General features: G+C 39.6%; 1 protein-coding gene, 1 non-coding gene and 7 pseudogenes across 16 annotated transcripts; 6 read left to right on the top strand and 3 right to left on the bottom strand.

Annotated features, from left to right (window-relative positions):
* Positions 1-17,504: 17,504 nt before the first annotated feature.
* LOC150019150 (transmembrane channel-like protein 5) lies at positions 17,505-18,894 on the top strand (annotated as a pseudogene).
* Positions 18,895-27,929: 9,035 nt separating this feature from the next.
* Positions 27,930-29,944, top strand: LOC150019149 (putative ATP-dependent RNA helicase DDX5; annotated as a pseudogene).
* A 1,169-nt stretch (positions 29,945-31,113) lies between these two features.
* Positions 31,114-31,784, bottom strand: LOC150019148 (glutathione S-transferase Mu 1 pseudogene; annotated as a pseudogene).
* Positions 31,785-77,371: 45,587 nt separating this feature from the next.
* LOC150019147 (CDC42 small effector protein 1 pseudogene) lies at positions 77,372-77,922 on the top strand (annotated as a pseudogene).
* Positions 77,923-174,232: 96,310 nt separating this feature from the next.
* On the top strand, positions 174,233-991,893 carry PARD3 (par-3 family cell polarity regulator). 15 transcript variants are annotated; one of them, XM_090266179.1, is made up of 25 exons: positions 174,233-174,638; positions 312,975-313,076; positions 507,030-507,210; positions 560,516-560,694; positions 587,861-587,992; positions 643,672-643,760; positions 645,947-646,030; positions 665,686-665,811; positions 667,165-667,547; positions 671,772-671,911; positions 675,005-675,133; positions 677,322-677,360; positions 689,093-689,281; positions 690,577-690,747; positions 711,999-712,149; positions 724,394-724,583; positions 730,023-730,174; positions 731,202-731,246; positions 736,443-736,700; positions 749,685-749,916; positions 797,277-797,387; positions 813,166-813,408; positions 971,721-971,841; positions 982,603-982,730; positions 989,966-991,893. In XM_090266179.1, exons 1-25 carry the CDS (start codon positions 174,519-174,521, stop codon positions 990,357-990,359), a joined length of 4,089 nt encoding a protein of 1,362 aa, XP_090122305.1. In that variant the 5' UTR covers positions 174,233-174,518; the 3' UTR covers positions 990,360-991,893. The 15 variants fall into 15 exon arrangements, with proteins under 15 accessions (XP_090122305.1, XP_090122309.1, XP_090122304.1 ...); XM_090266183.1 differs by having other exon boundaries at positions 711,999-712,158; positions 730,023-730,084; XM_090266178.1 differs by having other exon boundaries at positions 711,999-712,158; positions 730,023-730,171.
* On the top strand, positions 323,152-323,258 carry LOC150019146 (U6 spliceosomal RNA). The gene has a single exon (XR_016509376.1). It is a non-coding gene; the product is annotated as a U6 spliceosomal RNA (small nuclear RNA).
* Positions 347,360-347,752, bottom strand: LOC150019145 (protein BEX2-like; annotated as a pseudogene).
* LOC150019144 (spliceosome-associated protein CWC15 homolog pseudogene) lies at positions 544,225-545,150 on the top strand (annotated as a pseudogene).
* On the bottom strand, positions 896,752-897,675 carry LOC150019143 (transgelin pseudogene; annotated as a pseudogene).
* Positions 991,894-1,098,322: the final 106,429 nt, after the last annotated feature.

Here is a 1,098,322-nt window from a genome sequence, read left to right as displayed (position 1 = left end):
TCAAAGACCTAGAAGATAGTGAAGAGTTACATGGGTAAGATCTGGGATGAGACAGGAATCCAGAGAATTAAGTCTAGTATTTGGGACTGCTTTTGCCTAGAGGACATTTGCTGGCCCAGAAGACATGGTTGAGTGGTTGAACAATACTGCGACACTTTCCAGGGCTATGCAGGCAAACATTGGACTCGAGGGTCAGCCAACAGGAAGGACCTCATGTGCTTAGCACTGGGGCCTTTAAGTGGTGCACCTTGGAAGTAAAGAAAAACCTGAAGTAACCATGGCATCAACTGCAGCCTGCTCTAAAGATCTCTGGATTGTCCAGAAATTTTCAATTGATATTATATTGAGAAAATACTGGTTAGTGTGCCTAAGACACTGGCAGAAACTTAAGTAAAACATCTCTTGATGTTTTTTAAGGAAAGTTAAATCATGCTTGACCACAAATTATTTCTATAAATAATTGTAAAACTGCAATTAATTGTCAATACAAAATCAAATATAAACCATGACATGAAGTAATGAGGCAAGTAAATGAAAATCAGCACAAAAAAGACTCTAGGAATAGACTCACAGATACTCAGAAGTTGCAATTATTAGACACAAACTGTAAAATAACTATGCCTGTTACATTCATGGAGATAAAGCCCTAACTTAATTTTTTTCAGCAGGGAATTACAGTAATAAAAAGGGATATTCTGTATTTGAAAAATATTTGCATCTGTCTGGATCCAAACAGGAGAGAGAAACCACAATATAATTTAAACAGAGGAAAGTTTAATATAAAGAATTATGTACTATAACAAGAGATTCAAGTAATGAGGGTTTGACTAGGAAGAAGTAAAAAGACTCTAAGTAATATAGAAATAGCAGATATAAAGAGTAATCACTAGCCCTAAGACTGAGACAGTGCAGCCAGTGAAGAGTCCTCTCCTACCCAGGGCTGAGATCTGACCTTGCTGAGGGGCCCGGGCCAGTGGTAGTTCATGAATGACAGAAATTGCTGTAGTGCTCACTAGTGGAATTTTATATAACTATACCTTCTGAAAATTCTTGGAAATCCACCCTTTAGGATGCTGGGAAAAGCTCTTCGCAGGGAAGGGTCTCACTAGAAATGCTCTGCTAAAAAACTGCCAGGACTGGCAATCCTGGGTGCCTTGTTGAAGCTGGGTGCTGGGGAATCTGTACTCACTGCAGAAGCCTGGCACTGGAGCTGTGTGCTCTGCAGGAGCTCACCTAGTCTAATAAACAGGGATCAGGAACCAAAACCTTTTCCTTGCAGTGTCCTGTCAGCACAGTCTACTGAAGAAAGCTTCAGTGCCAGTTGGCAGAGGAAAAAATACTTAAAGGGACAAGTTTCATTTTCACAGAGCAGTCTGAAAGAGTGACTTTGAAGTTGAGAGGCAAAAAATTAATAACCAGCACCAAAAAAAAAAAAAAAAAGAAAGAAAGAAAGGAAGAAAAGAAAAGAAAGAAAAATTTGTACTTAAAAAATAAATGCAATGGAAAATACAAAGCAGCAGCCAAAATGGGAAGACAAAGAAACAGACCCCAAATGAAGGAACCAGAGAATTCTCCAGAAGAACTAGATGAAATGGAGGCAAGAAATTATCAGATAGAGAATTCAGAGTAATGATTATAAGGATACCCAACAGCATGAGAAAGACATAGAAAACATAAAAAAAGACCAGTTAGAAATAAAGGATGCAATATCTGAAATAATTAACATAGTGGAAGGAATAAACAGTAGGTTAGATAAAGAAGAGGATCAAACAAGTGATTTGGAAGACAAGGTAGAAAAAACATCCAGGCAGAGGAGAAAAAGGAAAAAAAGAAAAGAAAACAAAAGAAAAGAAGAAAAGAAAAAAGGATTTTAAAAAATGAGGAGAGCTTAAGAAACCTTTGGGACAACATAAAGTGTAACAACAACTGCATCATTGGGATACCAGAAGGAGAAGAGAGCAAGCAAGACATCCAGATCCTATTTGAAGAAATAATAATTAAAAACTTCCCTAATCTGGTGAAGGAAAAAAACACACAAGTCCAGGAAGCTCAGAGAACCCCAAACAAGTTGGACCCAAAGAGCTCTACACTGAGACACATAATAATTAAAATGACAAGGCTTGAAGACAAGACATGAATCCTAAAAGCTCCAAGAGAAAAGCAGGTAGTTACCTACAAGGGAGCACAAATTACACTGTCATCTGATTACTAAACACAAACATTTCAGGCCAGAAGGAAGTGGTGTGAATTATTCAAGGTGATGAAAAGCAAACATCTGCAACCAAGACTACTTTTCCCAGCAAGGCAATGATTTAAAATTAAAAGAGAAATAAGGAGCTTCCCAGGCAAGCAAAAGCTAAAGCAGTTTGTTAAGAACAAAGCAGTACTGCAACAAATGTTAAAGGGAGAAGAAAGAAGAAGAAGAAGAAGAAGAAGAAGAAGAAGAAGAAGAAGAAGAAGAAGAAGAAGAAGAAGAAGAAGAAGAAGAAGAAGAAGAAGGGGAAGAAGAAGAAGAAGAAGAAGAAGAAGAAGAAGAAGAAGAAGAAGAAGAAGAAGAAGAAGAAGAAGAAGAAGAAGAAGAAGAAAAAGAAGGAGAAGAAGAAGAAGGAGGAGGAGGAGGAGGGGGGGGGAGGAGAGGGGGGAGGAGGAGGAGGAGGGGGAGAAGGAGGAGGGGGAGGAGGAGGAGGGCAGGAGGAGGAGGGGGAGGAGGAGGAGGAGGAAAAGGAGAAGGAGAAGGAGAGGAAGAAGAAGAGGAAGAAAACAAACAAGAAATAGAAAAACAGCCTAACAATAAAATGGCCCTAAATACATATCTATCAATCATCACCTTCAATGTAAATGGCTTAAATGCTCCAACCAGAAGACATAGGGTAGCTGAATGGATAAGAAAGCAAGACCTATATATATGCTGCTTCCAAGAAACCAATCTCAGGTTGAAAGATACACACGGACTTTAAGTAAAGGGATGAAAAAGATATTTCATGCAAACGGAAAATTTTTAAAAAACTGGGGAAGCAGTACTTATATCCAACAAAATAGACTTTAAAACCAAGGCTATAGCAAGAGACAACAGATACTAGATAGTGACAAAGGAACAATCCAACAAGAGGATACAACCCTAGTAAACATTTATACACCCAACACAGGAGCACCTAAATATGTGAAGCAAATCTTGATGGACATAAAGGAAGAGGTAGACAGAAACATAGTCATAGTTGGGGATTTTAACATCTCACTGACTTCAATGGATAGATCTTCTAGACAGAAAATCAACAAGGAGACAGTAGTCTTAAATGACACACTAGATCAAATGGATTTAATTGATATCTTCAGAGCATTTCACCCCAGGACAGCAGAATATACATACTTTTCAAGTGCACATGGAACGTTTCTTAGGATCGACCACATTTAGGACACAAGTCTCAATAAATTTAAGAAGATTGAAATCATATCAACCATCTTTCCCAACCATAGCGCTATGAAACTTGAAATTAATCACAAGAAGGACACTGAAAAATACACAAAGACATCGAAGCTAATAACATGCTATTAAACAATGAAGGTGTCAACAATGAAATCAAGGAAGAAATCAAAAGATACCTTGAAACAAATGAAAATTAGGGCACAACAGTCTAAAATCTGTGTGACACTGGGAAAGCAATCCTAAGAGATAAATTCATAGCATTATAGGCCTATCTCAATAAACAAGAAGAAGTTCAAATACACAATCTAACCTTACACTTAAAGTAACTTGACGGGGTGAGGGGAGGGGAGGAAGATGGTGGAGGAGTGAGGGGAGGCTGTGCTTTCTGGTTCCTGAGACTCGTCTGTAGTTTGAACTAATTGCAGACAGAACATCTCAGTGAACAGCTGGACACAGGCAGCAGTCAAGCCTTGGCACGGCTGGATTAGAGAAAACCATCTGGGAACGACCTGTTTGGTGAGGACAGCGGAGGAAAAAGGGACGAGACGGGGTTTCTGACTGGGTTGGCTCCCTGAGCTGAAGCTGGAAGTCGTCGTCGGCAGCCGTCCGTCTCGAGAGACGATGGTGTAGCTTCTTAAGAGTCTATCTGCACCGCCGAGAATGGCTGTGCAGTCCGACTCGGGAGTGACACGGTATCTGTCTCCTCCCGTGTTGAATCGACATCTTGCGATGATGCTGGAGTGTCCTCTCCAGTGAAGCTGAAGCTACAGAGCCTGGGCAGGGTAATATGGAGGGTCTGCTGTTGCCCATGCAGCAGACCCCCCCTCTCTTCGCAGCTGAAGGGTCCAAGGGAAAGACGGAGTCAATACAGCTTGGGTTCAGGTGCGCCGCAGGAGTTGCCGGTGTTGACTACAACGTCAAACCGCCTTAGGGACTCCGGCTCCGGATTTTCTGTCGGGGTTTACTCCCTTAGCCTTTCCCCTGAAGAGGTACGCCGCAAGGCAGCGGAGGTTTTTTGGAGTCAGAGTTTTCCTTCTCTGATGTACCCTGACTGGAAGATCGAACCAGCGACACTTAGCTCGCAGGCCGACGCTCAATCCACTGAGCTAAACCAGCCAGGGCAGAGAAGCTGGAAGTACACAAAGTCTTATTGGCAACCACGGGGTTCCCCAGAGAGGAATCAGGAGGAGAGCAGATCTCTGCCCACTGGCAGAGACAGGACTGGGCCAGGTGGCATCTGGTGCTGAAAGACAAGAAACAGCGTACTGCTGTGCATGTGAGAACATAATTTTCCTTTATATTTTTCTCTTGTGAACTGTGAAGAGGGGAGGAAAGGCCGGCAGTGATAGGACATTCTTGAGGAGCACAGGCGTGGAAGTGTGCTTGCCCACTCCCCAACCCTCCCCTTGGGTTGCGCTGGCACGCACAGGGAACTGCCCTCATTCATTGGCCCAGGTGTGCGGGGCCTTGTGTCGAGGTGCCCCTCGGACACACCCCAACAGACATAAGTTCAGTACCCCAACGGGCGCAGGAAGGGCCTTCTGGGCACGCAGAAGACCGTGGGCAGACACCCCTGGCCAGCTCCAGTGGGTGCCAGGCCAGAGCGCAGACCACTTGCGCTAGCTCTGCTCGTGCCCAACCAGGCAGATGCAGGAACCAAGGGCGGCTGCGGCATGGGAACAGTGGGCGGCGGTGACTCACAGACACTCACTTCCATTGTGCACGAGTGTCTAGGGCCCCAACCCAACGGGTGAGAAACCAACTCCTGGGGTGTGGCTTGGCAGGCCTGAGGCACAGGCCACTTTGTGCGTGCATGTGCACGCGTGCAAAGCACCCCGGCCGGCTCCAAACAAGCGCCAAATCTGCAAAGATCAGGAACCTCTGGTCCACCTCATTAGACCAGCTGTGGGTCCAGAAAAAGAAGACGACACACAGAGGCTGAACTGAATAAAAATTTTCCTTTTGTATATATATATATATATTTATTTAAATTTTTATTTCTATTTTAGTTTTTTTATTTATATATTTTTTATTTTAATGTTTTAAATTTCTTATTTTTTATTTTAATTTTAATTTTTACTTTGATTTAAAATAATTTTAAAAATCTCTCTTTAATTTGCTTCATACTATCTCTCCTTCTCATCCTTCCTCTTTAATTTTTGTTTATTTGTTTGTCTGTTTTGTTTAGCCTCCCTTTCACACTAAATAAATAGAATATAACTACTATATAAATCTAATACTATACAATTCCACTTTCTTACTATAGTCTGCATTCTTCCCTCTTTTTCTTTTGTTATTATTAACATACAATGTAAATATTACCTACTGTCTTGCATAGTCTCGACACTACTTGCTACTATTATTAACCTATCATCCCCTCTCTCAAAAATCATACTTTTCCTCTTTAAAAACAACTCTTATCTATTCTTCCTATAGTATAAAAACCCTAATCTCTCCACATTTATATTAATACTGGCTCATTGGCTGACGATAATGAAATAGAGGGTGGGAGATATTTTTGAGGGTGTGGGTTTCCTGCTTGGAATGTGTGTTTATGTTTTTAACAGCATCTCCACAAAAGAACTCAAGACAAAGTGGACAGAGTGACTCTCAATCAACTAGCCAGAGGGAAGATTCTACCAACGAGTATCTGAAATATAACAGACAGCATAAACAAATGGCATAAAGGGTATCCCAAGAACATCAGGCTCAGAAGATCAAAGAGACTGCACGACTGAAACCCCCAGATCTCCTATAAAAAATCTCATACGACAAAGGTGGGAAGTCAAAGGAGACAAATGCAAAAAACAAAAAACAAAAAAAAAAACAAGGAGAATCCAACATGGTAAGACACAGAAACAACCTCTCAATGAAAAGAAAAGAGAAATCCCCAGAAAGAGAGGTAAATGGAATGCACATAGCCCAAATGTCAGACATGGAAATCAAAACAATGGTGGTGAAGAAGCTCAATATACTCAACAACCTCAAAAACAACTATGACAACCTCCAAGGAAGTTAGCAACAGCTCCAAGAAAATTACAGGGAACGTACGGAGAACTACACCAGCATAAAAAAGGACATAGAAACTATTAACAAGAACCAGGAAGAAATGAAAAACACAATCTCTGAACTAAAAAACACAGTAGATTCAATCAAAAGCAGGCTAAATGAAGCAGAGGATAGGATCAGTGAGTTAGAGGACAATGTAGAAAAAAAATTTCCAGACAATACAACAAAATGAAAAAAGATTGAAAAAATATGAACAAGATGTAAGGGAATTACAGGATAGCATGATAAAAAATAATATCAGGATCATCGGAATAAGAGAGGGAGAAGAAGAGAAGCATGGAATAGAAAAGCTGATAGGAGAAGTATTGACAGAAAATGTTCCCAATCCAATGAGAGAAAAAGTTATGCAAGTTCAAGAAGCACAGAGAGTACCAATGAAGAGGAACCAAAAAAAACCCCACTCCAAGGCACATCATAATTAAAATGGCAACACTGAAAGACAAAGAGAGAATCTTAAAAGCAGCAAGAGAAAAACAGCAAATAACATACAAGGGAGCTCCAATAAGGCTATCAACGGATTTCTCAACAGAAACACTACAAGCCAGAAGGGAATGGTCAAAAATATTTCAAGCAATGAAAAACAAAGGCCTACAACCAAGAATACTCTACCCAGCAAGGCTCTCATTCAAAATGAAAGGTGAAATAAGGAGTTTCCCAGACAAAGGAAGACTAAAAGAATACGTCTCCACCAAACCAGCATTGCAAGAGATGTTAAAGGGAATGTTTTAAGAAAAAGAAGAAAAAAAGAGGAGAGTAACACAGGTACAAAGGGAAATGAATAAATACCTGTCTATAATAACCTTAAATGTAAAAAGATTAAATGCTCCAATTAAAAGACATAGGGTAACAAAATGGATAAGAAAACAGGACCCACATATTTGCTGTCTACAAGAAACACACCTCAAAACAAAAGATTTACACAGACTGAGTAAAGGAATATAAAAAAGTATTCCAAGCAAACAGACATGAAAAAAAGCTGGGGTAGCAGTACTCATATCAGACAAAACGGATTTCAAAGCAGGGGCAATAAAAAGAGACAAAAAAGGACATTTCATAATACTTAAGGGAACAATCCATCAAGAAGATATAACACTGATAAACATATATGCACCCAACATAGGAGCACCCAAATACATAAAGAAAATATTAAAAAACCACAAAAAGGATATTAACAGCAACACACTCATAGTAGGGGACTTTAACTCTCCATTATCAACAATAGAGAGATCTTTGAAGCAAAAAAAAAAAAAAAAACCACCAAGGATATATAGGCATTGAACAACACACTAAACCACATGGGCTTGACTGATATATATAGAACTTTTCACCCCAAAGAAGCAGAATATACATTCTTTTCAAATGCACATGGGATCATTTTCAAAGATAGACCACATGATAGGACACAAAACAAGCATCAACAAATTCAAGAAAATTGAAATCATATCAAGCACCTTTTCAGACCACAATGCCTTGAAACCATAAATCAACTTCAGAGAAAAAACACAAAGACACCCAAACTCATGGAGAATGAATAACATGCTATTATTTAATAAATGGGTTAACAATGACATCAAAGAAGGAATCGGGAAATTTCTGGAAACTAATAATAAGGAACACACAATAGCCCAAAACCTATGGGACACAGCAAAAGCAGTCCTAAGAGGGAAGTTCATAGCAATACAGGCATATCTGAAAATAATAGAAGAATCTCAAATAAAAATTCTAATCCTAAAGCTACAAGAACTAGAACAACAACAACAAACAAAGCCTAGGGCAAGAAGAAGGAAAGAAATCATCAAAATTAGAGCAGAATTAAATGACATAGAGACCAAACAAACAATTCAAAAGATCAACAAAACTAGGAGCTGATTCTTTGAAAAAATAAACAAAATTGACAAACATTTAGCCAGTCTCATCAAGAAAAAAAGAGAGAAGACCCAAATAAACAAAATCAGAAATGAAAGAGGAAAAATCACAACTGATGCCACAGAAATACAAAGGATTGTAAGAAATTACTACAAACAACTGTATGGCAAGAAATTTGACAACCTAAAAGAAAGGGACAAATTTCTAGAAACATATAACCTTCCAAAACTGAATCAAGAAGAAGTAGAAAGTCTCAACAGACCAATAACAAAGAAGGTAATTGAAACAGTAATCCAGAATCTCCCTGCACACAAAAGCCCTGGACCGGAGGGCTTCACAGGTGAATTTTACCAAATATTTAGAGAAGAACTAACTCCTATACTTCTCAAACTATTCCAAAAAATCCAAGAAGAGGGAAAATCCCAAACTCTTTCTATGAAGCCAGTATTACCCTAATTCCAAAACCAGGTCAAGACACAACAAAGAAAGAAAATTACAGGCCAATATCACTGATGAACATAGATGCTAAAATCCTCAACAAGATATTGGCAAACAGGATCCAGCAATACATCAAAAAGATCATACACCACGATCAAGTGGGGTTCATCCCAGGGATGCAAGGATGGTTTAATATTTGCGAATCAATAAACGTAATACATCACCTAAACAAAATGAAAGACAAAAATCACATGATCATATCGCTAGATGCAGAAAAAGCATTTGATAAAATACAACACCCATTTATGATGAAAACACTCAGCAAAATGGGAACAGAGGGAGCATACCTCAACATAATAAAGGCTATATATGAGAACCCTGCAGACAACATCATACTCAATGGGCAAAAACTGAAAACATTCCCCTTGAAGTCAGGAACAAGACAAGACTTTCTCCACTCCTACTCAACATAGTGTTGGAAGTCCTAGCCACAGCAATCAGACAAGAAAGAGAAATCAAAGGCATCCAAATAGGGAAAAAAGAAGTAAAACTATCATTATATGCAGATGACATGATAGTATACATAGAAAACCCTATAAACTCCACTAAAATACTACTCGATATAATAAGTGAATTTGGCAAAATAGCAGGGTACAAAATAAATATACAGAAATCTAAGGCATTTCTGTACACCAACAATAAAATATCAGAGACAGAGACAAAAAAGAAAATACCATTTACTATAGCAACAAGAAAAATAAAGTACCTAGAAATAAACTTAACCAAAGAGATAAAAGACCTGTACTCTGAATATTACATAACATTGAAGAAAGAAATTAAGGAAGATACAAATAAATGGAAGCAAATACCATGTTCTTGGATGGGAAGAATCAGCATCATCAAAATGGCCATACTAGCCAAAGCAATTGACAGATTCAATGCAATCCCTATTAAAATACCAACGATATATTTCACAGACCTAGAACAAATACTCCAAAAAATCATATGGAACCAAAAAAGACCCCGAATAGCAAAAGCAATCTTGAGACAGAAGAACACAGCAGGAGGAATCACAATACCAGACATCAAACAATACTACATAGCCACTGTGATCAAAACAGTCTGGTACAGACATATATATCACTGGAACAGAATAGAGAGCCCTGAAATAAATTCAGGAAAATATGGTCAACTAATATTTGATAAAGGAGGAAGGAACATAAAATGGAGTGAGAAGAGCCTCTTTAACAAATGGTGCTGGGAGAACTGGATAGGGACGTGCAAAAAAAATGAAACTAGACCACCAACTTACACCACACACCAGAATAAACTCAAGATGGATCAAAGACTTAAATGTAAGCCGTGACACCATAAAAGTCCTACAGGAAAACATAGGCAGGAAAATTTCAGATATCCCAAGTAACAATATTTGCACGAACACATCTCCCAAGGCAAGAGAAATAAAGGATAAAAACAAATGGGACTACATCAAACTAAAGAGTTTCTGCTCAGCAAAAGAAAACATCAGCAAGATGAAAAGGAAACCAACCGTATAGGAAAACATATTTGCCAATGATATCTCAAACAGGGGACTGATCTCCAAAATATATAAAGAACTTATATGACTCAACATCAAGAAAACAGACAACCCAATTTAAAAAAATGGGCAAAGGAACTGAACAAACACTTCTCGGAAGAGGACATATGCTCAACATCACTAGCCATCGGAGAGATGCAAATAAAAACCACAATGATATCTCACTTCACACCAGTCAGAATGGCCATTATCAACAAATCAACAAACAAGTGCTGGCGAGGATACGGAGAAACGGGAACCCTACTGCACTGTTGGTGGGAATGCAGACTGGAGCAGCCACTATGAAAAACAGTTTGGAATTTCCTCAAAAAGACTAAAAATGGAACTGCCTTTTGAACCAGCGACTGCACTGCCTGGATTATACCCGAAAAATCCTAAGACCCGAATTCAAAAGAACTTATGCACCCTTATGTTTATAGCAGCAGTGTTTACAATAGCTAAGTGCTGGAAACAAAGTAAGTGCCCATCTGTAGATGAGTGGATCAAAAAACTGTGGTACATTTACACAATGGAATACTATGCAGCAGGGAGAAAGAAGGAACTCCTGCCATTTGTGACAACATGGATAGAACTAGAGAGAATTATGCTTAGTGAAATAAGCCAGGCAAAGAAAGAAAAATACCATATGATATCACCTAATACAGGAAACTAAAGAACAACATAAACAAATGAACTAAATAGGACAAGGAGCAGAATAATAGTCAATAGGGGGGAGGGGGAGGAAGAGAAGGGGATAACTAAGGGAAGGGTTTAGTCAAGGAACGTGTAAAAATGACTCATGGACATGGACAGCGGGGAGGGATATGATTGCAGGAGAAGGGGTGGGATGGGTGGGGGGAGCAATGGGGGAAAAATGGGACAACTGTAACTGAAAAACCGAAAAAAGAAAAAAAAAATAATAAAGTAACTTGAGGGACTTCCAACCAAGATGGAGCCATAAATACACACACTGCATCTCCTCACAAGTAAGAAGGAATTTACAACCACTTCAAAACTTTAAGAAAACAGAAAATCAAAACTACAGAAAAATTTAGGAGAGAAAAAAAGAAAAAATAATCATCCAGAAAGGTAGGAGAGGCAAACCCAGGATGGAGAGAAAGAGGAACGGAGTAGCAGCTGTGGTGGCAGTGCTTGGTGGGCAGTGTGGCTAAAGGTGGAACAGCTAGCAGTAGTCGTGGTGAAAAACACAGTAATACAGCTTAACCCTATGAGCGTCATGCATAATTTGAAATTTGGATCAACATGAGAAAAAATTATATCAATATACAACCTGAGGTACAAAAAAGAGAACAAAACATAAAATATAAATTATTTCATTGTTATTTACATTTATAGCCATCAAGAAAAGAGTCGCTGGGAGCGACGCTGACACTTTCAGGAAAATTTGTCAACATTGCTCACAGCGACATTGGAACCCATAGGGTTAAATCTGAGAAGCGATCCCAGCCCCAAACCAGACAGATCCAAGCCCCAGACCAGACAAATACCTAAGGCTCCGCCCCCTATAATGTAACAGGTATGACAGCCCTATCCAAATCACAGAGCAAACACAGAAAACTGTCAAGATGAGGAGACAGAGAACTACGACCTAGAAGGAGGAGCAGATCAAAGTCTCGGTGACACAACTAAGCAACAAGCAGATAGTGCACCTAACAGATGAAGATATAGAGAACTTAACAGTTGCACAGTTTAAGGCATTGGTGATGGAGATGCTCACAGACTTTATAGAAAAAGTTAAACAGGATGGGGAAAGAATAAAGGCTATCATGGCTGAAATGAAGAAAATCTATATGAAACAAGTGGTGAAGAAAAGGAAACCAGGGTTCAAATCAACAAACTGGAACACAAGTAAGAAACAAACAGTCAATCAGTACAGAAGGAGGAAACAAGAATTGAAAAAAATTAGGAGAGCCTTAGAAACCTCTGGGATAGCTTTAAAGGTGCCAACACCCAAATCATAGGGTTGCAGAAGGTAAAGAGGGAGAGCAAGAAATTGAAAAATTACACACACAAAAAAATAATAATGAAGGAAAACTTCCCTAATTAGGGGGAGGAAATGGACATATGGGTCCAGGAAGCACAGAGTCCCAAACAAACTAGACCCAGGGAGGACCACACCAAGACACATCATAATCAAAATGCCAAAGATTAAGGATAACGAGAGGATTTTAAAAGCAGAAAGAGAGAAGAGGAGAATTACCTATAAAGGGGTACCTATAAGACTGTCAGCTGATTTCTCAAAAGAAACTTTGTAGGCAAGAAGGGATGGTAGGAAATATTCAAAGTGATGAAGAGCAAGGACCTACAATCAAGATTACTCTATCCAGCAAAGCTGTCATTCAGAATAGAAGGGCAGATAAAGTGCTTCCCAGACAAGGTAAAGCTGAAGGAGTTCATCAGCATCAAGCCATTATTACATGAAATGTTAAAGGGACTTATTTAAGAAAAAGAAAATCAAAGCTATGAACACTAATGTGAAAACAGTATCATAACTATCAACAACAGAAGCTAGGGAATGGAAACAAAGGCAAACTATGCAGACAACAAGAGCAGGAACAGAATTATAGGTGTAGGAAGCACATGGGGGGAGGTTAATTGGGAGGGGTAAGAGGCAGAGGAAGGAAAATGGTGCAAGTATTAAGAAGCATAGTAGGAGGATGCAGAATGGACAGGAGGATGTTGAGAAGATCTTTAAGCATGAACCATGGACATGGACTAAGTGGGTGACATGGACTGCTGGAGAGAGGTGGGCTGCTGGATGGAGGGGAGAAAAGGGAAAATAAATTGGGATAACTGTAACAGCATAATCAGTAAAACATACAAAAAAATAAACGAAGGTTGTGAAGGAATAGGCTGGTAAAAATAGCATTAGTTTTTTAATAATAGAAAACTAACATGCATATAGTTTCATGAGATTAAATTTGGAAGTAAAAATAACCCAGCTTTCTTCTATTAAACCAGTCATTGAAGAAATTTGCAAAATGAAAAAAAAAATGTAACTTGAAAAAGAAAAACAAACACAACCCAAAGTGAGTAGGAGGATGAAAATAACTTAAAAATTAGAATAGGACTTCTGGTCAAGAAGAAGGCCTAGACAGACACGCTCGGTCTCCCTCCACAACTAAGAAGGAATATAACTACCTCAAAACTAGAGACAATCAGAAGTTCCAGAAAACTGAGCTGCGTGGAAGTCCAACAAACAAAGATGTAAAGAAAAAAATACTCATCCAGACAGGTGGGAGGGGTGGAACTGGGGCAGAGAGGACCCAGTGTGGTGGCTGCAGCAATGATGACAGTGGCAGGCCAGTAGAAAACACAGTCACACATTTTGAAAAGTAGGGAGGGACACCTGGGGAGCGCTCCCAGCACCAGACAAGACTGCACAGCTCATGGTTCCAGTGCCTGGGAGAATAAAGCCTCATTGCTTCTGACTTTGAAAACCAGTGGGGATGGAGCAGAGGAAGAAACTGCCAGTCTCTCAGTAGAGTCCACTGTTTAAAGGGCCCCCATAGTCCTAGAAGTCCACAGACCCACCTACTCTGGGAACGATGGCCAGTGCAAAAGCTAGAGGGGCTCCAGGCCCATACAGAAGTGGGAGAAGTGCCTGGAAAATGGGCAAGTGCTGAACAAGCAGCATTGTTCCCTTTTAGACCCCTTCCTTACGTACAGCACCACAATATGGTGAAGTGAGTCACCCATACTGATCAATACCTAATGCTCCACCCCTTACAATGTAACAGGTGCAACAGTTCTACCTAAGACACAGAGGCAAGCAAACACAAGAGGCTGTCCAGATGAGAAGACAGAGAAGTGAGGCCAAAAAGAGGGAACAGGGTTCCAGTGGGAGAACTAAGTGACGAGGAGATAGCCAACCTAACGGACATAGAGTTCAAAACACTGGTGATAAAGATGCTCACAGGCTTGACAGATATGCTTAAGTATGGTAAATGCATAAGGGAAGAAGTGAAGGCTATGGTAGGTTAAATGAAGGAAAATCTACACAAAACCAATGGTGAAGGGAAGAAAACCGGGGTTCCAATCAATGATTTGGAACATAAGAAAGAAAAAAACAGTTAATCAGTATAGAATGAGGAAACAAGAATTGAAAAAAAAGAGGAGAGGGTTAGGAACCTCTGGGACAACTTTAAACACACCAACATCATGTGGTGCCAGAAGGAGAAGAGGAAGAGCAAGAAATTGAAAGCTTATGTGAAAAAATAATGAAGGAAAACTTCCCAAAGTTGGTGAAGGAAATAGACATGCAGGCCCAGGAAGCTCAGAGAGTCCTAAACAAGCTGGACCGAAAGAGAACCACACCAAGATCCATCATAATTAAAATGCCAAAGGTTAAAGATAAAGAGAGAATCTTAAAAGCAGCAAGAGAAAAGCAGAAAGTTACCTACAAAGGGGTGCCTAAAAGACTACCAGCTGATTTTGCAAAAGAAACTTTGTAGGTAAGAAGGGACTGGCAAGAATTATTTAATGTGATGAAAAACAAGGATCTACAACCAAGATTACTCTATGTAGCAAAGCTATCGTTTAGAATACAAGGGCAGATAATCGTGCTTTCCAGACAAGGAAAGGCTAAAGGAGTTTATTATCAACAAACTTATGTGAAAAATTAAAGAAACTTACTTAAGAAAAAGAAGATCAAAGTTATGAACATTAAAATGACAATAAACTTACCACCATCAACAACTGAATCTAAAAAATAAAAACAAAATCAAACTAAGCAAACCAGAATAGAAACAGAATCATAGGTATGGGGATCATTTGGAGGGTTCTCAGCTAGGAAGAGGAAGGGGAAGAAGTGGGGAAATGGTGCAGGGATTAAGAAGCATAATTCGTTGGTACAAAATAGACAGGGGTAAGTTAAGAATGATATAGGAAAGGGTGAAGCTAAAGAACTTATATGCACAACCCATGGACATGAACTAAGGGTGGTGGGATTGCTGGAGGGAAGAGGGGTACTGGGCAGAGGGGAGCAAAGGGAAGAAAAAATTAGGACTACTGTAACAACATAATCAATAAAATATACTTTAGAAAAAATGGGCAAAGGACCTAAATAGACACTTCTCCAAAGAGGACATATAAATGGCCAGTAGACAAATGAAAAGAAGCTCAACATCACTAATCACCAGAGAAATGCAAATTAAAACCACAATGAGATACCATCTCATACCTGTCAGAATGACTGTCATCAATAAATCAACAAACAAGTGCTGGTGAGGATGTGGAGAAAGGGGAACCCTACTGCACTGTTAGTGGGATTGAAGATTGGTGCAGCCACTGTGGAAAGCAGTATGGAGATGCCTCAAAAGATTAAAAATAGATCTGCCTTTCAACCCAGCCATCCCATTTCTGGGAATATATCTGAAGGAACCCCAAAACACTACTTCAAGCAAACATAAGCTCCCCTATGTTCATTGCAGTGTTATTTACAATTGCCAAGATATGGAAGCAGCCCAAATGTCCATCAACAGATGAGTGGATAAAATAACTATGGGACATTTACACAGCAGAATACTACTCATATGTAAAAAAGGAGGAAATTTACCCTTTGCAACAGTATGGATGGACCTGGAGAACATTATGCTAAGTGAAATAAGCCAGTCAGAGAAAGATAAATACCATATGATTTCACTCATATGTGGAATCTAATGAATAAACTGAACAATGAAGGAAAATGAGGACAGACTCAAAGATGGAGAGCAGGATGACAGCTGGGCAGGGGAAGTTAGGGGTTGGAGGGGTTGAGCAAAAGGGAAAAAAGAATTGTGGACATGGACAACAGTGTGGTGATTGTTGGGGAGGGAGGGTTTATAGAGGGACTAAATGGTAATGAAAAATAATACAATAAAGATTAAATTTTAAAATCTATGAGGAAAACACTTTCAGAACAGTTTACTTATTGACCGCAATCTGCTTTTCATTATTTGAATCCTATAGATCAGTGTTTGAACACACTTAGATCTAATTAATACCAAGTGGGAATTTCATCTTCCCTTTTTAGCAGAGGATATAATTTCTAAATACAAACTCTTCTCGTTTAATGATGATTACACGTGACTTCAGAGATAATAAAACCAGTTATTTTAAATTATATTTGCTATAATTTTCTTAAAGCATGATAAATTATTTGGTACATATGAGTTTAAGCCTTATGTTTTGGTTTATTATGAGAATACAAAACTGAAAATTAAGATAAAGTTAAAATTCAGGTTAGTTCTAAATCTGAGGCACTTAATAGACAAATATAAACAATGTTAGTTTTATGTTTGAAAAATAAAACAAAATAACCAAAATTAAGAAAGTAGATGTATTTAATAGAATATTTAAAACAACTGAAGAATTAGGAAACTGGAAGACAGATCAGAAGAATAGAATATACAGAGAGTAAGACATTTATGATAGTGTGGGTAGGTTCCAAATCTATACTGTCCAATGTGGTGTGACTTTTTATACTAAAATTTAAATGAATTACAAGTAAATGCAATTAAAAAATTTAGTGCCTCTGTCACATTAGCCACATTTAAAATACTCAGCATCCACAACATCAGTATTCAACACAAATACTCAATAGCTCCAGCATAGATATAAAGCAATTTCCATTGTTGCAGCAGATTCTATTAGTGATGGACGAAATATTGGCTTGATTGGAGTCTCATAAGGAAGGAAGGAAATGGGGCAGAAACAATATTTGAGGGAGTGTGGCAGAAATGTATCCAAAATCATCAAAAGACATGGAGCCACAGTTTTTAGAAGACCAGCAAATTCCAAACAGAGCAACCAAAAAAGAAAGCTATATCCAGAACTAAAAAATCTTCAGGAAAACCGAAGACTTAATAGTAAAATGTTGAGGGAGGAAGGGCCCACAAGATAAGAAATGCAGGCAGCATCTGGAAGGGGGAAAAGGCAAGGAAACAGATTCTTCACTACAGCCTCCAGAAGGAATACAGCCCTGCTGACACCTTGATTTTGGATCCATTTTCTGATTTCTGACTTCCAGTAAGAGAACGAAGTTGTGTTGTTTTAAACCACTAAATTTGGGGCAATTTGTTAACAGCAGCAATGGGAAACTAACACACTTCTCATAATAACTCTGTGAGCATGGCCAGATATTTCTGGAACAACTTTATTAACCCCCACATTTACTCCAGAGGGATCGTTAAACTTATTTTTTACTGGGACTTCACCATCACTCCTGAAAGAGCTGTGAAGCTGAAACAGAAGAATCTCAGCACTGAAAGAAGGGAGAATCTGTCAGAAATCTGTCAGGAGAATATCAAGTTAATGCTCAATTAGCAGCTGACCCACCTATCTGTCCATCTGGCAGCCTGGGTTGTCTCTACTGGAGTGGCCACTGCCTGCTGTGTAGCTATTTATTACTTGGTTGAGAATAACTTAGTTACTCCAGAGCCATAGGAACCCTGGGGCGGTGCTGTTACTGCCTTTTGTGGTCTCCTGCATCAACCTGGTGGTGCCTTGCTTCTACTCTTGTGTTTAGGCTGGTGGAGCGCTATGAGATAGCACGGCAGGAAGTTTACATCCTCCTAATCCAAAACATCTTTTTGAAAATAATAATCATTGGAATTCTGTGTTACTGTTGGCTCAGCATTGTGGCTCTGGCTGGTGGAAAGTGTTGGGAAACCCTCACTGGCCAGGAAATTTACCAACTTCTTCCGATGGATTTTGTGTTCTCTTTAGCTAATTCCTTCCTGGGGGAGTTCCTGAGGGGAATCAATGGGATGCAGTTTATCACAAGTCTTGGCATACAGGAGTTTGGCATTGCCAGGAATGTCCTAACACTGATCTATGCACAGATCCTGGTGTGGATTGGAACATTCTTCTGCCCTCTGCTGCCCTTTATCCAAATGTTGACTCTTTTCATCATGTTTTACATAAAAAATATCAGCCTGATTATCAATTTCCACCTTCCAAGTAAAGCCTGGCAGGCCTCACAGATGATGACCTTCTTCATCTTCTTGCTCTTCTTCCTGTCCTTCACTGGGATCCTGTGCATCCTGGCCATCACCATCTGGAGATTGAAACCTTCAGCTGATTGTGGCCCATTTTGAGGATTGCCCTTCTTCATTCACTCCATTTACAGTTGTATCGACACCCTGAGTGAAAGGCCCAGCTACCTGTGGGTGGTTTGGATCTACCAGAACCTCATCAGAAGTGTGCACTTTTTTTTTTTTTCATCCTCCACCTTATTGTATTAATCATCACCTATCTTTACCGGTAGATCACAGAGGGAAGAAAGATTATGATCAGACTGCTCCATGAACAGATCATTAATGAGAGCAAAGATAAAATGTTCCTGATAGAAAAATTGATTAAGCTGCAGGATGCAGAGAAGAGAGCAAACCCCAGCTCATCCATGCTGGAAAGGAGAGACGTGGAGAAGCCAGGCACTTTGCATGTCAGGGAACACGAAGCTGCTTGTGACCTGCAGTTTAGGTAATCAGTTCAGGAAGATAATTCAAAGGCCTCATGATTGTTGTAGTAGCTGGATACTAAATCAAATATGGAAAGAAGATGAAGATGAAACAACTTCTTCCATAACGCCTGGGCCTTTCAGAGCTTCTCAGAAGGGAATTCAAGCCATTTTCTAAGAATGGAAACTGACCACAGTGTAAATACTGAAGTAAAATTGGCCATTCCCTGTTGGTATTTACACTTGAATTACTGATTTTTAAAAAAGTAAAATATTTGGGATTTTCTTTTGTGTGTGTGTGTTCTTTTTTCTTTTTAAGTATATTTTATTGATTATATTGTTACAATAGTTCCAATTTTTTCCCCTTTGCTACCCGCCACCCAGAACCCCCCCTCCCCCAGCAATCCCTCCCCCAAATCCATGCCCATGGTTCATACATACAAACTCTCACGCTTCAACCTTTTATATATTCTTTTTTTAAATAAATAAGTGATTAATTAATTATTTTAATAATAAAAAATAACAATCCCTCCCTCTCAGATTTAAGACCCTGTATAATCTTATAAAGGACAATGGGCGAAGCTCTCGAGCTCCTCTAGCTGCTTCAAGCTGGACATGGTCGTCGTCCTACGTACCCTTGGGTCCAGAAATCTCTAATAAGAGTGGGGGTGTGGAGGGGAGGGTGGCCTTCCCACGTGGGGAAGGATCGTGCAGACTCCAGGTCAGTTGGCTGTCCCCGGACAACAGCGTGCTTGGTTTAACAGGCTGGCATCCTTGTTGTATTCTGGAGGCAACAGATTTGGCAAAAGGGTTAAAAGACATCATTCACTACATAACCACTAGATGACAAAAGGCAGGGATTAATTTTTCAATGTCCCACATTAGGGGGAAAAAAAAAGGGCTTCTTTGGAGGAAGGTGTCCCAGGCACATCTCACCTGTCCAAAACCCTTTTGCCCATTATAATTAGTTTGGGCTGATGGAAATATTTTAGGTGTCCCCCCTCTCAGACATCTGGGCCCTTTCTGTCCAACCCATTAGGATAGAAAAGAGGAACCAGTTTTAAAGTGAAGCCCACAGACCTCCCCATTCTTCACCAACCCAGCCACTTAGTTCAGCCAAACCGTTGAGTCTCAGGAGGCAGCGCTGCAGACAGGATTAAGTGAGGCCTATACATACAGACAATCACTCAGATAATGAGATCATAGGCTTATGCCCTTTGAAAACAGAAAACACATGTTAATTTATGTAACATAACCCACAAACAAGTCTCTAAATCTGTCGTCGGCAGCCGTCCGTCTCGAGAGACGATGGTGTAGCTTCTTAAGAGTCTATCTGCACCGCCGAGAATGGCTGTGCAGTCCGACTCGGGAGTGAGAGTGTCTCCTCCCGTGTTGAATCGACATCTTGCGATGACGCTGGAGTGTCCTCTCCAGTGAAGCTGAAGCTACAGAGCCTGGGCAGGGTGATATGGAGGGTCTGCTGTTGCCCATGCAGCAGACCCCCCCCTCTCTTCGCAGCTGAAGGGTCCAAGGGAAAGACGGAGTCAATACAGCTTGGCTTCAGGTGCGCCGCAGGAGTTGCCGGTGTTGACTACAACGTCAAACCGCCTTAGGGACTCCGGCTCCGGATTTTCTGTCGGGGTTTACTCCCTTAGCCTTTCCCCTGAAGAGGTACGCCGCAAGGCAGCGGAGGTTTTTGGGAGTCAGAGTTTTCCTTCTCTGATGTGCCCTGACTGGAAGATCAAACCAGCGACACTTAGCTCGCAGACCGACGCTCAATCCACTAAGCCAAACCAGCCAGGGGGTCTAAATCTGTAAGACTGTCTAATTGGAAAGACATCCAGTTGCAAGGCATTTGACATTCTTCTTGCCTGTAAATTAAATATCTTTGATGATACCACAGACATAGTTTAACTTCCAAGTAAAAACATATTTTAAATGAAAAGAAACTTTAAAGACGGTTAGCTGCACTACTGATCATTGTGATTTTCCTTGAATAATGATTTTTCTCCCTAAGATTACCCTCCTTGTCATTAAAGGGACTGCATTATGCATTAAGTCCATTTTTAATTTATCCTGTTCATTTGCATAAACACAACAAGAGCAACAAATGATCACTTATGATCTTTAGTTCTGCTTTGCTGGAACTTACCCAAGGAACATTTAGGGTGACCTTCAGTTTGCCCTTCAGGGCACAGAAGCTGAGCCACATACCTGGCATTCAGCCTTGCCTGTACACACCTGTCTTTTCCAAATCCTTCTTGTTTTCCATTGTGCCTTAAGGTCCCTTCTAGCCATCTTTCAGGGAAACAACCTTCATTTCTTCCCTGGAAAGATTGCTGTGGACCGCACAACCAACCACGGTACCAGGCCTTTTATCTCGTGGGCTTTTATTACCTTCGAAAGTCATTCCTAGTTCCTCAGCGCTTTTTGGTAACAACCAGAACCCAAGCATGTCTCCTTTAGGCATGACATTCCAGTCAAAGACTTGGTCAAAAAAAACTTCTATGAACAACTGGTCTTATTAGTTTTATGCAAGGAAACTTATGTCATTACTTACTTCTTTAGAATGCCAAACTCTGGAGGGATCAGATAGGAAGAAAAATATACACTGTGAAGGAAAACCCTTGTTCTTCTAACATTCACTGAACTGGCATTTCCATTCTTCATATTTTCATTTTTCCCCCACTAAAAATTTTTTTGTTTGTTTTTCCATTACAGCTGTCCCACTTTTTCCCCCTTCTTGCTTCCCTGCACCTTGTCCCTCCCTTCCCCCACATTCAGTCCCCACTCAGTTGTCCATGTCTGTGGGTCATTTATACATGTTCTTTGACTTGACACTTCCCCTTCTTACCCCCTTCTCTCCCTCCCACCTCCCCCTTTGTTACTGTTAGTCTACTCCTTGTTTACATACCTCTGGTTCAATTTTGCTCATTTATTTGTGTTGTTCATTAGTTTCCTGTAATAGGTGACAGCATAAGGTATTTTTCCTTCTTTGCCTGGCTTATTAGCTAAGCATAATTCTCTCTAGTTCCATCCATGTGGTTGCAAATGGTAGAAGTTCCTTCTTTCTTTCTGCTGCATAGTACTCCATTGTGTAAATGTACCACAGTTTTTTGATCCACTCATCTACAGATGGGCACTTAGGTTGTTTCCAGCACTTGGGTATTGTAAATAGTGCTGCTATGAACATTAGAGTGCACAGGTTCTTTTGAATTTGTGTTTCAGGATTTTTCGGATATAATCCTAGCAATGGAATTGCTGGTTCAAAAGGTAGTTCCATTTTTAGTTTCTTGAGGAAATTCCAAACTGCACCAGTCTGCATTCCCACCAGCAGTGTACCAGGGTTCCCATTTCTCCACATCCTCTCCAGGACAAGTTGTTCGCTGATATGTTGATGATGGCCATTCTGACTGGTGTGAGGTGGTATCTCATTGTGGTTTTTATTTGCATCTCTCTGATGGCTAGTGATGTTGAGCATTCTTTCATATGTCTATGGACCCTCTGTATGTCCTCTTTGGAGAAGTGTTTGTTCAGGTCCTTTGACCATTTTTTAAGTGGGTTGTCTGTCTTCTTGGTGTTGAGTCATATGAGTTTTTTATATATTTTGGATATCAATCCCTTGTCTGAGATGTCATTGACAAATATACTTTCCCATATGGTTGGTTTCCTTTTCATCTTGCTGATGTTTTCTTTAGCTGAGCAGAAACTTTTTAGTTTGATGTAGTCCCATTTGTTTATTCTTTCCTTTATTTCCCTTGCCTTAGGAGATATGTCAGTAAAAATGTTGCTACATGGGATATCTGAAATTTTCCTGCCTATTTTTTCCTCTAGGACTTCTATAGTGTCACAGCTTACATTTTAAGTCTTTGACCCATTTTGAGTTTATTCTGGTGTATGGTGTAAGTTGGTGGTCTAGTTTCATTTTTTTGCATGTTTCTGTCCAGTTCTCCCAATACCATTTGTTGAAGAGGCTCTTTTCACTCCATTTGATGTTCCTTCCCCCTTTGTCAAATATTAATTGACCATATAGACCTGAGTTTATTTCCGGGCTCTCTATTCTGTTCCATTGATCTATATGTCTGTTCTTATGCCAGTACCAGACTGTTTTGATTACCGTGGCCTTGTAATATAGTTTGATGTCAGGTATTGTGATTCCTCCTACTCTGTTCTTCTTCCTCAAAATTGCTGTAGCTATTGGGGCTCTTCTTTGGTTCCATTTAAATTTTTGAAGTATTTGTTCTAGGTCTGTGAAAATGTCATTGGTATTTTAATAAGGATTGCATTGAATCTATAAATTGCTTTGGGTAGTATGGACATTTTAATGATGTTGATTCTTCCCATTCATGAGCATGGTATATGCTTCCCTTTATTTGTACCTGCTTTAATTTCTTTCTTCAGTGTTATGTAGTTTTCTGAGTACAGGTCTTTTACCTTCTTGGTTAAGTTTATTCCTAGGTACTTTATTTTTCTTGTTGCTATTGTAAATGGGATTTTTCTTTCAGTTTCTAGCTCTGATTTTTTATTGTTGGTGTACAGAAATGCCTTCGATTTCTTAATATTGACTTTGTACCCTGCTGTTTTGCCAAATTTACTTATTAGGTCGAGTAGTTTTTTTGTGGAGTCTATAGGGTTTTCTTTGTACACTATCATGTCATCTGCAAATAATGACAGTTTTACTTCCTCTTTTTCAATTTGGATGCCTTTTATTTCTCTTTCTTGTCTGATTCCTGTGGCCTGAACTTCCAAGACTATGTTAATAGGAGTGGAGAGAGTGGACATCCTTGTCTTGTTCCTTACCTCAGGGGGAAAGCTCTCACTTTTTGCCCATTGAGGATGATGTTGGCTTCAGGTTTCTCGTATATGGCCTTTATTATGTTGAGGTATGCTCCCTCTATTCGCATTTTGCTGAGAGTTTTCGTCATAAATGGGTGTTGTACTTTATCAGATGCTTTTTCTGCATCTATTGATATTATCATGTGGTCTTTGTCCTTCATTTTGTTTATATGGTGTATTATGTTTATTGATTTGCAAATATTAAACCATCCTTGCATCCCTGGAATGAATCCCACTTGATCGTGGTGTATGATCTTTCTAATGTGTTGCTGGATCTGGTTTGCCAATATTTTGTTAAGGATATTAGCATCTATGTTCATCGGCGATATTGACCTGTAGTTTTCTTTCTTTGTTGTGTCTTGACCTGGTTTTGGTATTAGGGTAATACTGGCTTCATAGAATGAGTTTGGGTGTGTTCCCTCTTCTTGGATCTTTTGGAATAGTCTCAGGAAGATAGGAGTTAGTTCTTTCCTAAATGTTTTGTAGAATTCACCTGTGAAGCCATCCGGTCCAGGGCTTTTGTGTGCCGGGAGTTTTTTGATTACTGCTTCAATTTCACTAGTTGTTATTGTTCTTTTCAGGCTTTCTGCTTCTTCTTGATTCAGTTTGGGAAGACTATATGTTTCCAGGAATTTGTCCATTTCCTCTAGGTTGTCAAATTTCTTGCCGTACAGTTGTTCGTAATAATTTCTTACAATTCTTTGTATTTCCGTGGTATTGGTTGTGATTTCTCCTCTTTCGTTTCTGATTTTATTTATTTGGATCCTCTTTTTTTCTTGATGCGCCTGGTTAAAGGCTTGTCAATTTTGTTTATCTTTTCAAAGAATCAGCTCCTACTTATGTTGATCTTTTGAATTGTTAGTTTAGTCTCTATGTCATTTAATTGTGCTCTCATCTTGATGGTTTCCTTCCTTCTACTGGATCTGGGCTTTGCTTGTTGTTGTTTCTCTCGTTCTTGTAGCTGTAGGGTTAAATTTTCTATTAGAGATTCTTCTAGCTTTTTTAGGTAGGCCTGTATTGCTATGAACTTTCCTCTCAGGACTGCTTTCACTGTATCCCATAGGTTTTGGGTTGTTATGTGCTCATTATCATTAGTTTCCAGAAACTTTTTGATTTCTTCCTTGATGTCATTGTTAACCCACTCATTATTTAATAGCATGTTATTCATTCTCCATGAGTTTGAGTGTTTTTGAGTTTTTTCCTTGAGGTTGATTTCCAATTTTAAGCCATTGTGATCTGAGAAGATGCTTGATATAATTTCAATTTTCTTGAATTTGTTGAGGCTTGTTTTGTGTCCTACCATGTGGCCTATCTTTGAAACTGTTCCATGTGCACTTGAGAAGAATGTATATTTTGCTTCTTTGGAGTGAAAACTTCTATATATATCGACTAAGTCCATTTGATCTAGAGTGTTGTTCAGTGCCTCAATATCTTTGGTGTTTCTTTGCTTCGAAGATCTGTCCATTGTTGACAATGGGGTGTTAAAGTCCCCTACTATGAGTGTGTTGCTGTCTATATCTTTCTTGGAGTCTTTCAAAATTTTCCTTACATATTTGGGTGCTCCTAAGTTGGGCGCATATATATTTATAAGGGCTATATCTTCTTAATGGATTTTTCCCTTAAGTATTATGAAATGTCCTTCTTTGTCTCTTTTTGTGGCCTTTGCTGTGAAATCTGTTTTGTCTGATATAAGTATTACTACCCCAGCTTTTTTTTCATGTCCATTTGCTTGAAATACTTTTTTCCATCCCTTCACTTTCAATCTGTGTAGATCTTTTGTTCTAAGGTGGGTCTCTTGTAGACAGCATACATGTGGGTCATGCTTTCTAATCCATTCAGCTACCCTATGTCTTTTGATAGGAGCATTTAATCCATTTACATTTAAGGTTATTACTGATAAGTACTTATTCATTGTCATTTTTCCCCTTTGTACTCGTGTTCCTCTCTGTCTCTCTCTGTTTCTTCATCTTCTTAAAGCAGACCCTTTAGCATCTCTTGCAATGCTGGTTTGGTGGAGATGTATTATTTTAGCCTTCTTTTGTCTTGGAAACTCCTTATTTTACCTTCCATTTTGAATGAGAGCCTTGCTGGGTAGAGTATTCTTGGTTATAGGCCTTTGTTTTTCATTGCTTGGAATATTCTTTGCCTTTCCCTTCTGGCTTGTAGTATTTCTGCTGAGAAATCTGATGATAGCCTTATTGGAGCTTCCTTGTTATTAGTTTTTTCTCTCTTGCTGCTTTTAGGATTCTCCCTTTGTCTTTGAATGTTGCCATTTTAATTATGATGTGTCTTGAAGTGGGCCTGTTGTGGTTCATCTTCATTGGGAATGTCTGTGCTTCCTGGACTTGTGTGACTCTTTCTCTCCTTATGTTAGGGAAGTTTTCTGTCATTAGTTTTTCAAAGAGGTTTTCTGTCCCTTGCTCTTCTGCTTCTGGAATTCCTATGATACGGATATTATTACGTTTCATGTTGTCCTGCAGCTGTCTTAGAACCTCTTCAGTCCTTTTCAGTCTTTTTTCATTTTGTTGCACTGTCTGGGAGTTTTTGTCTACATTGTCCTCCAGCTCGCTGATCTGATCTTCTGCTTCCTCTAGCCTGCTTTTAATTCCCTCTACTGTGTTCTTCAATTCAGAGATCGTATTCTTCATTTCCTCCTGGCTCTTATTGATAGCTTCTATGTCCCTTTTCATGCTGGTGTAATTCTCAGTAAGTTCCTTGTAGTTTTCTTGGAGTTCCTTATAGTTTCCGCGGAGTTCTTTGTAGTTTCTGCTGAGCTCATTGAGCTTCTCCATAATCCATGTTTTGAATTCCATATCTGATTGTTTCCTCCCCTCTATTTCATTTAGCACTCTTTCTGGGGATTCTACCTTTCCTTTCGATGGGGAGTTGTTTCTCTTTCTCCCCATTTTTGTGACTCCTATTGTTTGTTCATGCTTCTTAGAATGATCTGCACTTCCTGGATCTGCCCCTGTGGCGTCAGATCCTGTACCAGTCTGGGCCTAGGCAGCCTGTTGGAGACTTCCAGGGATCTACTGCCTTTGTCTGTCTTCTGTAGTTGTTAAACTATTCAATCTGTGATTAGCTGTCAGGCTTAAGGACCGAGGGTGTGGCAGCTTAATTTCTGTAGGCACGGCTTTTGCTTTCCCTGAGGCTGATGCCACTTGGAGGGGAATAGTCTGCCTGCAGTACAGGGGATGAGTCAGCACTGGGACCTGGTCGGCTATTCCCCTAGTTCTCCCTGCAAAGCCAATGCGCCAAACTCTCCCCAAGTGTCTCCAGTCCTCTCTGCCTTCCCTCTGCTTGAGCCCAGGGTAAGTGGGGGAAAAATATTTTTGTATGTGATCCACTTAAGAGCTCTTTTTCTCCCGCTGTTTCTCTGCGCCTAGCAAGAAACCCTGTGGCTTTTCGCTTTTCACAGCTGATACTATTTTACTTTCCACTCTGTTGCTGTAGGCTGGGAAGCCCAGCTTGGGGTTTAGACCCTGCCCTTCTCAGGGGGTACCCCTGGCTGCTGAGCTGTTTCTCAGTCCCTTCAGCTGCCACCCATGGGAGCCCAGCCAGCCCTTCTGCATCTCTGCACTCCCTACCAGTCACATTGTGATGTAGCGGCCTTTTCTGTCTCTCCATGGTTACAAGACTTCTTTCCAGTTAGTGTTCGGTTGGTTATTCCAGATGATTTCTCCAAAATTAAGTTGTAAATCCAGTTTGGTCCTGGGAGGAGGTTAGTGTAGCTTCCACTTACTCCTCCGCCACTTGGATCCCCTCCAGGATTTTCTAATAAAGACTGTTTTAACATTTAAAAAAATGTTGAAAGCTTTCCCTTTGACATCAGGCACAAGACAGGATGCCTGCTCTTACCACTTCTGTGTGACATTTTTTGGCCAGTGAAGGAATAAAAATCAGAAGCATAAGAATTGGAAAGAAAGGACAAAATGTTATTATTTAAAGACAATATTATTATGTACATAGAAAACCTAACAGAAATTGCAGTTAAATTACTAAAATTAATAAATTGCTGAAAACAAAGTCAGTATACAAAAATTTAGTCACAAATGGTTGAAAAGTGAATTTTAAAAGGCTACTACTTGTGATCTCATTCATTTCCACTGGTCCTTTGGTGAGCAGCTCTGGCTCCTGGCATCATTGTCCCTATGCTGCTGCTACTCCCACAAGGCTTCTCTGTTGCTGAAGCCACCTCCCGCGACTTGTTGCCTCAATTCTCCCCACTTAGTTTCCTGCCAACCACAAGCATTGATGCCATGTCAGGTTATTCGAGTGACTCAGACCACAGCTGGGGTGGAAGGTTTGGGACACCTCAGTTTGGAAGAAGTAGGGTAGGGAAGAAGTTTGGAAATCCTGGGGAAAAAGTAATTTAAAATAACTGGAATTGTGTTGAGCTGCCCAATCTTGAGAAGAATTTTTATCAAGAATACCCTGATTTGGGTAGGCACACAGCACAAAAGATGGAGACATACAGGAGAAGCAAGGAAATTATAATTAGACGTCATAGCTATCCAAAGCCAGTTCTGAATTTGTATAAACCAAGATTCCCTGCAAATGTCATGAATGTGATTGCAAGATGGAACTTCAGTGAACCCACTGTTATTCAAGTTCAGAGATGGCCAATTGCTCTAACTGGATTGGATATGGTTGGAGTAGGAAAGACTGAATCTGGGAGAGCATTCTCTTATTTGCTGCCTCCCATTGTCCACATCAATCATTAGCTATTCTTAGAGGTGATGGGCCTATTTGCTTGGTGCTGGCACCAACTTGGGATCTAGCCCAACAGGTACAGCAAGTAGCTGCTGAATACTATAGAGAATATTGACTGAAGTCAACTTGCATTTATGATGGTCCTCCCAAAGGACCACAGAACATGATTTGGAGAGAGGTGTGGAAATCTGTTTTGCAGTTGATTGATACCTGGAAGTCATTAGATAAGACCTGACAGGCAAACCCTAATGTGGAGTGTGACTTGGCCAAAAGAAGTAAGACAACTTGCTGAAAATTTCCTGAAAGACTATATTTATATAAACATTGGTGCACTGGAACTGAGTGTGGATGTGGATGTGTGTCATGCCATAGAAAAGGATGAAAAACATAATTGACCTGATGGAAGACGTCGTGAGTGAGAGGGGGAATAAAACCATTATTTTTGTCCAAACCAAAAGAACATGTGATGAGCCTACTAGAAAAACGAGGAGAGACAGGTGGTCTGCCATGGGTGTCCATGGTGACAAGAGTCAGCAGTAGCATGACCAGATTCTAAATGAATTCAAACATGAAAAAGCTCCTACAGTATTCCCTCACTTATCGCGGGTATTACATTCTACACCCCCCGTGATAGGTGAAAATCCGCGAAATAAGAACCTTACATTTATTTTAATATTTTTTATATATTTTAAGGCTTTATAAACCCTTCCCACACACTTATAAACCATTCCCAGTCCCTTATTAACCTTTCCAACTCCTTCATTATCCTTTGTCACACTTTTACAAACACTACTTATGTTCTTAAACATATTCTACACTCTTAAACCTATGTAACTTTAACAACTTACGTATACAGTACCGCAAAATCCCACAATATAGCGAAAAAATCCGCAATAAATAATTAAATATAATATTTTTAAAAATCCCGCGATACAGTGAGGTCATGATATGTGAACTGTAATATAGAGAGGGACTACTGTATTTTGATTGGTACAGATGTGGTTTCCAGGGGGCTAAATGTGGAAGATGTGAAATTTGTCATCAATTATGACTACCCTAACTCCTCAGAGGATTATATTCATTGAATTGGAAGAACTAGTCACAGTACCAAAATAGGCAGAGCATATACTTTCTTTACACCTAATAATATAAAGCAAATGTGTGACCTTATCTTTGTGCTTTATGAAGGTCTTCAAGCAGTTAATCCCAAATTGCTTCAGTTGGTTCAGTGGATTTCATACCTGTACAGACAGGCAAAATTATGACAGAGGTTACTCCAGTCTGCTTGAGAGATTTTGGAGCAAAAACCCAGAATGGTGTTTATAGTGCTGCAAATTACACCAATAGGAGCTTTGGATGTAAATGCATGTCAGCTGGTATATAGACCAGTTCTATGCCTGGTAATCCAACAGGACTTATCAGAATGGTTTTAACAATATTCAGCAATATGGAATTAATGTTCCAAATATACAGTGGTATGAATCAACAGACATATGCATATCCTGCTAGTGTAGCTGTGCCTATGATTGATTATCCAATGCCAACAAGATATTCTCAATAAGATTTACACATATATGTAAATTTCTGTTTTCCATAATTGCTCTTTACATTGTATGTTATCAGACAAGACAGTTATTTAAGAAACTTGGGAAATGCAAAAATGACTGCAGTGCAGTAGTAATTATGGTGCACTTTTTTGCTATTTAAGTTGGATATTCCTCTACATTCTTGAAATAACTTTTGAGGGGTTTTATTGTACTACAAAATGCTGGCAATGTTTTCACAAAAGTAAATGTACAGTGATTTGAAATACAATGCATGGCTTTTTAACAAAAAATATTTGAAGACTGGATAAAAAGGATACCACTTACAATATGTAAAAATGATAAACTAGCCCAAAACAAATCTTACAAAAGATGTGTACACTTTCTATATAGAAAACTATAAAATATTCTAAGAAACCAAAAAGAACTAAATAAAGCAAGAGTTATACCATGTTTAAGAATTGGAAGACTCAGTATTTATTTATTTATTTATTTTTATACTACAATGGGGTGTTTTATTGAGATACATTGTAGGAGCGCAGAGGCAGGGTATCAACAGCAGGGAAGACTTCCAGGAGGAAGGCCACCAGGATCCCATACCAGCAGCGGACAGCTCAACCCCCTCCCCGCCCTGAGAACCCTCTGAACCCTGACACAAAGTTCCACAAGCTGACAGGGGGTGTTCCAGGTCTGCTGACATGAAAGCAGGACAGAGGCCCCTCTTCGGCAGAGACCCCACACTGAGGAACACAGTACATGCAGAAAGAAATGAGCAAGAAACCTGATAATCCTCCTATTCCTCCCCCTGCCACCACCCCACACATACCTCCCCACACGCTGTTGTGGACAACAGAGAAAAATTGAGCTCTAGGCTAGGGGTCCGGTCAGGCTCCTCAAAGCAGAGCGACCAGTGAGGGGGTGGGGAGGGGAGTCAATCTCATTGACTTTAATGCAAGAGGATTCACGTGGGAGGAGTGGAAACATTGCTGCAGAAAAGTGGGGGCTGCAGCTGTAGAGGGCCTGGATGAAAGGGGGCTTAGGAGGCAGAAAAGGGGCCAACGAGGCATCAGGGGAGGATGGGGGCGGTGAAGAAAAAAGCGTTAAGAAAAAACAAGCAGAGCAGATGGTTCTAATAATGCAGGAACCTCCAGCTGTGCTCCCCGCTCCATCTTCTGTGCTCACAGGCCTACTTGTTGCCCCCCATGGCAGCCTTGGAGTACACAGGGGAACGAGGAAGCGGCTGGACTTCATGTAGGCAGAGATCTTCTTCAGACCCTCAAAGTGGGTCATGAAGTCCTTCAGGTTTGGGAACGCATCCAGGCACTTGGGCTCACATATACGCAGCACACCTAGGACGTCATAAGCCAAGAAATCCACAGAGGTCAGCTTGTCCTCAGCAAACCAAGACCACTTTCCCAGAAACTGAGAGAAAAGCTTCAACTTTTCAGGGAGCAGCTTCAAAAACTCAGGCTTCAGTTTCTCAAAGTCAGGGTTGTAGCACGTCCTGATGTGGTACACTCAGATGTCCATATTCTCGTTCTCCAAAATGTCCATGCGAATCTCCTCCTCCTCCGTCTCCCCACACAGGCTGTGTTTGTGAGTGAGGTAGCGCAGGATGGCATTGCCCTGGGTGAGCCTGCGAGCCCTGTCCAGTAAGTAGGGCAAGTTGGGGAAGTCCAGGCCCAGCTTGAATTTTTCACTCAGCCACTGGCTTCTGTCATAGTTGGGAGCGTCCCCCATCGTGTACTTCTCCTCGTAGCTCGAGTCCGTGTACTCCAGGAGCAGGCAGATGGCGTGGACTAGCCCGCGGATGTCTCAGTAGCCCAAAGTCATGGCCATCGTGCTGGTTTTCACACTTTTCAGTGGTGGGGCTTTTTCCAGGCTGGGCTTAAAATCTGTGGTCTATCGAAAGACTCAGTATTTTAAATGTATCAGGTCTCCCTAAATTGCTGTGTAGATTCAATGTGATTCTTTCTCAACAGATTTTTGTTTGAAAATCTTATTTAAAATTTATATGGAAGTACAAAGGACCAACATTAAAAGAAGGGGAAAGGTGGGGATTGATTGTGAGGGAAGAAGAAGATGGGTGGGGCAGGAGAGTGCAATGGGAAAACTGTAATAGAACTAAAATTTAAACAAAAAAGTCTTTTCCTTGAAGAAAAAAAGGAAGGTGGAAAGTCTTGCTCTTCCAAGTACCAAGACTTAATGTCATACAACATTGTCAACACTTATTGATATAACAATCAGCAGTAGAATGGAAGCACAGAAACAGAACCTGAATATGTGGACATTGATGTTGACAGATGTATCACTGCAGAGTAGTGAGGAAAAGATACACTTTTAAATAAATGGTCTCAGAACAACCGGTCATTCATAAGAAAAAATAAAACTTGACTCTTACCTCATACTGTGCATAAAAGTCAGCGCCAGATATGTTGTGGACTAAATGTGAAAGGCAAAATGATAAAATTTGTAGAAGATAATATAAAAGAATATCTTCATGACCTTGCATTAACACTAAATATTTTTTAAAGATTGATATATTTGCCTATACTAAAATTAAGTTTATCAAAAGACACTATCAGGAGAATACAAAAGGCTAGCCAGGGATTGGGAAAAGAGCCTTGCATCCCATCAAACTGACAAGGGGGCTGTACATGGAATAGTAAAAGAAGTGCTGTGAATATCCAACAGAAAAATTGGCAAGAGATTGATTGAACTTTACAAAAGTAGAATCCCAGATGGACATTAAGCATGAAATGATGCTCACCCTCATCAGTTGTTAGGGAAATGAAAATTAAAATCACAATAACATACCATTTCCCACTAAGCAGAATGGCTAAACTTTCTGAAAACTAACTATTCCAGGATGTGAAGCTAATGAAAATTGCATGCATTACTGGTGGCCATAAATCAGAACGATCACTTTGGGAAACTGGTGCTGTCTCCCAAAACTGAAAATATGCATGCCCTGTATCCCACCAATTCTACTGCTACAGACATAGCCCCCAAATGCGCTCATAGAAATTCAAAAAGATGTATAAGAATGTATGTAGCAGCAGCAACATGTAAACAGCTTAAGGCTGGAAAGAACTCAAACGCCTAACAACAGCAGAATAGACTATGGTATATCCATGTAAAAAGTGCAATGAAAATTGTATTGCTTGGAAGCGATGACAATGGACTACAACTATGTGCAGTGACATGAAGAAATGGGCTCAAGTAACAATGAAGTGACAAGGAAGAGCCTATCCTGAGCTGGAGAAAAGTGAGCACACCACACAGAGAAGCCCTGGGATGGAGGTGCCCTTAGTTCCCAGCCCTCAAACCTGAAGTCCCTTCTGCTTCCCCACCCCCCACTACTCCTCTTCCTCACAGTAAAAACGGTGTTCTTTTCCCCATCTGTCTTGTGCTCTGGATACCTTCTCATTTCTGAATCTTCAACTCACTCTCTTGATGGGAGCCCCCTTCTCTCCCAGGATTTCTCATTTGCTTATTGTCAGCCTCCCCACTAACATGTAAGCTCCTCAGGGCAAGAACTTCATCCATCTGGACCGCCCCACATGACCAGGGCCTCAGAAGGCTCTGTTTCATAGAGGAGGTTCTGATTGAAACCTGGTCCCATCTTTGCTTTGACTGACAAAGTAACACTTAACAGTGATCTTACTCTTTTCTGGGTTCCCATTTCTTCCCCCTGTCAATGAGCTCTACTCCAGATTCTAAGATTCCCTGACCTCTGGGATGGGCCTCTGTGACCTACCACCCAGAATGCTAGGGAATGAATGAGGATGGAAATATTGTCTCTCACCCTCCTTCCTCCTCCATCCTTCCAAAGGAGGTATGGGAAAGATCTGAAGCAGGAAGGCAAAGGGGAGTAAGCTAAGTTTCCTGAGTGCCAAGTCCTATGATGGGCTCCACACGTCTTTTTCTCTTCTCTACTTAAAAAATAATTTAATTATCAAAACAAGCAACACTTCCAAGTGGTTGTCCTCACTTCTTTTTTACAGGGGAGTTAACAGGGGTTTAGAAAAGGCGAATAAAAAAAAATTTAGATAAGGTGAATAAAAAAGAATTTAGAAAAGGTGAATAATTTGCACAGAGTCTTCAACTTATGTTGCAGACATGAGAATTGACTGACTGTAGGGTTCCTGCCTTTTCACTCACCCTGCTGACTCCCAGGTCTGGTCAGAGGATGTAGGATATGTGGAAAGAGCATCAGCTGTGGTATCAGCCTCTATCTTAACTTTGGAACTGATGTCTACTTTCTATAGGCTGTGATGCCTTGAGCAGTTTACGGAACATCTCTGAGCCTCAGGTTCCTCACCAGCAAAGTGGTCACCTGCAACAAGACCTCTGTGGTCCTGGGGGTGTGTGGGAGAGCCCTGTACTCTGGGTGGGTTTCTCCAGGCCAGGAGTTCAGGTGTATTTCAGTCTCTGCTCTGTCCTGTCTGCAATTCTGAGAGGAGCCAGAACAGTGGATACTTCCAGGACAGGGCAGCTGATTTATGAAGGAAAGGCCCACCTCACCTGCAATGAAAACTCCAGGAGGGGATGAGGGAGTCTGTAGGTGAGTAGTGGGGTTTCCCAACCCTAAGTGCCACCACTTGACCTGTGTGATGTTAGTTGTAGGACATTGCTACAGTGAACTGGACACCACAAGGCCCCCCCTCTTACCCTTAGGCCCATTTGTACCATTTCCTTACGTTTTACCTTAGGTAGCACCTGTCTGTTGAATCTTGTTTGTTCAGGAGAGGTGGAAGCTTTCCAAACAAGGTCTCCATTCTTATTTCTTTAAACTGTAATCTTTCTGACAGACTTGCAATCATCTCCTCCCTTCTAACCTCTTTGTACAGTTCTCTCAGTCTCTTCAGATAAAAATCTGGCTCATCTTTCAAAATTTAAGCACTCGGCATTCTCTCTGAGCTCTTTGACCCAAGTTAAAGTCTGCAATGCCCTTTCCTGCCTTTATTATGGCATTTGTATTAGAGTTCTGTGGGTTTTTCTGCTTTTTAAATCCTATTTGGTTCTCCCTTTCTCCAATTAGAAGGTACAATCTCGGGAGAACAAAAGTATACCTGCATACATGGTGCCCAGAACATTGGGTCTCTGCTCAGACCAGGGATGTCCTCGGGACGCTCGCTTCCTCACTGCAGCTCTCTTCTTATTCCACCCCAATTCCAAAATAGAAATGCTCAGCTAGAAAGAGTTGCTTTGAGGCTGAGTTATGGGAGCCCCCTGGCTAGCCTGTGGTCACTGCAGAGTTCTAATGAGCTGTGAAAGTTGGCAGTGAGGGTCCAGGAGAGTAAGAGAAGGAAACATGGCTCTCATTCCGGGGAGAAGACGCAAGGCTATCTGATGGCTGTAGGGCATTTCATGAAACCATCTGGATTCTCTCACACATGGGGTTGAGGTTCTGACTCCAAGAACCTCCCAAAGACATCTCCCCTGGTCCTGCTCTATTTGGGGTCTACTAGTGTCTGTGAGTCTCAGCTTCTTGATGAAGCTTTCACATCCTAAAGACCTATAGCACTCAGGAAGGAGCCTAAACGCAGGGCATGAGCCCCTATGCTCTTGCTGATCCTTTCTGCCTTCAGGGCCTTCCCACAGGTTTGATTACACTTATTCCAGGGAACCACCCCTATGCCTGCCTGATTCTCTTTACTTCACAAACTGTCTTGTCTCTGAACTTGGTTTTCTCAGTGGGCATTCATTTCAAATAAACAAACATTCCTTGAGATTTTAGTTTTGGTCTCTGCCTTCAAGGAGCCTTTAACTTTGTAGCTGTTACTGAACCAGGTCCTATTACTCAGTCACAGCTAGCCAGCCCCAATACAGCTTCTAGATGATTTTATGAGAAGGAACAAACTTTATTGCCCACACACAGGGTGAGGTGGGGTTGTCACTTCCCAAAGTGTAACCGAAAGCAGGTCCAGCTGCCTGCTGCTATGAAAGCCGATACTCAAGAGGCAGGTCTGATGTAAAGGAAAGTGGTTTATTTTCAGAGGCTGGCCATCTGGAAGATGGGGGAGTCACATCTGAAAGCCCATCTTCTGGAAGATGGGGGACTCATGTCACAAAGCCCATTTCCACCTCTGAATGGAGGCAGAGGTTTTTTTATAAGGAGAGAGAGGGGAACAGAACAAAAAGACTGAGGAATGGAGTTGCAAAGTTCTCCATATACAGATAGACACAGTCCATTCCATACGGCAAGTGACAGTCTGGGTTGCATCATCCCGGTTCAGTCATCCTGGCTCCATGGTTGAAGGTGAGCAAACCTCCTGGAGCTGGGATGCTTAAAGGTTGGGGTCTGTATCTTTTGAAGCTAGTTCCCAGGATTCTTATACAAACACACAGTTCATCTACAAGCTACATACCAGTCAGAGTCAGCATTACAGAAACAATGTCAAAAGAGTGGTGGTGGTAGGGGTTTACAGTTCACCACTGTTACAAAAACACTGTGTCCCTGAACAAAGGATCAGATATGTCTTTATTCAGGGAAATCATGCATAAACATCAGGTGAGCTTCGTCATTATATGTATAGGTGGGGACATTTCTGTGCCTGCACAGTAGAAAACATGGCTATGGAACAGTGGGAATTTTAACAGTGGTGAATTGTAACCCACCCCACCATTCTTTTGTCATTTTTTCTGTAAGTGCTGATGATGACTGATATGTATCCTGTAGATAGACAGCATGTTTGTATAAGAATCCTAGGAACTAACGTTAAAAGATACAGACCCTTGACCTTCAGAATTCCAGCTCCGGAAGATTTGCTGACCTACAACTGTGGAGCCAGGATGACATGAAGCTGGGATGACTAAACCAGGATGACGCACACCGAACTGTCACTTGCCTTACAGAATGGACTGTGCTCCTCTGCATGTTGAGAACTTTTGAAGCCTCTACCTTGATCTCTTTGTTCTGTCCTCTCTCCCTCCTTATACAAACTCTGTCTTCTCTGAGATAGGAAGATGGGCTTTGAGACGAGAGTCCCCCATCTTCCAGGTTGCTGGCACCTGAAAATAAACCACTTTCCTTTACATCAGCATCTGCCTCTCAAGTATGGGTTTTCTAAGTGGCAGGCAGCTGCACCTGCATTCAGTTACAGCTATACATACATCACATGTTCAAAAATGATGGCAAATCTCCGCCCCTGGGTGATTTTAGTACTATACTGAGGGGATAATGAGCAAAGATCATGGGGAGGTCAGTTGAGGGTCCTCCAGGCCATTTTGATCAGTCCCAGATGGTTTGAGCACATCAGCCCTCTGTCCTGCAAATCACCCTGGGCTTGTCCTTGAAAAGAAGGCTCTGGCAGGCAGTTGTCAATGTCAGGGATGGTGTAGGTATAGAAAGAAGTTTAACCAATTAAATCCCAGATCATGTATTAAACCCTTGGCAAGTTAAAGGATGTGGTTACACAAATCTCATGACTAGGGTGATCTAAATGGGTTTACAGGTTAATCTAAGCAAATCTATGAATTCCGAATAAACGTTCATCTTTGCTTGGCTACCTGCAAGGCTGAATATATATATAGGTTAGGGTATAGGGTGAAAATAAGACACTTCTACAAAAAGTAAAATGAAGAATGTGGTGAGTGTTTCAGCAGTTCGAGGAGCAAGTGCTACTGGAGTCTAGAGATTATTTCCAAATGGGTAGAGGGCAAAAGGAAGGGTAAGCAGAGGTGGCATTGAGCTAGACTTGAAGGGTGGAATGTGCTTCAGGAAGTCCAGGAGGTTGGAAGAGGACAGTGCACAAAGGAAGGGCATGCTTGGGAATCACCAGCATTTTGCTGTGGCTCACATACAGTGAGAGAGAAAGCAAGATAGTAATATTGCAAAAGAAGGTTGAAATGCCACTTAGGGTCTTCATACCAAGCTCAGAGTTTAAACTTTTGTAGATAAAAGGGAGCCAGTGAAGAATTTTGAGTCAAGAAATGCTCAAGTCTCAACCTGGGAGCCATTCTTATCCCCAGTCATCACCAAATCTACATTTGTAACTTCATTAGTATCCCCCCAAGAGTCTTCTTCCTGGGGTGCCACAGCCTTTGTTCATACCACCATCTCCTCTCATCTCAATGATGCTACAGTGCCCTAATTAGTCTCCAGACTCCCTTCAAGCACAGTCACTTCTAATGCATTCTCCCCAGCAAGGGCCAGACTTGGTCTTTGTTAAAGTGCAAATCCAGTCATGTCAATGTCCTGCTTTGAGACTTTAAAGAGATTCTCTTTACCCTTAGGATAAAGTCAAAATTCCTTTCTTATGCACACCTATGTTCTGTCATTCTTGCCACCATATTAAATGATCTAATTCCACTACCCCTTTCTCGGTGGACATGCCCTCTCCTCTCATCACCTGGCTGGACCTTCCAGGTTGATGGGTCAAGGTTCAGGTCAGGTGTCACTGTCTCAGGATACCAGGTCTGACTCCCATCCCGTCCCCGGGCTTCTCCTGTTCCTCAAGCTTCCTGTTGTCTTAGCACACATCACACAGTGTCGAAATGGTCTACGATATGTTTTTCCCTGCTCTCTGCTTTATTATATAATCTGTGTTCCCACAGAGCAGGTACTTGGAGCCCAGATAAAAGGTCCTCAGAAGGATAAATAAATGCTCCATTCCTTTCTTGACTAATTGGCTCCTTTGGGCCCCCAATGGCCTCCATACCTGTTGGACAAATTTTTGTTCCTGTTTCTTCTTCTTGTCTTCTTCCCATTGTCCTTCTGTCCCTAATTTTGTCCACAGAGGTGACAATGGTATAGTGGAAGAGTATAGAAAGTTGTTTACAAACAACAGCTATAAGAAGGTAGAGTTAAATACTAAACATTTAACTGAAGTTACCTCCTGGGACAAGGACAAGAGGTGATATTTCATTCTTTTTATTTTCCTTTATTAAATTTACTATATTTTATAATGAGAAAATACTGCCACCCTCCTTTTTTAAGTATATTTTATTGATTATATTGTTACAGTAGTTTCAATTTTTCCCCTTTGCTCCCCTCTGCCCAGCACCCCACCTCCCGCAGCAATCCCACTCCCCTTAGTTCATGTCCATGGGTCATGCATGTAAGTTCCCCAGCTTCACCCTTCCTATATAAGTCTTTTTTAAATAAATAATAAGTAATTAATTTTTTATAACATTAAAAAATAACAGTTCCCCCCCTCTCAGACTTTATAATCTTATAAAGGACAATGGGCGAAGGTTTCGTGCTCCTCTAGCTGCTTCAAGCTGGACATGGTTGTCAACCTACCTATCCTTGGGTCCAGAAATTCCTAACAAGAGTGGGCCCACCCCCCTTTTTTAAAAGAAAGACTACTAGACCAAGACTGAAAGAGCTTGGTTCAGTCAAAACAGCAGAATCATGTGTCTAAATAAAGAAAAGCAGAAAAGCATATATTTACAAAATCTCTTAAGGAACATATAAGAAATGGACAATGTCAATCATGTCCTTGGAGGGGAGCTAGGAGGTTAGGGCCTGGGGAGCCAACTTTATACCATATCCTTAAGTATGTTTTGGAGCTTGAACCATGTGAATATATAACCTATGCAAAAAATAAGTAAATAACTAAAGTGTCCTTAAAAATAGCTGAGCTTGAATTCCACCCCACTGGTAACTCAGGAAGCCTCCCTTTCCCCCTCTGTAAAGTGGGGAAGACAGCCTCACCCTCACAGGGCTGCTGCAGGGAGTGGGTGGTGCAGGAGTGTGGGTGACACACGTGGTGAAGCTCCACAGCCCCACAGAGGCGGCAGGGCATCTGGCCTCCCGATGCCCCCCAGTCCTCCCTCCTTCTCAGCCCCCCTCATCCTGGCAATGAAGCCGTCAAGGCCAAAGCCCTGTGTCTGCCAACACATCCCCCCAAGAATTGCCTGGTCTGGCACCCTGCCTGCTGGAACTCAGTTAACAGCAGGAAGGGAAAGCCACACTTGGAGGATCTGAGCATTTCAAAGCAGCCAAAGAACGTTTTTTGTTTCCTCAGGCTCTCAGCTTTCCAGCTAGTTCTGCACATTAGAAATATTTTGGGTCAGCACTAGAGTTTTCAACCATAACAGATTCGTTTTGTTTCATAATGACTTCCTTATAATAGCTCTGGGAAAAACTGCACTGGGCCTGCTCCCAACACTGCTCCTGGCATTGCAAGATCCAGTCAAGATGGGCTCTTTGGGTAATAATCATAAAAGACATTGAGTTTCCCTGCAACTCATGAGGATCTGGTCTGGGAAAAGGACTGTTTGGCTTGGACTTCCTAAGGGCTGTCATCGCCACGGCCTCCCAGCCATTTGAGAGAACAGGAGGCGCTTACTTGACCACATGTCTGCCTGTTTAGCTATTCCTGCCTTTCTCTGCAGGAATAGCCTGGACTTTTTCTCCTGTACGTGGCTGTTTACTGAGTGTTGATGAGAAGTGTGTTGTTGAAGAAGGTACCATCTATGTTGCCTGGGATAGGGCTGCCAGCTTTGGCAAGTAAAAATACAGGACATTAAAACAAAAATTCCAGATGAGCAATGAACATGTTTATAGTTAATGTTCCATGAAGTATTTCCATACTGATAATAAAATTTGTTCATTGTTGATTTGAGATTCAGATTTAATGGGAGAATCTTCTTTAGCTCTACATTTCTCTTGCTCCCTGGCCTGGTCCTATTTCTTTAAACCAGTTCTCCAGCCCTGAGCCACATATTAGAACCCAGATCCAGCTCAGAGAGGAATGTGGTGAAATAGTATCAGTCTAGAGACCCTATTCTCATAAAGCCAGCTGCTTTCATGGAAAGCCTATTATCTTAACTCATGAGTGAGTTCTGAAGGCAGGAGCATGATGTTTCTGAGGTGCCCCCACAGTCCTGGCACCACCTCCACTGGGCCCTGTCTGCTTGGAGTAGATGGGGATGGGATGCATGTCCCGAAGTTTCCAGATGGCCAGTAGGTAAGTCCTCAGCAGAGTCTGGGCTAGAGTCCTAAGAGAGAGCTGTGTGATCTGAGAAAACAGAATGCAAAGTAACTGCTGGGCCATTTTGTGCTGTCGGACACCCTGCAAGCTCTCGGAGGCCTGTGCTCAGGCAGTGACTTTCTGCATAGTTGTGCTTTGTGGTGTGGCCATGCACTTCCTTTCATGAGAGACCACGTGACTAGAGCTGTCTTTCCAGCTGGTAGTCACCAATATGGTGTTCAGAGACACACTACAGTGGCTTATTGATGTCTCACATTATGCTTCGTGTCTGGTATATGCCAGAGGACATGACATACCAAAATCTGTGACATTTTGTTAAGGCTGGTGTAGCAAAGTGCCACAGATTTATCATCTCATAGTCCTGAAGTCTGGAAGTCCAAAATCCAGGTGTCAAAGGAGCCACACTACCTCTGAAAGCTATAAAAAACGCTCCTTTTTTCCTTCTTCCAGACTTCTGCTGGTTGGGTGGCTGTCTTTGGTGCCCACTGGCTTGTAGATATTATCACTCCAATCCTTCCTCTGCAGCAGTATTCTCCCTGTGTCCGGTCAGCCAAATGCTGCCCATGGACATGTACTTCAACAGAAACTGATTGATTGCTAATAAATGAAAACTGGAAAAACTTACACAAAAATATGGATACTGTAGGCCTTTGTAGTTATGACTACAGTTTAGGTTTTGTGAGAGAGCTGTGACAGTCTTGACACACACGAGTGTAAATGAGTTTGTCATATATCCTTTCCTGAGAAAAAGCACAGAAAAAGGGAGGGAGTGAGGGGGACACCATCGTACAGAGAGGGATGAGAGGTGGGCGCTGAAGGCAGTGTGCCTTGGCAGTTCGGGGCAGGGCAGCTCCACATGCAAAGTGAAACCACAGACTCTCTTCCTGGTGTGGCACTAAGCAGTGGTCCTAATGCCCAGATCACTCCTCCCCTGCCTCTATACACTTTGGTCCAACCTCTCAATGATGTTTTATTCTCTGGAAGTTTCCTTAGTCATTAGAAGAGGATTTTCAAGGAGTATTTTTGGAGACTTTATAATCCAGTCAAGCTTTAGCTAAGAAGCGTTTGTTGCAATTCCTGGCCATGCTTTCACATGATCCCTTGAAGTGTCCTTACCTTTCAAGATAATTAGAGTTCTAATTTTCAGTAATATTTCTCACTTGCACAAGTTTTGTACTACAGTATTCAGAGCTTTTGCTGAGAAGAGTTCCACAATTTGCAGTCTTTGTTTATTTTTCTGTTTCTACAGTGGAGTGTGCAGTAATTTGTCCACAAACTTGCTCCAAGGCAACACCTCAGCTAACATTCCTCTCCTTAATTTACCCAAAATTTTAACTTCCCTAGTTAACAACCATCGCTTTCTTAATTCTTTCTCACTTTCATCACTGATACATAGATTTTGGCTTTTTAAGGCCTATTTTCTACAGGGCTACTAGTTTTTTAAAAAAAATTTTAAGTATGATACACATACAAGCTAAAAGGTCATAATTCCTTCATGGGAGTTGGAATGATAAGCATTCACTGAGCTTCAGCTGCTGGTGGTCAGTGAGGTGGGATGATTGGGACCAGTATTCTCGGTTGACAACATACAAGATGCGCATTAGGTGTTTCACTAGGATGACCCTATGAGGCAGATTCTACAAGCATCCATCTGTGGGCTGAAAAGAGGATGGCCAGAGCTCAGAACCCAGGGCTCTTGCTCAAGGTCACTTAGCTACTAAATGGCAAAGTAAGAGTTCAAACTGGGGTTTCCCTCATAGCAGGGCCTAATCCTGACCCACTGCGTTCTCCTGTCTTCTTGCTGGCTCACTAGCCACCACACCCCTGGGGAAAGCCTGGGACAAAACACATCCTTTTGTGGGGAGTTTTGGGAAGGTGGTGGTGGTGGGGAGTAAACATTTGACAATAAATATTAAATAAATAGCAATAAAACATTAACATTAATAAAACAATCAATGAATAAAAATAAATATATTAAACCTAAAGGAAAATAAAAGAAATTGGGAGCTCAGAAAAATTATGATTTCATGTCATTGATTTTTATAATCTTATTTATTTTTAAAATTTAATTTAATTCTATTGTTTTTCTATTACAGTTGTCCCATTTTTCCCCCATTTTCCCCCCCACCCTTCCCACCCCTTCTCCCATAGTCATTCTCCACCCCATTGTCTATGTCCACAGGTCATTCATACTAGTTCCTTTACTAGACCCTTCCCCTTCTTACCCTTTCTCTCCCTTTCTTCCGATAACTGCTTTTCTGTTCCTTGTTCAATGTTGCTCATTTGTTTGTGTTGTTCATTAGTCTCCTGTATCAGGTGATATCATATGGTATTTTTCTTTCATTGCCTGGCTTATTTCACTAAGCATAATTCTCTCTAGTTCCATCCATGTTGTCGCAAACGATAGGAGTTCCTTCTTTCTTCCTGCTGCATAATATTCTGTTCTGTAAATGTAGCACAGATTTTTAATCCACTCATCTAAAGATGGGCACCTAGGCTGTTTCTAGCACTTGGCTATTGTAAACAGCACTGCTATGAACATAGTGGTGCATAGGTTCTTTTATAATCTTTTTAAAGTAGTTGAAACTGCCCTTGTAAATCAGTGTATATTAAGAGTCCGTGGTGGTAGCTTAGCTGCCAGCATCTTGTTTGAACAGTTTTCAGATTTTGTCTCACATGATTACTGATCACCCTATGATTTTTTTCATGGCTCATATATATTAAAAATTTGTGAAAAAATATGGGTATTCACAAAAGATGGCAAGGCCCTCAGTACACTGAAACTGTGCTCTCATTGTACCTTTTGCCATCTGGAGCAAACTATGTGAACATTCTCACCCTGGGTAGACATTGCTGACTGATACTGTTGGAAATGAAAGCTGGATCTTATATGAAAATAAGAGCAATAGATTATTTGCTTAGAAAATTAACCATTGATCTATATTAGGAGATTGAACAAGGGGAATAGGAATAGGTAGTTGTGTTAAGTTCATAAAACCTTGTCAAAACATTGGATCCAAAGTTAAAATATACCAGAAGCATCAGCTAAACTGGTTCTGAGTGTTGCCACTGGAAGTGGGGCTTAGTGTGGGGCTGCTGTTTTTCATTAAAAACTCATAATCTTTATGTTGAGATTCTTAGTTGAGCCAACAGAATCTACTCTTAGGAATAAAAGAGTTTGTTAAGGAATAGCTGTGGCTCCAAGAAAAATGAGGTCTGAAGAGGGAGACTTGAGGCTATTTCCACAGCAGCTCCTAGAGCTTGATGGCACCAGCAAAGCAATGGCCTCTTACCCTGAGCATGTGGCCACCAGATATCACTGCCCCAGCTGTCAGAGGCAGGCCGTGCCTCCCTACCACAACGTGCATGGCAAAACACACACCCACACTTGCCTCTTATCTCGTTCATTCAGTTCCAAACCACAGGTGTACGAAGGTCCAGAGGATGGCAGAACCTACCTCACAAGTCCCAGAGGGGTGTGGGACCGTGGAAGTTGAAACATTCTGTTGGAAAGGTGTGTTTACATAATATGAAACTGTTGAAATTTTATTGTTTTTGAAGCCAAGTAGACATATTGCTTTGATAAAAATAAAAAGAATAAAATAGAAAAGAAAAGGGCTTTCTGATTTTTAAATAGAGCCAACTTCTAGCCTTATCAAGCCCTTTTGATTAATTCTTAAGTTAGCATTTTCACATGGGATACGTAGAAAATTATTTGAAGGTTTGTTTTTTATTTTACTTCGTCATTTTAAGGGATGCAGAGTAGTCATTTTTCTGGCTAGAGATAAGTAAAGGGTAGGCAATGAGCTATGTCTTTAATTAGGAAAGAAAGATGTTTGGGAGGTGGGTACCTTCTTCTCCAGGGTCTCGTTCTCGGCTCATACCTCAGACTTCCTTCTTCCTCCTTTAGATCCAGATCTGTATCAACATTTGGAAATTTGAAACTTGATTATCCTAAAAGCAGTCATCTTAAATTGCACTGTGTCCTTAGATAGCCAAGTGTCTTGCCAGGGACAGGTGTCCATGAAAGAAGGAAGAGTTGCAATGCTAAGGTGCATACTTTTAGTAGTTGGAGCTAAACAAAAATACAACCAGCCTAATCCTAAAGCTCTCACCAAACACAATGGTGTAAATACCTCTGTGATGAGTAAGCCGAATGGGGTGGGAAGAAAGGCCCACTCACCGCAGAAAGTGCTAGGAGACAGCATTGTCCCGTGGTCTGTGTTACCTATGAAAACGGACGAACAGAAGGTAACTGGCTACAGGTAATCTGAGGTCTCTTCCCACATCTGGCTTCCCCTCAGTTAGTGCTGATGGTGGAGCCCAGGGGGCAGCCAGGAGGAGCTGCAGAAACTCTGAATGCATTCTGGAGGATAAGGGAGGGCTTTCCAAAGCAACTGCACATTTAATTGTTGCTCTTTAAATTGGGATCAAATTGACATCAATCATTATATTAACTTTTAGGTGTTCATATCATAGTGATTTGACATATGTGTATATTGTGAAATGATCACTGCTGTAAATTTAGTTAGCCTCCTTTATCTCACATGGTTGCTCTTTCATTCACAAGTTGAATCATTGGTAAGTTTGCCACTGGTGTACATTGTGTCTTATCTGTGGAAGTGCACCTCTGGAAACAGATGAAACATGGGGAAAACTGCTTCCATAGTGAAAACATTGTTGCAAAATATCAAAACCACTTTCTGAGGAAAGAAAAAGGCTGGGAAGAGAAGCAGGGAGAGCGCCTCTTTGCCCTGATAGCCTTGGACCCAGCACAGAGTGAGCACCCAGACGGAGCCAGGGACCTAGATTCCAGACCAAAGGGGCTCTCCGCCAGGCAGGCCTGGGCTCACTGCACATACAAAGGCAGAGAGCCTCCGGAGAGACGTCAGCTCCTGGTACTTCCCACAGTTGTCCACCACCCAGGGAGTGAGGCTGGGGGCCTGCAGTCACACCCCTCACAGAGCTGCATCAAAAAGGCAGACGGAACTGAGGAGAAGAGCTCATAGGAGTGCCCAGGGTGACCCACACTTGAAATCATAAGAGATTCTTTTTTTTTTAAGAGAGAAATCTGAACTAAAAAAAGGAAAAGCTTACTGACATGAGACCTGGACATAGCTGGACACATACCTCATTCCCCAGACATGTCCACTTTGTTGGGTTTATCACTCACAGTGGTTAGGTTGTGGATTTGTCAGCATAGGTAGGTAGCTAGACATTAATAAAGGAAGGAAGAAAAGGGAATTGGACATTGTTGAGCCTAGTGCTTCGCAGAGCTGAATCAGTCACTGAGCCTGCTTGCTTCCCTGGGAAGTTACAGCTTCACACACCGGCTGTTCCCCACAGATACCTGGGGTGAGGGATAAAGCAGTAAAGGGGGAAGTAAGCATATATGCAGAAGGGACCAAGATGACTACCGCAGAGGCCTGTCTGTCCTACCATGGGATAAGGACTGAATTGGATAAAGGGACACAGGACTCTGGAAAGTCCAGGAAACAGATTGGTTAGAGGATGGATCCATAAGAAACCTGTGAAAGCTTGTGAAGTTGAATGGTTAATTTAAAAAGCACCTAGTCTGTCTCAAGCCTGAGATAATATAACCTGAGCCTAACAAAAACAAAGCGCCCCTAACTCGCTCTTTCTCCCTCACTCGATACCACACACTCGCCTGTGTGCTTGCATGTTCTCTCTCCATACAAACTATATGAGTCAAACAGCTGCCTGGGGCCTGTGGCAGACCACACGGGTTCCAAAGGACTAAGCTTTAATATGGCACATAGTCTTTGGACACTGGCCCTATTTCTGGGCCTGATGAAGACAAAATGGACTTTTTCCATGGTGGGAGGGACAGAGCGGATGGCACATTGGAAACCCAGGGACACTCCATTGATTTTCCATCTGGTGCTACAAACATATCGTACCACACCACACCCTCCTGTACATGGGTTCCTGGAAGGCTTTGCTGGAGACTCCATGAAAGAACATGACTTCTACCAGCAAGAGGTTTAGGCTTTGCCTTGGGGAATTGAGCAGTAAAGGTTTTGGAGGTTAAAGCAAATAAAGAAGATTGCACCCATGCATGCCTCTAAGTGGCTGAAAGGAAAAGGAGAAAGCAGGGTCCCCGTTTCAAGCTGACAAATGGACTGGAAAAACCGTGTTCCCACAAATGAGAGAATTGTGTGTATCAGATTTCCTGTGCCTTTGTTCCTTTATTTCTACCTACCCCTACCTTGCCCAGGCCTCCAAAGCAAAACTAAACTAAGCCAAACCTAACTAAACCAAATGAACAAATACAAAAGTGGTGATGGTGGCTAGCTTATAAATAGAGTTGTAAAAACATTCAAACTAGATTTTCAAGTCTGCCTGGATGCCCAGTCCTGCTTATGCTACTTTCCAAGTGATTAAATCAGGGATTCCAAGCCCTGGTTTTAGGACACCCCCAAGTGTCTTTAATTATCCAAGGGCTATTCTGAAATTCTAAAAATAAAATGATTTTAAGTTCTGCACTAAAATAAGCTCACACTTTGCACTCTCTACAGTATACAATTTTAGAGGGTAATGAGATAGTGAAACAAAGCAGACTAAGCTCACTTGACATAATAATCAAAACACTACTTTACATTTGGGTAACACTCTACAGCTTTGCAAGCACTTTCTGATTGCTGGGTTAGTGTGTAAATTTTTATAAAAGATACTGTTCTAACCTGAACACTGCTAGAGGCAGAAATAGAACGATGCTCCTCCTTTGGCAGGAAGCTATTACTATGTAGTTACACCTAGGAAATTGCAGTTTGTCAACCGCATGGAAGGAGGCTGGTGGCATGACGTGGACCCCATAGCATTATTGGAGCAAGGCACACAGGGCGACGAGAGGCACTGGGTCACTGCCAAAGAGAAGGAAGGGGAGATAGCTGCAGGCTAGCTTTCCCACCAGCCAGAGCTTGTCTGGAAGTTGAAGTCCAGGGGAGCGCCATGAACAGCTGGCCAGGTCCTGAGGAGTAAGCCCTGTTCTCATACTTTCCCTGGCCAACAACACAAATTTGGATGACTATCATTCTTTGTTTTATAATAGGAGAGGGAAGTGATCAAGTCCCATGTAAATAATGTCTTTGTCAAGGACTGTGAGTGCCAATGCTATTTTCTCTGTGGCTGTTTCTCCCTTCTGTAGTTTCTGTGGGTCCTGGGGAGACCTACAGGTGAGGAGCCTTCTCTAGAGGAGACGTGGTGAAAGTTGAGCCAACGTGTGGAGCCAGAAGCCCACTCAGCGAGGTCATCTCCTGTGAGGAGCTGCTCTGGGTCTTTGATTCAAGGTGCCCAGAGGACCCTACACTCTTTGGACTCTGCCTCGTTTCCAGACCAGGGCACTGAGCCTCAGGCCATCAGATGGGAAGGCAGAGGACCCTGCTCCACACCCAACCACCTCAGACTCGGCTCCCCACCCCCAGAACTGCTCCCCTCACCGCTGACAGTGCAGGTTAACATCCTGCATTTTGGCATGATTCTTGGAAGAAATACGGCACTTGGGGATTGAGAGAACAACTTACTTTTTCTAGGTTCTTCACTGCAAGTGCTTTCTGGCAGTCCTAATAGGTTGTTAATCTAAAGTTCCTACTGGACTTTACAGTTTACAAAGTGCTTCAGCAAAGGTCATTCAGACCTCCAAATGAGCATGTGAGGTAATGGTCTACTACTGGTGGCAAATACTGCAATACCTTAGTTATTTGTCAAGCAAGGAGGGGTGAGTATTCATTTTCCTATTTTGCAGAAGAGGAACTAAGAGGTCACATTAGCAGTGACAGGCCCACACTGAGATCTGGGTCTATTTATTCCAAGCCCACATGCCTACCAACCTGACTGGCCGCCTCTCAATATAATTCCTAGAACTGAGTTGTATTCAGAGAAACAAGGGTCTGCAGCCATAGCAATACTATGTAAATCAGAAAATGGAGAGCAAATTTGGTTATAAAGAAATAAATACAAAAGAAAACAATGTTTGTAATGGAAACACAACTTGAAGGGGTTCAGGAAGGCCTTCTGCTTAACCAAATCTTCTTTTCCTCTTCTTGCTTCTGACTTTTCCCTGAGCAGTGCTAGGCCTACCCTGTCCATTCCCACCCAAGAGGCTGAAATGAGTGTTCTACTAGTGGTTTTAATGCCCTCTTAGACAAGATGGCTCAGGGGCCTCTCATGTGAGAGGAACAACTGACTGAGCAAATGGCTCAGGGTAGGGAAACCTGCTGAGAAGGCTGATAGACCAGACAGAAAAAGTTAGTGAAGGATGTAATTAATGAGGCTTGGGGTATTTTTCCCCAGAAATGTAGCCTAAAGCGTATATCGAGAATCTAAAATGAATTAAAGTTGAAAACATAAAAATGCATATTTTATCAACAGTTCATGTGACCACATGTATAACATTCACATGTACTATATACAATTGTTCTGAATACAATTTTCCAACCTATAGGTGAAAATAACTTAGCAAATTAATAATTTTGACAATCTATCAAAGGTACATAATAAGCACATAAGCCCATATATGCTCTTAGAATTTGACATAGTTTATTTGTATTTGGGGGAGTCAGAGCTAAAGCTGCATCAATATTCACTTTATTAATTCAGGGAGTACAATTGTGTTATTTTATATTTTACTTTGAAGAAAATAAAATAAATTAGGATAGAATAAGGAAAATCTTTTTTCTTTTACTTCTTTTGTAAATTAACCATTTCTAATTGTATGCTTTTAGCTTCAATATTTTTACTATGTGTATTTAGATCTGAATTTAAAAATTATCATTCCCTGGAAAATAATTACATTATAGGAAATTATGGTCATTCAGTATTTACACTGACAGACAATTGCAAAAGGGAAAGTTTGGGATCTATAGTTTCCAGTTTTTGTAGTTGTCATACAAATCAAATGTGTATTTTTGCTTGGGAAATGGGATACATTTAAAAAATCAGATTAGGCATCTGGCCAAGATGGACCTATAGGTAAATGCAGTACTCATATCCTTCCAAAACCATATAAAAATTACAACTAAACTAAAAAATAACCATCATTTCAAATTGCCTGACAGAAGGCCCTACAATTCAGAATAGAAAGAAGGCACATCAAGACTAGCAAGAGGAGGAGAGACATAGAACAGGCTGGTCCCGACCCACATGTGGCAGTTAAAAATTGGGAGGGATATCTTGGCTGTGGAGGTCTCCCCTGAGGAATGAGGAGTTTCAGCCTCATACCAGGCACCCCAGCCCAGGTTCCAATACCAGGAAGCAAAGTCCCCATAACTTCTGTCTCTAAAACCAGTGGAGATTGTGTCTGAGTGAGACAGAGGTTTCTGAAGTCCCCTGCAGATCCTCTTAAAGGGCCCATGCATGGACTTAACTCTGGGCACACTTCCTCTGAGCTTCAATGCTGGGGCAGCAGCTTAAAAGGAACAAGGGACATTTGGGGAGGAACTGAATTACCTGGTACCATGCCAAGAGCTGGGGAGGGGCAGCTTTCTTCCAGATGGAAGTGCTGGCAGAGGCCATTGTTCTTTTTCTATACAGAGCTCCCAGGTGGGCACCGTATCTGGGTCCCATTCAATCTGGCTAACAGTTTACCCCATCCTGGTGATTTCTTGAGACATTATCCTACCTGACATGTGGGCCCACCCAAGCTATTTCCAGTGTTTTTCCATGCAAATTACCTGTCTTGGCTCATGCTTCAGATTTCCCTATATATTCTCAAACAAGCAGCATCTGGTGTCAGGATGCCCTGTTCTTCTTCCTAAGTGTCCCCAGGCCTACAACTAGCAGCAGGCAGCCTTGGTTTGCAGCTTGGCCTTACCTGGGCACCTCCAAGTCCAGCACAGGTAGCAGCCATCTGCAGATTGCTTTGTAGCTCATGCCATGCAGCCTGGGGCTAGACACAGTCAGTAGTTGACCTTGACCTGCAATTTCTGAGAGGCCCCAGAACCAGCACATCTGGTACACAGCTTCAAACCACACTGAAGCACCACCCAAATACCTCCATAAGCAACACACTCAAAGGGTATACTGAGTGGGCACCGGAGTCCCACTGAACTAAGTCTTGCCCAGTGGGGTGGCCCTTACACAGCTGGTCCTCCATGGTGATCTCAGCCAGTCCTTATAGCCGATTGACCTGGAGAAAAATCCCTCCCACTCTCATGCCAATAGCAATCAAGGCTTAATTATAATAGGAGGGTGTACACAGTCCACATTAGGGTACATCTGGAGTGCATAGTTTGGGTGAATGGGGAGGTTGTGCTATTGGACCCTGCATAACACTTACTACATTAGGCCACTTTACCAAGTCTGGGTAACATAGCACAGCTTTAATTAATACATAGAAGCAAACACAAGGAGGCTGCCAAAATGATGAGACAAAGAAACATACCCCATATGAAAGAACAGAACAAAACTTCAGGTAGAGAACTAAACAAAATTGAAACAATCTACTAGAAGCAGAGTTCAAAACACTGGTTATAAGGATGCTCAATGAACTTAGGGGAAAAGTGAATGAACTTGAAGAGAACTTCAGCATAAAAAATGACATGGAAACAAAAAACAGTCAGAAATGAAGGATACACTAACTGAAGTGAAGAATAATTTACAAGGACTCAACAGTAGAGTAGATTAAGCTGCAGATCAAATCAGTGATTTGGAATATAAGGAAGCAAAAAAAAAAAAAATCAGAACATCAAAAAGAAAGAAGAATCCAAAAAAAATGAAGATAGTATAAGAAGCCTCTGGGACAACTTCAAGCATACCAACATTTGCATCATGGGGGTGCTAGACGGAGAGAGCAAGAAATTGAAAATCTATTTGAAAACTAATAAAAGAAAACTTTCCTAATTTGGTGAAGAAAATAGACACACAAGTCCAGGAAGTGCAGAGAGTCCCAAACAAGAGGATTCCCAAAGAGACCTTCACCAAGACACATCATAATTAAAATGCCAAAGGTTAAAGACAAAGAGAGTCTTAAAAGCAGCAAGAGAAAAGCAGTTAGTTACCTTCAAGGGAGCTCCCATAAGACTGTCAGCTGATTTCTCAGTAGAAACTTCACAAGCTAGTGGCAAGAAACATACCAAGTGATAAAAAGACCTACAACCAAGATTACTCTACCCAGCAAAGCCATCATTTAGAATCAAAGGACATATAAAGAGCTTCCCAGACAAGAAAAATGTAAAGGAGGTCATCACCATCAACCCAGTATTGCATGAAATGTTAAAGTGTCTTTGTTAAGAAGAAGAAATAAAAATTAAACACATGAAAAATAAAATGGCAATATATGCATATTATCAACAACTGAATTAAAAACAAAAACAAAATAAGTAAAGAAGAGAAACAGACTCATAGATACAGTGAACATTTTGATAGCTGAAAGATGGGAGGGTGGTTGGGGGCATGGGTGAAAAAGGTGAAGGGTTTAAGAAGTACAAACTGGTAGTTACAGAATAATCATGGGATGTAAAGTACAGCATGGGGACTGTCGTCAATAATATTCTAACCACTATGTTTGGTGTCTGATGGGTACAAGATATACTGGAAAATTACTTAATAAGTTATATATTACTTAATCACTGGGGTGTATATCTGAAACTAATATAATGTGGTATGTCAACTGTAATTGAAAAGAAAGTATGAAAAAAATCAGATTAAAAAATGCAGATAGTTGGGAGTGACATCAGCACCATGGTAGTGTGAAGAGGCCTCCAGGTCTATCTCCCTCAAGTTACAACATGTTGGACAGCTGTAATTCAACAGAAGATACTAGGCTCAGCACACAAGCATGTCAGAGAGACCCAAACCCTGATCCATCTGAAGGTGGGCATATTGGGTTGGCAGGGGAGGCAGGACAGGAGCAAAGACAGAAGTGGGAGTTGCAGTCCGGTGCTCAGTGTATGCAATAGCAGTCAGAGGCAGAGAAGTGGGGCAAAGGGTGGTAGTAGACAACCACAGACCACCACCAGAAAACAAGCCACATACCTGAATTCACCATCATTTACCTTCCCTCACCCTCCCGTAATCTACCTGGCATTATAACCATCACTTGGCAGATTGTAAAGGGGCAAAAGCAACATTCCAGCCTAAGTGGTCTGTACTTGTTGTGGCTGAACACACTAAAGAATAGCCACAAAGTCATGAACCTGCTTCCCCTGCTTATCCATCCCCTACCCATTGTGATGGAGGCAGTTTTGACATCCTAGATAGTGCTGCATGGCTGGTGATTTTTGGTTGCAAGATAGAAGTGCCAGGAAAACACAGGCCAGAAACCTCATTTCCCATCACATCCCACAACAGGGAAAGAGTCTAACCCCATATCCAAATTACTGAAAGAGCCCTGGTCAGGTGGCTCGGTTGGTTGGAGCGTGACCCCATAGACCAAAAGGTTGGAGGTTCAATTCCCAGGTAGGTGACTGGGTCACAAAGAGGGTGGCCACTTGCTCAGAGAATATGGGTCATTTTCCGTGGTCAAGGTGACACTGTTGCACAGAGACTCCTGAAGTCCCAGTAGTACAGGTAAGAGAAACAAAAATTCATGTTATAGCACCACCTACTGGAAAATAAAAGAAAGACCTCTACTTATCAATAAGCACAACATTCAAAAGAAACAAGTACTTAAAAAAAAAAGATTTTATTCTCTCAAATGCTCAGGCAGAGAAATAATCCATCAAGGAATTACCAAAGGAACAAGGCAGTTCATAAAGAAAATAAAAAATCTCCAGCGATAAACTTAAAGACATGGTATACTGTAATTTAAATGACAGAGAATTCAAGATTGCAATTATGGGGGAAAAAAACAAACAAACAAGATTCAGGAAAATTCAGAAAGGCAGTTCATGAGCTCAGAAATAAAATTAGAGACCAAAAGTATTATTTTACCAAAGATACTGAAATTATAACAATGAACCAAACAAAATTCTAGAACTGAAGAACTCAGTGAATGAGATAAAGAATGAATTAGAAAATAGATCAGACCAGATGGAAAGAAGAGTTAGTGATACTAAAGATAGAAATCTAGGAATGACTCAGGTGGAAGAAGAGAGAAAATTTAGAGTAAAAATAAAATAAGTCTACAGGAACTATCTGACTCCATTAAAAAGAATAATATAAGAATAATGGGTATACCAGAAGGAGAAGAGAGGAAGAAGGGAACAAAGTCTAGTCAATCAGAAATTGACAAGAACTTCCCAAACCTATGGAAAGGGCTGGAGTCTTGAATCCATGAAGCTAACAGAACACCTAATTATCTCAATGCAAAAAGACCTTTCCCACAGCACATTATATTAAAGCTGTCAAAAGTTAATCTCAAAGAAAGCATTTTCAGGCAGCCGGGGTTGAGGGGAAGAGCAGGGAGAAGGATTGAGACCTATAAAGGAAAATATTAGATTATCAGCAGATTTTTTAGCAGAAACCCTACAAGCCAGGAGAGAGTCAAATCCAATATTCAAAATATTGAAAGAGTCCTGGTCAGGAGACTAAGTTGGTTGGAGTGTCATCCCATACACCAAAACGTTGCAGGTTTGATTCCCAGTGAGGGCACATAACTTGGGTTGTGGGTTCATTTCTTGGTCAGGGTGCATATGAGAGGCAACCAATTGATGTTTCTCTCTCACATTGATCTTTCTTTCTCTCTCTCTGTCTCCCTTCATCCCGCTCCAAAATCAAAATCAGTAATAGAAAATATACTTGGGTGAGGATTAAGTGTGTGTGTATATATATATATATATATATATAGAGAGAGAGAGAGAGAGAGAGAGAGAGAGAGAGAAATTACCAAGCAAGAATAATATATTCAGCTAAGTTATCCTTTAGATATAAAGAAGAAATAAAAGTTTTTCAAAACAGAAGCTGGAGGAATTTACTACCACATGACCTGAATTACAAGAAATGTTGAAAGATGCTCTCCTACCTGAAACAAAAAGACAAAAAAAAAAAAAAAAAAGAAAAGAAAAGAAACAAATAAACAAAACAAAACTAAGACAACAAACACACAGAAGAAGGAAATTGCAATTCTTGTTCAAAATAGGATATTAAACCAATAAATAATAAAACTTAAAGGTTAAAGGGGTATAAACATTTTTTAAAGGACAATAGTTACTGCAATTTGGAATAAAACCACAGCATAAAAGAAATAATTTGTCACAAGAAAAATATAAAAGGGGAGAGGAAAAGGACTAACTTGAACAAGTGTATGGAGATAAAGTAATCAGAAGAAAAATGGTTTTTGTACATATGAAGTTGTTTTTTGCATAAACCAAATTATAACCACAAAACACAAAATCTAGAACCAAGACACATAACATAAAAATGAGGAAGCAGAGGAAATAATCATAGGATACCATCAAACTAAAATAGCAGACATAAATAAAAGGGGGGAAAAAAATGAAGACACAGAGCAACCAGAAAATAAAAGATAAAGTGGCTATAGTAAGTCCTCATATATCAATAATCACCCTAAATGTAAATGAATGGAACTAATCAATTTAAAGGCACAGAAGAGTGGGGTGAATTCTAAAACAAGACCCAAATATATTTTGCCTTTAGAAGACCCATCTCGGTTACAAAAACAAACATAGATTCAAAGAGAAGGAGTGGAAGATGATACTCCTAGCAAATGAAGTATCCAGAGAAAAGTAGATGTAGCCCTACTTGTATCAGACACAATAGATTACAAGATAAAAGAGGTAACAAGAGATAAAGATGGACATTTTGTAATGCTAGAGGGGACAATACATCAAAAAGACATAACACTTATCAATATATATGCACTCAACTTGGGAGCACCAAAATATATAAAGCAAATACTAACAGAATTAAAGGAAGAAACTGACAAAAATACAGTTACAGGACCTTAATACCCAAATGACAGCAATGGCTAGATTGTTTAAACAGAAAATTGATAAGGAAATACTGGTCTTAAGTGACTTACTAGATAAAAGGGACATAATTGGTAGTTACAGAGTTCTTCATCCCAGAACACAAGAATATCTATTTTTCTCTAATGCACATGGAACATTTTCAAAGACAGACCATATGTTGGGACACAAATGTAGTCTCAACAAATTTTAGAAGATTGAAATTGTACCCAGCATATGCTCCAACCACAATGGTTTAAAACTGGAAATCAACTGTAAAAAGAAAGCTGGAGAAACCACAAATATGTGGCAATTAAACAACAGGCTACTGAGCAACTACTAAGTAAAAAAAAAGAAACAAAAGAAGAGATAAAAGATACATAGAGACAAATAAGAATGACCTATCACAATTTTTGGAATGTGGGAAAAGCAGTATTAAGAGGAAAGTTTGTAGTATTATTACAAGCTTACCACAAGAAACAAGTCAAATGTTAAATCAACAATCTACCATTTCACCTTAAAGAAGTAGAATAAGAAACACAAACAAAGGCCAATGTCAGTAAATGGAAAGCAACAATAAAAACGAGAGCTGAATTCAATGAAATTAAAAAGAGACATTAAAAATTCATTCAACAGGGACTTCCGGCCAAGATGGAGGCATAGACCTACACGCTCTGTCTCCCTCCACAACTAAGAAGGACTACAACTACCGCAAAACCAAAAATAACCAGAAGTTCCAGAAAATAAAGCTACATGGAAGTCCAACCTATGAAGTCATAAACAAGTGGTGCTCATCTGGACAGGTAGGAGGGGTGAAACCGCGGCTGAAAGATTGAACTGTGCTGGAGGCGGCAGCTGCAGCAGCAAACAGCGGGACCTGGTAAGCAGACACCCCCTGTATTTGGGGGAAGGAGAGAAGTGCCTGGGAACTGGCCGTGGCTGCAGACTAGACCTGTCGGCTCATGATTCCAACGCCAGGGAAGGCAGACCTCATTGTCTCGGACTGTGCGGCCCGGAGGGCATGAGGACAGAGTAGACTCCCGGTTCCTCAGTGGAGAGTAACAGCAGGGATCCATCTTGGGCCCCTGCCCCCACACAAAGCACCACAGTGTGGTGAGAAATGTCGCCAGGTTGTGATGAGCACATGGGGCTCCGCCCAATATAGCATAGGAGGTGTGACAGCGCCCCGCCCAAGAAGGAAAGATAAACAAAACAGTCAGAATGGCAGAATTAATGATTGAAATACCAATCACACAGCTAATGAAAAAACAAATAAGAGACTTGACTGATGAACAAATAGCGAATCTTTCTGAGGCTCAGTTCAGAGCTATAGTCATAAGGCAGCTTACAGACATAACAGTGGGGCTGAATCAAGACAGGGAAGGAATGAAGGCTAGTCCTGCTGAAATGAACAAAAATACATACAAGTGGTGAGGAAGAGAAAGCCAGGGATCAAATCAACAAATCGGAACATAGGGAGGGAACAAACAGTCAACCAGTGCAGAAAGAGGAAACAAAAGTGAGGGATATGAGGAGAGGCTTAGAAACCTCTGGGACAGCTATAAGCAAATGAACATTCGAATAATGGGATTGCCAGAGGGTGAAGAAGAAGAACTAGAAATTGAAAATTTATGTGAAAAAATAATGAAGCAGAACTTCCCTAACTTGAGGAAAGAAATGAACTTACAGGTCCAGGAAGCACAGAGTTCCGGATAGGCTGGGCCCAGGGAAGGCCACACCAAGACACATTATCATCAAAATGTCAAAAATTAAAGATAAAGAGAGAATCTTAAAAGCAGCAAGAGAGAAGAGACGAATTATATACAAAGGGGTCCCAATGAGACTATCAGCGGATTTCTCAAAGGAGACTTTACAGGCCAGAAGGGACTGGCAAGAAATATTCAAAGTAATGAAAAGCAAAAACCTACAACCACAATTACTCTATCTAGCAAAGCTGTCATTCAGGATAGAAGGGCAGAGAAAGTGTTTCCAGGACAAAGTAAAACTGAAGGAGTTTGTTAGATCCAAACCACTGTTACATGAGATGTTAAAGGGACTTGTTTAGAAGAAGGATCAAAACTATGAACATTAAAATGAAAACTGTATCACAACCAACAGCAGAAGCTATGGAATTGAAATAAGGCAAAGTAGGCAATAAGAGGGGGAGAAGAATTATAGGTATGGGGAACATATTGGGGGGAGTCATCGGGGAGGGGGAAGGGGGAAAGGGAGGGAGATGATGCAGGAATTAAGAAGCATAGTAGGAGGGAGTGGAGTAGACAGGAAGATGTTGAGAAGAACTATATGCACAACCAGTGAGCATGGACTAAGTGGGGGGGGACAACTGGAGGAAGGGGGGTCACAGGGTGGAGGGGAGAAGAGGGAAAAGAAATTGGGACAACCGTAACAGCATAATCAATAAAATATAGAAAAAAATTTATTCAACAAAGAATTCTGTGAAAAGATTATTCAAATTCAAAAATCTCTGGCTAGACTCACTAAAAAAAGGAAAACAGAGTCAAATAAGCGAAGTTAGAAATACAAAAGGAGAAGTTAAAATGAACACCACAGAAATACAAAAGATTATATAAAAATACTATGAAAGGCTATATTTCACCAAATTTGATAACCTGAAAGAAATAGACAAGTTATTAGAACTATATAAACCCCCTAAGACTGAACCATGAAAAAACGGAAAATCTACATAGGTCAACCAACAAGGAAATTGAAACAGTCATCAAAAAGTTCTCCTTAAAATGAAAGTCTAGAGCCAGATGGCTTCACTAGAGAATTCTACCAAACAGCCAAAGATTTAATAACTGTTCTTCTCAAATTCTTTTCCAAAAAAATTAAGAAAAGGGAATACTTCTTAACTCATTTTATGAGATCAACATTACCCTCACACCAAAATTTGGCAAGGAAAACACACAAAAAAGAAACTCACAGGCCAAGATCTCTGATGAATATAAATGCAAAATTCCTAACAAAATACTAACAAATTGAATACAACAATGCACTGAAAAATACAACACGATCAAGTACGGCTCATTCCAGGGATGCAAGTATGGTTCAACATATGCAAATCAATCAATGTGGTACAGCACATTAACAAAATAAAGGATAAAAATCATATAATTATATACATAGATGCAGAATAAGCATTAGACAAGCTGCAACAGCCACTTAGATTAAAACACTCAATGTAAAGGGTATAGAAGGAAAGTGCTTCAATGTAATAAAGGCCATATGTGACAAACCCTTAACTAATATCAAACTCAGCGGTGAAAAACTGAAAGCTTTTCCTCTACGATCAGAAAGACAAGGATGCCCACTCTCACCATTGTTATTCAATATAGTACTAAAAGTCATAGCCAGAGAAACCAGGGAAGAAGAAAAAATAAAGTGCATCTAAATAGGGAAAGAAGTAAAATTGTCACTTTTTGCAAATGACATAATTCTATATATATAGAAAACCCTAAAGATTCTACAAAAAACCTATTAGAAACAATGAACAAATATAGTAAAGTTGCAAGATACAATATTAATGTACAAAAATTCATTGTGGTCCTATATACTAACAATGTATCAGAAAAAAAGAAATGAAGAAAACAATTCCATTTGTGATTGCAACAATACCTAGGGATAAACTTAACAAAGGAAGTAAAGGACCTATGCACTAAAACCGCCTAAGCATTATTGAAAATGATTGAAGAAGACATAAAGAAACGGAAAGATATTCTGTGTTCATGGATTCCAAGAATCAAACACAGTTAAAATCACACATTACCTAAAGCAACACACAGATTTAATGTAATCCCCATGAAAATGTCAAGATCCAAATTGTCGAGATTTATTTGAATGTACTTCCTTTAAACGAGATTTTAATAGCTCATCATTTCTTAGAGACAGTGCTTCCTCACTGTTGTCTGGAGCTGTGCTAGGAGGCTCCCTAGATTCCACTGAGAAACTATAACCTGAACTGTATCCAATGTCAAACAAGCCATGAGTTGCAACATGTTTAAAATGTAACTGGGCAACAAAACTGAATAACAATGGGGAAAATGTGGTCACAAAGTAACAGGAGTCAGGATACCAGTTTGTGGGGCGACTCCAGTGATGCCCAGAATGGGTGCCCTGCAGGCGGACACAAGCTCTTCAGCAGGCTGGGTGGATAGGCATCCCCACAATGGGCTGCAGTTGCATCAGGCTGTCAACCTGATAAGGTTATCCCTTCAAGCATATTGCATTTCCCTTGTTCTCTGTCTTTATATTCAATAAGAAATTTACTTCATTTGCATTTCTAAGTGAGGAGAGACTGAAGATTGATTCAGACAAGTACTGTAATTATGCATGCCTCCCATGGAAATGAATACATTTGTACTTGGCAATGCTTTGTTCAGTATTTTTTAAAGGGTATTTTATTGATTATGTTGTTACAGTAGTCCCAATTTCTTTTTTACCTTTGCTCCCCTCTGCCAGTACTCCCCTTGCCTCCAGCAATCCCACCCCCAAATAAGTTTCTTGGCTTCACCCTTTCCTATATTATTCTTAACTTTCCCCTGTCTATTTTGTACTAATCAATTATGTTTCTTAGTCCCTGCACCACTTCCCATTTCACCTCCTTCCCACTCCCAGCTGATAACCCCTCCCAAATGATCCCCATTCCTATGATTCTGTTTCTATTCTGGTTTTCTTGGTTGGATTTTGTTTGTTTGTTTTAGATTCAATTGTTGATAGCTGTAAGTTTGTTGTTATTTTAATGTTCATAGTTTTTATTTTCTTTTTCTTAGATAAGTCCCTTTAATTTTTCATATAATAATGGTTTGGTGATGATGAACTCTTTTAGCTTTATCTTCTCTGGGAAGCACTTTATCTGACCTTTCATTCTAAATGATAGCTTTGCTGGATAGAGTAATCTCGGCTTTCCATCACTTTGAATACTTCTGGCCAGTCCCTTCTTGCCTGCAAAGTTTCTTTTGCGAAATCAGTTGATAGTCTTATAGGCACCCTTTTGTAGGTAACTCTCTGCTTTGCTCTTGCTGTTTTTTTAAGATTCTCTCTTTATCTTGAACCTTTGGCATTTTAATTATAATGTGTTTTGGTGTGGTCCTCTTTGGGTCCAACTTGTTTGGGACTCTCTGTGCTTTCTAGACTTGTATGTCTATTTCCTTTGCCAAATTTGGGAAGTTTTCCTTCATCATTTACTCACATAAGCTTTCAATTTCTTGCTCTTCCTGTTATCCTTCTGGCACCCCTATGATTCGGATGTTGGTATATTTAAACTTGTCCCAGAGGCTCCTAAGCCTCTCCTCATTTTTTCAATTACTGTTTTTTCATTCTGTATTGGTTGACTGTTTTTCCTTATCTTCCAAATTATTGATTTGAACCCCAGTGTCCTTCCCTTCCTCATTGGTTTTGTGTGGATTTTCCTTCTTTTCATTTGGCATAGCCTTCACTTCTCCCCTTATGCATTTGCTGTACTCAAGCATATCTGTCAAGCCTGTGAGTATCTTTATCACCAGTGCTTTGAACTCTGCATCTGTTAGGTTGGCTATCGCCTTGTCACTTAGTTCTCCCACTGGAAACTTGATCTGTTCCTTCTTTTAGGCCATAGCTCTCTGTCTCTTCATCTTGATAGGCTCCCGTGTTTGTTTGCCTCTGTGTCTTAGGTAGAGCTGTCATACCTGTGACATTGTAAGGGGCAGAACCTTAGGTATTTGTCAGTACAGGGCAACCTGTTTCACCATGTCATGGTACTGTGTCTGGGGGAGGGTTATAAAAGGGAACAATGCCACTTGCTCACCACTCACCCCTTTTCTAGGCACTTCTCCCACTTCCGTATGGGCCTGGAGCCTCTCTAGCTCTTGCCCTGGCCCTCGTTCCCAAAGTGAGTGGATTTGTGGATGTTCTAGGACTGTGGTGGCCCTTTAAACAAGCAGACTCTGCTGAGAGACAGGCAATTTCTGCCTCCACCCCAACCCCCACTGGGTTGCACAATCAAAAGCAATGAGGCTTCATTTTCCCCAGCACTGGAAACATGAGCTGTGCGGTCTGGTCTGGTGTTGGGAATGCTCCCCAGGTGTTCCTCTCTACTTTTTAAAAGGTGTGACTGCGTTTCCTGCTGGCCTGTTGCTGCTGCCGCCACCACACCATTTTCTCTCTGCCCCGGCTCCACCCCTCCTACCTGTCTGGATGAGTATTTCTTCTTTTTATCTTTGTTTGTTGGACTTTCATGAAGCTCGATTTTCTGGACCTTCTGGTTGTCTCTAGTATTGAGGTAGTTGTATTTCTTCTTAGTTGTGGAGGGAGACACAGTGTGTCTGTCTAGACCTCCATCTTGGCTGGAAGTCTATGTTCAGTCTTGAGTGAATTTGGACTTGGGGGGGCCAGCAGCATGTATGAACTAACATAAGCTTGGAATAAGAGAAACCCAGCTTCTATTTTCAGCTTTCCTACTCATTAATGTGTAATCTTGACCTTGTTGCTTAACCTCTGAGCTTCAGGTCCCTTCTGTATAAAATAGAAATTACAAAGTTTGCAGGGCTCGGGTTAAAGTTGAGAAAATATAGGGAAAGCAGTTGAAATAATGTGAAGTGATAGACTTGATAAATGGTGCTCTTTCCATCTCTATATTTATGTCCCAATCTATATGTATATGTATACATATAAATATTATATACAAATAAAACAAATTACACATAAATAATGATAAATTTCATATGTGTCATATATATAACCACAGATATGACACATATTATGATCCTCCCACCCCCAGGAACTGGATGTGCCAGCCACCCTGGCTCTGGAGCGGCCCCAACTGTGTGCAACAACCTCTCAGCGCTGCAAGAATCAGTGCACCAGTTCACTATAGAGCAAATTTGGGTTTGGAACCTCAGATAAAGCTTTGAATACAGGAGCCTGGATCTAGGCCTGGTTCCACTACTGGCTGTTTTGGTGACTGAGCAAGTGACATAACCTATCTGGGCTTCAGAGTCCTCATCTGTTAAATGGTAGAAAATTGAGCCAGATTAAATTTCAGTGTTTACTTACACTGTACCACATTCCATGAAACACTTGAGATAATTAGTTGGGCCAGATGGTTTCTAAATTTTCTATGCTCTGAAATTAAAAATGCATTCTTTGATATCCATGACAAGAGTGTAAAAATGCACACATATATCCTTAGAGTACATGACCACAAATTTGGGAAGGGGTGGTGCATGACTCAGAAGAAGAAGAACTATCTCCTCATTTGGGTTTTCTTTTTCCCTCCTGGAATTCCCTCACTTTCCTTTCCACAGCTTGTGGAGACAAGAGAATCCTGGGAGGGCCATCCTTTCTCTTACTTCTCCTTGGGTATATGCTGGACACTGGTCCACCTTCTTCTGTGTGTATCAGAACCACTCAGGTTACTTTTCAGATCAGAGATTATGATCCGTCCCTTCCAGTGATTCTGTCAGCCTGGGGTCAGAACCAGGGATACAACAAGGTACCACCCTGGGCAGGTCAGAGGTGGATGGTCTATGGACACCTTTCTTTAGGTATTTGTTCTCCCCAAGGTCCTTCATGCTTCTCCCTCTCCAATTCCAGTTCGCAATGAGACTGAACAGCAGGCCCTTTCTGATTGTTCATGAATGAGAAACTCTGCTCACTGGAGAGGGCTGGTGGTGTCTGAATCTATACAAACATGCATTTTGAGATTTCTCAACTGGGACACTTGCAAGAGAAAGAGTACAGCATTGAAAACCACAAAGAACAAAAGGAGGGAGTAATGCAGAGAAAAAAGAATCAAGTCAAAGATAGAAAAGTGACATGTTATGCTACCAACATATCCCATCATCTCCAGGATTCCTATTTTCCTGGATTCTGACTGACGACACCTGCAAGTGTGCCCAGCCTTTGGTGGCAGTGCTGGATAAAGTGCCCTTGGTAGGGAGGGGAGGGTCCCCTGAAAAGGGCAGGCAGCCTGCCTGTGTTCAGGGCCGGGTTTGCACCTGGCCAACAGCACCTCTGAAAGGAGTCACATAAACTCCTTTCAAGCTGTCTGGTCAGGTGTTTGAAAATGTTTTTCCCTGAAGAAAAGACTAGCTTTTAACAGAAAACAGGAATTCTGGCCAAGACAAAGGCATAGGTAGACACACTTCACCTCCCTCCACACACATAAGAAGGAATACAACTACCTCAAAACTGAAAACAACCAGAACTACCAGAATGTCGAACTGCATGGAATCCAAAAAACAAAGATATAAAGAAGTAATACCCATCCAGACAGGTAGGAAGGGTGGAATTCGGGCAGAGAGGACACAGTGTGGCAGTGGCAGCAAGGCAGAAAGGCAGCAAGGCAGCAAGGCAGTGACTGTGGCCTGCTGGTGGAAAGTGCAGTCACATATTATAGAAGTCAGGAAGGACACTTGGGGAGTGATCCCAGCCTCAGACCAGACCAAGCAGCTCACGGTTCCAGTGCCAGGGAAAACAAAGCCTCATTGCTTCTGACTGTGAAAACCAGTGGGGGTTGGGGTGCCAGAAGAAACTGCTGGTCTTTGAGCTGAGTCTGTTTGTTCAGAGGCCCCCACAATTCTAGAACATCCGCAATCCCACTCACTCTGGGAACCACAACAGGGCACTAGATAGAGGGGTGGCAGTCCCAATTGGGAAGTGAGAAAAGTGCCTGGGAAAGGGGCAAGTGCTGAGCAAGTGGCATTGTTCCCTCTCATGCCCATCCCCCACCCCACATACAGTGCCACAACATGGTGAAATGGGTCGCACCACACTAACGAATACCTAAAACTCCACCCCTTATAAGGTAACAGGTGCAACAGCTCTACCTAAGACACAGAAGCAAACACAGAAGCCTGTCAAGTTGAGGAAATATAGAAGTATGGCCCAAAAGAGGGAGCAGATCAAGGTTTCAAGGGGAGAATTATGTGACGAAGACATAGCCAACCTAACGGATGCAGAGTTCAAAACACTGGTGATAATGATGCTCACAGACTTGATAGATATATTGAGCAGGGCAAATGCAGAAGGGAAGAAGTGAAGGCTATGCTAAGTGAAACAAAGAGAAAGTCACACGAAACCAATGGTGAAGGGAAGGAAACTGGGGTTAAAATCAATAATTTGGAACATAAGGAAGAAGTAAACAGTCAACCAGTACAGAATGAAGAAACAATAATTGAAAAAAGTAAGGAGAGGCTTAGGAGCCTCTGGGACAACTTTAAATATGCCAACATCCGAATCATAGGGGTGCCAGAAGGAGAACAGGAAAAGCAAGAAATTGAAAGCTTATGTGAGAAAATGATGAAGGAAAACTTCCCAAATTTGGCGAAGGAAATAGACATACAAGTCTAGAAAGCACAGAGAGTCCCAAACAAATTGGACCCAAAGAGGACCACACCAAGACACATCATAATTAAAATGTCAAAGATTCAAGATAAAGAGAGAATCTTAAAAGCAGCAAGAGAAAAGAAGAGAGTTACCTACAAAGGAGTTCCCATAAAACTCTTAGCGGATTACTCAAAAGAAACTTTGCAGGCAGGAAGGGACTGGCCAGAAGTATTCCAAGTGATGGAAAGCAATGTCCTACAACCTAGATTATTCTATCCAGCAAAGCTTTTTTTTAGAATGGAAGGGCAGATAAAGTGCTTCCAGAGAAGGTAAAGCTAAAGAAATTCATCATCACCACACCATTATGACATGAAATGTTAAAGGGACTTATTTAAGAAAAAGAAAATAAAAACTATGAACACTAAAATGATAACAAACTCAGAACTATCAACAACAGAATCTAAAAAATAAAAACAAAAACAAACTAAGGAAACAACCAGAATAGAAACAGAATCATAGGTATGGGTATCATTTGGAGGGTTATCAGCTGGAAGCGGGAAGGGGGAGATATGGGGAAATGGTGCAGGGATTAAGAAGCATAATTGGTAGGTACATACTAGATAGAGTGATGTTAAGAATAGTGTAGGAAATGATTAAGCCAAAGAACTTACATGCCCAACCCATGGACATGAATTAAGGGAGGTGGGATTGTTGAAGGGAAGGGGTGTACTGGGTGGAGGGAAACAAAAGGAAAAAAAAATGGCACAACTATAACAGCATAATTAATAAATATACTTAAAGAAAAGAAATTTTTTGTCACCTAGTGAAATACTCTGTATTAGAATTATAAGGGAAAAATGAAATTCAATTTTATTTATTCACACACCCAGTGAAGAGAGTGCAATAAAAAGGTCTCATATGGCTGTGATTCAGTCCTCTGTCCCCAAAATGCATGAGCAACAAGGACATATCTGAATGGACAACAGTCATAATGGCACATAACAATGATGTTGAGATAGTGTTGGGAGACAGAACGATACTCTGATATGGGTGGAGGGGTCTAGAGAAAAGGGGAGAGAGATGGGTCTGAAAAATAAAGGCTGTTTCTTTCCCCTGAGGCAGTAAAGATTAAGACCATGAGCTTCAGAAACCACCTTCTTGGGCTGAGCACTGGGTCTTTCTGCACAAATTTAGATGCTTACCTAAACTCTGTGCTTAGCTTTCATATCTCCAGCCAAGACCTGCCCCCCTTATTCCACACTTTGTGACCAACTGCCTAGTTGAACAGGCAACTCTTCAAGTTTCCAACTTTTGCTCATTTCCTCAAAGCTCACTACTCACATGACTTGTCATGTCAGTAAATACAAGTCCATCCTTTTAGTTACTGCTTTGGACTGAATTGTGTCCCACCCCCCTCCAAATTCATATGTTGAAGACCTAACCCACCATGCAACTACATTGGAGATGGGACCTTAAGGAGATGATTAAGGTTAAACGAGGTCATAAGGGTGGAGACACTGTTATCCATATAAAAAAGGAAGAGACACCAGAGATCTCTCTCTACCATGTGAGGACACAGGCATCTGCAAGCCATGAAGATGGCTCTCAACAGAAACCAACCCAGCTGGCAACCTGAGCTTGGAATTCCAACCTCCAGACTATGAGAAATAAGTTTCTGTTGTTTAAGTCTCCAGCGTGAGGCATTTTGTTATGGCAGCCTGAGCAGATTAATGAAGTCACTAACATACACAAACAGCGTTGTCCTTGATTTCCTTTCTCTCACACCTACCTTCAGTCTGCCAGCAAATCTTATCTAGTCTTTCTTCAAAATATATCCAGACTTTGCTACTGCTTACCACCATTGTGATTCAGCCACTGATTACTGCAATAGCTCTTAGCTGATTTCCCTGCTTTGGGTTGCACCACCCCTACTGGAGTCTGTTCTCAAAACAGCTGACAGAACAATATTTTTAATGCTAAAGTAGATTGGCACTTCTGTGTTAGACCACCTTCGAATGGCTGCTCAGAGAAAAGCATTATGTTTAAATGGCCCGCAGGCCCTGCACAATGTCTACACTCCTCTCCCCTTCCATAGCCACCCACCACCTGTCTGACTTCATCTCCCCTCACTCTGGTTACTCTGGCTTTCCTTCCACTCACATGCATGTGCACATGCCTGCATCTTTCCCACTTCCAAGTCTGGGCTCACATGCCATTCTCTCAGCCATGCCTTTTCTGACTATCCTATTTAGATTTGCAGGCCCTCCACCACATTTGTTATCCCCTCTAGGCTTAATTTTTTCCTCCACATTGTCACTATTTAACATTGTGTTTTACTTGCTTGTTTGCTTGTTATTGTCTGTATTCTGACTAGATTATGAGAACACAGGTTCCAGGAGGCTGGAATTGTTTTCTGTGCTGTTCATTACTGTGCCTCCCAGACTGAGAACAGGCCTGCCATAGGATGCCGCCTGTATGTATTCATGAAGAATGAATGAATGTTTCTTTACACTTTTCTCAGAAAGCTAATTTTTTTTTTTTTTTTAAGATTTTACTTATTTACTTTTAGAGACGGGGAAGGGAGGGAGATAGGGAGAGAGAAAAACATCAATGTGTGGTTTTATCTTGCATGCCCCCAACAGAGGATCTGGCCCGCAACCCAGGCATGTGCCCTGACTGAGAATTGAACTGGTGACCCTTTGGTTCGCAGGCTGGTGCTCAATCCACTGAGCCACACCAGCCAGGGCAGAAAGCTTAATCTTTTGAAATAAAAACAGTATTTAATATTAGTTTATGTAGTAACTTTCTTTACAAAATTATTTTTCTCTTTAAAGATTAATTAACCCCATAACTGGCTGAATCCAGGCAGTTTGAGTCACAGGGTCACCTTGCGGCAGCTTGCTCTTTACAACAGGCAAAGTCCTACAAGGGAAAGAAATGCCTTGAATGCTGTGTTTATAAACCTTAAGGAAAAATAACACTATAGCAGTATTTTTTAGAACTAAAGGTTTTAAGTATTTAAGGATGGTTTTAAAGACAAATTAGTTGGGATACTCAGTTTATTTTGAAAAAACTCAACCATTTTACCTTTCATCTACCTGGTACCTGAAAAGGCTTCCCTAGGAACACACAAACTTTCCACTCTTGTGTGTTTGTAACACCTCTTGGAGAAACGATATGTAGGTTTCTAACAGTCTCAGTGGTCTCCTTGGGACTTACCTGTAGAAAGAAAGGAAAATTACCCAGAAAGGCAGGGGTTACTATTTCTTCCTCACGCCAGCTGTGGGCCTGCTGGAAACTTTCCCAGGAGGCTTGTTGCTAGCAGTAGGGCTCAGGTCTGCTTCCTCTGTCCACCAACCCCAATCTGACCCCCAAGGAGAAAGCCTGAAAGCTTGAGGTGGCAGCCAAGAACTGGTACTGGAACACCCTGTTCTGAGAACTCCTGCAGAGACCACTGACATTTTCAGAATCACCCCCTCCAGGAAAAGCCTTCTATTGTACAAAACATTTAAAATTATAGAAAGTCACATAAACTGTTCTTTCTGGCAAAGAGGCAGGAAGAGTCAGAGGCTGCCTGAACTTTGGTGAGGGGTAACCTTGACCCGTCCAGCCTGAGCCTACCTGGACTTGCTTCATCATTGTGGGACTTGACTTTGGCAGTTTCTTTTCCTAAGGCGAGGAAGTCCAGGGCACCACGTATACGAAGCCATGCGGCCTCTCGTGTGCCCAGCTGGGGCTGGTTACGGAGAGGTCAGCAGGGTCTGTGGCCTGCACCAGCTACAAACTCTGAGCGCTGACTCCTGCTCACCCCTTCACCTCTCTCTCTCCCTTTTTAGATTTTACTTATTTATTTTTAGAGAGAGGGGAAAGGAGGGAGAAAGGGAGGGAGCGGAACATTGATGCATGAGAGAGACATCAATCGGTCAGTTGCTTCTCACATGCCCCCAACTGGGAACCAGCCTGCAGGCTGGTGCTCAATCCCCTGAGCTGCATCAGCCAAAGGGCCCTTTCACCTCTCGATGAATGTCTGTGCCAATTCCTTAAAACTTTCTGAAACAGGTTATTAAGTAACTAGGTGACTTCAACCTTAAGTGAAAAGGAACAAGAAAAAATATAACGGGTGGTTCCATACATATAGCATCTGTCTTCAAGAAACACAAAGCGCTGTGTATCCAGAGGAAGTCTTGAAACACAGTGCACGCTTATTCCAAAGGCCCTGGTTGCCTTCTGTCTCATGCTATGGGACTCTGAGTATATATAAATGATTTTTCACCTCTTTAATACATTACTTAAACTTGTCACAATAGTACATGAATCTGGTTTAAAGAATTCCAACAGAACAGAAGGGCTTCATGGAGAGCCACAGGCTCCTGTTTCACATCTCTCCACCCTTCTCTCCCCCCCATTCCCCTCTTGGCTTTTGTCAGGGTACTTTTAATTTTACATAGTCATGGGTAGCATCCATATTGTCTTTTAAAAATATAGTGGAATATGCTGTGCTCTATCTGTAGATTTACTACAAACATGTAAAACAAATAAACAGTATCTGATATGCAAATGTCAAAACCTTTTAAGATCCTTAGGGTCTAACTCTCTGAAGGTTGTGTCCATGTGCGATCATGAAACAAAACCCTGGTATGGCCCATCCAATGACCTCCCAGCCAGCCCCTCTGGGGTGGCAGGAGTTGTGCAGGCAATGGCAGATCCATCATGTAAAGCATCTTCATTCTGCATGAATTCCACATGGATCTGCATGGCTTGTGACCACATTTGTGAAGCACACACAGATGCTGTGCAATTACCTGCGAGGTAATTATCGACTACATCTTGCTTGCTGCCTTGTTGTAAAAATCAGGGAGAGGGAGTCCACAGCCCAACCTTTATCACATCACACAAAGTCCGCTATAGACTCTGAGCATGAGTTTTGGGTCAGGAGAGCTGGCAAAAAAAGAAATACAGGCTTCTGTTTAGTTGTCAGTGCCTGTTGACATCATCCTGCATTGGCAGCAAAAATAAAATGAAATGAAAATAAAAATGAAAAGATTTCCCAAAGTTCTTGATAGTAGAGTAATGTTTAAACAGACGCAGAAATCCTTCTCATCAAACACTGGTCACCAAGCACCACATGCAGGCCATTGCACTGTGAATAGCAACAAAGCAGGAATGCTCCTGCTCCCAGGTTCGGAGACTGGACTCAGACAGACCCATGTCTGATTCTGGGCTTTGCCCTTCAGGAGCAGTTGGCTTCTGTCACCTTAACCTCTGGAAGCTGGTTTCCTAAGTTGTAAAGTGTTCCTGCTATATATTTCTTGTGGGATAGTGAACCTAACATGTCCAACATAGAGGGATTAACTGAATATTTTTCCTTCTCCTTTCCTACATTTTCTTTTATTCCATGTAGAGTTTCAGGGGTTTTACTCTAGTTGATCCTATTTCAGGCAGGGTTGGCCCAACAGCTGCAGACTGACCTTGCCTTCAAATGTGTTTTTTCAACTAGAGTTTCTGGAAAGAATTCCAGCTGTCTTTTCAGCTTTGACTGACTGGAATTTTTAACTTTCAGGATAGTTTATCTCTTCCAGATGGGTTAAAGATAATATTATTCATTTAAATTTTTTGACATGCAATACTATAAGCATTTAGAGATAGATCAGTCTCAGTCAGTGTAAGCCCAGTGAGTTGGAAGAAGATTGAGATGATAAAAATTCTGGCAATTATCTAATAAGATAGAGATCCAGAATGTGTGTATAGATTCCCTGTGAGAAAAAGCATACTATCTGCATTGGCCTCATTTTCATGTCAGGATTAATTTCTAGTTCAAGTTTTTAAAAGGTGTCCATGAGTAAGAAAGCCTTTATACATGATCTTGTCCATTAAAATACAGCTACATCTCATCTATTTAAATAACAACATTTCCTTTTCAATCTGGTGACAATAATTGAAATAAAGTAACATTATTGGTAAATATGAATGTAGACAAAAAGTACCATTCAGAATTAATGAGCAATGAAATAACTCCTTTGCTTTTTAACTCACTTGATGTTTTTAAGTTTCATTTAAATTTTTCAAACTCACTGAGATATTCATGGGAAATTTTTGAGGCATCTTCAAGCTTTCTTTTGTTATAACAATTAAATGGAGAGTAAATAGCCAGTTACTCAGAGTTTGAACATCTAGGTACTGGGTTATTCTGGCATTTTTGGTTAGTTGCCTTTTATGACAATAGTGCAAATCTCTTTTATTTCCTCAACCAACTTTTTATTTAGAAAGTTTTAAATTTACAGAATTATTACAAGGATAGTACATAGAGTTTCATATACTTTATGCTTAGTTTCCTCTATTAGTATCATCTTACATTAGTACATTTTTCACAAATGATGAACCAACATTGATACATTATTATTAACCAAAATCCACACTTCATTCAGCTGTCATTATTTTTTAAACTAATGTCTTTTTTGTCTCTTCGAGGATCCCATCAGGATACCATGTGATATTAGGTGTCCTGTCTCCTTGAGCTCCTCTTGGCTATGCCATTTTCTCAGACTTGCCTTGTTTTTCATGATCTGGACAGTTTCAAGGAGGACTGATCTGGTGTTTTATAGAATGCCCCTCTATTGGGCTTGCCTGATGTTGTTCTTATGATTAAACTGGGATTTTGAGTTCAGGGGGTAGGTAAAGTGCCATTCTTATCGCATCTTTTCAAAAGTAGATACTGTTGACATGGATGATCACTGCTGATGTTTACTTTGATAATTGGGCAGGGGGCAGCCAGTCAGTGTTTACCAAGTTTTTCCACAGCAATATTATTCTTTTTTTCTCCCTGTCTATTCTCTTTTTATTTTTATCAGAAGAAAAACCTCTCTCCTCACTAAACTCATCCACAGCATTGCTTCTGGCCATAGATATTTATTATGCGAAGGTTCTCTTATGGAGTTAAGAACATTGTCTTTGAAAATCCCTGAGGACAATCTCTTTTAATACTGTCAGTGTGTCTTTTAGCATCATCTGCTTAAAATCTGGTGGGTAATAATAGTTATATTTTGGTAGGAACATAGTGAAATATTTAGCAAGCATGAAAGGTATTCCCTGTGGTTCTTTAAGATTACAATTATTGTCCTGACTGGTGTGGCTCAGTGGACTGAGCGCTGGCCTGCAAACCAAAGGACTGCAGGTTTGATTCCCAGTCAGGGCACATGCCAGGGTTGCAGGCCAGGTCCCCAGTTGGGGGCGTGTGAGAGGCAACCACACATTAATGTTTCTCTCCCTCTCTTCCCCTCTCTCTAAAAATAAATTTAAAAAAAAAATTTTTTTAAAGATTACAATTATCATTATAATTTTTTTCCTATGCTACAAATGAATTCTCCCATTGTAGAAAGGAACAGTTTTCTTCAGTAATTAAAATAAGTTATTTAAATAGCCTTCTCTGTTCTCCTCGATCACATAAATCTTCCAGCTAATAGCTGCTGAACACTTATCATATTTTCTTTCTTCTCTGTGTAACTAGACTATCTGGGGTGGCCCTGCAGTTTCTGAGAGTGGAGTCAGATCAGACGAAAAAGACAACAGAAGGTGATTGGGAGCATCCCATGACTGTACCCTGCGTCCATCAAGTTCAGTTGTAGTTGAAGCAGAAAGAGTTTTATCAGAGAGTGTTGGATGACTGAAGAGGCATTGGGAAGATGAAAGTAGCAGGCTCTGTGCTAAGCTTCCAGCTCCCATGGCCACATTCCAGCAGAGAGAGCCACTGGTCCCACCCATTAGGAAGCCACCTGCAGAACTAAGAGTTCTCCTCTGAGTGACTGGCACCAGAACCACCTGGCTGAGCAACAATGCACACCAGCATCTGAAGGCCTTGTGCCCTGCTCTCCCTCCATGTAACTCCATTCTAAATTCAAGTTCTATATGAGTGCCTCTAATTAGTAGAACCTAAATCTCAGCTAAAAGCTTAGCTGCTAGAGAGGTTGGGAAGTGTCCTCTCCTGTTCTAGCTTCCAGTAAGGGAGGCATACTAGAAGGAAGCTGGAATATATACAGAGTGAGCAAATCCCAGTATCTGCTACACCGACAGTTCTAATAGCATTGTCTTCTAATAGCATTGTTCCTCTGGTGGGTAAGGCAACAGGAGAACAAGAATTCCTAGGGCAGTGAGGGGAGGGAGCTGCAACCTTACAGAGGTCAAAACCAGGAAACTCTTCTTGAGAAATGGAAGGTTGGAGCTAGTAGGCAGAGTGAGTTACATAGTCAAGGTCGTAGGTCCATTGCAAAAGGTGAAGTACTACACTAAGGATTGAGTGTCTGGGCACCATGCTTTGGTAATCTGTATCAAGTGAACGGCAGACAGTAAATTTTCTTTTTCATGTTCTCATTAATTGGTAATGGCCTAAAAATTTGTGTCAGAACATGGGGGCAGCTGGATTGCCCTCATGACTTTTTGATGCATGCAAATGAACCGTATGCAAATGAACTGAATGCAAATAAACCTGCCAAAAGTGTTGATGGGTAAACTCACCCTAACCAAAATGTATGTTCTGAAAGGTGTGGAAATGGTGCCTGCAGGAACACAGGATTCCTTCGGGCCCTTAAGATGGACTGGGAGTCCCCAATTTCATTTTCTTTGCTTCTATGGGCCCTTGATTTGGTCTTGGAGTTTTCTCTTATCTTTAACCTCTTCTCCTCCCACTTTTCCTTCAGTAAAGGTGGTGTAAAATTCTAGACTCTTCTCTGGGTGGTTTCTCAGAGCAAGGCTACCTGACAATTTGTAGGTTCAATGGAGAAGAAAGTTGTAACCTATTAGTAATAATGGCTATAGACACAGGTAGGGGTGAAGACATGAGTGTATTTACCTCTTTTTCCATGATGGCCCAGGACATCAGCACCAAGAAACAAGCTTATGGTCCTCAAGCTCCTTACCTGTGTTTAAGAAGAGAGTGGGAGGGTGGAAGACACTTAGAGCTGGAGGTAGTCAGAGAGGACTCATCAGAGCAAGAAAGCAGGAGGGCAACACGAGGTAGTTTCTGAGGAAAGTGGTAGTGCTTGGAGGATGTCTGGACATTTTAACTTTGCAAGAAACACCATGAATGTCACACAAAAAAATATGAAACCTTTTATCTTAAAGTTAGCAATTCAAGGCATTTTCTTTTTGGCAATGGAATAACTGAACTATTTATTTATTTAAACACATTCCCCTATATCACACGATCACAATTTACAAGGGAAATATACAATATTATTTTCAAAATACCATTTTCACTACAAAATATAAAATGCCATTTTCAAATACATGCTTGGGACAAAAAATATCAAGCTATAGAAGTAAATAAAGAAATACAGAAAAAATGTATATAAAAAACAAAAAAAAACCTCTTCCCCATACTCATTTCCAGAGGTAAATACTTTAACAGAAGTACAGTTTTTTAAAAATGTCATCTGTGGTAAAGCTTTATGTTCCCTCTTTTGATACAGAATTTACATTTTTCTCTAAAAAAAATTATCTCAATCTCTTTGTTATATTAAGAACAATCCAGTAAGTGAAATAATACTTTTTAAAAATCAGATTTATTTTTGTCTAGCTTTCATCTATCTATCTTTCTATCATTTATCTATACAGAGATATGAACAATACAATCTTTAAAATTATCAAATTTAAACTTTTTATGAAGGGAGAAACAATTATTAAATTATAGCTTGTCATTATAACTAATATTACCAGTGATCCTCAGTAGTCTTCTCACACAGGATCACCATCACTCCTGTCCCTGAGTAAGCACATGTCAACTTAGGCTATGGAAGAAGCCTTTGCATATTTCTTGCTGACATTTCTATGACTATCTGGTGTAATACATACTCCTTAATAAAGTGTTGTTACTTAAACAAATAATGATTTAAATTAAATTAAAAGTTTTCTCTTGAATTACGTTTTAAAGAAGACTCCAGGGTGTGAATGGCAGTGTAATGAGTCATACTCAATGCATTGCCCAGGACCTGCGTCCCACAACAGCAAGGTCAAATGGAATGAGTGCCCTGTGCTGTTGTCACTCATAGCCTGGAGTCCTGCCTGTTTTCTGTACTATTCTGTGTTGCCAAAGCCCTGAAAATGAAAAGCAGTATACAGCTCAATCCTTGAAAGTTCTTCTAGATCACTCTAATTAGAGTCCCAGTGCTGCCCTGCCTGCCCCTGAGCACACCTTACCCATTTACAGTGATCTCCATGAGGCTGCTGCTATCTGCAGTGCCTGACCTCCCTGCACTTGTTCGCATCTAACACAGGCACGTGCAGTTCACAGTCAGCCTGCCTCTAGGTCAGAGCAAGAATGTGCTTCAATAGCAGAGCATTTTGAAAGTTTGAGGGCGAGTTTCTTGGTACTAGAAATTGGTCTGCAACCCCTAGTCAAGGTGGTAAACACTATGCTTGTCTCCTCCCATGACCACATCAAAATTACAACTAAATTGTAGAACAACCATCATTGAGAACTACTCAAAGACTAGCTGAATAGAAGTCATATAACTAATGATATAAAGAAGAAGCCACCTTAACATTAGTAGGAGGGGTGGAAATGTGAAATGGGCTAGTTCCACACCCACGGGTAGCAGTTGAAAATTGGGAGGGGTATCTCATCTGTGGAGGTCCCTCCTAAAGAGTGAAGGGTCCCAACCCCATACCAGGCTCTCTAGCCCAGTATTCTAATGCCAAGGAAAGGAGTCCTCACAACATTTGGCTGTGAAAACCAGCAGGGATTTCATCCGGATGAGACAGATGGATGCTGGAGTCCCAGGAATTCCCCTTAAAGGGCCCATGCATGGACTTAGTCACTGATGGACTCACTCACTCTGAGCTTCAGCACTGGGGCAACAGCTCAAAAATTGCAAAAAGTACCGAGATGTATAGGGAGGAACTACGCTGTCTGGTTTCAGAGTGGAGGCTGGAGAGGGAGCTCTCCATCATTTTGTTCTTTTTGGAACCTTCCCCCTACAAGCCAGCAGGCAGGCAGTATTATTCCTTTTTCTGAGCTCTCCCCCAACCCAGCCTGCTGGCTCAGGTGTACACCAAATCTGATCTCTACTCAACTCATTCCACCTGCTGAGTCCCTGAGACCTTGCCTCACCCAACTAGTGCACAGGCTGGAACCTCTTTCAGCAGCTGTTGTTAACTCACTAGCAACTGGCCTTGGCCCATGCTATGGATTTTCCCAAAATCTCTGAAAGGACCACAGACTCCAAATAAGCAACAGCTGGCCTTAGCATGCCTAGTACTAGTGGCAGCTGGCCTCAGTTTGCAGTATGGCCTCCCCATGTGCCTCCAAGCCCATCACAGAGAGCTATAAACTGCAGATCACTTTGTAGTTCCTGCCAGGTGGCACTGGGCCAGACAGGCAGTGGCTGGCTTGAGTCTGCACTAGTGTCTCTCTTAAGAAGCCTTAGAACCAACACACCGGGTGACCAGCTTCAGACGACACCAGAGCACCACCCAATTAGCTCCACAAACAACACACCCAGAAACTGGACTCAGCAGGCACCAGAGCCCCACTACAGCAAATCCCACTCCATGGGGCCAACTCCCACACAATAGCTTGACTGCTGTAGTCATGACCATTTCTCACAACCAGTGGGTCTGTTGCACCCACTGACACATCAACAGCAATCAAGACTCAGCTACAACAGGAGGGCACACACAACTCACACAAGGTACACCCCTGGAGCACCCAGCTCAGTTGACCAAGGGGACTTTGCCACTGGGCCCCATAGGACACCTACTACATAAGGCCACCTTGCCATGACTGGGAGATGTAGACTACCTCATACAACACAGGAAGACAGCCAAAATGAAGGGACAAAGAAACATGTCCTAAATGAAAACAACAAAAAAACCAACAGGACAGAACTCCAGATACACAATGAAATAAAATGGAGGCAAACGGTGTACCAGATACAGTGTTCAAAATACTAGTTATAAGGATGCTTAAGGAACTCAGGGACAACTTCAACAAAGAGATAGTAAGCATAAGAAAAGGAGATAGAAACCATAAAAAAGAACCAGTCAGAAATAAAGAACACAATAACTGAAACGAGGAATACTCTAGAAGTAATCAACAGCAAATTAATAAAGCAGAGGATCGAAATAGTGTTTTGGCAGCCGCGCGGAGGAGCGAGTCCGGTAACCCCCACACTGGCAGGCACAGAGCGGGAGCCCCCCACAAGCTTCAGCGGGGCGCCTCGATGCCGGAGCAGAGGAGGGTTCCAAGCCTGAGGAGGACATAACCTTGTGCCTGGCTGCCCGCTTCACTCTTCTGGCCCTGCTCATCTCTCAGGGTCTGAGACACAACCTTTGCTGCTCCGCTAAGAGTTCCGAGGACCCTACTTTCTCTAGACGTGTCCTGCTGAGTGAACCCCGGTTGTTGTTACACCTGAAGGGAGTGAAGAGTGGGCGGTCCAGGCACCAGAGGAAGAGCCCTGTGGGGCCCCAGGCAGAGGAGTGAAACTGGAACAATCAGGGAACATGAGTGAATTTTGGCACAAACTGGGCTGCTGTGTGGTAGAGAAACCCCAGCCGAAGAAGAAGAGGAGATGAATTGACAGGACCATGATTGGGGAACCAATGAATTTTGTCCATCTGACTCACATGGGCTCTGGGGAGCTGGGGGCCGGAGATGGACTTGCCATGACAGATGCGGTTCAGGAGCAGATGAGATCCAAAGGAAACTGAGACAGGCCATGGAGCAATTCTAGGGGCCTGTCGCTCCAGGAGGAATGGTTTTGCTGTCTGAAGTCTCCGCTCTGTATCCAGCCCACAGGAGATGCTGCCCCCACCAGATCCCGCCTTGAACCAGCGTCCCCAGGGCCCCTCCTTTCCTTATCCGCCTAATAGTGCCTCAAAAGGCTTGGGGGCTGGACTCCCTCTACTCCCTCTGGCTATAGCCCTTCCTGGAGATGGGGTGAAGGCAGCAGGACTGACCGGGTGACTACTGGTTGGCCAGAGGAGCTCAGCTGAAGCCCTGGACAATCTCAGATCTGAAATAGGAGTTTCTGGAAACCTGGAATGAGGTCCCTTCTCCTGAATGACAGTCTGGGTGCCATCTGTTTTTAAACTATTAACCTGGAACTCCTTAAACGGCAGGTGGGTGAGATTAGCAAGCTGAAGCTGGGTTTGTTGAGAAGCTCCCCACCTCCCTGCCCTTCTCCTTCCTTCTGGGATGAACTGAAGCAGAGGTCAAGCATGGTCTGGGATAGTGACCACTGCCTAGTCTACTCTTTAAATCTCAGACCTTAAGCTCACAGCTCTTCAATATCTATCTTGCTAATACCACTGTCTTTCTCTAGTTAGGCCTCTAACTCTGTTTCTGTAACATTGCTAGCTCTCCAACATCTTTCCTTTTTTTAAATTAAAAATTTAATTTAATATGAGTTCTTTTAATTACCGCCACTCTGCTACTGTCTTTGTCCTTAACTCCATCCCTGTTAGGAACCTTACTGTTTCCCACTGAAGAAGAGTTAAGGTAAGAGATGGATCTTAACCTGATGACATTCCATTTAAGTCTTGAGGACCTGGCCTGCACTCTGCCAACCTCCCCACTGGCCCACGTGAGAGGAGGAAGAGGGATCTGGAGAGATATCCAGGGTGCACTTCCTTCCTAACCATTGAGGATGGAAGGTGATTGGAAACAATCATCTGTGAGTTTAGGAATCTTAAGATCCTCACAGCCTGGGAGCAGGAAGACCCATAGAGCGAGGTTTCTCAATCTAGACACTTGACATTTTGGGCTGGGTAATTCTTAGTAGTAGGGGACTGTCCTGTGCGTCATAGGATTTTTAGCAGTGTCCCTGGCCCACCCTAGGTATGATTGTTACAGAAACAGGGGAGTCCAAAAATCCCCAGAGTTTGCTGCTGGGGGATGGGGAGAAGTAAGCAGCTTTTCAAATGCTTCCACATGCCTGAGGCTGGTGGCTACTGTCTTTCTTATGCAAAATGGCTTTAATGCATCCAAAGCCTCAGGCAGATGGGAGGAGTCTTGAACCAGGGGACGGTATGGAAAGCACACAGAGCCTACGTAAGGTTCTGTGAATGGTCAGAACTGTTTGCAACGCCCACTGCGTCAGATGACGCAGTCAGGGATATATAAGCAGCTGCAGACATTTTAGCTCAGACTCTCTCTGGCTCTCGCTTGTGCTCTCACTCTGGGACTCTCGCTCTCTGGGTCGCGCTCTCGCTCTGGCGCTCTGACTCTCTCTCTGGCATGCTCGCGCGCTGGCTCTCGCTCTCTCGCTCTCTCGTGTGCTCCCTCCACGTGGCTTGGTGAAGGGGCCTTCTCCATGCAGAATAAAGAAGCTAAGTTCTCCATGTGGTTTGGAGAAGGGGTCTCCGGGCTGCTTTAAGAGGCTCTCGCCATGCGGTTTTGAGGAGGAGAGGAGATCTGCGCGGTTTGCAGGAAGAAGGCAGTTTGCAAGGAGGCTGAGAATCCAGGCGGTCCTGCATTGAGAGCTGGAGGGCGCCACAGCACAGAAAGGACCTCCCCACTCAGATTGAATGACTGGCAGCTGCTGGTAAAGCTGAACTGTGTTTGGAAAGTAGGGAAACGGTTTCTCTGACTTTCCTAAAACTAGCCTGGTTTGGTAGTGGGAAGGCAAGGATATGTGTTTGTGGGTGTTTTAAAGAGCATAAGACTTAACAACAGAAATCTGCAAATAACTAAATCTGTATGACTGTTAAATAAACAATTCTTTTTCTTTTCACCAAACTCTGGTATTGAGAGTTATAATTTTGGCGGCGGGCAATCGGGCCCCTAACTAAAGAGCCCGTGGGTTTGTTTTCAATTGGAGCAGCCCAGGGGTTCTGTAACATGATAACCAAAAATGTCCCCAGACATTGCCAAGTGCCTCCTAAGGGGCAAAAGTACCCCGGGTTGAGAGCCAGAACTGTAGAGTCAACATACTTTTCTCTTAAGTGATTTCTGTGGCCCCACCCTACCCCCATCTCATTATTCATCCTAAGACTGAGCCTTGATGAACTAGACCGCCCTGTAAAGTAGGCTTAACAGGGCTGCGCATAATCCCCAAACAGTGCTGCTTCTTGCTCTCTGGAGAAGCGGGTCCTGCAGTGCTGGCATTGGGGAAGGGAGGGAAAGAAAAGCAGTAGAGCTGTAGACACCCCAGCACTGTTTTCCCCAAATTTTAAGCTCTATTTCTGTGCTCTAGTCCTGGAGTCAGACACAAATAAGACTCAGGGAGTTTTGTCTGAAGAACAGGTCCCACTCCCCACCTGGCTGAAGAGTCTGCTGTAGGTGGGAGTAATGGAGGAGCGGGGTCTTTAGGCACTTTCTACTTTCTCAGGGGTTTTTTAGTTCTGGCCCCTTCCTTGTCAGGAGATTAGGAAGGGAGAACAGAGCAGCTGAGCGCCTGCCTTCTGTGTGTCCAGAAGGCAGGAGTCTCAGTAGCTCAGTAACAGGAAGCATCCTGTTTGATGGTAGTGGGGGGTCAGGAATGTGGGAACGCAGGATTCACCATCCACACAGTTTGCCCCCATCTGCAGTGACTGAGGTTCTAATTTTTCCAAGTTTCAGTATATTTCCTAAAGTTTTTCAGGGTCTAAGATTGCTCATAGAGATACATTCCCAGTTTATTTTGTTCCAGTCTAGCTAGTTGCTCTTGAAAGTAGCTTATCTTTTGGCTCTTAAGTAGCTCAATAGCAGGAGGTTTTACTAGATCTAGAAGGTTAACAAGATAGGGTAGAAAGATGGGAGCTTCTAAAATCTCTCATCACCCTGATTTTTAGCCTTATTCTTATGCCGATTCTTTGGACACAGTCTTAGGTGCTCTCTCTCCTTTAGCCACCTTCTCTAATGTGTATGCTACCGTCACTTTAACAATATTTAGAGTGATGAGAATGGGTTTGAGAGTCATAATTTATATTGAAAATTTGTTGGACTTCTAAATACGTTTTTCAAATAAAAAGTTTAAGCAAAAAACAAAACAAAACAAAACAAAACAAAACAACACAGTGTTTTGGAAGATAAAGTAGCAGACAATGCCCAATCAGAACAGCAAAAGAAAAAAAAAAAAGAATCCAAAAAATTGAGGATAGTTTAAGGGACATCTGGGACAACATTAAACATAACAACATTAACATAATAGGGATACGAGAAGGAGAAGAGAGAGGGCAAGGGATTAAAAACCTATTTGAAGAAATAATGACTGAAAACTTTTCTACCCTGGCAAAGGGAATAGACATACAAAAGAAGTGCATAAAGTCCCAAACAAGATGAGCCCAAAGAGGCCCACACCAAGACAGATTATAATTAAAATGCCACAGGTTAAACACAAAGAGACTCTTAAAAGTGGCAAGAGAAAAGCAGTTATTTATCTATAAGCATGCTCCCACAAAACTGTCAGCTGATTTCTCAACAGAAACACTAGGGCCAGAAGGAATTGGAGTAAAATAATCAAAGTGATGAAAAGTAAGGACCTATAACCAAGACTACTCTATATGTGGAATCTAAAAAACAAAATAAATGAACAAACAAAACAAACAAAATTGTAGATACAGAGAACAGACTGATGGCTGTCAGGTGACTTAGTGGATTGGATGAAAAAAGGTTATAGGATTAAAAAGTACAAATTGGAATTTACAGAATAGTCATGGGGATGTAAAGTACAGCGTAAGGAATATAGTTAGTTAATAATATTGTAATAACTATGCATACTGTCAGGGATACTGGACTTATTGAGGGGTCACTTTGTAAGGTGTATAAACATGTAACCACTATGCTGTACACCTGAAACTAATATAATGTTAAATGTCAAATGTAATTGAATTTTTTTTAATTAAGAAAAAAGAAATTGGTTTGCTCAACTTAATACGTTATTAAGACATTTGATCCTTCTTAGATATTTTATGTTAAGGAAGTCGCCTCTACACCCTCAGATGTTTAATTTGTCACTAATCCAGATAGTTTAAGTAAGCTGTCAGCTCTGTCCTCAGTAGCTGCTTTGCTTCCCCACATACCCAAAGAGGTCATGAGGGACCTGGCTCCTCTCCTTGACAGCTGTTATGGTCAGCTGGTTGGGTCTAACAAGGAACAAATGGCCATCACAGCCTCCATCATGGAAACTTGTTTGTTTGCTCTGGGTCCACTTTTAATTTGGACAGTAAAGAAAAGGCAGAACAAGAAATGGATATACAGGGCAAGCAGAAAAATATGGTTGTTTTGCTTAAAGGAAAAGAAGTTGGTAAGATGGAAGTAAATTCAGATTTTCTTAGGATTTTAAGAATATACTTTAGAATCTCTCTCTCTCTCTTTTTTTCTTACAACAGATATTTCAATAGAAAGCAAGCCCAGGAATAGAGTTAGCTATAAGCATCACCAGACATTAGACTTCACTTTGCTGCTACTGCTGCTCAGAACCTGGATGACCCCTGCACGGGCAATATCTGGGCCCTTGTGGGAACATGGCCAAATCTGCTTCTGCTGCCTTATCTCTATTCAGCTGAAAAATGGCTTCTATTAGTTGAGGCCAAAGCAGCTTTGTGCCATGGATTCACTAGCAATCCATGTCTTAGAAACCTGCAGGCCAGCAAGACTAATCTTTTGTTCAGCCTATTGATCAAGAAGTTTGAAAAACAGGCTACCACATCTTTGCCTACAAAACACGCATTTAAAAGGGGGAAGTTGCAAACGTGCTAAACTTGGAAACTGCTCAGAGATTGTATTCAGGAGAAATTACAGTCCTTGAAAGCGAGACCATCTAGCTGTCTACGTCCCATACAGTCTGGCCGATCAAGTATTTAGAAGGGACTACTTCATCTCCATCTCGTCTATTCCAAGGAGCTACTGAAATAGGAAATGCTTTTTGGCTGATTACTGTTTCAAATGAATTCCAGAAGCAAATTGAAAAGCTAGTGCTCTCTTGTACTTCTCCAGCCCTCTCCGGCCCTTAGCCCAGCCTTTCAGCCTCACTCAGAGCAGGAGGAGGCAGCTGCCCAGCTTTGGGTGGAGCCCTCTCAACTGTGGGGAATTCTACCACTGAAGAGCTTTCTCTGGGGTTTCCTAGTCACTCTGGAGAATGTGCCTTAAAAGCACCGACAGAAGGGTAATATTAAACACGCAATTTTTGTTAGGCTATATTTAGAAACCACATTCACTAGCTGTCACCTGGAGAAGCAGGGAAGCGAGCAGGGAGCAGGTACCTACCTACTTCCTGGTGCTTAGATACATGTTACCACATGAAGCGCTGAAATAAGGAGACAAACAGAACATTGGAGAGAGACTCCCACAAAGATCTTATGGTATTAGAGGGTTTCCCTAAGGAAAATTTTCTTGCTTAATTTTGCCTAAGGCCTCTAAAGTCTAAAATACAAACTGTCAAATTCCTAGAAGGGCTGTAGTTACTGTGATGTAATTTGTTGTTTAAAGATTCTACCAGTTATAGTTCAGTTCGAGTAGGATTCAATTGCTCATCTGTTTGCTATTAAAAGTGTCATCATCTTAATATACTTTGGCTTGAAGGAGATAAATCCTGAGTCCTGAAGGCAGATAAACAGGACTTACGTATAATTACTTTGACTTAAATTCAAGGGCTTTATGACTTCCTAATAAAACCCATGGGATGTTTTCAGCTACTATAATAAGACGTCGATTTTCCATTTAGTCTGCTATTAAAGAAATTGAGAAATTCGACATCTTTATTTTCTTCAGAATTCTTCATATATAAAATTTATATGGTGCCCACATATTTTCAAAAACTGCTCCTGTAATTATGTCTAGTTGTTGGATTACAAGTGTAGAAATAAATAGGGTCAATATTATTTGTCATTTGCACACTAGCAGGGTGTGTGCTCAATAGCAAGGAAAACAACATGATTGCTCTTTTGACCAATGGCACTTTCCTGAGTGGCAATAATGAAATGGATCTGCTGATCTGAAACCACACACAGGAAAACAAATAGGGGAGGTCTTGGCTTTGATACAAGGTGCCCAAAGGACAATGGTTGATTTTAAAAATTCCAATAGTCCTTCTTTAAAAACCATTTTTAAAAGTTTTGCAGTCAAAGAGTTTCCTACAGTGAGGATCTTCCCGCAGAGGATGACACCTCTGAGCCTGCCCAGTTCAGTGGCTTTCCCCCTATGACCTCGACCTAGACTAGCAAAGGCTATACAGGCCTCTCTGGGGAGGTCCCAGCAGGCTGGCTCTCATTCTTGTCAGTGTATGTGCCATGTTTAGATGCAAAACAATGCAGGCATTCATGCACCATCAGCGTGTATGCCCAGTGAGGAGTGGGGACACTAGACCTCATGAATTGGAAGTTACTTTTTCATGGGATAATGATCGCTGAGTGCCTATTTACTGAATGTCTATTTGTTGAGTAGCAGGCACCTTCTAGGCACTGGGGATTGTCTGTGAACCAAAGAGAGAGAATATCCCTGCCCTTGTGGAGCCTACATTTTTAGTGAGGAGAAAACAAACAATAAAGTAAACAGAAAGTGATAAATACTAGGGAGGGGGAGAAAAGGTTTAGTGAAGGGCTCGTGTTTAGTAGTGTAGCAAACTGAGTTGTTTAAACAGACATGACCACTTGTCCAGCTTGGTTTATGATGAACAGTAGGTCTGCCAGCTCTGGGGTCATAGCACAGTCCTTCCCTGCCTCTGGCCACCACAGCAGTGTCAGGGATGTCCTCAATAGATTAGTTACATTTGAACTGTAGGGACATTAATTTGAAAGGTGTAGGAGAAGGTAACAGAGCAAGGTGATTTAGGACACAGTAGCCAGAAAGTCCTGTGTCTCTCAAAACCAGAAAACACAACCACATTTGTGGCCATAAGTACACATATTTTCTATAGGATAGTAGTCTCTGAATCTCAGAGAGAGCCCACTGAAAGGCAAATGGGTCAGTCTTAGACCTAATCCTGTTTTATACCACAGCACAGGTGTGATCAGGGAGGGCTGGTAAATGTATAATAATCAGCTTTCTTCCCCCCCACCTCAGAATACATTTGTATATGTAAAGACTTCATTATAAACTTTATTTATATAAAGGATATGTGACTTCCAGTCAAGTTCGAGGTGCAGGTAGATATGCTTTGCCTCCTCATGAAATCATAGAAAGAATTACAACCATATCTCAAAAAACAAATAACAACCAGGACTGTCAGAACATTGAGCTGTATGGAATCCCAACAACCAAGTATTTAAAGAAGCTACATTCATTCAGATGGGTAGGAGGGATAGAGTTGCAGAAATGGGGCAGAGAGGGGGTGTGGCTCAGACAAGTGGTGTTGGTGACAGAAAGGATAGCTCCATATTCACATGTGGTGAATAAAAATCAGGAGGAATACCCTGGGAATGACCAATCCCAGCCCCAGGCCAGACCTCAGAGCCCAGGGTTCCAGCACTGGGAAGATAAATCCCCATTACCCCTGGTGGTAAAAACCAGTAAGGGTTGGGGTGGTGGAAGAAATTGCCAGATTTTTACAGTTTAAAGACCCCGCATGGTCTTTAAACCCAATAAACCCAAAGGCAGCAACTGGAAGGGTACAAATAGCATATGGGAAGTGAGTGAAGTGACTGGAAAAGGAGCAAGTGCTGGGCAAATTACCAGAAGCCAGGCAGTGGCATTATCTCCTCTCTGAGCCCCCCAACACAAACAGAGCCATAAAGCAGTGAAGCAGGTGGCCCCACCCTGGCAATTACCTAAGGGTCCTCCCCACACAATTTACAGGTGCCTTTTCTACATAGGCCATGCTACTAAGACAGGTTATAAAAGCAGGCTCTACCTAATACACAGAAAGAAACACAAAGAGGTTGCCAAATTGAGGAGGCAAAGAACAGAATAAAACCCCAGAAAAAAATAGCTAAACAAAATGGAGATAGAGAACCTACCAGATTCAGAGTTCAAAATACTGGTGATAAGGATGCTCAAAGTACTCATAGAGTATGGCAAAAAATAATAATAATAAAGGAAGAAATGAAGGTTACACAAAATGAAACAAAGAAAAATATACAGGGAGCCAACAGTGAAGGGAAGGAAGCCAGGATTCCAATCAATCATTTGGAACAAAAAGAAGAAATAAACGTTCAACCAGAACAGAAAGAAGAACAAGAATGAAAAAAAAAAAAAAAAAAAAAAAAGGAGAGGCTTAGAAGCCTCTGGAACAACTTTAAATATATCAGCATCTGAATCGTAGGGGAAAAGGAGAAGAGGAAGAGCAAGAAATTGAAAACTTACTTGAAAAAATAATGAAAGAAAACTTTCCTAATTTGGCAAAAGTAATAGACATATAAGTCCAGGAAGCACAGAGAGTCCCAAACAAATTGGACCCAAAGAAGACCACACCAAGACACATCATCATTAAAATGCCAAAGGTTCAAGGTAAAGAGAGAATCTTAAAAGCAGCAAGAGAGAAAGGGCTTCCAACCAAATGGAGGCCTAGACAGACACACTGTGTCTCCCTCCACAACTAAGACAGAATACAACTGTTACAGAGTGTGTCCCCCAGAACCCTTGGTTTGGAGGATGGGGGGAGGGAAACAGCTTTCAAGATGCCTTGCATATCCATGGCTGGTAGCTAGGGTCTTAATTATGTAAATGATTTCGGTTCTTCCACATCTCCAAGGAATAATGAGCAGTGAATAAGCAAAGCCTGTGGAAGTTTCTGTGAATTGTCAGAACTAGTTACCATGCCTACTGTGTCACAGGCCACAGTCAGGGATTTAAGGAGAGGGTGGAAGACATTTGGGAAGGAAGAAAAGAGGAGAGAAAGAAAAGAAGAGAGTTCCACGTGGCTGGCAGAGGAGGAGAATTAGGCGGTTTACAAAGAGAGAGGGAGAGAAAGAGAATCACGTGGTATTGCAGAGAGGTAGAGGAGAGATCCATGCTTTCTTTGCAAGAAAGCTTGGAACTCCACAGATCTAAATCTGCATAATCTTAAAATAAACAATCCTTTTTCTTTTCACCAAACTCTAGTGTTGAGAGTTATGCTTCTGGCAGCGGGCAATTGGGCCCCTCATAACTGAACAGCCCGTGGGGTTCTGTAACACAACTACTCAAAACTAGACACAAGCAGAAGTTTCAGAAAATTGAGCTGCATGGTAGTCCAACAAACAAAGATATAAAGAAGAAATACTCATACAGACACGTGGGAGCAGTGGAACCAGAGCAGAGAGGATGCGGTGTGGTGGCGGCAGCGGCAGCGGCAGCAATGGCAGGCTGGCAGAAAGCTCAGTCACACACTTTAAAAAGTAGAGAGGGACACCTGGGGAGCACTCCCAGCCCCAGACCAGACCACACAGCTCATGTTCCAGGGCCGGTGAAAATAAAACCGCATTGCTTCTGACTGTGCAAACCAGTGGGGTTGGGGAAGAGAAAGAAACTTCTGGTCTTTCAGTAGAATCCACTTGTTTAAAGGGTTCCCACAGCCCTAGAATGTCTGCAGACCCACCTACTCTGGGAACGACGGCCAGGGCAATAACTAGAGAGGCACCAGTCTCATATGGGAAGCAGGAGAAGTGTCTGGAAAAGGGGCGAGTGTCCCCACATACAGCACCACAGTGTGGTGAAACGGGTCATCCATTTGCCCCTTACAACGTAACAGATGCAACAGCCCTACCTCAGACACAGAGGCAAACAAAGGAGCCTGTCAAGATGAGGAGACAGAGAAATATGGCCCAAAAGAGGGATGAATCAGGATTCCAGTTGGAGCACTAACGACCAGGAGATAGCCAGCCTAACAGACGAGGAGATAGCCAACCTAACAGATGGCAGAGTTCAAAACACTGATGATAAAGATGCTCACAGGCTTGACAGATAGGCTTAAGTACAGCAAACGCATAGGGGAAGAAGTGAAGGCTATGCTAAATAAAAGGAAGGAAAACCCACACAAAACCAATGGTTAAGGAAAGGAAATCAGCGTTTAAATCAATGATTTGGAACTTAAGGAAGAAAAAACAGTCATCATTTCAGAATGAGAAAACAAGATTTGAGAAAAATGAGGAGAGGCTTAGGAACCTCTGGGACAGCTTTAAACGTGCCAACATCTGAACCATAGGGGTGCCAGAAGGAGAAGAGGAAAAGCAAGAAATTGAAAGCTTATGTGAGAAAATAATGAAGGAAAACTTCCCAAATTTGGCAAAGGAAATAGACATACAAGTCCAGAAAGCACAGAGAGTCCCAAACAAGCTAGACCCAAGGAGGACCACACCAAGATACATCATAATTAAAATGCCAAAGCTTAAAGATAAAGAGAGAATCTTAAAAGCAGCAAGAGAAGAGAGTTACCTGCAAAGGAGTTCCCATAAAACTCTCAGCTGATTTATCAAAAGAAACTTTGCAGGCAAGAAGAGACTGGCAAGAAGTATTCAATGTGATGAAAGGCAAGGACCTACAACCAAGATTACTTTATCTAGCAAAGCTATCATTTAAAATGGAAGGGCAGATAAAGTGCTTTCCAGACAAGGTAAAGCTAAAAGAGTTCATCATCACCAAACCATTATGACATGCAATATTAAAGGACTTAAGAAAGAGAAGAAGATCAAAACTATGAATACTAAAATGAAAACAAACTTACAACTATCAACAACTGAATCTAAAAAACAAAACAAAACCGAACTAAGCAAACAACCAGAACATGAATAGAATCATAGGTATGAAGGTCATTTAGAGGCTTATCAGCTGGAATAAGGAAGGTGGAGAATGGAGAAAAAGTTACAAGGATTAAGAAGCATAATTGGTAGGAACTAAATAGACAGGGGGATGATAAGAATAGTATAGGAAAGGGTGAAGCCAAAGAACTTAAATACACGACCCATGGACATTAACTAAGGGGGTGGGGGGATTGCTGGAGGGAAGTAGGGTACTGGGTGGAGGGGAGAAACAGGGAAAATTTGGGACAACTAAAAACATAATCAATAAAATATACTTAAAAATAAAAGGTATGTAGCATATATTTTCAAGTAATAATAAAAGTATACAGTTTTAACAATACTTACCATTTTAATTGTAAATTGCATACAGCAAACTAATTCTCACACAATAGATTTATTGATTTTTTTAAAGGATTTTATTTATTTTTTTAGAGAGAGGTGTAGGGAGGAAGAAAGGGAGAGAAACATCAATCGGTTGCCTCTAGCATGCACCCGGACTAGGAACTGAACCTGTAGCGAGCTTTTGGCCCACAAGTCAGTCCTCAACCCAGTAAGCCACACCAGCCAGAGCTGGCTTTACTGATTTTTGTTAAACTCTTGTGTCTGTAGGTAACCTAATATTACAACTAATGAAAAAATAGAATTCCATTATGAAAATTGTATTTCCTTTCAGTTAACAGATAAGATGGAAGTGAAACAATGAAGATGTATGTTGGAACCCCACTCATCTGTTCATCAGTGACACAGTGACTTATTTGCTCAATTGATAAATACAGTAGATACCAGAAATGTAACACGCCCAGACAAAAGGCCACGTGAAGACACACAGAGAAGATGACTATCTGCAAGCCAATGAGAGAGTCCTCAGGAAGAGCCAAACTGTCAACATCTTGATCTTGTACATCTAGCCTATAGAACTGTAAGAAGAAATTTCTGTTAGTTAAGCCACCCAGTCTATATTATTTTATGATAACAACCCTAGTAGACTAATATACTCCTTGACTGGTCTCCCTGCTTCTGCCTTTGCCCCAGTAGTCTGTTTGCAACACAGAAGCAAGGTAAGCCTGTTGAAACACTATCATGGCAAGTCTCTCCTCTGCTGAAACCCTATTAGTTTCTCATTCAGCTCAAGCTGTAGCTCACATTCTCATACTGGCCGCATCTGTATTAGTTAGCTCTTGCTCTTTGACCTCATCCACTAAGCCTCCACTTTTTTTACACTGTGGCCTCTTTGCTCTTTCCCAAACATGACAAGCACACTCTTATCTTAGGACTCTGGTGGTTGCCCTTTTGTCCAGAACATCAGCCAAATATCAGCATTACTCACACATTTCTCCCTCTCCTCAGAGTGTCCCTCACTCATCCTTTCAGCTGGGCATTCTGACCAAGCAACATAAAAAAGCAAACTCTCCCCTCAACTCAACACACACCATCCTCTTATCCAAATTTATTTCTTTTCATGATTCTTACTGCCTTCTGACAACATACAGTTGGTTCTTTATTATTTATTGTCTGAATTTGTTTATTGAATAAACAAAAGAATAAAGAAAATTTATTTATGTTCTTTGTACCTGTAAGTAGTTTCCTGTGGTCTGATTTTATTCCAAAGGACTTCTGATGCAAGTCTAAGGGGGCTGTTTATGCAAAGCTTTAGGAATGAAGTCAGAAGAACAGGCTCCATGAGTTTCAATGGGGTTTTACAAGACTGTGAGGGCTCTCAGAACCTGGGAAGTAGCAAATAATAACAGATCATGGTACCACATTTCTTGTATTTCAGTCAGACAAACATAAGTCAATTGAAAACTGTGCTCCCATCTTTGAGTAAGAAATAAATATATGTGAATTACACATCCTTAACCAAAAGTTGATGACTGTGAATTGGGGTACCAGCTGCCATTGGCCATAATTAAAATGGAGTGTTATGGTATTGTAATTCTATTAAATGCAAATCCATCTTGTAGTAAGTGGGAACAAATGAAGAATGAATTTCATTATACGAACTACTTACACAAAATGTTCCATCCAATACAAAGAGGCTAAGGTCACTTACTTTGTGCCTGGGCGATGCCAGTAGAATTGCACCTCCTTGGATGTGTGTCACAGAGAGGCAGCTGAACAGAGTGAAACAAAGCTCCTACTCCATCATATTTTCAGTGATGATGGAAAATGAGGGAGGATGCATGCAAAACGCAGCTGTATTTCTGAGTAGTGGGATTTGGCAGCATTTAAGGGGAATTCTTTGCCTCTTAAACTCATTAGTGTCTTCATAAGACTGATTATGCAACGATGAGTAGGGAGAACTGGCTCTCCAGGAAAATGGAATGAGAAGAAAGGAGCTCTTCCCTAGATCAGCTGGGGTGTCCTATCGGGAAGTGGTATACGCTGGAGAAAAACCGATTACACAGAGGAGAGAAGCTGAAAGGGAGCCTCTGGGGGCCACCATCCCCGAGAGCCACCAAGCTTGCAGGCCTTGAACAGCAGGGCTCCCCAAGCTGAGCTGACAGCTGCAGCTGAGCCACAGCCTCAGCAGATCCCCAGAGTCATTTTCCTGGCCAGAAGCTGGAAAAGTGTGAATGGCGGCCCTGGTTCAGCTGTTTGGGTAATTCTGAGCACTCGGCATCACATCTGGTGTCAGCGATTTGGTTACTGCTTTATGATTTCATTTCACATTGAGTATTAAGGGATGAAGCTAGTCACCCACAGAGGCAGCGAGTATGGAGAAAGAACTCACTTCTGAGCAAGTCCTAGGGTCATGAGGTTAACATGCTTTTGTGGCTCTCATAAAAGCTCTTCTAATTAAAGCATGGCTCAAGTCCAGGAATGCGGGAATCTTCCTTCCTCTTGTCATTACTGTATCGTTATGAACACTTCATTCAGCTCCTGCTGGTGGTGAATCCCTCATCCAGACTACCTTCCCATGGATGCTACCAAATGCCAGGAAGTGGTTGTCTAATAGAATATATGTCTTTTTTCTGTCACTTGCCCATAATTTAGTTCTGGCTCTGTAAAACAGAAAATCTCTAATATTTAAGTTGCATTTGAGTAATTGACATGTGATCGTTTCACAAGAGTAGACGGATGAAAGACAGTAAACATGAGGCACTGCTGTTGTATTACTAGACTTAACATGGGAAAGGGGAACTGCATGATCTTTAAGCAGTGGGTCTCAGAGCAAAGAATGTGGGATTTGGACCTGGGTTTGCATTCAGGTTCTGCCTCTTAAAAGCTATATGACCATGGATGTGTTCCACTGCCAATGTCTTCACCTGTGGGTTGGGTAACACCGGACCTCAGATGGCTGCTGTGAGGCCCGTGAGGTGAGCTCTGTGAACTTCTCTGAGAGCTGTCCATGCAGTACAAACACAGGTGGTTTCTCATCCTAGACACTGTCAAGTCTCTCCATGACATGGGTGCCAATTACGTCTCCTTTATTCTTCCTCAAACCCTGTTCCTCCCCATAATGATTCTCTCCCACCTTGTCTTCCTTCTTCCACCTCCACACCCTTCCTCATGGGACCTTCCTTGCCGACCTTCTGGTTGCCTTCCAGATTTTCCTCTTCCTAAGCTTCACCTGCAATCCATTCCTCCAGGAGACACCTCACTGATATCCTTTAAATTACACTCAGGAGTGACAGCATAGACTTCTCTACCTACCCCTGTGCCATAGTCTGAGTCTCCCTGAGTAGATTCTAAGCACCCAAGGGCAGAATCAATGCTCAATGTACCTGTCTGGCTGCAGTAGCCAGTGGCAAGGCTCAAAAAATACCCGAGCACCTATTTTTCTGATGATGATATTGAAATGGTTTTATTGAAATTACATAATAGTTTCACAGAGTTTCCTGCTACTCTCACCCAAGCTGAAAGTAAAGTGACCACCATCAATGAGGTGGTGGGACTATCACTCCCTGGAGAGAAGAGGAGGCCCCAGGCTGGGTGCAGGAGGGGAGGCTCTTCACTGCTCTGCCAGCCCCAGCTGCTGTTTACAGAGCACCCTCGGGATAGGGAGTGGGGGTAGCATAAGCCAGAGAGCTTTTGTTTCCAGAAACAAGGGACTTATTGTGAGTTTTCTTCTAATTCTAAAATATCTATTAAGCTTTCACAATGAGCCAAGTGCTATTTATAGGATATCTAATAAGATGGTTCTTGCTCTTAGAGTCAGTTTTAAAAACACAGTAATTATGGTTTTTTAGATAGTAAAGAAATTTGTTTTTCCCGAACTGCAAATGGCTGAGCCCTGCCCATGCTGTATTTCCAGCGGGTTGGGGGTGAGGGTAGAACCAAAGGGCTGCCTTTTGTAAAGTGAGGGAAGGGAGCCATTCGGTCTTCCCACCCCAGGCCTAGCAACCAGATGTCCTTTCTGTTAGTGCCTGCTGCTGGCCAGGTAGGTGGCCCCACCCTCATCCTGCGCAAGCCTTTCTTCCCTTGAGAGCAATCTGCATCCTTCTCTCTCTGGACCGCTTTGTGGTCACATTCTAAAATATAAAGCTTTTTACTGCTAGGATGAACCAAGCAAGATGCAGGACAAAATGGTCAAATATCAGCAATGTCACACAGTTCACCCAGTACACATTGAAAGAGACAGATAAGCTTATTTTGGTTGAGGGCATAAGGGAACTTAGCCCCCAAGTTAGACAAGCCTGAGCTCAAAACCTGCTGATGCCTCCCTGGCTGTCCAGCATGGTAACTGTCCTGGGTCATTAGAAAATGGAAATAGTAATGCCTATTATCTGGTGTGATGATCAAAATTCCAACCGAGAAGAAGGTTCCCAATAACTGACAACAATATATCACCAACTCGTAAGTGTTGTTGTTATATTGTGGTAATGGAGCAGGTTGTAGGCAATGAGACTTCCTTTGTCTTTTTGGAAGTCATGCTGAATGCTGAATGCACACATATCAGCTTTGTTCTTTCTTTTATTGTATTTTATTAATTATGCTAACAGTTGTCCCAACTTTTCCCTCTTTGCCCTCCTCCACCTAGCTCCCTGCCACTCCCTCAAGCAATCCCACCCCATTGTCCATGTCCAGGGTCATGCATATATGTTCTTTGGATACTCTATTTCCTATACTGTACTTTATATTCCCATGACTATTCTGTAACTATCAATTTCTTAATCCCTTCCCCTTGTTTACCTGACCTCCCCCACACTCTTCCCATCTGGCAGATGTCAAAATGTTCTCTGTATCTATGATTCTGTTTCTGTTCTGCTTGTTTGTTTATTTTGTTTTTTAGATTCAATTGTTGTAGATATGTCTTTATTGCCATTTTATTGTTTATATTTTTCATTTCTTTGTCTTAAAGAAGACCTTTTAACATTTCATATAATGCTGGTTTAGTGGTAATGAACTTCTTTAGTTTTTTCTTGTCTGGGAGGCACTTTATCTGCCCTTCCATTCTAAATGATAGCTTTGCTGGATAAAGTAAACTAGTTTTTAGGTTCTTGCTTTACATCACTTTGAACCCTTCTTGCCAGTCGCTTCTTGCCTGCAACCTTTCTTTTGAGAAGTCAGCTGATAGTCTTATGGGAATTCCTTTGTAAATAACGCTTTCTCTTGCTGCTTTTAAGATTCTCTCTTTATCTTTAAGCTCTGGCATTTTCATTATGATGTGTCTTGGTGTGATCCTCTTTGGGTCTAGCTTGTTTGGGACTCTGTGCTTCCTGGACTTGTACACCTATTTCCTTCACCAAATTAAGAAGTTTTCCTTCATTATTTTTCAAATAGGTTTCCCATTTTTTGCAATTTCTTTTCTCCTTCTGGCATCCCCATGATGTGAATGTTGGTACACTTGAAGTTGTCCCAGAGACTCTTTACACTATCTTCATTTTTTAAAAATTCTTTTTCCTTCTTGCTGTTCTGATTGGTTGTTTTTTGATTCCTTATATTCCAAATCACTAGTTTTATTTCTGGCTTCATCCACTCTACTATTGATTCCCTGTAAATTGTTCTTCATTTCATTTAGTGTATCCTTCATTTCCTACTGGTTCTTTTTTATGGTTTACATGTCCTTTTTTATGCTGTTGAACTTCTCTCCGAGTTCATCTGCTCTTCCCCTAAGTTCACTGAGCGTCCTTATAACCAGTGTTTCAGGCTTTGCTTCTAGTAGCTTGTTTGTGTCCATTTTGTTTAGTTCTTTTTCTGGAGTTTTGTTCTGTTCTTTCATTTGGGCCATGTTTGTTTGTCTCCTCATTTTGGCAAGCTTCTTGTTTTTGTGTCTATGTCTCCCAGTCTTGGTGGAGTGACCAAAAGTAGTAAGTGTCCTGTAGGGCCCAATGGCACAGCCTCCCTATTACCCTAGCTGGGTAATCAAGGTGTACCCACTCTGTGGGCTTTGTACACCCTCCTATTGTAGTTGAGCCTTGATTACACTTAGCACATCCAAGGACAGCCACCACCTGTGTTCTGTCTGGGGTCACAGAGCATAAGTTACAAAGTGATCTGCAGATGGCTGCTACTTGTGTTGGTCTTAGAGATACCCAAGTAAGGCCAAGCTCTGAATCAAGGCTGGCTGCTGCCAGTGCCAGGCCTGGGGCCACTCAACAAGAGGTATGGGGTTCACTGAAGCCAGTTGCTGCTTGTTTGAGACAATTTAGAAAAATCTGAAGCATGGGCTGAGATAAGACATTTGCATGGAAAAGCCACTGGAAATAGCTCGGTCGGCCTGAAAGTTTGGTGGGTCAGGGCCTCAAGTAATCACCATGGTTGTAACAGAACCCCTGGGCTGCTCCGACTTGAAACAGAACTCACAGGCTGTTTAGTTAGGGGCCCAATTGCCCGCTGCCAGAATTGTAACTCTCAATACCAGAGTTTAGTGAAAAGAAAAAGAATTGTTTATTTAATAGTTATATAGATTTAGATTATTTGCAGATTTCTGCTGTTAAGTCGTATGTTCTTTAAAACACCCACAAACACATAGTTCTGCCTTCCCCTACCAAACCAGGCTAGTTTTAGAAAAGTTAGAGATACCGTTTCCCTACTTCCTAGACACAGTTCAGCTTTACCGGTAGCTGCCAATCATTCAATTCTGATTGGGGAGGTCTTTCTGTGTTGTGGTGCCCACCAGCTTTCAATCCAAAACAGTGTGGATGCTCAGCCTCCTTGTAAACTGGCTTCTCAAAGCCGCATGGTGTTTCCCTCTCAAAACAGCATGGAGAACCTTCTCAAAACTGCATGGAGAACCTCTTCACCAAGCTGCATGGAGAGAGTCCTTCTTAAAGCTGCATGGAGAGCACCGCTAAAATGTCTGCAGCTGCTTTTTAAATCCTCTACCATCTTCCTGGGCCCTGGAAGCATCAAAGCCACTTGCGCAACAAAGTTACCAACCACTAGCCCCAGGCATGCAAAGGCATCCTAAAAGCTGCTTCCTTTTCTCCATCCCCCATCCAAAAGCTCTGGGTTTTTCTTGGACACCTCCATTCTGTAACATGGTAGGGCAAACAGTGTGAGCCAGGTTCGTGGAATCTCTGATATGGAGTCTGCTTGCCAGCTCCATGGCTCTGTGGGAAGAGGGCTCAGAAAAGAATCAATGGCCTCTGCCAGCACTTCTGTCTGAGAGAAAGCTGTCCCCCAACTCTTTTCCTGATGCTGGATAATTCAGTTCCTCCCCATATGTTTCTGGTGCCTTTCTGCTGCCCCTGCACTGGATCTCAGAGTGAGTGAGTCTGAGTAAGTCTGTATGTGGACCCTTTAAGAGGAACTTCCAGTGATTCTCCCACTTCTAAAGCCCCAACCTCTGCTGGTTTTTACAGTAAGAAGTTATGGAGATTTATCTTCCTGACACTGAAACCCTGGGTTGGGGGGCCTATTGTGGGGCTGGGACCCTTCGCTCTTGAGATATCCCTGCCAATTTTTATCTGCCATACATGGATGTGGGACCGGCCCATTCTGCATCTCCACCCCTTCTACCAATCACGATGTAGTTTGTTCTTTCATTCTGTAGTTGTAGGACTTTCATTCAGCGCAATTTCTGATGGTTGTTCTATAGTTTAGTTATAATTTTGATGTGGTTGTGCAAGGAGGTAAGCTGTGTTTACCTATGCTGCCATCTTGACCATAAATCTCCTTGGCACTCTTCTGAGTAACTGACAAGTATTAATATATGTAACTTTCACAACAGTCCTCAGAGGTAGATGCTATTATGATTATTATTTCCATTTTACAGATAAGAAAATGGAGACACAGAGGCAAGCCACATAGCTGGAAAAGGGCAGGCCTGGGATTCATATCCAGACAGCCTGCCTCCAAGCTCATGCACATAGCCTCCCTTCACCTGATTCTCTCTTGTGCCTGTAATCTACTAGGATGTGAACTAGATTTCAAAAACCACTCCAAAAAAGATATACAGATGGTGAATAAGATTGAAAAGGTGCTGAGCATCATATGTCATTAGGGAATTACAAATTAAAGCAATGAGATACCACTATGTATATATAACTAAAATCCAAAACACTGACACCAGCAAACGCTGGTGAGGGTGTAGAACAGGCATTCATTCACTGCTGGTGGGAATGCAAGATGGTGCAGCCACTTTGAGAGACAGTTTGGCACTTTCTTACAAAGTTAAACAGACTCTTACCATACGATCCAGCAATTGTGCTTCCTGGTATTTATCCAAATGAATTGAAAACTTATGTCCCCCAAATCCTGAATGTGGATGTTTATTACAGCTTTATTCACAACTGCCCAAACTTGGAAGCAATCAAAATGTTCTTCAGTAGCTGAATGGATTGATAAACTGTGGTAATTTCAGATAATGAAATATTATTCAGTGTTAAAAATAAATGTACTATCAAGCCATGAAAAGACATGAAGGAGTTAAAGTGCACATTGCTAACCGAAAGAAGCCAATTTGAAAAGGTTGCATACTGTGTGATTCCAACCATATGGCATTGTAGAAAAGGCAAAACTATGGAGACAGTAAAAAGATCAGTGCTTGCTGGGGGGTTGGAAGTTGGAGGGGGGAGAATAAGATGGCACACAGAGGATTTTTAGGGCAAGGTAACTATTCTGTATGATACTGTGATGATAGATATCTATCATTGTACATTTGTCAACCCACATCATGTACATCACCAAGAGTGGACCCTGAGGTAAACTGTGGACTTCGGGTGATAATGATGTGTCACTGTAGGTTTATTGATTGTAACAAATGTGCACTCTGGTAAGAGATGTTAACAGTAGGGGAGGTTTTAAGCATGTGGAGACAGGGGTACATAGGGAATCTCTGAACTTTTTGACCAATTTTGCTGTGAACCTAAAACTCCTCTAACAAGTAGTCTATTTTTAAAAATCATGGTCTTTGGGGTGCAAAGAAAAGTTCGGATTGACTTTTTCTTTAAACCCCCTAGGATCTAACCTTAGTACTCAGAAAAGAAATCCCTAACCCTAACCTCAGAGTTCACCATACAAACACAAGGGAGAGTTCTATGTTAACATGATATTGAAACATGGAGCTGAGTAATTAAGAAGTTTATAGATAGTAGTGTGGCCAGAATAGTCTTCTGGTAATCTAGCCCAGGATTTTCAGGCCAAGGCTCCTGGTGTATTAATTAGGTCTTTGATGCACTTGTGAGCAAATGGTGGGTGGGCTTGTGTCAGGCAACCACATGTGAATGGTCAGAAAAGGTTTGTAAAAAGTCCAAGCTGCTTGTGAAATCAAGATATTAAGCACATGTAGGAACATCAGCACTGTGCCACTCAGAAGTTTAGACGTATCTGATATGGAACTAATAAACTCAGATGCTGAGTTCTGAAAAATTATTCTGTCCTTGACTTCTCTCTTATATTACAGTAACGAAACTCAGACCATGTAAGTCTGCTCAATAAATTGACTTTGCCTAACAATTTCAGTGTCTGAATGGGATTAGACCAACCTTAAAAGAACTCAGATTTGAATAAAAGTGGAAAATACCACTTGTTATGTAGGTAGGGTGGTGTCCAGGCATTACCTCTCTGCTGTCAAATGCTGCTTCTGTTGTACCTGGGCTGGACAAGGGAAGAAGAGCTGGCTATTAGAGCTGGGTTATAAGCTGAAGTTTTTAAGTTCTGTCTCTAACAATCTGAAAGCATATTACATAATAAGTCTTCTGAGGAAAAGTTCTTTCTTTGTGAGTGTTGGAATCCTGGTATTCAATCAGAGTAGAGGATAACTCACCTTATATGTTCTGGGTTTCTATTTTCTTCAGAGTACTTCTTATGGATCCTTCTCCCCTTGTGAGGTAGTCAAACATTGATGTAGAAATAAACTCACCATCCAGGACCCAGCTCTGTTTTTTGCTTAGAGCAGATAAAAAGAGTACCCCAAAATTCTGAGGGTTTTTTTCTGATTTTACAATTGCTTTAGCTGTAAATCACTTGGGATCAATGCTTGCTTCCATTTTTATCCACATTTTACTAGGTTCTTTTCCACGCTGATATCTTTAGTGTTCCTTAAGAACCAGTTATATCTTTTTTTCCATGAATAACTAGTTTTGGTAACTTATACCCTTTTGACTTCTCCAAGAAGTACTCATTATCTCTGAGAAGTTCCTTCTTCTGAGTACAGAGGGTCATTTGCATCTCAGAGTGTTCATGGCAGTAGGGCGAGAATAAGTTTATTAGGATGTAGAAGAAAACGTTCTTACTTTTCTTACATATTCTTTAATAGAAAAAGTGAGACTTCCGGCCAAGATGGAGGCTTAGACGGACACGCTAGGTCCCCCTCTACAACTATACAGGAATACAACTACTTCAAAACAAAGGATAACTAGAAATTCCAGAAAATAAAACTACATGGAAGTCCAACAAATGAAGTTATAAACCAACGGTGCCATTTGGGCAGGAAGAAGAGATAAAGTCTTTCACAAACAAAAACAGAAAATCCATCATCACTGGACCTGCCTCACAAGAAGTGCTTAAGGGAGTTCTTCAAATTGAAATTACCATGTGCTAAATATTGAAGTGAAAGCATAAGTCTCATTTGTTAAGCTTACCTCCGCAGACACTACTCCATTGGTGGAAGAGTGAATAATGCCTCCATACTTCCAGGTGAGCATGGAAGTCAAGAATCCCCACTCAGTCTCTGCTGACAGCCCATGGGTAGGGTCTTATCATTACTGCTGGATGAGGATGAGAGTTTCAGCTCCCCACTCAACCTTTTCTGACAACACCCCTCCAGGAAGGTGGAGGGGCAACTCTTTACAGCCATTTATGAGGAAAAGAATTGACCTGTCTTTCCTTGGATATGAACAAAGAAGCATGTAGCCTTATTGGTGCTGTTAGTCATCTAGTGCATATGGAAGAAGACCTACATGAGGATGAAATTGACAAATGGAGAAGACAGAGCCAAGAGAAAAACAGAAACAGAACCATAGTTCTGCTCATACCATGCCTGAAGTCTTCCCTGCTTTTCAACTTCTCAGCTAAGTAAGCCAATAAATTGTATTTATTATTTAAAAAAAAAAAAAGAAAAAAAAGAAAAAGTGAAACAAGTTTTTAGTCTGTCATAAAGAGGCAAGTAGACATCAATAAACTAACTTTCTTGAAAATGTAATTCTATTTTCTCTAGATACTACATTACTTTTTCTGTGATTCTACTTAAGAGATGCTCAAGGAAATGTTTATCTTTTAACTGCTTGATCATCTTCTTGAAATTATTTTTAAAAATCAATTTTTTGTGAGGCCAGGTGATGTTTTCTGTGTGCATTTCTTTATCCTGCTAAGTGATTTGGACATAAGGAGGCTAATTTGAAAATACATTAAGATGAAACTATGAGATGATAATTTTTAATCAACAAGGAAAATGAGTTGTTTCTTTCACTCTTTCAAATCATCCCACAAGGGAATCCCTCACTCATGAGGCAGGTGGTCAGACATGAGGATCATGGTTGCTCTAATGAGAAACTGAAAGTCCAGATCTCCAGACTGTGGCTGCTGGTGACAGTGCCTAAACACTGTCCCCATGAGTTCCATCTGAAGAGTTGAATTAATGTCAGCCAGACAGCTTTAGTCGGTAGTTGGAATCAAACTTCTCAATTCTCATCTTTCCTAGAAGCTCATAGTTGTGACACCTCTTTGTCAGCATTTAAATTGAGGTGTTATATGGACCCTACTAGTTCATGGCACAGGGAAGAGCTCCATAAGTCCCTCCTGGAGAGTGGGGCTTTGAGGTCAGAGGAGACGGGGGAGGTCACAGCTCCTAGGGCTGGCAGCCAGAAGGGCCCCTTGCTCTGCTCAGAGCAGGGGGAGAGCTCTCCACACAGATTCCCTGATTCTAAGCTGTGGCTGCCCTTGACAAGCTGTGCCTACTCATGCTCATTCTCCTCTGAACATTTACCTTTTCCAGGATGTCTTCCTCACATTGCACTGTTTCATGTTATTTTTGAATTAGGCTGTTGGTGCTGTTAGCAAGTATTGTTTTGCTTGTTTGTTTGTTTGTTTCATGGTGACACAGTAGACCCTCTTTTCTGCTGACTCATCTTGTAGCTCCAGAGATGATTTTTATAGAGCAAGTACCGGGCACTTGGCAGATGCTTAAAAAATACAGAGTACTTGATTGACTGATTGATTGACTAATTGGTTGATTAATTGTAGACTCTGCTCTTTGCTTTGGTTACTGCAACACATCTCTTTGAGAAGGAGGTTGTGTGCAACTAAGGAAGGAGCTATGCAACTCACTGAGTCTAGAAAACATCTTTGTCCAAGAGGTCTAGCTCGAGAGACCCATATTTGCATGATTAAATGCAGAGGGGACTTAACGGGCTCAAAGCCTCAGGATTAAAAAGTAAGGGGAAAAAGAGAGTTCATTCGTGGCAGGCCTGGACTGCTTGCAGTCTTCTATGGCTCAAGGCTACCTGCAACAAAATAAAAACAAGTGTCATAGGCCTGGTTTCTGGCTGAATGAGCTAGTCAGAAACATGTGGGTTTTTTGTTTTTCACTGAGTCTCCTACTAGAAGGAACTAGAAAAATGTCCATCTGAACAGCATAGAGAAAGTATAGCTCCACTGGTACTCTTGAAATTTCAATATTTATCTTTGTCTTTAGCTTTTTGAATTTATTTTTAATTTTTAATTTTTTAAGTATATTTTATTGATTATGTTGTTACAGTAGTCCCAATTTTTCCGCTTTTCTCCCCTCTGCCCAGTACCCCCTCTCCCTCTAGCAATCCCACTCCCCTTAGTTCATGTCCATGAGTCCTGCATATAAGTTCTTTGGCTTCACGCTTTCCTATATTATTCTTAACTTCCCCCTGTCTATTTCGTACCAACTGATTATGCTTATTAATCCCTGCACCATTTCCCATTTCTCCCCCTTCCTGCTTCCAGCTGATAACCCTCCAAATGATCCCCATACCTATGATTCAGTTCCTATTCTGGTTTGCTTCATTGAATTTTGTTTTTATATTTTAGATTCAATTGTTGATAGTTGTGAGTTTGTTGTCATTTTAATGTTTATAATTTTGATCTTCTTTTTCTTAAGTAACTCCCTTTATCATTTCATATAATGGCTTGGTGATGATGGACTCTTTTAGCTTTACCATGTCTGGGAAGCACTTCATCTGCCCTTCCATTCTAAATGATAACTTTGCTGGGTAGAGTAATCTTGGTTGTAGGTCCTTGCTTTTCATTACACTGAATACTTCCTGCCAGTCTCTTCTTGCCTGCAGTTTCTTTTGAGAAATCAGCTGGTAGTCTTATAGGCACCCCTTTATAGGTAACTCACTGCTTTTCTCTTGCTGCTTTTAAGATTCTCCCTTTATCTTAAAACTTTGACATTTTAATTATGATGTGTCTTGGTGTGGTCCTCCTTCAGTCTAGGTTGTTTGGGACTTTCTGTGCTTTCTGAACTTGTATGTCTATTTCCTTTGCCAAATTTGGGAAGTTTTCCTTCATTATTTTTTCACTTAAGCCTTCAATTTCTTGCTCTTACTCTTCTCCTTCTGGCATCCTTGTGATTCAAGTATTGGTATGTTTAAAGCTGTCCCGGAGGTCCCTAAGCCTCCCCTCATTTTTCTCAATTCTTGTTTCCTCATTCTGTACCTGTTGACTATTTTTTTCTTCCTTATGTTCCAAATCATTAATTTGAACCTTGGGTTTCTTCCCTTCACCATTGATTTTGTGTGGATTTTCTTTCATAGCATAGCCTTCACTTCTTCCCTTATGCGTCTGCCATACTTAAGCATATCTGTCAAGCCTGTGAGCATCTTTATCACCAGTGTTTTGAACTCTGCATCTGTTAGGTTGATTATCTCCTCATCTGTTAGGCTGGCTATCTCCTCGTCGCTTAGTTCTCCCACTGGATGGAACCTTTATCCTTTCTGTCTTTTGGGCCATACTTCTCTGTCTCCTTATCTTGACAAGATCCTTGTCTTTAGCTTTAATGTTAAACATTTTTAGCTGCCATTCCTAGATCTAAAGCTGACTCAGTGAATGCATGGTTTTGTTTTGTTTTTGTTTTTTGTTTTGTTTTTAATTTAATTTAATTTAATTTTATTTTATTTATCTGTTTTTAGAGAGATGGGAAAGGAGAAAGAGAGGGAGAGAAACATCAATGTGCGGGTGCGTCTCATGCGCCCCCAACTGAGGATCTGGAGTGCAACCTAATCATGTGCCCTGACTGGGAATCAAACCAGCAACATTTGTTTTGCAGGTCAACACTCAATCCACTGAGCCACAGCAGCCAGGTGAATGCTTGGGTTTTGATTTTTGTATTTGTAGTATGATGCTTGGCAAAAATAATCATACCGAGGAATGTCCTTTATTATAATTTTTTATATAATAAAATATATTGGTCAGGCTAAATGCTAAAGTAAGCTTTCCCCTAATCAAGCTCAGCTGACTAATTTTAAAGGTAGTTGACAATAAACATTTTTAGAAGTGTTTACTCACGCTAATGAATACTTTTAAAATAGAAATCTTATGGTAACCACGCTCGAAGCCTAATAAGTAAAAATATGCATTGTAAAGCCCCACCCCTTATCCACAAAAAGAAAATTATAGACTATATATGTGCATATGTAACTCCTCTTAGCTTAAATCTTATAACTTGTTATATAATTATAGAAAAAGAACAAATAAGGAAATGGTTTAGACTCTGATGACATTTTAGTAATAAAATATGTTACAATGACCTGCAGCTCATTTAAATAAAGTTTAAAGGAAAGCTCCCCCCACTCAGGTATGTAATTGATATAGATACACACTCTCTTATACTTTGTTTTCAAATGAATAAAATCCAGATGCGCAAGGCTTCGCCTCTAAATTAGCCAAAGCTTTCTTTAGCTATAAAACTATGGTCTTTTTGCCAGAAGATTTCAAATCCCATGTCACATATACCTGAAAAACATGAATGCTCAATTGGTTGGTTTTCCTTATTTTATAATGAAATGATTTGTTCTGTAACCTCTCATTTCTGTCGTTGGCAGGAATGTATACTTTAACCAGAAGGACATCTGTTAGTAATTTGCAGGCTCTGCGTGGGCTGGGGTTTCATAGAAGCTTCATCTAAAACTCTGATTCATTTGTTAAAGAGTTAGCTAATGTAAGTGGGGGTGGGGACAGTCATCTCTCAACTGGGGATCTGGGAAAGAGTCTGGTTAGAGTTCTAGGCTCTGCCTTACAGGCTGTGTTGAGATGAGCTCAGGGTTTAGATGTTAGGCAGTGGAACTGCCCACATTGGGCTTGAAATTTGGTACTGAGATTTGGTCTTTTGCCTTATTATCTTACTTTCTTTAATCTTCTCTTACTCCCATGGAGGGGTATACTCTACTTGACATAAGAATGTTTCTCAAGTCATAAAATTGTGAAACACACATACACACACCCACATGAGAACTAAACAGAAAAGCCCAACCCCTGGGCTCCCACAGACCTGGCCTCAAATCCAGGTTCTGTTACTCATAGCTCTGTGACCTTAGGAAAGTTAATTTATTTTATCATTTACTTCTTTATAAAATGGAGATAATAATGCCTACCTTGATGGAGATGACACATGTAATGTTCCTGGAACAGAAGAGTATTATTTTATAAGGCCTGGGTACCCCACCCCTCATTGTGTTGCTCTGTATCAGAAGATCTATTTTAGGCCTTGGTGTTTGCACAAACCCATTCAGGGAATAGACTTGGAAATTAGAGCTAAGATTTCTGGTAACTTCTCTTCCCTGATGCTAGAAGAAATGCAGATGATAAGACTGTTTTATGTTTTGTTAATCGTACAGTTGCCTTTCCACCTAAATAACTATACAGGCTTAAAGGGAAAAGAGGTACTTAGCTGAAGTCCCTATAGCCATGTGAGTTTCAGAGAGCTGCTGGATTTCTCTGAGCTTCAATCTGTTTATATGTGAACTGTAGAGATAAATGTCGAACTTGCAGAATCATTTGGATGTGATACATAATGTAACACGATGGCTGCTGCCATTGACCCCCCACCTTGCTTCATGTCTCCAAGGACAGCCAGCAGTGCCTCAGGAAGTTCTCCTGAGGAGACAGAGCAAACTGATCACGTGCAGCAGGACCACCTCTGCAATGAGAACAAATACCATGCAGCTGGACATGTGTTGGTTTTCCAGGAACAAATATTTCCAAATCATTGTATAATCTACTTTTGTTTTTGTCTTCTACACTATGAGGGAACAGGAAATTTAACTCTGAGCCATATTTCTCTGCCTCAATCACCTGCATCCTCAGGAAATACAAACACAGTTGAATAGGCAGATTATTACAGTGATACAAAATATATTTCAAGGCTAAATAATATTGTTTTAGAATTATTTGATTTTTTTAAATTTTTTTACTTATTTTTAGAGAGGGAAGGGAGGGAGAGAAACATTGATCAGTTGCTTCCCACACACTCCCAACTGGGGACCTGGTCAGCAACCTAGGCTTGTGCCCTCACCGGAAATTAAACTAGTGACCCTTCAGTTCACAGGCCAGTATTCAATCTGCTGAGCCACTCCAGCCAGAATTCGGATTATTTGATTTCTGTTGACTGTAGTTTTAAAATACTTTTCTCTCTCCTATATGACAGGTCTTATAAACTCAGGACAAATCATGAAGTTCTTCCTTAGGAGTCAGTGGTGCTCAAGTGAGAGATGTGGAGAACTGATTTTCTGAACAGTTTGTTAACTCATTGTAGGCATGTACACCTCTCCCAGCCTGAACCCACTGAGGATGAGACTGTGTGCTCCTTAGCAACCCACTGGGACTGGCCTCCTGGCCTATGTGGCTAGCTTGTGGTACCTGTTCCTCCTTGGGCCAGAGATCAGCCATACCTAGTTCCTATTTAGATATCCCACTACCAAAGTGATTGTAATAACAAAGTCTGCACCTAAAATTATTCTGATATCCAGCAGATTTTCTCCTAACACAGCAGATCCTCTGGCTTTTCCATCTGCACTTGACCCTTTTAGAAGGAATACTAGGTTAAGCTCCTATAGAGGGAGGTTTGCCAGTTCTTATCACTATAAGGAAAACAAATTCTTAAGTTTGTCTCTTGTCCTCTCAGAGTAAAGCCAATAAAACTTCAATGTCTAGTAACGTTATATTTCATTTTCATCTTTCTCTTCAGCGCTTTCCTACTCTTCTCCCTGTCCCCCATGTCTATCCTTCTCGTCCTTCATTTTAGTTTTATTTCCTCTATTCCTTTTGCCCGATTCTGTTCCCTTCAAACTCCCCCAACTCTGGGCCACGAAACTGCTTACCAACTGCAGCCACAGCCGCATGTGCCCGCTGAGCATCCTCACAGACACCACATTCCCCTCCCTCTGGCACAGCTGGCTTCCTCTTTCACGCTACCTCTGGCAAGGAGCGCCAGCTGCCCACTCCCCAGGGGTAAACATTGCAGTTTCTTCTAGCCCTTTCTTCTAGTGTTTAGCTAATATTCATAGTTCTCAACAGTGTATTTACTCTGCTGTTTTTAAAATTCGTCAACTTTAGACATTTTCTGTTGACTTCCAATTCCTACAGCTGAGCATTTCACTATAATACAAGGTCTGTCCACAAAAAGTCCAGCCATTGTTAATACAACAATAACGGTTTGCATAACATCGATGTAACCTAGCAACTAAGGAGAGTGGACTGGAATGCACATGCGTGAACAATGACCACTTCACACTGTTGAGTGAGCACGTGTACTGTGTGGCTGTTGCATTCAAAATGTCTGAGTGAGTAGAGCAATGAATGCATCAGATTTTGCATTTAGCTTGAACATTCTTCAGTGGAAACTATTCAGATGATTCAGAAAGCCACAGATATTTGCAACTGGCAATTGGCAGCTTCATCAAAACAATGCGCCTGCTCATGCATCATGTCTCGTGCAGAGATTTTTGGCAAAACATCAAATCATGCAGATGACTCAGCCCCCCTACAGCCCATATTTGGTGCCCTGCAACTTATGGATTTTCCCAAAACTAAAATCACCTTTGAAAGGGAAGAGAGTTCAGACAGTTGATGAGATTCAGGAAAATATGATGGGGCAGCTGATGACGATTAGGAGAACTGTGTGTGAGGTCCCAAGGTGCCTACTTTGAAGGGGACTGAGGTGTCATTGTCCTGTGTACAATGTTTCTTATATTTTCTTCAATAAATATCTCCATTTTTCATATTACATGGCTGGATACCTTTTGGATAGACCTCATATAGTACCCTCCCCCCATGTAGTTGCATCTTAAGAGGGTAATATTAACAGTTTGTGTTAGCATTACTAGGACCTTTTATATACTCTTCACTGCTGAGCTATACAGTATGTTGTAATTACTTTTCTCTTCTTATACAACTTTTCCACTTCTCCTGAAACAAATAATCACTTTTTTGCCCCCCCCTTTCTTTGCTTTTTAATAAACTTTACCCTAATTTGATCCACAAGCTTTGTCTAAAATATTAAAAACATTTCAGTATTATTTTCCAAATGGTCAGATAAACCAGTTAACCTACCAATCCCAATCTTCCCGCTCTTCCCACCACAACCCCCTAGAAAATCTCTCTCCCAGAGCCCTTCGCTCTGCCATTCTAGTCTATACTGACCTGGACAGAGCTGTCAACATAGAAACTACCTTGCTGCTTACTGCTCTCTTATGCTGGATCCCATTTCCTGGGTCACCTGTAGTTTTTCTTCATTTATGCTCTTGATTTGGAGGGGAATATCCTTATTCTTGAGAAAGAATGCATTAGAGGTAAATTTGAGTCCTTGCAAAACTCATGTTGGAGACTTTTTTCAGATGCTATTATGTTCCTGGTCTGCCCATTCATATTTAAAAGCAATGCACTTAAAAAGCCTGTTGGAAGTTCTCTGTGTGGTCATGGAGCTTGTCTGCTCAGGAGCTTCCCTGTTGGATGACTGGGTGGCTTTTTCATTGGAGATGCCCCAAATGTCAGCATACTCAGTGTATTAGGAGACGAATCCTGCAGTCTCTTGCTCTCCTTTCCATGGGGCCAGAGGGCATACTACTGATGTTTTGAAACAAACTAAGAAAGGAGTCAATTTACAGAATTTCACAAAATATTCCTATGTTCAAACCTGAAGGTCACTCTGCTTTTTCTCTAATTATCTCTTCCAAAGAACAGAATTCTGGTCTCTTGACATCTGGGGTGGTGAGGATGGTGGCTGTGTGGGGGTTGGGGCAGGCACCTGATTTCTGGGGGTTGGGATATATATGAATTCCACCTTTCACTTCCTTGTGTTCAGGTTCTGAGCCTTTCAGGGGTCCCATGGAAAGAAGTGGTAGTTGCTTTAGTAATCCTGCAAACCTAGCTATTAACCAAGTTTGTCTTCTTTCACTCTGCTAAATTAGCTACCACTCCTTTGTTTGCTCTCAAAAATGGGTTCAAATCTTTCATCCTTTAATGTCTCCTGTACCAAAATATATAAACCTCTGTGGTTTCAAGTGTATTTTTATTCTAAAAGGAAAAAAGTTCACATATGTGACTAATTCATTACATTGAACCAGAAGCCTTAGAGTTAGCTCTTGTCAGTCTTGCTGAAGAAACCCCTCTAGCACTGACCACAGAAGGGAAGAAACAGAGGCCTCTCCACTTTAGGGTAAGGTGTCTGCTCAGGACCCTGCTGAGCTGGAGAGGTTGCTCTCCCAACTGAAGCAGGACATAATTTGTTTCTGGGACTTCCTCTCATCTTTCAGTCAGCCACATTCATGGCTTGGGGCAGAGATGAGTCGGCAAAGAGGCAGAGGAAAGTCTTTAGCCACAGTTTCGTAACCTGGGGTCCATAGACTATGTGGGGCATCTGTGGACAGAATTCTAAGAGTCCATGAAGCTGAATGGGAGAAATATCACACCCTTTTTGTCAATAAGTAGCCTCTAATTAAATTTAACATTTCCTTCAGTTATGAATGTTGTAGCAGACCACAGAGGCAATGGCATTATCTGTGACTTTGTTAGCAATAGAAACCACAGACGTTGTCATATCACAAGACAGAACTTATGGATATCTCCCATTATTATTTATACTCATTGCAAATTGTAGTCATCAGACCTGTTGTTAGATTTTATTTTAGGTTCTTCCACGTTCTGGATATATGACCGATGACAAATCACTGGCCTACTGCTAGGAGACTGTACCCAACTAGAAAGTTTTTGCACAGCAAAGGAAACCATCAGCAGAATGAAAAGACAACCTACTGAATGGGAGAACATTTTTGCCAATGATACATGTAATAAGGGGTTAATATCCAAAATTTATAAAAAAACTTATACAACTCAACACCAAAAAAACAGTGAGGACATAGAAATGGCCAATAGACATATGAAAAGATGCTGAATGTCACTAATCATCAGAGAAATGCAAATTAAAACCACAATTAGATATCACCTCACACCTGTCAGAATGACTATCATCATTAAATCAACAAATGCCAGCAAGGATGTGGAGAAAAGAGAAGCGCCGTGCACTGTTGGTGGGAATATAGACTGGTGCAGCCACTGTGGAAAATAGTATAGAGTTACCTGTTGATAGATCTTATTTTTAAAAAACATTATGTTACAATTTAATTATTTTGCTATATTTCCATATATTTGGCTTATTTTGGAATCTTATGCATTTTGTTTTTACACTTAAAACCATATTCTTAGAAGGGGTCCATAGGCTTCATCAGACCCCCAAAGTGTTTAAGAACCCTGCTTTAGAGTTCCAATGCTTAGTATTTGGGGTTGCCAGAGTCTAGGCTCCAAAGGGACTCGAGCATAGGGAGTGCCTGATGACATAGAGGAATGGGGGGCTCCAATCAGAAATTGTTTGATTATAGAAATATAAATAGTATTACATTTCTTAAACACCTGAGTTAGCAAATGCAGTTTATATCCAATACTTTGGGATTTATGACTTAGGCTTCAAACTATACAGGTCTGAATGTGTCTAAAAAAGAGGCAGGGAGGGGAGATCCAAGATGGCGGAGGAGTAAGTGGAAGCTACACTAACCTCCTTCCAGGACCAGTCTGGATTTACAACTTAATTTTGGAGAAATCATCTGGAATAACCAACCAAACACTAGCTGGAAAGAAGTCTTATAACCACGGAGAGACAGAAAAGGCCGCTACATCACAACGTGACCGGTAGGGAGTGCGGAGACGCGGAAGGGCTGGCTGGGCTCACACGGGTGGCTGCCGAAGGGACTGAGAAACAGCTCAGCAGCCGGGGATTCCCCCTGAGAAGGGCAGAGTCTAAACCCCCAGCTGGGCTTCCCAGCCTACAGCAACAGAGTGGAAAGTAAAATAGTATTGTTACAGAAACAGGGGAGTTCAAAAATCCCCAGAGTTTGCTGCTGGGGGATGGGGAGAAGTAAGCAGCTTTTCAAATGCTTCCACATGCCTGAGGCTGGTGACTAGTGTCTTTCTTATGCAAATGGATTTAATGCATCCAAAGCCTCAGGCAGATGGGAGGAGTCTTGAACCAGGGGACGGTATGGAAAGCACACAGAGCCTACGTAAGGACCTGTGAGTGGTCAGAACTGTTTGCAACGCCCACTGCGTCAGAGGACGCAGTCAGGGATATATAAGCAGCTGCAGACATTTTAGCAGACACTCTCGTTCTCTGACTCGGGTTCTCACTGGCGCTCTGGCTCTGGCGCTCTGACTCTCTCTGGCGCGCCCGCGCGCTCACTCTCGCTCTCGCTCTCTCGCTCTCCCGTGTGCTCCCTCCACATGGCTTGGTGAAGGGGCCTTCTCCATGTGGCCTGGAGAAGGGGTCTCCAGGCTGCTTTAAGAGGCTCTCGCCATGCAGTTCTGAGAAGGAGAGGAGATCCGCGCGGTTTGCAGGAAGAAGGCAGTTTGCAAGGAGGCTGAGAATCCAGGCGGTCCTGCATTGAGAGCTGGAGGGCGTCACAGCACAGAAAGGACCTCCCCAATCAGGATTGAATGATTGGCAGCTGCTGGTAAAGCTGAACTGTGTTTGGAAAGTAGGGAAACGGTTTCTGTGACTTTCCTAAAACTAGCCTGGTTTGGAAGGGGGGGAGGCAAGGATATGTGTTTGTGGGTGTTTTAAAGAGCATAAGACTTAATAACAGAAATCCGCAAATAACTAAATCTATATAACTGTTAAATAAACAATTCTTTTTTCTTTTCACCAAACTCTGGTATTGAGAGTTACAATTTTGGCAGCGGGCAATCGGGCCCCTAACTAAAGAGCCCGTGGGTTTGTTTTCAACTGGAGCAGCCCAGGGGTTCTGTAACAGTATCAGCTGTGAAAAGCGAAAAGCAACAGGATTTCTTGCTAGCCAGAGAGAAACAGCTGGAGAAAAAGAACTGTTAAGTGGATCACATATGAAAATATTTTGGCCACCACTTACCCTGGGCTCAAGCAGAGGGAAGGCAGAGAGGACTGGAGACACTTGGGGAGAGTTTGGCACGGTGGCTTTGAGGGGAGAACTGGAGGAAGAGCCGACTGGGTCCCAGTGCTGACTCATCCCCAGTACTGCGGGTAGACCATTCCCCTCCAAGTGGCGTCAGCCTGAGGGGAAGCAAAAGCCCTGCCTACAGGAATTAAGCTGCCACACCCACTGTCCTTAAGCCTGACAGCTAATCACAGATTGAATAGATTAACAATTAAAGGAGACAGACAACAGCAGTAGATCCCTGGAAGTCTGCAACAGGCTGCGTAGGGCCAGACTGGGACATGATCTGACGCCATCAGAGGCAGATCCAGGAAGTGCAGGTCATTCTAAGAAGCACCAACAAACAATAGGAGTCACAAAAATGGGGAGACAGAGAAACAACCTCCCATCAAAAGGAAAGGTAGAATCCCCAGAAAGAGTGCTAAATGAAATAGAGGGGAGCGAACTATCAGATATGGAATTCAAAACATGGATTATGGAGAAGTTGAATGAGCTCAGCGGAAACTACAAAGAACTCCAGGGAAACTACAAGGAACTCCAGAAAAACTACAAGGAACTCACAGAGAATTACACGAGCATGAAAAAGGACATAGAAGCTATCAATAAGAGCCAGGAGGAAATGAAGAATACGATCTCTGAATTGAAGAACACAGTAGAAGGAATTAAAAGCAGGCTAGAGGAAGCAGTAGATCGGATCAGCGAGCTGGAGGACAATGTACACAAAAACTCCCAGACAATGCAACAAAATGAAAAAAGACTGAACAAGACTGAAGAGGTTCTAAGACAGCTGCAGGACAACATGAAACGTAATAATATCCATATCATAGGAATTCCAGAAGGAGAAGAAGAAGAGCAAGGGATAGAAAACCTCTTTGAAAAACTAATGACAGAAAACTTCCCTCACATGAGGAGAGAAAGAGTCACGCAAGTCCAGGAAGCACAGAGGGTCCCAATGAAGATGAACCCCAACAGGCCCACCTCAAGACACATCATAATTAAAATGGCAACATTCAAAGGCAAAGAGAGGATCCTAAAAGCAGAAAGAGAGAAACAAGTAATAACATACAAGGGAGCTCCAATAAGCCTATCATCAGATTTCTCAGTAGAAACACTACAAGCCAGAAGGGAATGGCAAAAAATATTCCAAGCAATGAAAAACAAAGGCCTACAACCTAGAATACTATACCCAGCAAAGCTCTCATTCAAAATGGAGGGTGAAATAAGGAGCTTCCAAGACAAAAGAAGGCTAAAAGAATACATTTCCACCAAACCAGCAATGCAAGAGATGCTAAAGGGTCTGCTCTAAGAAGATAAAGAAACAGAGAGAGACTGAGAAGAACACCAGTACAAAGGGGAAAAATGACAATGAATAAGTAGTTATCAGTAATTACCTTAAATGTAAATGGATTAAACGCTCCAATTAAAAGACATAGGGTAGCTGAATGGATTAGAAAGAATGACCCACATATATGCTGTCTACAAGAGACCCACCTTAGAACAAAAGATCTACACAGACTGAAAGTAAAGAGATGGAAAAAAGTATTTCAAGCAAATGGACATGAAAAAAAAGCCGGGGTAGCAATACTTATATCAGACAAAACAGATTTCACAGCAAAGTCCATAAAAAGAGACAAAGAAGGGCATTTCATAATACTTAAGGGAAAAATCCATCAAGAAGATATAACCCTTATAAATATATATGCACCCAACTTAGGAGCACCCAAATATGTAAGGAACATTTTGAAAGACTCCAAGAAAGATATAGACAGCAACACACTCATAGTAGGGGACTTTAACACCCCATTGTCAACAATGGACAGATCTTCGAAGCAAAGAAACACCAAAGATATTGAGGCACTGAACAACACTCTAGATCAAATGGACTTAGTCGATATATATAGAAGTTTTCATCCCAAAGAAGCAAAATATACATACTTCTCAAGTGCACATGGAACATTTTCAAAGATAGACCACATGGTAGGACACAAAACAAGCCTTAACAAATTCAAGAAAATTGAAATTATATCAAGCATCTTCTCAGATCACAATGGCTTAAAATTGGAAATCAACCTCAAGGAAAAAACTCAAAAACACTCAAACTCATGGAGAATGAATAACATGCTATTAAATAATGAATGGGTTAACAATGACATCAAGGAAGAAATCAAAAAGTTTCTGGAAACTAATGATAATGAACACACAACAACCCAAAACCTATGGGATACAGCGAAAGCAGTCCTAAGAGGAAAGTTCATAGCAATACAGGCCTACCTTAAAAAGCTAGAAGAATCTCTAATAGAAAATTTAACCCTACAGCTACAAGAACTAGAGGAAGAACAACAAGCAAATCCCAGATCAAGTAGAAGAAAGGAAATCATCAAGATCAGGGCAGAATTAAACGACATAGAGTCTAAACTAACAATTCAAAAGATCAACAAAAGTAGGAGCTGGTTCTTTGAAAAGATAAACAAAATTGACAAGCCTTTAACCAGGCTCATCAAGAAAAAAAGAGAGAGGACCCAAATAAATAAAATCAGAAACGAAAGAGGAGAAATCACAACTGATATCACGGAAATACAAAGAATTGTAAGAAATTATTATGAACAACTGTATGGCAAGAAATTTGACAACCTAGAGGAAATGGACAAATTCCTGGAAACCTACAGTCTTTCCAAACTGAATCAAGAAGAAGCAGAAAGTCTGAACAGACCAATAACAGCTAGTGAATTTGAAGCAGTAATCAAAAAACTCCCAGCACACAAAAGCCCTGGACCGGATGGCTTCACAAGTGAATTCTACAAAACATTCAGGAAAGAACTAACTCCTATCCTCCTCAGACTATTCCAAAAAATACAAGAAGAGGGAAGACTGCCAAAATCATTCTATGAAGCCAGTATAACCCTAATTCCAAAACCAGGTCAAGACACAACAAAGAAAGAAAACTACAGGCCAATATCGCTGATGAACATAGATGCTAAAATCCTCAACAAAATATTGGCAAACCGGATCCAGCAACACATTAGAAAGATCATACACCACGATCAAGTAGGATTCATCCCAGGGATGCAACGATGGTTTAATATTCGCAAATCAATAAACGTAATACACCACATAAACAAAATGAAATATAAAAACCACATGATAATATCAATAGATGCAGAAAAAGCATTTGATAAAGTACAACACCCATTTATGATAAAAACTCTCAGCAAAATGGGAATAGAGGGAGCATACCTCAACATAATAAAGGCCATATATGAGAAACCTGAAGCCAACATCATCCTCAATGGGCAAAAACTGAGAGCATTCCCCCTGAGATCAGGAACAAGACAAGGATGTCCTCTCTCTCCACTCCTATTCAACATAGTCTTGGAAGTTCTAGCCACCGCAATCAGACAAGAAAGAGAAATAAAAGGCATCCAGATTGGAAAAGAGGAAGTAAAACTGTCATTATTTGCAGATGACATGATAGTGTACATAGAAAACCCTATAGACTCCACAAAAAAACTACTCGACCTAATAAGTGAATTCGGCAAAATAGCAGGATACAAAGTCAATATTAAGAAATCAAAGGCATTTTTATACACCAACAATAAAAACTCAGAGATAGAAACTGAAAGAAAAATTCAATTTACCACAGCAACAAGAAAAATAAAGTACCTAGGAATAAACTTAACCAAGGAGGTAAAAGACCTGTACTCAGAAAACTACATAACACTGAAGAAAGAAATTAAAGAAGATACAAATAAATGGAAGCATACCATGCTCATGGATGGGATGAATCAACATCATTAAAATGTCCATATTACCCAAAGCAATTTATAGATTCAATGCAATCCCTATTAAAATACCAGCAACATATTTCACAGACCTAGAACAAATACTTCAAAAATGTATATGGAATCAAAAAAGAGCCCGAATAGCCACAGCAATTTTGAGGAAGAACACAGTATGAGGAATCACAATACCTGATATCAAACTATACTACAAGGCCACGGTAATCAAAACAGTCTGGTACTGGCATAAAAACAGACATATAGATCAATGGAACAGAATAGAGAGCCCAGAAATAAATCCAGAAATATACGGTCAACTAATATTTGACAAAAGGGGAAAGAACATCAAATGGAGTGAAAAGAGCCTCTTCAACAAATGGTGTTGGGAGAACTGGACAGAAACATGCAAAAAAATGAAACTAGACCACCAACTTACACCATACACCAGAATAAACTCAAAATGGATCAAAGACTTAAATGTAAGCCGTGATACCATAAAAGTCCCAGAGGAAAAAATAGCCAGGAAATTTTCAGATATCCCACGTAGCAACTTTTTCACTGATATATCTCCTAAGGCAAGGGAAATAAAGGAAAGAATAAACAAATGCTCAGCTAAAGAAAACATCAGCAAGATGAAAAGAAAACCAACCATATGGGAAAATATATCCGCCAATGACATCTCAGACAAGGGATTGATCTCCAAAATATATAAAGAACTCATACGACTCAACACCAAGAAGACAGACAACCCAATTAAAAAATGGGCAAAGGACCTGAACAAACACTTCTCCAAAGAAGACATACAGAGGGCCCATAGATATATGAAAGAATGCTCAACATCACTAGCCATCAGAGAGATGCAAATAAAAACCACAATGAGATACCACCTCACACCAGTCAGAATGGCCATAATCAACAAATCAACAAATAACTTGTGCTGGAGAGGATGTGGAGAAACGGGAACCCTGGTGCATTGCTGGTGGGAATGCAGACTGGTGCAGCCACTATGGAAAACAGTTTGGAATTTCCTCAAAAAACTAAAAATGGAACTGCCTTTTGAACCAGCAATTCCATTGCTAGGATTATATCCGAAAAATCCTGAAACACCAATTCAAAAGAACCTATGCACTCCAATGTTCATAGCAGCACTATTTACAATACCCAAGTGCTGGAAACAGCCTAAGTGCCCACCTGTAGATGAGTGGATCAAAAAACTGTGGTACATTTACACAATGGAGTTCTATGTAGCAGAAAGAAAGAAGGAACTTCTACCATTTGCAACAACATGGATGGAACTAGAGAGAATAATGCTTAGTGAAATAACCCAGGCAATGAAAGAAAAATACCTTATGCTGTCACCTATTACAGGAAACTAATGAACAGCACAAACAAATGAGCAAAATTGAACCAGAGCTATGTAAACAAGAAGTAGACTAATAGTAACAAGGGGGGAGGTGGGAGGGAGAGAAGGGGGTAAGAAGGGGAAGTGTCAAGTCAAAGAACATGTATAAATGACCCACGGACATGGGCAACTGAGTGGGGACTGAATGTGGGGGAAGGGAGGGGCAGGGTACAGGGAAGCAAGAGGGGGAAAAAAGTGAGACAACTGTAATGGAAAAACAAACAAAAAAATTTTTTTTCGTGGGGGAAAAATGAAAATATGAAGAATGGAAATGCCAGTTCAGTGAATATTAGGTCAAAGATTTTCCTTCACGTTGTATATTTTTCTCCCTATTTGATCTCTCCAGAGTTTGGCATTCTAAACAAGTAAGTAATGACTTAAGTTTCTTTGCATAGACCTAATAAGACCAGTTGTTAATAGAGGTTCTTTTTTTTTTGACCTAGTCTTTGACTGGAATGTCAAGCCTAAAGGAGACATACTTGGGCTCAAGTTGTTACCAAAAAGCCCTGAGGAACTGGGAATGACTTTCAAAGGTAATAAAAGCCCGCGAGATAAAAGGCCTGCTACCATGGTTGGTTGTGCGGTCCACAGCAATCTCTCCAGGGAAGGAACGAAGGTTGTTTTCCTGAAAGATGGCTAGAAGGGACCTTAAGGCACAATGGAAAACCAGAAAGACTTGGAAAGGACAGGTGTGTACAGGCAAGGCTGAATGCCAGGTATGTGGCCCAGCTTCTGTGCCCTGAAGAGCAGACTGAGGGTCACCCTAAATGTTCCTTGGGTAAGTTCCAGCAAAGCAGAACTAAAGTTCATAAGTGATCATTTGCTGCTCTTGTTATGTTTATGCAAATGAACAGGATAAATTAAAAATGGACTTAATGTAGTCCCTTTAAAGACAAGGAGGGTAATCTTAGGGAGAAAAATCATTATTCAAGGAAAATCACAATGATCAGTAGTAGATTGTAAAGTAGGTCAGCTAACTGTCTTAAAAGTTTCTTCTCATTTAAAATATAGTTTCACTTGAAAATTAAACCATGTTTGTGATATCACCAAAGAGATTCAAGTTGCAGACAAGTAGAATGTCAACTGCCTTACAACTGGATGTCTTCCCAATAAGACAGTCTTACAGATTTAGAGACTTGTTTGTTGGTTATGTTACATAAATTAACATGTGTTTTCTGTTTTCAAAGGGCATAAGCCTATGATGGCATTACCTGAGTAATTGTCTGTACACATAAGCCTCACTTAATCCTCTCTGCAGCGCTGCCTCCTGAGACTCAACGGTTTGGCTGAACTAAATGGCTGGGTTGGTGAAGAATGGGGTGGTCTGTGGGCTTCACTTTAAAACTGGTTTCTCTTTTCTATCCTAATGGCTTGGACAGAAAGGGCCCAGAGGTCTGAGAGGGGGGAAACATAAACTATTTCCCTCAGCCCAAACTACGTATAATGGGCAAAAGGGTTTTGGACAGGCGAGATCTGCCTAGCACACCTTCCTCCATAGAAGCCCTTTTTTTTTTTTTTCTTTTTTCTTTTTTCTTTTTTTCCTAATGTGGAACATTGAAAAATTAATCCCTGCCTTTTGTCATCTAGTAGTTATGGATTGAATGATGTCTTTTAACCCTTTTCGCCAAATCTGTTGCCCCCAGAACACAACAAGGATGCCAGCCTGTTAAACCAAGCATGCCGTTGACCGGAGACAGCCAACTGACCTGGAGTCTGCACGATCCTTCCCCATGTGGGAAGGCCACCCTCCCCTCCACACCCCCACTATTATTAGGGATTTCTGGACCCAAGGGTAGGTAGGACGACGACCATGTCCAGCTTGAAGCAGCTAGAGGAGCTTGAGACCTTCGCCCATTGTCCTTTACAAGATTACAAAGGGTCTTAATATCTGAGAGGGAGGGATAGATATTTTTTACGAACCATGGGTATGGACTTGGGGGGGGGTTACTGGGGGAGGGAGATGCTGGGTGGAGGGGAGTAAAGGGGTGAAAATTGGAACTATTGTAACAATATAATCAATAAAGAAAAGCTGGGGAAAACACACACACACACACACACACACACACACACAAGAGGCAGGGAGGCCAGGAGTGTGTCTTTTTGCTCAAGATTTGCTTTGGGTTTTTTTGTTTGTTTAATTTGCTTTTTTTGTTTGTTTGTAATGAGAAAAATAAAGAAGAGCATCTGATTGGCAGGCAGAGAGCTGGGTTCTGCTTCCAGAATAGGTGGTCTTATGGAATCATTCAACCTCAAGTGGGAAGTTGGACTGGGTGACTTTCAAAGTTCCTTCCATTTCTCTAGATCTGTGAAAGTTTTTTTAATCCTAACCAAAGGGGACATGCTTACTGATTTTAGAAAGAAGGGAGGAGAGGGAGAGAGAGACAGAGAAACAATGATGTGAGAGAGAAATATTGATCAGTTGCCTCTTCTTGCATGCACCCCTACTGAGGACGGAACTCCAGCAACCTATGTATGTCCCTTGACCAGGAATCGAACCCATGACCTGTTGATTTACAGGTTGATGCTCCAACCAATTGAGCCACACTGCCTAAGGCATGGATCTATGATATTTTAATAAGCTTTTCTATCTGGATTTCAGAATCTTCTGAGAAATAGATAGATAACATATGAATGAGTTATGAGAGTACTGTGAAGCTCAGAGTTCCTTGATTCTCACCAGGAAATGGTTTTTAGCTTTCTGACATTTTTTTCAGTGGGAATAATTCTTGATCTTCTTTGATATTGCCCCACAGACTGTGTACTATTTGGCTGATGAATAGTTATTGATTCACTGAGAAGCAAAATCTTCTGCAAGTTATTACTTTTATTTATAGTAATTTATACTAGTTCCTATAGGAGATGTAACTCTGAGAGTGGTATGAAAGCTCAGTGAAAGGGGGCACCAGGTTTCTATTTCCCATGTTACTGGACTGAAACACTTGCCTTCAATAGTCTGTACTGTTACCTATAGGTGAGACAAGCATTCCTGCTTGGGAACCCACCCTTCCTTCCTTCCTCCATCTCTCCTTTCTTCTCTTCCTCCTTCTTTTTTCCCTTCCATTCTTCTTTCATGTATTAGTTCAGAATATTTTTTGAATACAAATAAAGCCCAACTTAACTGTCCAAAACAATTAGTAAAAAATAATATTACTCAACATACAAGAGGTCTAGAGGGTGTTGTTGGCTTTGAGGTCATTAATTCATGGGTCAACACTGTCATTGTGGTCCCCAGTCTTCCCATCTTTCCACTCTCAACCAACATGTGAGCTCTTGCCACTTTGCCTTGTGTTCACAAGGTAACATGCTTGGAAGAAAAATGATTCTTCCTTCATTCGTGACTCTTTTTATAAACAAGAAAATATTTTTTAAAATTCCCTCTCCCTAACCACTATACTGTACATCTGAAACTAATACAAAATAATATTGAATGTAAACTGTAATTGAAAAAAAATCACCCCCTATGCCCAGAAAACCTCCCCTTACAGCACATGTGGCCAGAAATGGGCATAAGAATATCCCTAGATAAATCACTGCCATGGGGGTGGAACCATTAGGATTAGCTTAAAACTCAAGTCCCAGAGGAGATGTGTTATCACTGTCACAAAATTAGGGCTCTCCTGGCAAAAAAGAAATGGGGAGTGGTGGTGGCTAGCCAAGCAGCATTGTGTGTTCCACTGACTAACGCATCCTGATTTTGCTTCTGAAGCCTTTCTGCTCTTGCTGAGATGGTGTCAATGGACTCCAATAGCTCCACTTCCACAGAGAGTATGAACACCTCATTCCTGTTATCTCACAAGGACATGCTGGGGCCTCTACAATCCTAAGCAAGTGAGAGCTGCTTTGGAGGGTCCCCTCTGGTCCACTGCCTGTGCTCTGTCATCTGTCACCAGCCTCCTTCTCTTTGACATGTTTTATGCCCCCTGCCCAGGTTATGGGGTGGAACTTCCACTCTACTCCAGTGCCCAGGTCAGGCTCCCGTGCCCATGAGAGTGTGTAGCCTCAGCACTGGCTAAGGATGTCAAGATGCTTCATAAATGTGTCTCATGGGACAAGGTTTATCCGAAATCAGGTGGTTTCCTATGTTTGTGAATTATACTTGGGATGTTCCAGTGAAATAAAATCAATTTTAGTTATATTTGTTCTTATGGCTTAAACTCAGGTGAACATTTCTTTATCTTGAGTATGTAGATGAGATAAGACAGTAGGGTTTCTGACACACACCCACAAACCCTAAAGTGTCTTTGGATTTTGTTGTGAAGGTGGTATAAACCATTAAGTACTCAGATATAAAGCCACTCTCCTGTTAGAATTTGTTCCCTGCCACAGCCCTAAGTGTTCTGATGGGATTATAACACCAGTTTATGCCTTGCAAGATTTTGGAAATTGGTGTTCTAGCACAGCTATTTTCAACTTGTGTGCCACAAGAATTTTTAAAACATGAAGTACCTGAAGAGGTACATGAAGAGGTTCACTGACCTCTTTTCACTTAGATTATCAAATTTAAAAAATGACAACAGCCAACACAACAATAACCATCTGGTGTAAATGAATTAAAATTACACATACTTTTTTCTGTCAGATCAGCAAAAAATATCTTTTTTGGTGTGCTGCAGAATTTTAGTGATTAGTTTATGTGTGCCATGAGATGAAAAAGGTTGAAAATCGCTGTTCTAGAATGATCCGAGCTCCTGTTTTTGTAATTTGCATGTCTTCCTTGTTCACTCCAAGTGGCAGAGGCTGCTGTCATCTGGCCGCATCCCCTAGGGAAAGCCGGGCGGATCTGAGCTTGCCCCTGCAGGCTGGCTTTCAGCCTGCGTCTTGGCCGGCCCACTGTACAAGGGTGCGCCTTCTCGCCTCCAATCCCGGCATCACTGGATCTAAGTAAAGATTACAGCACAAAGCAGAAATTTCCCAATTCTTTGCTTTTTACTTTGTTTGTGTCTTAAACCTGAAAATCCACCCCCGTCCCCGCACCAAGAATTCCCAGTGAAGCGACATCCTCCCCTTTCTCCTCTCTGCATTAAATACAAGTAACTGCCTGTGTGCTGCACAAGAGCCCACAGCCCCAGTGAGAGGACGATGAAGGGAATAACTTTAAACCCCAACAGACAAATATAAATATCTTTTGATGGTGAGTATGAACATTTTCAGCCTTGTCCACGCCCATGCCGGAACAGGGCTGACACTCGAGTGACAGCACTTCCTGAAGTTGGAACTGACACAGAACTGCTGGGGGAGGCTTCTTCAAGAGGGCAGTGAATTCTCATTCTGTCTGCAGGGGTCCCTTCTGAGACCATGACAGGGCATGGGCTAACCAGTGACTCTTGGCCTGGAGACCTAGGCTCACAAGCATGTACTCACCCAGGTACAGCCCAAAAGGGGAGAATTTCCTGAAATACTGGACAGGCAGGTATGGACTAAGAACCTGACAGTACTGATTCAGATGAGCTGCTCCTAAACTCTGCTAATTTTACAACTACTTGCAACAAGCCTGGGGTGGAAATACCAAGCTGCACCAACCCCTGGCCGCCTGCCTGCTAACACTGTAGAAACTCTCATTCTGTATAATACAAGGGGCACCAGCTGCTTACTAGGCCCCCAGATGTCTTTCTCAAGGTCACAGTGCCTCAGATGCCTAAATCACTTATTTGGCCTACAAGTCAAGGAAATCCACAATTAAAACATAAATATGTTACCCTGAAGGGTATTATTATTGAGGGAACTGTTTTAGCAACTTTTTTTCTTGTATGAAAATCAGTTTGTTTTGATCTTCTTTCTCTTCTTGGGGTTAATTTTCTCAAATATCATTTTCTAAGAAAATTATGTTTTATTTAAGTTTTCCAATATCCTTTCATGGAGTTAAGTGAAGTAGTTTCTTTTGATTATTTTAATTTAATATGTTTTTGTGGTTATTTTGCTCTCATTGCTTCTTATTCTATAAATTGTATTTCTGGCTTTCTTTCCTTATTAGGTTAGTTAGTGCCTTAGCTATCGCTTTGTTTATCCCCCCAAAGATTAAGCTTACTTACTTATTTAACTCTTTTGTTGTTGTTTTCTAATTCAAGTGATGAAGTTTTGCATTTCCTCTTAATTTCTTTTTTTCACTTTCCTTCAGGTTATTTTGTTATTTATTTCTAAGCTGGATACTTGATTCATTTGGGTTTCTTTCTTATCCACTCAAACCTATGAATTTTCTTCTGAGTGCTGCTTTAGCGATCTCTCATAGATTTTAATATACAGGAAAAATTATTTTTTATTATTGTCATTTTCTAGGAGTTCTGCAATTTTTATCCAAAAATATAAAAAATAGCCCTGGCTGATGTGGCTCAGTGGGTTGAGCACCAGCCTGTGAACCAAAAGGTTGCAGGTTCAATTCCCGGTCAGGGCACATGCCTGTGTTTCAGGTTGCATCCCTGATCAATGTTTCTCTTCTTCTCTTTCTCCATCCCTTCCCCTCTCTCTAAAAATAAATAAATATAAAGCATATTTTTAAAATATTAAAATTCATTTAAGATAAGTTTTTAAAATTTCCAAGTGAAAGGGAATTTTTGTTATTTGGTTTTTAAAGTTAATCTATAGCTTTATTGCATAGTGATCAGAGAATATTGCCTATGTTATTTCTACTTTGGGGAATTTATTGGTTTTCTTTGTAGACTAATAATGTAGTCAATTTTCTTGAATGTTTTATTCTTGAATATTCTTAAAAATGAAAACACTATCTAAGAGATTTTGATACATGTGTTAATCAGAGTTATTGTATTTAACATGCTATATGAGAGTTCTACATTATTTATTGTATCCACTTGAATTGTCTTAAACCATAGACATGGAAATAAATTCAGCATGTTTCTATTTACCTCTCCTTTAATCTCTGACTCCAAAAAACCTCTGCTGCCTTGCGGCATACCTCTTCAGGGGAAAGGCTAAGGGAGTAAACCCCGACAGAAAATCTGGAGCCGGAGTCCCTAAGGCGGTTTGACGTTGTAGTCAACACCGGCAACTCCTGCGGCGCACCTGAACCCAAGCTGTATTGACTCCGTCTTTCCCTTGGATCCTTCAGCTGCGAAGAGAGGGGGGGTCTGCTGCATGGGCAACAGCAGACCCTCCATATCACCCTGCCCAGGCTCTGTAGCTTCAGCTTCACTGGAGAGGACACTCCAGCGTCATCGCAAGATGTCGATTCAACACGGGAGGAGACAGATACCGTGTCACTCCCGAGTCGGACTGCACAACCATTCTCAGCGGTGCAGATAGACTCTTGAGAAGCTACACCATCGTCTCTCGAGATGGACGGCTGCCGACGAATGTTGGGAAACTAAGATGTCCAGCCCAGGAAGTTCTGGGGCATCAGAGACTGAATCTCATCATTTCCATCAATGTTTCCAACTACTCTAGTCTCGCTGGAAGCTTGGGATGGCCACATGCCCAGACCTGGCCAATGGCATCTAACTGAAATTCTGCAAGGGTGGTTTACAGCAGGGTTTCTTAATCTGCGCATTTGGAACATTTTGGACCAGATAATTCTGTGTTGTAGGGGGCTGTGCTATGCATTGTAAAATGTTTAGCAGCATCCCTGGCCCACCCACTAGATGTCAATAGCAACCCCTCACCCAGGCTGGAATATAAACTTTGATATGTTTTTGTCTCTTGTGCCTGGCACATAGTTGGTGTCAGTAAGATATAATAGACGTCTCCTTGTTTTCTTCTTTGTTTCGTTTTTCCACTAGTAAACTCAGAAGGGAAAGATGGGATTGTCATTTGTCTCCTAAAACTCCAAGAGCTTTCTTCTCCTACTGTGAATAATATGAACAATACACAGTAATAAATTGCATATCGTCGTCGGCAGCCGTCCGTCTCGAGAGACGATGGTGTAGCTTCTCAAGAGTCTATCTGCACCGCCGAGAATGGTTGTGCAGTCCGACTCGGGAGTGACACGGTATCTGTCTCCTCCCGTGTTGAATCGACATCTTGCGATGACGCTGGAGTGTCCTCTCCAGTGAAGCTGAAGCTACAGAGCCTGGGCAGGGTGATATGGAGGGTCTGCTGTTGCCCATGCAGCAGACCCCCCCTCTCTTCGCAGCTGAAGGATCCAAGGGAAAGACGGAGTCAATACAGCTTGGCTTCAGGTGCGCCGCAGGAGTTGCCGGTGTTGACTACAACGTCAAACCGCCTTAGGGACTCCGGCTCCGGATTTTCTGTCGGGGTTTACTCCCTTAGCCTTTCCCCTGAAGAGGTATGCCGCAAGGCAGCGGAGGTTTTTTGGAGTCAGAGTTTTCCTTCTCTGATGTGCCCTGACTGGAAGATCAAACCAGCGACACTTAGCTCGCAGGCCGACGCTCAATCCACTGAGCCAACCCAGCCAGGGTATTAATTATGTAGAAAATACACATAGAAAGCAAAAAAATCACATTCTAAATCCATTTTTGATGTAAGCTAGTCTTGTCTCATTAAATCAGCATCTATGATTAAAACAGATCATTTTTGGTGTGTAATGCATGGCATTATTAGAGGAGTAGCTGTTTATTACACACGATAAATAATTTTCAGCTTTCTGAAACTACCGATAAAAAGAAATGATCCAGATTGACTGTAGGAGCAGGGGCAGGCGCGGTGGAGAGCAACGGGGGAAAAATTCAGTCAACCGTAATAGAATAACAATTTTTTTAAAAAATGACTATAATAAGAAAAATAAAAACCAAAAAAATGATCCAGACCTAGTAATTTCTTTAGTCTATTATTCTTTGGTTTTTTTTTTTTGAAAAAATACTTCCAAGGATATTTCAAAAAGGGTTAATAACACTAATACTCTGATATTTGGCATTCTATGAGGCAGCTTCAAGCTGTTGGGCATACAGTCAGAGAATTTTGTGAATTGACAGCTTTCTCTTCAGTGGTTTGAAAGCACATCACAATCCAGTTATTAAGTGTGTAATATATGTTTAAGCATACTTTAAATATATGACTTCTACCAATATATAAATGCATTAAAATAAAAGAAGACTGACAAATGAAAATTATAAATTTGAACCCAAAAAATGTAATTCAGATTATAAAATTTTCAAATATGCTCTACAAAATTCCAAACTATTCACAAATAAGAGTGTATCATTCTCAATATTCAATAGTTCACTGTTATTAACTGGAAGTTATATAACCACCTGGGCACATAATCATATTATCCACATTAAGCAAAAGCATGTCTTACATATGCACAGACCCTGTGCACCTGTTGCTATGGTAAGTGAAAACCCCCCATAGCACAGGTCCTATCTTTCCACAGACTAAAATAAAACAAAAATGTAAAAACTGTAAAATATAAATAACAAAAGGTATCTTTTTCAAACAAATACAAAAAAAAAAAACAACACCACATATTTTATGGAATTTTATCTTACTGGGAGGGCTGAGATGGGGAGGATAGGATGATTTTTTTTTTTAAAGAGCAGCGTAACAAAGTTGTCTGCAGGCTTCCTTGTGATGGGTTTTTAAGGACAGAGGAACTTGGCAAGAAAAGAGAAAGCAACTTACAGCTCTAGTGGCACCAATTGCCTGAGGATGCTGCCTAATGCTGAAACCTGGATACAATGCTATAAAACTTGAGGGCATCTCCACTCATGCTGCAAACACTGAGCCCAGCAGAGCCCCATGAATATCTGTGGAAGCAGTCTATGCAAACTATCCTGACCTATAAATGTCCATTCAAAGAGAAACTGATAAACACATTGTGGTAATAAATTACATATACATTGGCCAATACTTATTGGGTGTTTACTCTGTGCCAGGTTTAATATGTGTGAAAATGCTTATCAAACATTATTATCATTCAAACCTCAGAATATACCAATAAGATGGGTACTATTTTTATTTGCATTTTGGAGTTGATAAAATCAAGGTGTGGAGAAGTTAAGTAACTCACCCACAGTCACACAGTTAGTATGTGGCAGAACTGGGTTTTAACTCCAAGTAATGGGATTCCAAAATGATGACCTTATTCTTGTCTGGTTCCAGGACACTGTCCACACAATAGTTTGAACAATTGTTTTAAGGTAGATTTTATCAGGTCAGTTCTCTGCTGTAATTCCTTCAATGGATCCTCATGACCCTTAGGGAAAATTATAAACAAACAAAAACAAAACCACACAAACAAAACCTTGATATGGTTCATTGGACCCTGCATGACCTGGCCCCTGCAATCCTTCTCTGTCTCATTGGAGCCATAGTATCCTCATTTACCAATCCAGAGCCACACTCACCTTATTTTGGCTGTACCTACCACATACATCAAATGGCTTCCTGCCTCAGGATCTTTGCATATGCTATTTTCATTACATGAGAACCTCTCCCCAACCCCTTACCTTATACCATTGGCTCCTCAGGCTTTATTGAAATACCACATTTTTGGAGACACTTCTCTGACTCCCTCTCCTCCAAATCCAACCATATCTCCTAATTATTCTCTCTCATTTTAATCCATACTTTAGAGCCATAGCACTTACATAATTTGAAATTATTTTCCTACTTCTGTATATAACTGGTATGACCTGTTTCACAAGCTTAGAGTGAAAATTAAGTCACAACACTTTATTTTTCAAGTCAGAACTGGCTCTAGTTTCCGCTTGCCAGATTTCTAGGGAGCTTACTCTCTTCCTGTGATTGTGGGGAAATTCTTCTCACACCAGTCTGTCCAACAACTCAACTCTAAGGGTTTGGGGCTCACTGTGCAGGGTGGGCATGTCCAGGGTGCTCCTTGGCTTAGCCCCAGACTGGGCTGAGATTTGCTCCCAGACCTCAGCTTCTTACATACAGTCTGTGACCATAGGTCCTAGCACCACACCCTCTCACCAGCCAGCCCAGCTCCTTCGTGGTACTTAATGACAGTTTTATGCTGGGATTCGTTAGGACCCCCCTCTCACGTCAGAGTCCCCTGTGGAATCCCCAAAGTTAACCTCTGGGAACTCTGCTGGGATCCCATCAGTCCTTTCCCTGTCAGTCCTGCTCCCCCACTTCCTATGCCTCTCCCCGGGGGCAGCCTCCTCAGTAAACCACGTACTGATGAATCCTCACTCACCTCAGGGTCTGCTTCTGGAAGGGACTGAAGACACCCTTCTTTCACTGTGATCCCCTCTTCAACATCAATGTCCTCTCTGCCAGCGGATCTCTTGAAGTCATCATCAACTTAAAGAATCTAAAACTCTGCGCCCACCTCAAAGTCTCCTTCCCTTGCATTCCAGGAAGTTCCTTGGCCCCTGTCGGAACCAGCCCACCTCCCTGGAGAGTGGGGAAAAGTGCTTCTGTCAGGCACATATGCAAGTGCCCTTTTATCTCCTTGATCTGGAGTAATGGCTGCCACTCGCTCTCCCCTCACCAAGCAGGGCCACTCCAGTAATTCCCTTCAATGCAGAGACAATTTGCTCCCAAATAATTGAGGATTTTCCTAGACAGAAACTATGAGAAACTTTTATGTAGAAGCTTATTTCACATTTTAAAACATTGGAATTCCATCCAACTGCTTCCTAGCTGAATGTCTCTTTCCCTGTTTAAGCCTCAGGTTCTCTGCTTTCCTATAAGGCAAGGCTTCCACCACTCCTGGCATATGGTGGGCATTCAATCAGTGTTTGCTGAATGAATGAATGAATGAATGGATCACCAGCTTCAGAATAAAACAGTCTATCAGTAAACAAGGATGAAGGGTTTGAGAATCAAAAAATTAACAGAGAATTATCTAATTATCTTATTAAAAGCTGGCTATTAGTACATTTGTCGTCGTCGTCGTCGGCAGCCGTCCGTCTCGAGAGACGATGGTGTAGCTTCCTAAGAGTCTATCTGCACCGCCGAGAATGGCTGTGCAGTCCGACTCGGGAGTGACACGGTATCTGTCTCCTCCCGTGTTGAATCGACATCTTGCGATGACGCTGGAGTGTCCTCTCCAGTGGAGCTGAAGCTACAGAGCCTGGGCGGGGTGATATGGAGGGTCTGCTGTTGCCCATGCAGCAGACCCCCCCTCTCTTCGCAGCTGAAGGGTCCAAGGGAAAGACGGAGTCAATACAGCTTGGGTTCAGGTGCGCCGCAGGAGTTGCCGGTGTTGACTACAACGTCAAACCGCCTTAGGGACTCCGGCTCCGGATTTTCTGTCGGGGTTTACTCCCTTAGCCTTTCCCCTGAAGAGGTATGCCGCAAGGCAGCGGAGGTTTTTTTTGGAGTCAGAGTTTTCCTTCTCTGATGTGCCCTGACTGGAAGATCGAACCAGCGACACTTAGCTCGCAGGCCGACGCTCAAGTACATTTGTATATGTCTATATATATGCAATTTTATACAAGTTTTATGCTTCTTCATTAAAAGAAGAGCCCCTCCTCTTTAAACTTTCAAGATTTCAGACATTCATAAAGGTATAAAAAGTAATATAGCGAAGACCAGGAAATCCACCCTAGTTTAAAAAATAAACCAGAAATAAAGTAGTTGAAGCCATTTATGTACGTACTCCTTCCCTCTTTCCTCCCCACCAGACGTTAACATTGTCCTGAATTTAAGGAACTTCCACATTCCTAGAACAATCACTTGAGGCCTGGGCTTCCCCCTTCCCATCCAGTCACAAGTGATGAAACAAAGGTGGCCTGACACACCTTGCCAACCAGCTACTGATTCTCAGGAATTCAGAATAGAGAGCCTGAGCTAATCCGGCATGATAGGCATGACTGACAGGTCATGCCAATTTCAGGGCTTCAACTTTTGGGGGATGTGGCCGTGATCAATCCTGTGTGAGAACAGTGTGAAAAGTGTGGAGGGATGAAAAAACCGAGCAGAGGAAAAGCAAAGAGGTGAGAGGGAAAGGTTAGGGCAGGGAGAGGGGGAGAGGCTTTTGCCTTATTTCTGAATAGTTTTCCACTTCCCTTCTCCAGCTCTCTAAGGCTGCCTGCTTTTCCTAGTTTTGATATGTGAGAGTTCTTTATAATCTTCCCATGATCTCCATTTTACTTCAGTTACTTTGGATGGGTTCTATTACTTTTAACTAAATAATTCTTAAGATAAGCTTTCCCCATAAAAAAAATTTTACTTATCAAGTTCAAGCGGGCAATATTCTTAGAATCATACAGTTTGATCCATTTGACAGACCTTTCTTTCCTGAGCATCTGCTACATATATACCTGGCTTGTGCAGATAGATCTTCAGTCTAACCTTCCAGCTAGGGTGACCAGCTGGCTCAGTTTGCGGCGACTGTTCCAGTTTTAGTACTAAAAGTGCTGTGTCCTGAAAACCACCTCAGTCTGGGCGAAGTGGGACCCTGAGTTGCATGCACTTCTTGCAGCCAAAGTAGGAACCCTCCAATGTTCCTTATTGGTCTCCCATATGTTGATATTGCACAAGCATTTGGCTAGACTTTGATGGATAGAAAGTTCTTTGTGCTGAGTTTAATTCCATCTTCATACAGTTTCTATGGATGTATTCTCTGATTCTTCTCTTATATACATATATTTTTCAGCATTAAAACTTTTTCCTTTCTGACCAAGCATGTGCTATAATTTAGTCCTGGATCAGTTATCCACGGCTCACCCAGAGCAGACACAGATGGGGGGCTTCCCAGGCTCCAACAATCCTGCTGCAGTGGTGCATTCGCAAGTCTGTTCCTTAGGAAGAACTTTTGAGAACCCCTTTCTTTGGCTAAGTGATTCCAAAGGGGCTACCAATACATGCAACCAAGACTCTTTCATCTGTTCACCAAACATACCCACCAAACCTCTGGTCTATAGACAAGTTGGGGCAAGGAGTCGTGAATCCCTATAAATATAACACAGCATCATGTGGGCTAAATGCTACAAGATAGAGGGCTCCAGAGCTAATGGGACTGAGAGAAGAGAGTGACCACAGGCAGCTGTGGGAACCAGTTACCTGAGATTAACACGCTGTCTGAAAAAGCAGCGACTACACTGCAGTTTTCTAAACTCACAGACCGAGCACTATAACATCATTTTCAAATTTGACCCATTTAGCAAGTCAGACTTTTAAAGGATTTGAAGTGTATGTTTGTTTCATGTCACATCGAAGCACAGAGAGCCCTCCACCTGCACTGCCCTGCCCTGCCCTCGGGGAATTGCACCACTTACTCCCTAACTTCACGCAGATCTCTGCTGAAACAGCATCTTCCTGGAGGCCTTCTCAGACCACCCTGTCTAAAATAGCATCCTGCAGTCACCATTCTCTAGAGCCTAGACCCTCAGCACGCCTGGCTCTCATCTCAGCATTTAGCAGCTTTCCTTTGTTGAATCTCTTCCCCTGCCCTGTTAGGAAGTAAGATCCATGAGAACAGGGACATTATCTATGTGACTCTGCTGTAGCTACAGGGCCTAGAACAATAGAAGGTGTTCGATAAATCCTTGTAGAAGAATGAAGATAGGTAAGTTTTAGTGGGAGAGGAAAGGTCTGGTGTTGCCGAGGCAGAGCAAGTTCATGCAGCATCTCTGAGTTCTGCCACTTACTTGGCTGACTGACATGAACAAGTTACTAAATGTCTGTGAACCTCAGTGTCCCCATCTTAATGGTGATAATAAGAGTGGGCCTCAAAAGTTGTCAGATTACATGGGATTCTACCTAAATTGTTTAGTGAAATGTCTCAAAGTAGGAGAACATGCCCAAGGAAGAGCAGCTATAACAACTGTGCATGGTGTTAGCTAAGGAGGGGAGCCAAAGCCCAGACCCTGGATGCTCTGGGAAATGTGATCTTCCTGCAGGGAGTGGGGGAGGAAGGGGTCCTAGGAAAGCACAGATTTGGGAGGCGGGGGTCCTGGATGGGGGTGCAGGTTGATGACCCAAGGGAAGTTTTTGCTCTGAAATCTAGTTCTTCAAACTTCCAGACATCAGAGTTTCTTTGCGGATCAAAAGAAATCCTGTATACGAAGTTCCTTTTAAACCATAAATTGTTGCATGGGGGGTCTTGCTATGATCTCCTAGTCTTGCTCGAGGATGTCTATATATGAACACTTGTCCGTCCTGTCCTCAATGAGGTTGTCTATATATGAACATTTGTTTGTCCTGTCCTCAGTGAGGCTCTCCTATCTACCAGAGACTGGTGTTCTTAGGGACGGTTCAAGCAGAAACATTGCTGCTTATCTGCATCTATCTCTGCTCAAAACACTCAATTTCCCCCCAAATTTACTTTCTATTATTTTAGCCTCTTTTAATACGGGCTCCTGGCAGAACAAATGTACTATTTATTATTCTATTATTATTCTTTTAGTAAATATTATTTGCTTTTGGAAAATGCCTAGTTTTTATAATGTATACATTATCTCCATCTGTTGATGCAATTCCTTTGTTCACTTTCTTCTGTTTCTAAATATATATATAACTAATATATATATATATATATTTATATATAGTATATAACTTTGGCTCATTTTTACTCCTGAAATTCTCTCCCTATTCTAATCTCCACAGCATGATCATATGTGTTGGGGCTCTTTTTCTTTGACTCACCGTTAGTCATGCATTAATTAAATTATTTGTTTATTCAACAAATATTTATGGAATGCCCGCTATGTGCCAAGCACAAGTGTATGGAGAGTAATGCAGTAAGCTGAAAAGATTTAAAAATAAGGAGTATGGAGCAAAATAAAACAGGGAAGGAGGTTAAAGGGATTTGACTGTAGGGGATTTCAGCATTAACAAGGGATGGCCTAGAAGGGCTCACTGAGAGGGTCAGATTTTTGTAAAGACTTGAAGGAGTTAGGGGGCCAGTCCTAGTATCTTGCAGATAAACAAAATGGGAATGTTAAGTGCAAAGGCCCTGGGGAATGAGTGGGATCAGAGAATAAGTGAGGGAGCAGACTGAGGAGGGGAGTAGTAAGAAGTGGGGTCATGTGCTTTAAGGTGCTACTAGCAGCTTCTGGTAAGAGGAAAGGCATGGTCAGACATACACAGAAACAGGGTCACCACGGCGGCTTCATTGGCAATAGTCTGAAGTAGGATTGTTGTTCAGGCAGCAGGGCCTGGCAGCTAGCATGTATTCTTGCATACTTTTATGTCACCTAGTGGGAAGGAGGCGAGGGCCCCGCAGGGAGACCAGTCAGGGGGCTAAGGCAGCCATCTAGATAAGGACGCAGGTGGCTTGCATCAGGGAGGTGACAGCCGAAGGGAGAAGCGCTTGAATTCTAGATATACAGGGTGGGGCAAAAGAAGGTGTATAGTAGCTCAAGTGGAAGATAATACAACATTTAATAAATAATAATATAAAAATAAACTATGTTTATTCTGTAAACCTACTTTTGCCCCACCTTGTATGTGAAAAATAGGTCTTTGCTACTGTTTAAAAATTGTTAGTGATCTATACTGAAAATGTAGCTTCATTAGTATGACATCAATTAGTTTAAGTAATTCTTTTTCATATTAAAGAACCCAGGAGGCTAGTACTCCCTGTTGACCCTTCCCTCTGATGTTTCATCCAAATTCTTCCCGCTATTTCAACTGCTAAGTCTCTTTCTCATCTGCTCTCCTTGAGTCTATAGACCCATGTCCTCTGTGATGCTTTCCCTTTCTTGAAGGTCAAGGCAGGGATCCTACTTCCCAAACAACTTATCCCCACTCTCCCACTCAGCCTCTGCCATCCACTCCCTTACTGGTTCACACTGCTGCCTGCCCAGGGCCACATCACTCAGGGTACCACCTGGCACTCTGCTCTCATTGTTTTAAATATCTCCTAGTGCCAATCTAGCACTACTGTTGCATGAATGCTATTTTGCTGCTTTCTTTTCTAGTTCTCAGTAACAGAATTGCTTTTTAATTCTTCTTAACAACAAATGCACAATCTATCTTGTGTGGCCTTTTCCCATATTGCATGTATTATATGTTGTAGTGCATCCTGTTCTTATTTTTTTAATACTTTAAAACAGAATAAAGAGATCTACAGATTTAGATACATAGCTATAGAACCATGTATTGTGCTGAGTGTGGATAACAGTAATTCTACAAATCATTAAATTGATCACATCACTAAGTTTTGTCAGCTTCCTGATATTCCTGACATTTTACCTCAGCATGTTTCTTGAATACAATCAGGACATTTTGAGCTCTGGCTGGGTAGCTCAGTTGGTTGGAATGTGGTCCCAATGTGCCAGGGTCACAGGTTGGATCCCCAGTCAAGGTGCATGTAGGAGTGCATGGATGTGTGGAACTGCAGGTTGGTGTAAATAAATAATATGGTTAGGGAAAGTATTTAGGACAAAACATATGCTCTTACAAAAAAATGACCAACTTTAAGCATTTAACTTGAAATGAGGATTAAACAGATTTAGATAACTCTTCAATAACAGTGAAGGTTTTGTGTGTTATTTCTAAGTCCTTATTGCAAACTCAAAATCTTCCTAAGGTATACTTTTATTAATCAAGAAAACAGGACCAGATCTGAATGAAAGCTTCCCTCTCTCACAGCACACTGCCCTTTCTCTATACGAATCTCCTCAAACTTCAAAATGCTTCTGAAGCATATACCATTTATTTATTTTTATTTATATTTATTTATTTATTTAAATTGTTATTGAATTTATTGGGTTGACATTGGTTAATAAAATTATATATGTTTCAGGTGTACAATTTTATAATACATCATCTGTATATTGTATTGTGTGTTAACCACTCCAAGTCAAGTCTCCTTCCATCACCATTTATTCCCCCTTTGCTCTCTCCTACCACCCCCCACCCCCTTTCCCTCTGATATTCACCATACTGCTTTGTGTCTATGAGGGGTTTTTTTTTGGCATAATCCCTTCACCTTTCTCACCCACCCCGACAACCCTCCTCCCCTCTGACAGCTGTCACTCTGTTTTCTTGTATCTATGAGTCTGTTTCTATTTTGTTTGTTTATTTATTTTGTTCAGATTCCACATGTAAGTGAAAACATATGGTATTTGTCTTTCTCTGACTGGCTTATTTTTTTAAAGTATATTTAATGGATAATGTTGTTACAGTAGTTCCAATTTCTTTCCCCTTTGCTCCCCTCTGCCCAGTACCCTCCTTCCCTCCAGCAATCCCACCCCCCTTTGTTCATGTCCATGGGTCATGCATATAAGTTCTTTGGCTTCACCCTTTCTTATAATATTCTTAACATCCCCCTGTTTATTTTGTACCAACCAATTATGCTTCTTAGCCCATGCACCATTTCCCCACTTCTCCCTTTCCCCCCTCCCAGCTGATAACCCTCCAACTGATCCCCAAACCTATGATTCTGTTCCTATTCTGGTTTGCTTAGTTGGGTTTTGTTTTTATTTTTTAGATTCAGTTGTTGATAGTTGTGAGTTTGTTGTCATAGTTTTGATCTTCTTTCCCTTAAGTAAGTCCCTTTGGCATTTCATATAATAATGGCTTGGTGATGATGAACTCCTTTAGCTTCACCTTGTCTGGGAAGCACTTCATCTGCCCTTCCATTCCAAATGATAGCTTTGCTGGATAGAGTAATCTTGGTTGTAGGTTGCCTTTCATCACATTGAATACTGCTTGCCAGTCCCTTCCAGCCTGCAAAGTGTCCTCTGAGAAATCAGCTGATAGTCCTATAGACATCCCCCGGAAGGCAACTCTCTGCCTCTCTCTTGCTGCCACCAGGACTCTGTCTATATCTTTCACCTTTGGCACTTCAATCATAATGCATCCTGGTGTGGTCCCCTCTGGGTCCAGCTCGCCCGGGTCCCTCCGTGGTTCCTGGACCTGCATGTCCATCTCCTTCGCAAAATTTGGGAAGTTTTCCTCATTTTTTTCAATTCTTGCTTCCTCATTCTGCACTGGTTGACTGTCTTTTTCTTCCTTATGTTCCAAATCATTGATTTGAACTGTGGTTTCCTTCCCTTCACCATTGGTTTTGTATGGATTTTCCTTCCTTTCATTTAGCATAGCCTTCACTTCTTCCCTTATGCATTTGCCATACTCAAGCATATCTGTCAAGCCTGTGAGCATCTTTATCACCTGTGTTTTGAATTCTTCATCTGTTAGGTTGGCTATCTCCTCGTCGCTTAGTATTCCCACTGGAACCTCGATCCATTCCCCCTTTTGGGCCTTACTTCTCTGTCTCCTCATTCTGACAGGCTCCTGTGTTTGTTTGCCTCCATGTCCCAGGTAGAGCTGTTGCTACTGTTACATCGTAAGGGGCGGAGCCTTAGGTATTCGTCAGCACAGGGTGACCTGTTTCACCACGTTGTGGCGCTGTATGTGGGGGAGGAGTCCGAGAGGGAACAATGCTGCCTGTCCAGCACTTGCCCCTTTTCTAGGCACCTCTCCCACTTCCGTACCAGATTGGCGCCCCTCTAACTGCTGCCCTGGCTGTCATTCCCAGAGTGGATCTGTGGACATTCTAGGACCGTGGGGGCCCTTTAAACAAGCAGACTCTTCTGAGAGACTGGCTAAGAGTCCTACTGCTTAAAAATAACTTATTTTAGTGAGTGGATTAAAAAGTACAATTGGCAGTTACAAAATAGTCTTGAGGATGTATGAGGGGGAATTCTCAAATCCTGGAATTTATTTATAAAAATTGTTTAAACTTCAGTCACCTTCAAAGTACTCTCTTCTTGATGCAATACACCTATCAGCTTTTGAACTTGTCAATTTTGATGCCTTTTAGTGCTTCTGCTGTTTTTGTTTCACCTCTTTTGCATCACCAAAACATTTCCCTTTGAGGGCGTTTTTCATCCAGGGAAACAAACAAACAAAAAGTCTATTGGGGTGAGATGGGATGAATAGGGAGGGTGGGGGATGGGGGTCATGCCATTTGGGGTCAAAAACTGTTGAATACTCAGCGTGGTGTGAACAGGTGCACTGGTAAATCACTGATCATGAAATGGGCAAATGAATTAAAAGAGTCTTAAAAAAAATTGACTGAAGTGAGCACAGCCTCTCATAACAATGCCACCTGGTACACTGATATATATGGGGGAAGCCTGTACTACAAGGAGCCAGCCCTCCAGAAGATAATTCCAGGTTTTTTTTTTGGTCCTCCCTCATAAGTAAAGTACATCATAAGAAATATAGTCAATAATATTGTAATAACTATGTTGTACACCTGGAACTAATACAATATTATACATCAACTATAATTTAAACGATTAAAAATTAAATGAAAAACTTATTTTTAGCAGAAATAATTATTTATACCTTGATAAGTCTTATAGAACTTTTTGTGAATTGTAATTTCTTATTTTATTATTGGAAGCTGCAGAAGGAAGAGTATCTTCCAGTTGGAAAGAACAGACTTGTGTTAAGTTGAGGGAGTTCTTCAATTTTATTGTTACTCACTTCTGGTGTTTTGATAATTGAGCTAAAAATAAGTCTGAAAATAGTGGGGGGAAAGGAGAGCATAGTGCCAGGCAAGAATTAATACCCAGCAAATGTTTGCTGAATAAATTAATGAAAAGGAGAAAAGGAACCCTGACCATTTAAAAACAGGGTTATGATGGGCAGGATCTCAGAGCTTCTGGGATCAAATTCAATTAAAATATTCAGATCATCCCATTTTGAGAATGAGTATGATTTTGTCATGGGAAAAACGTATTTCATTTTGAAATAAAATTCTAGAGAATAAAAAGGGGAAGAAAAAGATGACTGTTGAGAGAAGATGAACAGAAGATGAAGGCAAAGAGAAAAAAAGCCAGACTACAATGTATTTTTTTTTTAAAGAAAGTTGACAGAAATTATGTAAATTTGTTCACTTTCCTGTTTTTCTCTCTTCTTATTCCTATTCCTTCTTTCTAGTATTTATACACAGAATTCCAAAGGGAGATTTAAGAGCAATTTGGAAATATGTTAAGTAAGACAACACCAGGTGGCAAATTGAAATTTAATTTTCCTTGTGAACAGAGCTAAAGACTTAGAATGCTTTTTATTAGAGCTGGGTGGGAGGAACCGAGGGAGATGGTGGGAGGAGAAAACCATTTAGTGTGTTGTGATGAAGGTGGTTGATGGGGCTCTTAGAAGAAATCTTTTAGTATGTGCATTAATTCTTCTTTTTAATCTTTCTGCCTGCTAGAAAGTTGGTTGTACAGGCACTTAAGACATTTTCTCTGGAGCAACTATTTACAGATTTGATGTGCTGACATTGCATGTCTTTGGAGTTTAGGGAGCAGACTGATGCCTCTGCGGACTTAGAAGCACGGAGGGCAGGGCCTGCCATACCCATGAGAAAGTAGCTGATTTTAGAGACAGCTCCAAGAGACTTATTTGTCCTCCAGATCAAGTCAAGTGTGCTACTTTTTGTTTTGAGAATATGATAAAGGGTCTGCTTCTGAACTCATTCATGTTTTTCTGTCCTATTTGGTTTTTATCCAATGAGAAAATTGGGTTTTCTGGAGCTCTAGACACATACTATTGAGACAGTGATAAATATATACCACTTAAGATAAACCAGATGATCTGATCTAGCAGTTGACAGTACTATTAGCTCCTCTACCCATTTAGTGTCTTCAGCTCTTGTGTTACTGCAGAGGCCACTGAAGTTTTGTCTTTCTTCTCACCCATGGCACTCTGGAGCCAAGTTCCCTTCCTTCGGGAAAACTCACGCAGCAGACAGGGAGGTGATGTGGAAAGCCCAACCTGAGTCCATGAAACTGAACCATAAGGAACTTTTCCTTTTTGGGGAAGGTCAGTAGGTATGAATTGAAGAAGCATATAGATAGCTCCACCACCACCACCAAGGGAATTCAATATAAAGAGAGAAACGTGCAGATGCAATGAAGTGAGTTCCATAAGATCTGGACAGTGGACATGTGGGTGTCTGACCAGATCCTCCCTCATGAAACAGTGGTCCTCAGAGTGGTCCTCGGAGCACCCAGAATGCTGGCTGCACTTTCCTCAGCCACTCTGCCCATGGACATGCAGCTTGTGTCGCTCTGGTTATGGGAAGACACCCTCAAGTCTTAGGATAACTGGGTCTCCACTCACACTGCCTGTCTCCCTGTGTGTTTGTGGGAGTAAGCTTTGTCAAATTTTAAGCTCCATGACTCCAAGTCTGAAGACCTCACACTATACAGACTTTTACTTTAAAAAAAAAAAAAAAAAGCAATATTATGAAGGATTTTGAATGTAGTTCTCAAAAGGCTTCCTCCCACTTTTTTTTTTTTTTTTTTTTTTTAAATAAGCCAGAGCACTAGGGATCTGACTGGGATCAAATCCCGTGCTCAGTTTGCTCATCTGTAAGTGGGGTTAATAACAGAACTTCCATCACATGTCATGATCGCAGTGAGGGCAAATGAGTTAATGCACATAAAGCACTTACAATGTTGTCTCCAAGTAAGCATTAAGTGCAAATATTTAACATTACTTTATTATTATTATCACTCATTTGCCATGAGGTTTAAAACCTTTTGCTCTGCACTGTCTTAGTACACTTTGTTGAGAAAGAGACACAGCTAGGAATTACTCTACATTTTGTCAGAGATTTGTTTTCAAGGCCTCACTTTGCTTCACTAAAACTTTAAAATACCAGGAAATTTTGCATCTTCCTGGATCAGCACAGAGCTCCAGACTCACATTACACAACAACCCGAGGCTCTAATGTAGCTGGTTCTTCTGGTTAGGCACTCAAGGGCTCAGTCTCCACACACAAAGCCAAATAGAGAATTAAGGAAACTTTCATATAGTTTGGGTTTCCAGTGTGAGACTTACCTGGGAATTATTTCAAATGTCAGGGAATTTGCCTTGGAAATTAACTATTTTCTACTTTTCCAGAATTCTAGGTCTTAAAACTGGTGATTATCCATAAAGAAAAGAAGAAGAAAAAACCCAAAACTCTAGCTTTCTCTCATTTATCCATTCATCAAATATTTATTGAGAAGTTACTATGTCATTTGCTAGGAGTTGGATGCCAAAAGATGAACAAGATGAGTTAGTTAGGGGAGAAGCTCTGTGAACATATGGTTGATGTGAGCTGTAAGCCAGAACTGAGGGGGTGAAAGGCAATATATTTCTTGAAGGATGAATAAGTGTTTGCTAAGATGAAACAGAGAGAAGGCCATTCCAAAAAGATGGCATAGCACATGGAAAGGATAAAAAAGCAGAGACCATGGGTTATTGAGCAGGTGGGTAAGAAGTTGGGGGTGACTATGGCATGGTACCCTTGCTCTCTCTGCTGGGTAGCTTCACTCCCTGAGCCACACTCCTCAAGGCTGAATAGGAAGCAAGAGCAGTGATACCCACAACTCTGATGCTCAGACCTAGAGTGGGGCACTAACTCATTTCCAAGAGGGGCCACCAAGTATCAGGCCCTAGAAGACTGTAAACGACTCATGTATATAACCAGCCATGGTATAATCTCTGCGCAGCTCACAGCAATGGTCAGCATGTTCTTTTTCTTCTGTAATTTGAAGTTTGTTTTCTCAGCTGACTGGATTTGTCTTGGGCACCCTGGAGTTGTGAAGTGACATCACGATCTGATTAGCATCTGAAAACCTGTTGGCTAATTTTTAAAAACAGAGATTTTGAACGTGCTCTCTTAATTATCGTATCGTATCGGCAGCCGTCCGTCTCGAGAGACGATGGTGTAGCTTCTTAAGAGTCTATCTGCACCGCCGAGAATGGCTGTGCAGTCCGACTCGGGAGTGACACGGTATCTGTCTCCTCCCGTGTTGAATCGACATCTTATGATGACGCTGGAGTGTCCTCTCCAGTAAAGCTGAAGCTACAGAGCCTGGGCAGGGTGATATGGAGGGTCTGCTGTTGCCCATGCAGCAGACCCCCCCTCTCTTCGCAGCTGAAGGGTCCAAGGGAAAGACGGAGTCAATACAGCTTGGCTTCAGGTGCGCCGCAGCAGTTGCTGGTGTTGACTACAACATCAAATCGCCTTAGGGACTCCGGCTCCGGATTTTCTGTCGGGGTTTACTCCCTTAGCCTTTCCCCTGAAGAGGTATGCCGCAAGGCAGCGGAGGTTTTTTGGAGTCAGAGTTTCCCTTCTCTGATGTGCCCTCTTAATTATATTTGACCTTTTGAGCATGCTGTGTGAAAACCCTGAGTAGACAGCTGGTTCTGCAATTTGTTTTTAAAACAAGCTCTTCAGTCTTGCGGGCTGAGAGAATTCTGTTTAGAGAGTGTACACTGTGAATCACAGTTTCAAAGGGAGATGACAACACAAGTCTCAGCCAAGCAATTTGTAAAACCGGACTGCTAACAGAAATCCATGAAGGAGCAGAAAACAACCAAACACAAAAAGCAGTCCAGTGCCTGGATGGAAGCTGTAGTAACCACGTGGAATAAACCCAGGATGAAACGGATGAACAGATGAACGAGGGAACAAAGATTCCAAGAGGTAGTCACATTTTGAACAGCTGACGGAGCACAGTGATTTGAGCCAGAGAACACTTGGGAGCCCTGGGTGGGGCTCCCCTGCATTTAGTGGACAAGCTGCCTTCACCTGTTCCCAATGTATGCTCAGTTCACTGTGGGAACAGGCAATGGAGTGTTCCTTTGATTAGATTATGTGCTTTATTATTTTCGTTAACTCATCAGTACAAATCTCTTCACATGATTACTTTCAGGTATTTCATGGTCTTTTTAATAACAACTAATATGTACTGAGCTTTCCACCTTCATAATGTATCAGTCTCTCTATTCCTTACTTGAATATAAGCTCCACAAAGGCAGGGAGTTTTATCTATTCTGCTCACTAATGTATTTATAGAACCTAGAATAGTGCCCAGCACATAGTAGATGTTCATTAAGTGTTTGATGAATGATTGCATGAATGAACAAACAAACACTGTTGCACTCTGGCAGGCAGTATACTAAGTGCTGTATTGATAGATTTAATCTCCATCACAATCCTATGCAGTAAGCATTTACTATTAGTCCTGTTTTACAGATGAGCCAGCTGAGTCCCAGAGACATTAAGTAGCTTGTCCAAGGTCACATGGTTGTAAGGGGCAGAGAGGCAGAATCAAACCCAGGCAGCCTGATTCCCGAATCCACTTCTCTACACTGTTGGTCTTCACGCTTTATATTTTCACTTTTAGTTTTCCCCCCATCTTCCTACATTTAGTTTCCTATAATGGTCTTCTTTTTATTTATTTATGTTTTATCATTATTTTATTTAAAAAGCTTTTATTTTTCAATTATAGTTTACATTCAACATTCCTTTTGTATTGGTTTTTGGTGTACAGCATCACGGTTAGACAATCATATAGTACTTCACAATGTGTTTCCCCTATATTTCAAGTACCCTCCTGGCACCATGCATAGTTATTACAATATTATCAACTATATTGCCAGTGCTGTACTTTACATCCCCATGATTATTTTGTAACTACCAATTCGTAGCTCTTAATCCCTTCACCTTTTTCACCCAGCCCCAAGCCCCTTCCCCTCTAGCAACCTTCTTCAGTCTGTTCTCTGTATCTGTGAGTCTCTTTCTATTTTGTTATTGTTTATTTTGCTCTTTAGATTCCACATATATGTAAAATCATATGGTATTTGTCTTTCTCTAACTGGCTTATTTCACTTAGCATAAAATTTTCCAGGTCCATCCATGTTGTCACAAATGGTAAGATTTTATTCCTTTTTTAAATGACAGAGTAATATTCCATTGTATATAGGTACCACAGCTTTTTAAATACATTTGTCTATGAAAGCACTTAGGTTGCTTCCATATCTTGGCTATTTAAAGTAACGCTGCAACGAACATATGGGTGCATATATTCTTTTCAATTAGTGTTCTGGGTTTATTAGGATGAATTTCCAGAAGTGGGATCGCTGAGTCATAAGGCTATAACTCTCTTCTAACAGATCAAACTATTTTGTACCACAGCCTTCTTTACATGCAAAAGAAAACATTTATTTTGCTCTTTTAAAAGCATACATTATTCAATGTTCTTATTGCTTATACCAAAGGGCTTCGAATTAGTTTAGATGTGGGAAAAAAATTAAGACCAGCGGTGAAAATATTACCTTAAGAACTTTATATTTTCTTTTAAGAGACAATATAAGCTATTATCAGAGAAGGAAAACTCTGACTCCAAAAAACCTCCGCTGCCTTGCGGCATACCTCTTCAGGGGAAAGGCTAAGGGAGTAAACCCCAACAGAAAATCCGGAGCCGGAGTCCCTAAGGCGGTTTGACGTTGTAGTCAACACCGGCAACTCCTGCGGCGCACCTGAAGCCAAGCTGTATTGACTCCGTCTTTCCCTTGGACCCTTCAGCTGCGAAGAGAGGGGGGGTCTGCTGCATGGGCAACAGCAGACCCTCCATATCACCCTGCCCAGGCTCTGTAGCTTCAGCTTCACTGGAGAGGACACTCCAGCGTCATCGCAAGATGTCGATTCAACACGAGAGGAGACAGATACCATGTCACTCCCGAGTCGAACTGCACAGCCATTCTCGGCAGTGCAGATAGACTCTTAAGAAGCTACACCATCGTCTCTCGAGACGGACGGCTGCCGACGGATAAGCTATTATGATTTTTTAAAAATATTTATTTATTTATTTTTAGAGAGGGAGGGAGAGAGGAAGAGAAACATCAATGTGTGGTTGCCTCTCACACACCCCGAACTGGGGACATGGTCTGCAACTCAGGCATGTGCCCTGACTGGGAATCAAACTGGAGACCCTTTGGTTTGCAGGTTGGTGCTTAGTCCACTGAGCCACACCAGCCAGCGCTAAGCTATTATGATTTTTAAAAAATAAAAATGCATTTTTACTCGTTTTCTCTGTGGCACAGTATTAAAAAATCATTTTTAGTCCTGACTGGTGTGGCTTAGTGGGTTGAGCACTGGCCTGTGAACCAAAAGTTTAGTGGTTCAATTCCTAGCCAGGGACATGCCTGGGTTGTGGGTCAGGTCCCCGGTTAGAAGCATGGAAGAGGCCACTGATCGATGTGTCTCTCGCACATTGATGTTTCTCTGCCTCTCTTAGTCCCTCCCTTCCCCTCTCTCTAAAAAGCGAATAAATAAAATATTTGGGGGAAAAAATCATTTTTAATATGAAAGTAACATGAGGCAAAATTACCCAGGCCATAAAATTATAAATCTAAGTTTTCAATTCCTAATTCTTATATAGTCTTCCCAGTTCTTCAGGGGAATTTTATCTCTTTAAAAATAATTAAAGCCCTGGCTGCTGTGACTCAGTGGATTGAGCGTCAGCCTGCGAACCAAGTGTTGCTGGTTCGATTCCCAGTCAGGGCACATGACTAGGTTGCACGTCAGGTCCCCATTTGGGGGCGCGTGAGAGGCAACCACACAGTGATGTTTCTCTCCCTCTCTTTCTCCTTTCCCCTCTCTCTAAAAATAAATAAATAGATAAATAATTAAACAAATAAAATTGTCTTTAAAAATTCTAAAGCAAACAAACAAACAAAATTAGACACATGTAAGTGATACTGTGTTTTGAGAAGTACAGGCTCACCACTACAGAAACAGATAAAAACATTAAACTAAAATTTGCAGTTCATGCTGAGCTCTCATGGTCTCATGATACTCCTTGTAAATTGGGTATGTTTAAGTTTACTAGTTCAGGCAAAGGCAAATTAAGGGCAACTTCTGTTTTACCACTATATTCTGTTGAGTTTGTTTAAGTAATTTTTTCAGTTCAGTTTTGAACACATAATTAATTTACAACATTAAAGCATCCTGTGTAAAAAAGCTCCTCTTTCTACCTTCTCCACTGATTTCCTGTCATCTCCTAACCCGGGAGCCTGCCCAGTCCGTGGAAGCCATGCTGCAGTTGTCACCACCCCCACAGGTTGGTCATTCCTTTTGTATTTTGGAAGAGAATGGAGTAAAACTTTGCTGAGTGTGTGACCATCTTTATGTTCCTTGGGTCTTCTGACCATAATCCAGTGACATTGGAAGTGAGGAAGGACCACATTTAAACCAAGCCCTTTATTAATAATAATTTTTCTAAGTTACATCAATTCCTCATTTATTTTCCAAAGCTCCTGAGAATATAAATCCACATGGTTATGTTTTATAGATATTGTACCTTGAAATCACCATCAATATCACTTATAAAGGATGGTGATGATAAAAGCTAAGGACACAATTCTATCCTATACAGCATAATAATTCTATACAGATTAAAACAAATTTAATTTATCAGCCTGTGTATATTATTTGTTTTAATTTAATTTAAGGTGTTTTTCTTTTTTTAATCTTTCAGGTAGGACACCATCTGTCACCATATGTAGAATCTGAGTGGGGAAATATCCTTGATTCTTCCCTTTGTCTCGTCCTTTTACCCCAACAAATCTCAGGGCTTTCATTTATGTCTCTAACATGTAGAAGGGAAGAAATAAACATCTTATTATTTATTGGTGATATTGTATACATAGAATTGACAGAAAAATTATGAAAGTTAATACAATAGCTTGGCTAGGTTGCTGAACACGAAATCAAAGCACAAATGCCAATTGCATTTTTATGCACCAGTGGAACTGGTTAGAAAATATAATTTTGAAAAAAGATACCACTTACAGTAGCAGCAAAAGTATAAAGGAACAAGAGAGAAATTTTCCAGAAAAGTGAGCTCCTTTTGAAAACATTGTAAGACTTTGTAGATTGACATTAAAGAAGAACTAAATAAATGGAAAGACATATTGTATTTGCAGATGGAAAGGTTTAATTTCAATTGTCTTCATGTTCATCAATTCATTTTAAAATCAAGATCACAAAGGGTTTCCCCCATCCCTCTCTGTCTGGAACTTGACAAATTGATCCTAAAATGTATGAAAATGAAGAAGAGCAAATGGTGAAGAATGGCCAAGAGACTCCTGAAGAAGTGTCTTGGTTTGTTATTTCAATACTTCTTATAAAGCCATGGTGACAAAGACCACTAGTATTAGCACAAGGTTAGACAGACCAATGGAAGAGAAGAGAAAATCCAGGGAAAAATTAATATAGATATAGAAAATTTATTTATGACTGGGCAGGCATTGAAGGTTAGTGCTATTGAATCAACTGGCTATCCATAGAGGGAAAATATCAAGTTAGATTGCTTCCTCACACATTAAAAATCTATTCTGGATGAATTAAGGACAAAACTGAAAAACAAAATTGAAAGTATTTAGAAGACAAATAGGAGAATATAATTATAAACTCGGGGAAGGTATAGATTTTTAAGTAAGATGCCAAAACTATGAACTACAAAGGAAAATGATAAATTCAATTACATTAAAAATTAAAATATTTACTCATTAAAAGACAATTTATGAGAGTAAAAAAGAAAGAACAAAACGAAACAAACTGGGAGAAGGCATTTTTAATACATGTCATTAGACAAAGGATTATTACACAAAATATATAAATTTATTGCATAAATCAATGGGAAAATACAAACAATCCAATAAAACCCAATAGAAAATAGAAAATGGGCAAAGGCATGGAAATGTTTAATACTTGACAGAAAAGGAAACACAAGTCACCCATAAATATACAAAAAGGTGCACAATCTCATTCAGTAATCAAAGCAAGGAAAATTAAAAGTAACAATGAGATACTGACCCGTCCCGCAGGTCGAGCAACGAGGACCCTAGAGGAGGAGTGAGGATGAGAAAGGGGCAAGAGGCACAAAGAATGGAGACAAGACAGTGCTCTGATCAAGTCTCGTTTATTCTTCGTCACAACAGCATTTTTGTAGCTCAGGAGAAGAGGAAGTTTTCATTAGGGAGGAGCGCAGCCGCAGCTGGGGCGTTATCTAACGGATAAGAGTTAAGATGAAGGACAGCAACTCCCAAGAAGAGAAAGAGGGAAGTTGCCCTTAATTAGGAGCAGACAACTATTATGGGATAATGAGGCCACGCCAAGCAGAACTTTAGGATGCCGGTCAGCAAGACTTTAGCCGAGGAACTTTTTAGTTCCCCACAAGATACTATTGCATGCTTTCTAAAAAATTAAGAAGTCTAACAATACTAAGGGTTGGGATTTGGAAAGATGAGAAATTCCAGTTTGGAAAGGAATTTGATTGACAGTACTAGTGAAGTCAGCATGTGAAGAACCTATGACCAAGAAACTCTACTCCTAAAAAAATCTCTCATAGAGTGTTTCTAGCACATGTACACCAGGAGACCTAGGCAAGAAATCCATAGCAGCCTTGTGCCTAACAGCAGAATACTGGAAATAACTCAAATGGTCATAACTGGTAGGGTGGAAAAATGGTAATACAATCATATAATGGTCATACATATAACACAGCATGAAAATGAACTACAGCAATGTGCATCAACATGCTTGAATCTCGATAATATATGTGCATTGAAGAAAGCATGTCATATTCTATACACTATACAATTTTATTTCTACACTTACTAATCAGGTCAAACAAAAGAGAAGTGGGGGTGAATTTGACATGCAATTCTGGAAAGAGGAGGAGTGGTAGCCATTTGGAAGGGATGGTTATTGCTATTCTTTAAACTAAATATATACACAGTTACATAAAAGAAGCAGAGAAGAAAAAATGAGAGACAGCCTTTTCATATGCTCCACAACATTCTTGTCATGTGACATTGTTACAGAAACAGGGGAGTCCAAAAATCCCCAGAGTTTGCTGCTGGGGGATGGGGAGAAGTAAGCAGCTTTTCAAATGCTTCCACATGCCTGAGGCTGGTGGCTAGTGTCTTTCTTATGCAAATGGCTTTAATGCATCCAAAGCCTCAGGCAGATGGGAGGAGTCTTGAACCAGGGAACGGTGTGGAGAAAGCACACAGAGCCTACGTAAGGTTCTGTGAATGGTCAGAACTGTTTGCAACGCCCACTGCGTCAGATGACGCAGTCAGGGATATATAAGCAGCTGCAGACATTTTAGCAGGGTCTCTCAAGCTCTCGTTCCGGCTCTGGCTCTCACTGGCACTCTGGCTCTCGCTCTGGCGCTCTGACTCGGGCTCTCACTCGCGCTCGCGCTCTCGGGCTCTCGCTCTCTCGCTCTCCCGTGTGCTCCCTCCACGTGGCTTGGTGAAGGGGCCTTCTCCATGTGGCTTGGAGAAGGGGTCTCCGGGCTGCTTTAAGAGGCTCTCGCCATGCGGTTTTGAGGAGGAGAGGAGATCTGCGCGGTTTGCAGGAAGAAGGCAGTTTGCAAGGAGGCTGAGAATCCAGGCGGTCCTGCATTGAGAGCTGGAGGGCACCACAGCACAGAAAGGACCTCCCCAATCAGGATTGAATGATTGGCAGCTGCTGGTAAAGCTGAACTGTGTTTGGAAAGTAGGGAAACGGTTTCTCTGACTTCCCTAAAACTAGCCTGGTTTGGAAGGGGGGGGAGGCAAGGATATGTGTTTGTGGGTATTTTAAAGAGCATAAGACTTAACAACAGAAATTCGCAAGTAACTAAATCTATATAACTGTTAAATAAACAATTCTTTTTCTTTTCACCAAACTCTGGTATTGAGAGTTATAATTTTGGCGGCGGGCAATCGGGCCCCTAACTAAAGAGCCCATGGGTTTGTTTTCAACTGGAGCAGCCCAGGGGTTCTGTAACAACATCCTGATATCTTTATAGTAAAATTTCCTTTTTTGTTTTCTAGTGATAGGGCTGACTTGTAAACCTTCAAACTTTATATGTTGAAGTTCTAACCCCTGGGACCTCAGAATGTGACTGTATTTGGAGATGGGATCTTTAAAGAGGTAATTAAGTTAAATAAGGTCGTAAGGGCGGGCCCTAGTCCTGTGCCTGGTGTCCATCAGAAGAGGAGATTAGGACACAGACAGGCTCAGAGAGAAGACGATGTGAAGATACAAGGAGATGGCCATCCACAAGCCAAAGAGGGAAGCGTCAGCAACCAGCCCTGGCCACACAGTCACTTCAGACTTCTGGCATTCCTGTTGTTTAAGCCGCCCTGTCTGTGCTAGTTTTTTATGGTAGCCCTAACCAACTAATACAACTCCTTGAGTTGATTCAGTTATTTGCAAAGTACTTTTGGTGCAACTGCTGTGTACTCTAATTCTCAAGTTTTTGCCATTTCTCCTATTGTTCTTCTGCCTGGCAAGCCCCTCACTCACCAGCCTCCCCCAGATCATGCCTTGTTGATTCACATCCAAGAAGCCTTTCATGAACTATATGGGCGGGTCCACGTGGCCCTGTCTGGAACTTCAAAGTATTCTGTGCTGTTTCTCATATTACAAGGGCCTATGATTGGAATGCTGTGTTTCTATGTCTCTGTTCCCTAGACCATGAGCTGTGTGAAGACAGGAAGGGAACATTCTTCTTTGCCTTCTCTGTAAGTGCCTGGCACTAAGTAGATGCTCTGCATCTGCTTGTTGGGTGCAGCAGAAGAATACAGACCATAACCAGGGTAGGCTGTTTGAGGAAACATTAACAAGATCATCCAAAGCAGTAAACTCCTATGTTATTCACTGTATTTGTTCTTATTTAATTTTGCCTTGAAATGTATAAATTATGACAGAGGGGAGAGGGACATATAATGCTAGAATTACTGCATTTTTTAAAAGCATATTTTCCCTTAAAATGAAAAGCAAATGTCACCACTAATACCTTACATTTCATTTCCCCACAATAAAATACAGGATTAAAATCCTATGACTAATAACACATGAAGAGTGTATTCTTACACAGATATTCGACAACCGGCTATTAGATGATGCTCTCATTCAACAAACACATACAAATGCCTACGCTGTGCTGGGCACTGGGGATAGTAACCCAGACATATTCCCCCTTGGCTCTCATTCTTGTGAGAGAGACAACGAAGAAGACACTATCATATAGTAATATGAATGTGCAGTGCAAATACTTAACATAGGTTATGGGGGTTCCTCAGACTGAGTAGTCAGGGAAGTCCTGTCTGAGGGGCTAACATTGAGCCTGATGACAAGAAGCAGACACGTACAAATCATTGGGAAGAGCATTCCAGACGGAGGTGATAGAAAGTGCAGAGGCCCAAGGAAAAACAGAGGGAGGCTGCTGCAGCAGGAGGTGGTAGGAGTGTGGAATACATGTGAGGGGAAGGTGGGCAGGGACTAGATCATACAGGGTCTCTTGTGTCAAGTGAGGTTATTCTAAGTGGGGTGGAAAATCATGTAAGGGTTTTTTAAAAAGGAGTGGCACAATCTGACTCATACTTTTAAAAAGATCATCTCACTCCTGTGATGGGGTGGGGTGGGGTGGGGTGAGGTGGGGAGAGTAGGTGTGAGAACAGGAGGATTTAGATGGTGATGCTCCCAAATACTCTGGAGCAGGCTGAGCAGATTCCAGGTGAGCTTCACAAGTGGAGTCTGTGCACTGTTAAGGGAAGGGGAAGGGGTCTCAGTGATTTTTAGGTTCATGGCTTGATCACTGGCATGTGCTGGTGCCTTTTACTGAGATTCAGGAGCCTGGGGAGCAATGAATCTGGAGGGAGGGTGAAATGAGTTATCTACATCCTTTTTAGATTTCGAATGCCTTTTCTGCACACAGGAAACAATGTCTTGTGATTATATAGAAATAGGAGTCTGGGAATCACAGGAAAGGTAGGGCTGGACAACTAGTCCCATCCCTTTATCTACCTGTCGATCTGTCTCTATCAGAGTCAAAGTCTCAGAGGTCATTTAAAGTCAGGGGACTCAATTGGATTATCCAGGCAGCCAACAACAAGAAGATAATGGGGTTGATCCTTGTTGTCCTCCAGAATTTAGGGATTCTTCAGTGGTGAGATATGCAGCTAAGGTGACTGAAAAGGAACAGCTGGAAGGTCGGAGAGATCAAAGTGTGTGACATAATGGAAGCCCAGAGAAGAAATGGTTCAAGGGGAAGGAATAGTGTGAAGTGCTGCGGAAAGGTCAAGTAAGACATGGAAATACGGAACATATGTGTGACCCTGACAGGAGGGTTTCAGTGGAATTGTGGAGGCAGGAATGTGATTGAGAAGGTTTATATGAAAATGGGGGGGAGAGTGAGGGTGGCAGGACCAAATGCCCTTCACAGCCTCTTGCTCTGAAGGACAGCAGAGAAGTGGGCATGCTTTCTGGAGGGAGATGTGGGGACATGGAGTGGTGTTCAGGTTTTTGTTTTTTGTTCAAGATGTGAGATTCTAGAACTTGTTTGTATGCTAATGAGAATGATTTAATAGAGAGGTAAATATTGATGATGAAAAACTTGGGGGCCAAAGATCTTGAGATAAGAGGAGATAGGGAATATAGAATTAAGACTTATCATCAACAAGAGTGTTAGTAGAAATTTGTTTTGAAAAAGATCAGTTATTCCATCACTCTGGACTATAAAATAAATGTTAATAACAATGACAATGGCAAGATAACTTTTTATTAAGCAGGTTTTGTTAAGCTTACCTAATAAGTCAGGTACTCTGCTGCTTTATTTACTTTATTACTCACACCTGAAAAATGTATTGCCTTTCTTTACAGGTTTATTTCACTGGCTCACGATGAATAGGTGAGAGATCTAGGATCCAAATCCAAATCAGTTGATGCCCAAGTGCTTCTGTTGCCCAGTGATGCTCAGATTCATGCCTGCAGAGCCAGCGTCCTGATGCGCCTCCACCCAGAGCCCCACAGGCCCTGGACTCCTGCTGCAGAAACTGTGGCTTAGTTGTGTGTGACGATTGCCAATATACTGGGAACCTGTCACACTGTTCTCTTTAGAAGTGGCTTCATAGTTTTTCCATGAAAACATGTTGTGTTTTCTTTCCCGTGACTAAAACAGTTACCATTGCTAATGCAAGTGCTATTTTCACATACCACCCATTGCCTAAAAGCAAAAAGTCCCACAGAAATAAATGTGATCTGTTTAGGACAAGTTCTATCAAACTGTGTTTAAGGTTATTTATATTTTCTAAAGTCTCTATTTATCGTCGTCGGCAGCCGTCCGTCTCGAGAGACGATGGTGTAGCTTCTTAAGAGTCCATCTGCACCGCCGAGAATGGCTGTGCAGTCCGACTCGGGAGTGACACGGTATCTGTCTCCTCCCGTGTTGAATCGACATCTTGCGATGACGCTGGAGTGTCCTCTCCAGTGAAACTGAAGCTACAGAGCCTGGGCAGGGTGATATGGAGGGTCTGCTGTTGCCCATGCAGCAGACCCCCCTCTCTTCGCAGCTGAAGGGTCCAAGGGAAAGACGGAGTCAATACAGCTTGGGTTCAGGTGCGCCGCAGGAGTTGCCGGTGTTGACTACAATGCCAAACCGCCTTAGGGACTCCGGCTCCGGATTTTCTGTCGGGGTTTACTCCCTTAGCCTTTCCCCTGAAGAGGTATGCCGCAAGGCAGCGGAGGTTTTTTGGAGTCAGAGTTTTCCTTCTCTGATGTGCCCTGACTGGAAGATCGAACCAGCGACACTTAGCTCGCAGGCCGACGCTCAATCCACTGAGCCAAACCAGCCAGGGCCTCTTTATTTATACTTCATGAATAAATATGTATGTTTGTATTGCATCTGCCTAAGAACAAGAACTGTGTTTTGTACTTTATATTTTCTTTATAATTTCCTAAGAGCTTGGTATGGAAAAGAGATGTTCAGTAGTGGAACTGCTGCCTTGTTGATGGAAAGTGTTTGTGGAAAGCTCAGACACTCACTGGGTTTCTTCCTATCTAGGTCATGAAGAACTCCAGGGAATGGGAGCTTACTGGTTTGGACCCTTGACTAAAAAGGCTTCCTTCCACTTTTAACATCAACCTGGGGAATTATCAGTTGCTCAACTTTGAAAATATGCTCTTCTTTGTGCATGTATGCCATATAAGAGACCATTATTATCTGGGCATAAAAAAATGCTTATAGTCCTGGCCAGGTACCTCAGTTGATTAGAGCACAGTCCTGATATGCCAAGGTCGTGGGTTCAATCTCTGATGAGGGTACAACTGAGGGGAGAAACCCCCCCCCCAAAATGAAATTATCTTCTGGAGGGCAGGCCACTTGTAGTACAGGCTTCCCCCTCTAGGTGAGTGTTCTAGGAACCCATCTGTATCACTGTACCAGTTGGTGTTGTGAGAGGCTGCATTCGGCTTCAGTGAATTTGTTTTTGAAGATTCTTTCAACTCATTTGTCCATTTCATGATGGGTCATTTAGGAGTGCAGCTACCCACACCGCCCTGAGCAGTTTTTGACCCAAAATCGCATGACCCCCTGTCCCATCCTCCTTATTCACCCAATCTCACCCCAATAGACTTTAAAAAAAAAAATAATTTATTTGTTTGTTTGTTTGTTTATTTTTAGAGGGAGGGGAAAAGAGAAAGAGAGGGACAGAAACATCACTGCGTGGTTGCCTCTCACTTGCGCCCCCAACTGGGGACCTGACATGCAACCTAGTCATGTGCCCTGACTGGGAATTAAACCAGCGACACTAGGCTTGCAGGCCTGTGCTCAATCCACTGAGCTACAGAAGCCAGGGCCCAATAGACTATTGTTTGTTTGTTTGTTTGTTTGTTTGTTTCTTCAGATGAGAAAAGGAAATGTTTTGTCCATGTGGAAGAGGTGAAACAAAAATGGCAGAAGCACTAAAAGGCATCAAAGTCAACGAGTTCAAAAACTGTTTTGAGCAGTGGAAAATATGTCTTGGTAGGTGTATTGCATCAATTGAAGAGTACTTGGAATGTGACTGATACTTAAACATGTAAGAATAAATACACAATTTTTTATAAATAAATTCTGTTTTTTCTGTGTATCCCCCCTCATACAAGAAGCAACCAATGAATGCATAAATAAGTGGAACAATAAGTAGATGTTTCTCTCTCTCTTTCTCCTCCCTTCCTCTCTCTAAAATCAATAAATAAAAAATTTAAAAATAAAATAAAAAAGGAGCACCTTGAAGAAAGCTTCTAAAGTGGAATCCACTTCCAACAGGGAACAAAATGTTACATTAATTAATTTTTTAGATGTTTAATTGGAATTTATTTGGGAAAATGAAACTACGTAATGTGAAAAATTTAAATTTTTAAAATTTATATTAAGAAGGTTTATGTTATATCACGTTATAATATTAACTAAGTCTTAGAATAGACTAAGAATATGTGATTTATTTATTTGGGGAGGGGGTGAACTTTCCTGACAAAACTGTGTAATACAGGATCCTTTGCTTCATGGCTGATTTTACAGTCTGATAATAAAAGGAATTAAAAAAAAATATCCTTTAGCTCTCAGTTTTTTCAAGGGCATTTCTTAATGCTTTGATGGTCAAATCATTGCTAATTGAAGCACCTACCTTGCATCACCCTTGCAGGTTCTTTCTTCAGTTTTAAGTAGCCCAACACTGGCAGGGTGTCCCTGGTCACAGCATTGCCTGTGACGAGGGCAGTTCTCCAACATTGTTTCCATGAAAACTCACTTATTTTGTGAGGTTGCAGTTCCAGTCTGTGCACATCTGCACCAATGTTTACAACCTAGACAATCAGATAGTTAATAACTATGACCTTGATGAGCCGCATGGCAAAAGAAACATGAACCTTTAATAGAAGGAGGTGTTATACTGGTTGTGCATGGTGCTGCATTATTGGCCTATTTTTCTTTGTTTTGCTTTCCTAAGCTATGTAATTTGGGAGTTAAGATAAAAATGTTTGCCCATCTCTGTTTGAGGAAGGAGAGGAGGAGAAGTAGGAAAGAATAAAAAAAACTTAACTATTTTCTTTTGCTTCCTTTCCCACTTCACCCCATTCAGGTCTCTTCACGTTCCATATTTCTCCAGAATAACATCTTTCCTCTTGCTTCAACGTTAACCACATTAGTAATATTTCCTACCAACCTTCTCTTCTCCACAACTCCAAACATTGAAAGGGAGAGGAAGAGAGACTCTAAGGGCCTGAAGGACAGAACTGCTTCTCCAAGAGGCATTTGGACCATGAAACGATGAGGAGAAGGTTCCAGTCCCTGAGAAGAGGTAGGAGGCTTACACCTTTAGTCCCCATCCCATAGTTTAAATTCTCTGTGCCCTGCGGGGGCCAGGGTGTACCTCTGTGGAGCGGCTAATCCAGTTAAGGCCCTTTAGGGAATGCCGTTCAGCTACTTCCTGCCGATCTCCCTCTCCCACGTCTACCACCTACCACTCCCTGCCCACCCATGGAACCACAGCAGCCTAGCCCAGCCCAGGTGCATAACCACTACCCCAATTGCTTGGCCAAGGCCAAAACCTAGGTTAGGTGCCCATTCTGGCTCTGAAACATTGCCTTAAGCCACAACAGAATTCTTTTACATCAGTAGGTTATATGCTATCTAGACTATAACAATGTGTTAACAACGTGTATCTATTTGTACTGACATGAAAAGGTGTCCAAGATAAAGTGAAAAAAATTGCAAAACTGTATTCACAATGTGAAAACGTTTTGTTAAGCAATTTATATTTACCTATATATTAATTTATGGAACTGGACATTAAAACAACTTTCCACTGAATTGTGTGGGTATGATAGATATCAGACACCAAATGGAGTGTGACACAGGCCATCCTGGAGGAGTCTTCAGAGTAAATGCTGCCAACTGGTTCTGGGATTCTCTTACCACTTTTGAGAGCATAAGAAGGTGGAGAATAGAGGGCTTTGAGAGGAAATTTATTTGAAGAGGTCTGCTACTGAGGGTCAGGAGTGGGAAAGTGCCAGGTCTTCATCAGAATCTTGGAGAAGATGGGATTCTATAAGCACAGAGCCTGTTTGTATTCTTTGAAGTTGGAGGCCACCACGTCTTGGTGCCTGATTCACATCTGAGAAAGCAGAAGGGGCTTGTGGCAAGGCAGAGAGAGTGGAAGCTGCGTTTGAGAAGTAACTATGCTCCCATTGATTGTGTTTATGGACAGGGAATGGATAGTAGTTTCTCACAGATCCTAGCACAAGAGGGAGGGAGAGAGAGATAGGTTGCAGCTGCTTAAAGTCTATTTTAATTCCAAAAGGAGTGCAGGGGAGGACAAGGGGCCTCCATCAGTGAGAGACCTGAGGAATTCAGTGAGTCTAGCCATTTGGAGAAGAGGCATCACCCAGGCCTGAGGGCCTGTGTAGCAGGAGTCCTCCAAGATGCCTCAGCAACACCCTGTAGAGGAATTGTTGGCTCTAAGCATTTGTCTGCCCAGAGAATGCCAGTCAGCAGCCAAGTAAGGAGGCCTCTCTGTCCCCTCACCTTTCTTCCTCAACCACTTGACTTCACCAAGTAAGCAAGTGGGGAAGAGGAGAAAAGAGAAAGAAAACCAGACCCCATTAATTTCAGAAAAGGAAGTCTTTCTTTTGAATAAAGGCTGAATCAATGAATAAAGTCTTGGACTGGAGACCACATTTTTGTGACTGTATGATAGTCTAGTACCTAAAAACTAAGCAAGAAAATTGAAGAGCCTGCCAAGTTTTCAGGCAGTGGCAGAGGAAAATTTCCATACTGAATAAACTTTAAAGATTAAAGGAAAAGAAAACAAAGTGGAGTTTCTCTTACATTACTTTGTTGTGCTTCACAGAAAGACTAGTTTCACAAACAAGGTAAGGTGTCCGGAAAGAGGATGCATCAACACAGGTCATCCCTAGAGGCTGGGGCATGGGAGGTGGTCCTCACTTTTTCTCTTGTCTATTTTCATTACGTTTGAGTTGTGGAGGCAGAGCATGGTTACTTTTGTAATAAAAAGCTATGATGATGAATGTGCCCATCTAAAATATTAAGGGACCCCACAGAGCCAGCAAGCTGGTATCATATCTAAGACTTCATCAACCTGGCTAACACTGTTTGACCCACATTGGAGATCCCAAGAGACTCCGCCTCACACAACTTATGGGCCTACCCAAGCTGCTTTTCCATATGAATGACTGGTCTTGACTCATGCTCCACAACTTCCTAAATCCTATCAAACAAGCATCATTGAGCCTCAGTGAGTCCCGTGCCGGGCTCTAGCAGCAGCCAGCCTAAATTCACAGCTTTGTTTCACCTGGGAACCTCCAAGCCCCGCACAAGTAGCAGCCATCTCAGATTGCTTTATAGCTCAGGCAGGGTGACCCTGGGCAAAACACAGGTGGGGGCTGACCCTGACCTGAAACACCCAGGGAAACACCAGGGCCAGTGCACCCTGCCCCTGCACAGCTGATCCTTCACGGAGGGTAGAGGTTGATTGTCAGTTGTCACAGCCAGTTCTTGCAGCTGACTGGCCTGGGTAAATCCCTCCCATTGACCTGTCAACAGCAACCACGGCTCAACTACAAGAGGAGGGTGTACTCAGACCACACAAAGGGCACACCTTGAGTAGCCAGCTTGGGTGATAGGAGAGGCTGTGCCACTGGACCCTACAGGACACCTACTACATTAGACCACACTACCAAGACACAGAGTCAAAGCAGCTCTACCTAATACATAGAACCAAACACAGGGAGGCTGCCAGAATGAGGAGACAAAGAAACATGGGCTAAATGAAAGAACAGATCAAAAATCTAGAAAAAGAGCTAAACAGACTGAAGATAAGCAATCTATCAGATGCAGAGTTCAAAACATTGTTTATAAGGATGCTCAAGAAACTTTGTAAGGACTTCAACAGCATAAAAAAAGATCCAGTCAGAAATGAAGGACACACTAATTTAAATAAAGAACAATTTACAGGGAATCAACAATAGAATGTATGAAGCTGAGAAGCAAATCAATGATATGGAACACAAGGAAGCAAAAAAAATAACCAATCAGAACAAGAAGAAGAAAAAATAATCCAAAAAAAGGTTAGTATAAGCAGCCTCTGGGACAACTTCAAGAGGTCCAACATTTGCATCATAGGGGTACTGGAGGAGGAGAGGAAGAACAAGAAATTGGGAATCTATTTGAAAAGATAATGAAAGAAAACTTCCCTAATTTGGTGAAGGAAATAGACATGCAAGTCCAGGAAGCATAGAGAGTCCCAAACACGATGGATGCACAGAGGCCTACTCTAAGACAAAGGTTAAAGACAAAGAGAGAATCTTAAAAGCAGCAAGAGAAAAGAAGTCAGTTACCTACAGGGGTGTTCCTATAAGAATGTCAGCTGATTTCTCAAAAGAAGCACTGCAGGCTGGAAGGGATTGGCAAGAAATATTCAGTCATGAAAATCAGGGACCTACAGCCAAGATTGCTCTACCTGGCAAAGCTATCATTTAGAATTGAAGGGCATTTATAGAGTTTCCCAAATCATGATTATATGAAATGTTAAAGGGACTTACTTAAGAAAAAGAATATCAAAACTATCAAAAAATTACAAATCCATCAATAATTGAATCTAAAAAACAAACTAAGCAAACAAGAAGAACAGAGGCAGAATCATGGATACAGAGAACGTTTTGATGGTTGCCAAGAGAGAGGGGTGTTTGAGGGAATGAGTGAAGAGGTGAGAGGATTAAGAAGTACAAATAGATAGCTGCAGAATAGCCATGGGGATATAAAGTACAGTATAGGAAATGGTGTAGTCAAAGGACTTATACACGTGACCCATGGACATGAACAATGGTGGGGGGATTGCCTGAGGAAGTGGGGGTTGCTGGGTGGAGGGGGGCAAAGAGGGAAAAGTCAGGACAACTGTAATAGCATAATCAATAAAATAAAATTAAAAAATAAAATAAAATATTAAGGGAAAGAGATCATTGCCATGAGTAAAATATTATTGGTGAGGAAGATCGCAAGCTCAAAGACAAACTAGCAATCATCATAGCTAACATTTGTAGAATGCATTCCATTTCAGAAAACATTTTAATTTTATTGATCTCATTTGATTGTTACAGCACTGTAGAGTCATGCATTTGAATTATTCACACTGTGCAGCAGTAGTAACAGTGTCACAATCATGGGTTACATCACTTGGCCAACAACACTGCTAGTGAAGAGAAGGCTCAAATTCAAGTTTTCTGGCTCTAAGTCCCATATTCTTCTCATTTCACAACATCTAGTGTTGTATTACGAAGATATTTGGTTGTCAGAAAACATGCTCTCAGTCTCCTCCCAATAAACTGCATATGGTGCCCTTGCAAACAAGACATAATAAAGCCATGATAACACAGCCCACATTGACAACACTCTTCTGAACCATGTTCCACCTTCCTCTGTAAGCACTGGACTCTTGATGCTCAACACCTCACCTTTTCCCTCACCTTCACACTGATATTCCTGCTAAGTTCCAAACCTGTCAATGATGCCACCATTTTTTTTAGTAGAGCAGGCTTAAACTTCAGTTTTCTTTCATTTCTCCTTGCTATTTTATTCCATAGTTGGTCATTTTTAAGTCTTTTTGCTTCTCTCTCATAGGAACTCACAGATTTGTCCATAGTCTATTTTCAAGGATTGGACCCCCTGCCCACCTTGATTCAGTGAATTGCTGCCAATCATTCATTTTTTAAAAAAATACTTCTTTCTAGAAGGTTTGTCTGAGCACCTCTGGCTATAGAGGTTCTTAGCTGTTGTGTTTCCATGGGATCTGCACACTATATTATGATGGCGTATTTATATGACTCTCCAGCAACCACCTCCGCCCCCACCAAGAAAGGCACATCCTTGAGGCAGAGGTTACATCTCACCTTCTTATTACCATTATTTAGCACAGTACTTGGCAAAACACTAATTTCCCAACAAAATTTGAATGAGTAAATAAATTTTTCTCAGAAACTCAGAGATCTACAAGGACATCTTGGGGATATGTAAAATAGGTTATGCAGAAGTGGGGACACAGGTGCTGTATACCAGGAGAGGAACCAGGACCCTGGGCTGTGACACAGGGGTGCCGAGGGAGAGCAGGGGCAGCCCGAGTATCACCCCTGAGCTGCTGAGGCACAGACACTGGGTAAAGCAGCTGCCTTCTGTGGTGAAGTCCACACACTCCCACTCATTTCTGACTCTGGCAACCCATGGGAGCATCACAATGGGCCTGGGAGAGAGTATGACTGCCACATCTCTACCTGTGGTAAAGGAGGTGGATGAGCAAGCTCTGGGCTCACTGTATGGGTGGAGGAGCATCAGGATGGGACAGATGAGCTGCAGCAGGGCAGTGGGGATACTGTGGTCATGTCCCACACACAGTGACCTCAAGTGATTGTATCTGGGAGGGCAGTAGAGGCCCAAGTGAGCCTGAGGCCCACGCTGGTGCTGCTCCCTGCAGAGGGGAGGTGCTGACCCTTCAGGGCAGGGTGCTCTCCCAAGTCCTAGCTGCAGTCACTTCTTGTTACCGTTCATCATGGTGGTGAGACAGGAGACAAACCCAGCTGATCTGCATCCTTTCCCCACCAAAAATGGTCACAAGCTTACTCTTGTACTACAAATCCTTCCCACTCCTCACTGATGACTGAATAAAAGGGAAAGATTAGCAAAAAAGGCCCACTGTTATCTGGTGCCCAACATACCTTCCACCCTCTACCTCCAGCCACTCAGTCCCAAGAATCCTCCACTTTCACAGGCTTGTCTGGACCTCACTGCTTCACAAAAATCCCCGGTGGCTCTGCCTCCTGCTTTTGTTCAGTGGGACCCCCACCTGAGTGACTTGGAAACCACGTCAGGATGCAGGGAAGGGAGGCTCCAGTTTTCAGAGCTGAGCAGACCCGAGCAGTGTGGGGAGGTCACACACGCATGACCCATACAGGTCCCACAGCCTGCAGTGTGTCCGAAGCGAGGAGGTCCTCACTCCCCTTTCAACAGCCACTTCTCAAGTGGTATTCAATGTTCATCTTGAAACTTTTGACACACTTTATTCTATGTCTTGACATTAATTTTAACTTTATTTTAATAGTATAGAACTGGGGGTATATGATTAATTTTGGGCTCGTCCTTCAGTTCTATGGGCCCCACACCACCCTAAGATGACCTTAAGTTCAATCATCCATTACATAATTTATTCACCACATGAATGAAGAATTTTTTCTGTGCTGTTTCTAGGGGCTAATTCTGAGTAGGATTTGTAACACCCTAGATGTCCTGGGTCTAACTGAGAGACAGACTTACCTGTTAACTAGTGCTTCTCAAACTTCCGTGTGCATCAAAATGACTAGGAGGGCTTTGTAAAATACAGATGGCTGGGTACCAACCCTAGGGTTTCTGATTTGGTAGGTCTGGGATGGGGCCTGAGAGCCTGTATTCCTAACAAGTTCCTGGGTGAGGCTGATGCTGCTGGCCCAGGGACTTCATTTTGAAAACCAATGATATAAACAAACACTCTTAAGACTTTACGTTTGTTGCTGAACAGCAACTGGGGTCCTGCTGCCCATTGACACCCTCTAGGCAAAATTCCAGAGGCAAAGGTTTGGTGACAAAGGGAAAGGAGGCTTTATTCAAAAGCAGTCACTTAAGCCTTCAACTCACAGCTTTAATTACTTAAGCCTATTGATTAAGGCTAAACTCTAACACCTGGGTTCTCCTAGCTTCCCATTAGTTTCTGTAGGGTTAGTTTACAAACTAAACCCACATAATACACAAAAGCTAAACAATGTTGGAAGAATGGCAGGCTTCTGCCTCACAGCCTGTTCCCTCTTGAACGCCCCCAAAATAAACCTGCCACCCAATGCCAGGCAAGCCTGATCCTAGCTGTGCCCAGAGTTTCTTCCCATCCCAAATACCATCTGCTGGGAAATGCAGGCAGGTGTAGCATGATCATCAAGGCAGTCTCAAGGAAAAAGAGCCTAAGAACCCAAGCCAGCCCAGGAGCCAGAAAAGCTCATGAGCCAAAGAGCCAGACCTCTTTTTATTTCCTTTGGCCATGGAGACATTCAGCTTCTCAGCCGATCCTGTCCTAGACTGCTTTCCATTGCCTCAGAAAACTCCTCCTACAGCCGCTCCTACTTCTCCCCAGTGATCTTAATCAGTCTCTGTATCACTCTGAGACACTAAAACATTAGCTGAGTAAGGGGAGGGATTTGTACTCATTTTGTTCATAGCCTGGTAGACAGATAGTAGACACTAAGTAAACATTGGTTGAATGAGTGATAGAATTGTATGCAAAATGTAATGGGAACTCAGAAGTGGGAGAAGTGTCCTTGCCTTGGGATTTTGATGATAGCTTCACAGAGGAGGTTGTATTAGAGAATGAATAGATTTTTTAAAGGTTTATTTTATTCTCATCTGAGAGAGAAAGAAAGGAGAGAGAGGGAGAGAAACATTAATGTGTGAGAGAAACATTTATTGCAAGCCCCGACTGGGGGTTGAACCCACAACCTAGGCATATGTCCTGACCAGGAATCGAACTGGTGACCTTTCAGTTACAGGATGACGCTCCAATCAAATGAGCCACACTGGCCAGGAATTTTAAATCAGGGGAGCTTGCTCTAGCCAGAGAATACGGGATGTAGATGTGGCCTGGTATGGTGGTGCAAGAACCTGGTATGTTTGACACTCATTCCCCATTCATCCATTCCCTGGCCATTTCAGTTCTTACCAATTCAGCCCATGTTGTCATTTTCTCTTTCATTTTTATGACAACAAAATTAGTGCTTTGTAAACTTAAATAGTGATGAGAATCAATCAAGATTGTGTTTAAAATACAGATTTCAGAGCCATACCCTACGACTACTGAGTCAGAATCTGCAAGGGAAGGCCATGGGAATCCCTAGGTTAAGATGTTAAGATGCATCCTACATGATTCTTAGCATTGGCTACTCTGCTTAAAAGGAACCTTAGAATTTCAAGGTATTTTAAAATACAATTGAAGGACTTTATTGTATAGAAGTATTCATTTTCTATTGTGATGCAATAAATTGCCACACAATTACTGGCTTAAAATAACATATATTCATTACTGCACAGTTTCTGTGAGTCAGGGGCCCAGGCCCAGCTGAGGGGAGCTCAGGCCTCACAAGCTGCTCTCAAGGTATTAGCAGGGCTGTGTTCTCACTGGGAGGTCCAGTTAAGGAAGGACCTGTTTCTAAGCTCATTCCTTGTTGGCAGAATTCTCTTGCTTGCTGGTGGCTCTGTGATAGAGGGCCTCAGCTTCTCCCTTGCTGTCAGCTGCAGTGATCTCAGGTGCTAAGGGCACCCACAGGTCCCTTCCACAGGGCCTCTTCGTAGGCTGTTCTACATGTGGCAGTTTGTTTCCTCAAGGCCACTGGAGAGTCTTTCTCATGTGCCAGGATGAAGATTTATATGATGGAATGTAATCGCAGGAGGAACATCCCATCATATGTGCCATACTGTATTGATTAGACACAAGTTACAGGTTCTGCCAACATACAACGAGAAGGGATGACATGAGGCAGTGACTCACTGGGGTTGCTTTAGGGTGTACCTCCCCATTAGAAAAGGAAATGGAAGCTCTGAGAGATTAGCTTGTCAAGGTCCCAGAAGAAGGAAAAGCAAACATATAAGGAGAAATCCTATTTCTTGTTTTCAGCCAAATGTTATTTCTGCTTTACACTGCCTCTCATCTTCTAATTACTGTGCATTGCTTTAATCCACAGTCAATAAACTTTTCCTGTAAGGAGCCAGATGGTAAATATTCTCAGTCATTTAAAGTGAGGTACAGCCACCTGGTTAGAGTATTGTCTCAAGCACCAAAAAAGGTTGCGGATTTGATCCCCAGTTGGGGTGTTGTACGGGAGACAACTGACGGATGTTTCTGTCTTGCATTGATGTTTTTCTCTCTCTTGCTACCTTCCTCTCTCTAAAATCAGTGAAAACATATCCTCAGTTGAGGATTAAAATGAAATGAAATGAAATAAAATAAAATAAAATAAAATCAATAAACATATACTCGTGTGAGGATTTTTAAAAAACCCCTCAGGTACAGAGGATCAGCACACTTGGCTGTGCGCTGGTACAGCACACCTGAATCATTACACAGAATGCAAGGAGCCCTGGGCGTTGGACTTCATCTGGAGGTAGCCTCACTCCCACTCACCTCCTTCTGACATTAGCGGGTCTGGCTCTGGGGGAAGAGGATTTCTGTCCTTCACCTGGATGAGGGCTCTGGGGACACTGGAGTGGTCTCAGACTGGTAACCCAGGTAGGTGCACAGCCCCAGAGGCACTCTGAGAAGGTCCTGCATGGTTTGTTTAATTTTACCACATCGACTTCAGTTGAAGTTTGTTTCTTACTCTTCCTCATTGTTTTAGGATTTGAACCATTTAGTCTTGATAGGGTCAAGAAAACCGTTCTAATTCTCAATGCATTTTTTTTTTTCATTTTTCTCTTTATGGAATGAAACTGCTTAACCACATTTGTTAAATAGTCCTTAAAAGCTGATCCATAATCCTTTTAACAGAGGTCCTTTAGAGCTCAAGTTTATCTACTACTCATTGGTGTGAGAGGTTTTATGTTAATTCATTTCATCCTTTTTTCTTTTAATTGTCAAAGGTTAAATGTCCTCTGGGTGAGAAAAATTTCACTAAAAATAATAATTAAACTCATTTCCTTGATCTGCTCCCATTCCTACCTCATTTTCTCAAAAAAAAAATTTTTTTTTTGAGTAAAAAAACAAAAATGAAAAAGACTCAGTACTTTATGTTCCTGGCAGAACTCTGCAGGAATTGTCTTTTGCCCAGCAAAGAACTCTAATTCAGACTCTGAAATTCTACAATCAGCAGCAATTTCACTAGCTACACCTCTAGTTTCTCCAGCAAATTAAAAGATCAACACTCTAGGTTTCACTAGAGAACCTGACCCTGTACTTTGCTCTCAAAGATTCAGATGAAAGAACTGGCGTTTATAAAGAATCTTGTGGAAACACCTCTCTGAACCGCTGGATGCTCTGAATCCTGCTGTAGATTTCAAGAGTAAGTGGCGTAGCTGCTTGCTTGATCTGTCTTCAATAGAGTTTTAACATCACCAGCTGTGCCAGTCTCCACCCTGAAAAAGTTGGGCTCTCTCAGCAGGGTAGTCTGCCACACCTCCCTGTCATTTCTGGGAACAGGAAAGGAGAACCAGAATGTGGGTGACTGTAGCCGATGTACCAATAAAAGCGACCCTGGAATATTTGGAGGGTGGGGACTTGGATACATATGGTTGAAACATAAAAGTAAATCCTACCCCTTCCTGTAATCACAAACTGCTGAGTTGCGAGCTAATGGATTACATTGCTTCTCTGGTGGAGACAGTGCGGGATGCAGGGGAAAGGAGATGAAGGCCTGAGGTCTGTCCTGTATGATTTACTCCTGTTCTGAACCAAGTCACTCCCTGTCTGATGACTGCTTTCAGCAGGTTGGGGGATCATTAAGGCTCCTCCTCTTATTCTTTTACTTTCTGTTTTTTTCCCCTTTAATTGGCATTACGTTCACCCACACAGTTCATGAGCTCATGCTTCATTAGAAAACCCGCTGCTTTTAGACTTATGTTTAATCTTGCACACCAGAGAAGCTCTACTGAGCTTTATTTTCCTCTGTCTTTGCATTGTATCCTAAACACAGCTATACTACTATATGATTTGTATCTATGTCAAGAGCCGTCTTGCCCCAGTTCTCCACGTTCATTCACTCAAGCATTCACTTATTCATCACTTACTGAGTAACTAGCATGTGTTGGACCTGTGAGAGCAATTCTGGGAAAGTGCTGTGAACAACAGTCTTTGACCTCAAGGAGCTCAATATACATATTTGTAAGTTTCTCTGCAGTTCATGTGGCTTCTAGCCATCAGCAATCACAGCCCCAAGAGCAGCGATTTTTAATGGGTTTGCCACAGGAATTTTAAAAAATAATTTGTTTATTTTTTATTTTTAGAGAGAGGGGAAAGGAGAAAGAGAGGGAGAGAAACATCACTGTGTGGTTGCCTCTCACTCGTGCCCCCAAATGGGGACCTGACATGCAACCTAGTCATGTGCCCTGACTGGGAATCAAACCAGCAACACTTGGCTCGCAGGCCTATGCTCAATCCACTGAGCTACAGCAGCCAGGGCTCAAGAATTTTTAAAACATGAAATAACTGACTATTTAGTCAGGGGCATTGTCCCTTTATCCCTTTGACTGCCGAATAAAAAAATGACAACAGCCAACACAACATAGCTGTTCAGTGTGAATGCCCTGTCTTGAATCATAAATATATAGGTCATATAATAAAGTTGCATTCAATTGGTCATGTTGCATAATAGAATTGCATCTGATTGATTAATTCTTGGTACCAGAAATCCTTATATGTATACAAGTATAGGTACCTGATTTTTAATTTAATTTTTCCCATTACGATTTATCCCCCTATAGCCTCTACCACTTCTACCCACTTCCCTCCCCACCACAATCACCATACTTCTGTCTGTGACTTTGTAGGCACCTGATTTTTTCAAAAATCACTTTGGAGCAAAAAAGGGTAGGTAATTACTATTATTATTATTTTTGTAAATCAATCAAAATCATACCTATTTTTTTTTCAGTTGGCAAAAAAATATATTTTTTGGTGTGCTGCAGAATTTTAGTAATTAGTTTATGTGTGCCATGAGATGAAAAGGCTGAAAATCATTGCCCTAAAGCTGTGCTGTCCAGTATGGGAGCCACTAGCCACAGGTAGCCATTGAGCTCACATGGAGTGTTTGACAAGTGAGTACAGGAGTGAGTAATATGGGGGCTGGTTCCAATTGTGATGTGCTATAAATAAAAACTCGTCGGCAGCCGTCCGTCTCGAGAGACGATGGTGTAGCTTCTTAAGAGTCTATCTGCACCGCCGAGAATGGCTGTGCAGTCCAACTCGGGAGTGACACGGTATCTGTCTCCTCCCGTGTTGAATCGACATCTTATGATGACGCTGGAGTGTCCTCTCCAGTAAAGCTGAAGCTACAGAGCCTGGGCAGGGTGATATGGAGGGTCTGCTGTTGCCCATGCAGCAGACCCCCCCTCTCTTCGCAGCTGAAGGGTCCAAGGGAAAGACGGAGTCAATACAGCTTGGCTTCAGGTGCGCCGCAGGAGTTGCCGGTGTTGACTACAACGTCAAACCGCCTTAGGGACTCCGGCTCCGGATTTTCTGTCAGGGTTTACTCCCTTAGCCTTTCCCCTGAAGAGGTATGCCGCAAGGCAGCGGAGGTTTTTTGGAGTCAGAGTTTTCCTTCTCTGATGTGCCCTGACTGGAAGATCGAACCAGCGACACTTAGCTCGCAGGCCGACGCTCAATCCACTGAGCCAAACCAGCCAGGGGAAAATAAAAACTACACACAAGATTATAATGAATTCATAGGAAAAATGTACAAAAAACATTCATTAGTATTTTTAAAAAGTTGATTACATACTGAAATGATAATATTTAATACATACAGGGCTTGGCAAAAGTAGGTTTACACTTGTTCATATGGACAACAATACAATAATAAATAATACAAGAATAAAGTCTGTTTTGCATACTCAGAACTGTAAACCTACATTTGCCCCACCCTGTATTGGGTTAAATAAAAAATATTATTAAAATAATTGCATCTGCAGTTATTAGAAGATTGGAAGTTACCAGTGTAATTCACCTAATGTTGCTTTTGGACAAATTTACTCTATATGGCCTGCTTCCAGCTCTCTCCTTCTCCAATGTTCCAGAATGAGTGAATATCTACTAAGGGGACCAGCACTATCCTTAATATAAAGCACTTATCATACTTGGTGGCTGCCTACTCACAGCTGAAACATTTGTCAAACTGGGCACCTCTGAAAGAAAAAACTTAACATATCCAGGCTGCAGTGAAGTGCTTCGTATAACATAGGCAAACAATAATTATTTGGTGAATAGTGATCCAGTTCTCCTACTACACTGAACTTGTATGAGGGTAGGCATACAAGATTGTTAACCTGATTTGAAGTATAACATTTACAACTTGACATTCAATATGTGTGTGTGTGAAATATCCTAGAGACAACTTCAATTTTCAAAGTATGACAAAAATTTTAAAACTCTTATAAGGGTAAGATGCTGGGCAATAATGCCGTTCCTCCATATGTGAGTTGTATATAGTATTTATTTCATGGAGCACATGAATGTTGCTGGATATGGTTGAAATTACAGTCCATGTGGTCACACCTGCTCATTTGCAGATAGGCACAAAGGCCAGGTGGATTCTAATTAATTCTGGAAATATCCTGGGTTTTTCACAACCAATTGAACCAATCAACTGTAGAAGAGAAATACAAGTAAGATAAAGGTGACAAGTTTTTACTTGAAAAATGCTGAATTTAAGAAAGTAAACACACAAGAAAATATTTCTGTAACATGTGCCACTTGACTGCCATGATTTTGCTTCTCATTGGGACTGCATTTGCTTTTGTGCTCATCTCAGGCCAGAGGCAACTTGGTTAGGCAGAATACATTTGCAGATGTGAAGATAGACTGGCTCTCCAGCTTTACTGTTAGATGTGGGGTGTGTATAATGAGTGAAAGTAGATTTATTATCTGTGAGAAAATTTTATGAATTTGACTCAAGACACCAGTGTCTGGTATCTAAAATTAACAAAGCATTAATTTTTAAATTATTAAATAGGGAATCACTATATCTAGATAAACTAGGTAGATTTGCATAAAGATTTAATGACTTTATCTGGTTAGTTGGATATTATAATTATTAATCCTATGGGCCATATTTTTATTTTATTTTTAAGTATACTTTATTGATTATGTTGTTACAGTAGTCCCAATTTTTTTTCCTTTGCTCCCCTCTGCTCAGTACCCTCCTTCCCTCTAGCAATCCCACCACACTTAGTTCATGTCCATGGGTTGTGCATATAAGTTCTCTGGCTTCACCCTTTCCTATATTATTCTTAACTTCCCCCTGTCTATTTTGTACCAACCAATTATGCTTCTTAATCCCTGCGCCATTTCCCCATTTCTCCCCCTTCCCGCTTCCAGCTGATAACCCTCCAAATGATCCCCATACCTATGATTCAGTTCCTATTCTGGTTTGCTTCATTGGATTTTGTTTTTATTTTTCAGATTTTATTTTTTAGTTGTTGATAGTTGTGAGTTTGTTGTCGTTTTAATGTTCATAATTTTTTTTTTCTTAAGTCCCTTTGACATTTCATATAATAATGGCTTGGTGATGATGAACTCCTTTAGCTTTACCTTGTCTGGGAAGCACTTCATCTGCCCTTCCATTCTAAATGATAGCTTTGCTGGATAGAGTAATCTTGGTTGTAGGTCCTTGCTTTTCATTACACTGCCTACTTCATGCCAGTCCCTTATTGCCTGCAAAGTTTCTTTTGAGAAATCAGTTGAGAGTCTTATAGGCACCCCTTTGCAGGTAACTCTCTGCTTTTCTTTTGCTGCTTGTAAGATTCTCTCTTTATCTTTCACCTTTTGCATTTTAATTATGATGCGTCTTAGGGTGGTCCTTTTTGGGTCTAGTTTGTTTGGAACTCTCTGCGCTTCCTGGACTTGTATGTCTATTTCCTTCGTCAAATTTGGGAAGTTTTCCTTCATTATTTTTTTCACATAAGCTTTCAATTTCTTGCTCTTCCTTTTCTCCTTCTGGCACCCCTATGGTTCGAATGTTGGCATGTTTAAAGCTGTCCCAGAGGTTCCTAAGCCTCTTCTCATTTTTTTTCAATTCTTGTTTCCTCATTCTGTACTGATTGACTGTTTTTTACTTCCTGTGTTCCAGATCATTGATGTGAACCCTGGTTTCCTTCCCTTCACCATTAATTTTGGGTGGATTTTCCTCATTTCATTTAGAATAGCCTTCACTTCTTCCCTTATGTGTCTGCCTACTTAAGCATATCTGTCAAGCCTGTGAGCATCTTTGTCACAAGTGTTTTAAACTCTATGTCTGTTAGGTTGCCTATCTCCTCATCTGTTAAGTTGCTATCTCCTCGTTGCTTAGTTCTCCCACTGGAACCTTGATCCGTTCCCTCTTTTGGGCGATACTTCTCTGTCTCTTCATCTTGGCAGGCTTCTGTGTTTGTTTGTCTCTGTGTCTTAGTAGAGCTGTTGCACCTGTGACATAGTAAGGGGCAGAGCCTTAGGTATTCGTCAGTACAGGGCGACCCATTTCACCAGGTTGTGGCGCTGTGTGTGTGGGAGGGGCCTGAAGGGGAACAATGCCACTTGCTCAGCACTCGCCCCTTTTCCAGGCACTTCTCCTGCTTCTTGTATGGGACTGGCGCCTTTCCAGCTGTTGCCCTGGCCGTTGTTCCCAGAGTGGGTGGGTCTGCGGACGTTCTAGGATCCTGGGGGCCCTTTAAACAAGCAGACTCTACTGAGAGACCAGCAGTTTCTTCTTATGCCCCACCCCCCACTGATTTGCATAGCCAGAAGCAATGAGGCTTTATTTTCCCTTGAGCTGGGACTGTGAGCTGTGCGTTCTGGTCTGGTGCTGGGAGCGTTCCCCGGGTGTCTCTCCTGACTTCTTAAAACGTGTGACTGCGATTTTCCCCGGCCTGCCGCTACCACCACTGCTGTTGCCACCACCACAGTATGTCCTCTCCGCCCCTCCTACCTGTCTGGATGAGTATTTCTTCTTTATATCTTTGTTTGTTGGACTTCCATGCAGCTCCATTTTCTGGAACTTCTGGATGTCTCTAGTTTTGAGGTAGTTTTATTTCTTCTTAGTTGTGGAGGAAGACGCAGCGTGTCTGTCTAAGTCTCCACATTGGCCAGAAGTCTCCCCAGTTTTCTATATTATTCTTAACATCCCTCTGTCAATTTTGTTCCCACCAGTTATTCTACTTAATCCCTGCACCATTTCCGCATTCTCCCCCTTTCCCCTCCCAGCTGATAACGCTCCAAATGATCTCCATATCTATGATTCTGTTCCTGTTCTGGTTGCTTGCTTAGTTTTAAAAAAATTTTTTTTATTCAGTTGTTGATAGTGTGAATTTCTTGCCTTTTTAATGTTCATGGTTTTGATCTTCTTTTTCTTAAATAAGTCCCTATAACATTTCCTGTAATAATGGCTTAGTGGTAATGAACTCCTTTAGCTTTACCTTGTCTGGGAAGCACTTTATCTGCCCTTCTGTTCTAAATGATAGCTTTGCTGGATAGAGTAATCTTGGTTGTAGGCCCTTGCTTTTCATCGTTTTGAATATTTCTTGTCAGTCCCTTCTTGCCTGTAAAGTTTCTTTTAAGAAGTTAGCTGATAGTCTTCTGGGAACTCCTTTGTAGATAACTCTCTGCTTTTCTCTTGCTGCTTTTAAGATTCTCTCTTTATCTTTAACCTTTCACATTTTAATTATGACATGTCTTAGTGAGGTCCTCTTTGGGTCCAACTTGTTTGGGACTCTCTGCGCTGCCTGAACTTGTATGTCTATTTCCTTTGCCAAATTAGGGAAGTTTCCTTTCATTATTTCAAGTAAGTTTCTAATTTCTTGCTCTTCCTCTTCTCCTTCTGGCACCCCTATGATTTGATGTTGGCATGTTTGGAGATGTGCCAGTGCTTCCTAAGCTTATCCTTGTTTTGTTGAGTTCTTATTTCTTCTTTTTGTTTTGGTTGAATGTTTATCTCTTCCTTTATTTCTTCTTTGATTTTTTTTGCCATACTCAAGTTCTCTGAGCATCCTGATAACCAGTGTTTTGAACTCTGCATCTGATAGGTTGGCTATCTCCATTTTGCTTAGTTCTTTTTCTGGGGTTTTGTCCTGTTCTTTCATTTGGGTCATATTTCTTTGCCTGCTCAATTTAGCAGTCTCCCTTCATTTGTTTCTGTGTATTAGGTAGAGCAGTTTTGACTCCTTCTCTTAGTAGTGTGGTCTACTGTAGAAAAGGGCACATGTAAGTTGTATGGGGCAGAGCCTTAGGTAATCGCCAGGGCGGGACAACCTGTGTCACCACTCTTTGGTTCAGTGTGGTGGAAGGCTCAGAGATGGGACAATGTTACCACCTGGCTTCTGGCAGTTCGCCCAGTGTTCATCCTGTTTCCAGTTCCTTCATCCCCTTCCCATGTTCAACTGGTGCCCTTCCAGCTGCCGCCCTGGTGGTGGATCCCAGAGCGAGTGGGTTTGCATATGGTCAAAGCCCATGCAGGCCCTTTAAGCAGCATAAATCTGACAGTTTTTTCTGCCGCCCCAACCCTACTGATTTTTATAGCCAGACGTAACGGGGGTCTACCTTCCTGATGCTGAAACACGGTGCTGTGTGGTCTGGCCTGCGGCTGGGAACGTTTGCTTCCAAGGTATCCCTCCCATCTGTTCTGCCATTGCTGTTCTGTGCTATGCAGCCTCTCTGCACTTCTCCGTGACTCTGCCCCTCCTACCTGTCTGGATGAAGGTGTCTTCTTTTAATCCTTGGTTGTCGGACTTCCACACAGCTTGATTTTCTGGCAGTTCTGGGTGCTATTAGTTTTGAGATCTGGTTGTAATTCTTTCTATGGTTGCACGAGGAGGTGAAGTGTCTCTAACTATGCCTCCATCTTGACTGGAAGTACATTTATACTCTTATGAAGGAGGCTTCCCTCCTCAGAAGCACCATTAACATTGTGCTGGAACTTAATATTTAATGTCTTGAGTTATAGTTATTAAAGCTTTTTTATTCTAAACTCTGTGTTGTCTTTTTCTTACTCACTTTTATAATTCTGTAATATTTAGCTAGTGCTTTTCACATGGAAGATCTAGCTGTATGTGGAAGGTCTGAATGCATGTGGAATCTAAATGAAGTGAATTTAGTACAGGCTTGAGAGTCATGAGCTCTAGTCCAGTTACTCAGCAGCTGTATCTCCAGTCCATTCATTTCTCTGAGCCTTGACTCCTGCTCCCCCTGTTCTCCCTTCCCTTCAACATCATAATTTGCTTTCCTGTCCTAACTTTGTTACCCTTCACCTACATTACGGTAACTGTACTGACTCTACTACATGTACTAAGTGTCTTAATACATTATTTTACTTAATCCTCATAATTTATGAGACAGATCATCAGCTCCACTTTTAAGCTGCTAAAACTGAGGTTGGGGTGAGACTGAGCACCATGTGTAAGGCACTTAGTAAATGGTAGAATCAGGATCTGAATCTAGATTCATGTAATGTCTGATGCACTCTGGCTATTTCTGAACTTGCCTTTTAATTAGAATTATTTTGAAAAAGCCCCACTTTAAACCAGTATACTCCTCAATCCCCAATGCATTTAAAACAGAAATATCTATAATTATCAGTAATTATTGTGAATTCAAGTGTTACTAGAAGAAGCAAGAAGACCTCAACAGGAGTCGTCATATTTGTCACAAACTTAATCATTGGGTAGAAAGGTCAAACATTGTAGCAACATAGAAGTATGCTGAGCTTTTCCCATAAATGCGTGGAAGGAAACCTGGATTCTGTTTCCGGGTCTATCTCAAGCTTTCTCTGTGGTCTTGGGCAAGTGACTCCACCATTCTGTCAATATCGTGGGGTAAGATGGCAATGATAACACACAATGTCTACTTATTGTATTGGTTTGCTAGGACAGATGATTGAGTAGATCAGAGAAGTACAATATTTCATATGATAACTTGCACTGTACCTGGGGCAGGTGGGAAGGTGCAGGGATTCTGGGGAGCAAATGGATTTCTTTGTCCCGTTTTCCTATTTTAGAATGGGAGTGGACTAGATGGATGGTCAACAGCTCTTTCTGCTCTAAAATTCTACTTGAGCTCATAGGAGTTGTTAATTGCTTTCACATATTCTAGAAATAATTGGCAAAAATGAATTTACTACCCTTTGGTACAGACATGGGCCAACAACAACTCTTTGCTGACATTTACCATTCTTTAAACACAATAACATAGTTATTAAGGAATCAGAGCTCACGACTAAAATGTCAGTCACTTTTCTTGACTTGGTCTACATTCTTTCGAAGTGTCCCAGGTCCCACAAGCAAGTACTCACTGCAGAGTTGCTTTTTGGGTGTCAGAGCGGGGTTCAATGCCTGCATAAGGGCAGGGGCATCATGGGGATCCCCTCGCACCCCCAACCCTCACCCCGTGGCGTTCTGATGTTTGGTCATGTATTTGCATTAGGGTTGCTTATGTAGTACAGTTTTAAGAAATAAAATGATCTGACTACGTACTCCCTTTCCTTCATATACTGATGGGCACTGGGAGAGCGTGGATAGTACAGGACGGAGGAGGGTACATAAAAGGGGGGAAAATTGGGACAACAGTAATAGAATAAACGAGAATAAAATATAATTAAAAAAAGAAATAAAATGATCTGAATTGCTGATGTTTAAGGTCTACCCGTGGAAGTTTGTGGGGTCACCACGAGGTCACCAGAAACTTCAAGGTAAATAGTGGCCACAAGAGAAATGTCGGGTCGAGGCAAAGCTTCACCAGCCTCTCCTTAGGGCAGACGGTTAATTTTTGCTTTTAACGTAGAATGAGGTCTGCCAGGCCTTGCAGCCAAACGAGAGAGCCTCTGTCAAACCTTGCCAGATTGCGCGCCCCGTTGGGGAGGAACCGCCTGGCCCAGCACCAGACCCAGCCCGTTCCTACCTTCCCGGGGTACGTGGTGACCGCTCCTCTCCAAAAGTATTGGCGCCTAGAGTAAACAGCTGTCTCTAGAAGCTAATTGATCCGGAACCCTCCAGTCTAAGGAAGGGGAGTAAAAGCGACAAAGGGCGGGAGGGGGGCTCTGGAGAGACTGGGGGTGCGGAGCTGGGATCTCCAAGGTGGGTGTGGGGGTGGAGCGCAGCCCGCCGCTTGCCGGGGTAGCAAGGGCCTAAGGAGAACCGCGGGGCCCGCCTGGCGGATCGGGGAGCGTAGAGGAGGCGCCAGGGAAGGGGCAGACTGGGCGGGACGGCGGGGGTCTCGGGGGCGTGCTCCGCCCCGAGCTGGGAGCCACCGCCTCCTGCCGCACGTGCGCGGTGTTGTGCGCCGCCGCTCCTCCCCTCCCTCCCTCCCTGTGTCCCTCCTTCTCTCTCTTCCCTCGCCGCCGCCCCTTCCCCCGCTTCCTGAGTGCGAGCGCCGCACCGCTGGGGCCCCAGCAGCCGCTGCCGAGCGCGCGAGACGCCGAACAGGTGGCCAGAGCCGCGGGCGCCGCGGCGGGAGAGGCGAGGCGAGCAGCAGGAGGAGAGGGGGCCGGGCCGGGAATGAGAGCCACGCGGCTCCCCGGCGTCGCTTGCCCGCGCCCCTAGCTGCCCGCGGGTCAGCGGCCCCGCCGCTCCAGCCTCCAGTACCCGGCTCGGGCAGCTTGGCTGCCGTCAGCGAGGGGCGCGAGGCGGCCCCGGCGGCGGCGGCATGAAAGTGACCGTGTGTTTTGGAAGGACCCGGGTGGTCGTGCCGTGCGGAGACGGCCACATGAAAGTTTTCAGCCTTATCCAGCAAGCAGTGACCCGCTACCGGAAGGCCATCGCCAAAGTGAGGAACCGGGGGGCGCACAGGGCGCGGGGAGGGGGTGGGGGTAGGGAAGGCGCCGGGATCAATATGGCGCTTCCTGGAAAGGGGAGGAGGGAGACAACGGAGGCGGGGAAAGGGAAAGTGCGGCGGCCTCGCTAGCCTGCCTGCGCCCCCCACCCCGGGCTGCGGGCAGCAAAGTTCTCTGCTGGGCTGGGCCCGGGAACGCAGACCTGGTGATAGATCCCGCGTCCCCGGGCCGAACGCCTCTCCCCGGAGCTTCTGCCACGGGGCCGCTGTGGTGACAGGCGCCCCTCGGACAGCCGGAGCAGCAGAGCCGAACCCTGCGCGACCGGGCGCAGCTGGCCAGGACGCCTCCCCCGGCCTCCTGCAGCAGTTGAAATCCAGCCCCAGGCCTCTCCCCACTCCTAGGCCCTGCGGGCAAAGCTGGGAGAGGGAACTTTTTTGTTGGGAGGAGAGTTTAATTATTCCACACACGCTGGAGAGTGACCGCGCGTTTGCTCCTTCCACCCAAGGGTCCCGTCGGGGTGGGACCTCAGCCACGAGCCCTTTCTCCCTGCTGGCGTGGGCGTCCTGGCGTTGTGGGCTGTGGGTGGGGGGTCGCCGGCCAGCAATCGGGAAGGCGGCCTGGAGAGGGCCGTGCCGTCCAGCAGTCGCGGGCGCGGCTGAGCGACTCAGAGGCTCTAGAGCAGGGCTCCTTTGCAAAGCGCAAGCCTGAACTCAGTCACTGAATTAAAAGTTTTCCTGCCAAGAAACTAGCTCCACATGGTTTGGAGGTTGCAGAGCCTGGGCCTGATTCCGGAGTTGAGTAGATTTCCCTTTTTCTTGGTGGAGTGATAACATTGTCTCCACTCAACTGCATTCCTGTACAATGTGTCAGAAGTGAAGAAGCATTTTGTTAAATTGTTTTATTTGCTGTGTCTGTGACAACAGCTCAGGCTCCAAAGTTTCCTCTGAAGCACCTGAGGATATTTCCTTTGCAGTATAGAACTGTTTGGTGGAAAGCATATTCACTCTTAACATTTCCCATTTGTTCCCCATAGTGAACTGGCCTGGCTCCCCTGAGCTTTGGAACAGGAGGTGAGGGGGATGGTGGCTTTGTCAGCCTGAATGTGTACAGGGTGTGCCAGGTGGCAACCCCCAGTTTTCTCTGAAATTAAGAAAAAAGCCCTTTTACATTATTTTGGTTTTTAATATATAGTGGAAAAATAGCATGTTGGGGATGTTGAGTCTGACACAGTGATGGAAGATGTTGACTTATTTACCAGCTCTCAAATGTACCTTACAGTTATCTGATTTTCAGTAACAGTTCAACCAAAACTAGCAGAAGGTAGGCACCTAATTTATCTTGCAGTGCCAGTGGTGGGGTGGGGGAAGTGGTGATGGTGGGTAACAGTACCCTCTACACCTGCATTTACTTTTTAAAAGATTGTTTATGAATGACAGTTTAAGATTTAAATATTCTAAAACAGTAATAAGGTTGTATGTGTCCCCTGGAAACCAACAAAATAAATCCTGAAAGGAAAGAGAAAGAGGAATATAATAATATATACTTTGCAGTGTGCCTAGGTTCCTGAGTAGGGAGAGGTGATCCATATTTCCTTTGCTTACATGTTTGAAATTTTCATGCTTAAATTAGTTATTTACATACTTAAACACTTATATGCTTAAAATGAGTCATGTTTCATTTTGCATACAATGTATATTGATTGAATAGTCTGGTTGGGGATAAAAATGTAGTTTGAACCATTTGTTTGTTCCACAGAAATTCTTAAGCATTTCCTTGAGAATTATGTCCAAGGCACTGTTCTGTGTGCTGGACATCTAGGGGACTCACTGGCTGCTTTGTGGAAATTGGACTGTAAGAATCTAGGACAGGAGACTCCATGGCCTTCCAAGTGAAGGAGGCCGTGGTGTGGACTAGTGTGTTGTGCCCTGGGGAGAAGAGAAGACCTTCAGATGTTGGATAGATGGTGTTGAGAAGCCCCAGTGATAGATCTGGACCTTTGAAAAAATATTAATGGTGGTTGTTTCACAGTGACCTGAGAGCATGGAAAAGGAAGTGTGTTCTTCTTAAGGAGTCTTGGAAGGCACCCCAAAGAGAAGGGGCATATGAGCTGAGTTTTGAAGGAAGGTATATCACCAGGTTGGGAAGGGCTATTCTCAGGCTGATGGTAGCATTGGAGTTGGATAAAATGAGAGGGAGGAGTCAGAAATGATTCAGGAGTTTGCAAAATTATGTAAATGCTCTTTAAGTGCAACTCATAGTTCAGTAGGTGAATTTTAAGATGAACTTTGCAGTACATATAATTCAGTCATTGCTTCCCAAGACTGTTGACTCACAAATGTTTTAAGAACCTGAGCTGCTTCTAGGTCTCTTTGTATTTTTTCATCTTAAATTATCAAGTAATGGTTACAATTAAACTAATCCTTCTTCCCTTTTCTCTCTATTTAAAATACTGTAATTATGAAGTGACACATATTAACATTGTTTCAACTTTATTTCTTCCTTACCCCTTATTGTTTAGCAGAAAAAGATAAATTTTGTATGAGGAATTGGGTATCTGGGAAGCTGCAGAGTGGTGTTTAGGTTGCTAGGTGACATGTGGCACGACAAACTCCAATCTGGTGGGGAAAAATGTGGGAAGATCATGTTTATGGCTCTATAAAAACCAGCTAAGCCAAAGGAGAGGGTTGGGGAGAGGATAAGAGAAAGAAAGATTCCAAGTCACTAAGGCTTTCTCTGCAGCAAGCATTTTGTGGTGTGGTGGGGCTAATTTTTTGGCATTATATTTGAGCTGTTCTCTCTTCAAGTTAAGCAAATCAATTTTTCTGACAGTGGAGTGGTGTGACCTAATACCAAAAATACCCTCAATAAGCGGATATTTAAAGGCTTACACTCAGTCATAGCATTTTTTTTTCCCTCTAGTGAAAAATCTTTTTCTGCTTACGATCAATCACTGAGTGGTAAAAATATTTTGGCTGTTCATCCCCGCCACCTGTCCTCATCCAGACCCTCTTTAAAGAGGGTGGACTGCTACTTGGACTTTTCTCAAGTGCTCTGTATTGGAGAACTGTGCCCTGTAGCCTGAGTCATCCATGGCTCCCGATGGACACAGGGCACAGAGCCCCAGCTGCAGTGGCTTTTTAGTGTAGTATCCGTTTCTGAGGGCTTTGCTGGGCACTCCTTAATTCTGAGTGAATCAAGGGTGGCCTTGAGTGAGGCTTCCCTTTTTTCCTGCTGTGCTTCCAGACTGAGTATGAGAAAGATGAGAAAATCTCTATGCTTGTATAAAAATGTAATGCTCTGTGAAGAAATAAACTAAATTCTTGCACTCAAGAAGCATATGATGAAGGAGACGGAGCAATTATAGAAAACTACAAATAACAATAGGTATTAGCATTAATTGACAGCAAGGTGGTAATTTCTTCTGGATTTCAGAGATGGGAGTGGTTATTATGGCACTGGGTTTGTATTAGTTTAGTGAGTGGGAAGTCTGGCTTCGATTTAGAGCAGTGCTTCCTCAGTGGGTAGTGGAGTGACCTCAGATATAGCACATGCCTGGCCAGGGTGTTTTCATTATGTAGGTGCGCAGTTGGGTCCAGGCATATGATGTGGAGACTGTTTGCTTTGATTCTAAGAGGCTGGAGGTAGGGCCTTGTAGGGTGAGAAATAGAGTGAACAGAAGTGTTTCAGGCATGTAGGGCTCTTTTGGCTCCTGTGGAACATTTGCGTCAGGAGGTGGGCAAAATCAAGCAGAGGTCGACTGAATGCCAGGGCAAGATGAGCCAGTTCGGGAAGGATGGGGTATTTGGGCAGGGCAGTAGTCTGTACAAGTGATCCTGGGGCAGAGGACTGGAGCAGTGGTATTCAAGGTGTGAGATCTGCCTGTGCTGCTTGCTGACTGCTGAGTAACATGAAGCATGAAGCAGAGGGAGGGACTGAAGGCAAGAGGGAGGCAGGGAGGAAGTTGTGGGAACCATCCCAATTCACTGCTCTCTGGATTGCGTGTAGAGACCTAGGTTTATTCACCATTTAACCTCTGGCAAACTAACCTTGGAGAGCATTATTTTCCTCATCTCTAAAATGGGACAGTTCCTTGCAGGGTCAAGGTGAGTACTGAACAGGATGATGAATGAGAAACGCAAGTCCTGTATCTGAATTACGCATATGTTTTTACTCATCAAACAGTTTTACTTCCTGGGAAACTTTCCCAAGTATCCTGTTCCTGCTTGGAGTTTTCCTTTTTGCTGTGGTGTGTATTTTAATTAAAGAATAGGTATAAAAAAGTTACTGTTCCCCTAAGCAGTACCACGGTCAGAAGTGCAAATTGAGTCTGCAGTGTGTGTATGAGTCAGGGAATGTAAAAGCTGTAGCTGTTAGCTATACTCTAGCTTGATTATCTGGGCCTCTGGTTTTTGGGCCACTGCTTCTGTCCCTCAAGCATGTAAACTTTAGAGTTATTTAATAATTTGATGTTACATTAAAAAAAAAGGATCACAGCTTGAGTTTATGGACAGTAACTTTTGAAATTGCGCCCCCGCCCCCCTTTTTTTTGGCCAGGAGAGGACTGTTAAGTACTGAAATCATGGCTTTAATGAAAATGTGTCTGGTGTGAGATTTTCCTGTGAATAACTGCACATTGTTACACACTTAAAAGTTTATTGAAACTTATAGGAAAATACTTACATTATTTCAGAGTTTAAAAACAAGAGGCAAGCATAACAATAGTGAAATGAAATAAATTTTATTAGTATTTAAAAAAAATTATTTTATTTATTTATTTATTTTTAGAGAGATGGGAAGAGAGGGAGAAAGAGAGGGAAAGAAAGATATGCATCAATAGGTTGCCTCTCACAGGTCCCCAAGGTGGCGGGAGGTGGGGGAGCAGGGAGACCTGGCCTGCAACCCAGGCTTGTGCCCTGACCAGGAATCAAAATGGAGGCCTTTCAGTTTGCAGGCTGGCTCTCAATCAACTGAGCCATACCAGCCAGGGCAATTTTATTATTTTATTAACATTATTTTTTTCTTCCCTCTCAAAAAGAAAAAAGAAAGTAAATAGGTTTAAAAGGCTAGTCATTCTAAAATGCAAATCTCATTGTACTCTTCTGCTTAAGTGCCTCTTAACCCTCTTCCCCCAGAGGCAAGTCCTGCACCTCAGCATGGCCTGTCTTTGCAGGAACCCCTCCTGCCTGCAGCCTCTCCCTCTCCAGACTCCTTCTCCCCCACACACTTGGACTTGCTTGCGTTTTCCTACCTTTGCTCTGGCATTTTCTATTTGTTCTGCCTGAAATACTTGCTTGGTCCTCCCATGACGGCTTATCTGTCAAGCCTTAGCTCAGACCAGCCACCTCTGCTCCTGAAACTGGCTGAAATTCTCCCCTCTTCTTGCTTCTCTTGGGGACTTCTCACAGTCACTACACTCACCTGGATGAATGTGCTTTACTGTGTGGTGCTATAGTGTGTTTGTCTACAGAAGAGAAGAACTGCATTCCTTCTCCCTTTAAGTGAAATGTATGAAGGCCATGGCCCTGCTTTAGTCTTACATAGCTGTTATCTGCCACATTGTTGTCTTAGAGGCTGAGTAGGTTGAGTAAATACAAAGTTGGGAATAAATCCATTGCACATACTTTTACATATAATGCACTTTTACTTGGGAGAGTATAACTAGCACTTGGCTAATTATAAGGACCTTAATGTTTGTTATATTTGGCATTTTCCCACAAAGAGTGTGTAGCTGAAGCTAAGATTTAGTGTGATTTGGAGTTCCTGGAGTTATACTTTTGTGTCAGCTATTTTGAAGGAGCTCAGTTTGTGTTTCAGACCAAGCAGAGGGTAGTCCTGGGCTTTGCATTAGGCCAGGTTCAAGGCATTCGGCTAGTGTGTTGTAGGAATCTGGCCTGAATCACACCTCTGCTCTGTCTGGTGTCTCTAATTCTGTCAGTTGGGGTCCTTAGGAAATTGCCAGGAGAAAATAGAAAAGTTCAGGATTTGAGATTCACAGGGAGAGTCTGGTTGATGTGAAGTGCTTATAGGTTCATGGTGAACAAGGATGAATTGGTCACGGAGGTAACATTTAAAGTCCCACCTGCACCACTAACCCATTGACAGATCCTCCAATCTGTCCTGGGAGCTTATACCTCCCTGTGGGGTTGAATGTAAGTTCGGGATGGTGAGCACTCAGTAGATGATTGCATTTTTGGGGGGGATGGAAAGAAATATGTAAAATTGGTCCAGGAAGGTGCTTTCCATAGGTCATTTTTCCAGGCAGGGAGGGGAGCTGGTAGGTCAGGCTTTCCTCCTGCGTGGCCACTCATAGAGCAGTCCTGGGGTGGGCCAAAGGTGAGGACAGTAGTGTCTGGGGGGTCAGTGAGTTTCTGCAGTTGTATCTACTCTTGGTATCTTTTCTGTTTTACATAGGAATTAAAAATGCAGAGTTTTGTGAACATAGTAGAAAGGTGATTATTTTTTGTCTTCAGTCATTATTTTATCCTATTTAAAATTCTTAGCATTTGGAAGTATTATATAAACATGACTTTCCTTTCATAGCTCTGTGTCTTCATTTGGCCTGCTGTCTTTATGTAGTTTATGCCATTAAATATTACTTTTGTTTATTCTTTTTACCAATACTAACTGATACTGAAACTTAGAAATAAAATTGCAAACTTCATATTCAGACTATGTGAAATGTGAATTATATATTTTTTCCCTTAAAAATAAACTAAAATATATGTATAAGAGAAATGAAAACACCTGTCTACACACAAAACAATGTACATGGATGTTCATAATAGCATTATTTATAATAGCCCAAAATGGCAGTAACTCAAGTTTTATCAACTAAACAAAATGTGGTATATCCATATGTTAGAATATTATTTAGCCATGAAAAGAAATGAAGTACTAAGATACATGCCACAATGCAAATGAGCCTTGAAAACATGAATTATGAAGGCAACCAGTCTCAGAAGTGCACATATTCTATGATTTCATATATAAAGAATGATCATTATAGGCAAATCTATAAACACAGAAAACTGAGTAGTGGTTGCCTAGGACTGGGGGTAATGGGGTTTGTTTTAGGGGGATCTAAATTTAGATAGTGGTGGTGGTCATATGATTTTGTGAATATACCAAAAATCATTGAATTGTGTATACTTTAAGTGGGGGAATTTTATGGTATGTGATATCTCAATAAAGATGTTTTAAAAAATAGACTATGTAGCCACTGTGAATAAAACTCCATTTTTAGGTATTTTATAGTTCTGAGAGTCCCATAAAACATGTATTTCTATGCCCAAGATGCTCAGAAACCTCAAATGGAACCTGGCTTTTTGGGGGGTTTTCCTTCTATACAGTGTATTAACCTGCTTTCTTTGGCCTGCCCACTCTTTTCTGTTGCTGCCTGGTAAGCTCTTGACTGCTGAGCCTCCAAGTTTCAGGTCTCCTCATTATCCCCCCACCTCTTAAAGGCTTCATCAACTGTTCACCTGTTCGCTCTTAGCCAGAGATTCCTTCCTGCCCAGTTCAACAGCTGACTTTGTTGAATGAAGATTGATTAGGATGCTCCATAATGGAAGAGCTTTTCTAGTTTTTGGGTTTGGTCTTTGGTAGTTTTGAGCTTTGGCAAATTTCACGAGCTCTGTGAGCCTCTGTTTCCCCATCTTCATCTTCCCATATTCAGAAGTCCTGGGCTGGGCTCCTGCTGTCAGTCCCCCTAGTATAGACGTTCCTAGTCTGCTTGGTTGGTTATGGTGCTCATGGGCCTGTGAGGCTTGAGTGATGTGCATGGCTTTTCGGAGGAGATGGCAGGGTACAGAATCTCTTACTTCACCCCCTCTCCTGGTGAGAATATTCTGCTTCCTTTACTTCAAAATGATGAAACTTTTCCTCCAGGTCAAGCACAAGCTAGTGAAAGTGTATATTTTGCCTGGAGGCTTCCTTCAGAATTCCTTATTGTCTCAAGATTAGTATCTTGTAAGTAAATACATACTCAGAAGTATTCCTTTTGTGAGGTATAACTAAATGTATGATATGTGTATACATATAAATACACATATGTTCATGAAGTAAATTTAAGTGGTTTTAGAGATGACATCTAGTATTATTTTTCCCACTTTTGATGTTTTTAACATTCAGACACAGTAAGACTTAATTTTTTGGAACTCAGATTTATTTATTTACTTTTGGTGTATGGTTTTTCTTAGTTGTATCGCATTCTCTTTAGCTTAGGAAACTAATCTATATTATACAGTTTATATTTCTGGAAAGACCTTTTTGAGATATTCTATAATAATAATCAATGTTTCTTCTCGAACACTTCTGAAAACAGCTCATTATATTTCAGAAGCTTAAAATTGCTAACTACTAAAAATGTGTTGTATTAACAGATTAGATTAGAAACACTAAGATGTGAGTGCCTATTTTATATAGGTGGTTGACAAGACAATGGGCTTTTTATTCTATTTTTTTTTAAAGATTTTATTTATTTTTAGAGAGAAGGGGAAAGAAGGGAGAAAGAGAGGGAGAGAAACATTAATGTGTGAGAGAAACATTGATCGGTTGCCTCTCACATGCCCCCAACCAGGGACCTGGCCCACAACCCAGGAATGTGCCCCCAGTAGGAATCGAACCGGTAACCTTTTGGTCCTCAGGCTAGGGCTCCATTCACTGAGCCACACCAGCCAGGCAATTCTAGTTTTTTTTAAGTATACAATAAAAACTGAAAAAACACTTCAAGTCTGTGTTTTAATTTTCTAAATTCAATTTTAAATCTAGTATTAAAAAGTAAACTGTTCTTGGGAATATACTTTCTTCATCCACAAAGATTTAAAATTCTGAAACCCAGTGTGCAAAGTCATGTGTGAACAATAGCCAGGTTCCTGCTCAGCATCATCATACTCTGCACTGAGATTTCTCTTACTACAGCCAGCAGCACCTGCAGAAGAGGGAGGTGAACTGTTCAGGGTATTGGTTCCTGCTGAATCAACAACAGGGCAACTAACTGCTAAATCCATTCAAGTTGAATGCAGGATTGATACCTTTACCACTTGGTTAGGGATGTGGGAAAAAAACCTCTCAGACAAATCAAGAGTTTCTGAAATTGAAATGCATCATTTAGATTGATAACTATTTAAACTACTGTACCTAAAAGATGCTGCTTTCTCAGCACTTGTACTGTCTAAGGAATATGAAATGAGTAAATTTCAGATTATGAGGGCATATACTATCAGGATTTTTTTTCTTTTTTTAAAGAAAACCCTGAATTTTCTATGGTGGGTTAGTTTATCTTTGAGATTTTATAACCTACTTCTTAAAACACAGATGCTTTCAAAAGCACAATTAACTGAAGATGGTAAGTTTGATGGTGTTTTTTTCTCCTAGGAAGCAGGGAGGTAAGATGACAAGCTGTGGACCAGGGTTCAGAAGGGCAGATTTCCATCATTCATGAGTCTTGAGAGCAAGAAGGATCCTTGGCTTCTAAATACCTCCTACTTCATGGGACTATTTTAAGGGTTCAAGCAGAGGATGTAGAATAAAAAAGGCGTTGTAGGAAGTAAAATGGAGTTGATGTTCGCTGTACTGTTCTTTTGTTTTTGCTAATAATGGTTGCCAGTGATTTAGGCTCACTTGAATAAACTCTTCTTAATTGTTTCTTCTTATCTCATTAGAACTGCTGTAGATGTGTGAAATTAAATGTGGTTAAACTGTTCTCCCTTAAAGAAATCACAGGATAAAAAACTATTTAGAAATTAAAAAATTAAAAAAATTAAAAAGTCCTTTAAAAAATCATGGAAACATTCTTCTGCAATTTAAGGGATTAAAAAAAATCCCACTGCCATTAATTTTTTATGCTCTAAAGATGTCCATAATGGAAGAGCTTTTTCAGTTTTTGGTGTTTGTATTTTATTTTATTTTATTCATTCATTCATTAGTTCATTCATTTTAATAGTTTTGAACTTTGACAAGTCCTGTAAGTTATGTGGACCTCAGCTTTCCCATCGGCAATTTGGGAAGGCTGTCTTTGTTGCCCTAAATGATTTAATGTAGAGAATGCCTCTGTCATGTAATAGACTCTTAGTCAATACTAGATCTTTTTCTTTCTCTTCAGGTTTTAAGGATCGGTTAGGCGTAACTTTTGTGACTAATTCATAAATTCAGTTTGATATTTGATTCATGCTACCAAGTGTCATTTTTCAAGATGATTTGTTAAAGGATCACCTTTATTTTCTTCTAAAAGTACTATAGAAATTCCAGTGTTAATATTTACTAACAAAGTAATTGGAAATAGAGGAAAACTAATGTTCTGATCATCCAGTCGTTAAAGCTGATTCTTTTATAGATTGAGGAGGCTTATATTTGTCCAACTGTCTTAATTGTGTGGCTTTTTTTTTTTTTTTTTTTACTGTTAGCCCTTGTTACTATATAAATAATTGCAGCTGCCATACTGCTAGATCAAAGGAAATTATGTAAATTTTTTTGCTGTATTTACAATATTTTAAAAGGCATTGGTTATACATTTTGCATTAAAATATCTTTTGAAACTTGGAAAGAATAAAACTAGAAACTGTAAATACTGTTTTTCCCTTCAGCATATATTAACTAGTAGTTGTGAGAATACCCTGGAGTTCAAAGAGATTATCTGAGTTATAAAATAAAATGGGAAAGTCAACATATTTGAGACCTCTTTAATCTTTTATTATGTAGGCCTCTCTAAGTTATGTGCCCATAACACTTTTTAGCCCTTCTCCCAATTTCAAGATTGTGATTTTGGGCAGTTACAGCAACAATCAATGAACACAGAACATATTTTGCTTAGGTAGGTGGGTTATAAGGGTTGACAGACTGATGCAACTTTTAATACCTTAGTTCAGCTAAAGGCACCCAGTGCCAGTAACCTGAAGACTTCACCCTAGTATTGACATATTTATCATACTAAATGGGGAGTGGTGTGTTGAAAGGCTTGCTTTGGTTCTGGGCATGATGGTATTCTTACGTCAGACTTAAATTATCAGCAAATCACTGGCTTTGTGTTCAAGAGGGCTACCTCCTCTCATTCATATTTTCCACACCAAAATATTGAAAGTTGTTTTTCTTTCTTTGAGGATCTTAAACATTTTATTATTAAAAATGCTTTTTTCTTCTCTCCATGTGTTTTTAGGAAAGTTGCTAAATAGTGATTAAAATAATAAAGCTTATCTAGTTGTGCAATGTTCATATTTAGACTTTGATCCCTTCCAATATTTGTTTTTAAACATTGTTCCATGTGAGTGCGTTTGAAATCCAAAAGTTTTAGGATAGGACCGGAAAAAGAGATAGAGCAGCACAGGAGTCTGGAACTTACACATAACTTTTCCCTTCACAACTTACTGTGTTTTTTGTGCTTTGCTAATGAAAGTGATGATTGGTGCTTTCAAAACTTCCCAGAGTATCCAGCATTTTATAACAAAATTGCAGAGAAGAACTCTGGGGGAGTTTTTCTTTCCAGCTTTATTGAGGTATAATTGACAAATAAAATAGTAAAATATTTGAAGTGTACAATGTGATGATTTGGTATCTATATGAGATCTGCCTGGAAATTGTCCAGCCATTGTTAATATAACGAACAGTTTGTGTGGCATCAGTGCGACCTGGCAGCCAAGGAGAGTGGATTGGAATGCATATGTGTGAATAATGACAACTCACTGAATTAGTCACTGGGGACAGTAGAAGCCATTGAGTGAGCGTGTGTACTGTGTGGCCGTCACATGCAAAATGGCTGAGCAAGAAGAGCAACAAATTTGCATCAGATTTTGTGTTAAGCTTGAACATTCTTTCGCAGAAACTATTTGGATGATTTATAAGGCTGCAGTTATGGGCAACTGGTAGCTTCATTATAACAATGTGCCTGCTCATGCATCACATCTTGTGCTGAGTTTTTTTGTGAAACATCAGATCACCTAGGTGACTCAGTCCCTATGGTCCAGATTTGGTGCCCTGCAACTTCTGGCTTTTCCAAAAACTAAAGTCACCTTTGAAAGGGAAGAGATTTCAGACCGTTTATGATATTCAGGAAAATATGACGGGGTAGCTGATGGCAATTGGGAGAACTGTGTGAGGTCCCAAGGTACCTACCTTGATGGGGACTGAGGTGTCGTCCTATGTACAATGTTTCTTGTGTCTTGTATCTTTTTCAGTAAATGTCTGTATTTTTCATAATACATGGCTGGATACTTTCTGGACAGACCTTATATATACATTGAGAAGAGCTGGCCCCATTGAGTTAATGAACACATCTTATCACCCCACATATTTCCTTTTATTTTATTTTTTTGTGAGAACATTTAAGTTCTCTTTTGTCCTGGGGAGTTTTAGACAGACCTTAGTCTGTTTTGATGTGGGGTTCCAATCTGATGCAGAGACTTCTTGGTCCTGTGGGAGTGGTACTTATGGCTCAGCCTTTGCTTTTGGTGCAGTTACAGTGTTTGGGTCAGGACAGGTGATTGAGAGCTCTTGCACAGGAGGTTCTGTATCAGGGGCATTGTTGATCTGCCTATCAGGTTGGGGGGTTATTGAGAAAGTACCTTTAACAGGATACCTATTGTGTTTTCTCAGTCCTAGTTCATTGAGGGGTTTCAGAGAGGTGGGAGGAGAGCCTAAAAACAAGGGTGTCAAGGAAGTACTAGTGGTAATCTCACTGCTATTGGTAATGGTTTACATTTAAGGGCATTTTGTGTGTCAGGTTTAAGTGCTGGACTCAGTGCTTTATGTGTATATTTAAATCCCATGGAGTGGTGGTGTTGATGTAATCCCAAGTGTCCATGGGAGATCACTTGGTCTACAGAGGATAAGAAATTTACATCTGGTGCATGCCTTGGTCTTCTTTGGCTATAGAGACTGTCCTGTGACCAGCACACCATGACACACTGGTGTGGCTTGTGTGTTGGGTGTTGCAATTCCACCAGAACAAGTGTCTGTAGAAGACAGGTTCTGTTATCACTTGGGTTTGCTTGAGTGGCTTGTGGGTTTAGAGAAGAAGTACACCTTTGGAATGACCACATGGGTAAAGGTGAATGAGGCTGGGCTAGCTGTTGAAGACCTTTGCTTCTCAGGTGTGGTTCATGGATCAGCAGCATTGATGTTGCTCGGAAGTTTATTAGAAATACAGAATCCAGGATCCCCTCCCAGATTCTGTATTAGAATTTTTGTTTTAACCAGATCCCTGGATGGTACCAGAGCAGTTGCTCTCAACCCTCACTACAAGTAGGAACACTTGGAAATGTCTTCAAAAATGGTTGCCCAGTCTCCACACAAATCAAGGAAATTAGATCTCCAAGTAGGGGTTGGACATTGGTATTTCTACACAGCTTCTCAAAGGTTCTCTATGCAGTCAGGGTGGAGAACTGTTGGTCTAGAACAATGTCCAGACCCTTTGGGGCTGTTGTGTTAAGTGATGTGGGATCCTGCTCCTTTTTTTAGCTATACATAGAAATTACCATAATACAAGTTGAGAGGATCAGCTAGGGTGCTCAGGGGTTGGTCATTTATGTGCTAATGGGCCAGTCTGTACATTTAAATTAAAACAATTTAAAAAATTTCATTGTTGTTTTTATTTGCATCTCTCTGATGGCTAATGATGTTGAACATTCTTTCATATACCTATGGACCTTCTGTATGTCCTTTTTGGAGAACTGTTTGTTCAGGTCCTTTGCCCATTTTTTAATTGGGTTGTCTGTTTTATTGATGTTGAGTCGTATAAGCTCTTTATATATTTTGGAGATCAGTCCCCTGTCTGAGATAGCATTGGCAAATATGTTTCCCATACGGTTGGTTTCCTTTTCATCTTGCTGATTTTTCTTTTGCGGAGCAGAAATTCTTTAGTTTGATGTAGTCCCACTTGTTTATTCTTTCCTTTATTTCCCTTGCCTCAGGAGATATATTGGTGAAAATATTGCTATGTAGGATATCTGAAATTTCCCTGCCTATGTTTTCCTCTAGGACTTTTATGGTGTCACAACTTACATTAAAGTTTTTGATCCATCTTGAGTTTATTCTGGTGTATGGTGTAAGTTGGTTGTCTAGTTTTATTTTTTTTGCACGTCCCTGTCCAGTTCTCCCAGCACCATTTGTTGAAGAGGCTCTTCTCACTCCATTTTGTGTTTCTTCCCCCTTTGTTGAATATTAGTTGAAAAAAATTAAAAAAATTTTTAAGTATATTTTATTGATTATGCTATTGCAGTTGTCCCAGTTCTTCCCCCTTTGCCCTCCTCTGCTCAGGACCCCTCCTTTCCTCCAGCAGTCCCCCCTTTGTTCATGTCCATGGGTCATACATGTAAACTCTTTGGCTTCTCCCCTTCCTATACTATTCTTAACATCCCCCTGTTTCGTTCCTACCAGTTACGATTCTTAATCCCTGCACATTTCCCCCATTTCTCCCCCTTCCCCTTTCCCCGTCCCAGCTGATAACCCTCTAAATGATCTCCATACCTATGATTCTATTCCTGTTCTGGCTGTTTGCTTAGTTTGTTTTTGTTTTTTAGATTCAGTTGATAGTTGTGTTATTTTAATGTTCAAAGTTTTGATCTTCTTTTTCTTAAGTCTTTTTAACATTTCATATAATAATGACTTGGTGATGATGAACTCCTTTTGCTTTACCTTGTCTGGGAAGCATTTTATCTGCCCTTCCATTCTAAATGATAGCTTTGCTGGATAAAGTAATCTTGGTTGTAGGTATTTGCTTTTCATCAGTTTGAATACTTCTTGCCAGCCCCGTCTTGCCTGCAAAGTTTCTTTTGAGAAACTATCTGATAGTCTTCTGGGAATGCCTTTGTAGGAACTCTTCTTTTGCTGCTTTTAAGATTCTTTAACTTTAGGCATTTTAATTATGATGTGTCTGGGTATGGTCCTCTTTGGGTCCAACTTGTTTAAGACTATGCTTCTTGAACTTGTATGTCTATTTCCTTTGTCATTTTAGGGAAGTTTTCTTTCATTATTTTTTCAAATAAGTTTCCAATTTCTTGCTCTTCCTCTTCTCCTTCTGGCACCCCTATGATTTGGTTGTTGGTATTTTTAAAGTTGTCCCAGAGGTTGCATTCTTGTTTCTTCTTTTTGTTCTGGTTGAATGTTTATTTCTTCCTTTTGTTCCAAATGGTTGATTTGAATCCTGGCTTCCTTCCCTTCACTGTTGGTTTCCTGTATATTTTTCTTTATTTCACTTTGTGTAACCTTCATTTCTTTATTTTTTTTGCTGTACTCAGGGAGTTCTCTGAGCATCCTGATCACCAGTTGTTTTGAACTCTGCATGTGATAGGTTGGCTATCTTCATTTCGTTTAGTTATTTTTTTGGGGTTTTGTCCTGTTCTTTTATTTGGGTCATATTTCTTTGCTCAATTTGGCAGCCTCCTTGTGTTTTTTTCTGTGTATTAGGTAGAGCCTTCTTTGACTCCTTATCTTAGTAGTGTGGCCTATGTAATAACGGCACCTGTAAATTGTGTGGGGTGGAATTTTAGGTAATTGCCAGGGTGGGGCCGCCAGCTTCACTGCTTTGTGGCTCTGTTTGTGGTGGCAGGGCTTGGAGAGGAGACCGTGCCGCTGCCTGCCTTTTGGTGATTTACCCAGCACTCACCCCTTTTTCAGTCACTTCACCCACTGCCCATATGCAGTTGGTGCCCTTCCAGTTGTCCTGGGGTTTGTGTATGTTCTAAGACCTTGTGGGTTAAGTGGCGAAATCTGGTAGTTCCTTCTACTGCCCCAACCCCCACTGGTTTTTATATCAAGAGGTAATGGTGGTTTACCTTCCTGGTGCTGGAACCTGGGCTGTGTGGTCTGGCCTGAGGCTGAGATTGCTCGCTCCCAGAATTTCCTTGCTGATTTTTATCCACCACCTGTGAATGTGGGACTGTCCATTCCGCCACTGCAGCTTGTCGAAGCCACATCACCTCTCCACTGCAACTCTGCCCCTCCTATCCATCTGGATGAACGCGTCTTCTTTAAATTATTGATTGTTGGACCTCCATTATAGCTCGATTTTCTGACAGTTCTGGTTTTCATTTGTTTTTGAGATCTGGTTGTAATACTTTCTATGGTTGCATGAGGAAATGAAGTGTGTCTACGGATGCCTCCATCTTGACTGGAAATCCAGTCTGTACATTTTTATTTCTACTTTTGAAGTCAATTCTCCTACCTGTTAACTTTGAGTTTTATTTGTGAAAACAACTGACCACAGCTGTATTAGGTATTTCTTAGGTTTTTATCTGTTAACTTTTTAAAAAGGTTTTCTCACTATCATTCAGTTTTTTATTTATGCTTTTTCTTTTTCTTTATTTTTTAAAGAGAGGGAGAGAAACATTGGTGTGTGAGAGAAACATGAGTTGGTTGCCTATCTCCACCCATCCCAACCAGGGACTGGTCTGGGATTGAAGTGGTGACCTTTTGCTTTGCATGATGATGATCAACCAACTGAGCCATGCTGGTCAGAGCTTATCTGTTAACTCTTAATGACATGTAGTGTGGGTTTAGTAACCACTGTACTAACAGAAGTGTATTCAGGGGTCCAGGAGAGGCGGTAATACAGAGTGGTGGTATAGCAATGAGGTGGGGAGGGGAAGATTAAGATGAATAAAATGCATGAGTGATGGCATAAGTCAGATGATATCCTCAGGGTGCCTGAGACATAGAGAAAAAGGACAACTAAGGTCTTTGATTTGCGGTTGAGGAGGGAAGATGGCACATGCGCAGTGGACTAAATAAATACTCTTTTTGCTAGAGTTTCTTATCAGCTTGTTTGTGGATATACACCCTTGTGTTGGGGAAGCAGTGCTGTGAGAAGGACTGTGGGTACTCACTCTTCCATAAGGTTAGAGGGATGTGCTTTTACCCATGTTTTCATTAACCTTCTCAGAACATTCCCACTGAACGATTTCCACCCCCCACACCAGACCACCAAGGGCTGCCTGCATGATGCTGGCTCAGTATGTGCTGTGGTCTGAGGCCTCCGGGACCTGAATGTGGGTGAGAGGATTTACCTGTCTGTGGATCGATTCTGTCATGTTCACCAAAGCATTGTCATGTTTGTTTCTCCTGTCACCATGGCTCCTTACACATTTTCTGTATTACTGAAAGTAGGGAAGAGGACAGGTGGCCAAGCTGCCATTCTTGCACTGTCAGCCTGGGCTCAGGTGGCCACTCCTGTTCAGGCCTTCCCAGTCCTCCTCCCTGAGGCTCCTGCAGTGCTGTGCTCACTGAGCAAGCTGAGGACCCTGTGCTGAGACTGGCAAGAGGTGATTAAAACAGGAAGTCACTGTTCTTGGTAATACTACTTAAAACATTGTCTTCAAATATACTGTAGCTATAAGAACTTAACTGATACTGAATTTTATAAACCTGATAGAAATGTCCATGTAAGAATTTTCTTATTCTGTAGTTTTAGTAGCACATAACCATAAGTTGGTTAATGAATTACTTGGAAATTAATGTATACGTAGATATTGCTGCCTAACAGACCACATGAAACTTAATGGTTTACATCAACAACTATTTAATGCGAACTCATGATTTTGTAGGTCAAGAATGTGGCCAGACTCATTTGGATGATTCTTCTGCTCTACTTGGGGTTTCTGGGGGTATTCAGCTGGCAGATGGCATGCTCTGAAAGGTCCTAGGTGGGACCACTCACATGTCTGGTGCTTAGTGGGGGTGGTTTGAAGCCTAGGCTCAGCTGGGACAGTTGACGGTAGCACCTGAGCGTGGTGTCACCAGCATGGAAACCAGCACAGCATCATTATCCCTACGTTCTGTGTGCCAAACCAGCCACTGAGTGACCCAGGTTCTGGAGGAGGGGACAGCAGCTCCACTTCTTAATGCAGGAAGTGTCAAAAATCTTGTGGCCACCTTTATTCTGACATCAGTGTGTGTGCATGCATGTGTGTTGACTGCAAGTAGCATTAAACATTTAGTCTTTTTATTGTTTTGTACCATATTTTACAATTGTCCTTTTCCTAATCTGGACATGGATAATAAAATGTATATCCTGAGCTTTTGAAGCTGTCAAACCTAAGAAGTATAATAGTTTGTATTCATAATTTGTGAGTCCAAAGATCTGACAGGGTTCCCAGGCTGTACAGTCGAAAGAGATAATGATAATAACACGTTAGATTTATGTGGCATCTGCTGAGAGGTTCAAAGTGATTGTGACACTCATGATTTCTTTATTGGAATGTCCTGGGAGGTAAATAAGCCACACCACCTCTGAGTTTATACACGGATGAGGAAGTGAGGTAGTTCTATCAGTCTGCTAATGAACAGTGTTCAGAAGACAGCTCTTTTAATGATATGTAGTGATCAGAACATGAGCTCTTAGGTGGGATTCTGGAAAATAGTGGAGGTTGACTTTTGTACATCTGGTGATATTTTTAATTATGTATCATTTTTAAATAAGTTATTTTTCTAACATGATTTCTTTTTTTTGGTAGATGCTTATTGGTATTGCATCACAGTGATGCCTTACTTTCATGGATTAAATTTTAGGTGCTCAGTAGAAACAGAGACAGTGGAAAGGGTAATGTAGTTGTGTGTGTGTGTGTGGCATGGACTGAGGGTGACATTTGAAGGAGGAAACCCTTGTCTCCTGTTTGGTATTGTTCCTCAGTCTCCCCATCAGGGAGCATCTCCTAATGCTTCTCAGTGATTACATGGCATTTTCAAGGAAAGTTTAAACATATGTTACTTTACCCCTGCTGTTTAGAGTCTAACCTTTGAGTAAGATGCTACTCCACTGTAATACTCCATTCAGTTCTGCTTAAAATGAACTACTTTACATGTCAGTGAGAGGTATCAGACTTGGGAATAAACAGCTCTTCAGCCCCCACTTGTTACGGCTGTATCCTGGTTCATGAACATCTACCTCAGGTAAAATGACCCACCCTACACATTTACGAAGGACGGTTTTCATCATAGAGTCTCCAGGACAGAGAAGTCCATGGGTCTGCATGGTTTTACAAGTGACCTTCAAATTTATGAGCCTGACAACAGACCCAGCCTACCTTTTCCTGTTGATGTCCCACTACTTCTCTGTACTCTGCTCTGCATGTGACAGTACTGATCCCAAGGTCATGCCGACTTTTCTGTCTCCCTTCACTGTGCACATGTTGTCCCCTCACCTGGAATTCTTTTCCTTGTTCTCTCTCTCTCACCCTCTCACCTTGGTTTTTCTGTTCTTTCCTCTGTCTGCTGCCAGGGCTGTTTTTTTGGCTCAGAACCCTCCTGCTGCCACCAGGACAGTTGTGTCTCCCCCACCCACCAGTGACATTCAGAACTATGCTCTGGCTGGGCTTTTTCTCCGCCTGGGCACCACATGTCATTGCCTGAGCCCACACTGGGTCATCTCTCCATAGCCCTCGACATAGCCCAAATGGTGCTTTTCCCGCCTCCCCGCCCACAATCCAGAGATTCAAAAATAGATACGCTGAGCTCAAGGGATATAAAGAATCACTATGCAGACATGTACTTTTTGAAAGGAAGTTACCCCAGTAATTTTGACTGTATTATTATAGGTTTTATTGCTTGGAAATAATTAAAAGTGGATAGACTTTTTAGGAGACAAGAAGCTGATACCATTGAGAAGGATCTTTTAAATGTTTTCCTTTAGAGTGTGATCATTCCAGCAGCCATTGCCACACGAAACCCGCAGTGTCCTCCGCCTTACATGGCTGACAGCTGTGGTTTGACATGCCTGGGTTTCCTGTACTCAGATGTCACCATAAAGATTATGGGCGGATATGCAAGTTCCAGGTGATGGGTGGCTTGTCCATAAAATGGGTAAAAGAGGGTGAAGTGTATCCTTTGTGGAGAAACACGGTTCTTGAAAATTGCAGGGCCACTATGACTAATGGTATAGTTAATGAAGAAATACTCCTCTGGCTGTGTACAGCCAAAATTTTTTAAAAACATTTTTAATAATTAAGCCTGAATGAATATTAAGGTGTTTTTTTTTTTTTTTTTTTTTTTTTGGCATTAGCTGTATTCTGAGGAGTGTGAAAGTTGATAATGGAAGAACAAGTGCTGCTATGTTTTTGAACTGAGTGAGGGAAGAGAACTGGAGGCTGGAAATATTCATCTTTCCTTACCTTCCTTTTAAGAACTCATTAGGTCCTTTGGACTCCTTTCTGTCATTACTGGTTTTCTCACTCTGTTGGCATCCTATCCTGTTGGTGTTGGGAAAAGCAGGAGATCCCTTCAGAGCAGGTGAGTGCAAACGCACCTTGCCCTGAGGCTGGTGCAGCAGGTCTGCAGGGGTCTGCAGGGTCTCGGGGCAGTTGGGTGAAGTGGAGAGAGTGGGCAACATGGGACGAAGTTCCCGTGGGGCCCAGGATGGTGCCTTACAGTGTGCAGGCCCTGGGCTTAGGCTGGGCGCTCACCGGCAGGGGGGAACTTGTGCTGTCCTGTCTCTTGCTGCCCCACCTTGTCACGTGTCCCTCATTCTTGTCTCTAGTCCAGAAGGAGAAGCAGTTCCTCTGAAGAACTTGCCCTTTCAATCAGAGCACAGCATTGGCTTAGCCCACAGCCTCCTGAGAAGGGCCAGCCCAGACCTGACATCTGCCTGTAGTGAGTGGGGCTGGCCACCCTTGGCACTGTCCCTGCTCTGAGGGCTGCATGCTGCTGCTGGCAGCAGGCCCAGTGTCTTGGGAGCTGGGCAAGTCTTGGTTTGGTGTTTGCCAGCAGCCCGGTGGGGCATTTACTCAGCTCGTGAAGTCTCAGGGAAACTGCTTTTGCCTGTGACTGTCAAGCTTGCCCAGACTTAGCTTAGGGTAGTCTGAATTGGCTGGAGGCCTTCGGTGTGGCTGCTGCTCTGTGGTGACAGGTATAGGTTTCTCTCCTTCTCTCTCAGAGTTGCCTGGAATATCATAAAATGATAATGTCCAAATTGAGGACTGCTCTTGTCGGAGTTGTATTTTGTGTGTCCTAACTGAATAGAGGAAGAAGCATCTTAAAATAGGGAGGCTCTCAACTGTCTTTGTTCCTCCAGTGCAATTCTATTTTACTGTGTGCACTGCATTTGCATGCATGTGTGCTCATGTGTGTGTGTGTATGTGAGGCCAAGCTGGAAGGTATTTGTTGTTACTGAACTGTGTGAATTTTCCAGTGAAAGACTTGGGATTTATTTTACAGTCACAGGCTGTCTTTTGCTGTCTTTCAAATAATAAGTAATTCTCTTACGTAATTCTGTGGGTTAAGGAAATTCAGTCTGTTTTTGTATGGCTTAGCAAATCTTTAAAAGCATCCATTCATATTGGGATACATTGCTGGAATATTTACAGAAAGTTTACAACAAAACTTTCTTTTTCATTTTGGGGGGATTAACTTGGCTACCACTTGATTTTTCCTGATTCATTGTAAGTGGGATACTCACTGTCTCCCCATTTCCTGGTGTGCCATCTTCTAATTTCTTTACAACCACTGCATTGCATGGGTGCTGGCTGTGCAGAAGTGAGTGTCGGAAACCAGGGCAATGAAGAGCTTGCTGGCCATATCACAGGGAGGACACAGCAACTAACTTTCAGCTAGTTGATCATGGGTGCGCTGTGCTATTGCCAGGGAAATTATTTTAGCATCCTTTCTCCCTTTTGTTGATGCGTCAGCATTATTACTGTGCATGCCTCATTGGGGATCTGACCGATTGGTAAGTTAGTGCTGGCAGAGGAAGGGGAAGGCGATGTGCAAGTGTGTTTTATTTAAACAGGTATAATCTACAATTTATTTTATTGGGTTTTTGTCCTCTGAATGAGAACGCCACAGGAAATACTATCACAGTTTAGAAACTGCTTGCTCATACCAGGTTACAGGCTTCAGAGTGTGTTACTGTTACCTTTGAAAGCATGTTTTTAATAAAAGAGATAATTTCCAGATCCATCAATGATTAATCAGGAAAATGACCAGTTTTACCCCTACCCAAAGCTGAACAGTGTTGTAGACAGTTTGCTGCTCCTGCAGGTAAAATCCCTCTGAAGTTCTGGAGTTTGAGTGAGCTTAATGAGCTTTTTCTTGAAAAAATGTTAAGCATTAATTGTTTACGATAAAATAAATACAGTTTTATTACAGGAAATTCGGAACTTACAGGTGATTTTATAGAAGATAAAAAGTCACCCATAATCTTGCCACCTGGAGTAATCTAAAATCTGAGTTTTTTTTTCAGTCTTTCTTTATATTTGTGGGTCTATAAAGTACGTTTTCAGATAGTTGATATGATGCATATGTATAATTGTTCTTAATGTACTTAATATATTTGCATTTTTTCATGTCTTTAAAAAATTATTTTAAAAAATTGTATGGATATATACACACACATATACACATACATACTTGTTTATCTATTTGCTTATTATTGGAAATTTAGTTTGTTTCCCCATTTTTCATCATTTAAAAATACTGTGATAATCTAAGCATATGAAGTTTGGTCCACAGCCTTGGCCAGGTGGCTCAGCTGGTTGGATTGTCATCCTGTATACTAAAAGGTTGCAGGTTCAGTCTCCGGTCGGGGTACATATCTAGGTTGCAGGTTCGATCCCTGGTTGGGATGCATATGGGAGGCAACCGATCGATGTTTTTCTCTCAAACCAAAAAACATATCCTTGTGTGAGGATTAAAAAGTTTTTTGGTTCACAGTTTGGGTTATTTAAATTAAGTGTATAATTATTGGGTGGGAAGTCAGTCACGAACATTTTTAAGGTTCTCAGTTTATGCATTTTGCCAGTTTGCTTTCCAAAAAATTGCACCAGTGTACACCTGGCCTGCGTGGGAGACCTCCTGGGTCAGTGGGTGGCAGTGCTGCTGCTACTTCGCAGCTGTGTGCCCCTGGGCGCAGGAATGAGGTCTTCAACCGCATTTTGATCATACTAGCTGAGCTGTAATACCTACTTCTCCTTGAGGATCAAATGAGAGATGCATATATAAACGTAGAGCTTGCCAATGTAGGCAGTTGGTGCATGGTAGTTCTGGTGACTGATCTTCTGTCCACTGCTTAGATTTCTCCATGTTAATGGTGCAGAAGGATGAATTGAGAGGTAAAAGGTGACTGCATCAACTTGTTCTACACTTTTAGGGAGACACACAAGTGCTTCTTTGAACTGGGATTCTGTGTAAAACAGTTTGAAAACCAATGTTTAATGCTCAAACTATCCCCAGCAGGAATGTTACATGGAGTGGAATTTAAAGATTTCCTTGTGTCTAGATAACTTCCCATTTGTTCCCATGGCTGTCTGTGTCTTGCATGACTCTTGGATGAGTCTAGAGGTTGGAGCTTTGACAGTGCATGTCAGCTGCCCTTTCTGCTCTGTGCTTTGGGTGTGGAATGACATTTTTCTCAACTGGATTATGAGTATGAACATTATCTCTGTTATACTTCAAGATACATTTCATTTGCCTCTGTGATCATCGAGGGTTTTTTCCCCATCTTTAATGTGATACCAAAATGCTGAGTATCTGTCACACTGTTTATCCAGCTGCTTAAATGTTCTCCAGCTTGATTTAGACCAGATACATCTACTTTTAGCAGTTTCCTTGACAGTTCTTGTTTGGCAACTCACTTTCTTACTGATGTGATAACTTCATTTGATTACCCAATCAACATTTGTCTTTTGTTAAGATTCTATCATTTTGGAATCATTATTATTTTTGTTTTTCTTTTATTTTGAGTGTCATGTTAACCCAATTATATGTGAAGAACATGGCCTTGTTATGTGATGTGCTTGGATTAATCTGTGCTTGCTAGTACTGTTCATAGAACTTGGTTTTGTCTTTGTAGTCCTAAAGCGAATGGTAGATTTTTAGTGATTTTTGTCAAGTCCTCCAGAGGTTAAGGAAGGATGTGAAAGACCTAGAACTTTTATTTGACCTTGACTGAGCTAGATGTGGTGCTAATTTTTAGACTAACCGCTTTAGAGAACTTTAAAAGAGCTTTGCAACTGTGAATATCCATTTTTGGTGTTTTTCCTACCTGAAATAATGATGTGTATTAGTTCCTTTCTCTTTGAAGTCTGCATAGCATCTTTGGACTTTTACAAACAAATGCACATGTGCATATTGGAAAATAAATATATGTAGGACCCTAAAACTAATTAAAAAAGTTAAAAATGTTTATAATAAGCGGTGATTGATAAACATAAGTGCATCTTTAGAGCTTGTTATGAAAATAGAAACATTTAATTGGATCAGTGTGTGGATCTCATACGCTAGTTCCGGGCATATGCTAGCAGGTGAGCCCCATTCCTTTCTAATTCTCAGATGTCATGAGATGCCACCGACTAATTGCCATTCATGAAATTGCTGGTCAGTTCTCTAGTGGCAGTAGTGTTTAATGCCTTTGGAATACCAGAGGACTTCTTCCATTAGCTGGTAAGCCTATTCGCTACTTCCTTTATGAGGCCCATACTGCCAGAAATACTGTTTTTTAACATCCAGTAGGGTGTTTATGTATTTGGGCTAGTCCAGCATCAAATGCTGTGCCATCACTTGGCCACTTTTAGTCTATGATTATGGGTCAGAGCTTTGGCCAGAACTAAGAGTGGTTGCCAGAAAGAGTCATTTGAGTCATCTTTAGCTTATGCGAAAGTATACATTTCAAAGTAGAAAATTAAAGAAATAAGGAGAAAACTATTAAAGTCACGGATTTTGATTTCTGGTATTTCAAAAGCATAACTGTGATACTCATGCAAGTTTTTGGAGATTGAAGTTATTTGAAATTTGAAAAACCATTTATTGCTAAATGGAAAAAGTCATTCCTTATTTTAGTGTAAAAATGAAAGCTAGTATCCCAGGAAGCTTTACTGTGTGTGCTGAAAGATGGACAGCTTTCCTGTGAAGCTCTAGCAATTCCTTTCCTCATAAATGCCCTTAGAATTCTTGTCCAGTATTGAACAGTTTAATATTTGTCCCTATGATTAATTTAAATAAATTTCAGTATTGACTTTAACCATTTCCAGCAGTTCTAAGGCAGTGAGGAAATTTAGCTGGTGGTTAGATTTCTTATACCAGCTTTTTAAAGAGGGCATCGAGAAGTGAACATTGAGAGGAATGAATACTACTAGCAAAACAAGTATTGTAATGCACTTGAGGGTTTTTTTGATTAGATAGAAATGAAGAGACAGGAAGAGAGAAGGGAAGAAAAATCTTTAAAAAGCTCTATTTGAAAATACCAGGAGAAAACTTATTTCCACTTTGACATACTCTTGTGTTATTATCCAGATCTTCTTTGGATAAGGTAAAACATCCAAAATCTGTAGAGTCATTTTACTCCTACTGTTAACTGAACAAAAGGGGGGTTCATTCACATGATGCCTTGGTATAAGACTCAACAATTAGTGTTGAGGAAAACTGATCTTTATTTACAATGTTCCAACCTGGGGGGGCTGTGACACTTCAGCTCAGAGCCCTGTTCCCCCACAAGACCCAGCACTTCCCTTGCTCCCCAAAAGGCTATAAGCCAAAAACATGCCCAGAAGTTCCCCATTTTTTATCTGTCCGCTGTCTCCTTCAGGGTCTGGGGTACGATGTCATCAGCTTCCGTATAATAGTCCAGGAAAGCATGTGCCACGTTACACCAGATCACGGTGAAGTCCAGGCAAGGCACAAGTCCTAAGAGAGGCCTCTTTGCATGTCTCAAGTTCCAAGAGTCCAGAGAGAGTCCGGGTCTGCAAGGCAGAATCCTTGGTAGCTTCCAAGTCAGCTGGAGCAGGCATGATCATAATAGCTGCAGCATGCCATCTTTCTTACTAGCTCAGGCCACATGGCTCTCTCCTGTAGCGAACCAGCTCTCCTACAGAGCTGCCTAGCTGCTACATCATGGTTCTGTTCCTACACACCAGATCTCATGGCAGGCTGGTGCGGTGCCTTTGGAGTCTTTTCAAACCACATGGCTCCGTGCGCCAAATGGCTGCCACCTTCCGTTCTGCCTGGCTTTTTTCCTTCTTTCAAACTGCATGGCTCTGCCTGCCTCCTTTCAAACCATGTGCTTCTGTCTCTTACGTGGTTGCTGCTTTATTATTTAAACCCTTGACTGACCTGTGTTACAGTCAGTGTGTTGACCAGTCCTGACCACTCGCAGAATCTCGCACATGCCCGGTAAGCTTTTTGTCACCCTTCTATGGTCAAAGCCCCTCCCATCTCCTTGGTGCATGGAGTGGCTATAGCCACTTGCATAACTAAGAAACTAGCTACCAACCATACACATGCAAAGCACCTTAAAGGCTGCATTGTCCCCTTCCCCCCACTTCAAAACCATGGGCTGTGGAGACCTTTGGGGACCCCTGTTACACTACCATCGCTTGGGGACCTAGAGCTTTCTTTAATTTTAATATATCACTATTTATATTGTATAGCTTAGATTACTATTAACTTTGTAGAATACTTCAAATACTAGAATGAAAACTTGGGCAGTTTCAAAAACACAAGATTATATATAGTATGCTTCCAATTACTTAAAAGAATGCAGTAAATGAACTAAATCAATGTTAGTATCTGTTGTAGACTGATGGGATATGATGGGTCCCTTTTTATTCTTCCTAAAGTTTTAATAATGTGATTGATTATATTTTTGTGATTAATTAAAACTGTATAATCTCTTGCTTTTACTTTAAATGTGCTGGGGAACTTACTATAGTCTTAAATAATAACATACATGCTGAGGCAGTTATTCCAAATAAAAACTGAAGTCAATCAGGAATATTTAAAAGTTCAAATAAATGTATTTTAGAGAATATTTAGAAACCAGAATTTCTGTATGAAAGTTGCATCATTTAATCTGTTATATTCCCAAATTGATGCTTTTATACCTATTATCTCTTGGATTAAAATAAATTGAACTTGATTCAACCAAATCTTAAGTTTTAATACACTGACAAAGGTGGTATTTAAAGAAAAATATTTAAAACTAAATAGAGTATAAATGCTCACTGTAAGTCCCTCTTGGAGTAAAGCTGGTACAGAGGGGGAAGAATAAATTAACTTTGTACACTGTTGGGTAAAAGTAACAGCATTTACGTGTGGGGAATAATTTCTACTACTGAGGTCTTCTGATCAGCCAGAAGTGGAGTGATCAGCACTTGTATTTGATGTTATTGTGAGAATTGTGGTTCTTTTATTTATATTTTATTTTATTTATGTATGTATGTATTTATTTAGGGGGGGAGGGAGGAAGAAAGAGAGGGAGAGAAACATTGACATGTGAGAGAAATGGTGCGTAAGAGAAACATGGAGGGATCAGTTACCTCTCTGATGCCCCCAGCAATCCAGGCATGTGCCCTGACTGGGAATAGAACAGGCGACCTTTCATATTGCAGGCCGGTGCTTAAATCACTCAGCCACATCAGCCAGGGCGAATTGTGGTTGTTTATAAAGAACAGATGTGAAGCTTATGTTAACATTATGAGATTATGAAAAATGAAGAGTTCTTCAGTGAAGATGCTTCTATGTGCCCCGGGGTTGGCTGAGCACATCTGGGTCATCCTTTGATTCTATAGGCAACCTTTCTAAAAGTTGACCCCAACACTCAGGGGAGGAGGCTGGGTGCTGCCTCTGCTCTCCTACAATGTCTCAGAACCCTTAATGAATACAAGTGTAGCTCTTCTCACACTGCTTGATCAAAATGTGTTTGGGTTACACACTGCCCCTAAGTCAGGCCTCCATAATTTGTTGATGACTTCTTTGTTATGATGCATTGGGTCCAGAAGTTTGTCAGGATGGTATTTGTAGGAAATTTACATGGTAATAGTTGAGTCAAGGTGCATTCCCTCACTCTGTTCTCATTGCAAGTTAAGAATATCTAAAAATTATAGTAGTGCATCACAATTCCTCCGTAGGTGCCAGATGTAGGTATCACCTTTTAGAGTGCTTAGGCATTGTGAGGAGAAAATTCCACTAATTATAAGTTTTGTTCTAAAAAGTTCAGAACAGCTCCACTGTAATACTGTGATGGCTGAGACCACACAGTTCAGTTCTGGATTATCTAGTGTTGCTCAGTGTTCTACCATTCGTTCAGGTGTTGACTTTTCTACCCTGCAGGCCAGGGATAATATTTTGTGTCTTTTACATTATGTATAGTATGTATAGTGCTGAGCACAGTACAATTGGAATTGTTAATTTCTGTTCTCCCCTCCCTTCCCCTCTCCCAACTTATTGTCCCAGAAACCCTTGTTCATTCAAGAACTAATAATTGCAGTTAAATATCTCATAGGGAAAGGCATGGTGTGTTTATAGAATAAGATCCAACCTTGTTTTAACATTCTATTTCAGAATCATACTAAGCTTTTCCTGAAAGCACTGTCAATCTCTTGGCTTTATAAGATTTTGCTGCTTAATTTTCCTTTTGAATTAAGTATTTGCTGTGAAATAAAGGTGAAATCTGGTGAGACTCTTTATTCTACTTTATCCCCCCAAATTTTGAAACCACAAAAACCAGTATAAAAGAATGGAAAGTGACTGAAGAGTCAACAGAAAATACCATTTTCCCTCTAGAAGTGCCATAGCTCATCCAAGGCCTGTGGTTCTGGGTGGGAGGGGCAAGTAAGATACCACGGCTGACTTCTGCACAGGATGTCTCTGCTACCTGACTAGCAACCTCTGAAGCTGTGCAGGCTTTTAGAAGTGCTCTGTGTCACCCAGATTCCTTGATTTTGTGTTCCTGTGAGCCTCTACACAGGGCACTCAGGCATGCTAGGTAGGGGAGGGATGCTCCAGTCCACAAAGGTTGGGGCTTTATTTGGATACTGAGCTAGAACTGATAAGCCTGGGATAGGAGAGTGATCTGCCCCAAGTTCAAGAAGAGTGGGTGCATAGTAACTGGAAATACATCCCTTCAAATAGAGGGAATCCCTGGTGTTTTTTATGTTTTCCTTCACAGCTGTGTGAAATATCTTACAGTTGAGTCTTAACTTTGGGTTTCCTTTTTTAAGTGTATGCATGGTGATTGTTTTCAGTATTTCCTTATTACAGTGCATTGTATCTCACATCTGCTTTGACTGTTGTTCTTTGTTAGGTTACAAGTCATGTTTAACCTAGAGAAACAGAACAGAAAAATAACAGCAATTTGGAATTATTTTAAAAAATACAGCTTCTGTGAAAAGTGTGGCAGAAGAGAGACATACTGTTGTTTCTGGGGATAGCATAGGCATGAGACCAACGAAGACTACATTTGTACTTAGCAGTGATTTTATTAATGAATCCCTGTAGAGTTTTAACAGCAGGATTTCCTCCTATTGTGATTCTCAATGACTTTCCATAAATAAGTAATTCCTTAGCATGTACTTATATAATGTCTTTTTGATTATAGGCTTGTAATAATTAGATGTCTGTCCCCAGAAAACATTGCCATAAAAGTTATTAGTGTCAAGAAAGTGCTTGTCAAGCACCTTATTGTGTAATTGTTATTTTATAATCTACATTATTCCAAATGGGCTATTGAGCTAATTCTCTTCAGAGTTCCACCATGAACCAATAGTTGGGACTTAAACAGAGAATGCTCAAAGCCCTTAACAAATTATATCTGCACTTCCGTTGTTGAAAAGCATCCAGGTCTGGTGGAAGAAATGGAAACCAGGAAAGGATTTGGTGATTGGCTTTTGAGGTCTGGTTAGGTCAAGAATAAAATAAGTATCTTATAAAATATGTAATGCAACTTTAAAACCATTCATATAAAGATACAGATATAAATAAACTTCACAGTGGTTCCATGGGGATTCTCAACAGGTGCAAGGCAGCATCTTCTGTGGAAAAACAATGATCAGAGAAGAAAGAGAAGCAGGAGAGTGTGATAGGGAATTTTGATTTTACATGTCACTCAGTGGCATTAATGTCATTGTTCGTGTCCGAGATCTAGATCCTCATCTATAACAGGTCCAAAAAAGACAGGGACCTGAGAAAACCACAGAGGGATTTTCCTGTATGTAGTAGTTTCTTTGGGATGGGCACACCTTCCTGAAAGTGCAGTGAGAGACCCGTGGAAGACTTTTCTTTTTTTTGTCCGTGGACCTTCGTCTGCATTATACGAGTATATGTAGTTTTGCATTATATGTGATTGTAATGTTACAGGAAATGAGCGTCTCCTACTGTTTGCACTGTCTATGCCTCACTTCAAGCCAGTGGGTTTCTTGTAGAAAATTCAAAAACTGCTGATACCTGCATAGTAGCTTAATGTTAATTGGGTGGTGTGACTTGACAAGTACAATATTAATGCTGATCGATTAAATATACTGTGCATGCTGTAGGATGCTAGATTTTTCTAAGTCAGAATTTGACCACTTTGTCAGTTAGCTGTGGTTTGGCTATCATTTGTGGACAAAACTGCTGATCTACCCAACTTGGTGGGTGAAATGGAGAGCCCCCTCCCACCTTTTTTTAAAAGATGCACTGAGAAGAAAATCACACTAGTTCTTTTAAACAGCAGGTTCTTCATTAAACATGTGATTTGTCATTTATGTCTTTTCAGCATACATAAAATTTCTCATAAGATTCGGAAATAGAATTCAGAGTAGATAATGCTCTGTTGGCCTGATACTTGCTTTATTTTTAACCCTTGTGAATTCATGTCATTTGTCATTTAGCCACACAGACTGAGTCTCTCTCCCTTCATTTACGAGACTCAGTCCTTGAAGGTAAGAACCCAAGATGAGATAAAGGCAGCACACTGATGTTGAGCCAGCTAATGTCTTATGACTGTCCTTGGCGTAAAGGGCTTAGAACTGAACAGATTGAGAATTAGACCTAGAGATTGCTGGTCCTCCCTCCCTAATTTCCCTATTCGTACAAGTGAACACCCATTAGTTTAAATGTATTGCCAAAACAACGCACATTGGCTTGAGTTGAGTGAGTTTTGTTTCAGGTCTGGTTCAATCATGAAAAGGTACTTAGATCTCTAGAAGTTGCTAGTTTTGAGTTTTTGAGTATGGCTTTGACCAGTTGAACACCCAAGGATGTTTATTCATTCACAGTTTCACCACCTAACAAGAAATAGCAACTTGGGCAATTGAAAAAAAAAACAACTTTGCAGACATTTGCCAACCATATTACAAGACAGAGGAGGCTAGTTTCAGGAGCCTGGCTGTAATGAGTCCAGGATAGGTAACAGTGTGTTTTGCTTTTTGCTAATGTAAGGGGCAGGGAAACTGGTGACTCCCAAACAAGTAGAAAATAATTAGCAGCAAAGGGCAAATGTAATTAGAGTATCTCTGAGCCAGAGTTAACAAGATTAGTATATTTACAAATCAGGAAGGGGTCATTCCGCAGCTCAGCACAAATGCTTCTGAGGACAAAGAATATCTGAGATCAAAGTGGGGAGATATTCCTTACCAAACTCCGGGAAATGGGAAAATGTAGCTAGACAGCCCAGCAAACAATATAGGGAAATTTCAAAGAAGAGCCGGAGACAGACCTAGAACCAGATCTCACTGGGTTAATTACCTCCCTCAGTTAATTTAGTTAATTGTGTTAGATTGTAACTCTGGAGTATCCAGCATGGAAAAATGGAGAAGGAGAAGGAGGGGGATGGGGGGCTTTACTCAGGCTAGGATAAAAACAGCCAGCTCCATCATTTCGGTGTGCACCTTGATTTGGCTTTTAGGCTCCGCCCAGAGCTGCAGATTTGTGAATAAACAACTGCTTCAGTTACTGCTCAAGTCATGAGCGCCGGTGTTTTTTATTGTGAGCATTTCTCACACTAATACTCCTGTTCCTCACTGGAATCTGCTTCTCCTCTCCTATCTCCTGAGGACCCCTTTCCCAGCTTGGTAAGCTGGAGCAGGAATAAGCTTTGGAGACATGTGAACCTGGAGTGTGGAACCATTTCCTGCCTGTGGGACTTTGGGCAAGCTATTCAACCACTTGAGTTGCAGTTTTTTTTTTCTTTAAGGGTGTGGCACTACCTACCTCTGAAGGATTTTGGAGAATGAAGCTCTAACTTCACATCCTTGGTGGAGCCAGTGTCTTAATTTTCTGATCTCCTAGTCTCACTATCATTCCTCAGGGAATCAGCCATTAGTTGACTAATTAACAAATGAGCATCGCCCACTGTGTTCTTCCTATCAGTTTGAAGATGTCCTCTCAGAGCCCCCAGGCCAGTGAGAAATAGTGGCAGCAAAGATGGAAATGGGGTAGGAGACACGTGTATGATGTGTCCTAGGGACACACGGAATGCTGTCTGAGCTTTTGCCTGGTTGATGGCAAGTAACAGCACATCCAGAAAAGTTGACATTGGAGGCGGATTTGGGTAAGTCCCCTGGGAGAAGTGGGACTGATGGTGGAGGCAGGAGCCTTGAAGGGGAGGGGCTTATTGTTCAGTAGCGAAATTTGTACTCGGTTCTGTGAGCATTGCGGAGTCTTGGAGGGTTCCACAATGGGGACATGGCACAAGACTACTAAAAATGCCTTGGGAAATTTTCTGCTTATTTACTGGAGGGAGAGAGAAGCTACTAATTTTTTGTTCACATTGTTGTTCCTTTTCTAGCTTCAAAGTTCTGTTATTAAAGACCAAGAAAAAATATAGTTACTAGTAGCCTATGATCTCCACACTGTGTGCTTATTTCTTCCTTGCTCAAATATAGTTTAGACCCTTACTTTCCTCCTCTACTTACTAAAAAAATAATTTATTCATGCATTTAAGATAATTCTGGAGTTTCTTGTCCTAAGAAAGTTCTTTGTGGTTCATACCACATTTTTGTTTCCTCTGTGGCCATGTGCCTGCCCTTGCAGTTTTTAGATACATTGTTTTTAAAAACTGAGCTACACAGTTAGATTAATTGCTTTGGATTATTCTGCCTTGTCTTTCTCAGATTGTTGTATTTTAGTGTCTCAGGTGCCACAGAAGCAGTGATCTCGTACGTGTGTAATGTATTTCTCAAACTTATCAAAATTAGTTCTCTGGCGCTTAGAGATGGTGGCATGCTGTGCTTCTTATTTCCTTGTTATTATTAGTATTAAAATTATATTGTCACACTCTTTCAAGGTTCTTGACTACCTGACTAATTAGTTCTTTTTTAGTAAGAATTATTGATGAATGTGACTTTCTTCACACTTTTTGTAAAACTCCACCATTAATTTTGTTAAAAAATGAAGTGTTATTAATTTTTAAAAATTGATTTGAGGATTAGAGTTTTCCATATGGCTTCTTCATTGACAGGTCAAGAGTTTTTTGACATAATTTTAAAATTCTAGAATGATACTTAGAGTTTTCCCTTTCTATCTTGACTCTGCAAATTTGTGGTTAAAAAATTTAAAAAGTTACATCTCTTTGGTTTCTCTGGACAGCAATTGGCAGACTCACTGCAATGCTTAGTCTACTTTGCTTTCCTCTTTATTTGCACTTAAATTTCTGCTGCCACATGTACATACAACATTGCCTCTCATAAAAATTATTTTGAACAAATGTTCCCTTTAATTTGCAGCCTTGCATTCTTTTTGCCTGTTTAGTTTTGGTTATGTAAAGAAATTTGTTCTTCTTGATAGCCAATGTTCGTCTAATGGCATATAAGTTTAGAGTACGGCTATATTTATAGCAGCCTCTCTTCTTACATAACCTTGAACTATGGATACTATGCTACTTCTAAGTTGTACAGTTCTCCAGAATAAAGGGATTTTGGAGTTTGAAAACATCTCTGATCTTTTTCCTCAAAATACCTTTCCTTTATCTGGATGGCACTTTCCTTCCAAGCCTAATGTCAATGCAAATTCCCTTTGGGTTCTTTTATTTCATACATTTTCATTAAAAAAAGTAAGCAGACTTTTAGAGAGTTAGTGAAATTTGGTATTTGTAAATGAAAAATTAGTATGAGATTTGAGTTCAGTATTCTAAAGTCTGGATGTCACATAACACTTGTCAAGGTTGCTTCTTACACCATATACAAAAATAAACTAAAAATGGATTAAAGACTTAAATGTAAGACTGGAAGCCATAAAACTCCCAGAAGAAAACATACACAGTAAAATCTCTGACATTTCTCTTAGTAATAGTTTTTTTTCTAATATATCTCCTTGGACAAGGAAAACAAAAGCAAAAAATAAACATTGCAGCATTTTCTTTCTTTCTTTCTTTAAGCATATTTTATTGATTATGTTTTTACAGTTGTTCCAATTTCTTTTTCCTTTGTTCCCCTCTTCCCAGTACCCCCTTCCCTCCAGCAATCCCACTCCCCTTAGTTCATGTCCATGGGTTGTGCACATAAGTTCTTTGGCTTCACCCTTTCCTATGTTATTCTTAACTTTCCCCTGTCTATTTTGTACCAGCCAATTATGGTTCTTAGCCCCTGCATCATTTCCCCATTTCTCCCCATCCCCCCTCCCAGCTGATAACCCTCCAAATGATTCCCATACTTGTGATTCTGTTCCTGTTCTGGTTGTTAGCTTAGTTTGTTTTTGTTTTTATTTTTTTAGATTCAGTGTTATGAGTTTGTCATTTTAATGTTCATAGTGTTGATTTTCTTTTTCTTAAATAAGTCCTTTTAATGTTTCATATAATAAGGGTTTGCTGATGATGAACTCCTTTAGCTTTACCTTTTCTGGGAAGCACTTTATCTGCCCTTCCATTCTAAATGATAGCTTTGCTGGATAGAGTAGTCTTGGTTGTAGGTCTTTGCTTTTCATCACATTGAATACTTCTTGACAGTCCCTTCTTGCCTGCAAAGTTTCTTTTGAGAAATCAGCTCATAGTCTTGTAGGCACTCCTTTGTAGGTAACTCTCTGCTTTTCTCCTGATGCTTTTAAGATTCTCTCTTTATCTTGAACCTTTGGAATTTTAATTATGATGTGTCTTGGTGTGTTCCTCTTTGGGTCTAGCTTGTTTGGAACACTCTGTGCTTCCTGGACTTGTATGCCTATTTCCTTCACCAAATTTAGGAAGTTATTCTTCATTATTTTCTCACATAAGCTTTTGATTTCTTGCTCTTCCTCTTCTCCTTCTGGCACCCCTATGATTTGGATGTTGCCATGTTTAAAGTTGTCCCAGAGGTTCCTAAGCCTCTCCTCATTTTTTTGAATTCTTGTTTCTTCATTTTGTACTGGCTGACTTTTTTTCTTCCTTATGTTCCAAATCATTGATTTGAACCCTGGTGTCTTTCCTTTCACCATTGGTTTTGTGTGGATTTTCCTTCGTTTCATTTAGCATAGCCTTCACTTTTTCCCTTATGCGTCTGCCATTGTTAAGCTTATTTGTCAAGTCTGTGGGCATCTTTATCACCAGTGTTTTGAGCTCTGGCTTTTAGGTTGGCTATCTCCTCATTTGTTAGGTTGGCGATCTCCTTGTTGCTTAGTTCTCCAACTGGGAACTATCCATTCCCCCTTTTGGGCCATACTTCTCTGTCTCCTCATTTTGACAGGCTCCTTTGTTTGTTTGCCTGTGTGTCTTAGGTAGAGCTGTCACACCTGTTATGATGTAGGGGGCGGAGCCTTCGGTATTTGTCAGTACAGGGTGATCCGTTTCACCATGTTGTGGCACTGTGTGTGGGAGAGGGGTCTGAGAGAGAACAATGATGCTTGCTTAGCACTTGCCCCTTTTCCAGGCACTTCTCCCACTTCCCATATGGCTCTGGCACCTCTCTAGCTGTTCCCTTGGCTGTTATTCCTAGAGTGGGTGGGTCTGCAGATATTCTAGGACAGTGGGGGCCCTATAAACAAGCAGACTCTGCTGTGAGACTGGCAGTTTCTTCCTCTGCCCCAACCCCCCACTGGTTTGCACAGTCAGGAGCAATGAGGCTCTATTTTCCCCGGCGTTGGAACCGTGAGCTGTGAGGTCTTGGTCTGGTACTGGGAGCACTCCCCAGGTGTCCCTCTTGACTTTTTTAAATGTTTGACTGTGCTTTCCGCCAGCCTGTCGCTTCTGCCCCCCAACCATGTTCTCTCCGCTCTGGCTCTGTTTCTCCTACCTGTCTAGATGAGTATATCTTCTTTATATCTTTGTTAGTTGGACTTCCATGCAGCTCGATTTTCTGGAACTTCTGATTGTTGCTAGTTTTAAGGTAGTTTTATATCTTCTTAGTTGTGTAGAGAGATGCAGCATGTCTGTCTAGGCCTCTATCTTGGCCAAAAGTCCTTTTTTCTCTTATAATAGCTAAGATATGGAAGCAGCCGAAGTGCCTATCAATAGACAAGTGGATAAAAAAGCGGTGTACAGGACTTCCAGTTGAGATGGAGCTATAGGTAGACACACTTCACTTCCTTGCACAACCATAGGAAAGATTAAACCTAACTTCAAAAGAAAAAACACCAGGACGTCCAGAAAATCAAACTATATGGAAGTCCAGCAGCCAAAGATAGAAAGAATAAATATTAATCCAGGTGGGTAGGAGGGACGGAGATGAGGAGCCTGCCATACAGGAAGTGGTGTGGCCAAGATCAAGTTGTGGGGCCAAAACTGTGGTGGCTGGCTGGCGGAAAGGGCAGTCCCACATTCATGTGTGGCAGATCAAAGCCAGGAGTGACACCGAGGGAGTGATCCAAGGCCCAGGCCAGACTATGCATCTCAGGGTTCCAGTGTCCGGAAGATAAAGCATCGTAGCTTCTGGCTGTGAAAATCAGTGAGGGCTGGGGTGGTGGAAGAAACTGCTTGTCTCTCAGTGGAGTCCATTTAGAGGGCCCCCACAGTCCTAGAACATATGCAAACCTACCTACTCTGGGAACCACAACCAGATGAACAGCTAGAGGGGTGCCAGTCACATACGGGAAGTGAGTGAAACAACTGGAAAACGGGTGAGTGCCGAGCCAGTGGCATTGTTCCCTCTCTGACCGCTCCACCACATACAGTGCAACAAAGCCGAGGATCAGATCATCCTGCACTGACCATACCTAAGGCTCTGCCCCTTAAAACGTAACTGGTGCACCAAGGCAGGGAGTCAAAGCAGCTCTACCTAATACACAGAAACAAACAAAGGCTGCCAAATTGAGGAGATAAAGAAATATGGGCCAAATAAAAGATCAAAAGTCCAGAAAAAGAACTAAGCAAAACAGAGATAATCAACCTATCAGATGCAGAGTTCAAAACACTGCTGATGAGGATGCTCAGGGAACTCATTGAGTATGGCAAATGCATAAGGGAAGAAATGAAGGCTACACTAAGTGAAATACAGAAAAATCCATAGGGAACCAACAGTGAAGGGAAGGAAGCTGGGGTTCAGATCAATGAATTGGAATGTAAAGAAGAAATAAACATTCAACCAGAATAGAAAGAAGAAACAAGAATTCAAAAAAATGGGGAGAGAAAAAGGTGACTCTGGGACAGCTCCAAAAGTGCCTACAGCTGAATCATAGGAGTGCCAGAAGGAGAAGAGGAAGAGCAAGAAATTGAAAACTTATTTGAAAAAATAATGAAAGAAAACTCCCTGGACTTCTGGCCAAGATGGAGGCTTAGACGGACACGCTAAGTCTCCCTCTACAACTAGAGAGGAATACAACTACTTCAAAACAAAGGATAACTAGAAATTCCAGAAAATAAAACTACACGGAAGCCCAACATATGAAGTTATAAACCAGCGGTGCCATTCGGGCAGGTAAGAGTTAAAGAGGGCAAAGCTGTTTGCGGAGCGGCGGGGCGGCGAAAAATCCCGGAGGCAGTCAAGCCCCTGGCAGTGCGCGACCCCAGCGCTGGGGAGAGCGGCCACCGCATCGCCTTGAACAGTGAGGCCCAGGGGGGCGGGAGGACGGATCCCGGTCTCCTAGCTGAATAACTGTGTGAATCCATTTTGGACCCCCGCCCCCAAAGAAAGAAAGCACCACAGGGCTGCGAAATAGGTCGCAGACAGGCGCCGGTCGCTGACTTGTGACGCCAAATGGCGCCGGTCGCTGGGTCATTACGAGTACACAGTCACTGCCCCCGACAGCCGGCCCAAGAAAACAAAAAGCATCTGTCAAAATGTGGCAGACAACTATAGAAATCCCGGTGACACAGCTCACCAGGCAGCAGATAGAGAACCTGACAGATGAACAGATAAGAAACCTGTCAGAGGCTCAGTTCTGGGCCATTGTTATCAGGTGGCTTACAGAATTCACAAAAGAGCAGGAAAAAGATAAGAAAGAAGCGAAAAACTTTCATAACGAAAGGAACAAAACCGCATACGAGACAGATGGTGAGGAACAAAAATCCAGAGTTCATTTCAACAAACTGGAATATGGAGAAGGAACAAGCAGTCAACCAATGCAGCGAGAGGAAATGGGAAGCAACAATGAGAGGATCAGAAACCTCTGGGACAGCTATAAAAGGCCCAACATAAGAATCATTGGTTTGCCAGAGAATGAGGAAGATGAACTAGAACTTGAAAAATTGAGTGAAAATATAATAAAGGAGAACTTCCCAGACTTGGGGAAGGGAATAGACTTGCAGGTCCAGGAAGCAAGGAGAGTTCCCAAGAGACTGGACCCAGGGAGAACCACTCCAAGACACATTATAATCAAAATGTCAAAAATTAAAGATAAAGAGAGAATCTTAAAAGCAGCAAGAGAGAAGAAAAGAATTATGTACAAAGGGGTCCCAATTAGACTATCAGCAGACTTTTCAAGGGAAACCCTACAGGCAAGAAGGGACTGGCAAGAAATATTCAAAGTAATGAAAATCCAAAACCTACAACCACGAATACTCTATCCAGCGAAATTGTCATTCAGAATAGAAGGACAGAGAAAGTGTTTCCAGGACAAAATAAAACTGAAAGAGTTCATTAGATCCAAACCACTGTTATATGAGATGTTAAAGGGACTGGTTTAAAAAACAGAAGCTAAGGAGATGAAACAAAGGCAAACTAAACAGGCAACAAGAGTGGAAAAGGAACTGTGGGTACGGGAAGCATATTGGGGGGAGGTCAACAGGGAGGGGGAATGGGGAAAGGGAGGGAGATGATATAGGAATTGGGGATCAAGGTAGGAGGGAATGGAATAGACGGAGAGAGGTTGGGAGGAACTGTATGCACAACTAATGGACATAATCTAAAAGGGGGGGACAACTGGAGGGAGGGGGTCCACCGGGTGGAGGGGAGCAGAGGGAAGGGAAATTGGCACAAATGTAATATTTTAATCAATAAAACACATTAAATCTGGAAAAAAAAAAGAAAAAAGAAAACTCCCTAATTTGGCAAAGGAAATAGACATACAAGTCCAGGAAGCACAGAGTCCCAAACAAGTTGGACCCAAAGAGGACCACACCAAGACACATAATAATTTTAAAATGCCAAAGGCTAAAGATAAATAGGGAATCTTAAAGGCAGCAAGAGAAGAGAGTTGCCTACAAAGGAATTTGCATAAGATGATCAGTTGATTTCTCAAAAGAAACTTTGCAGGCAAGAAGGGACTGGCAAGAAGTATTCAAAGTGATGAAAAGCAAAGACCGACAACCAAGATTACTCTATCCTGCGAAGCTATCATTTAGAATGGAAGGGCAGATAAAGTGCTTCCCAGACAAGGTAAAACTAAAGGAGTTCATTATCGCCTTATATAAAATGTTAAAGGGACTTATTTAAGAAGAAGATCAAAACTATGAACAGTAAAATGGCCAAAACTCACAACTATTGACAACTGAATCTCAAAAACAAAAACAAAAATAAACTAAACAAACAACTAGAACAGGAACAGAATCATAAATATAGAGATCTAATGAAGGGTTATCAACGGAGTTGGGGAAGGGAGAGAATGGGAGAAAAGGTACTGGGATTAAGAGACATAGTTGGTAGGGACAAAATAGACGGGGATGTTATGAATAGTAAAGGAATTGGAGAAGCTGAAAGTCTTATATGCATGACTCGTGGACATAAACTAAGGGGGTGATTGCTGGATGGAAGGGGGATATCAGGCAGAGGGGGGCAAAGTGGAAAAAACTGGGTCAACTGTAGTAGCATAATCAATAAAATATACTTAAAACAGTGTACATATGTATAATAGAATATTATTTGGCCATAAAAAAGAATGAAATCTTACTATTTGTGAAAGCATGAATGGACCAAGAGGGTATTATGCTCAGTGAAATAAGTTAGTCAGAGAAAGACAAATACCACATGATTTCACTTACATGTGGAATCCAAAGAACAAAATAAATGAACAGACAAAACTGAAATAGACTCATAGACACAGAGCAGACTGGTGGTTGTCAAGATGAGACAGGGTTTGGGGGACTGGAAGAAAGAGGTGAAAGAATTAAGAAGTATAGATTGGTAGTTATAAAATAGTCACAGGGAAGTAAAGTAAAGCATAGGAATAATAGTCAATGATATTGTGATAACTGTATGGTGCCGGATGGGTACTGGAGAATATCGGGGAGAGTGTCAAGTATATGATTGTGTACCACTATGCTGTGCACTCGAAACTAATACAAAATAATATTGAAAATAAAGTGCAATTTAAAAAGAATAAAGAAAAATATATAACATGGTAGACAATAAAACCATAAGCATGATACAAATAGTATAAGTTTGATTAAATCCACTTAATATGTGTAACGAATAGAAAAAAAGAGTGATACTAAATTTCTCATCTTAACACAGAGTGAGTCAAAAAATACTTTTTTTTATTCCTGGAAAAAAAATACTTATCAGGGTTGTAAAAATAATGCATGTAGGTAGTTTTAACTCAAGTAAAATTTGAGTATCCCCTTTTATGAGCGTAAGAACAGTGTGATCTTGAATTGGTCGTGGCTTTCAGTTGTTGCTTTTGTTTTGCCTTTAAATTATAAATTAGTTCATTTAGCTTCGTCTTTATCACTTTACAGTGGCATTGTGTTGTTTGCATTTAACATATGTTAGTTTGATTATAAGTGTTTGTTTAAAAATCATTAACAATATATATTTTTTTCATGCAACATTCCTTTAGCTCCAAGCCAGACCCATTTCTTCTGGTATTCACCCAAACAAAGAACGGTTTATTCCAACACGACAGGAGCAACTGGAAGCATTGGACTTTGTGAGAGAGAATGCAGAACTACTAAAAAAGTCTCATGTGTTGTACTGTGTGGTCTCTTTAAGTAATTTTCAAGGATAATTTTGTCTTAATCTTAGCCTTGATTTTAGAAGCCAGGCCCTTACATAAAAATTGACACTTGTGTAGTTAGTTGTGAATTCTTTTGGTCAAATCTTTTTGGTATAGTGATGCACTTTATTATCTACAGCATTTTGGGGTTATGATTTTCTAATAAAAAGAGAATTTAAGCCAGGTATACTTTGCTGTTCAAATATGAATCATCCATGACCCTATTTATAAATTGATGTATATTTTCTCTCTCAATTTGTACAGTGACAGTCCATTTTTGTCATTGAGTTTGTTTTCTGTTGGACAGTAGTAATGGTTGAGAAATGTGGGTTGTGACAAATAAATTGGAGAGCCACAGGTTTAAAGTAAAGCATGTTTTATTTCCCAGAGGTGGGAATCCAGGGAAGTAGTGATATGTTGTTTACTTCTGAACATTCATCCAACTGATCAGTGATAGAATTGAAGTTTCTATTCTTCTAATATGAAAACTTCTAATTGAAAATGTAAGATACTTATGGGACACTTCGGCTCCATCAAATTAATGAGAAGAATATTAGGAGCCCAATGGATGCTTGGCCAAAGGAGCCAAATGGGAATCGACAAAGGAGGGAATTAACTAGTAAAACACTATGGGAGAACATTGGGTAAAGATAAGTATTGGAAGACTCACAAATTAAAATATTATTCTTTATTCTATTGAATTGACAAAACAAAGAAAATGCATAACATACCTGATGCTGCAAAAGCACAGTGACCTGCTGCATTTGGACATTGTGGTGACATGGTGCAAAAGTATATACATACATCTCTTTTGAAAGCAATTTGGCAAGTGTCAAGTCTACAAAGATGTTCCTACCCTTTCATTCAGTCCTCTGGAATAGTGTCATCTGGGATATTGTTTATCCCTAGGAAGTTGAAATTATAGGTGAGAATATTCAGCCAACATTATTTAAATTGGGAAGTCATCAGAATAACTTCAAAGGTCTAACAACAGGAAAATTGTTATGTAAGCCACAGTTTATACTCTAGAAGAAATAATATGTCTTTATTAAATGGTGTAAGTAAAGACTGTATAGTAAAGCAAAAAAATAGCTGTGCCAGGTTAAGTGGGAAAAGGTACAAAATAAAATGTACACCATAATTAGAACAATGTTAAACATACTCTAAGGTAATGCACAAATGTTAATTGAGTGGTGGATATGTGTTTTCTGATTCTTTGTTTATAATTAAAATCTTCATTAAGGTAAAGAGAACATTAAAAAATTAGCTAAGGCTATGGCTGAATGCAAATTAGATTTTGGAATGACTTGACTTTGAATCCAACGGAAGGTGTCAGCTTTCTTTAGTGTGCTACCTGATTCTGTAATAGTCCATTGCTGTGTAAATTGATAGAGCTTTCATGGAATGTGAAGTGATTTTGGTAGTTAAATTGTAAAATGATTTTGTTAGTTAAATTGACATGTTAAGGCCATATTTTAAAGCTCCAATTCCCTCTGCTGAGTGTATCTGTATTTGCAAAGGTATTTATTGCAGCCTTGCTTGCTCTATGGAGAATACAAGCTATAGGACCATGTAGAAATAGATTGTTTTATTAAGTATTTGAGAGTAAGTCTTTGAATCATCCAATGTTTTGACTCTTACTATGCACTTTAAGGTTTTAGATAATTTCTTTTTACTTCCTTTGCAAAGGTACTGTTCTACCTTTGATATTATCAATTGATATCAACATGTGAAAACAGTTTTGTAATTGATTTGTTAATGGCTCATGCTTTTAGGGAGTATAAATGTGAAGTATTTAATACTTTTTCTGTAGTATGCACCTGTTAAAGATATTCAGTCCTCACGAAATAACTTAAGATCACACATTTTTGGATGAAGGTTAAATTTTGCACAAATGCTTATTCATGCAGTACAAGTAGATCTTTGCCAATATGTATCTACTCCATACGTTAGTGACCTCCAGTTATGTTTTTTATTTGCACATATTTTCCTTGTTGTCCTATAAGAAATTAAAAATTCCTTTGTAGAGAAAATATTATTTTGATTAAAATATATGGAAATTTTCAATAGTTGTTTTTTTTCCCCCTTTAGTGTGGAACCAGGCTATGAAACATTAGCAGTGCATTTACTCTGTTTTTGTTTGCTTTTGGTGTTGTGTATTTAGGGCAAGGGTTATTTGAGACAGCAGACATAGTGGTCATTTATGGTCTAGTGACAGTTTTTTCATTTAAATTTACATTTACTAAAGAACATCATTATTGAATGAAATTTGTTTTTTGGTAGATGAGGAAAAGAAACAGAGGACGAGCTGAGTTCTGCTCAGGGGAAATATTTTCCTGAGTCTCTTCAACTCTCCCTTTTTTATTTGGCTTCCATGGTTCTTATAGGAGTCTCTTTTCGTAATAAATGGCAAAAAAAGAAACCTGCATCTATTGATTCAGCAAATATTTGTTGAGCACTTAGTAGGTGCTAGGCAGATCCATGGTGTCCTAGCACTTGGGTATTTTAGAGGATATTTTAGAAAATAAGATTAGTCTCTGATTTTAGAATGTAATAATTGCCATGTTATTAGATCTAAGTTTTAAAAATTAGTGAAGGGTGTACTGTCCTTATCAATAAAACACTTGATATAAAAATATCCCAATGAGGGATCTTGTTTTCTCCCCTTCCTTCAGAAAACAGAGAATTTACCAACCTAGACTTGAGTGGGTTGGTCCCAATTCAGAAGAAATTGCTTTTGTTGCAGGCTTAAGCAGTCATTATTTACTCCCCGATGTATGTGTTTATTTATTTTTACATTTTATTTTATTGTTCAATTAGAGTTTTCTCCAATGACCCCCTACTGGGCTTGTCATTTTATTTTATTTATTTTTCAGTTTTTAAATAAACTTTTTATAATTGAAGTATATGTACAGTCAGATGCACAGGTCTTCAATGTACCGCTTGATGAAGTAACATAGAGTGAACACTTGTATAATCACCATGTAGATCAAGAAATACGGTATTATGCCAGGAATAAAGCTGTACCCAAAAAGTCCCCCACCCTTTCCCACCTGTGTTCTTTCCCCATCTTTATGCTACCATCTTCTCCCCATGGGATTGTTATTTTAAAAGCATTCAAAATATAGCCATTATCCTGATGGAACTTATGGCAGCTCACTAACTATACCAGAAGAAGACAAAGAGTATGTTAATGAACATGACTTCACGCTTGATTTTTGAGGACATGGAGGAAGTGGGACTTTGCCTTGAAGAATTAGGCATTATTTGAGTTACAAATTCTGGGTCTGCAAGTCTGAGCAAGTTGGAATCTGCCAGGTCTAGTGAACTATAGAAAGTAGACCCGTGGCACAGAAAGTAGTTGTGTTGGCAGTCATGGAAGGTGGGGCGTGTGGACCTCACATGCAAACTTGGGAAGTTCTCCGTTATTCTCAGAGAACTTGGGGTACAGTAGGGTTTTTTAAAATCCTTATCTGAGGATATGTTTTACTGATTTTGGAGAGAGAAAGAGAAAGAGAGAGAAAAACCAGTGTTAGAGAGAAACATCCATCTGTTGGCTCCCATACGCTCCCTGACCGGGACTCTTGAACTCACAACCTGGGTATATGTGCCCTGACTCGGAATCAAACCCACCACCTTTTTTTGGTGTACTGGATGACGCTCCAGCCAATTGAACCACCCGCCCAGGGCTGGTAAGGTTTTGAATAGGTGAGATTTCTGATGATATTTTGGGAAGACCTTGCTGGCAGGGACCTACCTGTAAGGTGAGTTAACTTTGGAGAGGACAGTAGGCAGCAGACCTAGGTACTTTTATGTCAGGTAATGAGTGATGTGCATCTGAACAAAGATGCTGATGGGAATAGAAGAGGCCAATATGAGAGCATGGATACTTCTTTCGATGCAACGTAAGAGGAAGGGGACAAAGAAGCTGTGAAGAGTTTAGGCTGAGAGACAGGAATAAAGAATTATTCGGTAACAACCCAATTCAAAGTCAGCAATCATTTTTTTAACCTTGCATATCAATTTCCTTGCTTGTAAACTACAGAATTAACCTGCAAGTTTCCTTAAACTTGTAAGTGTTATGATTATCCACTTTTATGTAATCATGTGTTATTTTTCTGAGGACAGTCTGACTTGAAGTCTGAGGATAATTTCTGGCCCCATAAATCCTTATTTTTGCTGTGCACATTTTGTCAATTGGATATTATAGTAAGAAAGTTGAGATTTGATCATTGTCCCATGTGGGAGGCCTGATTTTATGAGTTTTTTCCCCTGTCAATATTTTATTTACAGGGTTTTGTCTGTCTTAAATGCCATACTCTATTAGAACAATGCTTGCCAAATTTTAACATGTACATTGAGGATCTTGTGAAAATGCAGATTCTGGTCCAACAGGTCTGGGTGGGGACTGCGAGTCTCCATTTCACACAAGTTCCCAGGTCATGCTGATGCCTCTGGACCTTAATGACAAGGCTCTGCAGGAAGTATGCTTCTCCTTGAATTACATACTTTGAAAATTAATTGATTTTTGATAGTGGGAAGGAACTTCATTGATTCAGGTTTTTAGTGTTATTTTAATATTGCTGTGAAGGCAGATTTTGTTTGCATAGTGTTTTCCATGTTCCTGAAACATCAAAAAGAACCCCTTTTCCCTATCTGTAGCTTACGCTATAGAAATATTAACATTTAGAAAAGTTTTACCTGTTAAACTTGACATTTGAATTGTGACATCAACATTGCTTAATAACAGCTGCAAAATACAGTATGTTTCCAAATGAGTTTTGGCAGGCTGCAATTCAAAGTAGACCCCAAGAAAAATTAGCATGGCTTATTTTATAGTTTCAAATAATGTAGTTTAAAAATATAGTTCCTTTTAAGTCATAACAGTATAGTATAATAAAATATGTTATGAAATATATTGGAATTAGATTAGTGAAATTTTAAACCTCTGTGTATATCTTATCATATTTTGGTGCCAAATGATTTGAAGCCAAAGTGATTTTTAGCTGCTTAGGAAGGTAATCATGGGTAGTGAAGGAAAGCTCTCTTTCACTGGGAGGTTGACTCCTGATTATATCCCTTTTAGAGAAGTGTCTATAAAGGCATTTTAAATAAAGAAAGGGAAATGCAGAGAAATCAGTTTTAAAAACAAGCCAAAAAAACTTTAAATTAGTCATTTTTCCCCCATCTATTTTCTTTGAGTTGCCCATGCATTTTGAAAAAATTTACTATGTTTATTGCTGACACTTAAAGTACTTTACATATTTTTTATGTGTTCGTAATATACTTTATAAATACTGACCTTATTAAATTGGCTTCTGCCTTTATTGTATGAAGAATTTTTTTTTTTTTTGATAGCATGATGGGTTTATTTCTGAACTCATTTCTAATCTACCTTGTTTTAAACAATGTATTTGTTGATAGCATTGATTATAATGGAAATCATTGGAACCTATGCACATTTCCATGTTTTTAAGCTAGAAAGACCTGAATGTATCAGAAAAAGATGTGGCTTTTCTATGTGCAAAGAATCCTTCCAGGTACAGGTCATGCAAGAAACCTTATTTCCTTTACTCATCATAAGCACATTAATTATAAAGAAATTAATGAATAATCTATTTATATGCCAATTTCTTCAATATAATTTGAGGTGAGAAGTAATTACATATTGGTATCTTTTTTTTTTTTTTTTTCCTCTACACATCTGAATTTTCTTAAGCTTTTGGAACTTTTTTCTGTTTTATTTATTTATTTTATTTTATTTTATTTTTTTATTTTTGGTTTTTCAATTACAGTCCCATTTTCCCCCATTTCTCTCCCCACCCGACCCACCCCCTCTCCCGCAATCATATCCCTCCCTGTTGTCCATGTCCATGAGTCATTTATACAGGTTCTTTTACTAAACCCTTCCCTTACTTATCCCCCTTCTCTCCCTCTCCCCTCCCCACTATTGACTGCTATTCTGCTCTTTGTCCTATTTAGTTCCTTTGTTTGTGTTGTTCTTTAGTTTCCTGTATTAGGTGATATATGGTATTTTTCTTTCTTTGCCTGGCTTATTTCACGAAGCATAATTCTCTCTAGTTCCATCCATGTTGTTGCAAATGGCAGGAGTTCCTTCTTTCTTTCTGCTACATAGTATTCCATTGTGTACAACAGTATTTTAATCCACTCATCTACAGATGGACACTTAGGTTGTTTCCAGCACTTAGCTATTGTAAACAGTTCTGCAATGAACATAGGGGTGCATAAGTTCTTTTGAATTGGTGTTTAAAGATTCTTCGGGTATAATCCTAGTAGTGGAGTCGCTGGTTCAAAAGGCAGTTCCATTTTTAATCTTTTGAGGTAATTCCATACTGTTTTCCATAGTGGCTGCACCAGTCTGCATTCCCACCAACAGTGCAGTAGGGTTCCCGTTTCTCCACATCCTCGCCAGCACTCGTTGCTTGTTGATTTGTTGATGATGGCCATTCTGACTGGTGTAAAGTGGTATCTTATTGTGGTTTTTACTTGCATCTCTCTGGTGGCTAATAATGTTGAGCATTTTTTCATGTGCCTATGGACCTTCTGTATGTCCTCTTTGGAGAAGTGTTTGTTCAGGTCCTTTGCCCATTTTTTAATTGGGTTCTTTGTTTTCTTGATGTTGAGTCGTATAAGCTCTTTATATATTTGGAAATCAGTCCCCTGTCTGTGATGTCATTGGCAAATATGTTTTCCCATATAGTTGGTTTCCTTTTCATCTTGCTGATGTTTTCTTTTGCTGAGCAGAAACTCTTTAGTTTGATGTAATCCCATTTATTTTTTCCTTTATTTCTCTTGCTTTAGGAGATGTATCCATGAAGAAATTGTTTCCTGAGATATCTGATATTTTCTTGCCTATGTTTTCCTCTAGGACTTTTATGGTGTCATGGCTTACATTTAAGTCTTTGATCCATCTTGAGTTTATTCTCGTGTGTGGTGTAAGTTGGTGGTCTAGTTTCATTTTTCTGTAGGTCCCTATCCAGTTCTCCCAGTACCATTTGTTAAAGAGGCTCTTACTCCATTTTATGTTCCTTCCTCCTTTATCAAATATTAGTTGACCATAGAGGCCTGGGTTTATTTCTAGACTCTCTATTCTGTTCCACTGACCTATATGTCTGTTCTTATGCCAGTACCAGACTGTTTTGATCACAGTGGCTTTGTAGTATTGTTTGATATCTGGTATTGTGATTCCTCCTGCTGTGTTCTTCTGTCTCAAGATTGCTTTTGCTATTCGGGGTCTTTTTTGGTTCCATATAAATTTATGGAGTATTTGTTCTAGGTCTGTGAAATATGTCATTGGTATTTTAATAGGGATTGCATTGAATCTGTAAATTGCTTTGGGTAGTATGGCCACTTTGATGATGTTGATTCTTCCCATCCAAGAACATGTTATTTGCTTCCATTTATTTGTATCTTCCTTATTTCTTTCTTCAATGTTATGTAATTTTCAGAGTACAGGTCTTTTATCTCTTTGGTTAAGTTTATTCCTAGGTACTTTATTTTTCTTGTTGCTATAGTAAATGGTATTTTCTTTTTTGTCTCTGTCTCTGATATTTTATTGTTGGTGTACAGAAATGCCTTAGATTTCTGTATATTTATTTTGTACCCTGCTATTTTGCCAAATTCACTTATTATATCGAGTAGTCTTTTAGTGGAGTTTATAGGATTTTCTAGGTATACTATCATGTCATCTGCATATAATGATAGTTTTACTTCCTCTTTCCCAATGTATGAAGAATTCTTAAGGTGTATGCTGAGCTATCCATGTGGATCCATTTCTGAATGTGAAATTGGATATTTTGAAGTTTTGATAATGTGATCACTTGGATTATTTCCATTCACATTTTTAATATGGTTGAATCTCTCAGGGAACAACTTGATTTTTACCAACTTTAGTATGATTTACTTTGTTCAAACATCTAATGTATTTACGTTTATCTTGGCTGTTTTAAAAAGTTACTGGCTCAACTTGTGTCTACTACCCTAGTGGCCACACAAAACTGTATGTGTACATGTAAATGCCAGTTGTTTCATGTAGTGAATATATTCCTTCCGTTGCCGTTCTGTTAACTGATGGTCCAGACTGCCTGCCAGCTGCTTCAGCCACTGCTCCATAGCAAATGTATTGTTGTCCCAGAACATGGGCCGAGGATGGTGAGGTTGCTGAACCACGTGGGCTGAGCCACACTGTCCCTCTCAGTGTTGTAACTGCTGTGTTGAATGACTTTAGCACCAACAGTTTTTTGTCCACATTTTAATCAAAGGTGTGTAAATATTTAAAAAACATTATAAATTTACTTTTGTGTAGTTTCCCGATGGAAATCGTGAATGCTTGCCTGTTTTAAAATGACAGATTTTAATACTAGGCCTTCATTTCTTCCTTTCATCCCTTCCCCCTTCTCTTCCCTTGTCATCTCCCAGAGGAGCACTTCAACTTCAAACCAGCACAGTCTCATTGATTTTTGGGGCTTTGAGTTCCCAGAGGAACAGCACAAAGCCTTCCCAAATCTAACGATGTTAAACCTTAAAGAGTATAGGGTCTGGGATGGCAAATCCATGACCTCATGTTGTTACCCAGGTTTCCAGTTCTGTGGTGGATGCTGAGAACAGGCCACATTCTTCTCTGCCTGGAGTCTCCATGTAACCTCAGTCATCCAACTAACCCACGAGGGGACTGGGACTGGAACTTGGGATACAATGTAGTCACCCTATCTAATTTACTCTTGTAGGAAAAATTCTACATTAAGTTCCTGTGGTCCATAGTTGGGGTGGGGGCTGCAAGTCATCTGCCTGATATGTAGCAGGTGAGTATGGACTCCAAGTCTCTACTTTTTACTATGGTAGGCCACCTTGATCCCCTTAGAATGCAGTTCCAGTCACATGATTCATCTGCTGAAAGAAGTCCCTGTCTCCCTTTTTTCCTACAAATTGTTCTTCCTGACACTCAGGGTCCCTATAATGAGAAGTTGGGTGTTGGGATGAGTCATATTTCAAAGTTCTGTCTTCAGGCTAGCTGAGGGCCAGAGGTATTGTATAATATTAGTTCAGGAATGATTAGTGTACCAAGCAAAAAAGTGATACTTCTAATCAGAGGTAGGAAGTGGTTTTGAAGTCCAACGGCATGAGAGATGATCATTGGTGATAACCAGGAAAGACTTTGGAGGGAGAAGGTATTTGAGTGTATCTTAATAGAAGAACAGCTATGTGGGTCTGTTGGCTGGGATAGCATGGGGAACCACAGAGATGGAGAGATGGCTTATGTTTGAGGTGCAGGAGCTATTTGGCTGGATAATGTAGCTGCAGGTGGAAGATAAGGCTGGAAATGAGAACCATCATGTAATACAGGATTTTTGAGTATAGGACCATCATTTGATAATTAAATTAGGAAGTAAGTAGGAGCCATTGAAAAGTTTTGAATAGGAAAATTAAGTGATTGGGGCTATATTTTAATAAAATAAAGCTGGCTATGGTGGTAAGGGTGGAATTGAATAGCCCCCTCCCCCCCATGCTGAATTAGTGTCACTTTAAGGAAAGAGTGTTGAAGACTCAGCTGCTGTAGGTTTAGGTGATGAGGCACTTAGGGCTCACAACCAATTTCAGACACAAATGATGTGAGTCTGGTACTGCAGAAAAACTGGTGCTCTTTGAAAACATGGTAGCAATCGTGACTACTAAAGCTAGCATTTACTGCGTTAATCAGAAGTCACATTAAAGGAAATTACTCTCATAGCATGGAGTGGTTATAGGGTGTGTGTATGAATTTGATCGAAATGTGTAGCTGAAGAACACTGGATGCAGTTTCATACAAAGAATATTCACACTAAAGAATTTGGTTTAATGTAATTCCTTTCCTTTAAAATTTATTTTTTATTGTATATTATTACCATTTGGCCCCCTTATTACCCCGCCCCCTGCAAACACCACTCTTGTCCTTGTTAATGAGTCCTTGTTCTTTTTGCTCATCCCTCTACCTCCTAATCCCCCTCCCCCCCCACAGGGTCTGTCAGCCTGTTCTCTATGTGTCTGTCTCTTTTTGCTTGTTCTCAGTGTAATTCTTTAAAATTCTTAGTAATCAGTCTGTCGAGGTTAATTACAGTGCTGATGTATAACCTATTTTTTGAAATAAAAAAGACCTTTGAGCTACAGTAGTCCATCTCTATATCGCAGCTCACTTATCGCGGCCTCACTGTATTGTGGGTTTTTAAAAAATACTATATTTAATTATTTATCGTGGGTTTTTTGCTATAAGGTTAATAAGGGACTGGGAACAGTTTATAAGTGTGTGGGAAGGGTTTATAAAGCCTTAAAATGTATATAAATACTAAAATAAATGTAAGGTTCCTACTTCGGATTTTCACCTATCGCGGGGGGAAATCTAGAATGTAATATCCGTGATAAGTAAGGGAATACTTTATTTGGAGCATTTTGGTTGATTTTTCACAGTATATACAAGACTAAAAGTATTGTTCTATTATTAAAATGAGAGAACTGAGAAAAATTGAGGCCAGTTTATTTAAGTCTTTTAGAGTTGAAATAATTTAATGAAGAGTTCAATTGCACATTTGTTATTGCTGTTTTCCCCAGTTATAATCTCCATACTTGTTTGGTTAAGAAGTCTTTTTTTGACCTAACCCACCCTTCCCAAATGCCCACCTTCCTCCTTTTCTCTCTTTAGATACATACTTACTCTTTCTCACCCTCACTCCCCCAGCCCTGTTATTCTTTAGTGATCCCATAGCATTTCCAGTGTGCTTATAACGTATTGTTATATGTATTTTAACCTGTGTGTATCCCTATTGACTATAAACTCCTTGAGAGCAAAGCTCCAGCACTCTACGGTGTGTATGTGCTCAACAGATGTCAAATAGATGAACTATACATGTCTACAGTGAAGTTTAGGTGGGCTTTCAGGGGTAAAATGAAAACTATTGTAATTCCTTTAATATATGCAAGTAACCACCTTATGAGGGAGGTAGATACTGTTCTCCCATATCTCCCCCATTTTATAGATGAGAAATGGGAGGCTTAGCCCACATCACCCAGAAAGTTGCAGAGGACTATGGAAAGGGTGCTGATGACCTGTTCATTTTCATACCTTAATACTTGTGAAAAGCCTTCAGATAACATTATTTCAAAGTACTCCTTGAGTACACAGTGCTGTATGAAGCATTTGAGGGTATTATAAGGGTTAGTTATGTTCTGGACCTCAGGGGGCTTACATTGAAATGGTAACAGAATATACAAATGCAGAACCCATGATAATTACATGAGTTGTATATGGTTGAGGCAAAGTCTAATTGAAAAGCAGGTTTTGAAATTTTGGAGGGTGGGCAAAAGGTGGACCTTGTTCTCGTTCACCAGCACAAGATGGAGGCAACAAAGCTGACCGTGGTGGGAGGGGAGCAGAACGAATGTGGGGCTGACTGCATTAGGTGGTGATGTTAAATTTGGTGTTCCATTTTCAGAGACTTTCAGTTAAGCCAGTTGAAGGCAGTATTTTAAGTGAGCACTGTTTGTAGTGGTGGGTAAATACATGGCCACAGATTTCTTCAGGGCAGTGGTTTGAGAGCAGTCGCTGTGTATGTGGTGTCATTGGCCATCCGCCAGCATCGAGCATGCAGGAGCCCTGACATTCAACTGCGCCCTCAGCAGCTATCAGAGAGCTGCAAAGCATGGCTCAGAGCAGATGTGGGCCACCACAGTTATATGGAGAGTGAGGGTTTGTTAACACTGATGTCAATTTGAGGTGACATAGGATGGGGTAATGGCATTCATTCAAGCTCCAGCAGGAGGCAGAAGTCCAAGGAATTTCTTGATGGAAGCCTTTCAAAGGGGAGGTGGTGAACATGAGTGAGTATTCTCAGGTGCATTGAACAGTGAAGTACGTGCACCAGGGTTGATGGTGAACTAGAGTTCAGTGTTGGAAACAGGACATTTACCTGTTTACACCCATTAGAGGCTTATCACTTTGCCTGGGTTGGAGTCACACCCTAGTTATGCTCAGCAGATGGTGGCATGTGTGTAGCACTTCAGCCAGGACTGGCAGCAAGGGAGTACCAAGCATCTGCCTGGCTTCAGCATTCAGTGTTCAGAGGATGAAAGTTGGCCAGGGCCAAGCAGATTTCCTTCCTCTTCTTCACTGTGTTGTGTGACATTCTCAGAGTAACAGCTCTAGGCCTATATGTGGTAAATGTGGGTTTTCACAAGATCCTTAGATGGAAGTGACAACATAAGGAGACTAATGAGAAAAATTTTGCCCATGTGTTTTAAAAAGAAATTAATGCTTCTATAGAGCGACTACAATCTTATCACTTAACATGTATATTTTCATCTTCTTTTTCCTCTCATAGTCGTATTATAGCACTAAGTATGATCACTTTCTGCTTTTAAAAACATTTGTAATTGAAAAGTAAATTAAAAATTAATTTTTTTGTGTTACTATTTCAAACTTATTGGCTTACATATTTCTTTGTGTGGATATGTTTATGTAACTTCTTAGATATTTAATTTGTTTTTAGAAATAACCCTGCACTGAACATCTTTACATGTAAATAATTATTGAAATATCCACTATTATCTTTTGATTCCCAAAGAGGAATTATTGGGTAAAAGAAAATAAACTTTATGTATCTTTACATGTTACTTTTTAGAAACGCTGTAATTTTATTTTTTTTATTTTTTATTCTTTTATTTTTAGAGAGAAGGGGAGGAAGGGAGAAAGAAAAGGAGAGAAACATCAGTGTGCAAGAGATACATAGATTGGTTTCCTCTTGCACACCCCCAACTGGAGACCTGGTCTGGAACCCAGACATGTGCCCTGACTGGGAATCGAACCAGTCACCTTTGGGTTCTCACCTGGTCCACTGAGCTAGGGTGAAAGGCTGTAATTTTATAGTTCTACCAGCACATTAGCATTGTATGAAAGTACACACTTCGTTCCATATTTATCTATTTAATGATAGAATTTTAAAAGTTTGCTGAAATTGTTTAAAAACTGCAATAAAAAAGTCTGCTACGGTCCTCTGCTTTCTGGAACTTTACTGAGGGACCATGTTGCTTGCTGAACTTGTATTCATTGGTGTTTTGGATTGCAATAGTAACAGCACTGGAAGTATGTGTCAACCAGAGCCTTAAGGAGAACTCAATGCCACTTTTTAAGATACTTCTACTTGTATTAACAAGAAGTTGGTATTGAAGTCACGTTTCATTAGCTCAGTTAATGAGGCTGAATTTAAAAGACATGGAGTCACTTGAAGCTTCTCAGGCTCCACAGGTGTTCTGGAGCACCTGTGAGGGCCTGTCAGAGTTACTTATGCCTCCAGAGCTGTGTTCCTCTCTTCCCTGCTCCCTGAACACACCTTTCCAGAGGAACAAGATGTGGCAGTATTCAGCTGCTGTGGGAGCTAAGGGAGCATACCTGCCCCTCTCTATCTCGTTATCCTGTTTTATTTTTTCAGTGCACTTCTCATCAACTGCAATTAGCTTACATCTTTGATTCTGTCTTGTTACTTTAGATTCCAAAGTCTGTTTTAACAAGCACTTGGTTTTTCTAATTCATGTCTCTCCAGGATCTGGCCCATAATAGTTCCTTAATATATGTTCATCGAATGAACTCTAGAGGTTTTCTGTTGCCTGTGGAGACAAGTGCGGACTTTCACCCTATCTTCAGTTTGCCCTATACTGTTTTCTCAGACCATCTTCATGAATTAACACTGTTCTGAATCCATGACCTGCCGCCTGGTCCCAGGTGCCTTGCTGTGTGGCGTGGGGGTGGGGTGTCTTTTACTTAGAATACCTCCTTTCACATTGAGTCTCAGTCTGAAGAAATGTCGGATCTTTGGTACCCAATTCAATTTTACTTGTCTCCTCCACAAAACCTTTTCTAACATCCTAATTGGCTGTAGTGCTCACTTTCCCGAACCTATGAAAGTCATGTTAGTTATCTTAAAACCTGTGTGTAGTTCTCTCTTTGTCCTCAGCTCCTCCACAGCTATTGGTTGAATGCTTTACCCCTTAGGCAGCTGAAGGACCACTGAATCTTTCACTTAAAAGTCTTTGTTTTCCACACAACCCCCACCCCATTTTCTTTGCTGTGAAAAGATTTTTAACATCTCTCATCTTAAGTTGTATATATAATTTTGTCAATTAAATACTTAAAATTTTATAGCTGGTAGAAATCTTGGCCAGGATCTAGTCTCATTAGAATGTGTTTTCCTATTAACTTTGCGCCAGGAGTTTCAAATGGTCTTTGGAGCTAGTAACAAGTGTGGATAATTGTTTCCAGATTAGGAGTCAGATTTGACACTTCCTATTGAAGTGTTTTGCTGTTGTTCTTGGATTGAAGCAGATGGTCCCGTATGGCACAACAGATGTCTGTGTTGAATCAGAGTGTTTTAATCTGCTTTTGTACCCTGAAGTGTTTCCCTCTGCAGTTGTGGATGATTTTCCCCTACTAAAGAGCTACATAGAGCCTTACAAAGAAACCTTACAAGATAGGGTGAATAAAACATAAATAACACAGTTGAACAATTTTTAACACGATTCCTGTTGAGTTTGGTTTTTCAGCTGTTTTAGGCTTAAATAGGCATGCTGATTTCAAAACTGCAGTTAGTTTTCTTCTATCACGTCAAGTTTTTCTCTACAGCTTATCTTAATTCGACCACTAGGCTGGATCGAGCCTGGATCAAGGGAAGCGGTAGTGCTCTCCTATTGGAGGAGAGCAAACTTCCCTCGCATGGGGAAGGGTGGGGGATGACCTTGGAGACCAGTGACAGTTCATACTTGTCTAGGCTATTCAGTTACACATTGTGAGAAACGCTCACAATAAAAACTGGGACACAGGACTTGAGCAGTAAAGCGAGGCCTTTATTCACGAGTCTGCAGAGCCGGGCGCACCCTCACAGCCAGGAGAATGTGCGCCAAGTAGACAAAGGAAACTGGTTTTATAGTCTTGGCTTCCCCACCCTGAAATTGCCACCCTAAAGTGAGAGCAATTAGCTTCCCCAATCTAAGGCGTTTATCTAAATGCCCCTATTGTGATTTGTGAATATGCTAATGCTGTCAGCTCCCTTCTCAGAGATCCTTTAATTACATTTGCCCTTAAAACCCTTTAATTACATTTGCCCTTTGTTACCAATGACTTTTTACTGGTTTGGGAGTCACTATGTCCTTGTTTCCAACAACATGAGACCGTGTGGTGAGAGGTTGTGTGCCGGTCTATATAGTGAATCCGAAGTGTAGTCCAAGTTCTTGTCTGTATACAAGGAGTTAGAAAATTTATTTTTTTATTTACATACATACTTATTTCCTTTCCTTCAGATCATGTCTGCCTCTGCTGTTTCTCGTCGTAAGTGCCTAAACAACCATGGTTCATTTTGTTATATCTGTGGCAGCTTCACCATTCCCAAAGGACAAACACCAGCTCACTTGTCAGGCAAGCCTATTTTGCACACTTTAAAGTAAAACTTGGTGATCAAGATAAGTTTTGGGCCCCTCACAAGGTGTGCAAGCAGTGTGTCGAGAGTTTATGGGTGTGGACGAAGGCAACATGTCATAAATTGCCATTTGGTATTCCTATGGCTTAGTGAGAGTCCAGAGATCATTCAAGTGACTGTTACTTCTGTATAGTGAAAATGTCAGGACGTAACAAGAAAAATAAATGTAAAATAGGGTATCGTAGTTTACCACCAGCTATACACCCAGGGCCTCATTCAGCTGAAATCCCAGTGCCAGTTTTCACTGAACTACCCTCTTTCGAAAAAACAGGAGTATGGTGAAGAACTAAGTGACAGCAACGATGAAGATTTTGAAACTGAAGATGATTCAGTTCGTAAGGGATTTGATCAGATGAGTTGAATGATTTGCCATGAGATTTGGGACTATCCAAAAACGCTTCAGAACTCCTAGCATCAAGACTGCATGAGAAACACTTGCTTGAAAAAGGAGCAAAGATATTCTACTTTTGATCAAGAAAGAGTGCATTTCTGCAGTACTTTCGAAGTGACGGTGGCTTCGTGTATTGCCATAACATACATGGTTTAATGGAGGAATTGGGAATTCCAATATATAACGCCACTGAATGGCGACAGTTCATCGATAGCTCAAGGAGGAGCTTGAAGTGTGTCCTCCTCCACAATGGCAATTTATTTGGTGCAGTCGCAACTGGCCATTCAGTTTGTTTTCGTGAAGAATATGAACACAACACATAAAGAGAGTCATTGATCTGTTGCAATGTCACAAGCACAACTGGATCATCTGTGTTGACCTTCAAATGGTCTACTTCCTTCTTGGTCAGTAATGCGGATACACCAAGTATCCCTGTTTTCTGTGTATATGGGACAGCAGAGCTCGTGAGAAGCATTGGATGGAGTTGAATTGGCCTCCCAAGATCTGACCTCAAACCTGGTGATCCAAACATTCTACGTGAGCCTCTTGTTGACAGAAGGAACATTTTATTCCCACCTCTGCACATAAAACTGGGTCTCATGAAGCAATCTGTTAAAGCTTTGCCAACCGAAGGAGACTTTCAAGTATCTCATTTTGGAATTTCCTAGCCTGTCGTTTGAAAAGGTAAAATACCTTCATATGTATGTTTGGTAGCAGAACTTTACTATTTGTACACAATTTGACTTACAGTAACAATATATAGCCTTTATATGAATAAAATAACTAAATAAACAGTATATTCAGGTACTTTTCTTTTTATTTTCTTTTTTTTAAAGTATATTTTATTGATTATATTGTTACAATAGTTCCAATTTTTTCCCCTTTGCTCCCCTCCGCCCAGCACCCCCCTTCCCCAACAATCCCCTCCCCAAGTCCATGCCCATGGGTCGTACATACAAGCTCTCCTGCCTCACCCTTTCATATATTCTTCTTCTTTTTTTAAAAATAATTAGTTAAATATTTTAACAATAAAAAATAACAATCCCTCGCTCTCAGTCTTAAGACCCTTTACAATGTTATAAAGGACAATGGACGAAGGTCTCGAGCTCCTCTAGCTGCTTCAAGCTGGACATGGTTGTCATCCTATCTACCCTTGGGTCAAGAAATCCCTTGGGGGTGTGGAGGGGAGGGTGGCCTTCCCACAAGGGGAAGGATCGTGCAGACTCCAGGTTGGTTGGCTGTCTCTAGACAACGGCATGCTTGGTTTAACAGGCTGGCATCCTTGTTGTATTCTGGGGGCAACAGGGTTAAAGGACATCATTCAATCCGTAACCACTAGATGACAAAAGACAGGTATTAATTTTTCAATGTCCCACATTAGGGAAAAGAAGGGCTTCTTTGGAGGAAGGTATGCCAGGTACATCTCACCTGTCCAAAACCCTTTTGCCCATTATACTTAGTTTGAACTGAGGGAAATATTTTAGGTATCCCCCCTCTCAGGCCTCTGGGCTCTTTCTGTCCAAGCCATTAGGATAGAAAAGAGAAACCAGTTTTAAAGTGAAGCCCACAGACCACCCCGTTCTTCACCAACCCAGCCACTTAGTTCATCCAAACCATTGAGTCTCAGGAGGCAGCAATGCAGACAGGATTAAGTGAGGCCTATACGTACAGACAATCACTCATGTAATGAGATCGTAGGCTTATGCCCTTTGAAAACAGAAAACACATGTTAATTTATGTAACATAACCTACATACAAGTCTCTAAATCTGTAAGACTGTCTTATCGGAAAGACATCCAGTTGCAAGGCATTTGACATTCTTCTTGACTGTAAATTAAACATCTTTGATAATGCCACAGACATAGTTTAACTTTCAAATGAAAACAAATTTTAAATTAAAAGAAACTTTAAAGACGGTTAGCTGCACTACTTTATAGTCTACCACTGGGCATTGTGATTTTCCTTGAATCGTGATTTTTCTCCCTAAGATTACCCTCCTTGTCATTAAAGGGACTGCATTAAGTTCATTTTTAATTTATTCTGTTCATTTGCATAAACACAACAAGAGCAACAAATGATCACTTATGATCTTTAGTTCTGCTTTGCTGGAACTTACGCAAGGAACATTTAGGATGACCTTCAGTCTGCCCTTCAGGGCACAGAAGCTGAGCCACATACCTGGCATTCAGCCTTGCCTGTAAACACCTGTCTTTTCCAGGTCCTCCTGGTTTTCCATTGTGCCTTAAGGTCCCTTCTAGCCATCTTTCAGGAAAACAACCTTCATTCCTTCCCTGGAAAGATTGCTATGGAGTGCTCATCCATCCAAGGTACCAGGCCTTTTATCTCGTGGACTTTTTATTACCTTTGAAAGTCAGTCCCAGTTGCTCAGAGCTTTTTGGTAACAACCAAAGCCCAAGCATGTCTCCTTTAGGCATGACATTCCAGTCAAAGTCTTAGTTAAAAACAAAAACAAAAAACCTCTATTAACAACTGGTCTTATTAGTTTTATGCAAAGAAACTTAGGTCATTACTTACTTCTTTAGAATGCCAAATTCTGGAGGGATCAGATAGGGAGAAAATTATACAGTGTGAAGGAAAGTCCTTGTCCTTCTAATATTCACCGAACTTGCATTTCTATTCTTTATATTTTTATTTTTTCCCCCCACTAAAAATTTTTCTGTTTGTTTGTTTTTCCATTACAGTTGCCTCACTTTTTCCCCCCTGTTGCTTCCCTGCACCCTGCCCCCCCTTCTGCCACATTCAGTCCCCACCCAGTTGTCCATGTCCATGGGTCATTTATACATGTTCTTTGACTAGACCCTTCCCCTTCTTACCACTTCTCTCCCTCCCATCTCCCCCTTTGTTACTGTTAGTTTATTCCTTGTTTACATACCTCTGGTTCAATATTGCTCATTTGTTTGTGTTGTTCATTAGTTTCCTGTAACAGGTGATAGCATAAGGTAATTTTCTTTTGTTGCCTGGCTTATTTCACTAAGCATAATTATCTCTAGTTCCAATCATGTTGTTGCAAATGGTAGAAGTTCCTTCTTTCTTTCAGTACTTATTCATTGTCATTTTCCCCCTTTGTACTCGTGTTCCTCTCTGTCTCTCTCTGTTTCTTCATCTTCTTAAAGCAGACCCTTTAGCATCTCTTGCAATGCTGGTTTGGTGGAGATGTATTCTTTTAGCCTTCTTTTGTCTTGGAAATTCCTTATTTCACCTTCCATTTTGAATGAGAGCCTCGCTGGGTAGAGTATTCTTGGTTGTAGGCCTTTGTTTTTCATTACTTGGAATATATTTTGCCATTCCCTTCTGGCTTGTAGTGTTTCTGCTGAGAAATCTGATGATAGCCTTATTGGAGCTCCCTTGTATGTTATTAGTTGTTTCTCTCTTGCTGCTTTTAGGATTCTCTCTTTGTCTTTGAATGTTGGTATTTTAATTATGATGTGTCTTGAAGTGGGCCTGTTGGGGTTCATCTTCATTGGGACCCTCTGTGCTTCCTGGACTTGCATGATTCTTTCTCTCTTCATGTTAGGGAAGTTTTCTGTCATTAGTTTTTCAAAGAGGTTTTCTATTCCTTGCTCTTCTTCTTCTCTTTCTGGAATTCCTATGATTCGGATATTATTACGTTTCATGTTGTCCTGCAGCTGTCTTAGAGCACTCTTTCTGGGGACTTTACCTTTCCTTTTGATGGGGGGTTGTTTCTCTGTCTCCCCATTTTTGTGACTCCTATTGTTTGTTGGTGCTTCTTAGAATGATCTGCACTTCCTGGATTTGCCCCTGGTGGCGTCAGAGCCTGTACCAGTCTGGGCCTAGGCAGCCTGTTGGAGACTTCCAGGGATCTACTGCCTTTGTCTGACTCCTTTAGTTGTTAATCTATTCAATCTGTGATTAGCTGTCAGGCTTAAGGACCGTGGGTGTGTCAGCTTAATTCCTGTAGGCAGGGCTTTTCCTTCCCCTCCGGCTGACGCCGCTTGGCCGGGAATGGTCTGCCTGCAGTGTGGGGATGAGTCAGCACTGGGACCCGGCCGGCCGCTTCCCCAGCTCTCCCCTCAAAACCACCACACCAAACTCTCTCCAAGCATCTCCAGTCCTCTCTGTCTTCCCTCTGCTTGTGCCCAGGGTAAGTGGGGGCAGAATATTTTCATATGTGATCCGCTTAAGAGCTCTTTTTCTGCAGCTGTTTCTCTCCGGCTAGCAAGAAACCCTGTGGCTTTTCGCTTTTCTCAGCTGGATACTATTTTACTTTCCACTCTGTTGCTGTAGGCTGGGAAGCTCAGCTGGGGGTTTAGACCCTGCCCTTCTCAGGGGAAATTCCCAGCTGCTGAGCTGTTTCTCAGTCCCTTCAGCTGCTACCCGTGTGACGCCAGCCAGCCCCTTCCGCGTCTCCGCACTCCCTACCGGTCACGTTGTGATGTAGCGGCCTTTTCTGTCTCTCCGTGGTTATAAGACTTCTCTCCAGCTGGTGTTTGGTTGGTTATTCCAGATGATTTCTCCAAAATTACGTTGTAAATCTAGACTAGTTCTGGGAGGAAGTTAGTGTAGCTTCCACTTACTCCTCTGCCATCTTGTTTCTCCCTATTTTCCTTTGTATATTTTTATGATTTTGGGGACAAGGGGAGGGTATCCTGTATCTTAAAAAGTTGACGTGATAGAGAAAAACTGGGGTCACTTTTGGATTCAGATGGCAAAAGTTAGTCAAAAACAAGTGTCAGATCTAACTCAACGAAAAGCGTGTTCCCCAGTGAATTGAATACTGGTTAACCCACATGCTTATTCCAATGCAAATACAATGTTTTCATTGACTAGGTAAGCCGTGATTTACTAATAAACACACAGTTAACATGAACTATTTTTTATAACACTTAAAAAGGTAATTTCAATTAAATGCTTTGATTTTTCAGATTATTTGTTGAGTGGTGGCATCAGTGGTTGAAAAGAAGGACTGTAGGTGGGCTGCCTGGTTTTGTAACTCAGCTTTTTCAGTTAAGACCTGTGTAGCCTTTAGGCAAATGACCTAAGATTACTGTGCTTAAGTAATAATAGTGTTTACCTTTGGGATTGAGTGAGGCTACATGAGTGAACAAACGAAAAGTGCTCATAATCACTACAGAAATATTAGCTCTGTTATTAATGTCATTAATGTATCATCATTGTTGTCATCTCAGAAGTAAGAGATCTCTCACTGCTCATGTACAGAGAACAAAGACTAGAGGAAGTACCCAGTGTTATTAGGAAGAGCCTGCTGAAACCTATGCGTGGTCTACCTGACTTGGCTTTGTTTCTCTTTCTGAGGAGCCAGTTGAACCAGCTGTCCCTGTCTGTGGACTGCTTTAGTTTAAGTGTCAGTTTTGGATATCTTGTTTAGGTTTGAGCAGTCACCTTCAGATTATATGTTATTCTTTGTTTGAGAATAGAGATGTTGAATAGAGGTTTTAGAAAACCAGTGTTTTAAACTTGAACTATACTTTTTTGGGGTAGCTATCTTTTCTAAATGCTATTTAACTCCCATCGACCTGTGCAATACCAAACATGGGGGAAGATGCAAAAAACTGTACTTGGCAAATTTGGGTTTTTCATGCTGTGGTTGGTACTAAGAACAATGATGCCTAACCCCACCCTCCCAAACTTTTAAACCTGAGTGGAAGGTGAAGGGCAGTTTTGACAATTAAGGATGTTGAGGAAGGTAAATGTGGTTTTATCTGACAATGGTTTGAGCTGGTGCTGTGTGCTGGGCTAAAAAAAACCAACAACAGCAAAGTGCTCCTCCAGAAGCGTCCTGTCCGTAAGCGTGAGGTATATCCAACTGACTCAGAGAAGGAGACCCTGCCTGCAACCCCAGTGTCATTTTAATTGTCGTTTTCTTTCCAGCAGTAGTTCCCACCATTTACCACTTCACATTTCACCTGTTACCTTCCAGGTACCCTACAAAAATTTTTTGGTAACTTTTCATTATGGAAGTTTTCAAACATTTTAAGTATGGAATAGAATAATGAACCTTCAGGTACCCATCACCCAGCTTCAACAAGGATTAACACAAGGCTGATCTTGTGTTTTCTGTAGCTCCCTTCCTCACTCTCCCAGACCCTGCTGGATCATTTCAAAGTAATCCCAGAAAATGTTGTTTTTTCTATAAATTCTTCTGTATGTATCACTCAAAGATAAGGACTCTTACAAAGTTTTTATTTAAACTGTATTTTCCAGGCACCATTTTCCATTAATGGAGATTGCTGGAACATGGCAAGTGATTGTATAATTTGGGGATCTTGTGTTTAGTGAGCAGCCCAGGGTTAGATGGCTGTCTTCAGAAGTTTCAAAGGAATCCTAGGTTGTTCATTCTCCTGAACGTTTAGCAGATGTTTAACCCTATTGACAAAGACATTTCTATTACCTTCTTGAGAAATCTGAACCTGCAATGATATATGACCAATAACTGGGGTAGCTCAGAGCTTCTTAAACAGAATGCAAGCTGGTGATGCCCACCAGTGCTCAGGGAGGCAGATATGAGTAGACTCAGTGTGCTGTTCCAATACATTTTAAAAATGTGAAATGAAGTGAAAAGGGTCAGGAAGCACAACCTGTTGGTGATGGCCACATGAAACAAAGTGAAATTTCAGCAAGATTACTCTGATGTTTTTTTATCTTGTAAATATGTGGCTGGAAGGGAAGAAGTCAGTGGATTTTATTAAAATTTTGAATAGAAGGTTCTACCTGAATACTAGAATTTGGAAGTAGTTCTGTAACTGAGCAAACTTGGGCCCATCCATTTGTCACCTTGGTGCATTAGTGTTGAAGGAAATAGGTTTTTATTTACAGGATTCCAACCTCAGTGGGGCTGGGAGCACTCTTGCTCTGAACCCTGTTTTCCAACAAAACCTAGCACTTCCCTTGCTCCCCACGAGGCTATAAGCCAAAAGCATGGCCAGAAGTTCCCCATATCCTTATCTTTTCTTAAGCCAGCTATGCAAACAGTTCTCCATCCCTTCTGGAAGGAACACTCCTGGGTTTCAGAGTCGCCATCTTCTTGCAGCACTGCTCTCCTTCAATATCTGGGGTGCGTTGTTCTCAGCCTCCAAGTAGTGGTTCAGGGAATGTGTGCCATGTTACACTGGATCATGGTGGGGTCCAGGGAGGCACATGTCCCAAGAGAGTGGCTTCTCTGTATGTCCTTCAGAAAAGTAGAAGTCTACTTTCCTGATCATAACTCTGTTTCAAAGCATCTCCCACGAATCTGTGCTTGGTTGGGCAGGTTCCTGCACGATTCCATCAGCTTTGCCGGATCCCCACACAGCTCCATCAGCTCTTTGTTTACACCCTTTCCACAGCCCGCATGGCTGCCTTTCCTCACTACCCCAGGCTGCATGGTGGAATCCTGACTCCCGACTGGGCATGGCTTTTACCTTACACACAAGCCCTCGTGGTGGACTGTTTCACTGCAGACTGCATAGCTGCTTGCTTCTTTCTGCCTCAGATGTTGTAGCTGAATCTTCCTTCTCTCTCAGCCCACCCTTATTTTAAATGCTGATCTGGGACTTCCTATGTGACCTCATATCTGACCCCTCCTACAATATGCTACTTTTGCCAGTTCCCCAGTAACTTTTACTTTCTTTTGGCTGCCATCTTTAGTCAGGGCAAGAGTTCCCTGTGACACAGGGGTGGGCATTTGCCCCCTGCCTGTCAGGCAGGCACTGTATAAGCTCCTACACTGCCCTTCTCCCATGTCAAGCAAGAGTCACTATAATTCTGAAAGTCACTACTGCTTTTTCTCTAGTGGGCAGCACAGCTATTAACTTGCCTTCTGTTATGCAAAGTATCTTAAGTCTTATTATCTGCTCCCCCTTGCCCCGAGGGAGGTTTGTGGGGGTTTTCCTCCTGTATTCTGGGGGTCCCCACTTTGCACCCTGTTACACTTCTGCAGAGTAAACATGGTGGCACAGACGCAAAAGCAGTGGCTTGGGAGCCAGACAACAGAAAGCCGTGTGTGTGTGTGTGTGTGTGAGAGAGAGAGAGAGAGAGAGAGAGAGAGAGAGACAAAGAGAGACAGAGAGCACACGCGCTTGTGAGCGCAAGCCCTACATATAATTTTTATTGATTAAATTTATACAGTTTTTCTTTGAAGTTGATAGGACCATTGAAGTTCTAAGTTTAAAGATTTAAAAGTGTGGCAAGTCCTTTGCCAAGCCTATGCTGTTTCACTTTCCTATGCACGTGGTATATTCCTTTGGTTTTTTATTTAAAAAGAATAGTTTAGTCCTTAATATCCAAAGCTCATTGAGTTATTTCTATTCTCAGTGCTGAGATTGATTAATGGAAGCAGTAGTAAAAGTATTTTCTCTTTATTTTAGTTTTAATTTATCTTCAGTGCCTGTACGTTTATAGCTTTTCTTTTTTTCCCTTTCTACTCTTCCTGGGCAACAGTAAGTATCAGAAGTTATCCTTAGTTTATCCTTTGTTTGATAACTTGTTCTGTCTGATACAGTCTTCGGTCATTGCTTGGTTTAGCTGTTTCCGTCACACCCTTTACAGTTTATACAGTGGGGGCTTTCCAGTGTTGTTAAGCCTTCCTTGTCACCTGGGGTGGGGCTGGGACTCTAGTTCTTGCATTTTAGATAGGGCGTGCCCTTGGGGATTTTTCTTTTGTGAATGAATAACAGTGAAGTTAATCCAAACTCTGTGCTCCTAGGATTACAACGTATTTACCTGTTACACTGTTTTTGAGTTCAAGGTCCATAGTACTTGATTGCCTCAACTAGAAAATGATTCATCATTAGGTATAGTTCTGCAGAAAGCATGACTTGATAGAGGAGAAAGGAAATTGAAGGTGAAACAGTGACTCTTAAAATTCATTTGGCTCCCCTAATAGCCTTTATTTCAAAGCCCCCCTTATGCAGTTATGAGATACAGTGCCATGTGGTGGAGAGGCTTTGGAACAATGCTGTGTCACTTTCTAGCTGGATAATTTGGAAAAATTACTTAATTTTTCTGAACCTGGGTTTCCTGATCTTTCAAATGGGGAGATTATCTTTTTTTTTTTTTTTTAATTTGCTGAAGGTTAAGAAAAAATGAACATCTAGCACACGAGTGGTGATTGGCAGGCACTCCAAGCCAGTTAGTGTGGTTTTAAATTCTCTTTATACTACTGACATTTCCAAACCAAGCTTTTTACTTGTCAGTGCTCAGACCTGATTGTGTAAGGTTTTGTTAAAGTGATCCATGTAGATAATAGTAACATTTTCTAACATTTCATACTTTGGGTAGATATTGGGTAACAAAGAAACTGATTTCTTACAAAGGGGTCAGGAACATGTGCAATTTAGGAGTGAAGATTAAAGATGGACTCATAATTGAGTTGCCAATAAAGAAGTTGGTTTAGGAAATTAAATTTCATGCCTAAAAATTTCATGTCAGAATAGGAAGTTTTGTTTTAAAAGAGAGAATTTAGAAACAGTGTAGTGAAGCACTCACAAGGAATGTGTCCCTTACCAAGGTTACCTGGGGACCAGAATCTTGGTCATTGTACTACTTTAAGTAGAAGTTCCAGTGGTTTTCAGAGCAAATTGTTTTCTTAAGATAATTTCAGTCTCAGAGAGTGGACAAGAGATAGGGAGGATGAGCAGTTTCTACCATTACTGCATGCACTGCTACTGTTAATTTTATTAACTAGGTACTGAGTGAGATGAGAGTGCAGACTTTTAACTTTTTAGTTATAATTGGTTTCTAACATAATTCCTGTTGAGTTCGATTTTTCAGCTGTTTTAGGCTTAAATAGGCATGCTGATTTCAAAACTGCAGTTAGTTTTCTTCTATCATGTCAAGTTTTTCTCTACAGCTTACTTATCTTAATGTGACCACTCAAGCCTGGATTGAGCCTGGATTGAGGGAAGCACTAGTGCTCTCCTATTGGCTGAGAACAAACCTCCCTTAAGTGGGGAGGGGTAGGGGATGACCCTGGAGACCAGCGACAGTTCATACATGTCTAGGCTATTCAGTTACACATGAGACCGTGTAGTGAGAGGTTGTGTGCCGCTCTATATAGTGAATCATATTCTGAAGTGTAGTCCAAGTTCTTGTCTATATACAAGGAGTTAACAAAATTTATTTTTTTTTATTTACGTACTTATTTCCTTTCCTTCAGATCATGTCTGCCTCTGCTGTTTCTCGTCGTAAGTGCCTAAACAACCCTGGTTCATTTTGTTATATCTGTGGCAGCTTCACCATTCCCAAAGGACAAACACCAGCTCATTTGTCAGGCAAGCCTATTTTGCACACTTTAAAGTAAAACTTGGTGATCAAGATAAGTCTTGAGCCCCTCACAAGGTGTGCAAGCAGTGTGTAGAGAGTTTATGGGTGTGGACGAAGGCAACATGTCATAAATTGCCATTTGGAATACCTACGGTTTGGCGAGAGCCCAGAGATCATTCAAGTGACTGTTACTTTTGTATAGTGAAAACGTCAGGATATAACAAGAAAAATAAATGTAAAATAGAGTATCCTAGTCTACCATCAGCTATACACCCAGTGCCTCATTCAGCTGAAATCCCAGTGCCAGTTTTCATTGAACTACCATCTTTCGAAAAACAGGAGTATGGTGAAGAACTAAGTGACAGCAACGATGAAGATTTTGAAACTGAAGATGACTCAGTTCGTAATGGACTTGATCAGCATGAGTTGAATGATTTGGCATGAGATTTGGGACTATCCAAAAACGCTTCAGAACTCCTCGCATCAAGACTGCTCGAGAAAAACTTGCTTGAAAAAGGAGCGAAGATATTCTACTTTTGATCAAGAGAGAGTGCATTTCTGCAGTACTTTCGAAGTGACGGTGGCTTCGTGTATTACCATAACATACATGGCTTAATGGAGGAATTGGGAATTCCAATATATAACGCAACTGAATGGCGACTGTTCATCAATAGCTCGAGGAGGAGCTTGAAGTGTGTCCTCCTCCACAATGGCAATTTACTTGGTGCAGTCGCAACTGGCCATTCAGTTTGTTTTCGTGAAGAATATGAACACAACACATAAAGAGAGTCATTGATCTGTTGCAATATCACAAGCACAACTGGATCATTTGTGTTGACCTTCAAATGGTCTACTTCCTTCTTGGTCAGCAATGCAGATACACCAAGTATCCCTGTTTTCTGTGTATGTGGGACAGCAGAGCTCATGAGAAGCATTGGGAGGAGTTGAATTGGCCTCCAAGATCTGACCTCAAACCTGGTGATCCAAACATTCTACATGAGCCTCTTGTTGACAGAAGGAACATTTTATTCCCACCTCTGCACATAAAACTGGGTCTCATGAAGCAATCTGTTAAAACTTTGCCAACTGAAGGAGACTGTTTCAGGTATCTCATTTTCACATTTCCTAGCCTGTCGTTTGAAAAGATAAAATACCTTAATATGTATGTTTGGTAGCAGAACTTTACTACTTGTACATAATTTGACTTACAGTAACAATATATAGCTTTTATATGAATAAAATAACCCTAAATAAACAGTATATTCAGGTACCTTTTTCTTTATTTTCCTTTGTATGTACATTTTGAATGATTTTGGGCACAAAGGGATGGTATCCTGTACCTTAAAAAGTTGATGTGATAGAGAAAAACTGGGGTCATTTTTGGATTCAGTTGGCAAAAGTTAGTCAAAAACAAGTGTCAGAGCTAACTCAAGGAAAATTGTGTTCCCCAGTGTAATCATGTTAACTGTGTTTGAATCTATTGTGCAGATATTCTGGAAATATGTATTTTAGAAGTGAGAAAGTTTTAATGTAAATGAAGGCTCAAAGTAAAGGATTCAAAATGGCATCACAGACTTTGAAAATGACTTTGAATAAAAAACAACAATAACCTTGATTGGGTTGGCCAAAAAGTGTGTATGGTTTTTTCCATAAAATAAAAGACTCATTTTCCATTTTCACTAATATCTTTATTGATTTGGATATTTTGAATGTGTCGGGTATCTCCTGTATGGTGTAATGTTGATTGTTCACAATTAATGTCTTGATTTGATCACTGTCAACTTCAAGTGGTCTGTCTGACCATGGAGCATCTGACCATGTTCCCATCTATCTCTTCAGCTTGACGGTGCTCCAGAAACTAGGAGGTTTATGCTATAAACATTTTATTGGTTCAGAAGATCAAAAATGGTTTTTAAAAAGGTGAATTATGCAAAGGGGAGCAGGGAAGGGAAGGAGTAGGGGGAGAGAGTACTGTCTTACCTGTCCCAGGCTGCCAGTCCATGTTAGGACTCTTGTCCCTGTGCTGTTTCTTCCTAGCATGTCACTGTGAGTTAGGTGCTCCCCTTTGAGCCCATGATGAGCGACTGTGGTCATGTCCTTGGTCATAGGTAAACTCTCAATCCACAGAACTAGAACAGGGACTGGATTCTCAGTATTCCAGACAAGGGGGTTGATAGGCACATTGCAGTGGCACACTTGATGGTAGGTGTCTCCCAGGAAAGTTTCTCGAGCTAACGCCAAAAGGAGAATAGAGTTGGCTCTAGCCTCTTTATCCAGACTGAGAGACAGGGATGCCCCTAATTTGGCCAGGATGTCTCTTCCCAAGAGAGAAACTGGGCATTCAGGCATAACCAGAAAAGAATGTGTAAAGGTTAAGGGTCCTAATGTACATGTGAGAGGTTTAGTAGCTAGAGTTTTAGTATGGACCCTGTTAACTCCAATAACAGAGGTGGGGGACGAGTGTAAAACACCCACATGTTCAGTAAGGTCAGAGTAGGTCGCCCCCATGTCAGTAAGAAGAGAGACTGACTTACCTGCCACCACCATGATTACCCATTGAGATGGTCAGGGATGGGGGCTCTGGGCCTGGGCACTGTCATTCGTCAGTGGCATGCCCCAACAGATTGGGGATGCTGAAGCTTTCGTTCCTTCCCAGTTGAGCTGAACCAGACTGAGTGGCCTACTGGCCCCCTAGTTATAGCCCAGAGGGCAGTCAACCTTCCAGTGTCTCATCTGTTCGCAGGATGGACAGGGTCCCGGCGAGGACCACCACTGGTGGCATTGTCGTGCCCAATAATCTTTCTGTTTACACTTGAAGCATGGTTCCGGTGGAGGCTTAGGTGAGCCTTTTTCCCCCTGACCCTTAATGGCAGCAGCTAACTAACATAAAGTATTTCTGCTGGTACCTTTTTAATTTTCGTTGGTTTTTCTCCTCTCTGTTACTGAAGACTTGGAAGGCAGTCCGAATTAGTTCCCTTTGGGGAGTTTTGGGTCCATCCTTTGGTTTCTATAACTTTCTTCTAATATCAGGGGCACACTGTGCATTTAAATGGGTATGAAGATAGACCCTTCCTTCTTCCGAGTTGGGATCCAAATTGGTGAACCTGAGGATGGGCCCCGTAAGGCGGTTAATGAATGAAGCTGGGTTGTCAGAAGACCCCTGTGTAATTTCTTGTAATGTATCATAAGTGACAACCTTAAGGGCTGCCTTCTGCATGCTTTCAACCAGGCATGTGAGAAAGTGAGACATCCTAGCCAAATCTGGGGACCCTGACTGGTAGTCCTAGTGAGGGTTTGCCACCAGAACAGCAGTGGGTCCGGGTGGGGTTCTGTCAGGATCCTGCATATGTAGGGTGTCTGCCAAGGTAGAAGCAGCGGATAGGATCGGTCTTTTTCCTCTCAGGTGGTAGAAGAGGTTAGAATGACATAGATATCTTGATACGTTAAAGAGTATGTCTGAGTCAAATATTGGAACACCTTGCAAAAGTGAGTGGAATCTGTTGAATAAGACCCTAAGCAGTGCTCACTCTGGGCTAAATCCAAGAAGGAAAAGGGACATGGACCTGCACAATGCCCTCAGTTTCTGCCACTTCATGAAGGGGGTACAGACCCGAGGACAGCGAGGGGAATTATGGTGCGAGGAGGGGAAATGAGAGGGTTGGAGGCTGGGGGTGCTGGTTGTTTGTTCCTGGCTGATGAGTCAGGAGATGAGTGGGGAGAGAGGAAGAGGAGTGTGTCACGGAGAAGGGGCGGAGGGAGGGGGATGGGGGTAGGGACTGAAACGCCCCCATGACTCTGAGAGAGAGATGACCTGAAGGATACGACCGACAATTATGGTAAGATAATTCTTATGGATAAGGAGGATTAAGGGGCGTCCCCACTTAGTCGCTGATTCTATGAGGTGCAAGGGCCCCAAATGAACTGTCCAGGGGGTGAGTGTCCCCAGCCACCTCTGGAAGTTCAACTGAATGACAATGGCTCTGAGGCGCAAGGCCCCAAGGAAGACCAACCTAAGCCTAGGATTTTTGAGCACAGAGCCACAGCAGGCTCAGGACCAAGGTGGTCAACCTGACGAGAAACTCACCCAGTGAGATGAAAGTTGAATGGTTGATGTCTGGTGTGAATGGAGGACAGACCATAGCAAAAGGTCTGGAGGTGGAGGTCGCCAGGCAGGCAGGCCTTGTGAGCAAAGTACGAGGTGGTGGGGGTAAGAGGGTCCTGACAGATAGGGTCGGGGGGTAAGCCTGGGACCTGCTCCCGCAGCCCACTGCTCCCCTGCCTGCAAGCTGTCGTTGAACACTCTCGGAGCCCCCTCCTGGGTTTCGGCACCAAAATGGTAGGGCAGCCTTGCTCTGAGAAATTACCTGGAGACCACTGCGGGAGCAGACAGCAGGTTTATTGAGGGAAAAAGGGGGAAGAGGGTGGAGGGGAGAGGCAACTCCTAGACTGACTTGAGGGCTCATAAGAGCAAAGACATGGGGGGAGGGGGGAACTCCTGGTCCTCCTCATGGGCCCAAAGAAGTCACACCCCAGGACTTCTGCAGGTGCGCTTTTTAAATGTGCCAACCACACATTTCAGCAAGGGTGGGTTCGCCGTATTAGCATATTCGGTAGAACGTTTGTGTCTTGTTATTCTCACCAGCTTAATATATCCTGTTGTTGTTCTGATCAGGCCGATTAACTTAGCCTGTTGTTGTCCTGACCAGGTTTATATCCTGGCTACCTCTATATTCTGACACTGACCTCAGAGACCAGCTTAGTTTGTCACCGGAGATGCAGGTCCAGGCCACAGTGGCCCTGAGCCCAGAGACACTCTTCAGTTAGGACCTCACAGGCTACCATTTGAGCTTCAGGAAGGGAGGGTTCCCTGTCAGGTGTGCCATGCTCCTGGCCTCTGGTGCTGCTCCCTGCAGTTCTGTGGAAGCAGGCAGTTCCTCCTTTGCCTCTGAAAACTTGTGTCTTTCACACACTACACTTGGTTTATGGACCTTGGAAAAATGACAGTACCACCAGGATCAAAATCCTCAATTTTTTCATAAACTCAAGGGATTTCTTGCATGTGATCCTGCATCTTTGCTAATTAACTCAACCTATGTTCTCATCACCATTGACACCTGTCGCTTTAGTTAAGCGTCTCTTTCTGCTGTTAGCTACTCATAACTGCTCTTTATGAAAATAGAATTGCTTCTCACAGAAATGTTTATATGTGTGTAGTTTAAGTCTGTAACGTAACTTAGTGTGCATTGGTTTTTGGAAGTTTGCATGGTTTCAGTGTAGCCTAACGTTCAGAGAAGTCTAGAATTTATAGATATTACTACAAGATGGAAAATATGGCTGATTTTGAACTTAGTGACTTTTAACAAATGTATATATATGATATGAAAATGACAGATTCCTTGCAACAGAATATTCTTTATTGCAAATAAGGTATTTGAGTATGTCATGTGTAGCAACGTGGATGCATAGAAACTAGGTAAAATAAAATATGGTCTTTGCTTTTAAGGAACTTGGCTTATTTTGGGATATATGAAATAAGATACAAGAAGTCACCTAAGACAGGGTAGGAATAACCATTATGACTTGGCAGAGTTTTTATTGGTTTTGTGAACAAGCTTATATATTTCTCAATAAATCAAAGGTCCAGGATTATTAAAATATATATATGCTGCCTTTGACAACTAATTTTTGTTTCATTTTTCCACAATATCATAAAAACCACTTACGGTATGTTATTCAGGGGAAGCCAGCCACTTTTGAAGGTTTTGTTGTAAGCATGATCATTTTTGTTTTCTTAAATAACATGCTATAAGCCTAATAAGCACTCCTGTTTTCACATATTTTCTAATGTATATTAGATTAGAAATTTCTGCTCCATTTGTATTTTGAGTTTGTTTTTCCCTCTCCCTTGCCCACCCTTGACCCCCACTGTGCCCCCTTGTTTGGCATACTCTGAAATCACTTCTGTGCTGCCTCGCCCCACTGCTGGTTTTTCATGGCATGCTATCCTGTGATTCTCTGCTTCTATTGGATGGATTTCTTGGTCTAAAGAGAATAGAAGGGGATTTGAAGGAAATGTCTCTTGGGATTTTATTAATCAAACATCAGAACTCCGAGAGTTCACACAACTCTCTGCTGTACCCTGTAGGGCCCAGCTGGCTGCTGGGAAGATGTTCGCTCTTCTCAGGGAGTTCTCAGGAGTCTGGGACCAGGAAAACCAACAGGGACACTGAGGAGGGAGAGAAATAATCTTGTCTGCCATGACATAATTCAGCCCACAGCACATCCATTGGTAAAGGATTTTGTAGGTTGTAGGTTGGAAACTGAAAGTTCTCATTCAGGGAAGTCCACATACTCTGAAAGAATGCTTTAACCACTTTCAATAGAACTTGAATTTTCTGGTGTGAAATAACTGGTGCATATACTTCATTCAAGTGGGTTAGGATTCAAGGGAGAGGGGAGGAGAAGAAAACTTATTATCAAGTTAATGAAAATTAAAAATATCCTTTTAACCTTTTGATCTTGGTCTTAAATGTTATTTCCAGTCCTCTGTGAAAAAGCCATCATGCTCCAACTGGTATCTTGTTACAACTATCGTAAATAGCTAAATATTTACTTTTGTCTCAGTTGTTATTTTGATAGGCAGCAGTAAAATACAAAATTGTATTTGACCACAGTTGTGAGCTACTTTATGTGGTAAGGTCTTAGAAACATTTGTCTGTGCTTTTGACATTTAAAAATTACTACATTCCCAGGCTTCATTTGTGGTGACCTGGTCTTACATAGGAGCATTATAAAAGTGAAAATAATCGGTGTGTGTGCTCAGCTGTGGCCCCCAGTGAGTTCACAGTTGGCACCGTTGCGCTTCTCCTTTTCGGTTTGCCTGGAGCTTGTCTGCCGGCTTCTCCCAGCACATCCTAGGCTCTTGGTTTGTTTTTCCATTTGGCAGTCTGAGTGCCCTTGGGTTGTGTACATAGTGACATCCAGTTCTCCTCAGTTGGGCATATGTGAAGAGGAGAGGCTTCATTTGTACACACAGCTTTGAGGACCAGCGCCAAGGTGTATTCTGAGTACTAGCCCTAAGGACATGTGTTTGGGGTTGGAGAGGGCAACAGTCTGAGGCCACCCAGTGTGTCAAGGAAGGGGTTCACCTGCTATTTTTGCTATTTTCTTCTATCCTCAGACATCTCAGGACGGAACATTTGGAAAAATAGGGAGTGGCAGAAGAAGAAAGAATTCCCACTCACTCTGAGACAATTCCTGTTAATATTTTGGTGTCATAAAGATAGGTTTCCTTGAAACAAAAGCTTTTGGCTAAGATATTCTTATATAGCTCCTGGCTCTGCAGTTGGAGAGAGTACCACAAATCAAACACTGTCTTCTGCAATTACTGAATGACTGTTTCATGTGATAGGTAATATCATCCCCTTTCCATTAAGAGAGGTGTCTGTTATAAGACATCATGTGCATTACCTGACACTTGCACTTTGTTTGAATTTTTTGGAAAGAGATTCCTATTGAATTGAGAGACAGTAAGTATTTGCTATAAGTGACTATATTTGATCACATAAAACACTCTAAAATGCCAGATTGTCTTCCTATCACTTAGCTTTATTAGCTAACTTTATTAGCTTTTTCTGTGGCTTCAGGAGCATTTAGATGACTCTTCTTAAAGGATTATCACATAAGTAATAAAAGGGCTGATTTAAGTTAGTAGTACAGGGGTCTGTGCTTATTGCCAAATTGGGGATGCTTTCTAGCACAACATGCTGACTTGAGTAAGCTCTTTTCAGGTTGTCTCATTAAGGTTTGAACTTTGGATGTGTAAGAAACAAGGACCTAGTGACTCCCAAACCAGGAGAAAGTCATTAGTAACAAAGGGCAAATGTAATTAGAGGGTCTTAAGGGACATCCTGAAGGGGGAAAGATAGTCATCACCAGACAAAGGGAAATTGGGAGAAGGGAGTTGACAGTAGTAACATATTTACAAATCACAATAGGGGCATTTCGATAATAGTGTTAGATTGTAACTCCGGAGTAACCAGTAATGGAGAAACGGGGGAGAAGGAGAGGGGAGGGAGAGCTAATCACAGTACTATAAAACCAGTTTTCTTTGTCTACTTGGGACGCACATTCTCCTGGCTGAGGGTGCACCCGACTCTGCAGACTTGTGAATAATTGCCTTGTTTTGCTGCTCAGGTCCTGTGTCCTGGTTTTTATTGTGAGCGTTTCTCACAGATGGAAAGAAGATAGCCTTTATCATACACTTCTTCTGGATTTAGAGGATGAGTTGTTCTGTTCTTGTTAGCTTGTTCGTACTAGTGCATTATAGTTTATAGACACCTTATAAGCTGGTTTTCTTTTTGTTCCATAGGAAAATGCCCCACAAATATATATATATATATATTTTTTTTTTCCTGGGAAAATATGACTAAAATATAGTATTCTGGGAAAAGCATTATATTAACAAATTAGGAGAACTATATATCTCTAATGTATACCCAACTTTACCTCCCTGTCTTACAAGCAGAATACTATTAACAGATGAGAGGTGGTGTTGCTGTTTAACCATAGTCCTCTTCAGTGCAGCAACCACACCATTTATTACGGAATTATGTGCCAGGTACCAGGCTGAGCATTTTTATTACATTTAATACTTAAAACAGCTCAGTGAAGGTATTATTTTGCAGAAGATAAGCAGCTTCCTCAAGATCATGTCAACTGTGTGGCAGTGATGAGTTTTCAGCCTGGTTTGTTTGATAGCAAAGCCTGTGCTTCTCTCTGTGCCTCCCATCCCAGTGCACAGTACAAAAGAATAGAAATAAGAGAAAGATGATTCTGCTGTCACTACCAAGAATAATCCAAATTGATGTAAGAAAGTGTATAAACGTTTTGACAACTTAATCAGAACATGCAAGAAATAAAAACTCTCTGCGCCCTGCTCATCTCCTGTACATATAAACATCTTAATTGTGTCTTATGTACAACCTTCTCATTTTCTAAACTTTTGGGTGCATGTGTGTGGCGGGGTGGGGGGCGGTTGCGATAGGGAGGAAAGAAGGGGGAAGGAGGGAGACAGAGGATGTAATCCCAGTTTGGTAACACTACAAGTATGTCTATAGCTTTCTAGAAATGGGATTGCTGGGCTACTTTTCTTTAATAGCCACTCTTTTCTGCTTTTGCTTGAAGTGTTATACCTTTCGTAAATTAAGATATGTTTGCTTATTTCTGTATTCTATTTTGTTTATTTATTTTTTCTGTTTCTTTCCTCAGTCCCAAACAGGTTTTTAATTCTGATAAGGCACCTCCACATGGCTCTTTGTTTTCATAATTTTTACGAACTTTTTCTTTGTTTTTAAAGATTATCACTTTAGACTCATTTTGTTAAAGCTGACTCATTCCACAAGAATAAAATAGAGATCCTGTTAAAATTTTAATTGTAATGCATTTTAATCAAGGAAAAAATGTGTAAACTTTCCTTTTACTTATGTCTTCTTTTGTCACTGCTAGATTTTTTAAAGTTTAAACATGTAAGTTCAGTACATTTATGTTTCCCTTTTGATTGCTATTGTCAACTTTTTCTCATTCAGTTTTTAGACAGGTTATAGTTTATAGGAAAGCAATTTTATTAAGATAATTTTTGTAATCTTTATGAATGATCTTAGTTTTATTGTAATTTAACTCATCAATTTTCCAGGTGTTCGATTTTATTATATTGAAATAATGATAATTTTGCCTGTTTTCTGTATTTATAGCATATATTTACTTTCCTGTTAAGTTGACTAGCTAGAACTTCCAGAATCATGTTAAAGAATAGGGTATTAATAAACGTCTAGCTAACTATATGCTAGACTTATATAACAGAGTTTAGGTGTAAGGATCACCAGGTCTACCATAAAAACATGTGACTCTCATATTTATAATTTCTGAAGCAGATAGAGAAAATTAAGAACAAAAGTACATGGGGAGGTAAGAGAACAGGACTAGAGGTTGCAGGGAGTAAATAATGGGATGAAAGTCCTCTGATGGATGGCCTGCAATTGATGCTGTGTTGCTTCCTGTTGATTCCATTAGTGCTTCATAGTCAGGCTCAGTGTTATGTCTGGCAGGTGCTGTGAAGGTCGGGAAGGTAACATCCTTTCATGAAGTGCCTGCGCCACAGTGGGTACTCTGTAACTGTTGTGAAAGGATAAATGAAGGAGGGATTCTTCGTGACTGGCGCAGTAGAAGCCTGGATGTTGTAAGAGTGTCATAGAGGCACAGTTGTCATAGGAAATTCTGAACAAAATGGCACAGAGGAGCAGAGACAGGGCTTACTGTCTTAATTCCTGCAGCAAAGGGGTGAGGGTCAAGCAGAAGTTCGAAACCCAAAACTCCAGGTCTTCATAGCAGAAGTGAGAGTGTTCTGCCTGAACATGGCAAAGAGATGATTCTCTTTCTCTCTTGAAGAGAGGATATGGTTCCTTTTGAGGAAAAATGTTACAAATTAGTTAATGTTCCCTTAGTTAATTTCCCACTGATTCATTAATAGAAGTAAATAAATTCCTGTTTCTAAGAGGAGATTCTTGGAAACCTACAAAGTTAACAGAGAGAGGAAATTGGGGATGTATTTAGCTGTTCTGAGTTTCTTTCATAATTTTTTACCTTTTTAATAGTTAAATCAATGAAGTTGGTTAAAATTTTGGGTTACTTTGGGCATATTTGCAGAAGTACTTACAAACTGAAATTTGAGACATTTGACTTCCATAGCTTTAAAAAACAATTAGTTGCCATTATTTTGAAAATAGGATTAAATTATTTTGAATAGTGGAGTTATTCTTAGAGACTGCTGTGCATTTCCTTTATACAAACAGGGTCACCTAAGTTCATTAATAGCAGTTACATGTAAGAGCATTTCTTTCTGGGGAAAAGGAAGTCCCCCCGTCCACTTTCTAAGTTGAAAGAAACTGTTAAAGGAATTGAATGTTTTACTGTGAACTTTCGAGTGTGGGTACAGGTGTTTTTAGAACTCTTTAATCATTTAGTGCTTCTAAAATGCCCATATGCCTGTGAGTGTATCTCATTTTCATGTGAATTTTTAGCACAGAGTTGCTTATAGAAGTACCTTTAATAAACCAATTTTTTTAAAACAAAATTTTGGTAGGTTGTTATGGGACGGACCCTAGTAGTTTTTGTTCAGTTATATCACAGTCTAGGGGCTTTGTATACATTATGTTATTAAGTCCTAATACTGATTCTCTGATGTGGTTTATTAGAAGACTGACTTGAAACCTAGTGAGGTTAGGTAACTTGCATGCCCTCTCAGGGCCTGTAGGTGGCAGAGGCAGGACTGAAGCTTGGAATGTCTGACTCTGGAGTTCTGTCTGGGGCGGAGGACATCAGGTCTCTGTGCTGTGAGGAGATGTGACCACTTATTAGAGAGCACATTGTGTAAAGGGGCTGCTAGCATTGAAAGGGAGGGGGAGTTGGGATTTCTCCCTCTTTGGAATATTCAAGGTTTTATTACCTGTTCCCCCAGGATGAGATGCTGTATGCTAAAGGAAACATTTATGGGAGCTTATCAAAGGAATTATAGACCACACATGATCTATGCTATCAAAAAAACTCAAAAGTTTTGTATTGGAAATTGTAAATCTTTGTAAAATGGAAATATGGGTTGCTATTTCTAAATTGATTTAAAAATTAATGCATTTCATAGTTATTTCTTATAATGGGAAACAAAAAAGGAGAAGCATTGGTACTTGAAGAAAAACATATTGGTCACCTCATGGTCCTGCTGGGATAGAGAGAGCATTTGTGGGTTTTGGTGATAGATACCTGACATTTGCAAGCTGTTAGGAAGATTTGCTGACATTGCAAAACTGTGATCTACTTTTTACAAATATGTGAGCTTTAGTTCTCCAGTTTTTGAACTAAAAGTATAATGTGGGATGGTCATTAAGCCTGACTACCAATATGTTAAAATAATAGCTGTGTATGAAAAAATTAAATTTTTAAAAGTTGAATGTATGAATTCCTCAGGCCATTCCTCCTGGATCAGGGCAATGGCTGCTGCTAGGTTCTGTTTGCTAATTTGATCTCAGTTAGCCACCAGGAACCCTTCTTGGTAGGCATCTTCTTTCTCAGGGTCAGCAAATTGATGGGCCAGACTGTGTGTACTTATTTCTGAAATTTATCTCTCTGAGTCTGATTTTTCTTACTTGTATAAAGGTGAAGTTGATTTCTTGGTTACTGCTGTTCACTTTCTGGGATCAGGACAGAGACTGGGTGCCTGGGAGGACATCAGGGTCCTTCTTAACTTTGCTTTCTCCAGCTGACTCTCTGTCCTGTTTGGAGGTAGAGAACTGAGCAGAAGGTGGAAGTGAAAAATCAAGTGATAGGTGTGGCTGTGTCTCTAACCAGAGGCTTGGTCCTGCATTTCTGGGTGTGCACTAAGTTCCTGAAGCCCACTGACACTTTTCTGATCCCTGAGGGGAAAAGTGTGGCCTGTGATTACAATGAACACTTGGAGAGAAATTTTCTGAATTCCTGCAAATGATTCTGTTTTTATTTAAAATTTTGACTTTTATATGCCATGGATTTTTGGCATTAATTTTGATTTTTTTCAACTATTATATTAAAATATACACCATGACTACTGAGATTTTGACACTCCCTTAAATTTTGTTTCAGATTCAGGTGCCTCTCACCTCATCCCAGTCCCAGTCCTGCTCCCATCATTGCCTTGATGAGACTGTAATTCTTTGTCGTTTATTGTTAAAAGTGGTTATCAAAGCCAAGTAATTTGGAGGCTTAAACATGAGATTCCAATGATATGCTGGTGGCTGGGCAATAGCAATTGTGAAGACCTGACATTAAAACAGAGGTGTAAACACAGGCCAGGATAGAGCCTCCCCTCTCTTCCTTGGGGTGAGAGGAGCCCTTTAGTCTCCCAGTCCTGGAATTTATCTATACATAGCCTATTATTGGATTTACGTTGAACATTTTGTGTTACTTTTGAAATGGCAAATGTAATGTTCTTGCTATTCATTTCCTCTTAATGGTGAACATGTTTTAAAACCGGGGTTTCTCATGGCAAATATTTCAAGATTAACATGAAAAATGCAAATCTTACCCCAACACGGGTAATGTTAAGAGAAACAGAGCTGTCTGGCTTGTTGCCTTTTACCTATAAAATTAAGTTGCTATGCTATTGATTATTCTAAGCGACACCATGGAGAGCTGTTAGACCAGAGTAAGATGCAGGAGTGAGGCTCACACTGACTAGTCTGAGCAGCTGAGATTTCTTCTGCTCTGTTGTTTGGATGGGCTCAGGCCTGGCTGTTTATTGCTTCTTCCACAGGCTCAGAATGTGTGGTGATCTCTTCAACTAGGAAAGACATGCTTTTACTCTGAGTGATTTCACAGGCAGCCACGAGTGCTGAGGCGTCTGTGTCAGGTGCTCAGTGCTGCTGTATATGGCAGGGTGCAGTCGTCACGGCCATTCACGTGGCTTTCTGATGCTCTCAGACTGGTTTGCTCTGTTTTCCTCTTCTCTCCTGTAACCTTGACATTGATTTTTCTTTCTTTCTTTCTTTTTTTTTTTTAACAGCTGCTTCCTTCACATTAAATGGAACACATCACTTTGACTTTAGTTACTCATTTGTCAATCAGTGTTGTGTGTAAAATTTATAAAGGCTTGTTAGGGTATCTGTATGGCTCAGAGAAGGTGGATTTTAGATAGGGGAGAATTTGGCTTCTTGCCTCTGTGGTTCTGTGCTCTGCATTAATTGGCAGAAGATCTCAGGATCTGAAATTTAGTATATAGTTTAATCCATTTTGTAAGGCAAGTGTGAAGTGTGTTGATTAAGTTAGGTTCTATTAGAGTAGATTTATCCTACATTCAGTTGTATAGTTATCAGATCTCTCAAGGAAACTGATCTGAAGTTGTGCCACTTCCTTCTCCTCCAAGATGACCAAGTTGTGTTGGGTTGGTGGTTCTGAACAGCCAAGAGGACTGAAGCTATCGACAAGTTTTGTGTCTGGCTTCTTAGAAAACTGCTCCGTCAGTGAAGATAGCAGCAGACAGGCACCATGGCCAGGTGTGGTATTCGGCCACACATTGGTCTTCTCTATGCACATATGGTCATGGAACCTAGGAGTTCCCAGAGTGTTTCTGGTTAGGAGAAAGATACAGTGGAAAAATAATAGCAATAAGATGATGATGATGATAAAATCTAATTGCACATCTTCTAAGTCCAATGTATTCTCCTAGCCTTCAACATGTGAATTTATAACCCAGTGAGTTAGATATTATCTTTATTTCATTCAAGGGGAAATTTTAGCTTGGCAATATTAATAGTAGTAAATGGCTAAGAGGGACTTGGAGCCAAGACTTGTATGACTCCAAAGCTTCTGCTTTCAGCGAAGAACCTGTGGTAGGAATGTGTTATCCACAGTTTCTGGTGGTTGAAACTTGCCATTCCCTGTTGCTGGTTATAGATTCTTTACTGTGGAAGCAGGGAATCTTGTCTATATTGTTTCCCTCCTTTTTGCAAAAAATTGGTTTTTAAAAATAATACATATTTTCAAAAAATTTTAAGCAGTATGAAAACATTCCCTGTGGCCTGTCCTGTGCGCACAGTGAGAAGGTGGTGTGGAGAGATTGTTCTGCAATGATCTGGTGGCATGTGGTCCAGTAGGTCGTCTGGGAACTTCTCTGTGTTTTTTAGGTACAAGCAATGACCCTTGTGCTTCATTGACTTCTGTGAAGCTATGAGAGATTTCTCAGTGAAGTACATAGCACACTGAATTCATATGTGATCAGGGGTAACATTGTGAGAAACGCTCACAATAAAAACTGGGACACAGGACTTGAGCAGTAAAGCGAGGCCTTTATTCACGAGTCTGCAGAGCCGGGCGCACCCTCATAGCCAGGAGAATGTGCGCCCCAAGTAGACAAAGGAACCTGGTTTTATAGTCTTAGCTTCCCCACCCTAACGCAACTAGTTTCCCCTCCCCTCTCCTCCTTCCCCGTTTCTCCATGACTGGATACTCCGGAGGTACAATCTAACCCGTTCATCTAAATGCCCCTATTGTGATTTGTGAATATGCTAATGTTATCCACTCCCTTCTCAGAGATCCTTTAATTACATTTGCCCTTAAGACCCTTCAATTACATTTGCCTTTTGTTACCAATGACTTTGCTACTGGTTTGGGAGTCACTATGACCTTGTTTCTAACAATTTCCCCCTGTCTCTTTTGGAAAATTGACTACTCAAACCATTCTATTTATTCCTCCAAATTTAAGGAGGATTTCTTGACTTTCTTCCTCATGGTTAGGATTCCCTTTGGTCTCTCGGAGGAGGAGATTATGAAAAGTTGCTGCATCTGTTTAGTTAGTGCAGTCTCAATTAGTCTTTGAACTAAACCTCTGATGCATGGAATACAGCAGCCTAAAGCTGTGAGGACGCCTGTTACCACTATGAGGGATACCAGAGCTGATGAGATTATTCCTTTCCAGTTGCCAAACCAATTTTCTAACCATTCTGTTATGGGATTGTCAATACCTGAGTTTTCTGCTAGCTTATTTGCTAAGGTAGTTAGTCCCTGCAGAGCCTTAGTGATAGATTCATCAGGGGCTGTATTATTAGGGATAAAGGTGCAACACTGCCCCCCAAGCATTACACATACACCTCCCTTTTCTGCCAGCATCATATCCAGTGCCATCCTGTTCTCCCAAGCCACTCAACTGGTGGCATTTAGTAAATAAATCAACAGAAGAGCACTGACTCAAACCCTGCTGCTATTTGATTTCTAGCTTTAAACTCATTTGGAACTCCTCTGGGGACCCCAATTGCGTCAATATAGATATGAGGATCAAAGGATCCACCAGGCACCACTGACCTCTTTTCCCTAACAGGGGCAGTCTAGTCTGGACCAGTTTTGGAAATGCTAGGGTAAATGGGATAGCCAATTGAACCAGGGCACAGGTTCCACTCCACCTGTCAGGTAGGATTTTCCAGAGACTCCTTTGCCCACAATACCACCAGACATCTGCTCTGGGGACTTGGAGGGGAATATAGTCGCCGGCCCCACTGTGAAGGTGGCTCGCATTTCTGGTATGAGTGCATGTTCGGAGTTCTTCTGCAGGGGTACCTGAATTCGCTTCCCACCTAGAGAGGCAAGAAGAGTCATTCATGGGCCCCACTGAGTATGAAGGGAGGGATTGAGTCCCATTACTCCTTATAGAGGGAAGAGGAGAGACAAGCTTCTGCAAGTCCCATTTCCCCATGCATTCTCATCCTGGTAGAGAGCGAGCATACAGGTCATTCCCGAGGGGTCAGAGTCCCAGCCTAGTGGAAATGGTACGACCTGTGCCTGGGGTCTCCCTGTGGTACAAGCATAACAGTTGCTTTTATTCAGGGAATTAACAGCAAATTTGACCCATTCTACCCAAGCATTTGCGTCTCCGTACCCAGTCTCTATCTCTAAGGTTTGTCTGAGATCTAATGCCTTAAAAACTTTTACCTTGGCTGGATTATTCTGGAGTCTTTTCTGAGGTGTAGCTGAGAGAAGTTAGATTTTCTAGGGAAGGAGTAGTTGTCACTAAGTGAAGACCTAGCCACCCTACTGGATTTATGTCAGATACATTAGCTTTTAGGCCATAAACTCTGGCACCCACATGGGGTTCCTGACTTAAGGTCTGTGGCTGGTTCAGTGTCAGAAGAAGAGGGTTGCACTGGAGAGGCTGGCAGTTTCGGGAAGGAGCTCCTTGGTGAAAGTTATTTTAAGCAAAAGAGAGACCAGTTTAAAGTGAAGCCCACTGACCAACCCATACTTCGCCAACCCAACCACTTAGTTCAGTCAAACTGTTGAGTCTCAGGAGGCAGCAATGCAGATGGGCTTCTTAAGTGAGGCTTCTATGTACAGACAATCACTCAGGTAATGAGATTATAGGCTTATATCCTATGAAAACAGAAAGAACGCACACATGTTAATTCACACAACACAATTCACAAACCAATTTCTAAATTTGCAAGACTGTCTTATTGGGAAGACATCCAGTTGCAAGGCATTTGACATTCTTCTTGCCTGTAAATTAAGCATTATTGATAATGTCACAGACCTGGTTTAACTTTTGAATGAAAACAAACTTTTAATTAAAATAAACTTTATAGACACAGCTGCACTAGTTTATAGTCTACCACTGATCATTGTGATTTTCCTCAAATCACGATTTTTCTCCCTAAGATTACCCTCCTTGTTATTAAAGGGACTGCATTAAGTCCAATGTTAATTTAGCCTATTCATTTGCATAAATACAACAAGAGCAGCGATTGATATTATAAATTTTTTAAGTCTGCTTTGCTGGAACTCACACAAAGACTCTTCAGGTTGACCTTCAGTCTGCCCCCTTGTTACAGAAACAGGGGTGTTCCAAAAAACCCCAGAGTTTGCGGCTGGGGGATGGGGAGAAGTAAGCAGCTTTTCAAATGCTTCCACATGCCTGAGGCTGGTGGCTACTGTCTTTCTTATGCAAATGGCTTTAATGCATCCAAAGCCTCAGGCAGATGGGAGGAGTCTTGAACCAGGGGACGGTATGGAAAGCACACAGAGCCTACGTAAGGTTCTGTGAATGGTCAGAACTGTTTGCAACGCCCACTGCGTCAGATGACGCAGTCGGGGATATATAGGCAGCTGCAGACATTTTAGCTCAGACTCTCTCAGACTCTCTCTGACTCTTGCTCTGAGACTCTCTCTCTGGCTCTCGCTCGTGCTCTCTCTCTGAGACTCTCGCTCTGAGACTCTCTCAAGCTCTCGTTCGGGCTCTGGCTCTCACTGGCACTCTGGCTCTCGCTCTGGCGCTCTGACTCGGACTCTCACTCTAGCTCTCGGGCTCTCTCGCTCTCGCTCTCTCGTGTGCTCCCTCTGCGTGGCTTGGTGAAGGGGCCTTCTCCATGTGGCTTGGAGAAGGGGTCTCCAGGCTGCTTTAAGAGGCTCTCGCCATGCGGTTTTGAGAAGGAGAGAAGATCCACACAGTTTGCAGGAAGAAGGCAGTTTGCAAGGAGGCTGAGAATCCAGGTGGTTCTGCATTGAGAGCTGGAGGGCACCACAGCACAGAAAGGACCTCCCCAATCAGGATTGAATGATTGGCAGCTGCTGGTAAAGCTGAACTGTGTTTGGAAAGTAGGGAAACGGTTTCTCTGACTTCCCTAAAACTAGCCTGGTTTGGAAGGGGGGGAGGCAAGGATATGTGTTTGTGGGTGTTTTAAAGAGCATAAGACTTAACAACGGAAATCCGCAAATAACTAAATCTATATAACTATTAAATAAACAATTCGTTTTCTTTTCACCAAACTCTGGTATTGAGAGTTATAATTTTGGCGGTGGGCAATCGGGCCCCTAACTAAAGAGCCATGGGTTTGTTTTCAACTGGAGCAGCCCAGGGGTTCTGTAACACCCTGGGCACAGAAGCTGAGCCACATACCTGCCATCTGGCCTTGCCTGTAAAACCCATGCTTTCCCAAATCCTTTGGGTTTTCCATTGTGCCTTAAGTTTCTTCCTAGCCATTTATTAGGGAAGCAATCTTCGTTTTTTTTTCCCTAGAAAGATTGCCATGGACCACACAACCAGCCAAGGTGCCAGGCCTTTCCCTCATGGGCTTTCATTAGCCTAAGCATGCCTCCTTCAGGCATGACATTCCAGTCAAAGCCTCGGCTGACATAACCACCATTAGCAACTGTCTTTTTAGTTTTATGCAAAGAAACCTAATGTAATTACTTACTTCTTTAAATTGCCAAGTTCTGGAGGGATCAGGTAGGGAGAAAAATATACAGTGTGAAGGAAAATTCTTGTCCTTCTAATATTCCCTAAAATTGCATTTCCATGCCTTATACTTTCTTTTGTTCACTTTCCTACATGTGAAGTTTTTTAAATTTTCTCTGGGAAACCTCAATTTTCCTTTCAGATTATATGGCCAGTACCAATACAGAGAATTCCAGACCCTTCCTAGGCCTCAGAGAATTCTAGGTCTCCAACAGCTAAATGCCAAACCAATACAGGGAATTCCAAATGACCTTTCATAGGTCCCCAATGGCTTAATGCCAATACAGAGGTACAGTAACCATACAATTAGACCACAAGTAGTTGAGGTTTCCCTTTTCCCAGGTTTAAAAACTTTCACAACCTTTCTATACATTTTTATGACTTTCCACAGACTTTCTGCAACATTCACAAACTTTCCATATATTTACCCATTCAGATTTAACCATAACCCATTTCCAATTCTTTTCCACACTGTAAAGGACTCTACCCAAACTCAGTATTTAGCAGCTAAAATTTCCCTAGATTTGTAGATATTCTGCAGTTTTCTGAAGCTTAGACCTTGCAAACACCTGTCATGCAGCAATGACTTGAATGTTTAGACATATACCATTTTGCAAACAAAGCACATCACCTTAAGAGCATATCTAACCCACCATTTTGCCCACTTCAAAGATGGCTGCAGCATTACATGCAGCATCTTTTTTTTTTTTTTTTTAAAGTATATTTTATTGATTACATGCAGCATCTTTGAAGACAGTGGCACCCATAAGTACCACCCACAAGATGGTGGCAAACCCACGTGACTTATCCACCATGGTGGAGCACTCACGTGGCTTACCCTAAATGGCAGTATACCTATGAGGCTTAGTGTCCAAATCACAACCTTCATGCAGGCTCTGGAGGGAGAGACCCATTTCTCCTCCTGCAGAGGTGGAGTCATTGGCTTTGCAGTCACTTCAGAGGCCATAACCAAAAGGCGTGCTGAGAGGGAAGTCCCTTGAATCTGCAGACGGGTGGGCACTGCAGAAGCCATGCTCACCTGCAGAGGGGGCTGCACCCCAGGAGCCTCCGATGCTGTCGCGGGAACCGCCCCCACCTGGGGAGAGGGCTGTGCCGCGGGAGCGGCCCCTACCTGCGGAAGGGGTGGTGCCATGGGAGGCCCCTTTACCTGGACGCAGTTTGGCGCCAAAACAGTTCCTTTGTCTCCCGGGTTTAGAGAGTTAAAGAGGGCTACTTCCTCATTCTCCTCCTCTCTTCTAACATACACTTTCTGAGCTTCCCTGAAGAGTTTTTCAGTTGCTTTAATTGGCCCATTCACTTACTTTTTGCAATTTCTTACAAATATTTGGCCAGTTTCTGTTACAATGGTGACTTTTAAGAGTCCCTGTCCCACAGCATTCTCTGGATTTAGACCAGAATACTTCATTTTGTCCCTGAGCTTCTGCAGGGATCTGATGGAGCTGTATTTCGAATGCCTTGGAGACATTCTGTGCATGGGGAACGGACTCCTTGATTTCCCTGATGACGAAGCTCCTAAGGTCTTTCATTTGAGCCCTAGCCTCCGGCCTGTTATCCCAATCAGGGTCTATACTGGGAAACTTCTGTTAGGCCGGGACAGTTTCCTGACCGGGGGGATGTTCCCTTTCCCATATCCTCATAGCAGCCCGTCTGATCACTCCCTTCTCTTCCCCACTGAAGATGTCTAGTATAGACATTAATTCTGTCCACATGTATATGCTGGGTCCGGGGAACTGATCTAATTATTCTGCCAGTCCAAGGGGGTCCTTTACCAAGCGCTTCATATTGCGTTTGAAGTTTCTAACTTCAGTGCTTGTTGAAGGAGCATTTGACATATCTAATATGTCCTGGACCCCTGGAGACTTCCCTAAAGGGAAACCGGCTGCTCTGAGGGAATGGGGAAGTTCTTTACGTCTTGTTTACATTGTTTCAATTCCTTTCTTAATTTAGATAAGTTGCCACCTGCGCCGTAGGTGTCATGGGGACGGATACTGGTGGGGTATCTGCTAGGTGTTCCTGGCCTCTTCCGTCTGTACTGTCCGTCCACGGTGCCTCTGCCCAGTTGGCCGCTGGCTGGCCAGGGCTATAAGGCAGTGGGAGACAGGACAGAGGGTCCCAGGCCTTATCTTTTTCTTTTTTTACAGGGAAGAGACCTGCGGATCTGCTGGTAGGTGGTGATCAGCAGAGAGCATATTCCCTCTCTTCCTTAAAGGCTGATGCCTGGCCCTGGCTGTTGTGACCCAGTGGACCCAGCACCAGCCCACGAACCAAGTGTCGCCGGTTCAACTCCCAGTCAGGGCACACGACCAGGCCACACGCCAGATCCCCAACTGGGGGCACGAGCGAGAGGCAACCACACAGCGATGCCCCTCTCTTCTTTCTCCAAAAACAAACAAACAAACAATCCAAAAAAGCTGAACACACATATAAGACCAGGGCTTAACAAACCCAACATTCATCAGACCCAAATCGGGGCTAGGAGACAGATTTCCCCTAAATGGGTTCCTTTGGCCAAAGGAAACAACAATAATTTACCATTGTCTGTTCTTCCTTACTTTTGGTCCCCACCCCTAGGCCTAAAATTTCCATTTCCCATCCTCAGCTGATTCACGTGGCTGAATCCGGCTGTGTTCTCAACCTAACGGACCCAGCAGAGGGGCACTCCACACTCGCTTACTTGCACACAGACCGAGATGCTTCGTTCATCTCCGGCCGCTTCCCTCACAGGACAATGGACCCAGCGGAGGTGCACTCCGGCCGTTCCCTCACGGGAGAACGGACCCAGCGGAGGTGCACTCCGGCCATTTCCTCACAGGACAACGGACCCAGCGGAGGAGCACTCCGGCCGTTCCCTCACAGGAGAACGGACCCAGCGGAGGTGCACTCCGGCCGTTTCCTTCACGGGACAACGGACCCAGCGGAGGTGCATTCCGGCCGTTCCCTAACGGGAGAACGGACCCAGCGGAAGAGCACTCCGGCCGTTTCCCTCACGGGAGGACGGACCCAGCGGAGATGCACTCCGGCCGTTTCCCTCATGGGACAACGGACCCAGTGGAGGTGCACTCCGGCCGTCTCCCTCACGGAACAGCGGACCCAGCGGAGAGGCACTCCACACTCGTACCAGCCACACACACAACTCGTACCAGCCACACGCACAACTCGTATCAGCCACATGCACAATCAGCTTCCCGAGGATGCCCAACCACCAAGGCAGTAGTTAAGTCCAATTTTCCTACCTTGGCCCGTGCACGAGGTTGCCTGGTTGCCGCGGTGTTTGCTTTTGTTTCCCCCTGCGTCGATCCACTGCTGTCCCAACAAGAAGTCTCGGGTCGTTTCCGGACACTGAGGCGGGTGGGCCCTGGGTCAAGCGGGCCACCCAAAAGCGGGTAGGACGCGTCTCCCCACCTTGGCTCAGAGCCCTTCCCACACACAGGCGGAGGATCCCGGACGAGCCCCCAAATTGTGAGAAACGCTCACAATAAAAACTGGGACACAGGACTTGAGCAGTAAAGCGAGGCCTTTATTCACGAGTCTGCAGAGCCGGGCGCACCCTCATAGCCAGGAGAATGTGCGCCCCAAGTAGACAAAGGAACCTGGTTTTATAGTCTTAGCTTCCCCACCCTAACGCAACTAGTTTCCCCTCCCCTCTCCTCCTTCCCCGTTTCTCCATGACTGGATACTCCGGAGGTACAATCTAACCCGTTCATCTAAATGCCCCTATTGTGATTTGTGAATATGCTAATGTTATCCACTCCCTTCTCAGAGATCCTTTAATTACATTTGCCCTTAAGACCCTTCAATTACATTTGCCTTTTGTTACCAATGACTTTGCTACTGGTTTGGGAGTCACTATGACCTTGTTTCTAACAACATTACCCCAGAATCTTTTGCCTAAGAGTACAGAGCGCCACGATGGCACTGAGCAGCATGGAAGGAGTTTCTCTGTGGACAGTGTGTGTTCTGCTTGGTCTCTGGTCCAGTTGCTGTCCTCATCTGCACTGGTACTGCACGGGGGCCATTCAAAAGTATTAGAAATTTTTGTGCCCCCCAAAAGAAAGAAAAGACACAAATGGGAATTAGCCATTCTTCTTGTTCACCAAAGATTTTCTTTTAAAATAGAAATAAATATACTTGCTTTATAAAAGCATTGCAGTAGGCTTTTCCACAGGCAGTAATTTTATTTCTAGATTTGCTGTTTTGTTGTGTTTGGAGATACGGTAAGTCCATTTACAAATATACGAGTTTCATTAAGCCATGGTGTTCATTTTTGGGAAAAAAATTTTGTGTAAATTAATTTGCATTTACACGTGCATGTGTTTTGTTAAAAGTTGAATTCAAGAGTCAGTGATTTGTGATGTCTACAATATTTAGTGTCCACCAGATTGTTGGTTTGGTGATGTTTCTACATAGACTCTTAAAGTTGTTTCACATTTTAAACATTTTTAAATCACTGTTTACCAATTATACTTGATAAAATTGGCGACTTAATTTATTTTTTAAATTCTGTGAAGTCTGGATCTAAGAAGAGTCAATTTCCTTAAAAATTTTGAATAAAGATTCTGTCTTTGAGTCACTAGGAGAGGGGAGGGAACATTACAGTATAAAAGAGGCTGGTGGGGGAGACATTCTAAGCTTCAGAACAGATTGATGTGGAAATGGGGGAGACCTGGGGAGATGACAGGTGGAATGAGTGGGAGGTATGAGAATTGGGCAGGAGCTGAAAGAACAGTTCAGCTGTGAACACACTTTTTATAGTTCTGTCAGGAACTAATGATAAACCTCCATTTGTTTTAATTGACAGAGGTGATTGACAGAGGAAGTTGTTTGGTGTCACTGCCACTGATTCAAAATGTTGGTGACTTTGAGATACTTGGGTCATGAAAGAAGCTGAATCCTAATGTGAGAAACGCTCACAATAAAAACTGGGACACAGGACTTGAGCAGCAAAGCGAGGCGTTTATTCATGAGTCTGCAGAGTCGGGCGCACCCTCAGCCAGGAGAATGTGCGCGCCCAACGAGGGAGCTGGCTGCTTTTATCCCTGATGCATCTAAAGCCCCCTTCCCTCTCCCCTTCTTTCCCCATTTCTCTATGCTGGATACTCCGGAGTTACAATCTAGCACAATTATCTAAATGCCCCTTTTATGATTTGTAAATATGCTAATGATGTCAACTTCCTTCTCGGAGATCCTCTAATTACATTTGCCCTTGATACCCTCTAATTACATTTGCCTTTAAGACCCTCTAATTACATTTGCCCTGTTACTGATGACTTTCTCCTGGTTTGGGAGTCACTATTTTTTTGTTTCTTACACTAATGGTAAATTTGTTTATGTGGAGACCAGGTACCTTGATACTTAAAAAAAAAATCATATTGCATTCAGAGCATGTGTTTCCTTGAATGAACTACTATCAGACAGTGGCAATGGGAACCTTTTTCTTTTCCCTCTGCAGTGGTTTCATATTCCCTTACCTTCTCCTTACTTGAGGTGGGCTTGGGGCCTGGCTCTCAATAGCTGCTGTGAGAAACGCTCACAATAAAAACCGGGACACAGGACTTGAGCAGTAAAGCAAGGCCTTTATTCACGAGTCTGCAGAGCCAGGCGCAGCCTCACAGCCAGGAGAATGTGCGCCTCAAATAGACAAAGGAACCTGGTTTTATAGTCTTGGCTTCCCCACCCTGAAATTGCCACCCTAAAGTGAGAGCGATTAGCTTCCCCACCCTAACGCAACTAGTTTCCCCTCCCCTCTCCTCCTTCCCCGTTTCTCTATGATTGGGTACTCCAGAGTTACAATCTAACGCGTTCATCTAAATGCCCCTATTGTGATTTGTGAATATGCTAATGTTGTCTACTCCCTTCTCAGAGATCCTTTAATTACATTTGCCCTTAAGACCCTTTAATTACATTTGCCCTTTGTTGCCAATGACTTTTTACTGGTTTGGGAGTCACTATGTCTCTTGTTTCCAACAGCTGCCACCTTTGTTTTTTTCTCTTCAGCTAAAGTGATCTGATGTCTTTCCTCCCTCCCACTTGCTGCTGTGTGAGCTAGCAGGCCGTGTCAGCAGGTGGGAGTGGTGCCAGTGCCCCCTCCTTCCATGGTGGCCCCATAGGCATTCTGAGGTCTTGTTCCGCTCTTTTCCCAATTTCTCTGAAAGAAGATAGAGAATATTCCCATTAAGGGTCATGAGAATGTTTTGTATCATATGTAAAGAGATCCTCTGTGTGTCAATTCCTATTTAGTTGTCAGGGATATCTGTTAAGAGAACAGTGCATGTACTTTCTCTTTTCTGCTCTCACTTCAGCATCATAGCACTAGTGAAATCACCTGTTCAGGATGCTTCCCCAAATGCAGGAAAAGCTGTTACTCATGATGTTGGGAGCAGTAGAAGGGGGTGCTTGTAGGGTAGTCTCTAGGAAGTCTGGCACAGAGGAAGTTTGTCAATGTAATTGTGGGTCTGGACAGAGGTTCTGAGCCCTTCCCAGCTCCCTAGCACAATTCCTGTTATTCTTTTCCCATTCTCTTTCCCTGCACCTGTGGTGTTTTAGCATTTTAATTAAACATAAGGCCAGGTCCTCAGCAGTACTTAAAATTGCTTACTCTCTCTTTTCTTGAACAGCCTTGGTCTAGTATTTATTAACTGCATTTTAGAAATAAACGTCTTGCCCTGACTGGTATGGCTCAATGGGTTGGGCGTCTTCTCTCAAACCAGTCACGGGATGCAATTCCTGGTCAGGGCACATGCCTGGGTTGCAGGTCAGGTCCCTGGTTGGGGATGTGCAAGAGGCAACTGACTGATGTTTCTCTTCCGCATCAATGTTACTCTCCGTCTCTTTCTCACTTCCTCTCCTTTGTCTAAAAAATAAAATAAAATGAACTTTAAATTTTGGAATGCTTTTAGATTATAGAAAACTTGCAAAGAGAGTACAGCGAATTCATTTATACCCATCACACAGACCCCCTTGGATTACCATGGTGCGTTTGTCAAAACTAAGAAACCAGCAATGGTATGTTACTTAACTAAACTCCAGACTTTGTTTAGTTTTCATCAGTTTTTTTATTAGTGTCTTCTTTTTATTCTAGGATCCACTCCAGGGTATCACATAACATTTAGTTGACAAGTCCATTTTAATTAAAAACTTATATACATTTCAATGATTGGTAATTTTGTTTAAGGGTGTGGTGGGGAGAGTGAGATATCTTCTATCTCTAATGTCTCCTTTTATTTGTAAATATTTCATTCAGATATATCATACATGACCATTCACCGAATAGCCCCATTTGTACTTGTTCTAGTTTTATGTTTTGTAGTACTGTGTACTTTAAGCACTTTAGATTTACAAATAAAATTAGCAGTAAGTTCCATTTCACTTAATGAGGTTTTGAATAGATAGCAGTTTTGATGTGCCATGGAGCTTAATAAAAATAGTATTTTACCTGTTGGCACAGGGGGTGTCTAGTACCGGTTTTCCCTGTGGTACTTGTAAAAGTCTGATCGCTCCCTCCAGCCATCTAATAAAGTTATTTTTCTTAAAATTATAGATGCGTGTGTCACATAGGATGGTTAGTTCAAGGTGTGTGTGTAGGGGGAAGGAGAGGTTGTATTTCTTAGTTAAAACTGACATTAGAAAAAGGAGAATAAAATAGAAAATATTTGAGCACATTGCATACAGTAAGATCCATAGCTTTTAGGAATAAGTTCAGAGTCTCAGCTCATTCAACAAGAAGTCACATCTGCTCTTGCCTTCCTCCTGGGCCTTCACTAAGGTGCATCCTGTGTTCTTGATACTCTGCCTGAATCAGTATTCTGCAAACCATCTGCTGTCTGTCCCAGGCTTTCTGGCCATGACATACCTCATTCTCGGGTCCTGTTTTCTTGGATATGTGTCAGGCTGCTTTGCTGTGGTTTTACTTCCCCAAATATAAGGTTGTTGAGGAAGGGGAAATGACTTTTATCTCTTTGGCCCTGGGGTAAGTGCTACTCAACAATGTTTGTGGCAGATGTCTTCCCGGTCCATGGTGGAGCCAGGGTTCATTGCATGACTTCACCTGTCCCTGAAGGCAAAATAGAGCCAGTGCCTCCAAAAGAGCTTTTAGCTTTTGACTATTGTTAGTGCAGATATAGGAAATCCTCCTTGCCTGACCAGGTAATTGCATAATAAAACATTGGCCTCTGTTAAAGGAGCCAGGACAACACTCTGCACCCTTGTCCCTGTCCCTACCTCCTTCATGTTTCTGAATGAGATCGTGACGATCCAGTTGGGATACAGTGCTTTAACAGTAAAAGGGGAGGGAGATGTGGGACTTGGTGTCTCTAATCTTTTGAAATGTGTAAAGTAACCTATTACTATTACAGAGCGAAAGGGGGTTCTTTTACGTGGTGCCTTTGTGTAAAACCCAACAACTAGTGTTGAGCAAAACAGGTCTTTATTTACAATATTCCAACATGGGGAGGGCGGTGAGCACTTCAACTCAGAGACCTGTTCTCTCACAGGACCCAGCACTTCCCTTGCTCCCCAAAAGGCTAGAAGCCAACCCCATGCCCAGAAGTCCCCCATTTCTTATCTGTCAGATGTCTTCTTCAGGATCTGGGGTGTGATGTCATCAGCCTCCGTTTCACAGTCCAGGAAAACATGTGCCGTGTTGCACTGGATTATACATGGTTCTCTCTCTGCCCCTTCAAAGCTGCATGGATCTCTCTCTCCTTCTAAAACCAAATGTTGCTCTCTTTCTACCTCCTTGTGAACTGCATGGATCACTCTCCTCTATGTTCTTGCAAACCACGTGGAACTCTCACTCCCTCCAAAAATGGCTGCTGTCTTATTTTTAAATACCTGACTGTGGCCTGTGAAGCAGTGGGCAGAGTGACTGGTTCAGACCATTCATATAAGATTGCACAGGCCCTGTATGCCCTTTTGTCACCATTCTGCAGTCAAAATCCCTCCCATCTCCTTGAGGCCTCGGAAGAACCAAAGCTATTTGCATAACGGAGACACTAGCTACCAGCCATAGTTATGGAAAGGGATCTTGAAAGCTGTCCACTTCCCCCATCCTCCAAGCACAGGCTCTGGGGAATTCTGGGGACTGTGCTCTGTAACATTACTAAAATTGCAAAATAGTCCTTAAACTTTCTTCTCTCTAATTGTCACTTTTTAATGAATATAGACAGTAGTACAGAATTACTTGTTTAAGAAATATATTTGTCTTTTTTTAAATAACATTGTTAATAAAAAAAATCAACTCGAAATTCAGTTTAACCAAACATGTATTGTAAATGCATGGGGGTGCATGAAAGTTGGACTTAACCTATCAGGAAACCGTTAGTCTACTTATTCACTCCACAAATGTTTATTAACCATGCACTTGCGCTAAGCCCTGTTCTAAGTTGGGGATGTGGCAGTGAATGGGAAACACAGCCTCTGATTTTATGCACTTAGCTTACAGTCCAGCTATGTGGACGGTGATGTCTGTCATTGAAGCCGGGATGTCTGGGCAGGAGCAGATTTGTAGGCGCTCCGAGAGCTACATTTGGCAACATTGAGTTTCAAGTGCTAGTAATACATTTTTTATTTTTGTAAAGCTCAAAATTCTGTACTCATTTCCTCATGACCAAAGAAAATCATTACACTCTCCTAATTTTCTATTTTGTAAGTTTCAAAATTTTGTTATTTTGTTGTAATATAATGGTCATCTGAATTTCTTCCGTCATCATGTATATATTAAATAAAATGGGATATTTTGTTTTGATCATCTTCTCTTCACCCTATGGTGAGGGAGGGCTTCCTGCTCTAGGGTTATGGGCATGGCCAAACACGTGACACCTAGACACATATACTCTCAGCCCACGGGAGGAGAACACTGTTCACCAGTCAGGAATGCATAGGGGGCTCCACTCAGGATCAGAGTGAACAGCAGGGGCTGTGGAGCAGGCTTTGTAGTGTCAAGAGGGTGAGATGTTCTCTGATTCCCATAAGAGGATGTGATTGGCTTGTTTTGCGAAACTCCATGGGCTGGCAGGGAGCTGAAGCCTGTTCCTCAGGGACAAACAGGAACTGTGCCTGGTCCCTGTAATAACGGGGGTGGTTTAGCGGTAAGTTGCCTTCCCCACGTCAGAGTGGGGAAGGCAATTTACAATTGGGCCAAAGGCCCTTCTGGTTTTCCAAATGTCAAGGCAGCACATAATATCAGGCCTAATTTTAGACCTTATACCATGTATTTGAATTAAACCAATACTTTATACCTATTAAATGCTATATAGAATCATTCCTAGATTTTAGAAGGCAGTGAACTATTTGATAATTACAGTTATCACAAAATATGCATGTATCATGGGAGTGGCAAAGGCTAGTGATGAGCAGCAAGTGGCTCTTATTGTGATGTGGCCTGGTGTGGGGCCAGAGGACTGATTATTTGCCAGCAGCTCTGTAAGCTAGGTGAGAGATGAGAGCCTAGGTGGCCTCTGGGGAGCAGCCCCTCAGTGTGCATGGCTGACTCTAGGTCTCTAAGGGCTGCAGTCTGTTTTGTTTTTCCAAGCAGGACGCATCCTCCCAGAGCCAGCTCTGTAATGGGGCCAGGGGTCTTTTCTTTCTGCATAAAATTTTAGCTCCAGTTATGATTTTTGCTAAAAGGAAGAAACATGCCTGAATAAAAAACTTTGTGTTTCAGTTGTTGATCTTTAGTTAATGATTGCATACTGAAGTGATTACAGGAAAAGTACTGATATCTGCAACTTGGAAATGCATCACAAAGTAAGATGGAATAACGGGTGTATATAGATATGGCTAGAGGGATAGATTTGTGATAAAGCAAACATGGGACACTGTTAAAGTAGAATCCAAGTAGTGGGTGCACAGGTATTGATAATATAGTTTCAACTTTATGTTTGAATCATTTCTTAATACAATAGTGGGAGAAAAATGTTTAAGAGTAAGTGGGATGTGTTTCATTAGTGGGTAAAAACTAGCATTAAAACAAGTCAAATATTTGAGTGCACATCTAGTAAGGCTGTTCGGTGAGATTTTTTAAAAAATTGTGTTAGTGTGTAAGGCTGTGAAAGTATATATTTTACAATTTGAATACACTAGCCTCAGGCACTTTCAGTGTAGTGAGGAGTGCAGTAGTGGTATGAGACCCTACTGTACCTCTCAGCCTCCAGGTAGTAAGGGAGAGCCAGAATAAGTAAATGAGATTCAAAGTGTCTGACTTAATTAAGTTTTGTTCAAGGAATTAATGTTGAAGAATTTAGCATAAGAATCAGCTCATACCTGGCAGCACCAGCAATTTTTGGTTTTGTTTTGTTTTAAGTTTCAGGCAAAAGAAAAGGAAACCTTTCATTAATGGGTAAAAAGTAAACAAACCATTTAGAATGCATATATTCAGTTGCAAGTATTGGATTTCCTTTGAAAAATGTATTATTTTTAAGAGAAGAAAGGAAAAGATGAAAACAACTTTGTTTTGTATTTCAGAATATTCCTTACTTCAAAATGACCAGTTTTGGGTATCCTTTATAAAGTCTTCTAATTGCTTGTATAAATTATTTGGGAAATACACATGAAGAAGAATCTATAATTTTATCATTCCAAAAAAGTTTTTATTACATAAGTGGGGTGTATACCATATCGAAAATGTTTTATTGAAAAAAGTGGGCTCTGGTTGGTGTGGTTTAGTGGATTGTGCGCTGACCTGTGAACCGAAAGATCACTGGTTTGATTCTCCATCAGGGCACGTCTGGGTTGTGGGCCAGGTCCCTGGTTGGGGGTGTGTGAGAGGCAACCAACTGGTTTCCCGTGCCCATCGATGTTTATCTTTCTCCTTCCCTTCCCTCTCTCTGAAAATAAATAAATAAAATCTTTTTAAAGAAGTGGGATTATACTACACATATTGCATCAATAAAATGAATTTAGGCAAAGTATACTGACATCTGCCTCTTACTTAGAAATGAATAAGGTGGATTGTTTCATTTTTTTCTATTATAAAGGATGTGATGAAATTCTTTCTGAATAAATAACTATGTACATTTATTTAATTTCTTAGGCAAAATCTTTGAAGCCTCTTGGGTAAGGTTAGATATCATTTTGATAGGCTTTGCTGATGAAGTTAGGGAGATGGAATGCTTGAAGTATAAGCCAGATTTGGGAGCTGACAGGCAGATTTGGTTGAATTGGAGCAGATCCATTGAGGAGGGGAAGAGTGGAGAGTAGTGCAGAGGATTTAGATTGTGGTTAGTTACACTGGGGTTCAATCCAGATTGAGTCTGGATTTCAGGTTGCATCTAGTGAGCAGTCTTATATAATCATCAGTATGTAAGAGAACCCACGGGGCTGTTCAGTTATTAGGGACCCGATTGCCTGCCGCCAGAAGCATAACTCAAAACCAGAGTTTGGTGAAAAGAAAAAATTGTTTATTTAGTGGTTATATAGATTTAGATTACTTGCGGATTTCTGATGTTAAGTCTTTATTTTCTTTAAAACACCCACAAACACATAGTTCTGCCTCCCCCTACCAAACCAGGCTAGTTTTAGAAAAGTCAGAGACACAGTCTTCCAACTTCCCTGACATAGTTCAGCTTTACCAGCAGCTCCCATCATTGGAGCCTGACTGGGGAGGTTTTCCCTGTGTTGCGGTGCTCTCCAGCTCTCAATTCAGAACCACGTGGAGTTCCCAGCTTCCTTGTAAACCGCATGGAGTTCTCCCTTTCCTTTTAAAGCTGTATAGTGTTCTCCCCTTCAGAATGTCTGCGCCTATTTTTAAATCCCTGACTGCGTCCTGTGACGCAGTGGGTGTGGTACCCAGTTCTGACCATTCACAGAACCTTGTGCAGACTCTGTATGCTCTTTCTGCACCATTCCATGGTCAGAACCCCTCCCATCTGCTTGGGCCCTTGGAAGAACCAAAACCATTTGCATAACTGAGACACTAGCCACTAGCCTTAGTCATGCAAAGGTATCTTAAAAGCTGTTCTCTTTTCCACATCCGCAACTTGCAGACACTGGGGATTTTTGGAGACCCCCACTCGGTAACAAGTGCATATCCCATATTATCTAATAGTGTGGAGGTATTGTGAGAAACGTTCACAATAAAAACCGGGACACAGGACTTGAGCAGTAAAGCGAGGCCTTTATTCACGAGTCTACAGAGCCGGGCGCATCCTCACAGCCAGGAGAATGTGTGCGCCAAGTAGACAAAGGAAACTGGTTTTATAGTCTTGGCTTCCCCACCCTGAAATTGCCACCCTAAAGTGATTATCTTCTCCACCCTAAAATTGCCACCCTAAAGTGATTATCTTCTTTGCCCTAAAGTGAGAGCGATTAGCTTCCCCGCCCTAACGCAATTAGCTCCCCCTCCCCTCTCCTTCTTCCCGGTTTCTCCATTACTGGTTACTCCGGAGTTACAATCTAACACGGTTATCTAAATGCCCCTTCTGTGGTTTGTAGATATGCCAGTGCTGTCAGCTCCCTTCTCAGAGATCCTCTAATTACATTTGCCCTTTGTTACTAATGACTTTTTACTGGTTTGGGAGTCACTATGTCCTTGTTTCTAACAGTATCACAACTTAGATAACCACCCCTGGAATGATAAAGATTAATGTTTTTAAATATTCTGTTAAAAATAACTACTGCTGCTGAATCTTTACAGATTTCTTTGTGGGAGTTTTTCCTGTAGAATATAGTTGGGTTACTTGGAACAAAGTAAATGCAGATTTTATATGGAAGATATTGACAAATTACAGTAAAAGAGAATTTTGTACTCTCCACCTTTAGTGAATATTAAGTAATCTTTTTTGTTGATTTGGTAGTCAAAGATTGGTATATTGTTATTTATTTCCATTAGTACTTTTTAGTCTGTCTTCTTAAATGTTCATATCTTTTGTTCAGAATTTCCTACTTACCTGTTTTTCTTTTAGATTATTTTTCTGGTGAGCCCTTTATAATTGTAACTTTTTGATACATATTGAAAATATGTTTTCTGTCTTTGTTTAACGTTGTGTGTTGTGTGTGTGTGTGTGTAGGAAACAAGGAAATAGTGACTCCCAAACCAGTAGAAAATCAGTAATAACAAAGGGCAAATGTAATTAAAGGGTCTCTGAGAAGGGAGTTGACAGCATTAGCATATTCGCAAATCATAAGAGGGGTATTTAGATAATCGCATTAGATTGTAACTCTGAAGTAACCAGTAATGGAGAAATGGGGAAGAAGGAGATGGGTGGGGGAAGCTAATCGTGTTAGGGTGGGGAAGCTAATCTCTTTCACTTTAGGGTGGAGCACTTTACTATACCTGGCTGGTTTGGCTCAGTGGATTGAGCGTCGGCCTGCGAGCTAAGTGTCGCTGGTTCGATCTTCCAGTCAGGGCACATCAGAGAAGGAAAACTCTGACTCCAAAAAACCTCCGCTGCCTTGCGGCATACCTCTTCAGGGGAAAGGCTAAGGGAGTAAACCCCAACAGAAAATCCGGAGCCGGAGTCCCTAAGGCGGTTTGACGTTGTAGTCAACACCGGCAACTCCTGCGGCGCACCTGAAGCCAAGCTGTATTGACTCCGTCTTTCCCTTGGACCTTTCAGCTGCGAAGAGAGGGGGGGTCTGCTGCATGGGCAACAGCAGACCCTCCATATCACCCTGCCCAGGCTCTGTAGCTTCAGCTTCACTGGAGAGGACACTCCAGCGTCATTGCAAGATGTCGATTCAACACGGGAGGAGACAGATACCGTGTCACTCCCGAGTCGGACTGTACTGCCATTCTCGGCGGTGCATAGACTCTTAAGAAGCTACACCATCGTCTCTCGAGACGGACAGCTGCCGACGATGACGACGACTTTACTATAAAACCAGCTTTCTTTGTCCACACATTCTCCTGGCTGAGGGTGCGTCCGACTCTGCAGACTTGTGAATAAACGCCTTGCTTTGCTGCTCAAGTCCTGTGTCCCGGTTTTTATTGTGAGCCTTTCTCACGTGTGTGAGGTGTTTACCACACTGGGATATTTTAACTCTGGCTTTTGGGTTTTACACCCAGAGTCTTGCTTGAAAAGGCTTTTTATTCACCCCAAATGCAAAAATATTCTATATTTCTAAATCGAATACTTTAAAAAACCATAAAACAAAGCATTTAGAATCTAATCTTGACTTAATCTGGAATTGATTTTGTATTTGATAAGATGGTAATCTGGGATCTTCCCTGCATTAACCGTTCTCTCAGATGTGGAGCCATTTATTTTAACACAGTAACTAAAGTTTTTACTTTGTGTCTGTTTTATTTTTATTTTTAAAAAGACTTGTTTTTAGAGAGAGAGGGAGGGAAAAGAGAGGAAAGAAAAACGTCGATGTGTGAGTTAAATATCCATTGGTTGCCTCTCGCAAGCCCCCCTGAACTGGGGACTTGGCCGGCAGCCCAGATGTGTGCCCTCACCAGAAATTGAACCTGTGGCCTTTCATTTCACAGGATGAAAACCCAGCCCACTGAGCCACACTAGCCAGGGATGTGTCTTGTTTTACTTTCAAAGTGCCTATAGATTTCTTATGTACAGTCAGGGCAAATATTGACTGATGGGAATTTGATCTTTAAGTGTAGAAGCATATTATCCAAGTGCCTTTTCGAAGTATTTTGTTGATATAATATGTAACTTTTGGGGGGACGGTTGGAGAATACTCATGCATTGCATTATGATAGAACATTTCGAAAGGAATTATTTTTATTGTAATTTTGAAGATTTTATTTACTTTTAGAGAGAGGGGAAGGGAGTGAGAAAGAGAGGGAGAGAAACATCAATGCGTGGTTGCTCTCCTGTGCCCCAACCCAGGCATGTCCCCGGACTGCGAATCAAACCAGAGATCCTTTGGTTCACAGACTGGCACTCAATCCACTGAGCCACACCAGCCAGGGCTTCAAAGGGGTATTTTTAAACTCAAGAAAAAAATAGAAACTTTCTAGATCATAAATGAGGAGATTAGGAAATATTTTGCAGTTCATTCTTTCTTAGTTTTAAAACTACATGGTTGGCTTACATACTTTACACTTTTTTTCTTTCTGAATAAGTGATGGTTTTGCTGTTTATGAAGTTCATTTTTCAGTGGAGGAAATAAGTAGAGAATAACTTTGATATTAACTTTCCAGAAGCAAAGTTTACTCTTTCTTGTGAATTGATACTGTTACAGAACCCCTAGGCTGCTCCAATTGAAAACAAACCAACGGGCTCTTTAGTCAGGGGCCCGATTGCCCGCCGCCAAAATGATAACTCTCAATACCAGAGTTTAGTGATAAGAAAAAGAATTGTTTATTTAACAGTTATATAGATTTAGTTATTTGCGGATTTCTATTGTTAAGTCTTACGTTCTTTAAAACACCCATAAATACATATCCTTGCTTCCCCCCTACCAAACCAGGCTAGCTTTAGAAAAGTTAAGAGAAACCCTTTCCCTACTTTCCAAACACAGTTCAGCTTTACCAGCAGCTGCCAATTTTCCAATCCTGATTGGGGAGACCTCGTCTGTTTTATGGGGTCCACCAGCTTTTAATCCAGAACCTCGTATATTCTCAGCCTCCTTGTGAACTGTATAGTTAGTCCTTTTGTAATCCACATGGTCAGTCTGTTCCTTTTCAACGCAGCAAGGTATGTCCCTTCCTTAAAACTGCATCGTCAGTCCCAGTTAAATTCACATAGTTAGCCTCAGCCTCAGTCAAATCCGCACAGTCCGCCCCAGCCTCAGTTAAACCTGCACGGTCAGCCTGGCTAAAATGTCTGCCGCTTATTTTTAAATCCCTCACTGCGTCCTCTGATGCAGTGGGTGTGGTAACCAGTTCTGACCATTCACAGAACATAAAAAAAGACACTAGCCACCAGCCTCAGGCATGTGGAGGCATTCTAAAAGCTGCTTCCTTTTCCCCATCCCCCAGCCGCAAACTCTGGGGATTTTTGGACTCCCCTGTTTCTGTAACAATACTAGTTTGATAGTAGGGATTTTGAGAAAGAAAACTCTCATCATGCTTGACACTTGTTTTCTTAAGCTGGGTACTTTTCTTATTAGTGACACCATGGAAATATGCTTGCATTAAAATCTCAGCTTAGTAAGTAAAGAAAAGCCCCCGCCCCGCCAAGTTTCGTCTTAAAGAGAAAAGACTCCTTTGAGAAATGCTTGTAGTGGATCTTTCAGTACAGCAGTTAGAGCTGGGAAGGTTCAGCTTCCATGAGAAATCAGAAAATTTGTTAGTAATGACTTTGTTAGTCATGCTTTTGCACATGATAGGTTCTCTCTGAAGTCGGGTATAAAGCCTTAAGTGAAAGAAAGCAAATGCTGCATTGTGAGACTGTGTTTGCAGCTGATAGAAATGTATTGCTGAGCACCTGGGTTTTACTTCAGAAACTTTCTAGTTTCCTTGTCTGATCCTGGCCTACCCCTTTCTTGCAGTGTCAACCCCTTTCCTCCCGAGGGAGAGACAAAAAAGGATGGGCAGTGGGGGCAGGAACTAGACCAGGGTCTTCCTAGAGCAGTGGTTCTCAACCTTCCTAATGCCGTGACCCTTTAATACAGTTCCTCATGTTGTGGTGACCCCCAACCATAAAGTTATTTTCATTGCTACTTCATAACTGTAATTTTGCTATTGTTATGAATATAAATATCTGATATGCAGGATGTATTTTCATTGTTACAAATTGAACATAATTAAAGCATAGTGATTAATCACAAAAACAATATGTAATTATATATGTTTTTCAATGGTCTTAGGTGACCCCTGTGAAAGGGTCGTTTGATCCCCAAAGGGGTTGTGACCCACAGGTTGACAACCGCTGTCCTTAGAGGAACTCCTACTCCGGTAGGGCCTCTGGCTTGGCGCTGAGGGCGGGGCTGCAGAGCAGCCCTAGTCAGGATGCTGGGCTTGGGGTTGGGCTCTCCTGGGGCCGGAGGGCTGCTGGGGAGGGCTGGGCTGGCTGGGATGTTTGCCCATCTATCCCTAAGGCTCAGGTTTGTTACTAAAGACAGGTACCGATAATAACACTGGGGAACACAATTTTCGTTGAGTTAGATCTGACGCTTGTTTTTGACTAACTTTTGGCATCGGAATCCAAAAATGACCCCAGTTTTTCTCTATCATGTCAACTTTTTAAGGTACAGGATACCCTCCCTTTGTCCTCAAAATCATACAAAATGTACATTCAAAGGAAAATAAAGAAAAAAGTACCTGAATATACTGTTTATTTAGGGTTATTTTATTCATATAAAAGCTATATATTGTTACTGTAAGTCAAATTGTGTACAAGTAGTAAAGTTCTGCTACCAAACATACATATTAAGGTATTTTATCTTTTCAAACGACAGGCTAGGAAATGTGAAAATGAGATACCTGAAACAGTCTCCTTCAGTTGGCAAAGCTTTAACAGATTGCTTCATGAGACCCGGTTTTATGTGCAGAGGTGGGAATAAAATGTTCTTTCTGTCAACAAGTGGCTCATGTAGAATGTTTGGATCACCAGGTTTGAGGTCAGATCTTGGAGGCCAATTCAACTCCTCCCAATGCTTCTCATGAGCTCTGCTGTCCCACATACACAGAAAACAGGGATACTTGGTGTATCCGCGTTGCTGACCAAGAAGGAAGCAGACCATTTTAAGGTCAACACAAATGATCCAGTTGTGCTTGTGATATTGCAGCAGATCAATGACTCTCTTTATGTCTTCATATTCTTCACGAAAACAAACTGAATGGCCAGTTGGGACTGCACCAAGTAAATTGCCATCGTGGAGGAGGACACACTTCAAGCTCCTCCTCGAGCTATTGATGAACAGTCGCCATTCAGTTGCGTTATATATTGGAATTCCCAATTCCTCCATTAAACCATGTATGTTATGGCAATACACGAAGCCACCGTCACTTCGAAAGTACTGCAGAAATGCACTTTCTCTTGATTGAAAGTAGGATACCTTCACTCCTTTTTCAAGCAAGTTTTTCTCGTGTGCTCTTGATGCTCGGAGTTCTGAAGCGTTTTTGGATAGTCCCAAATCTCATGCCAAATCATTCAACTCATGCTGATCAAGTCCATTACGAACTGAGTCATCTTCAGTTTCAAAATCTTCATTGTTGCTGTCACTTAGTTCTTCACCATACTCCTGTTTTTTTGAAAGAGGGTAGTTCAGTGAAAACTGGCACTGGGATTTCAGCTGAATGAGGCACTGGGTGTATGGCTGATGGTAGACTAGGATACTCTATTTTACATTTATTTTTCTTGTTATATCCTGACGTTTTCGCTATACAGAAGTAACAGTCACTTGAATGATCTCTGGGCTCTTGCCAAACCATAGGAATACCAAATGGCAATTTATCACATGTTGCATTCGTCCACATCCATAAACTCTCAACACCCTGCTTGCACACCTTGTGAGGGGCCCAAGACTTATCTTGATCCCAAGTTTTACTTTAAAATATGCAAAATAGGCTTGCCTGACAAATGAGCTGGTGTTTGTCCTTTGGGAATGGTGAAGCTGCCACAGATATGACAAAACGCATCAGGGGTGTTTAGGCACTTATCACAAGAAATAGCAGAGGCAGACACCGGAAGGAAAGGAAATAAGTATGTATGTAAATAAAAAAATAAATTCTGCTAACTCCTTGTATAGAGACAAGAACTTGGACTACACTTCAGAATACGATTCAGTATACAGAGTGACACACAACCTCTCACCACACTGTCTCATGTGTAACTGAATAGCCTAAGCAAGTATGAACCTGTCACTGGTCTCCAGGGTCGTCCCCCACCCCTCCGCACTGAGGGAGGTTTGCTCTCAGCCAATAGGAGAGCACTAGTGCTTTTCTCAATCCAGGCTGGTTCCAGCCTAGAGTGTTCACATTAAGATAAGCTGTACAGAAAAAACCTGATGTGATAGAAGAAAACTAACTGCAGTTTTGAAATCAATATGCCTATTTAAGCCTAAATCAGCTGAAAAATAAAACTCAACAGGAATTATGTAAAAAGTTGGTGCCCTGTGTAATGTGAGAGTTAGACATAATTTATATACATTTCCATAATAATTTCAAGAGACTCCAAAAGAGTCTTCAAAAATATTTTGTACCCAGGAAGGGGAGAACAAGACTTTGTAGTTTACTTCAGACCTTCTACTGTAGAATGTCCTCCACCTTACAGCTCTACTGCATTTTCTTGAGAAGAAAAATGTGAGGTACGCTGCAGACTTGACTCTTAATTTTATTGATATTGTGGGTGACTATTATGTAGTGGAATAGTTTATAAGCTTGCTGTCTCAGTGGTGGTATGTTTTGTTGCTTACCTTCAGAGTTCCTTGGTGGGGACTCTCAAGTTAGAGACAGGGAAAATACCCTGCAGCCAATTTTTAAGGAAGGATTAATAGGATTACATTTTTTCTGAGATTCAATGTTGCAAAAAACCCCTCCCCCCTTTTCCTTATTTCTTAACCTATCAATTCTGAGAACCAAGAAAACTGTTTTGGGATTATTTCCCATTTTACTTGTCTCATTGAATTTAGTAGATTTGCTTCTTTGCTCCTCTCATAAATTTTTGCAAATTCAGTATATTTACTTTTCCTGTGGTTTAATTTTAAAATAAAAATTCAGGCAAAACATTTGTGGCATGCTGAAAAAAATATTGAATTAGTAGTTAGGAGATGTAAAGTTTTAGATCTTGATTTGATTTTGAGCCTTAACTTTTCTCAGTTGTTACTGACAACCTCCAAAGTCTTTGCATTTACTTAAAGTTCATTCATTTTAATGAAAAATGATTGCTTCATATTTTTTTATGGCCTAAAATTTGTTGTTTTACAAAGAACCTGAATTGTACATAACATAGAACTATAGGCTTTTGTGTTACTTTGAAAGAAACTTGTAATGGTAGTTCAAGTAGTGTGATGCCTGAGTGGCACCTACTATAGTCAGCACCAGAGCAGTAAGTGTAACTTCAACAGCTGTCAGTGTTAGCGATTAGTGTAGTGGACTAATGTGAAAGACTAAGGTAAAAGAACAGTTCTTCAAATAAGAGTTGCGGGAAATTTATAGGGCAACTGAGGAGGGTGTCATACCAGATTACATACAGCTTAAAACTCGGCCCTGATTTATAGAAGAGTTCCTAAAAGATGATGAGCAGTCATAATCAATGTTTTGATATTCTTCTGGATCAGAAGGCCATGATAAAGCAGAGAAAAAAATAGTGTTATAGAGAAATAGCTCACCGTTTGTTATTATGATATCATAATCATGTATAATTCATGGAACTATAGATATCTTTACAATATGGAGACTCTGCCTGTGGTAATTTTTAGCTGTAAAAATCTTAAGTTTGGGGAACAAGGTTGTGTAACCTATAAAACTAGAGCTGATAACCAGATCAAATTATGGTTATGTAGCTGTCTGTTCCTGCATTGCTTTTGCCATTAGGTCATTTCCTTTTAATGAGATGTTAGAATAGGCATGCCTTTGAAACTCAGTGCTGTATTTATGAAAGAATAATTTTGAGAACATGGTTTACTTTGTCTTACACAGCATTCTCTTGAGAATTCATAAGGGAAATTTCTTTCTGGTAATAGATGTAGTTGTGGTTCTCTTCTTAAGTGTATGTGCTCAAAAGGATCCTCTCCTTGCCTAGGCTGCTAGTACCTTCATAGCCAATCTGGAGACCTCATGGAGTGCCTTTTGAATATTGCCTTCGCCTTCATCTTATTTTTCTAAATTCAGTTTCTCTACTTTTGATATCCAAATTATGCTTAGAAAATAATCCTACTGCATCATGTAAATTTGTAGCTGTATAACACAGTATGTTAGGGGAAAGTTTTCAATCTGCAAACTCTTTAATTCACTTAATTTCCGGACCCAGTTAATTTTTTCTTTAGAAAATGAACAAACAGACAAAAAGAACTTAGATTTTGGGGAGGGAGAGAAAGGAGCTTTTAAGAGCTGTGGTGGACAGAATGCCTTTTAATCCCTGCCTGCTTCTTTTTATATTGCTGGATTTAATTTGCTGTTTACTTTGTTAAGGATTTTTTTTGCCTGTGTTCATGAGGGAGAATATGAATGTTATTATCCTTTTAATATCCAAATGATTTGTAGTAATGTCCCTGTTGCATTCCTGATATAATTTGTGATTTCTCTTTTTTCTTGATTAGTTTAGCTAGAGGTTAATCAATTTTATTAATTTTTATGGACCCAGCTTATGGTTTGGTCGATATTCGGTGTTTGTCCCTTTTCTATTTCATTGATTTTTCACTTAGCTTTATTTTTATTTTCTTCCTACATACTTTGGTTTACTTTGCTTGTCTTTTTTTAAAGCTTCTTAAGGTAGAAACTAAATAATTGTTTTTAATCCTTTATTTTTCCAAATTAAATATTTAGAGCTATACATTTCCCGTTAAACTATAACTGCAGTCCACACATTGTGATATGTTGAGTTTTTATTATTATTCAGTTCAAAATATTTCTCTCCCGTGAGGGCAGAACACCATTTTGTTTCCCAGGATAGTGCATGGATTGCCTGTGCCCTGCCCCAGGCTCTGACCACCCCTGAGCCTTTATGTTGCTGTCTCCTCCGCAGGAGTTAAGATGCTGGATGGGAGGGAGTTCAAAATATTTCTAATGTCCCTTGTGAAGAAGTCTGTTCCTTTATTTTCAAATGTCCAAACATTTGGAGATTTTCCAAATAACTTTATTGTTGAGGCTAAGAACATATGCTGTATTATTTCACTCCTTTGAAACTTATTGAGACCTGTTTTATGATTCAGCATGTGGTTATCTGAGTGAGTGTTCCCTTTTTGCCTTTTATTCTAGCTAGAAAAGGAAAGGCCAGTTGGGTTGAGAACAAAAAGGCATTTTTCACTGAGCTGAGGTGTGAGTGATGCTGGCCTTTGTGTTCACGGTGACTTTGCTGGTGTATTCATGTGGGAGAGGAGTCTGCGAGTCAGTTTCCATGTAAATTTGACTGCAAAGCTGTAATAATAGAACAGGAGGCATTTGTAGTCTATAGATGGAAGAGTACTAATTGGTTCCTTTCTTGAATTGCAAATTCACTCACTTCCTTTGAGCAAACCCAAAAAGTGATGGAAATATGATTTGTCTTACCGAAATTCCCCTTTTCAGCAGTAGGTCTTTATGTAATATATATGCATATTGTAAGAATGATAATTTTATAGGTGGATGAACTAATTTGGCTGTGAAATGACAATTTCTGCAATGTATATTTTCCTATTGAAATAAATTCAGAGTTTTGTTGCTTTGAGCCCTTTCTGTCTTAACATAGAATTTTATAGCTGGAGATAGGCAGGTAGAATACAACACGCTGGGATAGCAGGACAAAAATGATTGTCACATTACCTTAGAGAACTTAGACCAGCAAATGACTATCAAGTAAATACAACTATTTGGCAATATAAATTAAATTTTGTTTTCTAGAAACATTGACCCAATTGAATTTCTCTAATCCCTAAACAATGGATTTTTAAAAAGCACTTTCCTGGTACTTAATTGCCATAGATTTAAAATCATGACAAACCACAACTGCAACCAAAAATTATCAGTGACCTCAATACTAATAATATTGTGTTATTCAGCATACATTAGAGCAAATAAAAAGGAAAAGAGACACTTCTGTGAAGATTTGATTTCAGCCATTCATTGATTTATAAAGTAGTTGAAAGTTTTTCAATATTTATTAAATCTTTTGGAAATCTTGGTAACTGAAGTTTTTTATTGTCTTTTGGTGTATTTTTCATGCTCAGAAAAATCTCAGTTTCAACAGTCTGGCATTCCCACACCTGCACATTAATTTTTCAAAAAGAGCATAATTTTTAAGAGACGAACTAAAGGATTATAGGTGATACATGAATCAGAAATATTACACATATCATAAGATAAACCATGATGTTTCTGTATGTTATAAGATGCTCCATGAGTGATAATACTTACATTAGGATATAGCCCTGTGAAGTTATTTTATTGAGCATTTTGAGAAACTCTTTAACAGTCTTTACAGATTGCTCTTTAGTTCTGATTCGGGCCATAAAACCTATTTAAAAATCTCCAAAACACATACTGAAAAGCTCCTGATTTTGACAAAAGACAGGCAAGGGGGATGTTGGATGCAGTTTTCATCAGAAGGATTTTTCCTTCTTTAGTTTTTAAAAGTTTAAGCTCTTCCTGGGGATGGATCACAGCCAGAAGGGGAGCACAGCGAGCTCCTTGGGCTGCTTGCTGTCAGATTGCTTTCTGGCTCCTCTAGGAGACTGTTCATTACATAATGAAGGTAATTTGTTGTGTGCATCTTCCTTAGAGTATTTTTAATTAAGCGAGATCTTTTTTTGTGTGTGTGTACATGCAGTTGTCAGATTGACTTATTGTAGGAGATCCTTCTGTATGAAATCAAGTTAATACTATATGAGAATGTTTAGCTATACTTTTATATGTAGAAAACTTCAGATTATCAATTGATAGCATTCTGTCTTTAAAAAAGTAGGCTACTTTCAGCATTTTAAGGATTTCCATAAGAAGATTATTTGATAATTTTGTCTAATGTGAAACCTATAATATTATACCAAATATGATGAACTATTTGAAATGTTAATGAACTTAATGTCCCTGATGAGAATTTGGAATCTTTGATTGCTGCTTCTAAATAATGAGAAAGAAAAGGAAACTATAGAAATGGTTGCCCTGGTTGGGTACCTCAGTTGGTTAGAGTGGCATCCTGATACGCCAGGGTTTGTGGGTTTGATCTCCACTCAGGGCACATACAAGGAACAACCAATGAATGCATAAAGAAATGGAATAACAAATTAATGTCTGTCTGTCTGTCTCTCTCCCCACCCCCTTCCTCCCTCCCTTTCTGTACCCCTCTCTTCCTCCTTTCCTCTCTCTAAAAATCAGTTTAAAAAATATATAAAATAAATGATTGTATTCTGCTGGATAATAAAAACATTTTACTCTAGGCTTCAATGACATCATCTGATGTGGGAGCACTTAAAAATAGGCAACAGTGTGACATATTTACTGTCAGCTGGTGAGTGGCTTTAGAACAAATGAAAGTGAAATTTCTTTTATACTCATCTTTTAGGTTATGTTTAATATGGGAAACTAGCTGGCTACTAATGTGACTATTTTTCTAGTCTGTGAAAATGTTTAGAGTGACACTTATTCTGTGTTAGAATCTTTTAGAAGTTTTATTTGCTGCGTTTTAAAGTTCAGGTTTCCTGAGGGGTATTTGCTTGTATTTGAAGCACTATATAATTTTGTTACATATTTGAGAATAACGTTTGAGAGCTTTTTCTGAAACCTTTTATTAATTATATAAATTCTTAACTAGACTGAGGAAAATGGAGAAGTCTCAAAATTCCTAGAGTCTAATAAGATAGAGGCTGAATAAATTTGGTCTTTGATCCAGAATGCATTGCGAGGGCCTCAGTGTTAACATAGTTGAACATTATTTGTCAGATGTCAGGCACTCATGAACTGTGCCCAATTAAATGGTAGCGAATGAGTTTGGAGGGGTGGGGTGGTGTGGCATATGTTTGTGTGCGGGGGGTGGGTTGAACACTTCTGTCATTTGCAATAGGAGACACGTAATGCTCAAACAAGAGAGTAACAACAGGGCTGAAAGAATTTTATGCTGGCAGTAGTGTATAGGGGCAGGAATGGAGAAAGGAGAGACCAGGGAGAGACAGAAATCTGAACGGCTCCAAGTTGCCCATAAACCATCATATTTATAAACTTGGGTAGTTTTTGATAAGAAAAACCACAGCAATCTCTCTTGTAGGTAGTTCTTTTTACTTTCAGGATGCAGGCACCTGGGAGGAGGGACCTGCTTGGGGTCCTGTGGGGCTGGCTCTGCCATTGTGCTTCAGTGTTTTCTGTCATCACCAGAGTGAGCAAATGGGAAGATGCCACATAAAACGTGAGAGGCCGCAGCTTTTCCTGAGGCCGGGGTCTTCCGGGCGTGGGGGAGGCTCACAGCCCTGCGCCCTGGGACGGCTGCTCCTTAGGTGTGCTTTTTGCTCTCTGTTGTGTGGGAACCCACCCATCCTGCCCTTTTCATTTGCTCTTTAGGTTCCCACAGGCATGTATGTGAGCATGGGACTCTTGTGCCCAACTATTAAACTTGACTTCTCAGAATGATGGAGTAGTTTGCCACACTGTTTGAAATGGAATGGGTGGTCTGGGTTTTGTTGGCTCAAAGGCTGGTACAATCTTTTTTTTTTTTTTTAAGTGTATTTTATTGATTATATTGTTACAATAGTTCCAGTTTTTTCCCCTTTACTCCCCTCCACCCAACACCCCGCCCCAGCAATCACCCCCAAGTCCATGCCCATGGTTCGTACATACAAGCTTTCCCGTTTCACCCTTTCATATATTCTTCTTCTTTTTTTAATAAATAAGTGATTACTTAATTATTTTAACAATAAAAAATAACAGTCCCTCCCTCTCAGATATTAGGACCCTTTATAAATCTTATAAAGGACAATGGGCGAAGGTCTCAAGCTCCTCTAGCTGCTTCAAGCTGAACATGATTGTCATGCTGGTACAATCTTAAGGGGAGTGGAGCCCTTAGATCTTGTAGTGCCCCTTTATTACAGATGGAAAATGGGTAGAGCTTTTAATTGCCAAACTCAAACAGCTAGTTACTGGCCAAGAGTTGATTCCCAGTTTGCAGAAGCTCGTGGAAAGCTGCCCACCACCTGGAGTCTGAGGCATTGTATGGTAGAAGCCCCTTTTAGGTCTGTGCTCAGGGAGAGATAGTTCAGAGGCAGTGTTGCCCTCTAGTATGCATCTGAGAGACAGGGGCTTGTTCTAGACACCATTGCATTTCTGTGTCACCTCACGTAGAGCTGGAGGAAGTGATGCTGCATCTGCCTTAGAAAGTTAACTGTTGATGGTTCAAACACAGGCAGAAATCACGCGGTGTCAGCGGGTTACCTACCTGATCCCTATCAGCTGGAAAGAACTTTGGTCCAGTCTTAGTCTAGGGGAATTTATGCTTAGATACATTTTTAGCTGCTACATGGCATAGAACAAGGTTTTTTGTTTTTGTTTTTTAAACTAAAAGTGTACTAACCTAAGACAATCAATCCCTAACAAGCAAATGTTTAAGGTATACTATAGCGTTTGCCCATTGGTGAAGCAACTTGTCATTCAGCTCCAATCCTGGCATAGGAGGTGGAGCTCCCAGTGCTGGCTGCACATTAACCTCACATGGGTTTCTAACAAATCGGTCTGGATTGGGGTGATTATTGCTAGTTAATAAAACTCACCAGGGGTTTCTGGTGAAGTCAGAATTGAGAATCACTGGTATAGACCCTCATTCCATTCTTAGACACTAAGTAGTTGTGCCCCCAAAAGAGTGGATTTTACAGTGTAAAATACTAGTTTACACAATTAGGGAAGGGGGTGTTTTGAAAATCTTGGCTAATAATAACAGTAACTAGTACTAAAGGCCTTAAGCTATTTTAACTGCTTTAAAGGTTTTGACGCATTTCATTCTTTCAAGTCCTCTGTGACCTGAGTACTCTTGTCATTCACATTTCTCAGAGGAGGAAACTAAGGTAGAGCAAGAGAGGTTAATTTGCTCAGGTAGGGTCCAGAGCTTTCACTCTTTAACTCCTTGTGCTCAGTGAACTCATGCTTCCTTCACATTCTTGAGTGACACAGCCATACACTTGTGAAGCGGATTGTAAAGCATCTGCATTTCTGCTGTGAGGGCGGTTGCACAACAGCGTTTAGTAGACAGTGTGATGAGGGGGAGCTGCGGAAACCTCTGCTGCGTTGACAGCACAGTGAAGCTGACTTACCCTGAGCTCGTCCCTGCTCCCACTCCACCCTGTGGTGTTTTGTCTTCAGGATCAATAATACAGCACAGCAGTAAAGAGGAAAACAAAAATATCTCATGGCCTGGTCGATTTTCTGACTTGTGGGTTTAATGCAAACTGGCCAATGTAACAAATTATATATTTTCACTGTAGTATTTTCTGTGTTTTGTTTACTGTGCTGATAGTCAAATTTTAAATATTTAATTGAGACTAAGAGCAGGGCAGCTCCTTAGATATAATTTAATTTTTTATTAGTAAATTTAGAAATCTGTGAAATTAAAAAAAAAAAAGCTAACCATGTAAGAGAACTGAAGGGAAATAACTATCTCTGTCATCACAAGAGAGTGGGTGTTCATACAAGCTTTTACAGACGGGCAGGCATGATTTGGAAGGCCATTGTAATTGCACGAAAAAAGCCATAGACCTCAATGCAACTTATAACTGCATTGCATTGGGTTTATTTTTTAAGTGTTTTATATAGAAAAATATTTTAAACAATATAGACTTAATTTAACAGCATTTACAAATTGCCAGTTTCTCATGAACACATGAGTTTATTCTAATATCTGATTAAACTGTCCTCATCCTGGATATGAAGTTTTAATTAAGAATGTGTTAACCTCTCTGCTCATACAGTGCTCTCTGCTGGTGGCTCTGGGTTTTAACTGGTCACAGATCCGTCACTGTGTTAAGTGCAGAAGTAGAAACATGAACTTGAGCCAAAGGACCTCTAAAGTGTGACTCTCAGCCACAGGACGCCCTCTGTTGTGAGGCCCAGAGCATAAGAAGGCCACCCAGGACAAAGCTGGTCCCCATCCCTGGCCCTGTGGCCCTGTGGAGTCATCAAGCCTGAGCACCTCTGATCTCTCTGCTGCATCACTGTGATTAATACTTGAGCATATTTTAGAACACAATGTACTAGAATAATGCAAAATTTATGAGGTGGTTTGGTTTTTTCCCCCAAGCAGAGAACGAGCTGTGGAAAATGGGAAGTTTGAAAGTTTTCTGACATATCAAAACTGATATTAATTACTACGATATGATTGATGTCTTTACATTTTGGTTTTTAAAAGATTGAGATACAGTAATGAGCTGAAAGAAGTTAATTATCTGTGACAGGCAGGTACCATATTCCTTTAAGGGGAAATAAACCCCTCAAAAAATTGTGACAGAAACAATGACTTCTCCAGAGGGAGGAGGGAGAAAAAGAGAAAGAGAAAGGGAGAATAAATAAATATGTGTGTGTGTGCTTCAGCTGTCTTTGAGGACTTGTCCTTGAAGGTTTAATTAGATATGTGTGAATCAAGAGCATCCTCTACCACTTCAAGTCAGTGTGTGTATTTTGCAAATGGGAATATAGAATCAACATTGTGATAGCCATGCTTTAGAGAGATGATTCTGTGTTTTGGAAGGGGGTTTTAAACGTGCTTTGCGATATCCTCAATGCAAAGGCAAACAATATGAATTTAAAAGTTTTTGAAATTTGACAGCTTTTAGAGCTTGGTCAAGGAGATTTGTGTAGCAGGTTTGTACAGGAAGTTTGAGGCCCCACGTGTCCCAACATGAAGAGGGAGATGAATGACGGTGGGAGCACTGTGTTGAAGATCAAGCTTAAGTTCCTTGGCTCCCAGTTGAGATTCAGCAGCTATCCTGTTCTTCAGTCCTGACTAGTCATAGCACCTCGCTGGGTGCTTCCTAGGGCTGTAGTTTACAGTGACCTTGTACAAAAGCATTGAGTTAATCTACTGTTAAAACAGAGCAGGTAACCTGTCCTTTGTTATCTGTGTAGGTGATTTCCATTGCAAAGTATGAGGGTGAATGACAGGATGGTAGTGTGTGAAATCTTATTACTATTTAGAAAATAATAAAGGCAGTGTTTTTAGAGTTAAGAGTTTGTATATTTGCAATTTAATATATGCTTAATTGAAAGTATTGGTATAATCCAAATATATACATTGTTCTCATGTAACTCAGATTAGTAGTGGTACTCAAATGTTTAATTTATATCTTCTGTCAGGTACTAAATCAACCTACTGATTAGATCTCTGACTTTCTTCTTTAGTTTTGTCCTAATTGGCAAAAGCTTGGACTCTGACAACTTGTAAGAGATGCTGATCCAAAACTAAGTATGTCTGTGATTTGAGGTGAGGAGCAGCAATGCCTCGCTCCCCTGTGAGTAGCAGGGAGAGCCTCCTTCCTCACTGTCCTCTTAAGCCAGCCCACTGTCCCTGAGGGGATGCTCACAGCGGTGATGGGCTTGGGAAGGGCCAGTTTCTGTCACTGTCACAGCTGATCTGCTGTGCCTCTGAAGCCTTCCTGTATTTTAGCCTCTATTATTTTTCTCTTAATATGGTTTACTTTGCACTCTATTCTTTCCACAATTGTTTAATTCTTTTCAAAGACAACATGGAGATAGAGGAAAAAACTAACTTAATTTGAAGACCAGAATTCTGTTATTTTTAGAGTACAGTCTCAAATCTGGTTTGATTTCTTTAGGTAGTCACGGTCTTTGTAAAGAGGGTGATGTTGCTTAATACTGGTATGTAACCAACTCAATTTTGCTTCACTACCATATTCCCTTAGGTGAGCTTTTTCAAGAGTACTTTGAATATTTGGTGTTCATTTAGAATAAACCGATCACTTTTTAAGGATTTTGTATTGCCTTTCTAGTATTATGCAGCAAAAAGTTTTATCAAATTTTCTCTTAATTAGTCAGTAAAGTGTATATATTTTTCTTCATAATATTGTGACTTCTCATCAAACAAGAGTGACAATTCTTTTTTTTTAAACAATACATTTTATTTAATCCATCATATCCCAATCATTATTATTTCAGTGTGTAATCAATAAAAATGTATTCATGAGATATTTTGCATTCCTGTTTTTCTGGTACCACATCTTTGAAATCTGGTGTGAATTTCACATATAGCACATTTCAGGTGTTCAATAGCCACATGTGATTAGTAGCTTCCATGTTGGATGGTGAGGTTCTGAGAAAATCTTTTCTACCCTTTTTATTCCTGATGAAAAAAATGATTGTCAATCTTGAAAATTCGACAGTAACAATTTCCAGCCACCCATCAGCCTCATTTGTTTCAAAATCTTGTTCCTAGTGAAGTGAATCTGGTTGTTCTGTCACTAAAATGACATATCCTTTTCTGCTTTTACCTCTTCTCACAAACCCCTCATCTGCCAATACATGAACCTTACGTGGTGCAAGATCTCGACCCATTTCCTCCCTCAGGAAGCTGTTACCAGATCTCGCTCTCCTTTGTACCAAGGGTTACAATCTGATTGCCAGTCTATACCTACATGTGGATATAATACCTACTTCATATTGTCTCTTAAACCAGAATACTTTGATCCTTATTTTTTAACTTAAATTATATAATTTATTCAAATTTCAATAATTTATTTTTTACTAATATCCTTTTTTAAAAGTATATTTTATTGATTATGTTGTTAAGGTAGTCCCAATTTTTTTCCCCTTTGCTCCCCTCCACCCATTACCCTCCTTCCCTCCAAAAATCTCACACCCCTTAGTTCATGTCCAAGGTTGGGCATATAAGTTCTTTGGCTTCACCCTTTCCTATATTATTCTTAACTTACCCCTGTCTATTTTGTACCAACCAATTATGCTTCTTAACCCCTGCGCCATTTCCCCATTTCTTCCCCTTCCCCCTCCCAGCTGATAATCCTCTGATGATTACCCATACCTTTGATTTTGTTCCTATTCTGGTTTGCTTAGTTGGATTTTGTTTTTATTTTTCAGATTCCGTTGTTGATAGTTGTGAGTTTGTTGTCATTTTAATGTTCATAGTTTTGATCTTCTTTTTCTTAAGTAAATCCCTTGGACATTTCATATAGTAAGGGCTTGGTGATGATGAACTCTTTTAGCTTTACCTTGTCTGGGAAGCACTTTATGTGCCCTTCCATTCTAAATGATAGCTTTTCTGGATAGAGTAATCTTGGTTGTAGGTCCTTACTTTTCATCACATTGAATACTTCTTGCCAGTCCCTTCTTGCCTGTAAAGTTTCTCTTGAGAAATCAGCTGATAGTCTTACAGGCAGCCCTTTGTAGGTAACTCTGCTTTTCTCTTGCTGCTTTTAAGATTCTCTCCTTATCTTGAACCTTTGGCATTTTAATTATGTTGTGTCTTGCTGTGGTCCTCTTTGGGTCTAGCTTGTTTGGGACTCTGTGCTTCTTGGACTTGTATATCTGTTTCCTTTACCAAATTTAGGAAGTTTTTTTTCATTTTTTCCCAGAAGTTTTCAATTTCTTGCTCTTCCTCTTCTCCTTCTGGAACCCCTATGGTTTGGTAAAGTTGTCCCAGATGTTCCTAAGCCGCTTCTCATTTTTTTCAATTCTTGTTTTCTCATTTTGTACTGGTTGACTGTTTTTTTCTTCCTTATGTTCCAAATCATTGATTTGAACCCTGGTGTCTTTCCTTTCACCGTTGGTTTTTTGTGGATTTTCCTTCGTTTCATTTAGCATAGCCTTCACGTCTTCCCTTATGCACATGCTGTACTCAAGCATATCTGTCAAGCCTATGAGCACCTTTATCACCAGTGTTTTGAACTTTACATCTGTTAGGTTGGCTATCTCATCGTTGCTTAGTTCTCCCACTGGAACCTTGATCCATCTCTTCTCTTGGGCCATACTTCTCTGCCTCCTCATCTTGACAGGCTCCTGTGTTTGTTTGCCTGTGTGTCTTAGGTAGAGCTGTTGCACCTCTTATATTGTAAGGGGCGGAGCCTTAGGTATTCGTCAGTACTGGAGACCCATTTCACCACGTTGTGGTGCTGTATGTTGAGGGAGGGGTCCGAGAGGGAGCAATGCCGCTTGCTTAGCACTCATGCCTTTTGAAGGTACTTCTCTCATTTCCGTATGGGACTAGCACCTCTCTAGCTGTTACCCTGGCCTTTGTTTCCATAGTGGGTGGGTCTGTGGACGTACTATGACCGTGGGTGCCCTTTAAACAAGTGGACTCTACTGAGAGACTGGCAGTTTTTTTCGCTGCCTCAACCCCCACTGGTTTACACCGTCAGAAGCACTGAGGCTTTTTTTTCCCGGTGCTGGAACCGTGAGCTGTGAGGTCTTGTCTGGTTCGGGGAGCACTACCCAGGTGTCCCTCCCTGCTTTTTAAGACGTGTGACTGTGCTTTCCGAGGGCCTGCCAGTGCTGCCACCACCATACTGTGTCCTCTCTGGCCCCAGCTCCGCCCCTCCTTCCTGTCTGGATGAGTATTTCCTTTTTATATCTTTGTTTGTTGGACCTCATGCAGCTCAATTTTCTGGAACTTCTGGTTGTGTCTAGTTTTGAGGTAGTTGTATTCCTTCTTAGTTGTGGAGGGAGATGTAATGTGTCTGTCTAGGCCTCCATCTTGGCTGGAAGTCAAGAGTGACAATTATTAAAGTCAAGTTAGTTTAGTTATAATACAATGGATTTTGTCTTAACTAAATAATTTGGAACATTTTACCCTGGCTGGTGTGGCTCAGTGGTTTGAGCACCAGCCTGTGAACCAAAGGGTGGCTAGTTTGATTCGCAGTCAGGGCACATGCCTGGGTTGTGGGCCAGGCTCCTAGTTGGGGGCGTGTGAGGGGTAACCACACATTGATGTTTCTGTCCCTTTCTTTCTCCCTCCTTTTTCTTCTCTGTAAAAATAAATAAATAAAATATTTAATTAATAATTTAGAACATTTTAATGACTTCAGTTGAGAAGAATTCTTGACACAACGCAAAATGGCATTATTTCCAAGGTAGTTTCTTTTTCAAAGGTAAGAAAAAAGAAAAAGAAAACAAGTGTCAGTAGTCCACACTATACTTATTTACTAGAGAAAGATATTTTTTTAACACACCTTTTACTATTAACTAAAATTTTGCTGCCAATCCCCTTATTTGTTGGTCCATCCAAACTAGGGACAAGTTTGTGCAGGAAATACCAGATGACTGGGGCAGGCCTGTACCGGAATGAAACTGGAGGCTTTGCATCAAAACATATTGTTACATGTGCTTTTCCTCTCCTGTGGCATCGTGGTTTTGTTCGCAAGCATGGGCTCTGGTATCGTTTCATGTATGTGGATGTGCTAATTTTATGCTAGTTAAATTATATATTTATATCTATATCTATCCTGTTTATTACTTAGCTGTGATGTGAAAATTGAAGTCTTGAACCTGAAGTTAAATTCTTTGTCCAAATCTCAAGTTGGCTTGATCTGTCTTGGCAGTGAGGAGAAGGTGAGAGGTTTTACAGGGAGCGCCTGGCTGCTGTAGGGCATCGGGCACTTCGAAGAAGGTGGGTCGCTGTTCCTTGCACTTATGCTAACTACATTTGTGGCCTCGGCTGTCAGATGAGTTTTGTTTTCCTTGTGCAGTCCTGTTGACTTAATTTTTATTTTAGGCTTTTGATAAACAGGAAGAGCTGCTGTAATAATCTGAGGGAATGTTTGAAAAAACTGCTAAACAAAGTTGAGGGTTGAGAGTTTTATCCAGAAAGGATTTAACTTTAAAACTGAGGGGGATTGGGGGAGAATCAAGATAATCATATAATTGTTAAAATTTAGAATTGAAAAATTGTTTTGAGGGTGTTTTGAAATGCTTTTTTGTCTTCAAACCTCAAATTGTGGGTTTACATTTGCTGCTTCTGTTGCTGTTTAGAACAAATGTAACACTTGAGGTGATGTTAGGTTAGGTAGGGCTGGAATGCCATCATTTGTCACACAGGCCCTAAAGGTCTCTGCCATAGTCCTGCCCCAGCACAGTTCGGGGGTCCTGCTATCCTGCTCTGGCCAGCTCAGCTCAGCCCAGCCCAGCCTTACCAAGGTGCTGCGGAGAGAGTGCAGTGAAAGCGTGTGTCATGTCCCTGCTTTGCTCCCCATTGTTCAGACTTGCCGCGCATGTTTTGGCCTCCTCACCTTGTGCTAAGAGTTACCCTGATTGAAATGAGATAATTCTTTCACGAAGTGTTCTTTGTCTTTGGTGTTTTCTGAATTTTTGTAATTTCTGTACTAGGTGGTTGGCATTTAGTTTTTGTAGTTGATACTGCTAGTGAACTTTCCATATACCTAAGGGTTACCTCCCAAAGTTGATTTTCAAGTCTGGAGAACCGTTGTTATCACAGACTTGGCTGTACCCACATTATTCCCAAACAGTTACTTGCAGACTGGGTGTTCTTAGGTGGCTAGTTGTATGCACTGTGCCAGCTTGTAATCTCCGGTTGTCATAGTGTGCAGGAAGCCTGAAGACTGTTTTGCAGTCATTAGGAACCTCCATGTAGGTGGTCTTCCCCCATCCTTGGCTGTCCTGCCAACAGGATCCTCCAGTAACCCACATGAGGCCATAGCCTTGCCTCCTGTGAGCCTGTGCTTCTCCACTGAAGGTGATGTCATGGTTCTGACACTATCACCAGACTCTGGTTTGGAAAGCTATGCTGCATGGAGCTCTGCTACTGCAGGGACACATGTTTACAAACATGTTTTTTTTTTTTTTTAATTGTTTTATTTTTTTATTTTATTTTTAGAGAGAGAGGGGAAAGGAGAAAGAGGGAGAGAAACATCACTGTGTGGTTGCCTCTTACTTGCGTCCCCAACTGGGGACCTGACGTGCAACCTAGTCATGTGCCCTGACTGGGAATCAAACCAGTGACACTTGGCTTGCAGGCCGATGCTCAATCCACTGAGCCACAGCAGCCAGGTTACAAATATGTTTAACAGAGCAAGTTGTCGGAAAGGTTAAGCAGTTTTAATTTTGTATTAAGATTAAATTATGGTGGTCATGGGAGTATTTACCTTGTTTCCACTTAGAAAAGGAAAGCAGCCTGGAGTGTGTTTAATTTTCATGATATAACATCATAGATTATCTGAGCAGTATATGACCTTCAGGGGTAATTAACCCCTTCACTGTGCACACAGGCCTCAGTGCCTACAAAGAGAAAATGACTTGTGAAGAGTCAGGCCGTTTAGCCCAGAGAGACATTTTATTGCCCTTTTCTGTGGCTGCTCATAGACAGGCTCTGTGCCACTGGGTGCCTTTGTCATTGAGGCCCTGCTTTCTTGCTGCCTCTACTCTTTTGGCACTCTTTGATGCTTCACAAACTAGCTTCGCTTTCGTTTCATTACTACCCCCTCTGATGAGTTTATAGTTAACAAGTTTTGTTGTTGTTTGCCGTAGTCCACTTCACAATTTAATTATAGGTGTGTAATTACGTTGTGCCTGAATTCCCACAGAGCTAATTTGTTTCTTAGCTTCCATGCAGGACTTCTGTCACCAGGAACTTTACTTTTAAGTGTGCTGCAGAATTGCAGTAGTACAGACCGTGGGATCTGTAATTGATATGTTTTTTGTTTTAGTGCATAGATTGTGGTGCTTTATATTTTTTCCCTTGAGATACCGTGTACCATAATTTCTTAGAAGGAATAAACTGAACGCATAAGTATGTAAATGTCAAATACCATATAAGGCCAGAGGTCCCCAACCCCTAAGCTGTGGACCCCTCTATGGCCTGTTAGGAACCGGGCCACACAGCAGGAGGTGAGCAGCTGGTGATCAAGTAAAACCTCATCTGTATTTACAGCTGCTCCCCATCATCCCCATTACTGTCTGAGCTCCATTTTCCTGTCAGATCAGTGGGAGCATTAGATTCTCATAGGAGCGTGAACCCTACTGTGAACTGTGCATGTGAAGGATCTAGGTTGCTTGCTCCTTATGAGAATCTAATGCCCAGTGAGCTGAGGTGGAGCTGATGCAGTGATGGTAGTGCTGGGGAGTGGCTGCAAATACAGATAATTATTAGCAGAGAGGTTTGACTACACAGAGACCATAAAATGTCAGTTGTTTGCACACTCATATCAAAACCCTGTCAGTGATTGGCAAGTGACAATTAAGCTGCATCTGGTGGCAGGCTATAAAGTCATCTACCCACCCGCCGCCATCCATGGAAGAATTGTCTTCCATAAAACTAGTCCCTGGTGCCATAAAGGTTGGGGACCGCTGTCATAAGGGAAAACTATAAGGACAGAGAACTAACCATATATTTAAGGAATTAATAAATTATATGGCATTAATGTATCTAATTTCCTTTACATATTTTTCATTAGGTATCTTTGAGCCCTTATTTAAACCATCCCCATTTCAGTTGCATTTGAAATTGACCAGATGGGCCCAGATAAAGCCTGAGTCACATTAGGGACTTTCAGTAAAAATGTTATGTGCAGAGAAATTTTGAAACAAATAAGTTAATAGAGGAAAACAGATTGATCTTTGGCTTGAGATAACCAGTAACATAATTCAAAGCATTCTTTGGGGTGTGGGGCTGTGTTTAAGAGAGAGGAACTGTGGTTTCATATGCCTGATTAAAGATTGTAGGAGGGTAGGACCATGTACTTCTGTCACTTTTGTGACTGGTTCAGTGTCTTCTGTATGTATACACATGCTCCATAAGTATTTGAATGAATGAGTCATCTCCACAGCCCCATAGGCACGCACATCTTCAAGACACTGTTGTAAGAGCTGCGGAGTTGTAGAGCAGAAGATAAAGTGGGAATGCAGACTGATACTGCAAAGTTATAGATGTTAGGAATAGAAATTTGGGTAAGATTTCCCAAGTGAAGAGATGGGGAAGACATACCGGGAGGGTGCGCAGACAAGTGGAAACAAAAAGTTCAGCGACAAGGAGATCCCATAGATGACTAGCTCATATCTTGGTGTTTCCAAATGTATTGGGTTGGCCAAAAAGTCCATATGTTTTGTTTTTTTCCATAAAATTAAAGATACATTTTTCATTTTCACCTATAACTTGATTGATTTGGATATTTTGAGTGTGTTGACTATTGGCTTCTAGTGAGTAGAGCCCAGAGGTGCTGCTAAACATCTTCCAATGCGTAAGACAGCCCCAGAGCAAAGAATTATTTGACCAAATGTAATAGTACCAAGAAACTTTGCAAACCACTTTTAACCTGTTTCATCAGCCACAGCACCTGCTCCATACACTACACAAATCTTTTTTTGCATTTTTACCTTTCTTGAAATAATATAGCATAATACGCTGAAAATGTTGCGTATTTTCTTCCATCTTCCTATTAAAAAGGCTGCACAAAAATTCACCAATTTTGATAAATTTTTTTAATGCATGCTGATATGACAGCTGTCAAAATCTAACAAAATTGTTTTGAATCAAGTTAAAGACAACGGAATGCTACTAGAGCCATCTTATGGAAAAAAACCAAATGGAACTTTTTGACCAACCCAATACATATATATGAGTATGCCCTTTGTCTGTCTGTATTACTCCTTTCTTTGCTGAAAATCTTTCCTAAAGACTGGCACATGTTCTGTGCCTTCAGAGATATCCATGGTAGTAAGACTCAGGTGCGCTCTGGTCTTCAGCAAATCTTCTGAAGATGCTGTCATGGGTCCTTCTCCAACTAATGGTAGGAGTACTGGGAGGAAAAGGGAGCCCCACCTCTGGCATCAGCAGTCCTGAGGAGATATTGGGACAGTCCCCTTCACCCTCCCAAGTGGTTATGGTCTGAGCTATGTTCTACACGGTTGTGCGGTGTCCCCTGCCTTGGGCTGCACTTATGTTATGCTGTTGTGGTGCTGTGGAACTCTCAGCTGGACCCCATGTAGTGTGGAATATGCTGGATTTGCATATAGGAGCCAGAGGGTACAGCTGGGTCACTGTTTGCTCAGGTTTCCAAAGAGGAAATCAAGATAGGTGCAAGTCCTCTGTCAAAATTCACTAATTTCTTATAGTCTCCTCCGCTGTATGAATTTAGGAACATTTCTTCTAATGCAGTCATGGTTTTTTGTTCTTTTAAATTTTAAGTATATTTTATTGATTATGTTGTTACAGTAGTTCCCATTTTTTCCTCTTTGTTCCCCTCTGCCCAGTAGCCCCCTTCCCTCCAGCAATCCCACCTCCCTTAGTTCATGTCCATAGGTCATGCATATAAGTCTTCGGCTTCGCCCTTTCCTATTTTATTCTTAACATCCCCCTGTCTATTGTGTACCAACCAATTATGCTTCTTAGTCCCTGCACCATTTCCCCATTTCTTCCCCTCCCCGCTCCCAGCTGATAACCCTCCAAATGATCCCCATACCTATGATTCTGTTCCTATTTTGGTTTGCTTAGTTGGGTTTTGTTTTTATTTTTTAGATTCCGTTGTTGATAGTTGTGAGTTTGTTGTCATTTTAATATTCTTTCTTTTTCTTTCTCTTAAGTTCTTTTGACATTTCATATAATAATGGCTTGGTGATGATGAACTCTTTTAGCTTCACCTTGTCTGGGAAGCACTTCATCTGCCCTTCCATTCCAAATGATAGCTTTGCTGGAGAGAGTAATCTTGGTTGTAGATTGGTTTTCATTACATTGAATACTACTTACCAGGCCCTTTCTGCCTGCAAAGTGTCCTCCGAGAAATCAGCTGATAGTCCTATAGGCACCCCCCTGTAGGCAATTCTCCGCCTCTCTCTTGCTGCCCCCAGGACTCTGTCTTTATCTTTCACCTTTGGCATCTCAGTCATGATGCGTCCTGGTGTGGTCCCCTCTGGGTCCAGCTCACCTGGGGCCCTCCGTGCTTCCCGGACCTGTGTGTCTCCTTCACAAAATTTGGAAAGTTTTCCTCATTTTTTTCAATTCTTGCTTCCTCATTCTGCACTGGTTGACTGTTTTTTTCTTCCTTATGTTCCAAATCATTGATTTGAAAACTGGTTTTCTTCCCTTCACCATTGGTTTTGTGTGGATTTTCCTTTGTTTCACTTAGCATAGCCTTCACTTCTTCCCTTATGCATTTGCCATACTCAAGCATATCCATCAAGCCTGTGAGCATCTTTATCACTAGTGTTTTGAATTCTGCGTGTGTTACGTTGTATTATCTCCTCATCTGTTAGGTTGGCTGTCTCCTTGTTGCTTAGTTCTCCCACTGGAACCTTGACCAGTTTCCCCTGTTGGGCCATACTTCTCTGTCTCCTCATTCTGACAGGCTCCTGTGTTTGTTTTCCTCCGTGTCCCAGGTAGAGCTGTAGCTCCTGTTATGTTGTAAGGGGTAGAGCCTTAGGGATTCGTCAGTACAAGGCGACCTGTTCCACCACGTTATGGTGCTGTATGTTGGGGAGAGGTCAGAGAGGGAACAATGACACCTGCCCAGTACTCGCCCCCCCTTCCAGGCACCTCTCCCACGTCCACACCTGACTGACGCTCCTGTAGCTGCTGCCCTGGCCGTCGTTCCCAGAGAGGGCGGGTCTGCGGACTTTCCAGGACTGTGGGGGCCTATAAACAAGCGGACTCTGCCAACACTGGCAGTTTCCACCTCCACTCCAACCCCCACTGATCTGCACAGTCAGAAGCAATGAGGGTTGACCTTCCCCGGTGCTGGGCTGCAAGGTTTGGTCAGGAGCTGGGAACACTCCCCAGGTGTTCCTCCTGAGCTTCAAAATTCATGACTGCGCTTTCCACCAGCCTGCCACTGCTGCCACCCCCGCCGCTGCCGCTGCCGCTGCCGCCGCTGCCGCCACACATCCTCTCCGCCCCAACTGCACTCCTCCCACCAGTCTGGATGATCATCTTTTCTCTATATCCTTGTTTGCTGGACTTCCATGCAGCCTGATTTTCTGGAACCTCTGGTTGTTTCCAGTTCCGAAGGAGTTGCATTCCTTCCCAGTTGTGGAGGTACATGCAGCGTGTCAGTCCACGCCTCCATCTTGGCCAGAAGTCTAATGCCGTCATGTTTAGTATTGCCACATATAAGGGTTTACTTGTGTATTTTTAAATAGTTTGAGATAATTTCTTTAAGAAAAATTGGGAGGTGGTTTTGGATTAAATAGTATGAGTGGAGAGCTGCTTTGGGGGTCAAGTGTTTGTTGCTTTGTTTTAAAATTCTGAGCTATTTGCAGTTTATCATGTTTCAGTGAGGTTTTCTTTCCAGGTCAGAGAAATTCCTTTTGGTCTGACCTGGCCTCTCTTGTTTGCTAATTGGAGAGTATAAATGTTTGCAGGCAGGTTTTTTCATGAGGCTGGATGGTTAAGCTTATGGATCTCCTGGATTGGTTATTTCTTTTGTAGGTACTAGAAAAATATTCAGCATTTTTGTTGGCTTTAAAGGATCTCATACCACATAGTAGTTAAAGTCATGGCCACACAGTGTGCTCTGTGCACTGCTGAGGCCGTAGGGTGGGGCTATACCTTCAGGTGTTGGAGACCATATTTTAATGTTCACAAATTGTATTTTCTACAGTTCGAATCCAGGGCTGCCTGGTGCAGGACTGGAATGAATACTTCTTAAGTATGTGCATCTTTGATATGTAATAGGATATAAATCATTATTTTCTGATGCTCAAGTTAGTCAAATACATTAACTGGTAGGTGATATATTTTTCATTATTCTTTTTTTCCACTTTAAGCAAAAAGAAAAATAGTACTTTAACCATATTTTTTCCTTCAAATTTGTACCCCTGACAAAGCTGATCCTCCTTCAATAGGAAATGCATCAAAAGGACATAGCATGAGTTTATTATAGAAGCTGGAATAATATCTGAGCGGATGACACTCCCTTTCCTCTTCAACTTCAGTCACATGTGTAACGATCTCAGACAAATTAAGTTTCCTGTTCATCCACAAATGGAGCTGAAAACATTCACCTGCCATGATTTTTGTGAAAACAGTCATGTGTGAGTGTGAGTGGAAACAAGAAGTCCTCTGTAACTGGTGCCACCCCCACCCCCCACACTGTTCCCTTTCCTTAGTAGAGAAGGGTGTGAGGATGGAAAGGGTCAGGAGGAGGGTACAGTGCCAGGTGCCTACTTTCATGGAGCTGATGTTATAAAGCGTGTAGAGATTTTGAGTTCTGCAGCAGACTATCCTGTAGGTCCACCTTGTATTTTAGGGCCTTTGGCTTGGATCTACCCCAAAGGCACTACTTCACATTTTCTCCTCCTTTAGTAAAGCCTTCTGTCACTGCGTTCGGCTCATTAGCTAAAAGACCCCAGGCCCTTGCACATTCCCACTAGGACTAGAGCAGGAAGAACTGGGTTTGCCATGGTGAATTGTTGTCTTGCCTCTTTTTCTCAGGTTATAGGCAGGTTTATCCGAACTTAAACTTAACTTTTGCCTGGCATTCAAGGTTGGTGATGCTGGAGACTCAACTTCTGTGGATGAGAATGAAGGTCTTTATTCTGGGCTTTGGGTTCCTCTTTGTTGCAAGAGAAAGATACTTGGATGTTTCTTTTCCCACCTCTAAAATGTTGTATGGAATGCCAGCTAGAATGATCACACAGCATTTCTTGAGCTAGCTCTCGTAGTAGAGGATAGGGGTAAATAGCATGGCATGCCCATGGCATTTCTTTTGGAGTTAGGAGAACATAAGCCTATGTTTGTTAATTATAGCCTCTGAGAAACTCTTGTTCACATACATTTTTTCTTTTTATCCAATAGAATTATTACTTTTGTTTTCTTTTTCACACATGATTTATACAACATGGTGCTTACTTTTTTGGCTGTGCTACAAAACACAGAGGATGGTGCATGGCTTTGGGGAACTTATCTAGAGATAAACAGAACACCATGCATGTACAAGGACATAGGCTCTTAAGTGACAAACATGTGGTATAGATAAATACTCTGGGGTTGGAGTACATTTTACAGAGGATGTGGTTTCAATCTGGATTTGGAAAGGTACATACAAATTGGGTAGTTGGAACTGTAAGGATAAGAGTGTTCCAGATGTGTGGAATAGATTCAATAACAATAACAAAAAAATAAGGATTAATTAATGCACAGAGCCAATATTGAGCATCTCCTCTGTTTCAGGCACTATTCAGTAAATAGAACAGTTGACGACCCAGCTTGAAGCCTGTCTGGGAGGATGGAAGAAATGTGATGGGAGCCATGGAAAGCCAGGAAAAGCAGACTTGCAAAGAGTGTTAGTTAGGTACTTAGCCAAGGATGTTGGATTTGATCTTCAAAATGTAGTGAGTCACTGTAAAAGATTCATATTTCAGGATATTGACGTATGAAATGGGTATTTTGTGAATATGAATGTACCAGCAACATACAGGACTGGATTGAAAAGATTAAAGAGTCTAGAAGCAGTACATGAGTTAGAAAATAATCACATCAAGAACAAGAGATGAAGGAAAGGGAAAAAAGGAAGTCATGTATTTACTAATTATTTATTTAAGATTATAAAATTTAAAAATAATCATATGTTCATAGTGGAAAATCAGAAAATATAGACAGTGACTGTAGGTTGTGTGTTGATGCCTATAGGTAGCACTGTCTTCAAACTAAACATAACATCTTACATAGATCTGTGCACAATGTTTCAATTTCTGTACAATGTTTCACTGATTTGATCTGTTCAACCAGTTTCTTATTGTTGGTATGTGTTATTAAAACATCTGATTTAATATATACACCTTGAATGGGCATACACATATTTTAAGTTCCTGGGTCAGTGGCTGTGTTCATTCTTAAGCATTTTGACACATGGTATCATATTCTACCTTTCTATAACCCTTCATCCCCTGGGCCCCAGTCAGAATGTGTGTGACAATTTAGAACTCAGGAGCAGCATGTGAGAATGCTGTCTTACTGTACTGTTATGACTGCTGGGTCATTAAATTTGTTTTAAATTAATCTGTTTTGCTAATTGTTTCTGTTGAAAAACTCCAACATTGGTTGAGAGGATTGTACAAAATATAGCTGTGTCAGTTGACGTGTGGTTGGATTTAACCAGTAGGAGGTAAAATGGGAAGTGGGAGGCTTATGATGAGATAGTCTTGGAGTAGATTCTTCTTCCTCTTTGCTTTTGACTATGTCTTTGCTGGTCCCGTCTCTTTCCAAAGTCCAGGTCCTGACCTGAAGGACAAGGTTCTGCCACAGCAACCCAACCATGGGCTCTTAGCCAAAAGAGGTGGTTGTAACTTCTTCTATGACTGATCTGCCCCCACCCCACTGCCATCCTTGTTTGAATCTCAGCTCTCAAATCTTTGTAACTCGCTTTTTCTATTAATTACCCTGTGCTTAAAATAGTTGGGATGAATTGTATTTTCCTGGTTGCACTCTGAATGACAGATATTTACTCACTCACACACACACACACACACACACACACACACAGTTGGGCAAAAGCAGGTTTATAGTTGTGAGTATGTAAAACAGTTTATTTTTGTATTATCATTAATTATTGTATGTTTTCCATATGAACTGTAAATCTGCTTCTGCCCCCCTCACCCTTATACACTCCTGTACACACACAAACACACATACACCCAGTCTATGATATTTTAAAGGACTTCATGACACTTTGAAATACTTTAGCATACATCCCCTAATAATAAGGACATTCTTTTGCATAGTCACAGAACTATTATCATACCTAGGAAAATTAAGAATAGTTTCCTAGCATTATCTAATATCATATCCATATTAAATATTGCCAAACTGTCTTCACCATGTCTTTCATACTTTTTATTTTAACCTCAGCAAATAGTTGAGGTTAAATAGATTAAGTCAAGGCTTATGCACTTTGATCTGGTATAGTTCCCCAGTTAATTGTTTTTTATATGACAAATAAAAAATATTTTCTATTGAAAAATTCCTGAACTACAGAAAAATAAATCACCATAAACTGGTGAAACTAGATAGCCAACATAGCTATATATAAACAGCTTCACCTTTTCCTAACTTCCCTGTCTATTTTGTACTTACCAGTTATGCTTCTTAATCTCACTTTTCCCCTCTTCCTCCTCCCAGCTGATAACCCTCCAAATGATCTCCATACCTGTGGTTCTGTTGCTATTCTGGTTGTTTGCTTAGTTTGTTTTTGTTTTTATTTTTTTATGCTCTGTTGTTTATAGTTTGTTGGTCATTTTAATGTTCATACTTTTGATCTTCTTTTTCTCAATTAATATGCATTTCATATAATAAGGTATTGGTGATGATGAACTCCTTTAGCTTTACCTTGTCTGGAAAGCACTTTATGTGCCTTGCTGGATAGAGTAATCTTGTTTGTAGGTACTTGCTTTTCATCACTTTGAGTACTTCTTGCCAGTCTTTTCTTACCTGTAAAGTTTCTTTTGAGAAATCAGCTGATAGTCTTACAGCCTTTTGTAGGTAACTTTCTGCTTTTCTCTTGCTGCTTTTAAGATTCTCTCTATCTTTAACCTTTGGTGTTTAATTATGATGTGTCTTACTTTGGTCCTTTTTGGGTCTAACTTGTTTGGGACTCTGTGCTTCCTGGGCTTCTATGTCTCTTTTCTTCGCCAAATTTGGGAATTTCTCCTTCATTTTTTTATACATAAGTTTTTGGTTTCTTGCTCTTCTCTTCTCCTTCTGGCACCCCTGTGATTCGGATGTTGGCACATTTAAAGTTGTCCCAGAGGTTCCTAACCCTCTCCTTGTCTTTATCAATTCTTGTTTCATCATTCTGTACTGGTTGACTTTTTTTCTCCCTTATGTTCCAGGTCATTGATTTGAACCTCTGTTTCCTTCCCTTTACCATTGGTTTCATGTGGATTTTCCTTCATTTCACTTAGCATAGCCTTCATTTTTTCCCTTATGTGTTTGCCTTACTTACGCATGTCTGTCAAGTCTGTGAGCATCTTTATTACTAGTGTTTTGAATTCTGCATCTGGTAGGTTGATTATCTCCTCGTCACTTAGTTCTCCCTCTGGAACCTTGATCTGTTCCCTCTTTTGGGCCATACTTCTCTGCCTCCTCAACTTGATAGACTCCTGTGTTTGCCTCTGTGTCTTAGGTAGAGCTGTCACACCTGTACATTTAAGGGGTGAAGCCTTAGGTATTTTTCAGTACTGGGTGACTGGTTTCACCACTTTGTGGCACTGTGTGTGGGGGAGGGTTCTTAGAGGGAACAGTGCCACTTGCTCAAGACTCTCCCCTTTTGCAAGCACTTCTCCTGCTTCCCTCTCCTGCTTCCCGTATGGGACTGGCGCCTCTCTACCTGGTACCCTGGCTGTCGTTCCCAGAGTGGGTGGGTCTGTGAATATTCTAGTATTGTAGGGGCCCTCTAAGGAAGTGGACTCTGCTGAGAGACCGGCAGTGTCTTACTCTGCCCCAACCCCAGTGGTTTTCACAGTCAGAAGCAATGAGGCTTTATTTTCCCTGGTGCTGGAACTACGACCTGCATGATCTGGTCTGGTGCTGGGAGTGCTCCCCACGTGTCCCTCCCTACTTTTTTTTGATGTGTGACTGCGATTTTCGCCCACTGGCCACAATCTCAGTAACCACTGCCCCTGGCTGCTGCTGTTGCTGCTGCCGCTGCTGCCGCTGCCGCTGCTGCCGCTGCCGCTGCTGCCGCTGCCGCTGCTGCCGCTGCTGCCGCCACGACCACACCATGCCCTTTCTGCCCCAGCTTCGCCCCTCCTGCCTGTCAGGATGACTATTTCTTCTTCATATCTTTTTTGGTGTACTCCCATGCAGCTAGATTTTCTGGAACTTTGGTTGTCTCCAATTTTCAGATAGTTGGTTTCCTTCTTAGTTTTTGAGGGAGATGCAGTGTGTCTACCTGTGCCTCCATGTTGGCTGGAACCGTACTTATTTATTTTTTTTAAAGGATTTGTGTAGTTGTGTTGTTAAAAGCCTCACATTTTGGAGTTGTCCCATTGCTTTCTTGCAGGGTGTTCTGCAGATGCTTGAGATAGGGCAGGTTTAGCTTCCATTCAGGCTACTGGAAGAAAAGATGTGGAATCGAGGGAATATCTGAAATGCCAGTTTTATTCTGGGTACTGGGACATTTAGCATTCGTGCTTGCTTGCTCCCACCAGTGGGAGTCCCACCCCTCCTATATACTATGCATAGACAAAGCCGGCTGCTTCCAAAATATGACATATCAATGCTTATATAACTGCGAGTGCTCTGTGCATGCGAGTCTAGTTATTATCTCTAAGCTGCTCATGTTTGGACATCCGAGTGAGGGAGCCTGACTGACTCCATTTTCCCCACATGGGGTCATTTAAGTTTTTCCCAGTTCACAACTCACAAAAGCACATTATCTTGCTGGGTAATCTGAGGATTGCCTTTATGGAATATGAGAGCTTTCTTGAGGGTGGAATAGGGGTTATTTTGCATTAGAGCTCTTCCTGTACTGTTGTCTCCTGTGTTTTGCAGTAGTGTGGACATCAGCATTCCTTCTTACCTGCAGCTCATCACATCCCTGTGGTTCCTTCTCAGGAGGTCTTAGAAATCTTCCCTCCACCCTTTCCCAGCCCCTCTTCTTTTTCTGGGTGAGGAGCAGTGTTCTTGGGTGGTTTTGTCTCCAGATCCCCTCTCTGAGCTCTGTCCATCTTTGGGGAACCTTGGCTGACTGGGACATTTGCTTCTTGGTAGACTTCTCTCCAGCTATGTGATGAATGAACTTCTTTCCTCATTTATTGTTCATGTTTGATGGATTTTTGTTCATCATAATGTAAAATTATTGTTAGTGTTCAAATCTTTGGTTATTTTAAATGTACATATCCTAAGTGAGAAACATTCTTTTATAAATAGAGTGTTGTGTCATTGTAACCAAACAGAAGAGGTTTGGCTGCCTGCTGCCACAAGAGCCAAACTTGTGAGGCAGATGCTGGTGCAAAAGGAAAGAGGTCTTATTCAGGTGTCACACAACCTGGGAGAATGATGGGCTCCCGTCTCAAAGACCATCTCCTCTTTCTGTCCAAGCCTGCTGTTCTTCCAGAGATAGGGAGGGGAGGGCTTCTTTTTTTCTACTATCCAGTTATCTTGCTAGCTTTTCATGTGCTCAGATCCTATCCATTCATCTTTCAAGCTTTCAGCACTCAGTGTAAGAACCTCCCCCTGCCACCATTTTGGCCAATGGGGAGACTCCCTGGTGCTCGACTGACTGTTTTGCTAACATCATGTTAGTTTTTTTACCCCAAGACACGTATACTGATTATAGAATTAGTGTTTTGGCATTTTTAAAAGTAACTTTACTTTTTTTGTTCAACTATATTTCTAAATTTCTGTAGCCAGTACAGCAATGATTGTACTATTATTTCAAACTTTTTAGTGTAAACTACCACAAAGTGCAGTCAACAAGTTATGCTCTAAGTTGTGTAAAAAACAGTTTTCCCTGATGGATAGTTGACAATTTCCTTGAAAATACAGCAAGTCCTTTGTCTGTTGAGAGAAAATTGTGTTAGTGAAAGCTGCCAGTTAAAAATCTCCCAAGAGACTGTTGTTGCAAGGACTGTATTTCTCAGTGGCAAAAATGTCCTCCCTAGTTTTTATACTCTTGTGGGAGGAGGTCATTTTTATGTGGCCTGCTCAGATTTTTTTGTGTGTAGTATGTTCATTTGGGATTACTTATTATTTCCCTCTTGGTTTCTTCTCTCCAAATGGTTGTTTCCTTCCATTCAGTGTGTATTATGGCATGGCATTCAATAAATGCCAACTTGATAATGTGCTTTGGCATGGTGTTGTCATGGCTATTTGGCATAACTGACCAGTGAATCAGGTCCCCTCAACAACTGAATCTCATAATTAAACAATCCTTAGTCAGATAGTTGAAGGATTATAAGCCAAGTTTATAGAGTATTTCAAGGAGGAGGGAATGGTCAGTGGTGTTAAATCCTGTGATATATCAGGAAGATAAGTTTTGTGTACAGACCATTGCATTAACCAACATGGATGCTGTTGGTGGACAGTTTTGGGAGTGTGGTGGGGAGGAAGCCTGGTTGGCATGGGGTTATGAGAGAAGAATCTGTGACAAATCTTTTAAAAATTTTGTTGTAAAGAGGATCAAAGAACTGATATAGTAACTAGATGGTAAAGTAGGGTCAACAAAAGGTTTTGTAGTATTATTTTAGCATGTTTAAAAATAAAATATTAACAGCTTAAATAGCTCAAAGTTGACATCTGAGTGCTATTTTCCGTATTGTAGAATTGGAGATAACCTCTAACTTGTCTTAGGGTGTTCTGGTCAGGTAAAACTCTTAAAGAAGCAGATGACTGAGTAGTCCTGATGGATGGGGAGAGTTAGCCTGGAGGTTAAGGTGGGTCTCCAGGCACTGGAACACTGGGCATGAGGGGTAGGGCTATAGTTATGCAGGGCTTAATATAGGCAGTGACAGGGCAAGTGATGGGGAAAAGGCTGGAACATAGGTTCTGAAATATACAGTTAAGAGGTTGTGAAAAGCTTTAGGTGGAAATTTATTTCAAACGAGTAGCTCCAAATCTTATGTAAAGGCTGTAGGTTATGATCTCATTGCAGATAGTGAGGAGGATTGGGAAGCTTAAAGCTTTTTTTATAAGCCACATTTTAGAGGTCAGTCTGATTCTGTGTGTATAAAAGTGTTTTAGAAATGAAAGTTGTTATTTCAGTTGATTAGGTCATCCACAGCTTGCTTGGGGTGAAAAGAGGGCAGAATGATGTATTCTAAGTGGCTAGGGAATGATGGTTAGGGGAATCTTTTCTTTTTGGTTTTTTAGTTTTACTTTTTAAAAAAGATATATTTTATTGATTATGTTGTTACAGTAGTCCCAATTTTTTTCCCCCTTTGCTCCCCTCTGCGCAGTAGCCCCCTTCCCTCCAGCAATCCCACCCTCCTTAGTTCATATCCAAGGGTTGTGCATATAAGTTCTTTGGCTTGATCCTTTCCTATATTATTCTCAACTTCTCCCTGTCTGTTTTGTATCAACCAATTACGTTTCTTAATCTCTACACCATTTCCCAATTTCTCCCCCTTCCCCCTTTCAGCTGATAACCCTCCAAATGATCCCCATACCTATGATTCTGTTCCTGTTCTGGTTTGCTTCATTGGATTTTGTTTTTTATTTTTTAGATTCCGTTGTTGGTAGTTTTGAGTTTGTTGTCATTTTAATGTTCATAATTTTGATCTTCTTTTTCTTAAATAAGTCCCTTTGACATTTCATATAATAATGGTTTGGCGATATGAACTCCTTTAGCTTCACGTTGTCTGGGAAGGACTTCATCTGCCCTTCCATTCTAAATGATAGCTTTGCTGGATAGAGTAATCTTGGTTGTAGGTCCTTGCTTTTCATCACATTGAATACTCCTTGCCAGTCCCTTCTTGCCTGCAAAGTGTCCTCTGAGAAATCAGCTGATAGTCCTATAGGCACCCCTTTGTAGCTCTGCTTTTCTCCTGATGCTTTTAGGATTTTCTCTTTATCTTGAACCTTTTGCATTTTAATCATGATGTGTCTTGATTTGGTTCTCCTTGGGTCTAGCTTGTTTGGAACTCATTCTGCTTCCTGGACTTGTATGTCTATTTCCTTCACCAAATTTGGGGAGTTTTCCTTTATTACTTTCTCATATAAGTTATCAATTTCTTGCTCTTACTCTTCTCCTTCTGGCACCCCTGTGATTCGGATGCTGGTATGTTTAAAGTTGTCCCAGAGGTTCCTAAGCCTCTCCTCATTTTTTTCAATTCTTGTTTCCTCATTCTGTACTAGTTGACTGTTTTTTTCTTCCTTGTGTTCCAAATCATTGATTTGAACCGCAGTTTCCTTCCCTTCACCATTGGTTTTGTGTGGATTTTCCTTCGCTTCATTTAGCATAGCCTTTACTTCTTCCCTTATGCGTTTGCTGTACTTAAGCATATCTGTTTTGAACTCTGCATCTGTTAGGTTAGCTATCTCGTCGTCGCTTAGTTCTCCCACTGGAACCTTGATCCATTCCCTCTTTTGGGCCATACTTCTTTGTCTCCTCATCTTGACAGGCTCCTGTGTGTGTTTGCCTCTGTGTCTTAGGTAGAACTGTAGCACCTGTTATGTTGTAAGGGGCGGAGCCTTAGGTATTAGTCAGTACGGGGCAACCCATTTCACCACATTGTAGCGCTATATGTGGGGGAGGGATTTGAGAGGGAACAATGCCGCTTTCTCAGTACTCGCCCCTTTTCCAGGCACTTCTCCCACTTCCATATGGAACTGGCGCCTCTCTAGCTGTTGCCCTGGCTGTCGTACCCAGACTAGGTGGGTCTGCAGACGTTCTAGAACCTTGGGGGCTCTTTAAGTAAGCAGACTCTACCAAGAGACCGACAGTTTTCTTCCTTCACCCCAACCCTCACTGGTTTGCACAGTTAGAAGCAATGAGACTCTGTTTTCCCTGGTGCTAAAACCTTGAGCTGTGCGGTCTCGTCTGGTCCTGGGAGCACTTCCTACATGTCCCTCAATATTTTTAAAAACATGTGACTGAGGTTTCCGCTGGCCTGCTGCTGCCACCGCCACCACACCAGGTCCTCTGCCCCTGCTCCGCCCCTCATACCCGTCTGGATGAGTATTTCTTCTTTATATCTTTGTTGGACTTCCATGCAGCTCGATTTTCTGGAACTTCTGGATGTCTCTAGTTTTGAGAGAGTTGTATTCCTTCTTAGTTGTAGAGGTAGATGCAGTGTGTCTACCTACACTTCCATCTTGGCCGGAAGTTCAGGGTTACCTTTTCTTTGTTGACCCCCATGTGAGAAACACAATAAAACACCGGAACACAAGACTTGAGTAGCAACGTGAGGTGTTTATTCATGAGTCTGCAGTCAGGCGCACAGCCAGTCAGGGGCAGGCGCACACGAAGTATACAAAGTAAACTGGTTTTATACTAACATGATTAGCCCCCCCTCCCTAACACGATTATTCCATTTGACTAACTTAGGCATGGCTTCGTGAGAGATTCTCTTGGAGGACTTCTCAAGGATATGGATTTGCTGACTTCCAGCCCTCAGTCTGAGTCAGTAGCTCTGGGGTGGGGTCCAGGAATCTGTATTGTAACTTACCATTAATATCTTTTGCCTCCTCTCCCCTGTACTTTCCTTTAAGAACCATACTTAACATTACCTTAAATTGGAAAAATGAACTGTTAACTTGAACTTTTTATTGTAATTCTATGTTGTGGGTAATTCAGTAGCTAAAGGTAAAAGATAATTTAGTGCATCTTTATTTGAGTATACAAATGTGAATGTGGAAGTTTAAAAGCAAACAACTATGTTCTCTCTTCAAGTAATTTTAAAACATGTTTTTTGTTATTGTGTGTATATGTGTATGTATATACATATATGTATGTATATATGTGTATACACATACATTTTTATATGCACATATAGAAGTATATGTAATTTTGCCCTTACAAAGTAGGTTCGAAGCACACACATTGTTTTCAGCTTGCTTTTGTTTACGTATGGTCTTGCCCACATTATCCCATGTCAGTGTATGAGGCCTGTTAGCAGGGAGTACTTTGAGCAACCAGAGTATGCCATCTCCTTTTATTCAGATATGCTATGACATTAGTTTTTCAGACATACACTATGTTACTTACTTATTGATATTTCTGTGTGTTAGATTGAAAGGTGGATAATAGGAAAGCAGGCAAACTTCAGAGAAATCAGTATTTCTGATGCAGGGCATTTAGCTGGTTTCTGCAGTTCCTGTCATAATAGTATATCAGCATATGAGCCAAAGGAATGAGTGTGTATGGGTGACTCAATCATAAAAGAAAAGGAAAATAGACTCAACACTAGCAATACAGAGTGACCTGAATTGTGCATTACTTGCAATAGCTTTGATGGGGCCTTTTTTTTTTAAATAGTGGGATGTTATCACAGTTAAAATTATTGCCTTTCCTTCTGGTGATGCTAACTTGATGCATTTGATGTTTCTGTTCTTTTGTACAGGATCCAAGCTACTGGATACAAGTGCATCGACTGGAACATGGAGATGGAGGAATATTGGATCTTGATGACATCCTCTGTGATGTAGCAGATGATAAAGATAGAGTGAGTTCAAGTCCAGGGGAAGCTGCTCTGAGTGCCTGTTGTGAAGACTGGGGAGGGAGTGGATAGGTGGGAATACTTTCCTTCCTGTTTTAGACACACATACTTTAAAGAACATTCAGATCACTCACTCTGGTATGTATGTTTTATAATAAGTATTGTGAGTCTTTACTGCCCTGAACCCTGGGGTATAAATGCTTTCTTTTCTTGATACGTGGGACTCAGTGCTACATTTTGAAATGTTAGAATTGCAACTTTTTAAATGGGTATTACCTTTTCAAGTTTTTTTTTTTTTTTTTTGCCATTTTCCCCTTTATTTTAACCAAACATAACATCTTTTCTGAGAACTCAGGCTTGTCATTATGATCATTATGTGTTTTGATGTGCGATATGCAGGTTTCTGAGTTCTCCTTCCCACTTTGGCCCATCACAGCTGCTAGCCTGTATGATATACCCCCTGGTTACAGAGCCAGTGCACATCCTGGCAGCTCCCTGTTTTCTAGGCTCTTGGAAGCCATCTTCCCCTCCATGTTGTCTGAGGCTTTTACCTGAATGCCATTGTGATTGTGGCCACCCACAGGCACTTCGGAATTTGCTTGTACCCACCCTTTTGTCTGCACTCTGAGGGAAGGAGGGGGAGGAATAATGACTATCTTTTCAGAATTTGTGAGAGGATCTTTATCTTTGCATATAGAAGTCAGCACATTCTTTATTGTAATGAGGCGATGAGACTTGACTAGGCTTTGGCCACACCTTCTGTGTTGACTTGTAACAAAATTATAGAAGGGCTTGACCGCATGCACAGTTGTATCATGTGGCTATGTAATAGCACAGGGTAGGTTAAACCAGCGTGGTTATGGCCTCAGGTTGGAAGGTGGTAAAATCATTTGGGCCTGATTGTTCTGGGGCTCTCATTATCAGGCTTTTGCCTAATCTATCATCTACTACTACTCTGGGTGAGCTGGGTGAGCACAGCTGTTATGTCTTGTTTATTCCTATGCTCTCATGGTTTCTGCCTCAGAATTGGTGCATGTCTTATATGTTTTCTTGAAATCTTAAGAAAGATGAAAAATTACCTTGAAGGCTATATGATTCACTAGCCGCTGCTATGGTGTGTTTTGTCTTTTGTAGCTACTGTGGGCCAGGAGCACGTTGGGTGAAAAATGCAGAACTTCCCTGCCCGTAAATGATTTGCAGTTATTTTTCTTGGTGCCATTTATCTGTTTTGGGCTTTCCAGTGAGCCTGAGTAGGTTACTCTCAAATTCTTTCCCTGCAATCCATGTGAAGAGTACCACCTAGAGATTTAAATTACACGAATTTTATTGTGTGGTTCAGCCCCAAAGCTTAAGGCAACTACAAACATTTATGGAGGTTTAAAAAAAAACATAATATATATTAATAAGGGAAGAACTAATGTATTGATCTTTTATTATTTTCCTTTTCCTTGTTTGATCATTTTATTTTCTTTTTTTAAATTATATTTTATTGATTATACTATTACAGTTGTCCTGATTTTTCCCTTTTACCCCCCTCTACCCAGTACCTCCCACTCCCTCAGGCAATACCCCCTTCGTTGTTCATGTCCATGGACCATACATATAATTTATTTGGCTACTCCATTTCCTCTCCTGTACTTTACATCCCCATGGCTAATCTGTAACTACCTACTTGTACTTCTTAATCCCCTCACTTCTTCACCCATTGTCCCCCACCCCCCTCCCATCTAGGAACCATCAAAACATTCTCCGTATCCATGAGTCTGTCTCTGTTCTTTTTGTTTAGTTTATTTTTTAGATTTAATTGTTGATTTGTATTTTTTGGTATTTTATTTTTCATGGTTTTGATTTTCTTTTTTTTCATAAATAAGTCCCTTTAACATTTCATATAATAATGGTTTTGTAACAGAACCCCAGGGCTGCTCCGATTGAAACAGAACCCACGGGCTGTTTAGTTAGGGGTCCGATTGCCCGCTGCCAGAATCATAACTCTGAAAACCAGAGTTTGGTGAAAAGAAAAAGAATTGTTTATTTACACAAAGTCCTGCCTCCCCCTCCCAGACCTGGCCAGTCTTAGGAAGGTCAGAAACACTGTTTCCCTACTTCCTAGGCACAGTTCAGCTTTACCAGCAGCTGCCAATCACTCAGTTCTGATTGGGGAGGTCCTTTCTGTGCTGTGGTGCCCTCCAGCTCTCAATGCAGGACCGCCTTGATTCTCAGCCTCCTTGCAAACTGCCTTCTTCCTGCAAACCATATGGATCTCCTCTCCTTCTCAAAGCAGCCTGGCAAGAGCCTCTTCTTAAAGCCGCCTGGAGACCCCTGCTCCAAGCCAGATGGAGGGAGGCCCACAAGAGCCAGAGAGTGAGGGCGTGAGGGCCAGAGAGAGCCTCCTAGAGCCAGAGCCAACCCCAAAAAATGTCCGCAGCTCCTTCTCTCTTCCTCCCTACCTCCTCTCTCCCCCTGCGTCCTCTGACGCAGTGGGTGTTGCAAACAGTTCTGACCATTCACAGAACCCCACACAGGCTCTGTCTGCTTCTTCCGTACCAGCCCAAGTCCAAGATCCCTCCCATCTCCCTGAGTCTTGGAAGTAAAGCAGATCTTTGCAACAATGTATCCAGCCACTAGCTCCAGGCATGCAAGGGCATCATGAAAGCTGCTTCCTGCTGCCTATCTCTCAGCGGAAAACTCTGGGGTTTGTTTTTGGACTCCCCTGTTTCTGTAACAGTTTCATAATGATGAACTCCTTTAGTTTTTTCCTTGTCTGGGAAGCTCTTTATCTGCCCTTACATTCTAAATGATAGCTTTGCTGGGTAGAGCAATCTTGGCTGTAGGTCCCTGTTTTCCATGACTCTGAATATTTCTTGCCAGTCTCTTTTAGGCTGCAAGGTTTCTTTTAAGAATTCAATTGACACTCTTACGGGAACTCCCCTGTAGGTAATGTAACTTCTTTTCTCATGCTGCTTTTAAGATTCTCTCTTTATCATTAACCTTTGGCATTTTAATTAAATGTGTCTTGGAGTGGGCCTCTTGGCGTCCATCTTGTTTGGGACTCTGTGCTTCCTGGACTTGCATGTCTTATTTCCTTCACCAAATTAGGGAAGTTTTCTTTCATTATTTTTTCATATAGATTTCCAGTTTCTTGCTCTTTCTCTTCTCCTTCTGGTACCTCTGTGATGCAAATGTTGGACCTCTTGAAGTTGTCCCAGAGGGTGCTTATACTATCCTATTTTTTTGGATTCTTTTTTCTTCTTGTTCTGATTGGTTGTTTTTTGCTTCCTTAGGTTCCAAATTATTGATTTGATTGTTCGCTTTATCTGCTCTACTATTGTATCTCTGTAAATTGTTCTTTATCTCAGTTAGTGTATCCCTTGTTTCTGACTGGATCTTTTTTATGCTCTTGACGTCCTCACTAAGTTCCTTGAGCATCTTTATAACCAGTGTTTTGAACTCTGCATCTGATAGATTGCTTATCTCCATTTTGTTTTGTTCTTTTTCTGGAGTTCTGATCTGTCCTTTCATTTGGGCCATATTTCTTTGTCCCCTTGTTTTGGCAGCCTCCCTGTATTTATTTCTATGTATTAGGTAGAGCTGCTTTGACTCTGTGTCTTGGTAGTGTGGCCTAATGTAGTAGGTATCCTATAGGATTCAGTGGGACAGCCTCCCCTATCACCCAGGCTGGGTACTCAGGGTGCGCCCTTTGTGTGGGCTGAATAAACCCTCCTCTTGTAGTTGAGCCTTGGTTGCTGTTGGCAGATCAATGGGAGGGATTTACCCTGGCTAGTCAGCTGCAAGTACTGGCTGTGACCACTGGCCACCAACCTTTGCCCTCTGCAGAGGAGCAGCTGTACAGGGGGAGGGTTGTGGTGCTCTGACATATCTGTAGCTGTCTGCTGGGTGCACAGGCTCTGGAGTATCCCGGGTGGTACAGACCAAGGTCAGCCCCTTCTTATGTTTTGCTTAGGGTACCCTGCCTGAATTATAGAACAATCTGAGATGGCTGCTACTAGTGCTGGGCCTGGGGCTCACTGAATCCAGCTGTTGGTTCTTTGATAGGATTTAGGAAGTTATGAAGCATGAGCCAAGATCAGTCATTCATATGGCAAGCAGCTAGGGTGGGCCAGTAAGTTGGATGGGGCAGAGTCTCTAGGGATCTCCAACGTGGGTCAGTGTTAGCCAGGTTGATGGAATCTTAGATAAGGCCCACTTATTGGCTCTGTGGGGGGAGGGTTTAGGAAAGGAACAGTGGCCTCTGCTCACCTTGATGTCAGACACTTCAGTTTCTCCCTGTAAGCAACTGGTGCCTTTCAAGCTGCTACACCTGGTGCTGGAGCTCAGATGGAGTGAATCTGAGTAGGTGAGTGTGTGTGTGGGTTCTTTAAGGTGAACTGCTTGGACCTTCAGAAGTTTCTTCCACTGACTCAGTCTCTGCTGGTTTTTGCAGTCAGAAATCATGGGAACTTATCTTCCTGGCACTGGAACCCTGGGCTAGGGGCCTGGTGTGGGGCTGGGACACCTCACTCCTGGGATATCCCTTACAAATTTTTATCCATCACACATGGGTGTGGGACTAGTTTGTTCTTCATCTCCACCTCTCCTCGCAGTCTGGATGGATGTGGTTTTTTAATTCCGTGGCTGTCAGAGTTCCCGTCAACTCAGTTTCTGATGGTTCTGTCTGATGGTTGTTTTAGTTTAATTTTGGTGTGGTTGTGTGAAGAGGCAAGCCATATCTGCCTACGCCACCATCTTGACTGGAAGTCTTGTCTTGTCTTTCTCCCTTCCCCTCCCCACCCCTCCCCTCCCCTCCCCTCCCCTTCCTCATTTCTTTCTTGCATTTTTTTCTTCTGTAAAAATAATATAGCTCCTTATGAGGAAAAATAAACATATAGAGAAGGACTTAATCACATGTAATAATTGTTGCTCAGAGTTCATCACTTGGATTTGAGTGGCCTTTGCATCCTGACCCTTCTTTTTCTTCAGATATAGACACACACATACTTTTTATTTTAAAGCAGATGGATTGAATAGTAGCCTTTTTGTCTTTGAGTTGCTTATAAATAATTTTCATGTCCACTAACCATAGCATATAGAAGTTACCCAAATCCTTATTTGTATATGCTAACATAACTGCATATATTTTTTTTTTACAAATTGTGTACTCTCTTATTGTACTTGTTTTGTTACTCTGGTTATTGTGGAAACAGCTGAGGTGTTGTCTGTGCACTTACATCATTGGTATCTTCAGTCCGAGCAGCAGTGATGAGCACTTGTTTCTCTCCATATGTGTTTCCTTTTTTATTTTTATTTTTATTTTTTAAGGCTAATTAATTAAAAACATTTTTAATTTACTTATTTTAGAGAGAGGGGAAGGGAGGGAGAAAGAGCGGGAGAGAACCATCAATGTGTGATTGCCTCTCATGCGCCCCCAGTGGGGACCTGGCCCGCAACCCAGACATGTGCCCTGATTGGGAATCGAACCAGCGACCTTTTGGTTCATAGGCCAGCACTCAATCCACTGATCCACACCAGCCATGGCTGTGTTTCTTTTTTGATGGTGCACAGACATAGCTTTCCCTCAAGTTGGTGCCGTCCTACTTTACATTTTGACTTTCTGCCCTTCAATAGAGGGGATGAGAACCAGTGTATAAGATTGCTTTTGAGGTGTGCCAAGTTTTGCTGTATTGCTTGGAATAACCCGCTGTGGATGTTGGGTCATTCACTGTATAAGTAAGTTTGGTGGGACTGTGACTGGGGCTCCTGAGGAGCCTGAGCTATATGGACTCATTACATTCAGCACCATGCAGTAATGCCTTACAGGTTTATAAAATACAGATTATGCTTTCTCACCATTCTTCCCAGTGCCCCCAGTCAACACACACACTCTGAACAGAGTCTGCATGGTAAGTAGGTAAAATATTGAAATGAAGATGTGCACAGTATGATTAGAAAAATCTTCTAAAATGTATTGAAACTTATTTTATGCCCTGTAAATGGCATTTTTGGTGGACGTTTCATATATATTTGAAAGTAATGTAAATCCTACAATTGTTGGATTCAGTGTTCTATGAGGATCAATTAGGTTCAGGTGGTTGGTATTCTTGTTAGATCTTTGGGGTAATTTCTTACTAGGTAACTTAAAATAATACACTCTTCTTTAACACAATTAACTATTAGATCGCAAACAAAAACCAAGGATAAGGCAGACTGATCTTCTAAAATTGTTACCTATTAAATTCATGATTTAATAAATCATGTTTTAGATTGTTTTCTTGTGCAAATTTGATGATGAATATATTTTCTGGAGTCTTTTCTGTTTCTTATACAAATTAAAAAATCCTTTAACCTGAGAAAAATGTTTTAAATATTAAGTGGAATAAATTTTTAGATAATTTTATATAATGCAGATTAAATTCAGTTTTCAAGTAGAAAAGTGCTAGAGAATATAATGTTTCACAGACTGAAATAGTTTTAATCATTTATTTGCTCAGTGACACTTAAAAATATATATGATTATTTAACATTTTTGGAATGAGCTTTCTAGATCAAAGGGCCCACTTTACGTTTTAACTGTAAAATATGTAATAAATAATCCAGAATTGCAATGTCCAAATCCCGCAGGTATTGTTGGATGAGATATTCACACAGACAGCCTGTGGTCAGTTGCATCCCTTTTACCTGGCTCTGAAATCTGAATGTGATCTAATCACCCTACAGTGTCTTTAATTGTTTTTGGCAGCTGTGCTGAGTAAAGATTTTGACACCTGCTTTTAGGCTTAAAAAAAGCATTACAGATCTCTAAATAATACAGTTTCTTCCTCTGAAAACAATGTTCTGTTTTATGAACAACCCTAGATACCTAGCCTAGGAAAGTAGCATGTCTGTGAGGCGGGCCTGGCTATCTGCATTTTGTAATCCTCCAGGTGGCTTTGAGGCTCACTAAATTTTGTAACCACAGGTTTAATGGCCCTGCCATAAGTCTCCATAATGGAGAGAATTGTCTGAAAGTGAAAATCTCATGGTCACTGTGACTTTGTGAAATTATTTTTTTTATAGAGGGAAATTACGATTAAGAGACACTAATTCAAATGATATCAAAAGAAAATTGAAGTACTTAACCGTAATTTTGCTCATTATTATTAGAATCAATGCACAGCACTGAGGTTTTCTTTTAGTACCTATACAATCCCAATGACCAGAGTTTATCCAAATTTGTTCAAAATGGTATGAGTGTGAGTTGTCTAGGGTTCTTGGAGTAGGTTTGATTTTCTAAAGTATAACATGTTCTAGATCTATACTTTGGGCATAAAAATGTGCCCTGTTTTCGTTGTCCATTCTCTACTGTACAACATAGTGATTAGAGTTAATAATACTATATTTTATGCTTAGAAGTTGCTAAGAGAGTATATCTTAAATGTTCTCACCACAAAAATGTACTAATTCTGTGATGTGATGATGCACATGTTAGCTAACGCTGCGGTGGTAATCATTTTGCAGATATATATTAGTGTGTCATATCAACACGTTGTACACCTTAAACTTATACAATGTCATATGTCAATTATACTTTAATAAACCTCAGGGGAAAAGGTAGGTTTTTTTGTACAATTTTAAAATATTACCTGGTTATAAATGACAGTTCCCTGGAGAAACAGCACATCTCAAAACAAATGGTCCAGAATAAACACTGCCACAAAAGCTGCTTTATAGTAAACTGCATCACTAAATAAAGTTTAGCTTAAGTTTTACTTTTTCTCATATCTTGAATGAAACATGTACAATCTAACATGTATATAATAAACTGTGATCGTCACACAAAGAAAAAAAAAGGAGGGTAAGTGACTTGGTTTCGTCTTTATTAATATTCTCTGAATAATTGTGGAGAAATAATTTTAAGTGATACATAAAATTGTGCCATTCTTTCATTTATTCATAGAGGACAGAAATCATATAGAAAGGAGCAAATTTTTTTTTCTGGGTTTTGTAGGAAAAGCACATTTGGTATCCTTTAATGGATCTACGAGGTCTCTCCAGAAGGTATCCAGCCATGTACTATTGAAGAAGACACAAGATACAAGAAACATTGTACATAGGACAGTCATACCTGAGTCCCCTTCGAAGTATGCACCTGGGACCCCACACAGTTCTCCCAGTCACCATCAGTTGCCCCATCGTGTTTTCCTGAATCTCATCAATGGTCTGAAATCACTATCCTTTCAAAGGTGATTTTAGTCTTGGGAAAAGCCAGAAGTCTCGGGCCACTAAATCTGGGCTGTAGCAGGGCTGAGTCACCTGGGTCATTTGATATTTTGCCGAAAAACTCTGCACTAGATGTGATGCATGAGTGGGTGCATTGTCGTGATGAGGCTGTGAATCACTGGTTGCCCATAGCTGTGGCCTTCTAAATCATCTGAATAGTTTCCACGGAGCAATGTTCAAGCTTAATGTAAAATTTGACACAGATTTGTTGCTCTGCTCGCTCAGTCATTTTGAGTGTGATGGCCACACAGTACACATGCTCAGTCAATGGCATCTACCACCCTCACTGACTAGTATGGTGAAGTTTTCATTCTTCATGCATGGGCATTCCAGTCCATTCTCATTGGCTGCCAGATTACATCGATGTTGCGCTAACCATTCTTATTATATTAATGGCTGGACTTTTTCTGGACAGACCTCATATAATTTCAGTATAAGTCAACTAATATAGTCACTAAATTTTTATTCAGTGGTTGCTACACATTGTGTCAGCTTATGGTCACATTTTTGTTTCAGCCCTGCAAGGTACATGGTAGTGTCCCCATTTTAAACTAAAGGGAGAACCAAATATGTTTTCTAAAGTTCCAGTTCTTTTACATTTTTGCGGTACTTCCAGACCTAGATACAGTAGTCCCTCTCTATATCGCGGTTCACTTATCGCGACCTCACTGTATCGTGGTATTTAAAAAAATATTATATTTAATTATTTATCATGGGTTTTTTGCCATATTGTGGGATTTTGCAGCACTGTATATGTATGTTGTTAAAGTTACATAGGTTTAAGACTAGAATATGTTGACCCCAGGCAGAGGAAGCTTCTTGTACAACAACCTGAAGTAGAAAAATGGTTGAGGTGTGTTTGTGGATCCAAAGGGAATTAGTGTTGCTGATGTGAGGTGCGTGACTGGGAGAGGGGAAAGATGGTGGGGTTGCAGAGAAGGTAGGGTGGGGCTGTTATTAAAGGCTATATTAAGTAATTTTGAGATTTGACATTAAATGCAACAAAAATGCCACTGAACTGTCAAACTGTGGATTGACATAATTAGATGTGTACTTTTAGAAGATTGCGTTGGGAAGAATGCATCGTAGATGGGCAAGAGAGGGGAGAAGATGATGCTTTCTGAGCCTAATGTAGACTTGCGGATATATTAATGGGGTTAAGGTATGTTTTGGAGTTATGTTTTCCAGGATTTCAGGCTGTGAAGAATGAGGATAAAGGAGTTATGTTAAAGTTTTAACTGGAGCAGATCGAGTGGGGGGTATGGAGGTTTCATTTATTGTTGACAGGGACAAGACAGTTCTGTTTGCTGTGGGAGGTTCATTTAAGGAGATGAGTTAAGGAATGGGATAAAGGTTTGCAATAGTCAGTGACTATCCTTCCTATTGGGATGTTTAAACTGATTTTGAAATGCCTTTAAGACATCCAAGAAGAGATGTCAAGTAAGTCATTGGACATGTAAGTCTGAAGCTCAAGGGAAAGATAGGACTTGGAGATACGCATTTGTAAATCACATTTATAGGAGTGGGCAAAAGTAGGTTAACAATAAATAATAATACAAGAATAAACTATTTTTGTGTAACTCACAACCGTAAACTTACTTTTCCCACCCTGCCTATAGAGTAGATGGTAAAGACATGCAACAAATAGTGTTTACACATCGCAAAAATTTGCAATAATTCTAACCTAATAATCTGTGTTAGTTTCTCTGGTGTTATACACCCTTGACTTAATACTTGCCTTGCCTGTGATGGAAAATGCTAATAAACTTAAATTAGAGAATTAACGTAAAATGTGGAGAAGTTCTCCTGCATCAAAACATTTGAATGAGTGCTCGCTTCGGCAGCACATATACTAAAATTGGAACGATACAGAGAAGATTAGCATGGCCCCTGCGCAAGGATGACACGCAAATTCGTAAAGCGTTCCATATTTAAAAAAAAACAAAACATTTGAATGAGAGTAATATAAAATTTAGATTTTTGAGAAAAACAACTGAATTTAAAAGACTAAAAGGCAACAATGGAGGGAGATTACTCCTCAGACATGAGTCAGTGGTAGTATTTTTCTAAAATATGTACAGAAAATCACACTCAGATAGCCTCTAGAAATTTATGAGCATTATAACTGCCTGATGTTAGATGACAAGCACTTGACTGCCACCCAGGAAAGAGCATATTTAATATAGCAAAGGCACATATTATAAAATCAGAAATCCACATGGAATAGGGAGAATTCAGATAATGCTTGCATTGAAATGTCTAATACATTTCTTGACTTTTCTTACAAAAAATTGGTAAGCAATACTTTTTAAGATAACAGTCATATGATGACTGTTTGCTCTCAGGTACTTTGTCATTAGCACTAATGTTAGTGTCAGCAGAAATTTCTCAGTTCTAGGAAATTCACACTGAAACGGACCAGCAGTTACATTTTTGTAGTAGCATCATTTTCTTTAATTTATCTCACACATTCCCATTGAGTATCTTTCTCATTACAGGCAGAACTGGAAATATTGAAGTGAGTAGGGGTTGGTCTTGTAAATAGGAAGGTGAAAATGCTAACAAAATACTTTTTCAGCTACAGTGATTTTGTTCCATATTGTGTAATTTGACTGTCCTTTACCTTTTTTTTATTAGTATAAGTTAAAGTAATTCTAAGTAGTTTTAAAGCAAGAAATAGTCCCTATGTAGGTGGGAATATTCAAGCTGGATGAACTAGGAGGTACATTTAGGTCAGCCTCCAGACCAGAAATGCTTCCTTATCCTTAGTGTTGGTTCTGACTTTTCCTCTCTCCTAGAAAGGCAGTCTCCAAAGATGTTCTACCTTCAGTCACCACAATATATCACTGTTCTTCCAGCTACCTTGGTGAAGAATTAGAGTTGTTTTCTATTTCCAGTCTGTGGCAGACCAATACTTTTGTAAAATACAATGCAAATTAATTGCAAGTAAAAATTGGTTAATGTTTTACTTGCTTTTATTTTTCATTTATAATTAGAATCAACAGACAGAATTATTCTGTCAAAATGCTATAAGTGTTTCCAAAAGCATATGCTATTTCTGTACTTACTGGAGACTGGGTATCACTTCGAATAGTAGTATAATATATAATTCTTTGCTAAAAATTGTTGCCTTTAAACTGCCTGTGCTTGTATTATTTATCAGCTAGGTATTTTGATATAGGCTGATGTTTGGTTGTGTAGTTCCTTCAGCTTTGTAGTTTCTTTAATAATTGCTGTGTGTTTTTAAAAATAATAATGATATGGCTCTTGATAACAAGTAGTAAACGCTTAAGATTATTAGCTAAATTAAAAAATATTTCCTTGAATGTACTACCCTTTCAGCCCTTGGTTTATACTTATGTATATCCTAAAACCTTGGAATTTTTGGGCTCTAGTTTAATAGTATCTGAGTATTAATTGTGTTGTGAATATTCTTAGTATTCAGTACTCACTAGAAGCCTAGTTTCCCTTTTCTCATGTATATTATTTTCAGGATCCCTCCTCACAGTCAGCCTACTTAGTAGCTTCATTTTAGTTATACGTGAGATAAAGTGAAGGGAAGGTGCTCTGGTTGCCTCCTGAAAGAACATAAAAACACCTCGCCTCTCCTTTCTGGGACAGAGAGGCATTCCATTTTTTGTGTGACTATATTGTCCTATGTTTTTCTGAGTACAAGCTGTACATTTAAACATTTGCTCACTCCATTTCTCATTCATGGGAAGCAGAAAGTGTTCAAGGAGCTTAAAAAATGGTCTTGCTACTAGGGTTCCTGTTTTTGATGTAAGAGTTATGTTTTGATCCTATCCTAACTTGGCAAGAAATGAGTTAGAGAGACTTCTTTGAACCTGCTGTGTTTACTCACAACCTGCTGACTGCAGGTGTATTGCTACAGCCTGTTTTACTCCTGAAGAACTACCTACTTAACTGGTGAAGGCTGCTTTCATTCAGCGCAGTGGCGCCTCCCGCGTGTCCCCTAAGCCTGGGCCAGTGAGTGCTGCCTTCTGCAAAGTCCTGAGGCCCTGGAGAGTTACTCATATGGGAAGGGCTCTGCTCCTTATGTCCCACTGATTTTCATTTTGTCACCCTTTCCTGAAGACCAAGCAAATGCAGGTCAAATATCAGAGTTTTGGGGATTTTTTATTTGGAGATCATTTTATTCTATAGTTTTGGAATCAAGTTACTATGGATTTTGCCTTCCTAGTGGGTTGAGGTTGCAGACAGAGTGAAAAGGAAACGTGCAAAGAGCTGTTAGCGTTTTTCCTGGTACCTCTCCAAAGCATTCCGTGAAGGCACTGAGATAGTCAAGGTCATTGAACCTCAAAATAGCAAAAGGCAGGTTGGTACAGAAATTTCTCATCCCTTTAAATTTTCTTTGGAGTTGAAGAAAGGACAATAATACCTTCTTTGTATTTATTACTTACATTCTTTTGGAAAACTTTATTGATGAATTTGAACATTCTTTTATAGCTTCAAAAACATTGATATTTTCTGTGCCATCAGTCTATTTTTGGATGTTTATTATTTTTGTGTATGTTTATTCACTTACTACATGGGTTTAAATTACAACATAAGCAGTTATGTTATCAGAAGATTCTGATTAGGATGAAATCTTCTAAACCACTTTTAGTCGCTCATGTTATGCAAATATCTTAGTGAAAGAATTAGTTGACTTTTATGCATAAACAAAATATTAGAATAAAAGCTAATTCGTGTTTATATAATTCCTTAAGATTATTATTCCATGGGACTGTTGGGAATTGAATTTATTTTGCCTAAATAATACATTGAGGCTACTAAATAGAAACATAAATAATAGCTATTCTGGTTGTATGATTTCTTGATTTTTTGTTTACTATTTATGTGTTGAATGTGTAATTGTAGGCTGTTCAAATACTATATAACATGTCTTAATAGTATTGTCTGTTAGAAATGAAGATTCATTTCCTCAGTGGAGCTATTTTTCACCTACCAAACAACAACAATAATAGGTATAAAGTAAAACTTAGATTATCACATAAAATGTAATACCCTTTGCCCCCCACCCCCACCCCCCACTTTGTGATCTATTGGGTTGGCCAAAAAATTTGTTTAGTTTTTTTTTTCTGTATGATGGCTCTGATCGTGCTTAGTTGTCTTTAACTTCATTCAAAACAATTTTGTTAGATTGTATTGTGACAGCTGTCATATCAACATGCATTTAAAAAATTTATCAAAATTGGTGAATTTTTGTGCAGCCAGTTTAGTATTGAAGATGTAGGGAAATAAGCAGTGTTTTCAGCATATTATGCTTTATTATTTCAAGAAATGTAAAAATGCAACTGAAACACAAAAAGAGATGTGCAGTGTATGGAGAAGGTGTTGTGATCGAATGTGTCAAAAGTGGTTTGTGAAGTTTCTTGGTACTACTGACATTTGGCTAAATAATTCTTTGCTGTGGGCATTGGAAGATGTTTAGCAGCACCCCTGGCCTCCACCCACTAGAAGCCAATAGCAGGAGAAAGCCAACACACTCAAAATAGCCAGATCAGTCAAGTTATTGGTGAAAATGAAAAATGTGTCTTTTATTTTATGGAAAAAAACATAACGGACTTTTTGGCCAACCCAATATTTTTGGACAAGTGCCATGGGTTGTATGTGTTTCCCAGTGGTCTTTTGGTAGAATGGTTATTTTTGATTTCCCTTAAGAATTAGTCATGGTATTCATGTCATACTGGGTGAAGAATTGAGCTTCCAACAGTACAGAAATACACTTTAGGACTATTTCCTTGTTATACTTTAACTCCAGCACAAATATGTGGTATTTTTCTGGCTAGTTTGTGAATTTTATGTGTTTTGGAACATCTCTCAATGGTTTATAGAAGTGGACACTGATAATTAATACATATCATTAGTTTTACGCTTACAGGGGCGGGAAAAAGTAGGTTTACAGTTCACATGGAAAAATAACACAATAATTAGTAATAATACAAGAATAAACTCTGTTTTGCATACTCACAACTGTAAACCTGCTTATGCCCACCCAGTGTTTTTGTCCGCACATATCTGCTAAATCCTGAGTTCTCTTAGTTTCATCTTTTTCTTGCTTTTTAAAATTATTATAGAGAACATGACATCAGAAACAAATCAAGTCTGACAAATGCCAGATCTCTTAATATATTTTTCCAGGAGAAATCGCATCCATAATAGATGTTCGTTGGTTAAGAATTAACAACAATCCTGAATTATTTCAGTGTGACAACTTTTATGTTCAGATCTATGTAATTTGAGTTAAGGATACAGAGTAAAATCCTGTTTTTAAGAAATTAAACCTTCTATATAGAATATACAGGATAATACCAGCAATGGATGAAGAAATTAAGGGTGCTGATTCTGTTGGCAAAATCTTTACTCTTTCCCCTTGAGGAAGCATCCAGTTTAAAACTCTGCTTGAACTCGAGGATGGGGGCCTGTGTATTGGCATTTGATCCTTGAGAATTTATTGTCATTAAGGATTTCATGGCATTGTTTATAGAAGTAGGGTGTTAACCTAGAAGTTCTCTGCCCAAATCCAGTTTGTTTAATTAAGTTCTGCTGATCATTTTGAACTCTTTGCCTTAAACTATTTGTAATTGCTTTTAGTTCCAATGTGGTAATAACAGTGATGATGTCTTGCTCTTGTAAACATGCTTTTAAATAATTAGGTTGTGAACTGTCAGGTAAGTTGATACTTTAAGGTGAGGTACGGTCATTTGGAGGATGCATGAGGACACTGCACTAGGAGATGAGCTCAGTTAGGCTTGCACAAAGTGCCTGGGTTATTTTGTGTGTGGCAGTGTGGTAAGCTGATGAAAAGGACACTTCTTTTTTCTCAAGCAAGACATATCTTCTCCTCGGAGCACTGTTTTTCTGCTACAAGGCAGCATGTGACGTTTAGGCAGCTATATAATTTCAGTTTTGTGCATCACTGCTTGAGGAAAGTTTTCCATAGAAAATAGGTTTCAAAATCATTGTTTTGTACTCTTTGGGAGTTAGGGGATGATGGTCGGAACAAGAGTATGTTGTTACTGCTGCAAGTTGTGAAGAGAATTGATACAATGTACTAAATGGAAAAAAAAATGAAGAGAAGCTGAAATGTTATATATTGGGCAAGTTTGCTGGGCTAAGGCAAGGAATTCAATTGAAAGCCTGTATGATAAAAAAAAAAAATCTACTTCTGCAAAAACACAACATCATTTCTGAGGTATTAAATGGTTGAAATTCATGCTTCAGGATGTGTTCTGTTTGTGGATTTCAGTCACTTCAACACCAAAACTATGATTACTTATCTATACCTCTGTACCATATGCTGACTGCTCCATCTTGATTATATAGAAAATCGCCATGTACATGTAGAAATCAGCAGAATGATACATTCCGACAAGGCTACTTACAATGAAGCTAGCTCTGAGTTAGATTTTTTTTTTTTAATTCAGCAAAAAGAATCCTTAAGAAATTTAATTTTAATATACAATTTATAGTTTATCTGTTAAAAAACCTTTGTAAATATAACACAACAGAACTCAAAATAGCTGCCTTGATCTTTTAGGGCCTGAAAGGCATTTATTTTGAACCCTCTTGATAGTTATCCTGAGGCAATATGCAAAGGAAATTAGATAGATTTTATATATAAACAGTCTAGAAATTGGTAGCAGGACCTGTCATGTATGGTGTGTGTGTGTGTGTGTGTGATGTGAGGATAAAATACTAAGGTATTTTTGTCATATGGTTTTTCATCTATTTTATTAAGAGCCTTATGTAAAATTGAAATTTAGCTCTGTATACATAAAGTTGTATTTTTATACCAGTCATTCTCTCCACTATAGACAATGACACTTCTAGTCAAGGAGAAAATGCCGTATATCTATGCTAATGTGAAATAAAAGACTGTTGATCAAAAAACACTTAAACAACATAGGTTCCTGTTAAGTGCTATGTTAGAAAATTACTTAAGAGTATGTGATGAGTTAGGAATATATAACACTTCTCTTGTTTTATAAAATGATTATAATCCAGGTTCTTTTTCTTTCTTCCTTCTTATAAAATAGAGAGTGGTTTAGTTTTCTAAATAGAAAGTAGAATGTGTATATGTATTTGGATAGCTTGGAGTAATATTTTTTTCCATTATTAGCAGAATAGTTTCCTAATCATAACAGAAAAGATGTTGTTGGCTACTAATGTCACCCAGACATAAATTAGAAATGTGTTCTTGACAAGTTTTGTAATATTATTTCGCTGTGTAGATTTTAAAATATTAATGAATTTGATTTCTTATTACTCTGGTGTTGCAAAAGTTGTATATCTTTGCTTTTTTTGTAGCCTCAATTAATGAGACATTCCTAAATTTAAATACAATTAATGTTTTCAAGAGTAGCTTATAATTTTTAAAATATTTTTAGCTTTACCCTATGTAATTAGGTAAAAATATGCATATTGTAGCACTCAAACTATTAGTTAAAATATATAAACATTATGTATTTGCTGTCCTAGGGAAAATGTTCTTCCAAAAACATGCAGTGCGCAGGTTGAGAAAGCTCTGGCTTGGATTGGAGCAAGTGTGCAGGGCGTGGCGGGGCCTGGACATGGGTTGTACTTCTCACTTCTCTGCTGACAGTTCTGTATTAAGATGGTGTGATCTGAAATCACAGCCAGATTTACAGTAGGCCAAGATTATTTTGGGTTTAACAATAGGTTAATCCAGAACACTTAATAGCTAAGTATTAAAGGGAAGCAAAGTGCATGTAGGGTTGAATTCCTATTTATCATTCTGGAGCTATTCTGAAAAAGACATCTGAACACAGTTGTTTGGAAAGAATCAAGCGGGGTCAGGCTTTAGCCGTATACTCTTCTGTATATCTTATACAGTGCTAAGTCAGACAGGAACTGGCTACCCAAGTTCAGAAGGACGAGCATGAAACATTGTTCATTTTGAATGAAAAACTTTTAAGTGACATAGTTGGAGTGTTCATGTATACAGCATTTTTTGAAAGGCGACAGTTCTACAAGGGAGTATGTTAAAACGAAGTCGGTACAATGCAGTTGCTTGATAAAAGACTACGTCTGTTGTGAGCTGTTGGTTGTACGTGATCACAGAGTGGAGCTATGCCTGAGAGATGAAAAAAGAAAGCTGTGCCTGCCTGCCAGCCATGTGGGGATGTGGGGTTGTGCTCTGCTGGTGGTCAATTTTGTTGACCTTTACAGGGTGTGAACTAAGTGCGCTATAATTTATGTTTTTTTTTTTTTTTCCCCCGTCTCCTCTACCTGTTCTTTTTTTTTTTTTTTTTCAGATTTAATGTGTTTTATTGATTAAAATATTACATTTGTGCCAATTTCCCTTCCCTTTGCTCCCCTCCACCCGGTGGACCCCTCCCTCCAGTTGTCCCCCCCTTTTAGATTATGTCCATTAGTTGTGCATACAGTTCCTCCCAACCTCTCTCCGTCTATTCCATTCCCTCCTACCATGATCCCCAATTCCTATATCATCTCCCTCCCTCTCCCCACTCCCCCTCCCTGTTGACCTCCCCCCAATATGCTTCCCGTACCCACAGTTCCTTTTCCACTCTCGTTGCCTGTTTAGTTTGCCTTTGTTTCATCTCCCTAGCTTCTGTTTTTTAAACCAGTCCCTTTAACATCTCATATAACAGTGGTTTGGATCTAATGAACTCTTTCAGTTTTATTTTGTCCTGGAAACACTTTCTCTGTCCTTCTATTCTGAATGACAATTTCGCTGGATAGAGTATTCGTGGTTGTAGGTTTTGGATTTTCATTACTTTGAATATTTCTTGCCAGTCCCTTCTTGCCTGTAGGGTTTCCCTTGAGAAGTCAGCTGATAGTCTAATTGGGACCCCTTTGTACATAATTCTTTTCTTCTCTCTTGCTGCTTTTAAGATTCTCTCTTTATCTTTAATTTTTGACATTTTGATTATAATGTGTCTTGGAGTGGTTCTCCCTGGGTCCAGTCTCTTGGGAACTCTCCTTGCTTCCTGGACCTGCAAGTCTATTCCCTTCCCCAAGTCTGGGAAGTTCTCCTTTATTATATTTTCACTCAATTTTTCAAGTTCTAGTTCATCTTCCTCACTCTCTGGCAAACCAATGATTCTTATGTTGGGCCTTTTATAGCTGTCCCAGAGGTTTCTGATCCTCTGATTGTTGCTTCCCATTTCCTCTCTCTGCATTGGTTGACTGCTTGTTCCTTCTCCATATTCCAGTTTGTTGAAATGAACTCTGGATTTTTGTTCCTCACCATCTGTCTCGTATGCGGTTTTGTTCCTTTCGTTATGAATGTTTTTTGCTTCTTTCTTATCTTTTACCTGCTCTTTTGTGAATTCTGTAAGCCACCTGATAACAATGGCCCAGAACTGAGCCTCTGACAGGTTTCTTATCTGTTCATCTGTCAGGTTCTCTATCTGATGCCTGGTGAGCTGTGTCACCGGGATTTCTATAGTTGTCTGCCTCATTTTGACAGATGCGTTTTGTTTTCTTGGGCCAGCTGTATGGGGCAGTGCCTGTGTACGCGTCACAAGTCAGCGACCGGCGCCTGTCTGCGACCTGTTTCGCAGCCCTGTGGTGCTTTCTTTGGGGGCGGGGGTCCAAGATGGATTCACACAGTTATTCAGCTAGGAGACCGGGATCCGTCCTCCCGCCCCCCTGGACCTCACTGTTCCAGTGGCTGCTCTCCCCAGCGCCGGAGTCGCGCACCGCCAGGGGCTTGCGTAGCCGGGACTCCTCGCCGCCCGCCGCTCCGGGTGCGACCGCAAACAGCACTGCCCTCTTTAACTCTTACCTGCCCAAATGGCACCGCTGGTTTATAACTTCATATGTTGGGCTTCCGTGTAGTTTTATTTTCTGGAATTTCTAGTTATCCTTTGTTTTGAAGTAGTTGTATTCCTCTCTAGTTGTAGAGGGAGACCTAGCGTGTCCGTCTAAGCCTCCATCTTGGCCGGAAGTCCTAATTTATGTTAATTTGTGCTTTAAAAGTCTTCGGTTTTGTACTAGATTATCAGGGTGGGTGAGAAAGATGAAAATATGCATAAATAATAGTGCTACTGTTGAAAGGGAGAGAAGTTAATTTTTTGAATAAAAGCCAAATGTAACTAAACCCAGGATTTTTTCAAGACCTGTATTGATTTTAGAGCTGTATCTTTAAAACCATAAAATGTGTTTTTTGAAATTTGTGACCTACTTCTCTTTCCCCTTAGGAATGTTACTTCTGAATTCTTGTAGCAGTTACAACTTGTGCAGTTAATGCTGTTCTTTGTAATGATTGAAGCAACTGACATTAGATCTTGAAGAATCAATTCTTTCCCTGGCTGGTGTGGCTCAGTTGATTGGAGCATCGTTCTGTAAACAGAAACATTGTGGGTTCGAGTCTTGGTCAGGGCATATGCCTAGGTTATGGGTTTGGTCCCCAGTTGGGGCATGCATGGGAAGCAACTGATGGATGTTCTCGCTGACATCATTGTTCCCTGCCTCTTCTCTCTCTAAAATCAATAAGCTTGTTCTCGGATGGAGATTTAAAAAAAAAATCAATTCTTTTTGACTTGGGAACACATAAAATCGTATTTTGGTAAGCATTTTGCCCTTTCTGCTAACCCTGATGTTTAAATTTCTCTTGCTGCATTATCTGGTAATATCAGCCCTTAGTATTTTCATTTTTCTTGAATTTAATTTTCACATAGAGTTTGAAATACATATTACTGTGATACATATGATAAATATTTTTAGTTTTTTACCACTGTATTTTAAATCTCAAGCACACTAATTTAAAGATTGACTTGTGTGTATCACTTAATATTTATTTAATTTTCCTTACTGAAATTGGCATTTTTATATACTTTGTATATCCACCTATACATGTCAGTTCTGATTCAAAACTTCCTAAAAGTGAACAGCAGTAACCTGTTCTTTTTCATGCATCTCCCCCTTTCATTGGAGTCATGACTCCAAAACAGCTATCTTATGCTATATGTAATGCAGCTTAAACACTTACTTCTTTTGCTTTTTGAAGGCTACAATTCTTATTATTGGTCAGTATCAGCAATTTCTGAAAGAGTGGTCATTGACAGATGCCCTCTATCCATCTAGCCAGCTGTCCCTCATCTGACTCTGTCCAGTGAGTGACTCTAGAGTCACTCTGGTCTCAATTTTGTAAATCTTCATGGCTGCCCATGTATTGTTAAAGTAAGCCGTTGAAAAACAAGGAAATGCATTCTTTTGTGAGGTCCAGTTATACAAAACTTCAGGTTGCTAATGATCTCAGTTCCTTCACTGCATTTGGACTGTCTCTTAAAACAAAGATGAAAGTGTAAACAACAAACAAAATTCCTCTTGGATCAAGTGTTGTTGGATTGTACTCAGAATTTTTATTGATTTGACTTGATTTAATCTAGGAATTCTTAATCATAGGTTGAATCAGATGCATATAGACACTCTAAAACATATCTCCTACCCCCACCCCCAACTACTCAGAACTTGCTGAATCAGAATCTCCACTGGGTGGGGCCAGCCAGTTCTCCCCCCTCACCCCCTCTCAAAGGTTCGCAAGTGAGGTCTGGCCTAAATCACTGAACATTGCCAAGTGAAGAAACAGCTCTTGAGAAGTCAGGGGACTTACAGAAGATAATAGAACTATTTAGTTGCAGATTTGAGAATAGAACTTAATGACAATTGAGCTCACCCCAGTTAGAAATTCATATGGCCCAGGGACCTGGAATGACTGGTGGCTTGGTGAGCTGTGTGCTTATGGTGGCTGGTGTTTATGTGTCAGTTATCCTGAAAGTGTCTGTTGTTTTCTGAGGCAGGTGAAGGAGCATCCATCTACATCTGTGTAGGTTGTGACCATGAGTAGAGATAGGAGGCTAGTCACTAACTACTCAGATTCCCAGGCCAGAGATGGCCTTTATCAGCAATTAACAGCATAGGCATGCTGCCTTCCTGTGGGTCAGAATTTGAGTCAAGATTGAAGTATCTAACCCGGTTACTACTTAAGACCCTCTTAGCACCTTTGTTAAAAAGCCTGACTTTGTTAGTAACAGTTGTTCTTTGGATATCTAACTTTGGACAGCTTTTCGGTATAAGTCTTCGAAGGGGACATAAGTAGCTTTGCCATATGGTATATATTTTTATTCTTCATGATAGAATTTTACTTTCATCATAGGGTTGAAAGCCAAATCTTTAATACATAACTTTGGAAAATAGTTTTGTACTCATTTGAAAGACCATCTGAGGAATCCAAAAACCTTCGGTAAAATGTTTTACAAAATCACATCTTGATGCTGATACTCAGAACACTCCAATCTTCAAAATGTGGGAAAACAGCCATTTTGTCAAGGATTTTGTTTCTTTTCATTATTTCTAAGCTATTTATCACCTTTTCTGAAAACAGACTTTTATTAGTAGTTATACATATTTTTTTCCCCTTCTCTTTTCCTGTCTTCCCAGTTTGTATCTGTTGTATCCACTTTTGTATGCGCAACACCTACAGCAGTGCCTGGCACATGGGAGGCACTCAATTTTGGTTGCATGAGTGGATGAAATGAATGGACAAGCGTAAATGCTGGAAGTCTTTTTGCTTTGAAAAGGGCCTATTGTGCAAATAAGGTTTTCTTGTACCATTGGATTTAAGGAGAGCTTTACAAAGAAGGCTGGAGTGTTGTATTCAACCTGTATTTGAAGACATTTATATTGTGTTAATCACAACAGTGACATTCTGTAAAGCCATCTATGGAGGAAGAGAATTTTTTGCTTTTTGACTTCCTGTCTTGAGTCCTCTGGGATTTCAAACTCTTGAAGCTACTCAAATGGGTGTGAACTGTGATAGGTACTCTAGTTCAGATCGTCCATGGAATTTAGAAGTGTGGTCACAACGAAGCATTTTCTTGTGCTGAGCAGGTTATATCAGGTAGATAGCACCTAAAAAATACCATACGCACAATACTATAATGGACAGGGAAGAGTTTTTCTTAGTAAGGTATATTTATGCTAGTAAACTTTTTGATATTGCCAAGAAACTTCCATGGACTGCAGTTTATCTAGGTACTGGCCTGGAACCCTCATTGTGTTAGTAGGTGAGGACTTAAATACTTATTTGTTGCTGTGGCTCAGCTGCTTTATTACTTTAAAAAATATCCTTACCTGAGGATATGTTTTTATTGATTTGAGAGAGAGAAAAAAAGAGAGACAGACAGACAGACAGACATCGATCAGTTGCCTCCTGTGTGTGTCCCAACCAGGGATTAAACTTGCAGTCTTCTGGTGTATGGGATGATGCTCCAATCAACTGAGTCACCCAGCCAGGGCTTACTTTTGATCTGTGAACAAGTGTCGTCGTCGTCGGCAGCCGTCCGTCTCGAGAGACGATGGTGTAGCTTCTTAAGTGTCTATCTGCACCACTGAGAATGGTTGTGCAGTCCGACTCGGGAGTGACACGGTATCTGTCTCCTTCCGTGTTGAATCGACATCTTGCGATGACGCTGGAGTGTCCTCTCCAGTGAAGCTGAAGCTACAGAGCCTGGGCAGGGTGATATGGAGGGTCTGCTGTTGCCCATGCAGCAGACCCCCCCTCTCTTCGCAGCTGAAGGGTCCAAGGGAAAGACGGAGTCAATACAGCTTGGCTTCAGGTGCGCCGCAGGAGTTGCTGGTGTTGACTACAACGTCAAACCGCCTTAGGGACTCCGGCTCCGGATTTTCTGTCGGGGTTTACTCCCTTAGCCTTTCCCCTAAAGAGGTATGCCGCAAGGCAGCGGAGGTTTTTTGGAGTCAGAGTTTTCCTTCTCTGTGTGAACAAGTGTAATTATTCTTAAATATATCTTTCCGCTTCAGTCATCTTAGACCACTTGGGGAATATCTGTATTCATCACTAATCCCTCCAGGAAATTAAAAGAATGGAGAGATGTGACAACATTGATGTACTGTGTATCTCCTTTCTTCCTTGGTTTTCAGAAACTCTCTACTCCTTATTCTCTTCTATATGAGCAGGCACTAGAACATTAAATAGCAGGTGTTTTGTCTCTCAAGCTCCACAAATGAGAATAGAGCTTATTATGATACATTTCTTTAAAGAAAATTATTTCAGTATAATTAGTATGTCTTGGGAATTTTAGAATAACATTAGCCATAGTAGCTGATGTTTATATTTTAATTTACCACGCATAAGCCCACCTAGGCTGGACATTCAGTTGTTGGTCTTTGGACTCCTTCAGTGGGACTGGACTAGAAATAGGAGTACCTTGTGTTTGTCCCATGCCACCCATGTATGTATGAGTCCTTTAATGCTTACATTTAATTTCTGCAAATCTTTCTCAGATTTGGCTAGGTACTAAGTCATCTTAAATCATTATGCATTTTTCAGTGCCAAAGGCTGTCAAATTAAAATCTCTCTTTTTTGCATAATGTTCTCATGGCTCAGTGATGAATGAGGTGACAACAGTGTAGCCTTACATTTTTGCCCTGCTGTTGGTGTAGCCATAGTGACTGCCATTGCAGAGCAAGGCATTGTCCATCTCACTGCAGCATCTGGGTTGCTCTGGACATTGATAAATGTGTTTTGTGAAGCACTACAGAATGATGCTTGGAACGAACTCCTTTGTTTAGAAGTGGAATACTTATTTCTGTCTTATCAGAATTACTTTAAAATTACTTTTACTGCTTGGATTTTCTTCTTGATTTTAAACCAGTTTCTCAGCCTGCCTGTCAATAATCAGGTTATGGACTAAGGTATTTATAATTAAGTTTGAAATGATTCTGAAAGATCTGGAATATTTTTTTCTTGAGGGTGGAGAATTTGGTATGCAAATCAAGGTTTGATATACAAATTTGGCTTCAAGTTAGGTCCAAACAAGGTCTAAATTAAAACTTGTGTTTAGTTTTTGGAACCATCAATCCCCATATTATGTGTTTGTGTCCTACTTTCCCCTCTCATACTTTTAAGGATCAGGGAAGGTGATCAAACCCAGCAGCAGAAGTAGGACAAGTGAAGATGCCTTCAGTGGACAGACAGCAGGAGGTGAATAGGACAAGCCTAAGTTATCTAGTAGTGTGTGGGTTCCTAGAGCCATTCCTGTAGTGCCACCTAGAGTCTCATAGCAATACTGAATTAACTTAAGCTTTGACAAGGAGCACAGAGAAATTGAAATGCTTAGATGATTTATATTGTCTTAGGAATCAATAGTAACTGAAGTCAGTAGCAGCTTTTTGCTCCTAAGTTAGCCACATAATTAGTACATACTACATGAATATACTTGCTAGGGTTTCAAAAAATCATTAATGTCTCAGTAATATATCTTTTATACTAGAAGTGGGTTTTTTGAGGATTGGTTTTTATTTAGAGATAAAGATATGTTATTTATAAGAATTTTTTTTTAGATAATTATCAATCATCTAGTTTATTTGATTTGCTGTACCTATTTTGATAAATACATTCTAGAGATCTTTATTATTAACTTTCAGATCATATTAAGTACAGGAAACTTTTCCAGACAAGTTTTCTTTTTACTTAAAAAAAAGTCTTTTCCTGGTAATTGTGGTTTTACTTATGTTGTCCCTACTCAGTAGGATTCCTTTCCTGAGAGGTGCTTTCTCTGTGTTACTCTTATATCTGTTACACAATTCATGAACTGATTCTGTCCTGCCTGCACATTCAGGATTAGCCATTACAGAGAAGGAGGTCAGAGTGTGCTGAGGAACTCAGAAGTAAGTTAGAAAATATAGTGAGTGTTTTGCACAGGCAGACTTGTTTGGGATGGCCCTCCTAATAGCCTTGTTTAGGATTGGTGGATTGCAGAAAGCACTAATTTGGCAAAGAAAAAGTTTTTGTAGCATTTGCTATTGATAAACCCATAGATATAACTAAATATATTAACAGATTTTGGAACTCTTTTTGTAAAAAAAAAATAAGTGGGAAGTACAAAGTTTTGTGCTTGAATATAACAATGACTCGACTTCTTTAATCCATTTGACAAGCTTAGAACCTCTCAGGTGTGGATGGGCCATAAAGAGTGAGTGGATGTCCTGTGTTCAGAGTGCCTGTCTGTCAGGTCAATATTTGCCTACAGTCAGATGTTTGATCAGAGAGAGAATTTTAAGAATGAGAAACATTGTTAAAGAAGAAAGCAGCAATAGCTCCTTTCAACTATTCTAAGATGTCAGTTGAGTTATGTGAACATGTTGTAAAGAAATTGAGCATAAAGTAGAAGCGTCATCCTTGATGACATCATCTCCATCATCTACAGTGCTCTGTCCTGCATTTTATGCACCGAGACCTGCTTGGTGGTCAAGGGGCTATAGCTGACTCTCTCCCCACTAGTGTGGGGGTTTTTGAGGACTTTCAGGATGCAGGCATGCTTTTCTCTTTGATTGCACTGCTCCATGATAAGGAATATCTGTGCAACAATAACTGTGAAAACTTACCCCACTCTGTTCTGAAGACCTCATCTGTGTTGTCTCATATCATTGTCAGGAAAGTCTCACTGTTGCCAGTAGAAATAACATTCTTTCACAGAGTCACAGGAAATGCATTTCAGGCACCCATGCCTATGAAAGTTTGAGGCACTGTGGCAAGATTTATTGGAGCAAAAACAAAAGACTGTCCTTAGGTGCCTTATGTCTCTCATCCATGGCCGGGTAGCTCTGCTCTGTCTTGCTGTGGGATAAGTTTTGGGCGTGGTGAGCACCAGTGCTCACTAGAAGGGTCATTATGCAGAACTGGGACGCCATCACCCTGGGCTTGGGTAGTCCAGCATTGTCTCTGCTCCCGGCTGCGCTCTGGCTCTGTCTGTGATGTGCGCCAGCCTGTATTTGGGTCTGCATAGCTGATACAGAGATTGCAGCAGAGCGGGAACTAACAAGGGAAGGCCTTGGGCGTTTGTTAAGCTTTGGCTTGGGAGGAGAGAGTTAGACTTTTCTTTCGAACTAACCAATCTCTCCCCTAATTCTTTGTGGGCTGGCGCTGAACCCTCCCCCTGTCCAATCCCTTTCTTGGATCTTCTGGGGTTTCATGCTCTTATCTAATTCCATCCTTTTACCACATTTTCCCAGGCTAGACTCCTCCCCTTTATTGTTGCCATTTTGGCTTCTACTCTGCATGTCTCAGCAGAGGAATTTCCCCTTTACTGGTTCTCCCTACCCCTGGTAATCTGGGGGAACACTGGTTGTTCCCTGAGGTGATTGGAATACTGGTTCTTCCTGTCCACTGGGGGAAATAAGGGATGTTAATCGCCTTGGTGGGCAATGCAGCTGCCCTCTGGAGTGCCTGTGAAGCTGCAGCTTCCTAGTTAATTAGGCTTAATGTCTAATCCTATTTGCTCCCTTCCTTTATTAATAACAATCTGGCTATCAATGCTAATATCATCATTGGTTGAGCTGTTCGTTCAAGCCATGATAGCAACTTTAATTGCTGTGATTTTTTTCATTCTGTGTGGAAGAATTCTGGATCATAATTCAGACCCAGTTTGGGTGTAGATGAGTAAATAGATCATGTCCATTTTCTCCCCGCAGCCCCCACCTTTACCCTATGCAAAGATTAGACTTAATTCCTGTTACTTACTGTTCCTAACCTCTATAGAAGATAGGCTCTCCCTATTTCTCTACGGTGATGTAACTCCTTAAGGCCCCTGAAGTGATGGTTAACCAACTCATTTTCTTTCCATCAAATATAGTTTGGGGGGAAAAACAGAACCTTCATCAAGCCTGTTCAATAAAAAAATCTGTATTTACACTGTGTGAATGTCCCAACTATTTGTTACAGGACATTTGAAAGTAGGGTTTTATTTCAGTAAGTTGTCCTTTATGAGTTATAGATGAATTAGCTTTGTCAGCCCATTGGGTACATGAAATACATCTTTTTGTCCTTTGTTTCTCAAGTAGAGTAATTATAGCTTAAATTAAGAAGTAGTGTTTTTTTTTTTTTTACCTTGAGATTCCCAGTATTATGATATGTAAAAAGATAAAAACATCTTTGTTACATGAAACCCTCATATTATTTCTACCAGTTCAATTCATCCTAGTCCTAAGCCTTCTGCCCTATGTGAAGAATGTCCATTGTCAATTCAATGTTAAAAACTTATATTTATTTAAATTAGTTCATTAGATTGGTAGATTCAGTTCTTAAGCATCAGCATTGGACATGAGGGTCAAATTGGGGTACAGCAAAAAAAAATGGTTTAAAATATTGTAACTCAACACAATACTTCTGCGGCATGTTTTGAAACAGCTGAGCACAGCTTGTGTTGAGTGACTTACCTGCCTGCATTCTTGCTATACAGGAATTGCTGTCATATTTGTACTGATTGGGTCTGGTGTTGGCAATTTCAGCCAATCTGTGTATGCCTAATAGTGCCTGAACCTACAGTTCAGGACCCTGATGATAATTTTTCCACTGTTCATTGCTGTGTATTTGGGTCAGTGAGTGAGTGTCAAGTACGCTTTATTCTCCCGTGTATCTCCAGTGTGCCTAGTTCAGCTGTGCGTCTCATTCGGTACGCATTTGGGGCTGTGTGTGGCTGCACGTGCCTGCCCTGTGCAGCTCTGTGGCATCCCTGGATGCAGTTATTTATATGTTTCAATGCCTTTGAAAATTCTCCATTTAATATGGACTTTATGTTCTAAAATTTTATTCTTAGTTATGAATGATCCATTTTTAGAGAAAAACATAGTACGTATAGGCATTTGTGTGGATATTAATGTGTGGTTCATCAGAGAAGGAAAACTCTGACTCCAAAAAACCTCCGCTGCCTTGCGGCATACCTCTTCAGGGCAAAGGCTAAGGGAGTAAACCCCGACAGAAAATCCGGAGCCGGAGTCCCTAAGGCGGTTTGACGTTGTAGTCAACACCGGCAACTCCTGCGGCGCACCTGAAGCCAAGCTGTATCGACTCCGTCTTTCCCTTGGACCCTTCAGCTGCGAAGAGAGGGGGGGTCTGCTGCATGGGCAACAGCAGACCCTCCATATCACCCTGCCCAGGCTCTGTAGCTTCAGCGTCATCGCAAGATGTCGATTCAACACGGGAGGAGACAGATACCGTGTCACTCCCGAGTCGGACTGCACAGCCATTCTCGGCGGTGCAGATAGACTCTTAAGAAGCTACACCATCGTCTCTCGAGATGGACGGCTGCCGACGGAATGTGTGGTTCACCCAACCTCTGGCCTATGATAAACCTTAATTAAAATCAAGAAATTAGAAATTAGTTTCAAATTTGAAATGAAAATGTTTTCATAATTATGAAAGTTGCCAATACTGGGAGGAACCTTAGAAACTGTTTTTATCTGTTTTCTTCATTTAATGGAAGAAATGTAGGCTGGATGAGTGTATCTCTTTGCTTGTTGGAGGCAGAGCCGTCTACGAAGTGGGCAGGCCTCCTGGTTCCTACTTTTAATATGTCTCCTTTTAAGCAGCAGCCTCCTTAGACGGTGAGCAGCGCTTATGCATGTTCCTGTACTGTATTAATATTTGATTATTAACATTGCCGGCCAAGATGGAGGCCTAGACTGACACGCTCCATCTCCCTCCACAACTAAGAAAGACTACAACTACCGCAAAACCAGAAATAACTAGAAGTTCCAGAAAATAAAGCTACGTGTAAGTCCAACATATGAGGTTATAAAGAAGTGGTGCTCGTCTGGAGGGGTAGGAGGGGCGAAGCCGGGGCAGAGAGGTCAAGCTGTGCTGCCGGCAGCAGCTGCAGCGACGAGCAGCGGGACTGCGATAAGCACAGACACCCGTATTTAAGGGAAGCACCCCTGGCTGCAGTCCAGACCCATCAGCTCGCGATTCCAACGCTGGGGAAGGCGTGACCTCCATTGCCTTGAACTGTGAGGCCCAGAGGGCATGGGGATGGAGGAGGAGGCTCCTGGTCTCTCAGAGGAGAGCGAACGGCAGGAATCCATCTTGGACCCCCGCCCCCACACAAAGCACAACAGTGTGGTGAGAAGGGTCGCCCAGTAGTGATGAGTGCACGGGGCTCCGCTCCCTATACCGTAGGAGGTGTGATAGTCCTGCCCAAGAAGGAAAGGTAAACAAACCTGTCAGGATGGCAGGGGTAATGATAGAGATACCAATCACGCAGCTGACCAGAAAGCAAATACACGAATTAATGGACAAACAGATAGGTAATCTTTCTGAGGCTTAGTTCAGAGCTATAGTTATAAGACAGCTATCATAACAGCAGGACTTAATCAGGACGGGGAAGGAATGAAGGCTAGTCCTACTGAAATGAACAAAAACACATATGAAACAAGTGATGAGGGAAGGAAAACCAGCAATGAAATGAACAAATCGGAACATAGGGAAGGAACAAACAGTCAACCAGTGCAGAAAGAGGAAACAAAAAGTGAGGAAAATGAAGAGAAGCTCAGAAACCTCTGGGACAACTATAAAAGAGCGAATATCCGAATTATAGGGTTGCCAGAAGGTGAAGAAGAACTAGAAATTGAAAAAATTATGTGAAAAAATAATGAAGCAGAATTTCCCTAACTTGGGGAAGGAAGTAGACTTACAGGTCCAGGAAGCATAGAGTTCCAAAAAAATTGGACCCAGGGAGAACCACACCAAGACACATTATAATCGAAATGTCAAAAATCAAAGAGAGAATCTTAAAAGCAGCAAGAGAGAAGAAGAGAATTATGTCCAAAGGGATCCCAATTAGACTATCAGCCGATTTCTCAAAGGAGACTCTGCAGGCAAGAAGGGACTTGGAAGAAATATTCAAAGTAATGAAAATCAAAAACCTACAGCCATGATTAATTACGCTGTCTAGTGAAGCTGTCATTCAGAATAGAAGTACAGAGAAAGTGCTTCCAGAACAAAGTAAAACTGAAGGAGTTCATTAGATCTGAACCACTCTTATATGAGATGTTAAAAAGACTTGTTTAGAAGAAGGAGGATCAAAACTATGAACATTAAAATGAAAACTGTATCACAACAACCAACAACAGAAGCTAGGGAATTGAAAGAAAGGCCGACTAAGTAAGCAACGAGAGTGGGAAAAGAATTATAGGTTTGGGGAACGTATGGGGGGGAGGTCAGTGGGGAGGGGGAAGGGGGGGAAGGGAGGGAGGTGATGCAGGAATTAAGAAGCATAGTAGGAGGGAGTGAAGTAGACAGGAAGATGTTGAAAAGAACTATATGCACAATCAATGGGCATGGACTAAGGGGGGGCGGACAACTGGAGGAGGGGTCACTGGGTGGAGGGGAGAAGAGGGAAAAGAAATTGGGACAACTGTAACAGCATAATCAATAAAACATATTAAAATATTTGATTATTAAAAGTAGGTTTTGTGGGTAAATTCTAATGGAAAAATTATAGAAATTAAGTGTTTTGAAAATAATATCATGTATAACATAGGGTTTATTATGTCCACACAATTATAAGTTCTTACACATGTTAACCAACTTGGTGATCACCACTCTGAATGGTTCTGTGAATGGGTTCTGATGTGTTCTCCATGTTCCAGATGAGGAAGTTGAGGCACTGTGGTAACGTTTCAGGATTAAGCTGTTACTTCTCAGGTCCATGCAGCCCTCTTATTGCTGTGCTTTGCATTTCACCTCTACCTTTGCCTGGTCAGTTGGCTCCCCCTCAGTGGGCATTAGAGGAAGCCTAGAGGGAAAGAGTGGGGAGGTAGTACTTGTCTTTTTCTTGTTTGTTTCTCTGTCATCATCTCCCAGCAGTGGCCATGAAGTGGCAGCTGATTCTACTTTTCACTTTTCTGCCTGGCAGTCCTCAAACCCTTGTCATTAGTCCTTCTAGGAGGTTTCAACACCAGCCGGAGCACCCCTGCACCAGCTCTGCTTAGCCTGCCTTGTGCTTCTAGGGCAGCGGTTCTCAACCTGTGGGTCGCTACCTTTGGGGGTCAAACGACCCTTTCATGGGGTCGCCTAAGACCATTGGAAAACACATATATAATTACATATTGTTTTTGTGATTAATCACTATGCTTTAATTATGTTCAATTTGTAACAATGAAAATACATCCTGCATATCAGATACTTACATTACGATTCCTAACAGTAGCAAAACAGCAGTTATGAAGTAGCAACGAAAATAAGTTTATGGTTGGGGGTCACCACAACACAAGGAACTGTATTAAAGGGTCACGGCATTAGGAAGGTTGAGAACCACTGTTCTAGGGGATGATGCAGCCTGGCATTGCCCCTGCTCCAGGGAGTGCTTCAGCTGAAGCTCCTCACACCCCAGCCCCAGTAAGCAGCGCTCTCTTCTCTGCAGCTGCCCGCTAGGTTCTGCTAACCCCAGCTGCGCCCTCTGTTGCCCGGCTCCAGTGGTGCTAGGTGCTTCTAGCAGTGCACTTGTTTGCCTGAACTCAGTTCTCTGTCATGATTTCTGTTTGCCTTACTGGATCTGCACTGTATTTTGGATATATATTAAATGATATTTAGGATTAAGCAAATCAGGTAATAAAATAATTTTGGTTAATATATTCCAAGTGACATTGTTAATTTAAACTTCTATCTAGTTATCAGTATACATATTTTCACATATTTACCAAAGGGTATAAAATCCAGATAATCTTTTAAAAAATTGAAATGATGCTGCTTCCTTTATTGATCCTGAAAAAGCCAAATGAAGCTGAAAGTAGAAGGTAGCCTTGACATATTAATTAGTAAAATCTTGTGGCTTTTGGGAAAGATGCTGATCTAATTAGAATTTCTGAATGGAAATCAGTTGATTGAAATGAAGTCCAAATTTTTGGGGGCGGGGGCAAAAATTCTTTCATTACCAAATGAATTTCAAACTACCACATCCCTCTTTTTCTTAGTACCTCTCTTTTTGTCCCTCTTATCCCCAAACTGAAGGAGCCATGAAATGGTGCTTGACAGTATGTGTGTTCGTGATCTTTCCTTACTTGTGCTGCTGCCAAAGATCTGAAAGGCCTGTCATTATTTACAAAAGCTTGGGGTCAAAGTTTGCATCAGAACACAATTCCTCACAGAGTAAAATGTGATGACCCTCTCCCCCAGTTTTGACATGTTTAATAAAACACTGTTTGCTTGCAACATACTGATCCAGCTTGCATGCATGCCTTAGCTCTGCCATTTTCATGTAATATCCGTTCTCCAGTTGGAGAGTGCTAGCAAGGCCTCAGTGCAGACAGGACAGCAAGGAGCTCTTGCCATGGGCTGATTTCTCCTGGCTGTTGACCTTTTATTGACGACGGATGTAAATTCTCTCAGTTCCCAGCCTGTATGTAATCAATGGAAAAGTCTACCCAGGGAAGTTCAGTAGCCACAAGTTGGTCGCTGTTATTAGATGTTTAATTATTGCCATTAGGAAGCATTTGGAAATACCTGATGAGCTTTCTGAGAGCATAACAATAAGCAGATCCTTTTGTTATTTTGATGGATTGGTACTTTAGTATTGAATGACAGGGATTAAAGTGATCACAGGAAAGTGCTTGTGCCTTCTTTGGAACATCTTTATCAAAAAGAGGTTATAATTGTTACACTCAATATAAAATAGATGTCATATTCCTTTTTATTTGTTCCCCAGTTTTCATCAACTGTGCCAAGTTTTAACTAAAGTGCTTCAAAAGGGTGAAAACTTGAGTACCATACTTATATCTTTTAATAGCAATATTTAAATATTTACTGACAATATATTTATCATATAACATTTCCTGGAATTAAGGCCACTTTTCTGGAACCTTATGAAAATATGGGACTGAAATGTGTTCAGATTTTTTTTGAAAGGTTAAAAATAAAATAAAATATAGAAGAGGCACAGAGAAATCTCATGTTACAGAGTAGAGAATGGATTTATGACCACTCTGTTAACATATGGGGGCAGTGGTGGTAAGTACATTTGATCAAAGAAGGATAATTAAAGAAAATACTCTTGTTTTTTTTCTTGTTTCTTCAAGTTCAAATTTATGTCTTTTTAAAAAAGTTTTATGTGAGAGGGCTGTTTTCAAGCCATCCTCAGGTGTCTGATGTTGAGCTTGCATTGAAGATTACACTAAAAAATACTTTTGGTTTTTGAATTCAGTTTTGAGGAGCGTAGGGAATCTCTGTATCTCTTATTCTTTACTGCTTTCTCTCACTGCTTCTCTTGTTACTCTTAATCTTTGTTCCTTCCAATTCTTGTGGCTTGCCTTAATGGAATTTAACATTTCTGTTAAAGTCTTGGTTTTTATAACAAATGTCCTAGTCTCCAGTAGTTTTAAGATGGACCCACTGGCTCTCCTGCACTTCTGCTCTCTGAATTGTCATTCCCAAGGCTCTTAGTAAAACAGCACATAATGTAACTTCATTGGTGGCTTTAAGAAGTGAGACTAATTATACTCTTCTCTGCATTCTGCCCTCTTCTGCAGGTTTTGTAGTGCTGTCTTGTACATGATAGCCTTCCCCAATACCGTCCTGTGTGCTCAGGCAGATAAAAAGCACAGAGGAATCAATGTGAACTAATATGTTGGAAAGATCTATAGACAAATACAGTGCAGTGTCAAAAAATTAAACAGGTGGCCCTAGAAGAGATATTCATGTAAATTCAAACTCCACTTTTTAGGAGTTGGTAATGGTTGATAAAAAGCTAACTTCACTTTTGTTTTTTTTTTAAAGTGTAACATAGATAAGACTGCAGAATAAGCATGCTAAAAAGTAAGAAAATCCCTTGATTATATAAGGAAAATGGCTGTCTTCTTAAATAAGTTAGAATGGCAAATATTGTTCAAACTTCAGCTCACCAATTGTTGGGTGGAGTGTTAGGCTCAGAAAAAGCATTTGTCATATGCTCTTCTGTTTTCATAATAAGAAAGGATACAAGGTAATGTTTTTAAAAAACGATTTTATTTACTTCACAATATATAATAAGCATCTTTCCATGCAATATGTAAAGTTTTCCTGCTAACAAAATCTCACAGACTGGGGCAAAAGCACAACATTCAAACTAGAGGCTGGTAACAGGAGACCCACAGGAAACAACACCAAAAGGTTTACCACAAGGTACACCACGGACATGTAAGTTTAGGAAGCAGGTGTGTCTCCCTATTAACTTCAGGGAAAACATCAGGATTCAAGGCATAAGGCAGAATTCATCGTGTTGGTCATTGTGGGGGTGGGGGGGGTCAGTGCTACTGCCCGCAGACTATGACAACTGCTTTCCTCGCAGCTTTTCCATCAGCTGTCTCATATCAACAACCCCAATCCTTTCCCTGTTCTCTTATCTCATCCTTGCCTGTGGCTTTCCAAGCCTCTGACTCCCGTTCCACCAATACTGCAGGATGGGTTGCCTAACACGGAACTGCCTACGATTTCCTCTAGGCACACAATATTCAACAGCTTCCAAAGGGAGAGCCAAGAGCTCTCCTCTGTTAGCATCTTGCTACTTTTCATTCTTTTTTTCATTTTCCTGGTTGGCATTTTTCATGTTGAGATTTTTTACTGCTTGTTTCTCTTTGGATGCCATTGTTCCTGAGCCGCCTGTCCTTGTTGTCTCTCCTCTTCTCGCTTCTCGCTGCAAGTGCACTGCTGGATTCTTGACACAGATCCATAGATCCATAGACCTGCTCCGCTTTCCCGGGCAGGGCAGCTGGGAGCTGGTACCCAGAGCACAAGGTGATTTTTAAGCACTTAGTTTTATTGTTCTTATTATAAGGCAATTGATGTGTAGAATGGGGAATTGGATATAGGCATGAACAGTCAGGAACAGACTGTGATTTTAGAAAGAAGAGATGAGGGCCAAACAATGTTTTTAGACATTAGCCCTGGTTGGTGTGGCTCAGTTGGTTGGACGTTGTCCCATAAACTGAAAGATTGTGGGTTTGATTCCTGGTCCAGGGTACAAGCCTAGATTATGGGTTCAGTCCCTGGTCGGGGTGTTTATAAGAGGCAGCTGATCAATCTTTTTCCCACACCGATGTTCCTCTTCCTCTCTTTTCTCCCTTCCTCTCTCTAAAGTCAATAAGCATGTCCTTGGGTGAGGATAAAAATAATGTTTTAGACATTAGCACTAAGGAAAACATGGATGTGGGAATGAGCATCACATGTCAGGAAAGAGCAGAGTGTCTTTGTTAGAGAATAGCTGGAGAAGAGCCATAAAATGGAAGATCTTGAAAGCCAGAGTTGAGTTTTGGAGTACCATGTGCTAGTAAGGTGAATGGTGTGAGAGAAATGGAAAAAAGAGGAGTAAATAGATTTTGTGAGCAATTTGATATATCAGTAATTTAGCAATATAGGAGTTCTCATGGAAACATGGAGCTCTATTTCTGTTTTTCATCTGTGGGACATTTGCTTTCCATTGAGAGTCATAGATATTTTTCCATAGAAAGTCAGGTAGTGCATCTTGGACTATAGAGCACAGAGTATGGGTTCAAATGGTTTGGGATCAGTGGCTTGGGGCTTTTTATTGTCTGTGTGAGCTTGGGCATTTTACTCAACCCTTCAGTACATCTGTAAAATGCTGGTAATTGTTTATTGCAGTGGCATGCACAAGAATTTTTAAAACGTGCAATACCTGATTATGCAGTCAGGGGCACTGGGTGCTTGTCCCTTGAAATGTCAAAAAAAAAATGACAACAGTCAACGAACAGTAGCCGTCCAATGTGAATGCCCTCCCTTGAACCATAAATATGTAGGTCATATATAGGTCATATAAAAGAGTTGTGCCTTATTGGTCACATTGCATCATAAGATTGCATCAGGGCTTCCAGCCAAGATGGAGGCTTAGACGGACATGCTTGGCCTCCCTGTACAACTAGAGAGGAATACAACTACTTCAAAACAAAAGATAACTAGAAATTCCAGAAAATAAAACAACACGGAAGCCCAACGTATGAAGTTATAAACCAGCGGCGCTCTTTGGGCAGGTAGGAAGAGCGAAAGTGGGCGGTGCTGTTTGCGGTCGCACCAGGGACAGCGGCAGGGAGGACAATCCCAGGGGCAGGGAGGACAATCCCGGCTGCAGTCAAACTCCGGCGGCTCGCGACCCCAACGCTGGGAGAAGCAGCCACCACATCGCCTCGAACAGTGAGGCCCAGGGGGCAGGAGGACGGATCCCAGTCTCCTAGCGGAATAACTGTGTGAATCCATCTTGGACCCCCGCCCCCACACAAAGTGCCACAGGGCTGCGAAATAGGTTGCGGATCGCCACTGGTCGCTGGGCAGTGACGACAAAGCGCCGGCGAGAAAGGTTGCGGATCGGCGCCGGTCGCTGGGTCGTGACGAGTACACAGGCACTGCCCCCTATAGCCGGCCCAAGAAAACAAAATGCATCTGTCAAAATGAGGCAGACAACTATAGAAATCCCGGTGGCGCAGCTCACCAGGCAACAGATGAAGAACCTGACAGATGAACAGATAAGAAACCTGTCAGAGGCTCAGTTCAGGGCCATTGTTATCAGGTGGCTTACAGAATTAACAAAAGATCTGGAAAAAGATGAGAAAGAAGCGAAAAACACTCATACTGAAAGGAGCAAAACCACATACGAGACAGATGGTGAGGAAATAAAATCCAGAGTTCAAATCAACAAACCAGAACACAAAGAAGGAACAAACAGTCAACCAGTGCAGAGAGAGGAAACGGGAAGCAAGGAAAACGATGAGAGGATCAGACACCTCTGGGACAGCTATAAAAGACCCAACATAAGAATCATTGGTTTGCCAGAGGGAGAAGAAGATGAACTAGAAATTGAAAAATAAGTGAAAATATAATAAGGCAGAACTTCCCAAACTTGGGGAAGGAAATAGACTTACAGGTCCAGGAAGCACAGAGAATTCCAAAAAAACTGGACCCAGGGAGAACCACTCCAAGACACATTATAATCAAAATGTCAAAAGTTAAAGATAAAGAGAGAATCTTAAAAGCAGCAAGAGAGAAGAAAAGAATCATGTACAAAGGGGTCCCAATTAGACTATTAGCTGACTTCTCAAGGGAGACCCTGCAGGCAAGAAGGGACTGGAAAGAAATATTCAAAGTAATGAAAATCTAAAACCTACAACCATGAATACTCTATCCAGCGAAATTGTCATTCAGAATAGAAGGGCAGAGAAAGTGCTTCCAGGACAAAATAAAACTGAAAGAGTTCATTAGATCTAAACCACTGTTATATGAGATGTTAAAGGGACTGGTTTAGAAAAAGGAGGATCAAAACTATGAACACTAAAATGAAAACTGCATCACAAGAACCAACAACAGAAGCTAGGGAATTGAAACAAAGGCAAACTAAACAGGCAACGAGACTGGCAAAAGAACTATAGATACGGGGAACATATTGGGGGGAGGTCAACAGGGAAGGGGGAATGGGGAGAGGGAGGGAGATGATATAGGAATTAAGGAGCATGGTAGGAGGGAATGGAATAGACAGAGAGAGGTTGAGAAGAACTATATGCACAACTAATGGACATGGTCTAAAAGGGGGGGACAGCTGGAGGGAGGGGGGCCACCGGGTGGAGGGGAGAAGAGGGAAGGGAAATTGGGACAAATGTAACATTATAATCAATAAAACACATTAAAAAAAAAAAAGGAAAAAAATACCAAAAAACGAGTTCATCAGTACTAGAGGTATCATTTGACCTGGGCCTTAGAAAATGACTAAGGGTGTATAGAATTTGAACGTGGACATAAGTGTTACAAGAATATGAAGGAGAGTTGGCAGGAGAAGCAGAAATGTGACTGTCATGGTGGTTAATGACTAGATGTGTGTGAATGAATAGTGAGGGATGAAGCTGGCAGGTCACTGGGATACAAAGTGTGAAGGCTTTCAGTGTAATCCCAAAGTTTTGAACTTATGACTGTGTGGCCATTAAATAACTTTAAACAGAGGGGGAAAAAAAAAAAGATTGCATCAGATTGGCTAATTCTTGGTACCAGAAATCCTTATATAAAAGTATAGGCATCTGATTGTTAAAAAAGTCAATATGGCACAAAAAAGTGTAGATAATTACTACCACTGTTGTTGTTGTTGTTGCTATTATTATTATTATTTTGGTAAATCAAAATTATAACCTTTTTGTCATATTTGCAACAATATTTTTTGGTGAGCTGCAGAATGTTAGTCATTAGTTTATGTGTGCCATGAGATGAAAAAAGTTGAAAGCTGCTTGTTTATCGTATGGGGGTTGTTGTGAGGGTAAAAACAGTGTTTAGAAGGTGATGTCACCTTATACATGTTAGCTATTATTATTGTTATTTTTTGTATTTGCGTATCCTTTCCCAGAGGCCAGTAGTGTAGCTATCTTTATGATGCTTCTTAGAACTGTTTTTCACAATATTACTGGCACCAAATGTATTTGTTTTCACATAATCCTTAGTAAAGCAAGGTAATCACATTCACATTTTTATAAAATTTAATAAAAGAGCATCTAATAAAGATAAGGTGTAAGTTGTTCTAACTCCCACATTTGGATTAATGTGAAGCAATTTATAAGGATTCTTTCATCATATTTAGGTGTGTATATCTGTGTACATGGGCACAAATGTTTTTCTTCTTTCTGCCCTGTAATTGCTTCTCCAAGTAGCATGTCACAGAGGGAGCAGAGTCTTCCTTCACAGACTGGCGCCCTGTGGACACTGAGGTCTGTCTGAGGGTGCTGTGGGATTGTCCAGGTCAGAAATTCAGCCTCCATATACATTTTCTTTCTTTAAAAAATTTTTTTAAAAAAATTTTTTCTTTCCATTATCATTTGTCCCTTTATGCCCTCTTCCGTCTCCACCTACCCCCTCCCTCCATATACATTTTCATGTAGAGATGTTCTGTTGGTCTGAGTCCCTTCTGCTCTCCCTTCCAAACCTCTGTTCATTTTCTTATGCTATACATGATATTTTCACGTTCCTTTGTGGGAGCATTTTCTTTTCAGAGAAGGTAAAGTTTGTCAAAACAGGGAAAAAGATGAAAAGATAGGGTTTTTCAGTCCTGAAACATGATGGAATATTTCTGTAGGGGACTGAGGAAAATGTATCAAGGAATGTATGAGGGAAAAGGCTGGTAGGATTTGTCTGCCAACTAAGAGATCACCAAGTGGAATTAAGAGCTTTAGAAAGACATTAGATATTTTCAGTTTAAGTGTCTGAAACTGAGGCTTTTTTGCTTAAGTGGCTCCACTACCATTTATTGTCTTAGTTTTAATATAACATAATTGTTCCCTCCTAAAAATGCATCCTTATAACCTTGTCAAATATATCATTTTTTTCCTGATTAATCAGTATATAAGACCTTTCAAAACTTCCTCTTTCTTAAAAATGATCTAGGCTGAGGATCAAAACTATGAACATTAAAATGAAAACTGCATCACAAGAACCAACAACAGAAGCTAGGGAATCGGAACAAAGGCAAACTAAGTAGGCAGTGAGAGGGGAAAAAGAATTATGGTACGGGGAACATATTGGGGGGAGTTCAGGGGGGAGGGGGAGAGGGAAGAAGGGAGGGAGATGGTACAGGAATAAAGAAGCATAGTAGGAGAGAATGGAATAGACAGAGGTTGAGAAGAACTATATGCACAACCAATGGGCATGGACTAAAAGCGGGGACAACTGGAGGGAGGGGCGCCATCGGGTGGAGGGGAGCAGAGGGAAGGGAAATTAGGACAACTGTAACAGCAAAATCAATAAAACATAATAAAAAAATTGATCTAGGCTAACTCATTTTTTTCTTTTAAATGTATGACTCATCTTTTTAGGATTTTGCCGTGCTGTGCCCCCCTTCCAGCTTCAGAGCTCTAAGGGTTGCTGTTTAAATGAGCCCTTACAGAGCGCTCTATAGGCTCTGCATTGCATTTGCTTTAGCTTCCAACTTTTTATTTGAAATGCAGATCTATATAATAAGCCAGGTCTTTACACAGTTTGTTACATACATAAGCTTCTTGTTAAAACTAAAGAATTTGCCTGTTTGTTGGACATGGTTTCAGTAAGCCTTGGACTTGAACATGTTTCATTCCTTAGAATTTGTCTCTGTCTTTTGTATGTGGGAACTTCTGGTATAGTTTTGGGCCCTCGGAGAGCTGCGAGGCTCTGTGCCTGGTGAGTGGGACACGCCCATTCCACAGACAGAACACACAGCAGTCAGTGGGCTTTTGTCAAGTCAGGTTGTCTACTGTATCCTTCCATACCTATACCGTTGACTTTACCTGAAGGATATTAACCATTTTGGTGTGTTAGTATTCTCTCTTGAGCCCACCTCCGGCCTCAACATCAGGTGGTTATTCAGCAGAATGTCTCAGATGAGGACCATTCCCTGTTTTCTGGATCTAGTGTTTGGCTTTGGAAAGAAGTGAAGAGAAACTTGTTCCTTAAACCCCTTAGGGAAACAGGATTAAAGAAAAAGAAGATATGAAATCTTCTTGGGCCATCATTTTGTTCTTGGCCATCAGCCTAGACCAGTCACATGCTGATGTGTGCTTCTTGATGCTAGTGGTGGAACGGACTAGCCAGGTGGCCTGCATGTGCTAAAGTCTCGCACGTGTCCACACAGCGTGCACCCAGCTTGCTTGGGAATGCAGTGAGAACCACGAGGAAAAAATGCTGGTGGTGTGGGCCAGGCACTGCAACGGACAGTGGGAATTATTTGTTAAGCAAGAGGAAGCAATGTATCTATTTCATGGAACTTCTCTTTAGGGGCCAGCCATTAATTAAGGGTTCACAGTTTGAATTTATGAATTTTGCAAGGAGGATGACTGTGAGTGCTGAAATCTAAAATGTGAACAGGAAATAAATGACCAGTTAATCCACTTTGTTTTGCCAAGAAAAGAAAAAAAGAGAAAACATCCACATATTCATCCATCCATCCATCCATCCATACATCCTATTATCCAAAATGAAAAGGGCCTAAAGGAGTGAATATGATATAAATTTTCTAAAACCCATGTCTCCCACAAGCACACAGATGAAATTGCTCATGAATGTTAACCTCCTGGGCTTTGCCTTTAAGTGACTTCTCAGCACTGTGTCTAGTCAGAAGATGCAGCTATTGGTGTCATTGTTTCATAAGTCCCTGGGTGATCTCAGTGTGGTGCCAGTTCCAGAACCTGAGGAACTGGAGGTATTCCAACTAGTATGTAGGCTTTGTGGAGTGGACATGTGGTGAGGAAGGACTTACCCAGTCACCACAGCAAGACGGGTCCTCCAGGGTACCTTGGAGACTGTCACTGTGCTGGACTTTGGCTGAGAACTTGACTCTTGGTCAGGATGGGGTCTCAGCCTGAACGTTGCCCCGTCCAGAGTCTGATGGAGATATGTCTACGTCTGACATCTGGCTCTAGGGCAGTGGGACTTCACTGAGTCCCCGTGTCAGCCTTCTTTACATCTGGGTAGGCTACTTCTCTATGTGCAGTCTTTCGTGTGCTGAACAGAGAAGTAGCTGGGAATACGCCCTTTTAGAAATGAGTATTTAGGGATTGTCAGCACTCGGTATATACGAGAAAGACTCTGATCCTAAGAGAGCGTGTGCCATTCTCTACTCAGACCACCACCACCAAAAAAATACCTGGAAATTCTTTGGCTATTTTTGCCACTTGAAGCAAAAATCCCATTTTTGTGAGAGTGCTTCCAGGAGCATGTTATCTTCCCTGGTTCCTTTCACACTGGGAGACAGCTCCTTAGCGAGTCAGTGGGATGCAGCTGTGATTACTCAGCCACTGTAAGGTTGAGTTCCTCCAGAGTGTGATCAAGTGTGCTAATTTTTACCCTTTTTATTTTTCATTCTAGTGTTCTTTTGTGCTTTCTGACCTGAGTGCTGACAACTCCTACATTAACTAATAAGTGAATTGATCATGAAGATAATTTCTAAGAGCATACCCAAACACTCAGTTTTTTTGAAACTTTTTCTGATCATTTAAGCAACTTAAAATTTTATTTCACCTTTAGTCTTCTTCCCCTTCCCAGGCCCCCAGCTCCCACTACACTTGTCTTCTGGGCTTTACAAGTCATTGCAAATTCAAATGCTCACATGTCTTTGCTCACGGGTGTAGTCCTCCATCAGAGATGGCTTGTTGGTGGCTTTAAATCTTACAAGTTCAGGAACCTGTTGAATTTGGATGATTTAAGGCTTAACATACACAGTTACTCAGTCACATTTAAGGAGGATGCATTTGTAGTGACTATAGTAAACTTACCTTGGCTGTTCCCCAAAGGGCAACAGGAATCTCAGCCCATCTAGAAGTGTTAAATGATAGGCTGTCTGAGGTAACCAGGCCTCCCTCTTTAAAGCTTTCACTTGTAGGGACATACATTTCCAGGTTTGCGTAGAGTTCTTTAGATTTCACAGTATTACAAAGTGCGCTTGGTCTTATCAATGACTCCTAACAATATCACCAACATGAAAAGAGGAGCATTCATAACAGCTCTTGGATTTGTTTTAAGATGAAATACACCAATATTGAGAAATGAACTATAAAACATTCATGAAAGTTTTTGGAGTTCCTTTTAAGAATTTCTTTTGAAGCTGGCTTAACGTTGCATTTATTACATTCACTCTGCAGCTCAGCTTGGCTTTATGAGTTTTTAATCTTGGTTTCACATATGTGTTTTAAGGTTGTATAGCATTACGTGAAGTTTTAGTCTGTTTATAAAAATCAGGTGTCATTCTTAGACCCATGTGCATGCCACATGGCAATATTAGGATGAAGAAAGCGTTCCTATTTATAAACAAATATATTCATGAATATTTGAGATGTGATTTGCATATTGAGTTTCTGGCTAGAATTGGTGTATCTACATGTACAGAGAAGAATAATGAATCATCAGGGTTTCATTGCACCCTACTCTTAAACCCTATTCTTTGAGGTTTTATTTTAGGCTCCTGAAGCTGTTCTTAAATGCTCCCACTTTGACGTCCAGTTTCAGACACTGCAAAGCTAGGATTCCAAATGTGTTTATCATGTCTTGAATGAATGTTATCACTTCTTGGTTGAATATTTTCAAAAACTGTCATGTTGTAGGATTTCTCTCAAGTAGGTGTTAGCAGCTACTAATAATGATTAGAGGACAGAAAGTGAAATTATGTTGTGCCTGCTTGCATAATAAGGAAATTAAGGCTGCAAGTTCATCTGGTACACTGATTGCACAGGAAAAGAGGAATTTTCAGAGTTTTTGATTTTTCTTTTCAGGTATATATGTGCTCCTGTGGGTTTGAAGAGAAGTCTTTAAAGTTTCCATTTTTACTGCCCTGGTACTATTTATGTCTTAGAACACAACACAACTTAAACTTCTTGGAATTGTATTGGTAGGATTGCTGACTTTGTGAATGCTTTTCTCAGCAGATTTTGAAGTTGCCTTCTTTATTAAATTCATTCCCCCTTTCATTGGTTAATGCATATTGAATGCTTATGATGTGCTCCCCCAGATGCTGGACACAGAGTGGGTGAGGACAGGCCCTGCCCCAGGAGCCTGCCCCTCATTTTGTTGCTCACAGTACATCGTGGGCAGTGTGAGTGTATTCACAGGAAAGGATGAGTTCAAAACATGATTTGTGAGGTACAGACAAACCGACATTCTGTGCGTAAAAAACTGCCTTGTTTTATTGGGAGCACCTTAACCTCCTATCCTTCCTCATAAAGTGAATGATAGCTATCAATGTTAAAGAATGCATTAATAAAGATCTTTGCTTAAATAAAAGCAAATGTTTTTATGTATCTAAAAAAATAATTACCTATGTGGGAGGCTTTATCAAAGATGAGAGGTGCATGGAAATTGGGGGGAGGTGGTAATTATTATAAAAGAACACACAATTATGGAATTAGAGATGGGACATCAAAGGTTCCTAAGTGAACTCCGTGTGTGTCTAGGAAAGAAAACTATTCCATGATTGACATGAAGTGCTAGGAGGACTTGATGATCACACTTTGTTTTATTGCAAAGTTACTGTTATGCTCTCTGAGGTGTGAAGTGATATTAATGACCATTTTCAATGAGAAACAACACTTTATAGCATTGCTGTCATTTAAACATACTAAAATATGTTGTAATGGTGAAGAACACCTAGGGGAAAGAGATGGAAACTTAGGTGTTTGATTTGAAATGCAGCTGGGAAATTATTTGGACAGCAGAGAAAGCTTTAGGGCAGAATTTCAATAAAAAAATACATTATTTTCTAAACTATTCAGGAGGGAGGAGAGTCTACATTTCATGTACCTCCTGGACTTAATTATGTTTACAAATAAAATGTTTAGCTAATTGTAGTCACTTATCTGTATTAATCCAAAAACAAGAACTTACAATGATTATTTAGAAAAAAGAAAATTTTTTTTCTGGCTGTAAGCATTTAGAGATTATATCCACATTCTTAGTATTTCTAACTTGCCTCTTTCATAAAAACTTGTACTTTGGCACTGTTACTATATTTTGGGAGGTTATATCCTTGTTCCCATAATGTTTACTTTATCAAGGTTCAGTATTGCCCTAGTGATTCTCCTGAGAGCTAATCAGTTAAAGAGAATTTCTTTTTCGTTTCCAATTTTAGCTTAAAATTTTACTCTTAGTAGTAAAATATTATCTACGTAATGGAAATAATTAGAACTTGTCAAATATAATAACACATTTTTATAGTTTGCTATAAAAATCTTTTAATCAGTTGGTAACCTCTCCTTACCTGTATTTTGACTTTTTCCCTAGGTTCTTAGAGCTTTTAATTCATTCATTGATCCAGTATTCACTGTGGGTACAGGAATCAGGCTATGCTCAGTGAAAAAAGGCAGCTGCCTTGCCTGCCAGCTCTGCTCCTCCCCCCCAACACACCCACACACACACACATACACACACATTGCCACACAGCTGCCTTGCCTGCCAGCTCTGCCCCTCCCCCCCACGCACAATCCCCTCCCCTTTCCCCCAATGCCCCCTGCGTCTAGATCAAGTTTAAAGCCATCTGGCAGAGGCCACAGGGCTGTTTGAGGCCTGAGCTCCAGGACAATGCTGGGATCATGACCCCTTGGCTTTAGGCCCTCTGGGAACATGGGTCTTCAATTGGTTGTCTTGATCCTGCTGTCCCCCACCCTGAGTCCCTTGCAGAGGAAACTGGTGTGTTTGCAGAGCTGCGTATGTCTCTGCTCCCCCTGAGAGGAGGGAGGTGTGGTGATATGACGGGTTGGACAGCTCCAGGCTCCAGGGACAGAATCCCAGAGGCCAAGCAGGCTCACTGCCAGGGCTACTATCTCTACTCTTTTAAAACTAGGTTTCTTAGTGTCTCAGCAACCACGTTTACAAAAAATTTTTAGCTTCTTCTGTTGGCAGTGTTAACTTTAGAATCCCATTATCTTAGTTCTTCATTCAATTTAATTTAATTTAAACCTTACTGTCTGCTTATCTGACACCTCTCTTAGAAAATTAGGTGAGTATTCCAGCACCACAAGAAAACTTTGTGTAATATACAGTCTTGATTTTATGCATTTTAAAAAATGTATTTTTTACCCTTACTCAACAAATCATTTCTTAAAATTCATAAACTATGTAAGAAATTGAACTTCTGTTTCCTTGTCCCTGAGAATGCTGTTGCACCAGCTGAACTACATGTGCTAAATGAAGGTCTGATCCTTGTCAGCCAGGGAGGGTTTAATGTGGCCACATGCAAAGACTACATAGCTGTTCCCATACTCCCTAAATGACATCCTCCAGAAACTGGAGTCAGATTGTCAAGGAGCACATCTGTTATCCTTATACTGTAGATTTATTCTTGAAATAAGCTGCCAGGAAGAATCCCAGGATTCCATGTACATTAGTGGTATGTGAAACACTTAGTGTGTCTAGAACGTTGAAGATCATTCCTCTCTTCAGCTGCCTTTGGCCATGTCAGCCAGTGCCAGCTGCACCATGGCACCAGAAAATAATCCTGTACTCATATCACAGCAGTCAGAAAACTGTTGGAGTGCTGAGCTGGGCCCTTGGGACTTAGCTGCTACTTGTATGAAGCGGTTTTAAAATATTAAGCTTGGCAAACACCCACTGAGCTGGGTAAAGACTTGTGTCCTTTGAGTTCTTCCATGTTTTATGGGTTTCCACATGCAGGGCAGATGTGTCCTCTGGGCTGCAGTGTTAGGCATTGGGATGTGTAGCTGGCAGGCTTGACTCTGGAAGCCCCAAAAGGCATAAGGAAATGGTTTGAAATACTGTTTGTTTCAGAGTTCAGTAAACAGTCAGCGTGGACAGCTTTGCAGTGTTTTGTTGCCTAAAAAATACTATGCAGGCAGTGAATGAAATAAAACTTATGAAACACACACACACACACACACACAACTTCCCTTCATGGACTCTATCACTTTGATATGTTCTGTAATTATGTTTTAGATTTACATGAAAAATGATGTTATTTTTAAATATGGAGCCCTGAATTAAGGACTTTCTAGTGATACTATATTTATAAATGTCAAAGTACAAACAGAATTAGAGAAGCCATTTGTGCCCGCTTATTTATTTAGACTGTGTTTACTATAAATTACATAGAATGCTTTATTTACTCACTGTACAGATGTTCTTTAAGCTCTCGGTCCCCCAACAGCTTTACTGACATATAATTAATGTAAAACATTTTGTAAGTCTAAGGTGTACAACATAATGCTTTGATAAACATATATTATGTAATGATTACCACAAAAAGGTTATTTAACACATTCCCCACCTCACAGAATTACCTTTTATTGTGTGTGTGGTGAAAACATTTAAGATCTACTCACTCAGTAGATTTTAAGTATACAATGTAGTATTGTTAACTGTAGTCACCATACTGTACATAGCACCCCAGGAAGTTATTCATCCTATAACTGGAGATTTTTATTCTTTCATCCATTGCCATGCACTTATCAGCCTCTACAATCATCAATCAACTCTGTTTGTTCTGCTTTTGTAGATTTTACATTTAACTGAGATCCTATTTGTCTTTCTCTGTCAGACTTATTTAGCAGAATGCCCTCAAGGTTCATGTTTCTGCAAACAGCAGGATTTCCTTTTCATGGTTGAATAATATTCGTGTGTGTGTGTGTGTGTGTGTGTGTATCATATTTTCTTTATCCATTGACAGGCATTTAGGTTGTTTCTGTATCTTCGGAGATACACCTGGAATTAGAATTGCTGGATAACATGGTAGTTTTAGTTTTAATTTCTTGAGGAACGTCCATACTCTTTTTTTTCCATAGTGGTTGTACCAATTTATATTCCCACAAATAGTGCACAAGGCTTCTCCTTTTCCACATCTGCACCAGCATTTTTATCTTTTCTCTTTAATGAGCAGGTATGAGGCGACATTTCATTGTCGTTTTGGTGTGCATTTCCCTGATAATTAGTGATGTTGAGCACCTTTTTATGTACCTGTTGTCATTGCATGTCTTTGGAAAAATGTCTGTTCTTGTGCTTTGCCCATTTTCTTGTCATATTATTTGTTATTTTTTATTATTGACTTGTATGAATTCCTTGTATGTTTTGGATATTAACCTCTTATCAGATATATGTGACAGCCCCAAACCCCATAGTGTGCCACCCTGCTTGCAGGCGGCCTGTGAGACCCCCTCACCCTGCCCGCAACTGCCTTCGAGGTGACAGGATGTCTCAAGACTGAAACCACGTCCTGTATTGATCAACTTGTCACACCCACAGCTGCTAGGTGGCAAAACAGCTGTACTCGCAATTGCTAGGTGGCAAAAACGGCTGCAAAAATCCCCATTTCTCCCCCCTTATAAAAGCAGTCCCCCTCTCCCCTAAAAGCTTGGAGTCCTGACCACTCATGTCAGATCTCCCCTCTTGCTGCCCTCCCTGCCTGCTAATTTTCCCCAAATAAATCCTTTAACTTTAAGCTCGCTGCGTCTTTATGGTCTTCTGAGCAGCTCTGTCCTTACAATATGGTTTGCAGGCACCTTATTCTTTCTGTACATTGCCTTTTCTTTTTGTTGATTGTTTCTTTTGCTCTGTGGAAACTTTAATTTGATGTAGTCCACTTGTTATTTTTATTTTGTTGCTTGTGATGTCAAAAGAAGAAGAAAATCATTGCGAGGACCCATGTCAAGAAGATTTTCCCTATGTTTTCTTACAGTAGTTTTATGGTTTCAAGTCTTACATTTCAGGTATTTTATTTTGAGTTAATTTTTGTGAGTGGTGTAAGATAGGAGTCCAGTTTCATTCTTTTGCATGTGACTATCTGTTTTCCCAGTGCCATTTATTTAAGGGGCTATTATTCATTGTGTATTCTTGGCTCCTTTGTCAAATATTAGTTTGTCTATGTATGTATATGAGGATTTATCATATTTCTGAACTCTTGATTCTGTTTCATTAGTTTTTATGTCTTTTTAAAAAAAGATTTTATTTTTAGAGAGAGAGGAAGGGAGGAAGAAAGAGAGGGAGAGAAACATCAGTGTGTGGTTACCTCTCACGCACCCGCAACTGGGGACCTGTGCCCTGACTTGGAATCAACTGGCGACCCTTTGGTTCGCAGGTCAGCACTCAATAAACACCAGCCAGGGCTTTGTGTCTGTTTTTATGCAGGTACCATACTGTTTTGAATGCTATAGTTTTTTAGGGTAGTTTGATAACAAGACGTGTGATGCCTCTAGCTTTATTTTTATGTCTCAGATTGCTGTGGCTATTCAGGGTCTTTGTAGGTCCAAATGCATTTTAAGATTGTTTCTTCTACTTCTGTGAAAGATGCTGTTGGGATTTTGATAAGAATTGCATTGAAAGCTTTGGGTGGTATGGACATTTTATTAGTATTCTTCCAATTTATTAGTAATTTCTTTCTTTGATTTCTGTTATCACTGTCTTAAGAGTTTTTAGTGTACAGATCTTTCACCTCTTTGATTAAATTTATTGTTTTTGATTTTTGATGCTATTGTAAATTGGATTATTTTATTTTTAGATAGCTTGCTGTTAATGTATAGAAATGAAACTCATTTTTGTGTATTGATTTTATATTCTGCAGCTTTACTAATTTGTTTATTATTGCTGTTTTTTTTTTTTTTTTTAAGTGAAGTCTTTAGGGTTTTCTGTATATAGTGAGTATCACGTTACCTCAAATAGACAGTCTTACTTTTTCCTTTTTCTTTTGGGTGTCTTTTATTTCTTTTTCTTGCTCACTTGCCCTGAGCTCTTACTGTATATGAACTGTGTGTGGAGGGGACAACAGGTGAACCCCAGTCAATATAAAAGACACACATAACCCCTGCCATAATGGAACCACAGTGAGACCATCGCACAGCTGAATGTCACCGATGTGGCTCTGAAGCTGTACAGTTAGGACATGTAATATTGGATACACTTGACCTCACCTTGGCTTGTCAGCAAAGCTGCCCCCAAGATGGCTACTTTTAAACCAAAGAAATGGGAAGTAGTTGCCCGGTGAAGAACAAGGGGAGGGAAGCCCGGAGAGGGAGGTGGCTAAGGGAAGATGGGAGGTGGGTTCTGTCCTCCTACTGGGGCTAGGGACCAGCAGAGTTGGAGGTTCATGGTGAGGCAGTGATGGTGGCGGGTGGGGCTATCCATCCATGCAGCAGACATCTGAGTCACTGCTTTGCTCAGCACCATTCTAGGCTCAGTGAAAAAAGCCAAGTTTGTGTGCTTGTGATCTTTATATTATAGAGGTAGACAGTGGGCAGTTACTGAAATAGACATAACAGCATGTCAGGAGAGGATAAATGTGGACAATATGGATAAACAGGGTAGGTACAGAGTGACCAGAGGTGTGGCGTGCTGTTTCAGATAGGCTGATCAAGTCTCTTTTCTCTGATGGGAACACATTTCAGCAAAGGCCATTCTAGGCTCATTAAGGTTTCTGGATCAATTACAAGAGCACACAGGAAGCCCTTGAAGATTTCATTAGGGAGTGACCTGATGTGTGTTTTAATAGATAATGTGGCTCCCTTGCAGCTCATAAAGCCAGTGAAGAGGCTCTTGCATCTAAGAGTGAGAAGAGGGTCACTGTAACTGGCCATGGAGAGGGAAGAGAGCAGATTTGAAAGTGATGTCATTTAGGAGGTGGACTGAGAGGTCTTGGTGAACAACTCCTGGGGGGTGTGGGAGAGAAGGCCTTAGCCTTGCTGGCTTCAGGGTTTCTGGCTGGTGCAGCACAGGAAGGTTATCACAGGGCAGTTGTAGACACATGGAGTGGATGTGCTGTGGGGCATGCAAGTTGCTGTATTGAGCAAGTCATCAGATTTGGGGCTCAGAGGAGAGATCTAGGCTGCAGAAATGACCTTGGGTGTGATTGAGGAGCAGAAGCTATTGTCTAGGGAGTGTAGGGGGTGTGAGGGGCTGAGGACCTCTAGCATTCACGGCCGGCCCCTGAGGGTGGGCACCTGGGCTGGGCAGCATGAGAATGCAGGGCCTGTGGAGAGCCGGGTTCTCAGCTCCTTGGGGGACAAGCCGTGTGGGAGGCGTATAGAGGGAGTGGCAGGTGAGGCATTTGAGATGACAGAGTAGAATTTGGCTGGATACGTTTGAAGCTAAAGAGGGAAGAGGATCCAGGGCGGTTTGGGGGAGGGAGTGGAAAACAAAGCATTTTTGGGAAGATTGGTGGTAGCTAAATGTGTTTACATGGTAACTGGAAGGGTGGGTGGAGAGAAAGGGGCAGGATACAGAATTGGTGCCAGGGTCTGAGGGGGCGGGAGGGCCTGGGACCCTGTGGGTATGTGCAAGGGCCTAGGCACAGGGGTCTGGCACTGCTCTTCAGGAAACAATTGGTATTTGCTATTTGTATGGAACCATATGCAGTACCACTTAATCTTTTCACAGCCATGTGACAAAGTTCTTATATATGCTTGACAGCCAAGGACACTCTTGCTCCTGGAGGTGTCTGCCCAGCTGGTAGGTAGGACCTCAGTGCTTCTCTGTGTACCGTAAGCACTTGACCAGCACATCTTGCTCTCCTTTTCCCTCCTATAACACACCATGCACATACACTTAATGTTACACAGGACAAGATTAAGGTTCAGTGATTACCTGTTGAGCCGTTCCCAGGTGCCACCTGCCTCTCAGCAAGTGAGGCATTGCCCTGTTTCATAGACGAGGGGACAGGCTCAGAGGTGAGGAGTTGTGTCCAGGCTTGCCCAGCACCGATCACAGCCATGCATCCATGAGTATACAGGGACCTTGGAACCAGGGTTGTGGGAGGGAGAGGACGGGCAGGGAGGTGTTACGAATGGTGCTGCTGTGCCTTTGTCCTCTGTTTTCCTGTGCACATCCAGTGTCTCCAGGACATGATGCTCTAAGGAGAGCCCAGAGACCCTGAGACTTACGTAGTGCATGTTAAATGAAGGATTGGACTGGAATGTAGAACTCAAATACTCTTAGATTCCTCCTGTTGAGAAGTTAGCCCAGGGAAGACCGTGCCTTCCTGCTGCAGAGGCAAAGAACTGCCCCAGCCTTAGTCCCAGACAGCCTGTCCAGGGTCCTTTCTGGTTACAAGTGCTGGCAGGCTGAAGACAGCCTGCTAACATCATTGCTTTGCAGCTTTGTCCTCTGTGGTTTCCTTGTTGGCTTCAGATATGGGTTTAGCGCAGAAAGAGTTCAATTTTGTAGTTGTTTAATTATAAAGTATAGTGTGCTTATGGTGAGGAAGTCATACTATCACAGGAGGTGAGGGAAAATATAGAAGTATGTTACCCTCTCCATCCCAGTGTCATTTCCCGGCATTAATCATGACTCATATTAAAAATTTTAATATGTAATCCGGGTCTCTTTTTTGATGAGCACATTATATCTGCTGTGTTCTTTTTAATGATTGCAGAGTATTCCATGTTTATTCATACATCATGGTTTCTGCCTCTGCAGTTTGTCTTCCTTGTTCTTTTCCATAAAAATCAATACTGCATTGAACTTGTGTAACTATACGGGGATTTTCCAGGAGGTAGCCAGCCATGGAATATGAAAAATAGAGACATTTGTTGAAGAAGATAAAAGAAACATTGTGCATAGGACAATGACGTCTCAGTCCCCTTAAAAGGAGGCACCTTGGGATCTCGCACGGTTTTCCCAGTCGCTATCAGCTGCTGTTATCCTGAATCTCATCGATGGTCTGAAATCTCTTCTTTTTTAAAGATGATTTTCATTTTGGGAAAAGCCAGAACTCACAGGGTGCCAAATCTGGGCTGTTGGGGGTGCTGAGTCACCTGGGTGATTTGATGTTTTGCCAAAAAACTGCATGAGACATGATGCATGAGCTGGTGGGTTGTCATGGTGAAGCTTCGAATCACCGGTTGCCTATAACTGTGGCTTCTGAATCATCCAAATAGTTTCCGCTTAGGAATGTTCAAGCTTAACACAAAATTTGATGCAGATTTGTTTCTCTACTTGCTCAGTTATTTTGAATGTGATGGCTACACTTCACCGGTGTCTACCGCCCCCACTGACTACTGCAGTGAAGCCATCAGTGTACACACATGCGCATTCCAGTCCACTCTCCTTGACTGCCATGTTGCAGCTGTGTGGCGCAAACTGTTCTTGTTAACAATGGCTGAACTTTTTCCAGACAGATCTTTTATTTTGCAGAATATATAACTGGCAATAGAATTGCTGATCAACTGGCATGTGCATTTAAGATTTGGATAGATGTTCTCAAATTGTCTTCACTATAAATGTCTTTTAGTGGAGGACTTTTGAGAGCACCTAGAATTATGCAATCTCCCAGGCCAGGGATGGGGCAGGGGTGCTGCTGGGCCCTTCACTGTCTCGTGCAACAACTGTGTTAATTGCAACAACTCTTCTTTTTCTTTCTTAAAGTGGACAAGAGGAAGGCTGAGAATGATAATCCAAGAGGCTGGGCTTATTCTACCCTTAACATAGAACCTTGGAAGGTTTTTTGGAGGGAAGTAGAAGGAAGGTCTGTTGTGTGTCTTCCCTCACTATGTGTGTGTTCATATAAGTCTAGTGTTTATTGAATTTGTGATATGTGCTTGATGGACTCTCTTAACAACCTGCTCGGTCACTGCTGTTTCCCCTGCTATACAGTTGAGGAAATGGAGGATTCAGGTCACTGTCTTGCTAAGGAGAAGTGGAGAGCTGATTCTCACTCTGCATTTTGCACTCTCCCCATGCTGATGAGGAGATGTGCTCCAGGGGCTACTTCAGTCTGGTTTGTTTAAAATAATGATTTTCGACTTCTGGCCAAGATGGAGGCCTAGACAGACACACTGCATCTTCCTCCACAACTAAGAAGGAATACAACTACCTCAAAACTAGAGATAACCAGAAGTTCCAGAAAATCGAGCTGCATGGAAGTCCAACAAACAAAAATATAAAGAAGAAATACTCATCCAGACAGGTAGGAGGGGCGGAGCCGGGACGGAGAGGATGCGGTGTGGTGGTGGAAGGACTGGTGGCAGCAGTAGGCCAGTGGAAAGCGCAGTCACATGTTATAAAAAGTCAGGAGGGACACCTGGGGAATGCTCCCAGGACCAGACCAGCCTGCGCAGCTTATGGTCCCAGCACCGGGGAAAATAAAGCCTCATTGCTTTTGACTGTGCAAACTGGTGGGGTGTGGGGTGGAGGAAGAAATTGCCATTCTCTCAGCAGAGTCCACTTATTTAAAGGGCTCCCACGGTCCTAGAACGTCCGCAGACCCACCCACTCTGGGAACGATGGCGAGGGCCACAGCTAGAGGGGTGCCAGTCCCATACGAAGTGGGAGAAGTGCCTGCAAAAGGGGCGAGTGCTGAGCAGGCATCATTGTTCCCTCTTGGACCCCTCCCCCCCACACAGTGCCACAACATACATACTGACGTTGTGGGTCGCCCATACTGACGAATACCTAAGGCTCTGTCCCTTACAACGTAACAGGGGCAGACAAACACAGGAGCCTGTCAAGATGAGGAGACAGAGAAGTATGGCCCAAAAGGGGAAATGGATCAAGGTTCTAGTGGGAAAACTAAGTGATGAGAAGATAGCCAACCTAATAAATGAGGAGATAGTCAACCTAACAGATGAACAGTTCCAAACACTGGTGATAAAGATGCTCTCAGGCTTGACAAATATGCTTAAGTATGGCAAACGCATAAGGGAAGAAATGAAGGCTATGCTAAATGAAACGAATGAAAATTCACACAAAACCAATAGTGAAGGGAAGGAAACCAGGGTTCAAATCAATGATTTGGAACATAAGGAAGAAAAAAAACAGTCAACCAGTACAGAATGAGGAAATAAGAATTGAAAAAAATGAGGAGAGGCTAAGGGACTTCTGGGACAACTTTAAACCTACCAACATCCAAACCATAGAGGTGCCAGAAGGAGAAGAGGAAGAGCAAGAAATTGAAAACTTATGTGAGAAAATAATGAAGGAAAACTCCCTGAATTTGGCGAAGGAAATAGACGTACAAGTCCAGGAAGCACAGAGAGTCCCAAACAAGCTAGACCCAAAGAGGAATACACCAAGACACATCATAATTAAAATGCCAAAGGTTAAAGACAACAAGAGAATCTTAAAAGCAGCAAGAGAAAAAGCAGAGTTACTTACAAAGCAATGCCTATAAGACTATCAGCTGATTTCTCAAAAGAAACTTCGCAGGCAAGAAGAGACTGGCAACAAGTATTCAAGGTGATGAAAAGCAAAGACTTACAATCAAGATTACTCTATCCAGCAAAGCTATCATTTAGAATGGAATGGCAGATAAAGTGCTTCCCAGACAAGGTAAAGCTAAAGGAGCTTATCATCACCAAGCCATTATTATATGAAATGTCAAAGGGACTTACTCAAGAAAAAGAAGATCAAAACTATGAACATTAAAATTCCAACAAACTCACAACTATCAACAACTGAATCTAAAAAATAAAAACAAAATCCAACTAAGCAAACCAGAATAGGAACAGAATCATAGGTATGTGAATCATTTGGAAGATTATCAGCTGGGAGGGGGAAGAGCTAAATGGTGCAGAGATTAAGAAGCATAATTGGTACAAAATAAACAGGGGGAAGTTAAGAATAATATAGGAAAGGGTGAAGCCCAAGAACTTATATGCATGACCATGAACTAAGGTGGGGTAGGATTGCTGGAGGGAAAGGGGTTACTGGGCAGAGGGGAGCAAAGGGGGAAAAACCGAGTCTGCTATAACAGCATAATCAATAAAATATATTTTAAAAAGATAATGATTTTCAACCAGTGTGCCACAGTCATTTTTAGAACATGCAGTACCTATTTAGTATTGTCAAATAAAAAAATGACAACAGCCCACACAACAATAGTTATCCAATGTGTATGAATCAAAATTATATCTGTTTTTTGTTAGACTGACAAAATATATGTTTTGTTGTGCCAGAGAATTTTAGTAATTAGTTTATGTGTTCCATGAGATGAAAAAGGTTGAAAGTTACTGTTTTAAAACATGTATTATATTTCTTCTTTTATGTTCCTACATGTATTAAAAAGAGTGGTGGTCATAATATATTTTGTATTTTCCCATGCACACTTCTTCAAGAAGGGGTTTTGTATCATATATTTAACCACTTTCAAGCCTAATTATGTCTTCTTTAAAATTAAATTTATTGGGGTGACAGTGGTTAACAGTATTACAGGTTTCAGATGTACAATTCTACAACACATCATCTTTACATTGTATTGTGTGCTCACCTATCCAAGTCAAGTCTCCTTTCATCACCATTTATCCTACCTCCCCCTAGCAGTCACCACATTGTAGTCTGTGTCCATGAGTTTTTCCCTTTTTTTTTTCTTGTTTTGCTCAATCCCTCCACATCCTCCATTCGGCCCCACTGCCCCCTGCAGCTGTCAGCCTGCTCGCTCTCTCTGAGTCAGTCACTATTTTGCTTGTTAGTTCATTTCGTACGTTAGATTCAACATATGAGTGAATTCGTATGGTATTTATCTTTCTCTCAGTTGCTTATTTCACTTAGCATAATGTTCTCCAGATCCATTCATACTGTCACAAAGGGTAAAAGTTTCTTCATTTTTACAGTTGAGGAGTATTCCATTGTGTAAATGCACCACAGCTTTTTTATCCACTCATCTGTTGATGGGCACTTGGGCTACTTCCGTATCTTGGTAATTGTAAATAAGGCTGCAATGAATATAGGGGTGCATATATTTTTTTCAAATTAGTGTTTCAGGTTTCTTTGGTTAAGTTTCCAGGTGTGAAATTGCTGGGCCACAGGCAGTTTCATTTTTAATTTTTTGAGGTAACTCCATACTGCTTTCCACAGTAGCTGCACCAATTGTATTCCTACCAACACTGGAAAAGGGTTCGCCTTTCTCCATATCCTTGCCAACATTTGTTTACTTATTGGTGATAGCCATTCTGATAGGTGTGAGGTGATATCTTATTGTGGTTTTAATTTGCATTTTTCTGATGATTAGTGACGATGAGCATCTTTTCATATGTCTATTGGCCATCTTTATGCTCTCTTTTGAGAAATGTCTATCCTTTGCCTAATTTTTAATTGGGTGGTGGTTTTTGATGTTGAGTTTTACAAGTTTTTTATAAATTTTGGGTATTAACCCCTAATCAGGTGTATCATTGTGTTGTTCTAGCATATAGTGGGTTGTCTTTATTTTGTTGTTGGTTTCTTTTGCTGTCTAAAAACTTTAGTTTGATGTTGTCCTATTTGTTTATTTTTTCCTTTGTTTCCCTTACTTAGGATGTATCAGAAAAAATATTTCTATGAGAGATGTCTGAGATTTTACTGCCTATGTTTTCTTCCATGATTTTTATAGTTTTGAATCCAACATTTAAGTCTTTGATCCATTTTGAATTTATTCTTGTGTGTGGCGTAAGGAGGTGTTCTAGTTTCATTTTCTTCTTCTTCTTGTATCTGTCCAATCTTCCCAGCACCTTTTTTTATTGAAGAGTCTATCTTTACCCCGTTTTATATTGTTGCCTCCTCTGTTGAATATTAATTTATTATAAAGGTGGTTTATTTTTGGACTCTTATTTGTTCCACTGATCTATATGTCTGTTTTTATGCCAGTACCATGCTATTTTGATTACTCTGGCCTTGTAGTATAGTTTAATATCAGGTAGCATGATTCTTCCAACTTTGTTCTTCTTTCTCAAGATTGCTATGGCTATTTGGGGTCTTTTGTTGTTTCCTATAAATTTTTTGAATATTTGTTTTAGTTCTGTGAAGTACACCAGTGATATCTTGAGAGGAATTGTGTTGGATCTATAGATTGCTTTGGGAAGTACGGACATTTTAATGATGTTAATTCTTCCTTTCCATGAAGAAGGTATATGCTTCCATTTATTTGATTTTCAATTTCATTCTTTAGTGTCTTATAATTTTCCTAGTACAAGTCTTTTACATAATTGGTTAAACTTATTTTGAGATATTCTTTTCTTCTCGATGCAATTGTGAATGAATTTGTTTTCTTAGTTTCCTTCCTGAGAGGTCATTATTAGCATATGGAACTGCTTTCTGGGTATTTATTTTGTGTCTTACTACTTCACTGAATTCATTTTTTAGTTTTAGTGGTCTTTTTCTCATGGAATTTTTAGAGTTCTCTATATACTGTATCATGTCATCTGCAAATAATGACAGTTTTATTTCTTTCCAGTTTGAATGTCTTTTATTTCTGTTTCTTGTATGATAACTTTCCCTTGACTTCCAGTACTGTGTTGAATAAGAGAGGTGAAAGTGGATATACCCATCTTGTGCGTGATATTAAGGGGAATGCCTGTAGTTTTTGCTCTTTTAATATGATTTTGGCTGTGGGTTTGCCATATATGTTCTTTATTTATATTGAGGTATTTTCTTCTATTCTTAATGTTGCTGAGAGTTCTGATCATAAATGGGCACTAGATTTTATGAAATGCTTTTTCTGCATCTTTTGATATGATCATGTGGGTTTTTATCCTCGTTTTGTTTCTGTGGCATATCATGACTATTGATTTGTGGATATTGTACCAACCTTGCATCTCTGGAATAAATTCCACTTGATCATGGCATATGATATTTTTAATATATTTCTGGATTTAGTTTGCTAATATTTTGTTGGGGATTTTAGCATCTATGTTTATCAGATATTGACCTGTACTTTTTTTTTTTTTATAATGTTTTTATCTGGTTTTGGAATTAGGATAATGCTGGCTTCATAAAATTAGATTAAGAGTCTTTCATCTTCTTGAATTTTTGGAGTAGTTTGAGAATGATAGGTGTTAGTTTTTCTTTGAATGTTGGTAAAATTTACCTGTGAAGCCACCCAGGCTAGGACTCTTGTTTTTTTTTGGAGTTTTTGATTACTGGTTCAGTTTCACTAATTGTAATCTGTGTATTTAGATTCTCTAGTTCTTCCTGATTCAGTTTTGAAAAATGGTATGTTTCTAGAAATGTATCCATTTCATCCCAGTTGTCCAGTTTGTTGGCATATAGTTGTTCATAATATTTTTTTCCAATCCTTTGTATTTCTTTGGTGTCAGTTATTAGTTCTCCTTTTTAATTTCTGATTTTATTTGTGTTGTCTCTTTTTTTCTTGATGAGTCTGGTTAAAAGTTTGTCAATCTTGTTTATGTTTTCTTAAAACCAGTTCTTGGTTTCATTGATCTTTTGTATTGTTTTTTAGACTCTATTCTGTTTATATCTGTTCTGATCTTTACCATTTCTTTCTTTCTATTTACTTTGGGCTTTGTTTATTGTTTTTTCAAGTTTCTTTTAAGTGTAAAGTTAAATTGCTTATTTTAGATTCTTCTTGTTTCTTGAGATAGGTTTGTAATACAATGCATTTCCCTCTTAGGACTGCTTTCACTGTGTCCCACAGATATTGGGTTGTTGTGTTTTTATTTTCATTTGTTTTAAGGTATCTTTTGAGTTCTTCCTTGATCTCATTGTTAACCCATTAATTATTTAGTAACATGTTATTTAGCTTCCATGGTTTTGTGTGCTTTTCATTTTTTTTTCTTGTTGCTGATTCTAGTTTCATACCATTATGGTCAGAGGAGATGCTTGATATGATTGTAGTCTTAACTTAATTGAGATTTGTGTCCTAGCATGTGGTCCATCCTACAAAATATTCCATGTGCACTTGAAAAGAATGTACAGTATATTTTGTTGCTTTGGGGTGAAATGCTGTGAAGATACCAATTAAATTCATCTGATCGAGTATGTCATTTAATGCCACCATTTTCTTGTTGATTTTCTGTGGAAGATCTATCTGTTGGTGTCGATGGGGTGTTAAAATCCCCTACTATAGCTATATTACTGTCATTCTCTTTTTTAATGTCCTTTAAGGTTTATTTTACATATTTAGATGCTGGAAGGTTGGGTTCATAAGTATTTACAAGAGTTATGTCCTTTTGTTGGACTGCTCCCTTTATCATTATATAGTGTCCTTCTTTGTCTCTTACTATGTAGCCTTTGTTTTAAAGTCTAGTCTATCAGGTATAAGTATTGCTACCCTATCTTTTTTTTCCTTTCCATGCATGAAATATTTTTTTCCATCTCTTTACTTTTAGTCTGTGTGTATCTTTCATTCTGAGGCGAGTCTCTTATAGACAGTGCGTATATGGATCTTGCTTTCTTATCTATTCCGCTACCCTATGTCTTTTAATTGGAGCATTTAAGCCATTTACATTTAATGTGATTATTAATAAGTAGGTATTTACTGCCATGTAATTCTTTTAATTATGTTTCTCTGTTTTCTCCTTCCTTCCTTCCTTCCTTCCTTCCTTCCTTCCTTCCTTCCTTCCTTCCTTCCAGCCAGCCTTCCTTCCTTCCTCCCTCCCTTTTTATTATTTCTTCTTCCAGTCCCTGTAATATTTATTCTAATACTGGCTTAGTGGTAGCAAACTTTTCTATCTTTTTCTAGTCTGGTAAGCTCTTCATTTCTCCTTTTATTTTAAATGATAGCTTTACTAGATAAAGTAGTCTTGGTTGTAGGTAGTCGCTTTTCATCACTTTGACTGTTTCTGGCCTGAATTGTTTCTTTTGAGAAATCAGCTGACAATCATATGGGAGCTCCCTTGTAGTTTACTGTCTTTCTCTTGTAGCTTTTAAGATTCTCTCTTTGTCTTTAACCTTTGCAATTTTAATTATCAGTTATCTTGGTGTGGGCCTGTTTGTGTTCATCTTGTTTGGGACTCTCCGTGCTTCTTGGACTTGAGTGTCTTTTTCTTTCCCCAAGATTATGGAAATTTTTGGTTGTTATTTCTTCAAATAGATTCTCAATCCCTTGCACTCTCTCTTCTCCTTCTGGTACCCCTATGGTGTGGATGTCGTTATGCTTCATGTTGTGCCAAAGATCCCTTAAACTATCCTCGTTTTTAATTTTTTTTTTTTTTTGCTGCACTGAATGGGTGTTAGTTTTCTATACTGTCTTCCAAATCACTGATTCAATCCTCTGCTTTATTCAACCTGCTGTTTATTTCTACCAGTGTATACTTCATTTCAGATATTTATTCATTTCTGACTGGTTCTTTTTTTATCATTTTTATGCCCTTTTTCATGCTGGTGAGCATCCTTATTACTGTTAGTTTAAACTATATCTGATAAATTACTTTCCTCTATTTCAATTTTTTTTTTTCCTGGAGTGTTCTCTTGTTCCCTTGTTCTTTCATTTGAAGCCTGTTTCTTGTATCCCCATTTTGGCTGCCTCTTTGTGTTTGTTTCTATGTATTAGATAGATCTGATAGGACTCCCAGTCTTTTTGAAGTTTCCTCTTGTAGGAGGTGTCTTGTGGTGCAGTTTCCTTGATCACCTGAGATGGGTGCTCCAGGAATGTCCTTCATGTACATGGGTTATGTGTCCCTCCTGTAATAATTGGGTCTTGATTGCTATTGTCCTGTTTGTGCGTGGGATTGACCCTCAGGCTGGCCTACTGTGAGGATCCACTCTGATCCCAAGTGTACAAGCTGCTGTGCATCTGCTGACCACATGAAGTGGAATTCACCTCAGCAGGGTCTGGCGCCTGCCGCGATATCCCTTAGGATATGTTGCTTGTGAAGCTTATTGCATCCTGCTCTGATGTTGTCTGGAGCTGACCACTGGGTGTGTTGGTTCAGGGCCTTTTAGGAGGGATCTGGTGCATGCCAATGAAAGATACTGACTATGAATGACCCTGGGCAACCTGTTTGGAGCTACAAGCTGTCTAAAGTTTGTCGTAACCTCTGCTGGGCCTGGGTTCATGCAAGAAGGATGAAGCTGCACACCAATGCCAGCTTTTCCCAGCACTGGGCCTGGGGTTAGGTCAGCTAAAGTCCCAATGCACCCTGAGATCTGCCTCTGCCTCCTCCACCTGCAACTGCCTCTTACACTCAGTCACTGAAAAAGCCTCTAGCTGTACTCCTCAGCAATAAACTCCACAGGGTGGGGCAAGACGGAGTCCACAGGTGGGGCTATTGCTTTCCCCCAGGCTGCTGCCATGTGGAGGGAGTGCCCCACCCTAGAAAGATGGCATCTGTGGTATAAGAGACTGACTTGGGACAGGGATCCTGGTGGCTGTTCCTTCAGTTCCCTCCCCAGAGCCACAAACCCAAACTCTTCTCATGTGGCTTTAGTCTTCTCTGCTCTCCCTTTGCCAGCGTCCAGAGTAAGTGGCTGTGAATGAAATTTTGTGCATTGTCCCTTTAAGAGGGTGCCTGTATCTTAGCAGACACCTGCTTCCCTGGCAGACAGAAACTCTGCTGTTTTTCACAGCCAGATATTTTGTGGGCACCTCTTTCTGGCTCTGGTTCTTGCAGCTTGGGGTTTAGACCCCACACTTCTCAGGAGGAAACTTTGCTGCTGAGAGATCCCCCTTGATCCACAGCCACTGTCCTTAGGAGTGGGGCCAGCCTTTTTCACATCTCCACCCTACCAACCTTGACCTGGCTTCTTCTATGAATCCCCGGTTATAAGACTTCTCTTCAGCTAGTCTTCAGTTGGTTATTCAGGATGATTGTTCTATAATTTAGTTCTGATTCCAGTTTGATCCTGGGAGTAGATGAGTTTAGCTTCCACCTACTTCACTGCCGTCTTTGATCCACTAATTATATCTTGTTTTGTAGATTAGAATGAATTTGAAACCAGAGAAAAATTTAAATATTATGCTAAAGGCATAGGGACCTTACCCAGAAAACAATATTTGAAATAATCTTGCATAGCCACATTTCATATTTTATATTTCTTTTCTAAGAATTATGAAATTTATGTTCCCTAGCGGGAGAACTGTGAATCATATAAATACAAAGAAAAAGATGTTTGTGAATGGTTGGACTCAGTTTATAACTGATTTTCAAGTCAAAACCTACTGAGAGCCTAAACTTTTCAACTGTTTTGTAAAACCAGGTTGAGAAGGCTGTGATAAGCCTAAATATTTGAGCTGTTTTGTGGTATTTTTATTTTAAAATACTCAGAAATGAGTCAGTCTTGTTTTTAGGGTGTGATTCACAGATTTCCCAGCAGAGGTCACTGCCATTTTGTGATTGAGCATAATTGCTGGCACTTCAGCAAGTCTGTGACTGCATTGTTTTCCTGAGGAAATAGGTCTGAGTGTGATGTGAAAATAGTTAGATTTTATTTCAGAATGTTGTCATGAAAACTATTATAGGTGTCATAATAGCATATGTAAGTTATCTCAGAAGACAGAACTATTAGCTGCTACTTAGAGGTACTGAAAATTTATAGTTAGCTTCTTATCAATATGGGTATTAACCCTAAAACATGGCTTGATTTTCTATTTCTCCTCATCCTCAAAATTTGATTTGAGTTTCATAAATGAAATTTTTACTAGTTATAAAGTTAGGGGAACACATTTAATTTTTGGTGTAACTTTAATGTGTAGCAAAAAAGGCATGACAAGTCCCTATCGATGGCTTCATGACTTCCTGTTGAGTTTTAATTGTTGTTAAATTTCAAGTATTTCTTAACCAGCTCTGAATCCTGGTAAATGATTGCATTTTAAATGAAGAATCATACAGCCTAGTGAAGTTTACTCTTCATCTTCCCTCCTCCCTACAATGTATGACTTATCTTTTCTGTATTTTTTTTGTCTATCAGACTGACACAGCTATTATATTCTGTGGACTTCGAATTACCACTGTTTTCTTCAGTATAAGAATGGCAGGGGGCAATAAATATATGGTTATGTGTATGTGTGTATGTTATATATATATACACATATAGATACAGATACATTTTTGCTGTTTTTTCAGTATGTAAAAAGTTTAGGTAATGTATAGCTAGACATGTCTACATTTCTGAGATTTAAGTATATTTCATGCCTGCAAACTTGATTATTTGATGTCCATAAAATACCGTTGAGTTTTTAGGAGCAAACACTTTATATTTTCTTAGGTTAACTTTCTTATCCTTATATTAATCTGTGTCAAGCCTTTTCTCTCTTGCTTATTTCACATCCTTTTTTTCCCTCCCTGCTTGCTGTTTCTTTAGAAATGCTGTGCTGGCAGCATCCACTAGAGGGCAGTGCCACCGTGCAGCAGAGGTCTGTATGGCTTTCTTTTCAGTTGGCAGGTGTGAGGGGCACTTGTGAGAACAAAGCGCATTATTCCTGAAACACCCAGTGACAAAGTATTGTGGTGAATTCAAATACACAATTGGGAAATTCTCAGAGTCCTCGTGACTGGTCTCCACCACAAGGCCTGATACACACGATCACTTGCAATTAAAACTAACACTTGTGGATGGGGGTGAGCTAAATATTAATGGATGCCTCATTGTGGAGATTCCAAAATCTGTGGCAGGCCTTTGATATTGAGTTCTTTTCAGTCGCTTGAATACTTATAAGGCATAAAAATAAAGAGTTATTGGGGGAAAGCTTGCTCTGGCTTCATCTTTGTTTTTGAAAGGAATGGGAAATGCATGCAGATAAAGGCATATGGATTATTTTGTCCATTTTGCAAGAAAATTGCTCATGGCAATTTTAGAATCCTTGATAACAGGTTTATTTATTTATTGATTTCTGGAAAAAAGCTGGCACAAAACTGGAGCATTTAACTTCAGTTTTTGCAAAAGGGTGCAAGTTATAGCATTAGTTTTGTTTTTATATCATTTATGTAACATGTATTAGACTTTATCTTGATTTTTTTAAAAAGTATTTTCAATTACAGTTGACATTTAATATTATTTTGTATTAGTTTCAGGTGTACAGCATAGTGGCTTGACAGTCATATACTTCACAAAGTGTTCCCCAGACTTTATCTTGATTTTAAGTTCCTTTCTTTTAGGTTTCATGCCTTATTTTCAACATTATTATTGCATAATACCCTGGCTGGTTTGGCTCAGTGGATTGAGCATCGGCCTGCGAGCTAAGTGTCGCTGGTTCGATCTTCCAGTCAGGGCACATCAGAGAAGGAAAACTCTGACTCCCAAAAACCTCCGCTACCTTGCGGCATACCTCTTCAGGGGAAAGGCTAAGGGAGTAAACCCCGACAGAAAATCCGGAGCCGGAGTCCCTAAGGCGGTTTGACGTTGTAGTCAACACCGGCAACTCCTGCGGCGCACCTGAAGCCAAGCTGTATTGACTCCGTCTTTCCCTTGGACCCTTCAGCTGCGAAGAGAGGGGGGTCTGCTGCATGGGCAACAGCAGACCCTCCATATCACCCTGCCCAGGCTCTGTAGCTTCAGCTTCACTGGAGAGAACACTCCAGCGTCATCGCAAGATGTCGATTCAACACGGGAGGAGAAAGATACCGTGTCACTCCCGAGTCGGACTGCACAACCATTCTCGGCGGTGCAGATAGACTCTTAAGAAGCTACACCATCGTCTCTTGAGACAGACGGCTGCCGACTGACTGATTATTGCATAATATAGGGTTTTGAATGTGATAAGGCTAGGCAAACATTTGTCTAGTAAGTTTTTATAATATGAGCAACTGCAAAATTCTTTCACCCTCAGTTTTCATGTTTTAACACACTTTTTCCAAACACTGCCTTGCTTCTCCTGCCCCAACCTGTCTATCACAGCTGCCATGCCAACCTGCCCACCTTTTCTTTATGTACTAATTCTCTACTATAGCATGCAGGCGAATTAACGCAGACATATCTCATTATAAAGTAAATCAGTTTATTCTGCTAATTGGTTGACAATAATTAGGCTTGATGGGAACTGGCACATTATTTTCAGCATAACTATTCCTTTGACTCTTGATAAGGTTTTTATTTTTTATTCTCCTGCCTTGTAGAAACACTTGTGCAGTAACTGTCTCAGTCATTTGTCTCAAGTGTTCAAAGCCTCATACCAGCAGCCTCCACAGACTAAGTGGTTCCACTGGGCACGGTGCCAGCAAAGAAGGAGTGTCAGAGGAGTGGGTCCACCACTGAAGGTCGCTAGGAGAGGAGGAGTTGGCCACAGGCCCTGATGGAAGAGTGGGTTCATGTGGAGTGGAGTGGAGTAGAGCTGACGTGGACTGGATAACTGAGATGTAGAGATGCCCGTTCCAGTGGAGTTGCGGGGATTGTTGGTTTGGCTTAAACAAAGAAAAGTAATTCCTACCATCATTAGAGCCAAACTGATAGAACAGGATGTGATGTGGGTGCGTATAGGCTCTGTACCAATCAGATCTGGGTTTCGGACTCCCACTTTGCCACATGTCGTCACATCAGTGGTCTGGGGTCGTTCCAGAACCTTCCCATCCTTGGTCCACTGATCTGTGTCCTCACACAACTCATGTGAAGATCGTTAGATTGCATTTATAAAAGCAGAGCACAGTAGCTGGTACATTCCAGCAAGTGTCACACATTTGTTTCCCCTTTCTGCATCTTTTTTTTTTTTTTACAATTGAATTAATAAAAAAAATAATTAAACAAATATATCAACTATTTCCTACATGTTGGTTGAGTTACCTCAAGGAATGAATAGTGGAGCAGACTTGATGGATGTGTTCAGGATAATAGGTGATGTAATTTTGAGCCTTGGCTTTGTACTACTGTTCTAAGTGCTTTATTATCTCAGTCCTTTTAACAACTCTTTCAAGTTGGGACTCCTAACCACTGTTAGCCTCAGTTTACCACTGAGGTCACTCAGGACAGTCAGAAAGGGATAAATAACTTTCTTGTGTTGGGAAAAGAAAAGAGTCAGGAGTCGTGTCCACTGTCTGGCCGAAGTGCCCAAGCCTAACCATCCTGCCCAGTGCTTCTCACTCACAAAGGTAGCCCAGAGCTGATCTTGGCAAAAATAGACTTACTAACACTTTCTGGGTACTACAGCTTGAAATACTGTACTGTCAGCATTTTTTCCTACAACAATAAGTATAAGCAATGTGATTGACTATAAGGCTTTATTTAGTTCATGACACTCAAGCTTGAGAAAATCACATCACACTTGTGGGTCTTAGTTCTCCTATTTGGAACAGTATTTTAAATTGTGACATTGTTCAAGTATCTAAGCTGCTCTGGAGCTACAATTAGGAGTTACTATTTGGGTATCTCATGGAGGGACACATTCTTCAAGTGGGTGTTGGGCATTAAAGCAGCGTTGTATATGTTGCTTTAGAAATGCCATCTTGGCATGGCCCTCACCTCATTCATATTCAGGATGTCACCTCTTTTCTTGCTGATGCCTTTTGTTACCAGCACAACAGCTTCAATCTTAACTAGAAATCACCCAACAAATTGAAAGGCTCCCAATTCTGGAAATGATATTTTGCGGCTTTCATTCTATTTGTAATATATTTGAAAGCACCAGCTTGGGGCTATCTGTAAAAACAAAGCTTTTCTGAGTTACCTTTGGAGTATTTTTGCCCAGTAGTTACTCACTGTGCATGTGAGGAGGCCTTCAGCCATTTTTTGTTCCTTTCCTTCTTTTTAAACAAAACAAGTCTTAAAAATCTTGCATCTGCCCTGCTCTCAAATTTTTCTGTTGCTTTAAAGCCTGAGGTTTTTTATTTTTATTTTAATTATACATGTAGTTCATACCCATGAAAACAAAAGTGTATAAAGTAGAATATAAATAAAAATGCCCCGAATGCCACATTCCTTCCCTTCTATGGAGGAAAAACACAATTATCTTTTTTGGGGTGGGGCATCCTTCTGGAAATCTCTGTGCATATATGAGCATTTTAAACACATCCTCCCATGTACAAATGTTCTCTGCTATACATACTGTTCTGCCAATGCATCTTGGATGTGTTTCTGCATCAGCAAATATAGATTGACTTCATCTGTTAACAGCTCCTTAGGAATTGGGGGATAGTTTCTTACAACTCCCCTGTTGTTGTTTTTTTTGTTCCAAAACAAGATGCTTTGGATGCATTCCCATGGTTCTTCCCACACCACTTCCCGTTCTCTGTGCTCTTCCTGTTCTGCTTCTTTTAGGGAGTTTTGTCTACCAACACCATCCACTTAGCATTTTGTAGTTATCGATTGACCAGCTGTTAACCACTACCTTTTTAATTAGAAAGGGGTAGGTCACAGAACTTGAGCTGGAACTAGACAGGCAAATGCGTTCAGTATGGAATTAAGAGGGTAAATACACACAGTAATAAGTTTTTACTCAAAATCTTGAAACTGTAGCCTCCAACTCAGGGGAACTTCTGGGGTTGACTCTTCAGCCCAGTTGTTTGGCTAACAAACTGGGCTCCCTGTTAGAACTCCACTTCATCCTGAGTTATTTACTGAGTTGTCTGGCTACAGGGCTCTAGTTACCATTTAGAATTTTTTAATCCTCATCCAAGGATATGTTCACTGCTTTTAGAGATAGACGAAGGGAGAAAGAGAGAGAGAGAAAAAAAGAGAAACATTAGTGTGAGAAACATTGAGCAGTTGCCTGCTGTACCCACCCCGACAGGGGATTGAACCCACAACCTAGGTCTATGTCCGGACCGGGGATTGAACCCACAATCTTTTTGGTATACAGGGTGATGCTCCAGCCATCTGAGCCACCCTGCCATGGCACCATTTAGATTTAATAAGATGTAAAAAGGTGCTCATACAATACATTAGAAAAATCATAATCAAAATTATAATTATCTCCTTAGATTTGCACCAATGTAAATATTATAAATGTTTTGGTGTTATTATAGCTTGCTAGGTTTATTTTCTAGAACTGTATGCTACCAACAATTTATATTCGGGTATAATCAGTATAATTAGCTTTTAACTACATAAGATTTTTATTTTCAAAATTACAACTTTACCTAACCCATTTCTTTTTTTTTTTTTTTTTCAGATTTAATGTGTTTTATTGATTAAAATATTACATTTGTGCCAATTTCCCTTCCCTCTGCTCCCCTCCACCCGGTGGCCCCCCTCCCTCCAGTTGTCCCCCCCCTTTTAGATTATGTCCATTAGTTGTGCATACAGTTCCTCCCAACCTCTCTCCGTCTATTCCATTCCCTCCTACCTTGATCCCCAATTCCTATATCATCTCCCTCCCTTTCCCCATTCCCCCTCCCTGTTGACCTCCCCCCAATATGCTTCCTGTACCCACAGTTCCTTTTCCACTCTCGTTGCCTATTTAGTTTGCCTTTGTTTCATCTCCCTAGCTTCTGTTTTTTTAAACCAGTCCCTTTAACATCTCATATAACAGTGGTTTGGATCTAATGAACTCTTTCAGTTTTATTTTGTCCTGGAAACACTTTCTGTCCTTCTATTCTGAATGACAATTTCGCTGGATAGAGTATTCGTGGTTGTAGGTTTTGGATTTTCATTACTTTGAATATTTCTTGCCAGTCCCTTCTTGCCTGTAGGGTCTCCCTTGAGAAGTCAGCTGATAGTCTAATTGGGACCCCTTTGTACATAATTCTTTTCTTCTCTCTTGCTGCTTTTAAGATTCTCTCTTTATCTTTAATTTTTGACATTTTGATTATAATGTGTCTTGGAGTGGTTCTCCCTGGGTCCAGTCTCTTGGGAACTCTCCTTGCTTCCTGGACCTGCAAGTCTATTCCCTTCCCCAAGTCTGGGAAGTTCTCCTTTATTATATTTTCACTCAATTTTTCAAGTTCTAGTTCATCTTCCTCATTCTCTGGCAAACCAATGATTCTTATGTTGGGTCTTTTATAGCTGTCCCAGAGGTTTCTGATCCTCTCATTGTTGCTTCCCATTTCCTCTCTCTGCATTGGTTGACTGCTTGTTCCTTCTCCATATTCCAGTTTGTTGAAATGAACTCTGGATTTTTTCTCACCTTCTATCTCGTATGCGGTTTTGTTCCTTTCGTTATGAAATTTTTTCGCTTCTTTCTTATCTTTTTCCTGCTCTTTTGTGAATTCTGTAAGCCACCTGATAACAATGGCCCAGAACTGAGCCTCTGACAGGTTTCTTATCTGTTCATCTGTCAGGTTCTCTATCTGCTGCCTGGTGAGTTGTGTCACCGGGATTTCTATAGTTGTCTGCCTCATTTTGACAGATGCATTTTGTTTTCTTGGGCTAGCTGTCGGGGCAGTGCCTGTGTACTCGTAATGACCCAGCGACTGGCGCCGTTTGGCGTCACAAATCAGCGACCGGCGCCTGCCTGTCCGCGACCTATTTCGCAGCCCTGTGGTGCTTTCTTTGGGGGCGGGGGTCCAGGATGGATTCACACAGTTATTCAGCTAGGAGACCGGGATCCGTCCTCCCGCCCCCCTGGGCCTCACTGTTCAAGGCGATGCTGCGGCCGCTCTCCCCAGCGCCGGAGTCGCGCACCGGCAGGGGCTTGCGCAGCCGGGATTCCTCGCCGCCCGCCGCTCCGGGTGCAACCGCAAACAGCACTGCCCTCTTTAACTCTTACCTGCCCAAATGGCACCGCTGGTTTATAACTTCATATGTTGGACTTCCGTGTAGTTTTATTTTCTGGAATTTCTAGTTATCCTTTGTTTTGAAGTAGTTGTATTCCTCTATAGTTGTAGAGGGAGACCTAGCGTGTCCGTCTAAGCCTCCATCTTGGCCGGAAGTCCCCATTTCTAATTTCTCTCTAAATTAGAAGCAGCATTTCTGAGTCTTTTGCCTGGTGTAAGTGCTATAGAAGCTGGTGTTGGTGGCATTATCCACGATTATCTGTGTCAAACTATTCATACCCCGCTTACTTTTGTTTCTTTTATGTTTTGTATCAGCCCTGTACAACCAAAGTTAATTCCTTCATGCTAAGTAACCCTGAAGTGCTTACGGGAACAGCAGCCCCTCAGCCCCCTAAGGGATGTGTTTGTTGGCTATGATGGCTGTGTGGCACAGATTATGGAGTTAGATTCTGGGCATGGGCAATTGGGGACAGGAGGAGACCCAGGAAGTGAGATAGGTAAAGTCAGTAAAGGAGCCAGTTGCTGTGGTCGTAATAGATGAAATTGTTTTCTTTTTTAGCTGACAGCATTGTGAATTTTTAAGTCTCTCATTGATGTTTAAATAAATATAAGTGCCTGATTATTTTAAGTTAAGTACCAGTTTTGTGCTATTCGAAGTCAGGACAGTAGGATTTGTTCTGTGTTTTTGGCAATTCCTCTAATGCTGTAGGTGTCCGTGACATGAGCAGACACTGGGGGAAGTGGGGGGTGGTGGTCAGGTCCTTCACTGGCACCATGCAAATAGAGAATGAAGCTCTCAGACCCCTATAACCACCATCCATCCCCTCGGGCGGCTGACTGTTGGTTTGAGAATGTTCTCTCTACACTTGTGCCTTGCCTTTCACCTTACTCTGATCAGTATGTTTGCCTTGACATCATTTACCTTTTAGGCCATATATAATTGTGTATTTGTGTAAAATTTAGAAAAAAAACGTGTTGGATTAATTGTTGGAGGGCAGCATGGACATTTTGCCTCAGTGGTTATTCAGGCAGTTACAATAACTTGTGGATTTGTAATTTTGGGAAACAAAGATATTAGTTCACAGAAATCACATGTGTGCGCTTTTCTTGGTACAGCCTTGCAGAGAAAGGCTGCATGTGGACGGAGGTTCCCAGGCTGGGTTGGTGGCTGTGGCTGGTTATAGCCTTGGAAGTTGGGAACCAGGACATATGAGGGAACAGCTGCCACTACTGGGGCCGAGGATGCTGTGGCCAGGGTGATGTGGCCGTGGTTCAAACCTTTATGAAGCCAAACAAGACTTGGGAATGTATGGAGAAGGGAGTTTGTTTTCCCAGTTTTGGTGATTGGGGACCAGCATAGGGAATCGAAATTTTTTTTTTCCTAAAATCTTGAATGATCATTGATGTGACTGTTATTTTAGATCTGTCCCATCTCCTCCCTCCTCACATGCTTCTAGGTTGATGTAGGGAACTTAATGTAGGAGCTACTCATTCCCGTGTGGAATACAGACCAAGCTCAGCTGACAACGGTGGGGACTCTCTGCATTATCCTCATGTATTTTATCTCATGCATTAGATGTGTAACTAAATATCTACATACTAAATCGTCGTTGTTGTCGTCGGCAGCCGTCCGTCTCGAGAGACGATGGTGTAGCTTCTTAAGAGTCTATCTGCACCGCCAAGAATGGTTGTGCAGTCCGACTCGGGAGTGACACGGTATCTGTCTCCTCCCGTGTTGAATCGACATCTTGCGATGACGCTGGAGTGTCCTCTCCAGTGAAGCTGAAGCTACAGAGCCTGGGCAGGGTGATATGGAGGGTCTGCTGTTGCCCATGCAGCAGACCCCCCCTCTCTTCGCAGCTGAAGGATCCAAGGGAAAGACGGAGTCAATACAGCTTGGTTTCAGGTGCGCTGCAGGAGTTGCCGGTGTTGACTACAATGTCAAACCGCCTTAGGGACTCCGGCTCTGGATTTTCTGTCGGGGTTTACTCCCTTAGCCTTTCCCCTGAAGAGGTATGCCGCAAGGCAGCGGAGGTTTTTGGGAGTCAGAGTTTTCCTTCTCTGATGTGCCCTGACTGGAAGATCGAACCAGCGACACTTAGCTCGCAGGCCGACGCTCAATCCACTGAGCCAAACCAGCCTAAATACTATATTCAATATAGTATAGTATAGTATAGTACTGTATCTGTAGTATTTGCTTAGTGAATACATAAGCTCTATGGACGATTGACAAACTATTCAAAAAACAGTCTTAACCTAATGAAAGCTGAGGGTATTGAATATTTTGTTGTTTGTTGTTTTAACAAATCACTAAATAGGGGTTATGACAGCCAGATGAGGTGTTTCATTTCAGGCATTTGAACTACTGTGTGGTCTCTTTAAAGGGTCCCCAATAATGCAATGCAATATTTACTTTGATCAGTCTTTGTGCATACATATGATATGAGGCTAGCTGGGCCCTCTGAGGGCTTTTCTCTAGCAACTTGGGGGCAGTTTTCTTTCTGGGGCTGCAGTAAGTAGATGTTCTGTGCAGTAGAACACTGCCATCCCTGTCCTCACTGACTCTCAACTCATATGAGAGAGTGTGTGTGTGTGTGTGTGTGTGTAAATTGAGGGAAATCCCCTTTGCGCTTTTGGATTACATAGTACTTTTGTGTACATGCAGACTGAAAGACTTCCTCTGTTTTTTGGCAAGGGCTATAAAGAGAGATCACATTAGTATAACCTTTGCCTCCTAAGGTGTGGAAGAGTGCCTTGTGGTTGGAATTTAATTTTAACAGGTTTTATTGAGCTGCTAAAAGATATTGAAAGTATTTAATGTGGGAGTCAAGGGCAGTAAATCATCTGTAGTATTGTTAAAATAGATGTGCACAGTATCTGGGTGCATGGAGCACGTGTTCCTGCCCAGGGACTTCTCATTACTGTGCCAGTCGGGTCTGTTACTCTCACCTCATAACTCTGCGATAGGAGATGGCTAGGAGAGCCGTGCTGAAGGAGGGATTTCACACCCTCTTCCCCCCTTTTTGAGGCAGGGTTTGAAGACCCATTCTTTTACCCATTTGTAGGTCGTTTGGCTTTTCACAGGGCTTTAAAAAAATTATATTTGAAGTATGTTGTTAAATAATATTAGTGTCACCTGTGACATTCAGTGTTGGCTTGTGAACCCTACCATCTGCAATTCATTTTTCTTTCTGGCTCTTTATTTTTCCCTTCCCTTTCAGTTTGTTTTTGTTGTCCTCCAATTTCTCACTGACTCCTTTGCCAAGATGATATGTTTAGGATGCCAGTATGGCCCCTGTCTCTTGTGTGAGTGCTCTGTCTCACAGGCCAGAGGGCCTCTTTAGGGCAGGGCTTGTTGTTACCCCCCTCATTTAAATTGGGTTAGTGGACTGCGGCCAACTCACACAGCCTGCCCATCCCTTCATGCACTGTCTGTGGCTGCTGCTCACGATTACAGCAGGGGACATTGTGGAGTAGTGGTGATAGTGGCTACATGGCCTGCAAAGCCTCAAATACCTACTGTCTGGCCTTTTACAAGAAGAATTTGCCAACCTCTTACCTAAATCATTACAGGTATTGAGTAAATGTTGACTGAATTAACATATGGTAAGTTTCCCAGTCAAGTTTTACTTATTATGGAAAGAAAACCCAAGTTCCTGGTGCTTGGGCTCCTTGTACTTCCTATATGTAGCAAAGGTGTATCAGGATATGCACTTGAGTTTAATCTACATGGATGTGTGATCCCATTGTCTCCTTAGATTGTGTGAACTCCATGCAGTACCACACACTGCTTCTCAAGAGGAAAGGAAAGAGGTAGGTAAAGAAGGTGCTGGATTTTGGAAAACATGCCACAAGTAGCATGGACTCTGCATTCAGTGATCCTTAATCTTGGTTGTGCCAGTCCCTGGAGAGTTGGGCTCTTGAGGGCAGTGTGTGTGAGCTCCTGTACCCTGTCTTGTCTGGGCTTCAGATTGAAAGGCAGGCTATGTCCAGACAGAGAGCTGACTAGTTTGTGTGCCCTCATTTCCTTCTGGAATCAATGATCTGATTTCCCACGTGAAACTTAAAAAATGCTTTTAAAGTGCTTGTAGATGTCCTGTTAGTTTTGTAGGAATGCTGAAACAAAGGGCCAAGAACTGGGTGTCCTAAACAACAGAAATTCATTGTCTCACAATTATGGAGGGCAGAGTCTGAAATCAAGGTGTCGGCAGGGCCTTGCTCCCTCTAAAGCAATGGTTCTCAACCTTCCTAATGCCGCGACTCTTTAATACAGTTCCTCATGTTGTGGTGACCCCCAACCATAAAATTATTTTCATTGCTACTTCATAACTGTAATTTTGCTACTGTTAGGAATTGCAATGTAAATATCCGATATGCAGGATGTATTTTCATTGTTACAAATTGAACATAATTAAAGCATAGTGATTAATCACAAAAACAATATGTAATTATATATGTATTTTCCGATGGTCTTAGGTGACCCCTGTGAAAGGATCGCGACCCACAGGTTGAGAACTGCTGCTCTAAAGGCTCTAGAGAGGATTACTCCATGCCTCTTTCAGCTTCTGGAAGCCCCATGTGCTCCTTGGCTTATAGATACATCACTCCAGTTCTTTATATCTTCACATGGTATTCTCTCTGTGTGTCTTCCCATTTTTTTTCCCTCTGTGTCTGTCTCTGTTCAAATTTCCCCTTTTTATAAGGATACCAATCATACTGAATTAGGGCCCACACCTGTGACCTCATTTTAACGTAATTATCTCTGTAAAGTTCCTGAGTCCAACTAACGTCAGTCATGTTCTGTGGTACTGGGGCTTCAACCTATATATTTTTGGGGGGTAACAATTCAATGCATAATACATGAGTATCTCAGATCGAAATAATTCAGAAGGGTGTTTGGCCTCAAAAGTGGAGTTTCATAAAAATATGGCCACTAGAAGGCAACATGTCATTCTCTGAACCTCAGCAGTCTTGGACATGATTGCTTAGACTTTGTAAGTGGGCTCAGGTATGGATTACATTAGTTATGACGTCTCTTTTTGAATGTGCACTTTCAGTCAGTCCTAGTTTTGGATGTGGTTAGAAAGAAGGAACTGTTTTTGAAAGCTTGCCCTGAAATTACAGTAAGTACAAGTATGTTATATGTGAGGATCAAAATTGTGTTTTTTTCATATGTTTTGTCGTTTTCTTGGCTAATTTTCAGTTCTTTGGATACAAATACGTGTTAGGGCCTGAAACCAGTCAGAATTTTCTTCTTGACTTTATTGTTTAGTCATTATATATATATATATATATATATATATATATAGTACACTCTGTGAATGGCTTTAGAGTCTGTATTGCCAAGTGTATAGTTACAAGTGAATCAGAATAATGTCTAAGTATGTTGCTCTGTTTCTGTTTCCTTCCCTGTCCTTCCTAGAGAGATTAAAAAGGACAAGCATTATTGTCATAGAGAGGATGAGAGTAAGAGAGGTACAGACAGACAGAGAAGACACTTCCCCCCCACATTGAATAGGAGGAGACAGAAAGGAAGTGCACGCAAGGCAGGAGACAGAGATCTCAGAAGTGGTGCCGGTGCACCTGCCGTCCTGCTCAATGACCGGGTCTGAGATGGAGCCTTCAGTGGAGGTTTGAGTCTGCTCTTTCCTCAGACCCCATTCCTGGCTGCCCAGTGTCAGCATCTTGTTGAATGTAATTCCAATGTTGACACGTCTTTTTTTCCCCTGGTTATTATTATTTTTAAAATCTATGACACATGTCTTTCTTCTTTTAAATATGTGTGTGTGTATCGGTGGGGGGTCTATTAATGATTCTTTAATATAGTCCAGTGGCTTCATGTTTTAGGCAATCAAACCAAGAGCAGTCTGTTCTATTGCTGGGCAGTTTTAAGAGATTTAAAAAGGTAATACTGAATAGACAAGATCTTAGCCATCTGTCCTGATTTAGGCTTAAGAGATTATCCCCAAATTAAGATAGGGTTCCAGTAAAGTTGACTTAATCTTACTTTGAATCTCCTCAATTTCATTGTTTTTGAGATTTGAAGTTAAGCCTCTCACTAAGAGGCAATAACTAAGCTTGGAAATCTCTGCTATCAGCTTGGATATTAGACCAAAGCCCACCACAAGCTCAGATGCTTGTTATGCGTCTGCACTTGGAAAGGGACTCTCCCTGACCTGGGTTTCACTAGTACAAGGCTTACACCAGCAAGAGGGCTAGTAATGTGTTCTTTAAGCACCTTTCTGATCTTCATTTGCCTAATCTTGTTGTGTGGGAACAGTGATTACTGCCTGCTCTGTCTACCCTTAAGAGTTACTAGGAGCCTCTATGAGAACTGTAAAGTATCACATGGACATAAACCACTTCCCAAATTCAGAAAAGCACAGTAAGGCCTCTGTGGGCTCTCAGTGGGTGAGCATTGCCAAGGACTGTCAGCTCCGTGCAGTGTAACCCTATATGGCTCTCATGCATCTTTGCCTCCAGAGATTAGAGCCATTGACATATATTTGCTGAAGGCTCGTGACCCATGCTCCTGATTTGAGCCCTGAAAAGCTGATGTTCCCAGAAGATGGCTTAGGCCTCTGCCTGAGTGGCAATCCGGTAATGCCCGTGGGAGACTTAGCCCAGCCTGGCAGAGTGTTGCTGTGCAGCAATGGAACGTGGTGCCTGGAGGTTGCTGTGCCCTGTGGCCCTTGCCTGGTTTGACATCAGAGTCAGGTGAGCAGACCCTGCCCAAGGCATCTCTTTGAGTACCTGCTTCTCAGGGGGGCCTGCACAGGATGGGGTGTCAGCCTTCCAGTCTCTTGTCTTCTGTCTGCAGAGGGCCCAGAGGAGCAAGCAGAATAAAGACCTGTCCTCCGAGGCTGCTCTGGCCACCCTCACAGTGCCCGTCATCACAGGGTGGGTCTTGCTGGCTGTGTTGGCCCCAGCTTGTACCTGTGACATCTCAGAGGCCTCATCTGACTCTGGGGTGACAGGGCTCACCCTGTTTCTGCTTTGGGTATGGGAACTGGGGCTGTTGATTTCAATTTTGTAGCTTTGAGCAGAAATAAACCAGTCTTTCCAGATTCCGCCCTTAGTCACCACAGGTTCTTTCCTTTGTGCTTTCTACCCAGTTTCTTTTCAAAAAGTTCTTCTTTTCTCATAGTTGTGGGGCATAGATCAAGATATGATGCTCATTATTTAAAAGCTACAGCTTATATTCCAACTGCTAGTTACCCAACAGAGAGGGCCTTTGCGCTTTTACACGTTCTCCTGCCTAAAATAAGAGGGCACAAATATTACAGTGGGAAACACAGTCATGAAATGCACTTTCTCACTGAGACTGTGCATTCGCATGGGAGGTGACAGAAAACACTGATGGAAAATACTGTGCAGACAGTAGCAATGGGCACATGATTTTGTGGAAGTTCTGTGGGCCAGGGTGTGGCAGGCAGGGCAAGAAGGACATATGAATTTGGGCCAAGGTTGTCCAACAGGCCTGTTTGGAGGAGGTAGAGCATGAATTCGGGGGATGAAGAATGGACTAGGTTATTAATTTTGCTAAAATGTGCTCATTTTTACAATGTTTTCTTTTGGTTAACTATGGGAAGTGTAGTCTTTTAGTTTTCCTTTTAACTACTTGTTTTGTTAAGATGGTAAAACACTCTTGTCCCGAAAGTTTTAAATTCAAATGCCTTGTTTTTTATTAAAGTTGAAGAATATAAGTTATTTAAAACTGAACATGATTAGTTAGGGGACCAGAGTTTCATAGCCTAATAAAGATGAGTAGAAAATTCCCATTTTGGTTTAGTAGCACCGTTAAATAATACATCTCTGGTGTGTATCAGTAGTTATGCCTGGAGAAATCAGGTCTGTTATAAATAGATGTCAGACGTGGTGAAATGCAGTTCCTTCATGGGTGGGAACAGCCTCCGGTGGTGTTCTGTGGCTCCTACCGTATGTATGTGCTATCCACACAGCATGTGAAAGTATCGGTTTTCACTTTTGGGCTATTGAAGTACAACTTATATCCCCATATGCTTCTGTGTCTCAGTAGAGCACTCTTGGGGTACATTTTTTGCTGTAATATCATTTTTCTTACTCTGACTTCAGGGGCCAGAAACACAAGTTTCACATGTGACCTGCAGACTCTAATACTCTCACACGAGGTTGAAGGGCCCTAAGAAGACTACCACCATAGTTCATTTGTCAGGAAAAAAGGAAATAAGTGACAAAAAGTTACTGAAAAAGCTTGTATACACTTTCTCAGTGATCATTTTGGAGGATTATAAGAAATAATACTAATGTAGAACACGCCCTGTACACAAAAGTCACAACCTGAGCAATGCTGTCCTGTCATGTGATCTTTTGTCTAGCAAAATAATCTTGTTTTTCAAAAAGCCTTTTTTTGGGGGGGGGGGTAAAGGAGACTAAATAGCTTACTGAAGTTTATCCAGTACGTTCATTCAACCATAATTTATTCAATGCTTTTATGTAGTCTGACTGGTTAATTATAATTGATATCTTCTTTACAGATACAAACTCATTTTTATCTCTTAAGTGACTCCCCAACCACAGAAGGGGGAAAAGCATTCTCTTCTGACAAATATCTAACTTATGCTTTTGTGACAATTTAAATGACTAGCTTTTGAGGTAAAAGTTATAATGTAAAATTATTTTCAGAAATTTCAAAGAATGAAACATTTCTTTCCAAACATATAGTTTTCTTATTTGATATCCATTTATTTAATTCATGATATCCAGAGGCTTTGGGTTTTAATTTAAAGCGGCATTAACCTGCAAATTCAAAATTGATATTTTATATACAACTTAGGCAAAGTGTATAAATCTGAAAAAATGAAGTTCTTCAGAATAAATGATGATCTTGGATTTTTGTTTCTGGAGTGTTTTCTAAATTAAGTTCTGTAAATGTATCTTTCCTTCTGTATGTCTCTAATAAATGTGTTATGTTGCCCTGTTAGAGGAGTTCTATTCTTTGTTTTCAGTACAGAATGTGATCATTGGGGTTAAGTAAAATTCTCTAACTGAAACAAGTATAGGAATGGCCACCTTTTGAAGAACCTGGTTCTTCTACTGAATTTTATGAAATTATGCAAATTAAATAATCGTCGTCGGCAGCCGTCCGTCTCGAGAGACGATGGTGTAGCTTCTTAAGAGTCTATCTGCACCGCTGAGAATGGCTGTGCAGTCCGACTCGGGAGTGACACGGTATCTGTCTCCTCCCGTGATGAATCGACATCTTGCGATGACGCTGGAGTGTCCTCTCCAGTGAAGCTGAAGCTACAGAGCCTGGGCAGGGTGATATGGAGGGTCTGCTGTTGCCCATGCAGCAGACCCCCCTCTCTTCGCAGCTGAAGGGTCCAAGGGAAAGACGGAGTCAATACAGCTTGGCTTCAGGTGCGCCGCAGGAGTTGCCGGTGTTGACTACAACGTCAAACCGCCTTAGGGACTCCGGCTCCGGATTTTCTGTCGGGGTTTACTCCCTTAGCCTTTCCCCTGAAGAGGTATGCCGCAAGGCAGCGGAGGTTTTTTGGAGTCAGAGTTTTCCTTCTCTGATGTGCCCTGACTGGAAGATCGAACCAGCGACACTTAGCTCGCAGGCCGACGCTCAATCCACTGAGCCAAACCAGCCAGGGACAAATAATAAATAAATGAATAAGATTAATGTGTTGATTGAGATCCCTCTTCAGCTGGTATAGAATGTTATGTAAATCTGTTCACTGTGGGTTGAATACTTATTTTATCAACGTGCATTTTAAATGAAAATATATTTAGGTTCCACAGTCTCTTTTCAGTTTTGGTACTGTGAAGTAGGTAAAGAAGAGAAATATCTGGTGTTTAAAAATGTTACATCTGTGCACAATATGATTGTATTTGTCCTTACTGTAATAGCCCATTGCAAAAACTCTTAGAAAACACAAACATTATGCATGCTTCTTTAGAGAGCAGAGTGTTTAAATAAAAGTTAATACAAGGATGGGGCTATTCACTTCAGGTCATGGTGTGGAGTGAGGTGCTGGGGTCCTATCTCAGGTGCTCAGGTGTGTTCTAGAGCTTGTTAAGGATGTACAAATATGTCATGCTATAGTGTGAAATGTTGGAAACCACTAATTCAATGTGTCTTGCTAGATGAAATCTTCTGTGCAAACCTTAGAATGGAGCCTTCTTTTCTTGCCATGTCTATTCAAAGGTCTCTTTGTCACTCTGTTGCTGCTGAGAGAAGACTGAGATCATGCTGTTCCCTGGCTTCCTTGTGTAAACATGTGCCATTCCTGATAGTGTGGCAGCACTTGCACACTGTGCTCACTGGGTTGCTAGGAAAGGTTTAGGTAACCCAGTTGGGTGATAAGTAGAGACTATGTGTGGCAATATGATGATATGGGTTTCCCCCTTCTCCTAAGATTGGAGTGGTTCTCAGCTCCTGTAGTTTCCATAAAGAATGAGAGCCGGTTTACTATTAGTGATTCAACTTTGAATCAGAAATTTCTCACTTCTCTTTCAAGCTTTTGAATCAGTTTAATTAAAGAGTGCCCTGTAATTGCAAGTTTTATCTGTAAAAGTTTTAAGCTGATAATGTGTAAGTAGAATAGAAAGGCAGAAACAAATTGGATTTCAATGTTGATATAATGATTAGTCCCAATTTGACCTTATTATTTAATTTATCAAACAGCCCCATTGTTTTTCTTGAATTGTCTTTAAATTTTACGTCCCAAATTAAAGGACAAATTTATGCTAATATTGATTTAAGCTTGTTTTTGTATGAGAGTTCTATGAAAGATTTTGTTTGCAAAATGGGTTCTCCTCCTGGTTCAGACAGTGAAATGGAAGAAGAGGGGAAGCTTCTATTTCACAAGTTACAGGACTGATAAGAAAGCCTTAGGGGAGTAGCGGCCAGTGGTTTACCTCAACTATTGCCCTGGATTGAGGTACATGACCTGTCATTGAGTATGGAGAGAGAGTTGTATGTGGCACAAGTAGGTTAGAAAGTGAATGCCTCTGCTAGACAAAATGTTGAGTAGGTGAAAAATGATGCAGCCTTAGACACGAAGAATTCACTGTTTTGGAGATCCAATTGGAAATATTCAATTAGGGTGATAACATAGCTAAAAAGACATTTGAAATTTTGAAAGGTCATATGGTTTTAACTGTCTCATCTCTTTGTTGATTTAAACATTTGGTACATTTTGGGTCTATTCTTTTTTGGGTCCATTTTCTTTTAAAATGATATCACAGGCATATCACCAGAGTGGTATTCTTCCTTTTCTGAATGTTACTTTCTCATTTCTATACTAACTGTGACTGACTTTATCATTGTTTTGGAAGTGTTCTCACATGCTAGCCTCATTGGTTCAAGATGTCACAAAGAGTTGAGAAAAGTGATTTTTTAGTGGGGTGGGAGAGGAAAGTATATCAATTTTTAAAGACACTGAATTTTCAAACAAAGCTGAGAATTTCTAAAGAGCTTGGACATTTGGGCATTCTATAATGTTGGGAGGTCTTGGGTCAGAAGGCTTTGGATTTTATTCATAGGTCATTGTTAGTGAGTCACATTGAATGCTTAATAAATAAGTAATTGTTACGTTCTTAAAATTTTCAAGTAAAGATTAGGAAATTTGAATTTCAGAGGAAGTGATAGAAGAGTTGTGCTTTTTATTTTTTATTTTTTAAAGCCCTAGGGTTATGGTATACAAAGGTCATAGTTTTGAAGCTCCTCTGTTGTTATACTAATATAATTTTTGCAACAGAGAATATAGTTGCGTAACAATATTTAGAGAGAGGCCATAGCTAGAAGTTTAAAATGTTTTCCTTTTTAAAAAAATTTCAAACTAAACTGCATATTTTAAAAATTTTACTTCAGTTTTACCTAAACTAAGAAGTAAAAAAAGTTGAAAATAAAAATTTAAAGGTATAATTTTGATTTCTTCAGGCTCTCTGTGTGTGTGGAATGTAGCCCTTTATTATTTGAGGGTAGCTGACTCTTTTCTGAGTTTAAATTTACAAAACCAGCCCTAGCCTCTTCCCCCTGTGTGAAACAATTAGTTGATTGTGATCTGTTGGGTTACATTACTAGGTTATTTATTTACAAATTGAAATATACTGTAAAAAACCATCTTTTAAAAAAATTATGTAAACTTCTGGCCAAGATGGAGGCCTAGCTGACATGCTCTGTCTCCCTCTACAACTAAGAAGGAATAACTACTACAAAACCAGAAATAACCAAAAGTTTCAGAAAATAAATGGAAGTCCAATGTATGAAGTTATAAACAAGTGGTGCTCGTCCAGACAGGTAGGAGGGGCAAAGCTGGGGCAGAGAGATCAAGTTGTACTGGTGGCAGCAGCTGCAGCGACGGCAGAGGGCAGCGGTAAGCACAGACACCCGTATTTAAGGGGGGAGGAGAAGCGCCTGGGGAGCACCCCTGGCTGCAGACCAAACCCGTCAGCTAGCGATTCCAACACCGGGGAAGGCAGACACCCATTGCCTCAGACTGTGAGGACCAGAGGGCGTGGGGCCAGAGGAGGAGGCTCCCGGTTTCTCAGCAGAGAGCGAACGGCAGGAATCCATCTTGGACCCCCACCCCCACACAAAGTGCCACAGTGTGGTGAGATGGGTTGCCCAGAAGTGATGAGTGCAAGGAGCTCCGCCCCCTATAGTGTAGGTGTGACAGCCCTGTCCAGGAAGCAAAGGTAGACACAGAACTGTCAGGGTGGGACAGATCATGATAGAGATCCCAGTGATGCAGCTGACCAGACAGCAAATATCTAATCTAAAGAAGCAGCAGATAGGAAATCTTTCTGAGACACAGTTCAGAGCTTTGGTTATAAAAATGCTTACAGACCTAACAGCAGATTTTAAACAAGATGGGGTAGGATTGAAGGCTAGTCCTGCTGAAATGAATAAAAACTCATACGAAACTAGTGGTGAGGGAAAGAAAACCAGGGATCAAATCAACAAATCGAAACATAGAGAAGGAACAAACAGTCAACCAGTGCAGAAAGAGGAAATGAAAAGTGAGGAAAATGAGGAGAGGCTCAGAAACCTATGGGACAGCTATTAGCGGGCCAACATCTGATTCATAGGGTTGCCAGAAGGTGAATTAGAAGAACTAGAAATTGAAAAATTATGTGAAAAAAATAATGAAGCAGAACTTCCCTAACTTGGGGAAGGAAATAAGACTTACATGAAAACTGCATCACAACAACCAACAACAGAAGCTAGGGAATCGAAACAAAGGCAAACTAAATAGGCAATGAGAGTGGGAAAAGAATTATAGGTATGGGGAACATATTGGGGGGAGGTCAGCAGGGAGGAGGAAGGGGAAAGGGGAAAGGGAGGGAGATGGTACAGGAATTAAGAAGCATAGTAGGAGGGAATGGAGTAGACAGGAAGATGTTGAGAAGAACTATATGCACAACCAATGGGCATGGACTAAGTGGGGGCACACAACTGGAGGGGGGTGTCACTGGGTGTAGGGGAACAAAGGGAAAAGAAATTGGGACAACTGTAACAGCATAATCAATAAAGCATATTAAAAAAATTATTTAAAGGTGCCAACCGGTATTAAAATGTTTTAAATATGTGTTAGATATATTTTGAGTATGATTTAAGGAAAGAAATGCTCTGGTTACAATTCAATAATCTGTTAATAAATGCTATCACTGTTAGTAGTTTTGTTACCTTGAGCTGTACACTTTTTGTGTTTTTGGTCTCACCTCAATTTTCTTTTAACTTTTCTGTTTTCTGACTACTCATTGTCAGAGAACTTGATATACTGAAGTTTGCTATCTCCAGAGCTTCAACTCTTACTGTCTTTTTTCAGAACCAGTTATGAAATAATTCCCTGCAGCTCCTGTGCCTTCCTCTGAGAGCTGGTCCTCTGTCCAAGCAGTACAGCCAAAGGAGACAGAGGCCATGGTCTCAAATGATTTAACGTTGATTGATTTAAAATACCAGGAGCAGTTTCCAAGAAGAAACAGATTTTAAAGGAGGAAGAACATTTTTTTCTTTCCTCCAAATTTAGCTATTTGCTTCTGAAAGCTAGATCCAGCATGCAAACACACACATACCAATATTTGAGTGAGTGTGCATGTTCTTACTTTTCTGTGTTTATACACTTTTCCTTGTAGTATATTCTTAGTGATTGCTGTAGTTTTAGTAACTTGTATACATTCATTCATAAAAGAGTCCACTGACCAGTGGAGCTTGACATTATAAATCTGCAGCTTGTGATATAACTTGTCATATTTAAAGTAAAAATTAACAAAGCTTCTAGTAAAGGATACAAAATAGTTTTTGCACATTGATCTGAAATGGATTCTTTTATAAACTTGGAACTCCAGAAACTTGGAAGCTGATCCCGGGATAATATTGGGCTGAAAACTATTTTTAAACCTTTTTTGAAATGAATTTGTTTGCCTTTTCCCTATGGTGCCATGTTGTCTGAATTTTCTTTCTGTTCTTATAATAGGCAGGAAAAATAAGGGTACCCATTTGTGAATCCTCTGGATGCTTTGTGGTACTATGCTGTGGGGCTGAATAATTATGATTAATTGTAAGCTGGACCATGTACATTTCAAAGAATAGATCATAATTAAATAAAACCTAATGATTTTAATGATGTTCTGCTGGTATGTATTTATGCTACATAGCTCTGTTATTCCTACAAGATGTACTCTGTAATTGCAGAGATGTTGTTGAACTCAAATTTTAAGTCATAAACATTTTTGGGACTGCTTTCTAATGAAAATGAGGTTTATTTATTTGTGTTTCACAGACTAGACCTAAGAAAGTTGAAAACTAACAGCTGAATCAAAGAGAAAGCAGGTAGTCAATAGCACACCCGTGTACACTGTTTAATCAGGGTACATGTTGACTTTCTTGTGTATCATTGTTCACTTTACAGGTTATGTTTTTAACTTTTTAATAAAAGCGCAAAAATAAATTTATAATAACGATTCAAAATACTTGCAGTGATTGGTCAATTGTGGGTTGGTTCTGAGCATGCCTTTAAATTCAGAAAAATATTATTTTATGTGTTGTACTTTAAGTATATGCATTTATTAATATTTGTACTGAAAGTATTTTTGGTTGACTTATTGCCTGCTGTGTGGGTTTAGGTTTTGTATAGCTGCTTAGAAATTAAATGCATTAACTGAAAAGTTATTACATTAGTTTTTTTTATTAGTCTGAATTGGCTTTATTATTTATTTATTTAATTTATTTTTTAATTACTTGTGCTATTATAGTAGACCCTGTTCTTTCCCCCTTTTCCCACCTCCACCCAGCTCTACCCGCTTCCCTCCTTCCTGAGTTAATCCCATATTGTTGTCCATGTCCGTGGGTCATGCATAAATGTTCTTCGGTTAATCCCTTCACTGTCTGTCATCCAGTCCCCTCTCCCCTCTGACAGCTGATAGTTTGTTCCATGTATCTGTGCTTCTGTTTCTATTGTGTTCATTAGTTTGCTTTGTTCATTAGATTCCACATATAAGTGAGATCATGTGGTATTTGTCTTTTCCCTGACTGGATTATTTCACTAAGCATAATACTCTCCAGTTCCATCCATGCTGTCCCAAAAGGTAAGAGTTTCTTTTTTACTGGTGCTTAGTATTTCACTGTGTAAATGTCCCACAGCTTTTTTATCCACTCAACTACTGATGGGCACTTAGGCTGATTAGTGTTTTTTACTTGATTGGCTGATCGATTACTTTCTTATCTCTCTGCTTGTTGTTTTCCAGCCCACAATTACTCAGTCATTTCACTGGTAAATAACTTGTATCCTATACTTTTCTTTTTCCCAGAATGAGAATGGGACCCACCTTGCAGTGTTGCTATGTTGATTAGGAATAATAACTCCATTCACTATGTCCAGTACTAGACATTAGAATTAAGATGCTGTCTGCATCTGTTATCTCATGATATGTTTTCCAGAGCAGGACATTAATCATCAGTTTCCCTGGGCTTAACTGAGGTTGCACACAGCTCCTAGGAAGCTGAGTCAGGACAATGCATAGAGAGCACCCAGCATAGTGCCTCACAAATCCGTAACACTCATTTGGGGAATGTGCCTAAGGAGCTGAAAACTTTTTTTTTTAACATTACTTTGCCTTATGCTTTTTAAAAATCCTGGTTGTGTTCTTCCTGAGGGATAATTTCTTCCTCACTATGAGGGAGAATATGGATATAATTAAGGATATTGGGGTGTATTTAAAAAAGGATATATGTTAAAATTGTTAATTTTTATATTTTAATGCATTTTAAACATAGCTTTAGAAGACTTGGGCCTATACATACAATTACATACACGTATTTATTGCTTATACCCATGTTCATGTGTAGCTTACATAGTATGTTTATAGATGCATACTATATTTGAACTTCTTTATTCTAAAGGTTAGGCACTAAATTTGTTTTCCATCTTCATGTATATAGATTAAAATAAATTTTGCCAGTTTTTAGCCACTTTCGTCCCCCCCACCTCCTGCTATTTCATTATGAAAATCTGTTTGTGGGACCTCAGGAGTGGTAGGATTCTTGTGGTCTGTCCAAGATCCAGATTTTATTGGGACCTCCTATAATTTTATTCTGATTTGCCTTCTTAGAAATTCATAAGGAAGGAATTCTAAAAATGGTATTAATGTTGTCATTTGTCTGGTCATATTGTCAAGGGGGAAGGGATTCTTGCTCCCCCTCAAGATAGAAGCCAGGAGAGGAGGTCAAACAGATTCAAAAGAAGAGGTTTCCTGAAAACAAGGCAGAGAGAAAGGAGAAAGGGAGGGAGTTTGATGCATGCAAAGCATATTGCTTCTGGAACTGCTGCTGGGGTCTGGCTGTATAGAGCTGGGTTGTTCCCGCTGGTCACATCGCAGTGTGGATTCTGTGCTCTTCGGGTTCCTGCCCTGGGTGGGTATCTGTGGCCCAGGCATAGAGAGAAGCTCTTTGGGGAGTGCCTGAAGAGAAAATTGAAACTTACCTAAGGAGAGGCTTAAAAAAAAAAAATAGCTGAACCATATTCTCATCCTTTTAAGAGAGGCTCAGGTTGTCTCCATATTTGAAATTAAATTTGAAAGGGCACTTGGAAAACCTATTACTCAGGACAGGAGGACTCTGAGCTCCTTTTCATGGCATGGTTTTTCTTTAGAAGTTCTGTCTTCCAGTTTTGTTCAGATAATGACTCTATAAGGGTTCTGCTTTCTTATGAAATGTTTGTATTTCCTGACAAATTTCACATTTGACTAGCTTATTTGTTTTCCATTTTTAATTTGAGAACTACAGTTATATAACAGTAGACTAACTTAGCTGTTATGCAGGGTTATGTTTTTAAAATATTTACTTTAAGGTAGAAAACTGTGATGGAAAACATTAGTATTTGTATTACCTGTGTTTTATAAGTAACTAGTAAACAGAATACCTTTGATAATATAATTAAGTTTCCATGTCAAAACAGATTTTTTTAATGAAAGCATTGAAGCATTATGAATGTAAGAATAAACCAGTCCTTGTTCTGCCTAATTCTAGAATCATGATTTTCTTTCATTTTTAAGAATAATGAGTTTGTCAAGCATCATGAAAATAACTGACTTCAGTTCTTCCAAATTGTTCAGGGACTAGAATGTTTTTATCAACTAGTTCTTTTTAAAAGAGAAAGGAAACCACACTCCCCACTCCCCCCCCCCCCCACCCCCGCCCTGTCATTGCATGAGTGTATTTCCCTGGGTGCTGCTTGCTTTTAAAATCATGGAAGAGTTAAAAATCTCCAAGTTTATTATCAACACATGCATACAGCTTAGCCTAGTCAATTAAATTTGCAATTATAAATAAGCTATGGGTATTTTCGAATTGTTCCATTGGGTAGTAGCACAGTTTATGAAACCTGGAGTTACTCATATGTGTTCAGCAATTTAATTTTACTCAGAATCAATAAAGATTATGAACTGAAACAAAACACAGTAAAAAAAATAGTTCATGACAAGCCTGGCATATTCTAGGAACTCCATGGATATTCTTTAGTCAATGAACATAGTTCAACCATGATCATACTGATTCCTTAGTATTTCCCTCCTACTCATTCTTTGTACAGACATACTGTTTTTCCTTTAATGATGTAGCACTTTTTGATATATTTGAGGATTCCCCCAGATAGCCTATAAGGCTGGATTTCTGTTAATGTTGTCTGCATAATGATTTACTTGTTTGCAGAATGTCCTGTTCCCACAATACCCAACCGGTTTTTGATGAGTTCTGCCCTTTTCTGTTGTTCTTCCAGCAGTGACACAATCTGGTATGTATAGCATGTTAGCTGATGGAAGAGTTTGGAGAGCAGCCAGTGAGACAAACCAGAGTCTACTCAGGACTGGCCTCATAATTTGAAAGACACAATACAGAGTGAATGTGCATGCCCTTTGTTCATAAATCAAGAATTTCAAGACTTGACCACAGAGCTTAAACCAAGTGTGAGATTCTGTGCTAGTGCACATGGATGGGCTATACCCTGCTCCTATTCTTAGACAAATGAAAGGGACCTTCCCTGAATGTTTCTCACAGAGCTTTGATTCTAGTGCCAGAAAGGAGAGGAGATCAGGGTGAGGTTGACTGAGCTCTGTCCTTTTGAAGTTTTTGAGTGGAGTTTTCCTTGCTAGTTCTCCCTGGCCCTCCCACTGAGTGCAGAATGAGCTCTGCGGGGTGCCAGGTGACACGCATAGAAATGTCTGATAGGTGCCCAAAGATGAGCACACCTTTTCCTCCCTTTTCTCAGTACATTTGGAAAAGAAAAAGGATGATAAAAACAGATATCACCTAGGGTCAGTGCCATTCAGAATCTGTCATTTCCATTTGTACTGCTTTCCCTCTTAATATCTGAAGTTACTTTCTTTTTCTTTTTTCTTTCTTTTTTATTAGCTGCTACACATTAAGAATTCCTGTTGTTAGCACAAAACCCATCACGTAAGCATCATCTTGGGAGTGCTCTCAGCTTTATTATTTGAGATATGACTCTGAAATAGTGTGCAGGTTTTAGCACATTTGTGTATTCCCTGGAGGGTTGTTTGCAAATATGAGTTGTATATGTTGTGAATTTATCTGTAAAATGATGGAATTTTTATGGTTATAATGTATTTGGAGTAATGACTGTGTGGGTGGGATAGGTTGAAGCTCTGTTCATTTTGAAATGTGTAAGATGCAGAAAATTTGGCACTGCCTTTCACAAAACTTAGATTGGCTCCCAAAGATAAGCTTTGTGTCAAAGTACATTTGTCAAATTTGCCTGTCGTCCTTTCTGGACAACTTCTTACATGTCCTGGCTGTGGTAAGGCTGTCCTATTGACACTGTTAACTTTTATAGAAATGTGACTCCTTTACCACCTAAGACCCTTGAAAAACTAACCATCCAAGAGAAATCTTGGAAAATCATGCTTCACAACATTGCTGACTTGATGAAGGGAATTAGATCAATTAGATCAGGCATGTTTTCTTCACTTCTGCCCTCATCTTTCTCCTCCTGTTTTCTCTTAGTCACTCTGCCTGTTTCAAGGCACCCATGTCCCATGCTGTTTTCCCCTCCCACCCTGAGCATATACCTTTAGACACGCTGCCCACATGTGTGGACAGGTATAGTTTTTCCTATGAAAACTGGCAAGATGAACGAGAAATTAACATGCACTTGTTGATTGACTGGTTAGTTTCACAGCTTCACAACTCTCACAGAGGTCTGTTACATTTAGGCACATGTGCTTTTCTTTTCTTTGTGAAATGAGGGGAAAGCCCCAAAAGTCCAAATTCAGGATCGATTCTGAAGAACTGACGTGTAGCCTTCGTCAAATTCATAAGAGCTTTAATAGGAGACACTGATAGGGGAACTCAAGAGTTAAAGATTTTAGCTTCAATCATAGTTAAGAGGCTTAAGTGATTAGTGCATTGGAAAGCTGTTATTCCAGGAACTGGAATGCAGGGTCTAGAGACTCCAGGAAGTTGACAGGAATTCAGTGTTTGTGCCCTAGGAGGTCTGCAACCCACAGGATTGTGATTGGGATGCAGATAAAGGATTGTTGATCAACAGGAAGGGTGATGTGGCTGGGGCTTTTGCCAGCCTCACTACGCCTGCCATTTTCAATGTTCAGAGTCTGTTTACTGTAATCTTGCTGTTTATATGTACCTGTGCTTATATCTGCTTCTTGGAACCCAGCCTCCTTGACAGAAATAAAACTGAATTGTTGGGTATATTTTGGAAGTGCGCCAGAATTGGTGAACAGAAGAGTCCTTATGTTGCAGTATGCTGTACAGTGGTGGCCTTCAGCGTCTTCTTCATACAGTAATTTGGGAAAATACCTGAATTTAATTCCAACAGATTTCAATATTAAAATGGGACTTATCTGCTGAACATAATAGAAAGAATGGTTAACTTTATCTCTGAACATTGAGTGAGATACATTTCCACCTGCTGTTTGCTATTTTGTTATTGGACTAATGTGCTACATAATTAGGGTGTAACGATTTAATATCCAAAGAATCTGTAACAGTCATTCTCAGTACTGTCACTACAATATTACATTCTGCAAATGTCATTTTGTTGTGTCTGATACCAGTGTTTAGTGAGGTATTTCTAAGGCCCATAATAGAAATTGGTAAATTATTCAAGTTCCTTTCACTGTGATTTAGAACTGATGTATCCTTATAGAATGAGATCATATGTTGGACTAGCTTTTTTATTGGGAAAAGTTCAATTTGTGTTGATAAAGATTACATTCATATTTAATAATACTTGCTTTACCTCTGGCTACACCATTTTGAACATTAACCAAAAAGTACTGTAACAGAACCGCTGGGCTCTCCGATTGAAACAGAACCCACAGGCTGTTTAGTTAGGGGCCCGATTGCCCGCCGCCAGAATTATAACTCTCAGTACTAGAGTTTAGTGAAAAGAAAACGAAGTTTATTTAATAGTTATACAGATTTAGATTATTTGTGGACTTCTGCTGTTAAGTCTTTATTTTCTTTAAAACACCCACAAACATATATTTCTGCTTCCCCCCTACCAAACCAGGCTAGTTTTAGAAAAGTTAGAGATACCGTTTCCCTACTTCCTAGACACAGTTCAGCTTTACCGGTAGCTGCCAATCATTCAATTCTGATTGGGGAGGCCTTTCTGTGTTGTGGTGCCTGCCAGCTTTTAATCCAGAACTGCGTGGATTTCCCAGCCTCCTTTCCAGAACCACAGAGGTATTCCCCCTTCTCCAAGCCACAAGGTGTGCCGTTTCTCAAAACAGCATGGAGAACCTTCTCAAAACCGCATGGAGTACCTTCCTTTTCAAAGCCACATGGTGTGTGTAGTTAAAATGTCTGCCGCTTATTTTTAAATCCCTGACTGCGTCCAGTGATGCAGTGAGCATGGTACCCAGTTCTGACCATTCACAGAACCTGATGCAGGCTCTGTAAACTCTTCCCATACCATTCCATGGTCCGGGACCCCTCCCATCTTCTTGGGGCCTTGGATGCATCAAATCTATTTACATAACAAAAACATTAGCCACTAGCCCCAAGCATGCAAAGGCATCCTGAAAGCTGCTTCCTTTTCCCCATCCCCCAGCCTGAAGGCTCTGTGGACCCCCGTTCTGTAACAGTACCTCTATTCTTAACAAACTCTAGTTTATTACAAGTTTTTAAACTATTTAAAACAAGCCTGTACAGTTTTAAGGAGGAAGGTAAATGAGATGTGACTTAAGAGTAGCATTGGGAAAATATTCGTATTTAACATAAAAGGGTTTGGAATAGCCAACTGGTGTAGTAGCCTCTGCAACCTCTCTGGTTAAATATGGATACATGTCTTAAGCATGAATTTGACCAGCTAACTGTCATCCTCTAAATAAAATTACATTCTTAAAATGAAAAAAAAAATTGTTGATCAACAGATAAAGGAGTACTAGGAAAATCGCAGCAGGACTGCAAATTAACCTTTTTGCCAAACCCCTTACCTACCCTTTCTTCCCCTTATAAAAATGTTGGCTTGAGATGAGATGTTTAGACAGTTTTTATGGTACATAACCTGCCGCCTTCTCAGATCACTGGCATCTGAATAAAGTGCCCGTAAAGATTCAATCCTTTTTTCTACTTATTGTTCTAGTACTGACAGGCAGCATGATCTCTGACTTTCCTGGTTTCATAACTTACCTACGTGGGCAAAGCAGCTGCTCCCAGTGTTGGCCTGCCAGGAAGAATCCACACCTCTTCCGGGACAGGGTTCCTTTGTAGAAGGGGTTAATAGTAAAACCATATGGTGGGTAGTCCCAAGACCACCATAAAGAACAATGCATTCCTAAGTTAACAGATAACACCAGGCAGTTTTCACACTCTATGCATTCATTAACCTTCCTTCCTGGGGGCATGTTGTTTACCTTTGGGCAGCATTCTGGTTTTCTGGGTAGTCAGCCAAGCCTGGGGTACAGAGAGTTAAACCAAGTCCATTGTTTCCTTAGAGCCTTTGCTGCTGGAGCCATATTGCACCTCAAGTGAGATCCCCTACAGAGGGGATCAGCCTTTTGGATATCAACGTAGCCATTGTGGTGGGTTTTTGAATTTCTTGTTCTTGAAGTTATCTGGGAGTAAACACATCTTTGACTGTCACCACCCTCTTGCAGGATTTGGGGGTAGAGGTGATGGGGGCACACTGGACCATTTTCCTGTGCTTGCTGTGCCCTCTGCTTGTTGTCTTTCATTCAGTGCAAGGCCGTGGCCTAAGGCAATTTAGCGTCTGCCCACCTTTCTCTTTTTCTCATGACTCTACTTGTATATTTTATGCTTATTTTACATTTTATGTTTTTCTGTATACTTGTTTTTTATATGCTTTTATGTTTCCTTCCTCAGTTTCTTATTCCCTCTCTACTTTCTGTCTTGCTGGGATGGACAGTTAGTCCTTATCATATACTATTTACATACTTCTGGATGGGAAGTCTTTGGCAAAGAAATGAGTTGTTGGGATCATTCCTCTTTGCTAATTGCTTTGATAATTGAGGTTTCTTTCTGGGTTTTGAACTCTGATTGACTTGGGAGTGAGCCCTTTTCCCCAAACACAGGGGTGAAATCCCCACCCTGAAATGAGTATCTACCTTTCAATGTGTGTCTTTACTGTTTGCCTTCAGCTTTGTGTTATTTAGAAGGGAAATAGGCAGAAGGGACAATCTTTGCAGATTAAACCCAAGCAAGTTAATTTTGTGATTGGGCAAAGAGCATTAACCCCTGGGACTCTTGGAATGTGTCAGGTCTCTGCCCAGGGCAAGGTACCATTAAGGACAAAGATAAGCTCCTAAATAAAGCTCTTAAGGGGAACAAGGCTGCAGCTTTATGCACACCATAGCTGCAAAGCACTAGGCATGTGGTCCTTTCTAATTTAAACTTGCAGCCCACCAAGGCACTATTGCTTCACTGACAGGCTGCCAGCAAAGAGTCGTTTTCAAAGTACGTTTATTTTTCTGATCTCCCTTAATTCCCATATTCTCTGCAAAATGTTAATACCCATTTGCTGCTCGATACTAACCATTTTTAAGTACAAGTGATCTAGAATGCATATTTTGCATGTTTTGAACCTCAGTTTCTCTTTCAGTAATCATTAGCATATATGGACAGTAGAGAAGGCCTTTAAAAAATCAAAGTGTGTATACAGTGAAGGACTGAAGAATTTTTATCTGTTTATAAGCCCCCCCAAAACTGCTGCCCAGGTTAAGATATAGAACATTTCCTGTGTCCATTTTCCCAACGAGCAGTCAATACTTCTGATTCATTGTGAGAAATGCTTACAATAATACACTGGGACACAGGACTTCATCAGCAAAGTGAGCTGTTTATTCACAAGTCTGCAGAGTAGGGTGGACAGCCAGCCATGCGTGCCTGAAGTAGACAGAGTAAACTGGTTTTATACCAACACTGTTAGCTCCCCCTCTCCTCTCCTTCTCCCCCGTTTCTCCATTACTGGTTAATCGGGTTCACAATCTAACGTGATTAACTACTTTATTAAGGGTGTGATTAACTAAAGATAATATAATTACAGGTCTATCTCCAACTTATTTGCAAGGTTATCTAGCTACATCTTCCCATTTCTCTGTGTTTGGTGATGACAGTCTTCTTCCTTTTGATCACAGAGATATGTGTGAGGAGCTACGGAATGTCATTTCCTCATCCTTTTTCCATGATTCATCTGTTAATTATCTCCTGGTTTGAGAGTCACTGGCTTCTTTGTCCCTTACGTTTATCACTACAGATTCAAGTTTCCTGTTCTTGAATTTCACAGAAATGGGATATAATGTTATACATTCTTTTGTTTCTGACATCGTTAGCTCATTACCGTGTCTCTGAGATTTATCCATGTTGTTAGGTGTAATAGCAGTCATTTTGTGTGCTAGTTGTTGTGTGATTATGCCACAACTTTTTATTCTAGTACTGCTGGGCATTTGGGTTGTTTCCATTTGGGGGCCACTTCCATTCAGTGGTATACCTAATGTATTTTGACAATCAGATTGTTTTTACTCCATCTTACTATTCAACAAAATTACAGTGCAGAAATGGAAAAAAGAAATGGATGAATAGTTTTTAGCTATGCTTAATTTCTTTTTTCTGAAAAGCAAACAAGCTATAGTATTGGTCTGTGGCTGTAGCGACTAACAGCATTGTGGTTTCTGTTTTAGAGACTTATCCAATTTGATCAATGACTTTGTCAAAATGTATGTTATATATCAGATTTGTCACTGTATTTTTGTATATAGTTCAAGAAAGGACTTTTTTAAAATTTAATTTTAATATCGAGAATTTTCTTTCGTATAAAGCAATGACCTCTATGTAATAACTAGTTAGGAAATGTCTTGAAGATAAGTTTTTCAGAGAGTCATAAAAAATCCCATTTCACAGTAAATTAACAAAAAAATTACAATGTATTTGTTGGTTTGGGAATCATTCTTGTGAGTTTCAAATGTCCTCACAGCTGAAAAATTTTAAGGAGAAAAAAAAAATCCCAATAGCACTCAGAATGAAGGAACTGAAATAACTCAAAATTGTATTCCTTCATTATTGCAACCACTCTGCTATCATTTTTAAATTCAAATCTGCTATCTAACTGAAGGAACATGTGGTACAACAGCAATTGGAGAAATAAACTGCCTAGTGCAAGCTTGAATGGTACCCCACTGAGAGGCAATTACTCAAAGGAATATCTGTGACAGGGTGCTATGGCGGTGGACCATGGGCAGAGCTGGGCAGCTCCAGAACTGGAGCTTTTGGAGTTCACCTCCATGTGAAAAGAATTGTTGACTAAAGCATGAACAACAAAATATGCTAATTTGTATTTTAATATTAAAATTTGACAGTAACCATAACAATTATTGAAAACTTTGACTAAGAGAAGGATTTTTGGGGGCTTGAAATTGCTAGTACATGGTGACACTAAAACGGAGCCTAACTTTTAGTCTTTTTTAAAAAATTGTTTTCAGGTTTTTTTTCAGTCTAGCCTTGTGGCCTGTACCTGGGCAGACCATCCCTGCACCCTCTCCCCAGTCCTTGTTCACACTGCTCTTGTAACAGAACCTCTGGGCTGCTCCGATTGAAACAGACCCACAGGTTGTTGAGTTAGGGGCCCGATTGCCCGCCGCCAGAATTACAACTCTCAGTACTAGAGTTTAGTGAAAAGAAAAAAGAACTGTTTAACAGTTAAATAGATTTAGATTATTTGCGGATTTCTGCTGTTGAGTCTTATGTTCTCTAAAATACCCACAAACACATAGTTCTGCCTCCCCCTACCAAATCAGGCCAGCCTTAGGAAAGTCAGAAACACCGTTTCCCTGCTTCCTAGGCACAGTTCAGCTTTACCTGTAGCTGCCAATCACTCAATTCTGATTGGGGAGGTCCTTTCTGCGCCGTAGTGCCCTCCAGGTTTTAATCCAGAACCGCTTGGATTCTCAGCCTTCTTGTAAACTGCCGTCTTCCTGCAAACCACGTGGATCTCCTCTTCTTCTCAAAACCACATGGAGAGAGCCTCTTAAAGCAGCCTGGAGAGCCCTCTCAAAACCGCATGGAGAACTCAGCATCTTTAATCTGCATGGAGAACCTAGCTTCTCAAAATCACATGGAGAAGGCCCCTTCACCAAGTTGCATGGAGGGAGCACGAGAGAGAGAGAGCAACCTGGAGAGCTCCCTCTTCCAAACCACATGGAGGGAGAGAGTGAGAGCGACAGCACGAGCATGAGCCCCAGCTAAAATGTCCGCAGCTGCTTATACATCCCTGACTGCATCCTCTGACGCAGTGGGTGTTGCAGCCAGTTCTGAACATTCACAGAACCCCACGCAGGCTCTGTAGGCTCCTTCCATACCATCCCACAGTTCAAGACTCTTCCCATCTTCTTGGGCCTTGGAAGTATCAAAGCCATTTTGCATAACAAAGACACTAGCAACTAGCCCCAGGCATGCAAAGGTGTCTTAAAAGCTGCTTCCTTTTCCCCATCCCCCAGCCGCAAACTCTGGGGTTTGTTTTTGGACACCCCTGTTTCTGTAACATTCTGAATACATCTCCTGTGGACTTCCTGATGCATGTCTGCTAGAGTACATGTGGCTGCTCTTTCTTTCACACCCCCAGCACTTGACACTGCTTTTTCATTTTAGGCAGTCCACATATTTTCTGTTAATAACAATAGTTTCCTCTTCATTTCCAATCATTATACCTTTTATTTCTTCTTTATGCCTGTTCACTGGCTAAGACCTCATCACAATGTTGACTACAAGTGATGATAAGGGAGTGTGCTTTGTTAATGAATCCTGGGGAAAGTGTTCTGTCTCTCACCATTAAGAATAAAGGCTTTTTTATGGATACCATTTATCAGATTAAAGAAGTTCCAAGAAAGCCATTAGAAAAATTAATTACATTATAGTAACGTTAAAACATGGTTCGTGTTTTCATGAAGTTGTGGTGGCAAAAGAATGGGCTGTAAAGTATTTTAGACGTCATCTTGAAATTTGGCCTTACTATCTGTGATCCTAATTTTTGGACCTGTAAACTGGAAAAGTAATATTGCATAAGGCTATTAAAATTATTGAAGCATTGATAAGATTAGATCACTAGGGAACACAATTTTTGATGAGTTAGATCTGACGCTTGTTTTTGACTAACTTTTGCCACCTGAATCCAAAAATGACCCCAGTTTTTCTCTATCATATCAACTGTTTCAGGTATAGGATACCCTCCCTTTGTCCCCAAAATCATACAAAATAGACATACAAAGAAAAATAAAAAAGATTACCTGAAATACTGTTTATTTAGAGTTATTTTATTCATATAAAGGCTATATATTGTTACTGTTAGTCAAATTGTGTACAAGTATAAAGTTCTGCTACCAAACATACATATTAAGGTATTTTATCTTTTCAAATGACAGGCTAGGAAATGCCAAAATGAGATACCTGAAACAGTCTTCTTCAGTTGGCAAAGCTTTAACAAATTGCTTTATGAGACACAGTGTTATGTGCAGAGGTGGGAACAGAATGTTCTTTCTGTCAACAAGTGGCTCATGTAGAATGTTTGGATCGCCAGGTTTGAGGTCAGATCTTGTAGGCCAGTTCGACTCCACCCAATGCTTCTCACGAGCTCTGCTGTCCCACATACACAGAAAACAGGGATACTTGGTGTATCCGCGTTGCTGACCAAGAAGGAAGCAGACCATTTTAAGGTCAACACAGATGATCCAATTGTGCTTGTGATATTGCAGCAGGTCAATGACTCTCTTTATGTCTTCATATTCTTCACAAAAACAAACTGAATGGCCAGTTGGGACTGCACCAAATGAATTGCCATCGTGGAGGAGGACACACTTCAAGCTCCTCCTTGAGCTGTCGATGAACAGTCGCCATTCAGTTGCGTTATATATTGGAATTCCCAATTCCTCCATTAAACCATGTATGTTATGGCAATACACAAAGCCACCGTCACTTCGAAAGTGCTGCAGAAATGCACTTTCTCTTGATCAAAAGTAGGATACCTTGGTTCCTTTTTCAAGCAAGTTTTTCTCGTGGGGTCTTGATGCTAAGAGTTCGGAAGCCTTTTTGGATAGTCCCAAATCTCATGCCAAATCATTCAACTCATGCTGATCAAATCCCTTACGAACTGAATCATCTTCAGTTTCAAAATCTTCATCATTGCTGTCACTTAGTTCTTTATCATACTCCTGTTTTTCAAAAGAGGGTAGTTCAGTGAAAACTGGCACTAGGATTTCAGCTGGATGAGGCATGAGGCATATAGCTGATGGTAGACTAAGATACTCTATTTTACATTTATTTTTCTTCTTATATCCTGATGTTTTCACTATACAAAGTAACAGTCACTTGAATGATCTCTGGGCTCTCGCCAAACCATAGGTATACCAAATGGCAATTTATCATCTGTTGCCTTTGTTCACATCCATAAAGGCTCGACATACTGCTTGCACACCTTGTGAGGGGCCCAAGACTTACCTTGATCACCAAGTATTTCTTTAAAATATGCAAAATAGGCTTGCCTGACAAATGCGCTGATGTTTGTCCTTTGACTGGGATTGGTGAAACTGCCACAGATATAACAAAATGAATCAGGGTTGTTAGGCAGTTATGACAAGAAATAACAGAGACAGACATGATCTGAAGGAAAGGAAATAAGTATGTATGTAAATAAAAGAATAAATTGTGCTAAGTCCTTGTATACAGACAAGAACTTGGACTACGCTTCGGGATATGATTCACTATGTAGAGTGGCACACAACCTCTTACCACACAGTCTCATGTGTAACTGAATAGCCTAAGCAAGTATGAACCTGTCGCTGGTCTCCAGGGTTGTCCCGCACCCCTCCCCACTTGAGGGAGGTTTGCTCTCAGCCAGTGCGAGTGCTTCCCTCCATCCAGGCTTGATCCAGCCTAGAGTGGTTGCATTAAGATAAGCTGTACAGAAAACCTGACATGATAGAGGAAAACTAACTGCAGTTTTGAAATTTGCATGCCTATTTGTCTAAAACAGCTGAAAAATTGAATTCAAGAGGAATTATGCTAAAAATTGTTCCACTGTATAATGTACTATGTGCCTAATGCTATGCTTGTTATACAAGTGCATTCAGTAACTATTCTGTATCCTTCATTGTTAGTTATCTCTTTCTGACATTAGTTTGAAGAGAATCAAAAAGTTATTTTCTAAATTTTATTTTTTTGTAGACTCGAGTGATATAAATACTTGAAGATAGCAGTTCATATTCCTAGAATGAAGTATTGCTTGAGATTGAGTGGGGTTAGATTTTCCAGTTCTATACCAGCAGTCTAGGTTTCAGTTACAAATGCTGGTTCTGGCATAGCCTACCAATGAGTGGGTGTGAACTATTGGTGTACATTTGTGGATTTATATCCATATTTAGGTTAAGGAGTAACAGAGGCTGAGTGAACACTGGCATTTGGATCAGCGAGCCACGGAATAAGGTCTGGCCTAAATGGAGGCTAGCTATCATTTGTTTAACCCTAATGTGTCAGACGCTACACTGAGACCTGAGTGTGTCGTGTTGAAGAAGACAGAGTTTTAGCATTTAGCAGGGCATGATCGGCATGTAGTGATGATGACAGTCCTGGGGTATTTAATTCAGCTGTGTGTGGGGTTTGTTTTGTTTTGGGGGAGTGTGATGACTGAGTCTGTTGGCAACAGTGGCAGTGGCAAGGACTTTCTGGCAGGGGATATAGTATTTTCACTGGCCGAGGCTGTGACATGGTTTTGTGTTGGTAACTCAAGTTGGTGTGCAGTTCTGAGCCATAAAGGGCAAGGAGGGTAGAGGGCCTGGCTGGGGTGTTAGGCAGGGCTGGGCCCTGGAGGTCTTTCTTCTAAGCTGTGTTGAGGAGCTTGGGCTTTCCATGTTGGGCACGTTAGGGAGTGTTCAGATTTGCAATTTTCGTTCTCATGGCAGTAGCATTATCCCCTTTATTAGAAGCTGTTCATAACTCCTTACTCTTGGTGCCTCCTGTTTTTGATGCCTTGTGACCTCTGTTCTAGTTCATCATAGTTTTCAAATGTATTTGGTGCTAGAGTACAACCCAATTTCATCCTGAAGGCCTGGTGCAGATTGAAGCATGAGTGATAATAGTTCAGTTTAATAAATATTTCGGTAAAAGAGCCTCATTTATGGACATTCTTATTGCCATTACTTAAAATTTTTTTTCATTTTTACATGATCACAAAAGTGCTCTGAAAACTTATTATGTAACATAAATTGAATGTCCTATTTATTTTTACCTCTGAATACTAAAATATATTATTCCAGGATGGACAGTTCCTTGTAATAAAGCTATAAGTATAATTTTAAACTCACATCTGGTGCCAAGTTTTTGTTTCACTTTTATTTATATTAAAATTCCAATTTTCCTATATTTATAATGTCTCTTTTCACAATTGTGTTAGTGTTTTTCCTTTCAATAGGCATTATTTATAAGCCTCTCCATCATTCTGCAGGGACTTCTGAGATAAGGTTCTTGTTCTTTAGACCATATTAGAATTTCTGTTTTTCAGTGTCTTTAGTAAATTTTATGAAAATCTGCATGATTCAGTACATTCTGGAGTTCTTAACTAAGGATTACTTTCTGACTCTTGCAAATAGACATTGATTGATAATACTTTTTACTTTCGTAAGTTTGTTTTTTAAAGTGGATGAATGTCTTCGGAGTTTCCAAAAATGGTTTCAGAGTTTGTGGATTATGGTTTGATAGGTGTAGGGTCTGCAAGAAAGTCTCTTGAGTTGGAATCATAACTCTCCGGCAGCTGTCCGTCTCGAGAGACGATGGTGTAGCTTCTTAAGAGTCTATCTGCACCGCCGAGAATGGCTGTGCAGTCCGACTCGGGAGTGACACGGTATCTGTCTCCTCCTGTGTTGAATCGACATCTTGCGATGAAGCTACAGAGCCTGGGCAGGGTGATATGGAGGGTCTGCTGTTGCCCATGCAGCAGACCCCCCTCTCTTCGCAGCTGAAGGGTCCAAGGGAAAGACGGAGTCAATACAGCTTGGCTTCAGGTGCGCCGCAGGAGTTGCCGGTGTTGACTACAACGTCAAACCGCCTTAGGGACTCCGGCTCCGGATTTTCTGTCGGGGTTTACTCCCTTAGCCTTTCCCCTGAAGAGGTATGCCGCAAGGCAGCGGAGGTTTTTTGGAGTCAGAGTTTTCCTTCTCTGGAATCATAACTAAACAAATAGTAATTGACACTCAAGGACAAAAGTTGGAATTATTTGTTTTTAAGAACAGTTATTTAAGACGGATGCTGACTGAAAGTATAGTCATTATGGAGACAACGATTGGATCGCCCGCCTTGGCTCTCTAGGCAGTCAGTAAGGGGACGGGCAAGGGGTGAGATGATGCTGCTGCTGGGTTCCAAGCAGCAGACCTTGCTTTCTCCTCTCCATGTGTGTACCCCACACGTAGACAGCTAGGGTATTTCTTAGAATTATATTCTCTCAAATAATGTTTTAAATCATACTAAAGTGAAAATTGTTTTTCTAAATAAGTTGTCCTAAAACTTGTTGGGAATAATTGTAAGCAAACAATATAATTATAAATACTTAACATATACTACATTATATAATATATAACATTGAATTTTGTTATCTATTATATAAATGTAAGCAAAACCAATAAATTATTAACAAATGGTAAACATAGTGGAGGACATACGGTCATGCCTCTGAGGAATATTGTTTCCTTTTAACTGCCTGTGCTGCCCTTGAGCTTCTGAGAACACCCAGTCCTTACCAGCTGCTCTTGCTCTTACTCTCTGTGGGATCTTGAATGTCTGTCAGCTACTAGCTTAACTCCTTGCTCTAGCTTAACACCCCTGGACTTTTTCTTTGATCATTCTGTTAGGAACCTAGAAACTGGGGTTTTCAGTGTTTCTTTGATATAGCAGATGCTTAGAATTTGTTTGGGCTGGGGGAAGCGGTGTAAAATTTACCCTCTCTATTTAAACTCTGCAACTGGGAGCAATTTATTATTTATGTCCCTTAAGCTAGCTAAACACTACATATTTTAGCAATCTCTCCAAATTTATATAAGATTGAAATAATATATTAAAAATAGTTAGTGTAAGCCTCTGATGCTCTTTGAGATTGCTGCATTAGGAATGCATAATCCCTTTCCTTCCCCCCCTTTTTTTTGTCACCATCCCAAGTCAGAAATGGGTTTGGTGCTTGTAGTGTGTATTGGCATTTTCTACAAGCTTTGAAAATTTTTGCACAGTACTCCTCCTTTATCATGATTTCCATTTCCTTGGTTTCAGTTACCCATGGTCAAGCACAATCCAAAAATATTAAATGGAAAAATTCCAGAAATAAACAACTTATGACTTTTAAATTGCACATCCTTCTGTCTGAGTAGCGTGATGAAATCTTGCACCATCTTACTCTGTCTCACCTGGGAGATGAATCATCCCTTTGTCCAGTGTGTCAGTGCTATAGACACTTCTTCCTGTTACTTACTGAGTAGCTGTCTTGGTTATCTTGTCCAGTTTCCACTATTGCAATGCTTGTGTTCAGCTAACTCTTATGTTACTTAGTAGCCCCAAAGAACAAGAGTAATGTTGCTGGCATTTCAGATATGCCAAAGAAAAGCCATAAAGTGCTTGCTTTAAGTGAAAAGGTATATATAGTATAGGAAAAAACATAGTATCTGTAGGGTTCGGTACTATCTGTGGTTTCAGGCATCCATTGGGGGTCTTGGAATATATCACCCATGATAAGGGGGAGCAACTATATATTTGATAGAAGGAAAGTCCATATATAGTTATATTCAACTAAGTAAGCCTATTTCCCAAAAAAGTGATTAAAATTAGGGTTGGATGAATATTGCTTACAAAACTGAATGCTCCCAAGGTAATCTGCACAGACTTGCCAAATCTCACTTTATCCATACTGACTGTGCAGTATGTAACTTGTATTAGAGCTCAGGAGCAAAAGCAATAATAGAAATAAAATATCATTTTTAAATGGCAGTGTGGTATCCACTCCTAGTATTTGCCATGGAAAGCATTGATATGCACCATAAGGGTAAAATGTAAAGTTTTTGTCTTATCATTTTTTTGATATTTGAGCATGACTAGGAAAAATAAAACCAAGATAACTCTAATGCATAAATTGCAATTTTTTTAAACCTAAATAATGTCTTTTCTATTTGAAATAACTGAATGAAAATAAAATTTTACTTTGTGTTTGTTTCAGTGGAAAAACTTAATATATTACACTAGAGCATACATAAATTTTATCGTTGTCCTAAAAAGTTACTTAGTTATGGTATCAAAAGCCTTCTTTCTTGAAGTAGTTTAGATGGGTGAGACTGAAAGGCATCCTCATAACTTCATTTGGAATGCTGTTGGGCACACCTGAGGATAATTAAGAAAATGTAATGAGCCCTGGCAGGGTGGGTTAGTTGGTTGGAAAGTAGTCCTGTTCACCAAAGGGTTGCGGATTTGATCCCCGGTTAGGGCACATACATAGTTTGAATCCCTGGTTGCGGCATGTATGAGAGAGACAACAGGTATGTTCCTCCCCCTTCTCTTCCCCCGGCCCTTCCCTCTCTGTAATCAATAAATATATCCTTGGGTGAGGATTTAAAAAAAAGAAGAAAATGTAGTGAAGTGAACATGAAATTGGAGACCTTGTACATGTAAGGTGCTTTATGGAGTGTAGTCATATTTTGTTGCACTTTGTAGTTGAAGTTCTAGTTGCAAACAAAAGATCTTCATTCTTGGTTGACTAAAGAGTTCTTTAAACTCTGAATGAATATTCAGTAAACACTGAACGCCAGTGCACTATAAATTTATATTGTAGTATCTTTAGTATTTTCAATTTATTAATCTTTGCCATGCTGAGTGAAAACACTTACCCTTTCCTTCATTCTACAAGAATGACTTCTAAAAACTTAGAGGCTGATTTGACTTCTTTTAAAGCTAGAACCGAAGAATGAAGACAGACTTTAACAAACTATAGTCTGAGCTTGACATCCCAATATTCTTACTGAATATTTTGATTTTTAAGCCTTAGGAAGATCTCAGATATTCCTGAACTGTGAACTCCAACCTCAAGTTTAATGTTTTTGATAAGCCAATCAATAATAATAATAATGATAATAATCCTTTACTGTGTTTCTGCTATTTGCTTGGCTCTCTCCTAGGTGTTTTAAACTTTGTTGTCCTACAAGACAGATGATCTCATGGTGCTATTGTGAAGAAAGTAAAGCTCTAGAGAGTCACTTCACCAACTCCTGGGGTGACTGGCTCTGTTTTTGAGTTATTCTGGTCTGTATCAAAACCACATGACAGGAGATTTGAAGCACTTTTTATAAGGGGTACAGTGATATGTATATTTGTATAAATGGGTCATAGAGGTCAGAAAAAAATCTTAGAGAAGCCCATATAGCTCACTTCTTTATAACAGAAATGACTGTACAATTTTATGAAGGCTTTCTAGTAGTTGGAAATATCAGATTAAATGTAATAGTTTTTAAATGTAATAGAAGTTTAAATTAATTAAATTAAGTGTAGATTGTGGGTTATTTCAAAGACACCGTTTTTACAAATTGATTGCATGCATACTAGGTCCTTCAGATAGCATGCTTTGATTGAGCAGGAAGTCTTTGCTAACAGGTCATGTCTCCTGTGCTCTGTATTGTCCTTAGGGCATATGATTGTCCAAGTAAGTAATAAACCTTTTCTTTGCTCTCTGTGGGGAGGAAAAGGAAGCTGTAGTTTGAGTGCTTGGGAAGAAACACAAGTCATTATTATAGGCTATAATAAATGTAAATCCATGAAAAATAGTTTAGCTTCAGACAGCTGAGTGTGGCAGAAGCTTTAAAGCCATGCCCCAATATTCCTTTCTGGAGCCTGGATCAGAGAAGAATTATCGATCTCTTTTAGCTGTGAAATTTCTAAGGCTTCTTTCTTAAAATCTCCTGTCTCTTGGCTTCTAGCAAGAAAACAATCGTCGTCGGCAGCCATCCGTCTCAAGAGACGATGGTGTAGCTTCTTAAGAGTCTATCTGCACTGCCGAGAATGGCTGTGCAGTCCGACTCGGGAGTGACACGGTATCTTTCTCCTCCCGTGTTGAATCGACATCTTGCGATGACGCTGGAGTGTCCTCTCCAGTGAAGCTGAAGCTACAGAGCCTGGGCAGGGTGATATGGAGGGTCTGCTGTTGCCCATGCAGCAGACCCCCCCCCTCTCTTCGCAGCTGAAGGGTCCAAGGGAAAGACGGTACAAAGTAGTGCTCAGTTAAGCACTATTTGTTGAATTAAAAAAGAACTTTAAATATACATGCATGTGTATAGGTAGACTAATATATATGTGTATATGTTATTTTCAAGCAAGTTCAGAACTCTAATTTGATTATTTAATACTATGAACCTTTATCATTCAGGTTTCCCATCATTGCCCTCCTTTATATCTCTTTTTATCATCTTCCAGACTCTACTCTCTACCCCATGGCATTTTTGCCTCAAACACACATTAATACCGTACTTATGTTTTTCTCACTGCCCATATCTTTTAAAAAGTTACAGTAGGATGCAGCTTTCATTTGTCTTTCATTTTGTTCTTTTTTGCATCTATAGAATCTGAGCAGTTTCTGGCCCAGGGTAGGTATTCAGTAACCATTTATTGAATGAAAATGGAAGAAGCAAGCAGCAGGGTCTCCAGATCTTAGGGAAATGTACTTCTATTGACTCGGCCTCTTCAGTGTCACTTTGAGGTAGTTGTTTCATCTCTTGAGACTTTATTTATTTATTTGGTAAAATATGTATTATTATACCTATGTCACTGAATTGAGAGAGTTAAGTTAGATTACATAAGTGAAATTTATTATGTGTTGCCTACAACATAGTATGCTTTCTTTGAAGGTTCTGTCCTGGGTGCTGTGGGAGCATTCTAATAGAATGCTAATAGAATGGAATGTATCCTAAATGTTACGTTCTAGTAGACAGCTATGTCAGTTACTCCATCTTGTGTCCTTGTGTTGGTTGTCACTTAGATAAAATTAATGTCTCAGGTGATCCAAAGTAGGGACGGTTCACCTTCTATTGTCATGGAATTTGTTACATCAGTTCTATTATTACAAGCAAGTAATAGAATGCTGGAAAGTTTTCAGTATTGCAAACAAATGGTGAATGTGCAGTGCTTCATTGGGAATAGTGCATTATGAATCTGAAAAATAAGTTGGGCGGATATTGTAGAGGGCCTTGAATTAAGGATAAGCAGTTTCCTTTTAACTTGGTGGATAGTTTGGAGTTTCTAAAAGTTGTTTCTGTGGTAGGACTAAAGTTTAGGGAGAGAACATTTGGAATCTGGGAGTGAAGAAGGTTAGCATGATGTTGCTTACTGGAGTATAGTAGTAAATCTTGGGCCGTGTGTATCCCAAATTACTGCTAGTCTTCCCTTTGGCACAGTGATGCCATGGCTTCTCTGGGGGCTGTTACCACCCATTGCATCTTACTTAGGCCTGCTCTCATGTAGAGTCCAGTGCTTTGTGATCATTACTATATTGTCTTATCCCTGAAGCAGGCATGTTAAGGTTTTAATCTTGGGGACACTGAGTTCAGAAACTCCCAGCCCTGATCTGATCTCCTCAACTTCTCTGGCACCAACACTAAGCACTTTCCCCGCCTACACTTCAGCTACATGGGATGGATTTTTTTTTTTTCCTCCTTGGGACCACCATGTCCATTCCTACACTAGGGTCTTGCACTTGTCTCCTGCTGCAAGTGCTCTCCCCCAATTTTAGAATGATGGGCTCCTCCTTGTTTCGGGGCTTATCTTCACTCATGACACTCAGAGACAGCTTTTCTGATAACAAGTCAATCTCCATCACATCCTCCTGTTCTAATTCTTACTTTAGTATCTGATACTACCTTGTTAGTGTCACCTGTACTCATGAGAGTGGTGTTGGGCTCTCTGCTGTATCGTCTATGTGTAGAATAGTGTTTGACATATGATAGGCAGGCACTTAAATGTTGGTTGGGTGACAGAATGAATGAATGAAGACATGTGAGCCTCATTCCATATGTCTCTTTCCCCTTTTTTACTCCATTTATAGTTAATGTAAAACCAGAAAGACCATGTTAATTACAGATACTTGCTGAATGTTTGGTATTGGAGAACCATTGGGCACACGTAGAGATAAAGCAAAATTTATTCTTTAAGAGAAGGTCCAGGCTTAAAAATCGGAATTCTGTTCCTGGAGGTGGATGAAAGGAGTATGGCAGAGATAGGGTAGCAGGCGCCTGGAACAAGCTCACCCTCATGACTTGGGCTGGTGGGGTGTCTGGACGGAGACAGAAGAATGGTGTGAGGGACTTATTTTCTCCTGCTCCTCCTTGTTCCTGTTTCACAGCTGTCCTGTAAACACAGACCAATCTCTGGGCCAGAAAGAGTTGTTCTAGGTGCTGTTGAAGTCTGCAGTAGCAGAGGTTTAATAAATGGCCACAGGAATGACAGAAATATTTTTTTCCAGCCATCTGGGTACTTTGCCAGAAATGTCTTCTCATTCAGCTGCTCTTAGATACAGTATTAATGAGGTTTGCTCTTGTACATTTTAAGATTCAGGATATTTGTTGGGGAAGCCTTAAGGAACACATTTAGATTTTGTGGGCATTCCCATCTATAGTTTTTGCTTTTAGGATGGCTTCTCTTTGCAAACCAGGAAAGATGTCTAAGATCGAACCCTGTTGGACAGGGATCTTTAGGTGACAGCAGTAAGAGAGCTGTGGTGTTGAGCATGGCCTCTCCTTTATTTAACAGAACTAAGAGCTTTCCTTGCTCCTTTGTAGGTGAGTTTTGAACTACCATACCTCCCACCCCAGATTTAAAAATTATAAGTAACAGAATTGTACTCTGAATCCATAAAAATTCAGTCAGCTGTGGGTTATTAACTATGACAGTTTTCAAATAAATGTGTCTTTTTTTTTCTCCTTTTACCCCAAGGAGAAAATTGGAAATGAGGGGGCAAACAAAGGGAGAAATCACCCAGGCAGAATATACTTTATGCATTCAGAAAAGAACATAGATGCAAAGTCACATTTGATTTGTCACTCTTTTTGGGACTCTTTGAGTGGTCATCCTGACTCTTGTTCCTCTGTTAGCACTGATTTTGAATTAGATTTGAAGAGTAGTTGATGAATAATCCCGATTGCCATGTGCACGTGAGCCTCTCTAGCTAATGTTACCCACTGCACATCTGCCGTGATAGAGAAGAGACTAATGGAAGACTTGAGAATGATGCTTTGCTGAGATTTTTTAAAAAAATTTTTTTATAAGGGATAATTATATCCATGTTAGTGAAACCCCGAGTGAGAGTGGCAATTGGCTTTTCATGGAAAAGTAAGTATGTGAAATTTCATAGGTATATCTACACATTTCATAAGTGTATGGAATGATTCCGGTTGGATATTACAGTCTCTGTATAAATAATGGAAATAGAGGTCAGTATTGGTCATTCTCCTGCTTCCTGCCAGCTTGCAAATTCTAGTGTGTTTAGTCATAGGAATTATGAGGAAACACTGTATATTACTGACATATCCTCATCTTTACATGGAATCACTTGGGTATTCTCATGTCTAGCCAGGTGGCATAATTTTCAAAAGTAACACTTGGTACCACTTCCCTCTTAATGGAATTGTGAATTGAATGTTGACAATCAACAGCTCCTGAATGTTATCAATAAGAGGAAGAAACTATATTTTGGTATGTTTTGGTTCTTTTTGAAAGGTACTTGTATTAGTTTACTAGGGGTACCATAACAAAGTACTGCAGAAGTGAGTGGCTTAAACAACAGAAATTTACTTTCTCACGGTTCTGGAAATCTGAGATCAAGGTATTGGTTTCTTCTTGAGGCCTCTCACCGTGGCTTGTAAATGGCCATTTTCTCCCTGTGTCTTCACATGGCCTTCCCTGTGTTTGTGTATCTTACTCTCTTATAGTGACACCAGTCGTACTGGATTAGTGCCCACCCCAATGACCTCTGTTAACTTAATTATTGCTTTAAAGACCCTATCTCCAAAGATAGTCTCATCCTGAAATACTGGGAGTTAGTTTTTTTTTTTGGTGGGGGTCAGGGAACACAGCCTTTCATCATACTGTAACTGTGCAAACTGGTTTTTGGCCGCTTGGTGCCTTTTTATGTGACTGAACAATTTGTATTGAAGGCACCAGGTTTTTACTAACAGGGTTCCATCCTGTGGGTGCTTGGATCCCTTCTCTCCTATGAGACCCAAAACTTCCCCTGCTCCCCAAAAGGCTACAAGCCAAAACCAGCCCCATTTCTGTATCTGTTCTTAAGCCAGTCACAGAAACAGATTGCCATCCTCTCTGGAATGTATGCTCATGGGTTTCAGAGTCGCCATTTTCTCGCAGTAGCTCTTTCCTTCAGGATCTGGGGTGTGTTGCTCTCTGTTTCCATGTAGCAGTCCAGGAACCGTGTGCCATGCTACACTTGGTCATGGCGTCCCAGATACTGGAGCCCAGGGAAGCACACAACCCAGTGTGGGATCCTGCCTCCTGGAGTGGGCTTCCATCCATGCAGGATCTAAGGCCCTGGCAGGTGCCACATCTCCTTGTCCCATGAGCACTTTCAACATGTTGGGTAGCAGGGCCAGAGGCCAAGAACATCGAAATGCCCAGAGCCCAGAGGGAGAGCTTGCACCAAGCTGCAGAGTTCCGTACCAAGAGAGCAACTTCTCCATATCAGGCATGTGGGTGTGGGGGATGGAGAGCAGGAGGGGGGAGGTGGGGAGGGCGGGGAGAGAGAGAGGGCATGAGAGCCTTCCTGCCATTAAGTCCCTCTCTCTTTAAAAACACCCCAAAACGAATAGCCCTGCCTCCCTCTGCCTATCCAGACCAGTTTTAGAATATGCCACTCAAAGGTATTGTCCTTCAGAAATGCAGAAGTCTGCAGCTCAGCATTCCCAGTCACAGTTGCTCGAAGCATCTCTCATGTGTCTGTGTGCATCAGCCTGACTCCTTGTAGCATCCGTTTCTCTCCTCCAGAGCTGCCTTTACTCCAACCATCAGCTTACCAGTGTGTCTGTGTGCTTGGCCTGCAGGTCCCATGCAGCGCCACCAGCTCTGTTGTCATCTTCTGTGAGGGAGGTATGCTGAGGGTGTTTCCAACAGGCTTCCAGACCTCAAGCTCTGCAGACAGACCCACAGGCAGACCTTATGTTTTTTGGTGTTCTTCAGTTTTAAAGCTTGGCTCAGAACTTTCTGCGCCGCCGAATATCCGGCTCTTCTTATGGACTGTTAATGTCTGTCATTTTTGTCAGTTCCCCAGTGTCTTTGACCCTGTTCCGGCTGCCATCTTTAGTCAGGGCAAGAGTTTCCCAGCCACGCGCAAGTGCACATCTTATTTGTCCCTCCTGGTTTGGGCATCCAGCCCCTGTGGCTCACGCAGACACCATATGAGCTTCCCCTCTGGCTATGTCATGGGTCACTCTGCCGCATCCCTCAGCCTTGGGAAGTTCTCACAGTCAGGTACACAATTTGCCCAGCAGCAACCTTCTACCACAGCTGCTCCCTTCCTGAAGGCAGGGGCTTCTGATCTGCCTTTGTTATGCAACGTACCTCAGAGGCTGTGCTTTCTGCTTTCTGCCTTTTTTGCAGGATTGGGGTGAGGTTCCCCTGTCTTCCACGGACCTATGCTCTGACTGTGAGAAACGCTCACAATAAAAACTGGGACACAGGACTTGAGCAGTAAAACGAGGCCTTTATTCACGAGTCTGCAGAGCCGGGCGCACCCTCACAGCCAGGAGAATGTGCGCCCAAGTAGACAAAGGAACCTGGTTTTATAGTCTTAGCTTCCCCACCCTAACGCAACTAGTTTCCCCTCCCCTCTCCTCCTTCCCCGTTTCTCCATGACTGGATACTCCGGAGGTACAATCTAACGCGTTCATCTAAATGCCCCTATTGTGATTTGTGAATATGCTAATGTTATCCACTCCCTTCTCAGAGATCCTTTAATTACATTTGCCCTTAAGACCCTTCAATTACATTTGCCTTTTGTTACCAATGACTTTGCTACTGGTTTGGGAGTCACTATGACCTTGTTTCTAACAATTTCCCCCTGTCTCTTTTGGAAAATTGACTACTCAAACCATTCTATTTATTCCTCCAAATTTAAGGAGGATTTCTTGACTTTCTTTCTCATGGTTAGGATTCCCTTTGGTCTCTCGGAGGAGGAGATTATGAAAAGTTGCTGCATCTGTTTAGTTAGTGCAGTCTCAATTAGTCTTTGAACTAAACCTCTGATGCATGGAATACAGCAGCCTAAAGCTGTGAGGACGCCTGTTACCACTATGAGGGATACCAGAGCTGATGAGATTATTCCTTTCCAGTTGCCAAACCAATTTTCTAACCATTCTGTTATGGGATTGTCAATACCTGAGTTTTCTGCTAGCTTATTTGCTAAGGTAGTTAGTCCCTGCAGAGCCTTAGTGATAGATTCATCAGGGGCTGTATTATTAGGGATAAAGGTGCAACACTGCCCCCCAAGCATTACACATACACCTCCCTTTTCTGCCAGCATCATATCCAGTGCCATCCTGTTCTCCCAAGCCACTCAACTGGTGGCATTTAATAAATAAATCAACAGAAGAGCACTGACTCAAACCCTGCTGCTATTTGATTTCTAGCTTTAAACTCATTTGGAACTCCTCTGGGGACCCCAATTGCGTCAACATAGATATGAGGATCAAAGGATCCACCAGGCACCACTGACCTCTTTTCCCTAACAGGGGCAGTCTAGTCTGGACCAGTTTTGGAAATGCTAGGGTAAATGGGAGAGCCAATTGAACCAGGGCACAGGTTCCACTCCACCTGTCAGGTAGGATTTTCCAGAGACTCCTTTGCCCACAATACCACCAGACATCTGCTCTGGGGACTTGGAGGGGAATATAGTCGCCGGCCCCACTGTGAAGGTGGCTCGCATTTCTGGTATGAGTGCATGTTCGGAGTTCTTCTGCAGGGGTACCCGAATTCGCTTCCCACCTAGAGAGGCAAGAAGAGTAATTCATGGGCCCCACTGAGTATGAAGGGAGGGATTGAGTCCCATTACTCCTTATAGAGGGAAGAGGAGAGACAAGCTTCTGCAAGTCCCATTTCCCCATGCATTCTCATCCTGGTAGAGAGCGAGCATACAGGTGATTCCCGAGGGGTTAGAGTCCCAGCCTAGTGGAAATGGTACAACCTGTGCCTGGGGTCTCCCTGTGGTACAAGCATAACAGTTGCTTTTATTCAGGGAATTAACAGCAAATTTGACCCATTCTACCCAAGCATTTGCGTCTCCGTACCCAGTCTCTATCTCTAAGGTTTGTCTGAGATCTAATACCTTAAAAACTTTTACCTTGGCTGGATTATTCTGGAGTCTTTTCTGAGGTGTAGCTGAGAGAAGTTAGATTTTCTAGGGAAGGAGTAGTTGTCACTAAGTGAAGACCTAGCCACCCTACTGGATTTATGTCAGATACATTAGCTTTTAGGCCATAAACTCTGGCAGCTACATGGGGTTCCTGACTTAAGGTCTGTGGCTGGTTCAGTGTCAGAAGAAGAGGGTTGCACTGGAGAGGCTGGCAGTTTCGGGAAGGAGCTCCTTGGTGAAAGTTATTTTAAGCAAAAGAGAGACCAGTTTAAAGTGAAGCCCACTGACCAACCCATACTTCGCCAACCCAACCACTTAGTTCAGCCAAACTGTTGAGTCTCAGGAGGCAGCAATGCAGATGGGCTTCTTAAGTGAGGCTTCTATGTACAGACAATCACTCAGGTAATGAGATTATAGGCTTATATCCTATGAAAACAGAAAGAACATACACATATTTATTCACACAACACAATTCACAAACCAATTTCTAAATTTGCAAGACTGTCTAATTGGGAAGACATCCAGTTGCAAGGCATTTGATATTCTTCTTGCCTGTAAATTAAGCATTGTTGATATCACAGACCTGGTTTAACTTTTGAATGAAAACAAACTTTTAATTAAAATAAACTTTATAGACACAGCTGCACTAGTTTATAGTCTACCACTGATCATTGTGATTTTCCTCAAATCACGATTTTTCTCCCTAAGATTACCCTCCTCGTTATTAAAGGGACTGCATTAAGTCCAGTTTTAATTTAGCCTGTTCATTTGCATAAATACAACAAGAGCAGCCATTGATAGCATAAATCTTTTAAGTCTGCTTTGCTGGAACTTACACAAGGAACCTTCAGGATTACCTTTAGTCTGCCCTCTGGGCACAGAAGCTGAGCCACATACCTGCCATCTGGCCTTGCCTGTAAAACCCATGCTTTTTACAAATTCTTCAAGCTTTCCATTGTGCCTTAAGTTTCTTCCTAGCCATTTATTAGGGAAGCAATCTTCGTTTTTTTCCCTAGAAAGATTGCCATGGACCACACAACCAGCCAAGGTGCCAGGCCTTTCCCTCGTGGGCTTTCATTAGCCTAAGCATGCCTCCTTCAGGCATGACATTCCAGTCAAAGCCTCGGCTGACATTACCACCATTAGCAACTGGTCTTATTAGTTTTATGCAAAGGAACCTTATGTCACTTCTTACTTCTTTACAATGCCAAATACTGGAGGGTTCCCGTAGGGAGAAAAATATAAAGGCGTGAAGGAAAATCCTTGTCCTTCAAAACTGCATTTCCATGCATTATACCTTCTATTACTAAAACCATACAATTTCTTCTCAAAACCTTTATAAATTTCTAACCAACCTTTTTATTTACATGCCTTACACCTTTCCTGGTTCCCTTTCTTTCATGTGAAGTTTTAAAATTTCCCTGGGAAACCTCAATTCTTCCTTTCAGAGCATAAACAGAACACAAGCAGCTGAGGTTTTCTTTTCCCAGGTTTAAAGCTTCCATAACTTTCTTTTCTTTTTTTTTTTTTTTTTGTAATTACAACTTTCCTCAGACCTTCTGCAACATTCACAAACTTTCTAAATACCCTTTACTGCTTTAGATTTAACCATAACATGCTTCCAATCCCTGTTCTTTTCCACACGGTGAAGGACAGTACTCAAACTCAGTATCTGGCAGCTAAAAGTTCCTAGATTTGTAGATATTCTGCAGTTTTCTGAAGCTTAGACCTTGCAAACACCTGTCATGCAGCAATGACTTGAATGTTTAGACATATACCATTTTGCAAACAAAGCACATCACCTTAAGAGCATATCTAACCCACCATTTTGCCCACTTCAAAGATGGCGGCAGCATTACATGCAGCATCTTTGAAGACGGTGCCACCCATAAGTGCCACCCACAAGATGGTGGCAAACCCACGTGACTTATCCACCATGGTGGAGCACTCATGTGGCTTACCCTAAATGGCAGTATACCTATGAGGCTTAGTGTCCAAATCACAACCTTCCTGCAGGCTCTGGAGGGAGAGACCCATTTCTCCTCCTGCAGAGGTGGAGTCATTGGCTTTGCAGTCACTTCAGAGGCCGTAACCAAAAGGCGTGCTGAGAGGGAAGTCCCTTGAATCTGCAGATGGGTGGGCACTGCAAAAGCCACGCTCACCTGCAGAGGGGGCTGCGCCCCAGGAGCCTCCGATGCTGCCGCGGGAGCCGCCCCTACCTGTGGAAGGGGTGGTGCCATGGGAGGCGCCTTTACCTGGGCGCAGTTTGGCGCCAAAACAGTTCCTTTGTCTCCCGGATTTAGAGAGTTAAAGAGGGCTACTTCCTCATTCTCATCCTCTCTTCTAACATACACTTTCTGAGCTTCCCTGAGGAGTTTTTCAGTTGCTTTAATTGGCCCATTCACTTACTTTTTGCAATTTCTTACAAATATTTGGCCAGTTTCTGTTACAATGGTGACTTTTAAGAGTCCCTGTCCCACAGCATTCTCTGGATTTAGACCAGAATACTTCCTCATTTTGTCCCTGAGCTTCTGCAGGGATCTGATGGAGCTGTATTTCGAATGCCTTGGAGACATTCTGTGCATGGGGAACGGACTCCTTGATTTCCCTGATGACGAAGCTCCTAAGGTCTTTCATTTGAGCCCTAGCCTCCGGCCTGTTATCCCAATCAGGGTCTATACTGGGAAACTTCTGTTAGGCCGGGACAATTTCCTGACCGGGGTGGGGGGGATGTTCCCTTTCCCATATCCTCATAGCAGCCCGTCTGATCACTCCCTTCTCTTCCCCACTTAAGATGTCTAGTATAGACATTAATTCTGTCTACATGTATATGCTGGGTCCGGGGAACTGATCTAATTATTCTGCCAGTCCAAGGGGGTCCTTTACCAAGCGCTTCATATTGCGTTTGAAGTTTCTAACTTCAGTGCTTGTTGAAGGAGCATTTGACATATCTAATATGTCCTGGACCCATGGAGACCTCCCTAAGGGGAAATCGGCTGCTCTGAGGGAACGGGGAAGTTCTTTAGGTCTTGCTTACATTGTTTCAATTCCTTTCTTAATTTAGATAAGTTGCCACCAGCGCCGTAGGTGTCATGGGGGTGGATGCTGGTGGGGTATCTGCTAGGTGTTCCTGGCCTCTTCCGTCTGTACTGTCCGTCCACGGTGCCTCTGCCCAGTTGGCTGCCGGCTGGCCAGGGCTATAAGGCAATGGGAGACAGGACAGAGGGTCCCAGGCCTTATCATTTTCTTTTTTACAGGTAAGAGACCTGCGGATCTGCTGGTAGGTGGTGATCAGCAGAGAGTATATTCCCTCTCTTCCTTAAAGGCTGATGCCTGGCCCTGGCTGTTGTGACCCAGTGGACCAAGCACCAGCCCGCGAACCAAGTGTCACCGGTTCAACTCCCAGTCAAGGCACACGACCAGGCCACACGCCAGGTCCCCAACTGGGGGCACGAGCGAGAGGCAACCACACAGCGATGCCCCTCTCTTCCCTCTCCAAAAACAAACAAACAAACAAACAATCCGAAAAAGCTGAACACACATATAAGACCAGGGCTTGACAAACCCAACATTCATCAGACCCAAATCGGGGCTAGGAGACAGATTTCCCCTAAATGGGTTCCTTTGGCCAAAGGAAACAACAATAATTTACCATTGTCTGTTCTTCCTTACTTTTGGTCCCCACCCCTAGGCCTAAAATTTCCATTTCCCATCCTCAGCTGATTCCCGTGGCTGAATCCGGCTGTGTTCTCAACCTAACGGACCCAGCGGAGAGGCACTCCACACTCGCTTACTTGCACACAGACCGAGATGCTTCGTTCATCTCCGGCCGCTTCCCTCACAGGACAATGGACCCAGCGGAGGTGCACTCCGGCCGTTCCCTCACGGGAGAACGGACCCAGCGGAGGTGCACTCCGGCCATTTCCTCACAGGAGAACGGACCCAGTGGAGGAGCACTCCGGCCGTTCCCTCACAGGAGAACGGACCCAGCGGAGTTGCACTCCGGCCGTTTCCTTCACGGGACAACGGACCCAGCGGAGGTGCATTCCGGCCGTTCCCTAACGGGAGAACGGACCCAGCGGAGGAGCACTCCGGCCGTTTCCCTCACGGGAGGACGGACCCAGCGGAGATGCACTCTGGCCGTTTCCCTCACGGGACAACGGACCCAGCGGAGGTGCACTCCGGCCGTCTTCCTCACGGGACAGCGGACCCAGCGGAGAGGGACTCCACAACTCTTACCAGCCACACACACAACTCGTACCAGCCACACGCACAACTCGTACCAGCCACACGCACAACTCGTACCAGCCACACGCACAATCAGCTTCCCGAGGATGCCCAACCACCAAGGCAGTACTTAAGTCCAATTTTCCTACCTTGGCCCGTGCACGAGGTTGCCTGGTTGCCGCGGTGTTTGCTTTTGTTTCCCCCTGCGTCGATCCACTGCTGTCCCAACAAGAAGTCTCGGGTCGTTTCCGGACACTGAGGCGGGTGGGCCCTGGGTCAAGCGGGCCACCCAAAAGCGGGTAGGACGCGTCTCCCCACCTTGGCTCAGAGCCCTTCCCACATACAGGCGGAGGATCCCGGACAAGCCCCCAAATTGTGAGAAACGCTCACAATAAAAACTGGGACACAGGACTTGAGCAGTAAAACGAGGCCTTTATTCACGAGTCTGCAGAGCCGGGCGCACCCTCACAGCCAGGAGAATGTGCGCCCCAAGTAGACAAAGGAACCTGGTTTTATAGTCTTAGCTTCCCCACCCTAACGCAACTAGTTTCCCCTCCCCTCTCCTCCTTCCCTGTTTCTCCATGACTGGATACTCCGGAGGTACAATCTAACGCGTTCATCTAAATGCCCCTATTGTGATTTGTGAATATGCTAATGTTATCCACTCCCTTCTCAGAGATCCTTTAATTACATTTGCCCTTAAGACCCTTCAATTACATTTGCCTTTTGTTACCAATGACTTCGCTACTGGTTTGGGAGTCACTATGACCTTGTTTCTAACATGACCTACCCCATTATAGTACTACACTTTTTAAAAAAACTGATTGTAAAATTCTTATGAAATGAATTTAAGGGAAGGATAGACCAACTCTGTTTAACCAAACTTCTTACAGTGACTTCTGTAGAACAAAATACTTAACTTCCTCATTTCCTGTTAAACCCCAGGTTCCTAGATTTTGACCACTTGTCATGGGCGCTGCATAGCATGGTGTTTTTGAAGATAGTTTATATTTTAATGTAGAATGACTTCCAATAGAGTAGTACTTTCCAGGCTTTCACATGCATATTAATATTGAAGGGATTTTGTTAAGATGCAGATTTCAATTCAGTAGGTCTGGTATGGAACCGGAGACCCTTCCTCTAACATGTTCTCCAGGTGATACTGATGCTACTGGCCCCCAGGCCACACTTTGAAGAGCAGGGCCAGGACTGGCTGCACAATTCCAGGTACTGGTGCAAAATGGAAATGTTGGTCCCTTGTTCAAAAATGATTAAGAATTTGTGGGGCAACAGCAGCAGATAATTAGACCAAGTGCATAGGGTCCTGGGGTCCTGTGAGAATATATCAGTGGCATTCCTAGGAGCCAGCCTTGAGCTGTAGTCAGAGTATTACCGAGCAAAATGGGATTCTTTCAAGTGGTACAGTTAAAACAGAATCATGTCTGCTTTCTTACTAGCCCCGGCTGCATGGCCGAATTATCCCTACAAACTATATAGCCGCTCCTTCTGTTACCGAGTGAAAAGGGGGTTCTTTCACGTGGTGCCTTGGTGTAAAATCCAATAATTAGTGTTCAGGAAAACAGGTCCTTATTTACATACTCCAAACTGGGGAGTGCTCTGAGTAGGAGTGCTCACAGCCCTGTTCTCCCATGAGACCCAGCACTTCCCTTGCTCCCCCAAAGGCCATATAAGCCAAAACCATGCCGAGAAGTTCCCCATCCCTTATCTGTCAGCTGTCTCCTTCAGGGTCTGGGGTACGATGTCATCAGCTTCCATATAATAGTCCAGGAAAGAATGTGCCATGTTGCACTGGCTCATGGTGAAGTCCAAGTTTTAACAGAGTCCTTTCTGCCTGTCCTGAGTTCCAAAAGTCCAAAAGCCCAGGCTTTGGAGTCCGCTGAATCCGGCACAATGAAAGCAGCAGCAGGCCAGCTTTCTTAATAGCCCAGGCTGCATGGCCTCTCTTTCCTTCTTTCAGACTTAATTGCTCCACAGCCTTTCAAAACCACATGGTTCTCCCCTTGCAAATGGCTGACACCTTATTTTTAAATCCCTGGCCCTGGCCTGTGAAGCAGTGGGTGTGGTAACCAGTTCTGACCCCTAGCAGAACCTTGTAAAGGCCCATATGCTCTTTCCTCACCATTCTGTGGTCAAAACCCCACCCATCTCCTTGCAGTCTTGGAAGAACCAAAGCGATTTGCATAACTAAGCCACCAGTCATAAATACACAAAGTCATCTTGAAAGCTGTCCCCTTCCCCCATTCCCAAACCGCAGGCTCTGGGGAAGTTTGGGGACAGCCTTTTTCTACCCTGTAACAAGAGTGCTGATGGAAATGACTATAGGACACTGATTTGTCAGATGATTGTTTTTATTGGCCAGTGATAAAATCCTTATACTTTTAACTAATCATGGCTTTACACTGTGTTTGCACAAAACTCTCCTCAGAACATGGGAAACATTAGCATGCAGGAGGTATAAATAAAACTAGTTCCTCCTGACATATATCTTTGTGTACAAAACAGAATATCACCACAGTGATTATAATATATGACTTGTCCTTTCTTTGGAAAGTTTCAAAGGATACTATTCCATGACACATAAATTCCTCTGCCAAAATGATGAAGATTCTCTTCTGTTCTTCTGTGATAACACAGTGCTTGCTTTTTAATGGTAGTATTTAACTCTGGGAGCAAAACTCATTCCATTTTTCCAAGGTGAAGATCATTATGATAATTATAATTGTACAAAAACTGATTTTAAAATGCTTCGGTTAAACATATACATGGATTTGTCCTCTACAAAAAAATATATACTTCTCTGTACTGAAACATAGATCTTTAGACTTGTCTCCCATTTCGCCAACTGTCCCCCTCTCCTTCTTCACATTAAGGGAAATGTGTAGACATATAATTCTGGAAGCCAAGAAAATATTTTTCATTTGCAATTAGTGTTACAAAGTGCAAGGGGGTTCTTTCACGTGGCGCCTTGGTATAAAACCCAACAACTAGTGTTGAGGAAAACAGATCTTTATTTACAGTATTCCAACCTGAGGAGGGCAGTGAGCGCTTCAGCTCAGAGCCCTATTCTCCCATGAGACCCAGCACTTCCCTTGATCTCCAAAGGCTATAAGCCAAAACCATGCCCAGAAGTTCCCCATCCCTTATCTATCAGCTGTCTTCTTCAGAATCTGGGGTACGATGTCATCAGCCTCTGTATAACAGGAAAACATGTGCCATGTTGCACTGGATCAATCATGCTTTGCCCTTTAAAAGCTGCATGGGGACTTCCGGCCAAGATGGAGGCTTAGACTGACATGCTTTGTCTCTCTCCACAACTAAAAAGGAATACAACTACCTCAAAACAAAAGATAACTAGAAATTCCAGAAAATAAAGCTACATGGAAGCCCAATGTATGAAGTTATAAACCAGCGGTGTTCGTCTGGACGGATAGGAGGGGCGAGATCAGAATTGGGACGTAAGGGTCCGGCTGAGCTGTCTGCAGTAGCAGCGGGGATAGCAGCGGGACTATTAGAAATGCCAGGGGAGCAATCCCGGCTGCAGTCGAGACCCAGCAGCTCGCGATTCCAATGCTGAGAAGGGCAGTCCCCCCATTGCCTTGGATGGTGAGGCTGTGGGGAAGGAGCCTCATGGTCTCTCAGCGGAGAGTAACGACAGGAATCCATCTTGGACCCCCACCCCCACACAAAGTGCCACAAAGTGAAAAAGGTCACCCATCGCCACTGGCCGCTGATTGCTATGGGTCACCGGGAAGTGACGAGTGCATGGGGCTCCACCCGCTATACCTTGCCCGGGAAGAAAGCTAAACACAAATCTGTTAGAATGAAGCAGACAACGATTGAAATCCCAGTGACACAGCTCACCAGGCCGCAGATGAGAGACCTGACAGAGGAACAAGTAAAAAACCTTTCGGAGGCTCAGTTCAGAGCCATAGTCATAAGGTGCCTTACAGTATTAGCAAAAGATTTTGGAACAAGATAGGGAAGGAACGAAAGCTACTCATACTGAAATGAATGAAAACACATATGAGACAAGTGGTGAGGAAATAAAATCCAAAGATCAAATCAATAAACCAGAACATAGGGAAGGAAGAAACAGACAACCAGTGCAAAAAGAGGAAACAAAAAGTAAGGAAAGTGAGGAGAAGATCAGAAACCTCTGGGACAGCTATAAGTGATTGAACATTCGGATAATAGGATTGCCAGAGGGTGAAGAAGAAGAACTAGAAATTGAAAAATTATGTGAGAAAATAATGAAGAGAACTTCCTGGACTTGGGGAAGGAAATAGACTTACAGGTCCAGGAAGTACAGAGAGTTCCAGAAAAACTGGACCTAGGAAGAGCCATTCCAAGACACATTATAATCAAATTGTCAAAAATTAAGGATAAAGAGAGAATCATAAAAGCAGCAAGAGAGAAGAAAAGACTCATGTGCAAAGGGGTCCCAATTAGACTATCAGCAGATTTCTCAAAAGAAACTGCAGGCAAGAAGGGACTGGCAAGAAATATTCAAAGTAATGAAAATCAAAAACCTATAACCACGAATACTCTATCCAGTGAAACTTTCATTCAGAATAGAAGGGCAGAGAAAGTGCTTCCAGGACAAAGTAAAACTGAAGGAGTTCATTAGAACCAAACCACTATTATATGAGATGTTAAAGGGACTGGTTTAGAAGAAGGAGGATCAAAACTATGAACATTAAAATGAAAACTGCATCACAACAACCAACAACAGAAGCTAGGGAATCAAAACAAAGGCAAACTAAATAGGCGAGAGTGGGAAAAGAATTATAGGTATGGGGAACATATCGGGGGGAGGTCAGCAGGGAGGGGAATGGAGAAAGGGAGGGAGATGGTACAGGAATTAAGAAGCATAGTCAGAGGGAATGGAGTAGACAGGAAGAGGTTGAGAAGAACTATATGCACAACCAATGGACATGAACTAAAATGGGGGAACAGTGGTGGAGGGGAGCAGAGGGAAAAGAAATTGGGACAACTGTAACAGCATAATCAATAAAACATGTTTGTAAAAAAAAAAAAAAAAAAAGCTGCATGGTATTCTGTAGCCAACATGCCTTCCGCCTTATTTTTTAAATTCTTGACTGTGGTCTGTGACGCAGTGGGTGTGGTAACTGGTTCTGACCATTCACAGTGCTTTGTGTAGGCTCTGTGTGCTTTGTCTGCACCATTCCATAGTCAAAACCCCTCCCATCTCCTTGGGGCCTTGGAAGAACCAAAGCCATTTGCATAACTAAGACACTAGCTACCAACCATAGTTATGCAAAGGCATCTTAAAAGCTGTACCCTTCTCCCCATCCCCCACCCCTCAGGCTCTGGGGATTTTTGGAAACCCCCACTCTGTAACATTAGCCCAAGGATAAACCTGAGGTCTGATGAAAATGGTCTGATGTGTGTATTCCTGCTCATCCTTCTAGATTGCTTCTTGGTGCTTTTCTAAATTTTTGATACTGAGTTCCTTTGATCAAATAAATTATTTTAAATAAAATGATCATGTCATTACTTCTCTTATATTCTTATTTTTTTTACATTATTTCCCATATCTTTATTTCCAGTTGTCTTATTTCTGTATTCTTCAGTTGGGGCTGAAAACTAATGTGTGTTAAAGCAGTGGTTGTTACTTGATATTACTGATGTATTATCATTTCATGGATATTTGAATATGATGGGATTTTAGGCAAGATTTTAAAAAAGTGTTGAAAGACGTCATGTGGAGGATTCTCCTCCTCTAGGTCTATACATAATGATAAGCTGTGTTTTTAAAATAAGCAATGTGTTCATATGGTTCAGAATTCAAAAGATATAAGTAACACTACCATCTCCAAGGCATCTCCAGTTTCTTCCTTGGAGACACTCAATGGTGTGCGTGTGTGCACATGCAAGGGTGTGTGTCTCTCTGTGTGTGTGTGTGTTCTAGAGTTTAGGATTTTATACTAGCAAATGTAAGCACCTCTCCTTCATTTTACACATAAAACAAACTATTTTTACTGCTTCGCACCTTTTAAACAATGACATGACCTACAACGTTGTTGGATTTTACAAATACTACAAAACCTTCAGGCTGTAACCAGTGGGGCAGAGGATCTGAATGGCAGGGAGTGTGTGTGCTCTGAGACCTGAAAGCATGCTTGAGGCCATGCTTATCTTCTCTTACTTCCCGTAATGTTGGTGTTATCTGTGGCTTCCAGAGTTTTGGAGAATTAGAAAAAGTGGTGGGTCATAGTACTAGAAATAATGACTTAGCAGGAGAAATTTAGTAGATTGTTTTTAAAAAGAAAAAGCACCCAGTTAGTTTAATTTCAATTCCTAATACACTGATGAAATAACATTAACAAGAATATGTAAACATCTGTAAGGTAATGGAAGCATAACCAAACCCTTTAAAGTAGTAATCATCATATAAAAACCTGATTGCTTTCCTTGATAACTTGATTTTTTTTAAAAAAAGGTTAAATATCATGATTTTATGCAAGTTTTTCTTTGAAATCTTACATACCAAATTAACTGAATTGAATAAAGAGTTAATGATTATTGCAAAATATCAAATTGAAGAGAACCACAGGATAATGTGTATATTTATATTTAATGATCTGGAACCATTACTTAAGCAGTACATTAAGGAAATCTACAGATAATGGTGAACAGAGTGCCATTTGATTTTTATGAATGTTAATGAGAATGAAACAATAGGGTCAAACACACATTTAGTATATTAGGAAAAGATGAAATAGACTTTTTTGCAAATAGCTAACTTATGTATCTGGGGAGAAATAGTCAAGTCCATGGGATCAAAGGAGGAAAAAAACTAGTGATCCTGTGACTGTTTTAGGAGAAAGATAGTAAAGTGACAGTTGATTATTTTATGAATTACTATGAACCTGAAGTACAATTTACCTAAAGATTTTTAGACTATATGATGAAAAACCTTATGTTGTAATAAAGGAACACTGTTACTTTGTCAGCCCAGTTACTCACCCATCATTAGATGGCACTATGCTGGGCAATGCAAGGGAATTGGTTATTGCTGCAGTAAGGGAAATTTATAATACATGTGTGTCACTCAAGTGAGAAAGTAAAGAACAAATAGACATACAATGTGGAGACATGAAAGTTTGTTGAGTCAGATGACATTTGTTCTCATGTGAAAATTGGGATAACTCAACTTGTAGACTAGTTAGGCACCATGTACCTCTCTTCTTCAAGATATAAACAGCTGCTTGAGAAGAGATGAAGTGGTACCAAGGAATCAGCATCTGAATGGTCTTTACCACAGATATTGTCCCTATTTTATACTTGTTTAGGCTTAAGCTTACTGTACTTGTAATATCTTACCAAACGTGATATTTAGTTAGTGGCTGAAGTGAAATTGAAACCCACAAGACTTTACTCTCTAAACACAGAGCTTGTTCCTTCTTGCTACACCAGAAAAATTTTTTGTATTGGAGCATTCTGAGACAGTATCAGTAGTTCATTCTTCATTTTAGGAAGCTGTAAAGAATATTATGTCCACATAGACAAGGACAAGGATAAGATTTCAGTCTCTGATGCAATAATGACAGTTTGCCTCTTTGACTTAGAGTCTCACATCAACAAATGCATGTCTCTTTTGGACCAAGAAAAATAATGGTCTAAAATATCAGTATGACATCTTTGTATCTTCAAATTTGCGTATCAGGCATAGGTTTTATAATCTGAGTGATGCAAAGAATTTGTCATATTGTATGATTTATGTATACCAAAGGCTCTAATTAATAAAATATCTAGAAATGCTAGCATTATTGATATGAATGAGGTAGAGATGAAGGAATTAAAATCAGTTCATAATTCATGTTGATTTTTTTGTAAAAATATCAATTTTATAGAAACTTTTTGAGAAAAGTGATAAAATTGCAGAGCACATCTCTTTCTGGTAGGGAAAATATTCTGTTTTCCTTTCTTGATTATTTTAATGTAGAATCAATACTAATATCATTTGTATGGTGCTTTAGTGTTTACAAAATGGATTCACATATATTCTCATATTTCATCTGTGCCATGACCTCTGGAAGATAAAATTTCCTAATTATGTTTTTGATGTCTATTTCTTAACTGTGTCTGAAAGCAGATTGATTGAGCTCCATTTCCTCAATTTAGAAGGCTGTTTGATGGAACATTCAAGAAAGCAGAGGAAAAGAGGAGACAGGCATTCTAAGAAAACTACTCCTGATTTCAGTAGCAATCTTTCTCATTTTTTCTAAGACTGGAAACAAAATCCAACCCAAAGGAGACAGTAAAAGCAGGGAGATTGTGTGTCTCTGATCCTGTCACTTAGTGTAGCAGCTTTCTTGACCATTTACTTTTGAAAATAGGACATGTTGGATGTCTGCTTACGGGGACAGCTCTTCTTCTCAGTGTTTTGTTTTACTGGCACATGCTTAAACTTAATTTAAATTTCATGGCATTAAAACAAAAACAAAGATCTTTATATTTGCTTTTCAAAATATTTTTATTAACGTTTGGTAAATCTTTTATTAGTTAGGATTAAGTATGGCAGTTTATAACTCCAAATCCCCCAAATAATAATAGTGGCTTAAACACTCCAAAAATTTATTTATTTCTTATGTGAAAAAGGTCAAGCAATTGGCAGTCCAGGACTAGTGTGTATGATGGTCCCAATGTCAGGGAACCAGACACCGTCTGACTGAGGTGTCATCTTTAGCACATTACGTGATAGCCCAAGGTGGCTGCGTTAGCTTCCACCATCAGGTTCACAATAACAGGCAGCAGAAACGAGGGAAGAGGAAGAGCACCCATTTCCCTTTTGAACTGGTTTTCTGAAGTACTAAATAATATTTTGCTTTTATAATGCTTTAGTTGTAGAACTAATGTGAAAATGCTTGCCTCAAGGAAGCACATGCCCACTCAGCTAAAAATCAGTGTTTTCTGACTGAGGAGGACAAGGAGGGTTGATGTTGGTATTCATGCCTCTCAGTGCCTGTCACATGGAGTGCATAATGCAACAGGTCAGCACAGGAGGCTTCAGGGCAATCCACTTGTCTGGGGCTGTCCCAGTGGTTTACAATGGTTAAGATTTTGTGAATGACTGCTCTTAATTTATAGCTACATATACATCAGAAAAACCACTTTATTTAAACAAGTGAATACAAGAGGATAGTGAAGAGCCCATTTATTCTCACAAGTCATTTTCTAACCAGTAATACTAGATTTTGGTACTGCTTCGAATTTCCACATCATTTCCAAAGTCTTCAGGAGGAAATAGAAGAAGCTTGATACTAGAAAAGTTTTCTATGTGACCTCCCCCTCCCCCCACTCCATCTTTGATGAAACTGAAAATTGCTTAGAGACAAATGGGCTGAATGCCAGATCACCATATATTTTTCTAAAGGGTCTAAGATTAGACTTTAGAGAATAGAAGAAAGTTCCAGAAACATTCTTAACAACTTTATTATTTCTTTCAAATGTGTTTTGGAACAGCAAAGGACAATGTGTTTTATAGCACAGTTTTTAAGACAACCAAATTGGCAATAAATTCACATAATAAAACTTCCAGCAAATCTTTATATTTCTACTGGGAAATTCTTTGGTTCTTGGTGTAAATTTTTAAATAGTTAGTGTCAACTTTCTATTCTTTCTATTCCTTTAATTGTGGAGCTAATGTAAAAGCAGCTTGCCTTCTAGTTAGCCAGTGGGTGATCTCCTGTGTGTTTCCGTTGCTGTCAGGCATGCTAAATAGTAGTTTTTAGGCACTCTAGGGATTGACCATACTGTTGTTATTGTGAATTCTATTTCTTATCCATAAACAGTGACATCCCTTCTTTCTATCACTGTCTCATATAGACCCCCCAGCATTTCTGGTTCTTTCTCACTATTTGTTTTCATCAGGTTCAGCTCTGCACCAAGAGAGAGCAAGCCCTGGCTTCCCAAAGACCTAAATCTTAGTTCTAGATGTCCTACAAAATGTGTGAAGTATAATTACTGTATAAAATCAAATTGTTGTATCTTTTGAGGCCTACATATCCCCAAATTAAAATAAGAGGTTGATTTAAAATACTGTACTATTTTCTTCCACTTTGGAAATTCTAAAATTCTGTGCAGTGGCTTTTTTGTTTTTCAATTAGCTAAAACATTTTCTAGAGCACATTTGACCAAGAATTCCCCCAAAATGTTAATTTACATTCAGAGATGCTGTATTTAATTTAATCAATGGGATGATTACTAGATTTTAAAAAGGAATTTAAATCAATAAATATTTGATGTTGAATATTATGAGCTCAAGTATATGTAAGCTTAATTATTTTCCTTTTTAAAAAAATTATTTTTGTATTGCAGTTGTCCCATTTTCCCTCCTTCGCTCTCCTCTGCTCTGTCCCCCTCCCCCCTCCCGCAGTCAGTCCCCATTTAGTTGTCCATGTCCTTGGGTCATTTGTACTTGTTCCTTGATTAGACCCTTCCCCTTCTTTCTGCCTTTCCCTCTCCCCTAATTTTTAATGTTACTGTTACAGAGCAAACCTGGGACAGGGTCCATTAGTCCCATCTGGGCTTGCCCAAACTGTTATAGAGCGAAAGGGGGTTCTTTCGCGTGGCGCCTTGGTATAAAACCCAACAACTAGTGTGGAGGAAAACAGGTCTTTATTTATAATATTCCAACCTGGGGAGGGCAGTGAGCACTTCAGCTCAGAGCTGTGTTCTCCCACAAGACCCAGCACTTCCCTTACTCCCCAAAAAGCTAGAAGCCAAAAACATGCCCAGAAGTTCCCCATCCCTTATCTGTCTGCTGTCTCCTTCAGGATCTGGGGTGCGATGTCATCAGCCTCCATATAACAGTCCAGGAAAACATGTGCCGTGTTGCACTGGATCACGCATGGTTCTCCCTTTGCCCTTTCAAAGCCGCATGGAGAACCTCTCTGCCCTCCTTGCAAACTGCATGGAGAACCCAGCTAAAAATGTCTGCTGCCTATTTTTAAACCCCTGACTCTGCGTTCTCTGATGCAGTGGGTGTGGTAACCAGTTCTGACCATTCACAGAACCCTGCGCAGGCTCTGTATGCTCTTTCTGTACCATTCCATGGTCCAAAACCCCTCCCATCTTCTTGGGGCCTTGGAAGTATCAAAGCCATTTGTGTAACAAAGATACTAGCCACTAGCCACAGGCATGTGAAGGCATCTTAAAAGCTGTTTCCTTTCCCCATCCCTCAACCCGCAGCTCTGGGGATTTTTGGAGACCCCCACTCTGTAACATTACCTATATTTTTTGGCAAAGCTGAATCAGAAAACTATGATTGCACACCCTGACCATGCTCTACATTTTTTTTGTTAGAAATTAAAAAGTGTATTTGATCACTTAAGTTAGACAAGGAGGGATGAAAGTGTCACCTTATGAATCGGCAGATATGGTGACTCTCTCGAAACGTTCAGTTTAATTTGTATCCAAACAGTATGTTTCATTTTACTGGCAGCTATCATTCTTCCTAAGTTATGAACTGTCCTGAACACGTTGTGTCTGGAAGTTCCTCTACTACTGTGAAGTTGGTTCACCCTTTTACTTATGGTGCAGTCTTGATGTGCTTGAGCTGCATCATGATTTTAAATTTAAATAGTTTATGTGAAATTTTCAAATTTTTAGAATAGGTTTTAAGGGTAACAGCCAGGGTTAGTTAAAAAAAAATGTGGGGAGTAGATATAACCTTTAAAAAAACAAATCTTATTTTACAACTTTTGGCAAACAGAGTAAAATACTTCTTGAGATTCTACCAAGAATATTTAACTGGGATATTTAAAATTATCTCGTTCAATGAAATTGGTAGCTAATATTTATTTAGTGCCTACTGCCCGACAATAGACTGATCTCTTTACATATATAGTTTTTTTCATCTCATCTTTACAAAACCTCTTAAGTAGCACCCATTTTACAGGTGAGGAAATCAAGGTCATCCAGAGAAGTGGTGGGAAGACAAAGCGCAGGTGGGCTCACCAGATCACAGAGCCCGTACGACTCATTCTCACGTGAGGTAATGCTGAGAGATGCTAGGGTTTATTGAAAAGGATGTTTCTCAAGTGGTTTAAAAATTTGCCTTCTTGAATAAATAGATCTCTAGAAATTGTATGTGTTTAGCGTATCTCCCCCCAGCCTGCCGCCTCAGTACCTGTTCTCATAAATGGCATAAATTCAACCTGAACTAGTTCAGAAAAATCGTAAATTAAAACTGTTGCCCACATAAAAATCTGATTAGTGTTATGTAATTTAGGGCGTGCTAATAATAAATGACAGGTTTAGCAATGTAAAGAAATGTGGGTTACCTCAGTGATTGAGTGCCTTAGAAAACCTGGGAGTGCTGTGTTGAGTAGAGCTTTTGTTTGGATCTTGCCTCCAAGTACTTGATGTGTGACTGCCTAGGCAGTGGTTCTCAACCTTCCTAATGCCGTGACCCTTTAATACAGTTCCCCATGTTGTGGTGACCCCCAACCATGAACTTATTTTTGTTGCTACTTCATAACTGTAATTTTGCTACTGTTATGAATCGTAATGTAAATATCTGATATGCAGGATGTATTTTCATTGTTACAAATTGAACATAATTAAAGCATAGTGATTAATCACAAAAACAATATGTAATTATATATATGTTTTCTGATGGTCTTAGGCGACCCCTGTGAAAGAGTCGTTCGACCCCCAAAGGGGTCGCGACCCACAGTTTGAGAACCGCTGACCTAGAGCCTCAGGTGATATGACCAGTGGGCTAATAGAACTCACCTTAAAGTTGTCAGGTTAAAATGAGATAAATGCATCCGAAAGACAAGCATAGTGCTTGGCATGATATCAGTTGCTCTTGCTGTTTTAAAATGTATTCTTTGATAGTTCTGTTGTTCAGCGCCGTGGCAATATCTTTTCATTTGACTTCATAAAACGGTATTTTTTAAGAATTTTAAAAACAAGAAATAAACTGAAGTACTTGCAGTTGTAAGAATGGTGTCTCTTAGAGAACCATGAGGACGCAGCAAGCAGAAGAAAAGAAGTTTATTGAGGGAATTAGCAAGCGGGGAGGAAGCCGTGCCGTGAATAGCCTGACTCCGGGCTCCTAGGGAAGGAGGGGCTGTTTTATAGGGGGAGGAAAAAAGAAATTATTGAATTTAGTTGTTTATCGTGCAGCTGTGAGTCTAGGGCTGATCAAGGCCAAACAGAGCTCGGGTTGATGCACCCCACTATCTGGGAAACTCCCAGGCAGCTGCAGGCGGGCTGGGGGAGGGAGGATGACGTGGGAACTGAGACTGTCAGCAGTAGTTCTACACCTTGTTTGTAAAAAATCCTGTAGAAATTCTCTAGATTTGTTCAGTGTGCACAGAATATAATTCTGTTAAGATTTTTTTCTTTCAAGATTTAAAAAATCTTTGTGATTTTTTTTTCTTTTTTAATTTGAGTTGTGGTTGAAGTATTCTGGGGAGGTGTCACTTCTTTAAAAGTTTATTCTAGTGTCAATGGACACATTAAATAAATGATTTCTATTCCTGAAAAACATAAAGCTTTGATTTAAAAAATTTAAAACTATAAATACATTTACATTTTGGTAATTATGCAGCTTTTATTGAGAAAAAGTTTCTCATTCCATTTTACAGGCAGGGAAGATGAGTCATGTGATAACTCATTTTACTAGAGCAGCAGAGTGATGGATTTGGGTGGAGAAGGAAAAGGATTAATTCTGCTATGCTGCATGGTGTTCAGCAGTGAGGCCAGCCATTAGAGACATTTTAAATTTTGATTCTTGGTTGTCATAAGTACATGTGACTGGAAAGGTCTTGGGCAGAGATGTTTAAGTACAGAATGTTGTCAGTTTAAATATTTCTAAAAGGATTAAAAAATTTTCACAACAAATAAGTGGACATGTTTGGAAGGTTTTTTTCCTCAGGTAATTCCCAGAAAACGTACACAACTCATTTGTTAACTAAATATGTAGGTACATTAATGAGCCCAGCTCACGTGAATGGACCGTCACCAAAGGCACTTCATCTGTAGTCCAGCTACATGAGCTGCACACTTCAGTTTTAATTAGAATTTATTTACAGCTAGAAACTACTCCTGTGTTTTTCTCCCCAGAGTCAGTAATGAAGCATTCCTTCTTGTCTCGTTGTTAGTATTCAGAGCTCCATCAGCCTGCAGTTCAAACTCTTTTCCCTTGTTTTTGTCAGAGAAGAGGATGGAACAAGGTTGCTTAGAAACACTTAGCCACACTCTCAACGGGAATTATCAATCTGGTATGTCCATACCTACACACGGGAGAAAATTTAGTTTTGCTGCTGACGATGTTAATTGATTGCAAGTTGTTTTTGTGAGAGTATGATGTTGAAAATTGTGATACAGTTACACATTCTACTGTAACTAAAATTATCATAGAGTATCTGAATTTGGATTTGAGTGTTTTAGTAGTCAGATCTTGACACTGGTCAGTTTACAGGATTAGTTTTGGGTTTTGGAGATTGCTTCTGTAGTGATTTCTTTGGTTTCCAATAAATACATACAGCCGTCTCCTTCAGTCGAGTTCTCAGTGCAGCCAAGGAGTGACACTCAAAATTCAGGGTGCTCAGAGGGTGAAATGAAGACAAGCCACCATCTTGTGACCTCAGATTTTATATGGTACAAAAAATGCTTCGTCTCTTTTTTTTTCTCCTCTCTCTTCTAGTCAGATAGTTGTCTTAAAGAATTTCTTGCCCTAAAAAAGTGTTTCTATGGATGATTTCATATGACTTGAATTCATTTTTAAAGATTCTCTGATTTGGCTATTTCAGTTCTTAAAAGCTGAAAGAAATGGGAACATCCCTCTGAGGTAGGAAGGATAGATTTGGGGTAAGGAAGAGTGGCCAGAGGCAAGCAAATAGTATTATTCTGTTTTGGATCTGTTGCTCTGGTGCTCAATAGCATGTAAGCTAACTTGTATATTTAAGGCATAGTGTCTTGCCCTGGCTGGTGTGGCTCAGTGCATTGAGTGCTGCTGGCCTGCAAACTGAAGGGTTGCCAGTTCGATTCCCAGTCCGGCATGCACCTGGGTTGTGGACTGGGCTCCCAGTTGAGGGCATGTGAGAGGCAACCACACATTGATGCTTCTCCCCCACCTTCCCCTCTCTCTAAAAATAAATAAATAAAATATTTTAAAAAAAGACAAATATTATCTTTTGTCGTAATATATTTTACCAAGGACTCCCACCGAAACGAATGCAGAACTTGAGAAAGCAATGCTCATTCCCTGCTTGGCTCTTTGCAGATTCTCACTCAGTGGAAAAGAAAGCCGCCTAAGCTCTTCCTAGACCTCCTGCGAAAGACCCAAATCCCTGATTTTTTTTTTTTTTTAAATACAAGTGCTACAATGACCACTTGCTTTAGAAGCACAGTTTCTATAAGTTAGGAAGTCTTGAGATATGCATTCCTGAGTCAGCCTGGGATTTCGGATTACAAAAAATTCCATGGAGTGTATGTCCTTTGAGTATATGATTAAAAGATGGGACCCAAGATCATTTCTGTGACTACCGAAGTTTTCCATTAAAGCCAATTTAGAGGAAAAAGGAAAGGTCTACTGCTTAATGTCTTATGTCCTAAGGGTTTAAAATCTATTGGAGAGCATATGTAAGATCTCATAAAATAGATATTCTGGGATGTTGAGTTCAATTTGTTAAGAATTTATGCATTCTTAGAATTTTATTTCTTTTAAAGTACATTTAAGTAAGTTATCCTTTTCGTTCTGTGAATATCTTCATATATAAAGGAGTACTGTAGAGACTGTTAGTGTCAGTGGTACCAGAATGGCTGATGGCTCTGAATGGCTCCTTAGGATATTTCTTGCCGACAATCTTTGAAAATTTTGCTGTTTCAAAGTTTATAGGGTCCTCTAGGCTTACTAACATTCTTTCTTAAGAGGGTATTTGTCTGGAGGGGAGAAGGAGCTTCCAACTCTTGGTTCTATGATTCCCTGTCTAAAGGTGGCACTGATCTAAATACTTTATACATGGTGTTAACAGTTTAATAAAGCTCTAAAGAGTCCTGTAGCTAATTGGGCCTAACTCTCTCACTTTTTCTTTAAAATGTGTTTATTGAGTTGAGAGAGAGGGAGAGAAAAAGGGAGAAAGAAACATGGATATGAGAGAGAAAAATCAATTGTTTGATTCCCGTAGGCACCCAGACCAGGGATCAAACCCTCAACCTAGGTATGTGCCCTGACTGGGGATAGGATCCCCAACCTTTTGGTGTATGGGGTGATGCTACAACCAGTGACCCACCTGGCCAGAGCTAACTCTCTTCACTTTTCATTTGAGTAAGTTCTTCAAGCCTGTTTTTAAATTAGGTTTCAGCTATGTAATAGTATCTTTTCACTAGGGGAAGTTCCTCTTTTGAAGTTATGTGACTTTGAATTTTGCATGTATGTTAGGTTCTTGGAAAATGCTGAGGATTTCCAGGCTCCTTCTTGTAGTAGGAACTCTGATTAGGGGATTGTGCTGTATTGTGTGTTCAGGGGCCCAGGGGCCATGTAAGGAAGTAGGGACAGATGTCTTGATCTGATGCTGATCCAGTCAGAATCTTGGAGGAACAGATATGTCTATTAATGTAAGTGAATTTGAGGGAGGAATTTTGGAAGGTTTGGCACCATTGAGATCACTAAGTATATGATTTTTATTGTTTAAAGTAGACGTTTTTAACTCTTCAACTCTTTTTATAATAAATATTTTGTAACAGCTTTTTAGTATGTTGAGATGAACCTAACTATAAATATAAGGAATAGATAGAAAAATTAAGTACCTAAATTCTCATAGGATGTAAAATTATAATGTTAATACTTGTAGGTTTTATTATATTAATAGGCTTATTAGTGACTTATCAAAATAAAAGGTAAATACAAAGGAAGTAATTTATAATAAAAATATTCTAAAATGTCAGTGTTCAGATATAACTTAACTGAAAAACAAGTGCCTTTCACCATGTCTGGAGGTGGCATGGCTCCTTCTGAAGTATGAAAGTGTGTGCATGAAGCAAATGTAGTTCCAAACTATGCTGAAGTTGACTTTGTGAATTCCTTCTAAGCTACAACTATAATAGGTCATTGAAATTCATGATGTTAACTATAGGGGCTATTTTAATTTATAATACTAGTGTATGATAAAATGTCTCACCCACAAAATATGTTAAATAAAGAAGAAAATTTTAATATGACCCCTTTAAGTTAAAAATAGGATATTAAATAAATCATTATTAAAAAAATTGCCACCAAATGTTATATTGCATCACTAGGTTAGATAAGTTCTAATACAACAAGTAATAGATTTTGTATCATTTTTAATAAAAAATAATTTCATGAGGTCTTATGTAAGAGATGACAGGCAGAGAGTAACAAAACTGTTGAGATGTGACTCTGGTCAGTCTAAGATTAATTCAGTCACTGCCTCATAATTCATCTTTAAGTTTTTCAGATCACATTCTTACTTGGAAAAATCCCTGTGTTAATTAGTTTTGTTACTAAAACAAATCTTTTTTCTTACTTAGAGTATTAGTAATATTTTCAAGATATTAAATTTCTTAAAACAAGCATTTAAAGTTAATAGTTGCTTGCTCTAGTAATTCATAGTTCTACATATTTATGTTTATCACAACTTACAAAATGTTTTTCTCTTTGTGGAAATTCTCATTGCTTGGGTAATTCACGGGCAAATAATTTCTTACTGGATAGATCATAGTAATATTTGTTTGCATTCTCTCACTAAATCTAGAGTTCAGTATTATTTTTCCTATTAGTTAAGTTAAAAAATAAATATTGTTGTTTACCTAAATAACCGTGTACAATTGATGCACATCAAATTGGTCCAAATATGAATTTTTACATTAAGCGAGAGAGTAATTTCACAATCCAGTGTTTCAGGAAGTTGAATTGATGGTTCAATTATACTAGGGATATTACTATGCTTAATTGAATCAGTCATTGCTTTCTTCAACATAAGTTTCAACTCCATCTGTTCTTTTGGTTTTTATTCTTTGGTGTGTCATTTGATTTGTTTCCAAAATATATACAGTATTCCCTCACTTATAGCAGGTATTACGTTCTAGACACCCCTGCGAAGTAGGAACCTTACATTTATTCTATACTCTTAAACCTACATAACTTTAACAACATACATATGCAGTACTGCAAAATCCCACGATATAGCAAAAAATCTGTAATAAATAATTAAATATAATATTTTAAAAAATCCCGCGATACAATGAGGCTGCAATAAGTGAACTGTGATATAAAGAGGGACTACTGTACTATTTTAGCTTTTGTCATTTAAAGTTGTTGCAGGTTTTCCTACCTTATGTTTAATGTTTAATGGTTTTCCTACCTTATGTTTAATGTTTAATGGTAGCTGATTTACAATGCTTAATGCTACCTTACAGGTTTATAAAGATCAAATGAATTATATATATAAAAGACTTAGGACTTGGTCTATACTAAGTGCAGTATAAATGTTAGCTGCTTTATCATCATCATCATCTTTTAAAATCACATATGTTAATCATTATTACTCTAGCCACTCAAGGAGAGGAAATTTAATATTCTAAATATAAATTTTTGCCAAACCTTTAAGCAATTAAAATACTTAAAAAAATAACCCATTGCTATTAATAGGACTGTGGGTGCTTCGTATGTCTGCTTTAGTTCCTGGTACATGTTAATAAAGGAGGGTGATTTTAAATGGCTAATGAGCTATAAGACACTGGATTCTGTAGTCCTGTGGTTCTCAGTGTAGGCCCAAGATGTCTCTGAGGAACCCAGGTTACTATTGGTGAGGGGAGAGGGGTGAAGGTGGGGGAAGGCAGGGAACAAACTTCAAAAAATTCAAATTATTGCTATGATTGGCTTTTCATAATGTGTCCCATTTTCTAAATGGCAAAAACAAAAATATGTCATGATTCAACTGTTTTTTCATTTTATCAAAAGGAAGATTTCAATCTTAATATTTCGATGATTAAATACAGTCCAATGAATGGACCAGTGACAACCCAGCTTAACACATTACATTGATCCTCGCATCACCACAAAGATAAAGCAGGGAGGGGACTTGTCCTCTGTTTTATGTTCCCAGGCCCAGGCAGAAGCCCCCTGTGGTGGGGTTGAGCAAAAATGCCCAGCCCTATCAACACCACAGCATATGGTGTCTTCTATTTTGCAGAAAGTTTTGAACTCTTTGTTTTCAGAGATTGACAGATATAACTTGTGTGTTTTCCAAAGGGATGTGAAAACAACATGAAGCACCTCTGTGGGACATTTTTGTACAGGTCCTTGTAAAAGCATCTACAAAGAAGAAAAACAGGCATCCTTTCAGAGGCTTATTCATACAGCAAAACACAGATTTTGACTAATTTCAAAAACAGATTAAAATCCTTAATGACTAGGTCACAGGCATCACTTGGGCCCTTCTCTCAGGCATGTGCAAAGATATCTTGGTCGGGGGGTGAGAGGCAAGGCAGAGACTCAGGGGTATAAAGAGTGAATGTATGATAACACATTACTCAGTAAATTCAGTGAGAATATCTAACCAAAAATGGAAAAGAAAGTGCAAAAAGAATTACAATGCAAAATTGACTGTATATTGCCAATAAAAGAAAACAGATTCTAAATACAAGTTGCGAGTATTCTGTTCCCTAAATGCATTTTTGCTTTTACAATGGAAAATATCACATACAAGTTCCCTATTACTCTATCTAGCTATTAACTAAACAGATTAATGAAGGTGTTTCTACAGTTGGCAACACTCATTCCTTCAGCAGGCCAAATAGAGCACATGATGCTAGTCTGATTGTTGCTAAAGCCAATATTACTTTAAGACAAGAACATATATTTAAATGTTATTATTAAAACTTTTAATTTTGAATGTACCATTTTAAGTGGAAAACATTTCTAAAAAAGCTTAGATACTTCTGGATTAAAAAAAAGTATTTTCGAATAAAATTTAACTTCTCTGATGTGGTCACTTCCTCTATAAAGACTTGGAAAGAAAGAGTAGTATAGACTAGTTAAGAAAGATTGTTATACAGGAAACTAATAACAGGAAATGTAATTTATTGCTGTTGGTATAATACACACTTAAAGAAAACACAAGGTTAATGAGATCTTGTTAGGCCAACCTTCCTTGAAAGGATTATTAGTTAATGTCCAGTAAAGAAAAAAGACAGTCAACGAAGTGTGAATATCAACAGCTGTAGCATATTTTTATTCTATGTACTGATTTAGTATGTATTTTGAATATGAAATACAAAATACTGAATTTTTAAAATGTCAATATAGATAAGGGTCCATTTCAAAAACAACAGTAAAGATTTAAGGCTACTTTATTTATTTTTAAGTATATTTTATTGATTACGTTATTATAGTAGTCCCAGTTTTTTTCCCCTTTGCTCCCTTCTGCCAAGTACCCTGCTTCCCTCCAGCAATCCCACCCTGCCTTAGTTCATGTCCATGGTCATGAATATTAACTTTTTGGGCTTCAAATTTTCCTATATTGTTCTTAACTTCCCCCTGTCTATTTTGTACCAACCAATTATGCTTCTTAATCCCTGCACCACTTCCTATTTCTCCCTCTTCCCCCTCCCAGCTGATAACCCTCCAAATGATACCCATACCTATGATTCTGTTCCTATTCTGGTTTGCTTAGTTGGGTTTTGTTTTTAATTTTTAGATTTCGTTGTTGATAGTTGTGAGTTTGTTGTCATTTTAATATTCTTTCTTTTTCTTTCTCTTAAGTCTCTTTGACATTTCATATAGTAATGGCTTGGTGATGATGAACTCTTTTAGCTTCACCTTGTCTGGGAAGCACTTCATCTGCCCTTCCATTCCAAGTGATAGCTTTGCTGGAGAGAGTAATCTTGGTTGTAGATTGCTTTTCATTACATTGAATACTACTTACCAGTCCCTTTCTGCCTGCAAAGTTTCTTTTGAGAAATCAGCTGATAGTCTTATAGGCACTCCTTTGTAAGTAACTCTCTACTTTTCTCCTGCTGCTTTTAAAATTCTCTGTTTATCTTTAACCTTTAGAATTTTAATTATGATGTGTCTTGGTGTGGTCCTTTTTGGGTCTAACTTGTTTTGTACTTTCTTTGCTTCCTGGACTTGTACGTCTATTTCCTTTGCCAAATTTGGGAAGTTTCCCTTCATTATTTTCTCACATAAGTTTTCAATTTCTTGCTCTTCCTCTTCTCCTTCTGGCTCCCCTGTGGTTTGGATGTTGGCTCATTTAATATTGTCCAAGAGGTTCCTAAGTCTCCTCTTTTTTTTCAATTCTTGTTTCCTCATTCTGTACTGGTTGACTGTTTTATTCTTCCTTATGTTCCAAATCATTGATTTGAACACTGGTTTTCTTCCCTTCACCATTGGTTTTGTGTGGATTTTGCTTCGTTTCATTTAGCATAGCCTTCCCTTCTTCCCTTATGCGTTTGCCACACTTAAGCATATCTGTCATGCCTGTGAGCATCTTCATCACCAGTGTTTTGAACTCTGCGTATGTTAGGTTGGCAATCTCCTTGTTAGGTTGGCTAGCTCCTCATTACTTAGTTCTCCCACTGGAACCTTGATCCATTCCCCCTTTTGGGCCATACTTCTCTCTCTCCTCATCTTGACAGGCTCCTGTGTTTGTTTGCCTCTGTGTCTTAGAGATATTGCTCCTGTTATATTGTAAGGGGTGGATCCTTAGGTATTCGTCAATACAGGGCAACTTGTTTCACCATGTTGTGGTGCTGTGTGGGGGTGAGGGGTCTGAGAGGGAACAATCCCACTTGCTCAGCACTTGCATCTTTTCCAGGCACTTCTCCCACTATTATATGGGACTGGCGCCTCTCTAGCTGTTGCCCTGGCTGCCGTTCCCAGAGTGGGTGGATCTGCGGATGTTCTAGGATCGTGGGATCCCTTTAAACAAGCGGACTCTGCCGAGAGACCGGCAGTTTCCTTCTCCACCCCAACCCCACTGATTTTCACAGTCAAAAGCAGTGAGGCTTTATTTTCCCTGGTGCTGGGACCATGAGCTTCATGGTCTGGTCTGGTGCTGGTGTTGGTGCTGGGAATGCTCCCCAGGTGTCCCTCCCTACTTCTTAAAATGTGTGACTGCGCTTTCTACCGGGCTGCCGCCGCCACTACCGCTGCCGCTGCTACTGCCACCACCGCTCCTACCACAACCACACCAGTCCTCTCCGCCCCGGCTCTGCCTCTCCTACCTGTCTGGATGAGTATTTCTTCTTTATATCTTTGTTTGTTGGCCTTCCATGCAGATAGATTTCTGGAATTTCTGGTTGTCTCTCAAGTTTTGAAGTAGCTGTAGTTCTTCTTAGTTTTGGAGGGGGATGCAGTGAGTCTGTCTAGGTCTTCATTTTGGCCGGAAGTCCCTAGCAAGGCTACTTTAAATTAAAATATTTACTGGATATGTGTGTGTAAGTGCACACACACACACACACACACACACATGAATGTTTGCTTGGGTGTGATGTATGTTATCAGTGTAATGAAAATTTGAGTCATTTCTGAAATAGTTTTAAACATTAAGAAAACTGTATCTTTTGGCAGCATTTTCTTTTTACACTGATTTGACTTAACACTAAGCAATTGGTCCAGTCAAAATTTCAAACATTCAGAGGTTCAATTCATTCATAGATCACTTCTTTTAAATCATTAACACAAGTACAGAGATATGCAAACATCAGTTATGCACTTTGACAATTTAATCTAATTTAAAATTTCTCTGTCTTTTAAAGTAATAATGGCATTATTCGTTAAAATAGAAAAGATAAAAATAGGAAGACCAGAAACCAGCAGTTATAACTTGACAATAAACTACCAGTATTTTACCAAGAAGCCTAACTCAACAGACTTGACATTCACATCTCCATATTTACAATCCAGTCATTCTTTCTCAGAATTGTGTGGTGTGTGTAATTGTTATAGGACCAAGCTAGCAAGCATGATCGGTTTACTGTAAGGGCACATGACACAGTTCTCTATCCAACAAAATACAATCGATTTTTGTCCTTAAGGGAACTACTGATAGGTGGTTAAGAGGAAAGGAAACCAACTGTCCTCCATTGGCTTTGGGTTTCTCCTTTTGTGAGTTAAATTCACTGGCTCCTTCATCTTTCCCTTCCAGGCTCCGTCTGTAAATACCCTGATCAACACTTCAGTTCCTTACCTATTGTTCTGGTGAATATAGAAAGAGTGTTAGTGTCTACCTTCAGATGATTGCATTTTATCCTGCTGAGATTATCATTGGAAATAAAAATTAAATCAGAACTTACCCAACTGAAGTTATTTCTACAAATGTGCATAACGTCAGTCAGTCTTATAGTTAGGCTTCCATTACTGGAGAATGAGGCACTGTTAGAAGAGGCTTTAATTCATTATGAGTTTAAATACTTTTGTTATGAACCAAAACCTTGTTCATTTTGCAAGTGTCTATACAATTTTTAAAAACTGGTCACTGATAGTTGTAAAAAAGTCACATTTAAGAGAGTTCAAAGAAAATAAAAGATGAAAATAAAGGGGTTTTATTTAAAAAAACTTAGATTATTTTCATAAATAACAAAACTCTGAAGTCTAAGAATAATACCGCAATAGTAGTACAATTAATAATATAATAACAATCACATAACTATGGGATGGCAGAGACTGGGGGGTGACTCACTGTCTTCTCAGATGCAGCAATTTGCAAGCTAAAGAACAGAGACACTGGAGTCAGACAGACGAGAGCTAGAATCCTGCTCTAAAACTTGCTGGCTGTTTTGCTACAGACAATTAACCTCTCTGAACTTCAGTGCCCTCAAATATGAAAGGGATGTACTCAAATGTCAATTGTCCAATTCCCTTTCCTAACTTTTTTTCCTAATAGTATTGGTTATAAAATACTTCAACTGATACAGACTTAATTACATAAGAGTGTGCATTATTATCTCCAGAGGAAAATAAAGCCATCCAAAGAGTCACTCCATAGTGTGAATAATAATTATAGGTATTAATATTCAAACCTAAACTCAGATACTATTCCAAAGTCCTCTTAATATTACCTGAAAAACTTGAAAAATGCCACATATTTAGTATTTTATAAATGACAAACTAAGAAATAACTATTTTCCTTGAAAAAATCACTTGTAGAGTTCTCCTGAGTAGGCAAAGACAGTAACACAACTTTAGCTAAGGGCAAAAGAAAAATGTTTTGCATTAAGGTTTAATGCATCAGTGTATGTAAACATCAGCTTATGGAAACTGGAGAGAACTGCAAAATCGTTCTAGAGAAGAATAGTGCTTTGGTGAGAATCTGATCTAATTTCTACAAGACAATTTAATGAGACATTTAATTTGGTTTTGATTTTTAAGTAATTTTAAATTATGTGAAAAAATGACTCAATAAATTTGCAATTTTTAAAACAGTGAACCCACATCAACATCACTTAATGCTATCAAAACTTTTAGAAAAATTATCAGTAAAAGATAATGAAACTACGGTCATCCATAGCTGTTTGAGGGAGGATTGACTGATCATCGGCTAAGCACACTCTTCCTTGCTACTCGGACAACGGAAAACAATAGATGATATCCTAAATATTTTCTGTATTATTAAAGATCTTGCTAAAATAAAAATAGAACTAGGTGATCTCAATGCCATCAATAAACTTTATTTCCCTCAAGCAGAGATGTATAATAGCCTCAGATGAAATTTTCTAAAAGTAGGAAAACAAAAGAAAGCACATGTGTATAATCCTATAATGAGAATCTTCAGTTTAGAATTCCAAAAGTTGTTTATCCTCCTAGTTATAGCCAAAACACTCAAAAGCATATTCATATTTATATCTGTTTTAGTTATTTTAGAAACACAATACAGTAAACTGTGTCAGTTTATAGCAGTGCTTAGCAATGTTTTCCTTCTTCTTGGTAGTAAATGTGGGTTTCAAAGGCTATTCAGAAAAAATTAAAATGTGATGGACACTTTTTGTTTCCATTTAAAACTCTAGTAGCTTATTAGGTCCCATATTGTGAGGTGGCATAGCAATTTATTTATTACAACTAGATAAATGTGGGTTTAAACAGGCACTCCTTTTTAGATATTAAAATGTTCAAATCTGGGATTCTATGAAAGGTAGGTAACAACACAAAAATGGGTTTTTAATTTTTATCCTAATACCTCAGCGAGCAAACGGAGTTTCTGAGCCCTGCCTGCACATGGCCGGCTCCTCTCCAATTGAGACTAAAGTTTAGGTGTATCAGGAGTCTTTCGGTTCCTAAAAGTTACTGAAAAATCCATAGAGCTTTTTTTGAGGGGTTGTATTTATCAGTGTTACCCATTTCAGGAATTAAAACTTGGAAGAATTTAAAACACAAGAATAGATAAGCACACATGGTCATAGCACACTGTCAGAGCAAGGAGGCTACAGCTTCTAGGAAAATGCATTGAGAGAGAGAGAGAGAGAGAGAGAGAGAGAGAGAGAGAGAGAGAGAGAGAGAGAACACAAACGTAAGAATTATTAGCAAAATAGTTGTGACCCTAAGAACCCCTAAAAGAGTCCTTGAACCCAGATGTCCATGAATGTCCATAGGGACCCAGATGTCGTCCAATTAGTATTATGATCTTTAAGGGAAGGGACCCTATCCTTGCACATTTAAAAAGTGAATGCCAAGTCCTGGTCAGTGTGGCTCAGTTGTTGGAATGTTGTCCCTTAATTGAAAGGTTGCAGGTTTGATTCCCGGTCAGGGCACAAAATACCTAGGTTGTGGGTTTGGTCCCTGGTCCAGGCACATACGGGAGGCAACTGATTAGTGCCTCTCTTTTGTGTCTATGTTTCTCTCTGTCCCTTTCTCTCTAAAGGCAATGAAAAAAATGTCCTCTGGTGAGGATTAAAAAATATAAATAAAAAAATGAATGCCAGAAGGATGTAATAGCTTATTTTGTCTAAAGGAGAAGATCCTAGGCTTAGTATGCATCAAAATCACTTTTAAAAACTGAGTTTTTAAAAATTGGGAATAAATGACCTAAAACATAAAGTTGTTTCAGAGCAAGTTTTATACTGGGTTAAGAACAAAGTAAATTCTTTAATATTATGTCTTTTATCTGGTTATATGGTCTTCATTAGTGACTAGATTAACTGTCGTGATATAATTAAACTAGTTCTTGTAATTGGATATAATTGGACAATAATTTATCTTAGGTTTCTGGCCAGCAATTAATATTACTAATGGCCTAAATTTATCTTAATGCTATTCATTTAATAGACCGTATTGCTTAACATTATGTCAGTGGGCTTGGAAGCCAGTTTGCCTGAACTTAATCTTGGGTCCCCAAGGAAATAGATCTGTCCACTTGGACATGTTACTTGGCTTTTCTGAGCCTCAGTTGACCTAATTTTAAAACAGGAATAAGTGATATACTTACCCCATAAATTTGTTGTAAAAAATTAATGAATTCCAGTGAGGATTTGAAAAGTTATTTTTATTCCATAAATACATGAAAATTATCATATTAATGGCTTGCAATATACTGAAATAATAAAACGTGTTTACGTATTTTCACAAAACATGAGTATCCCCAGTGTCTCTTCAGTCAACCTGTATGTGTACAGTATTCCCTCACTTATTGTGGGTATTATGTTCTAGACCCCCCCTGTGATAGGTGAAAATCTGCGAAGTAGGAACCTTACATTTATTTTAGTATTTATATGTATTTTAAGGCTTTATAAACCCTTCCCACACACTTATAAACCGTTCCCAGTCCCTTATTAACCTTTCCCACTCCCTTATTAACCTTTTTCACACTCTTATAAGTACTACTTATGTTCTTAAACATATTCTACACTTTTAAACCTATGTAACTTTAACAACATGCGTATACAGTACTGCAGAATCCCGCGATATAGCGAAAAATCCGTGGTAAATAATTAAGTATAAGATTTTTAAAAATCCTGTGATACAGTGAGGCCACGGTGAGTGAACCACGATATAGAGCGTGACTGCCGTATAATAGAAAATTCACTTGAGAGATTCAAACAGTAGAGAATCTGTTCTTGGCCTAATCACGGATCCTGCAATATGGTGTGACATTTTGTTAATTCTTTCTTTTCTCTGTGTCATCCTTAGCATGTAGTCTAGTTCTTCCCAGAATCACAAAAGGACTGTTGCAGCTCCATCACTCACTTTCCAGCTCTGTGAGTTGAAATTCAATCCTCAGAACCCTCAGACTTCACCTGATGACTTGTGGGCTAGAATTAAGTATCTTGGCCTTTAAGCAAATCTTGAAAATGAAATGAAATCATAATGAATCACATAGCCAACCAGAGAAAAACATATACCTGAAAAAAAATAGGGTTCATTTAGTGTGGAAGGAGGATGAAAACAGTGTTAACTAAAATTGTCTGTTGTATCATTTATCTCTATATTTTTAAATAGAAAAATATGTTTATTCATGGATGATAAAAAAGCTAACATTTGTGTAAAAATAGCCTATCTATCATAGAATGAGTTAACTGCAGTATATATAATTACTCCTCATAAAAACCCTGTGAGGTAGAAATTATTAACTTAATTTCATGGAGAGATAGGGTCAGTTGTCCATGGTGAATAGACAGATAACTAAACTTCCAAAGTTTAAGCTCTTTCCATTATAATGTGCACTTTCTTATTCCCAGTGGGCTTCATGATATTAGGTTGTGCTCTTAACCCTTTGAGTGCCATGAGTAATTGCTAAAATTCGTGTGAGAAATGCTAGGCCATTTTGCTGAGAAATGCAGAGTTTATGAAAAATGTCTATAAAGACATTATTATTCATAATAATTTGCTCAAAATTTCACGACATATAGTAAATACTCTTCTTTTGTGAGCAGAATTTTTGATGCAATTTAGCAAAAAGTTTATTGAATTAAAATTATAACAATTATTTTAGAAAAAATAAATTCTTTCCTTAATAGACTTTTGAAGTATAATACATGGCATAATATAAAACCTATCATTATAATTTGAAAAAACACATAGCAACATGGATAACAAGCAAGAAGTATGCCAAATATTGCATAAATTTTTGGGAAAAAGAAACAACATACAAAAAAAAGAACACAAATGGCATTCACACTAGAGACATATATCAATAGATATCAACAGTGAAAAACAGTTTATAAACAAAAGTGAAATGCAGAAACAATACAATAATAGTAAAATGTTTATATATTAACATCTGTGGCTGTTGGTGCATCTTGGGTGCAGCCCTTTGTCACATCTCACACATACTGTTCTCGACCTGATTTTTCATTCTGGTGTTGAGCATTCCTTACACAATCTTAGCTTTCTTTCTGGAAGCATCTTTACGCCATATACGTGAGAGGGAGCTGGTGGATTTTCTTCATTGCTGGATTTGTTAACAGTGTCTCTAACCTCATGCCATTCTCTGGCAAGCTCTTCTATTATGGAAGTGTTGAAGTTCATTCGAGACATTGGTTCGTTCCCACCCAAAAAATTTTCCTTATAAAGAATGTATGCATTCAGCAGCATTCTTGATAATACATTGAACACATCCTTCTTCCAATACTTTAATGTTCTTCTTTCGTCCAAATACACGTAAAGCATCATATCATGCACACTGCATAGAGTTGTGACGATTATTGCAAAGATAAATGAAATTAAAAGGACCGTTTAAGATGTAAGTAAAAATTATAACAGAATTAATATGTCAATATTTGAACGAGTGTAAAAATTCAAAATTTGGATCAGCATGAGAAAAAGTTATATCAATATATAACCTGAGGTACAAAAAAAGAGAACAAAACATAACATGTGAATTATTCCATTGTTATTTACATTTATAGCAATCGAAAAAAGAGTCGCTGGGAGCGATGCTGGCACTTTTGAAAAAATTTGTCAGTGTCGTTCACAGCGACGTTGACCCTCGAAGGGTTAATGCTACTTTTTTATAATACTGATTTACCTTAGTTATTTTTGAAGACAGGTATGAATTTTGTGTGGGGACAGATTCTATATCTTAAGACACAGTGTTCCATATTCTCACATTAGAAACATTTTCCTAATGATTAACTGTTTTATTAAATATAAATTGGATGTGGAATTTGTAAAATGCTTTAGAACACCATATGGCAGTGCTACGTAAATACTTCCATTAGGCCCTGTGACTTACTCCCATTAACTCATTGTCATACATGTTTTAAACTCTGTAATTTTTAAGATGTTAAAATAAAAATCCAAAGAAAGTCTTTTTTTGTCTAAATACAGTATTAACTTTATAACCTGGGTAACTGAAAGAATGGAGGTACAAAATATGATTGTATTTTAGAAGGATGAATGAATGATTGTAGTGTTATGGTTAGTAGAGAGTAGAATTAACTGTTGTTCATGGAGCTAGAAAGATGGATTAGTCTTTTAAAAATTAAATTAAAATTACTACTTTTAGTTAAAAGGCCATATTCCTCTCTGTGCCTCTCCTCCCTCCAAAAGATGATTCATTTGGGTAGAACTGTTTATGTTCTGCTTGGTTTTAAAAAATCATTTTAACATTTACAGAAATGAAAGACTTAAAAGTTAAAATTGTAATCCTTCCATAACATTGCTAATAAGAAACTCGGCAGACAGACAACTAGAATGGACCGTAGAGTAAATGTGCTTGAGCTGGTGCTGCCATGGATGCCTGTAATGCGAGAAGAAATGTAATGTGGTAACTAGTTATTGGTCCTCAGTGTTTTTCACTGATGCCTGCAGTGTCTGCTGTGGACAATGACATTTTACAGGCTTCCACACTGTGCCTGCTTTTAATGAATATGGCTGTGGATAAGGGTAAATGGAAATTGGAACTGACGAATCTAATACTGAGTGTTTGAAATTAAAGGAAAAATGCAAAGCAATTGGTAAGCTTTTAGCAAGATAAAATTCCCATCATTTCACCTTTATAATTGTCATGCTGAAGACTGTCTTAGGCTGAAGTAATTTAATTCCTACAACACAGAATGTTCCGCGGCTGAAGGTAAAGGGGTTTCTTGTTATTATTCCTCACCCCACAACACCCTCAGTATTGGAAATGGTATAATTCGCATCAGAAATTTGAAGTAGTAGTATTTCCTGACCCCTCTTCCCGCTCAGGATTGGAACCTCAGCTTTTGCACAGTTAATGTTGAGTAGCAGTGACACCAGTTCACACCAGTAGGAATTTTCTGGCTTTAAAACCTTACCCCAGATAGTGGTTTGAGGGAGCCCTCACTGTGAGTTCATGCCCACAGGGAAAGGACAGGGACTAATTTGACCTAAAATTTTGTTATTTTTGCATGCAAATGCTGGGTTAGAACCAAGTACTTCAACAGATCAAAATGAGGTCCTGACACCTGCTTTATTTACCTAGCTATCTTTTGGAAATCATGAAAACATTTATGAAAACTCATGAAAATGATCATAGTTTAATACCATTGTCTCAAATGAAAAAGGCTTAAACTTAGTGCTGTGCTTTCTGCTCTTCCCTAAATACTCCCTCTCCCTGGCCAGTTTACAGGGTATAGGTTCCAATCTTGAAATGGTTTGGATTCCTGGAATTTTAAAAATAAAATTCTTGCATCTGTTGACACTGACTTTCAAACATAGGAATTATTGTTAATACTATAGCCATTTATTAAAGTAAATTTTTTATTTCTTATCTGTGACCAAATATCTGGAGATAATTTTGGAAGTGTTCTGGTATACCCCTTAGGGAATCCCTAATGAGTTGTTCCACACATTCCTAAGCACGTGGGTGTATTGAGACTGATTTAGAGTAATTCACACAAATAAGCTATATTTATTTTAATAGAGTAAATTGTACAGCCAAATGTTTGTTGACTTCATGTTATTTTAAATTATTTTCTTATTAAAATATATCTATAGTTAATCCCACTTTGCTGTGCTGCCTAGTAAAGTAAATTCACTGTAGCTGATGATATTACTGTTTTATGCATACACATAATCTTGCATTCCTAGGACAGGGCTGTTTTCTACCCATAAAAAGCAAAGTATTGTCCTTACTGATTCAAAAATTGCAAAGATAAATTAAAAAAATGCCCTTCACCGAGGTAGGTGGATGTTGTGACATGAGGCCTCTGCAGACTTTGGAGCGGCTGGTCCTGCAGCTCTCCACAGCCTGAAGGGAGAAAGTCAGCACTGGGACGTGACTGAGTGCCAGAGAATCACTGTTTAAATGGCGAATATGTTGCCCGACTTGAGAATATTTGCAGTGAATTATAAGAAAACATCCAGCTTGTACATTAATAATATGTGTTGCTCTAGAATAAGAGCAAATTAAAAAAATAAAGCCACATGTGCTCTTGGACAAAATTACAGTTTCCTGCATGATTTAATAGGAAATGATATTAAATCCCTTAATTCCATCATCAGTCCTCCTGTAGCTAAAATCTGTAGTATTGGAATTATGGCTCATATTGATGCAGGCAGAACTACCACCACAAAAAGAATATTGTACTATTCTGGATACACAAGATCACTGGGATGTTTTAACGGATTCCTCTTTTCCTGCCTCCGTTAGCAAAAACATCACAGGCAAATATTTTGATTAAGAAGTAAACCTAGAGATCTTGAGTATGGCATGGTGGCACTGATGTCTAAGGCACACATGAAAATAAGGTAGTTGGAAACCCACCAGAAGATCTATCTAGGTTCAACTAAGCATTCAGACTCACGAGATTATTTTAGGCCACAGTGGGCACTGGTCTACTCAGGCTACATGACAGGAAGCATAACTTATCAGCAGACGAGCAATAGGTATTTCTTTCTATAGGAGTTCTTATAGCAGCTCACATGGCTATCTGAGAACTATGTTCTTTGACTAGTCAAAAGTGATAGCTTAGTTACAAGGTAATAAGATTCACAGGAGCCACCCTGGCTTAGAAGACTCACACCCCTAGAAATGAGTATCTCTTGTTACAGCTCCATGGGCTGCCTTCAGGGTTTCTCACAAGGGAATGCCATGCCCTACATAGGGAAACCTAAACTGTTTTTATCTCCATCAGGTATTTATAACTCATTTATAGTTTTTCCTGATTCAGATGTATCTTACCAATCAACCGCCCCACCCCAAGATGTGTTACCTAGCTACATAGTTAACATACTTCTGTTTTCCAGTTTCTAGAAGAAAAGAACTAGAAAGTTAACTGGAGGTCAAATTTTCATGCAAAGAAAGAAAGGATTTTGTTAATTTTTACCCCACAGTAGTAGTAGTAGTATTTATGTAAGATTTGAATTTACTTTTAGGTTATAACATGTCAAAAACTGTTGTTCTTAACCAAGCATTCACATTTGAAACCCCATGTAGCTTTTGTTGTTGTTGTTTGTTTTTAAATAACCATGCCCTTGTTTTACTCTGGAAATTAAGATTCAACAAGTCTATGGTGTGGCCTGGATGTTCAGCAAGTCTGTAGTGTGATGCTTAGAGGTGTCAAGTAGTTTGAAACTGTATTTGACTTATAAACATTTATGGTTGTTATATTTCTCTGATGAATCAACCCTTTGATCATTATGAAATGCCTTTATCTCTGGCAAAACAGTTTGTTTTGAAATTTAAAGTGTAGGTCATCAGGTCCATAATACCAGAAGTGTACATGAATATTTTTTTCCAAAGCTCCACAATGGTTTTGAAATGCACTGGATTAAGAAAAATTTCTCTGGATGTTTAGAGTTGGTTCTCACTAGAGTACATTTCCAAGGAAGATTCTAATCCTGGATATTCTTTTCCTCCCAGTGTTATAATTTTCATGATGCTAGGTTCCTAAATGTAAAGCACAAGACTTTCTCATACAATTATTGCTATGTAAATGGGGGTATAACAGACAGCAAAACGTGGAACATTGTTGGGCTTCCTCTATTGTGTCACGAATCTGATACTAATCCTTCCCTCACATCCCCAGTTTGTATTCCTAAAGCAAGAGTCCAGAATGAGGAGGGCCTAGGCTGCTTTCAAGTTTATCTATCTATCTATCCATCCATCCATCTATCTATCTACCTATCAATCAATCTATCTAAAACTTTATTTTTATTAGAGAGAGGGGGAGGGAAGGGAGAAAGAGAGAGAGAAACATCCATGTGAGAAAGAAACACATCTATTGGGTTGAAGTTATCTTTTTTTTTTTTTTTTTTTTTAAATTGTGGTTGCCCTGACCAATGTGGCTTAGTTGGATGGGCATTGTCCTGCAAAGTGAAACATTGCTGGTTCGATTCCCAGTCAGGGCACGTGCCTGGGTTGCAGGTTCAGTCCCTGGTTGGGATGAGTACAAGAGGCAACTGTTAGATGGTTCTCATATCCATATTTCTCTCCCTTTCTTTCTCCCTCCCTTCCCCTTTAAAAATAAGTAAAATCTTGAAAATAATAAAGTAAAATTGTGATATAAAGCACATAATATAAAATTTACCATCTTAGCTATTTCTAAGTGTACACAGTTCAATGGTGTTAAGTATGTCCATGTAGTTTGCAACCAATCTTCAGAACATCTTCCAAAACCTAAACTCTGTACCCATTAAACAACTTCCCATTTCCCTTTCCACCAAGCTCCTGGAAATCGCTGTTCTGTTTTTCTTTCTCTAGATGTGGCTATTCCATATAAGTGGAATCATATTTATTTGTCTTTTTGTGACTGGGTTCTTTAACATTTAACATGATGTTCTCAGGGTTCATCCGTTTTGTGGTATGTGTCAGGATTTGCTTTTTTTAAGGCTGAATAATAATAATAAATCCATTGTGTGTGTTTGTGTGTAACATAACATGGAGGAGACCAATAGATCTATTTTATTTAATAGATAGTTTTGGTTTTCTTGTGACATTGTACTGGGCTTATGTCTTTTTCCATTATCAGGTTCTATATATATAACAACCTTTAAATTCTTTAAGCATGAGAATGAAAATTAACATACAAAGAAGTATCTACTTTTTATAAGTGGTATCTTTAACTTTTTGTACATGGCCTAGTTTTAAACAATAGGTATTCTGGGTTTGAGAAATGTTAACAATTATGTGCCAATATGGATATAATGATTTTTATGATGCACATGATGAAGGCCCGTGACCTATGTCAACTTGTAATTTAGTCTTAAAATTCTTTACATAAGATATTTTGTTAAATAAGAAAAAATACTCTCTTCAGTGACTCTTAAATGCCTGTTTCTATATAAGGTGAACAATCTTAGTTCAGCTCCCAGGATCATTTTAAATACATTTATTGTACTCTTCACTTTGACGAGTGGTACCATTGTAAGCTCTGAAGTGCATTTTTGTTATAGTCACTTCTATTCTCATTAACTAAGGTCAAATTATATTGCTGTCCTGAGAGTCATCCTTTTCAACAGTTATTGTGTGTCTTTCTGTTGGGTGAGTAACTATTTATTAAACTGTTCGGATAATGATTTACAGAGAAAATTGTGGCATTGACGAGTGGGCATTCACTTAAGGAATCTTGATTTGCTGGAATGTTAAAAAGGTAGCAATCTTTTTTTCCATTTTGTTGCTATATATCTTATCTGATGGGTAAATACTTTAACTTGGGTAGTAGTCACATCTCAGTGTTTCACTTTACTTTTAGAAAATATTGTGAAAACTCTAGAAGCTCACACTGTAAATGAAATTGGGCTTAAAAAACAGCTCTGGCTCATTCTCTATTGTGATACTTGCCTAAAAATGCAGATAATTTTAGGTGCTTAGCAGTTACAAATAATAGGCCAAGATATTCCACCTAAGGTGTGGGTTATAGAAAATCATAACAACTTTGTATTAATTAACGTACAAGCCTTTTAATCTTGGATCAGTGAAAATTACTACTCTGCCAATACGATCAATTGAGTTAAATTGAGCTCTTGTAAGAGGTGCACAGTTAACTGAAATATAAGGCAGAAACTTGTATTTGATACCTATATTAAAAACACATGTGGAGGAAGGAAAGAGGAATTGAAAAGAAGGAGTGCTTTATCATAGGAGCTCAAGAAAACTTAAAGACTTTAAAAACTGAGAAAACATAGTTTTAATTCTAAGGAAGGAAGGAGTCTGTCGCAGAGTCTGACAGAGTCCGGGGGGCTGTCAGAGGGGAGATAGAACTCATTAAATTAGGTATGCCATAACAGTTGAGGAAATGAGTTAGTCGAGCGATGTTATTTTATCAGTTGTTTTAAAGATCAAAGCAGTTATAATAGCTTACTGTGTGATTTTTGCTTGTGATTCTATATGACTAATACAATGCAGCAGAATTTCTGTTTATAGTTACCAAAAACTGTAGCAGCATCCACTCAAATTGGTTTTGAAATGAGCCTCTGAAATGGCAGGGCTAGACCATTTGGCAGGTAGAAATGAGAAATTTAATGACTCACTCAGTATTTTTGAGAAAAGAGATATTTAGTCCACATGCAGCAGTGAGTAGAAGCTGAGAAGTGCTTGGCATCTTCTACAGGGAAATGTGTTTCAAAGGTCTTACTTCATTTGTACCTATTTTAGATAGCTTGTAAAAGCTGAGAAATAGCTCTGGTGAGAAAAAGAGTAATTATAATAATGTTGTCATACTTTTGTGCCTCGTAGTTTTTCTGATAATTGTTTTCTATGTATGTGCTATATCCTTTATGATGTGTTGGGCATCCAGGCTACAAAATTGAATAAAGCGCAATTCCTCTTCTTCACATAGCTTAGTAGGGTTTTAACCTATTTTCTCCCCCAAACACTGAGATAAAGAACACATTATAATGGTAACAGTGCCCTGCTTCGGAAGAGGTGCAGAAAGGAGACCATGGAGTCCTGTTTGTTGATCAATATTCCTCTGTTCTGGATCTACTGTTAGTGGCTGAGGAAAAAAATTAAACCAACTGTTAGACCTTCCTTTACTACCCATACTGGTGCTAGGATGGGTCAAGTATATCTATTTGTCCAGAAAGATTTTATATGGAATATAGATAATCGGTGAACCAGAAATACCTTTTTATAGATATTTAGGGTGGGGAGGGTGAGTTAACCCTTGAAGTTTATGATTGGAACAGATATGGGCAGAAATAAACATAAACACGCTATAACCTTGTTCATCTAAATTTTCTTAAGGAAGAGTGGTAGCATAGTTTTTCCCCCCTATTTTTCAGTTTAGAATGCAAAGTTTTTGTTAGTTAAAATATAGTTGACATACAACATTATATTATTTTCAGGTGTACAACATAGTGGTGATTTGACATTTACATACCTTACGAAGTAATCACTGTGAGAATCTGTCACTGTGCAAAGTTTTTATGATATTACTGACTATATTCCTTATACTGTAATTTCCATGATGTATTTGTTATAAGTTTGTACCTCTTAATCCCATTCACCTTTTTGCCCACTCCACCCCCACTGCCCAACCCTCTGACAAATATCAGTTTGTTCTCTGTATCTTATGAGTCCATTGCTCTCTTTGTTCATTTGTTTAGTTTTTAGATTCCAGTGGTATGATATAGTCTTTTTCTTATTTCACTTAGCCTAAGACCCTCTAGGTACATCCATTTTGTCTCAAATGGCTAGATCTCATCCTTTTTCATGGCTGAGTAATATTTCTCTCTCTCTCTCTTTCTCTCCTCCTCCCCCCTACCAACTCCCCCCGTGTGCACTTCCCTCTCTCCTTCTCACTCTTTCCTTGCGCGTGTGTGTGTACATACACACTACTTCTTTATCCATTCATCTACTGATGGACACTTAGGTTGCTTCCATATCACAGCTGTTGTAAATAAGGCTGCAATGAACATAGGGGTGCATATATGTCTTTTGAATTTGTGTTTCTTTTTTTTTGTGGGGGGGTGAGTGCCCAGAAGTGGAATTGCAAGTCTTTCTTTGTCTCTTGTCATGTCTTTTGTTTTAAAGACTATTGTTTTTATTTTCATGGAATATCTTTTCCCATTTGTTTACTTTTAGTCTGTGTGGGTCTTTCATTCTGAAGTGAGTCTCATTTAGGCAGCATTTGTAAGGGTCTTTTTTTTTTTTTTTTTAAATTTGTTCAGCCACCTCGTGTTTTTGAATGGAGCACTTAGTTCATTTACATTTGAAGTAATTATTGATAGGAATATACTTATAGCCATTTTAATTGTTTTTATATTAGCTTTTAAGTGGTTTGCTTACTATCTAGTGATATTTACAAGTGATTTTTTTTCATATATTCTCTTATTTCTAGTTTTTGCCTTTTCCACTTAATTCCCTTTAATATTTTTTGTAATTCCAGTTTGGTGGTCATGAACTCCTTTAGCTTTTGCTTGTGTGGGGAACTCTTGATTTCTCTTTCAATTCTGAATGACACCCTTGCTGGGTAGAGTATTCTTGGCTGTAGGCTTTCTCCTTTCATCATGTTGAATATATCATTCCAATCCCTCTGGCCAGCAAAGTTGTGTTGGAGAGTCATCTGATAGTCTTATGGGCATTCCCTTGTACATAACTAGTTATTTTTCTCTTGCTGCTTTGAAGATTCTCTCATTATCGTTAACTTTTAACATTTTAATGATGATGTCTTGGTGTGTGTCTCTTTGGATTCATACTGTTTGGGACTTTCGGCGCTTCCTGGACTTGGATGTCAGTTTTCTTTGCCAGGTCAGAGAAGTTTTTAGCCATCATTTCTTGAAATAAATTTTCCATCCCTTTCTCTTTCTCTTCTCCTTCTGGGGCCCCTATGATGGAAATGTTAGTATGCTTGGTGTTGACCCTTAGGTCTCTTAGCTATCCTCCTTTTTAATTCTTTTTTTCTTTTTGAATGAAAGATCAGTTGGGTGGTTTCCACTATTCTGTCTTCCTGATCATTAACCTATTTCTCTGTGTCATTCATCTGTGAGGCCCATCCTTGACTGTTGCAGACACAGCGCCGTGTGCTGGTGCCAGCTGAGGCTGCCTACCAGATGTGGCAGGACAGGAGCTGCTTTGGAGGGGTTCCAGTCTGGATGGGTCCTCAGGGGAATGCCAGGGTAGAGTGAAGTGTTAGCAAATTTATTGCAGAGTGTCAGAAATGGTGCCTGCCAACATCACACCAAATAGGTTTGAAGGAGAGTAAAGAAAGGGGAAAACATTGGCACCCACCAGCATGTCTGACTCTGGAGAAGTTTCCAGCGGATACATGTTTCTCTAGTACACACGCTAAAAGAGTCAGTATATCACCTTCACATATGATCCAGCTGCTTTTCCAACTGCTGCCTCTGTGCCAGGACTCAGAATGAGTGCAACCTTGGTTTCCTACAGCCTTTTGGCTCTTCTAGATGTAAGCACTGATGATTTTCAAAGTCAGGTGTTATTGGGGCTCCTCTTTCTGGTGCAGGTTCCTCAGGCTGGGGCCTGGATTTTTGCTCTTCATGGGGGCATCTCTGTTGTTGTGATATCTCTCTTACTTGTTGGTCACCACGCAGCGAGTAGGGGCTAAGGTGGGTCTTGACTAGATGGAGGCTTTGCCCCTCCTACCCATGCATACTTGTACAATAGCAAATCTGTTCTGCGAGTCTTCAGGTCATTCTCATGGATAGCTCTTCTATATGTAGTTGTAGTTTTGGTGTCAGTGAGAGAAGGTGAGTTCAGGATCTTGCTACTGTGCCATCTTGAACTTGAAGCCAGGAACCTTGCTCTTAAAGGTTAACTTAGCTTGTTTGTGAAATACTGTTCCTTGCAGTTGGTGCACTGTCACCTCAAGTAGCATAGTTTTATATTAAATCTTTGTTGCACATAAGATGTTAGAGTATATTCAGTTGAGTTTCGTGATGTTCCACATGATAATAGCCACGTCAAGTTAACTTAAGCAGAAAACAATGAAACTGTAAAGATATCAATACTACAAGGGTTCTTCACAACCTTACTTAGTATAGGAAGTTAATGGAAACAGTAACTCAAAAATCATTAGGGACCCCAAAAGAAACCCTGCTCAGTCTCTGACTTCTTGCTTCTGGAATTCTGTTTTATTTTTCCTTCCGTAAAGCAGCTTTCTTTGCCCCTCTGTTTCCATGTTATAGTTTGTCTATCTCACATCACTTAATTTTCCTTATGATGGTTCTAGCCTCTTTGGTCCCTCAGTCCCACCTGCAAGTTCTCTGGAGAGATAATGCAGTTGGTCCAATGTAGATCAGATGTCTGGCCCTGTCATCATCAGTTGTGGCAGGAGGTGGGAGGCTGATGCAGGGTGGTAGCAGTGATGATGGCAGTGGCTGTGGGTGATGAAGTAGAGTCATGCAGAACACCTTTGTCTAACAATGGCTTGCCTTTTTGGATGGGTGGGAGGTAGGAAGGTAGTGTGAGAATCAGTGGAGGTATTTCTCAGAGAATGGGGGATGGCACCCAAACTTGGATGGATTGGCCTTATAAGATACATATGATTATAAAAGACTAAAACATATTGAGGGCATTAGGAAAAAATAAGGATAGGCAAGTAAATAGTGTATGATAAGCATTCAGGTGTGGAAGTTACATCATCCATCTCCTGGTTCAAGGCTTTCTAAGTTAAAGCAAAGATTAAAGTACTCATTATTCTGTGACCCTACACATTTTCTTTGTTTTGTTCCTCAGTTATTTCTGACTTAAAATTTCCCTAGGAGAACATTTTCCCTTTTATACAATATACAAGATTTTGTCTTCTAATTTAATTTTAAGATAGAAGTAGAACTTTCCAACATTTTTGGTAAGTTTAGTAGTGGCAGAATCATTCTGTTTAAGTAGATTGGGACCACATAGGCCAAAGCTAACATATGAATTAGTGTGCCTAAAAGACTATCTATTTATTCACTTTCAACCAGTTGCTAGAATCTCAAATATTTTACTCATGCCTTCTAAATATCCTACTATTAGTTTTCTAGCTTTTCTGTATGAATGAATGCTTTTGACTATTTTATTTTCATTGTGAAGAGTTGGTATGGTTTTTAATAAAAATATATCAATTCAGTAATTACCAGTTTTAAAACTTAATAGTTAAAAAATGGCCCAATAGTGTGACATTCTGATTCATGATGAAAGGCTACTGAGTTGTCATTGGGCCTTTACTGTACCTAGGTAACTTGGTATATTACCTTTTTTTCAGTTTATATATATATTTTTTAAATTTTAGGATTATTCTGCTTAGAATGTAAAGTCTTTAAATTCTGAGAAATTTATATTCTCCTTTTTAGATTACATAAGAATAAAACGACTTTAAGCCATGTGCTAGATATACCAACTTTTTCTATTTAAAAAAGGCAAGCATTAAAAAGTTAGTACAGAAGACTTCCGGCCAAGATGGAGGCTTAGACGGACACGCTAGGTCTCCCTCTACAACTAGAGAGGAATACAACTACTTCAAAACAAAGGATAACTAGAAATTCCAGAAAATAAAACTACACGGAAGCCCAACATATGAAGTTATAAACCAGCGGTGCCATTCGGGCAGGTAAGAGTTAAAGAGGGCAAAGCTGTTTGCGGAGCGGCGGGGCGGCGAAAAATCCCGGCAGCAGTCAAGCCCCTGGCAGAGCGCGACCCCAGCGCTGGGGAGAGCGGCCACCGCATCGCCTTGAACAGTGAGGCCCAGGGGGGCGGGAGGACGGATCCCGGTCTCCTAGCTGAATAACTCTGTGAATCCATCTTGGACCCCCGCCCCCAAAGAAAGCACCACAGGGCTGCGAAATAGGTCGCGGACAGGTGCCGGTCGCTGATTTGTGACGCGTACGCAGGCACTGCCCCCTATAGCCAGCCCAAGAAAACAAAACGCATCTGTCAAAATGAGGCAGACAACTATAGAAATCCCGGTGACACAACTCACCAGGCAACAGATAGAGAACCTGACAGATGAACAGATAAGAAACCTGTCAGAGGCTCAGTTCTGGGCCATTGTTATCAGGTGGCTTACAGAATTCACAAAAGAGCAGAAAAAAGATAAGAAAGAAGCGAAAAACATTCATAACGAAAGGAACAAAACCACGTACGAGACAGATGGTGAGGTAAAAAAATCCAGAGTTCATTTCAACAAACTGGAATATGGAGAAGGAACAAGCAGTCAACCAATGCAGAGAGAGGAAATGGGAAGCAACGATGAGAGGATCAGAAACCTCTGGGACAGCTATAAAAGGCCCAACATAAGAATCATTGGTTTGCCAGAGAATGAGGAAGATGAACTAGAACTTGAAAAATTGAGTGAAAATATAATAAAGGAGAACTTCCCAGACTTGGGGAAGGGAATAGACTTGCAGGTCCAGAAAGCAAGGAGAGTTCCCAAGAGACTGGGCCCTGGGAGAACCACTCCAAGACACATTATAATCAAAATGTCAAAAATTAAAGATAAAGAGAGAATCTTAAAAGCAGCAAGAGAGAAGAAAAGAATTATGTACAAAGGGGTCCCAATTAGACTATCAGCTGACTTCTCAAGGGAGACCCTACAAGGAAGAAGGGACTGGCAAGAAATATTCAAAGTAATGAAAATCCAAAACCTACAACCACGAATACTTTATCCAGCGAAATTGTCATTCAGAATAGAAGGACAGAGAAAGTGTTTCCAGGACAAAATAAAACTGAAAGAGTTCATTAGATCCAAACCACTGTTATATGAGATGTTAAAGGGACTGGTTTAAAAAAACAGAAGCTAGGGAGATGAAACAAAGGCAAACTAAACAGGCAACGAGAGTGGAAAAGGAACTGTGGGTACGGGAAGCATATTGGGGGGAGGTCAACAGGGAGGGGGAGTGGGGAGAGGGAGGGAGATGATATAGGAATTGGGGATCATGGTAGGAGGGAATGGAATAGACGGAGAGAGGTTGGGAGGAACTGTATGCACAACTAATGTACATAATCTAAAAGGGGGGGACATCTGGAGGGAGGGGGGCCACCGGGTGGAGGGGAGCAGAGGGAAGGGAAATTGGCACAAATGTAATATTTTAATCAATAAAACACATTAAATCTGAAAAAAAAAAGTTAGTACAAAAAGAGATCATAAGCTACCTTTATTCAGAATTTTTCACATTCTTAGTTCACTGAAAGCATTCGTCAACACTTTATTACTAACATGGAGTACAAGTTAATGATGCACAAAGTTTAAAACCTCTTATTCAATTAGAAGACCTATTAGCTTTGAAAGCAGTAAATGATAATTGGCATTTACTGAATTTTAAATAGGATCTATAAGTATTTTGGTTTAGAGTACACATAGCATTTTGGGTTATGCTGTAAAACTTGATGTTCTGAGATTGCAGTTAACTTTTAGCATTTAACCTAAAGTCTTCCTGATTTTAATGTGGAATATTTCCTCCCTTTAATTGCTAAGATGTTTTTCAAATATTTACACGTGATTTTTAAGGTGCTAATTGGCACTAGAATGGATGATGGATGGTAAACTGTTGGAATCAACATTAACTTAAAGCACATCTACAATAAATTTTTTTCTCCTGGCCTGAAATTGCTGGCATTTGTGCATTAAATGCATCACTAGTCAAGCAGTAAAATACATAAAACAACAGTAGGCAATTTTAGTATTTACATCACCAGAGCCTCAGGATGCCAGCCTCTGGGTCTGCTCCGACAGAATTTGATAGTCTTTTGTACTATTGTAAATGATATGGTGAGGGTCTTAACCATTCCTTTAAACAAAACCTTGCCTATTTATATGTTACAGCTCATATGGTCCAGTGGGGTTAAACAATTTTTTTTTTTTTTGATTAATGTAAACTTTTGTATCTCATGCTTGTTTTTCGTTTCATGCTTTTTTTCTTCCCCAAATATCTTTCCTTTTAATTTGTGATCACTACTGTGTTCCATAAAAATCATGCTTTGCAGTGCATTGAAAGTGTTCCACTGAGCCAGTCCTCCTTTACATTCGTGTTTATCCTCCCTAACCTCTTGTAGTTTCCCGGAGATTTTCCATTTATTGAATAGACTAGTTTGCAATTCTTCTGTTGTTGTTCAAAGATTTTCTAAAGCCTTATTTTCTCTAAATGCAAAACCCAGGCTTCTTGGGATCGTGCTCTGAGAACTCAAGAGTCTGTGAGTAGAGAGGAAGCCTGGGTGTCCCCTTTTCACAAGTTATGATCCTGGCACTGTCTCTGACAAGCACTGTATCTCATGGTTAATCATTTCCACTGCTCGGAGTCTGGCTGCTGCCAAGGACTGAAGGTTGGTTAATGTTGATTTGTCCGTTCTTCTAGGTCATCACCAGGATCTCACCCAGCATATGTTTAAATCTGTTTTAAAGTATGGTCATGTAGTGTAGTTGTCTAGTTGTATTATATAGTGTCCTTTGTGGATATTTAAGTATTTGAAGTACTGCTTTACCTAAGGACATAGTCATATCAAGTCATCATTGACAGAATTTTCAGTAGGTCTCACTCTTATATTTTAATGATAGTTTGACCTTTTAAATGCTTTTTCAGTCTATTTACTAAAGCTTTCTTAAAGCTTAAAATCAGTTTTATGTAAGAGTTAAAATACTTGATTCTTGAAAACTATACTTAGGTTTAAATGATAACTTCCTTGAGGATTTTATCTGAAATTTTATTTATTTTTTGAAACACTGAGTTCAAAATGTGGTTACAGGTATTTTTAGAGATGTTGCTCACAAGACACAGTTTTAAACATACATGGTTATGCTGTAACTTTCTTTCACCTCCTGTCTCGACCGGCTCTTTTTCATAGCAGAGAAAAAGCAAGCGGGGTGACAATAAAATATTTCTGCTCTGTTATGCTGAGAGATTTTTGTCTCTTTCAAATGCATAGAATCTGTGTCTTCTCCTGTGAGGTCACAGTTCGCTCTGCGTGTGGTGTGGATGCTCTGCCTGGGGAGGGCCTTTGGGAACAAACTGGTTTGGCCTCTGTCTTCTGTGGCTTGTGTCCCTGATGCCCATCATCCTTGGCCGAGCAAAGCCATCATTAGAACGTTTGCTTATTTTGGGAAGCATTCACATCCCACTCTGCCCCCTGCCTTTTGGTTCGTCTTGATGAATTATTTCTTGCTTAGTGTCTAGATCTCAGTCTGGAGCCTGGGTGGGTGGGGTCTCCCACCTCATCAGGCCTTCACACTCAGCACTTCTCTTTGATGTTTGGCTTTAAAATGTGTACGCACATGTACGGGCAGGTTTCTCTGCCCTCTTGATAGGGCGTAAGCCTAGGGCTAGAGAAATTGAAAGTCACAGTGGACAGAACTCCTAGCTCTTTCATCCTGAATTGACCTATTACACATGTACGTTTCAGTGACTGAATGTACTCAGTGGGTTAAGAAATGACTTCATACATGATGTATGTCACTTTTAAAGTATTGCAGTTATTTGTTGTTAGTTAAAAATAATTGACTTGCATGGGCGGGGCTGTGGGTGCTGGTGGCCAAGATCCTGTCATCCTCCCAGGCTTTGGGAAGACCACCTAGTCAGCTGCATGCCTCAGAATGTAACTGTTTCTCTCTTACCCCTCTGAGATGTGTGTGTGTGCAAACTTATGCGATGTTGAAATTTTTAAAGTTACATAGCTTACATGGGACTTTCTTTTATAAGTTCAGTTGATTCAGAGTCACTCTTTTACATGCATTTTGAAGAAGACATTAAATTAAATTCTAATGTGTTTTTCTATAGCTGGGGCTTAGGAGAGATAGAGAAATCTGAGAGAATTTCTGTAATACAGCATTAAATTGACATTCATAAGTAGAACTTCTGTTTGTGTTCTAAAGTGAAGGGCCAGTATTGTGCAGTAAGTCATCCCTGTGATGTTTTAGATTGGGATAGTACAGACATGGTGTCCTTAAGAGTAATGAATAGGTAAAAAATTAGTATACTATTTAAATAATGAAAAACATTGTTTTTGAAGTGAAACCTTTTCATATTGTACTTCTGCTGTTTTAGATTTAAACCTGTAGTTAAAAGAGCACAGCAAAGATTTCCTTTTTTCTGAGTTGGAAGAAATTCCTTATTATCTCTAAAAATGGAGTGATTATAAAATATGTAAGCCCTGAAGAGGGACTTTTTTTCTTAAACCCCTGTGGACATGATTTTCTTGACATTTTTTTTATGTTGCACTGTAATTTTTTTTTTTTTTTTAAGGAAGGATTTAGTTTCTCTGTGTGGCATAGGTTTCCATACATGAAAGATGTACAGTGTTCGGCAGTGATCTGCGTGTTATATGGCGACACACAGGGATTGTCTCTTTTCCTTTGAGCATCTATGTGTCCAGCTATAGCTGGACATATGGGTGCTTTAGCTGTTCATTTAAGGAATCAACCAATGAACCATGGTTTATTTCACAGAACTTGTCAGGTTTTTAAAAGCTAAGTTGGCTTAGATGTGAGAAAGTCCAGTAAAGTTCTTACTTTATTAGTAGATCATTGGCAATATTGATTGAAAGCGGTGTGATTCTAGTTGGGAGGAGGGTACATTGTATGATGGATGTACCTGCTTGTTGAACTGTCCGGGCATGGCCATCCAGAAGTGGAAGTGTGGACTGGCTCAGAGATTTGTGTTGTCCAGTCTCCATCCCTAGATCCTTTCTACAGAGAGGTCGGAATACCATAGCTTATACCTGCTGAAGGAGAAAGTACAAGAGCATTCCCATCAAAAGATGGACACAGTGATTTAATTTTTGAAATAAAATTTCTGATTCTAGTGTTTCAGTGGCATCTATTCCTGTTTGAGGACAGTAGGATGATAATTTTAAAAGTAACAACAAAATCTAAGTACAGTAGTCCCTCTCTATATTGTAGTTCACTTATCGTGGCCTCACTGTATCGTGGCATTTAAAAAAATATTATATTGAATTATTTATCGCGAATTTTTCACTATATCATGGGATTTTGCGGTACTGTATACATATTTATATGTGTAGTATTTATGATTTTAAAGATTTTTTGCCTAAAATATTTCAAAAAATATATAAAAAGTATAATGATTCTAACATTAAAAGAATATTAAATCTAAATAAAATACTGCACACTGTTTACAGTATGTACTTTTTTGCGGATGAACACATTATGCTGAAAACGAGATGTACGCTTGAGCTCGTTTGCCTACGTGAGATTGTACACGGCACACGACTGGCTGATTGATGGAAGGCGACCAACCAGAGCATTGTCTTGTGTATCCTGGACGCTGATCGGCTCAGTAACCGTAGCATCAGTCTTTCTGCTATGCCGCACTGTGCGCATACATTCAGCATCTCCCCTTGTCCACTTCACTCCCACCTCCGATGGCTGTTCATAGTTTTGCTCTGTGGTGTTGTGTTTCGTAAAATTTTCCTTAAAGACTGAATTTATTGCAAGCCCTACGATGCCACCCAAACGTTCTACATCTTCTAAGGATTCTGGCAGTGAACCCAAGCGCCAGAGGAAGATGCTTACCATAGAACAGAAGGTGGAACTTCTTGGCATGTTGAAGGAAGGGAGAAGCTATGCGTCTGTTGGCCGCCATTACGGGACCAACGAGTCTATGGTTCACTATACGTATAAAGAAGGACGAGAAGAATAACAGGTCTACAGCATCAGTGACTTTCAACAAAACAGCAAAGAGGGTGGTTACTTCCTGCAATAGGATTATTGTGAAGATGGAGTCTACATTAGCTGTGTGGATAAACGATTGCAGAAAGAAGAATATCTTGCTAGATACAAACACCATCCGGATGAAGGCCAAGCAACTATATGATCGTTTAGCAGCAAAATGGGATGATCACGACAGTAATGAGAATGAAGAAGAGGACGACAACGACGATGCTGAAGCAGGACCTTCAAGTGCTGCTCCAACCAGACCAACTTCATTCAGTGCCAGCAAGGGCTGGTTTGACAAATTTCAGAAATGCTTTGGACTCAAGAGAGTTTCTGTGCACGGAGAGGCTGCCTCTGTGGATAAAGCTGGAGCTGAGGAGTATGTGAACAACACGTTCAAAGACATCATTGAGGAAGGAGGCTATAAACCTGAACAAGTTTTCAACATGGATGAAACAGGCTTATTCTGGAAATGGATGCTGTCTTGCACTTTCATTATGAAGGAAGAAGCAAAAGCCCCTGATTTCAAGGCCCAAAAAGATAAGGTAACTTTAATCATGTGTGGGAATGCTGTGGGCTTTATGATAAAGCCAGGGCTTATTTATAAGTCCAAGAACCCAAGGGCCCTAAAAATCAAAAATAAGGATGTGTTGCCTGTGTACTGGATGCACAACCCTAAGGCTTGGATCATGAAACTCCTCACGACTGATTGGTTTCATCAATGTTTTATCCCTGAGGTTAAGGTTTATCTGGCAGAGAAAGGCCTTGATTTCAAAGTGCTTCTGATAATGGACAATGCTGGAGGCCATATTTTCAACCTGATGTGTGACGGCATCCAGATAGACTTTTTGCCATGGAACACCACATCACTCAGTCAGCCAGTGGATCAAGGTTTTATTCGCACTTTTAAGGCGCTCTACACCCGAAACACCCTGCAAAACCTCTTTGAAGCTGTGGAGACTTCTCGCTAAAGGCGTACTGGCATGAGTACACAATTGCATCATGTCTCCAAAATATTCAAAAGGTCATAAAGGAGATGAAGAGTGAGACTTTGAATGCCAGCTGGAAAAAATTGTGGCCAGAAGTGGTCCATGATTACAAGGGATTCTCTCCTTATGAAATCCATCACTCTGCGGTGGATAAGGCCGTGAAGCTGGCAAAAATACTGGGAGGAGAGGGCTTCAGTGACATGACTCCTGAAGACGTAAATACCCTGAGCAATGTGCACTCTCAACCGTTGACGGACGAAGACCTGAAGGAGCTAAGTAAGCAAGTGAAGAAGAGGATGAGGAACAAGACGAACATTGGGTTGAAGAAGAAGAGGAGGAGGTTGTCCTAACATTTGACAGTCTTGCAACCATGGTCAGAATGGCCAAAGAACTTCAACGAGTGGCTGAAGATCGGGACCCCTATATGGTTCCTTTGTTGCAGTTTGCAAATTCAGTCGACAGTGCCATGTCAGTTTACAAAAACATTCTCAATCAGAAGAAGCAGTGCCAGCAACTCCCCATAACTATGTTCATCACTCGAACGAAGAGGTCAGTTACGCCTATGCCTTTAGCGGAAGTAGAAGTTACGGATGAGGCCAAAGATGCTACTGCACCATCTGAAGAAGTGCCTGGTGAAGTGGTGCCTTTAGAAGAGCTCTAATCCTCTTCTTTGCTGTGCAGTACATTCATCTCATCTTCATCACCTTCATTGTCATCAGTACTGCACAGCTAATTCATCTTCATCATTCAAGTTGTAGTATACTTCACTGGTGAATACCCATATAAAATTTTATAGTACTGTATACGTATGTTGTTAAAGTTACGTAGGTTTAAGAGTGTAGAATATGTTTAAGAACATAAGTAGTGTTTATAAAAGTGTGGAAAAAGTTAATAAGGGAGTGGGAAAGGTTAATAAGGGATTGGGAACGGTTTATAAGTGTGTGGGAAGGGTTTATAAAGCCTTAAAATATATATAAATACTAAAATAAATGTAAGGTTCCTACTTCACGGATTTTTACCCATTTTGGGGGGGTGGTGTGTGTGTCTAGAACATGATACCTGCGGTAAGTGAGGGAATACTGTACATTTTAAACTAGTGTGTAAATTCAGTGTATTTTAGGAGATATTATAAATGCTTTTGCTAAATGGTCACCAATGTAATAAAAAAGCAAAACTCTACAACAGGGGTGAGGATTGGCCACCTTACCATACAGTACAGGAAACGCATGACAGCAACTACTGACCCCATCACAAATCATTCTGACTACATATTGTGTAGTGTGGGCTCTTTTGTCAGGATTGAAAACTAAAGAGATTCTCAGCTCTACAAAGTGAATAGAGGGGCTGCAGATAAGAGAATGTTTTGTTTGTTTTTCAGTTAATGGGGTACATCCGGGGCTACGGATAAGAGAATGTTTTGTTTGTTTTTCAATTAATGGGGTACATCATAAAATCTTAGCTTTCAGAGGAGAAAGTTATTTAGATTTTGTTTATAATTTAAATAAGACTTTGTTGTCAAATGTCCCAAGTCAAAGTTCTGTTGAGATACAAACCCATAGTATATCCCAACAAAGCTCCCAATTCAGAGGGTTTCTTATGTGGGAATTAGCACTATTGCAGGCAGTTTCCAAGGCACTGGATTTTAAAAGGTGTCAGAATTAATGTATGAAAGAAAAAAACACTGGATTGAACTTTTTCTTGTTGGAAGATGCCAACAAAAACATTAAAAACTTAACTATTGAGATGTGAATTATCTGATGGTTGCAGTTTAAGTTTTCCAGCTGCTGCCCATCCTCCACAGAGGTGCTCAGGTTGTTTGCTTAGTTGGACGTAGCAGAAGTAGGAATGGATATGCCTGGATTATTACTCTCCTAGTAATTGAATGTTGACTACTTTGTATGACTTAACTTTTGAAAGTGATGGCCAGGAAATTGTATTGGGGATGTGATAAAGGCCAAGGGAATACTTGTTGGAAGTGACAGACATTTTGTTCAAGATATTTACAAAAGTAAAGCTGATCACAGGCTGCCTCTTCTCTGGTTCTTTCTTTAGTTCTTGCCATTGCTCTAGGGAACAGAGAAGACTGGCACTTCCTATTTAGAAGGACTAGGATGTTGAGGAACATTGTTTGTAAACCACATTCACTGAGCGACTGCTTTAGGGTAAAACTAATGCTACTTGAATAGTGAATTTCATACTACTTTGAACAGTAGAGAAACATCTGTAGGAAATGGGATATGAAAATGAAAAGAAGAAAGATCGTCTTGATTTACAGAACCCTGAGTTCCAGTGTTAATAAATGTTATTGTTTTCAGATATGTTTTTAAAGTCGTCGTCGGCAGCCGTCCGTCTCGAGAGACGATGGTGTAGCTTCTTAAGAGTCTATCTGCACCGCCGAGAATGGCTGTGCAGTCCAACTCGGGAGTGACATGGTATCTGTCTCCTCCCGTGTTGAATCGACATCTTGCGATGACGCTGGAGTGTCCTCTCCAGTGAAGCTGAAGCTACAGAGCCTGGGCAGGGTGATATGGAGGGTCTGCTGTTGCCCATGCAGCAGACCCCCCCTCTCTTCGCAGCTGAAGGGTCCAAGGGAAAGACGGAGTCAATACAGCTTGGCTTCAGGTGCGCCGCAGGAGTTGCCGGTGTTGACTACAACGTCAAACCGCCTTAGGGACTCCGGCTCTGGATTTTCTGTCGGGGTTTACTCCCTTAGCCTTTCCCCTGAAGAGGTATGCCGCAAGGCAGCGGAGGTTTTTTGGAGTCAGAGTTTTCCTTCTCTGGTTTTTAAAGTACAAGCTGGCTAATTGGTATAACCTACAAAATCAAATGGCAAGACTGTGCTTGATCAGTAGAACTTGAGTTGTCTGCCGGTGCCAGCTCTATTGTGTATCTTTTTGTCACCATCTTGTTAGCTTTTAGAGCCCACAGAAGCACAACCTTTGTGAAGTCATGGGAAATTGTTTAATGTGGGCTAATTTTTCAGTATTTACTTGAACTGATGGTCAAAATTTGCTGGTTAATTAGCCATTTTTAAGCATAGTCACTGCCTGAAATGTTTCTTTTTTTGGCTGAACAATGTATTTTTTTCTCTCATTGTTAAACAGTGTTTTAATTTGAGTTGTCACGTGAGCAAGAGATGTCAGTTTATGCTGTGAGAATAAAGTTCTCAGTAGTAATCCACCCACATGCTTGCTATCCACCCCCAACTTGATTATCATTCCTCTGTAATATGAAGCATGTGATTTCCTTACAGAGTTTAAAAGCTGTGTGTTTCAATGTAATAATCTCTGGATGAATTCTTGGCAGTGACGCATGTGTTTTATGTGTGCTGAGATTATCTCCAGTCACAATTATTTAATCATTTAATGGTATATGTAACATTTATAATCTGCTCAAGGGGAAACATGATGTGGCATAATCCTGGAAGATTACTTATGTTGTTTGTGCTTAAAATGTGTGATGAGAAAAAGCTGTGTATTTGACTTTGAAACTGCATGGTTCTGTTTTTAAATGGTTGTGTGAAAATAGAGAAATGAAGCAGAGCACATAATTTTGTTTCTGCATTTTTCCTCTTGTAAGTTACTGTAAATTGCTAATGTTCATTGACCTGCTAATGAAACTGGCTGGGAATAGAAACTTCCCTTTACCCAGTCCATAAATTTGCACATGGATTTGAAAGTTTCATTAACCATTGTAGACTAGGAAAATATGTGTTCTTATTATCAACTATTGAATAGCTAACTTTCATTAAAATATCTTTTTTGATTAAGGTAAAAATTAAAAAAAGATATTTTCTGATTTTTGTGTGTTTGAAAACTACATGGTGCGTTAGTCATTTCTTGCCTTTTCAGATTATTTCATTTGTGTCCCAACAGAAAAGACTGTTTTATCTGGCTGTCACGGGTTCTTCTCTAGGATGGTCTTAAATTCTAATGTGCTCATTCATTGTGTTGAGCCCAAAGAATACAGAGGTGGGCAAAGGTAAGTTTACAGTTATATGTGAAATAGTTTATTATTGTAGTATTATTTAGTAGTTATTAGTGTTATTTTTCATATGAACTACTATAAACCTACTTTTGCCCACCCCTGTACATTGAATATCTAAAAAAGTGTGAAAGAGTAGGAAAGTCAGCTTAGTTAATTCCAGTGAAAATAAAAGCTATTATATATTCCCAGTGGAACCCTGAAACTTGATGAAATGAGTACAGGTAATTACTATCAGCCGCAAAGTACTTGTTTTTCTTCTTTGCACAAAAATGTATTCATCTAGTTTATGCAATGTTTTACAATGTTCACTAAAGTGTGCTATATTTTAACTATTAATATAAAATGTGAACTTCAGAATTTAAAACAGCTTTTTTATCATAACTTTAATATTAACATATATGCTGAAAATTTGTTAATTTCTAATAGTATAGAACATTTTAATTACATTTATTTCTAATTTTATTTTGTTATAAGTACACATTTTATATTACAAACATACTTATAGTGTGTAAGGGATTGAAAACCAAATGAGTGCAAAGCAGGAAATAATATTCCTTTTAATTCAACACTATTAAATATTTAATAAATATGTTAATGTTGTGTATATTGTTTGAACTTCTTTCCATGTCTATGGTTGTATATTTTAATAGCTGTATAAGTTTCAGATGTTATGGATGTACAGTGATTAATGTCTTCTATATTTAAGGGTGTTTTTAAAAATTTTAATAAAACTATTATAAATATTTTTTTCTTTCAATGTTGATAGGTTCTTCCTGACATCTTGTCTCTGCTGACAAGTGCTTCTGGGCAGTGGTGGTGTTTGGTCGTTATGGCTCTTGTTTCCATGAGTTTGAGGAGACGCCACTTTAAAATCTTGACTATGAGTCCCTGTTAAGATCTGTCTTTCCCATGTAGTCTCTTCACATTGGGGGATTTGACATTTTGGTTTGAGATGAACCAGTTGCAGAAACTTTGCCTTGATTCAGGAACAGGTGATCACATTGCAAAGCTATCGAGGTGGGCTGTCTAAGTTATTCTTCAGTCAGGCAATTAAGTAACAATTTGAACAGATGAAAGAGGAACGAAATGCCATCTAATTTAACACTGCCTATTTTTTCAAGACTGGGATTAACATTAATGCATGTGGGGTATTGAAGCACACGTAGAGACTGAAATTACACCCTACATTACATTTAGAAATGTTCATTTCCTAAAGTTTTATGTCATTATGGAGTGGTTGAACTCAGTCCTAAAAGAGCAGAAAGGGAAAAAAAACACTCCTTGGCTGGGGAATGGGGAATAGTTAATGGTGAATTTAGGCTTTATACCGTTTTTTAGCCTTGGTTTACTTAGTTCTTAATCTCACTAAACCAGGGATGCTCCCGTGTATGTGAGAATAATCGTTCTTTTGTCTTAAAATTATGATTAAATGAGGTAAATCATGTTGCTTAGTACAAACACTCTAGTTAGTCCTTTAGCCTCGTTTTGTCATTTCTAGAAGGTTAGGGCAGTGTTTCTCAAATTTGAGTTTGCCTTAGAGTGGCCTGCAGGGTTTGTGAAAACACAGATTTCTGGACCTCAGTTTTTGACCTACTTAATCCAGGGTGGGGCCTGATTATTTGCATTTCTAACAGGTTCCCTGGTGCTGAAGCTACTGGCCAGGGGCTACACTTTGAAAACCTCTGGGTTGGGACAGTATAAGGACAGGTGTTATTTTGAACCAGTAAGTTAAATTATCTTTTCTTTTTAACCACCATATAGATAACATTTAAATCATTTCTTGGGCAAATTTATCATCTAGTCCCATTTTCTGTTAGTAGTCAATTTTGGATTATTATGGAAATTTAAAGCTAGAATTCTTCAGTTATTTAAGAGCTAAATGATCTAGAGTTTTGAGGATTCTGATAGCATTAAACTATATACTTAAGATATATGTATACAGTATTATATAAAAATATAATATTGGCTTAATTTTAATGAAAGATATTTTAATAAAAGTTGTTTTCCTTTTGTGTAAATTATTTTTATGTTTCTGACAGATTTATTTCATTTGAACATGGGATTTTTTTCCCAGAATTTTAAAATGCATACAAAAGTTAAAATAGTATTAGACTGTGAGCTTCAGTTAATTTCTTTTTAACTTGTGAAAGATCTGCAGGAACTAAGCTCCTTTTAATGGTATTATTTCTACCACCTGTTGAAAACAACTGGAATGGTCAACCAGGTATTGTGAATTGCCAGTGATCTGCTATCATCTGGGAGAGTGAAGCTTCACTCATATAATTTTCTTGATGAGTGCAAGACAGGGGCAGTCATTCAATAGATGGTGTTGACACATTTAGTTTATTACTCCTCCCACAAAGCTATTACATTGACTATTTATTGACCTTCCAATGAAATTTCTGCTTAATGCAAATAATGAAAAAATGCATCCTAGGATACTTGCTACTGCTTCTGAGATAATTCATATGCTTGAGATCTTGTTAGTGACAGCAGTTATATCTGCTTTTCTTTCAATGTAATTAGGGTTCCTTTAAATATAATGACTACAATTAATCAAACTGTGATTAAAATATTTTTAAGAAAATCCTTAACTTAGAACTTTACAGTTTGTATTCTGTTATGTAGTCTCTTTCTCAGCAGTTTGAAAAGCAGATGGGAACTTGTCTGTGTCTAACCCTTCACTGTTTGTGGTTCTTCATAGTAATGGCTCTGTCTTGTGAATAGGTTGAAAGTGGGCAGTTTACCAGTTTCAGTAATACTTAATTTGCACTGTGGTTTGAGAATTAGATTTTTGCGTGTTTCCTGGTTTGGCCATTTTTCTTTATTTTACTTTCTGTTCCTTCCTTTCTCACTATTTTATGTTTTAGGATTTTTTAAAACTCTAGTGAACTCTGGAGTTTTCTAGCATGTGAGTGAGAGTTGTCTTATTGTTAAAGATTTTTGTGTGAAAAATCATAAAGTTTGAACCAAAAACATCTAAACCCAACAGTTTATTCACAGTGTATCTTACATAGGAATTCATTACTTTTCTGGTAAAAGATTTACAGATTATGAGACCGTCCTGCCTTGTTCTCTCTTTAAAAAATTTGTCACATAACACCTATTTCTCTTCTTAGTATCAAAATTCTCTGCAGTACAGATCCATCACCATCACTTTTATAATTAAGAGAAAACCAAGTTTTAACAGTGTTCATTGAGAGGCTATTATTAAATTTACTTTTTAAATATTAGCAGACTTCACTTAAGTCAATGGATATCTAAATTCATGTATGTCCTGATGGAGTGATCATCAGATAAGGAGCACTACAGGGCCAGTTACTGTTCTTTAAATTTTTGACTGTCTCCTATAACAGGGTTTCTCAACGTTGGCACTAACAACATTTTGGGCTGTTTTGTTTTTTGTTGTGGGGACTATCCTGTGCATTGTAAGGTGCTTAACAGTTTTCTTGAGATAATATGCCAAATAGATGCTAATAGCACGCTCCCTCATGTGACAACCCAAAGTGTCTCCAGACACTCCCAATATCCCCTGGGGAAAAATTGCCCCTCATTAAAAACCATTGCCTTAGCTAGAGTAAGAAGTCCATTGAGTTGGTAGCATAGTGAGCAAATGTGTCAATGTAAGAAAGGGGTCACTCAGAGAGCCATCAAGACGCAATGAACAGAAAAAGGAGTTTATTGAGGGAATTAGCAAAAAGGCTGGGAGCCGTGCCATGAGAGAATGGCTCCGACTCTGGACTCCTAGGGAAGGAGGAGGTTGTCTTATAGGAGGAAGAAAAAAGAAACAAGCGGAGGTGGGGGGTGGGGTGGGGGTGGGGGGAGGGCGTGGTAACCGAGGCTGTCACCCACACTCTCCTGCCCCTAACAGCCTCACTGCTTGAAATGTGTGTTGATGTTTTGTATTATAGTTTGTTTCATTTTGTTCATTCCATACCGCTTTATTTAAAATTATCGTAGGTCTCCCTGGCTGGTGTGGCTCAGTGGATTTTCACTAGTAACTTTATTGATTTGGATATTTTGAGTATGTCGGCTATCTCCTGCGTGGTATAATGTTGATTGTTCTCAATTAATATCTTGATTTGATCACTATCAACTTCAACTGGTCTACTTGACTGTGGAGCATTGTCCATCGAGAAGTGTCTAGAACAAAACTTCACAAGCCACTTTTGGCATTTTAGGTCAGTAACAGCACCTTCTCTATACACTGCACAAATCTTTTTTTGCATTTCAGTTGCATCTTTACTTTTCTTGAAATAAAGCATACTGTTGCGTATTTTCTTCCATCTTCAATATTAAAATGGCTACACAAAGATTCACCAATTTTGATGTTTTTTAAATGCACACTAATATGATAGCTGTCACAATGTAATCTAACAAAATTGTTTCAAATGAAGTGAAAGACAACTAAGTGCTACTAGAGCCATCTTACCGAAAAAAACCAAATGAACTTTTGGGCCAACCCATTATTTTCATATATATGGATTTTCTTAAAGTGAGGCACACCGAGGTTGAAGAACATTGTTTATTCTCGCATTTCTGTAGATGCCTTGTGTAATGATGATTCTGAAAAATAGCTGCTATTGAGCCCCCAGAACTGCCGAATGGCCCTCCTCCCTGTGATGTGACTCCTAACACACAGGGCAGATTGTCAGTGGTGTGGTCTGCACTTGTGTTTTCCTTTGTTTAGGAGATAGAGGTTATGCTGTCAGCATGAGAAAGTTGTCCCATCTTGGGCCTCAGGGGACTTTGTACAAGGTTCCAATTGAAGGTTTTCAGTTAATCCAGAATTCACCTGTAGAGGATTCATAAAATAAGAGAATTTTGTTATTTCATTAGGAATAGAGATTGGATTTTGAGACATAAGGGTTTTTGAGTCTCAATACTACGGATTAGAGTTTTAAATTTTCACTTCTCTAAAGGAAGCTTTTCTTAAGTTAGGTGTTTAAGCATTGGGAGTCCTTTCCTTTGCATTTGTATTTCTTATGCAGATACTCTATGTGAAATAGCAGTTATACTGCAGTATGTATAGGGTGAAGGTTTTGCTTAGGCAATGAATACGAAATCTTCCAAGTGCCTTATAAATACCATGTTAAGATTAGGAAAGAAGCATTAACTATATCATCTAAAAAACGGCAGCTTCTGAATTTTCTGTATTATTTTGAATACATCTTTTGGAATGTTTGGATTATGTAATTTTTTTGAATGTCTTTTCTTTTTTCTTTTTTTCTTTAAAATTTACTTACGTCTTAAAGATATGAAAGCTTGAGAGAAAACTTCTGTGGTGAATATATTTTTAGGCTTCATGTCTCCAATTTAGGAATGTGTTTGTGCTATAAAACTTCATTTTAAAGTTATTTGGAACTTGGTTGATTTTTAATAGAAATAATATTTCAAGTAAGTGAGATTTCAGATTCAGTAAAAAAGAAACAAACTTGTTTACACTCGGATGTAAAGGATTATGATGAATATTTATGAATATAATGGCATTTTTTTTTTTTTTTTTTTAGCCCTGGCTGGTTTGGCTCAGTGGATTGAGCATCAGCCTGCGAGCTAAGTGTCGCTGGTTCGATCTTCCAGTCAGGGCACATCAGAGAAGGAAAACTCTGACTCCAAAAAACCTCCGCTGCCTTGCGGCATACCTCTTCAGGGGAAAGGCTAAGGGAGTAAACCCCGACAGAAAATCCAGAGCCGGAGTCCCTAAGGCGGTTTGACGTTGTAGTCAACACTGGCAACTCCTGCGGCGCACCTGAAGCCAAGCTGTATTGACTCCGTCTTTCCCTTGGACCCTTCAGCTGCGAAGAGAGGGGGGGTCTGCTGCATGGGCAACAGCAGACCCTCCATATCACCCTGCCCAGGCTCTGTAGCTTCAGCTTCACTGGAGAGGACACTCCAGCGTCATCGCAAGATGTCAATTCAACACGGGAGGAGACAGATACCATGTCACTCCCGAGTCGGACTGCACAGCCATTCTCGGCGGTGCAGATAGACTCTTAAGAAGCTACACCATCGTCTCTCGAGACGGACGGCTGCTGACGAATGGCATTTTTATTTTACCCCCATGAATTCTCATAATACAGGTTATTTAGCAGATGGTTTGCTTGACTGGCAATTTTTCTTACCTATGGTATTTGGAATATGATGCGTATTGAACCCTGTGGTGCTTTGGAAGATTCATTTATTTCTTCAGTAAATATTTATTCTGTACCTACTGTGAGCAAGGCGCTGGTCTAGACTCTGAGCATGTAGCATTAAATATAATGGACAGCAGTCCCTGCCCTAATACATGCTAGTGATTGAGAACTTAACCTCTAGTTCAATGCACTGGGAATGGAGTAGAAGGCAGCATGGAGAAAGTTGCCCTTGTGGCTTGTCTGAAGGCAAACAAATCATTGGGAAAGGACATTGTGGTCCCTGAAGCTTCTGCTCTCTGTGGACTCTGGCTCCTAAATTCAAGTACATGGGAACACTTCTTCTAAATTATAAGAGCCTGAAGGTGGTCATTTTTGTCTCCATAGTTTCAAGGGAGCCTAAAACATTGATGGGCTTATAAATGTTTAACAGTCCACTGATTTGTAGTATTTGCCAATTTCTGTGGTGTAAATACTCCATCATGGCCAAATTTAAGAAGCCAGTGTGACAGCATTGTGTGTGGAGTTTGGAAACATACTATACGGATGCACTAGACATAAATAACTTCAAGACCATATACATGGCAGTGAAATGCAATAAAGTTTTTAGGGAGTGGTGAGTTTTAAGTATTTATTACCTTTGATTTTAATTTATTTAATTGTAAGTTTGCATAATTTAATTTTTAGTAATGACTGTGTTAGCAGTGGCTTTCAGAATTCCTGAAAATTTAATAGTCAGCTCTTGAGAACCAGTCTTCATTGGGTTCAGCACACCACCCAGAATACCACAATATCTCACCTGAAATTTCTGTGGCCAGATACTAGAACCTAATTTTTTCTTATTTTAGAAAGATAACATAGTACATAACACCTGAGCTCAGCTCAGCTTAGCAGTGCTCCACTCTGCTGCACTCTGTGTGCATCTGCCTCTCTGCAACTGTGCTGGTCTGCTCCACTCTGGCAAGACACATCTTTGGTGTTTCCGCTCTAGCCTCGGGGCCCTCAGTCCTCAGTCTTGGTAGAAAAGGAAGCTGTGCTCTCAGAACCAGAGGGGAGCTGGCTTACATGGATACTGTTCTCCTGCTCTGGTCCTGATTGGCCCATCCTCATGCAAATGAAGACTACAAATCCTTGCAGTTTGATTGGCCCAAAGGCACAATCATGACTGGTCAGAATAGAGCAGCTCTGATTGGAATTGTGCAGCTCCAGTTGGATGGGGGAAGCCTCAATGCTATTGATTGAAATAGGATTCCAGGCTTTATAAAGCCTGACTCAGATGGCAGGAACACAGTACAGGCAGGCAGTTCAGCACAGACTTCTCTGTGAAGTGCAATTTATGTGAGAGGCTTCTGTGCAGAAATGGCTACTAGGTTCCTCCTCCTCCCCCTTCCGCTCTCTTTCCTCTCTCCTTCCTCCTCCATTTGAGACCAGTTAGCTACCAGGACCCCTTCTTAGTAGGTGTCTTTTTTTCCCCCTTAGGGGTCACAGTAGTCAAAACATTGATATTCCTGCAGCAAAACTGAGTAAATACATATTATAAGTAATTTTGCATCAGTTTAGGTTAGGTTTTGCCAGCAAATGTGCTTCTTACAAATTTACTGAGAAAACGTTTCTTTTGGAGCATTTTGATTTTTGAGTTGTGGGTGAGGCATTGTGAAAATGTATAATTTGTTGCGAATAAAGGTTTGTTATTCCAGGTCTAGAAGAAACTTGGTGTTTGCTTTCTCAGTATGGAAGAGACCAGAAACTCAGCCTACTCTCCTCCGGGGATCATACTCTCCCTGCAGGAGGTGTAGGCATAAGGCCCCTTGGATTTGTGCAGCTTGATCCTCTTCCTGGAAGCTTCCTCCCCTGTGACTCCTGTCATCCTTCCAAACTCATCCTGGGCTTCATTCTTTCTGCTCATCTTATTGGTCCCACTTCCCCCAGTGCTTTACCCCTGTAGTCTGATTCTTCCTTCTTCTATACAACTTTCTGTTGCTGCTCTTTTCATACTGTGCTCGGTGTATCCTGCCAAGTACTGACGAGACTTTGGACACAAAATCTCAAATCCGCCCCTCAACTCAGACTCCAGGAAGTGGAATGAAAAATACAGCTACCTCTGGAGAGCAGATTCCAGCAGTGGACATGCATTTCCCAAAGTGCTGAAGTTACTGACATTCAAACCTTTGCAAAGCTTCTTTTCTTCCAAGGTCTATAACTGAGACAGCTTCAGTTAGATTCTGATCATTCATAACCCATTTTTTTTGCACACCTGTATGTCTCTATTATCAAGGAGCATATATCTGAAGGACTTCAGCTGTTGATAGAATCCAAACAAAATAGAAGGCTTATTAGGGAACAAGAGGTAATGAGTCAGTCTTCCCAGAATGCCTGTATATGCTTGTTTTTAAAGCTCCACTGGGAATATTTGACACCAGGAACTCTGAATTACTAATTCCGGTGATTTCCCATTCATATTATCCCTTTAAGAGGGGAAACTAATGAGTGAACTTATATTTTAATCCCATTATGTAGAAGTTTAATTCAGCCTTTCTTGATAAAAGATATATGATTATTTTATATCTTGTTGAGCAATATTCTTTTTTATTAATTTATTACACTTAGCAATATTATAATTCATAAAGCTATTTTTTCCCTCATAATTTACCACTTGCCTTAAGTGTATTTCACTGTCTGACAGTAGTGAATCAGGTTAGTTTTTAGGTGGCAGCAATTTATATATATAGATTGTTCTCTTTTCCTAGATACAGCAACAACCTGTTAATTGTTTGGTTACATAGTTTGCTTTTATCTTTGGCAATTTTGATGTTAATTGTCTAATCAGATTTATGTTTTACGTTAAGCACTAATTTGGCCAGTTGGATTTCTGTTTTCCTTTCTTTTAGGCTGGTATGTAAAGATGTAAGAACTGTGTTTAATGTCCCGTCAGTGGCCTCTTCTGCATTTGCCATTGTGCCTCGTTAGTAGCAGTGTCTATGCTGTCTACTGTGAGAGTGAGTTCATTGTCTGAGTGGTTTCCAGCTTCTGGGTCGTTAAGACATTTCCAGCATTTTCTGTGGTTTCAGAGATAAAACTGTTCATGAGGGTGGCCCCCGCAGCAGTCATGGTCTGAGTTGGTCAGCCCTTTCAGCTGTGAATACCCAAGCGTCTCCTTGGGGCTTGGCTGATGGTTCCCTGTTGTTAGTCTCCTGGTACTGCTCTTACCTTCTGTTATACCAGTGTTTCTCTTAGGTTTTCTTTCAAACCTTTGGTCATTCATATTATTGTATTTTAAATTAGTTATGTCCTATTCAAGGTATTGACTAAGTTGATAGGGTGATGTGCTGAGACTACAGTGCCTGCTCATAAGGGTCGGAAGGGTCACTCACTGCAAAGACCAACCAGGAATGATATGGAATTCAGAATTCTACAGTTGTGGTTGGTTTTCTGGCATAGACACTGTATAAAAGATTGTGAGATGTTTTCAGGAATTTCTACAAGGAAATGTGATGATCATTGAGAAATAATGGTTCTGCACTTCTGTTACCAGACAGGGAACCTGGTCCTACGTGATCTGCCTAGGGCCAGCTGTAGTGTGTGGGTTCTTGACTTCGTGTAGGAAAGGTTTCACACCATGAGTCCAGGTGACTATGAGGATACATTCATTAAAGCTGGGACTGTGAAACAAGGAAGGGCCCAGCATAAAAGCAGCAACAGGAAAGCCTAGGTTGGGCTCATCGAGAAGTCAGAGAAAAGGAGGCCTTGGAGGTATGTTAAGGGGTCTTGCCTGAGATGAGCTGCTGCTGCCCTTTGCTCCCCTGGTTACAAGTCTCATGGGGAAAGGAGGAGGGAAGGAATGGTACAGGCTGTTCCCCGGAGGGAGAGCATGCATATGCTGGGGTCCTGGTTTTGAGGCTTTTATATCTTTATTGCAGGCAGAAATCGTAGGGGAGGTCTCAGGGGAGGGTTTCAGTAGAATATTCATCAGTTCTCCAGGTGTGCCCTTTCAGGGTCATGGTCTCCACTGATTGATTGGTCAGCGCCAGGGCAGGGGGTCATTACTCATTGCAGCTGGTTCTGGCATCGCACACCTGGTTTTTCTGCTTTTTGGGGGCCTGGAGCTGATATACAACAGAGACCTAGATGTTATCTCTAGGGAGGTGACCTTGTGCATCTGTCTATAAATTGCTCGGCCAGTTTGTTCAGCTGTCTGTTTCCCTGTTCCACTTGTCCTGGCTTACTGGCCTGTCTATAGTGTTTATAGAAAATTGAATTGTCAAATATATAAAGAGTTTAGTCTGCTTGGATCCTTCACACATTTATGGTATTTGAGACATACTGGTATTGGGAAGAAGTACTGTCCCACTCCATCACTCCTTCCGTGGATTGTAGGGGTGATTATGAACAAAGCCTTAGCTTTTCTTTGTATTTTATATGGTAAACTTGTGAGTCACTGTAGAGTTGGAGACATTAATAATAACACTCAATTATTTAAATACCTTTAATATATATTTATATATTTGAAAAAGCAGTGAAAACGTCAAAAATTTTAAATGTTCTTTTACTATACTGAAGTCCTATTCCCTGGCTCTGATTTGTGGAGCTACAGGTTGAGATGAATGGTGTGATAATACCGAAGTGAATTAGTGGTGAGGAGGTTGGGATGGATTTCTTTTGAACATTACTTTCTCTTTTGTTGTAGGATGTGAAAGGAGCTTGATTTACTGGGTGAGGTTAGGAAAAGATGCCCAGAGGACTTGTATGAAAGACCCTGTCACAAGAAAACCAAGAACTTTTTACAGAATCTGCATTTCTTTAGAAAAAATATTGGGAAGATAAATTTATCTGCTTGCTGTTACTTGAATAAATATTTGAGTGTCTAAAAATTAAGTTCATATTCTTTAATATTAATCCCCTATTATTGAAATTATTTTAGCACAGGTATGAAATAACTTTAGGTCCCACTTGTTGAAATCTATATTGATGTAACTTTCCTCAAGAAATTGCTAACATGCCTCCTGAGCTATTTAAATGCTACTGATAATTCTCCACGCTACATTCCCTTTGCAGAAGAGAAGAAAAACCTGTAGTTTCAGCTCTATGCAGAGCATGGTCCTAATTTACGTACTTGATCCAGATTTAGACTGGAGGACTTTTCTAAACTCATAGCTGGAAGACCACCTGCAAGCTGCTGCCGCTCAGTTATAGTTCTTTAGCCTTGAATTCCCCTTTGCCCCATATACTTCCCCTCTCTCATCGTCTACTGGGAATCATACACTGCATAGATGACAGTTTTACCTCAAACTGAATAGTTTTTGTCCCAAACTTCTTTGTCTTGTGCTTGCCCTCTGCCCAAATACCCACACCACAAACCAAGACCTCTCAGATTCATCCATTCTGTCACCATGCCACTTACCTGCCACACACTAAACCCCTTGAAATAAGTCTCAGTCTGTATTTTAGTAATCACACATTTTAATTCTCTTTTCACTACACTGACTTTCCATTAGTCTAGATCCTCATAACTTCGTTATTGGACAAATGAGCCAGGAATGTTTACCTTCTAGTCCTTTATCCTTCTTGAAACCTTCTGCAGAATAAATGCAAGTTAAATTGGTGTGCGTTCAAGGGTGCCCACACTTTTCAGGATAAAGTTTATACAGCTTAACTTAATCCCAGTGCCCTTCATCTTTCTCTTTTGCATAACCTCAATCTCTTGAAATTCTCTCATTAGTAATAGTAATAGTTAACAATCATTTTGTACTTGCTATTTTTAGAAATTATTCGGAGAAATTTATCATAATTAAGATAACACCCACAACAATCCTATGCAGTATTGAGACCCAGACTGCTGAGTTACCTCTCTGAGCTGAACTCATCTTCGAGATCCAATTCCAAGGTTAGGAAACTCATAGTAATGAATGAATGAATGGAGGGCCCTGCAAAGGATAGAAGAAATGTGACTCTTACCTCCACTATTCTAGGTCATCTTTGGGGATGGTGGTGTGTGTGTGTGAAGTAAGTGACAGGAAAGCACAGGCTTTGGCTTCCCTCAGAAGATATTTTTCTAAAAATTAAGTTTCTAAACTTTCTGTGCTTGGCTAAATCCGTTAGATGGCACTGGATTCCAAACTATTTGTACTGAATTTCAGTGTTAAAGCGATTTGTGGATTGGGGGAAATGTTTAAGTTGTAAGCTATTTCTTTTACCTGACATGATTGACACACAATAAGTATGTATTCTGTGTTTGCTTAAAAAAATTTGCTAAACAGGTTATACAGATGAAGAGTTGTTATAAAGAATTTTATTATTTGCTTTTTAGATAAACATGCCAGTTGATTAAAATTAGCTTAATTTAATCAGCATTTTATTGCATACTGAAGGTAATTTAGGCCAATATCAAGGATACTTTTATCTCTTCTTTGTAAAAGGTATTGAAATAGTGTCATAAAAAGGAGTCAGAAAATGTTTGAAGTTTTTCATCTCTGCCCCTGGGTGGATATTTAAAATCACACTTTTTTTTTTTGTTGTTGTTGCATACATCATATTTCACAAAACAAAGTTATCAAACTTTGATCTTTTCTATCATAATATTGCATGTGGTTGTCAGAATAAATAGAGACTTTTTATTATGTATCATTGTAAACTGAGCTTTCATTCAGAACTTGAAGTAAATAGAAGTACATAGTGTATTTGATGCATCTTCATTGGAAAATAAATCACTGGTATGCAGTAGCTCCCACTTCTTCTGCCCTGCTTTTCTTAGTCCACTTTTTTTCTCTTCTACTCCTCTAAACTCTTCAAACACTTAACAGAAACAACTGAATTTCTTTCTTCTTTTAAAGCAGTTAAAAATCTTTTTTCTGAATATGCTTTTAAATGGAATATAAGGTACCAGTGGGGTCTAGTTCACATTGTGAAGTCAGCAGTTAAAGGGATTACAAACTCCCAGTTGAGCCCCCTATGCAGATGGAAAGTTGCCTTGGCAACAAGGCTAGGCTAGTTCTTTGAGTTGAAAATATTATCTTGTCTTTAAAAGCCACTGGTGATGCTTTGCTTATCTTTTTAGGTCTAGCATTGTGCTGAGATGTTTTCTGCTTGACTGCCTTCTAGTACTAATTGTTTGACTGGAGCCATAGCCAGAATTTTTTTTCTTTTGCTTTAAATTTTAAACATAATTTGCAAAATTTAGAACTAAGGAAGTGATCCTTCAAATGTCTATTTTAGGATGGGAAGTTTTCCACTACTGATTCCTGAAAAGGTATCATAGTTCTCTAGATTTGAGTAGCAAGAAACTAGTGCTGAGTCATTTGTCACACTCACACAGTGGAATTAGTGATGGTTTGGTTAGGGACATCTGTAAGTGCCTACGTTCCTGAGAGAGTGTTAGTGGATGAAAGAGCCTGATACAAACTCCAGCCCAGAGCTCTGTGATTCAGGTTGGTAGGCACATGCGGTTGCTCCTTGAGGCTTACCTTCTTCCTCTCATGTAAACCTCCTACCTTCTGTCATGCAAACAGTTGTATCTTGCTGGTTGTATGGTGGGAGGAGGAATTGGAGGTGTCATGAACCTATGGAGACAAGATTTTCAGATCAGTATAAGAGGCTCTGGCTTAACTTGCCTGCTGGCTGAGGAGGTACAAAGACTCACAGGGGCCTTCCTAACCAAGGGGCTCAACTCTGCCTTGGTGGACTCAACAAATGGAGGCAAAAATCCAGGCACATTAGAGCAGGGTGTGATCCTGCCTGGTGGTAAGTATGGTTGCTGTGTTTCTGGGCTGAGCAGTCACATTGGCAGCTGCTCCTTCCTAGGTCTGTGGGTCAGGGATTGGGGGGAGTTGAGCATGGTGACGTGGACTTGGGAGCGAAGGGGGCATTGGCATGTCTTTGTTGGACAGAGATGGGGAGTATCACTTACTCATACTTGCTCATTAAAGCTCAGGTAACATTATGATTGGTGCTGTGGGTTTTGGTAGTGTACTCTTAATTACAGCTTAGAGTAAGGCATTGAAAGGGTGTGGAGGATGCACGTGCATGTGCATGTGTGGTTTGGGCTTGTCTCATTATGCCCTATTTCCTACATGATGTTGGACTTCTGATTAATACTTTTTTTTTTTTTTTTTTTTTGAACTTAGACCCCCAGTGTTCTGACTGTGACATTCATTGAAGGAGTTGCTCTTGAGGGCAACTCTTTACTATTCATTAAGGCAGCTTATTTTTGAATATTAATCTTGAATAGCTATTCCTAAATTAAATGTTACACATACTGATTGTCAGGCTAAATTGTCTATGGGTTGAAACATGTTATCGTTGAATCCTATTTCTGTATGTCATTCACTTTTAGATAGATATGTGTCTGCAGGCTGGCAGTGTGGCAGGTGGGAAGACCGCTACCTCTCACCTCTCACCCTCTGGCCCTAGAAGAGGAGCAGAGTTGTGGCCAACTCTCACAGTGCAGTGTGGGAAAGGACTTCTTGCTTATTTCCATCTTCACTTAGCCTGTAGGAAAAGGGGCTGGCCTTTATTGTGCTCATGGCCTTTCAGAGTTCCTTTCTAAGCTTTGGGTCGTTTTTACTTATTTTTTTTTGCAATGGGCAAAATATACTTAGTTCTTAAAATCCTGATGAAGCACAGAATTAATCTTGTATATGCAGCATTTAAAGTTTTTCAGTGGCATACTTGAGATTCTTCTGTAGTGAGTGAGGTTTCATTGGTATAGCTTGTGTTGCTACTATTACAAATCATTGTTGACTCCAGTATATTCTTTTACTGCTGTCTTGCTTACCCGTTCAGTGAAATAGTGGCTCTATTTAAATGAGTGTTAATGACCCTTTAAAGCAAGTAAAGCTCAGACAATGACTAAGGATTTAGTATGGTCTCTATGTCATTAAAATAAGTTTAGTCATCCGAAAGCTTATAAATTAGTAATTAGTTATTACATCACTGCCTTTGATTTTGAGGTTCATACCACTTTGTTTTACCTTTGTCTCTGAGTGAAAGCTGTATTGTATTCATGATAAAATCACAACAAATGCCACCTCCTCCAATTTGGAGTCAACCTCTCTATATGTGATTAGTCAATTTTAGAATTACTTTGTTTTCTCTTACTGTGCACCCTTGTTTTTTTATTAACACTTAAGCAGTGGTATATATAATGTATTTGTAACCTCATGGTTGGGTTCAAATGGAAGATTGGGACTTGGTGATGGGGAAGGGAGGGAGAGGAGTTTACCTTATATCTGAAGTGGGTCAGCTAGCTTATGGGTGTAGCAATTGCATGCTTTCATTGTGGTTTGCAGTTGACGTACTGACGGCTATTAGTTGAACATAACTCTTAAATTGGGAATCGAATCATTCTGAAGGCTAAATGGTGATAGTGTTTCACCCCGAGGGACAGCAAGCAGAATTAAGTCCCAGCTCTAAATTGTAAGCATCAGGGTTGAGGAGTGTCATAGGTAAATATATTTCACTGTGATTGCCACATGAAATGTAATACCTTTATTAGGGACATGTGACCCGGTATTACCTTCTTTAAAGCATGCTACGAGCTCCTGTGGGACAGGTGACTTTTGACTAGAAACAGGGAGACACTTAACGATGGTGATGTGATGATCTCATTGAATTGTTCAGGTGGCATTGTTTTACCCCCTCATATGTGATACGTTGTTTGAAATGGCACTGGTAAGGCTTTATTGCTCATCTAGGTAACCAAGATAATATGTTAGTTTTCTTCTTATATATGTGCCACAGGTTATCTAGTGTGCTATATGGGAGATAAGTAAAAACAAATTTTCTTTTAAAAAAGGGATGGATCAAGGGGATTTCAGGAACCTAAATACTTGATCTACTTTGTAACTAGGTATTTGGAAGGACATCCCTAAGTAAAAGGGCAGAAAAATATAAAGGTATTGATATATGTGATCCTGATTATAGAAATTCAGAGCTAGATTGATAGGAAGGAGAAGCCAGTTTTGGAATAGTGATAGTTTGGGATTATATGTTATGGAACAGCCTCACACCAATCATAAAATAGATGTGTCTTTAACTACTTGATTTTTACTTTTAATTTGTAAGAGATTTATTGCACTGTGCTATACTTCTCACATTTACTGCATTGTCTTTCTGTTGAATTTATTCTCTATAGGCAGATCTGCCCATGGCATCTCCGAGCCATTGCTCAGAGATGTGCGGTACATAATACCGTCATTATTTGGGGTCAAAAGCATCATCACCGCAGTATTATGTTAGCAAGAATATTGACAGTAGGGCAAACGCAGAGAGTTCCCTGCCAGAACCACAGTCAGGTGCTCTGTCTCGTTTGTGTTTCTTGCTGATTTTGTTTTGATGTTGTTGACCAAATGATTCAGTAGAATCTGCAAGAGAAGGTCTTAAAAGGTATCTTCAAGTTTATTGTGGTTTTTAATATTTTTTCCACGTGAGTTGGACTTTCTCTAGGGCCCAAAATGTGAAGCCTTTCTAAAGGCTTTATTTCAAAGCCAAACAATTCCATATATTATGTTGAGTATGCAAAAGATATTCATGCAACCCATAATAATAATCTTTCTCTAGTTATGTTTAGCCTGTACATGAAGAAATGAACTGAAATAGAAAGATTGCTCAAGGGTGATGTCAGGAAAGTGGTGTCAGCTTCTGAGGTGTGTGAGGCTGAGCCTAGAGGTCTTGAGGTCTCACTTAGACAATTACTTGACTTAAGTCACCTGCCATTTTCCTGTATGAAGAAAGAATCTGAAGTGTCGCTGGTTCGATTCCCAGTCAGGGCACATTACTAGGTTGCATGTCAGGTCCCTAGGTGGGGGCGCGAGGGAGAGGCAACCACACAGTGTTGTTTCTCTCCCTCTCTCTCTCCTTTCCCCTCTCTCTAAAAATAAATAAATAAATAAATAAATAAATAAATAAATTTTAAAAAAAGATTCTCATTTAAATAAAAATGAAAGCATCTGTTAAGATCTTTTGGTTCTTTCAAAAAGCTCTTCTGATGTTACTAGCATAGGATTGTTTGTATTTATCTTGATTACCCTCAAAATATGTTCAGAAAATTTTAGGTGGTGGTACCAAAATTACGTGAATTTGGTAAGGAGCGTTATTGCCTTTGGGAAATCAAGAAATCAAGAATGGACAGAATCCTATTTAAAGACTTGTGGATGGTCACAGCCTGCAGCTTCACAGTGGGCTGTGCTGTTGATATGTTAAATGTTCCAGGGTCAGGAGCATTGGGAGAAGGTGGATTTGATTTCCAATCTCAGATTCATTCTGTCCTTATTTCTAGTTGAGCTCCAGCTGAACTCTGGTTAAATGAATCTGAGTCTCAGTTTTTTGTAAAATGAAATATAAAATCTCCAATTTTCTGTGAGCAGTTGGAAGGATGTAGTTCATCTTCAAAAGAACTTCAATTTGTGGTTATTGGGGTGCTGGCTTTTTCTAACAAGGCTGCTTCTTTCCTTTTTCTGTTTCTCCCCTCTTATTATTAGTGTGTGGAAGAGTTTTGTGTCAGTCTTCAGTTACTGTGGAAATGGATGCTCAAATTTACAAAAGTAAATGTTAGTCAACCAACCCAATATAAATTAGTACTAGCTAATATTAAATGTGCACTTGTGTTCTGAAAATTGATAGAGTTTATCTCTCTGTTTGTCAAAACTAGGCTAGGAGGGATTAGGCATTAGTTTTCTGTTGCTGCCATAACATAACAAATTAAAGGCTTAAAACATCACAAATTATTACCTTACAGTTCTCTATGGTAGAAGTCTAGCAAGAGTCCCGCCAGGATAAAATCAAGGTGTGAGCAAAACTATGTTTCTTTCTGGTGGTCCTGGGCATTGCCTTTTCTTCTGGAGAGGCCCTGATGTTTTTGGTTCATGGGTTACTTTCTTCATTTTGAAAATCAGCATTGATATTATCTCCCTAACCATTGTTACATCCCTCTGACACAGAGGCTCTCCGCTTTCCCACTCATGTGATTAGATGGGCTCAGCGGATAATTTGCCCTTTTACGGTCTCTTTTGTCATGAGAGGATAACACCCACAGGTTATTGGGATTTAGGGATGGACAGTAATGGGCATTATTCTGCCTGGCACGACCACCATGCTCTTTTTTTTGAGATCAATAGAGTAAGTCCTAGAGATGGTAGGGAGGCTACTGAGTTTATCAACAGCCATCCAAGAAGTAAGGTCATAGCTGTTTTTAAATGTTGTTAATGCTCTTAGCCACTTTGCTACATGCAGTTGTGGGCCTTCAGTCCACCATTTTACTCACTGAGAAGGGACCCTTGGTCCAAGTGGTTTATAAGTGTTTGAAAAACAGGTTTTATGTTGGAGGGTTCTGATGTTTCAGAGTTAAAATGACTTGTCCTAAGGCAGGTGGGAAGTGTGTGGCTGGGTTTGGAGTTCATACACAGGTTATCAGGGGTGTTATTCTGAACTCAGCCTGTCTTTTCTCATGGAGACTTGATAAGATGAAAGGCTCAGAAGAGAGTAATAACTAAGAAAGTAAAAATGAACTTTCAAAAATAATCTTCGTGGATAGCAGTGAAGAATCCATCTGTGAAAATATGAATTTGAGTCATGTTTCATAAATTTAAAAGCAGGCATTTCCTTACTTTTTTGAAGGTCATGATAGCGGTTTTTAATGTGATGTTTTTGTGAAGGTCTCATTTTCTTTGGCTGTGTTACTATATGTATCTTTGTAGAGTAGGTTTTCTAAAATTATAGCCATCCTACTTTAATACAAAATTATTTCATATCTGCATCTGGCATTTAAATTTTGGTTTAAAAGAAAGCTGTAGAATTGTGTGTTATTGGCATATTGCAAATCACCAATTGTGATTCAGTTCTGCCACTGAAATGCAGACAGTATTTGTTTCTGACACAATCCAGATTTCTAATACTTGTATTTTCTGAAAATGCTAGAGATGATTATTGAAAGTATACATATGTAGAATTTCTTCCATCACAGGTGGCGTTTAAAGACTCGTTCTTTGCAATTTTCAATCTTTATTTTCAGCTTGCAGAAAGGACTTGATTCTTAAGAGCACACATCATTGTGAAAAAGTTAATACCAAATCTTAATTTTATTTGCTACCATTTAAGCACCAAAATGTCAAAGCTTAGTACCTTCAAAATGTATTTTAGACCACACACCTTGTGAGAGTGTGATGACATTAAAATCAAGTATAGAAACCTGAGATCCCAGTGGTGAACCTGCAATGAATTTGGCTAGGCTTAGCAGGGTTACCAAGGTACCTTGACTTTTTGTTTTAGTTCCCAAATTGAAAATAACTAGAGGGATGAGCAGTCTAGTGCCGCGATGTCAAGCTATGGCCTGTGAGCCAAACATAGTTATGCTCATTTATTAATGTATTATCTATGGCTGTTTTCATGTAGATTTGCTGTGACAGAGACTATATGGACTGCACAGCTTCAAAAATATGTACTATCTGGCTCTTTTCAGAGAAAGTTAACTGACCCTTGATGTGGTGGAATGTATGTGTGACTAAATAGAGAAACACTTGCCAGTCAGTGGTGAGATACCCAGTCTGATTTTATTACTGTAAATGGCAACTTCTGTGTATACATACAAACACCTTTCCACTTTTTATAATTGCTAAAGAGTTCTTTTCTTTTTTTTTTGTATATAATATTGATTATGTTGTTACAATAGTTCCAATTTTTCCCCCCTTTGCTCCCCTCCACCCAGCACCCCCCGCCCCCCGAAATACCACCCCACCCCCCAGTCCGCACCCATGGGCCGTGCATACAAGCTCTCCGATTTCACCCTTTCCCGTATTATTATTATTATTCTTTTAAAGAATAATTAATTTTTTATAACAATAAAAAATAACAATCCCTCCCTCTCAGACTTAAGACCCTTTATAATCTTATAAAGGACAATGGGCGAAGGTCTCAAGCTCCTCTAGCTGCTTCAAGCTGGACATGGTTGTCGTCCTACCTACCCTTGAGTCCAGAAGTCCCTAATAATAGTGGGGGATGTGGAGGGGAGGGTGGCCTTCCCACATGGGGAAGGATCGTGTAGACTCCAGGTCAGTTGGCTGTCCCCGGACAACGGTGTGCTTGGTTTAACAGGCTGGCGTTCTTGTTGTATTCTGGAGGCAGATTTGGTAACAGGGTTAAAAGGCATTATTCATTTCATAACTACTAGATGACAAAAGGCAGGGATTAATTTTTCAATGTCCCATATTAGGGGGGGGGCGGGGAAGGCTTGGAAGAAGGTGTAAAGATTTCTTTTCACATTTATGTTGCTTATTATAACGTTGAATCACCCAACTTCATCTTATTTTGATTTCTTCCTTACCACTTAGCTTCCTTACAGCTTATTTAACCAGCTTATTGTATATGGCACCACCACAGGGTTCTGAGTTTCCTGTTTGTCTACATGTCTTTATGACCTTAGGATGGTTTCCTTTTTTGTCTTATGAATTGGTTGATAATGTATTGATGGAAATTACATTTATTCAAAATGACAGAACTGCATGAAATGAGGATTTTAATTATAAACATTTCTCATTCTGTAATTGTATGCTATTGTCCTTTATAACTGATAGGAATGTTGGCATTGAAAAAGCTTGAACTGGAGGCAGAAAGCATGGTTTGTTTGGGGTACAGTCAAGGCTCTTCTTTTCTTGGAATGCTAAGCTTAATTTTCAAAGCATAGGATTGTAGGATGAATCACCAATGTGGTATTGTCCCTTTGATCTTGATTACTTTTTTATTACTCCTGCAGATTTTAAAGAATTGCTGTCACTATTTAGTTATAGGAGGAAATTGATTGAATATTAATTTTTATGGTACTTTGTAATGCTGCATTTTGAAATAAAAAATCTTTAGTTTTGAAATAATTTTATACTTAAGAAAAGCAATAATACAGAATGTTTCCATATATCCTCCATCTATGCCTTCACGGCGCAGAACCATAGTACAGTTATCAAAGGTAGGAAACTAATTTACATCCCTCATTTGAACTTTGCCTCTTTTTTACTAATGTCTTTTTTTGCTCAGGATCCAGTCAGAGACCTCTCATTTGCATGTAGCTCTTATTACTCCTCAGTCTCCTCCAGTGTACACAGTTTCAGGAATCTGTCTTTTAGATTCATAACCTTGATAGTTTTAAAGAATATGAGTTATTTTACAGAATGTTCTTCAACTTGGATTTCTCTGATGCTTCCTTATAATTTGATCCAACGTTCTTATTTTGGGCAGAAATACCATAGAAGTAAGGCTTTATTCTTCTCGGTGCATTTTGTCAGAGGGTACATGATTGTAATATGTCTTATCTTTGGTCATGTTAACCTTGGTAAAGTGGTGTCTGCTATATTTATCAACTGCAAAGATGCAATTTTTTTAAATTAAAAATATCTTATGGGGAGATACTTTGAGATATGAAGATATCTGGTTTCTCTTTATATTCTCACCCATTAATTTTTGCGTCCATAGTTTTACCTGCAACAGGTATTACTGTGGAGGTTATCTAATGATGATTTCTGTTTCCATCATTCCTTTTATATTTATTAATTGGAATGCTACAATGAGGAAGAGCTGCCCATTCTCCACCATTTATTTACTTCTTCAATTATTTAGTTATATCATTAAGGACTCGCAGACTTAGTTTGTTTCTGGGTTATAATCTATTTACTTGTTTGTAAGTTGTCCCAGCTTTGGCCATTGGGAACTTCTTCAGGTTAGCACTGGATTCCCTTTGATGTGCTACCATCTTTATGTATGCATGTATGTATTCCTCACCTGAGCACATGCTCATTGATTTTAGAACTCCAACCAATGGAGCTGCGCCAGCCAGGCCACCTCCATCATTTTTGAGTGCATGACAAGGTGTTCCAGGCTCATGATTCTATCTACTTCCAACCCTGGAATTACTTTTCCTAGGGAGCTTTTAGTTCATTTGTTGGGGGATGGTATTAGAAATGAAGAGCTGCGTACTTATGTTCATTGGTACTGGGTATGATTGCTGCTAGGATGTCTTAGTGGATAGAACTAGGAAATAATGTTTGTATACCATATACACATTAACATTCATTCATACAATTTGTCTACCTACATACCTACCTATAAAAACCACAAGTTCATATTCATGCCTCTAATTCTAATCTAATGCCACAGAGTTTATTTCCTTATTTCTGTCTTCTGTTTCTGGCAGTAAGATTTTTGGCTCTCATTATCCTCATTGTTCCAAATGTTTTTCTTTCTCATTCATTCCATGTGTGGGTAGTAGTAGTAGTGGTAGTAGTACGTATTAGTAGTAGTGTGAGCATTTCTAAACTCTACACTTGTGAGAAACAGGTTTACTGACTAGAGTACAATATATCTATGACAGTTCTTTTTGTCTTTAACTGTGCATTAAACAGTGGAAAATCTTCCCTACCACCTTCAGTTGGTTGCATTTTTCATTTGTAATGTGGTTAGGTTTATCTGTGTTCTATTTTAGATTCTCCTGCCCCTGATTGATTTCGATTGTTTATTTGTTTTTGGTATTTGGATTATTATTATAGTTATGAGTCATTTAAAGAAAAATATTTAGAGACGTGTCACTGCCCCATTATCTCCGTTATCAATTCCCATTCTCTCTCTCTTTCAACTCTTTTCTCACTAACTCCTTGTAGGCAACCAGTTTTATTAGTTTTTTTTTTTTTTTTTAATCTTTCCTATATTTCTTTTGCACAAATGAGCAGATACAAGAGTAGTTTTTAATATCCCTTTTTATATGAAGGGTACCATATACCTTTTATTATATACACTATGTATCATATATAAATATGCATTATATATACTCAAATACATTTTTATTTTCCACATAATATATCATTTACAAAAAGATTGAAATCAACCCCATCTCCCTTAGCATTCTGTGATATAAAACCATTTTATTATTTTTCACCCATAGAATTTTGGATATGAAATTCACAACTTAGAAATGAAAAAGTAGCTCTGTGTCTGGGAGAACTCAAAATGAGAAGCCCACCTAACCAAATTTACATTCTCAATATAAAATCAGGGTACTCGATTGGAAACATGGCCATGGAGAGGAGTCTGGCCATGTATGTCTGGGTGAAGGGTTCAGAGAGGGTTACCTTGTAACACCATCATCCATGCCTGATTTGGCTTTGCTCTCACCTGTAAGAAATAACACTGACTTCTGGTCAAGGTGGCAGCATAGGTAAACATGGCTCGCTTCCTTGCACAACCATATCAAAATTACACCTAAACCATAGAATAACCATCACTCAGAACCATCAGATTGAGTTGAATGGAAGTCTGATAATCACGGAACTAAAGAAACCACATCCACCCAGACTGATAGGAGGGAGGAAGACAAGGATCGGACTGGTCCCACATCAGCATGTGGTAGATAAAAATCATGTGGGAGGGATGTCTCAGGAATGAGGAGTCCCAGCCCCACACCAGGCCTCCCAGCCCAGGGTTCCAGTGCCAGGAAGGTAAGCCCCCACAACTTCTGGCTGCAAAAACCAGGGGAGATTGAGTTGGTGGAAGGAACTACTGGAGACCCAAGCAGTTTCTCTTAAAGAACCCACACACAGACTTATCAGATTCACACCCACTGAGCTCTAGTAACAGGGTCGCAGCATGAAAGGCACTAGTGGGATAGAGTGAGGTATTAAAGTGTCTGGCATCAAGGCAAGGGCTGGGGAACAGCTTTTTCCCAGACAGAAAGTCAGAAGAGGCCATTATTCCTTTGCCGAATCCTCCCACCACAGAGCCATAGAGCCAGGAGGTGGGTGCCATATCTGAGACTCCATCAATCCGGATAACACTATTTGCCCCAACCTGAGACTCCATGCTGCCCAATTTAGGGGCCCACTCAAGCTGTGAACAGTGACTTTTCCATATGAATGGCTTGTACTTCACAAATTCCTAAATCCTCTCAAACAAGCAACACCTGACCTCAGTGAGCCCTCAGCCCTGGTACCTCTTGCTAAGTGGACCCAGGCCTGGCACTAACAGCAACCAGCCTAGATTCACAGCTTGGCTTTGCCCTGGGAATTTCCAAGCCCAGCACGAGTAGCAGCCATCTGAAAATTGCTTTATAGTTCATGCAGGGTAGCCACAGGCAAAACACAGGTGGGGGCTGACCATATCTGCACCAACCAGGAAACCCCAGAGCCTGTGTACCCAATGGACAGCTACACACCATATTGGAGCATCACCACCCTGCCCCAGCACAGCTAATCCTCCACAGAGGGTCAAGGTTGGTGGTCAGTGGTCATAGTCAGTCCTTGCAGCTGACTGACCTGTGTAAATACCTCCCATTGATCTGCCAGCAGTATTCAAGGCTCAATTATGAGAAGAGGGTGTATTCAGCCCACACAGAGGGCACATCTTGAGTACCAAGTTTGGGCATTAGTGGAGGCTGTGCCAGTGGACCCTATAGGACACCTACTACATTAGGCCACGCTACTGAGACATGGACTCATAGCAGCTCTACCTAATACATAGAAACAAATGGAGGGAGGCTGCTACAATGAGGAGACAAAGAAACATGGTTGAAATGAAAGAGCAGATCAAAACTTCAGAAAAAGAACTTAAATGAAATGAACATAAGTAATCTATCAGATGCAGAGTTCAAAACACTGGTTATAAGGATGCTCAAGGAACTTAATGAGGCCTCAACAGCATATAAAGGATCCAGTCAGAAACTAAGAATACACTAAATGAAATAAAGAACAATTTACAGGGAAACTACAGTAGAGTGGATGAAGCCAAGAATCAAATCAATGATATGGAGCACAAGGAAGCAAAAAACAACCAATCAGAATAAGAAGAAAAAATAGCCCAAAAATATGAGGATAGTGTAAAGAGCCTCTGGGACAACTTCAAGAGATCCAACATTCACATCACAGGTGTGCCAGAAGGAGAAGGGAAAGAGCAAGAAATTGGAAGTCTATTAAGAAATAATGAAAGAAAACTTCCCTAATTTGGTGAAGGATATAGACATGCAAGTCTAGGAAGCACAGAGTCCCAAACAAGATGGATACAAAGAGGACCACCCCAAGGCACATAAATAAAATGCCAAAGGTTAAAGATAAAGAGAGAACATTAAAAGCAGCAAGAGAAGTAGTTACCTACAGGGTAACTGTAGGACAGTCAGCTGATTTCTCTGAAGAACCTTTGCAGGCTAGAAGGGATTGGCAAGAAGAAGTCATGAAAAGTAAGGACCTATAGCCAACATTGCTCTATCCAGCAAAGCTATCATTTAGAATGCAAGGGCAGATAAAGTGCTTCCCAGACAAGAAAAAACTAAAGGAGTTCATCACCACAAAACCATTATTAAATGAAATATTAAAGAGACTTTTTTAAGAAAAAAAAATCAAAACTCTGAACAATAAAATGGCAGTAAATACATACCTGTCAACAATTTAATCTAAAAAACTAAGCAAAGAAAAAGAGCAGAGACAGTATCATGGATATGGAGAGTATTTTGATGGTTGCCAGATAGGAGAGGGGTATGGGGGAATGGGTGAAGAGGTGTGAGGGGATTACGAAATACAAATTGGTAGTTACAGATTAGCCATGGGGATGTGAAGTATAATATAGGAACTGGAGTAGCCAAAGAACTTTTCTAAAAAATCTCTTTTGTTTTATTGTTGTTCTATTACAGTTGTCCCAATTTTCCCTGGTTGCTCAAAGAACTTATATGCGTGACCCATGGACATGAACAATGGTGTGGTGTTTGCCTGAGGGAGTGGTGGGTGTTGGATGGAGGAGGGGGTGCAAAGAGAGAAAAATTGGGACCATTGTAGTAGCATAATCAATAAAGTATAATTTTAAAAATGGAAATAAAAAGCATCAAAATCAGGGGAAGACTATTTCTCAAAGTTTTGCTTCTGAAAACACAACATTCCTGGGTGCATAAATATCAATACTATTTCTCTGTAGATGTAAGTCAAATGTGATGTAGAATTTATGCTAGTAATTTTAAATGCCTTTGTGTATAAATGCAAATTTACCTTTTGTTTCTAGCTGGTGGCAGTGTTTGATGAGCAAGATCCACATCACGGAGGTGATGGCACCAGTGCCAGCTCCACAGGCACCCAGAGCCCAGAGATATTTGGCAGTGAGCTTGGCACCAACAATGTTTCAGCCTTTCAGCCTTATCAAACAACAAGTGAAATTGAGGTCACACCTTCAGTACTTCGTGCAAGTAAGTGAAACTTCTTACTTCATGGCACATTTCATCTTAATTTACAGGGATGCTAACTTTTAATATCCAGCCACGCTTCTGCAAATGCAACTTATTATCTGTTTTTATGAAAAAATGATTAAGTTTAGAACCTGGGCAAATATCTTTTGCAAAAGAGGCAAAATTTTTTACATTATAATACATTGGGCATACTTTACACTGGTAGACTTTTTATTATTTATTTATTTAACACATTTAATTGTTTTTTTGTTTGTTTTAGATTTTAGTTATTTATTTTTAGAGAGGGAAAGAGAGAGAGAAAGAAACATTACTGTGTGGTTGCGTCTTGTGCACCCACAACTGGGGACCTGGCCTGCAACCCAGGCATGTGCCCTGACTGGGAATTGAACCGGTGAAAATTTGGTTCGCAGGCTGGTGCTCAATCCACTGAGCCACACCAGCCAGAGCTACACTGGTAGACTTTTAATTGCTCAGTAAGGGTAGGTAAGGATAAGAGTTTTTCTTTTCCCTTTATTTCATCTAAATATAGAAATAATCAAAGGTCTTTATATTAAAATAAAACATAGCACCTTTGATTGCTAGTCAACGTGGTTACAGCCATTACTTAAACTTTATCTGAAGAGTGGGAGAAGAGACCTCAGGGCCATAGTTATCTTCAAGAATCTGGAAGAGATGCTGTTAGATGCCATTTCAAGGAAAGAAAATACATAGTGAGTACTCAGGTTCCAGTACCCTTCCTTGAAAATTTCTGTGAGCCATTCCTAGAAGCTTTTACTCAGATAACTGAGGAAGTTTGCTATAAATCAAATTTAGTTTTCATAATTGTATAATTTTATAATTGAGTAGTTGATAAGAATAAGAAGGTTCATTTCAAGAAATTCTTTTTGAAGTAGATAATTTAGTCTTATGCTGTTTTACCCATAGTCTTTAGTAGATCTTCATATGTAGATAGCTGATAATATATCTATAATATATAGAATATAGGTAGATAATATTTAGAATATATAATTTCTCCTGAAATGCATAGTTTTTTCTGCTTTTTGCATTAGTAGCAATCTATAGTATTTTGGTAGTTTACTTCTAGATGCTCATAAACTGTTCCTGCTTCCACTGTTCCTTGAAAGGTATATGTGAAGAGAACAAGAAAGAACAGCAGTGTGGCAGTTAACAAATATGATGATGCATCAGAAACCACAGAGGTGTTCCATGTAGAGATGCAGAGCATGGAGAAGGCATACTTAATTGATGGGATGTATAAGGGATGCCCTAGAATATCATATACGGACACAGGCCAGTGTTAACCACTTCCTAAAATTGCTTTCTATCATCAGGATAGCAAACAGTTATGAGTGAGGGCTAGGTTCAATGAGAAATATTTCCAAGGAAGCTTGGAGTGGGATCTGTCACTGGAGGTGTTTTAGTTGAACAGTTATTATATACAGGAGATTTACATTTGTTTGTACGTATGTACAAATTTATTTTAAAGTAATTTTGTTGAAATAACTTGACTAATACATGGAGATGCTATTTAAAAATCTTATGTTTATTTACTTTGGACAAAAATTTTCAAAAGGTGAGGCATGTACCATGTATTGGAATACAAGGTAATGTGTAACTGTTACACAGGTTACTTTATTTTCTTTTATTATATACCAGCTTATTAAGTCTTTGCTTTAATGATTATATGCTTGGAATAATCATATGTATAAAAACTGGATTGTTTTTAAGTTAAACAAAATTTTAATTACAGATATTCAGGTGCCTAATTTTGGAATATAGTGTCTTTATGTGAGTAACTATACCATAGTGCATGTAATTAAATACACAGCTTTTTGTTACTGTTGTAGTTTTTTACTCATGTGTTTTATAAAGCAAGATACACCTTTCATTTAGCTATACCTTAAAGTGTTGGAAGAAAGGTAAATCCTATCCTTTTGTTAAGAAGCATTTGAATGGCATGCTTCCATCAATTTTAATCTTTGACTTCTCTGAACTAAAAAAATTCAAAAATACCACCATTCACATTTGGCTGGCCCTATGTGTAAAAATGAAATGCTATTTTCAACTCATAATATTTTGACTTCTGGCCAAAATGGAGGCCTAGATCGACAAGCTGCATTTCCCTCCACAACTAAGAAGGATTATAGTTACCTCAAAAGTAGAGACAACCAGAAGTTCCAGATCATCAGGCTGCATGGAAGTCCAACAAACAAAGATATAGAGAAGAAATACTCATCCAGACAGGTTTCCCCTTTCTCCACATCATTTATTGATGATAACCATTCCTGACAGGTGTGAGATGCTATCAGATTGTGGTTTTAATTTATATTTCTCTGATGATTACTCATTTTGAGCATCTTTTCATATGTGTATTGGCCATCTGTATGTCCTCTTTGGAGAAGTGTCTATTCAGATGGTTAGCCCATGTTTCAATTGGATTGCTTGTTTTTTTTTGGTGTTGAGTTTTATAAGTTCTTTTTAAGTTTTGGATATTAACCCCTTATCAGATGTATTGGAAAATATGTTCTCCCATTCTGTAGGTTGCCTTTTTATTTTGTTGATGTTTTCCTTTTCTGTGCAAAAACTTCTTAGTTTCATGTAGTCCCATTTATTTATTTTTTCTTTTGTTTCCCTTGCCTGGGAGATAGAGCCTATAACATATTCCTATGAGCAATGGCTGAGATTTTGCTGCCTATGATTTCTTCTAGGATTTTTATGGGTTCGGGTCTAACATTTAAGTCTGATCCATTTTGAATTTATTCCTGTGTGTGGTGTAAGAAGGTGGTCTAGTTTCATTTCTGCAGTTATTGTCCAATTTTCCCAACAACATTTATTCAATAGTATATTTAGCCCATGGTATGTGCTTGCTTCCTCTGTCAAATATTGAGTACCATATTTTTTGCACTGTAAGACACACCTGACCATAAGACACACCTAGGTTTAGAGGAGGAAAACAAGAAAAAAAACAAAAAACAAAACTGAACCAAGTACTGTACTATAATATTTAATATAATATAATATTTCAACCATGTAAAGTGAACAGCAGTCAACAGCAGTATTAAGAATCATCATCACTGTCATTAACAAATGAGGAGAGACTTTAAGATTCAAGTACTCTTCTAGTTTTCTGGGAACCCCAAGAACTCATCATTGCTAGTGTCAGAATTTATTGGGGACTTTAATAAGAGGTATCACTAATTGCAACAGTCACTGAGAGTATCACTATCCTAGTTACAGGTTCTGGCAGACTACCCCCAGCACCTGTTACGGCTAATGATACCCCTTAATCCCCTCAGTGCCTGTGTTACTACTAGAATAGTGACCCCACCATAACTCCCTTTATATACTACAAACTTCAGCATTTATGGCTGCTCACCCAGTTACTTCTGGCCTCCTCACACAGAAATCTGGTGTGTATTGGAAACAGTATGGAGGTAGACGAGACAGCTGTAGCATATAACAGAGCCAGTAGCCAGCCAAGAATATTACTTCAGCTCCACCCATCTGCCTCTCGTGATTGGCCCAGCTTAAGACACAGTGATCAGTGATTGGAGGCAGTTCTACTAACAGAGACCCCACCCAGTGTCAAAGACAATTGGCAATTGGCACTGTGCCTCATACCCGTGATTAGCCTCAGCTGATTCGACGGGTCAGTGGCTGTAGCTGGGAGTGTCAGACAGCTCTCTGCACTCTCCCAGGCCCCGGGTGATGGCAGAGGCAGACAGCAACTGACCAGATGCCCTGAGATTAGCAGTAAAGTGGGACATATAAGCATCCCCAGGAGTTTTGTGTGGGCCCACTGCTTCCTCTTCTAACAGCTGTCAGCCAGCACCTCTCACATGTCAGATGATACACATCATGGTCTGTGGTACAATATTCACTCCATAAGACGCACAGACATTTCCCCCCACTTTTGGGGGAAAAAAGTGCATCTTATGGAGTGAAAAATACAGCATATAGCTGTGGATTTATTTCTGGGCTCTGTATTCTGTTCCATTGATCTATGTAAGGAAGTTATATTTGAAGCATATGCGATGTCTTGAAACCACCAGTGGGAGAATATATGTTTTACTTTCTTACTCTCATTTTTATATGTTAAAGTTATTTAAATTTTTATGGCCTAGTCAGGTATTAGATAAGTGCATATGAAGTATTCACTAAATACAATGTTTGGTGAATATGTAAAAGTTACTACTTCCATAGGCATCATCAGTCCAGTAAGATGATTTTTCATACTGTATTACTATATTCATTTGAAAATAAAACAAGAGTTGATGTATGCTGGCCAGGCATTGTGCTAGGTGATAAAAGTCCAGAGTTGAGTTAAAATAAGGCATAGACCTTGTCATAAAGAAGTTTATGTTTAGTGGTCTTCCTAATTTTTAGATATGAAAATAAAAAAGCCAACAGTATGTAGAATTTAGCTCAGTTGAAGAATAATCATCTCTAGTTAGGGGCATGGTTAATAAAGGATTTTAGATAAACTCCTAATTTTTATCTTGAAGAAAGTAAGTGATAACTTTCCCATGTTTTCTATGAATGAATTCACTCATTCCCTTTATCCATAAAGAATTGATGGAAACAGAAAAGTATACAATTTTTCTACCTCAATATAGTGGATATTATGTTTTGATATTATTATAAAGCCTAGGATCTTGTCTCTTTTTTTTCCTTGAGCTTTCTTGTAGTAGATACAGATTTAGTTAAATGAGTAGCTCTCAACTGGGAGTGATGGTTTTCTTTAGAGGGACATTTGCCAATGCCTGGAGGTGTTTTTGGTTATCCCAGCTGGTGAAGGTGGTGGCTGCTATTAGTGGCTGATTGAGGCCAAGGATGCTGCTGAAACATCCTACAAGGCAGAGGTCATTCCCCACGTGCAAGAAAGCTCCAGCTCAAAGTGTCAGTATGAGTGGGGTGGAAGACCCTGAATTAAGGAGTCATTGTCTTTAAGGTAAATATAGCAGTTACCTAAAGGGAAGCTAATGTCCTGAATAAAACCCTTAAACCTGAAGGGCTAATAACAACATTACTCCTAGTAGGTAGCCAATAGACCATAACAACAAATAAGAGGGAATTATGGGCAGTGTTGCACAAAAATAGTAGTATAAATATAATTAATAGAATAAAAAATAAATTTTCCTAAATATAAAAAATTTGCTTGAAAGGTTGAGAGAGTAAATAAAATAGAGCATATGATGGAAGACCACTTATATAAAAACTTCTTATATTGAACAAATAAAGTAAAACAGGATACTTATTTTAACATCAATCTATTTTACATGAAAAATAGGTACCTATGGGGAAGAGAAGGAATAGGATGGAGGAAATGGGGTAGAAGATATACCTTTTTTTTTAACAAGCTATACTTATAATTCCTTCTTTTGTATATTTGGTATTGGAACCATATCATATTTTCCATAGTTAACAATACTATCACATTTTCATTTTAAAAATAAAATTCTTAATAACTATTTAATAATTACATAAACTTAATTATTAAAATAAAAAATGACCAGCTAACATAAGTCAGTAGCTGTGTTCAGTTGATGGCTCTATCGTCCAAGAGTAATTTTCAAGAAACTATAAAACATCATAATTTGTACAACTGAGAGGAGATGGAACAAAGAACTGCCAACCAGACAAGAACCCTGAAACCATGAAACTATTTGTTGTTGATAATGTTGGAATTATTCAGATGAGTTTCATGAGCTGAGGCAAAAGAAGTATTAGAATAATATTCTAAACCTGTTACTTCTGTTATCATTGAGGACCCAGGATTCTTAGTTTAGAAGAAAAGGGGTACAGATATAAGTTAGAGGAGAATAAATTAAAGTTTTATAAGCTTCTATTTGAATAGGACATATTATAGTGAATCATGGTATATTTTATTTTATACACTAACACACACACACACACACACACACATACACACACCCAGGAATAAACAAGTAAGGATGAAGGAAGGGAAAATCCTGTATGTGTTCAATGAAAAGATCTAGAACCAATGACCAACTCAGTAGCTGAGCATCTCTGATATCTAGACTGAGTTCTGGACTGAGTTCTGGAAATAGCATTTCCCATTAAAAGGAATCAGAGCTTCTTGGAGAAATGGATGAATTCAGGTCTGGGTAGGAAATTTATGAGATCGTCCTTGATTATCCTGTTGTATTAGAAAATAAGGAAGCTATGAAAGGTTGCTACAGTTACATACAGGGCCCTGTACTCAACTAGAGGCTCTGACAGGCCCAAGAAGGACAATTGGAACATCAATAAAAATAGTAACAGCACTAAGTTCATGTGTTCATAATGATAATAAGTGGAAGCAAACAAGTAATGTAAGGATGCACGTGAACCAACTGGTTATTTGTAAAATGGATAAAATCAGTATGTATCCTGCATTTCCTTTATGAATGCTGTTATTGGGTAACCAAATAGCAGATAAGGGGAAGTTTCTTTTTATATAATACTATTCCAGCTAATAAGTGAAAAAGTAATGATAGAATTAGAATATCACTCTTTTGCAACCCCTGATGAAGTAATGGACCTAGGCATTAATCATCAACCACTGCTAATGTAAAAGTGTAATAATAATACATTAAAGTGAGTCCACCATGCATTGGGCACCTCATGATGGAGGAGTACAACATTTTTTAGAAAGTGGTCTTGACAAAAGAAACAAAGGTCTCATCAGATGTCTAGACCCAACTACCAATTTATAGGAACTGCAGAGCCCTGGGAAGCATGTTGTCACCATGGGGTACAGTCAGCCACATCAAGACTGTAGAAACTGGATAAGATGAATGACTCAAGTTCTTGAATAGATCAATTTCAAGGTAAGGAAAACATATAGAGAGGGAACTTACAGATTAATAGATACTTAGGAGACAGAGTGTGTAATCGTAATGTGTAGATCTTGTTTAAGTCCCAATTTAAATAAAACTTTAAAAAATGACATATGCTGATTGATAAGTTGTACACTGACTATTTGCTATTAAGGAATTATTTCTTTAGGTGTGATAATGTTATTGAAATTATTTCCTAGAGTCTTATATTTCAGTTATACAGAATGAAATATGTATGGCAGAAAGGATATATTCGGAATTTGCTTCAAAATAATAAATATTGTGGAAGTGGGGAATGGTTAGCTGAGTGGTTTCAGGGAGAGTTAGCACATTCTTCCATCTACTTTTGTATATGTTTAAAATTATTCTTAATAAAAATTATTTTTAAGGAAACGCATGTAAAACACTTTTTAAAAACACTTTGAAAGGTTACTTAATTCCTTTTTCTTTTTCAATTTTCTTCCATTTCATGTAAGTCAGAATTTTAATCTAAAATATTTTTAAGCTTGAATATTTTTTACTGGTCATCTTTTTATATTTGTATGAAACAAAATACATTAAAATTTTTAGCTCCCTAAATTTTTTTGTGAAATGTAAATATACTGTATGATCATTGTTAGTATATAAATGAGCAAAATAGCGTAAGTATATACCATGAAATGATTTTTGCTTATTAATGTGAAAGTAAATAAACAGCATTCAAATGAGAGCAAGCTGTTTATTCAGGGTTTTCAATAGCAAGGGGATCAGCCACTGTTGCTTGCATTTGGCAGAGGCTCCAAGGCAGGCAGAGGAGTAGCAAAGCTTTCTATTCAAAAACAGGGGAGGCTTTAGTTACGTCCTGATTGGAAGTTGTTGGTGTGTAGTAGTTGTAAGTGGGCTGCCTAGAAGATGGCATATCCTATGTGATTGGTTAAGGGTGCTTATTTGGCTTTTTCTGGTGGGTCTAATTTAGAAGAAGGGTCAAAAATTAGGGAAGCTTTCAGTTACAAATCAGGTCCTGGCCACTTTCAGTTGACTGTTTACAGGGTTATTGTTTGGTTTTCTGATGTGGTTGCTGCAGATAATAGTCTCACTTCCTGAACTGTTTAATGCAGGTAGCAGGCTCGCTTCCTGGGCTGGTTTCTCCAGATTGTGGATCAGTTTTCTGTTTTTTATATAGGTTGAGCATTGTCCATTTGTAAGAGATCTGTCCAGAAAGTATCTATCCATGTACTGTGGAAAAATAGAGACGTTTATTGAAGAAGACACAAGATACAAGAAACATTGTATGTAGGCCAGTGATTCCTCAGTCTCCTTCAAAGTAGGCACCTTGGGACCTCACACAATTCTCCCAGTTGCCATCAGCTGCTTCATTGTATTTTCCTGAATCGATCTGAAATTTCTTTCCTTTCAAAGGTGATTTTAGTTTTGGGAAAATCCAGAAGTTGCTGGGCACCAAATTTGGGCTGTTGGGAGGCTGAGTCTCCTGGGTGATTTAATGTTTTGACAAGAGCTCTGTGTAAGACATAATGCATGAGTAGGTGTGTTGTCTTAATGAAGCTATGAATCACTAGTTGCCTATAGCTGTGGTATTCTGAATCATCCGAGTAGTTTCCACAGAGGAATGTTTAAACTTAATGCAAAATTTGGTGCAGCTCTACTTGCTCAGTGATTTTGAATGCGATGACCACACAGTGCACATGCTCACTCAATGGTATCTACCACCCCCACTGACTAGTACAATGAAGCCATCATTGTTCATACATGCGCAGTCTAGTCCACTCTCCTTGGCTGCCAGGTTACATTGATGTCACGCAAACCATTCTTGTTATATTAACAATGGCTGGATTTTTTTCCTTATAAATTGTAAAAGTTATTTTTATTATAAATGTTTCTCTTTAAGATGGCCTTTTCTTTCTATTAGTTCCCTTACTTAGTAAAATATATTAAATATTTCTAGGACAAAAAATTGTTATCTGAGAAATGTTGTTTCTAGTAATAAGTAAAAGGGAGTTGTTGGGGTTTTGTTACAGCAGCATTGGACATTTCTTCTAACTCCTGCCAAGGTGAATGCCAAGCATCAATTAGTGACCGTTCATCATCATCATCATCATCTTTATTCATTCATTCATTCATTCATTCATTTATTATTTTGAGCGGGGGACCCCTGCTCTGTAACAATCCCCCCCCCAGACTTAAGACCCTTTATAATCTTATAAAGGACAATGGGCAAAGGTCTCTGTTCCTCTAGCTGCTTCAAGCTGGACGTGGTCGTCTTCCTGCCTACCTTTGGGTCCAGAAATCCTTAATAAGAGTGGGGGTGTGGAGGGGAGAGTGGCCTTCCCACATGGGGAAGGATCATGCAGACTTCAGGTCAGTTGGGTGTCCCCTGCAACGGCATGCTCGGTTTAAGAGGGTGGCCTCCTTGTTGTATTCTGGGGGCAATAGATTTGGCAACAGAGTTGAATGGCTTCATTAAATCCATAACCACTAGATGACAAAAGGCAGGGATTAATTTTTCAATGTCCCACATTAGGAAAAAAAAAGGGCTTCTTTGGAGGAAGGTGTGTAAGGCATGTCACACCTGTCGAAAGCCCTTTTGCCCATTATTCTTAGTTTGGGCTGAGGGGAGTATTTTAGGTCCCCCCCCCCCCCCCACCTCAGACCTTGGGGCCCATTCTGTCCAAGCCATTAGGATAGAAAATGAGAAATCAGTTTGTTTGTTTTTTAAATTGTTTTTCAATTACAGTTGTCCCATTTTCCCCCCATTGGTCCCCCCCACCCAGCTCACCCCTTCTCCTCAGTTATATCCCCCCCGTTGTTTATGTCCATGAGTCATTGATACATATTCTTTGACTAAACCTTTCCCTTACTTATCCCCCTTCTCTCCCTCCCCTCTCCTCCCGATAACTCTTATTCTGTTCCTTGTTCAATTTTGTTCATTTGTTTGTGTTGTTCCTTAGTCTCCTGTGTTAGGTGATATCATATGGTATTTTTCTTTCATTGCCTGGCTTATTTGACTAAGCATAATTCTCTCTAGTTCCATCCATGTTGTCGCAAATGGCAGGAGTTTCTTCTTTCTTTCTGCTGCATAGTACTCCATTGTGTAAATGTACCACAGTTTTTTAATCCACCCATCTATAGATGGGCACTTAGGCTGTTTCCAGCACTTAGCTACTGTAAACAGCGCTGCTATGAACATAGGAGTGCATAAGTGTTTTTGAATTGGGGTTTCAGGATTTTTCGGGTATAATACTAGCAATGGAATTGCTGGTTCAAAAGGCAGTTCCATTTTTAGTTTTTTGAGGTAATTTCATACTGTTTTCCTTAGTGGCTGCACCAGTCTGCATTCCCACCAACAGTGCAGTAGGGTTTCCATTTCTCCACATCCTCGCCAGCACTTGTTGTTTGTTGATTTGTTGATGAAGGCCATTCTGACTGGTGTAAAGTGGTATCTCATTGTGGTTTTTATTTGCATTTCTCTGATGGTTAGTGATGATGAGCATTCTTTCATGTGTCTATGGATCTTCTGTGTATCCTCCTTGGAGAAGTGTTTGTGGGTCGTTTGCCCATATTTTAATGGGGCTGTCTGTCTTCTTGGTGTTGAGATGTGTAAGTTCTTTATATATTTTGGAGATCAATCCCTTGTCTGAGGTATCATTGGCAAATGTGTTTTCCCATATGGTTGGTTTCCTTTTCATCTTGCTCATGTTTTTTTTTGCTGAGCAGAAACTCTTTAGTTTGATGTAGTCCCATTTGTTTATTTTTTCCTTTATTCCCCTTGCCTTAGGAGATGTATCGGTGAAAATATTGCTACGTGGGATAGCTGAAACTTTCCTGCCTATGTTTTCCTCTAGGACTTTTATGGTGTCATGGCTTACCTTTTTCAGGGTTTGATCCATCTTGAGTTTATTCTGGTGTGTGGTGTAAGTTGGTGGTCTAGTTTCATTTTTTTGCACGTCCCTGTCCAGTTCTCCCAGCATCATTTGTTAAAGAGGCTCTTCTCACTCCATTTTATATTCCTTTCCCCTTTGTCAAATATTAGTTGACCATATAGTCCTGTGTTTATTTCTGGGCCCTCTGTTTTGTTCCATTGATCTATATATCTGTTCTTATTCCAGTACCAGACTGTTTTGATTACCGCGGCCTTGCAGTATAGTTTGGTATCAGGTATTGTCATTCCTCTTACTGTGTTCTTCTTCCTCAAGATTGCTGTGGCTATTCGAGGTCTTTTTTGATTCTATATAAATTTTTGAAGTATTTGTTCTAGGTCTGTGAAATATGTCACTGGTATTTTAATAGTGATTGCATTGAATCTGTAAATTGCTTTGGGTAGTATGGACATTTTAATGATATTGATTCTTCCCATCCATGAACATGGTATTTGCTCCCATTTATTTGTATCTTCCTTAATTTCTTCCTTCAGTGTTTCGAGAAACCAATTTTAAAGTGAAGCACACAGACCACTCCATACTTCACCAACCGAACCACTTAGTTCAGCCAAACTGTTGAGTCTCAGGAGGCAGCGCTGCAGACAGGATTAAGTGAAGCCTATACATACAGACAGTCACTCAGGTAATGAGATCATAGGCTTATGCTCTATGAAAACAGAACACACATGTCAATTTATGCAACACAACCCACAAACCAGTCTCTAAATCTGCGGGACTGTCTTATTGGGAAGACATCCAGTTACAAAGCATTTGACATTCTTCTTGCCTGTAAATTAAGCATCTTCAATGATGTCATAGACCTAGTTTAACTTTCAAACATCAATTAGTTATCCTTCATCATTATTTTTATTGCTATATCAGAGAACCGACAACTAACTGGCTTGTCTTCCTTCCTTTCTGTTGAAAGGAATGAACTGGAAACTTGCTGAGTGGCAAAAGGATTTGTTTCCTGAGTCATTTAGTTTCTCAACATCACGGTCACTGCATCAAATGTGCAGTTGTACGTTGTATTGCATTAATTGTAAGATGCAGGTTAGGTGCTACTTATTTTATTATCTTGTTATTTTTTTAAATTTTCACCAGAGGCTATTTTTAAATTATTTTATTTTATTTTAGATTTTAGGAGAGAGGTAGAAAGAGAAGGTGAGGTGGGGGTGGGGGGAGAGAGAAAGAGAGAGAGAGAGAGTGAGAGTGAGAGCGAGAGACTGAACCTACAACCTAGGTCTGTGCCTTGAATGGAAATCGAATTTGCAAACTTTCAGTGTATGGGATGACACTCCACCTGAGCAAGCCACGTAGGCCAGGGCTATCTTGTAATTTTTTTTTTTTTTTTAATGTGGTGAAGTCGAAGAAGGAACTATTCAGGTCATTGTTATGAGTTTCCTCAATCTTCATGGATCCCTCCTCCCTTAATAAAAATAAAAACTTACCTTTCATATAACTTCAAATATTTCAGCATTTATTTTTTTTTGTCCTATGCAAAATTTAATAATTTTTAATGGATTCTAAAAGTATTATAATTTGTATGATGTGAGAAAAAAATTCTTTAACTCTTCAAGTTTACTATTTTCTGTCTGATTTTATTTATTTTTAATTCTCACCTGAGGATATGTTTTTCTTGCATTGATATTAGAGAGAGATGTGGGGAGAGAGAGAGAAACATCAATTGGTTGCCTCCCTTACATGCTTCAACTGGCGTTCAAACCCACAACCTAAGTATGTGCCCTAACCAGGAATGGAACCCATGACCTTCTGGTGTATGGGATGACACTCCAGCCAGCTCAGCCACTTGGCCAGGGCTTTTTCTCCTGATTTTAAAAGAAATTAAAACATTTGGACCTCTCAGCGCTCTGTGGGCTCTGGCCCTGGGCCTCCTCTGTGTCATGGAGACGTCAACCTCAGGCTGCTGACAATGGAGAAATGGGGAGGAGGAACCAGCAGGTTACCTGACCCCTATATTTTTAGGCCAGTAGACCCAGTTTAGGGAATGATGCATATGGAAGGTGAAGCTTTTGACATCAAATCCCTAAACTTCATGTTCGCCCATCTCTTGGAAGGTCTTTGCCTCCTCCCAGGCATAAGCATATTTCATTTTTAGGATAATTGGTTACCAAATAACCAACATAAATGTTCTTATTTTTCAACCAGACTTCTTATTAGTTAGGAAGGGGAGTATTATATTTGACTTTCTGCTTTTTAATATGAGTTTACTCTGCAGACACTCCTTTCTAGGATGGTAGTGTAGAGTATTTGTGGTTCAGAAAGAGTACTGGTGGTATCACATCAGCTGAACACTTGAGCAAGATTAGTAATCTTTCTCAGCCTCAGTTCTTGAATCTAAGCACCTTACCTCATAATGGTGAATAGTAAAGGAGATGTCTAGTGTTCCAATCTATTGCCTGACATGTGATAAGCTCTAGATTAACAGAAGGTTGTAGGATTGTGACGATGATAACGTCTCTTCAGACTCTCTTCTTACTGATGTTTGAAAGAGTTGAGAAGTTACAGAACCTAAATAATTAGAGCATGTATTCTTCAAGTGGATATACTGCTGGGCTGGAATCAAACGGAGCCATTTTTCTCTAACGTCACAATTCTGTGATATATGTTTAACCATGTCCATTTTCAATGTTCACAAATCCAGACTTAGAGAACTTAATGTGCTCAGGGTACACGTTTCTTGTGGAAATCATTGAATCCAAGTCTAGTGATTTTCTTTTTTCATTCAAAATTTTTTCTTTTTTAATTCTCAAGGTCTTTTTAGGGAGGTTAGATATTTTGGGGTTACCTTGCCTTAGAATGGTGGCTGGATTTCTTTTAATCCCAGAATTATGATTATTTCATATTTCCCCTGGAAGATCCAGTCCACAGTCTCAAGATTCCTTTGGGAGTGGCATATGCCCTTGATGGCAAAATTTCTGGAAATAGTATTGCTATAAAAATTTTGAGGAATGAAATATTGTTTGTTTGTTTTTTTACTTATCTAGCGATCTTAAAATTCCATTTACTTTTTATCATTTACAGGCAAAGTTTTCCTGAAATGGTGCTATTTAACTAATTGGTAAGATTTACTAGCTCCCTAATTTTTAGAACCTAAAGAAATATTGATAATTGTTACAGAAGGATTGTGTTACAAAATGAGCACCCCCCCCTTTCTTTTTCTTGTTATTATTTTTCTTAACCAAGAATATGCAGATTGATTTTGTCTTGCTAGACTATCCAAGATCTTTGGTTTAAAGATCTATCCTCTTATCGTTAACTGGTATTAGAATAATATTTTCTGGATTTGATTTAAATATATATTTAAAATAGAAATAATATTCCTATTGTATTTCCTTTTAACTTGTGAAGTGGAGCATGGCATTCAAATGGTATTCTCAGTGTTTCAAATAATTATCTTCTTACTGTGCAAGTTTTTTTGAGCATATAAAACTCATCCAGTTTTGTTGTAGATGCAATCTGATTATTACATGTTGACAAGGTCATATATCTATTAATTGGATTGGAGATGGGATACAAAATTGCTATAATTATTGTAATTTTCTAGGTAATTGCAAGGTTGGCGGTGAATATTTTACTTCTGCAAAATGAAAAACAGTATTCCATCGGAGGTTGTTTTATGGGGGTTCAGACAAGTGGCTCTTTTGTAATTTTTGTTTTTTTGTGAGTTTCATTTCTCAGTCTGTGTCTGAATATCAGAGTGCTCAGGGCCCAGTGGAAGCAGGCAAAGGCAGAGAGCAGAGTGGCTCTCAGCTACCTCTTTGTTCTGGTTTTTACCTTGCCTCCATTGTTTATTTATAAATTGGAGTTCTCTCCTGTCAGACCTGTAATAAAGGTTGGATGGGTCAGATCCAGTTGGCAGAGTAATCTTCTTCTCTACTCTCTTGTCACTTGTGCACTATTTAGACATACTCCCTGAAATGAACATTTTAAAATTAAATTCAGATTATGGTTTTTTTTTTTTTTTTTTTTTGCATTTAAAATTAAGTGAAGTATTGGTTAGCCCACTTAGTATTGTAATATGGAGCTTAATTTGCATATTCTCTCCGGTATTCTTTTGTTTTATTTAAGCTTTCAAAATTGGAAGATGAATTGATGTTTTAAAAATAATGGTATGTGCACAGGTGAGTGTGTTTGGAGGACTGCAGATGGGTGGGAACTGTGCTCCTATGGGAGTGGTGAAAGCTCACTACAGAAGATGGTAGAAGCAGACTGATGTTTATTCCCTGCAGAAATATAAACTGGAGGCGCAGGTGAAAACTGCCAAACCTAATGAGCAATTTGGCAGATAAGACAGGCTGTCAGGAGACAGCAGTCAGCAGCAGGCACACTGTCTATGAACTGAGTTGTTTGTTCCAGAGGATCACATTTAAATACCATACATAAAATCTTCTTTGCATTGGTATTTGGTATCACAAAGAAGTGTATTTTATCCTTCAATTTTCCAGTTAAATAACCAGCAATCAACATATGGTGACTTTGGTTGTAAATTATTTTTAAACCTGCCTTTTCATATATTTCATCTATTAAAAAAAGAACAAAATATATTTCCTCCATATTACAATACAAGTAATACTAGATTTTAAAACACACAGATAAAACATAAATGATCTCTTGCTTCATTGGACTGAAACATTCATCTGTGGTCTTTAGGTTGGAACCCACTAAGTGATATTATAGTCTTTTCAGTGTATACTGTGTCATTTGTATCTGCATTGCTTTACCCAAGAATCCTTTTCTCCCATTGAGCATTTGAAAATTTAGACATGTACATTGCTTCTCCCGACCGAGGCTTTTTGTATACTGTATTGGATATGAGACATTTGGAAAGCTTTCATATCTTAGTAGAATGTAGCAGTCCCTTAGGAAACTTCCAGATCCCCCTTCTTTATTTTTACCATTGGGAACTTGAGACTGAATGCAGTAAATTAAAACAGTTGGTGCTTAAGGCATAACAACAGCTCATGTCTTCATAGTCAAGAAAAGGGGAATTATTGCCAAAAATGTATGAATACTTTATGTCAAGAACCTGTTTTGGTTTCTTTGTGGCATTTCCAAGCACCTGACATAGGGTCAAAGCAGTTTCTATTTGACATCGGTATTTCTGAGTTATCCTTCAAAAGAATAAGCATTTGCCCCTTACATTATTTAATTGCATCTATGTGCATCTATGAAGTACTTAATTGTTAACAATCTTCACACATATGTATTTAATATTTTACATTTAATAATGGTGACTGTCAGTCGATTGGGTGGAGTAGTATTATTATATTAAAAAAATTATATGCCCCATGTAATCAGATGGACTTGGGCCTGTGGTTAACAGGTAATCCTGGGACAGTATTTTCATCTGAAATAGCTTGCCTGTGGGGACTCCTAGTGTTGCCTATACAGAATCTCCCACCCTTCACATGTGGCATTTTGGGGTGGGATGAGTTACAGGCTCTGATGTAAGTTGTCTTTGAAATTAAACCCAAACTGTATAGAACTGGACTCCCTATACACAGAGCTCTGTACTATTCAAAACTTGCTGAATCCTTGGGAAGGACAGCTTTACAGATTCATCCCTATTTCCCCCCAAAGATCCCTATGCCTGTAACAGAACCCCTGGGCTGCTCTGATTGAAACAGAACCCACAGGCTGTTTAGTTAGGGGCCCGATTGCCCGCCGCCAGAATTATAACTCTCAATACCAGAGTTTGGTGAAAAGAAAAAGAATTGTTTATTTGCACATCGTTCCGCCTCCCCCTCCCAGACCTGGCCAGTCTTAGGAAAGTCAGAAACACCGTTTCCCTACTTCCTAGGCACAGTTCAGCTTTACCAGTAGCTGCCAATCACTCAATTCTGATTGGGGAGGTCCTTTCTGTGCTGTGGTGCCCTCCAGCTCTCAATGCAGAATCGCCTGGATTCTCAGCCTCCTTGTAAACTGCCTTCTTCCTGTAAACCGCATGGATATCCTCTCTTTCTCAAAACAGCAAGGCAAGAGCTTCTTCTTTAAGCAGCCTGGAGTCCCCTTCTACTCCAAGCTACATGGAGGGAGCCTACGAGAGCCAGGGCCAGAGAGCCCCCGAGAGAGAGCCAGCCCCAGAGCGCCAGAGAGCTAAAATGTCCGCAGCTGCTTATCTATCCCTGATTGCGTCCTCTCACGAAGTGGGTGTTGCAAGCAGTTCTGACCATTCACAGAACCCCACGCAGGCTCTGTCAGCTCCTTCTGTACCATCCCACAGTCCAAGATCCCTCCCATCTTCCTGAGCCTTGGAAGTAAAGGGGATCTTTGTGCAACAATGTTTCCAGCCACTAGCTCCAGGCATACAAAGACATCCTGAAAGCTGCTTCCTTTTCCCTATCTCCCAGCGCAAACTCTGGGGTTTGTTTTTGGACTCCCCTGTTTCTGTAACATGCCCAGTCACTTCTTCCTTCCTAACTTTCTTTTGTCCTTCACTCTTATGTTATACTTGACTCTGAGATCTTGCCTTGAATTCTTGCTTTTGTATGGGATTTTAACTTACTTGTCCAATTACAGTTTCTCTTTATCAAATGCAGAAGCAGTTGCTTGAAAAATTGAATGGTAATGTAGCTATGAATATATTAATAAATGTACAATTTAAAACAAAGCCAGAAAGCCCATTTCCAAATTATTACACAGAGTAATTTTTCAGTAGACAAGATTAGACTCTAAACAGATTTCGCTTTCATTTTCATCTTCCTTTCTAACCAGGTATTTAATTTCTTTTTTTCTATTACTGCATGTCAGAGAGAGACACATATTATGGATTATTTTGTAAGCATTAAAGCCTGGCAGAGAAAAACCTTCTCTTCTTACTGCACTGTTATAGGTCTGTTAAGTTCTTAAAATAATGTTTGTATATTTATTTTTTCCTTGCTTTTAGTGTCAGAAATGGCTCTCCATTCCCAATTCTGTTTGTTCTTGCTTGGCTCCAGGACCCAGCTAGAGATGAGCTTCATATCTCAGAATCACTAGGTCAGTTCCAAATGGGGAAGGACCTAGAAGAAGAAGCTACAGAAAAGGCATAAGGGGCTTGGTAAATGTGACTGATGTTTCATTCCCTTCTGACTTTTCCTTGGAACTGACAATTAGTAATTTTCATGAGGCCACATTTTAAACAAAAATAACAAGTCTAAATCAGTATATTCTTTATGCTATGTTTCTTTCTGAATTTACTTATATTGGCTTAAAAATCAATTTATTAACTATTACTTATCAATTTATTGCTTACATGTTAGCAAATAGTTCTCCTTAATAAAGAATCTGGGTGCAAGACTTCTGGGCAAGATGGAGGCCTAGACAGGCACACTGCATCTCCCTCCACAACTAAGAAGAAATACAACTACCTCAAAATTAGAGATAATCAGAAGTTCCAGAAAATCGAGCTTCATGGAAGTTCAACACACAAAGATATAAAGAAGAAATACTCATCCAGACATGTAGGGGGGGCGGAGCCGGGGCAGAAAGGACATGGTGTAGTGACAGCAGCGGCAGACGGATGGAAAGTGCAGTCACACGTTTTAAAAAGTCAGAAGGGACACCTCGGGAGTGCTCCCATTACCAGACCAGAACATGCAGCTCACAGTCCCAGCACCGGGGAAAATAAAGCCTTATTGTTTCTTTCTGACTGTGCAAACTAGTCAGGGTTGGGGCAGAGGAAGAAACTGCTGGTCTCTGAGCAGAGTCCACTTGTTGAAAGGGCCCCCATGGTCCTAGAACATCCACAGACCCACCCACTCTGGGAATGACAACCAGGACAACAGCTAGAGAGGCTTCAGTCCCATATGAAAGTGGGAGAAGTGCCTGGAAAAGGTGCAAGTGCTGAGCAGTGGCATTGTTCCCTCTCTGACTGAACCCCACACATACAGCGCCACAACGTGGTGAAACAGGTCACCTGTACTGATGAATACCTAAGGCTCCGCCCCTTACAATGTAACAGGAGTGACAGCTCTTAAGACACAGAGGCAAAGAAACACAGTTGCCTGTCAAGATGAGAACATAGAGAAGTATGGCCCAAAAGAGGGAGTGGATCAAGGTTCCAGTGGCAGAACTAAGTGATGAGGAGATAGCCAACCTAACAGACAAGGAGATAGCCAACACTGGTGATATAAAAGATTCTCAAAGGCTTGACAGATATGCTTGAGTATGGCAAATGCATATAAGGGAAAAAGTGAAGGCTATAATAAATGAAGCGAAGGAAAATCCACACAAAACCAAAGGTGAAGGGAAGGATACCAGGGATCAAATCAATGATTTGGAACATAAGGCAGAAAAAAACAGTCAACCAGTACACAATGAGGAAACAAGAATTGAAAAAAATGAGAAGAGGCTTAGGATCCACTGGGACAACTTTAAACATGCCAACATCCGAATCATAGGGGTGCCAGAAGGAGAAGAGAAAGAGCAAGAAATTGAAAGCCTATGTGAAAAAAATAATTAAAACGTTCCAAATTTGGTGAAGGAAATAGACATACAAGTCCAGAAAGCACAGTCTCAGACAAACTAGACCCAAAGGAGACCACACCAGGACACATCATCATTAAAATGCCACAGGTTCAAGATAAAGAGAGAATCTTAAAAGCAGTAAGAGAAAAGCAGAGAGTTATCAGCTGAATTCTCAAAAGAAACTTTGCAGGCAACAAGGGACTGGCAAGAAGTATTCAAAGTGATGAAAAGCAAGAACCTACAACCAAGATTACTCTATCCAGCAAAGCTATTATTTAGAATGGAAGGCAGATGATGTGCTTCCCAGACAAGGTATAGCTAAAGGATCTCATCATCACCAAGCCATTATAATATGGAATGTCAAAGGGATTTATTTAAGAAAAAGATCAAAATTATGAACATTAAAATTCCAACAAACTCACAACCATCAACAACAAAATATGAAAAATAAAAACAATCCAACTAAGCAAACCAGAATAGGAACAGAATCATAGGTATGGGTATCATTTGGAGGGTTATCAGCTGGGAGGGGGAAAAGGGAGAAATAGGGAAATGGTGCAGAGATTAAGAAGCATAATTGTTTGGTACAAAATAGGGTGAAGTTAAGAATAATATAGGAAAGGGTGAAACCAAAGAACTTATATGCATGATCCATGGATATAAACTAAGGGGGCTGGGATTCCTGGAGGGAAGGAGAATACTGGGCAGAAGGGAGCAAAGGGAAAAAAAATGGGGACTACTGTAACAACATAATCAATAAAATATACTTAAAAAAAAAAAGAATCTGGGTGCACCCTGGCTGGGTGTCTCTGTTGGTTGGAGCGTCTCCCTGTGCACCAGATGGTTGCGGGTTTGATTCTTGGTCAGGGCATATACCTAGGTTGCAGGTCTGATCCCTGGTTAGGGCTCACATGGGAGGAAACCAAATGATATTTTTCTTTCACATCAGTGTTTCTCTCTGTCTCTCCCTCTGCAAAATCAATAAACATATCCTCAGGTGATGATTTAAAAAAAAAAAAAAGAACATGGGTTATGGGTGCTGCAGTTTGTTCACATGAAGTATCCTTGTCAGTGTAAGTGTGCATGAATTCCTTTTCACAAAGATATCTTTTTTTTAATTAAAAATAATGTACTTATTGATTTGAGAGAGAGAAACATCAGTTTGTTGTTCCACTTATTGATGCACTCACTGGTTGCTTTTTATATGTGCCCTGACTGGAGATTAAACTTATAACCTTGGCTTATTTGGAACGACACCCTAAGCAACTGAGCTACCTGGCCAGGGCCAGGGCCAGGGCCAAAGACATCTTTTATTTTTTATTTTTTATTTTTTTATTATTTTTAAAAATAATACTTTAAAATACACCATAACTTCACTCCATTGTTCTTGAATTATTTTTTCAGAAAGACCAACTTGGTATATGTGGGTAAATGTAACTGCTTATATTTGTTAGTTAGGAAACCCTGGCTGGTTTGGCTCAGTGGATTGAGCGTCGGCCTGCAAGCTAAGTGTTGCTGGTTCGATCTTCCAGTCAGGGCACATCAGAGAAGGAAAACTCTGACTCCAAAAAACCTCCGCTGCCTTGCGGCATACCTCTTCAGGGAAAAGGCTAAGGGAGTAAACCCCGACAGAAAATCCGGAGCCGGAGTCCCTAAGGCGGTTTGACGTTGTAGTCAACACCGGCAACTCCTGCGGCGCACCTGAAGCCAAGCTGTATTGACTCCGTCTTTCCCTTGGACCCTTCAGCTGCGAAGAGAGGGGGGGTCTGCTGCATGGGCAACAGCTTCACTGGAGAGGACACTCCAGCGTCATCGCAAGATGTCGATTCAACACGGGAGGAGACAGATACCGTGTCACTCCCGAGTCGGACTGCACAACCATTCTCGGCGGTGCAGATAGACTCTTAAGAAGCTACACCATCGTCTCTCGAGACGGACGGCTGCCGACGACGACAATATTTGTTAGTTGATTATGGTGAAATGTGCTTCATCTTTCTGAAAAATGAAAGAAATGAGACTATAATATTTGTTACTTACCTTTTCAAAGTCAAGGTGCATCATAGTAAATGGGGTTCACGCCACATCTATGCAGACTAATCATGTTGTTAAATTTCATGTAGCATCTTTAAAAAGTATATTTATTTGCTTGTTTATTTATTTTTAGAGAGAGGGGAAAGGAGAAAGAGAGGGAGAGAAACATCACTGTATGGTTGCCTCTTACTTGTGCCCCGAACTGGGGACCTGACGTGCAACCTAGTCATGTGCCCTGACTGGGAATCGAACCAGTGACACTTGATTCGCAGGCCGACGCTCAGTGCACTGAGCCACACCAGCCAGGGTTTCATGTAGCATCTTAAGGGTCATTTAATTAGTGAGAAATAGCATTTTAGGAGGCTTGACTTAGCAAAACTATTCAGTGAAAGTGAACATCTTCTGAATGAATATTGTATAAATTCAGCCTGTTCTAAAGAGATTTATTCAACTATAACACAAAATATAGAAATCATTATAGTCGATATGGGACTTTAGGCAACTTTCTTTCTTAAAGTTTTTAATTTAATTCTTATTGGGAAAAGACTTGTTTAATATCATTACTTGCATATTTTTACTTGTCTTTACACTTTTCTGTTTTGCATGATCATGTCATTTGTTAAGTTTTTTATTATAGAAAACGTCAAGCATATACAAGACTTAAGAACAGTATAATGAAGCTCCTTCTGTACCAAGCTCTTAGGTGTAACAATGATCAGTTTATGTCCAATCTTGCTTCATCTACAGTTTTTCAAAAGGTATTATTTTGAAGTAAATTTCAGACCTCATATAATTTTTTTTCTGAAAATATTTTAGTATATATTTCTAAAAGATAATTTTTATATACTCCCATTCTGTTTCAGAAAAGATAATACTTCATAAATTCTATATATTATTAAAGTTACTCTGATTTGTAAATATGGTTTCATATTTGGCTTGTTTAAATCAGGATCCAAAGAAAATCTATACACTGCATTTTACTGGAGTATCTCTTTAATATATAGTGCATGCACACACACGCACACACAGTGCAATTAATTGAAATTGAGTTGTGTTTCCTGTCTGGATTTTACTGACTCCATCTCTGTAGTATTTAGTTCTTATGTTTCTTTTAAACTGGTGGTTATTAGATGTAGAGTCTTGATTTGATTCTGGTTTTAATTTTTGACATTATTAATCTCTAGGTAGTATTGTATGGTTCCATCACAACATGTGTAAAGACTGGTTGTTTCTCATTTTGTGATTAGCGGTATTGGTGATGATTGCCTAGATCCCTTATTTTTTATGTTTGCAACATATTGATATTCTGACTTCCATTTATTAGCTAGAATATTTCTGTAAAGAGAATTATTTTCTTGTCAACTAGTCTGTTAACTCTGAGGCAACCCTTGTGTAAAAAAGAGAAACCAAATGCTTAATCCCATCTCTTTTTTTTTTTTACCAGTTTTCAGAAAAATGAGTTGGATTTCTAGGTTAGCATTCTTCTTTTTTACTTTTCCTTTTCTTCCTTTTAAAAGCAGTGTGATTAAGAACTCAGAAATAGGACAGGAGGAAGATGGTGGAGGAGTGAGGGGAGGCTGAGCTCTCAGGCTCCCGAGACCCGTCTGTAGTTTGGACTAATTGCAGACAGAACATCTCAGTGAGCAGCTGGACACTGGCAGGAGTCGAGCCTTGGCACTGCTGGATTAGAGAAAAACCATCTGGGAGCGACCTGTTTGGTGAGGATAGTGGAAGAAAAAGGGATGAAATGGGATTCCTGACTGGGGTGGCTGCCCGAGCTGCAGCTGGAAGGACACAAAGACTTTTTAGTGACCACAGGCTTCCCCAGAGGGGAGTCAGGAGGAAAGCGGATCTCTGCCCGCTGGCAGAGATGGGACTCGACCAGGTGGCATTGACGCTGGAAGACAGGAGACAGCGTGCTGTTGTACAAGTGAAAACGTAATTTTTCCTTTGTATTTTTCTCTTGTGAACTTCGGAGAGTAGGGGAAAATTTGGGGGTGATAGGACATTCCTGAGGAGCGCAGGCACAGAAGTGCGCTTGCCCACTCCCCAACCCTCCCCTTGGGTCACGGGGGCATGCATAGGGAGGTGCCCTCATTCACTGGCCCAGGTACGTAGGGCCGTGCGTCCAGGTGCCCCTCGGACACTTCCCAACGGACATAAGATCAGTGCCCCAAAGGGTGCAGGGAGGGCCCACTGGACACGCAGAAGACTGTGCACAGTCGCCCCTGGCCAGCTCCAGTGGGCGCCAGGCCGGAGCGCAGACCACTTCTTCAGGCTCTGCTCATTCCCGCCCAGGCGGGTGCAGGAACGGTGGGCGGATGCGGCTTGGGAACAGCGGGCAGCAGGGACTCACAGACACTCACTTCTACTGAGCACAAGTGTTCGGGGCCCCGCCCTAAGAGGCGAGAGACCAACTACTGGAACGTGGTGCGGCAGGCCTGAGGTGGGCTCTAAGGTGCCTTGCACGCAGGGGCACCTCTGCTAGCTCCAACGGGCGCCAAAGGAACGCTCTGTGCCAGTCACCATGCACACACCGCTGCTGCAAGGAAAAGGAACCTCTGACCCGCCACATTATACCAGCTGTGGACGCAGAAAAAGAAGAGAACACACAAAGGCTGAACTGAGTAAAAACATTCCTTTTCTTTTTTCTCTTCCTTTTTCTTTTTCTTCCTGAAGGGGGGAAGAAAATTATATCTCTAATTTGTTTCATACAATCTTTCCTTCTCATCCTTCCTCTTTAATTGTTGTTTATTTGTTTGCGGGTCTAGTTTAGCCTCCCTTTCACTCTAAATAAATAGAACATAACTACTATATGAATCCAATACTATACAATTCCAGTTTCCTACTATATTCTACACTCTTCCCTTTTTTTCTTCTATAGTTATTAACATGCAATGTAAATATTACCTACTGTCTTGCACAGTCTCAACTATTATTAATCTGTTATACCCTCTCTCAAAAATCATATTTTTCCTCCCTAAAAACAACTCTTATCTATTCTTCCTATAGTATAAAAGCTCCAATCTCTCTACATTTATATTAATACTGGCTTGTTGGCTGATGATAGCGGGATAGAGGGTGGGGGATATTTTTGAGGGTGTGGGTCTCCTGCCAGGGCTGTGTGTTTATGTTTTTACCAGCATCACCACAAAAGAACTCAAGAGAAAGTGGATAGAGTGACTCTCAATCAACAAGCCAGAAGGAAGATCCTAACAAAGAGCATCTGAAATATAACCAGACAGCATAAACAAACGGCATAAAGGGTACTCAAGAACATCAGGCTCAGCAGATCAAAGAGACTGCACCACTGAAACCCCCAGATCTCCCATAAAGAATCTCATACCACAAAGGTGGGAAGTCAAAGCAGACAAACCCAAAAAACAAACATAGACAAGAAGAATCCAACATGGTAAGATGCAGAAACAACCTCTCAATGAAAAGAAAAGAGGAATCCCCAGAAAGAGAGACAGATGAAATAGACATAGCCCAAATGTCAGACACGGAATTCAAAACAATGGTGGTGAAGAAGCTCAATATACTCGATAACCTCAAAAACAACTATGACAACCTCCAAGGAAGTTACCAGCAGCTCCAAGAAAATTACAGGGAACTTGCAGAGAACTACAGCAGCATAAAAAAAGACATAGAAACTATCAACAAGAACCAGGAAGAAACGAAGAATTCAATCTCTGGACTGAAAAACACAGTAGAATCAGTCAAAAGCAGACTAAACGAAGCAGAGGATCGGATTAGTGAGTTAGAAGATAATGTAGAAAAAAATTCTCAGACGATAGAGCAAAATGAAAAAAGATTGAAACAGTATGAAGAAGAGGTAAGGAAATTACAGGATAACATAAGAAGAACAATATCTGAGTCATTGGAATTAAAGAGGGATCAGGAGTACAAGGAATAGAGAAACTGATAGGAGAAATAGTGACAGAAAATTTTCGCTTCCTGATGATAGAAAAAGTTATGCAAGTCCAGGAAGCACAGAGAGTTCCAATAAAGGAACCAAAAAAACCCCACTCCAAGGCACATCATAGTTAAAATGGCAACATTCCAAGACAAAGAGAGAATCCTAAAAGCAGCAAGAGAAAAACAGCAAATAACATACAAGGGAGCTCTGATAAGGCTATTGACTGATTTCTCAACAGAAACACTACAAGCCAGAAGAGAATGGTCAAAAATATTTCAAGTAATGGAAAACAAACGCCTACAACCAAGAATATTCTACACAGCAAGGCTCTCATTCAAAATAGAAGGTGAAATAAGGAGTTTCTAAGACAAAGGAATACATCTTCACTAAACCAGCATTGCAAGAGATGCTAAAGGGAATGTTCTAAGAAAAAGGAAGAGAAAAAAAGAGGAACAGAGGTACAAAGGGAAATGAATAAACACATGTCAATAATAACCTTAAATGTAAATGGATTAAATGCTCCAATTAAAAGACATAGGGTAATGGAATGGATAAGAAAACAGGACCCACATATTTACTGTCTACAGGAAACACACCTCAAAACAAAAGATTTACATAGACTGAAAGTAAAGGGATATAAAAAAATATTCCAAGCAAACGGACCGGAAAAAAAAGCTGGGGTAGCTGTCCTCATATCAGACAAAACAGATTTCAAAGCAAGTGCAATAAAAAGAGACAAAAAAGGACATTTCATAATACTTAAAAGAACAATCCATCAAGAAGATATAACACTGATAAACATATATGCACCCAACGTAGGAGCACCCAAATACATAAAGCAAATACTAGAAGACCATAAGAAGGATATTAACAACAACACACTCATAGTAGGGGACTTCAACACACCGTTATCAACAACAGACAGATCATCGAAGCAAAGAAACACCAAGGATATACAGGCACTGAACAGCACACTAAACCACATGGACTTAACTGATATATATAGAACTTTTCACCCCAAAGAAGCAAAATATACATTCTTTTCAAATGCGCATGGGACATTTTAAAAGATAGACCACATGATAGGACACAAAATAAGCCTAAACAAATTCAAGAAAATTAAAATCATATCAAGCATCTTTTCAGACCACAATGCCTTGAAACTAGAAATCAACCTCAGAGAAAAAAATCAAAGGCACCCAAACTCATGGAGAATGAATAACACGCTATTAAACAATGAATGGGTTAACAATGACATCAAAGAAGAAATCAAGAAGTTTCTAGAAATTAATGACAATGAACACACAACAGCCCAAAACCTATGGGACACAGCAAAAGCAGTCTTAAGAGGGAAGTTTATAGCAATAGAGGCATATCTGAAAAGGATAGAAGAAGCTCAAATAAAAAATCTAATCCTAAAGCTACAAGAACTAGAACAACAACAACAAACAAAGCCTAGGGCAAAAAGAAGGAAGGAAATCATCAAGATCAGAGCATAATTAAATGACATAGAGACTAAACAAGCAATCCAAAAGATCAACAAAAGTAGGAGCTGGTTCTTCGAAAAAATGAACAAAATCGACAAGCCTCTAACAGGTTCATCAAGAAAAAAAGAGAGAACCAAATAAACAAAATAAGAAATGAAAAAGGAGAAATCACGAATGATACCACAGAAATACAAACAATTGTAAGAAATTACTACAAACAACTGCATGGCAAGAAATTTGACAACCTAGAATAAATAGACAAATTTCTAGAAACATATAACCTTCCAAAACTGAATCAAGAAGAAGTGGAAAGTCTCAACAGACCAATAACAAAGAACGAAATTGAAACAGTAATCAAAAATCTCCCTGCACACAAAAGTCCTGGACCAAATGGCTTCACAGGCGAATTTTACAAAACATTCAGGGAATAACTAACTCCTGCCCTCCTCAAACTATTCCAAAAAATTCAAGAAGAGGGAAAAATCCCAAACTCTTTCTATCAAGACAGTATAACCCTAATCCCAGAACCAGGTCAAGACACAACAAAGAAAGAAATCTACAGGCCAATATCACTGATGAACATAGATGTTAAAATCCTCAGTAAAATATTGGCAAACAGGATCCAGCAATACATCAAAAAGATGATACACCATGATCAAGTGGCATTCATCCCAGGGATGATGCAAGGGTGGTTTAATATTCGCAAATCAGTAAATATAATACATCACCTAAACAAAATGAAAGACAGAAATCACATGATCTTATCAATAGATGCAGAAAAAGCATTTGATCAAGTACAACACCTATTTATGATCAAAACACTCATCCAAATGGGAATAGAGGGAGCATACTTTAACATAATTAAGGCTATATATGAGAAGCCTGAAGCCAACATCATATTCAATGGACAAAAACTGAAAGCATTCCCCCTGAAATCAGGAACTAGACAAGGCTTTTTACTCTCTCCACTGCTATTCAACATAGTGTTGGAAGTCCTAGCCACAGCAATCAGACAAGAAAAAGAAATAAAAGGGATACAAATTGGGAAAGAAGAAGGGAAACTATTTTTATATGCAGATGACATGATAGTATACCTAGAAAACTTTATAAAGTCCACTAAAAGACTACTAGATATAATAAGTGAATTTGGCAAAATACCAGGGTACAAAATAAATATACAGAAATCTAAGGCATTTCTGTACACCAACAATAAAATATCGGAGACAGAGACAAAAAAGAAAATATCATTTACTATAGCAACAAGAAAAGTAAAGTACCTAGGAATAAACTTAACCAAAGAGATAAAAGACCTGTACACTGAAAATTACATAACATTGAAGAAAGAAATTAAGGAAGATACAAATAAATGGACGCAAATACCATGTTTTTGGAAGGGAAGAATTAACATCATCAAAATGGCCATACTACCCAAAGCAGTTTACAGATTCAATGCAATCCCTGTTAAAACACCAATGACATATTTCAGTGACCTAGAACAAATACTCCAAAAATTTATATGGAACCAAAAAAGACCCCGAATATCAAAAGCAATCTTGAAACAGAAGAACACAGCAGGAAGAATCACAATACCAGACATCAAACAATACTACAAAGCCATTGTGATCAAAACAGTCTGGTACTGGCATAAGAATAGACATATAGATCAGTGGAACAGAATAGAGAGCTTAGAAATAAACCCAGGCCTCTATGGTCAACTAATATTTGATAAAGGAGGAAGGAACATAAAATGGAGTGAGAAGAGCCTCTTTAACAAATGGGTGCTGGGAGAACTGTACAGGGACGTGCAAAAAAATGAAATTAGACCACCAACTTACACCACACACGAGAATAAATTCAAGATTGATCAAAGACTTAAATGTAAGCCGTGACACCATAAAAGTCCCAGAGGGAAACATTGGCAGGATAATTTCAGATATCCCACGTAACAATATCTTCACGGATACATCTCTTAACGCAAGAGAAATAAAGGAAAAAATAAACAAATGGGACTACATCAAACTAAAGAGTTTCTGCTCGGCAGAAGAATTCAGCAAGATGAAAAGGAAACCAACCATATGGGAAAACATATTTGCCAATAATATTTCAGACAGGGGACTGATCTCCAAAATATTTAAAGAGCTTATATGACTCAACATCAAGAAAACAAAGAACCCAAATAAAAAATGGGCAAAGGACCTGAACAAACACTTATCCAAAGAGGACATAGAGAAAGTCCATAGACACATGAAAAAATGCTCAACATCATTGACCATCAGAGAGATGCAGATAAAAACCACAATGAGATACCACCTCACACCAGTCAGAATGGCCATCATCAACAAATCAACAAACAACAAATCCTGGCGAGGATGTGGAGAAACGGCAACCCTACTGCACTGTTGGTGGGAATGCAGACTAGTGCAGCCACTATGGAAAACAGTATGGAATTACCTCAAAAAACTAAAAAATGGAATTGTCTTTTGAACCAGCGATTCCACTGCTAGAATTATACCCAGAAAATCCTAAAACCCTAATTCAAAAATACTTATGCACCCCTATGTTCATAGCAGCCCTGTTTACAATAGCTAAGTGCTGGAAACAGCCTAAATACCCATCTGTAGATGAGTGGATCAAAAAACTGTGCTACATTTACACAATGGAGTACTGTGTAGCAGAAAGAAGGAAGGAACTCCTGCCATTTTTGACAACATGGATGGAACTAGAGAGAATTATGCTTCGTGAAATAAGCCAGGCAAAGAAAGCAAAATACCATATGATATCACCTAATACAGGAAACTAAAGAGCAACACAAACAAACGAACTAAATAGGACAAGGAGCAGAATAGTAGTCAATAGGGGGCAGGGCGGAGGGAGAGAAGGGGGATAAGTAAGCAAAGGGTCTAGTCAAGTAACATGTATAAATGACTCACGGACATGGACAACGGGGAGGGATGTGATTATGGGAGAAGGGGTGGGTTGGGGGGCCGAGCAATGGGGGAAAAATGGGACAACTGTAATTGAAAAACCAAAAAACTAAAAAGAAAAAAAGAACTCAGAAATGTTAACATGGTTAATGTTCCAGTCTCTTGTGTTATTATTCCTGTTGAAGTCCTGAGGCCTCTCTATATGGGCTGCTGAATGCTTTTGATAGCAGCTTCCTTTTGTTTTACCATGGCAGTGTGTTCTATGCTCATTTTATATATTTTTTACCCCACTTCTGGAATCAGTCATTTCTCTAAACAGTCTTTTCCTGTTAATAGGAAAAGCCCACTATTTGGGAACATTGGTTTTATTTTGCTAAGCTTAAAATCAGAAGCATCTTGGGCTCTAATTTCAGTTTTCAAAGTGATGTCTGAAAATATAGTGAATCTATACTTGATTATTTGCAATGGATCTTTCTCAGGGCACTGATCAACATGTGTTCTTCATGCTAATTCCAATTTTCTATTATTTGGACTATGATGAACTTCTTAGGTAACTATAAGACTACTGTTTCTGTGGGCACTCTGACTGCAATTGATGAGGTCTTAACACTTGGTACATGTCAGAGCATTGATGAGCAGTTCTGCCTGGCCGTTAGTAGGGTGCCAGGACAGAGCCAGCACGGTGGAGGGGCTCCTTAAAGGAATCCAGGTCATTTTTACAATGACTGGCAAGTCATGTTTTAAGGCTTTTGTTTAATTTAGGTTTTTTTTTTTTTTTTTTTCAAGTAATAAAGGAGAAATGGCATCTTAATTATTGAGCTTAACATTTTATCTCTGCATCTGGAGAAACTAAGTGTACAGAACATTATGTCAAATCATTGTGATGCCTTTAGTAGGCACAGTGTAGGGAATTTGCTGAGTTTTGGATAGACTTTTCCTAGGGTGGTGTGTCTTAGCATGAGCTTGCTTTACCCTGAGAGTAGTGTCTGGCTCCAGCTCCCACAGTCCTTACCAAGTCCTCTTGGCTTTGCATCTTCCATTTCATCTTCCAAGGCTGGCATTTGAGGTGGGATGCGCAGCCATTGAAGTGTGTTAACAGAATATATCTTTATTTTATCTCATTTAAAATTTTTATCATTTCTTATATGAGTTTAGTAATGTTTACATTAGTATAATTGAGCATATATTTAACTTATAAGTTATAAATTAAAAAATGCAATTCTGTCACATGAACATAAAGTTTTTGTTAATAGTGCTATATTATCAGGAAAGTGTGAGACCTTTCTGCTGCTGGTCTCTACATCTGCTCTTGGGACAACCCTTCAGTCTGTTCTACAGTAAAGCAAGAAGATTGTTGAAAATTGATAACTTCCTTCTACCCCCAGTGCTTAAAAACTTTCAATACCTTCCCAGTATTTTTAATACAGCTAAGAATATTAGTGTGTTTGTTAAGGTTTGCAAGAACTATCTTGTGTTGGTCTTCTCAGCCTCATCGTTTTTTAATTTTACAACTAGCTCCCTTGGATGAATTTCTCAGGCCTTCTAAACACCCTGTTTTCCCTTGTGTGGTAAGCTTCTTATCTGTCTTTGTCACCCACCTGGCTAACCTTGACTTATTCTTTGGGATAAGTAACCATTTCTCTGGCAGGTCTTTCTTGATTCCATAGACTTGTTATGTGGTCCTATAATGCCTCATACATTTGGTGACTCTGGGAGAAGAGGGAATTTGTCTGGGTTCTCTGGATCTATTGGGGTACTAGTGAATGTTAAACAGCTGAACCTCTGAAAACCAATACAGACCTGGTTTGTACCATTTGGCCATTTCCATGATGTAAATATTCTCTCCATGGCCAGTTTGAAGTCACCAGTGTCATGTCACTGAATACAGTTGGTGAGAGGTACATCATAGAACACCGTTATATGGTATTACCACCATAGAGATGCAATAGATGCATCACAAGCATAGATACTAATAAAATGTAGGAAGATAATTGTTAAGTAGTTGTTTTCAGCGTTATCTTTGTTTTTAATATAATTAATTTAATTTAATTTTAATTTTAATAATGACTTTAACAGCCCATTCTTAGAAATTCCTGAAAACTTAATTGTTTTCATGAAAGTTGGAGCTTGTTTAGAAATCCCCTGTGTGAAGACAAGTCACCATTTTTTTTTTTTAATTGATGAAAAACATTGAGATGAGGCAAATATGTTAAGTAGTTACTGAGGGAAAGGGAAGGGAAAGGAAGGAGAGGGAGAAAAACATTGATTGGTTGCCTCTCATATGCACCCTTACCGGGACTGAACCCACAACCCAGGCATGTGCCCTGACTGGGAATCAAACTTGTGACCTTTCACTTTGTGGGATGATGCCCAGCCAGTTAGTTGAGCCATACTGGTCAGGGCATACATGGAACAATATTAAGATAAATTAGTGGAGGAAGAGGACACAATTTTAAAGATAGATTGATCTTTAGGTTATTAATATTTAGACACTGACTGGATTAGGTAAAGAAGGTAGAGGAAAAAAATGTTCAAACAGATTTTGACTACGATTTAATTAATAATGAATATAACCTCACTCCCACTTGGCTATTCATTTTCATATCATTCTTGAGACACTCTTCCTGGACATGTGTGAAATGGTAAAGATCAACATGATTTTTATCTTACCAAATGCTTTAGTGATTACCTCTTTGAGGATATGCAGTAGCATTGCTGGCTGTATGCTATGGTATGTATCAGCCATCTGAAATTTTAATCTGATGAGAAGTAAAGGAAAGCTTCTTTTCCTGGGTGGTTATTTCTCATGACTTAGCTGTCATCTAAAAGTATTTAATGCTTATTTGTGATACTTTAATTCAGTAAATGTGTTTTGACAGTGAGACAGCCCTCTGATAACTAGTGTTTTCTTAATCTTATATTTAATTTATAAAGATTCTAAATACTATTTTTCCAATTGGAATTGCTGTTTCCTTTTTTATTTTTTTTTAGATATGTAAGCACAGCGTGTGGGTTGTCAAATCATTGTTTAATTTCTCACAAAGGTCCTCCATTTAGGTCATGGTGATTTTTAACCTTAATTCACTTTAAAGCATATGAGATTTTTTTGGAATTTGAAATTGGAAGATTTGATGTTACTTTTTTTCCCTCATCAGGAAGACCAGTGTTGAATCCCAGGTCTATTGTGAAATGTGTGCTGCGCAATTGGAAGGCTGTTGCTAGAAATAAATAAGTTTTAATTAATTTCCTCAACATATACTTTTGAGCGTTATTAAGTTCCAGACATGTTAGAAAACAGCACTTGTAAATATTCTGTTAATTTAGATACTTCAGAGCTTATTATCCTTTGTATAAATATATGGTTGGCACTATATAAACCCAGTAAACCCAATAATTAATATATGTGCTTTGATGATCTAGTAGACATGGATATATGTTGATCTCTAAAGTAACAATTAAAATCAATAATTAGGACATAAAAATAGAGAATTATGAAAAAATATGGAAGTTGGAGTTGAAAACAGAAAAAGCAAAGGAAAACTTTCCTGTACTTGATCTATATCTGTATCACCTATCACACAGAGTTCAGGTTCACACAGCTTTGGGTTTGCTTCTTGGCAGCTTAAGGCGGAAAGGAAAACAAGATCTATCTTTCAGCATTACCTTCTTTATCAAACACAAGCTTTGTTAGACTCCTGACAGCCTTACTCATGATTTCAGTCCTTCTACCTGTGAGTCCCTTTTAGGACTTACTCTTCTCATTTTCCTTTTAATGGCCATATTGCTTAAGTTTTTTTTTAAACTCATTTTATGTATGAAAGTGCTATTATATAGAGACTCTAGAGAGTAAGATAAAAAGCAAATGGTAAAGCAAATGTAAGTTAATTGAAATTAATGTTCAAGAAGGTACTCACTGTATGAGTACCTATATGCTGCTGTTTTGTGGAATTTATTCTTTCTGTTATAACCTGCTAGTCTTGCATTATATTAGCTGTAGTGCAGCCAGATACCTAAGGTAGTGCCAGTGGAATAACTGATTCATGAAAGGAACACAGATTTAGTGACGTCTAATGGCTGGTGATTGTCTCTGGGGAATGAATGAATTATAGCATATTAATCTTCTTTGTGGGATAGACAAGATGGGAGAAAAATTATGAACATATTCTCTTTTGGAAGCCCCATTTTGCTATTCAGTCCCTTAATTTACCAGTCATTGAGAGGTGAATTATTAGAAAAGCACTACAATGATATTGGCCTGCAGCAACTAAATTGGTAGTTTTGCCTGAATTACTTAGTTCAACCTGAATTCCCAAATCGATGAAGTGTTTGGTTGAAAATATAGACCGTTTCACAAGATTTGACAAGATTGCAGTTGACACATTGTGTGAAAGTACAGATTAAGGACATCTAACACATTTCTGTTCGTTTAAGTAAATGTTCCTGACGTATATATAAGAACAAATGCTGTCATGGTTACAAAATGCTGATATAGAATGGAGACATTTTAATAGCCATTTAGTAGAACATTTCCAGTAATATTTTCTAAAAGTTAACTGTCAAAGTATAGGACTTATGAAGAAAAAATTTTAATATAATTTAGAGTATAGTATTTATTTTCTAAGCGATTTTTCTAGACAAAACTGCCCTTCTCTATTTATTTCTAAAAATCAAAAGCTGTTAAGAGTCAGAAAGGTCTTTGAGATCAAATCCAAGATTTTCTTGTTACAGATGAGGAAACTGAAATCGTGTGAGAATGTGGACAGCCCAGCACTGTTTTAATCCGTGCTTTGAAATGTGTGGTCTACTATTGAAATTAAGACCTAAGCGTGTATGAACTTGTCTCTGTAACAGAGTGCCCCATCAGCCTGGTGACTCACTTCTGTATACTGAATCAATGCATGGTCATAGTTGCAGAGAAAACTAGGAGGCATATTAGAAATCGATACTAATATAGATGAATTTTGTAAAATCAAACAAGATTGATTACCATCACTACTTAATTTAGAGCCAAGGAAGGGAATCTAATTTTTCTATTTTTCCATACCTCATTTGCCATAATGAAAATGGCATTTTGCTTTGAATCATTTTCACTGAAGTGATTTTCAGTTTTGTCTTTGTGACATTTTGACAATTAAAATTATTTTTCAGGCCTACTATAAATGCTGCTTAGTTTGCTTTTTTTAAAAAAAAATTTTCCACTGCCTTTGCTTGTTGCCTAGGAAACTTATTATTGCATTGCGTTCCCCTCGCTTGATTGTCAGACTATCGGAGTTATGAGTAAAGTTCTTGGTTTTCTAGTTGTAAAAGTGCTTCTTAAATATCAGAAACTTTTTATTTATATTGAAGTGCTTTATTTCCTCAAGAGGCAGAAAAGCAGTTATTTGGTTTTCTTAAAATAATTAAAAATGGCCACCGCACCCCTCTCTCCCGATGATGACCGGATTTTTTCGTTTTGTGTACAAATTTACAGTAGGATTTGAGCTGTCACCCTGGATTAGTTCCAAATATAACACTTTAATAAAAAAAATTCTTATGTAACATTTGATTACTTCTTTGGGTAGTTGTAGAGTTGTAGACACGTATGATTCTCAAAATGTGCAAATATAAACATTAAAATATTACATAAAACATCTAGTGAGAACTTAGAAAATGCAGGTTATTTACCCTATATCCGATAAGCTGAAAAACTATTCTTTTGTATAATATTTTCAAATTAAAGTTGAGACAAAAGCAGTTGGTCTGCCCCAGATCTTATTCTTTTTTAGTGATTAAAAGTTAATAAAACTAAGACTATAAATGTACATAATGACTATTTCATTATATTTTTCAGCCAAATCCAGCTTTTCATAAAATTGTTTGTTAAAAATTTCAGAGACATGTATGCTTGCACACTAAGGTAGCTTTGCTAAGTCCTTGAAATGAGGCAGGGGTAATTGAGGAACTGGATTTAAGTAGCCAGTGTAGCTAGAGGCTACTGTACTGTACTGTGCAGCATTGCCCAAGGCATTGCCTAGGGACTTGTTAGAATGCAGAATCTCAGGCCCCATCCTAGACTTACATTGAATCAGAATCTGCGTTTTTAATAGGAATTTTTAGGATTGATAGGCAATGCTCTCAGGACTAGAGCATGGATTCCCAGTCTTCGTTGCACATGTGAATTGCCTGCATAGTTTATAAAAATAATTCTCGGGTCTCTCATACTTGACTCATTTTTCAATATTTTCTGGCTGGGAACCCAGAAACTAGCATTTCACAAAATATTATTTAATGACCAGTGAAGAGTTAGAACCACTGATATAACTCAAAGAGTGTAGGCAAAAGTGCAAGGCAGGGATGGGAAGATCTGGGTTTCTGACCTTTTGGTAAGGCCAAATATAGGAGGGGTGTAGTTGAAAGAGAGAGTTAACCCTTATTTAGTGCTTAGTGTATGCCAGGCATTATTATCCTACATTGACTTAAGTATTTGGCTGAAAAGACGCTTTTGGTGAACATATAGCCTATTTTTACAAGATTGAAGTGTCATATTGTACGAAAATATAGATTGGACCTTATATCCAACATATTTCTGTTAACCCAAGTAAATGTTCCCTATGTAGACGTGCAGTACGAAACATTTAGCTTTACACACACACTCCGTGATGTCTCTTCCCTCTTTGGTGTGCCATTTCCCAATCCTTCCCCCAGAATCCCTAATAATAATATAAATTATGATGAAGTTAAAAGCCTTCTTTGCTTGCCAGTCTTAGCTAAAGGGACCTTGTCTTATTCTTAATTTTTGCATGACTTTTTAATATTTATTTATTTATTTTACCCATGGAACATGATTATAAAGATCCAGGCAACAAATCAGTCACGCGCTAAGTGGCAGACTCTCCTTTCAGCTCAAGTTCACTGTGAGTGAGCTCAGCTACTAGGCATTGACTACTCTTGCCAATGAAATGACCATGATGGTAGATGTCGGTGAGAAAGTTGCGAATAAGCTTGAGTCCCTGTCTTTAAGTTCTTGGTATTTTAGGATTCCACACTCACTACAGAAGACCATGTTCTCTGTGGCCTGACTATTGAGGCATGGACTTTATCTCCACCAATTACTAATAGGATAATTTTAGCCACAGTTATATCAGTTTCCCTATCTATAATATGGGAATAATAATATAACCAATTTTGTGGCCTTATTCTGGGAATATGATCAATTAATGCATTAAGGTTCTTAGCATGTACATGACCCATATAGTTAATGTTCAGTGAATGTTAGTGATTACAGACTTAATTGGTTTATTATAAATGATCAAGATGTGCTTACTTTTACATTACTTGTTGCTTAAAAGAATGAATGGATTCAATTAGAATAGCTCTGAAAGATATTTGCACTTTGAAGGTAATAGAAACAGACATGCAGAGAGTCGTTATGGTGTCTGTGATCTCCGGAGGCTGCTGAATCAGACCTCGACCAACCATAAAAGATGACAACAGCAGCTCGGCCAACATCTGAGCCTGCGAGAGGTGGGGGAGGAAAAGGAGAAGGTGATTTGAGCCAGCTCTCAAAGCAGTATTCTAGTAGAGACCTCCCTTCTCATACAAAGATAGAATATAGACAGGCCACTCAGGATGCCCCTGAAGAGGTTCGGAACCGTGACTTCAGAAGAGAGTTGGAGGAGAGAGAGAGAGCTGCTGCAAGGGAGAAAAATAGAGATCGTCCAACTTGAGAACATACAACCTCCTCTTCAGTGTCAAAGAAGCCGCGGTTAGACCAGATTCCCGCTGCCAACCTTGATGCAGATGATCCTCTAACAGATGAGGAAGATGAAGATGAAGATTTTGAAGAAGAGAGTGATGATGATGACTCTGCAGCTCTTCTCACAGAATAGGAAAGAATTAAAAAAGAAAGAGCTGAAGAGCAAGCCAGGAAGGAAAAAGAACAGAAAGCTGAAGAAGAAAGGATTCGAATGGAAAACATTCTGAGTGGAAACCCTCTCCTTAATCTCACTGGCCCATCCCAGCCTCAGGCCAACTTCAAAGTTAAAAGAAGGTGGGATGATGATGTTGTTTTCAAGAACTGTGCAAAAGGAGTAGATGATCAGAAGAAAGACAAAAGATTTGTCAATGATACGCTGTGATCTGAATTTCACAAAAAGTTTATGGAGAAATATATTAAATAGTACAGTTTTATGTGCTTAAAGACTATAAAATAGTATGATGAAAGATGAAAGGGATTCCTTTGTGGACCACATGATGCTATGAAAATGTGTCATCAACCAAGAAGCACCCCGATTGTATGTCCGAGGGAGCATGGGGTGTCATACCTTTGCAGAAGCTCCTTTCTTGGCCTGAGACGAGCTCCTAAAGCGTGCCCGAGAAGCCTGTGGCACTCACTGTTCTTCTGGATACTCAGCTGCCAGGTTTCTCTGGAATGAGAGTTTGCACAGTGACACACATTAGATGCAAAGACTAAGAAAGTTTTAAAATGAAACATGCATGAAATAAAACCTTTGGAAATTGGAAAAAAAAAAAGAAAAGGAACAGACATGCAGCCATATGTCTCAGAACCGTGAAGCCTAATTGCCGCCTTCCAGTAACCAGTTGGTGCCAAATGGCTTTATTAATAGCCAGTATGTACAGAGCTCTGTGGTAAGGAAGTCATTTAAACTGGAACAATCAAGACAGAAGAGTGGATAATGAACAACTTGAATGCTTTTGAGAAGTTTTTGTCGTACTCCCCCAATATAAAATAGCATTTCTTCAACTTTCAGCAGCACTGGTCCTTTAGTTTGCTTCCTGGGGATAGTTGCAAGGCATAGTCTCTATGTATTTGTTTATCCATTGTCTTTCATCAACTCAATGTAAAATCCTTGAGGATTATGTACTGTTACCAACAAAAAGAATTATCTAGCACATAGTAGGTGGCAGTAGATATTTGTCTTGAATGAATGACATCTGAATCATTCTTAGTTTTTAGTATTGGGTTGGCCCAAAAGTCTGTATGGTTTTTAATGTAAAACAAAAGATAACATTTTTCATTTTCACCAATAACTTTATATTGATTTGGATATTTTAGTATGTTGGCTATCTCCTGCATGGTATAATGTTGATTGTTCTCAATTAATGTCTCCATTTGATCGTTGTCAACTTCAACTGGTCTATCCAACTGTAGAGCATTGTCCAGTGAGAAATCTCCAGCACAAAACTTTGCAAACTTATTTTAACATGTTTGATCAGTCACAGCACTTTCTGCATGCACAGCACAAATCTGTTTTTGTGCTTCAGTTGTGTTTTTACCTTTCTTGAAATAATAAAGCGTAATATGCCAAAAGTGTTGCATATTTTCTTCCATCTTCAGTATTAAAATGGCTATACCAAAATTAACCAATTTTGAAGTTTTTAAAAATGCATGCTGATATGACAACTGTCACAATTCAGTCTAACAAAATTGTTTTAAATGAAGTTAAAGACTGTTAAGCACTACTAGAGCCATCTTACAGAAAAAACTAAAGGAATTTTTGGCCAATCCAGTATTTTGACGATTCAAGTTCAAAGTGAAAAGTCTGTATGTATAGGAGCAAAATGAAATGTAGACTAGACTCTACTGGAAGTTTAACACTTGAGAGTTAACAAAATGCTTGCCATTCTGAATGAAGTTGATAATTTCAAAATGACATGACTGTTGAACTAAATTGGTAAAGTGAAAGTGATATGAACGATTTGGTCTAGCTATACATGCAAAATTATATGTGAAGAATTAATTTAGATTTGCTTGTACTCAAATATTCTCATCGGTGAGTAAACATAATATGAAGGACAATCATGTAAAGTTAAAAGTAAATAATTTAAAAATGTTGGGATTCCTGGCCAGAGTTTATCACCAATATGTGAAGCAGTAATTCTTTTAGTCTTTGCCAGCAGAAATACTCTCTGTAAATTTCTTCTGGACATCAATATCTGTAATTGTTTATTTTTTGCTGAAAAGATTGTCCTTATGATACTTGAGACAATTTGAACAAGATAGAGATAGGTGGATTATCTCATTCACTCTTGTTTTTTACTATTGCAACAACACTTGAACACACATTTTCTAAATGCCATTTGCTGGGATGGGAACTAGGAGTGGAATCTCTAAAGTTAATTATGGAGAGACTAGAGAGCACCAGTTCTAATCAGTGAAATTAACATAAGGCATGATGTCACTTTTTTTTTTTTACTTAATTTAATCTCTTCACTTTGTTCACCCAGCCCCCTCAAACCCCCTCTCCTCTGACAGCTGTGAGTCTGTTTTATCTATAAGTCTGTTTCTATTTTGTCTCTTAGTTTATTTTATTCATTAGATTCCACATATGAGTGAAATTATATGGTACTTGTCTTTCTCTGACTGGCTTATTTCACTTAGCATAATACTCTCCAGGTCCATCCATGAAATTGCAAAAGTTAATATTTCCTCCTTTTTTATGGCCCAGTATTCTATTTTGTAGTATTCTATTTTGTTAATGTAGTATAGCTTTTTTATCTACCCATCTGCTGATCGACACTTGGAATGCTTCCAAATCTTAGATACTGTAAATAACACTGCTATGAACATAGGGGTGCATAAGTTCTTTTGAATTGGTGTTTCAGGATTCTTTGGGTATAATCCCAGCAATGGGATCACTGGATCAAAAAGCAGTTCTACTTTTAGTTTTTTGAGGAAATTCCATACTGTTTTCTATAGTGGCTGCATTCCCATCAACAGTGCACTAGGGTTCCCTTTTTCCACATCCTTGCCAACACTTATTTGTTTATTGGTGATAGCAATTCTAACAGCTGTGAGGTGATATTTTATTGTGGTTTTAATTTGTATTTCTCTGATGATTAGTGCCGTTGAGCATCTTTTTCTGTGTGTATTGGCCATTTGTATGTCCTCTTTGGAGAAGTGTCTATTCAGGTTCTTTGTCTACTTTTTATTTTTATTTTTATTTTTTATTTTTATTTTTTCCACTGCTCAAAACAGTTTTTTTTCTATATATTTTTAAGTATATTTTATTGATTATATTGTTACAATAGTTCCAATTTTTTCCCCTTTGCTCCTCTCCACCCAGAACCCCCCCTCCCCCAGCAATCCCGCCCCAAGTCCATGCCCATGGGTCGTACATACAAGCTCTCCCACTTCACCCTTTCATATATTATTATTATTCTTTTTTAAAAAATCAATAAATGATTAATTATTTTAACAAAAAATAACAATCCCTCCCTCTCAGACTTAAGACCCTTTATAATCTTATAAACGACAATGGGCGAAGGTCTCGAGCTCCTCTAGCTGCTTCAAGCTGGACATGGTCGTCGTCCTACCTACACTTGGGTCCAGAAATCCCTAATAAGAGTGGGGGTGTGGAGGCGGGGGTGGCCTTCCCACATGGGGAAGGATCGTGCAGACTCCAGGTCGGTTGGCTGTCCCCGGACAACGGCATGCTTGGTTTAACAGGCTGGCATCCTTGTTGTGTTCTGGGGGCAACAGATTTGGCAACAGGGTTAAAAGACATCATTCAATCCATAACCACTAGATGACGGCATGATATCACTTTTGCTGTCTGAACCTCTTGGACTTCTTAGAGAAGGCAGTTCCCTCCAGGCTGACCATCGAGTGGTGAAGAGGAGGTGGCAATGGTAAGTAAAAGAGAAAGTCATGGAGCAGTCTGTGGCGTGGTTACCTCAGATCATTTCAGCACAGAGGTATTGCTCAGGTTGCAGAAGCGAAGTTCCAGGGCTTAATCTGATGTACTGTGACCTGACCAGACCAAGAATTTTGAGTCATGACATCTGATTTGTGGTTTAGAAAATGTGTTGTGGGTATTTTCTTGATGAATTGGAGAGGGCCAAGGCTGGAGGGAAAATAAACTGAGCTGAAGAGAGTTCATGAAATAGGAAGTCTAAATTATTACATTTTTAGCACAGCTAAAGAATTTTTAGCATAGTATAGCCTTGCTATCAGTCTTACAGTGTGGGTTGTCAGAACAGCAGCATGATTGTCACTGGGACATTAGAAGCACAGGATTTCATGTCTTCCATGGCTCATGACCTTGGACTCATCTCACCAAGATACCCTGGTGCACTGTGTACAAGTTAAAGTCTGAGACTGAAAGGACCCTGTGTTGGTTCACCTAGGCCTACTTCTCTTGCTTTTGTTTTTCTCCAATCATATCTTTAACACTACACTTTAGTTACACTGACTTTCTTCCATTCCCTTTAAGATTTTAAGTGTCTGACCTTTGCTCCAGTGTTTTTCTCTGCCTGAATGTTCTCTTTTTTTCTCCTCATCCAATTGGCCAAACATTACCATCAATACCCCAAAATAAAACCAAAAACAAACATCAAAAACTTTAGCTTTGATGTCTTACACATTCACATCATTGGTCAGAGATGTTTATTAAGTGCTTCCCATTGGAGGCTAACGCAGTGAAAAGTGCATTATTGTTCTCGAGGACTGTGTTATTGGGAGGCAGATCTTAAAACTTATGATGGCAGTGTGCTGGGTGCAATGACAGGAACAGGCAGGTGGTAAAAGGAGCACCTTGCCCATGCAGAAGTGATCAGAGATTTTCTAGGACGGAAGACGCAATGAGTGTGATAGGATAAGAGAGAATATTTAGCCGCCCCTTCTCTCATGAAGTCTCTGCTGATGCTCTTTAGAAGGTGCTCTGTCAAGGGTTCAGGCAGTGCTCTGTCCTTCTGTACCACTATAAAGGGCTGGGTCATTTGTCTGCCTTCCTCACAGCACTGCAGGCTCCCCCAGGACAGAGGTCAGGCCCTTGCTGCACACTTGTGACCCCTGGGGACTGGGTGCTCAGAAGTATTCCTTGATAAAGAGAAGGAGGTTTATGGCTGTTTTCATTAAAAGCTGTATTAGTGGACTAGTAGGGAGGAGGCTAAATAATAGTGGGTTAAAAAATTAGGGACAGATTAGCAGCCAACGCTGCTTTCTAAAAAATTGCTTAGTAAGAAAGGGGGGAAAAAGCAAGAAAACAGTTTCTGAAGAGGAATCTGGAGAAGAAGTAGTGGTTCTCTTTAAAGATTTATGAGTCAGTTACTCATTCAACAAATACCTGTTGAAGGAGATGCAGTTTAACCAGTCACTGTTCATGGAGGTTCCCACGAATACTGAAGGGCCATTGTGCTGTTCTTAGTTGAATCTGAACATGGGCCACCCTGCTTTCTGTTCCATCACTCATAGTGTGGACAGATATCCTCTTTGTGGTCTATTTGGTGCCATGGTTTTTACATTTTTGTACTTGTTTTGGGTGATTTTGTTGTTTAGAATGAACCCTGATCATAAAGTGTTGTTTTAGGCACTGAAGCACAACAAGTCTGATCTGTCCTATGGAGAAAATATACATGTTGGATAAGCCTCATTCAGGCATGAGTTTTAGTTCTGTTGGCCATGAATTTAATGTTATTGAATCAGCGATCTCTATTGAATAAGGTGTCTTTCAACAAAAATACATATAAACACAGTTATGTATTGATCAGTTGATGAAAATATTGTGACTAGAGGTTCTAACCTAACCTTATAATTTCTTCTGTAGCAGTGGTTTTCAGGCTTTGCAGCCACTTTGTGGAGTGTAACTGCAGTGGATAGTGATAATCAACTGTTCACACTTTTTTCTGGCACTGTTCTGGGTATGGAGGGTCAAAAGTGAGGGAGATAGATGCCATCTCGCCCCACGTGGGCATTATGCTCTGGCAGGGACTCTTGGCCTGATGGAAATCGACAGATGACACATATACCGCTCAACATATGTCTGGTTGGAAAGACTTTATCAGCGACAATAATAAAGAACCCTCCCACCCTGACGCACACATACTTTTTGTTCTTTTTCATCTCCAGATATTTTGTTCATTTCTTAAGGAAAATAGCTTAGCTAGCTCTTTCCTTCTCACATGCTCTTGAGTGCATGCTCTCAGTCTGCATTTTTCTTTTTCTTTTCATTGTTTCTTTACAATTCACATTCTCATGTTCTCAACTTCAATCCCCTCATTGCTCATTAAGGTATTTTTCTGAAAGCACAAAAACAAACCAAAAAACTTCCCACCATATCCTCCCAAAGAAAGTCTCTAGTGCCAGCTGTTTTAATAGTTTGTTTCATCCACCTATAATTATTTTCATCTGGGTACCTTGTATTTCTTACTCTTCTTACCTTCTCCTTCTTTTCTTCTACTAACATTAAAATAATCTGTCCTGAGCTCATCACTGGGTAGGTGGTGGTCTGATTAGAGCACTTGTTCCCTTTTGAATGCTTGGTGTGAGATTGATTTGGAGAGATTTTTGGACAGTAAGTGACTCTCGAAGACACCTTAGCCTCATAGTCATTATTTTTTAAAAATCTCTAGAATAGTTATAGTGCCTAGTAGATGTTCAACAAATGTCTGTTGATACCAGACTTTATACCTGCATGGCCAAACCAGCATTAAAAGGGAGCCAACATGAGTGAAAAGGAAAAGATCACCAGTGCACAGCACTGCTGGCTCTGCTAGAGGACAGTCTGAACACTCCCTGGTGGATCCTGGTAAGTGCTCAGGATTCTGACTGACTAACCATTTCCCCTGAGCTGTAGCAGTATTAGCAGAGGATTTGGGGACACTAAGCTTTTCTGTAGGGGATTCGGTAGGTGATTGCTGTTTTTATAAGCAGGTGGTCATTTACACAACTGCCTCAGGCCTGGCCCTACCCTCTCCTCCAGGACACAGGAAGATAAAAGTGAAAGGCTTTTCACCTCTACAGTCTCTTTCTTTCCCTCCCTCCCTCCCTTCCTTCCTTCCTTCCTTCCTTCCTTCCTTCCTTCCTTCTTTCCTTCCTTCCTTCCTTCCTTCCTTCCTTCCTTCCTTCCTTCCTTCCTTCCTTCCTTCCTTTCAAAAAATATTTTATTTATTTATATTTAGAGAGAGGGGAAGGGAGGGAGAAAGAAAGGGAGAGAAATATCACTGTGTGGTTGCCTCTTGTGCGCCTCCTCCAACTGAGGACCTGGCCCGCAACCCAGGCATGTGACCTGACTGGAAATTGAACCAGTGGCCCTTTGGTTCACAGGCCGATGCTCAATCCACTGAGTCACACCAGCCAGGACTACAACCTATTTCTTAAACACCTTACCTGTTTTCTACCCTCTGGGGATAACAAGATAGAAACCTTGAATTGAATATTTTATAATTGAGGAGTTTTTTGTTCTTGACTGATAGATTTTAACCAACTTCTGTATATTCCTGCTTGGGTGTGTGTGTGTGTGTGTGTGGGTGTGTGTAGGAAGGGAGGGTGGTTACGAAGACTAGAATGAGTGAGTGAATACTTGTCATCCAGTTAAATGACTAGCTGATGCTATTAGAAGTTGACTCTCCATTTTGCCCCATGTGGTCAGGCTTAATGCTCTCCAGCTTGTGCCTGGCTTAGCCCTGGGGATCCACCTGTAGGGCCTTGATGGAGAGTGGGAAGAGAGCAAAGACAGGACTCATTTTTGGGCCCCTCTGTGCCTGGCTGTGGTGTCCTGGTAACTGTGTCCCTGCAAACTACAGCCATGGCTCTCCTTGCCCTGGGGGTGGTGAAGGCCTCATGGAGACTTCATCCCTTGCTGCTATTTCTTTACCCTGCTATATATTTGTAAACACTCCTTCCATTAGAGTTTCTGCAAATACGTACCTCTTTCTGTATTAGCTCACTGTTTGCTGCCAACACACTAATATTGGAGCTGGCAAATTTGAGGAATTGGTACCATTTGAGGAAAATGCATAGGGCATAGGACACTGTACAGTGAAGGTTGTAGGTGGGATGTAGGACAGATACTGGCCAGTCTATAGGCATTGGGAAGATAGAGAGTTGTCCTATTGTGGGGCATGTTGAGGGACCCAGCAGAGTGGATCGCGTACAGGGTGCACATTGTCATTGTATATGTAGAAATTACACTCGGTCATGAGAAGACTGTTACAGGAAACAGCTTCTATTGTCCTGATTGCCACAGACCTTACCATTGATTCATCACGTGGGATTTTCTGTTTAACTCTTTGGATGGCCTTTTATTATTTTTTTTAATTGAGATAATTGTAGGACTGCATACAGTTGTTAGAAATACTACAGAGCTCTTCCCTTTTATATTTTACTCAATGGTAAGATTTTGAAAAGCTGTAGTATTCTGTTGCAACCTGTACTCATATGAGTATTTGGAAGGCTTTTGATCAGGGTGGTTATATTTTTAGTTTCATAATGAGAATTATAGTGTTATAGGTTTAATATGCATCAGATAAGTTCTTGGTTTTTCTTTGGAAAAATTCATATGACATTACAGTATCACAAATATATTTTCCCCTTGATTTTGTTTTCCCTCCTAAGAGTCTTAAGATTCAACAGAATCATTGAAGATATCCTGTTATCTACAGAAATATTTAGAACTCAACCTTCCCAAGAAATCACCTGTTATCTCTAGTGAAGTGTAAGCATATTGTGGATTTAACACATTTTAGTCCTTCCTGGACAGCAGTGTGGTCAAATCCAAATTGCAAGAGCAGGGAGTCAGTTAACAAGCACTCCATTTAACAGGTGGGGCATGAGCAATGTGACTTGTGGCCCAGTCCTTAAACTACCTTTCTGGTCCTTAGTGCACTCATCTGTAGATGAGATATTTTAGTTTATCTTTAGGAAACTTCCACCTACAGTATTATTTATTCGTTGCCTGTATATTAAATAATAACAGGGTGATAAAACTTATTTTATATCCTTTCTCTGAGTCATTTGCTTTTTTAAAAGCTTATTTTCTGCCTTGCTTTCCACAAATTTATATCAAGGATTTTACCTGGGTAAGTGAATTACTGATAAGTACCTTTCTAAAAAGAACATATATAGGAAGGTCAGTTTTACAATTCTGATGACAGGTTTTTATCTCTTGGCATGTGTTAATAACTTGCTTCTCACTGTGAGATATGTCTTTGGAAATGTATAATTGTTCCAAAGATTGGTGAGGTAGTGTTCATTTTGTGTAAAAATAATTATGCTGTTTGCATCATAAGGTCTAATAGAACATGTGTAACTGCATATTATTTTTAGATTTGATTAAATGCCTTGTCAGCTTATGCCTGTCTTCTTGGAAAAGATTTGTTCGTTGCCTTAAGTAGTTAAATAATTTAGAAATCACTAGAAGAATTAAATAAGAAAAGCAGCAGGAAAGTTGATTTAGAGTAAGGTTGGGACATTTAACAGTTAAAAATGTATATATCTGCCCTTTTAGAATTTGCTGTAATTCATTATTAGATTTGCCATTTACACTTATTGAAAAGACATCCTACCTGGAGAAGCATATCAATATTTAAGGTGAACTAGTGACAGAGAGAATTTTACATCTTGTGATGAGGGTTTGTTGCTGTTCTTTCCACTCTTCAAAGGCGCACACACATCAAACCGTCTCCTCATCATCCTAGACCAGTGACCTCACACCAGTGCCTGTGTGCCGCAGCCAGCGGCTCAGTTATTGACTAGCCTCATCTTTGAATTTTCTTTTTAATATTTCAGAGGAGATACATTGAAAATCTATATGTTAAATAAGTCAGAATATTATGGGGCAAGAAAGTTTTATCATCCTGTTTTCAAATGCATTGATTTTCTTAAAGTTGAGGATGAGGAATAATGACCAAATTACCTTAAATGAGAAGCTCCTATTATTTTCAATATCTGTAAGAACACAAATTATATCAGATTACTAGTAATGCTGAAATACACTGTGGGCCCCAGAAACATGAATAAATCATAGAAGAAAAGGCTGTGTTCACATATTATTCCTCTGAAGCCAAGACAGTTTGCATTCTTTATGCGGGATATGTATCATCAGGACAGTGAAAGGTGAGAAATCTGTCAGATGTACCAGGCAATTGGTTTTCATGATTCATTTTGTTGATTAAGGCCCAATGTTTATGGTATTATTTCTTTAAAATCAGGCTCAACTTGTCAAAAGGCCTCATGCCATTTGTGGCTACTTCTGTACCATTACCTACAGCTCTAGTGTATTTTCCTTTTTATGTGTTGTTTGTAATACTTGAACCTGTTTTGAGGCACCTGATAATGGCTGCTGCAAAGACTTTGAAATGCTTTTATTTTTAAGTTCATTTTTTATAAATTGTTATAAGTTCTCCTGGGATGAGGCTTGGTGAGTGATCACTGGTTTAGGAGTGCATGAAGTTACATGGAATCATGCATATTTTAGCATGAAAAAGGTCTTCTGACCCCATCAGTGCAGCCTTTTGGTTTTGTAGGTAAGGAAACCAAGGTCTGGAGAGATGACTCAACTTGTCAGGATTGCAACTATAGCCCAGTGGTTCTTCATGTGTGGTCTGTGGGTCCTTGGGAGTCACTAAGACCATTTTAAGGAAACAGTAAGGGTGAACATTTTTCATAGACTTACTAAAATATATTTTGTGCTGTTTGCTGGGTTGCCATCTGCATCTATGAGACCGAGGCACTGACAGGTAAAATGCAGGCCCTTAGCACGTAGCGAGGCACTGACACCAAATGGGTGCTTTGCCCAGCACGTGCACAGTTTTGTTTTTAAAGCCATTTTATCTGCTGTCCTTGATTAAGTAGCAAAAATGATTACTTTTATTAATTCCTGACCTGTGAGTACACAAATTAATATTTTGAGTGACAGGATGGGAGGTAGGCAAAAGTACTTGTACATATATTGAAGATCAGTGGTGGTTTTCAGGAAAACTTTTATGTGATGGCTTGAATTGTAATCTTAAGTAGCCATTTTGTAAAGACAGACAGAAAAAACTGTGTCTACTTAGCCTTTGGTATCTGGAAGAGTTCCTAGAAAATGAATTGAGACTGTCATTATAATGCAAACAACTGACAGTATTTGTTGCCAAAGATAACTGTTAAATTTTCTTGTGAAAATCAGATTTTGGAAAACTTATATCCTGCTGTGAGCATGACAACTTACCAGTGCTTAAAGATTTTTCTGATGAAATTGGTAATGATGTTCACATATGTGGTTTTCAGATATGAAGAAATATATCAACATTTGGAATTCTCTTCTGGAGGGCGGGCCCCTTGTAGCACAGGCTTACCCCACTTGATGAGTGTTTTAGGAAACCATCCGTATTAGTGTACCAGCTGGCATTGTTGTGAGAGGCTGCATTTGGCTTTAGTGAATATTTTTTGAAGATTCTTTCAACATGTTTGCCTATTTCATGATGAGTGATTTACAAGCTCACCTGCCCACAGCCATGCTGAGTGTTCAGCAGTTTTTGACCAAAAATAGCATGACCCTCATTTCTCACTCTCCCTATTTACCAGATCTCACCCCAAGAGACTTTTTTTTTCCTTCCCTGAATGAAAAAATTCCTCAAAGGGAAATGTTTAGCTGATGTAGAAGAGGTGAAACAAAAAATGGCAGAAGTACTAAAAGCCATCAAACTCGATGAGTTCAAGAATTGCTTTGAACAGTGGGAAAAAAATTCTCCATAGATGTATTGCATCAAATAGAGAGTACTTTGAAGGTGACCAAAGTTTAAACCTATTAGAATAAATATACAATTTTTAATAAGTACATTCCGTTATTTTTGGGTCTCCTTCGTATTCCAAATAACTAATGTCACAATTTTTTCCATGCATTTAAGATCCATTCAAAGTTTTAACACAGACAAGTAGATTTTAACTTAATGGAGAATGAAAAGTTTCCATTCTTTATTGCAGCTAACCTTTGGGAAATTCAGTTGTCAAATTTTAATGGGATATTAAAAAAAATATTCACACTTAATCTAGAAAGATTATTAAAATACTATTTCCCCTTCTAGCTAAATATTTCTGGAGTTAAAAAAAATACTTTGTCATGTTGTAGCAGATTGAATCCAGAAGCAGAGATGAGAACCCAGATATCTTCTGTTAATCAAAATGTAAAACAGTGCTACACTCCCACTAAATTTGCTCTTTTGTAAAGTAGAATTTTCTTATAATTCTGCTCTTCATGTTAACATGTACAGGTTTCACTGTTAACTTAAATATGATTTAATAAATATTTAAAATTTTCACTTCTAATATGGTACCTATTTTTAGCTATACCCCACATAAAGAAAAGCTTGCGGGGTCCTCAGTAGTTTTCGGAGTGTGAACGGACCAAGATGGAAACTTGAGATGGCCTGGTCTAGGCCCTTCTTCTCTGCGGCATTCTTTCCATCTTATACATTTTATTCACTCTATTTAAACAGTAGGTATCTTTTTTGTGTGTTTGTTTTTTTGTTTTCAATTTCTTCTATTTAACATTTCCAAAACTGGGGTGCCTGTTGTTTTATTATGTATGTATAGCTAATGCAATAATTATTTAATTCACCTATATTAAATGATGATGTTAGTTAAAACCGGTTTATGATTTCTCAGTGTATATAATTTGACTTTGAAAACAATAAAACTGGTCATTTTTACAAAATTGAGACTAGTTTTTTTTTTTTTTTTAAATGAAAGTAGCTAGAAATAAAATTTGTTTTCCAATGAATTTGTTGAATTATAGAACTGATTTCATAATTTGGGTAGTGATTGAGCCCTGACCCAGGAGCTTGAAGTTCTGGCTAGAAAATTGTCCCTGTGCTCCTCTTGTCATCTCTCTGAGCTGCAGCTTAGTGGAGTCACATATTTCTTCACTGTGACTAATGTAGAGACTCATTAAAACTAGGAAGTTTAGATTTCTCCAAGTTGAATCATTGGTTCAGTTTCATTACTTAAGCATGTATTGTATATTCCTTTGTATTTGTGCATGTGTGTCTATAAACTGGATGAAAATGACTTACAATTTTCATGCAGTCATAAAACCAAGAGGAAGAAATTGTGAGCCAATCAAAATGTAAACTCACCATCAGCGTGAGGACCAGTGATATGTTGCTGATTTTGAGTTGCAGGAACATTAACTCAGGCAGAGGTCCTGTGGCACCGTCTTGCCACTGGGACCTGGTTATGCTGCTTGGGTGTGCACTGTGGTGACACAGTTCTTTTAGCACATCAAACTGCAAGAAAACCTTGATGTCAAGATCATTGTGATGCCGTTTGGCATTCTTTTGGTGAGAACACATAGTTCACTTTTTAAATTGAATTCTGTTCTTTTTTCATTAATCTAGTAATCAAATCTTAGAACCCTTCCTGAATTTGACAGTGGACACATATGTAAACATGAGTCGTATTCTGCCTGGGGAACACATGATGATGAGGTAGCTCAAATGAAACCTCTAGGTTATATTTATGTGAATTTTTATAGATATCACAAAAAGAAAATAATGAATTTGTGAAGAACTCACAGGAAGGGCTGCCTAGTAGCACATTTGTTGGGGTGTCCTCCATATTGCTGTTTGTGCACCTGCCCCAGTCTCTGCCTAGAAGAATCAGCCCACAGGGTCAGGGTCCCTGCTGTGATCCACTACCCTCCCTTCCTGTCCTGTATCTAAAGTATTGAGAGTTATAGATATAGAAGGGTAGAATGCTGATTATTTTTATCCATTTTAGATGAACAAATTAACACAATATTCATGGTTCTAATTGTTTATCTAATCTGAATCATGTATGCAACTTATTTCTTCTGGTAAATTTTTCAAAAACAAGTAGAGTAAGCTATTTTATTGCATCTAAGAAAATTCAATGAAATTATATAGTCCCTGAATTTATTTTGGGGTTGAAATGTACTTTTATGTGGCTATTTTATTATTGTGGGTAGTACATTTGGTCATTGCCTGTGTAGCATTTTTGAAAGATCTCTTTTGTGAGTTAATAACACTTCATTTAGACTTACACACACACACACACACACACACACACACACACACACAGAGAAGTTGAGGTGTACAGAGTTCTTTACATCTAAATAGTATTTCTCTTAAAAGAAACACATTTTATTCTCCCTTCTCAATTTTGTTGCTTTCTGCTTACATTTTGAATTTGGTGAATCTGGGAACAAGTTTGTTAATTTGGATAAAAAATTTTTTTTATATTAAGAGCATTAATAGTATTGATTTTTAGATGTATATGTTTCTGAACTTCTTCTGAGAGTGACTGTATATACTTAAAAATTGGAAATTATTCTTCTCTATAATTTTCATGTTTGTGATTCTCCCAGCAAATTAAGTTCACCACCAACAATATTATTAGATGTCCAGTATCTGGTTTCTCTAGTAATGTCACTTAGGCTCTATTATTATTAAAGCCTCATGATGTGGAAGCAAGTGTTAAATGAAATATTACTATGATTCACATGCCTCTGTTTTCTCTGATCATTTGTAATCTGTTTTAACATCTTGGAGACTATAATCGGATTGATAATGATTTTAAGTATAACCTTCAGTACATTTAAATAGCCTGTTTTCAGTTTAGCACCCTCAAGGATCTCTGCATTCACACCATTGACCAGTGTATTAGTGTTCTAAAAACGTTTCTCATAGAGTAAATGATGAGTTTAGTACAAGGTTAAAGCTGTTTTGTTAGAGCCTTTTTATAAATATTTAACTTACACCCTATTTTTTGAAAACAGAATTAACACAATTCAGTCTAATTCACTATCTTTTCGGGTGATTGTGCTCAGTTGATGAGTGCGGTTTTTGGGTTTGATTCTCAGTGTTACAGACGCACGTGCTTTTATTTTTCTCTGTTTCTTCTCTACTATAAGAGTGATTATATCTGCCAAAATGTTCTCACTGATACTGATACAAATGTTAGCCTGAGTGTGTTACTGATTATGTTACAGCGATTGCGAACTTCCCCCTTATATGAATGCAGTTATTAAAACACTGTTTTTCATGTCATTTTTATGTGTATATATGCCAGATACTACCTGCTTATTACATATTACTTTCAATTTCTTTTTAATCTTAAGGACATGAAATATGTTTGCGCTTTTATTTGAACAAAAGAAATATTTATTCAATAGAATTCTTTAATAATGTAGCGAAACACTGTTTAGATTCTGTATGTAAAAAAAAAATTTACTTATTTTTAGAGAGAGGGAAAGGGAGAGAGAGAAGGAGAGGGAGAGAAACATTGATGTGTGAAAGAAACATTAATGGGTTGCCTCTTGCATGCCCTCAGCTGGACACCTGGCCCACAACCCAAGCAATATGCCCTGACTGGGCCTCGAACCAGTGACCTTTTGATTTGCAGGATAATACCCAACCCACTGAGCCACACCAGTCAGGCCTAGATTCTGTATTTTTAATCCAGAAGGTATGATTAAAAGTTTGATGAAGTTTGTTTCATGGCTTAGATTTATTATTTATATTGAATATATATGACATTTTATTTAGAAATATTAGGATAATAATGGCAATAATGTTTATTGATATTCTCTGTTGAGTGTACACTATGTGTTTGGCACTGTTTTAAGCATTTTATCTCATTTAGTCCTCACAGTACCATTATGAAAGAAGTTCTTGCTGTTGTATTGCCATTTGCCTATGAACACACTAGAGACTGAGGCTAGCTAGGCAGCTTGCCTAGAAGCACAAGAAGAACAAGTAGTGAAGCACATCTTCAAGTCCATGCAGTCTTACTCAGAGTGGGTCATCCCTTACATACCACATTTCTTTTGCTGTAAAGTGTTTCAAAGGAATTAATGGAATGTCTGTTCAGAATGCTGACACATCTTAAATTGCTATTCTGTTCTTTAATCTTTGGGTTATCCAGTTTTATCCTAACATGTAGTTTCTGCCATTAGTTATCTTTTTTCAAAAACAATGCTTTTTGTATTTGTAGATATGCCTCTTCATGTCCGACGAAGCAGTGACCCAGCTTTAATTGGCCTCTCAACTTCTGTCAGTGACAGTAATTTTTCCTCTGAAGAGCCTTCACGAAAAAACCCAACACGCTGGTCAACGACAGCTGGCTTCCTCAAGCAAAACACTGCTGGTAGCCCTAAGCCCTGTGACAGGAAGGTAACCACTTCTATTTTGTATCTTAGTATCTTCACGGTAGTACTTTGTGTGTGTGCTTACTGACTTTTCCCTCAAAGTTTGGAGAATTTTGTATTTTATATTGCCCTTGAATTTTCTGATAAAATTCGTGCCACATATGACGCACATTTGACACTATCTTATTAGTGCAAAACTAGAACAGTAAATTTTTTTTCTAGATAGAAGCTATAAAACAAATGTTTCTGTCTATTGTTTTGTGCATCACCTTCCCCTTCTTAATTTAAAGTACATTTGCAGACATAAGGTCTAGACATCAAATTCTCAGTATCATGTATGAAGTCACTAGTGCTAATTCAGTCACAAGGAACCTCCAGAAAATGCCCACTCCATGTGTTATTGAGAGTGAGAAAATCTTGGCAGCTGCTATGCAGACAACATATTACTAGTTAAAATTTCCTTGTCCTCCATGCTACCCTAAAAAGCTGTTTCCTTGCCTATTCATTCATTACATTTATTCATTCATTATGAAGTGATAGCCTACATTTACCTATTGTTTCACTTCCTCATCCTTTTCTCAACCCTTTGGCTTCTAGTCTGTTTCTTCTCATTTATTCTTTCTAATGTATAAGGCCAGTCATACTGATAAATTTGAATGTACTGTTTTATTTTTAAACTAGTATACTTGACCAGTTGGCTATTTAAAAATTTATTTGCTTATTGGTTATTTATGAGCCAACCAAAGTTACTCGATGGTTATAATAACCATCTTAAACGTCAAAGGATGTAAGCTAAGGTAGCTCTTTAAAACCTTGTTTCCTCTGTGAGAAACCTACAGCTGTGTTTAATTTTCCGGGGCATTAGCTTCAGGGGAGATCCAACTGAGACCTAAATCTTAGACTGTTCTGCTGAAATATTTGCATTTCCTGTGTCAACAGAAGGTTGTCACTAAAAATTCAATACCAACTGGAGTGCCCAATTTGGGGTGTGGTGAAGGGGGAGGTTTTATTTGGTGAAAACAGCTTGCTTTTGAAACTGGTCAGTTGCGATACAGTTCAGTTGTGTAACAGGTAGGCAGTGGAACAGCTTGGCTGTAAGATACCTCAGGCATGAAACAGCATAGTTGAGGAATCTCAGACAAAGCAGCTGGTTTTACAGATCACTTTGCAAACCAGAGAAGTGCAGCCAAATGCACGCTGAAGGCAGAGGTGAGGCTGGCTTATATTGAGTAGAATGCCCAACCCCAGTCCCTGATTGGTCCATCTATATTGCAAGTAAGGGCTTCATATCGGCATAGTTTGATTGATCCAAATAGCATTGCCCTAATTGATTGGAATGGAGGTTTTCTAATTGGTTGGTAAAGATGCAGATGAGCATATAGCTGTACAACTGTAAATGGACAGAGAAAGTTTTAGAATGATTGGTTTAAATAATGTTCCAGGAAATCCTTAATAAGGATCCACTCAGACAGCAGGAGCACAGTGCAAAGAGGCTTGGCGGCTCAGTCTGTGTCTTTTCCCTGAAGGCCAGAGAGCATTAGAGAGCCCAATTTAGCTCTCAGGAGTCCTTAACAGGCACATATGTTCTTGGGTTTGACACCTGTTAAAGGCCTCTAAAACAATAAGTTTCACCTTCTATTTTGCATATTTAAAGATCCTAACTTGAATGCAGGGCTTTCAGTAAGAGATGGTTATAATCATTGTTATAATAGGCCAACTTCACTTGTCAAACTCACCTAGTCTGAATTGTTAATTACCTTGTCTCATTAGTTTTGTGCTATATTTAGGAATATAGTCTGCCTTTATATGCTTTAAATACTATAATTTGTGTCCAAAGTTATAAAATCCTAAGGTGCTGTTGGGAAAATTTTTGAGCCTGAATGTGCAGTTTTTAGAGTTCATAAGCCACTCAGGAATGTAAATTCAAAGTAATGTCAGGATCCTTATTAGACCACCTGAAAGTTTCATATAGTACAGAGGTAAATGAATGTTATGCCTGCTTTCGTTGATTCAGGGAAGAGGACGAAAGAAATGGCATTGATTCCATCATATTAAATAAAATTCACAGTCATTTTACACTTATCATTTTTGGCCTCCTTTCATTTTTTAAGTTGATCACTATTTTTAATTTTTGATAATTTAGCTTATAAACCTACTTTGAGTTATGAAGTTAAATCTATTCACTTCATGTTCTGTCGTTAACAAGAAAATTATAAGATGGGAGTTGGGACTAGAGTTCTTGCTATGTGGATGCTAGCAGCTCTGGCAACCTTGTTTTTATTTAATTTTTTCTTTTCTTCTTCATTTTTTTACTGTTGTTCTATTACAGTTGTTCCATTTTTTCCCCCATTGCTCTCCCCTGCTCTCACTACCTTACCCATCTCCCAGTCAGTCCCCACCCTGTTGTCCACATCCATGGGTCACTTATACTAGTTCCTTGACTAGACTTTTCCCCTTCTTTCCCCTCTTCCCCCCCGCCCCCCCTCTGGTCACTGTCAATCTGTTCCTTGTTTCTGTTTACCTCGTTTGTTTGTTTTGTTCATTAGGTTCCTGTATTAGGTGAGATCATATGGTGTTTTTCTTTTGCCACCTGGCTTATTTCACTAAGCATAATACTCTCCAGTTCTGTCCATGTTGTTGCAAAAGGCAGGAGTTCCTTCTTTCTTTCCGCTGCATCGTATTCCATGGTGTAAATGTACCATGTTTTATTGACCCGTTCATCCACTGATGGGCACTTAGGTTGCTTCCAGCACTTGGCTGTTGTAAGTAGTGTTGCTATGAACATAGGGGTGCACAGGTTCTTTTGAATTGGTGTTCAGTATTCTTCGGGTATAATCCTAGCAGTGGAATTGCTGGATCTAAAGGCAGTTCCATTTTTAGTTTCTTGAGAAAATTCCATACTGTTTTTCATAGTGGCTGCACCAGTCTGCATTCCCACCAAGAGTGGGAATTTCTCCACATCCTCACCAACACTTGTTGTTGGTTGATTTGTTGATGATGGCCATTCTGACTGGTGTGAGGTGGTATCTCATTGTGGTTTTTATTTGCATCTCTCTGATGGCTAGTGATGTTGAGCTTCCTTTCATATGCATATGGACCCTCTGTATGTCCTCTTTGGAGAAGTGTTTGTTCAGGTCCTTGGCCCTTTTTTTAATTCGGCTGTCTTCTTGGTGTTGAGACATGTAAATTCTTTATATATTTTGTAGATCAATCCCTTGTCTGAGCTATCATTGGCAAATATGTTTTCCCCTATGGTTTGTTCCCTTTTCATCTTGCTGATGTTTTCTTTTGCTGAGCAGAAACTCTTTAGTTTGATGTAGTCCCATTTGTTTTTTCTTTCCTTTATTTCCCTTGCCCTATGAGATATGTCAGCAAAAATATCGCTACATGGGATATCTGAGATTTTACTGCTTATGTTTTCCTCTAGGACTTTTATGGTGTCACGTTTTACATTTAAGTCTTTGATCCATCTTGCGTTTATTCTGATGTATGGTGTAAGTTGGTGGTCTAGTTTCATTTCTTTGCATGTCCCTGTACAGTTCTCCCAACACCATTTGTTGAAGAGGCTGTTTTCATTCCATTTTATGCTCTTTCCCCCTTTGTCAAATATTAATTGACCATATAGACCTGGGTTATTTCTGGGCTCTCTATTCTGTTCCATTGATCTATGTGTATACTCTTATGCCGCTACTAGACTGTTTTGATTATCATGGCCTTATAATATAGTTTGATATCAGGTATTGTGATTCCTACTACTTTGTTCTTATTTCTCAAGGTTGGAATAGTTTGAGAAGGATAGGAGTTCTTTCCTAAATGTTTTGTAAAATTCACCTGTGAAGCTGTCTGGTCCAGGACTTTTGTGTGCCAGGAGTTTTTTGATTACTGCTTCAATTTCACTAGTTGTTATCAGTCTATTCAAGCTTTCTGCTTCTTCTTGATTCAGTTTTGGAAGATTATATGTTTCCAGAAATTTGTCCATTTCACCCAAGTTGTCAAATTTCTTGTCATATAGTTGTTCATAGTAATTTCTTACAATCCTTTGAATTTCTGTGGTACCAGTTGTGATTTCTCCTATTTCATTCCTGATTTGATTTATTTGGCTCCTCTCTTTTTTTTCTTGATGAGTCTGGTTAAAGGCTTATTGATTTTGTTCTCCTTTTCAAGGAACCAGCTTTTGGTTTTATTGATCCTTTGAATTATTGTTTTAGTCTCTATGTCATTTAATTTTGCTCTCATCTTGATTATTCCCTTCCTTGTACTGGATCTGGGCTTTGCTTTATATTGTTCCTCTAGTTCTTGTAGATGTAGGGGTAGGTTGTTTATTTGAGATTCTTCTATCCATTTTAGGTAGGCCTGTATTGCTATACACTTCCCTCTCAGGATTGCCTTCGCTGTGTCCCGTAGGTTTTGGGCTGTTGTGTGTTCATCTTCATTTGTTTCCAGAATCTTTTTGATTTCTTCCTTGATGTCATTGTTAACCCATTCATTATTTGATAGTATATTATTCAGTCTCCATGAATTTGAATGTTTTTGATTTTTTTCCTTGAGGTTGGTTTTTAGTTTCAAGCCATTGTGATCTGAAAAGATACTTGATATAAATTTCAATTTTCTTGAATTTGTTGAGGCTTGTTTTGTGCTCTATCTTTGAAAATGTTCCATGTGACTTTGAAAAGAATGTATTCTTTGCTTCTTTGGGGTGAAAGGTTCTGTATATATCAATTAAGTCCATTTGATCTAGAGTCTTGTTCAGTGCCACAATATCCTTGCTGTTTCTTTGCTTGGAAGATCTGTCCATTTTTGACAATGGGGTGTCAAAGTCCCCTACTGTGAGTGGCCTACAAAGTTTCTGTTGAGAAATGAGATGACACTCTTATGAGAGCTCCCTTGTAAGTAATTAACTGTTTTTCTCTTGTTGCTTTTAAGAAAATCTCTTTGTCTTTAACTTTTGCATTTTAATTATGATGTGTCTTGGTGTAGGGCTCTTTGGGTTCATCTTGTTTGGGACTCTGAACTTCCTGGAAATGCATGGTCTTATTTCCTTCACCTGGTCAGGGAAGTTTTTCATCCTTATCTTTTCAAATAGGTGTTCAATTTGTTGCTCTTTCTCTTGTCCTTCTGGCACCATGATGCAAATGTTGTTGTGCCTAAAGATGTTCCACAGGCTCCTTACCCTATTGTCATTTTTTTGGATTCTTTTTTTCTGTTACAATTGGATGTTTTTTGCTTCCTTATATTCGAAATTGCTGATTTGATTTTCAGCTTCATTTATTCTACTGTTGATTCTCTGTAAATTATTCATTATTTCAGTCAGTGTATCCTTCATTTTTGACTGGTCATTTTTATTCTATTGATGTTCTCATTAAGTTCATTGTTCATCTTTATTAACAATGTTTTCAGTTCTGGATTTAGTACATTGCTTGTCTCCATTTTTTTTTGTTGTTGTTCTTTTTCTACAGTTTTATAATGTTCTTTGATTTGGGACATATTTCTTTGTTTTCTCCTTTTGGCAGCCTCCCTATGTTTCTCCGTATTAGATGGAACTGCTTTCTCTCCCAGGCTTAGTAGAATGGCCTAATGTAGTAGGTATTCTGTAGTGTCCAGTAGGACAGCCTCCCTGATCACCCATGCTGGCCACCTGAGGTGTACCCCCTTTGTGGGCTGTTTACATCCAGCCTTGATTGCTGTTGGCAAGTCACTGGAAGGAATTTACCCCCAGGTAGCCAGCTATAAGGACTGGCTACAACCATCTTGAAGGATCAGCTGTGTGGGGGCTGACCCCATGAAGCAGGACTTACTCATTGGGGCTCCAGGTGCCCACTGAGTCTGCCACTTAAGCGTGTCATTTGTGTAGGTGGTTGGGTGGTGCTTTGATGTGGGCTGAACCTTTCCATTGGGTGTGCTGGCTCTGTGGCCTCCTAGGGGATTCAGACCAAAGTCAGCCACTCCCACTGTTTTGCCCGGGGCCGCATGGTATAGGCTACAAAGTGATCTATAGATGGCTGTTACTGATGCTGGGGTTGGTGGTGCCCAGGGAAGGCCAGGCAGCGAACCAAGGCCAACTGCTGCCAGTGGTCACTTAGTGATAGTTACAGGACTTTCTGAGGCCAGATGCTGCTTGTTTGAGGGATTTTAGGAAACTCTGAAGCATGAACTTGGACAGGCCATTCCTATGGAAAAGCCACTGGCAATAGCTTGGGCAGTTCTGAAAGTTGGGTTGGGAAGAGCCTCAGAAATCACAGAGGTATGGCAAACAGTGTGAGGCATGTTGATGGACACTCAGATATGGGGCCACCTGCTGATTCTGTGGGGAAAGGGTTCATTAAAGGAACAGTGGTCTATGCAGACACTTCTTGCCTGGGACAGAGCTGCCCTCAGCTCTTGCCCTGATGCAGGCAATTCAGTTCCTCTCCATATGCCTTTGGTGCCTTTTAAGCTGCTGCCCCGGCATTGGAGCTCAGAGGGATTGAGTTGAGTTTGTGCATGCCCTTTAAAAGGAACTGCCTGGGACTCTAGTAGCCCTCTGTCTCACTCAGCCTCAATTCCTGCTGTTTTTTACAGTGAGAAATATGGGAACTTCTCTTCCTGGCAGTGTAATTATGGGCTGGGGGGTCTGGTGTTAGGTGGAACCCTGCACTCCACAAGGAGGACCTCTACAGTCAAGATATACCTACCTCCTGGTTTTTGCCCACCATACTCATTATGTATCTCTGCCCCTCCTGCCAGTGGATATGGCTTCTTTTATTCCCTAGTTGTACGACTTCCGTTCACCCACATTTCAGGCACTTCTGAATTATGGTTATTCTGTAGGTTAGTTGTAATTTTGATGTATTTGTGGGAGAAGGTGAGTACTGCATTTTCTATGCTGTCATTTGACTGGAAGTCTCTCAATAGGGGCACCTCCTGATATTTTATGTGCATTTCTTAAAACAGTTTAACAGCCAAGCAAGCAATAATATAATTAGGTTATCATCCAAAGGCCAGATTAAGTATTCATGAGATTATACTGATATTAACAAATAATTGAATAAAAAGTAAATGGGGGGAAAGGGACAAATTTCCTTACAGAAGAATGCCAGACAATATGTGTAACACTTCCTCCTCCAGAAGGTGAAACTTAATTCTCCTGCACTTAAGGAATGGCTACACCTAGTAATGTGTTTTCTAAAGAATAGAGGATGGGTTGTGAAAAATACTAACTCTGTAGTGGAGAAGTGGTAGACTTACCTTAACCAAGTGGTGAAGGTTAATGTGAGTGGTGCTAAGTCATGGTGATGTTATGGTGTGATGAGATGAGCACTTCACTTCAGTGGAATTTTCCCCGGAAGTGACAAGTCTAGTGTCATCATTAGGACTCTTCTGACAAGTCAAAATTGAGGGACATTATACAAAATATTTAACCAGTTATCTTCAGGAATGTCATGGTCTTAAAACACCAGGAAAGACTGAGATCAGAGGAGTCTAAGGAGACATGATGATTAAATGCAGTTTAGGATATTAACAAGAAACAAGAACTGAGTGGAAAAAAAAAACAACCTGGTGAACTGCACATGTCTTTAGTTCATAGTATTTTACCAGTGTTGATTTCTTTGTTTTGACAAATACAGTGAAGTTATGTAAGATGTTAACATTGGACGAAGTTAGGGGTTCTGTGTACTATCTTTGCAACTCTTCTGTAAATCCCAACATTTTCCAAAATGAGACGTTGTTTTAAATCCCAGCTTTACAAGTGAGAGAATCAGAGATGGCAGTTACTGCACAGAATTGAATGTGTGGAACCACGAATCAGCCACAGGTCTCTATGAGCCTTCTGACATTCCTGGTCATTCCCTGAAATGTATTTTTCTCTTTGGAAATAAGTTTTATTAAAAATTCAACTGAGTTTATTAAATGCTGATTTATGCTTGGCACTCTCCCCATAAGCCTGAATTCTGGAAATGATTATTAGTTTTAAACATGTTGCATTCTGGTAGCTAGGTACTCCTACTTTCGTCTTTATTTTTTAAGACATCCTGGTGCTACAGCAATTTTGTTTCCAGTTTTCTCAGATTGTTAAGGTTTTGTTTTTTGGGGGTGGGGTGAATTGGGGGTGGGAATTTCAAAAGGAATTGCACAAAATTTTTCTATAGTTATAGTTCTATAAATTATACTTTTCACTTACACTTTAAGGTCAAAAATAGTTTTTGTGGTAATTAATGTTCTGCTCAGAGAACATGCATTTTCTGCTGATGGGGTTGAAAAGAAGGACTTAATTCTGTAGAAATTTTAGTCATTGATTTCTTTATGCTAAATGCCTCCCATGTGGACATGGAACTCTGTATACAGAGTCCTTATTATTGTGTAAGAAGCAGTAAGTAGGATGGGATTATAGGGAAAATTAATTACATTTCAAAAATGTATCTGTGGAGCTGGTTTGAGTGAGGAGGCAATTTCACAATTAAGGGAAAATCTTTAAGAAAGCTATATTTTAGACTGTACCCAGGAACTTCATGGAAATTAGCCAGTTGTTCGTCTGATCCACCCAGTTCATTGAAGTTATGATTGTGGACTGAAAAGGGTAAGAAGGAAGTGCTAATATTTACATTGGCAGACTGCTTGTACATGGCACAAGTTTCTTGACTTTCAAATGTTAGCAATTTGTTTGAATGTAAAATTAAGATGAAATTATTTAGATAAATATAAAAGATTTATATTGCATATTTAGATAATGTGTAAGACTCTACCTATTTTGGAATTAGACAACTACTGTAAATATTTTACATTCTATCCCTCATGCCTAGCATCTGTTCCCTTCTCTTGGTATTATGCAAATTGCTCCAGATGCAAAATACTATTGTTATTTACAGTTTTGATTTTGAGATATAAACATTTAGAATTATGTATTTTTGGAAGAAAATGAAATGTGGATGGGTATTTCTTGCCTTCAAAATAAGAAGTATGTACCACTTTTTAAAATATTTTAAAATTGTTTCAGAGTTAAATTCGCTCTTTAGAGTAAAGCAGCATTAGGCAGAGATTGGTCTTAATCTTTATTTTAGTTTTAGAAAATGATTCAAGCTGTTCAAGATGTCATCTGACCTGCGTGTGTGTGTGTGTGTGTGTGTGTGTGTGTGTGTAAATTTTTTTTCCCTCATACCCTTGCTCTTGGAGGAGGAGGCTCAAAAATGATGGCCTAGTCCTCTCTTCCTTACTCTTACTGCTAGTGGGACGCCTATGGCTCTGACAGTGAAGTGTTGGTTTTCATGGAGTGCTGTACAAGAAGTAACACGTCAGCTGCTCTCATGGCAGCTTCTCTTCTATCTTGCTGTTCCTCAGTTTCTCAGAATTCAGGTGTAGTTAACATTTTCATAACTTGAAAAAATAATAAAATTTTCTCTCCATCTGTTTTCTCCTTCTCCTTGCCACCTTATGCAAGTTTTCACAGGATAAAAGAGATAATCCCAGTTATACCTGGCAAGAGACCACTGCAATTTAAAACAAACATTTTATTCATAATTATTTATAAGATTGGTATTTATTAGTGAACCCACCATCTCAAATATAAGTATAATTTGTGCTTCAAGATTAATTAATGACTCTGTCCCACTTTAACTACAAGAACTCAGGAGGTACCTTCCTGTGGGAGGGTCGCTGTGTAGGAATGACTAGATACCAGAAATGACCCAGTAAACCGTAGTTCGTGGTTAGGGTTAGAGTGAGAGGCTACACATCCTATTACTCAGAAATTTGGCATTCAAAGTGGGTAACGATAACCACGGGAACTGGTTAGTCATCCTAAGCTCTGCAGAGCATTTGCCACAACTTCTCTCAACTGTTTCTTCTTTTAGACTGTGAGGAGTTGAGCTGAATTCTTTCTTGGTTTTTCCTTCCAGCTTAAAAATTCTGAATTGTTGAAGTGGGTTAGGAAACAACTGAGGACATTCGTTCAAAGAAGTAGCCTGAATGAGGCTGTTTTGTTGATCTTTCTTTTTGCTGGATCTTCTGGATTGCTACACGAGCAGATCTAGTGGCTTCACAGCAATTTGTGTTCTGATGGTCACCTCTGGAAACACGGCCTTTACAAGTTGACCTGCTTCTCTGGTAGTCGTACCCTGGTTGTGGAGTAAATTTCTTCCACTCTGAGAAATGTAGAAAAGTAACTCTCCTTTCACCCCTAACCCCTCACCAAGCTAATTCAATAAAATCACATAGAACAACCTCCCTTCCCCCTTCCCCCTCCCCCTCCCTTCCCCTCCTTTCCCCCTCCTCCCCCCTCCTCCTCCCTCCTCCTCACCCAAGGACATTTTCATTTGCTTTTTTAGAGAGAGAGTGGAAGGGAGAAAGAGAAACGGAAGAAGAGAAACATCAGTGCAAGAGAACCATTGATTGGTTGCCTTCATAGGCACCCAGACCAGGGATCCACGCTGGGTCAGAGATTGTACACGTCTGGACTGGGGGTTGCACACATGCGCACCTGGACTGGGGATGAACCTGTGATTTAGGTACATGCCCCAGCTGGGAACCAAACCCTCAAACCTTCAGTTATGGAATGTCATTCCAACCACTGAGCCACACCAGCGAGGGCCCAACCCTTCTTTGTATCAGATTCCTTTATGTTCATGGCCCTGTGTGCATCCATGTTCTGGGGGTTGTTTTTCTTATCTGGTGTTAAGAGTGTTAACATGGTGCGATCAATTGAAGGCTGTGAGATAAAACTAAAATGTTATGCTTCTGGTTTTGTCAGCATATCAACCTGAAAGATTTGCTGCGTGACAGGAGATTTATTTGCAAAATTAATCAAAATTCTCAGATGTCTACCTCTATATTAAAGAGAGTTCCAACATGAATTTTTTTCTGGCATATTGAATATTCTTGAGTTTTCCACTGAGCTAATGTAGTTCTATGAGCTAAAAGATATTGAGCATATATCATAAAGAATGGAAAAAGCATGAAGTTCAGATTTTTTAGGCCAGAATGAGTTTTAAGAATTATGCATCTATTTCAAAGGAAACTAATAAAATTGGATGTACTTGGTAGGATATTTTATTTTGTATATTAATAAAAAGAAAATTGGCTTGGGTAAATTATTTTTAATTTTTGCTACTAATTTCTGTTCAAAACTTAAACTCACTTTATAAAGATTAAAATAGTAATTTAAAAATAAGTGAGGTATAGAGGTACTAGAATAAATGTTTGGCATTCACAATCTTAGGATTTTGTTACTTCCATTTAAAATTTTTAAAAGTTAAACTTTTTTAAGCATTAAAAAAAATATCAGTGTAATCAGTGTCTCACTGCAAATTCTGCCACACTTCAGTAAACTGTATCTCCATCACTAGTAATATATAGTCTACTATTACACAAAATTTTGTTTTGACAAAAATGTATGGATGTTAAGGTTTTCTCTTTGTCTTGTCATAGTTTTGCTTAGAATTACAAACAAATTTTATAAACACATACTCTTTGTCTCTTCCACCCTTCTTATTAATAATGATTAAGAATATGGAGGAAAGCAAATATCAAGAAGGAAAGTTAGACGCATACATGTACCAGTATTTATGCTTATTTACGAACAGGAGTTACAGCTAATGTGAAATTGCATTAGGATCAACATCAGGAATTACATGTAGACTTGGCCACCATGGATTTTAATAATGCTTTTCAGTTCATCACATCAAAATTGCCGTGTGTGTAGGATAAGCAATGATAAGTACTGTGTTTGGAATAAAACCCTGTGTTTGTTTATTTTTAAAAAATGTCTCAGTAGGCATTGGGTGAAAGGATAGGGACTGTCAAACTAAGTGCCTTTGTTTACAGCTTATTTCTGGAACCTGCATTGTTTTGTGGGAGTTGGTTTATCCTCCCTCCCATCTTGCACTCTCTCTCTGTCTTTCTTGTTCTCATTTATTACTTAAAGGATGATTTGAAGATCAGAAAAGTATATTGATAAGAGTGCTATTTACAGAACATGTGTGGTTGTTACCTTCTCCTAAGCTTTCGCCTTGGCATTGCTTCCAAAGTCATGCTCTGGTGTTACCATTAGGAGGCACAGAGATGAACTCTGGCCCCAGAGAGGGGAACGGGTCTACTGCTTGAATCAACAATATGATTACTGATGATTTTAGCAAGCTTCATGTAATTAAAAATAACCTAAGCTATAGTTACTAACTTCACTTCAGTCTCATAATTTCAGGTTAGACATCCGAAAATGTTTATTGTTTTTTAGGGGGGGAAATGATGAAGCCGCAAACTGAATTCCTTTTGGCCACAATTGAAGATTGAAACATATTGTGTATTTAAAATCTGAAAATCACACGGGAGTGTTTGAAAGCATAGGATGTATAGAAGGTGTGAAAGTGAAATTTTTATGTATTGACTATTTAGTATTTCAGAATATGGCACAATTCCTAGTGATTTTTTAAGAAATGTTTGGAATTTTTGCACTGAAACAAAGAGAAAACATAGCTGGGTTTCTTATGCTAACAGAAATACACATTACTTCTGTAATGTTCATGAAATATTCTAAATATATTTAGAGTGTGAGCTTGCCAAGGAATCTGACCATCAGCTAAATAGCTGTTTCTGAGAGATAAAACCTTGAGGTTGCAGCTTAGCATGCCAGGAATAAGCTTCTCTCCCAAGGCATTGGTAGGTTCTGTGTCATTTTATTGAATTCCAATTGGCTTTGGGAGGGGTTAGGGGGTGAGAAGAGAGTTACTTTTCTTAACAGTGGAAGAAATTTACTCCACAACCAGAATACTGCTACCAGGGAGCAGTGAATTAATATGCATTTCTCAGCCTGAGTAACTTTTGAAGCTGATGGTGTGGCGGTACATTTAGGTGATAAGAAAAATTCCTGTTCACAGCAGGAACATGTGTTTGTTGTTGTTGTTTTGTTATTTTTGCAAGAGGAAAAGTTTCCCACCCAGCAGCAAAGCTGAATGGGTCAGCCTCAAAGGTAGAGGATTAAAGTTAACAGTTAAAAAAAAAAAAGTAGTTCCTTATGGTTTTATTTTTATATAATCTTTTAGATAAAGTACTGGCTTTAATATAGTTAATTATTTCTTATCATTAGCAAATTCAGTACTCTTTAGGATTTTGCATATTGGTACTACTGATAAGTTTTTATAAGTTTAAAGGAAAAGGTTTATTTTACTTTGAAGTTTACCAATATACAAATTGGGGGCATTAATCTTTTCATAGACTGAAACAGATTTAAAATCACATTCTATAATTAATTATAAATACAGCTCTAACTTGTTTCAAATATATAAATGGCAAAAATTTTATTGGCTTGGTTTTCCATCCTTTACGTTATGAAATACAGGTTTTGCAAATACATTTAACCTAAAAATTTTGACTTTTTAAAATAGTTGACTGTAGTTTGATTCATGAAAGATGTAGATAGTCTTACATAGACATAGTGAAGACTACATTAAAAAAAAACATTAACACCAAAATAAATGTTTCCAGATTGAAAGCAGAACATATTGTGTACATTTCAACTGGAAACAGTTAATATCCGACCATACATTGTGAAGTACAAAATGTATTATTATGTTGGGCAATGCACTCATACATATTGTACATACAGAATCATAGCTTTATAGGATTGTACTCTATGTACGTGGTCCAAATTTCAGATAGAATTGTCAGTAAGATCATGGCTGAAAGGCTAGTAATACCTGCATCATGTTATCAACAAAATAATGTATAGTTTGCATAGTGATTAATAATATATTTTAGAAATTCTTCACTTACCTGAAAATGACTGAAGATTATTGCAATTTTGTTTTCACACATCAAAAATGAGGTTAATACATGAATTCATTATTGATTTTACTATAACAAGATTGAATAGCAAACCGTTTTTGTTATGCGAGTTAATGTCAATTTTATTTTCCTTATCAATTAACTTCTCAGAATTGATTCTAAGAAAATAAAACTGTAGGGTTTTTCAGGTGCAGTTCAAAAAGACAGACCTTTTGATCTGCAGCCCTTGCATTTCTGTGATTATTCTGTGGTGGCTTGCTGAATGAATTATGTGCCATAATTGATGTAACCAAAGCTATTTCACACTGCTTTTTAGATGTAATTGGAAATAATCACATTTTCAACAGACACTCAATTGAAATAGGCACATACCCATGGTATACATCTGTTAGTATAAATCTGAAAATTCTGTTACTACATTTTCACTGAAGTTTATCTTTATGCCTTTTAAAGCATTCTCTTATCAATTTTAAAAACAGTTTAGAAGTGTTCTTTTAAAGTGTTAGTATTCCGAAACCATGTGAAAATAGAAAACTTCATATTCAAGAAAAGCCATCTGCGCTGGTGTAGGCCACTGAGCTAAGTGCTTGAGTGGAAAGGTGAATGCTGATGCCTGGGTTTCACAGTAATAATGGAAATAGTAATTTAAAATATTAACTAAATTATAAGTTAGGACAGTAATTAGAAGTAAAATTAGAATATAGTGTGGTAACAAAAAGCATGACATTATTATCGTCGTCGTCGGCAGCCGTCCGTCTCGAGAGACGATGGTGTAGCTTCTTAAGAGTCTATCTGCACCGCCGAGAATGGCTGTGCAGTCCGACTCGGGAGTGACACGGTATCTGTATCCTCCCGTGTTGAATCGACATCTTGCGATGACGCTGGAGTGTCCTCTCCAGTAAAGCTGAAGCTACAGAGCCTGGGCAGGGTGATATGGAGGGTCTGCTGTTGCCCATGCAGCAGACCCCCCCTCTCTTCGCAGCTGAAGGGTCCAAGGGAAAGACGGAGTCAATACAGCTTGGCTTCAGGTGCGCCGCAGGAGTTGCCGGTGTTGACTACAACGTCAAACCGCCTTAGGGACTCCGGCTCCGGATTTTCTGTCGGGGTTTACTCCCTTAGCCTTTCCCCTGAAGAGGTATGCCGCAAGGCAGCGGAGGTTTTTTGGAATCAGAGTTTTCCTTCTCTGATGTGCCCTGACTGGAAGATCGAACCAGCGACACTTAGCTCGCAGGCCGACGCTCAATCCACTGAGCCAAACCAGCCAGGGTAATGACATTATTAGTTCTACTGATAATTAGGGTATGTGTCTTAGAGAAAGTAACCTTTGAAATGAGGGTTGTAAAGTGGTAAGTATTTTTACAGAAGAAATGTTCTGGGAGTTTTCTAGGCTCAGAAGATGGTGAGTGAAGGTGAAGAGGTGCACTTGTCCGAAGGTTCCTCCGGTCACCTACAGTGCTTGTTTCAGGTGTGCTGTGACCTAACATATATTTAGAGAAGGCTTCTGCGGGCAGTGGCATAGAACACTGGCAGAGGGTAAGGCTGAGCCAGTGTTCAGGTAGAAGGCTGTTGCGATTTCAGGAGAAAGACAAGTTGATTCTGAATAGGTGATGACCAAATTGTGAGAAACCTCGGCAAAGAACAGTGATTACCAAGACCTAGAAATGGGGGTTAGAAAGGCAGGAAGTTAGTGAAGAAGATTATGAATATTTTTCATAAGGATGCTGGAATTGATAGATGAAATTCATTTTGAATCTATTGATTTTCAGGTATCTTTGGGGCATCCTGTTGGAAATTTAGATCATAAATTCAGGAAAAAGTGTAGTGTTCGTGACCTGTACCAATAAGTTGTTTGGGAGGAGGCTTTGAAATTGTACACTTTTCGAGCTTGTCCAGGGAGACAGTAGTAAGCAATTTATAGAAAAGAGTCAAAATGAGAGCCATATATGGTGGGGAATAATGACGGAGATTCAGAAGGAATCAAACGGAGTACCAGTAGCCTATTGGATTCTTGACACCAAGGAAAGTAAGAAGTTTGTGACATCTGGTCTCTTCATTTTAAAGATATATTCTTCCTTCGCAAGTGGTGTTTTGTCACTATGCGCACACACAGCCAGTTCAGTATTAATTTTTTACTGAGACATTTTAACATCTGGTCGATTATCTTTGCCTGAATGAATTATTTCATTAGGAGTTGAAATTGGTGATTTTTGTAATTTTATTTATTATTCTACTTTTACTACTTGGCATTTTGCTGAAAGGCAAGCTTCCCTCATCTACTGACACTGTTGGCTTCTCTGAAATAGTTTTTATTGAAAGTAAGAATATATTTTTAATGCTTTGTTTTTAAGTATTCATTTTCAAATTAAAGAGTTGGTGTGATAATCACCTTAGAGGAGAAAAATGAATAGAATACCTGGGCTCCCAGCCAATGGTAATTAGTCTCAAAATCCTTGACATAAAAATTCTACATGTGTTTCTCCACACTTCCAATTCCTCTTCTGTTCATGGAGACTTAAGGTTCTGTCATTAATAAGTTTATCAATACTTTATGACTTATTTGAATTTCTTCAATAAGTTTATGGATCATCATATGAAACATACAGTTTTGCTTTGTTCTGAAGTTATGCTCAAGTTTTAAGGAGGGGCTCTTAGTATTTGGGGATGCATAAGATTTAGTTTTTCATTAGATTTTGTCTACATCCTCTGTTTATTTTACTATTTCCGCATTACTGCAGTTAGTCCCTAGTCTTGGGCCTGGAACAGCATCTGAATCTTACAGCATCTCTCTGCATTCACGGTTATACCCCTTCAAATGTCTAGAGCTGCACTGACCAGAAATGTACTGAATTTTCTGGTAAAAAGTACTTGCCACGGATGTTTAATGTTAAAGTTCATTTTCTGTAGGTTAATTTAAAAAATTTAAAATGTTTCATGGTAAACTTTATACTGATAAATATGTATAGATAAAATTATTTTTTCATATATCACAGTATTGGCATAGATCCAAAACTGTCATATTACTTTTAAGTTTTATTCTCTGATGGAACTCATGAATGGAAAGAAAATACTATCCTGGTCTATTGCAAGCCTATATATTACACTTTTATCTTTCTATGTTTATATTCGCTGCTCGTGCTTTTTAATAAATGAAGAATAAGAATCGATCATGTATATAAGATGTACAGACAGCTTACCTTTAACAAAGTTATTAAGAAAAACATTTTGCTACTTCTCTTGAAGTGGGGCATTAATGTAAGTGGGTTGAAGTCAGGTTAACATTTTTAATTTGTTCTTGTAGGAGATATTTATTTTGATTTAGTTATTGAAAAGATTAAGTTCCCTACTTTATGTTAGCCTTCTCATTTCTTTTTTTTTTTAAGTATATTTTATTGATTATATTGTTAAAATAGTTCCAATTACTTTCCCCTTTGCTCCCCTCAGCCAAGTACCCCCCTTCCGCAGCAATCCCTCCCCCTTAGTTCATGTCCATGGGTCATGCATCCAAGTTCTCTGGCTTCACCCTTTCCTGTATTATTCTTTAAAAAAAATTTAATTAATTGATTTTTTATAAAAATAAAAAATAACAATCCCCCTTCTCGGACTTAAGACCCTTTATAATCTTATAAAGGACAGTGGGCAAAGGTTTCATGCTCCTCTAGCTGCTTCAAGCTGGACAGGGTTGTTGTCTTACCTACCCTTGGGTCCAGAAATCCCTAATAAGAGTGAGGGCGAGGAGGGGAAGGTGGCCTTCTCACATGGGGAAGGATCTTACAGACTCCAGGTCAGTTGGATGTCCCTAGACAATGACATGCTTGGTTTAACAGGCTGGCATCCGTATTGTATTCCAGCCACTTGGTTCAGCTGAACCATTGAGTCTCAGGAGGCAACCATGCAGACAGGATTAAGTGAAGCCTGTTTGTACAGACAATCACTCAGGAAATGAGATCATAGGCTTATGCCCTCTGGTTCAGTTTTGCTTGTTTTTTTGTGTTGTTCATTAGTCTCCTGTATTAGGTGATATTATATGGTGTTTTTCTTTCATTGCCTGGCTTATTTCACTAAGCATAATTCTCTCTCGTTCTATCCATGTGTTGCAAATGGTAGAAGTTCCTTCTTTCTTTCTGCTATATAGTATTCCATTCTGTAAATGTACCGCGTTTTTTTGATCCACTTCATCCACTGATGGGCACTTAGGTTGTTTCCAGCACTTGGCTATTGTAAATAGTGCGCTATGAACATAGGGGTGCATAGGTTCTTTTGAATTGGGGTTTCAGGATTCTTTGGATATAGTCCTAGCAATGGAATTGCTGCTTCAAAAGGAAGCTCCATTTTTAGTTTTTTGAGGAAATTCCATACTGGTTTCCATAGTGGCTGCACCAGTCTGCATTCCCACCAACAGTGCAGTAGGGTTCTCGTTTCTCTACATCCTCGCCAGCACTTGTTGTTTGTTGATTTGTTGATGATGGCACTTCTGACAGGTGTAAAGTGGTATCTCATTGTGGTTTTTATTTGCATCTCTCTGATGGCTAGTGATGTTAAGCATTCTTTCATGTGTCTATGGACCCTCTGTATACCCTCTTTGGAGAAGTGTTTGTTCAGGTGCGTTGCCCATTTTTTAATTGGGTTGTCTGTCTTCTTGGCGTTGAGCCGTATAAGTTCTTTATATATTTTGGAGATCAGTCCCTTGTCTGAGGTATTATTGGCAAATATATTTTCCCATACGGTTGGTTTCCTTTTCATCTTGCTGATGTTTTCTTTTGCTGAGCAGAAACTCTTTAGTTTGATATAGTCCCATTGTTTATTCTTTCCTTTATTTCCCTGCCTTAGGAGATATATCAGTGAAAATATTGCTATGTGGATATCTGAAATTTTCCTGCCTATGCTTTCCTATAGGACTTCTGTGGTGCCAAGGCTTACATTTAAGTTTTTGATCCATCTTGAGTTTATTCAGGTGTGTAGTGTAAGTGGGTGGTCTAGTTTCATTTTTTTTGCATGTCCCTGTCCCGTTCTCCCAACACCATTTGTTGAAGAGGCTCTTTTCACTCCATTTTATGTTCCTTTCCCCTTTGTCAAATATTAGTTGACCATATGAACCTGGGTTTATTTCTGGGCTCTCTATTCTGTTCCATTGATCTATATGCCTGTTCTTATGCCAGTACCAGACTGTTTTGATTACCGTGGCCTTGTAGTATAGTTTGGTATCAGGTACTGTGATTCGTCATACTGTGTTCTTCTTCCTCAAGATTGCTGTGGCTTTCGGGCTCTTTTATGGTTCCATATAAATTTTTGAAGCATTTGTTCTAGGTCTGTGAAATATGTCGTTGGTATTTTAATAGAAGTTGCATTGAATCTATAAATTGCTTTGGGTAGGAGGGACATTTTAATGATATTGATTCTTCCCATCCAAGAACATGCTATATGCTTCAATTTATTTGTATTTTCCTTAATTTCTTTCTTCAGTATTACATAGTTTTCTGAATACAGGTCTTTTTTCTCCTTGGTTAAGTTTATTCCTAGGTACTTTATTTTTGTTGTATCTATAGTAAGTAGGTTTTTTTCTCTAGTTTATGTCTCTGAAATTTTATTGTTGGTGTACAGGAATGCCTTCGATTTCTGAATATTGCCTTTGTATCCTGCTATTTTGCCAAATTCACTTATTAGGTCAAGTAGTTTTTTGGTGGATCTATAGGATGTTCTGTGTATACTATCATGTCGTCTGCAAATAATGACAGTTTTACCTCCTCTTTTCCAGTTTGGAGGCCTTTTATTTCTCTTTCTTCTCTGCTTGCTGTGGCTAGAACTTTCAAGACTATGTTATATAGGAGTGGGGAGAGTGGATAACATTGTCTTGTTCCTGAGCTCAAGGGGAATGCTTTCAGTTTTTACCCATTGAATATGATGTTGGCTTCAAATTTCTCATATATGGCCTTCATTATGTTGAGGTATGCTCCCTCTATTCCCATTTTGCTGAGTTTTCATCATAAATAGGTGTTGTACTTTATCAAACGCTTTTTCAGTATCTATTGATATGATCATGTGATTTTTGTCTTTCAGTTTTGTTTATGTGGTGTATTACGTTTATTGATTTGCGAATAGTAAACCATCCTTGCATCCCTGGGATGAACCCCACTTGATCGTGGTGTATTATCTTTCTAATTTGTTGCTGTATCCGGTTTGCCAATATTTTGTTGAGGATTTTAGCATCTATGTTCACCAGCGATATTGGCCTGTAGTTTTCTTTCTTTGTTGTGTCTTGACCTGGTTTTGGAATTAGAGTAATACTGGCTTCATAGAAAAAGTTTGGGAGTCTTCCCTCTTCTTGGATTTTTTGGAATAGTTTGAGAAGATAGGAGTTAGTTTTTTCCTGAATGTTTTGTAAAATTCAGCTGTGAAGCCATCCAGTTCAGTGCTTTAGCGTGCCAGGAGTTTTTTGATTACTGCTTCAGTTTCATTATTTGTTATTGTTCTGTTCAGGCTTTCTGCTTCTCCTTGATTCTGTTTTGGAAGATTATATGTTTCCCGAAATTTGTCTTATTTAATCTAGGCTGTAAAATTTCTTGCCATACAGTTGTCTGTATTAATTTCTTACAATCCTTTGTATTTCTGTGATATTGGTTGTGATTTTTATTCTTTCAGTTCAGATTTTATTTATTTGGGTCCTCTCTCTTTTTTCTTTTTTTTAAGTATATTTTATTTATTATATTGTTACAGTAGTTCCAATTTTCCCCCCTTTGCTCCCCTCCGCTAGCACCACCGCTCCCCAACAATCTCCCCCCCGAGTCCATGCCCATGAGTTGTATATACAAGCTTTCCTGCCTCACCCTTTCATATATTCTTCTTTTTAAAAAATAATTAATTAATTGTTTTAACAATAAAAAATAACAATCCCTCCCTCTCAGATTTAAGACCCTTTATAATCTTATAAAGGACAATGGGCGAAGGTCTTAAGCTCCTATAGCTGCTTCAAGCAGGACATGGTAGTCGTCCTACCTACCCTTGGGTCCACAAATCTCTAATAAGAGTGGGGGTGGGGTGGAGGTGATGGTGGCTTTCCCACGTGGGGAAGGATCTTGCAGACTGCAGGTTGGTTGGCTGTCCCTGGACAACGGCATGCTTGATTTAACAGGCTGGCATCCTTGTTGTATTCTGGAGGCAACAGATTTGGCAACAGGGTTAAAGGTCATCATTCAATCCATAACCACTAGATGACAAAAGGCAGGGATTAATTTTTCAATATCCCACATTAGGGAAAAGAAGGGCTTCTTTGGAGGAAGGTGTGCCAGGTACATCTCACCTGTCGAAAACCCTTTTACCCATTATACTTAGTTTGGGCTGAGGGAACTATTTTAGGTTTCCCCCCCTCTCAGGCCTCTGGGCTCTTTCTGTCCAAGCCTTTAGGACAGAAAAGAGAAACCAGTTTTAAAGTGAAGTCCGCAGACCACCCCATTCTTCACCAACCCAGCCACTTAGTTCAGCCAAACCATTGAGTCTCTCAGGAGGCAGCAATGTAGACTGAATTAAGTGAGGCCTGTACGTACAGACAATCACTCATGTAATGAGATCGTAGGCTTATGCCCTTTGAAAACAGAAAATACATGTTAATTTATGTATCATAACCCACATACAAGGCTCTAAATCTGTTGGACTGTCTTATCGGAAAGACATCCAGTTGCAAGGCATTTGACATTCTTCTTGCCTGTAAATTAAACATCTTTGATAATACCACAGACATAGTTTAACTTTCAAATGAAAACAAATTTTAAATGAAAAGAAACTTTAAAGACGGTTAGCTGCACTACTTTGTAGTCTACAACTGAGCATTGTGATTATCCTTCAATTGTGATTTTTCTCCGTAAGATTACCCTCCTTGTCATTGAAGGTACTGCATTAAGTCCATTTTTAATTTATCCTGTTCATTTGCATAAACACAACAAGAGCAGCAAATGATCACTTATGATCTTTAGTTCTGCTTTGCTGGAACTTATACAAGGAACATTTAGGGTGACCTTCAGTCTGCCCTTCAAGGCACAGAAGCAGAACCACATACCTGGCATTAAGCCTTGCCTGTACACACCTGTCTTTTCCAAGTCTTTCTGGTTTTTCATTGTGCCTTAAGGTCCCATCTAGCCATCTTTCAGGAAAACAACCTTCATTCCTTCCCTGGAAAGATTGCCACGGACCGTACACCCATCCAAGGTACCAGCCCTTTTATCTGGTGGACTTTTATTACCTTTGAAAGTCAATCCCAGTTCCTCAGGGCTTTTTGGTAACAACCAAAGACCAAGCATGGCTCTTTTAGGAATGACATTCCAGTCAAAGTCTTAGTTAAAAAAAACAAAAAAACAAAAAACAACCTCTGTTAACAACTGGTTTATTAGTTTTATGCAAAGAAACTTAGGTCATTACTTACTCCTTTAGAATGCCAAACTCTGGAGGGATCAGATAGGGAGAAAAATATACAGTGTGAAGGAAAATCCTTATCCTTCTACTATTCACTGAACTTGCATTTCTATTCTTTACATTTTCATTAAAAATTTTTTTGTTTGTTTTTCCATTACACTTGTCCCACTTTCTTTCCCCTCTTCCTTCCCTGCACCCTGAACCCCATTTCCCACATTCAGTCCCCACCCAGCTATCCATGTCCATGGGTCATTTATACGTGTTCTTTGACTAGACCATTCCCCTTCTTACCCCCTTCTCTCCCTGCCATCTCCCCCTTTGTTACTCTTCGTTTATTCCTTGCTTACATACCTATGGTTCAATATTGCTCATTTGTTTGTGTTGTTCATTAGTTTCCTGAAATAGGTGATAGCATAAGGTATTTTTCTTTCGTTGCCTCGCTTATTTCGCTAAGCATAATTCTCTCCAGTTCCAACCATGTTGTTGCAAATGGTAGAAGTTCCTTCTTTCTTTTCAGTACTTATTCATTGTCATTTTCCCCCTTTGTACTCGTGTTCCTCTCTGTCTCTCTCTGTTTCTTCATCTTCTTAAAGCAGACCCTTTAGCATCTCTTGCAATGCTGCTTTGGTGGATATGTATTCTTTTAGCCTTCTTTTGTGTTGGAAACTCCTTATTTCACCTTCCATTTTGAATGAGAGGCTTGCTGGGTAGAGAATTGTTGGTTGGAGGCCTTTGTTTTTCATTGCTTGGAATATTTTTTGCGATTCCCTTCTGGCTTGCAGTGTTTCTGCTGAGAAATCTTATGATAGCCTTATTGGAGCTCCCTTGTATGTTATTAGTTGTTTCTCTCTTGCTGCTTTTAGGATTCTCTCTGTCTTTGAATGTTGCCATTTTAATTATGATGTGTCTTGAAGTGGGCCTGTTGGGGTTCATCTTCTTTAGGACCCTTTGTGCTTCCTGGACTTGCGTAACTCTTTCTCTCCTCGTGTTAGGGAAGTTTTCTGTCATTAGTTTTTCAAAGAGGTTTTTTATCCCTTGCTCTTCTTCTTCTCCTTCTGGAATTCCTATGATATGGATATTATTACGTTTCATGTTATCCTGCAGCTGTCTTAGAGCCTCTTCAGTCTTGTTCAGTCTTTTTTCATTTTGCTACACTGTCTGGGAGTTTTTGTCTACGTTGTCTTCAAACTCGCTGATCCGATCTTCTGCTTCCTCTAGCCTGTTTTTAATTCCTTCTACTGTGTTCTTCAATTCAGAGATCGTATTCTTCATTTCCTCATGGCTCTTATTGATAGCTTCCATGTCCTTTTTCATGCTGGTGTAATTCTCAGTAAGTTCCTTGTAGTTTTTCTGGAGTTCTTTGTAGTTTCCCCTGAGCTCATTGAGCTTCTCAATAATCCATGTTTTGAATTCCATATCTGATAGTTTGCTCCCCTCTATTTCATTTAGCACTCTTTCTGGGGATTCTACTTTTCCTTTCGATGGGTTTTTTTTTCTCTGTCTCTCAATTTTTGTGACTCCTATTGTTTGTTGGTGCTTCTTAGAATGATCTGCACTTCCTGGATCTGCCTCTGGTGGCCTTAGATTCTGTACCAGTCTGGGCCTAGGCAGCCTGTTGGAGACTTCCAGGGATCTACTGCCTTTGTCTGTCTTCTTAGTTGTTAATCTATTCAATCTGTGATTAGCCATCAGACTTAATGACTGAGGGTGTGGCAGCTTAATTCCTGTAGGCAGGGGTTTTGCTTCCCCTGAGGCTGATGCCACTTGGAGGGGAATGGTCCGCCTGCAGTAATGGGGATGAGTCAGCACTGGGTCCTGGTCCGCTGCTCCCCCAGTTCTCCCCTCAAAGCCACCGCGCCAAACTCTCCCCAAGAGTCTCTAGTCCTCTCTGCCTCCCCTCTGCTTGAGCCCAGGATAAGTGGGGGCAAAATATTTTCGTATATGATCCCCTTAAGAGCTCTTTTTCTCCAGCTGTTTCTCTCCGGCTAGCAAGAAACCTTGTGGCTTTTCGCTTTTTTCAGCTGGATACTATTTTACTTTCCACTCTGTTTCTGTAGGCTGGGAAGCTCAGCTGGGGGTTTAGACCATGCCCTTCTCAGGGGGAACCCCCAGCTCCTGAGCTGTTTCTCAGTCCCTTCAGCTGCCACCCGTGTAAGCCCAGCCAGCCCTTCCCCATCTCCGCAGTCCCTACCGGTCATGTGATGTAGCGGCCTTTTCTCTCTCCCCGTGGTTATAAGACTTCTTTCCAGCTGGTGTTCGGTTTGTTATTCCAGATGATTTCTCCAAAATTACGTTGTAAATCCAGACTAGTTCTGGGAGATGGTTCGTGTAGCTTCCACTTACTCCTCTGCCATCTTGTTTTCTCCTCTTTTTTTTATTGATGAGCCTCGTTAAATACTTGTCAATTTTGTTTTTCTTTTCAAAGAAACAGCTCCTACTTTTGTTGATCTTTTGAATTGTTTGTTTAGACTCTATGTCATTTAATTCTGCTCTGACTTTGATGAGTTGCTTCCTTCTACTCGCTGTGGGCTTTTTTTGTTGTTGTTCCTCTAGTTCTTGTAGCTGTAGGGTTAAATTTTTTATTAGAGATTCTTCTATCCTTGTTATGTAGGCCTGTATTGCTATGGACTTTCTTCTCAGGACTGCTTTCGCTGTATTCCAGAGGTTTTGGGTTGTTGTGTGTTCATTATCCTTTCTTTTCAGAAATTTTTTGATTTTTTCCTCAATGTCATTGTTACCCTATTCATTATTTAATAGCATGTTATTTATTCTCCATGAGTTTGAATGTCTTCGATTTTTTTCCTTGAGGTTGATTTCCAATTTCAAGCCATTGTGATCTGAGAAGATGCTTGATATAATTTCAATTTTCTTGAATGTGTTGAGGCTTGTTTTGTGTCCTACAGTGTGGTCTGTCTTTGAAAATATTCCATGTGCACTTGAAAAGAATGTATACGTTGCTTCATTGGGGTGAAAATTTCTTTATTTATCAACTAAGTCCATTTGATCTAGAGTGTTGTTTATTGCCTCAATATCCTTGGTGTTTCTTCTGCTTCGAAGATCTTCCCGTTGTTGACAGTTGGGTGTTACAATCCCCTACTATGAGTTTGCCCTGGCTGGTTTGGCTCAGTGGATTGAGCGTCGGCCTGCGAGCTAAGTGTCGCTGGTTCGATCTTCCAGTCAGGGCACATCAGAGAAGGAAAACTCTGACTCCAAAAAACCTCCGCTGCCTTGCGGCATACCTCTTCAGGGGAAAGGCTAAGGGAGTAAACCCCGACAGAAAATCCGGAGCCGGAGTCCCTAAGGCGGTTTGACATTGTAGTCAACACCGGCAACTCCTGCGGCGCACCTGAAGCCAAGCTGTATTGACTCCGTCTTTCCCTTGGACCCTTCAGCTGCGAAGAGAGGGGGGGTCTGCTGCATGGGCAACAGCAGACCCTCCATATCACCCTGCCCAGGCTCTGTAGCTTCAGCTTCACTGGAGAGGACACTCCAGCGTCATCGCAAGATGTCGATTCAACACGGGAGGAGACAGATACCGTGTCACTCCCGAGTCGGACTGCACAACCATTCTCGGCGGTGCAGATAGACTCTTAAGAAGCTACACCATCGTCTCTCGAGACAGACGGCTGCCGACGACGACGACTATGAGTTTGTTGCTGTCTATATCCTTCCTGAAGTCTTTCTAATATTTCCTTAACATATTTGGGTGCTCTGATCTTGGGTGCATATATGTTTCCAAGGGTTGTATCTTTTTGATGGATTTTTCCCTTTAGTATTGTGAAATGCCCTTCTTTATCTCTTTTTATGGCCTTTGCTGTGAAATCTGTTTTGTCTGATATAAGTGATCCGCTTAATATCTTTTCTTCTCCAGTTGTTTCTTTCAGGCCTGCAAAATCCCTGTGGCTTTTTGCTTTTCACAGCTGGATGCTATTTTACTTTCCACTCTTGCTCTAGGCTGGTTTAGACTCTGCCCTCCTTAGGGGGAACCCCCGGCTGCTGAGCTGTTTCTCAGTCCCTTCAGCTGCCACCCATGGTAGGCCAGCCAGCCCTTCCACGTCTCCACACTCCCTACCGGTCATGTTTTGATTAAGTGGCCTTTTATATCTTTCCATGGTTATAAGACTTTTCTCCAGCTAGTGTTCAGTTGGTTATCCTAATGATTTGTTCACAGTTAAGTTGTAAGTTCAGATTGGTCCTTGGAGGAGGTTAGTGTACCTTCCACTTACTTCTCTGCCATATTGGATCTCTCATTTCTTTTTAGAACATCGAAATTAAGTTTTACAGACTGGTAGTAAATTGTTTACGCTATTATTTAAAAGAAACATCCAATAGCATGTGGTTATTCTGGGTCATTTTAAATAGATATTTACCAACTAGGTTTTTATGTAAAGATATCACGTGTCGTAAGCTTGTTGGGGTGAACAATCATGTGTACCATGTATTGGGATAGACAGTTTTTTGCTTTACTTGATATTTGAGTTATGCTTACAAAGAGCTTGTAAATTGGGCAACAAAACAACCCAGATCGCCTTAAGTCTCTTGCCCAAAATCATGAAACTACAAAGCTCGAAAATAGGGAGCCAAATTCATTAGTCTTCCTTACTTTATACATTTTTGCTAAACTATACAAAATACCTCACAAAATTATTATAAGATTGGAAGTAAGAAGAGAAAACACTAGTAAAACTTTTTTTTGGAAACATGTTTGCATGTACTTGGCTTGGGGAGATGGGTTTGGTAGGGAGTAAAGGGTATCTTGTTTTGTCCTGGGTGTGCGCGTGGACACACACACGCAAACACACAGACACACACGTGTGTTGCCTTTCTTGCTGTAGTCATTAGACTCCCCTGTCTTAGGTGTATAGTTCCATTTTTCAGGTCTAATCTAGATGGGATGTCCTCAGTCAGCTATTTTGTATAGGTTTGTAAAATTATTTTTAATATGTGGAATCAGTTTTCTGCTACTTTTGACAAACCAAGTGCATCATTAATTTAAAGGATCTTTGTTTTTACAAGAAAACTTCTTGTTTCTTTTTAAATAGAAAGATGAAAACTACAGAAGCCTCCCACGGGATACTAGTAACTGGTCTAACCAGTTTCAGAGAGACAATGCTCGCTCATCTCTGAGTGCTAGTCACCCGATGGTGGACAAGTGGCTGGAGAAACAAGAACAGGTAACATAAATGAATTCTTTTACAAGCGCCTTTGATATAACTTCTTAACCCACATACCAAAATGTTTCCCTCCATTACAATGATGATTAAGAGTAAATTATTCTAACACACTTTAGTTAAGTAACAGGCTCTATGTCACAGTTTCTCTAACATTAATGTAGAGTATTCTGAGCACAGATTTCTCATCAGTAGTTATGAATATTTGTTGTATATTCAGAAACATCACAACTTCAGGGCTGAGACATAGATATTTGGGGTGAATAATGCAATTTATGAGTAGACTTTCCAGACTACTTATGGGTTCTTCTCTCCATTCATAAGCAGTAAGTCAAAGGATATGAAGAGACAAATTAAAATTTTCTTATACCTGACTTCACTTTATGAGAGAAATATATGTTATAGTGTTGTTTCAGAATTTAGATCATTTGTCAGGTTTGGGGACTTATCCTTTCATACATGTCAAGGACCTATTTTAGTTCTATAAGTTTTTAGAATTGCTTAGTTTATTCTGCATGGAAATCGGAATTGCTCACCACTCAGTATAAATAACAGCTTCCTGTTGTGGGAAGAAGGATTATTTGCAAAGTTGTTATATCAATGTTCTGTTCATATGAAGACTTAAGAAATCATGTGGTAAATTTTGTTGTATAAAAAGAAAATTCTTGCAGTATTGCTTTTTTTAAGTCTTAATTATTTATTGTCAGTTACAGTGTTGATAGTTTTAATAGGTTTGATGTTAAAAATTTCTTATTTGGTTATTTCATCACTTAGTTATTTTCTTAGAATGTTCATATAGATAGAAGACTAGGTGAGTACTCAGTGAGAGAATATTTTGTTGTTTATCTGTTTCAGTAATCTTTAAAATTATTAACAATTATGTTGCCTAGATACAGATAGCTGTTTTTCAGTTTAGGTTAATTATATCAGTGGAAAGACATTCTAAGTATTTTACTTAATCTCAGTCTGTGTTTTGTGGCATAAACCTTCTAAAATAATTTATGTATGTGGGGTGTTCTAATTATAAAACTTACTAAAAAGGACAGTTTACCTTTGATACTGATGGTAAGGTAAATGTACTAATTTTTATTCCATAGTAAATGTTAACATACAGAAATATTGTGTGACTGAAATTATGTTAAATAACGAAGAAACCATGGAAGTTCTATTTAGGAAAAACATAATTTTCTGAAAATAATACAGGTTTTAAACTAATTCATGTTATTATTTCATTATCAGTTTGAATAAAATGTTTTTAAGATTTAGATAAGTTAGCTTGGGCCTGGAGTCAGCCCAGTTGATTACCAGCTATTTACCATATGAGATTTGATATGAGATTTGGGCACATTGGTAATTTTATCCATACCTCACTTTATTAATTTATCAAATGGGATAGTCATAGAATCTGCCTCACATAGTTGCTGAATCAAGTGATATAATAATACCTGCCAAGGAGCTAGAATCATGCCTGTTAAAGTGGTCTGCTGATAACAGAAAATCTAGATTGCATAAGGAAACATTCATTACTCATTAATAAGAAGACTGGTGGAAGGGAAGCCCTCACTGGGAAATGGGGTACTCTGTTTCCTGCAGGAGCCTTTGCAGGGCTCTAGCGGCTCCGTGCTGCCAGCGCCCTGGCCATCGTACGCTCATGCAGAGGAAGAGGAACAGAGGAACAGTGCACTTGTCTTCTTCCTTGCACTTTTTGAAAGCAAACCCCCAAAAGATGCCCCTCCTGTTTTGATGTGAGGAATTGGATTTCTTCCTGCCCACATCTAAATCAAGGGGAGTAAGAGTACCAGTTTTGCTTTAGACTAATTGAGCCTGACCTCCTGGAGCTGGGGGTGAGGTGTGGCCCTGTCCCGTCCCTGAAACACAGGTGCTCATCATTGAATGCAGTTGGGTTCTGTTAAAGCAAGGAGGAAGGTACAGTTAGCTAAATATGGAAACATGACCATTTTTATTGCATGATTAGGAGAAAAAATGTCATCTCAGAGTTTAAAAAATATGATACATTTAATTATATTCTAAAAATATAATGTTTATCTTACTACTGTGATTATAGATCTTTTTTTGAGGAAGTAATACAGTTTTTCTCTGTAAAGTTAGTATAAATGCTAAGGGATTGCATCTAGAAGCCACATACTTTTTTTCCCTAAATACTGTCTTGATTTGTTTCTGTTGAAGTTATTTGAAGTATTTATTCAATGATAAGCAGGTTTTATAAAAATAAGTACTTCCTTAATCTGTGTAGTCTAATGTAGATGACATTAGCTGTGATTCCTGAGCCTAAAACCATCTTTTTCCTTGACTTAAGTTTAGAAGTGATTATCCACTTACTAAATTAATATAAGCAAGGTAATTAACTAGACTGAAATCTATTTAACTGGACAAGAACAGCAAAAACTAATCAAACCTGTGTTAAAACTTTGGCTAAAAGTAAACACAGAAGCGAACTAATAAGGTATGCTGCGTACACTGAAAATATCTTCCAGCTGTTCCTATTTAATTATGGACTTGTTCTTTTAACTGTTCCCTATGAGTCATCTGACTTTAAGGGTCTGATGTCTCTTCTGTGGCTTTTTTTTCCCTGTTAGTGTTTGCCATTAAAATATAATAAAGAGAATGACATCACATAGATCAAAGAATGTTTTCTATGGTTAAATAAAATCAACCCTCTGCCTATACGATTTGGGGATCACTTAGGGTAGAACTGATTGATGGCTGTCTTCTCATGCCATCTGGACTAAAAAGGTCAATAATAGAGTCCTAGAGTTTATATGCTTCCAGTGGTTTTGGCTTTGCTCAATTTCCTCCTAGAGTGCTTGTCTCTCGTTGTCTTTGTTTTATGAAGGCAGTTATGACCACATCAGCTTTGCCAGTGGGAATAAACAGTAGGGATGAAAAGGACAATAGAGTATATAGAATGCTGAGTTGTCAGGCACCTCTGGAAGCTGAACTGGTCTTTCTCTTTTTGTAGGATTGGTCCTACATAAGGGAATACTGTATTCCGTCACTTATCACGGGTATTATGTTCTAGACCCCCACGTGGTAGGTGAAAATCGATGAAGTAGGAACCTTACATTTATTTTAGTACAGTGTGCAATATTTTATTTCGATTTAATATTCTTTTAATGTTAGAATCATTTATTATATTTTTAAATATATTTTTTGAAAAAATTTAGGCAAAAATCATTAAAATAATAAATACTACGCATGTAAATACATACACATTACTGCAAAATCCAGGGAAATTGAACAGCCCTCTCTCCAAATCATCTGATTTATAGAAATTGAAATTGATTCATATAATTGGAGACCACTAATTATCTCTACTCCTGTAAAGGAGGAAAGAGGAAGGACATCTCTAAAATCAGAGAAGGAAAACTCTGACTCCAAAAAACCTCCGCTGCCTTGCGGCATACTTCTTCAGGGGAAAGGCTAAGGGAGTAAACCCCGACAGAAAATCCGGAGCCGGAGTCCCTAAGGCGGTTTGACATTGTAGTCAACACCGGCAACTCCTGCGGCGCACCTGAAGCCAAGCTGTATTGACTTTGTCTTTCCCTTGGACCCTTCAGCTGCGAAGAGAGGGGGGGTCTGCTGCACGGGCAACAGCAGACCCTCCATATCACCCTGCCCAGGCTCTGTAGCTTCAGTTTCACTGGAGAGGACACTCCAGCGTCATCGCAAGATGTCGACTCAACACGGGAGGAGACAGATACCGGTTATAAGCTCATCCGATTGGCGAAGGAAACGAGCGCCAGGGGTCTCCTCTGACGGTGGGAGAGGTCATCGCACCTCACTGGACAGCTACCGCCCGCCTCAAGCTGGGCAGCCCCAGCCAATTAGGTGCCGTCTCGCCATGGCTCGCCTGCCCCACTGGGTGCGTGGGGATCAGAGAGGCGCCTCTCGAAAAGTGGGCCACAAAACACCCGCACCAGTTAATTCCAAGCAAACAACAAGTAAGAAGCCTCCGGCTCTTCGCCTCGCTAGCTGGAACATCAGGACCATATGCCTCGGACTTACTGCAGACCTTCCGTGGATCAAGGGTGCCAGGAAAACCGCTGTCATCGATAGGGAACTGGCACGACTAAACATCGACATTGCGGCTCTACAGGAGACCCGGTTGGCCGACAACGGAACTATCAGAGAAACCAACTACACCTTCTACTGGCAAGGGAAGTCTCCGGACCAACCAAGACAGCACGGTGTTGGGTTTGCTGTGAAGAACACGCTTGTTAACTCCATAGAGCCACCCACAGGAGGCACAGAGAGATTACTTACCCTCCGATTGTCAACAACTTTCGGCCCAGTCAGCATTCTTAGCGCGTACGCCCCAACCCTCTGCGCCATCATCGAAGAGAAAGAACAGTTCTACCATGCACTGGACGAAGCGTTATCCAAGATCCCCAGAAGTAACGCTCTCTATCTCCTTGGAGACTTCAATGCAAGAGTAGGAGCCGACCACATGGCCTGGCCCACCTGCCTTGGAAACTTTGGGAGAGGAAAGATCAATGAGAATGGTCAGCGACTGCTTGAGCTTTCGTGTCACTACGGCCTGTGCGTGACAAACACATTCTTCAAGTGCAAAGAGATCCACCAGGTGTCATGGAGGCACCCCCGCTCCCGCCATTGGCACCAGCTTGACCTTGTCATCACCAGAAGAACAGATATTGGCAGCACCCTCCTCACCCGCAGCTACCACAGTGCAGACTGCGACACGGACCATGCCCTCGTGGTAAGCAAGGTGCGCATAATGCCGAAGAGGTTGCACCACTCCAAGATGAAGGTCGCCCACGCATCAACACCAGTTGTGCCAGCAACCCAGTTAAGACCCAGCAATTCATCAACAAGATGGAAGATGCACTCGGCGAGGGAGTGGCGGCAGATGACATTATCGAATCCAATTGGCCACGTCTCCGCGACGCCATATACAACTCCGCCATTATTGCTTACGGGAAGAAAGAGCGGAAGAACGCTGACTGGTACGAGGCTCACTGGGAAGAAATGGAACCCGTGATCGAGGCTAAGAGGAAGGCCCTACTGGCTTACAAGGCCACGCCCACTCCCAGTACACTTCAAGCTCTACGGGCTGCCAGGAACAAAGTCCAGAAGACCGCCCGCCACTGTGCCAACACCTATTGGCTAAACCTGTGCAGAAGCATTCAGGAAGCCGCCGATATAGGCAACGCACGAGGAATGTATGAGGGTATCAAGAAGGCAACAGGGCCAATCCCCTCCAAGATCGCCCCCCTTAAGTCCAAGACAGGTGAGGTCATCACTGACCAGGAACAGCAAATGCGGCGGTGGACCGAGCACTACCTCGAGCTGTACGCAACGAAGAACACCGTAACAGACACTGCTCTTAACGCCATCCCAGACCTACCAGTCATGGAGGAGCTAGACACCCCACCTACTGCGGCAGAGCTCAGCAAAGCCATCGACCGCCTCGCTTGCAGGAAAGCACCAGGAAGCGACGGAATCCCTCCAGAAATCCTAAAGAGCGGGAAACCAGTCCTGCTACAGCCGCTCCACCATCTACTCTGTCGCTGCTGGAAGGAGGGTTACATCCCCCAGGATATGAGAGATGCCAACATTATCACCATGTACAAGAACAAAGGAGACCGCAGCGACTGCAACAACTACCGGGGCATCTCTCTCCTCAGCGTCGTCGGCAAAGTATTCGCCCGGGTCGCTCTTGCCCGCCTGCAGACCCTTGCTTCCCGCGTCTACCCAGAGTCCCAGTGTGGCTTCAGAGCTGGCCGTTCAACAGTGGACATGATCTTCTCCCTACGCCAGCTGCAGGAGAAGTGTCACGAGCAGCATAAACCACTCTACCTCGCCTTTATCGACCTTACGAAGGCGTTTGATCTGGTCAGTCGAAGCGGTCTCTTCAGCTTGCTACGGAAGATTGGCTGTCCACCACATCTGCTTGCTGTGGTCATGTCCTTTCACGACAACATGCACAGCACGGTGTCCTACAACGGCGCAACCTCTGAGGCCTTCCCAGTCAGCAGCGGAGTAAAGCAGGGCTGCGTCCTCGCGCCTACGCTGTTCGGAATCTTCTTCTCCATGCTCCTCCAATACGCCTTTAAGGACTGCAGCGAGGGTGTCTTCATTCACAGCAGATCCGATGGCAAGCTCTACAACCTGGCCCGTCTACGAGCCAAGAACAAAGTCAAAGAGGTGCTCATCCGTGAGATGCTCTTCGCCGACGACGCAGCTTTGACATCACACTCCGAAGAGGGACTCCAGCAGCTAGTCACTTGCCTTTCCCACGCATGCAAGGAGTTCGGACTAGCCATCAGCCTGACGAAGACGAATGTTATGGCTCAAGGTACGGGGACTCCCCCATGCATCACCATCGACGGGTACACCCTGGAGGTTGTCAACGACTTCACTTACCTCGGGTCCACCATCTCGAGCTCTCTGTCAGTCGACTTGGAGGTCAACCGGAGAATCGCCAGGGCAGCCACAGTTATGGCCAGACTGAACCGGCGAGCGTGGAACAATTCCAGCCTCACTGAGAAAACCAGACTGCGCATCTACCAAGCCTGCATACTCAGCACTCTCCTCTATGGCAGCGAGACGTGGACCACCTACGCAAGGCACGAAAGGAAACTCAACAGCTTCCACATGAGGTGCCTGCGACGCGTCCTGCATGTCGCCTGGCAGGATAAGGTCCCCAACACCGAGGTGCTGAAGCGAGCCAATATGAGCAGTTTGCATGCAGTTCTTAGCGAGAGACGCCTCAGGTGGCTCGGCCATGTCAAAAGAATGGATGCAGGCCGTATCCCCAAAGACCTCCTCTACGGCGAGCTAGCAGAAGGCAAGAGGATGACAGGGCGCCCAAAACTGCGGTTCAAAGACATCTGCAAAAAGGACATGACACAATGCTCCATCAATCTCAACACATGGGAAGTTCAAGCAGACGACCGCCTAGCCTGGAGGCTCGCGGTCAGGCAAGGTACGTCACGTGCAGAGGCTGCGCTCAACGAGGAGGCGGCCCAGAAAAGATCGAGGCGGAAGCAGCGTCAACAGCAGCAACAACGGCCATCTGCCTTCACCTGTAACAAGTGTGGCAGGGATTGTCACTCCCGAGTCAGACTGCACAGCCATTCTCGGCGGTGCAGATAGACTCTCAAGAAGCTACGCCATCGTCTCTCGAGACGGACGGCTGCCGACGACGACGACGACGACGACGACGACGACTGCAAAATCCCACGATATAGCAAAAAATCCACGATAAATAATTAAATATACTTTAAAAAATTCCGTGATACAGTGAGGCTGCAATAAGTGAGCCGCGATATAGAGAGGGACTACTGTATTGAATCTCTTTCGCTTTGTTAGAATATTGGTAAGCAACACCTCTATAACCAAAGTTAGGTGATGTGTCTTATTAGAACTCTGTAGCAGGAAGGACTCGCAGTCAAGCTCAACATTTTTTCTAGAAATAGTAGTCTTGCTTTCCAGTGAATAACTCAGAATGGCCTATAGCTGAATCCCATATCAGGTTCATCTCAGAAGGCAGAGGACTGTGTATCTTTCAAAGATCATCGTTTCCTTAGGGCAATCTGTGACTTTATTTTTCTGAGAGATCTCAGAGGAAGCACAAAGGATTTGAAAATTAAATGGGTTGTTGTATTGCCTTGAAAAAGTGTTCATGTTTCAGACATTTTGATTTGGAGACCAAAGAAACAATAAAAGCAACAAAACCCTTAATTCTGATGTTTAACAATACTGTGTGTAGCCTATAATTTAATGTTGGCAGTTAATAGATTATGTGCTGACTTGTTTTTATATTCCCACTGTTTATTGCAACTAATAAATTCCACAAAAGAGGAGGCAGCAATTTTAACAAGATGTGATTGGAAGAATTTAGGACCAGAAAGTAGAGGAACCTTAAGGGAAGTTAAGCTAATTGGGAGCCTGCCATTTTCACTACCTTGTCTTGGTGTACAGGCCTGAAGCCAATTAGCAGAAATAACAGGAGGTGCTAGGAATGTTCCAGCCTCAGTGTAAGTTCTGTTATAGGGGAGCAACTGCAGTGACCTTTAGAGAAAAACCCGTGTTCTGTGGTTCTTTCTATCAAGCAAAAACTTAATCTAGTACACAGATTATACTGAAGGAGGAAAGCTACCCTAAATGTTTGGGGATAACACAATTCAAGTGTGGCATTGTACTATTTCCTCACCTTTGTACCCTTGCCTGCACATCCCACCATTCAGAGTCAGGTCTCAGAGTCTCAAACAGGAGTTTTAGGAGGGATTTCAGTACCTTTTTTCTTATTATTTTATATACACTTTTGTCACTGTCTTTAGCCATGATGCTTTTGCTGTATCCTTCTTCATGCCGAACAAAACATTCCTGACTTATTAATTCCTTCTGAAATGAAGATGGCTAACTAGAGATGGTGTTTATTTTTACATTAGCCTGTATTTGTTGAGTCCTATATTAAGATTAGAAAATATATGAATGTTAAATAAAAAACCTATTTAAGTAAAATATTGCCACAACTATTCTAAAAGTATTATTTTGATACTTTTTAAAATTTGGAAAATATTTATGCATTATAACTAATATTCGCATAATACATGAATATACTCACAAATCATGGAAAAGTTATGTTTCTATGGAAGTGTTTTTTTATTTGTTATTATAATTTGATTAAGACCTCATTTTTGAAGATTTAGGGCAAAAGTACATTTTTAAAAAGTAGAGCCTATTCTGGATACAAGTAAAAAGATAGTAGTGAAGAAACATTTTAAACTAACCCAGATTTTACCTGGAAGTAGTTTACAGCAAATGATTAAGCCAGTCAGTAAGGCACCATGGTACCAGGTTTTGCCTGTTTTCCTGGTGTGATGCAGTGATGGGTGTGGGTGGTCAGGTTGTGAGCTCTGCTTTTGCATGTCTTATCACAGTTGGTTTTTCCTCCGATCTGCCTGCGTGGGGGAAGGTTTCCATCCTTTTCCAAGTACTTCATAGCCTTTTATAAGTAAAAAAAATTCTTATTTCACTGACATTTAGAACCATCTAGATGACATGGTTTGCAGAACATGAAATGATCATACTTTTTTAATTAAAAAATTAGAAGATGATTTCTTCAGAAATCTGATTGTAACAGCTGCTTGGTGGTCAGTGACATGAGTCACCCCTCTAACCATTCAGAAGCTTAGAAGTTTTGAGGAAGGAACAAACAGGGCTTCAGTTGTATCAGCCATCATAAATGGGATGTAAGGTTAGTTCTGGTGCTGCCAGATAGTCATTGTTTTGTTTGCTTGTTTATTTTTTAATTATTTAGCCCATAGATACTGAGTAACCAAATGACTGTTTGGGTTATTTAGTTAAAAAATAATCGAAGTTCCCTGTCTCTAAATTCTAAAACACTGTAGTTTTCTATTAAGAAATGGATTTATTAATAATATGTCCAAATTTGCAAACTTTTTCAGAATTTATGCAGAATCTAGCAACAGCAAGTATAGAGACTAAAAATATCAAGATTGTTTTAAAATTAAATACTGTTTTTATTATAAAATACAATAGATTTTCTTTATATCAAATATCTGTCTTGTTCATAATGACACCAAAAATCAAATTGAAACAACCCTTAAAAGGGAGTAGTCATGTCACCTGGCTGCATTATTTTGTTGATCTTTGATAATATGATGACTGTCATATGTCTTAAACTTATTTGAGTTTTAAAAAATGATTAAATGATCCCATATGTATGTGACACATTATTTTTCATAAACCCTACGTATTTTTACTTTTATTATCAAAGAACTGTGAACTAGAAACATCAAGTGAAGAATAGGACTGGAAGATAGGGGCCCTGGTGAACATTCTTCTGAGAAGGACACACTAATTTTCAGGGGAGCCTTGCCAGCCGCAGGCAGGGCCACTTTGGGTGGCATTTTCTCCTGAAAGCAATAGCAGTATTTCACCCTTAGGTAAATTTAGCAGTGAAGACATGTTTTGAGTGAGCCTGGGGCGTGTGTGGCAGGATTGGAAACCTCCTCTCATTCACAGGCTGTGTGGTCTCATCCAGCTTGTGGAAACACTGCAAACTTCACATTCACTGTGTATGGAAGGAGGAACATAACACCTGTTTGGCAGATACTGGCATTGTGTGTGAAAATAAGTGACACAGCACATGTGAAACCACGGATTGCGTTTGTGGTGTAGTGTTGTAGGCACTTTTTTTGTGCTGGTTTCCTTCCATCTTTACTTAGGTAAGAACAAGCTTGAGGAATGAATTTTTTCCTTAAATAATATTGGGTTGGCCAAAAAGTCCATTATGTTTTTTCCTTACAATGGCTGGAGTAGTGCTTAGCTGTCTTTAACTTTATTTGAAACAGTCTTGTTTGGTTGTGTTGTGACAGCTGTCATATCAGCATGCATTTAAAAAAAAAAACATCAAAATTGGTGAATTTTTGTGCAGCGATTTTATATTGAGAATGGAAGAAAATAAACACTTTCGGCATATTATACTTTATTATTTCAAAGAAAAGTAAAAATGCAACTGAAACACAAAAAAAAGATTTATGCAGTGTATGGGGAAGGTGCTGTGACTGACTGAACATGCCAAAGTAGTTTGAGAAGTTTCTTGGTACTGTTGACATTTTGGCCAAATAATTCTTTGCTCTGGGCTGTCTTATGCATTGGAAGATGTTTAGCAGCACCCCTGGTCTCTGCCCACTAAAGGCCAACAGTGGAAGACAGCCAACATACTCAAAACATCCGAATCAATAAAGTTATTGGTGAAAATGGAAAATGTGTCTTCTATTTTATGGAAGAAAACATAACGGACTTTTTGGCCAATGCAGTATTTCTTCCTTGCTTATTGGGAGTACCACTTAGTATGCTGGACTGGTTCGTTTTCATCCCTGTTGTATTTCTAATGCCCTTGTTATCCTTTCAGAATTGGATTCTAGATTCAATGGCATCTTACTAGAATTAGGATAAAATTTAATCTTTTAAAACTATTTCTGGTTCTTTTCTGAAGAACATAAACTGACACAGAAATGACATTAGTTTTAATCACTGTGTCTGTGTCCATTTTTTTTATATTCATTTTGGTTTTGGCAAGCACATGTGATTTTAATGTGATTAAATCAAAGGATGTCATTTAAGAAAGCTGAGTTTCTTCAGGAGGCTCTGCTGAGCCAAGCTTGCTCAACATCTGGGTCCCCTTCTGTTATGAATGGCCTTAGGGGGAGGCACAGTGCACTTTATTAGGCTTTTGGAGTGAGTTATGCAGGGAAAGGGGGTACTCAGTTGTCCTGGTCCTTTATGACTAGCCATGAGATTGCTTCTTTGGTCTGTGCAGCTAAAAGCCTGAAAACAGCAGGGGAGTGAGTCAGAAATTCTACTGAGTGAAAAATCTTTGGTGGTGTATGGATTAACCTACACAGGGAATCTGTTAGTACCTGATTATTTTCTTGCTTGAGAATACTGCTGCTAGAACTAGATACATAGAACTCGCACTGTGGATAAAGATGCATTTTCATTTTTAGCTGTGACCCTCGGGTGCCTTTTATACATTGCAGGTGGTCTTAAAGATTGTTGTTGTGAGCTGAGAGACTGAATCTGATGATGAAAGTAATCCATACTTTATACAGTCTCTTTATTCCTACCCATCTACATGCCATTTACTTTCAATTTTTTTTTCTTTATTTTTATGTTCAGTGAGCAGTGGAACTGCTTATTCTTTAAAATATTCTGGTTGAGAAATTGCATTAGCATTTCAGCCTACAGTGTGTTCTCACTACTGACTTCCTGAAGCCCGCCTGTAGAAATAGAATCACTCATAAGCCACTTTTATTTTTAGAATGATATGACCTAGCAAGGCATACAATTATTAAAAAAAATATTATCAGTGCTACATATGCTTTTTCCAGTTGCCTTCAACATGGTTCTATAATGGTCCTAAAAAATGCTGTTTTAAGTGTGAAAACATTTTATCTAATGGCTTTGTGTTCTTTTTTCCCCCTCACTGAGGCTGGGGTGTATATGCCCTATAGTATTTTCATTGGGTCTGTAATTCTAAGAGCTGGGCTTTTTTTCCTGTATTTTTTTTTTTTTCATTGCTCTTATGGATGAAAGGAGATTATACATCGGCTTTTAATAGCTGAACAAATTATAAAGAAAGTACTGAAAACAAACATGAAATTTCCACAAAAATCTCAAGATATATGGGGATGGTTCGGAGTGGGTTTTGGGTTATATTTCCTGTATTGTGTTACTGCATTCCTTTACAATAACCATGTGTTACTACTTTGCAGTGTTTTTAATTTTAGCAAATCTTCATAAGATGGAAGAATGAGCAGTTTTTTTTTTTCTTTTTCTACACATACTGTAATTCCCAAATTATAAGATGAAATAGCAATATTGATATTATTGGAATTCAGTTAAACCCTTTGAGAAGCATAGTCTGTCCCATCCTTCCTTCGATAATAACTAATTCTCTGAAGTAATTCATTTTAACTGGTGCTCTTGTGACTTCATACTCCATTGAGACATTGGAAGCAGTATTACAGTGGTGTCATGCTGTGCTCCCACCAAGTTTATAAACCTAGCTGGGTCTGTACTCATCCTGCCCCTTGAACCTGGAGAAGGTCCTTTGATCTCTCACAAGACAACCGTCTTCCCCATACTGTCTGCCATACCATTCTTAATCTTAGGACTTTGGTCTTATTTCCAGCTTTCCTCTACACTGTGTGTGTGTGTTTGTTTGTGTGTGTTACTAGATCTTTCAGATCAACAAATACATACTCATTTAACACATCCCACCCGCCACAAGCCTTTGTCCCTCTGTTGTCTCTGCCTGGCTTGCTATCCTTCCCAATTCACAGATCTGGTTCGATCTTATCTTTCATGTAGGAAGTCACATATCGCCCTTCAGGGGACTGACCCTGATCTTTATGTTTGAAGGAGAGTGTCTCTTTTCTCACCATACTTTCCTTTTAATACTTAAGAATTTTAATTTATTAGTATGTCTCCTTTCATATGCAAAAAATGACACCACCATTTTTTTGTTTTGTTTTGTTTACAGATGGTTTGTAGCTCCTAATAAGTTCCCATGTATTTTAGGGTGAATAATGTTCAATAGAGTGAAAGGAAAAATTTCATAATGCCTTTACTTTTTCTGATACTATGTGATGGATAGACCTTTGTCCCTTGGACGAGATGGCCCATTTATTTTTTAATGCCATATAATATAATGTGATTTTTATTAATTATGAGTTAGAATCAGCAGATATAGGTAAGTCAAAGAAAACAGTTAATGATTGAGACATTTCATATGTAAGCATTAAAAAACAGGCACTTTTTAAAAAGTATATATTTTTCCCTTTGCTTTCCTCTGCCCAGTAGCCCTCTTCCCTCCAGCAATCCCGTCCTCCTTATTTCAAGTCCATGGTCATGCATATAAGTTCTTTGACTTCACCCTTTCCTATATTATTATCAATTCCCCCCTGTCTATTTTGTACCAAACAATTAAGCTTCTTAATAGTGCACCATTTCCCCATTTCTCCTCTTTCTCCCTCCCAGCTGATAACCCTCCAAATGATCCCCATACCTGTGATTCTGTTCCTATTCTGGTTTTCTTAGTTGGATTTTGTTTTTATTTTTTAGATTTAGTTGTTGATAGTTGTGAGTTTGTTCTCATTTTAATGTTCATAATTTTGATCTTCTTTTTCTTAAGTAAGTCCCTTTGACATTTTATATAATAATAGTTTGGTGATGATGAGCTCCTTTAGCTTTACCTTGTCTGGGAAGCACTTCATCTGCCCTTCCATTCTAAATGATAGCTTTGCTGGATAGAGTAATCTTGGTTGTAAGTGTTTGCTTTTCAGCACCTTGAATATTTCTTGCCAGTCCCTTCTTGCCTGCAAAGTTTCTTTTGAGGAATCAGCTGATACTCTTATATGCACCCCTTTGTAGGTAACTCTCTGCTTTTCTCTTGTTGCTTTTAAGATTCTATCTTTATCTTTCACTTTTAGCATTTTAATAATGATGTGTCTTGGTGTGGTCCTTTTTGGATCTAGTTTGTTTGGAACTCTGTGCTTCGTGGACTTGTATGTCAATTTCCTTTGCCAAATTTGGGGAGTTCTCCTTCATTATTTTCTCACATAAGTTTTCAATTTCTTGCTCTTCCTCTTCCCCTGCTGGCACCCCTATGGTTTGGATGTTGGCACGTTTAAAGTTGTCCCAGGGGTTCGTAAGCCTCTCCTCATTGTTTTCAATTCTTGTTTCCTCATTCTGTACTGGTTGACTATTTTCTTTCTTCCTTACGTTCCAAATCATTGATTTGAACCCCAGTTTCCTTCCTTTCATCATTGGTTTTGTGTGTGTTTTTCCTTCGTTTCATTTAACATAGCCTTCAATCCTTCCCTGATGCATTTACCATACATAAGCATATCTGTCAAGCCTGTGAGCATCTTTATCGCCGGCATTTTGAACTCTGCATCTGTTAGGTTGGCTGCCTCCTCGTCGCTTAGTTCTCTCACTGGAACCTTGATCTGCTCCCTCTTTTGGGCCATACTTCTTTGTCTCCTGATCTTGACAGGCTCCTGTGTTAATTTTCCTCTGTGTCAGGTAGAGCTGTTGCTCCTGTTATATTGTAAGGGGCAGAGACTTAGGTATTTTTCAGTACAGGGTGTTCCATTTCACCATGTTGTGGATCTGTATGTGAGGGAGGCGTCTGAGAGGGAATAATGCCGTTTGCTCAGCACTTGTCCCTGTTCCATGCACTTCTCCCACTTCCGTAAGGGACTGGAACCTCTCTAGCTGTTGCCCTGGCTGTCGTTCCCAGAGTGGGTGGGTCTGCAGATATTCTAGGACTATGGGGGCCCTTTGAAAAAGGGGACTCTGCTGAGAGACTTGCAGTTTCTTCCTCTGTCCCAGCCCCCACTGATTTGCACAGTCAAAGGCAATGAGGCTTTATTTCCCCAACTCTTGGACTATGAGCTGCGTGGTCTGGTCTGGTGCTGGGAATGCTCCCCAGGTGTCCCTCCTAACTTTAAAATGTGGAACTGTGCTTTATGGTGTCCTGCCACAGCCGCCACCACTGTCACCACCGCTGCTGCTGCTGTTGTCACTGCCATCACCACACCGTGTCCTCTCCGCCCCTCATACCTGTCAGGATCAGTATTTTTTCTTTATATCTTTGTTTGTTGGACTTCCATGCAGCTTGATTTTCTGGAACTTCTGGTTGTCTCTAGTTTTGAGGTAGTTGTATTCTTTCTTAGTTGTGGTGGAAGACACAGTGTGTCTGTCTAGGTCTCTATCTTGGCCAGAAGTCTCAAAACAGTTATTTTTGAGTCATTTATGTTTGCTTGTATCATTGCTTATCACTTAGCGTCTGCACTTGGCAGAAAGATGGGAAAATGATTTCAGACTAAAGAACTAATACATGAAAAAACATTCTAAGTTCAGTGAAGGTAAAGCAGTGTTTCAATTCAGATAACTTGATGATATGGTGGGGAACACTGCCTTCCTTATCCAGAAGTTTATTTAATCTCTTCTGATATTTCTCTGAGAGTGTCTTGTAATTGAACATGGATTCAAGTATTAAAACTTGGGCACTGTCAGTCTTTTCCCAACAATCTCTTAGCATCCCCGTGATTTCTGCTGGATTCCAGTTGCTCAAGTAGCCCTGGGAAAGCCACCTGAGTCTTTTAAGGCTTTACTGAGAAGGTAATGGGAGGGTAGCAGCTGCTGTGACTTTATAACTGAGGCTTTAGTGGGACATGAGATAAAAAGGCCCCCCAATGTTTTAGGCCCAGCATAGTCATGAATTCTGTCCTAAAATTATTATATTACTTAAATATTAAAAATATTTAGTTATAAGATACTAAGTTACTATTTGTATTTATAACTAAATTGACAATTTTTTTGTTTAATTGGAAAAACAATATTTGAGCAAACCATTTGATTATATTTAATAATTTATAAACAATTGACTTGAAAGCAATGTAGTTAAAATGTTCTTTCCTGAATGTGTTATATCTTTATTTGAGAGCTGTTTTATGCTGTTTAAAAAATCCTTTGTAGAGTTTTGAGGTTATTTTTATTAAAATGGAGATGAATTATACTCTTACTTTTTGAACCCCAAAATGGCAAACATTTATTTTCTTTTACAAATGAATTTTCTCATTGTAGAGCAATGGAGTTTTGGTACTCATATGTTCAATATATGATACAGATATTTTTAATTCTGATCTATAAGCATGTTATATGTAGTATATAGGTTTTTGATATTTTCTTCATTCAGTGCTCTTGAATAAGTAAAGCTACTCTTTATACAAGGATATTTTGTAGAATTGGATATTTGATATAAAAATTGAACTTTAGAAATTATATTCAAAGAGAGAATAATATCCTTTGTTTCTTATGGAATTGCACAAAATGTTTTTTAGTTAAAGAAATTGATTTTGATATCAAGATGATACCACACAGACTCTGGGAAGTTTTACTTTTTAAAATTGATGGTGATAGTTGTCCCTATTCACTTATTATCCACTGGACTCATCAGAAATTTGTATGAGATGAGTGATTAGAATTAGTGGGGGGATGGTCTTTCCTATTAACCTTGGACAACATTGGACTATATGGAGAATGATTTAATAACATGACTCTTTTTTTAATTTCATGGAAGATGTTATTTACCTGGTGTTTGCACAGGTAATGTAGTCATAGTTCCAAAATCAACACATATAAATAGATATGTAAAGTACTGCCTTCCAGACCCCAGCTCCCCTCTCCATTTGCAGTCACCGTTAACTAGCTTCTTGTGAAGGCTTTCAAATAGCACTATTCTTTCATGAGCAAGTGTGAAAATATATATACTCCTTTCACATTTTTACTTAAATAGTGATGACCATGTTCTGTGCTTCTTTTTCTTTTCCTTTTTTTTTTTTTATGGTAAGTTTTTTTCTTTTTTTCTCTTTTTTAAATATGCTTTATTGATTATGTTGTTACAGTTGTCCCAATTTCTTTTCCCTCTTCTTTCTTCCACCCAGTGACCTCCCTCCCTTCAGTTGTCCCCCCCACTTAGTCCATGCCCATTGGTTGTGTATATAGTTCTTCTCAACATCTTCCTGTCTACTGCATTCCCTCTACTTTGCTTCTTAATTCCTGTACCATCTCCCTTCCTTCACCCCCTTCCCCCTCCTCGCAGACCTCCCCCCATAATGTTCCCCATACCTATCATTCTTTCCCCACTCTCGTTGCCTACTTAGTTTGCCTTTGTTTCGATTCCCTAGCTTCTTTTGTTGGTTGTTGTGATGCAGTTTTCATTTTAATGTTCATAGTTTTGATCCTCCTTCTCCTAAACAAGCCCCTTTAACATTTCATATAACAATGGTTTGGATCTGATGAACTCCTTCAGTTTTACTTTGTCCTGGAAGCACTTTCTCTGCCCTTCTATTCTGAATGACAGCTTCGCTGGATAGAGTAATCGTGGTTGTAGGTTTTTGCTTTTCATTCCTTTGAATATTTCTTGCCAGTCCCTTCTTCCCTGCAGAGTCTCTTTTGAGAAATCAGCTGATAGTATTATTGGGACCCCTTTGTACATAATTCTCTTCTCTCTTGATGCTTTTAAGATTGTCTCTTTATCCTTAATTTTTGACATTTGATTATAATATGTCTTGGTTTGGTTCTCCCTGGGTCCAGTTTATTTGGAACTCTGTGTGCGTCCTGGACCTGTAAGTCTATTTCCTTCCCCAAGTTAGGGAAGTTCTGCTTCATTATTTTTTCACATAATTTTTCCACTTCTAGTTCTTCTTCTTCACCTTCTGGCAATCCTATAACTCGAATATTCGCTCTCTTATAGTTGTCCCATAGGTTTCTAAGCCTCTCCTCATTTTCCTCACTTTTTGTTGTCCTCTTTCTGCACTGGTTGACTGTTTGTTCATTTCCTATGTTTTGATTTGTTGATTTGATCCCTGGTTTTCTTTCTCTCCCCACTAGTTTCGTATGTGTTTTTGTTCATTTCAGCAAGACTAGCCTTCATTCCTTCCCTGTCTTGTTTAAGATCTGCTGTTAGGTCTGTAAGCATTTTTATAACCAAAGCTCTGAACTGTGCCTCAGAAAGATTTCCTATCTGTTTTTTCGTTAGATTAGATATTTGCTGTCTGGTCAGCTGTGTCACTGGGATCTCTATCATGATCTATGCCACCCTGACAGTTTTGTGTTTACCTTTGTTTCCAGGGCAGGGCTGTCACACCTCCTGCGCTACAGGGGGCAGAGCCCTGTTAACTTGTCACAACCGGGTGACCCTTCTCACCATGCTGTGGCATTTTCTTTGGGGGTGGGTGTCCAAGATGGATTCCTGCAGTTCACTCTCTGCTGAGAGACTGGGAGCCTCCTCTGTTCCCACTCCCTCTGTGCCTCACAGTCCCAAGGCAATGGGGGTCTGCCTTCCCTGGTGTTGGAATCACAAGCTGATGGGTCCGGTCTGCAGCTGGGGGTGCTCCTCAGGCACTTCTCGCCTCCCGTTAAATACGAGTGTCTGTGCTTACCACCGTCCCACTGCCGTCGCTGCTGCTGCCGCCACCAGCACAGCTTGACTTCTCTGCCCTGGCTTTGCCCCTCCTACCGGTCCGAATGAGCACCACTTCTTTATAACTTTATACATTGGACTTCCACTTATTATCTGAAACGTTTGGTTATTTCTGGTTTTGTGGTAGTTGTATTCATTCTTAGTTGTGGAGGGATATGGAGCGTATCAGTCTAGGCCTCCATCTTGGCTGGAAGTCTCCTGTGTGTCTCTTTTTTCTTAATATGGCTAAGCAGTCTTTCCATATTGAAATATAAAAGGTGTCCATTTTTGAATCATTTAATTTCCATTTGTATGGATGGCCATTTTTTGCTGTTGGGCATGTATATTGTTTATAGTGACTTGCTATTGGAAACAATACTGCAGTGAATAACCTTTGTACATAAGCCATTATGCATTTATAACTTTGATGGATGTTTCCAAACTGATGTTTGACCAAGTTATACTTCTACCAGAGATGCCCAAGTTCACTCTATCATTTGACATTGAAATATAAAGTCTCATGAAATCTATTAAACTGACTAGATGTGACTTTAAAATAGTTCCCTTTACATATTCTCTAAAGCAGAAGGCTGTTGACATATTGGCCAGCGTATGACTTGAAAGTGGCTTGTGTGTAAGCCATTTAATCTCCTTTTTTTCTAAGGAAAAGGAGGGTGTGTGTGTGTGTGTGTGTGTGTGTGTGTGTGTGTGTGCAGTTCTTGTTTTAGAGTCGAGTCCAGTTCTTTAGTATTTTCTCAGATATAACACTCAGAAATGCCTCAGCTGATTTCAGTTTTTTCTTCCATAATTTCTCTATTTTTATTCCTGAACCCATAAGTTATTTGGTGGCTGAGTGAGCACTATATGAGCTTGAATACAGGGGAGCATTCACACCCTACAAAAAATTTATCTTTCAGTGTTAAATATTTATTAAAATTATTATTTTTTACTTGAGGGCACTATATTACTGAATTTGCACCAGTCATCTTATGGGAACAGATGGATAAGAATGAGTTTAAGGAATATTTTTTCTTCAGGTGCCTGCCTCAGAAACTTTTCAATAACATTTTTGCTACTTTTAAACACATAAAATTCACGTAAGTCAGATGAGATTTCCTGAAAAAAATTTCACTTTTGATATAACTGCATTCTTTTCATATTTTAAATAATTATTTTATAAATATTTTTCTATGATGAATTATAATTACCTTTCCTTCTAGAGTATTCCGTTAACAGTTCCTCCATAGCCTCCCCTATCTACTAGTTGGGTTAACTGGTCAATAATTATTCATATTTGTATAATTTGCTAGAATAGTAATGAGTTCAGTGATGGGGCAGGAAAAGGAGAAGATCTTTTAAATATTCTTGAAAGATAAGACATTTATGCTCGATATGCAGTAGTAACTTGTTCACACAAATTCTGTTCAAGCAGAATCAATAGTTTTTCTTCTCTTAATGTACTTCAAGGTGAAGAGCTATTGGAATTTATTTCTATGTTAACATTACCCCCCTGTATGCCTTAAACTATATATAATAGTGTATAAACAACCTACTTGAAAGACTTCAACTTCTTCTCAAACTTAAACATGCTGTGTTGTCCTCAATCACTGGGATTTATCAAAGAGACTCAGCTTCTGGAGATATAGGATTTGTATTGATGGACCTGGTCTGTTTGGGGTTTAAGAATTTTGATCAACAGATATTAGTGTCTCATTTACAATCTTTCTTATTCTGTGAAGGATTGTTGGCAATAAATTATGTTATTCTTTTATCACCTATTAAGACTAATTAAGACCAGGTATTCTTTCTCTTTCTTTCATTGTTTTACATTTCATAGCTTAGTTGAGTAAGGAATCCTGGCTGATCAGAATACTCTGTGGATGTACTGAGTAGTTTACTCTGCAGAGTAACTGGTTTAGATATCATTGTTATTTTCAAACTTCTCTCATCCTGGTTCTTAGAAAGTTGAGATGGTACCTGCAATTTCAAAAGAAAGTATCAGTGATAGATACAAATACAGTGATTTCCTTCTTAAAATTTTCCTGTTATTTACAGCATTAAATGGTATATCAGAAATGGTTATAAGATCACACAGTAAAAATTATTACATTAATTACTGGTATCAATTATGAAATTGCTGAAATTGCATTTTAAGTGTATAGAAAGATGGAATGTATGCCATCATTTAAATATCCTTTACCGCTCCATCCCATGGCTTTGGATATTTTATTTATGTCAGTTTTTCTATCTCTTACATATAAAATTGTTCTAATTTATTTAATGCCATGGTTGATAAAAATTGATATAGAATCTGGCTCAGAGTGAAGCTTTGTGTGACTATGAATACCTATTGGTGTATGAATGTGGTGGTTATTACTTTACCTAGAGGCTATTTTCTTTTACTAAAGAAAATATAGCCTAGGTTCCTGTTTCTTGCATTTTTGACCAACCAGTGGTATTTTGAGTATTATTTCTCACTTCTCCAATTTCTCTTCTCTGTAGCTCCATTTTTGGAGATATTCTTTCTAAATGTCCTCAAATACACTCCTCTCCATCCCCCTTTCTCCAATTTTAGACTACTATCAACTCTCATGTAGGTCACTGCAACAGCATAGTAGCCATCCCCCCTGTTGCCTCTGTCTCCACTGAGGTCAGAGTGATGTGTGGTGAAGAACTGTGCTCACCACTCTTGAGCGCTTTGAGCATCCTCAGGTACAGTGAGAAGCCTAGTCGTTAGCAGCTCTGAGTCAGAATGACCCCTGGGCTGGAATTTCGTAGCATATGTTATGCTGGGCAAATTTCTAAGCCTCAGATCAGGTTTCATAATTTTCGAAGAACTATTTCAGAGGATTGTGAAGATTAGATGAATCAGTTCATGTAAAACTTGAAAAACAGTACTTAACATATAGTAAACATTCAGTAAATGTGAGTTTTGATGTGGTATTGTGTTTTGGCTGGCTCTCCCTTATATTCTTTCACTGTCCACATCCCAGATACTTCTCCAGTACAATCCCAGCTCAGGTGAGCTCCTTCCGGTCTCCAGATTCGCCCTCTTCCTACAGCTCTGAGCCTTTGCACGTGCTGGCTGACTCTTCCCTTTCCTCTTCCTGATCCTGTTCTCCTGGTCCCAACTTGGAGGTCTCCACCCTTAGGAGGCTTCTCCTGACTTCTACCTCAGTAGCCTACTATGTTTTCCACACTCCCACCCTTGCGAAAACCAAAGTAAGTGAAGGTGGTTGCTTTTTATTCTTTTTCCACATAGGACTTAACACGTTTCATTTTAATTACCTTTCTCTTTTATTGAGGGCATGACCCATATCTGTTTCTCAGGTGTATTCTTTTTTTTGCTTATTTTTGAGAAAGGTATGACTAAACTCCTGGTGGCATTAAATCTCTTTTACATTTGCTTCTAAGCATACCATACGTTTATGAATATACTTCTAAAGAGCTATCTGCTTGTAAGTTGTGTATGTAAAAATGTTCTCTTAAAACATTTTATAGCAAGTATTTTGACAAAAAGTATCTTATTCCATAGATAGTGGTATATCTTTCCTTACTTTGAGTTTTTAACTTTTCAAGAATCTCTTTTAGATTAAATTGGAGAAAGTTTGAGGGGAGCGCAAGTAATGTTAGACTATATCAGCAGAAATCTAGGCTTTTGGATTTACTCATATCCCTTGAGGAACTAATTTTCCTGAGAACTTTGTATTTTAATCATTAACAGACCCACTTAAGTAATATTTTCATAAACCTTTGGCTAAGACTTTGGTGTTACTGTCCTGAACTTTTAGAAAAGAAACATATTTTTGTAGGTTGGCCAAGAAAAATAGGTCTCAATTCAAGTAACAATAATATATTTGTTATTTTAAAGAGATTTCTCCATTGAGCTCTGCATTAAACTTTTTGCTAATTTTGTGCTCCAATATGGATATAAATTAGGCAGTGATTTGAAGTATTTTCTGTGGCTGAGTTTTCACTTTTGACTTGGGTAGCTTGTGATAGTGTATATATTATTATTTAATGGTTAACATTCATTTTTTGTGGATTTTAATAAAAGGATGAATCCTATGTTCTATTTTCTTAAATATGTTGGAAATGGTAAAATATCCAAAGAATTCTTGTTTGCAGTGAAAATATTTTCTTTAAGGTACATGTGGAGTTTTTCTCTTGCTATTAGTAAGTGGCTGAACTAGCACTTTGAGTCTATTGCATCCCTGGGGAATTTCCTCTTGGCTTCTCTGACATTCTGTTTCTGTGCTCACCTGGTATATTATTTACAGAACTGACTTTTCTTCTACTTTGCCTGCATGAGTGCAGGTTGTTTCTGTCGGTGGGGTTTTATGTTTTCTTCCTCAGTATGACCTTCTAGTTTCTGTTCCCATCCTTCCAGCCTTGCTCTTACCCACAAATACTAGCTGATTACTACTATCTAGAAGTCTTTGAGCAATCTTTATACTCTCTCTATAGTGAAACAGAGGGGGAGTGGTCCCTAGTCTAAAGGGCAGTGTGAGTTGAAACTCCCTCTTTTGTACTGGACTGTCCATCCAGCTGTGCAATACATAGCAGCCTCTGTATGCCACAATGACCTCACCCCCTATGAAATTGTGCGTAATTTCCAAATATTTTGCTAGACATGTAAAATTCCATAATCATGTATGACTCTTGTTTCTTGTAATTTTGCCATGAGTCTCCCAGGCTTCAAATTTCTTTCAATTTTGTTACACTCCTTCATGTTTTGTCTATTGCCAGGTATTATATATTTTACCTTTACTCTTGCTTATGTATATGAACCTTTCTATTTTAATAACACCTGTCCAAATTTCAGCTGTGTTTCTTTTGACTGGACTCATGTAATATTTGTCTTCTTCTACCATATGTTCCTTCTTTAATCAATTCTGCATATTCCTATTTGCTTAATTTTTCAAACTGCAACTTATATTACATCACCTTCAAGTTTAAAAGCATGAAGAAACTTCCTACTAAACTCTATTTAAAATTAAATTCATTAGCTTTGTATACTATGTATTTTGCAACACAAATTCCAATTGAACATTTTTAAGCTTCTTTCCTACCATGCATATCTCAATCTCTATTGGCTGATTGTCCCTTCCTTTTGCATATATGTTCTCTTCCTTCGTCCTTGAATCAGCAGTGTGTCATTAATTATTCCACCTCTGATCCCTTGTGTATTGGAAGTTTGCTCTAAGACATCATTGTGCTTGACAATGGAGTGGTTGGACCAAGGATAGTAGCAGGGAGACCTAATGGGATCCTAGTTTTACATCTTAACTGGAATCTTCAGTGAGCTACTTTACTCTTTAGTTTCCTGGAAGAGCATAACATGGATTGAAATGTTTTCTTTTTTGTTTCATTGATTATGCTGTCACAGTTGTCCCAATTTCTTTTCCCTCTTCTCTCTTCCACCCAGTTACCCCTCCCTCCAGTTCTCCCCTGCCTTAGCCCATTGGTTGTGCATATAGTTTTTTTCAGCATCTCCCTGTCTACTCCACTCCCTCCTACTATGCTTCTTAATTCCTGCATCATCTCCCTCCCTTTCCTGCTTCCTCCTCCCCGCTGACCTCCCCCCAATATGTTCCCCATACCTATAGTTCTTTTCCCACTCTCGTTTCCTACTTAGTTTGCCTTTGTTTCGATTCCCTAGCTTCTGTTGTTGGTTGTTGTGATGCAGTTTTCATTTTAATGTTCATAGTTTTGATGATCCTTCTCCTAAACAAGCCCCTTTACCATCTCATATAACAGTGGTTTGGATCTGATGAACTCCTTCAGTTTTACTTTGTCCTGGAAGCACTTTCTCTGCCCTTCTATTCTGAATGACAGCTTCGCTGGATAGAGTAATCGTGGTTGTAGGTTTTTGCTTTTCATTCCTTTGAATATTTCTTGCCAGTCCCTTCTTCCCTGCAGAGTCTCTTTTGAGAAATCAGCTGATAGTATTATTGTGACCCCTTTATACATAATTCTCTTCTCTCTTGATGCTTTTAAGATTGTCTCTTTATCCTTAATTTTTGACATTTGATTATAATGTGTCTTGGTATGGTTCTCCCTGGGTCCAGTTTATTTGGAACTCTGTGTGCGTCCTGGACCTGTAAGTCTATTTCCTTCCCCAAGTTAGGGAAGTTCTGCTTCATTATTTTTTCACATAATTTTTCCACTTCTAGTTCTTCTTCTTCACCTTCTGGCAACCCTATAACTCGGATATTCGCTCTCTTATAGTTGTCCCATAGGTTTCTAAGCCTCTCCTCATTTTCCTCACTTTTTGTTGCCCTCTTTCTGCACTGGTGGTTCATTTCAGCAGGAGTAACCTTCATTCCTTCCCTGTCTTGATTAAGTCCCGCTGTTATTTCTGTAAGCTGTCTTATAACTACAGCTCTGAACTGAGCCTCAGAAAGATTACTTATCTGTTTGTCCGTTAATTTGTGTATTTGCTGTCTGGTCAGCTGCATGATTGGTATCTCTATCATTATCCCTGCCATCCTGACAGGTTATTTACCTTTCCTTCCTGGGTGGGGCCGTCATACCTCCTACGTTATAGGGGCCGGAGCTGTGTTCGCTTGTCACTACCGGGCGACCCTTCTCACCACACTGTGGTGCTTTGTGTGGGGGTTGGGGTCCAAGATGGATTCATGCTGTTCCTCCTCCTCCATCCCCACACCCTCTGGGCCTCACAGTCCGAGGCAATGTGGATCTGCCCTCCCCAGCGTTGGAATCGCAATCTGATGGGTCTGGTCTGCAGCCGGGGGTGCTCCCCTGGTGCTTCTCGCCTCATCTTAAATATGGGCATATCGCAGTCCCACTGCTCATTGCTGCAGCTGCTGCGGGCAGCACAGCTTGATTTCTCTGCCCCGGACGAGCACCACTTGTTTATAACTTCATACATTGGACTTCCATGTAGCTTTATTTTCTGGAACTTCTGGTTATTTCAGGTTTTGCGGTAGTTGTAGTCCTTCTTAGTTGTGGAGGGAGACAGAGCATGTCAGTCTAGGCCTCTATATTGGCCTCAAGTCTCAAAATGGTTTCTTAATGAAAATGAATATTCAAAAAATCTATCTGGAGAAAAGGATTGTGGTAAAAACTTAAAGAAATCCAAATAATTTATTTCAGTAGTTAATGGTCTTCCATAACATACCAATCAGTTGCCATTATGTTACTTAAATGTTTTTATTACAATGGGTAAGGAAAAGGTGTTCTTGATGTGTAGAGCCCTATGAGGAAGTAGTGTTATCTGCGTACAGTCTGAGGTTACATTCGATTTCCTTTGAGGGATTTATTAGCCTGACCTCTCTAAGCAGACATTTCCTCATCTGAACAATTGAGGAAATTACTTCCTTCTTCATAATACGGTATTTCAGAAACTTTTAATGATCATACCACAGTGGTTAACTTCTTACTCTCTCGATCCGGAAAATGTTAGATTTCTGTTGCTCTTAGCTGTGGGATCTTGGTCACATTCATTTCTTTCCTGTTTCAGTTTTCTTATTTGTAAGTGTGGTAGACAATAGAACGTTTCTCATGGACTTTTGTAAGGATTTGATCAAATAATATAGCTCAATATTTAATAAAGATTGGTCATTTCAATTATGTAAAGTGCTAAACAAAACCTAATATAAAATTTATTGTTATTTTCTTGCTATGCATCCTGTCTTAGCAATTACTATAAAATCTCCAGAGTCATGTTCTATTAATCAGGAACCCAACTCATTTTGTATCAAGTATAAGACCTCGTTGTGTAGAACAGTAAGCAAATTATATACAATAGTCTATTCTACAGTCAACAATTCTAGGTTATGATTTTTTTTTTTTTTGTATTTGAAGCAAATTTGTAGTATATAATCAGTATTCTCTTTGCATTTCCCACAAGTATTAGGCATTTATGCTTTTCATGTATTTATATATCTGGTTAAATTCCTTTGATAATTAAAAAATATGTAGCCAAAATAGACAATCAGTATATTTTTCTGATTGTGGCAGAATTGTAAACAGTTTAAATAAGGTATTGCTTAATACCTTAGTAAGAAATACTAGCTTATGACTAAGCTTCTCTTCTGTAAGCAAAATAGACTTTTATTTACTTGTATTTTTATTCACCTGTGGCTATAATGCTTCTCATGGAATTTTATTTAAATTTTCAAAGAGGTATCTAGGCTGAAGTAAACATAACTAGAACTTCAATTCATGAATATATTCCAGTTACTTCAATTCATGAATATTTTAGCCAGCACTTATGATATATAAAAGTTTGTTCTCCAAGCTTCTGAGATTTTTCCAGTTTTTTTTCTTTCTTTCTCTTCATTCAATCAATTTTTGGCTCTAAAGTATAAAGCAATTTTTATGATATTTTTTATTCCACATTCATTTAGAATCTTTACACATTAAATTGAATTTAGAAGTCTTTAGTCTGATTGTAAAACCTAAGATATCTTAAAAAGTGGCAATATATACTTCTTGATATTTAAAGAATTATTTACTGTGGGAGGGTTTGGGACCTAGGTGGAGGTGGGCAAAAGGGGTGGGGAGACATTTATAATAGTGTCAACAATAGAATTTTTAAAAAAAGAATTATTTACTATGTATTCTTTTTCTTACTGCCCCCAGGCTAGGCTATGTTTGTTTCCTTCTTTGGGTCAATATTTTTCATTGTTAACCAGTTTTACTTCATTTTTCCATAGTTAAGTGTGTTTGTATAAGATTACATAAAATCCTTCAGTTTTAATGTTTCTGCACAGTTTCTTTTAGTTTATAACTTTTATAAAATAGAACTCGTTCCTGCCCTCTGGCCCTTACCAGTGGTTTGAATCAGCAGAGCCAGATTCTCTGTTGCTTGCCTGCTCACTTTGTCCACTGGCTAGGTTCTCACCTCTTTACTTCGGGCATTTCTATAGGGCAGCCTCCTTCTTCCTCCTAAACAATGAAGGGCCACATCACTTTCATCTTTATTTTGTTTTGTTTTTAAATTTTATTTTTCAGTAACAGTTTATGTTCAGGTTTTTTTGTATTAATTTCAGGTGGACAGCATATTGGTTAGACAATCATACACTCTACAAAGTGTATTTCCAATACGCCTGACACCACACATAGTTATTACAATATCATTGACTGTATTCCCTCTGCTGTACTTTACATCCCCGTGACTGTTCTGTAATTACCAATCTGTACTTCTTAATCCCTTTACCATTTTCACCCAGTTCTCCAACCCCCCTCCCCTCTGGCAAGTGTCAGTCTGTTCTCTATACCTATGAGTTTCTGTTTCTGTTTCATTTGTTTTTTATATTCTACACAGAAGTGAAATTATATTGTATTTGTCTTTCTCTGACTGACTTATTTCCCTTAGCAAAATACCCTCTAGGTCCTTTTATACTGTCATAAATGGTAAGGTTTCATTTTTTATGACGGAGTAATATTCCATGGTATATATGAATAATTCATTTGTGCATTTCTGCCCTTTACATCCAAGCTTAATGTTTGTAATGACATGATTAGTTGTGAGTAGACAAGAAAATTTGAGTGACTTAGGGCTCTTTGCATTGTCTCTGAACTTACTAGGCCTATTCATAAGATCAGTGATGTAAGGTACATTGATTTAAAATTTCATAGTAACTAGCTGCAGGTGGAACCAGGAAATATTAGTCTTCAAGCTTCCTGTCTTAGATTCCCAGTGCTAAGCTCTTCATATGCATTATTCTTATACATAACCTATAAGGCAGAGTTTAGCATTATCATTCCCATTTTGTGAATGCGAAATGTGAGCCTTTAAGTCATATAACTTGGTAAAAATCATGCAGTAAGTACAGCATGTTGTATTCAAATCTGGGTCTTTCTGGCTCTATAACCCATGCTGTTATCTATTTAACTGTAACTGGGTAGGCAAAGATAGATTCTCCATAAAGTGAGATTCACAGAGGTGGGATGTGTGTTCCAGGATATGTTTTGGGAAGTCAATGAATTCTGTTCCTGGCATCCACAGGCTCTGTTGGGGTCTTTGCTCTACTTCTCTGCCTGGAATACTCTTTTCCTCAGACACCACCTTGCTTACCACTTCCAGCCCTTCACATCTTTGCCAGAATTTCACCTTCTCACTGACATCTCTGTTTACATTTAACTTGCTGCCCCTAATACAGTCCCACTTTCGGAATTCCTGCTTTACCTCACTCACTCTATTTCAAAAAATACTTGTTTTTCTTTTTCTTCTTTTATTGTTGTTCTCCCCTGCCACACCCCTGCTTTCCCACTCCCACAGTCAATCCCCACCCTGTAGTCCATGTCCATGGGTCCTTTATACATGTTCCTTGACTAGACCCTTCCCCTTCTTTACCCCGTTGCCCCCTTCCCACTCCCTTTGGTCACTGTTGGTCTGTTCCTTGCTTCCATGTCTGTTTCTACTTTGTTCGTTTGTTTTGTTCATTAGGTTCCTGTTATAAGTGAGATCATATGATATTTGTCTTTTGCCACCTGCACCCTTTTTAATTGCACTTTCTTACATATATGCAACTTACTACATTTACTGTATATTTCTGTCCCTTCTTATTAAAATATAAGTTTCAAGAACACACAAAAAAATGCCATCTATTTGTTCATTTGTGTATTTCAATGCCTAGGACATTGCTTGGCCATTGCAGGCATTCAGTGATCAAGTACACAAAAGGATAGATGGATAAGAACTCCCTGAACTTGTAAGGAAAATGTCTTATTTTATGAGCCTGTTCATAGGAAAAGGAAGGGTTCATGGCCTTTATCAGGTTCTCTGTTTATTAGCTGTACCAATGTCTACCTCAAGGAATAATGATTTATATGCTCATAAATTGAACCGAAGAGCATGGAAGCAAAAACACTAAAAATGGCATATGCAGCTTCATGTTCATTGCATCATTATTTATCATACTTGGAAGCAACCTATGTGTCCAACTTAAGTATGTGTATGTGCACACACCATGGAATATTGTTCAACCACAAAATAAGGAAATATTGTCATTTGCAACAATGTGGATGGACCTTGAGGGCATTATACTAAATGAAATAAGTCAGAGAAAGACAAATACGGTGATCTCACTTATAAGTGAACCTAAAAAAAAAAAAAAAGCAAAAAGACTGAACTCATAGATACAGAGAACAAATTGGTGGTTACCATAGGCTGAGGATGGGGGTTGCCAAAATAGATGAAGATGATCAAAAAGGTAAAAACTCCCAGTTATAAGTCATGAGGATGTAATGTACAGTATGGTGACTACAGATAATAATACTATATTGTATATTTGAAAGTAGCTAAGAGGGTAGACCTTAAATGTTTTCATCACAAAAAAGAAAAATTTTATAACTATGTGGGATGATGGATGTATGCCATCAAGACTTATTTAGCTGATTATTTCAGAATATATGTAAATAATGAATGATTATATTGCATATCTGATATTTATAATGTTATATATCCATTACATCTCAATTTAAAAAAAAGATGAGTGCCAGGTTTTCAGCTGTATATTATTCATAGAAATTTATAATAGCAAGAACTGGTATATACTAGATAAGATTAAACTTTACCTTGGGATCATTTTAGAAAGCTAAATTTGTTTCAGATTTTAAACTATAGTTTGAAGAGTAATAAAATTCATGTTGAACAATGTTAAGATACATATAGTTTTTAATACTACCATTTGAGATAGCAGATCAAACTGGAAGTTAATGATACGTAATGTTATAAATACACATTTTAAATTAGCAATCATAATCTATCCATTGAATCAGTATACATTCAAAGAAAAAATATATAGACTATAATCGCTAATTTAAAATGTGTATTACAGCTGTCTCTCTCTTAAGAAGATTTCTATCCTCAAGATTGTGGCCCAGAAGGTACACTTGTGTATTATACATTGAAATAAAATGAGTGAAGCCTTTCAGAAAATGTATTTGGCAACATCAATCCTTGATTTAAAGTTTTTGCTAATGGTCATACACTATGATCAAGTGGGATTTATTTGGGAGTGCAAGGTTGGTACAGAATCTGCAAATCGATAAATGTGATACACCACATAAACAAAAGGAAGGATAAAAACCACATGATCATATTAATAGATACAGAAAAAGCGTTTGATAAAATCAAGCACCCATTTATGATAAAAACACTCAATAAAGGGGAATAGAGAGAATATACCTAAATGTAATAAAGGCCACATAGGACACATCCACAGCATTGAGCATACTCAGCTGGCAAACCAACAATTGTTCCCCCATAAGATCAGGAAAACGACAGGGATGTTTGCTTTTACCACTCTTACTCAAAATAGTGCTGGAAGTCTGAGCCACTGCAGTCAGACAAGAGGAAGAAATAAAAGGCATCTAAATTGGAAAAGAAGACGTAAAACTGTCATTATTTGTGAATGACACGATACTGTACATAGAAAACCATAAAGATTCCACCAAAAAAATTCTAGAACTGATAAATGAATTCAGTAAAGTAGCAGGATGTAAAATTACTATCCAGAAATCAGTTGCATTTTTTAAGTACATTCCAGAAGGCTTGTATTGATTTACATTCCACCAGTAGCGTATGTGAGTGCCTGCCCCATTACACCTTTGTCAGCACTGTAATTCTTTTTCTTTTGACTTACTCCTTATTTTTTTTTTGTTACCATTTAGTTCCCTTATATCCTCTTCCCCCCAGCAATCACCACTTTGTTGTCCATGCCCATGAATACTTTTTCCTTTTTAAATGCCTCTACCTCCTAACCTTCCCCCCGCCCCCCACTAGCTGTCATCTGCTCTCCATCTATAGGTCTGTCCCCATTTTTCATGTTAGTTCAGTTTGTTCATTAGATGCCACATGTGAGTGAAATCATATGATATTTGCCTTTCTCTTAACTGGCTTATTTCACTTAGTGTAATGTTTTCTAGGTCCATTTGTACTGTTGCAAAGGGTAAAATTTCCATCTTTTTCATGGCCGAGTAGTATCCACTCACCTGTTGATGGACACTTAGGCTGCTTCCATATCTTGGCAATTGTAAATAATGCTGCAATGAACATAAGGGTGCTTTGTGGTCTTTCAAATTAATGTTTTGGGTTCCTTCAGATATATTCCCGGAAGTGGGATAACTGGGTCAAAAGGCAGAATAACTTTTAATTTTTTGAAGTATCTTCATACTGCTTTCCACAGTGGCTGCACCAGTCTGCTTTCCCACCAACAGTGCAAAAGGATTCCCCTTTCTCCACATCCTTGCCAGCTCTTGTTGTTTGTTGATTTATTGAAGATAGACATTCTGACAGGTGTGAGATGATCTCTCATTGTGGTTTTAATTTGCATTTCTCTTAGGATTAGTGACTTTCAGAAACTTTTGATATGTCTCTTGGCCATCTGTATGTCCTCTTTGGAGAAGTATATAATCAGGTCCTTAGCCCATTTTTTAATTGGGTTGTTTGTTTTTTGGGTATTGAGTTTTGTAAGTACTTTTTACATTTTGGATATTAACACCTTATCTTTTGTACTAGTGAATATATTTTCCCATTCTGTGGGCTGTCTTTTTATTTTGTTGATGATTTTCTTTGCTGTACAAAAACTTCTTAGTTTGATGTAGTCCCATTGGTTTTTCTTTTGTTTTTGTTGCCCAATGATAAAATATTTCTATGAGCAATGTCTGAAATTTTGCTGCCTATGTTTTTGTCTAGGCCTTTTATGGTGTTAGGTCTAACATTTAACTCTTTGATCCATTTTGAATTTATTCTTGTGTGTGGTAAAAGAAGGTAGTATAGTCTCATTTTACTTCATGCATCTGTCCAGTTTTCCCAACACCATTATTGAATAAACGATCTGTAGAGCATTGTATGTGCTTGCTTCCTAATTTAATATCAAGGTGTGGGTTTACTTCTGTTCCACTGATCTGTGTGTCTGTTTTTATGTGAGTACCATGCTGTTTTGATTACTATGGCCTTATAGTATAGTTTGATATTAGATAGCATGATTCCTCCAATTTTGTTCTTTCTTAAGATCGCTGTTGCTGTGCAGGCCTTTTGTGGTTCCATTATAAATTGTTGAAATATTCTAGTTCTTTGAAATAGGTCATTTGAATTTTATTTCCCCCAAAACTCCACTAGCAGTGCTAAATGAATTCAGTAAAGTAGCAGGTTACAAAATTAATAGCAGAAATTAGGTGCATTTTTATATGCCAGTAATGAACTATCAAAAAGGGAAATTAAGAAAACGATCCCATTCACCATTGCTTCAAAAAGAATAAAGTACCAAGTTGTAAAGACCTACATTTGGAAATTATAAGAAACTGAAGAAAGAAACTGAAGAAGATAAAAATAAGTGGAAGCATATACCATGTTCATGAATAGGAAGCATTAACATCATTAAAATGCCCATAATACCCAAAGCAGTCTACAGATTCTATGCATTTGCTCTCAAGAAACCAATGGTATACTTAACAGAACTAGAACAAATATTTCCAAGATTTATAGGGAACCACAAAAGACCCCATGCAGTTCTGGTGAAAATGCAGTTGGTGCAGCCACTGTGGAAAGCAATATTGAGTTACATCAAAAAATGAAAAGTGGAAGAGGACTTCTGGCCAAGATGGAGGCTTAGACAGACATGCTGCGTCTCCCTCCACAAATAAGAAGGAATACAACTACCTCAAAACTAGAGATAACCAAAAGTTCCAGAAAATCGAGCTGCATGGAAGTCCAACAAAAAAAGATATAAAGAATAAATACTCATCCAGACAGGTAGGAGGGGCGGAGCCGGGGTGGAGGGGACCCAGTGTGGTGGTGGCAGCAGCAGCAGCAGCAGCAGCAGTGGTGGCAGTGGCAGACCAGTAGAAAGTGCAGTCACACGTTTTAAAAAGTGGGGAGGGACACCTGGGGATTGCTCCCAGCACCAGACCAGACCACACAGTTCACAGTTCTAGTGCCGGGGAAAATAAAGCCTCACTGCTTTTGACTGTGTAAACCAGTGGGAGTTGGGGTGGAGGATGAAACTGCCAGCCTCTCAACAGAGTCTGCTTGTTTAAAGAGCCCCTCGGTCCTAGAATGTCCACAGACCCACCCACCCTGGGAATGACGGCCAGGGCAACAACTAGAGGGGTGCCAGTCCCATATGGAAGTGGGAGAAATTCCTGGAAAAGGGGCAGGTGCTGAGCAAGTGGCATTGTTCCCTCAGACCCCCCAACCCACCCCCACACACACACAAACACACAGTGCCACAATATGGTGATACGGGTCGTCCTATACTGACGAATACCTAAGGCTCCGCCTGTTACAATGTAACAGGAGTGACAGCTCTACCTAAGACACAGAGGCAAACAAACACAGGAGCCTGTCAAGATCAGGAGACAGACAATTATGGCCCAAAAGATGGAATGGTTCAAGGTTCCAGTGGGAGAACTAAGCAACAAGGAGGTAGCCAACCTAACATATGTAGAGTTCAAAACACTACTGATAAAGATGGTCACAGGCTTGACAGACATGCTTAAGTATGGCAGATGCATAAGGGAAGAAGTGAAGGCTATGCTAAGTGAAATGAAGGAAATCCACACAAAAACAGTGGTGAAGGGAAGAAAACCAAGGTTCAAATCAATGATTTGCAATATGACTAAGGAAAAAACAGTCAACAGTACAGAATGAGGAAACAAGAATTGAAAAAAATGAGGAGAGGCTTAGGAACCTCTGGGACAACTTTAAAGATACCAACATCCGAATCATAAGGGTGCTAGAAGGAGAAGAGGATATATTGAAAGCCTATGTGGAAAAAGTAATGAAGGAGAATTTCCCAGATTTGGTGAAGGAAATAGACATACAAGTCCAGGCAGCACAGAGAGTCCCAAACAAGCTAGACCCAAGGAGGACCACACCAAGACACATCATCATTAAAATGCCAAAGTTTCAAGGTAAAAGGAGAATCTTAAAAGCAGCATGAGAAAAGCAGAGAGTTTCCTACAAAGGGATGCATATAAGACTGTCAGCTGATTTCTCAAAAGAAACTTTGAAGGTGAGAAGGGACTGGCAAGAAGTATTCAATGTGATGAAAAGCAAGGACCTACAACCAAGATTACTCTATCCAGCAAAGCTATCATTTAGAATGGAAGGGCAGATGAAGTGCTTTCCAGACAAGGTAAAGCTAAAAGAGTTCATCACCACCAAGTCACTATTATATGAAGTGTTAAAGGGACTTACTTAAGAAAAAAAAGATCAAAATTATGAACACTAAAGTGACAACAAACTCAAAACTATCAACAACTGAAAAAAATAAAAGCAAAATCCAATGAAGCAAACAAGAATAGGAACAGAATCATAGATATGGGGATCATCTTTAGGGTTATCAGCTGGGAGGGGGAAAGGGGAGAAATGGGGAAATGGTGCAGGGATTAAGAAGCATAATTGGTAGGTACAAAATAGGGGGAAATTAAGAATAATATAGGAGAGGGTGAAGCCAACGAACTTATATGCACAACCCATGCACTTGAAATAAGGGGGGTGGGATTGCTAAAGGGTAGTGGGGTACTGGACAGAGACAAGTAATGGGAAAAAAATTTGGACTTCTGTAACAACATAAATTAATAAAATATACTTAAAAATTTTTAAATGGATCTGCCTTTTTGTTCAAGGTAGTTCACTTCTAGGAAGTTTTCTAAGAAACCTGAGGCACAAAATTGAAACAATACATGCAACCCTGTGTTTAGTGCAGTGTTATTTACCTTAGTCAAGATTTTGAAGCAGCCCAAGTGTTCATCAGTAGGTGAGTGGATTAAAAAACTGTGGTACTTCTATGCAGTGGAAAAGTAATCATTTGTAAAAAAGAAAAAAATATTTTACCCTTTACAACAGCATGGATGGGCCTGGAGAACATTAGGGTAAGTGAAATAAGCCAGTCAGAGAAAGACAATTAACATGGTTTCTCTCCTATGTGGAGTGTGATGAACAAATTGAAGTAACAAGCAAAAGATAGACTCATAGAGAGCCGGCAGACAACTCTGGGTGGGCGGGGGTTAATTGGGGGTGCGCAGAAATGGAGCAATAAAGAAATAAAAAGAGAATGAACTTGTGGACTTATACAGCAGTGTGATGATTGCTGGGGAAGAAGTATAGGTAGAAGAGGGTATAGGAGGGATAAGTGATAATGGAGAAGATACAATAAAAATGATCATCTTAAAAAAGTTTTTTTAATGGGGAAATAGTTATCAAGTATTTGCATGTGAGTAAGTGTAAAATTGTTGCAGTAGAGAAATAGTACAAACAAGTTACTATTTTTTACTGATGGAGGAGTGGCTCTATATCAGTTACTTTTATATGAAATACATGTTATTATATTTTATCTCAAAGTATATGGACATATGTGTATAGAGTCATAAAAACATAATTGGAGAGAAATTTTCTAGGTTGCAATCACAAATAATTATAAAAATGGGACTTGAAGTAGAATCGTGGAGGTGAAATGAAGTTTCCAAATTTTATTTTATATACTCTAGCACTAGTTTAACATTTTATGAGATAACATAATGATGGGAAAATGCTTTGTATAACTTTAAAAAAATGTTACATGGACACATACAGTCCAAAACTGAGGTGGGTTTGTTCTCTTGGGTTTAAGTAATGTTTCTTAGCATTACTTTTCTTTCATTCTTCCTTCACTACCCAAAATCTTTAAAAATTACTTGATCAGTTTCAAATTAATATTTTATCTAAAAATTATTCCATTTTTTTATATTCAGTTTTATAAATGCATAATGTCCTTTACTAAACAGTTTAATAACTCTCTGGAATCGCTTTCCCTCTGAAAGTGGGATAGAATTTGATAAACATCATTGTGTCTTGTGCCATCATTTGAAGGTGGTCACTCAGTGAAGACCATGAATTAAACATTTTTAATATACGTAGATTAAAGTGATTTTCTGAAGATCAGTAATCATGGATATTCAAATGGTCCTTTAATTTATTTGCTCCCACTTACGAGACAAAATATTAAGTTTGGTAGAATACATTTATTTTATATTCCCATTAAGAATGGAGATAATTTCAAAAATAATGAATATATAATAAGCACCATCCATGGTACTTCACTGTCTTACAGAGTTTCATGATAAACATTAAAAATTTACATTTTAAATATTGATGTTAATTAACCATCTAGTATGTAAAATTATACGTGTTTTTTTTGAATTAGTACATCCAAATCTTTAAAAATTTACAATTGAGAAATAGATTAATTTTTATAGACTTCAGAAAAGCTTTTATAAGTATGCATTTACTAAACAAATGTTATATACTCTTTATTATTTGATTTTAGCTATGCCTTGCTGCTTTCCAGGTTATTTGAAAACCAAACCTTAATCCTTTTTAGATTGATCAGTTTCCTCTGTGGAATCTTTTATAAAATTACCTTATAATCTGTTAAACCAAGGATGTTTTTCATTTGTACTGTATTGAAAAGTTGCTGTGGAATATCTTGGCCTAAATTTCTAATCTTTTGCAATTTAAACAATCTCTCTCTCTCTCTCTCTCTCTCTCTCTCTCTCTCTCTCTCTCTCTCTCTCTCTCTTTCTCTCTCTCTCTCTCTCTCTCTCTCTAAAACATCAGAAAAGCTGAATAGAAATAAATATAAATACAGTTGCTAACTGCATACCATTAGGACATATGCTCCCATCATTTCCTTACACAAATTTCTCCAAATTTAAAATAAACATAGAAAAATGAATTCTATTTTTCATTTTTAAAAATATCTTGTTATCTGCAAGTCACCTACAGGAATATCTAGTGTGTGACTTACTTAATCTGATGGTTCAAGAATAAAACCTTGCCCTGGCTGGTGTTGCTCAGTGGATTGAGGTCCTGCGAGCGAACCAAAGGGTCGCTGGTTAGATTCCCAGTCAGCAGAGCACAAGCCTGGGTTGCAGGCCAGGTCCCCAGTTGGGGGCATGCAAGAGGCAACTGCACATTGATGTTTCTCTCCCTCTCTTTCTCCTTCCCTTCCCCTCTCTCTAAAAATAAATAAATAAAAATCTTAAAAAGGAAAAGAATAAAACCTGTAAAAGAGTACAGACAAATGTTAGCACTTAGTGAATTTAGGTGAAGTGTACATTGTTTTGAGTATATTGTTTTCTGGAGGTTTTAAATTTTCCAAAATAAAAATTTGTGGAGAAGGAAATTGTATGTAATTGACGTTCTTTCATTTTCTTTTAAATAGCAAAGTAAACTTCTTCTTATCTGAATATTGGGCATTACAGCTTATGAAATGAAAAATTTTCACAGTTCCACCTTATGATCTCAAACTCAGGTGCTATCTCATCTGCAACCGCTTCTCCTTGTTTTTAGTCTCACCTTCCACAGCCTGTCCCCAACAAATGGATGCAAATGCTAATACCTGTCATAGTATGGCCATGTTTTCAGTTTCTTTCTGTGTTAGGTTGTTATTTTGTAATCCAGTGCATTCTAGGAGAACTGAACTTCAAGTTTAGGACAGTGGAGTCCAGCACTGAGTGCACAGCTGCCTGAGTAAAGCCTGCCCCTGGGTACTTCCTCAGAGTGTGCTTCCTGAAGGTATGTGATCTCTGCAGGCTGCCTTTTTCTCACCTGGTCTCATTTAGCCAGGGAGTTCTTGTTTATTAGTCATGACTGTCTCTGCAACTTGTTCCCCTGACGTCCTTATAAATGTGTCAAGGGTCACAGGAATGGGGCTATTCTCCTGGACAGGTGCAGCTAGTCCAACTATGTCTGTGCAGAGCATAGCTGACTGAAATGACAAGAGAGGTGATTATGGGTGATCTGCTGCTTCCCTATCTGTGAGAGCTTCTCCAGTGAACTGGATTTATATTTTTACTTTGTGGTACTGGTAATGTGTGTGCTATACTCTTTCCAGTCACCTGTCCTGCCCTGCTCTGAAGGAGCTCCCCTTTGAGTATGGTAGGTTTACACATGCACACCTGATTCAGATGATTGGTAGCAGCTGTGTGTTGAAGGGTGGGTTACTTAACCACTCTGGGCTGCAGTTCTCTGTAAACTGGAACAGCACGTACATAGTTTCTGGTTCATTCATGAAGGTGTTTAATGTTATTACCACTCTTGTTTCCCTCTCTTTCTGCCCATCTTTATCCTCTTGAGGTAATTTCTCCATATAAAGTTTTTTTCAGTGTTTAATTAAAATATCCATAAGATAGCCCTGGCTGGGTAGCTCAGTTGGTTACATAAAAAAAGCAACCAATAAAAACATCAGTAAGTGGAAAAACAAATCGATACTTCTCTTTCTCACCCCTGCCCCTGTAACAGAACCCCTGGGCTGCTCCGATTGAAACAGAACCCACGGGCTGTTTAGTTAGGGGCCCGATTGCCCGCCGCCAGAATTATAACTCTGAATACCAGAGTTTGGTGAAAAGAAAAAGAATTGTTTATTTGCACATAGTTCTGCCTCCCCCTTCCAGACCTGGCCAGCCTTAGGAAAGTCAGAAACACCGTTTCCCTACTTCCTAGGCACAGTTCAGCTTTACCAGTAGCTGCCAATCACTCAATTCTGATTGGGGAGGTCCTTTCTGTGCTGTGGTGCCCTCCAGCTCTCAATGCAGGACCGCCTGGATTCTCAGCCTCCTTGCAAACTGCCTTCTTCCTGCAAACCGCATGGATATCCTCTCCTTCTCAAAGCAGTCTGGCAAGAGCCTCTTCTTAAAGCAGCCTGGAGGTCCCTTCTCCAAGCCAGATGGAGGGAGCCCACAAGAGCCAGAGAGTGAGGGCGTGAGGGCCAGAGAGAGAGAGAGAGCCTGAGAGAGAGAGCCTCCTAGAGGCAGAGCCAGCCCAAAATGTCCGCAGCTCCTTCCCTCCTCCTCTCTCCCCCTGCGTCCTTTCAAGCAGTGCGTGTTGCAAACAGTTCTGACCATTCACAGAACCCTACGTAGGCTCTGTCTGCTTCTTCCATACCAGCCCACAGTCCCAGATCCCTCCCATCTTCCTGAGTCTTAGAAGTGAAGGGGATCTTTGCAACAATGTTTCCAGCCACTAGCCCCAGGCATGCAAGGGCATCCTGAAAGCTGCTTCCCGCTCCCTATCTCCCAGCCGCAAACTGTGGGGTTTGTTTTTGGACTCCCCTGTTTCAGTAACACCCCTGTTTCTTTTATTTTTTTTTCTCTCTCTCTCAAATCATTCAATTAAAAAAATCCATATGATAAAATACTTTGTTTTGAATGTATACACTTAGGTATAATTATTAAACACTGAAAAGATATTTATGCCCCATGCCACTGCTTTTAGGTGTCTTGCTGAAGGGACGAGAGTTGGGGTCAAATGCAGCCTGTGCTCTGCACCCCAAGCTATGAGCCCTCCAAGAGGATGCTTTTCTGTAGTCTCACTTACTTGTCACAGAGGTATCAGGTGCACTGACTGCTCCGCCTAATCCCTCTCCAACTAGCCTTTTGCCATCCAGGTTCAGTTTTAGAAAAGAACTGTCCTTTGCTGTTAGAGTGGTGGTGGTTGTTATAAATTCATGGGTTGGTAGTAATTAACTTATTAGTTGATTCCAACAATATTTAAGCATCTACTACATGAGTAGCCCTATTAGATATAAAACTAAGCAATAATCTGGTCTAGTATGATTAAATGTTGGAAGTGGTGTCGATATTTTATATTCTTTATATTCTTTATTTATTACTGTTTTCTTTCTTTAGTACTCAATCCACTTTATTAATCATGCACATAGCTAGGGCCTACCTGATGGTGCATGTCTTCCTGACTCTGTTCAGTGACATTATGTCAGTAGCTTGAACCTGCCATGGGGGAGGAAGGAATTTGTATCACAGGTGTTGGCAAGCATTACAAAAATCAGGTTTGTTTTTTTTGTTTGTTTGTTTGTTTGTTTTGAGACACCCTTTTTTTGGTGTTTTTCAAAAGAATTTTATTGTTCAATTAGAGTTGTCCTGATCAGAGAGGCTGTTGTTAGACATGTGCCAGTGGAGTCTTGGTTGTGTTATATCTTCATGTCAGTTCCTAAAAGTGCATTGTTATTCCTCTAAGTCACTGTGTAACAGGCCATTCATTGCATCGAATTCTGTCTTGAACCAGAATGATCAAACTTCTGGTTATCCGAAACGGATTTCTCCATGTCCATGTCCACCTGCTTTGCTCACCCACCCCCAGCCCTCTCTCCATGAGCCCCTAGATGAGATGTGATTAGAAGGGATGCATTTTCATATTACATTTTCCCATTGTTTTGTTAGTAGCATTGCTTTGATACAAATCCCAGGATTTTGACTTGAGGATGTGACTTAAAGTGACTCTTTCAGTATTTCCAGTCCTATGAGAGAAGCAAGGCAGGGCTCAGTGTTCTTTGGGGTGTTTTATTGTTAACAGTGTCATAGAGTTTTATGTGCACTGAGAAGACACCTGCACCATAGAGGACTCTCCTTAGGCATGTGGCGTGCAATATATGTGCTTTTTAACCTATGATTTGTATCTTGATAGTATTTCTTTGCAATGTCAGAAGGAATGAGGTCTGTAACTGCATGTCTCTTGGACTTAGACCAGCAATTTTAAGTCTTCTTCATCCTATGGCACACATAAACTAATTACTAAAATTTCACAGCACACCAAAAATATATTTTTTGCCAATTTGATAAAATATAGATTAATATTCATTCACACTGGATGGCTATTGTTGTGTGGACTGTTGTTATTATTATTTTTATTTGACAATCTAAGGGAAAATAGGTCAGTGTCCCTGACAAAAGTTAGGTATTGCATGTTTTAAAAATTATTGTGGCACAGCAGCTGAAAAATCACAGACCTAGACAATTGTGTAACTCAGCTACTCAACCTTAGCAACGTTATTACCAGTATCACAAATTTTCCCATGGTTTAATGATTCTTTTAAGAAGTTGTAATATTATTAACATCTGACATGCTATCCTCAAGCAAATTTGTAGACACAGAAAACCTGTGCAATTCTATTTTTACAAAGAATTCTCATATAGAAGTGATTTTTAAAATGATAGAAAACAGAGACAAAGTAGTGTGGCCAAATGAGAAGTGGGTTCTTACACTTAATGTCCAAGGGATGGCCAGAGCCTAAGGAATCCACCTAGCGGATGCAGATCTGTGAACCAGGCAATGAGGAATTACAGAAAGCAAAATCAGGGTGAAGGAGCTGGGGGATTTATTTTAGAAATTGCCTAATGACAGATTCCAGGTTTTGAACAGGAAACAGGATTTGCTATTCAAGAGATCTTTCAAATAAGGGAAGGAAATGTTGCTCTGGCCCTTGAAAAACTAATCTGAATAGCAAAGGGCGAGCTGACTTTACAGGAAGTGTGGAAGGCTTCTAAATGTATTTCTCTTTGTGTTGTCATTATCTAAAGATGCTGTACATTGGCCTGGCTGATGTGGCTCAGTGGATTGAAGGCCAGCCTGCAAACCAAAGAGTCATGGGTTCAATTCCCAGTCCGGCACATGCCTGGGTTGCAGGCCAGGTCCCTAGTTGAAGTTGTATGAAAGGCAACAACACATTGATGTTTCTCTCCCTCTCTTTTTTTCCTTCCTTCTCATCTCTCTAAAAAATAAATAAAATCTTAAAAAAAAGGTACTGTACATTGTTCATACACATTAAACATATTTATTCTCTGGAGTGATAGCATAAATGGGATAGGGGTTATGGCTTTTAAAAATATATACTTACTGTCTAATAAGTAAAAATTTATTTTAGTTATTAGTTACAAAGCCTATTTTATACTGAGTTGATGTACTGCCTGATAAACTTTTTCAAGAGAGAAAATTCCCATTACTAGTAGTCCAGTTTAACCTGTTCTGTTATTTGATGAACAAATAAACAGACAGCATGATCCTCATTTCAGGAGTATATAAAACAGTTTCTATCTATGAATATAACCTAAATAAATATTTCAAAACTTCTATTTTTGTGTCTGAAAGTAACCAGCACCTATTGTGTTTTATATTTTTAATTTGTCCCATGTATCATTTATGCATTCATTTATACTAAACATTGTAAGGAATGTCTTACTCTGAAGGCATCCATTGTAAATATTGCTAAGACGATCTTCCTTGTAAAAGGAGTTGAGGTGGGTTTTTTTTGTTTGTTTTTTCCTCTGAGGTTTTTTAGTGCATTTGCAAATCATGAATTCCAGATTTAATTATGTCCCAGGGGAACAACCTGAGGAAACCAAAAGTACCAACTGATTGTGTGATCAAAAGCAAATGATGGGATTATTAAAATTTTAATGAAATGATTTACCCGCATTTAATTCATTTCTCTGATTCAAGACACTTTGGTATAAGTAACTGTTGAAGTGGACATTCTAAGCAATCTCAACTCTTAAACAGTTCTTTCTTGTAGATCATTTTTGGTTAGAAATATGTCTAAAGGTTACATCTTACAGCATATAGTTAAGTTTTGAGGGGAACATGACTGAAAGGGAAGGTAGCAGGAAAAGAAGTGTGTGTCCTATTAAAGCCCGAAGGAAAGCAATGGAAGAAGCAAATTGCTAATATAATGTACTGTTTTCTTGCATTCCCACCTCCATTCTGCATAAGATGAAAATGAACATTTCACATATGTGGTGATATGCTCAACCTCAATAATAATCTTAAATTCAGATAGAATAGCAACAAGGTTTCTTGCTGGTCAGATTAACTAAGGTGTGCATGCATGCGTGTGCATGTGTGTGAGATGGCAGCCACTCAAGAACTGAGATTTTATCCTTCTGCCAGCCAACAGGTTAGCCTGTCACAGTTTAACGGAAGCTTTCAGAAAATACGAGACTCCTGGGGGAGAACAGCAAGCAGCACAGGCTGTAGTTTTTTTGGTTCAGTTGTCTTCACCTCCCAAACCTGTGGGAGTGTCACCAGTGGGCTCTGTGGGCTCTGTTATAGGGTAAGAACCCTGAGCTGAGAAACTTAACTTTGATAACGGGCAGTTAAGATGCCTGCCCTTTGCTTGGGGCTTGGGAGGGAGATACTATCTCTGTTCTTAAGACATACAGATAAGCAAGAGTCTGGTGGAGAATTGTCTTCCAGTACAAACAGTAAAAGCTGTGAGATGGACAGTTTGATATGAGGCTGGAAATGATACCGATTGGTTTGGTCCTTTTAGAAAGTAATTAGGCACTAAGTACCTTAAAATGATTATCATTTGAAGCATTCTATTTTTGACTTTTTTCCAAAGAAAATAACCTAAGTAATGAAATATTTTTATTTAGAAATCCATAATTACTGGATTTTTAAAATGTGCTATAAGTGAATTGATGAAATATTAAACCACTAAAAGTAGTTTCTGTAAACTTTGAAATAAAACCATATATTAATTAAAATATTTATATTTTATTACTATTACTGTATAAAGAAAGAAAACTTAAATGATTTTGAAAGACTAGAACGTAATACCCAAGGTAAGGTGGAAAAGGTAGAGATCATCTCATATCAGTACATTATAACTTGTTCAGTGTAAGATAGGACACAGACTTATTTTTAAAGTCAAATGATAATGTTATACATCAGTTCTACTTTTTATGTAGAAGGCAGTGTTGAACACCTATTTATCACTTAATAGTCATGAGGCTGTGTTACAAGTATTTTCCATTAATTAGCTCATTGATCCTCATAGAAACTCAGTACAGTATTCCCTCGCTTATCACGGGTATTCCATTCTAGACACCCCCGTGATAGGTGAAAATCCGCGAAGTACGAACCTTACATTTATTTTAGTATTTATATATATTTTAAGGCTTTATAAACCCTTCTCACACACTTTTAAACTATTCCCAGTCTCATTAATCTTTCCCACTCCCTTATTAACCTTTTCCACACTTTTATAAACACTACTTATGTTCTTAAACATATTCTACACTCTTAAACCTACGTAACTTTAACAACATACGTATACAGTACCACAAAATCCCGCGATATAGTGAAAAATCCGCGATAAATAATTAATTATAATATTTTTAAAAATCCTGCGATACACTGAGCCTGCCATAAGTGAACCGCGATATAGAGAGGGACTACTGTAGATATCATTATTCTTTGGAGTTTATAAACAACTAAACTGAGAGAGGTTACATAATTTTTCAGAATCATTCTGTATGTAAAACCCATTCTTTTACCCTAAGCTAACATACCATACCAAATGTAACACATTTACTACTTTAAATTAGTGTACTTGTTAAACGACCTTAATTTTTGTTTGGCATTTCTGTCACCTTCTGGACTTTAAGAATAGTACAAGAATGCACAGCAGATGAGTTTTATTAGTATTAATCTCTAAATTTATTATAAACTCTTCAACCACGATTTAAAATTTAGCATTCAGACTAATGATTTAAAACTGAGCATGTAGACTAATTATTATTGCTATGTACTTTGTGTCAAACATATTAATAAGTTTCATTTGTTTCAGAGAATATAATCTCTTGATCCCCAGGAATCTACCAAATGCCTTTTGCTTCGTCAATTAAGGTAGAAAATTGAATGAAAGCAAGCTTTTTTTGAAAGCTGTTTACTTTATCCAAGTTATTGATTGGTTCAAGTAAGTTAATGACCACATTTCATTTGTGAAATTATAATGTTGCATTAGAGAGTAATAAGCCAGTGCAAAACTAATAAATATTTGCATAAGTGAATTTTGTTATAGGCCCATATATTGGTCTGTAGTTGTTTTTTAAAAATTTAAATTAGTGAGGTGTAGACTTTTGGACTGCCAAACATTTTCTTATATGTCCCTTCAAGTTTAATAATGGTGAAATACGTATTTATTATCAAGGAAAACAGGGTACAAATATATGTCTTGCTACTTATTGAAAGCCCTGTTAGGTTTATGTGAACCACAGAGCTCAATGATTAACTTGCGTGTTTGACGTTTCTTCTCTCTTAATTCCATTCTTTCTTTGATTCTGTTTAATTGAAATTTCTCCTAGTTACGCAGTTTATTTGATTTGGCATCTTATCCGTCTTTTTCTTTTTTTAAAAAAAGTATATTTTATTGATTATGTTGTTACAGTAGTCCCAATGTTTTTCCCCTTTTCTCCCTTCTGCCCAGTACCCCCTCTCCCCTATAATACCACTCCCCTTAGTTTATGTCCATGGGTCCTGCATGTAAGTTCTTTGGCTTCACCCTTTCCTATATTATTATTATTAATTTCCCCCTGTCTGTTTTGTACCAATTATGCTTCTTAGTCCCTGCACCATTTCCCCATTTCTCCCCCTTCCCCCTCCCAGCTGATAACCCTCCAAATGATCCCCATACCTATGATTCTGTTCCTATTCTGGTTTGCTTAGTTGGATTTTGTTTTTATTTTTTAGATTCAGTTGTTGATAGTTGTGAGTTTGTTGTCATTTTAATGTTCATAGTTTTGATCTTTTTCTTAAATAAGTCCCTTTAACATTTCATATAATAATGTCTTGGTGATGATGAACTCCTTCAGCTTTACCTTGTCTGGGAAGCACTTTATCTTCCCTTCCACTCTAAACGATAGCTTTGCTGGATAGAGTAATCTTGGTTGTAGGTCCTTGCTTTTTATCACCTTGAATACTTCTTGCCAGCCCCTTCTTGCCTGCAGAGTTTCTTTTGAGAAATCATCTGAGAGTCTTATAGGCACCCCTTTGTAGGTAACTCATCTTTTCTCTTGCTGCTTTTAAGATTCTCTCTTTATCTTGAACCTTTGGCATTTTAATGATGATGTGTCTTGGTGTGTTCCTCTTTGGGTCTTCCTTCTTTGGGACTCTGTGCTTCCTGTACTTGTATGTCTAATCCTTTGCCAAATTTGGGAAGTTTTCCTTCATTATTTTTTCACATTGTTTTCAATTTCTTGCATTTCCTCTTCTCCTTCTGGCACCCCTATGATTCAGATGCTGGTATGTTTAAAGTTGTCCCAGGGGTTCCTAAGCCTCTCCTCCTTTTTCTCAATTCTAGTTTCTTCATTCTGTACTGGTTGACTGTTTTTTTCTTCTTTATATTCCAAATTATTGATTTGAACCCCGGTTTCCTTCTCTTCACCATTGGTTTTGTGTGGATTTTCCTTCATTTCACTTAGCATTTATTGAGCATCCTTCTCACTAGTGTTTTGAACTGTCTATCTCCTCGTTTGTTAGGTTGGCTATCTACTCGTCACTTAGTTCTCATACTGGAACCTTGATCTGTTTCCTCTTTTGGGCCATACTTCTCTGTCTCCTCATCTTGACAGGCTCCTGTGTTTGTTTTCCTCTGTGTCTTAGGTAGAGCTTTTGCTCCTGTTATGTAGTAAGGGGCGGAGCCTTAGGTATTGGTCAGTATGGGGCAACCCGTTTCACCACGTTGTGGAACTGTATGTGGGGGAGGCGTCTGAGAGGGAATAATGCCGCTTGCTCAGCACTTGCCCCCTTTCTAGGCACTTCTCCCACTTCCATATGGACTGGCACCTCTCTAGCTGTTGCCCTGGATTTTGTTCCCAGAGTGGGTGGGTCTGCTGACATTCTAGGACTGCGGGGGCCCTTTAAACAAGCGGACTCTGCTGAGAGACCGGCAGTTTCTTTCCTTTTTAAGAAGTGATTTGCATTTATCATTAGCAAGAAATATTTAATTTTTTGTTTATTTCATATTGATTTAAATAAATATTTCATTTAAAAGTTATTTTAGTTCCTACTTTTATGAATCATTTATTAATTTTGAAATTTTTTTTTAGGCAAAGAGGAAATCAAATGAAGATTTATACATTGCTTTTAAAAAATAATGGTCTTTACATATACCATGGAGTAAGATAGATATTGTTTACCCATGTTTTACTTATTTCATCTGAAAAATAAAACATTTTAAAATGTCACCTAAATGTTAGAATGTTGTTAGAAAAGCAAGTTTGGTCAGATCACAAGATTTGTACAGTTTCACAATCCAAAAATCAAGAGTATTTTTTTAGGAATGTTAAAAAAAAACAAATTTGTGTTGTTATGGTAAACAAGCCACGTCTGAAACAGGATGAATCAGACTGATTAAAAATTATGTTACCTAATGGGTTGCCAGTTGGTCATTAGAGTGTGTTGGGGAACTGAATAATGCAACGGGCACCTCCTGCAAAACAAGTGGCCATGGTGTTGCTGCATTGGTAATACTTGTGTGCTCATCTGTTTGGGATAAATATGGAGAGGAGTGAGGCAGATGATGCCAGGAGGCTTGCTGGGGTTGATTAGTTACTGAACTTAGTGATTCTATGTAAGACTTCCCTTTGTGTATCATGTAGCACAAGAAAAGTGGAAGAAGGGAAGAAGATTCCAGTATATGATTGAAAACTGGACTAGATATCTTCCAGTAAGATTCCTCCTTGTCTATGAGAAGCAGATTTACATTTTGGAACTTAATTTTGAGATTCCATTCTGCATGTAATCAGTGCCTAGATACATACTGTTTGTGTTGTTCTCTGTAGATAGATAGCTTTCATAAATCAGCACCGTCTGTTCTTTTTCTAAAGATTCTACTCTTGCCTTGGGTTATGTGGAGTCATGTTGTATATGTTTCAGAATAGAAAATGTTTTTTTCCTTTGGCCAAGGTAAGTTACATGGACTGAGTTAAATACCATGTTTGTCTTTCCATGTGATCAGTATTAGCTTGAGATGAGAATTTAGGAATCCAATTGAAGGGATAAAGCTCAGATATAATGCTCAAAAGCCCAAGTTCTGTATTATTCTTCCTATAATCCAAAATTATTTGATGTTGAGATCTGGGTTCTGTGGAGCATAGTTTATGTTATAGTCAATAACATTGCATTTAAAAATATAACACTTATAAATTTACCTCTACAGTTTTTTTTAGAAAGTAATTTTTTATTTTAAAAGGTCTTGTTTATTATCTCATATTGTTTGTCCTTAAAAGTACAGTATTTGAATTAAGTTTTTTTTTTTTTTTTTTTTAGTGGAATACAATGATCATGAAGTAAAATTATATTATACATTTCCTGATTTTATTTCTTTTAAATTTGCTGTAGAACTATCTTTTTCAGTTATTGAGTCCTTATGCCCCTGATATTTTTTTCCCCAGGTTTGATGGGCAATGACTTTTCCCTGGTGATTTGACCAACTGATCAATTAGTGGCAATATTAACAAAAAAAGGTTTCTGAAATCCTATTTGTTTTGCTAAGGGGACTTGAAAATTGATCCCCCTTGGAATTATTTTCCATCAAACGTGATCCTCCACAGAGTGGCTTAACTCCTACTGTCAATCAAATAAATATTTTCTCTGGGATACTGTTTCTTAGTAGTGTGCGAAATGCTCACGGTAAAAACATTAGGACACAGAACTTAAGCAGTATCCGAGGCTTTGTTTATTCACAGGTCTGCAGATCAGGGTGCACAGCAAAGATATACACATACAAATAGACCAAGCAGGCTGGTTTTATACTAAAGCAAGTAGCCATTCCCCCTCCCGCCTCCCTCCTTCATTTCTCCATGTTTGGATACTCAGGAGTTATAATCTAACACAATTAACTACATTAACTGAGGGTAGTAATTTCCCAAATTGTTTGCTGAGCTTTCTAGCTACATTTTCCCATTTCCCAGTGTTTGGTGATGAGTATCTTCCCCCTTTGATCTCAGGGGCATTTGCCCTGAGCTGTGGAAGTATCACTTCCTGACTTGAAGGTATGCTAATACTAGTGACTGACTCAGAGACCCCCTAATTCAAGATTTAATTACATTTGTTCTTTGCTGCTAATTATTTCTTACTATGGTTTGAGAGTTACCAGTTTCTTTGTACCTTACAGTAGTAGTTCACATGTTGCTCATTAAGTTTGGAAAATCATGGAGATACTTTAAAAATTGTAATGAAGATGATTGAGTTGAGCAGTTTTGTAGCAATATAACTGGACCGATTCACTTGTTATACTGTTAATAATACTAGTGAAAACACTTGAGGAAAAATATTTTAAATTAGTTTAACAGGGTACCATCAGAACTTTAATTTTCTTTTATATCTTTTTTTTTAAATCTGTGAATGTAGAGGAGATATTTCATAGTCAAGTAGAAAAAAGTCACTAGATAATTTTTCAAGTTGAAAAGATAAATAGTTTAGTCAAATTCAATTTTTTTAAATCATCATTCATGTGAGTGCTGGAGATCTCAGAATGTATCACCCATTGGCATTTCAGTTGATGGCTTTTCACTTGAGTGTTAGTCTTTATATTATTAGTGTCATAGAAGAGAGTAAGAGTATTCATTTTTACTAGAAGCAGAGAACCTGTAGGTTTATATGATGTTTTTATGTTTACTTGTCTAACACAAATTTCTAAGCTAATAGAAAACTCATCATTCTCACCCAAGCATGTCAAATCTTCATTTTTCTCAATTCCTTTTGCTGCTTTGACTTCTTCATCATTTATTTATTTTTATTTTTAATATATTTTATTGATATGCTATTAAAGTTGTCCCAATTTTTCCTCCTCTGCCCCTTCCACCCAGCGCCCCCAATTTTTTCCAGCAACCCCCCTCCTTAGTTCATGCCCATTGGTCACGCATATAAGATTTTTGGCTTCTCCATTTCCTATACTGTTCTTAACATCACCCTGCCTATTTTGTACCTACCAATTTGTACTTAATCTCTACACCTTTCTCCCATTTCCCCCCTTTTCTCATTCCAGCTGGTAACTTCCAAATGATCTCCATATCTGTGACTGTATTTCTGTTCTGCTTGTTTGTTTAGTTTGTATTTTAGATTCAATTGTTGATAGTTGTGAATTTATTGCCATTTTAATGTTCATAGTTTTGAGCTTCTTTTTCTTAAATAAGCCCGTTTAACATTTCATATAATAATGGCTTAGTGATGATGAACTCCTTTAGCTTTACTCTGTTTGGGAAGCACTTTATCTGCCCTTCCATTCTATATGATAGCTTTGCTGGATAGAGTAATCTTGGTTGGAAGTCCTTGCTTTTCATTACTTTACTTCTTGCCAGTCCCTTCTTGCCTGCAAAATTTGTTTTGAGAAATCAGCTGACTGTCTTCTGGGAACTCTTTTGTAGATAACTCCTTGCCTTTCTCTTACTGCTTTTAAGATTCTCTCTTTATCATTACCCTTTGGCATTTTAATTATGATGTGCTTTCATGTGGTCCTATTTGCGTCCAGCTTGATTAGGACTCTCTGTGCTTCCTTAGACTTGCATGTCTATTTCCTTTACCAAATTAGGGAAGTTTTCCTACATTATTTTTCCAAATATTTTAAAAATTTCTTAATCTTTCTCTTCTCCTTCTGGCACCACTATGATTAGAATGTTAATATGTTTGAAATTGTTCCAAAGGCTCCTTACCGTGTCCTTGTGTTTTTGGATTCTTTTTTCTTCTTGCTGTTCTAACTGAATGTTTTTTTCCTTATTTGTGTTCCAAATCATTGATTCATTTTTTGGTTTTATCCACTCCATTGTTGATTCCCTGTAAATTGTTCTTTATTTCACTTAGTGTAACCTTCATTTATGCCTGGGTTTGTTTTTTTTTTAATGCTGCTGAAGTACCCAATGAGTTCCTTGAGCATCCTTATAACCAGTGTTTTGAACTCTGCCTCTAATAGATTGCTTATCTCCATTCCGTTTAGTTATTTTTCTGGGGTTTTATTCTTTTCTTTCATTTGGGCTGATTTCTTGGTCTACTCATTTTGGCAGTTTCCCTGTGTTTGTTTTTGTATATTAATAGAGCTGTTTTGACCCCTTGTCTTAATAGCATGGCCTAATGTTGAAAAGTGCATCATAAGTTGGATAGAATGGAGCCTTAGATAATCTCCAGGGTGGGGCAACCCTTGTGAACCAGATTGATGGAGTCTGTGATATGGTACCACAGCTCTGTGTCTCTTTGTTGGGGAGGATTTACAAAAAGAATAACTGCTGTCTGGCCTTTGGAGTTTTGTCCTGTGGAAGAACCTGTTCCCCAGCACTTGCCCTGATGCCAGATACTTCAGTTTCTTCCTGCTTGCCACTGGTACCCTTCAACCTGCTGCCCTAGTGCTGAAGCCCAGGGAAGTCAGTCTGAGTAAGTCCTAAATTTGTTCTGGGCTCTTTAAGACGAGATGCCTGAGAATCCCCTAGGTTCTTCCAACACCCCAAGCCCCACTGGTTTTTACAGCTAGAAGTTATGTGGACTTAAGATTCTTCCTGGCGCTAGAATCTTGGGCTGGGTGGTCTGCTGTGGGGCTGGGATCCCTTGCTCCCGAGACATACCTCCTGAATTTTATCCATCACATGTGGGTGTGGGATCAGCCTATTCCATGTCTCTCCATCTCTGCATCTGCACCCCTCCTATTTGTCTGAAAGAACGCGACTTCTTTAATTCCTTGGTTGTTGGACTTTAATACAACTTGATTATCTGACGGTGCTGGGTGATAGTTGTTTTGTAATTCAGTTGTAATTTTTGCTGTGGTTGTGAAAGGAGGTGAGCCATGTTTTACCTAACCTCTATCTTGATAGGAAGTCTTACTAGGATTTTTCATCTTTTAAAAGTTTTTTCTTAGATCAATAGAATATGGATAAAGAGTTAACAAAGTCTTTTCCCCCTTCTGCATGAGAATTAAAGCTTTGATGACCTTTTGGCTTCCTTTTTCTGGAAACTTGATAAAGGTTTCCTTCAACTGCCTTGGTGTGGTAAAGGCGACCTGTGATTGGTAATTGCAGCTGGACTTGAAAAACTGTAATGTCTGACAAGCAGCTATAGTTATGGTGTTTTTACAAGAAATACTGCATCTCTGAGGCAAGAGGTTGGTCAGCCCGAGCAGTGCTTACAACTGACTGCCACGAGTGTCTTACCCTGTGCTTGAGCTGACAACTGGGAGACCCACAAGCAAAGCTCCTGTTAGGCTGTGCAGACTGCTCATCCCAGGGACAAACATGGGCTGTTACCTTGCTGGTAATTTGTATTTCCTGACTTATATTCTTTGAGGTTAACTTGATGTCGGGTGCCCTAGGAGGGTCATGCGCATCTGGATATTTATTTGGAACATAGATGCTTCTGTATCCCTTTTGGGATTTTCAAATATATAGTCAAAATGAAACCAAATAAATAAAAACTAGCAGTCTATTCCTCTTGGCTCCCCATCCCTCCGCCCAGAGGCTACAACTTTCAATTTATGCGGATGTTTGTTCTGGTATTTACTCACGTTTCTAAATAAACCATTTGTGACATTTATTGACTTGCTATTATGGAAGATGAAAGAAAGATTTTCCTTCTATGCCACTTTCACTTTCCATGTCCTCTAAGTTAATCAATAGCCAGTATCACATAATTTCATATGTAAGAGTTGTTCACTGTGTAACCAAGTAGGCACTCTGATTAAATTTCCTCCTACACCATTTCTTTTTTTGTTCCTGGAGCTAATTGCTTTGACTTTTTAAAAATTTGTTATGTTTTCTCTGTACATATTTTTACTTTCTCCCATACCTTCCTCACATTCTGTTTCAGATTTGTCATAATACTTTCCAAATGTTCACAAATATAAAACTGGTTATTAATTACTTTTTTTCATGGATATTGATGTCCCATACCCTCATTTAAAGTGATCTGGTTACTGCTTCTCTGGGTTATCTTTTCATCATATTCAGGGACTTTTCTTGGGTTCTAACCATTTTTTTATGTTAATTAAAAAAATTTATTGTTGATATTAATACAGGTGTCCGTTCATTGTTTCATTGAATTTCCTGGAGCACATCTAAAGATAGCTTTATATGAAAGGGTCCATGGGGAGTGAGGACTGCATGTCTCAAAAATTTTTTTCAACTTTCACTTTTTTTTTTTTTTAGTTGAACATAGAGTTCTACACTGAAAGATAATATGTTCCTTGATTAGGAGGTGTGACTCCTCTATCTAATAGGATTTAATATTATTGATAGTTACTTCATAACAATGAACAATATCCTAAGTCATTTCTTAATGATATTCCTAGGTTTAGTTTGTTAGTAATCATATATGAGTGCTGCTATTTGGAAATGCATAGATTGAACTCTGTTGTTGAAACATAATTCTGATGGTTTTCTTGCATTTTAATACTTCTTGTACTGGACTTACCCTTTCAAGGATGTGTGTACAGAAGACAGATTTGGGAGCTAGGAGGTATCTCCCTCCATAGGCATGAGCAGTACTGTCTGTGTATAGACGCGCATTCCCCAAGCTGAGATTTCCTCTGTGTGAGCCTGTGTCCCCTGGCCCTCTTCCCATCACCTTGTGAGAACTTCAGCTTGAGGAACCAGTGCATTAAAGAATGATACCCTGACTAATGCTGTTGCTGTAATAAACTGTCCTTTGACTCAGACCTGGGTGTCTTATTTCATATGCTAGCATCCATGGAGCCATGAGAGGCTAACTTAGGAGCTTTGAGTGGGGAAAACCTTAAACTCTTTGCAGCCCTTGCCATCCAGTTTCCTTTTTGAAAATTCCCTCAACCAGTAACCCATAGCGTTTTTCTCCTCCTGCCATTTCCTTGGTTGTACACAGCATTTGGTGGTTAATATTTTTTAAATGTGTTTTCTTACTCCAGAGTCATTTTAGAATGAAAGTGCTTTGTGTACAGAGAAGAACAACAAATACCAGGTTTTACACAAGTTTCTAAAATGTATTGGGTTGGCCAAAAAGTCTGTTTTTTTCCTGTAAAATAAAAAACATATTTTTCAATAACTTTATTGCTTTAGATATTTTGAGTATGTCAGCTATCTCCCGTGTGGTATAACATTGATAGTTCTCAATTAATGCCTCTATTTGATCACTATCAATTTCAACTGGTCTTCCTGACTGTGGAGCATCATCCAGTGAGAAATCTCCAGCACGAAACTTCGCAAACCACTTTTGACACATTCAGTCAGTCACAGCACCTTCTCCATACACTGCACAAATCTTTTTTTGCATTTCAGTTGCATTTTTACCTTTCTTGAAATAATGTGCAGAAAATGCTGCTTATTTTGTTCCATCTTCAATATTAAAATGGCTACACAAAAATTCACCAATTTTGATGTTTTCTTTTTTTAATGCACACTGATATGACAGCTGTCACAGTACAATCTAAATTGCTTTGAATGAAGTTAAAAGACAGCTAAGCCATATTATGGAAAACACAAAGTGAACTTTTTGGCCAACCCAGTATAAAGTAAGGCATTTTCTTGGGTGACAGTTCATTTTTTTTGAGAAGATTTTATTTATTTTCAGAGAAATGGGAAGGGAGGGAGAAAGACAGGGAGAGAAACATCAGTTGATTGACTCTTGAATGACGCCTATGGGTGTACCTGGCCCTCAACCCAGATATGTATCCCAGCCGGAAATCGAACCAGTGACCTTTTGGTTCACAGGCCAATGCCCAATCTACTGAAATACACTGCCCAGGGTTCGTTTGTTTTTATGAACCATCACGTCTATTTCACATGGCATCTTTTGGAGTACCACCGTACTCACCTGATCCCAGTTTGTGCCACATGTTGTAGCATAATTTTTACAAAATACTGCCTTTGTTAAGGGAATGATTGCTGGGTGTTGACTGTGTCACTGTGTGTGCCTTCCCCTTACTTGGTCCTTCACTAACAGAAGTAAACAGAAGTGGTTCTTTATAACTAGGATCTTAATGCCTTTACTGATAATTCTAAATAGTCAGTTGGCTCACAGTAACTTTATGTGAAATTTCATAGGATGAAGGATTTGAGTCCAGGATTTTACTTACTGCATATTCATTTTGGAGCTGCATTAATGGAACTGAGGAACTGACAAATATGACTTTGCAGATTTTGGTAGTCATTAAAGATTATAATGGCCTCAACTGCACAGATTAGTAAAAATTTTAAACATGTATCTTTAGTGTCATGCACATATATTTATTAGTGTATTACATTTATATTAATATAACATGTAGTAACATATAATTACTTCCTAAAACATCCACCAAAAGAAGTAAAAATGATAAAGTTAACATTAAGTACAAGTTCTAATGTTTTCTCATTGCAGTGGTCTTTTGTTCACCTCTTGGGTACTAACTTGGGAGACTGGTTCTTTAAAATGCAACTTTTCATATACAGATACCCATTCTTATGATTAAAGGTCATCTTCCCTAGGGGAAAGACCTAATTATAACATGATCTAGTGCCTATTCGACTCCATTTTTATTCAGTTTTTTCCACATTATATAAATATATCTCACACAGAGTGCACTTCTGTTTGTCTCGTGCTGTCTAGGATGAGGATGGGACAGAAGACAGCAGTCGTGTGGAACCTGTTGGACATGCTGACAGTGGTTTGGAGAACATACCCAACTTTTCTCTGGAGTAAGTTACTGATGGTTTTAACTAAATGTGTAGTATATATGCAGCATTACTGATAGCAGCAAGTGTTCAAAAAACATATGGCATGTGTGGGCTGTTTGTGCTGCGTTAAAAACATGCCTTGCATTGATTTGTTTTCCAAAGAACATCTTTCATCTATTGTGTTAATTATCTAATGTATAAAGAATAGCATGGAAATCCACATGTACCTGTCCTGTTTCATGCCTTGCCAAATACTATTAAATTATAATATAGAATAGCCTTTGATTGAAAATATTTTTTTCTTGTTTACAACACTGCAGCTGTTTTCAGGTTATATGTCAGTATTTTGGTCATTTGTTTGCGCTCTAATTTTGCTAAATTAAAAATATTGTAAACATTAAATTTACATGAAATATTAGTTGTATCATGTAAGCATTAGCCATTTTAGTATATATATTTTGATTTGAAAAAAACAGAATCTCTCAAGGTATTTGAAAAATTACAAGTCACAGGTTAGGGACCATGAACATGATTTTAAGTACAAAAAAACAAAATAAGACTTTATTATTACAATTGTACAATTGTCTTAAATATTGGCATGTTTAAATGGAAGGGGTTCTGAGGGAGGGACGTATTCTAAATTTTTTTTTGACTTTGGGTAAAAGTCAAGTGACCTAGATATTAACATTTGAACTCTTAATTCTGTCTTCTTTTGGTCTCCGAGGGAAGGTTCTAAGAACGTCCTCAGTGAGATGAGGTACTAGAATCAGGTTATGTTTGAATACAGAGTAAACAGCTCTCTCTAAGTATTTACATAGAAGAAATATTTGCCATGTCATAGTTCTTTTTAGAAAGATTATATGATAAAAATAATTATTAAATTAAGAATACTATTCAGTTGACAAACTAATCATTAAAAATATGTAAATGGTATTAATAGTATCTATATTAGGATGTTATAATATTCCACAAAAATATGAAAACATCCATTTAAATAGTATTACTTTAGTATGGTAGAATTTTTAGTTTGTCCTAATTAGTGTGTGTGATTAAATCTATGCACATATTTTCAGTTGTGTTTTGAATTGTGTGATAGTCCTATCTTTAATATTCTTTAGTCCTTATATTATATAACCAGGACATTCATAGTATGTGGATAACTTCAGGTTTTTACTTAGGAAGTTGTTGAATTGGCATTTCCCAATATATAAAAACTATATTGTGACCTTTGTCAAATCCATTGGTAATCACTTATAGTTGTCTGGATTGCTCAAACTAAATATATAATTAAATATTGATTGTTAGATAAGTACTGCTTAGATTTCTGTGCAACACACACATGCGCGCGTGCGCACGCACACACACACACAAACCAACAAAGAAACTGAAATTTCATTTAAATGTTTTAGAAAATTTACATTCTCTAATTTACACCAGTTTTTATTAAACTTGGGCTTATTACATTAATAGTAAAGTACTTTAGTTATATAATAGGAGTAACTTCAGGTTACTCTATACAAATAACTTCATAACTTAAAAGTTCATTTGCAAACGCTTTTATGAAAATGACTTGCTTTATAGTAGAAATCTATTACCTTTGAGAAAGGAAATTTATGACCTGCATTTGCAGTAGTTTAAGAAATGGTGACTTTAAATTGTGTGGATAGTGGGAACTTAGGATTGCTGGGTCACATCTGCACTGTCACCTGTCTATAGGGGCAAAAACTTTGACTGTATTGGATTATTGGAAAGGTCAATGATGTGACATATTCAGGAGCTCTTTGTAAATTATAAAGTGCCCTGTAGCTGCAACACTTTTATTCAGTTAATCTTCATTATCCTTGAAGTAGATATTGAGATGGAAAATTTTCAGTGGAAGTCCAGAGATTTGATTTGCAAGATGTGTACTTCTATCACACGAAAGAGTGTGGTCTGAGAGAAATGGTTCTGTGCAATTTTCAATGTAGTTATTTCTGATGATTGCTCTCTCTCCATGCCATCAGACTAGTGTTCAGGTATGTAGTGTTTAATGTTGCCTTCATCACCATGCTTATATTCCAGAATGTATTCGTACATGCATGTGTGCTTGGTGGGATTTTTGTTTTGTTTTGTTGTTCGTGTGTCTGTGTTGTTGTGTTTTGTTCTGTCTTGGTTTGGTTTGTTTACAGTCCATGTTCATGCTCCCTTCATTCATCATTGTCTCACAGTGACATGGTAAAGCTCGTTCACGTCCCCAACGACGGAGGCCCTCTGGGAATCCATGTAGTGCCTTTCAGTGCTCGAGGTGGCAGGTAACGTATTGTGGAGGTTTTTAATTGAATCATAATGTGGAGTTTTTTATCTTCATTTAAGCTCAGATACGGAGTGGTGTTGATTTAGCATATGCTTAATGGAAACATTTTTATTTGGGGGAAATGCCACTTCATTTGTATGTCTACATCATAATCACAGAAAGCACCTAAGCTGATGAAGAGATCGAGCATTCAAATTATCCTAATAGTTTTCTTGTTCATTACATCTTGTAGAGCCCTGGCTGGTTTGGCTCAGTGGATTGAGCGTCGGCCTGCGAGCTAAGTGTCGCTGGTTCGATCTTCCAGTCAGGGCACATCAGAGAAGGAAAACTCTGACTCCAAAAAACCTCCGCTGCCTTGCGGCATACCTCTTCAGGGGAAAGGCTAAGGGAGTAAACCCCGACAGAAAATCCGGAGCCGGAGTCCCTAAGGCGGTTTGACGTTGTAGTCAACACCGGCAACTCCTGCGGCGCGCCTGAAGCCAAGCTGTATTGACTCCGTCTTTCCCTTGGACCCTTCAGCTGCGAAGAGAGGGGGGGTCTGCTGCATGGGCAACAGCAGACCCTCCATATCACCCCGCCCAGGCTCTGTAGCTTCAGCTTCACTGGAGAGGACACTCCAGCGTCATCGCAAGATGTCGATTCAACACGGGAGGAGACAGATACCGTGTCACTCCCGAGTCGGACTGCACAGCCATTCTCGGCGGTGCAGATAGACTCTTAAGAAGCTACACCATCGTCTCTCGAGACGGACGGCTGCCAACGACATCTTGTAGACATTTTACTTTGACGATAGACTTCAGAGTTAGAACCCCAGGTGAATTTGCAAAGTTAAGGGAGAGAGCTTAAAGCAATTTTCTGGAAAAAAACGATCCAATAAAAATTATCTGGATGATATAACTAATGATTCATTTAGAATTATTTATTATGTATATTCAATTCTTTAATTTTATAAGATGTTTATAATTATGTTTGACATTTTAAAAAGTTAGACAAACTATGGATTTATTTCCTACCCTGTGCTTGTGGCTACTTCCCTTCAGTCTCTATACATTCAAATGTCAGCATTTTGTATTGTTCGTTAATATGACTTTATTACTTTATAGGCCATATATCCTTAAAAACTTTCAAAATGCTCTGTGAGTTTCTTTCATTCTGATGCTTTTTTCTGTGAATTATTTTTTGTTTTAAAATGTTGAAACGCATATTATGAATTCATTTTGCAGCTAGTAGTTGGTGGGCTTCTGTCATGGACAGGGAAGGGCATCACATCCTTCCCAGGCATTTAACTTGTTGAAGTTTTATCACATCCTTTTTAACTTACCCATCAAATGATTACACAATGAAATATATTTATGAACTATATGGCTTCATATTTTGAATGACTTTCTTTTACTGTTATTGTCTTATTTATTTTTTATTTTAACTTTTTTACAGTGAGAGAGTTGCCTTAGACTAGTGAATGAGAATTTAGAACTTGGTTTATACTCTGGCCAAGCAATTACAAGTGTCATGTGTTGTAAAAGGCAGATGTAATATCAATTACAATCATGTGATGAAATTATCTGTTTAGATTTTTAGATGGGTATTTGAATAATTGTACTCCCTTCCTGGTGCGTCTTCCTAACTGTGGCCAAATCCAGATTCCGTCTCTTTAGTAAAGCAACATGCTTTATGTAGTGTCTGGATGCTGAAACTTTGATTTACCTAGAACTCTCTGGAGTGCATGGTTTGAATGTTAGTGTTGTGTAACAAGATGTAAAATTCACCTTGGATTTGGGGGTGGTATTATATTTACAGAGTTGTAACTACTTTCACTTTTTCCCTCCTCTTTTTAAAATTTTAAACTCTGGAGAAGCATTGACATTTCTTCAAAGAACTTTCAGTTAAACAAGCTTAGTTGTTTTTAAAATGTCTCTTGCCTTTATTTTCTTTAAAACTATACTTAAGAGACTGCCGGTTAAGGTGGAGGTGAGGGTAGACATGCTCTGCCTCCTTGTGTAACCATAAGAAGGATCACAAGTAACCTCAAAACAAAAAACACCCAGACTGCCAGAAAATTAAACTGTATAGAAGTCCGACAACCAAGGATTTAAAGAAGGCACATTCATCCAGGCAGGTAGGAAGGGCAGAGAGGACACATTGTGGAGGCAGTGAAGGGGTGGAATGGAGAGTTCCATTTTCAAGTGTAGTGGGTAAAAATTGGCAGTATGCCTTGTGAGCAAGTGATTCCAGCCCTGGGCCAGGCCACAGGCTGTCAGCACTGGGAAAAATAAAGCCTCATAACTGCTGGCTATAAAAACCAGTGGGGATTGGGGTGGCAGAAGAAACTGCTGGTTTCTCAGGAGGGTCCATTTACAGGAACAGCATGGGCCTGCAGCGTATGCAAATCCACCCACTCTGGGGACCACCTCCAGGGCAGCAGCTGGTGGGGTGCCAGTCACATACAAAAAGTGGGTGAAGTGGCTGGAAACAGGGTGAGTGCCAGGTAAGCCTCCAGCAGTCAAGCAGCAGTGACATTGTCCCGTCTCCAACCCCTTCTCCCCACACACACAGCCACAAAGTGGTGCAGCAGGTTGCTCTGCCCTGGTGAATATACAAGGCTCCGTCCCGTACAACTTAACACTCTTAACACTGTGCTAAGACAGGGAGTTGAAGTGGCTCTACCTAGTACACGGAAACAAACACAGGGAGGCTGCCAAATTGAGGAGACGAAGAAACAGAACAGAACCCCAGTAAAAGAGCTAAGCAAAGCAGAGATAGCCAACCTATCAGATCAGAGTTTAAAACACTGGTGATCAGGATGTTCAGAAATCTCATTGAACACTGCAAAAACCTGAGGGAAGACATGAAGCCTACACTAAGTGAACTAAAGAAAAATCCACAGGAAACCAACAGTGAAGGGAAGGAAGCCAGGATTCAAATCAACAATTTGGAACATAAGGAAGAAATAAGCATTTAACTGGAACAAAATGAAGAAACAAGAATTCAAAAAATACAAGGATAGGCTGAGGAGCTTTTGGGACATCTCCAAAAGTGCCAACATCCAAATCATAGGGATGCCAGAGGAAGGGCAAGAAATTGAAAAGTTATTTGGAAAAAAAAGAACAAAGAAAACTTCCCTAATTTGGCGAAGGAAATAAATATACAAGTCCAGGAAGCACGGAGAGTCCCAAACAAGTTGGATCCAAAGAGGACCACACCAGGACACTTTGTAATTAAAATGCCAAAGGATAAAGACAAAGAGAGAATCTTAAAAGCAGTAAGAGAAAGGCAAAGAGTTACCTACAAAGGAAACTTTGCAGGCAAGAAGTAACTGGCCAGAAGTATTCAAAGTGATAAAAGCAAGGACCTACAACCAAGATTACTCTACCCAGCAAAGCTGTCATTTAGAATGGAAGGGCAGGTAAAGTGCTTCTCAGACAAGGTAAAGGTAAAAGAGTTCATCATCACCAAACCATTATTACATGAGATGTTAAAGGGACTTATTTAAGAAAAAGAAGATCTAAACTGTGAACATTAAAAATGGAAGCAAACTCACAACTATCAACAACTGAATCTAAAAAAAGAAAAACAAAAAGAAATCAAGCGAACAGCCAGAACAGGAACAGAATCATAGACATGGAGGGCATTTGGAGGGTTATCAGCTGGGAGGGTGAAGGGGGAGAAAGGGGGAAATGGTGCAGGAATTAAGAATTGTAATTGGTAGGTACAAAATAGACAGGGGAATATTAAGAACGGTATAGGAAATGGAGAAGCCAAAGAACTTATATGCACAGCCCATGGACATTAAGGTGGGGAGGATTGCTGGAGGGAAGCGGGTACCAGGTGGAGGGGGGCAAAAGGGGAAAAATTGGGACAACTGTAACAGCATAATCAATAAAATATACTTTAAAAAGTGAAAATAATGAAATTAATTTTAAAATAGTGACAAAATTATAAAAAATTAAAAGTATAATTTTAAATGCTCTCAAAAATTAAATCTTTTTTCACTTATATGACAAGTAGAAAAATAAGATAAATACACGAATTATAGCTTCTTAAAATTAATGTGCCTTTAACTGCCTATGGACTATAATATATATCTCATCACAAATGAAGCTTAATTGTTTATTATTAGATTGCAGCCAGTATTTCAGTGACAAACATGTTATTTTCTGTCTTTATCGCACATTTCATATGCCAGTGTGAAGAATATTAGGGTAAAATAAATGGATGGAAAGCCTGAAGTCAAAGGGGAAAAGGAGAGAGCAAATACACTTTCTCTAGATTGATTCAATGGAAAGCATTTCACAAAATCCACCATAGTTACTGCTTATTGTGGTATTTAGTTCTGATATACAGAACACATTTAAGTAGACAAGTATCCCTTTACAGAACTAGAAATTGGTTTTCAGCCGAGTCAACTTTAATTCCTGTTGATTTGACACTTAATAAAGTGTCTCATAAACCTTTCCTATGTAAGAACAAAGAGATTAATCAAGTCAGATTCTTTATAAACCCTCTATAGGCATTGCCCGTTTTCATATTGGCAAACAGAACAAAGCTAATTTTTTCCCCAATGCCTGTGTTGTATTTTTAAGCTTCCTCATGGCCTTGGTAGGTAGGTAATGGTTCTTCATAGGTGGGTTGACAGTGGGAGAGAAACCCAAGCAGGCTGCTCAGAATCATGGATACCAATCTTAAGTCGAAACACACCTCTATCTCTTTTGTTCTCAAAAATGGCTACGAATAAGCCCTTCCTATTTGGTTAGATACCTTCCCCAGCATTTAGCTTGCAATCATGCCTTTGTTAACTGATAGGAAACAGAGATAAATGACTTAGTATTTGTCCAAGGCCTTGCAGTCAAGGTGGAGTGATAGCAAAGAAATCACACAATTATAATAATGATAAATATTGATATAGTCATATAATAGCTACTCTGTCAGCTAATAAAGTATTGTCAGAATTAGGTAACTGAAGCTGGCTTATAGGGGAAGATGATTTTAAATGTGATGATAGCTTGTAAAGGAAACTACATCCACTCCATGGTGGTTGCAGGCGGAGGTTAGGCAATGTAGTATAGCAGAAAGGAAAATTAAGTGGAACTTGTGAAGAAATTGCATGTATATTTAGTGAGAATATAAAAATGCATATTCATAAGATGTAAGTTATTCCAAGAATAATTTTCTTTTTACAAAATTCCAACCGATGTTGGCAATATAACTAACTGAGTAACTGAATTATTATACACATATAGCAGATCCTTGGATAACATTGTTTTGTTCAAAATTGTTTATTTATGATGTTCATGAGATGTGGTGGGAACTTAATGCATATTTATATCAGTTAGCCTGTGGTAAAATTGGTTGCGTTATAGGTTGTTTCCACCACTGTTACAGGAACTTACTGGTGATGTTAAGTGAGTACTTACTGTATACCTCTTTTAATTGCATTTTGCTTTATTGAGCTCTGTATACTGTCTTTATTACAAATTGAAGGTAAGATCCTCCACCCAAAAAAGATTATGACTCACTGAAGTCTCAGATAAATGTTAGCATTTTTCATGATAAAAATTATCATGAAATGATAATTATCTAAAATTATTTTTTAGATCCATGTTCTTTTATTTTATATTTTTAAAGTATATGTTATTGATTATGCTGTTACAGTAAACCCAATTTGTTTTACCGTTTGCTACCCTCCACCCAGTACCTGCCCTTCCCTCCAGAAATCCCACCCTCCTTAGTTCATGTCCATGGGTCATGAATATAAATTCTTTGGCTTCACCCTTTCCTGTATTATTTTTAACTTCCCCCTGTCTATTTTGTACCTACCAATTATACTGCTTAATCCCTGCACCATTTCCCCATTTCTCCCCCTCCCCCCTCCCAGCTGATAACCCTCCAAATGATCCCTACACCTATGGTTCTGTTCCTGTTCTGGTTTGCTTAATTGGATTTTGTTTTTATTTTTTAGATTCATTGTTCATAGTTTTGATCTTCTTATTCTTTTTCTTAAATAAGCCCCTTTAACATTTCATATAATAATGGCTTGGTGATGATGAACTCCTTTAGCTTTACCTTGTCTGGGAAGCACTTCATCTGCCCTTCCATTCTAAATGATAGCTTTGCAGGATAGAGTAATCTTGGTTGTAGGCCTTTGCTTTTCATCACTTTGAATACTTCTGGCCAGTTACTTCTTGCCTGCAGAGTTTCTTTTGAGAAATCATCTGGGAGTCTTATAGGCACCCCTTTGTAGGTAACTCATCTTTTCTCTTGCTGCTTTTAAGATTCTCTCTTTATCTTGAACCTTTGGCATTTTAATGATGATGTGTTTTGGTGTGGTCCACATTGGGTCTACCTTCTTTGGGACTCTCTGTGCTTCCTGGACTTGTATGTCTATTTCCTTGCCAAATTTGGGGAGTTTTCCTTCGTTATTTTTTCACATAATCTTTCAATTTTTTGCTCTTCCTCTTCTCTTTCTGGCACCCCATATGATTCGAATGTTGGCACAGATTTAAAGTTGTCCCAGAGGTTCCTAAGCCTCTCTTCCTTTTTTTCAATTCTTGTTTTTTCATTCTGTACTGGTTGACTTTTTTTCTTCCTTAAGTTCCAAATAATTGATTTGAACCCCAGTTTCCTTCCCTTCACCATTGGTTTTGTGTAGATTTTCCTTCATTTATTTAGCATAGCCTTCACTTCTTCCCTTATGCGTTTGCCGTTCTCAAGCATATCTGTCAAGCCTGTGAACATCTTTGTCACCAGTGCTTTGAACTCTGCATCTGTTAGGTTGGCTATCTCCTTGTTGCTTAGTTCTCCAACTGGAAACTTTGATCCATTTCCCCTTTTGGGCCATACTTCTCTGTCTCCTCATTTTGACAGTCTCCTGTGTTTGTTTGCATCTGTGTCTTAGGTAGAGCTGTTGCACCTGTTACATTGTAAGGGGTGGAGCCTTAGGTATTCATCAGTGTGGGTGACCTGTTTCACCATGTTGTGGTGCTGTATGTGGGGGAGGGGTCTGAGAGGGAATGATGCCCCTCGTTTAGCACTCGCACCTTTTCTAGTCATTTCTCTTGTTTCTGTATGGGACTGGCATCTCTCTAGCTGTTGCCTGGCCATTGTTCCCAGATTTGGTGGGTCTGCAGACATTCTAGGACTGTGGGGGCCCTTTAAACAAGCGGACTCTGTTTAGAGGCTGACAGTTTCTTCCTCTACCCCAACTCTCATTGGTTTGCGCAGACAGAAGCAATGATACTTTATTTTCCCCAGTGTTGGGACTGTGAGCTGCAGTGGTCTGGTCTGGTGCTGGGAGTGCTCCCCAGGTGTCCCTCCTGACTTTTTAAAATGTGTGACTGCGCTTTCCACCAGTCTGCCACTGCCGTCGCCACCACACCACGTCCTCTCCGCCCCGCTCCTCCCCTCCCTGTCTGGACGAGTTTCTTCTTTATCTCTTTGTTGGACTTCCATGCATCTCGATTATCTGGAACTTCTGGTTACCTCTCGTTTTAAGGTAGTTTTAATCCTTTTTAGTTGTAGAGTGTGACCCTGCGTGTCTGTCTAAGGCTCCATCTTGGCCAGAAGTCAAAAACTTTTTAAATAAGGTTGGTACATTCTAAGAAATAATGGTATTGCACACTTATTAGTTTCATCAGTACAGTGAAAGCATAAATTTTATATGGGAAACACAAATTCACGTGACTCGTTTTACACTGTGACATTCGCTTTATTGCCTTGATTATAACTGATCTTGTAGTGTACCTGAGGTCTGCTTTTACTTTTCTAAAAGTGACACATATGTCAGTGTTGTTTTCTGGTTTAGATTTTAAAGTCAGCAAGTCTACCAAACAATGCAGATGGGGAAAATGTATCGTAATTAAAGCAACACAATGCAGAACATCTTTAATATCAAATATAATTCAGGAAAACAGAAAAAATGTGAAATCAGTGTTAGAGAAAAATTTAAAGCCACTTAGGTAATTATGGGCTGAGGTATAATGAAGGTTTTTACAATATTTCCTGGACATATTCAGAAAGGCTGTTTTCTAGAGTAGGTTTGGTATTATTCATTGAATGGGGCATCAGTGACAATTGGCATGTGGTTGTTTCATCCCCAAACCAGTGCTTCATATTTGCAGAAATGGAGACAAACAGATGAATAGAAAAGAACAGTATCTTCCCTTTGATGCAGCTTTTCTTTAGTCATCTTTTATGTTATTTGAAAATAAAGTTAACAATCCCCATCCAGAACTCTATTCGGTTTTATTACCTAGAAATGAGTTTTCACGTCATATGTATAATTTCATTTCATTTTGATTTAAATGTCAAACTTAACTTAGTTGAGTCACAAATGTTACTACTTTCATAATTGCCATTTCCTATACCAGAAACTCCATGGTTTATATATATTTTTTATTATTGGTTTGCCAAAAAGTTTTTTTTTTTGTTGTTGTTGTTTTTTTGTAATATGGCTCTAGTACTGCTTAGTTTTCTTCAACTTCATTAAAAAAAATTTGTTAGATTGTATTGTGACAGCTGTCATTTCAGCATGCATTAAAAAAATCAAAATTTGTAAATTTTTGTGTAGTCATTTTAATATTGAGGATGGAAGAAAATAAGCAACATTTTTAGCATATTATGCTTTATTATTTCAAGAAAGGTGAAAATGCAACTGAAATGCAAAAAAACGATTTGTGAAGTGTGTGGTTGAGGTGCTGTGACTAATAGAATGTCTTAAAAGTGCTTTGCCAAGTTTCATCCTGGAGATTTCTCACTGGATACTCAAATTGAGACATCAATTGAGAACAACGTTATACCACATGGGAGATCGCTGACATACTCAAAATACCAGATCAATAAAGTTATTGGCAAAAATGAAAAATGTGCTTTATTAAAAAAAAACTAAATGAACATTTTCGCCAACCCAGTATTTCTATGACTTGACCCATAGGCATTGCTCAGTAAAAGAATGAATGGACATGGCATTGCTATGTTAGAATAAAACAGTGTGGGCATAGTCTGCCTTGATAGTTAAGATTCTTTCTGAGTCTGATCACATGGGAAATATGGTTATGATGCATTGTAATGCTAAATATTAAAAAATCAGGATATAAAGTATACTGACATAGGGCTGGGCTTATGAAATCAGAATATTTTATGTTTAGTTTTAAGGGACTTCACAGTCAAAATGAGAAGTATACATTATATATTAAGATTCATGCTGTTTGTCAAAAGAACTCTCTGTACCTGTGCCACTGGGATTCAGAGGAAGTAGATTTTTAGATATGGATGCTATGCAAACCCTTAGTAAAGCAATAGAACTGGAGAGGTTGTTAGAAAGCAGTTTGTGAATGGCTGTGATATTGAATTCAGTAATTAATGGTGACATTATTGAAGATTTTTAAGTAATATGATTGTATTATTTTTATTTAACTTATTTTTCTACTTGGAACTCACAGTCTAACTTAATAGTACATGATCTAAATCTTTTCCCCTATGAAAACAACTGGATAAAGCATATAATTCTTAACGTGCATTAGCTTCTCTAAGTTTTATCTATAATGGACATTTCCCATTTATATTTTTTCTATTTTAAAAAAATATGCTTTCTTCATTATGCTGTGACAGTTGTCACAATTTCTTTTCCCTTTGTTCCCCTACAACCAGTAACCCCCCTCCCTCCAGTTGTCCCTACCCCAGCTTAATCCATGACCATTGGTTGTGCATATAGTTCTTCTCAACATCTTCCTGTCTACTCCACTCCCTCCTACTAAGCTTCTTAATTTCTGCATCTTCTCGCTCGCTTTCCCCCTTCCACCTCCCTGCTGACCTGCCCCCATAATGTTCCCCATACCTATCATTCTTTTCCACTCTTGTTGCCTGCTTAGTTTGCCTTTGTTTCGATGCCCTAGCTTCTTTTGTTGGTTGTTGTGATGCAGTTTTCATTTTAATGTTCATAGTTTTGATCCTCTTCCTCCTAAACAAGTCCCTTTAACATTTCATATAACAGTGGTTTGGATCTGATGAACTCCTTGAGTTTTACTTTGTCTTGGAAGCACTTTCTCTGCCCTTCTATTCTGAATGACAGCTTCATTGGATAGAGTAATCGTGGTTGTAGGTTTTTGCTTTTCATTCCTTTGAATATTTCTTGCCAGTCCCTTCTTGCATGCAGAGTTTCTTTTGAGAAATCAGCTGAGAGTCTTATTGGGGCCCCTTCATACGTAATTATCTTCTTCTCTCTTGCTGCTTTTAAGATTCTGTCTTTATCCTTAATTTTTGACATTTGATTATAATATGTCTTGGTGTGGTTCTCCCTGGGTCCAGTTTTTTTGGAACTCTCTGTTCTTCCTGGATCTATAAGTCTATTTCCTTCCCCAAGTTAGGGAAATTATGCTTCATTATATTTTCACATAATTTTTCCATTTCTAGTTCTTCTTTTTCAGCTTCTGTCAACCCTATGATTCGGATGTTGGCCCACTTATAGCTGTCCCATCAGTTTCTGAGCGTCTCCTCATTTTCCTCACTTTTTGTTTCCTCTTTCTGCACCGGTTGACTGTTCCTTCCCTATGTTCTGATTTGTTGATTTCATCCCTGGTTTTCTTTCCATCACCACTAGTTTTGTATGTGTTTTTGTTCATTTAGCAGGACTAGCTATCATTCCTTCCCTGTCTGAAGATCTGCTGTTAGGTCTGTAAGCATTTTATAACCAAAGCTCTGAATCGTGCCTCAGAAAGATTTCCTATCTGTTGCTTCTTTAGATTAGATATTTGCTGTCTGGTCAACTACGTCACTGGGATCTCAGTCATGAGCTTTTCCATCCTGGCAGTTTACCTTTGCTTTCTGGGCAGGGCCGTCACACCTTCTTAGGTATAGGGCGCGGAGCCCTGTATACTCGTCACAACCGGGCAACCCTTCTCACCACGCTGTGGCGTTTTCTGTGGGGATGGGGGTCCAAGATGGATTTCTGCTGTTCACTCTCTGCTGAGACCGGAGTCGCTTCGTCCATCCCCACTCCCTCTGTGCCTTACAGTCCAAGGCAATGGGGGTCTGCCTTCCCTGGCATTGAAATCACATGCTGATGGGTCTGATCTGCAGCCAAGGGTGCTCCCCAGGTGCTTCTCGCCTTCCCTTATATATGGGTTTCTGTGTTTACCACTGCTGTCACTGCTGCTACCACTGCTGCCAGCACAGCTTGACCTCTCTGCTTCGACTTCGCCCCTCCTACCGGTCCGGATGAGCACCACTTCTTTATTACTTCATATGTTGGACTTCCATTTATTTTCTAGAACTTCTGGTTATTTCTGGTTTTGCGGTAGTTGTATTCCTTCTTATTTGTGGAGAGAGACGGAGCTTGTCAGTCTAGGCTGGAAGTCTCCTGTGTGTTTGCCTCTGTGTCTTAGGTAGAGCTATTGCTCCTGTTATGTTGTAAGGGGCAGAGCTTTAGAGATTTGTCAGTACAGGGAAACCTGTTTCACCACGTAGGGTGCTGTATGTGGGGGAGTGATCTGAGAAGGAATAATGCTGCTTGCTCAGCACTTGCCCCTTTTCCAGGCACTTCTCCCACTTCCGTATGGGACTGGTACCTCTCTAGCTGTTGCCCTGGTTGTCGTTCCCAGAGTGGATGGGTCTGCGGACGTTCTAGGACTGTGGGGGCCCTTTAAGCAAGCAGACTCTGCTGAGAGATGGGCAGTTTCTTTCTCCACCCCACCCCCCACTGGTTCGCACAGTCAAAAGCAATGAGGCTTGATTTTCCCTGGTGCTGGGACTGTTAGCTCTCAGTCTGGTGAGGAGCTGGGAACACTCCCCAGATGTCCCTCCTGACTTTTTAAAATGTGTAACTGTGTTTTCCGTCAGCCGTCGGATGCCACCGCTGCTGCCACCACCACACCATGTCCTCTCTGCTCCGGCTCCGCCCCTTCTACCTGTCTGGATGAGTACTTCTTCTTTATATCTTTGTTGTATTTCCATGCGATTTGATTTTTTGGAACTTCTGGTTGTTTCTAGTTTTTAGGTAGTTGTATTTCTTCTTAGTTGTGGAGGGAGACGCAGCATGTCTGTCTATGCCTCCGTCTTGGCTGGAAGTCCTATATATTTTTATTTAGAGTTAAACCTGTCACCCAGTACATTTCTTTTTTGTGAATAGTAATTTTATGCTTTGTGTATTTTATTACGCAAGTTTTTAAAGGATCTAGAATCTACCAGCACCATTCTTGATATAGTTACAGACTGTGTCAGGGGTAGGCAAACTCCCTCTAAGGGGAAGTTGGCCAGTATTTCTGGTGGTGGGGCAACCGAGTTTCTATTTCAAGTATTAAATTCTGTCATTATAGCATGAAAGCAACCACAGATGATATACAACCAAATGAGGGTGGATTTGTTCCAATAAAGCTTTGTTTACAAAAATAGTGGTAGTCTGAATTTTGGCTGATAGGCTGTAATTTGCCAGCTCTACTTTAAAGAACCAAACAAATAAAAATGTCTGCCATCGTAGAGTTTACATTCTAGTATTTTTCATATCTAAAATTTCTTCTATTTTTTTAATTCACATGATTGGATGTGGGGAATGAGTCCAAAACTTCATATGCACTTACTGGTTGATAAGGAAGTCTCTTTATTGTAACTACATATTATTTCCCACCAACACATGCCCTTAATTCTGAAGAATTTCCAGGAGTAAAGGAAATAGGAAAAACAACTTTATTTAAAATTCTCCAATTAGTAATACATACTCAAAGAACTCTTCTTCCTAATATCTGATTGCAAATCATGAGGCTTAAGTAAATATCTAAAGTCTTTAAATAGGAAAATTGCCCTTGGTAAGATGGTGTATGTGCGTGTGTGTGTGTGTGTGTGTGTGTTCACGTGCACACGTGTATGGATGTGTCTTCCTAGCTATGTTCCAGCTCGTCCTGTCAAATGTCTTAATTGCTTCTCAACTTACTTTTTATAGATATACATCATTTGATTTGTCTGATTAATTTTTATCCCAAATGATATTTTCCAGCCATATATTTTCAGTTTTATAGGTTAAGGTCAACACCATACTTTTAAAATTCCTGTATTAAATTTGTTTTTCATGACTTTTCTCCCTTGATGGGTTTTCTTACATTACTGTATCAATTCCACCATCTTAGCTTAAAAATATCACATACCTAAAAGAATATAATGTTCAAGACTTGAGTTAAAAGCAACCTTATTGCAGAATATGTATTCATGTTATTAGGTTAACATAGAAAATGATTGAAATATAAATATGTTTGTTTTCTGTGATGCACATGTTAAATAATTTTTGTCTCAAATAAAAACCAAAGTTTTTATAAAGTTTAACTACCCTGTCTATAAAAGTAGTTAGCACATATCTTTGGAAGGCCTTGAGAATTCCATACTCATTTACTGTATTACTGAGGCAAATCTGAGTTTGGCATCTCCTCCTAAGACTAACGTGCTCATAATTATTGTTAGTTATAACTCTTAGCTTATCTAATCTATATTTTATTAGTTCTCTATAGAATATCAGAAACAATTTTTTTTTTCAGGATTTCTAGTTAGAAATATATTACTTCTCTGTGTCAATCAGTTACTGGCTTGATCACATACTAAGTTTTCGTGTTATTGGCAGCAGGATTGCTAGGAATGGTCCACATTTTGAGGCCAGAGATACTTTTGGATGGAACTTGGCTCTTCTTAGTAAGTGTGGCCTGAGCAAGTTAGCTTCACTTATCCTCAGTTTTCACAGCTGAGGGATGAGAGACTCCTATCACTTTGTGCAGTTTAAATAAGAACATACATGTAATTATAAAATATATGTAAAATACATTTAGTATGTGTCCAATCTCCAAGGCAGGCCCTTTTTGTCTGGCAGTCAGAAGACTATGCAAGGTAGAGCTGGAATCTCTGATGTCCTTTTATTGCAGATATTATTACAGTATTCACACGTACACACCACCGTCCGTGGGCATGCACTGAACCACCAGCCAGCTGCCAACTAACGCTCCCGCTGCTTGCCGCGTTAACTTCTCGCCACTCGCTGCTTATATACTATGCATAGACAAAGCCAGCTGCTAGCCAAAATATGACATCAATGCTTATGTAACTGTGTGCACTGCACATGCAAATCTAATTATCATCTGTAAGCAGCCCATGTCTGGGCATCCAGCGTGAGAGAGAGCCTGACAGACTCTATTGTCTTCACAGTATGGTACTTGGCAGTGGCAGCTAATAAGTATATATTTTGTGTGCCCACCACCCAAATCAACCTTCTTTAATCACCATATATATTTGACCTGTATATGTCAGATATAGTATAGAATTATACACTTGAAATCTATATAATCTTACTCAGCATTGTCACCGCAGTAAATTTAATTTAGAAAGAAAAAGGATGATTTTTTATTTTCCTTTTATCTTCTTGTATGTGCCTTAAAACCTCCTCCTTATTGCTTTATGGCCTGGTTGTCAAGGTCTGATTAATGTATATAATAGCAGAAAAGAATCATTTTTCTCTTCTGTTATAACTTTGATATTAGATTTTACTCTGATATCATAAATTTGAGAATTCAAGTACATACTCGCTTAGTTGGGTACATATGTTAATAAATAATACAGCTATTTTGGAATTTATGGTACTAGCTCAGGTGTTAAGAAAAGCTTTAATTTCAGGTTTGTATGTTTCATTCCACTATAGAGTTTTAAAATTGAATATTTCCTTTAAAAGGAAAAATATGCTCTTGAACTCTGAGCACTCAATTTTAACTTAATTACTTTAGTAAAAAACTATTTAAATTTACTGAATCTGTTATGTTTTGTCTGAAAGTTTTCAGTTGTATATCTCAGCTGCAGACTTCTTTGATCCAGTAAGGGACCATAATAAATGGACATGTTTTTGAGAGAGTTTTGTTTTACATTTAGATAAATTTTGCCTTTTTAAATCTAGTAGTATGATGCCTGTCATTTCTGCTCTATTCAAAAGAAATTCTCTATTTTTGCTAACTTTTTTTTTTTTGGTCTGTTTCATCTCATTCATTAAATATTTTAAAAATCAAGTTTTTACATTGGAATTCCTTTAAATTTTTTTTCTGTTTGTGTCAGCTAAGTCAGTGGCTGTGGTTCTCAGGGGTCAACTGTAGGTCATCATGACCTTCACGTTTTGTACTCATTGATGTGAGAAGGTCTGGTTGATGGGATCTATTCTGTGCATTCCTACTCTGACTCCACTGCAGTTGTGGTGTTTATGCAATGTCAGTTTTTGTCAAGATGAATTGTAATCATTTCCATACAGCTGGGTGGCAGTTGTGGGAATCTGTATTATCAAAGCAAAACTCAGACTTGCTGAGCCAGTTTAGATGTCAATAAAACATTTGTTATTTATTTTCAGTTTTATCATTGGTTGTACTTTATACTTAGAATTGAAAATGTTAACATGTGTGACTGGGTTTGTTTTAATTATGTGTATAATTAGGCTAATGAACCTTGTAAAAATGTGGTGGTGCAATCCTTAATATAATGTAAGCAGTTAAATTTTTAATTACGCTTTTGAAATCATGTGCAAAGATGCAGTATTTCAGTGGCTTGCTTTCTGTGACTCTGTCCTTATTTTGGTGGTTTCTTTTTTTGTAAGAAATGTTATTCAAAAGCCATGAGAAAAGGCTTAAAATAAATATGTGTATTTGCCTTTTTAAGGAAAGTTATTCAGAAGCGAGATTCATACATGGTAGATACAGTACTCCCCCACTCCCCACAATTTTGAAAAAGGTATAGGAAACAGTAGAAGAGCAGTATGTTTAGGATGGTTCACATTTATAAGAAAAAAGTATTTATTTGCTCAAGAAGCATATCTGCCACATTGGGTTTACATTAGATTCATAAGAGGGGTCAAGGAGATTGTGTTTCACATACCCTGAAAACCCTCTGGACACATCTTCATAAATCTTCTGTGCTGCAGTAATTAACGCACCCAGTCTTCTCTCTTGTGACTGTCAGCACAGCTGGTCTGGGTGGTTGGTTCTGTTCCTGGACTGTTTCTCCCAAGCAGAGCTTGCCCAGTTCCTCTTTTTCCTCTCTTCTGTTTTTTAATTTTTTTTTTTTTTTGTAGAGTGGTTTCTTCTGATGGAAAATGGTTGCTTCTAATAAGGAATTCTGGTAATTACCAAGTTGAAAAACTTTTATGTATTCCAGCACATTGACTTGCTAAAATGTTGTGAGGTTAATTAGCTTCAGTTATTTTCTACTAAGGTGTTACAGGAATCACAACACCATAGGTAGTTAAATTTTTATTACTTCAGAACAAGTTCTAGTTGCTGATTGAATTTGCAAAATATTAACCTTAATTTTTCTTAATTATATATATACTATTTGAGATGCCTTTAAATTGAATGTGGGAGGTATGGAAATATATCTGCTTGCACACACACATTTTCCAGGAAGATGAAAGGATCTGTTATTACTTCCCGTTGATTTCCCATCAGAGAGTACTTTTCATTCTCAGTCTAGCTGTTATCAGCTCAATTTTCTTGTGAAGTTTTTTTGATAGTTCATTCCCATTCCTTTTGTAATCATTCTCACCTAGTGAAGCAAATGAAATAATATTACAGATTGTACTACTTTGCTTTTAAATTAATCCATTCTTTTTGAGAGAATGATTCTAATAGTGTGGTCATGCACCTAGAAATCAGCAGGCTACTAACTTCTTAATTCAGTCTTTTCTTTGATTTCCTGATCTCTTGCCCTGTCAATCAGGGTGAAATTCTTCTATTTCTCCCCACCCCTCAATCCACATCAGTTATCTTGTCTCTAGTGCTGAGGAAACAGGATTCTGAGATTTTCATGACTATTTTTACAATGTTTGATTCTAAAAAAAGGCCTCATTTAACAGGTTTCTCTGTTATATTTTATGTAACTGTGGTCATTTATTTATTATTTGTAGCGTTTTTTTTACTGTGATAGGATAGTTGATGCATTTGGCTATAATATGAGGGCTTATTAAGAAAGACAAGCTATTCAATAAATGAAGTGCCTTTTTTTTTTTTTTTTTTAAATTTTGGATCATCAATTTAGAGTGATTTCCAGAAGGAAAAAGTAAATTTAAAAAGTAAAGTAATTATCTGAAAAATACTGATGGCACTTATATAGTTAAATTCCAGATTTCCAAGTTATATTATTTTAACTGTCATAAATACTGAAAGGATCTATCAGGTGTAAATTTGTAAATTTAAATGATTGGTATTAGTTAACTGTTAAGTAATTTCTACTAAACATAGTTTATATGTATATTTCTCTAAAAATATTCTGATATTCTGTGGATTCTTGTAGAATACACAAAATCTTTCAGAATATATAAAAATATAATTATTACTCACTTTAGGTTGCAGTAAAGTTGTAACTATGATTTCACCAATTATAAAATCTGAGTGACTCTTGGTAGCCTGTATTTTTACTGCAGGAACTGCATGCAGGCACTTTAAAAAAGTGGTCTTGGTCTGTAGAAGCAGCGTGTAGCGGCAGGTATGGCACCATGTGGGTGGTTATGTCCCGATTTCCTGTGAGTGGCTCGGTCACCTTTTTCTTTGCTTGTAACATGGCTTTTACTTATTCCACTATTTTCAGTAACTGTGATTTGATTTGATTTCTCAAATTATTTTGTCCCAGTCAGCAGATTCATAGATATAGCTTAATTTGATTCCTCTGATATAGCACTGTTTTATTGTACAAAGAAACCACTGAAACAATAGAGAAGCATAGGGAGGTAGATTGTCAACATGATGACATTTAACCATAATGTCATTATTGGTGTGACATATTATGAAATTTCTTTCTTCCAAACACAGACTCAGACAGTTAAGTTGGTCATGCAGCTATGTCAGTATATGTTATTCTTACCCTGACCTCAGAGAATTTTTATATTTATTTAGTTCCAATATATAACAGTAAGTAACTAAAAAATCAGTTACATAATATTGTTTTCATCAATCACTGGATTTTTAGACTCTTAACACTAGTAGATGCTAATCCTGAAATGGTAGGATTACAAAAGGCAATTTAAATATCTCCTCTTAGTATTCTTGCTATTTGGTAGACTTAGCCTTAGTCAAACAAAATACCTCTTTACTATATTTAATAATACAAACCAGAATAAAGTTAAATGATGGATCTGTAAATATGCATGAAAGAAACAATATTAAATGGCAAAATCACTAAAGAGGGACCTTTGCTGCATTTTAGTTTATTTCAGTCCAATTGTATATTTGGTATACATGACAGCTCAATGAATAAAAAGATGTGAGTCTCAATTTCATTTCACTTGTATTCTATTTTGCAGAAAGCTAATTAGAAATGAGACTTATTTGCCTCAGCTACACTCAGTCATTTATTCATTCCATTGTCATTTATCAAGAACTTATTGCTAGCTAAGTGCTTGAGCATATATTGCTGAATCCCATCTGCTCTATCTTCGGGAACTTACAGTGCAATACTAGAGATAAGGTGTGTCTATCAGTACCTGTAAGAAAGGAGTCAGATAAATGGCCACAAAACAGATAACAATTACTATAAAAGAAGAAACTCTTTGAGTATATGTCTACTGGAAAACAGACGGGATACTACAAAGGAAAATATATATAGGCTATTGGAAATGATGGTGTCTTCAACCTTAATTTATGCAGGATTCTTAAGTTGTATTGATATCAGCATTTTTCTTCTCTAAATGTTAGGTTATTAAAGAAAATACAAACTTTGAACAGGCCAAAAATAAGTTCATAAAAATTTCAACATGACTATGATATAGAATATTTGTTGACTATCAAGTAAATCACAGCATTAGAACTAGGTAAGATTTCCCTTCCTCATACTGTGATCATATGAAGTTTTTGCTGTTTGTTCTGAGGGATGTATAATGTCTTGTGTGTCAATCAAATAGTTCGTGTTCTAGACCAAGTAAGCTAGTAATTTTTATTTTTCTCCCCTCCCTCTTGGTCTCTACAAGTTCATTCAGGTTTTTCTTTCAATGTGAAGTTTGAGTATACATTGAAGAGATGAGTTTATGGTATTTGAACTTGTTACTGGTTTTCTTTTAGTTTTTTTTTGAAATGGAAATAATGGCAACAGCATACTTTAGGGAGATGTAACAAGTTCTGAAATTCAGAATATTAGCTACTGTCAAACTCAGATGCCAAGAATGGAGCCTCTTCTATTTTTAAATCTTTCCTATTTTGCTTCTCAAATGTACAGTGTGTTTAGGTAGTCTTTCCTCCTCACCTTTTCTTTCCTGGGCAAATGCAGGCTGCCATCAGCTGTGTACCAGCTGGCTGGAAGCAGAAACCTGCCATACCTGAGCACAGGTACACACGCTCGTCCCTGCCCCGCACTGTGATAGCCACCGCACCATCAGGGGAGCTCTGTCTGAAACATTCTTCAGCATAGAGAAAAAAATATGGTTTATTTCAGAAACAATACTGACAAGGCAGAAATGATTTGTTATATTTTTTGAAAAGATTTCTTTCTGCACATCATTTATACTGTTTTAATTTTTCTGTGGTGTTATTTTAAAATGTATAAATAGCAATTAATATACCCCTTTATTAGGAAGTCTTTATAAATATTGTATAATACCAGCATTAAAGCAGTGGGGCATTGTATTCAGTAGAAGTAGTACATACATAATGATTTGTATTCTTACTGTTCCAGAACCCTGGGGTTATTAGTAAAACGACTGGAGAAAGGTGGGAAAGCTGAACAAGAAAACCTCTTCCATGAGAATGATTGCATTGTCAGGATTAATGACGGCGACCTCCGAAATAGAAGATTTGAACAGTAAGTGTGTGCTGGTCGTACTGCTGGGTGTCATGCTTTAGGCATGGCAGAGAGCAGTGGTTGAAATGCTTTCCACAACACATTTGTGGTCCCTTCCCTTTCTTTGTCCTGAAGAGAAGTATTTTCTATCATTATGTAGCTTTTAAACATTTAATCAAACTCTAGCTAAGTGCTACCATTAGACTGTATTGTAAAATGCCCTCTGACTTGGTAGAGTCCTTTTAAAAATATTATGGGCTCAATTTAGGCTTTAGAATTTTGCTACTTCCTCACGTTTAGGAAAATTCACCAGGGTACTGTTTGTATTATACTTTGACTCACACTTCTAACTTTGTCTCACATAATGTCTTTCAGTACAAATAAACAGATAAAGCTTCTTTGAATCAGTATTGTGGTCTGCTCAGATTTTCTTTATCCTGATTCAGGTGTCCTTATTCAGTTAGAAAGATAAAGTTGTCCAGCTCTTATAAAACAAGGCAAGCCATGACTGGTGTGGCTCAGTTTGTCGGATGGTGTCCTGTGAAGCAAAAGGTCACCAGTTCAATTTCCGCCAGGGCACATGTCTGGGTTTTGGTTAGGTCTCCAGTTGGGGCATGTACAAGAGGCAGCTGATTGATATTTCTCTCTTCACATTGATGTTTCTCTCCCTCTCTTTCTGCCTCCCTATTCCTCTCTCTAAAAATAAATACAATCTTAAAAAAAATTAAACAAGGCAAGAGTGAACAGAAATCATAAGATCTGGGGAATCAGCATAAGACAGATCAGCTTCCCAGGCTGGTCATAGAGTAGAACCAAGCCAGTGACACCTAACATTCTTAGTCATTGAGGCCGCTTTGGTGTTCTTTGGCTTTTTGCATACATAGACTTGAATTAATTTTGCAAATATATAATGTGCTTTTTCTTTTCTCTGTATATTTCTAAGTATATCTATTTCCTTATAAACTCAATGGGCCCGCTGTAAAGAAATATTGTATAATTTTTAAGTGTTATGGGATAATGTTGTAGAGAGGAAGTTGTATTTAACTTCTATTAATATTGAAATTATAATACATATTGCCTTGTACTTAAAACTATTATTTAATGATTTACAGTTCAGAGTACAGCATTTTATCTGTAGTTGTAATAATTCTGTTATGTTTATTTAGAGAATAAGAAATTTATGTTTGGAGAAACAGTTATGCTTCTATCAGAGCTTGTAAACTTGATTGATAAATGGGATATCAGAATTTTGTTTTTCAGTTTCCACAAAGTATGTCATTTCTTGTTGCTTAATTAGTATACTTAATTAAGCTCAAAATACCTTCTAATCTGCCCGTCTTAATTTGCTAATTTTCCATTCATTTTCAAACCTAGAGCACAGCATATGTTTCGTCAAGCCATGCGTACACCCATCATTTGGTTCCATGTGGTTCCTGCAGCAAATAAAGAGCAATATGAACAACTCTCCCAAAGTGAAAAGAACTATTACTATTCAAGCCGCTTCAGCCCCGACAACCAGTATATTGATAACAGGAGTGTGAACAGTGCGGGGCTTCAGGCGCTGCAGAGAGCGCCCAAACTGACCCCCCAGGCTGAGCAGATGGACTCGCACCCACGACTACCTCAGAGCATGCAGCCCTTGGGAAAGCCACCGGCAGCTCCGGCCCCAGCACCACAAAGTGTGTTGAGTGCAAATGTAAGCAGCGGTTATAACACCAAAAAAGTCGGCAAGAGGCTGAATATCCAGCTTAAGAAAGGTAAAACCTATTTTGTTTTTGTTTGATGGATTTTATTCTAAAACTTCACCTGCTAAACAAAAAGAAGAAGGGATATTCTTTTTATGCTTTTCAGATTCATTTTGCTGTATAAAAATTCAAATGTTCAGAGAATAATACTCTAAAACATAAGCTTATATGAAGAAGGCAGCAATTACTATTGCAGCAAAATTTTTAACAATGAAGGGAAATGATTTCAGGATGTCACATCCAAACCCAAAACAAGAGTGAGGAACTGATTGTTTTGATCACCCCATTTGATAAGGACTTTAGAGATGTCTTCCATGTCAACTCTGTTGTTTTGATGATAGGAAGTGATTGATTCCTTTGACATTGTCAGTGGCTCATAGAATGAGGAGAAGCTAGGCCGTCGTTCCAGAATATTACATTGCCTCCTTTTCTTAAGGTGGCGGGGATTATCATGGGCATTGCTAATCCTTTATTACATATACTTTATATTAATTTATTTCTTTAAGTATCCCTGTCTTATAGGTCATGGATCCTTGTGTATGGAAGAACACTTTTACATTTGGCCTCCCCCACGACTCAGCAGATGCTAGACTTGGCTTTCTGATTTTCAGTTCCTGTCCTCTGCAGGCATTGAGATACACTTCTTGCTAACATATCATTTTGATATGTTTTTAAATTATGTCTTTCAAAATGGTGTCATTATGCAAATATTTCTCTTTTTATGAGCTCAACCAATTTCCGCAGTTAGATGGAAATGAATCCAAGAGAGGTTGACTGATTTCCTCATGTCACCTGGCTGCTTCTGGCAAGTTTCCTACTAGAACATTCCATAGCTTGACATTTAGACAATTCTACTTTCTATTTGGCATAGGGTTTACAAGCTTGTAAACTCTTGAGAGTCATATTTCCTTTCCAAATTATGTTCTTCTATTGAACTTTATGTGAACCACACATTCCTTATGTCTGGTTACTGGTTTTTAAGCTCCAGATACTTGGTTGACATGATCAGGAATTGACAGCTTTACTCCACTTTTGAAACTCCTTACAAACACAGAGCCTTATCAGCATAAGCCTTTTTTAGCTCTGTTAACTCCTAAGTGAGAAATAGCAGATCCTTTCTCTTTTGCTCTACTCAAATAACAGACCCTAGTTTTTCAGCAAAGACATATCCAGAAACACAAGTAGAGTTGTATAAAAGATAAAATTCTGTTTGGGGTGTCTAACAAAGGAACAGTATTTTACTTGGCCATTGTTGTAAAGATATTTATAAATATCTTTTTTGCCTTTTTACACTGATAAAAGCATACTTATTTAGTTAATTACAGTTTTTGACACAATTCTTACATTTTAGCAACTTAAAACTTTTTAAATAGTGAGTTTTTATTTGCCATTAAAAGCGTAATTTTAAAATAAACTGCTTTATTTTAATAGCACTTAAAAAGCTGTGATTACATTTTATACAAGCTAATTTAGAAAGAATGTACTCAAAGTAAGAAAATTAGAACCAATGATTTTCTTTTATTAAACACTTTTCAGTTCTTGAGTAATCTAAATGTTATAGAGCTTCATAGTTCTAACCTGATTATCATTTACTAACTGTGAGAATGTATTGACAAAGGCAGAAACTGCCTGTACATTCCTGCCAATACTTACAAATATTTTACATAAAAATAGTTTACTATAAATAAGAATGAAAATGCTGATTGTCTTTGTTTAGTACTAAATACAGCTGTTAAATAATTGTATGAGAATTGAACAAGCTTTCATTGTAGTTAACAGATAAGTTTTTACCAATTATGTTACATTTAACATTTTTAATGAAGTACATCAAAAACATAGGATATGTCATTATTAAACTTTAAATTTAGTTCAGAGTGACTTGACATGCTTTGACAGAACTGAGATCAATTTTAAGTACTTGAAAAGAGAAGCTCAGTTGGTTAGATCATCATCCTGATACACCAAGATTGCAGGTTCCGTCCCTGGTCAGGGCACATACAAAGAATCGGCCAGCGAATAGTGAATGCATAAATAAGTGGAACAACAAATAGATGTTTCTCCCTGTCTTTTCTCTTTTCCTCTCCTCTCTCTTTCTCTCTCTCTCATCCTTCCCCACTCTTTAAAATTAAAAAATTGTTGAAGCAAAGAGAGAAGCAAAGAAGCCTCCATTATAATGAATCTTAGGCATAATTTTGAAACTATGTCAATAGCATAACCCTTAAGTACTTGCTTCCCTAATTATGATTTTGTAATATTTATTGCCATTTTGGGATTCTCAAATGTCCTGCCCTTTTGTAGAAATTAGGTTTTTAATTAAGTCAGAAGTAAAGATCAGTAATTTATATCAGTCAGTGCAAAATATTTAGTTGGCTTTGCTAAATGAAATTTGATATCTATTTATCTTTCTTTTAAAGGTCGTTCCCTGAACTTTTAGCTTACACATTTAGAGGTTATTGTTAGTATTTTAGTAGCATTAAGATTCAGTCAGTCTTTGTAATTGATACAAATTAATATGGCAAAAGTAAGATAATTTAGAATTCTTTCTTAATAAATGTTATTATTAATCATTAGAGTTTCATGAAAGCACAGAGACATATGGAAAAGTCCCAGGAGAATAATGAGGAAAATTTCATATACCATTCAAATCTTCATAGAAGACTTAAAAAATTAACAGTCTAGGAATATTTAAGTAACTTCAGACTTGAAGCAAATGAGGGTTTTGTTTGAACTTGAAAATATTTAAAGCTATAATTATTATTTTCTTCATTTATACTTTGTTTTTTCTTTAACCCAATTTTTCATTCATATTTGTTTGCCTCTGTTTACTTTTAGAGTATATGCTCTTGCTTATAGTTTTATGCTGATGGCTGCATCAGATGAATAAAATCTATAAAATTTTCACCATTACACATCTTTTCATTTATCCTGTAATGAGCATATATTTGTTCTAATATCATTTTAACTGAAATGGAACCTACTCTTTTTTAAGTTGTATATGGGCATATAGTGCCAACTCATTATGGTGGGAACGGGCGATTTTTTGAAAATTGCGCGCAAATTTTGTTGTTACATAAAATCACTATAAATTGCATACTACTTTGAAGTTTTTTATGCTACTTTGATTTTCTTACCTTAGCATGTATTCTTAATAGTTACTATGAAAGATAAAGGCACTCTATGCACAGTTTGCGAAAAACGTAATTTTATATGTCCCAACAACAATGTGTGTCCCGCCATAATGTGTTGGCACTAAACGCCTGCATACAATGTGTTGAGTGACATTTTAAAAAGCTTTAATAGAAATTAATCATTACTTAAAATGTTATAAAAGTTATCTGATTCATTAGAAATTTGTCATTATCTGCACATTTTTTCTTGGCTCATTTTGCCTATTACATGCTGGTTCCAGTGGCATATATATCCTTTCTCTGCACTGTATTGAGATTATAAGAGTGCCTGTCAAGAAAACTGCCAAAGCACTTAGCATTTGAATTATGCAAACAAGCACAGTAAGTTTTAAGTGCCTCATTAAGTTCAGTACCTTTAAATATGAATGGTGATTCTCAGACTTGGTAACTATGATCTGTGATGGGTTCTTCACTGGGTATTTTGCCTTTTTTCTTTTTCTAATGTTCAGATTTGGTGAGTTAGAGGAGAACTAGATAAATATAATAGGTTTTATCCTGTTAGTAAATTGCTGTGACTAATTATAGTTTGGGGAAATTCTGTTATCTGTATCTAGGAAACTTTCTCTCTATTTTTTTCATGTCCCTGAATATTTCTCTTCCCTTCCACCTCCTACCTGTCAATTTGGATACCATTATTACACAATAGTATTTGCTAATTGAGGTACTGTGGATTTTACCAGAAGTTTTTTTGTTTTGTCTTTTTGTCCTAGAGAAATTAAGTTTATTTTCATAATCAAAGGTTTGAACCAATTTAAAAACATTTAGTACCCGTATTTGTATATATGTATACTACCTTTCATCTGACTTTGGGTAGATTCCCATTTCTTCTCAAAGTAATGAATTTTGATATGTAAATCATTTAAACCTTACAGAATTTAGTCTATTTTGAAAAATCTGTTACAACCTTTAAAGCATTAGAAGAAATGTAGGAAAGTTGCAAAATGTCAGGTTGGTGTATAGAATAATAACAAATCTTTTATGTATAATACATCTTGTAAACTTCAAGACATCCCACTGTGTTTGCTTTTTGTTGCTGCTCTGTACTTAGGCACAGAAGGCTTGGGATTCAGCATCACTTCCAGAGATGTAACAATAGGTGGCTCAGCTCCAATTTATGTGAAAAACATCCTCCCCAGAGGGGCTGCCATCCAAGATGGCCGGCTTAAGGCAGGAGATCGACTGGTAGAGGTGAGTGCCTTCTGTAAGTCAGACATCCCATAATACTTGAAACATTTAAAAAAATATTTTTATGAAATATAAAACATTTTAGCAGAAGTGTACATCACAAGACAATGTATTTCTGCTTTATAAAAATTTTATTATTTTTATTTTGTTCTTGTTTGTTCTTTATAGTGTCACAGTTTTTCTTCCTTTGTCCTCCTCTGCCTAGCCTACCTCCTGCTCCCACAGAAAAGCCCCACACCATTTTCCCATGTCCATGGGTGAGAAATAGCTTTAACATTTAGTGTACTCAAAATTGTAATCACTCAGGCATTTGGCTTATGAGGGACCATAACATTTTGTGATTATATAAGCACATTGTCTATCAATTAGCTTATGTTTCTAGATGGCTTTAAATTTAAGTCTGGCAATATAGAAATGTTATCTATTTTGTAATCAGAACAGAGAAAAACGAAGTAAGTGAACCAGTGTGTCTTAATGAGAGGAACAAAGAAATTTTCAAATGGAAGTATGGAAAATGAATTGAGACAGAAAAATCAAATGTCAGGGGAAAAAAGAAAACAGTTTTTCAAAATTTCCTTTCTGTACCTCATGAGTTTCAGTTTGTTGGTCTTTGAAAATGACTTTGACATACATAACTATACAGAATTTCTGTTTGTGTGAATGTTTATGCATATGGAAATAAAGGGGAGAAATATTGAGTAAAATTATACTTTATTAGCCATTTTTTCTTAGTGTTTTCTTCCGAAAACATAGTCTGTATTCTTAGCAGCTGATATTGTTTCCTAATTATTAACTAGTTAACGTAAATTTTTATGACATTACCCTTTTTTGTTACTTGTATTTTACTATGTAGTTTTGAACTCTCCAGATTAAACTCGCCTAAAGATTTCTTTAAAAGTAATAGAGCAAAGGAATTACTTCCAGATTTTTTCATGTTCACATTTTGAGACTAGATTATTTAAATCATACTCCTTTTTGTTCTTGTTCATGTGCTACCATTTTTTAAATGGACACTGATAGAAGAGGCCAAATGAAATAAAAGGTTTGAGTACAAAATATATTTAATGTGTTTCTAAAAGGGCCACTTGTCCTTGGGGTATATATTGTGTGCAGTTGATCCTTGAACAACGCTCACTACCATGCAGTTGAAAATCTGAGTATAAGTTTGACTCCCCATAAACTCATCTACTAATAGCCTACTGTTCATCAAAAGCCTAAACAATAACATACACAGTCAATTAACACATTTCATGTTATATGTATTATATACAGTATTCTTACAATAAAATAAGTGGACAAAAGAAAATGTTATGAAAATCATAAGGACTTGAAAATACATTCACAATACTATACTTATTTATTGATAAAATATCTGTATAAGTGGATTTGTGCTTTAAATCCATGTTGTTCAAGGGTCAATTGTAGTATTAGTTTAAATTTGTATTTGTCACTTGTTTCATTTAATAAGAGTCTCAGCTGGGGCTTGAATCTTTTCCTCTACGTCCAAAAAAAAAAAAAAATCTCTCCTTTAGTCCCAGACATTCTTCTCCCCCTGAATTTGCCCTACCCCACCTTCTTTCTTTCTAAAGGGCGTTACTTTATTTTCAAGTCTCTCTTTCATCACATAATTGCTTTTCTTTTCAACAACACATCTCAAAGACTTTTTTTTTTTGAAATGGGAATGGCCTACAGCTTGTATTTTTTCAGAGTTAGTCTTTATTTTCTACAGCTATTAAGTTTTCTCTTAAAACTGAAACTACATTTCACATGTCTTAAATCTAATTGTCTAGTATCTATAGTTGTATCTATACAATATTGGTAATTCTGTTGGTTATTTTTTATGGTATTTATATATCAAGCAACATATAGAAAAAACCGAGATGTTTTAATTATTTATAAAGTTTTACTTTTTTTTTACCCTATTATTAGTTATCTATTTACTGAAATACCTTAATAATAGTATATTGAGCTAGTGAAGATGGTTTTTAATAGAATGGGGAAGTTTCAAAACATTCTAACTACAGGAAGATTTTGATACTACAATTTAAATAATGTACTTAATTGCCTTGGACAAAAGTGTTCTTTTTGTCTAAAGAAAATATGGTAGAGTACTTTTTAAAAGCAAACTCTCTCATTTCTATTAAATATATAGTGCTTTCTGGTAATGTCATTATACTTCCTACAAAATAAATATGATGAAATTCGTTTGTTTCAGATACTTGTTTTGTTAGAATTCTCTTAAAACATTGAAAAATAATAAGGTATAATATTGCTATTCCTTGAAAATTATTATTATTGTTTGTATATGTTCTTCTTTAATGTTAGTTTTTCAGGGATAAAAGATCATCTTCATTTTCTTTTTAAAAATGTTTTAATAGGTTATTTTTTATTGTACTTTTTTCCATTACCATTTATCACACTTAATACTCTCTACTACCTCCTCCCTGCAGTCACCACACTTGTTACCTGCGTCCATGAGTTCTTTTTCTTTTTGGCTTGATCCTGCCACTCCTTAACACCCCACCCCCTCCATAAAAAGGTTATCTTCATAATTTTTGGTAAAATTTCTTTGAAGTTAAAATACTTATGCCAAAATACTTTTTGTGTGTTTTTTCTACCTCCTATAAAAGCCACGACATTTTATTTTGGTGTGAGAAAACCTATACTATGCAAGGCCATCAAGATATCTCAGTTCAGAGCCAGGAGGTTTTGTGTTAACTTGATGTTTTAGATATATTTATTACTTGTTACTTGTTAATGCTCTGGTGGCAGTAGCTTTTGGTTTATTGATAAGCACTAAAAGATTTACTACTTCCTGTTTCACTTCTGGATACCTGGTCTGCATTTTTTTTTTCTTTCATTTTTTTAATTGTTCTATTACAGTTGTCCCATTTTTTCCCCTAATGCTCTCCCCTGCCCCTCCCCCTCCCCCCTCTTCCAGTCATAACAGCCTGTTGATTACCAGCTCATGCAGAATTTACCATGCAGTGAATTTATGTTTTATAGCAGATATGATCAGATCTAGAATGTGTGTTTTCTTCTGTTATCTGTTTGCTTAGGATTTCAGCTGAAAACTTTTTTAAAAATTTGTTTTAGGTAAATGGAGTCGATTTAGCAGGCAAATCCCAAGAGGAAGTTGTTTCCCTGTTGAGAAGCACCAAGATGGAAGGGACTGTGAGCCTTCTGGTCTTTCGCCAAGAAGATACCTTCCACCCAAGGGAACTGGTGTGTAAATTTAGAATAGATTAGCTGTTTCTGATTCACATGAGCAAGGGGTCTGAATTAGCTACCCGATGGCCAAGCGGTTTCCATATTTTGTTTTTCAACCTTAACTTAACACAAGCATTCTTTTCTCATATTTCCTCAGTTTTGGAAATAGATCACTACAACATTGAGTGTAGGGGTATTTAAAAATTATGTTGCAGATATATTTTCTAGGACGGTAAATGTTTATTACTGAATGACTTCAGAGGGACTTATTGAATAGACATCGGTTATTTTGTCACTGTCACTTCAGACTATTGTTGAAAGCTTTACCATGTTCTCCAATATATGTGACAAATCTTCATAGTTCAGATTTTCAGAGTCCATATAGCTAAGCCAAATAAAGATGCTTGCTTTTTGTATGAAAAAGAGTACCATTATTAAATACTATTATTGAAAACAAAAAGAATCTTGTGTGGCAGTAAGCCCCATGACCATTAATTACTGATGTAGACATTATTTGGGATTACATAAGTCAAATGAAAAGGCATCTGTTTGCAAACTGTTTCACTTTTTATGCATATATCAACACATCTAAATATTACATGGGATATTTAGTTTTGTTGCAAAGGAAATATGTATTAAATTGACATAGTTCTAAGTGTTTTTCTGCAAAAAGTGCTAAGTTTCATTGATATATAAAAACAACATAATTGGAGAAATCACCTTCATTTTTTGATGTAATGAGAATTGTTCTATTTCAAATACAAGTGGTATTTTAAATATATCAAAACAGATTTTAGTTGGTTCATTTTACAGCCCTTGATATCTCTTTCAGCTAGCTTCTAGCTTTGTCTAAAAAACAATTTGTATATACTAGAGTGGAAAGGTTTTAGGGGCGCAGGTCCCAAATTTGTCCTATAGTCCTAAATCTCTTAAGCTAATACTTCAAATATGGGGTTGTCATGGTGAATAAAATGTGCTTTATTATAAGCCAGGTGAATTTTAGTTGTAAGAATATCCCATCCCATGATTACGAACATCTAAAATTTTCTGTAATTTTGTGAAAATCAGATTTTGATAAAGCTGAAAAGTGAACATTTTAATTTTAAGAAGATTTTGAAAACTTACAAAAACTTTAATTTCTATTTTAAAATGTTTGGTCATTACTCTTCCCCACTGTTATCCATTTTGTATTTAAAATGCCAGTTGATCATAAACCTGGAGATGTCTTTATTAAGTTGTAAATTAGAACTTAAGCTGAGATTTACATATGATGTGATGAAGCTTTCATTCGTTGTATGTGCGCTGGGCGGTAGCACCGGCAAATTGTGGAAGCTTCAGCGCTGCTTCCAGCAGCCTTTCTAGAGCCAGTGCCGGTGCACAGCCAGCGTGAGGTTACTCAGGTTCTTCTTGTCCGGTTTGGATTGTCCAGTCTTCTGTTTTTCCCTTCTGCTGCCTACTTATTTTTCTTGGTTATTTAATTTATTGCTTGTGAGTTTTTCATTAAGTAGTGAGCCAGTAAGCTGTCAGTCTGCTATTTATGTTGCAGCTGCTTGTCAAGCTTTGAAAGAATAAAATCCTGAAAACTTAAAGGGGGGCATTAAAGTGATCTTTGAATCTAATTACCAAATTCTTTTCCTCTAGGGTGTCTGTATATAAATTTTGTGTATAAAATGAAAGACTTTTATCAATATGTGCCTTTTAAATAAATCAGCCTTGTAACTACCTATGTAATTAAAGCTACTTTATAATATATGAAAAAAAAATCACATTTAAAACCTATGTAATATTTTAATGATTTTGGTTCACTGTTGTTATCTGGTCTAGCTATCAAATTATAATATACCTTATAACTTAGATTTAGTTAGGAAAATTAAAAATAAATTAGAAGTAGTGCCATGACTAGAAAAGCCATTTGGTGAGATTTGTTTTCCTCTATATAATAAATTGATGATATACTGTGAATGAACGAGTAAAAACTTACATCTAGAAAGTTGCTTAAAACACACACCCATACAAAAAAGTATGAGAAGAACAGTGAAAGTTTGTAAGACAGAATAATACATTAGCCAGAATGTAATCACTTTCTATATATCGTGTGGATTTTAAAACCAGCAAAATTTCCTTTTAAGTAAAGCTTTGTGTCCCTGTGTGTTGAAGATGGCTTTGGTCAGTCTGTATTTATGTTTTTCTTTAATTCTTCTAGAATGCAGAGCCAAGCCAGATGCAGATTCCAAAACAAACGGTAAGAGCTTTGTCTTTTGCAAGATGCAGAGATGTTCGAAAGATAAATGGAACTAACTTCTTACTAATTAAATATGAAATTAACTTGTCCTCCCTTTTCCTGGCTCATATAGATATTAAAGTTTATTAAATTCCAAAGTGGTCTTATCTTAAGATATCTTACTGCTATTATTCTAAATATAGTATATTTTGCGATTATTTGCGGTCATACAGGGATTAAAAAGGGAGAGAGATTAGGTTAGTTTTCTATCACTTGCATAAAAAGAGGGACCAAAAGTTGGTGAGCCTGGTAATTTGACATATATGTAAAGGATTTGGCTCTAAAGTGAAAAAGGAAAACAATAAACACACAGAAAAAAAAAATAGGAAGGGCTAAAAGCACAATAAAAATATCTCATAATTAGGAAAAAATAAAATGTCAATAATTAGTCTAAATATACTAGTTGTCTTAACAAATAAGTATTTTATTTATTATAAGTTATTATCACATATTGTAAGGGACTAATTTAATAAGAGTAAGAACTCACAGAGTACTATAAAATACAAGTCTCGTTGTGTCCTGTTTAGAAGCAGAACCTAATACAGACTGGGAATAAAGGAATAAGTAAGTTCTAGCAGACAATACTAACAATAAAAGTAAGAATTGCCAAATCAGTCTCTGAACATGTTTTTTAGGGTGGATGCCGTGAATGGGGAAAAAAGAGAGGGTATTTATATCGACATACAATATAATCTGGTAGAAATCTTAACAGTTAGGACTTTCACACATCAAACAACAAAACATAAAATATATCATTCCTAAAACCTTGTAAGAAGAAAGAAAATTTAACAAAACCACATCCACATGGGTAATCCTAATATGTATTTTCAAAAATTGTCCTATTAGGTAGACAAAGGTAAATATGAAGAATTTGAGTAACATTAACAGGTTTGATTTTTCTACACTTTCATAAATAAATTTGAGTCTAATAAGCAAACAAAATGTTATTTTCAAATGTTTCATAATTAAAAAGATGGATTACAAATCAGTCCTCAGAGGGAAATCAGTCTAACAACCTTGAGAACCTTACACATTCATAAGTATAGGTTGTAGAAAATTTATAGTCTTAATTTTTTATTTACTTTTATTATTTTTTTTATTTGTTTTATTTATTTATTTATTTATTTTTAGAGAGAGGGGAAAGGAGAAGGAGAGGGAGAGAAACATCACTGTGTGGTTGCCTCTCAGTCACACCCCGAGCTGGGGACCTGACGTGCAACCTAGTCATGTGCCCTGACTGGGAATCGAACCAGCGACACTTGGCTCGCAGGCCAACACTCAATCCACTGAGCCACAGCAGCCAGGGGTTAATTTTTTATTTTTGAAGTCAGTAGTTCAGTGACAGCTAATCAGAATCACAGTGCTATTTGCATGTGTGTGTGTGTGTGTGTGTGTGTGTATTGTGTGGTGGTGGGGTGGGTTGATAAGTGAGGGAAATCGAACTGGTTGGTTCGAACTGGTTGGTTCTAAAGAATAATGTGGGCACAAGAGTGGTTTATACTATTTTAAAAGACAGTAATGATAATAAAAAGTACTATAAAGCTAAAATACTTAAAATAGCCTGATATTGTTTACACATTAGCACTGATTGAAACACTTGCTGTGTTTACATATGTTAAAGATGGCATTTCAAAATAGCATTGAAAGATAGTTTTCTTAAAATAGTTGTCCATTTACTTTTAAAGGTTAGATTTCTTTTTTCTTACCATACACTAAAGTAAATCCCAGCTGATGATGAAATTAAACCTAAGAAGAGAACTAAAACATATTGAGAGAATATGTGAAAATCTCTGTGTTAACTTTGGAGGGTGAATGCTGTGATGAAGTCGAGGTGTTGTTAGATAGTACATGGGTGGTAGATAATTTGTGTGTGAGTGTGTGGGTTTGTATACTTCTGTAGATCAACAATCAAACCATGAAATAGTTACAAGATAAATGCCAGATGGAGGAAGTATTTTACAGTGTGATCCCTGGATAAAGACCACTCCATTATTGTTAGAGTCTTAGTATCATAGAACTTTTTGGAAAACAATACATAACATCATACATAAACTCCATCTGTTAATGCTAAAGAGAAAATGAGATGGAAAAGTATGCTGTAAGCAGTAAAGATAGGAATGTTCTTTCAAAACTTTAGTGAGTCCTAGGGAGGACACTGATGATTAGACATGAACTTTTCAATCACTAAAGGGAAGCAGCAGCATGGGCTTTAAATGTGTTTTGTTGCTTGAGAATAGGTCCATTCCTATCCACTCCTCACCCTGAAGCCCTGGTTGTTCATGAGAGCATGCCAGAGCAAATGACAGTTCAGACACCTTAACAACAGAAGTACTATACATGTTCATGCTGCCTGATTTCCAATTACAAATGGATTTTTTTTCTGATGAGAGTTTTCCAAGTAAATTCAAAAAACATAGGGTTCTTTCAAGTGCTTTTCTGTAAAAATACATTCTCACATCTGTGTCTTTTATTTAAAAATTTTAATTGAATTTCTTGAGGGTACATTGGTTAATAAAATTAAATAGGATTCAGGTGTAGAGTTCTGTAATGCACCATCTGCATATTGTATTGGGTATTTACCACCCAAGTCATGTTTCCCTCCATCACCATTTATCCCCCCATACCCTTTTATACCTCCCCCACACCTCCTTCCCCTCTGGTATATTTTAAAGTATATTTTATTGGTTATGTTGTTACAGTAGTTCCAGTTGTTTTCCCACTGCTTCCCTCTGCCCAGTACTCCCCTTCCCTCCAGCAATCCCACCCACCTTAGTTCATGTCCATTGGTCATGCATATAAGTTCTTTGGCTTCACCCTTTCCTATATTCTTAACTTCCCCCTGTCTATTTTGTACCAACCAATTATGCTTCTTAGTCCCTGCACCATTTCCCCATTTCTCCCCTTTCCCCCTCCCAGCTGATAACCCTAAAGATGATCCCCATATCTATGATTCTGTTCCTATTCTGGTTTGCTTAGTTGGATTTTGTTTTTATTTCTTAGATTCAGTTGTTGCTGGTTGTGAATTTTTTGTTTTGTTTTTATTGTCATTTTAGTGTTCATAGTTTTGATCTTCTTTTTCTTAAATAAGTCCCTTTAACATTTCATGCAATAATGGCTTGGTGATGATGAGCTCCTTTAGCTTTACCTTGTCTGGGAAGCACTTCATCTGCCCTTCCATTCTAAATGATAGCTTTGCTGGATAGAGTAATATTGGTTGTAAGTCTTTGCTTTTCATCACCTTGGATACTTCTTGCCAGTCCCCTCTTACCTGCACAATTTCCTTTGAGAAATCAGCTGATAGTCTTATAGGCACCCCTTTGTAGGTAACTCTCCGCTTTTCTCTTGCTGCTTTTAAGATTCTCTCTTTATCTTGAACCTTTGGCATTTTAATTATGATGTATCTTGGTGTGGTCCTCCTTGGGTCTAGCTTGTTTGGGACTCTCTGTGCTTCCTGGACTTGTATGTCTATTTTCTTCACCAAATTTGGGAAGTTTTCCTTTATTATTTTTTCACATAAGTTTTCACTTTCTTGCTTTTCCTCTTGTCCTTCTGGCACCCCTATGGTTCGGATGTTGGCATGTTTAAAGTTGTCCCAGAGGTTTCTAAGCCTCTTCTCATTTTTTTTCAATTCTTGTTTCCTCATTCTGTACTGGTTGACTGTTTTTTTCTTCCTTATGTTCCAAATCATTTATTTGAACCCCAGTTTCCTTCCCTTCAGCATTGGTTTTGTGTGGATTTTCCTTCGTTTCATTTACCATAGCCTTCACTTCTTCCCTTATGCATTTGCTGTACTTAAGCATATCTGTCAAGCCTGTGAGCATCTTTATCACCAGTGTTTGGAACTCTACATCTGTTATGTTGGCTATCTCCTCATTTGTTAGGTTGGCTATGTCCTCATCACTTAGTTCTCCCATTGGAACCTTGATCCATTCCATCTTTTGGGCCATAATTCTCTTTGTCCTCAGTTTGACAGGCTCCTATGTCTGTCTGCCTCTGTGTCTTAGGCAGAGCTGTCACTCCTGTTAACATTTGTAAGGGGTAGAGCCTTAGGTATTCGTCTGTACAGGGCGACACATTTCACCGCGTTGTGGCGCTGTATGTGGGAGAGACGTCTGAGAGGGAACAATGCTGCTTGTTCAGCAATCGCCCCTGTTCCAGGCACTTCTCCCACTTCTGTAAGGGACTGGCACCTTTCTAGCTGTTGCCCTGGCTGTGTTCCCAGAGTGGGTGGGTCTGCAGACGTTGTAGGACTGTGGGGGCCCCTTAAACAAGCGGACTCTGCTGAGAGTTTCTTCCTCTGCCCCAACCCCCACTTGTTTGCACAGTCAGAAGCAATGAGACTTTGTTTTCCCTGGCGCTGGGACTGTAAGCTGCGTGGTCTGGTCTGGGGCTGGGAATGCTCCCCAGGTGTCCTCCCTACTTTTTAAAATATGTGAGTGCACTTTCCGCTGGTCTGCCGCCGCCACCACTGCTCCTGCCGCCACCACACCACGTCCTCTCCTCCTTGGCTCTGCCCCTCCTACCTTGTCTGGATGAGTATTTCTTCTTTTTATTTTTGTTGGACTTCCATGCTGCTCGAATATCTGGAACTCCTGGTTGTCTCTAGTTTTGAGGTAGTTGTATTCCTTCTTAGTTGTGGAGGGAGACGCAGTGTGTCTGTCTAGGCCTCCATCTTGGCTGGAAGATCCTCCTTTACTTTTTTTATCCAGCCCCACAACCCTTCTCCCCTCAGACAGCTGTGAGTCTATTCTCTATCAATGAGTCTGTTTCTGTTTTGTTTGTTAGTTTATTTTGTTCATTAGATTCCAAAAATTAGTGAGATTGTATGGTGCCTGTCTTTCTCTGACTGGCTTATTTCACTTAGCATAATATTCTGCAGGTCCCTCTATGCTGTCGCAGAGGATAAGATTTTCTTATTTTTTACATCTGAGTGGTATTCCATTATGTAAATATACCATAATGTTTTTATCCACTCATCTACTGATGGGCACTTGGGGTCCTTCAAAATCATGAGATTGTAAATAATGTGCAATTGGGGTTCTTAAGATGTATTCCTAGAAGTTGAATCATTGGATCATAAGGAAATAACATTTTAAATTTTTTGAGGAAACTCTGCACTACTTTCCTTTGTCTATTTCTTAATTGGATTTTTATTTTTTTATTTTGAGTTTTATAAGTCCCTTACAAATTTTGGATATTAAGCCCTTATCAGATGTATCACTGGTGAATATGTTCTCCCATTCAGTGGGTTGTCTTTTCATTCTGTTTATGGTTTCCTTTGTGGTGCAAAACTTTATAATTTGTGATTTTGTGGAAAATTTATACTATCATACACTGAATAGGTTCACCTTTATGGCTTGGTTTTGAGCATCTAATGTTGCTATTGTCACAAATAATTTTATAGAATGTTTGCTCTTTTTAATGCTTTAACTGCCCAGACTTATCTTAAGGTTATAATTTATTGAAATAAATTTCAAATGATTCAGACTTTTTAAAAATAGATTAATATTTTCATGATCTTACAAAAATAGTCATGACTTTGTATAGTGAATCTGAATGTTTAAGGATTCTGTTTGAAATTACTTACTATTATTACAGTAAGAAAAGGATTTCATAATGTTTGGTAATTAGTTGTTTTTTATTGTCCTTTTGTGGTATAGTGACAAAATATCTTTAAAATTTAGTGTATTTTTTGCTGTTTAACTCAGATTATTTCAAGGATTATGTTGGTAGTAATGTCTGATTTAAAAATAAAAACTATTAGATATAGAAAAACTATTCTGAATTAATTAGTAGATATAATTGTTATTCTGAAATGCCATAGTTTTCAGAAAAGTTTTAAGAGTTGTAGAAAGAACTGCAGTATACCCTTCACCCACGTTCTCCAATTGTTAATATTTTCCCACATTTGATATATTTTTTCTTTCCACTCCCTTTCCCCCTACTTTTTTCTCCTTTCTTTCCCACTACATTTTTTTTTCTGAATTGAGAATAAATTGGTGACATAATTTCCCTTTATCTGTAAATATATCAGTGTATGTACTGAGAATGCGAGGAGATTTTCTTATGTAACCACATTACAGTTAATCAAATATCACAAAATTAATATTGACTTAACAGTGTGTATTATCAGTTGTCCTACTTAATATTCTTTTCATGCAGAAATGAATGGATGCATGAATACGTAAGAATTAAAATTTGGTCTAGATTCCAGTTCAGGGTCATGTATGAAGTTTAATTATGTCTCTTTACTCTCCTTTAATCTAAAACATATCTTTAGTTCGTATTTGCTTATCATTTTTGAAGAGCAAATTACTTTGAGAATGTCCCTTAATTTGGTTTGCATGACATTTCTTTGGTTGGATAAGTATTTTGGGGGGTATATATTATAGATAAATAACTTATGAAACATCTTTCAGTCTTGGTATATCAAGGAAAACTTTTAAATCATTTACATTTTACGTATTTTACTGTTTGAATTAGATAAGAGCACAATAAAGCCAGATGTGACATTTTTTACTTTGCCAATAAGAATAATCAACCCTGAAATATCATCACAGATTACACATATAAACATTCATCTCACATATAGAGTAAGTTAAAATATTTAAGACTGAAGGGTTATTTTCTTATACAAAAATTCTGGATAACCTATATGTTTAAAAAATTCTCTTAATTATAAATATAAATGCTGTTTATTATTTATGATAACTGAATATTTAATTTTTGTATGTCGAGTAAATGTGTTCACGTCTATAAAAACTTTTGTTAGGTGTGAGAATTTGATGACCACCACTGTGGCATAACTTTTGTAAGAGCTGTCGTCAGGTTTCCATTCCTAGTCAGTTGTCCCCCTCACAGCGTCAGCCCCTGCCCGACATTTATAGTAGTCCTCCTCTTCCCCTCTCCCACACTGCTTTTTATTTTTTATTACAGTTGTCCCATTTTTCCCTCATTGCTCTCCCCTGCCCTTCCCTCTCCCCCCTCCACACTGCTCTTTTGAAGGAACATTAAAGAAATGGTATCCAATGGGGTTTTTATAATATAAAAAGTAATGTATTTTAATGGTAGAAAATTTGGTCAAGCCCAGAAAAAAAATCAGTCACCTGCAATTATGTGACTTCAGTGCCACCATCTTGATGTGCATTTTTTCATGATTTTTTTCATTACCTGTGTAACTATTATATATCATATACCAGGCACATATCATGTAGCTAATAAATGTTATGTTCCAATAAGAAGGAAAGACTTGTAAGTCCCTTTCTCATGAAATTTTCACTGATTTGAAAAAATAGACAGTAAACAATTTATAACAAATAGGAAGGCTATCAAGGCTGATAGTGGGTGAAAAGTACTAGAAATTACGAAAGCCCATAGGATAAAATCCTATTTCTTAGTCATAAATGTTTTTCTGTCTCATTAAATATTTTTTAAAGACACTTTTAATGGTTGACTAATATTCCATTGTGTAGTATATTTTAATCCACTTGTTATCATATGTGTAGCTTGTTTTTAATTTTTAGCTGTTTTGAGTAAAGCAGTTTACATCCTAACAATTAAATCTTTGTTCCTGACCGCGATTAGTTTTGTAATGACATAATACTAAGAGTTTTGTTTCTGCGTTAAGTAATAAACAAAATATAAAGGCTTTTGATAAGCATTGTCAAATTGGCTTCCATAAATAGTGTACCTTTTTGTATTTTCACCAGCCATGGAAGTAGTGAAGCATGTGGCCTTTTTACCACACCTGCATTCTTGAATTCATTACTTAAAGTAAAATTTGTTTTTGCAGTTTGATAACTTGTTGATTACATGTCTTGTTGCAAGTAAGATAGAACCCTTTACTTATTTGTTGGTCCACTCCTCTTTAACGAATTGCTCATTCACATCTTTTTCCTGTCTGTTGTGGGAATGTTCATATTTTATTAATTTATCCTGGGCTATGCAGTAAAAATATTAACTATGGAGAGGGAGTGAGAGAGAAATCAGTAAATTACACTGGAGCAATGAGCAGGAACAAACTCTGCTGTTATTTCTCTACTCACACCTTTGACATCTGACACCAAATGTGGGAGTTTTCTACAATTCTGACATTAATCCGGAGTTAGTGTAGACCCCAGAAGTTAAGGACTTAGTTCCACAAGACTGTCATCCCCTTCAGATACCAATATCAAGGAGTGGGTCCCCAGGTTACACACAAATTCTGACTTGGTTGCAAACCAGAGGTTCCCACAACCATCTCCTTGGGTTCAATAATTTGCTAGAGCAACTCACAGAACCCAGGAAAACAGTTTATTTACTACTGTTGATTTATTACAAATGATGTTTTAAAGAACACAAATGACTAGCCATTTAAAAGATATTTAGGGCAAAGTCTGGAAGATCCGAAGTTGTGGGTAGAGGTGTGTCACCCTCCTGGCATGTGGATGTGCTCATCAATCTGGAAGCTCTTTGAATCCCATACTTTTGGGATTTTAGTGGCATATTCATTATTTAGTCATGATTGATGATTAACTTCATTTCTATCCCCTCTCCTCTCTAAAGAGTAGAGGTGGGTCTGAAAGTTCCAAGTTTCTGATCTTTGCTTGGTTTTTTGTGCGACCAGCCCCCATCCAAGAACCCATCAAGAAGCACTTCATTAGAACAAAAAGATCCTCCTATAACTCGGAAAATTCTAAGCAATTTAGGAGCTCTGAGTCACTAACTGGGACCAAAGGTCAAACTATTAGCAAGAATCAGATTTCACAAATGATCAAATGTGTGCTGAGTCACTTATTTATTGTCAGAGCCCCCATATCAGCTATTGAACTCATATCTGTAATTTTATACACTTAGATGATATGTATCAAATCATATTTCTTTTGCTCCTGTTCACAATATTTTGTGCACTCATCAAAAATTTGATATATCGAGGCTCAGGTTTCTCATGATTATATTTCTGCTACTGAATACAATATAATATATGGGGTTTTTTCCTCTCTCATTGATCTACCCATTTAGCAGATGCACCACAGATAGAACTGTGCATCTTTCCTGCTGTTGTGAGGGTAGGGGGAGAGTAAATAGCTTCTATACTGCCCATTCCATTGGTTCCCTGCATTTAATATGCTCACTAAAAATGCCTTATTTTTTCTGGATATTAAAAGGGCAAAATGCCAATAGAATAATGAGCAGAGGAAGAACTGACTGGTTACATTAATGGAAAAAAAAATCACTATGAGTATACATACATGTATGTATGTGGGGGACATGATGTACAAATGACTTGAGCAAATTCTGTAGAAAAAATTAGATTCGAGAAACTTGATAAAGTACTGAATCTGGATGAAATAATAATCAAGGTGATAGAAAATTGGTTTCTCCTTTGTATCTTAATGAAGCAATCCTTTATACTCTGAAGACTTGGTAAAAGTTTTCTGTAATGAAGCATGTAAATGGTTTTGAAGAGCAAATAAGCATACTAAGTGATCAGATCCAATGTGCCCAGTCATGGACTCTTTGCCTTCCGTGTCTTTTGAAGAACAACTTTTCCAGGAATATCAATACTGATTCACAAAGTACATTTTATCTTTCAATTACTTCTGATGCTATTTGGTATTTTAAACACGAAAATTAAGCTATATATCATGTTTTTATAACAGATTTTATATTGATATAGATTTTATATTCATTCACACAAAGTCATTAGTTGGTATTCTTTGTTTTGAACTATATGGGTAAAAAAAGTTTATACAGCAGAACAAGTATGTAAAGATACTTTTCCATAATAAATATGTGGTAATGATATCAGTGTTCTGATATGAGTACCTGGTGTTTATTTCTCCCCAATACATTTGTTTTATTTGAGCTGTAGTTATTCTTTAGGAATATTTTAAGTATAAGAAAGTCATTTTATAATGAGCCAGCTTAGGCTTTCGATTTCCTGTGATACTGGAACTTGTTTCCGTTGTTTAGTTACAGCTGTTGCCGTGTATCTTTACAAAGTGTTTTTACTTGTTTATATATTTTATTGTGTGTTTTCTTGTTTTATATATTAATGATTTTATATTTTGAAATGTCCCTTTTCCTCATAACTATGAGGTTGTTCTTTGAGCTGGCACAATTTCATACCATAAAATGTTACCATTAAATATTATTAAATTAGAAACTTCACTTTACAGATTACATTATTATGGGTTTATAATTTATTAAGGTAATCTGAAAAATAATTTCTTACTGGTTAGTTCTGTACTTGTAAAAATCATATCCTCTAATTGAGATATTTCAGATTGCATGTTCAATCCCTGAATTTCTTTAAAAATTATTTTATAATTATGTTAATTTCATTTGTTATCAGAAATTAGAAACATTTTTAAAATTATTGTTACAAAGAAAGAAATTTAAGTCTACCCTTATTTCCATCACTCTGCACTAGCCTGCTTATGTGTATAATTGAACCATTCTTTAAAAGCACAATCTTGAAAGGAGGCATTATATTCCAGCCTAATTATGTACCACTATGTATTTAACCATTCTTCAATTCCAATTCGAGAAACTAGGTGGATGTTGGACTAATATTTCAAAACTGGGAAAAGAGGAAGAGAAATAGGTTGTCATACTAGATGAGGCATATCATTGTGACTTGAAGAGCTCCTGCCACATGTCCATTATGTGGTTGGAAACCTGAGTTTGAAAAAGAATTCTGAGGTGACAGCGGCCAAAGTCTTGGCCATGGGGCCTCAGGAGGCACACTGCTTCCTCTTGTGGTGTACATTTTTATTGATAGAATATCTCTCACTGCGTTTAATCAAGTTATACTTTAAGCTTTTATTTCTGCGTTGCTGTATTAAAGATGGACAGGAGTTTGTGAGACTTAAAATATGTTGTGTTCTAAAACAGTCTTTTATGCCTTGATGACTGCAATTATGAAATTGAAGCTTGATATGTCTAATTAAACAGTATTGCTTAAATAATGCCATATGTATGGTTCAGTATTGTGAAAAATTTTCTCTGGTGCTGTTTATCTCTACTTTGTCTCACAGATGTTTAAGGTTAAAACTCTCTAGTGGCTCTCTGAAAATGAATACTTTTTTCTGCGGACTATATCATTAGGATTTGTTATTGTTTTGTGAGTGAAATCATACACCATTAGTCAACATAAATCTACTAATAACATTGAAAATTCTTAATGAAAAAAAAGGGATAAATGAGTTTATTCATTTATTTTGATTCCTGCTGGCACTGTGTCTCTCCTATGGTTCAGAATATATACAGGGTGGGGCAAAAGTCAGTTTACAGTCGTTCGTATTGAAAGTAATACAAATAATTAATAAATAATACAGAAATAAACTTGCACATGCAGCTGTAAACCTACTTTTGCCTCACTCTGTATAAAAAGACCCTCCTTCCCCCCAAAAAATTCCCAAATTCTGGGAGTCTACATGTCTTCAGTCCTTTCATTACATCTACCTCTATCTTTCTGAGAATCTGGTTTGGATTTGTTTTAATATTGAAACAAGTGCTGCATAAAAATATTAACAGTTAGCCCCAGGAATCATCTGGAGGGGTATGCAGTGTTATCCTGGATCTTGTGGAATCGTGGTGGAGATTCCGTGCCTATGATGATTATGAACTGCTCATTAGCAGTCTTTAAAAATATCTGTGAGAATGAAACATTGGAATATAATGTGCTATACAATTTTGTTTCTTATTAGAAAGCAGAAGAGGAGGATATTGTTCTCACACCTGATGGCACCAGGGAATTTTTGACATTTGAAGTTCCACTTAATGATTCAGGATCAGCAGGTCTTGGTGTCAGTGTCAAAGGCAACCGGTCAAAAGAGAACCATGCGGATTTGGGAATCTTTGTCAAGTCCATTATTAATGGAGGAGCAGCATCTAAAGTAAGCAAATGCCAACTGTATCAAGTTTATGCCCATTAACAAAAATGTTTAATTCCAATCCTAATACCTGTTTTGGAAACATATACATTGTAGGGGAGAACAGACTTTCTGAGGCCTTCAATTAAACTGACAAATGACAGATTAACAGAAGAAAAGGGTTATACGTTTTATTGAAGCACTATTTTTAAATTTTACATGTATTAGGGCCCCACAGAAAAGTGAAAACTGAATAAGCAGTGAGACTTGGAATCTTATATACCATTTAAGCAAAGGGCAACAGATTGTGAAGAACTGTTTAAAGCAGGAAAAACAGTTTGGGCTTCTAGGGACTGTAACATTTGGGAAGGTAAATATCTGAGGGAAACTAATGATAGATAAGGTTCCTTTTATAAGGTTTGTTTATGCAGACCAATCTCAGAGCCATCTCTGTCTGGTGTTGAACATTGTCCTCCTTCCCTGGTTTGGGAGAGATGAAGGGACTTCTTCACTAAAGGAAATTTACGTCCTGTGTTTTGGCAGAAAGGGGAGGACAGAGAACCCCTGCTGTGTCTGTCATTTCTCAGTTGCCTTCAGCTCAAAATAATTCTTATGCCAAAGCGGGGTATTTTTGGCTGGCGCATACTAATGTCCTTTAACAAGTAACAAATGTTTTGTTTGTTTTTTTGTAATATCTCATCCATAATCAAACAACTAGAAAAAATCTCAGTGATCTCTCATTTTTGTGTGGCTTCCATGGCTTCAGCTCTCCATTTTTTTGTCTCATAGAATTTATAGTAAATAATCATTCTAGTTAAATGAAGATAATCTATGCAAAGACTTAGTTTAGGTTCTGGCACTGAGCTGCCATACAATAAAGGTCAGTCTTTTCTGCTCCTTTTCCCTGTCTGTGGATCACCTGTCCTATTTCCCAGTCTAGAGAAAATTTCCTGGCAATTTGTTAAGGGGGCACTTCTCTCTGCACTTGTCTCATAGTGAGCTTTTGCATGTCTTCCGTTGTGAATAACCTCTGTGGGTGTCTCTGGAAGCAAGAAACTAATCACTTTGTGTCCTTTGAATTAGTATGCTATTTTGGTAAACAGATTATGATAATGGCTTGATTTACAAATGTATAAATGATTGAAATGGACAAAGGCTACACTGCTTAGACATTATACTAGTATTCAGTGCGGCAAATTCATTAGGATTAAAGCCCCCCCCCCCCTTTATTTTCTTTGTATTTTTTTAACTAAAAAGAAAGCAACTTCTTTTATAACAGACTATTTAATAACACCTATTTTTACATGCTTGCTTCCCAGGATGGAAGACTTCGGGTGAATGATCAGCTGATAGCAGTGAATGGAGAATCCCTGTTGGGCAAGACAAACCAAGACGCCATGGAAACCCTCAGAAGGTCTATGTCCACTGAAGGAAACAAGCGAGGAATGATCCAGCTCATTGTTGCGAGGCGAATAAGCAAGTGCAATGAGGTAAAGAATAAGGAAATAAAAAGACAAAAGGCACTACCATTTGAAATTGTAATAAGACTAAGTTTCAGTCGCAATGTTGGACAGAGAATGTCAAGTCTTGAGACTTTACCTCATAACACTGTCAACTATCTTTGCTTGCTGTGTAGATTATTATCGTATCAGGTGAGTTGCGATGTGTTTTCTTAATTCTCTGGTTAAAATATTCCTACTTGTGCATTAGTATTTCTATTGCCAACTCAACAGGTAAATTGGGGACCTTAAAGGCACCTTTAGCTGGGATCACACCCTCCTACTCAGAGCTGACATTCTCTTCTATTGAGCAGTGTTGTGGCTGGTAGGGAGAAGCAATGAAACAACAGCTGTTTATTTGTTTCTCTAAAATTGATGCTTGTAACAAAGGCCCTGAGGGGAGTTTCTTTAACTCTTGGCATTGTCCAAAGTGTTGAGCCTCCCTCCTACCTCCTGTTACTTCAGGAAAGGTTGAGTGTTTACCCCTTGAGTGCCTGCTTTTTCTGTAATATCTATTATGTAATACCAGGGTTGGTTCAAAATAAATGCAGCACTATGTAATTAGGGGTGAGTAGAATGGTATGATCATGTTTTCCCAAATAAGTGAAAACATTTGAATTAGAAACATATGTTCCTTTTTGGCAGGACATTTGAAAATTAAAGTTAAAGAGAAATTATATATATCCCTGACTGGTGTGGCTCAGTTGGTTGGGTATCATCTTGCAAAAGCAAAATGTCACTCTTCGACTGCTGGTCAGGGCACAGGCCTGGGTTGTGGGTTTGGGCACATCCAAGAGGCAACCAGCCAATATTTCTCTCTCACATCAATGTCTCTCTCTCTTTCGCCCTCTCTTCCCCTCTCTCTAAAAATAAATAAAATCTTAAAAAAAAAACAACAAAAGAAATATATATAATCAAAAGTTAATATTGGAACCTTAAAAGAAAACAAACATTATAGATTTATTATAACTTTTGTGCCATCAATACAAAATAGTTGGGACTGACTATTTACAAAGAACAAAACTTGTTGAAAATGCAAAATTTATTTTTGTTTTTATTGATGTCCATTTTTAAATCAGCTAGTACTAACAAATCATGCAAACTGAATATGCTACCTAAATTGTTTGTGTTTTTCTTAATTTTAAAATCCTTGTTTAATAAGACTATAAAACAAGCTTTTTATGTTGGGACGATTACTCATCTGATCCTATAATAGTTATATTTTGCAATAAAAATGTACTCGAGCTCAGTGCATAGTCAGTGTAGAGGTGACCAATTTTTTAAAGGTTATTGACCATTGGCTTACTTTTTTATTGTTTTTAATTTCCAAATGTAGAATGAGTTAATAGTAATTAAATTAATTTTCACACCAATAAGAGAACAATGTAACTGTAACTAAAAATCTTGGAGTGGAAACAGTATGATGTAGAAACACTCACTTTTATAATATAACTATAAATGCTAATCCCTCATACTAGGCTACTGGGATAGTTTTCTTGAATAATAGTTTTTCTTGGTTGCCAAATCATTAACTGATCTTTGTAATAAAAGCCCTTTAAAGAGCTACTTGAAGAATTCTCAACAGTAAGTTTACAAGATACATTGTTCCTTGTTAGTCTTTTTCTGAAACTGAATAATTTCACATTACTTAAACAGTACATATTTATTTAATAGACGTTCATTGGATATCCATTGTAGTCAGAAAATGTGTTAGGTCCTGAAGATACGAAGGTGCATAAAACAGATGTGGCCCTTCTCCCATAGAGCTTATATTATACTGTAGAGTAGATGATGCTCTTAGACTCTCTGAAACTAAAATTAGTAACACCTTTCAACATTTTCCCTGGCAGGAAAGCATGGATTGTTGTAGGGAGACTGAAAACATAAGAAATGTATGAAGGTAACTGTCCTGAGTCCAGATGTGCTTTTGTCTGATTAAGATGGTCCCTATTGTTCCCCAAACAGTAGCAAAGCAAACCTGCACCAGCTTGAAGATGTTTTGAGAAAAGCACTGATTTTTATCCCCTGTTGCCCTATGAAAGACATGAAATTGGAATCCCACTGAAATATCTGTGTCTCATTCACTTTTGCATATGAATTTATGTGAATGAAATGATTTATGCCTGGGAGCAGCTGCAATAGACAGTAGATTTTAATATTCACTATTCCTTATGATGTCATTTTCATACATTACTGGTTATTACTATTTCTTAGGATAGAGTAAGCTTATAAAACAATTATATCAAAGATCTTATCACTTCATAATACTGGTGAGAAGCCTTTTGTACTGACAGTGTTTAACTAAAGAATTATATGAAGACAGACGAGCCCCATTCAGCTTCCCATTTTGCTGCTGCTGTACTTCCATTACTTTTGGAAAAACATTTCCTTGAATTAATGGGCAGGTATGTAAATTATGTTACAGTATCTGTTGATAAAAGCATAGTGTGTCTTGTCATGAATGAACCTCAAGCTAAACAAAGTACTTGAGTTCTCTCCTGGATCAGTTAGTAAGCCATATAGTCCGGTCTTCGAAATATTACAAAACTATATTTTACAAACACATCTTTAAATCAATCATTTGCATACTTAATTTCAAGCTAGAGAAGATGAGAATTTACAAAAGAAGGTCTTCCATACTTTGTCACATCTTTCCTTTTATATGTGGGAAGTGCTGTATATTATTTTAGTAATTTTAAATTAAACTATTTGTCATATCTCCATACTAGATATCATCTTACCCTGTGTTTCATTAGTATTTATCCTTCTACAGCACATTTGATATTTTATCTGGAAGGCATTTCTCAGTCTGTTTTGCTTGACCTTTCAGGACTCTTTGAACACCACCTCATTCTTGAATCATTTGTTACCTGCTCTCTACATTTTTCTCCTACTTGACTCTGGCTCTTCCCTCTCTCTCCTTTTCTGCCTGTGCTTTTTTTGTTGATGTTCCTCAAGGCTCTTCCTGGGCTGTTTCTCCTTCCTGTGCATGTGATCCCTGGGCGATCTCTGTTTCCTGGTCTTCCGGTATCACCTGTGTCATGATGAGTAGTCTCCAGCTCAGAACTCTATTGTAGTTCCAACTCACCGTGGTGTGTATATTCATGGTGTGTCTCTCAGGCACCTAATTCCAGGGTGCCCCAAACTTTATTTATGCTTTTTCCAAAGATAGTTCCTCCTGGAGGCACTTCACCCACCCTGGGCACCTCTGTCTCTTGCATAAATGACACCACCATTCCTTCCGTTGTTGAAATCAGAGATCTGGGATCACTCTTGATCTCTCAGAAGCCTTTGCTGTGTCTGCAGCCTGTCACCAGCATCTCTTCCTTCTCAGTACTTTTCTCCCTCCCTCTGATGCTGCCCGTATTCATGCCCGTCATCACCGGGCTCAGTGCTGCTTCCGAAGGCCTTTTCTGCAGTCAGGAGTTCTCTCTCTTACCTTTTTCTACTCTGCTGTCAGGCAGGTTTTTCTTAAAAAAAAAAAACCAAGCTGATCATGTCACTCTGGCTGAAAACCCTTCTTCTCTAGGGCTGGTGCCAGTCTCCACCCTGGCACCTCAGAACACACACAGCCTGGCACTGGTGCCCCTCCAGCCATCCCTGAGCGGCGCCTGCTCTGTCTCTGCTGCACTGCTTGGCGTTTCCCAGATGTGCATGTTCTGTCCAGGTTTCCCACAGGAGTTTGTTTGCTCCTTATGCTGGCAAAGGCAGCCTTTAGGTTTCTCTCTCCAAAGTATTTCCTGAGCCCTGCGCACTCACCTTCGCCCAGCAGCTGCCATGCTGTCGCCATTTCCTTCTTGGTTTCCTTCTGTGGGAAGAATAAATTCTGAGATGGCTGGCCCTCCCCACCAGCCACATTCCTGCTTCTCTGTCACTGGTGTCTAACCCACTACTGACCCATGAGCACGGACTGAGCAGTGAACGAAGTAATCCTAGAGAATCTGGCAGTTTTAGAAGGAAAAGGTAACTTAGTTACTACTAGAGATTGAAATTCTGAGAAAACCATCAAACAAATAACAAAATTAATATTTTAACAGTGATTTTAGATTTTCTTTTTTTAAATCAAAGTTCTTTAAAAATTATTTGTTTATTTATTTTTATAGAGAGAGGAAAGGAGAAAGAGAGGGAGAGAAACATCACTGTGTGGCTGCCTCTCACTTGCTTCCCCAACTGGGGACCTAACGTGCAACATAGTCACGTGCCCTGACTGGGCATCGTACCAGTGACACTTGATTCGTAGGCAGACGCTCAATCCACTGAGCCACACCAGCCAAGTTCTGATTTTGGATTTTCTTTGTTCCTTAGATATAATGTTCTTAACTCAGGTATATTTTCAAACATTTCCTAAGCAATAATTGTTTCTTTATTATAAAAAGAGAGAAAAGAAATGCTTTCCCTTGTTTTGTGCCCCTGAAGGATAGATTAACTTTTTGGAGAAAAATTTCTTAAATATTGGCATTTTTTTCCATTGACAAGAATACATTAAGCAGGCTTCCAGTCAAGATGGTAAACATAGTACCTGCCTCCTCTCAAATCCGCATCAAAATTACAACTACACTGCAGAACAACCCTCATTCAGAACAGCCTGTATTCCAGCTGAAAGGAGTCATATAGACGAGGATATAAACAAGAAGCTATATCAATACTGGTAGGTGAGACAGAGACTCCTAAAGGACTGGTTCCCACACCTTTGTGTAGCAATTAAAAATTGGGAGAGATGTCTCAGCTTCAGAGGTTCTCCCTGAGATAAGAGAGGTCCAATCTTCATACTGTGTATCCCAGCCCAGGGTCCCAGTGCCAGGAAGAGAGGTCCCCATAACTTCTGTCTGTAAAAACCAGCAGGAATTGAGGTTGAGTGAGACAGAGGGCTTCTGGAGTCTCAGGAGTTCCCCTTAAAGGGCCCCACACAGACTTACTTGGACTCACTTTCTCTGAGCTCCAGTGCTGGGTAGCAGCTTGAAAGGAACCAGGAACATACAGGGGGAAAATGAATTGTCTGGCATCAGAGCAAGAGCTAGGGGCAGCTTTCTCCCAGACAAGAGCTAACGGAGGTCATTGCTCCTTTGCTGACCCTCCTGCCACTCAGCCCACACATGCAGGTAGGCACCACATCAGAGTCTTCATCAACCTGGCTACACCATTTGATCCCCTTTAGTGATTCCCTGAGACTCTACCCTATGCAACTTGCAGGCCCACCCGAGCCTCTTGCAGGGGCTTTTCTATACGAACAGTCTGTCTTGGTTCTTGCTGTGGACTTTCCTAAAATATCTCAAAGGTTCACAAATCCCAAACAAGCAGTGCCTGACCTCGATGCGCCCTGTACCTCTTGCTAAGTGACCCTAATCTCTGCTAGTGGCAGCAGAACTCAGTTCACTGCTTGGCCTCTGGCAGGAACCTCTAGTCCAGCACAGGGAGCAGCATCTGCAGATTGCTCTGTAGCACATGCCGGATGGCCCCAGGCAGGGTACAGATGTCTGACCTGGACTTGCATAAGAGTCCCTCGCACAAGGCCCCAGAGCCAACACATTGGGTGGCCAGCTTCAGACCACATAGAGCACCACCCAACCACCTCTAAAACCAACACGCTCAAAGTGCAGATTCAGCAGGTCCAGAATTTCACTAAAGTGAATTCTGCTCTGTAGGGTTGGCCCCTTTACAGCAACTCCTTCACTGTAGGCACAGCCAGCCCTCAGGAGTTCATCAGTATCAAACAAGTATTACAAGAAATGTTAAAGGGTCTTCTTTAAGAAGAAGATAAAAAAATTAAAAATATGAATAATAAAATGACAGTAACTACATTTGTATCAGCAATTACTGTATTTTTCGCTTGATAAGACACACTTATTTCCCCCCAAAAGTGGAGAGGAAATGTGTGTGTGTCTTATGGAGAAAATATTGTGTCACAGACCATGATGTGTATTACCTGACCTGTCAGTGGTGGCGACAGCCATTAGAAGAGGAAGCTGTGGGCCCACGCGAAACCCCTGGGGACGCTTAAATGTCCCACTTTACTGCTGAATCTCAGGGTGTCTGGTCCGTATGAAGATAGCAAAGAAAGTGGTATCAGTGATTGTGAGCAACTAAGCTTCATAAATTCTGGCACTAGCGATGATGAGTTCCTGGGGTTCCCAGAAAACTAGAAGAGTACTTGAACCTTAAAGTCTCTCCTCATTTGTTAATGACAGTGATGATGGTTCTTAATACCGCTGTTGACTGCTGTTCACTTTACATGGTTGAAATATTTTTCTGTTATATTTTATTAAATATTTTAGTACACCATTTGGTTCAGAATTTTTTTTTCTTGTTTTTCTCTAAACCTAGGTGCATCTTATGGTTAGGTGCATCTTATAGTGTGAAAAATATAGTACTTTAAATGTAAATGGGTTAAGTGTTCTAATTAAAGGACATAGGGTGGTTCAATGGAAAAGAAAACAAGATCCATAGATATGCTGCCTTCTGGAGACCCACTTCAGATCAAAAGACATACACAGGCTGAAAGTAAAGAGATAGAAACAATATTTCAAGAAAATGGGGGGGGGTCTGAGTAGCAGTACTTACACCAAAGTAGATTTTATTTATTTATTTATTTTTCATTTTACTGGAATTATCCTTTTGTTTTAACTTTACTGTCTTCCATTTAAGACTATGCAAGATAAATATTCAAAGATTAAAGAAGCATTTTGATAATTAAGAAAAGTGTTGATGTCATTAGCATGGATTCTTTATTTTGTTCTATTTTTTTTAATTATTATTTTTAAATTACAGTAGTCCCATTGTCCCCCATTGCTCCGCACTCACCCATCCCACCCCTTCTCCCACAGTCATATCCCTCCCCGTTGTCATTTATACACGTTCTTTGACTAAACCCTTCCCTTACTTATCCCCCTTCTCTCCCTCCCGGCTTCCCCCTAATAACTGTTACTCTGTTTCTTGTTCAATTTAGTTCATTTGCTTGTGTTGTTCCTTAGTCTCCTCTATTAGGTGATATCATATGGGATTTTTCTTTCTTTGCCTGGCTTATTTCACTAAGCATAATTCTCTCTAGTTCCATCCATGTTTTCGCAAATGGCAGGAGTTCCTTCTTTGTTTCTGCTACATAGTATTCCACTGTGTAAATGTCCCACAGTTTTTTAATCCACTTAGCTACAGATGGGCATTTAGGCTGTTTTCAGCACTTAGCTATTATAAACAGCGCTGCTATGAACATAGGGGTGCATAAGTTCTTTTGAACTGGGGTTTCAGGATTCTTTGGGTATAATGCTAGCAGTGGAATCACTGGCTCAAAAGGCAGTTCCATTTTTAGTTTTTGAGGTAATTCCATACTGTTTTCCATAGTGGCTGCACCAGTCTGCATTCCTACCAACAGTGCAGTAGGGTTCCCGTTTCTCCGTATCCTCGCCAGCACTTGTTTGTTGATTCTGACTGGTGTAAAGAGGTATCTCATTGTTGTTTTTATTTGCATCTCTCTGATGGATAGTAATGCTGAACATTCTTTCATGTGTATGTGGACCCTCTGTGTATTCTCCTTGGAGAACTGTTTGTTCAGGTCTTTTGCCCATTTTTTAATTGGGCTGTATGCTTGGTGTTGAGATGTGTAAGTTCTTTATATATTTTGGAGATCAATCCCTTGTCTGAGGTATCATTGGCAAATATGTTTTCCCATATGGTTGGTTTCCTTTTCATCTTGCTGATGTTCTTTTGCTGAGCAGAAACTCTTTAGTTTGGTGTAATCCCATTTGTTTATTTTTTCCTTTATTTCCTTTGCTTTAGGAGATGTATCGGTGAAAATATTGCTATGTGTGATATCTGAAATTTTCCTGCCTATGTTTTCCTCTAGGACTTTTATGGTGTCATAGCTTACATTTAAGTCTTTGATCCACCTTGAGTTTATTTTGGTGTGTGGTGTAAGTTGGTGGTCTAGTTTCATTTTTTGCACATCCCTGTCCAATTCTCCCAGCACCATTTGTTGAAGAAGCTCTTCTCACTGCATTTTATGTTCCTTCCCCATTTGTCAAGTACTGGTTGACCATATAGTCCTTGGTTTATTTCTGGGCTCTCTATTCTGTTCCATTGATCTATATGTCTGTTCTTATGCCAGTACCAGACTGTTTAGATTATTACCGTGGCCTTGTAGTATAGTTTGATGTCTGTTATTGTGATTCTTCCTGCTGTGTTCTTCTGTCTCAATATTGCTTTGGCTATTTGGGGTGTTTTTTGGTTCCATATAAATTTTTGAAGTATTTGCTCTAAGTCTGTGAAATATGTCACTGGTATTTTAATAGGGATTGCATTGAATCTGTAAATGGCTTTGGGTAGTATGGACATTTTAATGATGTTGATTCTTCCCATCCATGAGCATGGTATATGCTTCCATTTATTTGTATCTTCCTTAATTCCTTTCTTCAGTGTTACTTAGTTTTCTGAGTATAGGTCTTTTATCTCTTTGGTTAAGTTTATTCCTAGGTACTTTATTTTTCTTGTTGCTATAGTAAATGGGATTTTTTTTTTGTTTGTTTGTTTCTCTCTCTGATATTTTATTGTTGGTGTACAGAAATGCCTTAGATTTCTGTATATTTACTTTGTACCCTGCTGTTTTGCCAAATTCACTTATTATGTCGAGTAGTTTTTTAGTGGAGTCTATAGAGTTTTATGCAAATAATGACAGTTTTACTTCCTCTTTCCCAATTTGGATGCCTTGTCTGATTGCTATGGGTAGAACTTCCAACAATGTGTTGAATAAGAGTGGAGATAGTGGACATTGTTGTCTTCATCTCGATCTCAGAGGGAATGCTTTCAGTTTGTGTCCATTGAGTATGTTGTTGGCTTCAGGTTTCTCTATATAACCTTAATTATGTTAAGGTATGCTCCCTCTATTCCCGTTTGGTTGAGTGTTTTGATCATAAGTGGGTGTTGTACTTTATCAAATGCTTTTTCTGCATCTATTGATATGATCATGTGATTTTTCTCTTTCATTTTCTTTAGATGGTGTATTATATTTTTTGATTTGCGAGTACTAAACCATCCTTGCATCCCTGGGATGAATCTCACTTGATCGTGGTGTATGATCTTTTTAATGTGTTGCTGGATCCTGTTTCCCAATACTCTGTTGAGGATTTTAGCATCTATGTTCATCAGTGATGTTGGCCTGTAGTTTTCTTTCTTTCTTTGTGTCTTGACCTGGTTTTGGAATTAGGGTAATACTGGCTTCATACAAAGAGTTTGTGATTTTTCCCTCTTCTTGGATTTTTTGGAATAGTTTGAGGTTAGGAGTTAGTTCTTTCCTAAATGTTTTGTAAATATCACCCGTGAAGCCATCTGGTCCAGGGCCTTTGTGTTTGGGAGATTTTTTATTACTGTTTCAATTTCATTATTTGTTATTGGTGTGTTCATGCTTTTTACTTCTTCTTGATTCAGTTTTGGAAGATTATAGGTTTCTAGAAATTTGTCCATTTCATCTAGGTTGTTAATTGTTTTGCCATATATTTGTTTGTGGTAATTTTTTAAAATCCTTTGTATTTCTGTGATATCAGTCATGATTTCTCCTCTTGTTTCTGATTTTTTTGTGTCTGGGTCCTCACCTTTTTTTTGATTAGCTTGGTTAAAGGCTTGTTGATTTTGTTTCTATTTTTTTAAAGAACCAGCTCCTACTTTTGTTGATCTTTTGAATTGTTTGTTTAGTCTCTATGTCGTTTAATTCCACTCTGGTTTTGATGATTTCCTTCCTTCTACTCGCCCTGAGCTTTGTTTGTTGTTGTTGTTCTAGTTCTTATAGCTGTAGGGTTAGATTTTTTATTTGAGATTCTTCTATCCTTTTTAGGTAGGCCTGTATTGCTATGAATTTTCCTCACAGGGTTGCTTTGCTATGTCTCATAGGTTTTGGGCTGTAGTGTGTTCATTATCATTTGTTCCCAGAAACTTCTTGATTTCTTCCTTGATGTCATTGTTAACCCATTCATTATTTAATATCATGTTATTCATTCTTCATGAGTTTGGATATCTTTGGTTTCTTTTCCTTGAGGTTGATTTCTAGTTTCAAGGCATTGTGGTCTGAAAAGATGCTTGATATAATTTGAATTTTCTTGAATTTGTTGAGGCTTGTTTTGTGTCTTATCACGTGGTCTATCTTTGAAGATGTCTCATGTGCATTTGAAAAGACTGTATACTTTGCTTCTTTGGGGTGAAAAGTTCTATATATATCAGTTAAGTCCATTTGGTTAAGTGTGTTGTTCAATGCCTGTATATCCTTGGTGTTTTCTGCTTCGAAGATCTGTCTATTGTTGATAATGGAATGTTAAAGTCCCCTACTACGAGTTTGTTGCTGTTGATATTCTTCTCGTAGTCTTCTAGTATTTTCCTTATATATTTGGATGCTCATATGTGGGTGCATATATGTTTATCAGAGTTACATCTTCTTGATGGATTGTTCTCTTAAGCATTATGAAATGTTCTTTGTTTCTTTTTATGGCCCTTGCTGTGAAATTCATTTTGTCTGATATAAGTGTTGCTTCCTCAGCTTTTTTTTTCATGTCCGTTTGCTTGGAATACTTTTTTCCATTCCTTCACTTTCAGTCTGTGTAAATGTTTTGTTTTGAGGTGTGTCTCTTGTAGACAGCATATATGTGGGTCATATTTTCATATCCATTGTGCTACTCTGTCTTTCCTCTTAAAGTATATTTTATTGATTATGTTGTTATAGTAGTTCCAATTTTTTCCCCTTTGTTCCCTTTTGTTACGTATCCCCCTTCTCTCAAGCAATCCCACCCCACTTAGTTCATATCCATGAGTTGTGGATATAAGTTCTTTGCCTTCATCCTCTCCTATATTGTTTCTAACACATTGTGTATGGGTTGAGAGAATTCTCATGATTTCTAAAAGGCATTTAAATTCCCCGGTATTAACATCCCCCTGTCTATTTTGTACCAACTGATTATGCTTCTTAATCCCTGCATCATATCCCCATTTCTCCACCTGCCCCCTCTCAGTTGATAACCCTCCAAATGATCCCCATACCTGTGATTCTGTTCCTATTCTGGTTTGCTTAGTTGGATTTTCTTTCTATTTTTTAGATTCAGTTGTTGATAGTTGTGAGTTTGTTGTCATTTTCTTGTTCATAGTTCGATCTTCTTTTTGTTAAGTAAGTCCTTTTGACATTTCATATAATAATGGCTTGGTGATGATGAGCTCCTTTAGCTTTACCTTGTCTGGGAAGCACTTTATCTGCCCTTCTATTCGAAATGATAGCCTTGCTGGATAAAGTAATTCTGATTTCAGGTTGCCTTTAATCACATTGAATAATACTGTTTGCCAGTCCCTTCCTGTCTGCAAAGTGTCCTCTGAGAAATCAGGTGATATTCCTATAGGCACCCACATGTAGGCAACTCTTCACCTTTCTCTTGCTGCCCCCAGGAATCTTTCTTTATCTTTCACCTTTGGCATCTCAATCATGATGTGTCCTGGTGTGGTCCCCTCTGGGTTCAGCTTGTCTGGGACCCTCTGTGCTTCCTGGACCTGTATGTCCATCTCCTTTGCAAAATTTGGGAAGTTTTCCTCATTTTTTTCAATTCTTGCTTCCTCATTCTTCACTAGTTGACTGTTTTTTTCTTCCTTATGTTCCAAATAATTGATTTGAACCCCAGTTTCCTTCCCTTCACCATTGGTTTTGTGTGGATTTTCCTTCGTTTCACTTAGCGTAGCTTCCACTTCTTCTCTTATGCGTTTGCTGTACTCAAGCATATCTGTTAAGCCTGTGAGCCTCTTTGTCACCAGTGTTTGGAACTCTGCATCTTTAGGTTGGCTATTCCTCATTTGTTAGGCTCGCTATCTCCTCATCGCTTAGTTCTCCCACTGAAGTCTTGATCTGTTCACCCTTTTGAGCCATACTTCTCTTTTCTCCTCATTTTCACAGGCTCCTGTGTTTGTTTGCCTCTGTGTCCCAGGTAGAGCTGTCGCTCCTGTTATGTTGTAAGGGGCAGAGCCTTAGGGATTCATCAGTGTAGGGTGACCTGTTTCACCACGTTGTGGTGCTGTATGTGGGGAAGGAGTCCGAGAGGGAAAAGTGCTGCCTGCCCAGCACTCCCCCATCTTCCAGGCACGTCTCCCACTTCCGCACTGGACTAGCCCCCCTCTAGCTGCTGCCCTGGCCGTCGCTTCCAGAGTGGGTGGGTCTGGGGACTTTCCAGGACCATGGGGGCCCTCCTAGCAAGTGGACTCTGCTGAAAAACTGGCAGTCTCTGCCTCCGCCCCAACCTCTACTGGTCTGCACAGTCATAAGCAATGAGGCTTAATCTTCCCTGGTGCTGGGACCGTGAGCTCTGAGGTTTGGCGAGGAGCTGGGAACGCTCCCCAGGTGTCCCTCCTAACTCCTTAAAACGCGTGACTGCACTTTCTGTCCGCCTCCTGCCGCTACTGCCACCACCACACCACGTCCTCTCCACTCTGGCTCCGCCCCTCCCACCCGTCTGGATGAGTATTTCTTCTTTATATGTTTGTTTGCTGGACTTCATGCAGCTTGATTTTCTGGAATTTCTGGTTGTTTCTAGCCCGGGGGTAGTTGTATTCTCCCTTAGCTGTGGAGGGAGACACAGCGTGTCTGTCTATGCCTCCATCTTGGCCAGAAGTCTGAGAGCTCCTCTGTGTCTTTTAATTGGAGCATGTAATCCATTTACATTTAAGGTTATTATTGACAAGTATTTATTCGTTTCTCTTTGTACCTGTGTTACTCTCTTTTTTTCTTCTTTTTCTTAAAGCATTCCCTTTAGCATCTCTTGCAATGCTGGTTTGGTGGAGATGTGTTGTTTTAGTCTTCATTTGTCTGAGAAACTCCTTATTTCACCTTCCATTTAGAATGAGAGCCATGCTGGGTAGAGTCGTCTTGGTTGTAGGCCTTTGTTTTTCATTGCTTAAAATGTTTTTTTCATTCCCTTCTGGCTTGTAGTGTTTCTGTTGAAAAATCTGTTGATAGCCTTATCGGAGCTCACTTGTTTGTTTTTGCTGTTTTTCTCTTGCTGCTTTTAGGATTCTCATTTAGTCTTTGAATGTTGCCATTTTAATTATTATGTGCCTTGGAGTGGGCCTTTTTGGGTTCATCTTCATTGGGACCCTCTGTACTTCCTGGACTTGCATTTCTTTTTCTCTCATCAGGTTTAGGAAAATTTTCTGTCATTACATTTTCTATCAGGTTTTCTATCGCTTGCTTCTCCTCTTCTTGTATCCCTATGATTCTAATGTTGTTTAGTCTTGTGTTGTCCTGCAGTTCTCTTAAACCTTCTTCATTCTTTTTAAATCTTTTTTCATTTTTTTGAATTGTCTTGGAATTTTTTTCTACATTGTCCACTAACTCACTGATCTGATCCTCTGCTTTGTTTAGCCTGCTTTTGATTGATTCTACTGTGTTTTTCAGTTCAGAAATTGTATTCTTCATTTCTTCCAGGTTCTTATTAGTTTCTGTGTCCTTTATTATGTTGGTGTTGTTTTTTGTAAGTTCCTTGTAGCTTCCCTGCAATTCTTTATAGTTTCCTTGGAGTTCCTTGTAATTTCTATGGAGTTTGTCTTAGTTTTCTTTGAGATTGTCAAGTACATTGAGCTTCTTTATCACCATTCTTTTCAATTCCATGTCTGATAGTTGGCTTATATCTGTTCTATCTATCTCTCTTTCTGGGGATTCCTCTTTTCCTTTCACTGGAAGGTTTTTTCTGTGTCTTTCCATGTAGGATTCTTCTTGTTTGTTTATTAGATTTGTCTGCTTTGATTTCCCACCTTTCTGGTAAGAGATTCTTTATAGGGTACCTGGGGGATTCAGTGGTTCAGTCTCTTTGATCTCCTGAGCCTGATGCTCTTGGGATGCCCTTTATTTTGTTTGTTTAAGCTGTCTGGTTGTATTTCAATTACTCTTTGGTGGATCCTTCCCTCTGGCTAGTTGATTGAGTATCACTCTGCCCACCTTGTCTTCAGTTCTTTTCTTGAGATGCTATTAAAACATAAACACACGACCCAGGCAAGAAACACATCTCCTCAAAAATATCGCCCACCCACAATCCCAGTATCAGCTGCAAATGAGCCAGTACTAATATAAATGTAGAGGTTAAGACTATTATACTATAGGAGAAACAGATAAGAGTTGTTTTAAATGAAAGAAAGATGATTTTTGAGAGGAAGATGATGGAACAATAATAATAGCAATAGGGTCAAAGCTATGCGAGACAGTAAGTAATATTTATGTTGTATGTTAAAAATAAAGAGGGAAGAATGCAGAATGAAGTGAGATAGTGAAAGTATATAGTGTTACGTTTATATATCAGTTATATGCTATATGTTTAGTGTGAAAGGGAGGCTAAACAAAACAGACAAACACAAGTTAAGAAGGGTAGGAGGGAGAGAAGGTAGGAAACAGATTAAAGAGAGAGTTTTAAGAAGGAAGAGAAAAAAGGGAAGAAGAAAAAAAAACGGAAGAAAAAAAGAGTTTTTACTCAGTTCAGTCTTTGTGAGCAGTCTTCTTTTTATGTATCCACACCTGGTCAAAATTCCATGGGTTTCAAGTCTTTTCTGGCTGGCTGCCTGGCTGTGAGGAGATCTGGCTGGTTTATGTCACTGCTTTTCTCTCACTTGTGGGCCTGCTGCAGCTTTCTGCTGTGAGCCGCACTGAGTTGGGTCTCTCCCCACTTGTACTGCGGCACCCTCCAGCAATCCTTGGGCTTCTCTAGCAACTTTGTTATGCTGGCGATCCAGTGTGCATGGCCCTAGTCCCTGCCCAGCCTTGGGTCCTGTCTTCTTCATTCCTCCTCCCAAGAAGTCTCTGTGCTCCAGCTGCAGCACTGGGCTGCGTCCATCCCTGGCTGACAGCATCTCACCGTTCCCCTGTGCGCACTGCTTGCCTGCCTGGGGTCCCTACTGAGTCTGTGTTTCCACTGCAGCTCTCCTATATGGGCCCCTCTCCCCGTCTCAGTCCCCCCCCCCCTTTTTTTAATTTTTTTAAAATTATATTTTACTGATTATGTTATTACAGTTGTCCTGATATTTCTACTCCTTCCCCCTTTACTCAGTGCCCCCCACTCCCTCAGACAGTCCCCCCACCATCATTCATATCCATGGGTCAAGTGTATAAGTTCTTTGGCTACTCCATTTTCTATACTGTACTTTACATCCCCATGGCTATTCTGTAATTACCAGTTTGTACTTCTTAATCTCCTCACCTCTTCATCCATTTCTCCACACACCCCTTCTATCTGGTAACCATCAAAATGCTCTCCCTTTTCATGATTCTCTGTTCTAGTTTGCGTTTTAGATTCAGTTGTTGATAGATATGTATTTTTGTCATTTTATTGTTTATAGTTTTGATATTTTTCTTAAGTAAGTCCCTTTAACATTTCATATAATAATGGTTTGGTGATGATGAACTCCTTTAGTTGTTTTCTTGTCTGAGAAGCTCTTTATCTGTCCTTTAATTCTAAATGATAGCTTTGCTTGGTAGAGAAATCTTGGCTGTAGGTCCCTGCTATTCATGACTTTGAATATTTCTTGCCAATACCTTCTAGACTGCAAAATGTCTTTTGAGAAATCAGCTAACAGTCTTATGGGAACTCCCCTGTAGGTATTCTCTTCTCTTGCTGCTTTTAAGATTCTCTATCTTTAACCTTTAGCATTTTAATTAAGATGTGTCTTAGAGTGGGCCTCTTTGCATCCATCCTGTTTGGGACTCTGTACTTCCTGGAATTACATGTCTATTTCCTTTGCCAAATTGGAGAAGTTTTCTTTCATTATTTTTTCAAATAGATTTTCAGTTTCTTGCTCTTTCTCTTCTCCTTCTGGCACCCCTATGTTACAAATGTTGAAACACTTGAAGTTGTCTCAGAGGCTGCTTACACTATCCTTGTTTTTGTTTTTGTTTTGGGTTCTTTTTTCTTCTTGTCCTGATTGGAGTTTTTTTTTTGCTTCCTTATGCTCCAAATCATTCTCAGTTACACTTTTTAAAAAGAAATTATTTGTGTGTTTATTTATTTTTAGAGAGAGGGGAAAGGAGAAAGAAAGGGAGAGAAACATCACTGTGTGGTTGCCTCTCACTTGTGCCCCCAAATGGGGACCTGACATGCAATGAGGTCATGTGCCCTGATTGCTAATCGAACCAGTGACACTTGGTTCGAAGGCCGATGCTCAATCCACTGAGCCACAGCAGCCAGGGCTTCAGTTCCGCTTTTTTGTTTGTTTGTTTAGTGGTGCTGTGATGTGCGTGCCTGGGGCGCAGGGTGGCCAGTCCAGATTTGCCAGCCCAGGGGGTCCCCACCTAGACTCAGTTCATACAGCTTCCCACAGTCTGGGCCGTTCGCTGTCTTCCCACACCTCCGGCTATTTCAAGGAAACCTTCCCATTGTCTCCCTCGGGACTCCACTGGTCCCAGCGCCTATGGCAGTTGCCATGCAGATCCCAGCTAATGAGCCGGGCAGCAGCTGCTCATTTGGGGTGCGGTGCGGCAGCGGCTCCGGGCTGGGGGCCCAGCTTTCTGCCCTCTTCCACTCCGCTCCTACACTCCCTTCCCTGCTCGCGCTATCTGAAATCCGCACTTAGTCACTTCTCTCAGTGTTTGTGCTCCAAGCCTTTCCGCGATGGGAGCAAGCAGACAACACTGCTACCTACTCCGCCACCATCTTCAAAATCCAAAGTAGATTTTAACATGAAGGTCTAGCAAGAGACAAAGAAGGAACTAGAAATTTCACTTCAGTGAAACACTAATTCAAATAGGCATATGTACCCACACATTCATTGCAGCATTATTTACAATAGCCAAGCTATGGAAGGAACCTAAGTGTCCATCAACAGATGAGTGGATAAATCAGAAGTGGTTGCATATCTACAATGGAATATGACTCAACCATAAAGAAGAATGAAATCTTGGTATCTGCAACAACATAGATGGACCCAGCGGGCATTATGCTGAGTTAAATAAGTCAGACAGAGAAAGACAAGTACCATATAATTTCACTTATATGTGGAATGTAGAAAACAAAACAGAAACAGACTCATAGATAGAGAGAACATTTGATGGTTGCCAGATGGGAGAGGGTTGGGGGGATGAGTGAAATGGTGAATGAAGTAAGTACAAATTAGTGGTTACAGAATAGTCATGGGGATGTAAAGTATAGCATCCTAAAATAAAGAATACATAAGAGGCAGAAAAATTGGTATCACCACAAAGGAAGATTTTTCTTTTTACTATATACCTTGAAGGAGAGTGCAGGGAAATGGGAGCCAACACCTGACATTGTTCTTTGAGTATAAAGATACCCTGTGTATGAGAATTATGCTGATTTTAAATGTTCTAAGAATATTAATATTACAGTAGAAATTATTTTAACTTAACATAGCTTTCAGACATTTTATTATATTTCTGTTAGTCATGACTTCATACAAAGTCTTGTCTTAGTACCAAAAGAGAAAGTGACAAGGTGAGCTTTTGTCTTAGACCCCATACTGAAAGATTTAGTTGTCAAGTACTGCTTTAAAATGGATTTCCTCTCTAGGTTTCATCTTCTTAGCATCAGACTGGAAAGGGGCCTAACACATTATTTATGATTCTTTTCATTTTATGTATTAAGGAATAAATGTGGAGAGGTCAAATGATTCACTTAATAGCTACAAGGCCAACGTAGGACAAAGTAATTTAGAAGCAAGGTGTTTATTCCTCCTATGTACGTGAGTGGGTCTAATTGACTGTGATTATGTTCAGGCAATTTATATTCTAGTTGTACTGGGTGGTAGTGTATAGTAAAAGCACAGGCTCTATTATTTGACAGAATCAGTTTCACTCTGGGTCTGCCACATACAGGTAGAATGACTCTGGAAGCTTACTTCACCTCTTGAATCCTTGCTGTTATCAACATGGGAAGGAAAGGAAATTTTGTGCTCCTGCATGAAAGGAGAAACAGAAATTGGACCCTAAAACTCCAGCCACTGTTCTTTAAAGCTAAACCCTGTCCTCCTCTTCATTGTTTTATGTTCACCTGTACTTTGGATATGAGCCCTTTTTCAATGAACAGTTGGAATCTAGGTCAGTTTCTTTTAATTTCAACACTGTGCAGTTTCATAAATTTTTAAGACCTACTTTCTTGTAACCTAGTGTATATAAGATCTCTAAACCACTTTAAGGAATCTCTCAGTCATTGACTTAGAAATAAAGGCATTCATCTAATTATTCACCGAGTGTCTGCCCTGTGCCAGGCATTGGGGATAACATAGATTAAGTCCATGATGACTGAAATATTGAATAATGAGATCATGCCACATACTAAGTAGGACCCAATTCTAAATTTGTGGAGAGGGTGAAGGCCATATCTGTGCTTGCCTTTCAGTGTTTATAGTCAAGATGTTGGGATACATTTTCATTATGTGAAAGACATCATTTGACCCACTAATGAATACTTTAAACAACATGAGATTTTACTAACCCCACAGAAATTGCATTAGTTTTATCAAAGAAACCTAGATTTTAACTTTTCCTAAGAAAAAAAGAGAAGGCCAAGTACATAATGAAAAGCATATTCATTGAACACTATCCAGTTTTTTGTTATTAAATAATGTTATTTTCTGTTTATAAAAGCGATATAAAATCATTTGAATGTGTTTAAAGATCATTTTATTTACTTTATTTTGAGAGATTGATACAATTCCCAGTTTTTATACTTGTGTAAATAAAGTTATGATAAATGTTGTCTCACTTGAATCTTAACTATTCACTTAGCTTATTATTTCGTGAGGATAGTGACTACGAAGTGAAATAAATGGACTAGTCCAACGGTATAAGGTATTTTCTACATTATGTTAGAAAAAGACTGTATAAATTTATGCTGCTACACAATGTGAATTGTCTCGCTGCATCCTGGAGCTCATTTTTCTTCAGTAGGTGACAGGCCTGCCTGTTTCTGTAGGGACGGAGCTGAGGGGTCCAACACAATGCAGCTGCTTGGAACTGAATGAACCTGGGTGGAGGAACATTTTAGCACTTTAAACAACAAACACAAAGTGAAAATTGCAGTTCCTTCCCCCTGCATCCCACCCCCCTCAACACACACACATCTCATTTAGGCTTAATTTTTATACGGTTTTACTGTAAGGAGACTGAAAGGGCCTGGGAGCAGCCCGAATTGTATCGGGCGGGGCTGCCTTCTCAGGGCCACCATGCAGCCGCGCTGGGCTCCCGCATCTGCTGCAGCGCCCAGCAGCACGGCCTCCCTGCCCTGTTTCTAGCATGCAAATAAAGAGATTTATAAAATCAGGACTTTTTAAAAAGGAAATAAAAAGACATTGTATCCTGTGTAGAATATTTATGTAGTAGGTGACTGATGTCCTCATTTAAATCTGTCTTTTGAGATGCAAATTAAATATATTAGGGAGGCAGGGGAGGCGCACACTCTTGGTCAAGTGCGAAGTTCTGTCTGAACAGGCATCTTACTGTTTTTCTCTAGAAAGCCTGCGTGTATTTTTTAAATCTAATTTTTATTTGACTTCATAAAATTCTAAAGCAACATCTTGGGATATTTAGGGATTTCTCATGAAGAATCTTTATAAAGATTTTATCATCTAGAAAATTGCAGTTACATAGTTCAATTAAATATAGTTGTTCAGCTAACTTGAGGATATCTTATGATGAAATAAATTGTTGCCTAGCAAGTGGATCTTGTGTGTATAGCAAGTCTCTTTAATGTATGTGCTCATTTTAAAAATTCAAATATACTTGCTTTTAAAGGTGTAGGGTATTTGTTCTGCTTATGCTTGTTTTTATCTCCCTAAAGTTCCTTGGGGTTTAGGCATAGTATTCTTTCAGAAAATGCCATTTTATTCTTATACATCAGAGACCTGGAATATTTCCTTTACTTTTCAGTAAAGCTGTCAATTGTAATCTGCAATTTAAAAAAACTAATAAAACAAATCTTCATTTCACAGTTTAAACCTATTGAGTCTAATTCACTGGCACTACGAGTTTATTATTCTCCTGCAGTTTGACGGGCCTCCAATTGTAATTGTGTTGACCCTGCAATGCATTAAATCTCCCCAGTGCTTATCAGACTGGGAGAGATAAGTCTACAATTTGGAACTTCATTAAATATCTCATTTATATTAAACAGCTGATAGCGTCTTACAGAAATCATAATTTGTTCAGGCAGAGGAACTGAGACAGTGGTGGTTTCATTCGTCTGGGAAGTGCAGCCTGCTCCCCGGCTGGGCTGTGCTGGGCTGGGCTGCCCTGGCTCCTCGGTGCTCTGCCTCTAGCCTGAGCCAGCATCAAAGTGGCCTCAGTCATTAGTCCATAGGTCTAACCTCAGAGCCCACACTGGGGACAGTGTAGTTAAGTGTGATTTGTTCCTCCTTGAAGCAGATTTGTTTCAAGGCCTTACTAACATAGGCTTTTTATTCATATTTTTATGAAGAATATGACTTATAAGGCACTGCTGTTTTATTAAAGAATGACACATACAATTTTATACATGGTGCCAGAACTTGACTGTTATTCTTTGTTTATTTGGTAGATTGTAGATGTTTGTGAAATACGCACCTTTGCCTGCTTCATTAGAATATTTGGTTCTCACTTCTTTATTGTTCGCATACTATTAAAGTGCTTTTCTCAGTTATTCACTACCTCATGCTTAAGATTACAGTCCAAGAATAGTGATTATTTGTAATGTCTAGCAGAAGAAATTTAGGCTCAGTGTATTGCTCAAGACACCTGAGCCGACAAGTGGTCTTTAAGTCTTATAGGTTGAATAGTAATTTTACTGGCATGCACACACAAATGTGTGCTGATTATTTTGTGCACTTACATACTATAGGTGTGAAAGTACAGTTGAGTTCCAGCTTCCGTTCTGATAAATGCATGCCTTGTGCAGAGCAGCATTTTATGAAGAATTTTGAGGTAAATCATAATTTAAATTGACTTCAACAGATAATAACAGTCAAGCTGAAAAAATAAGTGACAAGATAAGGGTTTTTTTTGTTTTTTGTTTTTAAAGAAAGCTTTTAATATACTTTTCTTCTAGTGGTTGAAATCTGACAGAACTTCACAAGAGGCACAGTGTAAAGAGGCACAGAAAGTTGGTCATTAGGCAGAGCTGTCATCACAAATTATTTTGGTACAGGGTGAAAAGTTCTAGTTCATTTGGTAGCCAGTTGGATGCAAGCCTTAGGCAAGTTGTTATAATCCCCTCATGCTGCTAATGGGTCTCCAGTCCTGACTCTCCCTTGCCCGGTTTTCTCTGCAGCTGAAGTCACCTGGGGGCCTCTCTGGACCTGAGCTGCCTATTGAAACAGTGCTGGATGATAGAGAAAGAAGAATTTCCCATTCCCTCTACAGTGGGATTGAGGGTCTTGATGAATCCCCCACAAGAAATGCTGCACTCAGTAGGATAATGGGTGAGTCAGGTAAAACTTGGTCACATCTCATTTTAATGCTTTTTCTGGTTTATGGAGAGGTTGTTAATGTAATATTAATGTAAAGGAGGGCTGTGTTTTGAAGAGGGAAAGAACAGGTTCCTTATAATCACTCAGGAAGTGTTAATGTGAACAGGGGAAATCAATACATTGATCTTGTTAAGTGTGTTTCAGATCCTCTAATGTGGGAAGAAAAAAAAGGAATCCCATAGAAATGTTTTCCAGTGATCAAGATAGCCTTAGCTTGTTTGAGATAATAAACGAAGATGTATTTTTATTTTTAATCAAAATGTATTGGTTTATGACAAGGAGGCTTTAGAAGTTACATATAATTCACAGTTGTGCTATTTGGAAGGTGAGAAAAAATACCTACGGTTATACGTGTATATAAGATACATTTATTTGGTTTGCGCTTAATAGGAGGGTACCATATTTTACTTGCATCTCTGCTTTCTCAAAGCCTTCATTTTAAAATCCTGAAATGAGTATTTTGCATCCTTTGTTTGGATTCAACACCGTGCTGTGTGCACGGCCCCCAGTGGGTATGAGGTTGTTCGCACTTCCTCTGTAGCAGTGCAGCTTCCACGAACAGATCCAGTTAATAAAGACTTGCTTTGCCACAGGCCTGGTTGCATGTACTGAGTTACTCATCTTGGGATTACCTTGGGGGAATTTTCAAATTTAAAACACAGCAAGCTGTTTTGATTAAAATAGCATCTGACATAAAACACTTTTATTGCTGGTATGTTTTGCTACTGTAAAGTAAAACTCTAAATTTTATTCCATTTTGGTTATATTAAGGATAGACTTCATACATTTAAATTGTCCATTCTGAAGCTTCATTAGAGGAAGAATTTACTTCATTCATCAGTGAATGTTTATGGAAAGCCTACTGTTGGCAAGGCATTGTGTACACTTTTCTTGTAGATACAAAGATGAATAGAAACAATCTCTGCCTTCAAAGACCTTTCTACTGGGCATGGTAGAAAAAAAAAAAAAACACACAACTGCTGGAATTTTCTGTTGTTATTTGTCTAATCCCTGTAACTTTCTAGTTTGGAAAAATTGCTAAATTCTCAATTATCTTGTTCCACAGAGAATTTAGACATGCCAGCTCTAATTTTATTTGTCACCATTCTTCCTTTGGCCTACATGGCATAGCGCAAGTGGGGAAGGATGCTGAAGATATTGTGCACCTGTTAGGTGACAGGCATCACATGTAATTTATCCCATTAATCTTTGCTTATTAATGATCACTCTTCATGCTGTTGAATTTCCCATATTTTCTTGAATTTGGTACAAAACTTTATCTTCATTAAATACTTTTTTATTGATGAAAATTCAGAGCCCTTGAGAGAGGGGGTGCATGTGTCCCCAGATCTGCGCGTATACAAAGTGATATGCTGTAATTTCCCCTTTATTATAGGAACATAGGACTTGCCATACTGAATCACACCATTGGTCCAGCAGCTCCTGTAACCGGTGTCCTGCCTCCAATGTCTGATGCTTCAGAGGAAGGCGAAAAACTAAAACTAAAAAACAAACAAAAAAAACAAATTTTCCTAGTCACCTTTTGAAATGCTATATATATGGGTTGAGGATTCCTTCACTTTCTTTATAGTCTGTCACCCTGATTTTGTTAGCCATGGACTCATTAGTCTGCTTTCATTTGTGTTGTAGTTGGCATTGTTTCCTCTTCCCTCTGCTAGATGCTCCTCTCAGGGCAGTAACTTCCCTCCCGGCTCTGTGCGTTGTGATGTACTGTGCATGCTCCTGGGGCTGGATGGGTGACAGACTCTTTACATTGGATGATAGACCATATTGATGTTGAATGATTTGAGTGTTTTCTTAAGACAGTTTCTTTACATGTTGTACTGGAAATTAGGGATCCCATATAGTTGTACCCTGAGAAATGCATGTACTTAGATTTACCTTTAGTTTTGCGAACCTGAGAATTTGTGTTAGTCACCATTCCAATATCATTGGTTATAACACACAAATACTGTTTGTTAAGTCAGTTCATCCTTAAAGTTACAAATCTGACAAAAGATGTTACCTTGCAAAACTGGGTACCAAATAGAAGATATTAGATCACTGAAGTTCTATTAACCTACACCAACAGCAGTAGTACTTATTTATTTACATAGTATCTAGGTACATGGAAATTTCTCAGACAGATCTTTTTTAGTTAATGGTTGTCTTCTGTGCTTTTAGAATAACTCATATGTAGACCCTAGTGAAGGTGGTGGTATTTACTTCATGATCTTAGAACTTAGTATTGAAATTCCAGTGGAGCTACATTAAGAAATGGTTTGTTTTATGCAAACAGGGTGAATTTTCATGTAAAATATTTCTCGCATAAACCAAAATGAGCTTTAAAGCCCTCTGACTCATTCACATGGGAACACATCCTAGGGAAGAAACTTCCAAAAAATAGTTGAGAAAAGGAAGGACTGAGAATTGGAAGGATATCAGAAGTCATCAACCACACTTCCCCACTTAACATGTAAAGGAACGAAGTCCCAAGATGCCATGGTGATTTTTATTTTGTTTTTTTATAACTTCTTAAAATAGCCCTCTTTGGGACTGCTGAGATCACACAATTTGTGCCATTAGTTCTTTCTTACCATCATTTTATTCACATCTTTAAGTGAAAGCATTAGAGTCTCTAGAATCTAGTCCATTCTGGCAACCACTGTGATCTAAGAATCCAAGAAGTTAATTTTTGAAAACAACCTTAGTAATCATGTAGACCTTATCTTTTGGTCAGGAAATTATGGACCAGAGAAATTAAGTGACAAGCCTGAAGCTGCAAAGTTTCTGTGCTTCTAAACCAAAATTATGATGTATATTTTTGTGAGTTGTGAGTCCTACATTACTCAAACTGTTCCATCTCTTTAGTTTTGGTGGGGTTAGACAGATTTGCGACCAAAGGCAGAATGTCTCCAAACATCATCTGCACTGGCTGACGTTCCACCATCGTGCATTTAAAAGAGTCATCCTGGACATTCATCAAAAAGAAATCTGTAGTGAGCCTCCATAGGATTGCTTTTTTTAAAAAGTCTTAAAAATATTTACGAATTGCTGGACTGTCTTAACTTAATAATGGTAACAATGATGGGACTGGGCTAATTTAACCAACATGGTCACTTCATAAGATCACAAGGTGACATTTGGAAGCATTGGACATTAATTTTTTTCAAACATTTTAATCTGAATAATTTTTCTGTTTGAATCAAAACCAAAATCTGTCGTATCCATTTTAGAATTTAATTTTAGTAGCTTTTATATCCATACATTTGTGGTGAGTTTAAAAGCATTTATGTTCATATTATTTTATCTTGTTGGAAATGAGAAAAATGGAACATTGATATTTTTATTGTGGGTCAAATTACTGGAAAAACTTCTCATTTCATCTGTTTTTAGTGTCATGATTGCCCTTTTATGTAAATGTCTCAATGAATAAACATTCAGTAAACAATCATTCTGCATCTCATTGTTTCACTCCTCCACAAGATATTAACTGGTTTAAATCTTAATTTGTAGCCGTTGGTTAATTAGTTGAGGACAAAGGAATATTTATCCATTAAAAAATGGATCAAAGGCTCTTCAGGTCATCCTTCAAATGTTCACATTTATGATGAGCAAAATGCAGCTAGAGGTATTGAGCAGATGGTGTTTGATACAATATGTAGTTAGAGAAGTTAGTCATTCACTACCCCCTATATATTCCTGGAGTCAGATACTAAAACTGTGTACCTAAGAATCTTGTTAAGGAGTGGAATATTGATAGAAAATATGAATTCTCAATTTTTAAAAGATATTAGCTGCCAGAATCATGGGTGAAAGGTAAAAGCTAAATACTTGTCTTACTATTAGGGAAATTTCTTGCTCTTATGTATAATATTTTGGATCACTAAGGTATAATATTTCTGCTCAAAACAACATCTGATGTAAAAGGATTTTTATGTGAAGAACCCATGAGGGTTCCCTATTGCTTATTAGGCTGTCTCTCAGAATATGTTGTGCAAACTCAGGAGTTTTAGTTGTCTTAAAAATGAGTGCACTGTAATTACACCATAATATTTCCTTCCAGTAAATTTTACCTATGTGAGGACTTGACATTTAATGCTTTGACACTTGCTTTGTCAGTGGTGAGCTGTCAGGGAAAGTCCTGGTTTTGTCATTCTGTACAGTTCTGGGGGAAAAGGTATGTCCTAAGAAGGAAATATTTCTTTGGGTAATAGTGCTAGAATGTCTGACCTTATTTATGAGTGAGATTTTATTGAACAGATTTCTCTCTTTGTATTCTAATATCCCAAAACTGTAGTAGGAATAAATGAGTAACTTAAATTTAGGAAAGGCAAAACATTAAGTATTAAATTTGATTTACATTTGTATCGAAAATATTCATAAAAAGTTGCTCATTGTCACAGTGTCAAAATGGATGCATTTCAAATCAGAATTGAGTGTATTTCTTGATAAAATTCTGAGTAGAAGTTTTAGTGAACATGTAGTGTTTCTATAATAGAGTAGTTGATGCTAAATATTGAATGCATTTGAAATTTCTAGCATGATTAGTTTTGTGGATTGTCCTAATGAGATATATACTGACTTAATTTTTGCTCCTTTATTGAAATATCTAGAATAATTTATATTTTTAGAAATTGTTTAAGACCATATACTTATCATCCCAAAATTTTCTTAGTATTATTAAAACAATAATTATCACTTACTTAAAAAATTAAATTTTAAGACTGATGCTGAAATGTTCACATTGTTCTTGTGCTATCTTAAGTAATACTTTATCAACACAGGAAAAGTGCACCCTGTGTAAAATGGTGGTTGTGTTGGGATAGTGCCATGATTCTTTTTAACAGATTTGGACATTGGATTTAAGTGGGAGTTCTTCCATTTTCCTGTCAGGTGATAGGAAATTGTCACTTTTCCTCTTTATATTGGGAAAGCCAGGCCAGTGGGCCCGTATCAGCACATCCTGCAGACTACTCTGCACATGTCTTCCCATGAGGCATTCATGTGGATCAAAGCTTGGTCCACAGTTCTTGCACAGAAGGTTTTGTGAGTTAGCCAGAAGTATTGTATGCATTTGGGAAGGAAGATGCCATCATTTGTACCCCTGCTTTATCTTTAAGGATTCAGGGTCTTGAATCATAATTTTGTCCCAAGAAATGTAAGTGCCTGTCGTGCTGATGATCCGTGAACCTGAGCAGATTTTCTGTTTTGCTACTTGGTTTATTTTGTTCATTAGATTCTTCTTATAGGTGAGGTTATATTGTATTTGTCTTTCACTGGCTGGTTTATTTCACTTAGCATAATACCTTCCAGTTCCGTCCATACTATGGCAAAAGGTAGGAAAGAGTTCTTTGTTTCTGCTACATAGTACTCCATTGTGTAAATGTACCCCAGTTTTCTGATCCACTCACATACAGATGGGCACTTAGGCAGTTTCCAGCACTTGGCTATTGTAAATAGCACTGCTGTGAACATAGGGGTGCGTAAGTTCTTCTGAATTGGTGATTTGGGATTCTTAGGATATATTCTTAGCAGTGAAATTGGTGGGTGAAAATGCAGGTCCATTTTTAATTTTTTGAGGAAATTCAATGCTGTTTTCCGCATTGGCTGCACCAGTCTGCATTCCTACCAACAGTGCACTCTAGGGTTCCCTTTTCTCCACAACCTCACCAGCCCTTGTTTGCTGATTTGTTGATGATGGCCATTCTGACAGGGGTGAGGTGATATCTCATTGTGGTTTCAGTTAGCATCTCTCTTGATGGCTAGTGATGTTGAGCATCTTTTCATATGTCTGTGGGCTCTCTGTATGTCCTCCTTGGAGAAGTGTCTATTTAGATCCTTTGCCCATTTTTTAAATTGGATTGCTTGTCTCGTGGTGTATGAGTTCTTATATATTTTGAAGATTAAACCCTTATCCGATGTATCATTGACAAATATGTTCTCCCGTATGGTCGGTTCCATTTTCATTTTGATGATGGCTTCTTTGGTTACACAGAAGCTTTTTAACTTGATGTAGTCCCATTTATTTATTTTTTCCCTTATATCCCTTGCCCTAGGGGATATATCAGCAAAAAATATTTCTGCATGGGATATCTGAGATTTTACAGCCTATGTTTTCCTCTAGGACTTTTATGGTGTCACGACATATTTAAGTCTTAAATCCATTTTGTGTTTATTGTGGTGTATGGTGTAAGTTGGTGGTCTACTTTCATTGTTTTGCGTGTATCTGTCCAGTTCTTTCAACACCATTTATTGAAGAGACTATTTTTACTCCATTGTATGTTCATGCCTCCTTTGTCACATATTAATTGATCATAGAGACCTGGGTTTATTTCTGGACTATCTGTTCTGTTGATCTATGTGTCTGTTCTTAATGCCAGTACCAGATTGTTTTGATTACATTGGCCTTGTAGTATAGTTTGATACCACATATTGTGATTTTTCCTACTTTGTTCTTCTTTCTCAAGATTGCTGAGGCTATTCAGGATTGTTTTTGGTTCCATTTGCTGAGGAATTTAGCTTCTATGTTTATTAGAAATAGTGGCCTGTAGTTTTCTTTCTTTGTTGTGTCTTTACCTAGTTTTGGAATTAGGATAATACTTGCATGGTAAAAAAAGTTTGGAAGTCTTCTCTCTTCTTGAATTTTTTGGAATAGTTTAAGAAGGATAAGAGTTAGTTCTTCTTACAACTTTGGTAAAATTTGCCTGTGAAGCCATCTGATCCGGGGCTTTTTTGTGCCTGGAGTTTGTCATTACTGCTTCAATTTCACTAGTTGTTTTTGGTCTATTCAGCTTTCTGCTGCTTCTTGGTTCAGCTTTAGAAGATTGTATGTTTCTGGAAAGTGATCCATTTCACCCAGGTTGTTCAATTTGGGGGCATATAGTTTTTCAATGTCATTTCTTATAGTCATTTGTATTTCTGTGGTATCAGTTGAGATTTCTCCTCTTTCATTTCTGATTTTATTTATTTGCGTCCTCTCTTTTTTTCTTGATGAGTTTAGTTAAACGTTTGTTAATTTTTAAAAAATATTTTCAAAGAACCAGCTCCTGGATTCATTCATTGATCCTTTGAATTGTGTTTGTAGTCTCAATGTCATTTAATTATGCTCTGATCTTGATTATTTCCTTTCTTTTCCTTGCTCTGGGCTTCGTTGCTGTTCTTTAGATCTTGTAGATGTAGGTTTAGGTTGTTTATTTGAGGTTTTTCTATATACTTTAGGTAGGCCTATAGTGCTGTGAGCTTCCCTGCCAGGACTGCCTTCTCTATGTCCCATAGATTTTAAGTTGTTGTATGTTCATATTCATTTGTTTCCAGAAACTTTTTGATTTCTTCCTTGGTCTCATTTTAGCCCATTCATTATCATTCATTATTTAATACATGTTATTCAGTCTCCATGATTTTGAATGTTTTTGAGATTTTCCTTGAGGTTGGTTTCTAGTTTCAAGCCTTTGTGACTCAAGATGATTGATATAATTTCAATTGTTTTGAATTGGTTGAGGCTTGTTTTGTGTCTTACCATATGGTCTGTCTCTCAGAATGTTCCTTGTGTGTTTGAAAGAATGTGTATTTTGCCTCTTTGAGGTGAAATGTTCGGCAGATATTGGTTAGGTCCATTTGATATAGAGTCATTCAGTGCTGCAATATCCTTGTTGATTCTTTGTTTGGATGGTCTATATATTGTTAATTGTGGGGTTTAAAAATCCTCCATGGTGACTCTGTTATAGTTGGTCTTTCTTGAAGTCCTCCACGATTTTCTGGGTACTCCTATGTTGGGTGCATATATATTTAGAAGGGTAATATTCTGTTGTTGGACTACTCCCGTAAGTGTTATGTACTGACCTTGTTTGTCTCATGTTAGAACTTTGTTTTGAAATCTGTTTTGTCTGGTATAAGTATTGCTACCTTAGTTTTTTTTTTTTTTTCACGTGTGTTTGCTTGGAATATGTTTTCCTATCCCTTCACTTTCAGCCTATATAGATATTTTGTTCTGAGGTGGATCGCTTGTAGACAGCATATATGAGGGTCATGTTTTCTGATCCATTCAGCTACCCTATGTCTTTGGTTGGAGCATTTAATCCATTTACATTTAAGGTTATTATTGATAGACACTTATTTGTTGCCATTTTTCCCCTTTGTACCTGTGTTTCTCTATCTCTTTTTCTTCATCTTTTTTTTTAAGTATATTTTATTGATTATGTTATTACAGTAGTTCCAAATTTTTCTCCTTTGCTCCCCTCTGTCCATTATCCCCCCTACCTCCAGCAATCCCACCCCCCTTAGTTCATGTCCATGGATCGTGCATATAAGTTCTTTGGCTTCACCCTTTCCTATGTTATACTTAACTTCCCCCAGTCTAGTTTGTATTTACCAATTATGCTTCTTAATCACTGCACCATTTCCCCATTTCTCCCCCTCCCCACTCCCAGCTGATAACCCTCCAAATGTTCCCCATACCTATGATTCTGTTTCTATTCTGGTTTGCTTAGTTGGATTTTGTTTTTATTTTTTAGATTCATTAGTTGATATTGTGAGTTTGTTGTCATTTTAGTGTTCATAGTTTTGATCTTCTTTTTCTTAAGTAAGTCCCTTTGACATTTCATATAATAATGGCTTGGTGATGATGAACTCCTTTAGTTTCACCCTGTCTGGGAAGCACTTCATCTGCCCCTCCACTCCAAACGACAGCCTCGCTAGACAGAGCAATCCTGGGTGCAGGTTGCCTTCCATCACATTGAACACTGCCTGTCAGTTTCCTCCCACCTGCAAAGTGTCCTCCAAGAAACCAGCTGATAGTCCCATAGGCACCCCACTGTAGGCAACTCTTCACTTCTCTCCTGCTGCCCCCAGGACTCTGTCCCCATCTTTCACCTTTAGCATCTCAATCAAAATGCGTCCCAGTGTGGTCCCCTCTGGGTCCAGCTTGCCCGGGACCCTCTGTGCTTCCCGGACCTGTATGTTCATCAACTCTGCAAAATTTGGGAAGTTTTTCTCATTTTTTTTTCAATTCTTGCTTCCTCATTCTACACTGGTTAACTTTTTTTCTGCCTTATATTCCAAATCATTGATTTGAACCCCTGTTTCCTTCCCTTCACCATTGGTTTTGTGTGGATTTTCCTTCATTTCACTTAGCATAGCCTTCACTTCTTCTCTTAAGCGTTTGCTGTACTCAAGCATATTGGTCAAGCCTGTGAGCATCTTTATCACCAGTGTTTGGAATTCTGCGTCTGTTAGGTTGTCTATCTTCTCGTTGCTTAATTCTCCTACTGGAACCTTGATCCATTCCGTTTTGGGCCCTACTTCTCTGTCTCCTCATTCTGACAGGCTCCTGTGTCTGCCCGCGTCCACGTCCCAGGCAGAGCCGTCCCTCCTGCTGTGCTGCAAAGGGCAGAGCCCTAGGGACTCGTCAGCACAGGGAGATCTGTCTCATCATGCTGTGGCACTGTATGTGGGGGAGGGGTTCTAGAGGGAACAATGCTGCCCGCCCAGCAGTTGCCCCTTTTCCAGGCACCTCTCCTACCTCCACACCGGACTGGCGCCCCTCTAGCTGCCGCCCCAGCTGCCGTTCCCAGACTGGGTGGGCCTGTAGATGCTCCAGGACCGCGGGGGCCCTCTAAACAAGCGGACTCCGCTGAGACTGGTAGTTTCTGCCTCCACCCCATCCCCCACTAGTCTGCACAATCAGAAGCAATGAGGCTTGACTCTGCCCGGTGCTGGGACTGTGAGCTGCGAGGTCTGGTAAGGAGCTGGGAACACTCCTCAGGTGTCCCTCCTGATCCTTTAAAATGTGCTTCTGTGCTTTCCACTGGCCTCCTGCTGCTGCCGCCACCACACCATGTCCTCTCTGCCCCAGCTCCACACCTCCCAGCCATCCAGAGAAGCATCTCCTCCCCATATCCTTGCCTCCCGGACTTTCACGCAGTTCGATCCTCTGTAACTTCTGGCTGTCTCCAGTCCTGAGGTAGTTGTATTCCCTCCTAGTTGTGGAGGGAGACACAGCGTGTCCATCCATGCCTTCATCTTGGCCAGAAGTCTCTTTCTTCAGACTTCTTAAAGTCCCTTTAGCATTTCTTGCAATGCGGGTTTGGTGGAGATGTACTCTTTTAACCTTTTTTTTTGTCTGGGAATTTCCTTATTTTGCTTTTTATTTTAAAAGAGAGCCTTGCTGGGTAGAGTAGACTTTGCTGCATGCCTTTGCTTTTCATTACTTGTAATATTTCATGCAATTCCCTCCTGGCTAGTAGTGTTTCTGTTGAGTATTCAGCTGATAGCCTTATCGGATCTCCCTTTTATGTTACTAGCTGTTTCTCCCTTGCTGCCTTTAAGATTCTCTCTTTGTCTTTAAATTTTGCCATATTAATTATGATGTGTCTTGGAGTGGGCCTCTTTGGGTTCATCTGGATTAGGACCCTCTGTATTTCCTGGACTTGTGTGACTTTTTCCCTCACCTAGTTAGGGAACTTCTCTGTCATTACTCTTTTCATACAGGTCTTTATCCCTTGCTTCTGTTCTACTCCTTCTGATATCCCTGTGATATGAATGTTATTACGTTTTATGTTGTCCTGCAGCTCCCTTAAACCATCTTCTTCATTTTTGAGTCTTTTTTTGTTTTGTTGCTTTATCTGGGTATATTTTTATACCTTGTCCTCCAACTTACTAATTTGATCCTCTGCCTCATCTAGCCTGATTTTGATTTCTTCTAGTGTGTTCTTCATTTCAGATATAGTATTCTTTATTTCCTCCTGGCTCTTATCAGTAATTTATATGTCCCTTTTCATGCTGATGTAGTTCCCACTAAGTTCCTTGTAACTTCCATAGAGTTCCTTGTAGTCCTCACTGAGCTCATTGAGCTTCCTTATAACCATTATTTTGAACTCTATGTCTGATAAATTGCTTGTCACAATTTCATTTAGCACTCTTTTCTAGGGATTCCTCTTTCCTTTCAGTTGAGGTTTTTTTCTTTGTCTCTCCATTTTAGGTGCCTCTCTTTTGTATGCATATTAGATTGATCTGCTTTGATTTCCTGTCTTTGTGGTAGACTTTCTGTGGTAGGAAACCTGTGGGACTCAGTGGTGCAGTCTCCTTGATCTCCAAACTTAATGCTCTTGGGATGCCCTTTTTGCCATTTATTTGGGCTTTCCTGTTTTGATTAGGTTTTGATTATTGTTGGATTTTTCTTTGGTGGGTTCTTCTCCATCTGGCTGACTGAGAGTCACACTACCCACCACATCTTGTATGGTGTTGTATAGGTGCGGATGGTGGTAAGCATCCTCTGTACTCCTTGGCTTCAATAATTCATATCAGCTGAGACTCAGTTGATTGTTTAGGTCACTTGTTGGCAGATCAGCTCCAAATTTGTGCTGGGAGCACAAGGAAGTAGACTCAGCCTCTACCTACTTGGCCACCATCTTCCGAATCCTTTCCCCTAAGGTCTTGATTCTCCCTTTACCCATCCTTGATGTGTCACCTGAACACACCATGGGCTTTTCTCTGATGTGTCTTTAAGATGTTGCTGCTGATGTCAGAATCAATGTCATCATTTCTTCTAGCAGAAAAGACCTTATTCATCATTCTAGACCCAACTTGGATATTAACTTTTGTTAAGATTCCAAGCATCCTCTGTCTCTAGCTACCCAGGCATCACTAGCATTTGTGAATGCATTTCATTCACAGCATCAATATGTTTTCACCTTTTATGTGTCTGTCTCCTTCTCTAGAGTGTGAGATATGTAAGGGCAGAGATTGTCTTTCTTACATACCTTCTGCATGAGTGAATGGGTGAATGGTTGATATAAGTCTGCAGGGCTTCCCTCTAAAATTTCTAGATAAAAATTTCAAATGACTTTCATAACTTAGAAGCTGTGTAGCATTTTCACATTAGAAGACTTTCTGGAGATAATCTCTGGCTTTAGGAAACTTAAAATTAGAAATATTGAATACTTAAAGCTACAATGCTCTGGTGGCAGAGGAATGAATAGACTTGAGGTTGCCATTTGACATTCATTTATGAAAAATATATTTCCCTAATTCTATTTTGTTCTAACAGGTTGTACAGGTATTTGGGAGTTCAGACTTTTTCTGAGGTAGCAATATGTTAACATTAATATGCATTAACACTTAGAGCTAAGTCTAGAATTTCTTTTTTTTGTTTGTTTGTTTTTTTTTGTTTTTTTTTTTTTTTTTTTTTACTGGACAGGTAAATACCAGCTGTCCCCCACAGTGAATATGCCCCAAGATGACACTGTCATTATAGAAGATGACAGGTTGCCAGTGCTTCCTCCACATCTCTCCGACCAGTCATCTTCCAGCTCGCATGATGATATGGGATTTGTGACGAGAGACCCTGGTCCCTGGGCTAAGGCTGCCATCAGTGATTCAGCAGATTGGTAAGATCACACTCCACGGGTGGAAGACATTAGTGAATTATTGGGTTGGCCAAAAAGTTTGTTAGTTTTTTCTGTACAATGGCTCTAGTAGTGCTTAGTTGTCTTTAACTTCATTCAAAACACTTTTGTTAGATTGTGTTGTGACAGCTGTCATATCAGCGTGCATTAAAAAAAAACCTTATCAAAACTGGTGAATTTTTGCGTAGCCATTTTAATATTGAAGATGGAAGAAAATAAGCAACATTTTTGGCATTTATGCTACATTATTTCAAGAAAGGTAAAAACGGAACTGAAATGCAAAAAAAGATTTGTGCAGTGTATGGGGAAGGTGCTATGACTGATCAAAAGTGTCAAAAGTGGTTTGTGAAGTTTCATGCTGCAGATTTCTCAGTGGATGATTCTCGTGGTCGGGTAGACAGGTTGAAGTTGATAGCGATCAAATCGAGACATTAATTGAGAACAATCATTGTTATACCACGTGGGCAATAGCTGACATACTCAGAATATCCAAATTAATAAAGTTATTGGTGAAAATGAAAAATATGTTTTTTATTTTATGAATAAAATACATACGGACTTTTTGGTCAGCCCAGTAGAGTCACAGTTTATCTTGTGTTTAACTGGTCTATCACTGAGCACAGTTAATCAGTTGTTTTTATATCAGTGTTTTATCTCCATGGTTTTAATACTCTTAATTATCACTCTTTTAATAAAAGCTTTCCCCCAAGCCCCTAAACTTGCCCAGTTGCTTTAGCCTTTCCAGGGCTGTAGCTAATAATTTAGCTAAAATAACAACAAAACTACCACTAACCAGAAAACCCTACTTATTTGTTAATTCACTATTAATTATTTTAGATCAGTATCAATTTGATGAATTCTTTTTTATAAAGTAAATAAATTCTAAGAAAATCCTTAAGGTAACTCAAAGTTTGTCATAATTAGATGACTTTGTCCCAATTAATAGGTGATATGTTCTGGGAATGGGGAGTTTTTTTGTTTTTAGAATGCTACAACATGCTATTTAAAATGCTTTGTACTTTCTTCTAGCATGTGACTTTGGAGGCAATGTAATGCTATTTTTTATTCCTGTATCTTTCAAAACTGAAGGCAGGTTTTGATATTAAGCCAATTTGTGGCGCATGAATGTGGATGTGTGCTTTAATTTGCATGCCTAGTAATTGTATACGTCAATAAGCACCAGGAAAGTGCTCCCTAGCAATGACCTTGCAAGGTGATAGTGATAATTAACACAAACCATGTGAAGTATTATACCAGAATTTTCTCATTGCCCTTTCCTTGGGGTCTTTTATGAGTACATCAGCAATATTATATTTAAAAGTTACAGTATTGTTACTTCACCACTTACCCATTTCGGTTTCCTACCCCTTCCTGGATTTGTATCAATATTAAATATTAGGTAGGAGGAATCCAGGGGTCCAGCCTTTATTTGTGGTAACATTTTAGTGATGATCTTAACAAAATGAACCACCCCCACAGTGCTCTTCCTCCACTCCTCCCACGAACACACGAAAATATAGCCTTGGCCTCAATGAGTTCTGCGGGTGTTCTCTTGGAACAATCTTACCTGTTATTTGTACCCTTGAAAAATCCATATCTACCCTCCCCTCCCTTTAATTCTCTTGTTGGAAACAGGATTTAAAAATAGAGCTCCACTCAAAACTGCGTGATAATAGCTTATCTGTGAGTGAGGTTTTTGGTTCCACTTAGAGAGGATGCTCCAGTGAAAAGTAAACTCTCATTTGAACCCTGAAGATGGCTTTACATTTGCTGCTGCAGATTTTATCTTTTTCTGTATGTGAACTTGCAGCATTCATCTTAGGGACAAAAACCTTTGAATCTCCACCATAATGAGAAATTGTGGAGGTGGCCAGAGGAATAGGCCTATTGGGGGTCCTGGTGAAGGGATGTATTGGTGAAAATAAATAACTAGCAGGGATGATTGTGGCATTAGCTTCCCTAAGGGAATTCATGAATTGGTGAGGACTTGTATGATTTTGCTGCAGGGAATGTGGGGCAAGGAAAACAATGTGAATAAAGGGTTAGCTAAACAAGAATGGCAGCTGTTCTGAACCACAGCAGAAAATGTAAGCTTCTTCAGCCTGACAATATCACCCTAATCCTTGATGAAAATATTATGAAAACAAAAGGGCAATAAGACAGGATTAATAACTGGAATTTTAATAACATTAGGGGTCTGGATACAGTTACATTCTTTAAAGTATCAGCTGCCAGTCCTGCAGTCTAACTTGTTAAGTATTCTAGGGTGCTGTTTACTGTGTCTGAATTAGTTTAATGGGTCTATTCATACAGAAGAATTAATATGTAATGGTTTAAGAATATTTAGTAATTTTTAAGACTCCTATTAACTCTCAAACTCATTTGACATTTTAAATTATGTATGTTTACAGTTCACTGCACTGGAAGGCTAAAAATGTCAAATGGCTAAAATTTTAATTTGTTAACTGATAGAATATACTTTTTTTCAATCCATTAATTGATTTAGGGAACATTAACAATGTTTTTAAGGGGAAAAAAGTAAAACAGCAGATTCTAATTTTAGTGACAACAAATGTTTAGAGGATATAAAATTAGCTTATAAAGTATGTATGGCAATATGTGGTTTTCAGGTAACAGCAACAACAATTTGCATTTCCTTGAAAAATTTTTTACTTATAATATCTATTAAAATTATATTTCAAATTCATCCTGTTCACTGATTTTATGCCTTATTGGATTTCAGGTTTTAAAATATTTAATATGATACAAAAAGATAGATAAACATGCAGAATGGTTGAAGAGATCAACTTTCAATATATAGAAAAAAATTAATTTTATTGGAAATACATTATTTAGAGTTTTCCATTACAAATTGGGTTATAGTTCTCATCATATGGTTTTTAGTTTTTCCACTTCTAGGATTGGGTGTATTTGAATTGAATTGGGGTGTATGTGCTCTGGAAATTATAAGCATAGTAGTATGTCAGTTCTATATAAGCACAATGTACAAGCATATACCTATTTACGAAATATGTATAAACAATATATAATGTACACTATTGCTATACATACCTACATACATAGTGCAGTTGACCCTTGAACATCACAGGACTACTTATACATAGATTTTTTTTTTTTTAATAAATACCTGTACAGTTTTCCATCTGTAGTCTGGAGTCTGCAGATGTGGAGGGCTGACTGTAAGAATTGATGTACACTGTTTTATGTCAAGGACCTTTAGCATGCATTGATTTTTGGTACCTGAAGAGGGCCCTGGAACCAAAGCCCTGTGGATATCTAAGGACCGCTTAAGTTTGGGGAAGAGTCAAAAGTTACATGCAAATTTTTGGCTGCGTGGAGAGTTGGCTTCCCTAATTCCCGTGTTATTCAAGTATCAGCTGTATATAGGCATCATAGCATGTGAACGGGAACCTGAGGCTTCAAGATAAACATGACCTTGCTTCTTTCTGGAACATCACATTTACTCACAGTGTTATAGGAAAAATTTGATATGTTAAAAACAAAAAGATTTAGTGTAGAATGCAAACAAAATAACTTCATTAAGACATAAGATTATGTTTTACAAAAAAAAAATCCCAACCATTTGTTATTGCCTTGAGTTAAACTCCTGGTCCCTGTGGATACATCCCTTCTCAGTACCTGGGCCAGGATGAAGGTGAGGCAAGGTAGGCTCCCAGGACTCAGAATGTAAGGAGGCCTCACTCAGGTACCAGCCCAGAACTTGAATGACCCCGAGAGTAGGCTTCCTTAACTTCTGAGCCCTGGGCACTCACCTGGCCTCATTTTCGGGGCCCTGCTCTGTATTTGGTAGAAAAGATTGAGAAGGATTATACAGTTCCTTTGTGTGGTTTTTAAGGACTCTTTTCAATATCATAATTTGTATTACTTTGATAATTTGAGATAGAAAACCTTTGTTGGGTAATAAGTTATTTTGTACAGTGGTTTGCAGCTTCCAGAGCGCTTTCACCTGTGTCGTGGATCAGACTTGTAAGATGGATGAAGCAGCTGGTATTCTCTTTATTGAGGGTTGTAAGACATGTAGGCTCAATACATTGCAGGTTAATTAACCTGACATCAAAGCATTTTTTTTGACGTTTTTCACCATTTTGGGTTTAGCTACTCTGTAAGAGCCAGTTATTCTTGCTCAGTAAATTGTAGCTAAATTTCTGATATATATCCAAACTAGTAAATCACTGTCCTTGACCCAATGTTGAGGGTAATTCACATAAAGGGCCCGAGATGCTTGCTTCCATCAGAGCATAAGGAAGGCTGTCATACACTCAGCTGACAGAGTGGTAGTGTACCCTCTAGTAGGTAGTTCCATTCTAGTAGGTAGTTAATTGGGGAGGGACGTTCTCCTACCTGGCCAGATAGGTAAGGCGGCACAGCACCGATACAGGAGAGCTATTTATTTTCTCAGTGTGCCCAGTGCAAAGAAAAATGATTTCATTGTATGTGCTGTGCTCAGAGCACTTGATATGCATTTTAAAGTGTTTATAGTTTTATACAAATAGTGATTTTTTTGTCATCCCCAGCCTCTTCCATTGGGAAAACCCTTCAAACTGTGTCCTGTTACCAGTGTTGTGCCATGTGCTTCACCATCACTTCTTCGGCCACTGTGTTGGTGTGACCACAGCACGTGCGATCTAGTCTAAGCCATGCTTTTCCAGTCTTCCTCAAATACTGTTATTCTCTCATCTGTGCACTCACAGCCTCTGCTATAGCCTTCTGCTTTGGTATTTTTCTTAGCAGCTGGTAGAGATCAGAGATATTTTCTTACTTATCATTTTGACTTTGACCCAGCACAATGCCTTAATCAGAATAGGTTCTAATGAAGATTTGTTGAGTTGATGTTTTCAGTTAAGTATTACAGAGAGACTACATCTTTATGAAACTATATGCCATAAAGGGGTATAGTTTTCCTTTTCTGAAACACAAGATAAAGGATATATAAGAAGATCAGAATATATCCTATTTAAAACTTCTATTCATTTTTAATTTACATAGTCACTTATTTGCTGACAGTATTTGTATTAACATGTGAAAGATTTCCTCAAAACTTTAAATCATTCCAATGTCTAAAAGGTATAAGGCTAATTTTTGATAATCACTTTGAAATAGTGCTGTATTGGTTAAATAGAGCGAGGCAACTGTAAGAGGTAAAAAGAGGCTACAACTGATATGGAGAAAGAATTACTAAATGTAAATTAATGTTGTCTTTTTGATCACTTCCTATACAACTACAGTTTTTTAAAATGAATTGTATTTCTGTTATTTAATTTCAACATTTTTGAGGAATATATACACATTCATATACACAGGTATATGTGCACTTCCTGAATTGAATATCTTCTATTTTTAGTAACTATTTTTATGTTTTATCTTTTTTTTTCACACCAGCTCTTTGAGTCCAGATGTTGATCCAGTTCTTGCTTTTCAACGAGAAGGATTTGGACGCCAGAGTATGTCAGAAAAACGCACAAAGCAATTTTCAGATGCCAGTCAATTGGATTTCGTTAAAACACGAAAATCAAAAAGCATGGATTTAGGTAGTGAGTACAATCTCCATGACTCTTTATCTAAATAAATGCTTTCAGATTAAAATTGATGGTCCCAAACATGTCTCTTTACTGTGAGCAATATAGAAAACAAATGTGAAATGTGGTTATTTGGCAAAAATTAGTTTTTCACTGAGTTTGAGATAACCATATTTCTCATAAGTGGCATATAATGTGCAATATGTTTATATATGTTTTCTGATTAGAAAAGACAAACACATGTACATATCATGTTATATTCATGCATCTTTATTTGAAACAAATATTTTAACACTGGCTGTTTAAAACAAATTTCATTGAAATAGTATTTGTTTGGTTGTGGCATTCTGAACTAAAAGAAAAAGTTTTGGAGAAAAATCATTATCTCAATCCATGTCTAGAATTTGGTTACTTTATATTTTTCTTTTATTGCTGTTCTTTAAGGTTTATTTAATAGAAATTCTTATATGTTGATAATTAAGGCATTTAATTGAAGTAATTATTTGAGAGAATATTAATTGTAGAAAGTATTTGAAGCAAATGAGAGCAAGAGAATAATAGTTCAGTCAGACACCAATCAGGTAGTGTCTCTTATTAAATCCAAATCCACCAAAAGATGAAATGAACAAAAAAAGTGAAATAATTAATCATGCCTATAAACTGAATGATATTTAAAACCTTTGTTAATCAACTGTAACTTATTTATGCTGTTCCCTGGTGGCTATGTGTACTTTTAAGACTAAAAGCATTAATTTTTCACATGCAAAAAAGAAAAATTTGGTGATGCATTCATTGCCTTGGCTAATTATGATATGCTAACATACAAATAACATACATGTCTGTGAAATGAAATGACTGGCATATTGCATGGAGACACTGCTTACCTCCCCTTTTGATTGTAACTATTTGCTTGAGGTTTCATAATATTTGCATGTAATATTACCTAAGAATTATCACATAACCGAAAAGATCTGGGAATTGTTGAAGCACGTTGGGCTGTGGAACTAACTGGGCTAACCATTATACATTTACCTTTTAACAGTAGCTGACGAGACTAAACTCAATACAGTGGATGACCAGAAAGCAGGTAAGAATGGACCGTTAGACTGTTGCCATAGAAACTGTGGTCCAAGGAGCTTATCATAATTTACAGAGCTGCCAATCATATTGCATGTACACATAAATATTCCAGTCTTGCATGGAGGTTTTTATTGTAGAAAATCAAATTGTACAAGAAGAGAAAATTTTGTTAGAAGAAATTTATCACTGTAGTACATCTAAATGGAAATATAAGTTAGTGCTTCGAAAATGGTTAAACAACCTAGATTTTCTTAATTATATTTGTGTAGGAATGTTTTGTCGCAAAATCCTGAAAACATGATCTCTTGGGTAGACTCTTGTTTTTCAGTTATTTCTTTGATGCCTAGGTTAACATCCGAAACAGATTCTCAAAGTAGTGACTTTGATTTGAAGGGTAATAATAGCATAATTGTAAATATATTTTCACTATAGGACATTGTCCAGTAATTGCTATCATTAGTCACTCAGAAAACCTATTTCTTTTTCTAACGCAAGATTTAGCTTGTAGTTGCCTGACATTGAATTAGACTATATAATGCATATGGCTCTTTACCTTAACTTTGTAAACCTATTCAAAAGTTTGTTTTTCTTTTTTTCCCTTCTGTTAACTATTTAGGGCTGGCTTCTAAAATGCTGCCTAAATCAGTGGATTATATTGAATTGGGTTTTGCATTATAGTATATTTTACTCCTTATGTTGTTTTATGAAAATAATTATGTGTAATTAAAGTAATGTGCTTTGTACAATTGAGCATTTATGATTTATTATTATAAGTTTAGAATAATGTTTTAATAATTCTAGACCCAGTATGATATAGTAGTGATCCCACTTGCCACTAATCAGCTTCAGTTCACTTTTTTAACCTATAGTAGTAATTGGTTTTATTGTGCTTGAAAAATGTGTATCCCACGTACATATATAAAGATTATTGTGAACATGGTTGGACTTTTCACATTCTGTAGAGTAAAAGATAGATTTTTTAAATTATAGCCAATAGATCAAAGAATTAACTATAGTGCAAGGCAATGAACCATAACATCAACCCTTATTAAGTAGTTATTTCTTTTGTCAGACATAAAATTCATTGAAATTTTGAAACAGGGCTAAAGAAAAATATTTTTGATAGTTTACATATTAGTTTTTGGAGTTATTAGTGTTCTATTCTTTTAAAAAAGTAACTTCTGGTCCAAGTTAATGTTCATAAAAACCAAACTGAACTGCTGAGATCTAGAACATGAATTTATATACTATGCTATTTAAGGTAAAGTAAGGAAAATACTTCCTTTAACCAGCTCACTACTGCTAAAAAGACAAGAGTAGTTCATTGTGATTAAAAAATAATGATATCCAGATTTTAACTAAAAACATTAAATCACTCACGGTGAGAAGGGAAATTTTTGTTTTTGCTTTATTTTTATTTTTGACATTATTGCTGGTATCCCCATTCCCTCCCCACTTTGCCCACATCCATTCAGTCCCCGACCCCCCTTCTCTCTGGCTGTCACCACACTGGTGTCTGTGTCCATGGGTCATGCATATATGTTCTTGGACTAATCTTTTCACCTTCTTTCTTCCAGTTCTCCCTCCTCCCTCCCCTCTCACCGCTGTCAGTCTGTGCCAGGTATCCATGCCTCTATGTCTGTTTTATTTGTCAGTTTATTTTGTTCATTAGATTTTATAATCTAATTGGATTGAATGTTTATGGTGTTTTAACATCCTCAATATGAAGAACAATTTTTTTTTTCACTATTCGCAATCTATTCTACCAAATTAAATTGGAAAAATTTGGGACAAAAAATTATTACGTAGACACCAAATTTTCAGTTTTTGTTCTTTCTTTACTTCATTTGAATTGTTAAGATTATAATGATTTAACATTTTAATGCAAAGTGTTTTGGTAGAATCATAGTAGCATTTTAGCATAGATTGTCTATCTAGCCATAAGCCTTTCATAAAAGAAATTGAATTACATTTCCCTTTGTCCTTGCAAAAGACATATCCTCTATTTTTATTTTTTTCAGCAAGAGGGGTAGAGTAGAAAACTATACATAGAGAAAATAGAATGATTATGATTTTCATTTAATTCATGGATTTAGAGGTCTTTTCTGATATTTGGGGGTAAATTTACTTTCTGAAAGAAAAGAGAACAGGAATAAGAAGAGAATTGGTTTTTAGCAGTTTAATCCATGAATATAAAAAAAATAAACAGTCCCGGCTGGTGTGGCTCAGTAGATTGAGTGCTGACCTGCCAACCAAAGGGTCACCAGTTTGATGCCCAGCCAGGGCACATGCCTGGGTCGCGGGCCAGGTCCCCCACTTGGGAGCAACCACACATTGATGTTATTCTCCCTCTTTTCTCCCTCCCTTTCCCTCTCTCTAAAAATAAATAAATAAATAATATATTTTTTAAAAAGTATCCTTATGACCAAAAAGATTTACATAAAGAACTTTAAGATATCGTTTCAAAATTACAAGATATTGATTTTTGTGTGTAGGTACAACTAATTTCTTTGTGCATACTTTAGTAGAGAACCAGATTTACAATTTTTCTTATTTGTAGATGTTGAGTTGTTGATGTTATGGATCTCAGTACCCATCACTCAGGAATCTTAATATATTACTTAACAAAACTTTTGTTCAAGTTTCTTAGACAAATATTGATGTGCTCTGTAGACCAGACCATCTCTGTAGCAATAGCTTAATTTTGCTGTAGCATGAAAGCAGCCATAGAATATGTATAAACAGTCAGCATGACCGTGTTTGAAAAAAATGTTCCAGATTTGGCCCAAGGTTTGCCGATCCTTGTTATAGATTCATAAATTGTAGATGTTTTATTCTGAAAATTTTCAATCATATATAAATAGAGACAGTAGTTCTTTGATCTATTACATACCCAGTACCCAACATTCATAATTATTAACATTTTGCCAAAATATTATTCTACAATGTAAGCTCTGAATTACACTTACAAAATATCTATTACTTGTTTAGTCATACTTTTCATTGTTTTTCTTCCCAGATGTGCCTGCATTTATGCATTTTAATAAATACATGTATTTATATACACATATACATATATGTATAAATATATGTATAAATATGTATAAATATACAAACATTTATTTTAACAAATACGCATGCCATTTTGGAAATCCATTATTAAAGTTTTTAGTGCTCTGAGTACATAAAGTAAAATTTCAGCTAACTTCATAAAGAAAAGCTAAAAACGCATAGTTTGTTTGATAATCTTTACTAGAAGCATGAAATATTTATTGTAGATAGCAAAGATAGACAGCCATTCAGAATAAATATACACATACATACATATACAGAGGTGAGCAAAAATAGATTTACAGTTGTGAGCACGCAAAGTAGAGTTCATTCTTGTTGAGTTAATAAAGCTATTGTAATAATCATAACCTGCATGGCAACTGTAAACCTACTTTTGCCAACAGCAGTATACATACACATCCTTTATTAATGCCTTATCAAAATTGATAGGCATGATTTATTCAGAAAAAGATCTTCCCAATGCGAATTCTAGGACATACAGAGGTAGCTGCCCCTGACAAGAAACAATCTTTCCCCATTCTCTTTGATTTTATTGATTTCTAACTTTTTGTTCAGTTATTTGGAACAAAATTTATCTTCCTTCCTGTGACATGACTTTTATGAGTATTTAGAAGATGAACTTTCAAAAGTTAATAGTGCTATCAAGAGAAAAAAATATTGATCATCCTGGAAAGAAGTAGTTTATGTGAATTTTTTGTCATAACATAATTATATATATGCAAGCCTGCATTGAGAAGGTTAAATAAATTATCTTTTTCTGCCATGCACAATAACTTATGGAATATTATTTCTTCATTGGAATCATCTGTCTTTCTCCCTGTATTACATTTGTAACATTCTAACTTAAAACTGCTACCTCATTGTGAAATTAGGTGAAAGATGTAATGTCAATGAGTCTTAAAAGACAATTGTCGTTTTAACTACCTCAAGTTATTTTTATTTTGTTTCATGTTCTGACCCAGGGAAAGCCCATGTCATAACCACATGTCTTTAGGTAGTAACACACAAGGCTGCTCCTTAATCATTGCTCAACATATGGGCTGATGATCCCATCTACAGACATACTATCTAGTGTCTCCTACCCTTCTGTAGTTTTGCATGTGTCTTTTTACCAGTATAAGTGAAGAACTAGTTCTATAACTTGAGTTGCCCAGGTAGTAGTAGAGGCTAAATTTGTCTAGTTTTGAGCCCCAGGTCAGACAGTGATGGATGATACTGTCTTACCTAGGTAAAGAAATCTGTTTTGATTGCCATCTAAAGCTTGGTATGCTATTGGTTTTATGTCAAACCTTTCTGCCCCAGATCCTTAAGAAATAAAGCCAAATTTTTAATTCCCTGCTATCTCACTGATAATTTTTTTTTTATTTTATTATTTTTTTTTTTTTGGTGATTGTTAAGTCTTCTTCCATTTATTACTTGTTTCTCAAGCACATATTATTCCCAGGCCCGGAGGTTTGAGTCCTCTTGTCAGCTCTTTAGTCTCTCCTCCTCTGCCTCTCTCTAGAGAGAGCCCTGATGTAATCATTTGTTTCTGTTCAAATCTTGTATTGCTTTTTCCATAGGATGCTGATATTGCCCAGAATTAGATTTCTGCTTGGTGTCAAGGTGCCCTGATGGCACTGGTTTTCTCTGATGGCCTTTCGTTTTCTCTTTACTTATGAGTTGCGTGAACCCTCACTATCACGAGGAAGAGATTTGATAAAGCACCTTGATATGAAAGTTTAACTTATATTAGAAGTAATTTTGAACTGTCAAAAGCTGATTTCAGTTAGGTTAAAAAGCTTACTCTTGATTGCTTACCTTAGCCTTCTCGTTATTTCTGATCTGTAAGTGAGTTTCTGTGTTATTCTGGTTCTTTTAGATTATTTGCATAACTTGGAGCAAATAATTTAACAAAAACTTTATTTGTTGGGTTAAAAATAGAAACATACAACTCGAAGGTTAAAGTTTTTCCTAGTGAAAATAAAGAAATTAGACAAAATTTAAATATATTTGGGAAAAATAAAAACTAGTTATTTTTTATACCTTTCATCTATTTATGTCCCTGATTTTTTCCATAGTTCTTAAATGTTCAGGAATATAAATCTCATCACTAATTTTAACTAACATTTTGTTTTTGTAAACCTCCAAGGTTCCCTCAGCAGAGATGTGGGACCTTCCCTGGGTCTAAAGAAGTCAAGCTCCTTAGAAAGTCTGCAGACAGCAGTTGCTGAGGTGACTTTGAATGGGGATATTCCTTTCCATCGCCCACGGCCAAGGATAATCAGAGGAAGGGGGTGCAACGAGAGCTTCAGAGCTGCCATCGACAAGTCTTACGATAAGCCTGCTGCGGATGACGATGATGAAGGCATGGAAACATGTAGGTTTATAATATTGGAAAGAATAACAGGTACAAACAGGTGTATAAAGCTGCACTTTTAAAGTGTACTTCAGGGGACCCTGGGGCTTCCCAGTACCCTTTACACTATTTTCATAATAATAATACATTATTTCCCTTTTTACTCTCATTCTCTCACAAATACACAGTGGGGTTTTCTAGAGGCAACATGTCATATGATATTGCAATAGACTGAATGCAGAGCAGATAGAGAAATCTGTCTTTTTAGCCAGGTTTTAGAGATTTGCGAAAATACAAAACAGTGTCATTGTTTTCACTAATTATTTTTGGAAAATGCAGTTATTTTTTGTAAAAATAATTTCTGTTAACATGAAATTTATTTTTATGAAAAGTAATTGATGTTTTTAGACTTTTTCAGTTTTAATTCAGTAACTGTTGTTAGATATAATCCACATACTGTTTTTATTTTGAGTTCTTGATAATTTTTAGGAGCATAAAGGTATTCTGAGACCAAAATGCTTGAAAACCACTGGTATATAGTATATGTATAATGTGATGTCTCCCATGACTATATGTTGTAATTTCTGATTTTGAAAACATATTTTGTCTTGTTTTTATGAATTACTCTTGCTTTCCTTGAATTGAGCTAGCAAGTTATGTTTGTGTGTATATATTTCCAAATTTCAAAATATTTTAAGCCAAAATAATTTAAAGTCAAAGGTTAATATGAATGAGCAGTATTATTTTCCATGGTATATTGAGAAAAAATTAACATTTATAAATACGTCAAATGTATACTTCAGGGAGTTATCTATTAAACAAATAGTATAAATGTAACCATTCAATTTAAAAATAAGAAAAAAAATCTCTACAAGTCTATTTACTTAGAAGAGAAAGGGCTTAGGAGTTCTAATAGTAAAAACTGTTGATTAGCTTATATTGTTCATAACTACTAATTTACATTTTAGTTTTTTAACTTCAAATGTGACTCTATTTAACTGTTGTAAGAAAAGTTGGAGGTACGGCAGCTTGAAGTTAAAGCAGAGACCTGAGATAACTGAAGTGGATTGTAAATTAATTGCTATTTAACTTTTGGGTGTACCGTTTCTCTCACACATGAGGAAGATTATGGTGAGAAAGAAGAGTTTTAAATCAGAGTCACAATCTGAGGAAATTTTATGCAAAATTATATAATTTTTGCCTGTTGCAATATGTGTTTGGGAAGATGAATATTGCTGCCATAGTGTAACATGCATAGCAAAACTTAGAAGATCGCTGCCCCTCCTCCCCCTCCCAGTTCTCTGTCTAAATCTGGACAGTTTTTTCACTTCACCCAGCCAGTGATTTTAAATATACACAGCCCATTCTTGCCAGATGAAGAACATATTTTCCATTTTTGCTGCCAAGCCTGGTCTCCAAGATCCTGAGTCATATTTTCAACCTTCTTGCGTTTTCTCCTGTTGTACCTGGGGTTCCTGGCTATCCTAATGGATTGGACTTGTGCAGCCCTTCTTGGGTGGAACCCTGTTACTTATAGACATTGCCTCTGTCCGTCCTGGGTGTGTGTATAGTAATAGGTATACCTGGCCCCTCAGGATTTATTTTTTAAGCATCTACAATTTATGATGCTTTTGAAACTGTTCCTGTTAAAATGTTATTTAAATTCCCTTATAAAATGCAGTGTTTTCCACATAAAATACTCATTTCAGACGTAACAGGGGATGGAATCCTTACTGATATGGGACATGTTCTTAATTCTATAGGAACAAGCCTCCAGAACTTCCCACCAATGTGGACATCTAACTTTGTCCCTATGTGAGCTTAGTTTCCTTTTTAAATAGGAAATAATAGATATAAGAATATTATATTAAAACTTATTCATCCAACTATCATCAAGACAAAACAAACAGACAAACAAACCAGCAGATAGGCTAATCACAGTCTGTAAGCCAGAAGTAAAGTTCCGGACAGGAACTGGCAGTGACTCATGACACAGGCACTCCAGCTACAGCGTACTGTGTTTTCCAAAGTCCTGGTTTTATGTCTTTTTCAAACCAGTCTGCTGAACTTCTGGCGGCAAATGAAAAGCAACTGTTAAACATTTCAAATATTTGCAATTTGAATTGTTGAAATTTAATGAGTAGACTGGAGCAAACACTGACCTGCAGTTTTGCATCCTAGTCCACATTTTTCTAACCAGTTTGGAATGTTGGTCAAACTACTTAAAATCCTTGAACTTTAATTTTCTCATTTGTAAAGTGAAGATTTGGATAACTAGGTCAGTGATTTTCAGATTGTGTATGGTGACATCTGCCCAGGAGGGACGCTCCGAGATTGAGGGGGTCAGAAGCAGGTAGGAGGCTGAGCCGTGGGCAGACTCTGCAAAGGTGCTGCCTATCCCCACCCCCACCCCCCCACTTGCCTCCACTGCTCTGCCTTGCAGTTGTGGGTTTTTTAATCGCTTTAAGTACACTGTGGTTCTTTGTAAATTTTAATTTTAATAAAATATGGTTTGCTGCTATTCATAAAAAACTTGAAAAGCTCTAATTTTGATGATTTCTGAGGTCCCTTCTAGTTTTCACATTCCATGATTCTCTTTGTACCTGTTTAATTACCTCCCTAAATCCTGCCTGCTGTCCTCGCTCACCTCTGTACGGTCCATGAAGGAAACACTTCATGTCTGCTTTATTCCTGCAGAACCAAACCCAGGACTTGGTGAATGATAGGATTCAGTGACTATTTGTTATATCAATAAGTGAGCTCCTCCCTGCTAGCTCCATTGTATGCCCAAGAGAGATGGGGAGAGAGACACTTAAGAATATGCAGTTAGTGGGATGGTTGTGGTGTTTGCTCTCCTTTTTCATCTCCCACTCTGCACCTGCATGTACTAGATCTCAATACCTAAGCAAACTTTGTTTTTCTAGTAGGTATATACATATATTATATGTCATCTGTCACATATATACTGTACATATATATATATATTCTGTCAAGTCTTGGGTTATTTCTTTTGATCATTAGAAGGTCACCTTTGCATGTGACTAGTAACAAAGAGGTGATTTCTGGCCCTAGTCACGAGGAAGAAGTCAGCCCAGTTAGCCCTTCCTTTAGTTTTCTCAGCACCATCCTGCTCAGAGTCTGGCCTGTGGATCCTCCTGCGCACTTGCTGTCACTGCGCCTTCCCTGAGTCTGCGTTCTCATGGCCAGTCGTGCTCCTGCCTCCTTGCCTTCCAGCTCCAGCCCTCCCTGTGTGTCTGGCATCCTGCCATTGTCTGCGCTCTGTGGGACTAGGGCTGGTGGTGCTTTCTTGTCTGTGGTATGCCTCTGCTGCAGGCGCCTGCTGAAATGCAAATGCCAGGTCACTGCTGACCGTGGCTTTGAAAAGAGGACCATTGTTTAGCAGACCATTCTTTTTGTCATCCATGACATTGTAAGGATGCATTTAGTGCTCCCTAAAAATGCTGGGGTGGGGAGGGGGCTGTTGTTGAAAAGCTGCATAAGGAAGGAGCCCAGGATGGTGGTGGTGACAGACTTATCTGTTTTCTCTCCTCACTGAGCCAGTTTCACCTTAGGGACCAGCACCTTGGTTGCTCTTGTCACTTGGGTTGAGCACCTCCCCAGTGGCTCTACTTCCCGGCTCTAAATGGGCTTGCCGCTTCTCAGTGGTGTTGAAATCACGACATTGGCACACTCTGGGGGCAAGAACCTGGGCCAGGTCCATGTGATATCTGGTACCTGTCATCTTTGGTAACACTTATGTTCTTCCCGTGGAGACGGCAGAAGCCAGCATTTTTGTCTCATTTAATCCACCTGGCCTCTTCATGTTGTGTGTCTGTCTGGATCAAGATGGAGCTTTGTGCCCATTATCTCCAAGGTCCTACCTGTGTTTGACAGGTCAGGGCATCTACAATCTGCTCCTTCTTCTATGCAAATTACATACATACCCTGCCTGACTCTCAGCAAGTGGCTTCTACATCCCCCCATAATCAGTTTCTGTTGCTACTAAGAAAATGCATGCAGTAATATTTTTGTTTTCTTCTTGAAAAATATTTAGTTCCACTTTTTTCTCAATTAAAAGATGCCTCGTTATAAGCCTTACTATCAGTTCAGTAACAGCTTTTTATTGCGGTCAGGGAGGAGAAACACAGCAAAACCAAATGCTGTCCTATTAATTGTACCTATTAATTTTAAGGTATATGTAGTTTAGAATTTTAAATGTGAAAACCCATACAACTTGAAAACATAAAGACAAATTGCTTTTGAGTAGCCTGACTACTTTTATTTGGTACTTTTATTAGGAGATAAGAAAGCAGCATAGCAGTATGAGATTTCAGAAACTAAATTTATGTTAGTAAGTAGCTAATATGAGAGCTTCCGGGGGAATTATTGTTTGTTTTATTACCTGCAAAGCAGCTATTGCATTTTTATCTCAGATTTTCTTCTCGGCATTCTGCACACTTCTGGCCACCTTTCATTACTACCTATCTGAGCGAAAATAATGTAAGCGAAGTCTAATTTTATCTTAAGCAGAACCCTTTGATTAAAGCAACTATGTGAAAGAACTCAGGACATGGGTATCAAAGTCAAAGAAGTTGGTAAAAATTTTTCTATTTGGTTAGTGTTCTAATGGATAAATAGATATTGATCTATAAAAACATTTGTTTTCCCTGAAACCTATTTTATCTTTTTATGCCAATTTGTATACTTCAGTATCACCTGCACTTTTAAGAAAAGCAGCTTTGATTAATTTTACAAAGTTTCTGAATGCAGTATATAGATGACATTCCTTTTGCTGAAGCCAAAAAGTTCAAAGAAAAGTCACACATGAAGTGTTTGAATTTAAGACTTCTCATTTTAACCATTTTCTTGATAAGAAAAAGGTATTTAAATAGTTGACCAAAGTCTTGCTTAGGAACTGAATTATAGAATGCATACCTTCTGATTCTTAGTCCTGTGATTTTTCTAGAATATTAAACTTTCAAATGGGAAAGCCCATTACACTAAAATCACTTTAAACTATGTAATTGTGTTTGAATGAGTATGGTACCTGCAGTCTGATATTTAGCCTAGGGTGGTTCAACCCAGTGGATAAACTGACACTGAGAAGCAGTGTAGTTAAGTGCCACTGCAGGACGCAGGTCACCATGACACCAGAGGGCTCTCAACCTACTCAACCTCTGAAATTAGAGTGGACAGGCAGGTAAGGAGGGAAGGCTTCCCAGAAAGTGGTATTGGCTGAGCTGAGTGATCTTCAACAGGGAGCATGGGGAGTGTATGGAACATAGGGAATGGGATAATCTCTGCACTGTTGTAGTTCTGTTGGGTTGATGGGTATAGTGCAGGTGCAGGCAAAGTGAGGACAGGATTTAAGATGTAGACAGAGAACAGATCACTGGCAGCAGTAGTTTAAATTATTTGTATTTTATACCAAGGGCCTTAAAGAGCGTTTGAAGAATTTCAAGTAAAGTGATATGATTGTTGGGGCCCTGAGATTTAGGTTGGGTTATCAAGGATGGGTGGTGGCAAGAAGATCAGTTAAATGCTAGTAATGCAGTGATCCAGGTGAGTGATGATGTTTGGCAATGCCAAAGGAAAGGAAGAAACTGCATTTACATGCTTAGCAACTTACACATAAAGATGGATGATGATGATGTGATTCTCCTCATTAGCACTTCCAGGCTCAGAAACTTAGAGTCGCCATCTTAATGTGTAATCACTCCATTACCAAACTTTCTTAATCTTTCCCCATAAAATATCCTAATTTCAATACTTCTGTCCATCTAGCCCAAGTTTTCAGTATTTGATATCTGAGGTTATTGCTAGGATCTCCTAACTGACCATACGTACTGTCTGTAGATTTGCTGAGGAAGCTCCGTCATCACCTTCTCATCCTCACAGTCCTGAGGTCCCACACACACTCGTGCCCAGACTGTGCACTCTTGATGAAGGGCGTCTCCTTACTGCCCTGCAGGTGTGCATGACACTGTGTTCCTTCTTCAAGGGACTTTTCTCTGAACAACCTAGTTTTCCCTTGACTTTCTAAAGCCCTAATTGATTATATAGAATGTTTTGAGACTTATTAGTATAAAGCATTTTTTTAACATCAAGAAATTTTTGTGTGTGCCCCAATATGGATTGCGTGGTATGGGCCTTAAGAGTACCAGCCTTGGGGAATTAGTCATTTTGAATTCTTAGTAAATATCAAACTAGGGCATTGCTAACCATTCACTGTTTTTTAATCACATTTACAAATTTTTGTTTTCGTTTTTCATTTAAAAATCATAGCTGTGGCCTGTAATTTCATATATTGTTAAAACATACATTCAACACCAAGCTCACTCCTCGATTAAAATAAAATTTTGGTGGCAGTTTCAACAGCAGGGTTATTGTTAATGCTACCATTTTATGTAACCAGTCCATTCTATTTGTTGAAAGGAAAGCTTCAGCTTCAATATACATTGTCCCCGTGGACTAGAAACAGTATCCATTACAGACCATCATTGACTATAAAAATCAGGTGGACACTGAAGGCAAATGTGCAAGGGTTCAGAAAGTTGAGGCTGTGCGCTCATTGCACACGTTCTGCAGCGCTCTCTTGGGAAAGGTGGGCTAATGAAGGTGACATTCTGCCAATATCTTCTGGATCATTTTACCTGCTTCACTTGGAGGGAGGATTAGAGAGAAGTTTCAAATGTAGAGTAGAAGTGAAGAATGCTTTTTGGTATTAAGTGTTAATTATTTGGGTGAGTGGTCTTATTGTTTTTATACTCCCACCCCAACATAAACCGAGATGTTTTATTTCTTTAATGAAATAAACATGCTTTTTAGAATAGACTGTCTTAGGAATCATCTTTCTGAACTTTCCTCCAACTGCTGAAACCTCTTCTATAGTAACACTGATAAATTTAACCTGATTCTTTCACATCTTTTTCTCCTTTTGTGTCCATACTCTTGGTTCTTCAGTTATTATTTTTAATTCTTCGTATTTCCTGCCTGCTTTGTATGTGTGGATTCTTTTTTAAAAGTGTTCTGAAAAAACTTAGCTTTTCCATTGCCAGGAGCTCTTCACTCTAATGTTAAAAGTCAGAGTCCAGAAAAGCAGATCCTGTTATTCGATACCATCTGTATCGCTAGCTGTTCATTTCCAACATCTTTCTTCCTTTTCCAAAGTCAAATATTCAACAAAAATAAGAAACAAAAATGGTATTTATGTTGCCACAGTTCTCAAATTCTACATAGGACTTTACATTGCCTGAAAGTCCAGTCCTCACTTATTTTTATTACATTGTATTTTACTTAACATTAATCAGTAGAAATTGGTAGTAGTCAGTGTATTTGCTAAGTCTAGTGAAATTTTCCATTACTGATGTCTTGTTTTAACTTATTTTGTTTTGTTTTATGAAGATAGATTTTAAAGACTGAGTCATCCTGTGTGCAATTATTATGTTTAATTCTTTGTCTTCCAAAGTTAATTATAAGTTACTGAAGAATATTTGTTTCTATCATTAGGTATTTCTAATACTGGGGATAATTCTATATAAATAGGAAGCAATAAAGGATAGTTTTTCACATGGTTGGCTCTTTGTTCAATCACTCTGTTATTCACTCAACAAATATTTAATGATCCTTGTTTGGGCTGTGCCTGCAGAGGCAAATCTTTGTTTACTGGTGAATAAGAAGTAATATCATTTTTCTTTTGTACTACTCTGTTTACGCATTGGACAATTCATTTAATTTTAGTAACAAGCCTGAAAAAATTCTTTAATGATAACAAAATTGTCAGAGCTGCCTAGAGTGACAACCTCTGTTAACTCTTACACTCGTGATAAATAGCAGTTTAGATATTTCACAGTCATTCTAAAGTTTGATTTATACAATGTACTTACTAAAATGCTTTTAGATGTATTTAATAGAAAATTCAACTCAGATCACCTCAAACCATTAAAAATACAGTCTTATATAACTGAACTTTAGAGTTAGTTTGGCAGTTTCAGGGATTATTGACCCCACGACCTTAGTATTGTTTTCAAAGACTCAACATTTTTCTCCCCCTTTGGCTGCACTGCCCATGATCCAGAGGGAACTGCAGTACTTAGAGGCATTTTTTAGTCCTTCCTTGTTCGTGACCAACAGAAGGAAGCGAGCCATTTTCCTAAGCATGGAATATGTCCATTCAAGTTAATGGGGTCATTTTGGGACTAATAACATTGGACTAATAAATCAATAAATCAGCAGGGTTTACATAAACCCATAGGTTTATGTAAATTTAATAATAAATTTATGCCTTGGAGCTAGATTGCATTCTGAACACAATCAGTTTCATTAGGAAGAAGAAAGGGAGACATGGATTTCGGATGAGCACCCAGCAGAAATCAACAGTAACATTGCTTCTCAATAGGGAAAAAAAAGACCAATGAACATGTGGCTTTGAGTCAACTTTTGACAATAGAACGTTTCTGATGATTAGATAGAAATATTTATTTATGACATAAGGTACAGAACTTTGAGATTAAAATTGAAACCAGAGTCATTTTCTCCATGATCATTAACATATAAGTGCCCAATTTTTTCCAGACTTATTGGTGACTCAGTTTTAACAAGATACCTTGCAGAATTGAGTGGCATAATTTGTAACTTGGACTAGAATTTTAATTGAACTTTATTTGCATTTGTTGAAAACATGGTAATTAGGTATGTCTTAATTGTAGAATGACTATGCTAAATTAAAGAGAAATAAGCAGCTTCAATTATACCTTCTTTAAAAAGAGAAACTTGAGAGTATCTATCTTTATAGGCAGTCGCATGGTAAAATAGCTGAAAGTTGAGTGCATAGATGGTTAAAATAGGCATAAATATTCAGTGAAAATAGAAATTTCTATTTAGAAGGAGAGAACCATCTTTCTTTGTATAGGCTGTCTGCAAAAGGAAACTGAATAATCTGTAAAGATGAGTCAAAATAAAGAGAAAAAATGTAAAATTTATAGATCATTTAAAATAGTAAATTAGGTTTACGATTAGTTCTTGCACTGTTGTAATTTACTGTGTGAACACAATAGATCAAGCCATTTGCTACTAAATATATTCCCAGTACTTTTCTTACTTGAAAAATTATGTATATTTTTATTTTATTATTTTATTTTGGGTCTGTTATTTTATTAGTTTTGAGTTGTGACTTATTATAAGTTAGTATTAAATGTACAAAGATGGTTTTAAAACTTTAAAAATAATCTTACCAGTATATCAGTGACCTTGAGTATATATATGTTAAAATTAACTATGTGTAACCAATTTATTTTAAGTTTTAAAAACCACAGTAATTCTGCATAGGGATGGGGTAACATGAGATATTCTTATTTTTCCCTGTCAGATAATTTTAGAGCTTGAAACATATATAATGTCATACTTCAAAAGAACATCTTATGTTTGTACATATGAAGCTACATATTGCTAAATATTTTTAATTAGTTGGCATCAAAAGGATTAGTGAGATCAGTGCACCCCCAAAAGAATTTCTGTGATAATGCATTATCTAAATTAGAATGTTCAAAATAAGCATAAAGAATTCTCAGATATGCAAGTATCATGTTAAATAGTCTACTTGCTTGGGGCAGGAATCTGAGCTAGGATTTTTTATTTTATAAAATGAGTTTAAAAAACCCAAAGTTAATAAATGATTTAATACTGATTTTCTCTGTTTCACCCAAGTTAGAAAATAAGTGGTATTACATACACCAGAAAATTATTGTGAATATGAAAAGAATTGGCAACAAATGTGACTTCAGTATTAGTTAGTTGTGAAGACTTTGCCTTTATTCTGTTACCGAGCCAAGAGCAGACATATGCCCTTTGTACTTCTGCCAACTATCAGGCAGAGGACGCAGACTGTCGACACTGCCATTCATGAGTTATGGTGATGGCTGCCGTGGAAGACAAAGTCATTTACATGTACTGGGCTCGTGTTTTTGTTTATAGTTTCAGACATTTGAAGAGGGTTCTGTAATCTACTAGACAATACATACAACACTAGTAATAATAATAGCATAAAAATACATCAGAAACTGTTGAGGGTCAAACCAAGTCCAGTTGACCCTTGAACAACACGGGCTTCAATTGCGTAGGTCCACTTAGTTGTGGACATTTTTCAATAAACACAGTACAATAAGTGTATTTTCTCTTACGATTTTCTTAATGACATTTTCTTCCCTCTAGTTTACTGTGGTTAAGTTTTGGGGTAGTTAAAAGTTATATGTGGATTTTTGATTGAATGGAGGTCACGCTTTTAAATTCTGTATTGTTCAAGGGCCTTCCTGGTGTTACTGCTGTTGGGGGATGGCTGGTTTTCTCAGGCTTTATTAGAGGAGAGTAGGCATTGTTCTGAAGCTAGAGAAATAGTGCTACCCAGGATCAGATAAATGCTTGTTTTGGTGGGATAAAGTCATGTGGCAGGTTTACCTGTAATCTTTTAACTTAAACAGCCGTTTATGAGCAGCTGCGGTTTTCCCGGCACTCCTCATTTTAGAAGCTTGGAGAATGGGAGGCAGGCATATGAGAAGGACAATAAAATAAGTTTGTACAGAGAGCTATGGAAGTTTTGCATTTTGGAAATTTTAATAAATCCACCAGCATCCATCTGTTTAATTTGAGTATGCCAACAAACATAGGTTTCTAGCTCCTGAGAACTTTTGAGAATTGTTTTATACTGATTTGGCCAATTACCTCAAAGTTGAGGCCACACTTGTTTCCCAAATGGTTGAGGGAAGTGCTTGTCAATCAGAGCACAGCCATGCCAAGGGTATTGACAAGATGCTGCAGCCCTGTCAAAGCTGTATTTACATTCTCTTTGAGAGCTGTCATTTGAAAAGGCTTCACATAATTAGCAAGCCCTTGGGACAGTATGCTAGGGACAGTCTTTCCCTGGTTTGTGTGGACCACAAAAAATTATAGCCTTAGCTCAGCATTTATTTGCAAGGCCACAGTTTTTCACTAGCAGAGGCCATCTAAACATTGTAACTGGCATCCCCTAACAAACCTGCACAGCGCCCCTCTATATGCTGGGAGACGAGAGTGGCTCACAGTTGGATTGCTCAGTACAGAGGGAGGTCAGTATTCCGAAGTCACTTCCACGGTTGCTAGCCTATCCTAGAGCCACTGCACATTTGACGTAGCTTCTTGAGTGAGTTCAGAAGTGTGAGCCATGAGTCACAGCCTTTGGTGACCACACAGGATTGACAACATGTTTTTGAAATGTATTTCTCACTGCTGTGATTATCTTCTGGGCAGATCGTAAATGATTGGGTGACAGATTACTGACATACATGCTGTGTGAAGCATGGAATCTAGCAATCATGAACAGAGTTAACCAAAAACGCATGAATGTCTTGCTGAAGTACAATTGTACAAGATGTAATATAGAAAGATTGCCAGACTGGGAGTGTACTGGCCCCAAATCTTCCTGTTTCCACAGCATTTAGTGGAAGAAGTTGATCTAAATGACCTCCAGAGTATCATCTGGATTTAGACTTAGTGATGTTTTTACTGTTTGCTGCACCTAGGGTATGACCCGCTGGAATGGGAAATATGTTGGTTCATGTTTTTAACCAAATGTGTCAACAAAGAGAATTCCACGCCTTTTTTTTTTTTTAGTATTATGGAAAATAGCTAACAATAAAAATAAAATGTATTACTTGGCTGTAGTCATATCATCATTTCATAATCTCTTCTCAGATGTTTGAGGGGTTAGTAGCAGAACACTAAGATATTGAGTTCGTTTTAATATGTCTTATTATACTCAGGATGTTTTGTATTACTAATCTAGGTGCCCTTTGTTTGTAGAGAGGCAACACTGAATCTCACTTGAGCTATGTTAACTTGATTTAGAGGTCTGTTCTTTGTGAAAGATTGGGAAGAGGCCTAACTGTTCTATTTGGTTCTATATTAGAAACTTAATACTACTGATTCATACTTTATTTGATGATGAGGAAAAATAGATGACCTCAGAATTTTAAGGGTATAACTCAGAGCCCCAAACCTTAGGCAATTAATCTCAGAAAAAATTTTACGAGACTGGCTGATAATATGTACATCTATTACTTCCCACTTAGTATAGAAATTCTGAAAGTTTTTTTTTTTTTTGGTAGGTGGAAACCCACTCTATTTACTTGACATTCTTTCAAATGCAGATATTTTGGGGTATTGGAACATATGCTTATGAAATATTGGTTGAAAGGATGGAATCTCGTTATTACTAAGTAGAGCTCTTATCTGCGAAGTTCAGAGAAGTATAAGATTATTGAATGACACATTTTCATGACCCCATCCACCTCTATGTACCAGCCATTGTGTAGCCTGCCATGCAAAGTGATTTAGGATTAGAACATATAGTTTCCATTTGCTTATGATGTTGACCTTACTTAATGGCAATATAAAGAAAAGTTATAGAGGCTGTGAAGATGCAGTATTCTGTGTGCGGAAATAATAAATGGGCACATTTGGGAGCCTGAGGAAAGGAATCCTTGTGCTACATTGGTGTGCTAACTAGAGAATGGCATAATTTAACACATTAATGAGGGGCCAAAGTGGCTTCACTTCAACTTTGCCTTGGAGGAGGGGAAGCACTAGGGGAGGGGTGGCATTTTTTTTTTTTTTCCATTTTGCAAATATAGTGGACAGAACCCTTACGAGTCTGTGCTGTGAAGAGGGCCAGCTAGTTGCCACAGCAAAATATGCTCTGTGTCAAGGAGGCTGTTACCCTGGGGGAATGAGCACCAGGCTGGGAAGCTGCTTCTCTGTCTGTCGGCACATCATCTTCACATAGGAATGCACTTGCATAGTAATCACCCACATTACATAGTGTGTTAACTCCACACAAAAGTAAACAGCATTGCAACCCATGTAATGGCAGAACCTAACAGGAGAAAATGTGGGGAAATAAAATTCTCACATATATTTTAGATTTCTTATTTTTGTTCCTTTGGTTCACTGTATTCCTTATCTGTTTATTTTACTTTGTTTTGTTTGTTTTTTTCTCCTTCCAAGTGGAAGAAGACACAGAAGAAAGCTCAAGATCAGGGAGAGAGTCTGTGTCCACAGCCAGTGACCAGCCTTCACATTCTCTGGACAGACAAATGAATGGGAACCAAGAGAAAGGAGATAAGACTAATAGGAGAAAGGATAAAACTGGAAAAGAGAAGAAGAAAGATAGAGATAAGGAAAAAGATAAAATGAAAGCCAAGAAGGGAATGCTGAAGGGCCTGGGAGATATGTTCAGGTAAGTTTTTATCAACCCAAACCAGATCGTTCCTCAACATATGTTACGAGGCTAATAAAAAATACTAAAAGCACAGATTTGAAAACATTTTTGAGGTCAACCAAAATTCTTTTCTGATTTCCAGTCTTAGCTACTTCATTTTTACATTCTTAAGGGTTTCACTTTAATTTTTTAGACCTTTTTAGCAGCCTTAAAGATGATACCTTGGCAACCATGGAAATGACAGTTAAGAGGAAGGTGAGCCAAGTCTGTATCTTAGCTATGCCTAAGAGTAACAGCCCAACTGAGACAAAGGGCTGTTAAAGCAGTGTTTGTTCTTTTGTGAGTGTGAACAATTGTTCATTATTTAAATTTAACATAATTCAAGTTAGCATCAGCCTTTCAAGTTTCATTAATAAAAATTCTAATAAAAAATTCTACAAAGAGAGCTTCAGTTAAGCTATGTTGATTCATTTAATATATGTTACTTAAAGCCTATAAAGATTTCATTAAATGTAGTCTCTGGCTGTTTTCTGACAGCAATTTTTGTGTACCTAAATTACATTCCAGGATTACTTAGTGTATCATTCTTTACAAATCATTGTTACACAATAAAAGTGACACGTTGTTAAGAAGTTGCACTGCATCTCTACCATAATTGTTCATCTAAGGTCATTTATAATATTCAGGTATTTAATGTGCGATATAAAGATTACTTGATTGTTCCTAAACATATTATAATGATGGTTTAAATTTGAAAACATACAGCATAGTTACTCAGTTCTTTCCGAAGTAGTTATACTACAATATGAAGCCCTTCCTTTTAACTTTTTAAAATTGAAAATGTAAATGAGATTTTTTGTTTTCTCAGAATTTTTAAATTGGTGATCCTGAGGTTGACCTTAGTAACTCAGGAGTTACAGATATGTCAAGCCTGCAAAGTTGAGGACTCAGGGTCCAGCCTGCAGGCTATACAACATGACAGATGTGTCCTGCAGATGTCTGATTAAGTCAAGTGCATGGAAAAAATAAGCCGTAGATGGCAATAACGCAAAACCTAGCCTATTAGTGTGTCAGCTTTAATTTAAATACAGTTGGATTTCCATCTCCAATGCTTCAGAACATTGGGATTTTCATATTTTTACATTAGAGTTTTTCTTGTTTAATACCGATCCTTCTGAATGCATTTTCATTCAGATCATCTTTTTCCATTATATTCCATATCCAAGAATGCTTGGGGTGAGATTGCTCTAATTGCTGGTTTATTTTAGTTTCTGTGTTAGCCAGGGGGCTTTTCATTCTGTATATGCAAACTGACAGCTCATAAACTGGCACCTATATAACACACAGAAATAAGGCTGTTGCCTATCAATTAAAATTTGTGGAAGTTATATGACTGTATTTTTCAAAGTAGAGACTATAGAGGGAGAACAAGCCTCTCCTGAGACTTACAGGACACACTTGGAGCCCACTCTCATTTCCAGAGTTTCTCTTGAAGTATTATCGAAAGATAATGGCTTATTAGTTTTCATTCATCAGCTAACATTTATCTGATAGATACAGTGCTCTATTCTTCTCATGGATTAGATAATAAGAAAACTTGTAGTTTGTTTATGAATTATTTTAATTATAAATTGTTTTTATTATTATAACTTGTAATTTTATAACTTTTAATTCCAGAATAAGAGGAGCCTTGTGGTAGAGTTGTCTTTTGGGGGCCAGAGGAGTGGAGAGTGTGGGGAAATGTACATTGTTTCAAAGGGACCCTTTTTTGCTAAAAGTTCTGTGAAATACTATATGATGCTTTTTCTAGACCAATAGCTTATACCTATAACCCAGCTTTGTGACAAAGAAGTGAACCCATTTATAACTTTGAGTTTCTGCATATTCTTTATAGATCAACTTTTGTGTTTAGGTGCAGGGGCTAAAGATTTTTTTCTAAAAACTAAGTTTATATTCTTCCAGTATTTAAGGATGGCTATTAAGAAAATTAGAGGCGTCTGCACTTCTCTGCGTGCGTGCCATATAAACGGTTTGTTATAGTCAACTCACATTGGCTTGTGAGAGCCGGTTGTTCGGTTTTTAGAGATTTTGCCAACCAGTTATTAAAGACACCATTACTGAAAATCAAACGTTCTATGAAATACTCAACCCTTGTCACTTCCTAATTGTTTTTTACATTTTACTGCAACCTTTGCCTCTGAGGTTCTTTGCGTGGACTGTGTTGGCACGGTGCTGCCTCTGTGCCCTGTGCGCTGTGCGTGGCTCCTCTCAGCTTCAGCCGCTGCGACACTGCGTGGCCAGCCTAGAATTGGCTGGAGTGGGGCAGCACTCCGTGGGAGCGTGTATGAATTCCACAAAACAGAGTTTTCTCCCTGGAGAACACCACAACACTGTAGGGGAGGAGAAATAAATTTCCTCCTACCCTTCTGAGTTCTTCCAGCTGGACAAATAATCAAATTAACATGAGGCAGATTTTCAAGAGCAAATGACCAAGTTTATTATGTATATGTGTATGGAGGTTCCCTAAGAATATGGAGCCTGCCATCTTTAACAGTGGGACACAGGGCTTTGACTAACTGGACCTTGCTAGGTTCCTCCCTGTCCATCACACTAGTTGACACTAAAATATATTTATCTTTGATAATAGCTCCCTTTCTGGAGCAGGCCCTCTATCTAAATTCTTTTAGGCAGCTATGGGGAAGATTAAAGCTTTTTCCTGAGTCTTTCATTCCTTAAAAATAACCAGCTTAAAATAATAGCTAAAAAAGGGCATATTTGGGGGCGGCAGACGTGGCTTCCCCGCACCACCATGTGCAGAATGGAAATATTCCCAAGCAGAGTTGTGCTGGCTTGTGTAGCTCTCTTGTCATGACCGCCCTCCTTCTGACTGCAGACCGTTGCTCATCCTCTCGGAAAGTGGCTGAAGCTTCGCAAATACTGCACGTTGAAAATGAGTGTCTCTTGCCTCTCAATCGTTTCTACATGCCATTATTGTATCTCCTTAGTGTTTGAGAAGACTCTTAATGCATTGTTAGGTTTTTCAAAACATTTTTTAACTACCTTTATACCTGTTGGATCTAATTATTTGAGACTAATAGACTCTCAGGTTGATTCTTTTATGTTTTTTTTTTTTAATAACATAGGAAGTATGGAAGATTTTAAAATTAGTTGCTTCCTTTCTCTTTGTTCTTTTAAATAGGATGTGATTTTCTTAGCAAGGTGGCTTTTAAATAGCTTAATAAAAATGTGTACATGCATATCCATTTCTTAGAACAGTTTGGAAGGAGACTCAAGTATGACTTGCCTAATGTTGGCCTTAACTATAAAGCAGGGATGTGTGTATATGTGCACATGTATGCATGTGCGTGTGTTTGTGTTTGGTGTTGTGATTTTTTTTTTTCCTGCTTTTTGGTTCAGATAACAGAAGAAATGGCTATGGATAAGGGATATTAGATATCAGGAGTGTAGCTTTCTAGGCATATGAAGTTTTACTCTTCAGTTGTTTAAGAAGGTAATAATGTGTTTTCTTTCAAAGATAGGCTCACAGGATCTCCTCCCCTCATACTACCCCCCCAAAAACAAAACCACACACTCTATTTCTACCCCTATAGGGTGTCTGTGATTTGTGGTTAACTTTGGTGATGGCCAAATGGGTGGGCCATATTTTTCATTGAGCAGGTATTTTAATTCATTGGTATGTACAAATGACTTTGTTTTCTGTTTCACCTATTAAATGGTTGTCACTTTAAAAATGATTTAATTATTGATAAACAGCTCTAGGAAAGAATGTTGTGTCATATGAATCACTCTTCTGCAGAGTTCCCTTCATGTGAGTTTTAAATCTGTAAGGAATCAGATAACAGATGTAAAGTGTGTCTTGTTTGTATGAATTTCTCCTTGTACATATAGCATCTACTGTGGCACATAAGGAGCTCCTGTTGCCTTAATTAAAGTGGCTTTGTATCTCAGAAAGCTGCGTGTGCTTACTGAACCTGTGAACATGACTTGTTAATGTAATCATTCTGCATGCAATGTGCAGAGCAAGGGGACGGGCTGAAATTTTGAGTCTGTGTATGCTTGATTCTCAGGTGCTAGGCTATTCACATTTAATACTGTAAAATATTTCTGAGAATTCTGTAATTGTCTGAAATTGTCACCAAGGAGGGAATTAAGTCTGTACTTTAGAAGGAGAAAGATGCGTTGTGTAATGTTTTAAATGTGTTAATTTTTAAACGAAAACAACAGCATTATTGAGCAACATGTTTTTGCCTTAGTTTCTGTGCCCACCTTGAGATAATTAACAAGATATTAAGCATTAAAATTACTTTACTTATTCCTGTATTTTCAGCCCTGGTGAAAGTAAAATTTGAGGTTGGTTTTCCTGAAAAATCAGAATGATTATCTTCTGAATGTCTTAGAATTGCGTGTACTCTAAGACTGAAGATTTTTAGACGGGGCCTTATTGTGCTCATCTCAGGTTTATTTGTGCTGTTGTCCGTATGTGGCAGCTGAGAGCCTGTCACGTGGGAGCTAAAGCAAAAGTAATGTTGCAGCGTTGCCGTTATTAAAATTGAATCCTCCAATTACAGTTAAAATAATGACCTAGTCTCTACAGCATTGTTTTATTCCGTCTGTAAGAGGAAATAGATAATTTAGTTTGAAACCTTGTTTGGTTGAAATCAGATCTACTGCTCTTTCCCTATTTAGAATATAATAGTTTTCAGAACAAAATGAATATGATCAGATTTTAAAACTTAATGTTGTAGTTGGATTACCTCTTTTAGGCTGTTGAGAGAATAACAAACACAATTTACTGTTGCACTTCCCTTACTTGTATGTACTAACTGTGTGTCTGTACCGTGTTTCTCGTTCAGCCTTGCCAAACTGAAGCCTGAGAAGAGATGAACAACAAACCAGATTCAAAAATGGCTTGAGAAGCATATGTTGCACAGTTGTTTAAAAGAAACAAACAATAAATTTATTTTTAATGAATTCTTAGTGGCTGTTGACGAATTTTGTTTACGACATCAGCAGTTTTAGTAATTTCCATATTAACCCTTTTGGAACTTTTTGATCTTGATTTCGAGCTTGGGGATTTAAATTACTGCTTGAAAAGGTAGAGAAGTGTTTTTTTCTATCGTATTTTATTAGCCCCTTACCATAGTGGAAAACCATGGTCCTCGCTGCTGGTGTATTCAGAAATCATCAGCACACACTAATTGGATGTTAGAATCAATGCTTTCAAGATTATGTAATGTACCAATTTGGTTTCGTTGTGTAGCTCAGTGGCTAGGGACACAGGCAGGTGTCCATTAGGATAGTCACCCATCAGTTGATGACAAGTTGGGCCAGTTTGAAAATTTGAAAGTAACTTGGGCAAAGAAAAGTGCTTTCATGGGTTACAGAATTTAGACAAGAAATGAAATGAGGGATTAGGGAAATAACTATCTTGCTTGGGGATGGCTTAACCAGCAAGCTCTTCCAGTGGGAAAAAGTAGAGATAACCCTGGCCCAGTAATCCTGTGGTTTGCTGAGACCACAGGAAGTGAGCACACACACACTTTTATAAAAATGTTTCTGGAAAGAGTCTCTCTGGCTAAGTGTTTCAGTCACAGATCCCAATGCTGGTTCAGAGGGTCTGTGTCCTTCCTTTAGACTGAAGCTTTCTACCCAGAAGTCTTTTGTTTCTCATGGTCCCAGGAATTCCCACAAAGACTGTATTTGACTAGCTCAACTTTCTGAAAATCCTAGGGCTGCTTTCTACTTAGAAATGAAGGCGACAGTGAAAAAGAAAACCATTTACTAAAAATGGTGTTGTGGAACTGAGTTGCGGGCCATGAGAAGGGTTTCACTCTGTTAACATGGTAGCAGTCTGCTGCCCTACTCGTGCCCCCAACTCCGCCAAGTGGAAGCCCTCACCTGTATTGTAGGAAGGACTTGCACAGAACAGGGTTTGTTTGTTCGTGTCAAAAGTAATGGAACTTGTAGTTTTTTATGACCCAGGACTCGTGGATTAATGTGACCAGTTTCACATTGGTAAAATTAAATGGCATATGGTGCAACCTACTGGGATTTAGGGAATGCAATTAAACTAAATATGTACAAATTACCCCATCCAAATGATACAGGAGCAATACTGTCTCGTGGGAAAGAGAGAACTTGGAAAGAGTGATGTTGCATAATTTTATTTGTTTTCCTGTTTGTCATCTGGACAGAGTAAACATATTGTTCTGTAAATACACATATTGGGAAGTTTCCTTGGAATAAGTTCCAAATTTGTAAATCCCAAGGACTTAAATGTATGCTTCTTTTAATTTGAATGAAAACAGAGTCCTGTTTTTAACATAGGAAAGTAGGTGTCAGCCTGTCTGACCTGTTAGCAAAGACAATTCTAGGGTAGTTGATATCATATTCTTAGAGTATTCTTCTTTTCCTTGTTAGCAGTTTTAACTAGAGCGCCTTTGGCATCTACAGCTCCGAAGCTGACTGCGGAGGAAGCCGGAGGGGGCACAGGGCATGACAGCTCGGCCTTTCTAAGACCTTCCCTGACAGCGTTAACGCTTCTTTTCCACGCACCTGCGGCTGACTATAGAATGCAGGTGTGAAGGGTAACGCTTACTTCATAGTCTCTGTAAAGCGACCTTTTGTAAAAGAAATGTTTGACAATTCTGAGGTGCTAAGTCAATTTCAGTTCCAAACTGGGTAGAAAATGGAATCATGTTTTCTGCAAGTGATGTGAAAATTGAAGGCTAGTGACTATTCACTCTAATAACACAAGGTAAATAAATACTATCACACCATTGAAAAATATACTAGAAGACAGGCTCGGCTAATGACATTTACCACAACATATATTGGAAATACTATAGCTAATGTTTTTTTTATTTGTTATTGCTAGAAACTCTATCTTTTACATTAAAAATAATGGCTCAGGTACCTGTTATTTCCAAATGTATTTTTATCAAGCCAAAAATTATTACATAAAGGTAATTGATTCTTACAAATAATCTTTTAAAGAATTCACTGGGGAAGGGACCTCTTTCATAAATGAATGTAAGGTGTTTTTTTTTTTTTTTTTACCTATGTTTAATAATAGCTGATTTAGAAACAGAAGACTAAAATGGGGTTAAATTTCACATCATAGTGAAATAACAATGTCTCCTGTTAACCTTTCTATTTAACATTTTGTCTTAGGGTGGATGAGCCAGCCATGCTTTGTGCCAGTGATTATCAAAGTTTTTCATTACATGGCACACATAAACTACCAAAATTCTGCGGCACACCAAAAAGTACATATTTTTGGCTGATCTAACAATAGGTATAATATTGATTCATTCACACCAGACTGCTTTTATTGTGTTGGCTGTTGTCATTTTTTAAATTTGACAGTCTAAGGATAAAGAGGTCAGTACCCCTGACTAAATCGTCAGGTAGTGCATGTTTTTAGAAGTTCTTGTGACACACCTGTCGAAAATTGCTGCTTTATGCTAAGGCCAAGCCCCCAAAGCCATGCTGATTCCAGAGCTTTTTCCTGTCCACAGTTCTGTCTTCTCTCTCTTAACATCATCAGTAATCACCTTTCTCTACTGGGCCATTTCCACTTTGTCCTGCACCAGGCTGGTGTTTCCTCTAGCTCAGAGAAAAACCTCTCTTCCCCCTTCATATCCTTTTAGCTGCTACTTCCTTTTAGCTGCTACTTCCTTTTCTCTTCTGCTTTTCAGAGCAAACCTTTGGATACATTTGTACTCGCTGTCTTCATTTCTTGTTCTGTCTTAAACTCACTTCAGTGAAGCCTTCCTCCTCCTTGGCTCCACAAAGCCTGCTCTCATCCATGTCACCCAGGCCCTGTCATGGCTGAGTCTTCCCTGTACCTTCTCACTCCACCCCAGGACTGCAGATGCACTGGGCACATCTGTCTTGCTTTCCTTCGAGGTCGCCCTTGCCATGTCTCCTCCTTCCTTTCTGCCCACTGTTTTCGTCTCCTTGGCCAATTCTCCATCAAGCTCTGTTCTGATATCAGAGTGCCCCAGCACTCAGTCCTTAGTCCCATTTTCTTTTTCTCTTTTCAGTAATATAGAATGTTTACATTCTTAGGAAACAGAGCCTCAGGGCTCTGAATACAGCCTATGCAGATGACTCCCAGCTTCACATCCCCTGCTTGGATATCCATTGTGAACTTTGGATTTGGAGGCCCAACCATCTTCTGGACATATTCACTTAGATGTCAACCAGGCCCTGGGACTTAACATGCCTCCAGCTCAGTTCTGGGTAGTTTGCCCAGAACTTCTGCTCTTGGTCTTCCTTTTCTCAGATAATGGCAGCTGTGTTTTCAGTTGGTCAGATCCAAAACCTTGGAGTAATCCTTGACTCCTGTTTTTTCCTTACACCCCACATTTAACTTATTACTGTTAAAAAGCTGAAACCCGTTTGATCTGGTTTCAACACATATCTCTAATGCTAGCACTTCCTGTGCCCTCTTGGCTGCCACCATGGTCCAGTGATGGAGCCCTCGTCTTTCCTGCTCTGCTCTCACGCAGTCTCTTAGCACAGCAGCTACAAGTCACGACACTTCCCCCATCTCTTCAACAGCCCCGGAGCCTTCCCTCAGAGTAAGAGTCACCTGTTGGACCCTACAGGGCTTGCCCCCAACCTCTGTGACCTCATTCCTTCTACGCTCCCCTCTAGCTACACCGGCCTTGTCTTCTCTGAATCTGCCAAGTCCACTACAGCATTGTGCTGGCTCACCTCTCTACCCAGAATCATCTTTTCTCAAGTAACCACAAGTTCTCTCTTGTGCCTTTAACATCTTTCCTCAAATGTCTGCCTTTCAGGGAGTCAATCCAACATTGCAGACTTGGCTCTCTCCTGCTTTGTGGATACTTCCTGCTCCACTTTTTGACATTATCTTCCTCCTCTGCACTCATCGCCGCCTGACACCCTGTATCCCACTGACTTCCGTTAATAAGTCAAGAAAGGGGAGAGCTTGTTAACGCTCTTTCCCCTGTTATGTCCCTAGCAGGCTCTCCGGTGCATAGCCAGTTCCCTGTAATGTAACACATGCCATCTGTACCCCTTCAGCACACCCCCTGACTTCTAGCAGCCAGTTTCTGTGCTGTGTCTGAGGCCTCTCTGGAGCCTTGGAAGGAAGCTCTGCTTCTCTGTGCAGGCTGGCCAGGAGTACCTGGAATAAGGCCTCCTTAGAACAGCCCTCAACCAATGACCTGAGAAGGCCGGCGTAAAAATAGTGCAGTCCTTGTGGCCTTCAAGGACATAACACTAAGGCATAAGTCTATACCTTGAACCCTGAAAGTATGGTCCTTAGTCCAGGAACATTGCAGGACCTGGAGCCTGTCAGAGATGAGGATTCACAGGCCCCTCCCTGGACCTACTGATAGATGAATCTGCAGTTTAACCATCCAGGCTGAGATGCCCTGTGGTACCTGCTACCCACTCCAGGGTTGGTCTGTGAGTGAGCTTTCTGGGGGCCCACAGTGGTAACAGGCTGAGGACACTCTTGGGACTATGTTCCTCCACTTTGTCACACATCCATTTCCATTAAACCACTGGTCCGAATCCCTTTCTCAGGATTGGTCCAGACCAAGATAAGTGTATGTGGAGCAAATAAGTAAATAAATAAAATTTCTAGAATAAGCAGTGGCACATGTGTGACAAGTTTCTACAAGTTGTCACACCAGGGCAGTACTAGTGCTGGTGGTGTTCTTTGAAAGATGATGTCACATCCAAATCCCCCTGTGACTAAGGACTCAATTGCTGGAGAGCAGGCCTAGTTATGCTTCTTAGATTTACAGCATGTTCTTTGGTTTGTTGTTGAAGTTACCATTTTCTGGGCTCTTATTAGTCGTAAATGATTCAATTATTTTTCTATTAGAGGAGATTTGAAAAAAAAAATTGTTTCCAAATTAAATTCATTTTGGGTGATTTCCAACCTTCAGGCTGGGAATTGTATTGTTAAGGGGTCAATCCAGGAATACATGTTAAAATTGCCCTATTGATGTCTTCATAGGCCTCAAATTGTCAGCCTCCTAAGATTCTGTCCCTAAGAGAAGGCAGAACCTTGACTTTATTCTTCCCAAGCTTTGAGAGCAGCTGCTGCCTAGAACAGGAGCTGGTCAAACCCGTCATCCTCTGAAGACCGCACACCCCGGCATTTGCAGACTACCTCCCCCACAGGTGCTCTCTGGAGCGGTCTCATTCTTCCCCACAGCCTCGTGGACACTACTGAGCTCCTGGGGCCCAAAATCCTCCTGATTCTTAGGTGTGGCTTCACTGAGAGTGGGGGCATCCTCACCTCCTTAGTTTCTCCTTCCATAAAATCTATAATATTTATATTATAATATGCATTTCTACCGTGAACATTATTTCTCTCCTCTTTGGTTATTTAACAGTTCTAGTTCTTTAAAAAAGAAAAGAAAGGAATAATTTTACATTCTTTGTCCACACAGAGAAACAGATACTTTGAAAGGAACTAAACTGGCACAAACTAATTGCAAAATGTCACTACTTTTTATACTAAGGTGTCTTTATTTCTGCTTCTCCAGGTAACTTATAAGGTTACCCATTATTATTCTAGTACCCATTTTTTATTGTGTTGGGTAATCACTGGAAGTCACCCCTCATATAGCGACGTCCACCAATACTATGACTTAGTGGTTAACATTCACTGAAACTTAGTATGCTGGACAGTGCTGAAACTATTATTCTTGATTGCCCACTTAATCTCTAAAATAATACCAAGGTAGCTTCCCTTTTAGCCCCAGTTTATGGATGATGAATGAAGAAACTAGACAGAGCTTCAGAGAGGCAAACTAATTACCAAGGCCACACAGCAGTCACATGGTAGAGCCGCATTGAGCCTACTTCTGGATTCAGAATAGGGATCCGCTCCTGAGTTGTGTACCTGCCCCTCTGCCGACACAGCCAAGCCCTCCTGGCCTCTCCCACTGCTCTGCTGCTGTGCCCACACCCAAGTGGGAACGAGGTGGCTGTGAAACCAAGCTCGTGCGGCAGCATTGCTCTGTGTGCTGTGAACAAATACAGAGCCCTGTTGCTAGCTGGGAAAGGTGGAAGTTAGTGTCTTTTGAACCTGACTTTTCATTTGTGTTCCTGTCCTATTTGATTTCTGTAGCTTTCTGTGTCTGGAGTCCTATTTTTCTTCCCAAAATGATTCTTAAGGACTCAGGAATTTCATTGTTAATTTAAAAACTACCAACTACCATGGTCCTTCCACAAGAACTGATGCTAAAACCTACCTATACTGTGTCGGGAATGCTGTGGAGATGAGAACAGAAGTCTAGCTTCCCTGCTGCTCTTTCCTCAGATGGCTGCTGGGTCCTGACTTCTGTTTGGATAGCTCACTTCCCTACCCTTCTACACTCCTTCTTGTACTTCAGCTCTGCTGCACCACTGCTGTTTCTTTTATTTTTCTTTATGAAAATAATCGTGAGGCCACTTTTCTTTCCCTCAGGATGTGTTCGAAGTGTGTGTACATCTACTGATCATCTGGAGCTTCCTGGGTCCCCTCTCCCTTTAACCCTGTCAGCGCTGCACAGACCTGCAGGCCTGCCTGACCTGCGGGCGTCTCTGAGGCCCTGCACCGTGGGGGCTGCGTGGCTCAGTTGGGGTTCCTGCCTCTTGGCCCCTCTGCTCGTGCATCTGCCTCCTACCTCAGACCTGGCTGTGGTGAATTTCCACTGCTGCTTGTAGGGAAGTAACTTCTTAGCTAATTTCTGTTTTTATAATTGATTTAAGTCATGAGGAAAACATCTCAAGTTAGTTTACTTTTGAATTCCTAGAATTTTACATTCCTTTTAAATTTTATCTCCTTTTATAGTATGGTACTAAAAACAATTTTTTAATTGAGAAAATGATATCATCTACTTAATTTATCTCAGTGTAGGTTGATTCTGAAACAGTTGTAAGACAGTAAATGGTAGACCAACTGGTGATGGGCTCTCTCACAGGAAGGAGTTTTTCCCTTGGTGTTCTTTCCGGACACAGCAGCAGCCACTTCCTGGTGTCGCTCAGGGCAGCGTGGGGAAGCAGGCTAATCATCCACACAGGGAGCTGTTGGCTGCATACCTGAGTTGTCCTAGACACACTGGGGGAATAGCAATTGCCCTGAAATAAACTTGGTTTGCTGTGTTTCTACATTCCGGTAAGTATAAAAGACCAGTAAACCTCCTGATGGGCCATGATATTTCAGCAATTAATGATAAGTATCCTGTTAAAGATGAACTTTCCCTACTCTACCAGTTGGTAGGTGAGAGCTGCAGATCAAGAGCCAAGGAAGTCTACATACAGCTCGTGAATTGTGTAGCCTCATCGACATTCCCCACCCTGAAGCTTCTGGTGGGAAAGGCCAGCAACTTGCTGTGGATGGGGGTGGGCTTCTGGGCCTGGTTACCTTTCAAGGGAGCAGCTTCACTCCCTTCTGTCTCCCTGACCTGCTGTAGTGTTACGTGAATCAGAGACAAGAACAGTAGGTATAGTCATCCATGTGCCTTACACAAAGAATCATCTGGGCAATGAAGTAAACTGATGATTTTACTACTCACCTGGTAGGAGTTGTTTCTAATGATGACCAGGTGGACTTTTTTCAAGTCAGGTTGTAGAACATATATGGTTCTGGAGTAATTGTAAGGTAAAATCACTAACTGGCACCTTACGCAAATATTTACAAGGAACTGCTATGTGCTAGGCCTCATGCTAGAAGAAAGGACTTCGATGGTCAGTGTAAGTCAGCAAGTAGGAGCTGAGAAATGGGCTGTGTGAGGAAGAGCAAGTGGGCCTCGCCTGGACTCAGAGTCAGCCTCCCTCCAGAAGCTGATGTTGAAACAGATCCAAAAGATGTTGAGTTCTCTATCTGAAGAGAGCTCTGGGGGAAAGGAGTATTTTGCATCCGTGGGATTCAGACTCTTGATATGATCTGCCTTGCAACCCCGTGTACACAAGTAACTAAAATGTTGCACAAAGTAATGCTTGCCCTGACTGTCTCACACACTCTGATGGATGTTGCTGAGAGGCAGCAGATTAAGCACCTGGACTCTGAAGTTAGATTGTCTATGTCCAAATCCCAACTGCACACTCATCAGCCTGGTGTTTGGGCAAGTTTATAAGCATCTTTGTGTTTTACTTTTCTCACTTGTATGAATAATAATGGTACCAGCTTCACAGGATGTTGGAAGGCTACAGTGAGTTAATATGTACAAAGCACCTGAGAACCACTCCTGGTACAAAGAAGGCACAACGTAAATGTTAGCTGCTGGATTTGTTACCATTATTCTGTAATTAATTTAAAAAATACTAGATGTAAAAATCAGTTTTACAAATTCAGTGGGTTGAAGCACACAATTTGGAAAATACTATTTAGATCATGGGAATCCTCTAGGTTTGCAAAGGGCAGAAGGGAGGAGTCTGGACATTCTTGAAAGGCAGCATAGCCTCATCTTAGGGACAATTGGAAGTCATTCAAGAGAACAGCTTGGTAACATTTACATTTTTTAGAAAATTTAAGATTTATTAATTATTTTCAGAGAGGGGAAGGGAGGGAGAGAAACATAGATTGGTTGCTTCTGCCATGTACCCAACTGGGGACCCAGCCCACATGTGCCCTGACTGGGAATCAAACTAGCAACTCTTTGGTTTGCAGGCAGGCACTAGATCCAGCCAGAGCCAGTTTTTTGTTTTTTGTTTTTTAAGAAAATTAAAAGATTACTGTAAATACAGTGTACAGAATGAACTACAGGGCTGAACCACAATGAAGGCCAGGAATTCAGTTAGGTAGCTATTGTGAAAACCGCAGCCAGCAATGGTGGTGGCTGTGGGCACATAGATACTGTGTATGTTTCTCAAGGGGAATCTGGGGATGTTGGTTAATTGGTCAGATATAAAAAAACAGTAAGAGGTAATTCCCATGGTCTTGGCCTCATCAGTGGGGTAGATATTCACACAGAGACTAGAAAACATGGGAGGAGGGTCATATTTGGGGAAATATGGTATGTTGAGCCTTTTACTTATCTGCTACGTGCCCAAGGGCAGGTGACTGGTGGGCAGAAGGGTGAGAGGGGGCTGGCCAGAAAAGCTGATACTTGACACCATGGCAGTATTATTGGAGAGGGTGTCCGGGAAGTGTGTACAGGGGAGGAGCAGGCCAAGGTCTGAGTTCTGAGGATTCTTCAAATGTTGGGGGCAACTCAGGGCAGGCAGGGAACTGTTGATTATTGAGAAGAAGCCCCTGTAGAGAGAGGACAGTCACAAGAGTATGATCTTTAAAGCCAAGGCTAGAGAATGTTTTTTTAATTAATTATATAGAAGGACATGGTCAACAGTGTTCCTGCTGAGAGGTCAAAAGGTACTCACGGTCTCAGCTGCATGGGAATACTTAACATCAGTAGATACCAGCAGACCAATTTTGAATGGTTACCCCTTGTTGTGTGACATACTTCAGTGTTTCTGTGTGATGTGAGTATGGACAAGTGTCTGATACTGACGCTTGTTCCAAGTTAAGGCTATCATATACTAATTCCTATTTTAAGAAGCAAAGCTTTTTTCGCCCTCAATACTCCCTACACAAACACAGAATCCTGTGCCAGATTTCCCAGTTGTAGATTTTCACAAAGGAGTGTAGAAATTAAGGTAAGAGAAATTAATTTTTTTAACTAACTTATTACCAAAATGTCACTTGGAGGGAAAGTAAATTTAATGATTATTTTTACTGGCATGACTACTTCTTTGCTTAACTGGTGAGAGAATTTATGGTCCATACCCTGTTTCTCTTTTGTCTAATGTGGTGGAAGTTGTGATCTTGACCAGAGTGGGTGTGGATGCTGACGACCTCAGCTACTCTAAATTATAACAGTACCAACTTTTGGTTTTTGCTTATGTTCGTAAAACAAGGAAGTACTTCGGTCTGCCAACAAGCCTGTTTCATCCAAGTGCCAGGACCAGGGAGTGCCTGGGACTCCAAATGCAAGCGTCTGCTCCTCTGCCTTTGGTTGTGGAGGTTTCTTAGCATTTGGAGTTCAGGCTTCTCAACGGCTCCTCTCTAGCTGGGCCTCGACTGTCTGCTGCCTGTATGGGACTGAAGGGCACCTTCACACTGAAGCTTTGATGGAGTAGGAAGCGCAAGGATCTCATCTCTCAACCTAGACAACAATTGTCCTGGCAGAAACGAATTAACTATTTTGGAACTCTGGAGTCTATTTGAAAACTTTCATATTCCAGGGGAAAGCCTGGTTGGTACATTAAGTGTCAGCCTTCATTGTGATAGCACCTACCCATCTCCTACCCCTGCAACCCATAGCAGGAAGCCATGTGTACTTTCAAGTGCACTTGCTGGAGCCAGGATGGGGAACAACAACCTTGTTTTCTAAATACTGGGGTTCTGTGTTAAGATTGCTGACTTCTGCTTTTCAGTTCTGAGGGGCAGGCACAGAGGCTGGCTGTTATTCTTTCAAATCAGGTGTACTAGCTTCCAGGGGATTTAAAGGAATGTAACCTGTTTTGCCTGTTTGGATTTTTTTCTCTTATTTCATTTGGGAGCCAGAAATTTAAGGATTAGGATATTCAAAAGCAAACACTTAATGGGGGAAATTCAAAGCCGGGGAAAGACGCAGGCTCAGCAAAACCCGAGAACTTGGCCTTCACTTCAGGCTGACACTGATCTCTGGCACAGAGACACCCTTAAAATTTTAATAAAAAAGAGACGGGAGGTGTACAGCATACAGTGGGGAAGGGGGAGAATTGAATTCTAGAGGTACATTTCAAATGTTCATTTTTCAATAAGAATTGCAAGGGCATACAAAGAAACTTGAAAGTATGACCTATTTAAAGGACCAAATTAATCAATAGAAACCATTTTTGAGAAAGCCCTGGTGTCAAATTTACTAGACAAAGATTTTAAAACTATCATTAAAGAGATAGATATTATAAAAAAGAACAAAAATGAACTCTCTAGTTGGGAAGTATAACAGAAATGGAAAAAAAACCAAAACAAAAACCAAACAGTAGAGGGGATAAACATCACATTTGAATGGGGAGACCAAAGAAGCAATGAACTTGAGGATATTTCTTTTTAAAATAGCCTTCAAAACCTGTTTCTGTTTTTCCATTTTCTTCTGCATTAGTTGAAGCTTTTCTGTTCTTAAAAGCCTCTAAACTGTTTTATGTACAGTCCCATCCCCACCCCAGTTTTGCTTTCCGTACTTCTACCAGAATGAGCTTTTGAAAAACCCGAGTCTGATATTGGTGCTGTCTCTACAAACCTCTGAGAGCACCCATGTGTCTTTAGATTGAACTTCATTTTCCTTATTTTAGCTTCAGTGATCTTCCCATGCTGACTCCAGCTTGCCACAGCACTTCATCTCAGACCATTCCTGTGTTCCACTCACACACCCTAGCCATATGTTCTCAGGTACAAAGCTACATGCTGCAAAAAGTTGAGCATATTTGGCCCTGGCTGGTGTGGCTCGGTTGATTGGAATGTTGTGCCATGCACCAAAAAGGTCAGAGGTTAGATTCCCTGGTTGGGGCACATAACTAGGTTATGGATTTGGTCCCTGGTCGGGGCATCTAATGAAGATAGTCACATTAGTCTTTCTTTTTCTGTCCCTCCTCTCTAAAATCAATGAATGTACCCTTGGACAAGTATTTTTAAAAAGTAGAGCATATTTGTAAGTCAAAATTAGTTCTCTGTGGTTGGCTAAAATATTAAGTATGGCATTAGTGGGCATTGAAGTAGACTATTTAAAGTTTATTTAAAAAGTGGACTCCCAGATAAAAACCGTATGTATGTCATCAGTAACCCAGTGGTCAACATTACATCACTATTGATATTGTATCTAATGTAATGGAGCATGAAGTGTAACATACCATCAACATGATATGTGCTAGCCCAAAATGTTTGACTTGAATCCACAGGGACTTGAGATATAAGTAGAAGTCATATCTCAAGTAGATTGAAGGTTTAGAGGAAGAAACTCAGTGCCCTCTTGAGGAAGCAATTATTTGGTACCACAAGATAGAAAATTCATGCTTAAAGTGGTCTAATCTCTTTAATAAGCCAATATGTATATTTTTTATTTAAAAAATTTATTAATTTTTAGAGAGAGAGGGGAAGGGTGGGGAGGGAGAAAGAAAAACATTGATTTGTTCTTTCATCCATTTATGCATTCATTGGCTGTTTCTTGTACTTGCCCTGATGAGTAATCTAACCTGCAACCTATGACCTTGGAATATTGGGACAATGCTCTGATAAACTGAGCTACCTGGCTAGGGCTTTTTTTTTTTTTTTTTTTTAAGGGATAGATTAGAAAGTACTTAGGGACATAACAACCAGGTGCAATGTGTGGCCCTGGATTTGATACTAACTTGGGAAAAGCAGCTATTAAAAAATGTATTGCAGGCAACAGAAAATTTAATTATAAGAGGAAAATTTACTGAAATATTACTGATTTGGGAAAGCCAGAAGTAAAGATATTGTTAGGTTGATAGAAAATTTGAGTATGATCTAGGAATTAGATTAGAGGAAAATTTACTGAAATAACATAGATGCTCTTCTTTGAATAAAGTAGAGTTCTATACTTTGTGATCTCATTTTGGAAAAATATGTTGGCACACAAAGAAGGATATGTATCAAAGTATTAAATTGGGGGTGGGAAAGCTATATTTTTATTTTTTATTTTAGTTTTTTTCATTTTTCTCTAAGGCATACTACACTGGTTCTGTAATAAAATTTTGTTTTAAACATTTATGTTAAGATTTGCATGTATATTGGCATGTACATATGAATCAAGAAATACATGAATATATGGTCACCTAAGTATGAAAAGTGGTTTGGTCATGGTGTCAGGAATTCAGGGCATTTTACTTTCTTCCTAGTACTCTATCTCTTATTTGTATAGTTTTACTTGGGTGTGTATTATCATAAGTGTATAAGGAGAAAAGGAACAAAACTATTTTCCTAAGGGAGTTCAGCAAGTCTGTTGTAATAGACCAGTCACAAAGAGGACTGTAACATTGCAGTTTTTTCTCTGATTGTTTTGGAAGCAATTTCCTCAGGAATGAGTCATTCATCAGGAATAGAGCATATGCTATATGATTAAAAAAGGAAAAGAGTAAGGAAGAGGTTTTAGAATTCTTTTACCAATTATTAGGACTTAAGAAGTGTTTTCAATAATCATTGTTTTTATTTTCAGCTATAAAGGTTGGTGCAAAAATAATGTCCAATTTTGAGGTCTATTTTAAAAATGAAAAAGCCCATGATTATGAAAATATTTATTCATTAACATAACCTCCATTGCTTTCTAGAACCTCATTCCATCTGTCAACTAGCTTATAAATGCCACACTTGTAAAATTATTTAGGTTTTGAAGCAAAATATGAATCCAACTCATTTACAACCTCTTCTCTTGATGTCAACCTAAAACCATCAAAATGGTTCTGTAGTCCCCAAAACAAGTGATAATCAGAAGGAGCAAGGTCAGGAGAAAATGGAGGATGAAGCAATATTTCCCAACCAAGCTCTTTCAAGAAATCTTTGGTGAGTCGAGCTGTGTGAGGACAAGCATTATTGTGATGGAAGATGACACCCTTTCTGTTGACTAAGGAGGGTCGCTTTTGGTTCAAAGCTGCTTTCAAATGACGAAGTTGTTCACAGTAAAAATTAGCAGTAATTGTTTGATTGTTGTCTAACAGTTCGTAATGGACAATTCCTTCCGTATCCCACCATACACTCAACATGATCTTCTTTGTATGAAATCTTCTCTTGGTTCTTGAACTCTTCTTCCTCCTCGACTGGTCCACACTCGACGGTGCTTAACGTTATGGTAAAGGATCCACTTCTCAGCACCTGTAACAAGCCTGCCTAAAAATGGTGCCTGAAGGTGTCACGAAAGCAATGATTCACAACAAAGCAACATGCTGTAGCAGATTCTCTGGAGACAGGTCATGTGCAACCCATTTTCCAACTACTGAAACCTTTCCGATCCTTTTCAGTTTGTGTAGCATGGTTATATGGGCTACCTTAAATTGTTCTGCAAGTTCCCTAGAGGTAATGGTGGGGTTTTCTGTGACAACAGCTTCCAACACTTTTGAATCAAGATTTTTTGGATGACCCTCTTTTGGCTTATTTTTCAAACTGAAATCCCCACTTCGGAAATGGGAAAAACGCCTCCTTCTGTACTGGTTGACTGTTTATTTCTTCCTTATGTTCCAAATCATTGATTTGAACCCTGGTTTCCTTTGCTTTATCACTGGTTTTGTGTGGATTTACCTTCGTTTCACTTAGTGTTAACCTTCATTTCTTTCCTGTTGTACTTTATCTTGTTTGTCAAGTCTGTGAGCATCATTATCACCAGAGATTTGAACTGTGCATCTAGTAGGTTGACTATCTCCTCATCGCTTAGTTCTTCCACTAGAACCTTGATTTGCTCCCTCCTTTGTGCTACTCTTCTCTGTCTCCTCACTTTACTGTCTCCTGTGTTTGCCTCTGTGTCTTGGGTAGGGTTGTTGCACCTGTTAGGTTGTAAGGGGCAGAGCCTTAGGTATTTGTCAGTGCGGGGTCGACCCACATTGTGGTGCTGTATGTGGGAGTGGGGTCTGTGAGGGAACAATTTGGCCTGCACAGCACTTGCCCCTTTTCTACTCACCAAATGGACTCTACTGAGGGACTGGCAGGTCCCTCTGCCACCCCCACCGGTTTTCACAATCGTAAGCGATGTGGCTTTATTTCCCGCCTGGTAACAGAACCAAGAGCTGCTGGGTTTGGTCTGGGGCTGCAATAGTTCCTCAGATTTCCTTCCTGACTTTTTTAATGTGTTACTGCGCTTTCCACCAGCAGGCCCAGCCACTGCGCCACTGCTGTTGGTGTGGGTGCCACTGCCCCCAGTGCCACTGCGGGCGTTGCTGCCCTGGTTCCGCCAGCACCACCCCTGCTGGTGTTGTTGCCCCAGTGCTGCCAGTGTCGCTGCCTGGGTGCCACCTGTGCTGCTGCCACCACCATTGGTGCACCACCCCATGTCCTCTCTGCCCCGGCTCCACCCCGCCTACCTGTCTGGATGAGTATTTCTTCTTTATTTCTTTATTGGACTGCCTTTCAGTTTGATTTTCTGAAACTTCTGATGGTTTTTTAATAGTTTTTGAGGTAGATGTATTTCTTCTTAATTGTGAAGGGACATGTAGTATGTCTACCTATGCCTCCATCTTGGCTGGTCCCCTGTATCTTCTTTTTTTTTTAATTTTTTGCTCAATCTCTGGGCCATCCACCCATGCCCTTTCCCCACCCACTCAGCTCTCCCACCCTGATAGTCTGTCAGTCTGTTCTCTGTCTATGAGTCTCACTATTTACTTGTTAGTTCATTGTCATTAGATTCCACATATGAGGGAAATCATATGGTATTTGTCTTGCTCTGACAGACTTATTTCTCCTAGCATAATGTTCTCCAGGTCCATCCATGCTGTAGCAAAGGGTAACATTTTCTTCTTTTTTACGGCCAAGTAGTATTTCATTGTGTAAATGTACCACAGCTTTTTAATCCTCTCACCTACTGATGGACACTTGGGATGCTTCCAAATCTTGGCTATTGTGAATAATGCTGCTATGAACATGGGGGTACTTTATATATTCTTTCAAATTGGTGTTTTGGTTTCTTTGGATATATTCCCAGAAGTGGAATCTCTGGGTCATAAAGCAATTTCGTTTTTTTGAGGTGATTCCATACTGCTTTCCACAGTGGCTGAGCAAATCTGCATTTTCACGAACAGTGCATGAGGGTGGTTCTTTCACATCCTCGCCAACATTTGTTTGTTGACTTATTGATGATAGCCATTCTGACAGGTGTGAGGTGATATCTTATTGTGGCTTTATTTTGCATTTCTCTGATGACTAGTGATGTGAGCATCTTTTTATCTTGGAGAGGTGTCTACTCAGGTCCTTTGCCCATTTTTTAATTGAATCCTTTGAGTTTTATAAGTACCTTATAAATTTTGGATATTAAACTCTTATCAGATGCATCATTGATGAATATGTTCTATTCAGTGAGTTGTCTTTTAATTTTGTTGATGGTTTCCTTTGATGTGCAAAAACCTTTTAGTTTGATGTAGTCCCCTTTGTTTATTTTTTCTTTTGTTTCCTTCGGCCTGAGAATAGACATCAGAAAAAAAATTGCTATGAGAAATGTCTGATATTTTACTGCCTATGTTTTCTTCTAAAATTTTTATGGTTTTGAGTCTTAACATTTAAGTCTTAAATTCACTTTGAATTTATTCTTGTGTGTGATTTATGAAGGTGGTGTAATTTCATTTTTTGAATATACCGTCCAATTTTCCCAACATCATATATTGACTAGACTATCTTTACCCCATTTTGTGTTTTTGCCTCCTTTGTCAAATGTTAATTGACTATAAAGGCATGAATTTATTTCTAGGCTCTCTAGTGTATTCCATTGATCTGTATGTCTGTTTTTGTGCTGTTTTGATTACTATGGCCTTGTAGTATAGCATGATTCTTCCAACTTTGTTCTTTCTCAAGATTACTGTAGCTGTTTAGGATCTTTTGTGGTTTTATATAAGTTTTTTGAATATTTTTTTCTAGTTCTGTGAAATATGCCATTGGTATCTTGATAGGAATTATGTTGCATTTATAGATTGCTTTGGGTAACATGGAAATTTTAATGATGTTAATTCTTCCTATCCACAAACATGATATATGCTTCCACTTACTTGTATCTTTCTCAATTTCTTTCTTTAATCTCTTATAATATTCGGAGTTATAGGTCTTTTATATTCTTGGTTGAATTTATTTCTAAATATTTTATTCTTTTTAAAATAAGATTTTAAAAAATATCTTATTTATTTTTAGAGAGCAGGGAAGGGAGAGAGACAGAGAGAGGGAGAAACATCATTGTGTGGTTGCCTCTTGCACTTCCCCAAGTGGGAACCTGGCCTGTATGCAACCCAGGCATGTGCCCTGACTGGAAATTGAACTGGCGACCCTTTGGTTCCCAGGCTGGTGCTCAGTCCACTGAGCCACACCAGCCAGGGCAGTATTTTATTCTTTTTGAAGCAAATGTGAATGGGATTGTTTTCCTAGTTTCCCTTTGTAATAGTTCATTATTGGTGTATAAAAGTGTAACTGTTATCTGGGTATTTATTTTGTGTCCTGCTACATTACTGAATTTACTTACCAGTTTAGTAGTTTTTTGGTGGAATTTTTAGGGTTCTCTAGTATACAATATCATGCCATCTGCAAATAATGACAGTTTTAAAACTTCTTTCTTTTTAATTTGGATGCCGTTTATTTTTCTTTTTGTCTGACTGTTGTGGTTAGGACTTCCAATACTATGTTGAATAAGAATGGTTTAAGCAGACATCCCTGTCTTGTTCCTAATTTTAGGCCGAACACTTGTAGTTTTTGTTCATTGAATATTATATTAGCTGTGGGTTTGTCATATGTGGCCTTGATTATGTTGAGGTATGTTCCCTCTCTTCACACTTTGCTGAGAGTTATCATAAATGGGTGCTGGTTTTTAACAAATGCCTTTTCTGCGTCTATTGATATGTATATGACCATATAGGTTCTATTCTTCATTTTGTTTATGTGGCATATCTCATTTATTGATTTGTGGATATTGTACCTACATTGCATCCACAGAATAAATCCTACTTGATCATAGTGTATGATCTTTGTTAATGTGTTGCTGTATTCACTTTGCTAATATTTTGTTGAGGATTTTAGCACGTATTCATCAGGGATATTGGGCCTATAATTTTCTTTCTTTGTAGTGTTTTTAATCTGGTTTTTGAATTGATAATGCTGGCCTTGTAAAATGAACTTGGGAATCTTCTCTCCTCTTGAATTATTTGGAATTGTTTGAGAAGGATAGGTGTTTGTGTTTCTTTGAATGTTTGGTGAAATTCACTGATGAAGCCATCTGGTCCAGGACTTTTGTTTGTTGGGAGTTTTTATTAATTACAGTACTGCTTCCATTTCACTGGTTGTAATCTGTCTATTCAGATACTCTGATTCTTCTGGATTCAGTTTGGAAGATTGTATACTTCTAGGAATTATCCATTTCATTCACGTTGTCCAATTTGTTGGCATATAGTTGCTTATAATATTTTCTTAAAATCATTTGTATTTATTTGGTGTCAGTTGTTACTTCTCTTTTATTCCTGATTTCATTTATTTGAGTCCTTTTTCTTCTTAGTTTGATGAGTCTGGTTAAAGGTTTGTCGATCTTGTTTATCTTTTCAAAGAACTAGCTCTTGGTTTTTTAAGTTTATTTAAGTGTAGTTAGATTTTTTTATTCAAGATTTTTCTTATTTCTTGAGATTGGCCCGTAGTGCTATGCATTTCCTTCTTAGGACTGCTTTCACTGTGTCCCATAGGTTTTGGGTTGTTGCGTTCTCATTTTCATTTGTTTCAAGGTATCTTTTGATTTATTTTTTTTATATCATTAGCCCATTTATTGTTTAGAATATGTTATTTAGCTTCCATGTGTTTGTGTATTTTTTTAATTTTCCCTGGTGAATGTTTTCTCTTCTTATACCATTGTGGTCAGAGAAGATACTTGGTATGAATGAAATTTTCTTTAATTAATTAAGACTTGTACATGCATTTTAATATGAATCATTCTCTGTGTTATGCATGTCATGGTCATTATTGCATTAAAAAAACATTTCCACCAGCTTTCTTTCTGGAATTATATTTCCTAGAAAGTGTAGAAGTACATTTATTTTCTGCTAGGACACAATTTGGATTTTTAAAATATTTTCAATAATAAAATATAGACAAAGTATTGTTTTTTATAGAGATGTTACTAGATAGTAACATTGTTTGGTCCTAGTCAGATACAATTATAGTCTTTAAATTATTAAGGTTTTTTACGATGATTGTCTTTAACTTACTAAGATTTTAGATCTACCATTTCAATTTGTATTTATTTAAAATTCAAAAATGTATGAAACATATTTTGGTGGGACTCTTTTTTTTTTTCAAAGGTTCCATATTTAAATGATTTTTTCCAGCTGGGTCTTAATATCTTGACTGTGAAAGTTCACTGCTTTTACTCTTAGAGTAAACCCCTGTCGATTTAGTTTCGTTAAACTCCCTTGAACAGTATTTTTCTTGTGAGATGGAAGTCATGTAGTTCACTAAAGCAGAATTTTTATTCTGTTTGCCGTTAGTCCTGTCAGCAGTGGAAAAAGACCCTTTCTTTTAGATGTGTCCCTATTGTTCTGTATGCATGTAGCTGATAGGCAGTGGAAATAAAAGTGTGTGAAGCCATCTCTACTCCCCAACTTGGGAGAGTCCCCAAAAAGCATCAGAAATAGTGGAGAGGAAATTAAGATAATTTCTGACTCATGGTATGTTGTTTTCTTGCCTTCATACTGGAAGTCTATTTCAGCTAGAATGTCACTGTTGCCCTGAATAGGTGGGGCTTCATGTTGGGGGTTATTTTCAGTTGTCTCAATTAGCTCTACTCTTACTCTCCTGGAAGGCTGTTGGCTCCACCGTGTCCCTCTGTTGGCCACTGTAAATTAACTTTGAGGGTGACAGCTTGAGGAGAAAATTAGTTGCTGGGAATAATAGGACTGAGCTAGTCAACTATTTATGTGAAAATGAGATCATTTACAAATATCTTACAAATAATATAGTCTTCTTTTCTCTGTTCGGGGGATCCAAATATATAAAAAGAAATACTTATTCTTGCCTTTATCTCTGTGATTTTATCTGTGAGAAATTGTTTAGATATAACACAGAAAAAGTAACTGTGGTTTAAACATGACCATGCTTATTTTTCTCTGATTTAAAAGAAATCTGGATTGGCTTGTATGGTGGCCCTAGAGCATCACCAATGTCACTGCCTCCTTGTGATCCAGCCATCCTTAATATGTATGCCTATATATATATTTTTAATTTTGATATATGCATAACAGAACATTTACCTTTTCAAGTGTACAGCTCAGTGGCACTAAGCACATTCACATTGTGCCTTCACCACCAGCCATCTCCAGAACTCTTCATTTTGCAAAATAGAAATGCTGTGCCTTTAAACACTAAACCCGTACCCTCTTTTTTACACCTTTTCACATCTGTCTCTCTGAATGTAAATACTCTAGATACTTCATGTAAGTGGAATCATGCAGTAATTACAGTACCTTTTTTGTCACTGGCTTATATCACTTAGCACAGTGTCCTCAAATGTTGTCAATATTTCCTTTCTTTTTTTAAGGCTGGATAATACTCCATTGCATGTATAGACCACATTTAGTTTATCTGTTCATCCACTGATGGACAGACACTTGTGTGCTTCTTCCTTTTGGCTGTCATGAATAGTGCTGATGTGAACATGTCTTCACAGGTATTGCTATCCTCATTGTCACTTCATGGTAACAACATCTTGTCAGAAATCTAAGCAGAAAGAGGAAATGGCAACTCCTAGTGGAGTCAGTCCCCCTTTTAAAGATCTTTCCCAGAATTCTCATCATCAATTTTTATGAACCAGAAATGAAGAATAAAAATGATAATAGTATTTATTGAATGCCTGTGCCAATATCCAGTGTATAATTCATATAATTCTCAAGATAAACTTGTGAATGGACTATATTTTATCGAAGAGAAATTGAGGCTCAAAGATGTTGAGTTGTCCCACAAAGGGAAAGGTCAGCAGTTCCATTCCCAGTCAGGGCACATACCTGGGTTGCGGGTTGGTCCCCGATGAGGGTGCTTGCAGGAGGCAACTGATTGATATTTCTCTCTTGTATCAGTGTTTCTCTCCCTCCTTTTCTCCCTCCTTTCCCCTCTCTCTAAATAGAAATAAAATAATAAAAGAATAAGGTTGAGTTGTCCAAGTACAGTGTGTCATATGGCTGCACACCACCTCGCTAGTTAGAGGCAAAGCTGGGATTTTGACTCAGGAATCTGTCTCTGCCTTCTGTTCCTGTTTTCAGAGGAGACTGGAAAAGTAGTTTTATCACAGGTAGACGTATTTCCTCTCCCTGCTGAATCAGGGTTCCATTTCTAAGGAAGAAGAGCAGAGTGGATGATGGGTAGGCATCTAGGAGCACCTGCTGTGTGGTGCCTTCTCCTGGGAACTGCCTCTCCAACTCACCATATCTGAAGCCAAGGAGCCTCAGGCTTCTGAGATTGCAGCAGCTTCGTAGCACTGTGCTGCTGTCCACACTCTCTTGTGCTGGCCAGAAACATCCCCTGCCCCCCGGTTCATATCATTTGGGCTTAACCAAAAAGACAGGGAGTAGACCACCGATACTATAAAACATATGCTCTTTCCAACTTAGGGATCCTAGAGGAGCTACTTGGAAATGGAGGAGGGAATGAATATACAGATACTGTTGACAGAAAATGTATCTGTTTTTTAGAGTGAGGATTTCTGCAGTGTGCTTCATGTTTAAAAACATGGTTGTATTTAATCTTTGCCACTATTTTTTATAACTAGTACTTTTACTAGTATTTAATAGTGCCAGTTGTCTTTCTGATTTTTTTAGTACAAGCTCTTAATCAGTGTTCTAATGTTGATTGTACTAACTTTGGTGCCTTTTTTTAATATACTGGTTTTTATGGATACATTCCCCAAATATATCCTTGGGTTATAGCATGCTAGATCTTGTCATCTAAGAGTTAGGTGGTCATCTGCATACAGCCCTACCTATCTCAGTAGAGACTTGCTTCTTCAGTGTTTAGGAAGTAATAAATGGAGGATTTGAGGATGAAGAACAATATACCTTCCACTGTTCTTTGAATTCCCTTCTTCTTTTTCTTTGCAAATAAGGAAGATATGGCATTTAACTTACTTGTCTCAAATCGTAACCCAGTGGTGCTCAACCGCCAGGGTTTTGTCCCCCAGGGGAACTTTGGCAGTCTCCCATTGCAGGTGGGGAGGGGTGCTACTCCCCTGTTCCTCCTATGATGTACTAGAGAGCCTTCCACTCTCCTCACTACACAGGATTACCTGGCCCAAACTTTTTAATGATGCCAAGGCTGAGAATCCCTCCTTTTGCCATCTCAACTGTTGTGTGACATGTAATTTTGTTGATCTTCAGAGAAGCTACCTGAATTTTTCAGTGTTTTGTGTCTGATTGTCCTCAGATCCACCCATCAGAACCACATCTCCATTATTACTTTGTGTGGGGGAGCACTGCACCATGCATTTGGGCAGATGCTTAAGAATTAAAATTACATGGGTCACTTTTAATTGTTTATAGTCTAGTTGGTATTACATTATTTAGGATGCTTCTATCGTGGCCTTCCTTAAAGTTTATTTTTAATATGATTTCAGTGTAATAAATGAGGACTTTACTTTAATTCATTAACTCTTAACATGTAAAGGAACATGAAGAACCTAAGAGACACGTGAAGAGGTTGAGACCATTTCCATGCTCTCCATATTTCATTTTAAGAATGAAATGAAAGAAAATGTATGGGAAGCTCTTTAAAATTTAAAGTACTGTAAATCAGTAAGCTTGTTATTTGTTAAGTTCTTTTCGCATGGGCTTTCTTTCCTTAGATTAGTGATTTCTGCATTAGTTCATAGATAGATGTTCTGCATGCCTTTGACAAAAAATAGATATGTATATGGGTTATTTCTATATTCCTCAATAAGTGAGGTTTCCTAATACACCGTAATCATCTACACTATCTTGGATCAGACAGTTGCTAACTTTAGCCAAGGAAAAGCAGCCATTGCTGAGGACACTTGAGAATTTCAACTCATGTTAGTGGTATTGGCTCTGGTTCCAGGACAGCTTATTGGGCAAACATGTACCCTCTTCCAGAGCTTCACTTTTTCCCAGCAAGTCAGTGGAGCCTCAGACCACACAGCAGCCAGTGCAGACATGATGGTTCTTAGGAGATGAAATACGCTGGGGTGGGAGGAATTCCAGGTCAGTACATACATCAACAAGTTCTATATTTGAGCTCTTGTTGAACTATTTAGTCAAATAAGGAAGAATGTGGTGGTTTGCCATTTGTCAAATTTCATGTCCCCTTCACATTGAAGGGTGTGCTGATTGGAGATCAGACACTAAACAGGTCTTCTTGTTCTAGGCCCTGTCACTCAGTCCCTGAAACCATCCCAAAATTTTGGATCCTCATTACCAACTGGGTTCTAACGATGGTTAAGTCATAAGTAATACACGGAGCTGTGTGTCCTGGTAGAGTGAAACCTCAGCACAGAGGCGTAAAGAATCTTTTCTGTAAAAGAGCAGTTGCTGTATTTGATGCCACACCATCATCTTCTCCGTGTGTCAGAATTACCAGGATCCAAGTGTGCTGCAGGAACACTGAATTCAACTACACACTTAGTGAACCCTTCTTGTGAGGGGCCATGGCTCAGACAGACAGCGGGTTGGCCTGGGGAGCCTGCAGCCTCTGCAGGACTCTACTCTCTGCTCTAAGAATTAGGGGTGGTCTTACACTCTTGGCAGCTTACCTGCAGAGCCCAATATGTAAATCAACTAACAGATAAACGAGGGCAATCTGCACCTTACTTTGTAGAAAGCATTCTCCAGGAAATGGGAATCAACAGAAACTGTTTCCTGTCATCTACAGACACAAGTGCTAACACCTTAACTTTACAGATAATGAGATCTTTGGGGAAGTTTTAATCTTTCAGTTTCCAGGAGCTTTACAAAAAGTCCGTTCCCTCCCTTCCCACACTTCAACAGCTGTATTCCACCTGTCTTTGTCACTTCCATTGCTTTGTAAACATAGAAGCATAAGAACATATTTGAGGATGTTTAAGCTATGCTTGTGAGTAGGTTTCCTGTTAGTGGTTACAACATTGCATTTGAATCCCAATGTGTATTTAATTGAGGATGAATATTTTTAACTCTAAAAAGGTGCCCATAAGTTATGCATGTGTTTGTGTTACCTCATAAGAATTTGCAACCCAATTGGGAGGCCAATTTGGTTATCATACCAGATAGGCAAGGTAACAGAAATTATCATAATTATCATTGCTACAAAATACCCTTGAATCTTTGTCCCAGTAGGAAAGATGCTGCAGTAAAATGTTCTGTCTTTTTACTTTTTCTTCTTTCAACTGCCCTTTTAAGTAGATGTGTTTTTTTGACTTATGTCTTGTTTTAGCATTTCTCACAGGGACTGCCTTTGGGCCAGGACCACTTACTAAATTGTCCTGATACTTTAGGAAAGGGAAAACCACAGTAACCAGGTACAGGGTATGATTATTTGCCTCTGACCTGGCAAAGTGTTGGGTTTAACAAAAGAATCTTAATAGAAATGTTCAAATTGACCCTTCTTATTGCTTGGACTCCTTAGAACTCAATCAATCTCTTATTATTATCAGAGTTATTTGGGCAAAGGCAGCAGTGATAGTATTTTTCATAATCATTCCTGTGCAAAGTGTAATTTGCAATTTGTAGTATTGTATTATGAAACAATAATGTATTAAAATTAACAGAGCAAGAATTAGGAGTGTGGTAGTAAAGGAAGGTCCTGGAGAAGTAGTTATGTGAAAGGCAATCTCATTTTAAGTGGACATGGCTGATTTCAATGCCAAATTAAACATTTAAATAATCAGAGTTATGTATTGTTTTTACTGTGTTTAAATGTGTATGTGTGTATTTAAATTTTATATGTGTAATATTTATTATAAAGTCGGTATAGAAGAGAAACAAAATGTAATTTGCATATTTGTATTTGCATGTTTGGCTTTCTGGGATTATTAGTGCAGTTTGATTATTTGTGTGGGTATGCTTTGAAAAAAATAAGGTATGTCAAGCCTTATAAAAATCCTGTATGGAGCAGTAATTACTAATTGACCCCTTTTTCAAAGAGGGAATTTATTTGTACAGAAAATATGTCATGTGGTCTGTGAACTAGCTGATGCCTGAAAAACTTGAACATTGTAATTAAGATATACCACGACTCATTATCTGTCATTTTACTTGAAAGGCTCTAAGTATAAATTATAGATGTTATTTTTAGAATTATTTAGGTATTTATATTGTGTTTTGAAGGATCACTGTTTCCTTGGGTTTTTTTTTCCTTAAGTCTTTATGTCTGGATCCCATAGTGTGTGTGTGTGTGTGTTTGGTTTTGTTTGGTTTTGTTTTTAAGATGCTTGGAGATTATCATGATTCTTGTAAAGACAAAACTGATAATGTATGGTTTGGTTTAATTGTTTGATGTTTCTTTGTTGCCTATCCTTATAGCGCTCCTGAAGTGGAGAGTTCCTAGGCATATCGGTGCACCCTTGATTAGATAACAAAGGCTGCACAGGGACAAGTGCTCTTGTAAGGTCATTTAATGGGAGTCCAGAGGACATGTTGCTCATTAAGGATGCATTGTACATCTAAAGGCTGTTCTAGCTTGGCTAAGTAGTAGCTATTTTTTCTTTAGAAAAAGTCACTTCTTTTTCCTTGGTTGCCGGGCAACACAAATTTGTTTATTAAATCTAATCACATTGGCACTGATGAAAACTGCACACAATCAAATAATGATCCTCAAGTTTGTGAATTTCCTTTTAACGAGAACCCCTGCTAAACTCTGCCTCAACCTAAAACTGCATCCCATTTTGCAAAAGTACTAGCAAGTTGTCATGTACCTTTTTCTAAGGCTCCCTTCTCATTGTTGTTAATTACCAAGATTTTTTTTTTTTTTTTTTTGCCTAAATAGGAGCTTTCTGCTTTTCGTAATCAGCCTACTCTTGCCTGATTCATGCAGCCTTGCCACAATCTACTGTTGAGCAAATTAGTATGCTATCATGGTCACAATTTCTTAAAATGTTACTAAAATATGTAAGATCCTGTGTAAGAAGGACATATTAGAGATGACTGATTTATTTTCTATTCTCATTTATAAAAGGGAGGCTGAGGAACAAAAAATATAGGGCCGGAAACCATAAACACATCATTATAAAAGATAAATGATGCGGCGGATTCTTGCTTTTTTATTCTGATTAGGTTGGGAAGTTTCACATGTTTCTGCTGTTGCCTGGAAGTGTTTGCTTATGTCAGAAAGGACAATTTTGATTTTTGGCGTGTCATTGCATTTAGAAATATTGGCAATGCCTGGGAATGGGTTTGTGGGCAGTTTTACTATGCTTTCCAGTGGTTAGGGTCAGTTGTGTCCAGGTCCCTGGACTTTATGGACAAATTCCAATTGGGAACAAAGTCGCTGGACCTCATTGCTGCAGACAGTGCAAGACCTATATCATTTACTCCAACAGTGATATTTTAACCATCTGCCCTCAGTAGAAAGAATAGAGTGGCTGACTGTCTTTAGTTCCTAAAGGTTTTGAGGGGGGCGGGCGTAGTAAAGAGAGTGCTGGGACTGAAATCTGCCTTTGTGATTTCTCGCTATCTGACCTATTAAATCACTAAATCTGCTACTGCTTCCTCAAGTGTGGTCCCTACCCCGAAGGATGATAACACCCACTCACACGCTGTGGGAATCAGTGAGATCAAGTTCATAATAAGAATTCAGTACATTCTAGTGAAGTGTAATTAATCAAAAGAACATTCAACAGGTATTCAATTATATGTCTCAGGATTTACCAGAAGTGAACTTCACAGGTCTGGGAATTTCATTTTCTCTAGGAGGATCCAGTTTCAGAGCCACTGAGATACATTAAACTAGTCATGAGGTGACCTGAATGCTATTTCTAGCTTACATTGTGACTTTGGACATCTCTGTATACCTCCTGGGCCTCATTTTCTTTTCTGTCAAAGACACTGGCTGAGGTGACTGGGCTTTGATTTTCAGAAACGTGCACATATACCTTTAGTGCTCCTGGACACAAGTGCAAGAGGACCAGCTACAAAGATACATGGCTAGATTTTTAATTTTTTTTAATTTTAATTTTAATTTTTATTTTTAAGTTGATTTTATCGATGATATGGTTACAATAGTTCCAACTTTTTCCCCTTTGCTCCCCTCCACCCAACACCCCCGCCCCAGCAATCGCCCCCCCCCCCAAGTCCATACCCATGGCTCGTACATACAAGCTCTCCCGCTTCACCCTTTCATATATTCTTCTTCTTCTTCTTTTTTTAATAAATAAGTGATTAATTATTTTAACAATAAAAAATAACAATCCCTCCCTCTCAGAATTAAGACCCTTTATAACCTTATAAAGGACAATGGGCGAAGGTCTCATGCTCCTCAAGCTGCTTCAAGCTGGACATGGTCGTCGTCCTACCTACCCTTGGGTCCAGAAATCCCTAATAAGAGTGGGGGTGTGGAGGGGAGGGTGGCCTTCCCACATGGGGAAGGGTCGTGCAGACTCCAGGTCAGTTGGCTGTTTCAGGACAACGGTGTGCTTGGTTTAACAGGCTGGCATCCTTGTTGTATTCTGGGGGCAACAGATTTGGCAACAGGGTTAAAAGACATAACCACTAGATGAAAAAAAGGCAGGGATTAATTTCTTAATGTTCCACATTGGGGAAAAAAAAAAAAAAGGCTTCTTTGGAGGAAGGTGTGCTGGGCACATCTCACCTGTCAAAAACCCTTTTGCCCACTATACTTAGTTTGGGCTGAGGGAAATATTTTAGCTTTCCCCCCTCTCAGACCTCTGGGCCTTTTCAGTCCACGCTGTTAGGATAGAAAAGAGAAACCAGTTTTAAAGTGAAGCCCACAGACCACCCCGTTCTTCACCAACCCAGCCACTTAGTTCAGCCAAACCGTTGAGTCTCAGGAGGCAGCGCTGCAGACAGGATTAAGTGAGGCCTATACATACAGACAATCACTCGGGTAATGCGGTCATAGGCTTATGCCCTTTGAAAACAGAAAATACATGTTAATTTATGTATCATAACCTACAAACAAGTCTCTAAATCTGTAAGACTGTCTTATTGGAAAGACATCCAGTTGCAAGGCACTTGACATTCTTCTTGCCTGCAACTTAAATATCTTTGATGACACCACAGACATGGTTTAACTTTCAAGTGAAAACATATTTTAAATGAAAAGAAACTTTAAAGACTGTTAGCTGCACTACTTTATAGTCTACCGCTGATCATTGTGATTTTCCTTGAATAATGGTTTTTCTCCCTAAGATTACCCTCCTTGTCATTAAAGGGACTGCATTAAGTCCATTTTTAATTTATTCTGTTCATTTGCATAAACACAACAAGAGCAGCAAATGATCGCTTATGATCTTTAGTTCTGCTTTGCTGGAACTTACCCAAGGAACATTTCGGGTGACCTTCAGTCTGCTCTTCAGGGCACAGAAGCTGGGCCACATACCTGGCATTCAGCCTTGCCTGTACACTGCTGTCTTTTCCAAGTCCTTCTGGTTTTCCATTGTGCCTTAAGGTCCCTTCTAGCCATCTCTCAGGAAAACAACCTTCGTTCCTTCCCTGGAAAGATTGCTGTGGACCGCACAACCAACCACGGTACCAGGCCTTTTATCTTGTGGGCTTTTATTACCATCGAAAGTCATTCCCAGTTCCTCAGGGCTTTTTGGTAACAACCTGAGCCAAAGCATGTCTCCTTTAGGCTTGACATTCCAGTCAAAATCTTGGTCAAAAAAAACCAAAAAAACCTCTATTAACAACTGGTCTTATTAGTTTTATGCAAAGAAACTTATGTCATTATTTACTTCTTTAGAATGCCAAACTCTGGAGGGATCAGGTAGGGAAAAATATATACAGTGTGAAGGAAAATCCTTGTCCTTCTAATATTCACTGAACTGGCATTTCCATTCTTCGTATTTTCATTTTTCCCCCACTAAAAATTTTTTTGTTTCTTTTCCCATTACAGTTGTCTCACTTTTTTCCCCCTCTTGCTTCCCTGCTCCCTGTTTCCTCCCTCTCCAACATTTAGTCCCCACTCAGTTGCCCATGTCCGTGGGTCATTCATACATGTTCTTTGACTAGACCCTTCCCCTTCTTACCCCCTTCTCTCCCTCCCACCTCCCACCTTGTTACTGTTAGTCTGCTCCTTGTTTACATACCTCTGGTTCAATTTTTCTCATTTGTTTGTGTTGTTCGTTAGCTTCCTGTAATAGATGACAGCATACAGTATTTTTCTTTCGTTGCCTGGCTTATTTTGCTAAGCATAATTCTCTAGTTCCATCCATGTTGTTGCAAATGGTAGAAGTTCCTTCTTTCTTTCTGCTACATAGTACTCCATTGTGTAAATGTACCACAGTTTTTTGATCCACTCATCTACAGATGGATACTTAGGTTGTTTCCAGCACTTGGCTATTGTAAATGGTGCTGCTATGAAATAGGGGTGCATAGGCCCTTTTGAATTGGTATTTCAGGATTTTTTGTATATAACCCTAGCAATGGAATTGCTGGTTCAAAAGGCAGTTCCATTTTTAGTTTTTTGAGGAAATTCCAACTATTTTCCATACTGGCTGCACCAGTCTTCATTCCCACCAACAGTGCAGTAGGGTTCCCATTTCTCCACATCCTCTCCAGCACAAGTTGTTTGTTGATTTGTAGATGATGGCCATTCTGACTGGTGTGAGGTGGTATCTCATTGTGGTTTTTATTTGCATCTATCTGATGGATAGTGATGTTGAGCATTTTTTTATATGTCTATGGACCCTCTGTATGTCCTCTTTGGAGAAGTGTTTGTTCAGGTCCTTTGCCCATTTTTAATTGGGTTGTCTGTCTTCTTGGTGTTGAGTCGTATGAGTTCTTTATATATTTTGGAGATCAATCCCTTGTCTGAGATGTCATTGGCGAATATATTTTCCCATATGGTTGGTTTCCTTTTCATCTTGCTGATGTTTTCTTTAGCTGAGCAGAAACTTTTTAGTTTGATGTAGTCCCATTTGTTTATTCTTTCCTTTATCTCCCTTGCCTTAGGAGATCATATCAGTGAAAATGTTGCTATGTGGGATATCTGAAATTTTCCTGCCTATTTTTTCCTCTAGGACTTTTACGGTATCACGGCTTACATTTAAGTCTTTGATCCATTTTGAGTTTATTCTGGTGTATGGTGTAAGTTGGTGGTCTAGTTTCATTTTTTTGCATGTTCCTGTCCAGTTCTCCCAGCACCATTTGTTGAAGAGGCTCTTTTCAGTCCATTTGATGTTCTTTCCTCCTTTGTCAAATATTAGTTGACCATATAGACCTGGTTTTATTTCTGGGCTCTCTATTCTGTTCCATTGATCTATATGTCTGTTCTTATGCCAGTACCAGACTGTTTTGATTACCGTGGCCTTGTAGTATAGTTTGATATCAGGTATTGTGATTCCTCCTGCTGTGTTCTTCTTCCTCAAAATTGCTGTGGCTATTCGAGCTCTTTTTTGGTTCCATATAAATTTTTGAAGTATTGTTCTAGGTCTGAGAAATATGTCATTGGCATTTTAATAGGGATTGCATTGAATCTGTAAATTGCTTTGGGCAGTATGGACATTTTAATGATGTTGATTCTTCCCATCCATGAGCATGGTATATGCTTCCATTTATTTGTATCTTCTTTAATTTCTTTCTTCAGTGTTATGTAGTTTTCTGAGTACCGGTCTTTTATCTCCTTGGTTAAGTTTATTCCTAGGTACTTTATTTTTCATGTTGCTATGGTAAATGGGATTTTTCTTTCAGTTTCTATCTCTGAGTTTTTATTATTGGTGTACAGAAATGCCTTCGATTTCTTAATATTGACTTTGTACCCTACTATTTTGCCGAATTCACTTGTTAGGTTGAGTAGTTTTTTTGTGGAGTCTATAGGGTTTTCTATGTACACTATCATGTCATCTGCAAATAATGAGAGTTTTGCTTCCTCTTTTCCAATTTGGATGCCTTTTATTTCTCTTTGTTGTCTGATTGCTGTGGCTAGAACTTCCAAGACTATGTTGAATAGGAGTGGAGAGAGTGGGCAGCCTTGTCTTGTTCCTGACCTCAGTGGGAATGCTCTCAGTTTTTGCCCATTGAGTATGATGGCTTCAGGTTTTTCATATATGGCCTTTATTATGTTGAGGTATGCTCCTTCTATTCCCATTTTGCTGAGAATTTTCATCATAAATGGGTGTTGTATTTTATCAAATGCTTTTTCCGCACCTATTGATATGATCATGTGGTTTTTGTCTTTCATTTTTTTTTATGTGGTGTATTACGTTTATTGATTTGCGAATGTTAAACCATCCTTGCATCCCTTGGATCAATCCTACTTGATCGTGGTGTATGATCTTTCTAATGTGTTGCTGGATCCGGTTTGCCAATATTTTGTTGAGGATTTTAGCATCTATGTTCATCAGGGATATTGGCCTGTAGTTTTCTTTCTTTGTTGTGTCTTGACCTGGTTTGGGGATTAAAATAATAACTGGCTTCATAGAAAGAGTTTGGGAGTCTTCCCTCTTCTTGGATCTTTTGGAATAGTCTGAGGAGGATAGGAGTTAGTTCTTTCCTCAGTGTTTTGTAGAATTCACCTGTGAAGCCATCCGGTCCAGGGCTTTTGTGTGCTGGGAGTTTTTTGATTACTACTTCAATTTCACTAGCTGTTGTTGGTCTATTCACACTTTCTGCTTCTTCTTGATTCAGTTTGGGAAGACTATAGGTTTCCAGGAATTTGTCCCTTTCCTCTAGGTTGTCAAATTTCTTGCCATACAGTTGTTCGTAATAATTTCTTACAATCCTTTGTATTTCTGTGGTATCGGTTGTGATTTCTCCTCTTTCGTTTCTGATTTTATTTATTTTTGTCCTCTCTCTTTTTTTCTTGATGAGCCTGGTTAAAGGCTTGTCAATTTTGTTTATCTTTTCAAAGAACCAGCTCCTACTTATGTTGATTTTTTGAATTGTTAGTTTAGTCTCTATGTCATTTAATTGTGCTCAGATCTTGATGATTTCCTTCCTTCTACTTGATCTGGGCTTTGCTTGTTGTTCTTCCTCTAGTTCTTGTAGCTGTAGGGTTAAATTTTTTTATTAGAGATTCTTCTAGCTTTTTTAGGTAGGCCTGTATTGCTATGAACTTTTGTCTCAGGACTGCTTTCGCTGTATCCCATAGGTTTTGGGTGGTTGTGTGTTCATTATCATTAGTTTCTAGAAACTTTTTTCTTTCTTCCTTGATGTCATTGTTAACCCATTCATTATTTAATAGCATGTTATTCATTCTCCATGAGTTTGAATGTCTTTGAGTTTTTTCCTTGAGGTTGATTTCCAATTTTAAGACGTTGTGATCTGAGAAGATGCTTGATATAATTTCTATTTTCATCAATTTGTTGAGGCTTGTTTTGTGTCCTACCATGTGGTCTATCTTTGAAAATGTTCCATGTGCACTTGAGAAGAATGTATATTTTGCTTCTTTGGGGTGAAAAGTTCTATATATATCGACTAAGTCCATTTGATCTAGAGTGCTGTTCAGTGCCTCAATATCTTTGGTGTTTCTTTGCTTCGAAGATCTGTCCATTGTTGACAATGGGGTGTTAAACTCCCCTACTATGAGTGTGTTGCTGTCTATATCTTACTTGGAGTCTTTCAAAATTTTCCTTACATATTTGGGTGCTCCTAAATTGGGTGCATATATATTTATGAGGGTTATATCTTCTTGATGGACTTTTCCTTTAAGTATTATGAAATGTCCTTCGTTGTTTCTTTTTATGGCCTTTGCTGTGAAATCTGTTTTGTCTGATATAAGTATGCTACCCCAGCTTTTTTTTCATCTTCATTTGCTTGAAATACTTTTTTCCACTTCTTAACTTTTAGTCTGTGTAGATCTTTTGTTCTAAGGTGGGTCTGTTGTAGACGGCATATATGTGGGTCATTCTTTCTAATCCATTCACCTACCCTATGTCTTTTAATTGGAGCGTTTAATCCATTTACATTTAAGATTATTACCGATAGGTACTTATTCATTGTCATTTTCCCCCTTTGTACTCGTGTTCTTCTCTGCCTCTCTCTGTTTCTTTATCTTCTTGAAGCTGACCTTTTAGCATCTCTTGCAATGCTGGTTTAGTGGATATGTATTCTTTTAACCTTCTTTTGTCTTGGAAACTCCTTATTTCACCCTCCATTTTGAATGAGAGCTTTGCTGGGTAGAGTATTCTTGGTTGTAGGCCTTTGTTTTTCATTGCTTGGAATATTTTCTGCCATTCCCTTCTGACTTGTAGTGTTTCTGCTGAGAAATCTGATGATAGCCTTATTGGAGCTCCCTTGTATATTATTATTTGTTTCTCTCTTGCTGCTTTTAGGATTCTCTCTTTGTCTTTGAATGCTGCCATTTTAATTATGATGTGTCTTTAAGTGGGCCTCTTGGGATTCATCTTCATTGGGACCCTCTGTGCTTCCTTGAGTAGCGTGACTCTTTATGTCCTCATGTTAGGGAAGTTTTCTGTCATTAGTTTTTCAAAGAGATTTTCTATCCCTTGCTCTTCTTCTTCTCCTGGAATTCCTATGATACGGATATTATTATGTTTCATGTTGTCCTGCAGCTGTCTTAGAACCTCTTCAGTCTTGTTCAGTCTTTCTTCATTTTGTTGCACTGTCTGGGAGTTTTTGTCTACATTGTCCTCCAGCTCGCTGATCCAATCTTCTGCTTCCTCTAGCCTGCTTTAAATTCCTTCTACTGTGTTCTTTAGTTCAGAGATCGTATTTTTCATTTCCTCCTGACTCTTATTGATAGCTTCTATGTCCTTTTTCATGCTAGTGTAATTCTCAGTAAATTCCTTGTAGTTTTTCTGGAGTTCCTTGTAGTTTCCCTGGAGTTCTTTGTAGTTTCCGCTGAGCTCATTGAGCTTCTCCATAATCCATGTTTTGAATTCCATATCTGATAGTTGGCTCCCTTCTATTTCATTTAGCACTCTTTCTGGGGATTCTACCTTGCCTTTTGATGTGGGGTTGTTTCTCTCCCCATTTTTGTGACTCCTATTGTTTGTTGGTGCTTCTTAGAATGATCTGCACTTCCTGGATCTGCCCCTGGTGGCGTCAGATCCTGTATCAGTCTCGGCCTAGGCAGCCTGTTGGAGACTTCCAGGGATCTACTGCCTTTGTCTGTCTTCTTTAATTGTTAATCTATTCAATCTGTGATTAGCCGTCAGGCTTAAGGACCGTGGGTGCGGCAGCTTAATTCCTGTAGGCAGAGCTTTTATTTCTCCTCAGGCTGAGGAGGGGAATGGTCTGCCTGCAGTTCTGGGGATGAGTCAGCACTGCGACCCGGTCAGCTGCTCCCCTAGTTCTCCCCTCAAAGCCACCACGTCAAACTCTTCCCCAAGTGTCTTCAGTCCTCTCTGCCTTCCCTCTGATTGATCCCAGGGTAAGTGGGGGCCAAAATATTTTTGTATGTGATTCACTTAAGAGATCTTTTTGTCCTGCTGTTTCTCTCCGGCTAGCAAGAATCCCTGTGGTTTTCACTTTTCACAGCTGGATACTATTTTACTTTCCACTCTGTTGCTGTAGGCTGGGAAGCTCAGCTGGGGGTTTAGACCCTGCCCTTCTCAGGGGGAACCCCCAGCTGCTGAGCTGTGTCTCAGTCCCTTCAGCTGCCACCCATGGGAGCACAGCCAGCCCTTCCGCGTCTCCGCACTCCCTACCGGTCACGTTGTGATGTTGTGGCCATTTCTGTCTCTCCTTGGTTATAAGACTTCTTTCCAGCTGGTGTTCGTTTGGTTATTCCAGATGATTTCTCCAAAATTAAGTTGTAAATCTAGACTGGTCCCAGGAGGAGGTTCGTGTAGCTTCCACTTACTCTTCTGCTATCTTGAACTCCCTAGATGTTTTTTTTTTTTCTTTATACAAAATTTAAAGCTGTTAACTTTTAGGGCTGTAAGACAAAAATAAGTTCATATTGCGTTAGAGGTGAGAGTGATGGGTTGAGGGGAGTCAAATCTCACACCAAAAATGTGGAAAAAAAAAAGTGTACCAGAATCAATTGAAAAAGGTTTTCTAGAGAATCTTGGATGAGAAGCTGCTTATGAAAAGTAGGACTCAAAGGACTAGAGAGGAATAATCTTAAAGGCTCAGGGTACTTCTTTGATTTGACTGAACAGTGTGCTCCCAAGGCATGCAGAGGGGTTGGGACGCAGGCAGGACACAGCACAGAGCACGTGATTTTGCTGTACAGGATCTTGGACTCAGCTCACTGGGTAGAGCTGGTATCTCAAGGATCTTTAGGGCAAATGACAGCATTATCACAGCAGACAGTGGTCAAAGATGGGTTAGCATAATGGCTCTACACACACATGTGTCCACCAGAAGCAACTGGAAGGTTCCAGGAAGAGGTAAAAAAAATAATGGAGAAAGGAAATGATTGAAAATTGTGATGTTTAAATATGTGGAAAGGAGGGACAACATTGCGGGCAGGGTATGGAGTTAGATGATTGTGTTGCCCACGCCAAGGCAGGATCTGGGCGTTGGGGGAGGTTAGACTGCTTCCGGTGGCTGACCCGTGCTCTCATTTGACCCATATTCAGTGCAGTTCTTTTCCTTAGCCAAGTAGGTATCACTTATCCTACACATCTAAGGATAAAAAGTAAGATAGTGTCTGAGATTTTGCTGCCTATGTCCTCTTCTATGATTTTTATGGTGTTGGGTCTAACATTTAACTCTTTAATCCATTTCGAATTTATTCTTGTGTGTGGTGTAAGAAGGTGGTCTAGTTTAATTTTTCTGCATGTATCTGTCCAATTTTTCCAACACCATTTATTGAATAAATGCTTTTTAGCCCATCGAATGTGCTTGCTTCCTGTGTCGAATATTAGTTGAATATAAAAGTGTGGGTATATTTCTGGGCTCTCTATTCTGTTCCATTGATCTGTGTGTCTCTTTCTTCTGGTAGCATGTTGTTTTGATTACTTTGGCCTTACGTGGAATCTAATGAACAAACTGAGCTAACCAGCAAAATAGACACAGACTTGTGGATAGAGAGCAGGATAGCAGCTAAGGTGGGGGGGGGGGGTGGAGATTGAACATTAAGGAAAAAGGGCTCATGGACATGGACAACAGTGTGGTGATTGTTGAGGGGATGTATAGGAACGTGTAAAGGGACTAAATAGTAATGGAAAAAATACAATAAAAATATGAGTTTTTAAAAATTTCAACAACAAAAAAGAGAAGCATTGTAGAAAAGCCTTTCTTATACTATGAAGACCTTGGTAGTGCCAGATTTCTAGGTGACAGTTCAGTGAGGTGATTCTTTTTTTTTTTTTTTTGGTGGTGGTGGTGTTTTTTAAGAAAATCTTAATTTTAAATATTAGTTCATAAAACTATAAGATAATTAGTTCTGGATATTCAACTCATCTATTTTTAAATATGGCAGCAGGTTTTTAAGAGTTTCTTTATACTATATTGTGTTTTTAAATATGATATTAAGAAAAGCCCTTTTATTACAAAACTAATTGTATTTTTATTTTATCATTCAGCATATTTTTTCTAAAGATCTCTAATTTTGTAAGGAATGTAAGATATAGTAGAACGTTTTTATGTCATTTACACTGCAGAAAGAATTAGGTTTATAGAACACCGAAATGGTGGTTTAGCATGAAACTCTTATCCTTAGTTCAGTTTTACTGACAGTTCTTTCTCTATAAAAGCGCTAGAATTTTGTCGCCACCCTTCGTTGCTGTGGTGTGCTTGCTGTGGCCTCCCCACGCATCCATGATGGTGTGCCCGCATTCTTTACTGGAACAGTACGTGCGGCCGACCCTGCAGACAGCTGTGATCACATTGTGAGGCCTCACAAGTACAACCCCTTTAGCAAATGACTGAGATTCCTTTGGCTGCATAAAATATTGTTGTAGTCTCCAGAAAGAAAGCCATATGGTTAAGAGATGTTACAGTCAATTCTGTTCTGATGAGACATGGCTCATCTGGATTTTTCTGTGAATGAGTTTTCAGTGGGTTTTTGGCAATTTTTCAGTGACTTCTATTTCCATGCATCAGTACTATCATTTTTTTCTCAAGCTTTCTGTTCTCTCTCTCTCTCTCTCTCTCTCTCTCTCTCTCTCTCTCTCTCTGTCTCTCTCTCTCGTCTCTCTCTCTCCTTTCTATCTCCTTTCCTACAATGTAAGCCCTAGGAGAGCAGAGATAATTTTTTTAATCCTTGCTTGAGGACATGCTTTATTAATTTTAGAGAGAGGAAGGGAGAGAGATACATCAGTTGCTTGCCTCCAATGTGTGCCCTGACTGGGGATGGAACCGCAGCCTTAAGGGTGTTAGGGATGACACTCCAACCAATGGAGCCACCCTTGCCAGGGCTTTCTACTCTATTTTTTTAAAAGGTCATGGGGCATATGTGATCACTTCTGATTTCAGCATCATACCTGCTGGGTGACAGTCTCTCATGTAGACATTTGTGTGGGTTAATCAGAAGGCAGTTCCTAAAATCGATTCCCTAGAATGGGTTTGCTTCCTAGATGTACCGGTAGTTCAATACTTTTTCAGCTGTGCTGTTGTTCCTTGGAAAGTGGCCCATTTGAAATTCATCAGTGGCTTTTAAAAGAGAAAGTAAATGTAACTGATACTGTCCAAGTTTTATCAGCTGGTATTAAATGATTACATTCATAGGTTGGTTACTGAGTTCAGCTGTGAAATTGACTTTTTGAGTAGTGTAGCTGAAATTTTTCATGCATCTTCCCTTTTGGGGGAAGAATTAAGCAACTATAAGTTAAGAAGAATGCGAGAATATATTAAGAAATAGAGTGAATTAGGGCATAGCTACTTAATTTTCCTTTTTATTTTCTAAAATGGTTGGTATACTTTTTTTACTTAAAGTCTTCTTCATTTTATCAAAGAATTACAGGTGAGGGATTCATTTTTACCCCAAGTATAAAGTAATATGCTGTGTTTTATAGTATGCCTTAAAGAAATTACATAATTTCTTACCTAAAACAGGTACTAAGGAAAGTGTTCCAGTATTAATCTACAAACATTTTGTCTATGGTTTCTTTACTTTTCCATGCAATAATCAAATCTATAATTAAAAGGAAAGTAGACTTTAACAGTTTGGTTATAAATTTACAAATAATAAAGTAGATTAAGGAATGGTCTAGGAAACTAATATTTTAATACCAATGCATTGAGAAAAAATATGGTTCTTAAATATGAGTTAGGATTCTATTTTTAAAAATTTTAATCTTGTGTACTTAAGATAAAAAGCTGAAAACTGGTAGACTTATATATAAAACTTAAACTTTATTTACCAAGTAGTAGGACCAAGATCATTTAAAAAAAGATTTAACATAAATAAACTCAATGTTAGATTTGGAGCTGAAAACATTTAAACTGTTTTGAAACATGGAAAACCACTTTCACTTTTTCCTTTTATTAACTCAAAGGGCAGATACACACAATCTTCCTGGAAGAGTTAACTACACTGTTGGTATAGATATAGTATCTTGTGTCACTAACTAATGTTCCTCAAATATGACATAGGGGTGAATGTATGTAGTCCAGAATGTGAATCAGCACAGTTCCTTTAAAAATAAAACAAAGTAAGTCAATATTGGCAGTATTGTATGATTTGAAGAACATTTATGAACTGAAACACAAAATGCTTAAAATGTTTTACCTTTAGGAGTACCTAATTATAAATAAATATTATGTATTATGATTTGAACTTATACTTTTCTTAAAGTTAGAATTTAGTACATTTTATATTTCCAGGTGTCCCATTGTTGCAGAATTTTTAGGATGGGAATTCACATGGGCTTTAATTGCAGTCTGTGCACTGATGACTCTCAAGTTAATCTGTCCTTTCCCCTGAACTTTCTTTTAAAAATAAAGTTTTTATGTTTAATGCTCTGTAGATGCTCAAAAAAAAAATTGTCAAATGAACAAACATTATGTTTTTCTAAGTATATTTTATTGATTATGTTCTTACAACAGTCCCAATTTTTTTCCTTTTTTCTCCCCTCTGCCGAATACCCCCCTTCCCCCAGCAATCCCACCCCCCCCTTAGTTCGTGTCCATGGGTCGTGCATATAAGTTCTTTGGCTTCACCCTTTTCTATATTATTCTTAACTTCCCCCTGTCTATTTTGTACCAACCAATTATGCTGCTTAGTCCCTGCACTATTTCTCCATTCCCTCCCTCTCCCTGCCAGCTGATAACCCTCCAAATGATCCCTATACCTATGATTCTGTTCTTATTCTGGTTTGTTTAATTTGATTTTGTTTTTATTTTTTAGATTCAGTTGATAGTTGTGAGTTTGTTGTCATTTTAATGTTGATAATTTTTTTTTTTAAGTCCCTTTGACATTTCATATAATAATGGCTTGGTGATGATGAACTCCTTTAGCTTTACCTTGTCCATGAAGCCTTTATCTGTCCTTCCATTTTAAATGATAGCTTTCCTGGATAGAGTAATCTTGGTTGTAGGTCCTTGCTTTTCATCACCTTGAATACTTCTTGCCAATACCTTCTTGCCTGCAGAGTTTCTTTTGAGAAATCAGCTGATAGTCTTATAGGCACCCCTTTGTAAGTTACTCTCTGCTTTTCTCTTGCTGCTTTTAATATTCTCTCTTTATCTTTTAAACCTTTGGCATTTTAATGATGATGTGTCTTGGTGTGGCCCTCTTTAGATCTAGCTTGTTTGGGACTCTCCATGCTTCCTGGACTTGTATGTCTATTTCCTTTGCCAAATTTGGGGAGTTTTCCTTCATTATTTTTTCACATAAGCTTTCAATTTCTTGCTCTTCCTATTCTACTTCTGGCACCCCTATGATTTGGATGCTGGCACGTTTAAAGTTTTCCCAGAGGTTCCTAAGCCTCTCTTCATTTTTAAAAATTCTTGTTTCCTCCTTCTGTACTGGTTGACTGTTTTTCTTCCTTATGTTCCAGATCATTGATTTGAACCCCGGTTTCCTTCCCTTCACCATTGGTTTCATGCGGATTTTCCTTCGTTTCACTTAGCATAGCCTTCACTTCTTCCCTCATGCGTTTGCTATACTCAAGCATATCTGTCAAGCCTCTGAGCATCTTTATCACCAGTGTCTTGAGCTCTGCGTCTGTTAAGTTGGTTGTCTCCTCGTCTGTTAGGTTGACTATCTCCTTGTCACTTAGTTCTCCCATTGAAACCTTGATCCATTCCCCCTTTTGGGCCATACTTTTCTGTCTCCTCATCTTAACAGGCTCCTCTGTTTGTTTGCCTCTGTGTCTTAGATAGAGCTGTTGCTCCTGTTGCATTGTAAGGGGTGGAGCCTTAGGTATTCGTCAGTACAGGGTGACCTGTTTTACCTTGTTGTGGCACTTTTGCGGGGGTGTCTGAGAGGGAACAATCCCACTTTCTTAGCACTTGCCCCTTTTCCAGGCACTTCTCCCACTTTCATATGGGACTGGTGCCACTCTAGCTATTCCCCTGGCCATTGTTCCCAGAATGGGTGGGTCTGCGGACGATCTAGGACCACAGGGGCCCTTTAAACAAGCGGACTCTGCTGAGAGACCAGCAGTTTCTTCTTCCATCCTAATCCTGACCAGTTTGCAAAATCAGAAGCAATGAGGCTTGATTTTCCCCGGAGCTAGGACCCTAAGCTGCACAGCGTGGTCTGGTGCTTGGAGTGCTCTCCAGGTGTCCCTCCCTACTTTTTAAAACATGTGACTGTGCTTTCACCTGGCCTGCTGCCACCACCGCTACTGCCACCACCACACCATGTCCTCTTGCCCTGGCTCTGCCCCTCCTACCTGTCTGGATGAGTATTTCTTCTTTATATCTTTGTTGGACTTCTATGCAGCTCGATTTTCTGGAACTTCTGGTTGTCTCTAGTTTTGAGGTAGTTGTATTCCTTCTTAGTTGTGGAAGGAGACCCAGCGTGTCTGTCTAGGCCTTCACCTTGGCTGAAAGTACTAACATTATGTTTTAGATGTTGGCTTCTACTGAGATGTATCCATTTTTTAAATATATTGCGTATTTGTTCTTTCATTTTTTAATTCTCTCTTTCTGTAAACTCAATCATTATTCTTAAATTTAAGTATTATTTATATAACAAAAAATTAAGAAAAGAGAACGTTTTTACTTTTCATGCTTTGTCTTTAATAGTTTTAAAAGCATAATATATATTTCATCCCATGTGAGAAGTGGTCAGAGGCTGGACTTAAATTCTTGGGCATTATTTTCTTTTTTTCTTTTCGGCAATTGAAATGATCTTTCAATTTCTAAGTAACATTAAAATTTAAGAAGAGATTTGCATTTTAGAAGTCAATTATACAGCCAGTTTTGAATTCTATGTAGTAATATACATAATTTTTAAAGTAATTGTGGTGGTAGTGTTTTAACTTTTTTGTTTTAATACTTTAAGGATGCTTTTTCTTCCTTAAGTACTTCTGCAAACACAAAGTTACTTCACTTCACATATGAAATATTCCCATGCACACTTCACATATTGACTAGTATTCGACATCAGATTCGTATTTTAAAATAATGACCAATGCTACTAACCAAGCCCTTAATTGAAATACTTTTCTCTCTTTTATTTCAACTTTGAACCTACCCTTTTACTGTTCTCTTCGCCAGGTGTCCACTTTATCCTCGGATAGGAGTACTCAGCATACTTTACATATTTATGAATGCTTAGTTGAGTAACTGTTTAGAAAATATTTCTTTTTTGAAACATCTGGTGAACAAATCACTATAGACGAAGATTACTTGAGGGTATGTAGCACATGCATTCCAGAAAACATGGTCTTTTATGAAGAAAATAACAGAGTAGGAAAAAGAAATTGATACTGAGTCTGGGGTTTCTGAGATATTTTTGATGCAGAAGATACTGTTAGTGTTTTCTTAGCCTCAAGTTCAGTGGTTTGTGTGGACTGTTTTTGAATCATGTATGTGTTTGTTTTCTATCAGAGATAAATTTCCAAGTCAAGGAGTCTACATTTGATAATTGTTTTCCATCAGATTTAGGAAAACTAAAGCTTTCAATTTTATAAGCTAAAAGTATTATGCCACTGTAAATTATTCTTTGTACTTTATACCCGGCAAGCATGGCCTTGTCATTTTTTAAACTATGATGAATGTTTCCAATAAACCTGACTGTGCAAATAAAGAATAGTTGTTTATGGAGAGAGGTTATAAAACAGATGATTGTGGATTATCATTTCTCAGTCCTAAGAGAAACCCACTCCAATGCGGACTTTAATCCTCTAGCATCTGAGGTATTTGGCACTCAGTCCTGCACGCTGATAAATTATTTGCTTAATAAGGATGAATTCAAGGTTTCTGTTACTATATTGTTGTTTGTTTTTGTTTTCTAAAAAAAAAAAAAAAACGGCTATTGGAGCCATTTTCCAAAAGTTTTCCCTGGAAAATTTTAATTAAAAAAGGTATAAAGTAATTCAGTTAAATATATTAATACTGTGCAAAACTAGAGAACTATAGGAGACATTTTGGCCCTTGTTTTGAGGGAGCTCACATTTCATTGGGTACATATGTCTTTATCACAGAAGGAGAACTCATTTTGTATATATTGACAAGTTAGAATTTTTTGTTATCAACAGGTTTGGCAAACATCGAAAAGATGACAAGATTGAGAAAACGGGTAAAATAAAAATACAGGACACCCTTACTTCAGAAGAGGAGAGAATACGAATGAAGCAGGAGCAGGAGAGGTAGACTTCAGTTATGTGATTAAACCTCATTAGATAGAGGTTCTTTTTTTATTTCTACTCTTTCTTATTTTTTTAAATATGAAGAATTTGCATTCAGTTGATTTTATTTTTATGTGTGAATCCAAATACTGATGGTTATGGGATGAATACAATATAAAGAAAGATTAAAAGAAAAACCTTTTATTTATTTGAGGCATTAAAATGAATTTTACGGGTTGTAGTTAAGATTTTTTGCAGAGAAGATAGTAAATAAAGCATTAGATGCATAAGTTAAAACTGAATTTATGATCACTTTTAAAATCACAAAGAAATATTTAGAATCCTGTCTCATTCTTCTTTGAATATGTAGTATAATATAATTTTTATAGCATCCTCTTGTTTTAATTTTATTTATTTTTAGAGAGAGAGGAAGGTAAGGAGAAAGAAATATCGATGTGTGAGAGATACATCAATCAATTGGTTGCCCCTTGCACACCCCCAACCAGGAACCTGGCCTGCAACCCAGGCATGTGCTCTGGCCGGGAATCAAACTGGTGGCCCCTCAGTTCACAGGCTAGCACTCAATCTACTGAACCGCACCAGCCAGGGCTATTTTAAGAATTTTTAAGAAATACTCATTTTGAAATAAAACTATTTAAATATTTATATCTCATTTAAAATATTTTGATATATAAAAAGAATTGAGGAGGCTGTTACTTTTTACTGTGTTGTTTTCCTTTCAAACCTGACATTTATTTCTGTTTTATCTCTCTCTATTATTATTTCTGTATCTATCTCTATACTCTCATTTTGTAACATTTTTTACTTAAATTTTATTCCATCTCTTCCAGAAAGACTTATTAGGAAGGAAAAATTTCTCCTCTGTCTTTCTAGGTTCTTCTGGCTGGTCAAAGAATTAAATCAACATAAGGCAGATTAACAGGAGAAGATCAAATTTAATTCCATAAGTATGAGGGCTACATCAAGTAAATGAGCCCCCAAGTACTCAGGCAATCAAGGCTTATGTGCTATTCTGAGCTAAAGAAAAGGGGGTAGGTGTCTGGGACTTCAAAGGGGAGAAAAACAATTTACAGGAAGATGGAAAAGTAAATGTTTGGTAAACAAATGTTTGTTGTGCCAAGCATAGACAAGGGGACACAGAGAGGACTTTGAACAAGCAGGCCGTAGTAATAACCCCCCCGTTTTTCACACCTGGCTCATATTCTTCAGTCATTTCTGGTGATAGTTTTCTTTCTGGACCAAACCCTGTATCTAAATTCTTTTAGGCAGTTAAGAGTTATGTACAAGTTTTTGCTGAGTTTTGGGGGCCTCAGTTTTCTTTAGCTAAAAGTAATCTGCGTGCCAAAGTGGCACATTGTGGGAGACTGGTTCTGAACCTCTACATTATCTGTTTTTGAATTATTCCATGTTGAGAACCCAAAGACTCAAGAAATGAATGAAGAGTTACTTTAAGCAGGCACTTGAAAGCTATTTTTTGGTAAGCGAATAGAATTTTTCATTGCAATTCCCAGAGGATGAGAAAGCCATGTCACACTTTTGTTGTTCGAGTTTGCAGGCACACAGGGATCTTTGCATCATCACATTACATTCCCCAGCTGCCACAGAAAAAGATACTATGTCTTTTTTATTTCAGATAATCTGGGGTGTAAAAAAGTTTCTGATGCCTTGATCAAAGTTATAAAGTGAAATAGCTAGGATTCTAGTCCAACATCTTGACCAAGTGTACTACAATTGTAGAATTGGGCTGCTATTGGTTTTATACAAACAATGAATGAACCAAAAAGAGTATTGTACCACAGTTTTCTTTAAAAGCAATTAATATTTGGATATTTTCCATTGATCTTTCTAATACTTCTGAGGCTTCTTTTTTTGCTGTTTGTACTTTTTTAAAGTATAAAATATAAAAATAGGAAAAATACGGACTTTCAATTTGTGGTGAAAGTCTGGGTTTTTTCTTATGGTTCTTTTCCAATTTTTATTTTCTTGTTTTTTATTGAATGTATTGGGGTGACATGGTTAATAATTATATAGGTTTCAGGGATAGAATTCTGTAATACATCCTCAATTTTTATTTTCTAAAAATCTGGAATTCCACCTTCCTTGATTTCTAGGACTCTCTCTAATCCTCACCAATTTGGATTCTTCATACTTATTCATAAACTTACCATTTTTAAGCCAGGGAGCAAGCACAGTGTTCCTTATGAAATATAGCAGTTAATTGGTTAGTAATAGAAACTTCTATCCTAAAAGACTTTCTTGTCCTTAAAGGAAGAGTATATACCAGGGAAATGTCTGAACTCAGATTTATACACAGGCAAACCTGTAATTTAGTTAGAGAACAATCTGAATGATAGAAAGAAACATTATACTTCTCCCCTGTGTGATGCCAGCCAAAGGAGATAGCTTCCTTTACCATTTTTCATATCCTAAATAGTCCTGGTTTTGGTAGTTTAAGATGATTGCTGTGTTTTAGTGCAGAATTTTATCAATATTTTCTAAAATACTTTTATGAATAGTTAAATATTTCCAGCCAGTGATTTTTAGATAATGGTTTCACTTGTATCATTAATTTGCCTAAGGCAAGGTTCACCTCTCAGTGTTGCTTTTAATCTCCATCTTGTACCTCTAATGATGCAATACTTCTGGGAACTTGGTGGATTATGATGAATTCACAACATACGGGAGGCCTAGAATAAAAATTTTGTAGGGTCAAGGAACAAGAGAACAGTGCATTTAATAAATCAATTAGCTTCACAATTTAAGAAAACTATTATACTTTGTATTTCAATAACAATTTTTACAAGTACATTGTATTTAAACTCGTGTGTCTTTTAATAAAACAAGTGACTGCATGGATTACATAAGTGGAGTGTGTTTAGTGGTTCTTATTTTGATAGAGCGAGCCTTGTTTCATAATCCTCTCTTTTCTGCTTGTTTGCATTAGCAGATCTCCTTTTGATATTGGAAACTGCGGCTCCTTTGGAAAGAATTGATTGGAGAATACAAATAAATAGAAATACATAAGTCACTGCTTATATTCTCACCACAGTCTTTACTTCAGTACTGATTAGTAGTGAAGCATCTCTGGTAACATTGTTTATCACTATAGCTATGAGTTCCAAAAGTTATTTTGGCTGGTTCCATACATAGAAAACTTGACGTTCCTTAGTTACAACATGTCCATATACCAAAATATTATTTGTCTGTACATATCCATGAAGTGTGAGTTATTGTACAAGATGTAGATATTGAAAAATTAAAAGGACAGTAAACACAATTTAAAATGTTTTGCATACCATGTTAAGAGATTGTGAAAGTAATTAGATTCTCCTTAGTATGGGTTTGAGATCGAATTTGACTTAATTCTTGTTTACTTCCTCCTCTTTCCTTCCACTCGCTGCCATCACTGGGAGATGGGTCTTCAATATATTTGTCCACAAAGGAGGAATGGGTGAGAAAAGCCACAGTGTGGGTCTGTCCTCTGGCTCTACTAGTCCTGGCCTTCCAGACCTGAGCCTGCATGCCTAAGGTTTCTTGAGAAGTGGGGAGTCTAGGGATGATGTCAAGGGTGAAGTTAGCTGGTTCTGTGATATGCTAATTCGACTTATAGCTCTGAACCCTGAACCTAAGTACCCAAGCCTTTCAGGGATGCTTCTGGCCACAGTTTAGGCTGGGCAGGAAACTGAGCAAAGCACTTGGAATTTGGAGTTGACGTGTGAAGTCAGTGCTTGCTGGCTCCTTCTGGTTCCTCTTTCAGGGGTGCCTTGGACAGAGCCCCTGTTGGCTTATTCCCACTACACGGAAGGATTGGGCACCAAACCCTAAATGGAACATATGCAATTAAATCATCTGTATGACTTCATGTCCACCTAGCTTCCATTATGAAACACATGAATGGATTTCTCTGTTGACCAAGTGTCAGAAGTAACATTTTGGCTTTCTTTTGTGTCTTTCCTCCAGTGGTAGCTCCACTTAGGCTTTAATGGTTGGTATATAAACAGTGTGGTACAGGGTTTCTCGAAAAAAGTTCAGCAGCGGAAGAGGGCTTCATGTAAAAATATGTTTAACAAATACTTGGGTAAACAAATGTATGCATATTTCTTTACTCCATTATTTTTCAAAACCTTAATTTATGTTAATGTACATTATGAGGCACCATAACAGGAGTAGAGAATAAACCTTTGGCTCTTTGTTCAACCATGTCCATCCCCCTCACTCTTCTAACTGGTGGTGGAAATCAGTTGATTATTTCAGAGAACCATGAGCAAGTTTAGAGACAGTTTTGTGACCTAACTCTACTTGTTTTATGTACTTATGGATCTTAATACTGTTCCATCTTTCTTTTTCAATTTTCTCTTTCACACATGACTCTCACCTGTCTAAAACATATATGTGTGTGTGTCTTTAATTATGAATTTACTCTAACTCTAAATCTGCAGAAAATTTGAAAAACGATCCCAATATAATTAAACTAGAAGAACCAAAAATTTATCTGTAATAATACCACTGTTAACATACTGGTCTATGCCTTTCTAATTTTTTTCTATAAAATAGATTTTTCCACACATACAACTTTTAAAAGTTAATATGTATTTTCATTTGACTTATTGTACATTTTTATATGTTTTTAGAAAATCATGTTAAATGTTTTCTGGAACAAGGCTAAATCTGTATTAATGGATGGATGGCAAGGAAGGGTAGGAAGAAGGAAATGTCTGAAAGATGAAACATTAGCTGTGATATCTGCTCAAATTCCCCAACCCAATTATCTCATGTTTTCCTTCTTTTCAATGAGATTTATAATGTCAACTGGCTTGCATTTTTGTAGTTACTCAGCAAGGGATATCTGTTATGATTTTATTGTCTATAGGTGCTGTTCCTTTCAGTTGTCTTGTAGCTTAAATTTCATTCTGCCATGAATTTCGATTTTACTTGATGAATTTTTGTAATACTGATTTTTAAAGACGGGAAATATTTGTGGGATAAGATCCAGAAACCTTGTTACAAAAATTAGGTTTCTGGGTGGCAGTACAAGTTTGGGGTAAAGTGTTTTTCCAAAGAGTTGATTGCAAGGTTGTAAACATTGTTTTGAACTTGGTTAGCAAGTATCTAATATGTAGCAATCTGAAATTTATTTAAAATATTTTTGTTGAACTAATATTAGTATATTTTATCTTCTGTAGACATTAACAGCATTTTTAAAAATTAAGATCACTAATGGTCAATTTTTGTTTCTTAGAGTCTTTCAAAAAAATGTAACGTTGATAGTTTTATGTATTGAGGCTTCATAAGCTTTGAAGGTTAAAGTATTTTGGATATAATGCAGTAATTTAAATACACCATTGATTTTTCATCCTGAGGAGCTGATCACTTAGTAGTTATTCTCATGCCTTGCACTTTTCTTAGATATATGTCTAAAGATTTTACTTCATAGTCAGAAGAAAGTTATTTTCATCTTCAATTAGTGGTAAAAGCCATTTATTGTAAGAGCAAAAATTCTAATGAATAGAAATGTTACAAGAACAGAGTCTTGTATGTTTATCTTCACCACATATCATCCATCTTAATTAGAGAAAAGGATTGTGAACACTGTGACAAGAGTCTGAAATTAATTGATGTCAAGCTGAAGAGAGATTGTAAGTATGAATTCAGTGACAGCAGGAAAGAAATTAACCTTATTGTTCTATTTAGTATATTACATTATTTTCTGTATCATTTTCTATGCAGGTTCAAGGGTTTCCATTACCATAATGGAAAAATTTTTTTTTTTTTTTTTTTTTTTTAGCAAAATGAAAAGGTGTAACTATTTATGTTTCAATTGATAAATTCTTTTCTAACTTTTTTTAACTCTTAGGAAAAGCTTTAAAAGTTTTAATTTTTTTAAAAAATTCAGGACTAGGGAAATGGTCCATGTGCAGCTGTGTGTGATCATGGAAACCTAATATTAATCCTGTTGTTTATTACTACTAAGAAGGACTTTCTGAATTCCTTAAAACAATATTTATTTATTTATTTTTGCTAAGTTTTGGGCTAATCAGTTACTTCTGTTGTTGTTGAGGTTTGGCCTGAGATACATGGGATGAATGCTAAACAACAATACGACTCTTCAGAAAAAGGGATGACTCTTAGATATGATTTGTGACCTCGTGGTTACAATGAAAGTATAGAGGGGGTTCATTTGTAGCCTTGACCATCTGGAACCATAAGGGCTCAACAGCAAGATACTCACTATCTTTTTAAAGAGTTTCCTTAAGAAACTATGCTATTTTTATTAGGCCACCAAAAATATTTTTTCCATCAGGCAATTATTTCTTTCCTGGAATAAGTTTCTCCACAAAGAATGAAAATATATAACATGTCAGTATAACTTACGGTTGTGTTACAAAGTTCCTTTTCTCAAACCATAATAGGGAAGACATTCAGTATAAAAGTATATAATAAAGAAAATCATGTGTGTATTTTTGTCACTAAAATTCCCAGAACCCACAATGCATTCCTAGTTTTTTAAAATTTAATTTTTATTGTATTTTTTACATTTCCATTTAGTCCCCTTACACCCCTATCCCCTCAGCATTCACCACACCATTGTCCATGTCCATGAGTCCTTTTTCCTTTTTGCTCAATCCCTTCACCCCCTAACCACAACCCCACTAGCTGTCATCTGCTCTCTATCTATGAGTCTTTCTGTTTTACTTATTAGTTCAGTTTGTTCATTAGATTCCACATATGAGTGAAATCATATGGTACTTGTCTTTCTCTGACTGGCTTATTTCACTTAGCATAATGTTCTCCAGGTCCATACCTACTGTTGCAAAGGGTAAAATTTTCTTTCTTTTTTTCTTTATTTATGGCCGAGTAGTAATCCATTGTGTAAATGTCCCATAGTCATTTTATCCACTCAGATGAGTGGACAGTTGGACTGCGTCCATATCTTGGTGATTGCAAATAACACTGCTATGAACTTAAGGGTGCTTATGGTCTTTCAAATTAAGTGTTTTGAGTTCCTTCGGCTTTATTCCCAGATGTGGGATTGCTGGGTCAAAAGGCAGATGCATTTTTAATTTTTTGAGATATCTCCATACTGCTTTACGCAGTGGCTGCACCAATCTTCGTTCCCACCAACAGTGCAAAAGCATTCCCTTTTCTCCGCATCCTCACTAGCACTTGTTTTTTGTTGATTTCTTGATGATGGCCATTCTGACAGGTGTGAGGTGGTATCTGATTGTGGTTTTAATGATCATTTCTTTGATGGCTAGTGATGTTAATGATTTCCTTCACTGTGCAAAACCTTTTTAGTTTGATGTAGTTGCATTTGTTTATTTCTTCTTTTGCATTCCTTGCCTGGGGATATAGATCCAGTAAAAAATTGCTATGAGCAGTGTTCGAGATTTTGCTGCCTATGTTTCTAGATTTTCATGATTTTAGGTCTAATATTTAAGTCTCTGATCCATTTTGAATTTATCCTTGTATGTAGTGCAAGAAGATGGTATAGTTTCATTTTTCTGCATATATCTGTCCAATTTTCCCAACACCATGTTTTGAATAAACTATCTTTAGCCCATTATATGTGCTTGCTTCAAGGAAGAAGTAAAACTGTCTTTATTTGTGAATGACATGATACCGTACATAGAGAATCCCAAAGGTTCCATCAAGAAACTTCTAGAACTGATAAATGAATTCAGCAAAGTAGCAGGATACAAAATTAATATCCAGAAATCAGTTATGTTTTTATATGTCAATAATGAACTAACAGAAGGGAAAATTAAGAAAGCATTTCAGACTTCCAGCCATGATGGAGGCCTAGGCAGACACGCTGCATCTCCCTCCACAACTAAGAAGGAATACAACTACCTGAAGCTAGAGATAACCAGAAGTTCCAGAAAACTGACATGCATGAAGTCCAGCAAACAAAGATATAAAGAAGAAATATTTATCCAGACAGGTATGAGGGGTGAAACCGAGGTGGAGAGGATGTAGTGTGGTGGTGGCAGCAGCGGTGGCAGCCTCACGCTGGAGGAAAGCACAGTCACACATTTAAAAAAGTCGAGAGGGACACCTGGGGAGCATTCCCAACTCCTCACCAGACCGCGCAGCTCACAGTCCCAGCGCCAGGGAAAATAAAGCCTCATTGCTTTTGAATGAGCAAACCAGTGGGGGTTGGGGCGGAGGAGGAAACTGCTGGTCTCTCAGCAGAGTCTGCTTGTTTAAATGCCCCCCACAGTCCTAGAACATCCACAGACCCACCCACTCTGGGGACAACAGCCAGAGAGGTGCCAGTCCCATGCAGAAGTTGGAGAAGTGCCTGGAAAAGGGGCAAGTGCTGAGCAAGTCACATTATTCCCTCTCAGATCCCTCCCCCACATACAGCGCCACAACGTGGTGAAACTGGTCGACCTGTACTGATGAATACCTAAGACTCTGCCCCTTACAGCATAACAGATGTGACAGCTCTACCTAAGACACAGAGGCAAACACAGGAGACTGTCAAGACGAGACAGAGAAATATGACCCAAAAGAGAGAATGGATCAAGGTTCCAGTGGGAGAATTAAGTGACGAGGAGATAGCCAACCTAACAGACGCAGAGTACAAAACACTGGTGATAAAGATGCTCACAGTCTTGACAGGCATTGCTTAAGTATGACAAACACGTAAGGGAAGAAGTGAAGGCTATGCTAAATGAAACAGAAGAAAATCCATACAAACCAATGGTGAAGGGAAGGGAACTGGGGTTCAAATCAATGATTTGGAACATAAGGAAGAAAAAAACAGTCAACCAGTACAGAAGGAAGAAACAATTTTTAAAAATGAGGAGAGGCTTAGGAACCTCTAGGACAAGTTTAAATGTGCCAACATCTAAACCATAGGTGTGCCAGAAGGAGAAGAGGAAGAGGAAGAAATTAAAAGCATATATGAGAAAATAATGAAGAAAAACCCAAAGAGAACCACACCAAGACACATCATAATTAAAATTCCAAGGGTTAACGATAAAGAGATAATCTTAAAAGCAGCAGGAGAAAAGCAGAGAGTGACTTACAAAGGGGTGCCTATAAGAGTATCAGCTGATTTCTCAAAAGAAACTTTGCAGGCAAGAAAAGGCTGGCAAGAAGTATTCAAGGTGATGAAAAGCAAGGACTTAGAATCAACATTAATCTATCCATCAAAGCTATCATTTAAAATGGAAGGACAGATAAAGTGCTTCCCAGACAAGATAAAGCTGAAGGAGTTCATCATCACCAAGCCATTATTATATGAAATGTCAAAGGGACTTATTTAAGAATAAGAAACTCAAAATTATGAACATTAAAATGACAACAAACTCACAACTATCAACTGAATCTAAAAAATAAAAACAAAATCCAACTAAGCAAACCAGAATAAGAATAGAATCATAGGTATAGGGATCATTTGGAGGGTTATCAGCTGGGAGGGGGAAGGGGTAGAAATGGGGAAATAGTGCAGGAATTAAGAATCATAATTGGTTGATACAAAATAGACAGGGGGAAATTAAGAATAATATAGGAAAGGATGAAGCCAAAGAACTTATATGTATAACCCATGGACATGAACTAAAGGAGGTGAGATTGTTGGAGGAAAGGGGGGTACTGGGCAGAGGGGAGCAAAGGAGAAAAATTTTGTACTACTGTAACAACATAATCAATAAAATATACTTACATAAAAAAGAAAGAAAGCAATTCACAATTGCTACAAAAAGAATAAAATACCTAGGAATAACCTAACCAAGGATGTAAAAGATCTGTATTCAGACAATTATATGACACTGAAGAAACAAATTGAAGAAGATACAAGTAAGTGTAAGTACATACCAGTTCATGGATGGGAAGAATTAACATCATTAAAATGTTCATCCTACCCTAAGCAATCTATAGAGTGAACACAATTCCTATCAAGATTCCAACGACGTATTCCACAGAATTAAAACAAGTATTTCAAAAATTTATATGGAACCACAAAAGGCCCCACGTAGCAACAGCGATACTGAGAAAGAAGAACAAAGTTGGAGGAGTCATGCTTTCTCATATCAACCTATACTATAAGACCACAGTAATCAAAACAGCCTGGTACTGGCATAAAAACGGACACATAGGTCAATGGAACAGAATAGAGAGCCCAGAAATAAACCCACACCTTTATAGTCAATTAATATTTGGCATTCTTAGTTTTTGAGACCTACTTTATAGTGCCACTTGCACAACAAGCTTTGTCAGCATTAACTTGTAGATGGAACTTTCAAATGCCCAGTAGCTCAGGCTGGCCATCAGATTTGGTAGCCTCTGCAGCACTTTTCTCACCTTTGAGGGCTACAAGTGTGCTGTAGCATTTTTCTAATGTTTTCATCACAAGTTTGAGCCACTAGGGTGGGAAGGAGGGATGCAAACAGCTTTTATCACTTTAGAGATAAATTCATTGGTGATGAAAAGGTTAACATTAAAAATATAATTTCTTTTGTTATTGAAGCTTAGAAAAAAATCCATTTTTTAAGAAGCTACTATAGAGGTGACTAATGTTTATTGGATTCAATGATTGTGGCAATTAGTAATATGCTGATTTGGGTAAAAGAGAACCATTGAGAACTGGGTTTAATGAATAGTACCTCATACTGCTGAGCATTTCTTCTGAGCAATTGATTTGGTAGAAACTGACCCCCTATGAACATTTGTTTCTGAGTGATTTGGAAGAAACATTCAAATCTAGAATCCATCAATAATATAATGACACTGATATATAAATTTAGGGAGATTATTTAGATTCATGCTTCTCGTGAGAAGACTTCATTTGTATTTTCTTTTTCTAATGTCTTCCTTTCTTAACAAGACTGCACTTTCCAACATAAGTAAGCTGGAGTACTTTCACTTTTAATGATGCAAGTTTCAAGAGTGTTCGTCTATAAGCCAGTCTAAGTCCCTCCCTTTGGTTTCAGGGAGTTCTCCTGATTCAGAGCATTTGGCTTATTTCTGTTATAGTCCTCCATGCTTCTTCAGGTTCCCAAACTTAGTGACTTATGTGAATGCCTGGTTACCCTGTAATATTAGGTGGTTGTCAGATATAACCAAATATAGATAGAGTAGAGGAAAGAAGTCATTTCCTTTTCTCTGTAGTTTTTCTGGCTGGGTACAGAGTCAAAAAGACAGTACAGTGCAAAGAATAAAGTTATCTCATATGAATTTTTTATCATGGATATAACAGTATTTAGTGGTAATCAACTTTTATAATAACATTTTTGACTGTTATCATTGCTCCTAGATGAGTAAGTAAACTATAATTTTACAAAAACTACTATAAATTTAGCTAAATTTAACATTAGAGTTTGAGTTACTATTTCTGTTACAGACATTCTGTCTATGGGACTTACATGTTTTAGAATCTAGGGGTCTCCTGATAAAAATTTCTAGCTTTCCAGCATTCTCTTATGAGTGAAGAAAGTCATTGGTTCACAACTCAGGAAATAAGGTCTTCTTGGGAGCTTTTGGGAATATGTGATCCACTTTTGCTTGCTCTCAAGGCTAGGGGACACTGCTTGATGGTAGGCTAGACCCAGTTGTATAAGGAGTCCTGCACACTCACAGATGCCCTTTCTCAGATGTCACTGGACCGCTGTGGTAATACTCTGAGCTAAATGAATTTAAGTACTTCTACTCTGTAGCTGAGAAATTAGAGAAATTTGGCCTGGTGAGTCCGAAATTAGGAAAACAAGATTGGCATGATAGTGATAAAAGAAACCAAGGGAGAAAAAGGCAAATTTTGCTTGCAATCCTATGTGACAATTTTCTACCATTTAAAAAAAAAACTTTATTTTCTAGTTACTTAGGTTTATATGAAGTTGCAAAGATGGCACACGGAGTTCTTGTGTACCCTTCATTCAGTTTCCCCCAACAGTTACAAGTTACACAATATCATGATCAGGAAATTGACATAGACACCATGTGTCACCTGATCGCATGTGTAAATTCATGTAACCACCACTGCAATCAGGAAGCAGAGCTATTCCAACACAAAGATGTCCCTTGTGCTGCTCCGTGTAGTCAGGCCCATCCCTCTGCTCCCAGCATAGCTCATCCCCAGCAACCACCTATCTTTTCATCATGTCTATAATTTTATGTTGAGAAAGTTATATAAACAACATCATACAGTATATGGCCTTTTGAGATTGACTTTTTGCACATAGCATGATAACCCTGAGATTGATGCATGTTGCTTTGTCTCTCAATAGTCTATTCATTTGTATTGCTGTATTCTATGATATGGATGTACCTGAGTTTGTTAACCATTCACCTTTTGTAGAACATCTTGGTTATTTCCAATTTTTGAATATTTAGAAGTAAAGTATGAACCATTGTGTACAGGTGTTTACATGAACTTAAGTTTTTATTTCTTTGAGATAAATGCCGAGGAGTGCAGTTGCTGAGTGGTATGATAATTGTATGTCTAGTTTTGTACGAAACTGCCAGACTGGTTTCCAGGGGCGCTGTGCCATTTTACTCTCCAGCAGCAGTGTGCGCGAGGTCCTGCTTCCGTGCGTCCTTGTCAGCATTTGATGTCATCCCTTTTTTTTTTAAAGCTGATCTAATAGGTGTATAACGATAGCTTCTTGTGGTCTTAATTTGCATCTCCCTAGTGGCTGGTGTTGTAAAACATCTCTTCATGTGCTTATTTGTTGCCTGTATATTCTTTTGAGAAAAATATTGCTTTATGTCTTTTTCCCTTCTAATTGGATTGTTTTACCATTTTGAGTTTTAAGTGTTCTTCTTACGAGGGGGGACCCCCAAAATGGAATTTACTTATAAAAAATTGTGTATTTATTCTTATATGTTTAAACTTCGGCCACCTTCAAAGTACTCTCCATTTGTGGCAATATACCTACCAAGATGTTTTCTCCACTGCTCAAAACAGTCTTTGAATTTGTTGATTTTGATGCCTGTTTGTGCTTCTGCTGTTTTTCTATTTCACCTCTTCCACATCAACAAAACGTTCCCCTTTGAGGGCTTTTTTAATCCAGGGAAACAAAAAAAAAAGAGTTTCTAGGGCAAGATCGGTAAAAAAGGGAGGGTGGGGCATGGGGGTCATGCTGGTTTTGGTCAAAACTGCTAAACACTCAGTGAGGTGTGGACAGGTGCTCTGGTAAATCACCCATCATGAAATGGGCAAATGTTTTGAAAGAGTCTTCAAAAAAAATTCAGTGAAGCTGAACGCAGCCTCTCACAGCACCAGCTGGGTTCCTAAAACATCTAGCAAAGGAAGCCTGTACTACATGGGGCCCACTCTCTGGAAGATAATTTCGTTTTGGGGGTGTGTGGTCCCCTTTTGTATATTCTGGACATGAGTCTTTCGTCAAATATGTGATTTGCATATTTTTCTCCAGTCTGTACTTGTCTTTTCATTCTTTCAATAAAGTTTTTCACAGAGGTGCCTTGAATTTTTATGAACTATCTATCTACTTTTTATTTTGCGGATTACACTTTTGGTATCGTTTTCTAAGAATTCTTCGCTAAACACTAGGTCTTTTATGTTTTCTTCCAAAGTTTTATAGTTTTACATTTTACATTTACATCTTTGATCCATTTTGAGTTAATTTTTGTTTAATTTAGGGCATGTGGTTTATTTTATTTTATTTTTTATTTTTTGCCCGCAGATACCTAATTACTCTAGCACTGTTTATTGAAAAGGCTGTTTTATTCCACTGCATTGCTTTTCACAGTTGTGAGAAATCACTTGGTCATATTTGTTGGCTATCTCTGGGTTCTTTATTCTGTTTCATTGATCTGTGTGTCTCTCCCTCCACAGTGTTGATTACTATAGCTGTATTACAAGTCTTTCTATCAGGATTGTGATTCCTCCCACTTTATTTTCCCAGTTCTTTTTCACAATTGTTTAGCTACCCCATCCTTTGCTTTTTCATATAAATTTTAAAATAATCTTGTCTATATATACAAGAATCTTGCAGGGGTTTTTATAGGAATTACATTAAACCATTATATCAACTTGGGGAGAACTGACTTTTTTACTATATTGAGTATTTCATCCATGATCACATTATTTCTCTCTCCTTTTTAGATCTTCTTTAATTTCTTTCATCAGCATTGTGTAGTTTTCATATACAAGTCCTGTACCTGTTTTGTTAGATTTACATCTGTATATTTTATATATATCTACAAGCAGTGTTCTCTAAATTTCAGCTTTCATATTCATTGCCAGCTTGTAGAAATTCAGTGGACTTTTGTACATTGACATTGTATCCTGCTACCTTACTGAACTTGCTTTCTATTTCTAGGAGATATTTGTAGATTCCTTGGGATTTTCTATGTAGATAATCATGTCATCCTCAAATAAGGAAGGTTTTATTTCTTCCTTTCCAATCTGTATGCCATTTATTTCCTTTTCTAGCTTATTGCATTGTCTGGAATTTCCAGTGCTATATTGAATTAAAGTGGTGGGAACAGATACCCTTATCTTTTTCCTAATCTTAAGGGGAAACATTCCGTCTTTTAAAAATATGTATGATGTTACCAATAGGTTTGTCGTAGATGCTCATTATCAAGTTTAAGAAGTTAGTTCTTTTCTATTATTAGCTTTTTAAGAGTATATGTCATAATGAGTGTTGAATTTTATCACATGCTTTTTCTGTACCCGTTGATAAGAGGATGTGATTTTTCTTTAACCTGTTGATATGCTGGATGACATTGATTGACTCTTGAATACTGAACCAGCTTTTCATCCTTGCATAAATATCATTTGGTCATGGTGTATAATTCTTTTCATACATTGCTGAATTCTATTTGTTAATATTTTGTTAGGGATTTTCACGCCCTTAATATATTCATGAGATATATCAGCCTCTAATTTTCTTTTTTGTACTGGCTTTATCTCATTTTTGTATCTTTTCTATATTCTTTTAAATATACATATATTTAGTGTCATTTATGCAAGCAATGGTCTATTTTAATTATGAATGAAGTAAGTAGCTTTGCAGTAAGATGTTTAATTCAGTCTAAAATATTTATTAAATAAGACTTCACTTTTAAACATTTACATTTGTATTTTCCCCATCAAATATCATCAAAAATATTTTTTGCGTCCAACATAAATAATCATCAAAATTCTATTTTTAGATAAATAAGATTGACTTAGAATATTATCAGTAGCAGAGAATTTTGTATCAAGTAGCTTAATAAAATCTTAGCAAATTTTAAATACATTTTAAGTGAAAGTCAGTTTCTTTGTTACAACATAGGCAAGTTTTGTTTCAGAATTTGATTGGATATATACCTTCTTATCCTTAATCTCAGGATTTGCCAGTTCCTTGTACATCACATAAAATCAAAGTTGATGTCATTAAACTGAGATCTTTTGCTGTTAATAAAGAATTATGACATGGATTCATGTTTAAGTTTCATAATATGTTGAATGTGTATGGTATATTTATAATGAATAAGATATATACATTATCCACCCATGCATAAATGTATGCATATATAGTATGTGTGGATGTGAAGGTAACTTTTTAAAAAACCACTTCTTGCCTTAAAAAAGTTTACAAGGAAAACCCAGTTAAATGCCTTGTGAATTTCTAAATCTACTGACCAAGCATCCATGATGTTACCTTGATAGTTTAAAATGAATATAACATCTGTTCATACCATCAGTTTCTTATAGCTAAATGAAATAAAATGTATTTTACAACACATTTTGATGAATGTTTCTATATGCAGTTCTTAGAGAATACATATTTTCTCTTCTTTCAACTTTGTTCTAATTTTACAGGATTCAAGCCAAAACTCGAGAGTTTAGAGAGCGGCAGGCTCGAGAACGTGACTATGCTGAAATTCAAGATTTTCATCGGACGTTTGGCTATGATGATGAATTGATGTATGGGGGAATTTCTTCCTATGAGGGTTCCATGCCTCTCAATGCCAGACCCCAGAGTCCAAGAGAAGGACATATGATGAATGCTTTGTATGCCCAAGTAAAGAAGTCGCGGAATTCCAAACCTTCACCTGTAGACAGGTAGGCTTCTGGAGCAATCAGGATATTGCTTCCAAATCATCTTGATATAGTTTTTGACATGGGAGTAGATTGTTCACCAGTCCTTAAAACAGGACTGGCTTTTATTAATGACCTTTAAAAAGTCATTGTATCTAAGAGTATTGAGTTTACACAAATTGAAGCTTAATGAAAGCAGCAGTTGAGGACTTGATAGCTTTCTAATGATTCCAACATATTTCATGTTGTTCTTAAAGTGTTTGTAGACCAGAGAACTAACCTTTAGTTTATAACTAAAATAAAAAGTAAACTTGAAATTATAGATCTTCTACTTAAGCTGTATTTCCTTTTATTATTAAGAGAGGCTCTAGTGGTAATTAAATGGATGGGGACTGACATGATTTGTTCTGATTGTGATTTATTTAGAATGGCTACTTTTTTTATACGATGAAAGAATAAGTGAATGAGATGTATAGTATAGCCAGTTTTCAACCTGCTTGTTAGCAGACACAGGTCTGATTATGTATCAGTATAGCACAAGTAGTGGATGCAGACTGTATGTTAATGGCTATATATTTGTTTCAAATTTTAATTGAAACAGTTTCAACATAGATCTTTTTCCACCTCTTCATTTATATATTTAAACACCCTTCATTTATATATTCAAACATCATATAAAATTTAGTTCACAAAACAATACTAGTTTCTTTTTATTTGAAACATGTGCTCATATGCATATATAGTATTCCCTCACTTATCACAGGTATCACGTTCTAGACCCCCCTGTGATAGGTGACAATCCACAAGTTAGGAACCTTACATTTATTTTGGTATTTATATATATTTTAAGGCTTTATAAACCGTTCCCACACACTTATAAACCATTCCCAGTCCCTTACTAACCTTTCCCACTCCTTTATTAACCTTTTCCACATTTTTATAAACACTACTTATGTTCTTAAACATATTCTGCACTCTCAAACCTACGTAACTTTAACAACATACGTATACAGTACTGCAAAATCCAGCGATATAGCGAAAAATCCATGATAAATAATTAAATATAATATTTTTTTAAATCCCACAATACAGTGAGGCTGCAACAAGTGAACCGCAATATAGAGAGGAACCACTGTATGTGTTATTGTCATAAACAATGTGCTGATCCCATCACATCTTATAATGGTTTTTATCATCATTGCCTTATAAGGAAGCTGGGCTTTGAACAGTTTTTACTTAAAACTAGCAGTTCTTGAGCTTTAACATGCATCAGAATCACCTGAAGGACTTCTTTAGCCACAGATTGATTAACTCTCCCCCAGATTTTGATGCAGTAATCTGGAGTAGAGCCTTAGAATTGCATTTCTAGTAAGTTTCCATGTCTGATGCTGACACAACTGATCTAAAACACCATTGCAAGGCCAGAGATGTCCTGGAATTATGTCTTCTATAGCACTCATGTGTTGTTCAGCTGCTACATTTTGCAAGCAACCTGTTTTTGTTATTTACTGCCAGCTATTTTTAATTGAGGTTTGCAAAGGCAACAGATGACTGTTAGTCAAACCCAGGAGGAAGCATTTTAAAAAACAGCAAAAGGAGAAGCAGATCTTAAGGTAAAAAACTCTGATCAGATATTTGTTTTGTTGTTTCCTTTGTTTGTTTAGTTTTTGTTGGATTTTAGGTTTTCTTTATTATTTTGTGAAAATCTCTGATGTTGACTGTAATGAGCTATTAATATAAGTTAATATAGGAAGCTTATGGTTTATTTAAACTGCTTTTGTGTGATCATTTAAAAGATTCAGAGTACATGCTAACTAACACAGATGTGTCAGGATTCAAATACTAAGGTTATCATTAGTGACATTTACTTACTGGACTATTGCTGTTTGTAAAGGTCAAATAGCATTTGAAGGCCATGAATGTCCATTGAAAGTTGTTTTCTTGAGAGAAAGGACAGCAAGCAGATACTCTGTTAACTGTTGGAAAAAACTTAAAATTAGTTAATGTGTTATTAAGTAATCATTAATAAAAGCATTAATCTTTTTTAGCACCTTCCATATCTAATTCAGAAGTCTAAAAAAATAGTGGATGTGCTTGTAGTAGTTGTTCACAAAGCTCAGAAGTTCGACCTGACATCAGTGACGATAGTCAGGAGGGCTCCTTCCAGCTCTTCAGGGCCAGAAACAGTTGCTTTAAACCACAAATTTTAAACCCTGGTGCCCTATGAAAATCTAAATCTCTCCTAGAGATTTGTGCACATTTTTAAAGAGGCTTACCTGCTTAGAACCCGTCTGCCACTGGGCTCCGCATCCCACCTGCCTCTTTGCTCTGCATCATGCTAACCTCACCTTGACACTTGGCCTCCTCTCCAATTTCCATCAAACCACCCACTCAGCAAACCATTCCAGAGGAGACTTAAGTCATGAGAATGAGTCACAATAAGCAGTGAACAGCTCAAACTCACATTGCAGACATTGCTGAATTCAGAAGCCCCCTCAGGTATAGCCTAGAATGCTATCTGCCAGAGGTTGTACAGTTCTGTGCATTTGAGCCCCCAAAGAGTGCTTGGACTAGAGCATTTCTAAGACACTTCCAACTTAAGGGAGAGAGAATTTTTAAAAAAAGGGATCAGAGAAATGTATGGTTTTTTTGTTTGTTTTTGTTTTCCCAGAGAGTAATATGCCCATTAAACAGTGACATACTAATCCAAAAAGTTGGGATTTATAATTCCTATAAAGTACTTCTTTACCAACTAGGAATGAAATATGAATTTGACTTAGAAATAATGGCCTCACCTCTGTTGTCTTTTTCTGTCAGAGAGAAAACTAGAAAAGTGTTTCGTAGTCTTACGTAATGTAGAAACTCTTTAAAAAAATAACAGACTCTTGATACTGCAGTATAAAATTAAATTGTTTTGATTATAATGTTACGTAAATGTAAAAAAATAAAACAGAAGTAAATTCCTTCTGTTTACAGTCATTACACAACTATAAAGCCAAACATCTTTACAAATTAAACATACTCAAAAACAGCAAAATCATTACATTCAAATGAACAACGTTAATTTAATGTGGCCAATACCTTTTTTTTTTTACAATTAGTAAAAGTACTTTGTTTTTCCTCTTGTATTTGCTTTATATCTTGCCTTACAAATTTATGAAGTTCACACGTTTATACCAAAATGTAAGAAGCCTAAGCTGTTTGCTTATAAACATTTTTGCTGTTAAATGTCATCTGATTTCATTCTTCTAATCCATATTCAATATAAAAAATTCAAATACCAGGGGTGCTGGAGCAGCTCTAGAGCATGTATTTCTCTTAAACAGGAGAAAGATCTTCAATAGCCTTTTCTCCTTGTCTCCCTTCTTCCCCCAATGCAATTGGGCTACCACCTTGAATTTATAGCAAATCTGGGAAATTGTGGTGGCCAGGTGACCCAGCAGGACCACATACTTGGGAGCTGGCGGTGAGGTTAGAGGTTACTGTCTGATACATAGTAGGTTTGGCTTACATCCGACTTTCACATCCACTTGCACATCCACTATAGCCCAAATCACTTCCAGCACAGCTTCTGTTCCTAGTCATGAGACAGCTTCTTTGCAATCACGAGGGTCCTGATGATTTGGAGCAGGGATAAAATCACTATTTTATCAATGTGGCAGGCATGGCCTTCCTGGCAGTTCTAAAAGCTCTTCTTTAGGGGACAGAAACAAAAGCTGTTAAGCCAGCATATATTAATTGCAGTTATTTGAACAAACCAGAGGGAATGTGCAATTCAAGTCTCACTTCACAATATACTTGGATCTCCCCTCCAATGAATTCTCTTCCATAAACCATACCGTACCATTCCAGTAGGTATTGTACACCTATTCCCACCAAATCATCCACATACCTCATCATTAAAATTGTCCACTGTATAATCTACCACCAGAAAACAATCAAACAAACAAACAGAAATGTTTGTTAGGCAGATAATCACTTGAACAGCAATGATTTTTTAAACTCTTGCACAAAACCTTCTGCATGGTAGGCTTTTTAAGTTTTCTCAGCCTACGTGTGAGGGGCTGACTCAGTACCCCCTCCATTTTCTCAGTTTGCTCTCTGCAGTTTTGTGCGTGTCTGTAGGTGGTACAGGATCCCCTGTAATAAGAGGTAGCCATGTGCCATTGTTCTGACTAATGAATGGGTCTAGGATGGGATTCCCTACAAAGCTTGTTTTTTCCTGATTAAAGTGGATCTGACTCAGCTTTTTCCTTTTGCCATTATTCCTTCTCCTTTTGTGGGACTTTTGATGAGTGCTCCAAGGCGGGGCTCATCTAACAAATCCCAAGGTTGAAGGCCACATGGAGGGAAAGGAGGAAACAGCCAGTCCCTTGAGCAGCTGTTCCAGGCCTGGCCTGCCCGCCCTCTAGTCCTTATTATCTGTGGAGCTGAGCCCTCTGTTTGTGGAGCCAGTATCATTCTGAGTGCAGTGAGTCAGGCACACAGTACCCCAAAGTGTGTCATCATTTCTAGATTAAAAATTGTCTGCATATCGCAGAAGTATTCCCTGGTCAAATCATTTCCACAGTATTTTGTAAAATTAAGCAATGGACAAAGTCCTCCAATGTCACTAAGTTAGCTCTTCTTGCTTTTGTTTTGTTGAGCCTCTACTAAAAGAAGTGTTATCAATCAAATGTTTCCCAGCATAGAGCCTTAACTCTGATACATCGCTATTGGCAGGCACCTCTACTTGCTAGCGACAGTTCTGCTCTAAAGTAGGAGGAAGCTGAGTGGGGTGTTCATGAGCATCAACTATGTAGCCACACTGCCTGCACTTGATTCTGGGCTCGTCCACCATCAGCTGTGTGAACTCGATGCTTTATTTTCCTCCTCTGCAAAATGGGGATGATACTCGTGCTGACCTCCTGAGCATAAGGCGGACTGAGTCTTAGCACAGCGCCCTGTCCGCAGACAGCACTAGTGAAGGGTTTGCTGTTGCTGTTGGCAGTTAGGAAATGGGCATTTGCTCTCAAGAAAGCACAGCACCCTCACCTGGGTGCAGAAACAAGCAAGGAATGAAATTGAAATGAATAAAGGTAGGTTTTATTCCGTATACTTAACATGCATATAAAACTGTGGGAATGCAATTCTGCTGATTCAGTCATTAAATAACTTGTCTCTAAGTATTCTTCACAGATCACATCGTATCATGAACAGTTTCTCTTTAAATTAGGACTTACAGAGTTCAGTAGGACACATTCCACATTGCCTCTACAGTGTAAATACTTGGAATAAAGGTGCTGCAAATGGCTTATCTGAGAGTAAATATGGGGAGAGTGGTGTAAAAACATGATCTCAATTTCCATATGTACTTCGACAATTTGAAAGTCTCCATTTTGTACTTTCATGGAATTCTTTGAAGTTCTTCATGTTCATCTGTCATGAAGTTCTTGCTGATTCCAAGCTTCTAATGCTCCATGGAGATATGGAGACTTGAACTTCTCAAACCTTGTGTAAAATTTTGACATTTCTATTTCTATTGTTATCTCTGGGTAGGACAGGCAGGCAGGAATCTTGATTTTAAAAAAATTTTTTTTAGTTAAATATATTGCAGTGACATTGGTTAATAACATTATACAGATTTCAGGTGTACAACTTTACAATACAATCTCTGTGTACTCCATTTCATCTCCTTCCATTACCATATATTTGACCCTCCTTCCCCTCTTCACCTACCTGCCCCCCATAACCACCATACTGTTGTCTGTGTCTGTGTCTGTGACTTTGTTTTGTTTGTTCATTTGTTGCTTTTTGTTTTATATTTCACATATGAGTGAAATCATACAGTTCTGGTCCTTTCTGTCTGACATATTTCTTTTAGCACGATACTCCAAAGATCCATTCATGTTGTCACAAATGGTAATATTTTATATTTTGGGGGGTGAGTAGTATTCCATTGTATATGTGGACCACATCTTTACCCAGTTATCAATTGAAGGATACTTAGGTTGTTTCCATGTCTTAGCTGTTGTGAATAATGCTGCAATGAACATAGGGATACATGTTACTTTTATGAATAAGTGTTCTCAAATTGTTCTGGGAGATACCTAAAAGAGGGATTACTGGGTCATATGGTATCTCTAGCTCTAATTTTTTGAGGAATCTCTGTACTATTTTCCATAATAGCTGCACCAATTTACATTCCCACCATCAGTGTTTGAGGGTTCCCTTTTCTCCACATCCTCACCAACCCTTGTTATTTCTTGTCTTATTGATCATAACCATTGTAACAGGTGTTAGGTGGTATCTCATTGTAGTTTTGATTAGCATTTTCCTTAGAACTAGTAATGTTAATTTTATCTTTCCACTTATCTGCAGGCTGTCTATATGTATTTATTGGAAAAGTGTCTATTCAGGTCCTCTGCCCATTTCTTAAATTGAATTGTTTGATTTTTTTGTTGTTGTTCAGTTATATTAGCTCGTTATATATTTTTGGATATTATCCCCTTATCAGAGGTACCATTTTCAAATATCTTCTTCAATTCAGTTGTTTGTTTTTTGTTTTGTTGTTGGTTTCTTTTGCTGTGCAGAAGCTTTCTTGTTGCATGTAGTCTTATACATTTGTATGTTTCTGCTTTTACTTCCACTGCCTTTGAGATCAAGTTCACAAAAACCCCTCTGAGACCAAAGTCCATTAGTTCAGTGCCTATGTTTTCTTCTATGTATAAAAATTTATTGTTTCAGGTCTTATATACAAATCTTTAATCCATTTTGAGTTAATTTTTTGTATGGTGTCAGATGGCAATCTAGTTTTATTCTTCTGCATGTGGCCTTCCAATTTTCCCAGCACCATTTCTTGAAGAGACTTTCTTTTCTTTATAGTACATTTTGGCTCCTTTATCAAAAATTGTCCATTATGTATGGGTTTATTTGTGGGCTCTCAATTTTGTTCACAGGTGAATTTTATCAAACATTGAAAGATTTAATACCTATCCATCTCAGACTTTTCCAAAAAATCCAAAAGAGAGGGAATACTTCCTAACTCATTTTATGAGGCCAACATTACTTCATTACCAAAAGTTGGCAAGGACAATACAAAAAAAAAGAAAATAATAGGCTAATAATTTTGATGAATATATATGCAAAAATTCTAGACAAAGTACCAGCAAATCGAATACAACAGTACATTAAAAAGATAATATATCACGTTCAAGTGGGGTTCATTCCAGGGATGATAGGATGGTTTAACATGCATAACTCAATCAGTGTGATATATCACATTAACACAATAAAAGATCAAATTAATATGATCATATCAATAGATGCAGAAAAAGCATTTGACAGGATACAACATCCATTTATGATTAAAACACTTAGAAAAATGGGTATAGAAGGAAAGTACAATAATAATAAAGGCCATATATGACAAACTCTGCCAATGTCATACTTAATGGTGAAAAACTGAAAACTTTTCCTCTAAAATCAGAAACAAGACAAGGATGCCCATTCTCACCACTGTTTTTCAACATAGTACTAGAAGTTCTAGCCAGAGCAATGAGGCAAGAGAAAGAAATAAAAGACATCCAAATTGAGAACAAAGAAGTAAAACTGTCACTATTTGCCAATGATGTGATTCTATATATAGAAAACCCTAAAGATTCCACCAAAGGACCATTACAGACAATAAACAAATACAGTAAAGTTGCAGGGTACAAAATCAATGTACAAAAATCCATTCTGTTTCTATATACTAACAATGAAATATCAGAAAAAGAAATGGAGAATATGATTCCATTTACAATTGCAACAAAAAGGATAAAATACCTAGGAATAGACTTAGCAAAGGAAGTAAAAGACCTACGTACTGATAACTATAATGCATTGTTGAAAGAAATTAAGAAGACACAAAGAAATGGAAAGATGTTCTATGCTCATGATTTGAAGAAAAAACATTGTTAAAATGGCCATATTACCTAAAGCAATCCCTGTTAAAATCTCAATGGCATTTTTCACAAAAATAGAACAACAACCATGACAACAAAAATCCCCAAATTTGTATGGAACCACAGAAGACCCTGAAGAAAGCAATCCTGAGGAAAAAGAAAAAAGGTGGAGGTACCATACTCCCTGATGTCAAACTATATTACAAAGCTACAATAATTAAAACAGTATGATTTTGGCAAATATCATGACCTTAGGAACTGTCACAGACTGTGTTCCGAAACAGTGAATTTTAAAATTTTAGCTTGTATACAAAGACTCTGGAGTGCTTCTCACAGCTGTAATTTTTGTTGACTTTCCCTCAGAACTATTCTAATTCAGTAGATGTGGTTGGGGACCAAGAACTCACATTTTCAACAAGCACCTCAGTTGACTTTTGCAGCTGGTACATACACCTTTGGAAAGCACTGCTCTTCCTGGGCTCATGAAAAAACAAATTGGAACTCCAATGTATTAGTTTATTAAGGCCTGCATGTGTGATATTTGTAAACTTTATTCAGTCTTTCTTGACACCAAGAAGTTTTTTTCATGTGAATTATTCAATTTCAATTTAAAAATTTAGTATACTTTGAACTATAACAAAGAAATGATGAAATAAATGCTGGTCAATACTTTGTTTTTAACTCAGGGACACCATGCAATTCATATTTTTATATCTAGTTACCAGAATCTGTAGTTAAAAACTCCATAGAAAGACAGCTCTGAAGACATTTGCTGACTGTCACTGTGTAATCATTTGCCACCAGGAGTGCATTGTCCTCAAATATAATTCAAATAAAATAGGTACTGTGCTACAATAAATCTAAATAGCAGGAAGGTAGCAGGCTAGGCTCCCCTGCTTGTTGAGGACCTTAATGGAAATGTAAATACCATAATCATGTGCTTTTTGCACTCATTTACCACTAAAGAGAAAATGACAATTTTAAAAGAAAAGACCTTTGTGGACTTGTTTTTCCACCATTAAAACTGCAATCCAGCTGTGTCAAAAGCAAGTCTGGCAAACACAGAACAAAACTAATCTTCTTAGATCCAGGCAGTTATTAAATATGTGCTGTTTTAAAAATGTTGGATCATATAACAAAATTGTATTTGCTATTCAAAAAATCTAATACAACTTTATTTACTTATATTTACTTGGTATTATTTATCTATGCTCTTCTTGAAATGTGAGAAAATAATTCTCAAAACTTATTGTTATATGAGTTTTACAAGTTGGTGCAGAGTCCTTGCTAAGGATCTGAACATGGCCCATCTCCAGGTCCTTAGCGATCCATTTCTTCACTTGGCCAGCTCCATTCACCTCAGCAGATGTTCCAAACTTTGTTATTCCCTTCAGCATATCTCGCATCTTCACACTTACCACCCACCTACATCTGCACCCAGGCTCCATCTCTCCTTCCTTGCTGTAGCTCCACTTTCCTTGTTCCAGATGAGCTCTGGGAATACTCTGCCAAAGCCAGCCCTACCCTGCAAGGTGCCCCTCCACTGGCAATTCCACAGAGCTGGTAAACATGCTAATGTCTTTATCATCTGTTAAAACAAACAAACAAGAAAACAACCTTTTTTACCTTCGAGCTATTTTTCTCCAATTTTTCCTTCCAATTTATACTTTTCACTTATAATCCAAACTTCTTGAAAGATTGCTCTAGATTTGATATTGACAGCTGTTGACTCCATTTGTAGGCAGAATAATAGTCTCCCAAAGATACCCACACCCTAATCCCTGGAACCTGTGAATATGTTACTTTGCACAGCAAAAAACATATTGCAGATCTGATTAAGTTAAGGATCTTAAAATGGGGAAATTTTCCTAGATGGGCCCAATGGAGTCTTTGTAAGTGAAGAAAGGGCAGAAAGTCAAAGTCAGAGAGATCTGAAGATGTTAGGCTGCTAGCTTTGAGACAAGGAATTCAAATGAGTTCTAGAATCTAGAAAAGGCAAGGCTCCCCTAGAGCCTCCAGAAGGAATGCGGCCCCGCCAGCATCTGGATTTGGGCCCAGTAAAGCCCATTTTAGACTTCTGACCTCCAGAACCATAATTAATAAATTTCTGTTATAGAAAGCAGTAGTTTATGGAAACTGGTTACAGCAGCCATGGAGTCAGTTTCCACACGGCCCCCGGCTCCCTGGTTCAGTGAGCACCTCAGTTCTTCTCATTGCAGATCGCTCTGTGGCAGTCCTGAAACCGTTCTCTTCGTTTTCACCTGTACTACTGCTGTCTCTTGCTTCTTCCTTCCTTTCTGATTATTCCTTAACTGTCTCTTTAAAGATTCTCTTCTGTTGATACTTGCCCCCTAATTGTAGATGTCCTAGGAAAATAACTGTGTAACCACTGCTGCAACTTAGGTGTTCTTTCTGGTTAGTTTTAACTACCACGCTAAGGACCAGCTGGGAGTGTGTGCTCCCTGTGTTTCTCAGGCACCTAAAACCAGCTCATCCAAAACCAGATTCATCATTTTTCATTCCAAACTTCCTCTAGTTTTATGAGCCTAATGTGGGAGAATGCCATCACCGCCTACACATTTGCTCAAGCCATAAGCCTTTCTTTTCCATCCAGCCTCCCTCCCCACATATCAGTCAGTGACAAGGCCTGCGAATTTTGCGTTCTAAATCACTCCAAATCGTTTCTATCCTTCCATACCACCACACATGGATATTGGCATTAGTCTCTTAACTCTCCTCCCTGCCTACAGCCCCACTCTCTTCAAATTCCTACTTCACCCAATAGCTGATATTTTAGATCTAAAATTAAAATCTGAGATCTCATTCCCCACTTTAAAATTATCCTTTGGTATTTTCTTGTCTCCACAGTGCAGCCTAAGCCCACAGCATGGTGTCTCTGGGCTCTGAGACCTCCCTTCTCAGCCTTGTCCCTAATTATATCAGGCTGCATCATGTTGGTACTTGTCACACTTCTTAATAGAGCATCAGTCTCAAAGTATAAATCTATACATGGGTGAATTAAGTGGCTCTTCTGTGTTATATGTTCTGCAAATGTTAAATTTTGGTGAGTAAAAAAAAGCAATCACCATCCATTAAGCTATTCTAATGTAGTTGGAGATGCAGCAATTAAATTAAAGGCTGAGGTGACAGAACCCAACAAATGAAATCTTGAAAGTAATGAAGCCATTAATAAGGTCATGGCTAATTTTAAAGCCTTCTCGTTTAATTCTTTTTGTTGATTAACATTGCCTAAAACCACAGTTTGTTTGTAGAAGTAATGTGTAATGGGTTTTTTATTTATGTATTTATTTTAGCCTGAGAGAAAGTTTAAATATTCTGTAGAAATATGAAGATAAACGAAAACTGTTTCAGACCTTGGTAATAGTTATCAGGCAAATAGTCTTCAGCAGAGAGTTTCCTTTTTTTTTTACTGTCTTTCCCTCTGTGAGGCACTGAACTTTTGGGGTTTTTTGGTGGTGAGCTGGCCACTATGATCAAAATCTCCTTGAGCTGCTTGGTACTTCCTTAGATATTAGCCTTCTCACAGAAGCTCCAAGATCCTGCTTTACCTGAAGCGTGCCATGGTAACTCATCTTACAATCTGATCCAGTCACTGGGTTCTTCTGGCCATTAGACAGTCCTGATATTTCGTGGTCTTAGGTTGGTGTTATTTTTTTCTTGCTCCTGCACGAGGATGAGATATCAATCAAGTATAAATATAAATTCATAAGGCTTTATTTATGTGAAGCCCTGTTGTGAGATACATTATCAACTTCTTGGGAGACTTTATCTAGACTCAAATTCACAATCCATTTTTAAGTTAACATTCCAGATATTCTAGAGGTTTTCTTTGGGCACCCCAACCCTCAGGGTAGGTAACTATATGATTACTCCCTATTTGTTGCTTTATAAATTTAACTTCCATCAGTTCCCCATTGGTTGATTTTATGTAACTTAAGAAGAATCGATAGTTGACTTAAAAAGATATTTGTTTTCCTTTCCAATTAAAGAAGTAGCAAAATCCATAGCTTCTTCCACTAAAATATATGTGCATATAGAAATGTGAAAATTCCCGACTTTCTGTGTTATCACAGAATAGAAAATGACTAGATATATTGTATATCATATGGATATGTAGTAATTATTTGAATATGCATTTGAAATTGTATAAGGGACTCAGTAAATGTTTATATAATAAATGAGTCAATGGTGGAATGTATATTAGTATATATATACATTTCTGTAAAATTCACAAGTATTTTTAAAACTGGATTTTCTGTATAAAGTTATGCCTTTCATTATTAGTTCTACCCAATAGACTGTACAGGGATTATATTGTTGAATCCTTAGGAATACAGAGTTTTGGAAATATTTGTTCTCAAAACAAAATACTTTGGGGCCAGAGAAGTGTCTCTAAGGGAATTCCTTTAGCAGGGGGCAGGGTATGTGGATAGCTCTATCAGCTTAACTTTTTTACAAGTAAATTTACTATAGTTTAAAAAGTTAAACAGATATCATTGGGAGGACACTTACCTTAGCCTTCATTTGTGATTCACTACCCTTGTTTTAACTGAAATTCTTGGTCACCTCTGCAAGAGGCCTGCCTGGCTCAGTCTCCGGTGATGTTAACCTTCCCAGGGTGGATCCCGACTGAGCCTAGAACAAACTGAAAAACAACAGGCCACTGAACCCAGCTCATGGCAGAACTCAGGCTAGCCACAGGAAATGAAAACTATTGCCTTAAAGAGTTTGGAGTCTTTCCTGGGTGTGCATGTATCAGGCCTAAAATTCTGCGACTTGTAATTGATTGGTAATGTCAGTTTGAATGGAGGAGATAGTATAAAGTTGTAATTAGAGAATATGTTCAAAGGTACGATATTTCGAACTTAGGTGCATCCAGAAACTCAGGTGAAGGGCTAACAGTGTTTTAGTTAGTAAGCTTTTCTATTTTAAACATGGGTTGTTTTTATTCTAATTTAGATATAAATCAAATTTGGTTAAATTTTTTTTAGATGAGACTCATCTGTTAGGTCTCAATTGATTGTAAATCACCCACTGAGGACTTCATATAATTCTGGAATAGTGAAAATATATTTAAAAAATAAAAATATATTGTTGTCTTCCATGAAAGAAAATGTGGCTTAAAAGAAAAAGTTTGCCATTCCAGAACTTACTAATTATCATGACTTGAAAACCATTCCCTCCAAATAAATCTGCGTGACAACCAGGTAAGAATACCTTTACCTCTTTCCCTGGTCTTGCTTTGATACTGGAAGGGTCATTCAGTGCCAGGTATAAAGTATGGAAAGCAATAGGTGCTAAGTCTTTTGAAGGTCATATAAAAATGGGACCTGCATCAGTTACTTAGAGAGACAGGAAAATAAATATTTTGCCGCAAGTTTGCTTTAAATTCAAGTGTCACTTAGATTTCTTAAAGAAGTTTGGGAGAGGAGATGGGTAGGATGCAAATGGAGTTGGGATGTGCTTGGGGACACAGGGTATCAGTTAAACAAGTTTTGGACTATACAACTCCAAGGATTTCCATGAAACTACTAATCACTGTGGATTTGGACAATTATGATGGTTTTTGTGGCAGATGGCAGTCAGTGAGGTTTTCTCCAGATTTCACCAAGTAATCATCTGGCCTCTTGCAGAAAGGATGATAACCTAGACAAATGATCTCAAGTCTATATAATTACAATTCTGGTGCAAAAGAGCTTTGTGTTTGCTTTTGCAAGCTGCAGAAGCATGACTTTAAAAAAACACCTGCTCTGTAACAAACTAAAGCTGAGGATAAGTACTTCTAATTCTTCTTCTTCTTCCATCTCCTTCTTTCCTTTAGTCTGTATGTTTAAGCTTTGTGAAACATTTAAAGGCTTAAACTTTTGAACAAACCCAAAGTTCTTATGCATATTTATCTTCCAGCCTCTGTGACTGTCCATTCACCCCCCACCACCACCACCACCCTCCAGGAGTTATTCAGTGACTACTGTGTGCCAAGAATTGTGGAAGGTACCTGGGACATAGAAATGAGCAAGACCCAATTCTCCTCCCAGGTTCCTCTCACGGTGTCACATGAGGGACCACACACAATATGTTGTACAAACGGTGATAAGAATTGAATAGGATTCTAAGAAGAATGAGTCAGGTTAGGGAAGAGGGGCTTCTAAGAGGTAGTGTGCTTGAGGTATGTCCTAAATGGGTCAGAACTATATTATATAGATTTTATACATACATACATACATACATACATATATATATATATAATATATAGTGACTTAGTTTTGACTTTTGACTGATGGTTCAGTCTAATTAAGATGCTGGATTATTGTACTTCTGGTGAATATTAAATATGGTCAACACCTTACTATATAAATTCCCTAATACCCCCTGCCACTGGTAGAACTGGTGACTTTTCTCTGAGTGGTCTGATTCTTTGAAAAGTTTCATGGGATTTCAGCAGGTAAGACATGCTCAGCCTCTACGGCTGCTGGTGTCATACACCCTCAAGCAGGTGGGGCATTGAGGCGTATGGGATAATAAGGGCAAGCCGGACAGGAGGAGATGCTGCAGCCTCTATTAGGTAGCAACTGGGTGGTTTCTGGTTGGGGGGCGGGGTGTGGAGAGGGGGTTCCAGGATTCAGGTGCCATGCATGAGTGACAGTTGTGGTTGGTGATATGGACTTTCTGGATTGGTTCTGAAGTAGATTCATGAGAATACTAATGTCTTTAATATGGTATTAAGCATTTGAGGAATTTAAAATTCTTGTTTTGGCTATTCATGACTGTGAATGATGTGATTTGCAGCATTGCTACAGAATGCGGGCTTGGCTGGAACATCGGGGAGACAGAGCTACATTAGTCACTGGCAGTATCCATTGGGCATCTTGTGAAGCCAGTTCAGAGACATTGGTGGGACTCAAAAGTTGTGATTTAGTCAACCTCTTCCTTCTAATGGTAGTACTAAGGTATTGCATTTGCATCTGGGAGAGTCCCATTAATCTTCTTTGTAATGGATGAATTCAAAGTGGACTGCTCTGGGGTTTTTTTGAAAGATCAGAACATCTGAATTATGTTGGTTGTTGTAGAAGATTTCCAGCTTTTATACTAGAACAAGGCAAACTGCTTGTATGTGTAGTGTGACCCTCACTGACTGAGGGGTTTATGCTGTCCAACAATCCTGGCACACTTCTCAAAGGGCAGGCAGTGCTCTGTTTACTACTATTTCATAAGAGTAGTACTTCTCCACTTTTATATCTGGATACCGATAGAATTATTTCAAGCTACACAGACTGAATCTGTTAGAAATCGTAACAGGAATATGGCCTACAGACAAGAAACATTCAGTGTACATTCCAGTCTTCAAGAAGGAAATACCAAGGAGTGAAGTAACCATAGGACCATTGCTCTGACTTGCCACATGAGTGAAGTGATGCCGAGGTGTTGCGACAAAGGCATCTGCCTTATAGGGAGCAAGAAATGCTGGACACTCAAGCTGGATTCAGAAAAGCAAGAGCCACTCAAGATCTAATTGCATGCGTTTGCTGAGTACTGGTGTACTCCAAAGAATTTCAGAAGAAGGTTAGTCTACATTTTATAGAGCCTTTGCCTGGATTATGAAAAGCTCTGGGCTGCTCTGGAAGAAATGGGATTGGCCTGATGTGTAACCTGTATTATGGACAGGAACTCACTTTCACAAAATATAGAGACAGAATGGTTTTCTGTAGGCAAAGGTGTCAGACAAGGGTGCATTTTATCTCCCTGTTTGTTTAATCTGTATACAGAACATATCATAGGAAAAACTTGGCTAGACTCAGAGGAAGGAGGAATGAAAATTGGTGGAAGAAATATCAATAACGTAAGATATCAGTAACTTAAGATGACACCATCTTACTCGTGGGAAGTAGCAATGATTTGAAACAACCTCTGATGAAACTGAAAGAAGAAAGTGCCAAAGCAGGAATGCATTTGAACATCAAGAAGACAAAAGTCATGACTACAGAAGGCATACACAACTTTAATGTAGACAATGAAAACACTGAAATTGCTACAATAGATTTTGCTTACCTTGGTTCATTCATCAGTTCCAATAGCAGCTGCAGCCAAGGAATGAAGGGAAGGCTGAGACTTGGAAGGGCAGCAACAGAAGAATTAGGAAAGATCATAAAGAGCAAGGATGTGTCATTAGAGAATGAGACTAAAATCATCCACACCCCCATATTCCCAAATACTATATACGGATGCAGAAGTTGAACAGTGAAGAAGGCTGATTGGGAAAAAATTGGTTCGTTTGAAATGGTGTTGGATAGGGCTCTACAGAGACCATGGAGCACAAGAGAAAAGAACAAGTGGATCCTAGAGGAAACTAAGGCTGAAGCATTGCTGGAGGCCAAAATGACAAAAACGAAACTCCTCCTTCAGGTACCTCATGAAAAAGCAGGATTCTTTGGAAAATATACTAGTGCTGGGAAGAAAACAGAGGGCAGCTGGAAAAATGGAAGAACAAATATGAGCTGGGTTGATTCCATAAAGAAGCCCAAGGCTGAGGCTGAGTCTATAGAGCTGAGCAGGGCTGTTGAGACAGGGCATTGTGGATGTCACTCATAGGTCTCCAGGTGTTGGAGCTGACAGATGGCACAGAACACACATGCATGCGTACACACGTTCTTGAAAATGTTTCATAGTCAGATGACTCTTCCAGGACCATACACATGTATGGACAAAGGAGGAGACTGTGCTCCTAGAGATAGAAACCACAGTGAAAAGAAACAAAGCTGCCTGCAGGCAGTGGCGATAAACTCCACCAGCCATTTTCCCATCACTGTAGGGACAGTCATGTGCAGCAAGGTGTGGCCTCTTCTTATGCACTGATGCCCTTCCTGAGTGCTTTCTGAGCTCTGGCCCATGCTTGCATGTGGCCCCTGGAGTGTTTTCTCAGGTGGGCTTCCTGCTTTCCCCTTCACACTTTTAAGTTTTTTTGTTTCTCAGTTATCTCCAACAACTAGAATAACATTCCATTTTAAAATAGGACTTTTTGTCTCTTTTGTTCATAGCTATATTCCAGAACCTGATACATGGGTATTCAAATATATTAATTAAATTAACAAATAAGTAAATCATAGTTTTCATCAGCACAGCAAAGGCAGGTTATGGGGTATGGTATATGATAAGAAAAAATGGAAGCTGGCTGTAAGTGGAGAGTGCCTGCTTTAGGAAAGAAATGTGAAATTTCAAAAAAATATAAAGTTGAACATTTAATTATTTAAATCCCTTCCACATATATGTCAAGTCCATGATTCTTTAAGTCTCCTTCCATAACCACTTATCCCCACTTTACCCTCTTCTTCCCCACCCCACTTTTCCTTTTATAATCCCATACTGTTGTTTGTATCTGAGTTTTTTCTTTGCTTAATCCCTTCACCTTTTTCACTCAGACTCACACTCCCCTCCACTCTGACGGCTGTTAGTCTGTTCTCTATGAGTCTGTTTTGATTGTGTTTGTTAGTTTATTTTGTTCATTAGATTCCACATATAAGTGAAATCATGTGACACTTGTCTTTTTCTGGCTTATTTCGCTTAACATAATACATTCCAGGTTTATTCATGCTGTTGCAACAGGTAAGATTTCCTTCTTTTTTACAGCCAAGTAGTATTCCATTGTGTAAATGTAACAGTTTTTTTTTAACCACTCATCAACTGATGGGCATTTGGGCTTCTTCCAGAGCTTGGCTATTATAAATAATGCTTCAGTGAGCCTAGTAGTGCATATGAGGTCTGTCCAGAAAAAGTCCAGCCTTTGTTAACATAACGAGAACAGTTTGTGTGATATTGATGTAACCTGGCAGCCAAGAAGAGTACATAGGAATGCATATTCATGAATGACGACTTCACTGTACTAGTCAGTGGGGGTGGTAGATGCCGTTGAGTGAGCATGTGTACTGTGGCCATCACATTGAAAATGAGCGAGAAGAACAACAAATCTGCATCAAATTTTGCATTAAGCTTGAACATTCCTCTGCAGAAACTATTCAGATGATTCAGAAGGCTGCAGCTATGGGCAACTGGTGATTGGCAGTTTCATCACAACAGTGCACCCACTAATGCATTATGTTTGGTGCAGTTTTTTGGTGAAACATCAGGTGACTCAGCCCCACTACAGCCAACATTTTGCTCTCTGTGACTTCCGGCTTTTCCCCAAACTAAAATTACCTTTGAAAGGGAAGATATTTCAGACCATTGATGAGATTCAGGAAAATATGACAGGGCAGCTGATGGCAATTATGAAAACTGTGTGAGGTCCCAAGGTGCCTACTTTAAAGTGGACCAAGGCATCATTGTACAGTGTACAGCGTTTCTTGTATCTTGTATTTTCTTCAATAAATGTGTATTCATATTACATGGCTGGATACCTTCTGGACAGACCTCATACATTCCTTTGAAATAATGTTCCAATTTCTTAAGATAAAGTTCCAGAAGCAGAATCTCTGGATCATAAGGCAGTTCCATTTTTATTTTTCTGAGGTAACTCGATACCGCTTTCCACAGTGGGTGCAACCAATTTGTATTCCAACCAACGGTGCAGGAAGGGTCCGATTTCTCCGAGACATCTTCGTCAACACTTGTTGTTTGTTTATTTATTTATTTCCTTATTTTTAAAGTATATTTTATTGATTATATTGCTAAAATAGTTTCATTTTTTTCCCCTTTGTTTCCCTCTGCCCAGCACCGCACCCCCCCCTTAGTTCATGTCCATGGGTCATTAATATAAGTTCCCCAGTGTCACCCTTCCTATATTAGTATTTTTTTAAATAATTAATTAATTTTTTATAACATTAAAAATTAACAATTCCCTCCTCTCAGACTTAAGACCCTTTATAATCTTATAAAAGACAATGGGCAAAGGTCTCGAGCTCCTCTAGCTGCTTCAAGCTGGACATGGTCATCGTCCTACCTACCCTTGGGTCCAGAAATCCCTAATAAGAGTGGGGGTGTGGAGGGGAGGGGAGTAGGATCTAATAAGCTTCATGAGTGGCATAGCCAAAAGGAGAGTTCAGCAGGCACCAAACCCTGCTGAGGCAAATTCCATTTTGTTTAGTCAGCACCTATAGGGCAGCTTATACTTTGTGGTCTTAGTTGCACCTCACAGTCAGCCAGCCTGAGGGTTGATCCCATGTGGGAACATGCCAATAGCAATCAAAGATCAATTACAATAGGAAGGTCCACATAACTTACTCAAAGGATATTCCTTGGAACACCCAGCTCCAGGGAATGGCACCACTGAATCCCACAGGACACCTACTACATTAGGCCACCCCAGGGAGTCTGGTAGTCGTAGCAGATCTATCGAATACATAGAAACAAACACAAAGAGGCAGTTAAATGAGGAGGCAAAGTTCATGATTCTTACAGGTTTTTCTAGAGCTAATATAATTTTGAAAGAGAAAGGGAGAAAGAGATGGAGAGATATGGTAGGATACCATACAACATGACATGCTAAGAAGTGATATAGGTATGGTTAAGAGTAAAGGCTCTGGAGCCAGCCTGAGTTTACAGCCCAGCTGTGCCAATAAACCTTCTGTGTCCCACTTTCTGTATCTATAAATGGGGATAATAGTAGTACATACTTACCTTATTGGGTTTTTTGTGAAGATTAAATGGATTACTACACATAAGTCATTTTGCACACTACCTGGCGCATAGGTAGAGGTTAGTGGGTATTAGTTGCTGCCATTGTTATTATTACTATTATTATTATTATTATTCCACCACCACCGCCATCATCATCATCATCTGTTCTTGAGTTCTAGAACATTTAGAAGCTAAAATCTGCTGCATAAATTGTTCTTGCATGCATATGATTCCGTATTTGTGTAAAAACTTATTTTAGGTTTCTCAACTTTTTATTTTGATGCTAAAGTCAATGTCTCCAGCTTTTTACATTATATACTAGTGCTAAAATGTGCACTGCTGTGGACATTTGATTAACTTCTGTAATTAGGAAGCAATGTAATCCACAGTAATTTGGTGGAATGATTAACCTGAACAGCCACAGATTTATTTCCAAAGCAGGAGACTAAGGTAAATGAAGGTTGTGACATTAGAGGACCTGAAGATGGTATACTCCTGGGGTTCAGTCACCGCTCTTACAGCTTGGAATGTTTCCACCTTTGGAGGAACTGTTTACTGCTTCCTCTGGGAAACCTGGGGTGGAATAATGAGGCCATTTTAAATAACTCAGTGATATATTGAAATAAAAACTACCATGTAGTTGTGTGATATTAGTATTATAAATGCCTTGTATCCATTATTATGATAATTAAAATGAGGTTCACTGTTAATAAATTTGTAGTACAGAGTATTATTGATATTGTATTTATGGTAAACAATAAATAATTCAAATGATTTTTTTTTTTAATTCCCAGCTTGGACATGATAGATCAAACATTTGAAAGAAGTTAGATTTTTTCCTTCTATAATATGTCTTTCTGGCACATTCTGTCCTTTTTATGTGGAATCAACTATATACATATCTCACAAAATGAAGTTTCATTATACCCAAAATAGCTAAATGCCCGTCAGGAGTAAATGAATGCATTTGAGTTGTTTTAATTAGCTAGGTGTGATTTAAAGTTTGCAGAAATCAAAAAGGCTTATTCATTTTTCATCAATAATCACTTACCTTAATATTTCATTAGAACCCGCTGATTTGCAGACCTCCTTCTGGGCTTTGATTCATTATGACTGCAGACATAATTTAACATAATTTAACTTTCCCCTTTTTCTCCTTCTGTATTATACTCTTTCATCTCTGAAACACTGTAAGACGTTTCCAACATTCAAAGGGTTGCTAATTGATGCAACTTTTTTTTAACTGTACTTAAAGCTCAGAGTTCGAGGTTGTGTGTGTGTGTGTGTGTGTTAGGCAATTTTTTTTTTCATCATTTAAACAGCTGGTAATAAGGTGCACACTTTATGTTTCATATATCCTCAGAGTAATTACTGATTTATCATATGCAAAAGGCAGGAAGTAAATAGTTTGGACACATTTTTAGACTATGCCATCAATTTGCAAGAACAAAGGCTCTTGTGTGTGGCATACTCAGCAGATGAGATCACTATCTGTGCATGTACCTTATTTTCATATCTCTGGTTGCTTTAGATGCAGTCGCACTTGGCCTTAGATGTGCAGTGTGCCTGTGTGTCCTCAGGTAGCATCACTGTATGAGGCTTCTGTGCTGCCACTGGCGGGGGGGGTGGGGGGGGCGGGGACACTGCTCTTCATAGCGAAACCAGAGCCTGCTCTGATGCCCGTGCAGAAAAGAGCCATTTCTTTCTTGAATTGTCCATTGACTGAATGTGAATGACCACAGCCAGAGACAGTCCAGGCAGTGTAGATTTGATTGGAACCTCTACAAAACCAAAATTCCAAGCACCTCTCCTTCAATGCGTAGATCTACTCTAGGTTTTTTGGAGGTAACTAATCTAGGACATAGACACAGACCCAATACAGACTGAGATTCTGACAGCTAATACTGGCAATGAAAAAAGTGAATAAATGAACAGATATTTTCATTTTTCCAGATTATAAAATACCATGTCTGTCTTCTACAACCATGTTAAACAGTTTGTATAAAGGACATTTTATATTAAGTTTCCCTAGCTGTACCAGTGTTGATGCTGAGTAAACATTGCTAAATATTTTAAAAATTAACATTTGAACACTTAAAAATTTGGAAAGTGTGTATGTGTTCACAATTATATATATATTCATTGGGATAGAACCTTTCTTTCCCTTTATATATTCCAGAAAACTTAATGTTTATTTTCTTCATGTCCTGGCTTTCTATTCCAGAAACATATCTAAAAAAATTAATGAACTACCAATAGATATATACATATCTACTTATGGAGAATTAAAAGAGCACTTACGTAGCCACCATTAAAAATTACTAGTTGTCCTTGTTCACCGAGATCTACTCTTTACATTTTGCTTAGCTTTGGAATGGGTGTTGATAACTCTTCCTATAAAATCTATACTTTTAATTACATATTAGAGTTACCATGACTTCCTTTCTGTGAGTACGTGTTTCAACAGTTCTGTTCATTGTTTATGATACTCTTCAGGATTCCAGGAAGTTTTAAGATAATATATAAATCTCTATACTGGACTTCTCCTTTATCTAATTGTGACCTCAGAAGCCTTGTTCTAGTGTAGCAGCAAGAGCAGTCGGTGACAGAGGAGACCCATGTGGCTTTACGTTCATGTCTTGGCTCTGACACTTACTTGGATGTTTGACAAGTTATTTTAACCTTTGAGCTTCATTAAATTCATTTGTAGTTAAAATATTTTTTGTCCCATTGTTAGACCATATGTCAGCTGTTTTCTGATGCTTATATGTAGAAAATATGTCCTTTATAACCATGCTTCATTATCTGTGGTAGAAAGTATTGGGGCTAAAAGAGAAATATAGATCCAATCTCTGATAGTAGTGCTCTTCCAGTCTCGGGAGAATAACAGACGGACTTAAATAACACAACCAATTTTATTGACCATGCTGTTTATTTGAATAGCTAGAACAGAATGGTTTGATTGACTTTTTAAAAATCTGGTATGTTTTTTACCATATGGACAAGGCCATATCTAGAGTGCCAAGCTAATAAGCCTCTTTTCTCTGCCAGTGAACCATAAACATTGTTAGCAAAATGTTTTATTTCAAATTGATCCATTATCCAAGCTCTTAGTGGTATAAACACCCATATTAAGAGATAAAATGCAGTTTATCATTCATCAGTTATGTGAAATTTGTTGCACCAAAGAAGTGTAGGCAACCAGTATGTGAAATGAACTAGAAAGGAATGCATGTGGTATGGTTGAGGATGCCTATAATTGTAATAAACCTACCCTAAATCAGTTCATTGTGAGTATACAGGACAGGCTGCTTTCTTTAAATGGTATTGTAATACTTGAAGAATGTAAAACATGAGGGTTTAGTAGTACTTAGCAGTAACATTTTTTTAAAAAACAGTCAAGGTTTAAAGTAGGAAGATTTTGTTTTTCTCATTTTTATAGAGGGCTCAGTAGACAAATCATTCTGAATCAGAATACCACTAATTCCTGTGCATAGTAGTCAAATACTACAACAGCATTAGGTTGTCTTCTAATCTAATCACTTCTTAAGTATTTATTGTACCCCTAGCCTCCTCCATCCAGGAGGGATATGTGTACCTTTCATCTCTCACCTCCTCATGTTGGTGTTTTCCTTTACATCTTTTAGCATATGAACTGAATCTAAAGTAACTTCTAAAAGGTCCTTTTCCCTCTAATCCCATCATCACTACCTTTTCTGAATCTTTTCCATTGTCTTATCTTTCTCCTGGTGGTGGATCACATTTTTCTCCTTATGTCTGATAATTTTTTACTGGATATCAGGCATTTTGAATTGTATGATGTTAAGGCTTGATTTTGTTGTGTTTTGTAAGAGTGTTGGTTGGGTCTTTCCTGGCAGGCCATTAAATTACTGGCTGATTATTTGTTATTTTAGGTTGCTTTTTAATCTCTTCCAGGCCAGATTCAGAGTAGCCTTCATGCTAAGGCCAGTTTTAGTCCCATTTCCAGGCTGTGCTCCTTCTTGACCAAATGAATGCCCAGTGTGCTGAGCCTATGCATCCACGAGGCCTCTTCCTCTGGTGGGAGAGAATGTGCCCACAATTGTTCATTTTACTGCTGCCTGGAAGTTACTTTTTCACAGAATTTGCTTCTGCCTGGGCTGGTGGGATTTTACCTTACATTCAGTTTTGGTGTTAAAGACTAAAGAGGATCCTTGCAGATTTTCGGATCTTCTCTGTGTAGATCCCTCCTCTCAGGCAATCTGTCCCATAAATTCTGACCACCTTATCCTCTCCAAATTCAGCATTCTGTGTCCTCACCTCAGTGTGACTCCAGTGCTGTTTGGTTTTCCCTCCCCGCACTGCACTCTGGGAATCACCACCAGAAAGCCAGCTTCCGTGATGGTAAACCTCATTTGCCCCCTTTTCTTGGATATTACAGTCCTAGTCTCCTCATCCCCGATTTCTGAACATAGTTGTAGCCTGTATTTTTCGTTTTCTAGCGGCATATAGTAAAAACATAACTCTAGTGCACTGGTCCTCAACCTTTTTGGCACCAGGGTCTGGTTTCATGGAAGAGGGTGGCGGTGAGGGCGGGGCAGGTGGCGGAGCTCAGGCGAGCTTTGCTGCAGCAGTTCCTAACATGCTGCAGACCGAAAGATCCGAGGCCTGGGGGTTGGGGACCCCTGCTCTGGGTACATTATTTTCTCATTGCTTAAAGTGGATATCTCTTAAAATTATTAGAATAATTGTTCTGTCAAGGGCTTCTTCCATCTGCTTACTTCATTCTTGCTCCAGAACCACTGTAGTTGGCTTCAGCTCCTCTATTAATGAAGACTCTTCACAAGACCAAATTGCCACATCTGGAAATTTGTGCTTCCCGAAATACTTAGTTCTGATGCCCATTCCTCCACACCATCTTGGGAAGGTGTCCATTTGGATTTACAAGACACTCTTCTTCCTTGATCTCTTATCCTCTCATCTGTTTTTTGTTTTTCGTTTTCTGGATTTTTTTGTTTTTGTTTTTGGCTCATCTCCACCTTTTCAGAGGTTCCTTTTGTCCCCTACATAATGCAATTCTCAAGCACCTGTTGTCTCTTCTAGTTTTGTTAGTAGAGCTAGTCTATTTCTGAGTGCCAGACCAACTTTGTGCATTTGTCTCTGGATCTCCTGAAGGTACCACAGACTCAGCAGGCACAAATCTGGTATGATCTTTATTATCCAAACTGTGGCCACCACGCTGTCCCTTCTATCTGCTGTTTTCACCATCATCCTCCCTATCTCCTGTGCTCTTCCTTCATCCCCATAACTAGTCATGATTCTGTTTCTAGACTGTTTGTCTCATCAGTTCATCCCAATCTATTTCATTTTCCTGATTTAGGGATGCATTGTCCCTTGTCTGGTGTAACAACATAGCAGCACTAACATTTCACATCCTTTCAACCACCTTTGGTCTTTCTACATGGCCCTGCCAGCATTAACTTCCTGAAGTCCAGTTTGAGTGTCATTACTCCTGCTCCTGAAAGCTGACTGCAGAATCAAGTCCAGACTTTTTGGTGTGGTATTTTCCTAGAGAACCAAAAGAGTCTTACTCCTCTATACTTGTCCTCATCAAAACTCTATAGTCACTCTAAGTTGTTTCCTATCCCAGAATATGTCAAGCATTTTTCTACCCCAGTCCCCATTATGAATGCTTTTTTTTTTTTCCCAGTCAGGTGGAACTGATGCTTACATCCTTCTGTATCCTTATTGTTGAAATCCTAGTTCTTCTTTGCAAATTTAATACATCTCGTTGGAATGACTCTTTTCTCTTACTTGGCTTCAAAGCAGTTTGCATGTCTACTAAAGATCTCCTTAAGAGTCCATATAGGATAGTTTGCATGATTTATGTTTTTCCACATGTTCTTCAGGACATCTTTGGTGATGAGAAATCATTAAGGCCTCTCTGAGAACGTCCCTGCTTTCAGTAGAACTTACACCGCTGCCAGAGAGCAGTCTTATACCTGGGGACCTCATGACTTCTCCAGAAGGAGATAAGAACTTAACTATATGGAGATAAGGATAAGACCATCCCTTATTCACCCTTGAACCCTCCAAATGCTTTCATAGATTTTTGAGGATTTAAAGATGGGTATGTAACATGAACAAATGAAAAAAATTTGACTTAAAGTTGTTTAATGACTTAATTTGCTTATTTAAGAAGATTTCATAACGTAGCATGTGACTTCAACATGTAAAGATGATTCAGTGTATAAAAGTTAGGTATGTATAACTTTAGTAACATATCAATGACATGGAACAGAAAATACTGCTTTATAAATCCACTATTACACTTTAATTTTTTTTGCTAGGTCTCCCCCCATACCCTACAAAAATAAATAAATATAATTTAGAAGTGATAAAGTTGCATTTTTTCTCCTTGGTAAATTTCTTAAGCTAGTGATCATGATAATGTTGGATTGAAGACCAGGCATCAGAAGGAAAAAAAGAGTGTAGGTTGTTTTGGGGTCATCCAGCATCTTCACTCTTGTCTGTTTCCTTTCTGTGCAGCTATTCAGACACTACTGGGCACACTGTGCTTAACTGGGAACAACATTTTGCTGATTTCCTTTAAATGTTTCCTGAGTAAGAAACATTTTATTTCCTAATCAGCTTCTTTTGAGATATCAGTTTACACTAAACAAAATCTTATTCCAATTAGTTTCAAATTCTAAGCAAAAGCTCTGGTAAATAAATATTGTCTGATGGAGCATTTTGTTAATGCATCACAATATTGAAGTTGAGGTGCAATAGAAATAATATTAAGCTTATTAGCACATTTATCAATTTAATTGATCAGCCACATACAAGGACTTTATACCAACAGAAGAATTTTTTTTTCTCTCAAGCTGAAACATGGTGAATTTGGGAAGCTTAGCACTTCTATTCCCTCATCTTTAATAAAGTGAAATAACTATATACAAGTAAATAATAATAATCACTATCTTGTAGCATTGTATAGGATAAATGAGATAATAGAGATTAAATTTTGGCATAGTGCCTGCTTACAGTATTATAAATAAACTTCTTTGTGGTGCAGGTCAAATCTCATGAAAAAATATATTATCTTAAAAAAATCCTTCTAGGCCCTGGCTGGGTAGCCCAGCTGATTAGAGCATCATCCCAATATGTCAAGATTGTAGGTTTGATCCCCTGTCAGGGCACATACTAGAATCAGCTAATGAAGGCATAAATAAGTGCAACAGCAGATCGATGTTTCTCTCTCTCTCTCTCTCTCTCTCTCTCTCTCTCTCTCTCTCTCTCTCTTCCTCTCTCTCTCTGTAAAATCAGTAAGAAAAAAGTCCTAATGAGTAGATCTTGAAAATTCAACGAGTAGCACAGTTACCTGAAGAAGCATTCAGTTTTAACACATTGTAAAATTTTGGATGACTTCTTGGACTTAATTTAAATGCAATTTACTCTATGTAATCTGCTGGCTAAACTATGGAGGAAGCAAAATGAAATAATCCCTGAACATGACACATTTCACATTGTACTTACTGTGTGTTACACATGCATAACTATTTGTATCTACCTAGTGTTCCTGGATCCTGTGCTGTGAGTGTGGGTGTCAGCTGGGTGAGAGCATTTCAGACTTGTTCTGTCAGTAGATGGGCTACTGTAACATTAATTGGCAATAGAATTTATTTCATAAGGTGTGTGATTTGTTGCAGTGGTAAAATAGATTATTTTTAGATTCATATAAAATTGTTTTCTCACTAGACAATTATAGTTGGCTCTGTGTGTAACATAACTTTCAAATATTTTATATTATTAGTAACATCAGTGTAACACAGGAATTAGTAAGATGAAATGCAAATACATTTTATTGTTTCTTAAACTTTGGCTGCAAACTGAGAATTGGTTCTGTAAATTATTTTTAATATGCACACTTTTTAACAAGGTCCTTAAAGTGGTAGTCATTGCTCAATTTCCACTGTTGAGGGGTAGCAGTGGTTTGACAGCTGTGATGTTGCTTTTGTTGATAATGAAATTTTGGGTTTCATTAAATTTTATGTTAAAAACAAATTTAAAAATCAGACTTTTATACCATACTGGAGCTGAAAGTAACATGCTCTAACAGCCTTATCTTACAGAAGTGGGAACAGAGGGCTGGGGTGCAGGTGAAGATGGGTGCTGCTTCTGTAGCTGTACTTTGAAGGAAGTCTTGGTACTATGGCAAGAATATCTAACCTGGAATCAGAAAACCTCGGGGCCAGGGTGGCCACTGGCCTCACGCAGATGTGCTGCCTTGTGTGAGCCACCTGATTGTCGGTAGGCTCTTTACAAAGTTATAAAACTGGAATGATCACGCTTGGTTTCCCAATTACAGAAGGAAGAGAATACTGACCAAATATAGCATGTGTGTGAAGGCATACTTAAAAATATAAAGCTCTACCTGGGTTTGTAGCATAGTATTATAATTACCTCTGCCTATTACCTCTTCCCAGACCTCTAGAATTGTCAGGTGAATTCATTCAAAGAGGAGATGTATGTAATAACAACTTTGAGAAGTAGTACGTGCCTTTCCATGTAAGCAGGCTTTTGGAATACTAGATGTTTCTGTTATAAGAAAACCCAGGTAAGGATCTTAATGGACTTCAAATGAGAAAGGGTTTTTTTTAAAAAAACGAACTCAATATGCACATTATAGGTACTTATAACCCGATTTAGTTCCAAGTTAAATTGACAAAGCTATTTGTGTAAGTAAAGAGTGCAGTGGTGTTTCAGTGTTTGCCATCCTCTCTCATTTGGAACTTGGGAAGGGTGCTCTGCAGGGCCATCCGTATCCATCTCCTCTGAACTCCATGCCGGCCTTACTGTGAAACTCCCACGGCCCAGGTGGTTGTGGCGGCTTTGGTGGTGACTGTCTGTCACCATTGTCCAGTTCGTTAACAGACTTGTGAAGCATGTCCTTGTCCCTTCTTCATGGCAGTGATGACTGAGCCATGCTGACCCCGTTCTGCATTAAGTGCTTGCTTTGCTTGCTTTCTTCACTCCCTTTGTTCAGCAACGCTAGCCCCCTTGGAGCTCCTGGGCCAGGCCAAGAGGAGTGTCCCCATGCCAGTGCCTCTGCACTTGTCGTTGCTTCTGCTGGAGGCCCTGCCCTGGTGCTGGACATTATGGCTTCTCCTGTCACCCAGGCTCGGCTCAGAGTTTACGCTGCAGAGCGCATGTCCTGGATTCCCATCCAGCTGCAGCAGGCTGCCCCTCCCCCAACCCTCTCTGGCCTATTCCCTTCTTTAATTCTTTGCATACATGTATCCCTGTCTCACACTGCCCTCTTCATTCATGTGTTTTATTATGTCTGATTCTGCCTCTTGAATATTACTCTATAAGAGCAGAGACTCAATCTGTCCTATCTACCTGTATGTCTATAAACTCCTAGCAGTGGTTGCCAAGCAGGAGGTGCTAGCTGATTTTTGTTTAATATATGTATGCATGTGTGTGTGTGTGTGTGAGTATATGTGTATTTATGGATGTTTATGTGTACATGTGTGTTTATGTGTATATGCATGCTTGTATACACTCACATAAATGTATGCGTGTGCCTGCTGTGTGTACAGGTTTATATTTGCATGCATGGGAGTCTGCACATATACATGTTTACACAGATGTGTTTTATATATAGCTATGTATATACTTGCTTATATGTATGTCTGTATTTGTGTGTTTGTGTTTGTAAATATAGATGTGTTTGTGTGTGTGGGTGCATGTGTACATGTATGTCAGTGCATGTGGACTGCTGGCCTGTTCTCCCTCTCTTTGTTGGGTGAGCGTTCTCAGGCAGTCCTCTCACTGTGCTCTATCCGCCAGTTCCTCAGATTACAGTCTTGAACTCTGACTGATGTGATGGGCTATTTGTCTACCCTCAGAAAATCCTGCTGGGTTGGGGTGCCTGACTCCTGGCTGTGCCACCAAGAAGACACCCCTCCAGGAGCAAAACAAACCCTCTGTGGTGCTTTCTACTTCTTGTTTTTAAAGTACTTCCTTTTCACCAAATCCAAAATCCTGTCTTGCCTTAAGGAAGCTGTATTTAAAAGGCTATTAATCAAATATTTTGCTTTTAACCTTTCATGAATGTCTTCTAAAAAAACTCTTCTGTCATATTTAGTGAAGAGCTTCTGTTACTATTGAATTAAAGTACATTACCAGAATGACTGCTTTTACTAAACCTTAAAGTTATCCAATATTAAAGTCACGCTCTTAAAATAAAACTTAGAAAATGCAGAAAACGAAAAGATCATCCCACTCCAAAACAATGATTGTTACAATTTTAGAGCATATTCTTAGACACACACACACAGATTGATATTTACATACTGTACTCATTCAAAACTAAAAGAAGAACTGTGCTGTACATAACCCTTTAGTGACCTGCCTTTTTACTTAATGTGCCACAAACGTCTTTCCATGCTAGTAAGCATTCTCTTACAAGAGTATTTTTTAAATGGCTATGATAGTTCATTTTATGGATTTATTTTGCTCAGATTACTTAACTGTGTGATCCTCAGTTTTCTCGTCTGTAAAAGGGCGTTATAATCCAGCCTTAGATAATCCCAGGGGGTTAAAGGAGCCGATACACAAGCAGAACTGAGAATAGTGCCTGTCACATAGTGAGTGCTCAGTGATCATTACCTGCTGTTTCTATTTATCTGTTTCCAACTATCTCTAACAACTCAAATGCACTGAGATCTAGCCTACTATTGTTTCTTGTACATCCAAATGTGTAATTGTATTTTATCAGTGAAATATTTTTAAGCTCTAAAATCAGTATTTTTTATTTTCAAATAGTGTTACCTAAATATCGTAGAGCATTTTTAGTTAAGGCTAATCCCAAATTAAAGACACTCCGACTTTATAAATAGGATTGCCTCAGAGGTTTCCGTATGAGAACAGAAGTTCCTCCCACTTGCCCAGCCTCTCTCATCCTCAGATCCCACCACATCTCTATCCCATCAGCTCAACACACTTTTCTCCTGGTTCTCTTCTTCTTCTTTTATTAACTCCTCACCAAGGATATGTTTATTGATTTGAGAGAGAGAGGAAGGGAGAGGGAAGGAGGGAGGGAAGGGGGACAAAAGGGAAAGAGAAACAACAATGTGAGAGAGAATCATGGACTGATTGCCTCCCATACCTGCCCTGACCTGAGATGGAACCTGCAGCTGAGGTATGTGACCTGACCAGGAATCAGACCTGCAGAGGTATGGCCCTCTAATGAACTGTGCTGCCTGCCCAGGGCTGGTTCTCTTACTTCTTATCCCTTCTCTGGGCTCCTTGGGCTGCCAGCCTTGGGGTGGTATTAGACGAAAAACATTGTCTGTCCCCGTTGCGTGACTCAGTGCTGTGGGCCAGCACGGCTGCGGCGTGGGCTTGTTAGGAAGCGCGCAGCACAGCAGCAGGCGGGCTGGGGTGTAATGTGCTTGACTCATCCTGAAACACGAAACCTGTTCCTGTTGCCCAAAAAGGTCAGGGACCACTGGATTCACCAGTAGTGTTTAAGAGTGCAGGTGACCTTAAATAAAAAGTTATTCAGTTTAATTTAAAGTGAACCTTCTTATTTTGAATCTTTTTTTTCTCATTGGGGTAAGTATGTAAGTAAACAAATTTGGAAATGGTGAACAGTTTCTGTCATTTTGCATTATTTTAAAAAATACCCATCTCTATTTCTAATAAAGGTCTGTTCCCCTTTGGAAAGGCGTCAGAGTTAAAAATCTATATTCATAGTTGCATAATGCAGTTATTAAGAGTTGGAAGGGAAATGTTGTTTAGGTTTTAAGTTGACACAATGTATCTATTACTTTTTCTCTATCTTATGCCTTACTCAAATCTTTCTGGAAGAGGGTGGGGTAGGGTAGGGTAGAGAGACTATATTCCTTCACAGTAGTCAGTTTCCAAGTGAACATCTCTACCCTTGACTGCTGTTCCTCAGAGATTTAAGTGTTCTGCATTGCGTAGTTTTTTAAAAGCATTTTCTCTGCTTTTGAAAATACTTTCTTATGTTTCCCTTTAAAATGCCATCTCATCTTTTTTCGTATTTCTCTCTCTTAGTCTAAACCCATCGTTGGCTGCCAGCCTCTTTGTCCTGGGCCCCACATATAGGAGATATTTGGGACTGAAGCAGTGTGTTAGCCCGATTGACATTCATGTTGTTTAAGTAGAACTGGCTATTTAAAAATGCTAACACAAAACCTCAACCATTCCTTTATTAATGCATTAAAGATCTTGACCAAATTTAAAACCCAGGAGAGCCTTGTTGAGACTGAATCTGTTAGGATCTGAAATGCACCCTGGGTTTTGAGGAAGAAGTGAACACATTTATAGCTTTAATTACTCATTTGGGATACTGTGGTCTGTTGCCAAAGCCAGTTTATCATCAGCTTTGATTAGAAATCACGAAAGACAGCTGCTGGGATGCAGAGTGAAAAGAATTGAATTGGATTAGAAAGGCATTCTTTTGAATCTGAAAGAGAAGCAAAGGATCTTTGGGAAACGTGAATACGCATTTATTTTCATAATTGAATGGCTGGAGGTAGAACACAGTACGTTGTAGGTGGAAGTGGTTTTATTATTAAATTAAGTGCCTTTGTTCAGCCCATCTGGGTTTTCCCATTGGCTGCTGCAGTCTTTGTCCTCTTCTAGCCGTATTTTGATGCAGTGTTACATCCCTGTTTGTGGGTTGAAATGTGTCAGTATTCATAAACTAAATTCATGAACCGTCTTCCCAATTATTTGGGCTGATGAAGCACCATTTGTCAGTGTGAAGGCAAGCCAGGAGAGGCACAGAAAACCACGCATTCAAATGCTAAGCATGCAAAGGCGGTGTCCTTCTCCCAGCACTGTGCACGTGCGCGAGGGGGAGCACTATGCGGACGGAGCCTTATTGTTTTAGCGATGTAATTTCAGATCACAGTGTACATGAGAGTAATGTCATATGCTGATGCTCCAAAGTAAGTCCGAATTTCAGAGTTAATTTCACATTTATATGTTCACAGTTTGTAAAGTCAAAAGATGTGTCAGGAAGATTTGCTTTCTGCACTTGAGAGCTGTTTGAGACAACTTAAATTAGGCTACATCCTCCTGTCTTTAGTTAAACCCTGTTCAACAGCAGCATTTCTTTTATTCCTACAAAAGGTGATTCCAGCTGCTTATATGTACACACAAACAAACAATATACATAAACATATATCCCTTAAAATAGCTATATAAACTCTAGGGATTGTTATAGTCATATTTACAGGAGAGTAAATATTTATGCAAATACACTAAGAAAAATTATCAAACACTTTATCTCCATGTGGTACTCTGTCTTCAAAGTAAAACTGAGACTTTTCACCTAATTATTTAACTCTAGGCAGTGTAATGCTTAGACAAAACAAAGATAACATTCTGTACCTACACAATGGATCAAAACAGCTTTCTTCATCCTCAATTTGGACCATCTGTTTAGAAGAAACTAAAAACCCTCAGGAAGCAGGCCACTAATCTTGGTTAAGAGTTTAAAGACACATGCTCCTCTGACAACCAGCATGGGGTACAGAGAGCTTTAATAGGTTTTGTATCAGCTGTAAAAGGCGACATGACTTGACCTCAGCATCTGTCAATTGCAGCTTCTCCAGCCTTAGTAGGGATTTAAAAATTCTTTTTCATAGCACATCTAATTCTGTGTTATTTTAACATCAGCTGTTATAAATGTTGGTTATAATATTTTCAGTAGCTAAATTATTCTTAAAGTTTCCAAATGCCTTAAGAATCATACTTCTCAGCCCACTCCCTACCCTTTTGATGAAAGGAGCCACAGACACGTGGCAGTAACCTGTTTGTGTAATGGGAGTCGTTCATGCTTATTGGAGAACAGACTTGATTGGTGCTAAGAGAATGGTGAAAACCTTTATCCCCCATTATTCCTTCTTAATTCCCACTAATACTTTTGAAAATTTTACTTTGGTTAAAAGATTTTGACATCAGTGAACATTTTCAGTTTGAGCATCAGCATGGGACTAGAGCAGTTCCTTCCCATGAACTAGTGTTGCAGGACAGTTTTTCCATAATACTAAAGAGGAAAATCAACAAAAAGGCTCCTACTTTACTAGAGGTGAAAAAACATTTTTCATAATGAAAACTTAAGTATGTATCATTATAGGAAAATGCCATTATTTTTAGTCTTACATTTGATATGGTTTAATGAATTGGCTGTCCTTTATTATACTTGTGGGAAAACTCTAGTAAAAGTAGCAATTCAACTACCAATCAGGCAGCCCAGAAACTGAAGTGGGGTGCAGTGGGGAGGAAAAATAAGTTTCAACGTCTGAGTGGAAAAATAAATACAGTATTTATCACTCAACAGCTTTCTTTGGCTGATATTCTGTCACTGGATCAGAGGCAGTGGACATGTGGAATCTAGTTATTAACCTTCCAGAAAGTGCTCTCTCTGTTTCTTTAGATCATAAAGCATAGGTTATTAATATGCTAACCATCACAGACTCTAGCACCAGCCGTGCATTTGAGTAAATGGTTGGATTGGGCACCGTCTCCAAGGTGTTTTCTAACTCTGATCCCAGCATTTAGTATTCACCAATTATGAAACAGATGACATTGTCATACTGGCACTCTTTAGTTGTCAGGATTTTCTTGGTATTTACTGTCTCCATTGATACAAACACCTTTAAAAGTATAGGAATGTTCGTATCTGATTGCATACTTTGCAAGGGAAATACTGTGTTTGGAAGCATTTCAGCTGGAAAATGCATTGAAGTGAATATTGTCATTTTCTTAGAACAAATCAAAATTGTTTAGTACTATGTAAAATATCAAAGACATCCATATGCAAAAGCAATTATTATAATCTTCACTCATGTAAATAAACATCACTGACTCATCCTTAGACCAGTAAAACCTCAAGTGAATATCATTAGTCAGAACTTGGCAGGATTTGACTTTATGCCAATTACACTCACACACACACACACACACACACACACACTTGTTCCTTTATGACAGTCATCAGAACCCAGTAACTAAATGGCAGTGGTAGTAAATGTGGCATTTTATAAACACCATAGATGAATTGGAAATAGTGAATAGGAACCAGTAGTAAATAATGCCACATCCATCACAAAAATATCTGTGAGTAGGAGAGAACATAACAAAGGCGAACAGCTTGGTAGGCTGTGGAAGGATGCCTGGACTCTTACCAGCCCTGGAGCCAGTTCTGTCCCAGCCCATGTCTGTGCCCAGCAGCAGCACTGGACTGGCTGCAGGGCTCTCACTGCTTTTGCCCTGTCTCTGAAAAACAGACTTTACATTTTCAGGAGAGCTTGTGGCATTCCAGCCTAGAAATTAAAGCAGTTTTTATAGTTCTGTTACATAAATAATCTTACTTTAAAAAACGAATGCAGTAAATACAGCAAATGTTAATAAATTCACATTAAGTAGGAGAAAGACCAAACAAAATTAGTGGTCTGAATTATAGAATCTTAAAAGAAATTAATAGTGATTTAATTAATCTCCAATTCATGAAGTACCTTGGAGAAACTGCTTTGGTAAATAGATAAAAAGTTTGGAAATAGCACATCAGTTGGTAAATAAAGCAATATTTTCAAAGAATCCACCACATATTTTTAAGTGCTTTTCTTCCTGCAGTATATGTCTGTTATTACTATGCCTTGCAAAGTTTTCTTTATAAGAAGCAAAGAGAAATATTTCTGATTTTTAAATTTTTTGTGGTATTTGGAAGGCATTCATTTATAGAAACATTGTAGAAGTGGTATTCATTCATGCCTTTATTCAATGAACACATATATATGGAGGTAATTTTACAGGGCACACAGTAGTAAGTTCAACAGAGTCCCCCCCTACCTTTTATATCCTGGGGTTGGGGTTAAATAAACATTAGTTAAAAAGAATAAATATTTAGTTGCAGGTTGTGATAAAGATGTAATCAGGGTACAGAAATACTTTCGTAGGAAAGAGATTTTTTTTTTTTTAAAGATGCCATTTGTACTGAATCCTAAAGGATGTGAAAGGAAAGAGAAGTTTAGGCAAAGGAGCTATGTGAACTAAGTGAAAGGTAGGGAAAGGTTTAGCATATTCTAGAAACTGGAAGGAACTCATTTGGTATGGGATGAAATCAGAGAGAAATGTCTTAATTGAACCTCCTGGGCAAAGCTTACAAGATGAGTTTTTTCAGAGCATAGTAGGGGGGCCATTATAGTGTTTTTTAGATTGTAAGCACAGTCTGGTTTATAGTCTTAAAATTCCAAAGACTGCTGTGTAGAAAATAGATTATATGGTGGTAATGTCAGCAGGAGAACAGAAACTACACTAGGTATTTCAAACAGGTGGGGGTTAGTATAGGGGCTTGGTTACACAGGGGCTGAGAGAGGAAAAAGGTAGCAAGAAGAATCTAGAGATAAGTGTAAAAAGCAGCTCCAACAACACAGAGCAGAGCATGAAAAAGGGTGGCTTTGGAACCAAGAGATGATGGATAAATACCCAGTCCCGTGAGCAGACACAGGAAAATGTTGCACTGGTCTAGAGATGAAACAGGCAGGCTGGGCTGGGTGGTGAAATGGAAAATTTATACATTTGAGAGAGATTTTGGAGGTAGACTCAAGAGGATTTGCTCTGAGATAGGACCTGCTGTGAGGGATTGGTTTTATTGAGCGGGAAATCAAAATTGACTGGCTTGAACAAGTGACTGTAACATGGCAGTGCTTATTGAGTTGGGGAAACCATGAGGAGCAGGTGTGGGAGAAATGTAAGTGGTGAGTTTAGAACATGTGAAGTGCGAGATGTCCAGTGAACCATTTGATATTTGAGTATGGAGGTCAAGATGTGTAGGCTAAGATGTAAGTGTGGGAATCATCATCTTTCAGATGGTATTTACAACTATGGAAATGGTGCTAGCACCTAGGGAGAAGATACAGAGAGGGGCCATTTGTGAGCAGGGGTGGGAGGGAGCACGAGGAACTGACACAGGATGGAGAGGTGGTAGAAGGGAAGTTCAGAGTGTGTGGGACTGTGGAGGCCAAGACAGGGAGGGGCAGGGCAGCAGTCAGTGAGAGATGGGCAGGGTGATGGCCATAGATTTTGCCACATAAAGACCTTTGGCTACATCCCTGTTGGGGTGGAAGGCAGAAGAGTTTACCGAAGGCAAGGGCACTCCATTCTGGCACAGAGTCCTGATTGTTTCCTCAACTCAGGGCCCCATGCAGAGCTGGCAAAAAAAATGGTACTCATATTTGATTAACTCTAATATATTTGCATTCTCATAGTGGTCCTAGCCTGTATTCTATACCTGCCATCAGTCAAAGATCCCATCTGCTCTTCTGGGTTGCTTTCTCTACATTATAATTTGGGGACCAACTGGCTGTTTACACTGCACAGCATCCATTACTTAATTATTTTTATGTTAACTTTCTTCAATCATACTGCTCAATAAACGGAGGAAAATCCCATTTCCTCTCTAAAAGTCATCTTGTTTGGAAAATCTCAAACATTTCTTTTAAGTCTGAAGAAAGGCTTGCCTTTCCTAAGTGCTCAAGTGAAGCCCAAATTTGCAACATTTTCACTTGTCTTAAACTCTGTAGGTCTTCTCTGTGATGCTAGAAATCAGGTGTTAGCATCGTCTTCCCAAGCCTTCCTTTCTGTCTGTCATACCCAGGTGAAGTTCTCTGGACAGAGTAGAGAGGGTAATAAAACTGCAGCAGATTGGAGTCTTTGGAAACCAACATTTTGTCAGCTTATCAGTCCCCAAATATCCCATATGGACTAAAACATACCTTAGGTATTGCTATTGTCTACATAGAAGACAAGTTTTTTCTAGTGATATTGCCTCAGTGGTAATACCATCTGCCTCTATCCTTGGGTCCAGGATTTGGAAAGCAGTTGTTTACTAAATGGTTGATTAATATTTGAACCTTTATTAAATTTCTATGGAATGCCTAACATAGCACTGAGGGGTTTAGACTATGACCTCTTCTTACATGTTATCTTTCAGTTTGCATTGCTTCCATAGAGAGACATGAGAACAGAAATTTTATTTCTTGGTCAAAGTGCTATTTTTGTAGCAGGACAAAACATGCATTGTTTTACTTTACTTATCACCAGGCCACACTGCTATTCACTAAGGTTGTGTTCAATAAGTATGTTCTGTTGGGCCAGAATGTCAGATCTGTCCCTAATGAGTTCAGTGACATCACCGAGCATGCTCGTGTTCCTTGCCAATAATTGGCATTGTTGGAGCAGATCACATTAGTTGTTGTTCAAGCACAGATGCCAGGGTCAGGGCACTAACAAGCAAGAAAGCCTCAGAAGAAAGATAAAGATTTAAAGCAAAGTCTGTGCATGTCAGAGAACAATGGAGAACTGTTTAGGGAGAGTGGCGGAGACTTTTCAGAAAACGCCTTTGCCTCAGATACGTTTTCTGTGCATCTCCAACTGTGAAACTGTGGGAGTCATGACCCTCTTTAAGCCATAGCTGCCACTGTGAATGTGACGTTTTGGAATATGCCACAGACAGTCTGACATTCTAAAATTGATTGAAATCTTATGACCTTCAGGGGTAACTAATATATTTCCAGCTAGTGTGACTTCAGGAAATAATAAAGTTCAGCCACCAAACATTGATGCTTCATAGCAGATAGTTCGTGAACGTAGTTCTTTTGTCTTAGAACACTAGAACAAGTGTCAAATAAAAGGAAAAACCTCATATATATTTTTTTCATTTATTCTGAGAAGTGTTGTTGTTCATTTGTATGTATGTGAACGTCTAATCTAATTTTACAAACCTTGTCAGATTTTTGTGGCTGGGATGAGCCTCTCTTTTTGGGTCCAGCTAGAGTAACCTAAGGAAAAAAAGGAACCATAGGGGAGATTGAGGTTTTAAGTAATTGCTTGTACACTTTCCCCTCTGCTTTCTGACCTTGTCATTTTAAGGAGCATAGACAGAGGGCTCATGTGTCCCAGGTAACTGGCTTGCATTGAGAAGTAAAAGGCCAAAATGGGGCAAAACATCCCTAGCATTAAGTCAACTAAAAGATACATAACGTGGATGAGATAGAGCCGTTCGTTCCAGGTCTACATTCAGGTGTCTAGAGGGAGTTGCTAGGCACAGAAAGCTTCCAATCTGTTTCTTCCCCAAGCCAACACCTAGATTTTGGCTACGTTGAAATGTCGTTTTACTATTGCTTTTTGACCATTGTACAGAATGCTCAGCTTGGCCAGCATGAACTCAGAGGAAACCTGTCTTCAGGCGGGGTGAGGGATGGAGAGAGCAGGCAGCTGTGACCCTTGTGCAACGGGCCCCGCTCCAGCCGGCCTGTGGGCTGGGCCGGGCCACACCCCTGGGTTTTTCTGGTTAGGAAATTGACAGCTTGAGGCTTTCCTGCTTTCTATGACCTGATTGGTTTATGTTCTGTTGTTTGTATTTCTTTACCATTTGCAGTCTTTGATTTGTGGTTTCTTCATGTAGTAAATAGAGCCAAAGGCCAAATTGTTTCCTCAGCTCAGGACGTACTCAGAGCTCGGCAAGGAAAGTATTCATATCTGATATTAATGTGCTCGAGTTTTGTCTCACCTCATAGCTGACCAAAGGCATAAATGTGAACTAAGGCTGTGGTGTTTTCAAACTACCCAAATGTAAATAGCAGTTAACATCAGAGCCACATGATAAGGAAGATCTAGGGGATCAGTGGTTTGCACTGAAGACTTTTCTTATGTAACTAAAGGTATTTAAAATGGCAAATTGGATGAATCATTTAAAATGGCAAAAATGTTTCTTTGCTACATCAGCAATTCATTCATTCCTTTGGCCATTCATTCATTTATTGCCCAACAATAAAAATAACAAATATGGGTTAGGTACAGAGCATTGTTTGTGATCTTGAGTTTTTAATGTGGTTGTGGACGGACATACACACACACGCTAAGTGGAGAAGAATGACAAAGGGACATGGATAAGAGGAAAATTAAAGAGACATTTTTAGGCTTACTAGTTGTGAGATGTGTTTTGAAGGAAGAGTGCTCAGCCACATTTGGAGAAGCAGACATAAAGTGTTCTGGGGACCAGGAGGGGTGTTCCATGCAGAGAGAGTCCTGCAGCTGAGGCAGAGAAGCCAGGCTTGGGACCCCACTCACCAGTGTGTCAGTGAAGGGGGGTCCAGGGGTGGGGGATGAGGCTTTAGACCAAAAGGTACAGGAGGGCTGGCTGCTGGAGGTTTTGAGGATGAGAAAAATTATCAGGAAATACTCATCCCATCTGTTTTGTGAGAAGCAGAGACCAGGAGACTGGGGTCACTTGGATATAAAGAGCAAGAAAGCATAGTCACAGGCAGGATAAGGTGACTATAGAAATGAAAAGAAGGAAGGAGAGAGCATTCCAAATATTTGAAAGTTACTTTCGAAGCACAAAAATACATGTTACTAACAAAGGCAAAGATGAAAAGAGTTTCACGCAATGGAAGGTATTTATCAGTGTATGTTGTGGGCATGATGTTTATTCTTTGTTTGTTTCAGTAATTTTACTATGTAGCAGACTGGTTCAACTATCATGCTGCCTAAAAACTGTTATCTTTCCTGTTTTCAGCCCAATCAATAATTTTAACAGCTTTATTGAAATATAATTTATATACTATAAAATTCATCTGTTTTAAGTGTACAATTCAATTATTTTTAGTAAATTTATAGTGTTGTGAAACTACACAATCCAGTTTCAGACAATTTCCACCATCCTCAAAAGATCCCTCATGCCTATTGGCAGTTATTCCCTATTCTCACCCCAACCTCAGGCAACCATTTCTCTGCTTTCTGTCTTTATAGATTTGCCTTTAGTGGACATTTCATATTTCATATAAGTTGAACTATCAGACATAATTTTTGGCATTTGGTTTCTTTAATATTTTTAGGTTCATTCATAACACATATCAATAGTTTTTGTTTATTGCTTCATAGTATTCCATTGGATAGGTACACTATATTTTAGTTATTCAGTCACCAGTAGACGGATATTTGGATTTTTCCACTCTGGGGCTATTGTGAATAATGCTGTTAAGAACTTTTACATGAAAGTTTTTGTGTGGACACATTTTATTTCTCTTGGACACATACACAGGAGTGGGATTATGGGGTTGTACACTGAGTTTATGTTTAACTTTTCAAGAAACTCCCACAGTGTTTTTCAAAGTGGCTGTATTATTTTGTATTTCCACCAGCAAAATATGAGAGTCCTTTCTATTTCATTAATATCCTCACCAACACTTGTTACTGTCTTTTTTATCATAGCCATCCTAGTGGGTGTGAAGTAATATCTTATTCTCTTAATTTGCATTTCCCTAATGATTAATGATGTTCAGCATATTTTAATGTACTTATTAGCCATCTGCATATATTTTTTGGTAAACTATTCATACCTTTTGCCTATATTTGGACAAGATCAGTTGTCTTGTTAGTATTGAGTTATGAGAGTCCTTTGCATATTCTGGATATGAATACTTCAGGAGGTATATGACACACCAATATTTCTCATAGTTTGGCTTGTCAGTTTTCGGAATGATGTCTTTCGAGGTCCAAAAGTTCTTAATTTTGAGATTCCAATTTATCAATTTTTGTTTTCTTGATCATGACTTTGGTGTCATACCTAAAAACTCTTTCTCTAACCCAAGACCATGAATGTTTTCTTCTAGAAGTTCTGTTTTTAGCTTTTTCATTCAGGTCTTTGCTTCAGTGTGTGTGTGTGTGTGTGTGTGTGTGTGTGTGTGTGTGTGTGTGTGTGTGTGTGTGTGTGATGTGAAGGAACTGAAGTCATCTTGTTTGAATATGGATATCCTCACCAATAATTAAGTCAGAAATAGACAATAGTCTGCCTGGCAACATTGCATTTATCTTTCATAACTCATTGTGGACATTTAAATTTTCATGATGTTTTCTTTCTCCCTTTTCCACTCTGACAGAACTTACTCTTTTCCTATGTCTTTGTACTATTGTTGAATGTAAAACCCTGTATTGTCATGATGTTTTTATGTCTCTCTTCCCTGCTAGACTATGAGCTTCTTCACCTCTTTATCCTCAGTGCTTGAAGCATAATAGGACCTTAAATATTTTTCGTTGAATTTTATGAAATACCAACCACTATGATCCTTGAAAATCAGTCTCTCTCTCTCTCTCTCTCTCTCTCTCTCTCTCTCTCTCTCTCTCTCTCTCTCTCTCTGTAAAACACACTAGCATTTGAAACAACAGCAATGACAAGAATCCAGGGAACCAGCTTATTCAGGCAAAGGAATTAATCATTATAGTTGACAGTACCCAGATTTCTGCAGAGCTGCTTTGTAGCTTTTTGAGAGAGACATATGAAAAGGGACAGTGATTTGATAGGACATGAACATGGTGATGGATAACTGCCCCAGTCCTAATGAAATAGCATATCTAAGAAAACCTGGAAACCCACAGATGAAAGCTGATGCACGCCCAGTTCCATCTCTGTTATTTACTTGCAGTCTTTCTGTGCTTTGTTCTGCTCAGGGCTTTTCTTGTCCCTACTGATCACAAAATCATTCCTCTTTTCTTCTCCCTGTCCTGCATAGTTCTTGTTGTGGCTCCTGAGACATAGTTTTCTTAGTCCACAAACTGAGACAACAACCAGTGCCTTGGGATTCATTTAAAAACTTTTTCCAACAGAGATTTGTTTATAGCATTTCTTTATAATCAGGTGAGAGAAATTTAGCTGACTTTCTCTACAAATACTTATTGAGGATTTATCAGTAGTATGTATTAAGTTCTTCGCATTTGAATGAGACCTGGCCCTTACCCTGGTGGGGGGTGAGTTTCAATATGTCTAAAGCATTAATGAAAGAGAAAGAAATATTGCCCTAATTCTCCCATGTGCCTCTGTAAAATATTGTGAGATTTTCCCAAATCTGACTGAGGAATTATCTTTCCATATTGTCAATTTAAGCAGATTCAGTTAGTGATGTATTTGGAATTGATCTTCTTAACTATGTCATATGAAAACCATTAAATCAATCTCTTAAGGTTGTTTTGAGAGTAGAATATATGGGCAGCAATGATGAGGATTTGGCATAAGCTCCCAGAATGAGACTTCTTCCTCCTGAGGCTGACCTGCTCAGGAGTTGGAAACATATCAGACTATAGGGATCAAATACATTCTTAAAGTTTAACAACAAACACTTGACTATCCACCTTTATTTCCTTAGGTCTCCTTTAGTTAAAACATGGAGTTTAGAATAATGATTAGTCTGGGACTTGGAACCACAAAGACCTGAATTGGAATCTTGAGCTGTGTGTCCTTGACTATATTACATGACTTCTCTCAGCCCCAGTTTCCTGTTCTGTAAAGACAGTGTTCACACCTATCTCACAGAGAGGTTATAGGGGATAACTAATGAATATATAGAAGGTGTGTAGATCTAAGCCCCACACATAATAAGTTCTTAATAAATAGCTGTTGCCACTAATGTTTTTAACTGTTTCTGTGCTGACATGAACTTATGTTAAGCCTGTATGATTTCTCCATAGCATTCTGTGCCTTAGATAGTGTCCCTTGCTTTGATTTTTTTTTTTATGCTTTAGATTTCTCATTTAAAAAAATCATATTACAGATATGGTCAACTGTATCTCTTATTCCATTCACCTCCCCTTAAAGAGGTAAACTATCTTCTGAAGTATATCTTTCTCTTCTAGTCCATTTTAAAAATATTCATCCCTAATAAGTTAATGTTGATTCAGTGGTATCTAATATAAAATCCATAGTCAGATTCCCTTATTGGTATAGTTTGTTTTTGATCTAGGATCCAATAAAGTTTTATGTATTGCATTTGGTTGCAGTGTCTTTTCCAGTTTCTTCTCATCTGGAACATTCTTTCTCCCCCTCATCCCCTTTGTACATCTTTCTTGACGGTCCCACTATATGGAGTGTAAGCCAATTGTCCCATATTGTGTGATGTGCCTGGTTGTTTCCTTGGGAGTGCCGTGAAAGGACAGGCAGGTGTGGTCTGCACACACAGGTGAATTTCCCACTTTGCCCTTGTGTAATGTAGGAGCTCCAAGTGGAGAGCTGCTTAAGTGTTTGTGATATTCTAAAAAAAACACCCGGAGGACCAGCAGATGTGGACATGCCATTTATTACTCACATTACAGGGTAGAACACTGATGGCAGCGGATCTGTGAAAGAGACTGCACCCACCTCCAGCCTCATGACTTCTTACCGGGTTAGAGAGGGAGCAGTGGCAGCAGGGAGGGAGCCCCAGTAGTGTGGGAAAATGCTGCAGGGTTGGGATAAACACAGGGGCCTTGAGAAGGCTGGGACTCCACATGCAGGCTGACTTCCTGGCTCCTTATGGCTGCTGGTCAGGCAGCCACCTGTTTTCTGAGGTGGAAGGGCCATGTCTTGAGCTACTCCATGCCTTGCTTCATCTGTGAGGACACATGTACTACTGATTTCTCATCTAGAATGAGGGATTTATTTATACACCACAGAGGATGGCCATGAGTTCCCTGTGAGATGATTTATGGAAAAGCCGAATACAGGCACATGGTAGACCTTCAGAGAGGCAGTGAGACAGCGTATTGTTCAGAGAGAGGACGCCAGGCTGGGGGAGGATGGGAAGTGAGCGAGTGCACCCTAAACAATAGTGGTCAAGGGTAACAAAGGCCTAAGAGGACTGGGTTTTTCATTTTTCGTTCTGGCGTTTACATGCTGCGAGTTGGCGTCTGGAAGGAGCAGCACAGCCGCGGCAGCAGAGCAGGAGGCTAGGGCAGCGGTTCCAAGGGGCTCCCAGGGCAGGAAATTCCCTTTTGGGAGCGGAGCGTCAATAAAGACATTGCCAGTGCTTTGTTCCCGGCGCTGAAATGCGGACTCAGTTCTGGCCTCCTGTGGGCCCAGCAGGTGCTTGCAGATCTAGGTAGTCTTCAGGTGAGTGAGAAACACACTTGTCTCCCTTCAGTACCAGGCGGGTCTCTCCCTCTCTCAACATGTTGTTATCCTGGTTATGCCAGAAGCTGTTGCTTCTGTTAATACACTGATTGCAAAAGCAGTGGGGTATATAAAGGGCTCCTAAAATCTTTCAGGTGTCTCCCCATTTGCAGTCTCTTGTCATCAGCCCCTAGCAGCACTCTTATATATGCTGCTTTCTGCAAGGCCAGCTCCTCGTCCTCCTTTGGCAAGCCTGTTTTTCTTAGGTCACACAAAGGGCAAAGACTTGCAGTCAGATAACTGGCTCATGGTCAATGACAGCTACATAGTTCATGAGGCCCAATACAAAATGAGAACACTGGCTCCTTGTTCAAATGCATAAAAACAGTACCATTAAAGGTACAAAAATAAAAAGCTAATTCCTTTCTTCTGTAGTCTCTTTTCTGATCTGTCATGATGTTTTTAATTTCCTTTTGAATGTTGTTTTAAGTAAAGAAACATTAAAATTTTAAGTTATTGGCATGAATTTTAACTTTCATCTTTAGATTATGCAAAGCCAGTCTTTTTATTGAGGTAAAAATCACATAAAATATTCCATATTAACCATTTTTAAGCTAAGTATACAGTAGTGCCTAGTACATTCACATTGTTGTGATCGATGCCAGTTTTAAATTCAAATATAAGAGCATTTAACAAATTCAGAATTTGTAGTAGCTAATACATCCATGTGTGGTGCATTGTCAACAGAATAGTGAAACACTGTAGAGAATTAGTTCCACTGTTTTTATTTCGTCATGATAGTCACAGTTTCTACCAACATCCTCTACCTTCATCTTATCAATGAATAAGGCCTCAAAGGAAAAGGAACTTGGGGTTGTCCTATCTTTCCCTTTGCTTCTGTGCCATCCTTTACAACAGGGAACCCCCTTAAAAACAGAATTATATTTTGGAGGGCGGGCCCCTTGTAGTACAGGTTTTCCCCTCTAGGTGAGGGTTCTAGAAAGGCATCTATATCAGTGTACCAGCTGGCATTGTTGTGAGAGCCTGTGTTCAGCTTCAGTGAACTTTTTAAAGATACTTTCAACACATTTGCCCATTTCGTGATGGGTGATTTACGAGTGCACCTGCCCACACCATGCTGAGTTTTCAACAGTTTTTTACTAAAACCGGCATCACCCCCATGCCCCACCCTCCCTCTTCACTTGATGTTGCCCCAAGTGACTCTCTCTTGTTTCCCCAGATGAAAATGTTCTCAAAGGGAAATATTTTGTGAATGTGGAAGAGATGAAACAAACAAACAAACAAACAAACAAAACCAGAAGCACTAAACATCAAAATCGACACATTCAAAAACTTTTGAACAGTGGAAAAAAATGTTTTGATAGGTATATTGCATCAAATGGAGAGTACTTAGAAGGTTACTTAAGTTTAAACATGTAAGAATAAACACAGTTTTTTATAAATAAATTCCAGTTTTGGGGGGTTCCCCGTCAAACATAGTGTGTGTGGCTAATTACTGGAGTTAACATAAGTAAGAAAGGACACAACAGGGCTCCTTGGGCATTCCTATTTCTTGGAATGCCATTGCCTTCTTTCCGCATCTGGTTGGAGTGGAAGAGTGGCCCCTGGGGCTGTCAGCAGTTACGCTGAAGCCACATGCGTTGTGAGCCCTCCTGAACCCTGTGCTGTGGGCATCACGGTTGGAAAGTGCAAATGGGCGCTGAGGACCAGGTTGCTCAGGGACACTGCCGCAACCTCCTCTCCTCACGCCACATCCACTGTCCCGTCAGACATCACTTACACAGATTCAGAGACAAATCAGTGAGATTTTAAGACAGTGACAACAGAGGCATTCTGCACATGGGGCCTTGTGTGGCTGACAGCCCTGTCGCACACCATGGAGTCAGCGCTGATCACGGCAGGTGCTTTACACAGCAGTGCAGGGAGGGAAGGCGCTGGGGATGGCCCCACTTTGAGAGCTGCTCAGCCAAACCGCTTGGGGTCTTGCCGTCCAACTCCCAGGGTCTGGGCTGCTCCCACCCCCTCCTTCCCTCAGGTGCAGTAGCTCCTCCCTGGTGTCCCAGAGCTAATGTGGCAAGAGGTGAATTTGGATTTGCTTTATCCATCGGAATACATTCAAGTAATTCAGACTGTTTTGTAAGTCAAGAAACTGTAATTTTATCAAATGTATGAAGTACTAGTTACTCAATGAATATTTTGTTGAACATGTGCTGGGAGGGGCAGAGCATATTCACAGCTGTGAGCTAAGAAGAAACTCAGCCCATTTTCCAGCTGATGAGATTGAGACCCCAGGGAGGTAGGGTGGAATTTGGCATTTCTCAGCCACACTATAGGCCCCAGATTCCGTTTCAGAGCTTTGTCAATCAGCCCCTAATCAGAGGGCTGGAAAATTCCATTTCTGCCAAGAGTCAGCAGACCCCATTGAAGCAGTTCATATCTGGGCATAAAATGTACAGGTGAAATGCACTCTAGCGGGTACAAGATGCCATTCAAGTGGAGGAAAGTACTTATTATTTTGAAGGTTGCAAATGGATTTCAAAAATGGGACTGTCCCTTTTGCTTACTTGTGGAAATGAAAGTGCACAATTTTCACAATGTATTTTTTCAAAAGCTAGCAAACGCTTCATATTTTAAAAAGAGAGAAAGAGCAATGTGTCACTCCCCATCATCTCTGAAATCTGCCTGTGGTTCACATGTTAATCAGCTGGTTTTGTGCTTTAAAGGTTCTTCATTTGATTTACAACTTGTAGGAGTGGAGTTGCAATGAGTAATCAGGGAGAATGCCATCAAGAGGACAAAAGGAAGGTGAAATGCAGTGTTAATAATTTAGTTTCAATAACCTTAAAAGGTTTACTGTTCACTTTTAACCTTGCATCCCAAAAAGCAAGCTACTGCAGTGAATCATAAAAATGTTTCTTTTAATTTGCAAGTCATTTATTTAAGTTTGCTATGGGAACTGATGTGTTCCTCAGCAGAAAGGTCAGGAGAACAGCAGCTGCTCCGTTCCCTTCTGCTTTTTGAGGTTGCTCTACCAGATGGCCAAGATCTTAGGGTTTAAACTTTGAAGAGGCTTGTTTTCAAAATTTATGGATTATTATAGTGTCAAATTATTAATGTAGTAACATTTTAGTTCTGAGCAAATCAGGAAAAAAACTCACACGGGCATAGAGGCAAGGAGAACATAGAAGTTGGGGACAAATTGGCTAAGATTTACAGGTGATATTTAAAACCTAAGTCAAAACTAGGGGGCAAGCTGGGGTCATGCTTGGAGAGGAACTTTAAAACACTTACAAAGTAGAATTTTAACATCTCAGGAGGATTGCTAATTAACAGAGAGGTTTTTCACCCAGATCTCATTATCAACCCTATTAAAGCAATCCCTGTTGAATATTAGATGACACCATTGCGTAAGAAATCAGGTGCACAAAGGTGAGCTTTGTTTCATGATTGCAGGGGGTGGGTGGGGGTTATTCCAGCTAATGTGAAAGAACTAAAGGTGCATTTCTTCAGAGTTCTTCCTGTCTTTAATTAAGAATGTGTACCATAATAAATGGAACCTTTTTTTATTCCTATAATTTTTATTTCTGGTATTAGGGTTTGTCAGTGCAGTCAGTCCTTGCTTAATAGTATCAGTGGGTTTTGAGACTCTAAGCACAGCATATAAGGAAACCAGTTTTACCGCAAGAGGTAAGTTCCTAGGGCATCTCATCAACACTGAGCTGAATGGTGTTATATGAGGGCCTGCTGCATTTTGCTTCTCAGTTTCTCAGGTGGTATCTGCAACACTTCCTCCTGCTGGGACCTCCCACCGCTAGGAGGGAAAAGCTCCAGGACCACCTTGTATGATTCACCTTGAGCAACAAGAGAGGCCAAGATGATCTAGAAATCCCAAGGGAAGGTTTCTAGATCTCATTTTAACTTTAATGTCTTAAATGGGCAGACCCAGTTGAGAAGGAGAACTGACAATAATTCTTAAGCCGTCATTGGATTTGATTTTTAAGGGAAGCATTTCAGATGGGCTCTTCTTTCTCCTGGCCTTCGGGAGCCCCTGCAGGCCCACTGCTGGCCTGCAGTAACGTGGACTGCTTGCTTGTTGTCACTTGGTTGACTCGGAATGCACACTCTGGAAATCTGGGCCGGACTAAGAACTTGGGTGGCCACCAAGCTTCACTGTGGGTGTCTTGGGTCAGTTCTGTTCTTGAACCTTCTAAATTGGGTAAGATGCCTATAGTTGGGACCTCCAGGAGTGAATGTAGCACTTTTGTACCAGTTAGAAAAGGCACACCTTCCTCCAGAATCATTGCTTCCTCTCTCTGTGGCATTTTATTACCATGGGACACTTTTGTCACTTGCCATAAAACTTGCACCACAATTCCAGATTGATGCTGTTGCCGCAGTGGCCCTCTATGAAGGCACACACAGGCACTGCGCAGCAGGGCAGCGCTCTGAGGAAGACCTGAATTGTGGGAACAGCTTCAGAGCCAGTCATGGCTCTGCCACTCACTAGTCCTGTGGCCTTGAGCAAACTGTTCACCCTCTGAGACTCCTTCCTAATCTCTTAGGCATGAGAATAGTACTTCCCTTCAGTCCCATCCAAGCACAAGTCACACACACACACACACACACACACACACACACAGTTGCTGTCTTTTCTGTTGTTAGGAGCCTGTCATGTTTTCAACTCACTTCATGAAAAGGGAATTTCCATACTCAACTTCATGCATTTCTTCACTAATGTACTTCTGAGTGGATAAAGAATCACCCAGATCGTGATGTGCCCCGTTGAAAGTAACCATTTATTTTTATACCTTTGCTTTGTTGATACCTGTAATATAGGGGTTTTGTTGTTATTCTTGGTGCTTCCTAGTTTGCCACCATTTTCTTTTAAGATTAATAAAAGTGAGGTTAAACTTGTAAAATTTTGATAAATATCCATCTTAAACTATTGAAATTCAGACACTCACCAAATAAGCAAAACTCTAGTATTAGTGTCCAAGATGTAACAAGTCATTTTATCACTGTGGATTAGCATGTGTTAAGCCAAGGCATAGCCTTGTATGTTAGCATAAGCTACAGAATGAGGCCTCTGAAGACTCCCGTCGTCGGCAGCCGTCCGTCTCGAGAGACGATGGTGTAGCTTCTTAAGAGTCTATCTGCACCGCCGAGAATGGCTGTGCAGTCCGACTCGGGAGTGACACGGTATCTGTCTCCTCCCGTGTTGAATCGACATCTTGCGATGACGCTGGAGTGTCCTCTCCAGTGAAGCTGAAGCTACAGAGCCTGGGCAGGGTGATATGGAGGGTCTGCTGTTGCCCATGCAGCAGACCCCCCCTCTCTTCGCAGCTGAAGGATCCAAGGGAAAGACGGAGTCAATACAGCTTGGCTTCAGGTGCGCCGCAGGAGTTGCCGGTGTAGACTACAACATCAAACCGTCAAACTGCCTTAGGGACTCCGGCTCCGGATTTTCTGTCGGGGTTTACTCCCTTAGCCTTTCCCCTGAAGAGGTATGCCGCAAGGCAGCGGAGGTTTTTTGGAGTCAGAGTTTTCCTTCTCTGATGTGCCCTGACTGGAAGATCGAACAGTAAACCTATATGGACATAATCAGGTTAAAAATAAAGATATAAAAAATATTCCATGAAAATAAAACCAAAATACAGAAGTTATAGCTAAAATTCTATCAGGCCAAATAATTGCCTCAAAAACTGTCACAAGGGACTAAGGTCACGACCAAATGAAAAATAAGTTAATCGTGAAGAGGATAACAATTTTAAGCAGCATGCACTAAACAACAAAACAAATATGTTAGGCAAATAATATGAGCTAGCTCTTGCCTCTGGGCACCAGCACTGACTTCAGCTCTCCCAGCTGCACTCTCAGCTCTTTCAGCTGGAAATTTCTTGGATGCTTTGGTGCTTCTGTGAGCTTCCCTTTCTGCCTATTATTTGGTCTTTCTCACTATCTTGCCTTAGAAAGTGCTGGGCTAATTTCAGGTAAGTAGAGGAGACCTCAACTAATTTCCAAAAGCAGACACCTGATCTTAAAACATCTTTATGGTCTGTACTTCTCATGCCACCGATTGCAGAGTGAATCCATTTTTGCCGTTCCCCTTCCTCTGTCTCCTGCTTCTGCTCCTCCTTGCCTTCCCCCACCATGTCCCGCAGGCCCTCTGTGTTCATCCCCGTCCTCCATGTCGTCTGCACCCATAAAGTGGGATCGAATCACCTGTTACACCTCTGAAGGTCATTTTTAAGGATGAGGGGTAATGAATTGTCCTTTCTAAAGGCTTACAAAAGTATTGAGACTTTTACAAATGGAATGTTTTTTAAATGGAAAGGATCAGTGCCCTTCTTTTCCTCATAATGGAAGGACAACTTGCATCAGTACTGCTGGCAGTGTTAGGTCCTCAGCGCGCACTATTTCCAAGTGACGAAGATGTGTCTGGTCTTCCTGGAGAAAGTTGAGTGAGCTAGAAGGAGTTGGGGACAGGATGGCAGTGAGGTGACTTACTGGCCTGAGGGTGTGCCTCTGGCAGCACCAGAATTCATGGGTTCCAGACTCCTTTGATTTTCCCTATTATCTTTCCTCCAACCCACCAGTTCTTTACTCCCACACTGTTCTGAGGAAGAAGAAAGATGTTTTAATTGGTATTCATTTGAGGTGTCACAACTAAAGAAGCCATTTGTCTAAGTTATAGTTAAAGAAGAAATAAATATTTATTTAAAGTGAGTTTCTTTTTTTTTTCAGAAGAATGCCATTGGATGGGGGTGGGTAGCCCCCTTTTAAAGATGACAGTAGCTCAGACTATGTGCACCAAAAGTTTCCGCTAAAGTGTAATTGGCTGTGTGTAGTGTTAATCTTGTTGTCCATAGTCAAGGAAATCACCGTTATAGTTTTCACATGTGAAGGAAGGAAGTCGTGCCTTGTTTACATTATTCACATTTATAAAACATTTAAAACAGCTATTCTCCTGAATAAACATTCAAGAGCCTGAAGGATAAGCATACCACTTAAACTTTTTAAGACTAAACTTTCCAAACCATTTCCTGCCGGAGGGACCCAAGAGCAGAATTGCAAACTCTGTGCCCTAAAATGAGATAGGCCAAAGTAGATTAAGCAGCTTACTGTTGACGCGTCTATTGATCTGGGCTCAGTGCAGCTTCCTGTCTCTGCCAGCAGTCGATTGCTGTGGACAGTAACATAGCGGCCTGGTTTCTGTGGGACTGGGGACTCGGAGCATCAATTACTTCAGGAGGCAGTGGCGCTGGGAGATAAGGTTAAGCTGCTTGCAGTGGTTAAGACTGCTACAATCCAAGCAACATATTTGCTGTCTAAATAGTTGCTTATAAATTTGACAGTGTTCCATTTATAAAATTCCCTAAGAGATCATCCACTGTTATTCTCTGCAAGTAGTACAAATAGCATTATGAATGCTTATTGTTAAAGCAGTGTAACCCACTTACTCAGTTTCTTGCATGTTTCTTAAATATTTGCATAAAGACACTGAATTGGGTGGCAGGACATCAGGAATGTTGCAGAGCCACCTTAGACAATTAGCTGTGTCCAAGTGAGAGTATGCAGTTAATGTAAGAAATGATGTCAGCCATTTGACTCAGGTATTTTATTTTCTTTTTTCTGAGACCAATTAAATAGACTCAGTCAATTTCTGTCTTTGTAGTTCTAATACCCACTCATGTTTTTTTGAGAGCAGCACTGTTTTACCAAATACAAAATACTACATCTTGAATGCAAAAACCATGAAGAAATCAGAAAACACAATGAAAAATACAAATGACAACACCCAGTGATAATTATTATGTACTTTTTGGATGCAGGTATTTCAGGTATTTTAAATATGTACCTCCCCAACACCCCCACATACATTCATGTGTTCCTATCCCTTTTCTTTACTAAATGCTTGTTTAATTGTGAATATAATTTATTTATTTGTTTATTTTTGGTTAAAGGAAATATGCCTTTCCTTAAAAAGGCATATTACTTACCTTGCTTCATACTTTGCAGAAAGGATAGAGTGGAGCCTGTGTTTACATACTTCTGTACAGATTCATAGAAAGGCATTTTTATAATGCACAGAGTTGGAACTCCTAAAAAGTTCTTGATGGGTCTGCTTTTTCGATCTATTCACACAAATTATTAAGTTTCTTACTTAAAATGTAACTCCTTTTATTCCTATAAGAGATGTTCACAGAGCATCCATACTTTCTAATGAGACATGTGCTATGAATAAAAGGATAAATTTTTGAAAGTGACATTTCATCTTGCCTATCATGACATTTTATGTATTTTGCAGTACACATTTATCTCATCGATATCTCCCTTACTTTATTACAGGTAGAAACAAAGCTTCATATAAAACTTAGAAAGTTCCTTAAACACAGTACTGATGGAAGCCAGACTTGGAAATTTGACAGGTCTGAGCACATTTTACTAATTTAATCGTGTTTTCCAGATTGACCTCCTGAGATTGGTACTGACCTCAGTAAAGCTTTGTAACATTCACACTACTCTGTCTTCTAAGAGTGATGCAAAATGAATGTATTTAGAGTGAATTTAGCATTTATTGGAATAGTTTTAGTCTTTATTTTTTAATGATATTTTAATTGGTTTTATTGTAGGATTTATGTGAGGTGCCTGGAATTCCCAAGAGGCAAGAGGGATGGGGCATTACAATTAATGCTAATATGACATCTGTTAGCAAAGCTAGTGTGGTAACTTCCTGATGAGGTCTGATCATTTGAGGCTTTTCAAGTGGTCTAGACTCTTTGAAGTACTGAAAACTCATCTCATAGTCTTCCTTTACTAAAAAGTCTTAATTTTGTAAAGACTTTATTTCTTACTTTTTTATTTTATTTTTTTTTTAACTTTTTTATTGAATTTGTTGGAGTGATATTGATTAATAAAGTTATACATATTTCAGATGTACGATTCTATAATACATCATCTGTATATTGTATAGTGTGTTCACCACTCCAAGTCAAGTCTCCTTCCATCACCGTTTATCTCCTGAAACCCTTGTCTACCTTCCCTCACCCCCTTCTACCTCTGGTAAAGTTTTTTATTGTCTTCATAATGTTACTTTCTGTTGTTAGACTTCTCCTGAGAAAGAGTTGTTAAACTTATCTTTCTATATGATACTTTCAAGCATTCATTACATGACAAGCTCAATATAAACAACCGTGGGTTTTTTTTCTTTTTTACATAGAAGTGGTAGCAACCAGAAGGAAGGGCAACTGGGAGACCCATGCTTATTCTTCTCTCCTCTGCACAAGACAGCCACAGAATAGTGCCTAGAACCGTAAGGCATTGTGGTCATTTACCTTATGCATTACAAGAATGCATAAATGAGTGGAACAACAAATCTCTCTCCCAAATCAATCAGTAAAATTTTTTAAAAAACTAAAAAAACAAAAAAGAAAAAGCAGGAAGCTCTTGCAAGAGCCCAGAAAAGAGATGTCTTAACTTCAACACTTCCACCAACCTTCAGGCTCACAAGAACCATCAGGACATTCCTCTTGAAAGTGCCTTCATCTCTAATGTCTTTCTTCTTTCATTGGACTTTTAAAATCATCTTAACTCAACCTCAGCCTTATAAAACTCCCCAGGTCTTCTCTCCAGCAAAACCAATCTTTCTTTCATTCTCATTTCCCACATTCCACTCAGACCTAGAATACTTACTGGCCTAATTGACTCAAGGCAGTGAATAAATACATGTTTACTGAGAATTGTAAGTGTAGGGCTTCTGTTTGGTTCAGCTATGTGGGGGATACAAAGAGAGAGGTCCTCAGAAGTTTTCCCAACCTGTAGTGGAGACAGAATGGCTATTAGCTAACAGGGATGAGGGGCAAACAAGCACCAGACAGCTTAGAGAGTGGGAGGGGAAGCAGACATTACTGCTTCACATTTATAACTCGTTCATTTGATGACAAAAATTTTTTTTGACTCTTTTTCTGTTATTCATTTTTCAACTATTTTAATTTTCTTTTTTTTTTTTTTTTTTTGTATGGGATTTTGTAGTCACCTTTCTTTTTTTTTTTTTTTTTTTTTTTTTTAAGTATATTTTATTGATTATATTGTTACAATAGTTCCAATTTTTTTTTCCCCTTTGCTACCCTCCGCCCAGCACCCCCCTTCCCCAACAATCCCCTCTCCAAGTCCATGCCCATGGGTCGTACATACAAGCTCTCCCGCCTCACCCTTTCATATATTCTTCTTCTTCTTTTTTTAAAATTAATTAATTAATTAGTTAAATATTTTAACAATAAAAAATAACAATTCCTCCCTCTCAGACTTAAGACCCTTTACAATCTTATAAAGGACAATGGATGAAGGTCTCGAGCTCCTCTAGCTGCTTCAAGCTGGACATGGTCGTCGTCCTACCTACCCGTGGGTCAAGAAATCCCTAATAAGAGTGGGGATGTGGAGGGGAGGGTGGCCTTCCCACAAAGGGAAGGATCGTGCAGACTCCAGGTTGGTTGGCTGTCTCTGGACAACGGCATGCTTGGTTTGACAGGCTGGCATCCTTGTTGTATTCTGGGGGCAACAGGGTTAAAGGACATCATTTAATCCGTAACCACTAGATGACAAAAGACAGGTATTAATTTTTCAATGTCCCACATTAGGGAAAAGAAGGGCTTCTTTGGAGGAAGGTGTGCCAGGTACATCTCACCTGTCCAAAACCCTTTTGCCCATTATACTTATTTTGGACTGAGGGAAATATTTTAGGTTTCCCCCATCTCAGGCCTCTGGGCTTTTTCTGTCCAAGCCATTAGGATAGAAAAGAGAAACCAGTTTTAAAGTGAAGCCCACAGACCACCCCGTTCTTCACCAACCCAGCCACTTAGTTCAGCCAAACCATTGAGTCTCAGGAGGCAGCAATGCAGACAGGATTAAGTGAGGCCTATGCATACAGATAATCACTCAGGTAATGAGATTGTAGGCTTATGCCCTTTGAAAACAGAAAACACATGTTAATTTATGTAACATAACCCACATACAAGTCTCTAAATCTGTAGGACTGTCTTATCGGAAGGAAAATCCTTGTCCTTCTAATATTCACTGAACTTGCATTTCTATTCTTTATATTTTTATTCCCCCCCCACTAAAAAATTTTCTGTTTGTTTGTTTTTCCACTACAGTTGTCTCACTTTTTTTCCCCCTCTTGCTTCCCTGCACCCTGCCCCCCCCCACAGTCAGTCCCCACCCAGTTGTCCATGTCCATGGGTCATTCATACATGTTCTTTGACTAGACCCTTCCCCTTCTTACCCCTTCTCTCCCTCCCATCTCCCCCTTTGTTACTGTTAGTTTATTCCTTGTTTACATACCTCTGGTTCAATTTTGCTCATTTGTTTGTGTTGTTCATTAGTTTCCTGTAACAGGTGACAGCATAAGGTAATTTTCTTTTGTTGCCTGGCTTATTTCGCTAAGCATAATTCTCTCTAGTTCCAATCATGTTGTTGCAAATGGTAGAAGTTCCTTCTTTCTTTCAGTACTTATTCATTGTCATTTTCCCCCTTTGTACTCGTGTTCCTCTCTGTCTCTCTGTTTCTTCATCTTCTTAAAGGAGACCCTTTAGCATCTCTTGCAATGCTGGTTTGGTGGAGATGTATTCTTTTAGCCTTCTTTTGTCTTGGAAACTCCTTATTTCACCTTCCATTTTGAATGAAAGCCTTGCTGGGTAGAGTATTCTTGGTTGTAGGCCTTTGTTTTTCATTGCTTGGAATATTTTTTGCCATTCCCTTCTGGCTTGTAGTGTTTCTGCTGAGAAATCTGATGATAGCCTTATTGGAGCTCCCTTGTATGTTATTAGTTGTTTCTCTCTTGCTGCTTTTAGGATTCTCTCTTTGTCTTTGAATGTTGGCATTTTAATTATGATGTGTCTTGAAGTGGGCCTGTTGGGGTTCATCTTCATTGGGACCCTCTGTGCTTCCTGGACTTGCGTGACTCTTTCTCTCGTCATGTTAGGAAAGTTTTCTGTCATTAGTTTTTCAAAGAGGTTTTCTATCCCTTGCTCTTCTTCTTCTCCTTCTGGAATTCCTATGATACGGATATTATTACGTTTCATGTTGTCCTGCAGCTGTCTTAGAACCTCTTCAGTCTTGTTCAGTCTTTTTTCATTTTGTTGCATTGTCTGGGAGTTTTTGTGTAGGTTGTCCTCCAGCTCGCTGATCCGATCTTCTGCTTCCTCTAGCCTGCTTTTAATTCCTTCTACTGTGTTCTTCAATTCAGAGATCGTATTTTTCATTTCCTCCTGGCTCTTATTGATAGCTTCTATGTCCTTTTTCATGCTCACGTAATTTTCTGTGAGTTCCTTGTAGTTTTTCTGGAGTTCTTTGAAGTTTCCGCTGAGCTCATTCAGCTTCTCCATAATCCATGTTTTGAATTCCATATCTGATAGTTCGCTCCCCTCTATTTCATTTAGCACTCTTTCTGTGGATTCTACCTTTCCTTTTGATGGGAGGTTGTTTCTCTGTCTCCCCATTTTTTTGACTCCTATTGTTTGTTGGTGCTTCTTGGAATGATCTGCACTTCCTGGATCTGCCTCTGGTGGCGTCAGATCATGTACCAGTCTGGCCCTAGGCAGCCTGTTGGAGACTTCCAGGGATCTACTGCTGTTGTCTGTCTTCTTTGATTGTTAATCTATTCAATCTGTGATTAGCTGTCAGGCTTAAGGACTGTGGGTGTGGCAGCTTAATTCCTGTAGACAGGGCTTTTGCTTCCCCTCAGGCTGACGTCACTTGGAGGGGAATGGTCTACCCGCAGTACTGGGGATGAGTCAGCACTGGGACCCAGTCAGCTGCTCCTCCAGTTCTCCCCTCAAAGCCACCGTGCCAAATTCTCCCCAAGTGTCTCCAGTCCTCTCTGCCTTCCCTCTGCTTGAGCCCAGGGTAAGTGGTGGCCAAAATATTTTCGTATGTGATCCACTTAAGAGCTCTTTTTCTCCTGCTGTTTCTCTCCGGCTAGCAAGAAAGCCTGTGGCTTTTCGCTTTTCACAGCTGATACTATTTTACTTTCCACTCTGTCGCTGTAGGCTGGGAAGCCCAGCTGGGAGTTTAGACCCTGCCCTTCTCAGGGGGAATCCCCGGCTGCTGAGCTGTTTCTCAGCCCCTTCAGCTGCCACCCGTGGGAGCCCAGCCAGCCCTTCCACGTCTCCGCACTCCCTACCGGTCACGTTGTGATGTAGCGGCCTTTTCTGTCTCTCCGTGGTTATAAGACTTCTCTCCAGCTGGTGTTCGGTTCGTTATTTCAGATGATTTCTCCAAAATTACATTGTAAATCCAGACTAGTTCTAGGAGGAAGTTAGTGTAGCTTCCACTTACTCCTCCGCCATCTTGTTTCCCCCTATTTTAATTTTCTATGCTAACTTTTCATGCTAATTTTTATATGTATACTCTTTTGATTAACTAGGGTACCTTTATTTATAGCTCTTGGGGTCCACAAATTGGAAGCAGGTGGTTGTTTGTGGTTTCAGAGAGTTATCATTAAGTCCCTGGCATTATTAATATGGCTATATGTGCAATTCTTACATAGGGAAGCAATTTTTAACATAAATCCTGTTGAGTTCAATTTTTCAGCTGTTTTAGACTTAAATAGGCATGCTGATTTCAAAACTGCAGTTGGTTTTCTTCTATCACGTCAAGTTTTTCTGTGCAACTTATCTTAATGTGACCACTCTAGGCTGGATCAGCCTAGATCAAGGGAAGCACTAGTGTTCTCCTATTGGCTGAGAGCAAACCTCCCTCGAGTGGGGAGGGGTGGGGGACAACCTTGGGGACCTGGAGACCAGCGACAGGTTCATACTTGCCTAGGCTATTCAGTCACACATGAGATTGTGTGGTGAGAGGTTGTGTGCCACTCTATATAGTGAATCCAAAGTGTAGTCCCAAGTTCTTGTCTGTATACAAGGAGTTAGCAAAATTTATTTTTTATTTACATATGTATTTATTTCCTTTCCTTCAGATCATGTCTGCCTCTCTGCTATTTCTTGTCGTAAGTGCCTAAACAACCCTGATTCATTTTGTTATATCTGTGGCAGTTTCACCATTCCCAAAGGACAAACATCAGCGCATTTGTCAGGCACGCCTGTTTTGCATATTTTAAAGTAAAGATTGGTGATCAAGATAAGTCTTGGGCCCCTCACAAGGTGTGCAAGCAGTGTTTCAAGAGTTTACGGATGGGGACGAAAGCAACACGTGATAAATTGCCATTTGGTATACCTATGGTTTAGGGAGAGCCCAGAGATCACTCAAGTGACTGTTACTTTTGTATAGTGAAAACGTCAGGATATAACAAGAAAAATAAGTGTAAAATAGTGTATCCTAGTCGACCATCAGCTATACGGCCAGTGCCTCATTCAGCTGAAATCCCAGGGCCAGTTTTCATTGATCTACCCTCTTTCAAAAAACAGGAGTATGGTGAAGAAGTGACAGCAACGATGAAGATTTTGAAACTGAAGATGACTCAGTTCATAAGGGATTTGATCAGCATGAGTTGAATAATTTGGCATGAGATTTGGGATTATCCAGAAAGGCTTCAGAACTCCTAGCATCAAGACTGCATGAGAAAATCTTGCTTGAAAAAGGAGCAAAGGCATCCTACTTTCGATCAAGAGAGTGTATTTCTGCAGCACTTTTGAAGTGACGGTGGCTTTGTGTATTGCCATAACATACATGGTTTAATGGAGGAATTGGGAATTCCAATCTATAACACAACTGAATGGTGACTGTTCATTGATAGCTCAAGGTGGAGCTTGAAGTGTCCTCCACAATGGCAATTTATTTGGTGCAGTCCCAACTGGCCATTCCGTTTGTTTTCATGAAGAATATGGAGACATAAAGAGAATCATTGATCTGTTGTAATATCACGGGCACAATTGGATCATCTGTGTTGACCTTCAAATGGTCTGCTTCCTTCTTGGTCAGCCACACAGATACACCAAGTATCCCTGTTTTCTGTGTATGTGGGACAGCAGAGCTCGTGGGAAGCACTGAGTGGAGTCGAACTGGCCTCCAAGATCTGACCTCAAACCTGGTGATCCAAACATTCTACATGAGCCACTTGTTGACAGAAAGAACATTATATTCCCACCTCTGCTTGTAAAACAGGGTCTCATGAAGCAATTTGTTAAAAAGTTCTGGCAACTGATGAGACTGTTTCAGGTATCTCATTTTGGCATTTCCTAGCCTGTCGTTTGAAAAGATAAAATACCTTAATAAGTATGTTTGGTAGCAGAACTTTATACTTGTACACAATTTGACTTACAGTAACAATATATAGCTTTTATATGAATAAAATAACTCTAAATAAACAGTATATGCAGGTAATTTTTTCTTTACTTTCCTTTGTATGTAATTTTGTATAATTTTGGGGACAAAGGGAGGGTATTCTGTACCTTAAAAAATTGATGTGATAAGAGAAAAACTGGTCACTTTCGGATTCAGATGCTAAAAGTTAGTAAAAAACAAGTGTCAGATCTAACTCAATGAAAATTGTGTCCCCTCGTGTTATGAAAGATTTTAGTATTCTTGTATGTGCCCTGACCAGAGATTGAACCCACAACCTTGGCACATCAGGTTGATGCTCTAACTAGCTAAGCTACCTGGCCATGGCCAGCTTGTTTTTCATCATGACTTTCTTCTCTCTCCAACCCATGTTTTATATGAGGGTTTCAAACCAGCTCACACCCCTGGTGTATTAACAGCCTTTCTTAATGTCCTCCCCGATTAGCTAACCGGTCATATCCAGGCATCCTAACGATCTTACAGTGACCTGAGGTCTGTCCACCGTCCTCTAATCCCACTGCTGCAGCCTAACTCCTGGTACCTCCCAGACCCTCTTGCACCCCATCCAAACTCTCCCATCAACCTTCCCATGATTCCCTGACCCATGAGGGGTAAAGGACTAACAAAACATGGCTTGGTCTTGTCTGCTGTATGTTTTTAACATTTTATGGTTTACACATTGAGAGTTATTTCCCTAAGTGAGGCCCTTTTCTGAATATCTCTCAGTAGCCATCACAGACTACCAGAGTATTCTGACTTTGGAGTGATGGAAATGAAGCTGGAAAAAAGAAAGGAGAAAGCAAAATAATGATGCTAACTTAGGCTGGATGATATTGCCATCAGGGTTCAGGCTAAAATGATGTGAAAAATGGAAGGCTGACAGCCACAGGATCCAGAGGAACAGGCCTGGATAATAGAACTTCAAAATCTGACATGAGTTTATTAGAGGTGTTTTAAAATATAAATTGATGAAGCTGTGGAAATATAGGGAACTAAAGGCAAGGGGGGGGGGCGGAATAATAATGCCAGATTTTCTAATATGATGTATCTAATACCATCAACATTTAGTTTGGATGTTCATGAATTGAGGACACTTAAGGAAGTACACACAAGAATGGGAGGAACGGGCAGAAATACATATGGGAGCAATATATAGAGCAAAAAAGAAAGGTCGTCAGATTCTAAATAGATTACATGGTGCCCCCAAAGTGGCCTTTTCTGTTGATGGAAAGGAGGAAAGGCAATGTCCCCAAACACTCAACAGCAGGAGCCATGGGAGAGCGTGGGGGAAGAAGAAGAGTGGAGATGCTCATATGCTGACAGAGAATCAGGCTCTCCGTGAAAGGGACACACATCTCTATTCAGTTTCCCATCTGGCACCTTGCTACCTGCTCCTCCTTCTCCTTATTTCTACCTCTGTCTTTGCCTTTGTCTTCCCTCTGCTTATGCCCTCCCCATATTCTAAGCATTCCTAGTGTATATTCCCTTTCCATTATCATGACACTGATTTTACAGAGGAAACACATTTTGTAGGAGGTGAGTGACAGAGAGAAAGTGCCTGAGTGGGTTTTGGTGTCAGATTGACCAGAACTGGACCTGTATCCTTACTTAGCCACTTCCTGTCTTTAAGACCCAAGACATGTTTCCACATCTGTTGTTTGAGGGTGATTACACTGACCTTACATAAATATAAGAATTAAGGGTTAAGGGAAGAGAACCAATATTTGTCAGTACTTATAACATGCCAGTCACAGGCTAACGGGCTGTGTATCCATTGTCGTGACAATTCGGTGAGGTAGATGTGAATGAGATGACACCCATACATGCCTTGATACAGTGCATAGGAAGTAGTACATTGTCACCTTCTCTTAATATTGGGGGAGGGGATCACAACAGGATGTAACACCATACTCCCTACCAGCACACTATGTTGAAAAAATTAAGTCAAGAAGAATCTGTCTGAATGACCACTGTGGACTGAATTCTGGTTTCCTGGGAATCAGGTGGTTCAGATCATTCCAGACTACCATATGACCTGGGAAGTGAGTCTGGGCTGTGGCTGGTATGGCAATGAGGTTGAGGTAGCAAGTTGGTGGTAATTAATACCTATTATGTCAGTCAAGAGAGAATGATGAGTTATTTCCATGGTGTACTGCTGGTGTATCCTTTCCTCATTGTATATACAAGAGCTATAACAGCTTGAGTTGTTCAGGTGTTGCAGGGCATTCGGCTTCAGTGCGCAGGTGTAGCCTATAGGAAATAGTTTCCATCTCTACCGGTTTCATCAAATGCCTCATCCAACATTCACATGCAAAATATGTGGGACAATCCTGCTGTGAAAGAGCAGTTGTGATGTATGTTATCAGCATATCACCAAAGACCTAACCCATAGATTTACTGAACAGAGGACAGAAGTAAAACCAAATACACCTCATAGTCTTCCAATTGCTCTTCTCTCCACCACCTACAATACACACATATGTACAACATGCACACTTGTGCACATAACTTAGTGCACACATGTACGACTCATTTTTTTGTCATGGTAACAGTGGAGATAGGTGACATTTTCTTATATGTGGTGATATCCTTAGTCCTGGCCTTGTACATATCACAAAAAGACAGTATCATGCAAGCGTTCACATTTTGATATGAATTCTAAAAATATCTTCTTGTTACTTCAATCTGTGGGTAATTTTTTTACTTTAAATTTTATTTTTCAATTACAGTTGACATACACTATTACATTACTCTCAGGTATACAACCATGTGATTAGACATTTATATAACTTACTAAGTGATTACCCTGATAAACCTAGTACCCACCTGACACCAAACAGTTATTAGAACATTATTGGCCATATTCCTGATGCTGTACTTTATGTCCCTATGACTATTCTGCTCACTGCACCATGAGGGCCACGGTGTAACAACCAATTTGTACTCCTTAATCCCTTCACGTTTTTCACCCAGTTCCCCAACCCCCTTCCCATCTGGCAGCCTTCAAAATGTTCTCTGTATCTATGAGTCTATTTCTATTCTGCTTATTTATTGTTCTTTAGATTCCACATATAAGTGTAATCATCTGACATCTGTCTTTCTCTGACTTATTTCACTCAGCACAATATCCTACAGGTCTATTGATGTTGTTGCAGATGGCAAGATTTCATTCTTTTCTTGGGCTGAATCATATTCCATTATTTATGCATCATTTCTTCTTTAGCCACTCATCTACAGATGGACACTTAAGGTGCTTCCCTATCTTGGCTATTGTAAGTAATGCTGCAGTGAACATATGGGTGTGTAGGTCTTTTCAATGTAGTGTTTTGGGCTTCTTCAGATAAATACCCAGAAGTGGAATTGCTGGGCCTTTCTTTGTCTCCTGTTCTATAGCCTTTGCTTTAAAGTCTGTTTTGTTTAGTATAAATATTGCTACCCCACCTTGTTTGTTTTTTGTTTTCATTTGAAATGAATATCTTTTTCCATCCCTTTACTTTCAGTCTGTGTGTCATTTGATCTGAAGTGAGTCTTATACACAGCATACGTAAAGGTCTTGTTTTGTTCTCTAGTCAGCCTTCATAGGTCTTTTTTTATTGTTTATTCTATTACAGTTATCCCAATTTGTTTTACCTTTTGCCCCCCTCCATCCAGCCCACCTCTCTTGCCCACAGTCAGCCTCTCCACTTTGTCCGTGCCCACGCATCATTCACACACGTTCTTTGGCTAGTCCCTTCCCCTTTCCTTTACCAGTACCCTCCTCACTCCTCCCTACTACAGCTATCAGCCTGTTCCATGTTTCCATGTCTACGGTTCTATTTTTCTCATTTGTTTATTTTGTTAATTACATTTCAGTTATAAGTGAGGTCATATGGTATTTGTCTTTTACCAACTGGCTTATTTCACTTAGCATAATGTTCTCCAGTCCCATCCATACTGTCTCAAAAGGTAGGCTTGCTTCTTTCTTTCTGCTGCATAGAACTCCATTGTGTAAATGTACCAGTTTTTTAATCCACTCATCATCTACTGATGGGCACTTGAGCTGTTTCCAACACTTAGCTATATGCCATCCAGCCTTCATATGTCTTTTGATTGAACCATTTAATCCATTTACATTTAAAGTAATTGTTTATATAGCTGTATTTATTGCCATTTATATAGTAGATCTTTTTTCTTCTTCTTAAAGAAGATACTTTAATATTTCTTATAATACTGTTTTGGTGTGGTAATGAACTTCTTTACCTTTTGTTATCTGAGAAGCTCTTTATCTGTTTTTCGACTCCAAATGATAGCTGTGCTGTGGGTAGTAATGTTGGTTTTAGGTCCTTGCTTTTCATCACTTTAATATTTCTTGCCATCCCTTCTGGACTGCAAAGTTTCTGTTGAGAAAGCTGTTGAGAGTCTTTTGGGAACTCCCATGTAGGTAATTAACTGCTTTTCTCTTGAGCTTTTAAGATTTTTCTCCCTGTCTTCAAATTTGGGCATTTCAGCTATAATGTATCTTGATGTGTGACACTGTGTATTCATTTTGTTTGGGACTCTCTGCACTTGCAGGACTTGTATGTCTGTTTCCTTCACCAGATTGGAGAGACTTTCATTCATTATTTTTTCAAATAGATTTTCAATTCCTTTGTCTCTCTCTTCTCCTTCCTGCACCCCCATTCTCCAAATGTTGGTATGCTTAAAGTTATCCCTGAAGTTCCTCACAATACCCTCATTTTTGGAATTCTTTTTCTTTTGCAGTTCTGATTGGGTATTCTTTGTCTTTATATCTTCCAAGTATCTGAATTGATCCTGTGCTTCATCTACTCCACTATTGTGTATTTCATTCCAGTTAATGTAGTCTTCTGACAAGTTCTCTTTTAATTTGTTTTTTTAATTTTTATTTTTTTCGCATTACCATTTAACTTTCTTATACTCAGTCACCGCACTGTTGTTTATATCCATGAGTGCATTTTCCTTTCTGCTCCATCCTCCATTCAAAACCTTCCCTGCTCATACTGTCACTCTAGTCTATCTAAGAGTCTGTCTCTATTTTGCTTGTTAGTTCAGTTTGTTTATTAGATTCCACATATAAGTGAAATCATATGGTATTGGTCTTTCTATGACCGACTTATTTCACGTAGCATAATGTTCTCCAGGTCCATCCATACTGTTGCAAAAGGTAAAATTTGCTTCTTTTTTTTTTTTTTATAACAGAGTAGTATTGCATTGTGTAAATGTCCCAATAGTTGTTTTATCTACTCATCTACCAATAGGCACTTGGGCTGCTTCCATATATCTTGGAAATTGTAGATAATACTGAAATGAACACAGGTGTTCTTTTGAATTAGTGTTTGGGGTTCCTTCAGTTATATTCCCAGAAGTGAGATTGCTGGGTCAAAAAGCAGATCCATTTTTAATTTTTTCAGGTATCTCCATACTGTTTTTCACAGTGGCTGCACCAATCTGCATTCCCACCACAATGCAAAAGAGTTCCCTTTTCTGACATCCTTGCCAGCATTTGTTTGTTGATTTATTGATGATGGCCATTCTGACAGGTGTGAGGTGATACCTCATTGTGGTTTTAAGTGCATTTCTCTGATGATTAGTGACATTCAGCACTTTTCATATGTCTCTTGGCCATCTGTATGTCCTCTTTGGAGAAGTGTCTATTTAGGTCCTTTATCCATTTTTTAATTGGGTTGTTTTCTTGGTGTTGAGTTTTATAAGTTCTTCATAAATTTTGGATATTAACCTCTTAATCAGATGTATTAGCAAATATGTTTTCCCATTCCATAGGTTGTCTATATATTTTGTTGAATGTCTCCTTTGCTGTGAAAAACTTTTTAATTTGATGTAATTCCATTTGTGACTTTTTGTGTTTGTTACTCTTGCCTAGGGAGATGTAGCATATAAAATGTTGCTATGAATAATGTCCAAGATTTACTGCCAGTGTTTTCTTCTAGGATTTTTATGGTTTCAGATCTAATATTTAAGTCTTTAATCCATTTTGAATTTATTCTTGTGTGTGGTATAAGAAGGTGGTCTAGTTTTATTTTTCTGCACATATCTGTCCCATTTCCTCAACACCATTTATTGAATAAGCTATCTTTAGATCATTGTATGTGCTTGCTTCTTATGTTGAATATTAATTGACTGTAAAGGCGTGGGTTTGTTTCTGGGATCTCTGTTCTGTTCCATCGATCCATGTATCTTGTTTTATGCCAGTAGCATGAGTTTTGATTACGATGGCTTTATAATATAGTTTCACATTAAGTGGTATGATTCCTCCAGATTTGTTCTTTCTCGGTATCACTGTTGCCATGTGAGGCCTTTTTGGCTCCATGTAAATTTTTGAAAAATTTGTTCTAGTTCTGTGAAGTATATATTTGAAATCTTGATAGGAATTTCACTCAGTCTATAGATTGCTTTGGGTAGTATGGACCTTTTAATGATGTTAATTCTTTCTATCCATGAACATGGTATGTGCTTCTACTTATTTGTATCTTCTTCATTTTCTTTTTCTTTAATGTCTTATAATATTCCAAGTGCTAGTCTTTCACATCCATGGTTAGATTTATTCATAAGTATTTTATTGTTTTTGAAGCAAGTATGAATGGGATTGTTTTCTTAATTTCCCTTTTGGTTAGTACATTATTGACATACAAAAATGCATCTGATTTCTGGGCACTAATTTTGTATTCTGCTACTTTGCTGAATTCATTTATCATTTATAGTTTTTTTTTGGTGGAATCTTTGGGGTGCTCTGTATACAGAATCATGTCATCTGCAAATAATGACAGTTTTACTTCTTGCTTTCCAATTTGGATGCCCTTTATTTCTTCTTCGTGTCTGATTGCTATGACTAGGACTTCCAGTACTATGTTGAATAAGGGAGGTGAAAACAGACATCCCCATCTGGTTCCCAATCTTGAGGTGAACAATTGTAGTTTTTGCCCATTGGTTATGATACTGGCAGTGGGTTTGTCATATATGGCCTTGACTATGTTTAGGTTTGTTCCCTCTATTTCTACTTTGCTGAGAGTTTTTATCATAAATGGGTGCTGGATTTTATCAAATGCTTTTACATCTGTTGATATGATCATGTGGTTTTTAGCCTTCATTTTGTTTATGTGGTGAATCACATTTATTTATTTGTGAATGTTGTACCAACCTTGTATTCTCAGAATAAATCCCACTTGATCATGGTGTAGGATCTTTTTGATGCATTGCTGTATTCAGCTTATGGATATGTTGTTGAGGATTTTAGTGACCATGTTCATCAGGGATTTTGGCCTGTAATTTTATTATTATTATTTTTTTGTAGTGTCTTTATCTCATTTTAGAGTTAGGATTATGCTGGCCTCCTAAAATGAGCTTGGCAGCTTTCCCTCTGCTTGAATTTTCTGAAATAGTTTGAGAAGGAGAGATGTTAGTTCTTCCTGGAATGTTTGGTAAAATTCACCTGTGAAGCCATCTGGTCCAGGGCTTTTGTTTGCTGGAAGTTTTTCGATTACTGCTTCACTTCATTATATTTTATCTGTCTATTCAGAGTCTTTGATTCTTCCTGATTTAGTTTTGGAAGACTGTATGTTTCTAGGAATTTATCCATTTCATCCAGGTTGTCCAGTTTGTTGGCATCTAGTTATTCAAAATATTTTCTTACAATCCTTTGTATTTCCTTGGTGTCAGTTGTTATTTCTCCTCTTTCTGATTTTATTTCTTTGTGTCCTCTCTGTTTGTTTTTTTTTTTTTTTTTTTCTGATGAGTTTGGTTAAAGGTTTATCAATCTTGTTTATCTTTCCAAAGACCTAGCTTTTGGATTCACTGATCTTTTGTATAATTTTTTTAGAATCTACTTTATTTATTTCTGCTCTGATATTTATTTATTTACTTGGGCTATGTTGGTTGTTCCTTTTCACATTCCTTTAAGTATAAAGTTATATTGTTTATTTGAGCTTTTTTTTTTCCTTTTTTTCCTGAGATAGGCCTATAATGCTATGAATTTCCCTCTTAGGGTTGCTTTCTCTGTGTCCCATAGATTTTGAAACATTGTGTTCTCATTTTTCTTTGTTTCATGGTATCTTTTGATTTCTTCCTTTATCTTTTTGTTGACCCATTCATTGTTTAATAACATGTTATTTAGCTTTCATGCCTTTGTATGTTTTTCCGTGTTTATGTGATTGATTTCTAATTTCATAGCATTGTGGTCAGAGAAGATGCCTGATATGATTTCAGTCTTCTTAAATTTACTGACACTTGTTTTGTGTCCTAACATGCAATCTATCCTAGAAAATGTTCCACATACACTTGAAAAGTATGTATATTCCAGTGCTTTGGGGTAAAATGCTCTGAAGATATCAATTAAATCTATTTGATCTACTGTGTGGTTTAAGGCCACTGTCCCCTTGTTGATATTCTGTCTGGAAGACACTGAAGTCATTTGGGTATTAAAACCCCCTACTATGACTGTATTTCTGTTGATCTATCCTTTTATGTCTGTCTTGGTTTGTTTTACATATCTGGGTGCTTGTTTTCTGGGTGCATAAATGTTTTACTAGGGTTATAGCCTCTTGATGGATTGTTCTCTTTATCATTATGTAGTGTCCTTCAGTGTCTCTTACTGTAGCCTAGCCTTGGTTTTAAAGTCTGTTTTGTCAGATATAAGTAGTCATACTCCAGCTTTTGTTTTCCTTGCCATTTGCATGAAATATCTTTTTCCACCCCTTTACTTTTAGTCTGTGTGTATCTTTGGATCTGAGGCAGATCTCTTGGAGATAGCATGTGTATGGGTCTTGTTTTCTTATCCATTCAGCTACCCTATGTCTTTTGGTTGGAGTTTTTAAGCCATTTACATTTAAGGTGTTTATTGATAGATATGTATTTAGTGCCATTTTATTTTTAAACTATTTTCCTTTGTGTTTTCTTTTTCTCCTTCTTAAAGCAAGCCCTTTTAACATTTGTTGCAGTTCTGTGTTGGTATTAGCAAACTCCTTTAGCTTTTTCTTGTCTGGTAAGCTCTTTATTTCTCCTTCAATTTTAAATGATAGCCTTGCTGGGTAAAGGAGCCTTTGTTGTAGATCCTTGCTTTTTATCACCTTGAATATCTGGCCATTACCTTCTAGATTGAAATGTTGCTGTTGAAAAATCATTTGACAGTCTAAATGGGAGCTTTCTTGTAGGTAAATATTGCTTTTCTCTTGCAGTTTTCAGGATTCTCTCCTTGACTTTAAGCTTTGCCATTTTAATTATGATGTGTATTGGTGTAGGCCTCCTTGGGTCCATCCTGCTTGGGACTCTTTGCACTTCCTGGACTTGTATGTCTTCTTCTTTCATCAGACTAAGGAAGTTTTTGGTCATTATTTCTTCAGATAGGCTCTCGATCCCTTGCTGACTGTCTTCTCCTTTGGTATTCCCATGATGCGAATGTTGTTACTCTTCCTATTGTCCCAAAGGTTTGTTAAGCACTCCACATTCTTTTAAATTCTTTTTTCTTTTTCTGTTCTGTTTGGGGTTTTTTGTTTGTTTGTTTGTTTGTTTGTTTTTTCCTATCTTGTCACTCAAATCACTGATTCGATCCTCTATATCATCTAACCTACTGTTTATTCCTTCCAGTGTATTATTTATTTTAGACATTACATTTTTATTTCTGACAGTTCCTTTTTTTATGTTTTCTGTCTTTTTTCCTGCTGTTGAGTATACTTATAATCATTACTCTAAACCCTCTATGTGATAAGTTGCTTGCCTTCATTTCATCTGGTTCTTCTTCTGGAGGATTCTCTTGTTCTTTCATTTGGGACCTGTTTCTTTGTCTTTCCATTTTGGCTGTTTGTTTCTATATATTAGGTAGATCCACTAAGACTCTGGTCCAGAGCTTTGTCAGACACTGACTGTGACTGGCCCTGGGACCTTGTTTGGAGCTACCAACAATCCACAGGTTGTGGCTCTCCCTGCTGAGCCTGTTTATGTGCGGTAGAAACCAGGTTACCACCAAGGCCTGCTTTTACCAGCACTGGGCTCAGGAGAGGTATCAGCTAAAGTCTTTGTTGTTAAACTTCATCACTTATACAGCCTCAGTCTGTACTCAGCAGTCTGGCTTAAGATCCACAGGGTGGGGCAGAGTGATTCCTGAGGGCAAGGCTGTTGCTTCCCCTCAGGCTGACGCCACTTGGAGGGTAGCAGTCTGCCCAAGAAAGATAGCTTCTGCAGTAAGGAGAATGACTCAGTACAGGGATCCTGGTGGCTATTCCTTCAGTTTTCTCCCCAGAGCCACCAGCCCCATACTCTCCTCATGCATCTCTACTTCACTCTGCTCTCCCTCTAGCAGAGCCAACGGAAGTGGCTGTAAACAGAATTTTCTGTATTGATCCTTTAGGAGGCTCTCTACTTCTCCAGTCATCTCTCCCTGGCAGACAGAAACCCTGATGATGCTTTTCACAGCTGGATATTATCTGGGTTCCTTTCCTGGCTCCAGTGCTATAGGCTAGGGATTCCACCTTAGGGTTTAGACCCCACACTTCTGAGGGAAAAGCCCCCAGCCACTGAAATATTCCTCTGGAACTTCACCTGCTGCCTGTGGGAGCCCAGCTTGGGTGATAGGGGAGGCTATGCATGTATTTTTTCTTTTAGTTTTCACAGCATCTCTGTAAAATGTGCACTTTTTGTAACCACTTGACAATACACAGAGTTTACAGAGATTTAGAGGCATAACAAAGCTTATATTCTAAAGCTAAGAAGTGGTGGAAACGCCAATTGAACTCATGTCTCTCAGACCCCGTTTTCTTTCATCTTGGTTAAGAAAACTGAATTGAGAAATAGCTTTCCTATTTATAAAAGATGTTAAATTTTGACTTGATGGTAGTTTCTCCACAGCACATTACTATTTTACATTAATTTTAATATCACGAATCTGATAAAAAAGCAGAACCAGCTAGGCTCTGTTTTCTCGTCTTTTACTTGCACAAACCCTAACACTGGCCCTGATGTCTCCATGTCAGTCCTGCCCCTCTTCATCTTCAGAGTACATGGTATGATATCAAAAGAAGTTAAGTACTGTTGACTCCTTTGGGTTCCTGAAAGCCAAATAATCCTCTTACTAAATATTCTGCTAGACTTTTGATGAGGAAATGTTTCCTGTAAAATGAAGTTTGCTTCTCATTAAAACAACTAGTGGATTCATATGTTGTTCATCTCTTGGCCCAGGAATGGAATTTAAAGGAACTGAGGATTGTTAGGTTACAAAAGTAGAAAAATATAAAGTCATTTGCCATTCTAACTAATTTTAAATAACAGGATTGAAGCTTGCTTTTCTTTTTATGAAAATAATCATTTGTGAAAAATTAATTTGCATTAAAATGGTCACCCTCAAATAATATTACTTTTTCTCTCTAGTCAGAATATTCATTCATATATATATCAGACAAGCGTATTTCTGAAAGTTTAAAGAACTTGAGATAATTGACTTTTGGGGTATAGTTTTAAGATGTCTAATTTTTTATAGAGGTTCCCAATGTTCGGTATTCATTGGAGAATTATGAACTCCCTTTATAATTTTTTTTTTTAAGATATGAAAACCTATAGCCAAATGTCTGCAAGGTCCTCAGAGACCATATCCTTAACCTGGTTAATAGTTCAGAATCTGGGGATCCTGGGAGTCTGTGCATGAAGCCTGATGTGGTCATTGTTGGTCTATGCCAGTGAGGAACCTGTTGCTGGGTACACAGCTCCTATTCATTGTGCTGTTGCCCTGATTGCGGAACCACATTTGCTACCTGTCTTCCCTGCCTCATCCGTTATCTTTAATCTTGTGGAAAGTGAGACTCACAAGAAATTGGCTATAGATGTGTCTAGGGCACAAGGTGTGGTATATTGCCAACAGCCTTGTTAAAAATATATTTAAAGGGCAGGCATCCCTCTGGTAGTGTTGGCAAGGCCTGTGAAGGTGGAAGACAGAAGGGATATCATTAGTAATATTGGGTGAGGACTCACTAATCTTGGAGTTCTCATCTCCAATAACTGAATAAATAGTCATCAAAATCTCTGTCATGGAGTTCACCTTCCTACATGCAGGCAACCTGCAAGCACCCTTCACATCCTTATTGTCAATTACTTTTCTTTGCTAATACTTCTTCTTTAATGAATGCTATTACTTGCACTGGATTTGACTTGTGTCCATGACAGACTGATTTTTTTTAATGATACATATAAGAAAAAAGTAAATCTTATGTTCATGATTACGTGTCTCTAAAAAATGCAATTCTGTTGATTTATGGCTACAAGCCAGCTTATTGATTACAAAAAGTACTTAAAATTTGTTTTTTTTTTTACACCAGAGAGAATATTCAAGCATAATAAAACTGGAAGGGTACATTCTCTTCATGAACATCCCAGGCATATTATATTATGTTCAGAGATAGCTCATTACTCTTTTCTCTTATGAAAAGCTACATCACTGCCTCATCCAATATATATTGTTTATTTTTTGAAAAAGAACAGGGGGCATACTTCTTTGTTGTTGTTTTAAAATGAGCCATTTGAACTTTTCTAATAAAACATCAGTGTTCATCTTAATAACTAGAATCACACTGGTTGTTTTTATTTAAAGTTGGGATTGAGAAATTTAACATGAAGCCCTTTTGATAAATATTAATTGGGAATTTCCATAAGGTTTACTGTGTCTTTATTAGTGTGTACTTTGGGAGGAATTTGTAAAAAGGGGTAAAATCATCTTTTCTTGGTAAAAGAAAAGGTGGTGTTTGCATTTAACCCTTCAGTGACTCTAGGCCTTATTTATGTAACTAGCTTTGTCAGGAGTGAGTGAAACTCAACGCATGGAGTTCCAGCCTGCAGTGACCTCTGACTCTCCATCTGAGGACCAGAGAGCAGCTGTGCGCCACACACTTTAGAAATGTTCTTGCCAGGAGCCCCACGGCTAGAGCTACACTTTTCTTCATCCTGCCTTGTTTACATTAAATTATTGTTCAGGAGAGCTGCTATATCTCCCAGCAGTTAGTCTAAGGGTTGCTTATTGAAAACACTTGATGCTGTGCTTATTTTTATTTATTTTATTGCTTAATTTTTTTTTTTTTTTTTTACCCAAGAATTACAAACAACCAACCATTTGAATGGGAGATAATCAGAAGACTGCATCTTAATGAACCATGAGTCCCTCTATAGATAAAGGAGGAGTATATTTTAGGAGCAAAGTACTGCTCTAAGCTTAGTAAGTTTTGTTTCTTCATTAAATTGTAAACTGGGAGGCATTCCCTGCCCCAATACACCACACTCAGAGGTGAGCATACCTGCAGGCACACACACCCATGGCAGATGACTGAGCACAGGGTAAGTGACAACCAGATGCCTGTTGGTAGATGAAACTGTATAGAGTCCAATATTGTCCCTTTTGAATTATTGGGAGATAACACTCTCCAGAAACATACAAATGGGACAGGCCTGGATCTAGCAGGGGCATGACAAGTCTCAAGAGCAGAAGGACCATTAAAGGGGCATTGAGGGAGTTCATTCAAGGCAAATGTCACCTGTTTCCCATTTCCTGACAGCACTGGATTTGCTGGGACTATCATGATAGACACCTGAGACCTGTAGACTATTTTCATACCCTTGTGTGCTGAAGATCTGGAATTAGTAGCCAGGGGGCAACAGAGCTTTAGACCACCCAGCAGGTTGTTCTTTCTCTCCCTCTGTGCCTTCCTTCATGTACAGTTCTGGCTCCAGCACACCTGGTAGCCACCTCTCACACCTGCGCCGGAGGCTCCCTCCTTCCTCCTCTCTTCCACAGGACTGAAGTGAGGGGCCAGTGACATAATGTACGGTGTTGGTTATCAAATTGTAGACCTATGCAGGAGTTCTTTACATCCTCCATTCCTCCCTCTCACCTCTCCTGCCACAATGTGGCTGCTCCTCCCACCCTCAGGCCCAGTCCTAAGCCATGACTCACTGGGTTTTGGTGACAGCCTACAGATGCCCAGCCTCAAGGGCTGTGGGGACCCTGTGCAGAACACACACCACAACCATTTGCTGCTGCTCCCAGTCAAAATAGCCACGGCAGAAACAAGCCACAGAAGCCTTGTGATCTGTGGTGGTTACTGGACCCCAGATGAGGTTTAAAAAGTGAAGTGCCCCAAGGAACAGCCTCAGGAGGTGGGTCTTTGCTTTGTCTTAAGACTTGGCCTCCACTTCCTTCATCGTCTGGGCTTTCGTCCTCTCTGAAGCTGTGCCCTCTTTTCCTGCCCACTCCTCTCCCCTCACTGACGAGGGCTGGCCACCCCTCTCAGTCCAAGTCCCCACGCTTGCTTTTGTGTTTGACACTTCTCTAAAGTGATTGCAGTTCATGGATTCACTTCTGAAAACTGGTCAAGAGAATATAGTTGCAAGAATTTTTTTGTTTTTCATTTTTAAAAACACTACAAAATGATTTCAATACTTTCAATTAGTTTTCTAATACATTGACAGGTTTTTTTTCTCATTACACCTGGCCTGTGTGGCATTTTCAGAGAATTTAGGCCAGCATAGGAATATTTTGAAATTAGGTTCGGATAGTAACATAACAAACTAAATATAGTTAATTAGGCAATTTTAACATCAGGTGTTAAGATCTCAGCTCCTGCTGATTATCACTTGAAAGCTCCAATGACTTCAGCATCAGCTGTTTCTTAGTTGAGAAACACAAAATCAAAGATTTTTTTCCATTGTTAACTCTGTCACACCTGATTGATTTCACTAGCGTCCTCAGACTGCTGTTGACGAAATGTGCTTATGATGCAAAGATTCACAATGTGTTGTTTTCCAATTTTTTTGAAGATGACTGTCCCCAGACTCAAATCACGCCTTCCATTTGCTGTAATGATACAGTACAATTGTTTTGTTGATTATGGTTGACTTTCTAAAATTACTTTTCCCTTGAGTCACTGAAAGTTTTATTGAAGTTTTTTAATATAATTATAAAAATAAATGGGCTTATTATTAGATATAAAAGAATCAAATCCGAAGTTTGCCCCCAAATTGTTCTACTTATAAAGTTACACATTTCTGACCATGAAGCCATAATATAGACGGCACAAGTTGAAAAATCTTATGCTGGTTAATGTCCACGTCAAGAAATATAATTTGAAAATTAATTCAAATCCTCTTATAACTTTCATTGGAAAGATAACATGATATCATCATTGAAATCAAAGCTATCAGAAAATGTTGATATACTTAACCTCCCATACACCTTCATTTTTCTAAGTGAGATCTCGGCTTAGTCAATACATTTGCTATTCAGAAACGTCTAATCAAGGGATAGAATAGAACTCATGAATATTCTAACTACAATGTAGATACCATTGATTTTAATCATAACTTGAGAGACATCTTTGGACTCATTCAGATCATTCTTCAGAATAGATCAGACATCTCCCAAATTTCTCTTGCACATAAATAGAATGTCTCACATATCCCAATTTCATGACTTGAGAATATTTTCAACTCTAGCAAAACCAGTCATTGACATTATCAGCAGCAGAACTCAGGTGTGTGGATTCCAGGACATGATTTCTCTGACTATATTTGGGGACACTCCTCAGAAGCTTTGCTGAAATGCAGCCAGCTAGGAGTCAATCGGAGCTTTGCCAGACTCAGCACTACCATTCATTTGATCTATGTCTAAACTGAGAATTTCTCTGTAGGAGCTATTGGTGATCCATCTATTTTGCCTTCATTCTTCAGTTGCTTGGTTTATACATGGAAGTGTCTTACTGTTCTATGTCATGGTAAAGGCAGAGAGAAACAGAGCTCTTTGCATTATACTTACTCTAAAAATGATCTTCACAATTAAACTGTCAGGATGTCTTGGCATAGGCAGAGGGCAAAACTGCAGATGTGTACATTGAGGGTCAGCGGACAGCAGGGCCTGGGTGGTAGGAAGGCAGTGTTAGCAAAAGGTAACCTTGCCCACCCAGTGGATTCAAGTTCTGGCCCCTCGATACCAGACATTTGCAGTAACAGCCAGCTCAGGATGGCCATTGTTGCTGAGTGGATTGATTTACTGTACTATTTTATTGTTTTCTGGATCTAAGCCATTTGTCTTTCATGTGGGTAACACAGGAGCTCCAAGCTGGGGGAGCTGCACCTGTGTTCGTGATATTCTGAAAAAACCATCCAAAGGACCATCAGATGTGGACATGCTGTTTATTACTCATGTTACACAGGAGAGTACCAGTGGCAGTGGATCAGGCAGGAGACTGCACGCTGCCTCCAGCCTTGTGCTACTTACAGGGTTGGGAAGTGTGTGCACCAGTGGAGGAAACCATGGTAGCGAGTGAAAGCTCTATATTTCTATGATAAATACACGGGCCATGAGAGAGGGGACATCCAGATACAGACTATTTTCTTCATTCCTTATGGCTGCGGGCCAGAAAGTCACCGGCTCTCTGAGGTTGTGGAGGGGCCATGTCCTGAGCTACCCCTCAGTGTGTGTATCTCGGTAAGAAAAATAGATTTATGTATTGTGCCTTAATATTTCCAGGGAAAGTAATATATTAAACACATACTTAGAACTGTTTTCCTTTTTTTTTCTGTTGTTAAGATAAACTCATAAAAAGAATATAGTCTACTATGTAATTTCATTTTGTCAATGCACATGCGGAATGCCGGTATATGCAGAAGCCTCACTTGGAATACTGGAAAAGGAGGTTGCGGAGTTCTCAGCTGTGCTGGGAACTAGTTCTGGCTGCCTACTCTGGCCCTGGTTCTGGATCTGCTATGTGATGTGTGAAGTCACTTCTCTGTCCCTCTGTTTTAGTTTCCATTGATATAAGGCAGTGTTTGCACGAGAAATGATGTTTTCTTTTTCCAAAGACTGGATGTCCACCTTAGCGAGCCCTTCCATACTTCTCATCTGTGATATGGTACATGCTTGAAAAGTCTTTAAAACGTGGTGGAGGCTCTATTATCCTCCTTCCCAATAGCACCCAGGCTTGGGGGGTAGGGGTGGCGGGAACTGGACCTCCAGCTTGGTCTCTCTGTTCCCTGGCATGCCCATCCACATCAGTGAGCATCCATTGGGTGTTTCTTAAATGGAGCTACACTTCTCCCTTTTGGTTTTTGTTGGTGATGGAAGTTCAGCAGCCTGATTATAGGATACTTACATGAGTCTCTTGATGTATTAAAATTCATTTTTTAAGTAATTAACTTTAGATGTATTAAAATTTATTTTATTTCTAACAGTAGAGTTGACATATCTGGTGTATAGCTATGGATTTTAACAAGAGAACCACAAAAAAAGTCAGTTTCACCCTATGTTGATTTAAAATTAAAAAAAAAAAGTCTCCCCTTTTGGAAGAGTCACTGTTGGCACTCTGAGGGGCTGAACCAGCACCTAAAATTTTTCTCTCCAAAATACACTAGCCTTCCTAAGATAGTGGCTTTTCATTTTTCTCTAATTTTAAATTATATTTCTCTTTGATTTTCTAATAAATTTTTAAAATGAGCTTTTAACTTGTGCTGAGATAAGGATGTTTCTTGTTATAAAATATTGTTTTTAAATAATGAGAGAATACCTGTTTTATTCCAAGAAGGTCCTTAGCATGGAAATAAAATATGGTTTACCAGCATTTCCTGAAAACCAGCAGCTAATCGTAGTGTTAGGGAATGGCATAACCGAGAGTCATGCCAAGAGGCTGCTGGCTCTGTCACCTGGGTCACTGCACTTCATCCTCAGAACTCCCTCCAAGGAGGTGAGCATCCCCTTCTCTGACAGATGAGAAGTGAGCCATGCGTAGGGAGAGAGACAAGACTGGAGCCCTGCTCTCTGTGTCTCTGAGTCCCACACTGTTCCCATTCCAGGCTGCTTCCCAATGAACAGATACAGATTATGAAGGTAATTGGGCAGGGGTATGTGCTTACATGCAATGTAGAGGGTAAAAGGGGAGGTTTGCCAAGAAGGTGCCAAAATGTTTGTTCAAGCTGACCCTGTGTTAGAAATAGCAAAGGCTGATGCAGGGACAGCCGCCATGCTCCTCCAGGTACCTGTGCTGAGCAGTGCAGTCGCTGACAACCATCCGCTCTGGCATCTGTGCATGGGAGCATTTGTTCCCTGATGCAGCAGTGTCCTGGTGTGGCAAGAGCCCATAGCCTAGTAACTGCAACTTTGTTTCTTCCTTTCTATTGTCACTGCTTCGTGTCCAGTGATGCTCAGTCCCCCACACATCCCAGCACCAAGAAGCTATCAGTCTTATCAGAATTTAATAAGTGCTAAGCCCTGCGATGGATGGGCAGAGTGCACTTAACATTTCCTTTCTCTGACCCAGACTGACTCTACCATGACAGATGAGCAGTAGGCAGGTTGATTTCACGGCTGCCACGTGTTTCTTCCCTCTTGCGAGGTTTTAACTCCCTCAGTTTTTCCACAGGGCAGCAACTGTCATCTTCTAACCGCCTCCTATAATGAGCAACTATCACACATCCCTAAATAAGTTAGCTGTCTGCAGAAAATCAGTTTTACGTTTTCTGTTGTTAAGAGATTTTGGAAGTTAGCACACTTGGGGTCTTGCTCACCCTGACTCGAACTTGCTGGGTGACATTAGGCCAGTTGCTGTCCATCTCTAAGCTGTACTTTTCTATAGAGAAGGCTCATGGTGATCCTTCTCTCATGGGGACGGCTTTGGAATTAAGTGAGACAGTGAATATAAACTTCCTAACATAGCTAGGGATCAGTTTGTTTTCATCACTATTTGTAACAAATATCCTTATGATCATAGCCTCAAAAGTAGTTCATTTATACAATTCCACATTTTCTGAGCAGGCCTTTATTTACCAATACCATTTCATGGCTGAACAAAATCCAGGATATAAATATGTGAGGGGGCCCAAAAAAACCTCAGGATTTATTTATTAAAAAATTGTATATTTATTCTTACATGTTTAAATTTCAGTCAACTTCAGAGTACTCACTATTTGATGCAATACACCTTACTGAGATTCTTTTCCACTGCTTTAAACAGTTTTTGAACTTGTGAATTTTGATTCCTTTTCATGCTTCTGCCATTTTTTTGTTTTACCTCTTCCACATAAGCAAAACATTTCCCTTTGAGGACTTTTTTCATCCAGGGAGACAAACAAAAAAAGTTGCTCTGGGTGAGATCAGGTGAATAGGGAGGGTGGAGCACAAGGGTCATGCTGTTTTTGGTCAAAAACTGCTGAACACTCAGCAAAATGTGGGCAAGTGCACTTGTAAATCACCCATCATGAAATGGGCACGCACGCTGAAGGAGTTAAAAAGAGATTCACTGAAGCCAAATGTAGCCTCTCACTACAACGCCAGCTGGTACACTGATACAGATGGATTCCTAGAACACTCAGTGGGAGAAGCCTGTATTATAAGGGGCTTGCCCTCCAGAAGATAATTCCAGGTTTTTTTAGTTCCCCCTCATAATGTTCTAGAATCCCTAGACCATTTTTCATGGATATGGTATGTTGCCATTTGTTGGGTTACACAGTCACTACTCACATTTGAAGAATAGTCTTTGCTGGTAAAATGCCTAGGATAATGCCAGGCAGACTAGGCTAGAACTAAGAACTCTCTCCTTTCTTTGGGCCCAGATTCTTATTCTGTGCTGATCAGTTGCTCAGAATTGGAAGGTTTGCATCCTTATTCTTGAAAGTGGGAGGGAGGAGCTATTGCTATACACTTGGTATGAAGGTAAGTTTTCAGTACTCTACTTGCTTTGTTTTATTCATGTTGTTATTCGTGTTTCCTCAAAACAATGGGCCAGCCTTTGCTGACAGTACCTGGAGTTGGGAGCACCCTCAGTGGCTGTGGAGCAGAGCAGAGCTCCCTTGTCACCCCTGAAGCCCTGGCCTCAGCCTCATTAACTCTGGGCTGTGCCTGTGCTAACCAGACACAGGGGACTGTCAGCTGAGAGCACTTGCTGTTACCTCTTGGTCCTCAGGCTAGTACTTCTGGGAAGGTCCTCTCTCCAGGTCTGTGTGTGGCATGCCTGGGAGTTCTCCAGGTTGAGGTCAGTGCTTATTTCATTTAAACAGTCCCGCCGCATGTGGGGCAGAGTGACACACACATTAGTACAGAGTGGGAAAAAAGTAGGTTTACAGTTGTGAGTACATGAAATAGAGTTTTATTCTTAATTTTTACTTACTATTCATTGTATTATTTTCCATATGAACACTGTAAACCTACTTTTGCTACCAAGTCACTGCCGAAGTCAAGTCAAGGTCTGAGGTTTAATCTGGCAATTGGGCTTTCCCTTTGTGTTTGCCTATTTTATGACACCTTTTGAAGGAATCAACTGCTCTTGACAATTTTGAAATCTACAAAGAGATATCAGGGTGATTTTGTGGTTCAATTGACTGAAGGAATCAACTGCTCTTGACAATTTTGAAATCTACAGAGATATCAGGGTGATTTTGTGGTTCAATTGACTGTCATAAAGCAAAATGACAGCCAATGAAAATTATCAACCAAAATAGAATAATTTTATTTTTTAATAATATAAAATAGTGTTTATTATTAAAAACTCAAAAACACAACCAAGGATAAAAAAAAGTAAAGATGATCCTATGTCCTACCAACGTCCCCTCAACGTGGCTGATCTTCCAAATACCTCTTTATGTGTATGTACACATGCCAGTCAGTGGTCTCGAGTGGGCATTCTTCTAGATTTTAAGTTAATTGTAGTTAAAATCAGTACTTGAGTGGAACTTAATGTTCTAAGATAAGTCTTTCACTGAGGAGTCACTAACTGAATGTTGACTATAAGAAAAAAAAAGACCAAAACAAAATCATAATCGCCAGGATCATTAATGATTTTTATTTACTTCTTTTTATAAAGATGTATTATCTAAACTGATTATGGTTCTTTGTTTAAAAAAAGAAAACAACCTGGTTTTAAAATTTATGTTGAATAGAAATTATGCATGTGCATGGCTTAAGAATTATTTTCCCCAATTTTACTTACTGAACCATTTCTAAAAACTTGCTATCATTATTAATGTTAAGAGCTGTATGTTGAATGTCAAGGTCTAAGAGCATTTCTCATCCTTTTTATTAAATAAAAACCGATTCATATTCTGAAGTAGGAGCTAAGACTACACAGTAAACTGTAGTGGAGAATTCAAGCAAACAACTTTAATGTTAGAAAATACTTCAGTGCGTTAACCTAAAGTCCTGGATTTGCTAATTCACTTGATACTACTGGTAAGAGAAAAAGGCTAGACCCAGAGTAATTGAACACAAACTAATGGTGTTTGCATTGTTGACAGTTTGATGAAGGAATACATGCCAGGAATTTGGAGGTTGGTGGAGTGGGGTTTGATTTGGTTTGGTTCGGTTGGTTTGGTTTGGTTTAGTTTGGTTGGTGCAGGTGGTCTGTGTTTTTTCTTGGAGGAAAACAATGAGTTCATTCTGAACTGAGTGCTGATGGGACAAAATCAGAAGGTTGAAGGTCTCATTCCACTTCTGGTCTAATCAGTCCCTCAAACTGAGTAATTAAGCATTAAGACCATATATGAATACTCAGAAGCCAACTAAATCTTTAAAACAAGCAAATGTTTTTTCTAAGAATACATACATAGTATTTGGTCACTACACTAATTGTTCAAGATTATGAGATAAATGTGTGTATGTTTGTTCCTTTAAATTAGGAATTAAAAGCATTACTTAAAGACTGAGATGTTAAAATTAATTTAACTTAGTTTAGAGGTGAGCATTTTGTCATCTCATGAGTGGAGATTGGAAAGAATAGATGATAAAGTGCAGTATCTCCCTCCTTCCAGACACAACCAGCCATTTCATAGAGATGGACGTACAGAGTGCACGCTGCATCATAACATCAATAACAAAGGAATTGGCCTAGGGAGGCACACATAGGATGTCATACAGACACTGGCTTTAGCTCTGGTCTTTTTTTTTTTTTTTAAGATTTTATTTATTTATTTTTACAGAGTAGGGAAGGGAGGGAGAGAGGAAGTGAAACATACATGTGTGAAACATTTATCGGTTGCCTCTCGCACGCCCCCAAGTGGGGACCTGGCCCTGACTGGGAATGGAACCGCTGACCTTTCGGTTTGTGGGACTGCACCCAACCTACTGAGCCACTCTGGCTAGGGCTCTGGTCTTTCTCTTAACTTCTTTAGTAACCAGAACAGAAAGGGTACAAAGTAATTGTAACATAAAGGATGATAAAGTTAAGAATAAGGAACAAGAAAAGCCACTGTTGTGAAAATCTATGTGACCACATGAGCTCTAAGCTTCTGTGAAGAGCCTGTTTATTTCCCACATTGTTCAGTTTAATACGGGTGGTAGGATCATGTCTCTATTAAAAATCGCCATAAACACAAGAACTAGTCCTTGATACAAGGAGATTCAGATATATTAAGAATAAAGATGATAAAGTGACTCTTTAATTAGATTTGATAGGGTAGGACCTAGCACAGTTCTGTGCACTCTGTACAAAGCATTGTGTCACAAAGCTGAGATGTAGTCATTGCACACTGTTTCGCTCCATGGGGCACTGTGACACCAAACTCCATCTGGGTCAATCTGGGTCACTTATTTCTAGAAAGTATAGACAAGGGGGCTCCCAGGCCAGTAACCAGATTGATTATGGGGATGGGAAGAGTCATGATGAGAACGAATTAATTGACGTAAGAATGACTACTTGGGCTAAAAGCAGGGTGAGGTAAGTTTAATGTAAATTAGCCCGATTATAGCTATTATTACTTGAAAGTGTAATCTGTTCACCAGGCACTGTGTTAGCGTTTTACGTGGATCCAGTCAATTTTTACAGCATTTCACTTTCACAACTCTGAGTTACTACTCTTATCCACATATCAGGGAACGGGTTTAGAGAGATGGTGAATGAGCATGCCCAGAGTGTCACAGCGCGCAAGGGGCCAGCCTTTCTGTTTGCGGGTGATGCGAGTCTATGTGTATATCCGTGGAGCCTCTCCTATTCTGTGTTCTGATATCACACACGCTTCCTAAAATTTTATTTGGGCTGTTTGTGCCCATCTACATGACTGAATACATTTTAAGCGTTTCTTCTCAGTTTTCATGTAACATATGATGCCTCATATTCTCAGTTATATAAATATATCTTGTCTCGTAAACTAGAACTAATTTCTTGGGGATGATAAATGTGACTCCTGTCTTGAAACATAAATATTCTGTAAGTGTCTGTTTTTGATGTGCCTGTTTTAAAAGATTTTTCTCTGACAAGTACGTAGCATGTCGCTGTGTACTCTCAGTTATAATACTCATTTTAGAACCTTGGTGTATGTTTGTATTCACAGCAGACATTCTGTGAATGTGTGTATGATATATTATGTTCACAGAGTGCCTGTTCTAGGTGCCAGACACTTCTATTTTTTTTTTTTTTGAGAAAAGATTAATGTATATAATTTTTCCTTTTTGAATTTCAACCCCCAAAATATTCCAGCAAAAAATGGGGAGGTTGGGCTAGGTCTCCTAAAATGGGCATGTACTGCCAAGGACGACAGTGGACTTGGACCCACACCCAGGCCACCCCCAGGCCAACCACGCCCCTACCCTGCTCAGCCCAGGATGAGGAGAGACAGTAGAAATGGCGGGGGAGCTAGGAGGAGGCCCGGGGAGCAGTGTGTGGGGTCAGAAGTTGGGCTGAGGTGGAGGGGAGTTGCCCAAGCGCAGTCCCCTTTGGTCAGTGATGGAGCCTCGGAACCTGGAAGCTTGGCTGGGGCTGAAGGACTACGCAGTTGTGGATGAGGTGGGCTATAGGCGGAATGGCTGCAGCCAATGAGCTGGGGAAGGGCAGGGCTGGGGGCTGGCCCTTGTCCTCTGATGATCTGCCGAGGTCTTCCGTAGCCAGTCATGCCAGCCTGGGAGGCTCCTCTGTTGCTGCCCATTTGTAGGCCAATGACGTGCTTTCCCTCCTGCAGCTGGCTCTCTGTGAATTCCCTCTTATGCTCCTGGGCTTTCTTCATAAACCAGCTGGGATCTCCACAGTAGCACCCATCATTCTTGGTCACTGCCAAGCTACCCAGGGCCATCAGGGTCCTCTGAACTGCAGCCATGTCTTTGCCTTCAAAGAGGTCCACAGTCTGGAACATGTCAGTCTTGGTGACCCCATAGTCCTCAGCTGCCTTCAGGAACTGAGCCACCTGCTCCATCTGCTTAAAGACCATGGAGCATAGGTTCTCGGGCACCTTCACTGGCTTGGAGCCATCAGGATACAGGCTGTTCACCAGCTTGCTCAGAATCACACCGTTCTTCAGCCAGACCTGGAAGCCCAGGTGCCCACGGTCTGGGCGACCCACGTCAGGGCCGCACTGTACTATGATCCATTCCACCAGCCATTCCTCCAGCTCCTCATCATACTTCTTCTCAATTTTGGGTTGCACTTCACGGCTCATGCCATAGGAAGGGCCCTTGTTGGCCATGTTTGGGGAGAGAGGGACTCCTCAGAGCTCACAGGAAGGAGTCAGTGCTGTCTGGACTTGGACAGAGGTGCCAGACACTTCTTGAACAGCAAAGAGAAGAGCAGACACCTTGCTCAGTGTGGTGAGGGAAGTCCACGGTCAGGGCCAAGGATCTTGTTATTTGTGTAAATGTGAAAATGGACTCACACAAAAATGTGTTTATTATGATGAAAATTTAAGGAGGAAACCACAAACATTGGAGAAATAACTTTTGCAGCTTATTGTATCTGATTAATTATTGATATGTTTTTCCTTAAGAGACATTGTTTGACATATTTATTTGTAAAATAAAACAATTTCGATTCTTTCATTAACTTATCGTACAGTTATTCTGCCAGACCAAAGGTAGCAATCTGTTTAATAAATAAGCATATGTGGAAATTTTAACTCAATAGATAAGTTCATCCAATTTTAGTATCTCTAACATATGTAATCACACCTGCTGTAAAATTTAAGTTTACAGAGAGAAAGTTGTCTTAAGCACTTAGATAAAAAATGTTTTTCTTCTGCTACAGTTCCACTGAGGTGATAATTTAGATGCTCTTAATCTTTAATCCACTGTCCATTCCCTGCCTTGACAATGGAGGGGGGAAAGGTGTTTGCTTATAAAACAAGACAGACAAACAAACAAACAGTGATTTTGTGAATTATTTTAAGAAATTCAGTCCTCACTGATTTCCAGAGACCAGGGGTCACATACAATCCTCTCATTTGTTTACTTTAGAGAGATCAGCCCAAGTGCAGCATCTGTTTTTGCCTTTTCTGTGAGATCTTGGTTTTCCATCAGGAGGACTGAGGCAGAGGAAGGCTGGGACCCGCTGGGCCCTCAGGGGAAGCTCCCGAAGTGCTGAGTCAGAGCTTCCTCCAGAGAGCTGGGCCAGGCCCCCTTCCTGCTCTGCAGAGGCAGCTTCCATGTTTGGCTTTTCTACTGCTTATCAAGGATAAACTCAATCTGCCAGATAACATTATTTTACAAGTAAGGGAACATCAGAACTCTTAATTTTGCTTAGCTATGTCTTATTTTGGACAGCTTTCTTCTGTGAAGCTCAGAGCAGTGACCTAAGATTACTTTCCATTTGTAAAGGGAGAGCCTCTGTAAGTGCAGTGGTTATTTGTGAAGCTTGAGTGCTGGGGAGCTCCCTGTGTGTTCCAGTGAAATTAGTAAAAATTTTAACCTTGAAGGTACTCGTATTTTAAGTGTTTTCTACCATTTTGCTCCCTCTGCAGCCTTGCCCAAACGGCTGCTGCAGGCAGTTTATTCTCAGAGACCTGTCTGAGTCCATGCTCAAGGTCCAAGGGGAAGGAGCACCCATATTCTGTGATGTTAGGACAACTACAAGGCATTGAAAACCAGGGAGGTATCACAGCTTCCCTCTCGAAAAAATAACCAACTGAATATTCCCACATAAAGAGTGCATCAGCTAGTCCTCCAGCTTCAGTCAGTGCTCTTGTGGGGAAAGTGGAATTACTGTGAATATAAATTCAAGCTCAAGAGAAGAGAGAGATGTGAAGAAAATCCAGTTAACTACAGTGAGACCCATACAGAATAAACTACCCATCACTAAAAGAAATAGTTTTTAAATTGGATGAATCTTTAGATTAGAATGGATAAAATATGTCCTTACTGTGTGAGAAAGATGCACTTTGCAAATAATAGTTTTCAGGTGGCATCATCTGCTTGGGGATGTTCCATGTTCTTATTAAGAAGATGATTAGAAGTTTAGAGCCTTTTTCATTGTTGTTATTAACATGAAGGGAAAAGGCTTCCTACTGCAGTGTTCATTAAATAGAGCTCTGTGTATACAAATATTAAACATAGTCTTAAAAGTACTATAGATTAGCAAGGGAAAACTGCCTTGTTTATGTCCTCATAGAAATGACATTTTCATTTAGGGGGGAAAAATCTATGAATTTACAATCCCTCCCTTTCAAGGTTTTGCAAATTGTATGTAAATAAATGCAAATAAGCAATTCTCACTAGCAAGCTTCTTAGAAGTAGAAAATGCATAAAATTAAGATGCTGAGAGAAACATGCATCTTATTAAGGTGGCATGTAAAGAAATGTTTAAATTCAAATTAGGTACTTTAGTGGAAAATATTAGTTGTTTAATTCAAAAAGTGTTTTGGTTAATTCAGGGAAGATTTGTCCTTAGCAGTGGTCCCATTTCCTTCAAAAGTCAGTTTTAGTAGCTTGCACTGACTTCTTTAAACTTAAAATTGAGTGTAACCTAAGAGTTAGAATGTAATAGAAGTGTGTTCTAGTTTTTAACACTTTTACTGCTAACACAGAGAAGGGAGACAAGAGTGATCATTTGAGAGTGAGGGTGGCGGTTGTAGGGATCTGTTTGTACCCTGGTCACATGAAGCCCCCATGGTACTTTCATGTAATGGGTTTGTAGAAAGCCTTCAACACAAGACCACAGCCATGTCTGTTGGGAAACTGCTCCTCAGTCAGCTTCCTCCTCCTCCGAGAGTGTTTTCTTCTCTCACTCTCCAGGCTGAACTTGTCTTGCTGTCTTTGTTGCATTCCAGGCGTCTGCTTACAGCACTCAGCACACAGATTTCTATATTCCTCTTTCCTGGGCTGTCTGCCAGTTAGGCTGTGAGCTCCTGAGGGCAGGAATTGTGTTTGATGATAAGACCAAAGAGGTCCTTCTCAAGCTTTTTGGTCTCAGGATCCTTTTACAGTCCTAAAGATTATTGAGAGCCTCAGAGAGCTTTTTGTTTATCATGTGGGTAAATATCTGCTGATATTTTACTGTACTTAAGATTTAAACTGAGAAGTTTTTTAATTATTTATTTTTATAAAATCAAGCACAATAAACTCAATATGTGCTACTATAAATGATACATTTATAGTAACAACTATTCTTCAAAATAAAAAATGTAATGAGAAGATTGACATTGTTTTACATTTTTAAAAAGCTCTTTAGTGTCTGGCTTATTAAGAAGACAGCTGGATTCTCATAATTGCTTCTACAGTCAATCTGGTTCAGTGGGTTGTTTTGTTTAAAGTGTATGAAGACAACGCACCTGGATTGTGGCCGGTTTTCTACACCAAAACTTGGTAAGTGGTAGTTTCTTACATGCTATTATAATGTGAAACCTGAAGCCACAGGGATGAGCCTTTTTACTGTTACCTTCAAACCACTGATGTCTCCTGCTTTCAGAATCCTTTTACCCATATGACTTAGTTAACCATGCATTGGTCATTGGGCAATATGGGTCCACTGAGTTCTAAACATTTTCTAAATGATGAAACATTTATACAGTAAGAAGCTATTAAACTCATGGTGGTAGATACAAGTTTTCCAAAGTTCTAATTTTTACTTGAAAGCTCAGATTGTATCATTGGCAACTAATATTGCAGAAGCTTTCCTCAAAGGGGCAGAGGCCCCCTTTTGTTCATTTTCAAGAAAATGCCATTTAAATACTTAAGTCTGAGAAGTAAAAATGATGTTCTGTGAAAAAGAAAAACATGGTTGGTTTGGCTGCAACCCAACCACACCAGTGACTTTCCTTCAGACAAACAGAAGACTTGGGTGAGTGACAGAACTGCTCTATGTGACCGTGCTTTCTTGTGAAAGAATATTACAAAGATGTGTACTCAGGGTCAGGACTTACTAAAGTGATTATTTACTGCTTCACCGGTGGTGTGCCGAGGTGAAACTGATGTTTTTTTTTCCTTCATGTGCTTGGAAGGGAAGAGTGCAGCGACCGTCAGTATTGTTGGGGGCCAAAGGCGGCCGTTTTCCCACTCTCTTTGTACATCACTGCAAATGTTAATCCAGTGAAGAAGGCAACTAATGTCTTAGTACTATTATAAAATAGTTCTGACTGGGGGACCCTTTGAGAGGATCTTGGAGACCTCCAGGAGTCCACAGACCACACTTTGAGCAGCAGAGGCCCTTTGCCCAGGGCTTTAGAGCTAGTCAGTGGCGTGCCAGGAGGGCATGGAGAGGAGTGGCATGGCCAGATTTGTAGCTCAGGGTGATAGTATCGGCAGCAGAGTAGCGCTTCTGGGAAGCTGGAACTGGACATCATTGCCAAAAACAAGCCATGTTGCTTTGAGTCGCCAGGTGTATGTATGCGATGGAGTAAGCCACGAACTCTTACACACACTCAGCTGCATGAATACAGTAGGCTGAAAGTTCTTCTGGGTGGTCTTACTTCTACTCTGTGGGGGGTATTCAGGGGATGAATCTAGGGCATATCACACATATATACGTACAGCATGAATGTGCACACGCTGTTGGCTCACTGGCCTCCCAGGTTGTTATTTTCTGGCCCAGTTTGTCTTTGCGTTTTATTATAGGCAGTACACTTCCTGGATTAGACACATTCATCCCGTATCATCTGTGGGAAACATTTGTTTACCATGGGGACCTCCCACTCAGTAGAAGTGTGGGAGACTCATTACTCAGTTAGAAGGTCTAGGTCAATATGATATTCAGAAATAATCACAGATCATTTTGACCAGGCTAACAGTGCTTGCTTACAACTCTATTCAAGAGCCCTGCCTCTCTGTTCTTTAAAAAAAAGGGGGAGGGGCAGGGGAGAGCAATGGGGGAAAAATTGGAACAACTGTAACTGAACAACAATAAAATTTTAAAAATGAAAAAAACTAAAGACAATGAATCTTCAAACTCAGCTGATTTCATTGTGATTGATCTGAGCCAGTTTTTAAGGTAATTGATGATGCTGCCTTAGTTGAGTCCGTTACTGCAAATAATTATTAATCGATATGTTCTCATCTCATCAAAAGAGAATTCTAACACATGATTTATTTTGAACATCTCACTTGAGCTACCTTTACAAGAGGAAAATCAATTGTCAGGTGATCTAAAGCACTCTAATTATGTGCAGGTCCATATTCCTTTCTCAGCTGTATTTCCCCAGGTAACTGTCTGTCCCTTTCTGGCAAAGGTGACAGAAAGCTTTTTATTGCCATAATACAAAGATAATATATAGCTCAACTTTGATTGACTAAGCTGATTTAAAGTGATTTAGTTAAATGCCTTAAAAACAAAGTATTGTGGCTTTACTTTGGAGTACAGTTAGCACTGCCCTGGAAAAAGAAGCATATTGCCAGTTGGAAGGCAATTCACTACTGTGGATAGCGAGTGTTGTGTAAGTCACTTCACTGGTGTGAATAGCAAGTGCCGTGTCAGTTCACTACTGTGAATAGCAAGTGTTGTGTAAGGCAGGTTACTGTGTGGGTAGCGAGTGTTATGTAATAGTACTCCCCACACTGCTGCTCTTATTGAGATGCTGTGGCTTCCTTATTTATACCTGGCGTTTGTTGTTTCACCCTATCAGGCAGTGTCTTGTTGAAAGTTGGGGTTTGATTTTTTTTCTGTGAGAAGAGATGCAGAAGAAAATAATCAACACCAGGAATGAGCCTTCCTTTGTTCCTGAGTGGAGTGTCCAAGCATCTGTTTTTGTTGTACTTGCGCAGGGTACAGGAATGTGTGGGCCTTGGAGTGAGACTTCCAGACATGATTAAACAGATGGGAATTTTAAGCGACAGTTCCCTAAATTGTCCTTGTAGAAGCCCTCCAACCAGCATTGAGAAGCTCTGTCACACACTTGATCAACACTGTGCCTCTTGCTCTTGCAGCATATCATAATGGCAAAACTTTAAGGTGCCCTGCAGCCTTAAGGGCCCATTCTTTACCACCTCCACTCCCACCCCTGTGCACTCCCAGGACACCCAGAGCTTGGGCCCAAGACCTCAAATACCAAGAAACTAAAATTCCAGCTCATTGTTAACAGTTGGCTCAGTTTCATGTCTCCAGAAAGTAATGTTCTTCAAAGTTGAACAGAGTTTATACTATCAGTGAAACAGTGGGAGAGAGGAAAGGTGGGCTCTGAAAGGGCCTCAGGTTTTACAGAGCTAATTTAGTGGACATTTTTTGAAATGTCTAGCTTGGAATTAGCACTGCAGGGAAGACCAAGAAAAATGAAACCCTGCTTCTGTCTATAGGAAGTCAGTCCTATTAGGGAGGGTTGGAGTGGAGAAGTGAGCCATCAGACACTTAAGAATACAGTAGAGAAGGGGCTGCCACCAGAAGGGCCACAGGAGAAGGCAGATGAACAGGACCTGCTGATACTACCCTTGGGCTCCAAGGTTACAGCTGATGTATCCTCCCCTCCCCCAGCCACTCCCCTCAGTGTTGTCTGGGAAGAGCAGCTCCTCTTGGTTGATCAGAGAGAAACTAAGGCATAAAACCTGGGGCCAGCCCTGGCCTTTGTGATAACCCCTCATAGAGTTGCCAATGGAATCCAGGGGACCTTATGCCAGAGAGCAGCGAATGACTGTCAGAATAGCTGGGGGATAACTCATATTCCAGCTGGTAGATGCAAATCCCAGTGTTTGGAAATCTTTCTGACCAGGGAACACTTTGGAAATTGATGTGTTTCCAAGAAAATTGTGTTATCTTTACCAGAACATTCCTCCCACCCCACTCCTCCTGTATTTCTTCTCACCAGTCACTTCCCACCTTGCTACGTATGTGTGTTAAAGTGGTGAGAAGGGCAGACTTTCTCCATGGCTGGCAGCTCGCCGGGCTCAAGAACAGGTGTGCACTTTATTTGACTGGCTGTGTGAATCTTGGACACGTCACTCAACTACTGTGAGGCAAAGTTTTTTGTCTGTAAAATGGGTAAATACTTTATTCATGAGATTGTTGTGAAAATTCAGTGAAGCAAATGTTAAATCACTTTCTAAAGAAACTATAAAACTTCACAATATAATATATAGTATGTACACACATGTGTGTATGTGTGTGTGTGTGTAATATGATATGTAAGGTCTTATTTTACTTTTTCAATGTTGTTATTCCTCCTTACCTACTGCCTACTCTGGGGCCTGTCAACATTCCTGTAACTGTTTTCATTCAGAGATGAAGCCCTGAGTAGTTGTTCTGGTCACTGTTTGCTTTGTCATTTTCTTACCAAAGTGACTTAAATGTTCTAGAGTGGAAATGTGAACGGTAAATATATTGTAAAAAACAAATGCCATGTCTGAGTTGCATATACGGTAGTCACTCTCTATATTGTGGTTCACTTATTGTGGCCTCACTGTATCGTGGGATTTTTTAAAATATTATATTTAATTATTTATCGCAGATTTTTTGCTATATCGCTGGATTTTGCTGTACTGTATACGTATATTGTTAAAGTTATGTAGGTTTAGGCAGCCGTCCGTCTCGAGAGACGATGGTGTAGGTTCTTAAGAGTCTATCTGCACCGCCGAGAATGGCTGTGCAGTCCGACTCGGGAGTGACACGGTATCTGTCTCCTCCCGTGTTGAATCGACATCTTGTGATGACGCTGGAGTGTCCTCTCCAGTGAAGCTGAAGCTACAGAGCCTGGGCAGGGTGATATGGAGGGTCTGCTGTTGCCCATGCAGCAGACTCCCCCTCTCTTCGCAGCTGAAGGGTCCAAGGGAAAGACGGAGTCAATACAACTTGGCTTCAGGTGCGCCGCAGGAGTTTGCCGGTGTTGACTACAACGTCAAACCGCCTTAGGGACTCCGGCTCCGGATTTTCTGTCGGGGTTTACTCCCTTAGCCTTTCCCCTGAAGAGGTATGCCGCAAGGCAGCGGAGGTTTTTTGGAGTCAGAGTTTAAGAGTGCAGAATAAATGTAAGGTTCCTACTTCACGGGGAGGTCTGGACGTAATACCCAGAATAAGTAAGGGAATACTGTAGTACTTTAACAAATACCTAATAAATGGAAGAACTATTTAAAATTATTTCTTCTTTTCTTTCTGTTTCTGTTTTTAGTATACAAGAAAACTAATTTAAAGCATTTCTCCTTCTTCTAAGTATGTTTGGAGAGCTATATGACAACCTTGCTCCTAATCTGTGTCACACTAAGGACATGACATGAAAGATGATGTTTTTTAGGACAAAGTAATGAAATTCTCAAAGACCAGTAAAAGTTGCCAAAGATGTATGTGGATCAGGACCCAGGGCAATGCTTATATAACCTCTCAACTGTTTTCCCAAGTTTAAAGTGAAGGTAAAGATAAAAGCAGAAACTACATGTCTAAACATGATATATCAATAGCTGATCCAATCTACATAACAAAACAGACCAGGGGTCTATGTCCTAAAAGTGACAGTCTTCGCGTCAAATATCCTGTTCCCCTTTATTCCAGAGGACAGGGCTGTGGCAGGTGAAACACAGTATTTTTTTTTTTTTTTAAGCAGAGCTGAGGGAGACTGCAAAACTCGCAGGGCAGGAAGTGGCAATTAATAGGACATGCAGTTGGAGCAGCAAGACCTTGAGGGGAGACTAATTCAATCACTCAAAGTGGAATTTGACCAGGGTCTCCTGAGTCCCATCAAGGGACAGAGTGCACTTTCTAACAGTCAAGACCTCTCTGTCTTATCTCCTCCCAAGATGAAAAAGCGAGATGTGAAGACCCTTTCTGGAGATGGAATTTGTTTTTAATGATAGGTTCTGATCTCTTTTGCAGGCTTTGAGCATAAGAACCAAGGTTTCAAAAATAGCTCCTTGAGGAGTAAAAAAAAAAACGAGCCATAATGCCTGAAACAGGGGCTGATGCGCAGGCATTGCTGCTCTGGGGCTGTAAATCGACAATCCCTTTAGCAGAGGAAGACTTGGGCAGCCTGCCTCATTGGAAAACAGAATAATGCCGATAATTTGCGTTTATATAATACCCCTTGGTTTGTGGATCTATAAGCCCTTTGCAAATATTAATTCTCTAAACTCCATGTGAGTCTGGGGTGTCACTACTCATGAAGGCAGGTCCTGTGACCCCTGCCAGAATGGCTGTGCAAGTAAGAGAGCACGCAGGCTGGGGAGCCAAGGAGGTGGAGTGGAATTTTTATGGGAAAGATTAACAAAGATAGAATGTTGATCAGCCTGTGTGGCTAATAAACCTGGATACTATGACTGTGGATGAAGGTCTAACACCTGACGATGTAGTTTCTCTCTCCTGTGACCCCAGGCATTTGTCATAAAGTGTAATAATGTATGATTGTTTTGTCTCTGGTTATTCTCTCTTTGTTTTCAAAGCTCTGCTTGCAGTGGGTTTGAAGCCACAGTGTAAAGATCTGAGCCCACTGTATGAGGACTTGCAGCAGCCGGACCATGCTGTTTTATTAAGTAGCTATAAAAATTCTGATTTCCAGTATGGTCCAGCTGCTGCATGAATGGTCGAAGATTCATTCATTCATTCATTCATTTACTCAATAACTGCTTTATTTGACAAACAGGTTTTTGAGTGTTTGCTCCCTGTTAGACATTGAGGTATCCCCAGGCATTTCCCTGCTCGTGGCCTAAGGGGCTCAGCTCTGTTTTCTTTATTCTGTTCATGTTACATGAACATTTTCATTTCCCCAGTTTGTTTATCTGGCATAGATGTTAGGATCACTGGAATGCTTTTACAGTTTGGATGTAATTTACCAATAATGTACTTGAATTTCTTATGAGAAAGACACACTGCATAGAAGATAGTAATGATGTGGCATAAAAGAACCCACTTCTGTGTGTAGTTAAGTCTCTCCCCCTTGTTAGATAGAAGGTCTTTTGGAATTTGTAAAAAGTTTAAATTTTAACTTTTCTTAAAGAAAAAAATTTTGATGAAATATAGTTTGAAGCTTGATCAACAGAGTGCTACTTATTGGTGGTACTTAGGGAGTTTACTTGTGCTGAGTAGGTAAGATTTGTGCATGATTTAGTCTGTATCACATGGAGTGGGTTGTCTTTCTGAAATGCTGAGAACTGATTATAGCAGTTGTATACTATACTAGATTCACATTATGTTAGATTTTCAAAAAATTCAAGTAATTTGCACAAAGACCCTTAATAGATTAGTTCAAAAGCCAACTTCAATCTAGCTCTTTCCAAGTTATAAGAATTAGTGGTATATGAATTCTTGAGATGTATCTCACATATATTTCTCTACTGTGATGTAAGTCAGATGCAATAGATAAATCATTTTTATGTTACTTTCAAGTTAACTATGATATAGGGAGAGATCTACTTGAGATGACAATGTGTAGTATTATTTCTTTCAAAGAGTTTGGAAATCTGGGAAGAAGAAAGAGATTATGCTATTGCTCCCAAAGTCTTAGCTGGAGCTAGCTGTCAGGACAGGGGTCAGGCATGGGCTCAGGAAGGGACTGCCCTGTTAGGTGTGTGTGTGAAAGAGCAAACACACCAGGGCTGGGCTGCTCCCAGCAAGACACACACTTTCTTTCAGGCTCTGGCCAGCTGGTTTTGCTGTGCTGTAGTGTTAAGCTTTACAGATTGAAAACATCTGGCTTTTCATCAGCCTTGTGTACTCAGAAGGAGAACTGTGTTAGCGGAAGTAAATTCACCAAAATCTTATCTGACACATTTAGTTGCCCTAAATGTAATAAATTGGGGCAATTTCTGAGGATGTGTCTTGTTACCAACTGTGCAAATGAACTGTTCTCTTCTATCTTTACCCTGCCTTTGGAAGAATCTTCATTTTAAAATATGGACCTAAGCCTTTATTATGGGCTTTCAAATGCGAGGTCAGTAGTAATTTCTGAAGGTACCAAGAGTTATTTGCATAGAAGTCACACACAATGTTTCCTGTAGGAACTTTCTGAATTCGGAAATTTCAGAACAATCCCATGTAACCAGATGTCAGCAGGTTCCAAAAAGGACTTGTGACCTGTTGCTGTTAAGAGAAGTAGACATCTGGTGTTAACTGATTTCTGAGGAAATAAATAAAATGTATCAATAGTAGAAAAGTTGTGCTTACTTACTAGACACAGACTGAGAAACAAGTATAAATGATGGTGTTGGGACTCTTGGTCACATTTACCTTTTGAAGGATACTTTATAATTTTATAGCCTGTTTCTTCTGCAGCACTTTACGTGGCTTGGTAGGGAAATTTCAAGACCAACTTAATTCTCCCTCTGAGTTTAGCAATAAATGTTTTTTAACTTGCAAAATGGACATCACACATTCATATTTTTGAGCAGCAGTATACAAACCAGACATTTATTAGTTGGATCATAGCTTCCCACTGACTTAAGACTTCAGAGCTGATGGATCAGTGTTTATGATTGGTTGACTGTTGGTTGTCATTGGTCTTAGCACTTTACTTGAAGTGTCTCAAGAAGCTAAAGATAGGTCAAAACAAAATCCACAAGAGAAAGTTTTTCTTAAAGAGACTGGGAAAAGCCAGGACTATTTATATTGTGTTAGCAGTAATATTGCACTCCTGTTATGTCCCAGGTATATATCAGCACAGTATGGTATCAAGATGGTAGTAATTATCCTAATTTTACATTGAGACTCAAAGAGGTAAAACAGCGACTCCAGGTCACACAGCTAGTAAGTCCCTATGTTAGTTGCCCCCTGCTAACCAAAAATATATTGGAGCCTAGGTAGTAACCTTGGATTTCTTAGCCTAGTCCGTCCTCCATATTCTAAATTGCTCAGAGGATAGAAAAGGAAGGTAATATCCTTGAGCATGCAGAGTGGTATACCAAGCACTGGGCTAGACAGAGTTCTCCTTGCTAATGGTGCTTTAGCCACTAAGGAGGCTTTTCTTCTGGTCCACAAGTATTTACATTTGCTGTTGCCTCCGGGCCTTTGTACTTGCTATTTCTTCTGTCTGCAATTCTGTTTCGCCAGATCACCATGTAATATTCAAGTACTTTTTGTCATTTTGAATTCAACTCCCCCTCCTCCTTAGAGAGCCCATGTAACCACACCACCTCAACAAAACTACATCTCAGACTCCCTGCAGGTACTAAGAACTAGCCTTTCTCATTTTTCTATCTCCCTCAATTATTGTCATCCTGTATTATTAGTCATTCTGGCCTGTACATACCTACTCCCTGCACATGTGCCTCTTCTTTTCTTTCACATGTTCCTCAAGGAAGCGTTTGAGGAACAGATTCTATTAAAAATGTAAAGGGATTGTGTATGAAGGATATTGCTTTTTCGTTGCTTTTTACCTTGGACTTAACCTTCCCTTTTCATAGCCTGTTTTGTGTAAGTTTGTGTAAGTTTGCTGGATTAGAATTAGATATCAACTAGAGATAATTTCATTTAGAACAGATATAACCAAGCATATGGTATTTGGTATGAGTTATGTGAAGAAAGTCAAGTTACATTATGAAAAAATGAGTTCTGAATTTCTTTTTAGTCTCGGGACATTTATTTATTTTGGATTGTTACAGAGATTTCCTGGACTGTTTTTCTATAATTACCTTGATTAATATTTAAGTGATATGTTTACATTTTGAGTTGATTTATATGAAGCTCTGCTTTTCCACCACTAAAACACTCAGGGTTTCTTGTGTTACCCCAGTGATAGAAACCTTCTCTGTGCCCCACGCCATCTGCATTCGCAGGCTTTCCCACGTTGAAGAATGCTAGTGCGGCTACCGGTATTTTGCAAACGGCTGCAGTCTCACAGCCAAAATGTTCCACCAGAGGACTGTCCTTCCAGAGCTTCATACTATCTATGGATGCAGCTACTTAGGACCTCAGTGACCTGCAGTAAACTATAAAATACAGTTTTTAACTGTGTGTGTGTGTATGTGTGTGCGCGCGCACGCTTACTGCACATGAATTTCCTTTGTGCTGTTTCTAGGTTAGAAGGTCAGGGAGAAATGCCAACATCTCCTCACACCCCACCTTGGTGTTTCCCTCACTTTCCCCCTCTCAGTTCCCATGAGACGAGGCTCTGACTGGGTGTTATGAAGAGGCCATCGGCCATTGCCCGGCTTCAGGCACCAGCATGCAGTCCTGACTTGGGTGCTTGTTTCCTGTCACATCCTCACCAAATCATTTATTGTCTTTGAACCTCAATTCCATTATTAGTAAAACTTTTGTAATAATACACTGGGCTCTTCTCAATATTATAAAAGCACTATATTAGCTGATCACATTAGCAAATTACAGGAAGTTAAAATTATTATGTCTGTTATCACAAAAAATGTTTCCCCTCATTCTACCACAAACCGTTCTTTTTGGGGTTGGCAACTGTTCGCTTCTTTGTAGACCCCGCCCCCAGCCTCAAGGCCCAGCACTGCAGGACAGTGCAGATGGCGCAGGATCGGTGTGTTCTACAGGGGATCGCAGACAGTGCCATAGAGGCCATTTAGTCAGGAGGGTTCAGGAGGTCCGCTTATCCCTGTTTCTTCTTAGGAGACATTCTCACAGTAAATATCATTATTTATGAAGCATTCTTCCTCTGATGGGTTTATTTATTTTACACAGGTATTAAAATTCATTGTCTTAAAAAGAAAAAAATGTTGGCAACACATCTTTGAGGTCTAATGGAAAGTGGGCTGTGAGCTGTCACCCTAGCTGACTTGTTTCCAGAATGCCTTAACTCCCCTTTTGGTGCTGAAATCTTAGGATTTCCATTTGCTGAACTTGGATTATAAATAAAAGAGATTCTCCCTCCTGTAGGTAATTATATTTGAAGAAAGTTTACTAGTGTCACTGTTCATTTTAATTTAAAAAGGTTCGGCTTATTCACAATGCCTTTTTTATCCCACGTCTCTATCAATGTACAATTTACAGATTTGCAGCCAAAAATGTGCTGTTCTATTTAGATCCCTTTTGTCAAACATAAAAATTTCATTTGTTATTTTTTTAGTAAAGACAGTAGAAAATACTTATGCAGACATTGATGGGTATACTTAAGGTTATGTTTTATTTTTAGAGTATGCCTCAGGACAATGATAATTTGTGAAAGGTCTTGTAACAGAAGCCCTGGGCTGCTCCGATTGAAACAGAACCCACAGGCTGTTCAGTTAGGGGCCTGATTGCCCACCGCCAGAATTATAACTCTCAATACCAGAGTTTAGTGAAAAGAAAAAGAATAGTTTAGTTGCGGATTTCTGCCATTAAGTCTTACGTTCCTTAAAACACCCACAAACACATATTTCTGCCTCCCTCTACCAAACCAGACTAGTTTTAGAAAAGTTAGAGATACCGTTTCCCTTCTTCCTAGACACAGTTCAGCTTTACCGGTAGCTGCCAATCATTCAATTCTGATTGGGGAGGCCTTTCTGTGTTGTGGTGCCTGCCAGCTTTCAATCCAGAACCACGTGGATTTCCTTCCTTTCCAAAACCACAGAGGTATTCCCCCTTCTCCAAGCTGCAAGGTGGGTCTCCTTCTTAAAACCGCATTGTGTACCCTCTCAAAACTGCATGGAGTACCCAGCTCCTCTAATCCGCATGGAGAACCCAGTTAAAATGTCTGCCGCTTATTTTTAAATCCCTGACTGCGTCCAGTGACGCAGTGAGCATGGTACCCAGTTCTGACCATTCACAGAACCTCACGCAGGCTCTGTGTGCTCTTTCCCTACCATCCTATGGTCCAAGACCCCTCCCATCTTCTTGAGGCCTTGGAAGCATCAAACCATTTGCATAACAAAGACACTAGCCACTAGCTCCAAGCATTCAAAGGCATTTTAAAAGTTGCTTCCTTTTCCCCATCCCCCAGTCTGCGGGCTCTGGGGGTATTTTGGACACCCGCATTCTGTAACAGTCTGAATGGCTGAGGGCTAGAAATCCTCATCAGGGAAAAGAAATGTGGCAGGCACAGGGTAAGTGGGGAAGGCCACGGAAGCCAGCTTTCCTTCTCTTTGGTGTTGCTCTGTTAACTGTGAGGGCGGATGTCGCAGGATCTTTAAAGCAGCTGTGATGTTCCCGAGGCTGGTGCAGGCTTCCTGCCCTTTCAGGGGAACTCCTTGATCATGCATTCCACTAAAAACCAGGTGGTTGGAAAGCAGTTCTTGTGTTCTAATTGCCCAGTGGGTTGAGGTTTGGGGACAATAAATGCATATCGAGGAAGGGTCAGGCTTGAAAGCTGGCAACCCAGTGAGCAGACCAAATCAGAGAGAATGAAAAATGACTTTAAAATTTTTTTTATCTAACATAGAGGTTTTCTTTCTTAAACATTTTGAAATCTGTATGATGAATACTTGTCAAATTGATTTGAAGATGTTTGTCTTACCTTTTATCTTATTCTATGAGATCATTAATGAAAATCACAGTTCTAAAAGAGCTTTAGACCAAGGATTGTCCCACAACAGGGATAATAGCACAGAATGGCGTAGGCGGAGAGTGGGAGAGAGGAAGGGTGCAGGGCGGAACAGTGTTGGTAGCTTGTGGTATTTTCCACTGCTGCCTCCAACATCTGCTGTGCTGGGGTGCGATTTTAAATATCTGGTATATTCTTTAAATACCACAAGACCTTTCGCTATTTTCTTGCCTTCAGCATGCCTATATATACCAGTCTTAGATTTTAAGATCAAGACATTTATGCTAACAAATAGTAGAACAGGTTCATTCAGCCACTCCTCCTTAAGGAAGGATTTTTAAAGAGAAAAACAACTTCGTACACAATTGCAAATCACTTCCCACTGACAGTCTTTTAAACCCAGGAAAGTTCTGTGAGTTCAGTTGCTTTGTCATGTAGAGTTTGCTGATTGGTTGAATTTATTAATCCCTGTAGCAGGGATTATCATTTGCAAGTTTGTGTGTGTGTTTTAATTGTAGTCATTTTCAGATTGGATTGCACTAGCCTTTGAACACCCAGGTCCCTTGCCCCAGAAGTCCAGGCTTCTTCCAAGGCTTCTGCTGGTGCTGCAGAGTGACTGGCAAGCCAGAGTGGGGTGGGGCTCTCAGGCACTGGTACAGGTGGCAGGAGCTGCCCCAGAGAAAAAACACCACTGGGCCCATTGTTTTGGTTCAAATACGTAAGAAAACCTTTCCTCAAAGTGGAAACAATAAACTGGTTATCCACTTCCACAATCAGCTAATTGACACTGTCTCTCAATAAACAAGTGGATTTTCTGTTAACAAGCACTTCTATGAATTGAATCTCCAGTGCTCTTCTGCTCTTCCCCCATTTTACTTATTCTCTTTTAAATTTTATAAATTACATTACATATTAGCAATAGTTAATATCCCTATTTTTGCATCCTCTTGGTTTAAAAGCCCATGACTGTCATTTATTTGCAGGGCACAGTTGTTTTTTAATTGGAATTAAAATTAAATTGATTCAACTCATTTTATTTTCTTGGATGTAATAAATCAAGGAAGGGACGTGGCCACCACTGCAACGCACAGGCGTTCAGACCTAGTCATTTCAGGAGCAAGGCAGTAGCCTCTTTTTTAATAATTACACCTTATTTTAAAATTATCAAATTAGAATGATTACTTTTAAATAAAGTTTTAGAGAAACAGATTTGTTAAATATTTGAATTACCTACTATTTATCTATTTCTGAATTGTTTTCAAGTAGTGTATGAAGGATGTTTAATGACTAAAGTCACTATTTGGAAATCATCTTAGTACAGTGAGAGGAAGATAATGCTACTTAAACTGCTGTTTTCCGTTTAGCAATATAAGGTTTTAAGTGAAATGATATGGGGGGATTTAACACTTAAAACTGATAATATAATTTTACTTTAAAATTTTCAATCATCCTATAAAACTGATTGTTTTAAATTCCCTTTCTTATACCTTCTATATCATTCACTCTGTATTATCTTCTAATTCAAGAGAGAGTAGTAGCTTTATTAGGCTTCTTACAATCCAGAATGTTCATTTATTATAAACTGATTCTTGAATATCTAAATAACATATCCTGTTGCTTGCCTGAGGGCTATTTTCCCCAAGGGAGAATACATTTTATATGATTGTGATGATGAAATTGTTTGGTACACTTTTTGAATAAAAAATTCTTATAGACGGTTTATGATAAGTCTCTGTGTCCCCTGCACTGGCATATGGAAGCATATTTAAGTTTATTTTTAATTTTCTTTATAGCTGGGCATGATTTCTTTTGGTCCACACACATGCATATTCACTTAAATTAATGAGCCCCAACCCCCCACCCCTGCCATACACACACAGAAAACATAAACAGGGCTTTTCCAGGCTGTCATGGCAATTTTCTGAATGAGCTGCAAAACTGAAACTAAAATCTTTGTTATTAGAGTCATCAAGGACAAAAGCCTGTCATCTGCTATCCCTGACTGAGTCTTAACTCTCCATGAAGTTAATGTGAATTTTGTACGTAAGGGCACATGATCAGGGTAAGCAAGCAATTCTTTTGACCATGTGTAATTAAATCCATAATGATATGTGCTCTGATTTAATTACCGGTAGTTCTCATCATATAATGTGACGTAGCCAGACTGATATAATAAAGAATGGTGGTGCTTGTAATAACCCCAGGTGTCAAGTTAAGTATTTATATTGTTTTAAAAATATAATGAATTTTCAATTAATTTTGAAGTGATTTTGTATTAAAAATGAAATAAAATACTTTAAATTAACTAATGTTGCTCTTTTCCTGTGATCACTAAGAAGGTAGCTCTCCATTATCAGTTTCATTTTTTTTCCTCAAAAAAATTATGTGTAGAACCTCAGCATAGAAAACTGATCAAAACAATTTTATTAGTATAAACTTAGTTTTAGGGTCAAAGGTGTTACATTTCTTTCTTCTTAATGTAAGTCTTTGAGAATATTGAGTCACATCTGTAGAATCTTAACTTTCTAAGAAACATTGTTTGGAAAAACATCCGTCTACCAGATGTGATATTCAAGCTCTTTGATTTGATGATTCTTTTTACTTTGTCCATAACCTAAATTTCTACCTCATATTATCCTTTTTGCACCAGCCAGACAGGTTGACTCACATGCCCTGAGCATCAGGGCTTCCTGATCCCCAATCCGGAATACTATTCCCCTCCTCTCTTTACACATTTTTCTGACCTTTAGGACATAGCTCAAGCCCTTCTTACTCATAATAGATGCCATTTCAAAGCATCTCTTGTATTCACACCCTTGGCTCTGTTAAGTCACTTTCCTGCTTACATGTGTATGTCTTGTATTCTGAACTAGATTGCAAATTTCTCAGCTTTAAAAATAAGGAAAAAAATCTGCACTGTCCCCAAACTTAGTTTAGCATGATGCTATGTATATAGTTGCTGTTTGTCTAATACTTGAAGGATGAATTCATGACAGACATATCTTTCAAAATATCTGTTTTGAGCCAGTCCTACTCAAATAGATAGCACTTAAGTTTATTTCTGTTTGGTCATATTGCGAGCCTGGATTCATTTTCCTAAAGAGCATTATTGTGCTTGGTGATGTTTTGTGCTTGGTGATATTCCTGACACAGAGGTCTATTGGTCAACCCACCCAAACAGCACATATCACATTGCTTCTACAACCAATTATGTAACATGCTGATAGGAGGAAATGCTTCCTATCTATGCCTGAGGGGAGGAGCAGAATCTACTTTGTGGGGCTCCGTTGGTGTTAGGGGCTATGATTCCCACTGCAGAACAACTCAGAGCAGGGAGAGGACCCGAGAGCTAGGATTCTCGGGGCCACATGCACATGTTGACCGTCTCCATTGGCTACGATAAGAGGACTTGCTGCATCTGTTTGCCTAGGTGCTCAAACGAGGAAAATGAAGGGCAGTGACTGGGTGGCTGTGTGAATGGGTTTTTCAGAACCTGGGAATGACCTTGCCATTTGAGAGGCAATCATATATATGTCTTCATGCCAGAAGAGTGGGAATAATAGTGTAGAAGTTGAAGGGTTTGATAGTTTTTCCTTAGCCTTGCCGTTGTGCTGGTATGTGGATGGTATACATAAAGTAAGATGCTCCTCTGCTTTAGTTTACCCAAGAGGAAATGGTAGCATTCTTCATCTTAACAAGTTTCCAGTAAAGTTGCATGTATAAAAAATTGGCCCTTCCAACCCCTGTGGAAAGAAAGAAATTCCAAATGTTTCATCAAGCCTTGTAGATACTATTGAATGTTTTCTCAGGTCATCAGAGGTTTCCTTACCTAACTCCAACATCCATCCCCTGCCTCTAACTAGAGGTAGCTCTGGTGACAGTAGAAGTGGATTTGTTACAGTTTGAACAGCGTGAATTCTAACATTGTGTGAGTGGGTGTGACTATTTGGGTGGCCTTGGCCTGCCAGGACTCTGTATGGTTATCTCAGACAGACAGTTTATTTCATAGGCAACTAAGAAGGCATTCTGAGGGACTCTGGGGAATTCAGAAGGAAGAAGAGACAGTCCACACCCTCACAGAGATTAAAACCTAGTTGTGAAAGATTAACGTGTGAGACACAACTAGACATTCCTAATTAGTCATGTTGGTGAACAAAAAGGTGCTTGGATTCAAAATAGGTGATTTCTCTGAAGTCTACAGTGATTTGGAAGATGTTCCGACAGGATTTTCAGCAGAGTAGGATAGAAAGTAGTATGCAGAGCTGGTAATGATGAATATTGATTGTCCCTTATTTGTTTTCCCATTGTTCATTTGTAATAATGAATACATTACTCTTTACTTCTAAATAGTGACTATTGTTATGTAAATTTCACAGCAATTACCTATACCTTTTTAGCAGAATATTTTAATTCCCATTGATGTAATTTTACTGGGATTATTTTTTTTCTAGTTATCAAACAAGTTGGAATCTCAGGAAGCTCAGAGATACGGAATTTAGTGTAAATGACATGTGATGAGTGGTGAGAGTGGGTAGGTGATGGCGGTCCTGGCTGCCCAGGTGTGGCCTGGGGACCAGCAGCGCCCGCAGCACCTGGGAGCTTGTTATGAACAGCTGACTCTCAGGCCCCACCTGAGACCTGCTGAGTCAGAATTGCATTTTCACAAGATCCCCATAACACGCGAGCACATTCAGTGGTAGGAATCATTTTCTCAGTTATTCACACTGGGCATTTATTGTTCCCTTCTCTTCCAATTCCATTGGAGCTCTTTACCAAATTTTACAGGTGGGTGTTTAATTCACCATGTATGTAGTCTTCCCTGGGCATAACACATTCTTTAACAGAGTAAGTTTTGTAGCATTAGGGATGAGTCTGGCCATAGTTAAAATTTAAGTGACTACCTAAACTATTTTCCCAGCACTTGGAGTTTTTCAAAACTCAAACCATCTTTTGGGAAACAGTATTTTCCCTTTTATATCTAAGTCCATATGAATTCAATTTTGTAGGAAATTTAAGCCATATGTTTCTGATTCATTTACACTTAACCCTTAAGAAGGTTGTGTTACAACAGCAATTGCCTGTCCAACAAAATCTGAGTCTTTTATTAAATCCTTCATAAGGGCAGAGAGATGGAGAAAAGAAAATGGGAGCAGTCATTAGAAAGATCCCAGAGAAACTGGGGTTTTGAGTTCAGGACTCTGACCCTGGCGGCAGGTCTTTGAAGATTCCACATGTGGATGGCTTCTGTTTTACACATCTTTGGCAGAGGTGGGCAGGGGACTGTAAAGTCTCATGTGCTGAAAAGACACAGGGACATGTGTAGGTCATGCAGCATAGACAAAAGCCATATTTTTACTAGCCATACTTTAATATTTCTCTCCCTTTCTTCCACAAGTTGTACAAATCTCACTTTGTAAGATTTTTGTATTGTGATCCCCTCAGAGACCGTGTCCATATTTAGTATCAGCCATCTCTTAGCGATGCTGACAGAAGATGAGAGAGAGGATCAAGTGCCACATGTGATTACTGGGAAGGCCTCCATGGGTGACAAACTTAGAAAAGCAGCCTTCGTTGTCTTTACTTTGAGTGTTATACTTGAGCTGATACATAACGAGAGAATTTTAAAAATTCATCAAGCTTTTTGCCTCTTGATAAAGCTTGAATTCTAGCTTATCAAATCCATGTATTCGATGTGACACTTCCTAGATTGATCGATGGATAGAATGTATAAATGCATGTGTATACATAGGAGAATATATGTCATGAATAAAGAGTGAATGTTTATGGTGAAAGAAAACAGTGATCAGATTAATCATGTTTCCTATTTAAATATCTATCCCTACATTTACAGTGTTTAGATAAGAGAATCTGGCTTGATTACAGTTCTTAGTGGCCATTGATAAATCAAAAGGCATTAAAATTCCACATCTAATACATTATCCCAGACAGCCAGCAAATACGTATTCATATGACGATGCTCTAATCAAGACCGGAAGTCTTACTTAAGAATTTTGGAAAGCAACCTTAATGTTAGAAGGCAAATAGAATGCTAGCTGAAATTGTGATCCTGCCAGTCTCCCCCTACTACAGGCTTTGCACGACCACCTTTTGTTGTGGCAGATAATGCCTTCAGACACATCAAGCCCTTTCTATAGAGGGCAGGCCTTTCTCCACTGTCATCCCTGCCTGACTCTTCCCTCCCAGATCACCCAGTGTCAGTCCGCGAGCCTTCCCTGTACCCTCTCTTGGGGGTCCGTGGCTACCATACATGCTTCCCACACATTCTGGGCTTGCCTCTGTCCTAACATTTGTCACTTGGATGCATAATTAATTGTTTATGTGCCTCTCTTCCCCACGGTAGTGACTGTCTCATGTAGCTGCATGCCTACCACCAAACATGAGAATAAGCACTCAGTGAAGTTGTTCAGTGAATGAACTCGGGACTGACTTACGTAGTATTCTAAAGCAGCTTTAAAAGCTAAACATTTTCTTTTTTAAAAATATACATTATTTTATTTTATTGTTGTTCAATTACAGTTGTCCCAATTTTTCCCATGATGCCAAACTTGAAATTTGAGTGCATGGACTGAGTTTGTTAAGGTTCCTGCAAATGAATCTGATGTAGTTTCCTGTCACACAGGAGCTGACATTTGCTTCTTGGAGTATAGTCTGGGCTCTTCTTGGCTGGTCACCTCACAGACGCCTGCCATGGGTCAGTGGAGGGTTTGTGAAGGAGCATGATGGCTCACTGCGATCATCAAGGCCATAAAGAGAATCTTAAGCAGATGCACCCGGAAGCCTTAATTCACTCTTTGGACATGCATGCGCTGTAGTTTCTGTTGCTAGTATGCTCCACATCTCATTTGCTCCATTCTTTAGGCTGTTGAAAATACATCCCAGTTTTAAAGACTTTCACAGATGACATATTCAGTTTTCTTCTATACTCTGTTCCATTATTTGTTTAATAAGTCTCACTATCAGAATTGTATTCTTTTCCTCTTATCTAGATCCCAAACTGCTCATTTTCTCCCATTCCATCCCTGATAGAGAAGGGGAAGAGTTGGCCCCTCAAAATTTTCTTCTCTATCAATCTCTTGGGTTATGTATCATCTCCTTAGGGTTTCCAAAAGTTTCTCATTATATTTTTAACAATAAAATCTGAATGTTCAACTTCAAGTTTTTAAACAGAACATCCAGCTTCCTTTGTCACCTCCTGCTCTGCTCTGCATTTTCTCCCAGGCTATGTTCTTTGCTTTTGTCACCATCCTGGGAAACCCAGCTTACTCCTTCCTACATTCTGTTCTGCATTTGGTCTTGCTTTGTAGTTGTTAGCTTCTTTTTTTTAAAGATGCTCATGATTCTATTTTTTTTTTTTTTTTAAGATTTTCTTTACTTATTTTTAGAGAGAGGGTAAAGGAGGGAGAAAGAGGAGGAGAGAAACATGGATGTGGGAGAGATCAGTTGCCTCTTGCATGTCCTCAACCAAGGACCTGGCCCCCAACCCAGGCATGTTCCCTGACCAGGAATCAAACTGGCAACTTTGTGCTTTTCATGATGACGTCCAGCCCACTGAGCCACACCAGTCAGGGCAGTTGTAAGCATCTTGAAAGCAAAGATGCATGACTCTCCTTTGTGTTTCCTGCAATGCATGGTACTTAGAAATGTAATTTTCAGCAGCTGCTCCTTTCTCTGACATACCTAGCCCCAGTTTGTCTGTAACTGATTACAAAAATGTAGCTGGTGAACTTAAATCCTACTCATAGGGAAAAATTTGCAGCATTTTAGAAAAAGAAGTTCAACACCAAAACAGCGTAAGAAAAACACAATGTGAAACAGAGAAGATCCTGTAGTATACCTACATTTCAGAGTTCTTTTTTTATCAACGAGGCAGCAGACATTGTAGGTAGCATTAATGCATATTCCATTAACTGCGTTTCCATGGTGCAGTCTGATATAGAAAATGGATTTGTCAGAATTACAGATAATTAGGAGAACAGTAACACTAATAATTACTGAGAAAGGATTTTGAATGGCATAATTAATGTCCTCCAATTATTTAGAAATTCTTGGTTGAAAAAAGATACAAAAGTGGTAGTTTTGGTGTTGAAAAGAAAAAGCAAACTGTGTTTGAAAGAAGTTGCCAAACATCATCTTTTATGAGCACAGACTGTTGAAACATCAGGACACAGCTGTTGATGATAGATGCTCTTTTCAGTAATTACCTCGGAGCCAATGAACCCTGTGAAGGGAGAGCCTGTCAGGACAATCAGAGCAGAGGATGTTGCCCTCACAGTGTTACCAGCTTTCATGCCTGTCCTAGAGATTTCCTCCAATGTCTCAGAAAGTATTAGGCTAAATGGAACCTCATACTATGTGTGGGCCTAATAATTTAACATAAAAATCAAGCTTTGGCAAGATATGTTGGTATAAGTCAAAAACATGCTTTCCATTCTCTGAATTAAGGGGAAAAATTTTTAAAAATCTGAAACTCACTTAAAAATTAGTGTCTAAGCCCTGGCTGGTGTGGCTCAGTGGATTGAGCGCTGGCCTGCGAACCAAGTGTCGTTGGTTCAATTCCCAGTCAGGGCACATGCTTGGGTTACACACCAGGTCCTCAGTTGGGGGCGCGTGAGAGGCAACCGCACATTGGTGTTTCTCTCCCTCTCTTTCTCCTTTCCCCTCTCTCTAAAAACAAATAAGTAAAATAATAAAAAAAATTACGTTAAAAAATAAAAATAAAAATTAGTGTTTACTATGACACGTTTTATACAACCATAATTTTGCAGGGAAAAAAAGCATTTTAAATTAATATGTAGCAAAGGAATTATTTACTAAGCTTTCATACCAAACACAAAAATATCACTAAATAACTGTTTCTGAAACTTAGCGTATAGTCTGTAATATATTTAATTATTACATTTCTGTTGGAGGAGGCATTTTTCATAAAATATTTAAGCTACACATCTCAAAACTATTTTGGCAGCTGATACCAATGTTGTAAAATGAAGATAGTGTACATGTTACAATTCTGTCAAATATTTAGTCTTTTCATTAAGGAAAAAAGAAGAAAAGAAAAGCCCAATATCAGGTCATTACTAGTGGCATGACATTTGCTCAAAAAGATCCATTTTTCAACATAACACTCTTGCACCCCTGGGAGCAGTAAAGGCCGGAGGGCAGCCCTTTCTGTTAATGCTGGAACACGATTTTAGGAAACAGGGTCAGTGGATGTTTCATAGTACCAAGAGTCTATTATTATACCGAAGGACACAAATAAGCATCTAAGAAGTAATTAAACTACGAATTAGTAAGTCCCTTAAGACTACCTTCCATTCCTACAGTAGAGACATGTTCATGTTTAAGTATAAGCAAGTTATTCTGTTTGAAGTTGGTAGAATAAGTTTAGAATATATCACAGAGAAATTTTCCTTAAGGAAGACATTTTTTCTGTTTTACTTGATTTTGCTTTTTATTTGCTTTCTAAATTTTTTCATTTCAGAAGATGTTCTTTTTTCCATTTACCTGAATATTATTTTTCCTATTTTCTACTACTAACCATAGAAGTAATTTCTTCATCTGAGGCTTTAAAAATATATTTATTTAGAGAGTGAAAAAGTCTTGTCACTTATGGAGCACCTTTGCTTGGAAAGCACCTAGTACCGTGCCCAGTGTGGACCGTTACAGTGAAAAGGCATTCCAGGCAACCTGGCTGTGCTTGCCGCCGGCACTGTAGACTGTCACTCATTGGCACACAGAGGCAAGCCACGCTGAGCAGTGAAGGCTGGCGCTCACAATGACCTGAGGGCTTCTGTATAATTTGGGGCTAAGGATATTTAATTATAGTCAAACTTTGTGGAAGTAAGATCTAGACAAATAATTATTAGAGAACAATATTTAATTGGTCGTTGCAGATACGTGGGAGATTTCAGCTGCTCCGGTGTCTGAGGTCAGATAAAAAGAGGGCAGGAAAACTGAGCCTACACCACAGCAGCTGTAGATTTTTGGTGGTGGACCAGGTTTACACATTGTTTGTGCTCATTTTATTTGTTCTCGCAAATCACTCTCTTGCTTAGCTTGATAGTTTTCTTTTGCAAATAGTGACCCAAACAGGGTGTATCATTTCAGATGGATTATTAAAAATGTTCATATTGAATTATACCAGCCACCCTCCCTTAACTAGAAATGGAGAAAACACAGATTACAAATATATTTAAGGATTATTTTTAGTCTCTTTTTAATAACGTATTTAAGGAGAATTATAGCTAGGAGGGGTGTGTGTGTATGTTGCAAGGTGATTGTGTAGTACAAATTGAACCTTGAACAACATGGGTTTGAATTGAGCAAGCCCATTTATATGCAGGGTTTTTTTCCAATAAATACTATAAATTTATTTTCTCTTCCTTATGATTTTCTTAATAACATTTTCTTCTGCTTACTTTATTGTAAGAATACATTGTATAACACATATAACATACATAATATGTGTTAACTGTCTTATCAGTATTGCTTCTAGTCGACAGTAGGCTATTAGTAGTTAAGTTTTGGGGGAGTCAAAAGTTATATGCAAGTTTTTGACTGGGGGGGTGGGATTGGTACCACTAACTCTCACATTGCTCAAGGGCCAAACAAATTTTCTGAGTGGCTTTTCTTCTAGAGGAATGAGTGGTCCCAGGCTCTCCCAGGCATGGGCGTAGAGCCCTTGATGCCTTCTGACCTCTTTTCAATGCAAGAGAAATTTCTGGTGTTTCCTAATTTTTTTAATTGTATTTTTTCCCATTACCATTCAGTCCCCTTATACCTCTGTGCCTCTCACAATCACCCCACTGTTGCATGTCCATGAGTCCTTTTTCTTTTTACTCAATTCCTCCACTCCCTCAGCTCCCTCCCCCACTAGCTGTCATCTGCTCTCCATCTATGAGTCTGTCCCCATTTTCCTTGTTAGTTCAGTTTGTTCATTAGATTCCACATATGAGTGAAATCATATGGTATTTATCTTTCTCTGACTGGCATATTTGACTTAGTATAATGTTTTCCGTGTTCATCCATACTGTCACAAAAGGTAAAATTTTCTTTATTACAGCTGAGTAGTATTCCATTGTGTAAATGTTCTGTAAGTGTTTTATCCACTCATCTGCCAACGGAAACAGACTGCTTCTATATCTTGGTGACTGTAAATAATGCTGCAATAAACATAGGGGTGCTTACGTTCTTTTGCATTAGTGTTTTGGGTTCCTTCAGATATATTCCCAGAAGTGGGATTGCTAGGTCAAAAGGCAGATCCATTTTAAATTTTTTCAGGTATCTCCATACCTTCTTTCCACAGTGGCTGCACCAGTCTGCATTCCCAACAACAGTGCAAAAGGGTTCTTTTTTCTCCACATCCTCGCCAGCACTTGTTGTTTGTTGATTTATTGATGATGGTCATTCTGACAGGTGTGAGGTGGTATCTATCTCATTGTGGTTTTAATTTGCATTTCTCTGATGATTAGTGATATTGAGCATCCTTTCCTATGTCTTTTGGCCATCCGTATGTCCTTTTGGAGAACTGTCTATTCAGGTCTTCGTCCATTTTTTAATTGGGTTTTTTGGTTGGCTTGTTTGTTTTTGGTGATAAGTTTTGTAAGTACTTTATAAATTTTGGATATTAACCCCTAATCAGATGTATTGACAAATATGTTGTCTTTTTATTTTGTTGAACTTTTCCTTTGCTTGCAAAAGCTTTTTAGTTTGATGTAGTCCCATTTGTTTATTTTTTATTTTCTTTCACTTGCATAGGGGCATATATTCAATTAAATATTGCTAAGAGCAATCTCTGAGTTTTTACTGGCTATGTTTTCTTCTACAATTTTTATGGTTTGGGGTCTAATATTTAAGTCTTTAATCCATTTTAAATTTATTCCTGTATGTGGTGTAAGAAAGTTGTCTAATATACTTTTCTGCACATATTTGTCCTTTTTTCCCAACACCATTCATTGAATAGGCTATCTTTAGCCCATTGTATATGCTTGCTTCCTCTGTTGAATGTTAGTTGGCTATAAGGTGTGGGTTTATTTCTGGACTCTCTCTTCTGTTCCTTTGATCTGTGCATCTGTTTTTATGTCAGTACCATGCTGTTTTGATTATTATGGCCTTATAGTATAGTTTCATATTAGGTAGCATGATTCCTCCAATTTGTTCTTTCTCAAGATCACTGTTGCTATGCATTTCAGGTTCCATGTAAATTTTTGAAATATTTGTTCTAGTTCTATGGAATACATCATTAGAATCTTGATAGGAATTGCACTGAAACTATAGATTGTTTTGGGTAATGTGGACATTTTAGTGATGTTAATTCTTCCTGTTCATGAACACGGTGGGTGCTTCCACTTATTTGTATCTTCTTCAATTTCTTTCTTCAGTGTCTCATAATGTTTCAAGTACAGGTATTTTACATCCTTGGTTTATTCCTAGGTATTTCATTCTTCTTGAAGCAATTGTAAATGGGATTGTTTTCTTAATTTCCCTTTCTGCTAGTTCATTATTGGCATTTAAAAATGCAACTGATTTCTGCTGAATTCCTTTATCAGTTCTAGTAGTTTCTTGGTGGGATCTTTCGGGTTCTCTATGTACAGTACCATGTCATCTGCAAATAAAAACAGTTTTACTTCTTCCTTTCCAATTGGATGCCTTTTCTTTCTTCTTCTTGTCTCATTGCTGTGGTTAAGACTTCCAGGACTATGTTGAATAAGAGAGGTGAAAGAGGACATCCCTCTCTTATTCCCGATCTAGGGGGAACACTTGTGGTTTTTGCCTGTTGAGTATGATGTGGGTGGTGGGTTTGTCTTATATGGCCTTTACTATATTTAGGTATGTTCTCTGTATTTACACTTTGCTGAGAATTTTTATCCTGAATGGGTGCTGGATTTTATTAAATGCTTTTTCTGCATTATTGATATGATTATGTGGTTTTTATCCTTTTATTTTTTTATGTAGTGAATCACATTTATTGATTTGCGATTGTTGTACCAACCTTGCATTTCTGGAGTAAATTACACTTGATCATGGTTCATGATCTTTTTGATGCATTGCTATATTTGGTTTGTGAATATTGGGTGGGGGATTTTAGTATCTGTGTTCATTAGGGATGTTGGCCTGTAATTACTCTTTTTTGTAGTATCTTTATCTGGTTTGGGAATTAGGGTAATGCTGGCCTTGTAAAATGAGTTTGGAAGCCTTCCGTCTTCTTGTGTTTGTTGAAATAGTTTGAGAAGGAGAGGTGTTAGTTCTTCTTGGAATTTTTGGTAAAATTCACTTGTGAAGCCATTTGGTCCAGGGCTTTTGTTTGTTGGGAGTTTTTTGATCACTACTTCAATTTCATTAGGTGTAAACTGTCTACTCAGACTCCCTGATTCTTCCTTATCTAGTTTTGGAAGATTATATGTTTCTAGGAATTTTTCCATTTTGTCCAGGTTGTCCAGTTTGTTGGCATATAGTTAGTTGTTCATTATATTTTTGTACAATCCTTTGTGTTTCTTTGGTGTCACTTGATATTTTTCCTCTTTCTGACTTTATTTATTGGGTCCTCTTTTTTTTTTTCTTGATAAATCTAGTTAAAGGTTTGTCAATCTTGTTTACCTTTTCCAAGAACCAGCTCTTGGATTCACTGATCTTTTGTATTGTTTTTTCAGATTCTTTATTTTTGCTCTGATCTTTATTATCTCCTTCATTCTACTCACTTTGGGCTTTGTTTGTTGTTCATTTTCAGGTTCTTTTCAGTGTAAAGCTAGAATGTTTATTTGAATATTTTCTTGTGTCTTGAGATAAGCCTATACAGTAATGCTTTAAATTTCCCTCTTAGAATTGCTTTCTCTGTGTCCCATTGCTTTTGGTTTGTTATGTTCTCAGTTTTGTTTCATTTTTATTTTCATTTCTTCCTTGATCTTACTGTTGACTCATTTATTGTTTAATAATATGTTATTTAACTTCCAAGTCTTCAGGTATTTTGCACTTTTCTTTGTGTGATTGATTTCTAGTTCCATAGTGTTGTGGACAGAGAAAATACTTGATATAATTTCAGTCTTATTCAGTTTATTGAGTCTAGTTTTGTGTCCTAAGATGTGGTCTATCCTAGGAAACATTCCATGTATATTTGAAAGGTATGTTTATTCTGCTCCTTTGGGGTGAAATGCCCTGAAAATATCATTAAGTCCATTTGATGTAGTGTGTCTTGTACGGCTTCTGTCTCCTTGTTGACTTTCTCTCTGGAATATCTATCCATTGAAATCAATGGGGTGGTAAAACCCCTAATTATGACTGTGTTTCTGTTGATCTTTCCCTTTATGCCTATCAAGATTTGCTTTAAAAGTTTAGGTGTTCCTTCGTTGGGTTCATAAATGTTTACTAGGGTTATATCCTCTTGTTGGATTGTTCCCTTTATCATTATATAGTGTCCTTTGTCTCTTACTATAGCCTTGTTTATAAAGTCTGTTTAGTTGAATATAAGTATTGCTACCCCAGCTTTTCTTTTCCTTTCCATTTGCATGAAATACCATTTTTTTACTTTTAATCTCTGTGTATCTTTCAATCTGAGGTGGGTCTCTTGGAGGCAGCATATGTATGTGTCTTGTTTTCTTATTCATTCAGCTACCCTGTGTCTTTTGGTTGGAGCATTAAAGCTATTTATGTTTAAGGTGATATTGATAGATATGTAATTAGAGCTATTTTGTTGGATTATTTTCCTCTTGTTTCTTCTTCCCCTTCTTCTTCCTCCTCCTGCTCCTTCATCCCCTTCTTCTTCTTCCTCTTCTTCTTCCTCCTCTTCTTCCTCTTCTTCTTCTTCCTCTTCTTCTTCCTCTTCTTCTTCCTCTTCTTCTTATTCCCCTTTATCATTTGTTGCAGTACTGGTTTGGTGTTAACAAACTCCTTTAGTTTTTTCTTGCCTGAGAAGCTCCTTATTTCTCCTTCATTTTTAAATGATAGGCTTGTTGTGTGAAGTTGCTTGGGTTGTAGGCCCTTGCTTTTCATCGCCTTGGATGTTTCATACCACTCCCTTCTATACTGAAATGTTTCTGTTGAGAAATCAGATGACAGTCTAATTGGTGCTCCCTTGTAGGTAACTACCTGCTTTTCTCTTGCGCCTTTCAGGATTCTCTCCTTGTCTTTAAGTCTTGCCATTTTAATTATGATATATATGGGTGTAGGCCTCTTTGGGTCTAACTTGTTTGGGACTCTCTGAGCTCCCTGGACTTGTGTGTCTTTTTCCTTCACCAGTTAGGAAAGTTTTCGGTCTTTATTTCTTCAGATAGATTCTCTATCCCTTTCTCACTCTCTTCTCCTTCTGGTTTCCCGTGAAGCAGGTGTTGTTATGCTTCATGTTGTCAAAATGTTTCTTAAGCTTTTCTTTAAATCCTTTCTCCTTTTTGTCTTTTTGCTGCTGTGCTTGGGTGTTTTTTTCTACCTGTCTTCCAAATCACTGATTCGATCCTCTGCTTCATTTAACCTAGTGTTTATTCCTTCCAGTGTATTATTTATTTCAGATATTGCATTCTTTATTTCTGACTGGTCCTTTTTTATGGTTTCTATGTCTTTTTCATGCTGTTGAGTAGCTTTATAATTATTACTCTAAACTCTATCTAATAAATTGCTTGCTTCCATTTCATCTGGTTCTCCTTCTCTTGGATAATTCCCTTGTTCTTTCATTTTGTATTGATTTCTTTGTCTTCCCATTTGATTGCTTCTTTGTATTTGTTTGTATGTATTAGGTAGATTTGCAAAGACTCTGATCCAAACCTTTGTCAGACACTGCTTGTGACTGGCCCTGGGCAACCTGTTTGGAGCTATCAGTGATCCACAGATTGTGGCTTCCTGTGATGGGCCTGGGTGTGCAGAAAGAATCAGGCTGCCTACCATAGCTGGCTTTTACCAGCACTGGGCCTGGGGACAGGTCAGTTTAAGTCTGAGAGCTCCCAGAGATCTACCTTAGTTGTTAAACTTAATTAATGGTATAGCCTCAAGCTGTACTCAGCAACCCAGCTTAAGCTTGGCAAGGCACAGCTATTGCTTCTGCTCCACATGATACCACTTGAAGAGGAGTACTCTGCCTGAGAAAGATAGCCTTTGCAGTATGGGGAATGACTCAGCACAGGGATCCTGGTGGCTGTTCCTTCCGTTCTCTCCCCAGAGCCAGCAATCCCAGACTGTCCTCATGTGTCTGTAGTCCACTCCACCTTCCATCTGCAGGAGCCCAGGGTAAGTGGCTGCAAACAAAATTTTTTGTGTTGGCCCTTTAAGAGGCTCTCTGCATCTCCAGTCATCTCTCTCTGGCAGATAGGAACATAGCTGCTTTTCACAGGTAGATTGTTAACTGGGTATTTTTCCCAGCTCTGGTGCTATAGGCTGTGGAGCTCAGCTTGGGGTTTAGATGCCACACTTCTCAGGGGAACCCCTGGCTACTGAAATATCACTCCAGAACTTCAGCTGCCTCCTGTGGGAACCGAGCCAGAACTCTTGCGCCTCCTCTGCACTCTCTCCTACCAGTCACATTAAGGTGAACTGCTTTCTTCTGTTTGTCCGTGGTTATAAGGCTTCTCTCCAGCTTTTGTTCAGTTGGTTGTTCAGGATTATTTCTCTGCAATTTAGTTGCAGTTCCATTCCAGTTTGGTCCAGTTTGGGAGGAGGTTAGTGTACCTTCCACTTACTCCTCTGCCATTTGGGGTCTCCTCTTGTGTTTTATCTGTCAGAGTCAAAATAAAATTTTATCTTGAGGCTCAGGAAGAATTAATATGTCACTGTTTCTTAAGGAAAAGTATAGTCCATGATTTGGAACACACCAAGCTTCATTCTTAAATTTAATTTTGTTTTCCAACTAATTTTTCAATAGAACTATTGTTTTCCAAAGCTTAATATTTTCTCAACAATAAAGTAAACTCCCTTATTCCTATTTCATGTGTGTGAATCCAGCTCATTGAATTTGAGGGGGAATTAGAGAATGAAATAAAAATGTGGCTGATTTTAAAGCTAAACAGTGATAGCATTAATATAGAGAAAAAAAGGAGGGGAAGCTTTGGGGGGAAATATTTCATTTTTGTGTATAACAGGTTCGCAATGTTGCCAGCATATCCAAGTGAGATGCCAGCAGGCAATTAGAATAATTGATGTGGTCTTTAGAAGAACAGTCCATATGGATCTGTAGGTTCCAAAGCATGAAAATGATTATAGGTTTTCAGGGCTAGCCTGATAGATGCAGCTAACAGAGAGAGATAAAAGATGATTAATAATTTGGGGGTACTCCTCAACAAATATGGAGAAGTCATGTTTTAGTCAAGGGACGAGAGCCAGTGGGGTCAATTTTTGCAAGAAATATGAAGACCAAAAGAAACCTCTCATTGCCTTAAACTCTTTAGAAGATTATTTAAGAATGAAGAGGGAGCTACTGAAACCCAACTGCTAGATGCTGAGAAGACAGTGTGAGGTGGGTGTGTGATGACTCTCAGGTGATGTTAGGTACAGCAGAGTAGAGAAGGAAGTCGTTATTTGTAACTCAATTGAATAGTAAGGTCAAGGAAAGGTTATTAAGCTGAGATAAATCAACCAGCAATGCAGGAGACCTTGATGGTATAAGAGGAAAATAACTTAGGCAATGAAGTCCTAATGACTCATCCAGAATGAGCAAAGGTAGAGAGGGAGGTGTGGGGCAGGCGGGTGGAGGAGGCTGTAAAATTCAAGACACAAAAGATAGAGTTATCCTTGTGAAAAAGCAAGAACAGTTTTTCCCCTTGGGCTATGACAGAGTTTGTCCCCATACATCACCTTGCAAAATGCTAAGTATTCAGTAAGATTTCAGGACACACATGAGTGGCTTTTAAAATTTATAATTTTTCTGATATTAGTATTTGTAAAACTGTGTACCTGCATATTGTGAAAGGGGAGTGGAGGCACTGGCAAACTTAGCAGGTGCTGCCGAGATGGAAGAGAGGCTCCATGAGTAAGTTAGAGAATTAAGATCTCAACTTGTAAAACAGAAAACTTGATGGAGACCTAGTTCTTACTCTTTGAAACACAGAAGATTTTATGAAGAGGAGTCTGACTAGTTTTTCCCTATTCTTCTAGAGGCCAAATAAGGGGAAATAAGGTTAAATTAAAGGAGACTTTTTTTTTTTTTTTTTTTGTCTGTGTTTTAGAAAGAGTTTCATAAAATGTTAGGATGGGATTTTTTTTTCCCTTTTTTTTTTTTTTTTTAAGCTCCTGGTTCCACTTATTTTTAAAGTATATTTTATTGATTATGCTGTTACAGTTGTCCCAATTTTTCCCCTTTGCTCCCCTCCACCCAGTACCTCCCTTCCCTCCAGTATCCTACACCACTTAGTTCATGTCCATGGGTTGTACATGTAAGTTATTTGTTTTCACCCTTTCCTATACTATTTTTAACTTCCTCCTGTCTATTTCGTACCCACCAGTTATGCTTCTTAATCCCTGCACCATTTCCCACTTTCTCTGCCTTCCCCCTCCCATCTGATAACCCTACAAATGATTCCCATACCTATGATTCTGTTCCTATCCTGGTTGTTTGATTAGTTTGCTTTTATTTTTTTTTTTTTAGATTCTGTTGTTCATAGTTGTGAGTTTGTTGTCACTTTAATGTTCATTGTTCTGATCTTCTTTTTCTTAAGTAAGTCCCTTTAACATTTTATATAGTAAGGGCTTGGTGATGATGAACTCCTTCAGCATTACCTTGTCTGGGAAGCACTTTATCTGCCCTTCCATTCCAAATGATAGCTTTGCTGGATAGAGTAATCTTGGTTGTAGGTCCTTGCTTTTCATCACCTCGAATACTTCTTGCAGTCCCTTCTTGCCTGCAAAGTTTCTTTTGAGAAATCAGCTGATAGTCTTATAGGAACCCCTTTGTATATAACTCTCTTCTTTTCTCTTGCTGCTTTTAAGATTCTCTCTTTATCTTGAACCTTTGGCATTTTAATTATGGTGTGTCTTGGAGTGGGCCTCTTTGCATTCATCTTGTTTGGAACTCTGTGTTTTACCAAATTAGATAGATTTCTAATTTCTTGCTCTTTCTCTTCTCCTTCTGGCACCCCTATGATTTGGATATTGGTACGTTTAAAGTTCTAATAGAGGCTCTAGTGAATCCTTTAAAAAATGACTCATCTGTTTTTAAAAACTAACACTAAATTGGCTGAAGTCAATTTAGGTGATTTCTTGAAAACCTTCTAGTTAGTGACTTGATAACATCTATTGATCAATTCAGTCAGTTTGTTTCAAAAATGTTACCATTAAATACTTATTTTTTTAAACTCAAACAAAGGCCAATGAAAATAAATTACTCTGTGTGTCCATCCAAGTGGGAGTGAAACTAAAAGTAGTATTTTCTAAATTTTGAAAAAGGAGCAACACCTTTAAGCATAAGTCAGTTTTAAATTGTTTGCGCACACTAAAACTGAGTTACCTTTGGTAGTGGTTATAGGACGAATCTACAAAAGTAGTCATTGGAATTTGCTCAAATGTTTCTCAAAGTAAAAAAATTAAAAATCCTGGTTTTCAGCTCGTTCAGAATTCTGCTGCTGACCATGCTTCTGTTTTCTTTCATTGTCTTACATTCTGGTGAGGAAAAGCTAACAAGTGCTGTTCTTCATTGGAAACTTTAAAATATTCTCTAGAATATGCACATACATTATAGAATGCATTTGTAAGTATATCCTTCTGGTATTGAATGACCTGAAATTATCCATTTTTTATTAATTCCTGTAGTTTACAGGAATTACAGCAGTTGCAAGCAGAAGTTGTATGTACTGCCTGTTGCAGAAGTAAATTGTGATTGTTCTTTGACATGTCGAATAATGTTAACAGGTCAATGGAAAACGTTCAAATTTGAGAAAAACGGAAAGTTTTCTACTAAAATCTCACAAGTTCATCAAAAACAGAAGGAATTTTTTATTGTCATTGCTTCCTGTTCTTTATTATTTGGTAGCTTTGTTTCAAACTTCTAGCCTTCCACGAAGCTCTTTACCCCGCTGCTTTAGGCAAAGGCTGTATTAGTGATTTGTTATGCATTGCCCTCCACAAGTTGACCAAGGTATGTGGTGTTTCAGTTATCCAGTTTTTGGTCCATGTTTACTCATTAGGTGTTAAGAAAATAATGATTATGTAAAGTAAAAAAATGGAATAATAATTTATTTTAGTCATTTGGCTCCTTGATACTTCTTTCCCTTGGGTATTTATTGTTTTGGGAACCCTTTGGTATGAATAACAGGAATCCATTAATTCAGAGTGTTATTGTTACTTGTTAGACTCCCTCTCTCCAGACCTTTGGTTGAGATTCTGCTGTCCATGTGGCCTTCCCACCACAGTGCTTGAGCATATCATATCATTCTGAAGTCCTCTGAAGCAGGGATCTGTACACTGTGGGGTCTGCACATAGGGGTATGCAAACTAAACTTTGTTTTGGCGTTGTCTGTGCCTGCTTTTGCACTGCAGAGGCAGAGGTGAATAGTTGAAACAAATAGTTGCTAGTTGGCCCTTTATGGGAAAATTTTGCTAGTGGTTCTTCATTCCACTGTATGTTATTTGGTTCCTATTTCTTTATGGTTTCATTTCCCACTCTTTGGTTGGGTGTCCTGTGTCCCAGTCAAAGTGATACTACTTTTTTTAATCTAACCGTAACATCTTGCCTATGTTAGCTTTTTATCTCCTGCCCTGTCCTGATCTTTTCAAATTTTACTTCTGTTTTAAGATCTAATACATATGCTTCCTCTACTAAGAAGTCTTACCTGATTCCACCAGCATGAATTACTCTACTTTTGATCTAATTTTCTGACCTGCTCTTTGTGAGTATTTCCTGTCCCAGTCCATAGATTGTCCAGAAGCACGGGCCTCTCCTTTAGACTTAACTTTCCAGATAAGAGTTTGGCTCCTTCTGGGCATGCCTGCTCCTAGTCCCAGCTTGGATGTTGGGCTTAAATCCCCACCTTCAGTCTAATGGGTTTCAAATCACTTGTTCCTGAATTTAAAAATAACAATTACCTGATATTCACAAGAGCATTTAAATTAGTCTGCAGTGAAGGGAGGAGCACACAGTGACAGGAGGCGCACACCCTCCTGTGAAGAGCCTGAGCTTACTTCTGCTAAGTGCCAGGCATTCCCTTAGAACTCTGCTTGCTGATTTTTGGGAGTGTTTCCAGCTGTGGAATTGTGGGGTTTCATATTCCCACACAGTGGCACCTCTGTCCAAGCAGCCACCCTAGAGTTTGGGGGATGGTCTGAATTTTCTCAGTCCTGTCACAAGTGTATGGCCAGGCTGGTCACTTTCAGTGCCCATCAGAGAGCACTCATTGCTTGTGGCGTCCTTCTAGCCTGTTAAGTCAACTTGCAGTGGAGGTCTTTACTAATTATCTTATTTCATGTATTTGGGTGAATGTTTTAAGCTTAACTCAATCCAGGTACCCCTCGTTTTTCTCCTTCCTAGCACATAACACAGTTCTAGTTAAAATTTATCATCAGCACAGTTGCTCCATAAGGACAGAAAACGTACCTGCTCTAGTCATCCCTTTATGCCCAGCCCATAGCATAATAGGCTCAACAAAAGGCATGTAATAACATATACATGAACATATAGTCTCATATCTCTCCTAGTTTAGTGACTATCTTATTCATCTCTTTATTACCAGTGGGTGTGGCGTAGCTCCTGTCGCTCTCTGTTCACTGTAGAAATGTTTGAGTAAATCTATTTCTCCCTCTCTTGGCAGTGAATTTCAATTGAATACGCCCCTCGGCTGATGCTCACTCCATTCTCTCTTTCATGAGGCTCCTCCCTAGTTTGCACCAGCCAAAAAGTGACCCTCCTGTGGTATGAGGAAGTCTTCCTCCGCACACTCCCTCAGTTGAGCCCCTGTACCAGGAACAGGCTCCAGGCACTTGACCCCTTTTCTGATGAGTGTTGCTGTAAGTTACTGGCTACCCTGTCCTTTAGTCCAGCTGGTCAGTAACTACACACTGTGAATGATCAGAGTTTACATGTTGGCAAGAAATCTGGGGATATGTACCATGTTCTCTTGCTTTCTTTTTCCATTGGAAAGAAATTGCTTTGAACACCAAAAAATGATTACAGAAGATTATACCTTTTAAAGGCAATATCTGCATCTTATTCAATGTGAGAACACAGTCTCTAAAATGTAGTGTGACTTGCACAGCAATTACTCACCTTGTTAGACTTAATTTCAGAACATCTAAATTGCCTATTATTTTAGCACTTTTTAAAAAATGTACCCAACAGCACTGTTGAAACTGCAGTTCTGTTGGACTCTATTGTGCTGGTTCCTACTGATTGCACCAAGCTGTGTATTTTTTCAGTGTAAGCACTTAGAGGACACTGAAATCAATCTGTTGTGTTTATTGTAGTCTTATTAGTTCTGCTTAACTATGCCATGTGTTCAATATAGTGTATCTCCGAAATAACCAAAGCTTACTACTTTTAAGAACCAAAATTTCTTCCTCAATTATCTTTAGTATTTAATGGGAATTCTCTTAAAGTATATTTAATTATTCACTAGCTTCTTCAGCCATGTATTCAAGGGATCATTGACCCTTGCTTGATCGTTCTAAGTCCTCTATTGGCATTCATCATTTCCTTGGGTTATGAAGATATAAAGAACTGATTGCACCTATATTAAATAACTTAAGATTGTTAAAATATTTTCACTTCTACTCTTGTGCCCTTGATGCTGTCTAATATGTTCCCTTATCTTAAATACAAGTTACCAAGTGAGGCTGTTGAATGTACTCCATGTAGACCCCACTGCTCATGTAAAGACCATGTATGCAGTGAATCAAGTGTGTGCTTCCTTTTAACCCCATTTCTACTGCCTACAGGCTGCTGATCTTGGGCATGTTACTTAATCTTTCCATTTCTTTCCTCACTTACCTCACTTATTGAATGGGAATAATCGTACTCACTTTCTAGAATTGTGAGGATTAGGTGCATATGACAGTCCATAGTATATGGAAAAGGCCAAGTATCTCTGTTAACTGTTTTGTTCTGGATACACGAAAGAATAAGCTAGCCTACGGACCTGATTTGGGCCTACCATGTTCTAGATTTGGGGATTTCCCAATAGCATAGATTGTAAACTGAGCATCTGCTATTCTGATTATTCTATCTCCCACAATTTCTAGATTACCCTGTCCTTTTCTAGGAGTTACACAAATATAGAAGAAAGTCAGTTTTCTCTCTACCTGTGTGATTTAACTGTTAGTTGTCCTGAACTACAGTAAGAGTTGTTTGCACATCTGCCTGGACAGACACTATTGAGCATTGTAACTACCACATATACCTACCCTGAACCTCAGCACTGGGTGCTTCCTTGATACCAGTTCATTTGCTGCTCCGAGGAGCTCATCAGTAGCTGTGGGGGCTAAAAAAGATCATTTGTAGCTTACTTTAGATCTTAGGGCCAGTAAGTGACACAGCAGATTCTAAGTTTAGGCCTTTCCATACCTTATAGTGAACTAGATTCTTGCCTCCACTACCCCTCAAAGAACATACAGCTGTTTGTAACAACACCTTTCAACCCAGATCTAGTTGGAAGAGATGGTTTATTAGCGAAGACAGAATCCCACAGTGAAATTCTATGGTTGTTTGGTTCTATAAACTCTGTTTCTCTTTCAAGATTTGAGGATGCCAAATGCCACAGTTCAATCCTGAATCTTGGAAATATCTGATGGGATAAAATAGTCAGGATAAGTATCTCCAAATTCTACCCTGGCTGCTGTGGCTCAGTGGATTGAGTGTCGGCATGCGAACCAAGTGTCGCAGGTTCGATTCCCAGTCAGGCCACATGACTAGGTTGCACGTCAGGTCCCCAGTTTGGGACACGAGTGAGAGGCAACCACACAGTGATGTTTCTCTCCTTCTCTTTCTCCTTTCCCCTCTCTCTAAAAATAAATAAACAAATAAATAAATAATTTTTTTTTTTAATTCTTATTTGTGCCTAACCCTTCCGACCCCATCTCTCTCCCCATCTTTAATAAGTTTAAGGGCTGTACTGTTCAGGATGGAGGCCACCAGCCACATTTGACTCTTTAACTTTCCATCAATTAAAATTAAGTCAAATTTAAAATTTAGTTTCTACATTGAATTAGCCATACATCAAGTGTTCACTAGACCCACATACCTAGTGATGGCCACACTGTCCACACATGTAGAACATATGATGGCATGTAGCTGGTGGAGGTCATACTGTGCCACACATGTAGAATATATGGTCACGCATCGCTGGCGGCAGCCACACTATCTCACACATGTAGAGCATGTGGTCACATGTAGCTGATGGTGGCTATACTCTCCCACACATGTAGAACACTTCCATCATGGCAGGAAGTCCTGTGGGACAGTGTAAAGGGATACTCAAAGAGACCTATGGCACACACTATGAGTAGCTAAGGTTTGGGATGTCATTTTTTTGTTGGTCCACTGTGGTACACTGGGCAGCATCTCAGGTGAGCTCCAACGCTTCCTCTGATCTCAGAATGAAGCCTGGGCTAACCAGAGTCAGGGCTGAGCAAGACCTACTTTTCTATTTTTCCTAGGCCATGCCAGCTTCCTACTGTTCTTAACTCTACAGGCAACACAAAATGGAAGAGAAAAGAGAAACTAACAGAAGCTATCCAAAAGCCATACAGATGGAGATGCAAAAAGAGAATAAACCTGGGAGTGATTTTCCCTGAGGGTCTAGGTTCTTTAGCTTCTTTCATGAAAGTTATTTTATTTTATGTCTTAATCAATTTTTATTGTATTTTTTCCATTACCATTTATCCTCCTTACCTGCCCCCCAATCATCACACTGTTGTTATTTTCAGTCTTTTAGGACTTAATGGTTCTGTTTTGCCTTTGAATCAAATCAAAACTTCTCTCTTGAAATGAAATGACAGACAACTTTAAGGTTTTGAACAATCACCTCCCATTGTCAGGTTATGAAGTCATCTTAGAAGGTTGGCATCAACAATTTTTAAAGAGAATAATGTAGAATAGAATAGAAAATATTAGAATATATTAGGAACAGATGGTTTCACTTTATAATCTACTTCAGTTATATATTTATGTAATTTGTACTGATTGCTATGTAACATGTACTTTTTTCATAACATTTTTAAATTTAAATTCATTTTTATTGTATTTTTTCCATTACCACTTATTCCCCCTTATACTACCCTCCCCCCTGCAAACACCACACCATTATTCATGTCCATGAGTCCTTTTGTCCTTTTTGCTCAAACCCTCTACCCCTACCATCCCCGCCCAACCCAGAGCTGTCAGCCTGCTCTCTATCTATGGATTTTTATCATGGGTTGTGGTCAAAGTGTCTGACTAATACTTGGTTAGAATTGCAGTTACACAATAAATAGAATTCTTTTTCTAATTTTCCAGTGTCTGTTAATAATATTAAACTTTGTCATATGTTTTATGTCATCCTTGTATGGATTTCAGAACCATGAAAAAGTAGTGCTTCATTTGAGTGTGTGTGGTTAGGAGGAGGAGCTCTGAATAGGAAGAATCTTTAAATATGAGTCACGAGTAGGAAATCTTGGAAACACGGTGGAAAGAGTTTTATTGTGAAATTTGTAGATTTGAGTAGAGGGACTCTTTTCTGATTGGCTTCATGGGGAAATGTTTTGTGTGTACTCATGATAGTCTGTGCAAACACAGAATGTAAATTATTATAAAAGAAAATTTTAAAAGGGGTAAAAAAGAGGAGCACATGCCTGGAAAGTGATCACAGTTTTTCCTTCATTCAACAAATTCATAGAGTACTTAGCTGCCTCACCTTGGGATCAGGGCTAAGGAAACAAAGGTGAATATGACAATGTCCCTCCCCTCAAAAAGTTCCACCTCCACCTACAAAACAGTGTGAATGTAAGACAACTGAGTACAGGGGGGCTGGTGGCTGGAGATACAGCTTACCTGGCCCATGGAAGGGTATTTTCATCCTTGAGATCTTGTCAAAACTAGCATCTTGTGCCCCACATCACCCTCACTGTCCGCACTAAGTCTGAAAATCCTGTCTTGGTAATGTATATTCTTGTGTAGTGTTCACTGAAATTGATGATATTCACAGGATTTATAAGTAGCTATAAAATGAGATGTTAAAATTCAGTTTGAATGTTTCCATGTTATAATTATGTTCATGATTCAGCACTGGTTTTTTATGTTGCGTTCACACTCAAGGCAAGGGTTGGTGGTTTTTTTTCCTCCTTTTTTCCACTGAAAGGATGCTAACAGGAATAAATTGAGTGGGATGAGACTATTGTCACCTTTTTTCTTCACTTAGGTATTTATAGTAAGAAGATCAAATGTGCAGAAGCTGTTCTTCCTTTTCATGTAAACCAAAGATATATGGGATTTAGTAAGTGCCCAGGCAGTGCTTTTGTCTAACGAGAAAAGCATGAAGCACTTTGGAGCCTGGCTTCAGCCTTCCCTCCACCGGCCCCGGGGGCTGCTCCTCACAGACGGGGACAGGGCCAATTCAGGCAGCTGAATTTCTGCCAAGGACTGTGTGGGGGCAAGAAGTCAGCAGGACCTTTTTAGGCAGAACCTTGACTGGCAGCTCTCACTGTCACTTCTGAGTTTTCTTGAGGGAGCACTTGAAGCTGAGCATTTCCCTTTGAACTCCTCACACCGTGTTGACCATTTAGCTCCAACTGAAAAATTAGGACCTGTAGTTTGACCATGAGCAGTCTGTCATGAGTATATGCTATTTGAAAGTGTGGATGTCCAGCAAAGTCCAGGACTTGTGACTGCTCTATAAAAATATGAAACTTAGTCATCCCTTTAATACTTCTTTGTTGCTTCTGGGTCGTGTGTCTGCATAGCCTTTGCCCCATTCCTATTCAAAGTACTCTTTCAGAGATGCCAGGATGGGAAGCGGCTTCCAGGACCAAGCTGTAGGCCACAGTCCTTTTGGACTATATGCTAAGCAGCTATTTGTTACACAGCTGAGCAGCTCATTTTGAATGGGCAGTGTCTCCTCTGCTCCTGCTCTGAGCATCATGGTCAGTCCACAGTCCCAGCGTACAGATGCAATGCTCAGTTCACAGAGGGCCATGTGTCCACCATTGCCCGCCTTCTCCACGGACTACTTTCATTGCCGTGTTGCTGCTGCCATGAAAGCCCCAAAATTAATATGCACTGGACACACACGCAAGTATGTACACGTACACACATATTCTTAAAGCGTTCTTGGTATCTGAAGATGGAGAAGGGGAAGAATTATGTGAAGCAAAAATGCCCAGAGTCATCTTCTGTTCTAGCCCACCTGTATCATGATGTGGGTCTTCAGAGGCTCCTGTGTCTCAATTCCCAAGTCACTGTTCGGCCCTGCAGAGCGGGCGCTGCCTCTCAGCCTCTTCCACTGATGCAGACCTACTGTTCTGCCTTTTCCAGTATGCTGAGTCTCATTCCTTAACCTTCTAGCTTCTAAAGTCTTGTCCTTCATTTACTATGGTCTCCTCTTTTGTTATTCTTTTTATCCTGGTGATTCGAAGGCTTCTTATTTCTTTGTTTGCACTTCAATGGGGTTTTAGAAGTGAGCTGAACCATAGATATGTATTCGGTCTGTCATGTTTTTCTTTCTGATAGTCTTTTTAAATTTTTTAATTGAATTTATTGGGGTGACATTGGTAAATTAAATTACATAGGTTTCAAGTGTATATTTCTGTAATACATTATCTGTATATTGTATTGTGTGTTCACCACCCCAAGTCAAGGCTGCTTCCATCATCATTTATCACCCCTTTACCCTCTTCTACCTCCTCCTGTCTTCCTCTGGTAATTGCCATACTGTTGTCTGTGTCTGTGCCCCCCGCCCTTTTTTTCCCTTTGCTTAATTTCCTCACCTTTTCCACCCATTCTCTCAACTGCTCCCTTTCTGATAGCTGTCAGTCTGTTCTGTGTATTTATGAGTCTATCTCTATTTTGTTTATTTAGTTCATTAGATTTCACTTAGCATAATGCTGTTGGAAAAGGTAAGATTTCCTTCTTTTCTTTTCTACAGCCAAGTAGTATTTCATTGTGTAAATGTCCCATAGTTATTTTAGCCACTTACTACTGATGGGCACTTGGACTGCTTCTAAACCTTGGCTATTATAAGTAGCACTTCAGTGAACATAGGAGTGCACGTATTCTTTTGAATTAGTGTTTGAGGTTTCTTCAGATATATTTCCAGAAGTGGAATTGCTGGGTCATGAGGCAGTTTCATTTTTAATTTTTGAGGACTCATACTGATTTCTACAGCGGCTACACCAGTCTGCATTCCCACCAGTGGTGCAGGAGGGTTCCCCTTTCTCCAGATCCTCACTAGCACTTGTTTGTTGAATTTGCATTTGTCTGATGATTAGTGATGTTGGGCATCTTTTCATATGTCTGTATGTTCTTTTTGGAGAAGTGTCTATTCAGGTCTTTTGCCCATTTTTTAACTGGTCAGTCTGTCTTGTTTGATTGGATGTCTCAGCAGGCTTTTTTTTTTTTAAGCAATAATCAGCATCCACTCTGGGACCTCAGAATCACTGGCAGCTTCTTAAACCTGCCTCCCCTACATGTGGTCCCATCTCTCAACCTGGCTGACACCCCATTCCTCACTCCAAGCCCACCTTAAGAATTGATCACTCTCCTTATTTTCACAAAAAGGTATGCTTTACCTGTATTATGTAAGACCTTACCTATTATTATGTTGTCTGACTGTTAAGTGTAGGAACCACTTTTCACATCTTTGTATTCTGAGCAATTTACATAGTACCTGGCACTTAATTGGTGCTTAATAAATAACGATGATAACTGTTGCTACATATTACAAATTACATATATGTTTTATAGCAGTTTTAAATCTCAACTAATCTTCCTATATGAACTGGAAAAAAAATTTTTTCAGCCACAAGAAATGAGTAGCAACAGCTGAGGTAGCCACTGCCCTGGTGGGCATGATGCTGCGTGTATGTTGTAAGATAGGGGATGCAAAGAAATAGCCACGTTCTCCTGCTCCCTCAACCACTCTTTCTCTCTCACATCAAAATGAGAGCAGGTGTGTGAAAGATAGGGGTGCTGTCTGGGAAGAAGCCATCCTTGAGTAAATGTGCTTTATTCTCCTACAAGGCAAGTGTAGCCGAGCAGTCAGCCACTGGAAATAATTGTGATTGCCACCTGTCTGCTTTTGTTCTTTATTTATGAGGACAGTCAGGTGGTGCTGTCTGGACTGTCTCTGTCACCCCCTGCTTGGGGTGCAAGCAGGCTGCGCCACGACCTTCGCTCAGTGAGTCCATTACTAGGAAGGGCCACAGAGTGGGTGCTGAGGGGACTCACCATGGCTGTAACGTGTACAGCGTTTCTTTTATTTTAAACTCATTGATGAGAAAGTTTCACTTGTATTTTTCCAACGTGTATTATTATTTTATGTTTTTAGAGAGAATTTTTCATTGAAGCCACCCATTTTAATTTCCCATCTCACAGACTGTCCCCACCATGATACACACTATCATTTCAGTGGCAAGTTTGTTTGTCAGAAAACTCTAATTGCTTTATATGTGAGAACATTAAACTGCAATAAATTTATGTACACAGCTGCTCCATTACTGGAGAACAAGTTTTATCTCCTAATAAATTGATGTTTCTTTTTAGTGTCAACTAAAACCAAAATTTATACCCGAGGAAGTGAACCTTTACATTAAATAATTATCTCAATGCCACTGGTGGTAAGAAAGGGTACTCACCACCCACCTCCGAAAGGTCTAGAGCAAGGCAAATGGTTTTTCCTCTCTTAATTGTTTCTGGGAAGCATAATTGCACAGTTGCTTTAATTGAAATAGGAGTAGAAGCTCTGCCTTTTTAAAGCAGATACTGTAAATAATGTCATCATTTGGAATGTCATCATTTAGTCTTTTCCATATGGGAAAAAACTAAAAGGCTTATTTATGTTAAAGAGTAAGGGCAAGAAAAAAGATTTGCTTTAGTGGTTTGTCTAGAGTTACATTTAAGATAATGGAATAGATGCTTAAAATTCTCTGGACTTTAATATTTAATTCACCTCTTCTATAAGATTTGAATAAAACTTTTTGCTAATGAAAGGCACATCTTGGACAGAGAACTTATATATATTTGACTTCCTTTTAGATGATCTAAATTAAAATGGCCAAAGGCTAGTTTTCTATGGTACTCTTTTAGGAATAATATACATTAGAGACTTTGATTGCTAAACAAAATATAGTATCATATTTACTTTAAATTCATATTTTGAACTGAGTGTTTATTATATATGTGTGTGTGTATGAGGAATTGAGAGAGACTGGCAGACAGAGGGAGAGCACACTCTTGACCTCCGTTCATTCAAGGACACCACAGATGAAAAACCTTGCCCGCCAATGTCTGTGCACCAGGAAGACGGAAGTAAGCCAGAGGGCGTTAACACCCGTGCCACCCTGCAGTAGCCCTGGGCTAAGAACCCATGAATATACTTGCATTGTCCTAAGCCTGCCACCTCCCTCGTGGACCTCTGGCATGTCATTTTATCTCTCTATGCCTCAATTTCCGCATCAGTAAAATGGTAGGATTAGTCTCAATGATCTCAAAGATCTTAAAGCTGCTTTATAATTTGAATGTTCTTTAGTTCTAAAAGATGCAATTCTGTGATCACGGAGTATGTGATCACAACATTTTCTCTAGTCAGTCATTCATTACATACCTTGTAATTGACACTTAAATTTTCCTTACCTTTGACATTTCATTCATTGTGCGTTGCAGCCAGTGTCTGAACAAGAAGAGAGAAAAGCAAACAGGCAAAGAACAAATTGGATATTGGCCTATGCCAGTTCTACCAGTTATCTGAGAAATGATAGAATATTTTTAATTTTAAGGCCATTTTTAATGCCATTTGAATAAAATATTAAATGCCATGATAGAGAGCAACACACACCCACCTAACTGAACAATCAGTAATGTCCCAACTGTAGCATTTTGGAAGAGTTCTAACATTGATGGAATGATTTTCTGAAAGTCTCTGCTAGCTACAGGGAAATCTTTTCAAAGCAAAACAAAACTTATGAAAAATGTAAAAAACATGTTGGGTCTCCAGGGTAAAATTAAAGCATTAAACTAAAGGATATTCCCCTTCCTCTTCCAAATATTTGGCTTTAGGCATTTTAAAGAAAAAGAGCAAAAGTTTTATGATATTTAGTTGGCATGTTCATTTCATGCCAAATCTCTAATAATTCCTTAGTACTTTATATATTGTATAGAATCTTGTGTTCTCTTGTATAAGGAACACACAGCCTATATTTAAACCCATTTTATAGTATTTGCAGTCTACTTTTACTGTTGAAATTACTATAAAGATTTAGAATAATTCTGCCTGTGCTCATGGGATCCATCTATATCAGGGAGCTACCTGAAGCCAACTCTTGGTCAGGAACATGAACGCCAATGATAACATTGCTCCTATGGGAAAATGTCATCCACTTGTGATGTGTTGTGTAGGAACATGTTGTGGTGAAAAGAGAATGCCTACATTTTCTAAATTTAAGCTTTACAACTCTTTATGTCTTCAATTATGACTTGGCAAGATGTGAACGATATGTCTTAGATTGGAGGATATCCATGGGTTGGATTTGAGTGGGGTCTCACAGCTCCTCCCTCAAGTGCATACAAAAGGAATAACAAATGTATTTGTCAACTTTAGGCTTTAATTGGAAAACTTGCTACATGTGCAAATATACACTCATGTTTTTGGAATGAGATTTTATTTAAAATGTTATAGAAGATCTCTCTTCCTTGCAGTGCCAAACATTTTGATCGTCCAAACCTGACTACAGACATGGCTTTTCTCTTAAAAAAAGTATAAAGCTCATTGTCATTTTGTGTTCCTTTTTTCCCCATAATCAGACTTACATTATTGTTGAAATCTTGAACTTAATGTCTTAATTACTCCCAAGATTCTGCAGAGCATCATGATTCTAAGTTACAAGGACAAACAGTAAGTTTTTTGAAAAGCATTTAATAAATTGAAGATATCCCATCAGCTTAAAAAAAAAAAAAAGTAAATGTCTTTTATAATAATATCCACTGAAACTTAGAAACTACATAAACTAAATAGTTCATCTATGAAGAAATACTGAGAATATAGCAAATTATAGACTTGGTCAAAAGAGCAATACACCTGTAACTAATTTTTAATCCTTTTTATGAGATGATATAGCCAAATTATAGATGGGACAAGGAACATATTTGATATCAAATATTAATCCAACATCAAGAAACTAGGAAAGTTAATCTTAAAGACTTGGACTTGGGGTAATGATAACAATAATATATCATCACTGTCATATTTAGTTAACATAAACAAATTTTTATACTTTAAAGTTTTCTTCAATTAGTGGAACCATAGCGCTCATGAAAGGAATTAGATGAACAGCTCTGTAGGAGACTCTTCTTTGTCAACCAGCAAAGCAGATGCCACCTGCCAGCAACCCAGGTACCACAAGCCTGAGTTTAGCTCAGAGGGAGCAGAGACATTTGTGTTGGGACCTTGCAGGGAGCCCCTGCAGTGAGCCTTTGGCAGCAGAACCCAGCGAGTCACTTGCGGTACTGCTCTAAAACACAGTAGATTTTATATCCCATGGGGTCTCCACTTCATAAACAACCACACCACATCCTCCTTTTGCCTCTCTACTGCTAATACACAAGACTGTGAAAAGTAGGAACGGCCCTCTTCGCTCTCTGTTCTCTGGATGATCTCATCCTCTCCCACAGCTTAAGCTACATATGTATACATGATGAGAATTAAGAAAGCGACATCTCAATTTTACTTCTTTCCTGAGCTGCAGACCTGGATTTATAATGACCTACTCTGTGTCTATCTGGATGTCATGATTCATTATGTTCATTGTTTAAGAAGTGCCTGTTCTGTGCTCAGCATTGGGTTAGAGGCTTTCTTATACCTATTTTCATATTATTTATATACACATAAGCCAAATATTATTTCTACTAGAAGAATGAGAAGAAATAACTAAGCAGAAATAGACTTTATATTCTATACTCATTAGAGTGGTCATTATGGTTCTCTAGGAACTGTGGTTAGTGATACAAAATTTGTTCCTGTAGAAGTTACGCCAACCTAATTTCTAAAAAATTATTTGAAGCAGTTTTTATAAATAGCTATTAAAACAAAGTTTGAAAGAAAAAATATATTAGGAAATTGATGTGAGGGAGTAATTATAATTGGACATTAAATTTATCTCAGAGTTTCCTGGTAGCCAAAAACAACATAAAAATCCCTACTCTGTGACAAAAGGAAATGTATGAGTTCATTGGAAAAATGCTCTCAGTAGCACTGAATTCCAAGGGTCATTTTTAACATACTCATAAAACTGAAACTGTGTAACAAAATGACCATTTTCAAATGAAGGGTTTTTAACATTCATGCGTAGCTGTTCTTATTATGATCAATTGTTGGTGTGATAAATGGAAATATATGAGATCATCTGTAGAAATACTTTCTCTGGCTTTATATTTTAGGAGCAATTTATATATATATGTATACTTTATAAAATACAACTATATAACAAATCGAATTATGCTTGCAAATTTGGATTGTAAAAAACACAGAAATGTTCACATCATGACTTTAAGTGACATGACTTTTGGCCAAAATTGAGTATATTATACAGTAAAGATGTTTTAGGGAACTTAACCTGGAAGTATTAAGCTTTCTGAATCAATAGGTCTCATTATTGATAGTAAATGTTCATGGAGAATTTTGTAACTACCAGTGAAAGAGGAGACCACCAGGAAAGGGAGAATTTTGTTTCAGATCACTCTCAAGAAATTCATCAGTTTCTACCTAAAATTGCAAAATCACTTTCAGGATTTATATGTTTATCTGATGAGTTTTGAGAAAAAAAATAAACTATCATCAATTATTTTTATTACCATTACTGGTAATATTGGTTTTATCAAATGTCATGCTACCACCATTCTTCATGAGTTATAAGATTCATGTATTTTCCCAGTTTAAATAAGTATCAAGATACTTATTACAGTCAATGTCAGTTTAATTGGCAATATTTTCATTCTCTCAAATATAAAATGTGTCATGATCAATAGTTTCTTAAATTTAATAAAAATGGAGTTGTAATTGTATATTTCATACATATTTCTTACATTTTAGTTCAGTTTACAACACACACAAAAATAGAAACATATAAAATTTTAAGAAACCTGATGCCAGCAACAAAGGGGTAGATTATTACTTCTCTGAACTTTTTGACATTTAAAGGGCTTATCACAGGCTTTCATTTTGTTGGAAAGATGAAGAATTGACACTTTAACTGAATCTGTGTTGTAATAAAACACTAGTGACTTGATGGAAACTTTTACAAATTTTATATTGTGTCATATCTATTTGTATTTATCAACAACACCTTCAAGTTTATTAAATGTTCTGCATTTTACTTGTTAAGTTCTCTGAATAATGTGCCAAAACCATGGAGATGGCCTTCTGATGTAGTAGAAACCTATAGAAACAGTGTTGCACTGATAGTCAGTGGAGGATTCTCAGCATAATGTCACAACAAAATGTCAGCCACAGTCCATGAAAACACTATTATGATGTTAAAATGAAACAATGTCAATGTCAGTGTGTACAACATGAGAAAAGACAAAACAAATACCTGTAGAGGCCTGTGACTTCTGAGTCTCAATGTAGCTTCATTTCAAACTTGTGACTAACATGGGTAAAATTTAAGTATATATTTTCTAAATCTATCACAACTCAAAAAAAATCCCCACCCTGTTCTTTAATGTAATGTCTGTGTTAGAATATTGCTGATATTTAAATCCATGCCTGTGTCTGCATGTACATCAATGTCTATATCTGTCTGTATTCATCCTAGGCTTCTATTGCTACCAGATACATAATTGGTTCTCGTTGGTCTTGGCTGAGCTTCCTTGCACACTGTAAGTGGACATCAGTTGAACCTGAAAGTACAGGAAAGGCAGTGTTACAGTCTGCTTGGAAAGGATCACACAGAGCTTTAACAGATGCTTTGGTTTGCTCCCTTCCTTTCTCCTCTGTGGTAAGGGATAAGCTGGCACAGATGCTGCTTTGGTGAGACTTCAGGCATCAAAGCTGGTTTTGAAATGTGCACCTGAATTCCTGTGACCTCTGCTGCTGCTTCTCATGAATCAATAGCACCTTAGCTGGGTGCTGCTCTTCTTGTTTTCCAGTTCTTTGACATTAATGGAAAAATCAAGAATTCTATGTCTACTGCAGGAAAACGAATCTTTATTAAAATCTATAATTATGTTAAATTAAGATTGTTTTCCCAAAATAAAGTTAAGTTAGTAAAGTGTCAAATTAAAGCCTTTAGCCATGGCTGGTGTGGCTCACTGGATTGAGTGTCAGAATTCTATTCCTGGTCAGGGCACATGCCTATGTTGCAGGCCAGGTCCCCTGTCGATGTCATGCAGAAGGCAACCAATTGATGTTTCTCTTCCTCTCTTTCTCCTTCCCTTCCCCTCTATCTAAAAATAAATAATTTTTTTAAATATAAAAAAAGTCTTTCAACAGCATTTTAGACATAGAGATGTGATAATTTTACCATATCAATCAACTTGTAAAGCTCAAAAGGCTTTTAATCCGCATTTTAAACAAGTTGTGTCTGGAATTCAATATTGTTGACTTTTTATTTTTTTTAGAAATTTGAGAATCCTTGAAATTGACAGGAAAAAATATCAAACTAGAGAAAAGAATCTCTTCTATGAATGAACATCATGCCCACAAAAGAAGTACAGATTTTTTTCTCATTTTATTCAGCTACAGTTTAATTTTAAAATCATGTAAGCAATATACAATAAAGTCTCAATTAACTAGAGGCAAACCAAGCAAACCCACAATTAGCCAGTGTGTTAGAAAATTAAGGGCTATAGTCAGTAAAGTAAGACTCAGCTCATTTTCTTTTTTCTACTCAGTACTCAGTAATGAGAACTAAATATCATGAAAATCTTAAACTTTTAAAAAAAGTTAAATGATATTCATTGTTCCTTCTTTCCAAGATAGAAGTGACTTTAGTGCTTCCTGAAATAGTTTCAAATACAAGGACTGAAACAAATAAACAAAAGGAGCTTTTGGTAAACTTTTACTTAATCAGAGTATCATTTGGTTCTTCTAAAACTATGATTTTTTCGAGTCTTATACCAAGTTCAATTTCCTTATTTTAATTCACATGGGCTAGCCACAAAACTTCATCTTCTAGAAAATGACACCACTTTGTTTGGTGGTATGTGCTGGAATTGTATTCCCAAAGCACACCCTGTGGCTATGGCAGCACTGCACCATGGGAAAGTTGTGAAAGAGCCTTTCCTAGGAGCACCAATGGAATAATTTTAAGAGATCCAAATGGGATGTGGTCACTACTTGGCATAATAATTGAGTGTGGGGAAGCAAATATTGAAACAGGATTAAAATTATTTATCATAATCACCACATTCACCAGTGGGAGTAAACTTGTACAATAAGCATCTAAAGTGAAACTGTGAATTTCGTAACATGTCAAAGAAAAGAAAAATATATGGAGTGTAATACCAGAATGTAGGTTTCAGGGGAAAAATGTTTGGAGATATATATATATATATATATGGTCTGTCCAGAAGATATCCAGTCACATAATATGAAAAATAGAGACATTTATTGAAGGAGATACAAGGTACAAGAAACATTGTACATAGGACAAAGATGTCTCAGTCCCCTTCAGAGTAGGCACAGCTCTCGCAGTCACCATCAGCTGCCCTGTCATATTTTCCTGAATCTCATCAATAGTCTGAAATTTCTTCCCTCTCAAAGGTGATTTTAGTTTTGGGGAAAACCAGAAGCCAAATCTGGGCTTTAGGGAGCTGATTCATCTGGGTGATTTGATGTTTCACAAAAAACTGCACAAGACATGATGCATGAATGGGCACATTGTTGTAATGAAGCTGCCCATCACCAATTGCACTCTACTAGCTCAGTCATTTTGAATGTGACAGCCATACAGTACACATGTTCACTCAATGGCATCTACCGCCCCCACTGACTAGTACAGTGAAGTCATCATGACTCACACATGCACATTCCAACTAATTCTCCTTGGTTGCCAGGTTACATCAGTGTTGCACAAACCAGTCTTTTATTTATTTATTTATTTATTTATTTATTTAAATATGCTTTATTGATTATACTGTGACAGTTGTCCCAATTTCTTTTCCCTTTGTTCCCCTCCACCTAGGGACCCCCCCATTCTGTTGCCCCCCCCTTAGTCCATGCCCATTGGTTGTGCATATAGTTCTTCTCAACATCTTCCTATCTAATCCACTGCCTCCTACTATGCTTCTTAAATCCTATATCATCTCCCTCCCTTTCCCCGCTTCCCCCTCCCTGCTGACCTCCCCCCAGTATGTTCCCCGTACCTATAATTTTTTTTCCTCTCATTGCCTACTTAGTTTGCCTTTGTTTTGGTTCCCTAGTTTTTGTTGTTGGTTGTTGTGATACAGTTTTCATTTTAATGTTCATAGTTTTGATCCTCTTTCTCCTAAACAAGTCCCTTTAACATTTCATATAACAGTGGTTTGGATCTGATGAACTCCTTCAGTTTTCCTTTGTCCTGGAAGCACTTTCTCTGCCCTTCTATTCTGAATGACAGCTTCGCTGGATAGAAGAATCATGGTTGTAGGTTTTTGCTTTTCATTACTTTGAATATTTCTTGCCAGTCCTCCTTGCCTGCAGAGTTTCTTTTGAGAAATAAGCTGAGAGTCTTATTGGGACCCCTTTGTACATAATTCTCTTCTCTCTTGCTGCTTTTAAGATTCTCTCTTTATCCTTAATTTTTGACATTTGATTATAATGTGCCTTGGTGTGGTTCTCCCTGGGTCCAGTTTCTTTTGGAACTCTCTGTGCTTCCTGGACCTGTAAGTCTATTTCCTTCCCCAAGTTAGCAAAGTTCTGCTTCATTATTTTTTCACATAATTTTTCAATTTCTTGTTCTTCTTCACCTTCTGGCAACCCTATTATTCGGATGTTGGCCTACTTATAGCTGTCCCATAGATTTCTGAGCCTCTCCTCATTTTCCTCACTTTTCATATCCTCTTTCTGCACTGGTTGACTGTTTGTTCCTTCCTTATGTTCCAATTTGTTGATTTGATCCTTGCTCTTCTTTCCCTCACCAGTAGTTTCGTATGTGTTTTTGTTCATTTCAGCAGGACTAGCCTTCATTCCTTCCCCATCTTGTTTAAGATCTGCTGTTAAGTCTGTAAGCATTTTTATAACCAAAGCTCTGAACTGTGCCTCAGAAAGATTTCCTATCTGCTGAGCCATTAGATTAGATATTTGCTGTCTGGTCAGCTGCATCACTGGGATCTCTATCATGATCTGTGCCATCCTGACAGTTTTGTGTTTACCTTTGCTTCCTGGGCAGGACTGTCACACCTCCTATGCTATAGAGGGTGGAGCCCCATGCACTCATCACAACCGGGTGACCCTTCTCACCACGCTGTGGTGTTTTGTGTGGGGGCAGTGGTCCAAGATGGATTCTGCCATTCACTCTCCACTGAGAGACCAGGAACCTCCTCCTTCATCCCCACCCACTCCGGGCCTCACAGTCCAAGGCAATGGGGGTCTGCCTTCCCCGGCATTGGAATTACAAGCTGACGGGTCTGGTCTGCAGCCTCAGGTGCTCCCCAGGCACCTCTTGCCTCCCCTTAAATATGGGTGTCAGTCCTTACCGCTGTCCCGCTGCTGCTGCCACCAGCACAGCTTGACCTCTCTGCCCTGGCTTTGCCCCTCCTACCTATCCAGACAAGCACCACTTTTTTATAAATTCATATGTTGGAATTCCATTTATTTTGTGGAACTTCTGGTTATTTCTGATTTTGCGGTAGTTGTATTCCTTCTTAGTTGTGGAGGGAGACTGAGCATGTCAGTCTAGGCCTCCATCTTTGCCGGAAGTCTTCTGTGTGTAAACCATTCTTATGTTAACAAAGGCTTGACTTTTTCTGGACAGACTTTGTATGTGTGTGTGTAGAGAGAGACAGAGACAGATACTAAATTTCACATATATGTATATGCATAAAATGCATATATATGCATACACATATAATAGGTATTTACATATATAAACATATTTTAAAAACAATTTATGTGTATAAAACATATATAATCCAAAAATATGTATATAGAAATAATTCTAAAGTTTGTTGGAGAGTGGTGGGTATTATCCTGTTCTTCTAACCAACAGTAAATATTTACATCCATGTCTTTCATCTAATTATAAACAAAAGTATTCATATACCTGTTTTATTCTTGAAAAGATATTTTATCTATTTGAAAATAATTGAGAATTAATAATACAAACTAGAAAATCCCATTTTAGCATACAGAATAAAAATATTTCTTCAAAAAGTACAAGAAGCAAATATTATTTCTTTTTTTTTAAATAGATATATCTTTTTATTACTTATATAATGACAAAATAACTCCAAAATTCAAGAACCAAGTTGACACACCTCCAAGTCAAAGATTGGTAGATATTCCTCGGAAGAAACCAGTAGTTTCTCCAGAGAAGGAGCCTTCATATATGTGGGGATCCCCTTCATATATGTGGGGATCCCCAGCTCCCAAAAAATGGTTCTCTGAGCAGCCTTTCTAGAGTAATGGCCACCAGGTATAAGCCCCACCCATCCACACAATGACTAATTTGCCTTTTAGAGCCTCACTCTTGAATATGAAAGGACCAGCAAACATATCAAACATTTGAGGAAGGCTTAATTGTGGAAATCAGAGAGAAAAACAACAAACTTAAGAATTTGGAGGAAACAGAAAATACAAGGAAAAGAAAAGAAAATATTTAAAAACTGTAATACCCACCAAAAAAAATAAGATATTATAAACGCCAAATATGAATAGGAGGTTATTGGAAAAAATTATTAAGAAATATTAAAGAACTCTTGGAAAATAATAATTATGATAGCAGTATAAAGAAACACAATAGAAGGCTTGGTAGATAAGGTTGAAGAAATTTCTGAAAAAGTAACAAAACACAAGACATATACAAAGAGTGGTATAGTGAAAAAGAAAGAGGAAGAAAATCAAATCCATTCTGAGAGGTCCAGTATATAACTAATAAGCTTTTTAGAAAGAGAGACCAGAGATAATGAGGGAGAAATTATTAAGAGAAATAACATCTTAAGTTTTCCCAGAACTGGAGAAGTTAAGATTCCAGATTAAAGAATTACTTTCTGTCCAAAACAATTAATTATAAAAAACAGCATGGTGAGTTTCATAATATCAAAAATAAAGAGTTTAACACTTTTAAATGTATACAATAAAGGGCTGGGAATCAGAATGTTAGGCTTCTCAGCAGCGACATTGGAAGCTAGAAAGCAATGGAGCCATATCTTTCAAACATTGAAGGGCAATGTTTCCTGACCTGTGATCCCATACCTAACCATACTGTCAGTGAGTGGTGATGGTAGAACAGATACATGTTAAATATGTAAAGATACAATTTTTTTTTCCATCTAATACAACTCCTTTTCAGAAGCTACATAATGTGTGCTCTAACAACTCCCAAGACAATGATGGCGGGCTTCCGCTGTGCGTGGAGCTAGGGAATCAGGGCATGTGGTGTAGGTGGGAGGAGCACTTGAGGTTGGGGGCCTCCAAGGAAAACATTGGAATCGGTAAGTTATGATGGGTTTGATCTTGTGGAAATTTGTGCTAAAAGGCTATAAAGAGGGAGAAAATATTTGCAAAAGACATGTTGGATGAAATACTGTTATCCAAAATATACAAAGAACTTTAAAAACTCAACAGAGAAAAACAACAGCCCAATTTTTAAAAGGGCCAAAGACCTTAACAGGCACCTCACCAAAAAAAGATACACAGATGGCAGATAAGCATGTGGAAAAAAGCTTCACATCATATGCAAATTAAAACAACCGTAAGGTAGCCACCGCACACATATTAGAATGGCCAGAATTCAGGACACAGACACCAAATGCAGGGAAAGATGTGGGGCAGCAGGAACTCATTCACTGCTGCTTGGGATGTAAAATGGTCCAGCCAGTTTGGAAGACAGTTTGGCATATTCTTACAAAACTAAACATTCTCTTACCACTCAAATCCAGAAATTGTGCTCCTTGGTATTTGCCCCAGAGTCGAAAACTCATATCCACACAAAAACCTGAACATGAATGATGTTCATAGTAGCTTTATTCAAAATTGCCAAAACTGGAAAGCAAGCAAGATGTTTTTCAGTAGGTGAAAGGATAAACTGTGATATATCCAGACAATGGAATATTATTCAGAGCTAAAAAGAAATGAGCTATCAAGCCATGAAAAAACGTGCAGGAAGCCTAAGTGCATATCACTCAGTGAAAGAAACCAATATGGTTTTAACTCTAGGACACTCTGGAAAAGGCAAATCTCTGGAGACAGTGAAAAGATTAGTGGTTGCCGACAGTGTGGGGGGGAGTGATGGGTAGAAAGAACAGAGAGGATTTTTAAGGCAGTGGAACTATACTGTATGACACTGTAATGATAAGTAAATGTCACTAGAAATTTTTCCAAACCCATGAAGTGTGCAACATCTGGAGTGAATCCTAATGTAAACTGTGGACTTTGGGGGATAATGATGTCAATGCATGTCCTCTGGTGGGGGATTTTGATAGCAGGGAGGGCCATGCAGGTGTGTGGGCAGGGTGTATATGGGAAAATATCTGTACCTTCCTCCTAATTTTGCTGTGAACCTAAAACTGCTCTAAAAAATGAAGTGTTTTTAAAAGGCTGTATAGGCTGGGAAAAAAACTAGAGACAGGCGCTAAGAAAACTAAGCAAAAGAAACCAAGAATGCCGTAGAAGAAAGGAAATGCAGTCATAGTGCTCCCCTTGAATTAGCAGTGAACAATATTTATATAATTAATGTAAAAACTAAAAAATAATTTAAAAGTTGTGCTATAACTATATTGAGGAGTATGGGAAATGAGAAATGGGAGCAGAAATTGGGATTGCAGGGTGTAAGAGAGCTAAGATTTCATGTAACTTCATAGGAAATCAACTGATAGTGTTTAAAATTAATGAATCAGGAGATAGTACTATAAATATGTTACTCAGAAATATGCAGTTAAATAATAGGGGTATTTGGTTACATATAGATTATTGTTAAATCCCTGAATTTTGTTTTCGTATAATGGAGCATACTGATAATTTAATTTTTAATAATATTGAGTACTAAAAATGACTAAGTGAATCATGCAAGAATTATCGATGAGAGTATATCACAAAGCAGGTATTATGATTGATTCATTTCGAGTATCTCAGGTTGAGTTAAAAAGAAATAATCATAAAAAACAACTAAAAACCTTAAAAGTGTTTTTTTTATAATCAGGTAGTCAGAGAGACAATATCTAATGAAGCAACAGATTCTTTTATTTTAAACCTTTTAGTTAGCATTTTAAAATATAAATTATACATAGTAAGTATTACTTTGAAAAAATATAATTTACAAAAGAATGATGCAAGCCACTTTCCAAATCTATCAAAAATTCCAAAGCAATGTGGTCATACAGTTTGTGTTTTCTCATAATTCAGCTGAACATGAAATGAGAAGGTAAACTGACTGATAGTTCTAACTCATTTATTTCTTCTGTCCAAATAGGTTATTTGTAAGTTGGGACATGGCCAAATTGTGAATAGAAGCCTAGAAAATTATTAACTAATAATTATGAATTTAATTAGTAGCATAAAGTTAAAAATCAGTCAAGAAAAATATTCTAATAATCTTAAAAGGGTTTAAAAACCAGTAACACATACCAACTTTTCATTTAAGCATATTTGTCAACCAGTGGTCATTGGCATCAATTCAACAACAACAGTAATCCCCACATTGGGGTGTGGTGATGAAGGGAACTTTATTCAGTGCAAACCACTCAATTGTGATACAGCTCAGTTATGAAATTGTGCAACATGGCTGGGAGGCAGACTTGGAGCCAGGGGCCACGTCTCTCTGGCTAGACAGTTTTCGTCTGCTCTGCTCTGGTAGACATCTTTGGTGTTTCAGCTCCAGCTGGGGAAATGCAGTCTTCGGTCTTCTATGAAAGGTAAAGTGCACTTTCCAAGCCAGGGGGGAGTGGACTTAGAAACGCCTGTCCCTGGGTTCCTGATTGGTCCATCCAAGTGAGAACTTCAAATTTCCAGTTTGGTCCAAAAGGCGCTGTCTTGATTGGTCAGAATGGGGCTGCTCTAATTGGTCAGTGAAAGTACTGATGGTAATACAGCTGTACAGCTCTGATTGGATGGGGAAAGCCTCAGTCCTATTGGTTGAAATAGGATTCCAGGAGCTCCTTTATAACGGTTGGCTCAGATGGCAGAAACGCAGTGTAGGCAGGTAGCTCAGCACAGACATCTCCATGAAGTGAGGTTTGTGTGAGAGGCCCCTGTGTAAAAATGGCTGCTGAGCTCTGGGGTATTTTCATTTTTAAATTTGAGCCCAGTTGGGCACTGGGAGCCTTCCTTAGTAGGTATCTTCTTTTTTTAGGGTCCACACATCCAGTGTTCTCTTTTGTTTTGTTTTTTACTAGTCAATGTATGTTCCTAGTTTTATTCTAGTTTTCAAAAACATTTCAGGTTAGCCACTTATAAAATGTACATTATTTTTCACTAAGTCATTTCAAAAAAGTCATGGAATTTAGCTGTAATTTAGAATTATAACATGAGCATTAAATACTGCAGTATATGGAATTTTTATCTTTAAAACAACATAGCTTAGTTTTGGATAGGTTTTTTTTGTTTTTGTGTTTTTTTGGTTGTTTTTTTTTTTTTTTGCAATTATGCTGTCATTAAAGACAGAATGCAAAAACAAAGAAAATGTTAGCTTTGCATTCAGTAATCAGTTCATGATTAAAGAATTAAAATATTAAAATAATGGTTCTACAATTACTTTCTATGCTTGTATGATAAAACCTCTATAATTTGAAAAAAGAATATCATAAGCATTTCTATTTTGTCATCAAAACTTTTAAGGTTTTGTAATTTCATTTCCACTACTTTTTATTTCAAATTTTTATAATTACTGTATTCCTGATTTTCATTTTTCTTTTAGTTCTTTAAGATTTCCACTTGTAATATTAAATTCCCTTTCCTCTTTATTCAGACCCCCAAATGTATATTTTTGTTTGAAGCACAGGCTTTCACTAAGGGTCACAACTGCCTAGCTTTTATATTTCCAATGGTTTTATTGAATGAATAATATAATGCATAAAGTTTCTTCAGCTCTCTAACCTATTGGAATGCCTTATATATCCTTGCCATTTATGAATATCACACAATCTACGAAAAAGTAAGTGCACTTTGGGCAGTAACCCCAAATTATAACTGCTTTGTGTGTGGTTAAAAAAAATGACGTGTGGTTTCTTACAGGCAGCAACATAGTATTTTCGAGAATGCATTTAAATTCATAGATATACCTGGAAAACATTTTCTCTCCCATCATTTATTCATGGAAAACTACACAGAGTTGCTAGCTAGCAAATCAGGAAGACTCAGGAGACTCAGAACTCTGCTTCTATCCCTGCCCTTTGCCCATGCTCTTCACAGGGGCCTGTGGAAGTTCAACCTGGATTTTCCCACCATCAAGGGTTTTAGGCTCTAACATTCACTCTCATGATATTCAAAGGTCATTTGTTTAAAAATTTTTACTAGAATATTATTTCTCAAACAACTTTGATAATCAGTTTTGTAATAATAGTTTTTTTTTCAGATTTAATGTGTTTTATTGATTAAATTATTACATTTGTGCCAATTTCCCTTCCCTCTGCTCCCCTCCACCCGGTGGCCCCCCTCCCTCCAGTTGTCCCCCCCTTTTAGATTATGTCCATTAGTTGTGCATACAGTTCCTCCCAACCTCTCTCCATCTATTCCATTCCCTCCTACCTTGATCCCCAATTCCTATATCATCTCCCTCCCTTTCCCCATTCCCCCTCCCTGTTGACCTCCCCCCAATATGCTTCCCGTACCCACAGTTCCTCTTCCACTCTCGTTGCCTATTTAGTTTGCCTTTGTTTCATCTCCCTAGCTTCTGTGTTTTTTTTTTAAACCAGTCCCTTTAACATCTCATATAACAGTGGTTTGGATCTAATGAACTCTTTCAGTTTTATTTTGTCCTGGAAACACTTTCTCTGTCCTTCTATTCTGAATGACAATTTCGCTGGATAGAGTATTCGTGGTTGTAGGTTTTGGATTTTCATTACTTTGAATATTTCTTGCCAGTCTCTTCTTGCCTGTAGGGTTTCCCTTGAGAAGTCAGCTGATAGTCTAATTGGGACCCCTTTGTACATAATTCTTTTCTTCTCTCTTGCTGCTTTTAAGATTCTCTCTTTATCTTTAATTTTTGACATTTTGATTATAATGTGTCTTGGAGTGGTTCTCCCTGGGTCCAGTCTCTTGGGAACTCTCCTTGCTTCCTGGACCTGCAAGTCTATTCCCTTCCCCAAGTCTGGGAAGTTCTCCTTTATTATATTTTCACTCAATTTTTCAAGTTCTAGTTCATCTTCCTCATTCTCTGGCAAACCAATGATTCTTATGTTGGGCCTTTTATAGCTGTCCCAGAGGTTTCTGATCCTTTCATTGTTGCTTCCCATTTCCTCTCGCTGCATTGGTTGACTGCTTGTTCCTTCTCCATATTCCAGTTTGTTGAAATGAACTCTGGATTTTATTTCCTTTCCTTCTGTCTCATATGTGGTTTTGTTCCTTTCGTTATGAAAGTTTTTCGCTTCTTTCATATTTTCCTGCTCTTTTGTGAATTCTGTAAGCCACCTGATAACAATGGCCCAGAACTGAGCCTCTGACAGGTTTCTTATCTGTTCATCTGTCAGGTTCTCTATCTGCTGCCTGGTGAGCTGTGTCACCGGTATTTCTATAGTTGCCTGCCTCATTTTGACAGATGCGTTTTGTTTTCTTGGGCCGGCTGTCCGGGGGCAGTGCCTGTGTACGCGTCACAAATTAGCGACCGGCGCCTGCCTGTTCGCGACCTATTTCGCAGCCCTGTGGTGCTTTCTTTGGGGGCGGGGGTCCAAGATGGATTCACACAGTTATTCAGCTAGGAGACCGGGATCCGTCCTCCCGCCCCCCTGGGCCTCACTGTTCAAGGCGATGCGGCGGCCGCTCTCCCCAGCGCCGGAGTCGCGCACCGGCAGGGGCTTGGCCGCAGCCGGGATTCCTCGCTGCCCGCCCCTCCGGGTGCGACCGCAAACAGCACTGCCCTCTTTAACTCTTACCTGCCCAAATGGCTCCGCTGGTTTATAACTTCATATGTTGGACTTCCGTGTAGTTTTATTTTCTGGAATTTCTAGTTATCCTTTGTTTTGAAGTAGTTGTATTCCTCTATAGTTGTAGAGGGAGACCTAGCGTGTCCGTCTAAGCCTCCATCTTGGCCGGAAGTCCTGTAATAATAGTTTTTAAAGCTTGCTAAATAGTATCACTTGTGTGCGCTCTTAAGCCAATGCCTTGCTTGAGGTGGGAATGCAATAGTTTTACAACCCTTTTGGGAAGAAACTGACTTGGATTATTTCTGTGAAATACACTAGTCAGGAGAAGTTACCTCAGACCATAGAATGTCTTGTGTGTATGTGTTTATTGTTGCATCCTGAAATTATGTATATATGTGCAACTATGTGTGTTCTTTGTAGCTGGAAGAATTCCCCTCAAAAAAGTAAAGCTAAATCTGTCTCACTTGTTCCTGAGACCGATGACAGGCTAGTAAGGAAGAGTGATGATAGTAATAAAATTGACGAGGGGTGCATTCCTGAGATTTTGCTGCTTACACAATAATAGCCCTCTTACTAAATGACCACAGAGGGACTGGGTGAGATCGAGTCCTGAGTCTTTCTGATGCGTGACCCTCTCTGTGACTCATCAGAAGCGAACGCAGCCTTAACAGTTTGGTGACTACCTTTTTAACCCAGAGGACATAGCTGTATGCTTTTAATTTGTGATCATTTATTACACCGAAATTGGTGTGAAGTGGACAACAAATACTGGGTGTCAGAATCTGAAAATGAATTTTATCAGCTGAGGATGTGAGTGCCTTTGGGATTTGCGTGAGTTTCTCATAATTCTTTTCATAGTACAGATGATGAGTAGAACTGTGAAAACAAATAGAAAGTGACATGATATTTCCTAAGTAGCTAATTTCTCATGTATCCATAGGCACAAATATAAATATAGCATTTAGTTTCACTTTAGACTTTTTCTATCATTCAAGGTACTTTGTACATAGCCACAGAAATATTTGTCGAAAAACCTTAAAGTAAATATTAATGCCATTTGTTATAGCTCAAAAATTCTGGAGCTGTCTATAGAAAAAATGCAAACATTGTAAGAAGGTTTTTACTAACTTTATTTTTTCACTGTTCAGACTTGAAAGAGTTTATACCTACATACCATCATAAAGGTGCTAAGACTGATGAAAAAGCTGCCCTTGTTAGAAACTAACTTGCATGCATAATTAATTTGAGCACCACATTCCTACTTCACAAGCAGTAGAGAAATTGGATTCAGGTGTTTGGTGAACATATGGGGACTTTATTGTGAATTTATGACCTGTGGTTTGAGTGTAAAACCCCAAGATACTTGCTGATAAAACTTAATGAAGCTTGTGCAGAGGAGCTATTTTTATTTGTACTTTGGTAATTGATACATTTTTTGGTTTAACCCTCCCACCCTTTCTCATAGTGCTCATAAATCTTCCAGTCTGAGCAATCCACAGTAGAGAGCCCCAGTGTAAGCCAGGTTGCTCTTAATGCTTAGAAATCTGAAAATTCCAAGTTTGCTTTTCCACAGCATTTGAGGCTGTTCTTTCTTTCTGTTTTAATTCAGCAATTTACACTTCCTTGACTGCGTGGGTGACAGGAAGCAAACCCATGCACTCTGGGAGGAAGCGCTCCAGGTTCTTCTAAGAGAAGCAAAAGCTTTCTCCGGGTGAGGGGCACCCCATCTCTCTGTCTTAACTAAGTGAAGGTGGAGGCCCACTATAGCTCAGCATAAAAAGTTAGGCAACAAATTCATTACCATTTAAAGGTTTTCTCTCCAAGAATAAGCACCCCTTCAGGAAGGAAGAACCTGGAACACACACCCTAGCACTGTCTCTGCTTCTCCACCTGTATAGGTTTTTACAAAGAATGCTCCTGATTTGAGTGCCAGAGAAGAAAACATGTGACAAGTGTTTCATTTTAACATATGGGTGTAATGGGTTTAAATGAGAAATCCATGTTTGCTCACTAATTTGCAGCAATTAACGAACTCATTTCTGACATCTGTGGATTTTAGCTGTTTGGAGATTAAAAGATCAGGAGTATTTTATGGAACTGCTAATCAGTAGAGAAAATATCTAAGTGAGAGGGATTTTGTTTACCTGACATCGGGCGTCAGTCCCTGGTGACTATGCTAGCATTCCATTTCAGTTCAGTGACATTCTCCCCCCAGCTCTTTAGTCATCCCTGTTCAAGAACTTGTTTGTATCCACTTTCATCATGCTGACAATCTGTTTTGAAAGGATTACAATTCTGCACATCCCTGCATGACATCACAGTGAGACATTGCTTAATGATCTGAGACGCTTGTGGTCACTGCTAGCTACCTGGTTCTAAACCTGCGTGACAGGTCTGCCCTACATGTGTTTTTTCCAATGTCACTTTTGCCTACTCCAGTCCTGGTGTCTGTTTTAAATGACATCTATGAAATAGTTGAATTTTAGATTTGCCATTGCTATGAATAAAGGAATGCATGAAGAATTAGTAACTGGGCAAGGAAAGGAAAGGTGCTCTAATTTTTCTCCAATGAAAGTGTTTCAAAAAAGAATAGTACTCTTGAAGGGTGGGCTGTTTACATAATGTGCTGGATCTTTAGCCTTTCCATTTGTGTAACTTCCAAGGAAGTCAATAAAGAGATACCTTTTCCTCAAATAAGTTACTAAAATATAGGAACCACCTGTGAAGGTTGCATCATTACCTAAAGACATCATCAAAGCTTGGAGAAGTCAGAATCTTTGAACATAAATGGAGCCCTGGAAGCTTTACTACCTTCTTTTCTAAATGTGCTGAGATACAGACCATAATGATGTTTCAGAAGTCCTGACTGAAATACCAGCACGTGGGAGATGGCAGGACTTAGACGCACTGGGAAGTGGAGGAGAGTTCCTTAATCAGAGAAGTTGGCATTACCAGAACTGTAGCATTGTCCCACTGGTCTGTGTATGGAATGCCTGAGCAACTAGTAGATATTATTGTTTCCAAGATCTCAAGATACAATTTGGAAATTTATTTTTGTATGTTTTAATTGGGAAAAGAATAATGTCCTTTTGCATCCCAGTAATTGGATGCCAGGTGCAGGTGTGAAATTCACTAACATTTGGAATGGAATTTTGTACTAGGGCTGAGACTTATACAGCAAAAATGAAAAGGCTGAAAATATCAACTAATGTGGTTAAGAAAAACCTTTACTGTGTACCTAATCTTTTGTAAATGAGAGACTTGAAGGACATCTTTTAACTCCTCGACCCTTGGCAAGCTAAGTAAAATCAGTTTTAAAACAAAACTTAAGTTTTGTGGACCCTGAGGAAGAAGATATGTACTAAGAAGGGCTCCTGGTGGCTAACTGGACTAAAATTTTTAAAAACTGAGCCTAGCAGCCATTTCTGCAGAGGGTCTCTTGCACAAACTGCTCTTCACAGACAAGTCTGCGCTGCTCTGCCTTCTTCTGCACTGCACTACCTTCCTCTTCCCTAAACTGCCTGCCTGCACTGTGTTTCTGCCATCTGAGCCAGCCTTTTTGAAGGAGATCCTGGAATTCTATTTCAGCCAATAGGACTGAAGCTTTCTCCATTCAGTTGGTGCTGCGTAGCTGTATCCCCATCAACATCGTCATCAACCAATCAGAGCAGCTCCTTTCTGACCAATCAGGACAGTGCCTTTGGCCTAATCAAACTGCGAGGGTTTAGGGGGTCCTCATTTGCATGGGGACAGACCAATCAGGGACCCAGTGGCAGGGATTTCTCTCCATATCAGTCAGCTCCCCTCTGGCTCTGAGAGGCACACTTTCCCTTTCCACTGAAGACTGCCTTTCCCAGGCTGAGCTGAAACACTCATGGTATCTCAAGGAGTGGACCGACTCAGTCCAGAGCAGACTGGCACAGAACTGAACAAGACTAGAGCAGAGCAGACCAGCTAGGGGCAGAGAAGAGCTGTCTAGCTGCAGAGGGGCTGCCTCACAGCTGTTCTGTTTTCACACCCATTCTGTATCACAGTTGGGTTGTTCTGTACTGAACAGTTTCCTTCCTCATCACACCCCAAATTGGGAAGTCCTGTTGGCGCTGAATTGGTGCCAGTGACCATTGGTGAGTTGTGTGTTGACCCAGATTCTAGCAGGTCACCAGTCTGTGCCAGAAAGTGAAACTAGGAGGGAGCCCCTGAATTCAGTTTTACCAAATGACCTGGTTGGCAGGTCTGTTTTCACCACACTCTGGGAAAACATTTCTGCTTTGGTCTCATGAGGACTGGTTTTCAGAGATCCCAGAGCCAGAGTGGCGTGTTTTGGTTAAAATGATGGGAAGGCTGACAAAGGAGTCACCCTTAGCAATTGTGTTACTGAGTAAACCAGGGCTTGTTCACATGGCACCTTAGTGTAAGACCCAACAGTTAGTGTTGAGGAAAATGGGTCTTTATTTACAATATCTCAGTCTTGGGGGAGCTGGGAGCGCTTCTGCTTGGAGCACTGTTATTCCATGACACTCAGCACTTCCTTTGCTCCCCAAAACGCTATATAAACCGAAACCAAGCCAATAGTTCCCCTTTCCTTCTCTGTCACCTCTCTCCTTCAGGATCTGGTATACATTGTCAGCAGCCTCCATATAATAGTCCAGGAAAGCATGTGCTGTGTTACACTGGATCATGGTGAAGTCCAGGAAAGGCACAGGTCCTAAGAGAGTGTCGTCACGTGTGTGCCAAGTTCCAAGAGTCCAGATAGAGTCTGGGTCCTTAAAGCAGGGTCCTTGGTTGCTTCGGAGTCAGCTGGAGCTGGCATGACCAAAGCAAGCGACATGCCTGCTTTCTTACTAGCCCAGGCCGCATGGCTGGACCCTGACTATAAACTGTATTGCTGCTTGTTGCTTCCCACATGGCTGCTACAACCTGCTCCTACATCATGTCACCCATTTCCCTCAAGACTGTCCGCTCTTCCTTTTAAATCCTGAAAGTCACATACACTTTTTGCCCCGGGAAGATAGCATAGCTATTACCTTAGTACCTTAAAATCTGTATTATCTTCTTCCCCTATCCCCCAAACCATGGACTGTGGGGAAGATCTGTACCCTGTTTCAATTGGATTGATTTTCATGGGGCATTTGTGGCTGTACTTGTAGTATTCAGTGGAAAGCATATTTGATTATTTTCACATGTTAGGTTCTGGCAGTTACCATTTTTCAGTGACATCTTCTGCAACAGTACAGGCTGGGGTAAAAGGTTTCCATTTGTTTATATGGAAAAAAAATACAGTGATTAGTAAATAATAATACAAGAATAAATTCTGTGTTTTGCATACTCACAACTGTAAACCTACTTTTGCCCCAACCTATATTTACTTTGTGCAGTTTTCTCTGAGACTAAAACTTCGGCATAACTAACCATATAAATGATAGTGGTAAAATTTATTCTGAAAAAAATCGTTCCTCTCTTTTATTCTGCTTTTCTTAACAACATGCTTTTCCAACTGGTAATATTTGTTTGGTTGCAACTGTGGGCAGGGCATAGGTCTTTGTGCTTCTAGACTACTTTATTTCATTTAGTAAGTATGCATAACCTCCCTAAAATTGTTTAAGGTGATGTGGTGGTGGTAGCATAGCATAAGTGTGTGTGTGTGTGTATGTTTAAGAGAAGAAGGTTTAAGGACTTTGTTATCTTTTGTTGCAATGAAACACAAAAGGGCAGACCCACCATACAATAACATTTTAAGCTCCTATTTACATCATATCCACTGACATTCTCTTTGGCCAAATCAAGTCACATGGCCAACATCAACATTAATGGACATTAATTTTCTTTTGCTGCATAACAGATTAACATAGATTTAGCAACCTAAAACAATACACATATATTATATGTGTTTCTGTGGTTCTAGAGTCCAGCAATGTCTTTGCTGCATCCTCTGCTCAGGGTCTCGTCCAGGTGCAGTAAGGTGTCAGCCAGCCTTTGTTCTCACTCGGAGGTCCCACTGGGCAGCATTGTTCCTTGCTCCTGGATTTGCCGGCAGCATTCTGGTATTTATTTTTGTTTGTTTGTTTGGTTTTGGTTTTTCTTGTTTGTTTGTTTGTTTGTTTGTTTGTTTGTTTGTAGCTGTAGGATTCATGGCAGCTTTCTTCTTCAAAGCCAGAGAGGAGAAAGATGGACTATCATGATGGACACCATTCATATATAATCACAACAATAGAATTATATACATTCCTTAATCTTTGTCCGATTTCACTGCAGAGAAGCAAGTCACAGCTGTCTACACTCAAGGGCGTGGGGTTCGCACAAAGGTGTGAATACCAGGAGGCAGGGGTCAGGGGCCCACCTAAATGTCTATCCATACAAATACTTGATGAACAGTTTACCCTGTCACAGGGACATGGCATACAAAATATACACATATTAAGTGGTTGTGATGAAGGCATAAACTTAAGAAACATGTACACGTGTAAAAACTGTTGAAGAGTATTTAGGTCAGGGGACAATTAATATTGAAGAATTGAAAAGAATGAGTAAACGTGGGCTGGAGTAGTTAGGAAAGGCTTCTAGGAAGTGGGATTTGATTTCTTTAACTTATTGGTAGAAATGCAAAGATGGAAGGAAAAGGAGAGGGTATTAAAGAAAGAGAGGAGCAAATTTATCTTCCTCTTTTCTTTGGTAGCTTCTCTTACACTAGAAATTATAATTATTTCCCCCTGTGAGCACCATGGAATGCCTGACAGGATTCACGCCCTCCCTTCTGTCTACCTCCCCCACCCTTTTTTTCTAAGGAGAGGAGAGTGTATTCCAAGATGGCACCTCTTTAATAAAAAAAAAAAAGTGGTTGTTCTCCCTTCTGTTGAATTCTGGATCATAAAGCTATGGCCTCTATTCCAATTTTCTAGATTTCTTTTGCATAATTAAAATGTAAATGTTAAAGTATCTTTTTGCCATAAAGAATTAATCATGTCACAAACTCCTCTCAGCACATGCTGGACTGAAAAGATAGGTCAGCACTGAAGCCTGCAGGGCAGTCAGTATACTCAGGGTTTGACAGATCAGAGGGGGCAGACTCTTTAGAAGAGCAAGACTGTATACACAGTGCCCAGTTGTTGTTTTAATACTTGTTTCTTGGGACTGTGACCGGGGACCACTGGCCTTGTCTTGGTGCAGTGAAAGTGAATAGCCTAGAAAAGCGAAATGTAGAGTAGGCAGCAGCTGCAGAATGTCAAGGAGAGGCTGCAAGGTAGCAGGCAATAAACTTTTTATTTTTTGGCTCATTTAGGATTAAAAAAGTAAAATTAGCCAACATTTAAAATTTGGGAGAAAATCTGTAGTTCTGACTTCTCTTTAAAAAAAACTTAAAAGGCATCACCAGACCTGTATTCTTCAGGGCAGCAATCTCTGGAACCAAGTAAGAGCCACCCTTCTAGACCAAGCATATTACTCCCATTTGCCACAGAATGTATGTGGGGTCTTCTTCACTCTTTAGTCAGTTGCTTTGCAAGCATTGGAAATTGTCCCAACTATGAAGCCTGTGGGCATTGTTTTCAGAGTAGTCGCCATATAGCACCTACAGTGTTCTTGAATATATGCAGATTCCTGGGCTCTGCACTGGACTTGCTGAATCAGAAAATCTCCAGGGCAGTCTCAGTTGGTCAGCATTTTTTAACAAGCACTTTGGGCAACTCAACATATAACGTGCAGCCACGAGGACCACTGTGTGAAGTTTTTCTCATTCACTCTGCCAAATGAGATGATTGGACTGTTATCTGTGGAGCACAGGTGCAGGTCAGGTGCCAGGCCCACCTGCCAGCAGCACCGGGGTGCAGTTAGCAGAAGTGGGGCATTAGCTACTGCTGTGAAGCACATTGCGGTAGTCCAGTCTGAAGGTTCTAAAGCCTAGTACACTGTGTGGTCTGCCTCTGACCAGAGAGGATCCTTCCCATGGTCATTATAGATTTTTTACATGAAAAGCACTTCTATAACTCCCCTCCTCACCCCTTTTTCTGTAGAATTTTGTAAGATTATTATTTACTGAATTCTCATTAAGAGTTTCTTTGTCTCACTCACCCATCTGATTGACTCAGGTGGTATATTTGTTATATTCCTCTAAAAAACTAGCAACTTTAAGTTGTCAGTGAACCTAAATACAAGTTGATTAGGGTGTGTAGCCATCAGTACTAATAAATATTTAAAATTTCCTTTGGCTCCCTCAGCAGAAGAGCTAACCAGCACCACTAGAAGTCTTGATTTGAATTATTGGGTCATTATAGACTGGCCTGGGAAACAGGCCTGAGCAGCTGTGGTGGCTCCATCTCCTGAAGCCAAGATCTCACCTTCAGATACCAACTGTTGTTCCCCATGGATGCTGGATGGTCTTCAAGTCTTTGGAAGTCATCATCAATCATGAAAACCATTGCAGCCTGCTTTCCAATTTCAGCCCTTAGAGTGGCTTTCCTAGTCATAGGCAAGTTGGTTGGTGTTCTCTAGCGCATAGGAAGAAAGGAAATGAATATGCAACAATGGTCTCACCAGCTGCTCAGATTTGGAAATAAAGGAGGAAGTGACTTCCAGAACTCATCTTATACTATGAAAAATAGTGAAGCCACCAGAATTTAAAATTAACTTCTTTTGTTGGCAGATACACTTTCAGTTAATCACAAATAGAAGGAAGTCACTTTTCATCAATGGCTTGGACCTCAGGAACCTAATAGTTATAGGATTAAAGCTGCCTTAGATACATGAAAATAATAGAGAAATATTTCTAGTTAGATTTGTAAAATACTCTATCATTCAAGCCTCTAACAATTCTGCTATTAAAAGCTATGAAATATACCAGGATCAAAAAAGGTACAGCTGGAAAGGTGGCAATGAAATTAATGAATGCTCACTTTTCTGTCTCTTTGTCTTATGGGTATAACAGTCCTCATGCCTGCACCATCGCAGTTTCACATACAGAGTATGGAGTTATAGACAGGGCGTTACACTGGGAGGCCAGTACTGAAAATGCATCTGTTTGAACAGATATGCTTGAAAAGCCAGTAGGAATAGTTTCCCGCCTGGTTCAAGAGTGTGGAGGGCACTCTCCTATTTTGCTTTTTAATTCCTGCACCATTTCCCTCTTTTTTCCTCTTCACCCTTCCAGCTGACACTCCTGCACATGCTCCCCATACCTATGATTCTGTTTTCCCCTGGTTGTCTGCTTAATTTGTTTTTGTTTTTATTTTTTAGATTATATCGTTGATAGTTGTGAGTGTGTTATCATTTTAATGTTCATAGTTTTGATCTTCTTTTTCTTATATAAGTCCTTTTAAAAATTCATATAATAAGGGCTTGGAGATGATGTACTCCTTTAGCTTTATCTTGTCTGGGAAGCACTTTATCTGCCCTTCCATTCTGAATGATAGCTTTGCTGGGTAGAGTAAACTTGGTTGTAGGTCCTTGCTTTTCTTTACTTTGAATACTTTTTGTCAATCCCTTCTAGCCTGCAAAATTTCTTTTGAGAAATCAGCTGACAGTCTATAGGGACTCCTTTAAAAGTAACATTCTGTTTTTCTCTGCTGCTTTTCAGATTCTCTCTTTATCTTTAACCTTTGGCATTTTAATTATGGTGTCTTGGTGTGGTCCTCTTTGGGTCCATCTTTTCTAGGGCTCTCTGTGTTTCCTGGACTTGTATGTCTATTTCCTTCACCAAATTAGGGAAGTTTTCTTTCATTACTTTTTTCAAATAGGTTTCCAGTTTTTTGCTCTTTTTCCTCTTTTTGGCACCCCTATGATGTGAATGATGGAATAACTGAAGTTTCCCCGAGGCTCCTTACACTATCCTTGTTTTTTTGTATTCTTTTTCTTCTTGCTGTTATGATGGGATGTCTTTTTATTTCTTTATGTTCCAAAGCATTGATTTTATTCTTGGCTTTATCCACTCCACTGTTCAGTCCCTGTACATTGTTCTTTATTTCAATTAGTGAATCCTTTTTTCTGATTGGATCAGGTTTATATTGTTGAAGTGCCCACTGAGTTCCTTGAGCATCCTTATAACCAGTGTTTTGAATTGTGCATCTGATAGATTGCTTATCTCCATTTTGTTTAGTCCATCCCCCCCCCCCCACCTTAGTTTTATTCTCTTATTTCATTTGGGCCATATTTTTTGTCTCCTCGTTTTGGCAGCCTCCCTGTGTTTGTTTCTATGTATTAGGTAGAGCTGCTTTGACTCCCTGCTTTGGTAGTGTGGCCTAATATAGTAGGTGTCCTATAGGGTCCAGTGGCTCAGCCTCCCTATCACCCAAGCTGGGTACTCATGGTGTGCCCTTCATGTAGGCTGAATACTCCCTCCTCTTGTAGTTGAGTCTTGATTGCTGTTGGCAGATCAATGGGGTGGATTTACCCAGGCCAGTCAGCTGCTAGAACTTGCTGTGACCACTGGCCACCAACCACCTCCCTCCATGGCTTGTGGAAGTGGTTGGGTGGTGGTGCTCTGACAATGTCTGTAACTGTCCACTGGGTGTACAGGCTCTAGGGTTTACCAGGTGGTGCAGGCCAAGATCAGTCACCACCTGTGTTCTGTCTGGAGCCACTTGGTGTAAACTATAAAGTGATCTGCAGATGGCTGCTGCTAGTGCTGGGCCTGGGGCCACTTAGTGAGAAGTATGGAGACTGGATTCAGCTGTTGCTTGCTTGAGTGGATTTAGAAAGGTTTGAAGCCTGCACCAAGCCAAGCCATTCATATGGAAAAGACACTGCTAACAGCTTGGGTGGGCCCATAAGTTGGATGGGGTGGAGCCTTAGATCATCACCAGCAAGGATCAAACTGTGAGCCAGGTGTGCAGGAGGGCTCAGAAAAGGGACAGTGGCCACTTCATGCAGTTCTCTGGGAGGAAGCTGTCCCCAATTTCTTGCCTTGATGCCAGACACTTCAGTTCCTCCCTGTATGCCACTGGTGCCCTACTAGCTGCTGCTCCAGTGCTGCAGCCCAGACAGAGTGAGTCTGAGTAAGTCCATGTGCGGGGCTCTTTAAGAGGAGATGCCCGAAATTTCTTCCACTGACCCAACCCCCACTGGTTTTCCAGCTAGAAGTTATGGGGACTTACCTTCCTGGCACTGAGACCCTGGGCTGGATGGTCTGGTGTGGGGCTGGTACCTCTTGCTTTGGAGATATCCCTCCTGATTTTTATCCACTGCCCATAGGTGTGGGACCAGCTCTTTCTGCGTCTCCAGCCCTCTGCTTCTCCTACCCATCTGGATGAATGTGGTTTGTTTAATTCCTTATTTGTTGGACTTCCATACAGCTTGATTTTCTGATGGTTCTGGGTGATAGCTGTTTTGTAGTTTAGTTGTTATTTTGTGGTGGTTGTGCAAGGAGGCAAGCCATGTTTACCTACGCCTCCACCTTGACCCAAAGTCCTGACTTTTCTTTTTCCAAGCCACCTCTCCTAAATTTTATCACCCAGGGGTGTGTGCACCCAAAGGAACTTAGATACACACTGAGTTACCAGAGCAATGTGTTTTCAATGCAGAGACCTCATCTTTTTAATAGCTTACAGCTTCCTATTCTGCTGGCAGCTCAAAGGTATATATCATAAATATAAAACTTGGTCCTTGTCCTCAAGAGGTCTGGAGTCTTGCTGGTGATACAGTGTATGCCTAATGTGCTTGAATAACTTTACTGATAATATGCAAATTAGTGCTACAGGAATGGGAGACACCAAAAGTGGCATAAAATTAAAGATTGATTTCATTTTGGTCATCTCTGTTACTCTTACAAATTATTGTTTTTAAAATTTGTATGATTTTATTAAAGAGTGACTTTGGAGTACAATATTCATTTACTAAGTGACACAACATGGCATAGTAGAATGAGGGCTGGACTAGAACCCAGGAAAATCTGGATTTTTGTCTTTCTTTCCTCACTGGGCAGCCGGGAGGCTTCTAAAAAGTCACTTATCTTTTTGAATGACAGTTTCTACATTGAGGGGTGTGTGTGTGTGTGTGTGTGTGAAATACTGCCTTCTCTACCTATCTTATAAGCTTTTGTGAGGATAAAGCAAAATTTAGTGCTATAAAAAAAGGCAACATCATTATGAACTGATTACATCAAACTAGCACCTTAAGTTATTTTTAAAATGTTTTTCATTTATGCTGTGAGAGTTTCATTTTGTGCATAGGCCTCTGATAACTCATAAATAGGAGCTTTATATAATGGAAGTATGAAAGTAATACTGTGAGACTATATTATCTCAATTGATTGTTAGCAGTACCAATGTTCAGAGTAAAAATTATCATTATGTCCATCTCATATATATATATATATATATATATATATATATATATATATATATAAAGAAGCTGCAGATCAGAATCATTAAATGCCTTAGTCTGAGAAGGTGGAGGAGCAAGGACTGGTCCCTGGTATTTCTGATTTTAATGCAATGTTCTCTCCAAAAATATTTTGCTGCCAACACCTTGCCAGATTAAAGAAAGGAAATGAGGCTTTTACAGAACTGCATAAAAAAAAGAATGTCTGAAATTGCTGCTCACTCTCTTGAATATCTGTCTGAAATAACTTCAGTAAGTCTTAATCAAAATGAAAACATACTTTAAGTGACCTGATATTATTTTTAAAGTTCACTTCCTCTTAAATAGCGTCATTTCCCAGCAAATTGCCATTTTTTCCCCTATGAACTGCAAGTCACAGATTGTATTTGTGAAGGGTGTTCATTGTTGCCCTTTTCTCTTTTAGCAACAGAGCAACTCCTAGCAACCATGATCGGATACAGCGCCTGCGGCAGGAGTTCCAGCAAGCAAAGCAGGATGAAGATGTAGAAGATCGACGACGTACCTATAGCTTTGAACAACCCTGGGTAAGTATTTGGTTCATCCGTACAATGGATATTTCTGCAACTTTCTGTAGTAAAAGCTACTAAGCCATGACCTCAGTCCTTTATGAAAGGAGACAAGATGGAGCCAAATTCCTTTGACCTTTAACATATCGACCTTTTCCCTCATTTCCATCTGGGTTTCATCATTGCTAATTTCATTTTACATTTTGTAGCACCATTTGTTTATTGCACAATAGGTTTCATTTGCCTTATGACAAGACATAGGGAAAGTATTCTTGCTCTCAATTATGCATGTTTTTAAGTTCAGTAAATATTTTTCTATATATATTTTCTCAGACTCAGAGCCAGAATAAATTAGCTCAACACATGTCTGTTGTGTATCTATTCCAATATATGAAAGTGCAGTATTTAGATTTAGTAATTCTTTTTTCTTTATTCTTCCACAGCCCCTTTGTGTATTTGCTGTACCCCTCTCGTTTGTCTCCTTCTATCCCTATTCTAGTTCATCCTCCACACAACTGCCAGAGTGATCTTTTCTAAAGCGAAACTTTGAGTGGCCTCTCAGTGTCCACAAGATACAGTCTAAATTGCACACTGTAGCATGCTAATCCTCCTCAGTCTTACCCAATGCTCACTCTTCATCTGTGTTTTGCCTTAGCAAGAATGGCCCTTTTGGGAACGGGAGGTGTTGGAGCAGACTTGGGGGTTCAGGATGATGGGAATTTTGAAGAATCTCTTTGGAAGCTTGAGAGAGAGTCAATTAGGGGTGAATAAATATGCTGCTTGAGGCAAGAAAATCTGAGACTATTAGTAAGGGCCCATCAACATGGTAATGTGACCATAGTCAACAATGCTTAAAGGCTTGGTAATAGGAAAAAAAATTTTTTAGATTAATTCTATGATGGGGGTTGGCAAGACAGACATGGCAGAAAGTCAAGGAAGGTACTATAGAATCCTGGTGAGGACGCAGGTGAAATGTCACCCAGTCTGGGTAGGGCGATAAGTAGAGCTCGTGGAAGGATTATCCTGATGGCCTAGGAGGATGCTAGAATGGTCAGGAATCTAGGGGTCATAAAACCTAGAAGGCTATTGTCAATTCAGTATATTCTTGGGTGTTCAGGATCTCGGCGGTGGCCCAGTTCTAGATGATTTTGAAGTCCAAGGTATTGCTCTCCATGCACATGAGTTCCTGAAGTAGAGAAGAGAGTAGAGTCAAACAAGTTAATGAGCCCTGGCCAGGTCGCCCAGTTGGTTAGAGTGTTATCCCATACACCAAATGATTGGGGATTCAATTCCTGGTCAGGGCACATACCTAGGTTACGGGTTCCATCCCCACTTGGAGCACATATGGGAGGCAACCAATCAATGTTTCTCTCTCATGTTGATGTTTCTCTATCTCTTCCTTCTACTCTCTCTTCCTTCCACTGTTCCCTCCTTCCTCTCTCTCTAAAATCAATAAGTATATCATCTGGTGAGGATTTTTTTAAAAATGAATGGGTTCAGTTCAAAGTGTTGGAAATATAATTACAGTAGATATTTACGAGAGTAGGGGCAGGAAGAAAGATGGTGTTAGGAAAGACCTGAAGTTTAAAACAAAAATTCTGGTTTTGGTTGGGGGAGGGTTAATGACCCAGCTAACACAGAAATGAGAGATGGGTGATATTGTGGAGAAGAGAAAGGTAGAAATGTAGTGGGAACCTTTAATGTGAGAGCGAAGGTATGAAGAAGGATGGAATCAGGACGGAACACTGCCTCTCTAGCCAGATGACCAGCTCTCCAGGTCTCTGTTTCCTTATTAGTAGACCAACAGGGTTAAAGTAGATGACTGAGTGTGTTGTTCAACCCTTTGTTAGAATGAGCATGTAAGAGGAAGCCTGGTGTATAGAGTAAAGCAGATAGAAGTAGAGCTTCTCCAAGTGGGGTCCAAGGCCAGCACCTTCCCAGATTTGGGAACGTGTTAGAAATGCACCTTCTGGTCCTGCCCCAGACCTGCCAGATCTGAACCACTACAGGTGGGGCCGAGGAATCTGTATTTTAACAAGCCCACCAAGTCCTGAAATATGTTCAACTTTGAGAAACACTGCTGTAGAGTTTATATCATCTCTGAAATCCTCTTTGGTCCTAAAATTCAACACCCTCAATATAGTTTATACAAGGACAGAGAGTTATACAGGTTTTTGATCATGGGATTTAGTGATCAAATTGGAGATGGTGGAAGATGAATTTTGTGAATGAAAGGAGAAGACCAAACAATGAGAGAACCATTAGTAGTGTGGAGGATTTCATTGTAGGTCAGGTGAGAAAGATTGGGCCTTTGAACAGGCAATTGGCAGTATGAGGCCAGCATCCACTAGTGAAAACCCCTTCTAAAATCAGTTCTATCTCAACTTTGGGATGTTATGAAACAAGTCCAGAAGATTTAATATCTAAGAAAATCTCTTAATTGTCCTCTGCAACAGGATTGCTATTAACAGAATTTTTAATAAAGTATGTAGCTTATTTTTCTAGCTGACCAAGTAAATTGAGCCATTTCCATGTAACATAACTGAATTATTTTTATCTATGTATGTTTTTTCACATAATTGACTCAAGTAGGCTTCTTTTGTGATAAGTGGAAAACATCTTTAACTGTGTATATTTGCTCCAAAACATCCTTAACTATGTGTATTTGAAAAGAGTAATAAGTTCAGAGTAACCTGAAGGAGAAAGTAGCCACTACATGTGCAAATGGTGCTTACACACACTGCTGCAGCTTTCAGCGTCCCTTTCGGGTTTCTCATCCCCCATCTTGTACCATGAGGAGCAGTGTGACACCATTATACCCTACCTTGGAATGCAGATTTCATACCAGCATATTCACACCACTTGTTCTTGAATTATTTAATTCACCAAGTTTCTTGAATGATTCCTATGTTGTAGTCATTGGGTTTTGTGCTGGAAGGGAAAGAAGAAAAAAAGAATTCCCTTAGAACGCTACAGTGCAGCTGGTACAAGGAGAGAAATTTCTGTTCAGTTGATGACAAGGGTATGCACGGACTATTAGGTTCAGAGAACCATGCTCAAATTAGTTGTTAGTGGTCAGGAAGGCTTGAAAGAACACCTCTTTGAAGTTGGAATGCATTTTAAATGTATAACATTGAGAACTAAGATTGGTTCAATTTATTTCTGGTTGGTAGCATTGTGTCCACATGCTACACCTCCAAGTTTGTTTGAGGCTAAAGGAGCATTTCCTATGTTTTAGCTCTAGATGTCTTTCATTGGGAGATGTGGAAAGGATATGATATCCACTTTGTTTTCTGTATTTTTTTGAATGGTGGCAATGAATATGTCAGCATATGTTTCTATATTATCTACTTAATATGAACAATCATGTTAAGAAAAATGTTTGACAAAATCTTGTGGATTTAGAAACTCAACTACTGAAGGTCATAGGTCAAATTATTGTATAACAAAATGCCATAGCAACTTCAGACAGACAACTTTGCTTGTATTATCATTTCCTATAGTGAGTGAGCAGGGAATTATTTGGATGACAGGCTGATTACTATAGGAATGGAATAATTTCCTAAATTGTGGGTCAGAAGTTGGCCTTTTCCTTTTATTTATTTTATTTTCAAACAGTTGGGATTTTGCTGTATACTCTCCATTCTTCTGGTCATGTAAATGAGCTTGAAGTGACTATAATTCTACTTAGTATATTAATTTTCATACCGATTCTCATTGTTACCCTAATAGAAGCTGCTTGCTTGTTCCAAATGTAGCTTGACCTATGGTTTTTATTATGTGTTTTATAAACTGAGCTTTGAGTATCATGAAATCTTTTTTTCTTTCCCTGTATGTATTCTGACCTTGAAAGGTCACTATGTTTGGAAAGGATGAGACCATGATCTCACCCATTGGAATGGTTTGTAATCATTTTAGTTTTAAGGAACCACAAGCTCATCTTCCAGCTGTGAACAACTTAGTTGAAATTGCCATGCTTGTTAGAAATGCCCACACACAAAGTGCAACCAGAAGTATCAGACAGAAAAATATCCAAGCCAGTTACTTTACATACAGAGTGAGATGCTGCAGAAAATTCATGCAAGTAGCCCTTTTCAGTTCATCCATTTTCAAAATGTTCTCTCTAAACTCTAGCAGCCCAGAATGCACCTGTTTATGGGCTTTTGTTCAAAATAATGTTTGGGCCTCAGGGAGCTGATTTGTGGCACAAAATGTCTTTAGATAAGCAGAGGCCCAGAAAATTTCCTTAGCTCCCTAACTGAATTGAATTCTCTCCCAAGTTGAGTAAGAGAAGAAGCAAAAAAAAAGCAACTTCTTCTCCACATAGTGCCAAGTGCAACATAAATAAAGCAGCAAGTTGCTTGAAATCTTTCCTAAGATAATGGAACAATAGCTGAGGTTAGGGTTATTATCACAGAGCTCAGATATGGACAGGACTTAGTGTTGCTCTTAAGAGAATTAAATTGCAGGCTACAGACATAAGTATAGAATGCTATTAAAACTTTTTTCAGATACTGAGTGTTGCCCACAAGGAGACTTGCTGGCTGAGACGACTGATGGATAGGGTAATGGAGCCCTTAATAGCAGTATTGCTAAATCCTTCCCATTCCAGGTTGGTAGTGACTGAGAATAGTTTAGTCCTTCAGATAGAAAATTGGCCCTCTGTGATGTGAATATCCTCTTCTCCCCCAAGCTTTCTTCCAAGCTGTCTGTCTGAAGACAATTTTTTCTTAAAAAACCTATGTGGGACTTTTAATGGCTCCTCTTAACCGTTGTAAGCTTCTGCCTGCTTTAATTGGAGAAAATAATGCTTTTGTGTTTTCATCTTTTTTGAGATTTCAGAGGTATCTGCTATCATTTCCTCATAGTGGGTGTCCATAGTCTGACTCAAAAAATGCCTTCTTAGCTGACAGCCTTGCAATAGTGGTACTCCAGTTCAGTCTGGGTGGAAGTCACCTCCCTTGGAAATTGTCCTGGAGAAAACCATTCTCACAGCAAAGGGGTACTATTTCCTTGTGGCAAAAACCTCTGTGCTTCTGCAAAGTAGACTCCTTTTCTTGTAGCCGCTGCCCCATGCTGTTGGTCAGGGTGACCCAGGGGCCGTTGTACCAGAAGGGTCCTGTGGTGGTAGAGGTGCGCGAGGCTGCCTCGGCCGCTGTGAGCCTGCGCTTGCTTGTAGAGCCACCCTGTTGTTTTCGGTAGAGCTCCTACTTAAGATGGGGACAATAGATCCAAACACTGGCTGGGAAAGATGAGATGAAGACAAATAGCATGTTAAAACCCAAACACGTATTTATAAAAACTTTATGAGGAAAATTGGCATGCTTTGCATATTTTTCGACCATTACATCATTAGTAGCTTTTCAATATTCAGAACCTTCAGGAGTTGTCTAAGTGTGTTTTTTTGGGTTCCTCTTCATTGGAACTCTCTGTGCTTCCTGAACTTGTATAACTTTTTCTCTCATCAGATTGGGAAAATTTTCTGTCACAATTTCTCCTATCAGTTTTTCAATTCCATGCTCCTCTTCTTCTCCCTTTCTTATTCCAGTGATCATGACCTTATTTCTTATCATGCTATCCTGTAATTCCCTTACATCTTGTTCATATTTTTTCAATCTTTTTTCATTTTGCTGTATTGTCTGGGAATTTTTCTCCACATTATCTTCTAACTCACTAACCCGATCCTCTGCTTCATTTAGTCTGCTTTTGACTGATTCTACTGTGTTTTTCAGTTCAGAGATTGAATTCTTCATTTCTTCCTGGTTCTTGTTAATAGTTTCTATGTCCTTTGTTATGCTGGTGTAGTTCTCTGCAAGTTCCCTGTAATTTTCTTGGAGCTGTTGGTAACTTCCTTGGAGGTTGTCGTAGTTGTTTTTAAGGTTGTCAAGTATATTGAGCTTCTTCACCACCATTGTTATGAATTCCATGTCTGACATTTGGGCTATGTCTATTCCATCTACCTCTCTTTCTGGGGATTCCTCTTTTCTTTTCATTGAGAGGTTATTTCTGCGTCTTACCGTGTTGGATTCTTCTTGTTCGTTTTTGTTTTTTCGGTTTGTCTGCTTTGACTTCCCACCTTTGTGGTATGAGATTCTTTATCGGAGATCTGGGGGTTTCAGTGGTGCAGTCTCCTTGATCTCCTGAGCGTGGTGTTCTTGGGTTACCCTTTATGTTGTTTGTTTATGCTGTCTGGTTATATTTCATATGCTCTTTGGTAGGATCTTCCTTCTGGCTAGTTGATTGAGAGTCACTCTATCCACTTTGTCTTGAGTTCTTTTGTGGAGATGCTGTTAAAAACATAAACACACGGCCCAGGCAGGAAATCCACACCCTCAAAAATATCCCCCACCCTCTATCCCGCTATCATCAGCCAATGAGCCAGTATTAATATATATGTAGAGAGATTAGAGCTTTTATACTATAGGAAGAATAGATAAGAATTGTTTTTAGGGAGGAAAAATATGATTTTTGCAACATGGATGGAACTAGAGAGAATTATGCTTAGTGAAATAAGCCAGACAAAGAAAGAAAAATACCATATGATATCACCTAATACAGGAAACTAAAGAACAACACAAACAAATGAACTAAATAGGACAAAGAGCAGAATAGCAGTCAATAGGGGGGAGGGGGGAGGGAGAGAAAGGGGATAAGTTAGGGAAGGGTTTAGTCAAAGAACGTGTATAAATGACTCATGGACATGGACAACGGGGAGGGATATGATTGTGGGAGAAGGGGTGGGCTGGGTGGGGGAGAGAAATGGGGGAAAAATGGGACAACTGTAATTGAAAAACCAAAAAAAAATTTAAAAATTAAAAAATAATAAAAGAAAAAAAATAGTTGTCTAAGTATAGTGGGTGATGGTGTAGAGGTGGAGGGCTGGGAAGGCAGGATCGATAGACAAAGTTAACTTTGGACTAAAGGTATAAATAAGCCTGCTGTAGAAAATGATGACCCATGTTAGCAATGGCCATTTTAAACCAGAGTAAACTATTTACACTCTTTATATGATTCAGTGGCATAAAAATTATTTTTACCCTCTACCAAATCTTTAAATTACATTCATATATCAGAATATGGAATTTATGTTAGGGGTACAGCACATTTCAATTGCACAAATAAGGATTACAAGTCTCAAGGTGATATCGTCATTCGTTTTGTTATTGTCACCCATCATTCTCATCATTGCCTTCACCACAGGTTTTCACCCACAGCACACACACTGGTGTGTTCTGTTTTTGTTCTCTGTATGCCCTGGCACATATATGAAAATTTGAAAAATTTTTATTCATAGTTTAAATAAACAACTCATCTAGATTATCATTTAGAAGAGCATTATGTATGTGTGTATATATGAATATTAAGTGCACAAATAACATGCTTACCTATTATTTTTAAAATCTATTTGAAGGAAAACTAGAGCACTTAAAAATTATTGAATATTTTATGTAAATGTTAATAAAACAGTAATGAATTTTATTTCATAAGTGACACATGCACTTCTATATTAACCTAAAAATTTCATATTATTTTACCAGGTTCTAATTAGTACTGAAACTTTGTACCATATATATTTATTTCTGTTCTTTTTTAGCCTATTAACTACCAGCAGTTTTGGTTTCATATTTTTTCTATTGTCTTTTTATTTTGAAAAAATAAGAATGGTTTTATTTAGTTGAGAGAAATGCTTAATGACTCAATTTAATGAAACACTATATAGAAGATATTTTTTAAATTTCTGTCTCATATTAGTAAGTCATAACAAAATTGTGTAGCTTTCCAAAGCTTTATATAATTTTTACATAGTATAAATAGTATCTCTTAATAATCATGATGAAGACCAGTAATTTGGAGCTACAAAAGCAACATACATAGTTTTCACTTGGCTTAAACATCAGCGATGGAGAAATTCGCTTATCATGGTCCTTCAGCGTACTGTGTCATAGCTAATCATGGATTATTTCATCGTGCAACCTCTGTCACATGGCCTTGGCAACTTGAGCGATTTTTTTTTTACTTGAAAGGTCATTGCTTGTCACTCATATCATCAACAAGAAGGCCAGGGTTATCTGTAATTTGCACTCTTGAAACAGAGTTATTGCCTTGTAATCTGATGAATCTCCAGAATTATTCCATTATGCTTAACCTGTGTGTTTCTCTGTATAGATGTCACTTTTTTTGTTGTAGCTGTTTATGCTGTTTTCTTTGAAAACATGCACTTCCTCTGGGGATACAAATTATATCTTTCTTCATTTCTCTCTATGTTTTTGTAACTTGGGATGCTTGATACATTATTCTATTTCTGCCATAGGGATGGAAAGCCACATTATTTAAAAGTCAGGATTGTTGATTGTAGTTCTAGTTCCACAGCTTACATTTTTATGAGATTGTCATTGAAATCATGAATGAGGTTATTTTTTATTCAGGCCAAGTACAAGACTTTCCAGATGAATTTATTTAGTTGATACTTTAAGCTGGTCATGTATACAATCTTCCTTGAAATCTGTGGTCCAATAAGGTTTCATCATGAAGAGATGGGTGATTCCTTTTAATAACCGACCCTTTTTTATGCTCTGAAAATAGAAATTGAGTGAAATATTAATGGTAAGCCTGAGATTCACATTTCATCATACGGAGCATAATAGTATGAATTATGTCAATATGCTGATACCAAACTCGTTCACTCATTTTAAGTTTTCAGGTCCCGTCTGATGATCAGTTCATTGTTGGACTTTTATCAAGGTGCAACGAGATAATTACTGCTCATAACGTTTGAGGTGAACAGTGTCGGAAAACACGCAGTGGAGGAAACAAAGTCCTTCAACATTTTTCTTTCTCTACGAGAATCAAATTTTCAGACTTCTTGGAGAAATAACTTGAAAATACCCCTGCAATTTCTAGACCTCGCATTTTCTTTTTACATGTTCACAGCAGTTTCACAGAACAGCATGAATTCACAAAGCTGGTTCTGAAATCTTGCTGCAGAATGCCAGGTCTTCCAGGGCTGCTTGACAACTCGATATAGCTTATTCTGAGTGAAAAGGACGGGAAATGTAGTTGCTTTGAGGTTGTGTAGGAAATTGTGTAGTGTTTTCTTGCTTTGCTTTCCCTCTGTCCAATGGCTTCTCTCAGAAGTCCCTGGCTCACCATGAACACTAGAACAGCTCGGTTTCTTATTTGGCCAGCCTCATCCAGTGTAATGGAAGAAAATGTCTGTCTTCTTTAATGCAGTTGACCGACACTTAGTTGATGCTTTCTTTGCATAAGCAAACTCAACTTAGTGAAGTGTTGTCCTTGCTAAAGGCACCATTGATGTGTTATTTGACCAGTGTTGTGGAGAGGGTCTCTAAATACACATTTGTTCAAAAGAATGTGGCTATAAACACCCACTAGTAGAAACTAGGGTATTGTAAAGCCTAATCTTTTCACACATTATTTTTGTATCAGGATATTTTTAGTATGTTCACTGACTATGCCCATATGCTTTGACTTTTTTGTCCTGTATATTGTCATGTTATTGCTTACCAACAAATAAGATAATGCTGGCCAGGCAGAAAGAGGACAATAGATGATGCTTGCTTGCTGTTCACACAAAATCCAACTACAGGACCCATCTTTAACTAACAAGCCCACATGTTTTCTTGCAGTTCCTCCAAATGATTGCCATGACTATTATTTCAGAAAATTATCATCAAAATCTGCCATTGACTTCCAGCTCTAAAAGAAAATCAATAATTTGTTTTTAACAGATGCTCTTCACTCAGAATATGCCTGTTACACAGTGTTGCATAACACCAAAGGGAACAGAGGTTAGCATGCACCGAAAGAATCTTTGAGGAGTGTGTGCCAGGGATGCTATGGTAAACTATTGTTGGGTATCTGTAGCATTAGAGGCATTGATGTGTATTTTGAACAAAACTACTTTCATTTCAGAAGGCCAGATCTAGAAGGTAAGCTAAAACCTGTCAGTGAGAAGCCAGAGCACCTGCAGGACTTCAGCTCCACAGCACAGTGTACAGATTCAGTATCTGATTTGGGTGCGAGGCACATCAGCAAAGGACCTGCTGACCAAAATCTTTAGCCAGCAGGATGGAGCATTTCTCTATAGGATACAATTAACCTAGATAAAAAGTTCCTAGTCAGTAAGGCAAAAAGTCTTAGCTCATAACCAACTGAAGGAGCTATTAACTTTCAGGTTTATTCTTTTGATAAGCATTTCTATTCCCCGTCTGGCTGCCATCTGTGGACTGGAGGAGACCTGTACATGGCTAACAGTGGCTAGTTTCAACTAATGTTGGTTTAAAATTTAACTCATTCTTTAGGAAAAGGGGGATCAGCTTATATTGTATCCTACTGTTAAACTAAAACACGTAATTATAGAAAACATTTGTCACCATGGCTAATTTTCAAGTGTGCACCCACTTTTGTGAACTTACTTGGCATCAAATTCTTGTTTGCTGTGTATACAGGGATGTAAACTTGTATCTGACATCAAGATTTGCCAAATCTCATTAGGAAGACTTAGAAAGAAAGATTGACCTCTCAATTTCCAGCCATTCTAAAGCCATAATCGGAGTGTAAGATGATTTAGTATTTGGGGCTCATGAGAGCAATTAGATATCTATTTTCTCAAACTTGATTTTTAAAAATCAGTATCTGATTTGGGTGCGAGGCTCTTGATTTTTAAAAATTTCACAGAATTTTCCAAATGTCTCTAAGTTTATCTGTAGTAATCCATGTAATTTCCTTCTTATGATTATTTTGTATTTCCCCCTGCAGCCCAGCTCCCGACCCTCAGCGCCTAGCGGCCGGCACTCAGTGTCCGTGGAGGTACAGATGCAACGCCAGCGGCAGGAGGAGCGGGAGAGCTTCCAGCAGGCCCAGCGCCAGTATAGCTCCCTGCCCCGGTGAGTGCTCAGTCCACGCCACCCTTCCAAACTTTCCCTGGCCTCTCTACCTTCCACACAGTGGCCAGAGAGGAGCCTGGTGATGGTAGGTAGTTGCCTGACTTAGAAGCCATCTTGCTATGTGGCAAGAGACTAGAAAAAAAGATGGTTCACAGTATACCAACGTTGTCACTCAGAAACTCCCTGAGGGAAAACAAGTACATGGCATATGTGACTGAGGCTTAGCACTAGTCCCAGATTATAGTATCAGTTCTACTACCTTCCGTGTGGCCGTGGACAAGAGAGCTTCCTTACCTGAAAATGGAAAGATAACCCTGGTTTTGCTTAGTTCATAGGGGCTTAGTTCATAGGGTAACTAGAGTAATTGGTACTTTATACATCTAGAGCTCTGTAGAAGGGTGGGGTGTATGCTCCATGCCCTGTCCTTAGGTGAGCTCCCTGCTCCCCAGCCTCCCTCTCTTGCTGTTCTGCCAGCTCTGTGTTAGCTTGCATTGAACCTCGGAGGATTCCAGGGATCCCCCCATTAGTCAATAGCCACGCCAGAGGGTATATCTGCTGGGCTCCCCACATGGAGGTCCCTCTGCTCCAGGGTTCTCTGTCAGGCCTGAAAAGTGCTCAGGTGACTGGGCCTAACACATGGCATAATAACTACTTTTCCATCTGAGTATTTTCTCCATACACAGTAAAAAATAAAAACCTTTTAAAATCTTCAGCTTTCTAAACTTCCCAAAATAGTCACCCCTATAATCACAATTCTTATAAGCATTTGTTTTTCTACTTCATACCAGGTGACAAAAACATTTTGGGTAGGAAAAAATCCACTTACTGCATTTTTATCAACTGTTCAAATTTCAGCAGAACAACTTTTATGGGGGGGTAGGGGGCAAATGCTTATCTGTATAAACTTAACGGACCAATATAAAAGTGATCTTGATTCAATTTCTACTAAAGATGAGCCTCTGAATGCTAGTCACTATAATAACCATGAGGGACTTGACCACCTTGACCCAGGTTACCAAGGGAATGTGGATGTGTATAAGAATCTATACTAGGATAAGTACTATTACTATGGCAACTTGTTCATTCAGTTCATAAAATTATATTTTCTTAGAGGAATAAATTATTTTTTTCTTTTACATAGAATTATCCTTTATTTTAAATAGGACGATGACAGTTTTTCAGCCCACTCTAGGTAAGTGTCATTGGAGTTTAGGTCTGGACAGGGCCAGGAGATCATCTTGTCTTACCAGGAAACAGCTCTGAAAGATCAAGCAACTTTCTCAAGGTTACACAGCTAGTACAAATTCTGCCAGAATTCAGACCCAAACCTGTTCATGCCCTTTAGAACCATTATTTTATATGGCTCATTGCTACCAAGAGCTTTTGTTCCCAAGTTTTGAATATTGACAGATGTGGGTATAAAGTTCCCTCTGTGCTCTAGTGCCCTTAGCATTTGGAAGGAGGCCATTGTATGAATCAGCCCAGTGCATTAGCTGCCATACGCCTCAGGGATTATACATAAAGCTTCTTCCATGTGAGTGCCCTTCTCCCAGCCCATTGGCTTGCAGTCATCAGAGAGATGCGCATGATAATATGGGTGAACTGACTCACCAGGCATGGTCCTGCTGCCACAGCCACAGAGGGACCCATGGCCCATGTGAATGGCTACAGTATGCTATGGGAATACGTTGTCTGTATAGGGGCTGAGATCTTTGTCTGTTGGCAAATTGTTTGGCTTTGTGTATTTTAGTTATGCTGGAGAGTATAAGAAAGGGAGGAGAAATATCATAAAGAGGAGTGAGTTGACATGCACAGGACTGAGGAAAGGAAGTGGGGGCGAGATGGTGGCTGGAGTGCCTGTAAGGGCAGATGGACTGGTGAGAGAGACAAGGGTCCTAAGCCTCTGGAAGAAGACAGAGATCGATGCTTCCACGGAGTTTCTCCTGCTCGTGTTCTGTAGGAGCTCAGTATTCCAAACATTCTTTTGTCCGCATGTTTGCCCCTTCTTCACTCTCTCCTGACTTTTCCGCACATCTCTCTGCCTCCCTTCCTCTCTTTCCCTCCTCTTGAAGCACCTGTAGAAGACTCTGTACTTCCGTGTAGAAGAAGGCTGCTGCTGTTTGTACTGCTGGTGTTGCTCAGTGTTTCCCTACATAACTGAAACCTTCCCTCTGAGAAATTGTCACTGCCTTATTGTTAGCCGTTAGCTGGGCAGTTATGAGAAAAGCAGAAAACCCAAAATGGAAGAGTTGTGTGTATTTAGGCAAGTGGGGCTGGTCATGTTCTCTTCTTTTAGACACTAATTTCTCCATGTTCACCTCCCGTGTGTGAGGACTATTAGGTGTGTCAGGCCCTGCACCTAGCTTCACTCCCAGCAGAGCAGCTGTACCACGCAGCAGGCTGTGAGCAGAGCCTGCAGGAGGGAAAAGAAGCCACACAGCGGGCAGAGGGGGCTGTGAGCTCTAGTCCAGTCATGCCTCTGACATCTGATTTTCTTCAGGGACATTTGACCTCGGCTTTTCGGATGTTGACAATTAGCAGTGTTTTATCTAAACAAGTTTGTATGGCGTTTGATAACAAGAAGAGTTCACACACAAAAAACAGTTCAGTTGCCAAGTAGAGCATAAAATAAAACAAATGGTCAAGACTTTGTCTCAGTCACACTAGATAAAGTGGTTTGAATTAGAGGGATGTATATGGGCCAGAGTGGCTTGAAATTCTAACTGTAATTAAGGAAACCTATAGGCAGAATTCCAGTTTCATTTTGAAATGTCAGCAGGAAACATTAGCCAGGTGGTAACACTACTTCTGAAGGAAAGGGGGCCTGGGTGGCCCCACAATTCTCAACTAGACTTAAGTTGTTTTTGTTTTTTTTTTAATTCCTAAGTTAGTTTTCTTTATTATTCTTTTTTTCTTAATTCATTTTTTGTCCTAAATTAGTTCCTTTATTTAGTATCCAAAATGCAGTTCTCAGACTGAGAAGTGAATTAATTCAGTCATAGTCACTGTTAGACTTCCTTAAGATCCTTTATTAATTTTTCAATGTCCCTGCTATCCTCCCATTTCTTTTTCATCTTTCCCTCTCTCTCTGGGGTGTTGCGTCTCACTCCTTGGCTTTATATGTCTCACTTTTCTGTTCTCTTCACACCCTGATATGGTCTCCCCACCAAGCCCATTTACTATGTCTCTGAGCTGATTGTCAACTTGTTAGCCTTGGTCTTTATATCTTTCTTCATCCTCCTGCATCCTCCTCACCTCTGTGGCTTCCCTCAAGCACTGGATCTTTGCTATGAGTCCTCGGCACTGCAACAGCCTTCCAACCACATCAGAGATCATTGTAACCATTGAGAGGCAGTTACTGACATACCCGGGTATGTGCTTTCAGTGAATTCAGGCATCTCTAGTGGGCTCAGAGCAAGACCAGACAAGCCTGTGTGTTGATTATAAGGCGTTTCAGTGGAAGATTAGTGTTTTCTTGCTGCCATTGTTATTGTGGCCTTTGGGCTGTCATGGCACAGCCAGGAACTTCCGTCTCATCTCTGAGAAGCAGTGTGGACTTGCCCAAACTTCGGGAGGATTCTTCAGTTATTCTCTAGTGCCTGTCTCTCCTTTTTGTCTCCTTTCAATTTCTCCGACAAAGGAAGAGAAAGCTAATAGTTCTTTTTAATTTTTTTTCTTGGGCCAGAAAGATGCTCCTGAAACCCAGAGCCTACTCTTTGAAGGCAAAGTAATGTTGCCTTTAGCCTCCCCCTCCAACACCCATTAGTCAACTATTTACTCTGTGCCCCACTTTTCTAAGCATTTTACATGTGTTATTTCATTTATTTCTGCCCCATAACCCTATGAGGTTGCATATTATACCTGTTTCACAAATGAGGCAAGTTGAGCCCAGAGAGCACAACCCTCCCAGCATCAAACGCAGCTGGCAGGTGGCAGATTTCAGATTTGAATCCACGTCTGTCTTGGTCCTAAGTTGCTCTTCCTTTGTGCCTAGTGCCCCGTGACTGTTTTCCTAGTATAGGAAGCTTTTACTGTCCGCTGCACTCCTTTGTTTCTCTGTGATCTGCTCACTTCCTGTGTCTTAATCAAAAGCAATGGATATCCCTTGGGGGCGGGGGGGGGGTGCATGTATATGTATCTCGTCAGCAGCCGTCCGTCTTGAGAGACGATGGTGTAGCTTCTTAAGAGTCTATCTGCACCGCCGAGAATGGCTGTGCAGTCCGACTCGGGAGTGACACGGTATCTGTCTCCTCCCGTGTTGAATCGACATCTTGCGATGATGCTGGAGTGTCCTCTCCAGTGAAGCTGAAGCTACAGAGCCTGGGCAGGGTGATATGGAGGATCTGCTGTTGCCCATGCAGCAGACCCCCCCTCTCTTCGCAGCTGAAGGGTCCAAGGGAAAGACGGAGTCAATACAGCTTGGCTTCAGGTGCGCTGCAGGAGTTGCCGGTGTAGACTACAACGTCAAACCGCCTTAGGGACTCCGGCTCTGGATTTTCTGTCGGGGTTTACTCCCTTAGCCTTTCCCCTGAAGAGGTATGCCGCAAGGCAGCGGAGGTTTTTTGGAGTCAGAGTTTTCCTTCTCTGATGTGTCCTGACTGGAAGATCGAACCAGCGACACTTAGCTCGCAGGCCGACGCTCAATCCACTGAGCCAAACCAGCCAGGGGGGTCTATGAGGATTAAATGACATATAACATAGTGAAAGGCTTAGCCCAGGGTCTTGTATATACTAGTCATTGAATAAATGTTAATTATTTTTGTTATCATTAGTTCCTTATACCTAGATTATTGCAGTAGTCTCCCAAATAACCTGTCTGCCTCCTGTGGTCATTGTTTTGTGTATATGTATCTATGTATATAGATACTTTCCTCAAGGAGGTCTGCTTCCTTCTCTCTATACTGTTTAATTTGAAGACAATTTTAGCCAAAAGAAATTCTCTCACATCATCGTATTTTCCATCCCTATCAAGCCCGTAGTGAATTCTCAATATGCTCCTGGGGTGTTTCAAAATTCAGCTTCTGGTGCCTGACTTCCATAGAGCTTTCCAGAGTTGGGGAGTGGGGGAGTGGGGTGGGGGGGTGAAAAGAATAAATGGATCTCAGCAGGCCAAGATGAGAAAGAGGTGAAATGCCTGCAGCCTATTTCTGGTTATCTTTAGATTGATAACTAACTCATGAAGAAGTCTCATTTTTGTTTCTCTGACATCAGTAACAAGTTAGTTGTTTTAATTAAAGTTTCATGATTAATGTCAAATCTCTGGTTTCATGCTGGTACTTTCCATCATTCCTGTCTCTGGGCAGATTAATTTATGACTTTTTAAGTGAAAATAATCAGTGCTTTAGACAAATAAACTATTCCATCAAATGTAAGGATTCTTGCCTGGGCTGATTGTACAAATGGTCCGATTTCCATTAAAAGAAACCAGATATACTGCAGACTGCTCAGTTAATCATAGTCATATCCAGAGATGAAATATCCTTGACTGCATTTTAGGCCATACGGAAAATGGGCAGGTTTCATCCCAAACCATATGGATGGCACTGCTGACTGTTCAAAAATGCAAATTGCTTCATCCTGTGGAAGACCCAGTGACTGCATAAACCCTGTTTCTCCTCTGCAGGGGCCCTTCTGAACACTCCATTATGTGTGTGCTGATGCAAAGGCTGAGCAATACATACTGTCGCCAAATGGTTTTCTTATTGATAAATGGAGCGATAGATTTTGTTTTATGACTCGATTCTCTCTCTATCTCTTCCATTTTCAAGGCTAAAAATCAGGGCATGTCTTCCTTTCTAATACAAAATTGTTTTACTTTATCATAGCCAATTTTATTATAAATTCATAAAAGCATCTAGAGACTTGATAGTAAATTAAAGACGTTTCAAAACAGTAATGTTTCCTGAAAATGATGTGCACTTGATTGCACAAATGATGACAATTTGAAATCTCTGTGTGACTGACTTATTCCCCTAGTCTGTGGAGCCCAAGAGGGAGTTTGATAAGCCGTTCCTGGCCTTTGGTAAGGAGACAGTGGGCGGGAAAACTGTGCTGCTTCTGGCAGATTTCAGGTCTACAGTTGTGATGAACATGAGTTCTGAGGAGTGTCAGGTGCTGACATACACAACTCGAAAGTCAGGCTCCAAGGGACTGCCTGTTACATTTTTAATTATAAAGTAGTCTAGACTACTGGCTGGTTTGGCTCAGTGGATTGAGCGTTGGCCTGCGAGCTAAGTGTCGCTGGTTCGATCTTCCAGTCAGGGCACATCAGAGAAGGAAAACTCTGACTCCAGAAAACCTCCGCTGCCTTGCGGCATACCTCTTCAGGGGAAAGGCTAAGGGAGTAAACCCCGACAGAAAATCCAGAGCCGGAGTCCCTAAGGCGGTTTGACATTGTAGTCAACACCGGCAACTCCTGCGGCGCACCTGAAGCCAAGCTGTATTGACTCCGTCTTTCCCTTGGACCCTTCAGCTGCGAAGAGAGGGGGGTTCTGCTGCATGGGCAACAGCAGACCCTCCATATCACCCTGCCCAGGCTCTGTAGCTTCAGCTTCACTGGAGAGGACACTCCAGCGTCATCTCAAGATGTCGATTCAACACGGGAGGAGACAGATACCGTGTCACTCCCGAGTCGGACTGCACAGCCATTCTCGGCGGTACAGATAGACTCTTAAGAAGCTACACCATCGTCTCTCGAGACGGACGGCTGCCAACGAGTCTAGACTTAAATCTTGCATAACTGAACTCATGTTGTAATCTTTTACATGTACTTCCTATTAGCTAGCATCTCTGGCATCATGGTGGCAGCTGTGTAAAATATTTGCTTTGCTTGTTTGAATCGAATTGTAATGTTCTGAAGCAAGAAATTTTTGCTGGGTTAGCTGCTGCCAAATCTCTAATCTTCCTCTACAGCATTTTGCCAATGTGTCTAAATTGCAGAAGGTATACGTTACCCTGAGCAGAGCAGACAGTACCTCCCCAGACCTGGAAGGCGCACCCTATTTCTGAACAGCTGAGTCTGCTAGTGCTCTGTCCTGTGTTGCCCTGGTTGTTGAGCTTGCTGAGGGCAGTCATGCATTCTTCCTCCAGCCCCCATCACAGTGTCTGGCACAGAGTGGAACACAATACTATTTATTGAAATATTGAAATGCATATTCCCCCATCACCCATTCCCTCCTCTTTTTCTTTCTCCCCTCCTCCTAATCTCACACTGACGTTTGGGCTTTGCGTTCTAGGCAAAGTAGGAAAACCTCCAGCTCCGTCTCCCAGGATTCTTGGGAGCAGAACTACTCACCTGGGGAAGGCTTCCAGAGTGCCAAGGAGAACCCCAGGTACTCCAGCTACCAAGGCTCCAGAAATGGCTACCTGGGCGGGCATGGTTTCAACGCCAGGGTGATGCTGGAGACCCAGGAGCTCCTTCGCCAGGAACAGAGGCGGAAAGAGCAACAGATGAAGAAGCAGCCCCTTCCCGAGGGGCTCAACAACTATGACTCATATAAGAAAGTCCAGGACCCCAGTTACACTCCTCCTAAGGGACCCTTCCGGCAGGACATACCCCCCTCCCCTTCTCAGGTCGCTAGATTGAACAGACTGCAGACTCCTGAGAAAGGGAGACCCTTTTATTCCTGAGAAGAGTGGATGCTTCATTCATGCAATAAAGGACATTTCTTATGAAGACTTGTATTTTGGGAGTTTTTAAAAAAATCTTCCATGATACTATGGGATATTTCTGTTGTTGGTATCAGTGCCTTCACGCAGCATGGGCAAAGATGTGGAAGGCCTTACTCTCTTTGCTGTACATCTCAAGTGTGTTTCATGGAGGATTTCTCACCATCTGACAGTCGTCCACTTGAAGCATTCACATGCTGTGCATCTCTCTGGAGGACCAGGGATTCTGGGCCCAACTCAAGGGAGGTTTGTGGCTTTGTATTACAGCTCCATTCAACTAATGGTGACAGATTACCTTGAGGCCAAGGTAATGTTGATTCCTCCTTATCCCCTTTAAGTTTTCTGAGATGTGAGGCGACATCTCAGTTTCTGGTGGATGAAAGTGGGTGACATACTCCGGAAATTGGGCTTTACAATACTTCATAGCACAGTCATTTATAATCAGTGTATTTTCCCTTTTCATTCTCAGCTCCTTGTAACAGGAAAGTTCCTTCATGTTATAAAGAAGCTAAGCCATATTTCTATACTATCTGGATATCATGGGGCTCCTTTTGTAACTGCCTTATAACTCAACATTACCAATAAAGTGATCATTCTAATATGAGATTATAAATATACTTGTTGAGTCACCAAAGCTCTGGGTAGGAAGGGGTCAGGGGGAATCCTGGTGGGGAGGCACTGGGCCTGCCCATCAGCCCTGTGTATGTTATGATGAGGGAGGTGGTAGCTAAGAAAATTCTCCCAGGATGAGCTTCTGGCCCAGTATATCCCAGTAATTATTTTAATTAGTTTTTGATTGTCAGGTTGGCAGGAAGGACGTAGAGTGGAACAAAGATAGGTCAGTCATTCGGAGATTCTAAAAACTCATTGACGTGTTTCTAGTGCGTCCACTTGCTGTATCTCTGCCTGGTGATGCCATTCGTGCTACTGAGCAATTCTGCCATGAAACAGAAAAAACAAGGGAAAACCTGTCACATGTCACACAGAGAATATTCTGGTGTCCTCAAACAGTGGTGGCAAAAGTGCTCCTCATGTCAATATTTTAATGCATGTGTGGGTCACGAGGACCTCGGTTGCTCTCGTGTTGTCATCTGTCGGTCTCAACGTCATGGACCGTAAACCGTGCTGGGTCGCTGAAGTGCCTGTGAGTCCTGACGTGACACGCTTGAGATCAAAGCTCAGCATACCATGTATTAACAAGAAATGGAAAAAAAAGACATGTATTGCTATGCCTATTGTTTTTTATCGGCACACTGTATTGTGTCCACTTGTTTTTAGAAAATGGGTAAAGTGTCCATACACGTACCTATGTCTCTTTTGCATTTCTGTGTAATGGTTATTTGTTCATAATATGTGGTGATGTTTCAGTGGTATCACCAATGTAAACATGGTGACCTTCATAGCTGGGCTCTTTCTCACAGCCTGCCCTGAGCTATGAGAAATAGCTTTCTCTGTACATAGGAGACTTATAATAAAAGGCATATTTCTTCCTGTTGTTTGTGGTGTCTGTAGTATTCTTGTGGAAACTCTCCTAACTGGTTTTTTGAAAAATATATTAGCAGATGTGGGTTATCTTTTCATATTTAGTGAAAGTTAAAAGTTTCCTCATGCCTGTCTGTGCAAACACGGAAATGGGTGATTGACTGCTTATTTGAACACCTGAGGAAAGGGGACAGGAAAGGGGGACCTTCCAAATGAGTCCCGTGGAAGGCCCAGGCTGCCAAAAGAAGCCTGGGGAATTCTGAATTGAAGGAGCCAGTGCACTAGAACTAACTGAAAAAAATAAGACATAAAACTACATAAATGTTTTTATTATTGCCCTTTGCTCCCTTTGGATCATTTTGGCAAGCCAAGTGTTTGGATTGCGTTCTAGCTAGCCTTGCGTGCAGCAAACCCAGAGGAATGTACAAGTTCTAATTCACTTCCAATATGAACCTGGCTTTTATTTTCCAAATTTTGAAGTAAGTCTTTGCTCAGTCTTGCACATGGATCATCAATAGGGCTTGCACAGTGCTTTGATGGTGTGAAGGGCAGTACATCCTATGTATGTCTTTATGCACAAATATCGATGTGGTCCCCACCCAAAGGGCAAATATTGCTAAGACCTGTCAAAAATGTCTTTCTTGTGGTGTGTCTGCTGTCAGCTGGTTGTCATAGGAGCCCTTATCCTGTCACTAAATACAAATTCTGTCACCTGTGGATTCTAATAAGAGATGTATAACAAGCCAAGTAGATAATATGTCTTTGTTTCTTATATGCATGCAAGGTGTGGAAAGTAGAAAAGGAAGATGGGCAGATTTGTTAATTTTCTCCCTGAGGAGGCCCATTGCAAATGCCAAAACTTGCAAGTTATTTATCTCAACTGACAGTGAGAAGTAGAGCAGGAAAGGTAATATTGAATGTTGTAGGGACCCAAATCACAAAAGAATTTGTAAATTAAAACTGACAATTTGAGCCATACTGAGAAATAGGAATAGATATGGTTCAGCAGAGAAGTAAGAATATGATCCGTGGAGCAATCTTGTCTGAATAAATTCACTTCTGGCTCCAGAACACTTCACAAGGTCTTGCATGCATCACTGGAAAAGTTTGTCCCAGGAAGAGCCAGGCCATGCTCTGCTCAGTACCGCAGGGGGTGTCCCAAGACATGAGATGGGGCAAGCAGCCACACTTGGATGAGGATAGATGTGGAATAACTCAACTGTCCCTCAGAAAAGATGCTCCCACTATTATATTAGCACTTTAGTCCATTAATAGTTGATAGTCTGCCCTGGCCAGGTGACCAGTTGGTTGGAGTGTTGTCTTGTAACCGAAATGTCACAGGTTTGATTCCTGGTCAGGGCACATATGGGAGACAACCTTGATGCTTCTCTCACATCAATGTCTCTCTCTCTCTCTCTCTCTCTCTCTCTTCCTCCCCTCTATCTAAAATCAATAAACATATCCAGTGAGGATTTTTTAAAGATTATAATTTTATAAAGATTTATATGTAAATTTTTATAAAAATAATATAAAGTATCAATATTGTATGTAATTTAAGCACCACCACCCACCTCCTCTCCCTGTGGGCAGTTAAACCACATTCTACTCAAAGAGCAAAGCACTTAAAACTGCCCAGACTGACCCGTGAACAAGAAGGAGCATGGGACCTGGGCTATTCGGGTTTTCTGCCAAGGAATTTGAATATATCACATCAGAGACAGTAAACCAAATGAATCTTCTGTTTGAGTGAGAGAAATTTGTTTTATTGGGAACCCTTTATAACAAGGGGCATAAGTAGGCAAACTGAGCTGACCACTTTGTCAGTATGCTTGGTGATTGTCTGCTACTGTGAGTCTGGAAACAAGGACAAGGGAAGAGACCGGGGCTGCTGAGGCTCCTCTGTCCATGTCATCACTCTCAGGTATGCTGGCCAATCTTTTGGACTACCCCACACCCTTCAACAGTTTTTATTAGAGAGGCTTCTGGCCAAGACAGAAGCATAGGTAGACATGCTTTGCCTCCTCACACAACCATAAGATGGATTACCTCTACCTCAGAACAAAAGACAACCCGAACTTCCAGAAAATCTTAACTATATGGAGGTCCAACAACCAAGGAATTAGGAAGAAATATTCATCCAGATGGGTAGGGTAGGAGGGGCGGAGACAGGGAGGGCTAGAGAGGATGCAGTGTGGCAAAGGCAAGGCATCAGTGGCGAGGCAGCATCTGTGCCAGAAGAATGAGCAGTCCTACATTCACGTGTGGCAGATAAAAGCTGGGAGGGACACCTGAGGAGCAATCCCAGTCCCAGACTAGACTGCCTCATAGCTTCTGGCTGTGAAAACCAGTGGAGGTTGGGGCAATGGAGGAAACTGCCGCTCAGTTGAGTTCATTTAGAGGGCTCCCATGGTCCTAAAACATATACAAACCCACCCACTCTGGGAACAAGCACCAGGGCATCAGCTAGAGGGGTGCTAGTCACATTCAGGAAGTGGGTGAAGTGACTGGAGAAGGGGTGAGTGCCAAGCAAGCAGCATTATTCCCTCTCTGACCCCTCCCCCCCACACAGCACCACAACATGGTGAAACAGGTCGCCCCGCACTGATGAATACCTGAGACTCCACCCCTTACAATGTAACAGGTGCAGAAAGTCTACCTAATACACAGAAACAAACACAGGAGGCTGTCAAGTTGAGGAGACAGAGAAGCATGGTCCAAAAGAGAGAAAAGATTAAGGCTCCAGAGAGAGAACTAAGAGACGAGGAAATAGCCAACCTAACAGATGCAGAATTCAAAGCACTGGTGATAAAGGTGCTCAGAGAAGTGATTGAGTATGGCCCCCAAATAAAGGAAGAAGTGAAAGTTATACAAAGTGAAATAAAGAAAAATACACAGGGAACCAACAGTGACTGAAAGGAAGCTGGGGTTCAAATCAACAATTTAGAACAAAAGGAAGAAATAAACATTCACTGAAACAGAAAGAAGAAACAATAATCAAAACAAAATGAGCGAATTAGGAACCTCTGGGACAACTTTAAATGAACCAACATCCGAATCATAGGAGTGCCAGAAGGAGAAGAGGAAGGGCAAGAAGTGGAAAGCTTATTTGAAAAACAATGAAAGAAAACTTCCCTAATTTGGTGAAGGAAATAGAATACAAGTCCAGGAAGCATGGAGAGTCCCAAACAAGTTGGTCCCAAAGAGGACCACACCAAAACACATCATAATTAAAATGCCAAAGGCTACAAAGATAAAGAGAAACTCTTAAAAGCAGCAAGAGAAAAGCAGAGAGTTACCTACAAAAGAGTTCCCATAAGACTTACCAGCTGATTTCTCAAAAGAAACTTTGCAGGCAAGAAGGGACTGGCAAGAAGTATTCAAAGGGCTGAAAGGCAAGGACCTACAACCAAGATTACTCTATCCAGCAAAGCTATCATTTAGAATGGAAGGGCAGATAAAGTGCTTCCCAGACAAGGTAAAGCTGAAGGAGTTCATCATCACCAAGCCCTTATTATATGAAATGTTAAAGGGACTTATTTAAGAAAAAGAAGATCAAAACTATGAACACTAAAATGACAACAAACTCACAACTATCAACAACTGAATCTAAAGAATAAGAACAAATCCAATTAAACAAGCCAGAATAGGAACAAAATCAGAGGTATGGGGATCATTTCGAGGGTTATCAGCTGGGAGGGGAAAAGGGGAGAATGGGGGAAAAGGTGCAGGGCTTAAGAAGCATAATTGGTTGGTACAAAATAGGCAGAGGGATGTTAAGAATAGTAAAGGCAATGAAGAAGCCAAAGAACTTGTATGCACAACCCACGTACATGAAGTAAGGGGGAGGGCATTGCTAGAGGGCATTGCATGCAGGCAGAGGGGGCCAAAGGGGAAATAGCGTAATCAATAAAATATACTTAAAAATAGTTTTTATTAGTATGTTTGTATATACATTAACGAGCATATGTGGCATGTTTCTATAATTCTATATGTGTCTGTATTTGTCTGGTTTAATGTTCTTCATTTCATCCTCTGAGTCCTTAAATCTCGGGACTTATCCCCAGTCAGAACCAGCCTAGATGAAGCAGGCAGTCCTTTGTTTCTGGCTCTACTGGTCACAGAAAGTACATCACTAAGGTTCAGCCATGGCTAAGTAGGTATTCTCCATCATAGACGTCCTTCTTTCATAGCAGAGTGTGCCATAAATTTTAATGTCTATTTAAAAGTCATTTTTTTTCCCCCACAAAGATTACTCTTGTTGGTGACATGTCAGGTAAGGAGACAATCTTTCTTTCTTACTTCAGAGACAGGATATCATCTTAATGAGGCAGCTAATAAGCACATTCACAGGTCAGAAAGTGAGAGTGACAGAGGTGCTTTAATAGAAAACTACCTTCAGCTTTGAGTAATGATTAGATCACAAAGCTTGTTGAATGAAATTGAGTTTTTTTTTTAATGTGTGAAGGATGAGGGTGGTAATTCTGAACACAAGCTTTAAAACAAAAAACAAAAAAAAAAACAAGAAACTGATTTAGTTTAGGTCTCATATCAAAAAGGGAAGGTGATCTTACATTCCTCACAGAAGGAGCTTGCTTCCCTGCAAAGCCCATCCATCATCTTCCCAGCCAGCGTTCATCTCCCCTCCCCTTCCGTACCCTACTCACTGAACTAAAAACCTATGGGTGTCCTTTACCCTTTCAGTTTCTTCTGGTTAAACCCTGTAGTGGAGAATTTCATTTTTAAAGGATTGTATTTGGTTTTATTGATCAATCATTCTTTGCTAAGGAAGATAATTGCCTTTCCTCACATGTTTTTCTTTTCTGAGTTTAGATTTAAATGATTATTTCTTTCTCATTTTTAATTGTTAAAGCAAGTCATATGCACATTAGCCTACCCTTCCCTAGATGTAGGGTCTATTACTGGACACAGGAGAATAGTGCAACAAACAATACAAAGGCCTCCTTCCGTGAGGTTGAACAGTTACTCACCTTTCCTCCTTAGCACTTACTTGCTCACAGGATCAATTAAATGTGTGAAAAACACGCTATTGTAACAGAAAATCAATAAAAATAAAATAAAAAATAAATAAAAACACGTTACTAGGAATAGCTCAACTCACTGCTGATTCACCTCACACTGTTGTTGACTTATAAAAGTCATTTGGAGTTTGTCTGCAGATATTGCGGCTGTCTCCTGGGTGTCCCTAGCCTACGAGGATCAACTAACTGCTGGAAGGTGGTGCTGGTGGTGTGAGCCTTGTCTCTGAGGCAACTTTGTTGCTTGCTGGGAGGCCCCTCCTGAAACTGAAATTTGGCTTCTGTGAGGGTTTTTACAATGCAAATATTTTAAGTACAGCTTAGAAGGTTTTGCCATTAAAAACAGTTTCACATGGCTCAGAGCCCAGGAGACTGCAAACTATAAGGGGGGAAAGTGCCACATATCGCGGGCAAGTAACAGGCAAGAAAACAACACAAATTTCTAAACAGGGTGTGACCTTGGCTAATGACCCAGTTTCAGGGTTCGGTTCATACATGACTTGCAGCTCTAGTTGTCAGTGGCAACATACTATCACAGTTGTTTATGTTGGGATGAAATGGGTGAAAACATCAGCCGGACAACCTAGGGATGGGTCAGATTTGGACTTGCTAATGTTTGTGAAGTATTTTGGAATATTGGCAAACCTTGGAATTTGTCCTGTGAAGCCTCAAAGGAATTTGCCCTGCAGATGCCTTGACCTGCATCTCCCATTTCCAAACGTTCCTTAACTTTATCAGCTTGGCTTGCCTCCCATCGGAGCCCAGGGACTTTCCACTCAGGTCTAAGCAACAGAAGCCTTTTCACAAAGCCTGCAACCCAAGTACGCAGCTACCCCTGGCTTTTTAACTCACAGAGCATTTTACAATTTGGGCAACCCCCTCTTTTTTTCTTTTTGAACCCCTAAACCCTGTGAAGTGGATTACAGAAATGATAGTCCAGTTTTACACATGAGGAAAAGGAAACTCCCAGACTTTGTGACTTGCCAGTCAGTGAGCAGCTCAGTCAGAACACACAGCCCATCGTCCTGACTGCAGCCCATACTTGTGGTGTGAAGGTTCCAGCAAAAAAAGTTTTTCCTTTATAAGAATTTTAAATTTCTAGTTGATAATAATTTATTGATTGGGAAAAGAAATGCAACATAATGTATAAAGTTATGAAACCTGTAAGGCCTTGAGAATAAATCGTACTTTATTAATCACAGTAGTATTAATACTAGAAAATCACATATGTATATATTACACATTATATGTATCATATGCATTCTGTAATATAAATGTAATGGTTCATTCACACTTTAGGCCCAGTGTGTTGTAAATTTAAAATGCCTGTTGGCAGTAGGCAGTGTCAGGCTTCCTGTGGGTTGAGAAAAGTCATGTGAGATTAAAGACAGTGATATTCAAGTGTGTATACAATGAGTAGGCTCTAAAACACGAGGAGAGTAGGATGCAGTAGATGTGGAGAGGCCACAACACAGAGCAGTCCTAGAACTCCAATTTCTGAAGCAGGTGCAAAGAGACCCCAAATGTAATACAAAATAGAAAAGATTGCAGGGAGATTGTGAAACAATAAACATTTGCATTAAATTATCAGCTGTATTCAGCACAGATGGGAAAAGCCTGTGAAAATGTTGTAAGACATTTGTAGCAGGTTTCAAGTTGGACATGCATTAAAACTGTTTATAAGCTTTTCACCTTGGGAATAAAAATATGTTATTTTTGGTGAGGATTTTTTTTTTCTTTGCCTATTATTTTTCTTTGTATTTTATTTTATTTTTGTTAAGAAGACACCCTAGTACTAGCCAAGGGAGAATGATCCATTTACAGAATTGTATAGATAAAATTCAGAGAGGCAGAATATGAATTAAACATGGAAAGAAACTTTTAGCTTTGAGTCGTTCCCAGTGAAACGGGTGGCTTATTTCACTCAAGATCCTAATCAAACACAGTTCCAGCATCTCAAAGAGAAACACCAGCAGTTATTGAGTGTGTGCCGTGTATCAGAGCTGCAGGCAGAGTTTGGACAGCTCTGAAGAACCAGAACAGACTCCCCTGGGAAGCTCTCTTTGCTGTCAGGGCTGTGCGCATCTTCTGCAGGCATGGGCACAGCTAAGCCTGGTTCCTTTAAGTGGACTGTGGGGTTGTGGGGCAGGAGCCAGCAGCTGATGCTGCAGGGCTCTCTCTTCTGATCTCTTGCCCCCAGAGAAGAGACACAGACAGTCACAGACTCTGTGTCTGCAAGAATTGGCTCACCTAAGGAAACGAGTTTCTAATAACGAATCCAGCTGAATGAGGCACTTCCCTTGGCTCCAGCTCTCCTTCCCGTAAGCCAGGAAATGTTCTCCCCATTCATTAGAAGATGGCTCATCAGGGACTTCTGATCTCTGATAGGTTACTTCATATACTATGCTGGTATTTTCTGTTGCCTAGCTTCAGTCCTCTTACATTTCCCTCTGGATTAATTGAAAATCATGGATATCCTGTTTGTGTGATTTGTTCAAGGTAATTGTAAGGCCAGGAAGAGGCTGATATTGATTTTTTTTTTTTTTTAAATGCCATTACGTATGACCTGAAATGTAGAATGTAGAATGTGGAGTCGGTTTAAGAAAAATAGTAATCTCCCATTTATGCATTAATTCATTCATTCATTCAATTATGTCTCCTACTGTATGCCAAGTGCTGTACTAGAGGCTGGGAATACACCACTGAATACAGTCTTAAGAATAAGTAGAAGTAGCTACATAGCAGTCAGAGGGTGATAATTGGCATGAAGAAAACGCAATGGGTTTGGGAACAGAAAATGAAAAGGTGTGAGGCGACTGCTATTCCAAGCAGAATGGACGGAGATCACAGTTGGCCAGAGCTCTGAAGGTAGGGGTTCTGTGCAATTTTCTGAAGGAAGAGCAAGCCTGATGAAGGATAGGCAGGTGCAGGTGCCTGAGGCAGCAGTGTGCTGGGTCTATTCAAAGAATAGTGAGGAGGCCAGGCTTAGCATTTTGTCAGACAAATGTGGCTGAGGAAGTGAGAAACAAGAGGGTTTGTTATGATAGACCAGAGCTGGAAAAGGAGAAAAGTGAAGGCAAGTCAGGTAAGGACACAAAACAATGTTGGTCAAGGAATTAGGGTCAAAGAGTAGTTGGAGTTGGAGGATTAGAATGGCCAGTGGGTGGGGTGCTCTAACCAGAGATTATGGGGGAATCAAGAGGTGTGACTGTGGGAAGAAGGTGGCTGACGTGAAGCTGAAGGCAAGATTACTGGAGGTGTGCAGTTAAGGAACAGAGACCAATGGCTTCAGAGGTCTTCTTTAGGGGTATTGAAATCAACAATAACATGGATTAAAACAGTGACTCAAATGCTAAAATCTTCACAAAATAATAATCTATTAAATACTGCAACAAAGAGTGAAATAACAGATATTATAATTAACAGCTTCCAGAAAGTGAGAGGTTTAGGGAGAATGGAAGAATAATGTCGATAAGGAGTGAGAGAGACACCTACCCCATTTCCAAGACTGAGATATGAGCTGGGTAAGCAGGAAACAGCCACCCCTGGGAAGGCTGCAGGTGCCATTTTGAGCAAGAAGTGGGTGGGGCATGGGGAGAGCCCTTTAAGGATGTCAGACCACATAATGAGGGTGGCCTAGAGGTCTGAAGTGGAAAGGGATGCAAAGCACAATGAAGTTCTATGGTCTTTGAGGGGGACCACAGAAATTCAGTTCTAACCATTGCCTGCTTCTCAGATGCTGGCAGGCAATCTTACAAGGAACATGATGGGCCCCTTTGCCTAGGGCCAGGCTGCTATGGCTTCCTGCATCACAGCAGCCAAATTTCCCAAGCCCGCTTCATGCCATGTGTGTCTGTGTCTCGATGATAGACACATTCATGTTCTCATTCATTCCTTCAAGGGCCAATACACTCCGGACAATGTGCTATCACCGCTCATTCAGTGGTGACCTAGAGACATCAATGTTCACACGAAAATTACAGTCCAAAGGTGGAAGGAAACATTAATTAAATAAACATACTAATACAGGCATACCTCACTTTATTGTACTTTGCAGATACTATGTTTCTTACTGTGTTTCTTAATGACTGAAGGTTTGTAGCCACCTGTGTGAAGCAAATCTATCTGTTATGTTTTCCAACAGCTTTTGCTCACTTCACATCTCTGTGTCACATTGTGGTAATTCTCATAATATTTCACAGTTTTTCATTATTATTATATTTGTTATGGTGATCTGTGATCAGTGATCCTTGATGTTACTATTGTAATTATTTTAGGGTGCCATGAACCACTCCCATTATTAAGTGTTGTGTGTGTTCTGATTGCTCCACCAATTGACCATTCCCCACACCTGTCCCTCTCCTCAGGCCTCCCTAGTCCCTGAGACTCAACAATATTGAAATTAGGCCAATTAACAACCCTATAATGGCCTCTAAGTGTTCAAGTGAAAGGAAGAGTCTCACATCTTTCACTTTAAATCACAAGCTAGAAATGTTGAAGCTTAGTGGATAAAGGTACGTTAAAAAGCAAGGCAGGCCAAAGGCTAGGCATTGTGTGCCAAACAGCCAGGTTGTAAAAATAAAGCAGCAGCAGAGTTTGAGATGATTGACTCCAATTTTGAAAGAAGTTCCCTGTGGGTAAAATGCTATCAAGCAGCATCATATGTTACAGAGAAATCATATGTGAAATAATCAATCAATGCAGCAAACTTCACTGCTGTCTTACTTTAAGACATTGCCACAATCACCCCAACCTTTAGCAACCAGCATTCCAGGGGTCAGGCTCTTGAGCATTTATTTATTCATGTGTTCACCACCTGCTTGTTGACTGGGTCAGGCACTGCTTAAGGATTTGGGATATAGTAATAAGCGAATCAGATAAACCCCTGACCTCATCATCAAGCATACACTTGAAGGTATGTTGGGGGCAGTGCAAGTAGTGTGGGGAGACAGACAACAAGCAACTAGCTCAATCAGTAAATGCTCTAGCATGTGAAAAGTGATGCTTTACTGGGAAGAAGCAAGCAGGGTAAGGATGAGCAGGAGTATAGGTGGAGGAAGCCTCATGAAACCCACATTGTGCACAGACTGGAAAACAGGGTGTAAGACATGTGGAAACTGAGATGGAGGAAGGGCTGAAATGATTGGTTATGACAGGTCCTAGAGTGGTGGTTAAGGTACATGAAGGATAACTGGAAGATAGTTGTTTAAGAAACAGAGAAGCAAGGATGTTATCATTCTAAGCACTGAGATCACTGCAAGTGATCCCAAGAACAATACTGGTAAAAGTACCAGTGAACCAGGACAAAAATTCTTGAGAAATGAAGAGGAATGATGTGGTGGGATGGGTACTAAGATGACTGAGTTGGATCACAGAATCTATGGCATGAGATTCAAGAGGAGGAAGGTCTGGTGAAAGAAGCAAGGCCTGGAGCTGAACAGGACAAAGGAAGATGCCCACTCTAGCCCTGGGCCCAGGACTATGAGATACATGGGAGGCAAACAGCCACCATGCACACCGGCTAGGAGATGAGGCTGAAAAGACAGAAGCCTTGTTGCTTCAAGTCTGGACACTGCAGTCCTGAAGACCTGAGGAGGAATTCTGAAACTAGGGACTGGCCAGACCAAGAACAAAATAGGGGATTCACAGAGCTTTAGAGGGCTTAGAATGTTAGGGACAGGGAGCCACTGGAGTCTGTGGCTTCTTGCGGTGATTGCCATAAACAGGGAAAACGGGCACAACAGCGGTATGGCCATGATATAGGGGAGAAGAGAGCACAGGGTGTCTATGGTCCTCTTAACCCCTATTAATGTAGGCAAAGAGATATGGGGACCATCATACTCTAGGCCTGGGGTCACCTCTTGATTCTCATTGAAGGGACAAAGGCCTGGGAGGCATGGCCTTAACATCAGGCTCACTTTTGAGTCTTGTTGTGAGGAGTTCCCAGGGTTCCTTCATGCCCCAGAGGATTGATTTGAGGTGTCTGGGGAAGTCCATCTTGAGGATCAAGCAAGGGAGAGATAGGTAAGAGCAACATTTTAGGAAAAGTTCCTACACCACATATGCAGCTAGAATGGACAGGAAGATTAGCTAAAAGATGGGAGGCCATAAGTATCAGCAAGTGCACAAACCTGAAGAAATGCAACTGAAGTTCTTGGAAAGCAAGTTGGTTTATCTTGAGATTTAATGAATTACCTGCTCAAGGTATTTGATGGTGGTGATGGTGGTGGTGATGGTATTTGTGTCCTTTTCTTGGGTATATGGACACAACCCTTTCTCAGTGGAATAGTGTTTACATTAGTCTGGGTTTCTGAGAAGCAGGCACCAAGATGAGATTGGATGTACGCTAGATTAATTGGGGAGTAATGGTGGGGGATATAGGGATGGAGACAGGGGAACCTGAAAGAGATATTAGATCATGATGCAATTCTGACTGCTGTGCAGAGAAAGGGAAGGAAGAAAGACCACAGACTAAAGAGACTTTAAGAAAGTTTGATAAGGCCCAAGGGGAGTCCTTGAGCCAAAGTCCTTCCTCAGAGAAGCCCTAAAACAAGTCTTCCTTAGCATCCTGCTGTCCTGCTGGCTGAGAGAAGGTCGTGGAAGACACAGTCTTGATCTAAAGAGAGCAATGGATTTCAGAGGGCAGCAGTCAGGACCCTCAGTCAACTACACTCGCTCTGTAGAGGATCCTAGCAGCTCCCCTTTACAATCACTGATCTTGGCTTAACTCTCCATTCACAATGATTGCCTGGACCACACGCATTCTATCTATCATCCCATAGACTGTGGACCTAACCACGCCCTCATGGCTGGGAAACTTCCCACCCAGTTCCCACATCTTAAAACATAATTGGGACTGGGTACAAGACAGAGGGATACTGCCTTACTATGTGTGACTTTAGGTTTTTTATATTTATATTTTATTATAAAGTTTGTGGTATAGCAATACTTCAATGTAATAAATGAACTTGTGTATAGGAGCTTAATTTTTCATAATGAATCACACCATGCAGATCATGAAGGTTCTAACAAATGGAGATCTTTTCTCTGATACACTTTAATATACCATTAAATATTAAGAATAATAACCAGAGTTGGAAATATTATTGATGTAGAATGATAAAAATGTGTCACATTTTAATCAGTACCTTTCTTTCAGGGTCTTATTATATACCATGGTAGATCACAAGAAGCCCTAAAGAAAGATGAGCATTATCACTATCCCCAATGGAGTGATCTTTGACAAAAGTTTAAGTTTTTTTATAGACTGGAGGTAGTAGATAATTTCACTTACCCTGCACCTGAACAGCTCCCCTAACCGGTCCTCCCCACCCTAAGTCATTATTGGGAGAGGGTTTTTATTTTTCCAGTTTTAAAAAAAGATGGGTGCCATCAAGGGGAGCCCAAGGAGTTTTCTAAAGCTTCGGGTTGTTTCATAAATAAAAGCCTTACATTCTTTTTGCCTCTTTTCTTAATCATTGATTCAGTAGGTAGAACAAATTTTCTTACAACAATAAACTCTTGGCCTGATCTTTTCTGACTGACCATTGTCAAAAGACTTTAAAGTTTAATTAGCAGAAGAATTGTTTAAAAGCTCAGCTCTTACAAATACTGGAAATAAGAGTTCTCACTCAGCTGCCGGTTGACCACCAGGATAGAGAGTGGGACTGAGTGGAGGAAGTGCAGCAGAGCTTCCCATGGAAGTCAGAGGTTCTCTACAGCATGGAGACCACCCAGGAGTTCTCTCCAGAATGTACCTGCAAGATAATTGTTTTTCACTAGAGCTAAAGTTGATAGTAAACCAGAGACACACATAACTCATGTAAACAAACAGATTTGTTTGAGGTACAAGTTTTCAGCTCCTCCCTGAGAGGATAAGAGAGATGAGACAAGGATTGGGTGCCAGGCACTTATGCAGTTCTTTGGCTCCAGAGATGACAAGAAGCTGAGGAGTCTACAGCAATATGATTACTACTTAATAATGTTGGCCATTAGGAGACCATCAAAGATTCATGTTCTGCTCAGGAATGCCAACTTCCCTTTTGAAAACCGGAGAGACTGGTAGCAGTGCTGGCTCAGGCAGAAGGCCTCTTGGCACAGGTGGGAGTATTGGTCACCCTTGAAGGATAGAAAAATGCTGCTCCCTCTCTGATTAAAAGCTTCTTACAAACTTCCGGGCAAGATGGAGACCTAGACAGACACACTGCATCTCCCTCCACAACTAAGAAAGAATGTAACTACCTCAAAACTAGAGACAACCAGTAGTTCCAGAAAATCAAGCTGCAGGGAGGTCCAACAAACAAAAATATAAAGAAGAAATACTCATCCAGACAGGTAGGAGGGGCGGGGCCGGGGTGGAAAGGAGGCGGTGTGGTGGTGGCAGCAGCGGTGGTGGTGGCAGGCTAGCAGAAAGTGCAGCCACACATTTTAAAAAGTCAGGAGGGACACCTGGAGAGCACTCCCTGCACCAGACCAGACCACTCAGCTCATGGTCTCAGTGCCAGGGAAAATAGAGCCTCATTGCTTTTGACTGTGCAAATCAGTGGGGGTTGGGGCAGCGGAAGAAACTGCCAGTCTCTCAGCAGAGTCTGCTTGTTGAAAGGGCCCTGATGGTCCTAGAATGTCCAACAACCAACCCACTATGGGAACGATGGCCAGGGAAACAGCTAGAGAGGCACCAGTTCCATACAAAGTGGGAGAAGTGCCTGGAAAAGGGGCAAGTGCTAAGTAAGTGGCATTGTTTCCTCTCAGACCCCTTCCCCACACAGCGCCACAATGTGGTGAAACGGGTAGTCCTGTACTGACATATCCCTAAGGCTCGGCCCCTTACAACGTCACAGGAGTGACAGCTCTACCTGAGACACAGAGGCAAACAAACATAAGAGCCTGTCAAGATGAGGAGAGAGAGAAGTATGGCCCCAAAGAGGGAACAGACCAAGATTCCAGTGGGAGAACTAACAAATGAGGAGATAGCAAATCTAACAGATGCAGAGTTTAAAACACTGGTGATAAAGATGCTAACAGGCTTGACAGATTTGCTTAAGTATGGCAAATGCATAAGGGAAGAAGTGAAGGTTATGCTAAATGAAACAAAGGAAAATCCACACAAAACCAGTGGTGAAGGGAAGGAAACCAGGATTGAAATCAATGATTTGGAACATACGGAAGAAAAGAGCATCAACCAGTACAGAATGAGGAAACAAGAATTTTTAAAAATGAGGAGAGGCTTAGGAGCCTCTGGGACAACTTTAAACATGCCAACATTCAAACCATAGGGGTGCCAGAAGGAGAAGAGGAAGAGCAGGAAATTGAAAACTTATGTGAGAAAATAAAGGAAAACTCTCCAAATTTGGCAAAGGAACAGATAGACAAGTTCAGGAAGCACAGAGAGTCCAAAACAAGCTAGACCCAAAAAGGACCACACCAAGACACATCATAATTAAAATGCCAAAGGTTAAAGATAAAGAGAGAATCTTAAAAGCAGCAAGAGAAAAACAGAGTTTCCTACAAAGAAGTGCCTACAAGACCATCAACTGATTCCTCAAAAGAAACTTTGCAGGCAAGAAGGGCCTGGGAAGAAGTACTCAAGGTGATGAAAAGCAGGGACTTACAACCAAGATTACTCTGTCCAGCAAAGCTATCATTTAGAATGGAAGGACAGATAAAGTGCTTCCCAGACAAGGTAAAGCTGATGGAGTTCATCATCACCAAGCTATTATTATATGAAATGTCAAAGGGACTTACTTAAGAAAAAGATCAGAATTATGAACATTAAAATGAAAACAAACTCACAACTATCAACAACGTAATCTAAAAAATAAAAATAAAATCCAACTAAGCAAACCAAAATAGGAACAGAATCATAGGTATGGAGATCAGTTGGAGGGTTATCAGCTGGGGGGGGGAGAAATGGGGATATGGTGCAGGGATTAAGAAGCATAATCGGTTGGCAGAAAACAGACAGGGGGAAATTAAGAATAATATAAGAAAGGGCGAAGCCAAAGAACTTATATGCACGACCCATGGACATGAACTAAGGGGGGTGGGATTGCTGGAGGGAAGGGGATACTAGGCAGAGGGGAGCAAAGGGGAAAAGAATTGGAACTATTGTAACAGCATAATCAATAAAATATACTTTAAAAATGACAACAAACTGACAGCTATCAACAATTGAATTAAAAAAAAACATTCAACTAAGCAAAGCAGAATAGGAACAGAATCATAGATATGGGGATCATTTGGAGGATTATCAGCTGGGAGGGGGAAGGGAGAGAAATGGGGAAATGGTGCAGGGATTAAGAAGCATAATTGTTTGCTACAAAATAGGGGGAAGAGAGAAACAAGATGGCGGAGGAGTAAGTGGAAGCTACACTAACTTCCTCCTAGAACTAGTCTGGATTTACAATGTAATTTTGGAGAAATCATCTGGAATAACGAACCGAACACCAGCTGGAGAGAAGTCTTATAACCACGGAGAGACAGAAAAGGCCGCTACATCACAACGTGACCGGTAGGGAGTGCGGAGACGTGGAAGGGCTGGCTGGGCTCCCACGGGTGGCAGCTGAAGGGGCTGAGAAACAGCTCAGCAGCCGGGGATTCCCCCTGAGAAGGGCAGGGTCTAAACCCCCAGCTGGGCTTCCCAGCCTACAGCGACAGAGTGGAAAGTAAAATAGTATCAGCTGTGAAAAGCGAAAAGCCACAGGCTTTCTTGCTAGCCGGAGAGAAACAGCAGGAGAAAAAGAGCTCTTAAGTGGATCACATACGAAAATATTTTGGCCACCACTTACCCTGGGCTCAAGCAGAGGGAAGGCAGAGAGGACTGGAGACACTTGGGGAGAATTTGGCACGGTGGCTTTGAGGGGAGAACTGGAGGAGCAGCTGACTGGGTCCCAGTGCTGACTCATCCCCAGTACTGCGGGTAGACCATTCCCCTCCAAGTGGCGTCAGCCTGAGGGGAAGCAAAAGCCCTGCCTACAGGAATTAAGCTGCCACACCCACAGTCCTTAAGCCTGACAGCTAATCACAGATTGAATAGATTAACAATCAAAGAAGACAGACAACAGCAGTAGATCCCTGGAAGTCTCCAACAGGCTGCCTAGGGCCAGACTGGTACATGATCTGACGCCACCAGAGGCAGATCCAGGAAGTGCAGATCATTCCAAGAAGCACCAACAAACAATAGGAGTCAAAAAAATGGGGAGACAGAGAAACAACCTCCCATCAAAAGGAAAGGTAGAATCCCCAGAAAGAGTGCTAAATGAAATAGAGGGGAGCGAACTATCAGATATGGAATTCAAAACATGGATTATGGAGAAGCTGAATGAGCTCAGCGGAAACTTCAAAGAACTCCAGAAAAACTACAAGGAACTCACAGAAAATTACGTGAGCATGAAAAAGGACATAGAAGCTATCAATAAGAGCCAGGAGGAAATGAAAAATACGATCTCTGAATTGAAGAACACAGTAGAAGGAACTAAAAGCAGGCTAGAGGAAGCAGAAGATCGGATCAGCGAGCTGGAGGACAACCTACACAAAAACTCCCAGACAATGCAACAAAATGAAAAAAGACTGAACAAGACTGAAGAGGTTCTAAGACAGCTGCAGGACAACATGAAACGTAATAATATCCGTATCATAAGAATTCCAGAAGGAGAAGAAGAAGAGCAAGGGATAGAAAACCTCTTTGAAAAACTAATGACAGAAAACTTTCCTAACATGACGAGAGAAAGAGTCACGCAAGTCCAGGAAGCACAGAGGGTCCCAATGAAGAGGAACCCCAACAGGCCCACTTCAAGACACATCATAATTAAAATGCCAACATTCAAAGACAAAGAGAGAATCCTAAAAGCAGCAAGAGAGAAACAACTAATAACATACAAGGGAGCTCCAATAAGGCTATCATCAGATTTCTCAGCAGAAACACTACAAGCCAGAAGGGAATGGCAAAAAATATTCCAAGCAATGAAAAACAAAGGCCTACAACCAAGAATACTCTACCCAGCAAGGCTTTCATTCAAAATGGAAGGTGAAATAAGGAGTTTCCAAGACAAAAGAAGGCTAAAAGAATACATCTCCACCAAACCAGCATTGCAAGAGATGCTAAAGGGTCTGCTTTAAGAAGATGAAGAAACAGAGAGACAGAGAGGAACACGAGTACAAAGGGGGAAAATGACAATGAATAAGTACTGAAAGAAAGAAGGAACTTCTACCATTTGCAACAACATGATTGGAACTAGAGAGAATTATGCTTAGCGAAATAAGCCAGGCAACAAAAGAAAATTACCTTATGCTGTCACCTGTTACAGGAAACTAATGAACAACACAAACAAATGAGCAAAATTGAACCAGAGGTATGTAAACAAGGAATAAACTAACAGTAACAAAGGGGGAGATGGGAGGGAGAGAAGGGGTAAGAAGGGGAAGGGTCTAGTCAAAGAACATGTATGAATGACCCATGGACATGGACAACTGGGTGGGGACTGACTGTGGGGGGGGGCAGGGTGCAGGGAAGCAAGAGGGGGAAAAAAAGTGAGACAACTGTAGTGGAAAAACAAACAAACAAAATTTTTTAGTGGGGGGGGGAATAAAAATATAAAGAATAGAAATGCAAGTTCAGTGAATATTAGAAGGACAAGGATTTTCCTTCCGATAAGACAGTCCTACAGATTTAGAGACTTGTATGTGGGTTATGTTACATAAATTAACATGTGTTTTCTGTTTTCAAAGGGCATAAGCCTACAATCTCATTACCTGAGTGATTATCTGTATGCATAGGCCTCACTTAATCCTGTCTGCATTGCTGCCTCCTGAGACTCAATGGTTTGGCTGAACTAAGTGGCTGGGTTGGTGAAGAACGGGGTGGTCTGTGGGCTTCACTTTAAAACTGGTTTCTCTTTTCTATCCTAATGGCTTGGACAGAAAAAGCCCAGAGGCCTGAGATGGGGGAAACCTAAAATATTTCCCTCAGTCCAAAATAAGTATAATGGGCAAAAGGGTTTTGGACAGGTGAGATGTACCTGGCACACCTTCCTCCAAAGAAGCCCTTCTTTTCCCTAATGTGGGACATTGAAAAATTAATACCTGTCTTTTGTCATCTAGTGGTTACGGATTAAATGATGTCCTTTAACCCTGTTGCCCCCAGAATACAACAAGGATGCCAGCTTGTCAAACCAAGTATGCCGTTGTCCAGAGACAGCCAACCAACCTGGAGTCTGCACGATCCTTCCCCTTGTGGGAAGGCCACCCTCCCCTCCACATCCCCACTCTTATTAGGGATTTCTTGACCCACGGGTAGGTAGGACGACGACCATGTCCAGCTTGAAGCAGCTAGAGGAGCTCGAGACCTTCATCCATTGTCCTTTATAAGATTGTAAAGGGTCTTAAGTCTGAGAGGGAGGAATTGTTATTTTTTATTGTTAAAATATTTAACTAATTAATTAATTAATTTTAAAAAAGAAGAAGAAGAATATATGAAAGGGTGAGGCGGGAGAGCTTGTATGTACGACCCATGGGCATGGACTTGGAGAGGGGATTGTTGGGGAAGGGGGTTGCTGGGCGGAGGGGAGCAAAGGGGAAAAAAAATTGGAACTATTGTAACAATATAATCAATAAAATATACTTAAAAAAAAAAAATAGGGGGAAGTTAAGAATAATATACAGGTAGAAACAAGATGGCGGAGGAGTAAGTGGAAGCTACACTAACTTCCTCCCAGAACTAGTCTGGATTTACAACGCAATTTTGGAGAAATCATCTGGAATAACCAACCGAACACCAGCTGGAGAGAAGTCTTATAACCACGGAGAGACAGAAAAGGCTGCTACATCACAACGTGACCGGTAGGCAGTGGGGAGACGCGGAAGGGGCTGGCTGGGCTCACACGGGTGGCAGCTGAAGGGACTGAGAAACAGCTCAGCAGCCGGGGATTCCCCCTGAGAAGGGGAGGGTCTAAACCCCCAGCTGAGCTTCCCAGCCTACAGCAACAGAGTGGAAAGTATAATAGCATCCAGCTGAGAAAAGCGAAAAGCCACAGGGTTTCTTGCTAGCCGGACAGAAACAGCTGGAGAAAAAGAGCTCTTAAGTGGATCACATACAAAAATATTTAGGCCCCCACTTACCCTGGGCTCAAGCGGAGGAAAGGCAGAGAGGACTGGAGATGCTTGGGGAGAGTTTAGTGTGGTGGCTTTGAGGGGAGAGCTGAGGAAGCGACCGGCCGGTTCCCAGTGCTGACTCATCCCCACACTGCAGGCAGACCATTCCCGGCCAAGTGGCGTCAGCCTGAGGGGAAGCAAAGGCCCTGCCTACAGGAATTAAGCTGCCACACCCATGGTCCTTAAGCCTGGCGGCTAATCACAGATTGAATAGATTAACAACTAAAGGAGTCAGACAAAGGCAGTAGATCCCTGGAAGTCTCCAACAGGCTGCCTAGGCCCAGACTGGTACAGGATCTGACGCCACCAGGGGCAGATCCAGGAAGTGCAGATCATTCTAAGAAGCACCAACAAACAATAGGAGTCACAAAAATGGGGAGACACAGAAACAACCCCCCATCGAAAGGAAAGGCAGAATCCCCAGAAAGAGTGCTAAATGAATTAGAGGGGAGCCAACTATCAGATATGGAATTGAAAGCACGTATTATGGAGAAGCTCAATGAGCTCAGCGGAAACTACAAAGAACTCCAGAAAAACTACAGTGAACTCCAGAAGAACTATAAGGAACTTACTGAGAATTATACCAGCATCAAAAAGGACATGGAAGCTATCAATAAGAGTCAGGAGGAAATGAAGAATACGATCTCTGATTTGAAGAACACAGTAGAAGGAATTAAAAACAGGCTAGAGGAAGCAGAAAATCGGATCAGCGAGCTGGAGTACAATGTAGACAAAAACTCACAGACAGTGCAACAAAATGAAAAAAGGCTGAACAAGACTGAAGAGGCTCTAAGACAGCTGCAGGACAACATGAAACGTAATAATATCCGTATCATAGGAATTCCAGAAGGAGAAGAAGAGCAGGGGATAGAAAACCTCTTTGAAAAACTAATGACAGAAAACTTCCCTAACATGAAGAGAGAAAGAATCATGCAAGTCCAGGAAGCACAGAGGGTCCCAATGAAGATGAACCCCAACAGGCCCACTTCAAGACACATCATAATTAAAACGCCAACATTCAAAGACAAAGAGAGAATCCTAAAAGCAGCAAGAGAGAAACAACTAATAACATACAAGGGAGCTCCAATAAGGCTATCATCAGATTTCTCAGCAGAAACACTACAAGCCAGAAGGGAATGGCAAAATATATTCCAAGTAATGAAAAACAAAGGCCTACAACCAAGAATACTCTACCCAGCAAGGCTCTCATTCAAAATGGAAGGTGAAATAAGGAGTTTCCAAGACAAAAGAAGGTTAAAAGAATACATCTCCACCAAACCAGTATTGCAAGAGAAGCTAAAGGGTCTGCTTTAAGAAGATGAAGAAACAGAGAGAGACAGAGAGGAACACGAGTACAAAGGGGGAAAATGACAATGAATAAGTACTGAAAGAAAGAAGGAACTTCTACCATTTGCAACAACATGATTGGAACTAGAGAGAATTATGCTTAGCAAAATAAGCCAGGCAACAAAAGAAAATTACCTTATGCTATCACCTGTTAAAGGAAACTAATGAACAACACAAACAAATGAGCAAAATTGAACCAGAGGTATGTAAACGAGGAATAAACTAACAGTAACAAAGGGGAAGATGGGAGGGAGAGAAGTGGTAAGAAGGGGAAGGGTCTAGTCAAAGAACATGTATAAATGATCCATGGACATGGACAGCTGGGGGGGAACTGAATGTGGGAGAAGGGAGGGACAGGGTGCACAGAAGCAAGAGGGGGAAAAAAGTGAGACAACTGTAATGGAAAAACAAACAAACAGAAAAATTTTTAGTGGGGGGAAAAAATAAAAATATAAAGAATAGAAATGCAAGTTCAGTGAATATTAGAAGGACAAGGATTTTCCTTCACACTGTATATATTTTCTCCCTATCTGATACCTCCAGAATTTGGCATTCTAAAGAAGTAAGTAATGACCTAAGTTTCTTTGCATAAAACTAATAAGACCAGTTGTTAATAACGATTTTTTGACTAAGAGTTTGACTGGAATGTCATGCCTAAAGGAGACACGCTTGGGCTTTGGTTGTTACCAAAAAACCCTGAGCAACTGGGACTGACTTTCAAAGGTAATAAAAGTCCACGAGATAAAAGGCCTGGTACCTTGGATGGATGAGCGGTCCATAGCAATCTTTCCAGGGAAGGAACGAAGGTTGTTTTCCTGAAAGATGGCTAGAAGGGACCTTAAGGCACAATGGAAAACCAGGAGGACCTGGAAAAGACAGGTGTTTATGGGCAAGGCTGAATGCCAGGTATGTGGCTCAGCTTCTGTGCCCTGAAGGGCAGACTGAAGGTCACCCTAAATGTTCCTTGCGTAAGTTCCAGCAAAGCAGAAGTAAAGATCATAAGTGATCATTTGCTGCTCTTGTTGTGTTTATGCAAATGAACAGGATAAATTAAAAATGAACTTAATGCAGTCCCTTTAATGACAAGGAGGTTTATCTTAGGGAGAAAAATCAAGATTCAAGGAAGATCACAATGCCCAGTGGTAGACTATAAAGTAGTGCAGCTAACCGTCTTTAAAGTTTCTTTTCATTTAAAATTTGTTTTCATTTGAAAGTTAAACTATGTCTGTGGCATTATCAAAAATGTTTAATTTACAGGCAAGAAGAATGTCAAATGCCTTGCAACTGGATGTCTTTCCGATAAGACAGTCCTACAGATTTAGAGACTTGTATGTGGGTTATGTTACATAAATTAACATGTGTTTTCTGTTTTCAAAGGGCATAAGCCTACGATCTCATTACCTGAGTGATTGTCTGTACGTATAGGCCTCACTTAATCCTGTCTGCATTGCTGCCTCCTGAGACTCAATGGTTTGGCTGAACTAAGTGGCTGGGTTGGTGAAGAACGGGGTGGTCTGTGGGCTTCACTTTAAAACTGGTTTCTCTTTTCTATCCTAATGGCTTGGACAGAAAGAGCCCAGAGGCCTGAGAGGGGGGAAACCTAAAATATTTCCCTCAGTCCAAACTAAGTATAATGGGCAAAAGGGTTTTGGACAGGTGAGATGTACCTGGCATACCTTCCTCTAAAGAAGCCCTTCTTTTCCCTAATGTGGGACATTGAAAAATTAATACCTGTCTTTTGTCATCTAGTGGTTATGGACTGAATGATGTCCTTTAACCCTGTTGCCCCCAGAATACAACAAGGATGCCAGCCTGTTAAACCAAGCATGCCGTTGTCCAGAGACAGCCAACCAACCTGGAGTCTGCACGATCCTTCCCCTTGTGGGAAGGCCACCCTCCCTTCCACACACCCACTCTTATTAGGGATTTCTTGACCCAAGGGTAGGTAGGACGACGACCATGTCCAGCTTGAAGCAACTAGAGGAGCTCGAGACCTTCGTCCATTATCCTTTATAAGATTGTAAAGGGTCTTAAGTCTGAGAGGGAGGGATTGTTATTTTTTATTGTTAAAATATTTAACTAATTAATTAATTAATTTTAAAAAAGAAGAAGAAGAATATATTAAAGGGTGAGCCATGGGCCTGGACTTGGGGAGGGGATTGTCGGGGAAGGGGGGCGCTGGGCGGAGGGGAGCAAAGGGGTAAAAATTGGAACTATTGTAACAATATAATCAATAAAATATACTTAAAAAAAAAGAATAATATACAAAATGTGAAGCCAAAGAACTAATATTCATAACCCACTGACATGAACTAAGGGGGGTGAGATTGCCGGAGGGAATGGGAGGGTACTGGGCAGAGGGGAACAAAGGGGAAAATAATTGGGACTACTCTACAACATAATCAATAAAATATACTTTAAAAAAAAGTTTCTTACAAAGGAGAACAAAGGCCTAAGGTGGTGGGTGTGGTTAACAGCCTACATTAAGGAAATCTCTACATTAAGGAGTATCTGTTGCCAGAGTGCGCATTCTGATTGCTGCCACAGTGGAACTTCAATGGATCCACTTTTGTTCTTTTCTTTCTGATGCTGAATCCTTCCTTAGGCTGTCTTCATCATCATGCATCTTCTCTTTGCCATTTGCTTTATAAACTTTTTTTTTTTTTTTTTTTTTTTTGCTAAGATCTATGGTTTTGCCTGTGAAAATGAAAACATCACATGGGGAAAAAAACCCCGGAATACTAGAATTTTTAGGGACACACATGTTTAATCCCATTTTGGTGAACCTGGAGGTGAGCTTCCCAAAGAGATATTGTAGCACCTTGCAAAGCTATTCATCTGCATGCTGTAGGACTCAAGTCCATTGAAATCCACATGAGACTTTAGTCCAGTGTTTAAAAAATAATTGTATCATTTCAATACCCTCATTAGCGCACCCTGACTCCCTTGTCTCAGGCTACCTCTGAGGTGCAATTCTGATGCTTAATATGTGTATGGATCCTTTCACAGTTAACCTCCAGGATTTGTTTAATTCCAGTATTATGTTTTAGGATTACTTCCAACTTTGGTTTTACAATACTGCTACCCTATGCAAGTCCTTCTTTGACCACTTAATGCTCCACTATCCTTTGATTTGACCCAACAGCTCAGCTTCATCTTTCTAAATGTGCTTCAGGCTTGGATCACGCTCTGCTATTTCCAGATGGCACCAGGGACACTGCATCTATCACTTCTGATAGATTAACTTCGTGAAAATAATTGACCATGAAATTAATCTGGCTCTTCCCACGTTTTGTTTTTTTCATAGTTAGGCATCCAATAAATGTTTGTTGAGTGAATGCTTTTCATGAAATTTTATTTAAAGGAATTAAGCTTTTTTGCTGTGTTTTCTATTTTTTTCAATTAAAGCAAACATATAGTGTTTCTATAAACAATGAGAGAGAGAGAGAGAGAGAGAGAGAGAATAGAACAGAGATGTGGATATGAGTCTGAAGTAGAAGAACTTTAAACACAAATACATGTAGATTCTTAAATGACTTTATTTGGGAGTTGTCTGTAAAAAAAATTCAACATGTTTTAATAAAATTGGGTTGATGGAATATTGACCCCCTCCTTCTTGAGTTTCATTTTGTGATCCCTTTGTTAGTCCCTGAAATGTTGGTGTTATTCTGGGATCTATCCTGGGCCCTCTTCTCTTCTCTCACTCTGTCCCCTTCCTGCAGTTTCTTCCACTGCCACCTACATGTTGAAGACACCCAGCCCCAATGTCTCTGGCACCTTCCATTTTCTCTTGGTCTTCAGTCTGCCCTGCCTTGCTTCTCTCTGCAGACCAAGGAACCACTGCCTCTGCTTCGGTGCCTTCTGCAAATGTTCCCACACCTGTGCCTTCCCTGAGCACCCCCATGCCTGTGCCAAAGGTCAGTTTCTCGGAACCCTCAGTGCCTCACTGGGGCTCAGCATCCCTCTTACTACCCTGTATTCTTGATAGTATTGTTTTCAGCCTTGCTTAAGACAAAATTTAAGGCAGTGTCAGGAGCCTGGGCTTGAGTCAGTTAACCTGGGTTTGAATTCTAGCTTTGTCAGTTCCTCACTGAGTAGTGCTGTATTTTAACCCCTCCAAGCCTCAGTACCCTCATTTGAATTGATGACTGTAATAGTACCTATCTCATAGAGTTAAGAGAATGAATTGATAATGCTACTGCTTGGCTTCAGGCTTAGAACAAAATAATTATCCCCAAAATGCTAGTTGTTCTTTTTTACAGATTCCTTTGTAAAAACATCTCCTTCAGTTCTTCTTGGCAGTCCCCTGCTGTCCATGGGACTCGGAAGGTAGTTTAGAGGGATGTTCAGAAAACTATACCTAAACAGTCACTGTGCTCTTCATCCCCATCAATGGGTCCTGCGTTCCTATTCCCTCTCTTCTAGCAGAAGCCTTTTATGTAAATCGACTATTAGGAGCTTTGGTCTCTAATTCGTCACACATTCAGGGCTCCTGCTCTCAGACTTGGACCCTGTATCCAAAGAATCTTCTCAGTAGTGTGGATTCCACTCTTACTCCATGTGTAGAAACCAGCACCCTTGTTCCCCAGAAAAACCTGCTCACTTTGGCAGCCTGCTGAGGACTGACAGCACCATTGCTCCTTGAGGACTAGGGGAAAGTGTGCAGGACATTTACTTTGACTCCTTTATAGGCTTGTAACGTTTCTGAGGGAATTTCCCAACATGATTATATGGTTATTCCTAAATAACTTCAGAATCATAATTTGGTTTTGAAGAACGTTATTCTCTTTAAGTTCCATAAATTATGAGGCTTATCTGGCTTCTTGGGAAGCAGTTGTGTTTTTTAACAATTTAGTTTTGACCTGTGGGGAATATTTGGGAACTGTCTGGGGAGGACACACTAAAAAACCTATTAAGTCTATTCATTCTTTAATCTTCCTGATTCTGCACATCAGTGAGGCAATGTTTCCAGGTACAAGAAAATTTGTTCATTACCAGCTTGCACTGATGTTGCAAGTATTCCCAAATGATTTTTTGCTTTTGTGTTTGTTTTGTTTCTTTTGCAATAAGAAGGGCCCCCTCCATAAACACAGCACATAGAAGCAATGCCCAACTATGACTGAGGCATGTCCAGTGCAGGTGGACACATAAGGACTGGGAAACACCATCACTCAGACTCCAAATAATGCCTGATGGTCAGGACCAGGCTGTTCTGGGGCCAATAGGTGACTTTCTATTCAGTGCCATCTGCAATTGAAGTTTCCAGTTTGGACTCTCTCTACCTTGAAGCCAGACCAGCCTTCCTGAGAGCTAACATTCTCAAGTCATTCTACGGCTCAAGAGTCTCACAGGTCCTGGTGGTCCATGACAAAATGTTCAACTTCCTTCACTTGGCTCTGAGGCTTTCCATGACCCAGCCCTTTCTCTGCCATGTCCCATCTCTAAACTTCTATCAAATTACATCCTGCATTCCTCTCTAATTCTTGGGTCCATGACATTACTCTGGACTGAAAGGTCTCTCTCCCCATTTTCCTCACCATCAGCTTGAAGCCCTTTCACTCTTCAAAGTCTGACTCAGTTTTTATCTCCTTACAAAACTCTCTCTGACCACCATAGCCCTGTGACTCCGCAGAGCTCTTCGATTAAAGATATTCTACCCTCTGAGCGTTTTTCATGTTTGTTTTTTCATTATTAATAATGATTTTGTGTGCTCACGTCTTATTGGTATCACTGGACTGTCAGCTACCCTGTGCAAAGACCGAACTTTGTGTCTCTTCATATCCCCCATGTGCTTTTCTCATGGTGGCTTCCCTGAAGTGTTCTGGACTCATTGGTTAATTGAAAGCAAGTCCAAATTCTCTAGGAACCTGTCAGCTGTCAATCGTGTAATTCCCTGCGAACAGCAAAGCAGAATCGATCTTATTCTGATTAAGGGATAAGAACTAACTTAAATCCACTCAGTAAGTATTGAACAGGTACTGTGGGCTGAACACCAGGTCAGATATTTGAAAAAAGAAAGTATCATGGACACAGCTTCTACCTTCAACCAACCAACTGTTTAGAAAATGTCATTTGCAACATAAAAGAATTAGGAAACAATTAAGCCCAAATAAAAAAAAAACCATACCCATTAAAGTGCTAAATTAATTGAACTTCAAAATCAAGATGTGTGGAACAGGTAAGGAGGAAGTAAGGTGGAGATAAAAAAGGGAACCACAGCCTCAGGGGTATGTGGGCCCAAAGAAGTTTTAGGGAAGAGGACAGGATAGCAATACTTTCTGTCAGAGAGACAACAAATACCCCAAAATAGGGTAAAGGAAACAAAATGATTAAGTGCTAGTTTTTGATCAGGCATTACGTTTCCAACTCATTTATTCCTCACACTCCCTGCAAGGCATACCTTATCTTTCTAACACAGGGGAAGGCTCAATGCAACTTGCCCAACACGCAGGTCATACACGCAGCCTGGGTTTCGAATTTATCTCCGTGGGGACCATCAGCAGGCCATATGGGAGCCTGCACAGGAGCGGCCTCCAGGTGTCGGGATGCACTGTGCCTAATACGCAGCTGAGGAAAACGTGTTCAACTGAGAAAGAAGACCAGGTTTAGTTTGCTTGTGCAATGCCCACCGTGATCCTCACTTCCTGTATTCACTCACTCCCTGCATGAGCCTCCTCTTGTCTGCAGGCTGCATCTAGTGACCTGTTTCTAATGAATAAATTGCAGCAAAAGTGAAGGATCTCTCTCTCTCTCTCCCTCTCTCTCTCTCTCTCTCTCTCTCTCTCCCCTCTCTCTCTCTCCCTCTCTCTCTCTCTCTCTCTCTCTCTCTCTCCCCCCCCCCCCCCCTCTCTCTCTCTCTTTCTCTCTCTCCCTCCCTCCCTCCCTCTCTCTCTCTCTCTCCCTCTCTCTCTCTCTCTCTCTCCCCCTCTCTCTCTCTCTCTCTTTCTCTCTCTCCCTCCCTCCCTCCCTCCCTCTCTCTCTCTCTCTCTCTCTCTCTCTCTCTCTCTCTCCCTCTCCCTCTCTCTGCCTCTCTCTCTCTCTCTCTCTCTCTCTCTCTCGACATCCCCACTGCAGCCTCGCGAGACCAAGGAACAGCGAACCCAGCTGAGTCTCACTCAGATTCCTGACCCACAGAAACTATGAGATAGCAGATATTGTTCAGGGGGGCTTTGTTATGGGACAATATTTAAATACTTTGCTATATGTGCATTAAATAACAATAAAAAGTTTACCTTAAAAAGTTGTCAGAAAAAATTGTTGCCTGTCGATACCATGGTACACCATGTTTGAGATTCATCAGTCTCTATAATTATCATTTAAAAGGAATAGATAAGAATAACAACTAATATTAATTATTACATTGTCCTCAGTGCTTTAAGCACATTAATGCACAACAACTCTAGGCAGTAGGTGTCATGATAGTACCCATTTTATAGATGTGAAAACCAAGCACACAAACATTTATTATTTGTCCAAGATCACACAGCTACTAAGTGACAGGGCAAAATCCAGAGATAGTCAGTACTCTTAACTATGACAGAATTAGACCCTGACCCAGAACAGTCTGGAAACCAGTGAGAGAAGTGACTCTCATTGCTAAAATCCCTCTCACAAACTGTCCCACTGGTACTTCTCTCTCCCTTTCAGCCATTTCAGCCTTGGACATGGGACAGAACAATCCCTTCAAGAGTTGCACAATTGAAGCAGGAGAGGCAACAGACCCTTTCTCAAAAGGCCCTTGCGCCTACCTCGTTCTGGTCTTGCCAACTCAGAGAAGCTTTCTGCAAGCTGTTTTGGGGCAGCGTTGCAACTTCCACAAGCCTGTGCCCCTGGCAGGCACACCTATCCATCCTACTCCTGGTGCAGGAGTGCTAGACAGGCCACTCTAGCCAGTTTTATGTTCCCTGTCTGGGACTGGCCTGAAACACCAGTGCTCTGCCCAGTCCCTTACATCACCTACCTCTTGGTGTCATTTTCTCCCCAGCCACAAGTCACCAGCTGGTCACCAGCTGTCCCCTCTTCCAGGCTCATGAAGCTTAAGTTCCAGGTTCCCTCCCTTGCAAGGCTCTTCTAAGCCTTTGTGCCCAGTGGGGCATTCATAGTTGCCTGTTTTTTCATAAAGAGAGTTCCCCTAAAGAGAGTTCATAAAGAGAGTGAATGAGTTTCACATGCCTCAAAATCTGAATTCACTCAAAGAATCCTTCTGAGATATTGGCTCCAAAAATGAAACCTCCAGTATTCCTCCCTGTTAGCATGGTACCCAGGGCTTCTGTGACCAGGCCTTAATTACTATTCCCTCTGCCCTGGTTCTCCCCTGCTCACTGGGATTGCATGCTCTGTGCTGGAGCCCCAAGCCACTTTTTCTTAGATAAGAATGACACCCAGATGTCAAATTCCCTTTACTCGTGGCCTTGAACAGCAGATATAGCCTGCCTCACTCTGGAGCTTAGAACCCTACCAGGTCCTTTGCTGGAGCAAGGAAGCCAGACACCCAGATTCCACCTCCTTCCCCTTCCACCCTCGCTACTCCATGTTCCCACTCACACTCAGCCTTCCAGGGACCATGTGCTAAATTCTTAGGACACATCCATGCATTAGGATGTATATATAATTGCCCTGCAGCTGATTTAAACGTCCAGGTTACACATGAACTGTAAGTTGTTGTGGAGGAAGGAACTATTGTGTCATTATCTAGGACACTAATTGTGGTGGAATTTAGTGATAAAGGTATGAAAAAAAATCATGTTTTCTGCCTTGGACCAGCTAAGAGAAGTGTAGAGAAAATTTTCACTCTTAGTTCTAAAAGTCTCTTTGCGTGAATGATTTTCTCATCTTTATGCAGAATTTTTCTGCGTTTTTGTTGACTGAAATACTACTAATCTAATTTCCTATTAAAAAAGTCATTTCCAGCATTACAGAGCTGAAGAGTGCTACCAAGCATTTAGTCTTCAATTTACATAAAACAAATACTGTAATCTAATGGAGGTTTTTACACAAGGGTGGCTGCAAGCAATTACATGGGCAAAGAAATAGCTTAGTCCAGAGCTGTGTGTGTGTTCGTTTCATCTGTTGCACTCCCATTGGGATTTCTCCTATTGTTAAATTGCCTATTGATGTGGATTTAGAGAGGAAACTCCACCAAATATAGCAATTCAATGTGATAATGCTGTTGGTGCTCTAATATTTTCCTTTTAATTATAATTTGGGAAAATTGGGGTTTATTAGAAAGAAAAGAAGGCATCAGACTGGAATAACTTACTCGATTTTCTCCCCACTCAGTACCATGACAAAGTAGAATATTCCCCAGGTAAACTATTGGTTTGTAAAGGCCTGCAAAAAGTCCTGATGTCACAACAGAGATTGAACCAGAGTTCTGGGGTTGACTGGATCTAGCGATGCCTGAGGAGGAAGCATGGGGTCTGGCTGCTGGCCCAGGAGTACTGTGGCTATTGAGAAAGGTTCAAGGGGAGATTTCAGAAGCTAATTCCTGGTCATGGGGAAATTCAGTCTTAGATGCTGCAGGCTCAGTTGTGGTCAGGCTAGTGAACCCTTTATTGAATGTTAAACATATATTATGTCCCAACTTTGATATCCCTACTTTGATATCTAATGTTCTGGATGATGCAAAGCAAATATTTTAAATTCCTTCATTTTTCATTCATTTATTCATGCACTCATTCAACACTCATGCAGCATTGATGTTCCTTGGTACAACAGTAGGTGCCAAGAACACAAATATGGAAGATGAAGCCCTGTTCTTCAAGACCACATGAGCCAATCACAGTCCTTACAAAACACCCTATTGAGTGTTCTGGAGGGATGGTGAGCACAGAGTAGGGCTAAACAGAGTGCATGTGTGGAAGAGGAAAGGTGTAACAGCCAGGAAACCTCCCAAGAGAAAGTGATAGATGCTTACATTGAATCTTCAAGGATAAACAGGAGATAGTTCCATAAGGAGAGTGAAAGACATATGTTTTTTAAACAGCTTTATTGAGGCATCACTGACATATAGTAAACTGCACGTATTAAAAGGATGTAATTGTTAAGTTTTTGTCGTATGTTTACATCTGTGAAATCACTATCATGTTAATGATAATGAATGTGCCCATCTCCAGAACTCTCCTCATGCCCCTTTGTAATCCTCCCTGCTATTCTCACCATTCCCAGGCACTGAAATACTTACTGTCAATATAGATTAGTCTGAACTTTCTAGAATTTTATATAAGTAAAATTATGTAGTATGTATTCTTTTTCTTGTCTGGCTTCTTTCACTCAGCATAATTATTTTGAAATTCTTCAATGTTGTATGCGTCAATGGTTCCCTCTTCTGTGGCTGAGTACTATTCCATTGCATGGCTATGACATTTATTTGCTTATTCGGTTGTTGATGGACAATCGAGATCTTTCAAGGTTTGGGCTATTATGAGTAAAGCTGCTATGAACATTCATGTATATGAAAGATTTCTTTTATCTTGAGTAAAAACCTAGATGTGCAGTGGTTGTATTTTATGGTGTGTGTGTGTGTTTAACTTGTTAAGAAATTGCTAAGCTTTTTGCAAAGTGACTACAATTTTGCATCCCCACCAGCAATGTAGGGGAGATGCCTTTCTTCTATATCCTTGGAAAAAGCATATATTTTTGTTTGTCACTGAACATGAGGAACCCAAAATTCTGATAGCAGAGTCACTGGAGCAGTGAATCAGTCACAGAGCCTCTGCCTGGCCACCAGGTCCCCTGGCTTTCTCTCCATTCAGCTGGGTAGACTTAGAACAGAGCAGCCTGCTAGCTGTGCTGAGAGCCTCGCTGAGCTCGCTGGCAGCAGAGCAATCATACATGGAGCCCCAGCCAGTGCTTTTGTTCAATAATTTTTCCTAGAAAAGCTGGTGAACTATAGACACTGCCCTTTATCATTTTTCCTCTGGAGAGGTTTCAATTCTGTCTACTTCGCATGACTCAAATCCTTCCCAAATATATGCATCTGTCATTGAGGAGGATTACAGAAAATAGCTCACATGATGTCCTAGACCCTGCCTTGCATACATTTTCCCCTTTAGACTGGCCAGCCACCCACCTTGCTTTGTCCTGAATCTGACTGCATTATCACACTCCAGTGGTCTGTCAGAGCAGACAGGCAAATAAAGGACTCCGGATATTTCTCTTTGACCAGCCTTTAGTTCAGAAACCTTTTTAACCTAATTCTTCTTGACATTTTCTATCAGCATTTGAAAATGTAGTGATTGAGAGAGCACATGTGTGTGCCACAACATACCTCCAAAATAGGGTAAGTTACTCTACCTACTCCCCACTCTCAGGCCCCGCCTCAGAACTGACAGCCAGAATCAGCCACACCAAAGAAGACTGAGAAGAAAACACTGCCATGACGATTTGTCTGTCCAGAAAATGCCATGGTCTGATTTGCCAACAAACTGGGCATGACTTTTCTGAGCATTGATCCAAGAGCAGTGTTCTACTTTCACAACTGCCTAGAGCAGCCTGTATCACTTTCCTTGGTATTCTTTCCACAGTTCTCTGGATTCTTCCTTCTGGGGAAATTTTAGTTCAACTTGTGCTTTTTGTCTTTGTACCCATGGATCTCCAGAGATTACACTGCGGGGAAATATGCTAACAGAGCAAATCAGAAAATTGAAAGTCACTGTTTGAAATCACACATCTCCGTGATGTGGTATCCTTTTGAAATTTGGTATGTTGGTCTCACAGCCCACATGGAGATACTGGGAAAGTAACCTACCCACCCCTTGCTCGGCAGAGAGCCAAGAACACCAGAGAAAGGCTGCCTGCAATGCAGATCAAGACCAGAGCTGGGCTTGGGGAAGCCAAGGGACAAACTAGGCTGATCCTGTCAGGGAGAGTAGATGTGATCTCTAAATTGTATGTTTTTCATCAAGTTTTCCAAGATCTGTCTTTTAAGGGGTGTCATTCTCCTGGAAAGTTTTCCTGTATTTCTTCATGTCTAGACACAATGAGGAAGAGAAGGCATTGGTGAAAATCATGGTGACAGATTGTTAGCACTTGAAAAGACCTCAGTGACCCTCATTCCACCCCCTGATCTACAGATCTGAAAACAACCCCAGTGATAGGCTCATCCATTTTCTTTAGCTGGTTGACTCACAAACTATGTATACAAGACTTGGCCATAAATAACTCTGAGGTAAGAGCAAATCCACCATCAAAGAGAAACATGACACATTTGGGCCAACAGAATACACTGCCCTAAAGGACAGCCCCAGTGGTCAGTGGTCAGAGCAGTTGTAGAAGCATTTGCAGGAGCATGGCCTTGACTCTGCAACAGAGCCGCCACATTGTCCACTGGGTCTATACCTTCGAGTTCCACTTCTACAGAACTTGACTTGCCATGACCCCAACTCCACTTCCCAGCTCCCTTCATCCTCTCAATAAACATACAGAGCTCCCACTGTTCTGGGAGCATTCTCTTTGCACCCTTTCAGTTACTGTTGTTAACTTGATTCAGTTTCACAGTTCAGATTTCTTACACATCCCATATTTTGGGAGGTGAACAGGAGAAATGTTGGGTTGCCTGTGGATTGATTTTTGACTGATAATCAGATATGATGTGGCTGCAGAGAGGGGCTGCATTACTTCACAAGGGGCTGCTTATGGACTTCCCTCCAGTGGGTGCTGTGGGTGGGGCAGGCTCTGGGACAGGTACCTCCAGCACTGTTGTATGTGAGTTTAGCAGGACAGCTATCCTAACGTATTTGTAAAGAAAACAGAGAGAGACTAAATCAAAGCCTGGATATAGTCATTGCTGAGGGATAAAATCTAATGATTCAATCTGTTGGTTAATTTTGGTTGGTTCTTTTTGGTTCTCGAACATGACCCAGATTTTTATTTAATTCTTTATTTTTCTCATAAAACAAAGGTTCTTAAAGTTATCATCAGTCTTCATTCAACTATTGAGTACCAGCTACATGTGAGGAACTGTGTACTCACTGCCCAGATGATCCTTAATAGATGACAAAGAACATTTTGCTATGTGATTTCAAACGACAAATATCAGGTGATTTTTTTTTTTTGTATGTCTTAATGATTATGCTGTTATAGTTGTCCCAATTTCTTCTCCCTTTTTTTCTCTCTGCCCAGCATCCCCTATCCCTCCAGCAGTCCCACCTCCCTTGGTCTATGTCCATGGGTCATGCATGTAAGCTCTTTGACTTTACCCTTTCGTATACTATTCTCGACTTCCCCCTGTCTATTCTGCACTCTCCTACTTTGCTTCTTAAATTCCTGCACCATTTACCTCTTTCTCCCTCTTCACTCACTCAGCTGACACCCTGCCACATGCTCCCCATACCTATGATTCTGTCCCCACTCTGGTTGTCTGCTTAATTTGCTTTTGTTTTTATTTTTTAGATTATGTTGTTGATAGTTGTGAGTTTGTTGTTATTTTAATGTTCATAATGTTGATCTTTTTTTCTTACATAAGTCCTTTTAACATTTCATATAATAAGGGCTTGGTGATGATATACTCCTTTAGCTTTATCTTGTCTGGAAAGCACTTTATCTGCCCTTCCATTCTAAATGATAGCTTTGCTGGATAGAGTAGTCTTGGTTGTAGGTCCTTGCCTCTCATCACTTTGAATATTTCCTGCCAGTCGTTTCTTGCCTGCTAAGTTTCTTCTGAGAAATCAGCTGATGGTCTTATAGGGACCCCTTTTAGGTAATTCTCTTCTTTTCTCTTGCTGCTTTTAAAATTCTCTCTTTATTCTTAACTTTTTTTTTTAGCTTCTTTTTTTTAAGTATATTTTATTGATTATATTGTTACAATAGTTCCAATTTTTACCCCTTTGCTCCCCTCCGCCCAGCACCGCCCTTCCCCGACAATCCCCTCCCAAAGTCCATGCCCATGGCTCACCCTTTCATATATTCTTCTTCTTTTTTAAAAAAATAATTACTTAGTTAAATATTTTAACAATAAAAAATAACAATCCCTCCCTCTCAGACTTAAGACCCTTTACAATCTTATATAGGACAATGGACGAAGGTCTCGAGCTCCTCTAGTTGCTTCAAGCTGGACATGGTCGTCGTCCTACCTACCCTTGGGTCAAGAAATCCCTAATAAGAGTGGGGGTGTGGAGGGGAGGGTGGCCTTCCCACAAGGGGAAGGATCGTGCAGACTCCAGGTTGGTTGGCTGTCTCTGGACAACGGCATGCTTGGTTTAACAGGCTGGCATCCTTGTTGTATTCTGGGGGCAACAGGGTTAAAGGACATCATTCAGTCCATAACCACTAGATGACAAAAGACAGGTATTAATTTTTCAATGTCCCACATTAGGGAAAAGAAGGGCTTCTTTAGAGGAAGGTATGCCAGGTACATCTCACCTGTCCAAAACCCTTTTGCCCATTATACTTAGTTTGGACTGAGGGAAATATTTTAGGTTTCCCCCCTCTCAGGCCTCTGGGCTCTTTCTGTCCAAGCCATTAGGATAGAAAAGAGAAACCAGTTTTAAAGTGAAGCCCACAGACCACCCCGTTCTTCACCAACCCAGCCACTTAGTTCAGCCAAACCATTGAGTCTCAGGAGGCAGCAATGCAGACAGGATTAAGTGAGGCCTATATGTACAGACAATCACTCAGGTAATGAGATCGTAGGCTTATGCCCTTTGAAAACAGAAAACACATGTTAATTTATGTAACATAACCCACACACAAGTCTCCAAATCTGCAGGACTGTCCCGTCGGAAAGACATCCAGTTGCAAGGCACCTGACACTCTTCCCGCCTGCAAATTAAACATCCTTGATAATGCCACAGACATAGTTCAACCCTCAAATGAAAACAAACTTTAAATGAAAAGAAACCTTAAAGACGATTAGCTGCACCACCTTACAGTCCACCACTGGGCATTGTGATCTTCCTTGAATCTCGACCCTTCTCCCCAAGATTACCCTCCCTGTCACCAAAGGGACTGCATTAAGTTCATTTTCAACCTATCCTGTTCATCTGCACAAACACAACAAGAGCAGCAAATGATCACCTATGATCCCCAGCTCTGCCTTGCTGGAACCCATGCAAGGAACATCCAGGGTGACCTTCAGTCTGCCCTTCAGGGCAGAGAAGTTGAGCCACATACCTGGCATTCAGCCTTGCCCACAAACACCTGTCCCCTCCAGGTCCTCCTGGTTTTCCATTGTGCCTTAAGGTCCCCTCCAGCCATCCTTCAGGAAAACAACCCTCGTTCCCTCCCTGGAAAGATTGCTATGGACCGCCCATCCATCCAAGGTACCAGGCCTTTTATCTCGCGGACCTGTACTACCCTTGAAAGTCAGTCCCAGCTGCTCAGGGCTCCTTGGCAACAACCAAAGCCCAAGCACGTCCCCCCTAGGCATGACATTCCAGTCAAAGTCTTAGTCAAAAAATCGTTATTAACAACTGGTCTTATTAGCTCCATGCAAAGAAACTTAGGTCATTACCCACTTCTTTAGAATGCCAAATTCTGGAGGTATCAGATAGGGAGAAAATATATACAGTGTGAAGGAAAATCCTTGTCCTTCTAATATTCACTGAACTTGCATTTCCACTCTTCATATTCTCATTTTTTCCCCCCACTAAAAATTTTTCTGTTTGTTTGTTTTTCCATTACAGTTGTCTCACTTTTTCCCCCCTCTCGCTTCTCTGCACCCTGTCCCTCCCTTCTCCCACACCCAGCCCCCACCCAGCTGTCCATGTCCATGGATCATCCATACATGTTCTTTGACTAGACCCTTCCCCTTCCCACCCCTTCTCTCCCCCCCATCTCCCCCCTTGTTACTGCTAGTCTATTCCTCGCTTACATACCTCTGGTTCAACCCCGCTCACTTGTTTGTGTTGTTCATTAGTTCCCTTTAACAGGCGACAGCATAAGGCAATTTTCTTCCGTTGCCTGGCCTATTTCGCCAAATAATTCTCTCTAGCTCCAATCATGTTGTTGCAAATGGTAGAAGTTCCTTCTTTCTTTCAGTACTTATTCATTGTCATTTTCCCCCTTTGTACTCGTGTTCCTCTCTGTCTCTCTCTGTTTCTTCATCTTCTTAAAGCAGACCCTTTAGCTTCTCTTGCAATACTTGTTTGGTGGAGATGTATTCTTTTAACCTTCTTTTGTCTTGGAAACTCCTTATTTCACCTTCCATTTTGAATGAGAGCCTTGCTGGGTAGAGTATTCTTGGTTGTAGGCCTTTGTTTTTCATTACTTGGAATATATTTTGCCCTTCTCTTCTGGCAGTAGTGTTTCTGCTGAGAAATCTGATGATAGTCTTATTGGAGCTCCCTTGTATGTTATTAGTTGTTTCTCTCTCTTTTTTTTTTTAATAGATAATTCTTTATTTAGTTTTCTTTTATATAATGTTTTTTATTGATTATATTGTTACAACAGTTCCAATTTTCTCCCCCCTGTTCCCCTCCACCCAGCACCCCCCTCCCCCAGCAATCCCCCCCAAGTCCATACCCCTGGTTCATAAAAATTAACTATCCCCCCCCTCTCAAATATTAGGACCCTTTGTAATCTTGTAAAGGACAATGGGCGAAGGTCTCAAGCTCCTCTAGCTGCTTCAAGCTGGACATGGTCGTCGTCCTACCTACCTTTGGGTCCAGAAAACCCTAATAAGAGTGGGGGTGTGGAGGGGAGGGTGGCCTTCCCACATGGGGAAGGATCGTGCAGACTCCAGGTCAGTTGGCTGTCTCCGGTCAACGGCGTGCTTGGTTTAACAGGCTGGTGTCCTTGTTGTGTTCTGGGGGCAACAGATTTGGCGAAAAGGGTTAAAAGACATCATTCAATCCATAACTACTAGATGACAGAAGGCAGGGATTAATTTTTCAATGTTCCATATTAGGGAAAGAAAAAAAAGAAAAAAAAAAAAAAAAAGGCTTCTTTGTAAGAAGGTGTGCTAGGCACATCTCGCCTGTCCAAAACCCTTTTGCCCATTATACTTAGTTTGGGCTGAGGTAAATAGTTTAGGTTTTTCCCCCTCTCAGACCTCTGGGCCTTTTCTGTCCAAGCCATTAGGATAGAAAAGAGAAACCCGTTTTAAAGTGAAGTCCACAGACCACCCCGTTCTTCCCCAACCCAGCCATTTAGTTCAGCCAAACCGTTGAGTCTCAGGAGGCAGCGCTGCAGAGAGGATTAAGTGAGGCTTATGCGTACAGATAATCACTCAGGTAATGCGATCATAGGCTTATGTCCTTTGAAAACAAAAAACACGTGTTAATTTATGTAACATAACCCGCAAACAAGTCTCTAAATCTGGAGAAGAAACTTTTAAGACGGTTAGTTGCCCTGTTTTATACTCTACTACTGATCATTGTGATTTTCCTTGAATAATAATTTTTCTCCCTAAGGTTACCCTCCTTGTCTTTAAAGGGACTACATTAAGTCCATTTTTAATTTATCCTGTTCGTTTGCATAAACATAACAAGAGCAGCAAATGATCACTTATGATCTTTAGTTCTGCTTTGCTGGAACTTACCCAAGGAATATTTGGGGTGACCTTCAGTCTGTTCTTCAGGGCACAGAAGCTGTGCCACATATCTGGCATTCATCATTGCCTGTACACACCTGTTTTTTCCAAGTCTTTCTGGTCTTTCCTTGTGCCTTAAGGTCCCTTCTAGCCATCTTTCAGGGAAACAACCTTCGTTCCTTCCCTGGAAAGATTGCTGTGGACCGCACAACCAACCATGGTACCAGGCCTTTTTATCTCACGGGCTTTTATTACATTTGAAAGTCATTCCCAGTTCCTCAGGGCTTTCTTTTTTTTTTTTTTTTTTTTTTTTTTTTTTTTTTTTTATTGATTCAGATATTTAATAAAAGATTCTAATACATTCAAATTTAAGGCTGAAAGACTCACACCAACATATTGATACCTCACCTCCATACCATCACATACCCACATTAATTTTATTTCATATCCACAAGATTTCAATATAACCCAAGGGGACAGAGATGGAGCCAAAGACAGTTCCTTCACTGTTCCTTGCCACCAGCCTTATAAACCAATTCTGCCATCCTAGCCTGGGCTAGTCACACTGTTTGGTGAGCGCTGTTTAACAATGTAGTTTCTTTATTAAATGTGAGAGCTTCATAAAGGCAAGTCTATTTCATGTTTACCCATGTATCTGTGAGAACCTGCTCAGGATTTAAAGAACAGTCACTTAATAGATGCACAGTGAATGAAAATTGATGATGATATTTAGTGTAATTTCAGTCTTCTTTTAATGAAAACTATCTTTTTTTTTCAGATTTAATGTGTTTTATTGATTAAAATATTACATTTGTGCCAATTTCCCTTCCCTCTGCTCCCCTCCACCCGGTGGCCCCCCTCCCTCCAGTTGTCCCCCCCTTTTAGATTATGTCCATTAGTTGTGCATACAGTTCCTCCCAACCTCTCTCCGTCTATTCCATTCCCTCCTACCTTGATCCCCAATTCCTATATCATCTCCCTCCCTTTCCCCATTCCCCCTCCCTGTTGACCTCCCCCCAATATGCTTCCCGTACCCACAGTTCCTTTTCCACTCTCGTTGCCTGTTTAGTTTGCCTTTGTTTCATCTCCTTAGCTTCTGTTTTTTAAACCAGTCCCTTTAACATCTCATATAACAGTGGTTTGGATCTAATGAACTCTTTCAGTTTTATTTTGTCCTGGAAACACTTTCTCTGTCCTTCTATTCTGAATGACAATTTCGCTGGATAGAGTATTCGTGGTTGTAGGTTTTGGATTTTCATTACTTTGAATATTTCTTGCCAGTCCCTTCTTGCCTGTAGGGTTTCCCTTGAGAAGTCAGCTGATAGTCTAATTGGGACCCCTTTGTACATAATTCTTTTCTTCTCTCTTGCTGCTTTTAAGATTCTCTCTTTATCTTTAATTTTTGACATTTTGATTATAATGTGTCTTGGAGTGGTTCTCCCTGGGTCCAGTCTCTTGGGAACTCTCCTTGCTTCCTGGACCTGCAGGTCTATTCCCTTCCCCAAGTCTGGGAAGTTCTCCTTTATTATATTTTCACTCAATTTTTCAAGTTCTAGTTCATCTTCCTCATTCTCTGGCAAACCAATGATTCTTATGTTGGGCCTTTTATAGCTGTCCCAGAGGTTTCTGGTCCTCTCATTGTTGCTTCCCATTTCCTCTCTCTGCATTGGTTGACTGCTTGTTCCTTCTCCATATTCCAGTTTGTTGAAATGAACTCTGGATTTTTTCTCACCTTCTATCTCGTATGCGGTTTTGTTCCTTTCGTTATGAAATTTTTTCGCTTCTTTCTTATCTTTTTCCTGCTCTTTTGTGAATTCTGTAAGCCACCTGATAACAATGGCCCAGAACTGAGCCTCTGACAGGTTTCTTATCTGTTCATCTGTCAGGTTCTCTATCTGCTGCCTGGTGAGTTGTGTCACCGGGATTTCTATAGTTGTCTGCCTCATTTTGACAGATGCGTTTTGTTTTCTTGGGCCGGCTGTCGGGGGCAGTGCCTGTGTACTCGTAATGACCCAGCGACCGGCGCCGTTTGGCGTCACAAATCAGCGACCGGCGTCTGCCTGTCCGCGACCTATTTCGCTGCCCTGTGGTGCTTTCTTTGGGGGCGGGGGTCCAAGATGGATTCACACAGTTATTCAGCTAGGAGACCGGGATCTGTCCTCCCGCCCCCCTGGGCCTCACTGTTCAAGGCGATGCGGTGGCCGCTCTCCCCAGCGCCGGAGTCGCACACCGCCAGGGGCTTGCGCAGCCCGGATTCCTCGCCTCCCCGCCGCTGTCCAGGTGCGACCGCAAATAGCACTGCCCTCTTTAACTCTTACCTGCCCAAATGGCACCGCTGGTTTATAACTTTATATGTTGGACTTCCATGTAGTTTTATTTTCTGGAATTTCTAGTTATCCTTTGTTTTGAAGTAGTTGTATTCCTCTCTAGTTGTAGAGGGAGACCTAGCGTGTCCGTCTAAGCCTCCATCTTGGCCGGAAGTCTCCTCAGGGCTTTCTGGTAACAATCTGAGCCCAAGTATGTTTCCTTTAGGCTTGACATTCCAGTCAAAGACTTGGTCAAAAAAAAAAAAAAAGAACCTCTGTTGACAACTGGTCTTATTAGTTCTATGCAAAGGAACTTATGTCATTACTTACTTGTTTAGAATGCCAAACTCTGGAAGGATCAAATAGGGAGAAAAATATACAACGTGAAGGAAAATCTTTGTCCTAATATTCACTGAACTGGCATTTCCATTCTTCATATTTTCATTTTTCCCCCACTAAGAAATTTTGGTTTGTTTTTCCATTACAGTTGTCTCACTTTTTTAGCCCTCTTGTTTCCCTGCACCCTGTCCCTCCCCTCCCACACATTTAGTCCCCACTCAGTTGCACCTGTCTGTGGGTCATTCATATATATATATATATATATATATATATATTTTTTTTTTTTAACTTGACCCATCCCCTTACACCTTTCTTTTCCTCCCCCCCGCCCCCCTTGTTACTGTTAGTCTACTTCTTGTTTACATACCTCTGGTTCAATTTTGCTCATTTGTTTGTGTTGTTCATTAGTTTCCTGTAATAGGTGACAGCATAAGGTATTTTTCTTTTGTTGCCTGGCTTATTTCACTAAGCATAATTTTCTCTAGTTCCATCCATGTTGTTGCAAATGGTAGAAGTTCCTTCTTTCTTTCTGCTACATAGAATTCCATTGTGTAAATGTACCACAGTTTTTTGATCCACTCATCTACAGATGGGCATTTAGGTTGTTTCCAGCACTTGGCTATTGTAAATAGTGCTGCTATGAACATTGGAGTGCATAGGTTCTTTTGAATTGGTGTTTCGGGATTTTTTGGATATAATCCTAGCAATGGAATTGCTGGTTCAAAAGGCAGTTCCATTTTTAGTTTTTTAAGGAAATTCCAAACTGTTTTCCACAGTGGCTGCACCAATCTGCATTCCCACCAGCAATGCACCAGGGTTCCCGTTTCTCCACATCCTCTCCAGCACAAGTTGTTTGTTGATTTGTTGATGATTGCCATTTTGACTGGTGTGAGGTGGTATCTCATTGTGGTTTTAATTTGCATCTCTCTGATGGCTAGTGATGTTGAGCATACTTTCATATGTCTATGGGCCCTCTGTATGTCTTCTTTGGAGAAGTGTTTGTTCAGGTCCTTTGCCCATTTTTTAATTGGGTTGTCTGTCTTCTTGGTGTTGAGTCGTATGAGTTCTTTATATATTTTGGAGATCAATCCCTTGTCTGAGATGTCATTGGCGAATATATTTTCCCATATGGTTGGTTTCCTTTGCATCTTGCTGATGTTTTCTTTAGCTGAGCAGAAACTTTTTAGTTTGATGTAGTCCCATTTGTTTATTCTTTCCTTTATTTCCCTTGCCTTAGGAGATATATCAGTGAAAATGTTGCTACGTGGGATATCAGAAATTTTCCTGCCTATTTTTTCCTCTAGGACTTTTATGGTATCACGGCTTACATTTAAGTCTTTGATCCATTTTGAGTTTATTCTGGTGTATGGTGTGAGCTGGTGGTCTAGTTTCATTTTTTTGCATGTCCCTGTCCAGTTCTCCCAACACCATTTGTTGAAGAGGCTCTTTTCACTCCATTTGATGTTCTTTCCCCCTTTGTCAAATATTAGTTGACCATATGAACCTGGGCTTATTTCTGGGCTCTCTATTCTGTTCCATTGATCTATATGTCTGTTTTTATGCCAGTACCAGACTGTTTTGATTACCGTGGCCTTGTAGTATAGTTTGATATCGGGTATTGCGATTCCTCCTACTGTGTTCTGCCTCAAAATTGCTGTGGCTATTCGAGCTCTTTTTTGGTTCCATATAAATTTTTGAAGTATTTGTTCTAGGTCTGTGAGATATGTTGCTGGTATTTTAATAGGGATTGCATTGAATCTATAAATTGCTTTGGGTAGTATGGACATTTTAATGATGTTGATTCTTCCCATCCATGAGCATGGTATACGCTTCCATTTATTTGTATCTTCTTTAATTTCTTTCTTCAGTGTTATGTAGTTTTCTGTGTACAGGTCTTTTACCTCTTTGGTTAAGTTTATTCCTAGGTATTTTATTTTTCTTGTTGCTATGGTAAATGGGATTTTTCTTTCAGTTTCTATCTCTGAGTTTTTATTGTTGGTGTATAAAAATGCCTTCGATTTCTTAATATTGACTTTGTATCCTGCTATTTTGCCGAATTCACTTATTAGATTGAGTAGTTTTTTTGTGGAGTCTAAAAGATTTTCTATGTACACTATCATGTCATCTGCAAATAATGACAGTTTTACTTCCTCTTTTCCAATTTGGATGCCTTTTATTTCTCTTTCTTGTCTGATTGCTGTGGCTAGAACTTCCAGGACTATGTTGAATAGGAGTGGAGAGAGCGGACATCCTTGTCTTGTTCCTGATCTCAGGGGGAATGCTCTCAGTTTTTGCCCATTGAGTATGATGTTGGCTTCAGGTTTCTCATATATGGCCTTTATTATGTTGAGGTATGCTCCCTCTATTCCCATTTTGCTGAGAGTTTTTATCATAAATGGGTGTTGTACTTTATCAAATGCTTTTTCCGCATCTATTGATATGATCATGTGGTTTTTGTCTTTCATTTTGTTTATGTGGTGTATCACGTTTATTGATTTGCGAATATTAAACCATCCTTGCATCCCTGGGATGAATCCTACTTGATCGTGGTGTATGATCTTTCTAATGTGTTGCTGGATCCGGTTTGCCAATATTTTGTTGAGGATTTTAGCATCTATGTTCATCAGCGATATTGGTCTGTAATTTTCTTTCTTTGTTGTGTCTTGACCTGGTTTTGGAATTAGGGTTATACTGGCTTCATAGAACGAGTTTGGGAGTCTTCTCTCTTCTTGTATCTTTTGGAATAGTCTGAGGAGGATAGGAGTTAGTTGTTTCCTAAATGTTTTGTAGAATTCACTTGTGAAGCCATCTGGTCCTGGGCTTTTGTGTGCTGGGAGTTTTTTGATTACTGCTTCAATTTCGCTAGCTGTTATTGGTCTATTCAGACTTTCTGCTTCTTCTTGATTCAGTTTGGGCAGACTATAGTTTTCCAGGAATTTGTCCATTTCCTCTAGGTTGTCAAATTTCTTGCCATACAGTTGTTCATAATAATTTCTTACAATCCTTTGTATTTCCGTGATATCAGTTGTGATTTCTCCTCTTTTGTTTCTGATTTTATTTATTTGGGTTCTCTCTCTTTTTTTCTTGATGAGCCTGGCTAAAGGCTTGTCAATTTTGTTTATCTTTTCAAAGAACCAGCTCCTACTCTTGTTGATCTTTTGAATTGTTACTTTAGACTCTATGTCATTTAATTCTGCTCTGATCTTGATGATTTCCTTCCTTCTACTTGATCTGGGTTTTGCTTGTTGTTCTTCCTCTAGTTCTTGTAGCTGTAGGGTTAAATTTTTTATTAGAGATTCTTCTAGCTTTTTTAGGTAGGCTTGTATTGCTATGAACTTTCCTCTTAAGACTGCTTTCGCTGTATCCCATAGGTTTTGGGTTGTTGTGTGTTCATTATCATTGGTTTCCACGAACTTTTTGATTTCTTCCTTGATGTCATTGTTAACCCATTCATTATTTAATAGCATGTTATTCATTCTCCATGAGTTTGAATGTTTTTGAGTTTTTTCCTTGAGGTTGATTTCCAATTTTAAGGCATTGTGATCTGAGAAGATGCTTGATATAATTTCAATTTTCTTGAATTTATTGAGGCTTGTTTTGTGTCCTACCATGTGGTCTATCTTTGAAAATGTTCCATGTGCACTTGAGAAATATGTATATTTTGCTTCTTTGGGGTGTAAACTTCTATGTATATCGACTAAGTCCATTTGATCTAAAGTGTTGTTCAGTGCCTCAATATCTTTGGTGTTTCTTTCCTTTGAAGATCTGTCCATTGTTGACAATGGGGTGTTAAAGTCCCCTACGATGAGTGTGTTGCTGCCTATATCTTTCTTGGAGTCTTTCAAAATTTTCCTTACATATTTGGGTGCTCCTAAGTTGGGTGCATATATATTTATAAGGGTTATATCTTCTTGATGGATTTTTCCCTTAAGTATTATGAAATGCCCTTCTTTGTCTCTTTTTATGGACTTTGCTGTGAAATCTGTTTTGTCTGATATAAGTATTGCTACCCCGGCTTTTTTTTCATGTCCATTTGCTTGGAATACATTTTTCCATCCCTTTACTTTCAGTCTGTGTAGATCTTTTGTTCTAAGGTGGGTCTCTTGTAGACAGCATATATGTGGGTCATTCTTTCTAATCCATTCAGCTACCCTATGTCTTTTAATTGGAGCGTTTAATCCATTTATGTTTAAGGTTATTACTGATAAGAACTTATTCATTGTCATTTTCCCCCTTTGTACTCGTGTTCTTCTCTGTTTCTCTCTGTTTCTTTATCTTTTTAGAGCAGACCCTTTAGCATCTCTTGAATTGCTGGTTTGGTGGAGATGTATTCTTTTAGTCTTCCTTTGTCTGAGAAACTCCTTATTTCGCCTTCCATTTTGAAAGAGAGCCTTGCTGGTAGAGTATTCTTGGTTGTAGGCCTTTGTTTTTCATTGCTTGGAATATTTTTTGCCATTCCCTTCTTGCTTGTAGTGTTTCTGCTGAGAAATCTGAGGATAGCCTTATTGGAGCTCCCTTGTATGTTATTAGTTGTTTCCCTCTTGCTGCCTTTAGGATTCTCTCTTTGTCTTTGGATGTTGCCATTTTAATTATGATGTGTCTTGAGGTGGGCCTGTTGGGGTTCATCTTCATTGGGACCCTCTGTGCCTCCTGGATTTGCGTGACTCTTTCTCTCCTCATGTGAGGGAAGTTTTCTGTCATTAGTTTTTCAAAGAGGTTTTCTATCCCTTGCTCTTCTTCTTCTCCTTCTGGAATTCCAATGATACGGATATTGTTACGTTTCATGTTGTCCTGCAGCTGTCTTAGAACCTCTTCAGTCTTGTTCAGTCTTTTTTCATTTTGTTGCACTGTCTGGGAGTTTTTGTGTACGTTGTCCTCCAGCTCGCTGATCCGATCTTCTGCTTCCCCTAGCCTGCTTTTAATTCCTTGTACTGTGTTCTTCAATTCAGAGATTGTATTCTTCATTTCCTCCTGACTCTTATTGATAGCTTCCATGTCCTTTTTGATGCTGGTATAATTCTCAGTAAGTTCCTTATAGTTCTTCTGGAGTTCACTGTAGTTTTTCTGGAGTTCTTTGTAGTTTCCGCTGAGCTCATTTAGCTTCTCCATAATCCATGTTTTAAATTCTGTATCTGATATTTTGCTCCCCTGTATTTCATTTAGCACTCTTTCTGGGGATTCTACCTTTCCTTTTGATGGGGGGTTGTTTCTCTGTCTCCCCATTTTTGTGATTCCTTTTGTTTGTTGGTGCTTCTTAGAATGATCAGTTCTTCCTGGATCTGCCTCTGGTAGCGTCAGATCATGTACCAGACTGGCCCTAGGCAGCCTGTTGGAGACTTCCAGGGATCTACTGCCTTTGTCTCTCTTCTTTAGTTGTTACTATACTCAATCTGTGATCAGCCGTCAGGCTTAAGGATCGTGGATGTGGCAACTTAATTCCTGTAGGCAGGGCTTTTATTTCCCCTTAGTATGACACCACTTGGAGGGGGATGGTCTGTCTGCTGTACTGGGGCTGAGTCAGCACTGGCTGGTCCTGGGAGGGGGTTAGTGTAGCTTCCACTTACTCCTCCGCCCTCCTGGATTTCTGTCTGTGTTGTCCTTGATGATATTTCTTTAATCTGTCTGGTTGTAGTTCAGCTACTTTTTGGTGGATCTTTTTCTCTGGTTAGTTAATTGAGAGTCACTCTGCCCACCTTGTCTTGAGTTCTTTTGTGAAGGTGCTGCTAAAACATAATTATACAACCCAGGCAAGAAACCCACACCCTCCAATGTCTCCCCCAAATACAACCCCACTATAGGCTGCCAATGAGCCCGTGTTAATATACTTGTGGAGATACTGGGACTCTTATTTCGTAGGAGAAACAGAAAGGAGTTGTTTTAAATGAAGGAAGGGTAATTTTTGAGCTGGAAGTTGATAGAGTATTAATATTAGCAATTGGGATCAAGGTTATGTAAGAGAGCAATTAACACTTACACTGTCTGTTTGAAAAGGAGGGGAGGGTTACAGTGTGGAGAGAGAAAGGTGGAAGTGTATAGTATTAGGATTATATAATCGGTATATACTATATGATTAGCGTGGGAGGTAGGGTAGACACAACAGACATCCAGGTAGACAGACAGCCAGAAATTGAAGGAGAGGGCTGGGGAGGTTAGAAGGTAGGAAATAGATTGAGAGAGAATTTTTAAGGGTAAAAATACAGAGTAGAAAATAGCAAGACAGGAAGGCAGAGAGGAAAGAGAGAGAGAAAGTAGAGAAGAAAAGGGTAGGAGAGAGAACAAAAGAACAAGGGGAGGTAGAAGAGAGGGGACTGGATTAAAATTCTTTTTTTAAATTATATGTTATAAAAAAGATTAGGAGATTAAAACATGATATAAAGTTGCAAGATAGAGAGAAAAGGTGAGTATAGAGAGAGAGGAATAGGAGATAGGAAAGCAAGAGGATTTGGGAGGGAGAGAGCTCAGAGGAGGGAAGGAAATCAGGAGGAAGAGGAGATATTAGGGAGGGGAGGATTGAAATTGAAGAGTTGGCAAAAGATAGGATGAAGGAGAGAAATACAAGAGGTAGGGAAAGAAGTGGGGGGGTGGGGTAGAAAAAGAGAAGGGGTAAGAATGGGAGAGTAAAGGGAGAGGGGGATAGATTAGAATTATAATTTGAATATTAAGAGATTAGAATATAAAGTGTAATAGGGAGAGAGAGAGATTATGTATAGGGAGAGAAGGAAAATAAGGACAAGAGATGAAAGAAAAATGAATGTAGACTGAAGGGGGACAAAATAAAGAAAGAAATTTAATAAAGTTGAAGGTGCGTAGCGCAGAGAAATGAGAGGGTGAGAAAGGGAGAGAACTTAAAATTATAAAATTAACTGAGAATAGGATGCAGGGGAGAATGCTAAGGGGAGAGAAAGGAGGGAAGGGGAGGGGAGAAAAGGAGTGAGAATAAGAAGGGACTGACGGTAGGGGTAGTTAGAGAGAGAGTGAGAGATAAAAGAATGAGGATATTAACTCAATTCAACTTTTATGCACAGTCTCTGGGTATTTTTGGTTTGTTTGTTTTTTGGTTTTTCCTTGCTTCCTTCCTGAGTCTGCTCCTATTCAAAATTCTATGAGTTTCAAATCTTTTCTGGTTGGTTGGCTGGCTGTGGGAGGGTTCTGCTTGATTCTGGGGTTGCTAGTCTTTTTTTCGTGGGCCTACCACCGCTCTGCTGTGAGCTGCCTTTAGTTGTTCCCTCCTGAGGCAGCCTCAGCCCTCCTCAGGCTTGTCCAGCTACTCCTCCCCTCTGTTGGTCCAGCCTGTGCCTGCCAGCAATCCCTGCCCTGCCTCCAGTCCTGTCTCTATTCCCAGGCTACAGCTTCTGCTCTCTTCCCTGTCTATATGCCTGCGCACCCTACCTCTCTCCCTGTCTCAAGATCGTCCTTTTGTTCTGCAGGACTCTGGCACAGTCGGTCAAAGTGCCGGGCCCAGTGGCCCTTTCCTGCCCAGGGCCTCTCCCCTAGTCTGGAGCTTTGCAGCTGCTTTCCTGCGTGGGCTCTTCTCCTTGCCCCAAAACTTTCTCTATTCCGAGCTACCGCTTCTGCTGGCTTCCCTGTCTATCGGCCTGCGCGCTCTATCTTTCTTCCCGCCACAGCACCGTCCCTTTGTTCTGTGGGACTCTAGTGTGGTCGGTCAGTGCAGCACTCTCCTTCCCTGGAGCTCTCTGCCGGTCTGGAGCTCCGAAGCAGCCCTTCCCTGCGGGCCCTTCTCCTTGCCCTAAAACCGTCTCCCCTCCAGAACCTCCGCCTCCGCTCTCTTCCCTACTTACACACCCTGCACGTCCTATTTCTCTCTTAGCCCCAAACCTGCCTTTTGTTCTGTGGGATTCTAGCGCGACTAAAGAGCAAACACTGATTTCAAGAACACAGTTCTCCCCCGGTCCGGAGTTCCGCAGCAGCTTTTCAGTGCGGCCCGTCTCTTTGCCCCAAAACTGCTCCTTTGTTCTGTAGGGCCCTAGCGCAAGTGCTGGGCGCACCCGGGATGCCAAGCTTTCGGTCGGAGGTTGCAGCTGAGGATGTTTCTCTCTAGACTCAGATCACAGTTTCTCCCAGTCCTGGTTGTTCACTGTTCTCTCCCTCCTCTGTCTTTTTCAGCCAAATCCTCTCCCTAACTCCCTACAAGAATTCACTCCCGGCTAGTGAGCTCTCCGGCTTGATACTGCAAACACACGGAGTCTCAGAATGACTCAGCCTGCAGTTTGTGATAAACCCCTCCACCCACCTCCATGCTGCTCCCACGATCTCCTCCCCGTTCACGTTATCAGATATTCCCACTCACTCAGTCATTCCTCCCCGAGTTTGTTCCTCCTGTATTGTCTCCTTAACAGGAGCGAGCTGAGAACACTGCTCCTACTCCGCGGCCATCTTGGTCCCTTATCTCTAGTTGTTTCTCTCTTGCTGCTTTTAGGATTCTCTCTTTGTCTTTGAATGTTGGCATTTTAATTATGATGTGTCTTGAAGTGGGCCTGTTGGGGTTCATCTTCATTGGGACCCTCTGTGCTTCCTGGACTTGCATGATTCTTTCTCTCATCATGTTAGGGAAGTTTTCTGTCATTAGTTTTTCAAAGAGGTTTTCTATCCCTTGCTCTTCTTCTTCTCCTTCTGGAATTCCTATGGGAGAAACAAGATGGCGGAGGAGTAAGTGGAAGCTACACTAACTTCCTCCTAGAACTAGTCTGGATTTACAACGCAATTTTGGAGAAATCATCTGGAATAACCAACCGAACACCAGCTGGAGAGAAGCCTTATAACCACGGAGAGGCAGAAAAGGCCGCTACATCACAACGTGACCGGCAGACCATTCCCAGCCAAGTGGGGTCAGCCTGAGGGGAAGCAAAAGCCCTGCCTACAGGAATTAAGCTGCCACACTCACGGTCCTTAAACCTGACGGCTAATCACAAATTGAATAGATTATCAAGTAAAGGAGACAGACAAAGGCAGTAGATCCCTGGAAGTCTCCAACAGGCTGCCTAGGCCCAGACTGGTACACGATCTGACGCCACCAGGGGAAGATCCAGGAAGTGCAGATCATTCTAAGAAGCACCAACAAACAATAGGAGTCACAAAAATGGGGAGACAGAGAAACAACCCCCCATCGAAAGGAAAGGCAGAGTCCCCAGAAAGAGTGCTAAATGAAATAGAGGGGAGCCAACTATCAGATATGGAATTGAAAACATGTATTATGGAGAAGCTCAATGAGCTCAGCAGAAACTACAAAGAACTCCAGAAAAGCTACAGTGAACTCCAGAAGAACTATAAGGAACTTACTGAGAATTATACCAGCATCATAAAGGACATGGAAGCTATCAAGAAGAGCCAGGAGGAAATGAAGAATACGATCTCTGAATTGAAGAACACAGTAGAAGGAATTAAAAACAGGCTAGAGGAAGCAGAAAATCGGATCAGCGAGCTGGAGGACAATGTAGACAAAAACTCCCAGACAGTGCAACAAAATGAAAAAAGGCTGAACAAGACTGAAGAGGCTCTAAGACAGCTGCAGGACAACATGAAACGTAATAATATTCTTAACTTTTAGCATTTTAATTTTGATGTGTCTTGGTGTGGTCCTCCCGGGGTCTAGTTTGTTTGGGACTCTCTGTGCTTCCTGGACTTGCATGTCTATTTCCTTCCCCAAATTAGGGATGTTTTCCTTCATTATTTTCTCATACAATTTTTCAATTTCTTGCTCTTCCTCTTCTCCTGGCACCCCTATGATTTAAAGCTATTCCAGAGGTTTCTAAGCCTCTCCTCATTTAAAAAAAATTCTTGTTTTCTCTTTCCATACTGGTTGACTGTTCATTTCTTCCTTATGTTCCAATTCATTGAGTTGAACCCTGGTTTCCTTTCCTTCACCAGTAATTTAGTGTGGATTTCCCTTCATTTCACTTAGTATAGCCTTCATTTCTACCCCGTTATGATTAATCTTTTCTCTTAAGTCTGTGAGCATCTTTATCACCAATATTTTGTGCATCTGTTAAATAGGCTAGCTCCTCATCTATTAGGTTGGCTATCTCCTCGTCACTTAGTTCTCCCACTGGAACCTTGATGTGCCCCCCATTTGGGCCTTACTTCTCTGTCTCCTCATCTTGACAGCTTTCTGTGTTTACCTCTGTGTTTTAGGTAGAGCTGTCACACCTGTTACATTGTAAGGGAAGAGCTTTAGGTATACGTCAGTGTTGGTGACCTGTTTCACCACATTGTGGTGCTGTATATGGAGGAGATGCCTGAGAGGGAACAGTGCCACTTGCCCTGCACTCGTCCCTTTGAGACTGGTAGTTTCTTCCTCCACCTCAATCCCAGACTGGCTTTCACATTCAGAAGAAATGTGGCTCTATTTTCTCTGGTGCTGGAACCGCAAGCTGAGTGGTCTGGTCTGGGGCTGCGATCCATCTGGTTTGGGGCCGGATCACTTCCCAGGTTTAAAATGTATGACTGCACTTTTCGCCATGACGATAGTCCCTGTTCTGCTGTCATTGCCACCAGCCCCACTGCCACTAGCCATGCTGCGAGCTGCTGCAGCACCGCACCTCATTCTCTCCATCCTGCCTCTGCTGAAATATTATAACTGAATATTTCTTCTTTATTTCTTTATTTGTTGAACTTCCATGTAGTTTTGATTTTCTGGTGGTTTTCTTTTTTTCTTTTTTCTTTTTTTTTTTTTGAAGTGGTTATAAATTCCTTCTCAGTTGTGAGGAAGATGCAGCATGTCTACCTACTACCTACGCCTCCATCTTGGTTGGAAGTCTCAAATAATTCTTTTTTTATAGAGACTATACCTTTCTTTACAAAAGTAGATTTGATATCAATAGGTAAATGATTTTTGGTTGCAACACAAATCAAATAGACCTATATACTTTAAGAACTACAAGGGGAAATGCAATCAGCCATAATAAATAATACTGTGGTCCATTTTCTACATTTGGAGGTATTTCTGTCCTGCTCTCTTCTGGATATGAGTGACAAAGGACAGAGAAGCAGAGAGTGAATTATTCTTCCTGAGGCTGTGCAGTCACGATGGGTCTGTTCCCAGCCTCCATTCCATCTCACATGAGGAGTTTAAGAGGATCACAGCAATCCCATGCATCTTGCCAGGTTGACAAAGAAGGGATCTGAGACTTGGTTCTAGCCAATGTGACATGAAGCAAAGTGTTTTGAGGGCAGAATCCCAAGGAAGAGAGTGTGCCCTCTGTGTTTCTGGACATAGTTATGTGTGTTAGTCTTCCAGGGCTGCCATAACAAAGAACAGACTGAGTAGCTTAAACAACAAGTATTTGTTGTCTCACAGTTCTGGAAGCCAGAAATCTAAGTTCAAGTCTTGGCAGGGTTGGTTACCTCTGGCTTGTACATGGTGGTCTTCTCTCCATATCTTCACATGGTCTCTTTTGTGTGTCTGTGCCCCAATCTCATTTTCTTATAAGGACACTAGTCTGATTAGGGCCAACTTTAATGACATTGTTTTGCCTCAGTTACCTCTTTAAAGACCCAGTCTCCAAATATAGCCACATTATGAGATACTGTGGGTTAGGGCTTCAACAGATGAATTCAGGGCATGCAGTTCAGCCCATGAACTATGTCTGATGTGCTGTCCAGCACTGCAGCAGCCCAAGGATGAATCCAACACAACTGATGAGGGAGCTGAGTAGGAGAGGAGCAGAGCCAGAGCCAGAGCCTGAGGTGCCTGCTAGGGAGAGAGACGTAGAATGTCAGATATAAAAAATGTAAGGAATTGGTATTTACAGGGCTCTTCTGTGGGAAAGAGGGGAGCACACTAGGTTTCTCCTTGTTTTGGAGGCTCTGTTTCTTTAAGCTCATGCCAACACAACAGACTGTTTATGCCGACTCCTTCTTCCCTGCACAGTTCCCACTTCTACACTGGGCCACAGCCCATTTTCTCCCACACCATGCTCTGAGAGGACAAGGACACCACCGTGTCCTGGCAATGGTGTTACTGGGATGGGTGTGAAATGAATAGAATTTTCTTCACCTTCTGTTTCTTCCCTGCCAGGCACTGTGTTAAATGGCAGGAACAGCAGTGACTAAGACAAGTTAGCCCTACAAAGCAGCGGTTCTGGGAGTTTTCAATACATGTGCAAAAGAAAGTCCCAAAGTCCCTCCTCCCAAACAGAATCATTCCCAAATTCAGCAGAGCTCCAAGGACATCAGTTTTACCCACTAAAATGGTGTCAAGAAACACAAGTGGAAGGCGGGTCCTACGTCAAAGGAAGTATGAGGAGGCTCGAGACTGGGCCGAGGAATCTGAGCCCTCGGGTTGCTCTGCCACAGTGACTGTGCTGCAGCTTCTCTACAATAGCACCTCTGGGCTCCTTTCTCCACCCCTGTCTTGGGCTCTCCTCCAGTGTTCACGATGGTGCTACCCCTGGCACCCACATCCATGGGTTGCCTGCCATGCTGTGTCCAGAAGGAAAGCCCATGTGCAGTGTTGGCCTCGGAAAACCAGGGATCCAGAACATGGACTACGGTACCTATGAAATGCTTAAATCTGAATCTTGTAGCTTCTAATATTTCCTGTATTTTTATTACCTTGTCTGAGATTCAAATATCAGGTGAGAGTATGTTCAATTACTCTCAGAGGCACTCCAGAATTTCTAGGTAAGGGGGACTTCTGGGGTGACATGGTTAAAATGCTCTAGCGCAACACTTGCATGTGGTAATTTTGTGGAAGGCAATGTGAGGAGGCCAATGAAAGATTTTTTTGAGTGGCTTGTAGCACCTGAAGTCACTTCTTAGTGCCAAGACTATATGCCCACAGCCTTGACCGATGATGATGTGATGCAATCTTGACTGACAATTCCTTCAATATTGGAGAAAGAACAACAGATTCCTTCTATCCCACCTTCGTTAAGCATTTTGGTAAATTCTCATGATTCAAGTCTCTAGACAGTTTCTAGGGCCTCAAATTATAGCTTTTTCTTCTTTCTAGAGCAGTGCCTGCTATCTCCATAGCAGTATCATTGGTTGTTTTTCAACATCCACTCCTAACAAAAGACTAAAAATAAAAAATAAAAATTAAACCAAACAGTTATTTTGGCATTCTCTCTTGTAGCCAGGTAATATGATCTAATTTTGGCCAATTAAAGACAAGGGAAGTCTGAGAAAAGCTTTACTCCAAAACAGATAAGATCCTGCAAATTGTGGTGGCCCTTTAGGACTGTGGGGATAAGGCTGAAGACTCAGTGAGCTGAGCATGGCAGATTTAAGTCCTTGGTGACTTACTGTCCTGTTGAATAACTAAACCTGAAACAAATTATCTCTAGGCCTTTTGTTAAACCATTTTAATGAGGTATAGAATTATGTGCAGCAGAAGTATCTTAATTCAAATGTTGGGGAAATGTTCAGCTACCCTCAAAGGGGGCTGCTCCTCATGAGAGCCAAGTACAAGAGAAGGGCAAGGTTCACAGGTGGAGGTTCGTCCATGGGTCCCCCAAGAGCGAGGGCCAGGCACAGTCAGCAGTCTCCCCTTCCTTCAGGACCCCCTCTCTGATTCTCCCTCCCCAAGGAGCTGGCACTTCATTGCTGCATTGCTTCTCTGTCCTAGTCCTCTTTGAGGGGAAGGATCAGCTCGGAATGGGGGTTGAGGGAGATGCTCATGGGAGGAGATATTGTGGGTTGGCCCCTTTGTACAGACCTAGTTCTTCACTGCCCCAGGGTGGGTGGGAAGAAGGCAGCTCTTTGGCCTGACCTGTTCATCAGCCTCAGTTTCTGCCTAACCTTTCATCATAGTTAAAGCCACTTACCATCTGCATTCACACTGATCCTAATCCTGGACTCTGGGCCAGTCCTGCTTCTAGACAGGAGGTGTTTAAGAACTTGGCATCAAATCCCTTTTGTTATTCATGCAGCTTTGACCTTGGGCCACATCTGGTTCTGATAACTGTGCTTTTGTTTGCTCCTACAACTCAGTTCTGATTGTGTACACAAATTTTTGAAACTGGATGTTGCCTAACTGCTTAGACTAAGTTCCGTCTGGGCAATATGAACTGGCAGCCCAGGTTCCCGAGAGCCTGGCTGGGGGAGCCCTACACTGCGTGCAGAATGCCAGCTAAAGCCAGCTTCTGACTTACATTCTCACTTGCTCTGACTGTTGCAATGGCTCCCCTGCTTGGGCTTCTGAATTTCTCTTGTCCTTCTGCTCCTTCTTGTTTATGGTACATGTGAGGATTGTTGGGCTAACACACCCAAACAAATGGCATGAAAAGATGAAGTGTTCACTCACATAAAGAAAACGGAGATAAGGACTTCCTGCCAAGATGGAGGTGTAGACAAGCATGCTGCGTCTCCTTCCACAACTAAGAAGGAATACAGCTACCTCAAAATTAGAAACAACCAGAAGTTCCAGAAAATCAAAGTGCATAGAAGTCCAGCAAACAAAGATGTAAAGAAGAAGTACTCATCCAGACAGGTAGGAGGGGGTGGGAAGGAGATGAAGGCTCCCGGTCTCTCAGTGGAGAGTAAACAGCAGGAAACCATCTTGGACCCCCACCCCCACAGAAAACACCACAGCGTGGTAAGACGGGTCACTCGGTTGTGACGAGTGCAAGGGGCTCCACCCCCTATAGCGTAGGAGGTGTGACAGCCCTGCCCAAGAAGCAGAGGTAAACATAAAATGGTCAGGATGGCAAAGATCATGATAGAGATCCTGGTGATGCAGTTGACTAGACAGCAAGTATCTAATCTAACGAAGCAGCAGATAGGAAGTCTTTCTGAGGCACAGTTCAGAGCTTTGGTTATAAAAATGCTTACAGACTTAACAGCAGATCTTAAACAAGATGGGGAAGAAATGAAGGCTAGCCCTGCTGAAATGAACAAAAACACATACGAAACTAGTGGTGAGGGCAAGAAAACCAGGGATCAAATGAACAAATCAGAACATAGAGAAGGAACAAACAGTCAACCAGTGCAGAAAGAGGAAGTGAGAAGTGAGGAAAATGAGGAGAGGCTCAGAAATTTATAGGACAGCTATAAACGGGCCAACATCTGAATCATAGGGTTGCCAGAAGGTGAAGAAGAAGAACTAGAAATTGAAAAATTATGTGAAAATAAATGAAGTAGAACTTCCTAACTTGGGGAAGGAAATAGACTTATAGGTCCAGGAAGCACAGAGAGTTCCAAAAAAACTGGACTCAGGGAGAACCACACCAAGACACATTATCATCAAAATGTCAAAAATTAAGGATAAAGAGACAATCTTAAAAGCAGCAAGAGAGAAGAGATGAATTATGTACAAAGGGGTCCCAATAAGACTATCAGATGATTTCTCAAAAGAAACTCTGCAGGCAAGAAGGGACTGGCAAGAAATATTCAAAGTAATGAAAAGCAAAAACCTACAACCACGATTACTCTATCCAGCGAAGCTGTCATTCAGAATAGAAGGGCAGAGAAAGTGCTTCCAGGACAAAGGAAAACTGAAGTTCATCAGATCCAAACCACTGTTATATGAAATGTTAAAGGGACTTGTTTAGGAGAAAGAGGATCAAAACTATGAACATTAAAATGAAAACTGTATCACAACAACCTACAACAGAAGCTAGGGAACTGAAACAAAGGCCAACTAAGTAGGCAACAAGAGTAGGAAAAGAATTATAGGTATAGGGAACATTATTGGGGGAGGTCAGCAGGGAGAAGGAAGTGGGGAAAGGGAGGGAGATGGTATAGGAATTAAGAAGCATAGTAGGAGGGAGTGGAGTAGATCAGAAGATGTTGAGAAGAACTATATGCACAACCAATGGGCATGGACTAAGGGGGAGGGAGGACAACTGAAGAGAGGCATGTCACTGGGTGGAGGGGAACAAAGGGAAAAGAAATTGGGACAACTGTAGCAGCATAATCAATAAAGCATATTAAAAAAAATTTAAAAAGAAAAGAAAAGAAAATGGAGTTAAGTAATCCAGAACCCTTGTGATATTTGCGGAGTCGTGGAGAACCCAAGGTTTGTCTACTTTTCTGTTTAGCTTCAGTGTGATTCTGAGGTCTTCAGCTTTCTCAGCTAGCCACAGGAATTCCAGCCATTATGACCATATTCTAGCCAAGACAAAGGAAAGAAGGGACAAGCAGCTGTACAGGGACTCCTTAAAATTCCATTCAATGGGTTTCACTTATGTCTCCTTCTCCAACTCCTAATTGAACAGGGTTGATGTGCTGTTACCAGGGAAGACTGGGTTAAGCACCCAGCAGTCTCTTTGGCATCTTACTCTCCTCACCTGTTAAGACTGATGCCAATGGCTGGCAGAAGGGCCGCCTGTGCTCTCAGCTGTATCTTGGGGATCCTGTGCCAGCCACTTTCCTTCTTCTTCCACCTTTCCAGTTGGTAATGTGGCCCCCTGAGCTTGTTGCACTGTGGTGAAAAGACCTAGTTCCAGGGTTCAGCTCCCTCTGAAACTATGTCTCCAACAGCAGCCCATTGGGCTGTTTGACCAGACAGCTCTGAGTATCCCTGGCCTGAACAGCACCTGACTCTGTGAATGGCAGCAGGACATATTTCTGCATGTACTCACGAGAGTGACATTTAACTGTACAGGATGGCCTTGAGACTTGCCATCACTTAGACACAGCAAATGGGTCTTAATGACCAATGCTTCTGGAGAGAATCATGCAAAGTGTATGAAGTGACAATAGGTCTTCATACACATCAAGCTGGGAAAGTCAACTTGATGTAGTAAAACCAGCTTTGCAATGGATGCTTCTGTGTTACTGGTGCCTCCCACAGGCTCCATGCCATGGTCTTGTGCTGATAGAGAAGAGGAGCAAGAGCCACACTCCCTATTCACACACAACTGCTGATCCTCCTTGTTTATTAATCATCAAATATTAGAATAGTCAAAGCTCCCCTTTGAGGGAAGTAAGTGTTTTCCACAAAGTGCTTGTCTTTGACTTTCTCTGTCCCCAAGAATCCTGATTGAGATTGTTTTCACAAGTTTTCCAAAATGTGCATTGGTCTGGGAAATGTGGACCTAGTTCAAAAAGAATTCATTCATTTTCTAACTACTTCTAGTAAATGTTTTGTTTCTGACTGTCTAGAGTCCCAACCTTCCAGTGCTATGAGGATGGGTGGGACGTAGGGCCCCCCTTCCATCTGAGAATGTTTCAGGGCTTTTTGTCCCTTTTCCCCTCTTCCTGGAAAATGGGGTGCAGTTCCAGGACTCAGGCCTGGCTGTCAGACACTCTTGCTTTGGCTTTGAACTGGGAGAAAGTGAGCCAAAGATAGAGCAAGAACCAAGAAAGTACCTAGGGTGGCAGGAGTCCAGTGGCTCCAGCTGAGTCTCTCCCGCTGCTGCTGAGGGGTGATAGGAGCGGACGGTGAGAGGACCTTGCTCTTTGTCTTTCAGTCCATTTGCCAAATCTTCTTCTCTAGTTTTCATTAGAGAGTCTATGAGTTTGTTGATAGCCTTATATTAACTCCCTTTACAGCTTAAATTGACTAAAGCTGTTTTTAATCTGTTCTTTTCAAGTAAGAACTGTCTGGGCATATATTACATTAGGCTTCTTATATTGGGACTATTTTTCTCACCCAGCTTCTCTTCACTGTGGACTGTGCTCCTTGTCAGTATGTGTCTCTAACACTTTGTAGAGGAAGTGGAAGTTGCCTAGGTCTCGGAGGAGAGGAAGGAAGGGTGTCAGGACAAAAAAGCAGTGTGAACAAAGCCATGGCTGCAGTACCCAGCAAGGTTAGTGGCAGGTGCGAGGTATATGAAAAAGAAGGAAGGGTGTGTAAGGAGCCAGGAGACAACTTGCAGCAGAAACTGAGGAAGATTTCTAAATGGGGAAATGACCTGAGGGAAGCAAAGCTAATAAAGATAAGTCAGGCAATAAGTCTTTTTTTTTTTTTTTCAATTACAGTTTATATACAATATTATTTTTATTAACTTCAGGTGTACAGCATAGTGATTAAACAATCATATACTTTAAAAAGTGTTCATCCTGATATTTCCAGTACCCTTCTGGCACCACACATAGTTATTATAATATTAGCGACTCTATTACCTGTGCTGTACTTTACATCCCCGTGACTTTCCGTAACTACTTCTTTTTTTTTCTTTTAGCTTGTATTACTTTGCTGTGATTTTGTTCATTTTTTTAAAAATTTATTTCTATTGTTTTTCTATTATAGTTGTCCCACATTTCCCCCATTACTCCTCTCCACCCAGCCCATTCTTTCTCCCACAGTCAATCCTCACCCCAATGTCCATGTCCATGGGTTATTTATACTAGTTCCTATACTAAACCCTTCCCTTATTTACCCTTCGTCTTTTCCTCCCCCTTCACCCCTGATAACTGTTACTCTGTTCCTTATTCAATTGTGTTCATTTGTTTGTGTTGTTCATTAGTCTCCTGTATCAGGTGATATCATATGGTATTTTTCTTTCATAGGTTTCGTGGTTTATTTCGCTAAACATAATTCTCTCTAGTTCCATCCATGTTGTCGGAAATGGTAGGAGTTCCTTTTTTTTCTGCTACATAGTATTCCATTGTGTAAATGTACCACAGTTTTTTGATCCACTCATCTATAGATGGGCACTTAGGTTGTTTCCAGCACTTGGCTATTGTAAACAGCGCTGCTATGAACATAGGGGTGCATAGGTTCTTTTGAACTGGTGTTTCAGGATTCTTCAGGTATAATCCTAGCAGTGGAATCGCTGGTTCAAAAGGCAGTTTCATTTTTAGTTTTTTGAGGAAATTCCATTCTGTTTTACATAGTGGCTACACCAGTTGGCATTCCCACCAGCAGTACACTAGAGTTCACATTTCTACACATCCACGCCAGCAATTGTTGTTTTTTGAGTTGTTGATGATGGCCATTCTGACTGGTGTAAAGTGGTATCTCATTGTGGTTTTTACTTGCATCTCTCTGACGGCTAGTGACATTGAGTATTCTTTCCTATGCCTATGGACTCTCTGTATGTCCTCTTTGGAGAAGTGTTTGTTCAGATCCTTTGTCCATTTTTTAATTGATCTGTCTGTCTTTTTGGTATTGAGACATGTAAGTTCTTTATATATGCTGGAAATCAGTCCCTTGTCTGAGGTATCATTAGCAAATATGATTAATTCCCTTTTCATCTTGCCGATGTTTTCTTTTGCTGAGCAGAAACTCTTTAGTTTGATGTACTCCCATTTGTTTATTCTTTCCTTTATTTCCCTTGCCTTAGGGGATGTATCAGTGAAAATACTGCTACGTGGGATATCTGAAATTTTCCTGCCTATGTTCACCTCTAGAACTTTTATGGTGTCACGGCTTACATTTAAGTGTTTGATCCATCTTGAGTTTATTCTCGTGTGTGGTGTAAGTTGGTGGTCTAGTTTCATATTTTTGCATGTCCCTGTCCAGTTCTCTCAGCACCATTTGTTGAAGAAGCTCATCTTACTCCATTTTATGTTCCTTTCCCCTTTGTCTAATATTAGTTGACCATATAGGTCAGGGTTTATTTCTAAGCTCTATCCTGTTCCATTGATCTATATGTCTATTCTTATGCCAATAACAGACTGTTTTGATTACAGTAGCCTTGTAGTATAGTTTGATGTCAGGTATTGTGATTCCTCCTACTCTGTTTCTCTGTCTCAAGATTGCTTTGGCTGTTTGGGGTCTTTTTTGGTTTCATATAAATTTTTGAAGTATTTGTTCTAGTTCTGTGAAATATGTCGTTGGTATTTTAATAGGGATTGCATTGAATCTATAAATTGCTTTGGGTAGTATGAACATTTTAATGATGTTAATTGTTCTCATCCATGAACATGGTATATGCTTCCATTTATTTGTATCTTACTTAATTTCTTTCTTCAGTATTTTGTAGTTTTCCTAGTACAGGTCTCTGATCTCTTTGGAGAAGTTTATTTCTAGGTACTTTATTTTTCTTGTTGCTATAGTAAATGGAATATTTTTCTAGTTTCTATCTCTGATGTTTTATTGTTGATGTACAGAAATGCCTTTGGTTTCTGAATATTGACTTTATACCCTACTATTTTGCCAAATTCACTTATTATGTTAAGTAGTTTTTTAGTGGAGTCTGTAGGGTTTTCTATGTACAGTATCATGTCATCTGCAAATAAAGACAGTTTTACCTCCTTTTTTCCCAGTTTTACCTCCTTTTTTCCAATTTGGATGCCTTTTATTTCTTTTTCTTGTCTGATTGCTATAGCTAGAACTTCCAACACTATGTTGAATAGGAGTGGAGAGAGTGGACATCCTTGTCTTGTTCCTGATCTCAGAGAGAATGTTTTCAGTTTTTGTCCATTGTGTATGATGTTATCTTCAGGTTTCTTGTATATGGCCTTTATTATGTTGAGGTATGTTTCCTCTATCCCCATTTTGTTGAGTGTTTTAATAAATGGGTGCTGTACTTTATCAAATGCTTTTTCAATATCTATTGATATGATCATGTGATTTTTGTCTTTCATTTTGTGTATGTGGTGTATTACATTTATTGATTTGCAAATATTAAACCATCCTTGCATCCCTGGGCTGAATCCCACTTGGTCGTGGTGTATGATCTTTCTAATGTGTTGCTGGATTCAGTTTGCCAATATTTTGTTGAGGATTTTAGCATCTATGTTCATCAGCGATATTGGCCTGTAATTTTCTTTCTTTGTTGTGTCTTGACCTGGTTTTGGAATTAGGGTAATAGTGGCTTCATAGAAAGAGTTTGGGAGTCTTCCCTCTTCTTGGATCTTTTGGAATAGTTTGAGGAAGGTAGGAGTTAGTTCTTTCCTAAATGTTTTGTAAAATTTGCCTATGAAGCCATCCAGTCCATAGCTTTTGTGTGCCGAGAGTTTCTTTCTTTTTTTTTTTTTTTTAATTATGGGAGTTTTTTTTTACTACTGCTTCAATTTCACTAGTTGTTATTGGTTTGTTCAGGCTTTCTGCTTCTTCTTAATTCAGTTTTGGAAGATTATATGCTTCTAGAAATTTGTCCATTTTATCTCAGTTGTCAAGTTTCTTGCCATACTGTTGTATGTAGTAATTTCTTACAATCCTTTATATCATATTTCTGTGATATCGGTTGTGATTTCTCCTCTTTCATTTCTGATTTTTTAAATTTGGGTCCTCTCTCTTTTTTTCTTGATGAGCCTGGCTAAGGACTTGTCAACTTTGTTTATCTTTTCAAAGAACCAGCTCCTACTTTTGTTGATCTTTGAATTGTTTGTTTAGTCTCCATGGCATTCAATTCTGCTCTGATCTTGATGACTTCCTTCCTTCTACTCGCTGTGGGTTTTGTTTTTTGTTGTTCTTCTGTTTCTTTTAGCTGTAGGGTTTGATTTTTTATTTGAGATATTTTTATCCTTTTTAGGTATGTCTGTATTACTATGAATTTCCCTCGGAATACTGATTTTGCTGTGTCCCAAACATTTTGGGCTGTTGTGTATTCATTATCATTTGTTTCAAGAAACTTTTTGATTTCTTCCTTCCTGTCATTGTTAACCCATTCATTATTTAATATCATGATATTAATTTTTCATGAATTTGAGTGTCTTTGAGTTTTTTTTTCCTTGAGGTTGACTTCTAGTTTCAAGACATTGTGATCTGAGAGGATGCTTGATATAATTTCAATTCTCTTCAATTTGTTCAGGATTGTTTTGTGTCCTACCATTTGGTCTATCTTTGAAAATTTTTCATATGCACTTTTAAAAAATGTGTATTTTGCTTCTTTGTGGTGAAAAGTTCTGTATATATCAACTAAGTCCATTTGATCTAGAGTTTTGTTCAATGCCTCAATATCCTTGATGTTTCTTTGCTTCAAAGATCTTTTCCTTGTTGACAATGGAGTGTTAAAGTCCCCTAGTATGAGTGTATTGCTGTTGATATCCTTCTTGTAGTCTTTCAAGATTTTCCTTATATATTTGGGTGCTCCTATGTTGGGTGCATATATGTTTACCAGGGTTATATCTTCTTGATGGATTGTTCCCTTATGTATTATGAAATGCTTATCTTTGTCTCTTTTTATGGCCTTTGCTGTGAAATCTGTCTTGTCTGATAAAAGTATTGCTACCTCAGCTGTTTTTTCATATTCATTTGCTTGGAATACTTTTTTCCATCCCTTCACTTTCAGTCTGTGTAAATCTTTTGTTTTGAGGTGTGTCTCTTGTAGACAGCATATATGTGGGTCATGCTTTTGTATCCATTCTGCTACAGTATGTCTTTTGATTGGAGCATTTAATCCATTTACATTTAAGGTTATTATTGACAGGTATTTATTGGTTTCCTTTTGTACCAGTGTTCCTCGCCCTGTCACTTTTTCTTTTTCTTTTTTCTTAAAGCATTCCCTTTAGCACCTCTTGCAATGCTGGTTTGGTGGAGATGTATTCTTTTAGTCTTCCTTTGTCTGGGAAACTTCTTATTTCACCTTCCATTTTGAAAGACAGCCTATGGTTGGGTAGAGTAGTCTTGGTTGTAGGCCTTTGTTTTTCATTGCTTGAAATATTTTTTTTTGCCATTTCCTTCTGACTTGTAGTGTTTCTGTTGAGAAATCAATTGATAGCCTTATTGAAGCTCCCTTGTATGCTATTTGCTGTTTTTCTATTGCTGCCTGTAGAATTCTCTCTTTGTCTTTCAATTTTGCCATTTTTATTATGACATGCCTTGGAGTGGGCTTTTTTTGCGTTCATCTTCATTGGAACCCTCTGTGCTTCCTGGACTTGCATGACTTTTTTTCTCATCAAGTTAGGAAAATTTTTTGCCATTACTTTTTCAATCAGGTTTTCTAGCCCATGCCTCTCCTCTTCTCCTTCTTGTATTCCTATAATATGGATATTGTATCATTTCATGTTGTCCTGCAGTTCTCTTAAACCCTCTTCATTCTTTTTAAGTCTTTTTTCATTTTGTTGCATTGTCTGGGAATTTTTTTTCTACATTGTCCTCTAACTCACTAATTCGATCTCTGCTTCGTTTAGCCTGCTTTTGATTGCTTTTACTGTGTTCTTCAATTTAGAAATTGTATTCCCCATTTCTTTCTGGTTCTTATTGATAGTTTCTATGTCCTTTTTTATGCTGGTGTAGTTCTCAGTAAGTTCCTTGTAGCTTCCCTGGAGTTCTTCGTAGTTCCCCTGGAGTTCGTTGTAGTTTTCTTTAAGTTTGTTGAGTTCATTGAACTTCCTTATTCATATGGTTTTGAATCCTATATCTGATAGTTTGCTTGCCTCTATTTCATTTATTCCTTCTTCTGGGAATTCCTCCTTTCCTTTTGGTGTGGTGTTGTTTTTCTTTGGTAGGGTGTTGTTCTGCCTCCCCATTTTGGGTGGCTGGTCTTGTTTGTTTCTGTTTCTTAGATTGACCTGCTTCTATTTTCTGTCTTTGTGGTGTGACCTTCTGTGGTAGGAATCTGTGTGATTCAGCAGTGCAGACTCCTTTATCTCCTCAATTTGATGCTCTTGGGATGTTCTTTATGCCTTTTATTTGGACTCTGTAGTAGTATTTTGGTTTTGTTTGTTTTGTTGCTCTTTGGTGGGTCCTTCCTTTAAATTAGCTGACTGAGAGTCACTCTGCCCACTTCTGACAGTTGTTGAGCATCCTATGGATGATGCCTCTTGATAGAGAGTAGTCTGCTTATGAGATTTCTCCCGTAGCACTGAGGTTGAGTCTGCCCTGGGATCTGGTCTGCTGATCCTCCAGTTTTTTCTCCAGAACCAGTGTCCAAAGTTTTCCAAATCTCCTCTAGTTTATTTCACTTCCTTTCGGCTGCAGCCCAGGTTTAGTGTGGCAAGTGTGCTTTTTTCTGCCAACCCACAGGTGGACCAGGGTGGTGGGCGGGTGCTAGGGCAAGCACAGTTGGGGAGGGGGCATTCCCCTGTGCTGGTGTGCAGGCTGGGGGTGTTCCTCTGCACACTGACTGGCATGCGTGTGGGTTGGTAGTTGGCCCTTGCTCTAGCATGTGGGTGGGCTGGGAGCATTCTGCCATGCTGACTGCTGTGTGTGTGGGCCTGTAGTGATCCCCTGCTCTGGCATGTGGGCAGGCTGGGGGCGTTCTACTGTGTTGGGTGGCAGTGAGTGTGGGGGCCGAGCGCCTCCCTGCAAGTGGGCTCCTGCATGCACTCTCCTCACGGATCTCTCCCCGCCCCTAGGCTTTCCTCCCCATCTGCAAAAATTAATCAATACATTTTTAAAAATTAAAAAAAGAGAAAAAGAAAAAAAAAAACAAAACACACACACACACACACACACACACACCGCTGCTCCCAGCCTCCCAGAGCCAGACATCACCCACCCAACTCCTGGCTCTCAGGGGAGACCCAGGGGCATTGAGAAAACTTTGTGCTCCTCTGGCCACTGCCCAGGGAGCCAAGCTAGCCAGGACTTGCTCCTCTCCCATGTCTCCTCCCTGTACCTCACCAGACAAGTCTCTCAAAGGTGGCCTCCTTTGCTGCCAGCAGTGCCAAGGGTCAACTCCCATCAGTATCCATATGTTAACAGATGCTCTGTCCACATTCAGCTGAAACTATAGACCAGTCTCAGAAGCAAGCAAGGGCAGCCTCTCCTCACTCATCTGCCATCTTCACCCTGTCCTTCAACTTGTATTTTTAAATCTTCTCACCTTTTCCTCCCAGTTCTCCAACCCTCTCCCCTCTGGCAATCACCAGTCTGTATCTATGAGTCTGTTTCTGTTTCATTTGTTTCTTCATATCATTTTTATATTCCACATAGTGAATTAGTATGGTATTTGTCTTTCTCTGACTTACTTCACTTAGTATTGTATCCTCTAGGTCCATTCATGCTTTTGGAAATGGTAACATGTTATTCTTTTTTATGGCCAAGTAGTATTCCATTGTGTAAATGTACCACTGCTTTTTAATCTACTTGTCTATTGATGGGCACTTGGGTTGTTTCCATATCTTGGCTATTGCGAATAACACTGCAATATACATAGGGGTACATATATTCTTTCAAATTAGTATTTTTGGGTTTCTTCAGATATACGAGCATACCCAGAAGTGGAATTGCTGGGTTATAAGGCAGGTTCATTTTTAATTTTTTGAGGTAGTTTCATAGTGCTTTTCATAGTGACTGCACCAGTCTGCATTCCCACCAATAGTGTGCACTAGGGTTCCCGTTTCTCCACATTCTCACCAGCACTTGTTGTTTGTTGGTTTATTGATGATAGTCATTTGACAGGTGTGAGATGGTATCTTGTTGTGGTTTTAATTTGAATTTTTCTGACAATTAGTTATGTTGAGCATTTTTTTCATATGTCTTTTGGCCATCTGTATGTCCTCTTTGGAAAAGTGTCTATTCAGGTCCTTTGCCCATTTTTAAATTGGATTCCTTGGGGTTTTCTTGTTCGTTTGTTTTTCATGTCAAATAGTATGAGTTCTTTATAAATTTTGGATATTAGCTCCTTATGAGCTGTATCACTGATGAATAAGTTCTTCCATTTAGAAGGTTGTATTTTCATTTTGTTGATGGTTTCCTTTGCTGTGCAAAATCTTTTTAGTTTGATGTAGTTAGTTCTATTTGTTAATTTTTATTTTGCTTCCTTTGTCTGAGGAGATATATCAGATGAAAATATTTCTGAGAGAACTGTCAGAGATTTTACAGGCAGTAGGTCTTTAAAAACCCAATTCCTAAGTCTCAGCCTGGGAAACTAGATAGCAGAACCATCCCCAGCAAGACATCCACAGTGTCACAATGCTGCTGTGAATCGTGGTGCAGAGTTAATAAGATGGATGGCACATAAGGTAGCATGTTATCCCAGGAGAATGAAGAGACCTCCCATGGATTTGATCTACACCATGGAATTGGCTCCCTCACAAAGCTGAGATTCTCATTACCCAGAGTGTGTAGCCAGCTTGCACAGCCAGCTTGTCTGTCACATGGGCGATATACGGACAAAGCCAGCCTGGAAGAAAGGATGGATATAACTTCAAAGGTCAATTTATCTGCTGTGAACCTATGAATTCATGTAACAGGAGCCATCCATATTTTTAAAACATATAACATAACACTATTTGCATATAATAAAAATACTTGTACATAAAACAATGCATTTTGTGAAAATATATATTTTGTAAGATTATATACACATTAAATGCAATGAATGAGTTTTAGTCGGGAACTAGAAGTGGTGTATGAGGATAAGTGGTGTATGAAGATATCAATTTGTTGAGACAAGGAAAAGAAAAAGATGAGATCAAAATATACATTTTTTAATATAACAGACATGAACTAGTGGAATGTCAGTTTCTGATTGAGTTGGTAGAATAAACTCTTCAGTAGTCAGCAGTAGAAATCTTATTTTTAAAATCTCATTATTTTGAAAAATGCTAACACTAATAGGAAACTATTTTTAACTCTCACTATTTGAAATCTAATACTAAATAATAAGTATTTCTTTTATACTGTGACATTATTATTTATTAAAGCAATAAAAGCAGAAGCACTGCTTCTGATCCTGCCATATCCCAACTGGACCTCCACCTGAGATCTCCAGCCTTCCATCGCTGGAGCCACAGTTTGTTTTTTCTTGCCCTTCAGCATAATATAAGGGAAAACATAGTTAATTTTTAAATTTGTTTTACTTGGTTTTTCTGGGACAATTTCTCAAGAGGTTCTTACACTTACCTATATCATCAGGGAAATGCAGTAATCCTTAAAAGGGCTGTGCATCATTACACAATGTATTTGAATTTTTTAAAAGAGGAAGAGAATTCTTTCTCTCTCTGCAATGAGATTCACTCTTTCCTGCCACATAGGAATAGCTGGGTTGAAAAACTACTTTAATAAGCCACTTCAGTTAATTCAATTTCACTTAATTTAAAAGGAAATGAGAAATTGTTCACATGTGAAATTTGACATTCAGATTCCTTACTAGTGTGTCTTCAACAAGATCAGCCACTTCCTTGTATCTCAGACAACCCAAATGGGATTACTTTCCTAGTGTGCATTCTTGAAAAGTGTGGTCCACAGAATGGTTGCCAGTCTACAAAATGTTGGTTATCAGTCCACCACAAGAAAGTGAGGATTTAAAACTTGTACAGCAATTCGACATTGCTGTAATATCCAAGTGCACGATCAGAGTACTGGACTTTATGAGCAAGATAAAAACCAAAGGTAAGTATGTGACATATTAGGAAATTTAAAAAAATACAGAATCAAAAACCTGGTTCTTTAGCACAGAAGGTTTGAGAAGTACTGCTTTAGGATGTCTTTAATGAAGGTATGCTGGGGACAAGTTCTTCATTTTTTATCTTACCTACATATTTAGAATTATGGATGCACAGGCTATAGAATTCTGCATTGATGGTAATTTTCTTCAGTACATGAAAGATATTTTCCATTGGTGTTTAGCTTTTAGTGTTACTTTGGAGAAGTCAACTGTCAGTCTAACTGGGTGCACTTCCAGTCTCAGACACTTAAAACAAGTATAAGATTTGAGGTAGTATGAACCTGGATGCAAATCAGTAGATTTTGGTTACTTCGGTTATTTTATTTTCTTATTGTTTTTAGATGTTCTTTTCCCCGTTAGTTTTCTGAAGTTTCACTGTGATGTATGCAGCATTGTGAGTCTTTTTATTTGCTGTACTTGGGGTTTGTTATACTTCTTAAATCTATAATTTGACATCTTCATTATTGTGGAAACTATTCAGTAATTATTTCTTATAATATTGATTCTTCTTTCTTCTCTGTTGAAATATAAATATAAAATAAGTAATACTATTTATTTGTTCATTATGTCTCTTAACCTTAATTGTCTATTTTTCATCTTTTTGTTTTTCTATGCTTTGTTTTTTATGTTTCTTGATTTTTAACACGTGAACATACTGTGCTGATAATTACTCTCTGATAATTCCAATATCTGGAGTCTCTTTCTGATGTCTCTTGCTTCTCTTGGTCCCTGCCATGGTGTCTTACTTCCTTGTTTGCCTGGTTATCTTTGACTGACTGCTAGTCTTTGCTTATGAAGGTTATTTTTAGGAATCATTTGAAGTCTAGTGTGAAGTCTTCCTGCACAAAGAGTTTATGTTTGTTACTTCTAAGTGCCTGGGTGCATTTCCAGTCTCAGACACTTAAAGCAAGTGTAAGATTTGAGGTAGTATGAACCTGGATGCAAATCAGTAGGTTTTGGTAACTTCTGGTTGACTCTTACCCTAAGACTGTGTCTCTTTTGGGCACCAGCTAATTTGGGGGCCACCTATACCTCTTGTGAACTCTGGGCTAGGATTTATGTCCTCCTCCATCATAAACTTATCAGAATAAAACTTCATATTTGCCCTGACTGGCAAATGCTCTCAAGGCAAAAATGACTCTGTGTTCACCTACATCTCAGTGCTGCAGATTCCTTTCTAATCACGTTTTTAAGAAGGCAGGGGGTTTTGTTTGTTGTTGTTGTTGTTTTTTAGTCAGCAATTTTTTGTTCTTTTCAGCAGAATGATTAGTCCAAATAACCTACCTACCATTCCTCAAAATATTCACAGTTTGCATCATGGAAATGACTAATGTCAGAAGTGCTGCAGGAAAGGCCAGTAGGAGAGAAAGATGTTGGAGTCAGACCCTAAAGTCAGTGAAGTGGAAGAGGAATTTTACTCCCCCCTGTTGCTCTACAACACAAAACCAAGATCCATGACTCTGGGTCACTTGAGTATAATGTCACAAATGTAATATGAGGTGGGGTAAAATTCAATCCATCAGTCCATCTAGGAAAATTTGTAGACATTTTTCAGTCTGGCCTAAAAAACATTTAAAAAAACAATTTAGAATATCCATAGCCATTAAATCAAAACCCTCATTTTTCTTTAGAATACTATCTAAAAGAGGGGTACCCAGGTCTTCTTTCCCACTCTAGAGACTGTGAGCTGCAATTGCAGGCTGTGTGGTCAATTTATTTGGAATTCCAGCATTGGTTACTTGAGCAAACAAACTTGCTTAAATGAGAGTTGCCAAAATGTTATATTACATAAACACTAGCACTCTACAGCAGTGTTTCTCAAAGGTTAATGCACTTGCAAATCACACAGAGATCTTGTTAAAAATGCAGATTGTGATTCAGTAGATATGGATGGGGCCAGAGATTTTGCTTTTTTAACAAGCTCCCAGATGATCCCAGTACTCCTCGTTACCCAACCACAGTCTGATTAGCAAGGCCTATAGCTCAGAACATTTCACAGTGAACCTGGATCTGTGTTTATTCCCCATATCAGGCTTTCCAACACACAGACAAAATTTTTGAATTTCATAAAAATTGAAATGTCGAGAGAGGATACATCTCAATTGGCATTTCAATTAAGTATTTATAGCTGCACAGCAGATCCTTTTCCTCACAACTGGGATTGTCTCTTGGAAGCACAGAAATATGGATAAAGCAGAATTCATCATGATCCTCCATGGAAGCAGAACCGCAAACTAAAATTAGTCAGTAGCTTCATGTTTTACCTTCATTGGACATACTAATGAATGGATGTTTATATTTATTTTTCTTTTCTTGTTTTGTTTCTATTTTAATCAACCCTCTCCATTTTAATCCTTGTTTCCTCTAAGAAAACATGTTCTTTTGAAAAGCTTCAACTTGTAATTAAGAGAAGTTACATGGGGAGGAAAATAAGGGGTGGGGTTGAAGAAGGGTTTCTTTCTAAATAAAGTCAGATCTGCCATTTGCAGGCCTGACCAATAAGCACCCAACAAGTCAATAACCTGTGGGGAACAGAAAAGATGTTTGACATCTCAGAGCCACAATGCCAACAGCCCCAAGTCTTTGGTGAGGACTCTTTACATCAGCCCCTGCTAAACTACTGACACATGGGCACCCTTCCTTAAAGATCAGCACAGATGGGGAGTAAGGCAAGTCAGACAATTTGTACTAGTAAAGAAAATCCAAAGCAACACTCCAAATAGTACACTTAAGCCACACATGGGATTCTCCAGCCTTCAGCAGCCTAAGATTTGAGCTGCCTTGAATGGGCAAGGGAAACAGATGTCTAAAATGGTGCTGCTGGGGACTAGGTGGCATGTTGTTGGGGGACATCTCTCATGAGAGACTGGGAGAAGCCACAGACAGGCTAGTGCTACACGAACCAGAGTACATTCCTTCTGCAGGCTGCTGAGCTTCATCACTCTGCTCTCCAGCACTGTGCCCTCACTCTATCTTGTTTGGGGACCCTTCTGAGTGAGGCAGTGCCAGGTTTTCATACTCACAGTCATCACCTAGCACCGTGCACTCGAAGTGTGGTCTTTGGAGCAGCAGCAGCAGCAGTAGTAGCAGCAGTAGCCGGGGCTTCTTAGGAATGGAGGTTTTCAGGCCTTACTCCAGGCCTCCTGAAGGGTCAAGATCTGAATTTTAACAAGATACCCTGGTGGTTTACATGCACATTAATGTTTGAGAAATGCTGACTTACAAGGCAGATAAGTCATTCTAACTGAAGATTCCCTTTCTCAACCATGTGTGGCTAACTTTCCCAGTGGCCTGGCCAGGTGGGCATACAGGGCTCTTGGTCAGCTCTCTCCTAAGACAGGAGGACCTCTCCAGGACATTCCAGGTTCTGGACCAACACTGTTTATATGGACCCATTCTCATTCTCCATCCTGTGATTTGCAGTTGCCAGAGTTTTTTACTTTGATATAATGAGATAAATATATGGTTTTGGATTCTCTTACTCCCTCTTCACTAGACCATTTCAGAAATAGTCATCCATAAGCCAAAAGGGAGTTGAGATGAAAACTTTTGGAACAAGGTATTTTTCTCCAAATGAGATTTTCCTGGTGTTACTAGTTAAGATTCTCTTGAAAACTCAGCCAGCCCCATGCTACCCAGTTGGCAGTGTTTTGAGGATCCCTCTGTAAACATGCAGTGGCTTGTACAGACAGGGAGGCTTGACTTCCCTGTCTTAGAAAGGTCCTGAAATAAATCCCAGACAACTTGAAAAGTTTGCCTTTGCCATAAAATAGTAGAACTCACTGAGAGCTGCCTCATTACGACAAGACAGGACCCAGACTGACCAGCTAATTGGCCGTGGGCATCAATTGGTGATGGTTTCACTCAACTCAAACTGCAGACTTAGCTTTGTTTTCGGAGGTTTAAAGATATACATTTAGGTGATGCTAGCATTCGTCTAGAGTAAAGGAGGCAGCCCACTTTTCATTGATGAGTGTGAACAACTCCCCTGTAGTTGCCCTTCATAAAAAAGTCTCCCAGAGCTTTAAAGGGCTGTAGCCCAGTATCACTGCGCTTCTTTGAGACAGAAACCCTGATCATCAGCTCCTGACTTCTATGTTGTAGGGGGAGAGGAAGAAAGATGGGAGGCTCACACTTTTTTTTTTTTCTCATACAGTGCAGGGGCTGATCGTGGGTAGCCCACGCAGATTAAAAAGCCATGAAGCTGGGAGTGGAAGAACAAACTACATTAGCTGAGTGCTTTGTTTTCTTGTTTGCTTGTTTTTTGGAAGAAAATCACTTTATTCTAATTGATTCACAAATAATAACATCACAATAGCTGGCTTAAGGAGGCCATACAAACCTTTGCCCAGCCCAAAACTCAATATCATCTCAATGAAATTCTGTACAGTAAGAACACCCTCTTTCATTGCAATTCTGAGACAAAGAAACTACTGATGATAGAGGTGAGGTTTAACTGGTAGTTTAATTTTTTAATTATATTTTATTGTTTATGCTACTATAGTTGTCCCAAATCTTCCCCATTAGTCCCCTTCTGCCCAGCCCTTTTTCCCACTCCCTCAGGCAATCCCCACACCATTGTCCATATCCATGGGTCATGCATATATGTACTTTGGCTGCTCTATTCCCTATGCTGTACTTATTTACATCCTCATGACTATTCAGTAACTACCAGTTTGTACTTCTTAATCCCTTCACATTCATCACCCATTCCCTGAACTTCCTGCTATCAGGCAACCATCAAAACGTTCTCTATATCTATGATTCTGTTTCCGTTCTGCTTGTTTGTTTATTTTGTTTTGTAGATTCAGTTGTTGACAGATATGTATTTATTGCCATTTTATTGTTCATATTTTGATCTTCTTCTTCTTAAAGAAGGCCTTTTAACATTTCATATAATACTGGTTTGGTGATGACGAACTCCTTTAGATTTTTCTTGTCTGGGAAACTCTTTATTTGTCTTTTGCTGGGTAGAGTAATTTTGGTTGTAGGCCCTTGCTTTTCACCGCTTTGAATATTTCTTCTCAATTCCTTCTAGCCTGCAAAGTTTCTTTTGAGAAATCAGCTGACAGTCTTTATGAGGGCTCCCTTGTAGGTAATTAACCGCTCTTCTCTTGCTGCTTTTAATATGCTCGCTTTATATTAAATCTTTGGCATTTTAATTATGATGTATCTTGATGTGGGCCTCTTTGGGTCCATATTGCTTGGAATAATCTGTGATGTCTATTTCTTTCACCAAGTTAGGAAAGTTTTTTTTCATTTTTTTTTTCCAAATAGGTTTCCAATTTCTTGCTCTTCCTCTTCTCCTTCTGGCTCCCCTATGATTTGGATGTTGGCATATTTAAAGTTGTCCCAGAGGCTTCTTACCCTATCCTCATATTTTTTGAATCTTGTTTTTTCTTGCTGTTCTGATTGGTTGTTTTTTGCTTCCTTATGTTCCAAATCGCTGCTTTGACTCACAGCTTCATCCACTCTATTGTTGACTCCCTGTAAATTGTTCTTTATTTCAATTAGTATATCCTTCATTTCTGACTGGATCTTTTTTTTTTTTTTTTTTTTTTTTTGCTGTTGAAATTCTCACTAAGTTCCTTGAGCTTCCTTATAATCAGTGTTTTGAACTCTACATCTGATAGATTATTTAGTTCTTTTTCTGGAGTTTTGATCTGTTCTTTAATTTGGGCTCTGTTTCTTTGTCACCTCATTTTAGCAATCTCCCTGTGTTTGTTTTTATGTATTAGGTAGAGCTACTACATATCCCAGGCTTGATAGAGTGGCTTAATGAAGTAGAGGTCTTTTAGGGTCCAGTGGCACAGCCTCCCCTATTACCCAAGTTGGGTATTCAGGTTGCATTCACTGCATGGGTTGTATACACCCTCCTTCTGTGGTTGAGCCTTTATTGCTGTTGGCACACCCAAGGTCAATCACTGCCTATGTTCTTTCCCTGGTAGGTGCCCAGGAGAGGCCAACCTATGAACGAAGGCTGGTTGCTGTTAGTGACAGGCCTAGGGCAACTTAGGGAGAGGTATGGGGCTTCCTGAAGCTGGATGTTGCTTTTTTGAGAGAATTTAGGAAAATCTGAAGCATGAGCCAAGACAAGCCATTCATATAGAAAAGCACTGAAGACAGCTTGTGTTGGACAAATGATGGATGGGGCAGGGCCTCAGGGAATCACCAGGGTAGGGAAAACAGTGTGAGCCAGTCTCAGATATGGTGCCCACCTGCCAGATCTGTGGTGGAAGGGCTCAAAAAGGGAACAATGGCCTCTGCTAGCACTTCTGTCTGGAAGAAAACTGCCCTCCAGCTCTTGCCCTGATGCTGAACAATTCAACAATTCAGTCCCTCCCCATATGTCTCTGATGCCTTTTAGTCTGCTGGTTCTGTGCTGGAGCTCAGAAGGAGTGAGTATGAGTAAGTCTGTGTGTGGGTCCTTTAAGAGGAACAACTGGAGATTCTAGCAGTTTGTCTTCCACAGTCTCAATACCCACTGGTTTTCCCAGCCAGAAGTTATGGGGACTTATCTCCCTGGCACTGGAATTCTGGGCTGGGGAGCCTTTGTGGGATTGGGGCCCCTCACTCCTGAGACATCCCTGCTGATTTTTATCCAGCACATGTGGGTATGCGACCAGCTCATTCCGTGTCTCCGACCCTCCTACCAGTCTCGATGTGGTTTCTTCTTTAATTCTATAGTTTTAGGACTTCCGTTCAGCTCAATTTCTGATGGTTCTGAATGATGATTGTCCTATAGTTTAGTTGTAATTTTGATGTGGTTTTGTGAGGAGTGAGCTGTGTTTACCTAGGCTGCCAACTTGACTGAAATAACTAGTAGAGTGCTTTTACTATTGTGTGAGCAAATAACGATTTGTTGAATAAACAACTGACATTGATTTTCTACAAGGACAGAGATTTATGTGTCATACTCATCTCTGTATACTCAAAGGTGAGACCAGTTCCTGATACGTAGCAGATTTTTGATAAATATTTGTTGAATGTTTGAACAGACGAGCTCTCAGAGGCAACTGTTGAAAATGAATCTATTTTGCTTATTTAACTTTTTGCATTTCTGCTCATTTTATGCTGCCTACAAGTCCCTATTCTTGTTTCCTCTGCTTACTTGATGGGGTCATTCCCCATCACACTTGAGCTGATCTAAAAACTATTGCTTGTGTTGAGGGTCATTGCTTATCTTTCAAATTAAAACATGAAGATAGGGGCTGAAATCCAGTTGTGTTCAGGTTACAGACTTCTTTTAAACAATCGCTATTAGGCATTTTTCTTTGGAAATTTGTTAAGAGCTAATGTAAACATAAGTACATCTCAACATTGCACACAATTTAACCTAGCTATTCAGCACTGCTCATGTGCTATATAAAGATTCATGTGTTGAGGCTTTAGAATTGCTTGGATAAGGAAGACATAAGAAAGTGAGTGCTTCAAGTTCTGCCCGCTCATGTTTACTCTGGAGTGGAGGCAGTGGTTGGGGCTGACTGTAGGAATTAGAGAGAAAGTAGAGTGCATCCAGCATGGGCAGTGGGAACAAGTATATCTCTTCCTGCCACACACAGGCTGGGAAGAAAGCAGGACTCAGGTCCCCACCAGTATGGTAGTGTGATTGCATTAACAGGGAAGGAGAGAGCTACACCCTCACCTCCTTCCTAGGTTACAGATATAAACAATGTGCCTTGACACCAAAGTGACTTTGCTCAATTTAGAGTTGATCTGATAGGAGAAAAGATTTTTTTTTTTAACCCTCTGGACACTGAAAGTCCATTCATAGTTTTCCTCTAGGTCTTTCCTAATGAAGGAGTGGGTCTTGTTGAACTGAGTGAAGGTTACCTGGGAGGGAGGCTGATCTGGCTTCCATCCAGAGTTAGGAGAGAAAGTACCTAGGACATTCCTAGCTGTGTGAACTTGAGCAAGAACTTCGACTGCTTTGAGTCTCAGGTGGACAGATTATTATCACGTAGGGGGTAATTATATTTTCTCTGATATACACCTTACTGTGTTATTGTGAATATTCGAGACAGCAACTTCAGGCATACAGTAATGACAATTGCAGCCATTTATTGAGCATCTGCTATTATTCTGACCTAAACTTTGGGAATTTAACCATATAGGTTACAAAGAGAGTTATCATTCTTATGTGCTCCTTTAGACTAACCCAACTTTCTTTTGAATCCTTCACATGTGCTATAGTAGTAGGCACATGTAACCACAGGTCAGCTTTGTGGCTCAGCATCAATGCTTCCTTTCTAGAGCCCATGTCAGTAGGATCTGTGGCTGAATTTGGATGATTCTCTGTGTGTATGTGTAAGTGTATGTCCATGTTTTTGTGCATATGTATGTTTCTGTTTTTGAAAATTTGCTAGGTAATTCTGTTATGCTTGTTACTTAGAATCGTTATTCAGAAAGCCCCATTGCTATATTAATTTGTGCAGTCTTTGTAGAACTTACCTTCCCTACATGATTCTTTGAAAGTTTTTTTGAAAGAACCCAAACCTAAAGAAAAGTGACAAATACTATTTTTCTGGAGCTGTCTGAGATCTAGTTGCCATAAACAAAGACATTCTTCTGTATAACCATGATGTGACCATCAAAATTAGGATATTAACAATCATACACTTCTAAAGTGTAACTTTCTGACCTCATTCTGGTTTCACCACATGTCCCAAAGTGGCCTGTATAGCAAAAAGATCCAATCCAAAACTGTGTATCACATTTAGTTGTTAGGCCACAGGTCTGAATCATTTTCTCATTCTTTGCTTTATGCTTCAGATCTTGATATACTTGAAGATTACAGCCTTGTAGAATGTTTTTCAATGTTTGTCTGATGTGTTTTCATAATATTTTCGTATGTGTATTTGGCAGAAATGTCTGTGTTCTCAATGCATCCTGTGAGGATGCAATTAATTTGTTCCATTGTGATATTCACTTAAACACTTGATTATAGTGTCCACCAGCCTTCTACATACAAAATTTATTCCTCTATTCTTTGTAATTCATAAACATTTTAAGGGAATAATTTGAAACTATGTAAATATTCAGTTACTCTATAAATTCCAATTTATGTACAAGTATATCAATATGAACTCATGTTTTTCTTTGTTACTTATTGGGTTCTGGTTCATTGCTAACATTATTAACTTTGATTCTCTAGTTGTCCTAGATTTTTTCAGCAGAAACTCCTTCAACTTATTTCTGTGACACTTTGATGTGTTTCCACTCATTATTTGAACACTCCCTTCTTTTCTGGAATAATTGAATGTTCTTGATTTTTTTTATTGCTTTTCTTGCCCTAGCCATTGAATCATCCATTTCTCCAGGGAGCACTGGTTCCTTTTGGTGGAGAAGGGGGTGTAGAAGTCAATATTTGGCTTCTGGGTGTACTCATTGCTACTGGAAAGTTGCCTGTTCTGTGGACAAAGATAGGGTATAAATATGTGTAGGTGATAAATGTATATCCACATAACACTCGTATATAAATACATATGTATGTATAAACATGTTTACCTCTATATCTACATTTATGTTTGTTTATCTATCCATCTGTTTTGAAAACCACAAGGAATCATATCAGTACCTCCAATTCCAATACATTACCATGGGGTTCATCCTAGTTCCCTCCTTTTCCCCACTGTAACTCCCTTCTCAGAAAAACCTAAATTCTATTGTCCTTTGCACATTTGCAAATGCTCATTTCATTTGCATGTATCCAGTCCCTAATGAAGCCATCCCACACAATACTCTTTTATCCTACGTTGGCTCCAACCCTCTGAGCTGGACCATTGCTGCTGCCCCCCATGTAGATGGCGTCTTTGCCCTGCTTAAACTCTTGCACCCTTTGGAAGTGACCCTTCCTTGGGGATGTCCCCTCATCCTCCCTGGTTTCTTCATCCCACTCAGGGCCACTGTGGCCCCTTTCCTCTATCCCTTGTTCTGCCCACCTAATAGATATAAGACTGGAGAGTTCAGGAAAGGAAAGTAATGGAAAAGACTGTAACAGATCTTTATGATTTGGAGTACAAGCCCTTCCTTTGTTTGAAAGATTAGTTTGAATCAGCCCCACAGTTGAGCTGGCTCCGTCTATGTCCCCAGGATGAGGCGGAACCTGTGCTAAACTAGGACTGTCTTGCTGTGGTCCTAATGACAGCACACTCTGCATTTCCACCAAGCTGACCATAAGGAGCAAAGGTCTCCTTTCCCAGTGTTAAAGTGTTCATCAGTTGCATTTCTATGTTCTTGTCATGGTTCTCTGTTCTTGGCTTATGCTTCCCAAATCCAACAAAATTTTCACAACTTTTAATGCCTTCTACTGATGCAGTGGGAAAGGATTAAAACCCTTTTGCTTCAGGTGAGAAAAAAAAAAAAGTCCTTTTCAATCTGAGTGTTATCCAAAAGATGACCGTTTCACCCAACCTCATTTTCATCTCTGGTGGGAACTTCTGGCTGCTACTGCTTTTAAGGGCTTTGTGTCCCTTTTGGGTGGGTTATGCCAGCTTCCAGCATGGCCCCATGTCACATATTATATAGGTGTGAGGATGGATTCTGACAAGCTACTCTTCTGGGTCACCTGTGTGCTCTGTTGCTCACCTGCTTAGTATTTCCTGGCAACATCGCTCATCCATTGCAGGACAGGGCTTCCACTTAAAAGCATGGTCATGGCTACTTGTGTTCAGAAGTGTGAAATCAGAGTTGATGTTTGGTGAAGCCTTTCTAAAATAATAGTAACTTTGGACTGTCGTTTTTGCATAATTTCTTTCAAAAGCATTACTGGTATGTGGAGTGTTGATGTAGACAATGCTGCTTGAAGTGGGAGGAATGGTATTTACAAAATCCTTAGTTGTTGATGTTAGCTTCCTGCATTCTTTTTTCTTTTAAACAAATCTTAATGGAACAAATAACATGACAAAATACTCTGAAAGCACCTGAAGCAGGAGATCCACCTACACTTGCCTCTAGATAGCATCCTGACCCGTCTGAATGCTTGTTTTCTGTGGGTGCCGGCAGGGCTGACTCACAGCTTACACTCTGCTCTGCACTCAAGGGCTCAGCGCTCACTCCCCGTACACTCCCCTTTCTCTCGTTGATGTGATCAGGCAAGGCCAAGCAATTGCCCTTTCAGCTGTTCCAAACCCCTGGAACTTCTCTCAAATGAGTGGCTTTTGAATAGTGCCTAAAGGGAAGAATTTCTCAGCACTACATTTACGTTATTTTCCTGCTGTGCTTTAGATATCATTTTAAAATTCCTTTCACACTCTTAGAGGAAATAGTTTCAAGAAAATAAGAGCTTGAAAATCTGTCTTCTCTGCATGCTCCGTAATTCCCACTCTGCCCCATTTTCGGTGAATCAAAGAATCCGGCCAGTGGCCATGAGCTGGAATGACCTGTGGAGCTGTCAAAGGTGATTTTTAAAAAAATGTGGTAGGAAGGGGATGTGTCTTCTTTCAATGTTTCATTTTTCTCTCAGTGTAGACAGAAAAATCACTTTTCCAAGTTGGGTGTGATGTGTTCGTGTGGGGGATGTGGTCTTAGGAGACACTTTATAAGCCACTGTTTGTCAGGGAGAGAAATCTGGGCAGCAAGATGCCATGGCTGCTAGTGAAAGGAAAGCAACAGTGATGCAGAGTTTACATGGAAACAAGAGGCAGACTTATCCAAATCCTCCCCTAGAGAAGTGATCAGTATGGTCTGATGATGACTCTTGACAGGGCTGATTTTCAGACTCATGTGAAGAGCAAACTCCTATAGCTCACAATAAAGTGGCCATCTTCCTGCTCCCTATAGGTGGATAGGGTCAGTGGACCAGGCAGCCCTAGTAAGCTAGTCCAGCAGGAAGAACTTGTCCTTGACCCTCTGATATATCCAAATTACCAGACTAATGACTAAGAAGTCTAGAGACATTTTAAAAATCCCTGTTGTCTACCTATTTGATTCACCTCCTAGAGCCTTTTCATTCTCATTTGTGGTAAGAAAATAATGTAATGGGAAGACTTGTGGAAAATAAATAATAAATAAACACAAGAACCCACCAAGCAGTTGATGGTCATCTACCATCTTTATTTTGTGCTTTCAGATGTTTCTTGTACTGGCTAGCTGTCAATGTCCTATATTTCTTTTTCTTTTTTTTTTTTAATTTTATTTTTTGTTATTCAATTACAGTTGTCCCATTTTTCCCCCATTGCTAATGTCCTATATTTCTATCATCAGGCAACACTTTTAGTGTGAAGATACTGGTGTTAAAATGCAACCTGGGTCATGTAACAAAGTGATGATACTTTAGTAATCCTGTAAAGCCAGCCAAGACAGTCCCCAACAGCATAATGGTACAGAAGGCAGGCACTTTTTAGGTGGAAAAAGGAAGGGAAAGCCTATAACTAGGTCACAGGAGGCCAACCCTCCAAGGCAGATCTTCTGAAGAACTGTCATCTGAACAGGTGGCTTCTTGCTTGTACTGCAACTGGAGCTCTCTCCACTCCACCCCCCACCCACCAAAACCCATCACACTGTGTCACAGACAAGACAAGTTTCATGGAGTTTGCCTACTTCCCTGTTTTCTGCCTCACCCATTTCTCTGAGGGCAGCTTGGTTTGGTGTGTGGACTGCATGGGAGTGATAGATAGAGCATATCATGAGAGTGCTTATAAATCCACATGAACTTGTGGCTACCAGTCACGAGCAGGAAATAAGAGCTGAGTGGAGGGATGAATGCTCTCCTGAAAAAAGAGCACATTATGGCAGTGGTCATATACCTGTCAAGCCCATCTCTCTTGTTCTCTGATATGTGACAGGACTCAGTAATCCTGTCTGACTCTCTGTGCTCAGGCCCCACTCCCAGGAAGACAGGCTGTTGTGAATCTAAGACTAAAGTTTGATAACATTTTGCCCTTTGGTGTTGGTGTGAAGGGAAAACTCTTGGAGTCTTTTTAGCTTTGACTTCTGTGATTCTATGGCAATAAGATGGCAGTGCTAGAATCCAGTGAAAGAATAAGGCAGATAGTGTAGCTCTGAGGTTGGGCAGGGACACAGGAGGAGGCAGAATAGTGCCTATTTGGGACTCTACTTGGTGCTTCACATTTGTCTCTGGGTTCTGAAGTAGGAACTTCTTCAATGGGCTGTGGGTTTGGATCTGAGTGAGAGCATTACTGGTCATGTTTGAAAACAGCTTTGAACAAGAGAGGAAAATGATGTCTGGATGTCCGATTGTCTGGGCATTTTCAATCTTGTGATATAATGCTGTGGCATTTCCCTGCTCATTTTAGAACAATGGAATAATAACACAACACTTTATTTGACTTGTGCTCTCTATTGATTGTGATAGTGGAATGTGAAAACCTCAGAGGTTCTGGGATTGTGTGAATGCTTGAGACTGGGCAGAGCTGCCAGAGCTCGCACATCTCTGCCTGCGACACAGACTGCACCACCGAGACACATGCCCAGTGTGGCAGATGGCCAGGCTACTCATGAGTTTGGAGTTGTATGTGGATATTTACATACACACAAACATGCCTGGGGCAGCTGTTTGTTCTTGTCCCTGGCACATGGGAGACAGGGTCCCTGAGGTCAGCATCCCCAGGCATTGTCATTTTCCGGTCCCCCCACCCCCAACCCACAACCCACAGTACCTTCTGAGAGCAAGGTACAAGGTAGAAGTCTCTCAGGTCTGGGAAGCTGCCCTTCACTCTTTGAGCACTGAGTGCTGCAGCAGAGGAGACAGATGGAAGGACTGGGAGAAGTGTAGTTATTGATCTCAGAGAACCTGAGACTCCAAAGAGTGTAAGCAGATGTTCCACCCACTGCCCAGACTGACTCCAGAAGACTGCCTGCAAGTTAGCCCCTTGTTCTTACACTCATCTGCCTTCTTCTACACCCATGTAATTTGATGTAAAATTACCTGATTAAAAAATAATGTGTGACAGGAAACTGTGGAGGAAGGGGGCCTTTATCTAGAATTGAATATAATGAGACAAATTGACAAGGGTTTTCCTTATGAATTGAATAAAATTCATATAGGCCATGTCACAGGAGAGTTTGCTAAGCACTTGTTCATCAGTGTCCTTATCAGAAAGCCTTTCAGAACTGGGAGTTGCCACTCTGTGCTGAACATGCATGCTTAAGAGCTGGGGGCCTTACTAGGAATGCCCCCTGTCAAAATGATGATATGATACTGGTGTGCATGTACATACTGGAAAACTGAAAGCTGTAACTGAACAATGAGTACCTGTGCAAATACAAGACCTTCCTGGCCAGCTGGTACCAATGTAATGAACACTCTTCCAATTCTCTGAGTTGCCCAGCACAGCTGCTTCTGTGCTCATAACACAGTAGCTGTGACCTGGGAGAGAGGTCCTGCATGGTCTAATGGATGCTCTTCCTCTGCTGGGAGTGGCCTGCCCTGCCTGTACCTCCTGAATCTGTCTCAGTGAAATATCTCCTGTTAACTGTGCTCTAAGATTATTACCCTTCAGTTCATGCTCACATCCCAGGCATTGGTGCCACATGCTGCACTACGCTGGCCTCATGGATCTGGAGGGGCCTTGAGCCATCAGCCCTTGCTTTGCTGGGATCAGTTCTCTCCCATGACCCTCAGGCCCTGGGTTGAGCTCTGGTCCCCAGTACAGATCCCATTCTGTCTTGTAAACTTTCTGTTGCAGTACTTGGCTTCTTTTCTGACCACAGACTACAATCAGTCCTCCATCCCATGTCAGCTGGTTGCTCTGATTTTCAGAATCTGAAGCAAAAGCTTAGGCTTCCTGGGAATGGGCATGCCCCCTCTGCAGAACCACACAAAGGGGATCCTGGGGGTGCCTTCCTTCAGCCTCAAAAGCTTCTGGATTTTCCTCATTCTAGTGAGCACCTGCTGGCTCCACAGTTGTTTACCTAAGAGAAGCAGTGAAAGTTATTCCCCTTGTAATAGGGAAAACCAGCTCCCAATGTACTTGTTGGCTACACCTGGGGAAAGAGAAGGGACTGAACATTGGTTTAAATTTCTCTGCGCCCAGCACTGACCATAAAGAATGAAGCAGACTCTCCTGAATGAAGAATGGCATTTGCATTGTGAGGCATATCTACTGTGTCCCTCAATGCCACAAATGGCAGACTGCTTGCTCTCGTCTAGCAGGCCCCAGATGTTCCCACTCCTTCCTCATCCTTCCACCATCTGTCACAGCATTGCCCCTCTCCAGGGCCTATGTAAATCACAGCTCTCTTTAGGGAGCCATACTGAAGCCTGTCATCTGTCCATGACCTGGTTATGTGGCCTTGCTTTGCCCCTCTTGTGGCTCTGCACTTACTCTACACCATAAATGTCATTTTTGTTCTTGTCTAGACACACTAAAATATAGTTTCCTTGATAAAGTGGTATTGTTTGGCTCATCAAAATGCCCCTGTCCCTTGGCCCAGACTGAATCACCCCCTACATGTCGTGCAGCTGGTGTCATGCCAATGTGGATACAATTAATGGAGGGCTGTCTGGGCAGCAATTGTGGGTGGCCAGAAAGACTGACTGAAGGTGACATGCATAGGAGCCCTGGGGTAGTCCTGATACAGTGTTAGGCTTGGTGAGTTGGAGAGGCATTGTCCAGGGCCATGAGAAACAGTCCTCTTCCTGACAGTAATGTTTGGCATGGGCTTAGGAAATTAATTTTTTGTTATTAATAACAACAATCAGCACAGTTACCTTGCTTGGGCCTTACTTTCCTAATTTTATCCACACAAGAAAGTCAATAACAAATGTTATTATTTCTGATTTTAAAATGAACTAGAAGCTCAGAATTTATAGCTGGTCATTGTGGAGCTAGGATTCAAATGCCCGTGTGTCTGTTATGTTTCTATTACATCAAACCGCCTCCTGCTGGCCTCTTTGGAACTCTGTTGTTAAACAGTTTCTAAGTTCCAGAATCCCATGTTGTCCTGAGTGGTGTGGTCAGATGGCAGCCAGAAAAGGAATGGGCTCTGTGTTCATGTTAGTGACCCTGACAGAACATGGATCTTTTATCTTCTTGTAAACAGAGCCGGCCTTGACTGTTTCAGTGGGTAGGGTTTACAGTATTCCCTCACTTATTGCGGGTATTACGTGCTAGACCCCCGCGATAGGTGAAAATCCGCGAAATAGGAACCTTACATTTATTTTAGTGTATATATATATACATATATATATATATATATATTTTTTAAAGGCTTTATAAACCCTTCCCACACACTTATAAACCATTCCCCGTCCCTTATTAACCTTTTCCACACTTTTATAAACACTAATGTTCTTAAACATATTCTACACACTTAAACCTATGTAACTTTAACAACATACGTATACAGTACCAAAAAATCCTGCGATATAGGGAAAAATCTGCGATAAATAATTAAATATATATTTTTTAAATCCCACAATACAGTGAGGCTGTGATAAGTGAACCGCGATATATAGAGAGACTACTGTACATCCTCCAAATCTCTCTCTATAGTCTATCACAAATTTTAGTAGAATTTGTTGATGTAACATTTTATGAAGATACAAAAAGTGGGAGTTAATGAGAAGTACTGAACCTACACTGGAATGAGAGCTGCAGCTTGCTATTTAGCTAACTTAAGCTAACTGTACACAATAAATACCTCTATAATTGAGACATTAGTTCTCTGCTGCCATTGTGAGAAATCACCACATATTTAATGACTTAAAACACACAAGTCTAGTCTCTTATAGCTCTGGAATCTAAAGTCAAGGTGTGAAGAGGGCTGGTTCCTTCTGGGTTCCAGGAGAGGATCTGTTCCTTATCACTTCCAGCTTCTGGAGGCTGCTGCAGTCCTTGGCCTTGCCTTGTGGCCACATCACTCCAATCTCTACTTCTCTTGTCACATACCTTCTCTTTCTTTTGACGTTCTAGCCTCTCTGTTAAAGGACCTTTGTGATTACATTGAGGGCCCACCTAGATAATCCAGGATCATCTTCTCATCTCAAGATCCTCAATTTATCACATATTTAATGTTTTTTTTTTTTTTTTTTGCCATATAAACTAATAGTCACACATTCTGTGATTAGGACTTGGCTACCTTCGGGGACAATCATTCAAGCTGGCACAGTTAGTTTCTGATATTCACTTCTAATTTTCTCCTTACTAAGGAAGTGGGTGATGCTGTCATCGTGGTACAGCTAAAAGAAGTTCTGCTCAGGCCCAGCATCTCTTTTAGATTTTGTGTCTCATATTCTCTCTTGCTTCTGTCCTCAAGTGGGGGATTCCCAAAACCCCTTCCTCCTGACGCAACCTTTTCAATGAGGTTCTACACTGAGGGGTTGCTTTCTGGGTGTCCCCACATAATCAGAGTGCATTTAACCACAATGGCTTTTCTCATGGTATTGCTAATGAGGCTTGTCTTAGCTCCAACAAACTCTACAAAATTCTAGCTGCTTGCTTTACTTAATACCCCAGATTGACTACTGGATGCAGTATTTCATGTTTCCCCTTGATTCCAAGGACTCTGGGCCTGTCATTCCTAATATCTCTAGAGTGCTGTGACCACAGAGAGGTTGGGACCCTCAGTGGCAGATGCAAAGACAAGACATTTCTTAGAACATTGTTAAACCTCCTCTCTGGCCATTCAAGGATGGTCTTACTTGGTCATATCATGCAAACGATTTTGTGAGATAATCCATCACTAAGAATTTACTAGAGAACTGTGGTTAGAGGAGAAAGAGTTTCAGTGATGAGTAGGTTTAGTGTAAGTAAAAGATATTTGTTCTTGAGGGTTCTCATGGACAGAGTAGACCAGGAATACCCATGTGCCCTCTATACATCTGTTGAAAGATGGAATCGAAACCACCAGGTCCTGGACCATCCGCAGGATTCTATTTCTCCAGGCTGTTAGGACTGCTGGACACCATGAAGTTGTTCAACTCACTGTTAGTTAGAAGCTAAGTGATAAGCATATCCTGAAATACAGTGTGAAGAATTTATAGGCTGGAATTTCTTTTTAAAAAATTAGGATGAGAGTAGATAATTATTCTTCTAGTTGCTTCCATAGCTGACAAGGGAAATCCAGGAATTATGGTAATTTGATGTGGTCAAGGGAGTGGCGGTCACTTCTAGCTAGGATGTGGGCAACCTGAGATAGGGCATGGGATGTGGGAAGAGAGCAGCAAGAAAAACAGAAGGTGATTCATCTCTCCCCAACTTTTAATTCTGAAAAAATTAAATCTTCAGAATAGTTAGAAGATAACATAATAAATACTCTAGATTGGCCAACCTGTATCATTTAGCCACATTTGCTTTCACTTGCTTACACACACACACGTTTGTATACATATACACGTGTGTATGTACATGTATATATGTGTATATAGACATAAATACACATACATATATATGCTTTTTATTTTTCTGAACCATTTGAAAGTAGGTTGAAAATGCCATGACATCCAAATAGTTTAGAATTAATTAATCTCCTGAGACTAAAGGCATTGAGTTACATAACTACACTATTATCACATTTAACTAAACTAATAATTCTAAAATAACATTTTGCATATAGCTTATATTCACATTTCTCCAGCTCTCCAAAAATTTCCTTTTTTTTTTTTTTTTTTGCGTGTGGGCATAAGAGAGAAAGATTTTTAATAGGTATATGTGTTTTGAGAGTAGAGAAACTTAAGGAGCGGGAGAGATTATTAGGAATATTTTTGGTGTAAATAACTCTGTGAGTCATCGTGCCCTGCCATTGTGATGGTATCTGCTGTAAATTATTTTTGTAGATTCTGCCATCAGACTGTTTCTTTGAAAACAAGCCCACATAAACATAAAATCTTGAGAGACCTCAGCATTTTTTTAGTGGAGATGTTACATAGCTAGGATAATAATAGCTATTCTCAATATTTAATTTAGTGGTTCTCAAACTTTAGGATTCTTAAGAATCACTTACTTAGAGTGTTTGTTAAAAGCACAGACCCTTGGCCCCTCCCACCAAGTGCTTCTGATTTCATTAACCTGAGGAAGGGCCCCTAAAGCTGCAGTTTTAAAGAACATTTCAGGGGATTTTGAAACTTAAAGGAAGAATGACTTAATCAGTTAGGCCCGCTAGAGGTATACTTACAAGATAATTCCTCTCAGTCAAGAATAGTCAAGTGCTGGAAACAGCCTAAGTGCCCACCTGTAAATGAGTGGATCAAAAAACTGTGGTACATTTACACAATGGAGTACTATGCAGCAGAAAGAAAAAAAGAACTCCTGCCACTTACGATAACATGGATGGAACTAGAAAGAATTATACTTAGTGAAATAAGCCAGTCAATTAAAGAAAAATACCATATGAGATCACCTAATACAGGAAACTAATGAACAACACAAACAAATGAGCAAAATTGAACCAGAGGCATGTAAACAAGGAACAGAGTAACAGTTACCAGGGAGGGAGAAGGGGAGGGAGAGAAAGGGGCTAAGTAGGAAAAGGGTTTAGTAAAGGAACTAGTATAAATAACACATGGACATGGACAACAGCATGGGGATTGACTGTGGAAGAAGGGGTGGGCTGGGTGGTGGGGGGAGCAATGAGGGAAAAAGTAATAGAAAAACAATAAATAAATCAAAAATTTAAAAAAAAAAAGAATATACATTTTAAAACTCCAAGTTAGTGATGCACTAATGATGGACTTCTAGGCAAAAAAAATCGTGTGCTCTCTCTCTCTCTCTCACACACACACACACACACACACATACACAAACCTGCAGAGATAATGTTTTACAGTGATTAAGGACTTCGCTACCTGTCTCATGCTATGTGAATAACTGCTCCACTTACATATAATTTTGGAAAGTCTACTGTGAGATGAAAATCAAGCATACATAATAAAAAATAATAAGAAATATGGCATGATGGCATTATTTGATTTAAGTTAATGAAAAGAGAAGAAAAGGAGCCCGAGTCTAGAGTGTTCTTCCAAGACCACTCAGCTGATCACCAGAAAATGCCTGTATCAGACCACCAGGTAGTGGGAAAAGTTTTCAAAAATATATGTATTAGGCATATAAAAACAACACCAGCTCAAGAACCTTCAATAGACTGGCTCCCCCTTACTCCCGGAGAAGCTTTTTCTGGACCTAATGAGGATGTAGGGTCTACATAAAAATGCACTGCCTGAAGGGGGAAACAAGGCTCCATTACGCTGTAAGTGCATCTCAAAATAGTAGACCAGCTTTTGTATCATTGGGGTTCTTGGGTGGACCATCTTTAGGGTTATCCTGTTCAAACATATTGGACCATGTCATTTCACAGAACAGAAATAAAAGCTTCTGGCACTTTTTTCAGGGGGTGAAATATGGTGCAAGAACAGTGTTATGGCATCCTAGAGACTGTTCCAACAGGTTTGGCACCTCAGAAATGGGGTTTCCCGGTGGGGAGCCCTTCAAAGTTGGTAGGAGTCCAGGGCAGGATTAACAGGGCCAGCAATTATGCCAGGAGAACTATTTTTCATAAATGAGCAATTTTTTGAAAGAGATTAGAAAGCTTAAGGAGCCTACAGAGACTGTTTGAAGGAGATATGAATATACTAGACTAGATTAGGATTTACAGTTGAGGGATGAAGTGAATTATTTCTACCTTGAGTTCATTTTTTATAAAAAGAAATGATTTGCTAAAATATTTTCTATGCACAATTACTCAGAGTAGTGATGTCATTGGGGAGGAACCAACTGGCTGGTTGAATGATAGTAGCGATCACTCTGAAGTTTTGTCTATATAGAAATACTACTGCATTACTTAAGACTCAGATGACTTTACTAGTATTCAGTGGCTGATAAATACCTGTGCTCTGGTGACTTGGATAAATTTAAAAGCCTATAGGAAAATATTTGATGAATTTCAAGAATTTAGCATTTCATGTATTTAATAACTATATTAATAAAGCCCAGTATCACTAAAAGCATCCCTTCACTGTAGGATAATATTTTTTGAGATATGAAACAATGAAGCAATTTCCCCCCAGTCTTTCCTTTTTCATTTTGTCCTGTTCCCCAGTCAGGCTGTTGGACTATTCTGTGACCACTGGCTTTTGAAGGGGAAATGAAAGTAGAAAGCAGAGAAAAAGACACCTCTTTTGGGATTTTTTTTTTTTTCTTTTAATGGAAAACATTGTGAGAAAACCTCATGAACTAAGTGCAAGTCTCTCTACTTCATCTTCCATCTCTCTTGGCCTCCTGCATGAGGACAGATGACCATACCAAGAGAAAAGGGTGGCCACAGTGAGAGGGACCAGAAAGACAGGAGCAGGACTGGTGCTCACACTTGCCCAGCCTCTGCTGGGGTGAACCACAGCCAGCACCCCTCTTACGATGCTCAGCTGACAGGGGCTAACTGTGTCCCTACTGATGCCTACTGGTCTGATTAACTCCACATGGAGAACTTCCCTTAAAGTATCTCTGAAAATGTTTAGGAGAAAGACATGGAGCTCTGGACACCTAACCAAGTTAGACAGCAAAAGGGAAAAAGACACTCCTCACACTTGTACTTGGCTGGGCTTAGTAACAGACTGAAGGACCCCTGAATCAGGACAATGTACAACACACTCCATTCCATACGCACATTATGTACTTAAATATTCCTTGTCATGATATCATCTTTGTTGGTGTTAGAGGTAAGAGAGTAGATACTCAATCTGTTGGAGTTCATTAACAGGTAAAATAAATCTCTCTGCTAGGGTTAGCTTTTCTAAAACGCAGATGTAATCGGGTCATTTTCAATGTAAAATCATTTAGGAGTCTCCAGAATATGTCCCAAGCATGGAGGGGTGCAATGCCCTTTACAGTCAGTCCCACTGCATCATTCCAGCCCCTTCTCACCATCTACAGACCCTCCACTGAAGGCACATTAGGTTTGCCACTGCTCCCCAAGAGCTCCCCCATCCATTCTTTTGCTCATGATGTTCCTCTGCCAGCTCTTCCTTATTCTCACTTACCCTACTCAGCACCCCCCCCAACACCACCCACCTGCCCCCAACCACACCATGCACAATCTGATAATTAAGAAAATTGTAGCTTTTATTCAAAGCTTAGGGAAACAACACTCTCTCAATCAGCCTTGCCTGGCCTCCGTCATGCTATTGGGCATTACAGTACTTGGATCTCACATATCTTTATGAATTGTAATTGATCGTTCTCACAATAGAGTTGTGCTCCCTGCGAGCAGACGTTGTGTCCATCTCATCCTGGTCTTTCACCTGGCCCAGTGGCTTGTATGTAGCCACACGCAATTGGTGTTTGCTGAATTTAACTGAAATGATAGGAAAATAAACCTTTGATGGTTACTAACCTATATGTAACATATGAGATACTTATTTTATTCTTTCCCATGGTTCGAGAGTAACCCAATTAACAAGATTCCAAGAGTTATCCTGTAGGAAAGGGAATTTCCTAACAGTCTTTCAGTGACGCTTGAGAATCCATCACAGTTTGTGTTTTAGTATCAAATATTTCAATAGCTATTTATAGAGCATCATCTTTGCACTAGATTACTCTTGGTTCTTCTTCCACTGTGCCAAAGAGTAGAAGCAGAAAGTGGAGAATGGGATATAGGAAACTCAGTCCTCTGAGTCCTTCTTTTTGCCATTCCTATCCAATTCTCAGTACCCCAACTATTAAGATGAGAGGAAATTTAGGATGTTCTCCAGGAAAAGAGAAGAGGCACTGTGGTCCCGAAATCTGTGACTGTTGGCAAAGCTGACCCTGATGTGAGCTAGTGCCTGTGCTTCTTCAAGGGAGGTCATCTGAGGGTGGAGAGTAGATTCATATGGCACAGAATAAGTGGACGGCAAGGATAAGAAGTGAACTTTAACGTTCTGTGCTTGGCAGGAGGCCTCTAGAAGTGACAGACATTCCAGGTCTTTTGCTTAAGAGTTTACAAAATTTTGGCAAACTTTCATGCTCCTTTGCCACAGATGGCAGATAGATAAGAGGGCAGTTAGAATGGTCAACTAAGTTCAGAAACAGAGACTTGAAGCTTGGATATCCACTTTCAAACTCTCTCTATTCTACCATGTAGCTGCCACCCTGCTCGACACTGTACAGAATGTCACTATGACTAGGACATGGTCCTTATCCCATAACTTATGCAGAGAAAAGGGCTAACATGCACCAGCGATTAATCAATTACTATAATGAATAAAGTTAAGTGCCAAAATAAATGGTGCTGTCTTTCTCCTTCCTATCACTTGCTTGGCTTGTGGAATATACCGAAATGCAGGCCTGGGTGAGAAGAGCCCATGGAAGTCCTAGATTCCTTAGCCACAGCTTCTCTATCTGCCCACCAGTCACGGCTTCCCTCTAGATCAGATGGCCAGGGCCATGTCAGTGGATGTAGTCCCGTGGGAACATCTGCTCTGCCCAGAGGAAATCCCAGGGACTTGGGAGAGGGATGTACAGAGAGAGTGCTCACGGGGGAAATCTGTACCACAGCAGCCCCATGCCTGAAGGGTTAGAACCTCTCCACAGACACTGCTTCTGTTTGTAGACACCAATATGTTGGGATGGACAGCAAGAGGAAAATCATTGTAAATTATTTGAATAACATTTCTGACTGCCATGATGCACTCACACTCCATGTCCCATCATCTGTGCCACTTGCTGGTCTATATGTGGTGGGTTCTTGCAACCATAAACCCAATGGGGTATCTTTGGCCTGTTTGTTTCTGGTTGTGTAAACAATCAACTGGTTCTTTCAAGATTAATTCTTCCCTTTCCTCCATCTATCTTTATTTTTATCTTTCTTTCACAAAATTTCCTACTTCTTTGTTACCTCAATTCTTCATAACATCATTTTCATTCCTGCCCCTATCTAAAATAGCGGCACTATTTTTTAGGAGTTACTTGAGAATAGAGAACAACCTCAGGAAAGATGGTTTTTACTTAGGTACACAGGACCCCAAGGCAAGGCTGAGATGTTCTCTGGAGAAAAGCCTCATAGGCATTGTTCTTTGGTCTTAATCCTGTGGCAGTATTAAAGGGTGAGTCTCTGAGGTGATGGCGTGGGGACCTGTCCTTGTTTATGGTATAGGAGGCATGTTTATAAGCCCAGTAGACAGGGAAGTTTTCTCCTGACATTTTTTTCAGTTTTATCACTCAGAGGCCCGTGCCATTCCCAAGGCACAAGCAGCTGCTCCTGGGTTCTGTGCCAGAGCCTGGAAATTTGTTTCTGGCAGGATGACTCACTTGATGGCACGTGCATCCTTGATACCTCCTTTCTTTCCTGCTGATTGGTCTGCAGAAAGGTGGGCGTCCACAGGCGCATGCAGTGACGCAGCACCACAGGGGCAAAGGGAGAACGGATTGCTTCAGCTGACTCGTGTCTACCTCAGAGGCCACCATGATGTTAGAGTTGGGTGAATCCCGGGAATTCAGAAGCAAACATGAACTTCCTTCATGGTTATTCTCTTCCTGTAAGTTCTAGGATGTTATCAGCAGTATGGACACAATGAGAGGATGTGTCAGCTGACTCATACTGTCCTTTCTGACAATGACACTGAGGGACAGAGGATGGTGAACCCTTGGGCCACCATGCTTATCAACTTTGTGTATGTCCCACATCATTTGGGACAAATCTTTGCTTAGAGTAGGTATTTGGTGCTATATTTAATTCATATGCTCATTCATTTACTGATTCCCTAAACATGTACTGAGGGCTTTGTGTGGGACTGAGCACACTCACCTGGAGATTGGCAACACTGTCAGGTAGAACAAAGACAGAACTCAGATGGATTGGGGAGAAAGGGAGAGAATATCTCACCTGTAGAGGCTGATTGCTAAGAGGCAGCTTGATGGCTGAAGAGTGATGGTCAGGTGAATAGTGAGCTCAGCTCTACACAGCTATAATTTTTTGACCACTTACTATGCACCATTCAGTTCTCATTAATAAACCTGTGAGATGAGCATTCTGTTTATTTTGAAAGTGAAGTTTCAAAAGTTTAATTATCTCAGGGCACATTCATTACTTAATGATGGAACAAGGATTTGAATCCAGGTCTTCTGATTCCAAAGCTTTAAACTATAATCTGTACAATGGCCCCAAGTGTGGTTAAGTAGGTATCAGTGAAGGATACATCACTGGCATGCAGGGAAATGGCATGAGAGTCTCTTTTACTCATGGCAGAACCCAGCTAGTCCCAACAAGGAAGGGAACTGGCAAGGACATGGCAGAGTATCGGGAGATGGGCATGAAGACAGGGCTCTAGTTCCAATGGGAAGAAGGAAAAATAAGCATGGGAATGAAGGGGACATCCAGTGTGGAAACTCATTTGAATGTACACAGATAGAGAAATATAGCCTGGTACCTATGGGCAAGGATGATTCAAAGCATTTAATTCATCACAATGTGCATTAATTCAGACTTAAAGCAAGATCCTGCGAGCCTTGTTAACCAGGTGTGTTGGATGCTACCCCTTTAGTTGGTGAACAATGGGGCTGTGGGGTAAGATTGGGGGTGCTGGGGCACAAAGGTCAGTCCTGCTCCTAGGACTGCTCAAGGTTCATACCTGCCATAGTGCCACAGAGGTCCTATCATTTTGCTATGTCCAAGCAGCTGCACCTATGTCCTAAATAATACCAGCTCATTTCAAATTCTGCCCAGCCTCAGTTAGACTGGGCAGCCTGTGCCTTTCATTCCCTGGCAAGACTGAGGTACACCCTGGGCAGCGTGGTGCTTCCAAGGCAGGCACATGGCTGCCCCAAGGAACTGGGAAAGGAGGATGAGGCATTTTAATCTCCTTAAATTCATGTCTCCAGCATTTATTGCAGTTTGAGATTCACACAGAAAATTGAGTAGGTCTAGTCCTTGACTTACAGAAACTTCATTTTTGAAATGAGTACCTATTTGGATATGCACATGCATAGTTCTTGTAACAGTAGGAAATAGTATCAAGCCACCTGAACAGGGACCAATGTAGAAAGTGGCTTAAACAAGATAGACATTTCTCTCTCTCATAACAGTCCAATGCTGACACAATGACATCACTATGCTGGGGATACAGGATCTTCCTGTCAACTTCCTCTGTATCTCTAAGGTCTTGTTCTCACTCTGGAAATGGGCTGCCCCTCAGTCTACATGTCAGCTACCAGGAGGAACAAGAGGAGAGAGGGCATGATCTGTAGGTGAACACGTCCCTGCTGCCATATCCCATTAACAGGAACTCAATCACTTGGCCACTCCCAGCTGCAAGGAGGCTGGGATATGTACTATTTAATCTACAATGGTCCATCCAGTTAAAAACTGGGCATTCTGTTAAGGAAAGAAGAAGCAATTTGGGAACAATTAGCAGTCTTTGTCACGGTACCCATTTTGGCCACTCAGATATCCATAGGCATATGTGCATTCTTTTTCCTTTATAGACCACATCCAGCCCTTGCCCATAAAGAGATCATCCTAAAGTTCCACTGAGTCACTGCACCTAGCTCAAAGTCTAGGATCTCTGGGTGACATAGAGTACAGTCACCTCTGTCACATCTAGATGAGGTCCCTCTACATAGTAAAAACAAGTAATCTGCTTTCTGCTTACATGCAATATACAATGATGGTGCAGGATTAGACTGATGACAGTAACAACTCCTACTCAGAAAAGAAAAGAACAGGAAACACACGTGCTCATTGGTCCATAGTAAGGATCAAATCCTCCCAGGCAGTAATAATAACAACTCCCACCCTGCCGTGCAGTCATTTCCTTGGTAAACAGCCCTGAAAACCTCTGGTGAGAAGGCACCTCAGACCCTGACAAATTCACAGAGCAGAGTGGCAAACCAACTTTGAAATTTTACCTGTGGGTAAGAAACTGTTATTTCAGGTCCCTCAGACAGCAGAGAAACGTACATTCCAAGTAATACCGTGCTTTTAAAAGTTTTTTCAAAGACACTGAGGCCCAGAGAGATTCATTCATAACATTCCTGTTCGTCAGGATTTTTTAATGTCAAGCGCGAGAAACCCATGTCAAGTAAGCTCAGGTATGAGTGGGGTAGGATAGCTGGTGGACCCAAACTGTGGGAAAGGCCTCGGATCTGGACCTCAGAATGATGGAGTTGGAGCTGGACCGTCACTGGATTATCTGATTCTCCTGTATCTGCTGCTCTTGGTGTGTCAGCATCCTGTGTTCCTTCTACAAACCTGCTACTTCTATGTGGTAGGAAACATGGCCACTTGTGTCGCCAAGATTCCGCTTCAGTGCATATTTACTCTTAGCTCAAAGTCAGAAATTCCTAAGGCAGGGCTCCAACTGGCTGGCTTGGATCATGTGTAGTGAACCTGTGATAGACAGCCCCAATGGCAGCTCTGGCTGGAGGAGAAAGGAAGAGGGGAGAAGTGCAGACTAACACAGCAAGTGCCTCCTACAGACCTGGGGGTGGACACTGAGGACTGACTGATTCAAGTCTTCTGGTTTCTGATCCAGTACACTTCCCAAGTTCGACCTTTTTCTCTGCTATTTGCCTTAGTCAATCTTTATTTCCACATCACCGGTGTCTGATGTAGTTAATTTTGGTTAGATTTGAGCTGTTGCATTCCAAGTTCAGCAGGGATACGTAAGTGTCAGGCAATAATCCTTTTTAGTCTTGTGAACCAGTTAATACCGCTACCAGGAAGAACCATTAACATGCTGACTTACTCTCCTAACATAGTAATCCTTAGGCACTGAGCTCTGCTGATTGATATTTGACCTAATAGAGCTGATCTGGTTAAGCTTCCCTGGTCTCCAAGGACATTATTCTAACTGTGGTGATTTAAAAAAATCTCTTTTATTAAAATAAGTTCAATATCTTTACAGAAATATACTTTATACCCGCCTTACTGGACCTAATACGAACATCTTTTGCTGCAGACTGTGTTGAAATACACTCCAGAGCCTGAGGCCCTCTCAGTAAGTTGAAGACCTTCAAGGCAAAGGGCTGTTGGCCCTGTCCATGAGTGTGTTAAGATTCAGTGGGTTAACTCAAGAATCTAGGAGGCTGAAGAGAAAAGAAAGTAATGAAACTGGACAAAAGAAAAGGAAGCTAGCAAACACAAAATGGCAGGAAGGTTCCCAACTTATCTGTAACCTATTAGAATGTTGGGAACCATTTTTCCAGAATATTTTTCTGGTGTTATTTTTCAGCTTCTGTGTATGTTAAGAAGAGCCCAATGGGAACAATGACAGTACAATTTAGTAAAGAGACTTCTTTTAGGCATGCCAGTCCCTGGGAGTTTCTTTGGAGAGTCTTGCTGGGATTTGTAGAAAAACCACAGACAGGAACAACCAACTATTAATATGTGCCCTTAAACCAACTTCCATAAAACTGATTTCCATAAAAACTGTTTAAAATTAACAACAGAGCTTTCAGATGAAGTAGTGAAATACATTTACTTTTTCATGTAATGCTCTCTAATAATTATCTGGTTAACAGGCCAAAAATGCTAAAGATTATCTATATTTTGGCTGTTAGAACTGATAATTCCTGCCCTAAAAGTAGGAATTATGCTATCTGGGAATATTTCTGTGAAATTCACCCAAGTCCCTGAACTATCACATAAATTGAACTTTGGAAATTTAAATAATATTGTCTAAAACTTTTAAAAACAGAAATATTCTTCTGAAGTAAAAATTTCTATTTTTTATAAAAGTTAAATTCTGTGAAAAGATCATCAAGCAAATTGCTCTTAGGAGGGATGTGAAGAAACTATATTCTTGTTTAAAATTTGTATTTTCATTTAAATATATTTTAAGATGCATCTTTGGGAGGAAAAGGGATGTATATGGTCATTTTAAAAATAAAAAGAAGATCTACGAATGCCTTTGAAACCTGCAAAGTTTGATACCAGCATGTGTGTCCCTTCCCAGTGAACAGACAGAAAGCCCAGTGAGTCTGGTGCCTTTGTCCTACTCCCAGGTTCTCACGTGTGGTTTGGGGAAGAATACTTTCAGAGGCTGCAATAGAAAAGCACAGGCTTTGAGATCTGACAATCGATTGAGACTTGGGGACATTCTTCTATAGGAGTGTGTGCTTCTGTTTACAGTGGGTGAGTCACTTAACCAGTGGGGACTACTGGGTACTCTCCTGTAAAATGGGGAAACTCTAGGATGATTGGGGTGATAAAACAAGAAAATGGGTGCTAAATGTTTGATCACAACAAGTTTGCAATAGTGTTGCTGTTGTCATTATTATCATGACTACTACCGTGAACAAGGATTTCATCTGGATCCAGGAATCCACTGCCTGTGAGGAGCTGTCCACAGGCATTTATATGTCATTTCTCAGCTGCAAAGGCTTCCTTCTCCCCAGCCAAGGTCCAGCTCATCAGCTGCTTCCCATTGGATGTGAAGGTTTTGAAGGGATGGCATGGAGTTTGTTTTTCATCTTAGCTTTTCCATCCAACTTGGTTTGATTTGGAACAGGTTCTCCTCTTGCCAGCTGTCAGGGGAATGCCTTTGCCAGGGAAGAGGTCTGCCCATGCTTGCACAGACGCTAGCCTGTCAGCTGTTTCCCATTTGTCTCACCTGTAGAGCATTAGGAAAGACTTACTGAGGACTGGCGTAACCAAGGTGAGAAGAGAATATGGTCTTGGGGGCAGTCTGTTGTCTCAGCATCAGAGTTCTGTCTCCCATGTCTTAGTGTCCAGTTCCCAGCTAATTTTGCCCTTGCTCTCCCTGTAGGAATGTGGGCTGCTGACACTGGTCTGTTTCCATGACAATCTTTGTTTGGACTCTGGATTTCTGGTCTTGACTTGAATTTGCTGTCACCTTGAACCTTCTCCCTCTTCAACATTCTCTTTCCCAGCCATCTCCCCACTCAGAAAGAGCAACTTAGAGTGAACCAGTTGAAGGCGATGACTGTTGTGTGAAAAGGGAATGATTGGAATCTGATTCTTAGCTCAGTCATACACTTGCCCTAGGGCACTGGATAAGTTGCTTAATTTTTCTGAGCCCCAATTCTTTCATAGGTAAAGTCACAGAAAGTGTAGCTTTATCATAGTGCTCATAGGTGCTCTTTGCATGTGATTAGCCACATATAACCATGCCTCTCCATTAGGGGACTGGATCAATAATTGATAAAATGTCATAATAGGCCTGTCTGTGAAGCAACAGAGAAAAGATAACTGTGATGTTATTTAAATTAAATCAAGATTTGTATAATAGTCGTTTGCTGTTTGGGTGGAAAATGCTACCATTTTCAAAATGTCCCTTTCAGGAAAAGGATTTGTTTCTACAAAGCCAGCCTGAGACTATGACCCAGGAATCTGGATTGGGCAGTACAATGACCCTCAGTGTGGTGACAAATGTGTGTGGATAGACTTACTGCAAGTTTGTCCATGAGTCACAGAGCCCAGTGGAGGCAGACGCTAACACCAAGCACCAGGAAGGTATCAGACGTGCTTGGCTTTCCCTTTTCTTTTAGTTCTGTGTTTAAAATTATATCTTGTATTCTGTAATTTCCTACTAGATTGTAAGTAGGCCAATGAATCTCAATTGAACACTTTACTCAATTAAATTAAAGCAGTTAAATTGTGGTATACCAAAATCGCTAATACTTTAGAAGGTATTCAGAAAAAAAAATCAAGATTTCCAGATTCTGTAACTAAGAGAGTCTCCTGTCACCTAGTAGCAGTTCCTTCAAATATGACAGAGCTGCTTTAGAGTTATAGGGCTCTAGAGTCATGTGGAGCTAATCCAACCATATTATTAATAACAGACATCATATCCCTTCCTTACATAGCATATGGATTATTTAGGACCCTGTTCTTTATTTATGACTCTGTATTCCTATAAAGTGGCTTTAGATTATATACTGCAGCTGATTAGAAAGAATCCCATTCAGTTTTATGTAGTCCAATTTGTTTATCTTTTATTTTCTTTCTCTTACATGGGGAGATATATCCAACAAACTATTGCTAAGAGCAATGTCCGAGATTTTGCTGCCTATGTTATCTTCTAGGATTTTTTGTTTTGTTTTGTTTTTGTTTTTGTTTTGTTTCAGGTCTAACATTTAGGTCTTTGATCCATTTTGAGTTTATTCTTCTATATAGTGTAATAAGGTTGTCTAGTTTAATTTTTCTGCACATATCTATTCAATTTTCCCAACACAATTTGTTGAATAAACTATCCTTAGCCCACTGTATGTGCTTGCTTCCTCTATTGAATATTAATTGACTATAAAGGTGTAGGTTTATTTCTGGGCTCTCTATTCTGTTTCATTTATCTAAGTGTTTGTTTTTATGCCAGTACCAGGCTGTTTTAATTACTATGGCCTTGTAGTGTAGTTTGATATTAGGTAGGGCAATTCTTCCAACTTCGTTCTTTTTTCTCAGGATTGCTATTGCTACACAGGGCCTTTTGTGGTTCCATATAAATTTTTGAAATATTTGTTCTAGTTTTGTGAAATACATTATTGGAATCTTGATAGAAATTGTGTTCAATCTATAGATTACTTTGGGTAGTATGGGTATTTTAATGATGTTAATTCTTCCTATCCATGTACATGGTATATGCTTCCATTTATTTGTACCTTCTTCAGTTTCTTTCTTTAGTGTCTTATAATTTCCATGTACAGGTCTTTTCCATCGTTGGTTAGGTCTTTCCTAGCTATTTTATTCTTTTTGAAGCAATTATGAATGGAATTGTTTTCATAATTCCCCTTTCTGTTAGTTTGTTATTGGTATATAAAAATACAACTGATTTCTGGATAATAATTTTGTATCCTGCTACTTTGCTGAGTTCCTTTATCAATTCTTATAGTATCTTCGTGGAATCTTTGGGGTTCTCTATGTACAGTATTATGTCATCTGCAAATAAAAACAGTTTTACTGCTTTCTTTCCTATTTATATGCCTTTTATTTCTTCTTTTTGTCTGATTGCTGTAGCTAGGACTTCCAGTATGTTGAATAAGAGAGGTGAAAGTGGACATCCCTTTGTTCCCAATATTAAGGGGAATGCTTGTACGTTTTTCCCATTGACTATGATGCTGGTAGTGGGTTTGCCACATTGGACTTTATTATGTTTAGGTATCTTCCCTCTATTCCCACTTTGCTGAAAGTTTTGATCATAAATTGGTGCTGGATTTTATCAAAAGCTTTTTCTGTATCTAAAAAGATTTTTCACAGAAAAGGAAAACATCAACAAAATAAAAAGACAACCCATAGAATGAGAGAACATATTTGCCTATACATCTGATAAGGGGTAAATATACAAAATTTACAAAGTACTTACAAAATTTAACACCAACCACCCCCCAAAAAAACACCCCCCAAAACACCCCCCCAAACCCAACCCATTTTAAAAATGGGCAAATGGCCTGAGTAAACACTTCCCCAAAGGGGACATACAGATGGTCAATAGACATAAAAAATGCTCAATGTCACTAATCATCAGAGAAATGAAAATTAAAACTGCAATGAAATACCATCTCACACCTGTCAGTATGGCCATCATCAATAAATCAACAAACAAGTGCTGGCAAGGATGTGGAGGAAGGGAAACATATTGCACTGTTGGTAGGCATGCAGACTGGTACAGCCACTGTAGAAAGCAGTATGGAGATATCTCAAACAATTAAAAATGGATCTGCATTTTGGACAAAACACTAATGCAAATTAACTTAAGCATCCCTATGTTCATTGCAGCATTATTAACAATTGCCAAGATATGGGAGCAGACCAGGTGTCCATCAATAGATGAATAGATAAAACAATTATGGGACATTTACACAATGGAATTCTACCTGACCATAAAAAAGAAGAAAATTTTACCCTTTTCAACAGTATGGATAGACCTGAAGAACATTATGCTAAGTGAAATAAGCTAGTCAGAGAAAGACAAATACCATATGATTTCATTCATATGTGGAATCTAATGAACAAACTCAACTAACAAGGAAAACAGAGACAAATTCACTGATGACAGGTTGTGGGGCAGGGGTTAGGCCATGAGGGATTGAGCAAAAAGGAAAAAGGACTCATGGATTATGAACAACAGTCTGGTGATTGTTGGTGGGAGGAGGGTATAAGGGGAATAAACTGTAATAGAAAAAAAAATACAATGAAGATTAAACTTAAAGTAAATAAATAAATCAGCAAAAAACAAAGAAGAAGAAAGAAAGGAAAGAAGGAAGGAAGGAAGAAAGGAAGGAAGGAAGAAAGAAAGGAAGGAAGGAAGGAAAAAAACCCAGTTCAGTCAAGCATTTAATATTGAGTTATTACCGAAGCCTGATTCTAGGAATAGACATTGATTTTGTCCCTGAACATGGCACTGAAAGAAACAGGGACATTTTCTGTTCAGAGAGAAGCAGGCAATATTTTCTCATCTTCTGTTCTTCAGTGGCACAGAGGCGGCACCCTCATTAAGCTCCAGACTACATTTTTAGAGAGCCTACCACCCAGTCCAAAATAGGAAAGGTGACATCCTGAGACATAATTTTCATAATAATCTCTTTCAAAATTAACACAGATAAAGGTCTGCAAAAGCTACCAGGGCAACTTATGACAGAGATGGATGTAAACAATACCCTGTTAAGTATATCCATTAATCACTATTTAAAAATTTTTTTACAATCGAAGTTTTTTTTTTTCTTTTTTAGTGATAGTTTTCCTTTGAACAAAGCTGTTTGGTTAACTATTTAAGTGGCTGTAGATGCCAGTAACCCATTCTTTCCCATGGATTTAACCTTCAGTGCTAAATTCATCACATCTTAGCACACAAGCAGACAGGCTTGATATCTCTGCATTGGTTATTTGATTCTTGGTATCTCACCAGAATCATTAAAATACATTTAATAGGCAGCCACTTGGGTATGAAGCTTTGTATGACATGGCCATATAGGAAGCAGAGAAATATTTGATCTCTGGGGATGTATGCTGTGTTTTACCGTTTTCAAAAACCGAGCACTGGCCAGGATGAGGCCTCCAAGACACAAATCTGTGTTTCATTCCTGCCTCAGGGTCCTCACTTTACTTCCATGAATCTCTTCCTCCAACCCTCTGTACTCTTTGCCCCTGGAAGTTGCCCTCCAGAGCTCTTTATATATTAAAGACACTAGACAGACACCCCTGGCCAGCCCCAGTGGGCGCCAGGCTGGAGCACAGCCCACTTGCGCTAGCTCTGCTCATGCCCGCCCAGACGGGTGAGGGAAGGCGGGCGGCTGCAGCACGGGAACAGTGGGCGGCGGCGACTCACAGACGCTCACTTCCACTGAGCACAAGTGTCCGGGGTCCCTCCCCAAGGGGTGAGAGACCAACTCCTGGGGCGCAGCTCAGCAGGCCTGAGGCTAGCGTGCGGCCACCGTGTGCGCACAAGGACCCCAGCTGGCTCCAACAGGTGCCAAACGAACACACCGGCCACTGCGGGCACGCGGGAGTAACCTGGATGCGCGCCAACACTGCACGCAGGCGCACTCTGCTGCTGCAAGGATCAGGAACCTCTGGCCCGCCTCATTAGACCAGCTGTGAATCCAGAAAAAGAAGACGACACTCAAAGGCTGAACTGAGTAAAAACTTTCCTTTTGTATTTTTTAAATTTTTATTTCTATTTTAGTTTTTTATTTGTATTTTATTTTAATTTTGTTTAATTTTTAAATTTAATTTCTATTTCAAAAAAATTTTTTAAACTATCTCTTTAATCTGTTTCATACCATCTCTCCTTCTCATCTTTCCTCTTAAATTTTTGTTTATTTGTTTGGCTGTTTTGTTTAGCTTCCCTTTCACACTAAATGAATAGAATATAACTACTATATAAATCGAATACTATACAATTCCACTTTCTTACTATATTCTGCATTCTTCCCTCTTTTTCTTCAATTATTATTAACATACAGTGTAAATATTACCTACTGTCTTGCATAGTCTTGACACTACTTGCTACTATTATTAATCTATCATCCCCTCTCTCATAAGTCATATTTTTCCTCTTTAAAAACAATTCTTATCAGAGGATCCAAGATGGCGGAGGAGTAAGTGGAAGCTACACTAACGTCCTCCCAGGACCAGTCTGGATTTACAACATAATTTTGGAGAAATCATCTGGATTAACCACCCAAACACTAGCTGGAGCGAAGTCTTATAACCACGGAGAGACAGAAAAGGCCACTACATCACAACATGACCAGCAGAGAGTGCGGAGAGTTGGAAGGGCTGGCTGGGCTCCCATGGGTGGCAGCTGAAGGGACTGAGAAACAGCTCAGGAGCCGGGGGTTCCCCCTGAGAAGGGCAGGGTCTAAACACCCAGCTGGGCTCCCCAGCCTACACAGCAACAGAGTGGAAAGTAAAATAGTATCCAGCTGTGAAAAGCGAAAAGCACAGGGTTTCTTGCTAGCCAGAGAGAAACATCAGGAGAAAAAGAGCTCTTAAGTGGATCATATATGAAAATATTTTGGCCCCCACTTACCCTGGGCTCAAGCAGAGGGAAGGCAGAGAGGACCGGAGACACTTGGGGAGAGTTTGGCGAGGTGGCTTTGAGGGGAGAACTAGGGGAACTGTCGACCAGGTCCCAATGCTGACTCATCCCCAGTACTGCAGGCAGACCATTCCCCTCCAAGTGGCATCAGACTAAGGGGAAATAAAAGCCCGGCATACAGGAATTAAGCTGCCACACCCACGGTCCTTAAGCCTGATGGCTAATCACAGATTGAATAAATTAACAACTAAAGAAGACAGACAAAGGCAGTAGATCCCTGGAAGTCTCCAACAGGCTGCTTAGGGCCAGACTGGCAAATGATCTGACACCACCAGGGGCAGATCTAGGAAGTGCAGAAGAAGCACCAAGAAACAATAGGAGTCACAAAAATGGGGAGACAGAGAAACAACCCCCCATCGAAACCAGAGGTAGAATCCCCAGAAAGAATGCTAAATGAAATAGAGGGGAGAAAACTATCAGATATGGAATTCAAAACATGGATTATGGAGAAGCTCAATGAGCTCAGCAGAAACTACAAAGAACTCCAGGAAAACTACAAGGAACTTACTGAGAATTACACCAGCATGAAAAAGGACATAGAAGCTATCAATAAGAGCCATGAGGAAATAAAAAATACGATCTCTGAATTGAAGAACACAGTAGAAGGAAGTAAAAGCAGGTTAGAGGAAGCAGAATATCGGATCAGCGAGCTGGAGGACAATGTAGACAAAAACTTCCCGACAGTGCAACAAAATGAAAAAATACTGAACAAGACTGAAGATGTTCTAAGACAGCTGCAGGACAACATAAAACGTAGTAATATCCGTATCGAAGAAATTCCAGAAGGAAAAGAAGAAGAGCAAGGGATAGAAAACCTCTTTTAAAAACTAATGACAGAAAACTTCCCTCACATGAGGAGAGAAAGAGTCACGCAAGTCCAGGAAGCACAGAGGGTCCCAATGAAGATGAACCCCAACAGGCCCACTTCAAGACACATCATAATTAAAATGGAAACATTGAAAGTAAAAGAGAGAATCCTAAAAGCAGCAAGAGAGAAACACCTAATAACATACAAGGGAGCTCCAATAAGGCTATCATCAGATTTCTCAGCAGAAAAACTACAAGCCAGAAGGGAATGGCAAAAAAAATTCCAAGCAATGAAAAACAAAGGTCTACAACCAAGAATACTCTACCCAGCAAGGCTCTCCTTCTAAATGAAAGGTGAAATAAGGAGTTTCCAAGACAAAAGAAGGCTAAAAGAATACATCTCCACCAAACCAGCATTGCAAGAGATGTTAAAGGGTTTGCTTTAAGAAGATGAAGAAACAGAGAGAGACAGAGAGGAATATGAGTACAAAGGAGGAAAATGACAATGAATAAGTACTTATCAGCAATAACCTTAAATGTAAATGGATTAAATGCTCCAATCAAAAGACACAGGGTAGCTGAATGGATTAGAAAAAATGACCCACATATATGCTGTCTACAAGAGAACCACCTTAGAACAAAATATCTACACAGACTGAAAGTGAAGGGATGGAAAAAAGTATTTCAAGCAAATGGACATGAAAATAAAGCTGGGGTAGAAATACTTATATCAGACAAAACAGATTTCACAGCAAAGGCAATAAAAAGAGATAAAGAAGGACATTTCATAATACTTAAGGGAAAAATCCATCAAGAAGATATAACCCTTATAATATATATGCACCCAACTTAGGAGCACCCAAATATGTAAGAAAAATTTTGAAAGACTCCAAGAAAGATGTAGACAGCAACACACTCATACTAGGGGACTTTAACACCCCATTGTCAACAATGAACAGATCTTCGAAGCAAAGAAACACAAAAGATATTGAGGCACTGAACAACACTCTACATCAAATGGACTTAGTCGATATATATAGAACTTCTCACCCCAAAGAAGCAAAATATACATTCTTCTCAAGTGCACATGGAACATTTTCAAAGATAGACCACATGGTAGGACAGAAAACAAGCCTCAAAAAATTCAAGAAAATTGAAATTATATGAATCATCTTCTCAGATCACAATGGCTTAAAGTTGGAAATAAACCTCAAGGAAAAAACTCAAAAACATTCAAACTCATGGAGAACGAATAACATGCTATTAAATAATGAATGGGTTAACAATAACATCAAGGAAGAAATCAAAAAGTTTCTGAAAACTAATGATAATAAACACACAACAACACAAAACCTATGGGATACAGCAAAAGCAGTCCTGAGAAGAAAGTTCATAGCAATACAGGCCTACCTAAAAACTAGAAGAATCTCTAATAAAAAATTTAACCCTACAGCTACAAGAACGAGAGAAAGAACAACAAGCAAAGCCCAGATCAAGTAGAAGGAAGGAAATTATCAAGATCAGAGCAGAATTAAATGACACAGAGACTAAACTAACAATTCAAAAGATCAACATAAGCCTGAGCTGGTTCTTTGAAAAGATAAACAAAATTGACAAGCCTTTAACCAGGCTCATCAAGAAAAAAGGAGAGAGGACCCAAATAAATAAAATCAGAAATGAAAAAGGAGAAATCACAACCGATACCACAGAAATACAAAGGATTGTAAGAAATTATTCCGAACAACTGTATGGCAAGAAATTTGACAACCTAGAGGAAATGGACAAATTCCTGGAAACATATAGTCTTCCAAAACTGAATCAAGAAGAAGCAGAAAGCCTGAATAGTCCAATAACAGCTAGTGAAATTGAAGCAGTAATCAAAAAACTCCCGGCACACAAAAGCCCTGGACCGGATGGCTTCACAGGCGAATTCTACAAAACATTTAGGAAAGAACTAACTCCTATCCTCCTCAGACTGTTCCAAAAGATCCAAGAAGAGGGAAAACTCCCAAACTCGTTCTATGAAGCCAGTATTACCCTAATTCCAAAACCAGGTCAAGACACAACAAAGAAAGAAAACTACGGGCCAATATCCCTGATGAACATAGATGCTAAAATCCTAAACAAAATATTGCAAACAGGATCCAGCAACACATTAGAAAGATCATACACCACGATCAAATGGGATTCATCCCAGGGATACAAGGTTTGTTTAAAATTCACAAATTAATAAATGTAATACACCACATAAACAAAATGAAAGAAAAAACCACATGATCATATCAATAGATGCAGAAAAAGCATTTGATAAAGTACAACATCCATTTATGATGAAAACTCTCAGCCAAATGGGAATAGAGGGAGCATACCTCAACATAATAAAGACCATATATGATAAACCTGAAGCCAACATCATACTCAATGGGCAAAAGC

The sequence above is a fragment of the Furipterus horrens genome, unplaced genomic scaffold, assembly GCF_987537825.1.
Source record: "Furipterus horrens unplaced genomic scaffold, mFurHor1.1.pri manual_scaffold_2, whole genome shotgun sequence".
Taxonomy (NCBI): domain Eukaryota; kingdom Metazoa; phylum Chordata; class Mammalia; order Chiroptera; family Furipteridae; genus Furipterus; species Furipterus horrens.
Note: the sequence above shows the minus strand (reverse complement) of the source record. Positions and strands in the feature narration are given on the sequence as shown.

Bases quoted from the DNA above. Each gene is read 5' to 3' on its own strand.
- PARD3 (XM_090266177.1), top strand. From the start codon at position 174,519: ATGAAAGTGACCGTGTGTTTTGGAAGGACCCGGGTGGTCGTGCCGTGC. The intron at 174,639-312,974 runs GTGAGGAACCGG...TCTTTTGTACAG, and splicing joins ACCGGAAGGCCATCGCCAAA to GATCCAAGCTACTGGATACA. The intron at 749,917-797,276 runs GTAAGTTTTTAT...TGTTATCAACAG, and splicing joins GGCCTGGGAGATATGTTCAG to GTTTGGCAAACATCGAAAAG.